The sequence below is a fragment of the Stomoxys calcitrans genome, chromosome 3 (genome assembly GCF_963082655.1).
Source record: "Stomoxys calcitrans chromosome 3, idStoCalc2.1, whole genome shotgun sequence".
In the NCBI taxonomy this organism is placed as follows: domain Eukaryota; kingdom Metazoa; phylum Arthropoda; class Insecta; order Diptera; family Muscidae; genus Stomoxys; species Stomoxys calcitrans.
The window spans coordinates 137,363,228-138,446,330 of record NC_081554.1 but is presented as its reverse complement, the minus strand read 5'-3'; the positions used below and the strand labels follow the sequence as shown (position 1 = coordinate 138,446,330).

Here is a 1,083,103-nt window from a genome sequence, read left to right as displayed (position 1 = left end):
GCACAGTGTTGCCACGGTTAACAAAAACGCAAATATTGAAAATGAAAATTGTTATGAAATTTTTACAAATCTTTTAAAAAACACTTCAAATAAGAAGAATTAAAAAAAATGTTTATATTTAAGGTTCCCCTTCAACTAATCGTTGTTTTCGTACGAAGGTTTTTCAACAAATGACTGCTACATATTTTTTCTCAAAAAAATATTTTTTTTTGTTTATATAAGCAATATGGTTTTTTTTTTAATTGGCGTACCAAAACAGAATAACATCTAAAAGAGGATACAATTGAAAGCCAGTTTGTCAACGAAAGGTGTCACAGACATAAATATTAGTTTTAAAAAAGAGAGAAAAATAAAGCAACAACTGTCAAAATCTTGGGCCGCCCCTAAATATTTACAATTGTTCTTCAGTGAAGTGCTCTGAATCAAAAAAGCTAAACATCAGCTATACAAACTTGCATCATTTGTATATTTTGGATTATTGAGAAAAATAGGTTTAAAAACTCCTTTAAATTGAGATTCTAGCATATCAGAATATACTGCAAAAATGTTCGCCCGAAAATTTTACAATAGCACCATGAAAACAACAAACCAAAAACCTTAGCATAAACGACGGAAATCGGTAAACACAATTAATAGACAATGTCATAAGTTAAAGTAAACGCCATATATAGGCTTAAGAACTCAAATCAAGAGATTGGTTTATATGGGAGCTGTACCAGGATATATACCGATTTGAACTATACTTAGCAGAGTTCTTGAGAGTCATAGCCAAATATGGTAGTAATTGTACCCGCTGCAGGCTCAAGAAGTTAAATCATGAGATGGGTTTATATGGAAGCTTAATCAGGCTATGGACCTATTCGGACCATACTCCCTTTTTTCTATATTAAACTTAAATATACCTCTGTGCACAACTTTGGAATCTATTTAAGCTCTAACTATTTTTTTGCAACACATATATGAAGAGACAACATTGAGAGCCGTTCGGACTCGGCCATAAAAAAACGGTCCCATATCATTGAGCTTAAAATTTTAATCGGACAGCACTCAGTGATATGTGAGAAGTTTGCCCCAGATTCCTAGTGGAATGTTCATGGGTACATATTATTTACATATTAGGTTAAAGACCGATTTCATCCGCTTCTTTGCAGAGCTCACCCGCGTAGTAATAGTCCATGGCAACAAATCACGCTAAACAGCATGCGGTCGTTTTTGATCTACCTTAAACCGAGCCACATATCTAAAAAAAAACATGCAAATTAAGCCAAAAGTCGGGAGGCGTCGACCATATAATGACCTACACCTACCCTATAAAAGGAAATTGAGAGTTACATCTAACTCTGAACTAAATTTGATCGACTTCGGTGAAGGTTTTCAGATGGGTAATAAAACACTCCGTATCAAATTGCGCGAAAATTTGTCGATAAAAGCGTTGCACGGCGGGATAGAAACAAAAAATTGGTACAACATATGCCATTAAAGAACGGATAGAGATGATGCTTTGAAATTAAAAATGGTTAAAGCTGAGGTATTATCGAGATCATGTGCAAAATTTTAAGACCCTAGGTGGTCCGCGCGTTTCTTTACATGCCTTTTAAGTTAGCTACATCAGCATTTCGAAAAATTTTCCGGGATACCAAATTTACGATCCGATTTTCGGATATTGCTCAAAAATCTCTACAAAAAAGTAAGCTTGATGCTCACTGGTATAATTTTATTTTTTGAAACTTTGATCTATATTGGTTTCATATTTTGCAATTTACAAAGGCATTTAAAGTTCGATTTTCATTTGTATACCCTCCACCATAAGATGGGGGGTATACTAATTTCGTCATTCTGTTTGTAACTACTCGAAATATTCGTTTGAGACCCCATAAAGTATATATATTCTTGATCGTCGCGACATTTTATGTCGATCTAGCCATGTCCGTCCGTCTGTCCGTCCGTCCGTCTGTCTGTCGAAAGCACGCTAACTTCCGAAGGAGTAAAGCTAGCCGCCTGAAATTTTGCACAAATACTTCTTATTAGTGTAGGTCGGTATTGTAAATGGGCCATATCGGTCCATGTTTTGATATAGCTGCCATATAAACCGATCTTGGGTCTTGACTTCTTGAGCCTCTAGAGTGCGCAATTCTTATCCGATTGGAATGAAATTTTGCACGACGTATTTTGTTATGATATCCAACAACTGTGCCAAGTATAGTTCAAATCGGTCCATAACCTGATATAGCTGCCATATAAACCGATCTTGGGTCTTGACTTCTTTAGCCTCTAGCGTGCGCAATTCTTATCCGATCAGAATGAAATTTTGCACGACGTGTTTTGTTATGATATCCAACAACTGTGACAAGTATTGTTCAAATCGGTCCATAACCTGATATAGCTGCCATATAAACCGGCCTTGGGTCTTGACTTCTTGAGCCTCTAGAGTGCGCAATTCTTATCCGATTAGAATGGAATTTCGCACGACGTGTTTTGTTATGATACCCAACAACTGTGCCAAGTATGGCTTAAATCGGTCCATAACCTGATATAGCTGCCATATAAACCGATCTTGGGTCTTGACTTCTTGACCCTCTAGAGGACACAATTCTTATCCGATTTGAATGAATTTTTGCACGAAGTGTTTCGTCGTGATATCCAACAACTGCGCCAAGTATGGTTTAAATCGGTCCATAACCTGATATAGCTGTCATATAAACAGATCTGGGGATTTGACTTCGTGAGCTTCTAGAGGGCGCAATTCCTATCCGATTTGGCTAAAATTTTGCATGACGTATTTTATTTTTACTTTTAACAACTGTGCCAAATAAGGTTCAAATCGGTTCATAACCTGATATAGCTGCCATATAAACCGATCTGGGATCTTGACTTCTTGACCCCTAGAGGTCGCAGTTATTATCCGATATGCCTGAAATTTTGTACGATGGATCCTCTCATGACCATCAACAAACGTGTTTATTATGGTCTGAATCGGTCTATAGCCCGATACAGATCCCATATAAATCGTTCTCTCTATTTTACTTCGTGAGCCCCAATATGCGATATTTTACTTAAAAGTTATATATTGGGTTGCCCAAAAATAATTGCGAATTTTTCATATAGTCGGCGTTGACAAATTTTTTCACAGCTTGTGACTCTGTAATTGCATTCTTTCTTCTGTCAGTTATCAGCTGTTACTTTTAGCTTGCTTTAGAAAAAAAGTGTAAAAAAGCATATTTGATTAAAGTTCATTCTAAGTATTATTAAAAATGCATTTACTTTCTTTTAAAAAATCCGCAATTACTTTTTGGGCAACCCAATATTTTTGAAGTCTAAAAATTAAAAAAAAAAGTATTTTCATTGATTAGTCTTCATTGAAAAAAGTTTCTTAAATACCTTGTAAAAGCGTAGTAAGTGAAGTTTGAACAAGATATGTCAACTTAAGCGGGTGCAATATGCACTTCAAAATAGGGCATTTTTTTTTTATTAACAAATTGGAATTCTCAAAATGCAAAGTCCAGATCCCCCATTTGGTCTAATATATTTTTATTCCATATGTCCCCTAAACACAGCAAAACATTTTTTACACAAAACAGTATTTGTAGGATCCACAGCAAATTTATAGAAAAATGCCAATTGTGAAATCATCTCTACCTGATATGGGTATTCGTTTTTTATACCCTACACAACCACTGTGCTACAGGGTATTATAACTTAGTGCAGTTATTTGTAACACTTAGATGAAATAGAGATAGATCCATTGATAAGTATACCGATCAAACCAGAATCACTTTCTGATTGCGTTTAGCTATGTCCGCCTGTCTGTCCGTCCGTTCATGATAATTTGTAAACAAACTACAGGTCGCAATTTTCTTCCGATCGCCTTCAAATGGCACATACATTTTTTTGGCGTTGAGGCGAAGCATATTGAAATTAGAAGTAATCGGTTCAGAATTTGATATTACTTTACTTTAATTGGCTATGACAGAACAATGGTCCACTAGCCAAACGTAGAAAAGCATTCAAAGCGCCTCGATCTTCTGCGCTCATTCTAAAATCTCTGACAACAAGTTTCGAGGTGTCTCACACCACTTGATCTTTCCATCGGGCTTTTGGTCTTCCCGGTTTGCGTGTACCACCGTGTTTGCCTTCAATACACTTTCTTTGCTGGAGCTTTTTCGTCCATTCTGACAACATGACCTAGCCAACGCAGTCGTTGTATTTTGATGCGTGTAACTATGCTATCGTCGTAATACAGCTCATACAGTTCGTGGTTCATCGTCGTCTATATTCTCCATTAACGCAAACTGGTCCATATATTTTACGAAGAATCTTTCTCTCACATACTTCAAGCACTGCCTCATCTGTTTTCACAAGTACCCATGCTTCAGAACCATATAACAGCACGGGCAGTATCAGTGTATTGCATAGTGTAATCTTCGTCTGTCGAGAGGTGGCCTTGTTTCTAAACTGCTTACTTAGTCCAAAGTAGCATCTGTTTGCCAGTATTTTTCTTCGCTTTATCTCAAAACCATCCATTGCACCTTATCTCCATTTACTGCCAGATCCATTGTCACTGACCCTCATTCGATTCTTTCAAAGGCTGCAGTTGATACTTCCGGCGACCGACCCATGATGTCGATGTCGTTTGCATAGGCGAGTAGCATGTGTTCTCTTGTGATTAGTGTGCCATAACTATTCACATCTGCATCTCGTATAATCTTCTCCAGGAGGATATTAAAGAGATCAAACGGTAGGCTGTCTCCTTGTCTGAAACCTCGTTTAGTACTGCATGGTTTGGAGAGATTCTTTCCTATTCATACTGAGGAACGCGTATCAGCAAGTGTCATCCTGCAGAGTCTTATTAATTTTTCAGGGATATCAAACTCAGACATGGCTTGGAATAACTTGAACTTATCGAAAGCTGCTTCGTAGTCAACAAAGAGATGGTAGGTGTCGATTTATCCTTTTCGGGTCTTTTCCAGGATTTGGCGCAGTGTGAATATCTGATCCAGGGTGGATTTACCAGGTCTAAAGCCGCATTGATAGGCCCCAATTACCTCATTGACTTTAGGTTTTAATCTTTCACACAGTACGCTAGAGAGTATCTTGTATACATTGGGGAGGAGACTTATTCCTCTGTAGTTGGCACATTCCATCTTGCCTCCTTTTTTGTGTACGGGACATAGTATGATGAGGTTCCAATCATTGGGTATGATTTCTTCTAGCCAAATGGCGCAGATAAGCTAATGCATATACCATATCAGCGTGTCGCCTCCGGTCTTAAATAGTTTAGTAACACGTCGGCTCCTGCTGCCTTGTTGTCTTTAGTCGGGTCGCTGCTACTGGAACCTCATTCTGACTAGGAGGTAAACATTCTATTATATATACCATCAATAATATACCATCATCAATATAATACACCATCATCAGGGATTGGTTCTGCGGTATCCTCTTCGCCGCCAACGTCTTACACTAGCAGTTGGGTAAAATGTTCTTTCCATATCCTCAGCTTATTATCTGTGTCAGTTACCAGATTTCCATCTTTGTCTCTGCAGGAGGATGTGCCTGCATCAAAGCCATCGGTTTGATGTTTAATTCTTTGGTGGAATTTCCGGACTTTGTTCTGACTCCTGTACATCTCAATTCGCTCACACTCACGTCTTTCTCTTTCTGCGAAATAGACGTTTCTCCTCTCTCCTTTTCTCCCGATACCTCTCCTTCATCTGGCGCGTTGCTACTGATTGCAGGGTTGCTCTATATGCCGCTTTCTTGGCTTCAGTAGCATCTCTCCACTCTTGTAGGAGGCTTCTGGTACCCAAGTACGGATTTCGCGGCATTTTCCATGGAGTACAATAGTTTGCCACTACGCCATTATATCATCGGAAAAAGGAATGCTTTCATCAAGCAGTTGGGACAGTCGAGTGGAGTATGCCGCTGCCATTTGTTGTGTTTGCAGCTTTTTAATGTCCAGCTTCCGTGCAGTGTCAGATCGTACTTTCCTCGCCATGTTCAAACGGGTGCGAACCTATGCTGCAACAAGGTAATGATCCGAATCTATATTCGCTCCACGGATCGATCGTACATCTAACACGCTGGATGAATGCCTTCCATCTATCACAACGTGATCAATTTGGTTTCTCGTGCCATAAGGCTTTGTGAATATTTTTATATTAAAATCTGGTGCTACAATGTTTTATGCCACTGCGAAATCTATCAGCCTCAACCCATTACTATACGTTATCTCGTGGAGGCTAAACTTTCCGACTGTTGGACCTAGAATATCTTCCTTCCCTATCTTCGCATTAAAATCTCCGATTTTTTAAAATCCGAACGATTTTAATATCATGGGCGGGGCAGCGGTCATATTCTCTCTCTAGGCGCTCGTACAAAATATCTTTGGTCTGCTCGTCCTTGTAGCTAGCCTCTTATCCACCGGAGTAAAGCTTGAGACAAGGTGTTTCAGGCTCCGGCTAACCTCAAATCTACAGCCAGATCCATGCCTCGTGTTGTGGAAGCTATAGTATAGTTCGTCTCCCTTTGGTGTTGTAGTGACGCCATTCCCAGTCCACCGCATTTCCTGTAAGGCGGTAATATCTGCCTTGCACTTCTTTAATACATCCGCCAGCGCGTGTACTGCACCTTCTCTATAAAGAGTGCGGACATTCCTGGTGCAGATACCTAAATCATGGTACTTTTTTCGTTTGTGTGGGTCATCAGCGTTGTTTCTCATAGTAGTTCTCATAGTTTTCCAGGGGCGGGTTAATGGCCCAGCCCCCTAAACCTTATTGGTTTTGTGGGATTGGACATGTATCCCTCGCCTCCAGCCGATTCTGTCGAAATTTGGAAAGAAGAATTTTTTATGACTCTCGCCATTACTGGTGAATTTTATAGAAATCAGTTCAAATTTAGATGTAGCTCTCATATAAATATATCTCCCGATTTCACTCCTAGAGCCACTGCAAGCGCATTTATTTACCAATCTTGCCAAAATTGTGTGCAACTCTTTCCTCAATGACTAGAACAATATCCATAGAGTTTAGTCCAAGCCGGTTCGGATTTAGATATAGCTCCAATATGTATGTTTTTCGATTGTGAGAAATATTGCAATGAAGTGCTCATTAGTTAATCGATTCTCTCGAAATTCGGCAGGAAGGATTTTCACTCGACTCTCAACATTACTGGTGAAATTCATAGAAATCGGTTCAAATTTAGATATAGATGCCATATATGTATATCGCCCGATTTTCACTTCCAGAGCCACTGCAAGCGCATTTAATGACCACAATACCTATAGAGATTGATCGAAGTCGCTAAAAAAATGCCTATGGCAAATTTGAAGATAATCGGATTAAAATTGCGACCTGTACTTTGTACACAAATTAACATGGACAGACAGACTGACGGAAATGACGTTAAATAGAATCAGAAAGTGATTCTGAGTTGATCGGTATGCTTATCATTGTGTCTAACTCTCTTCATTCTGGTTGTCACTAACAAATGCTCTAAGTTATACAATAATACCCTGTACCGCGGTAGTGGTGTTGGGTATAAACACAATTCATATTAGAAAACGTGTCGATTAGAGCGTGCGCACGTATATAAGGAAGGTCTTATGTATACAGAAAATGAGAGCAAGTACGTAACGTACATATCGTGTGATAGCAGCTTAAATTGGAACTCCTTCGTGTTTAGATAGGTGCAGTTTCCATTTGGAATAACTGCAATTCCAGTATCTAATTACGACCGGAACTCTTCAAAAGTAGTATCAGGTTTAAAGCTGTTGAAAAGTGTAGCTCAAGTAGCTCTAGCCCAATATCTTTCGTACCAATTGACATTTTCAATATTATACCATGTCCGTCCGTCTGTCGAAATTTTGATAGCGTACCAACGAATAAACCTATCCGCCATTAATTTTGCACAGATATGTTTTATTAATGTAGGTCATAAGTGATTAGGATACTTTGGATTAAGCAAGCAGTTTTAAAACTAAGCCACCTTCCTTCAGACGAAAATTACACTCTACAAGGCACTGTTACTATGGTTCCGAGGCATTGATACTTGCGAAAGCAGACGACTGCTTGGAGTGTTTCAGAGAAAGTTTTATGGACCAGTTTGCATTGATTGGGAATATCGGCGTCAAATGAACTACGAACTATATGAGTTGTATAATAAGGCACAGTGGGCAAAACGGAGATCTGAGCGGTAAAAAACTTGTGGTGAAGGACATATGGTTTCAGGGAAAGGCGTTGAAGGTCTATATCATATATAGATACAGGGCTAAAACTTTTGATCTGCGGAACCGATTTAAATGATTTAGAACTCTAAAGAAAGAGCTTGGCAAGGTAAAAGAAAACATGCATAAAACTCTGTCAATTTATAACAAATAACTCTGAAACCTTTCGCAAATTATAGCTGCACATTCATAAACAAAATAAAAAAGAATAATCTCAATAACTTAAGCAATTTAAAAATGGCACAATTTTCAATATGAAAAATATATATCTTTATCAAAAATTTGAAAAATTTCTAAAAAAAGATATTTCTATTTGCATTAGGTAAGGTTGGTAGATAAGAGGGTGTGGATATTAATCCGCCACATGCCAATAGCTATACTAACCTCCTTCTGACTTTCTTTCAGTACCAGCCTCGTTTTCTCACGATCTGGAACTTCCCATAGGATATTCGCGTCCTACCGACCGTTTCGCTGTTCCACAGGGTTACATGCGCATTCGTCGTTCAAGGCCTTAACTCGGACTATGTCGACCCGAAAGGCTTTGGGTTAACCAAGTTTATTGACGGCATTTCTCCGGCTTTCACTGTCAAATCGTCTGCTTTCTCATTCCCAATTACTCCGCTATGGGCCGACATCCAAACGATGCGGATAGTGTCATCTTTAGGGATTACTGTTCGTGATCTTACCGTCCTGGTTGCTATTGCCCTTATGACAATTTTACTGTCCGTTAAGATGTTCACACTCGACGTCCTCGCGTTAGCACCACACCACCTCATCCCTTCCGTTATCGTCCGGATCTCCGCCTGAAGGACCGTTTTATGGTCAGGTAGTCTCAGGTCTCAGTCTCTGGGTTCTCAACGTAGCCCCTAGGCCACTCTGTCCCCTAGCTTCCATCCATCCGTCGTGTAACATCATCTTCTATATGGCAATACTACGGTTCCGTCAATCTGTGTCGCTGGAAGCATTGCCACGCACTTGATGTCTCCGGTATCCGATCCGAAACCTCTTGCATTCCATCCAAACTCAAATGAAAGGTATTTAGGATAAGAAAACGTATCTGATATCCAATTATCGGACCAAGTGCTAGGGGGATCACCCCAAGCCCCAAAACACCCCTAAATCGGACATATTTACCTACCATGGCAATATGGGACTCAAATGAAAGGTATTTGCGAGTAGAATACGAATCTGATATCCAAATGTGGGACCACTGGTCTTATTAACTAACCATGGGAATATGGGGCTTAAATAAAAGGTATATGAATGTAGAATACGAATCTGATATCCAAATATGGGATCAAGTGTTTGGGGGGCCGCCTCTCACCCAAAACATCCCCCAAAGCGGACAAATGTACGACCATAGCAATATGGGGCTCAAATGAAAGGTCTTTGGGGGTAAAGCACGAATTTGATATCAATATTCGGGAAAAGTGTCTATGGGGCCACGCCACCCCCACAACACCACCCAAATTGTAAGTATTTTCTGACTATTGCAATATGAGGTTCAAATAAGAGGGGTTTTAAAGTGAAACGCGAATCCGATATATATTTTCAAGGCCAACTCACTGAGTGGCCGCCCATCCCCCAAAACTCCGCCGGTCATGTTTACCGACTATGGAAATATGGGGCTCAAATTAAAGGTATGTGGGAGTAGACCACGTATCTGATATCAACATTAGGAGCCACCATAACAAACCCCAAATAGGACGTATTTGCTCACCAAGACAATTTGGGTCTTAAAGAGAGTGGAACTAAATATTCATAGCTTTTAGGGCCAATACCCCAAACCGGACATATTTGCTGACTTTTGCAATAAGGTGTTTAAATGACGTTTGAAAACGAATTTGATATCCAGTTTTGAGGCCAATGGCAATATGGGGTTCAAATAAATAATATATAGATATTTGAGAATAGAGCACGTTGCTGATATATTTTCCGGGCTTAGTGTTTGGGCGACCCCCTAATTCCCAAAACACCCCAAATCGGCCATATTTACAGACCATGTCAATGTGGAGCTTAAATGAAAGGTATTGGGGGGTAGAGCAGGAATTGATACCCATTTTCGGGACCAATTTTTTGGGGGTCTACCCCTTTCCCAAAATACCCCACAAATAGCAATTTTTTAGTGACCATCGCAATATGGGGCTCAAATAAAGGTATTTGGGAGTAGAATACGAATTTGATATCCAAATGTAGGACCATGTATTTAGGGCATCACCCCTTTCCCAAAACACCCCTAAAGGAAAAAGTTGTTCGACCATGCCAATATGTGGCTCAAATGAAAGGTATTTGAGATTAGAAAACGATAACCTATTTTGGGCCATGTGTTTAGGCGACGCCTCATCCTGTAAACTCATCTTAAGCCAATTGCAATATGGGGTTTAAATAAATGGTATTTGAGAGAAGAGCACGATGCTGACATTTTCAGAGCCAAGTATCTGGGGGACCAACTCAGCCCCGAAAACACCCCTAAATCAGATATCATGAGAGTAGCGGGCTGAAATAAAGTATTTTAAGAATGTAGTACACCTTACATCCAAACTTAAATTCGTAGACCAATAAAGATCATATGGGATTCGGACAAAGGCACTTATATTGTTAAATTGTTAGTCAAGCGATATACTATTTTCGTAGCATGGTATTTCACTAAAAGCTCTTTATTTGTCGAGAATAAATATTCCAAGGAAACTTTTATTCCACATAAAGTAAAAGAAGGCGCAGCGGAGCGGGCCCGGGTCAGCTAGTTATATTATAAATTTTGCACTTTTTAATAAATTTATTTAAAATTTTTGAACTTCTAAATATCAAATGAGGCATTTGTTATAATTTAATAAAAAAAATTTTTTTCAATTTTGGTCGTTAATTTTTTGTTCAAAAGCATAAAAGTAGCGGTTATTTTATCTTCTGCTATTTAAATTGGACCAAAATTAACAAATTGTAGAAAAATTTAAACAATTTTAAATTAGATGCTTGTAAAATTGAAAAAGATAATATATAAATATATATGGAACGCCACATTGCCAAACACGAGATTTCCGAAATCTTGTCGCAAATCTCGATTTGCTCCAAGTGAAAACAAGGTTTAAGCCTCTGTTCCTTATGGAATAAAAGAGGTTTCCCATAGGACACCTGAGATAACACCCATTAAGACAAAAAAAAAAAAAACATGGAGTTGACGTTGTTAAAGTAACGGTCACCGACCCTGAAATTCGGTAGTAACTTTTTATGATTTGCAGAACTTGTTCGTTAGTGTATTTTACCGTGATGAATATGTTGAGTTTACTGAACAAACTTATAGTGACAATTCGGTGTCTAATATATGAGTGCGTTTGGGATGGACGGCTGCCAGTCACATAACGCCACATTTTTTATGACATTTCTACCCTACTTCCAAATACCTTTCATTTGGTATCCAATGGCCCATTGGATGACCCATTGCCCTGTAAAACTTCTCTCCAAAGAGGTGTCGCACTGCGGCACGCCGTTCGGACTCGGCTATAAAAGGAGGTCCCTTATCATTGAGCTTAAACTTGAATCGGACTACACTCATTGATATGTGAGAGTTTGCCCCTGTTCCAAGCAAGCAGGAAGGTTCAACAAATATTTTAAGGACATGATTATTCTTCGCCATCTCTGACTATTTCATGAAAACCCTTCTCCATATAGGTTTATATTTAATTGAAATAAACAAATCATGGCAATCCTGGTGACGGAAAACTACATAAATCTGCACTGATCGCTTATCAAATATATGATTGTACTGGATAATGTCGTGTATATACAAACTTAACAATATTTATATAGCCCCTGAGATTTGGTGAATGACAAAAAGACGTACGGTTACCATCAAACAAAACAGCAATGAACACAATCAAACTTGAACATTCAGTGGATGTCGACGACTTCATGCACCTATACTGCGTGAGCTAGTTTCAAATTAAACAACGTTGTCACTGCGACCACTGACCCTAGTCCCACTCGGCGGGTAAGTATTGTATTAATTCTCTCTATAATCTATAAATTTGACTTACCGCTGTTAAGAAAGTTCGATTGATATATGTTATCCCAAAAACAAGTAAAAGCGTGCTAAGTTCGGCCGGGCCGACTCTTGGGAACCCATCACCATGCATTCTGCTAAAAATGTATGCAAAATAATTTTAGTTGAAGAGCATAATTTTATTCTACATACCAAAGTTCTGTCAAACCAGCAAAAATTAAAGTTTCTAGGAACCGAACGAAGATGATCAAGAGACCGGTTTACATGGGAGCAAATCAGGTTATAGACTGATTTGGACTGTATTTATCACAGTTATTCGAAGTCGTAACAGAACACCGCATGCAAAATCGGACAAAAAATGCGGATTGTAAGGGCTCAAAAAGTCAAATCAGGAGCTCCGTTTATACGGGAGTTATCTCAGGTTATAGTCCGATTTGGACCGTACTACACGCAGTTGTTGAAAATCTTAACATATTACTACATTCAATTGCAGCCGAATCGGACAAAAATTGCGGCTTTTAAGGGCTCAAGAAGTCAAATCGAAAGATCGTTGTTTGTGGGAGCTATATCAGGTTATAGACCGTATTGGGCCGCACTCGGCACAGTTGTTTAAAATCGTAACAGAACACTACATGCAAAATTTCAAAATCGGACAAAAATTGCGGCTTGCGGAGGCTCAAGAAGTAAAAACGTTAGATCGGTTTATATGGGATCTATATCTAAATCTGAACCGATATGGCCGTTTTGCAATCCCCAGCGACCTGCATCAATATTCAGTATCTGTGCAAAATGTCAAGCGCCTAGCTTTACGCGTTCGACCGCAATCATAATATCGAAAGACGGACGGACATGGCTAGATCGACTCAGAACGTCGAGTCGAACAAGAATAAATTTACTTTATGGGGTCTTAGACGAATATTTCGAGTAGTTACAAACGAAATGACCTATGGTGGTGGGTATAAAAAAACGTTGCGAATATTGTTAGAGGAAGCAGTTATCGCTTTAACAATATTTCTTCCACCCTTAAGGTATCCATTTGTGTACATTTAAGTAACCTGGTAGCGCTCCTAAAACAAGCGTTAATGCCCACATTTTTCTTGGAGGTGTTTCGTGAAGGAGTCCAATTGCGTTAACAATAATTTAGAGCATATTTTTGGTCTTCAAAAAAATATATTAACACAATTCATCTTTGCCATAAAATGTATAGCATACTATTTGGCGCCGTTCAAAATAAGGAGTACATATGTGTACATCTGAGAGCTGCAACAAGTATGATCTTGTAGGCTTGACCATCTGTTTTGAAAAATGAGTAAAATCAATCATGTACAGAGATGAACTATGGGTAAATACCCATAGGGAATTTATCCGGTAAATTTTGTAAATACCAGGGTATTTACCCATTTATACCCAAAAGTTGGGTATTCATAATTTTGCAGATATCTTGGATATAAAAATGTTTTCCAAACAATTGTTGATGATTTCGTATTCTTTCTATATAAAACTGACCTTCTATTCTCATAAAATCCCATTTTAGTTATATATAGCCGCTATATAGACCTATTTAGATTTAGAGTCTTGAGGCAATAAATTGGTCACTTTTCATCCTATTTCGATGAAATTTTGCACAGTGAGTTCGGGTAGACTTCTAAACATTTCTGTCGAATATCGTCCAGATTGAACTATATTTGGATATAGCTGCCCTATAGACCAATTCTCCGATATAGGGTATTGAGGCTATAAAAGATCCATTTATTTCCCGAATTCGATGAAGATGTCAAATGTTGTCCAGATCGGACCACATTTGGATTTAGCTGCCATATAGACTTATCTCCCGATGTAGGGAATTGAGTCCATAAAAGAAGGATTTTTCATCCTATTTCAATGAAATTGGACACAGCGAGTTCTGGTACCCCTCTAAACCTTTCTGACGAATATCGTCAAGTTCGGACTATATTTGGATATATCTGCCATACAAACCGATCTCTCGATATAGAGTATTGAGCCCATAAAAGGAGGATTTATCATCCGATTTTGATGAAATTTGAAACAGTGAGTTGTGATAGACCTCTACACCTCTGTGATAAACATCGTTCAGATCGGACCACCTTTGGATATAGCTTGTACCTTCCTTTCTATTTAACATAAGGTGAGCCAGAAATTCACACTTATCGTCGATTTCCATAAAAAGGATCTTTACCAGCCTTTCATATAGAGATATTATACAGGCGTGTAAGTAGGAACTGTTACATAACTACTGGAAAATAAACCTTTCCAAAGCACTTATCAAGTTCATATTAAGGTGCAAACAAAACGATGTTATTGAAAATTAATACATTAAATTAAAATTTGTGACTATTTATTCCCCAGCGTTGACATATTATTGCATGGTTTAATTCTATCTCTTTGTTCGTCAAATCTACATAATATAATGTTAATATCACATTACTTGAAGAGTTTTTAAAAATTAAATGAAAAAACTTGCCTTACAAAAGGCCTGTACACTGAAAAAAAGGTTTCGTATAATGCAATAAAAAATTCACCCAAAATTGGTATTAAATTTTATTAGGCTATATGAAAATTTTCTCTTCTTATATGAAGAGAGAGAGAGAGCTTGGACATTTTTCGGTTTGTGTATGTTAAATTCGAATTTTCGACTGCACGTGATTCGATGTTTTCATTGCTAAAGGAAGGAGAGAGCTCGGCTTGCTGAAGGAGAATGGTTGCGGCTACAGTTCAGTTCTGGGTGGTATGGATACGGAGGGTGGACTGAGGAGGATCTCCGACTACCTGGCACCAGTGCCGACTGGAGTGAGGGCATTGGCGATTCGTTTACCTGGGGTGGCAAGGTGGGACACCGTAGATGGTTGTAGGACTGCGAAGGCGCTATGGTCGGTAATCGACCGGAGGAGGACGAGGGTATTGTTGGCGTTCGTAAAAGGTCGAAGACTACTTTGGTCATAACCGGACACTGTGCCATGGCCATACCGCACAATGACTTCTATAGGAATTGCCTCGATGAGGATGAGGAGGAGACTATTGAGCACTTGCCTTGTTCCTGTACGGGTCTGAAGAGATGTAGGCTCTCCTTTCTGGATAAGGTATATAGGAAAATAGAATTCAGAAATTTACCATAATCTCATTGTTTTGTATACAAGCAAACAGAAAACAAACTATTAAATAATAATATATTTCTCTTAAACTTAAAAATTCTTATAATGCCTGTTTAATTGTGTTTTAAAACACATATACGAGGGTTACCTTTTTGACGTCGTAGTTCACTCCAGGACAAATTTCGTGAAGGTCGTCCGAAATCAGTTGTTGTTCTAAAAATCATTGATACTGTGTGGCAACTGATATTGCAAAATCGTTATGTGGCCTATTGTGAGATTGGGCCAACCTTAGGCATTAGTGGGACCAGTATACATTAAATATTTGCAAGAACATTTCAACGTCAAAAAAATGTTCGCATTGAATCCCTCATAATTTGTTAATCGCTCAAAAAAATTTCCTGTCGATTGGTCGGAAAAAAATGCTCCAAAAATACGAAAGACAACTACATTTTTTAGCACTCAAAACATCGATTTGATGAGACATCCGCCGAATAGTCCTGACTTGGCACCAAATGATTTCTTTTTATTCCCGCACGTAAAAAAATGAGAGGTCAACGTTTTTCGACACCTGAATAAGCGGTTGATGCGTTCAGAATGCATGTTTTGGAAATACCTCAATTAGAGTGGCAAAAGTGCTTCGACAATTGCAAAGTTTGCAAACGCAAAAGTGAAAAGATCTTAACGGGAAATATGTTGAAAAACAATAAAGCGTTCTTCGATGATTAATATTTGTTTTTTTGTTCTCTAATCCCAAAATATAAAAGGCAACCCTCGTAAGGTGTTGTGCTTAGGATAGGCATGATTGTTTTGAGAACTAAATTGACGGACAAGTATATCATGTAAGGGTTTTTCCTAGATATTATTTGAGGCCAGTGGAAAAAATGGCTACAGGTTTTGATGGACTGCAGAAGGGGTGGGCGGCTCTGACGTCCGACAGATGGACTATATATGTGTTTGGGTGAGTGTGTGAATCTGCACCTCTTCATTGTTATCTTTTTTTATACCATCCACCATAGGGGGTATACTAATTTCGTCATTATTTTTGTAACACCTCGAAATATGCGTCAAAGACCCCATAAAGTATATATATTCTTGATCGTTGTGACGTTTTAAGTCAATCTAGCCTTGTCCGTTCGTCCGTCTGTCTGTCGAAAGCACGCTAACTTTCGAAGGAGTAATGCTAGCAGCTTGAAATATTGCACAAATAATTCCTATTAGTGTAGGTCGGTTGGGATTGTAAATGGGCCAAATCGGTTCATGTTTTGATATAGCTGCCATATAAACCGATCTTGGGTATTGACTTCTTGAGCCTTTAGAGAGCGCAATCCTTGTCTGATTTGACTGAAATTTTGCTCGTAGTGTTTAACTTCCAACAACTGTGCTAAGTGTGTTTCAAATCGGTTCATAACCTGATATAGCTGCCATATAAACCGATCTTGGGTCTTGACTTCTTGAGCTTTAAGAAGGCGCAATTCTTATGCTATTTGGCTGTAATTTGCACGTGGTGTTTTGGTATCACTTCCAACATTTGTGCGAAGTATGGTCCAAATCGGTCCATAACCTGATATAGCTGCCATATAAAACGATGTTGGATCGTGACTTCTTGAACCTGTAGAGAGTGTAATTCTCATCCGATTTGTACAAATTTTGTACAACGGCTTCTCCCACGGCCTTCAACATATGTGTGCAATATGGTCTGAATCTATCTATAGCTTGATAAACCGATCTCCCGATTTTGCTTCTTGAGCCCCTAATCGAACTATAACTTGATGTAGATCCTCCTCCTCCGTCCTTATTCATTATTCTTTGTTAGCCTAAAAAGAGCAAAGAACTCGACAGATGCGATCCATGATTCGGCCCGGACGCTCTTACTTGTTTAATATCTTCTGAACACGTTTTATTGAAACGTAAATAATAATAAAAACGTTTTGGTAATAGATAAGATATCATTTTTGTTAACAAACGAAATTCCTGTTACAAAATTATTACTGTGCAAAACATGGTTATAAAATATACCAAATCTACATGGAAGAATTTGTTTTTATTTAATTACTAGCTGACCTGGGCCCGATCCCACGAAGATGAACTCCATTCTTAAAATTCTTTATTTCGGCCCGCTACTCTCATGATATCTGATTTAGGGGTGTTTTCGGGGGTGAGGTGGTCCCCCAGGCACTTGGCCGTGAAAAATATCAGCATCGTGCTCTTCTCTCAAATACCATTTATTTAAACCCCATATTGCCATTGGCTTAAGAGGAGTTTACAGGATGAGGCGTCCCCCAAACACATGGCCCCAAAATAGGCTATCAAATTCGTTTTCTAATCTCAAATATCTTTCATTTGAGCCACATACTGGCATGGTCGAAAAATTTTTACCCTTTGGGGGGTGTGTTGTGGAAGGGGTGATGCCCCTAATACATGGTCCTACATTTGGATATCAAATTTGTATTCTACCCCCAAATACCTTTATTTGAGCCCCATATTGCGATGGTCACTAAAAAATTGCTGTTTGTGGGGTATTTTGGGAAAGGGGTAGACCCCCAGAATTGGGTTCCGAAAATGGATATCAATTCTTGCTCTACCCCCCAATACCTTTCATTTAAGCTATACATTGACATGGTCGGTAAATATGCCCGATTTAGGGGTGTTTTGGGTGGTCCCCCAAACACTAAGCCCGGAAAATATATCAGCAACGTGCTCTACTCTCATATATCTATATATCATTTATTTAAACCCCATATTGCCATTGGCCTCAAAATTGGATATCAAATTCATTTATTAATCTCATTTAAACCCCTTACTGCAAAAGTCAGCAAATATGTCCGGTTTGGGGTATTGGCCCTAAAAGCTATGAATATTTGGGGGTTGTTACGGTGGTGGGACGTCCGCTAGACAGTTGGCCCCTAATGTCGATATCAGATACGTGGTCTACTCCCATATACCTTTAATTTGAGCCTCATATTTCCATAGTAGACAAACATGACCGGCTTGGGGGGTGTTTTGTTTTGGGGCGACCACTGTGAGTTGGGCTTGAAAATATATATCGGATTCGTGTTCCACTTTAAAACCCCTCATATTATACCCTCCACCATAAGATGGGGGGTATACTAATTTCGTCATTCTGTTTGTAACTACTCGAAACATTCGTCTGAGATCCGATAAAGTATATATATTCTTGATCGTCGCGACATTTTATGTCGATCTAGCCATGTCCGTCCGTCCGTCTGTCTGTCTGTCGAAAGCACGCTAACTTCCAAAGGAGTAAAGCTAGCCGCTTGAAATTTTGCACAAATACTTCTTATTAGTGTAGGTCGGTTGGTATTGTAAATGGGCCATATCGGTCCATGTTTTGATATAGCTGCCATATAAACCGATCTTGGGTCTTGACTTCTTGAGCCTCTAGAGTGCGCAATTCTTATCCGATTGGAATGAATTTTGCACAACGTGTTTTGTTATGATATCCAACAACTGTGCCAAGTATGGCTCAAATCGGTTCATAACCTGATATAGATGTCATATAAACCGATCTTGGGTCTTGATTTCTTGAGCCTCTAGAGTGCGTAATCGAACTATAACTTGAAGTAGATCCTCCTCCTCCGTCCTTATTCATTATTCTTTGTTAGCCTAAAAAGAGCAAAGAACTCGACAGATGCGATCCATGATTCGGCCCGGACGCTCTTACTTGTTTAATATCTTCTGAACACGTTTTATTGAAACGTAAATAATAATAAAAACGTTTTGGTAATAGATAAGATATCATTTTTGTTAACAAACGAAATTCCTGTTACAAAATTATTACTGTGCAAAACATGGTTATAAAATATACCAAATCTACATGGAAGAATTTGTTTTTATTTAATTACTAGCTGACCTGGGCCCGATCCCATGAAGATGAACTCCATTCTTAAAATTCTTTATTTCGGCCCGCTACTCTCATGATATCTGATTTAGGGGTGTTTTCGGGGGTGAGGTGGTCCCCCAGGCACTTGGCCGTGAAAAATATCAGCATCGTGCTCTTCTCTCAAATACCATTTATTTAAACCCCATATTGCCATTGGCTTAAGAGGAGTTTACAGGATGAGGCGTCCCCCAAACACATGGCCCCAAAATAGGCTATCAAATTCGTTTTCTAATCTCAAATATCTTTCATTTGAGCCACATACTGGCATGGTCGAAAAATTTTTACCCTTTGGGGGGTGTGTTGTGGAAGGGGTGATGCCCCTAATACATGGTCCTACATTTGGATATCAAATTTGTATTCTACCCCCAAATACCTTTATTTGAGCCCCATATTGCGATGGTCACTAAAAAATTGCTGTTTGTGGGGTATTTTGGGAAAGGGGTAGACCCCCAGAATTGGGTTCCGAAAATGGATATCAATTCTTGCTCTACCCCCCAATACCTTTCATTTAAGCTATACATTGACATGGTCGGTAAATATGCCCGATTTAGGGGTGTTTTGGGTGGTCCCCCAAACACTAAGCCCGGAAAATATATCAGCAACGTGCTCTACTCTCATATATCTATATATCATTTATTTAAACCCCATATTGCCATTGGCCTCAAAATTGGATATCAAATTCATTTATTAATCTCATTTAAACCCCTTACTGCAAAAGTCAGCAAATATGTCCGGTTTGGGGTATTGGCCCTAAAAGCTATGAATATTTGGGGGTTGTTACGGTGGTGGGACGTCCGCTAGACAGTTGGCCCCTAATGTCGATATCAGATACGTGGTCTACTCCCATATACCTTTAATTTGAGCCTCATATTTCCATAGTAGACAAACATGACCGGCTTGGGGGGTGTTTTGTTTTGGGGCGACCACTGTGAGTTGGGCTTGAAAATATATATCGGATTCGTGTTCCACTTTAAAACCCCTCATATTATACCCTCCACCATAAGATGGGGGGTATACTAATTTCGTCATTCTGTTTGTAACTACTCGAAACATTCGTCTGAGATCCGATAAAGTATATATATTCTTGATCGTCGCGACATTTTATGTCGATCTAGCCATGTCCGTCCGTCCGTCTGTCTGTCTGTCGAAAGCACGCTAACTTCCAAAGGAGTAAAGCTAGCCGCTTGAAATTTTGCACAAATACTTCTTATTAGTGTAGGTCGGTTGGTATTGTAAATGGGCCATATCGGTCCATGTTTTGATATAGCTGCCATATAAACCGATCTTGGGTCTTGACTTCTTGAGCCTCTAGAGTGCGCAATTCTTATCCGATTGGAATGAATTTTGCACAACGTGTTTTGTTATGATATCCAACAACTGTGCCAAGTATGGCTCAAATCGGTTCATAACCTGATATAGATGTCATATAAACCGATCTTGGGTCTTGATTTCTTGAGCCTCTAGAGTGCGCAATTCTTATCCGACGTGTTTTGTTATGATATCCAACAACTGTGCCAAGTATGGTTCAAATCGGTTCATAATCTGATATAGCTGTCATATAAACCGATCTTGGGTCTTGACTTCTTGAGCCTCTAGAGTGCGCAATTCTTATCCGATTGGAATGAAATTTTGCATGACGTATTTTATTCTTATTTTCAACAGCTGTGTCAAATAAGGTTTAAATCGGTTCATAACCTGATATAGCTGTCATATAAACCGATCTGGGATCTTGACTTCTTGAGCTTCTAGAGGTCGCAATTATTATCCGATTTGCCTGAAATTTTGTACGACGGATTCTCTCATGACCATTAGCATACGTGTTTATTATGGTCTGAATGGGTCTATAGGCCGATACAGCTCTCATATAAATCGATCTCTCTAGTTTACTTCTTGAGCCCCCCAAAGGACGCAATTTTTATTCGAATTGGCTGACATTTTATACAGGTCTCCAACATATAATTAAATTGCGGTCCAAACCGGACCATATCTTAATATCCCTCTAATAGCAGAGCAAATCTTTTCTTATATCGTTTTTTTGCCTACGAAGAGATGACGGGAAAAGAACTCGACAAATGCGATCCATGGTGGAGGGTATATAAGATTCGTCCCGGCCGAACTTAGCACGCTTTCACTTGTTTTTCCAAGCATTTTTCTTCTCATAGATATTTTCGATTGCCTTCAATCGGATAATAATTGCGACCTCTAGAGGCTCAAGAAGTCAAGATTCCAGATCGGTTTATATGGCAGCTATATCAGGTTATGAACCGATTCAAACCATACTTGACACAGTTGTTGGATATCATAACAAAACACGTCGTGCAAAATTTCATTCCAATCGTATAAGAATTGCGCACTCTAGAGGCTCAAGAAATCAAGACCCAAGATCGGTTTATATGGCAGCTATATCAGGTTAAGGACCGATTTGAACCATACATGGCAAAGTTGTTCGGTATCATAACAAAACACGTCGTGCAAAATTTCATTCCAATCGGATAAGAATTGCGCTCTATAGAGGCTTAAGAAGTCAAGGCCCAAGATCGGTTTATATGGCAGCATTTACAATACCAACCGACCTGCACTAATAAGAAGTATTTGTGCAAAATTTCAAGCGGCTAGCTTTACTCCTTCGGAAGTTAGCGTGCTTTCGACAGACAGACGGACGGACGGACATGGCTAGATCGACATAAAATGTCGCGACGATCAAGAATATATATACTTTATGGGGTCTCAGACGAATATTTCGAGTAGTTACAAACAGTATGACGAAATTAGTATACCCCCATCTTATGGTGGAGGGTATAATTAGAGAGAGTACTCAAGGCAATGAAAAAAGTGAAAAAGAGACCAACAAACTACGCAAAAATTTGGATGAAATTAAAAACATCAACAATGTGCTATGCAAAGAAATATAGGAAGAAAATAAGATGTGTGAAAAGTTGAAAAACGGGGTTGCCAGATCCGAAAAAAAAGATGCGGAATTGAATAAGTTGATCCAACAAATATAAGAATTACTACCGTAGAAAACAGGAGTAATAGAATCATACTAATGAAAATGATGAAGAAATAAATAGAATTAAAGGTACTATAGAGGGTAACACGGCGGAAAACTACAAAATTGAGATTGTATCACCTATTGAGTTGATGTTAGAGGTGGGCATTTTAGTTTCTATTAGTGATCGCTCCTTTTAGTTCCGTTCCACAAAAGGGTCTATTTCCTTTTCTTAGTTCCTTATGTTCTTTTTCATTTGCGTTCTTCTATTTTGATTCCTTCTTACAAAACAAAAAAAATAGCTTCGAATTTTGTTTTGAGACTTTAAATTTGTGTTTTATACCCTCCACCATAAGATGGGGGGTTTACTAATTTCGTCATTCTGATTGTAACTACTCGAAATATTCGTCTGAGACCCCATAAAGTATATATATTCTTGATCGTCGTGAAATTTTATGTCGATCTAGCCATGTCCGTCCGTCTGTCCGTCCGTCTGTCCGTTCGTCCGTTCGTCCTTTCGTCCGTCCGTCTGTCTGTCGAAAGCACGCTAACTTCCGAAGGAGTAAAGCTAGCCGCTTGAAATTTTGCACAAATACTTCTTATTAGTGTAGGTCGGTTGGTATTGTAAATGGGCCATATCGGTCCATGTTTTGATATAGCTGCCATATAAACCGATCTTGGATCTTGACTTCTTGAGTCTCTAGAGTGCGCAATAATTATCCGATTGGGATGAAATTTTGCACGACGTGTTTTGTTATGGTATCCAACAACTGTGCCAAGTATGGTTCAAATCGGTCCATAACCTGATATAGCTGCCATATAAACCGATCTGGGGTCTAGATTTCTTGAGCCTCTAGAGTGCGCAATTCTTATCCGATTGAAATGAAATTTTGTACGACCTGTTTTGTTACGATATCCAAGAACTGTGCCAAGTATGGTTCAAATCGGTCCATAACCTTATATAGCTGTCATATAAACCGATCTTGGGTCTTGACTTCTTGAGCCTCTAGAGGGCGCAATTCTTATCCAATTTGAATGAATTTTGGCACGTAGTATTTTGTTATGATATCCAACAACTGTGCCAAGTATGGGTTAAATCGGTTCATAACCTGATATAGCTGTCATATAAACAGATCTGGGGACTTGACTTCTTGAGCTTCTAGATGGCTCAATTTCTATCCGATTTGGCTGAAATTTTGCATGACGTATTTTATTTTTACTTTCAACAACTGTGTCAAATAAGGATCAAATCGGTTCATAACCTGATATAGCTGCCATATAAACCGATCTGGGATCTTGACTTCTTAGCCCCTAGAGGTCGCAATTATTATCCGATATGCCTGAAATTTTGTACGATGGATCCTCTCATGACCATCAACAAACGTTGTTTATTATGGTTTGAATCGGTCTATAGCCCGATACAGATCCCATATAAATCGTTCTCTCTATTTTACTTCGTGAGCCCCAATGGGCGCAATTCTTATACGAATTGGCTGAAATTTTACACAGGTCTCCAACATATAATTTAATTGTGGTCCGAACCGGACCATATCTTGATATCGTTGTAATAGCAGAGCAACTCTTTTCTTAAACACGAATCGAAGTGTATCAAAACAATTTAGATTTGTTGACAACAAAAAAAAATTATGCGTGACAATTATGCCACAGACAATTTAGTTTCCTTTCACCTAAATCACAACGTACACAGTTGTTGTCCATTAAAAAAGTTTACGGTTTTATTTAGTTGTATGAATCTGAAAAATATGGCATGTCAGTCAGCTGGTCTACAAATTAACAAAAGGGAGCAAATCAAAAGTGTACATGAAAAAAAGGAACTATGGAACTATAAGTAGTAAAGAGATGGAACTAGTTCCAGCAGTTCCTTACTTGGATAAGCTCCAATGAACTCAATCCATCCCAACTCTAGTTGATGGTAGCGGTAACAGATATTTCGTTTAAATATACGGAAGATGAAATTGCAATAAAACTGAAAAAACAAAACGATACAATAAGCGAAAAGGAAATAAAAATCACTACAACATACGGAACAAGAACGAATAATATAACTATATATAACTTTTAATTAAAACAAGAATGAGAAACATACGATGAGGTTATGAAAGAAAGGAAATTTTATATTAAATAGATGGGAAACATGCCGGGTGTTTGATGGCACAGAAGTAAAACAGTGTTTCAAATGTAAGGTCTACATTCACAAATTAAACTTGTCTTGTTAAGCAAATAAATAAATGCACAAATTGTGTAAGAGCATATTAAACATTAAACCTGAGTCTAGTTAGGAAAAGAATGAAAACCAGAAAAAGGAAAATATGTTTGACTGAATGACAAACAAAGGCATTTCGTGCAATATATACAAATGTTCAAGGCTTAGCAAATAATTATAACCAAATTTAAATTCTGATGGCCAGTGAAAAACCGGATTTTCTAATTCTACCAGAAACGCATCTAACTCTGAACATAGAAATAGAAAATGAAATTACGTTGCGCAATTTTAATTATATGTGGTGTTTCCCAGACTCAGTCCACACAGGAGGCATTGATGTATATTTCAAAATTCAATGGGATGTAGTAATTCGAATTAAGAGTGCAATAACTGACATCGGCCTAAAGCTAATCGTACATAAGAATTACGGAAATATCAAAGACTATAATTGACTTGTGATTACAAATAATCGCAAAATCGAAACAGTCTAAGTGCAATATTAAATACTCAAGAATCTAATAACATAAATTAGCTAGGAATCTGGAACGGGCATATAAAGAAATTATAGAAAAATTCTCGAGTTTAAATATCGTAAAGAATGGCCAAATATGCGATAAATGGTTTAATAATGAATTGAGAATCATGAAAAATTAAAAAAAAATTGGCACACACCAGAGCTCAATTTAGAACATGTGGCTGGATTGCAAAGAGATAAGGAATATGTATAAAGTACCTTTAGAAATTGCTAAATCAAATTATACTAAAAATGAGATCAATAATATCAACACACAAAAAGAAACGTGGGCAAAAATAAAGTGCCTTATCACAAAAAAAATTTCTCTGTGTTAAACTCTGTGATATTTAAAAAATATAGAATATAAGGATAATGAGAAAACGGCCACCAAATTTAATTAATTTTTTATAAACAATATCAGTGTAGTAAGAAAATCGATCAACAACGTGCAACAAAAATCATATACAATATAGTGGTAATCTTTTTAAATTTACGCATGTAGACTCTTCCGGTTTATTTAAAATATTAAAAAAAAACTCAAAAATTAACAGGACTACGACAGAATATCGCCAAAACTGATTGTAGATAATTGGGCTATCATTGGAAATATATTGGGTTGCCTAAAAAGTAATTGCGGATTTTTTAAAAGAAAGTAAATGCATTTTTAATAAAACTTAGAATGAACTTTAATCAAATATATAATGGCCATTTTGTTCGATAACCTTTTGCCATCTTCCTGGCAAATTTAGTATTCCACGCTCATAGAACTTCTGGCCTTTATCTGTAAAAAACTGAACCAAGTGCGATTTTATAGCCTCATCATTGCCGAAAGTTTTACCACTTAAGGAGATCTGCAAAGATCGAAATAAATGGTAGTCTGATGGCGAGGGACCAAAGATGTGTGCGGTCTAGCGTTGTCCAGGTGGGATATGAAACCTTTACGATTGACCAATTCTGGCCGCTTCTCCTTGATGGCTGTATTCAATTTGTCCAATTGTTGACAGTAAACATCCGTTCCAATCCCACCAAACAGACAGCATAACCTTCTTTTGGTGGATATCAGCCTTTGAAGTGGTTTGAGCTGGTTCACCATGCTTGGACCATTATCGTTTTCGACTAACGATGTTGTAAACAATCCATTTTTCATCTCCAGTTATGATTCGTTTTAAAAACGGATCGAATTCATTGCGTTTAAGGTGCATATCACAAGCGTTGATTCGGTTTATTAAATGAATTTCTTTCAATACATGTGGTACCCATATTAAAATTGACGCCAAACAAACAAATGTAAACAAAATTTCGCGCACTTTTTTTCTAAAGCAAGCTAAAAGTAACAGCTGATAACTGACAGAAGAAAGAATGCAATTACAGAGTCACAAGCCGCTGAAAAAATTTGTCAACGCCGACTATATTACTACTATATTACCGACAATTACTTTTTGGGCAACCCAATACTAACATTTGTCATAAACAAGTCCTTGGAGAGTGGAAAATTTCCAGATAGTTGGAAAGTTACAACGATCACACCTATACGAAAAGTAGCTTTTGGAAGCTATTGCGAAAAAACATTTGGAATTTCACATTGAACAAAATAATATTTTATCTTTTTCGTGTGGCAGATGAACCAAATATTTTACGCTTGGAAAACAATATTGAACAACTTTAATTCGGCGTCAACAAAAATTAATTTCTTAAGATTATTAAAACTTTGCATAAATTACATAAAATTAGTACTTTACCAGAATATTTTATTAATACTAGAAATAACCTCTATCTCACCAACCAATGTCATAATCCCATTAAATCATACAACTACAACTACTATTTACATGCGTTGCTTTTTAATCATTTGTATCGATGACTAATATAGGACACTGTTCCAATGACGGTTTATACAGAATGGTTAGAGTGCTCTCGAAACAAAAACATGGAATTTCTATTGTCCACATCAATGCACAAAGCCTTAACAACAAAATGGACGAGCTTAGAAACATATTTACTTCCTCCAGCATCGATATTGTATGTGTATCCGAGACGTGGTTCCACCCAGAACTTAATGATTTTGTATATAATCTTTCGCACTACAATCAATTTCGAGCTGATCGAGTATCCAATGCAGGCGGCGTGTGTATATACATTCGTAAGGAATTAAAATGCAGCGTAAAAATCAAGTCTGAAACCGATAGTGAAATTGAATATATATTCTTGGAGCTAATAACAAAAGGATCTAAAATTCTTTTGGGAACTTTATACCGACCCAACCGAAATATTCCATTCAATAATCAATTACGCGTAATTGAAACACATTCGGTTTACTACAATGATGTTATCATCGCTGGAGACTTTAACAGCAATCTCTTAGTCGAGAAAAAACTTATGGAGTCTATGAATACACTGGGTCTCTACTCAGTAAATACATCAACACCAACACATTTTTCCTCTGCTGGAAACACACTTCTTGATGCTTTCTTTGTCAACTGCACGTCTAAAATATTACTATACGATCAACTTTCTGCATCAACTTTCTCAAAACATGATCTGATTTTCATTACTTATGACACCTTTGTTGAAAGAGCAAAATCTCAAACAGTGTACAGAGATTTTAGCAAAATTGACTTCCACAGTCTCTGGACATTAGAAAATGAAATTAATTGGAGCGTGGTCTATAATTTAGACTCTGTCGAAGATCAAATAGATTATATGGAGTATCATATCACAAATCTTTACAACGCTTGTGTTCCCTTAAAATCTCGAATTGTGTGCAACAATCAACAGCCATGGTTTAGCCAAGAGATCAGACGCCTAATTAACTACAGAGATGAGCTGTACAAGAGATGGAAACGTTTTAAAACCCACTTGCTCTACGATCAGTTCAAAAAGGCAAGAAAAAAAGTTTCGGATTCAATAAAGACTGCAAAAAACCAATATTATCAGCAAAAATTCTCTACTGCAGTCGATAGTGGATCTAAATGGAAGATCATACGCAACATCGGAATAGGACAAAAAAATAAAGCACCGGTTGAAATCAACTTGGATGAATTAAACTCACAATTTGCTAATTTAAACACCACTGATCCAGTCACTAACTTTTCAAACCAATTGACACTGAGAAATTGTTTTGTTCCACAAAACTCCTTCTCTTTTCGTTGTGCAGATCAGACAGAAGTTTTGCATGCATTTCGCTCAATAAAGTCCAACGCTGAAGGAATGGACGGGTTAAACCCAAAATTTCTTAAATTATTGTTACCCAGATGTCTACCTTTCTTTACACATATATTTAATACAATTTTAACAAAGTCTTATTTCCCTGCTTCCTGGAAGTATTCGAAAATAATACCACTTCCAAAAAAGAATAGCGATTTTAGACCAATTGCAATTTTACCTTTTTTGTCAAAAGTATTGGAGAAACTTTTATGCGAACAGATCAATCAGACACAATTTATTAACTGAACGTCAATCTGGATACAGGGCACAAAGAAGTTGTATTACAGTTCTCACTGACTTAGTTGAGGAATTAAGATGCAAAATGGATGAGAATATGACGTGCATTCTAGTTTTACTAGATCACAGTAAGGCATTTGATACAGTTAACCACAAAATTTTGCTCGAGAAACTAAGAAAATTATTCAATTTCGCTAAATCTGCTTGTCGATTGTTATCAACATATCTATATAATAGAAAACAATCTGTATGCCATAATAATCTAACATCGAATGTAATAACAGTCAATAGAGGAGTGCCACAAAGGTCTATCTTGGGCCCTTTGCTGTTTAGCATGTATGTGAATGATTTACCATCAATTTTACGTAACTGTGATGTTCACATTTACGCCGATGACGTTCAATTGTATGCCAGCTCACAAAAAAACAATATAGCCCAGTGTATTGATGATATAAACAATGATTTACTAAACATATATATGTACATGGGCCAGCAGCAACCATCTTACAATCAATCCAACAAAGTCAAAATGCATTTTAATATCAAACAACAAAGTAAACAAAGAAAGTCTACCCCCAATACACATTAATAACTCGGTTATTGAATTTGTGTTGAATGCAACAAATCTCGGTGTAATCTTTAACGAACGCTTAAACTGGACTAATCACATCCAAAGAAATATTGCAAAGACATATGGCATGTTAAGAAATCTATGGGCTGTACAAAACTCAACCCCACTGAATATTCGAATGCTGCTTGCAAAGACCTATTTGGTCCCAGTGCTCCTGTATGGATGCGAATTATTTGCCAACTGTAATAGTGCTGATAAACGATTGTTGACCGTAGCATACAATAGCATAGCTAGATATATCTTTCAAAAAAGTCGGCGGGAGAGAATATCGTCATACTCGTATAAAATTTTTAACATGAGTTTCGACAACTTACTCCAATTTAGGTGTATTACATTCCTACACAAAATAATCTACACTCGCGAACCGTCATACCTTTATACGAAATTGCAATTCGCTCGTTCCAATCGTGGAAGAAAAATTATCCAGTTACGCTACAGAAAAACTAAGTCTGAATACCAGTTTTTGATAAATACCATTCGTCTTTGGAACAACCTCCCCACAACATTACAAATAGTTAGCAACGCATCTCGCTTCAAAAAGGATTTGTCAACATATTTGCAGTAATGCGTAATCTACATAATTTTTTAATCTTAATTTTTATACTTTTAATTTTATATATTTATAGTTTGAAATTGTATCTACTGTATTTAAAAGTCTTCATCTTATACCTAGTACTGTAATTTATAAGATATTATGTCTTGTTGTACTAGGATTTCAGATATTTAATAAATAAATAAATAAAATAAAATATCAAGCAGGTTTTCGGAAGAACCATTTGTGTGAAACATTTGTAAACTATGTAGTTAACAAATGGAAGAGAATAGATAGAAGTAGTCTGTTGTAATCACGCTACAGTATTTAAAATGAAGATATCGAGTTGAATCATAAGCTGGTTTAAATATGTGCTATATACAATACATATATATATACACCGATCTCCCGATTTACCTTCTTGAGCTCATAAAAGGCACATTTTTAATCCGATTTGCTTACATTTTAAAAATTGGTTTGTTTTTGACTCTTTGACAACCGTTTATTAAATAATCCAGATCCTTCCATATTTACATATAGCTACTATATCTGCCGCTGTCTCTCGATAGGCCTTTAGACAATAAAATTTGGATTTATTGCCTAGTTTAGCTACAATGTTGACAATTGGGTGATATTTGACTTTTCGGCGTCAGTGTCGAGAATGGTCTAGATCCGACTATGTTTGGATAGAGTTGCAATTTAGAGCGATCTCTCGATTTGAGATCTTAAGGCAAGAAAATGTGTATTAATAAACCAATTTCGCTAAAGTTTAAGTCATTAAGTTTTACTAGATTCCTCAACATTCTCGTCGAGTATGGTTCAGATCGGACAATATCTGAGCCCCTGGCAGTCGCAACTGCTAACCGATTTGACTGAAATTTTGCACACAATGTTAAATTCCAACCACCTTGCCAAGTACGGTTCGAATCAGTCTATAACCTGATATAGTTCCCATATAAACCCATCTTCCGATCCGACAAGTTGAGACCCTGGAAGTCGCATTTGTTTTCTGATTTAGCTGAAATTGTGCACGGAGTGTTTTGTTATGGTCATCAACCTTTCCAAGTACGGTCTAAATCAAGTTATAACCTGATATAGCACCCATAAAAACCGATCTCCAGATATGATATGTTTAGACCGTGAAAGCCGCAATTCTTTTCCAGTTTGACTAAAATTTTGCTCAGAGTGTTTCGTTATGACTTTCAACCACTTTGCCAAGTACGGTCTTAATCAGTCTATAACCTGATATAACACCCATATAAACCGATCTCCCGGCCACTGGAAGCCGTAATTGTTTTCCGATTTGGCCAAAAACTTGAACAGAGTGTTTCATTATGACTTCCAATTACCGTGCCAAGTACGATGCAAATCAGTATAAGCTGATATAACTGATACACCCATCTCCCGATTTAAAGTTTTGAGACCCTAAAAGCCGCAATTGTTGTCCGATTTGGCTGAAATTGTTCATTTTTTTGCGTTGTGTTTTATTATGTCTTCCAACATCCAGGATAAGTACTATCAAAAACTGTCAATAACCTGATATAGCTCACATCTGAACCAATATCCGACTAGCTTTCTACGGCCCTTAGGAGCTTTAATTTTCCTTGATTTTGCAGAAATTAGGTGCGTAAAGTACACGTATGTCCTTGTTCTTAGTTCATTGTAAATTTTAAGGAGAAACTATCGTAGACCCGGATTAGGACCAGCCGAACTTAGCACATTTTTACTTGTTTCAGTTAATGATAATCCATTAATTAAGTAAAACAAAACCATTTCAATAAATAAACAAAACAATGAGAAACATAAACATGTCATAATTATCTTTCTTAAACTCTAAATGGTTAATTTATACCACCATAGGATGGGGTACACTAATTTGATCATTCTGTTTGTAGCATCTCGAAATATACGTCAAAGTATATATATTCTTGATCCCATATGAACCGATCTCCCGATTATACTTATTAAGCCTCTAAAGGGCGCAATTATAATCCGATTTGGCTGAAATATTGTGCAACAGCTTCCTTCATGACCTTTAACATGTGTATCAAATATGTTCTGAATCGGTCTATAGTCTGATATAGTTCCCATATAAACCGATTTTACTTCTGGAGCCCCTAAAGGGCGCAATTCTTATCCGAATTTTACAAAATGAGTTTTACTATGGTCTCAGTCATCCAATTCAATTATGGTTCGAATCGAACCTTAACTTGGTATAGCTCCAATAGCATAGCAAGTCTTATTCACTATCCTTTGTTTGCCTTAAAAGTGATACCGGGCAGAGAACTCGAAAATGGGATCCATAGTGGATGGTATATAAGATTTGGCCCAGCCGAACTAAGCACGCTTTTACTTGTTTTTAAATAATTGTTCTTTCTTCACCACAATTTAACTTGTTGCACTTCTAGTAATAAGAAAATGCTTATGGTACTGCATTTATTTAAGAACAAGACAACAAATAAATACGTTGCTCTCTCCAATACAACAAACACCTATTTCTTTCGGTTATTGTTCATTGAGTACGCACAAGCAAAGCCGTACTCGTACGTACTCCAACAGTTGATACTTGCAGTTACACTGCTGCACGCCTTTAGTGAATATGACGTTTTAATTAAGGAACTTTTAGAGTAGTTTTGACTTACCTGTCAATCGTATGTTATTATTATTTATTAATTAGTGTAAGACTTCCAAAAACCTAGGTAGTCACTCAGTTTATAAGACTATGAAGTTTTGTAATAATTGCTTAGAAATTTTTAGAAATCTGTTCCCTTCTGTAAAGAGAGTACAATATAGAACCAAGAATAATAATACATCGGAAAAATCCTTAAGTCGGCCGATATATATTGTCAATGTATAAATGAATCCCAATTTTGAGCGTTTTAGCACAAATCGTAAAGAAAGTACCATTTTGTATATTTTAGTACCTAAATGTACGATTTAAAAAAAATTCTGGTCGCCCAAAATTTATAGTCAAGATGAAGCTATATCCCAATTTTGAGAGCTTTAGATCAACCAAAAATGTTCTCTACTCCATCTAGCTCCATGTGTAAAGAAAGTACCAAATGGTACCGAAACGTACGGGCTGTAAATAAATTATTTAGTCTCCCCCCATATTTTTCCTAAATGTACCTGCAAGCCAAATTTCAGACCTCTAGCCCCATCTGTAAAGAATGTACCAAATGGTACCAAATGTATGAAATTTGTATAGATCACTTAGACCAATCACATATTTCTAAGTTGTACCTATTTGCCAAATTTCAGACCACTAGCTTTATCTAAGAAGAAAGTACCAAATTTGGTACCATAATGTGCAAATTGTGAATAGAACTATTAGTCACCCATAATATATACCTTAGTTGAACCTGCATGCCAAATTTCTGAACTCAAACTACATCTGGTCAGAAAATAACAAAATGGTACCAATTTTGGTACCAAAATGTTTGAATTTTGAATAGATCATTTAGTCATCCATCACTTATTTTTTAGTTGTATCTAAATGCCAAATTTCGGACCCTTAGTTCCATCTGAACAGAAAGTACAAAATTATGCCAATTTTTGTACCAAAATGTTCGAATTGTGAAAAAAAAAAAAATAATTTCGTCATCTATTATAAATTTTTTAATTTTATATACGTGCGAAATTTCAGACCAGTAGCTTAATCGTCACAGAAAGTGTCAAATGGTACCAATATTGGAATTTATACGTACGAATTGTAAAAAGATCATAGTCACTCACCATATTTTTCCTAGTTGTACCTGATTGCCAAACTTCAGACCTCTAGCCTGTTATGGTTCATGTTTATCCCTGCTGTGACTTATAAATGATATTCTGACACGGTGGCGTTATCCGGTAGCTCGACGGTATTGGGGTATGGATACTTCTCACCACAAGTCACAACGAACCAAAAACATAAAATTTCTCGTGTCATAAGAAAAATAAAAAAAGGATACATAAAGAAAACCAAAAAAAAAAAAAAAAAAAAAAAACATAGATACGTATGCATACGCACACAAGGTCCACTGTCCAATGTCACGTCCGTCATTTGAGCCCCCACCCCATCTACGACTCTGCAAGCCTGTAGCCTATGTATATTCTCATGGCTCCTGATTCCGAAAATATACCCATTTCTGTTCGAATATGTCTGTCCGATTACTGTCTATCGTCCATGTCGTCTGTCCGGTCTCTCACTCGTAATTCCTTCACACCCATTTCCAACATGCAACACCCTACCTCAGCAAAACTCAGTTCACACCATCATTCCAATTAAGTTCTCAGAAGACAAAAAGATAATATTATTCAAATTCATTATAATTTTATTTAAAAATTTAGTTCACATTTTAAAATTTTTAAAGTTTGGTTTTAATTTTTTTTTTTTTTTTTTTTTTTTTTTTTTTTTTTTTTACCTGTATTTCTTTATATATATCTTACAACTACTGAATTTCTTAAAGCTAATATATGTACATACCTATATATTTACAAAAAGAATTTAAGAATATAAAAAAAACTATATAATTCTAGTCTCGATTTTTGTTGTGGTTTCTATTTTGCTTAAGGTTTCTGCCTTCCACTTTGATCCATCCTTCTTACGTTATATTTGAAATTTTGTATCTCTACTTCTTATTTCTGTTTTTTTTTTCAAAAATGTCTTGTTTGTTTTGATTATTCTTATTTATTTACATTCTTTATACTAGTTAATTCTTTTATCTTTTTGCTTTCAACTAGTTTCTAAACTGTTATACTTTTTTTGTCTTGCTTTTTCTTCTTGTTCTTTGTTTTTATTTTTGTTTCAGATCGTTCACTTATTTAAATGCTTTTAGAATAGTTATCTCTTCTTCTTCTTTAGTTGTTACATTTTATTTTGAACTGCTTCGTTACAACATATTTTTTTTTTTTTTTTTTTATTTTCATATTTTTGTTTTTTTTTTTGTTTACAAGCTGTGCTTGATCTCTTTTATTTTTGTCACAGACAGTTGGCTCTCTTTAGACATTATCTTCTCTTAGTTCAATCATTACTATCTTTGTCTTGTTGCCTTTTTTTTTTTTTGTTATATTAAGTTTTCTGGGGTTATTGGCAAAAAAGTAATAGAATACATGGTAGCACGTTGGTTTCTTTTTTTTTTGGTTATGACATAACCCATCAAATTATGTGCCTTCCATGGCATTCCTTTTGCAAGTCTAGGTTAAGGTGTCTAAGTAAACTTTTTATGTTCTTTGATTTCTTAAAACTCTTTTCTCGGTAATATTGTAATCAATTTTTCTTTTTATATTTTCTTTTCTAAAACTATGTCACTTTACAGATATGTTTTTCATATAGTTTTCATATTTTTTTGTATGGATATACTTTCTATGACATTTTTTTTTTTTATTTTGCTTTATATCTTGTCAAATTTTGCTGTTAATTTCTTTTTTTTTTATCCAATTGCAATTTTTTTTTTTTTTTTATAACATCACAAAACTAAAACCAAACTCGCCAAACACAAGACTTAAACATGGGCGGAAATTACCCTTCTCTCCTCATTTTTTGTCTTTTTTTTCTGAGAACGGAATGTGGTGATGAAAACACAAATTGAAGAAACTTCAAATCAAAAATTTAGATTAATAACATAGTTGCATGTTTCAATAGATCGTTATAAAAAAAATTTAAAGTTATTGTGAATAGAAAAATAAATTAATATTTTCAATCATATCTACACACAACAGGCTCGCAGCCGTCGATGCCTTAAAGGCATGGAACGAGTGCGAAAATGCTTTGATTGAATCTGAAAGTTTAAACTTTTACAATTTTAGTGAAATAAAAGAAGACATATATCGTGAAAACAAATTTTTTTTTTTTTTTTTTTTTTTTGCCCCAAAGCCTTGGTTGTCTCATTCCGGCAGCCAAATATTTGGAATATTGCTATATTTAAATCCAAATAATTCCCGCAAATTCGTAAAGTTATAAGATTCAACCTAACACTCTGAGTCAAAATTACACTTGGAAGAAAGTCGGTAGATAATAATGGAATATTAATTAAAATAGTTGGAGAAAAAAAAATTGTCTTTTCCTCAGAAAACTAGAAAATTGCCCAACTGAGTTTAAAAATATTCGAATAGAAAAAGGGGTTTGAAGTAACCAAAGACATTTCCTAGCGGTTGTGCTACAAGGGTTTTATTAACCAAATATTGCTCTCCGAGGTATCCTACACAAATGTGTGGCCTCGACCCACGTAACAAAGCTAGTCGGGGAAAACTATACTACAAATAGGTCCTTTCCGTGATAAACTCCTTTACTTTTGCCATCTAAGCTTCCGACCTCGTAAAGAGAATTTCCCAGTACTTTTAAAATAATGCCCTTAATATTCATAGGTGCCAGCTTTGGGTTATAATGGTTTACTTTGCTACTCAGTTTGAAATTCCGTCTATATATGAGCTGGCCTTCTTTAAACTTGACTTCCCTAGCCCTGACATTATATGTCTTTGCTGCACGGTCATGAGCTAGCTTGAGATTATGAAAAATTTTATCCCTTATAAGGTGTTGTCTGTCTGAAAGGTTCTCTAATACTAAATCAAGGTCTTTTATAGAATCTATGTTTCTAATAACATCGTATGCGGATGCATGTTGAACCATACCCAGTCCAAAGACAGCATAGTATGGTGAAACACCAATAGAACTATGGGTAGCACATCTTAGCGCAAACTCAATGTTACCAATGTGTCTGTCCCAATCTCGTTGATCGGAGCCTACATGAGATCTGATCATTTGCAATACTGATCTATTGACCCGCTCGGCGGCGTTAGATTGGGGAGCATAGAGGGCAGTTCTTATGTGCTTTGTTCCGTACTTCGCAAGGAATTCTTGGAATATTACAGCAACAAACTGGCGTCCGTTGTCCGAGTGCACAAACTCTGGGACGCCAAAGGTCAGGAATATCCGTTTCTCAAGGAATTTGATGACGTTCGCAGCAGTAGCAGTACGCATGGGTTCCAACGACACAAACTTCGAAAAGTGGTCCAGACAAACGAAAAGAAATACATTTCCGTCTTTAGTCCTGGGGTATGGCCCCATAAAATCGATATACAATCGTTGGAAAGGCCTTTCGGTCACATTTTGTCTCCCCATAAATGGCTTTCCAAAGGAGTTTCCGGTCTTACTGGCACAGCAGACGTCACAATTTTTAACAGCATCCTTGACGTCACATACCATTCTGGGCCAATAATATTTTTCCCTCAATCTCGCCAAAGTCTTGTGGATGCCTCCGTGTCCGGCTGATGGTGATTCATGAGACGCTTTTACCAAATCATCCTGCAAAGGCTTGGGCACCCATAATTTCCAGGAATTCTCCTCGTCCAATGGATCACCTGTAGCAAATTTTGTTCGTCTATAGACAAATTTGTCTGAGACACATAAATCTGGTATCGCCCCTTTGCACTCCTTAACCTTAGTCCTCAAAGCATCATATTCCTCAGAGTTAAAATGTGTGCTAGTAAGGTCCAAATCCAGGAAACGACTCCCTCTGACAACCGCCTCCATAAATGCTCGCGAGAGTGTGTCAGGCACGACATTAAGCGACCCCTTGCGGTGTTCTATCCGAAACTCGAAGGCCTGCAATTTCAAGCTCCACCTTGCAAGTCTTCCCGTCAACTCTTTCTGGCTCATCAGCCATTTGAGGCTGGAGTGATCCGTGATGATGGTGAAGGGTAACCCCTCCACGTAGGGACGAAACTTCTTCACGCTGAGCACCGCTGCGTAACATTCCAGCTCAGTCACGCTATAGTTCCTTTGGGCCTTATTGAGCTTAGCGGACATGTACGCTATAGGGTGCTCATTTCCATCATCATCCAACTGAAAAAGAACCCCTCCGACCCCATGAGTTGACGCATCACACTGGATGAAAAATGGGCGCTTGAAATCCGGGTTAGATAGCAAGGGAGCCGAAGTCAAACTTCTCTTGAGGCTCTGAAAGGAAGATAGGGCCTCATCGCCAATTCGAAAGCACTTAACATTGTCCTTGGTCAGGCAATCGTGGAGAGGGGCTGCGATGGTTGCATAATCCTGGATGAATCGTCGGTACCAACCGCACATCCCTAGAAACCGACGTAGTTGTCTTGGACTCTTAGGTACAGGGAAATCCCTAATAGCCTCTACTTTGGATTCATCCGTTCTTATGCAGCCATCACCCACAATGAAGCCCAAGTAACGGACCTCCCTGAAGCAAAATTTGCTTTTCTCCACATTAATGGTGAGTCCGGCCTTGTCCAGGCAGTGTGCCACCTTCCCAAGCAGCTCAATATGTTCCACGAAGCTGGCAGAAACCACTAAAAGGTCGTCGAGGTAGACAAAGACATTGTTACGGAGTACGGCGGGAATGGCCTTGTCCATAAGTCTGCACATTCTCTGGGCGGCATTACAGAGTCCAAACGGCATAACCGTAAACTGGTATAATGGCCGCCCAGGAACCGTAAATGCCGTTTTCTCCCTCGACTTCTCTTCAAGCGGGATCTGCCAAAACGCGTCCTTGAGGTCGATGGCAGATATGAAGCTTGTGTCCTGTAATCGGCTCAGAATACCTTCAATATGGGGCAAAGGATACGCGTCCTTAATCGTCCTTGCGTTCACCTTACGCGCGTCGAGGCACAAGCGATTCTTCTCACCCTTCCTTACCAACGTAACCGGCGAACTCCAACTGCTGTTGCTGATCTCGATTACGCCCAAGCTCAACATACGATCCAGTTCTTTGTACAACAACTCCTGTATTACAGGTGACACTGGGTAATGACGTTGTTTTATGGGGATGTCCTCATCAAACACGTCTATCCGATGTTCTTCAAGACAAGTCTTACCCAGTCCAAGAACCGCAAATGACGGAAATTTCGCCTTAGCCCTCTCAAGCTGAACTTGCTGCTCCATTGAAAGACTATGTTGTCTACTCTCTGTTTCGCCTTGTTCGTCAGGTATAATCTCTGATATCATGGTGCTTCCTATTAAACTTTCGCCTACTATCGGCAGATGGAAAATACGCCAAAAATCGATTCCAAAGTAACACTCCTGCTCCAAATTTGGTACGACAAGAAAGTCTATATCCTTTGATGCTCCTTTCCATGACACTGGTAACGTCACTATGCCGAGGACTTGAACACTACTACCATTGGCCGTTCTTACTACTTGGTCCTTAATTTTCACAATTTCCTTATCAACATCTCGTAAAAATTCCATTGCATTTTTACCTAAACAGCAAGCTCCTGCACCCGAATCCAAAAGAGCGGTTATTTCCTTACCAGCTACTGTAGTCTTTGCAAAAATTCGGTTGTCACCTCCGGTAGTCAAGATGGTTTCGATCACCATCCGTTTAGCTTTCTTAATCATTAATGTCCTTAACCTAAGTTTTTCAATTTTCTTATAGTTCCGACTTCTTTTCCTTATATCTTCTAAAAAAATTCTTTTCCTTGCATTTTCATATTCAACAATTCTTTGGTGCAAAGATTTCAATTCAACTTTCTTAACTTCATGTTTACTACTAGAATTCTCGCCCACTTCCCTTTTCAAAATTTTAACTACAACTCCTCCGGGGTCTCCGTGGGTTGACAAAGGTACCCCGTCACCTCTGCCACATTTACGTTTACCGCACTGGGCCTATACTCTAAAAAAGAATCGCCTTTGCCACAAACAAAACATTCCATATCATGAAATGTGGACTTACATACGTCCTCCTGTCTACAAGATTCAAGGTTCTTACGAAAAAAATCTGCTGGCATGCCACAAGTGTAGCATAGGTTTAAATGAAAATGTGACATACAGAACACTTTCTGATTATTTCGCCCTAAAGTGGTGTTATCTGCCGGGGAATTTATGTTTGACGTGGGTAAACTAGAGTCTAGCCTCTCTTTTGGAACTTTACGCATATTATCCTGTTGGTAACGAGCCTTAGAAAAATTATCATTTCTATTTTGATAACCAGCACCCTTACTGTTCATGCCTATGGCATCCAGGTTTACCTCCTCGCCACTATTTTCAACAGCTATCTCATTTATGGGCTTATTTCTACTCCTCATATCCTTCAGAAGTTTTTCGGCTCTTTTACATTCCCTTTTGAGGTCTGCCAAACAATCTATCGATGAAGAGAATATCAAAGAAGCAACATTGTGTCTTAAGTTCCCCCTTACAATATGAACAAGCTCCTCTTCTGGCATCTTTTTTCGCAATCGAAATGTCAAATCATGTATTTCGGCATAAAACTCTTCGAATGTTTGACCAGGTTGTTGCTTACAATCCATTATCTCACGTATTATTTCATAATCAGAATCAGCCGATTTGAAATGAGCCTTCAGTTCCCGCTTAAGAGCAAAATAATTAAAATCAATATCATCGGCATGGTCTTCCAATACCTGCCAATACCATTTAGATGCATTACCAGACACGAGACAGTGAAAATTACTAAAGAGCTGATTATGTGTGATGTTATGCTGTTCTCTCAGCTTTTCTATTCGGAAAATAAAACTTTCCACTGTCATATCCTTCCCACTGCCGTCAAATTTTATGTGCCATCGGTCAAGGTCGACTGATTTACGAATGTCCATCTCACTTCTACTGTAGGAAATATCTGCTGTACCTCTTCCTGACCGATTTGGTCCTATATCGTTCTGGTTGCTGTTAACGCCATGTCCTTCTTTCCTGATGTCATCCTCTAGAGAACGAGTATTATTGCCAGATGCCTGAGTCAGACCCCTCTCCGGTGTGGAACTAGATCCTGGATCATTCATAGTGGTCGTATGTCCTGGTCCTTCAATATCCCCTACTCGCTGGCTAAGTGAAGAAAAGTCGACCCTCATTCTTGCCATTTCAGACAGGCAGTTTGACAACATTAAATTCTGTTGATTCATCATCCTCATAAGTTGACTGAGCTGACTGCCTTCCCCTTCAACTACTGCCGTCGCAGCATCGTTGCCACATGCACCACCAGGTGGGTTATCTACCTCACTTGCGTTATTATTCGGCATGCTAACTATGTTCTCTAGTTTCTGGGAGAAATTCATAGAATTGGAACTTTCATTCACAGAAAGTTCACTAGTAATTCTGACCAACGACGAAGCACCGTTTCCTGTAGTCCTACCCAGCACCAAATCTGCACATCTATTTAAGTACTCCGTGGGGACAAAATCAACTGAACGAGATATACCTGTATCGATCTGAGTTAATATCGAACCTACTACCTGAGGATCTAGAGCCCTAGCCACACTTCTTGTAACTCGTCGATCGGTAGGTACTATAGAAGATACGGGATTATTAGGCTTCTCGCCAGGTTTATCCATGCAAAATTCAAGTTCGAACAAAAATTAAAAATAAAATAAACCTTCTTTTATTTTACCTTTTGTTATATGTGCATAACTTGCTTTGTTTTTCTAGTTTATTTTACACTTTCTCTTCGTTGTTGTTCTTATAAGTAAAAAAAAAAATCCTTTTTTTTTTTTTTTGTTTCAAATATTTATCCGTTGGATGTCGCTGTTGGTATTAGGTGTTACACATGATTATTTGGGTATGAAATAATTACTTTCGTAAGAGACTTTGTACACATTAACACATGATAAACTGGATGTTAAGCACATCATGAAGCCTCCATAATCTCAAAAAGCTATCAAGGCTGCTCGGTAGCACAGCTTTATCGATCACATCATAGATAACAGACATTTCAGTTCTCCGCCATATATGCCGAGAATCTATAATGTGAATAAAACAAACGAAAGACAAACACTTGAAGACCTAGCTACCATGAAAATAACTAGCTACTAAAGCCTATATTTCCGTATAGCATTTTAACACACATCTGAAAGAATAGGCTCTATACATACGTTCTACAAAGAAATGTATGTAGCAACCTACTCAAACTAGACCTACCTAAGTAGACCCTGAACAAAAAATTTCCTGGTATCCTTTCGTTGGGCGCCATATGTTATGGTTCATGTTTATCCCTGCTGTGACTTATAAATGATATTCTGACACGGTGGCGTTATCCGGTAGCTCGACGGTATTGGGGTATGGATACTTCTCACCACAAGTCACAACGAACCAAAAACATAAAATTTCTCGTGTCATAAGAAAAATAAAAAAAGGATACATAAAGAAAACCAAAAAAAAAAAAAAAAAAAAAAAACATAGATACGTATGCATACGCACACAAGGTCCACTGTCCAATGTCACGTCCGTCATTTGAGCCCCCACCCCATCTACGACTCTGCAAGCCTGTAGCCTATGTATATTCTCATGGCTCCTGATTCCGAAAATATACCCATTTCTGTTCGAATATGTCTGTCCGATTACTGTCTATCGTCCATGTCGTCTGTCCGGTCTCTCACTCGTAATTCCTTCACACCCATTTCCAACATGCAACACCCTACCTCAGCAAAACTCAGTTCACACCATCATTCCAATTAAGTTCTCAGAAGACAAAAAGATAATATTATTCAAATTCATTATAATTTTATTTAAAAATTTAGTTCACATTTTAAAATTTTTAAAGTTTGGTTTTAATTTTTTTTTTTTTTTTTTTTTTTTTTTTTTTTTTTTTTTTACCTGTATTTCTTTATATATATCTTACAACTACTGAATTTCTTAAAGCTAATATATGTACATACCTATATATTTACAAAAAGAATTTAAGAATATAAAAAAAACTATATAATTCTAGTCTCGATTTTTGTTGTGGTTTCTATTTTGCTTAAGGTTTCTGCCTTCCACTTTGATCCATCCTTCTTACGTTATATTTGAAATTTTGTATCTCTACTTCTTATTTCTGTTTTTTTTTTTTCAAAAATGTCTTGTTTGTTTTGATTATTCTTATTTATTTACATTCTTTATACTAGTTAATTCTTTTATCTTTTTGCTTTCAACTAGTTTCTAAACTGTTATACTTTTTTTGTCTTGCTTTTTCTTCTTGTTCTTTGTTTTTATTTTTGTTTCAGATCGTTCACTTATTTAAATGCTTTTAGAATAGTTATCTCTTCTTCTTCTTTAGTTGTTACATTTTATTTTGAACTGCTTCGTTACAACATATTTTTTTTTTTTTTTTTTTTATTTTCGTATTTTTGTTTTTTTTTTTGTTTACAAGCTGTGCTTGATCTCTTTTATTTTTGTCACAGACAGTTGGCTCTCTTTAGACATTATCTTCTCTTAGTTCAATCATTACTATCTTTGTCTTGTTGCCTTTTTTTTTTTTTGTTATATTAAGTTTTCTGGGGTTATTGGCAAAAAAGTAATAGAATACATGGTAGCACGTTGGTTTCTTTTTTTTTTGGTTATGACATAACCCATCAAATTATGTGCCTTCCATGGCATTCCTTTTGCAAGTCTAGGTTAAGGTGTCTAAGTAAACTTTTTATGTTCTTTGATTTCTTAAAACTCTTTTCTCGGTAATATTGTAATCAATTTTTCTTTTTATATTTTCTTTTCTAAAACTATGTCACTTTACAGATATGTTTTTCATATAGTTTTCATATTTTTTTGTATGGATATACTTTCTATGACATTTTTTTTTTTTTTTTTTTTATTTTGCTTTATATCTTGTCAAATTTTGCTGTTAATTTCTTTTTTTTTTATCCAATTGCAATTTTTTTTTTTTTTTTTATAACATCACAAAACTAAAACCAAACTCGCCAAACACAAGACTTAAACATGGGCGGAAATTACCCTTCTCTCCTCATTTTTTGTCTTTTTTTTCTGAGAACGGAATGTGGTGATGAAAACACAAATTGAAGAAACTTCAAATCAATAATTTAGATTAATAACATAGTTGCATGTTTCAATAGATCGTTATAAAAAAAATTTAAAGTTATTGTGAATAGAAAAATAAATTAATATTTTCAATCATATCTACACACAACAAGCCCCACCTATAACGAAAGTACCAAAAGGTACCATCTTTGGTACCAAAATGTAGGAATTTTGAATAGATCATTTTGTCCTCTAGCTCCATCTCTAAAGAAAGTACCAAATTGTACCAATTGCTTTGCTAAACGTACCTTTTCTCCCGATACTAGTACTATTTTTCCATTTTTTCATTTCGCCCTCATCCTTTCGCACCAGAAGTCTTTCAAGCCAAATTTCAAAATTCTACTTCTATCCATTCGCCCCATACAAAGTTTATCTTTTCTTACCTTTTTGGTACTTTTTTAGTACCTAAATATATGAATTTCCAAAAAAAAGTCCTAGAATTGCCTTTCCGCTCGCGCTGGGCATTTATGTACCATTTCGTACTCTTTGGTACTTTTAGTGCCTAAATGTATGAATATCACCAAATCCAGCCTTATCCCGAGACTGGCATTCAGATCAAGTAATCCGCCTCTGGCTTTAATTATTAAGCTGACAGCACGATCAGAAAGATTTTTTTGGTAAGTTTTGGAATCATATTATAGTACAGATATGGGTAGTGATCGTGAAAATAATAACCTCTAACTGCCAATCCAAAACTGTATAGTTCCTTATAATTCAAAGCATAAATTATTCCCTTCAATAGACGCATAATTGCAATCTATTGTTGGAGGCAGACAGTTCAAATCTGACCAAACTTTTGCCCATGATATATTAAGTTCAATGATTTTCTCTGCTAGCATTTGAGGAAGTCTATGAACATTTAGTTGATGGAAACTGTTAATATAAAGGAAATGAGTTGTAAGGGTAGAGAAGTATGCTCCGAATGGACTTTGAGCAAGAGTCAAATATTTTCAATGTATAACAGTGAGGGATTTTTGAAGCTCAATGCACTGCAATATTCTTGTAAAGTGTCCATCACAATCTGTATATTTTTAGGTGTATCAGACAAAAACACAATACCTTCGACCGAGTTTGTAGAATAGACTGTTTCTTGCGATAAGATCAAAAGCTGCGAAAGAATCAACAAAAAATGCATATGTGGTCAAACCTTTCGCCTGGTTCAAATTCACAATGCTAACTAAATTGAAAATGTTGTCAATTGTAGAATAATCCCTTAGGAACTAGCCTGAAATTCGTTAAAAATACCAATCCGATATCTTATTCAAGAGAATAGGATTGAACATTTTGCAAACCGAGTCAATTAACGATAAGCCCCTGTAGTAGCATGGCACATTTACATCTCTTTTTTATGCAATGGAATCAGAGTAGATTCAGTGAATGTGAGTGGCTTGTCTTCTTTAAGGAAAATTCGATTGAAAACGTAAAACAGTTTTTGAAGGAAACTTCTGGGAGCATATCTGTAGAATTCTTAAGGGATACCATCCTGCCCTGGGGATTAATTTGGTTTCAATTTTCGTATAACATTATACAATTGATAATATTCAAAAAGGGAATTTAATAACGGATCCACGTAAAACGGCATACACCAACTAGTGTCCTGGGATTGTTCAAGCTTATTTAAAAGTGAACTGAAATATTGTTTGAACTCATTTGCATCGATATTTCCTCTAATGTTGTTTGAGATGGACTTTAATGATTTAGATAGTTCCCAATCGTTTTAGGGCGAATTTGATATTTTTTCAAAACCCATAAAAATGTGAATTTCTTGACCTTTTTATACACAAATTATTCTTTAACGGCCAATAGTTCAAATGAAAAATTTTTTTGACGACCAAGATTATTTGGAAAGATTTCACCCACCATACGGTATTAGTTTACAGTCATTATCATTGGTAAAAATTTTCGTTCTGTGTACACACAATTTTACTTGTTTAACCACTAGTAATAAGAAAATATTTATGGTACTGCAGTAAGCGAGTACCCACAAGCAAAGTCATACCACAACTGCTACACTCAAATGGTAAAGTTGTTTTGTTGATACTATCATTTACACTACTGCACGCCTTTATTATGTACTAAAATCTACCGTTTTTATACCCTTCACCATAGGATGGTGACAGATCGTCATTCTGCTTGTAACACCTCGAAATATGCGTCTGAGACCCTATAAAGTATATACATTCTTGATCGTCATGTAATTTGTATACCCTACACCATAGGATCGGGGATATACTAATTTCGTCATTCTGTTTGTAACTACTCGAAATATTCGTCTGAGACCCCATAAAGTATATATATTCTTGACATTTTATATCGATCTAGCCATGTTCGTCCGTCCGTCCGTCTGACTGTCGAATGCACGCTAACTTCCGAAGGAGTAAGGCTAGCCGCTTGAAATTTTGCACAAATTCTTCTTATTGGTGAAGGTCAGTTAATATTGTAAATGGGCCATATCGATCCATGTTTTGATATAGCTGCCATATAAACCGATCTTGGGGTCTTGACTTCTTAAGCCTCTAGAGTGCGCAATTCTTATCCGATTTGAATGAAATTTTGCACGACGTGTTTTGTTATGATATCCAACAATTGTGCCAAGTACGGTTCAAATCGGTCCATAACCTGATATAGCTACCATATAAACCGATCTTGGGTCTTGACTTCTTAAGCCTCTAGAGTGCGCAATTCTTATCCGATTTGAATGAAATTTTGCACGACGTGTTTTGTTATGATATCCAACAATTGTGCCAAGTACGGTTCAAATTTTTTTTTTTTTTTTTCAATTCAATTTGAATTTTATTGAGTAACATATTGTTTCCATACATAACAAATAATCCCCGCGAAGCCGTGGCTTGTATGCAGGTTTTATAAAAGACAATGTATAAAAAAATTAATTAACAAATTTGATTCTTAGTTCATATTTTACAATATTATTTAAATTTTTCGCTTCATTGCGAGTTTAAGAAAAATTGTTTAATATTTTTTCTTCTCTTAATTTTGTTTTGTAAGCTAAAAATTTCCATTGGCAAGGCGTTTAAAATGCTGGGTAATTGTACTTCAATCGAGTTCTTGCCATATTTGTTATTGAATCTTGGCGTTTTAAATCTTCCTTCAGCTCTTCTTCTCGTATTATGGGAGTGACTGATAGGCTCCAAAAAATTTGCGTCTTCGAATTCCTTGATTATTGTTGTTTTATAAATGTTCTTGATGGTCATTATATTTTGAATTTTCATGAACTCCTTTATTGTCTCTTCGGGTGTATTATAATTGATCTGATTTTGTCGGACGGAAGTGTATCTTTGGGTGAGAGTGGAGGCGTATTGTAAGTGATTGCGGGGTGAATTGGCTGATTTATTTTTCATTAATATTTTAATTAGCCTATCTTGAGACTTTTGTAGTGTATTGCAATGAGAAGAGTTTCCATATGCTGTAATGCCGTGACGTATGTAGGATTCCGCTAATGAGTAGTACGCCTGTTTGGTTACGTGTATTGGCGCACAATTATTTAGATGATAAAGCACATAGGAGACTTTTCTTAACTTTTTATTCAGGTTCAGAATATGTTCCTTCCAGTTAAAATTATGGTCAACCATAACTCCCAGGTATTTATATGTACCAACTACCTCGATTATTTTATCGCATGTATCATTTGCAAATGTTGTAGATAGTTGTTTCTTATGCAGGCAGTCATTGTTATGAAACTTTATGTTTATGTCACACGTTGGAATGTGAGGCTGTTTAATATGCATTAGCTTGGTTTTGTTCGCATTGATGATTAATCCATTGTCATGGCACCATTTTGTTATGTTGTAGAGCTCATTTTGCATATTCTCTACTGCTCTCTCCAAATCGTTGTGCGCAACAATTATAGCCGTATCATCAGCATAGGCAAATATTTTGCTGCAGTTGGCTTGTCTAATCATTTCGTTTGCATATATTAGGTATAGTATGGGCCCGAGTTTTGATCCTTGAGGAACTCCATAATGCAAATCCTTCTCCTGGCTCAGATGTTCATCAATTTTGACTCTGTATTTTCTGCAGTACAAGTAGTTTTTGATCCATTCAAGGCAGTTTCCTCGTATGCCAACTCTTTCCAGTACATCAAGAAGTTTTGCATGTGATAAGGTGTCGAACGCTTTGCTAAAGTCAACAAATAGTACGAGGCAATGCATTTTTGTATCTAGACATTTATTTATATATGATGAAAAGTGACCCAGTAGTTGGTTAATATTTCGTCCTTTTTGGAAACCATATTGCTGCTTGCTTATAATCTTATATCTGCACAAAAAATCGTTCATCCTTCGTACAACAATTTCTTCCAGTACCTTTTCGATCACTGGTAGAATAGATATTGGTCGATAATTGTTATAGTCAGTTTTATTTCCATTTTTATATATAGGCCTTACAAGTGCAGTTTTAAACATATTGGGAATTACGTTTTCATTTAAACTGGAGTTTACAATGTTGGTTATTATTGGTGCAAATATTTCTGCATTTTTTCTAATATCCACCGGTCGAATCCCGTCAAAGCCGGCTCCTTTATTGGAATTAATGTTTTTAATTATATTTAAAATTTCAGTTTCATTGGTTTGTTCCATAAAAATTGTATTTTGGGCTCTTATTACTTGAGAAAAGTTTGTTTTTATATCACAGTCATGAAGAATATTTTGGACATTTGCTTTAAATTGTATAGCGAATTCTTCGGTAACTATTTTTAGGTCTATATTTTTGAAGTTTCTCTTTATGACTTCATCCACATTGTGAGTTTTTTTCCCGATAATTTCATTTATTAATGACCAGGTACCACGCATGTTTTTTCTATTTTTTATGAATTCCTTCATCCTGTATTCATTTTTGGCATTGTTTATCATTTGGTTAAGTTTGTTGTTGAATGATTTATATTCTCTTTCTTTTTCTAAATTGTTTCTGTTTTTTCTATGCCGTTGATAAAGTTTGTCTTTCATATCGCAACATTTCAAAATTTGGTCACTCAGCCATGGATAATTGTTTCTTTTTTTGATTTTTTTTGACATTTGGGTCGAGTTTGAATATATTTCTTTGAATTTGAGATACATACTTTCAAATTTTGCGTTGCAGCTTTCATTTTGATTAATTATATTCCTCCAATCTGTTTTTTTTATAAGATCATTTACTTTTTTAGAATTAACTGAAAAAAATTTAGATGGCTCCTTGCTAATGCTTGCATTTCCCTTCGCTGTGCATTCGCTGCTTATAAATTGGTTGTTGTCGACTCCCATACATCCGAATAGGGAGTAGTGATCCGAAATAGTAGTGAGTATAACCGATGCGCTAGCTGATGGTATGGATTTGGTTTTACGTATAAATAGGTGGTCAATGCACGTACCTTTATTTTTGTTTACCTCTTCTCTTGTTATATTGGTAACCATGCATTCTAAACCATAAGCGGACATCATATCCAAGTAAGATCTAGTGGTTTTGTTTATTTCTGCGGCTATATTAATATTCATATCACCAATTATTATTAAGGCCTGATTTTTATGAATTTCTTTAATACTATGTTCCAACTCATCTATAAACAATCTTGTGTTTTTACTTGGGGGGCGATAGATAGATAGAATAGATAGTTCTTTATTGCCAATCGATATGTCTAGTCGAATTGATTCATAATATTGGGTAGTAAGATTCATTGTGATGTACTTTAAGTTTCGTTTCACATATATGGCTATACCACCGCCAATACCCTCTCTGTTGAGAAAGGTGCCATTGAAATCATTAATATTAAAAAGGTCATTTTCATCATCTGCAATATTTGTTTCGACGAGTATAATTAATTCAATTGAATCGATGATTTTATTTATGTTGGCCAAGAAGGTTGAGAAGTTTTTTCTTAACGATCTAATGTTCATATAAATAAATGAAAGTGGATACTTCAAATAAAACTCACTTATTTGATTGTAATTATAAATTAATTCAGTATTATTGTTCATTTTATTTTACTTTTTTATCAATCTTTTTCTTTATCTATGTAATTGTACTTTTCAAATTCAGTCCTTAGACGTAATTCACTTTTAATGTATTATGAAGTCTATTTCTTCGATTTTGATATATATATATATTTGTATTTTCTTTTCAACAAATAGTTCAACTTTTCCTATATTTTCCCAGTTCTCTCTTATTGTTTTTATTGCAATCAATAATTTATAATCGCTGTGTTTAGCATATCATTTGTAAATCACTTTCACAGTTGATGTTGACTACGGGAGATTTCTCAATTTTTCGTGCATAAATTTCCCCATGCTTCACCCATACAAACTTCCAATTGGCATCGCTGGCTTTGTTTTTTGCCATCCACAACAAATGTCTTTTGCTTGCAGTCAACTGATCATTTATATAAATGTACTTATGTTTGCCCGTTCCATCGTCATTGTTGACATCAGTTGCTTCGATTCTATGCCTTTCAATTTTGTCCATTATTTCTCTCTTCTTACGAAGAGAGCTGAACTCAACAATAAGCTTTGTTTTCCCTTTCGTGAGGTATGCGTTATCGATGTCGTTCTCAGTCATTTGTACATTCAGCTTTGCTGCTATTTTCTCTACTGTTTCAACTGCGTTTATGTTGTTGTTGTTTAAGTTGTTAATTTCAATGTTTTTCTCTAATACTTTCTGTTCAAGTTTACTTATTTTTGTTTCCATTTCATACATACGTTTGTCTTTCTCTCTGTTCTCCTTTTGCAGTTCACTGACCTGGCTGCTGAGACTAGACACATTATCATTGATTTGCATTAAAGTTGCTTGTTGATTTTGTAGTTGCATACTTATAGACGATAGTTGAGCTGTCATTTGCGACATATTTAGCATCATTGTTTTCATTGCTTCGCTTATGTCTGATGTAGAGATGTTTTGTTGTTGATGTTGTTGTAAAGTTTGTTCTTGTTGGATTTTGGTGTTTGGTGCGTTGTCTTTGAAGCGCTTGTTGTTTTCATCAAATAATTCATCGTCTTCATCGTTTCTTCGTTGTTTTTGTGTTGGGGAGTCAGAGACCAATATGTGGTAAGAAGAGTTTCTTCTTTCTCTGCATTTATGACACTTCCATAAGGCCTTTTTTTCGGCACTCATCCCATTGTAAGACGATTGTTGGACAGAACAGCAAGGTGAAAAATGAAAACAGGCGTCACATATGCAGCATTTCATAAATTTACTTTTAATTGACAATTCGCATTGTGCACATCTTAGAGTTTGATTTGTTGCCATTACGCAATCACTTACTCTCTCACACTCGCGATAACAATCAAAGAAAAATATAAAAATAGAAACAGATAAAAATTCTGGCTTTATGTGTATCTATGCGCTCAATTTCAGGACGCGTCCGTTCGCAATGAAGGCAGCTAGCTAACTTTTGTCGGTCCATAACCTGATATAGCTGCCATATAAACCGATCTTGGGTCCTGACTTCTTGAGCCTCTAGAGTGCGCAATTCTTATCCGATTTGAATGAATTTTTGCAAGAAGTATTTTGTTATGATATCTAATAACTGTGCCAAGTATGGTCCAAATCGGTTCATAACCTGATATAGCTGTCATATAATCAGATCTGGGAACTTGACTTCTTGAGCTTCTAGAGTGCGCAATTCTTATCCGATTTGGCTGAAATTTTGCGTGACGTATTTTATTCGTACTTTCAACAACTATGTCAAATAAGGTTCAAATCGGTTCATAACCTGATATAGCTGCCATATAAACCGATCTGGGATCTTGACTTCTTGAGCCTCTAGAGGTCCCAATTATTATCCGATTTGCCTGAAATTTTGTACGACGGATCCTCTCATGACCATCAATATACGTGTTTATTATGGTCTGAATCGGTCTATAGCCCGATACAGCTCCCATATAAATCGATCTCCCTATTTTTATTCTTGAGCCCCAAACCGGACCATAACTTGATATCGCTCTAATAGCAGAGCAAACATTTTCTTATACCCTTTTTTGCCTAAGAAGAGATGCCGAGAAAAGAACTCGACAAATGCGATCCATGGTGTAGGGTATATAAGATTCGGCCCGGCCGAACTTAGCACGCGTTTACTTGTTTTAAGTTGATCTAGCCATGTCCGTCCGTCTGTCTCTCGAAAGCACGCTACATTTCGAAGGAGTAAAGCTAGGAGCTCGAGTAAAGCTAGGAGCTCGAAATTTTGCACAAATAAATTTTATTAGTGTAGGTCGATTGGGATCGTAAATAGGCCAAATCGGTTAATGTTTTGATATAGCTGCTATATAAACCGATTTTGGGTTTTGACTTCTTGAGCGTCTAGAGAGCGCAATTCTCGTCCGACTTGACTGAAATTTTGCACATAGTGTTTTGGTATCACTTCCAATAACTGTGCTAAGTATTGGGTTGCCCAAAAAGTAATTGCGGATTTTTCATATGGTCGGCGTTGACAAATTTTTTCACAGCTTGTCACTCTGTAATTGCATTCTTTCTTCTGTCAGTTATCAGCTGTTACTTTTAGCTTGCTTTAGAAAAAAAGTGTAAAAAAAGTATATTTGATTAAAGTTCATTCTAAGTTATATTAAAAATGCATTTACTTTCTTTTAAAAAATCCGCAATTACTTTTTGGGCAACCCAATATGATTCAAATCGGTTCATAATCTGGTATAGCTTTGTTATATTTTTATTTGTAGTTGTAAGCAAAAATTCTCCAATGATCGCGTAGGCTGATGATGTGTCAATTGCGGTTATGGGAAAGTTCTCCAGCACACTTAGAGATATACTTCAGGATGCTCTACGTGCGACAACTAATTGGGCTTTTTGTGACAAAAAGCTATGCATTCGTCGATAGTCTGCTTCAATTTTGTGGTGACAAAAACCGCATTTGTCAAAATTGAGCGTTATTTTGTATAGATAAGAAAATAACATAATACACAATATGATCAAAGCAATAGTTTTCTTGCAGTGAAACCAAAAAAATCGCCAATGCTTTCAATGTCACCCTTAAACAAGAAGTTGATCGAAAATTTCGCTAGGGAATCGTCAATGTATATTTTAGGGCAACGAAAATTTCGTTTGAAGTGCATACCGTTCTTAAGTGGAGTCTCCAATGGACACTCATTGTGTAGATTATCAAATGGCGACAATCGTCGATTTATAATTTTGTCCAATTGTTAATTATTTTTGATAATAAAGTACATATGTACTAAAAATAATCGTTATTATTTGTATATCACCATATTTCATGTATCACCATATAGCATGAAATGACCATAATATGCATTTTCATTTGTATTTGTTATAAAAAAAAATTCTCCATTGCCCATTATGTCACCCTGTTACTCAAAGAAAATTTCATTTGAGATGTGTACCCGCCAGTGAAATTTTCGGTCACGGTATCGAAACCGAAAATTTCGCTTAGGATATGTCAATGCATTGATTATGGTAACGAAAATTTTGCCAGAGGTTCATACTGCCCTTTATTCAAAAGCTGTTAGAACGTCGAGGGAAAAGAAACTATAATACATCTGCTGTGTTTATGTCCTGCATTGGTAGTCAGAGAGAGCTTCACTTTAGGTTCTCATTTCTTTGAGAACTTGTCTGATCTAGCGAATGTGAACATTTACAAGTTGTTGCGCTTTTTAAGTAATCTAGATGGTTTAACGGTAGGATCTAAAAGGCATCTTCCTTCTTCTGTTCCTGTGGTATCACAATGGCCGAAATTGTCTAAGTGAGTGAGCCTGTTATGCTAAAAAGAGAAAGTTGGGGTAACGGTATCGAAACCGAAAATTGCGCTTAGGATATATCAATGCATTTATGGCAACGAAAAACGTTTGAGCTTCGTACCGCCCTTAACGACAGTTTATAAGTTATTGGACTTACAACAATTTTTTTTTAATTTTTGGGAAGGTATCGTCGATATTTTTAAAATTGTTGTCCCACAATGTACCGATTTTATGGATGGTTTTTTGTTGTTGTTATGTTTGTGCTGTCCCCATTTTCCTAGCAAAAGTTATGCCCCGCATAACTTTTGACTGAAGAATCGGATTTTAAAACATGATGCAACAAAATTATTGTAAATTTTGTAAGGAATATGAATCTGTTTAGCGGTTTTTAACTCTTATTGCAAATCACAAAAAACGAGGGCAGCCAACAAGATTTTCAGACACCTCCGGAGGACATTTTTACGCGAGGTTAGCAATTTGCCAATAAAACAGTACATATCAGCTTAAGTCGGGCAGAGACGACTATACAATACCCAACACCACCGACTCTCCATACTAAGTTTAAAGGATATTTATTTGCGTAATATGAATATCTGAACCGATTTTGACAAGCATACGTATTGGCTCCAAAATGTTGGCTACTTCAGCCTTAATAGGCCAAATCGAATGAAAGTTATATATATGAGCTATATTTTAATCTGAACTGATGTTGTTCAAAATTGGTACCGTTTGTCCTAGGACCAAACCAGTAAGGAAAGGCAAAAGTCGGGCGGAGCCAACTTTATAATACCCTACACCCACCCTACAGGTACAGGAGATCAGATCAGATGGATTGTTAAACAATCACATTTCGAGCAAACATTTTCAAACTGTAATAACTACGGTTCACAAATGATAACATTGTTGCAAATTACCCAAAATTTGACGAATATATATATGGGAGCTATATCTAATTCTAGCCCTATTTCAAGCAAACTTCGCGGATAATATGGTACTCGTCTAGAAAAGCGTTGTGCAACATTTTTGCAAGTTTGGTCAAAAAATGCGATGGCAATGGCACTAGAAGTAAAAATCGGGCAATATACATGTATAACAGCTATATCTAAATCTGAACCAATTTCTATGAAATTCATCTATAATGTAGATAGTCAAGAGAAAATCCTTCCTGCCATATTTCGAGAGAATCGAATAACAAACGACCATTTGATTGCAATACTACTGCGAATCGGACGAACATATATATGGACTATGTCTAAATCTGAACCGATTTCGAGAAAACTTTATGGACACTGCGGAAATCATCGAGGAAGCGTTGAAAAATTTTTGGAAGATTGGTCAATAAATGCGCTGCAGTAGCTCTAGGAGTGAAAATAGTGCGATATATATATGAGCGCTTTATCTAAATCTAAACCGAAATTCACCAGTAATGTCAAGAGTCTAGAGTAAACCCTTCCTAACAACTTTCAAGAGATTCGGTTAACAAATAACCATTTTATTGCATTATTACTGCAAATCGGACGAAGCTGGGAGCAATATACAAATCTGAACCGATTTTTTCTAATTTCAATAGGCTTCGTCTCTAGGTCGAAAAACATGCCCATACCAAATTTGAAGACGATCGGATGAAAATTGCGACCTATAGTTTGTACACAAATTAACATGGACAGACGGTCAGACAGACAGACGGACATAGCTAAATCGAGCCAGAAAATGATTCTGAGTCGATCGGTATACTTATCAATAGGTCTATCTCTCTTCCTTTTGGGTGTTACACAGTAGTGGTGTAGGGTATAAAAATTGAAAGGTGCAAAATTTTACGAAAATTAATAACAAATGCGACCTATACCTTGATCACAAGAATACATTGACAGACAGACATACAGCTAAGTCGAATCAGAAAGTGATTTTATGGCGTACGTGCGTCGATGAGCCCAATACCACTTCTGCGGATTTAGGATTCACTTGATTAGCTTTAGACTTGCTATTGCTCCATTAGTAAAATTTCGGACAATGCATATTTTTGTGAGTTCTATTGGGATGCCCAAAAAGTAATTGCGGATTTTTCATATAGTTGGCGTTGACAAATTTTTTCATCGTTTGTGACTCTGTAATTGCATTCTTTCTTCTTTCAGTTATCTGCTGTCACTTTTAGCTTGCTCTAGAAAAAAGTGTAAAAAAAGTATATTTGATTAAAGTTTATTCTAAGTTTTATTAAAAATGCATTTACTTTCTTTTAAAAAATCCGCAATTACTTTTTGGGCAACCCAATATCTTAATCTAGACCAGTTTGAAAATTCACTACATTTAAACAAAAGATTGCGAAAAATTTTGGAAAGTTGCTAAATGAATGCGTTTTTAATGCTCTATAAATGAAAATCGCGTCACGCATATATGCACAATGCACAATGTACACAGATATATACATGACATTGTACATATATGCATGAAAGCTATACAAGTATCGGTATAAATTTAAGTCAAAATCCTTGGTGGCGAGTTCCCAACAATCGACACGGCTGAACTTTTCCCGCTTTTACTTGTTTAAAACAATGTCATAAAAATTTTTTCGGATGCCATTTAATCGAAATTGCCAGTACTTCAAAAAATCATAAATTTTTACCTGAATTTTCTACTTAAGTTTATTGGATAGTTCTTGGCATTGTTTCCATTTCAAATTGATGTCTATTATATTGTTTTGTTACTTACTACTCAACATTTTGCTACGGCCATTGGTAGTTTGGGTCTTATGTCTGTTATTGATACATTTTTTAGATTTGCCAATGTTTTACTTCATCTGGATTCGGTTTTTCTTTCTTGCAATGCCTTTCAGTTTGCTTTGTAGTTGAAAACGTGCTATCAATTTGCATCGATCAATATCAAAATAAAAAGATTTCAATTTAATAGCATCAATGACAACTACAACATCAAAAGCAACAATAGCAGTAACAAGAGTAAATAACGCGGTGAGAGTAGAGTGCTGCTATAACAAACCAAAGACACGACTAAACAAACGAAAATGGATGAGACTCTCGGCAAATATTGCAACAAAGTAAACTTTTGTTGGCATGGCAAAAACAACAGCAATACATCAACCCACATATCGACAAAACAATGTTAAGTCAGCCACTGTTCTACGGAGCACAAGAAATTTTAAAGTTGCAGGTTTTGTTGTCCCTTCCCAATGAGTAAATGGACCCTTACTCCTGTGTTCTACTCCACCATCGTTGTTTTTTGTGTTCTGTTCGTTGATGGTTATTGTGATTGTTCTACGTATTAGGGATAGTTTTATCATAGCGACAAAGGGACGTCTTTCAAAGCCGTAGCACCAGGCCTTATTTTCAAGTAAGTATAAAAGAGAGCTCTGAATTGTAGATAAGGTTCCTGCCATTGAATGTGGGAATAGAAACTTTTTTCCCTTTTTTAACATCCTAAAAGTTATATACAGTCCTGATCGTCATGATATACGTTGATCTAGCCTTGTCCGTTTGTTTGTTAAAAGCAAGATAACATTCGAATGAGTAAGCTATCGGATTGAACTTTTGCACAGATATTTCTTAAAAATGTAGTTTGGTTGGGATTGTAAATGGCAGTGTAACTGCAAGTGTCAACAAAACAGATGTACCAAATATTATATTTGGGGATTGGACAATTCTTGTACAATCTGTCAATTGACAGCTTTATCGTAAAGCATGACATTTATGAGGTTATTCGTACTCAGAAAGTTTTGTCATACGAGAGCTATTTGTGTTGTTTACAGCAACTGAAAAGATTCATCTAACCTAAAAAAAAAATAGAATTAAATCGTGAACATATTCGTGCGATTTTTTTTTACATCTTTCGATGTGGATCAACTTTGGCGATGAAGCTCCATCAAGGACAATGGCCAGTGTTTATCAATGGTATGGTGAACTCAATCGAGGTCGTAGTTCACTAAAGACAAATTTCGTGACGTTGTCCAAAATCAGTTGTTGTTCCAAAAACCATTGATGCTGTGCGTCAACTGATATCGTAAGATTGTCATATGACCAATCGTGAGATTGAGACAGCCTTAGGCGTTAGTGGGACCAGCATACATTCAACATTTCATGAACATTTGACCGTCAAACAAATTTGTTCGCATTGGATCCCACACAATTTGTCAATCGCTCAAAAAAGGCTCGTGTCGATTGGTCGAATGAAATGCTCCAAAAATACGAAACAAAATTTTTGAGCACTTAAATAAAAACATTGATTTTATGAGTAATCCGCCGTGTAGTCATGACTTGGCAGCGAATGACTTCTTTTTATTCCCGTACAAAAAAATAAAAAGAGATGTCAACGTTTTTCGTCATCTGAAGAAGCGGTTGATGCGTTCAGAATGCATGTTTTGGAGATACCTCAATTAGAGTGGCAAAAGTCCTTCGACAAATGGTTCAAACGCACGAAAAAGTGTACAGATCTTAATGGGGAATATTTAAAAAAAAAAATAAAGCGATTTTCGATGATTAATATTTGTTTTTATGTTCTCTAATCCCAAAATATTAAAGGCAACCATCTTACAATTAGAAATAAATGGGTGAATGAGTGTAAAAGTTAGGGTATAACTTTTCTTGCGCGTACTCATTGAAAAATATCATAGAGAAACTGGTGTGTTTTGTATTCGAGTCAGAAATATATTTGTTTTCTTGTTCTTAAATACCAAGCAGTTCAAACGTCTATCATGACATTGTCTTCAAAGACCTCTTCAAGATAATTTGAACTTTGAAACCGATATGTCATTTTTCCTAAAATGTCTTACATGTCTAATCTGTTTTAACATTTTATAGTCAATGTATTTACTGATCGTGTCTCAAAAAAGTTAGCAAAGCTCTTTCTCTTTCTTTCATAAAAAATAAGTTAATTCTTTAACTTATAACAAACATCGTTTAGTTAAATATGTGGACAAAAATCGTTGGCACTAACGATTATCTAAATCTCTAATTCCTCATTAACAAATGCAAATTTTGCCCATAAACATTCCACTAAGGAACAGGGGTAAACTTCTCACATATCAATGAGTGCAGTCCGATTCAAGTTTAAGCTCAATGATAAGGGGCCTCCTTTTTATAGCCGAGTCCGAACGGCGTGCCGCAGTGCGACACCTCTTTGATGGGAAGTTTTACATGGCATAGTACCTCACAAATGTTGCCAGCATTAAGAGGAAAACCACCGCTGAAAATTTTTTCGGATGGTCTCGCCAGGATTCGAACCCAGGCGTTCAGCGTCATAGGCGGACATGCTAACCTCTGCGCTACGGTGGCCTCCTCATTAACAGAAATCAATAGCTATTTTTTTCTCTATTCAAAAAAACGAAAACAACAAAGAGGAATCTACAAAAATAATAAATAATTCCTCTCATAGTCTGAAATTATTCTTTTATTAATTTAGAAATATTACAAATCCCAATAAAATACACACAATTATTTAGGAAAGGTGCTATCAATACCAATTTATTCGTATAAAACTTTTGCGCACATTTTTTTATACCCTCCCTCCTCGAAATATTCATTAGGTACATATATTCTTGATCGTCATGACATTTTAAGTCGATCTAGCCATGTCCGTCCGTCTGTCTGTCGGAGGCACGCTGCTTTCGAAGGAGTAAAGCTAGCCGCTTGAAATTTTTGCACAAATACTTCTTATTAGTGTAAGTGGGTTGGGATTGTAAATGGGTTATATCGGTCCATGTTTTGATATAGCTGCCATATAAACCGATCTTCGATCTTGACTTCTTGAGCCGCTAGAGGGCACAATTCTTATCCGATTTAGCTGAAATTTTGCATGAGGTGTTTTATTATAACTTCCAACAACTGTGCTGAGTATGGTTGAAATCGGTCAATTACCGAATATAGCTGTCATATAAACCTATCTGTGGTATTGACTTCTTGAGCGTGTAGAGGGCGCAATTTCTATCCTATTTGGTTGAAATTCTGCACGACGTGTTTTGGTATGACTTTTAATATCTGTGCCAAATATGGTTCGGTACATAACCTGATATAGCTGTCATATAAACTGATTTTAAACCTTGATTTCTTAAGTCACTAGAGGGCGCAATTCTTATTCGATTTGGCTGAAATTTTGCACCACGTGTTTTGGTATGACTTACAAAAACTGTGCCTAGTTTGGTTTAAATCGGTACCTAACCTTATATAGGTGCCATTTAAACCGATTTTGAATCTTGACTTCTTAAGCCACTAGAGGCGCAATTCTTATCCGATTGGGCTGAAATTTCGTATGACGTATTTTGTGATGACTTTTAGTAACTGCGCAAAATATGTTTCAAATCATCCCTAAACTGATATAGCTGCCATATAAACCAATCTGCGATCTTGACTTTTTGACCATCCAGAGGGCGTGATTTTTGTCCGATTTGTCTTCTCCCATGACCTTCAACATACGTGTTTAATATTGTCTAAATCGGTCTATAACCCAATACAGCTCCCATATAAACAGATCTATCTATTTTACTCCTTGAGCCCCTAAAGGGCGCAATTCTTACTCGAATTGGTTGAAATTGTACACAATGACTTCCACTATGGTCTCCAACAATTAAATCAGTTATAATCCGAATCGAACCATAACTTGATATAGCTCCAATATTATAGCAATTCTGTGCACGCCTTCTCTGAGGATGCGGATTTTGCCATCCTCGGAGAAGGCGTTATTCTCCTTCTTACACTTCAAGACTGTTCGTAACCTTACCGTCCTGGTTGTTTTTGCCCTAATGGCAATTTTACTGTCGGTAAAGATGTTCACACACACCACTTCACGCATTCCGTAATCGCCCGGATCTCCGCCGGCAGGACCGTATGGTCAGGCAGTCTTGAACTTATCTCAGTCCCTGGGTTCTTAATGGATGACTGGATTGATTATGTTACACGGATGGATTAAAGCTAGAGGCCTGGGGGTTTACATTGAGAACCCATGGACTGAGATCTGTTTTAGACACCCTTACCATAATACGGTCCTGCAGGCGGAGATTCGGGCGATCAAGTGTTGTGTTGCTATCGCGAGGACGTCAAGTGTGAATATCTTTACCGGCAGTAAAATAAGGGCAATAAAAACCAGGACGCTAAGGTCGCGTACTGTCCCGTAGTTTAAGAAGGAGATTAACTCCTTCTTTGAGTTGGCGAAATCCGCAACGTTTGGGTGCCGGGTCTTAACGGAGTAAGAGGTAAAGAAAGGGCAGACGATTTGGCGGTGAAGGCCAAAGGACTGCCTTCAATAAACTTGATTTACCCGAAGCCTTTCGGGTCGACGCAGTCCGAGTTAAGGGATTGGGCGACGAATGCACATGCAAGATTGTGGAACAACGAAACGGTCGGTAGGACGGCGAAAATCCTATGGGGGGATCCAGATCGTGAGAAGACGAGGTTTAAACTGAAAGGAAGCAAGAAGTAGGTCAGTATATCTATTGGTATCATAACGGGACACATAGGACTACGAGCTCACTTATGTAAAATCGGTGCGGCAACTGATAGCATGTATAGGGCATGCGGGGAAGATGATGAGACGTTGGAGCATTTTCTTTGTCATTGCCCGGCTTTCGCGTCTTACAGATACCGGCACTTATGTGAATATACAATATCAGACATGAACCAACTTAATGGAGTGGTATTGAAAACAATTAAGGATTTTGTAAGTAGCACGGAATTCCTAACTTAAAATTTTCTTTTTTGAGGTAACTTTATAGGTTTTAGGTGTATGTCAATATTGGCATGGGGCGGATTAACATCTGCACGCTAATACACACACATATACGAAATATTTTTCAGAAAAAAACCTGTGTAAAATACTCTAAAGCTTTCGTAAATAAATATGAATCTTTATTTATTTCGTTAAAATAAATAATTGTCCGTCGTTTAGTTAACGAATTTCTATTCGTTAGCGAAAACAGTTAAAGATTATCGTTAAAAGTGGTTACTGAATACCAAATTCGTTAACTTTTTTGTTATCGCTTTTTAACTGAAAGATTTCGTTAAAACACTGAACACTACAGAACTTTTGTTTTTTTTTTTTTTCTTCTAAAAAAGGAAAAACGAATAATAAAACAAGTAAAAGCGTGCTAAGTTCGGCCGGGCCGAATCTTATATACCCTCCACCATGGATCGCATTTGTCGAGTTCTTTTCCCGGCATCTCTTCTTAGGCAAAAAAAAGGATATAAGAAAAGATTTGCTCTGCTATTAGAGCGATATCAAGATATGGTCCGGTTCGGACCACAATTATATTATATGTTGGATACCTGTGTAAAATGTCAGCCAATTCGAATAAGAATTGCGCCCTTTGGGGCTCAGGAAGTAAAATAGAGATCGATTTATATGGGAGCTGTATCGGGCTATAGACCGATTCAGACCATAATAAACACGTATGTTGATGGTCATGAGAGAATCCGTCGTACAAAATTTCAGGTTAATCGGATAATAATTGGGACCTCTACAGGCTCAAGAAGTCAAGATCCCAGATCGGTTTAAATGGCAGCTATATCAGGTTATGAACCGATTTGAACCATACCTGGCACAGTTGTTGGATATCATGAAAAAACACGTCGTGCCAAAATTCATTCAAATCGGATAAGAATTGCGCACTCTAGAGGCTCTAGAAGTCAAAACCCAAGATCGGTTTATATGGCAGCTATATCAGGTTATGAACCGATTTGAGCCTTACTTGACACAATTGTTGGATATCATAAGAAAACACGTCGTGCAAAATTTCATTCTAATCGGACAAGAATTGCACACTCTAGAGGCTCAAGAAGTCAAGACCCAAGATAGGTTTTTATGGCAGCTATATCAGGTTATTGACCGATTTGAACCATACTTGGCACAGTTGTTGGATATCATAAAAAAAACACGCCGTACAAAATTTCATTTCAATCGGATAAGAATTGCGCACTCTACAGGCTCAAGAAGTCAAGACCCAAGATCGGTTTATATGGCAGCTATATCAAAACATGGACCGATATGGCCCATTTACAATACCAACCGACCTACACTAATAAGAAGTATTTGTGCAAAATTTCAAGCGGCTAGCTTTACTCCTTCGGAAGTTAGCGTGCTTTCGACAGACAGACGGACGGACGGACGGACAGACGGACGGACATGGCTAGATCGACATAAAATGTCACGGCGATCAAGAATATATATACTTTATGGGGTCTCAGACGAATATTTCGAGTAGTTACAAACAGAATGACGAAATAAGTATACCCCCATCTTATGGTGGAGGGTATAAAAAAACATTAAAACTATATGGACATATTTAAAAAGAAATTGTTGGTAAGTATACCTTTTATATTACGTGTATGCAAATGTTAATAGACGTTTATAGTTTTTTTATTGCAAACATGAACATTCCACTAAGGAACAGGGGCAAACATAGTCTTTTTTTTAGAAACCGTAAAAGATGAGGCGTTGGAGTATGCACGAAAACAACATTTATTAATTCGGAAAATTCCCAAAAAAAACCAAAATTAAAGTAATTATTTTTTTGTGTATAAATATAATTTTAATAATAAATGAATTGGATAAAAACAATTTTGTGGACCTTTCCTTTTATTTGTCATCGAAGACAAACTTGCAGAAATTTTGGAATATTGTCATTAACGTATGTATGAGGGATACTGTCATCTATATATTCAAAGATGACATGCTCGTTCACAATGTCGCTTAAAATGTCATGCATGATCTTAGTGACAACTATATGAACATGCCATCAGCGATTTGTATGGGCTGTCGTCTATACGTATTCAACGATATAACAATGTAATGCACCTTTCTTTTAAAACGTGTTGACGACGCGGACTGCTGTGTATCTATGACCTGCAGGAAGTTTGGGGTAAATTAACCCTATTAGCATAACGGTCATATCACCAGTCATTTTAGTCCATTGCGTGGCTGATTCGAGTGGTTTTTCTTTACGCAGAATAAACCGGTGAAAACACCGATATAAATGTCTCTATGTTGGGGACAGTTCATTTTGTTCATAAGTACTCATTCGTTGTTTTTGGTGCTTTTCTTATTGTACACGCATAATATTACAAAAAAAAAAACCACGACGTTGCTCCAGATGAGTTTTTTCTGCTTCGAACAAAACATACCAAAATAAAACAACAACTTAAACCGTTACTAGACGCAAAGAAGTTGATGTTTTTTACTTTCGCTGCAGTTTGATTATTTCAGTCTGTGTTCTAATTTCAAACGAAAGTGACATGCAAACAGCTAAGTGCGCAAACATTTGCTAAATATAGATAATTTACTAAATGTAGATAGTGCACATAATAAGATCTAAATGGTGCAAAATTGTAATTATGTTTACTCTTCTTTTAGACGAATTCCACCGTCGACAAATGAGAGGATGAATAACGCAACATCTTAGAAAAATGATATATTTAATGAAAAAAACGATATTTAAAAATAAAGAATTATTGTTTATTTTTTATGTATGAAACAAAATTTCTAAAAGAATTTAAAAAAAGAATGTTGGGTTGCCCAAAAAGTAATTGCGGATTTTTCATATTGTCGGCGTTGACAAATTTTTTCACAGCTTGTGACTCTGTAATTGCATTCTTTCTTCTGTCAGTTATCAGCTGTTACTTTTAGCTTCCTTTAGAAGAAAAGTGTAAAAAAGTATATTTGATTGAAGTTCATTCTAAATTTTTAAAAAAATGCATTTACTTTCTTTTAAAAAATCCGCAATTACTTTTTGGGCAACCCAATAAATGAACTAAGTCAACAATTATTAAAAAATTGTCCAAACCGGTGAAATGATGTGTTTGTCTTAATGGGGGAAATGACTGGAGTTTTCAAACCGTTGAAGCGGTGGGTTTTTTAAACCGGAGAAATCACCGATGTTTCAAAGATTTGAGGATTTATTTTGACAGTTGTCTTACATTTAAAGATCATATGGATTATATCACTACTAAAGCCTACTCACTATTTGGATTTTTAAAAAGAAATTCAAGAAATTTTTCAAATGCTAAAACAATTACGGTTTTATTCGAATCGTTAGTAAGATTTCATCTTGAATATGCTAGCATTATTTGGAGCCCATACTATGATGCCTCAACAAAACGCTTGAAAAAGATTCAAAAGTGATTTACTATTAGGTTGCCCAAAAAGTAATTGCGGATTTTTCATAAAGTCGGCGTTGACAAATTTTTTCACAGCTTGTGACTCTGTAATTGCATTCTTTCTTCTGTCAGTTATCAGCTGTTACATTTAGCTTGCTTTAGAAAAAAAGTGTAAAAAAAGTATATTTGATTAAAGTTCATCGATAGTACGGTCCATTTAATTTAATGTTTGAAGATTATTTCACGCAAATGTTGATTGTGACTACGCCTCAAATGGTCCATCCGCTTAGTCCAATTTTCTTTTTGTTATCTTTTAATGCAGGCTTGTCTGTATAGACATGAGCTTTGGCATAGCCCCACAAAAATAGCCTAAAGACGTTAAATCGCACGATCTAGCTGCCCAATTGACCGGTACCGAACGTGAAACGAAATATTCAGCGAACTCGCCTCTCAATATGTCCATTTTTACGCGTGCTGTGTGGCATGTGGAATGGTCTTGTTGAAACCATATGTCATGTGGATATCATCTCATGTTAGCGCTCACCATTCACAGCTATATTACGATTCTCATCATCAAGTACGGCCCAATGACGCCACCAGCCTAGAAACCGCACCAAACTGTGACTTTTTCTGGATACATTGGTAGCTCTTGCTCTAGCAATGATTCTGGCTGGTATTCACTTCAAAATCGACCATTCTGCTTAGTTACGTACCCATTACAAAGAAGCGCGTGATAAAATTCCTTAACAGAGCACGCATGTGATAATAACATTCAAAATTTTACAAGTGTTGTTTGTTTGTAAGACGATTCATGGTTAAATTATAGGCCAAACTGAAGATATTTGACTGTGCAACAAAACACGTAACGTGTGTTAGCTGTTTAAACTAGTGTTTCCAAAAAGATAATAGCTAAAAAGTCATCATTTATATGAAAATGTCATCAACGATTTGTATGGGCTGTCGGCTATATGACTTCAACGATTTAAAATGGTCATGTACTCTTATTTTAAGACGTCTTGGCACGCGGCCTGCTGGGTGAATTCTACTTATCTGTACTCAATGAATGTTGAGATCGACCAAAATGATGCAATCAGTTGTTACTATGCAAGCCTTTAATTTAGACAGCTCCCACATAATCCCCTGTCTTAATTTTGTTATGGCTTTCAGCATTCTTCCCAAGAGTGGTCAAAATTGGCATATAATATAGCTCCGACATATAATGAACTCTCGATTTGACTTCTTGAACCTTTCAGGGCTCTACTATTTTCCGAATTTTTACATTAAGTTCTGTTATGACTTCCAACAAATCGGTCTATAAGCGAATATAGCTTCCATATAAACCGATTTGAGTCCCCTAGAGGGAGATTCATGGTGGAATTCAAACTTAACACTTGTCTTACTTGTTGAGCTTACACCAAACAAGGGACGTTTTAAACATATAATAATTTATTAACTTATTAATAAACAGATGTTACCAAAGCCCTATAATTTCTATATCGGATGAATACGAAATAAACAAATACACATTTTAAAGTTACTGAGAATAATCTCATTTACATTTGTGTGATTAATAAATAAAGGTATGATTGCCCAAATTTGAAGCCCTGATTCGAGGAGGCCTGACCAATTGTTAAGATGCTTTGTTGAAGGGGCTTCGTTAAGGAAGTCTTTATGGTTACGATACAATGTTGCGCAGGGAAAGGGTGGAAAAATAGTAGGTTGTCACTCATTCAGCAAGCAGATACAAAAAACCATACTTGCTGCAAATATGTTAGAATAACGGACAAGTAAAGTTACTTTATTTGTTTTTATCAAAGCTTATCTTTAAATAGTTGCAATTGAGGAAGTTTATAAGTTTATCAGAGAGTTTGATACACTTTTTTTTCGAAACTTTGCCGGTCTTTCTTTTGCGAAAACAATGCTTAGTAGAGAGCACGGGTATAAGATTTTTTTGCGTTGCCAATAAATGGGCCTTTGCATTTAGTCGTCTAATTGCAAAAAATGTCCCTATAGGATTTTCAAAAAATTTGTTTCTTTGTCAAAGTTTCGATTGCTTACCTTATATTACGAGACAAAAAATTAATTTTTATACCCTCCACCATAAGATGGGGGGTATACTAATTTCGTCATTCTGTTTGTAACTACTCGAAATATTCGTCTGAGACCCCATAAAGTATATATATTCTTGATCGTCGCGACATTTTATGTCGATCTAGCCATGTCCGTCCGTCTGTCCGTCCGTCCGTCCGTCTGTCTGTCGAAAGCACGCTAACTTCCGAAGGAGTAAAGCTAGCCGCTTGAAATTTTGCACAAATACTTCTTATTAGTGTAGGTCGGTTGGTATTGTAAATGGGCCATATCGGTCCATGTTTTGATATAGCTGCCATATAAACCGATCTTGGGTCTTGACTTCTTGAGCCTCTAGAGTGCGCAATTCTTATCCGATTGAAATGGAATTTCGCACGACGTGTTTTGTTATGATAGCCAACAATTTTGCCAAGTATGGTTCAAATCGGTCCATAACCTGATATAGCTGCCATATAAACCGATCTTGGGTCTTGACTTCTTGAGCCTCTAGCGTGCGCAATTCTAATCCGATCAGAATGAAATTTTGCACGACGTGTTTTGTTATGATATCCAACAACTGTGCTAAGTATGGTTCAAATCGGTTTATAACCTGATATAGCTGCCATATAAACCGATCTTGGGTCTTGACTTCTTGAGCCTCTAGAGTGCGCAATTCTTATCCGATTGGAATGGAATTTCGCACGACGTGTTTTGTTTCGATACCCAACAACTGTGCCAAGTATGGTTCAAATCGGTTCATAACCTGATATAGCTGTCATATAAACCGATCTTGGGTCTTGACTTCTTGAGCCTCTAGAGGGCACAATTCCTATCCGATTTGAATGAGTTTTTGCACGAAGTGTTTCGTCATGATATCCAACAACTGTGCCAAGTATGGTTGAAATCGGTCCATAACCTGATATAGCTGTCATATAAACAGATCTGGGGATTTGACTTCATGAGCTTCTAGAGGGCGCAATTCCTATCCGATTTGGCTGAAATTTTGCGTGACGTATTTTATTTTTACTTTTAACAACTGTGTCAAATAAGGTTCAAATCGGTTCATAACCTGATATAGCTGCCATATAAACCGATCTGGGATCTTGACTTCTTGACCCCTAGAGGTCGCAATTATTATCCGATATGCCTGAAATTTTGTACGACTGATCCTCTCATGACTATCAACAAACGTGTTTATTATGTTCTGAATCGGTCTATAGCCCGATACAGATCCCATATAAATCGTTCTCTCTATTTTACTTCGTGAGCCCCAATGGGCGCAATTCTTATTCGAATTGGCTGACATTTTACACAGGTCTCCAACATGTAATTTAATTGTGGTCCGAACCGAACCATATCTTGATATCGTTTTAATAGCAGAGCAACTCTTTTCTTATATCCTTTTTAGCCTAAGAAGAGATGCCGGGAAAACAACTCGACAAATGCGATCCATGGTGGAGGGTATATAAGATTCGGCCCGGCCGAACTTAGCACGCTTTTACTTGTTATTTATTTAAAGACTATATTTTATGAAAATTTCTTTAAGAACGAGGCTTAGTAAGCGAAAACAAAATTAAAATAATTTGACATTTTGCATTTAGAAGAAAATGTTATATTTAAAGTTCGCACTTAGATTAAATTTTACTGAAATAACATCTATAGAAAAAATGATGATTCAAACTTTCGAACAAATTTCATTACAATTTTCTCTTAAAGAGAATTTGGTAGAAATGTTTGTTTTAGGAAATACTAGCTGACCCGGGCCCGCTCCGCTGCGCCTTCTTTTACTTTATATGGAACAAAAGTTTCCTTGGAATATTTATTTTCGACAATTAAAGATCTTCTAGTGAAATAACATGCTACGAAAATATTGGGTTGCCCAAAAAGCAATTGCGAATTTTTTAAAAGAAAGTAAATGCATATTTAATAATAATTAGAATGAACTTTAATCAAATATAATTTTTTTCTAAAGCAAGCTAAAAGTAACAGCTGATAACTGACAGAAGAAAGGATGCAATTACAGAGTCACAAGCTGTGAAAAAATTTGTCAACGCCGACTATATGAAAACCCAGTAGTATATCGCTTGACTTACAGTTTAACAATATAGGTGGCTTTATCTGAATCCCATATGATCTTTATTGGTCTACGAATTTGAGTTTGGATGTAAGGTGTACTACATTCTTAAAATACTTTAATTCAGCCCGATATTCTCATGATGTCTGATTTAGTGGAGTTTTCGGGGGAGAGGTGGTCCCACAAATACTTGGTCCTGAAAAAATATCAGCATCGTGCTCTTCTCTCAAATACCAATTATTTACACCCCATATTGCCATTGGCTTAAGAGGAGTTTAAAGGATGAGTAGTCCCCCAAACACATGGCCCCAAAATAGGTTATCAAATTCGTTTTCTAATCTCAAATACCTTTCATTTGAGCCACATGGTCGAAAATTTTTTCCCCTTGGGGGTGTTTTGGGAAAGGTGTGTTGCCCTCAATACATGGTCCTACATGTGGATATCAAATTCGTATTCTACTACCAAATACCTTTATTTGAGCCCTATATTGTGATGGTCACTAAAAATTGCTGTTTGAGAGGTATTTTGGGAAAGGGGTAGACCCCCAGAAAATTGGTCCCGAAAATGGGTATCAATTCTTGGTCTGCAATTTGGATACCAAATTTTTATTTTTAGGGTACTATATGGGAGCACACAAAATTTCGCTTAAATCGCACGGGTTCATTATGCACCATCTGTGAAAATTTCAAGAAAATCGGTTCAGCCGTTTCTGAGTCTATAAGGAACACACAAAAACATACAAACAAACAAACACAAATTGAATTTTATATATATAAAGAAGACTAGCTGACCCGGGCCCGCTCCGCTGCGCCTTCTTTTACTTTATGTGGAATAAAAGTTTCCTTGGAATATTTATTCTCGACAAATAAAGAGCTTTTAGTGAAATACCATGCTACGAAAATAGTATATCGCTTGACTAACAATTTAACAATATAAGTGCCTTTGTCCGAATCCCATATGATCTTTATTGGTCTACGAATTTAAGTTTGGATGTAAGGTGTACTACATTCTTAAAATACTTTATTTCAGCCCGCTACTCTCATGATATCTGATTTAGGGGTGTTTTCGGGGCTGAGTTGGTCTCCCAGATACTTGGCCCTGAAAAAATATCAGCATCGTGCTCTTCTCTCAAATACCATTTATTTAAACCCCATATTGTCATTGACTTAAGAGGAGTTAACAGGATGAGGCATCCTCCAAACACATGGCTCAAAATTGGTTATCAAATTCGTTTTCTAATCTTAAATACCACATATTGGCATGGTCGAAAATTGTTTACCCTTTGCGGGGTGTTTTGGGGAAGGGGTGATTTCCTAAATACATGGTACTAAATTTGGATATCAAATTCGTATTCTACTCCCAAATACCTTTATTTGAGCCCCATTTTGCGATGGTCACTAAAAAATTGCAGTTTGTGGGGTATTTTGGGAAAAGGGTTGACCCCAGAGAATTGGTCCAGAAAGTGGGTATCAATTCTTGCTCTACCCCCCAATTCCTTTCATTTAATCTCCACATTGACATGGTCGGTCAATATGGCCCATTTAGGGTGTTTTGGTGATTGGGGTGGTCCCCGGAAAATATATCAGCAACGTGTCTATTCTCAGATATCTATATATCATTTATTTGAACACCATATTTTGGGAAAGGGGTTGACCCCCAGAAAATTGGTCCCGAAAGTGGGTATCAATTCTTGCTCTACCCCCCAATACCTTTCATTTAAGCTCCACATTGACATGGTCGGTATATATGGCCGATTTAGGGGTGTTTTGCGGATTGCCCAAACACTAATCCCGGAAAATATATCAGCAACGTGCTCTATTCTCATATATCTATATATCATTTATTTGAACCCCATATTGCCATTGGCTTCAATATTGGATATCAAATTCGTTTTCAAATCTCATTTAAACTCCTTATTGCAAATGTCAGCAAATATGTCCGGTTTGGGCTATTGGCCCTAAAAACTATAAATATTTAGTTCCACTCTCTTTACGACCCAAATTGTCTTGGTGAGCAAACACGTCCAATTTGGGGGTTGCTATGGTGGTGGGACGTCCGCTAGACAGTTGGTCCCTAATGTTGATATCAGATACGTCGTCTACTCCCAAATACCTTTAATTTGAGACCCATATTTCCACAGTCGGCAAACATGACCGGCTTGGGAGGTGTTTTGGGGAAGGGGTGGACCCCCAGAAACGTGGTCCCACATTTGGATATCAGATTCGTATTATACTCGCAAATACCTTTCATTTGAGTCCTATATTACCATGGTTGGTAAATATGTCTGATTTAGGGGTGTTTTGGGGGTTGGGGGTGGTCCCCCTAGCACTCGGTTCGACAATTGGATATCAGATACGTTTTCTTATCCTAAATACCTTTCATTTGAGTCCCATATTGTCGTTTTTGGTCTAAATATATGTTTGGTAGGTTTTAGGGTGGGGCGGCCCCCCTAGGTACCGCATCCGAAATTTGAATACCAAATTTTTATTTTTAGGGTACTATATGAGAGCACACAAAATTTCGCTTAAATCGCATTACCCATTTCCAAGATCTGGCGTTACTGAAAATTATGGTAAGGGGGAGGGTCCGTCCCCCCTTCAGATATCAAAAAATGTAGTACCCTGTTTTCACCATGGGATCATTATTCACCATCTGTGAAAATTTTAAGAAAATCGGTTCAGTCGTATCTGAGTCTATAAGGAACACACAAACATACGAACAAACAAACAAACCTACAAACAAACACAAATTGATTTTTGTATATAAGATTTTTTAAAAATTTTTATTCAACTTAAAGAAAATCGATTTTACGGATCGTTGAACTGAAAGCACCGAAACTTTTATCATGAGTTAATAGCAGCGTTATCTAGCAACGGTATATTTAACATTTTGAATCGAATTTTGGTTTAGTAAAATTACTTACCAAAGTCAAGTTTATGAACTATTTGCAACTTACTTAAGATTTACTTATTTATTTCCAACTTTTCCTTGTTTTAGGCAAAATTTAACCAAATTATATTAAAATTGACTAACTTTACTGGAAGAAATTCTTTAATTAAATTAATCTTTTTTCCAAGTGTGGGAAGGTACAGTTTCGTCATTCCGTTTGGAACACATCGAAATATTGATCTGAGACCCTACAAAGTATATATTCTTGATCGTCTTAAAATTTCAATTCGATTTAGCCATGTCTGTCCGTCTGCACTGTGGGCCACTGACGCGACAAAAATCAATAACAGTAAATTACATTATCAAATCAATACATCTTTTCCAAACATATTCAATATTTAAATCCCAAAGTTGTATTTTTGTGATTTGTAAAGGTACTTGGCAAAGCGAAATGAAAAAGTTGTCTCTTGTGCATGCTCAAGAAGGCTCTAAAAAAATTGATTTGGCTAGTTTTAATTTTGTTTATTTAATTGTCCTTGTCTTCAGTGTTCACGTTCCCCCAATTCCTCAGGGGTGACTCTTAAGATTGAAACAAAAGAAAACGTTAGATTTCTAATCGTTATTCGTAGTTGCCATTTTTCATTAACTCGCTAAGTTCGGTCGGTCCGAATCTTGGGAACCCACCACCAAATTTAGTTAAAGGGTATAGTTTTATTCTACGTGCCAAACTTCTGTTAAACCAGCAAAAATTAAAGCTCCTACGAATCAAACAAGGATAATCGAAAGACCTGCTTATATGGGAGCTATACCAGATTATAGACCGATTTGGACCGTAATGGCACAGTTGGTGGAAATCATTTTAGCCGAATCAGACTAAAAATGCGGCTTTCAGAGGCTCAAGAAATCAAATCGGGAGATCGGTTTATATGGGAGCTATATCCAAATCTGAAACGATAAGGCCCATTTGCAATCCTCAGCGCCCTACATCGATATTAAGTATTTTTGCAAAATTTCAAATGGCTAGCTTTACGTGTTTGATTTCGACAGACGGACGGACTTGGCTAGATCGACTCAGAATGTCGAGATCATCAAGAATATATATACTTTATGGGGTCGTAGATCAAAATTTCGAGGTGTTACAAACGGAATGGCTAGATTAGTTTACCCCCATCCTATGGTGGTGGGTATACAAATATATCAAATTCTTCGATGCGATGCATGAATGCTATAATATATATGTGAAGCATTCAATTTAATATTTAATGTAAATTGAATATGAATATTTAATTAAGAAATTTTTAATTGCATTAAGCAAATTTTGGTATTCCTAGGAAGTTAGTAGTTTCGCTTAGTTCAAGCATATGTTAACAAAATTTTAAGTTGAAGTTTATGCTTCTTTTAAATTGTACAAAACTACTCAAATGAAGGAAATTTTATGAACACATTTTTTACAAATTTATATTCAACTTGAAGAATATCGATTTAACGGATCGTTGAACTAAAAACAACGAAACTTTTATCATGAGCTAATAAAAGCGTTGTCTACTAAAGGAATATTTTATTTGTTCAATAGAATTTTTGGTTAAGTAAAATAACTTACCAAATTCAAGTTTATAATATATTTTATTTATATATATTTTATATTTATATATATATTTTATTTAACGCTTGCAATTTACCAAATTCAACAACTATTGAGAAAGGTGTACACCTGCTTTGATCTTTTATATTTTCTATATCTATTGGTATTGCCATTGCGAAAAAGTGTTCAGTATTTTAAGTAATTTAAATACCAAAGAAAGACAAGAATCTGCTATAGGCTTAAATGATAATTAAATTGAACATTAATATGAATTGTAATGAGTTCTACATATTTTTGGCAACTGTGGAAGGGTGTTTTTATTGATTCAAGAGACAAAAAAGTGTTAAAATAATCTAAATTCCATAATCCATTCACTTTAGCTTAATATGACCGCCTTTTGCCTTGAGTATTGCTTAAGTTCAGCCGGGCCGAAATTTGGATACCCACCACCTCGGGTATATATGTTAACCACCTTTCATCAAAGATGCCAAAATTTCGGCAAAATTGAACAATAAATGCCCCTTTTATGGCCTCAAAACCTAAACATAGCAGCTAAATCCAAATCTGGACCGATCTGTGACTTATTGCAGAAGTATGTCGAGGGGCCTAATTTAACTGAGTGTCCTAAATTTTGGCGACATCGGACAATAACTGCGCCGTTTATAGACCCGAAACCTTAAATCGAGAAATCGGTCTATATGGCAGCTATATCCAAATCTGAACCAATCAGGGCCAAACTGAAGGAAGATGTCGATGGGCCTAATACAACGGACTGTTCCAAAATTCAGCAAAATCAGATAATAAATGTGGCTTTTATGGGCCGAAGACCCTAAATCGGAGGATCGGTATTTATGGCAGCTATATCCAAATCTGGACCGATCTGAGCCAAATTGACAAAGAATGTCGAAGGGCCTAACACAACTTACTGTCCCAAATTTCAGCAAAATCGGGTAATAAATGTGGCTTTCGAACCCAGGCGTTCAGCGTCATAGGCGGACATGCTACACTCTACGTTACGGTGGCCTCCGAGGCGTCCTTCAGCGGCTCAAAATTCAAATCGGGAGATCGGTTTATATGGAAGCTATATCATGTTTTGAACCGATTTGGATCATATATATACAAAGTAGATATGCTCTTGAGCATTTTGACATTCTAAGTCGATTTAACCATTTCCGTCCGTCTTTCGAAAGCTACATTTTCTCTACCTTAGTTTCATGATGCACATCACCATCGTAAGGAGACAATTTATTTATTTTTGAGTGTCAAGCAAAAAACAAATTTAAAAATCCCTTAAGCTTCCAAGGCTTTACCTATAAAGCCACCAATATGGCAGATTTAAATAGTTTTAACAAGGATATGATAGCGCTGAACACATGGAGAGGCGAACTAACGCAGGATTTGTGGAGATGAGGTATTTTAGACGGTTGAGCCTCTATTGTGGTTGTTTGGTAAACAAACTACTTTGTCTTGTCTTAATTATCTTCTCACCATTCTTCTCGCTATAGGCGATTGAAATGGCATCTTAGGAACTTTTGGCATTGAACAGCCGTAAATTTTATCTGTGTTCTCCTGCGCTTTTTGAATCTTTTTTCGAGAGCGCCATAATGAACCGTAGGACCGTTTGCCACGGGAACATGTTTGTCCGCGACTGCAGTAATAGCGCAAGCTATTAATTGTATTCTATTAATTGAACATACAAACAAAACATTAAAAGAACAAATTTTCAATATTTTACAACAGCATTCACAAAACAAAACGTAGATTTGAAATAGGTTTATTTTACAGATTTCCTTTATAGAACTGTTAAATAAACCTTTTTAAGGCTTTATTATGTTTTGTGAATAAAAGCACGTTTACATTGAATTTTTTATAATCTGGATTTAAATAAATCCAAAAACAAATCCTGTCCGTTTACACTGCGTTTTTGGGGATTTAAATGACATACACAAGCGTACATGTGTATACATGAATGTGCATATCACCCACAACCATACACAATTCTTGAAAACAATTGCACATTTTGGTACTTTTATCGATAATTCAGCCATGATATCGGGTTTATTTGGGATTTAAATACAAATCCTTCAATCTGAATAAAGACCATAAATCAGAATATAGTGGCCAATGTTTGTTGTGTGTTTTGTGAAGCTCTGTATTTTTCAGGATCTATTTTTCCACCTTTCTTTACATTTTTAAAATAACGGAAATTCCGGACTTGTGGTTATTTCCGTCACCTTTGCCTTACACACTATTTTTAAAACCAATTAAAAAATTCTGTGACGACATGAGGAAAACAATAGTTTCTCTTCAGAAAGGAAGCAAGCGTCATTAAAAATACCTGCATGCAGTTGTATGGCAAGAGAAATTACACCTTGTCGTCAAGATTACAATCACACAATTGCTCAACAAATTACTTAGGCTTGATAACGACCAGAATTTCGACTAATTTCGGCACGGTAATAAGGTGTTCTGTAATTGAATAAGAAACTAGCTGGCCCGTTATGCTTCGCTACATCCTAAAATGGATTTTTAAAAGTTAATGTTTATTTAAATGTTTTGAAGCCCGTGTCCAGATTTATTTTACTATCTACATTACTTTGTTTGATATCGTATGTATTGTTCAAATACTATACGTACTATATCCGCTACAATATTTTTAAAGTCCTTTAATTTGAGCCCGATAATGTGCTAATCGGCACGCAAAGACATAGGGGTTTTTTGGTGGGCCCAGATACATGTCCCCAAATTCGGATATCAGATTCGTATATTACTCCCAAAGCCCTTTCGTTTAAAACCTACGCCTGGGATATATTTGGAGGACTTCAGAAACTTGGTTCCATTCAACTTTCAAAGATCTTAGATCTAGGTCTCATATTGCCCCGGTCGACTTGGTGTCAAAGTTCCTTTTTGTTTGATTGGCTTTTAGAGGAAGGGGTTGGAATGCTCACATCCCCATCTTTGTGACCATCTATCATTCGTTGTCCTTCGGGCCTGGTCCTGAAAACTAAGCTTACATGCTGCTAGAGGCATACCAACAAATTCCAGTTTCCTAGAATGTGTATGGTAGTTCCTAGTCTCACAAACTTGTCCGCTTTACAATTCCCTGGGATATCTCTGTGGCCCGGCACCCAGAACAGGTGAATTTTGATCTGTTTAGCCACCTCGAGATCTGCGACAGTCGAGGTCGGCTTTAGTATTCAGAAACACATTCTCCAGGGATTTAAGGGCTGCTTGGCTGTCTGAGAAGATATTTATGTCAATCGTCGTAATGATATTATTTCGTAGCCATTCCACTACTTCCTTAATTTCAATAATCTCCGCTTGATACACACTGCAGTGGTCGGGTAAGCTTTTCAATATTACCTGTTCTATATATTTAGAGTACACCCCAAAGCCCACCTGGTCGTTTAGTTTGGAACCATCCATATAGAAGTCTATGTAACTTCTGTTACCAGGGATGTCGTAGTTCCAAACGGTTCTATCAGGAAGAGTGGCACAATACTTTTTATCAAAAGCAGCTCAGGTAGGGTGTAATCTACACTGCCTGGAACATCGGATATTGTATCAAGAATAACATGGTGTCCGTAGCCGCCACATGACCAATGAGAAAGCTCCCTTAAACTCACGGCAGTGGTCGCTGCCATTTTGGGTAGCCACAATGTCTAGAGGCATGAGATGTAGCAATAAATTCAGTGCATCAGATGGTAGCGTCCTCAGTGCAAGTGTCCTTTCCTAAATGTTGGATTTGTAGTTCAATTTCCTGTCCAGCAGAACACCCAGGTATTTTGCGCTTTTTGTAAATGGAACATTCTCTTCACCCAAGGAGACAGGTTCCATCATAGGCAACTTATATCTCCTGCTGAAAAGAACTACTTTTGTCTTGCACGGATTTATATCTAGACCACTTTCGGTAGCTCACTTTGCTGTTGCACGTAGAGGTTCCTGAAGTACTCTCCCCTAACCGCAATTGCCACGTCATCAGCATACGCGATGACCTTTTTCTTCCAGAGAAAATAATATATTGCTAATGGCTATATTCGAAAGTAGAGGAGACAGTACCCCTCCTTGAGGTGCTCCTCTTCTGACACATCTTTTTAGATCCACAGATCCCAAGCATGTCGTAATTCATTTTTTAATAAGTAAGTTATTAATAAACTTTCTTACGGTAGAGTTGATGCCTAGAAACTCCAACTCCTTTATGATTGACGTCGGTTTAACGTTATTAAAAGCACCTTCAATCTCAAGAAATGCTATCATTCTATATTCCTTGACAGCGATAGAACTCTCTCGTCCTCAGTGCAAGTGTCCTTTCCTAAATGTTGGATTTGTAGTTCAATTTCCTGTCCAGCAGAACACCCAGGTATTTTGCGCTTTTTGTAAATGGAACATTCTCTTCACCCAAGGAGACAGGTTCCATCATAGGCAACTTATATCTCCTGCTGAAAAGAACTACTTTTGTCTTGCACGGATTTATATCTAGACCACTTTCGGTAGCTCACTTTGCTGTTGCACGTAGAGGTTCCTGAAGTACTCTCCCCTAACCGCAATTGCCACGTCATCAGCATACGCGATGACCTTTTTCTTCCAGAGAAAATAATATATTGCTAATGGCTATATTCGAAAGTAGAGGAGACAGTACCCCTCCTTGAGGTGCTCCTCTTCTGACACATCTTTTTAGATCCACAGATCCCAAGCATGTCGTAATTCATTTTTTAATAAGTAAGTTATTAATAAACTTTCTTACGGTAGAGTTGATGCCTAGAAACTCCAACTCCTTTATGATTGACGTCGGTTTAACGTTATTGAAAGCACCTTCAATCTCAAGAAATGCTATCATTCTATATTCCTTGACAGCGATAGAACTCTCTCGTCCTCAGTGCAAGTGTCCTTTCCTAAATGTTGGATTTGTAGTTCAATTTCCTGTCCAGCAGAACACCCAGGTATTTTGCGCTTTTTGTAAATGGAACATTCTCTTCACCCAAGGAGACAGGTTCCATCATAGGCAACTTATATCTCCTGCTGAAAAGAACTACTTTTGTCTTGCACGGATTTATATCTAGACCACTTTCGGTAGCTCACTTTGCTGTTGCACGTAGAGGTTCCTGAAGTACTCTCCCCTAACCGCAATTGCCACGTCATCAGCATACGCGATGACCTTTTTCTTCCAGAGAAAATAATATATTGCTAATGGCTATATTCGAAAGTAGAGGAGACAGTACCCCTCCTTGAGGTGCTCCTCTTCTGACACATCTTTTTAGATCCACAGATCCCAAGCATGTCGTAATTCATTTTTTAATAAGTAAGTTATTAATAAACTTTCTTACGGTAGAGTTGATGCCTAGAAACTCCAACTCCTTTATGATTGACGTCGGTTTAACGTTATTGAAAGCACCTTCAATCCCAAGAAATGCTATCATTCTATATTCCTTGACAGCGATAGAACTCTCTATTTAGCCGACTAGGTCGTGAAGTGAATTTGCCTTTACTATATATATGCTGCTGCCGCGATAGGCGATCTCCAGGGATCTTTCTCCAATACATGTTTCTATCAACCTTTCTAGAGTCTTCAGCATAAAAGATGACATGCTAATAGGACGAAAATCTTTCTGAAAATCGCATTGGTGTGGTAAGGTTTTCCTGCTTTCGGAATGGAAACGACCTTCGTGTTCCATCATCCCACAGGTATATATGATATTCTGATACAAGCAAAGTATATCTCCCTAAGCCAAGGAACCAATCTATCATATACAGCTTGTAATTGAACCGGTGATACATCATCAGGGCCTGGCGACTTAAACCAGTCAAAATTTCTTATCGCCCAAAGGATTTTCGGCTCAGACACAATTTCCCTAATAGCCTCCGACGAATGCATTCCAGTGACAACCTCTTCTGGCGCCACTTTGTCCGTTGGAGAATTTTCGGGGAAATGTGTATCAATGAGTAGTTCTATTGTTTCCTTATTAGACATTGTCTGAAAATACACCACCGTAATAGGTCTCGAGGAAAGCAACTTCCTCAGCCTAGAGGTAACCGATGTATCCTCTATGGAGCTGCCGAATTCTACCTAGGATTTGTTTTTAACCTCTCTCAGCTCGCTCTTATATTTTCTTAGCTCAGCCTTATAGATGTCCAAATCGTATGGTGGTCTTGCGGCTTTCGCTCTGTTGAAGAGTTTTCTGCAGTCCTTCCTGGGGTACACCATGGCGGTTGCTGTTTGCCCCTTGGCTTGGCACTAGGTCCTGCTGACACAAACGAGTCAATCAGGGCCTTCGTGATCCGCTTGACCATAATGTCTATATCCTCACTTGCTACTTTCTTTTCTGATCTAGAATTTATGCCAATCCCCTTTTCTTCTGTTTATCCGTGTGACCACTTCTGCAGTATTTTCCCCAAGACTGAAACTAATGTTACTATGATGAGAGAAGCTGTGGTCATCCAACATTCCCAGTCGCATATTCTTCCGATTATATCTTCCGATACAAAGGTAATATTTAGTACCTTCTGCCTGTTCCTGGCAATAAAGGTTGGTTTATCCCCTTTAATATAATTCGCCAGATTGCAACTTATAATATACTTGCCGACCCGGGTCCTCTCCGCTGCGTCTTCTTTTACTTTATATAGAACAAAAGTTTCCTTGGGATATTTATTTTCGACAATTAAAGATCTGTTAGTGAAATACCATGCTAACTTGACTAACAGTTTAACAATATAAGTGTCTTTATCTGAATCCCATATGATCTTTATTGGTCTACGAATTTAAGTTTGGATATAAGGTGTACTCCATTCTTAAAATACTTCATTTCAGCCCGATATTCTCATGATGTCTAATTTAGTGGTGTTTTCGGGGGAGAGGTGGTCCCCGAGATACTTGGCCCTGACAAAATATCAGCATCGTGCTCTTCTCTCAAATACCATTTATTTAAACCCCATATTGCCATTGGCTTAAGAGAAGTTTACGGGATAAGGCGGCTCCCAAACTCATGGCCAAAAATAGGTTATCAAATTCGTTTTCTAATCTCAAATACCTTTCAATAGAGCCACATAATGGCATGGTCGAAGAATTGCTTCCCTTTGGGTGTTTTTGGGAAAGGGATGATGCCCTAAATACATGGTCCTACATTTGGATATCAAATTCGTATTCTACTCCCAAATATCTTTATTTGAGCCCCATATTGCGATGGTCACTAAAAATTGCTGTTTGTGATATATTTTGTGAAAGGGGTACCCCCAGAAAATAGGTCCCGAAAATGGATATCAATTCTTGCTCTACCCCCCAATTCCTTTCATTTAAGCTCCACATTGACATGGTCGGTAAATATGCCCGATTAGAGGGTGTTTTGGGGATTGGGGTGGTGCCCCAAACGTTAAGCCCCGAAAATATATCAGCAACGTGCTCTATTCTCATATATCTCCATATCATTTATTTGAACCCCATATAGCCATTACCCTCAAAATTGAGTATCAAATTGGTTTTCTAATCTCATTTAAACTCCTTATTGCAAAAGTAAGCAAATATGTCCGGTTTGGGGTATTGGCCCTTGAAACTATGAATATTTACTTCCACTCTCTTTATGACCCAAATTGTCTTGGTGAGCAAAAACGTCCTATTTGGGAGTTGTTATGGTGGTGGGACGTCCGCTAGACAGTTGGCCCCTTATGTTAGTATCAGATACGTGGTCTACTCCCACATACCTTTAATTTGAGCCCCATGTTTCCATAGTCGGCAAAAATTACCGGCTTGGGGGGTGTTTTGTGGGATGGACGGCCACTCAGTGAGTTGGCCTTGAAAATATATATCGGATTTGTTCCACTTTAAAAATCCTCCTATTTGAGCCTCATATTGCCGTCAGAAAATACTTCCTATTAAGGTGGTGTTGCGGGGGTGGAGTGGTCCCATAGACACTTTTCCCGAATATTGATATCCAATTCGTGCTTTACTCCCAACGACCTTCCATTTGAGCCCCATATTGCTATGGTCGTAAATTTGTCCCCTTTGGGGGATGTTTTTGGGGAAAGGCGGAGCCCCAAACACTTGGTCCCATATTTGGATATCAGATTCGTAATCTACATTCAAATACCTTTTATTTAAGCCCCATATTCCAATGGTCAGTAAATATGTCTAGTTTGGGGGGTATTTTAGGAAAGGGGTGGACGCCCAGAAACGTGGTCCCACATTTGGATATCAGATTCGTATTCTACTCGCAAATACCTTTCATTTGAGTCCCATATTGCCATGGTCGGATAATATGTCCGATTTAGGGGTGTTTTGGGGCTTGGGGTGGTCCCCCCAGCACTTGGTTTCGCAATTGGATATCAAATGCGTTTTCTTATCTTAAATACCTTTCATTTGAGTCCCATATTGTCGTTATTGGTCTAAATATATGTTTGGTAGGTTTTAGGGTGGGGCAGTCCCCCTAGGTACCCCATCCGAAATTTGGATACCCAATTTTTATTTTTAGGGCACTATATGAGAGGACACAAAAATTGGCTTAAATCGCATTACCCATCTCCAAGATCTGGCGTTTCTGAAAAGTATGGTAAGGGGGAGGGTCCGCCCCCCCTTCAGATATCAAAAAATGTAGTACCCTATTTTCACCACGGCGTTTCTGAGACTATAAAGAACACACAAACATACAAACATACAAACAAACAAACAAATCTATAAACAAACACAAATTGATTTTTATATATAAGATATGTAGATAGATAGAAAGATAATAAGGCTACAAGCAATTGGATGATACGAGGCAATTGCGCTTTCCCTTAGCTTTCGTCGATGCCGTGGGCTTGGGGCTTTCATTTAAGAGCCATTTTCATACCCTCCACCATAGGATGGGGGTATACTAATTTCGTCATTCTCGATATATTCGTGTGAGACCCCATAAAGTATATATATTCTTGATCGTCGTGACATTTTAAGTCGATCTAGACATGTTCGTCCGTCTGTCTGTCGAAAACACGCAAACTTTCGAAGGAGTAAAGCTAGCCGCAAATACTTCTTATTAGTGTAGGTCGGCTGGGATTGTAAATGGGCCATATCGGTTCATGTTTTGATATAGCTGCCATATAAACCGACCTTGGGTCTTGACTTCTTGAGCCTCTAGAGGGCGCAATTCTTATCCGATTGGAATGAAATTTTGCACGACGGATCCTCTCATGACCATCAACATACGTGTTTATTATGGTCTGAATCAGTTTATAGCCCAATACAGCTCCCATATAAATCGATATCTCTATTTTACTTCTTGAGCCCCCAAAGGCCGCAATTCTTATTCGAATTGGCTGACATTCTACACAGGTCTCCAACATATAATTTAATTGTGGTCCGAACCGGACCATATCTTGATATCGGTCTAATAGCAGAGGAAATCTTTTCCGTTATCCTTTTTTTGCCCAAGAAGAGATGCCGAGAAAAGAACTCGACAAATGCGATCCATGGTGGAGGGTTTTTTCATGGAAAAAAAAAATAATGAAATTCTGTCCATTTTGTGGTAAATCAATTTTAACACTGATCACTATTAAAAAAATACTTTCTGAACACTTCCAATTATAAATGCAACCAACTTCATACCATTTTTTATTTGTGTTGGTAATGGAGCGCTTACAATTAAAATATTTTTTTGCTTTTTGAAGTTTCTGAGAACAAAAAATGTTTGGTTTGACAGACATATAAAAACTATATTTTGTCAATTCCCGTGCAAATGAAAACTAAGTAGGAGATTTAATGTTCTTCCTTAAGTATAGAATGAAGACTTAAATTCCCAATTTTGAGCCCAACACTTACACTTTGCATTTGAGATTTGCAATTAACAATGAAAAACCCGTTTTTACTAATAATTGTTATAAATAAATTGTAAATAATAACCATGAGCTCTGTGTGGGAACTCTTTGAAAAACCAGATCCAAATTCTTTCAAAGCAAAATGTAAGATATGCCAAACATATTTGAGTTGTCGCGATTCCTCCACATCATCCTTAATACAACATTTGAGAAATATACATAAGAAGGAAAGTGGAACCAAAAAAAAAAAAAATAAAAACAAACCTTCCGATAAAATTCGATGATGTGGAGCCATTCTCATCGAAAAAATTAAAACACGGTCCCATTGACAGATTTACGACTAAAACATCAAATACCCTAAAGGAAATTTTGTGTGTTGCAGAGGAAGGGTTTTCAGTAAGATCCCTAAACTATAAATTCTTACCTCGCTAGTAATTTATTTGTAATTGTAACGCCTTCTCTGAGGATGGCAAAGTCCGCATCGTTTGGGTGCCGGGCCATAACGGAGTAAGGGAAAATAAAAGGGCAGACGATTTGGCGGAGAAGGCCAGAGGACTGCCGTCAATAAACTTGGTTAACCCGAAGCCTTTCGGGTAGACGCAGTCCGAGTTAAGGGAGTGGGCGACGAATGCGCATGCAACATTGAGGAACAGAGAAACGGTCGGTAGGACGGTGGTATCATAACGGGAGACATAGGACTACGAGCTCACTTATGTAAAATCGTTGCGGCAACTGATATAATGTGTAGGGCAAGCGGGGAAGATGATGAGACGTTGGAGCATTTCCTATGTCATTGCCCGGCTTTCGCGTCCAACAGATACAGGTACTTAGGTGGAGACACAATATCAGACATGAACCAACTTAGGGGAGTGGCATTGAAAAGAATTAAGGATTTTGTATGTAGCACGGATTTCCTAACTTAAAATTTTCTTTTTAGAGGTTACTTTATATCTTTAATATCTGCACGCTCTTTTCACCTAACCTAACCTAACCCTAATTGAAATTTATAATTTATTTATTTACACCCGCACAACAAGAATATAAAATTCTTATAATTAAAGTGCGGGTAAACCATTTTTTTGTAATTTTTATACCCTCCACCATAAGATGGGGGGTATACTAATTTCGTCATTCTGTTTGTAACTACTCGAAATATTCATCTGAGACCCCATAAAGTATATATATTCCTGATCGTCTCAACATTTTATGTCGATCTAGCCATGTCCGTCCGTCTGTCCGTCCGTCCGTCTGTCCGTCCGTCTGTCCGTCCGTCCGTCTGTCTGTCTGTCGAAAGCTCGCTTACTTCCGAAGGAGTAAAGCTAGCCGCTTGAAATTTTGCACAAGTACTTCTTATTAGAGTAGATCAGTTGGTATTGTAAATGGGCCATATCGGTCCATGTTTTGATATAGCTGTCATATAAACAGATCAGGGGTCTTGACTTCTTGAGCTTCTAGAGGGCGCAATTCCTATCCTATTTGGCTGAAATTTTGCATGACGTATTTTATATTTACTTTCAACAACTATTTCAAATAAGGTTCAAATCGGTTCATAACCAGATATAGCTGCCATATAAACCGATCTGGGATCTTGACTTCTTGAGCCTCTAGAGGTCGCAATTATTATCCGATTTGGCTGAAATTTTGTGCGACGGATCCTCTCATGACCATCAACACACGTGTTTATTATGGTCTGAATCGGTCGATAGCCCGATACAGCTCCCATATAAATCGATCTCTCTATTTTTCTTCTTGAGCCCCCAAAGAGCGCAATTCTTATTCGAATTGGCTGACATTCTACACAGGTCTCCAACATATAATTTAATTGTGGTCCAAGCCGGACCATATCTTGATATCGCTCTAATAGCAGAGCAAATCTTTTCTTATATCCTTTTTTTGCCTAAGAAGAGATGCCGGGAAAAGAACTCGACAAATGCGATCCATGGTGGAGGGTATATAAGATTCGGCCCGGCCGAACTTTGCACGCTTTTACTTGTTTTTTTTTTTTTGCTTGTAAACCAATTTTAATTTGTTAACCAAACTTAGTAGAATACCACAGCATTCTATCAAATTTGGTTAAATGCTTCAATGGAGTACAGTCTTTCCAACGGAAATACTGAAAAATGTCTTCCATTTTTGAATTTTTGAAAGGGTGCGCCCCTTGAGGGCTAGAGGACAAAATGAGTATTTTTGTTTTTTTTTATTGTGTCCAAATACTTCCTAAAAATGCATATTACGTCTTTTCACAAGACCTAATTTCGACAATAAAAATTAAATTCGACAAGGTCTCTCACTTATATACATATCTTATATCCAAAACATCGACTTGGTGTGGCCCCTTACGGGCTAACAGAATAAATAAGTATTTTTCGTTTGTTCTTGTGTTGTTAAGGCCAGAGGATCTAGCAACCTTATAACAGGAAACTAGAACCCCCTATCCACTGTTTCCCCCGCCTATCCCATCGTCATTTCACAAAAAATACTCCCCAGTTGGTCATAAGGACCGCGTGGCGATTCTCAAACCCTACTAACTGACCATCACTGATTTGAATCGTAATTCAAATCATAAAACATCCCAAAAATAGCTACTAGTATCTCCTATACTCAACAAATACAAATAAACAATGCAAATTCAAAAACCTAAAAAACAAAACAAAAACGAAAAGGCAAAAATATACAAAACAAATCAAAAATATATCAGAAAACCAAAAATTAGAAAATCAAAATTATCAAAAATCCATCAAAAACACAATATAAAACAAAAAAGTAAGAGCGTGCTAAGCTCGGCCGTGCCGAATCTTATATACCCTCCACCATTGATCGCATTTGTCGAGTTCTAACGCGGTATCTCTTTTTAGACAAACATAGAATATTGAATAAGAACTGTTATGCTATTGGAGCTATATCAAGTTATAGTCCGATTCGGACCATAAATGAATGCTGATTGACATTGTAGAAGTCATTGTGTAATATTTCAGTTCATTCGGATAAGAATTGCGCCTGGTAGGGGCTCAAGAAGCAAAATCGGGAGAAAGGTTTATATGGGAGATGTATCAAGCTATTGATCGATTCAGACCATACTAGACACGTATGTTGAAGGTCATGAGAGAAGCCCTTGTTCAAAATTTCAGCCAAATCAGATGAGAATTGCGCCCTCTAGAGGTTCAAGAAGTCAAGATCCCAGATCGGTTTATATGACAGCTATATCAGGTTCTATATCGATTTACGCCATACTAGCACAGTTATTGGAAGTCATAACAAAGCACCTTGTGCAAAAATTTAGCCAAATCGGATGAGAATTGCGCGCTCTATTGGCTCATGAAGTCAAAATCCAAGATCGGTTTATATGACAGCTATACCAGATTATGAAACGATTTGCTTATACTTAGCACAGTTGTTGAAAGTAATACCAAAACACTACGTGCAAAATTTCAGTTAAATCGGACGAGAATTGCGCCCTCTAGAGGCTCAAGAAGTCAAGACTTCAGATCGGTTATATGGCAGCTATATCAAAATATGAACCGATTTAAACCATACATAGCACTGTTGTTGGATATCATAACAAAACACGTCGTGCAAAATTTCATTCAAATCGGATAAGAATTGCGCACTCTAGAGGCTCAAGAAGTCAAGATCCAGGATCGGTTTATATGTCAGCTATACCAGATTATGAACCGATTTGAACCATACATAGCACTGTTGTTGGATATCATAACAAAACACGTCGTGCAAAATTTCATTCAAATCGGATAAGAATTGGCCACTCTAGAGGCTCAAGAAGTCAAGACCCAAGATCGGTTAAATGGCAGCTATATCAAAACATGGACCGATATAGCCCATTTATAATACCAACTGACCTACACTAATAAGAAGTATTTGTGCAAAATTTCAAGCGGCTAGCTCTACTCCTTCGGAAGTAAGCGTGCTTTCGACAGACAGACGGACGGACGGACACGGCTAGATCGATATAAAATTTCGCGACGATCAAACAGAATGACGAAATTAGTATACTCCCCATCCTATGGTGGGGTATACTAATTTCGGAAAATCTCCGAATAGCCAATTGGCGTCTATGCAACGGAATTGCATTAAAATGCGAGTGCCAATCCGTCTCCTAAAGAGAGTATTGTAAAAGAATAATCCAATAAAAAATACGCCAATATTTGTAAAGGAATAAGGTAAAAGAATAGCCTAAAAGCCTACGCCACTATTCGTAAAAGAATAAGGAGAGCTCTCAACAGCCCTAACCCGGAGAGTTGCGAAAAAGGAAGCAATGCGAACGGAAACACAAATGGCGCCACACACACCGCCTAAATATAACACCCCGTAAATATACCCCTAAACTACCGTAGTCTCTAATTCCACCGTGCCATTACTATGTTGTCGTATTATTGGTGTTAGTAAATTATGCTATCTTAAATAGTCCATACATGAATAACGCCATGTATGTCCAGATATATGTCTACCCTGTATTCTACTTATATATTAGCTTATCCAGTACTTGCGCACATGCGTACGCATTAAACCGTACGCGCGTACAAATACCGAATGAAACTAACTGCAGGTAGCAACCTAATGCCTTAAACTAACTTATGTACCCCTTTGACGTCAAATTATATCTAACTTACTCCCCATTGCGTCATATATGACTAAATAAAGCGTCTTTAGTACTAAATAATGTCGTTAATATGACTAAATAATGTGATAAAAGGAGCTTTCATCAGGATAAATTGACACAAACAAAAAAATAATTAAAAATTACCATAAATTTAAGAGAAATAAAAGATAAAATAAAATGCAATAAAGTATAATAAAATAATACCTATATGAATAAAAAACCAAAAATAAAATGCAAATAAAATAGGATAAAGAATAGTTTCTGGACTTGGAAGTTGAATCAAGACCCCAGTGGATTTAGCGCTTTCAGTCAGGCGACTATCAGCCTTCTTGCCCATGTGACACCAGCTACCTTACCACTCGAAAAGTCAAAATCCACGAATACCCACCAATATGTGTACATTAACAAAAATACAAATAAAATAAATTGGAAGTTCCATAAGTAGTATATTTGGACTCGATGCCTTCAGTCAGGTGACTATCAGCCTTCTTACCCACATCACACCAGCATCTTACCACTCGAAAGGTCAAAGCCCGCGAATATCCTCCAATAACGTACACAGAAAAAATACTTGATACAATAGACAAATAATAATAAATAAATTTTATAAAAGTAAGATAATTATAAAATTAAAAATATAGATGATAATTGGGCACACTTGCACACCCAATCAGAGAGGAAGAGATCGTATCACCGCCTTTCGGTACTAATCGACATCGGACACTTTTCCGGACTTTCTCCCTTGGGCTAAGTGAACCGAACTCACGCGGCAAAAGATGAACAATATATCCAAAACATATAAATAATGAAGACCAGAGTAGTCCACCAGGTACTAATCGACATCGAGCACTTTCCCGGACTTGTTCCCCTTTAGGATCGTAAACTGGCTTCATATGATAAAATATGAGTTTATTTAGATACTTGGTATTAAAAGAAAAACAGCGCATAACCTTTAGGTACTAATCGACATCGACGCTTTTCCGGATTTTTTCCCTTCAGGCTGATACTCAGTTTTCCTCATATTAAATATACAAAATACACCAATTCAATTTATCGCAACTCCTATGGGGGACCAACATAAATGACCTATTATGGATGCTGTCTGAGGAAGCGTTTGAACCCGTTTGCTACGCAGACGATGATACAGTACTTCTAAGGGTAAGGATCCGAACCAGCTAGCAGAAGGGCCGAAAGGGTAAGGGAAGATGATTTGGAAGTAAAGGCCAGAGAACTGCCGCCAATAAACTTGTTTAACCAGAATCCTTTCTGGTCGACGCAGTCCGATTTAAGGGCGTTGGCGATGAACGCGAATGTTACACTGGGGAACAGCGAAACAGTGGGTAGGACGATTTAAATCGTATGGAGTAACCCGGATCGTGAGAGGACGAGGCTTTTGGTATTATAACGGGACACATAGCACTACGAGATCACTTATGCAAAATCTGTGCGGCAATCGATAGAATGTTGGGGAGATGATGAGACGTTGGAGCATATCTTGTCCAGCTTTCGCAGCTAAAAGAGCCCTTAGGTGGGGATACAATACCAGACATGAATCAACTTAGGAGAGTTGTATGGAAAACAATTTGGGATTTTGTAAGCTGCACGGAATTCCTAACTTCAAATTTTCTTTTCGTGGTTACTTCTTAGTTTTTGGAGCTCACAACAAACCGATTACTGGCTTAGGTGTATGCCCATAATGCATTAATATATGCACCCTCTTTTTCAACCTAATCTAACCTAATACTTTTGAACTTCTAAGCGATTTCTAAAGTTTGTGCCATATTCTAATATAATAGAGTAGCGATGATTTGCTATAAAAAGGGTCAGCCAGTACAGGACTTTTACGACTTATACCGAGTTTTAATACCCACCACCGAAGGATGGAGGTATATTCATTTAGACATTCCGTTTGCAACACATCAAAATATCCATTTCCGACCCCATAAAGTATATATATTCTTGATCAGCGTAAAAATCCAAGACGATCTAGACATGTCCGTGCGTCTGTCTGTTGAAATCACGCTAGTCTTTAAAAATAGAGATATTGAGCTGAAACTTTGCACAGACTCTTTTTTTTTTGTTAAGTTCGAAGATGGGCTATATCGGACTATATCTTGATACAGCCCCCATATAGACCGATCCGCCGATTTAGGGTCTTAGGCCAATAAAAGCCACATTTATTATCCGATGTCACTGAAATTTGAGACAGTGAGTTGTGTTAGGCCCTTCGATATTTTTCATCAATTTGGCCCAAATCGGTTCAGATTTGGATATAGCTGCCATATAGACCGATCCTCCGATTTAGGGTCTTAGGCCCATAAGAGCCACATTTATTATCCGATTTTGCCGAAATTTGCATTACGACATGCTTGGGATCTGTGGTTCTGAAAAGATGTGTCAGAAGAGGAACACCTCAAGGAGGTGTACTGTCTTCTCTACTTTGGAATGTAGCCATTAACAATATATTGTTGTCTCTGAAAGAAAAATATTTAAAAGTGCCTGATGACGTGGCTATTGTGGTTAGGGGAAAGTTTCACAGCACTCTAAGAGATATACTCCAGGAAGCTCTACGAGCAACAGCGAAGTGGGTATATACTGCAGTTGTCAGACCTAAAATGCTGTATGGTGTTGTGGTCTGGTGGCAGCGTTCCAAAAGTTCACCTACTGTTCACTCGTGTCCGTACCCAAAGGATGTTTGTGCATCACAGCCCCAATGAGAACAACACCATCTGATACACATAACTTAATGCGGCATCTAATGCCTTTGGACAGTGTGGCTAGACAAATTGCAGCGACCTCTGCCGTGAGGCTTAAGGAGCTTTCTCTTTGTTCATGTGGCGGTTCCGGACACTGTGTTATCCTTGATACAATATTCGATATTTCAGGTATTGTGGATTGCACTCTACCTGAGACGCTTTTTTATAAAAAGTGCTGTACCACTATTCCTGATAGAACCGAGTGGAATTACGATATCCATGGTAACAGCAGTTACATAGACTTCTATACGGATGGTTCCAAACTATACGACCAGGTGGACTTAGGAGTGTACTCTAAAGATTTAGAACTGGTCATATCGAAAAGATTACCCGACCACTGCAGTGTGTATCAAGAGGAGATCCTTGCAATTAAGGAAGTGGTGGAATGGCTAAGATATAATGTCATAACGACGATTGGCATAAATATCTTCTCAAACAGCAGATCTCTCAACGAGATTGCTGAACAGCTCAAAATTAACCTGTTCTGGGTGGCAGGCCACAGAGATATTCCAGAAAATTGCAGAGCAATATATTATTGTCTCTGGAATTGTAGCTTGCGAGACTGGGAACTACCTTATAAATTCCAGGGAAATTGGATTCTGGGGGTATGCCTCCAGCAACATGTTAACTAAGTTTTCAGGGTCAGGCTCGAAGGAATAATATATGGTCACAAAGAGGGAGCTGGGATCATTCCAAATCCATGTGACCTAATTAAGATTCAAAGACGTCTACCGCTTTGCTGTCACTGGCTACAACAGACGTCTCAGTCATTGTTTTCGTCATGACAGGTCATTGTCTAATCGGAAGACATGCTGACAGTCTGAAGGTTGTTAGGAACGACTTTTGCAGAAGCTGTGAGGACATCGAAGAAGAAGAGACTATAGAACACCTTCTGTGTGTGTGTGTGTCCCGCACTGGTAGTCAGAAGGAGTTCCACTTTAGGTTATCATTTCCTTTAGATCCTGTCTGATTAAGCGGATGCGAACATTTGCAAGTTTTTGGGTTTTTTAAAGCGATTTGGATGGTTCAACGGTAGGAACTAGAAGGCATCTTCCTTCTTCTGTTCCTGTGGTATCACAATGGACGAAAATGTGAGTCTGATGGAAGACTGCCACTTAAACCTAACCTTACCTATTCCGAGTTTTTCAAGGGACACAAAGTTTTTTGCGATTTAGTGACTCTTTCATATTACAAACTATTGACGGCAAAGAAGCATGCATCATCTTCTTCTTCTATATATAAAAGATCCGCGTGATGGACTAAGTGGCTGACTGATAACTGATTGATCACTGCCCAGCCAAAACAGCTAAAGCTAGAATTATAAAATTTGGACGAATGTTGGTCTTGGGTCGGAGGCGCGAGAGAAGGCCGGATTTGGTGATATTCGTACATTTAGGTATTAAAAAGTACAAAAGGGTGGTTTTTTGCCCAGTGCGAGCGGATAGGACTAGAAATATGGTTTTGGACTCGAAAATATATGAATTAGTTAAAAAAATTTCCCAAAATCGTTCCGGAAGTGGGAGAAATAGTACGTTTAGGTTAGGTTAGGATTGGTTGAAAAGAGGATGCAAATATTAATCCGCCCCAGTAATCGGCTTGTTGTGCGCTCTTAATAAAAAAAAATTGGCAAAGGAAATCTAAGTTAGGAATTCCATGTTACTTACAAAATCCTTAATTGTGTTCGATGCCACTCACACAATGTTGCATATGCATTCAACGACTACTCCCTTAACTCAGACTGCGTCGACCCGAAAAGCTTCGGGTTAACCAAGTTTATTGACGGCAGTGCCTTCACCGCCAAATCGTCTGCCCTTTCATTTTCCCTTACTCCGTTATGGTCCGTCACCCAAACGATGCGGATTGTGCCATCCTCAGAGAAGGCGTTAATCTCCTTCTTACACAATAGGACTATTCGTGACCTTACCGTCTTGCTTGTTATTACCCTTATGGAAATTTTACTGTCCGTAAAGATGTTCACACTCGACGTCCTCGCCTTAGCACCACACCACCTCACGCATTACGTGATCGCCCGGATCACCGCCTGCAAGACTGTTTTATGGTCAGGCAGTCTAAAACAGATCTCGGCCTCTGGGTTCTCTATGTAGACCCACAGGCCCACTATGTCCTCTAGCTTTGATCCATTCGTGTAACATGATCTTCCAGATGATAATACTAGGTTTCCGTCAAACCAAGACTGTACCGATGGCAGCAGTGCTTCGCACCCGACTTCAAGGTTCATCTCAGGTATCCGATCGGAAACATCTTCCTTTCCTTCCAGTTTTCCTATTGTCGACTCAATTATACCGCGATGGTATGAGCTGCTCCCATTCTCAATCCATTCTCCCATCGCCTTAAGTCTAATAGCTGCAGAGGCTAACTCACACTTAATCTATATGTCAATGGGTCGAATATTTAGTATAGTCTCCAGTGCCCTAGCGTGGTCCTCATCGCTCCGCCTATGCCAAGACAACATGTTCTCTGAACCTGTTGCATGGTCCTTATGTTGCACTTTTTCTCCATAGCAATCCACCAAACTACTGAGGCGTAAGTATTGGTCCTATCACGCTCCTGTAGAGCCAGTGGACTATCCTCAGACTCAGGCCCCATTTCGAGTCTACGGCCCATCTACATAGTGTCCAACATCTGTGACACTTCCAAGTCAGTTTCCTGTCCAAGGTCACACCAAAGTATTTGATGTGCCAGGCTTTCGGATATATGAAAGCTGTAGGCTTACTTTACTTTTATTGGCTATGACTGACTATTTGTTCCACTAGCCGAACGTAGAATAGCGTTCCAAGCGCCTCGATCTTCTGCGCTCATTCTAAAATCTCTGACACCAAGTTTCGAGGTGTCTCCCACAACTTGATCTTTCCATCGGGCTTTTGGTCTTCCTGGTTTGCGTGTACCACCGTGTTTGCCTTCAAAAGGCTTCTTTGCTGGACCTAATCAACGCAGCCGTTGTATTTTGATGCGTGTAGCTATGCTATCGTCGTTATGCAGCTCATACAGCTCGTAGTTCATACGTCGCCTATATTCTCCATTAACGCAAACTGGTCCATATATTTTACGAAGAATCTTTCTCTCAAATACTCCAAGCACTGCCTCATCTGCTTTCACAAGTACCCATGCTTCAGAACCATATAACAGCACGGGTAGTATCGGTGTCTTGTATAGAGTATTCTTCATCTGTCGAGAGGTGACTTTGTTTCTAAACTGCTTACTTAGTCTGTTTGCCAGTATTATTCTTCGCTTAATCTCAAAACTGGTGTCATTCGTTTCGGTTACGGCGGTGCCGTCGTAGATAAAGTTACTGATTGTCTTCAAGTTGTGGTTACCAACTTTTTTTTTATCTATCTTTTATCTTTTTTATTTATAATTTTTTTACTGCAGCCTTTGAAAGAATCTCTCTCGATTCTTTCAAAGGCTGCAGTTACTACTTCCGGTGACCGATTTATGATATCGATGTCGTCGACATAGGCGAGTAGCATGTGTTCTGTTGTGATTAGTGTGCCATATCTATTCACTTCTGCATCTCGAATAATTTTCTCCAGCAGGATATTAAAGTGATCACACGATAGGCTGTCTCCTTGTCTGAAACCTCGTTTGGTGTTAAATGGTTCGGAGAGATTCCTTCTTACTCAGGAACGCGTATCAGTAAGTGTCATCCTGCAGAGTCTTATTAATTTTGCAGGGATACCAAACTCAGACATGGCTTGAAATACCTTTGAACGTAAAGCAGTAACAAAGGCGGCTTTGTAGTCAACAAAGAGATGGTAGATGTTGATTTGTCCTTCTCGGATCTTTTCTAGGACTTGGCGCAGTGTGAATATCTGGTCTAGGGTGGATTTACCAGGTCTAAAGCCGCATTGATAGGGCCCAATTATCTCATTGACTTTAGGTTTAAATCTTTCATACAGTTAGCTCGAGAGTATCTTGTATGCGATAGGGAGGAGACTTATTCCTCTGTAGTTGGCACATTTCGTCTTGTCTCCTTTCTTGTGTACGGGACATAGTATGCTGAGGTTCCAATCATCGGGTATGCGTTCTTTTAGCCAGATTGCGGAGAAAAGCTGATTCATACGTCTTATCAGCGTGTAGCCTCCGGTCTTAAAAAGTTCAACGGGTAACCCGTCGGCTCCTGCTGCCTTGTTGTTCTTTAGTCGGGTCACTGCTACTGGAACCTCATTCTGACTAGGAGGTAAACATTCTATACCATCATCAGGGATTGGTTCTGCGGTATTTTCTACGCCGCCAACGTCGGACACTAGCAGTTGGGTAAAAAGTTCCTTCCATTTCTTCACCATGTTATCTGTGTCAGTTACCAGATGTCTTTCTTTGTCTCTGCAGGAGGATGTGCCTGCACCAAAGCCATCGGTTTGATGTTTAATTCTTTGGTAGAATTTCCGGACTTCATTCTGACTCCTGTACATCTCAATTCGATCACACCCACGTCTTTCTATTTCCTTTTTCTTTCTGCGGAATAGACGTTTCTTCTCTCTCCTTTTCTCCCGATACCTCTCCTTCATCTGGCGCGTTGCCACTGATTGCAGGGTTGCTCTATATGCGGCATTCTTGGCTTCAGTAGCATCTCGACACTCTTGGTCGTACCATGGGTTTCTTGGAGGAGGCATCCGGTACCCAAGTACGGATTTCGCGGCCTTTTCCATGGAGCGGGCAATAGTTTGCCACTGCGCTATTATATCTTCGGAACAAGGAGTGCTTTTATCAAGCAGTTGGGTCAGTCGAGTGGAGTATGCCGCTGCCATTTGTTGTGTTTGCAGCTTTTCAATGTCCCGCTTTCGTGCAGTGTCAGATCGTACTTTCCTCGCCATGTTCAAACGGGTGCGAACCTTTGCTGCAACAAGGTAATGATCCGAATCTATATTCGCTCCACGGATCGATCGTACATCTAACACGCTGGATGAATGCCTTCCATCTATCACAACGTGATCAATTTGGTTTCTCGTGTTTTGATCGGGTGACAGCCATGTGGCTTTGTGAATATTTTTATGTTGAAATCTGGTGCTACTAACTACCATGTTTTTTGCCGCGGCGAAATCTATCAGCCTCAACCCATTACTGCACGTTTTCTCGTGGAGGCTAAACTTTCCGACTGTTGGACCAAAAATCTCTTCCTTCCTATCTTCGCATTAAAATCTCCCAGAACGATTTTAATATCATGGGCGGGCAGCGGTCATATTCTCTCTCTAGGCGCTCGTAGAAAATATCCTTGGTCTGCTCGTAGAAAATATCCTTGGAGTGCGGACATTCCAGGTGCAGATCCGCAAATCATTGCCCTTTTTTCGTTTGCGTGGGTCGTCAACGTTGGGGAGTCCATTTTTTACTAATCCTATGTTTCTCATAGTAGTTCTCAGTTTTCCGGGGGCGGGTTACTGGCCCAGCGACCCAACCGCATGGGTTTTGTTGGATTGCACACGTATCCCTCGTTTTGGCGAACTTCTTGCTCCAAGATCCGACGCTCGCCGCCAGCCGCCCCTAACCTGGGAACAGACGCTGATGTTGGCCATTGGTTATTTGAAGGCACCAATAACTCGCCTTGTCATCTCGAGTATCATTGGCACTCAGTATTTAATTAAGAGCCAGTGCTACCTAACTCCTCACTGAGACTCTCCTCTCAAAAATTGCTGACTGCCCGCATTTGCAGCTACTCCGCATAAAAACGGAGCTTTCCAACCTGTGGATGCGCCCGGTAGCTTTCAGCTAAGCTTCCCGTGATAACGACGGAGTCACACAAGTCGGAGCTCAAAGTTCCAGCCTGTGTGGTGCTCATAGTTATCCCGTATCGGCCGGGAAAGTCCTAGGCACGCTGTGAAAATAGTGGCAGATGAGTTGACGGATAGTCGGCCTCCTACTGTGGTACTGCCGGAAATATTCCATCAGGTCCGGGTTACTTAAATGGTTTGAAGCTCCTCATAGCTCCTCGACCATAGATTCCGTTATGAGTCCTGTTGTATCCGTTGTCTCAGCCCTCAATCCCAGTCGTTTACTAACGTTTCAGTTTGGACATGGGTTTTTGAGAGAAACTTTTTCATCTTGGCGGCGTTATTAACGCTATCAACATCGAAATATCAATTTCCGACCCTACAAAGTATATATATTTCGGATCGTCGTAAAATTGTAAGACGATTAAACGATGTCCGTGTGTCTGCCTGAAAATTTGTGAAATTTGGCACAGTGAAATTAATGCACGCCGGTTAAGTTCTTGAACGGGCCAAATCGGACCATATTTGGATGTAGCTGCTATATAGACCGATTTTCCTATAGAGGGTCTAGAGCCCACAAAAGCTTTATTTTTTAACCTATTTCGCTAAAATTTTAAACATTGAGTAGTTTTACGCCTCCTAATATAGGACCCAAATATGGCTCAGATTGGACTATATTTAGATATAACTGTCATATAGACCGATCTGCCGATAAAGGGTCTGAAGCTCATAAAAGCTTTATTTATTATCCGAAATCGCTGAAGCTTGAAATATAGGGTTATCTTAAGCCTCCTACATTGAGTAGTTTTATGCCTCCTAAAATAAGACCCAAATGTGGTTCAGATCTGACTTTATTTAGATATAGCTGCAATATTGACCGATCAGCCGATAAAGGGTCTGAAGCCCATAAAGCTCTATTTATTACCCGATTTCGCTGAAATTTGAAACAGTGGGTAGTCTTACTTCACCCGACATCCGTCCCAAATATGGTTCGGATCGGATTATATTTACATATAGCTGTCATACAGACCGATATCCCGATAAAGGGTCTGAAGCGAATCAAATTTTTTACTCACTCACTATCCGTGTCGAATTTGGATGCACAAGTTATCCAATTTTCAAGAGGGTTTTCATATATACCCGAGGTGGTGGGTATCCAATGCCTTTTTACTTGTTATATATTCCTTGAGCCGTGTGTAATACACATCCCGATATATTTCCGCTTTTTTATGGTGTGTTCTGCTATAAAATCTATCTGTATCTAAACTATCTTCGAAAGACTCCACTTACTTTACTTGGCTATTGCATAGACTCCACTAGTGCAGTCGTAATCCTGTTGACATTGTCATTAATGTGTTCTATGCTTGAACAATCCAAATGATCTTGCTCAAGTCTTCTTCCGAGTAGTCTTCCAAAATTTGGCCAGTGGGTTATTACGGAAGCTTATCGGATTCAGCGTTGGTCGTGCGAGAAGGAATGCTCCATGGAGAGGCTCTAATCCTGAACCCCATCGGTTAGATTTTCCGAACATATTGCCACATCTAAAACCTCCTCTCTAATCTTATTAACAAAGGTATCGGTGTTACCAATATTAAGTGTTATTAGGTCGTCAGTATTCGAGAATTCTGCCAGGGCTTGGCCCCGCTTATTAATTATGGTACTAACCAACGATATGTAGTGAGAGTTCGCATCGCACCCTATTAGTACCTCATTTCCTCTGTCTGTTTTGCTTTCCTCACCAGCCGTTGCAGCACCAACTTAGGTGGAGGTGTCCGAGAGTCGAAAGGCAGATAAAGTGATGCCAGTTATGCTCCATCGTCTCCCTGTCTCATCACTGTTGCATCCGACGTTGACAACTCTGGGGAAAATACATAATTTAAATTTTTATGACAAAAAACGCAAGTCCTCGGCCGAGTACCAGTGTTAGCATAGAATAATTGGTAGTTGATACGGTTCAGTCTAGAAACTTTGTTCCGGGTCGCCCACGGCTCCTGAATTAAGGCAATACCTCACACTCGGATGAGATAGCTACTCACCAGAGCGTGAGTAGCTATCTCCCTCCGGTGGAGGTTTATCTGAATAACCACAATCATTGGTCCTCTATTAGGTGGGTTTCTTGGGAGTGGGTGATGGTTTCATCATCTGCTCCCTATTCTTTAGGCTGCATTGAGTTTACCGTCACTGCAATGCCTGATGTTTTAATATTAAGATCTTTGCAACAGATCTGTTCGTTAGGCTGTATTGAGTCTACCGTCCCTGCTCTGCCTGATGTTCCAATATTGGGATCTTTGTGTATACAAGACTTCCAAATCTTGAGTAAACGGGTTTCTTGGTAGTAGGTTATGGTCTCATCGTCGGCTTCCTGTGCGTTAGGCTGCATTGAGTTCTCTGTCACTACACTGCCTGATGTTTCAACATTAGGATCTTTATCCATCCTAGTCTTCCTAATCTTGAGAAAGTCGTTGATGGTTCCGCCGTCGGGTCCCTGTTCGTTAGGCTGTGTTGGGTCTCTCGAACCTGCACTGCCTGATATTTTAGTATAAGGATATTTGCTTATCCTAGTCTTCCCAATATTAAAAGAGTCGGTGATTGTCAAGTCGTCGACCCCCCACTGCTCCGCCTGATGGCTCAATATGAGGATAGGTGCCTATCCTTGTCTTCCCAATCTTGAAAAGTACTACCATGGCCACGTAGTATCCCATCCCTTTAGTTTAAGCCAAACTTGTCACGGAGACTTGATCAATGCCCACTACATGGGGCGTTACTTCCTCCTTCTCCTCCCAATCGAAAACCTCCCTCTTTTCCACGACCAAATCTTGATTTTGCCTGTTTAAACCTTCCATCATGTGTTCCGTCCGGTCTTCATCAAGGATGTGGACGTCGAAATCTGTCCACATCCTTAATGAAAGTGGTCTTTGTGAGAGCTTTTTGACGGTGTAAATACATTCCGCTGATTTAAAGGGCAGCGTTAAGATGTGCACTCTATACTCGCAGCTCATAATTAGTATGGGTGGACCCCCTTCAGAGTTTAACATATGTTCGATAACCCGTTTTTTTCCAAATGGCTCACCTGAGACCGACGATCTGGTTGAATCCTACCCGATGCACTGCCGATATCGATGACTGCATAAGACATCTCATCTCTGTTGTGCTTCCTTGCCACTCCGGCGTAAGATGGTGGCTCCTTAAATTTCTCAGCGATTACATTCCGTGATGGCTGTGGCATCCTTTTGAAAGTCGCAATCCTCCATGAAGCCGTGCGCGCTTCCAGCTTTGTCTCCATCCGCAGGACACTGTCTGGTGTCTCCATTGCGTGGGGGGCTGGCTTGGTTTCCCAGAGTACTTGAAAGCGGGGAGCTCTTTTTCTTCTTCAGTGTCTTGGCAGTCTTATGCTCTTCGGGAGATCTGATTCTCTTTCCAGCTTCCGTATTAGTGCCTGGAATGTCAGTTCTATCCCTTCCAGCATCCTGCGCTTTAGCCCGATTGCGCTGCAGGTACACATTCCTCTGTCTCCTTCGTCGTGCACCGGATCGCTTTCTCGGTCTACTTCAATTGATTTTACTTAAGCACCCCTGGAAGGGGATTTCAAAAGTCCATACTTCCCACATCTTGGTTAACTTGTAGCAATCCCATGGCAGCTGATTCTTCGCACCAGATTTCAAAAATGAGTTGAAAAAGTTTCCTTAATTTTTTTAATTGGATCAATTAAAAATTAATTGAAAATTTCGAAAAGTTCAATAATTTTGTTAGTTCAACCAATAAAATAATTAATTGAAGATTTCAAAAGTTTTTTTTTTTTTTTTTTTTATGTGGTGTTTTTAATAATTTTTTTTTTCAAAAACAATGATTGATATTGTCATTTGCGTAGTTTTAATTAAGAAATAAACATTTTTCTGTAAATATTTATATTTCTGATGGTGAGTATTTAAAGTTCGTTTCGACCTTAACTTAATGCGTTGTTATTTGTTCTTCTAAATTCCACTGCATTTTTCTCCAAGTTTGCAACTTTTCTTTTTTATTCTGATTGGATTGTATTTATTTTATTATATACTGTAAAGAATTTTTGTTGTCACATAAGCTTTTGAGGAAACAACAATCATCGGTTCCTGAGCTCTGCCAATGGTAGCACGAACATCAGCTGCAGGAGTTGCAGCTCATTGCTCTGCCAGTGGCAAAAGTATTGTAACATTCCTTCATGAAGTCGTCTATCATGTTGATGCTGCCGCAGATACTCCTTCTTCTGCTGCCGATGCTTTGCTTCATTCCCTCAGGACCAGCAGTAAGTCTTGTTGACATTGGCTTTGCTTGAACGATGCAAGCAGGCAACGCACTTGAACACCCAAAGAAATAAATTGGCTGATTTTAAATTAATGTTCATTAACTCTTGAAAACAATCTCCCTTATTCCGGTTGGCAATGGCGTAGTCGAATTTCGAAATTTTCACAAAATGGTATTATGGTTGTCGGAGACGAAAATTCGTTCACATTTTTGTATCACGTAAGTCGAATTCCACTGTATAATTTGACGAAATCGATCGATTTATAACTTAATTGCATTCTAAACTATTTACATTGGGTCTGTTTGTCGAAACAGTATAGAACCTACTTCTCTATTATTTTTATACCCTTCACCATAGGATGGGGGGTATACTTATTTCGTCATTCTGTTTGTAACTACTCGAAATATTCGACTGAGACCCCATAAAGTATATATATTCTTGATCGTCGCGACATTTTATGTCGATCTAGCCATGTCCGTCTGTCTGTCCGTCCGTCCGTCTGTCTGTCGAAAGCACGCTAACTTCCGAAGGAGTAAAGCTAGCCGCTTGAAATTTTGCATAAATACTTCTTATCAGTGTAGGTCGGTTGGTATTGTAAATGGGCCATATCGGTCTATGTTTTGATATAGCTGCCATATAAAACGATCTTGGGTCTTGACTTCTTGAGCCTCTAGAGTGCGCAATTCTTATCCGATTAGAATGAAATTTTGGTTCGTAGTATTTTGTTATGATATCCAACAACTGTGCCAAGTATGGTTCAAATCGGTGCATAACCTGATATAGCTGTCATATAAACAGATATGGGGTCTTGACTTCTTGAGCTTCTAGAGGGCACAATTCCTATCCGATTTGTCTGAAATTTTGCATGACGTATTTTATTCCTACTTTCAACTACTGTGTCAAATAAGGTTCAAATCGGTTCATAACCTGATATAGCTGTCATATAAACCGATCTGGGATCTTGACTTCTTGAGTCTGTAGAGGTCGCAATTTTTATCCGATTTGCCGGAAATTTTGTACGACGGATCCTCTCATGACCATCAACATACGTGTTTATTATGGTCTGAATCGGTCTATAGCCCGATACAGCTGCCATATAAATCGATCTCTCTATTTTACTTCTTTGGTCCCCAAAGGGCGCAATTCATATTCGAATTGGCTGACATTTTACACAGGTCTCCTATATATAATTTAATTGTGGTTCAAACCGGACCATATCTTGATATCGCCTAATAGCAGGGCAAATCTTTTCTTATATCCCTTTTTTGCGTAAGAAGAGATGTCGGGAAAAGAACTCGACACATGCGATCCACGGTGGAGGGTATATAAGATTCGCCCGGCCGAGCTTAGCACGCTTTTACTTGTTTTATTTAACACGATATTTTCTATTATCAAACTGTCGAAGGCGAATAAGTTACAGAATACCACAAAATGTGCCATTCGCCTTCGACTACGACTGCTGTCGATTTCGACGGGAATATGGCTGAATAGTTTCAAATATTTTTCTTTTTATACCCTCCACCATAGGATGGGGGGTATACTAATTTCGTCATTCTGTTTGTAACTACTCGAAATATATCATCAGGTTATGGACCGATTTAAACCATACTTGGCACAGTCGTTGGATATCATAACAAAACACGTCGTGCAAAATTTCAGTCCAATCGGATAAGAATTGCGCCCTCTAGAGGCTCAAGAAGTCAAGACCCAAGATCGGTTTATATGGCAGCTATATCAGGTTATGAACCGTTTTGAACCATACTCGACACAGTTGTTGAATATCATAACAAAACACGTCGTGCAAAATTTCATTCTAATCGGATAAGAATTGCGCCTTCTAGAGGCTCAAGAAGTCAAGACCCAAGATCGGTTTATATGGCAGCTATATCAAAAGATGGACCGATTTGAACCATACTCGGCACATTTATTGAGTATCATAACAAAACACGTCGTGCAAAATTTCATTCCAATCGGATAAGAATTGCGCACTCTAGAGGCTCAAGAAGTCAAGACCCAAGATCGGTTTATATGGCAGCTATATCAAAACATGGACCGATTTGAACCATACTCGGCACAGTTGTTAGATATCATAACAAAACACGTCGTGCAAAATTTCATTTCAGTCGGATAAGAATTGCGCACTCTAGAGGCTCAAGAAGTCAAGATCCCAGATCGGTTTATATGGCAGCTATATCAGGTTATGAACCGATTTGAACCTTATTTGACACAGTTGTTAAAAGTAAAAATAAAATACGTCACGCAAAATTTCAGCCAAATCGGATAGGAATTGCGCCCTCTAGAAGCTCATGAATTCAAATCCCCAGATCTGTTTATATGACAGCTATATCAGGTTATGGACCGATTTCAACCATACTTGGCACAGTTGTTGGATATCATGACGAAACACTTCGTGCAAAAACTCATTCAAATCGGATAGGAATTGTGCCCTCTAGAGGCTCAAGAAGTCAAGACCCAAGATCGGTTTATATGACAGCTATATCAGGTTATGAACCGATTTGAACCATACTTGGCACATTTGTTGGGTATCGAAACAAAACACGTCGTGCGAAATTCCATTCCAATCGGATAAGAATTGCGCACTCTAGAGGCTCAAGAAGTCAAGACCCAAGATCGGTTTATATGGGAGCTATATCAAAACATGGACCGATATGGCCCATTTACAATACCAACCGACCTACACTAATAAGAAGTATTTGTGCAAAATTTCAAGCGGCTAGCTTTACTCCTTCGGAAGTTAGCGTGCTTTCGACAGACAGACGGACGGACGGACGGACAGACGGACGGACATGGCTAGATCGACATAAAATGTCGCGACGATCAAGAATATATATACTTTATGGGGTCTCAGACGAATATTTCGAGTAGTTACAAACAGAATGACGAAATTAGTATACCCCCCATCTTATGGTGGAGGGTATAAAAACCCACTCATGTGGTAGAAATATTTGACAAAATTTCGCCAAAATTTTTTTCTAAAGACAAATTTTTAATGAAATTTTGTTGTAAAGGGAACATTTAAATGGAATTTTTGCTATATACAAAATTTCGAAGACATTTTCTCCAAATACAAGATTTCAAAACAATTTTCTAAATACAATATTTTAATCATATTTACTGTAAATAAAAATTCCAAAGTCATTTTCTTTCAACCATACTTGGCACAGTTGTTGGATATCATGACGAAACACTTCGTGCAAAAACTCATTCAAATCGGATAGGAATTGTGCCCTCTAGAGGCTCAAGAAGTCAAGACCCAAGATCGGTTTATATGACAACTATATCAGGTTATGAACCGATTTGAACCATACTTGGCACAGTTGTTGGGTATCGAAACAAAACACGTCGTGCGAAATTCCATTCCAATCGGATAAGAATTGCGCACTCTAGAGGCTCAAGAAGTCAAGACCCAAGATCGGTTTATATGGCAGCTATATCAGGTTATGGACCGATTTAAACCATACTTGGCACAGTTGTTGGATATCATAGCAAAACACGTCGTGCAAAATTTCATTTCAATCGGATAAGAATTGCGCACTCTAGAGGCTCAAGAAGTCAAGACCCAAGATCGGTTTATATGGGAGCTATATCAGGTTATAAACCGATTTGAACCATACTTGGCACAGTTGTTGGATATCATAACAAAACACGTCGTGCAAAATTTCATTCTGATCGGATTAGAATTGCGCACGCTAGAGGCTCAAGGAGTCAAGACCCAAGATCGGTTTATATGGCAGCTATATCAGGTTATGGACCGATTTGAACCATACTTGGCAAAATTGTTGGCTATCATAACAAAACACGTCGTGCGAAATTCCATTTCAATCGGATAAGAATTGCGCACTCTAGAGGCTCAAGAAGTCAAGACCCAAGATCGGTTTATATGGCAGCTATATCAAAACATGGACCGATATGGCCCATTTACAATACCAACCGACCTACACTAATAAGAAGTATTTGTGCAAAATTTCAAGCGGCTAGCTTTACTCCTTCGGAAGTTAGCGTGCTTTCGACAGACAGACGGACGGACGGACGGACAGACGGACGGACATGGCTAGATCGACATAAAATGTCGCGACGATCAAGAATATATATACTTTATGGGGTCTCAGACGAATATTTCGAGTAGTTACAAACAGAATGACGAAATTAGTATACCCCCCATCTTATGGTGGAGGGTATAAAAACCCACTCATGTGGTAGAAATATTTGACAAAATTTCGCCAAATTTTTTTTCTAAAGACAAATTTTTAATGAAATTTTGTTGTAAAGTGAAAATTTAAATGGAATTTTTGCTATATACAAAATTTCGAAGACATTTTCTCCAAATACAAGATTTCAAAACAATTTTCTAAATACAATATTTTAATCATATTTACTGTAAATAAAAATTCCAAAGTCATTTTCTTTCAACGCAAAATTTTAAAAATTTAAACTTGAGACCAAATTTTAAATAAAATTGTTTAAAAAAAATAAGTTTCAACAAAATTTTTGATTAAGACAAAATTTCAATGATTATTTTCTAAAGACAAAATTTCAAGGAATTGTTTTCTAAAGACAACATTTAAAGGAAATTATTTCTTAAGACTGAATTTCAACGACTGTTTCTCTAAAGACAACATCTTGACGAAATTTCTCTTTCACAAAAAGTTTTAATAATTTTTGGTACGGACAAAAATTAAAATGACAAATGAAATGAATTGAAATTCTTAAGTTCGGCCGGTCCGAATCTTATATACCCTTCATTATGGATCGGATTTGTCGAGTTATTTGCGCGGTATCTTTTTTAGGCAAACAAAGAACAATGGATAAGAATTGTTATGCTATTGGATATATATATCAAGACCATAGTAGAAGTCGTTGGGTAATATTTAAGTCTATTCCAATAAGAATTGCGTCTTGTAGGGACTCAAGAAGCATAATCGGGAGATCGGTATATGGGAGCTGCATTGGGCTATATACCAATTAAGACCATATTCGACATATATGTTGAAGATTATGGAAGAAGCCGTTGTACAAAATTTCCGCAAAATCGAATAAGAATTGCGCTAAAGGCTTAAGAAGTCAAGATCCGATATCGTTTTATATGGCAGCTAAATCAGGTTATGTACGGATTTGAGCTATACTTAGCACAGTTTTTGGAGGCTTTACTTCTTCGAAAGTTAGCATGCTTTCGACAGACGGACGGACATGGCAACATCGATTTAAAATGTTCTGACATCAAGAATATATATACTTTATGGGGCCTAAAACGCATATTTCGAGGTGCTACAAACGGAATGCCGACATCAGAAAACCTCCCATCCTTTAGTGGAGGGTATAAAAATTACTGAAATTTTTTTTTTTTAAACAACATTTCAATGACATTTTCTCTAAAAACAATATTTCGATCAAATTTTCTTAAATTTTTTTTCTGAAATTTGGACTGTTTGTGTGTTTTTCTTTCTAGTTCATTTAATATACGAAATATTCACAAATAATTTAAATAAGAAACAGAAAGATTTGGAGCTTGAATTAAAAATCAGCAATATATAATACAAAAGTCCCAACATACCAAAATTATTATTCTAAAAAATTTGTGGAATGTAATTTTTTTTTGTAAAACTTTTTTTTATTTTGTTCGGAGTCGAGGTTTTTTTCTCTACGCCGACTCTGACTCCGCAGCCCTGTTTGGGTCATAAAAAATTCCAAATGGGGATGAAAATATTAGGTTAGTAGAACAAAGCCCTAAAAGAGTTTTTAGTTAACAGGCCAGAGTTTCTTAAGGACTTTTTATATATCTTTCACCGGAGGTTATATTTCACAATAAATTCGGTATATATAAGAGATGGGTTGACCGATTTAAGTGAATTTTAGGTGTGTATCCTCATAACAACTCAAAAATACAAGTCTGATCTTAAAATTTGCCGTCAAATTCCTAGGGGAACGCCCCACCTAAAAAGCTATTTTATCTGTCGTTAAAATCGTTAACAACTGCCAAATATGTCTGATGTTAAAATCGTTAACAATTACCAAATAGTCGTAGGCAAGATGTACCTTTAAAAATAAAGGACAAGACATAGTAAGTAATAGTTGAAGCAATACATAAAGATGTTATAAGACATCTTCTAAGAAGATCAGAAAATGTTTGCTTTTGCTATAATTACTGCCTTTTCATTTTTAGGAGATTTTCTGTTACTACAGCAATCGTTTGGGAGGGGAAGCCACCGTAGCGCGAAGGTTAACATGTTCGCCTATGACGCTGAACGCCTGGGTTCAAACCATGGCGAGACCATCATAAAATATCAGCGGTGGTTATACCTTCCCAATGCTGGCGACATTTATGAGGTACTATGCTATGTAAAAACTTCTCCTCAAAAGAGGTGTCCCTCTGCGGTCCCTTATCATTGAGCTTAAACTTGAATCGGACTGCACTCATTGATGTGAGAGAAGTTTGCCCCTGTTTCTTAATGGAATGTTCATCAGCAAAATTAGCAAATTTTACAGCAAACGTTTGTGATGTTTTCACAAACAAATTTCTCTGAGTGAAAATTCCACTCTCTTCAGAATTGTATTGAAGGGTACTGTTGTGCGTTTCTTTTCTGATTTAACATTTATTAGGATAAAGTGCACTATTTAATAAAGAGGGTACACAAAAAATAAAATAGTTACGTCAAAACGACATGAACGTCTTCAATGAAACGAAGACGGAGCAGAAGACAACAGTGATGAATGTGCATTGCAGCATGTCGCAAATACTCGTAGTCATCAATTGCCAATAAAAGGATTATTTGTATAAGTATTTTTTTGTATAAGTATAGTTCTCCGTCGAATATAAACAATTTGTTGATACGATGTGATAACAACTAAACAAATGATTAATAATAATAAATGGTTTATTGTATTGCATTTTCCATAGGAAACAAAACGGGGGAGGATAAATGCAAATCATTCTGTCAGTGAGGGCTCTTTACATTGTCTAGCAATCTATAGAGGGATAAAAATGTGTATGAAAGAAGAAAGTACGGAAAGTCACTGGAGTGATTTGTAAACAGCAGAAAAAGAACACCATCATGAATGACATATGCTAATGTTTACATTTAAGAAAATCTTAAAAGTTTTTAAGATTTGGTAAAACATAAATGAGCCAAAAATGACCATTTCGCAGAGAAAATATGACCTAGATTTTTAAATAGATTTTTGACAGAAGCAAAGCAAATTTTGATGTTTATAAAGCAGAGTTCCATGTGAACGGCTATTACTAGCAGCTTACACACATATATTTATTTGTTCATGATTTGTTGACGATTTTGTTAAATATATTATATTTTCACATTGCCATTTGAAAATTTATGATAAACTGTTGAAAGAAATTGGTAAAACAAAATGTTTTTATTTGAAACATTTGCAACTTCTGAGTGAAATATTTGTTGGAAGGCGTCTGCATCAGTAATCCATTGGCTTTGCCGACTTTTACAATGTGAGAGCTATATCCAATTCTGAACCAATTTTGATAGACTTCGGCGAGCAAATATTTTCAAACTGTAAAAACTACGGTTGACAAATGACAAAATTATTGCAAATTACCCAAAATCTGACGAACATATATATGGGAGCTATATCTAATTCTGAACCTATTTCGAGCAAACTTCTTAGATAATGTGGTAGTCGTTGAGGAAAGCGTTGTGCAAAATTTTGGCAAGATTGGTCAAATAATGGGCTTGCAGTGGCTCTCGGGGTGAAAATATGGCGATATACATATATGGCAGCTATATCTTAATCTGAGCCGATTTCTATGAAATTCAACAGATATCAAGATTCATAAGAAAATTTCGAGAGAATCGGTTAAGAAATGAGCACTTTCTTGCAATATTTCTCAAAATCGGACGAACATATATATGGGAGCTATACCAAAATCTAAACCGATTCCAAGTAAACTTCTCAGATACTGTGGCAGTCGTCAAGGAAAGCGTTTTGCAAAATTTTAGGCAAGAAAAATCTGGCCATATACATATGTATTGTATATGGCCAGATTTTCACCCCAAGAGCCACTGCAAGCGCTTTGTTTGACCAATCTTGCCAAAATTTTGCACAAAGCTTTCCTACCCGACTACTACATAGTCTGAGAAGTCTTTCTCGAAATCGGTTCAGAAGTAGATATAGCTCCCATATATATGTTCGTCAGATTTGGGATAATTTGCCATAATGTTGTCATTTGTCAACCGTAGTTTTTACAGTTTGAACATATCAAAATTGGTTCAGAATTGAATATAGGTCCCACATTGTATTTATAGGGTAGGTGTAGAGTACTATACAGTCGGCACCGCCCGACTTTTGCCCTTCCTTACTGGTTACTTCTAACATCCCCTTCATAATTAAACAGCAGTCATTTTCAGCAAACAACAGTAAGCCAGCTACTCCGAAATTGCAGTACTACTGCTGTAATAGAAGAACTACTGGTACAATAGCCACAAAATTAACTGCTAATTTTCAGCAGACATCGTTTGCAATTTTCAGCAAATTTTTTCTATGAGAGCAAGTATTTAATTGTTATTATTGCAAGTTTACTAAACAACTGTTCAAGCAAGTCATGGGTAATTTTCAATAAATTTTGGTTATTTAAAATAGCTTGGCTTGTTTTTGCTCAGGCAGAAATATAAAAAATTTGTATAGTGAGAAAGTCACCGTTTTACATAGCAAAATGTGAATTTTTTCTCACCAGTGTAAAAAATCATCCTTATGTTCTTCATACGTCTAAAAATAGAAGATTGCTACCGTTTTGCACACCCTCTAATTTGACAATTTTTAATTTTCCACGATGCTCTTGTCTGACTGTAACGCCAACACCTGGTTTTGAATCCTGGCGTTTATTGATATAACATTTTGTAGTGGCGTGGGTCCAAGAACAATGGAGACCCGAAAGTTTCATAATAAGGAACATGTGGGGCGTGATAGTAGATTATCTATCATCGGTAAATTTGACAGATTGTGACGATGCAGATTGGTATCAAGCTTATGTCTTTTGGGCATCAACGTTTAGCAGACATGTATGCTTTGTTAGCCAAAATATGAAACATTTGCTTTGTTTATCTCTTGTGTCTTTTTTATTTGATGCGTAAACATATACTGCAAAAGTGACTGTTCTAAATTTGAAGATTTGAGCCAAAGTTCACGAACTTAATTTAGGTAAGGTTAGGTTTAAGTGGCAGTATACCATCAGACTCACCCAGTCGTTTTGGTCCGTTGTGATATAACAGGACAGAATAAAGAAGATGCCTGCTAGCGCCTACCATTGAACCATCCAGATCGGTTTAAAAAGCCCAACAGCTTGAGATTGTTCGCATCCGCTTAATCAGACAACTTCTTAAAGAGATGAGAACCTAAAGTGTGTGTCCCGCACTTGTTAGTGCGGGACACACACACAGCAGTTGTCTAAAGTCTCGTCCTCCTCAACGCCCTCACAGCTTCTGCAAAAGTAGTCACTTGAAACCTTCAGTCGGTCATGCTTTCCGATCAAACAGTGACTATGACGGACACAATGACTGAGACATCTATTCTAGCCAGCGCCAGCAAAGCGGTAGACCTCTTCAAGACTAGATTTGGCCACATAATTTTGGAATGTTTACAGCCCCCTTTGTAATCATCTATCATTCGTAGCCCTTCGGACCTGTTCCTGAAAACCAAGCTACATTTCGTTAGAGAATACCCACATATTCCAGCTCTCCTGGAATGTGTAAGCTAGTTTCTAGTCTCGCAAGTTCGTCTGCTCCACAATTTTCTGGGATAAATCCGCGGCTCGGCACCGAAAACATGTGCATTTTGAACTATTCAGCCATCTTTCTAGAGAATCGGGTAACAAAAAACTATTTTATTGCTGTATTACTGCAAATCAGACGAATATATATATGGTAGCCATATCCAAATCTGAACCAATTTTAATGAAATTCACTTGTAATGTCGGCAGTCATGAGAAAATCCTGCCTGCCAAATTTCGAGGTATAGCTCTGATATATATGTTCGCCCGATTTCGAAAAATATTTCAAAAAAGTGCTCATTTGTAAACCGATTCTGTCGAATTTTTGCATGAAGGATTTTCTTATGACTATCAATATAACTGGTGAATTTCATAAAAATCGGCCCAGATTTAGATATAGCTGTCACATATGTATTGTATATGGCCAGATTTTCACCCCAAGAGCCACTGCAAGCGCTTTGTTTGACCAATCTTGCCAAAATTTTGCACAAAGCTTTCCTACCCGACTACTACATAGTCTGAGAAGTCTTTCTCGAAATCGGTTCAGAAGTAGATATAGCTCCCATATATATGTTCGTCAGATTTGGGATAATTTGCCATAATGTTGTCATTTGTCAACCGTAGTTTTTACAGTTTGAACATATCAAAATTGGTTCAGAATTGAATATAGGTCCCACATTGTATTTATAGGGTAGGTGTAGAGTACTATACAGTCGGCACCGCCCGACTTTTGCCCTTCCTTACTGGTTACTTCTAACATCCCCTTCATAATTAAACAGCAGTCATTTTCAGCAAACAACAGTAAGCCAGCTACTCCGAAATTGCAGTACTACTGCTGTAATAGAAGAACTACTGGTACAATAGCCACAAAATTAACTGCTAATTTTCAGCAGACATCGTTTGCAATTTTCAGCAAAATTTTTTCTATGAGAGCAAGTATTTAATTGTTATTATTGCAAGTTTACTAAACAACTGTTCAAGCAAGTCATGGGTAATTTTCAATAAATTTTGGTTATTTAAAATAGCTTGGCTTGTTTTTGCTCAGGCAGAAATATAAAAAATTTGTATAGTGAGAAAGTCACCGTTTTACATAGCAAAATGTGAATTTTTTCTCACCAGTGTAAAAAATCATCCTTATGTTCTTCATACGTCTAAAAATAGAAGATTGCTACCGTTTTGCACACCCTCTAATTTGACAATTTTTAATATTCCACGATGCTCTTGTCTGACTGTAACGCCAACACCTGGTTTTGAATCCTGGCGTTTATTGATATAACATTTTGTAGTGGCGTGGGTCCAAGAACAATGGAGACCCGAAAGTTTCATAATAAGGAACATGTGGGGCGTGATAGTAGTTGGTTATCTATCATCGGTAAATTTGACAGATTGTGACGATGCAGATTGGTATCAAGCTTATGTCTTTTGGGCATCAACGTTTAGCAGACATGTATGCTTTGTTAGCCAAAATATGAAACATTTGCTTTGTTTATCTCTTGTGTCTTTTTTATTTGATGCGTAAACATATACTGCAAAAGTGACTGTTCTAAATTTGAAGATTTGAGCCAAAGTTCACGAACTTAATTTAGGTAAGGTTAGGTTTAAGTGGCAGTATACCATCAGACTCACCCAGTCGTTTTGGTCCGTTGTGATATAACAGGACAGAATAAAGAAGATGCCTGCTAGCGCCTACCATTGAACCATCCAGATCGGTTTAAAAAGCCCAACAGCTTGAGATTGTTCGCATCCGCTTAATCAGACAACTTCTTAAAGAGATGAGAACCTAAAGTGTGTGTCCCGCACTTGTTAGTGCGGGACACACACACAGCAGTTGTCTAAAGTCTCGTCCTCCTCAACGCCCTCACAGCTTCTGCAAAAGTAGTCACTTGAAACCTTCAGTCGGTCATGCTTTCCGATCAAACAGTGACTATGACGGACACAATGACTGAGACATCTATTCTAGCCAGCGCCAGCAAAGCGGTAGACCTCTTCAAGACTAGATTTGGCCACATAATTTTGGAATGTTTACAGCCCCCTTTGTAATCATCTATCATTCGTAGCCCTTCGGACCTGTTCCTGAAAACCAAGCTACATTTCGTTAGAGAATACCCACATATTCCAGCTCTCCTGGAATGTGTAAGCTAGTTTCTAGTCTCGCAAGTTCGTCTGCTCCACAATTTTCTGGGATAAATCCGCGGCTCGGCACCGAAAACATGTGCATTTTGAACTATTCAGCCATCTTGTTAAGAGATGAGCTTCAGAAATATGGTCCCCATAGATTTAATATCTGCGCATCAGATGGTGTCGTCCTCAATGAGGCTGTGATGCACAAGCATGACAAGGCAACTGCAGTATATATCCAGTGTATGACATTTTATATGAAAGAAAAAATACAATTTTTTAAATCAATTTGGTTTAGTTGATTAGATAACATTATATAGAACTAAAATAAAACAAAATGTCAATATTTTTATGTACTTTCAATAAATAGGGGTCACTTATTGCATAAGCCTTATTTTTAATAACAAAAAAATTACATTTTAAAGAAACAAAATAACAAAAAAACTGGAATATAATTCATATCAAACATTCAACTATTTTAAAGTCTTCTCTCTATACTTAAGTTTGGAAAATAAAAAAGTGAATAACATGTTTTTTCTTAAAAAATTCAAGTACACAGGATGTTGTCAAATGCGTGATTGTGCACTGCAGTCATACACATATACGTCGTTGAAGCGAGCAATTTTTAACCGATATGGCTGATATTTCGCACGTCTATTTTTACCCCACACCATTACTGTGTTACAAGGTATTAGAACTTAATGAATTAGTTTGTAACACCCAAATGGAAGGGAGATAGAACCATTGATAAGTATACCGATCGACTCAGAATCACTCTCTGATTCGATTTAGCTATGTCCGTCCGTCTGTCTGTCTGTCCGCCTGTCCATGTTTTTGTGTACAAACTACTGGTCGCAATTTTAGTCCGATTGTCTTCAAATTTGGTATGGGCGTGTTTTTCGTCCTAGACACGAAGCCTATTGAAATTAGAAAAAATCGGTTCAGATTTGGATATAGCTCCGATATATATGTTCGCCCGATTTGCAGTAATACTGCAATAAAATGGTCATTTGTTAACCGATTTTCTCGAAATTTGGCAGGAAGGGTTTTCTTATGATTCCCGACATTTCACAGAAATCGGTTCAGATGTGGATATAGCTCCCATTCGTCAGATTTTGGGTAATTTGCATTAATGTCGTCATTTGTCAACCGTAGTTATTACAGTTTGAACATATTTTTGTTCGCCGAGGTCCATCAAAAAATGGTTCAGAATTGGATATAGCTCCCACATTGTACTTATAGGGTAGGTGTGGGGTATTATACACTCGGCACCGCCCGACTTTTGCCCTTCTATACTGGTTTTATAACTATCATCACATTCTCCAATTATGTTCCAAATCGACCCATAATCTGATATAGCTCCCACCCAAACCGAGCCCCGAATTTACTCTTTGAAACGTCATATGGGGTATTTTAATTTCTTCTGAAGGTGGTGCTAAAACTGTTTCAAAAACAAAATTTAACAAACATCAACGTGTGGTAAATTTTAAACCAGCACATGCATTACACCGCATATGTTGCACTTACAGCGACCAAAACACATCGGTCTCAAGACAATCAAATGAGACGATACACAGAAAAAAGAAACGCAAAATTGTAAAAGAAGGGGGTTGTAAAATTTAAATGGGTTGAGGGGGTGAAATTTACTACCACATAGCTAGTTAAAGGTAAATAAACTCGCTGAAATCTCCAGCTCCTTCATGATTGACGTCGGTTTTACATTACTTAAAGCGAGAGAACCCTCCATGTAGGTAACTAGGTCGTGAAGGGCTCTTTCAGTGGACTCAGGACAGACAGGCGGTCTGCAGGGATCTTTGCCCTAAGATATGTTTCTATCAACCTCTCTAGAGCCTTTAGAACAAAGAATGACACACTAATAGGACGAAAATCTTTCGCTTGTATTTTTTTAGCTCAGCCTTGTAGACGTCCCAATCGTGTGTACCTTTGTGGCTTTCGCCCTGTTGAAGAGATTTCTGGAGCCCTTCCTCAGACGAACCAGGTGATCCCAGACCATGGAGGTCGCTGTTTGCCCCTTGAATTGACTTTAGGACATGCTGCCACAAGCGCGTCATTCAGGTCCTTCGTGATACACTTATGTCTATGTCGTCAGCAGTTTCCACTTCCTTTTCTGGTCTAAAATGGGTAATCGTGCATAATTTGTGCTGAAATTTATCCCAATCCACATTTCTTATGTTTAGCCGAGGAACCAATTCTGCAGCATCCTCTATAAGGCTGAAACCAAAAAAATTATGATCAGATGAGCTATGGTCTCTCAACACTTCTCAGTCGTTCCTCATATAAAGATCGGTTCATTTTCCTTTATTAAACATCGACAGATTGCTAATTATAATATTGTACATTCGATAAGCAGCTCACTCCTTTCGTTAATATCAGAACTTCACTATGTCTGGTGATATGCATTAGCATAAAATCATACAATGAGGCTCTTTTTCCTTATAACCAGCAATTCAAGGCTTGAAGGCGACATCTCTGAAAAATGTGTCATGTCTAGGGAAGCCAGCCAATAATAAGACTTATTAATTTCAAGGCTGGCTACTACTGGGAAGAAGAAAAACCTTAAGACTACTTTGTGAAAGAATTGAGGCCTTGTGTTCACCATTCCCCGCACCCTTGTGTAGTTTAAATCTAGGAGCTCTTAGTCCACCATTCCTCCTCTCAGCCATAGTTTCTGGTTAAGAACCACGTCAAATCCTCCTGCCATCAGAAGGACCTTCAGTGGCGCAAATCCAGGGATCGGTTTGTATGGGGACTATATCAGTTTAAAGACCGATTTGAGATATACTTGGCACGATTATTGGAACAGAAGTCCTTCCACCAAATCTCAAGAAGTCAAATCCGGGGGCTTATATGGGGGCTATATCCAAAAATTTGAATCGACATGGCTCATTTGCAAGCCCCAATGAACAACATCGATAAAAAGATTCTGTAAAAATTTTTAGCGGACATCTTTATTCGTTCGAACGCTATCGTAATTTCTTTCGACGGACGGACATGGATAGACGGACTCAAACGGACTAACAAATAAAAGTCATTTAAATATATTCATTTATATTTGGATGTATGTATGAATATATATATTTTTTGCTTGATTTTGTTAACAGCTCCCTAATCTCCAACAACAAAAACCATTAGAGCAACAGACAAATGGTACCAAACACACGAAGTGAAATCTGCTTATAATAGTCTAAAGTAGTTTTTCTTTATAAAATCAGTTGACGTGAGCCATAGATCCCGATCTAATCGCCAGTGTTAAGTATATCCAAATATGGTCCGATGTGGATAATATTCGACGCGAATATAAAGGGTATCATACCACTCAATCTCTCTTTACAACGCATTGATTAAAATTTTAGCGAAATCCGTTGAAGAGGCCTTTTATAAACTCAAAACCTCGATCGATCGATCTATGTGGCAGCTTTATCAAAATATGATACGATATAGACCATTTTCGAATGAATGGCGATCTAATTTGAATTTGAATTTTTTTTGAAAATTTCGACAAAATTTTGTTAAAAATATACCTTTTATGAGCTGAAGACGATAAACCGGGTGATCGGTTATATAGAGGCTGTATATAAATGTTGTTAGAAAATGGGCCTCTATAATCGAGCCACCAAGTTCAGCCTTTAATATCAAGTTTCGGCTTTTAATATTAAGATAATACAGCGTGATTATATCGGTTAAGGGACATTTTTTGGGATTTCCTTGCCAGAATTCGAACCCGGAGATTGGGACATGTAACTTCTGTGCCACGGAGGTCTTCAACGTAGTACAGATTATTTTTTGCCCATATTAAAGTAAATTTCGAAGTTAGGATATATCGGCCATTATTTTTTATATCTTTCTTATAAATCGATCTGCCAATTCGATTTCCGAATTGCGCAGAAGAACCATTTTCTGCCTGGCCGACTACTGGAAAATCCAATTTTTATGGTCTCTAAAGGCGGCACCAAATAAAACATTTCAACACATTGTATTTAACAATTTGTATGAGGAAAATGTTCTTTTGATTGTTCTTTACCACTTAAAATTATTTTGGTTAAAATTTTCGAAATTTTTTAAGGATTTTCGATACTTCCACTATTTTTGTTTTCTTTTTTAGAACGGGGTCCGTCGCCCTTGTTTGTGAACACCCTCCCACTTAAAGCGAAACTCTCGTAATCTGTACTATCAGCTCAAAAATTTTTGTTCACAAGAACAGAAAATTATTGACGTTTATTGACCAATATTTTAATATATTCTTTGTTATTTGTGTTAAAAAACTATTGGTTCATGCCGAACTTAGGAGCACTTACCCTATAAAGTAAAGTTTCTAATAATTTTTGTTAATAACAATCGTAAAGTAGAAAGACCCCATCTGTTTTATTTGGCTTGAGTTAACAACATCCGCTATACGAAAAAAGTGAATAAATTGTTTGACAAAGAATGCTTATATACATGGAATTCTGTTAACACAATTGGATATTATGTTTATAACGATACAAAACGACGTAACTTTATTTCATTTACTTAGCCTTATTGGTATAAAAATGCACCAGCTATTTGAGGGTTAGGACTTTTGATTTTGTTTAAAAACTAATCACAATTTTTTGTTGTCGTCCTATTAATTTATTTCATAAAAAGTTAGTTAAATTGCATTGAATATCAAGCTATGATATTGATTTAACAGACGGAAGGGCGAAAACATATGGGTAATTGCACTCAGAAAAAAGGTGCGCATAAAATTTGGTTAAATTTAAATCTAATTTGGTTAAATTTTGATTAAAAAAAGTTAAAGAATTCAAAAGTTTAGTAAGTTTTACTCATCTGTAATTAATGGCAAAGATTCCATCAACTTCGATTTTTGAAGTCATATTATATAACTAAGTTTCTTCTCAACAAGTTAAATAATCCTGTGGCAAAAACGTTTATATTTACCGAATATAAACAAGTTGTTATGTTGAGTTTAAAGCTTCCTACAAACCTATGTTCTTCAATTTGTATACATATTCGTTCAAAATAGTTTATGAATTTCTCAAATTTAAGTATATTTGAATAAATTCAATTCAATTACAAGATTTTGCTTAACATTTTATTTAAAATAAACTTTAGTTGAGTATTGTCAAACATGCCTCTTTAATGGAATTATGAAGGTGCTTCATACACGTTGTTTGTCAGTCATACAATAATCACATGATTAAAGAATAAAATGCCCTTTGAAATTTTTAAAAGTTTATTACTGACACAACTTCATAAATAAAAAGGAAAATCCGTATTTTACATTTTCCTCTATTTTCCTGGGCTCTGCAGTTAAGCATCATGCGCATGTGCCTCCGACAAAAAGGCGTCAGCAAAACACATACACACAGGTAACAGTTGAAAACCATGCAAACCATTCCCGTGACGCACTAACATATAACAAAGCTCAGTCTGATGAACGCATTTTCCAAGAAAGGTCGTGGACGGTAGCAAGACAAAACAAGAAAGAGCGTGCTAAGTTCGACCGTGCAGAATCTTATATACCCTCCACCTTGGTCGCATCTGTCGAGTTCTTTGCGCAGTATCTGTTTTCAGGCAAACAAAGTATAAAGACTAAGGACGGAGGAACAGCTACATCAAGTTATAGTCCGATTCGGGGCTCAAGAAGCGAAATCGGGAGATCGTTTTATATGGGAGCTGTATCAAGCTATAGATCGATTCTGACCATATTTCACAGGTATGTTGAAGGCCATGGGAGGATCCGTTAAACAAAATTTGTGCCAAATCGGATGAGAATTGCGCTCTCTAGAGGTTTAAGAAGTCAAGACCCAAGATCGGTTTATATGGCAGCTATATCAGGTTATGAACCGATTTCAACCATACTCGGCACAGTTGTTGAATATCATAACAAAACACGTCGTGCCAAATTTAATTCCAATCGGATAAGAATTGCGCACTGTAGAGGCTCAAAAAGTCAAGACCCAAGATCGGTTTATATGGCAGCTATATCAGGTTATTGACCGATTTGAACCATACTTGGCACAGTTGTTGGATATAATAACAAAACACGTCGTGCATAATTTAATTCCAATCGGATAAGAATTGCGCACTGTAGAGGCTCAAAAAGTCAAGACCCAAGATCGGTTTATATGGCAGATATATCAAAACATGGACTGATATAGCCCATTTACAATACCAACCGACCTACACTAATAAGTATTTGTGCAAAATTTCAAGCGGCTAGCTTTACTCCTTCGAAAGTTCGCGTGCTTTCGACAGACAGACGGACGGACATGTCTAGATCGACATAAAATGTCACGACGAACAAGAATATATATACTTTATGGGGTCTCAGACGAATATTTCGAGTAGTTACAAACAGAATGACGAAATTTGTATACCCCCCATCTTATGGTGGAGGGTATAAAAAAATGATTCTGTTGTTTTATTGATCTTACTTTTACTTTGTTTGCAGGAACTTTTAAAATTGAAATGCGTTCTAAAGTTTATGCAGCGATCGAATATTTTAACGCAAATGGTTTCGCAAAGGATTTATACTACTTATTACAGACTGATGTACACCTTTGATGGTAATTATTAGATTAAAAATAAAACTACGTACCTATACTCAACACTTTCATTTCTTTTTCAACAGTATTGGGTTGCCCAAAAAGTAATTGCGGATTTTTTAAAAGAAAGTAAATGCATTTTTAATAAAACTTAGAATGAACTTTAATCAAATATACTTTTTTTGCATTTTTTTTCTAAAGCAAGCTAAAAGTAACAGCTGATAACTGACAGAAGAAAGAATGAAATTACAGAGTCACAGGCTGTGAAAAAATTTGTCAACGCCGACTATATGAAAAATCCGCAATTATTTTTTGGGCAACCCAATAGTTTATTTTAACTCAACCATTGGGTTACTATTTTTTGAGTGTGTGTTCATTTTTATACCCACCACTATAGGATGAACATAACTTCCGCCTAAACCGATTTTTCTTCTATAGTCCCTAGAATCATCAGTTTTTTCCGATTCGGCAAAAATTTGGTATCTGATGTACAACTACCCTGCCACTCACTGATAAACAAATCATTATTATTTTCTCCAAAATATTACAAGAAAGGCGTAATCAAGTAAATGTACATATATGTTTCAAAATATGTCTAGTTTCAAATTAATTCAAAGTAAAATATTTAGCTCATTTAAATAGCGCCCCTGATATAAATAGGTATAGACATGGATTTAAAAGACAATTTTTTTATTTTCTCATTCTGTATTAAATTTGAAATTTTTTCGACAAATATAGTAAGCGGTACCTGTTATCCTGTTAAATGATCCATTGTGTTATCCTGTTTGACATAAAATCTTCTCTAAGAAAGGAGCATCTGATATTCTAGTACAAAATTTACCCAAATATGGTTTAAAAATTTTGTTTCAACTTTGTCGTTGTTGAAATCTGAGAACATATAAATTTTATCTATATTAATCAAATTCAAAAATACAACGAATGCTTTTGTAGGTAAGTGCTGGTTTATTTATTCAGTTATATATTTTTTATATATACATTTATTAAATATTTTATTTATTCATTTATTCATTCATTTATGTAGTTAATCATTTATTCATTTATTAATTTTTTATGTTTTTATGTTTTTTTAGTCTATATTTTTTTGTTTATATATTGAAACAATAAATAAGTTTTTTTGTTTTAATTTTAGACAATTAGTGAAAAACAAATCCGGAAAAGACATAGCTCCGCAGAAGCATTCGGAATGTTGGTGAAGCTACCTTGGACAAAAGCAAAGTTTATGGGTGATACCGAATAGATATACATTAATAAGTACAAAATTCGCGATACTTTTTGTACAGATATGATATTCATTTCAACGGTTTGTGTTTTTATCAAGCAAATATTATATTTAAGCAATAAGGTATTTCTTATAAAAAGTAATAAAATTCTCTATTTTAAAAACTGGATTTTAGTAGCTATTACATAAGTTTTTCTGAAAAAAGGTAAAATGTACTCCTTAATGCAATCAAAATACATTTTTATACATTTTATCCTTACTACAAACTTCCGAAACCATTTAAATCAAAGGATAAAAATATTCCACTATATAGGGTTAACATTAGATGTCAATTGAAGCAGTTTGTTATAAAGGGAATGAAATAACTTCTTCAATTTTGGTCAAAAACCATATTGAATTTCGGTGTCATTTAAAATTCCCTAAAGTATATATATTCCAACATTTAATAATTTGTAACTAGATTTAAATTCATTTTTATATATCTAAAATAATGATTTGAATAAACTAAATGGGAGAAAGAAAATGTTTGGCGCCAAATCATGTCCAATTTTATCACGATTTTCGTTAACCTTTGAAAATAGGGTCACCTTTTTTTGAGTGCAACTTTTTTAGAAAATTAAGTTGTATGCTGAACAAAGATTTGCTTTTCCTCTGATATGGATAATATACGTGCTAACTATCCCAATACGTTTTCTTTAACATTAAAATCCGGAGAATGTGGTGGTCACTTCAGAATCTTAACATTTAATTCCAAGATTTAACAAATAGAGCCAAAGGAAAATAAGCATTTTCCACTGTAAGTCTTCGAATATGATTTCTACTTCTGTAAAATCCTCCTCTAGAACCCCTTTAAGTGCTATAGCATTTAATTTAGATGGAACAAATAGAAGCTCAACAGCTCCATAAAAAATGATGGTTCCTAACACCACAACTATATTTTATTGATTAAGAAAATGATTATAAGCTACACCACTAGTGTGGTACGGGGTATTATAACTTAGTGCAATTGTTTTTAACAACCAGAAGGAAGAGCAATAGATCCATTCGTAAGTATGCGTATGGACTCAGAATCACTTCCAGATTTGATTTATCTATGTCCGTCTTTCGTAATCGAAGTACAGATCGCAATTTTCATCTTACCATCTCGAAATTTAGTACCCACTTCATTTTTAGTTTAGAGACGTAGCCCACTAAAAAGTCGAAAAAATCAGTTCAGATTTATATGTAGCTCTCATATATATATTTTGTCCATTCTAGACTAATATTGCAATGTTGTACTCATTTAACCGATCTTCCATCCTTATCGCTCTAAAAAGCCCAAAAATTTGCGAATCTTCACATCCGATAAATCCGACATGATCTTAAAGAAACGATAACTTAAAGTGGAGTATCTTTTGACTGCCAGTGCGGGACACACACACAAAAGATGTGCTACAGTATTTTCTTCCTCAAAGTCCTCATGTATTCTGCAAAAGCCGTTACTTATAACCTTCAATCATTTTCCTTCAGTATTTTGTTGATCAGACAGTGAACTGTCATGACAGATATAATAACAGAGAATGTTCTTATCCAGGAAAGTTCACAACCCACCCTTTATGAACATCTGTCATTCTGACCCTGAAATTTGTAAGGTAATTCTGGCAACATGAATAAGCCAATTTTGAACTATTCACCCATTTAGGTGAGAAATCTGCGGCAGTTGAGAGCAGTTTTTGAATTCAGAAACATGTTCCCCAGAGATTTAGTGGCTGCCTGAATGTCTGTGAAGATATTTATGCCAATCGTCGTAATGACATCATATCTAGATCTTTAAAGTACACCCCAAAGCCCACCTGGTCGTTAAGTTTGGAACCATCCGTAAAGAAGTCTATATAACTTCTATTGCCAGGGATATACAATAGTACTTCCAATCGGTTCTATCAGGAATAGTGGTACAGTAGTTTTTATCAAAAAGCGGCTCAGGTAGGGTGTAATCCGCACTGCTGAGTACATCGAATATTTTATCAAGGATAACATAGTGTCGGTAGCTGCCACATGATCATTGAGAAAGCTCCTTTAATCTCACGGCAGTGGTCGCTGCAATTTGGGTAGTCACAATGTCCAGAGAGTCATAAGATTAAATTCAGTGCATCAGATGGTGTCGTCCTCATTGCGGCTGTAATGCGCAAACTAGCCATCCTTTAGATCCGGTTAAGTATTGATAATGATTAATGCATATTATATTGATTATTGCATCTTTTAGTAAGTAAATTATAAATTAACTTTCTTACGGCAGAGCTGATGCCTAGAAACTCCAACTCCTTCATGATTGACGTCTGTTTTTGATTATTTAAAACGCCTTCAATATCAAGAAATGCTACCATTCTATATTCCTTGGAAGAGAAACAGCCCTCTATGTAGCCGACTAGGTCGTGGAGGGCTGTTTCAGTGGATTTGCCTTTACTATATGCATGCTACTGCAGCGACAGGCGATCTCCACTGATCCTTGTCCTAAGATATGTTTCTATCAACCTCTCAAGAATCTTCAGCAAAAAGGATGACTGACTAAAAGGACGAAAATCGTTCGCCTTCGTGTGGTAAGGTTTTCCTGCTTTCGGGATGAAAATGACCTTCGTGTCCCTCTATCCCACAGATATATATAACATGCTGATACAAGCAGAGTATATGTATCTTCTGAAGCCAGAGAACCAGTCTATCAGACACAGCTTGTAATTCAACCGGTGATACATCATCAGGGCCTGGCGACTTAAAGGAGTCGAAACATTTTATTGCCCAAAGGATTTTCGGCTCAGACACAATTTCCCTAATGGCCTCCGACTAATGCATACCAGTGACAACCTCTTCTAGCGCCACGTTGTCCGTTGGAGAATTTCCTGGGAAATGTGTATCAACGAGTAGTTCTAGTATTTCCTCACTAGACGTTGTCCATACATTTTCAGACTTCTGAATATACCCCAACGTAATAGGTCTTGAGGACAGAATCTTCCTTTCCCTAGAGGCCTCAAATGTATCCTCCACGGAACTGCAGAATTTTACCAAGGATTTGTTCTGAGCCTTTCTCAGCTCGCCCTCATATTTTCTTAGCTCAGCCTTATAGATGTCCCAATCGTGTGGGGCTCTTGTGGCTTTTGCTCTGTTGAAGAGTTTTCTGAAGTCCTTCCTCAGACCAACTAGCTCTGGGGTCCACCATGGCGGTCGCTGTTTGCCGCTTGGCTTGGTGCTAGGGTATGGTGATACAAGCGAGTCATTCAGGACCATCGTGATTCGCTTGACCACTATGCCTATATCCTCCGTAGTTTCCACTTCCTTTTCTGGTCTAGAAGGGATAGACGTGCAGAATTTGTGTCAAAATTTATCCCAATCCGCCTTTTGTATGTTATTGTATTCGTGCTTTTGCAGAACTCCACCAAGGATTTGTTCTAAGTCTTTTTCAGCTCGCGCTTATATTTTCTTATCACAGCCTTATAGTAGTCTCAACCCTGTGGTGCCTTTGAAGCTTTCGCCCTGTTGCCGAGTTTTCTGCAGCCCTTTCTTAGACCAACTAGTTCTATGGTCCACCATGGCGGTCGCTGTTTGCTTCTGATTTCGCTCTAGTATATGCTGACGCAAGCGAGTCGTTCAGAGCCTTTGTGATCCACTTGATTATTATGTCGTGCAGATTGCGTGCCGACATTTATCCCAATCCGCCCTTCTTCTGTTTAGCAGAGGGACCAATTCTGCTCTATTTTGTTCAAGGTTGAATTTAATATATCTCCGGATTCCCCAACCCCACTGCTTCTATACATATTAAGCTTCAACTAGTTGAATCAATTCCTTCAGACTTGCAGGGATCTTCGAGACAGCCGGAGTTTGGTACGAATACTGCATGTCTCCTATCACCATCAGCCTCATCCAATCTTCCAGTCAGTGGTTGAAATCTTCCAGTCAGTGGTTGAAAGATTGGAGGAACAAGTGTGGATTACGGATCTCAGGGAATCCTTGGTATCCAAGCGTTTGCCTATGGTCGAGAAGGAATATCGTCCTTGATTAAATTCGGTGCCGCGCCTGGCCAGATCTCGCCAATCTTCTTTAGGGCGCAATGATACATTTAAACTGAGCGTTGATCCCCGAAAGCAAGGCCTCAAAAAGTCGGAAGAAATCGTATTATACTGATTTAACAAGGTTGGGGAATCTGAGGACGACTCCGCAGTTGTTTCTGCACTTTTGTCTGAGGATCTATCGACCACATCTCTATAGCCTGGCGGATTTCAGCAGACTGAAAATCCCATTCTCACGATCAAAACGGGAGGCGAAGGCGTCGAAACGGGACCCGACCAGCCCTGTGTGGGTGTTGCCCAAAGGAATGGGTTCAAGATGTGCGCCAGCGAGGAAGCACGGAACTCAATTGGTACTTAGACAGCAGCTGCTAGTGAAGCTTCTAAGAAGAAATCGTCATCACCGCAAGTATCCAGTGTCCTGAGGAAGAGTGATTCCACTGCTTTCTCAACTCCCCTCGAATGTGTAAGGTAACTCATCGTGACAAGATCGAATGAATCATGTGAGGATGAACTCCTGCTGGACTCAGAAGACGAGGCTAACACACCAGTGCTTCAAAAATACAAAGCATCTGCATTTTTGATGAGTCATCCACCGTATAGTCCTGATGTGGCATCGAATTACTTCTTTTTATTCACATACGTAAAAAATAAAATGGGAGGTCTATAAGCCTGAGCTAAGAAAATACAAGGGCGAGCTGAGAAATGCTCAGAACATATCCTAGGCGGAATTCTGCACCTCTGGATACATCTGAGGCTTCTAGGCTAAGAAGCACCTTATTGTCGAGGCCTATTACGGTAGAATTCAGAAATCAGATAATCGATGGACAATGTCTAGCGGGGAAACACTAGATCTACTCGTTTATACACATTTCCCGGGAAGTTCTCCAACAAACAATGTGGCGACAGAAGAAGTTGTCACTGATATGTATTCTTCGAAGGTTATTGGGAAAATTATGTCAAATTCGAAAATCATTTGAGCGATAAAAAGTTTTGATTTCTTTAAGTCGCCAGGCCCTGATGATGTATCACCGGTTGAATTACAATCTGTGTCTGATACACTGGCTCCTTGGCTAAGGGAGATATACTCTGCTTGTATCACCATATCATATGTACTTGTGGGATGAATGGACACAAAGCTAATTTTCATTACAAAAGCAGGAATATCTTACCACATTTCTCATCCATTAAGCCTAGTACTAACTTCATTCACGGCGAAAATTTCTATTAAATTATTGCGAAATCCGACGAACGCTTTTTTTTCTCATTTTTTATCGTGTGAAAAGTCGAAGTCAGTACTGGCTTTATAGTGAAGGCTTTAGTGAGGTCGATTGAAACATATCTTAGGGCAAAGATCCATGGAGATAGCCTGTTTCGGCAACAACATGCATGTAGTAAGGGCAAGTCCACTGAAACAGTGCTTCACAACCTAGTCGTCTACATAAAGTGTTCTCTCGCTGTCAAGGAATATACAATCATAGCATTTCTTGACATTAATGTAGTTTTCATTAATGTAAAACCGACGTCAATCATGAAGGAGCAGCATCAACGCTACCGCAAGAAAGTTTATAATTAACTTACTTACCGAAATATACATTACGGCAGGCTTGGGATCTGTGGATCAACGGGGTGTAGTGTCTCCTCTACTTTGGAACATGGCCATTAGCAATATATTATTGTCTCTCGATGAAAGAGATATAAAAGTGGTCGCGTATGCTGATGACGTGACAAGTGCGGTTAGGGGAAAGTTTCCAAGCAATCTTAGAGGTATACTTTAGGAAGTTCTATATACGACGGCAAAGTGGGATATCATAACAAAAAACTAGTTGAATCAATTCCTTCAGACTTGCAGGGATCTTCGAGACAGCCGGAGTTTGGTACGAATACTGCATGTCTCCTATCACCATCAGCCTCATCCAATCTTCCAGTCAGTGGTTGAAATCTTCCAGTCAGTGGTTGAAAGATTGGAGGAACAAGTGTGGATTACGGATCTCAGGGAATCCTTGGTATCCAAGCGTTTGCCTATGGTCGAGAAGGAATATCGTCCTTGATTAAATTCGGTGCCGCGCCTGGCCAGATCTCGCCAATCTTCTTTAGGGCGCAATGATACATTTAAACTGAGCGTTGATCCCCGAAAGCAAGGCCTCAAAAAGTCGGAAGAAATCGTATTATACTGATTTAACAAGGTTGGGGAATCTGAGGACGACTCCGCAGTTGTTTCTGCACTTTTGTCTGAGGATCTATCGACCACATCTCTATAGCCTGGCGGATTTCAGCAGACTGAAAATCCCATTCTCACGATCAAAACGGGAGGCGAAGGCGTCGAAACGGGACCCGACCAGCCCTGTGTGGGTGTTGCCCAAAGGAATGGGTTCAAGATGTGCGCCAGCGAGGAAGCACGGAACTCAATTGGTACTTAGACAGCAGCTGCTAGTGAAGCTTCTAAGAAGAAATCGTCATCACCGCAAGTATCCAGTGTCCTGAGGAAGAGTGATTCCACTGCTTTCTCAACTCCCCTCGAATGTGTAAGGTAACTCATCGTGACAAGATCGAATGAATCATGTGAGGATGAACTCCTGCTGGACTCAGAAGACGAGGCTAACACACCAGTGCTTCAAAAATACAAAGCATCTGCATTTTTGATGAGTCATCCACCGTATAGTCCTGATGTGGCATCGAATTACTTCTTTTTATTCACATACGTAAAAAATAAAATGGGAGGTCTATAAGCCTGAGCTAAGAAAATACAAGGGCGAGCTGAGAAATGCTCAGAACATATCCTAGGCGGAATTCTGCACCTCTGGATACATCTGAGGCTTCTAGGCTAAGAAGCACCTTATTGTCGAGGCCTATTACGGTAGAATTCAGAAATCAGATAATCGATGGACAATGTCTAGCGGGGAAACACTAGATCTACTCGTTTATACACATTTCCCGGGAAGTTCTCCAACAAACAATGTGGCGACAGAAGAAGTTGTCACTGATATGTATTCTTCGAAGGTTATTGGGAAAATTATGTCAAATTCGAAAATCATTTGAGCGATAAAAAGTTTTGATTTCTTTAAGTCGCCAGGCCCTGATGATGTATCACCGGTTGAATTACAATCTGTGTCTGATACACTGGCTCCTTGGCTAAGGGAGATATACTCTGCTTGTATCACCATATCATATGTACTTGTGGGATGAATGGACACAAAGCTAATTTTCATTACAAAAGCAGGAATATCTTACCACATTTCTCATCCATTAAGCCTAGTACTAACTTCATTCACGGCGAAAATTTCTATTAAATTATTGCGAAATCCGACGAACGCTTTTTTTTCTCATTTTTTATCGTGTGAAAAGTCGAAGTCAGTACTGGCTTTATAGTGAAGGCTTTAGTGAGGTCGATTGAAACATATCTTAGGGCAAAGATCCATGGAGATAGCCTGTTTCGGCAACAACATGCATGTAGTAAGGGCAAGTCCACTGAAACAGTGCTTCACAACCTAGTCGTCTACATAAAGTGTTCTCTCGCTGTCAAGGAATATACAATCATAGCATTTCTTGACATTAATGTAGTTTTCATTAATGTAAAACCGACGTCAATCATGAAGGAGCAGCATCAACGCTACCGCAAGAAAGTTTATAATTAACTTACTTACCGAAATATACATTACGGCAGGCTTGGGATCTGTGGATCAACGGGGTGTAGTGTCTCCTCTACTTTGGAACATGGCCATTAGCAATATATTATTGTCTCTCGATGAAAGAGATATAAAAGTGGTCGCGTATGCTGATGACGTGACAAGTGCGGTTAGGGGAAAGTTTCCAAGCAATCTTAGAGGTATACTTTAGGAAGTTCTATATACGACGGCAAAGTGGGCTACCGCTAATGGTTTAGGCGTAAATCCGTGCGAGACAGAAGTAGTTGTTTACAGACGGAGATACAAGTTACCTACAGTGGAATCTGTTTCCTTGGGAGGAGAGAATGGACAGGAAATTGAACTTCAAATCCAACATTTTGGAAAGGGCAAGAAAGGCAACTCTTGCCCTAAACACCTGCAAGAGAGCCATTGGCAAAAGTTGGGGCTTAGACCGCGCGTCACGCACTGGGTATATACTGCAGTTGTCAGGCCTATAATGCTATATGGTTGTTGTTTTTGTTGTTGTTGTAGCAGTGTATTGTACACTAAGGCGGCAGCCCTTGCCGATGAAGTGCTCCATCGGGTCAACCCGGTACGTACAACCGGCTGCCATGGGATGCTATATGGTGTTGTGGTCTTGTGAAGTGCTTCAAAATTTTAACTACTGTTCAATACTCAGCCGGATCCAAAAGGTGGCTTGATTATGCATAACAGCTGTAACTGAGGACGAAACCATCTGTTGAAATGAATTTAATGCTACAACTAATGCCTCTGGATTTTGTGCACAAATCGCTGCGACCGCTGCTGTAGGGCTAAGGGAGCTTTCTTTTTGGTGTACTGTCACTGTGTTATCTTTGATACAATGCCTCATGTTCCATGCAATGTAGATTACCTTTGCTTCTTTTTGATAAAAAAACAAGTAAAAGCGTGCTAAGTTCGGCCGGGCCGAATCTTATATACCCTCCACCATGGATCGCATTTGTCGAGTTCTTTTCCCGGCATCTCTTCTTAGGCAAAAAAGGATATAAGAAAAGAGTTGCTCTGCTATTAAAACGATATCAAGATATGGTCCGGTTCGGACCACAATTAAATTATATGTTGGAGACCTGTGTAAAATTTCAGCCAATTCGTATAAGAATTGCGCCCATTGGGGCTCACGAAGTAAAATAGAGAGAACGATTTATATGGGATCTGTATCGGGCTATAGACCGATTCAGACCATAATAAAAACGTTTGTTGATGGTCATGAGAGGATCCGTCGTACAAAATTTCAGGCACATCGGATAATAATTGCGACCTCTAGGGGTCAAGAAGTCAAGATCCCAGATCGGTTTATATGGCAGCTATATCAGGTTATGAACCGATTTGAACCTTATTTGACACAGTTGTTGAAAGTAAAAATAAAATACGTCATGCAAAATTTTAGCCAAATCGGATAGGAATTGCGCCCTCTAGAAGCTCAAGAAGTCAAATCCCCAGATCTGTTTATATGACAGCTATATCAGGTTATGGACCGATTTCAACCATATTTGGCACAGTTGTTGGATATCATAACGAAATACTTCGTGCAAAAATTCATTCAAATCGGATAAGAATTGTGCCCTCTAGAGGCTCGAGAATTCAAGACCCAAGATCGGTTTATATGGCAGCTATATCAGGTTATGGACCGATTTGAACCATACTTGGCACAGTTGTTGGATATGATAACAAAACACGTCGTGCGAAATTCCATTCTAATCGAATAAGAATTGCGCACTCTAGAGGCTCAAGAAGTCAAGACCCAAGATCGGTTTATATGGCAGCTATATCAGGTTATAGACCGATTTGAACCATACTTAGCACAGTTGTTGGATATCATAACAAAACACGTCGTGCAAAATTTAATTCCAATCGGATAAGAATTGCGCACTCTAGAGGCTCAAGAAGTCAAGACCCAAGATCGGTTTATATGGCAGCTATATCAGGTAATGAACCGATTTGAACCATACTCGGTACAGTTGTTGGATATCATAGCAAAACACGTCATGCAAAATTTCATTCCAATCGGATAAGAATTGCTCATTCTAGAGGCTCAAGAAGTCAAGACCCAAGATCGGTTTATATGGCAGCTATATCAAAACATGGTCCGATATGGCTCATTTACAATACCAACCGACCTACACTAATAAGAAGTATTTGTGCAAAATTTCAAGCGGCTAGCTTTACTCCTTCGGAAGTTAGCGTGCTTTCGACAGACAGACGGACGGACGGACATGGCTAGATCGACATAAAATGTCGTAACGATCAAGAAGATATATACTTTATGGGGTCTCAGACTAATATTTCGAGTAGTTACAAACAGAATGACGAAATTAGTATACCCCCCATCTTATGGTGGAGGGTATAAAAAGCGCTGTAAAAATATTCCTGATAGAACCGATTGGAACTGCAAAATCCCTGGTAATAGAAGTGACATAGTCATCTTTATAGATGGTTCTAAACTAGACTACAAGGTGGGCCTTGGGGATTCTCTGTAGGAGAATTGTAAAGCGGACGAGGGAAACAAGAATCTGTGGGTATGTCTTATGCGACATGTAAACTAAATTTTCAGGACCGGGATTGTGAATATTCCAAAATTCTGTGGCCAAATCTAGACTTGAAGAGGTCCACCGCTTTGCTGCCGCTGGCTAGAATAGATGTCTCAGTCATTGTGTCTGTCATGACAGGTCGCTGTCCGATCGGAAAACATGCTGACAGATTCACGGTTGCAAGTAAATACTTTTGCAGAAGCTGTGAGGACGTTGAGGATTACGAGACTATAGGACATTTGTTGTGTGTGTGTCCAGCACTAGCAGTCAGAAAGAGTTCCACTTTAGGTTCTCAACTCTTTGAGAACTTGTCTGTTTTGGCGGATGTGAACCTTCGCAAATTGTTGAGCTTTTTAAAGCGATCTGGATGGTTCAGCAGTAGGAACTAGAAGGCATCTTTCTTCTCCTGTTTCTGTGGTATCACAATGGAGGATAGCGTCTCAGTGAGTCTGAAGGCAGACTGCCACTTAAGCCTAACATGTACCCTCCTAGTGCTGGAGACATTTCTCTCCAAAGAGGTACCGCACTGCGGCACGCCGTTCGGGCTCAGCTATAAAAAGGAAATCCCTTATCATTGAGCTTAATTTTTAATCGAAAAGCACTGATTGATATGTGCGAAGTTTTCCCTTGCCTAAAATCGGTGAAATGAACAGAGAAATTTGTTAGTAAAAACAAAAAATGGTTGCTGCAACAGCAGAGAATCTGTTAAACAGCAAATATGTGTATTTTCTGTCGTTCTCTTACAGTTAACAAGAAATGAATTTTAGCTTTTTTAGCCCAGAAAGAGATTGTGAGATAATGAATCTCCCTACAACAAAATATTTCCTTCTGAACGAGTTGTAGATAAACTTATTTTTTGTAAGCAAATCGACTTTTACAAGATTTCTTTACGAAAAAAACATTGACGACATTATGGTAAGTTCTTTTATCTCAATAGTCCTTTTTGCTTTTAAAAGTATAAAACATTTCTTTCATTTTGTTTTAGTTATTAATTCATTACCTTTTTGTTTATGCACAAATACATTTATTATTATAAACAAGTAAGAGCGTGCTAAGTTCGGCCGGGCCGAATCTTATATACCCTCCACCATGGATCGCATTTGTCGAGTTCTTTTCCCGGCATCTCTTCGGCAAAAAGCGATATAAGAAAAGATTTGCTCTTCTATTAGAGCGATATCAAGATATGGTCCGATTTGGACCACAATTAAATTATATGTCGGAGACCTGTGTAAAATGTCACCCAATTCAAATAAGAATTGCGCCCTTTAGGGGCTCAAGAAGTAATAGACCGATTCAGACCATAATAAACACGTATGTTGATGGTCATGAGAGGATCCGTCGTACAAAATTTCAGGCAAATCGGAAAATAATTGCGACCTCTAGAGGCTCAAAGAGTCAAGATCCCAGATCGGTTTACATGGGAGCTATATCAGATTATGAACCGATTTGAACCATATTTGGCACAGTTGTTGGATATCATAACAAAATACTACGTGCCAAAATTCATTCAAATTGGATAAGAATTGCACCCTCTGGAGGCTCAAGAAGTCAAGACCCAAGATCGGTTTATATGACAGCTATATAAGGTTATGGACCGATTTGAACCATACTTAGCACAGTTGTTGAATATCGTAACAAAACACGTGGTGCAAAATTCATTCAAATCGGATAAGAATTGCGCCCTCTAGACACTCAAGAAGTCAAGACCCAAGATCGGTTTATATGACAGCTATATCAGGTTATGAACCGACTTGAACCGTACTTGGCACAGTTGTTGAATATAATAACAAAACACGTCCTGCAAAATTTCATTCCAATCGGATATGAATCGCGCACTCTAGAGGCTCAAGAAGTCAAGACCCAAGATCTGTTTATATGACAGCTATATCAGGTTATGAACCGATTTCAACCATACTTGGCACAGTTGTTGGATATCATAACAAAACACGTCGTGCAAAATTCATTCAAATCGGATAAGAATTGCGCCCTCTAGACACTCAAGAAGTCAAGACCCAAGATCGGTTTATATGGCAGCTATATCAGGTTATAAACCGATTTGAACCTTGTTTGACACAGTTGTTGAAAGTAAGAATAACATACGTCAAACAAAATTTCAGCGAAATCGGATAGGAATTGCGCCCTCTAGAAACTCAAGAAGTCAAGTCCCCAGATCTGTTTATATGACAGCTATATCAGGTTATGAACCGATTTCAACCATACTTGGCACAGTTGTTGGATATCATAACAAAACACGTCGTGCAAAATTCATTCAAATCGGATAAGAATTGCGCCCTCTAGACACTCAAGAAGTCAAGACCCAAGATCGGTTTATATGACAGCTATATCAGGTTATGAACCGACTTGAACCGTACTTGGCACAGTTGTTGAATATAATAACAAAACACGTCCTGCAAAATTTCATTCCAATCGGATATGAATCGCGCACTCTAGAGGCTCAAGAAGTCAAGACCCAAGATCTGTTTATATGACAGCTATATCAGGTTATGGGCCGATATGGCCCGTTTACAATACCAACCGACCTACACTAATAAGAAGTATTTGTGCAAAATTTCAAGCGGCTAGCTTTACTCATTCGGAAGTTAGCGTGCTTTCGACAGACAGACGGACGGACGGACAGACGGGCGGACATGGCTAGATCGACATAAAATATCTCGACGATCAAGAATATATATACTTTATGGGGTCTCAGACGAATATTTCTTGTAGTTACAAACAGAATGACGAAATTAGTATACCCCCATCCTATGGTGGAGGGTATAACAGCATTACTTTTGGAGTACCTGGTATGTGAACATAAAAATATGATCTTTTTATTTGAATTATGCAAGATTTTGTGGGTAGATGCAAAAAATAATGAATTTCGCATATAATAAATTAAAGACAACAAATCTTCTTATGTCACAAGTGAAGATACATTGTTTATGGTTAACCTGCAGGTTAGATTTTGGTTACTACTCGTATTGAATCCTTGAAGACTTTGTGACAAATATACAACTGTGCTCAAAATAATAGGAGTGCTACTTCTTTATTTTTTCATAATTTAAATTTTGTGGTATAGCAACTTCCAAAGTAAGTGATATTCTAAGGTTATTTAGAAAGTTATGTAAGAAGCAAAATTATATAAGAAGCAAAAACAAAAACAAGTAAAAGCGTGCTAAGTTCGGCCGGGCCGAATCTTATATACCCTCCACCATGGATCGCATTTGTCGAGTTCTTTTCCCGGCATCTCTCCTTAGGCAAAAAAAGGATATAAGAAAAGATTTGCTCTGCTATTAGAGCGATATCAAGATATGGTCCGGTTTGGACCACAATTAAATTATATGTTGGAGACGTGTGTAAAATGTCAGCCAATTCGAATAAGAATTGCGCCCTTTGTGGGCTCAAGAAGTAAAATAGAGAGATCGATTTATATGGGAGCTGTATCGGGCTATATACCGATTCAGACCATAATAAACACGTATGTTAGTGGTCATGAGAGAATCCGTCGTACAAAATTTCAGGCAAATCGGATAATAATTGCGACCTCTAGAGCCTCAAGAAGTCAAGATCCCAGATCGGTTTACATGGGAGCTATATCAGATTATGAACGGATTTGAACCATATTTGGCACAGTTGTTGGATATCATAACAAAATACTACGTGCCAAAATTCATTCAAATTGGATAAGAATTGCACCCTCTGGAGGCTCAAGAAGTCAAGACCCAAGATCGGTTTATATGACAGCTATATAAGGTTATGGACCGATTTGAACCATACTTAGCACAGTTGTTGAATATCGTAACAAAACACGTGGTGCAAAATTTCATTTCAATCGGATAAGAATTGCGCGCTCTAGAGGCTCAAGAAGTCAAAACCCCAGATCGGTGTGTATGGCAACTATATCAGGATATGGACCGATTTGAACCATACTTAGCACAGTTGTTGGATATCTTAACAAAACACGTCGTGCGAAATTTCATCCCAATCGGTTAAGAATTGCGCACTCCAGAGGCTCAAGAAGTCAAGACCCAAGATCGGTTTATATGGCAGCTATATCAGGTTATAGACCGATTTGAACCATACTTGGCACAGTTGTTGGATGTCATAACAAAACACGTCGTGCAAAATTTCATCCCAATCGGATAAGAGTTACGCACTCTAGAGGCTCTAGAAGTCAAGACCCAAGATCGGTTTATATGGCAACTATATCAAAACATGGACCGATATGGCCCATTTACAATACCAACCGACCTACACTAATAAAAAGTATTTGTGCAAAATTTCAAGCGGCTAGCTTTACTCCTTCGGAAGTTAGCGTGCTTTCGACAGACAGACGGACGGACGGACGGACGGACGGACGGACAGACGGACGGACATGGCTAGATCGGCATAAAATTTCACGACGATCAAGAATATATATACTTTATGGGGTCTCAGACGAATATTTCGAGTAGTTACAATCAGAATGACGAAATTAGTATACCCCCCATCTTATGGTGGAGGGTATAATAAGCTCATAATAAATATTATATTTTTGATAGCATGAATTGTTTTCTCGTTTGATCCTTAAATCGTGATATTAAAAAAATAGGAGTATGCATGATGGGTTAAAAAATTAAATAAAAGAAGGGAGAACTGAGTTTAGAAAAGTGACAGTAAAATTATTGCAATTGTTTTTAATAAATTTTTTACAATACTATCTGTAAAAGTGGGACCCAGAAAAGGTAGAACTACTCCCCAACTAAACGAAATACTAGAAAAATGTATAGATAAGAAAAAAATAGTAGGACACTGTAATCAAATGATTGCTAATACTTAGTGGAAAAAAAACCTGAAACACTCGGACTCAAACAAAAAAGATCGCCTAATGATGACCGTCGATTTCGTGATGCAGCAAAGAGAATCCTTCTGAGCCTTCAAAAAGATTCAAGAGTAACTAGATCTAACAGTTATTGGCCCGCTTTAAATTCCCTTAACCGACGAATGTTAAATTGTATTATTTGGGGGGAACGGCGTCTGGACTGACGTCTGCCGGCCTGCCCAATACTCAGAATAAACGACAATTCCCAAGAAAGACATGCAAATATGGTGGAGCAAAGTATTGATACGTTGCAATACGACGGTATCGTTCCAAAAATTAAGTTAGAGACATCATGGACTTGCCACAAATGAGGAGCAAGTTATGGTAGATTATGCAAACTGGAATATGCTTCTGAAATTGATATTCTTACAAGATAACGACAGGAACCATACTAAGAAATTGACAAGGGGTAGTTTCAGGTCATTGGTTTCAGGTTAAGCCTGGCCTGTTCATTCTCGTGATCTCAATACCATAGAACATTTATGGGGAGACATTGAAATTATGTTACAGAGAACCGATTGCCAAGTGCGGGAGAGCTATTATCGTAAGAAGAGTCTTGCACAGAATCCGTTTAACGATATCGTAGTATCACACTGTAAAGAGATGGCAGTATCTCATTGAGACACCATGCATCATAGATGTGCCGAAGTCATCAAAAAGGAAGTTTTTACTCTAGACCAGCGATGCCCAGCCCTTTACGGTAGCTTTGATGTCTAGTCACACATATTCTTATTCTCTTTGTTTCAGTCGTTGTTAAGACAGCAATGAGTGATGATGCAAAGGGGTATATACATCATTTTTCTTTTGTTTTTTTTAACAATGATTTTTATGAAATTGCAGCTCAGGAGGTATAAAAAGTATTTAAGCTTTGTTATTTTATGTTTGTTTTGCTAAACATCAGTCGTTGAGACCAAAATACTTAATAATAAAATAGCTCATACATACATTCACATTTTCATTTTGGCCATAACTGCCCTAGCCACAGAGATAATATAAGTTTTTATACCCACCACCGAAGGATAGTGGTATATTCATTTTGTCATTCTGTTTGCAACACATCGAAATATCCATATCCGGCCCTATAAAGTATATATATTCTTGATCTGCGTGAAAGTCTAAGACAATCTAACGATGTCCGTCCGTCTGTCTGTTGAAATCACGCCTAAGTCTTTAAAAATAGAAATATTGAGCTAAAACTTTGCACAGATTCTTTTTTTTGTCCATAAGCAGGTTAAGTTCGAAGATGGGCTATATTGGACTATATCTTGATATAGCCCCCATATAGACCGATCCGACGATTTATGGTTTTAGACCCATAAAGCCACATTTATTATCCGAATTACGATAGTGAGTTGGGGCCAGATGACATCCTACTTCCATTTGGCCCAGATTTGGATATAGCTGCCATATAGACCGATCTCTCGATTTAAGGTTTTGGGCCCATAAAAGGCGCATTTAGTGTCAGATTTTACTGAAATTTGGGACAGTGAGTTGTGCTAGGCCAGTCGATATCTCACTTTAATTTGGCCCAGATTTGGATATAGCTGCCTTTCGTAAAAAAGTTTTTATACAAAAAAAAAATTCTTTGAATAGAAGGCATTGAACAATGGTATAAAGCCGGACAAAAAATGTTTGCTTTTTTACAGAAGCACACTCTAATTATTTTGGAAAACAACTGCATATTTGTTTTTTTCCAAGTAGTCCCATTTTTTTCATTTTAAAATATTTAAACAAGTAAAAGCGTTCTAAGTTCGGGCGGGCCGAATCTTATATACCCTCCACCATGTAGCGCATTTGTCTAGTTCTTTCAGGCAAATAGGATAATAATTGCGACCTCCAGAGGCTCAAGAGGTCAAGATCCCAGATCGGTTTATATAGCGGCTATATCAGGTTATAAACCGAATTGAATCATACATAGCACAGTTGTTGGATATCATAACAAAACATAACAAAAACATGGACCGATATGGCCCATTTGCAATACCAACCGACCTACACTAATAAAAAGTATTTGTGCAAAATTTCAAGCGGCTAGCTTTACTCCTTCGGAAGTTAGCGTGCTTTCGACAGACAGACGGGCGGACAGACAGACGGACATGGCTAGATCGACATAAAATGTCGCGACGATCAAGAATATATATACTTTATGGGGTCTCAGACGAATATTTCGAGTAGTTACAAACAGAATGACGAAATTAGTATACCCCCCATCCTATGGTGGAGGGTATAAAAACTATAATTTTGAGACAATAATTTGTATTGTAGTTTCTTTATTAAAATTTATTTATTTTAAATATTTTAAACAACAAACACATAATTTTTTTGAAGCACATTGAATAAGAACCTTAAAGAAAAGAATACTTTACTCATATTATTTAAGTTTATTTGGAAAATTTTTCGATTTTTTCGAAACACGCTTCTATTTAGATAGCCATACACATAAATTTAAAAGTTTGCAAATTTCATTAATTTTTGATTTATTTTCATAACAAATATTCATTAGCGGAATATATTTTATTTGAAGCACATTGAATAAGAACCTAAAAGAAAAGAACACTTTACCCACATTATTTAAATTTATTTGGAAAATTTTTCGATTTTTTCGAAACACGCTTCTATTTAGATATCCATACACATAAATTTAAAAGTTTGCAAATTTCATTAATTTTTGATTCATTTTCATAACAAATATTCATTAGGAGAATAATACAGCGAATTTTTAGAGGTCTGTCTCAGAAGAATCGGAATCGAAGAAGATCGGAGCTTACGGATGGACATCCAGAAAATGCTATTGGTAAATATCAAACACAATATCTCATATGACCAACTTCTCCCACTCCAATCAGCTCGCGTCCGTATAACGAAAGACAATAGTTTAGACAAAACTGCAAAATTAAAATAAAAATGCATCCTCCATATAAGTAAGGGCATAAGAAAAAGAAATTGACAAAAACCCAAAACATTCAAAGAATTGAAAAAGTTCCCTCAACAGATACCATAGAGCAATGGGACAAAAATTAATTCAATTGAAACAAATATAAAAATACTTGGTATTTTTGTTTTGGCTCCTTTATTGTATCCACTGGCAGTTGTTTTGGTTATTCGCCATATATGAAGATACTTGGGCTATTAAAGTTGTTTGCTATTGTTTTTGTTTCTATTTTTTCTAGGAAATGATATCCGAGTACATAAAAACTCGAGAAAAAACTTGATATTTTAAGGAAACAAAAACATACTGAAATACTTTTCAAAATTTGCTTTTAAGTTATTTATGTATGATTGTAATGTAATCTTATGTGAAATCTACAATTTTTATTTATTCAAGAAATATATTCTAAGTCGTCTTTACGTTCAATCTACCCATGTCCACTCGTATGTCTACGCATATAGAATGAGAAACAATGTTATGGTTACAAAATCGGTGAGCGATGTGTACTTATGGTTTCCAATAGTCAAATAGTTGATCCAGATGAATACATTAAAAGAAATATCCCAGTTTATTTTAAAGTGTGTCCGTTTTTAGCCCCTGATGGGCTATATAAATCGAGGATTCTTAATTGAACCGTTGAGTGGAGCGGACGTTTTGTTATTTTGCTCGGTAAGAATATTCTGTTACTCGTTACAGGTTATTTCCGGAAAAAATTTTAAGTCACTCAAAGAAAGCTGCGATATTGTTATCCATGGATGATCTGCGCCCGTTTCTAGTGGAGCGGCAGATCCATAGCCCGGCAGTACCCTGAAAAAAAATTGTTCTAAAATAAAAGAGTTTTTTTTCGTAATATTAAGGAAGGGATTTAGTCCTAACTATTTTATGCTTGGTTTTAATAAAAAGGTCTTAAACACAAAGGTTGGTTAACCTTAAAAATAATACGTTTAATCTTAAAAATCTCATCCTATGTCATGACAAAAGTCAAGTTTTTATAAAATTTTAAGATATTGGCCTTTCAATGAAGCATATTTCCACATGTATTAAATTTGATCTCATTAAGTGGTTTAATTTAATATATATGGAAATTCGGAGTGCATCCGCTTTTAATCAAAAGAATTATTTTGTGGTCAAGAATTGAAATGTGGAAATAGGTTTCCATTATTTCTATATCAAAAATGTTTTTATGTGGTCCATGTTCGAGGAGAATTATTAAATTCTCTTTGGGAAAAAAATGCATGAAAACTGTTAGTTGCGGAGAAAGTTGCTGCCGATTTGTTCTGATTTCATGAGAGTGTATATATTTACATCTGATCACAAAAAGTAAATCGATGGATCGATTTATACGGGGCCATCTTTATGTTTTTGGGCACAGTACACCTTAAACACAAATTTTCAATCAAATTGCATAAAAGTTTAGGCTTCTAGGAGCTCGAGAAGTTGAAAATGTAGAACGATTTGGGAGCGTTATCCAAATCTAACCGACTCGCACCGATAATAATGTGTGTTTTGTGTAACACAATACATCTGCCATGTCGCTTAGCTGCACATAATGCTCAAAAATACATTTCGGAATTAGTGAAAATTTTTAAATTTGACTTTACGAAAGTTTAATTCCATTCAAATTTATTTAAGCGTTGAAAATGACCTAATAATCCATAATTATAAAAATTAGGGTTTTAATAAGACGTTTATTCCTCTCGAATGATTTTTGATTTCATTGAAAAAATTAAAATATTTTTTCTCACAACCTAAAATTCAAAGAAAAGTGATGTAAGTTTTACGAGCACACAAATTTTAAAGTATAAACATAAATTTTTATGACGCCTTTGCCATTTTTCCAGACGTTTATTTGACGCCATAAAATATTAAGTAAACTACATTCCTTGGGTTTTCTTTTATTTCCCTCCAATGTCCATGTACAATAGCATGTTATTATACCCACCACCGAAGGATGGGGGTATATTCATTTTGTCATTCCGTTTGCAACACATCGAAATATCCATTTCCGACCCTATAAAGTATATATATTCTTGATCAGCGTAAAAATCTAAGACGATCTAGCCATGTCCGTCCGTCTGTCCGTCTGTCTGTTGAAATCACGCTACAGTCTTTAAAAATAGAGATATTGAGCTGAAATTTTGCACAGATTCTTTTTTTGTCCATAAGCAGGTTAAGTTCGAAGATGGGCTATATCGGACTATATCTTGATATAGCCCCCATATAGACCGATCCGCCGATTTAGGGTCTTAGGCCCATAAAAGCCACATTTATTATCCGATTTTGTTGAAATTTTGGACAGTGAGTTGTGTTAGGCCCTTCGACATCCTTTGTCAATTTGGCTCAGATCGGTCCAGATTTGGATATAGCTGCCATATAGACCGATCCTCCGATTTAGGGTCTAAGGCCCATAAAAGCCACATTTATGGTCCGATTTCGCTGAAATTTGGGACAGTGAGTTGTCTTACGCCCTTTGACATGCTTCTTTAATTTGGTCCAGATCGGTTCAGATTTGGATATAGCTGCCATATAGACCGATCCTCCGGTTTAGGGTCTTAGGCCCACAAAAGCCACATTTATTATCCGATTTTGATGAAATTCGGGGCAGTGAGTTGTGTTAGGCCCTTCGACATCGTTTGTCAATTTGGCTCAGATCGGTCCAGATTTGGATATAGCTGCCATATAGATCGATCCTCCGATTTATGGTGTAAGGCCCATAATAACCACATTCATTATCCGATTTTGCTGAAATTTGGGACAGTGAGTCGTCTTAGGCCCTTTGACATGTTTCTTTAATTTGGTCCAGATCGGTTCAGATTTGGATATAGCTGCCATATAGACCGATCCTCCGGTTTAGGGTCTTAGGCCCACAAAAACCACATTTATTATCCGATTTTGATGAAATTCGGGGCAGTGAATTGTGTAAGGCCCATCGACATCCTTCGTTAATTTGGCTCAGATCGGTCCAGATTTGGATATAGCTGCCATATAGATCGATGCTCCGATTTATGGTGTAAGGCCCATAATAGCCACATTCATTATCCGATTTTGCTGAAATTTGGGACAGTGAGATGTGTTAGGCCCTTTGACATATTTCTTCAATTTGGTCCAGATCGGTTCAAATTTGGATATTACTGCCATATAGACCGATTTCTTGATTTATGGTTTTGGGCCCATAAAATGCTCATTTATTGCCCGATGTCCCCGAAATTTGGAACAGTGAGTTAAGTTAAGCCCCTTGACATACATCTGCAATATCGCACAGATCGGTACATAGCCATATAGACCGATATCTAGGTTTTAGGTTTTGGGGCCATAAAAGACGCATTTATTGTCCGATGTCGCTGAAATTTGAGACAGTGAGTTTGGTTAGGCTCTTCGACGTCCTTCTTCAATTTTGCGCAGATCGGTCCAGATTTGAATATAGCTGCCATATAGACCGATCTCTGGATTTAAGGTTTAGGGCCCATAAAAGAGGCATTTATTGTCCGATTTCCCCGAAATTTGGGACAGTGCTTAGTGTTAGGCTCTTCGACATGTTTATGCAACTTGGCCCAAATCGGTCCAGATTTGGATATAGCTGCCATGTAGACCGATATCTCGATTTAAAATCTTGGCCCCATAAAAGGCGCATTTATAATCCGATTTCACTGAAATTTGACACAGTGACTTATGTTCGACTTTTCGACATCCGTGTCCTATATAGTTCAGATCGGTATGAGGTATATGAGTATAAGGTATGAAATTTTCACCGAATTTTGATGAAATGTGGTTTACATATATACCCGAGGTGGTGGGTATCCAAAGTTCGGACCGGCCGAACTTAACGCCTTTTTACTTGTTTTTTTTTTTTACATTCAAATGTTTTCAATCGCATAATAAACAAAATTGGTATTTGCAGGTCTTTAATAGGGAAGTATGTCCGCATGGGTTTCAACCAAAACGAAGTTTTCAGTGGTTATGTTCTCATTAATGCAGGCGACATTTGTGAAATCAGCCATGTTAACCTTTTGTACATTTTGGTTTCGCTCAGCGGCACACTATTCGGACTCAGTTACAAACACGAGGTCGCTTATCGTTGATAGCATTTACTGAAATAAGAGAAATCTCTTGTTCTCTAATGAGATGTTAAGAAAAAAATTTGCAATTTACAAAAACAAATCAAAGAGTTCCGTCCGTACAAGTTTAAACTCAACGATAACGGACCTCATTTTTATTGCCGAGTCCGTACGTGGAGGTCACAGTGGCGCATAAATAGCATGTCCGCCTTTGACGTCGAAAGACTGGGTTCAATCCCCGGCGTGAACATACGAAAAATGTATAGCTGTGGTTATCCCCTGGCTGGCAACATTTGTGAAATGTCCTGCCATGTTAAAACTTCTCTACTAAGTGGAGTCGCTATGCGGCATGCCGTTCGGATTCGGCATAAAAAGGAATCCCCTTATCATTGAGCTTAAAAACTTTAATCGGACTGGACTCATTGATATGTGAGAAGTATCCCCTGTTCCTTAATGGAATTTAGAGCGTTTTGCCGCACACCGACAGCATTCTGGTAGAGAAGTTTTCACGGTTGATTACTTAAGACAAATACCTCATAAGTGTCGCCATTAGTACGAGGGGATTAAAGCTGATGAACACTTTTTCGGAATTCTCGCCGGGATTTGAACCCTGACGCTCGACGTGAATGGCGGACATGCTAACCTCTGAGCTACGGTGACCCCAATATTTGAAAAGTAAAATTAAATAAAGGAAGGAAGTAAAAAATAACTAAACAAATATAAACATATTCATAAATAATATTAAAGAATAAAAAATATGTAAATAATTCAGTTTTCAAATTAGTTACAAAAATTTTTTCAACACTTTCGTATACAACATAATTTAATACACTAAAAAACTTTATTGTTTACCACTATGCGGATGGCATTTAGTCATCATTACGAATAGCTCCGAACGAAAAATTAATAATGTAACTATTACGGTCAAAAGCAAAATAATTGGTTTTGGCGAATGAAACTTAAATTATTCAAACTATTTTATAAATGAAAAGTTTATAAATGAATGAGTTGTTGTTACTCTCAGTTTAAGAGACATACGCGTTTTTGCACGGCTCCATTAAATTGAAGTTTATTACCTGTTCCCGGCCTGGCTTGAACCCAACAAAGAAACACCACAACCACGGCTGCTTCGGAAGCTCTGGAGCATGGAATGCTGAGGATGCATTGACTGTTTTGGCTGATTTCCTTGTTATAATTTCAACAAAAATCTTGAGAATCGGCGAAAAAAAAGTTTATTTTATTGGAAGAAAATTGGAAAAGTCTCTCTCACGCTGTTAACCGGAAGATTTTTTTTTGCACTTTCACCACTCTGTAACACAACAAAAACAGCTGGTACGCCTGACAGATTTTATGTGGTATGTTCAGTAGGTCTACAAGTAATGCATGCAAAATACAACTGTATAATCCGAGACTTGTCACATAACGTAGAAACGATTGTAGGACTAATCGCACAACTAATCATCCGAGTCCACATCTGTAGTACAATTGAGTCATTCGAACCAATTATTATTGCGCCTTAAAGTATACTTCATATTATAAAAATCTAAAGCTACAGGATAAATAATCACTAGATATGCCTAACACACCTGTTGCAAGCACATCCCAACAAACAAAGCGTAAGATAGGCGAAACATCACCAGAAAATAATAACATGGCAAAGAAACCTGTTGGTAGTATGGAGGTCAGTGAACTTATGGAAATTATGAAATTCACTATGAATAATATACTTGAAGAGAAAATTAAGAATCTGCCCACCAAACAAGATATGGAAGATGTTAAAGCCGGTATATCATTTGCAACTTCTGAAATTGCCAATCTGAAGACTGAAAATATTCAGTTAAAACAGGAAGTGGAATTGCTCAAGAACAAACTGGAAGAAAGCGACAGGAATGTGGCATGGTTGGAGCATCAAATACAAAACACAAAGCTTGTCTTTAAAAATATTTCAAAAGATAAGCCTGCTCTGAATATAGTCAAACAGATATGTAATGACATGCTAAACATCAACCCCCCTATAGCTTCGGCAAGAACCCTTTATGAACGAAACGGATTGCAAACTGTAATAGCCGAGTTCCCAAATGAAAATGCAGTAGTTGAGGTTCTGAAAAATACTAAAGCTTTAGCAGGGTCTGCAATCTCAATTGAAAGAGATCTGAACCCTAGAAGGCAGAGAAACAAGATAGCTATGCTGCTCATAAGAAAGTCAATTCTCGAAGAATCAAGAAAACATAAAATCGTAGTTAGAGATGATAAATTAAACATCAATAACAAGTGGTTCTATTGGAACAGCGAAAGAAAATTAATGTGTGGGCGAGAAGAGGGGGAGGCCGTATTAAAAGAATTATATGGGAATGAACTGACAACAGCATTCTACAATAATATTTTTGAAAAAATTGTGTCAAAAAACTAGATGATCTCCAAGGGAGACAAAGCTCAAAGAAAAAACAAAATAATATGGAAATTAAAATTATATCGTACAATGTAAACGGAGTATCAAATAAATATTTGTTCCCTAATTTTTTTAACTATCTAAAGGAGTTTGAAATCATTATCCTCATAGAAACACATATCACAGCACAAAAAAGATCTCAAACCGAAAAATACTTCCCCGAGTATGAAATATATTGGGTAGATGCCATAAAAATAAATAGATTTGGTCGTGCTATCGGCGGAGTATTCGTAGGAGTGAAAAAATCTTTAAATAAAGCAGGCATAAAGCATACATTTATTCTTAATCAGACACTCTGTGGATTACAGATTATAACAGAAAATTTTCAACTGTTGATAGTTCCACTCTATATAAGGGGCTCAGACTGGATACGAGAGTTTGCCCTAGCAAAATTGTTCATGGAAGAAATGAAATGCGAAAACCTTATAGTGCTAGGTGATATAAACGTTAGAATAGGCGAATCACAACAAGGCATTGTTGATCTATATAGAGATTCGTTCCACGCATGTACTGGGCCGAGAAAGTCTAAAGATAAAGAATTAAATACGAATGGACGAAGGTATATCGACTACTGCAATGAACATAACCTGGTAATTCTAAATGGCCAAACATTAGGAGATGAGGACGGTAATTTTACATATTTGAGCAACACCGGAACCTCAGTAAATGATATATGCTCAGTATCCATAAACATGCTTCAATATGTGGAAAGCTTCAAGGTGGTAGACAAAATCTGGTCAGATCATTTGCCAATAACTCTTAACCTAAAGCTAAACAACACAGTAGTCCCACAAAATAGGCTCAATTTACTACCGAAGCTGCATTGGAAAGATAGTCATAAATTGCAATACCAGGAAAACCTCACCGCTAATCTGAGCTTACAATTAATGTCCAACAATATAACATGTCTCAAGCACATGACAAATACAATTGTTGCATCGGCAGTTCAGCAAAACAAAGCGCAGCAGTACGTACCACAGAAAAAGTGGTTTAATGATAGATGCTACTGGGCAAGAAGGAAAACATTTGAAATCTTATCGAAATTTCGGAAATCATCGTCGGAAACAGATAGACAGGCATATTTGAGCGCAAAAAAAAGATATAAGGACATTTGCGAAGTATCTAAAAGAATGTACTACGCCAATATCTCTGAGAAACTAAATAATACATCGAATGCAAAAGAATGGTGGAGTTTAGTAAGAGAGTTAAATGGCCAGGACTTTCGTATCAGTCATACTTTATCCGCAGAGATACTTAGAACCCATTTTATGGAACTGCTCAGGCAGGAACAATCGTCTTTGAGAGTTCATTACGCACCTGCACTGATCGTAAACGACATTCTAGATAAAGACATAACATTAGAGGAAATTAAGTATACCCTTGCCAAAACAAAACCGAACAAGGCGCCAGGTGAAGACCGAATTCCCTATGAATTCTATTCAAATGCTACTGATGAATTCCTGACCCAGCTTGCAGCAATTTTCAACAAGATCTACACCGAGGGCAAAATTGAGGAAGAATTTCAGAAAACAGTTATATTCCCTATTCATAAAAAAGGCAGACTCGATGATGCATCGAATTATAGAGGTATATCCTTTATGAATTCCGTGGCTAAAATATTCATGGGTGTACTAAATGATAGACTGGGACAATGGGTTGAAGAAAACAATATATTGGTTGAATTCCAGGCAGGTTTTCGAAAAAACTATTCTACGGTGGACAATATATATAATTTAGCTTCGATGGTCAATATCAAGCTGGCGGAAAAGAAGAAGGTTTACGCGTTTTTTGTAGATTTTCGAGCGGCATTTGACAAAATTTCACGAAACTTACTTTTCTACAAATTAAATCAGATTGGCATCTCTTTCAAATTTATAAAGATGATAGAAGCTGTCTATCAAAACACTCAGTCAGCAGTGTGGACTGGAGAAGAGCTGTCTGGTTATTTTGATACAGAATCTGGTGTAAAACAAGGGTGCTTACTATCGCCATTATTATTTTCTCTTTATATAAACGACTTAAGCGATGCACTGGAAGGAGGTGTAGATATAGAAGGCATAAACATAAAAACCCTGCTGTATGCTGACGACATAGTAATTTTAGCGGAGGATTCAACTACCCTGCAACAAATGATAGCAAACTTGGAAGAATTTTGTAAAAAATGGAGCTTAATAGTCAACACTGAGAAGTCTAAAATCATGGTATTCCGAAACGGGGGAAGACTATCACAGCAGGATAAATGGTTCTTCCATGCAGAACCATTAGAAGTGGTATCAGAATATAAGTACTTAGGGGTGGTACTAACGCCCAAAATGAAGTTCTTGAAGCATATTCAGTCCCGGACAACACAAGCTAAAAGTGCTATAAAAGCAACATGGAAAAACTTCTTAAAGAAAGACGAAATATCCCTGCAAGATAAATGGAACTTGTACATGGCGGTTTGCAGATCGGTACAGTCGTATGCAGCGCAGGTCTGGGGCTATGAATATTTTGAAGAAGTTGACCAATTGCAGCGTTTTTTCTTAAAAACTGTTCTTAATTTGCCAGACTCTACACCAAATTATGCTCTCTATATGGAAACAGACTTACAAGAAAGTCATTTATACACACTGGGACTGCATTTGAAGTATATATCTAGTACGTTGTACAGATATAAAAGGGATAGACTGCCGCATAAACTTACACTTATAATGGTCCAGAAACAAATATTTTGGGTGAAAGCTTTAAACGACATTCTAAATGAGCTGGATATGCAACCATTGGTTGGAAATATAACGCAAGGTGAATGGAACAGTATGACTAATTCCATCATAGATTCACTATCGCAAGCTAACAAGCAAAGATTGCTGCAGAAAGCTTTACAAAGCAGGTCACGGTTTTATAAAAACCTGGATTTCACAAGAGGGTGTTTGTACCTAAATGGCGAATATAAAGTTAAGGACATTACGTGGATATTTAAAGCACGGGTCGATTTGATATACCTCAATGCTAATCAAAGAGGCTTAAATTTGGTTGACAACGATTTGTGCACGCTATGCAATTTGAGGGAGAGAGAGACAATATACCATTTTCTTGCCGTATGTCCCATACTAAGAAGCCAACGCATGCTTTTCTTTCACAGGCCGACGCTGACAGAACCTGAATTAATTAGCATCTTAGATGGAAGAGAGGTAGCAGACTGGGATAATCTTATAAAATATACCAAAAATGCCTTACAATACCGAAAGCTAATATTAACCGAGTACGCCTAATACTATTAAGCATAGACTAAAATGTCCCTTAAACACAGCTTTGAAAATGTTTCTTTAAATCCGGCTGACGACTTGAAGTCATAGCCGTAAATCTTTATTTTGATGGATTAACTCTGAAATACGCTAATATATTGCTTTTATTTTATTTTAAGTTTATTTAGACATTATTGTATTGAAAAAGAAAATAATGAAAATAAAGATTACTACTACTACTACTACTACTAAATGAAAAGTAAATTAAAGGACCATTAAAAGTGCTATTAGTTTTTCTCATTCAAACCTCTATATAAAAAGTGATAATAAAGGGTGATTTTTTTGAGGTTAGGATTTTCATGCATTAGTATTTGACAGATCACGTGGGATTTCAGTCATGGTGTCAAAGAGAAAGATGCTCAGTATGCTTTGACATTTCATCATGAATAGACTTACTAACGAGCAACGCTTGCAAATCATTGAATTTTATTACCAAAATCAGTGTTCGGTTCGAAATGTGTTCATTCACCGTAACGTTGCGTCCAACAGCATCTTTGAAAAAATACGGTCCAATGATTCCACCAGCGTACAAACCACACCAAACAGTGCATTTTTCGGGATGCATGGGCAGTTCTTGAACGGCTTCTGGTTGCTCTTCACTCCAAATGCGGCAATTTTGCTTATTTACGTAGCCATTCAACCAGAAATGAGCCTCATCGCTGAACGGTGAATGAACACATTTCGAACCGAACACTGATTTTGGTAATAAAATTCAATGATTTGCAAGCGTTGCTCGTTAGTAAGTCTATTCATGATGAAATGTCAAAGCATACTGAGCATCTTTCTCTTTGACACCATGTCTGAAATCCCACGTGATCTGTCAAATACTAATGCATGAAAATCCTAACCTCAAAAAAATCACCCTTTACAAATATTTAGTGAAATAATATAAAATATTTGTTAGAGATAAAATAATAGAACCTTATTGCTTAATATCTATTTGCAATATTGAAATATAATTCTCAACAATTCCATCTTTTAATGAAAAAAACTACCTATTACGAGAAAAAATTAGGCTGCAACTCCAAACAGTTTTGGCAGCGGATGTGAACGGACGCAGTACATTAAAGTGCAAATGCAAGCGATAAATAAAAAAAACGTTTTTGAAATCGTTAACTTTCAACAGTTACATATACTACATATAAAGTGTCTATGCTTAGTTTAAAACATTAAAAAGTATATACGAATTTCTTTGAACGGTTGATTCTGACAGAAATAAATAAAATATTTGTATTTCAATTAATTAACCGCGATTAAACCAAATATCTAGGATTGCAAAACATTACATTGATGAAGAATGTATATTTAACAGGTAGAGAAGAAGAAACAGAAACGACATTTTGCTACGTAATTCGTAAGTAAACTTTTTTATATATCCCCAACCATAGGAGGGAGGTATACTTATTTCGTCATTCTGTTTGTAACTCCTCGAAATATTCGTCTAAGACCCGAAAAGTATATATATTCTTGATCGACATGACATTTTAAGTCCATCTAGCCAAGTCCGTCCGTATGTCTGTCGAAAGAACGCTAACTTTCGAAGGAGTAAAGCTACCTACTTGACATTTTGCACAAATATTTCTTATTAGTGTAGGTCGGTCGAATAAGCATTGCGCACTCTGGAAGCTTTAGAAGTCAAGACCCAAAGTCACTTTATATGGTAGCTACATCAGGTTATCAACCGATTTAGAACATATCTAGCACAATTATCGGAAGTGATTCCAAAACACCACGTGCTAAATTTGAACCAAATCGGACGAGAATTGCGTCCTCTAGAAGCAAAGGCCCAAGACCGGTTTATATGGCAGCTATATCAAAACATGAGCCGATTTGAACCATACTTATCGCAGTTGTTGGAAGTGATACCAAAACACTACGTGCAAAATTTGAGTCAAATCAAACGAGAATTGCGCCCTCTAGAGGCTCAAGAAGTCAAGACCCAAGATAGGTTAATATGGCAGGTATATCAAAACATGGACCGATTTGGCCCATTTACAATCTCTACCGACCTTCACTAATAAAAAGTATTTGTGCAAAATTTCAAGCGCCTAGCTTTTCTCTTTCGAAAGTTAGCCTGCTTTCGACAGACAGATGGACGGACATGGCTAGATCGACTTAAAATGACGATCAAGAATATATATACTTTATGGGGTCTAAGAGGCATATTTCGAGGTGTTAGAAACAGAATGACGAAATTAGTATACCCCCATCCTATGGTGGAGGGTATAATTATGTACGAGTAAAACATCTTACCTTAACTATCCGATAAACGCTTCTAGCTTCGAACTATCCAGATTATCGATGCTAAACTGTGTTTAGATATAAATTAATTTTTATACCCTCCACCATAAGATGGGGGTATACTAATTTCGTCATTCTGATTGTAACTTCTCGAAATATTCGTCTGAGACCCCATAAAGTATATATATTCTTGATCGTCGTGAAATTTTATGTCGATCTAGCCATGTCCGTCCGTCCGTCCGTCTGTCTGTCGAAAGCACGCTAACTTCCAAAGGATTAAAGCTAGCCGCTCGAAATTTTGCACAACTACTTATTATTAGTGTAGGTCGGTTGGTATTGTAAATGGGCCATATCGGACCATGTTTTGATATAGCTGCCATATAAACCGATCTTGGGTCTTGACTTCTTGAGCCTCTAGAGTACGCAATTCTTATCCGATTGGAATGAAATTTTGCACGACGTGTTTTGTTGTTATATCCAACAACTGTGGCAAGTATGATTCAAATCAGTCCATAACCTGATACAGCTGCCATATACACTGATCTTGGGTTTTGACTTCTTGAGCCTCTAGAGTGCGCAATACTTATCCGATCGGAATGAAATTTTGCAGGACGTGTTTTGTTACGATATCTAACAACTGTGCCAAATATGGTTCAAATCGGTTCATAACCTGATATAGCTGCCATATAAACCGATCTTTGGTCTTGACTTCTTGAGCCTCTAGAGGGCGCAATTCTCATTCGATTTGACTGAATTTTTTCACATAGTGTTTTAGTATCACTTCTAACAACTGTGCAAAGTATGATTCAATTCGTGCCATTACCTGGTATAGCTGTCATATAAACCGATCTTGGGTCTTGACTTCTTGAGCCTCTGGAGTGCGCAATTCTTATCCGATTAGAATGAAATTTTGCACCACGTGTTTTGTTATGATATACAACAACTTCAAATCGGTCCATAACCTGATGTAGCTGCCATATAAACCGGTCTTGGGTATTGACTTCTTGGGCCTCTAGAGAGCGCAATTCGTATCCGATTTGCCTGAAATTTTGTGCGACGGATCCTCTCATGACCGTCAACATAAGTGTTTATTATGGTCTGAATCGGTCTATAGCCCGATAAAGCTCCCATATAAATCGATCTCTCTATTTTACTTTTTGAGCCCACAAAGGGCGCAATTCTTATTCGAATTGGCTGACATTTTACACAGGTCTCCAACATATAATTTAATTGTGGTCCAAACCGGACCATATCTTGATATCGCTCTAATAGCAGAGCAAATCTTTTCTTGTATCCTTTTTTTGCCTAAGAAGTGATGCCGAGAAAAGAACTCGACAAATGCGATCCATGGTGGAGGGTATATAAGATTCGGCCCGGCCGAACATAGCACGCTTTTACTTGTTTTTTCTTTTATTCATAACGCGTTTTATCAGGAAATATGAAACTTTTTTCCCGCTTCAAACCAAGAAAATTAAATTTTGTATAGATCCATTTTATTGCAATAATTAAACACTAGAAAACCCAAATCAGACAAAATAATTGGTAAGAGTTTTTATATTTAATATATTTTGTATTTAATATATTTTTTATTTCATATATATATATAATTTTTTTTTAATTTGGAGGTATGTGAATAAATACATAAATATGTTAATACTATTAGAAAGTGAATTGTAAGTATAATATTGTTCTCTTAGTTTGGAGTGTTATATAGAAGCCAAAGCCTAGCAACTTCCGATGTATGCTTTGGATCGTTATATTGTTGGAACCAAAATGTCGTTGCTAACCCTAGTTAGCAGCACTTGGTTTCAAATTTTTTTTTTGAAAATATTGAGATAACCCCATTTATCCATTGTGGACTCAATAAATTCTATTTGACTTACTCCACTAGCAGCCATACACCCCCACACCATAACTCCACCACTACCGTGCTTCACCGTTCCAACTAAATTTTGTTTTTCCAGCTCAGTCCAGGACTTGCGCCACACTATTTGCCGACCTTTAATGCCAAAAATACAGAATTTGCTCTCGTCGGAGAAAATAATTTGTTTCCAGAATTCAGGAGGCTTATTGATGAAAGTATTAGCGATGCAATCCGCTTTTGTCTGTTTATAAAGGGTGATTTTTTTGAGGTTAGGATTTTCATGCATTAGTATTTGACAGATCACGTGGGATTTCAGACATGGTGTCAAAGAGAAAGATGCTCAGTATGCTTTGACATTTCATCATGAATAGACTTACTAACGAGCAACGCTTGCAAATCATTGAATTTTTTTACCAAAATCAGTGTTCGGTTCGAAATGAGCCTCATCGCTGAACAAAATTTGTCAAAATTTGAACACATTTCGAACCGAACACTGATTTTGGTAATAAAATTCAATGATTTGCAAGCGTTGCTCGTTAGTAAGTCTATTCATGATGAAATGTCAAAGCATACTGAGCATCTTTCTCTTTGACACCATGTCTGAAATCCCACGTGATCTGTCAAATACTAATGCATGAAAATCCTAACCTCAAAAAAATCACCCTTTATTTGCCGACCTTTAATGCCAAAAATACAGAATTTGCTCTCGTCGGAGAAAATAATTTGTTTCCAGAATTCAGGAGGCTTATTGATGAAAGTATTAGCGATGCAATCCGCTTTTTTCTGTTTATAACTGAAATATACGGCTTTCTTCGAGCAACTCTTCCATGAAATCCAGTTCTAAGTAATATTTTTCTGGCAGTAGTCCTTCAAGCCAAGCTTTAGTCCTTCGAAAGTTAGCGTCGACGGACGGACGGACGTGGCTAGATGGACCAAAAATGTCATGACGATCAATTATATGTATACTTTATGGGGCCTAGACGCATGTTTCGAGGTTTTACAAACGGAATGACGAAGTTAGTATATCCCCATCCTATGGTGGAGGGTATACAAATTTAATGTTGGTGGGCACAGTGCACCTTAAGTACCAATTTTCAATCAAATCGTATAAAAATTTTGGCTTTCAGAAGCTTAAGAAGTTAAAACTGTGGATCGATTTGGTAGTAGAGCTGGCAAAATATTGATGGCACTATCGATATTTTACTTTATGTCTGAATATCGACTGATATTTTTCCGATTGATACTCTCGGTAAAGTTAAATTTTTTGAAAAATTAAACAAAAACAAGTAAAAGCGTGCTAAGTTCGGCCGGGCCGAATCTTATATACCCTCCACCATGGATCGCATTTGTCGAGTTCTTTTCCCGGCATCTCTTTTAAGGCAAAAAAAATGAAATTAGAAAAGATTTTCTCTGCTATTAGAGCGATATTAAGATATAGTCCGGTTTGGACCACAATTAAATTATATGTTGGAGACCTGTGTAAAATGTCAGCCAATTCGAATAACAATTGCGCCCTTTGTGGCCTCAAGAAGCAAAATAGAGAGATGGATGCTGTATCGGGCTATACACTGATTCAGACCATAATAAACACGTATGTTAATGGTCATGAGGGAATCCGTCGTACAAAATTTCAGGCAAATCGGAGAATAATTGCGACCTTTAGAGGCTCAAGAAGTCAAGATCCCAGATCGGTTTATACGGCAGCTATATCTGGTTATGAACCGACTTGTACCTTATTTGACATAGTTGTTGAAAGTAACAATAAAAAACGTCTTGCAAAATTTCAGCCAAATCGGATAGGAATTGCGCCCTCTAGACGCTCAAGAAATCAAGTCCCCAGATCTGTTTATATGACAGCTATATCAGGTTATGAACCGATTTGAACCATACTTGGCACAGTTGTTGGATATCATAACAAAATACTACGTGCCAAAATTCATTCAAATTGGATAAGAATTGGGCCCTCCAGAGGCTCAAGAAGTCAAGACCCAAGATCGGTTTATATGGCAGCTATATCAGGTTATGGACCGATTTGAACCATACTTGGCACAGTTGTTGGATATAATAACAAAACACGTCGTGCAAAATTTCATCCCAATCGGATAAGAATTGCGCACTCTAGAGGCTCAAGAAGTCAAGACCAAGATCGGTTTATATGGCAGCTATATCAAAACATGGACCGATATGGCCCATTTACAATACCAACCGACCTACACTAATAAGAAGTATTTGTGCAAAATTTCAAGCGGCTAGCTTCACTCTTTCGGATGTTAGCGTGCTTTCGACAGACAGACGGACGGACATTTCTAGATCGACATAAAATTTCACGACGACCAAGAATATATATACTTTACGGGGTCTCAGACGAATAATTCCTATGGTGGAGGGTATAATTAGCGATCCGACACTGAATCCACAATTTTCATCCGATCGGGCTAAAATGTTGTACAATGATTTCTCTCATGGCTTCCAACCGACTTGGTTTTATTTGGTCTGTGCATTGATATTGCTTCTACAAAAATCGGTCTCTTGATTTTTACTTCACATTTTCGTTTTTAATATAGGTGATGGGAAATTAACGATAGTATCAATATTTTTTTTTTTTATCAAAAATATGGAATGTTGTGATTATCGATAGTTTGGCAGCTCTATTTGTTAGCGTTTATCAAATCATACCGATTAGTACGTTTGTAATAACTGTTTCATACGTAATAACTAATGAATTAAAGAACTAAACTACAAAAAACAAATGTAAACATACTTATAAATAATTTAAAAAAATTAAATGTTCGTAAATAATTCAGGTTTAATATTATTAATTAATAATTTTGACAACACTTTCATATATAACATAGTTTAATACACTAACGAATACTTAATAGTTTGCCATTATGCGGATGTGTCATATTCATCGTTACGGTCAAAAGTAAAATTTATCATTTTGGGTCAAATATTGAGGAATGAAATTGAAATTTATCAAAATATTAAATTTATGTAAAGTAAATTTAACGACAATTAAAAGTGCTATTAGTTTTTTTTCGAGACGAGCTCAATGATCGGAGAAAGAACAAGAAAAAGCGTGCTAAGTTCGGCCGGGCCGAATCTTATATACCCTCCACCATGGATCGCATTTGTCGAGTTCTTTTCCCGGCATCTCTTCTTAGGCAAAAAAAAGGATGTAAGAAAAGATTTGCTCTGCTATTAGAGCGATATCAAGATATGGTCCGGTTTGGACCACAATTAAATTATATGTTGGAGACCTTTGGGGGCTCAAGAAGTAAAATAGAGAGATCGATTTATATGGGAGCTGTATCGTCCTATAGACCGATTCAGACCATAATAAACACGTAAGTTAATGGTCATGAGAGAATCCGTCGTACAAAATTTCAGGCAAATCGGATAATAATTGCGACCTCTAGAGGCTCAAGAAGTCAAGGGTATTATTTTTGTGAAACTATTAGTTATTGACATATATCGGATAGTACTGTAATTTATAAGTAATGCTTGTTGTACTATCATTACATTTTTATCAAATAAATAAAAATAAAAAAAAACCGACTTGTACTTTATTTGACATAGTTGTTGAAAGTAACAATAAAAAACGTCTTGCGAAATTTCAGCCAAATCGGATAGAAATTGCGCCCTCTAGAAGCTCAAAAAGTCAAGTCCCCAGATCTGTTTATATGACAGCTATATCAGGTTATGAACCGATTTGAACCATATTTGGCACAGTTGTTGGATATCATAACAAAATACTACGTGCCAAAATTCATTCAAATTGGATAAGAATTGCGCAATCTAGAGGCTCAAGAAGTCAAGACCCCAGATCGGTTTATATGGCAGCTATATCAGGTTTTGAATCGACTTGTACTTTATTTGACATAGTTGTTGAAAGTAACAATAAAAAACGTCTTGCGAAATTTCAGGCAAATCGGATAAATCGGACCTCTAGAGACTCAAGAAGTCAAAATCCAAGATCTGTTTATATGACAGCTATACCAGGTTATGGACCAATTTCAACAATACTTGGCACAGTTGTTGGATATCGTAACAAAACACGTCGTGCGAAATTTCATTCCAATCGGATAAGAATTGCGCAATCTGGAGGCTCAAGAAATCAAGACCCCAGATCGGTTTATATGGCAGCTATATCAGGTTATGGACCGATTTGAACCATACTTATCACAGTTGTTGAATGTCATAACAAAACATGTCGTGCAAAATTTCATCCCAATCGAATAAGAATTGCGCACTCTAGAGGCTCAAGAAGTCAAGACCCAAGATCGGTTTATATGGCAGCTATATCAGGTTATGAACCGATTTGAACCATACTTGGCGCAGTTGTTGGATATCATAACAAAACACGTCGTGCAAAATTTCATCCCAATCGGATAAGAATTGCGCACTCTACAGGCTCAAGAAGTCAAGACCCAAGATCGGTTTATATGGCAGCTATATCAAAACATGGACCGATATGGCCCATTTACAATACCAACCGACCTACACTAATAAGAAGTATTTGTGCAAAATTTCAAGCGGCTAGCTTTACTCCTTCGGAAGTGAGCGTGCTTTCGACAGACAGATGGACGGACGGACGGACGGACGGACAGACGGACGGACATGGCTAGATCGACATAAAATTTCACGACGATCAAGAATATATATACTTTATGGGGTCTCAGACGAATATTTCGAGTAGTTACAATCAGAATGACGAAATTAGTATACCCCCCATCTTATGGTGGAGGGTATAAAAAGAAAGCCAGAGATCGCAACTCACACCAATCACTATGGGACGCGTTTCGTAATTTGTTTACCATTACTCATCAGCCATATTAGGTATGAAGGCTTCAGAGCCGTGCGTTGGTATGTTATACTTGTACCGAATTTATTGCGAAGACTCCTCTATGATACAAACACCACATTCACCAAGCTCTACATCCCTGTCTATTAGCTGTTCTTTTCCCAATGCATGTGTTTTCGTGTAATGATAGATTTTTTGTATACAAAATTATGATGCTCCAATGGTATACACATGATTCTGTGCACCTGTTGGAAGTTGTACTGATGACTACGAACGCTAGACAACGGCTCTCGCTGCTGCTGTGTACCCAGGTTCGAATCCCGGCCGGGCTCCATTGAATTTTTTCATTTTTAAATTTTTTGCTTGTAAGGGCGAAGATCATTAATTTTTACAAGTTTTGTTTGTTTCTCTTTCATGACGGGCTCAATGATCGATTATTTTTCTTTCTATTAATTCAATTAATAGAATTGTATTAATAGAAAAAGATACAAAAGTCCTTATAATAATGTGTAATTAAATAACATAAAACATTTGTCGTGGATAAAACAAGTGAACTTTATTGCGAAATACCAATCAGCAATACTGAAATAATCGATAAACTACATATTACGAGAAAAAAATTATGCCGCAAATCCAAATAAGTTTTGTTTCAGTTTTGGCAGCGGAAGTAAAGGACGCAGTACATTCTAGTGCATGAAAGTGATATATAAAAAACGTTATTGAAATCTTTATTAACCATTTTAACTTTCAACTGTAACAAACACAGCCAATTTATGCAAAGTTTAAAATCTTAAAAAGTCGAAAAAAGCTTGAAGTGGAAAAATCATCAATTCTCTGAAACAGTCTACTGTGATTTCTAAGAGCTAAGTTAACTCAAATGATATTTCATCAGTGATTAATAAACACATCACATCAGTATCGATTGTCCGTGAATCAATTACTTGAAATTAATGAGCAAAATAAAATATGTTTGTTTCAATTTGTTAACCGCGATTACATCAAATATTTTTCAGGTTGAGAAGAAAAAATACAAACGATATTAAGTGTTGTGTTAAGTAATTTCCTGTGAAATGATAAAAAATGTATGATCATTATTTATTTTTATACCCTCCACCATAAGATGGGGGGTATACTAATTTCGTCATTCTGTTTGTAACTACTCGAAATATTCGTCTGAGACCCCATAAAGTATATATATTCTTGATCGTCGTGACATTTTATGTCGATCTAGCCATGTCCGTCCGTCTGTCCGTCTGTCCGTCCGTCCGTCCGTCCGTCCGTCCGTCCGTCTGTCTGTCGAAAGCACGCTAACTTCCGAAGGAGTAAAGCTAGCCGCTTGAAATTTTGCACAAATACTTCTTATTAGTGTAGGTCGGTTGGTATTGTAAATGGGCCATATCGGTCCATGTTTTGATATAGCTGCCATATAAACCGATCTTGGGTCTTGACTTCCTGAGCCTCTAGAGTGCGCAATTCTTATCCGATTGGAATGAAATTTTACACGACGTGTTTTGTTATGATATCCAATAACTGTGCCAAGTTTAGTTCAAATCGGTCCATAACCTGATATAGCTGCCATATAAACCGATCTTGGGTCTTGACTTCTTGAGCCTCTATAGTGCGCAATTCTTATCCGAATGGAATGGAATTTCGCACGACGTGTTTTGTTATGATACCCAACAACTATGCTAAGTATGGTTTAAATCGGTCCATAACCTGATATAGCTGCCATATAAACCGATCTTGGGTCTTGACTTCTTGAGCCTCTAGAGGGCACAATTCTTATCCGATTTGAATGAATTTTTGCACGAGGTATTTCGTTATGATATTCAACTACTGTGCCAAGTATGGTTGAAATCGGTCCATAACCTGATATAGCTGTCATATAAACAGATCTGGGGATTTGACTTCTTGAGCTTCTAGAGGGCGCAATTCCTATCCGATTTGGCTGAAATTTTGCACGACATATTTTATTTTTACTTTCAACAAGTGTGTCAAATAAGGTTCAAATCGGTTCATAACCTGATATAGCTGCCATATAAACCGATCTGGGATCTTGACTTCTTGACCCCTAGAGGTCGCAATTATTATCCGATATGTCTGAAATTTTGTACGACGGATCCTCTCATGACCATCAACAAACGTGTTTATTATGGTCTGAATCGGTCTATAGCCCGATACAGATCCCATATAAATCGTTCTCTCTATTTTACTTCGTAAGCCCCTATGGGCCCAATTCTTATACGAATTGCCTGAAATTTTACACAGGTCTCCAACATATAATTTAATTGTGGTCCCAACCGGACCATATCTTGATATCGTTTTAATAGCAGAGCAACTCTTTTCTTATATCCTTTTTTGCCTAAGAAGAGATGCCGGGAAAAGAACTCGACAAATGCGATCCATGGTGGAGGGTATATAAGATTCGGCCCGGCCGAACTTAGCACGCTTTTACTTGTTTCTTTTATTTATGCCTGTACAAAAAATTCTTTTTCGAAGATGGCGCATAATGATCCAGTGGTGAATATAGGGTACTACATTTTTTGATATCGGAAGGGGGACCCTCCCCCTTACCCTAATTTTCAGAAACGCCAGATCTCGGAGATGGGTGGTGCGATTTAAGCTAAAATTTGTTTTCCCTCTTATAGTAAACTATTAACCAAAATCCACCCAATATACATATAAACCAATCACAATATGGGACTCAAATGAAAGGTACTTAAAAGTAGAAAACGTATCCAATTGTGGGACCAAGTATTTAGTGGACCATCCCAGCCCCCAAAACTCCCCTAAGACGGACATATTTATTGACCACGGTAATATGGCGCTCAAATAAAAGATATTTGAGAGCAGAATACGAATCTGATATCCAAATGTAGGACCAATTGTTTGACTGCCCCTCCACCAAAACACCCCCCAAAGAGGACAAATTTACCGACCATAGCAATATGGGGCTCAAATGAAAGGTCTTTGGGAATAGAGCACGAATCTGACATCAACATTCGGGAAAAAGTGTCTAAGGGGCCACCTTACCCTCACAACACCCCAAATAGAATGTATTTGCTGGCCATTGCAATATGAAGCTCAAATAAAAGGTATTTTAGAGCAGAACACCAACCTGATTTATATATTTTCAGAGCCAAGTCACTCAGTGAACGCCTCATCCCCAAAACAACGCTACTCCCAAACCGGACATATTTGCTGACTATTGCAATAAAACACTCAAGTGAAAGGTATTTGTGATTAGAAAACGAATTTGATATCCAATTTTGGGGCGAAGTGTTTGGCCCCCTTTAGCCAATGATAATATGGGGTTCAAATAAAAGATATTTGAGAATAAAGCACTTTGCCGATATTTCTTTAGGGCTCAGTGTATGGGCGACCACCCCACTCCCCAAAACATCCCTAAATAGGACATATTTGCCGACCATGGTAATATGGGTCTCAAATGAAAGGTACTGGGTAGTAGGAAATTGATACTCACTTTCGGGACCAAAATTCTGGGAGTCCACCCCTTCGGCACAACACCCCCTCCCATTTAAATTATGTACATGTACATGTACATAAAACATTATGTCTAAGTATTTGCGGGCCGCCCACTCCCATAAAACCAACAAAAGGGGCATATTAGCCGATCACCCACACCCAAAAACCCACCAAAAGGGGCATATTCGCCGATCATGGCTATGTGGGATTCAAATGAAATGTATTTGGGAGTAGATTACAAGTATGAAATTAAAATTTGTGTCTAATTATAGGAAGTGATAGGTAGGGCGTGGTTTTGGCCGTATTTCGCACAGTTGTTTGAAGTCATAACAAAACATCAAATGCAAAATGTCAGCCTAATCGGAAAAAAATTGCGGCTTGTAAGGAGTCAAGAAGTCAAATCGGGAGCTATATTGGGTTAAAGACAAGAAAGAACAAAACACCACTTGTAAAATTTCAGCCTAATCGGACAATAATTGCGGCTTCCGGGGGCTCAAGAAGTCAAATTGGGAAATCGGTTTATATTGGAGCTATATGTATCTCAATCTGAACCGATATGACACATTTGCAATCCCCAACGAGTTAAAGCAATAATAAGTATCTGTACCAAAATGTCAAGCTAGCTTTACGTGTTCGACCGCTATAGTTTTTTCGGCAGACAGACGGACGGACATGGCTAGATCGACTCAGAATGTCGAGGCGATCAAGAATATATATATTTACTTTATGGTGTCTTAGACCAACATTTCGAAGTGTTACAAACGGAATGACTAGATTAGTATACCTCATTCTATGGTGGTGGTTATAAAGATCATTTTTTGTTTGTTTGTGTGTTACTTATAGACTCGAAAACGTCCGAACCGGTTTTCTTGAAATTTTTGGAGATGATGCATGATGATCCCGTGTTGAAAATAGGGTACTAAGTTTTTTGATATCTGAAGAGGGCCGGATCCTTCCCCTTGTCCTAATTTCAACAACGTCAGATCTCGAAGATGGGTGTTGCGATTTAAGCGAAATTGTGTGCTCTCTTATAGAAACCTAAAAACAAAAAATTGGTATCCAAATTTCGGTTGGGGTACCTAGGGGGCCACACCACCCCAAAAACCTGCCATACATTGATATATTGTATATAGACCAATAACGACAATATGGGACACAAATGAAATGTGTTTAAGATAATTAAAGGTATCTGATACCCAATTATCGGGCAAAGCATTTGGGGGACCAACCGAACCCCCAAAACACCACTAAATCGGACATACTAACCGATCATGGCAATATGGGGCAAAAACAAAAGGTATTTGAGTGTAGAATACGAATATCCAAATATGGAACCAAGTGTTTGGGGCCGTCCTCCCCAAAAACATCCCCAAAGAAGAATTTACGACCATAGCAATTTGGGCTTAAATGAATGGTCTTTAGGTTTGAAGCACGAATTTGATATCAATATTCGGGAAAAAGTTTTTATGGGGCCACCCCAACGATCCAAATAGAACGTATTTGCCGACCATTGCAATATGGGTCCAAATTAAAAGTTTTTTAGAGTAGAACACATATCTGATATATATTTTCAGGCCAAATAACGCTCATGTTTGCCGATTATGGAAATATGAACTCAAATGGAAGATATTTAGGAGTAGACCACGAATCTGATATCAACATTCGGGACCAACTGTCTAGAGGACGTGGCACCACCACAACAGCCTCCAAATGGGACGTATTTGCTCACCATGGCGATTTTGGTCTTACGAAAAGTGGAGCTCGACATTTATAGTTTTTAGCGCCCATACCATAATCTGGACATATTTGCTGTCTTTTGCAATAAGTGGTTTAATTAAAAGGTATTTGAGAATAGAAAATGAATTTGATATCCAATTGTGAGTCAAATTGCAATATGTGGTTCAATTAAATGATATATAGCTATTGGCATTATAACGAACAAGCAAGTGATAGCATGTGTAGGGTATCCGGGAAAGATGATGAGACGTTGGAGCATTTCTTTTGTCATTGCCCAACTTTCGCGTTCAACAGATACCGGTGCTTAGGTGGAGACACAATATCAGACATGAACCAACTTAGGGGAGTGGTATTGAAAGCAATTTAGGATTTTATAAGTAGCGCGGAATTTCTAACTTAAAATTTTAGAGCGCACAACAAGCTGATTACTGGCTTAGGTGTTAGGGTGCGGATTAATATCTGCACCATCTTTTCAACCTAACCTAATCCTAAAACAGCCCTACTGGATTAACCCTATGAAATCCTTTATCGTCAAGGGGTGCCGCTCAGTGTACGTGTGTGTCTTTTTTTCGTCATGGGAGAGGCACATTACGGATTGCCTTCTCTGCACGGTTCTGGTCGGTTTGCCAGAACAGCCTTCATCGTTGGTCGGTGTCGGTAAGGTGTAACCGGTGCATGGAGTGGGTATATCTCCGATCTTGCTCTGGCCTTTCGTCACTGCGGAAATATAGTCACACTTAATATGTTGCTAGGTGCTGTGCGAACATAGACAGCAGTGAGTCACAAGCGTCGCCTTCTACGTCCTCGTCGTCAGACTATATATAACCCCCCGGACCTCTCCCGTGCGACAATATACGCAACAGCAGCATCCCAGTCAGTCACGTGCCGGGAAGTGTATCTTTAATTTCAATGGTCTGAGAGGCAAGATCGACGAGGTATTGGATTTTAACGAGTCGGAAGAACATATTGGTCACAGCGATCCAGGAGACAATGCTGACCAACACCTTCAGCATGGTCCGTTGTCACGGATACAATGTGCTACGCAAGGATCATTTAAAGAATGGAGGTGGGGTATTTGCTTCGTTATACACCATTCCGTGCAGTATAGACCCAACTCGCCTGCACCTGGCGCTAGTGTGCATGGAGTGCATGGGGATAGCAGTCATGTTTGGTACTGCCGAGAGAGAATTATACATACCGCCGGTTGGTAGTTGTGATCCAGTAAATGGCCAAGCTTACAAGCCAGACAAAAGTAGGCTACTGCCTGGCCATAATCGTCTGGTTCTAGGAGACTTTAATGCGCATCTCGTTTCATCGCATTCTCCCCTAGGTAACGACCAGCGGGCATAGCTTTGACAGAGCAGATTGAAGGATTATGAGGAGATGCAGCAGCTCGCCAGACATTTCCATAATTCTCACCATCAACCAGAAGGTGGCCGCTGTATTAAACTGACAGCCCTCTCGGGTTGCCGAGATGAAATCGCGAGACATCATTAATGCAGCAGCCGCTAATACAGTAATACTCCCAGGCAGACGAACGTGATGGGATTCGTTGTACGGACCCCACTACCTCGAGAATCATCGAGCAGAATCTGGAAATAAACAGGGTGGTTAACGAGCATAAGCGAATTTGTGGCTGGAACACTTGAAGCAATGTAACTTAGGAACCGGTATAGGCAAGCTGTGGTATTCTGTTAAGTCACTCTCGAACCCCGGTAGACGGGACGACAGAACTTTGGCGACGTAACCGTGACTGACCGAAGAGGTGCGTCAAGTTGTTCAACCGTCAATTTATTGTGCACGCCGAGAGTGACAGGGCTATTCGTCGTATCCGTGGTCTTCGCGCCGAAGAACAGACATCACAATTTACCGTTGACGAATTACGAATGTCATCCGGGGCGCCATATCATCCAAGGCGTTGGGCCTTGACGGAATCTCTACACTGATGATGATTATAGTACCCGATGTTTGGAAGATGGGCAGAGTGATCCCTCTACTGAAGCCTGGAAAGGACCCAATTAAGGGGGAGTCGTACAGACCGATCTCTCTACTCTCACCAGTAGCCAAGACGCTTGTAGGACGACTCCTCTCGAGCCTCGTTGGATAATTTCCATTCGCCGAGCATCTGCATGGATTTCGAAGACTGCATAGCACAAAAACTGCTTTGCATGCCCTCACCACACACATTTGCCGTGGCTTCATTCAGCCAGGGGACGTGATAGGGCGGTTCTCGCAGCCCAGTGACCGTGTTAAATATAAGGCATTTAACACGGTCAGCCACTCCAAACTATTTGAGGACGTTGCCAATACGTCCCTCCAGTCAGGCCTGAAATGATGGGTCGCGAATTATCTGTGTGGTCGCCAGACATTTGTGGAACTTAGAGATAAGAAATAGAAACACAATTGAATAAAATAGAAACACATTGATGACATCTACGATAGGTCAAACGCCTACTTCTACGAGCTTGCCTCTTATTTCGATGCACGAAATCTGAAGATATCTGCCACCAAATCTCCAGCCACGTTGTTCACTACATACAGACATGAGGTGCGTAGGGAGCTGAAAGTGATGGTCGACGGAGTGACAAATCCGACCATCAAGTGTCCCAAAATACTTTGTGTCACATTTGACGATTCTTACAAATTCTCATTACATGCCACAGCAATTTGCGATAGACTCAAAAGTAGAAACTAAGACCTCAAGTCACTTGTCGGCAACATTAGGGGTGGTGACAAAGAAACTCTTGTTGACTCGCCAGTGTGGTCTCGTCAGCTTTGTGACAGACAGTGGAATAATATTCAGATCTGTCAGAATGCCGCCCTTCGAACTAAGACGGGTTGTCTCTTAGTTCCCTCAATCGGGATCCAAAGATCTTACCCGTGCGAAGACATAACTACATGCTGTCTAACCAATACTTTCTGGGCTGTTATCACAGAAACCAATAAATCATCATCTTGTGGATAGGTATTCACCGCCCAGCAGACTAAAGGTAGATCTACATGTTTAAGAGCGTGAGGTCCAGCGCTTCAAGAGAGAACATCCAGATCAAGCGGAGTATCAGGCGGGCCTAGACAACATTAATGCTAACGCGGTACCAGATGCGGTGAATAGCTACCGGGTGAATGTGGTCCTTGGAGAACGACCGCCTCCCATTGCACCTGAAGAAATTTACTTCCCCTGGCAAACCAGAATAGTTCTGGCTCAATGACGATTCGGCAGCTGCAGCCGCCTCAATTCCTACAGAGCGAGGATTGAAGAAAACGGGCAGAATGTATGTCCCAATTGTGACCAGGGACCACACGTCACTAGCTTAACTGACCAGTCAAGCCCACTTGTCTCAGACCTAGATCCCTCTGGACGCACCCCATTCTAGTCGCAGAGTTCCTGGATCTGGATTCTCAACAGAATCAAGCAGATGAAAGAACAAAACTCACTGCTACAACAACCACAACAGCGACAGTTCGATGACAAGTGGAAGAGTGCGTCCATAAACTTCATTCAAAGTTGTCAAGACGCTATTGTAAAACCCTTCATAATAAAAATGTGAGTTTTAACTGCAGAAAATATTGTGGTAATCACGGGCTCTTTGCACCACAGTACATAAAATTCAAGTCTGAGCATCGACATTGCCTCTAAAACAAGCAATAAAAAGCAAAGTTGTAAGTTGACATGGCTACATCGATTTAAAATGTAAAGACGACCAAGAATTTATATACTTATAGGGTTGCAGATCAATTTTTCGAGGAGTTACAAACGCAATGACTAGATAAGTATATCGCCGTTCTATGGTGGAGGCTATAAAAACAAAAATTATTACTATAATGAGCACGGTTGTTTAAAGTCAAATAACATACTAATGCAAATAGTTAACCAATAACACTTAACAATATAGTCTGAAAATATTTTCGGCCACATAGCGATAACTGTTATATCTACATATAATATTGTAAATTTCCCCATATTTAAGCAGAAGAGAAGTCTGTTAGTTACATTTTGTGATTAAAGCTCTGTTAACAACCAGTGGCAACACTATGAGCACTGCAACTTTACATTTCTTATTGGTGTAAAATAACATTTAGTCATAAACGAAAGCTTAAAAGCTAATTGGTCTACAGCTTTTCCTTAGTAAGAGTTTTCCTTTTCAATTCTGTAACCTATTTTATTTGCTTCAATGGCAGTTAATGTATTATATTATTAATATACAAGCAACGAAGTCTTGAATACAACTGGTTTTAATGCCAAATTCCCACCACTATAAATATATTTCTAGTTCTGTCTTCTAATTCGATTATCCTATATCCACATCAGATATATATACAGCTCCATTCTTTGAGCACTTTCGGAATGGTTGGCTAAAATGTGCCTCTTTACCAAGCTCATAAATTTGAATTTATTTAATACTAGCTGACCCGGGCCCGCTCCGCTGCGCCTTCTTTTACTTTATATGGAACAAAAGTTTCCTTGGAATATATATTTTCGATAATTAAAGATCTTTTAGTGAAATACCATGCTTGACTAACAGTTTAACAATATAAGTACCTTTATCTGAATCCCATATGATCTTTGTTGGTCTACGAATTTAAGTTTGGATGTAAGGTGTACTTTATTCTTAAAATGCTTTATTTCAGCCCGCTACTCTCATGATATCTGATTTAGGGGTGTTTTCGGGAGTGAGGTGGTCCCCCAGATACTTGGCCCTGAAAAAATATCAGCATCGTGCTTTTCTCTCAAATACCATTTATTGAAACCCCATATTGCCATTGACTTAAGAGGAGTTTACAGGATGGGGCGTCCCCCAAATACATGGCCCCAAAATAGGTTATCAAATTCGTTGTCTAATCTCAAATACCATTTGAGTCACATATTGGCATGGTCGAAAAATCGTTTCCCTTTGGGGTGTTTTGGGAAAGGGGTGATGCCTTAAATACATGGTCTTATGTTTGGATATGAAACTCGTATTCTACTCCCAAATACCTATATTTGAGCCCCATATTGCGATGGTCACTAAAAAATTGCTGTTTGTGGGGTATTTTGGAAAAGGGGTAGACCCCATAAAATTGGTCCCGAAAATGGGTATTATTCTTGCTCTACCCCCCAAAACCTTTCATTTAAGCTCCACATTGACATGGTCGATATAGGGGTGTTTTGGGGATTGGGGTGATCCCCTAAACACTAAGCCCGGAAAATATATCAGCAACGTGCTCTATTCTTATATATCTATATATCATTTATTTGAACCTCATATTGCCATTGGCCTAAAAATTGGATATCAAATTCGTTTTCAAATCTCATTTAAACTCCTTATTGCAAAAGTCAGCAAATATGTCCGGTTTGGGGTATTGGTCCTAAAAACTATGAATATTTAGTTTCACTCTCTTTAAGACCCAAATTGTCTTGAAGAGCAAACATTTCCTATTTTGGGGGTTATTATGGTGGTGGGACGTCCGTTAGACAGTTGGCCCCTAATGTTCATATCAGATACGTGGTCTTCTCCCACCTTTAATTTGAGCCCCATATTTCCATAGTCGGTAAACATGACCGGCTTGGAAGGTGTTTTGGGGAAGGGGTGGACCCCCAGAAACGTGGTCCCACATTTGGATATCAGATTCGTATTCTACTCGCAAATACCTTTCATTTGAGTCCCACATTGCCATGGTTGGTAAATATGTCTGATTTAGGGGTGTTTTGGGGGTTGGGGGTGGTCCCCCTAGCACTTGGTTCGACAATTGGATATAAGATACGTTTTCTTATCCTAAATACCTTTCATTTGAGTCCCATATTGTCGTGATTGGTCTAAATATATGTTTGGTAGGTTTTAGGGTGGGGCGGCCCCCCTAGGTACCCCATCCGAAATTTGGATACCAAATTTTTATTTTTAAGGTACTATATGAGAGCTTAAATCGCACCACCCATCTCCGAGATCTGGCGTTTCTGAAAATTGGGGTAAGGGGGAGGGTCCGCCCCCCCCCCCCCCCCCCCCCTTCAGATATCAAAAATGTAGTACCCTATTTTCACCACGGGGTCATTATGCACCATCTGTGAAAAACTTCAAGAAAATCGGTTCAGCCGTTTCTGAGTCTACAAGGAACACACAAACATACAAACAAACAAACACAAATTGATTGTTATACCCTCCACCATAGGGTCCGTCCGTCCGTCTGTCTGTCGAAAGCACGCCAACTTCCGAAGGAGCAAAGCTAGCCGCTTGAAATTTTGCACAAATACTTTTTATTAGTGTAGGTCGGTTGGTATTGTAAATGGGCCATATCGGTCCATGGTTTGATATAGCTGCCATATAAACCGATCTTGGGTCTTGACTTCTTGAGCCTCTAGAGTGCACAATTCTTATCAGATTGGAATGAAATTTTGCACGACGTGTTTTGTTATGATATCCAACCAATAACCTGATATAGCTGTCATATAAACAGATATCTGGACTTGACTTCTTGAGCTTCTAGAGGGCGGAATTCTCATCCGATTTGGCTGAAATTTTGCATGACGTATTTTTTTCTTACTTTCAACTACTGTGTCAAATAAGGTTCAAATCGGTTCATAACCTGATAAAGCTGTCATATAAACCGATCTGGGATCTTTACTTCTTGAGCCTGTAGAGGTTGCAATTATTATCCAATTTGCGTGAAATTTTGTACGACGGATCCTCTCATGACCATAAACATACGTGTTATACCTGTTTATTATGGTCTGGATCGGTCTATAGCCCGATATACCTCTTATATAAATTGATCTCTCTATTTTACTTCTGGAGCCCCTAAAGGGCGCAATTCTTATTTGAATTGGCTGACATTTTACACAGGTCTCCAACATATAATTATTTTGTGGTCCAAAACGGACCATATCTTGATATCGTTATAATAGCAGAGCAAATCTTTTCTTATATCCTGTTTTGCCTAAGAAGAGATGCCGGGAAAAGAACTCGACAAATGCGATCCATGGTGGAGGGTATATAAGATTCGGCCCGGCCGAACTTAGCACGCTTTTACTTGTTATATATAAGATTAAGCACCGCAATCAATAGGTATAGTGTAAAGCACTTTTTACGAACTCGTGAAGTTTAACAATAATATTTCTTGCCACTTTATCGAATTTTCATAACTTGTTGACAGCGTGGTCTAGAATAAAATTTTAAAATAAGATGATAAATTTTCATGGTTAAATAAAGGTCAGAAAACGGTTTCAATCAAGGATGGGCAACAACATACAACCGCACATTAATTCGTTTGTCCACATGCTTAGGTAAAACGAACAATAACACACGTACAGTGTAAGCAACTTCGTGTACCTTCGTTCCGTTGACTCATTGTTGATTTTTACATAGCTTCTTCGTTAAGTTGATTGTTCGGATTTTACTGCTCTTCACACAAACACAATTTAGTATATTCAACTGTGTTAGTGTGGCCATCGCTGGTTTGAAAGGGTGCTATCTATTGTTATGGGTCGACTTATGCATACTTGTTGCCTCAAATCTCTGTCAAATTGGATGAGAATTGCGTCAATAGGTTTGGTTTCAACCGAAAGGAAACAAATTTGTGCCTTTTATAATATATGCCATAATCTAGTGAACCCATGACAGCAACATAATGTCACAAACCAACCCAGCCCCTATCTTTTTATTAACAAATCTTTGTGTCATTTGGCATGAATATTGCAGAGCACAATTAGACTTGAATAGCAAAATTTTAGCCAACTCTGACGAAAATTGAGACTTATTGGGCTCAAGAAGGCAATTCGTCCTTAAAGCAGAGTACTTTGTATCTAGTTGTGAAAAACTTCAAAAGAATATCTTAATTTACTTAAATACATTTAAGGGCTAACATCACATTACACTAGGATTTATATTTTTGTATATGGAGTTGGACAGTTGTTCATGTGAAAAGCCGAAAAGAGTACCTCTAAGTTTAAACAACCCTTAAAACGATGTATATACATCAGGGCTGGCAACCTATCGATAGTTTAATTTTTTCATCAATGTCGATAGTTTTTAACATTGTGTATGGTACCGGTAAAATTTAAAATTTTGTCGAAATGTACCTTTTTTTACAAATGCGAGGGTTGCTTTTATATTTCGGGATAAGAGAACACAAAAACTAATGCTCATCATCGAAAATCCCTTTTTTGTTTTTCAAAATATTCCCCATTAAGATCTATACACTTTGCATGCGTTTAAACCAATCGTCGAAGCACTTTTGCCACTCTGATTAAGGTATCTCCAAAACATGCATTCTGAACGCATTAACCGCTTCCTCAGCTGCCGAAAAACGTTGATCTCCCATTTTATTTTTTACGTATGTGAATAAAAAGAAGTAATTCGATGCCACATCAGGACTATACCGCGGATGAATCATCAAATCCAAGTTTTGAGTGCTCAAGAATGGAGTTGTTTGAGCCGATGTGTGAGAGCTCGCATTGTCGTAGTGAAGAGTGTTCCGCCTTCGGCGGTTGGTTTTCCTGATTTCTTGGAAGACAACTCGCAAAAAATGGTTGTGTACCACTCAGAATTAACTGTTCTGCGTTGTTCCTGTGGTGGGATTGCAACATCTCCAGTTTTTCCGAAAAAACAGGCGTTCATTTGCTTAGAAGTGCTTCGTGTGCGAGCAAGTTCTGTGGGATTTGGTTCATCTCGAAACACCCATACAGTCAACTGCTCTTTACCTTCGAGCTCATATGCGTAAATCCACGATTCATCACCTGTCACGATGTCATAGATGTGTTTCGAAGCACTGCGATCGTATTTTTGGAGCATTTTCTTCGACCAATCGACACGAGCCTTTTTTGAGCGATTGACAAGTTATGGGGGATCCAACGCGAACAAATTTTTTACTGTCAAATGTTCATGCAATATTGAATGTATGCTGGTCCCAATAATGCCTAAGGTTGCCTCGATCTCATGATGGGTCACATGACGATTTGTAATACCAGTTGGTGCACAGCATCAATGGTTTTTGGAACAACCACTGATTTTGGACGACCTTCACGAAATTCGTTTAGAGTGAACTGCGACCTCGGTTGAATTCACCATACCATCGATAATCACTGGTACTAGGTGGAGCTTTATCGCCAAAAATTTAATTAAGTTCATCGATCCACTGTTGTTGAGTTAATCCTCGTCGAAAGTTGTAAACAAGTAAAAAGGGCGTTAAGTTCGGCCGGGCCGAACTTTGGATACCCACCACCTCGGGTATATATGTGAACAACCTTTCGTCAAAATCCAGTGATAAATGCATACCTTATACCCCATAGCAGCTATATAGACATATCAAACGATTTAGACCAAATGCTTATAAGTACAAGTCATTGTTCACCGAGAGATCGGTCTATATGGCAGCTATATCCAACTCACTGTCCCAAATTTTGGTGACATCGGACAATAAATGCACTTTTTATGGGCCCAAAACCTTAAATCGAGAGATCGGTCTATATGGCAGCTATATTCAAATCTGAACTGATCAGAATTGAAGAAAGCTGTTGAAGGGCCTAAGGCAACTCACTGACCCAAATTTCAGCAAAATCGGATAATAATTGCGGCTTTAATGGGCCGGCTTTAATGGGCCAAAATCTGGACCGATCTGGGCCAAATTGACGAAGGATGTCGAAGGGCCTAACGCAACTCACTGTCCCAAATTTCAGTAAAATCGGATAATAAATGAGGCTATTATGGGCCTAAGACCCTAAATCGGCGGATCGGTCTGTATGGGGGCTATATCAAGATATAGTCCGATATAGCCCATCTTCGAACTTAACCTGTTTATGGACAAAAAACGAGTCTGTGCAAATTTTCAGCTCAAGATCTCTATTTTTAAAGACTGTAGCGTGATTTCAACAGACAGATGGACAGACAGACGGACATGTCTAGATCGTCTTAGATTTTTACGCTGATCAAGAATATATATACTTTATAGGGTCGGAAATGGATATTTCGATGTGTTGCAAACGGAATGACAAAATGAATATACCCCCATCCTGCGACGGTGGGTATAAAAATAATCGCTCGAAAATATTCACGATTTAATTCCACTTTTTGGCTGAGATGAATCTTTAAGTTACTGAAAACAATACAAATAACGCTCGTATCTTAAAACGTTCTGAGTACGTATAACCAAAAAAATTTTCAAGCTTCACAATAGAGCTGTCAGTTGGCTGTTGTTGTTCAATCCAGAAATATAAAAGGCAATCCTTGTATTATAAGGTTAATTCTATAGTTAGTAAGGTGAAATTTGTTGAGTACTTTGTGACATAAATTCAGAAACTTTTTTGAAAAAATACTATTTTTAAAATTTAAAGCATTAGTTGATTAGGTTACATAAAATAGAATTAAATTAAAACCAAATACTTATGTTTTCCAGATAATACCAGGTAAATTATTTCACAGGCCTTTACTTTTATACCGAGAAATTAATAAAAAACAAGTAAGTGTTAAGTTCGGCCGGGCCGAATCCTATATAACCTCCACCATGGATCGCATTTGTCGAGTTCTATGCGCGGTATCTTTTTTTTAGCAAACAAAGAATATTGAATAAGAACTGTCATGCTATTGGAGCAATATCAAGTTATAATCCGATTTGGACCATAAATGAATGTCGAACATTGTAGAAGCCATTATGTTATATTTCAGTTCATTCAGATAAGAATTGCGCCTTGTAGGGACTCAAGAAGCAAAATCGGGAGATTGGTTTATATGGGAGTTGTATCAAGCTATTGATCGATTCAGACCATATTAGACATGTATGTTGAAAGTCATGAGAGAAGCCTTTGTTCAAAATTTCTGCCCAATCGGATGACAATTGCGCCCTCTAGAAGCTCAAGAAGTCAAGATCCCAGATCGGTTTATATGGCAGTTATATCAGGTTATGTACCGATTTGTGCCAAATCGGACGAGAATTACGCTCTTTAGAGGCTCAAGAAGTCAAGACCCAAGATCGGTTTATATGGCAGCTATATCAAAACATGGACCGATTTGAACCACACTTAGAGCAGTTGTTGGAAGTAATACCAAAACATCACGTGCAAAATTTAAGTCAAATCGGACGAGAATTGCGCTCTCTAGAGGATCAAAAAGTCAAGACCCAAGATCGGTTTATATGGCAGCTATATCAAAACATGGACCGATTTGGCCCATTTACAATCCCAACCGACCTACACTAATAAAAAGTATTTGCGCTAAATTTCAAGCGGCTAGCTTTACTCCTTTGAAAGTTAGCGTGCTTTCGACAGATAAACGGACGTCGAGTTAGATCGACTTAAAATGACATGACGATCAAGAATATTTTTGAAGACACTACAAACAGAATGACGAAATTAGTATATCTCATCCTATGATGGAGGGTATAATAAGGAATTATAAAACGATAAGAAAAAATAATGCATATTAAACATAGCATTTTTTAAAGTCCACTCTCTCTTCTTATGGTTAAAAAATAAATAGGTGGAATTTATGTTCTCTCTTAAAAAACACAGATCATCAAAATCTTATTAAATTGTGTATATCTAAAAAAATCAAAACATATGATCGGTAATAAGAGGCAAACATAAATAAAAGCCCAAAATTCCACAGTTCACGTGTGGTGTGAGAAACAAAACAAAATTCAAATGATGAAAAATAGCAACAACAAGTAAAAGAGTGCTAAGTTCGACCGGGTCGAAACTTTAAAACCCACCACCATGGATTCTGCTAAAATATGGGAGCTACAATATATCAGGTTATAAATTATTTTATATCATTAGGTAAGTTTAGACCCACTTAGACTTTTTCGTCCATTGTGATACCACAAGAACAGGAGAAGGAAGATGGCTCCTAGTTCCTACCGTTGAACCGTCCAGATCGCTTTAAAAGCCCAATAACTTGCGAATGCTCACATCCGCTAAATCAGAAAGGTTCTCAAAGAAATGAGAACCTAAAGTGAAACTCCTTCTAACTGGTAGCGTGGGTCACATACACAGAAGGTATTCCATAGTCTCTTCTTCTTCGATATCCAGTTTCTGCAAAGTCGTTGCTGGCAACATTCAGTCTCTAAGCATGTTTATACCCTACACCACAACTGTGGTACATGGTATTATAGCTTAGAGCGTTTGTTTGTAACACCCAGAAGGAAGAAAGACCCATTAATAAGTATACGGATCGACTCGGATTCGATTTAGTTATTTCCGTCTGTCTGGCCGTCTGTCCATGTTAATTTCTGCACAAACTACAGGACGCAATTTAAATCCGTTCGCCTTCAAATTCGGCAGCCTAGAGACGAAACCTATTGAATTGAAAAAATCGGTTCAGATTTAAAAAGAGTTCCCATATATATGTTCGTCCGATTATGAGAAATATTGCAACAAAGCGCCCATTTGTTAACCGATTTTCTCGAAATTGCTGGTAAATTTCATAGAAATTGGTTCAGATTTAGATATAGCTGCCACATATATTTATCGCCCGATTTTCACTTCTATGGTCACTGCAAGCGCATTTATTGACAAATCTAGCCAACATTTTGTGCAGCGCTCTCCTCGACGTTTAGCAAATCGGTTCAGATTTAGATATAGCTCCCATATATATGTTCGTCAGATTTGGACCAATATTGCAATAAAGAGCTCATTTGTTAACAGATTGTATCAAAATTTGACAGGAAGGATTTGCTTTTGACATTTAGATTACTGGTGAATTTTATAGAAATCGGTTCAGATTTATATATAGCTGCCATATATGTATCTTGCACGATTTTCACTTCAGGGGTCACTGCAATCGCATTTATTGACCAATATTGCCGAAATTGTGCAAAACTCTTTCCTCGATGCCTGCCACAATATCTAAGAAGTTTGGTTTAATAAATAATATAATATTGTCAATTGTCAACCATATTTATTACAATTTAAACGTATTTGCTCGAAATTTGGTACGGATAGTTCAATAACCCATCGGTAAAAATCCGCCGAGGTCCATCAAATTTGGTTCAGAATTAGATATAGCTCCCACTTTGTACCTATAGTGTAGGTGTGGGGTATTATAAAGTCGGCACCACCCAACTTTTGCCTTTCTTTACTCGTTTCCGATTAGACAGTGACCTGTCATGACGCACACAATGACTGAGACGTCGGTTCTAGCCAGTGAAAGCAAAGCGGTAGACCTCTTCAAGTCTAGTTTAGGCCACATATTTTTGGAATGCTCACAGCCCCCTCTTTGTGACCATCTATCGGTCGTCTAGTTTGGAACCATCCGTATAGAAGTCTATTACCAGGGATATCGTGGTTCCAATAGGTTCTATCAGGAATAGTGGTACAATAATTTTTATCAAAAAAGGGATCAAGTTCGGAGTAATCCATACTGCCTGGAACATCAGATATTGTATCAAGGATAACACAGTGTCAGTAGCCGCCACATGACCAATGAGAAAGCTCCCTTAACCTCATGACAGTGGTCGCTGCAATTTAGGTAGCAATAATGCCCAGAAGTATAAGATGTAGCATTTAATTCAGTGCGTCAGATGGTATCGTCCTCAGTGCGGCTGTGATGCACACACAAGCCATCCTTTGGATCCGGTTGAATATTGAGCAGCAGGTGGACTTTTGAAGCGCCGTCCACCAGACCACCAGTCCACAACAACATATAGCAATATAGGTATGACAACTGCAGTATATACCCAATGCTTGACACACGGTCTAAACCCCCAACTTTTGGCAATGACTCTCTTTCAGGTGTATAGGGCAAGAGTTGCCTTTCTTGCCATTTCCAAAATGTTGGATTTGATGTTCAATTTTCTGTCCAGCAAAACACCCGGGTATTTTGCGCTTTCTGTAAATGGAACATTCTATCCTCCCAAGGTGACAGGCGCCACTGTAGGCAACTTGTTTCTCTTGCTTAAAAGAACTAATTCAGTCTTACACTGATTTATACCTAAACCACATTTCGTAGCCCACTTCGCTGTTGCACATAGAGTTTCGTGAAGTATATCTCTTCGAGTTCTGGGAAACTTTCCCATAACGGAAATTGCCACGTCATCAGCATTCGCGACTACTTTTACGCCTTTTTCTTCCAGAGACAATAATATATTGTTAATGGCTTTATTTCAAAGTAGAGGAGACAGTACACCTCATTGATGTGTTCCTCTGTTGACCCATCTTTTTAGATCCACAGACTCCAAGCCTGCTGTATCGCATCTTTTAGTAAGTACGTTTTTAATAAACTTTCTATGTAGAAGTCTAGGCCGTAAAGGGCCTAGTTGATTTGCCTTTACTTTATGCATGCTGCTGCCGTGACAGGCGTTTTCCAGGAATCTTTGCCCTAAGATATGTTTCTATCAACCTCTTAAGTATCTTCAGCATAAAGGATGACAGACTAATAGGACGAAAATCTTTCGCCTTCGTGCGGTAAGGTTTCCTTGTTTTCGAAATGAAAATGGTATTCGTGTCCCTCTATCCCGCAGGTATAAATGACATGCTGATACAGAGTATATCTCCCAAAGCCAAGGAACCAATCTATCACACACAGCTTGTAATTCAACCGGTGATACATCATCAGGGGCTGGCGACTTAAAGCAATCAAAATTGTTTATTGCCCAAAGGATTTTCTGCTCAGATACAATTTCCCTAATAGCCTCCGACGAATGCATATACCCCATCGTTATAGGTCTCGAGAATAGAATCTTCCTTAGCCTAGAGGCCTTAGATGCATCCTCTAGGGAGCTGCAGAACTCTACCCAGGATTTGTTCTAAGCCTTTTTTTCTTAGCTCAGCCCTTATATTTTCTTAGCTCATCCTTATGTCCCAATCCTTTGGTGCTCTTGTTGCCTTCGCTTTGTTGAAGTGTTTTCTGCAGTCCTTCCTTAGCCCACCATGGTAGTAGCTGTTTGCCTCTTGGTTTGACACTGGGACATGCTGACACAAGCGGACATGCTGATTCAGGACTACTTCTGCAGTATAGTCTCCAAGGCTGAAACTACTATAACAATGATCAGCGAAACTGTGGTCATCCAACACTTCCCAGTCATATATTCTTGCGCTTATATCTTTCGATACAAAGGAAATAACTTGTACCTCCTGCCTGTTCCTGGTAATAAAGGTCAGTTTATTCCCTTTATTACAAATCGCAAGATTGCAACTTGTAATATATTCGATAAGCAGCTCACCCCTTTCGTTGAGGGTCGGAGGGTCGGAGCTTGCGTTCTCGCTTGCTGGTTCTTCGGAGCTGAAGAAATCGCGATGTTTCCAATATTAGCTGCATTTTCGGCTTGCTCTGCCAGCATATTAAAACATACTCGCTTATCTCTGCGAACTAGGCGTTTGACCAGTGAGGCGCAATATTCAGTCCTGGCTGTGGTTTTTATCCTTGCGAAGCATATCCTTGCGTAGACGTTTCCGGTGTTTTATTTCCTCTTTAGTTTCGTTGCTCATCCATGGTTTTTGGAATTGTTGAGCAATACCTATAATAGAGGTGCCCGTCTCCGTACATCCTGCTGTTATGTCTTCCCATGTTTGGGTGTTATTTCGCAGCTTCTCCGTTAATGTTGTAATGTATTCTCACGCTGTTTCGGGATCATTAAGAGTACTTTTTATACCCTCCACCATAGGATGGGTGTACTTATTTCGTCATTCGTTTGTAACACCAATATGCGCCTAAGACCTCATAAAGTACATATATTCTTGATCGCCATGACATTTTAAGTCGATCTAGCCATGTCCGCCCGTATGTCCGTCCGTCTGTCTGTCGAAAGCACGCAAACTTTATGAGGAATTAAGCTAGACGCTTGAAATTTTGGGATTGCAAATGGGCCAAATCGGTCAATGTTTTGATATAGCTGCCATATAAAACCGATCTTGGGTCTTGACTTCTTGAGCCTCCAGAGGGCGCACTTCTCGTAGAATTTGACTGAAATTTTGCATGTGGTGTTTTGATATCACTTCCCACAACTGTGCTTAGTAGGATTCAAATCGGTTGATAACCTGATATAGCCGCCATATAAACTGATTTGGATCTTGACTTCTTAAGCCTCTAGAGAGCGCAATTCTCATCCGATTTGGTAGAAATTTTGTACGACAGCTTCTCCCATGACCTTCAACATACGTGTCCAATATGGTCTAAATCGATCTATACCTTATTACAGCTCCCATATAAACCGATCTACCTTCTTATCCGAATGGATAAAAAATATGCATTACACAATGGTTTCTACAATGCTCTGCATTCAATTTATTTATGGTCCGTATTGGACTATAATTTGATGTAGCTCCAATAGCATAACTATTCTTATTCATTAATCTTTGTTTGCCTGAAAAGAGATACCGCTCAAAGAACTCTAAAAATGCGATCCATGGTGAAGGGTATATAAAATTCGGCCCGGCGAACTTAGCTCGCTCTTACTTGTTTTGTTTTAGTTATTTTCACGACGTCTGGGCTTAGGCCTAGAGTGCCCACTATGAGCATATGGTCACTGTCGATGTCGGCTCCTCTTCTAGGTTTTACATCCATCAGCGAACCCAGAAATAGTTTGCTGATAAGTACGTGGTCGATTTGATAACGGGTGTTCCCATCTGGTGATTTCCAAGTATTTATGTATATTTTTACGGGGGAATTTTGTGCCTCCAATAAAGAGCCGGTGTCTTGCGCAGAAATCAACCAATACATCGCCATTGTCATCCCTGGTATTGCCAAGTCCTTGCATTCCCATAATTGATTGTAGATTATTGTGGTTATTGCCCACCTTGGCATGAAAATCTCCCATAACTATTTGAAATACTCCTTTTGGTAGAGAGCGCGTCACTGAGTCGAGTTAGGAATAGAATTGATCCTTTATTTCGTCGTCATCGGCTTCGGTTTGCGCGTAACATTGTACAATAGATATTTTGCGGAATTTTGAATTAAATCTTGCTGTCACGATACGTTCAGATATAATATTGTATGATAGAAGAGCTTGCTTTGCTTTACTGTCGCCGTAAAAGACCGACTCCATTTATTCGGTGGATTTCATTGACTTAAAAAATTAAGTGAAGATCCATAGTTCCGGATTTCGGCCATCGTACTTCACTTATACCGAGGATGCCTTCCCCAATCCACCACCTGGCAGGCGATGGGAGAAGGAGCATGGAAACTCCGCACGGAGACAATATTTCAAAGAAATTTTTAAAGACCACATTTTATTGATATTTTTCTTAAAATTTTCTAATGGCAAAATTTCAATGGAATTTTTTCTAAAGAAAAAACTTCAATGAGATTTTTCTCTAAAGACAAATTTTTAATGACATATTTTAAAGACACAATTTTAAGACAAAATTCTAATGAAATTTTGAAGATTCGAAACGAAATTGAAAGATTCTTTAAAAACAATGTATTAATAAGAGTTTCTGTAGGAAGAATTTCCCTTGAAACTTTGACTGTTAATTTTTTATACCCTTCCCCATAGGATGGGGATATACAAATTTCATTCTATTTGTAACTCCTCGAAAGAACCCATAAAGTATATATATTCTTGATCGTCATGACATTTAAAGTCAATCTAGCCATGTCCGCCCGACGGTGTGTCGTAACCACACTAGTCTTTTGAAATTTTGAACAAATACTTTCTATTAGTGCAGGTCAGTTCTTGAGGCTCTAGAGGGCTCAATTCCTATCCTGTTTGGCTGAAATGTTGCATGACGTGTCACGTTATGACTTTCAACTACTGTGCTAAGTAAGGTTAAATTCGGTCCATAACCTGATATAGATGCCATATAAACCGATTTTGAATCTTGACTTCTTGAGCCTCTAGAGGGCGCAATTCTTATCCGATTTGGCTGAAATTTTACACGTGGTATTTTGTTACACAGATAAAAATAATTTTGATAAACAACAAAAAACGACCAAAAGGAAAACGACCCATTGGAAAAAGTACAGATAATAAGCAGGGTTGTCGAGCTTGGTTAATATAGTAATTGTATCATAGATGCGTTTTCGCAATTAATACGATTTAAATACAACATACCAACGCACGTCCCTTGAAGCCATCACACCTAATATGGTTGAAAAGTCTTCTAACCAAAGACGAAACGCATTCCATAGTGGTTGGTGTGTGGTACCTTTGGCTTTCCTTTTCCATTTGCATCTTCGATCATTCAGCTCGTCTCGAAAGAGAAACAAACAGGAAGCAGGGTTGTCGGGCTTGGCTAATATGGTAATTGTATCATAGAAACGTTTTCGCAATTAATAAGATTTAAATACAACATACCAACGCACGGCCCTTGAAGCCACCACACCTAATATGGTTGAAAAGTCTTCTAACCAAAGACGAAACGCGTCCCATAGTGGTTGGTGCGTGTTGTTACCTTTGGCTTTCCTTTTCCATTTGCATCTTCGATCATTTAGCTCGTCTCGAAAGAGAAACAAACAAAAATTGTAAAATTTAATGATCTCGACCTAACAGAAAAAAAGACTTAACAAATTAAGGTTCGGCAGGGCCCGGCCGAAATTCGAACCTGGGACCACGGAGCAACGGCGAGAGCCAATGCCGTTGTCTTAGCGTTCGAAGCCATCAATACAACTTCCAACAGATGCACAAAATCATGTGTAGTACGGAAGAAAGTGTAATTTACCACAGACAGAATGTCTGCCATTACACAAAAATAAATGAATTGGAAAAAGTACAGCTAATAAGCAGGGTTGTCGAGCTTGGTTTATATGGCAATTGTATCATAGATGCGTTTTCGCAATTAATACGATTTAAATACAACATACCAGTGAACGGCCCTTAAAGCCATCGCACCTAATATGGTTGAAAAGTCTTCTAACCAAAGACGAAACGCGTCCCATAGTGGTTGGTGTGTGTTGCTACCTTTGGCTTTCCTTTTCCATTTGCATCTTCGATCATTCAGCTCGTCTCGAAAGAGAATCAAACAAAATTTGTAAAATTTAATGATCTCGCCCTAACAGGCAAAAAAAAAACTTGAAAAATTAGTACGATTTTATTTGTTAAATTTTGCTGTTTTTCAAGACAAGATCTGAGTTTTTCGGTTTTTACACCCTCCACCATACGATGGGGGTATACTTATTTCGCCACTCCGTTTGTTCGGTTCGCAACCTAAAATAGCTTCCGATCTCCCGATTATACTTCTTGAGCCTCTTGAGGCTGTACAGTGGCTTATCTTATGACCTCTAATATACGTGCCAAGCACTAGGTCCAATACCGATTTTGTCTCATCCATTAGGCAAAATTTTGTACAATGGCTTCTACTATGGTCACCATCAACCCAACTAAGTACTCCTTATTTGACATCTTTAGCCCCTAGAAGACGCCATTTTTGTCAGATTTAGCTAAAATTTTGCACATTGATTTCTGTTGTGACTTCTAACAACCGTGTCAAGTACGGTCCAAATCTGTCTATAACCTGATATAGCTCCAATATAAACCGATCTCCCGATTAGACTTTTTGAGCTCCTGGAAGCCGCCATTTTTATCGGATTTGGCTGAAATTTCGCGCATAGTGTTCTGCTATGACTCTCAACAACTGTGCTAAGTACTGTCCGAATCGGTCTATAACCAGATATAGCTCCGATATTTTAGCAGAATCCATGTTAGTGGGTTCCCCAAATTCGGCCCGGCCGAACTAAGCACGCTTTTACTTATTTTATTTAATTTATTTATCAATATTTCAATGGAATACACTTTCAAGATATGATATATCCAAATAAAAAACAAAAAACGACTTGCATCGATAAATAATTTAAAGAAAAAACAAAAAGTCCTCGAGCTTGAATTTAAAAACACCCCTAATTGAAGGCAACAGTCTTGTATAAAAATTACAACATTTTAATGTTTTTATTCTAAAAAATTAAGAATTAATTTATTTTTTTTTATTACTTTGTCCGGAGTCGCAGACGAGATAACTTTCTCGACTCCGGGCAAAATTGCTCGACTCTGATTCCGCAGCCGTGATATGAACCCCTACGATTCTAGGAAGTCGAATAACTTTGGCAAGTTATCGATAGTCATTGCATTCGATATTTTCGCTATTTCTAATAATAAATATTGATAGTACCGATACTGTCATCAATTTCCCATCACCTTAACTAAAATGCGAAGTAAAAACCTGAAGATCGATTTATATAGAAGCAATATCAATAACTTAAATAATATCAACAAGTAAAAGCGTGCTAAGTTCGGCCGGGCCGAATCTTATATACCCTCCACCATGGATCGCATTTGTCGAGTTCTTTTCCCGGCATCTCTTCTTAGGCAAAAAAAAAAGGATATAAGAAAAGATTTGCTCTGCTATTAGAGCGATATCAAGATATGGTCCGGTTTGGACCACAATTAAATTATATGTTGGAGACCTGTGTAAAATGTCAGCCAATTCGAATAAGAATTGCGCTCTTTGTGAGCTCAAAAAGTAAAATAGAGAGATCGATTTATATGGGAGCTGTATCGGGCTATAGACCGATTCAGACCACAATAAACACGTATGTTGATGGTCATGAAAGAATCCGTCGTACAAAATTTCAGGCAAATCGGATAATAATTGCGACCTCTAGAGGCTCAAGAAGTCAAGATCCAGATCGGTTTATATGGCAGCTAAATCAGGTTATGAACCGACTTGTACTTTATTTGACATAGTTGTTGAAAGTAACAATAAAAAACGTCTTGCGAAGTTTCAGCCAAATCGGATAGGAATTGCGCCCTTTAGAAGCTCAAGAAGTCAAGTCCCCAGATCTGTTTATATGACAGCTGATCAGGTTATGAACCGATTTGAACCATATTTGGCAATGTTGTTGGATATCATAACAAAATACTACGAGCCAAAATTCATTCAAATTGGATAAGAATTGCGCCCTCTAGAGGCTCAAGAAGTCAAAACCCAAGATCGGTTTATATGACAGCTATATAAGGTTATGGACCGATTTGAACCATACTTGGCACAGTTGTTGGATATCATAACAGAACATGTCGTGCAAAATTTCATTCCAATCGAATAAGAATTGCGCACTCTAGAGGCTCAAGAAGTCAAGACCCCAGATCGGTTTATATGGCAGCTATATCAGGTTATGGACTGATTTGAACCACACTTGGCACAATTATTGGATATAATAACGAAACACGTCGTGCAAAATTTCATTCCAATCGGATAAGAATTGCGCACTCCAGAGGCTCAAGAAATCAAGACCCAAGATCGGTTTATATGGCAGCTATATCAGGTTATAAACCGATTTGAACCATACTCGGCACAGTTGTTGGATATCATAACAAAACACGTTGTGCAAAATTTCATCCCAATCGGATAAGAATCATTTTCCCCAATTTTAGCCCAATCGTCTTCTATAGAAGTAATATCTTATAGTACACATTCAGAGTGAGATTGCGACCAAGAGGAACTTAAGAAGATCAGGTTAACAACCCATTTAGACCATACTTGGAACAGTCGTTGGAAGCTATACCAAAGCGGAATGTGCACAATTTTAACCAAATTGGTTAAGAATGACGCCCTTCAGATGCCCAAGAAGTCTAATCGGGAGATCGGTTTATGTGGTGGCTATATCATGTTTTATGGATTGATTTAGACCATACTCAACACAGTTATTGGAAGTTATACTAAAAGGATACGTGCGAAATTTCAGCCAAATTGGATAAGAATTGCGTCCTCAAGAATTACAGTCCATATCAATCAATAAGTTGATATAGCTCATATATATTTGAAAAAGTAATTCTACGAACTTGACAAATACGATCCATGGTAGAGATTTCATAAGATTCGGCCCGGCCGAACTTATCACGTTTTTACTTGCTTTAAATATCCTTATACATAGAAACAAAAAAAAAACGATAATATTGTAGAAGGTGAAGCAATAAATCCTCCTGAATGGGAGCTGCATCTGGTTAAAGACTGTTTCAGACCACACTTGGCACAGAACAAATCGGATGAGAATTGCACCTTTTAAGGGCTTAAAAAGTCAAATCCAGAAATGGGTTTATAAGGGGGCTATATCAGGGTATGTACAGCTAGAGGGTTATCGATAGATTTTACCGAAAATAAGGGCGCTGAATTCTGTTATGACATCCAACATCAGTAAATAGTATGACAGTCAATAATCTGAATCAGACTATAACTCAATATAACTGATCTGTTAATAGATCTAATCAATCAATTTTACTTCTTGAGCGACCACAGGAATAAATATGTAACTAATGGACTTATTTTGATGTGTTTGCCCAGAATACAATCCTTGGTGGTGGGTATAAAATATTCGTCCTAGCTGAGCAGAGAATGCATTAAATGAATAACTTACTAACATTCTTCAGTGATTGGCATTTTCGAAACGTGCTAAAATTCTCGCTAAATATGTTCACGCAGCAAATTGTTAAATGTCACAACATAACTATGGAGTTGTTATCCTTTCTTCCTTGAAGAAACGCATTGCTATGAGCGTCCAATGATATCGATAAAAGTCCACGTAAAGAGAGTAAAAAAGCTATAACGCCAAGGAAAAACTCTAATTGGTATTGTTTGTTTTGAAATTTTTCTTCTTGTTTGCGGCGAACAGCAATTGGGAATATTTCAAATACTTGTGGGGATATTAAGTTAACGTTTAATAACTCTGTTGTAACTCTTGTTTTTCGCACAACAATACTTCGGCGAAAAACGAATGCCAAAGTTTTCCAACTATAAATGGTTTTTATTTTTTGAGAGACACGAATCTGAGAGAGTTGCACATCGACAAGCTTTCGCTGAATATGGACAAGCTTAAGGTCAACTCAGCTATGAGGCGAAGAGTCTTGTTTTTAGATTTTAACCTTTGCAAGAAATGCGTGAAGTTTGAGAGAACACTGCTATATTGAGAAAGAGCACGTGGAGACTTTTCCGTGTCATTAGTGTGTGCCTGTGTGTAGGTGCATACAATTTTTTTTTGTTATTCTATCGCATTTGTGTTTGCGTTGTCGCCGTACATACGAGCACATGGTCGTGTTGTGTTTTCCTTGCATGCGAGCGGCGAGAGTGCTTGTGTTGAATTTTCTCAATTGCGTGAGTGTGCACCCCTCGCCCGGCATGCGGCGAAGCAAAAACAAACCCGATGTCCTTTGCGACAACAAAACTTTTACCCACATATTCAGTTTTAGCTCATCCGTCGGAGTGTTATGTATATGAAATAATGACGGTTCGTTGTTTGGCGTGCGCATCAGTGTTGCCATCTAGTTAACGGTTTTGAAATGCAAAACGACAGTAAATAATAATACGCAGCGAGCGACAAGTAATAATTAAACAAGTTGCAATAAGTGTGTGTGTGTAAAGAATCTAATATTTATTGAAATTTTTGCATCTTATGGGCCAAGATAAAATCCCAATCCTTGAAGTGAATCTAAAACAACAACATCTCGGGATTGCAATAACTAATAATGTCAGAGGTGGAAGTTGTACGCATTTTCGCGTTAGCATATCATTGAATAATCGGGCTTAAGCGTGTTCTATAGACTTGCCTATTTTTGTTTTCCTTCTTGTTGTTGTGATTATTACAGAGTTGTTAGTTTTGTTGTCGTAAACGTTCGCATAGATCCGTCCGGGATTTTTGTGAGTTGTTCGTTTTGTGGTTCGTGTGTGTTTTTTCGCCTGCTGGCAAAAGTTTCGTGTTTGACGTGCCGGACAAGCATTTGTTACCGAAATGTTTTTTGGTGTGAAGTTTTCGGTTTTCATGTTTTAGTTTCAGCAGAATCGTTGGTTAATAGGCCACTAAAAAATGTTAAAGGATTTCGTTTTCCCCCTTTCGCCCAAGAACTTTCTTTAATAATAACGTCAGAAGTGTTGAAACCGTCACGGGAACCTAAAAAAGGACCTTTGACCACCCCCCAAAATTTAAAGTATAGTGCATCAACATTTTTGGATAACAATTCATGGAACTAATACTCCTTTTACGTGCAACATAATTGTTAAGGATACAGCTCAAAAGCTAATGAAATCAAAAACGTAATCACAAAGAATAAAAAACCAGGACCATTAGCGACGCAACGAAAAAAGGCAATCAAAAACTACGGATTGGGCAAAAACACATGATTTAATTACTGATTTAATCCAGTCAGAATGATGCGGCAATCGTAAAAAGAATGATTAACATCACATATCATCATTACAATACTATAAAACATATCGTGGAAAAAATTTACCTGAAGTAAATAACAAAATAAATGGAATGTATTACAATTCCACCAATTATTAATGGAAAGTTCTTATGAAAACAAAAGAAATATGCGAAGATTAATGGAGGATTTTAAAAGTCATAAAAGTTTAAATAAAATGTCTCCAAAAAATGTGTAAAAGTTATAAGCGTGTGCCACTGATTTCTAACAAAGAAAAAACCATATCAAATCGGCATATCCATATTATCGAGTCTCAAATTTTACAAGCACAATCCCCAACTGAAAAAGGAATATCGCTGCCAAGGCGAAGTGAGTATATTAAATGTTTACTAACTTACCCGTACCTCCATTGAAATCCGAAAAGAAAGTCAATTTCTAGGAAATTTTCTTTTGTTTATTATTAAAAAAAAAAAATAAAACTGCGACTTTGAAGAACTTGTCCCAAGTTTTGAGTATAGATTAGATGGCTCTTAAAAGAATTTTTATGTTGGGAAAACTGTTATCGGTAATTTTTATTCGATAAAATAAATGGGTATTTTGAAAATTTTGAGTAGCATTCTAGGGATTGTGTGAATTTGATGGAGAAGTCACATGGAATCAAATTATTATAAAAATTTTGAAATGTATGGTTAACTTAGATTTAACCATAAAATTAAATTACTAAATATGAAGTAAGACAGAAGCGTTCTAATAAATAACTTGTTTATTAATCAAATAAGTTAATAAAAATTTGCAAAAATAAAGAAATAAATAGATATTTTAATTGATTTACTAAATAATTAAACAAACAGAAAAATTATTGATATCTTAACCATAAATCTTAAGAAATAAATTAAAGGGAAGTGGATGTAAATACTTAAATAATTAAAGAAGTAAGGTAAAAAAAATCATCAAATGAAGTCTAAAATAGCTTAAATTCCGGCATCAACATCTGAGAGCACTTATCATTGAGCTTAAACTTTAATCGGACTGGGCTCATTGCTTATGACTCCGTAAGCCTGGAATCCAAGTGAGAACATAAAAAAAGTGCGTTGGTCATCCCCTCTTAATACTGGCGACATTTATAAGGTCGTGTGCCATTTGAAAAAAATAGTATGACAGGCATGTAAAAACTTCTACCCAACGAGGTGTCGCTCTGCGGCGCGATGGGCTCGGGCTCGGCTATATAAAAGGTTGTCATTTTGGGAGTATATAGTGTACAGCAGGGATGTCGCCAGGGGGTTGAGGACCGACTCCTCTTCTGTTTAGTTTTAAAAGACAAAATTAAAAATCAAAAAATGAAAAATTTTCTAAAGACTAAATTTTTGCGAAAACCTCTTAAGACAAACTAACCTCGCGATTATTTTTTAAAGCCAAAATTTCAATAAATTTTTTTTGCCTGATCAATGCACTTTGCGACACCACATTTTGCCTAAATATTTTTAAAGACTTTTTCTATAGACAAATTTCAATAAATATTCCGTTGTCCGAATTTGATGAAATTTATACATATATTCATAATTTAGAAAATTTATATTGACATAGCTATTTTTGTAAATATTTTGAGTTTTAAAGATCTTAAAAAAAAAAAAATATTTTCTAATCCCTCGCAATAAAAACTTAATTTTCTTAATATTTTATGAACATTTAGCGAAGAAATCTTGATAAAATGATTTTGGTATAAAATCGCACCAGCTGTCAAAAGGAGTAAATTATTTTTTTTTATAGAAACCATCAATTGCAACAAGAAATTTAAAATGAATTCAAAAATCTCACTCCCAAGAAGTTGAGAAATTATTGTAACTTGTTTCAGTCACCTTCTGCATGCTAATCGAAATTTCATTATTATATCTCTTTCCTAGCTCCAGCTATATTTTTCTAAGGCAGCTCTATTCTTGGGTATATTTTATCGTTAATGGGTTAATGCATTTTTTTAAACAATGTAATTTTTTCAAAAGATGGAATTTTTGTGATTGTTTTGAACGAAAATTTATTAAAAGTTTCTTTAAGCCAAAATTTTTATGGAATTTTATTGCCAAAATAATTTTTTATAAAAACTGTTCCAAAGACAAACATTTAACAAAAATTTTTCTGAGACATATTTCTATATGAGTTTTCTGTAAATACTTTTAACTGAAATTTTATCTGTAGAAAAAATATAATTTAAAAAATGTCATTGAATAAAATATTTTGCTTGTTAGTCTGAAGAACTTTTTCAAAAAATAATTAGTAATATTTAATTATAAACTATTTGGATTACATCAGCAATGAAATGAAAAAAATTAAGGACTCGTAAACAAAATTTAAAAACCCCGAAATTAGTCCCCAGATTAATTTACGATTTAAAATAATTATTTCAAACGAAACGATTCCGTTTTTTTTTTGGAATTCCATAATTTACAATACAGTATTTAAGGTAATTGATACGGAGTTCATAATGATTAAGGGACGAAAATTCTAGTAGAAACTAGTTAGTTCTGTTCGCTTTCACATTTTAAAATTTTAAATATTTTAAAATTTACATTTTGAATTTTTGATTTTCCTCAAAAAAAAAAAAAAAACAATTTTTTCACAATGAAAAGATTTTGCAAATAATCATTTTCTTATGTGTTATGTACGAAAATCTTTAATGAGATTTGACGAGTCAAATTGCATGTTTACAAAAAGGTGGGTTTTAAATTCGTGTTTCACGGTGAAATGCCCATGTTTTTCACGATTACTTTTTTGTAAAAACTTCATGTGTTTCTGGTGTTTAGTTCTACCATGTTTTCGTATTTTATCTCCAAAAAATAAAGAAAACTTTGGGACTTATAAATTATAAGCATGTACGACATTAACCGGATGCAAATTTTGACGGACATCTTTTCCATCAAAATGGATTTTCGATCGATTTTAAATTAGAAGAAGAAATTAGCGACATCACTTAAGCAGAGTGGGGATGGTTCATCGTAAAAATTGGTGAAAATTAAATTTTTGAAATATTAAGCAATTATAGTTGCTTAATGTCTTTGTCAGTTTGTTTGCGTAAAAGTTTACGGTAATAAAAGTCATTTTAAACCAATAGACAGACACAAACAATAACCTTTTGAAATCATAAAACTAGTTTGAGAGCAAAAATCAGCGCGAATGAAAAAATTTCATTAAAATACTAAAGCTGATTCGCCGAAACTTTCACTGTAAAACTAAGATATTCGCAAAGTCATTTTGAAGTCTTTGAAAGATTAGGATCGGCCTTTAAAAAGTGTGTTGGCAATCAGTATAAACAAATTTAGAAATCTTTACTAATTTGACAGTAACAGGAGAATTTTGGAAATTTTCGATTTTGAGAAAATATCCCAGCTACAACCCTGATGTACCGCTTTTCCTAAGTTTCTACAATTTGCCACATTTTTACAGATTTTAAATAACGGCAGACAAAATAATTACTCAAATCGTGATTATTCCTATATCGAAACGATTTCGGCTAAACTGGTTACAAACGTCTTTTTTTATTAAAAATGCTAAACTTGACATTAAGTAGCTTAAAAATTTGCTACGGTTTTTTCGAAAGTTAAATTTTTTAAAGTTATAGTTTTTTTACGGCTAATTACGATTCTTGACTTCCATGCGTCGATCGGATTCAGTTACCATGACACACAGCAGTTCTGAATTGAAGTCTAAGAGCAAAAAAAAAAAAAAATATTGGCTCAAAATTTAAAATTTTTTCTTCCTTGAAGGATTCTATTATTACGATCCCAAGAACCTAAACTTCAAAATAAATATGCCATTTTCAAATTTAAGTTGCTTTATACTCACAATTACCGTCCAAATTTCGATCGCTCATTCATTATCGTTTTACTTTCCCGATGACCAGAGTTGGTCTGTATGTCGATTTTTGGGTTTACGACTTTCAAAATGTTGTAAACGTCGAAAACGTCATATATTTGTATAAAATGTGGCAAACGTTATAAATCCCAAAAATGCTCCGCTATTTGTTTATTTTCGATATTGAACCATTGTTGGTACATAAGGTACAACAGTGCATTTCCTCAAAGTCAATTTACTGACATTCATTTGTCTTAAGAAAAAAATTTAATTAAATTTATTCTTATCAAAAACTTTTAATTCATTTTTCTAAAATGACAAAATTTCATATTTGATAAATCCTCTAAGACAAAATTTAGCTAAGGCCGGGTCCGCTTTAAAATTATTTTTCTTGCGAACACAACTGAAATTCTTACTAGGAGTAACATTTTAATGAATTTTTTTTTAAAAATGTTTCTAAAATGTCTCTAAAAAATTCAACATTCTCTAGAGACGAAGCTTCAGCCAGGCCAAACCCCCTCGAAACTTTTTTTAAGACAAAATGTCGTTTCAATTTCTCTAAAGACACAATTTTAATTAAACATTTTCTAAACTAAAATTTTCATGAATTTTTTCTAAAGATAAAGTTTCAATAACATTTCTTCTAAAGATTAAATTTCAATGATATTTTTCAAAAGAATATATTTTAGTGAAAGATTCTCTAAATACATACTTTTGAATAATACATATTTTTTTTGCCTGATTAATGCATTTTGCGATTCTACATTTTGCCTTAATTTTTCTTAAAGTCTTTTTATTTTGTTGTTCTATTTTCAATACGTCTTATCAGGACGTAATTTCAATAAGACAATAAAATTTTGTTTGTAAAGTTAAAACATAAAATATATTTTTTAACGATAACATTTTAATGAAATTCTTGCTCTTATCTCTTTAAAGTAAATCTTAATAATTTTTTTGTTCAATGTCAATAAAATAAACACGAAATATCAATGAAATCTTGCTTACAGAAAAAATGTTGCTCAGGCCTAGGCCTCCTCAAAATTATTTTTTCTAAAAGAAAGATTTTAATAAATTTGAATAACATCTTTGCAAAAGACATTTTCCAAAAATGTTTTCTAAATACAAATTTCAATAAATATTTTAAACACAACATTTTAATGTGGCAATGTAAAATTTTCAAAAGAATAAATGTTTGAGATTCTTAAAAATAATATAACATTTTCTTTAATCTTCATAGAATTTTTCAATAAAAATTTTCCGAAAGACAATCATTCAACAAAAATTTCTCTTGGAATTCCATAAATCACAATACAGTATTAAAGGCAATTGACATGTAGTTCATAGTAATTAAATTCGAAATCTATAAGACAATAGCAAACAGCGTTGATTCTCGAAGAAATTTATTAGTTCTGTAGGCTTTGATCGTAGATTTGGGCACAGTGATTTTTTTGAATTGTTAAAACTTACTTTTTAACTTCGATTTTCTTCCAAGAATATCTTTTTACAATGAAAAGATTTTGCAAATAATATTTTCCCCGAGTGCAGTACGCGAAACTTTTTAAAGAAATTTGACGAGTCAAATTCCTTGTTCACAAAACATTCCAAACTCTTAAGTAAGGAAATGCGTTAAAATAGGAAAGATTTTTGTTAAATCCTATTAGTCAGCATACTTTTAGGATGAGAACAAGTTTTGGTAAACACTACCATTTGCCGCTGGGACATTTAACATCAATTGTGCACATCTTAGGCTAGTTGAATGGAAGTTTTCTAGAAAATTTTCTTTTTGAGAACATTTGAAAATAATTTTCTCTTTAAAAATTATCATTTTCGAGGAGGACATAAAAAATACGTTACTTGACCAAATTGAATCAAATAGGATTGACAAGGAAAGAAAAAAGTTTACAACTAGAAATCTCTTGGTATTTCCGTTTTTTTTTTACATTTTGGAGGATTTTAAAGATTAGGAATAGCCTATAAATAAAGTGTTAACAGCACTACAAGCAAATAACTTCTAGGAAAAAAATGAATTTTTTTTGTCAATTCTCTTAAAAACATCATGCGTTTTAGGCATTTGCATTTGTTCGTTTATTTTTTTACTTTTCGGTTTTTTATATGTTTCAAAGGTTTACTTTGCTAGTCGTTCAATTTTGTGAAACAAGACCTAAAGTAATTAACTGATAAATTCCTCCCAAAACCATACATTATTTAAATATATACAAGCTTCGCTTAAAGATAATACATACTTTATTAGAATTAAAGGCCACCGTAGCGCAGAGTTAAGCATGTCCGCCTATGACGCTGAAAGCATGGGTTCAAATTCTGACAGGAACATCAGAAAATTTTTCAGCGGTGGTTATCCCCTCCTAATGCTGGTATTTTGCCATATAAAAACTTTTCCCCAAAAAGTTGTCGCTCTGCGGCACGCCGTTCAGACTCGTCTATAAAAAGGAGGTCCCTTATCATTGAGCTTAAAATTGAATCGGACAGCACTCATTGATTTGTGAGAAGTTTGCTCCAGTTCCTTAATGGAATGTTCATGGGCAAATTTGCACTTGCATATTGCCATATTTTTATGCATTTTCCAATCGAAGGGAAGTTTAATAGTGCTTTGGGTCCAGCGTTATTTCTATTTCGTTAACCATTTAGAAGCTTGATCTGCAATGTAATCATTTACTTATTTTAAAACAAAAAAACGATCTAGTTTCAGCCAGGCGGAATCTTGGGTATCCACCATTATGGATTCTACAAAATAGTCAAACATATTAACTTAGTTTATGTATTTTTGGACAAGTTTGAAGAAATATAATCGGGTAGTAATCTTTTTTCCATTAACTCGATTATCCGTGATTACCTCGATTTTATCCAAATTTTCCTACGCACAATAAATTAAGGAACTGTGGGCAAACTTCTCACGTTTCAATGAATGATGTCCGACTAAAGTTTTAGATCCATTACTAGGGACCGCTATTTTATAGCCAAGTTCGAAGTGCTTGCCCTAGTATGACACCTTTTTGGGGAGAAGTTTTTACATGACTGTTATCTCACAAATGTTGCCTGCATTAGGAGAGGATAACCACCGCCGACATTTTGCTGATGTTCTTCCGAGGATTCGAACAAGGGCGTTCAGCATCATAGGTGGACATATTTTCCTTTGAGCTACGGTGGATCCAGTTTATTGATATCGTTTGAAAAATGAAACAAAACTAAACTTGAACTTTGCCTGAAAACAGTTTGTTTGCCATGATCAAGCACTTGTAGATAGGCATAAGGTGCCAAAAAAAGAGACCAACTGCTTTATTATGCACTGAAAAAAATTTGTCCTAATATAAAAGATTTTTTTTCGTAATATTATTAAATATTAAATGACAGGTAAATGCTACTTATGTTTACGATTTTGTTTTAAAAAATTAGGTCTTAAAAAAATTAGGTGCGTTATATTGCAGTATATTAACTTATGATAAAGAAATTGCCTATAAATTGAAGGAGACCACAAGACTTTGATTAAAAGTCAAAAATTGGATTGATATTAGTAAGAAATTTTTGCAACTTTATTTTTAAGATTAAAAAACATTGGAAAAAACAAGTTTTTATTATATTTCAATATATTATCTTCCTTATGAGCCATATTTCCATATTTATTAAATAATCTAATTTAACAAATATGGAAATTTGGAGTGCAATCCCGAAATTAATCAAAAGAATATTTTCTGTGTTCGAGAATTTAAATGTGGGCATTCCATAACTTTTATATCAAAAATTTTACCTGTGTAGCCTATATTCGAGATAAATCCTCTTTGGCATTCAAAAATGACTTGACATGAAAACGGTTAGTTGCGGAGAACGTTGCTGCCGAATTTTTCTGATTTCTTAAATCTGATCTTAAAAAGTAAATCAATGAATCGGTTTTTGTAGGCCCGTTTATGGACGCATCTGGCCGGCATTCGATTGAGTGTAGGTACCTTAAGTACCAATTTGCATTCATATTGCATAAAAGTTAAGTCTTCTAGAAGCTTAGTTAGATAAAAGTGTAGAACGCACTGATAACAATAAAGTGTGATTTGTGTGACACGATTTTGATGCCCCAAAATACATTGATTGACGTTCAATCGTCAAATGTGGTGAATCAAAATAGGAAGTTCTAATAGCGAGAGGAAAATTATACCCCCAATGAGAAATTGTTTGAACTCAGAGTAGCAGTTCTTTGTATCCACAATACGTCGCTGAAATAATCTTCCATCTAACGTTCAATGAATAAGCGATGTTGCAACATTTAAAAAAGAGCTGTTTAAACATTTGGAATGCACTCTTTCTTAGTTTTCTTAGTTTTATTATAATTTTTTTAATTAATATGCTTGTATTTAATAATTTTGTTTTGTTATAAATTTAATTAAACTTTTTATTCTGTAATTTATTAATTTTTTATGTAATACTTTGATACTTATTTCAATATCTGTTCAATTATTGTAAAAACACCAACACTGTAACTTACAGGAGAATATCCTTTTTTTGTTGGTATTTCAAATAAATAAATGGAATTAAAGTTTTGAAAAGAAAACCTACCAAAAATCCCCACCTAGCCGATCAAAGTTGAAAAAACCTCAATGCTCTCAATATTCTTATTAAAAAAATGTAAATATTATAGAGTGAACAACAATTAAACTTACAAAACTATGGTTTTATCAATGCAAATAGACATATACATAATACGGAGCTTTATCTAAACCTAAATCGATTTTTTCTAATTTCACTTCTAGGCCTTAATAGTCATCTGTGCCAAATTTTTAAGATAATTCAATCCCACATTGCGTTTAACGTCTTTTGTAAAGAAACAATAAGAAAGTCTAATAAATAAAATAATACACCCTGTGTCTGTCGATTGTATGAACATTTTGCGAAAAGCTGTGTATTGTATAAAAAGAATATTAAAACATATTGAATTCATCAAAACACCTGAACTGATCGTTCTAATATAATACAAAAACTACTAACTGAACAAACAGAGTAAACAAAAAAAAAAAAAAAAACGAGAGGACTTACTGATAGTCAAAGTAAAAGATATAAAACGTCAGGTGTCAAAAAAAAAAAAAAAAACAAACACAATCAACTAAATAAAAACGTTAAGCCAATAAAGGAACCAAAGTTTATAATCGTTATCCTTGCGCCAAAAAGTGTGCTATTATTTCCGCTTACTGTGTAACTGAGTATAATTGTGTAGGCTTGATCATCTGTTTTGAAAATCAAGTAAAATCTATCATGTACACAAGTCAAACCAGTCTATTCAACTCGTTCAAAACCCTACGAAAATATTGTGATTCAAAAACGAATTGATTGAAGCACTAGGTTCCAACCGAACAACTCACATGATTGTTTTGGTTAGAGGCCTGTGAACGATTTTGCTGAAGGGGACGCTCAATTGATTTTTCTGTTTGTCGTAATTGATGTGATTCGTTCAATGTGCAATTGAGTTCCGATCAATAAATTAACACAGATTAAGAATATAAAACAAGTAAAAAGGCGTTCAGTTTGGCCGGGCCGAAATTTGGATACCCACCACCTCGGGTATATAAGTAAACCACCTTTCGTCATAATCCGGTGAAAAATGCATAATTTATGCCCCCAAATAGGTCTTTTTCGTAACTATATCCAAATATAGACCGATCTGAACCATAAACACCACGGATGTCGAAAATTTTAACACAACTCACTGTTCCATATTTCAGCGAAATCGTACAATAAATACGCCTTTTATGGGACCCAGACCTTAAATCATGAGATCGGTCTATATGCCAGCTATATTCAAATCTAGACCGATCTGGGCCAAATTGGAGAAGGATGTCGAAGACCATATCACAGCTCGTTGTTCAAAATTTTGGCGACATCGGACAATAAATGCGCCTTTTATTGGTCCAAAACCATAAATCGAGAGATCGGTCTCTCTGGCAGCTATATCCATGAATGAATGAATTTGAATGAATTTTGGCACGACGTGTTTTGTTATGATATCCAACAACTGTGCCAAGTATGGTTCAAATCGGTGAATAACCTGATATAGCTGTCATATAAACCGAACTTGGGTCTTGACTTCTTGAGCCTCTAGAGTGCGCAATTCTTATCCGATTGGAATGAAATTTTGGCACGGCGTGTTTTGTTGTGATATCCAAGAACTGTGCCAAGTATGGTTCAAATCGGTCCATAACCTGATATAGCTGCCACATAAACCGATCTTGGGTCTTGACTTCTTGAGCCTCTAGAGTGCGCAATTCTTATCCGATTGGAATGAAATTTCGCACGACGTATTTTGTTATGATATCCAACAACTGTGCCAAGAATGGTTCAAATCGGTCCATGACCTGATATAGCTGTCATATAAACCGATCTTGGTTCTTGACTTCTTGAGCCTCTAGAGGGCGCAATTCTTATCCGATTTGAATGAATTTCGCACGATGTGTTTTGTTATGATATCCAACAACTGTGCCAAGTATGGTTCAAATCGGTTCATAACCTCATATAAAAGTAATTGCGGATTTTTTAAAAGAAAGTAAATGCATTTTTAATAAAGCTTAGAATGAACTTTAATCAATATACTTTTTTTCTAAAGCAAGCTAAAAGTAACAGCTGATAACTGACAGAAGAAAGAATGCAAGTACAGAGTCACAAGCTGTGAAAAAAATTGTTAACGCCGACTATATGAAAAATCCGCAATTACTTTTTGGGCAACCCAATAGCTGTCATATAAACCGATCTGGGATCTTTACTTCTTGAGCCTCTAGAGGTCGCAATTATTATCCGATTTGGCAGAAATTTTGTACGACGGATCCTCTCATGACCATCAACATACGTGTTTATTATGGTCTGAATCGGTCCTTAGCTCGACACATCTCCCATATAAATCGATCTCTCTATTTTACTTCTTGAGTCCCCAAAGGGCCCTATTCTTATTCGAATTGGCTGACATTTTACACAGGTCTCCAACATATAATTTAATTGTGGTCCAAACCGGACCATATCTTGATATCGCTCTAATAGCAGAGCAAATCTTTTCTTATATCCATTTTTGCTTAAGAAGAGATGCCGGGAAAAGAGCTCGACAAATGCGATCCATGGTGGAGGGTATATAAGATTCGGCCCGGCCGAACTTAGCACGCTTTTACTTGTTATATATAAATTTATAAATATATATATATGCTGGTAGCAAATCGAATTTTTTTAAAACGCCAATGGTTGTTACGAAAAAAGATTTTCTACTTTATAAATTTTTCATATAAAGTTGAGTAGTGATTGCCCAAAACTTAATGGAAGATTGAAAAAATAATACAAGAAAACGCACTTTAGGCAAGGGCGAGTATCACAATCCCTTCACCATGTCATAACAAGTAATAGAGGTCGTAAAAATGGATTTAGTGAATTTTTAGTTACATATGTATTTAGGTTAAAAATTGAGCCTTTTAAAAGTCCAAGAAATCAAATAGAATTCGGTTTTCAGAAAAGATGTTCACTTTGTGTTCAAATAATCAAATTGAGGACCCTTCTAAGGGATGCAAGATTAAATTTAAAAACATCAGGTAAATCCAAATAACATTTTTAACACTTTTTATAAGTTTTATAAGCGCCTTTTTGCAGGGAAGCTTATGTATAATTTAGAGAAAAATTTTGCTACCAGTATATATATATATTTATAAATTTATCTGCGCATTGTTTTGAAAAACTGCTAATAGAAATTGAATTTTCTCTTTTTGAGAGAATAGAAATTGAATTTTCTCTTTTTGAGGAAAACCCAATTCCAAAAGACTTATGTTTGTATTTTAATACAAATCTTTTTTTGTATCCAAATAAAGTTCAACACACTCCCATGTAATATAATGAAATATGTGTTATAAAAAAGTGCTCCCATAGATAGTGACAGGCGATGTGTATTTAATTTGGTCAATAAATCATTTGATAACATCGATTACGTCATCATTGACGTTTGTGTGTTTTACGTTCCATTACAGCAACACATCATCTCACAACTAAATTGAGGGTCGTGAGTGTAAAAGCATTACCGTCTTGTCATCCGTGGCGTATGAGTTTTGGTTTGAAACTGTTGAACACACCGAATTGTAACGTATACGCTTATGTGATCTGTAGGGGGATTATTCTAAACGAAACATGACATAATCAACGACAAATCGTCAAATGTCAATATTTGATATACGGATGAATTATAGTAGTATTATTGCAGTTTCTGGGACAACAAAAAGTTCGTGTGCGTCTTTGTGTGGGGTTTAGAGAACCATCAAAGATTGATGGATGAATAAAATAGAAAGACAAATGCATATACAAATATAAATTTTGTATTTATACTAAATGCATTAAAGTTGTCTCCGGATTTTTGTGCATCTTCTGGCCCTCAAGCAATCCCAGTAGCGAAATGAGCCAAAGGGACACATGCGTACATGTCGCAAAGACAGTCAGTGGTACACCCACACATATGTAAACCAGAGAACAGCATAAGACCCAATATTTGGCACTCAATGGACAATTATGAAAAACATTCAATTGACACATGATTGTTTCGCATGCCACCACAAAAATTAGTTATATAAAAGTTATAACTTAATTTTTAAGTGGTATGCGAAACAAAACATAAGTGCCTATTGAGTGTTTTTCATTAGTGTCAATTGCATGCAAATATTGGGTCTTATGCAGTTCTTTGATGTAAACGCCATTTCAAAATAGCATTGCATTTCTTAGGCACTTTCTCGGAAGCCCATTGCTGAAAGTATGACTGGTAAGGCGCCAACAAAATATGTCCATTTACAAAACCTGTTAAAGCTCTTTAAGCTGTTTTTGCAGAACTGCAAGGAATTGGGATATTTGTATGGCCTACACTCAACCAAATTTGTTATACAAAACAGTAAAAATGTTTGCTAAAACAGCAGTTTTGTCTGCTGAAAATGGGAAAGCAGACATTACTGCTGTTTCAGCAAACATATGGTCGCTGTATTAGAAAACATGTCGGTTAGCTAAATCAGCAAACAAAATCTGATTGTTTGTAGAAAATTTGAAGGAAGAAAGGATTAAAATTTGTATAATATTATAATAAAGAAGCTCGCTGAAGAACAGATTCCTTGTACACTTGACATGACATCCATTTCGAAATGTGGCAGAGCTCGCTACTACTAATTTTCAGCAGACAGTACTTGCTATTTTCAGCAAACTTTCGCTTCAAGAAGTCCAGTCCCCAGATCTGTTTATATGACAGCTACATCAGGTTATGAACCGATTTGAACCATACGTGGCACAGTTGTTGGATATCATAACAAAATACTACGTGCAAAAATTCATTCAAATCGTTTAAGAATTGCGCCCTCTAGAGGCTCAAGAAGTCAAGACCCAAGATCGGTTTATATGGCAGCTGTATCAGGTTATGGACCGACTTGAACCATACTTGGCACAGTTGTTGGGTATCATAACAAAACACGTCGTGCAAAATTTCATTCCAATCGGATAAGAATTGCGCATTCTAGAGGCTCAAGAAGTCAAGACCCAAGATCGGTTTATATGGCAACTATATCACAAAATGGACCGATATGGCCCATTTACAATACCAACCGACCTACACTAATAAGAAGTATTTGTGCAAAATTTCAAGCGGCTAGCTTTACTCCTTCGGAAGTTAGCGTGCTTTCGACAGACAGACGGACGGACAGACGGACGGACATGGCTAGATCGACGTAAAATGTCGCGACGATCAATAATATATATTCTTTATAGACGAATATTTCGAGTAGTTACAAACAGAATGACGAAATTAGTATACCCCCCATCCTATGGTGGAGGGTATAAGAATAAAAGAAAAGACCCAACAACAAAAGCCGACATTTTTTTTCATTACCCATTTAATTTAACGAGCGCGTTTTTTATCCGTTTCGAAGGGCCCATTCGCAATTTCCCATTAGATTTTTGTTGAAAATAGGATCTAAATGTTGTAACTCTTTTGTTTAAACATTAAAATTAAGATTTTGTTTAACATATATACACATAACACATAAGTATGCATTAGGTAAAATGTGGTTCTACAGACCAGAGTCAGGTTTTTGCCGTAGTTCTCGGTTCCACTTTTAGAATAATTTTTGAAAATTGTTTGTTTTTGTTACTTTATTTATGAATCGTCATCTTTATAGATAAGTTAGCATGTGTTGACATATCTTGCATCTATTGCAGTGTTATTTTGTAAGAAATTAATTAATTCTTAAGCTGAAATTTTTTCAACCACCCATTTAATTTAATGTGCGCTGTTTTTATGCATTTCGAAGGGACCATTCGCAATTTTCTACGAGATTTTTGTTGGAAAAAGGATCTAAACTTTGTAATTCCTTTGTTTAAACATAAAAGTTGTGATTTTGATTAACATATTTACTTGGTAATTTAAGTGAGCATTAGGTAAAATGTGGTTTTACCGACCAGAGATATATTTTTGGCTGAATTTTTGGGGTTAAGGGTTTGCTAATTATTCAAATTAACTTGTTTTCGGTAATATCTTGAAACTATTCAAATTCCTACAATATAAGGGTACCAAATTGTCCGTGTCTAGAGTTTTCTCTTAATTGTTGCCTAGGCGTAAGCCTCTTGTCTTGCAAACTTTTAACTTCCCCCAAAATTGACGCAAAAAACTCTTGTTGGTAAAACTACAATTTGACTTATGAAAACTTAAGTTACAAAGTACACACATAGAAAAATGTTTGCTGAAAATAGCAAACACTGTCTGCTGAATGTTAGTAGTTCATTTTGCTGCTATTGTAGCAGTAGGCTTACTGCTGAAAAGTCTGTTGTTTACTGAAAACGGATGCTGCTTAATTTTTAAGGTGATGTTAGAAGAAAAAATAAATAAAATTACAAAAATTATGTAATTGTGTGTCTCAGTGGATGTTTTTAATCACCACTGAATGTATACTCCCCATAATTTTTTTTCTTTAAATTTAGAAACAAAAGGTCATGTCAGTCTTGTACACATTCGAAATGTATACCAATGGATGGCTCAAGTAGCTTCTTTACAGTAATATTCCACAAATTAAAATAATATCTTCTAACAAAAATTCTAAAAAAATGCCTAAAGTAATCACAATTAGTAACAGTCAAACATAAAAAAGTAGCATACATTTTTTTTTCAGCAGATTTTTGTACTTAAAACAGCAGGTATTGGTTGCTGAGTAAGCTAGCCGAAATGTTTGCCAATACAGCCAGCCTATGTTTGCTGAAACTGCAGTAATGTCTGCTTTCACATTTTCAGCGGACAAAAACTGCTCTTTTAGCAAACATTTTTGCTGTTTTTGATAACAAATTTGGTTGAGAGTAAATATTTGAACAAAACCACATTTTTGTTTATTTTTCCAACAAAAATCTCATGAAATGTGCTCTTTTTGATAAACAAAAAATTATTGCATTATCCAATAATTCTGTAATTTATATAACAAACGTCAGTTTTTTGATAGAAAGCCTTCAAAATTAAGAAAAATCTACTTTCTAGGTGTGGAAAATTCTAACTTTAGGTAATAGTATTTGATCAGAATGGCAAAGCCCAAAAACGATTTAGAGTTCGCTGACCAAACAGTTGTAAGAAGTTTTTAATATAACGTTGATGAAACACAAGTCAACCAATCTCTCAAATATACAAAAAAGGCGTGAAGCTGTGCGACACCTATTTGGAGACAAGTTTTTACATGGCATAGTAGCTCACAAATGTTGCCAGCGCCCATTAAGAGACCAACAAGTTTTTTTCGGAAATTTTGTACATATACAGGGCTATTGTTCCTTGATGGCTCTGCATTAATTTTTTTGTTTATCCTATTTGTCATTAACTTTCAAAAATATGACCTATCGATGCTAAATCAGATATGATATTTTCAAAGTCCCACATCACCTTCTTGGATTAACCTTACCTCTCAAAGTTCATTCATTCGAGTCTCTATAGTACCCATCGGCTTGCATTTCCATTTAACCGGTTTTTTCGGTATGATCCCAAATTTATTTGGATGCACTATTCGGAGAGAAGAGCGCCCATAACCCCCGCTTTTGATATTAAATTCGTATTCTAATCCATAATAACTTTTATTTAAGTCTCATATTGCCCCGATCGGGATAACATACATGTACATGTAATTTTGAGTTTTACTTCAAAACACCTGTTGTTTGAATCCCAAATTGTCCTGATGTGTCCACTTTTCAGTTTGGTGGTGTTTTTGCAGTAAGGAGGACTATCCCTCCTCCTTTTGACACAAGGAAGAATTTACAACTTATATAAAAATTACAATTTGTGAAAATGTCTAGATAATAATCCGATCTTGATAATTTTCTGCACCGTTATTTAGGGGTTATGTAACCACTATCAGCGAAATCTAACCAAAAACGCTTTTTATAAGCTTAACAAATCTAGTCGGGAAATCAGTCTATAATGGGGCCTATACCAAGTTATTGTCCCAAGATTGCCCACCTGCGAACTCAACGAGAAAATACTGACCTGTGCAAAGTTCTACTCGAGAGTTTTTTTTTAAAGACTGTTGTATGAGAATTTCATGACCATAAAGAATATATGTATAAATGCTTTGACAATATGAAATCAGAAATAAAATATTTCAGAATGTTTTTAAACTAAATAAACTCCGCCTTGGGGTGGGTATTAAGTGTAGTTTTCACAGTGAAACTCGATATAAACAAATGGCGACAAAAATTTATCAAAACTTGTTCATTTATGGTACTAAGTTCGTCACTGAGAGGAAATTTTAAGTGCAAAAATTGTGCACTAAAAAAAAATAATTTTTGGTCGCATATGCGTTCATTGTGCTTTAAATAAACAACGAGTTCTATGCGCGGTATCTCTTTTTAGACAAAAATAGAATATTGAATAAAACTGTTGTGCTATTGGAGCTGTATCAAGTAATAGTCCGACTCGGACCATAAATAAATGCTAAACATTGTAGAATTCATTGTGTAATATTTCAGTTCATTCGGATAAGAATTGCGCCTTGTAGAAGCTCAAGAAGCAAAATCGGGAGATAGGTTTATATGGGAGCTGTATCAAGCTATTGATCGATTCAGACCATATTAGACACGTATGTTGAAGGTCATGAGAGAAGCCGTTGTACAAAATTTCAGCCAAATCGGATGAGAATAGCGCCCTCTAGAGGTTCAAGAAGTCAAGATCCCAGATCGGTTTATATAGCAGCTATATCAGGTTCTATACCGATTAACGCCATACTTAGCACAGTTATTGAAAGTCAAAACAAAAGACCTGAGAATGCGCGCTCTATTGGTTAAAGAAATCAAGATCCAAGTTCGGTTTATATGACAGCTATACCAGATTATGAACCGATTTGATTAATACTTAGCGCAGTTGCTGAAAGTGATACCAAAGCACTACGTGCAAAATTCAGTTAAATCGGACGAGAATTGCGCCCTCTTGAGGCGCAAGAAGTCCAGACCCTAGATCGGTTTATATGGCAGCTATATCAAAACATAGACCGATTTAACCATACTTAGCGTAGTTGCACTACGTGCAAACTTTTAATAAAATCGGATAAGAATTGCGCCTTCTAGAGGCTCAAGAAGTCAAGACCCAAGATCGGTTTATATGGCAGCTATATCAAAACTTGGACCGATTTGGCCCATTTACAATACCAACCGACCTACACTAATAAAAAGTATTTGTGCAAAATCTCAGGCGGCTAGCTTTACTCCTTCGAATGTTAGCGTGCTTTCGACAGACAGACGGACGGACAGACAGACGGACGGACCTGGCTAAATCGACATAAAATGTCGCGACGATCAAGAATATATATACTTTTTGGGGTCTCAGACGAATATTTCGAGTAGTTACAAGCAGAATGACAAAATTAGTATACCCCCATCCTATGGTGGAGGGTATAATAATTAGATATTAGTAATAAAATTATTAAGTCTTTAATTTGTAAAGGGTGATTATTTAAGAGTTATAGGAAAGTTTCTCAAAAAAACACATAAAACTCAGAAAAATGCATGAAATCTTTATTTGAATCGATTGTACAGTATATATATTTTAAAGTGGACCATCCGCTTAGTCCAATTTTGGCTACTCCTTTCAACATTTCGGCCGGAATCTCACGAATAAATACTTTAATGTTGTCTTCCAATACATCAATTGAAGCGGTCTTCTCTGTATAGACATGAGCTTTAGCATAGACCTACATAAAATGGTCTGAAGGCGTTAAATCGCACGATCTAGGCGGCCAATTGACTGGTCCCGAACGTGAAATAAATGTTCACCAAACTCGCCTCTCAATAAGTCCATTGTTACGCGTGCTATGTGCCATGTGGAACCGTCTTGTTGAAACCACATGTCATGTAAGTCTTACTCCAGCATTTTGGGTAAAAAAAAGTTGGATGTCATCTCACGATAGCACTCACCATTAACAGCTACGTTACGATTCGAATCATCTTTGAAGAAGTACGGTCCAATGATGCCACCAGTCCACAAACCGCACCAAACTGTGACTTTTTCTGGATGCATTGGTAGCTCTTGCAATGCTTCTGGCTGATCTTTGCTCCAAAATTGACAATTCTGCTTATTTATGTTTTCATTTAGCCAAAAATGAACACGATGAACTTTCTTAACAGAGCACGCATCTTTTTTTTTTTTATTTATAGATAATAAATACCCTTACAGACTAATAACAATATATTTACAAATGTATTAACCTAAGAATTTAAAAATAATATAATTTTCCTAAACTTTCTCGTTACTCAGATAAATCTATAATATCTTTCAGTTGATTAAATTGATAACATAGTGCCGAAAAGGATCATTATTGACATAGTTGGTTTTATAATAAAAAATTTTCAAAAGATCAAAATATCTGGTAGGTCTGATAGGAACTTAAAAGAAAATTCGACTCAAAAGAAAGCAGGAATCTATTTGGCAATAAATTAATTTTGTCAAAAATGTAATGTTTAGCATGGTTCTACGACTTTTTAATGTAGAAAGCTTTATAAGATTTAATCGGTACTCTTACGAAGGTATGAACTGATTCTATCAAATCAGAATGAATATTGTAGTACGGATCCCATACCACTGAACCGTACTCGAGATTATTTCTAACTAGCGACGTATATAAGTTTTTCGTCACAGAGAAATCGTTAAGTTCTTTACTCCAGCGTTTCTTGAAGCCAAGAGCACTACGTGCTTTGTTTACGACCATTGAGATATGTTGACGGAGGTTTAAGCGTTGATCTAGAAGAAATCCAAGGTCTTTAAAGCTATAGACTACTTCAAGTTGATTGGAACTACTTCAAGTTGATTGGAACCCAAAAAGTAGCTAGTTTTAAGAGAGGTTATTCTTGAAAATGATACGTGTTTGCATTTGGAAATATTAAGTTCCATAAAGTTCTGGTTGCACCATTCGTAAAGAGTATCCTCTTGATACTAAAATTCAATAATTTGTTCGTTTGTGAGATGATTCATCGTTAAATTATAGACCAAACTGATGATGTTTAACAGCGAAACAAACCACGAGAAGTGCGTGAGCTCTTTAAACCAGTTTTGCCAAAAAGATAATTGTTAAAAATCACCCCTTATAAAATTGTGTCGTGTCTACCACAATTTTTTTCATATTTGAAAAAATACTTTACACGCTTCTGAGTCAGTTTTTTCCTTTGTCGAAGTCATTTAAAATATACCTAATAAAATTATTTAAATAAATACATTGCATTGGATTACCAATTAGGTCATGTATACAGGCATGATTTCAGCAATGGAGTGAATATCAGATCTTTTTGAGCCTATAAGTAGGCATATTAAAATAACAAGTTTTAAAAGTTGAGTGTGCATGTGTAAGAAATACATTATTATAGCTTGTATATTTTGAGAAGTGGGGATGGATGGTGCATTGATTCCTAGAAGTGGTGTATTAGCATTCGCAGGAAAAAAGATTTTTATATACATCGTGGTCGAAAACCCACCCGGGTGGGTCAACTTAATAAATTGGAGGAAACTGCCATATAAAACCCAATATTTCATATTTGTGGAAGGAAAAACTGAAGAAGACAGCAAAATGCAATATCCCCTTTAATCACTGCCCCCTTCCAACAAGTTTTTTTAAGAAGAAAAAAATTCTTCAAGTCAACCAACTTCTTTACTAAGGCAGTTGCTATATAAGTCGGCTAAGTCACGTGCCTAGTCATATGGGAACACATATTTCACCCACAAGTTCACATTATTTGTATACACTACTAGCCGAACCGGGCCCGCTCCGCTGCGCCTTCTTTGACTCTCTAATATCTTTTAAAAGTGGGGACACTTCGCCCTGAATGCGGATATCGAATTCGTGCCATTGTAGCCTATGACGCTGAACGCATTCGAATCCTGGCGAGAACATCGGACAAATCGGTGTTTATCTCCTCTTAATGTTGGTGACATTTGCGAGATACAATGCCATGCATGGTCATTTAAAAAATTTTCCCTTAAGAGGTACATTGCGGGGCGCCGTTCGGACTCGGCTATAAAAAAAGGTCCCTAATCATGAGTTTACACTTGAATTGGAAACACTCATTGATGTGTCAGAATTTGGCCCTTCTCATTAGGGCAGGGATAGCACGTCAGACATTTCGACTCAAATATGGATATCAAATTCGTGCTGCACTTCCAAATTCCTTTAGTTTGAGCCCCATTTTGGCATGGCCGGTCAATATGAAGCGTTTGGAGGGTGTTTTGGGGCTGGGGCGGCCTCCGGCACGTTGCTCTGAAAATAGTTATCAAATTCGTTCTTTATTCCAACGGAAATGGAGTTCAGTTGAGGAGGTTCTTTATGGCGTACCCCAAACGCTTTCGTTTTCTACTCTCAAATACATTTCATTTGAGTCCCATATTGTCATAATGGGTCAAATAACCCATTTGACGTATCTTTAGGATAAAAAGCGCCACCTAGACTTGAAGGCAAATTTTTAAGACTTATTCGTAATCTACTCCCTAAACCATATATTTGAGACCCATATAGCCGTGGTCGGGGGGCCCGCAGGGTACTTGGACCAAAATTAAAATACCATATTGGTGTTCTGGTCTCCAATACCTTTCATTTGATACCCTTATTGTGCCCATCGAACCACTTTCGGTCCACAACCGATATCTAAAAATTATATAGCCTATGTTTCCTTTCAGACAAACGTACATAATCTATGAAAATTTGAAAAAATCGGTTCAGCCAATTAACAGTCATAATGGGTATAATGGCGTTTTTGAGAGGTGGTGTGACCCCCTATACCTTGATCTGATTTTATATGCCAGATTCGAAATCTACTCCCAAATACCTTTCATTTGCGCCCCATATTGAAATGAATGTTCAATATGTCTGTTGGGGGAGTTTTGGGGTTGTGGGGGCCTGTTGGGTACTTAGACTCAATTTTTAATACCACATTCTTTTCTACTCTCCAATTGTCTCGATCGATCCACTTTTGATTTTGGGTTGTTTTTTATATAAGGGGGAGAGACCGGCCCCTTCCGATACCGGCAAATCATATAGCCTATGTTTCCTTCCAGACCAACCTACACAATACCCGAAAATTTCGAGAAAATCGGTTCTGCCGTTTTTCAGTCTATACGGAACAAACAAACCGAGTCCCATATATCCGTGATTGGCTAATGTGCCCATTTTTGGCATTTTTGTGGGGGTGGGTACCCCCTATACTTTGACATGAATTTGTATGCAAGATTCGTTATCGACTCACACACACTTTTCATTTGATACCCATAATGTCCTTATCGGTCCACATTTGATTTTGGGGTAACAGTGGAGGGTCCGACCCCTTCCGTTATTAATGAATTATAAAGCCTATTCTTACTTTCTGACCATATTCGTAATCTACTCCCGAATACCTTTCATTTGAGTCCCATATTGTCATGGTCGTCAAATAAAACTATTTTTAGGGGTTTTGGGGCTGGGGCGGCCCCCTAGGTACTTAGACCCAATTTTTATTATGCAATTCGTACTCTACTCTTGAATATCTTCCATTTGAACTCTATATTGCCCCGATCGGTCCACTTTTATTTTTGGGTAGTACTTTTGGGGTAAGGGGAGGGTCTGCCCCCCTCCCGATATCAAAAAATTATGTAGCCTATGTTTCCTTCCAGCCCAACCTACACAATCTGTGAAAATTTCAAGATAATCGGTTCAACCGTTTTTGAGTCTATACGGAACAAACAAACAAACCGACATACAAACAAACAAATTGAATTTTGTATATAAGATTGGATCGGATTATGGACCGTAACGCAAGTTATGTTTTTTTTTTCAATAAAGAACTATTTATTTTAATGGTGGCGCACAAAATATTTTGTAGAAAATTAGGACCCCACCCAAGTGGATTGTGGACTACGACATATAAAATAGGTAGGAGAAATCAAGGTTAGCGTTTACATATTCATTTCTTAAAGAGAAGGCAAATTTAGCGTCTGTCCTAAGTCCTAATTGTTATTTGATTTGGCTGAAATTTTGCACTTTTTGTTCGGTTGCGACTTCCAATATCCGTGGTATAAACTGTCTCTAACCTTATCAATATTCCATACAAACCGATTTTTCGTCTTGAGCCCTTGGAAACCGCAATTGTTAGCTGAAATTTTGCACGTACTTGTAATATTATGACTTCTAACATCCATGACAAGTGTTGTCCATCTCGGTCTATGACCCGATATAGTCTTATTTGGCCTTAAGAAGCTTAAATTTGTCATTGAAATTTGGTCAATTCAATTCAATGAAACATGTCATAATATATATTTAAATCGAACATATAGTTCATGAAAAGTTGTCATAACACTTATGAAAAACTTTCATAACATTTATGAGTATTTTTCATATCATTGAAGAAAAGATTTCAAACCCTGTTCTAGTGTTTATTATACCCACCACCATAAGATAGGATATCCATTTCCGACCCAACAAGTGTAAAGGTTTTGGACCATTGTAAAATTCTATGGCGATTTAACGATGTCGGTGTGTCTGTTCGTCTGTTGAAATCACTTTACAGCCTTCAAAAGTTGAGATATTGACCTGAAGTTGGGCACAGATACGTCTTTTTGCAGCATGCAGTTTAAGCTCTTGAACGGGCCAAATCGAACCATATTTGGATATAGCTGTCATATAGACCGATCTGCCGATATATTTAACTTTTAGACATTTAGATGTTTTAAACTTCCTGGAATTCGACTCAAATATAGTGCAGATCGGACTATTTTTAGATATATCTGCCATATAGACCAATCTGCCGATTTATGGTCTGAAAGCCATAAAAGCTTCATTTATTAACCGAATTCGCTCAAATTTCCATCAGAGACTTTTTTAAGCCTCGCGCAATCTGACCCAAATATGGTTGAGATCGGACTATATTTAGTTTTAGCTGCCATATAGATCGACCTGCCGATTAAGGATCTGAAGCCCATAAAAGCTATATATATTACCCGATTTCGCTGAAATTTGAAATATTGAGTTGTTTTAAGTCTCTCGATATTTGATCCAAATATGATTCGAACCAGACTATATACATAATGCTGCAATAGAGACCGATGTTGCAATATAGGGTCTTAATCCCACAAAAAGCGGATTTATTGACTGATTTCGCTGAAATTGTGACTTGTATAAGAGTTCTCGGGAACTGAATATAATATGATCCGGACAAGCCGCTATTTATATATAACTATAGATATGGTAGTGGAGTTATAATAAAACAAGGATGATTCATATATTCATTGTGGTGGGTATCGAAAGTTCGACACAGCCGAACTTACCACGTTTTTAATTGTATTTAAAGTGTTTTCAGTACATTTATAAAAAAGAAAAATAAAACCAAGAGCTTGGATATTTAGTTAAATTTATTGAAATAAAATTTACACATAAATCTAGCTACTGTGTTGTTGTAGTCACACTTACATGTGGAAGGGGGCAGCAATTCTTGACCAGCCTCTGGGAAGGCTGGATAGTTGCGAAACATAAAACCGACGCTGTACACGAATACAAGTGTTCCACAGTTGAAAAAGAATATTGCTTCTCGGTTACCTTTTTTGTGTAAATTTTGATGGTCTATCAATGGCTTCACTTTGCAAATTATGTACTAAGTTCTTATGCTTCAATTCCTCGTACTGGCGATAGTCAGATTGAGATGTTCCTAAAAATTTAAAGATGTGTTGTTAGATTATAGAATTCTAATGAAATATAGAGTATCCTCAGGTTAATTACAAGTTGGAAAACTTTTTTGGCACAAAAAACACTATATTATCGGTAGTACGTACTTTTTACACTTCACTGCGAAGTTAAAAACACCCAAAAGCCTCAAGATTTTACGTAGAATGAATGACGCAGAGATCTTACTATGCATGTTGTCATTTTGTGTATTAATGTTATCTAAAACATGCATGTAGGTATGCGTGTATGTGTTTTTTCATTCTTTCTTTTTCACGCAACGAAAGCATGTGAGCAAAAATGGACAACAAACAAACGAGAAATAGTGGCAAAATGCTGAACCTCTTTTAAGTATGCATTAAGTAGTTTACTTGAACTTGTCTTGGAAAATTTCCCCATCACATTTTCATAAATGAGACAATTTTCATTGTATACCTACATAGACATATTTCAATAATATTATTATACCCACCACCGACGGATGGGGGTATATTCATTTTGTCATTCCGTTTGCAATACATCGAAATATCCATTTCCGACCCTATAAAGTATATATATATTCTTGATCAGCGTAAAAATCTAAGACGATCTAGACATGTCCGTCCGTCTGTCTGTTAAAATCACGCTACAGTCTTCAAAAATAGAGATATTGAGCTGAAATTGCACAGATTCTTTTTTTGTCCATAAGCAGGTTAAGTTCGAAGATGGGCTAAATCGGACTATATCTTGATATAGCCACCATATAGACCGATCCGCCGATTTAGGGTCTTAGACCAATAAAAGCCACATTTATCATCCGATTTTGCTGAAACTTGGGACAGTGAGTTGTGTTAGGCCCTTCGACATCCTCCGTCAATATGGCCCAGATCGGTCCAGATTTGGATATAGCTGCCATATAGACCGAACCTCCGATTTAGGGACATAGGCCCATAAAAGCTACATTTATTATCCGCTTTTGCTGAAATTTAGCACAGTGAGTTGTGTTAGACCCTTCCACATCTTCCGTCAATATGGCTCAGATCTGTTCAGATTTGGATATAGCTGCCATATAGACTGATCCTCCAATTTAGGGTCTTCGGCTCATAAAAGCCACATTTCTTATCCGATTTTGCTGAAATTTGGGACAGTGAGTTGTCTTAGGCCCTTCGACATCCTCCGTCAATATGGTTTAGATCGGTTTAGATTTGGATATAGCTGTCATATAGACCGATCCTCCGATTTAGGGTCTTAGGGCCATAAAAGCCACATTTATTATCCGAATGCGCTGAAATTTGACACAGTGACTTATGTAAGGCTTCTCGACATCCTCGTCGTATTTGTTGACCAATATTTTGTTATACACAATTAAATAATGACTTGTACTTATTAGTATTTGGTCCAAATAGGATTATAAAGGGTGATTTTTTTGAGGTTAGGATTTTCATGCATTAGTATTTGACAGATCACGTGGGATTTCAGACATGGTGTCAAAGAGAAAGATGCTCAGTATGCTTTGACATTTCATCATGAATAGACTTACTAACGAGCAACGCTTGCAAATCATTGAATTTTATTACCAAAATCAGTGTTCGGTTCGAAATGTGTTCAAATTTTGACAAATTTTGTTCAGCGATGAGGCTCATTTCTGGTTGAATGGCTACGTAAATAAGCAAAATTGCCGCATTTGGAGTGAAGAGCAACCAGAAGCCGTTCAAGAACTGCCCATGCATCCCGAAAAATGCACTGTTTGGTGTGGTTTGTACGCTGGTGGAATCATTGGACCGTATTTTTTCAAAGATGCTGTTGGACGCAACGTTACGGTGAATGAACACATTTCGAACCGAACACTGATTTTGGTAATAAAATTCAATGATTTGCAAGCGTTGCTCGTTAGTAAGTCTATTCATGATGAAATGTCAAAGCATACTGAGCATCTTTCTCTTTGACACCATGTCTGAAATCCCACGTGATCTGTCAAATACTAAAGAATGAAAATCCTAACCTCTAAAAAATCACCCTTTATTTCGATATAACTGCTATGTGACATGAGATATGCAATTTTCACCGAATTTTGATGAAAGGTGGTTTACATATATATCCGAGGTGGTGGGTATCCAAAGTTCGGCCCGGCCGAACTTAACGCCTTTTTACTTGTTTTTATATTTATGATGATAAAAATTATAATTATGATGAAAAGTTTCTTTACATGTATGAAACAAAGTTTCATAAATATAAGAACATTTTTTCATAAACGATCAAATTCATACATTATCTTTCATTAAGAATATTATAAATATTTATGATTTTTTTCATTAATAAAGTAAAACTTTTCATAAAATTTATGAACAAAAAGTGTAATTGTATTTATGGAGGAAAGTTCTCTCTGTGTAGTCTTAGTCATTGTGCCAAATAGGATAATAATTAAGCGCCATAGAGTCTCAAGAAGTAAAATCATTAGATCGGTTTATTTGACATGTATGTTGAATGTCATAGGGGAAATTCAAAATTTCAGCCGAGAGCACAAGAAGGGCAATCCACGAAACCACCGCTGAAAAATTGTTTACCATATTCTCGCCAGTATTCGAACCTAGGCGCTGAGTGTCATAGGCGGATATGCTAAGCACATATAGATCGACCTGCACAATCTAAACAAATCAGCTGATTTTAGGAAAAAATATTTTCCAGCAAACAAACATTTCACAAAAGTGGCCAAAATGTGTACGCTGGATACCTTTTATTGGGTAAATAGTTATCTGATCTTACAAGTTTTACAAATTTATTGTAGCTAACAAATTTTTATGTTTTTGCTATTGAATGACTTAACATTCTTGAAATGGGTCATAAAAAATTTGCGATTTTGGCCAATAAAATTCTGTTCTGAACCATAGTGCGTCATTGCTAGTATAGAACGTATTGCTAAGCTAGAAGGGTTGAAAATGGAAACAAGGTCATAGAAAAGCCATTGAAAACCTTCTAAACTTTTCGAAGCTATTAAAAATGTGAACATATGACCACTACAATTAAATTATACAATTTCCTTGTCTTTAAATTGAAAGGCATGCCAGTTGTTAATACACTAAAATAATTAGAGGTACTTTGGTTCACAATTCTGTTCACACACCTCCATCTCTGCTGATATTTCTTTAGTTTTATTTGCTATGACAGTGTCCACATTTTTATATTTGTATGGTATGCTCTTGTGCACAGGTTCGAAGCGACCCTTTTTGCTTCAGCAATACTTGTGCTCGTTTGTTTCTGTTTTGATTCTTTGTAGAGAGGTCCTTAAACATTTATTACACATATTCCCTGAACACTAAATGTCAACACTAAGAATAACGAACACAGGCATTGCTGTTGTTCGAACTGGATAACATCACCCCCTGAACACAACGGGAATGTCATCAGCTAAAGGAAAGAGATAGAAAATAAGGAAAAAAAGCGAAGAAAGTAATTTAAAATTACGGCACTAAATGTTGATGGAGGGCAGTATGTATAAGAAAGAGAAGAAATCCCCAAGAAACGATATTTTGATTTTACTTTGCAATGCTATTTGCGCTTAAAACAAATATAAGTTACATTATTATATTGTTGTTATACCTCATGTTATTATTATGGGTTTTTTAAAATTCAAACTAGAATATACTAACATTAGTAAATTATTAAATACAGCATTGTTGTTGCTTATCACTTTCGATTCATTGGTAAAGGGTGATTTTTTTGAGGTTAGGATTTTCATGCATTAGTATTTGACAGATCACGTGGGATTTCAGACATGGTGTCAAAGAGAAAGATGCTCAGTATGCTTTGACATTTCATCATGAATAGACTTACTAACGAGCAACGCTTGCAAATCATTGAATTTTATTACCAAAATCAGTGTTCGGTTCGAAATGTGTTCATTCACCGTTCAGCGATGAGGCTCATTTCTGGTTGAATGGCTACGTAAATAAGCAAAATTGCCGCATTTGGAGTGAAGAGCAACCAGAAGCCGTTCAAGAACTGCCCATGCATCCCGAAAAATGCACTGTTTGGTGTGGTTTGTACGCTGGTGGAATCATTGGACCGTATTTTTTCAAAGATGCTGTTGGACGCAACGTTACGGTGAATGAACACATTTCGAACCGAACACTGATTTTGGTAATAAAATTCAATGATTTGCAAGCGTTGCTCGTTAGTAAGTCTATTCATGATGAAATGTCAAAGCATACTGAGCATCTTTCTCTTTGACACCATGTCTGAAATCCCACGTGATCTGTCAAATACTAATGCATGAAAATCCTAACCTCAAAAAAATCACCCTTTATATAAAAATATGAGAGAAACTGAGTATAGCAATAAAAATCATTCACAAAAAGAGCAGCGTAATATGAGAGCACTAGGTGAGAGTATGACAGATAAAAGTTGGATGTGTGTAAGATGGAGATCACAGTGCGGAAGGGTGGTGACTGATTTGTGATACACGGAGGTTAGCCTATTGCATATGCTTCTTATTTAGACAATTTATTTTGTAATTATTGTTTGATTTTTATTCATTGATTGTAGTGGTTGGATTGTATTTTATGACGTTGACAACGGCTAAGAACAACTATGCCAGCTTATTTATTGTGTGTAAAGATTGAAGTGGAAATTAGAGAAAATGGAGTAATGCACGATCCTGCTCATACACCCTGTGTAGTAATTTTTTTTTCCGTAAATACCTGTTTTTTTTTGTTTGTATAGATTCAAAAACTTTATACCTTCTTATTATATTATCTCATTATAATTTCGTGGATAGTTCGGTTTGAGGTCATGTACAATAATATTGTCAATAATAAGCTTCAGTCATTCTTGTGTAGTGTAAAAAATAAGTTCTCTTGTTTTAAAATTTTTTCATTTCCGGTTGAAGATTACCGGCGGTAATCGAAATATTGGAAAAATTTTAAATAAAACAATTATTAAAAAAACACCGACATCTGTTTTTTAATAATTGTACATGACCTCAAGCCGAACTATCCACGAAATTATAATCCAAAAAGGTCAACAATACACAATATAATTATCTCATTATGTCAAAGAGCTGTTTTGTTTGATCGTTTGTGTGTTAGTGAGATACATAAAAACTAAAAAATGGCTGAATCAATTGTCATGAAACTTTCACAGAATGCAAGCAGCAAATATGTAAACGGTGTACTTAATTTTTCGATACCAAATGGACGGACCTTTCCCCTTACTCTAATTTTCAAAATCTCTTTATCTCGGAAATGGTGCCCATATTTTTGGTATATTTTGTTTTCACCCCTATGATAACCCAAAACGCAAAATTGGTTTACAACTTTGGGATGGTACCCCAATCACAGAATTATCATGTAATACGATTAGGACGTATGATGTATTAAAAAGTAGTGTACGAGTCTGGTATTAAAAATTGACCCAATATTTTAGTGCCGCACTATCATCCAACATCCCCCAACAAGACCAACTTAAAGATTGGTCAATAAAGGAATCAAATAAAAAATTTGACCCGAAGTGTTTGGGTGCGGTCCCACTCTTAGAACATTTGATTGTATATATCGAACGATGTGAAAGGGTTCTCAAATGAATGCAAAGTGGAAAAGTGCAAAATTCACGTTTTTTTTTTTTAATTATTTAAGAAAATTCAATTCAAGTTAAACGAAAATGAAGCATATAAAATTAAAAAAACTATTGTACTCTCTATATGCAAACAAAAATGAAAAGTTTGTAATGTCTTTGCGTCAAACAAATCTGTTTTGTTGGAGAAGTACTACATTTATAGTAACTGTACAATGTATCTGTGTGGAGGTATACTAGCCAAGTCATTTGTTTGTAACACCTCGAAGTATTGATCTGCGACTCCATGAAGTATATAAATTTGGGCGGGTTGATTTTTTAATAGTATAGCAAATACGTAACCTACTTCAAATTCCAAGAAATTCTTCGAAGAAACCGTGTATCTAAAATAAAATCCTAGTCCGCGCCTTTCGACTTGAAAATGTATATGCCCGCCCTTGCTAAAAAATAAATGCTAGAAATAATAGTTTTTTTCAAGTCCAATTCTAGATCCATGATTTCTTCGGAGAATTTTATGCGTATTACGTTTTTGCTACACAATTTTTAATTTATTCATACATACAAATCAACCCTCCCTAATATAAAAATTTCTGTTCGTCTCCACATTCTAAGGTTGATTTATCCTTGTCCGTTCATCTGTCTGTCGAAATCGGTGGAAAGCGTAATTTTTGGAAAGATACTTCTTATTGATATAGGCAGTTGGTCCATACCTCCCATATAAAGTGTTCCAAGACGGCGATGTGTTGCATATAATGGAATGATAAACTTGATCCTAATAAATGGAACAATGGATTAGGAAAAAAATTGGACTACATTTTGAAAGAAAATGCATTTTTCTCTGTTGATAAATTTATTGGCGAGCCAATTATTTTACACAAAGGCAATACTCCTTGCTATAGGAGGCCTATTTTCTTAATTAAATGAAGTAAACTCATTGGATTTTCATGGGTTTATACCAAACAAAAACGTTGTACTTTAATGACAAGGGCTAACGAAAACACAATGGCAAATTTATTTGAAAAATCTTTGCTAAATTCGATCCCAAACGGTCGCTAAAGGTGACGCCCACTCTCCTAAGCTAAATTTTTTTATTAATTTGTTCATCAAATTGCTTATATTTGTGTTTTTTTATAATAAAATTAAATTGTACAAATTTGTATGCCACCCAACATTTTGATACACGTCCCAATATTTTAATTGTTTATAAAGTTTGAATAAAAATAAATATGAATTTTTAATTTGGTCCATCAATGAAAACATTTTTCATACCAAAAAAAAAAAAAAATTAAGCTAATCTGTTCGACAATAGTTTGTCAAAATACTTATGCCGGTGACTGTATATCAAGGAAATATCGATATCAATTTTGGCAAAAAAGACAAATTATTTATACACTCCACCATAGGATGGGGAGTAATCTAATCTAGTCATTTCGTTCGATATCACCTCCAAATATTGATCTGCTCATAAAGTATGTATATATTCTTCATTGTCTCGACATTCTGAGTCGATCTAGCCATGTCCGTCCGTCCCACCGTCTGTCGAAATCACCTTAGCGGACGAACGCGTAGAGCTAACCGCTTGAAATTTTGCCCAGATACTTCTTTTTTATGAAGGTCTTGGGAGATTGCAAAAGGGCGATATTGACTTGAGTTCCTACAAGCCCCAATTGTTATCCGATTGGGCTTAAATTTTGCACATAGTGTTCTTTCAACATAAATATATCGGTCCACAACTGGATATAACTTGTTCTTGAGGTTCTAGAGGGCGCAATTATCCGATTTGGCTGAAATTTTGCTCAAAGACAATGAATTGGCTAAAATATATGTATTATGCAGTTTCCTATGTCCTTAAACATACGTGTAAAATATGGTCTGAATTGGTCAATAGCCTGATATATCCATATAAACCAATCTCTTATATAAACTGATTACCTTATTTTTCTTCTTGAGCCCGCAAAGAGCGCAATATCAATCCGATTTGGATGAAATTTTGCACAGTGGGTTCTACAATGGTTTCCAACATCCAAACCAAGTATAACCTGATTCGACTCATAAACTGATATAGCACCAAAATATTAACAGTTCTTATCCACAACAAACTTTATGGTTCCCTTGGTTTTCTACATATAAAGGGTGATTTTTTTGAGGTTAGGATTTTCATGCATTAGTATTTGACAGATCACGTGGGATTTCAGACATGGTGTCAAAGAGAAAGATGCTCAGTATGCTTTGATATTTCATCATGAATAGACTTACTAACGAGCAACGCTTGCAAATCATTGAATTTTATTACCAAAATCAGTGTTCGGTTCGAAATGTGTTCATTCACCGTAACGTTGCGTCCAACAGCATTTTTGAAAAAATACGGTCCAATGATTCCACCAGCGTACAAACCACACCAAACAGTGCATTTTTCGGGATGCATGGGCAGTTCTTGAACGGCTTCTGGTTGCTCTTCACTCCAAATGCGGCAATTTTGCTTATTTACGTAGCCATTCAACCAGAAATGAGCCTCATCGCTGAACAAAATTTGTGAAAATTTGAACACATTTCGAACCGAACACTGATTTTGGTAATAAAATTCAATGATTTGCAAGCGTTGCTCGTTAGTAAGTCTATTCATGATGAAATGTCAAAGCATACTGAGCATCTTTCTCTTTGACACCATGTCTGAAATCCCACATGATCTGTCAAATACTAATGCATGAAAATCCTAACCTCAAAAAAATCACCCTTTACCTTTCAAACTGGGTATTCAACTTAACAAAAAATGGAAGTCACAAAACGGCCGTCAATTGTCAGACTACCACGTTTCCACCTGCGAACCATGTAGCTGAACTCTGTAATAATAAAGTATGAGTGTCTGCGAGCCTGAGTGTGTCACTTAAAATGAGAGCTAACATTATTATTTTGTATTCATATAAGGAGGAAAAGGATATAAATGAATTACAAATATACTTCCAGGGATGTGGGTATGTGTTGATGAATGCTTATATGTATGTAGCTAAAACATGTTTGGTTCATGTACAACGTATACCATCGAAAGGATGAGCAAACGAAGTAAACAGAAAAAATAAGCAGCAATGTTATGGACGAGCGTAAGCACAGAGTGAAAAGCATCGAAAACAAATAGAAAAAACTAGGACATGGAAACAAGTCTAATTGTAGGAAGGATTATTATTGTTTCAATTTTTTATCATTGTTGTTTTGGACAAATATTATTGCTTGTTGGTGGTTGTTCTATAATTCTTTGCTGGTTGCTTCCATACATTTCTAGGTGATGGAGGTGATGTTGCAATTCTGTTGCTTGCCCTGGTGATATTTGGTGATACCCACCACCATTGGATGAGGGTATATTAAACTAATCATTCCGTTTGTAACACCTCGAAATATTCATCTAAGATCCCATGAAGTATATATATTATTGATCGTCTCGACATTCTGAGTCGATCTAGCTGTGCCCGCCCGTCCGTCTGTCGAGATCACGATTGCGATCGTTTGCATACAACTAACCGCTTGAAATTTTGCACAGATACTTACTATTGATGTAGGTTGTTGGGGATTGCAAATGGGCCTTATCGGCACAGATTTGGATTTACCTCCCACACAAACCGATCTCCAATTTGACTCCTTGAGCCCTTACAAAACTGAAATTTTGCACATAGTCTTCAGTTATGACTTCCAACAAATCGGTCTATAAGCTGATATAGCTCCCATATAAACCGATCCCCCTGTTTATATGCAAGCCCCAATTTTTGAAGATTCGGCCCGGCCGAACTTAACGTGCTTTTACTTGTTTTTTATGAGTCCAGATTTTATCTCTTTTCGTAAATAAATTGCAATTTGATACTGATATCGATTACGAACATTATAGTGACATAGGTCAAGAAACTGGCAATCAGCGCTATAACAACAAGGAGATCATTTCTTATATCAATGCCCTGCTTTATTTATTTATTTATTGTTATCAACAAATATATAAAATCTTATATAATTATAACACGGTAAATATGTAATAGGTAGTTAAACAATTTGAAGTAAAGGTACAAATTATAAAAAACTAAGAGGTAAAATGTTGAATTTAAAAAATTAAAATTCATCAATATATGACACAGGGAAACTAAGTTGTATAAAAGTCATCACCCTAATAAGTATTCAACATGGATTATTTGCCTACACTACGTTTCTACCCGGAAAGTGTAGTTAGGATCTTGTTCTTGACTATTTGATATTTTTCTCAAAAAATATTTCCTGTTGCCTGAATGAAGGAGGCCACCATAGCGCAGAGGTTAGCTTGTCCGCCTATGACGCTGAACGCCTGGGTTCGAATTCTGGCGAGACCATTAGAAAAAACAAAAAATTTCAGCGGTGGTTTTCCCCTCCTAATGCTGGCAACATTTGTGAGGTACTATACCATGTAAAACTTCTCTCCAAAAAAGGTGTCGCACTGCGGCACGCCGTTCGGACTCGGCTATAAAAAGGAGGCCCCTTATCATTGAGCTAAAACTTGAATCGGACTGCACTCATTGATATGTGAGAAGTTTGCCCCTGTTCCTTAGTGGAATGTTCATGGGCAAAATTTGCATTTGCATGAATGAATGAACTTTTGCCTATTAAACACTAAAATCATACTTTTTCCAATAAAATATGAAGAGAGGTTAAGTACAAATAACTTAAAAATTTTATTTTTGTGAATTTTTTAAATTATTTTATGCGCGAGTTCTTTTTTGTACGAATAACTTTTTACGTAAGATTTTATTTAATACAAAATAAAAACTCATCAAAATATGATACAGGGATATTAGGTTGAAAAAAATCATCACCCTAATAATTATACCGTACACCACTACTGTGGTACCGTACACCAAAACTCATCAAAATATGATACAGGGATATTAGGTTGAAAAAAATCATCACCCTAATAATTATACCGTACACCACTACTGTGGTACAGGTTTATTGATAAATGTGAGCCTATACAAGCGCGTTTATCAACTGATCTTCTCAGAACTTTGCACCACAATTTTGTTCTACGACTTCTAAAAAACCCAAGGATGTCGTTTGGTTCAGATTTGGATATAGCTCCTATATATATATTCGTTGGAATTGCACTAATATTCCAATTATGTGCTCATTTGTTAACTGGTTCACACTAAAATCCATACAAAGGATTCCCTTATGAGTCCGTTATTTCTGTTGAATTAAGTAGAAATCGGCTATGATTTATATATGGCCCAATTCAATTTTAGAGCTTTTGTCAGCGTATTCTTTAACAGATTGCCTCTAACTTTTCCACAATGTCTTCTTTTATGAATTTTGTGTGTGATGATTTCGCTTGAAATCGGTTCAGATAGAAGTAAAGCTCCCTTAAATATTTTCGTCCGATTTTGACCAATACTCAATAATTTAGTCATTTGTTAAACTTTTCTCTTAAAACTTGGCACGAAGGTTTCTCTTATAACTCTTTCGATCACTGATGAACTTCATAGAAATCTGTTCAAATTTAGATATAGCTCCCATATACCCATATCTCCTGATTTTTACTTTTAGGGTCTTTGCTAGGGCAACTGAGCAACCGATCTTCCCAAAACTTTCAACAACGATTTCCTCTACAATATGTACGGATTTTGGTCGAAATTCTGCATATACAATTTAGGCAAATTATATTATATAGAGATATCAAAACCGATCTGGAGCATATTGGGGTCGGCAATCTCAATAAATCTCAATGTTTCAAATTTCAGTGAAACCGGTTAAAAATTGCGTCAATTACGGGCATTAAACCCCATATCAGAAGGCCGGTTTATATGACAGCTGTATACGAATATAGTCCAATGTAGACCATTTCCGGTTCAAATAATGGGAAGCCTTGTCTAACTCAATTTCTATAAATTTCCGCGAAATCTGGCTATATCTAAATATGATTCGATCTAAACCATATTTTGGTCGGGTGACGGGAAGCACAAGACAACTCACTGTTTCAAATTTCAGCGGAATCACACAGTAAATGCACCAGTTGTGGGTTTAGGCCCCTAAATCGATAGATCGGTAAATATGACAGCTATATCCAAATATGATCCTATTTGGCCTGTTCAAGAACTTTAAAAATACGAATCAATGTCAGATCTATATCTCAATTTGTAAAGGCTGTAGCGTGATTACAACAGATGGGCAGACAGACACGCGGACATCGATAAATCGTCCTAGAATTTTTTCGACGATAACAAATGTATATACTTCATAGGGTCGAAAATAGATATTTCCATAAGGTGCAAACGGATGACTAAATCAATATACCCTCTATCCCATAGTGGTGGGTATAAGAAATTAGTTTGAATGTGGATGTAATAGTGACTGAATCTGCTGAATGTTACTGTATTTATATACTGCTGAATTTTCACTTAATTGGCCATTACAGAAAATGTATTCTTCTTGCCGAATGTAGTATAGATGCCCAAGCGCCTCGGTCTTCTGCGCTTCTGATCACTCCATCGGAGTTTTGGTCTTGCCCTTTTGTGGTTTCTTTTATTGTCGCCTTCAAAAGACTTCTTTGCTAGAGCTTCTTTATCTATTCTGACAATATGACTATGCTATCGTCGTCATACAGCTCGTGTTTCGTCCGACGCCTATATTCTCCATTATCGCAAACGGGTCCATATATTTTATAAGGATTTTACTATCAAACACTCCAAGTACTGTCTCATCTGCTTTCGAAATTATCCATTCTTTGGTGCCATATAACAGCACGGGTAGTATCAGTGTCTGGTATACTGTAATTTTTGTCTGTGGAAAGGTGGCTTTGTTTCCCATCTGCTTGCTCAGGCCAAAATAGCATCTGTGAGTAAAGTCTCAAATATTTAATATTTGTAGCTTCCACAGCCAATTTATAAGAAATGGCGATTTGGGAAGAATTTTAGCCTGAAATGGGATTTTATGGTATTTTTGTCAAAAAAAATTCTAACAGTAAACATTTTTTTGCTTTTTGAGCTACAACGCAGAAGAATCATTAAGATATCTTTAATCGTTTTTTATACCCTCCACCATAGGATGGGGGTATAATAATTTCGTCATTCTGTTTGTAACTACTCGAAATATTCGTCTGAGACCCCATAAAGTATATATATTCTTGATCGTCGCGACATGTTAGTGTAGGTCGGTTGGTATTGTAAATGGGCTATATCGGTCCACGTTTTGATATAGCTGCCATATAAACCGATCTTGGGTCTTGACTTCTTGAGCCTCTAGAGTGCGCAATTCTTATCCGATTGGGATGAAATTTTGCACGATGTGTTTTGTTATGATATCCAATAACTGTGCCAAGTTTGGCTCAAATCGGTATATAACCTGATATAGTTGCCATATAAACCGATCTTGGGTCTTGATTTCATGAGCCTCTAGAGTGCGCAATTCTTATCCGATTTGGCTTACTTTCAACAACTGTGTCAAATAAGGTTCAAATCGGTTCATAACCTGATATAGCTGCCATATAAACTGATATGGGATCTTGACTTCTTGAGCCTCTGGAGGTCTCAATTATTATCCGATTTGCCTGAAATTTTGACCATCAACATACGAGTTTATTATGGTCTGAATCGGTCTATAGCCCGATACAGCTCCCATATAAATCGATCTCTCTATTTTACTTCTTGAGCCCCCAAAGGGCGCAATTCTTATTCGAATTGGCTGACATTTTACACAGGTCTCCAACATGTAATTTAATTGTAGTCCAAACCGGATCATATCTTGATATCGCTCTAATAGCTGAGCAAATCTTTTCTTATATCCTTTTTTTGCCTAAGAAGAGATGCCGGGAAAAGAACTCGACAAATGCGCTTCATGGTGGAGGGTATATAAGATTCGGCCCGGCCGAACTTAGCACGCTTTTACTTGTTTTTTTTTTTTTTGAAATTCTTTCAATATGAGTGTTTCTTTTCAAAAAAAATAAAAAATCGTACTTCTTGCGAACGAATTTTCAAAGTAATTTATTTAAAAATGTGATTTTTTAGTATTTTTGGTTTTTCTCGCCTTTGAACATTCAAATTCAGATTCTCAGATAATTTTCTAAATTTCTTTTTATTTAAATTTGGTTCACGATGGGAAAATCCGCATCGTTTGAGTCCCGGGCAATAACGGAGTAAGCGGAAATGAAAGGGCAGTGAAGGGCAGAGGACTGCCGTCAATAAACTTGAATAACCCGAAGCCTTTTAGGTCGACGCAGTCCGAGTTAAGGGAGTGGGCGACGAATGCGCATGAAACATTGTGGAACAGCGAAACGGTCGGCAGGACGGCGAAAATCGTGAAAAGACGAGTCTATTACAGAAAGGAAGCAATAAGGAGGTCAGTACAGCTATTGGTATCATAACTGACACATAGGACTACGAGTTTACATATATAAAATCTGTGCGGCAAGTGATAGCATGTGTAGGGCATACGGGGAAGATGATGAGACGTTGGAACATTTCCTTTGTCATTGCTCGGCTTTCGCGTCCAACAGATACGGGTACTTAGGTGGAGACACAATATCAGACATGAACCACGATAGGGGAGTGGCATTGAAAACAATTAAGGATTTTGTAAGTAGCACGGAATTCCTAACTTAAAATTTTCTTTTTAGAGGTCACTTTATAGTTTTTAGAGCGCCCAACAAGCCGATTACGGTGTATGTTCATAGTGTCATGGGGCGGATTAATATCTGCACCCTCTTTTCAATCTAACCTAACCTAACCTAAATTTGGTTCAGGCCGTGTAAACGCTTGAAATTTTGCGCAAGAACTTCCTATTGGTGTAGTTCGGTTGGGATTGAAAATGGGCACAAATGGGTCCATATTGAAATAAAGCTACCATATAAACCAATCTTCTTATCATACTTCTTGAGCCTCTAGAGAGCGCATTTCTTATTCAATTCGGCTGAAGTTTTGTACTATGATGTTTTCTAGATGTGCGAAATATTGTCTGAATCGGTCCATAACCTGATATAGCTCCCGATAAACCGATCTCCCGTTTATGCTTCTTGAGTCTCTAGAGGGTGTAATTCTTTTTCATGTTGGTTGAAATGTTTTTTACTATGGTCTTCAACATCCAATCCAAGTATGGCCCGCATCGGCTCATAACCTGATATAGCTACAATAGCGTACCATTTCTTATCCATTATCCCTTGTTTGCCTATAAAGAGATACCGGGCGAAGAACTTGACAAATGCGATCCATGGTGGAGGGATAATAAGATTCGGCCTGGACAAACTTAGCACTCGTTTACTTGTTCTTTATACTATTACGTCGCTCCTAACGGATACGGTAACCGACTTGAAGCAGCTTTGGTGCATGTAATGGAAATCGATTGTTTTTGTTAGCAGCAACGAGTCAGAATCAGCACCCTCTTTTTACCTTTCCTTTCCTAACCATTTGGGCTTTCTCGGGCTTTATCTTGTTAACCGTTTAATATATGAACCATTTTCTACAGAATTATGGAAATTGTTAACCCAATGACGTGTAGCTACAATGAAAAACAATGTTGAACCAATATTAAAGATTTGAGCCAAAGAAAGCTAATTTTATTTTAACAAAATGTTGCACATAGTATTCTGCTACGACTTACAACAGCTGTGTCAAGTACGGTCCACATCCGGTGCTACTGTCTTTTTTAAATATCACAATTCCTTACTTGGACTGTTTCAGTTTCATTCACCCCAAATCGGTATGCCTTGTTTCTCATTACTTCTCATCTGGAGTAGTTGATTTTCATCGGATATTCGGAAATTCAAGTTTTTAAAACTTCAAAATATTTATTTTGAAGTTTCAAAAGCGACTTATATAAGTAGATTAATCATGTTTACTGCAGTATAAATTGTAGTCACAAACCCATTCGTTCGACCAGGAAATGTTTTATCCATTCTAGTAAGAGACTTACTTAACCACAAAATATATAACAGTGAGCGTAATTAATTTAAAAAAAAAACTACTCCATAAAATAAAAGAAGCAAAAGATCCAACACATATTTCAAATATAATAGCAACAACTGAATGAACAAGAATCCGCAGCCGCAACCACAGTCACGCCACTGACATGAGCACACAGATAGCCGGAGGGCAGACAGTACGGATACTACCCACAATTAACATGGAAAGCAACTCAGAAAACCACTTTAATATTCAACAGTTTGTTAGCTCAGGAAGTACTTTCGGTTGGTGGTCAGATGCATGAATGTTTCCAATCGCTAATAGATGTTTGAATGAGTGCTAGCCAAACATGTTTGGAAAAGGGAAAGCGAGATGCCATTGAGGTTGGATAGATAGTTACAAATCGCAAAGAAAAGAAAAAAAAAATCAAGTAAGCACTTATTAACTTCGGGTGTGCCGAACTTTGGATACCAAACGCCATAGATATATTCATTACCCTATTTCATTATAAATCCTCTATTAAATCCAGATATGCCCTGGTCTGAATCCTTTTTTATTCAGGTGCTGAGAACTCGTATACCAGCCACAATTTCAGCGAAAAAGGGCAATAATTAAGACCCTTTATTGGATGATGGTCTATATGACAAAGCAAATTTGCCATGAACATTCCGTTAAGGAACAAGGGCAAACTTCTCACATATCAATGAGTGCAGTCCGATTCAGGTTTAAGATCAATGATAAGGGACCTCCTTTTTATAGCCGAGTCCGAACGGATGTCGCAGCCTATTTTAGGAAGAAATTTTTACATTGCATAGTACTTCACAAATGTCGCCAGCATTAACAGCAGCGTCATAGTCGGACATGCTCACATCTGCGCTGCGGTGGCCTCCACTAATATTAGCACAGCTATATCTAAAAATGGTCCGGTCTGAGCAATAGGTCGGATAACGGAAGACTTAAAACAACTCGGGAGGCAGATGCAACTCACTGTTCCCAATTTTAGCGAAATCGGTTAATAAATGCAGCAGCTACGGGCTCTAGACCGGTCTTTATGACAGCTATAACTAAATATGGTCCAATCAGCACCATATTTTGGTCAGATAAAGAGAGGCTTAAAATAACATACTATAGTGCAATTGTAAAAATATGTACATCCAAAAATATTAACATTCTGTTCTTCCATTGACGACTCTAAAATATGAACTCAGTGCATAAAAGCTTTAAAATTATATATAAAAGTATTTTTCTCATAAAAAATCCTAAATTTTTCGCATAATAACGTTTCTTTCAATAATTAAAGCTTATTTTTTGCCACTAAGCAATAAATAACAAAAGAATCTCTTATTTTTATGGGAAAATTTTTTTAAAGATATATTTGACGCCATTTGCAAATATGAACAATCTCGAAAATGTGAACTGGATTGGTTTTAATTAGTTCATATTATCGTATCGTTCAGATACGATAATATGAAAGTGGTACAGTACTTTTTATCCAAAAGCGGCTCAGTCAATGAGTAATCCACAGTGCCTAGAACATCAGGCATTGTATAAATGATAACACAGTGTCTGTAGCCGCCGCATCACTAAAGGAAAAACTGCCTTACCCTCTCAGTTGTGAATGCATCAATTTGCCCAGCCACAATTTCTAGAAGCGTCAGATGTAGCCTTAAATTCTGTGCATCAGATGGTATCGTCCTCAGTGCGGCTGTGATGTACAAACAAGATATCCTTTGGATCCGGCTGAGTATTGAACAATAGGTGGACTTTTGAAGCGCCGTCCACCAGACCACAACACCATATAGCACAATAGGTTTGACAACTGCTGTATATACCCAGTGCATGACACGCGGTTTAAGCCCCAACTTTTGCCAAGTGCTCACTTACAGCTGTATACGTGCAATAGTTGCCTTTCTTACCCTTTGCAAAATATTGGATTTGAAGTTCAATTTCCTGTCCAACAAAACACCCATGTATTTTGTGCTTTCAGTAAGTGGAACATTCTTCCCTCCCGAGGAACATATGCCATTGTGGTAACATGTATCTCCTTCTGAAAAGAACAACTTCCTCCTTAGACGGATTTATTCCAAAATCACTTTCGATAGCCCACTTTACTGTTGACTGTACAGCTTCCTGAGGTGTATCTCTAAGCATGCTGGGAAACTTTCCCTCTAACCGCAATTGTCTCGTCATCATACGATCGCTTTTACATCTTTTTTTTTCAGAAACAATAATATACTATTATTGGCTATATTCCGAAATAAAAGAGACATTACATTACTTGTTAGGTCAACAGATCCCAAGCCTATTGGAATTAATCTGTTAGTAAGTAAATTATTTATAAACTATCTTATGGTAGTATTGATGCCTAGAAACGGTAGCTCCCTCATGATTGACGTCGGTTTCACATTATTGAAAGAACTCTCAATGTCAAAAAATGGCACCATTTTATATTCCTTGACAGCGGAAGAATTCTCTATGTAGGCGACTAGCTCGTGAAGGGCTGTTTCAGTGGACTTGCCCTTACTGTATGCATGCTGTTGCCAAGATAGACAATCTCCAGGGATCTTTGACTTAAGATACATTTCCATCAACCTCTTCAGAGTCTTCAGACTAACAGGACGAATATCTTTCGCCTGCGTGTGGTACGGTTTTCCTACATTCGTAATGAAGATGATATATACGACGTACTTACACTAACAGAGTATATCTCCCTAAGCCAAAGAGGCAGTCTATCGGTCGCGTCTTGTAATTCAACCGGTGATACATCATCAAAACCTGGCGGGAAACTTTTTATCACCAAAAGGATTTTCGACTCGGACAATATCGTTCCTCCAATAACGTTCTATGATTGCATACCAATGACAACCTCTTCTGGCGCCACGTTGTCCTTTGGAGAGTTTCCCATGAAATGTGTATCAACGAGTAGTTCTAACGTTTTACAAGTGCAAGTATATTGTTGCACAAGTGCAAGTATATTGAAGCCTGTATAAACAACAACATTAACAGTTGTTGGTGATATTCATTGGCAGACTCCAAGTGTACATAAAGGAAAACATGTTAAAGCTCATGTCTATACAGAGAAGCCCGCTTCAATTGATGCATGGAAGACAACATTAAAGAATTTATTCGTGAGACACCGGCCGAAATGTTGAAAGGAGTATGCCAAAATTGGACTAAGCGGATGGACCATTTGAGGCGCAGTCACGGTCAACATTTGCATGAAATAATCTTCACATATTAAATTATATGGACGGTACAATCGATTCAACTAAAGATTTCATGCATTTTTCTGAACTTTATGAGTTTTTTTTTTTTTGAAAAACTTTCCTAAATCTCTTAAAAAATCACCCTTTATATGTGTGTTGGAGATATCCTACGGAAAATTGGGGTCAGCCTACCAACCTACCAAGAGAATAAAAATCTACCAATTTTGGTAGCAAGCTACCAAAAACGGTAATACTGGACATGACTGTTGAAGTCGATCTAGCCATGTCCGTCAGTCCGACTATCGAAAGCACGCAAACTTTCGAAAGAGCAAAGCTAGGCACCGCATATTTTCCATAGATGCTTCTTATTAATGTAGGTAGGTTGGAATTGTAAATGGGCTAAATCGGTCCACGTTTAGGTATAGCTCCCGATTTCCCGTATATACTTCTTGAGCCTCTAGAGGGCGCAAATTTTTTAATGATTTGGCTGAAATTTAGCACGAAACCATTTTCTGTGACCTCCAACAGGTGTACTACGTATGCTTTTAATCGGTTCAAAACCTAATATATGATATATATAAACTGATCTCCCGAATATGTAACTGGAGCCTCTAGTGGGCGTTTTGCGCGATAACTTTTCCTATGATCTCCAACAGATCTACGAAGATGGTTCCAATCGGCCCAAAACCTGGTTTAACACCCATGTAAACTGATCTCCCGAATATACTTCCTGAGCAATTCTTATCCAAACATATATAAAATCCATGGGGATTGGGACTTCCATTATTCTTTTTTTTAGTTTCTCCCTATAAAGAGAAATCGTCCAAAATCTTGTTTTCCTATAAAGGGTTACCGGGCAAAGAACTTGACAAATTGCGATCCATGGTGGAAGGTATATTAGATTCTGCCCGGCCGAACTTGGTACGCTTTTACTTGTTTTATTTTTGTTGACTTTTCTTACAAACAAATCCATCATTAAGAAAGCAGCAGTCATTTTCGATTTTCGGCAAAAAAAAGCCGACTTTTCAGCAATCTGGCTGCTGTTCTGAAATTGCAAACATTTAGCTATGACAGCAGAACTACTGCAATAATAGCAGTAAAATTAACTACCAACAGCCAGCAAATAGTGTTTGCCATCATCAGCAGTCTTTTTTCTATGGGTGTAGGTGGATTCTTGGTGAACCGTCTACCAAACCATAAAACCTTAGTGCATGTTAAGTTTTACAACTGTAGTATACATGCAATGCGGGACACGCGGTTTTGACTCCCAATTATGCCAATAGGAACATTCCTAAGTCGTCATTCGTAGAGGTTCTTAAAGAATGTCGCCAAGAGTGGCAGGAAACATTCCCCTAATCGCAATAACAATATCATAAGCATTGTCGCCTATGCTTTTACGTCACTTTTTTCACGTAGATAGTAAACTATTATTAATGGCTATATTCCTGAGATGTTGGGATACTACACCTCCTTAATGTGTCTCTCTACTGACCCATATTTGCAGATCTTCATATCACAAGCCTGCCGTTATATGCCTATTAGTAAGTAAGTTATTAACAAACTTTTTTACGGTAGTATGAATGTCTAGGTTTTTCCGAAATAGGTTTTGCTTTGAATTCACCATCAATGTCAAGAAATTTTATCAAGATATATTGCTTGCCAGCGAGAAGCCTTCTATGAAGCTAACTGTTTCAGGATGGGCTGTTGCTGTGTTATCGAGATACTCCATCTTTGGTAATATTCGCCCTAGAATATGTATATATTAACTTTTACTATAATGAATGAGAGACTAGAAAGACGTAAAGCTTTTCCTTTTGTGTGAAACGGTTTATTTGCTCTAGTCTAGATCGACATTTCGCCCGAACAACTGTCAAAACGCATAATTCCGTAGAATTCGTACTGAATTATATGAGCAAAATAGTAGCGACATGTCGCTGTATGAGAATATATTTCGCTTCAGCCAATTGCAAATGTAATTAAATGCTCGGAGGCAACCGTAGCGCAGAGGTTAGCTTGTCGAACGCATGGATTCGAATCCTGGCGAGACCATCAGAAAAAAATTTTAGCAGTGGTTTTCCACGTCGTTCGGACTCCGCTATAAAAAGGAGGCCCTTTTTCCTCGAGCCTAAATTTGAATTGGACTGCAGTCATTGATATGTAAGTAGTTTGCCCTTATTCCTTAATTGAATGTTCATGGGCTAATTTGCATTTCCAATTAAATGCTCACGAACAGGGTCACACAAGTAGTTCAATAGAATGCGGCGTATTTCGCAATCAATTAATTCTCTGCGAATGAACTTAGTACCAGAATTTTAGAATAGAAATGAAGTCCATGGCCCTCCATCTCACATGCATATATGACATGCTGAAACATGATAAGATCGTCCGTAGGCTATAGGTTTTGGAAGTATCTTCAACGGGGCTATAGTATTCCGTCCAAGGATTTCTCTCTGCATTTTGGGTCGAACTTGTCAACCTTCTTGACCTTCTTCAACAGCACTAGATCGAACATCATGGCTATCGAAAATATGATATTAAATCTATATATCTACTTGTTGCCAACGAAATATCGAAATAAGTATACCGCCATTGAACGTTCGCCCCCATTTTTAATCCAGGCGTTCCACGCACGCCTCCCACCGCTGTGGTTTCCAACCATTTGTACAGTGTTACAAAGAATTTCAGAGTTGTTATGCACTATATCACTGCAGAGATGTTAGGCAAAAGACTACATTGCCATTCAAGTGTTACCTACACAATCTCTTTGGAAGTCGTGATTTTATTTCTGCCGTCATTTTCATAGGATTTGCGCGGTTTCCACTCTGGGTTTCTTGTTCGAATGTTATCACTTTTACATACATACAAAAAGACGCCATGGAAAATCAACTTGGACATAAAGAACACTTTTGTGGCAGCTACTTTGCTGTCAGGGCCCTCCAACTGTGAAACGGCAAAAAGAGGACAACAACTGGCTAGATTTGTGCGAACAATCACGGAGAATGCTGGAAAACAAACGGCAAGCATGACGACAAAGAATGGATGAGAAAAAAATATTGAAACCAGAAAAGTCGGTTAAGGTTGATTATTGTTACCGAGGAAAGGATAATGAGACAAATGATAATGATGTTTGACAGATTTATTAGAAAAAGCCACATTCATAGCTGTAAAATAAGAGGATGGATGAATGTTAGTTTGTGTGGATACACTTGCTTCTAAAGAATTTTCCATACATTCATTCCAATTCTTTTGAATTCTCTTTTGTAGGGTGTTAAGTTTGAATTGTTTCCACTCTTTGTTGCAGAGAATATAAAATCCTACTTACCGTACATGCACACATACATGCAGACACTGTCGAACAAGGATTACGATTAATTGTGATTAACAGAGCGGTGTAGCATAATATAGCAATGTTTTTGAAACAAAGCCTTTTGAAATCGGAAAAAATCAGATCAGATTAGGTTATAGCCATATGTTCGGCCGATTGGGACTAGTATTGAAGAAAATGTGATCATTTGCAAACCGATTCCCCCAAAATTTGGCACGAAGGACTACTTTAATTATTTATTTTTACGGTTTCCTTGGACCTCCAACCCGAAATAGTTATTTTCAAGGCTAAATTTCAAAAATTTTTGTTTCCATTTGGTACCATAGTGAGGTGCTCCAACTTTCTCAAAATATGACAGTGTCCTCTACTATGATTTATATTGTGCATACATACTTTGCATACACATTGGACCGTCCCAAGCTATAAGAGAGTTTTTTTTTGCAAATAGAGAAACGCATACCCTCAACTCTTGTTCTTTTGATCCAAATAAGCAAAGAAAGAATACCTTGGTCATCGATTAACTATAACATGTGCCGACACGACGCACAGTGGTTCAAGATCGCTTTTTACTGGGCGAAAGTCTGTAACTTTTAAACCAAAAAAGATTTTTTAGCCGTTCTTTTTTTATTCCACAAGGTTCACATTGAGCTTTCTTTCAATTCAAAATTCATCCGAACCAGTTGACAAAATTGAGGTAAAAGTTTTTTTTATAAAACCCTTGTAAAATTTAGTTTTTTGTTTATTTTAATAGTTTACACTAATTAGAAGAAGGTTATACATTGATATATAAACTATTTAAAAGAAAAAACTTAAAAATTTGAAAATAAAAATTGTTTTCGTAAAATTTATTTGTTTTTTATATTTTTACTTTTTGAATAATAAGAGTGGACAATAAAAAAGCCTCAACAAAACCTTTACATGCGTTTTGTCTAAAAAAGTCGAAAGTTTAACTTTGAACTCAAATTTTGCAATTTCAAGCTTATTGCACACCTGCAAATTGCTATTTGTTTTAAATCGTGAAATATGACAAATGTACCAGCTTTTTCAGATGTTTTTTTGGATCAAAAAGATCGTACTTGCTGTATTTTCATTATTCGTAATGCTTGATGTTTGTTTTGGTTGCCCTATAATCAAATAATCCTGTATTTTTATCTTTTCTCATATATAAATGAATAGCTGGTCAAGTGTTCTTCGCGCCAACTCTCATATACATTTCGTTTGAGTCCCATATTGTCCCAATCGGCCTACATTTCAGTTTGGGGTGGTTTTTTGGGTTGGATGGCACATCAGTTTGGGTATAGTTTTTTGGTGGTGAGGCGACCTCCCGAAACTTGCGATTACAATTTTACTCTTAAATGCCTTCCATACCCATACTGTTCCAAACGGTAAACCTGTCCGTTTGGGTGGGTTTTGGAGTGTCGCGTCCCCCAGTTTATTTGATCCCAAAGTTGTACCCCAATTTGGTTACCATACGAGGTCATACAAAAATCAGTTCACCCATCTCCAAGATCTGGCGTTTTTATACCCTCCACCATAGGATGGAGGTATACTAATTTCATCATTCTGTTTGTAACTCCTCGTAATATTCGTCTAAGACCCCATAAAGTATATATATTCTTGATCGTCATGACATTTTAAGACGAACTAGCCATGTCCGTCCGTTCCTCCATCTGTCTGTCGAAAGCACGCTTACTTTCGAACGAGTAAAGCTAGCCGCTTGAAATTTTGCACAAATACTTGTTATTAGTGTAGGTCGGTTGGGATTGAAAATGGGCTATATCGGTCCACGTTTTGATAAAGCTGCCATATAAACCGATCTGGAATCTTGACTTCTTGAGCCGCTAGAGGGCACAATTCTTATCCGATTTGGCTGAATTTTTGTACAACGGCTTCTCCCATGACCTTTAACATACGTGTCGAATATGGCATGAATCGGTTTATAGCCTAATAAAGCTCCCCCATAAGCCGGTCTCCCTATTTAAGTGCGCAATTCTTACTAGATTTGGCTGAAATTTTACACAATGACTTCTACTATGGTCTCCAATATTCAGTTCAATTATGGTCTGAAATTAACAATAACTTAATATTGTTCCAATAACATAGCAATTCTTCTCTTTTATCTTTTGCTTGCCTAAAAAGAGATACCGTGGCAAAGGCTCGACAAATGCGATCCATGGTGGAGGGTATATAAGATTCGGCCCGGCCGAACTTAGCACGCTTTAACTTGTTTTTATTTTGGCTTGTTTAAACTTAGCATCTTAATTTAAAAAGATTTAGCATTTAAAGACGCTCTTATTTTCAACGCTATTTTGTTTCTTTGAATACGGTTCACTGTTGTCTTGGTCCAAGGTCAATTTCCAAACTTTCAACGATATTTTGACCTTCATCTTAGATTTGTGTCTTTAATTTTAATAGCAAGGTACAAAGTTAAGAATAAATCCTATCATTTAAAATAACAAAAAAAAAATAAATTAATATGAAGGGAAATATGTTCACCAAGGCAATGTTTAGTTAAAAAGTTGGACAATTGATGATATTTAAATTATGTTTGCTAATCTCTGGCTCGAACCTTTAAAATTAGGACAACAATTTTTTCCGTTTAGGTTAAGGGTAATATATAGTCGGCTCCCCCGACTTTTACAATGAGAAAAGGCGATTTTCCCCAAATATCTTTAGTGACACTACTATACCGACATCCACATGTGTTAAGTAGTAGATAGATAGACGCTTGACTTTGAAGCAACATATCACATCAAAAAGACATCAGCTTGAAACGAAGACAAAGCGAATGCACTGGCTATTGGGCTCAAGATCGCAACTAAGTTTAGAAAGTAATGTTTTACTGTACAAAACTATTTAAAAGCCTATTTGGACGCATGGAGTATAGCTAATGGCTTCAAGCCAATCAAACGTTAAAGTTTTGCTGCGGTGTAATTCAGAAACATTGAGAAGATTAAGATTTCTATAGTCTCTTCTTCCTCAAAGTCCTCACAGCTTCAACAAAAGACCTTACCAGCAACCTTCAGTCATATTTTCCGATCAGACAGTAGCCATCTTCGTGTCTCGATTAGGCCACATTATTTTGGAGTGTTCCCAACCCCCCTTCGTGACCATTTGTCATTCTTCGCCCTTGGGCCTGATCTTGAAGACTTATCTTACTTCTCGCTAGAGTATGCCTCACACAGATGCCAGTTTCCCTTGCAAGCTCGACTGCTCTACAATTCCCTGGATAACTTTGTGGCCAGGCACACAGAACAGGTGAATATTGAACTCTTCAGCCATCTCGTCGACAGATGTGCGAGAGTCGAGGCCGTTTGTTTAATTCAGAAATACATTCCTCAGGGATTTAATAATGCTGTCTGAGAAGATATTTACGCTAATCCCCGGAATTATAGACGATCGGATGAATATTACGACTTATATTTTGTACACAAACAAACATGGTTAGATGGACATTGCCAAATCAATGGGTCTATCTTTCTTCCTTCTGGGTGTTACAAACAAATGCATATAATACTCAGTACCACAGTAGTGGTGTAGGGTATAATTAAAGGTATTTAAGCAAGTTTTTTCAAAGAGACTAATTAATAAAATCACTTTTTTGACCAAAGTATTAAAAAAATCCGTATTTTACATTTTGTGATTTCCAAACTGTATAACTTTGAACTGATTTACCGGATGTTGACGCATTTAAAAGCAAAGTCATCCTAAATTTTGTCACCAATCCAAATAATGCACTAAAATGAAAATCGAACCGTAAATGTCCTCGTAAATAACAAAATAAAAAGCCAATCTCGGCACTTGTGCACTATCCAGCAAAAAAAGAAATCGGAACACAAATGAAGATTTAGCATTTCGGTATTCAGTAAAAGACTAATGCCCATAAACTTAAAGTATTGTTAAAGTAAAGTAAATAAAGGAAATCTGTCAAATAAGCCTTTATAGAACCTCCTGTTACACTGTTTTGTTTATACTGGTGTAACCAAGGCGTATTTAATAAGGTGTGTGCATCAGCACAGCTGATGGAACTGCAGATGTTAAAACAATTTTGAATTCAATTTAAATTTCAAAAATTCAAAATTTAATTTTTTGTGCTTTGTTGATTGTATGTTCAATTAATAGAATAAGACTACTAGTTCACGATGGCTATGATTGCAGTCTGATTCCGTTCATAAGGGATGAGTGGACGTCCTTGTTATGGCCGAGTCTGAATTCGAACTATATTTTGCGATGGCTCCCATATAGACCGAAAAATAACAAATTTTACCCCTTGAAGTCACTTGGAGTGACTTAAGATTAAATAAGGAAATATAAAAAAAAATCTTCCGACCATGGTCCCCAAGGATCCTGATTTCCAATACAACCGCCACATGCATGATCAATTTCTTAATTTGCCTTTTTATGCTCACGAGCAGTGATCCCACTCAAAAAAAAATTATGTCCTACCTAAATTTGAGAAAAATCCTACCAAATCCGATTAAAATCTACCAAATGTTTTACAAGCCAAGAATGCGGTATATGTTCTTATACACCCCACCGAAGAGTTGGCCGTTTTGCGATTCCATTCACAACATTTATTCATTTAATGAAATAAGAAAAGAAATTTGAAAGGAACAAACATTTTCGAATATCATTATAGAAAATAATTAAAATAAACTTTAGAAATTAATATTGCTTAAAAGAAAAAAGTTATGGTTTTAAACAGCTTATTTCGAAGAAAAATGGAAAGAATTTTTTTTTTAAATTGACGCGTTGCTGATGTTTTGGACATCAAATTATACATTTCCAACCAAAGAAAGTATATATACGAGCCTGTCGTTATTTTCCTAGACGATCTAGAAATGTTCGTTATACAGATATCCCGATAAGAAATCTTGGGTTTATAAAAGTCTTATTTTTGTCACGATTTCAATAAAAAACCGTGCTGAGTTGGGATAAAGCGGTCTTCAGGTTTAAGGGCTTGAGACCAGCAAAGCGCTTTTGCTACCCATTGTCGCCATTACAGTGAGATGCATGGGCTCCAGAACATCTGAGTATTGACCAGATCTGACCATATTTTTATGCAGCTCCATATAGCCCTGTTTTTTTCATTGAAAGCATTGAACGCACAAAAGCCGCATTTCTTAGTACAGACTTTATGAAATTTGGAAGAGATTCCTTGACACTGGTACCAGCCAAGTCAATATCAGATCTTTCGCCTTTTTTCCTCAAATTTGATGCAATGAAACCCATGCAACAGTATTTGGGCCCTCGACCATCCATGATTTGATTCTGCACTTTTACGAATACACAGAAACGATAAGAAGTAAAATAATTTAAAGTTATCCTCGGCGATTTTTTCAGTGATTTTATTTATATGTTGGAAAAAACCTACCAAAAATTGAGGTCTGCTTACCAACCTACCAATAGAATAAAAACCTACCAATTTTGCAAGGAACCTAACAAAAACGGCAACACTGCTTACTAGTTCTCATTCATTTGATTTCCATGAAAGGTCCACAGAGGTCCAACCAACCTTCTAATTTTGTATAAGGTTCAACGAAAATACATTGTCGTAGTTATACAAAAGTTTGATTCAGCTAAATTCGATGCCGTTTTTACTTGTTGTGACTTGCAAATGCCGTTACTGCATGTAATATTCTTATCATTGAAGTTATACATCTGCGCTCTGTTGGAATTTTTAGGCTTATATCATTAACAACCTTCAGGAAAAACTTTAGGAATAATAAATGCATTTTTGCTAATGCCAATTATAAAATTTAAACTCTTTCCTTTCTTGAGTTTTTGTGTTGCAAATTAATCACCTTAGAAAAATTTTTATTTATTGGGTCTAAGAACTTAAATTGGGGCACCAGTGTATGTATATGTCAGCTGTATCCAAATATAGACCGATCTGATCCATATAGGGTAAGAACGTCGAAGAGCTTAAAGGGCAAACTGTGCCAATTTCCAGCGAAATCTGACAATAAATGCGCTTTTAATAAGTCCAAGGCATTAAATCGGGAGATCGGTCTATATCGCAGCTATATCTAAATATAGAGCGATCTGAGCCATATTGAAAATGAATGTTGAAGAGCGTGGTTGTGCAAGACTGTGTCAAATTTGATTGAAATGGAATAATAAACTAGATTTTACGGTCTCAAAAACGGTACTAACACGAGGACGTCGAGTGTGCACATCATCTTTACTGATAGTAAAATGGCCATAAGGGCAATAATAACCAGAAGGGTAACGTCACGAACAGTCTTGCAGTGTAAGAAGGAGATTCACGCCTTCTCTGAGGATGGCAAAATCCACATGGTTTGGGAGTCGGGAGTGAGTGGGAATGAAAGGGCAGACGATTTGTCAGTGAAGGGCAGAGAACTGCCGTCAATAAACTTGGTTAACCCGAAGCCTTTTGGGTCGACGCAGCCCGATTTAAGGGCGTGTGCGACAAACGAGCATGTAACACTGTGGAACAGCGAAATAGTCGATAGTAGGTTGGCGAAAATCCTATGCGAAAAAACATGTGTAGGGCTTGTGGGGAAGATGATGAGACGTTGGAGCATTTCCTAGGTCATTGCCCGGATTTCGCGGCAAACAGACACCGGTACTTTGGTGAGGACACAATACCAGACATGAACCAACTTAGGGGAGTGGTAGGGAAAGCAATTAATAATTTTGTAAGTAGCACGAAATTTCTAACTTAAAATTTTCTTTTTTCGTGGTTATTTTGTAGTTTATAGATCTCAAAACGAGTCGATTACTGGCTTAGGTGTATGTCCATTGTGGCATGGGTCGGATTACTATCCGCACCCTCTTTTCATCCTCACCTAACCTTAGCTTAGGTCTGTGTCTATGGTCTCAAGAACTTAAATTTGGAGATCGGTATATATGACAGCTATATCTTAACATATCCCGGGCCGAATGAAAGGGCGCCTAAAGTAACTCATTGAGCTTCATTTCAGCAACATCGTTTAATAAATTCACCTTTTGTGAGCCTAAAACCTTTAATCGGGAGATCGGTATAAATGGCAGATACATCCAATATCGAACAGATCTTGGCTATAATGAACTGGGATTTCGAGGGACCTAACACAACTCGCCATCCTAAATTTCATCGAAATCTGACAACAAATGAGTCTTTAATGGGCCCAAGTCCTAAAATGGAGGGATTGTTCTATATGACAGCTATATCCAAATTCCCATACTATTGGAGGTATATCGAGTTATTGACCGATTCCGACCATACTTTATTTGAATGCTGGAGAACTTAGTAGCAGTTACCATTTACAATCCCAACCGACCTACACTAATATGAAGTATCTGTGCCAACTTTCAAGAGCATAGCTTTACTTCTTCGTAAGTACGCGTGCTTTCCACAGACGGACGGACATGACTTTAAGGGGTCCTAGGCCAATATTTCGAGGTGTTATAAAAAGAATGACGATAGTATATATAGTTACGATGGGGATCCTATTGTGGAGGGTTTTAAAATAGGACTAATAATATATCTTGTTTTTTTTTTTTAATAATATATGTATGTTGTTTTGATGTTAAGCCAGAAAAATAAAATTAGGGCATTCTATGCCGAATTATGTTTTCTGTAAAACTGACATTCAATAAAAAAGAAACTATATATCGAACTATGTAGTTTGTCTTGTCAAAACGACTTTTTTGAATCTTTTGGAAACCGCCAACTTATTTGATTTATGTTCTTTTGTCATAAACAATTTCAAAAAGCAGAAAGTATGATGATTTGACGTATTGGATTCAGAAATGGTGGAATGACCCTGACAAAAAGAACTGCCTTCAAAAGATACATTTATAACAAATATCCTGGAAAATTCTCTTATTTCGAGATAAGTTGTTTTATCAAATGTCCAAAAATATATATTCTCCTTCGTGGCCGCACTCCGTCTGTCAAAATAACGAAACAGTTTCAATAAATGAAGCTATCCACATGACATTTTGCTCAGATTCTTTTTTTGCGATGTAGGTCGTTGGAAACAACAAATATTGAAGATTGTGAGCCATATCTGTGCAAGTTTTGATTCCATTATGGCTTTTTGCGCACCTATTAGCCCCAATTATATTCTCATCTTGCTAAAACTGTAAGCGTAAAGTACACTTACGCAACCACACCAAATCACGACGAGTTAAGACCGCAATATATTATGGTCTCATATAAATCAATTACCCTATATGACATCTTGAACCCCCAACATGCTTTAATTTTACCCAATTTGGTACGTGATACTTCACTTATTCCCTTTAACAATCACATCATATCCTGCCCTGTGAGGTCTATAATAAGTAATTAAGAAGTGAACCGAATTGTGTTTTGTTTGGAAGCACATTTGTAAACATATTTTTGTCTGGTGGTGGATACCGAGAATGCAGCCTGACCGAATTGAGAAGAATTTAAAGTCTAACAAAAATGGAACAAATAATTTCCCTATTTGCAACGATTTCAACGAACGAAACTAGAAAATATAATTCTTTAAGCAACACTAAACGCTCTTGCTTTCAAATTCTGATATAGTCACTCAAGCGAAGTAAAGGAAAATTTCTAAAATCTACATTCCAAGCTATGCTCTTAGTGTTATTATTACATTATTCAGCATATTTTTTATTTTTATTTTTCACTTTGAAGTGCTGTCATGCGAGTGGAAAATTTTAGTCTGAGTATGCTACGCTGTTGTGCTTTTGTTGGGTTCACTTCAAGTGCTCGCTCGGTGTATATCAGACATGTTAGCTGGCAGAAAGACGGGTGGTAGGAAGGTTGGAAGAGAGACCATAGTAGAGAACGTTTGGTGGAGGCAGTGGCACAGCTACCAAAGGCTACAATAACAACCAGAAAATCCTCTAGACAATTATAACTATAAATATAAATGACCTCTCATAACAATATTCATATGCATGTTGCTGCCACTGCTCGCTGTTCTGTTGGTTGGTTTTCATTTTTGGCTGGTTTGAAAGCGTCCGTGGCGTTGACTATATTGAGGATCCTGGGAAAAACTCGAAAAAGTAAATAAATATATATGTTTAAGGCTCTGGGAAAGCAAATGTTGATGTGATACTCGTATAACAACTGTTCACAGCATGTCCCAAATGTTCCATAACAAATTTATTTTTATATATGTATTCATGTATAATATCATGGATTTCTGTTATATTTTTTGTATTTCTCATATAAATATACATATATATGTACTTGTAAACACAAACACACATAATCATGCATATTCACATATTTTATTCTTTGCCATTTTGCAAATATTTCTGTAGGTGGATCAACAATCTGATGCCTGTGTTAGAAATGTTTGTCCATATCACAGCGTTTTTTGCATTGTTGTTCCATTTTTATTTAATAAACGTCAATAAACAGGTTTGATTTCATAACAGCCCATCGTTTTATACGATGCACGTAGCGGATTTAAGGATTTATTAAATTTCACTTTAAACAGTTGCCATCCGGAATGAGTGGTGGATTGACTTGCTCGCAACCTTTGATTTTTATAAAATTTCCAGAATACCATGGGACGTATGATTGATTTTTATTCGAACTTGCAATCGCACCCTAAGCACATTGTCGTAACTGTTGTCGTATAAGTAATGACATATCAACAATATTACGTTTACGTGCATGCGGTGATTAGACGGGCATTTTGTAAATTGTGATAGATCAAAAAATAAAAAAAATGCATACGTGTCGTGCGTCTCTACACTCATAGAAAAATGTTTGCTGAAAATAGCTAACACTGTCTGATGAATATTAGTAGTTAATTTTGATGCTATTATAGCAGTAGTTCTACAATTTCGGAGCAGCAGGCTGACTGCTGAAAAGTCTGTGTTATTTGCTGAAAATTACTGCAGCTTAGTTATGAAGGGAATGTTAGAATAAAACAAGTAAAAGCGTGCTAAGTTCGGCCGGGCCGAATCTTATATACCCTCCACCATGGATCGCATATGTCGAGTTCTTTTCCCGGCATCTCTTCTTAGGCAAAAAAAGGATATAAGAAAAGATTTGCTCTGCTATTAGAGCGATATTAAGATATGGTCCGGTTTGGACCACAATTAAATTATATGTTGGAGACCTGTGTAAAATGTCAGCCAATTCGAATAAGAATTGCGGCCTTTGTGGGCTCAAGAAGTAAAATAGAGAGATCGATTTATATGGGAGCTATATCAGGCTATAAACCGATTCAGACCATAATAAACACGTATGTTATTGGTCATGGGAGAATCCGTCGTACAAAATTTCAAGCAAATCGGATAATAATTGCGACCTCTAGAGGCTCAAGAAGTCAAGATCCCAGATCGGTTTATGTGGCAGCTATATCAGGTTATGAACCGATTTGAACCATATATGGTACAGTTGTTGGATATCATAACAAAATACTACGTGCCAAAATTCATTCAAATTGGATAAGAATTGCGCCCTCTAGAGGCTCAAGAAGTCAAGACCCAAGATCGGTTTATATGACAGCTATATAAGGTTATGAACCGATTTGAACCATACTTGGCACAGTTGTTGGATATCGTAACAAAACACGTCGTGCAAAATTTCATTCCAATCGGATATGAATTGCGCACTCTAGAGGCTCAAGAAGTCAAGACCCCAGATCGGTGTATATGGCAGCTATATCAGGTTATGGACCGATTTGAACCATACTTGACACAGTTGTTGGATATCATAACAAAACACGTCGTGCAAAATTTCATTCCAATCGGATAAGAATTGCGCACTCTAGAGGCTCAAGAAGTCAAGACCCAACATCGGTTTATATGGCAGCTATATCAGGTTATGGACCGATTTGAACCATACTTATCACAGTTGTTGAATGTCATAACAAAACATGTCGTGCAAAATTTCATCCCAATCGAATAAGAATTGCGCACTCTAGAGGCTCAAGAAGTCAAGACCCAAGATCGGTTTATATGGCAGCTATATCAAAACATGGACCGATATGGCCCATTTACAATACCAACTGACCTACACTAATAAGAAGTATTTGTGCAAAAGCGGCTAGCTTTACTCCTTCGGAAGTTAGCGTGCTTTCGACAGACAGACGGACGGACGGACGGACGGACGGACGGACGGACAGACGGACGGACATGGCTAGATCGACATAAAATTTCACGACGATCAAGAATATATATACTTTATGGGGTCTCAGACGAATATTTCGAGTAGTTACAATCAGAATGACGAAATTAGTATACCCCCCATCTTATGGTGGAGGGTATAAAAAAATAAAATACAGACGTAAATGTGTGTCCCAGTGAATGTTTATAATTTCCATAAATTTTGAAACAAACACATGTACACATTAGTTGAGTAAAAACAAGTAATACGAGTGAGCTTAGCTAAATTTCGAAATGTATACCAATGGATTGATCAGGTAGCTTCTTTACAGTAGTATTCTACAAATTAAAAAAAAATACATCTCTTCCATCGAAATTTCTAAAAAAATGGTCAAAGAATTTTTATTTTGATTACAGATTTTTAATCAGAGGTTAGCATGTCCGCCTATGACGCTGAACGCCTGGGATCGAATCCTGGCGAGACCACCAGAAAAAAAATTTCAGCGGTAGTTTTCCGCATGTAATGTAAATGTAAAAACTTCTCTCCAAAAAGGTGTCGCACTGCGGCACGCCGTTAGGACTCGGCTATAAAAAGGAGGCCCCTTATAATTGAGCTTAAACTTGAATCGGACTGCACTCCTTGATATGTGAGAAGTTTGCCCCTGTTCCTTAGTGGAATGTTCATGGGCAAAATTTCCATTTACAGATTTTTATACTTAAAACAGCAGACTTCCTTTGCTGATTTAGCTGACCGAAATATTTGCTAATATAGCAGCTCTATGTTTGCTGAAACGGCAGTAATCAGGGATTCGGAGAGGACCATGGCTGGAGCATGATGGGGGCGCAGTGGCCGGAGCGGGATTGAGATTGTAAGCCATTCAGCCCAACATAGAAAAAATTTCACTCCCTCTAGGGCAAAAACTGAGCCGCTCCGTTTTAGCTCCGACCTCGCTCCGGTCGCGCTCCAAATCCCTGTGTTTAATATATAGGTCAAGTTAGCATTTAAAACTTTACAGAATACCTCCGCTTTATTAAAATAGGAAGTAATGATAACGATGATGGCCAAAATTACCAAAACTTGAAAGAAAAAGGAGTGAGTATGCCGGTCAAAGCCCGCTCCGCTGCGCCTTCTTTCACTCTGTTATTTTATCTGACCATTATACTGGCATGGTCAGGAAATAAGTCCTGTCTGGCGGTCCTGGTACGGCCTTCCACATATTTGGCCCCAATGTGGATATCGTATTGTTGCGAAACTCCCAAATACATTTCATTAGAGCCTTATGGATCTTTGGTAGTGAGGTGGGCACCCATATATCAGATTCGTGATCTAGTCTCAAATACCATATTATAATTATTGGTTTATATTTCCATTTGGCGGGCTTTGGAAGTTGAGCGACCCCCTGAATATCCAGCCTAAATAAAGATACCAAATTTCTGTTTTAGAGTTATTATAAACAAACTAAATGTCGAGTTATTATAAACAAACTAAATGTCGCCCCACCCATCTTCCAGGTCTGGCGTTTTTGAAAATAGAGTAAGGGGAGGGTCCACCCCATAAATACAATGTGGGGGCTATATCCAAATTTGAACCAATTTTGATGGACCTCGGTGGACGTTTCCAGATGGGTTATTAAACAACCCGTATTAAATTTAGAGCAAATATGTTCAAACTGTAATAACAACGGTTGACAAATGACAATATTATTGCAAATTACCCAAAATCGGACGAACAAATATGGGAGCTTTATCTAAATCTTAACCGATTCGGAATAAACTTCTCAGATATTGTGGTAGTTGATGAGGAAAGCGTTGTGCAAAGTTTTGGCAAGATTGGTCAATAAATGCTCTTGCAGTGGCTCTAGAAGTGAAAATCGTATGATAAACATATATGGCAGCTATATCCAAATCGGAACCGATTTCTATAAAATTCGCCAGTAATGTCGAAAACAAGAGAAAACCGTTCCTACCAAATTTCAAGGGAATCGGTTAACAAATGACCACTTTATTGCATTATTACTGCAAGTCGAACGAACTTGTATGTGGGAGCTATATCTAAATGGCAACCGATTTCGAGAGAACAAACGACTATTTTATTGCATTGTTACTGCAAATTGGACGATATCGTCCGATTTCGAGACAACTTTATAGATATTGTAATAGTCGTCGAGGAAAGCGTTGTACAAAGTTTGGGAAGATTGGTCTATAAATGCGCTTGCAGTGGCTATAGGAGTGAAAATCGGGCAGTATACATATATGAGAGCTGTATCTAAATCTGAACCGGTTTCTATGAAATTCAATAGTAACGTCGACAGTCATAAAAAAATTCTCCCTGCCAAATTTCGAGAGAATCGGTTAGCAAATCACCATTTTATTGCATTATTACTGCAAATCGGACGAACATATATATGGGAGCTATATCCAAATCTTAACAGATTTTTTCAATTTCAATAGGTTTCGTCTCTAGGCTGAAAAACATGTCTGTACCAAATTTGAAGACGATCGGATGAAGATTGCGACCTGTAGTTTGTACACAAATTAACATGGAGAGACGGACATAAATCGAATCAGAAAGTGATTCTGAGTCGATCGGTATACTTATCATGGGTCTATCTCTCTTCCATCTGTGTGTTACAAACAAATGCACCAAGTTATAATACCCTGTACCACAGTAGTGGTGAAGGTCCGCTTTTGATTTTAAGTGATGTTGTTTGGTGTAACGGGGGAGGTTCCGCCCCATATTGTCATTATCGTCCAAAAAGCCTATTTTAGGGGTTGTAAGGGTTGGTCCCCAGTTACTTGGACCCAATTTTTATACACTCCACCATAGGAGGGGTGTAAACTAATTTCGTCATTCTGTTTGTAAATCCACGAAATATTCGTCTAAGTATATATATTCTTGATCGTCACAATCGCACAAATACTTCTTATTAGTGTAGGTCGGTTGGGATTGTAAATGAGCTATATCGGTCCACATTTTAATATAGCTGCAATATAAACCTATCTGGGGTCTTGACTTCTTGAGCCGCTAGAGGGCACAAATCTTATCCGATTTGGCTAAAATTTTGTACGACGTGTTTTGTTATGACTTCCAACAACTGTGTTAAGAATGGTTCAAATCGGCCCATAACCTGATATAGCTGCCCTATAAACCGATCTGGGGTCTTGACTTCTTGAGCAACTAGAGGGCGCAATTATTATATGATTTAGCTGAAATTTTGCATGAGGTGTTTTGTTATAATTTTCAATAACTGTGCTAAGAATAGTTTAAAATGGTCCATTACCTGATATAACTGCCATATATACCGATATGGGATCTTGACTTCTTGAGCCTCTAAAGGGCGCAAGTATTACCCGATTTGGATGAAATTTTGTACAACGGCTTCTCTCATGACCTTTACGTGTAGAATATGTTTTGAATCTGTTTATAGCTTCCCTGTAACCCGATTTCCCTATTTTACTTCTTCAGCCTCATTCTTACTAGATTAGGCTGAAATTTTACACAATGACTTCTACTATGGTCTCTAACATTCAGTTCAATTATGGTCCGAAGTGAACCATTACTTGATATTGTTCCAATAACATAGCAATTATTTTCTTTTATCCTTTGTTTGCCTAAAAAGGGATACCGTGGCAAGAACTCGACAAATGCGATCCATGGAGGAGGGTATATAAGATTCGGCCCGGCCGAACTAAGCACGCTTTTACTTATTAATATTGAATTTGTACTCAACTCTTGAATACCTTTCATTTGAGTCCCACATTGTCCCTGTCGGCCAATTTTTATTTTTGGGTCGTACATTTGGGGTAAGGAGGAGGATCCGCCCCCTTCTGATATCAAAAAATTATAAAGCTTATTGCTTCGTCCAGGCCAACCTACACAATCTGTGAAAATTTCAAAGAAATACAAACTAACAAGCAAACACAACATACAAACTAACATGCAAACACAAATTCATATTTAAATATATGATGCCATTATAAAACCGGTCAAGATATTGACATGATCCTTCTTTTATTTTGCGCGTATATATGCTGTGTGAATTTTCCAGCATGTATCCTAAAAATTGACGGAGTTATTCAAAAACACTGAAACAAACTCAGGCAAGGTTTTGATACTTTAATATTAAAATATTCATATCTCGATAACGGTGTCGATAACATAGTAGTTTATGCATGTTTTCTTTTCTTTCTCCAGAGGCCTAAATCGTGCAAATCAGTTTAGTAGATTGAAAGCTATATGTTGGAGAAGTGGAAAATCGTGAACTTTGACACACTGTATTGAAGATTTAGACCAACAGCGCCATGTTTTGAAAGCTTATGTCCTTTTCTAACATTTTGTAAACATGTGTGAAACCAACGTTTATTACTACAGAAATCGTGATACTATTTGAATAAAACAAACCTGATACGACTCCTAATGAATTTAGCCACTATAAAGAAATGTCCGATAAATGCCATGTACAAACTTTTAGTTTGTTTCTCTTTCGAATATTTTTTTTAAATGGAAAAGGAAAGCCAGAGATCAAAACACACCAACCCCATATGGGAAGCGTCTCGTCTTTGATTAGAAGACTTTTCAACCATATTAGGTGTGGAGGCTTCAAATGTCATACATTGGTAGGTCGTAATTATATCGAATATACCTATAAAATGTGTGTACGATGTAAGCACGACACACGCTTCAAGTTCCGTGCGGGGTTATCTATCCCCTTTTGAAATGCAGCCAGTTCCATATTTGCTTAGAAGTAGCAACTTTATATTCTAATATCATTTACATACAGCGGTCAAAAAAAGTATTCATCATTCAATGTTTTTTTTTTAATAAGTCTACAAAAGACAATTGGAATAAAAACATATTAAACTAATGATGCAGTAGTGCTTGTGTGATATATATGTACACAATTTCATTGTTTTTAAAGAAAAAAATAGTATTTATTGGAACAAAAAGGGCCATTTTACAGCTGAACACAAAAAATTAAACAAAAAAAGTATTCATCATTGCAAAAAAACAAAAAAATAAATAACATAATTTAAAAAAATTAATACTTTGTTATTCGACCACCGCGTCTTATAACTTCTTTTAAACGGTTTGACATCGATTGGACTAATTTAGCGGTTATATTTTGGTCTATATTAGTCCATTCCTCCATTATCACCTGTTGCATTTGACTCTTGCTCGAAAAATTGCGCGTTCTCAATTTGCGTTCGAGATGTTCCCAAAGATGTTCAATTGGGTTCAAGTCGGGACTTTGAGGAGGAGTTTTAATGACTTTGGGGCAGTTATACAGCATCCACATCTTGGTATTTAAAGCAGAATGTTTGGGGTCATTATCTTGATAATATTGAAAGTTATTACCTAGCCCAAGTTTTACAGCACTATCTTTTAAATTCCTCTTTAAAATGTCAATGTAATACTTATGATCCATTACTCCATTAATAATTTCAAGATTTCCCGCTCCTGAAGCCGCCATACACCCCCAAACCATTAAACCACCTCCACCATGTTTTACAGTAGCAACTGTGTTTCGTTCTTCAAGCTCTGTATTTGGTTTTCTGTACACTATGACCTTTCCATCGCACCCAAAAAGATTAAACTTGCTCTCGTCTGCAAAAATGACTGTTTTCCAAAATGATTCGGGCTGTTTTACATACATTTTTGCGAAGTTTAGCCTTTTCACTCAGTTTATTTTATTTATAAAGGGCTTCTTACGTGCAGTTCTTCCTCTGTAACTATGCCTTTTGAGTGTATTTCGAATTGTTTGTGTAGTAACTTCCTTCCCTAAATATTCCATAGTGTTTTTACGAAGAATGGTCGCATTTGTCTTCGGAGTTTTCTGAACTTGCCGCACTAGCCAACGCACATCTCCAACTGAAAGTGCTTTTGGTCGACCAGATCTTGGTTTATTGTCAACAGTTTTCGTTTCTGTCCACTTTCTGATGATGGATTGTATAGTAGATCGTGGTCTATTTAATATTTCACTGATAGTTTTTTGAGTTAAACCATTCCTGTGGTGTTTTATTATCAAAACTTTTACCTCATCAGAAACCTCGTTTTGCTTACGACCCATTTTGACAAAAACTATATTTTCAATGAAATTAAATATTTGCTGTCAAGGGCAAAGCCTCCTTTACTAAATAAAACAGAAAAGGGGGATTCCCAAATAATATTTGAATTTGACTTTGATGATAGCACATCAATGATGAATACTTTTTTTGTTCTGTTTTTGGTGTTATTATATAAAATTGCATTTTTTGCGCTAATTAAATTAATTTTTTGAATTTATTTTAAAACATATTACGAAAAATAAACTATTGCATAAAACTGCATTATTTGTTTACTTTAAATTTTCTTCAATTACCCAAAATAAGTGAATTTATTATCAATTTTGCTAATGATGAATACTTTTTTTGACCGCTGTATATTAATACGAAATTTTCTGCATTCTCTTCCACTTTAGATCTATTCAGGGAAGTATTTCTTATGCCTCCCACGTCTTGGTACCATTTTTTTGTCTCGCATTTTCTGTGAGGTTGGCAAATAAGCACAACAACAGCATTCATTTCTTCAGCCTTTTAATCGTTAACTCTTACCGAAATTTATTTGGGATTTATTATATTTCCTTTTTCCTTCGCAATATCGAGCCCGGTGACTTTGTTCCATATGCCTGAGACATCTTTCACCCTGAATAGAATTCAACAGTTACGAGTAATTACGGTGGACATTATGGCTAGACAATGTCATTAATACAAGAAATCCTCGTTTTTGGCGAAACAGCAGCTTTTGGAAATGTGCCATCATTGATACAATGCCCGATATTCCACGCCGTGTGGAATGCACGTAATCTAAGTCTCCAACATTTTTGATAAAAAGTACTATGTCCCTATACCTAATAGCGCCGAGTAGTACGTAAAATTCTACGTACACACATCACACAACTTGAGTTATGTGTTATGAGCTCTAAATACTGAAAAGTATGCCTTAAAACTTGATTTTAGGAATTCCGCGCTGCTCATAAGATCCCTAAATGTTCTCCAAGCATGGGTTTGGAGCTCCTGCCCATATATGAGAGTTATATTCAACACCATAACTTTCCGCTGAACTTGGTCATGTAGCTCCAAGGATGACTTTGGAGCTCCTGCCTGTATATGAAAGTTATATTTCTTCCTCGGCCTGATGTTGGTAATATAGATAGCCCAAACACTTGAATGCTTCTTTCGACACTTCGAATACGTGTTTTGACCAAGGGACATAGCACTTGACTGCTCAATGTCTATACCGTTGATACATATTGATGATTGTAGTGGGTCAGTGAGACAAGAAACTGTACTGCGTCTTCTGTGCGTTAAAGTCTACTCTGTCCATTCTACCCCACTCGGAAATGACCATCAAATCCTGGGAGAGCGTCTCATCCATAATGTGCCTTCTTTCCCCAATTTCGTGAGGACTGGGTCTATGGTCGAATGAAAATGAATGACACAGACTTATGTCATTACCGACTAATATAGTACCGAACAATGTAGTATAAAACAATGCGCTGAAAAAACCATTGTACATATTTGTCGTATGATAACCATTAATTTACTAAATATACATTTGGAATTAGTTGGTCTTGTCTTTCATGTCTTTCCTTAAAATTATTCTCTTTTTCTTACTTACTTACTTTACTTTAATTGGCTATGACAGAGCAGCCGAACGTAGAATAGCATTCCAAGCGCCTCGATCTTCTGCGGTCATTCTAAAATCTTTGACACCAAGTTGTATGGAAATTAATTACAACATTTCAAAAAACAAATATGTATATCGATCAAAATGAATGGATTCATAAATTTTATTACTATCACACTTTTGAGTCAATAACAAATATATTTTCGTAAAAAATGTGTTCGTTTGAATGACTAACACTTCGAGTCAGCTACCCTGTAGTAAAAATAAATCATAGGAGAAACTGAAGGAACTTGGGGGTATATAAGATTTGATTCTGCTGAGCTTAACCTATTTAAATGTGTTCAACTATTTTAGCTTTTGAAATGAATTTGTGTTCAGCTAAATAGTAGTGGGTTATGTGTTTTTCATTTTGAGACCAAACTATGTGGCGCCGAATATCCCGTTGAGCTTCCTAAATATGTTAACTTTTAAAAAATGATAAAGAGATAAGTTTGTAGAGTATGAAGTGAAAAAAAGTGGACACATACAAACAAGAAAAAGGCCAATAAGCCAAAACTTGCACATGTAAACGAAAACCAACAAAAAATCAAAGAAGAAAACTTTTCGCCATACAAAATAGAAAACATAATGCTGCGATATCCCTAGTTTACACCTCCTCGTTTGTTTATTTGTAAACCCTAAGCCCATAGTTCAATAACCACATAACTGTTCCAAATTTTTTTTGGGAAACTATTTGAACAATGTCGGGAATAGTTTGTATTGACTAATCATCATTGACAATGTCAATGTACATGAGCACAAGCACTATGTTGTTTTTTTTTTTTGTTTGGAACTTTGTCGCTTTTCTAAGTTACTTTGCCGCAGTCATGGCATGTGGAGTCACTGGACATGAAAAATTGTCGTAAAGACAAAGTTTTCTTCCGCAAATAGGAATCGGAAGTTACGAAAAAAGAACACGTCCTTAAAGTTTTTTCTGGAATTTTCTTTTTAAATGTTTAAAAGCTAGAAAGGAAAAAACACAACACGGTGATGAGTTTAAATAAATGGACTATATATAGAAAATACGCTCGTAACATCGTTAATGAATTTATTTTACTTATTTGGAAGATAAATTGAAAAATTCATTTGCATTTATCTTTATTTAAATAGAATCCCATTCTGTAAATATCGTTTTACACACACAAATATTACACAATCGCATATAACATTAAGGAAAACAGAATTATTTCATAGGCATTTGAAAGTTAATTAAATCTATAAAATTGATTTTTCTACTTTTCTATTGCCAATTAAATTAAGTTTGGAAGTTCAAGCGAATATATGAAATGTTGTGTAAAAGTCAACATTATAAATGCCAAAGTTCGAAAAGGTATAAAGTACATCTTCCTCTTTGCCCTAAAAAATAACTTATATATAATAAATTGGAATGAAAAGTCTATCAAAGTAACCTGGACAAAAACTTTATAAAAATATATTCGCAAGTGAATAAATTAAGACACCTCTTCTTTTCTTTTCAATAATACAATATTTTGTGTGCCACCGCACAGTGGGCCAAATGGCAAAAAAATTGGAAATAAGTCTACAACTTTTTATCTGTTGATTTTAGCCATACAAAATGTTCTAGACATTTGTAGAGGAGGACATAGGCTTTCAGAAAAGTGCTGTTGTTGGTCCATATCTTTAATACAGGGTGAGCTACAGGGTGTCAAAGTTGACCACTTTTGACTTCTCCAAGCTTCTGGGGGCCATAACTTTTGATCTACTCAACCGATTTACATGATTTAGGACTCTAGAGAAAGAGCTTGACAAGATCTAAAAAACTTATGCATAAAGTACCATGCCATCGTGTACTGTTAAGGAGTTATGAATTGTTTAATTTTAAAATATGAAAATTTGGCCTTGGTTTTTTTCAGTGTTTTTTTAATAACTCCGTCAATTTTAAAGCTATAAACTTCATACTTCACACAAATTATGCCAGCATATGTGTGCATAAAATACAAAAGGAATCACGTGAATATCTTTGGCGGTTTAAAAATGGCATCGTTTTCAATATGAAAAATATTTTTTTTGTCAAAAAATTGCAAAATTTTTCAAAAAAGATACTCCCATTTCCTTTAAGTTTTCGCAAACTTTGGCCGTCAAAGCATTATCATTTCTTTCCATTTTCACAAAGTCGAGGTATTAAGAAAAGTTTTAAGTGCTAATTTGGCTAATTTCGATATCAAACAACACCGTTATCTTAAGACCAAAATGGCCAATTTTTTTACTAAACTTCAAAAGTTTCTCACTGGAAAAAAAGTTCCACGGGGATTTTTTCGCTTTTTTTGAACTTAAATGAAAGCTTAAAATGTTCCCAACATTTTAAGGTATGTCTCGCCATATCCTAGCCATAAATGAGATCGTAGCGATCAAAATACTGAAAAAAGTCAATTTTCAAGTAGTGCTATATTCATTGCTAAAAAACAAGTATTACGTCACATTTTATTGCAAAGATGTTAAAATAAACTTTTATTTGGTAACACTTCTTCTACAAAACACAAAAAGAATCATGGAAATATCTCTATTCTATTCCATTTTATGGAACCGGCAATAAAAAAGTCAATTTTTCAAAAAAGTCGAATTTCCCAAATTTTGTTTTTGTTGTCCTAATTGCACATGACACACTATAGCCATATTTACGCAACATACCTTATCGTAAAGGAAATTTTCATACCTTTCCAACGATGTATAAAACATTTCTCAACTCGGATTCTATCTACTCTAAAATTCATTTACACTTCATTAAACTCTATATAAAAATGTCTATTTGTGAAATGGAACCTTATATGGGGCCTACACTAAAACATTGATAGATTTGCCCAGGGTTTACAATACAAATGTGTTAGAATAAAAAAAGGTCTCCTGCCAAAGTTTAAAAAAATTGGAATAAAAATATGTGTTTTAGAGCGAAAACACTTCGCATCGGCGTGCGTTTATATGTATATTAGCTACTCCCAAAATAAAAAAGCATTTTAGTTTTGTATTATTTGATTTTATTCTCTACCAAATAATCTAAGGTATCAAAATTTAAAAGCTCTTTAATTTGAATGGCATCGGGATCGTCCTTATCTATATCGTCACATATTTTTGGTAGCCATTTAGTTCTGATGCTGTATAGTACCGGATCAGACGATAACAATAAATATTGAAGTAAATCATAATTTTGGTTAAATTTGGTGCTCTTTCGGGTATTGAAAAGCCGGAACTGTTTAACATCTCTATTACGGGATTCCTGAGCTTCTTCTGTAAGTTCTCCTAACGGAAGTATGTTGTATTCCACAATTTCCTTGCCATGATGTAAGACTTTATGTACTGTCGGTGTTAAAGCTTTCCACGAATATAAATCAGATAAAATGTTTTTTGTGTCATTACTATAAGCTTCAAATTTGGTTGAATTTATCATCTTTTTGCTATTGATTACAGCCAAAATCACTTTGAATCGTCTTAGCAAGTGTTCATCAAGACCGGTTATTTTAGATGTCGATACGGGGTCCTCAAAAAACCGCCTTGCCGAGTTGCCATCATTTGTGCTTCCGTATCCGTAAAGAGGTTTATCTATTATAAGTCCCTTTTGTTTAAACTCCAACTGGATTCGATTCTTCTCTTCCTGCCTCATTTTGTGAAGATCTTGGTTGTTTCTAGCAGAGACATCGCGGTTTCCAGGGCTAGTCCGATATTTAAGGTCATACGATAAATGCAAACAATACTCCATGAATCGAATTCTACAGTGCAGGGGCGAAATACCGAAATTGAGCGCATTTTCGTTTACTAAATTTTCATCAGACTTGTCCTCGAATTGCCCATTCTTCTTGCCACAAATATTGCATCTCCAATTGGACATAACGCCAGTTAATGCGTTTGCCACCTTTCCATCGATCATAGTGAGTTGTAGTTGAAACGAAACTTTTATATTTCTTCCCAATTGGTTTATAACAATCATGGGTAATGCAGCAATTTCTTCCTTTATTTCGTTCACCAAAGATCGTGTTGTGTTCCGGTCTTCCTTTGTATACTCAAACCGAATTGGGCGACATAAATATTTTGACCCAGGTGTTCTATTTATCCATATATCTTGAAATGCATTTTCTTTCGATGATGAAGATTGGTCCTTGTACAATCTCATTCTCAATGGTACTAATGATGCCATGAAAATTGATGCGAAGTTGGTATCTATTTCTGTTTGTTGCTTATATTCGGAAAATCCAGATGATCCATCACAACCCCATTTGCTGATCAAAACCACTTCGGAATTATTACATGTGTTCAACTGTTCTTCAGTAAAATTAGAAATAATTCTAACAGCTGTATTTTCAACAAGATCAGCAAGTTTCACTCTTGCTTTTAATTCGTCCACGTATATATTTGATGGCACCATTTTCGTCCTGGTGTTGTACAATTTATGTTTTGAGGGTAAACAACCCCATCCTTTTTCACGAAGAGCCTTCCTCATTGTTGAGTATTTGTTTCTTGAGAGGCCTAGGTTCAAAATCAGGGCCAGTGCATCTTCCTCCGTGAATTCTGTAGTCGATTTTGGAGTTGGAATACTTTCTACCATTCTCTTTACCCTTTTCGGAGATGCTAATGGTAAAACATCGACAATTCGTCCAACATTTTTTGGTTGTGTTTTTAACAATGCTGTTTTGAACGTATCTTTTATTAAATTTGGCGGATGTGCCGCCAATAGTTCCTCTTGTTTTTTCTTTTTGGTTTTCTCCGTAACTTCGTCGTATGCTTTGCTAGGCCGGCCGGGAATCAGCGGTTTAATTTCAATAAGTAGATCCGATTTCAGCCACTTCTCATACATTTTGAAAAACTTGATTTTTGCGAATGAACATTCTGGCAACCTTCTCTCAAATGATTTGTAGAATTTTTCAAGTTTGTCTAAAGCGTCTTTATTTAGCCTTATTCCATATATGTGGTCCAAAGTATAAACAAGTTCCTTAAATGACTCCGTGTATGATTTGGAATCATTTTTGATGTCCCATACAATTTTCGAAAGAGTGGAATACTTCAGTATGACTTCCATAACTTATAAATGTCCTTTACGCCTCTACAAAATATAATGAAGAAAATTTGGATTTTGTTCAAATATTTATGCAATATATTCACAATTAATGACCCATTTCAGGTATCAGACGCAATCGTAAAAAGGGGTCCAAAGTGCCTCTTTTTACTTACTCTTCTATAATTATTTACCTGGACTCGAATTTGGTTAAAAAAAATGACAATGAATTTTTTATGGGTAGGTTTTTTCACATTCATTGATACGGTGGATTTCCTGGGAATTCGACATAGCGAAACAGGTAACATTTGTCTGCATCAAATCTTAACACAAATATATATATATATGCAGGTATATTTCTAGGTTACTTTTTATTCAAAAATCATCAGCTTACATTAAAAATAGATGTAGGTACTATACAAACGCACGCCGATGCGAAGTGTTTTCGCTCTAAAACACATATTTTTATTCCAATTTTTTTAAACTTTGGCAGGAGACCTTTTTTTATTCTAACACATTTGTATTGTAAACCCTGGGCAAATCTATCAATGTTTTAGTGTAGGCCCCATATAAGGTTCCATTTCACAAATAGACATTTTTATATAGAGTTTAATGAAGTGTAAATGAATTTTAGAGTAGATAGAATCCGAGTTGAGAAATGTTTTATACATCGTTGGAAAGGTATGAAAATTTCCTTTACGATAAGGTATGTTGCGTAAATATGGCTATAGTGTGTCATGTGCAATTAGGACAACAAAAACAAAATTTGGGAAATTCGACTTTTTTGAAAAATTGACTTTTTTATTGCCGGTTCCATAAAATGGAATAGAATAGAGATATTTCCATGATTCTTTTTGTGTTTTGTAGAAGAAGTGTTACCAAATAAAAGTTTATTTTAACATCTTTGCAATAAAATGTGACGTAATACTTGTTTTTTAGCAATGAATATAGCACTACTTGAAAATTGACTTTTTTCAGTATTTTGATCGCTACGATCTCATTTATGGCTAGGATATGGCGAGACATACCTTAAAATGTTGGGAACATTTTAAGCTTTCATTTAAGTTCAAAAAAAGCGAAAAAATCCCCGTGGAACTTTTTTTCCAGTGAGAAACTTTTGAAGTTTAGTAAAAAAATTGGCCATTTTGGTCTTAAGATAACGGTGTTGTTTGATATCGAAATTAGCCAAATTAGCACTTAAAACTTTTCTTAATACCTCGACTTTGTGAAAATGGAAAGAAATGATAATGCTTTGACGGCCAAAGTTTGCGAAAACTTAAAGGAAATGGGAGTATCTTTTTTGAAAAATTTTGCAATTTTTTGACAAAAAAAATATTTTTCATATTGAAAACGATGCCATTTTTAAACCGCCAAAGATATTCACGTGATTCCTTTTGTATTTTATGCACACATATGCTGGCATAATTTGTGTGAAGTATGAAGTTTATAGCTTTAAAATTGACGGAGTTATTAAAAAAACACTGAAAAAAACCAAGGCCAAATTTTCATATTTTAAAATTAAACAATTCATAACTCCTTAACAGTACACGATGGCATGGTACTTTATGCATAAGTTTTTTAGATCTTGTCAAGCTCTTTCTCTAGAGTCCTAAATCATGTAAATCGGTTGAGTAGATCAAAAGTTATGGCCCCCAGAAGCTTGGAGAAGTCAAAAGTGGTCAACTTTGACACCCTGTAGCTCACCCTGTATTAAAGATATGGACCAACAACAGCACTTTTCTGAAAGCCTATGTCCTCCTCTACAAATGTCTAGAACATTTTGTATGGCTAAAATCAACAGATAAAAAGTTGTAGACTTATTTCCAATTTTTTTGCCATTTGGCCCACTGTGCACCGTGGCTTACATACTAGCATTTCCGCAATCAAGAGATGCTTCGTCTTGGTTGAGGCTTCTGTCTCCCAGGTATGTACTGCTCACCATTGAAAGGACAATAACTTGCATAGTCTTATACCAAAATTAATATGGGCAGGAATTGTACGATACCACGCTCTTTTGATCTTTAAAATCTTTTCGTGATTTTTCGAACATCTTCCAGCTCGAGATCATATTCAAAGCATTTCATTCCAAGAATAGTATAGCAAAGGACATTTAAAAGTTGAGCAAGTGTGTGTTGTTATTTATAACACTTTGACTGGCTTGTGTGTCATAATTTCTCTTACGCCATATAACTTCATCAGCGCTTTTATCAAATGGATTAAGGTGCCCTACATACCCAAAGACTACTGAGTACAGTGTTAGGTTAGGTTGAAAAGAGGGTGCAGATATTAATCTGTCCCTTGCCACTATAGACATACACCTAAGCCCTCGTGCGATTTAAAAATGAACAAGTAAAAGCGTGCTAAGTTCGGCCTGAACGAATCTTATATAACCTACACCATTGATCGAATTTCTTGAGTTCTTTTCCCGGTATCTCTTTTTAGGCAAAAAAAGGATGAAAGAAAAGAATTGCTATGCTAATTAAATTGAATGTTGGAGACCATAGTATAAGTCAATGTGTAAAATTTAAGCCAAATCGAATAAGAATTGCGACCTATAGGGTCTTAAAAATTAAAATAGGGATATCGGTTTATAGGGGAGCTGTATCAAGCTGTAAACCGATTCAGGCAATATTTGACGCGTATGTTGAAGGTCATGGGAGAAGCCGTTGTACAAAATTTCAGCCAAATCGGATAATAATTGCGCACTCTATATAAGGTTATGAACCGATTTAAACCATATTTGGCACAGTTGTACATAGCCAAAACAGACACGTCATGCAAAATTTCAACCAAATCGGATAAGAATTGCGCCCTCTAGTGGCTCTAGAAGGGAAGATCCAAGATCAGTTTATATGGCAGCTATTTCAGGTTATGGACTGATTTTAGCCATACCCGCGCCCTCTAGAGGATCCCGAAGTCAAGACCCGAGATAGGTTTATATGACAGCTATATCAGGTTTTAGGCCGATTTCAATTTTACTTAGCACAGTTGTAACAAAACGCATCTTGCAAAATTTCAGCCAAATCGGATAAGAATCGCGCCCTCTAGAGGCTCCCGAAGTCAAGACCCGAAATCGGTTTTTATGACAGCTATATCAGGTTTTATACCGATTTTAACCATAATTAGCATAGTTGTTGGAAATCATAACAAAACACTTTATGCAAAATTTCAGCCATATCGGATAAGAAATGTGCCCTATAGTGGCTTAAGAAGTCAAGATCCATGATCGGTTTATTTGGCAGCTATATCAAAACATGGACCGATATGGCCCATTTAAAATCCCAATTGACCTACACAATAAGAAGCGGCTAGCCGCTTGAAATTTTGCACAAAATTTCGAAAGTTAGCGTGCTTTCGACAGACAAACGGACGGACATCGAATTAAAATATTTCGAGAAGTTACAAACAGAATGACGAAATTAGTATGCCCCCATCCTATGGTGGAGGGTATAAAAAGTAACCTCCAAAAAGAAAATCTATGTTAGAAATTCCGTGCTACTTACAAAATCCTTAATTGTTTTCCATGCCACGACCCTAAGTTGATTCATGTCTGGTATTATGTCCCCACCTAAGTGACAGTATCGGTTAGATGCGCAAGCCGGGCAATGACCAAGACAGCCTTACTTTCCACTATTCCGATACAAACTAATCATTAATGCTTAAACGTTCTTTGCTATTCTATTCTTTTGCATTGAATATGATCTCGAGCTGGAAGGTGTTCGAAAAATCACGAAAATTAATTTGAAATTTTTTCTCAACGACATTAAATTTTTATTGTATTTCGGAAAAATTTCTAAGGCGAACTGAATTTATGTCAACCAAATGCAATTTCAAATCTACAGCGTAGAGGATTACTACTGTTGTTCTGCTCTTGCAAATTGAACATTTGTTGAAATTTAATTTTATGATCATCGGGAATCAAATTCGTCTTATATTGGTTGAAGAACTTAAATCGGCTGGTTCGACTATATGGCAGCTATATTCAAATATGAACCTGCCTGTTCGGAATGGTTGGGTAGTGTTCTGATAATGTTCAAAATTTTCTGTTCTAATTTCATCAAAATGAGGTGATAAATATGCTATATATGGGTGAAAGGCGATTAATCGAAAAATCAGTATATATGAAGGGTACATTCAAATCTTTTTCCAATGTGAACCATACTCGGGATGAACGTCCATAGGCTTATCAAAGCTCAACGTGCCTGATTTTGGTATATCGGTTAATATGGGTACTATATCGAGATATAGCCCAATATATCCCACCCTCGAACTTAACCTGCCCATGAGCAAAAAGAATCTGTGCAAATTTTTAGCCCAACATCTTGTTTATGTTGGTTTTTACAGATTGGATCATATCGGTTCAGATTAGGATATAGCTTTCATATAAAATGATCCTTCGACTTGACTTTGTGGATTTTCCGATTGAGATAAAATCTTCATGACTTTCAAGTTAGTACACGCGGAAAACAGATTCGTTACATCAACCAATTTTTTGCCAATAAAATGCTGATAGTTCCACATACTAAAAAGTTTCATAAACAGTTCAGCAGCGACAATCAATGTTGAAATTTAGTTTATTGCTTTATATTTGTTATTCGTACCTAAAATAGTACTGTATTGAAAAATAAAAAGAGCAGACTTTTGACATATTTTTTATTTATCTTTCTTTATTTGAAGAATCCCAATACGTAAATAAGCAAGAAGATGATAGCTTTTCTACAATTAACAGAGAACTATTCAGATAGGAACTGCAAATTGCTTTCACGTATCATGGAACTTTTATAACAAAATGGAGTAAGCCATCATGATGAAGTTTCTGCATCAAGGTCAATAACCAACAGCTGAACCATGCAGGCTTATCCAATAAACTCATTGAGCTCCTCGTAAATTATATGTGCGCGAATTGAAATACAGACTTCTTAAACTTTTACGTAGTATAATTATTAAAGTTCATACGGGACATTTACGTTTGTACTAATAAATACTACCATACCTAACACAGAGAAGAAATAACTTTAATGCTTTTCTAAATGTAAATGAAAATAACACATTCGGTTAAGGTAACTGATTGGTTGCAGTACTAACTAATACAGAAGATGTATGTATGCATATGACTGAAATCGTAGTTAAGCTAACTCTTTGCTTGTGCTGCATTAGGAATTTTTAAATAATAAGTAGTTGATACAACAACTAGAGGTAATTTCAACCATTGATTTCTCTGGGTGTATGGTCTATAACCTATTATAGTTCACATATAAACCGTTTTCCCGATTATACGCCTTGAGCCCCTAGAAGCCACAATTTCATTCCCATTTGGTTGAAACTTAGTGTTCTGTTATGACTTTCAACATCCTTGGTAAGTATGGTCGTAGTCGGTCTACAACCAGATTTAATCTCCGATTAGTCGTCACATTTGGCTTAAATTATGCATAAAATTTTTTCCAATGATATTCAACATACGTGCCGAATATGTTTCAATCGGTCCATAACCTGATAGAGCACCCCTATAAACCGATCTCCTGAATTTATTTCTTAAGCACCTATAAAGCGCCAGTCTTATCCGATTAGGCTTAAATGAAGTTTCACAACGACATCTACTATGGTCTCCAACATACAGTTCAAGTATAGCCCGAGTCGGTCCATAATCTAATATAGTTCCAATGGCATAGCAAATTTTATCCATTATCCTTGTTTGCCTATAGAGATATACCACAACTTGACAAATGCGATCCATGGTGGAGTGTACAAGTTTTGTCCCGCTTAAACTTTTCTTTTGTTAAAATTCGTGTGGCTTTTCTACAATACATCGTCTTTGGATGTTCAAAATCTATACAGTTGTGTTAAAAAAATAGGAGTGCGCCCAACTAAAAAACAAAAAATAATTTTTATAAAAATATATTTTGTTCTATTCAGATGTTTGTACTTCCGATTAATTATTAAATTATTCCATAAATTTTATAGTAATAAATAATGTAATTCAAGCAACAATAAGTTAAAATATTTCAATGGATGTTCAAAATAATAGGATTACAAATAAGGAAAGGCAAAAGCCGGGCGGAGCCGACTAAATAATACCCAGCACCTGCCCTAAAAGTGGAAATTGGGAGCTGTGTCTTAATCTGAACCGAATTTAGTGGATTTCGATGGAGGTTTCCAGATGGGTTATAAAACAATCCGTACCAAATTTCGAGCAAATGTGTTCAAAAATTTTAATAAATACTTCTCTACATGTGCAAATGGGGCAGTATATATGTAAATGGAAGCTAAATAGAAATATAAACCGATTTTTATATGATTTAACAAAAATTTGTATTGTCATAAGAGATTTATATATCCCGATGCCAATTTTCGTGGCAATCGGTTGGCAAATAACCCCATTATTGATATATTACTCAAAGTCGGACGAACATATTTATAATATATCTAAATCTGAACCGATCCCGGTTAAACCCTAAAGGTATTGTAATAGCCGTCGAGATAAGCATTGCTCTAAATTGTGGGAAGATTGGTGAATAAATGTGCTTGCAGTGGCTCTAGAAGTAAAACTCGGGCGAAAAATATATAAACGAGAGCTATGTCTAAATCTGAACTGATTCATATGAAATTCATCAGTTGTATGAAGAGCTAGGAGAAAATCCTTACTTCAACATTTCGAAAGAATCGGTTAATAAAAGAATCCATTATTGCAATATTACTTAAAATCGAACGAACATATATATGGGAACTATATCTAAATTTGAACCCATTTCGAGCAAACTTTGTAGATATTGTGGTAGTCGTCGAGCAAAATTTTGGGAAGATTGGCTAATAAATGTGCTTGCAGTTGCTCTTGAAGTAAAAATCGCGTCGCAGTAACATAATTGCCAATGTCTCTTCATGCATGTTCTATGGGATTGTGGTCAGGAGATTAAGCAGGTCACGACTTAATCTGAACCCCATTGATATTAAACCACTTCTTTGCCAATATACTAGTATGTTTACGATGGTTGAATAGCAATTCCAGAAGGATATCCCATTCCGCATTAGGTAACATTATATGTTCCGAAATTCCAACATAGATGTGCATATTTATGACTTAACACATTGTTCAAACGGCTCCAATATGCCAATACTTTTTCCCCCACCATGTTTGTATATTGTGCTTCATACTATGAGTTGGGCAGACATTCGACAAACATTGTAGACCCAGATCCCCAAAATAGTACAATTTTACATTTGTCGGTCAACAATATGTTCCTTAATTTTTTCATAAGCCAATCGATATGTCCTTCGGCAAACTAAACTGATTGTTTCTTGCCAATTCTTGTATGATTTGCTAATAAGTTACTTTCCAATAATGGTTTGCGAATATTGGGACTAACTACAACAAAATTTAGTGCTTTTTGAATCTTTTCTGAAGACACAGTAGGGTTTGCTTTGCTATATCACACAATGAACGATCATCATTAGTTGATGTTTTACGTTTGAGCACAAGTATATCATACTTTTTTATGTGATGAGGCATTTGTAATGAATAGATCAAAGCATCCAACCTGAATTTCTCTACATATTTTGAGAAATTTTTTGGTCAGTTTTTGTAGTTCTGGGGTAATTCTCATCTTTCCTTGGAACAGTGCTTTCTTCGTCCAATAAAATCGTACAGACAATATTGTAAAAAATAAATTAGTTACAATCGAAACACTTTTAATGCATCTCTTCATAGATTCATAGATTGCACTTTTTTGTTTAAAATTGAATGCTGTTTAATTTTTTTATTACAAATGATTTATACTCCAAATTTTTTGAACAATACGATGGAGTGACCAAACAATAAAACCACCAAAGACAACAAAAATATAAAATTTGTACTCAGCTCATATTTGTTATTTACCGTCTTATATACCCTTCCAAATTCCCTCAGAATATCACTTAATTTGGTTTCTGATATAACGAAAAATTATTTTGATAATATGAGGAGGTAGCTTATTATTATTATTTTAACACAGCTGTATGTATGTCAATTTGGAGTAGATGAAAATTTACATTGGTACCAAGTGAAGCTAACCAAAATTTTTTGTGCTTTACCTGCAATTGATACGCGGAAGTTGCAACAAAATGTTCTTATTTGTTTCTCAATCTAGCCAAAAATTAACAACCATTTACCACAATGAAATATATGCGGCGTCTGATATTGTCATCGACACAGACCCGTGATTTAAAGTCATCACTTCCTGTATTCTTTTAAAAGCTGATACTTTAAACTTCTTATCTTGATGTTTGTTTTCGGCGACCATTTATCAGCCTGAGTCAGTGTTGGCCTAGTTTAACAATATGGTAACTCAGATTAAAAACAACAAGAAACATTGCCATTTGAACAAGTGTATGTGTGTGTGTTTGAGCATTCGTTTGTTTAAATTATATTCCATCCGTACATCTATCAGTTCATCCAGGCATTATTTATTCCACAGCGCATCAAACTTTCGAGGATCTGGCCAGCAACCTGCAATGTAAATTTCGTATTTGTCGAGTACTGCGACTACTGTGTGACTATCTCTTCTCATTGTTTGTTGGATAGGTTTTTTTCAAGTGCTACTTGTGGAAATGTGTGTATACAAATGAATACATGACGGGGGTGTTGGACGGAAATACATACACAACAAACTTGTGACAATTTTCATGTGCATGGTAAACTAAACGGAAACAGGGTTCGTTTCCCTTTTTGCTTATTTTGCTTTTCGTTCCTATGTATCTCTCTTGATTCAATGCCCTTGGTATGTGTGTTTCTTTACGCTTTGTTGTTGTTGATTTTTGAGCCTGCATTTAAAGAGCCATAAATGCCGGATGTGTAGATTGAATGAACCTATAAAACCCGCAACCATAACTGTCCAACTTCGTATTTGTATGGTTTTCAACACCATTCACGGGTAGGCCAGACTAGACCGAAAGCGGCGTGCCAGGCCATCCAAACATTAAATCAATAAATGAAGAAGTCATTGTCATACAAAGAAAAACCAAACGCAACGGAACTGTTTCCCTTCACAAATTGAGTACAAACAAATGTATACTGCATATAAGTGAGGAAAGTTCTTCAGGCTCTTTTGTAGGACGATCCTTTAGAAACGGTTCAATTTTTTATTACAGAGTTTTTGTGTAAAATAAACAAAGAAAATCTGCTTTTTACCAACCTTACTATGTGTCCTGCTAACCCACGGAACAATGCGAGACAACAAATTCAAATTGCCCTTAAAAATGGGCGGGGGTTACTGCGAATGTCGATGTAGCTATGCTGAAATTTAAGGTTTAAGTATAAAAGAGCAAATTCGCAAAGTCACACTGATGTATGTATGTTTTCCCGTGCTTTTGATTCAATTTCGATCTGGATGTAATGCTCTTAAAAGTCTAGCATCATGGCAACTTCAAGTGTTGCTGTTCATTTGTAAAGCCAATTTAGGATTGTCACAAAAATCTTTCATTTTTGAACAACGTTTGGAATCCCCAAACGTAAGTATACTTAGCTGGTATCTTGTACAAATGGACTAGAATGAATTCATTTATGTACCCTCCAAGAAATAATTTTTATGAACCATGATTATTATTAAGAAAATAACCCGATTAGAAATATAAATGTTCACATATCTTTCAAAAACACAATACGATTTGTTATAACTACATGTTGGTTTCATTTGAGAGTTGCAATTAGCCAGATTGTCCGCTTGCTACTACCAATGATTTCTCAGAGGAAAAGTATGAATTAAAAAGTGTGAATTAAAATATACGCATGTTATTTAGATAAGGGTTAAATAATACAACTGGAAAGGTTAAAACTTTACCCTTGTGATATTGGACACCATGTAACAGTTCTGATTAGATTTAATTTGGCAAATTCACCCGAGTTTGATATTTTTAACATTCGTAAAAGGTAGTGAACTAATAGGTTACATATCTTCCGTATGAGAACTATGAAACAAATAAGAAAAGGCAAAAGTTGGACGATGCTGACTACTATGTAATACTCTACATCTACCATTTATTTGGAAATTTGGCAAAAACACAGGGTTTTACGGACTTCAGCAGAGGTTTTAAGATGGATTATAAAACAATATGTACCGAATTTTGAGCAAAACTGTTTAAAATTGTAATAACAACGGTTCAATAGTGTTAATAAGACGATGTATGTATATATACGGGAGCTATATATTAATCTGAACCGATAAAATTCACTAAAAATATCAACAGCCATAGGAGAATGATATTCGACAGTTTTCGTGAGAATCGTCTAACATGTGTCCACTTTAGAACATACCATGGAACATTGCAATTTAACTACAACATACAATTAAATTTGTCTATCTGTTTGTGTACGAAAGTAATAAAATGAAATTTGCACACAATTTTATTTACGTGTGGCAACCGATTTGGTTTATACTTCGCTCGGAAGTCATAATGAAACTGAAAGTGCAAAGTTTCAGCAAACTCGGCTAGTCTCGGTAATAAGCACAAAAACTTATTATTGATGTAGTTCACTTACGAATGTAATTCACTTCTCTTTCGAGACGAACTTAATGATAGAAGATCCCTTTGCAATGAAAAAGTAAAGCCAGAAGATACCACAACACCAACAATAGCATGACGAGTTTCGATTCTTAGTTAGGGAATCTCATCGGAAACTTTCAGGTGTGATGGCAAGGTCGGTACGTTGGTAGGTTTTACATATATCGAATTCAACGCGAAAACGCATTTATGATATATGTACCACACTAAACAAGTTTGACACCATGTGTGCTAGCTGTTCTTCTTCCAATGCCGTTGTCTGGCTATCGAAGCTACTCTTTTTAATTTTAGGAGCTATATATTTTTATTTAAGATTTGTACTCCATTTTCAAATACCTGTCCATTTGGGGTGACTGGTTATAACGCCCAAAACATTATTGGGCATTATGACCTACCATGATACGATCATAACGCCCAAAATTTTTTGGGCTATATGAGCGTCTAAAAATCGGTCAGAGCTCCCATGGACTTTATGACATTTCAATACCCACCACCATTTTAATACTTTACCACCCAATAAGGAAAGATTAAATCGGATCAAATTGCCCATTATATTAAATGTACTCATATTAAATGAACTAAATGGAAACCTGAATTCTGAGTTTCTATTGGACCACATTTACTAAAACTTACCCCTATAAATAAATAAAAAGGAGGTATACTAATTTAGCCATTCCGATTGAAACACATCGAATGAAATATTGATCTGTGACACCATTAGAAAAATCCGTCCGTCTGACCGTCCGCCTGCGGAAATCACGAAAACGGTCGAACGAATAAAGATATCCGCTAGATATCTGTGGGAGTCGGTTCAGTGACTGCTTATTGATGTTGGTTATTGTCACTGATATGCATTCGTCGGTGCTGATGACGTGGCAATTACGGTTAGGGGAAAGTTTCTTAGCACTCTAAGCGATATACTTCAGGAAGCTCTACGTGCAACAGCAAAATTGCTACCGAGAGTGGTCTGGGTATAAATCCGCGCAATACAGAAGTAGTTCTTATCAGATTTGGATATTGCCCCCATATAAAGCGATCCCCAGTTTTGACTTCCTAAGGCTCTAGAAGCCCCAACTTTTATCCGATTTGGCTGAAATTTGGCCCAAAGACTTCTATTCTGACTTCCTAATCGATCTACAAACTGATATAGCCCTTATAGCTTGAGCCTCTAAAAGCCTAAATTTTAATCAGATTTAGCAGAAATTTTGCACCAATTATGATCCAAATTTGTCTACATACTGATATTAGCTCCTTAAAAACCCATAACCCGATTTAAATTCTTAAAACCATAGAAGCTGCAATGAATTTCGATTTGACTGCTATAAAATAATTCAAACACAAACTGAGTTATTAAGGTAAATTTTTATCGGAACACATGGTGGTGGGTACCCAAGGTTCGGCCCCACCGAAGTAAGCACGTTTTTACTTGTTTGTCATTAAAAAATAAAATTTAATTCTATTGTAATATTATTTGAAAATTCACAACGCAAAATTTTAAATTAAGGTTTCGTATCAATTTTCTGTTTCTGGATTACCACAAGGGTCATTGGTTACCAAATCGGTCATTAATGGATGCCCTATGTTCACACTGAACAGTTTACTATTGGGAATATTTTATTGTAATATATTTAGTATACTCCAATTGCAAATAAAGGACATTTATATATTGCCGGATTTGATTTTTTCAAGCTTGTAGACATATAAACCCAGTTCAAATTTTTAGCACAATCAATAGTGGTGGGTAGAGTTGTGTACGTGAGCCGTGATTTGCCGTGTGACGCGTGAATCAAGCGTAAGTCATGTAAGATTGTGATTTTCGTTTTTGTCGTTGGGGATTGCAAATGGGCCATATCGGTTTAGATTTAGATAAAGCTCCCATATAAACCGATCTCCCGATTTGGCTTCTTGAGCCCCTGGAAGCAGCATTTTTTGTACGATTTGCCTGAAATTTTGCATGTGGTGTTCTGTTACGACTTCCAACAACTTTCAATAACAGTGCATATTACGGTCAGAGTCGGTCCTTAACCTGATATACCTCCCATACAAAACCGATCTCCCGATTTGTCTTCTTGACTCCTTACAAACCTCAAATTTTGTCCGATTTGGCTGAAATATACATGCGGTGTTCTGTTGCGACTTCCAACAACTGTGCCAAATACGTTCCAAATCAGTCTATAAGCTGATATAGCTCCGATGTAATCCAGTCTACTTATGGTCCGTCTTAGGTTTCTAGAAGCTTAGACGTTAGCTGGTTTGACAGAAGTTTGGTTTGAAGAATAAAATTATGCCCTTCAACTTAATTTATTTTGTATAATAGGGAATTGCGTAAGTTCCTAGACATTTATTCAGAGTACGGTCCGGATGGGTTTGGATACAGCTACCATTTAGATCACTCGACCTAAGGTATTGAGCTCATTAAAAGCGTAGGTATGCCAAAATCAACGAAATTTTAAAAGTTCAGTAGTTCTTGACCACACGATATAGTCTAGGTCTAACTTAAGTAGATTTTGACCAAATTTTGCAAAGTTGAAATAATCCATTTTAATTGTTTTTTTTTTATATTACTAATACTAAAAACGATATGCATACATATCTTAAAGATGAAAGGAAAAAATCATCATCAGCTTTGAATATCTAGGATACTATTATGGTGGAATTTTGTGATATAGGCTTGCTATTGATGTTGCCTTCCTATTGATGTTGCCTTGTCAGTGTATGGTGTTTCTGTTGTTGGGTGTGGAAAACATGTGTGATTCCGATTCTGCTGATGTTATTGTGGTTATTGCTTTTTTGATCTGCCTTCATTACTCTTTTTCTCCTACGGCCTGGCATCCATTATGATATTCAATGGCATTTCTATTCACAGTGAATTTTTATGTGATTTGGATGTTAAGACCAGGAAGGGTTTATCTGCCATAAACCAGAGAATGCTATTATTTGGAGCTTTTGTTGTTATGACAGTCCTTGCCTGCAGCATATTTATCTGCGCCATGGATTTGATGGATTTTTATCCCTTTGCAATATGAGACGGCTTTTCGCCTGTCCATTCTAAACAATTCCTTTTTCCCCCCTAACCTTCTCTAATTTATTTCAGAGGTTAAACATTGTATTATTTATTTTATTTTCGTATTTATTTACTTCTTTTTCTCCTTTTTGTTTTCTTTTGTTGTTCTTGGTTGTTTTCTAGCTCATGGTTAGGCAAGGTTGCTTGTTGTCTATCGTATTTGGGGTCTCAAGTTGTTAGTGTCCTTTCAAGGATACTAGCCAGCATTTGATATGTTTTTGTGGCATAACAAAACTTGGCCTAACATGGCTTGACAATATCCGCATTTTGTAGTATGGATTGTTTTACTTTGTCTTGTCCTTGTCATTGTGTACTGCGGCATTTTGTTTGTGGCCAAACACCCAAGAGCCTATTATGTATAAATATCAGAATGACCAGAATTTCTGTACCAAGAGTTTCTAAATTTAAGTATAAGAATGCGAAGTTAAATTTCGAATGTTAAAACTTTTAAATCTGAATTTAAATTTTAAAAATAATTTCGTAACATTAGGTAGATTCTAATCTAGATACATACTAAATGTTGATATTCAAATCTTCAATAGGAGATTCTCAGATTGTTCTGTCTCTTCATATCAATCGGTTCAGACTCAGATATAGCTTGCATAAATTTGTATATGTCTATTTTAACCTTTATGGCCTGTGTAAGTGCATTTATTAACCGGTCTTTCCAAAACGTGGCACAGCATTCTTTTCTATGACTCCCACAATATATAAAGATTTTGGTCAAAGTTCTTCATTTCAAATTTAAGATAATTTTAAACTCGCTGCTTATCTTGCATGGCCAATGTGTTGGAGAGAATAAAATAGTTAGATTTGCCCGACTTTATCACGTCTTGCTTGTTTTTTGCACCCACCTTTATAGGATCGGTCATATTCATTTGGTCATTTCGTCTGCACCACATCGACATACTCATTTCCGACCCAACGATGTATATATTGTAGATCGTCTTAAAATTCTTAGACGATTTAACGATCCGCCTGCCCGTCATTCAGTAGCATTCACGCTACAGCTGAAAAATTATACAAACCCGTATTTTTCCAACAAGGGTTAAGTTCTTGAACGGTCAAATTAGTCAATATTTGGTCTTCAGCCCATTAAAGATTCATTTATTATCCGATTTCGCTAAAACTTGAAACAGTGAGTTGTATTAAGGCTCTTGATTTTTGTCCCGAATATGGTCTAGGATATTCTAGGTCTAGGTATTGTAATATATTAAAATATACAGGGAATCTTTTAAATTAAATCTGCCAAACTTCAATTATTTGACCAACGGTATGTAAAAATTGGTTGAGGGAATATTCTTATATTTATATTTAGGTACAAAATTTATAATCCTGCTTTCTCTTAAAGATAAATTTTCAAGGAAATTTTTTCTAAAGACAAAAGTTTATTGAAATTTTGTCTTAAATAAAATGCCATCGGAAATTTATCTTTAGAAATATAATTTCGGGAAGAAATAAAATGTCTCTTTAATAAAAAGAAAATTGGCATAGACCCCTCGAATTAAGTTTTTTAAAGACAATAAAATATTTCTAATGATAAAATTTAAAAAAAAAAAATAACTAAGAAAGCGGTTTGGAAAATTTTGGCAGGATGGAATAATAAATGCGCTTATTGTGACTCTTGAAGTTAAAATCGAGTGATATATATTGTATATATACTAGCAAATCCGGACCCGCACCGCTGCGCCTTCTTTTACTTTTTATGGAACAAAAGTTTCCTTGGAAAATTTATTTTCGACAACTAAAGATCTTTTAGTGAAATACCATGCAAACTTGACTAAATGTTTAACAATATAAGTGCCTTTATCTGAATCCCATATGATCTTTAGTGGTCTACGAATTTATGTTTGGATGTAAGGTGTACTCCATTCTTAAAATACCTCATTTTAGCCCGATATTCTCATGATGTCTGATTTAGTGGTGTTTTCGGGGGAGAAGTGGTCCCCCAGATACTTGGCCCTGAAAAAATATCAGCATCGTGCTCTTCTTTCAAATACCATTTATTTACACCCCATATTGCCATTGGCTTAATAGGAATTTACAGGAAGAGGCGTCCCCCAAACACATGGCCCCAAAATAGGTTATCGAATTCGTTTTCTAATCTCAAATACCTTTCATTTAAGCCACATATTGGCAAGGTCGAAAAACGTGCTCTATTCTCATATATCTACATATAATTTATTTGAACCCCATATTGTCATTGCCCTCAAAATTGAATATCAAATTCGTTTCCTAATTTCATTTAAACTCCTTATTGCAAAAGTCAGCAAATATGTCCGGTTTAAGGTATGGGCCCTGAAAACTATGAATATTTAGTTCCACTCTCTTTAAGACCCAAATTGTCAAAGCACGAATTTGATATCAATATTCGGGAAAAATTTCTATGGGGCCACCCCACCCCCACAACACCACCCAAATAGTAATTATTTTCTGACTATTCCAATATGAGGCTCAAATAAGGGGGTTTTTGAAGTGGAACACGAATCCGATATATATTTTAAGGCCAACTCACAAAGTGGCCGCCCATCCTCCAAAACACCCCCCAAGCCGGTCATGTTTTCCGACTATGGAAATATGGGGCTCAAATTAAAGGTATGTGGGAGTAGACCACGTATCTGATATCAACATTAGGGGCCAACAGTCTAGCGGACGTTCCACCACCATAACAAACCCCAAATAGGACGCATTTACTCACCAAGACAATTTGGGTCCTAAAGAGAGTGGAACTAAATATTCATAGTTTTCAGGGCCCATACCTCAAACCGGATATATTTGCTGACTTTTGCAATAAGGAGTTTAAATGAAATTAGGAAACGAATTTGATATCCAAATTTGAGGGCAATGACAATATGGGATTCAAATAAATTATATATAGATATATGAGAATAGAGCACGTTTTTCGACCTTGCCAATATGTGGCTCAAATGAAAGGTATTTGAGATTAGAAAACGAATTCGATAACCTATTTTGGGGCCATGTGTTTGGGGGACGCCTCTTCCTGTAAATTCCTCTTAAGCCAATGGCAATATGTGGTTTAAATAAATGGTATTTGAAAGTAGACCACGATGTTGATATTTTTTCAGGGCCAAGTATCTGGGGGACCACTTCTCCCCCGAAAACACCACTAAATCAGACATCATGAGAATATCGGGCTGAAATATGGATGTACACCTTACATCCAAAATTAAATTCGTAGGCCAATAAACATCATATGGGATTGAGATAAAGGCACTTATATCGTCAAACTATTAGTCAAGCGATATACTATTTTCGTAGCATGGTATTTCACTAAAAGTTGTTTATTTGTCGAAAATAAATATTCCAAGGACATTTTTGTTCCATATATAGTAAAAGAAGGCGCAGCGGAGCGGGCCCGGGTCAGCTAGTAACAAATAAAATAAAACAAGTAAAAGCGTGCTAAGTTCGGCCGGGCCGAATCTTATATACCCTCCACCATGGAGCGCATTTGTCGAGTTCTTTTCCCGGCATCTCTTCTTAGGCAAAAAATGATATAAGAAAAGATTTGCTCTGCTATTAGAGCGATATCAAGATATGATCCGGTTTAGACAACAATTAAATTATATTTATGTTGGAGACCTGTGTAAAATGTCAGCCAAATCGAATAAGAATTGCGCTCTTTGTGGGCTCAAGAAGTAAAATAGAGAGATCGATTTATATGGGAGCTGTATCGGGCTATAGACCGATTCAGACCATAATAAACACGTATGTTAATGGTCATGAGAAAATCCGTCGTACAAAATTTCAGGCAAATCGGATAATACTTGCGACCTCAAGAGGTTCAAGAAGTCAAGATCCCAGATCGGTTTATATGGCAGCTATATCAAGAAGTAAAATAGAGAGATTTATATGGGAGCTGTATCGGGCTATAGACCGATTCAGACCATAATAAACACGTATGTTAATGGTCATGAGAGAATCCGTCGTACAAAATTTCAGGCAAATCGGATAATACTTGCAACCTCAAGAGGTTCAAGAAGTCAAGATCCCAGATCGGTTTATATGACAGCTATATAAGGTTATGGACCGATTTGAACTATACTTGGCACAATTGTTGGATATCATAACAAAACACGTAGTTCAAAATTTCATCCCAATCGGATAAGAATTGCGCACTCTAGAGGCACAAGAAGTCAAGACCCAAGATCGGTTTATATGGCAGCTATATCAAAACATGGACCGATATGGCCCATTTACAATACCAACAGACCTACACTAATAAAAAGTATTTGTGCAAAATTTCAAGCGGCTAGCTTTACTCCTTCGGAAGTTAGCGTGCTTTCGACAGACAGACGGACGGACGGACGGACGGACGGACGGACAGACGGACGGACAGACGGACGGACGGACGGACAGACGGACGGACATGGCTAAATCGACATAAAATGTCGCGACGTTCAAGAATATATATACTTTATTGGGTCTCAGACGAATATTTCGAGTAGTTACAAACAGAATGACGAAATTAGTATACCCCCCATCCTATGGTGGAGGGTATAAAAAGAATCAGTCATCGCCAATCTGGGTGTCACATTGATAGATTTAAAATTTTATAAGTTTTATCCCCAAAACGTGGAAGAAACAAATCGAAAACATCCTGAATGGGGAAATGTTTTCAAACAGGTGAGATTTCTGTTACCAGCAAAATTAAGGACTTACAAATACATGACGCTAAATATGGGCAAATTGAGCAAAAGCTTAGGTTACGTTTAAAAAACGGGGGGGGGTATTAATCCGCCCCATGCCATTATTGATATAAAACGAAGCCAATAATCGGCTTAGTGTGCGCTCTAAATACTAAAAAAATAAACGCAAGAAGAAAATCTAAGTTAGGAATTCCGCGCTTACTTACTTACAAAATCCTTAATTGTTTTCCATGCCACGCCCCTAAGTTGTCATGTCAGGTATAGTGTCTCCACCTAAGTGCCGGTATCTGTTAGATGCAAATGACGGACGATGACAAAGGAAATGCTCCAACGTCTCATCATCTTTTCCGCATGCCCTACATATGCTATCACTTGCTGCACCGATTTTGCATAAGTGAGCTCGTAGTCCTACGTGTCCCGTTATGATATCAATAGTTATACTGACCTCCTTCTTGCTTCCTTTCAGTAATAGCCTCGTCTCCTCACGATCTGGATATCCTCATAGGATTTTCTCCGTCCTACCGACCATTGCGCTGTTCCACAGGATTGCATGCGCATTTGTCGCCCACGCCCTTAACTCGGACAGCGTCGACCTGAAAGGCTTCGGGTTAACCAAGTTTATTGACGGCAGTTCTCTTGCCCTCACCGCAAAATCGTCTGCCTTTTCATTCTCCCTTATTCCATTATGGCCCGGCACCCAAACCATGCGGATTTTGCCATCCTCAGAAAAGGCGTTAATCTCCTTTTACACCGAACGACTGTTCGTGTCCTTATTGTTATTGCCTTTATGTCAATTTTACTGTCCGAAAAGATGTTCACGCATTCCATGATCGCCCGTATCTCCGCATGCAGGACCGTATTATAGTTAGACAGTCTAAAACAGATCTCAGTCCCTGGGTTCTCAATGTATGCCCACAGGCCCACACTGTCCTCTAGCTTTGATCCATCCGTGTAACATTATCGTCAATATGGCAATACTAGGTTTCGTTTTATAGACCGATCTATCGATTTTGGGTCGCGGGACCATAAATACATATTTACTCAAGCTCTTAAGAACTGATAATTGACTGGGTGACACAGAAAGTGCAGTCCAGCGAACCGTTCGACCACGTTTTGAAAACATTTTAATTTAAAACCAAATAGTGATTTTACTAATAATAAACTAAAATCACCCGGTTGCTAATTAATAAATGAGTTGGGCATCCAATGGTTTGGTAGTTATCCGTGTGATAACTGCTAACCAAAAACAAATGAATTTGAACTCGCCTATGTGAGTTCAAATTCATTTGTCACTCCTCTGACCTCTGTCACATTATCGTTTCCCTTTTAAACATTTCCCTTTTGGACGATACCAACCATGGACGTTGGAAGTTGAAATGACCCACTGCATGCAAAATTTCGGTCAAATCGTATAACAATTACGGCTTCCAGGTAGAGATGGTAAACTATCGATAATTGCAACATTCGATATTTTCGATATTAATAATAATAAATATCGATAGTATTTCAAACGAAAATGAGAATTATAGAAATATAAGCAATATTACAGGCCAAATAAAACCAACTTTCATAAATTCGGTTGAAAATCATGAGAGTAGTCATTGTACAAAATGTTAGCTCAATCGGTTGAAAATAGCGCGCTCTATAGGTGTAATGTATCTTATAGGATACATTGAGTGTCGGATCGATTATTTTTGTTGAATTTTCAAAAAAAAAAAAAATAACTTTGCCTATAAAATCGATGGGAAAATTATCAACCGATGTACAGATAAAAAATAAAATATCAAAAGTGCCATCGATATTTTGCCAGCTCTACTTCCAGGGTCTCAAGGTGTCAAATTGGGAGATAGGTTTATATGGGAGCTATATCAGGATATAAAGAACGGCTGTAAAATGTAAAGATTAAACACAAAACTAACGCAGAGGTAGGCATGTCGGCCTAAGACGTTGATCGCCTTGGTTCGCATCCTGGCGATCAACGGTTGTTGAAAGTCAAAACAAAACACTCCGGGCAAAATTTAATGCCAAATCGGTCGAAAACTGAGGCTTCTAGTGTCTTAAGAAGTCAAATAGTGGTACCACTTTATACAAGAGTTATCCAAACCCAAGTTATGGTGATGTGTTTAAAAAATTCAATAACTTGTGTTTAGGCAGGAAGATACAGCTGATATTTTTACAGGTTTAAAGACATACTTTTTAAGACTTAAAAAACAAACAACAAGGGCGAACGTTTTTGAACATTTTTCTCCTGATCTACTTAAGTTGGAATTCACTTCCACGAGTTGGTCATACTATTGTATATTCTTCAGTTTTGGGTACCTGTAAATTTTATATGAGCAATATTTATGTTCAAAAAAACATACTGCCACATAATTTGCATTTTAAACTAATCAACTGACTCCCATTTATACCGATCGATGGATTTGACCTTGTCAGATATTGAAATAGTTCTGTTGTGGAAATGTGGTGCGTCAAACTGGCCTGCCTTCGTCTTCCTCGTGGACAGGCAGTCTTCTCAGGATTAACATCGAGACCCCCAGGTCCAGTCGTATGAATGTACCCCCATGGGTATAAAAATGTACGGATATAATCAAAATTCCACACTGATAAATTTTTCTATCGGTACGGTACTTTGCCAATGCCGCCTGGTATTAGTTTGTGAAGGGGATAACCAGCGCTGATTTTTTCATTTTCTTGCCAGGATGAGAACCAAGGCGATCAACGTCTTAGGCGGACATGTCTACCTCTGAGCTAGTTTTGTGTTTAATCTTGACATTTTCCAGCCGCTCTTTTGATCTATTTGGTGTAACTAGGTACATGAGAATATGTTGCGCTGTGTTTCTTGTTTCATATATACCAATGTGCAACCACCTAATGATATTTATTCGATATTTTTATTTCAGTTTGTTACTCATTTTAGTGTGTCCTTTTGCGTATTTCATTTCCTGTTCTGTTTCCATTGGAATTTATAAATATAAATGACTTTGGGCTTTCCGCAAAATCCAACTGTGATGGCATTAGGGAGTGTTCTTGTTTACAGGAGGTGTTTTTTTTTTATTTTTGCCTTGTTTCAAATTTTTTATGGTAATGGGGTTTTTGTTCAGCGGTGTGGCAATGTGGGCAAATATTGCGTTGGAATTGAAATTTATTATACTGTTTTCACTCATCTCACCTATTTCTCCTCGTTTTATTTTAGTTTCTGAAGGTTTCGTTTTGATTGTTTTCAATTTAACGGTGTAATATTATCCTGAGAAGGGTATTATTTACTTTTCTACATTTCGTCAATTTTATGCCGCTGTATGGCATTAAACGGATATTTATCTACTTTTTTGTTCTTGGCTTTTTTATGACTGTGAGCGGGGGTTTCGGCGTGTTTTTGTATGGATGGGTCTGTGCACCTGCCAATGTTTTCGTTCGTTTTACTGCCCTTACTTTGAAGAACACTGACTGGAAAAAATACATTTAATGGGCAAGGTGTCATGTTGATAAACCATATCCGTTTTGGTTTAACGCAAAAATTCAATAGCTACTTGCTTTCGTTTAGCCACACAATTCTGTAATACCAAAAGTTATTTATTCTAACGCCTGCTGCTAAACCAATGAATATTAACGTGTCATAGAGTGAGTATTTATTTGTTTATTTTTATTTTCTCACCGAATTGCATTTGAAATTCATTTGAACGTGGACAAATAATAAATGGCAAAAGGGATTTTGGGGATTTTACTTTTGAAGGCTGAACATAATATTTTATATCAAATATAGGTAAAAAAGCAGTGCGGGTCGAGCTTTGGACACCGAACACCATAGAAGACTTTCTAAACCTATATGATTTTAAACTATCAATTATATGCACATCAAGTATATTCAAGCAGGGTGGATCTATACTGACTGTATTAGCCACATTGTATTGGGATCCGGTCTGGTCCATATTCGACACAGATGTGTATGCATTGGTGGCAACCTTTTGTTCTTGTTAACGCATGGGGCTGGTGAGTACACAGAAAAAAATAAAAATCGATTTCAATCACAAAATTAATTAATCCAATTAATGTTTTGATTGAAACTGCTTCAATCACGAAAATAATAATATATCAATCAAAGTTTTTGAAGTTTTAACTAAAAATTTTAGTTAAAAATATTGCATATTCAATTAAAAAAATGATTGAAAATTTGTGAAATTTTCATTTAATTTTTTTATTGATCCTTTAACTTAGAAGATGCAAAGCCAGTTTGAGCATCGTTTGACATCTGTCCTTTATTTCAATTCTATCGTCCTTATATATTCCATTACATCGTCACATAACGGTTCTTAGTCTATTCTTATAGTCTAACTAATCAATACAAATCTAACTTATCTTACAAACTAATCTTTATAGCTGATTGATCTTAACCTAATATATTGGAAATATATGATCTTATATAAGAGGTGATCACATTGACATTAGGGCAGTTCACAAAGTAAAGATGTATAAAGATCTAAACAAATTTTCAAATTTCGCCGAATGAAGAAATCCAGCAATAAATGAGCTCTGACAAAGCCCATTGTATTTCCAGCGATGTTGGATCAAAAATGGAATTAGTTATGCTTAGATATGGCTCCCATATAAACCGATCTTCAGATTATACTTCTCGAGCCTTAAAAGATCGCAATTCTTATCCGATTTGGCTCTATGGCAAATGCACGGTTCACTTCTGACCTTCAACAGATGTATTAGGTATGGTCCGAATTAGATCAAAACCTTATATAGCTCACATACAAACGGATCTCCCGAATATAGTTCTAGAGTCTCTAAAAGGAGCAATTCTCATCGAAGCATAAAAAACAAGTAAAAAGGCGTTAAGTTTGGCCGGGCAGAACTTTGGATACCTACCCACCTCGGGAATATATATTTAAACCAGCTTTCGTTATAAATCATTGAAAATGCATCATGTATGCCTCCTTAGCAGCCAAATCGAAATATGATCCGATTTGGACCAAATTCGATACGGATATTGAGTGATCTAATAAGTAAAAGTCATTGTTCAATTTTGTAGACCAAATATTGGTCTTTTTGGTAGCTATATCCAAATATAGAACGATCTAAACCATATACCACACGGATGTCGAAAAGCCTAACATAAGCCACTGTATCAAATTTCAGCGAAATTGGATTATAAATGTGCCTTTTATGGCGCCAAGACTTTAAATCGAGAGATCGGTCTATATGGCAGCTATATCCAAGTCTGAAACGATCTGGGTCAAAGTGCAGAAAGTAGTCGAATTTTGAATTGGTCATAAATTGAATAAATACATAGGTAAACATGTATACCTTGTATGAAACATTCTTCAAAAGAAGTATTAAGTGTTTTTATACCAAGGGGACAATGAGCAAGAATAACGTTAAACGTTTGACTGCGGGTTTTTGAAGAAAATATCACACCCTATAGCACCAATCGGTTTTAGTTGGTCCGCCCAAAGGCGAAATATGCGAAACAGATGCATACAGCAAAAAGTTTGCTCATTTACGCACTTATACAAGATCGGTGCGGCAAGTGATAGCAATTGTAGGGCATCTGGAGAAAATGAGACGATGCGCTGTGGGATCGAAAATAAGTCGACCATTTTTGGACGGATTGAGGTATCCTCATAAAATTTTACTTGGTTTTAGATGAGGTGTTATCCAGTTAAATGGAAAATTTCAGGGGCTCATTGGTGGGCCTTCAAAGTTGGTCACCTCTGTCCTACAAAATTTTGTTTGGGCTGTCAAGAGCGCATTTATGGTCCGATTTTCAAATTTGCTTAAAAAGCCCTAGAAAACCAGGCCTAAATTTCCTTTATAGTATCAAGGAAATTTGACTAACATTTTTTTTTTTAATTTTTGCAGAGGCTGGTCTCTTATTTTGCTGATTGTGAAAGCATTTCTGAACCGATTTAAAAATTTTTAACTGAATTGGAAAGCTAATAAAATGTATTACTTTTTGTTTGCTATATATGCTAAGGTCCGATTGCTTAGTCAAAAGTTATGCGAGTTATAAATCCAAAAATGTGGAAAAAGTAAATTTTTGGAATTATTTTAGTACAAAAAGGAAATCTCATTGTTTCGTCTCTTGGCCCAGCACTATCAATTTTGCTTACTTGCTGTAAAGAAAACTTAATGTAGGTGCGTTTTAAGTGGAATTTTTATAAATTGTATTAAATCTAATAAGAGATGTGTGAAGTACAATATTGGCATTTTTTAACAAGAAGACTGGGAAAAACCTTCGAGTTCTCAAAACGCAAATCTGAGACCCCCAACTTTATAACATATTTTTCCATTGCCCCAAGTAATAACTAATTGCATGAAAAAAAATTTGCGCCATTCAAGGATTGAGGTGTCTACGGATATTTTACTAAAAAATTCCAATTTAGCAAACATCTTTCCCCAATGTGGAGAGTTTGGGTGTTTTCATCAAGAAATGTGGCCAAAAATTTTACTCATTTTTTAAAAAGCTATTCATCTCCACATTTGTGAAAAATTAGAATGATTACTTTAGTAGTTTTGGTTTTATGATATTTTCAATAAAAATTTTATTTTTCACAAAAGTGTATTTTTTGGCCTCTTTTTGGGTTTTACCCAAATAATAGGACTAAAATTGAACCTTTTGCTTAAATTGTTTGCATTTTACTGTAGCACACGTCTTGAACTTTCCAGATGTTATTATATGGGCCAAAGTCGATGCACAGTTTGCACACCTCGGTCATTTTGGGCATTCATTCATGACAGAAAAGTTGTCCCGAAACTATAACTGTGTACCAAGGGATGCAGTTTGTTCATTACTCACATGTATGCAATATAAAATTATTGCCCTACGTCATATTTGGTTGAAGTATGTCATAAAATATGACCTGTTTGACCTAAATCCGCTATTTTAAATTGCATCAATGGAGTATGTAGTCAAAAAATGTCATAAAAAATGACCCAACTCTTCGTCACAGGTAAGAACACAACTAAAGATTTTGTGAAAAACACTGTACCATCGAGTTATATATAATTTGTACCTATGTTAAAAGCGGAATGTGGAACAGCGAAACGGTAGGTAGGACGTCGAAAATCCTATGTGGAGATCCGCATTTTGAAAAGGCGAAGTTATTACAGAAATTCATAACTTTTTGGTGTCATAACGGGACACATAGAACTACAAGCTCACTTATATAAGTTCGGTTCGTCAAGTGATAGCATGTGTAGGACATGTGGGGAAGATGATGAGACGTTGGAGCATTTCCTATGTCATTGTCCGAATTTCGCAGTTAAGAGGCACCGGCACTTAGGGGGGCACACAATACCAGACATGAACCAACTAAGGGTCGTGGTATGGAAAACAATTAGGGGTTTTTGTAAGTAGCGCGTATATCCTGACCTAGTTTTTCATTTTCGAGGTTAGTTTTTAGTATTTAGAGCGCACAACAAGCCGATAACTCTCTTAGGTTATCTCGATAATGGGATGCTTAACCTACTAACAAAGTTCCCTGAGCGTAGCAAATAAAGCCTAAATTATCAAAATCGCCAATGGATCTGAAAACACACTTTTTCTGTATGGTCCTTATTGGGATTTGGTCAAATCTTTAAGATATATAATGAACAAGTAAAAGCGTGCTAAGTTCGGCCGGGCCGAATCTTATATACCCTCCACCATGGATCGCATTTGTCGAGTTGTTTTCCCGGCATCTCTTCTTAGGCTAAAAAGGATATAAGAAAAGAGTTGCTCTGCTATTAAAACGATATCAAGATATGGTCCGGTTCGGGCCACAATTAAATTATATGTTGGAAACCTGTGTAAAATTTCAGCCAATTCGTATAAGAATTGCGCACATTGGGGCTCACGAAGTAAAATAGAGAGAACGATTTATATGGGATCTGTATCGGGCTATAGACCGATTCAGAACATAATAAACACGTTTGTTGATGGTCATGAGAGGATCCGTCGTACAAAATTTCAGGCATATCGGATAATAATTGCGACCTCTAGGGGTCAAGAAGTCAAGATCCCAGATCGGTTTATATGGCAGCTATATCAGGTTATGTACCGATTTCAACCATACTTGGCATAGTTGTTGGATATCATGACGAAATACTTCGTGCAAAAACTCATTCAAATCGGATAAGAATTGCGCACTCTAGAGGCTCAAGAAGTCAAGACCCTAGATCGGTTTATATGGCAGCTATATCAGGTTATGAACCGATTTAAACCATACTTGGCACAGTTTTTGGATATCATAACAAAACACGTCGTTCAAAATTTCATTTTGATCGGATAAGAATCGCGCCCTCTAAAAGCTCAAGAAGTCAAGTCCCTAGATCTGTTTATATGACAGCTATATCAGGTTATGAACCGATTTGAACCATATTTGGCACAGTTGTTGGATATCATAACAAAATACTACGTGTCAAAATTCATTCAAATTGGATAAGAATTGCGCACTCTAGAGGCTCAAGAATTCAAGACCCAAGATCGGTTTATATGGCAGCTATATCAGGTTATATACCGATTTGAACCATACTTAGCACAGTTGTTGGATACCATAACAAAACACGTCTTGCAAAATTTCATTCTGATCGGATAAGAATTGTGCACTCTAGAGGCTCAAGAAGTCAAGACCCTAGATCGGTTTATATGGCAGCTATATCAAAACATGGACCGATATGGCCCATTTACAATACCAACCGACCTACACTAATAAGAAGTATTTGTGCAAAATTTCAAGCGGCTAGCTTTACTCCTTCGGAAGTTAGCGTGCTTTCGACAGACAGACGGACGGGCGGACGGACGGACGGACGGACGGACAGACGGACGGACATGGCTAGATCGACATAAAATGTCGCGACGATCAGGAATATATATACTTTACGGGGTCTCAGACGAATATTTCGAGTAGTTACAAACAGAATGACGAAATTAGTATACCCCCCATCTTATGGTGGAGGGTATAAAAATGGGTACACGAAGACAAACCGTATATTAGATTTGAATGGGAGCAGTATCGAGAAGTGGAGGCCAATGTGGCGTAGAGGTTGGTACGTCCGCCTATGACGCCGATCGTCTGTGTTCAAATGCCGGCGTGAACACCATCGAAATATTCAGCGGTGGTAATATCCTTACTAATGATGGCTACATTTGTAAGGTATCCTGCCATGTTAAAACTTTTCTAATAAGTGGTGTCGCTATGCGGCACGACGTTCGGACTCGGCATAGAAAAGGAGGCGCCTTATCATTGAGCTTAAATATTAATCGGACTGCACTCATTAATAGGAGAAAAGTATCCCCTGTTCCTTAATAGAATTTTCATGGGAAATTTAGTTTTAGTTTTTGTATCGAAAACTGAACGTATGATTTTGCACCGTATATGATGGGAAAGTTGAAATTGGTGTATAAGGGTTATATCTGAAAGTTAGATTTTGAAGAGACAAATGTAGCCCATTTATAACAAAAAAGAAAAATAAAGATATTCCTATCATTTTGTGGCATGAATCAAAGGGCCAGATGTAAAAAATATAAGCAAAATAAAAGATGTGCTGATGTATAAATTTAAACCAAAATTTTTATTAATCTCCTTGCACTCATTTTTTTACATTGTAATAAATGCGAAATATTTACTTAACTCATTTCATTAAAAATATTAAGCTAAGCATTTAATCTGACTTCATGAAAGGACAGATTAATAATTTTATCATCGCCCATCCAGCACTGTACTTTCACATCGTTCATGCTTAACACACACATATATACTGCCCTTAACAAAAGTACTACTGGCTATTTATTTTCCCCATGGTGCACCACTCGATATATTATGGCAGGGAAAGGAAGTCAGCAAGGATGTTCGCCTCATACTTTATATCCGAGCATCTTTATTGAAGTTTATTACTCCCACTACTCGCATTTGCTAGCACTTATCTATTTAACTATTTTTATTTTCATGCTTCAATAATAAAAGCCTCAGTCAATCGAAACGAGGAAGACCTGTTATACTCAGACACTAAATTGCAGAAGCAATGGAGATCTTATTAATTCTAAATTCACACACACATATATATATATATAAAGGGTGATTTTTTTGAGGTTAGGATTTTCATGCATTAGTATTTGACAGATCACGTGGGATTTCAGACATGGTGTCAAAGAGAAAGATGCTCAGTATGCTTTGACATTTCATCATGAATAGACTTACTAACGAGAAACGCTTGCAAATCATTGAATTTTATTACCAAAATCAGTGTTCGGTTCGAAATGTGTTCATTCACCGTAACGTTGCGTCCAACAGCATCTTTGAAAAAATACGGTCCAATGATTCCACCAGCGTACAAACCACACCAAACAGTGCATTTTTCGGGATGCATGGGCAGTTCTTGAACGGCTTCTGGTTGCTCTTCACTCCAAATGCGGCAATTTTGCTTATTTACGTAGCCATTCAACCAGAAATGGGCCTCATCGCTGAACAAAATTTGTCAAAATTTGAACACATTTCGAACCAAACACTGATTTTGGTAATAAAATTCAATGATTTGCAAGCGTTGCTCGTTAGTAAGTCTATTCATGATGAAATGTCAAAGCATACTGAGCATATTTCTCTTTGACACCATGTCTGAAATCCCACGTGATCTGTCAAATACTAATGCATGAAAATCCTAACCTCAAAAAAATCACCCTTTATATATAGAAAACATTAACAAAGATACCCACCCGTCCTGCGAAGCCACATCACAGGACAGCATTTAAGGACCAATGGACCATTGGGCAGATACCGGTATAACAACATCATTTGTCTCAACAGTCTCACTCGTCATCTTTCCCATTTGGCCGAGTTCGTCCGGTCGTTGAAAAGGTACTTTAGAGCACAATCATACCACATTTATCTCTAATGCTTCCAGGGACAAACTTATGTTGTTTTTGATGGCTAAGTTATACTGTCTCGTATGTTTGTGTATGTACAAAGTTGCTGCTATTTTATTTTCCCTTATATTTTCTAAGTTTGTGTTTCAGCTCTATTGAGCATTGACTGACATTACTTTGTTTTCGTACTTGTCCCCAACATTGATGAGGATAATGACCATTGAAGTGATCATTGAACACACTAGGCATCAGGGCCATAGGGAAGCAAATATTTCAAATGTGGTGAAAGTGAAACTTTTTTGTTAACTTGGGAGACGGCAAGCATGCCGGTAAACTAATACAGACGACATTTGAAAGATATAAGACAAGGATGTGCTTGTCTTTTGTCCTTGACTAAAAAAAATAATTTTTACCGAAGTAGCTTTGCGAACTTCAACTAGAAGGTTAAACGTAAGATACCTGTTATGACGAAGTGAGTTATTGTCAACTTGTATTACATGGTCATTCATTTGTCGAATGGCAAAAGGTACTTTGTTTCATTTGAATTATAACGAAAATTCCTCACTTCACTTTCAAAATCTTCTAGTACGAAATACTACTGAATTTCCCATGAATATTCCACTAAGGCACATGGGATACTTCTCTCATATCAGTGAGTGCAGATTTAAGTTTAAGCACAATGATAGGGGGCCAGCTTTTTATGCCGAGTCCGAACGGTGACCTCCTAAGAACTACTAGTATCTACCCTTAACCCTACAGCTCGCTTTAAAAAGCCCAACAATTTGTAAATCCGCTAATACAGAAAAGTATTTAAAGAAATGAGAAACCATAATGGAACCCCTTCTATTTGACAGTGCTGTATACACACACACACATACATAAAAGTTGTTCTACAGTCTCCATTTCCTCAGTTTCTGAAGAAGCCTTTGCTTGCAACCTTCAGTTTATCATCGTATTTTCAGATCAGGCAGTGACCTGTCATGACGGATACAATTACTGAGACACAATGACTGAAACAATAGAATTTTAAACTCTTTGTTGAGAGCTATCAACGAGTTTCAGAAACATTACAGCCATTCTACCATTATACACACTACAGTGATCGGGTAGGTAGTCTAGAAATGTGCAGTACTAGTTCCATAAAGTACACCCAAAGCTCATCTGGTCGCCTGGTGTGGAACAATCCGTATAAAAATCTACCTAAGTATATTCTATGTCAGGGAAATTGTAGCTTCAATTGATTCTATCATAAATAGCGGCTCAGCAAAAGTTTAATCCACACTGCCAGAAACATTGGGCATTGAATCAATGATAACACAGTGTCCGTCATCCGGAGGTTGATCAAAGAGAAAGCTCCCTTAGCCTCACGGCAGTGGTCGCAGCAATTTGCCTAGCCACAATGTCCAGAGGCATTAGGTGTAGCATTAAATTTAGTGCATTGAATGATGTCGTCCTCAGTGCGGCTTTAATGCTCAAACAAGTCATACTTTGCATTCTGCTGAGTATTGAACAGTCGATGGACTTTTGAAGCGCCATCCATAAGATCCCTATACCATATAGAATTTAAGGTCTGAAAACTGCAATTGCATGACACGCGGTTTAAACCACCAAATTTTGCCAATGGCTCTCTTGCAGGTGTAGAGGGCAAGAGTTGCCTTTCTTGCCTTTTCCAAAATGTTGAATTTGAAGTTCAATTTCCTGTTCAGTAAACCAGAGTGTTCTGGCAATTTGGCTTCTATAAACAGACTCAGACTTCGCCACCGCCTCCGCACTGGCCACCTCCTCTGCTACGACCATTTTTTCGACAAGTGGCGAATATGCAAGTCTGGCGACTGATTCGCTCCCAGTTGAGGGGCCATTCCAAGCATTTTCGTCCGCCTTCTTGTTTCCCGGAATACCATCGTATCTGGAAACCCCGATAGCTACTCAAAACACTCCGCCACGAGGTTCGAACTCACCCGAGGGCAGCCATTGTGTCCACATAGATCCTGAGAGTCGAATACTGTAAATCCCTTTTACCGACATACCGATGTTGAGTGTCTCAGTCTATACACCCTATCCAGTCCCTGACTCCATATGTAAAGACCGGGTCTCATTCTGCTCAAATACGGCGCTCGCCTTTCACTTTAAATTGTAAATTTAAAGTGGATATCTTTTTACAATATTTTTTTTTGTCATTCGTACATTTGGGTAATAAATCATAAAAATTTACTTTTTTACGGAGTGAGGAACAGCTCTGAAATTTGTTTTATGGCTACATCTTGATTGTATATATTTGCTGCGTTACATAAGGAAAATACTCTTAAGAGTTTAGTTTCGACCTAGAAGACTTATCTTTTTGACAAGATCTTACTGATGAGTTTGGTGTGACACCAAACGAAATCGTGATGTAGGAAACCGATCAATTGCTATTACAAAGCAAAATATATTTTCTGCCTAATTAAAAAAAAAATTAATATGTTTTTCTATTTGTAATAGAAACCGATTACCCTACGGCATGCAGCCGGACAATATCCGATTAAAAAATTCGCATACATAAGTTGTGGCAATCAATATATAATGAGTAGGTCGGTTTTTATGACATTGACAGTTTTAGTAAAATTTGGCTAAAACAAAGATTCAGCCATTGCAATGGCAAGTTTCAACAAATGTCTTTAAATTTTCTCGATGACCATGAAGAAAAAGAACTTGATGATCAAAAAGTTCATCCAATCCTTCTCCTCGCTTCTCTGGTACCAAAATTTCGGATAAAATGTCAAAAAGTTCCCCATCTCTTCGCTATATCACAGCCATTTGTAAAGTATTTAATAATAATAAAAATTAGTCACCAACCATATATTTATTAGTTGCACCTACATGCCAAATTTCAGACCTCTAGCTGATATTTGTTTTATTAGAAATAAAGATAAAGATGGAATTAAATGAAATTAAAAAAGTACACTTTCTCTTGCCACTAAAAACCTTTTTCTTCTTTATGCTATTGCAAATTTTGCCCATGAACATTCCACTAAGGAACAAGGGCAAACTTCTCACATATTAATGAGTGCAGTCCGATTCAAGTTTAAGCTCAATGATAAGGGGCCTCCTTTTTATGCTTCTTTATGTTATTACTTCCTTAAAATATCCTCCAAATATTTCGTTCTATAAAATATCGTCACTGAACAGAACCTTTCATAACTGATTGCATTCAAATTTAAACTTGGATCTTCACTTACATTTACACCACCCACTATATTTCAAAGGACCATCTTGAAATAATACGTCATATGAAGTCTTTAGTAGAAGCTTAAGCAATCGAATGACCACCATATCCAACACCTTGGGCCCAGGCCACGAACTTCATTCTCTTAGAAAAAAATAAAGTTCGTGTTAGTTTACCGTAACATTAATTTATCGTGGGGATAAACCTCCTGTTAACAAATTTGGTTTTTTCGTATACTTTTAAGGTAATTTAGAAGATATGGTAACACTACGCAGCAATCGGCAATTAGAGTGTTCGCGTACTCAAAACTTTACACAAACTTTTACGGAGAGTCTTTGAATTTTTAGTAAAAAAAAAAGAGAGTGAGTGCGAAAAACATTTGGAGAGTTGGCAAATTGTTGCTGGATAAGTACACACCGTTAACAAAATTTCGGAGAAAATTCGAAAATATAATGAAACTAGTAAGGAAAGGCAAAAGTCTGGCGATGTCGACTTTATAAAACCCCACATCTACACTATAGATAAAAAGTGGGAGCTAATTCTGAACTAATTTTGAAGGAACTCGGCGGATATTTTCAGATAGTTTATTAAACAATCCGTACCAAATTTCGAGCAAATATGTTCAAACTGTAAAAAATCCAGTTGACAAATGACAACATTATTGTAAATTACATAAAATCTGCCGTAAATACATATGGGAGCTACATCTAAATCTGAACTAAGGAAAGCGTTGTCCACGATTTAGGCAAGATTGGTCAATAAATGCGCTGGCAGCGGCTCTAAAAGCAAAAATCGGGCGATATTATATTAAAACAAGTAAAAGCGTGCTAAGTTCGGCCGGGCCGAATCTTATATACCCTCCATCATGGATCGCATATGTCGAGTTCTTTTCCCGGCATCTCTTCTTAGGCAAAACAGGATATAAGAAAAGATTTGCTCTGCTATTAGAGCGATATCAAGATATGGTCCGGTTTGGACCACAATTAAATTATATGTTGGAGACCTGTGTAAAATGTCAGCCAATTCGAATAAGAATTGCGCCCTTTGTGGGCTTAAGAAGTAAAATAGAGAGATCGATTTATATGGGATCGGCCTATAGACCAATTCAGACCATAATAAACACATATGTTAATGGTCATGAGAGAATATGTCGTACAAAATTTCAGGCAAATCGGATTATAATTGCGACCTCTAGAGGCTCAAGAAGTCAAGATCCCAGATCGGTTTATATGGCAGCTATATCAGGTTATGAACCGACTTGTACTTTATTTGACATAGTTGTTGAAAGTAACAATAAAAAACGTCTTGCGAAATTTCAACCAAATCGGATAGAAATTGAGCCCTCTAAAAGCTCAAGAAGTCAAGTCCCTAGATCTGTTTATATGACAGCTATATCAGGTTATGAACCGATTTGAACCATATTTGGCACAGTTGTTGGATATCATAACAAAATACTACGTGTCAAAATTCATTCAAATTGGATAAGAATTGCGCACTCTAGAGGCTCAAGAAGTCAAGACCCAAGATCGGTTTATATGACAGCTATATAAGGTTATGGACCGATTTGAACCATACTTGGCACAATTGTTGGATATCGTAACAAAACACGTCGTGCAAAATTTCATTCCAATCCAATAGGAATTGCGTACTCTAGAGGCTCAAGAAGTCAAGACCCCAGATCGGTTTATATGACAGCTATATCAGGTTATGAACCGATTTGAACCATATTTGGCACAGTTGTTGGATATCATAACAAAATACTACGTGCCAAAATTCATTCAAATCGGATAAGAATTGCCCACTCTAGAGGCTCAAGAAGTCAAGACCCAAGATCGGTTTATATGGCAGTTATATCAGGTTATGAACCGATTGGAACCATACTTGGCACAGTTGTTGGATATAATAACAAAACACGTCGTGCAAAATTTCATTCCAATCGGATAAGTATTGCGCACTCTAGAGGCTCAAGAAATCAAGACCCCAGATCGGTTTATATGGCAGCTATATCAGGTTATGAACCGATTTGAACCATACTTGGCAAAGTTGTTGGATATCGTAACAAAACACGTCGTGCCAAATTTCATTCCAATCGGATAAGAATTGCGCACTCTAGAGGCTCAAGAAGTCAAGACCCAAGATCGGTTTATATGGCAGCTATATCAGGTTATAAACCGATTTGAACCATACTTGGCACAGTTGTTGGATATCGTAACAAAACACGTCGTGCAAAATTTCATCCCAATCGGATAAGAATTGCGCACGCTAGAGGCTCAAGAAGTCAAGACCCGAGATCGGTTTATATGGCAGCTATATCAAAACTTGGACCGATATGGCCCATTTACAATACCAACCGACCTACACTAATAAGAAGTATTTGTGCAAAATTTCAAGCGGCTAGCTTTACTCCTTCGGAAGTTAGCGTGCTTTCGACAGACAGACGGACGGACGTACGGACAGACGGACGGACAGACGGACGGATATGGCTAGATCGACATAAAATTTCACGACGATCAAGAATATATATACTTTATGGGGTCTCAGACGAATATTTCGAGTAGTTACAATCAGAATGACGAAATTAGTATACCCCCCATCTTATGGTGGAGGGTATAAAAATTGGGCGATATTAATGGTAATAAGAAAATCCTTCCTGCCAAGCTTCGGGAGATCCGGTCAACAAATGAGAACTTTATTGCAATATATCTGAAAATCGCACGAACTCACACGTGGGAGCTATATCTAAATCTGGTCCGATTTCGACTAAACTTCTTAGATATTGTTTAAGTCGTCGAATAAAGCTTTGTACAAAAGATTGCTCAATAAATGCGCCTGCAGTGCCCCAGAAGTGAAATTTGTGCGATATATGTACATGGCAGTTGTATCTAAATCTGAACGGATTCCTATGAAATTCACCAGAAATGTCGAGAGTGAAAAGAAAATCCTTTCTAGCAAATTTCAAAAAATCGGTTAAAAAACTACCATTGTATTGCATTATTACTGAAAATCGGACGAACATATATATGGGAGCTATATCCAAATCTGAACCGATTTTTATACCCACCACCGAAGGATGGGGGAATATTAATTTTGTCATTCCATTTGCAACACATCGAAATATCCATGTCCGACCCTATAAAGTATATATGTTCTTGATCAGCGTAAAAATCTAAGACGATCTAGACATGTCCGTCCGTCTGTCAGTCTGTCTGTTGAAAGCACGCTACAGTCTTTAAAAATAGAGATATTAAGCTGAAACTTTGCACTTGTCCATAAGCAGGTTAAGTTCGAAGATGGGCTATATCGGACTATATCCTGATATAGCCCCCATATAGACCGATCCGCCGATTTAGGGTCTTAGGCCCCTAAAAGCCACATTTGTTATCTCATTTTGCTGAAATTTGAGATAGTGAGTTGAGTTAGACCCTTCGACTTCCTTCGTTAATTTGGCCCGGATCGGTTCAGATTTGGTTATAGCTGCCATATAGACCGATCCTCCGATTTAGGGTCTGAGGCCCACATTTACTCTCCGATTTTGCTGAAATTTGGGACAGTGAGTTGTCTTCGGCCCTTCGAGATCGTTCTTCAATTTGGTCCTGATCGGATCAAATTTCGTTATAGCTGCCATATAAACCGATCCCTCGATTTAAGGTTTTGGGCCCATAAAAAGCGCATTTATATTTATTTATTATCCGATTTTGCTGAAATTTGGGACAGTAAGTTAAGTTAAGCCCTTTGACATACTTCTGCAATATGGCACAGATCGGTTCAGATTTGGATATAGCTGCCATATAGACCAATCCTCCGTGGAAAGTGAGTTGTATTAAGCCCTTCAACATCCTCCGTCAATTTGGCTCAGATCGGTCCAGATTTGGATATAGCTGCCATATAGATCGATCTCTCGGTTTTAGGTTTGTGGGCCATAAAAAGCGCATTTATTGTCTGATGTTACCGAAAATTGGGACAGAGAGTTAAGTTAAGCTCCTCCACATATTTCCGCAATTTGGTCTAGATCGATCAAGATTTGCATATAGCTGTCATATAGACAGATATCTCGATTTAAAGTCTTGGCACCAAAAAGGCGCATGTATAATCCGATTTCACTGAAACTTGACACATTGACTTATGTTAGGCTTTTCGACATCCATATTGTATATGGTTCAGATGGGTTTTTTTAAATATAGCTACTAAAACGACCAATATTTTGTTATACACAATTGAACAATGACTTGTATTTCTTAGTATTTCGTCCAAATCGGAACATATTTCGATATAACTGTTATGGGACATAACGTATGCAATTTTCACTGGATTTTAATGTAAGGTGGTTTACATATATACCCGAGGTGGTGGGTATCCAAAGTTTGGCCCGGCCGAACATAACGCCTTTTTACTTATTTCCAGTTTCAATAGGGTTTGTCTCTAGGCCTGTACCTAATTTGAAGACAATTTGATGAAAATTGCGACCCGTTTTTTGTACATAAATTAACATGGAAAAACGTACAGACAAACGGACAGGCAGACGGACATAGCTAACTCGAATCATCGAATTTGTTTTTCATTGGTAAACCCATATGTTATGATTAGAAGCATGTATTTATAAGAAAATGTAGGAAAAAAGTTTTTGAGTTAAATATAAAAAGGCAAGGAAATATTCCTTATAATATTTGCCTGGTAGTATAATAATGTATAAAGTAAACAAGTAAAAATGCGTTAAGTTCGGCCGGGCCGAACTTTGGATATCCACCACCTCGGGTATATATGCGAACCACCTTTCGTCAAAATCCATTGAAAAATGCATACCTTATGCCCCATAACAGCTATATAGACATATCATGCGATTTAGACCAAATGCTTATAAGTACAAGACATTGTTCAACCGAGAGATCGGTCTATATGGCAGCTATATCCAAATCTGGACCGATCTGAGGCAAACTGAAGACAAATATCGAAGGGCCCAACACAACTTACTGTCCCAAATTTCGGCGACATCGGACAATAAATGCGCTTTTTATGGGCCCAAAACCTTAAATCGAAAGTTCGGTCTTTATGGCAGCTATATCCAAAATTGGTGCGATCTGCACCAAATTGATGAGGGATATCAAAGGGCCTAACACAATTTACTGTCCCAAATTTCAGCAAAATCGGATAATAAACGTGGCTTTCATGGGCCTAAGACCCTAAATCTGAGGATCGGTCTATATGGGGGCTATATAAAGATATAGATAGATCCGATATAGCCATCTTCGAACTTAACCTGCTTATGGACAAAAAAAGAATCTGTGCAAAGTTTCAGCTCAATATCTCCATTTTTGAAGACTGTAGCGTGATTTCAACAGACAGACGGACAGACGGACGGACATGTCTAGATCGTCTTAGATTTTTACGCTGATAAAAAATATCAGTAAATTTTTATTCTGTGTATTATAGAAGACACAACGGAACTTGTATGGGTGGACTAGTAATAATAATAGCTTTGGATATTTAAAATGGTGTGGGCCTGAAAAAGTTAAAACAAATTGATACTGAGAGAAGCAGCGAAGCTGTGGATTTTTTTTATATAGCGGTGACGGTTATTTGCAAATTGCAACATTTATCTTAATCCAGTGAGCATTGAATAGGAAACTACATATTTTAAGCATTTAATATTAGTAACCAATGTACAAATAAAGTGATAGCTTAAAATAAGCGATTCTACGTTATTTAAGCAGAGGTTTTGCAATCTGTTTATTAAGATTTATTTACAGTAAAAAGTTAAAAAATTTCTTTATGACAATTTATTTCAAATGAGTTAAAACTTTCCTACGCGATTGTTTATCATATGCTTGAAATAGCGAATTATTTCCTGTGATTTAGTTGAAGTTTGTTCTAATAGATTTTGCAAATTTTCTGTACATTTTAATTTACTCATAGTAAAAATTTTAAATATTTTATTCAACAAATAATTGCAAATATGTTTAAATTTTCAATGTATATAATTCCATAACAAATGTCCCAATACGTCTTTATTAGCATTTAGAAATCTTTAATATTTCGTGTTTTCATTTGTGCTACGCTGGAGGTGTCTAAGAGAGCTTTTTTGTTAAAAGCGTTCAAATTGAATTATTTCACACATGCAGTTTTCATACTACAAAGTAACTGTAATCTGATACCTTGCCGAAGAGGCGTCTTTTAAATTGCGCCTGCTTAAAATTAAATCAAATTTTGTCCAATGGCTATCCCTCCCCTACTGGTTGTCGCAGACAATCCTGCAAAAGTCCTAAGCTTTTTGTCTATCGGTGCACACTCGTTCAAATCATAACGAGTAACACCATTGAAATAACAGGGAATAATACAATAATTCAATTGGAAATTGCTTGTTGAGACCATCTATAGGGAAAATGTGTTTTTCTTAGTTTTTCTTGTGTTCAGAGTGTGTTCGAGGGCTGTTTTAAAAGATTAAAATGAAAAACTGAAATGAGTTTACGCTCCATTGCCAATGCCACCGTTCGTCCCCTTTCAATTTTAACTTGCCATCACACAAAAGGTGTATAAATAGATTAGGGTTGTTTTCTCTTTTTATTTAAAAAAAAGGTAATTTCACTTTGCGGGGAAATTGAGATGTTCAATAATTTATTTTTCAACAAAGTGTCAAAGTTTTTAACAAGAGTGTGAACTCTCCCTCTCTTCTCATCGTTTTATATTTCCCTTTCCTGCTTTCAACCGAAAGGACAATTTATGTGATGTATTTATGTTTTCACTTTTTGTGTCCTTTATGCCTTTGTAGCTACCACTGCCTCAGCCTCAATGTGTGTGTAAGTATAATCGTATGTTTTGTTGGTAGCTTATTGATTGGTCGGAGAAGGAAATCCTCCCTATTGGGAGAAAGACAAAAGTGAAACTTTTGAATAAATACGAAGGACACCTTTGAGCCAGTTATAAAAGAAGTTTCAATAAGTATGTTAAGGATAGTTTGAGACAAACTAAAACCAAGTTTTTATGCTACATATGAGCGATGGTGACGATATATTTACATACATAACACTAAAAAATATTTCTTCCTTAGAAGTTGTCATCATAGTTTGAAGAAGAATAAAAAGGCTTGAAGTTTACGAGTATTGAATTTAGAAAAGTAAATATAAACATCTGTTTGCTAAATTTTACTTGTTAATTCCTAATGCTACTTTTAACCAATATGATATATTTAACCCAATGTACCAATGTTAAATGTATTTGAATACCGCTGGTTATCTTATAAATAATAATAATACTAGATTGCACCATTTGTTGTGTGTTGTCGATCCTTGTAAATACTTTTTCACAAAATGATATCATAAATTCAAACCATTTGATTTTACATTTAAATAAATATCATCTAAAGAACTTGGAAATTGGCGGCTATATAACACTCGGGCCAGTTTTTCAAGCTCTTTTACTTTGTTGTTACTCCGACCCTTTTAAGTCCATGCATTTTATGTTAATAAATGTAATTATTTTGCACTGTTTTATAACTTAAATTTTTTGCAGCATTCCATTTAAAGAAAACCACCGCTGTTAAGTCTAAGACAAAATTAATTCAAATTTAATTTTCTGTAATTATAAATATTACATTTTTAAATAATATTCATGTCTTTTTCTGTTTCTCTTTGCAGCTGGGACTCAACTTATTCAGATATACAAAGCCTTGTTGTTTTTTTTTTTTTTTGGGAAACCATCTGAAGGAAAAAACTTCGTAGAAGGCAAAAGAAGACTGGGGCACAACTGAAAATATCCTTTAAAGACAAGGGACATCATTAATTTTATTTTACCGCAAGCAAAACAACAAAATAGCAATTGCAACACAAATGGAGGACGCCAAGTAAAAGGTTTAGGAAAAAAGTTCTAAGTTTATGGAAAAATTAATCTATACTTAAGACAAAGCGGAGAATCGTCAACGTCTTGGGAGAGAAAAAGTTCGTTCCTTGGTGTAATTGCTATCCTTTAATAAACGGGGTCAAAATAAACAATAAAAATGAAGTACTATAAATGTCAGCATATCTTATTGACCAGCAGCTCAATTTGCTCTTGCAGTTGTAGTTCTTCAACAACAACAACGACAACACCTATGAGAACTGAAACAACTCTCTTGTCCTTATCTTGCTTACCAAACAGCCGTCGAATTTTCAGCATATCCTCACAGCCAACTTCCCTTAGCTGGATTTTTATAGCACTGGTATACCTGCTGTTACTGTTGCCACCTCCAAATGCTATAGCGCGTCTTCACTCATCCTCCGCATCGTCGTCGGCTTTACACAACATGGGCTTAGTTGGCAGCAATGGCGGTGGCAGCGGCATGGGTGGCTCCAGTTCCAGCATAGGCAGTTCATTATCCTCTAAAGATGCACACGGTAAGTTTCAGTTTATGTTAAGTTGAATATATTGCAAAAAAGGATTGGTTCGCATTTCATTTCACTTGTTTACTTATCAGCGTCTGCATGTGCCGGTAGTCGGCATACCACGTGGAACTACCTTCAACATTTTTAACACGTTTAACACTTAACTTTGTGCGTTTTTCCTATACCAATAAGAATGGGAATAGTTAAGTGTTTCACGGACTTATTCAAAAAACTTAATGAAGCGGTAGAAAAGGTTTATTTGACAGTTCTATGAAGGAAATCTGTTAAATAAACCTATTTCAAATCCACATAAAGTTTTGTGAATATCGGTGTCAGTGTTTGTTTCAAATTGTCGTAATTTACTTTCACTACTAATCATTAAACTGAATTATGGTGGGGCTCACAAAGCATTGGCATCAACACCGGTTATCTAAATTTGCACAATATTTAAATTTTCATTAAAAATAATTATATGTATATTAGTAAAAATTTGCGCTTTAAGAGCTAAAGAGCTACCAATTCCCAATTTGTACGTTAAGTGAAATATGTAGCAACTGACGAGAATAAATATACTTTTTAATAAAATAGGTAATTGTCTTATTATTTATTTCCGATTTCTAAAATATAATGCCATGCAGAGGCAAACATTACCACTCTGGCAACTATACACTGAAAGGAAAATGATTCATCGCATCAATGAACGCGTTTCATTAGTGTGTTTTCATTTATTCAATGAAAATTTCCATAACAACAACGAATTTGTTCATTAATGCAATGAAAAGTTTCATTACTGTAAATTTTGTCAGTTCATGGTCTCATTAAACGAATGGAACGGAATTCATTAATAGAATGAAAATATGTTTTTCTAAATTAATAGCTAAATCGAATAAAAATGTCATGAGAATCAAGGATATATATACTTTACGGGGTTTTAGACGAATATTTCTAGGAGTTATTGAATGAATTTTGCTTCAATAATGACATGAAGCTCTACCTTGGTTCCAAAACAATGACAAATTTCATTGTATTTATGTAATATTTCATTCCGGTTACGAGGGATTTCCGTTCAGTGTAGTAGAGGAGTGGATGTACGTAAAAAATGGACAAAAGGGCATATTCGGCAACTTGCTGCTAATGAAAACATGTGTTTCAAACAAATATATTACGAATTGATTTATCTATTTCTAGAAAAAAATTCAAAAATTATTGAAGAAATATGTTGACCCTTTATAGATAAGTTAAATTCAAAAACTTTCTGTTCCCGATAGTAATAATAAATATTGGAGGGTATACTCGGTACCCTTGGCAAGAGAAATGCAAGCAAATGCACGGATACCTTTTGGTATTTACTGCATTTGGAATAATTGGAAAGTTACAAATATGCTTTGTTCCAATCAAAAGGAATGCAAACTTAAATTTGTTGAATTTGAGAGTTGTGTGAACTTTTCATTAGTACATGCATTGCTAGCTCTTGCAATGCTTCTGGCTGATCTTCACTCCGGCAATCGACAATTCTGCTTATTTACGTACCCATTGAGCCAAAAATGAACTTCCCCCTGAACACAATTTGATCACGATGAACTTTCTTAACAGAGCACGCGTTTTGACAATAAAATTCAATAATTTGCAAACGTTGTTCGCTTGCAAGACGATTCGCGTTTAAGTTATAGAGCAAACTAAAGACGTTTGCCAGTGAAACAAAACACAAAGCGTGTGTGAGTTTTTTAAATCAGTGTTGCCAAAAAGACAATAGCTACAAAATCACCCTTTATAAGCCAATAGGAGTGGGTTGTTCTAAAGTTACGCTGGTTATAATTCATTGCAATTTAAGGTTTTCCGATGGCAACTACTGCAATTTGTGATTTTGTAATAATATAGCAGCGCTCACTTTAGGTGATGCATATTAAATAAAACAAAGTTAATATCCGAACCTGCACCGATTTATAGTTTTAGTTTTTATACCCTCCACCATAAGATGGGGGGTATACTAATTTCGTCATTCTGGTTGTAACTACTCGAAATATTCGTCTGAGACCCCATAAAGTATATATATTCTTAATCGTCGCGACATTTTATATCGATCTAGCCATGTCCGTCCGTCTGTCCGTCCGTCCGTTTGTCTGTCTGTCGAAAGCAAGCTAACTTCCGAAGGAATAAAGCTAGCCGCTTGAAATTTTGCACAACTACTTCTTATAAGTGTAGGTCGGTTGGTATTGTAAATGGGCCATATCGGTCCAAGTTTTGATATAGCTGCCATATAAACCGATCTCGGGTCTTGACTTCTTGAGCCTCTAGCGTGCGCAATTCTAATCCGACCAGAATGAAATTTTGCACGACGTATATTGTTATGATATCCAACAACTGTGGCAAGTATGGTTTAAATCGGTCCATAACCTGATATAGCTGCCATATAAACCGATCTTGGGTCTTGACTTCTTGAGCCTCTAGAGTGCGCAATTCTTATCCGATTGAAATGAAATTTTGCACGACGTGTTTTGTTATGACATCCAACAACTCTGCCAAGTATGGTTCAAATCGGTCCATAACCTGATATAGCTGCCATATAATCCGATCTTGGGTCTTGATTCTTGAGCCTCTAGAGGGCGCAATTCTTATCCGATTAGAATGGAATTTCGCACGACGTGTTTTGTTATGATACCCAACAATTGTGCCAAGTATGGTTGAAATCGGTTCATAACCTGATATAGCTGCCATATAAACCGATCTTGGGTCTTGACTTCTTGAGCCTCTAAAGGGCACAATTCTTATCAGATTTGAATGAGTTTTTGGACGAAGTATTTCGTTATGATTTCCAACAACTGTGCCAAGTATGGTTGAAATCGGCCCATAACCTGATATAGCTGCCATATAAACAGATCTGGGGATTTGACTTCTTGAGCTTCTAGAGGGCGCAATTCCTATCCGATTTGGCTAAAATTTTGCTAACGTATTTTATTCTTACTTTAAACTACTGTGTCAAATAAGGTTCAAATCGGTTCATAACCTGATATAGCTGTCATATAAACCGATCTAAGATCTTGACTTCTTGAGCCTCTAGAAGTCGCATTTATTATCCGAATTGCCCGAAATTTTGTACGACGGATTCTCTCATGACCATCAACAAAAGTGTTTATTATGGTCTGAATCGGTCTATAGCCCGACACAGACCCCATATAAATCATTCTCTCTATTTTACTTCGTGAGCCCCAATGGGCGCAATTCTTATACGAATTGGCTGAAATTTTACACAGGTCTCCAACATATAATTTAATTGTGGTCCGAACCGGACCATATCTTGATATCGTTTTAATAGCAGAACAACTCTTTTCTTATATCCTTTTTTGCCTAAGAAGAGATGCCGGGAAAAGAAGTCGACAAATGCGATCCATGGTGGAGGGTATATAAGATTCGGCCCGGCCGAACTTAGCACGCTTTTACTTGTTTTGTTTAAAATTGCATGCTTATTATATCCCATTTGTTTTGAAATTTTTCCTCTGAAAATGACTCGATTTTCCTTCACAAAATATAAATGACCACAAAAACGAGTCATTCAAAGCACGTGAGCCTAAATAAATGCCTAAATTGTGCAAAATAATCACTGCCGCGAAAAAATTAATGAAATAAAAATCGAATTTTTTTCATAAAAAAAAGAATTACAAAATTTTTCAGACAAAGCAAGAAAAACTCTTAACAAAAGCGCATTATAACATTTATATCGGAGTATAAAAAAAAATTAAGTTTTCAAAACATCTCAACTGGTGTGTACGGTTAATATGTTTTTCAAAACGACATAAAACAAGTAAAAGCGTGCTAAGTTCGGCCGGGCCGAATCTTATATACCCTCCACCATGGATCGCATTTGTCGAGTTGTTTTCCCGGCATCTCTTCTTAGGCTAAAAAGGATATAAGAAAAGAGTTGCTCTGCTATTAAAACGATATCAAGATATGGTCCGGTTCGGACCACAATTAAATTATATGTTGGAGACCTGTGTAAAATTTCAGCCAATTCGTATAAGAATTGCGCACATTGGGGCTCACGAAGTAAAATAGAGAGAACGATTTATATGGGATCTGTATCGGGCTATAGACCGATTCAGAACATAATAAACACGTTTGTTGATGGTCATGAGAGGATCCGTCGTACAAAATTTCAGGCATATCGGATAATAATTGCGACCTCTAGGGGTCAAGAAGTCAAGATCCCAGATCGGTTTATATGGCAGCTATATCAGGTTATGAACCGATTTGAACCTTATTTGACACAGTTGTTGAAAGTAAAAATAAAATACGTCATGCAAAATTTCAGCCAAATCGGATAGGAATTGCGCCCTCTAGAAGCTCAAGAAGTCAAATCCCCATATCTGTTTATATGACAGCTATATCAGGTTATGTACCGATTTCAACCATACTTGGCATAGTTGTTGGATATCATGACGAAATACTTCGTGCAAAAACTCATTCAAATCGGATAAGAATTGTGCCCTCTAGAGGCTCAAGAAGTCAAGACCCAAGATCGGTTTATATGGCAGCTATATCAGGTTATGAACCGATTTAAACCATACTTGGCACAGTTGTTGGATATCATAACAAAACACGTCGTTCAAAATTTCATTTTGATCGGATAAGAATCGCGCCCTCTAGAGGCTCAAGAAGTCAAGACTTAAGATCGGTTTATATGGCAGCTATATCAGGTTATGGACCGATTTAAACCATACTTGGCACAGTTGTTGGATATCATAACAAAACACGTCGTGCAAAATTTCATTTCAATCGGATAAGAATTGCGCACGCTAGAGCCTCAAGAATTCAAGACCCAAGATCGGTTTATATGGCAGCTATATCAGGTTATATACCGATTTGAACCATACTTGGCACAGTTGTTGGATACCATAACAAAACACGTCGTGCAAAATTTCATTCTGATCGGATAAGAATTGCGCACTCTAGAGGCTCAAGAAGTCAAGACCCTAGATCGGTTTATATGGCAGCTATATCAAAACATGGACCGATATGGCCCATTTACAATACCAACCGACCTACACTAATAAGAAGTATTTGTGCAAAATTTCAAGCGGCTAGCTTTACTCCTTCGGAAGTTAGCGTGCTTTCGACAGACAGACGGACGGACGGACGGACGGACGGACGGACGGGCGGACGGACGGACGGACGGACGGACGGACGGACAGACGGACGGACATGGCTAGATCGACATAAAATGTCGCGACGATCAAGAATATATATACTTTAAGGGGTCTCAGACGAATATTTCGAGTAGTTACAAACAGAATGACGAAATTAGTATACCCCCCATCTTATGGTGGAGGGTATAAAACGAGTCAATGTATTGGGTTGCCTAAAAAGTAATTGCGGATTTTTTAAAAGAAAGTAGATGCATTTTTAATAAAACTTATAATTAACTTTAATCAAATACAAAATTGCCATTTTGTTCGATAACCTTTTGCCATCTTCCTGGCAAATTTAGTATTCCACGCTCATAGAACTGCTGGCCTTTATCTGCAAAAAACTGAACCAAGTGCGATTTTATATCCTCATCATTGCCGAAAGTTTTACCATTTAAGGAGTTCTGCAAAGATCGAAATAAATGGTAGTCTGATAGTGCAAGGTCAGGGCTATATGGTGGATGCATCAAAAGTTCCCAGCCAAGCTCACTCAGTTTTTGGCGAGTGACCAAAGATGTGTGCGGTCTAGCTTTGTCCTGGTGGAATATGACACCTATACGATTGACCAATTCTGGTCGCTTCTCCTTGATGGCTGTATTCAATTTGTCCAATTGTTGACAGTAAACATCCGAATTAATCGTTTGGTTCCTTGGAAGCAGCTCAAAATATACCATACCATTCCAATCCCACCAAACAGACAACATAACCTTCTTTTGGTTGGACCATGATCATTTTCGACTAACGTTGTTGTAAACAATCCATTTTTCATCTCTAGTTATGATTCGTTTTAAAAACGGATCGAATTCTTTGCGTTTAAGGTGCATATCACAAGCGTTGAATCGGTTTGGTAAATTAATTTCTTTCAATACATGTGGTACCCATATTAAAATTGACGCCAAACAAACAAATGTAAACAAAATTTCGCGAACTTTTTTTCTAAAGCAAGCTAAAAGTAACAGCTGATAACTGACAGAAGAAAGAATGCAATTACAGAGTCACAAGCCGTTGAAAAAATTTGTCAACGCCGACTATATTAATACTATATTACCGACAATTACTTTTTGGGCAACCCAATAGATGTTGCATAAGACAAAAAATATTTTCTATTAAAACCTGGTACGCAGCTCCAGCAAAATTTTCGGTAGCAAACGGATGGTGAGTAGAACTGATAGATTCGTTTGGCCACAATTAAGTGTTGTACTGTACACATAAATCCAAGACGCGGTTCAAAATGTTATCAAACCATTAGCTTTCTGTCAGTTAAGCCGAAAAGAATCTCCAATGCTTGCAATGTCACCCTGTAATACAAACCAAGCCGATATTTCGCTTAGGATATGCCAAAGCATTTCTTATGGAAATAAAAATTTCGTTTCAGCTGCGTACTGGCCTTAAACAAATTTTGAAGTATTTTTTACTTATCAAAAAATGTCAAATGCTTTGAAATATTACGTTACTAAACAAATAAAAAACATTTTTAGCCGAAATTTTACACAAGGCACATATAAGTCTTTGTCTGAGGTACAGGAATAATAAGAGATTTATTTAAGAGGTGCAAAATTTCGATTTTGCATAAAAATCGGGCCTTCGGATTAATATTATATATCAGTTTTGTACTTGTTATACCCTCCACCATAAGATGGGGGGTATACTAATTTCGTCATTCTGTTTGTAACTACTCGAAATATTCGTCTGAGACCCCATAAAGTATATATATTCTTGATCGTCGTGACATTTTATGTCGATCTAGCCATGTCCGTCCGTCCGTCCGTGCGTCCGTCCGTCTGTCTGTCGAAAGCACGCTAACTTCCGAAGGAGTAAAGCTAGCCGCTTGAAATTTTGCACAACTACTTCTTATTAGTGTAGGTCGGTTGGTATTGTAAATGGGCCATATCGGTCCAAGTTTTGATATAGCTGCCATATAAACCGATCTTGGGTCTTGACTTCTTGAGCCTCTAGCGTGCGAAGTTCTTGTCCGATCAGAATGAAATTTTGCACGACGTGTTTTGTTATGATATCCAATAACTGTGGCAAGTATGGTTGAAATCGGTCCATAACCTGATATAGCTGCCATATAAACAGATCTGGGGATTTGACTTCTTGAGCTTCTAGAGGTCGCAATTCCTATCCGATTTGGCTGAAATTTTGCATGACGTATTTTATTTTTACTTTCAACAACTGTGTCAAATAAGGTTCAAATCGGTTCATAACCTGATATAGCTGCCATATAAACCGATCTGGGGTCTTGGCTTCTTGACCCCTAGAAGTCGCAATTATTATCCGATATGCCTGAAATTTTGTACAACGGATCCTCTCATGACCATCAACAAACGTGTTTATTATGGTCTGAATCGGTCTATAGCCCGATACAGATCCCATATAAATCGTTCTCTCTATTTTACTTCGTGAGCCCCAATGGGCGCAATTCTTATACGAATTGGCTGAAATTTTACACAGGTCTCCAACATATAATTTAATTGTGGTCCGAACCGGACCATATCTTGATATCGTTTTAATAGCAGAGCAACTCTTTTCTTATATCCTTTTTTGCCTAAGAAGAGATGCCGGGAAAAGAACTCGACAAATGCGATCCATGGTGGAGGGTATATAAGATTCGGCCCGGCCGAACTTAGCACGCTTTTACTTGTTTCCATATTGCGAGGATTGGTCTATAAATGCCATTAGTGTTTTTTGGAGGGGATGGGAACCACATCCCTAGATGCTCCAATGAAATTTAAAAACCAAATTTTGGTTTTACCACAAACACAATTAAGCTTGAATCCCTCCACCCCTCTCTTAGAACTGGTGTTTTATAAAATTAGTGTAAGGGAAGGGTCCAATCCCTTCAGGTACCAAAATGCACCATCTGTGAAAATTTCAAGAACGTCTTTTAAGCCGTTATTTAACAAACAAACTTGCAAACCCACATATATATTTTTATATACATACTAGCTGGCCCGGTGCGCTGAGCTACACCCCAAAATTCTTTTTTGAAAGTACATTTTTCTTTTAGCATTTTTAAGCTGGTGATCAAGACATTCAGGGCTACGGCTCCACCTAAATTCGCACTAATTGATTCGTTTGATTTGGTCCCACACTCTTTAATTTAGGTACAATACAATCCTAGTCGGCCTACATGACATATTAATGTTGTTTTTTTGCTATGAGGGGGTCCACAGACATATGGATATCTCCCCAGCACCAAAACTTTTTAATGAACCCTATATAGCTATAATTGACAAATATTCACATTCTACAATAGAAGGTGTTTTAAGGGGTAGGCAACCTCAGCTTTAATACCATCATCCTAATCTACTCCCGAATACTTTTCATTTAACTCCTATATTATCATGACCTATATTATCATAATATGCCCATTTAGGATGTGCTTGGGGAACCTTTGGATTTTTGCAAAATAATTTCTCTTATATTTCACAGCGTTTCAGGTTACATTAATGTGATTTTTAGTATTTTTTACACACCATTCTAGGATGTAGGGTATACTAACCTTATAGCGGAAGAATGCATAAAGTTAGCGCTCGAAATTGGAATTGCAGACAGATTAAAGCGGTTCAGATTTGTAAATAGCTTCCATATAAAGTGGTCCTCAGATTTGATTTTTTGAGCTCTTAGATGCCTCATTCTCATCTGAGAATGCCTCATTTATTCGACTTGGCTGAATTTTGTGCGGATTGTTTTATTATAATTTCAAAGTCCTTGGTTAGTATGGTACAAATCGGTATATACTGATGTAGCTTTCAAATAAACCAATCTCCTGCTTAATCTTCTCTAGCTCAAGAAGCAATCTTTGGCAGATTGAGCAGAAACTTTGCAATGTACACATGTGTATTAAAACTAAGTTAATTTGTGCAAATTTTTAGTTGAAGCCATGATGGTGGAATCCTAATGTTCGGCCAATCTGAACTTGGCTAATTTTTTGGGACTTTCTTCTATGCATTAATAATGCGTTTTTTGCTTGATCTTGACATTTGAATATATACGTTTTTAGGATGAATCGAAGGGTCGAGTAGAGAATAATATGGGTATACAAAATAAGTTGGGTCAATTTATTATATGTATTCGCAACACAAAAGACTTTCACGGCATTGGCAATGTCAGTTCTCTTTGATGAAAATAAACGTTATGGATATTTTTCACATATTTTTTCACTTGTCATGATGTTGCTTTTTGCACCACTTCCCTGTCCCATTTTCGATGCTTTACTCTTGTTGTATTTGTGGTTTACATTATCACTCCTACCGATGTAAGTGAAATATGTATGAATGTGTAAATGTAACCCAGGACGCCGGCACAGAGAAAATAAAACATACATAAAAAACTACCCGAATGCAAATTTGTCTTATTCCAAACACCCAACACCAAACACCTAACCCTCTCTACCCATTTCAATTTCCATCTCCATTAAGTGTTATAAATTTTTTTATACCCTCCACCATAAGATGGGGGGTATACTAATTTCGTCATTCTGTTTGTAACTACTCGAAATATTCGTCTGAGACCCCATAAAGTATATATATTCTTGATCGTCGCGACATTTTATGTCGATCTAGCCATGTCCGTCCGTCTGTCCGTCCGTCCGTCCGTCCGTCCGTCCGTCCGTCTGTCTGTCGAAAGCACGCTAACTTCCGAAGGAGTAAAGCTTGCCGCTTGAAATTTTGCACAAATACTTCTTATTAGTGTAAGTCGGTTGGTATTGTAAATGGGCCATATCGGTCCATGTTTTGATATAGCTGCCATATAAACCGATCTAGGGTCTTGACTTCTTGAGCCTCTAGAGTGCGCAATTCTTATCCGATCAGAATGAAATTTTGCACGACGTGTTTTGTTATGGTATACAACAACTGTGCCAAGTATGGTTCAAATCGGTATATAACCTGATATAGCTGCCATATAAACCGATCTCGGGTCTTGAATTCTTGAGGCTCTAGCGTGCGCAATTCTTATCCGATTGAAATGAAATTTTGCACGACGTGTTTTGTTATGATATCCAACAACTGTGCCAAGTATGGTTTAAATCGGTCCATAACCTGATATAGCTGCCATATAAACCGATCTTAAGTCTTGACTTCTTGAGCCTCTAGAGGGCGCGATTCTTATCCGATCAAAATGAAATTTTGAACGACGTGTTTTGTTATGATATCCAACAACTGTGCCAAGTATGGTTTAAATCGGTTCATAACCTGATATAGCTGCCATATAAACCGATCTTGGGTCTTGACTTCTTGAGCCTCTAGAGGGCACAATTCTTATCCGATTTGAATGAGTTTTTGCACGAAGTATTTCGTCATGATATCCAACAACTATGCCAAGTATGGTTGAAATCGGTACATAACCTGATATAGCTGTCATATAAACAGATCTGGGGATTTGACTTCTTGAGCTTCTAGAGGGCGCAATTCCTATCCGATTTGGCTGAAATTTTGCATGACGTATTTTATTTTTACTTTCAACAACTGTGTCAAATAAGGTTCAAATCGGTTCATAACCTGATATAGCTGCCATATAAACCGATCTGGGATCTTGACTTCTTGACCCCTAGAGGTCGCAATTATTATCCGATATGCCTGAAATTTTGTACGACGGATCCTCTCATGACCATCAACAAACGTGTTTATTATGTTCTGAATCGGTCTATAGCCCGATACAGATCCCATATAAATCGTTCTCTCTATTTTACTTCATGAGCCCCAATGTGCGCAATTCTTATACGAATTGGCTGAAATTTTACACAGGTCTCCAACATATAATTTAATTGTGGTCCGAACCGGACCATATCTTGATATCGTTTTAATAGCAGAGCAACTCTTTTCTTATATCCTTTTTTTGCTAAGAAGAGATGCCGGGAAAACAACTCGACAAATGCGATCCATGGTGGAGGGTATATAAGATTCGGCCCGGCCGAACTTAGCACGCTTTTACTTGTTATTTTTTCGCATCTCATTCGGAGGGTCCATATAGCAGGGAAAGCTGACACTTTCCGTCGTTTCGTAGTTCTAAGGGCTGTTTTGTTTGCTTTTGTGTGCCAGGGTTTATTTACATAAGTTTTGTCTTTGGTTTTACATCTTTTTTTTTCGTTACTCTTAGCTCCTAGAACATTCACATGCACTTTTTGTACAGAAGGTGGTTTTTTGTTTGTTTGAATTTTAGTGGTCGGTTTTGAGAATCTGCTGTGGCACTATTTAAAGTGTATGGAAAGAATTTACATCGCCATTGCTGAAATTTAATTTGATATATATACATGTCCTTTATTTACAATTGGAGTATATTAAAAATATTTCAATAAAATATGACCAATAGTAAATTGTTCAGTGCGAACAAAGGTGACCAAAAAGCTTTCTCTATCGAGCTCTGTCATTGGCCAAGGACTTGGCTTCATTCCACGATATATGGGCTGGTTCCAACTCTCTTTCGTACAGATCCATGTGTTTTTTGGGTGTCTCCTCCCTCGCTGTCCTTGCGGGTTCTGGTCTAGGATATTTCTGGCTACGTTACCGCGATAGCAAGAAATGTAAGGTTTGAAAAAATTTTTTAAAGATTAAAAAGTTAAACTTGATTGTTGCTGCTTAAAAAAAGCAGTGGCACAAGAAAATTAATTTTTGGAAAAAAAAAATTATTTTCAAGTTTTATATATCGTCAACTTTTGGAAACCAGAGTTTTTGTTGCGCTTAACAACATAGGCAAGAAATGGCAACTTATGAAAATTAAAAAAAAATAAAATAAAAAATTTTATTTAATTTTGTTGTCCGGATTATGTGAATCGGCAATATCTCGAAATATTTACAAAACTAAATAGCAAATGAACTAAAAAAGAAAACAACTCACTTGTAAAATAACTCTTTGACAAAGCAGTCAATTTTGTTTTTCAATTCACAGTTCTATGTCCGGAAGATGAGAATCGATGATGTCTCGAAGTATTGGCAAAAATAAATAGCAAATCAAGTAATAAGAAAACAACTTAACCTGCTTACGGACAGAACCTGTGCAAAGTTTCAGCTCAATATTTCTATTTTTAAAAACTTTATCATGATTTCAACAGACAGACGGACGGACATGGCTAGATCGCCTTAGATTTTTACGCTGATCAAGAATATATTTACTTTATAGGGTCGGCAATGGATATTTCGATGTGTTGCAAACGGAATTACAAAATGAATATACCCCCATCCTTCGGTGGTGGGTGTAACAAAACCCATTGTTCTAATCCAAAAGCAAAAAGAAAAACTTCTAAGTTAAGATAAAACTTCAAAGACATTTTATGCTAAAGATAACATTTTAATGAAATTTTCAGTAGACAAAATTGTAATACATTTTACATTTTTTCTAAAGCCTAGTAATGACTTCGAGTTTTCGTTCGAACAAATGACTACGAAATTTTTTCAAATTAGCAGTACTAAGTTCTTTTAAAGAAATGATTTCAACATTTTGATAGCAACATTGTCAAATTTCGTAGATTTTAAATGAAGGGCGCTTCCACCCCAAAGCTACCTCTCCGGGAAGACAAACTCCAATACGCCATTGAAGAAAGATCTTCCCGGTACACAATCCGTCGCGTCGCCAATGCCACTTCGTCGTGCCACGCAATCGTCCTTCCGCAGAGTGCAATGTCACCGACTACATCAGTCAGAAGGCAGACCTCAACGATACGCCCTCCACGTGGAAGTGCAAAGGTATTAGATTATCGCATTCAGTGCTGCTCCCGGAACACTCCTCCTGGCCTCCGATATCAACATTTCTGCCATACCTTATACCTTCTCCACCATACCGAGTAGACTCACCCACTCCACGACCCGGTGCCACACCAAGCGGTCAAGGTGAAGATCAGCAAACCACAGAAAAGTACATCTAGCGGGCCGTTCCTGGTCTATGTTCCCAACTCCTGTCTATTGAGTTGCGCAATCAGACTCCGTTTAACTCTCTCCTCAACGTTCATTTTCCCGTTCTATTTATGGTCAAAAATAACGCCCATGCAGATTCATTCCATTAAGGACCAGTCCCCTGAACTCGTCATACGTCCTCCTTCTGGTGAACAACACCCGCTCTTATGCAAAATTTCAGCAAAATCGGATAAAAATTAAGCCCTATAGAGGCTCAAGAAATAAAATCGGGAGATCGGTTTTTATGTGAGCTATAGACCGATTCAGACCATATTCGGCACCTACGCACAAAATTTCAGCCAATGGGTGGTGGTCTTTTTCTTATCGTTTTCCATTTACTCCTAGAGTCAATGGCACAACTGAAACGAGCCATGTAATACCGAGTCTTGGCCGATTTCATGCAATTGTTCTCCCTTCTCCCTGCGAAGGAAAATTCATTGATCTTGAAAAAATTAGTCTGAGATGTAAATAAACAAGTAAAAGCGTGCTAAGTTCGGCCGGGCCGAATCTTATATACCCTCCACCATGGATCGCATTTGTCGAGTTCTTTTCCCGCGCATCTCTTCTTAGGCAAAAAAGGATATAAGAAAAAATTTGCTCTGCGGTTCGGACCACAGTTAAATTATATGTTGGAGACCTGTGTAAATTGTCAGCCAATTCGAATAAGAATTGCGCCCTTTGGGGGCTCAAGAAGTAAAATAGAGAGATCAATTTATATGGGAGCTGTATCGGGCTATAGACCGATTCAAACCATAATAAACACGAATGTTGCTGGTCATGAGACAATCCGTCGTACAAAATTTCAGGCAAATCGGATACAAATTGCGCTCTCTAGAGGCTCAAGAAGTCAAGATCCCAGATCGGTTTATGTAGCAGCTATATCAGGTTATGAACCGATTTGAACCTTATTTGACACAGTTGTTGAACAAAATACTTCGTGCAAAATTTCATACAAATCGGATAAGAATTGCGCGCTCTAGAGGCTCAAGAAGTCAAGACCCAAGATTGGTTTATATGACAGCTATATTAGTTTGTAGACCGATTTGAACCATACTTGGCACAGTTGTTGGATATCATAGCAAAATATGTCGTGCAAAATTTCATCCCAATCGGATAAGAATTGCGCACTCTAGAGGCTCAAGAAATCAAGACCCAAGATCGGTTTATATGGCAGCTTTATCAAAATATGGACCGATATGGCCCATTTACAATACCAACCGACCTACACTAATAAGAAGTATTTGTGCAAAATTTCAAGCGGCTAGCTTTACTTCTCCGGAAGTTAGCGTGCTTTCGACAGACAGACGGACGGATATTGCTAGATCGACATAAAATGTCGCGACGATCAACAATATATGTATTTTATGGGGTCTCAGACGAATATTTCGAGTAGTTACAAACAGAATGCCGAAATTAGTATACCCCCATCGTATGGTGGAGGGTATAAAAATTCGAAGATCAACCGAAAATTGTAGCATCATACAAATATATTAAAGCTAGAAAGCTGCGCTTATTTCTAATGCCATTCAGAAGAAATACAATGAATTATAAAGTAATACTATGTGCCACATTTCGTAATTATTGGTTAAGATATGAAATTATGGCCGTAAAAAAAACGGACGAATATGTGGGAGTTATATATAAAACTAATCCGATTTCAACCCAATTTTAAGTCAAATTTCACCAGGAATGTCAAAATTTGTAAAAAAGTCTTTTATATCTCTTCTTTGTTTATTTATGTCTTCCCTAGACCTGAAGGGGGTGAGAGGTTTGAAGGAGTGGGAGTTTGGGTGGACACCAACCACCAAATAAATTTTGTATGTGTACATTACCTGCAAGAGTTCTGTCAAAGAAGGCAAAAATGGGTAGGTGTTGTAGTAGACTAATTTGTAGATCGAAACTATATCAGCTTATAGACCGATTTGGATACTATTCGGCATGGATGTTGGAAGTCATAATAAAACACTACATTGCATTTGAACCATATCGGATGAAAATCGGTTCATATGGGAGCGACATTAGGTTATTCACCTATTTGAAAGGTACCGTGCAAAAATCCAAATTGGATAACAATTGCGACTTCTAGGGGCCAGCGAAGTCCAGTGAAAGGACCACTGGACCGACTTAGAATGTAAATATGATGAAGAATATATATTCTTAGTGGGGTCGCAGATGATTATTTAGAGGTGTTACAAACGACTAGATTAGTATACCCCCTGGTTATGGTATTGGGTAAAAAAACCTTCCGAGCGAATTTTTAGACCAGGATTTAAATAAAAAAAAAATAGGAAACAATATACTGTTCCTCAAGAGCCTTACAAATATAACTTGTGCAATATGGCATTACACAAAAAGCTCTGAAAAAGTAAAATATGAATATGCAAAGGAAAGTTATGTGTTATATTTTATTAAAGAAGGTACAGCGGAACGGACATAATTAGGTTAGTGTATTTGTAAACCTATTTGAGCGACATTCTGGGAGGATTCTCCAAGTCATGAGTGTACTTTACTTTTAAAATTTTAGCCCACCAAATTTCATGCGGGGAGATCTGGGCCGAATATTTACAGAGAGATAATACTCTGTACCACTGTACTCGAGTTGAGTATTAAAATAGTCTATCTAGCTACACAATAGACCAAAACAAGTCAAGACGGGCTAAAGTTGGGAAAAGCCGACCTTTTGTGGGAATCATTGAGGAAATCGTCTTGCAAAATTTCAGAATATTTTGATCCACTGGCAAGGGCCCCTAATAGTGAAAATCGCGAAATACATGTATTTATATCTAAATCTTAACTGATTTCTTCACCAGTGATCTGAACAGGTATAAGAGAAATCCTGGTGCCAAATTTTGTGTGGATAAGTTAACAAATGACTAAATATTGCAGTGTTAGTCAAAATCGAACGAACATATAAAGGTCGGTTAATTAATGCGCTTGCAAAACCTCTAGAAACGTGCAAAACATATATGTGAGAACTATATGTAAATCTGAGCCGATATCTTTCCAGTCTTCTCATGAGTCATAATTTGTCAATACGTTGGAAACAATTTGTGAAGTCATTAAAAAAGACATTGTGCAAAATTTTAAAAAATCTGTTAAGGATTTTGCTGCCAAAGGATAAAAAGTGAGAATCGGGTGATACATATATATGAGAGCTGTGTCTAAGTCTGAACCGATTTCTATAAAACATCAACGTCGAAATTCATAATTCGTGCCAAATTTCGTATAAGTATTTTTCGTATTAGTCTAAATTGGACGAACATGTATATCAGAGCAATATCCAAATCTGAACCGATTTTTTCCCAATTTCAAACACTTAGTCCCTAGGGCGCCACGAAATAGCTCCTCATGATATAACTGAAAATGAAATTAATCCCCGAAATTGGGGAATTGTTTCATAATGAAATAAGCCCCCAAAAAATTAAATGAACTAATTTCCCTATAAACGAAATAAGTCCCGAAATAGAAAATGATATAACTCCGCAATATTGAAACATATTTCGGGAATTTGCTCAATCTTTTAATTTTAGTAATTAATTATTTAATTAAACATTTAACTAAAGACCTGCGTTGAGTTTTCAACTTGTGATCGGCAAAAGGGAGAATTACTATGCATTCTTGAGAAATGGTATCTGCTCTTTTCCTTCATCATCAGATGAATAATTTTCTGAATCTTCTATGGACATATTTGGAATCATATAATCCCATATGTGAGTTTTAGTGTTAATCATTCTGGAGTGAAGAGTTCCAACAATTATTTTGGCATTTTACTAAAAAAGAGTATTTTCTTTAATTTAGCATGGCAAAATTTTAATTTAATCTGATTGAAGCTTAATTTTAAGATAGTTTATTAAATTGTAATTGAGGGCAATCTTTTGAATACATAATGCGGGTACGTGCTCTGAAAATAAATTGTTGTTCATTCTGAACACAGAAAAAACTTAGTTTGTATCATTTTTGAGATTAGGGAGTTATTTCATAATGATAATATATAAAATAACTCCCAAAAAATAAAATGAAATAAATCGCCAAAAAACGGAACAACTCCCCAAAAATTGTTGTTTTTTCTTTCCATAGAGCAATTTGGGGACTTATTTCATTTTCGATTTTGGGGAGTTATTTTTTGTGGACTTATTTCATAGAGCCGGCCTTTAAATCAAATAATGTCTGTGCCAAATTTGAAGATGATCGGAAGAAAATTGCGATCTGTACTTTGATTACAATTTAACATGGACAGACGGACACCTCTTAATCGAATCTGGGAGGGATTTTGAGTCGACCTGTTTACTTACTAATGCGTCTATAGCTCTTCCCTCTGGATGTCACAACCAAATGCACTAAGTTATAAAACTCTGCACCGCAACAGTGGTTTAGGGTATAATGATCGGAAATATGTGTGAAATGGGGTAATTAACTCTATATGAAATGAAGTACATCTTTAGTTAGGCTTGCCAGTTCCTCAAACTGAAGTTGGGAAACTATGTACTGCAAATCGGGATTAGTTGGAATTCTCCGAAAACGTAAGACCTAAGTAAAAATCTAATTTTTATTTCCCCAAAAAAAAAAAAAATATATATATATATATATATATATATATATATATATATATATATATATATATAAATAATTAAAAATGTGTTAATTTCGGCCGAACCTAGTACCGGGCACCAACCACCATGGATTAAGTCAGATTACATTTGATTTATTTTGAATAAATAAGTAGGATATTGCTTAAGACCACTGACAGCTCAAGAAGTCTTATCGAGGGAACGGGTTAAAGGGCAATAAATTGTGTGTTTATTGGAAGGTATAAGTGCACTACTCTTACCAAATTTAAGATAGATCGCATGAAAATTATAGCTCCTAGTGTCAAGTCCAGAAGACATAGTCATAAGAGGCCTAAACTAATTTATGGACTTATATGGGTGGGATTCAGTGTGAGTGTTGGAGGGCATAAGTGTACTTTACGTACCAAATTTCAGCCAAATCCAATTAAAAATGGGACGTCTATGGGCTTAGTCAGTTCAATCAGGAGATCCGTTTATATGGGGGCTATATCAGTTTATGGATCTATCCAGGTGGTATTCGACCGTTGCGGTGTATAAAATAATTTTACATATCAAATTTCAACCAAATCGAATAAAAACTAAGGCTTCTAGAGACTTGTAAAGGCAGGTCTATTTTATAAGGGTGCTTAATCCATACCTGAACCCATATGTCGCTTTGCGATTCACCATCATTCACTCATCAGTGACTATGGCAGTTTTGGTGGGAGAACCTATAAAAGTTGGAAAAAGGTTTCCGTTTGGATATATCTCTTGTCGCAATTTAATTGGGACTCATAAATCGTGTTTGAGGTGTTGCATCATATGGCCGGCCTTAGTTTTTCATCATTCTTGGCAATGAGAAGAGACCATCAACTCTTCTCATTGCCAAGAATGATGATTCCGAAGCCTAGAGTAAACAAATGTGTCCAAATATTAAGAAACAAAGGAGCCGAAAAATATAGTTTTCTTCTTATTTAGCATAACATTTAGCATGCAACAGTTTATTACTCACTACCTTCCGTTCGTTGTGGCCATTACAGAAAATAACTCTTTTTTCAAGAAAAACGTGAAAAAGTTCTGACGTCATCCTGCAAAGAAAAGGAATCCAAAGCATTTTTTTTTTACTTTAAATGAGAAATGAATTTTATAATCTTCATAACAAGCCGAAGTACGATGGCTGCTAACAGTTGCAGCAGCATCAAACTTTTGACTTTAGCATAATCATACAACAAGAACTCTATTTGAGAGCATGCTGAGCCACACTGCCTTGTAGATAGACATCTTTCCAAAAAGTTTAAGCCATATTATTTTTTATAGCTACAAAAGCTGTTTGTGAACAGTGCAAAGGGAAAGTTTAGATTTTCGGTTTCATACCTCCAACCCTATGTCCCCGAAAGGAAAGTGAATACACTAAGAAAAATGCTAATCGTTCATATTATATAACTACATAAAAAGATCGTTTATGATATTTAAACCATCCCTAAACCCACCCGAACGGACATGTTTGCCGATTGGGACAATATGGGTATCAAATGAAAGGTATTTTAGAGTAGAGTATGAACTTGACATAAAATTACCACACTAAGTGTCAGGGGGAATTTAAAAGTAATAGCAAAAGGAATTTAAAAATAAACTGCAAATCTGACATACAAATTTATTCCTTGGTCTCAGAGGGGCCTCTCCACTCTCAAAACCCCCCGGAGGACATATTTACCGATTTGGGAGTTAAATACGAGTATGGTATTAAAAATGTGAGGTGCTATGACAAGTAAAAACCTATCCTCAAATAAGGTATCGCCGTTCGGACTCGGCTATAAAAAAGAGGGCCCTTTCATTGAGCTTAAACTTGAATCGGACTGCACTCATTGATTTATAGCTACAATGTTTCGTATATAATTTGTTTTTTTTTTCTGAATAGAAATTAGGAAGGGAGAAAATGAGGCGAGACAAAACGATGTGGGAATTTCAATTCCTTTTGGGGATCAATCCTTTAATTTCGTTTCCATATGAGGAACTAACATCTTTTCATAGTTCCTCTTCAATTTTTGACCACCTGGTTCTTAACAAAAAAAAAATTATTTGAATAAAAAGGCGTTAAATTCTCTTTTATACTTCCACATAAGACTTTTTTATCTGTACATATAAATAGATAAAAATACAATAAAAATAAAATATAAATAGATAAAAAAATATTGTAGTGGCATATCTGCAGAAAACAGTTTCTGTGATTATGTTCAAACAAAATTATGATATTGTTTTTGCAACCTCTATTTCGAAAGCCGAACAGAATGCAGAATACTCTGCTAAAAAAATTTAGGTGCGAGGTCAAAAAAGCCATTTGGATTTGTTGAGAAAATGATATAGGTCTGTACTTTTTTAGTAAGCACTTTGCAGGAAAGTAAGAACAGCTTTTAATCTCTTTTTATACCCTCCATCATAAGATGGGGGGTAACTAATTTTTATACCCTCCACCATAAGATGGGGGGTATACTAATTTCGTCATTCTGTTTGTAACTACTCGAAATATTCGTCTGAGACCCCATAAAGTATATATATTCTTGATCGTCGTGACATTTTATGTTGATCTAGCCATGTCCGTCCGTCTGTCTGTCGAAAGCACGCTAACTTCCGAAGGAGTAAAGCTAGCGGCTTGAAATTTTGCACAAATACTTCTTATTAGTGTAGGTCGGTTGGTATTGTAAATGGGCCATATCGGTCCATGTTTTGATATAGCTGCCATATAAACCGATCTTGGGTCTTGACTTCTTGAGCCTCTAGAGTGCGCAATTCTTATCCGATTGGGATGAAATTTTGCACGACGTGTTTTGTTATGATATCCAACAACTGTGCTAAGTATGGTTCAAATCGGTTTATAACCTGATATAGCTGCCATATAAACCGATCTTGGGTCTTGACTTCTTGAGCCTCTAGAGTGCGCAATTCTTATCCGATCGGAATGAAATTTTGCACGACGTGTTTTGTCATGATATCCAACAACTGTGCCAAGTATGGTTCAAATCGGTCCATAACCTGATATAGCTGCCATATAAACCGATCTTGGGTCTTGACTTCTTGAGCCTCTAGAGTGCGCAATTCTTATTCGATTGAAATGAAATTTTGCACGACGTGTTTTGTTATGACATCCAACAACTGTGCCAAGTATGGTTCAAATCGGCCCATAACCTGATATAGCAGCCATATAAACCGATCTTGGATCTTGACTTCTTGGGCCTCTAGCGTGCGCAATTCTTATCCGAATTGAATGAAATTTTGCACGACGTGTTTTGTCATGATATCCAATAACTGTGCCAAGTATGGTTCAAATCGGTATATAACCTGATATAGCTGCCATATAAACCGATCTTGGGTCTTGACTTCTTGAGCCTCTAGCGTGCGCAATTCTTACCCGATCAGAATGAAATTTTGCACGACGTGTTTCGTTATTATATCCAACAACTGTGCCAAGTATGGTTCAAATCGGTCCATAACCTGATATAGCTGCCATATAAACCGATCTTGGATCTTGACTTCTTGAGCCTCTAGAGGGCGCAATTCTTATCCGAATGGAATGGAATTTCGCACGACGTGTTTTGTTATGATACCCAACAACTGTGCCAAGTATGGTTTAAATCGGTCCATAACCTGATATAGCTGCCATATAAACCGATCTTGGGTTTTGACTTCTTGAGCCTCTAGAGGGCACGATTCTTATCCGATTTGAATGAATTTTTGCACTAAGTATTTCGTTTTGATATCCAACAACTGTGTCAAGTATGGTTGAAATCGGTCCATAACCTGATATAGCTGTCAGATCTGGCGATTTGACTTCTTGAGCTTTTAGAGGGCGCAATTCTTATCCGATTTGGCTGAAATTTTGCATGACGTATTTAATTTTTACTTTCAACAACTGTATTAAATAAGGTTTAAATCGGTTCATAACCTGATATAGCTGCCATATAAACCGATCTGGGATCTTGACTTCTTGAGCCTCTAGAGGTCGCAATTATTATCCGATATGCATGAAATTTTGTACGACGGATCCTCTCATGACCATAAACAAACGTGTTTATTATGGTCTTAATCGGTCTATAGCCCGATACAGATCCCATATAAATCGATCTCTCTATTTTACTTCTTGAGCCCACAAAGAGCGCAATTCTTATTCGAATTGGCTGACATTTTACACAGGTCTCCAACATAAATATAATTTAATTGTGGTCCAAACAGGACCATATCTTAATATCGCTCTAATCGCAGAGCAAATCTTTTCTTATATCCTTTTTTTTGCCTAAGAAGAGATGCCGGGAAAAGAACTCGACAAATGCGATTCATGTTGGAGGGTATATAAGATTCGGCCCGGCCGAACTTAGCACGCTTTTACTTGTTTTTGCTTTGCACGACGTGTTTTGTTATGACGATGTCGCGACGATCAAGAATATATATACTTTATGGGGTCTCAGACGAATATTTCGAGTAGTTACAAACAGAATGACGAAATTAGTATACCCCCCATCTTATGGTGGAGGGTATAAAAAGCAAAAACAAGTAAAAGCGTGCTAAGTTCGACCGGGCCGAATCTTATATACCCTCCAACATGGATCTTGGGTCTTGACTTCTTGAGCCTCTAGCGTGCGCAATTCTTACCCGATCAGAATGAAATTTTGCACGACGTGTTTTGTTATGATATCCAACAACTGTGCCAAGTATGGTTCAAATCGGTCCATAACCTGATATAGCTGCCATATAAACCGATCTTGGGTCTTGACTTCTTGAGCCTCTAGCGTGCGCAATTCTTACCCGATCAGAATGAAATTTTGCACGACGTGTTTTGTTATGATATCCAACAACTGTGCCAAGTATGGTTCAAATCGGTCCATAACCTGATATAGCTGCCATATAAACAGATCTGGGGATTTGACTTCTTGAGCTTCTAGAGGGCGCAATTCCTATCCGATTTGGTTGAAATTTTGCATGACGTGTTTTATTTTTACTTTCAACAACTGTGTCAAATAAGGTTCAAATCGGTTCATAACCTGATATAGCTGCCATATAAACCGATCTGGGATCTTGACTTCTTGATCCCTAGAGGTCGCAATTATTATCCGATATGCCTGAAATTTTGTACGACGGATCCTCTCATGACCATCAACAAACGTGTTTATTATGGTCTGAATCGGTCCATAGCCCGATACAGATCCCATATAAATCGTTCTCTCTATTTTACTTCGTGTGCCCTAATGGGCGCAATTCTTATACGAATTGGCTGAAATTTTACACAAGTCTCCAACATATAATTTAATTGTGGTCCGAACCGGACCATATCTTGATATCGTTTTAATAGCAGAGCAACTCTTTTCTTATATCCTTTTTTGCCTAAGAAGAGATGCCGGAAAAAGGACTCGACAAATGTGATCCATGGTGGAGGGTATATAAGATTCGGCCCGGCCGAACTTAGCATGCTTTTACTTGTTATTATTTATTATACCCTCCACCATAAGATGGGGGGTATACTAATTTCGTCATTCTGATTGTAACTACTCGAAATATTCGTCTGAGACCCCATAAAGTATATATGTTCTTGATCGTCGTGAAATTTTATGTCGATCTAGCCATGTCCGTCCGTCCGTCTGTCTGTCGAAAGCACGCTAACTTCCGAAGGATTAAAGCTAGCCACTTGAAATTTTGCACAAATACTTCTTATTAGTGTAGGTCGGTTGCTATTGTAAATGGGCCATATCGGACCATGTTTTGATATAGCTGCCATATAAACCGATCTTGGGTCTTGACTTCTTGAGCCTCTAGAGTGCGCAATTCTTATCCGATTGGGATGGAATTTTGCACGACGTGTTTTGTCATGACATCCAATAACTGTGCCAAGTATGGTTCAAATCGGTCCATAACCTGATATAGCTGCCATATAAACCGATCTTGGGTCTTGACTTCTTGAGCCTTTAGAGGGCGCAATTCTTATCCGATTGGGATGAAATTTTGCACGACGTGTTTTGTTATTATATCCAACAACTGTGGCAAGTATGATTCAAATCGGTCCATAACCTGATATAGCTGCCATATACACCGATCTGATGTTTTGACTTCTTGAGCCTCTAGAGTGCGCAATTCTTATCCAATTTGAATGAATTTTGGCACGTAGTATTTTGTTTTGATATCTAACAACTGTGCTAAATAGCTGCCATATAAACCGATCTGGGGTCTTGACTTCTTGAGCCTCTAGAGGGCGCAATTCTCATTCGATTTGACTGAATTTTTCACATAGTGTTTTAGTATCACTTCTAATAACTGTGCAAAGTATGATTCAATTCGTGCCATTAACTGTCATAGCTGTCATATAAACCGATCTTGGGTCTTGACTTCTTGAGCCTCTAGAGTGCGCAATTCTTATCCGATTAGAATGAAATTTTCCACCACGTGTTTTGTTATGATATACAACAACTGTGCCAAGTATGGTTCAAATCGGTCCATAACCTTATATAGCTGCCATATAAACCGATCTTTGGTCTTGACTTCTTGAGCCTCTAGAGGGCGCAATTCTCATTCGATTTGACTGAATTTTTTCACATAGTGTTTTAGTATCACTTCTAACAACTGTGCAAAGTATGATTCAATTCGTGCCATTACCTGGTATAGCTGTCATATAAACCGATCTTGGGTCTTGACTTCTTGAGCCTCTAGAGTGTGCAATTCTTATCCGATTAGGATGAAATTTTGCACCACGTGTTTTGTTATGATATACAACAACTGTGCCAAGTATGGTTCAAATCGGTCCATAACCTAATGTAGCTGCCATATAAACCGATCTTGGGTCTTGACTTCTTGGGCCTCTAGAGAGCGCAATTTGTATCCGATTTGAAATTTTGTACGACGGATATTCTCATGACCAACAACATACGTGTTTATTATGGTCTGAATCGGTCTATAGCCCGATAAAGCTCCCATATAAATCGATCTCTCTATTTTACTTTTTGAGCCCACAAAGGGCGTAATTCTTATTCGAATTGGCTGACATTTTACACAGGTCTCCAACATATAATTTAATTGTGGTCCAAACCGGACCATATCTTGATATCGATCTAATAGCAGAGCAAATCTTTTCTTGTATCCTTTTTTTGCCTAAGAAGAGATGCCGGGAAAAGAACTCGACAAATGCGATCAATGGTGGAGGGTATATAAGATTCGGCCCGGCCGAACTTAGCACGCTTTTACTTGTTTTGAAGTACTAACACATTTAATATGTGGTTACCACCACATTAATTTTTTATACCCCCCACCGAAGGATGGGGGTATATTCATTTTGTCATTCCGTTTGCAACACATCGAAATATCCATTTCCGACCCTATAAAGTATATATATTGTTGATCAGCGTAAAAATCTAAGACGATCTAGCCATGTCCGTCCGTCTGTCCGTCTGTCTGTTGAAATCACGCTACAGTGTTTAAAAATAGAGATATTGAGCTGAAATTTTGCACAGATTCTTTTTTTGTCTATAAGCAGGTTAAGTTCGAAGATGGGCTATATCAGACTATATCTTGATATAGCCCCCATATAGACCGATCCTCCGATTTAGGGTCTAAGGCCCATAAAAGCCACATTTATTATCCGATTTGGATTAAATTCGGGGCAGTGAATTGTGTAAGGCCCATCGACATCCTTCGTTAATTTGGCTCAGATCGGTCCAGATTTGGATATAGCTGCCATATAGATCGATCCTCCGATTTATGGTGTAAGACCCATAATAGCCACATTCATTATCCGTGTTAGGCCCTTTGACATATTCCTTCAATTTGGTCCAGATCGGTTCAAATTTGGATATAGCTGCCATATAGACCGATTTCTTGATTTATGGTTTTGGGTCCATAAAAGGCTCATTTATTGCCCGATGTCCCCGAAATTTGGAACCGTGAGTTAAGTTAGGCCCCTTGACATACTTCCAGACATACAATATCGCACAGATCGGTCCAGATTTGGATATAGCTGCCATATAGACCGATATCTAGGTTTTAGGTTTTGGGGCCATAAAAGACGCATTTATTGTCCAATGTCGCTGAAATTTGAGACGGTGAGTTGGTTAGGCTCTTCGACGTCCTTCTTGAATTTTGCCCAGATCGGTCCAGATTTGAATACAGCTGCCATATAGACCGATCTCAGGATTTGAGGTTTAGGGCCCATAAAAGAGGCATTTATTGTCCGATTTCGCCGAAATTTGGGACAGTGCTTAGTGTTAGGCTCTTCAACATGTTTATGCAACTTGGCCCAAATCGGTCCAGATTTGGATATAGCTGCCATGTAGACCGATATCTCGATTTAAAGTCTTGGCCCCATAAAAGGCGCATTTATAATCCGATTTCACTGAAATTTGATATAGCTGCCATATAGACCGATATCTAGGTTTTAGGTTTTGGGGCCATAAAAGACGCATTTATTGTCCGATGTCGCTGAAATTTGAGACGGTGAGTTGGTTAGGCTCTTCGACGTCCTTCTTCAATTTTGCCCAGATCGGTCCAGATTTGAATACAGCTGCCATATAGACCGATCTCAGGATTTAAGGTTTAGGGCCCATAAAAGAGGCATTTATTGTCCGATTTCGCCGAAATTTGGGACAGTGCTTAGTGTTAGGCTTTTCAACATGTTTATGCAACTTGACCCAAATCGGTCCAGATTTGGATATAGCTGCCATGTAGACCGATATCTCGATTTAAAGTCTTGGCCCTATAAAAGGCGCATTTATAATCCGATTTCACTGAAATTTGACACAGTGACTTATGTTCGGCTTTTCGACATCCGTGTCGTATATAGTTCAGATCGGTATGAGGTATATGAGTATAAGGTATGACATTTTCACCGAATTTTGATGAAAGGTGGTTTACATATATACCCGAGGTGGTGGGTATCCAAAGTTCGGCCCGGCCGAACTTAACGCCTTTTTACTTGTTTTCATTCACCTATATCATAATATAGGCAGTTGTTGCTTACTGAAATGATTTACGCTTTTATTTAGGTGCTGTTTGAAACTAAAAAATATGGCATGTCAATCAGATGATCTGCAAATTGACAAAAGAGAAAACAAGATGAATATGAAAGTCGTGCATGAAATAAAAACGAACTATGGAACTATAAGAAAGAGAGAGAGAGGGATCTAGTCCCCGCTGTTGTTTAGTAATTTAGCATTCCAGTTTGTATACTTTAGGTTTTTTTTTTAAATAGTGGGAAGTAAAATGTTAACTGAAAGTGAAAACTATTTCATAGTTATTGGAAAAATTTTGAGCTTATAAAAAACATGTCATCTTTTAGCGCTACATTTAGTAAAGTTTTCCTGAAATTAATTTATTTTCAACATTTTTGAGTGTGCTTGCATCTTTACAGAAAATGCCTCTGTGCTCAAAAAGTTGACCAATTTTGAAGCCAGCTTTTTATGAAGATGAAAGTTTTGCTATTTTTGGTAGCGATGCTGCCAAGTACATCTTTTTTGTTGCTTGTATTTTGTTTTCTTCTTGTTTATGGCTTTGTTAGTATCCTCCTTGAATTATGCCTGATTTTCTATTCATCCTTTGTTGTTGTCATTGTCAAAATTTTCTGAAGCTGAAGCATTGGCATAAAAAAATGCTAATATAAAATCTAAGTTTGCTTGCCGTTGACACTATTGCTGCTGTTACCACTACAGTCTTTTTGAATTTCGCTGTGCGACCATTAAACCCAACATTCTTGAAAGTGTCTAGCCCGGGAGTGGCAGAATAAGTTTTAGTTTCGTCCCATCCATTATCGTATTTTTCAAGTTGTTCGTTGAGAATTCTTAACGTAAGGATAATAAATCAGTTAAACAAATTTGACCGAGCTTTCAAATTCAAAAGGAACAACAGTAGAAATACACAAACCATAAAACAATCCCTTGCAGTTTTAAAATAAAATAATTGCACCAGGAATATATGTTAATTTGGTTCGATACTTCATATTTAAAGTATATTATCAATTACAAAATCAAATGTATGATCGACCTGTTCACGAGGAAAACGAAACGAATTCGATATCCGACAAATAGGTTAAAGTAAACTTTTACAGGAACTGAACTGTAAGAGACACATCCTGAGGCGAACTGAGGAGGCTCATAGATGTTGGGCACTATGTAGAAGGGCCAAGGGCTCGAAATGGGGCTTGAGCATAGCCTACTGGAGCTACAGAAGCGTAGTTAGACATTAACTTACTGCTCAGTAGTTTAGTGAACTGCGCTGTTGTCTTGGCATAGTCCGGGCCTACTAGGATCACGTCTACTAAAACACTGGAGACGATTCTAAATGTCCGATCCACACAGTGGGAATTTGAACCCCCCTAAAAATGTATACTAATTATATTGCTGGGAACCATGGTAAGTAGTTTTAGCAACAATGGACCAATAGACATTTCGTTTCAAAACTTCGATATTTAAAAGTTTTTTTCAGTGTGGTATGTTGACTACGGTGATGACTTTTTTCTCAAAAATTGTTTGTTTGTGGGTTTGTAAATTTGTTTGTTCCGTATAGGCTCAAAAACGGCTAAACGGCGGTCTTTCACCCTTGCCCCAAAGTACCACCCAAAAATAAAAGTTGACCGATCGGGACAATATGGGTTTCAAATGAAAGGTATTCGGAAGTAGAATACAAATATGATATTAAAAGTTAGATCCAAGTAACTGGGGGGCCGCCCGACTCCAAAATCCCCAAAAATGGTTTATTGGATAATAATGACAATATGGCATTCGGGTATTCGGGAGTAGACTGCGAAAATTGTACTACCAAAAATAAAAGTGTATCGATCGGGACAGTATGGGACTCAAATGAAAGGTATTCAGGAGCAGTCTACGAATCTCATATTAAAAATTGGTTCCAAGTTACTGGGGGCCGCCCCAACCCCAAAACACCCTAGAATAGGTTTATTGGACGAGCATGGCAATATGGTACTCAAATTAAAAGTATTCGGGAGTAGATTACGAATGTGGTCAGTAAGATGGAATAGGCCTTATAATTTGTTGATATCGGAAGGGGCGAACCCCCTTACCCCAAAAACGCCACCCAATACCAAAAGAGGACTGATAGGCACAATATGGGTATCAAATGAAAGGTATTAGAGACTAGAAAACGAATATCGTATTAAATTTTGGATCCAAGTACTCAGCGATCCGCCTGAACCCCAAAACTCTTCTAAAAAGATATATTCGAAATTCATATCAATATGGGACTCCAATCAAAAGTATTCGGCAGTAGACTACAAGTATGAGATACAAAATTAGGTCCATGTTATGGGAGGTCGACTCAACCCCAAATACCCCCAAATGGGCATATCAGCCGACTATGGCTATATGGGATTCAAATGAAAGATAGGTCTAGGTGGCGCTTTTCCTCCCAAAAATACGTCGAATAGGTTAATTGACCCATTATGGCAATATGGGACTCAAATGAAAGGTATTTGAGAGTAGAAAACGAATTTGATATTCAATGTTGGAGCCAAGTGTTAGTGGGTTCGTCCTTAATTATCCCCTCAATTCAACTTCATTTCCGACTATAGCAATATGGAGCTTAAAACAACGGTATTTGGGAGTAAAGAACGAATTTAATATCTATGGCCGCCCCAGCCTCAAAACACCTTCCAAATAGTCTATATTTACCGACCATGGCAATATGGGACTCAAATTAAAGGGATTTGGGAGGAGATACCTCCCACATCACATTGGTAATGTGATTCGTTCAAAATTTTTTTTGCATTCTCACAGTCACCAAAAACAAAACACATAGAGCCATGTGTTTGGGGAGCCGCCCCATCCCAAAATATCTCCCTTTTGTTTAAAAACTATTTGGGTTGAAAATTGATTGATTTTCGGGAAATTGATAATTTTTCGGGACAATGACCCTGGGGTCCACCCCACCCTCAAACACGACTTATTTACCGATCGCGCCATTAAGAGGCCCATATGAAATGTTTTTGAAAGTAGACCATCTTATATTTACTTTAATGGCCAAGTGACCATCCCCGAAATACCCCCTAAACCGGAAATATTTACCAATACGGTATTACATGACTCAAAAGAAAGGCATTTGGGAGTAGAGTAAAAATTTGCCCAGGAACACAAGTTGAGTTTATCGATAATAAGCGCAGTTTTTATAGTCGAGTCCGAACGGCGTGCCGCAGAGCGACACTTCTTTGGGGAGAATTTTGTACATAAACATGCATGGCATGGTACCACGCAAATGTCGCCAGTATTAAGAGGGGATAACCACCGCTTTATATTTTCTCTGATGTTCTCGCCAGGATTCGAACGCAGGCGTACAGCGCGTTATAGGCGAACATAGGCGACAGTGGCACGAGTTCGATATCCACATTCTTGCCGAAGAGTCTCCACCCTAAAAAGATATAAGAGAGTAAAAGACGGCGCAGCGGAGCGTGCTCGGCTCGGCTATTTTTAATAAAAATAAAGAAGCAAATTCTATTTATATTTGCTAGAAACACAAAAATTTTATCAATTTCTTTATAGACAAAATATTGATGGAATTTTCCCTAAAAAATGAATTTCGATACATTTTTTAGACTTTTCCTCTAAAGGAAATGTCAAGAAATGTTACAATTGTATATTCCTTGACAGCGAGAGAGCCCTCTATGTAGCCGACTAGGTCGTAAAGGACTTTTTCAGTGGATTTGCCTTTACTATAAGCATGCTGTTGACGCGACAGGCGATTTCCAGGGATCTTTGCCCTAAGACTAAGATATGTTTCTATCAACCTCTCAGAGTATTTAGCATAAAGGATGACAGTCTAATAGGACGAAAATCTTTCACCTTCGTGTGGTAAGGTTTTCCTTCTATCGGAATGAAAATGACCTTCGTGTCCCTCCATCCCACAGGTATATAAAGGGTGATTTTTTTGAGGTTAGGATTTTCATGCATTAGTATTTGACAGATCACGTGGGATTTCAGACATGGTGTCAAAGAGAAAGATGCTCAGTATGCTTTGACATTTCATCATGAATAGACTTACTAACGAGCAACGCTTGCAAATCATTGAATTTTATTACCAAAATCAGTGTTCGGTTCGAAATGTGTTCATTCACCGTAACGTTGCGTCCAACAGCATCTTTGAAAAAATACGGTCCAATGATTCCACCAGCGTACAAACCACACCAAACAGTGCATTTTTCGGGATGCATGGGCAGTTCTTGAACGGCTTCTGGTTGCTCTTCACTCCAAATGCGGCAATTTTGTTTATTTACGTAGCCATTCAACCAGAAATGAGCCTCATCGCTGAACGGTGAATGAACACATTTCGAACCGAACACTGATTTTGGTAATAAAATTCAATGATTTGCAAGCGTTGCTCGTTAGTAAGTCTATTCATGATGAAATGTCAAAGCATACTGAGCATCTTTCTCTTTGACACCATGTCTGAAATCCCACGTGATCTGTCAAATACTAATACATGAAAATCCTAACCTCAAAAAAATCACCCTTTATGACATTCTGATACAAGCAAAGTATATCTCCCTAAGCCAGGGAATCACAGCTTGTAATTCTGTAATCCTGGCGATTTAAAGAAGTCGAAACTTCTTATCGCCTAAAGGATTTTCGGCTCAAACACAATTTCCCTAATAACCTCCGACGAATGCATAGCAGTGACAACCTCTTCTGTCCATTGGCCATATATTCTCTGACTTCTGAATATACCCCACCGTAATAGGTCTCGAGCACAGAATCTTCCTTTGCCTGGAGGCCTCAGATGTATCCTTCACGGAGCTACAGTATTCTACCCTGGATTTTTTCTGAGCCTTTCTCAGCTCGCCTCTATATCTTCTTAACTCAGCTTTATAGACGTCCCAATCGTGTTGTGCTTTTGTGGCTTTCGCTCTGCTGAAGAGTTTTCTGCAGCTCTTCCTTAGACCAACCAGCTCTATATTCCACTATGGCGGTCTTTGCTTGCCCCTTTGCCTGGCACTAGGACATGCTGACACAAGCGAGTCATTCATTCCCTGCAGAAATGGCTTCAACTAGCAATTTAAGGCTTCCTGTATCGTGTGCCATATATGGGGAAGCCAGCCAGTAATGGGACTTATTTATTTCAAGGCTGGCTGAATTATCAGCGCTTAGCGACGGAAGAAGAAAAACATTTAGACAACTCTTTGCTAGAATACAGGTTCTTTGTCTTCCATTCTCCGCATCCTTGAGTAGTTTTAATCCCGGAATTCTTAGTCCACGAACCATTCCTCCACACATCCATGGTTCCAGGAAAAGAACCACGTCAAATCCCCCTGCCATCAGCAAGACCTTTAGTTTGACGAAGCGGCCCTACAATAGTGGAGATTTATCTGTAGAAACTGGGCCATAGTCAGGATTCAGAATTACAACCACAGTTGTGTTGGCCTCGTCTTCTGATTCCACCAGGAGTTCATCCTCATAAGATTCGTTAGATCTTGCCATGATGAGCTTTCGAAGGCATACAGGGGCAGGTGTGAATGAAGTAGAACCACTCTTCCTCAGGACACGAATGTCGAGTTTTACGCAGATCACGGCCCAAACCTGCGAGGCCCAAGGCCCAAGGGTGAATACCATGCGTCTACCAACGCCCCCACATGTGGTAACCCACACATGCGATTTGGGTAGAGCATAAGCTCGGCGTGGAGTTGCGTTTTCAACCGGGTGCCGTGACCCATAGATCGGAAGGAGTTTTAGGTAGTGCTCCGCTCCTAACCAAGGAGGTGAACACGTCCAAATACGTGGGATCAAATTGGTACTCATGTGTGGGTTACCACATGTGGGGGCGTTGGTAGACGCATGGTATTCACCCTTGGGCCTTGGGCCTCGCAGGTTTGGGCCGTGATGGCAGGTATCTGCGTAAAACTCGACATTCGTGTCTTGAGGAAGAGTGGTTCTACTTCATTCACACCTGCCCCTGTATGCCTTCGGAAGCTCATCATGACAAGATCTAACGAATCTTATGAGGATGAACTCCTGGTGGAATCAGAAGACGAGGCCAACACAACTGTGGTTGTAATTCTGAATCCTGACTATGGCCCATTTTCTACAGATAAATCTCCACTATTGTAGGGCCGCTTCGTCAAACTAAAGGTCTTGCTGATGGCAGGGGGATTTGACGTGGTTCTTTTCCTGGAACCATGGATGTGTGGAGGAATGGTTCGTGGACTAAGAATTCCGGGATTAAAACTACTCAAGGATGCGGAGAATGGAAGACAAAGAACCTGTATTCTAGCAAAGAGTTGTCTAAATGTTTTTCTTCTTCCGTCGCTAAGCGCTGATGATTCAGCCAGCCTTGAAATAAATAAGTCCCATTACTGGCTGGCTTCCCCATATATGGCACACGATACAGGAAGCCTTAAATTGCTAGTTGAAGCCATTTCTGCAGGGAATGAATGACTCGCTTGTGTCAGCATGTCCTAGTGCCAGGCAAAGGGGCAAGCAAAGACCGCCATAGTGGAATATAGAGCTGGTTGGTCTAAGGAAGAGCTGCAGAAAACTCTTCAGCAGAGCGAAAGCCACAAAAGCACAACACGATTGGGACGTCTATAAAGCTGAGTTAAGAAGATATAGAGGCGAGCTGAGAAAGGCTCAGAAAATATCCAGGGTAGAATACTGTAGCTCCGTGAAGGATACATCTGAGGCCTCCAGGCAAAGGAAGATTCTGTGCTCGAGACCTATTACGGTGGGGTATATTCAGAAGTCAGAGAATATATGGCCAATGGACAGAAGAGGTTGTCACTGCTATGCATTCGTCGGAGGTTATTAGGGAAATTGTGTTTGAGCCGAAAATCCTTTAGGCGATAAGAAGTTTCGACTTCTTTAAATCGCCAGGATTACAGAATTACAAGCTGTGATTCCCTGGCTTAGGGAGATATACTTTGCTTGTATCAGAATGTCATATATACCTGTGGGATGGAGGGACACGAAGGTCATTTTCATTCCGATAGAAGGAAAACCTTACCACACGAAGGTGAAAGATTTTCGTCCTATTAGACTGTCATCCTTTATGCTAAATACTCTGAGAGGTTGATAGAAACATATCTTAGTCTTAGGGCAAAGATCCCTGGAAATCGCCTGTCGCGTCAACAGCATGCTTATAGTAAAGGCAAATCCACTGAAAAAGTCCTTTACGACCTAGTCGGCTACATAGAGGGCTCTCTCGCTGTCAAGGAATATACAATTGTAACATTTCTTGACATTTCCTTTAGAGGAAAAGTCTAAAAAATGTATCGAAATTCATTTTTTAGGGAAAATTCCATCAATATTTTGTCTATAAAGAAATTGATAAAATTTTTGTGTTTCTAGCAAATATAAATAGAATTTGCTTCTTTATTTTAATTAAAAATAGCCGAGCCGAGCACGCTCCGCTGCGCCGTCTTTTACTCTCTTATATCTTTTTAGGGTGGAGACTCTTCGGCAAGAATGTGGATATCGAACTCGTGCCACTGTCGCCTATGTTCGCCTATGACGCGCTGTACGCCTGCGTTCGAATCCTGGCGAGAACATCAGAGAAAATATAAAGCGGTGGTTATCCCCTCTTAATACTGGCGACATTTGCGTGGTACCATGCCATGCATGTTTATGTACAAAATTCTCCCCAAAGAAGTGTCGCTCTGCGGCACGCCGTTCGGACTCGACTATAAAAACTGCGCTTATTATCGATAAACTCAACTTGAATTGGAAAGCGCTCACTGATGTGTGTTCCTCTACCCGCGATTTGGGTACAAACCACAGCCACCATGTTGCTCCCCACTGGGGCCTCACCATTGTCAGGCTGGAATCAAAGTTCCAGGGGCTCCTGACACCCGTAGTACCAGATTAAAGTCTCCGCTCAGACTTCGTAGCCTTAAGAGACTACTACCAGTTGAACCCCAAACAGTTCCGGACTGGTCACCTGAATGGACACTGGACACTTGCGGTGTGGACGATTGCTCCTTAGATGCTTCACCACCTGCTGCTGTCGAAGCACTTTTGAGTTCCATCCTTGCCCGCTGACGCACACCATGAGCCCAGTCCAACCGGATGATCCACCCACACAGGGCATGTCGGATTCCATTTCGATGCCTTCCCCTCCTTTCTCGATTGTGGCAGACAGACGGACAAGGCTAAATCGGCTTAGAATGTTATGACGATTAAGAGTAGATATAATTTGATGAGTCCCAGAAGAGTATTTCGATGCGTTACAACCGGAATGACGTCATTAGTATACCCCCCATCCTGTGGTGGAGGATATAAAAAGTAAGGATGGGCTAAAGTCGGGCAAAGCCGACCTCTGGATATCCTATAGCACATTGGGTATGTAAGCTAAGTTGTCGAAATTAAAATTGCTTCAATTTGATATGTAGAATTTCAACTAAAACATATATACATATTGTAGGACTCATGGAGGAAATCGTTGTGGAAAATTATGAGGAATTCTGTTGATAAATGCGTTTAAAAAGGCCCTTAAAGTGAAAATCGGGAGATACATTTATATGGAAGATATATGAAATTCAAGATATAAAATTCATGAGCGATCGCACCTTATTTCGTGAGGATCGGTTAACAAATCACCAAAACTTTGCAGTATAAGCGAAAGTCGAACGAAAATATATATGAGAACTTTAGCTAAATTAAAACCGATTCCGATGAAAATCTCTATATATAAAAAACATTCCAGCCAAATTTAGTGAGGATCGGATACCAAATGATATATTGTTGCCGTATTAGCCAAAATCGGATTAAAATATATATGGGAGCACAATCTAAAATTAAATCGATTTTAATCAAAATCGAGACACATAGTAGATGGCATAAAAGAAGTCGTTCTTCGTAGGCTGCGTCGCTATGTGCATTGCACAGCAGTGGTGTAGGGTAAACAAAAATATCACCGATAAATATTGGGTTGTCTAAAAAGTAATTGCGGATTTTTTAAAAGAAAGTAAATGCATTTTTAATAAAACTTAGAATGAACTTTAATCAAATATATAATTGCCATTTTGTTCGATAACCTTTTGCCATCTTCCTGGCAAATTTAGTATTCCACGCTCATAGAACTTCTGGCCTTTATCTGCAAAAAAACTGAACCAAGTGCGATTTTATAGCCTCATCATTGCCGAAAATTTTACCATTTAAGGAGTTCTGCAAAGATCGAAATAAATGGTAGTCTGATAGTGCAAGGTCAGGGTTATATGGTGGATGCATCAAAAGTTCCCAGCCAAGCTCACTCAGTTTTTGGCGAGTGGCCAAAGATGTGTGCGGTCTAGCGTTGTCCTGGTGGAATATGACACCTTTACGATTGACCAATTCTGGTCGCTTCTCCTTGATGGCTGTATTCAATTTGTCCAATTGTTGACAGTAAACATCCGAATTAATCGTTTGATTCCTTGGAAGCAGCTCAAAATATACCACACCCTTCCAATCCCAACAAACAGACAGCATAACCTTCTTTTGGTGGATATCAGCCTTTGAAGTGGTTTGAGCTGGTTCACCATGCTTGGACCATGATCGTTTTCGACTAACGTTGTTGTAAACAATCCATTTTTCATCTCCAGATATGATTCGTTTTAAAAACGGATCGAATTCATTGCGATTAAGGTGCATATCACAAGCGTTGATTCGGTTTGTTAAATGAATTTCTTTCAATACATGTGGTACCCATATTAAAATTGACCCCAAACAAACAAATGTAAACAAAATTTCGCGCACTTTTTTTCTAAAGCAAGCTAAAAGTAACAGCTGATAACTGACAGAAGAAAGAATTCAATTACAGAGTCACAAGCCGTTGAAAAAATTTGTCAACGCCGACTATATTACTACTATATTACCGACAATTACTTTTTGGGCAACCCAATATATAAAGAAGTTTACTTGACGAAAAAAATAGTTTTTCACTTATGAAATATTTTTTTGCGCGTAATTCTTACGGCAATGTGCTTAATTCTTATGACGGTTGGATCGTATCTTGTTCATTCTAATGAGCAAAGTTAATGTTGACCTATTTATATACCAATCTTTAAAAACTTGTTACTTCCCTGCAGAGAATATTTGGAACCCTTCTTTTATTAACTTTTTTTTATAAAATCAATGAAAACTTCAAACAAAAAGAAACACAATATCTTAGCCGTCCATCACACTTGTTTTGGCGCCACGTCCTGCATTCATACTGGCATTATTTTGTTTCTACTTAACATTTTCATACCCTCCACCATGGGATGGGGGTATACTAATTTCGTCATTCCGTTTGTAACACCTCGAAATATTCGTCTAAGGCTCCATAAAGTATATATATTCTTGATCGTCATGACATTTTAAGTCGATCCAGCCTTGTTTGTCCGTCTGTCGAAAGCACACTAACTTTCGAAGGAGTAAAGCTAGGCGTTTCAAATTTTGCACAAATACTTCTATCAGTGTAGGTCGGTTGGGATTGTAAATGGGTCATATCGGTCCATGTTTTGATATAGCTGCCATATAAACCGATCTGGGGTCTTGACTTCTTAAACCTCTAGAGGACGCAATTGTTATCCGATTTGGCTGAAATTTTGTTTAAAGGCTTCTCCCATGAACTTCAACATACGTGTCCAATATGGTCTGAATCCACTTATAGCCTGATATAGATCCCATATAAACCGATCTCCCGATTATGCTTCTTGAACCCCTGTAAGGCGCAATTCTTATGCGAATGGACTGAAATATTACCCAATGACTTCTACTATGGTCTTCAGCATTCAATTCATTTATGGTCCGAATCGGACTATAACTTGATATAGCTCCAAAAGCATAACAATTCTTATCCATTATTCTTTGTTTGCCTTAAAAGAGATACCGCGCCAAGAACTCGACAAATGCAATCCATGGTGGAGGGTATATAAGATTCGGAACTGCCGAACTTAGTTGCTTTTACTGATTCCTTTATCATGAACCATTGCATGGGTTACTGTAATCCCTTGTTCTATACTTTATGACGCTTTCTCAGGCACTTATGTCTATCTTTGAGAGCATCTGTTGTTTCGTTGTTCTTACCAGCAGCTGCATTGCGGGCGATGTTTTTCATCTTCTTGTTTCTTTTCCATATATGCTATTTTCTTAGGAGAGGCAGAAAGGGAAAAACAAAGAACATGACACTAGACGAGACAGTATCTTCCTCGCTTAGCTTTACCATTGTTTCCTTCCATTGTTCATTCACTTGTATCGTGTGACTGTTTCGTTTGACTTGCAATGCACATCCGCGTATCGCATATTTGTGCAACATGCCACATGATTCATGGTGCATCCTTGTGTTAGCGAAAGCTTATGTTTCACACTCATTCTCCTCTGCCACCATCTTCAGCCGTATCTTTAGTGGCATTGTCGGAGTATCTCACATCTAATGAATTTTTATCAATTTTAACACATTATCTGAGTCCTTGTTGTATATCCTTAGCTCTTGCCTTTTTCCCCTTGGCTCCAGAATCGTCTATAACGTCAAACGTAATTTTCCTTATTTCGTTGATGATGTTATTTCGGATAAAGACTATGGGTGCATCCTCCTTTTGTTTTAGCAAATACTCGTTAGGGTGTTCCGTTTCGCTCCGTTTTATTCTTTGTTTTCATTTTAAAGTTAAGAGTTTTTGTGGTATTTGAGTTACGTTTTACCAAAAACGAACGAAAACAAGAGGAGATGCCACAATTTAATTTGTTTAAAATTTTAAAGGAGTGCAATGGCAATTTGTGTCTTGGTTTTGTTTTGGAAGTTTTCCCTACGTTCGTTTTTCTTCCTTTTTGGGATAAATGTGAGTGTAGCCCTAATGAATTTTAAACTTTATGATGAGTGCTAAATATGAGGGCCATAATTGTTTTAATTAAAGCAGTGCTACTGAAAGCAAGGATGTGCAGAGACATTTAATTGTTACAGCACTTTTTTGTTTGTGTTTCGTAAAATTAACTCCGATTCCTAGGCGATGTGAGTATAAGCTTTGTGTGTGATTAGCAGGTCCCTTAGGTCTTCTTTCCCAGTACTTTTGTGCTTAATTAGAGGAGAATATTTGTTTTGTTTACCTGTTGTAGATAGAGTAAACGTTACCAAAGTGGCATGAATATGGAATAGGAACTTAAATTAACAAATAAAATTAAACGAATACGCTTTTGAGTTAAGAATTTAAATCCTAGTTGATGGAAATCACAATAAACCACTTTGCGTATTTTTTTATGCGAATTTTAAATGGTTTTAAGTTTAAGGCTTAATGTTGTTTAACTGTTTTATGTACATGGTACCAAGAATTTTGAGAAGATCAGCTGTACATGTTCTTTGTACTTTCTCTTTAAAGACAAAAGCTAAAAAAAAGGACGGACATAGCGACGGCCGGATATGGCTAGATCATATTAAAATGTCATAACAATCAAGTACAAAACATTTTATATAATCGCACTCCCATCCTATTGTGGTGGGTATAAAATGAAGAAACCTAATTTGAAGTCTTACCATAAGTTAGAGAAAGAATGCATTACCTGCCTCTTATTTAATTTCTATCGTTCATTCGTAGTTTACTCGAAACTAAATGCGTTTGAATTAAGAAACGAATGAACATTCACTGCCTAGACCACTAATTTTATTTCTATCGTCAATTCGTAGTTTACTCGAAAAAATCGATTTGGCGACCCCTTTATGGTTTGAATCAAGAAAAGAATGAGTGAAGCGAATGAACATTTAAGATTTTAGCTTTTTGCTTTATAATTGAGAACTTGAACTTTTGTTATGCATGCGAAGCAAACTCACAAAGAAGCTCATTGGTATTTTACTTGTCGAGTAAAAGGAAACATTTATTTGTTTGCCATTTTTGTGGGTTTTATGACTCATATTTGCGAGTTTTTGGTTAGTGGTTAAAGGATTAATAAGTACAGTTCTTTAGAAAGCAAAATGTGATGTGTACTTGGTACACAAATCAACGTGGATTGAACAGACAGGAAGACGGTCATGGCTAAATCGAGTCAGAAAATGATTTTGTGTCGATCGGTATACTATTTCACGAACTTATTTGCGAAAAATTACCTAAAGAATTACATAAAGCCCCAAAAATAGGAATTTAGAATAGTTCTTCCACGAATTGATCAACCTTTTGGGGTAAAAAACAAAAAATTGAATGAAAAAAATCTAAAAATTATCAAATTTCATTACAATAAAAATACACGTTTACCCCAAACATAAGAAGTGCATGATTTCCCAAAAATGCTCGGTTTAAATGGGGCTATAACTGTTTATAAACTGATTCGGATCACACCAACATTGGATGTCGGAAGTCACAACTCAAGTCTATGTTCCATATTTCAAGCAAAGCGGATGCAAATTGAGGCTTCTAAGGGATCAAGAAATCAAACCCGGGGATCTCATTTTGCTTAAATTTGAGACAGTGAGTTGTGTTAGGTCACTCTAATCTTTCTGCAGTTTGGGCCAGATCGGTCCAGATTTGTATATAGCTGCCATATAAACCGATCTCTGGATTTAAGCTTTTGGACCCATAAAAGTCGCATTTAATGTCCGATTTCGCTGAAATTTGGGACTGGGTGTTTTGTTAGGCCCTTCGACATCTTTTTTAATAAGACCCAGATCGGTTCAGATTTGGATATAGCTGCTATATTGTCCGATATCTCCATTTAGGGTTTATAAAAGGTTAATTTTTTTGTCCCATTACGCTGAAATTTAGGATTGTGTTAGGCCTCTCGATATTCTTCTTGATGATTTAACGCCATTTCACTTGTCAATATATAATATCATATATAACATTATTTGATCTATAAAATTCTGGGAAAAACAAACAAAGATTTTACGACTATGACAAAATGTCGTCAGTCAAAAGTTTGAATAAACAAGTTAATTATATTACGTTTCCATTGCCTAATACAAGTGAATGCGGTTTTTAACTATACTTAAGCAAATTTACATAATAATAATTATACCCTACACCACTACTGTGGTACAGGGTATTATCAGATAGTGCATATGTTTGTAACACCCAAAAGGAAGAAAGATAGAACCATTGATAAGTATACCGATCGACTCAGACTCACTTTCTGATTCGATTTTGCTATGTCTGTCTGTCCGTCTGTCCATATTAACTTGTGTACAAACTACAGGTCGCAATGTTCATCCGATCGTCTTCAAATTTGGTATGGGCATGTTTTTCGGCCTATTGAAATTGGAAAAAAACGGTTATGATTTGGATGTAGCTCCTATATATTTGTTCGTCCGATTTGCAGAAAAACAGCAATAATATGGTCAGTTATTAACCGATTCTCTCGAAATTTGGCAGGAAAGATTTTCCTATGACTCTCAATATTACAGGTGAATTTCATAGAAATCGGTTCAGATTTGGATATAGCACCCATATATATGTTCGTCCGATTTGCAGTAATACAGCAATAAAATGGTTATTTGTTAAAGGATTTTCTCAAAATTTGGCAGGAAGGATTTTATTATAACTCTCGATATTAGTGGTGAATATAGCTCCCATTTGCAAAAATACTGCAATATAATAGTCATTTGTTAGCCAATTCTTTCGAAATTTGGCAAGAAGGATTTTCTTATAACTCTCGCTATTACTGGTGAATTTCATAGAAATCGGTTCAGATTTAGATATAACTCTCATATATATATCGGCCGATTTTCACTCCTATGCCCACTGCAAGCGTATTTATTGACCAATCTTCCCAAAATTTTGTGCAACGCTTTCCTCGACGACTTCCACAATATCCATAAAGTTTGATCGAAATCGGTTCAGATTTATATATAGCTCCTATCTATATGCTCGTCACTTTTTGGGTAATTTTTTGTCATTTGTTAACCGTAGTAATTACACTTTGAACATATTTGCTTGCTCGAAATTTGTTACAGTAATTTAAATAACCTATCTGAATACATTCGCCGAGGTCCATCAAAACTGGATCAGAATTATTGGGTTCCCCAAAAAGTAATTGCGGATTTTTTAAAAGAAAGTAAAAGCATTTTTAATAAAACTGAGAATGAACTTTAATCAAATATACTTTTTTTACACTTTTTTTCTGAAGCAAGCTAAAAGTAACAGCTGATAACTGACAGAAGAAAGAATGCAATTACAGAGTCACAAGCTGTGAAAAAATTTGTCAACGCTGACTATATGAAAAATCCGCAATTACTTTTTGGGCAAATAGATATAGCCACACTTTTGTATTTATAGGGTAGGTGTAGGGTATTATAAAGTCGCCACCGGCCGACATTTGCCTTTCCTTACTGGTTTTTTATAATTTAGTGCTGAGATCAAGAAGCGTGCCAAGTTTTTCCAAACTTTTTCCGGTCTTCCATCCAAGATTTTGATAACTTCGTTTTCATCTAGAAAAGGTTTATTGAAGATGAATGGAACTGGGAATTTGCCTGGGAGATGTTTTAGTGTTTGTCGCTATTAAGCATTATTAAATCAGAGAGAAACTTGAAAACCCATGTTAATTCGTTTTGAGTATATGCATCTTGCACATGGAGTTTCCCTCTAGTAAATCAAGAAATCTGTATTTTCGATATTGACTCTCCAGCGCATTTCGAAATCGTTCATTGGCGTAACTTTCTTCAATATGTTTTAGCAATAACCCGTTATACTCTATCCATTCCTGTTGTCTTGCATTAGGATTACGTGAAGCTATGCTTGAACTATCTGCCACATCTTTTTAATCTTTGGCTCAGTATATATTCTTAGATAAAATAATTTTTGTTAAAGCGTAAGGTAAGCGGTTGGTTCCATATGTAAACAGGGTTTTCGTAACATAATTTAGTTGTACTTCAATCGTATACAGGTGATAATTTTTAATTCCAAATTCAATTTCTAAGGCATAGTTTGGTGTTGAATCAGGTAGATTCATTATTTTCTTAAGGAAATGTCGCTAAAGCATATCTCCATGATCATAATATGTATAACCCCAGATTTGAGAAGCATATGCTTGAATTGATCTGCAGACCGTGAAAACAGCTTCCATTTGTTTTGCGGAGTAACTTTATTTGAGCTAAGTAAATTTTGCCATGTCATATATATGGCGCATTTAGCGTCATTATTTCTTTTTTGAATATGCCTTGTAAAGGCCATTCGAGGAGTTAATATTGCAAATTGGAAATTTTGCCAATTAACAAGTCGGCACCGACCGACATTTGCCTTTCTTTACTGGTTTTTTATAATTTAGTGCTGAGATCAAGAAGCGTGCCAAGTTTTTCCAAACTTTTTCCGGTCTTCCATCCAAGATTTTGATAACTTCGTTTTCATCTAGAAAAGGTTTATTGAAGAAGAATGGAACTGGGAGTTTGCCTGGGAGATGTTTTAGTGTTTGTCGCTATTAAGCATTATTAAATCAGAGAGAAACTTGAAAACCCATGTTAATTCGTTTTGAGTATATGCATCTTGCACATGGAGTTTCCCTCTAGTAAGTCAAGAAATCTGTATTTTCGATATTGACTCTCCAGCGCATTTCGAAATCGTTCATTGGCGTAACTTTCTTCAATATGTTTTAGCAATAACCCGTTATACTCTATCCATTCCTGTTGTCTTGCATTAGGATTACGTGAAGCTATGCTTGAACCATCTGCCACATCTTTTTAATCTTTGGCTCAGTATATATTCTTGGATAAAATAATTTTTGTTAAAGCGTAAGGTAAGCGGTTGGTTCCATATGTAAACAGGGTTTTCGTAACATAATTTAGTTGTATTTCAATCGTATACAGGTGATAATTTTTAATTCCAAATTCAATTTCTAAGGCATAGTTTGGTGTTGAATCAGGTAGATTCATTATTTTCTTAAGGAAATGTCGCTAAAGCATATCTCCATGATCATAATATGTATAACCCCAGATTTGAGAAGCATATGCTTGAATTGATCTGCAGACCGTGAAAACAGCTTCCATTTGTTTTGCGGAGTAACTTTATTTGAGCTAAGTAAATTTTGCCATATCATATATATGGCGCATTTAGCGTCATTATTTCTTTTTTGAATATGCCTTGTAAAGGCCATTCGAGGAGTTAATATTGCAATTTGGAAATTTTGCCAATTAACATTCCCCTAGGTAATTATATTCTGAACTTATTCAATGTCGTGTCCGCTGAACTTCCAGTTTTCATGCCGTCCAAGCTGACCCACATTTCTAAACATAATTATTTTAGATTTACATATATGCATATTCCCCAAATGACAGTAGTTTTCTAACTTTCCAATCATCCTGCTCATTACTTCCGGTTTTTCTGCCAATATCACAATGTCGTCTACATATAACAGAACCCTGATATTGTGTCCATCAATGTTTACGCCACCATCTGTGATATCATGTATATCATTTACATAAAGTGCAAACAAAATAGGTAAACGTAGTCAACCCTGTTCCCCTCCAGATTTTGTGTCAAAATATTCTGACAATTCTTCACCAGTCCATGCAGCTGCTTTTGAGTTAATGCATAATTCTGCTATCATCTTAATAAATTTATATGAGAGGCCAACAGTATGCAGTTTATAAAATAGTGATTTTCTTGGGACGGTATCAAAAGCTGCTTTAAAATCAACGATGAAACCGTACACTTTTCTTGGCTCAGCTAATTTAATATTGACTATGGCCGAAAAATAATGAATGTTGTCTGCAGTGGAGTATCTCCTCCTGAATCCAGCTTGGTATTCAACAATTATATCCTTAGCTTCAACCCAAGCCTGTAACCTAATATTCACTATACCCATAATAATCTTAGCCGATGAGTTCATAAATGATATTCCACGGTAGTTGTTCATTTCACTTCACTTCACGGTAGTTTACACGCTGATTGCGCCGGAAAGCCTTTTTCCTGGCCCAACGTTCATTGTACCACTTATTTTTTTTTTTGTATAAAAGCACGAGTAGAAACAGATGAGGGTGAAGACAGTCCTATTATCTTCGTTGTTATACCCTACACCACTGCTGTGGTACAGGATATTATAACTTAGTGCATTTGTTTGTAACACCCAAAAAGAAGAGAGGTAGACCCATTGATAAGTATACCGATCGACTCAGAATCACTTTCTGATTCGATTTAGCTATGTCAATCTGTCTGTCCGTCTGTCTGTCAGTCTGTCCATGTTAATTTGTGTAAAACTACAGGTCGCAATTATCATCCGATTGTCTTCAAATTTCGTACATGCAGGTTTTGCGGCCTAGAGATGAAGTCCATTGAATTTGGAAAAAATCGGTTCAGATTTGGATATAGCTCCTATATACATGTTCTTCCGATTTGCAGTAGTAATGCAATAAAATGGTCATTTGTTAATCGATTCTCTCGAAATTTGACAGGAAAGATTTGCTTATGACTTTTAATATTACTGATGAATTTCACAGAGATCTGTTCGGATTTAAATATAGCTGCCATATATGTATAGTGCCCGGGTTTATTCCCAGAGCCACTGCAAGCGCATTTTTTGACCAATCTTGTCAAAATTTTGTACAACGCTTTCCTCGACGACTTCCACAATATTCATAAAGTTTAGTCGAAATCGGTTCAGAGTGAGATATAGCTCCCATCAGGGACGTAGCCATTTTTTAAAATCAAAAATTGCCAAAATTCTTCTGGTCTGTGAAATTGGTAAAGATACCTCAAAATTTTTTTGAAAATTTAGTGGTTACTAGGTGCAGGAACTGGCCTATAGGCGGTGAAATTTGGTTAAAGTCAGAGCTTAACATTGTACTGCTTGCCAACATACTATGCATAGGCCGATCCATATCTTTCAAAGCCTTCAAAATGTGGTTGTCTTTGCGAATATCTTAGTTTTATAGTAATAGTTTTGGCGAATCAGCTTCAGTATTTCTATGAAATTCTTTCTTTTGCCCTTATTTTAATTTGTTCGTTTGTGTTAGTCAACTGATTTTAATTGATTTTTATTTTCATAAATTTTAATGGAAACAAATTGAAAAAATTAGGCAACTATAAATGTTAAATATTTCAAATAAATAAGTTTTTACCAATTTTTACTACGAGCCGTCTAAAATTTGCAAATTTTGCCCATGAACATTCCACTAAGGAACAGGGGCAAACTTCTCACATATCAATGAGTGCAGTCCGATTCAAGTTAAAGCTCAATGATAAGGGGCCTCCTTTTTATAGCCAAGTTCGAACGGCGTGCCGCAGTGCGACAACTTTTTGGAGAGAAGTTTTTACATTTACATAACATGCGGAAAACTACCGCTGACATTTTTTTCCTGGTGGTCTCGCCAGGATTCGAACCCAGGCGTTCAGCGTCATAGGTGGACATGCTTACCTCTGCGCTATGGTAGCCATCTACGTTCAGTTAAATGATGCCGCTAATTTCTTCTACGTACTTTATTTAAATGGATCGAAAATTCTTTTTGATGGAAAAGATGTCCAGTAAAACTTGCATCCAAGTATTAGCATATTTTCCTATGATTTGCTCAATGTCTTTATAAGTCCTAAATGTTTCCTAATTTATTGAGGATAAAATAGGAAAAGGTGGTAAAACTAAATATCAGAAATACGAAGAAATTTTCACGTTATTGCAGTTGTAATTTTTTTTTCTTTCTTTGCCCACTAATGTTTGTTCTGTAGATAAAATAAATAAATAATTGTTGTTAAATGACTTATCGACAACTGTAAGTTTAATATAAAACATGCTTCCATAGATAAAAGTCTGCAGACTAATATTATTCAAAACATTTCGTTATTTAAGGTGCGTATTCATATCTTTTTATTATAAAAAGATTTTTTTTTTAAGAAAACCACAAATTTTTTTTAAAAAAGTCAATAATTCATAGAGTAAATTTTAACATTTTTTAAAAATATTTCACTGTGTCCAAAACTACGGTCAAAGCCTTCAGAATTAATACATTTCTGCTAGAATCAATGCTGGGTGATTCGGTCTTTAAAGAAAATGTCATTAACCCATTAAATACGAATAGGTTGAAAAATACCCATGAATGGAGCTGTCTAAGAAAAATTTCAGCTCGAGCTAGGAAAGAGATATCCTAATGAAATTTGGATTGGCGTAAACTGGACGACTAAGATTAGATAAAACCCAATTTTCCCGTGATATAAGGTCATGTTTTGGGTGAAATTGGCTTGTCAAACGTCGGCAATTTTTTACGTCCACACAAATATACAAAAATTTTTTTTCTCAAAATTCTTATTATAAGAGATATTTCTGGAATTTATTTCAGTATATTGCTGCATTTGATGCTTTCTATATTTAAAAAAAAAGTTATGGCGATAAGACCGCAGGTGTTATTTAATGTCGATGTCATTAAAACCACCTTTCTTCGCCAAAATTTTTTTTTTAAATTTTTTTAAAACAATTTTTTGTTTAAAAAGAGTGACTACGTATATATAAATGCTCTAAATCATCAATATATGAAATTTCATCCAAATTGGACACGGGAATCGAATGCCAAGCGTTATGTGTTAAAATTTGTTTAAAATTATTGATTGAAATTTTCTATAGAAAAAATTTTAGGAAAATGTTTTCGTTTGAAATGATGCTATTGAAATTTATCGAAATCTTTCTTTAAGAAAAAATAATTTTGAGGATCCATGGGCCTGAGCAACATTTTGCCTAAAGACAATATTAAAATTGATCAACTAAGAAAAATAAATTTAAGTTGGTCCTGGTCTAATCAAAATTCTGTCTGTAGATATAAAATATGTAAAAATAAAGTTTTTTAATTTAAAAAGTTTTACTAAAATGATTTGTTTGGTATATATTTAATTTAATTTTTTTTCTACAGACAAAATCATTTTGGTTGGGGCTCTGGCTACGTCCCTGGCAACCATATGTATGTTCGTCCGATTTTGAGAAATATTGCAATAAAGTGCTCATTTGTTACCCGATTCTCTCGAAATTTGGCAGGAAAGATTTTCTTACGACTCTTAATATTACCGGAGAATTTCATAGAAATTGGTTCAGATTTAGATATAGCTGTTATTTATATTATTCCCATATATATGTTCGTCAGATTTTGGGTAATTTGCAATAATGTTGTCATTTGTCAACCGTAGTTAGAATTAGATATAACTCCCAATTTGTAATAATAGGGTCGGTGTAGGGTATTATAAAGGCGGCACCTCCGACTTTTGCCTTTCAGTAAAATTTGAGACATTTTCGGGATTTTCTTGTAGATTAGTATTGAGGCTTCTTTGATATTGCTGCTTTTGAGAATCTTTCCGTTTTAACTTCCGCAGTAAAGCTAGTTTTTTAGTGGACATTTCCCCGGTGTTGAATCCCATTTCCAGCACAATAGGGAGATGATCCGACCATATTTTTCATATCATATTTTTTCTTCTATGGAAAATTTGTTTACATACAACAATAAATTTGCGGATACTGCACATATGCTATTAACCGATTGCCCAACAGTGCTGAAATAGGTCAAATTCAAAGAACTTACGCCCTTTCCATTTAACTTCTTTATCTTGCGATTTACGCCTATCTATGTCTGATACAAAATTTGATTGTTTTTATTTTTGCCGTAATATTTTGCTGATTTTCTACGATTGTTATATTCATGTCTCGGACAAAAACAGGGTTGTTTATTTCGTTTTCTGCTGCAAAAGATTTTAACAGTTGGAACTCAGAATTCCAATCTGCCACTCTTTTGTGTTTCGGGATAATGTTAAACATCTAATATTGCATTGAAATCTTTAACATTTTGATAAAATTCCTATCCAACTCCTTCAAAAGTGCATGAGGTTTTGATTTTAGAGCAAACATTATTCACCCTTTTGCTCTACCGTAATTGCTGTCCCTCTCGGAATATTCCCAGTAAATTCTGGAACCAGGAAAATACTTTTCAGCCCGTCCAATTTTACTTTGCGTGATTAGAGTTTCAAATAGAAATAATATATCAAAAAAATAAGTTGGAAATAGTAATTTATTCTGTAATCGATTAATGTTGTAAGCTGCTATTAATAGTTTTTGGTCTTTCAATCAAGCATTTATTTATTTTTGGTAGAAACAGAAAGCGATTTAGTTTTTTGAATTGGTACTTAACATTTCATATACATATATACAATAGTTAAAACTAGCTTTCTTCAATTCTGAACCGTATAGCATTTTAAATATTTCCGCCGCATGCTGGTTTCCACACATTAATTTATTTTTGCTATTCTATAGAAATCTTTTGTTGAGTATAAACATTTTTTCGTCCAGAAAAGTGATTTTGTGCTGCTGACTGTCTGACAATACTAATCTTCTTTAAGCTATCATGGCTCTTTGATTTTTTTGTCCTCTGGAATTTAAATCTCTGTCTATAGATTTAGATGTTCCCGGTAGTTTTTTTTTTGTAGTATGTTAAATTGGGTTGCCCAAAAAGTAATTGCGTAATTTTTAAAAGAAAGTAAATGCATTTTTAGTAAAACTTAGAATGAACTTTAATCAAATATACTTTTTTACACTAAAAGTAACAGCTGATTACTGACAGAAGAAAGAATGAAATTACAGAATCACAAGCTGTGAAAAAATTTGTCAACGCCGACTATATGAAAAATCCGCAATTACTTTTTGGTCAACCCAATACTTGGTTTACGGCCGATTCATTTTCAAGGTCCGCTATTATTGTGTACGTTTTATTTCTAACCGTAACAATCTATGCTGAAGATATTTTGACTTTTATATTTAAGTTTTTTTCACAGACTTTCAACACAGAGTCAACTGATGTCTTCTCAAAAGCCAGCTCTTTAGAGACCAATTTTGTATTTTTAATCTGATGCTCTAGCCATCGTATATTGCATTATTTTGTGTTTTTGCTCTTTTAATTTTATATTTTGAGCAGTTAGTGTCCCGATTTCCTCGCATACATTATTTATATCTAATTTGATGGCTTCCAAATCCTTCTTAGCTGGAAGATGAAATCAAGTCACCAACTTCCTTATTTCCAACTGGTTTTTAGCCATGTTCCTGTCCTCTGGCGAAGTCTCATTCAGCCTTTTTTTGTTTCCTTGGAGTTATTTTCGCTGCACGGTGTTAGTTGCATAACAGGTTTGATTAGGCATGCCCTACATAAGCTATCACCTGCCGCACTGATTTTACATACGTGAGCTCGTAGTCCTATGTGTCCCGTTATGACACCAAAAGCTATACTGACCTCCTTCTTACTTCCTGTCAGTAATAGCCTCGTCTTCTCTCTTGGTTAACCCGAAACGCTTCGGGTTAACCAAGTTTATTGACGGCAGTCCTCTGGCCTTCACCGCTAAATCGTATGCCCTTTCATTCCCGGCCCGGCACCCCAAACGTTGCGGATTTTACCAACATCAGAGAAGGCTTTAATCTCCTTCTTACATCGCAAGACTGTTCGTGACCTTAGATCTCCGCCCGCAGGACCGCATTATGGTCAGGCAGTCTAAAACAGATTTTAGTCCCCAGGCCCACTCTGTCCTCTAGGTTTGATCCATCCGTGTAACATGTTCTTCCATATGGCAATACTAAGGTTCCGTCAATCCAAGACTGTGCCGATGGCTACATACTTAACTGATATTACTTTAACGGATTTGTTGTAGTTAGAACACAAACCAGATTTAGAAATGCAATCCTCCTTTACTGAGCTTATGATTAGTCCAACTATGTGGCAACAATATAAAATATATATTTTTATACCCTCCACCATAGGATGGGGGTATACTAATTTCGTCATTCTGTTTGTAACTATTCGAAATCCATGTTTTGATATAGTTACCATATAATCCGATCTTGGGTCTTGACTTCTTGAGCCTCTAGAGTGCGCAATTCTTATCCGATTGGAATGGAATTTTGCACGACGTGCTTTGTTATTATATCCAACAATTGTGCCAAGTATGGTTCAAATCGGTCCATAACCTGATATAGCTGCCATATAAACCGACCTTGGGTCTTGACTTCTTGAGCCTCTAGAGTGCGCAATTCTTATCCGATTTGAATGGAATTGCACGACGTGTTTTGTTATGATATCCAACAACTGTGCCTAGTATGGTTCAAATCGGTTCATAACCTGATATAGCTGTCACATAAACAGATCTGGGGACTTGACTTCTTGACCTTGTAGAGGGCGCAATTCCTAACCGATTAGGCTCAAATTTTGCATAACGTATTTTATTCTTACTTTCAACAACTGTGCCAAGTATGATTTGAATCAATCCATAACCTGATATAGCTGCCATATAAACCGATCTGGGATCTTGACTTCTTAAGCCTCTAGAGAACGCAATTATTATCCGATTTGCCTTAAATTTTGTACGACGGATCCCCTCATGACCATCAAGATATATGTTTATTATGGTGTGAATCGGTCTATAGCCCGATACAGCTCCCATATAAATCGATCTCTCTATTTGACTTCTTGAGCCCCCAAGGGGCGCAATTCGAATTGGCTGACATTTTACACAGGTCTCCAACATATAATTTAATTGTGGTCCAAACCAGACCATATCTTGATATCGCTCTAATAGCAGAGGAAATCTTTTCTTATATCCTTTTTTGCCTCAGAAGAGATGCCGGGAAAAGAACTCGACAAATGCGATCCATGGTGGAGGGTATATAAGATTCGGCCCGGCCGAACTTAGCACGCTTTTACTTATTTTTTTTTGTTTTTATCCGATTTCGACCTCACCTCATATACTTCGGATCATCGTAAAATTCTGAGATTCTAAGCAGCGATTTAACGATGTCCGTGTATATATATATATATATATATATATATATATATATATACACGGACATCGTTAATATATTTATTTATATATATATAGAGATATATATATTCGTAGGATAGGGGGTATATTCATTTCGTCATTCCGTTTGCAATTCAACGAAATATCAATTGTCCGTCCGTCTGTTGTAATTACCCTACAGACTTGAATCGGACTATATTTAGATATAGCTGCCATACACATCGAAATCCCGATAAAGGGTCTGAAGTGTATAAAAGCTTTATTTTTTATCCGATTTCGGTGAAATTTTGAACAGTAAGTAGTTTTAGGCCATCTGCTACGCGACATAAATATGGTATAGATCGGACTGTATTTAAATATTGCTGTCATATAGACCGATGAGCCGATTAAGGATCTGAAGCTTATAAAAGATTTATCAATTACCCGATTTTGTTGAAATTTGAAATACAAAATTCAACAATGACATATATTTATTAGCCCACTCAATATCCGTGTCGAATTTGGGTGCATAAGTTATACAATTTTCACCGGATTGTGCTCAAAGGGGGTTATCATACATACTCGAGGTGGTGGGGATCCAAAGTTCGACTCGGCCGAACTTAATGCCTTTTTACTTGTTTTTGGTTTCCTATATATACTAGGTTGGGTCTCAGATCATTATTTCGATGAGTTACAAACGGAATGACGATATTAGGATACACCCATCGTATGGTGGAGGGATAAAAACAGTATAATTACATCCTTTGTTTTACAAAGGATTCAAACGCATTCTAGAACAATATGAGTAAAAACTAATGCGATAGCATTGTTATCTCCTATAAACCTTTTTGTCCCCCCTTTACAGATCAAAGATATTAAAATACAAAGAAACTATTTTAAAGCATGTACACAGCATATAGATGCCATAAACAAACAAGAATGCTTTTTTCTCCCCCAACATACATAATTTCTGGCAATAAGAAAAGAAACTATTTATGTCAAAATATGTAATAATAAACACAAAGAAAGCAGAATGTGCAGACTCACGTACTCATGTCCTCACTTAAGAGAAACACAATACACAAGAAATTGCAACAAGGGACAGTCATAATAGTAGCATTCACAAAAGACAACAATTCTGATAGGAGCAGCAATAATAATCAAATAGGGAGAAATATGCAGTCCCTGTGTAAGTAGAAATATATATATACGAACCTAGAAAAATAAATAGTTGGCAAACAAGTCTAAGTATGTCCTACTTCAATACGAAATTCTAATTCTTATTTCTTTCAAAACAGTGTGAGGTTTCTAGACTAGAAACTCTGAAAACATCGCATTCTGTTTTCTTTTTTGATTAGAAAATTTTCCAATTGAAAGTATAAAATATTGTAGTTGAATTAAATAAAATATTTGAGGATAGTGTTTTGTCGTGCTGTGTAAGTAGAAATATATATATACGAACCTAGAAAAATAAATAGTTGGCAAACAAGTCTAAGTATGTCCTACTTCAATACGAAATTCTAATTCTTATTTCTTTCAAAACAGTGTGAGGTTTCTAGACTAGAAACTCTGAAAACATCGCATTCTTTTTTTTTTCATTAGAAAATTTTCCAATTGAAATTATAAAATATTGTAGATGTATTAAATAAAATATTTGAGGATAGTGTTTTGTCGTGCTTTCCAACATCTAAATTGGGCCACATATTGTAGTATTAAAGCGTTCACAACTCGCACTTTTTGACCATCTATCATTCGTTGCCCTTTGGACCTCATCTTTAAAACTTAGCTTGCATGTCGATAGAGGCATATCCACAGATTCCAGTTCACCAAAAACGGTAGTCTGCAGTCTCAAAAACTCATCTGCTCTGCAATTCTCTTGGATATCTCTGTGGCCCGGCAGCCAGAACAGGTGAATTTCAAACTACCATCTCGTTGAAAGATCTGCAGCAGTCGGAGGCGGTTTTTGATTTCAGAAATAAGTTCCCCAGAGACATGGCGCCCTGACTGTCATCACTGTCTCTGTTGAGGACTGTGAATGGAATATCAACGAAATATAGGTTTATATAAGGATGATGCAGCTAAAGAAAGCAGATCTCTGATTGCAAAGCCCCTAATTTTTAGCCGATTCAGCTGAATTGTGCCTCTAGAAATCGCATTCATTTAGTGTATTATTAATCCAGTCATTCCGTTTTTAACACCACGATATATTGGTCTGTCAATTTTCCACCTATCATCATCAATTTGTGCAGCCTCGAGACACTATTGAATTGGAAGAAATCGGTTTAAATTTGGATATATATCCCAGATATCTAGTTCCCAATGTTTACTTTTAGGGGCTTTTAAAACTCATTTATCACCCGATTTTCTCAAAATTTTGCACAACATTTGCCCCTATGACATGACTTCCACAATATGTACAGATTTTGGTCAATATTCGACTTAGTCTTCATACTCAATTATTGCGTAGGGTCCGACTGTAGCCATTAGACTATAAGACAAGTCATATGAGCTGGCACTTTCTGCATTCAAAAGACTTGTCTTATGTACGTTGAATACGAATAGAGCGGGTTCTAACCGGCATGTATTCTAATATGTATTGTACTTTTTTTTTGTATATGCATGCGTCTACATGTACCGTACCATGATGCTGAACGCCTGGGATCGAATCCTGGCAAGACCATCAAAAAAAAAATTCAGCGGTGGGTTTCCCCTCCTAATGCTGGCAACATCTGTGAGGTACTATGCCATATCAAACTTCTCTCCAAAGAGATATCTAGTTCCCAGTTTTTACTTTTAGGGGCTTTTAAAACTCATTTATCACCCGATTTTCTCAAAATTTTTGCACAGCATTTGCCCCTATGACATGGCTCCCACAAATGTACAGATTTTCGTCAATATTCGACTTAGTCTTCATACTCATTGTTGCGTAGGGTCCGACTTTAGCCATTAGACTATAAGACAAGTCATAGAGCTGGCACTTTCTGCATTCAACAGACTTGTCTTATGTACGTTGAAAACGAATAGAGCGGGTTCTAACCGGCATGTATTCTAATATGTATTGTACTTTTTTTTCTTGTATGCATGCGTCTACATGTACCGTACCATGACGCTGAACGCCTGGGATCGAATCCTGGCAAGACCATAAAAAAATATTCAGCGGTGGTTTTCCCCTCCTAATGGTGGCAACATCTGTGAGGTACTATGCCACGTCAAACTTCTCTCCAAAGAGGTGTCGCACTGCGGCACCCCGTTCGGACTCGGCTATAAAAAGGAGACCCCTTATCATTGGGCTTAAACTTGAATCGGACTGCACTCATTGATATGTGAGAAGTTTGCCCCTGTTCCTTAGTGAAATGTTCATGGCCAAAATTTGCAATTTTATATGTATGTTCGAAGAATAAAAGCACGATTTAATCGAAAAAGTTGCATATATATACCAAAATCCATTTGTCATAATAAATTTTTCGTACGCATCACACGATGTGTACAACTTTGAGAGTTACTGTTTTTGAAATTATATATGACATGTATTTTCGTCCAATGGCAGCTTTACTTGTTCTTTGTTGCAGTAGTCTTCTTCATATCATTCCCGTTAAATTAATGCTATTGTCAAAGTTTATTGTTGTCTCGGTTTTGTTGCTGCCTGTGTCGAACATAACCGCTGTGGCACTGTTTTCTGTTGTCGTCTAAAGTTAATATCTTTTGTTTTCTGGATCTGTCGCATTCATTGTTTTCCCATAAAGAGACCATGCTTGGTTTATTCCTCAGTGAGGTTAAAAATATAAATTTTTCTTTTGTATAGTTCTGACATCTGCAGTAATTTAAAAAAAAATAAGCAACCAGTTTATGTATGGGCTTATTCAAATTTCAAATAGAGATTTTATTAAAGTAGGACTACAACAAAAGCAACAATAAAATCCGGATTGCGAGTGTTATAAAATAGATCAATTGAGTTATTAGTAAAGAGTTGACATATATGCAACTTTCTTGCTTATAGAGGTCCTTTTTTATCAAAATAATTTTGGGAATGATTTTGGGGTAAAAATACGAGTGCACAGTGAGGAGTGAGCATGCATACGAGAAGGCGGTAGTATTATGGAAATAGATATATTCGTGAAAAGTGGAAACTTTCTAAAATATATTTTTGAGTTTGAAGCAGCCACCGTGCTTGTTTTTTTTTTCTTTTTATTGGAGCACTCAAAATTAAACGATTTAAGTGAGTTTGTAACTTGGGAAAAATTGGTCGTCGGCATGCAATATAATATGTATTTTCATTTGAAAGGTCTCGATCCAAACCAATATAAAAATCGAACTAGATTTAACTTTGCGGGAGTCGGGGCTTTGTTTACAAACATAAAATACTGTTTGTAAACATCCATAAAATATTGGATGACCGTCAATTGAAAATTCGTGAGCCAGCTCAGGTTACAGACATTTCAAAAAGTTTGGTGATAAAAAAGATCGCTGTCGCTTTTGAACTCAATGTAAAACATACAACGCCGTCATAAATCAACCATTGCGATAGCAAAGATCCATGAATTTAAGTTGGAATTTTATAATAACGAGGTGGAAGTTGTGGTTGATGGCTATTTTGAGGAGTTAGACAGTTCTAAAGTTATGTCGAAATGATAGTGCGGATGTTAATCCACCCCATGCCAGTATGGACATACACCTAAGCCAGTAATCTGCTTTTTGTGCGCTCTAAATACTATAAAGTAAACTCGAAAAAAAGTGAGGATTTCGTGCTTCTTACAAAATCCCTAATTGTTTTCCATATCACGCCCCTAAGATGGTTCATGTCTGCTATTGTGACCTAAGTGTCGGTGTCTGTCAGTTCTTACTTCAAATAAAGACAAATAGTTAACTTTGGGGACGGCCCTCGTATGTATGGGAGCAACATTTTGAAGCGCTGTCTGAGTCTAATGTGGTAGCTATAGAAGAAACTATGCTGAATGTTTAGAAGACCGGATTATAAATGCTCTTCCATAGGCTCTCATAGTCAAAATCGGTCGGTACTGTATTTCATAGAAAGTAATTATTTTTCGCTCTCCAATTTAATAGAATGAATGCTCTCGTAGAAAATTTATCTCCTCACTGAGAAACGTTTCTGCCATGTGATTTTATGAACAAAGGACAAGCGTCTCCTTTATGATATGCAAAATTTCTTGGTGCAATCAATTGCTTAAAGCTAAAGATAATACATCCCTCTAGGAGTTTTTTTTTTTCAATTTAAAGACAATAAAATGAAATTCTTTGAAAAAGAAATAATCCCCCTTTGCTGGAAATGTAAGAAATATAAGTAATCATTTAAAATGGCAAAAAAGGAAGGAGTTTGGTATTAATTTAATGCAGTTTTGTGAAGCGAAAGGACTTTCGAGTTTCGAGAAAATTAACTGAGTTTTGCATACCTTAATATCTGAGCGAAATGTCATGGTTTGTTGTTGTTTTCCAAAATCATCCGAACTCATCAGACTTACTGAAAAAAAAAAACAAGTAAAACGTGTTTAGTTCGACTGGGCCGAATCTTACCTACATACTCTCCGAAGCTCTTTGCACGGGATCTCTAAAAAGGTATCAACTAAAATAGGAGGTCAAGCAAGTGTAAGAACTACTTTTTTAGGTGCTCATGAAGTCAAATCAGTACATAGGTTTATATTAGAGCTGCATCATGTTACAAATCGATTCGGGCCACATTTGGCATGTCGTAGGAGAATCCATTAAATAAAGTGCAGCCAAATGTGCTTCCAGGGGCTCAAGGAATCAAATCGGGAGATCGGTTTATATGGAAGCTATATCAGGTTATAGACGTATTTGGACCGTACTAGGTACAGTTGGTGGAAGTCATAAAAGAACACTACGTGAAAAATTTCAGCCAAAGAAATCAAATCGGCAGATCGGTTTATATGCGAGTTATATCTAAATCTGAGCCGATATAGCCCATTTGCAATCCCCAACGACCTACATCAATATTCAGTATCTGAGCAAAATTTCAAGAGGCTAGCTTAACGCGTTCGACCACTATCGTGATTTCGACATTCGGACATGGCTAGATCGAATCGGAACGTCGAGACGACCAAGAATAAATTCTCTTTATGGGGTCTTGGACGAATATTTCGAGGTGTTACAAACGGAATGACTAGATTAGTATACCCCCCTCCTATGGTGGTTGGTATAAAAAATCCAAATAAGAGAAGTGTGAGCGTGCGACCTTATACGCTCACGCTCTTACATTATCTCCATATGTAAGAAACACAAGAGATAAAAAAGTCGAACTAGTCATCTTTTCGTGTACCATTGCCCATCGAAGTGACGTTTACATCAAAAAGTTGAAATTTTTTGATTAATTTTCAACAGAAAGGATAAAATGTTATGCAGTTACAAAAAACCCATACTTCCCCAATAAAAATGGTATTTGTATCGCAAAGAAATTCCAAACGCTTTATTTTTCTTTTGCGTGCGCACATACACCAAATGACGTTGAAGTCCAATAGGGAAATTTTTCGGCTACCAGATTGGTAGGACGCGAACTGAACAGCAAGTAATACTAACCCGAAAGGACCTGCTTTCACAGTACCATTCTTGTGTTTCTTTCAAGTAAATGTTTTACAATATTGCAGCTTAAACTGCTAGCCCTACTTCTTATGTTGTCCGTTGGGGGAAAATAAGTGTTGCTTGCAACTTATTTATTACAACTTGAACGCCTATAATAAAAGGATTGGGCAGCCGCAAAAGCGGCTGCTATAGTGCAGTTGGACAAAAAACAATGACCTGAAGTCATTTGCCTATAAACCCTGTTTTTGGTCAGTCTATTGAATGCAGTGGTCTTACTACTTATTCTCCAATTGCTACCCCACCAAATCTAAAGAACTGTGTAGTTGCTGTTATTTTGGTATTTTTGTGTCATTATTTTGCTTCTAGACATTTATAACAAAAATGGCAAAACAAAATACAATGAGAGCACAAACAGTAGCATGGTTTCATGAAATGGCAAAGGACTCATTGCATTGCTGAGTGCAACAAGCCTTACCAAGCCAACGTCACTGTTCTTACCAGTCATTTGGTAGTGAATGCCTCTCTCTCTTTCTTGCACATGGGTGCTATTGCCTAGAGTTGGAGGAGTAAAAAGAAATGAAAAGCATTAGCTTTTATGTGGTCAAAAGTGGTCTGGTCTCATTTCAAATTGCTATAATTTGCATATTTAACCATGAAAGAACAAAACAAAAACTAAAAGTAGCTACGTAATGTCAAAAGACAAGCAACTAGTCAGAAAACAAAATTTGTGAATCAAGTCGAATAAAAAATACCCCTCTTTGCCATAAATTTCTAATCGAATTTGTGAACTACATTGTAAGAGCTAAAAACATTAGTGCCTCGGAGATTGTGGTACAAGAAGGCATCAAAAAGTGAAATTTATACTACAGCACTAGTATGAGTATTTGTTTCCAACTCCAATTATTTTCCGACAGCGGACTAGAGAATAAGTAGGATGAGCAGTTTAAGCTATAATATTGCACAGCATTAACTTGAAAGAATTAAAAAGAGCTTTAGAAAAGTACTGTGAAAGCAGATCCTTTCCGATTAGTATTACTTGCTCTTCAGTTCGTGTCCTACTAATCTGGTGGCTGAAAAATTTCCCTATTAGACTTCAACATCAATTAGCGTCAAAATGGATAAAAAATTTTAAAATTTTCATTTATATTTTTTCTTTATCCAATTAAAAATATTATTGAAATATTTGACATTTCCAATAAACTTTTCAATCGGATCAATTAAAAAATTCACACATTGAACAAACGTAAATGTTACATTCAAATTTTTGCGAAAAGTGCGCACCCTCGTTTTCGATGGAACTCGGTTCACATATGTTAACCCCCTGGAACACGAATTTGATGTCTATGCTCCTAAGACCAAAAAACACTCCTGTTTTTTTTTTTTTTTTTTTTATTTTTTCAAAAATTTGCGGATGTCGGAAGTGTGTTGATATAAATTTTCTAAAATCAAATGTTATTTGACTACATTACGGAAATGTAAATATATTTACAGTATATAATATGTTATTACAGTAAATGTATGATGTACATATATTGGTGAAGAAACCCCAACAGAAAAACATTTATCTAGAATATGTCTTAATTAGGTCGATGTTAAAGAAGAAAAGTCCAAAGACCTTTTATATGGGGTTTTTATCTTATATTTAGAAAGTATTAAGCGCAATTTCGAGCGGATAGACTTTTTCGAAAAATAGACGGCCATAACAGTGGTAATTTGGTGGGACGAGAATAATAAACATTTCATTATCATATTAAAAATAAAACAAAAAAATCATCTAATTGAAAAAGATAAAAAATTGCATGCAAATTTCATCGTAATTGAAAAAAAAGTTCTGATTCATTTAAAAAAAATCACTGAAAAAATGCTTAGAATTAATTTAACAAATATTTGATTTGTATTTGTAGTTAGTGTATTATAAGTTACTGAATTTGTTTGTAACACCCAAAAGGAAGAGAGATAGAAAAAACCCATTACTTTTATAAGGGTTTGTAGCTCGAGGTGACGAATTGCCACCATTCTAACACCGTAGGATAGATCCTGGAACAGTTCAAAGAGGATGAGTATACTTTGCAAGTATTTTAAAGGGAGATAACATAAGTTAGCAAATAAATTTAACGGATAAGCAATTTTTGTTAATAATAAAGCGACTTTAAAAAAAAAAATATGAATCATAAGTTATGACAATTGGTACCTTTCATTCCCTGTAGGAATGAAACTAATTTATTCCTTATTCATGAATGTACATAATTCTTCAATATAGGACCTGTATATTTGGGGCAATTGACTACACATTTCCCGTAGGGTAGTTTTATGATTTCAACATGTTATTGTTTGTGTCGGTCTATTATTGTTAAATGATTTTTATTTCCATAAAATTTTGCGCAAACAAACTGAAAACATTGCACAACTATAATTGTTAAATATTAAAAAAAAAAAATTTTTGAACAATTTTTACGAAGAACCATCTACATTCCGCTTAAATGATGTCGCTAATTTCTTCTTCAAACCTAATTAAAATATTGTAGATCGAAAATCCGTTGTTAATGTAAATGTGTCTGGTAACAATTGCATCCAACTATAGTCGTGTATGCTTATAATTTTCACCAAGTCTTCATAAGTTCTAAAGTTTTCCTAGTTCATTGGAGATAAATTAGGAAATTAGAAGTTGTAAACTTTCTACTTTCTTTGCCCGCTAATTGATGTCAAATGACCTAGCGGCAAATGTAAGTGTAATATAAAACCTGCTCTCATAGATAAAAGTCCTCGGACAAATATTTTTTTTTAACACATTTCCTCACTTACCATAATACCCACATAAGTTCGTGTTTCATAATATTGTTTTTACGATTACTTTTTGTAGATAATAGATTTTGAAGCAAAAAGACTTTCTAATTTCATTCATTAAGGCATTCCCATTATTTATGATAAAATTTTAATAAGGTGTTATGTTATCAGTGATATTTTTGTAATTTTTTAAAAAAGTAATCAAGAAAAACAAGGGTATTTGACTGTGGAACACCTACTTAATACCAACCTTTTTATAAACATGCAATTTAACTCGACGAGTTTCATTTAAGATTTTCGTACATAACACATAAGGAAATCACTATTGGCGAAATCTTTTCATTGTAAAAAGATTTTCTTGGAAGAAAGTCAAAAATTCAAAGGGTCAGTTTTAAAATGTTTTAAATAATATTTCGCTGTGCTCAAATTTACGATCAAAGCCAACAGAACTAACAATAAGAATAAGGGACAACCCTTATTCCAATTATCCCAATCCCTTATCCTAATTACCTAACATACGGTATCGTGAATTATGGAATTCCAAAAATACGAAATTATTTTATTTGAAATAATTATTGTGAAATGCAAATTAATCTTAGTGATCATTTCGAGGTTTAAAATTGTGTTTCCGATTCCTTAAAATTTTCCATTTCATTGCCGATGTAATTCAAATAATTTATAATTAAATAGTACTAATTATTCTTTGGACAAATTTTTCAAAATTGTTTAAAAGACACTTTTAAATAATATTTTTCTACTGATAAACATTTGAATAAATTAATAGAACGAGAATTATCAGAAAATTCATATAAAATCATGTCTTAGGAAAAAATCTTTATTTTTAAGTTTTTCTTTAAAAATATTTATTGAAATTTTCTATAGAATTTTTTTTTTTGAAAATTTTGTTTGCGACACATAAGCCTAATAAAAAGACTTTAAAAATATTTATGCAAAACGTAATATCGCAAAATTTTATTTTAAAATTGTGGCTTTAAAAAATAATCTCGAAGTTAGGTTGTCTTTAGAATGGTTTTCGCTGAAATTTAGTCCCTAAAAAAATTCATTTGTTTTAAAAAAGTTTGTCTTTAGAAAAAATTTAGTTTAAATGTGGCCTTTAGAAAAAACTTTAAAGAAATTTTGTTTTTAAAAGACAATTTTGAGGGGGTCCAGCCTGTGCTGAAGTTTTGTCAAAGGAGAACGTTACGCTGAAATGTTGTCGTGAGAAAAATTTTTGTTATAAAATTTTGTTATATTAAAAATTTCATTACAATTTCGTCCTTAACAAAAATAATTTTAAGGCCCAGGGCCGACTTAAAATTATTTTCCTCAGAAATATTTTGGTTTGGTAGACTATTGCTAGTATTAAATTTTGTTATTTTAAATATGTTACTGAAATTTTTTGTTTAAAGTAAATTTAATTTAAATTTGATCTTTAGACAAAATCATTTTTGGTGTGTGTCCATAGTGGCATGGGGCGGATTAACATCTTTTCAACCTTAACCAACCTAAAAATCAAAATAATCCAATAACTAACGTAGGGTATCAGAACCAACACCCAACTTTGAGTGACTTTTATTGCCACGACTGCAAAACAAGTGACAATTTTACTGAACAATGAACAATTTGCCGTTCCATTTCGTTAGTGTGTCCTCTTAAATCTTGAGTTTCTGATAAACTGTGACTGACTTAAGGAATGATGTGTAAAAAGAAAGAACATTTCCAACGTACTTTCAAACTAGCGAAAATAGACTGAGGGAAGAGACGAAATTATTTTATTGTTTATAATGGGTTGAACTGTATTTAATGACGTTTATTTGCAGCATTTTATAAAAGTAATAAATAAATTGAAAGCGAGGTCGGCAGCAGTGAGCCGAACAACAACAAAAAGAAAATTCAACAAAAGAAAACGGAAAGGGAACAAGACCAAGGCAATGGGGCCTAGATTAAATGTCTTAAGTTTTAACTGCGAAATATTTAATGTCACTTTATGCCTTGCAGTGGGGTGCTTACGAGCTTTTTACTGGCAGCCTTTAGTCAGCAAAAGACCTGCTCGAGAATGATGTTGCAACATTTCGTTTTAAATGAGGGAATGTCATGAATAGTTTCCCCAGAATGACTGACCACTGATAGTTTGCTTTAACAATAATATTGTGTCGGAATGGCATCAAAAATGGATTAAGTTCACTTGTCGACTTGAAAGCGAATCGCGAAAAAGAGCGGTTCAGTAAATAAGGAACTTGACGTTGACAGTGTCATTAAACTTTGGGAATTTTCTGATGCAACGAAATGGGATTGGAAAAGTCCAATTTTTTTATACCAGTCACCACGGAATGATACTACCCATATACATACTTATCTAGACAACTCGAAATACTGATCAGCGACAGGTGCTTCCTATTGATGTAGGTCGTTAGGGTTTGCAAATGGGCCACATCGGTTATAATTTGGATATAGCTTCTATATATTGGGTTGCCCCAAAAAGTAATTGCGGATTTTTTAAAAGAAAGTAAATGCATTTTTAATAAAACTTTGAATGAACTTTAATCAAAAATACTTTTTTACAAGCTAAAAGTAACAGCTGATAACTGACAGAAGAAAGAATGCAATTACAGAGTCACAAGCTGTGAAAAAATTTGTCAATGCCGACTATATGAAAAATCCGCAATTACTTTTTGGGCAACCCAATAAAATGTTCTATTGACTTCATTTGGTGTACCCCTAAAAGCTGCAGTTTTTATGTGTTTTGGCTAAAATGTTGACTTCCAACATCTGTTGTTAACCGATCTCCCGATTTGACTTCTTGAGCTTCTGGAAGCAGCAATTGTTCCCGATTTTAATGAAATTTTGCACGTAGTGTTAGTTATGACTTCAAAACAACCATTAAAAGTGCGATACAAATCGGTTTACAACCTTCCATAATTATCCCATTATCCCTTTTTAGTTTCTGCCTATAAAGAGAAACGGTGCAAAGAACTTGCGATTCATAGTGGAGGGTGTATAAGATTCGGCCCAACCGAACTTATCACGCTTTTAATAATGATATGTTTAACAAAATGGGAGTTCTATTTACTCATTGAGCGGATTTTGCCGCTTAGTTTGTATGGAGAAAAATGCTACCCTCGCTCAGCTAAACGAATCTAAACGACATATAAACCGATCTGCCGATTTAACTTTTTGAGACTTTGCAAGCCGAAATTTTGATCCGATTTGGCTAAGCCTTAGAGCATATAGTGTTTTATTATGACTTCCAACAACTGTGCCTAATACTATACAAATCAGTCTATAAACCGGTTTCTCGATCATCCTTGTTCGGTTCCTACAGCTTTGATTTCTGCTTGTTTGACAGAAGTTTTGTATGTAGAATAAAATTATGCCCTTCAACTATGTATAAATTTTATTTTGTATAAATTTTTAGCAGAATCTATGGTGGTGGGTTCCCAAAATTCGGCCCGGCCGAACTTAGCACGCTTTTACTTGTTTTCTCTACTCTATATATATATATATATATCTCAATTAAATTAAGAAAAACGAACCATTGAAACTAATAATGCCGGCAAAAGTTTCAAGTGTTGTCACTATAATAGTTTTTCTTTTTACATATTTCGTTACATACCTCATAAGAAACATTAAGACCTTACTCACAAAACTTAATGTAGATTTGAAATATGTTTATTTGTCATATTTCCTTTATAGAACTATCAAATAGACCTACTTTAAGGATTCATAATGTTTTGTAAATAAGGCCGTTAACGTTTTTGGATTTGGGGTACTCTTCATTGTCATCGAAGACTTGCCTTAACTTTTTGAGCCCACATTAAATAATTAACTGATTGACCCAGGGTGAAAATGCATTTCACGTCGTTAAATGTTGAAAACTGTTTAAGAGCATATCGAGTCCTAGTTTCAGTCTCTACTTGTTCAACCCTTCAGTGCTTCTGTTTATACGACCACATACGCCCATTCGTTGCTGTTTTTATGTCTACCCTTATCTGGTGACTTAAAAGTTGACTTAAGCTTGGTGCATGAAAATTGCCAACAATTAAGTTTCAATTAGTAGAACTTAATTGGAGAAACCATATATTTCAAGTCAAGCAAATTGTGACCCACTTAGGCTGTAGCATGTGTGTGTGTGTGTGTGTCATTCCATAGCACTTAACATGCGAGTACTGTCAAATGACCTTAAATTTTCTTATAGGCACATGGTGTTAATTGTTTTTAAGTACCCGCTTGCTTCATTACATTTCCGGTCTATTCACCCTGAGTTTCGTTTGTGTCCAGAGGTTGTGGACAGCGTTGGGTTGTTCAAACTAAAATTGGCAGCCCAAACCAGCATGCCTTGAGATAAGATAGCCCGTTAATTAAAGGGTCAAAAAGCTAATTTTGCATAAAATAAATTTCAAAGCTTATGATTATTACTTCCGCCTAAACGTGTTTCAAGTTATATGATTTTGTAAAATATTTTTGCTAAAACTTTAGTTGAAAGTTCCATTTATAACGGCGTTGCAGTCTAGTTCATTACTTGAAGGTCCTTTCCACTATTTTATATACCCACCACCTCAGGATGGAGATATACTAATCTAGTCATTCCGTTTGTAACACATCGAAATATTGAGCTAAGACCACATAAAGTATATACATGTTTTTGATTGTCTCGACATTCTGAGTCGATCTAGCCATGTCCGTTCATCCGTCACCGAAATCACGATAGCGGTCGAAAGCGTAAAGCTAGCCGCTTGAAATTTTGCACAGGTACTTAATATTGATGTAGGTCGTTAAGGATATTGGTTCATATTTAAATATAGCTCAAATATAAACCGATCTCCCATTTTGATTTCTTGAGCCCATTGAAGCCACAATTTTCGTCCAATTTAGTTAAAATTTTGCACATAGCTTTCTGTTATGATATCCAACAACTGTGCCATGTACGGTCCGAATCGATCTATAACCTGGTATAGCTCCCATATAAACCTGTCTCTCGATTACCCTTGTTCGGTTCCTAGAAGCTTACATTTTTTCTGGTTTGACAGAAGTTTGGTATGAAGAATCAAATTATGCCCTTCAACTAAATTTATTTTGTATAAATTTTTATTAGAATCCATGGTAGTGGGTTCCCAAGATTCGGCCCGGCCGAACTTAGCACGCTTTAACTTGATGCACGTAGGACATCTGTATGACTGACACATTGTTAAAATATTTTTTCAGATTTAATACTTATTTTATTTCAATTACCATTAGTAATTGGAGTCGTTAAATTCAAAGACGAATAAACCGTGAGTCGCTTCGCATGCTATGCATGAAGACATTTTACCCAAATGTTGCGCAGATCTGACTTTTATCCATAGGCTGGTGTCATGGAACTGCCCAAATCGGAATGTATGTGGACATTTCGTTGCCTGATATCATTGAAATTTGGAGTTATGTGTTGTATTTTGTGTGTACCTGTAAAATGGACAAAGATACTTCCAATTTTTTTTTGGAAAATTGTTGTCACTACTGGGTTCAAAAGGCAACTCATATGTTAGCATATCCGCCTATGATGCTGTGGTTAACCCCTCCTAATGTTGGCGACATTTGTGAGGTACAATGCCATGTAAAAACCTCTGTAAAAAGGTGTCGCACAGCGGCATGCAGTTCAAACTTGGAGGCACTCATTGAAATGTGAGAAATTCGACGAAAATCCTAACATATTGTGGAAGTGAGAAAATCGGTTGATAAATGCACTTGCAAAGCCGAGAAGTAAAATACGGGAGAGATGATGCCGAGTCCGAACGGCATGTCGCATAGCGACACCACTTGGTAGGGAAATTTGGCAGGATACCTCACAAATGTAGCCGATGAAAATTTTTTTGATGTTCACGTCGGAGTTTAAACCCAGACGTTTAGCGTCAAAGGCGGACATGCTAACCTCTGCACGGTGGCCTCCAGAAATGAAATTTATCAGTGATCCGAAAAGTCACAAGGGAAACCTTCTTTCAATATTTTGTGAGGATCGCTTCACAAATCACTATTTTATTGCAGTATTAGTCAAAATCGGACGATTATGTGTGTATAAGTTTATCTAAATCTGAACCATTTTACTTACATACTTTAATTGGCTATGACAAAACATTTGATCCACTAGCCGAACGTAGAATAGCGTTCCAAGCGCCTCGACCTTCTATGCTCATTACAAAATCTCTGACACCAAGTTTCGATTTGTCTCCCAACACTTGATATTTCCATAGGGCTTTTGGTCTTCCCGGTTTGCGTGTACCACCGTGTTTGCCTTCAAAAGACTTCTTTGCTGGAGCGTCTTTATAAATTCTGACAACATGACCTAGCCAACGCAGCCGTTGTATTTTGATACATGTAACTATGCTATCGTCGTCATACAGCTCATGCAGCTCGTGGTTCATACTAGGCGTATGAACCTACATTAACGCAAACTGGTTCATATATTTTACGAAGAATCTTTCTCTCAAATACTCCAAGCACTGCCTCATCTGCTTTCTAAACTTCTTACTTAATTCAAAGAAGCATCTGTTTGCCAGTATTATTCTTCGCTTAATCTCAAAACTGGTGTCATTCGTTTCGGTTACGGCGATGCCGAAGTAGGTAAAGTTGCTGAATATCTCAAAGTTGTGGTTCTTTCTCCATTTTCTTTATTTGCACGGTATACAAGGCGTTTTCATCTTATCTCAATTTACAGCCAGACCCATTTTCACTGACTCTCTTTCGATTCTTTCAAAGGCTGCAGTTACTACTTCCGGTGACCGCCCTATGATGTCGATGTCATCGGCATAGGCGAGTAGCATGTGTTCTCTTGTGATTTGTGTGCCATATCTATTCACATCTGCATCTCGTATAATCTTCTCCAACAGGTTATTAAAGAGATCACACGATAGGCTGGCTCCATGTCTGAAACCTCGTTTGGTATTGAATGGTTCGGAGAGGTTCTTTTCTATTTTTACTGAGGAACGAGTGCGGAGTCTTATTAATTTTTAATTTTTGAACCAATTTCGACCAAAATCAGTACACATAGTATAAGTCATAAAAGAAGACATTGTGCAAATGTCTGTTAGGAAATATGGTGACAAAGCCAAATTTCGAGAGAATCGATTAGCTAATGATCACATTATTGCAATATTAGTCCAAATCGGATAGACATACATATGGATGCTATATTCAAATCGGAACTGATTTTTATACCCACCAACGAAGGATGGGGGTATATTCATTTTGTCATTCCGTTTGCAACACATCGACCCTATAAAGTATATATATTCTTGATCAGCGTAAAAATCTAAGACGATCTAGACATGTCCATCCGTCTGTCCGTCTGTCTGTTGAAATCAATCAGTCTTTAAAAATAGAGATATTGAGCTGAAATTTTGCACAGGTTCTTTTTTTGTCCATAAGCAGGTTAAGTTCGAAGATGGGCAATATCGGACTATATCTTCATATAGCCCCCATATAGACCGATCCGCCGATTTAGGGTCTTAGGCCCATAATAGCCACATTAATTTTCCGATTTTACTGAAATTTGGGACAGCGAGTTGTGTTAGGCCCCTCAATATCCTTCGTCAATTTGGCTCAGATCGGTCCAGATTTGCATATAGCTGCCATATAGACCGATCCTCCGATTTAGGGTCTTAGGCCCATAAAAGCCACATTTACTCTCCGATTTTGCTGAATTTTGGGACAGTGAGTTGTGTTAGGCCCTTCGACACCCTTCGTCAATTTGGCTCTGATCGGTTCAGATTTGGATATAGCTGCCAAATAGACCGATCCTCCGATTTAGGGTCTTGGGCCCATAAAAGCCACATTTATTATCCGATTTTGATGAAATTCGGGACAGTGAGTTCTGTTAGGCCCCTCAATATCCTTCATCAATATGGTTCAGATCGGTCCAGATTTGGATATGGTTGCCATATAGACCGATCCGCCGATTTTGGGTCTTAGGCCCATAAAAGCCAAATTTATTATCTGATTTTGCTGAAATTCGGGACTGTGAGTTGTGTTAGGCCCTTCGACATCCTTCGTCAATTTGGCTCTGATCGGTTCAGATTTGGATATAGCTGCCATATAGACCGATCTCAGGATTTGAGGTTTAGGGCCCATAAAAGCCACATTTATTATCCGATTTTGCTGAAATTTGGGACAGTAAGTTGTGTTAGGCCCTTTAATATCCCTCATCATTTGGTGCAGATCGGACCAATTTTGGATATAGCTGCCATATAGACCGATCTCTCGATTTCAGGTTTTGGGCCCATAAAATGCTCATTTATTGTCCGATGTCGCCGAAATTTGGAACAGTGAGTTAAGTTAAGTCCCTTGACATAATCCTGCAATATAGCACAGATCGGTTAAGATTTGGATATAGCTGTCATATAGACCGATCTCTCTATTTAAGGTTTTGGGCCCATAAAAGGTGCCGAAATTCAGCACAGTGAGTTAGGTTAAGTCCTTCGACTTCCTTCTGCAATATGGCCCAGATCAGTCCAGATTTGAATATAACTGCCATATAGACCGATCTCTCAATATAAGATTTTGGGTCCATAAAAGGGGCAATTATTGTCCAATGTCGCCGAAATTTGGGACAGTGAGTTGAGTTAGGCCCTTCGACATTTTTCTGTAACTTGGGCTAAATCGGTTCAGATTTGGATATAGCTGCCATATAGACCGATATCTCGATTTAAAGTTTTGGCCCCATAAAAGGCTCATTTATAATCCGATTTCACTGAAATTTGACACAGTGAATCATGTTAGGCTTTTCGAAATCCGTGTCGTATGTAGCTCAGATCGGTTTAGTTTTAGATAAAGCTACTTAAAAGACCAATATTTTGTTATACACAATTGAACAATGACTTGTACTTATAAGTATTTCGTCCAAATCGGAACATATTTTTGATATAACTGCTATGGGACAAAAGGTATACAATTTTCACCGGATTTTGATGAAAGGTTGTTTACGTATATTTCCGAAGTGGTGGGTATCCAAAGTTCGGCCCGGCCGAACTTAACGCCTTTTTACTAGTTTCCAATTTAGATATGCTTCGCCTCTTAAACAATAAAGATGGCTGCCCCAAATTTGATTTCACAAATTAGCTTTATCGAATTATAAAGAGATTCTAAGTCGATGATTCTGGGTCGATCTCTCTTCCTTCTGGGTGTAAGAAACAACCTCACTAATTTATAAAACTCTGGACCAGAGTAGTGGTGCATGGCATAGAAATTAAAGTGTTGCGCTTTGTTTGTTTGTTCCATATAGACTCAAAAATGGATGAAGCGATTTTCATGAAATTTTCACAGATGATTGAGTTCATTCACCCGGTGAAAATAGAGTACTTAATTATTATATCCTCCACCATGGGCTAGGGGTATACTAATTTTGTAATTCCGTATGTAACACATCGAAATATTGATCAGAGTCCCAACAAAGTATATACAATATATTCTTGATCGTCTTGTCATTCTTAGGCCATTTAGCCATGTCCGTCGATCTGTAAAAAGCACGCTCACTTTCGAAGGAATAAGGCTAGTGGCTTGAAATTTCGCACAAATATATCCTATTAGAGTAGGTCAGTTGGGATTGTAAATGGGCCATATCGGTCCATGTTTTGGTATATCTGCCATACAAACCAATCTTGGCTCTTGACTGCTAGAGGGCGCAATTCTTATCCGATTTGGTTGAAACATATGAGGTATTTTGTTTTGACTTCCATATGCCTTGTGCCCCCACAAAAACTTCCCCGCAGATCATATTTACCGATGTGGACAATAAGGGTATCTAATAAAAGCCATTTGGAAGTATAGTACGCATGTGATATTAAAAACTTTGTGCAAGGTGTTTGGGGGAGGGCCGCCACACCCCCAAAAACACTGCAACGGATATCTAAGTCCAATGACACAAAATATATATCAAAAACGTCTAAGGGAGTAGAATTTGGTATATTAATTTGGGACAAAGTGTCTGGGGCCGCCCCCAAGAAAAGCCCAACAGGACATGTAGGTCGATCAGGGCAATATGAGATTTAAATGAAATGTCTTTCATAGTAGAGTACGATCCTGATAGTAACATTGGAGACAGAGTATCTTGGTCATGTCTTGAAATTTAACAAGATACATATGTACAGCCTTATTCACAAACATTTAAAAGAGCTCTATAAACCGAAAATAGGATAAAATGTTGTTTTTTGTATTCACAAACACATAATAGCCTATTTTACCCTTAATAAAGCAATTTTAAATTTGAAAAAGTTATTATTGGTTTTACCCTTGTTTAACACCATTTTAAAATGACATTTCTCAATTGCACGAGCATAAACTACTTTAAATAAATGTGAAACGTTTGATTAAATTTGTGAATAGCGAAAAATCTTATAAAAATGGATGCACTTAATGCAATCGGTGAAATAAGTAAGTATAGAACAAATTAAAGCGCGTTAAGTTCGGCCGGGCCGAATCTTATAGACCTTCCACCATTAATTGCAATTGACAAGTTTTGTCAATGACACCTAAAATGCTGAGACCGATTTGTATATACGCTATGTAACGTTATTGATCATGTTACATGTTATCAAAAGATCATCTCTAGAGGCTCAAATAATCTAACCGGGAAAACGGTTTATGGAAGCTTTTTCGGAGGATGTACCGTACTTCCCATAGTAGTTAAAAGTCATAACAAAACACTATGGGAAAAATTTCAGCCAAATCAGAAATAAATGCGCCTTCTAAGGCCCAAAAAGGCAAACTAGGAGATTGTTTTATATGGCAGCTTACTTAAACTTATAAGAATATTTAGCAAAATTTTGAGCGGCTAGCGAAGGGAATGAAAATCCGTGTATTTTTATACCCACCACCATAGGATTCATTCATTTAGTCATTCCGTTTGCAACACATCGAAATATCCATTTCCGACCTTACAAAGTATATATATTCTTGATCGTCATAAAAATCTAAGACGATCTAGCCATGTCCGTCCGTCTGTCTGTTGAGAACACGATACAGTCTTTAAAAATTGAGATATTGAGCTGAAATTTTGCACAGACTCGTATTTCTTCTATACGCAGGTTAAGTTCTTGAATGGGCAAAATCTGACGATATTTGGATATAGCTGCCATATAGATCGATTTATAAAGACCGCAGTTTTTGTACGATGTCGATGAAATTTGAAGCAATGAGTTGTACTTAGAGCCACGACATCCAAAGTTCGGCACGGCCGAACTTAATGCGTTTTTACTTGTTTCTCATTCTTTTGAAATTTATAGGGAGATTGGAGCAGACTTTTAAAAGGAGACGTCCACGAGTTTACAAAGAAAGAGTTGATCCATTTTCTATTCCGGACCATCACTTTAAAGCCAAATATCGGTTTAAGAAATCAACGGCAAAAAAAATTATTGGTCTAATAAAAAATGATATTGAATTGAGCAAAAGAGGGCACGGGACTCCGGCCGAACTACAAGTTATGGTTGCTTTGCGTTGTTGGGGTCGCAGAGAGGTTTATGTTAAATGATTATGTTAAATGATTAAATTTAATCCTTTTATTGGCAAAATCCTGTTTCTAGGTTCAAGATGATGCGGGAGATTTGCACGGATTAGCCCAACCAACGGTTTCAAGAATATGCAATAGAGTTGCTCGCGCTTTGGCTCGTCATGGTATGGAATACATAAACATGCCGACATCTCTCGAAGAGCAAGCCGTAATAATGAGAGATTTTAAGGCCATTAGAAACTTTCCGGGCGTTATTGGAGCAATTGATGGAACTCATGTTAAAATAAAAAAAACTGGTGGAGATCTTGCCCAATATTATATAAGCCGGAAAGGATTCTATTCACTGAATGTACAGGTGTGAGGTGATTTACTAATCGAAGGAGCATAATAAAAAATTAGAATTTCATTTTTAGGTTGTGTGTGATGCCCAATTGAAAATTCGCGACATAGTTGCTAGGTGGAGAGGAAGTACTCATGATTGTCGGATATTTAATGAATCTTCTATTAAGGAACGATTTGAAAAAAAAGAATTCAGGGGTCGTTTACTTGGAGATTCAGGATATCAGTTGACGCATTATCTATTTACTCCTCTCCTCCGCACTAACAACGAAAAGGAAGAACGCTACAATGTTGCTCATATTGCAACAAGGGTGTGGAAGCAGCGATTTCGTTGTTTGTTAGATGGAATGATTTTCATTAATTTATATTATAATTAAAATATAGAATTTCCATTAATGGCGAAAAACTGGTGGACATTGTAGTTAATATAGAACAATTAAAAAGGATCAATTTTATCTGCAATGGACAAATAATAAAGTTAAAATAATAATAATAAAATAAAATTAAATTAGTGTTTTTTTGTTAATATCACTTACCAACTGTTTGCTTGTAATATTTTAATCGCATTTTCAAAAGCTCATGTTCCAAATCCAAATTACGGATACGTTTTCTTTCAACCTCCATCCGAAGTGAATGGAGTTCTTTCCGACATGCCACATCCACTTCTGCAATTTTGACAAGATTTTCGTCCACACTATTGGTTTTCTCAGAAGCATCTTTCTAATATAGAAAACAAATCAATATATACATATGCAGCACAATAATGCGACAGCGGAATTAACCATTTTTTTCCTTTTATATTCGTTTTTATTTGATGCTTGTTTTGTGATCAGATCACGACCTATTTCACATTGTGCTTTACTTTTTTTTATCACCATTGATTTCATTAAGAGTCGCGTCTATCAAGGGAGTTTTTTCAATAAGATTCTCTTGTGAATCCTTATCATCATTAATTTTAAGTGGTTTCACATCTTGAGGTGAAGTTTTTACTATAGCATCCTCTTGCGTTTCTTGAATAATCTTAAACAAAAAATATGTCGCATCGCAGATCAATATTTTGAGGTGTTACAAACGGAATGGCTAGATTAGTATACTTCTATCTCATAGTGGTGGACATAAAAAATGTTAAATTACCTTTGAAAATATGACGTCGGAATCAAACTCGTTATCATCAATAACAAACTCTTCCGGCAGCCAAACTGCAATGTCATTGCCCGAAAGTGCAACTAGTGATGTTGGTGGCCCACCGCCAGTCAGCTTAGCCTGCTTACGATACGATAACATTTCCTTTTTTGCTGTCATTTTTATTGTAGACCACTGTGACCTTAGCTGGGTTAGATTCCGTATTCCACTTGTACACAAAGAGTTAAAACTGGGAATAAAATAAAAAGATATGAGAAACTTAAGTCGAACTTTACTTATTGAATTCATGATCTTACTCATCCACAAGCTCCATCCATGCTGCCTTTTTCAATTTGTTGGTGTTGGTGTCTGTATTCTTATTTTCAATTACTTTCACCCTCTTTTTTATAAGATCCTTTAGCAGTTCCTGAAAGAACCAACAATGGGTAAAATATACGTATGTATATATGAACTACAGTCAGCCAATGCTGCCCATTGATGCAATGTGTCAATTTCTACGGAAATAGAAATTGTGAACCGCCAAAAGCTGACGTAGAAGTTTTGTAAATGCAGCCACAATAAAACTTGAAATCAATATCTTACCCTGTCCTCGTCATTCCAATTTTCAGATCTGTGTCGCTTTTCTCCAAATTTCATTGGCGTCTTGTCCTAAAACCGGAAACAATATAAATCCTTTTCTACTGCTACTAGCATTTTATTACTTACTCCATCTCCTTCATTACTAATTTCGGATAACAACAGCTTTGAATACTGCGGTGGATCCATTTTTTTTTTTAATTTTCCTTTCGTTTATTCAAAAAAGCGGCACTAATAACTTGAAAACATGAATGCGTTGTATATTTTTATTAATAATTTGACATTGTCAAATAGCCGGAATTGCCGGCTAAAAATGTTTCATAGTTATTTGACTGTTATTATGTGTTTGTGAATACACAATTTTAAAATCAGTTTATTAAGCAAAAAGTGTATAATAGTTAAAATAGATTTTAAGCCCATAATAAGAACTGTTTGTGAATAAGGCTGGTAGACTATAAGGAACTCAAATAAAAGATCTACTACGGTAGAACACGATATTATTTGGGTGACCTCTAATAAAAACAACTTCAAATGGTCAAATAGGTCGAACGGGAACATAAAAAAAGTAGGAGTGGATTTGCAATCTAATAAATAGGTGTAGTACAAGTGCCCGAAAAAACTCTAAGAGACGTGTAGAGTCAACGGGACGAATGAAAGGTCCATGAGAGCTGTCCCTTTGATACAGGAAAAACCTGTGGAAGTTTATAAACGGCTCTCAACGTCTTAAAGATTTGGGAGAGTGCTTCAAAATATTTTCCAAAAGGATTTTGAGGGTGTGCCGAAGCGCATCGGGCAAGCTAGGTTTAAATTCACATGGGAGTTTATTCGAAGGAAACTTTTAGAATTGGGCTTTGTATGAAAGTTTTTTATGTAAAGTATACTTCGAATTTTCAACATTTTTACTAGGGCAAGTAAAAAAGCCCTAGTAAAAATTTTGAAAATTCGACACAAACTTAAGATCAAATTGAAACTAATTTTACCTGCTTAGATATAATTTGATCCAATTATATATGATGGCAGATAAATTTGTATCTGACCATATCCATTTTTTTCTCGGCTGTTTACTTTTTTATACATCTCAATTTATAGGATTTAATAGAGATTTCTGGTACCCTGTTATCAAGGTCACTTTTTTCACTAATGTATCTCTTAAGACATTAGATATTTTTCCATGAAATTGTTAAAGTGCCAAAGGACCTTGTCCCAAAAGAAATTCTTTCGTTTTCCTGCCCAAATGAATTCTTTCCTTTGGTAGGTTGTCTTATGGCTCTGTGCGTATTAGCTTTTGTTTGCCAATGCTAATCTCCGATGTAACCCATTTCATGACTATTAGCTTTTGTTGGAAATCCCTTTAAGGAATGTTAAATTTTCCAACAAATTTCTGTGATTGACTACATGTAGGTTTCCGTTTACGGTGATTGACAATATGTTTATTTCCGTTTTTGCATTGGCAACCACGTATGAGCACATGGAAATGGTTGCTTCAATAAAATTGAATAGGGATTTGTTTGTGGGGTCGTTAAACCAGAAGACCGACTGCCTTACCAAACTACCAAAGCAAACATTGTGAATTGTGTCCTTTTGTTGTAGGTTGTCTCTGCATAGGTTCTAATATATGTAGAACATATCCTTTAACTCGAGAATCTGTTAAAATAAATTTATTCAATTTGTGTTAACTCACAAGACCAGCTAGCAAGCCATGCGGGTCTGAGGACGAAGGAAAATAAAAATTCTAATTTCCTTCCGCCTAGGGACGAATTGTAGGGGTAAATGAAATGACAACACACTTTTACTATGCTAATCACTTCCGGTGTCTGACATGGACGGTTTGGCAGCTGGAGATATTCATATATTGCTCCGAAACGAAGAACATTCTGTTTAAAGTGATACGGACTGTAGAGTGCAATAACAAATGATTTGAAATTAAAAAGACTAAGATTAAGACACATACGCGGAAACACACACAACCACTCTGCTATTTGTTCAACCTGTAAAAGTTTGGGTGTTTGTGTGCCTAAGAGTGGATCATGTTTGGCTTAATTTAATTATGCCTAAATGTATGCAGTGTCTTTTACTCTCCTCGCATAAGGAGATTGCTGTTTAATTTAACTTTTCTCTTTTCGCAAAAGCCTAACATCAAGCTCACTTAACGGAAAACACCAGAATTTGGGGTGTAGTGAGATCTCTCAAAAGCTTCTTTAGGAAATTGTGTTGTAACATTTGTTGCCAAGCCTTGAGATTTGTAACGTGTTTTTGCTTTCGGTCTTCCTCTTCTTCTGCTATCCAAAATCCCCCACCAAAGCTGGGATAAAGAGACAAAAAGACAAGGACGATGAAACGCAAAGTCATTGCGTCAGGAAATTGTCACATATACCACGAGTTTATGTGATTTCTACATGACAATTCAAGAAATTAAAGACCGAAGAATATGCTTTTGGCATAATTGTTTCAGATGTGGGTGCGAGGTTTGTACGGATTTTGTTTTTGCCATTTGCCTTAAGTTAGACAACATTTTTTGTCGGCTGTTGTTTTTTTTCTCCCAACAAAGCCTGAAGTATATGTTACGACAGGGTATATGAGAGGCCCATACTTGTTCGCAATAATTGGAATTAATTTGTGTTAATGGCATATTCTCAAGGACGTCAATGGTTACAAAGGCATGTGTTTGCACACACATACACGCACACACCGTATACACAAAAAGCTAAAAGAAATTTTTCACGTAGCTTTTACTTCTGTTAAGTATATTAAACAGTTTTTTAGCCATTTAAAGGGTGGTTTCTAATGTGGCACACTCAAGTGAATCTTAATTAAATATCATAAATTTTATTCGCTTTTTCGTTTATTCTTGACTATACGGTAAGTCTTGACTATATCGAAAGGGAGAGGCTATGGCTCTTCTTATTAATATGTATAAAAATGTGAAACAAATTTCTACTTCCTTCATTGTTAAGTTAACATTTTATAATGGATTCTTAAGTACAATAAAAGGTGACAGAAATGCCTTTCCTTAATACATATTCGCCAAAAACTGTATTGAATGTAATAGTACCAGAATATCACTGAGAACAAAACGTTTCACTGCATGGGAATCATGGGGACGGAAATTACTCGCCCAATCCGGTAATCTTTGGTATACAAAACTCACCCCAAACGGAAAATATGGATATAAAATGAAAGGAATTTGAAAGAAGAGTTTGAATTTGCTATACATATTTGATCTCCAGGGAAGCAACACCACTATCAAATGGACATGTAAGCCGAACAGGTCAATTCGGTACTCAAATAAACTGTTTTTGACAATAAACTACGATATTAATATTAAGTACCAAGTATCTGGGAGACCTTCCCGCCCCTAAAATAGACATGACTGCCCACTAGGTTAATGAGAGGTCAAAACAGAAGAGCGCCTTGAGCTTTGTTCTTCATCATTGCGTTGAAAAAATGCAACTCTGCAGACAAATCATTCAAGAGCTAAAGAATTTTGAAATTTAACGACTGTACTCGAGCGTCTTTCTTTGTTGCAATACCTTAAGCAGTGTTTTTAGGCAACAAAAAGAGAGATTGTTCAACTTTTGCACGTTGTTTTTTTGACATTTGTAGAATACGAATCTGAAAGGATCTGCAGAATGACCCTCCCTCCAAAAGGAAACGGCCACCCAACCTCCAAAAACCCCTCAGCAGGGCATGAAGATCGGTTGGGACTATATATCAAGTTAAAGCTCAATGAAAAGGAACTTCTTTTAGGTTAGGTTTAAGTGGCAGTCTGCCATCAGACTCACTTAGACGTTTTCGTCCATTGTGATACCACAGGAACAGAAGAAGGACTGGCAACCTTCAGCATTTTTCCCGATTAGACAGTGACCTGCCATGACGGACACAATGACTGACATGTCTGTTGTAAACAGTGACAGCAATGCGGTAGTCCTCTTCAAGTCTAAATTAGGGCACATAGTTTTGGAATTCGGCTGTGAGCATTATTGCGACCATCTATCATTCGTTGTCCTTCGGGCCTGGTCCTAAAAACTTAGCTTACATGTCGCCAGAGACATATTCAAGAATTCCACTTTCCCTGGTATATGTAAGGTAGTTCCAAGTCTCGCAACCTCGTCGGTTTTACAATTCCCTGGGATATCTCTGTGGCCCGACACCCAGAACAGGTGAATTTTAAAATGTTAAGCCATCTCGTTGAGAGTTCTGCGACAATTGAGAGCGGTTTTTGAGGTGAGAAATACGTTCACCAGAGATTTAACGGGTGCCAGGCTGTCTGAGAAGCTTTGATGCCAATCGTCGTTATGACATTATATCTTAGACATTCCAAGGTTACCCGACCACTGCATAAATATTGCAGCGGTCGGATAACCTTTTCGATATGACCAGTTCTAGATCTGTGGAGAACACCCCAAAGCCCACCTGGTCGTTTAGTTTGGAATCATCCGTATAGAAGTCTATGTAACTTCTGTTACCAGGGATGTCGTAGTTCCAATTGCTCCTATCAGGAATAGTGGTACAGTACTTTTAATCAAAAAGCGGCTCAGATAGGGTGTAATCAACACTGCCTGGAACATCGGGCATTGTATCAAGGATAACACAGTGTCCGTAGCCGCCTCACGACCAAAGAGAAAGCTACCTTAGCCTCATGGTAGTAGTCGCAGCAATTTGCCTACCCACAATGTCCAGAGTCATTAGATGAAGCATTAAGTTCAGTGCACCAGATGGTGTCGTCCTCAGTGCGACTGTGGTCCACAAACATGCCATCCTTTGGATCCGGTTGAGTATTGAACAGCAGGTGGACTTTTGAAATGTCGTCCACCAGACCACAACACTACATAGCATTATAGGTCTGACAACTGCAGTATCTACTAAACGCATGACACGCGGTCTAAGCCCCCCAACTTTTGCCAATGGCTCCCTTGCAGGTGTATAGGTCAAGAGTTGCCTTTCTTGTCCTTTCCACACCGTTGGATTCGAAGTTTAATTTCCTGTTCAGCAAAACACTCAGGTATTTTGCGCTTTCAGTAAATGGAATATTCTCTCCTCCCAAGGAGGTAGGTGCCACAGTAGGTTACTTTTATCTCCTGCTGAAAGTAATTAATTCTGTTTTGCACGGATTTGCGCCTAGACCACTTTCGATAGCCCACTTCGCTGTAGCACGAAGAGCTTCCAGAAGTATATCTCTAATATTGGTGAGAAAATTTCCCCTAACCGCAATAGCCACGTCATCAGTATACGCGATAATTTGTATACCTTTTTCTTCCAGAGACAATATTATATTGTTAACTCATATTTTCCAAAGTAGAGGAGACAGTACACCTCCTTGAGGTATTCCTCTGCTGAACCATCTATATAAATCCACAGATTCCAAGGCTGTCGTAATGCATAAGTAAGTTATTAGTAAACTTTCTTACGCTAGAGTTGATTCCTAGAAACTCCAACTCCTTCATGATTGTTCTGGTTTTATATTCTTGAAAGCACCTTCAATGTCAAGAAATGCTAATATTTTTAATTCCTTGATAGCGGGAGAACTCTCTATGGAGCCGACTAGGTCGTGAAGGGCTTTTTCCGTGGATTTACCTTTACTAAAGGGTGATTTTTTTGAGTTTAGGATTTTCATGCATTAGTATTTGACAGATCACGTGGGATTTCAGACATGGTGTCAAAGAGAAAGATGCTCAGTATGCTTTGACATTTCATCATGAATAGACTTACTAACGAGCAAGGCTTGCAAATCATTGAATTTTATTACCAAAATCAGTGTTCGGTTCGAAATGTGTTCAAATTTTGACAAATTTTGTTCAGCGATGAGGCTCATTTCTGGTTGAATGGCTACGTAAATAAGCAAAATTGCCGCATTTGGAGTGAAGAGCAACCAGAAGCCGTTCAAGAACTGCCCATGCATCCCGAAAAATGCACTGTTTGGTGTGGTTTGTACGCTGGTGGAATCATTGGACCGTATTTTTTCAAAGATGCTGTTGGACGCAACGTTACGGTGAATGAACACATTTCGAACCGAACACTGATTTTGGTAATAAAATTCAATGATTTGCAAGCGTTGCTCGTTAGTAAGTCTATTCATGATGAAATGTCAAAGCATACTGAGCATCTTTCTCTTTGACACCATGTCTGAAATCCCACGTGATCTGTCAAATACTAATGCATGAAAATCCTAACCTCAAAAAAATGAAAATTAATTTTTGTATATGCATGCTGCTGCCGAGACAGCTGATCTTTGCTCTAAGATATGTTTCTATCAACCTCTTTGTTCTAAGATATGTTTCTATCAACCTCTCAAGAATCATCAGTATAACGCATGACAGAATAATAGGACGAAATTCTTTCGCCTTCGTGTTTTTTTTTTTGGTTTTCCTGCTTTCGGAATGAAAATGACCTTTGTGTCCCGTCATCCCACAAGTATATATGATATGCTGATACGAGCAGTGTAAATCTGCTTTAGTCAACGAATCAGTCTATCAGACACAGCTTGTAATTCAACCAGTTATACATAATCAGGGCCTGGCAATTTAAAGGAGTCGAAACTATTTTCCGCCCAAAGGATTTTCGGCTCAGACAGAATTTCCCTAACAACCTCCGATGAATACATACCAGTGACAACCTCTTCTGGCGCCACGTTGTCCGTTGGAGAATTTCCCGGGAAATATGTATCAACGAGCAGTTCTAGTGTTTTCTCATGGACATTGTACATACATTCTACGACTTCTGAGTATACCCCACAGTAATAGGTCTCGAGGACAGAATCGTCCTTAGCCTAGAGGCCTCAGTTGTATCCTTCACGGATCTGCAAAATTCTACCTAGGATTTGTTCTTAGCCTTTTTCAGCTCAGCCTTATAGATGTCCCAAACGAGTATCCTTCCTTAGACCAACCAGCTCTGGGGTCCATTATGGCGGTCGCTGTTTGCCCCCTGGCTTGGGACTAGGGCATGCTGATACAAGCGAGTCATTCAGGGCCTTCGTAATTCTCTTGACCATTGTGTCTATATCCTCTATATCTAGAAGGGATAGTCGTGCAAAATTTGTGCCAAAATTTATCGCAATCCGCCTTTCTTCTGTTTAGCCGAAGGACCACTTATGCAATATTTTCCCCAAGGCTGCAATAAATGTAACGATGATCAGAGTAACTGTGGTCATCAAAGTCGCATATCCTTGCGCTTATATACTGCGATCCAAAGTCAATATCTAGGACCTCCTGCTTGTTCCTGGTAATAAAGGTCGGTTTATTCCCTTTATTACAAATCGACAGATTGCAACTTATAATATATTCTATAAGCAGCTCACTCCTTTCGTTGGCATCTTTTTTTACATAGACGAGCCCGAACGGAGATCGGTGGTTCAGAACTGAATTTTTCTGGCCAAAAACCCTGTTTTGTTTCCTCCGACATAGGAAGGGTGGTTCTTCGGTTCAGGGATGGAGAATGTATATATTACCACTTTGTAGAGAAGTTTACGCAACTGATTACCCAAGGTAATTACCTTACATGTATAGTCAGCACTAGAAGGAAAACAACTGAAAATTTTCCTGATGTTCTCGCCGGGATTTGAATCCAGGCGTTTAGCATCAGGGGCAGACATGCTAACCTCTGAGCTATGATGACCCCGAGTATTCAAGTGCAGAAATCAAAAATAATTCTCAGTACAACTTCTGCCTTACCGATTATTTGCTTCAATTCAAATCTTCTTCAGTTCAAATGCGAAACAATGAAACAAAAAGTGTGTAGCCCCATTGGTGAGTTTCGTAAAATGAAATTAAAAGACATTAAAAATCTTTTAAAAATTATATGAGCTTGAAAAGGTACGAAATCGGTTGCGGGAGTATTGCAGTACTCTTCGGGTAGCAAAAAGTATTGAGAAAGTACTATGCATACGTATTGGGTTTTCCACCCTTGCTTCGATTAACATCTTGATAAAGTTGTCATCCGATTCGACGACGTGCTAGAATTCATTTTGGCTGGAATTTTTCACTTGGTCTTAGTTATGACCAGGGCTATGGAGTCTTGGAGCGGGAATAGAGAAAATAATTTCTTAAAGAAGCTTTTGTTGCAATATTGTTTTTGGAGAAAATGTTGTTCATGTATCGTCTTAAAAGAAACTTTTCAATAATTTTTACACAAAAATTTCATTGAATTTAAAAAAAAAAAAAACATTCATTAAAATTTTGTATTTAGAAAAAAAAAATCATGGAAATTTCGTCTTTAAAAAAATTTCATTAAAGTTTTACCTTCAAAAAAATTTAAGAAAATCAATTTTTCATTTTTTTCAGTGAAATATTGTCTTTAAAAATTGCTTTGAAATATTGTCTTTAAAAACGTATTTGAAATTTTTTGTTTAGAAAATTTTTTATTAAAAATTTTAATTGCTATCTTTGGCTTTCCTTTTCTTTTTGCAATCTCCGATCATTGAGCTCGTCTCGAAAGAGAAACAAACAAAAATTTTAAAAGATTTCATTGAAAAATTTTGTTTAATAAAAACTCAATCAAATTTTGTGCTTGGAATAAATTTCATTGCAAAACTTCAGTGCAATTTTTTCCAAAAACGAAATTTCCATGAAATTTTTTTTCTATATACAAAATTTTAATATTTTTTTTTAATTTTAATGACATTTTTTTGTAAAAATTATTGAAAGTAGGGATGGGGTAAAGGAGTCATAGAGGAAATAGTTGTGCAAAATGTTGATAATTGATAAGCTCGGCTGAGTTATATCATAATCTGAACCAATTTCTGTCAAACTCACCAGTAATGTCGAGCCTTGTTAATTTGTGTAGTACAGGCCTCTTTTTTTGGCCTAGAGGCGAAGCCCATTAAAATTGAAATAAATCGTTTCAGATCTCGATATATTGGGTTGCCCAAAAAGTAATTGCGGATTTTTCATATAGTCGACGTTGATAAATTTTTTCAAAGCTTGTGACTCTGTAATTGCATTCTTTCTTCTGTCAGTTATCAGCTGTTACATTTAGCTTGCTTTAGAAAAAAAGTGTAAAAAAAGTATATTTGATTAAAGTTCATTCTAAGTTTTATAAAAAATGCATTTACTTTCTAATACTGGAGTAATTGTCTTAGTTTTTAACCGATGCTCACAAAATTTGATACGAAGGATTGTCTTTCTTAAAAATTGCTTCAGATTTAGATACAGCTTCCATATAGATGTAAATCTCAATTTTCACTTTTCACCTAGCAAAAGTATTTACTATCCCAACTTCTCAAAAATTTGAATAGCGATTTCCTCTATGACTTCCACAATAAGAGGCGATGTTGGTTGAAATTCTACATTTAAAATTTAAGCTAATGTTAATTTCAACGACTAATTTACCCAATGCGGTGTAGAAGAAGAAGATTCCATTTATGATGAATTGATAAGAGTTTGGAAATGTAACTTCATTTAGACATTTCCGTAAATACTACCTTATTATTTATCTTAACAATATAACACCAAGGACAAATGATCAAATAAGAAATTTAATTTGAACAAAATCTATGGATTTTTACAAATGTTAATATATTATTTTTCTGCTTTTTTTGATCAATACAACACAATCGCAATCCAACTTAAAATTAATATTTTAATATGAAAAATTACCCAATTTAATTTTAATGATTGATGACAAGCAGTTCAGACGTTTTTGAAGCAAGAAAAATTTATTTGAATTAATTATGGCAATAAATCAGTTGTTGCTTTGAGTCCACACATATTTAAATCAGAATACTCGAAAATTAATATCGAGAGTCCTTGGGGACAATCCGCTGTCAATACAAAGCTACATCGAAAGGATGCTAAATTTATTTTTTCTACAAAATAATTTTTTTGAAAAATGTTTTGTAATGTCTTTTTCTGAACGTGAGTCCTTTGGTTGTTCGAGTAAAAGACTTGGCAATTACAAATTACGTCAAAGTAAAGTAATGGTCAGTAGGTCGTGGTCGGGATAACAAAATTTAAGGATGTCAAAGGGTCCAAACCTATTCACGACTCCAAATTTCCTCGAAGTTGGGGGTTAACCATTCCTTTTATCGGCCTAATGCTTCAAATCGGGGAATCGGTCTATATGGAAGTTATATCAAATTATGGTTCTAGGTCTTATGGATCTACATCACACTCGACACTGGAGCCCAGTTAAATTGCAAAATGACTTAACCACCTTTCGCAATGTATGCCATTGGATGCGATGTTATGTGAGCAAGGAATCTGTTAAATAGATAATTTCTTTTCAACAAATTAAAATCTTCTTTTTCAACATAATTTTTCATGATCCAATTGCTCAAATTGTTCAAAGCACATGACCGACCGGTAAAAATTTCTTTTTCAGTACAGCAGTAATACGTCTTTAATATTTTAGTAGATTTTTGTATTTAAAACAACTGATTTTATTAGTTGAAATAGCAGATGAAAATGTTTGCTAAAACAGCAGCCCAATGTTTGCTGAAACAGCAGTATTGTCTGCTTTCGCATTTTCAGCAGCATTTTGAATAACAAATTTTTGTTGAGCGCATTACATAACATCGTACTTTTTGCTCAAAATAGTGGACCCATGCTAATTTTTTTATACCCTCCACCATAGGATGGGGGTATACTAATTTCGCCATTCTGTTTGTAACTACTTGAAATATTCGTCTAAGACCCCATAATGTATATATATTCTTGATCGTCGCGAAATTTTATGTCGATCTAGCCATGTCCGTCCGTCTGTCTGTCGAAAGCACGCTAACTACCGAAGGAGTAGAGCTAGCCGCTTAAAATTTTGCACAAATACTTCTTATTAGTTTAGGTCAGTTGGAATTGTAAATGGGCCATATCGGTTCATGTTTTGATATAGCTGCCATATAAACCGATCTTGGGTCTTGACTTCTTGAACCTCTAGAAGGCGCAAATCTTATCCGATTGGAATGAAATTTTGCACGACGTATTTTGTTGTGATATCCAACAATTGTGCCAAGTATGGTTCAAATCGGTCGATTACCTGATATAGCTGCCATATAAACCGATCTTGGGTCTTGATTTCTTGAGCCTCTAGAGTGCGCAATTCTTATCTGATTTGAATGAAATTTTGCACGACGTACTTTGTTACGATATCCAACAATTGTGCCAAGTATGGTTCAAATCGGTTCATAATCTGATATAGCTGCCATATAAACCGATCTTGGGTCTTGACTTCTTGAGCCTCTAGAGTGCGCAATTCTTATCCGATTTGAATGAAATTTTGCACGACGTGTTTTGGTATGATATCCAACAATTGTGCTAAGTATGGTTTAAATCAGTCCATAACCTGATATAGCTGCCATATAAACCGATCTTGGGTCTTGACTTCTTGAGCCTCTAGAGTGCGCAATTCTTATCCGATTGGAATGAAATCTTGCACGACGTATTTTGTTATGATATCCAACAATTGTCCCAAGTATGGTTCAAATCGGTTCATAATCTGGTATAGCTGTCATATAAACCGATCTGGGGTCTTGACTTCTTGAGCCTCTAGAGGGCGCAATTATCGTCCGATTTGGCTGAAATCTTGCATGAGGTGTTTTGTTATGACTTTCAATAACTGTGCTAAGTATGGCGTAAATCAATATAGAACCTGATATAGCTGCCATATAAACCGATCTGGGATCTTGACTTCTTGAACCTCTAGAGGGCGCAATTCTCATCCAACAGCATATTTTTTCAAAGATGCTGTTGGACGCAACGTTACGGTGAATGAACACATTTCGAACCGAACACTGATTTTGGTAATAAAATTCAATGATTTGCAAGCGTTGCTCGTTAGTAAGTCTATTCATGATGAAATGTCAAAGCATACTGAGCATCTTTCTCTTTGACACCATGTCTGAAATCCCACGTGATCTGTCAAATACTAATGCATGAAAATCCTAACCTCAAAAAAATGAAAATTAATTTTTGTATATGCATGCTGCTGCCGAGACAGCTGATCTTTGCTCTAAGATATGTTTCTATCAACCTCTTTGTTCTAAGATATGTTTCTATCAACCTCTCAAGAATCATCAGTATAACGCATGACAGAATAATAGGACGAAATTCTTTCGCCTTCGTGTTTTTTTTTTGGTTTTCCTGCTTTCGGAATGAAAATGACCTTTGTGTCCCGTCATCCCACAAGTATATATGATATGCTGATACGAGCAGTGTAAATCTGCTTTAGTCAACGAATCAGTCTATCAGACACAGCTTGTAATTCAACCAGTTATACATAATCAGGGCCTGGCAATTTAAAGGAGTCGAAACTATTTTCCGCCCAAAGGATTTTCGGCTCAGACAGAATTTCCCTAACAACCTCCGATGAATACATACCAGTGACAACCTCTTCTGGCGCCACGTTGTCCGTTGGAGAATTTCCCGGGAAATATGTATCAACGAGCAGTTCTAGTGTTTTCTCATGGACATTGTACATACATTCTACGACTTCTGAGTATACCCCACAGTAATAGGTCTCGAGGACAGAATCGTCCTTAGCCTAGAGGCCTCAGTTGTATCCTTCACGGATCTGCAAAATTCTACCTAGGATTTGTTCTTAGCCTTTTTCAGCTCAGCCTTATAGATGTCCCAAACGAGTATCCTTCCTTAGACCAACCAGCTCTGGGGTCCATTATGGCGGTCGCTGTTTGCCCCCTGGCTTGGGACTAGGGCATGCTGATACAAGCGAGTCATTCAGGGCCTTCGTAATTCTCTTGACCATTGTGTCTATATCCTCTATATCTAGAAGGGATAGTCGTGCAAAATTTGTGCCAAAATTTATCGCAATCCGCCTTTCTTCTGTTTAGCCGAAGGACCACTTATGCAATATTTTCCCCAAGGCTGCAATAAATGTAACGATGATCAGAGTAACTGTGGTCATCAAAGTCGCATATCCTTGCGCTTATATACTGCGATCCAAAGTCAATATCTAGGACCTCCTGCTTGTTCCTGGTAATAAAGGTCGGTTTATTCCCTTTATTACAAATCGACAGATTGCAACTTATAATATATTCTATAAGCAGCTCACTCCTTTCGTTGGCATCTTTTTTTACATAGACGAGCCCGAACGGAGATCGGTGGTTCAGAACTGAATTTTTCTGGCCAAAAACCCTGTTTTGTTTCCTCCGACATAGGAAGGGTGGTTCTTCGGTTCAGGGATGGAGAATGTATATATTACCACTTTGTAGAGAAGTTTACGCAACTGATTACCCAAGGTAATTACCTTACATGTATAGTCAGCACTAGAAGGAAAACAACTGAAAATTTTCCTGATGTTCTCGCCGGGATTTGAATCCAGGCGTTTAGCATCAGGGGCAGACATGCTAACCTCTGAGCTATGATGACCCCGAGTATTCAAGTGCAGAAATCAAAAATAATTCTCAGTACAACTTCTGCCTTACCGATTATTTGCTTCAATTCAAATCTTCTTCAGTTCAAATGCGAAACAATGAAACAAAAAGTGTGTAGCCCCATTGGTGAGTTTCGTAAAATGAAATTAAAAGACATTAAAAATCTTTTAAAAATTATATGAGCTTGAAAAGGTACGAAATCGGTTGCGGGAGTATTGCAGTACTCTTCGGGTAGCAAAAAGTATTGAGAAAGTACTATGCATACGTATTGGGTTTTCCACCCTTGCTTCGATTAACATCTTGATAAAGTTGTCATCCGATTCGACGACGTGCTAGAATTCATTTTGGCTGGAATTTTTCACTTGGTCTTAGTTATGACCAGGGCTATGGAGTCTTGGAGCGGGAATAGAGAAAATAATCTCTTAAAGAAGCTTTTGTTGCAATATTGTTTTTGGAGAAAATGTTGTTCATGTATCGTCTTAAAAGAAACTTTTCAATAATTTTTACACAAAAATTTCATTGAATTTAAAAAAAAAAAACATTCATTAAAATTTTGTATTTAGAAAAAAAAAATCATGGAAATTTCGTCTTTAAAAAAATTTCATTAAAGTTTTACCTTCAAAAAAATTTAAGAAAATCAATTTTTCATTTTTTTCAATGAAATATTGTCTTTAAAAATTGCTTTGAAATATTGTCTTTAAAAACGTATTTGAAATTTTTTGTTTAGAAAATTTTTTATTAAAAATTTTAATTGCTATCTTTGGCTTTCCTTTTCTTTTTGCAATCTCCGATCATAGAGCTCGTCTCGAAAGAGAAACAAACAAAAATTTTAAAAGATTTCATTGAAAAATTTTGTTTAATAAAAACTCAATCAAATTTTGTGCTTGGAATAAATTTCATTGCAAAACTTCAGTGCAATTTTTTCCAAAAACGAAATTTCCATGAAATTTTTTTTCTATATACAAAATTTTAATATTTTTTTTTTAATTTTAATGACATTTTTTTGTAAAAATTATTGAAAGTAGGGATGGGGTAAAGGATTCATTCTTTCTTCTGTCAGTTATCAGCTGTTACTTTTAGCTTGCTTTAGAAAAAAAGTGTAAAAAAAGTATATTTGATTAAAGTTCATTCTAAGTTTTATAAAAAATGCATTTACTTTCTAATACTGGAGTAATTGTCTTAGTTTTTAACCGATGCTCACAAAATTTGATACGAAGGATTGTCTTTCTTAAAAATTGCTTCAGATTTAGATACAGCTTCCATATAGATGTAAATCTCAATTTTCACTTTTCACCTAGCAAAAGTATTTACTATCCCAACTTCTCAAAAATTTGAATAGCGATTTCGTCTATGACTTCCACAATAAGAGGCGATGTTGGTTGAAATTCTACATTTAAAATTTAAGCTAATGTTAATTTCAACGACTAATTTACCCAATGCGGTGTAGAAGAAGAAGATTCCATTTATGATGAATTGATAAGAGTTTGAAAATGTAACTTCATTTAGACATTTCCGTAAATACTACCTTATTATTTATCTTAACAATATAACACCAAGGACAAATGATCAAATAAGAAATTTAATTTGAACAAAATCTATGGATTTTTACAAATGTTAATATATTATTTTTCTGCTTTTTTTGATCAATACAACACAATCGCAATCCAACTTAAAATTAATATTTTAATATGAAAAATTACCCAATTTAATTTTAATGATTGATGACAAGCAGTTCAGACGTTTTTGAAGCAAGAAAAATTTATTTGAATTAATTATGGCAATAAATCAGTTGTTGCTTTGAGTCCACACATATTTAAATCAGAATACTCGAAAATTAATATCGAGAGTCCTTGGGGACAATCCGCTGTCAATACAAAGCTACATCGAAAGGATGCTAAATTTATTTTTTCTACAAAATAATTTTTTTGAAAAATGTTTTGTAATGTTTTTTTCTGAACGTGAGTCCTTTGGTTGTTCGAGTAAAAGACTTGGCAATTACAAATTACGTCAAAGTAAAGTAATGGTCAGTAGGTCGTGGTCGGGATAACAAAATTTAAGGATGTCAAAGGGTCCAAACCTATTCACGACTCCAAATTTCCTCGAAGTTGGGGGTTAACCATTCCTTTTATCGGCCTAATGCTTCAAATCGGGGAATCGGTCTATATGGAAGTTATATCAAATTATGGTTCTAGGTCTTATGGATCTACATCACACTCGACACTGGAGCCCAGTTAAATTGCAAAATGACTTAACCACCTTTCGCAATGTATGCCATTGGATGCGATGTTATGTGAGCAAGGAATCTGTTAAATAGATAATTTCTTTTCAACAAATTAAAATCTTCTTTTTCAACATAATTTTTCATGATCCAATTGCTCAAATTGTTCAAAGCACATGACCGACCGGTAAAAATTTCTTTTTCAGTACAGCAGTAATACGTCTTTAATATTTTAGTAGATTTTTGTATTTAAAACAACTGATTTTATTAGTTGAAATAGCAGATGAAAATGTTTGCTAAAACAGCAGCCCAATGTTTGCTGAAACAGCAGTATTGTCTGCTTTCGCATTTTCAGCAGCATTTTGAATAACAAATTTTTGTTGAGCGCATTACATAACATCGTACTTTTTGCTCAAAATAGTGGACCCATGCTAATTTTTTTATACCCTCCACCATAGGATGGGGGTATACTAATTTCGCCATTCTGTTTGTAACTACTTGAAATATTCGTCTAAGACCCCATAATGTATATATATTCTTGATCGTCGCGAAATTTTATGTCGATCTAGCCATGTCCGTCCGTCTGTCTGTCGAAAGCACGCTAACTACCGAAGGAGTAGAGCTAGCCGCTTAAAATTTTGCACAAATACTTCTTATTAGTTTAGGTCAGTTGGAATTGTAAATGGGCCATATCGGTTCATGTTTTGATATAGCTGCCATATAAACCGATCTTGGGTCTTGACTTCTTGAACCTCTAGAAGGCGCAAATCTTATCCGATTGGAATGAAATTTTGCACGACGTATTTTGTTGTGATATCCAACAATTGTGCCAAGTATGGTTCAAATCGGTCGATTACCTGATATAGCTGCCATATAAACCGATCTTGGGTCTTGATTTCTTGAGCCTCTAGAGTGCGCAATTCTTATCTGATTTGAATGATTCATAATCTGGTATAGCTGTCATATAAACCGATCTGGGGTCTTGACTTCTTGAGCCTCTAGAGGGCGCAATTATCGTCCGATTTAACTGAAATTTTGCACGTAGTGTTTTGGTATTCCTTTCAACAACTGTGCTAAGTATGATTCAAATCGGTTCATAATCTGGTATAGCTGTCATATAAACCGATCTTGGATCTTGACTTCTTGAGCCAATAGACCGCGCAATTCTCATCCGATTTGGCTGAAATCTTGCATGAGGTGTTTTGTTATGACTTCCAATAACTGTGCTAAGTATGGCGTAAATCAATATAGAACCTGATATAGCTGCCATATAAACCGATCTGGGATCTTGACTTCTTGAACCTCTAGAAGGCGCAATTCTCATCCGATTTGGCTGAAATTTTGTACAAGGGCTTCTCTCATGACCTTCAACATACGTGTCTAGTATGGTTTGAATCGATCAATAGCTTGATACAGCTCTTATATAAACCTATCTCCCGACTTTGCTTCTTGAGCCCCTACAAGGCGCAATTCTTATCCGAATGAACTGAAATATTACACAATGTCTTCTACAATGTCAATCAGCATTCATTTATGGCCCGAATCGGACTATAACTTGATATAGCTCCAATAGGATAACAGTTCTTATTCAATATTCTATGTTTGTCTAAAAAGAGATACCGCGCATAGAACTCGACAAATGCGATCAATGGTGGAGGGTATATAAGATTCGGTCCGGCCGAACTTAGCACGCTCTTACTTGTTTTTACTCTACACCACTATCGAGGTACAGGTTAGTATAACTTAGTTGAGTAGAACCATGGAAAACTAATGCCCTTCATACGTACATGCAAAGTTGTTACCAAAATATTGATAACAATTTTTATCAAATGATCTTCTAATATGACATAGACATTTTTTGGCCCGGAGACGAAATCAGTTTATTTGGATATTACTTTCATACATCTTCAAGAATTTTTATACATATTCTCAGAGAAATTTCAAAAGAAACAGCAAACGTGTTTGCTGAAAATTGGACAGCAGCTAGTTTTTGTTAAAATAGCAAACATCATCTGCTGTTTTTAGATGGTAAAAGTATGATTGTAGCCTAAAAATGTCACAAGTTCTTTAAAAGCGGGTATATAGCGCATAATTGTTTCTAATTCTCTCCATCTTGTAATTTTTAACGATTTGAAATAATAGCACACAAAATGTTTCCTGAAATCATATATCTGTGGACAGAACATATCTAAAAAAAAAATCCAGGATTTTTGTTATAAATGTAACTTTTGAAGGCGATTCTTTCTGTCTTACCATAGTCGTCCTACCATTTCTGGTTCCCAAGTTATCGAACACGTCAAATCAATTTATCTCCCCGTTTTGCAAACGACCATAAATCAAATAAGTTGTTCGTTTTTCAAAAGAATCAAAGAGTGCTTTGACAAAACAATTTATTTCAATGTATGCCTCTAATTTATGTTTAAGGATGCTTTTGACAAAAAACATGTTTCGATACGTTTTCGCTCTTTTATTGAGCGTGAGTTTCACAAAGTAGCACAACTCGACATACAATGAACCACTTTAATTTTTCTCGCTTAAAATGTATTAGACAAAACATCACCTATTATTAATTCTATTTTTTAACGGTTAAGTTTGAAAAGATGGTGCGGATATACCTAAGCCAAGAATCGGATACACTTCAGCCAGGAATCGGCTTGTTGTGAGCTCTAAATACTAAAAAGTAACCCCGAAAAGAAATCTAAGTCATGAATTCCGTGCTACTTACAAAATACTTAGTCTTTCCATAAAATGCTCAGGAAATGCTGCAACGTCGCATCGTCTTCCCCACATTCCCTAAAGAAGCTATCACTTGCCTCACCGATTTGGCATACGAGAGATCTTAGTCCTATGTGTCCCGTTATGCTACCAAAAGCTATACTGACCTCTTTACATCCTTTCAGTAATAGCCTCGTCTTATCACGATGCGAATCTACATATAGGATTTTTGGTATCCTGCTGACCCTTTAGTTCGTCGACCACGCCCTAAACTCGGACTGCGTCGACCCGTAAGGCTGCGGGTTAACCAAGTTTGTTGTCGGCAGTTCTCTGCCCTTTATCGCCAAATCGGCTGCTCTTTTATTCCCCCTTACTCCGCTGTGGAACGGCACCCAAACGATGTGGATTGTGTCATCCACAGAGAAGCCGTTAATCTCCTTCTTACACTCCAAGACTGTTGATGACCTTACCGTCCTGGTTGTTATTGTCCAGATAGACAGTTTACTGTGTTTAAACATGTTAACACTCGGCGTGCTTGCGTTAAAACCACAGAATATCACGTATTCCGTGATTACCCGGATCTCCACCTGCAGGACCAGGCGTTCTTAAATAGATCCCAGTCCCAGCACGCAAGCAAATAATTTGTTTCACATCAAGAACATTTTCGCCAAGTGAACTTTTTTTCTGAAAAAAGTTCGACTTTGTTTCCAAAAAAAAAAAACTTTTTTTAAAGCAAGAGTTTGTGACAAATATAAAGTTTTTTTTTTACCCTGACAATACTTTTCATTCTTGATATTTATAACATATTATTCGTATCATTATTTTCTGTTCAATTTTAAATTGAATTGTGCTTATTTAAGAGGATGCCAAGTGCATTTTAATTCAAACTCAACATTTAACCAATTATAAACAGGCCTCAGTTTGTAATTCAAACTCTTTCGGAGTTATATGAAATTACCTCGATGTTATAATACTCCAGTATTTATTTTGAAAGCCTTTAATTTCACACAATGCCAGTATGGTTTTATATTATGATTTGCTGTAATCGTTATGCTAAATACATATAATACAAAAAATTACTTGTTGTAGTTGTTGCTTTCGCACCTACCTACTTTAAGATAGTTATTGTTCTAAACAATGTATGTGCTTTAGAAATTCTTGTTGTGTTTTTTGTACCTAGCAGCCATTTGTGTGTTGCTCTAATGATTTCTGCCCATGCACAATCCTGCATTTTTGGACATAATGCGAAATTCAAAAAAATGTCACTTTCCGAGTTTACCATCAGCACTTAACCGAGCTGTTCAAAGGAAAAAATTTTGTGTATGAAAATGTGTCTATACCAGTGACGAGACCATAAATGCAATTATTTGCAAGCCCATGGACCTGCTTGGGATTTCTTGTATACGTACAAAGTTATGTGCAATAGTGTGAGTATTTTTGCCAACCACTGATCTATACTCATCCATTCTCTCTGAAGGAGTAAATACCTTTGAATTAAAAAATTTTTGGTTTTACAACTAAAGAAAATACCTTTTATCGTAGTCCTAGCTGCTAAATGAAAAAGAATAAACAAAGCTAGCTCCGTGGGCATTGCTAAGTCACATGCCATCTGCAAGACGCTTTCGGCCCTTCTGCATAGCTGATTCGGATCCTTACCTTTTAGAAGTATTATAACATGGTCTGCTTAGCAGACGGGCTTTAATCTCTCTACAGTCAGCATCCGTAATAAGTTATTTGATGTGGTCACCCATAGGAGTGACAATAATATGCCGCCCAATGGCGTGTCACTTCTTCCTTATAAGTAATGGGTCCCGAATTTAGCATATGGTTTATCTAGTCTCTAAAGACCCGGTCCACCCGGTACTGGTCTAAGTATTGGAGCAAAGTATCGGTCCGTGTAGGTTTTGGCATCGACGGATTCTTCTATTTTATACCTTGACATAAGCATGCTGTTTGAATTTGAGCAGTACCCTGGATGTCCTAGAAAAGTAGAAAAGAAGTAAGGCTTATAGATCTGTAGGCCTTTGGTGTCACATAATTCTCCTTGTAGGGCTTGGGTATAAATACCACCCTTGCCTCCTGCCAGGCTTTCGGAGTATAGCAAGTCCTACGCACTCTGTGAAAATAGCAGCCAGATGGGGCGCCAGATAGTCGGCCTTCTTCTGTAGAAACGCCGGAAATATTCCGTCCGGGTGACTTAAATGGTTTGAAGCTCCTCAAGGCTTCCTTTACCTTAACTTTTGTTAAGATAAGCCTTCGATCAACCTCATTTCTTCCAGTTTCCGGTGTCTCCGTGAGTCCCTTCGTATCCTGTGGAAAATGAATTTCCGTCAATAGCAGCTACATGACCTTCGTTATGTTAGCGGTAAGTGCTGAAATTATGAAACCTGTGGTAAAAAAGATTCAAAGACTACTTTTTCTTATAAGCTCTACCCATTTGGTTAAATTGATACACAATACCTTTGTATATTATTTTATGTGTTATTCCGCTTTCCTTTTAAACTTTTCTATAAAACTATTTTGGATATACATATGTTGTTTTGTCAAGTGTCCACAGATAATTTCTATTAAACAAAAAATACTCCTTTAAAATAACCCAAAATGGTAAATTATATATAGGAAAATTTGAGACAGTTTCCTATAATAAAAAATATGTAATCGTAAATCGGCAGACAATGTTTGTTGCCATCAGCAAATTAATTTCTCTGGGTGTATGATTCTCTTGTGACTTTGGACATTTTAAGTTAGTTTCAAATGAATCTGATCAAATTTAGATATAGCTCTCATACATGTATAATGCATTGTTTTCACTTTAAGGCCATTATTTCAAACGCATTTCTCAGCATGATCTTCAATAAATTTGTCACATTTTTTTAGATATAGTTCATATATGCACATAGGACCTTTTTATGACCCTCAATATTAATACTGAATTGGTTTAGATATATGTACATATGTATAGCTCCCATATACTTATGTGAAGACCATGATTCGATTCCGATATGTCCATTACTTTGTATTTTCATATTTTCTTGTCATTTTGTTGTAACGTTCAGTGATTTAGGATATTTCATTGTACGTTCCGCCCTGCTTTTGCTTTCCCGTTCTTGTTCGGAGTTGAACTAACTTGAAATACTAAATATCACAGTACCACATTTATACCACGTTTAGTTCGCTTTATAACTTTTTACAAACCAAGTGAATAATAACAACGGATTGACATATTTGAGTATATCAACATTAGAAAATTACATAAACGAAATTCAAAGTTTTAGTGCCAGGGTCGCCTTTCTTCCTTTTCTACTCTTATCATTTCAACACAAACAAATTTCCTTAATACCCGAAAACTTTTCCTCTTCAAGAATTCAATGAACATTTCTTTCTCATTCCAAACGGATAGTAAGCCTTTCAATCTCTCTTTCTCTATTATTTAACGGGGAAACTGTGAAAAATCAAAAGTGATTTATTGTTGAGAAGATTATATGGTATCAATTTTTATATATTTTTCTATGATGTCCCTTAACATTCGTTTAGAATCATTGTTATTGTTATACAGTTCCTCCTTAAGAACGCCTTAATTTATGCAACATTTTGATGTTGCCAAAAACGCCTCAAGGCAAACACACATTCATTCACAACACACTCCTTTTTCAAATACCATGATACCATGTTACTCAGTCAATGTATTAGTAAGTGTTCAAGGACAAACTTTTGGGCCGAATTTGCATATATAGATTGGGCTATATATAGAAGAAGAATTTTTATGTAACTCTTTGTTAGGCAAATCAGTCGAAATTTAACAAAAGTTCTTGCAAACAAATTAAGTCCTTTCATTATTGATTCGCTTCTTAGTTTGGCAAGCTTCCGTAAAGTGTTATTTTCTACCATTCTCTTGAGATACTTTGTGAGAACTCGTTGAAGGCAGAACGTTAACTGAGCAGCTGTTGTTATGCTAATTTTCCTCTTTTCTTTTCGGCAAAAGGCTGTTTTTATTATCGTCATTGGTGGTGTTTGCGGTATCGATGGTTCGGGAGAAGGTTTAAATATTTGACAAAACTTTGGGTATGTTCACTTTGTGATTTTGTGCAGGAAAGTCATATTCCATGACGATATTACTTCAAAACCGGCAAATGGTGGAAATTTATTTTCATTCTTTTGACATTTCGGTGAATAATTTGCCAAGATGATGCTTCTCCATGCTATTTTGACTTTTTGCCTCTATAGATATAGTTGTCCCTTTGAGAAAGTCCAGGCCATTGGCAATGTCCAGTTATTTTTATACCCATCACCATAGTTTTCTAATTATTCCGTTTGTAACACCTCGAAATATTGATCTGCGACCCCATAAAGAACATATAATTTGGATCATCTTGATATTTTTAATCGATTAAGCCATATCCGATCTTCCATCTGTCCGTTCCTACGTCTGTCGAAATCACGATAGCTGTCGAACGAATAAAGATATTCGCTTGAAATTTGTTGCACGAAGGGTTTTGTTGCGACTTCCAATAACTGTGCCAAGTACGGTCCAAATCGTTCAATAGCATGATACAGCTCCCATATACACCGAAGTCCAGATTTAACGTCTTGAACTCCAGGGAGTCGTGATTATTATCGGATTTGGAAATTTTGCACGGTATGTTTTGTTATGACTACCAACAACTGTGCAAAGTTTTTTCAAAACCTGTCTATAACATGATATAGCTCCCATATAAACTGATCTCCCAATTTATCTTCTACGGTCCCTAGAAACATCAGAAATTTGGGACGTAAAATGGTGATGGATTCCCAAGAATTGGCCCGGCCTAATTTAGCACATTTTTACTTGTTAGGAGATTCAATAAATTTAAAATGAACAAAAAAGACTTCTCTAAGAGAAGAGCAAGGGAAATATTTGTATGGAAGAGACAATGTGATGTGTAACATGTAAAAAGGCTTTAAGTTCGGCCGGGATACCACCACCTCGGTTATATACCCACCACCTCGGGTATATATGTAAACCACCTTTCATCAAAATTCGGTGAAAATTTCATACCTTATACTCATATACCTCATACCGATCTGAACTATATACGACACGGATGTCGAAAAGCCGAACATAAGTCACTGTGTCAAATTTCAGCGAAATCGGATTATAAATGCGCCTTTTATGGGGCCAAGAGTTTAAATCGAGATATCGGTCTACGTGGCAGCTATATCCAAATCTGACCCGATTTGGGCCAAGTTACATAAACATGTCGAAAAGCCTAACACAAAGCACTGTCCTAATTTCGGCGAAATCGGACAATAAATCCCTCTTTTATGGGCCCTAAACTTTAAATCGAGAGATCGGTCTATATGAAAGCTATATGCAAACCTGGTCTATATGGCATATATATAGATGGAAGATATAAGATATCGTTCATACGTTCGTTGATGTCAATCATATATACTACTTATTCGTAAGGATCTTGTTAATTTTGATTTGATATATATATATATATATATATATATATATATATATATATATATATATATATATATATATATATATATATATATATATATATATATATATATATATATATATATATATATATATATATATATATATATATATATATATATATATATATATATATATATATATATATATATATATAACCATATATATAACCATTAAGGAAAGGCAAAAGTCGGGCGGGGCCGACTATTTTATACCGTACTCCACCGAGAATACATACTACTCTCGAAACATGGAACCGATGTTGAAATCTAGTTAGACTTTTATTTTGCATACATATTGAAATATTGAATAAAACCACAGCCATAAAAGGCCATATCGGAGCTGTATATGGGAGCTATATCTAAATTTGGGCCGATTTTAATGAAATTTGCAATTTGAAAATTGTACACATATTGGGACGTTACATAAAACATCTCATGCTGACTTTTGTAAAGATCAGACAAAACTGTGACTTCTACAGACTTAAAGGCCATATCGGCTGAAAGATATATATGTGAGCTGTATTTAAATCTGATCCTATTTTAATGAAATTTTGCACACGTACTGGGACGTTAAATAAAGCGTATTGCAGGGATTGGACCAAAATTGTATTTGTAGAGATCGGACCTTAATAAGCCATTTCGGATGAAAGATATATATGGGAGCTATATCTTAGTCTTAGTTTTGACGAAATTTTGCACCCGTATGAGGACGTCAAATAAAACACTTCGTACAAAATTTTGTAAAGATCTGACCAAAATTGTGGCATTTGCAGCCTTAAAAGGGCCATATCGGATAAAAGATATATATGGGAGCTATATCTTAATTTGAACCGATTTTAATGAAATTTTGCACACATATAGTACGTCAAAAAAACATCTCATACAAAATTTTGTAAAGATCGGACCAAAATTGTGGCGTCTACAGCCGTAAAAGCCCATATCGGGTGCAAGGTATATATACGAGCTATATCTTAATATGAGGACGTCAAATAAAACACTTCATGCTAAAGTTTGTAAAGATCTGACCACAATTGTGGCTTCTACAGCCTTAAAAGGCCGTATCGGATGAAAGATATATATGGGAGCTATATCTAAATCTGAACCGATTTTGTTCAAAATCAATAGCGTTCGTCTTTTTGACATGTAAAAAAGTTTGTGACAATCGGACAATAAATGCGACCTGTACCTTGATCACAAGAATATATGGACAGACACACGGACAAAGCTTAATCGAATCGGGAAGTGATTCTAAGCCGATCGGTATACTTTTCGATGGGTCTAGCTCTTCTCCTTCTTAGCGTTGCAAACAAATGCAAAACGTAAAAATACCCAATGCCACAGTGGTGGTGTAGGGTATAAAAATGAATTTGTGTTTGTTTGTATGTTTTTTTTTGTTTGTGGGTTTTGAAAATTTGTTTGTTCCGTATAGACTCAAAAACGGCTAAACCGATTTCTTTGAAGTTTTCACTGATTGTGGGTAGTGGTCCGGAAGGAGCAATAGGCTATATAATTTTCTGATTTCGCAAGGGGGCGGACCCTCCCTCTTATCCCAAAAGTACTACCCAAAAATAAAAGTGGACCGATCGGGGCTCAAATGAAAGGTATTCGGTTGTAGGTGCTATAATTTGCTGATATCGGAAGAGGGCGGGCCCTCCCCCGTTACGCCAAAAACATCAACCAAAACCAAAAGTTGACTGATCGGAACAATATGGACAATCAAAGGTAATAGAGAGTGGATACAAATATGGGTCCAAATAATCAGGGAGGCACCCCAGCCCCAAAACTCCCCCCAACTGACATATTAGATGAACATATCAATATGAGACTCAAATAAAAGTTATTCGGAAGTAGATTTCGAATATGACATAAAAAATGGGGTCGAAGTACTTGCGGGTTATCCCACCTCCAAAAAGTCCCCCAAATGGGCATATTAGCCTATCGTGGCTATGTTGGATTTAATTAAATGAATTTTGGGAGTAGATTACGAATATGACATTAAAATTTGCGACCAAGTATACAGGTAGCGCTTTACCTTCCAAAAGCGCTTCAAATAGGTTAGTTGACCTATTAAGACAATAGGGGGGACAAGCGATAGATACTTTTGAGTGGAATGCGATACTCTTATTTGTGCTCAAGCAAAAAGGTGTGGCGCACAACCTTCCGAATGGCAGTATAGACCTATCACGACAATATGGGATTAAACATATCATATTAGGTTGTTGCCGGCGAATATGATATCTTTACTCTGTTAATATAGCTAGGGGACCACCTCAACCCAAAATAGTCGATTAATCATATTGACCAAACAGGATACTTTGTGATTTAATTAATTTAAGTACAATGGATAATGTAGGCCGCTTTGCTCCAAAAATTTTTTCGATTCGTTCGGTGTCATAGGCGAAGATGCTAAGCTTAGTGCCACGGTGGTGACCATTATTAAAAGTTTTCCCGATTCAAATTTTAGCTCAAACAAGGAATCTTTCTTTACTAGGCAAGTCCAGACTACGTGCCGCTGGGCAACACTTATTTGTTCAAAAGTATAACATGGTCATCCCCACACTATTGGCGTGTGGGGATGACCATCTCAAAGCTTATTCCAATGTTTTCGCAAGATTTCGAACTCTAGCGTTCAGAGGTACAGCTTGTCAAATACACATCTTCGCAAAGATGGTTATTAAATATATAGACTGTCTAATTAGTTCTTAAGACCAGAATAGTTCAATATTGCTAATTGATTTGATTAAAAAAAGACTAAATGATGAATTTTTAATCGGTAATGGATCTGAATGGAATAGCCAACATGAGCAAATAGAGGGCAGAGTGGCCAAGGTTGAGGACAACCTATGGTTTTTTGAATAAAGAAAAATAAAATATAGCCATTGAGTTGAGGTTGTTTGCGGTATTACATTTTAATGTTTCTATCCTCAGACGAGGCTTAATAATAATTTTTTAAAATAATTTTAGAGCCTGTCTTTGTCATAGATAAAAGAGAAATATATAAAAAAAAGGTAAAACGTGCTAAGTTCGGTCGGGCCGAATCTTATATACACTCCACAATTGATCGCATTTGTCGAGTTCTTTCCCGGTATCTCCTTTTATGCAAACGAAGAATAAAAGAAAATAATTTCTATGCAATTGGTATATCAAGTTAGCGTTAACAAGTTAGCGTGCTTTCGACAGATAGACGGACAACTTTAAATATCATGACGGCCAAAAAATATATACTTCATGGGGTCATCAATGAAATTTTCGAGGAGCTACCAACGGAATGACGAAATTTGTATTTTATATTTCTATATTTCGGAATTGGACAACCCTTGAGTTGGAATCTGTCAACTGAGAGCTCTATCGTAAAGTTTAATTTTTTGGGGTTATACGTACTCATAACGTTTTGACATAAGAGCGCTATTTGTGTCTTTTAAAGTAACTTAAAAGATTCTTCTATCCCAAAAACAACAGTGCATCGATGAACTTAGATAAATTTTTGGCGATGAAGCTTCATCAAGACGAGTGTTTATCGATGGTATGGTGAATTCAATCGAGGTCGTGGTTCACTCGAAGATTAGTTTCGTGAAGTTCGTCCAAAATCAGTTGCTGTTCCAAAAACCATTGATGCTGTGCGCCAACTGATATTGCAAGATCGTCATTTGACCAATCGTGAGATTGAGACAACCATAGGCATTAGTGGGACCTGCATATATTCAATATTGAATGAACATTTGAGCGTCAAAAAAAATGTATGTGTTGGATGCCACAAAATTTGTCAATAGTTCAAAAAAGGTTCGTATAGATTGGTCGAAAGAAATGCTCCAGAAATACGAAACAAGTGAATTCTTGAGCACTCAGAACCTGTGTTGCCACTAAAGAACATTATTTTCTACCAAATTTAAGAAAAGTCCTACCAAATCTGTTTAAAACCTACCAAATGTTCTACTAACCAAATATGCTTTATATGTTTTAATACCCATTACCGAAGAGTTCGCCATTTTTCCATTCCAAAGTACACATTTTCAACGCTACAAAGTACTAGATCGTCGTTATATAGATGTTTTACGTATGTCTGTCCGTCTGTTTGTTGAAATCATTCTGCAGCGTAAAGTTCAAAGATGGCCTATATCTTATTATAACACCTTTAATACCGGTCTCCCGATAAGAAATCTCGATTTTATAATGTCGTATTTTTTGCCCCGATTTCAATGAACAACCGTGCCGAGTTTGGTTAAAGCTATCTTCCGATTTAAGTGTTGAGTTAAGAAATGCGAAAATTTTCGCCGGGTCAGTGAGCTGTTTGGACCCCTCAACATCTGAGTATGGTCCAGATCTACCATATTTGTATGCAGTTGCAACATAGCTGTGTTCCGATTGAATGCATCCAACAAAAAAAACTGCATTTCTTAGCCAAAATTTATGAAACTTTGAAGAGATCTCTTAGCATTCGTACCAATTACAGACAATATCAGAATTCTTATAACAGTATATTGCCCGTCGACAAAAGTGCTTGGTTCAAACGCATGCAAAATTGTATAGATCTTAATGAAGAATATTTTGAAAAACAACAAAGCGATTTTCGATGATTGTCATTTGTTCTCTAATATATTTGTTTTTGTGTTCTCTAATCCCGAAATATAAAAAAAACTCAAAAACGGCTGAACCGATTTTCTTGAATATTTCACAGATGGCAGAGTTTGTTCCCCCGGTGAAAGTAGAGTGCTTCATTTTGTGATATACGCGACAATATCAGAACAATATCAGAATTCTTGTAACAGTAGGGTCCGCTACAAACCATAATTTTCAAAAACGCCAGATATCGGAGATGGATTAATTGATTTAAGTGAATATTTGTATGGTACCTTATGGTAACCCAAAAACACAAAATTAGTATACAACTTTGAGAACAAATAACCGTGTGGGGTCGCCCTAACCCAAAGCCACCCAAACGGAAATGTTTACCTATTGGGACAATATGGATATCAAATGAAAGGTATTTAAGAATAGAGTACGAACTTGACATTACAATTCGATCTCACGTGTCACTTTTGTAAATAAATGAACATAGTTGAAGAAACGACAGTCTCCGAGACAGTGTTTAATATAGTGTAAATTCCAAAAATATCTGAGTTTAACTTTCATTCTACCAAATGATCACCACTGATACGTTGGCATACCTCGATGTATTTTAGATTCAATGATTATGGGCCGAGTTTTAAGTAAAAACGTGCTAAGTTCGGCCCGGCCGAATCTTGGGAACATACCACCATGGGTTCTGTTAAGAATTTACACAGCAAAAACTAAGTTGGAGGCATAATTTTAATCTTCGCACTAAATTTTAGCCTGGTGTGGCTTTTAGGAGCTTCGTGTGGCTTCTAGAAGCTATATCAGGTAGCAAGCAAAATGTTTGGCAGCCACTGTTGTCTCAAATCTAAAGTTTTGGTTCGGATATACATCAGTATAATCAAACCGATATTCGCATTGTGAAGCACTTGTATGATGGGCTGCAATGGAAAAAAAAGACCACACAAAAGGAGCTGCATAACATAGAGAGGTTTGTATGAATCGGAGTGACAGGGGCAATACACACTCGTCCCTCAACATGACGCTGGATCTTGATATAAAGGCGAGATCGGCATACACTGGCGCAAGACTAAGCACTCGCGGAAGCTGAAGAGACAGATCATATGGTGATGCCCGAAATCTTCATTATCTTCCAAATGACATGATGACTACGCTGTACTCCCACCATGAATATGGATCTGCCATTCGAAGTAAATTTTCTGAACCGATCGGACTGGAACCATCACCTTCCACTGTTGGGATACGACACCAAAGTGTAAACGTTTGGTGTGTTTTCAGGTGTTTCTCGGAGAAAGTGATCATATCAATCTCTGTAAGGCTTCCTGAGAATTGCAGTGAATTCCAGGTGGAGACACTGACCATAAAGGAAGCTTATCGCAATTCAGCATCAGCATGCATCGAATGCATTGAGGTCGAATACAGTCACATGAAGACTTGTGAGAGAGTGCAAGTGTAATGTATAATATTTCTCACTTGGATTCCCGGCCTTAAGGAACTTACCGGAAATGAAAAGGGAGACAAACTAGCCAGAGAAAAGATTCTCTTCTAATAAAATCCAGAAGGCACCGGGCGCTACGCCATTGGGAGTCGTTAAACGAACACTTTAAAGCACTATCTTAGACAAGCTAAGACCAAGTGGGATAAGACTCAGGTGCACAGCGTCCCTGTTTACTACACGCTGCACTGATTGACTTGGCTCATTAGAAATCATGCAAGGCGTTTGAAAATTTCATACAACGACCACTGCCGTAGCTATGAAAAGTGCACAGCGTCCCTGTTCACTACACGCTGCACTGATTGACTTGGCTCTTTAGAAATCATGCAAGGCGTTTGAAACTTTCATACAACGACCACTGCCGTAGCTATGAAAACAAAGAGGAGAAGGAGACTATTGAGCAGAGCACCAACATTACTCCTACCCAGCACTAATGGAACTCAGAGCTCTTGCTCGTCGTTTCGACTCGTCAGGCTGGATAAATTCGCAACTGGCGTACAACGAAATAGCGGCCATTGCATGGGTGGTGTGGTTTTCAAGACGGTATATTTAACATACTAATTGAAGCTACGAACACATTAGGTTTATAGACCTCACGTGAAACACGTGCAAATCTGCTGAAAGTTGTACCAAAGATCCTTATTAATGACAATCGAGCGATATATAAACATGACAGCTATGTCAAAAACTAAACCGATAATCTGATTCATACACACAAAAAAGTAATTCATATACACATTAAATTCAGACAAATGCATGATAATTTAATGTTTTAACATTATTTCACGCAAATGTTGACCGTGACTGCGCCTCAAATGGTTCATCCGCTTAGTCCGATTTTGGCATACTCTTTCCAACATTTCGGCCAGTATCTCTCGAATAAATGCAGGTTTGTCTGTATAGAGTTAAGTTTGGATATAGCCCGACAAAAATAGTCTAAGGGCGTTAAATCGCACGATCGAGGCGGCCAATTGACAAGTCCTGAACATGGAATAAAATGTTCACCGAACTCGACTCTCAATATGACCATTGTTGGGCGTGCTGTGTGGCATGTGGCACCGTCTTGTTTAAACCACATGTCATGCAAGTCAAGCTCTTGCATTTTGGGGTTCAAAAAAAAAAAGGGATATTATCTCACGGTAGCGCTCACCGTACACAGTTACGTTACGATTCGCATCATCTTTGAGGAAGTACGGTCCAATGACATTGAAAACAAAACACCAAAATTGCGTGAGCTGTTTAAACCAGTGTTGCAAAAAAGATAATAGCTTACCCTTTACAATCATACTAAAAGCCTTCTATTTCCACACAACTTCATTTATGGTTTTGTTGTTGTTTTTGCACATTCAAATCATTACTTTGTGATGCATATTTCATTACCGTGTAAATGTTACCAAACAATGTATGTTCCTTAGAAGTTCTTGTTGTATTTTCTTGTACGTGGCAGCCATTTGTTTGTTGCTCTAATGATTTTTGTCAATGGACATACCGGCTTTTTGGTACCGAAACTTTAAAATTTTCACTTTCCGAATTTACCATCTACACTCGTCCGACCTGCTCAATATACTGACTGCTCTTTGCTCAGTCAAAACAAAAAGGAAAGTATGTGATGTGTGTGAGGCTGTGTCTATACCAGTGATGGGCACACAATTGCAGTTATTTGCAAACAAGAAAATAATTATTGGTCCAGTAAACGAATAATTGCACTTTTGCAATTAAAGAGTTTTTGGTTGAACAACAAAAGGAAGGTCATTTTACCGTAGACGAAGCTGCTACAATAAACAAAGTTAGTTACGTTCAATATTACTACTTTTATGGCTAACGTTTGAAGCGAAACGTTGCACAGTTACGATAAAAGCAAAAAATTTCGTAAAAATTTCTCCAACGTTTTATTTTTACACGATGCAGGAAGGATACATGAACAGGATATGGCTTTTTATTATATTTTTACCATCACAGCCAAAGTAGTGATACAATATGTGTTTTTATAATAAGTGGCACATGAAAATTTTCTTTATTTGCCAATTTTGAGCTAGGAAAATACTTTACTGGATTCCCTGGAAATCACTGCATCCAATTTAGACGTCATGTCAACGGATTCTCTTTAACCGATCGCCATATCATTGCGTATTTCGCTTATTGGGATTAGAATTAAAATAAGTGGGGCAGTCTAATGAATGTTCGTGGTAGTCTTAAATATCTATGATGATCTACCCATGTCCATCCGTCCGTCTGCTGAAATCACGTTATAGTCTTAAACAAGTAAAAGCGTGCTAAGTTCGGCCGGGCCGAATCTTATATAACCTCCACCATGGATCGCATTTGTCGAGTTCTTTTTTCCCGCATCTCTTCTTAGGCAAAAAAAAAGGATATAAGAAAAGATTTGCTCTTCTATTAGAGCGATATCAAGATATGGTCCGGTTTGGACCACAATTAAATTATATGTTGGAGACCTGTGTAAAATGTCAGCCAATTCGAATAAGAATTGCGCCCTTTGGGGGCTCATGAAGTAAAATAGAGAGATCGATTTATATGGGAGCTGTATCGGGCTATAGACCGATTCAGACCATAATAAACATGTATGTTGATGGTCATGAGAGAATCCGTCGTACAAAATTTCAGACAAATCGGATAATAATTGCGACCTCTAGAGGCTCAAGAAGTCAAGATCCCAGATCGGTTTATATGGGAGGTATATCAGGTTATGAACCGATTTGAACCATACTTGGCACAGTTGTTGGATATCATAACAAACCACGTCGTGCAAAATTTCATTCCAATCGGATAAGAATTGCGCACTCTAGAGGCTCAAGAAGTCAAGACCCAAGATCGGTTTATATGGCAGCTATATCAGGTTATTAACCGATTTGAACCATACTTGGCACAGTTGTTGGATATCATAACAAAACACGTCGTGGGAAATTTCATTCCAATCGGATAAGAATTGCGCACTCTAGAGGCTCAAGAAGTCAAGACCCAAGATCGGTTTAGATGGCAGATATATCAGGTTATGGACCGATTTGAACCATACTTGGCACAGTTGTTGGGTATCATAACAAAACACGTCGTGCAAAATTTCATTCCAATCGGATAAGAATTGCGCACTCTAGAGGCTCAAGAAGTCAAGACCCCAGATCGGTTTATATGGCAGCTATATCAGGTTATGAACCGATTTGAACCATACTTGGCACAGTTGTTGGATATCATAACAAAACACGTCGTGGGAAATTTCATTCCAATCGGATAAGAATTGCGCACTCTAGAGGCTTAAGAAGTCAAGACCCAAGATCGGTTTAGATGGCAGATATATCAGGTTATGAACCGATTTGAACCATACTTGGCACAGTTGTTGGGTATCATAACAAAACACGTCGTGCAAAATTTCATTCCAATCGGATAAGAATTGCGCACTCTAGAGGCTCAAGAAGTCAAGACCCCAGATCGGTTTATATGGCAGCTATATCAGGTTATGAACCGATTTGATCCATACTTAATACAGTTGTTGGATATCATAACAAAACACTTCGTGCAAAATTTCATCCCAATCGGATAAGAATTACGCACTATAGAGGCTCAAAAACTCAAGACCCAAGATCGGTTTATATGGCAGCTATATCAGATTATAAACCGATTTAAACCATACTCGGCACAGTTGTTGGATATCATAAGAAAATACGTCGTGCAAAATTTCATTCCAATCGGTTAAGAATTGCGCACTCTAGAGGCTCAAGAAGTCAAGACCCAAGATCGGTTTATATGGCAGCTATATCAAAACATGGACCGATATGGCCCATTTACAATACCAACCGACCTACACTAATAAGAAGTATTTGTGCAAAATTTCAAGAGGCTAGCTTTACTCCTTCGGAAGTTAGCGTGCTTTCGACAGACAGACGGACGGACGGACGGACATGGCTAGAACGACATAAAATTTCACGACGATCAAGAATATATATACTTTATGGGGTCTCAGTCGAATATTTCGACTAGTTACAAACAGAATGACGAAATTAGTATACCCCCCATCCTATGGTGGAGGGTATAAAAAAACTATTCAGCTGAAACTATACACAGATTAATTTTATGTCCATAGACGGTTAACTACGAAAATCCACACATCGGGCTATATCCTGATTAAGCCTACATACAGACATACAGATTATGACATATTCCTCTTTTTTTCCATCAAAATATAAAGTTTGTAAAAAATACAGTTTTTTTTAAATATTTTTTCGAAACAAAATTTTTCCTTGGTTTATTTTACGAAACATTAAAATAAAATACCACCAGAAACATTTTGAAAAAAATATTTTTTCCATACTATTCTGTAGGGTGAACGCAATCCTCCAGAAATGCTTTTTCAATAAAAGTTAGAAACATACAGCCAATACTTAAATGTAAATGCTCGCCAAGTCACTGACACAGCTGCTGTCTAAAATTCGTTAATGTAGCCCCCATATACATACATCGATCTCCCGATTTAAGGTCTCAGGCCCATATTTCACTGAAATTTAACACAGTGATTGTGTTAGGTGTCCATGTCGAGTATGGTTTAGATCGGACCATTTTTGATATAGCCGCCATAAAGATCGATCTTCCGATTGAAGCCCCTTCACTCATATATATTGAGTTAATTACCAGACTTTGTTGAAGTTAAGTACGGCTATGTTAAACCCCTAAATATCCTCCCCGAATATGATGCTGGTCGGATCACATTCGGATGTAGCTACCATATATCGATCTCCCGATTAAGGGTCTTGTATCCTTATAAGGCCCCTTATTACCCGATTTTGTTGAAATTTTGAAGAGTGATTTGTGGCGAGTTGCTGCAGCTGGAGCTGGAGCTGCTGTAGGTTCATAATGGTGCTATTTCCACAATTGACTGTGGAGATAGCGAGAAGCTGAGAATCCCGTTCCTGTCCATAGGTCCGATCGCCGCGAGAACATTATGGCCATTGGTCATTTAAAGGCGCCGATAACTCGCATTGTCATATCGAGGTACTGAGTCTTTTAGCCGGTGCCGCTCGGCCTTTCATGCTCATAGTGATTCCGTACCCGATTTTAACGAATTGTTTTTATATATACCCGAAGTGGCAGGGCAGGAAACTGATGTTCGGCCTGGCTGAACTTAATGCCTTTTACTCACAAGATAAATGTCTAGCTCCGCCAATGCAGATAGAAGAACATATACGGTAAGATGAGCTGTGAAAGTGAATATGAGTAGTCATATTAGGTGGTTTAGATATCCCTTTACTTTCTTGGCATTACAAAAGCACAAAGCTACGTGTTATAACCACAATAATAAGTGGTTTTATATCCCTTTTATCCACCAAAGTCTAGATAAATTGACCCGAATGGTATTGCTACAAGAATATGGCACAAAAGATTAAAATTGCCTAGATGATTGCGAAAATTCATTCAACTCTTCAAACAACCTGCTGCATGTAGAACGTTCTTTTAGATGGAAAGAGAAGGAAAGCTTGCATATTTGTCGTTGTCCTGTATTGGAATGTCATTAGGGCGGTGATGCCAGTGAATTGCAATTGGCGAAGCCCATTAAGGATTCACAATCATGAACGGATATATGGAACTTAGACTGCAACATGTGCACTGAATGCATTACAACGTATACATACCATCTATTTAATATTCCACATGCGTTTAGGTGAACCTTTGAAATGTCTGCTAATCGCACAAGTGAGTTTGTTGTTCAACTGGAGGCGATTGATTGAAAATTTTATTTAAAACTATTCAGATTGTTAAACACCGTAGGTGTTTGCCATAAAAAGTTACTAACTTTTTGTGAAATATTTGAGTAATTTTCATTTAATTTTTAAGCAAATCAAATAAATTGTCATGGAAATGAGTTGAAACGAAGTGTTTTTAAACTATTCTCATTAAAATTCTTTTAAAGAGAAATTTACCTTAAATACTGTGGGGAACGACGGGGCATAGAGAATTGGAAAGACAGGTGCCGTAGTAAATGTAAATAAAAACCTTTGCTTTGTATGTGATTTACAACTATGTAATTAAGAATATTAAGGTATAAATACACGCTCATACACACACACACACCCATACACACGTTTGCTCAGACATTTATGAAGTTAGATAGAAGCACATTTATACACGCAACCAACTGTAACGAACGAATGATGTATTTGTTGTTCTACCACAAAGTAATTAATTTCTCCAACCTTCTTGTGTGAGCGAGAAGAAGCTAACGGTGGTTTTTGTTATCACAGCTGGCAACAACTGCTTTGGAAACGAGTCAAGGTATAACAAGTAAAGAAGGCTAAAGTCTGGCGCAGGCGACTATGAAATACCCTACACCTTCACTACAATTATTCCAGGTCACTCTCGATCAATATTCATATGGCAGATGTTCTGTTGTCTCCTCACAGTTTCTGCAGAAAGTGTTACTTGCAACCTTCAGTCTGTCAGCATGCTTGTTCTGGCAAGCGACAGTAAAGCGGTGGACCTCTTCAAGTTTAAATTGGGCCACATAATTTTGGATTGTTCATAACCCGCATTTCGCGACTATCTGTCATTGGTTGCCCTTCGGGCCTGAGCTTGAGACTCAATTTCCATGTATAATGTAAACATTTACAGACGCTCCTATGACTAAAGTGTTTCTCTATCTTCAGCTAAGATACAATGTTGCCCTTATCCCAAAAACAATTTCCAAACCTACAACGACCATTTAACCTTCATTGAAAGATTTAATAATAAAAAGCAAAGTTAAGTATATATTAAACTACCATTTAATATGTGAAGTTTTTAATGTCACGTAAAAAAATTTTCATCAAACGAAGTGATTCCTTAAAAAATTGGGAATTTTTAAATTAAGTTTGTTATTGTAAAGATATGAATTTGACCTTTTTGACACCGAATTACTGAAACCATTTAATGTGTGATTTTTTATGAGTTTATTGTAGTTTGAATCGAACAAATGCTTGATATAGCTCCCATATAAGCCTGTTGACAATGTTGATAATTGAGTCTAAACGTCATCTATAAAATTGAAAGTGTTCAGTATACTCTGCCATTTGATAAGTGGAAACTGACAAACGAGCAACCACAGCCAATCGTTGACGTACAATTATTGCTTCTGGGGTTAAGAACCACCACCTACCCTAAAAAAATTATGGATCCATTCCGAAAAAATTACAGTTCGGTGGGGTTTTTGGGGGCTGGTAGCATTGTCAGTCTATTGCTCCAAAGAGCGTAACTTTCTGAATACGTGTTGCCATGTACTGGTAAAAAAGGAATATCTTATTTTCTATTCCGGTGGCATGGAAGTACGCTAAAGTTATACCCTTACCCAAGAATTGTAGGGAGTTTCGGCCCATCTCCATTTTGTGTTTTCTGTCCAAAGTCTTTGAGAAGATAATGTATAGACAGATATTTTCGTATATAAATGAGAACTCTCTTTTATATGAGAAGCAGTCAGGTTTCCGTCCCGGACGTAGTTGTATAAGTGCTCTAGCAGATGTGGTGGAGGATATCAGGAGTAACTTGGAGAATGACGAATTGAATTTGCTTGTTCTCCTCGACCATTCAAAGGCATTCGATACGGTCGATCACACTATGTTGGCAGCAAAATTAAAAAACCTGTTTCATTTCTCGTCTTCGTCTGTTCGTTTAATCATGTCATATCTCTCCAATCGTACCCAATCCGTGGTTTCGAAGTCATCAGTTTCTAGTCCCTTGCCTGTTATTCGAGGAGTGCCCCAGGGTTCAATCTTGGGTCCTATTCTATTTTCTTTATATAGCAACGACCTGCCAGACCAGCTCTCATTTTGTAAGACCCACATGTATGCTGATGATGTGCAGGTCTATATAAGTAGCACGAAGGAATGCTTAGACGACCATGTCAGGATGCTGAACCATGACCTGTCCAGAATTTATGAATGGGCAAATGCTAATGGCTTGTGCCTTAATCCTCTCAAGTCGAAGTGCATGGTTATTAAGAAAAGGGTTTCACGTTTCACTTGCGATCCTGTTGTTGTTGTTGCTAATGAGAGGTTAGAGATCGTGGCTCGTGCAAAGAACCTGGGGGTGACTTTCAACAGTACCTTGTCGTGGACAGACCATATTAATGCTGCTGTTGGTCAAGGGTATTCAAAGCTTCGCTCGCTTTGGTCCACTCAACAACTTACTCCTCTTTGGGTAAGAATACTTTTGGCAAAGTCATATATTATACCTAGCCTACTCTACGGTTGTGAGCTATTTGCAAACTGTGATTCTCGAAGCAGTCGTAAGATCGATACTTTCTTCAACAGTGTGGTACGCTATGTATATGGTCTTCGTCGACGAGACTCCACTTTCCGTTTCTCCAGATCCTTATATGGTGTATCATTTCGTGATGTTTTGCTCATGAGGTCATTGACCTTTTTACATAGGATAATATATACACAGGAACCATCTCATTTATTTGAGAGAATCAGATTTGCAAGGTTGAACCGAGGAAACAAATTGATTCCAATGATACACCGTAGCTTAGTCTCTCAATGGCATCTATTTATATTCGCCGTTCAGCTCTGGAACTCTCTCCCGCACGACCTTCAAACCATCAGTAACGTTGTAACATTTAAAGGTAAATTACTAGATCACTTTAGGGATTCTAGATAAGTCTTGTTAAAAATAAATATGTCAAGTGTTAATTTTGATTTGTGAGCGGTAAATAATTGTATACCAATATTTTTCTTATTTTTGATTTATTACTCAAATTAACATCCTATTTATATTTTGTTAGTTTCAAGCTTATTATATTTGATTTTTTTTTTTTTTTCTTTTTTTTACATTTATTTATTTATACTTTGTCTAACATTGTAACTTTAAAAGGATTAATTTCCCGTACTATAATCATAAGAACATGCGTTCTTGTTGTGCGGGTGTCAATAAATTACAAAAAATTACAAATTACAATTACAAGTTTACCCAAGTGGGGTATAAAAATTGTACTTCACTAAATGCAAAATTTCTCTTATGTGATGAAAATTTACTAAACTACGGAAATCATATCCTATTACCAAAGAAATCGCATTTAGTTCATGTAATAAGGATAGGTATATAAAGTATTAATTAAAAAATCTTTGAGTAAAGTTTAAAAATAATACCGGGAAGAAAATTAACATCCTAAACTGTAATATGTGCAGACCAAAACATTTTATGGAAAAAAGTGTGTAGGAAATTTTTACTGAAACTTATAACCACCGATTTTGAGGACTTGCTCATTTAAAGTGGATCACGATGTTTTTAGTTAGCATAGTATATAAAGAGGTATATATGTTCCTTAAAATACATAAGTGCACGTTTTGTATATTTTTCATAGCTGGCGGTAAACACTCGAAATTTTTTAGAATCTGTTTTGTTTACGTTCTTGCGCAAGCGTGCTCAAAAACGAATGGCTGTGTGTGAATTGGTGGGTAAAAATGCTTGCATACATGCATACTCCATATTGTGTATGTTATTATCAGTTTATAAATGTGTGACTTCGTCGGAAATATCGAGGATATATAAATATAAAAATCCAGTATTTCATTGTGGAAATCTGCTTCGATTTTAAAAAGGTGAATTAAGTTTAATGATGCAGAAATATTGTATTAATTTTCATTTTGTTTTGAGCTTTTTTTTGCTTTTTCATAGCGTTTTTTATTCAACAACATCCAAATTTTTTCGAGATTCAATGCCTACCTACCTACAATGTGAGTGCAACATTATTAATTTGCTTGTTTATGTATTTGTTTACCTATTAATTTACTTTTTTATTTATTAGTAAATTTATTAACCTTTTTATTTATTTATTTTTGTTTATATGTTTTTATTTATTTGCTTATTTATTTATTTCATTATTTAATTGTGTATTTATTTTTTTCCATCCAACGTTTATAAAATTCGTAATACTTTTTACACAGATCTAGCATTTCTCTCAAAGGTTTGTGTTTCTATTAAGCAAATATAGTGAAGCAAAAAAATGTGCTTCTAAAAAAATTATGAAGATAAAATTTCTTATTTTTTAAATGTTAAAACAGATTTTTTGTGGATTTTAATACATTTTATATAAATAATCCTTAAAAATAGATAATATATTTTAAGTTGTTCCAACCTTACTACAAAGGTTGAAAGCCATTTACACTTCAAAGGATAAACGAATTGCATTGGAAAAATATTCAAATATGTTATGTATTAATTGAAGGTTAACAGAATTGACAATTGGAGAAATTTTTTTTATAAAGGAAATGAAATTTCTTCTTCAATTTGGGTAAAAAATATATGGATTTTCGGTGTTCTTTAAACTTCCCTAAAGTACAGATATTCCATCATTTGGTAAATTTTAAACTAAATAATGATTTGAGTAAAATAAATGGGAGAAAAAAATTTTTGGCGCCAAATCATGTCCAATTTTACCATGATTTAGTTAGGGATCACTTCGTCTGAGTATAAAGAAAGCAATGAGGAAGCCTGATGATAAATAGATTCAGTCAATATCGTTTCCATTAACTTTTTAATAGCATTAGGCATCGTAAGGACTGCAGAATTTAAACAATTGCATAATATTAACGATGTTTATGTGTCGATCTGCATGTTGTAATAACACTGCAGTCTTCCAAATGAAGTTATTCGACAGATTAATGTTCACTTAGATATGTTAAAATGGACTGTATTAGAAAGTATTTTGATAAATCATCTTTAAAGATCGACTTACCGTCTTAAGCTTATGACAGGCAAAATTTTTATGGTTATTACTACTAGCTACTAGTAGTAATTTTACTACTAGCGCACAAAGAAAACACATAGTATTGTATGAGGAAATGTGAACTTTGTGAATGAATCGCATTCTTATGTCATCAAATGGATCATTTACATAGTGCCTATCTACTCTCAACCTATATAATTTGTGGTGGCTGGCCTTATAGTTAACCGATTGGTATAATATGTCGTATTTCGGTTATTGAGATCAAAAGCGAATGATAGAAGGTATGTGTTTCAAAACAAAACCTTTTGGTTCTTTGGGACGCTATAATTTGATGGTAAAACTTTATACGTTATTAGAAATGCAACCATTGTAGCGTGCATCTTTAGTAAGTCAATTTTGCTTATCTACACAGAAAATGTTTAGTCCTTATGTTAAATATAAGATAAGCCAACTTAATTTAAGGAAACATTCCCTTTGGGAAATAATATATTCCTTCATATAAAGATTTTTTATTTTAAATGGTAGGTTAATAAATCTTTAACTTACCGGCAAAAAAAAATCGTAAATGAATATCAAAATATCATTTAAAGTTGGGAAATTGACCTTAGGACAAAACAACAGTGAACCGTAGTTAAAGACGCATAATAGCCTTAAAAATAGAAGTGTCTTTAGATATTAAAAAAATAATAATTGGCAGTCATCGAGGAAGTAAAATAAGAATCAATCGATCAGAATTTTAAACGGATAGTCATGTCCGTTATTACATATGAACTTAAGTTTAAAGAAAGCATCTTTATTTTAAAGTTTTAATCCTTTGGCTCGTTTTCATTGCTAAAATCCTACGAGCAGGGATATACATATCTTAAATTTTGGGCCAACCTTTTTTTTAGTTTCTATACGAGTATATTCTAGCCGAATACACAATCCCTCCAATTATTACTGCAAATTTTCTTACTTTTAAAATAAAGATATTTTGAATTACATGACATTGCCTTGGAAAAAAGTAAAGCAAAACAAATCTGGCCATTAATTAATTGTCTATTTAATTAAGTTTTACTTATTTAATTATGCACAATTCTGAAAGTCAGCTCTTGATCCAAAAAAGCAAATGCTCGTAATTGAAATTTATGTTCTCAGGATAAAAACGCACCCTTCTTTAATTAATGAAAACACTTTTGCTTTAAGACAAATACGCACCAACAAGGAAATAAAGTCACTGAGTATTACAAAAGTTAGAAGGGAAGCAAACACGACAAGCCCTTTTTCTTTCATTCCGTTTAGAAGCCAGAAAAAATTGAAACTATTATGTGAGTGGCATATTTTTTCATCTTTTCTTTTTTGGGTTTGTCCGCTCAGGCTCCGGATGGATGGCGTTTCTACCCAGCACTTTGTTATTGTCTTCCCTGACAATTGCCTTGGTTTCTGCTGCTGCTGTTATGCCATTATTGTTGTTATATTAATAGCTAACTGAGATGCTTTCGTTATTAAGGTGTTACTCTTAAGTAACCAAAACAATAACAAGGAACAACAAAAACAAAGCGCCAGTGATCAAAACAATTTGACGTACAAGAGCAGGTGTGTGTGTGTTAAGAATAATTTTTCTTGCTGTTTAAGTGAAAAGCCCAATAGAGACACTTTTGTAGTAAAGAAGCACTGTCACACGCGTACCAGGAACTCTTTCATATGTAAATGAAGCAGTTGTGTTGGCAGTTTTTATGAGTGGGTTGTTGGGTATGTCTGACAGCGTATGTACTCTTTTTTGTATTCTCTCTATAAAATTCTGAGATGGTAACTTTGAAAAGAGTTTGTCTCTTGATGGTATTGCTTTTAAACTTATGTATCTAAAATGTCACCGTTGAGCGGCGATGTTTTTGGGTTGGTATGTTGTTAGTGCTGTGCGTTAATTATATCGGGTTTTCCAATAAGGATTTGAAATTTTTTAATAACCACCACCAAAGGATAGTGGTATACTAATCTAGTCATTCCGTTTGTAACACTTCCAGGGCCTCAAGAAGTCTAATCAGGAGATCGGTTTATATGCCGATTTGAACCGTACTTGACACAGTGGTTGGAAGTCAAAACAGAACACTATGTATCAAATTTCAGCCAAATTGGACAAAATTTGCGGGGCTCAAGTAGTCAAATCGGGAGATCGGTTTATATGGGAGCTATATCCATATATATCTAGCTTTACGCGTTCGACAGGTATCGTGATTTCGACAGACGGACGGGCGGACAGTTGGACGGACATGGCCAGATCGACTCAGGATGTAGAGACAATCAAGAATAAATATGTATACTTTTTAGGGTCCTAGTATTGATATAGGAATGCCTAGATTAGTATAAACCCATCCTATGGTAGTAGGTATAACAAGAGAAGAATACTCTATCGTAAATATTTATCTTCATTTATTTCCTTAAAGTAAACACCACAAATAATTGTCCGTCGTTTAGTTAACGAATTTCTATTCGTTAGCGAAAACAGCTGATTTTAATGAGGTAGATTATCGTTAAAAGTGGTTACTGAATACCAAATTCGTTATCTTTTCCGTTATCGCTTTTTAACAAAATGATTTTCATTAAACACTTTTCTGTTATCGCCTTTTAACGAAATGATTTTCTTTAAAATACTTTACTGAATTCCACTACAGGCATGCTCTACCGTCTCTCTGTTTCATCGCTGTTGCATCGGACGTCGACAACTCTGACGACTCAACTCTCTGGATCAAATTTTTATGACAAATCACGCAATTCCTCGGCCGAGTACCAGTGTTAACATTGAAGTTGATATGGTTCAGTCCAGAAACTTTGTTCCGGTTCCTCCATGGCACCCGAATGAAGGCAATATGAATCTTGTGGATCCTGATTTCCTCCATCAGAGTGTGTGTGGCCGGGTCGCTCCGGTGGAGGTTTATCGCGATTACTTCAATCATTGGTGCTCGAATAAAGGGCTTTTTGGGAGTCTGTGGCGGTCTCGTCGTCGTCTCTCTGTTCTTTAGGCTTTTTTGAGTCTCCTGTCACTGCAATGCCTGATGTTCCAATACTAGGGTCTTTTCTTATCCTAGTTTTCCAAATCTTGAGTAAATGGGCTTCTCGGAAGTAGATAATGGTTTCTAAAGGAATGTTCGTGCAATAAGTGGTAACCTCTTATTTCACATTGAAGAAGGACACCTAATTACTTTGTTTAGAACTATAACAATCATCTGCTAATTTTATTCCTTTTTTTCTATTTCAGGTAAGAATCGTACCATTTTTTGATTAACTTACAATAGAAAGGGTAAGCCATTTGAACAAATTTTGTTTTAGAGAATTGTAATTTGAGCAAACCTATTTTTGGTAAAATTGGAACGCATTGAAAATAAAATTGTACATTATTTGGATTCAAAACCATATTATGGGTGTTGAGTGTTGGATATCAACGTTCGATTTAACCACTTGGCTGCGGGTGATAAGGTGCGGTATGAATAACATGTTTTCCAAAAATCTTTAAAATTAACGAAACTATTCTGACTCGAACTGACTCGCTAAAAAATCCTTTCGCCACAGATTCGGCCATTATGTCTTACAATGATACAGCCTCCGGCCAAGGTGTAAATTGAACATCCGGCACTGGGATTTGACCAATAGCATTCTTTATATGACGTTTCACCACGGCTTGCTGATATTTCAGTCATGATTTCGCTCTAGTGGAAATATCTTTCCTCATATTGGCCATTGAGGCCTTTGAACGAGGTGTGATATACGCCGTTATTTTATGATTTAATACATCACATAGTCCTTTTTCGAATTTGAAATTTGGAAATACTTCAGCAGTCAACTTGACGATTGCAAATTAACTTCTTGTAATTTGAGTTCTTCATCATTGTCTTGATCTTTAAAAAGTTCCGAATAATCGAGGAAACAAGGCAAAAATATTGCATTAGGTCGTCATATACATTCTGCAGTGATATTTTCTTTCCCAGGTACGAGGCGAATATCCACTATGAATATCTGAAGCCCATAAAAGCTTTATTTATTACCCGATTTCGCTGAAATTTTAAACAGTTAGTTATTTTAAGCCTTCCAACATCCAACCTAAGTATGGTTTAGATCGGACTATATTTAGATATAGGTGTCATATAGACAGATCTGCCGATAGAGGGTCTGAAGCCCATAAAAGCTGCATTAATTACCCGATTTTATTGAAATTTGAAGTAGTGAGTTATTTCAAGCCTCCCGACATTTGACCCAAATATGAATCTTATAGACCAAACTTCAAATTTTGTGTCTTAAATTCATAAAAAACGGATTTCTTGCCTGATTTCTATGAAACTGTTACTTGTATATGAATTATCGGAACCCCTGAATAAAATATGATCGAGACCGGCACCTATTTAGATATAACTATGGATTTAGTAGTGAGTTATAATAAAATAGGATGATTATTATATCCTTGGTGGTGGGTATACACGTTTTTACGTGTTTTATTTTCCGTCAAAGTTGAAAAATTGGTTCTTTTTAAACACTGATTTATCTAAAGAAGCTCAAAGAAACCAGTTACATACGGAAAAATAAAATATACCTCAGTGCTCCAAATCGAAAAATTCTCAAAATCATTGTGTTACTGTGAAATGTTTAGATATTTAAAAATTTTTTATGGAAAATTATGGTCGCTACTGAGTTTAAAAACCGACCCATTGGTGGTGATATTTTTCATAAAGCAAAAATAAACTTTGTCTTGCGTCCCAAAACACTATTCATAGGCCTCTCTAAAACCTTCAAAATATGAGTGCCGGTCCCGATGTCTTAGTTTATAGAAAGATATGGGATTTTTAAGCATTGCAAAAATAATTTTATTTTGCTCTTATTTATATTTTGGTCATAAATTCGATGACCAGAATATTGTAATGCATACGACTATCAGGTTTAAATACTTTTTTGTTCGTTTCTCTTTCGAGACGAGCCCAATGATCGGAGATTTTCTTTGGCAAAGATAGCAATAGATATAACCAGAATATTGTAATGCATACGACTATCAGGTTTAAATACTTTTTTGTTCGTTTCTCTTTCGAGACGAGCCCAATGACCGGAGATTTTCTTTGCCAAAGAAATGGACCAACCACTTTGGGAAGCGTTTCGTCTTTGGTTAGAAGACTTTTCAACCATATAAGATGTGACGGCTTCAAGGGCCGTGCGTTGTTATGTTGTATTTGGATCGCATTGATTGCGAAAACGCCTCTATGATACAATTATCACATTAACCACGTTCAACAACCCTGTCTATTAGCTGTACTGTTTCCCAATGCATGTGTTTTTGTGTAATGACATACTTTTTTTCTGCGACAATATCACTACTTCCGTGGTAAACATGATTCTCGGCATCTGCTGGAAGTTGTATTGATGGCTTCAAACGCAAGACTCCGTATAATGGTTCGAATCCTGGCCAGGCTCTGTTGATTTATTTTTTTTCCCATTTTAAGTTTTTGCCTGTTAGGGCGAAGATTATGAAATTTTACAATTTTTGTTTGTTTCATTTTCGCGCCGACCATATAGATCGTAGATTTTCTTTGCAAATGGAAAAGGAAAGCCAGAAAATTGTAAAATTTAATAATCTTTGCCACAACAGGCAAAAAAAAACTTGAAATTAAAAAATATTGGCAGAGCCTGGCCAGGATTTGAAACTGGCCACACGGAGCAACAGCGAGAGACGTTGCCGTTGTCTTGCGTTCGAAGCCATCAATACAACTTCCAACAGATGTACAGAATCATTGGTACCACGCAAGTAGTGCAATTGTCGCAAAAAAATGTCTGTCATTATACAAAAACCCATACATTGGGAAAAAGTACAGCTAATTGACAAGGTTGTCGGGCGTTGTACAGTGGGATGGGAAAAAATAAGTGGAAATAAGTCTGCCATTTTGCAACGGATAGAGATATCTTCATGAATTTTTAGATGGTTATAGCTGAGGTGTTGTCCAGTTTATACTCCCTAGAAGTCCCAGGGGCCCATTGGTGGGCCTTCAAAGTCACCTCGGCCCTACAAAATTTTGTTCGGGCTGTCAAAAGCTCATTTATGGTCCGAATTTCAAAAATTTTCTGAAAAGTGCCTAAAAAGCCCTACAAAAAATTATTTGGGTAAAACCCAAAATGAGGCCAAAAAATACACTTTTGTGAAAAATAAAATTCAAATTGAAAATATCATAAAACCAAAACTACTGAAGATATCGTTATAATTTTTCACAAATTTGTAGATGAATATTGCAAACTTTGCCCATGAGCATTTCACTAAGGAATATCTTTTTAAAAAATGAGTAAACATTTTGGCCACATTTCTTTATGAAAACACCCAAATCTCCACACTGGGGAAAGATGTTTGCAAAATTGTCATTTTTTAGTAAAATGTCCATAGAGACCTCAATCCTTGGATTGAGAAAAATGTTTTTGCGTTTTGAGAACTCGAAGGGTTTCCCAGTTTTTTTGTTAAAAAATTCCAATATTGTGCTTCACAGAGCTCCTATTAGAGTTAACACAAATTATAATAATTACACCTTAAACACATCTACATTCTTTACAGTACAGTATGCGAAATTGATAGTGCTGGGCCAAGTTTTCAGTACAGAGACAAAACAATGAAATTAACTTTTTTTTTACGGAAAAATGACAAAAATTAGCTTTTTTCACATTTGCTGATTTGTAACTCGCATAACTTTTTACTGAAGAATCGGACCTTAGCGTATATCGCAACAAATAGTACATTTTACTAGCTTTCCAAATCAATTAAAGAATTTGAAATCGGTTCAGAAATGCTTTCACAAGCAACAAAATAATAGACCAGGCCTGTTTTTTGTAGGGCTTTTTAAGCACTTTCCAGCAAAAAATTGTCTGAAAATCGGACAATAAATGCGCTTTTGACAGCCCGAACTAATTTTGTAGGGCCGAGGTGACCAACTTTGTAGGCCCACCAATGGGTCCCCAGGACTTCTAGGGCCCTGAAATTTTGTATGTAAACTGGACAACACCTCAACCATATCCATTAAGATATCTCTATCCGTTCCAAAATGGCAGACTTATTTCCGCTTATTTTTTTTCCCATCTCACTATGCGTTGTTAATGTGGTAATTGTATCATAGAGGCGTTTTGGGAATAAATACGATTCAAATACAACATACCAACGCACGGCCCTTGAATTCATCATACTTAGTATGGTTGAGAAGTCTTGTAACCAAAGACGAAAAAGAATTGCGCCCTATAGAGGCTCAAGAAGTCAAGACCCGAGTCCTATTTATATGGCAGCTAAACAAGGTTACGAACCGACTTGGACCAATCTTGGCACGGTTGTTGTTAGTCATTACAAAACTTGACGTACAAAATGTCAGCCAAATCAGATAATAATTGCGCCTCTAGGAGCTCAAGAATTATAATTACAATATAAATTTATATGGGAGCTTTATCTAAATATGGAACGACCATTTACAATCCCAATAATAAGAAGTTTTCGTGCAAAATTTCAAGCGCCTAGATTTAAACTTGAGATAAATCCTTTACTGAAATTTTGTCTTTAGAAATCTTTTCATTTACATTTAGATAAATATTTTATTGAAGTTGACGGGGCTCGATAATTTACTGACCTATGGTCACAAAATTTGAAAGAATGATTTTCCTATGAAATTGGGCTGAAATGAAGGATTATCATAGAAATCGCTTCAGATTCAGATATAGCTCCCATAGATATGTGTCGCCCGATTTTCACTTCTAGAGCCTTTGTCAGTGTATTTATCAACATTGATAGAGCCATAGTTATTACAATTTTATCTGAACACTTCTGCCGAAATTCAATAATATCGGTTCATAATTAGATGTAGCGTCTAGCGTAGCATTATGCTGGAGGTCACTTTAAAGCAGAAATAATCATGTCGATCCAACCGACCTTTGCCCTACATTACTTGCGGCATCTGTGGATGCTGTTTTCAATAACTGGCGACCATAATTCTGCTTTGTATTTACAATATGGTTCTACGCAACCAATCTTTAGACCAATAATATATGTGGGTCATCATAGAAACACCAGGCGAGCCTACAAGGCGGAAATATGTCAGAGAATAAATAAAAACGTAATCGCGAATGTCCTTTAACGATACTTGAGCTGCACTCATACAGATATACATTAAAATTTGCAGTTTTTTATTAATCCAGCAGTTATTGCCTGTGTATGTATGTATGTGTTCATCTACAACAAGATAGACCTCTAAAAAGGTTTGTACATATTTTTGAAAACATTTTTCTGAAAACTCTTACTGCACTTGTTACATTTTGTTTTTGCCACATACTCATAGCTTCAGCGAACGGTAAAGGAAAAAGTTACATTTGTGTCACTCAACAATGTTTTTTTTTACTCGTATACCCACCATCATAGATTAGGGGGTATATTCATAAAGTCATTCCGTTTGAAACATATCGAAATATCCAATTCCGATTCTTCAAAGTACAGGGTTCTTTTCAGGGACGCTACAAAAGTAGACCGATAGGGACAGAAAACGACGCCATATTTTTGCTGCTCTTTTGACATTTCTCTTCAGTAAGGTTTGCTATATCATGATGGAAAGATATACGAGCCAACAACGAGTCGAAATGGTTAAAATTTACTAACGAAATTCGGAGTCAGTGATCTCAACGCTGAGCCGAGGAGGCTCATTTCTGGCTGAATGGCTAGGTCAATAAGCAAAATATGCGTTATTGGTCAGACAGCAATCCGCACGTACTCCATTAGTCATTGTTGCATACCGAAAAAATGTCGGTTTGGTACGGTTTACGGGCCGGCGGCATCATTGGGCCGTACTTCTTCCCTGATGATCAAGACTGGTTCGTTACTGTGAATGGGAATCGCTACCGTTCAATGATAACAGAAAATATTTGGCCCTAATATATGAAGATATGGATTTGGAGCATATGTGGTTCCAGCAGGAAGGCACCACAAGCCACGCAGCGAATGTCACAATCAATTCATTGGAAACTAGTTTGGAGATAATGTTATCTAACGAAATGGTCCAGTCGGTTGTCCGCTTCGGTCGTGCGATTTGACGCCGTTAGACTATTTCCTGTGGGAGTCAAGTCTATGGTCAATGCCAACAACCCAGTTATGATAAATTTCGTACGAATATCGAACGTAAAATTGCAGCAGTATCGGCCGATGAATGCTTAAAAACCTTCGAAAATTGGTTTCAAAAGAAATCGAGTTCCATACATAATAGCATCGAACGTACTTTCACAGAAATAAAGAATTTCATTGATATCCACAACCGTTTTAGTTTTATTTAAAAAAATAACTTTTGTTGCGCTCGGATCGTCGTCAAATTCTAAGACGATTAAACGATGTCCGTGTGTCTGTCCGTCCATCGGTGTGCCCGTCAGTTGAAATCACACTACAGTCTTTAAAAATTGAGCAATTTAGTTGACATTTTTTATAGACTTGTAGTTTTCCTAAACGAAGGTTAAGTTCGTGAATGGGCCAAATCGGATCAGATTCGGGTGTATCTGTCACATAGACCGATCCAGCGATTAAGGGTCTTAAGTCCATAAAGTCCCATTTCGCTGAAATTTGAAACAGTGTATTGTAGTAAGGGCTCCAACATCCGACCTGAATTGTTGTATATCGGAGAATATTTACATATAGCTGCCATACAGACCGATAGGCCGATTAAGGGTCTTAAGATATTAGAAGGCTCATTTTTACCCCATTTCGCAGTCTATTGGGCGCATTTATTTCCAGATTTTTCTGAAATTCGGAATATTGAGTTTTATTCGGCCCGTCGATATCCGAACCATATATGGTCCAGATCGGAATATATTTGGTTATAGTTTCTGCCGATTTTGGGTCTTGAGTCTATAGCAGGCGCATTTATTACACGATTTCGCTGAAATTTGTAACAGTGTGTTGTATCAAGACTACCAACATCTGTCCTGAATGTGGCCCATATTCGGCAATATTTAGATAAAACTTCCATATAGACTGATCTTCAGGCTTAGGGTCTAAAGGCCATAAAAATTATTTATTATCCGATTTCGCTGAAATTTAATTTCAAATATGGTCCAGAACGGACCATATTTAGATATAGTCGCCATATATTGTAGATCAATCAAGTGATTTAGGGGCTAAGCACACAAACAGCGCAATTATTATCCGATTTGGGTGAAATTTGAAACAATAAGTTGTATTAAGACACCTGACCCGTAAATAGTCCAGATGGGTTCACATTTAGGTATATAGCTGCCATATAGATCGATCTGCTGAGTTAGGGGTTTGAGCATATGCAAGCCGCATTTATTACCCGATTTCCCTGAAATTTGGATTGTTATTTGTGTAAAGCTTCTCGGCACCTATTTATATGGGTATAGTACACTTATAATAAAAGAGGGTAATAAACATGTCCGCAGTAGTGGGTATCAAAAGTTCGGCACGAACGAACTTAATGCGTTTTAACTTGTTTTCGTTTTGCCCCGTTCATTAGCTCAATGAAATACCAAATTTGCTGTACCAATGCCTAGCCATTTCTGAGCCAGATTGTTTTCTATGCCCAGAACCCCAACACAAAATTCCTGATGTTGATGTTTTCAATTCGAAAGTTATTTTTTAGCTTGTGTGATGTTTTTTATCTTGGTTTTATTGGACAAGGAAATTCCTTCTGCAAATAGCTGTGCTGTGTAGATCGAGTAGTATGTAGTGGCAGAACTAAAAATTGTTGCTTTGCAACTCATAAATATTCATGACTTGCAAAAAGTTCTCCAATTCCAGTTGCTGCCACTGCTGCTACTGACAGTGTCGTTTTTCCTTCTTTGTTGAGCTGTTGTCAATTTTTGCAGATTTGTTATTCAGTTGCATTATGAGCTTGTTTTGCTGGAGTTTGCATTAGTTGTTAGTTTCGCTATTTGTGATAAAGGATTTCGTTGAACAAATGTTAAAGGTTGAAATGTCTTTTAAGCCTTTATTACGAGTTGAGCATTTTTGGCAACCTTTATTTTAAAAAAGCTTGGTATTGTATTACACCTTCAAATTACCTCAAAATATTATTCTTTGACCGCATAATAATTGTTATATAATTTTGATCATCATGACATTCCAAGCTGTTCTAGAACCTAGATCGTCTGTTGAAACCAAAATAGCGTCAGAACGAAAAAAATTAGGCACTGATATGTTGTCCAGATATTCATTCTGTAGTTTAAAATGTAAAAAAAATCCTTATGATTTCCAATGCCAAACTAAATAAACCTTGATAGATGCAGCCCCCCATTTTTTCAAAATCGAAAAATTGCTAAGATTCTTCTATAACTGTGAAATTGGTAAATATATCTCATATTTTTCATTGAAAATTGTGGTCAACTCTGGGTGCAGGAACTGACCCATCGGTATTGATACTTGGTCATAAAGTAAGAGCTAAATCGTTTTCAAATCCTTCAAATTGTGATTGTGGTGCAATATCTTAGTTTAATATTGATAGTTTCGGCGAAGCTTCAGTATTTTGATGATTTTTTTTCTTTTGCACTCATTTTTATTTGCTCTCAAACTAGTTTTATGATTTCAACAGGTTTTTGTTTGTGTCGGTCGATTGGTTTAAATGGCTTTTATTTTCATAAAATTTTACCCAAAAAAACCGAAAACCTTAAGTAACAACAATTGTTAAATATTTAAAAAAAATATTTTGACCAATTTCTGCGAAAAGCCATTAACACTCTACCCTTATGATGTCACTAAATTCTGCAAATGCAATTTGCCTAACATTCCATTAACAAACCGGGACAAACTTCTCTCATATCAATGAGTGCACCTAGAGAAAACATTGGTTGAAATTCGATAATAAGAACAAAAAGGGTAATGATGTGAAATCAATTTTAATCGTTTGAACCACAGATCGGTTATTCTCATAGTTAAGTAGCTACCTTAAATAAATTTAAAAATTAAATTAAATTTATTATGCTTTAGTCAATTATATCAACAACGTTTTATTTTCCGCAGTTCCACCGAAAAGTAAGCGCAACACCCTTACTATAATGCATAAAAGAAACTCACATGCCACTGCAGAATTCGGAAACTCAGGTTCGAATCCCCTGCATTCCAATTTTATATACTTATCACCGAAAGATGAGGGTATATTCATTTTGTCTTTCCGCATGCAACACATCGTCGTAAAAATCCGAGACGTTCTAGCCATGCCCGTCCGTCTGTCCATCTGCTATAGTCTTTAAAAATTGAGCTGAAACTTTGCACAGATTCTTTTTTGTCCATAGGCAGGTTATGTTCGAAAATGGGCTATATCGGACAATATCTTGATATATCTTGACCGATCTGCCGATTTGAGGTCTTAGGACTATTAAAGCTACTATTATTATCTGATTTCTCTGAAATTTGCGACAGTGAGTTGTGCTAGGCTTCTCGATATCTTTGTTCAATACGGCCCAGATCGGTCCAGATTTTGATATAATCCGATCTCACGATTTTGGCCCATAAAAGGTGCATTCATTGTTCGATTTCGCCGAAATTTGAGACAATAAGTTATGTAAGGCGTCTCGACATCCTCATTTAATTTGGTCCAGATCGGTCTATATGACCTGTCATATAGACCGATCTCTCAATTTAAGGTCTTGGACCCATAATAGGCGCATTTATTGTCCAATTTCGCAGAATTTTGTTATAGCGAGTTATGTTAGGCTCCTTGACATTCTTTCTAATACGGCCCAGATCGGTTCAGATATGGATATAGCTGCCGTATATGTTAGGACCCTCGACATTCGTACCGTGGTCAAGATCGGATGTAGCCGCCATACTATAAAGGCACGTATTATAACATAGTGAATTTGTTTCTAACACCTAGAAGGAAAAGGGATAAATCCATTTATAAGCATACCGATCGACTCGGAATCACTTTCTGATTCGATTTAGCTATGTTCGCCTGTTTGTCTGTCTGTCCATGTTAATTTGTGTACAAAGTACAGGTCGCAATTTTCATCTGATTGTCTTCTAATTTGGCATAAGCATTTTTTTTGGGCCTACACTCAAAAAAGTAAATCGTTTGAGACACTTTTTGGAGAAACAGAATACTTTTATTACGAAGTTTTTCTTTTATTGTAACTATGCAACGGTTCACCTCAACATATGAAATGGTAGCTATAAACGTAGCAATATTGAGTGTAACCAACATTGTTTATTATAAACCCTTAAGCAACTTCGCTTACTGTAAAAGTACCTTTCTTTTGTAACAAACCCAAAAACCTTTTAATGGCAAAAGAGTTTTGAAAGCCGCAAACGATTATTTGTTTACCGGGCCAATAATTATTCTCTTGTGATGGTGAGTATTTAAACGTATAGACTAGTGATGGATAAAGATATTAAAGATATTAATGCAAAATGTGATGTTCAATATTATCCCGGTATACATAAGAGGGGCAGATTGGGATTCTGAGTTCCGACGGTTGAAATCGTTTGTAGCTGATAATGAAATAAATAACCCTGTGTTTATCGGGGACATGAATGTAAGAATCGGAGAAAATCAGCAAGATATTACGGCAATAAACAGATCCAATTTTATATCAGGCTTAATTAGGCGTAAGTCGCGGGATAAAGAAGTTAATTCGAAAGGGCGTAAATTGTTAGAATTTTGCGATGACTACAATTTGATTTTACTTAATGGTCAAACTCTCGGCGATGAAGAAGGCGAATTTACCTATATCAGCAATCTTGGGCAATCGGTTAACGATATATGTGCAGTATCCGCAAACTTGTTGTGGTATGTAAATAAATTCTCTATAGAAGAAAAAATATGGTCGGATCATCTCCCTATTGTACTTGAAATGGGTTTCAACACCGAAGCAATGTCTACTAAAAAACTAGCTTTACTGCCGAAGTTAAAATGGAAGGATTCTCAAAAGCAACAATACCAAAGAAGCCTAAACACTAATCTACAAGCAAATTCTGAAAATGTCCCAAATATTACTGAATTAACGAAGATAATTGAACGGTCAGCACCTTCGTCTGTCTCTACTCGTGCCTTTCTCCAAAAAAATAAGTGGTACAATGAACGATGCCATTGGGCTAGGAAAAAGGCTTTTGATCTTCTAAATAACTTTCGGAAATCACAGTTACATTCCGATAAGTCCAAATATTTAAAAGCCCAAGCAAAATATAAAGAAGTATGTCAAATTTGCAAAACCAACTATAATAACGATTTACTCTTTAAAATAAACACCATTAATAACGGCAAGGAATGGTGGAGCTTAGTGAAGGAAATAAGGGGCGAAGATCTTCGTATAGGTGCAAATATCTCGGCAAACATATTTAAAGATTATTTTATATCATTACTTAATCCGGCTCAAACATGTTCAGAAATATTATACGCACCTTTTTTGACTCAAGATCAGTTTCTGGACGCAGATATAACTGTGGAAGAAATCAAAAAAGTACTTCGAGCAGTCAAACCGAATAAAGCACCAGGAGAAGACAGAATATCGTATGAATTCTTCATAAATGGCACAGAGGAACTTTTTATAACGCTAGCAAGTTTATACAATAAGATGTTTTCTGAAGCTAAGGTGGAAGAGTTTCTGGAAAAAACTATAATTTTTCCTATTTACAAAAAGGGGCCAGTAAATGAAGTGAATAACTACCGTGGAATATCATTTATGAACTCATCGGCTAAGATTTTTATGGGAGTCCTGAATGATAGGTTGCAGGCGTGGGTTGAAGCTAAGGAAATAATTGTCGAGTATCAGGCTGGATTCAGAAGGAGGTACTCCACTGCAGACAACATTTATAATTTGTCAGCCATAGTCAACATTAAATTAGCTGAGCGAAGAAAAGTGTACGCTTTCTTCGTTGACTTTAAAGCAGCTTTTGATACGGTCCCAAGAAAGTCACTATTATATAAACTGCATACTATTGGCCTCTCATACAAATTTATTAAAATGATATCAGAAATATACAAAAACACGAAAGCAGCAGTATGGACTGGTGAAGAATTGTCAGAATATTTTGACACAAAATCTGGAGTGAAGCAGGGATGTCTCCTCTCACCTCTTTTGTTTTCACTTTATGTAAATGATCTGCATGATGTCATAGAGGGTGGCATAAACATTGATGGGCACAATATCAGGGTTCTGTTATATGCAGACGACATTGTGCTATTGGCGGAAGAACCGGAAGTAATGAGCAGTATGATTGAAAAGTTAGATAGCTACTGTCAATTGTGGAATATGCATATTAATCTAAGTAAATCCAAAATGATGGTGTTTAGAAATGGGGGCCGGCTTGGACGGCACGAAAACTGGAAGTTCAGAGGGTACGACATTGAAATAGTTCCCGAATATAATTACCTAGGGGTAATATTAACTCCTCGAATGACCTTTACAAGGCACATCCAAAAAAGAAATAATGAAGCAAAATGCGCCATAAATATGACATGGCAAAATTTTCTTAGCTCAAAAAATGTGACTCTGAAAAGCAAATGGAAGCTGTTTTTGGCGGTCTGCAGATCAATACAAGCATATGCATCTCAAATCTGGGGTTACACATATTTTGATCAAGTAGATATGCTTCAGCGACATTTCCTTAAGAAAATAATGAATCTGCCGGATTCAACACCAAACTATGCCTTAGAAATTGAATTTGGAATTAAAAATGGCCACCTATACACGCTTGAAATGCATTTAAATTATGTAACGAAAACCTTGTTTAAATATGGAACAAACCGCACGTTTTGTCAAAAATTATTTTATCTAGAAATATATTCTGGGCCAAAGGTTTAAAAGATTTGGCAGATAGTCTAAGCATAGTAACACATAATCCTGATGCAAGAGAACATGAATGGATAGAGTATAACGAGATATTGCTAAAACATGTTGAAGCAACTTACGCTAATGAACGGTTTCGAAAAGCGCTGGAGAGTCAATCGCGAATATACAGATTCCTAGACCATACTAGAGGGCAACTCTATGTGAAGGATGCATATACTCAAAACGAGATAACATGGATTTTTAAAGCTCGTTCTGATTTAATAGTGCTAAATGGCAACAGTTTTGATCGTTCAAGAGGGGAAACTTGTACGTTATGTAATTTACAAGATAAAGAAACACTACAACATTTCCTAGGCAAATGCCCAATTCTCAGAGCATACAGGGTATGTTTCTTCAATAAACCATTGCTAGCTGACAACGAAGTTATCAACATCTTGGATGGAAGACAGGAAACAGATTGGAAGAACTTGGCACGCTTCTTGATCTCAGCACTAAACTATAGAAAATTAATATTATCTGAATTTGCTTAAGTAAAATTATTATAATAATAATAATAATTAACTTATTAATTTTGAACTCCCGACTGACGACATTTTGTCATAGTCGTAAAATCTTTGATTGTTTTTTTTTTTTTTTTTTCGAGAATTTAATAACCCGAATAATGTAATATGTAAATTGAAAACGAAAGAAATTAACAATAAAGATTACACTACTACTACACTACTACTACTACTAGTGATGGATAAGGAGTGATAAGCGGATGGTAAACCCGGAAATTGAAAGTTTTTGAAGTCTCGCCGTAGGTATTTTTGATGAAAAAAAATTAATATTTGTCACAAATTTTTGCAAGAATTTATCGCAAAAAAAGGGCATATCGTCATTTTGCCCAAAAGATTTTCGCCAGAACGACAAATGTCCTATGGCCCAAACAATACCAAAAATAAAAGGGTGTTTATTTTCCCCCCTTTAGAATGCAAAAGTCATTTTTATTTAAAAACAAGTAAAAGCGTGCTAAGTTCGGCCGGACCGAATCTTATATACCCTCCACCATGGATCGCATTTGTCGAGTTCTTTTCCCGGCATCTCTTCTTAGGCAAAAAAGGATATAAGAAAAGAGTTGCTCTGCTATTAAAACGATATCAAGATATGGTCCGGTTCGGACCACAATTAAATTATATGTTGGAGACCTGTGTAAAATTTCAGCCAATTCGTTTAAGAATTGGGCCCATTGGGGCTCACGAAGTAAAATAGAGAGAACGATTTATATGGGATCTGTATCGGGCTATAGAACGATTCAGACCATAATAATAAACACGTTTGTTGATGGTCATGAGAGGATCCGTCGTACAAAATTTCAGGCATATCGGATAATAATTGCGACCTCTAGGGGTCAAGAAGTCAAGATCCCAGATCGGTTTATATGGCAGCTATATCAGGTTATGAACCGATTTGAACCTTATTTGACACAGTTGTTGAAATTAAAAATAAAATACGTCATGCAAAATTTCAGCCAAATCGGATAGGAATTGCGCCCTCTAAAAGCTCAAGAAGTCAAATCCCCAGATCTGTTTATATGACAGCTATATCAGGTTATGAACCGATTTCAACCATACTTGGCACAGTTGTTGGATATCATAACGAAAGATTTCGTGCAAAAATTCATTCAAATCGGTTAAGAATTGTGCCCTCTAGAGGCTCAAGAAGTCAAGACCCAAGATCGGTTTATATGGCAGCTATATCAGGTTAAGGACCGATTTGAACTATACTTGGCGCAGTTGTTGGATATCGTAACAAAACACGTCGTGCAAAATTTTATTCCAATCGGATAAGAATTGCGCACGCTAGAGGCTCAAGAAGTCAAGACCCAAGATCGGTTTATATGGCAGCTATATCAGGTTATAGACCGATTTGAACCATACTTGGCACAGTTGTTGGATATAATAACAAAACACGTCGTGTAAAAATTCATTCCAATCGGATAAGAATTGCGCACTCTAGAGGCTCAAGAAGTCAAGACCCAAGATCGTTTTATATGGCAGCTATATCAAAACATGGACCGATATGGCCCATTTACAATACCAACCGACCTACACTAATAAGAAGTATTTGTGCAAAATTTCAAGCGGCTAGCTTTACTCCTTCGGAAGTTAGCGTGCTTTCGACAGACAGACGGACGGACGGACGGACGGACGGACGGACGGACGGACGGACGGACGGACGGACGGACGGACGGACGGACGGACGGACGGACAGACGGACGGACATGGCTAGATCGACATAAAATGTCACGACGATCAAGAATATATATACTTTATGGGGTCTCAGACGAATATTTCGAGTAGTTACAAACAGAATGACGAAATTAGTATACCCCCCATCTTATGGTGGAGGGTATAAAAAGTTCTGATTTAATTTTACATTTGGACCTTTGAGGGAGGACAAAATCTTCAGTCCGACCGAGGGCCGGTTAATTTTCCCCTCTTTCATATAAAAATGCTTTTGCATTCTAAATAGTGAATTCAATGAATATTTTGTTGATGTTATCATATTTTTTGAGTTTACGTTTAAGTCGAAATGACGCTACACCCAAAAAACGTGTACTTTTATCTTAAACAAAATGCAACGTTTCTTAGAAAAGAAGTTTACTTGGCCAAAATTTCTTTTAAGAGAAACAAACTATTTTTTTGAGTGTAGAGACGAAGTCTATTGAAATGGGGAAAATCGGTTCAGACCGAAGTTAATGCCTTTTTACTTGTTTTTGCTATATTTTCTTTCAACTTGTTTTAGGAAAATTCTGCATAAAAAATTTAGTTTTCTTATTAATTTTTGCACATTTTAAATTTTAATTTAGTTGAGAAACTTATTACTTTGCAGTAGAGATGTTCGTCGTGAGTGTCTCGTGAGTCGTAATTTTCTCGTGAGTCTTGATTAGTGTCCTGAGCACGCACGATCACGTAATTGGATTTTAATCACACTCACGAATCAAGTGAATCAGGCGTGAATCACGGGTGACACGACAACTCACGATTCACGAGCACACCTCTACTTTGCAATAATGTTTATTGCCCTATTTCAACATTAAGAAAATTATGTCGGTAGGCTAGAGGATGCGTGAAAGACTACCAAACATCACATCTCCCTTCGACCACATACAAAACTAATAAAATTAATTTTAAATCGTAATAAGTCGAGAGAAAGGAGAGCAGCAAGCAAGAAAAGAATGAATGCGCACCCGAACGCGACACACGATTACACCAATTTTTATTTTTGTTTGCATAATCTGAATTAAGAAATAAAACAACATCAACGTTGGTTGTCACAACACCAAAGTTGCGGTTGGCATTTGAGCTCGAAAGAGCAACAAAAAAATTGTAAAATTTAATGATATTTGTCATAAAGGCAAAAAACTTGAAAAAAAAATCAAAAAATTCGGCAGAGCCCGGTTGGGATTCGAACCTACGTGTACTGCGGAAGTAGTGTAATTGCCACAGAAAAAAAGTCTATCATTACACAAAAACACATGCATTGGGAAAAAGTACAGCTAATAGACGGATGCGTTTTCGTAATTAATACGATTCAAATACAAGATAACAACGAATGGTCCCTGAAGCCAAACCATCTAATATAATTGAAAAGTCTTCTAACCAAAGATGAAACGCGTCCGATAGTGGTAGGTGTGTGTTGCTATCTTTGGCTTTCCTTTTCCATTTGCAATCTCCTATCGTTGAGCTCCTCTCGAAAAAGAATGATCTTCGCCCTAATATTGGTCGTTTTAGTAGCTATATCTAAAAATAAATCGATCTGAACTATATACGACACGGATGTCGAAAAGCCTAACAAAATTGGATTAGAAATAAGCCTTTAATGGGGCCAAGACCTTAAATCGAGATATTGTTCTTTATGGCAGCTATATCCAAATCTGGACCGTTTTGGGCCAAGTTGCAGCAAAATGTCGAAGAGTCGAACACAACTCACTCAAATTTCGGTGAAATTGGACAATAAATGCGCCTTTTATGGACCCAAAACCATAAATCGAGAGATCGGTCCATATGGATGCTATATGCAAACCTGGACCGAGCTGGGCGAATTTGAAGATGGATCTCGAAGGGCCTAACGCAACTCACTGTCCCAAATTTCGGCGAGATCGGATTATAAATGCGACAATTGTGGTCCCAAAACCTTAAATCGAGAGATCGGTCTATATGACAGCTATATCCAAATCTGGACCGATCTGGGCCAAATTGAAGAAGTATGTCGAAAGGCGTAACACAACTCACAGTTCCAAATTTCAGCAAAATCGGATAATAAATGTGGCTTTTATGGGCCTAAGACCCTAAGCCGGCGCATCGGTCTATATTGGGGCTATATCATATATTCCGATATAGCTCATCTTCGAACTTAACCTGGTTATGGACAAAAAATGAATCTGCGAAAAATTTCAGCTCAATATCTCTATTTTTAAAGACTGTAGCGTGTTTTCAACAGACGGACAGACGGACGGTTATAACTAGATCGGCTTAGATTTTTATGTACTTTATAGGGTCGGAAATTGATATTTCGATATGTTGCAAACGAAATAAAAATTATAAAGTCTATTGATTGCTCCTTCCAAACCAACCTACACAATCTGCGAAACTTTCAAGCGAATCGTTTCAGCCGGTTATGAGTCTATTCGGAAAAAACGAATTAACAAAGCCACAAAAAAACAACTAAACGTACAAGCAAACAAGCACAAATTGATTTTTATACCCTCCATCATAGGATGGGAGTATACTAATTTCGTAATTCCGTTTGTAGCACCTCGAAATATGCGTCTTAGACCCCACAAAATATATATATTCGTGACCGTCGTGACATTTTATGTCTATCTAGCAATGCCCGTCCGTGTATCCGTCCGTCTATCTGCCGTAAGCACGCGAAGGAGTAAAGCTAGGCGCTTGAAAATTTGCACAAATACTTCTTATTAGTGTAGTTCAGTTGGGATTGTAAATGGGCCAAAACGATCCATGTTTGAATAAAGCTGCCATATTAACCGATATTGGGACTTGACTTCTTGAGCTTCTAACAGGCGCAATTTTTATCCAATTTGGCTGAAATTGCACGTGGTGTATTGGTATTACTTCCAACAACTGTGCTAAACATGATTCAAATCGGTTCATAACCTGATATTGCTGACATATAAACCGATCTCCCGATTAGACTTCTTGATTGTGCCAAGTACGGTATAAATCGGTTGATAACTTGATATAGCTGCCGTATAAAACTATCTCCCAATTTGAACTCTCAGCCACTGGAGAGCGCAATTTTTATTCAATTTGCCTGAAATTTTTGAGTTGGTATTTTTTTATGACTTCTAACAGCCTTGACAAGTACGGTCCATATCGATTAATAACTTGATATATGTCATATATATTTTGAAAAAGTCATTCAAAGAACTTGAAATTTGCGATCCATGGTTCGGCCCGGCCGAACCTAGCACGCTTGTACTTGTTATATATTTATGTAGATATGAAATTTGCCACGTAAAGAACATTTTACTGAAATGTTGTGTTTAGAATTTTAAATATTTCTTTACACAAAATACCTGGGTGTTTTGCTGGACACGAAATTGAAAGGAAAGGGTAAGAAATGCAAATTTTGTCCTATACACCTACAAGAGATTGTTAGCAAAAGTTGGGGGTTTAAACGCGTTTCATGAACTGAGTGTATCTGCTGTTGCCCGGCTTATAATTCAACATGGACTGTTCAATACTCAGCCGGATCCAAGGGAAGGTTGGTTTGTGCATTGCAACCGCTCTGAGGACACCATCTGATGCACTGGGTTTGATGCTATACCTTATGCCTCCGCAACTACTGCTGTGACGCTGAGAGCTTTCTCTTTGGTCACGTGGCAGCTACGGACACTTTGTTATCCTTGATAAAATGCCTGATGTTCCAGGTAGTGTGGATTACATATTGCTTGAGCCACCTATTGACAAGAAGTACTGTACTACTATTCATAATAGAACCAATTGGAACAACGATATCCCTGGTAGAAGTGGTAACACAGACTTCTATATGGATGGTTCCAAACTAGTATATATACTTTATTGGGTCGGAGATCGATTTTCGACGTGATATAAACAGGATGACTAGATTACCACATTAGTACATTGACAACGTTGGTATTGCTCGCCCAATGGATACGGATATAAAGAGCTGAACCTATTCTGTTCGCTTCCCTGCTAGGATAGATGCTAAAATCGGGACTTGCATTTCCAGACTGTTTTTAAATTTTAAATAAATAATTTTTTCCAACTTAATTGTCCTATATGACGCACTGTCTGTAAGCCTAGGAATTTATGGCATCATTTACCAAGACAAATAGAGGCAAATAAATTACAGCAATCATTACGGCTTGTCTTCATCAGGGTGGGAGCGATAAAGTAAGGTAAAGGACATACAGCAAAGAAGCCACAAGCCTTGAATCATGTGACCCCCTTCTCACTCACTGGCGAAAACAAGAAACAACCTATTAAAAAGATACCCAAAATCCTTATTATCATCATTCGTATTATTTTGTTTTGTTGTAAACTTTTTTCAGTTTGTCCTCACACATACATTTAAAAATCACCTAAGGTTTTTCTCACACAGCTTTAGCAATGAATGAAGGAGAACAACGCTGCACAATACAAAACGAAGGAGACTAAATGTATTCACAGTGATTTCTCATTCAGCTTTGTTTCATGTCCTTCTTCGGCTTTCTCGTTTGCCTAAAAGCCCCTAAAGAAAATAGGCTGGTAAATATTTAAGAAAAAAATCTCATTCAACACATGAACACCTTCGCCGCCCACATTCTCGATATGCTGGCCCTCCTTTGATAACATTTTGCAAAACCTAAAGACATTTTCATACCTAGATGGTAGCAACAGCAACGGCAACTCAAGTGGAATTCCCTAGACCTTATTCCTTAGAGAATAATGTGAAGCAAATTCTAAATCTTAAACAGAGGCATTTGAAAAGGAGAACACACCCAACCGAATGAACGAACTAGCAAACAAACAAAATGTAAATGCAAATTAAAGTTGATTCACTCGCAGAGTCACATTTCGAAAATGCCTAGCGCGCCGAGACAGCCCTAAGTAGAAACTTTGAAAAAAAAAAATCCAGCAGAAAAAAAACAAAAGTTCAAATTCCGTTTTTTATGATTAACCCCAAGAAGAAAGCAAAAGAAAACGGAGCCAAAAGCTGAATGGCAAGGCATAGAAATGAAGACTATTTAGATTTCAGTGCGTTTAGAAAAAGTGTTGGCTGCAAATTATTTGTATATATTGACGCCACGTAAGTACGCAAGGAAAGAGGTCAATGCACTGTGGTACTGTCTAGGACTCATAATTATATATTGAAAGTTGAATATATTGGAGGCCACCGTGGCGCAGAGGTTAGCATGTCCGCCTATGACACCGAACGCCCGGTTTCAAAACCTGGCGTGAACATCAACAAAATTTTCAGCTGTGATTATACCCCTTCTAATGCCGGCTACATTTGTAAGGTATCCTGCCCTGTTAAAACTTCTCTACCAAGTGGTGTCGCTAGCACGCCGTTCGGACTCGACATAAAAAAAGAAGGTCCCTTTTTATTGAGTTTAAACTTTAATCAAACCGCGCTCCCATGAAGGAATTTAGTTAGTACAATGGATATCTGCAAAACACTTATTGTTGGCATTCAAAGACGTCACCATATATTTTCGAAATAAGTTTCGCGATATTCTTTCAAACATGAAAGTAGGTTATGGGTTTAAAAGTATCATTTGAAGCCAAGTATTTGAGGGTCGCCCATTTCCAAAACCTGATCACAAGACATTTATCCTAAAATTAGCAATATTTAACTCAATTAAAAAGCATTTGAGAACAGAATACAAATCAAATTTGTAATGAAGTTTCAAGGAGGAATTCTGCACCACAAACTCAAAAAGAGATAAATAAGAGTTTTTTTTTTTTGAAAAAATGTTTAAAAACAAATTATCATGGAATATGTTAAAGATTTGTGCAAATTTCATAAAAACCTTCTTATAAAGATACAATATAGCTCAGGCCAGGCCGCGTCAAAATATTTTTTTTAAGGACAAAATTTTAATGAGATTCTTACTTGAAACAAAATTTTAATGAAATTTTGTATAAAGACAAAAATTCAGCTAACATTCCATTACGACAAAACTTTAGCCAAGGTCGGACCCTATTCGAAATTATCTTTTCAAAGACAAAATTTAATTAAAATTTTTTCAAAGACAAAATTTTAATTATAAATATAATTTTTTCTAAATATAACATTTCAATAAAATTTCTTCTGAAGACAAAATTTTATAATTTTTTTAAAGACTGAATTTATGAGCAATTTGCTGCTCAATGTGTTTTGGGACACTACATTTTGCCTTAACTTTTTTAGGCTTTTTATTTTGCTTTTCTGTTCTAAATGTAAACAAATACAAAACCCATTGATTTAATCTGGACACAATTCCAATAAAAAAATTAAATTTTTCTATGTAAAAATAAAACTTCAAAGACATTTTTTTCCAAAGACAACATTTTAATAATTTTTTTCTAAAGACTAACACCGGTATTCACAAAACTTAATGCAACTTTCAAATAGGTTAATTTGAAAGATTTCTTTTATATTTAGAAGTGTTAAAAACCCTATTTAAGGCTTCAATAAGTTTTGGGAATACGGCGGTTAATTTCAATGAAATTTTCTTTAAGCAAAATTTTAAAAAAATATTTTTCAAATGCCAATTAAATTATTTTTTTTGACAAAATTTCTATGAAATATTGCCTAAAAATGCTCAGACTTGAGACCCCTTGCAATTATTTTTACCAGAAGAAACATCTTTTTAAACACTACTAAAATTTCCTAAAATTTTTTCTGAAGTCAAATTTTGATAAAAATTTTTTTTAAATGCCAATTAAATTTTTTTTAAATGCCAATTTCGACCACGAAATATCAACAGCGGGCGATGTCAAATGGATCATGGTGCTTTATAACCATCCCAACTAGATTAGATTGTAAATCACACATCTAAATTTGAATAGGATTTTTTAAGACGACTTGATTCACAAGCGCAATAGAAAACAAATCAAATCTTACTTCCCTTATTCAAATCCAACTTATCCAACGACTCCAATAGCAACAAACACAAACATCTTTTGCAAATTGTTCTTCACATGGCGATCGCCCAACGGTTGATGCTGCCAGTGCTGTTTTGTGTTTAGGCAGGACCTTCGCCAGATGCGACGTGCCTTTCGTTTGGTTTGTCTGTTTGCGCTTTCTTTTTTCGGTCTTAAAATCTTATTGAGATTCCATTCCAAAATATTGTTCTAAACAAAAAACTATTATAATTTTCTTTAAGCCACAGTCTTTATAAAATTTATTCCAAAAAATTTGTTATTAAAAATTGTTCCAAAAACAAACATCATTGGGGCTCTTTCTCCTAGGAGACATGTTCTCAGGCCATTTAAAATCGTTGAAAATATGCTCAAGCTTCTTCAACTTATTAAGCATCGACATCAAATCCTTATTCATGTTGGAAATCCCTTTTTTCGCCTCAGAGTACAATTTATAAAAATCAACATCCAGGGACGTGCATTTCAAACAAGACCAGCGCAAACCATTCAAACGAACTGTAATGTTATCAAAATGCATATCGTTTAGCTCCGCACGTTGGAGGTGGGCATACCCGTCACATAACCAACATTCGTATACAAGCAATCCATGATCAGATGGACGACAAATTCTTCAAATTAATAAACCTACGATAAGTTGAACGACAAAAGCGCTTAAAAGTACGCTCCAAAACATTACAAATTCAATAAATAGTAAATGAGACGAGTACTCTCTACCGCAAATATAACAACAACAACGATTGGAAACGATGAAACAAAGGGAAAATCAAAACGATCAAAAGAACTAAAGGCGGGGCAGGTTATTTCTAAACCAAAGCAAATTTAAGAAAACACACCAACGATCAAGCTACGAAACAATAGCAGCACTAATTGACTAACTCTTTCCAATGAAGCACAACACATTCAATGAAAACCGTCAAAAAACAATAATAAAAAAAATATTTTATAATGATATTTACGAGCGCACGGAATAAAACGTCAAACTTACAACAGGGTTGCCAACTAATATCCTCTGATATATTTTATTTACGTTAGAGTGGATTTAATTTGCGGACTCACTTAGACAAGTCCATTGTGACATTACAGTGGAGACAGAAAAATGACTATTGTGGGAATCGAACCCTCGGCCCCGCACTGCAGATCTGAGCACGCCACCAATTTGGCTACCAAGGCGCCTATATTTCATCTAAATCGGGTCAGATATATATATTGATCTCATTATATATGCACCTTTCTGAACATCTCCGCCATAAAAATTGGCCCATATTTTTATGGTCCATCATATAATGATATGGCCTAATTTAAACTTACAGTGTAGGTGTAATGCATTTACATTTTATATTTATAAGTTCAAGCAGTAAAGGTATAACTTATGTTGTAAGTAATAATTTGTTACGAAACTTCTTAGATAAAACCAATTTCTTGTGAAAATAGTCAAATTATTTCATACTATGTTAATGTGCAATTTGAAAAATTCATTGAGATCAGATTACATTATGCATTGGTTTGCCTCCTCTGCAATAGAAAATTTTGCAGGTGTATAGGGCAAGCGTTGCCTTTCTTGCCCTTTCCAAAATGTTGGATTTGAAGTTCAATTTCCGGTCCAGCAAAACACCATACCTGGGTGATTTGCGCTTTCAGTAAATGGAACATTCTCTCCTCCCAAGGATACAGGTGCCGCCGTATGTAACTTGTATCTTTTGCTGAAAAGAACTTCTTCTGTCTTCCCCGGATTTAGGCCTAGACCCAGAGTTGCGAGTACTTTTTCGTCCCTTGTCTCCAATTTTTGAAAGTTTTGTCCCCACAAAATCCCCAATTACAAGTGAACGCCCCAACCAATTTTGAATGGCTTTTCTTCAAAATACAATTAAATATTTTTATTTGTGCTAATATTTGTATATCAGAATTCATTTCTTCGACTATATGATTTAAACAAAAGCGATAGAATGTCAAGACGATCAAGAATATATATGCTTTATGGGAACGCAGATCAATATTTCGAGGTGTTACAAACGGAATCACTAGATTAGTATACCCCCATCCCTTGGTGATGGGTATAAAAATCAATATCTTTTCGTATGTTTCTATATTCGTACAGACTAAGATTTACTTGCTATATTCAGATAGTTGAAAATGATTATGTGGCAATATGGGGTGTCGAATGGACATAAAAATATGACGACAAGTGTTTGGGGGTCTATGTGAAAGAGGTGTGGTGGGGTGATGCGTGCACTTAGGCACTTGGTGTTCTTTGGCATGAAGGTCAGTCAGTAGCTAAAGCTGCGGCTATGGACAATGACATTTGATGTTTAATATGTTGGCAACGATTGAATACAAAACGCATTTAATTAAACATTGAATTAAACATTAAAAGGAGTGTGGCCCCTCTATAACTTAATGAACGAGGGTGCAGCATTATGTGATGTTTTAATGTAAACAAGTAAAAGCGTGCTAAGTTCGGCCGGGCCGAATCTTATATACCCTCCACCATGGATAGCATATGTCGAGTTCTTTTCCCGGCATCTCTTCTTAGGCAAAAAAAAGGATATAAGAAAAGATTTGCTCTGCTATTAGAGCAATATTAAGATATGGTCCGGTTTGGACCACAATTAAATTATATGTTGGAGACCTGTGTAAAATGTCAGCCAATTCGAATAAGAATTGCGCCCTTTGTGGGCTCAAGAAGTAAAATAGAGAGATCGATTTATATGCGAGCTATATCAGACTATAAACCGATTCAGACCATAATAAACACGTATGTTAATGGTAATGAGAGAATCCGTCGTGCAAAATTTCAGGCAAAGCGGATAATAATTGCGACCTCTAGAGGCTCAAGAAGTCAAGATCCCAGATCGGTTTATATGGCAGCTATATCAGGTTATGAACCGATTTGAACCATATTTGGCACAGTTGTTGGATATCATAACAAAATACTACGTGCCAAAATTCATTCAAATTGGATAAGAATTACGCCCTCTAGAGACTCAAGAAGTCAAGACCCAAGATAGGTTTATATGACAGCTATATAAGGTTATGGACCGATTTGAACCATACTTGGCACAGTTGTTGGATATCGTAACAAAACACGTCGTGCAAAATTTCATTCCAATCGAATGAGAATTGCGCACTCTAGAGGCTCAAGAAGTCAAGACCCAAGATCGGTTTATATGGCAGCTATATCAGGATATGAACCGATTTGAACCATACTTGGCACAGTTGTTGGATGTCATAACAAAACACGTCGTGCAAAATTTCATCCCATTCGGATAAGAATTGCGCACTCTAGAGGCTCAAGAAGTCAAGACCCCAGATCGGTTTATATGGCAGCTATATCAAAACATGGACCGATATAGCCCATTTACAATACCAACCGACCTACACTAATAAAAAGTATTTGTGCAAAATTTCAAGCGGCTAGCTTTACTCCTTCGGAAGTTAGCGTGCTTTCGACAGACAGACGGACGGACGGACGGACGGACGGACGGACGGACGGACGGACAGACGGACGGACAGACGGACGGACATGGCTAGATCGACATAAAATTTCACGACGATCAAGAATATATATACTTTATGGGGTCTCAGACGAATATTTCGAGTAGTTACAATCAGAATGACGAAATTAGTATACCCCCCATCTTATGGTGGAGGGTATAAAAATCAATATCTTTTGTATATTTCTATGTTCGCATAGTCTTAGAACCTAACATAAACATAAGACGTCAAGTGTTTGGGGTCATCCTTTTTCCTTTAACCATCATGACAATGAGGGTTTTACAAGAAGAGTTCGACCTTACTTTGAAGTGAAATGAACTTTCACAGAGTTTTACCCCGAAAGGTACCAAAGAAAATTTAGCCTTACTATGACAATATGGGACTCAAATTCAAGGTATTTGATAATAGAGTAGGAATTCTACATCGACATTTTGGGGAAACAATCTCAAGGGCCTCCAAACCTGTTTGAAGACACATGTTGCCGATTTAATAAACTCTGGGTTCAAATGAAAGGGTTTTAGGAGTAGAGCACGAACGTAACATTCGGATATGCGGCTGAGAGTCGGCCTTCTATCTAAGTTGACATGTAGCCCAATAATGGCAATATGATATTCAAATGAAGGGTGTAGGGTAAAAATTAATTTCGTCCACGTGGAAAAGCTCTAAACAGTAAGTATGGTACGCACCTGACAGTTAACCCGATAATAAGAATATGGGGTATAAATTAAAAAAGAAGGATATGAAACCTACAAATAATAAATGAAAATGAGAAAAAAAAACAAGTAAAAGCGTGCTAAGTTCGGCCGGACCGAATCTTATATACCCTCCACCATGGATCGCATTTGTCGAGTTCTTTTCCCGGCATCTCTTCTTAGGCAAAAAAGGATATAAGAAAAGAGTTGCTCTGCTATTAAAACGATATCAAGATATGGTCCGGTTCGGACCACAATTAAATTATATGTTGGAGACCTGTGTAAAATTTCAGCCAATTCGTTTAAGAATTGGGCCCATTGGGGCTCACGAAGTAAAATAGAGAGAACGATTTATATGGGATCTGTATCGGGCTATAGAACGATTCAGACCATAATAATAAACACGTTTGTTGATGGTCATGAGAGGATCCGTCGTACAAAATTTCAGGCATATCGGATAATAATTGCGACCTCTAGGGGTCAAGAAGTCAAGATCCCAGATCGGTTTATATGGCAGCTATATCAGGTTATGAACCGATTTGAACCTTATTTGACACAGTTGTTGAAATTAAAAATAAAATACGTCATGCAAAATTTCAGCCAAATCGGATAGGAATTGCGCCCTCTAAAAGCTCAAGAAGTCAAATCCCCAGATCTGTTTATATGACAGCTATATCAGGTTATGAACCGATTTCAACCATACTTGGCACAGTTGTTGGATATCATAACGAAAGATTTCGTGCAAAAATTCATTCAAATCGGTTAAGAATTGTGCCCTCTAGAGGCTCAAGAAGTCAAGACCCAAGATCGGTTTATATGGCAGCTATATCAGGTTAAGGACCGATTTGAACTATACTTGGCGCAGTTGTTGGATATCGTAACAAAACACGTCGTGCAAAATTTTATTCCAATCGGATAAGAATTGCGCACGCTAGAGGCTCAAGAAGTCAAGACCCAAGATCGGTTTATATGGCAGCTATATCAGGTTATAGACCGATTTGAACCATACTTGGCACAGTTGTTGGATATAATAACAAAACACGTCGTGTAAAAATTCATTCCAATCGGATAAGAATTGCGCACTCTAGAGGCTCAAGAAGTCAAGACCCAAGATCGTTTTATATGGCAGCTATATCAAAACATGGACCGATATGGCCCATTTACAATACCAACCGACCTACACTAATAAGAAGTATTTGTGCAAAATTTCAAGCGGCTAGCTTTACTCCTTCGGAAGTTAGCGTGCTTTCGACAGACAGACGGACGGACGGACGGACGGACGGACGGACGGACGGACGGACGGACGGACGGACGGACGGACGGACGGACGGACAGACGGACGGACATGGCTAGATCGACATAAAATGTCACGACGATCAAGAATATATATACTTTATGGGGTCTCAGACGAATATTTCGAGTAGTTACAAACAGAATGACGAAATTAGTATACCCCCCATCTTATGGTGGAGGGTATAAAAAAACATTTTCGGCTAAGTGCCTGTGCGCTGCACAACTTAACCTTTTGAAATATGCATTACATTCAACCGAAAGGTATTGGCAAGTTGAGTTTTCCAACAATGTGGAGTATGTTTAAAGTCAAGATACATCCATGAGACCTAGATTGTTGAAGGCACAGTGAAGCGTGCTTGGATGGGCTTGTGTACATTGATATGTAGGAAATGTGTCAACTACAGTTTAGAAGTTCAAAAAGTTGAAACTGTTTCCTGCGAGTTTAAACAATTTTAATATAGAGATAGCGGCAAAAGTGTGTCAGCACCAGTGAAATTTTTGACTTTTATAAGATTTTGCAAAATATACATAGGACATAGTAATTTTTAAAATATTATTAATTGCATTGTTGATTATTGAAAATACATACTCTCCTAAGTAAACCGTCAACACTCTTACCGCTATCTTACAATAAACTAAATTTCAATGGGTGTTGACTCATTTTTAATGCTCATAGTAAAATCAGCAAAGAGTGTTTGCTGATATCAAAAAACTTATTTCTTTCAAAGCTTCATAGATTCTTCTGGGTCTTTATTAGTCCAAATTTCCTTTTTATTTCTGGTCGTAAACTAATCATCGTATTCATACTCTACTCTCATATACTTTTCACTTGCGTCCCATATACACTCAAAAAATGTTTTTCCTTGTTTTAAATATTCGAGTCAAAGTATAGCAAATATTCCAAATTTTTAAGGAAACGTTCAATTTGGGGAAACATATTTTCGTCCATATTAAAGATATTTTAATGTAAATGGTAGATTAATAAATCCTTTATTTTTCGTCTTGTTACTGAAGACAAAAATCTAAAATGAAAATCGTTGAAAGTTTGGAAATTGACCTTGGGACAGGACAACAGAGAACCGTATTCAAATCAATCAAAAGATCAAAATTTGAAATATATAGTCATGTACGTTAGTAAACAGGAAATTTGGTGCAAAGATAGCATCTTTATTTAAAAGTTTTTGGTTTTTGACTTGTCTTCATTGCTTAAATCCTACGAACAGGAAAAAATCTTAAACTTTGAGTTAACTTTTTTTATTGAGCTGTTATCAGGCTACAAATTTACTAGAAAGTTTTTGGGGGACTCTCAGGGGCTTAACTTTATGTTTCAACGTTAGGTTCGTTCTCTACTTTTAACTACGTTTAATTTGATCAGGTTACATGTTCTCTTGGTATTTTGTTTTTAGAGTCGTACTGGCACTTGTTTATGTCTTCACTTCTAAATGACTTTATTCAAGCCTAATATTGTAAAGTTCGGTTAAGTAGTGGGATGGGAGCTCAAATATTCGTCTTTATATGTTAATTTCATGTGAAACATATGAAACTGCTTGGGGCTTTTGCAGGTGGACGAAATAAAATTGGACTTTAGTGCCATAAACATGATATTGATCTTGTTAAATATTTCAAAGTCAGTCCGTAAACTACTCCAAAAACTGTTTTATTTGAGACCCAGATTGAATCCATATTTGAATGTTGGATTTATACTATTCTTCTAAAATCTTCCCAATTGAGTGTCATCTTGTCATAATCGGCGGGAACGCCATATTTCTATGCCATATTCGCCTTAACTTTCATTCGGTATACTATATTGCCATGATTATGTCTTTCGTCAAATTATCGCAAAAAATTCGAAAGCCTTTTTCTCTTACTCTTGTTTGTACTATTGCTTCTATTATTCTCACTTATCTCATTCTCCGATAATATGGCATTGCTTTCACACAATTAAAGGAAGTTTAAGAAAAAAAAAAAACATTAATATTCTGTGTTTCTGCTTCTTTTTTTATTGAAAATAAATTCCCCATTTTCATGGCTTTTCTTTTTGGAAAATTAATTTTCATATCAATTCTGCACTTCTCTGAAGAAATGTTTTTCGATCGATTGTGATTATAATCGTAAGATCAACAGAACTGCATTTATAATTTAACTTCCGTTGATCTTCAATCGCAATTTATTAAGAAAAAACATTAATTTATTTTATAATGAGACGGTTCCTTCGAGAACTAAGCGTGTTAGTACAACTAATAAACGCTGATTTGACTCGACTATCAGAGATTAAATTGCCGATAGAGATAGAGCTTATAATAGGTGGAAACGTTATAAGACGCAGTTGTATTAAAATTGCGAAGACTAATTACTCTACCCTATTTATTTCTGCATTTTACTCTCTTCCCCTCCTTATGCTGGCAACATTTGAGAGGTACTATGCCATGTAAAACTTCTCTCCAAAGAGGAGTCGCACTGCGGCACGACGTTCGGACTCAGCTATAAAAAGGATGCCCCTTATAGTTGAACTTAAACTTGAAACGGACTGCACTCATTGATATGTGAGAAGTTTGCCCCTATTCCTTAGTGGAATGTACATGGGCAAAATTTGCATTACTCTAAAATAAGTGAGATTGGTGCTGGAAAGTCAAGTGTTGTTCTTCTGCTCAGGTACATGTAGATAAATCTTTCACAAATATTGCAACCAATCCGTTAGATCCCTCTTTTGATGGCGTTTCTTTTCAATTGCGGGCAACATATCCTATGAAGAATTTTTTGAGCTTCGTTGTATTACCAACGATGAAGTCTTCCATATTTTGGTAAATTCAAATATAATGGCATTGGTGATAAAGGCATTGATCCGAAGCTCATTCGCATTATCCCTCCTTGTCTTTTAACTTATCTGACATTTTTATACCCTCCTCCATGGGATAGGGGTATACTAGTTCCACCTTTCCGTTTGTAGCACATTGAAATATTAATCTGAGACCCAACAAAGTGTTTATATTCTTGATCGTCTTGACATTCTAAGTCGAGTTAGCTGTGTACGTTCGTCTATCTGTCTGTCGACAGCACGCTAACTTTCAAAGGAATAAAGCCAGGTGCTTGAAGTTTTGCACAAATACTTCCCATTAGTTTAGTATTGGGACTTATCGGCCTATGTTTTGATACAGCTGCTATATTAACCGATCTATGTTTTGATATAGCCTATGCAGCCTATGTTTTGATATAGCTGCTATATAAACCGATCTTTTGGCATCTTAAGCCTCTAGACGGTGCAATTCTTAACTGATTTGGTTAAAATTTTGTTATGTTTTTGTTTGTTTTGTTATGACTTCCAACAACTGTGCTAAATAGGGTCGAAATCGGTTCTTAACCTGATGTAGCTGCCGTAAAACCGATCCCGGATCTTGACTTCTTGAACTTTTAGAGAGCGCAATTCTTATCCGATTTGGCTTGAATTTTGCATATTGTGTTCTGTTATGACCCCCCATTACTGTAGCAAGTATAGCCTTAATCGTTTTATAACCTTATATAGCTTCCATACAACCGATCTCCCGATTATACATTATATATACCTTGAGCCTCTAAAGGGAATAATTCCTATCCGATTTGGCTGAAATTGTTCACAACGCCTTCTCCTATGAACTTAAACATGCTTGTAGAATATAATTTGAATTGATCCATAACCTGATATAGTTCCCATAAAAACCAATTTCCTTATTATACTTTTTGAGCCCCTTTAGTGCGCAATTCTTATCCGATTTTGCTGAAATATTCCACAATAACTTCTACTATGGTCTCCAACGTTCAAACCAAGTATGGTCCGAATCGGTCTATAACCTGATATAACTGCAAACCTTAGAAATCTAATGTACAGCCAGGATTGCGACAACAGTTGCATCAGCGCGTTATTAGAAGTGTCCGAGTCAATAAGGAGTAATGTCGATGATAACTAGGCATGTTTTCTCGTCCTTCTAGACCATTCCAAGACCTTAGATACTGTCGATTACTGCAACCTTGGCATTCAACTTCACCGTTTTTTTACCCACCCCTGAAGGATGGGAGGTATATTAATTTTGTCATTCCGTTTGGAATACGCTGAAATATCCATTTCCGACCCTATAAAGTATGTATATATTCTTGATCGTCGTTATAATCTAAGGCGACCTAACCATGTCCGTCCGTCCGCCTGCCCGTGAAATCACGCAATAGTTTTTAAAAATAGAGATACTGAGCTGATACTTTGCACAGATTCTTTTCAGATTTAGTTTGAAGATGGGACAAATCGGACTATATCTTGATATAGGCCCCATATAAACCGATCTGCCGATTTAAGGTCGTATGATAATTTATTATCCGATTTAGTTGGAATTTGAGGCAGTGAGCCCTATTAGGCTCTTCGATAATCTTGTCCTATATGGTTTAGATCGGTATAAATTTAAATATACACTTATAGAAAAAAGAAGTTGCAAAATCGTGCATCGATTCTGTCATTATCATACGCAGGTTGTTGGAAATATAGTTAAAAAGCGTTTATACGCGTTGTTGTTTCACGCACCGGCCGTTATGAACATTATACCTACAAAATGCGTATTCCCAGCGAACCAAACGTGCAGAATTCTTTCGGATGTCTGAAAGAAAATTCGACAAATTCATCCGAATTTGAATCAGAAGTCTGCCTGAATTCTTAACGAATAATATATGGAGTGGTTGGCACTACTTCGGAACAAAATGTCAGAGGGTAATCTGATGTTTTTGCCGGCACTTCGCACCGAATTCTGAACCAAAATGATGGGAAATTCGGAGGAAAATTTAAAGTAGTCTTTAAAATTTCTGACCGAATTCTTAAGTAGGGTCTTAATGAATACGGATGTGTTCTCCGACTTGTCTTATCGATTTCTGACCGAAAGTATATTAGAATTCCTCAAGAATTCGAATGTTTTTCCGACTCGTCGTATCTATTTCTGACCGAATTCTGAAATAAAAATGTTTGGAATTTGGATGTAGTTTTCGACTTGTCTTATCGAATTCTGAAAGAATTTTTACAATATTCGAATGTGTTTTCCAACGGTTCAAATTACAAATTTCCTCTTGAACATTCTCCTAAGAATCTCCCTTTTATGCGAATAATGTGCAAATCTTCCAAAGCACCCACTCAAAGTACATTAGACAATGATCTCGACAGAGTTTATAATTGAGATGGCGCAAATAGTCTTCTCCAGAACCCTAATCAATTTTAGCGCCTAATCATAAATACAAATTAAAGACTGGAAATACAGAACATAGAAATATTAATAAATCAGCAGAGAACTGAACTTGTTTCGTGTGCTAAGAACCTAGGTGTAGTAGTCAACTCATCACTTAGTTATTAACCAACCCTGAAAATATGGGACACTTTTACCGACCTTGGCTATATGGGACTAAACTGAAAGCTATTTGAGAGTCGAGCTCGAATCTGATATTTATTTCAAGGCCAAGTGACTGGGTGCCAGTCTAACTCCAAACCGGAAATTTGTACCAACCATGAACATTTGTACTATATATGTATATAGAGTAGAGCGATAAAAACTTTAGTATTTGGGGTCTTCGATGTACATTTACCAACCATAAAAAATGGGTTTTTAGGAGTAGAATACTAACCTGACACCGTGCAATGTGGCCATGCACTTGGGTCTGCCCCACTCTCCAAAACGAACATGTAGATCAAACATGATAATAAGAGGTTGTGAGCAGAAAATAAAAAAAAAAACATTTCGATGAAGGTCGATAAAAATGGGAATCAAGTGAATTTTTTTTGGAAGAAGAGCACTAAACTGACATTTAAATTCGAAAGTCAGTGTTTCAAAATAATCAAATAGCCAATCGAGACAGTCATGAAAATATTGCATTCAAATTAGAAGTATTTGGGTACGAATTTTGTATCCAATCATCAGGTCTTAAAACGTAGAATAAAAATATTTATGAAAGAGTTTTGTTTCTAAAAAAGGCGCAGATGAGCGGGCCCAGTTCATCTTATATATTATCATATGGACTAATTGGGAAAGATATTGAAAGTCATAATAATGGTGAAGGCTATAAAAACAGTGACCATGTGGTATTTTTGAAGCGGATCATAAAGGCATACGGACACAAGGAATACGGTAGTGCGTGAAAAGATATTATTGTTGAGATGCGGACAATATTCTAGGAAGGCATATACCTATTGCTGAAAATTGTCTCTACGCATTTTCTCACCCAAACCATTTAAAATTGACAATATATTAAAAATATTATTGACGATTCGACGAAGTACTGTTCAAACTATTCCTCAAAAGTGGAAGTTAATGCCATTCTTTAAGTAAAATACGCCTTTATATGGCTTATATAATTAACGCCTCCGAAATGCTGTTTGAACCAATTATTTAACTCTTAATTTTTGTAAGCCCACTGTACAAAACCTTTAACAAGGAAAGAAGCAAACGTTAACCTTATTTAAACATAAACCATTGAAACAAAATCTAAATGTTAAGCAAAGTATGCCATTAATAGCAAGTCATGACTATAAGGATGACGGTGGTGGTGGTGGTGATGACGATGATGGTCTTGGTGATGTCGATGATGGTGTTTGAAGTTAGGATTTGTTTATTATTACACATTCATTTCTTTAGCATTCTCAAAGGATGGCCTCCCTGCGCAATGAATTTTTTGTGGGCCAATAGAGCAATGAGTATAGTTCGTTGTGTTGAATGACTGGCACATCGTCCTTCCATTTTACACTCGTTGAGGACCTTTCGTTTTAGTTCAAGCTGCACTCATTCAAAAGCAAGATTTTTTACCTTACTCTGCAGGCGGAGTGCTACATTTTGTATCGTTCATTCGTTTTGAGCTCCTACGTGTTGACACTTACTAATTTACATTTTGGAAAAAATCGCTAGCTTTCATGGCATATACGAACCATATGAGTGCGCAACCCTTTATTTTAGCCTTTTAGCAATATTCCGGCTGATATATATTTTTAGTTAAATATTTGCCTAAACCAGAAAAATTCTATGTATGTGTATTGAACAATTCGGATTTCGGAGAAAGAGAAGAAATTAAACACATGCAAAATAAATCCGATTAAGATTCAAATTATCCTATTAAAATTTTTGGCTTTGCAATCTTTGACCTGGTTTGCAAGCAGGTGGCTTTTAAAGCAGACTAACCCAATGGTTGCTAACGCCTTTAAGATTCATTTTAAATAACCATTTAAAAGGACTTTGGGATTTTTATCATCGGTTTTGGTGTGCCACAAGTGGATAGACAGCAAGCCAACAAAAGTACTCAAGTGTCTACAGCTCGTCATTTGAATATTAACGAATAATTATATGGTCTACAAGAAACCAAAAGCTACAAGAGCCTTTTTTGCTGCTTATAAAATTTTATGAGTATTTTACTTCAAATTGAAAGCCAGACTATGTTGTCGTATCGGCTGTTGTAATATTCTGATTTGAAAATGTTCGAAATATGCAAAAACTGTGTTCCGCTTTTATTAGCCTGACATAAATGGGGGCATAAAACTACTAACAAGTGACTTATTTCATGGCTCTGGATAATGTCAGGTGCTTAAATCGAAGGGACAGAAAAACCTTTGTGGCCTTTTCACTGGTTGCATTAACAGCCAACAAAATTTTAGCTTTTGAGTGAGTTGACAGACAAAGAGTATGGTATACATTGACTTATTAAGTTGATAGTGTTTAATACTATTTTACAGGAAAAAGGCCTACTCCTATTTAATAATGAAACCAGCAAGGAAAGACAATGTGGGGCGGTGCCGACTGTATAATACCCTACACCTACCCCATTAGTATTCTGAACCAATTATGATCGACCTTGGTGGATGTGTTCAGATGGTTTTTAAACAATCCGTATCAAATTACGAGTAAATATATTGAAACTGTAACAACTACGTTTGTCAAATGACAACATTATTGCGGTTTACCCAAAATCTGACGAACGCATACATGTGAACTACATCGATATCTGAACCAATTTCAACCAAACTTCTTAGATATTGTGGTACTTGTCAAAGAAAGCGTTGTGCAAAATTTTGGCAAGATTGGTCGATAAAGCGCTAGCAGTGGCTCGGAGTGAAAATCGGTCGATATACATATCAGGCAGCTTTATATAAATCTGGACCGATTTCTGTGAAATTCACCACTAATATTAAGAATCATAAAAAATCCTTCCTGGCAAACTTCGAGAGAATCGATTAACAAATGAGAACTTAATTTCAAGATTTTTTAAATCAGACGAACATATATGTACGCTGTATCTAAACCTAAATCAGATTTTCACTCCAGGAGCCACTGTAAGCGCATTTATTGACCATCGGTTTAAGTTTAGATATAGTTCCTTGGCAACTACCACAATCAGTCCAATTCTGAAAACTCCCTGGGAATTTCTCCTTCGAATAAAATCCTCCTATTCTGATTGAATGGGGAGAGGAAATTTTTGGGAGAGGGAATTTCGAATTCTCGAAAACAGCTGTTTTGCTTCAGCTGTTTTATTTTGGCTAAACATTTTACTATTATTTTTTGGATAAAGAACATAAAATAGAAAAATAAGCAAAAAGAAGTTATAAAGGTTGATAACAATGTTTACAAACACGTTTACTGTTGCTTTTGTAATGTTTGTTCTAATTTTATACCCTCCACCATAAGATGGGGGGTATACTAATTTCGTCATTCTGTTTGTAACTACTCGAAATATTCGTCTGAGACCCCATAAAGTATATATATTCTTGATCGTCATGATATTTTATGTCGATCTAGCCATGTCCGTCCGTCTGTCTGTCGAAAGCACGCTAACTTCCGAAGGAGTAAAGCTAGCCGCTTGAAATTTTGCACAAATACTTCTTATTAGTGTATGTCAGTTGGTATTGTAAATGGGCCATATCGGTAAATGTTTTGATATAGCTGTCATATGAACCGATCTTGGGTTTTGACTTCTTGAGCCTCTACAGTGTGCAATTCTTGTCCGATTGGAATGAAATTTTGCACGACGTGTTTTGTTATAATATCCAACAACTGTGCTAAGTATGGTTCAAATCGGTCAATAATCTAATATAGCTGCCATATAAACCGATCTTGGGTCTTGACTTCTAGAGCCTCTAGAGTGCGCAATTCTTATCCAATTGGAATGAAATTTCGCACGACGTGTTTTGTCATGATATCCAACAACTATGCTAAGAATGGTTAAAATCGGTTCATAACCTGATATAGCTGTCATATAAACCGATCTTAGGTCTTGACTTCTTGAGCCTCTAGAGGGCGCAATTCTTATCCAATTGGAATGAAATTTTGTACGACGGATTCTCTCATGACCATCAACATACGATACAGCTCCCATATAAATCGATGGTTCAAATCGATCCATAACCTGATATAGCTGCCATATAAACCGATCATGGGTCTTGGCTTCTAGAGTGCGCAATTCTTATCCGATTGGAATGAAATTTCGCACGATGAGTTTTGTCATGATATCCAACAACTATGCAAAGAATGGTTCAAATCGGTCTATAACCTGATATAGCTGTCATATAAACCGATCTTGGGTCTTGACTTCTTGAGCCTCTAGAGGGCGCAGTTCTTATCCGATTTGAATGAAATTTTGTACGACGGATTCTCTCATGACCATCAACATACGATACAGCTCCCATATAAATCGATCTCTCTATTTTACTTCTTGAGGCCCCAAAGGGCGCAATTCTTATTCGAATTGGCTGACATTTTACACAGGTCTCCTACATATAATTTAATTGTGGTCCAAACCAGACCATATCTTGATATCGCTCTAATACCAGAGGAAATCTTTTCTTATATCCTTTTTTCCCAAAGAAGAGATGCCCGGAAAATAACTCGACAAATGCGATCCATGGTAGAGGGTATGTAAGATTCTGCCCGGCCGAACTTAGCACGCTTTTACTTGTTTGTATTTTAATAGTGCACAATTATAGCCTACAGCTTTCACCATATTTATGTGTTGTGATAACAACTTTCCGTCTTCATCCAACAATCGTTGGCTAAATTAGATGCTTCCAGAGTGGTCTGCTAGACAGATTAATTGTGGCGTGTTGTCCCTGGTTGCATGCGGGGCACACATCCTGCATGTTGGCGTTTTCCCTTACCGAAAGGAGTTAAGTTGGCTGAATCGTATGAATGCTGTGGTGGTCTGCCTGATACGCCTTTTTATCTAAAAGCCTACTTTTATGGATCTAGAACTTGTGGTTGGGACGGCTGCTGGACATAGTGCTGCCGGAAAACGACTTATGTATTTATTCTTACTCCTGTGAAGTAAATGCTGCCAAATGTGGCGCCAAGTATCTTTGAATTATTGCCCACTAACATTCCATTAAGGAATAGGCAGAAGACTTCTTGCACACCATTGAGTGCCGCCCGATTCTACTTTAAGCTCAATGATAAGGGACCTCCTTTAAGTACCAATGAAAATGAAAAACTTAAGAAAATCTTCAATGGTGTGTACATGACATTTAAACCGGGAGAACCTAACAAAATTTGTACTTGTTTTTGATAAAAAAGTGAAAAAACCATATATTTTAAATTGTTCGTAAGTAATAAGAAGTGGTACCTTTTTTTTATAAAAACATCAAATTCACAATTTTTTATCCGAACTCCTTTTCATTTATTTGGGGGAACTTTTCCCAAGCTTTATATCCTCATTCTCCCTTTTATATCGATTCAGAATAGCTACTTTTTTCTGAATAGAATAAGGGAAAGGGGATTAGGGAAAAAACTCCCAGTAAATTGCTATTCAGTATAGGGGAAAAGGGAGTAGGGAATAAACTCCAAGGGAATTGTCATTCAGAATAGGGCTGAATATCTAAGAAGTTTGGTTGAAATTGGTTCAGATATCGATGTAGCTCACATATATATGTTCGTCAGATTTTGGGTATATATATATCCTTCCTGGCAAACTTCGATTTACAATTGAGCACTTTATTGCAATATTTTTTAAATCGGACGATCATATATATTGGAGCCATTGATAAGTATACCCATCGTCTCAGAATCACTTTCTTATTCGATTTAGCTATATACATCTGTCTCTCTGATCGTCTTAAAATTTGTCATATACATTGTTCGGGCTAGAGACGATGCCTTTTGAAATTGCAAAAAATCGGTACAGATTTGGATACAGCTCTCACATATATGTTCTTCCGATCTGGAAGACGAAAAAGTGTATGTGCCACATTTTAAGACGATCAGATGAAAATTGCCGCCTGTACTTTGTACTAATATTTGGATTGATAGACGGAAAGACAGAAAGATGTACATAGCTAAATCGAATCAGAAACTGATTCTGAGTCGATCGGTATTCTAATCAATGGGACTATCTTTCTTCTATCTAGGTGTTACAAACAAATTCAGTAAGTTATGATACCATGCACCACAGTAGAGGTGTAGTATAAAACTAAAAAAAAACACATTTTTTTGTATATATGGGCAAAATTTTAAATTGCTGTCCAATTCAAGTTAAAGCTCAATGATAAGGGACCTCTTTTTGTAGCCGAATTCGAACGGTGTGCCGCTGTGCGACACCTCTTTGGGTAGAAGTTTATTCACGGCGTAGTCTCCCACAAATATCGCTAGCATTAGGAGGAGATAACCAACGCTAACACCGTGCAGCGTCATCGGCAATATTAGAGATCAAAAATTTGATTTCCAACAGCCATTTTTAATTTAATATATTTCAAACTCCCAAGAATGCTTTCTTCAGCATGTAGGTAATTCTAGCTCAACATGCGTCTTATAACATGTTGTTCTCGATAATGATCATTGTTTCTTATTAATGATATTGGGTTGCCCAAAAAGTAATTGCGGATTTTTTATATAGTCGGTGTTGACAAATTTTTTCACAGCTTGTGACTCTGTAATTGCATTCTTTCTTCTGTCAGTTATCAGCTGTTACTTTTAGCTTGCTTTAGAAAAAAGTGTAAAAAAGTATATTTGATTAAAGTTCATTCTAAGTTTTATTAAAAATGCATTTACTTTCTTTTAAAAAATCCGCAATTACTTTTTGGGCAACCCAATAGAATCCTTTTAATGGTAATATCGAAAATTAAAAAAAAAATGGTATTTACATTTTATAATATATCTTTGCATTACTTCGAGATTTTAGATACTGGTCAGTGTAAGCGCTTTTTAAGTTACAAAAAAAATCTAATTTTTTTTTTTTTTGTTAAGCGTTGTACTTTACAATTTTATGGACAAATTTTAAGAAACAATGCGATATCAATATCGTCCCTTATTGTCGTCAAGTCATGGAGATCATTTCGGTTTCTTGAAATTTCCCTTTTCTGGGTTTTTGGAAAAGTCAACAAATAGTTAATTGCTGACCATATTTTGCGATAACTTTCATTTTCATTTCATTTAAATTTTATTTATTTTTTTTTTTTGTAAAAAATTTTCTTGGTGTGATTGCCTTTAAAGGAAATGTCTTCCAAATATATATCGAAATTCTATCTTTAAGGGAAATTCCATCAGCAATTTGTATAGGCTAGGTTTAAGTGGCAGTCTGCCATCAGACTCACTTTCACTGAAAAAGGATATCGTATTATTTAGTTAACAAGTCAAAGCGTTCTAAGTTCAGCCGGCCAAATCTTATATACCCTACACCCCGTACCGCATTTCTCAAGTTTTTTGCTCGATATCTCTTTATTGGCAAACGAAGGGCAATGAATAAAAATTGCCATGCTCTTAGAATATTTTAGGTTGTCGACCGATTCGGACCATACTTGGTTTGAATGTTGAAGGGAATAGTAGAAGTCATTGTGCAAAATTTCTCAATAAATAAAATCGCGACATTGGTTTATGTGGTACCTATATCAGGTTACAGACGGATTCCATTTTATTTGTCGTGTATGTTGAAAGTCATGGGAGAAGCCGTTGTACAAAATTTCACCCACATCGGAAAGAATTGTGCCCTCTAGAGGCTCAAAAAGTCAAATCAGGAGATCGGTTAATATTGGAGCTATATCAAGTTTTGAACCGATTTAGACCATACTTGGCAGAGATGTTGCAAGTCAAAACAAAAAACTTTATGCAAAATTGCCCTTTTTAGATGGTCAAGAAGTCAAGATATAAGAAGGGTTTTTATTACGCTTTATGAAAACTATCATGCTGCGAAAATTAGTTAAAACTACGGAAACATATTCCATTGCAAATAGTTCATATACTTAAAGTGGGTATGGAAAATTTTTAGGTAATTTTCGTGTACTTGAAGTGGGTATGGAAATTTTCATGTACTTGAAGTGGGTATGGAAATTTTTAGGAAATTTTCATGTTTTTTTTTCACCAATTAAAAACATTTAAATTCAGGTTCAACAAGTAAAAACGCATCAAGTTCGGCCGTGACAAACTTTTCATACCCACCACCATGGAAATATTTATATATTACTCTCTTTTATTTTAACTGTTCTATATCCATATAAATATCCAAATACAGGCCGATCTTAATCATATTTGGTTTAGATGGCGAGAAGCTGTATACAAATAATAGTCCCAAATTTCAAAGAAATCGGATAATAAATGCGGCTTTTATGCAAATCCGCAGCGATTTTTTGCAATTTCAAAAGGCTTCGTCTCTAACCCGAAAAAGTGTAATTGCCAAATTTTAACACGATCGGATGAAAATTGCGTCCTGTACTTTGTACTAATATTTATATTGGCAGAAAGATGTACACAGATAAATCGAATCGAGTCGATCGGTATACTTATCAATGGGTCTATCTCTCTTCTTTCTGGGTGTTAAGTAAATAGAGGCTGATCTTAATCATATTTGGTTTAGATGCCAAGAAGCTGCATACAATTAACAGTCCCAATTTTAAAGAATTCGGGTAATAAATGCGGCTTTTATGCGCTTAAGTCCCCCTCTGCAGATCGGTCTATATGGCAGCAATATCTAAATATGAACGGATCTGCACTATATACTGGTCGGGTGTCAGGAGTTGTAATACTTACTGTGTAAACTTTCACCCAAATCGGAAAATAAATGCGCTGTATGTGTGCTTAAGCCTTAAATCAATTGATCGATCTATATGACAGCTATATCTAAATATGGTCCGTACTGTACCATATTTGGGTTGGATTTCGGGCGTCTTAAAGTAGCTCACTGTTTCCAATTTCAGCGAAATCGGAAACTAAATGCGCCTTTTATGGTGTTTAGACCTTAAGGCAAAGATACGTTTCTATGACAGATAAATATAGCCCGATCTGGAGCATATTCGAAACAGATGTCGGGAGTTCCGAATTTCTGTTAAAATTTCAGGCAAAAATGCGCCTGTTATAGGCTTAAGACTCAAAATCGGCAGATCGGTCTATAAAGCAAATATATCCAAATATATTCCGATCAAATTTGGTTCGGATATCGACGGGCCCAATAAAACTCACTATTCCGAATTTCAACGAAACCTGAAAATAATTGCGCTTGTTGTGGACTTAAAATTTCAGCGAAATCAGAGAAAATATGCAGCTTTTATGGCTCTAAGACCTTTAGCGCTAGATCGGTTTATATGACAGGTATAACCAAATCTGATCCGATTTGGCCCATTCAAGGACATAACGTGCGTTTAGGAGGAAACGATAACTCAATATCACATTTTTTAAAGACTGTAGAGTGATAACAACTGACGAACACACAGACGGAGGGACAGACACACGGACATCGTAAAATCGAATTTTACGACGATCCGAAATCTATATACTGTATAGGTTCGGAAATGGATATTTCAATGTGTTGTAAACGGAATGACAAAGTGAATATACTTCTATCCTTTGGTGATGGGTTAAAAAAAATTTTGGGGAAAATTGCGACCTGTACTTTGAACACAAATGAACATGGGCAGACCGACGGACACGGCTAAATCGAAACAAAGAGAGACTTTGAATCCAGACGTATACTTACCTGATATAAATACCATGAGCCACAGTAGTGGTGTAGGGCATAAATATGTATTTAAACAGATCATACAAGACTTGTAAATATATTTTTGTTATAATTCGATTATTTTCTATCAACGTAAGTCATATTTATTTTGTACATTATCAAAAAAGACCTAAACTGCTTTCTTATAAAACTACAAACGTATACAAAGACATCTGTGAATACCAAATAGCGTTTAACCTCCCACTGCCCTTCTTCACATCAAAATGCTCCCAACTTGCTATTCAATACATCCCTTTGCTTATTATTATCAAAATTATTCCCTTTTCACTAAAATTTACTAACAATTTAAAAAGAAGAAAATAAAAGAAAAAAATTATAACAACCCATGTACATTGGACATAATCAAATTTTCTGTAACATGTTAAAGGGTACATCATGTTGATATTGTATTGTGTTTAGTAAAACCGAAAGGGAGAAAGACGAAAAAGAAAGCAATGTTTCCATTTTAATACACAAATCCAAAAGAACCTTTTGAACTTAAACAACATGAACCCTGTCCTGGTGACCGTTGTTGCCTTCATCTATTCAGTCACCTCTGTGTGAAAAGAATATTGGATTTTTCATCTATTCGGGGATGTTTCAACCTTTTGGGGGATAAAGAGGTTGAAAGTTGGCTAGAAGGGAAGAGGTCAAATTTCTGTTACAAAAGGCATTGTTGCTTTTGTTCTTATTGGTGTTGTGCAGAAGGTAAATTGTGCATAAATTTAATATCTTTATATATGTTTTTTCATAATGGATTTGTTCCGAAACAAAACGGCATCTTCTGTAGCCAGTAACAAGCAACAAGGATGACCTGGGCAAATCCGTAATTTGCTCCGTATCTATACTAAGCAATATTGTTCTTTCTTCCTTTTCATATTCATTTTCGAAAAGGAGCTTAGATAAAAAGATAAATATTGATAATGTAAAAAATTTTATTATTGTTTTGGGCTATTTCCAATCCAATTATATGATCTTTTGTATTTTGTTCAATTATAACCCATTCCTTGTCTGTTTAAAATATAAAGCGTGAGCAATGCAAGTCGAATTGATGAAAGGTTTAAAATGCTTCATTTAAATGCAAATTAAACTTGAATAGATGTGGACAAGAATGAGTCTTTGGATGAGAGTGTGAAATTGGTTAATACCATATCTAAGATTTGCATTTCGGAAATGTGTATGAATGTATTGAAACATAATATTTGTCCTATCATTGGTAAAAAATACCAAACAAAAAAAAAAAAAAAAATAAAAAAGTACCACCCTCAACATTTCAAGCAAGTCAGATAATAATTGCTCTCTCTACAGACTCAAAAAGGCAAATCGAGAGAGCTTGGTGCTACATCAGATAAGGTACCGAATTGGACCATCTTGGCACGATTGTTGTAAGTCATAGCAAAAAGTTACGTGCAAAATCTTGGAGGCCACCGCAGCTCAGAGGTTAACATGTCCGCCCTTGATGCTGAAAGACTGGGTTCGATTCCTAGTGAGAACATCATAAACAAATTACCCTCTCCTATTACTAGTGACGTTTGTGAGGTACTATGCCTTGTAAAAATTTCTGCCTAAAGAGGTGACCCTCTGCGGCACATCTTTCGGACTTGGCTATCAATTTGGCCTACTTACAATCCCAACCAACCCACATTTATAAGAAACATTTGTGCAAAATTTAAATGAATAAAGCTAGGCTTTACTTGGCAGTTCGCGTTCTTTCGACAGACAGACAGACATAGCTATATTGACTTAGGATGTCAAAATGATCTAAAATATATACTAGGTTGGGCCTCAGATCGTTATTTCGATGAGTTACAAACATAATGACGAAATTAATATACCCCTATCCTAGGTAGAAGGAATGACAATTACCTATTATTACCTTAAAATTATAGGATTGCATTTATTACGCAAGTTTTTGATATATATATGATGATATATATACATTATTCACATTCAAACATTTACCATTTTTTCAAATAATCAATAGAATAAATCGGTTAAGATTTAGATAAATCTCCCATACATATCTTTCCTTTCATATGCCCTATTTTGTTGCATTTCCGGTTCGAACTTTACAAAATGTTGAATGAGGTATTTGATTTGAACTCTCAATTTGTGCGAAATAAATCTTTCATCCGATATGGTATGTAATGGTTGCACAAGCAACAATTTTGATCCGATTTTGGTCGAATTTTAGATATAGCTCTCAAACATATATTTCATCTGATATGCTCTGTTGGCCCGATCTTTTCAAAATGGGGCATAAGGTGTTCGATTTGAAGTCTCGAGTAAAAAAAAGTTGATATGTTCAGATCCAATTATATCTGGCACCAGATATAATTGGATCCGAAGAGTGGTTATATATAATTGGATCTTATTGGAAACAATCTTATAGATTTTGGTACAATTAGATACAAATGGATCTCAAATTTGTTCAACATACAAATAGATCCACTTATATATAATAATATGTAATTTGATCTTATATATTAAATTATAAAAAAAATTTCTTTGTGTTGTTATACCCTCCACCATAGGATGGGGGCATACTAATTTCGTCATTCTGTGTGTAACTCCTCGAAATATTCGTCCAAGACCCCATCAAGTATATATATTCTTGATCGACATGACATTTTAAATCGATCTAGCCATGTCCGTCTGCCTGTCGAAAGCACGCTAACTTGCGAAGGAGTAAAGCTTGCCGCTTGAAATTTTGCACAAATACTTCTAATTAAAGTAGGTCAGTTGGGATTGTAAATGGGCCATATCGGTTCATGTTTTGATATAGCTACCATATAAACCGATCTTGGATCTTGAATTCTTGAGCCACTAGAGGGCGCAATTCCTATCCGATTTGGCTAAAATTTAGCATGACGTATTTCGTTATGACTTCCAACAACTGTACTAAGTATGGTTCAAATCGTTTCATAACCTGATGTAGCTGTCATATAAACCGATCTGGGATCTCCTCTTGAGCCTCCAGAGGGCGCAATTATTATCCGATTTGGATGACTTCTTGAGCCTCTAGAGGGCGCAATTATTATCCGATTTATATGAAATTTTGGGAAACAGTTTCTTCCATGGCCTTCAATATAGGTGTCAAGTATGGTCTGAATCGGTCTATGGCCTGACACAGCACCCATATAAACCGATTTCCCTATTTTACATCTTGAGCCCCTAAAGGTCGCAATTCTAATTCGAATTAGCTGAAATTTTACACAATGACTTCTACTATGGTCTCCAACATTCAATTCAATTATGGTCCGAATCGGACCATAACTTGATATAGCTTCAATACCATTAATTTCTTATCTCTTATCCTTTGTTTGCCTTAGAAGAGATACCGGGAAAAGAATTCGACAAATGCAATCCATGGTGGAAGGTATATAAGATTCGGCCCGGCCGAACTAGCACACTTTTACTTGTTTTTGTTTATTTTACATCTTAATGTGTTACCTTTAGCCAGGAATGTTGCGATTATCGGTAATTTGCCAGCTCTAGTTTGAACATGGCTCCTTCTCGTTTGCTAATCAGATGCGCTACCAATTCAGCTAACCACTTTTTTATAATGTGCGCAAATAGAGGTAAACAAATGCAATTGGTCTATTTTTAGCATCGTCTTTTGCTCCCATTAATGCTCCTAATTTTTATACCCACCACCGAAGGATGGGGGTATATTCATTTTGTCATTCCGTTTGCAACACATCGAAATATCCATTTCCGACCCTATAAAGTATATATATTCTTGATCAGCGTAAAAATCTAAGACGATCTAGACATGTCCGTCCGTCTGTCCGTCTGTCTGTTGAAATCACGCTACAGTCTTTAAAAATTGAGATATTGAGCTGAAATTTTGCACAGATTCTTTTTTTGTTCATAAGCAGGTTAAGTTCGAAGATGGGCTATATCGGACTATATCTTGATATAGCCCCCATATAGACCGATCCGCCGATTTAGGGTCTTAGGCCCATAAAAGCCACATTTATAATCCGATTTTGCTGAAATTCGGGACAGTGAGTTGCGTTGAGCCCTTCGATATCCTTAGTCAATTTGGCTCAGATCGGTCCAGATTTGGATATAGCTGCCATATAGACCGATCCTCAGATTTAGGGTCTTAGGACCATAAAAGCCACATTTTATATCCGATTTGGATGAATGTTGAAGGGTGAGTTGTGTTAGGCCCTTCAACATTCTTCGTCAATTTGGCTCAGATCGGTCCAGATTTGGATATAGCTGCCATATAGACCGATCCTCCGATTTATGGTCTTAGGGCCATAAAAGCCACATTTATCATCCGATTTTGCTGAAATTTGGGACAGTGAGTTGCGTTAGGCCAGTCGACATCCTTCGTCAATTTGGCTTAGATCGGTCCAAATTTGGATATAGCTGCCATATAGACCTATCCTCCGATTTATGGTCTTAGGCATATAAAAGCCACATTTATTATCCGATGTTGCTGAAATTTGGGACAGTGAGTTGTGTTGAGCCCTTCGACATCCTTCGTCAGTTTGGTCCAGATCGGTCCAAATTTGGATATAGCTGCCATATAGACCGATCCTCCGATTTATGGTCTTAGGCCCATAAAAGCCACATTTATTATCCGATTTTGCTGAAATTTGGGACAGTGAGTTGCGTTAGGCCAGTCGACATCCTTCGTCAATTTGGCTTAGATCGGTCCAAATTTGGATATAGCTGCCATTTAGACCTATCCTCCGATTTATGGTCTTAGGCATATAAAAGCCACATTTATTATCCGATGTTGCTGAAATTTGGGACAGTGAGTTGTGTTGAGCCCTTCGACATCCTTCGTCAGTTTGGTCCAGATCGGTCCAAATTTGGATATAGCTGCCATATAGACCGATCCTCCGATTTATGGTCTTAGGCCCATAAAAGCCACATTTATTATCCGATTTTGCTGAAATTTGGGACAGTGAGTTGCGTTAGGCCAGTCGACATCCTTCGTTCATTTGGCTTAGATCGTTCCAAATTTGGATATAGCTGCCATATAGACCGATCCTCCGATTTATGGTCTTAGGCCCATAAAAGCCACATTTATTTTACGATTTTGCTGAAATTTGGGACAGTGATTTGCCTTAGGCCCTTCGACGTCTTTCTTCTATTTGGCCCTGATCGGTTCAGATTTAGATATAGCTGCCATATAGACCGATCTCTCGATTTAAGGTTTTGGGCCCATAAAAAGCGCATTTATTGTCCGATGTCGCCGAAATTTGGGACAATGACTTGTGTTGGGCCCTTCGATATTTGTCTTCAATTTGGCTCAGATCGGTCCAGATTTGGATATAGCTGCTATATAGACCGATCTCTCGGTTGAACAATGACTTGTACTTATAAGCATTTGGTCTAAATCGGATGATATCTATAGAGCTGCTATGGGGTATAAGTTATGCATTTTTCACTGTATTTTGACGAAATGTGTTTCCCATATATACCCGAGGTGGTGGGTATCCAAAGTTCGGCCCGGCCGAACTTAACGCCTTCTTACTTGTTTTTAGCTTACTCTTGGAAAGAAGTTATGAATTTGAGTTTCCTCTTACCTTTTGTGATTGGGTTGCACTTACACCTAATATATCCTTCTTGTGCAGAATATTGAGCCCATAAAAGGAGCGGTTTTTTTTAACGGATTTCAATGAAATTTGGAGATTTTGTACACCTCCACACATTTTTGTTAAATGCAGTCCAGATCGGTCCATACTTAGATTTAGCTGCCGTATAGACCGATACCCCGAAATAGAGTATTGAGTCCATTACAGGAGCATTTTTCATCCAATCCAGTGAGTGAAACGCCAGGCGTTGGGGTCCTTTGTGGGCAACATCTGCTGTGTTCTTTGAATCTCATAATGAATTTTTAGCAAAAAGCTTCAATGGGAAATTAACTTTGGACGAGAAACACTGAAGAGCATTAGATTGGCGGAATGTTCATGTGTAATAAAAAATATTAAAAATATTTTTAATATTTTACATTCTGTAACCATATAACATTTAGAAAATAAAACTGCCATATATCACATATTACAAATTTTTAACACCAACAATCACATATTGATCAAATAAAAAAAAAAAAATAAGAGCGTGCTAAGTTCGTCCGGACCGAATCTTATATACCCTCCACCATTGATCGCATTTGTCGAGTTCTATGCGCGGTATCTCTTTTTAGACAAACATAGAATATTGAATAAGAACTGTTATCCTATTGGAGCTATATCAAGTTATAGTCCGATTCGGACCATAAATGAATGCTGATTGACATTGTAGAAGTCATTGTGTAATATTTCAGTTCATTCGGATAAGAATTGGAAGTCATAACAAAACACCTCATGCAAAATTTCAGCCAAATCGGATGAGAATTGCCCCTCAATTGGCTCAAGAAGACAAGATCCAAGATCGGTTTATATGACAGTTATACCAGATTATGAACCGATTTGAATCATACTTAGCACAGTTTTTGAAAGTAATATCAAAACACTACGTGCAAAATTTCAGTTAAATCGGACGATAACTGCGCCCTCTAGAGGCTCAAGAATTCAAGACCCAAGATCGGTTTATATGACAGCTATACCAGATTATGAACCGATTTGAACCATACTTGGCACATTTGAACCATACTTGCGCCCTCTAGAGGTTCAAGAAGTCAAGACCCAAGATCGGTTTATATGGCAGCTATATCAAGGTATGGACCGATTTAAACAATACTTGACACAATTGTTGGATATCATACCAAAAGACGTCGTGCAAAAATTTCATTCAAATCGGATAAGAATTGCGCACTCTAGAGGCTCAAGAAGTCAAGACCCAAGATCGGTTTATATGGCAGCTATATCAGGTTATGAACCGATTTGAACCATACTTGGCACAATTGTTGGGTATCATAACAAAATACGTCGTGCAAAATTTCATTCCAATCGGATAAGATTTGCGCCTTCTAGAGGCTCAAGAAATCAAGACCCAAGATCGGTTTATATGGCAGCTATATCAAAATATGGACCGATATCGCCCATTTACAATACCAGCCGACCTACACTAATAAGAAGTATTTGTGCAAAATTTCAAGTGGCTAGCTTTACTTCTTCGGAAGTTAGCGTGCTTTCGACAGACAGACGGACGGACATGGCTAGATCGACATAAAATGTCGCGACGATCAACAATATATATATTTTATGGGGTCTCAGACGAAAGTTTCGAGTAGTTACAAACAGAATGACGAAATTAGTATACCCCCCATCCTGTGGTGGAGGGTATAAAAATGACAAAATATCTCACGTTTTGAGAATTGGAAACTTTGTTAGCAAAATGACTAATACTATAGGATTAGTTATGCAAATATAATATTTGCCATATAATTTAAAATAAAATATAATCATTTCTACTTTAGAACACAGAAAGCCCAAAATATAATTATATATAGCATATTTTTTTGGATATAATTATATACAGCAGATATAATTATATCTGGTCCCATTTCTAATTACATCTGCTACCAGATTTAGTTATATATAGCATCAGATATAATTATATATAATAGGATAAGGCAGATCCATTCGGATCTAATTAAATACAACTTTATCTTGTCCCTGATATGATCGGATCTGACCACATAAATTTTTTTCACTCGGGTGCACAGAATTTTTTCAAAATCTGTCTAGTCTTCTTCTTGTATATAAAATTCAATTTGTATTTATTTGTCGGTTTGTTTCTTTGACGGTTTGTTGCTTTAACGGAAATATAATTTTTTGATATCGGGAGAGGGGCGGACCCACCCCCTACTCCAAAAATAAAAGTGGACCGATCGGGACAACTGAGCATTCAAATGAAAGGCATTCAAGAGTTAAGTTCACATTTCACAATATAAGTTGGGTTCAAGTACCTGGGGGCCGCCCCAGCCCCAAAACCCCTTAAAATAGGTTTACTTGGCGACCATGACAACTCAAATGAAAGGTATTCGGGAGTAGATTACGAATATGGGCAGGAAGTAGGAATAGGCTTTATAATTTATTAATAACAGAAGAGGGCGGACCCTCTACCATTACGCCAAAAACACCACCCAAAATCAAAAGTGGACCGGTAAGGACAATATGGGTATCAAATTAAAAGTGTGCGGGAGTAGATAACGTATCTTGCATACAAATTCAAGTCGAAGTATAGGGGGTTACCCCACCCCCACAATAACGCCCAAAATGGGAACATTAGCCAATCACGGATATATGGGACTCGGTTTGTTTGAGCCGTATAGACTGAAAAACGGCATAACCGATTTTCTCGAAATTTTCGTATATTGGTCTGGAAGGAAACATAAGCTATATAATTTTTCGGTATCGGAAGGGGGACGGACCCTCCCCCTTACTCCAAAATCGCTACCCATATCCGAAAGTGTTCCGATGGACACAATAAGGGTATCAAATGAAAGGTATTGAAGATATTAAAATTTGACTCCAAGTACCCACCGGGCCGCCCCAACCCTAAAACTCTCTAAACAGATATATTCGAAGTTCATGTCAATATGGGACTCAAATGAAATGTATTAGGCAGAAGATTACAAATATGGCATAAAACATTAGGTACAAGTAATGGGAGGTCGCCCACCCCCAAATACCTCCAGATACGCATATTAGCCGACCATGGCTATATGAGACTCAAATGAAAGATATTAGGGAGTAGATTACGAATATTACATTAAAATTTGCGTTCAAGTCTAGGTGGCGCTTTTCCTCCTAAAGATACGTCAAATGGGTTATTTGACCCATCATGATAATATGGGACTAAAATGAAAGGTATTTGAGAGTAGAAAACGAATTTGATATCCAATTTGGAGCCAAGTGTTTTGGGGCGCCCTAAAGCACCCCCTTAACTGAACTTCATTTCCGTTGGGAATAGAGAACGAATTTGATATCTATTTCCAGTGCAAAGTGCCGAAGGCGGCCCCAGCCCCAAAGCACCCTCCAAGCGCTTCATATTTACCGGCCATGACAATATGGAGCTCAAATTATAGAAATTTGGAAATGCAGCATGAATTTGACATCCATATTTGAGTCGAAATATTTGAGGTGCCATCCGAACGGCGTCCCGCAGTGCGACGCCTCTTTGGGGAAAATTGTTTAAATGACTATGCATGGCATTGTACCTCGCAAATGTCGCCAACATTAAGAGGGGATAAACACCGCTTTGTCCGATGTTCTCGCCAGGATTCGAACGCGTTCAGCGTCATAGGCTACAATGGCACGAATTCGATATCAGCATTCAGGGCGAAGTGTCCCCAAACTAAAAAGATATTAGAGGGTTAAAGAAGGCGCAGCGGAGCGGGCCCGGTTCGGCTAGTTTTATATATAGCTCACATATATGTATGTCTTACATCCGATATAGCGAAATAGCAACATTTTACTTTTCTACTAACATAGTCTAAAAAGTATATATTCTCTCTCGCCTTAACATTCGGATTATAGCTCATGTCCTTCGTCTGTGTTGTTGGTGTATCCACATTTTGGTATATGGAGGTAGCAATGCTCGTCAAGCTGAGTAGGTGAGCAAGCTCGTTTCGGTCCATATGACCGATCGCCTCGAGAACGTCATGCTCATTGGTTATTTGAAGGTCCTAATAACTCACCTTATTTTAGGCAAGAGCCGGTGTCACCCGACATCTCACAGAGACTCTCCAGTCGATATCGTTGATTGTCCTCGACTGCTATTGCAGCCACTCCATGTACGAGTCATCCTACTATCCGCAATCTGTGAACGAGCCTTGTAGCTCCTAGCTGAGCTTCTTGTAATGACGATGAATAGCACATAAATCATAGTTTAGATGTCCGATTTGTGAGGTGCTCATAGCCATCCAGTGTTAATCCCATAGCGTTCGAACGAATGAAGATTGAAAATTTGCACAGATACTTTTCATTGATGTTGGTCATTGGGGATTGAAAATGTGCCGTTTAATATTTGTTTCATATTTGGATATAACTCCGATGTTTAGGTACTTCCCAATCAAACCGATCCCCCCATTTGACTTCTTGTAGGATTAGTTGATTATGATGTTGATCAATAATATACGCATACATATATAATTTTATTGGTTATTGTACCAATATTTCTACTTGTTACGTCGTTAAGATATTTAAAGGTTGTTAAATCTTTTGCCTTTGCACAAATCAATGAAACAAAATACAAGATTCATATTTTCTTTTGATTTTTAGGAAAAAAAGAAAACGAAATTGCACCAAATGAAATCTCTCTCACTGGTTATGATGTGTGACAAAAAAAACCCTTTAGAATTCTATCCATGATTATGGGAAAAATAAAATTCCATCAAATAAACATCTACTTTGGTTTTTGATACCACACCAAAAGTGCGCCTATCACATTCACCGAAGCAGAACATTCCCTTTGCGTGGTTCACAATTCTAATCCAATATTTAATATACATGTACGAGTATGCATGCATGACCTCTTACATAGCAAAGCAACAAATATACACCTACATACTTTTGTGTGTGTAAATGTATGCATAAATAAATAAATAAATTGCAAAACTCCAAAAAGCCATAAAATTCAAAATCATTCACAAATCTGAGAAGCCAATTTTATTACCATGTGTGAAGCCATACTAGTGTTGGCCAAAAATACAGGTGAAGGGGTAGGGAAAGGCAAGTGGTGGACGAAGACATACACATTTGATATGGCAGGAAAAGCGTGAATTTGTTACCAAATAATTTTCTCGTAGTCCTTTTGAAATTACGGTCGCATCCTCGCCCGAGGCATTTTTACATACACACATACGAGTATTCACAGCGAACCACGAAGTATATTTTGTTATTTAAACAAACCATCCAACAGATCCAATTAAAATTTCACAAAAGTGACACAAACAAACTGTAAAAAGAGGAAAAAGTGAACAACGGAGAACAACAACAAAACCAAGAGCAAATCAACAAAATTCAGTTGTGACTTTGGACTTTTCGAAGGGCTGGGCGTTGTTTGGGGTTAAGATTGGAATCGGGGAGCTCAAACTTTTGCAATGCTTGATGGAAAACAATGCGATGGAAACGCGCTCTGTGTGGGAGGCGCCGAGATACGAGTATGTGGGCCAGACGTATATCTTGCTTTATGATCATAACTCTTTATAAACAACAACAATGACAAAGGTCCTTTGACAACATTAGAAATAAGCTGTAAACTGTTTTTTTAGCCTTTTTCTCGTTTGTCATATTCCCTGTGTAAATGTAAAAAAAATATTTAGAAAAGCTCGTCGCTATGCATGCCAACATATATACCCTTGTGTTGTGGTCCCTCTACTCTGGTCACAGTGTTTGTTTGTTCTTTTCGTTTTTTTTGGCCTGAATAAATGCAGCCTTGGTATAAATATTTAATAATACCACAAAATATAACTTCAAAAACAAATTTTTGTTTTATGTTGGTTGGCGGTAGTGAGACACATTTACAAATGCTCATAAATTATTTTCACACATCCGTCCCATGAAGAGGATGTACACTTTTGAAGCTCACAACTAAAGGCCATTACACTCAAATTACAGTTTAGCAGTGAAGTTTCATGTTGTTTGCCAAAAAAAGGAAAAATACGGATTTCTGGAATTTATTTGATTATGTCAAAAATTAAGCTCATTTCCATGTTAACTAAACCTTGATGTGATGTTTTGGTGAGTTTTTCTACTTGGATGGAAAAGTTTATTTAAATAAAATTGCCTATACATATGTGAAAAGTTCTAAAAATATTTCAGAGGATGACATTTTAAAGCTAAGTTTCACCATGATATCTGGTAAAAAAGGTAACCTTACCACCAAAACTCACCAAAAAATATTTCATAGAAGAGTACGAATATGCTGGAAGGCGCTGCCGCATATAAGAAAAACTCGCAAACGTAAGTCTTTGAGAATAGAATACAAATCTCATATCAATATTAGAAAACAAATGTTTGGAGGAGACGCCCACCACCAAAACCTTCAAACGGACTCGTAGACTAGGAAACTATGAGCATAAATTAGTAGATATTTGGAAGTAAATCCCATTCTAGGCCGTTTTTTTGTGAATAGATTTCAGGTCTTGCATATAAATTTAGGGTTGTATGTAAACACACTTAACAAATTAAAGCATATGGATGCATGGACCTGAAAGACTTGATCATCTGAACACTAACATATTTTTTACAGGTCATTCGCTGATAATGTTAAGAGTAGATTTTATATGGTAACTTGTTGAACCGGCCCGCTCCGATTTGCCTTCTTTTACTTTATATGGAACAAAATTATTCTTTGAAAATTTATTTTCGACAATTAAAGAGCTTTAAGTGATTGCTGTGAAAATAGTAAATGTATATCGCTTGACTAGAAGTATAACAATATAAATGGCTTTATCTGAATCCCATCTGATCTTTTTTGGTCTATGAATTCGATGTTTGTGGGGTATTTTGGAAAAGGGTCAGATCTCCAGAAAATAGATCCCGAAAGTGGGTATCAATTCGTGCTTTATCCCCAATACTTTCTATTTGGGGGCTGTTATAGTGGTGGGACGTCCCATAGACAGTTGGTCCCGAATGTTGATATCAGATTCGTGGTCCTCTCTAATACCTCTAATTTGAGCCCCACATTGCCATGGTCATCAGATACTTCCTATTTGGGTGTAGTTATTGGGGTGGGGTGGCCCCATGGACACTTTTTCTCAAATATTGATATCAAATTCATGGTTTACCCCTAAAGACCTTTCATTTGAGCCCCATATTGCAACGGTTGTAAATTTGTCCTCTTTGGGGGCTGTTTTTGGGAATTGCAGCCCCCAAAATACTTGGCTCCACATTTGGATACCAGATTCTTATCCTACACTCAAATACCTTTTATTTAAGCTACATATTGCTATGGTCAGTAAATAAGTACGGTTTGGGGGGTGTTGTGGGGAAGGGGTGGATCCCTAGAAACTAAGTCTCACATTTGGGTATCTGATTTGTATTCCACTCGCAGATGCCTTTCATTTGAGTACCATATTGCCATGGTCGGTGAATATGTCCGATTTAGGCGTGTTTTGGGTGTTGGGGTGGTCCCGCCAAACAAAACAAACACAAATTGATTTTTATATATAAGACTAGCTGGGCCGGGCTCATCAGTTCTGATACGCCCGATAATGCTATGTTACATAAGAGTACTCTAAATTTGGAAAATTCTGCCTAATTTCAGCTATTTCTACATTCAAATCTCTCTTATTCAAACCCCCCATTGCAATGGTCAGTAAAAGTCCTTCTTGGAGTGTGGTCAATCAATTTCGTGCCTTTCATTTAAGATCTATATTTCTTCTTCCAAATACCTTTAATTTGATTTCCATGTTGTAGTGATTGATCCGTTTGTCGGCTTTAAGGGGCGGGTGGCCCTCCTAGGCGGCCCAACCCAGATTTTGATACCAAATTATTTGTGTGCAAACAAAATTTCGGTTACATCGCCCCATCCATCTCCGAGATCTGGTATTTCTTTTGAAATAAGGGTCTCCCCCCTTTGTAATTTTTTAATTTATTTATTTACACCCGCATAACAAAAATATAAAATTCTTATAATTAAAGTGCGGGTAATACCTCCAACAATTGTACATAGTAAACACTTAAAACTTAGAATCTATAGCTATACAATACATCAGATTTTGAATGAATAACTTACTAACGAAAAAAACTAACATCCGTGTAGATTTGAATTTAAAAGAAAAACAAAAGTGAATTTATCAATTAAAGAGGAATTAATAGACTTAGTTGATCAGAAAAAAAAGAAATTAAGGTAAGTATAAGAGAATAAAAATTAATATATAAATGAGTCTTAACATTCATCAACTTAATGCAGTAAAATATTTCCAAAGTCTGGTTTTAAATGTTTCCGAGTTACTGAGTAATTGCAGATCGTTAGGAAGTGAATTCCAGAGACGTACAGCGAATATGAACATATGCCATTCAGAAACAAGCCTCCGATACATTTTGGGAATGATTTTTATACCCTCCACCATAAGATGGGGGGTATACTAATTTCGTCATTCTGATAATAACTACTCGAAATATTCTTGATCGTCCTGAAATTTCGTGTCGATCTAGCCATGTCCGTCCGTCTGTCCGTCCGTCTGTCTGTCGAAAGCACGCTAACTTCCAAAGGAGTAAAGCTAGCCGCTTGAAATTTTGCACAAATACTTCCTATTAGTGTAGGTCGGTTGATATTGTAAATGGACCATATCGGTCCATGTTTTGATATAGCTGCCATATAAACCGATCTTGGGTCTTGACTTCTTGAGCCTCTAGAGTGCGCAATTCTTATCCGATTGGAATGAAATTTTGCACTACGTGTTTTGTTATGATATCCAACAATTGTGCCAAGTATGGTTCAAATCGGTCCATAACCTGATATAGCTGCCATATAAACCGATCTTGGGTCTTGACTTCTTGAGCCTCTAGAGTGCGCAATTCTTATCCGATTGGAATGAAATTTTGCACGACGTGTTTCGTTATTATATTCAACAACTGTGCCAAGTATGGTACAAATCGGTCCATTACCTGATATAGCTGCCATATAAACCGATCTTGGGTCTTGACTTCTTGAGCCTCTAGAGTGCTCAATTCTTATCCGATAGAAATGACATTTTGCACGACGTGTTTTGTTATATCCAACAACTGTGCCAGGTATGGTTCAAATCGGTCCATAACCTGATATAGCTGCCATATAAACCGATCTGGGATGTCGACTTCTTGACCTCCAGAGGCCGCAATAATTATCCGATTTGCCTGAAATTTTGTACGACGGATTCTCTCATGACCATTAACATACGTGTTTATTATGGTCTGAATCGGTCTATAGCCCGATACAGCTCCCATATAAATCGATCTCTCTATTTTACTTCTTGAGCCCACAAAGAGCGCAATTCTTATTCGAATTGGCTGACATTTTACATAGGTCTCCAACATAAATATAATTTAATTGTAGTCCTAACAGGACCATATCTTAATATCGCTCTAATCGCAGAGCAAATCTTTTCTTATATCCTTTTTTTTTGCCTAAGAAGAGATGCCGAGAAAAGAACTCGACAAATGCGATCCATGGTGGAGGGTATATAAGATTCGGCCCGGCCGAACTTAGCACGCTTTTACCTGTTTTATCTCCAGTAGATCTGGCGAAATCAATAATTCCATACAGATATTGTGGTGCCTGCGTGTAGATCAGTTTATGCAGGAAAGTAAGCAATCTTAGGAACAACAAGTGCTGTAAGGAGACGCCATACAGAGATAAAGAGTATTCAGAGATGGAGTCGCGCTGTCTCAAGCCAAATACATAACGAGTAACGCTATTAAAAAAGGTGTTTAGCTTACGTCTACTTACCGAGTCGCAATTAGCAAACAACTCACAATTCACAAGACAATTGACCCGCCAAGTTGTTACTGTTTAATGAAAGGAGAAGAGGACCCAGAATTGATCCCTGAGGAACACCTTTTAAAACAAGCAGAGGTGCCGATAGAGAAGACTTATAACTGACGGACTGAGTGCGATGTGAAAGGTACGAAAAAATAAGACGAACGGACGTAGAAGAAAAATTGTAAAGATGTCTCATCTTATCACATAACAAGGAATGATCCACAGTGTCTAATGCCTTAGAATGGTCAAGAAGAACATGGAAATTTATCTTGTCATTCTCCAAATTAACCCTGATCCTCTTAGTGACCTCTGCCAAGGTAGTTACGCAGCTGTGGTTAGGTCGAAACCCGGACTGTCTCACATATAACAAAGAGTTCTCGTTGACAAAAGACGACATTTGCAAATACAACAATTTCTCAAAGACCTTTGACAAGTAACAAAGAATCGCAATTGGTCTATATTCCTTGGAATTTTTAGGCAGTGGGATGACTTTGGCATGTTTCCACGCTAACGGAAAGTACCTCGTGGTCAAAATCCTATTGAAAACATAGGTTACATGAGGAATAATAAGGGGGAGCAAGAGTCTTACAAATCAAATCAATGCCATAAGATCCGACAGCGTTAGACTTTACAGTCGCGACGCACTCAAGGACATCGGTGGGACCAATACAGCTGAAGCCAAAACCAGAGTCGTCATCGAGGGAGGGGGAGATATTGAAGCCATAGAAATTGGGATCAACTGGGATCTGTGGGACATTAACAAAGGCATCGTTAAGCCCATTGATGTCCAAGTTTGTTGAACATCTATTAGTATCTTTGCCAATTCCTATGTCTCGAATAACCTTCCACGTTCTCTCGGAACCTATTGCAGAAGTAAAGCGTCTGTAATAGTAGTCTTTCTTCGCTATCTTAATCAACTTATTGACATGGTCTCTTGCTGAGCAAAAAGCATCATATAACTCAGGCGTCCTGAAACGTCTCCACCTGCGATGCGACATATTCCGAATAGCCGAATACTTATCCAAAAATTAAGTACCCTATTTTCACCACGGGTCAATAATGCACCATCTGTGAAAATTTCAAGAAAATCTGTTCCGCCGTTTTTATACCCTCCACCATAGGATGGGGGCTATACTAATTTCGTCATTCTGTTTGTAACTACTCGAAATATTCGTCTGAGACCCCATAAAGTATATATATTCTTGATCGTCGCGACATTTTATGTCGATCTAGCCATGTCCGTCCGTCCGTCCGTCCGTCCGTCTGTCGAAAGCACGTTAACTTCCGAAGGAGTAAAGCTAGCCGCTTGAATTTTACACAAATATTTCATATTAGTGTATGTCGCTTGGTATCGTAAATGGGCCATATCGGTCCACGTTTTGATATAGCTGCCATATAAACCGGTCTTGGGTCTTGACTTCTTGAGCCTCTAGAGGTCGCAATTATTATCCGATTTGCCTGAAATTTTGTACGACGGATTCTCTCATTACCATCAACATCATGTTTATTATGAATCGGTCTATAGCCCCATACAGCTGCCATATAAATCGATCTCTCTATTTTACTTCTTCAGCCCCCAAGGGGCGCAATTCTTATTCGAATTGGCTGACATTTTACACAGGTCTCCAAAATATAATTTAATCCAAACCGGACCTTATCTTGATTTCGCTCTACTACCAGAGCAAATCTTTTCTTATATCCTTTTTTGCCTAAGAAGAGATGCTGGGAAAAGAACTCGACAAATGAGATCCATGGTGGAGGGTATATAAGATTGGGCCCGGCCGAACATAGCACGCTTTTACTTGTTGAAACTATATTGAATACACGAACAATCAAATCGACAAACAAACAAAAATTAATTTTCATATATATAGATAGATGTCTGAGCCCGGCCCGCATCGCTGCCCTTCATTTTCTGGTAAGATTTTTGACAGCACAGCAAATTTGGACGTTTCATTGAGCAAAGTCCCATGTCAGAAATTGTAAATTCATTTGTGTTTTTGTAACCAACTTACGTGCGGCATATTATTTTTCTCCAATATTATTTTTGCTATAGAAATTTTTTGTATTTATATATATTTTTTCTATGGAAAAGATTGGTACTTAAACGCCGTCTTAGGTGGAAAAGTTAAAAAAAAAAATACTGCAAACAACAGCAACGAAATTCCTATATTTTATTTTTCTTTATTCAAAGACCCGATAAGTTGTCATAACAAATATAAATGCTGTATGATAAATTTTGACCACTCTGCCCTTTCTCTGTTCATGTTTGATTCTCCAAATTAGCGCCATCTGCTGGCTGTTGGATCAACTACATCCAATTGAAAACAGCTAGTAGATGGCGTTTATTTAAATGTTAGTACTACTCGCTTGGTGAGGATCATCATGTGTTGGTTGTCTATAAATGACTATATGACTACCTATTAAATAGTCATCGTTTGGATTTAACCTATTGGAGGCGATTTTAGGAGATAAAGCTCCAACTAGATTCTTGGACACAAAGTATAATGTCATATTCGTAATGCTCTCAAATGCCTTTCATTTGAGTTTTATCAAGCTATGATCGCGATATGGTCCCATTTCGGGGGCTTATCGCGAGGTCCAATTACTTGGACCTCATTTTTTATGTTATATTCGTAGTCTACTCCCGAGTAACTTTCATTTCCTATATTGATATGTATGTCCAATATGTCTGTATGGAGAAGTTTTTAGGGTTATACGAGCCCTTGGATACTTGAACCCAAGTTTTTATACCATATTCGTATTCTACTCTTCAATAACACTAAAACGCACATTTGATATCCATATTGTCCTTATAGATCCACTTTTGAAGTATAAATAAAATTTAGATAGAATCCGAGTTGGGGAATGTTTTATACATCGTTAGAGAGATAACGATATATTCTTTTAAATTAAGTGCATTTCATAAAAAATGCGAACGTGTTTCATGTTTGATGGTGACGACTACAAAAAAATTTGGAAAATTCGACTTATGTGTTGACGGTTACATAAAATCGGAAAGAAAGACATATTGTCATGATACATTCTATGTTTTGAAGGGGAAGTGATATCGAATAAAAAAATCCTGGCACTGTGTGCGATAAAATGTGACATAGTACTTGGTTTTTAACAGTGAAAATGCAATGCAAATTGCAAATTTACCCATGAACATTCCATTAATGAACATGGGCAAACCTCTCACATATCACATGCTGTCCGATTCAAGTTTAAGCTCAATGATAAGTGGCCTCCTTTTATAGCCGAGTCCAAACGGCGTACCTCATGGCTTCCATACCAAATGGCAATCCCACGACAGCCTGTTGTACGCACCGGATTGAATCGATGTAATCCTTCATCGCCATGGGTACATTTTCGACTCAGTGTACGTTTTCGACCTTTTTTCGTAATGGGAGAGTCACATCCCGGAGTGCCTTCTCCGCACGCTTCTGGTCCGTGCCGGGATTGAAAAGAATCCCGGACCCCGGTTCTGTTCGGTTTGCCACTACCGCCTCCATCATCGGTCGGTGTCGGTGAGGTGTAACATGTGCATGGAGTGAGTACATTTGCTATCTTGCTCTGGCCTTACGTCACTACGGGAGTATAGTTGCACTGAATATGTTGTAAGGTTCTGTACGAACATAGATAGCAGTGAGTCGCAAGCATCGTTGTCACCTTCTGCGACGTCATCGTCGTACTATGTAACCCCCGACCTCTCCCTAGCGGCAACATACGCAACAGCAGCGTCCCAGGTCCAATATTGTCAGGAAGTGTATCTTTTTGCAGTTGTATTGCAATGATCTAAGATGCAATATCGACGAGATAGTGGATTTAATGAGTTGATAGAACATATTGGTTGTAGCGATCCAGGAGACAAAGCTGAGCAGCGTGCACAGTTGTCAAGGATACAATGTGCTACGTAAGGATCGCTCAGGAATGGAAGTAGGTGATTGGCCTTCGTGATACACCATTCCGTGCAATATAGACCCATCTCGCCTGCGCCTGCCGCTAGTGACCCCTACATGGAGTGCATGGGGATAGCAGTCAGGTCCGGTACACCCGAGATAGAGCTATACAACGTGTACATACTGCCGGTTGGCAGCTGGGTCCCAATTAATGGCCAAGCTTACAACCCCGGCATAAGTGGGTTACTATCTGGACATAACCATCTGGTTCTAGGGGACATTCATGCGCATTACATTTCATGGCCTTCTCCCCTAGGTAACGACCAGCGTGGCATGGCTTTGGCAGAGCAGATTGAAGGCTCCACGTTTGGCACGGTGACTAAGATTACGAGGAGGTGCAGCAGCTCTCCAGACATTTCCATTGCATCCCCTGATTTCCTGAGTGACGTATCTTGGTAAGCCGTCATCTCTTTGGGATCAGACCACCTCCCCATAATTCTCACCATCGACCGACCACCCGACTTCATAACCTCTGAGCGCCGGACGTTTATCAATCAGGAGAAGGCCGGTTGGGCTGGCTTCAGAGAGTATAACAATCGCCGCTTCGGTGATCTGCGGTGAACTCGGATGTGCTAGATGCCGAGAAGAAATTCCGAGACATCATTAACGCAGCAGCCGCTCGCTTTATACCAGCCGGTGCAGCCCATTTTCCCGGCGCAGGTAGTGGTACTCGCAAACGAGCGTGATGGGATTCGTTGCACATACCCCACTAACCCCAGAATCAGCGAACTGTATCTGGAAATTAACAGGCTAGTCAACGAACATAGGCGGAATTTGTGGATGGAACACTTGGAGCTCAGGTACCGTTTTAGGCAAGCTGTGGACTAGTGTTAAGTCACTCTTGAACCCCGTTAAACGGGATGACAGGACCTCAGTCACTTTTGGCGACGTATCTGTGACTGATCCAAAGAGTTGCCCCAGATTGTTCAACAGTCAATTATTATGCATCCCGAGAATGACAGGGCTGGTGTCCTAGCCGAAGAATAGCATGGGAGAGTTTTACAGACCGATCTCTCTACTCTCACCAATAGCTAAGACGTTTGGGGAACTGCTCCTCCCGACCCTCGTTGGGAAATTTCTATTTGCCGAGCATCAGCATGGATTTCGAAGACTGCATAGAACAACAACTGCTTTGCATGCCATCGCAGCACACATTTGCCGGCTTCAATCAGCCCAGGCCATGTGATGGGATGGTCCTCGTGGCACTGGACCCATCGAAGGCATTCGACGCTAGCCATACCAAACTATTTGAGGACATCGCCAATACGTCCCTCCAGCCAGGCACGCTGGGACGCGAATTATCTGTGTGGTCGCCAGTAATTTGTGGAAATTAGGGATAAGAACTTGAAACACCGTTGGGTGAAACATGAAGTTACCCAAGGCGGGGTGATATCTCTACCTATACTCCATACGATGTCCAACGCCCAGAAGCCCTGAGGTAGATCAACGTGAGCGAGAGTGTGAGATCCAGATCTACAATGGAGAATCTCTAAATCAAACGGCGTATCCAGCGGGTCTAGACAACATTCATGCAGACACTGTAGCAGATGCGGTGAATAGCTACCTGTAGCATAGGGATCACTGTTCAGCCAGACCCACTCGTCTCAGATCCAGATCCCTCTGGATGCACCCCATTTTAGTCGCAGAGTACCTGGATCTCAACAGAATCAAGCTGACGAAAGATAGAACACAACGCACTGCTAAACAATAACAACCAAATGGTGAAAAAATTTTCTGATGTTCTCGCCAAGATTCGAACCCAGGCGTTCAGCGTCATATTCGGACTTGTCAATCTCTGCACTACCTTGGCCTCCAATAGCATTTAAAAATTTATTTTTTTTAGTATTTTGGCTGACATGGCTTCATTTATAGTTAGGATATGACGCGCTATACCTTAAATTTTCAATTTAAAGTAGAATAATAAAAATCAACGTGGATTTTTTTGCCAGCGACTAATTTTTAAGACAACCGGTTGGTTTGATATCAAAATAAGCGTTTAAAACATTAGCATTTAAAATTTTTTTTAATACCTCCACTTTATGAAAATGGAAAGAAATGGTAAGGCTTTGATGACCAAAGTTTACATTAACTTGAAAAAATTTGGAATTTTTTGACAAAAAAATATTTTGCATATGAAAAACGATGCCATTTTTAAACCAATAAAGATATTGATATGACTATTTATGTTGTGCACACATATATGGGCACAATTTGTGTTAAATTTAGCATATAGGTTAACAATTGATGGAGTTATTAAGAAAACACTGGTACACAATGGCCTAGTGTTATGCAGTCCAGAGTTTAAAAACATGCAAATGAATTCAGTACATCAAATTTATAGCCCCTGGAAAGATGGAGAAGTGGAAAGTGATAAACGTTGGCACCCTGTATCTCACATGATATTAAAACAAAGACCAACAACGCCATTTTCCTGAAAGCCTACGACCTCCTCTAAAAATATCTGGAACAGATAAAAGTTGTGGACTTATTTTAATTTTCTCCATTTGGCCCACTGTGAGTCGGCTTATAAACATTGGGGTTTTGCTGAGCATATTTGATAACTTACGTCACAATTCCTTGCTTACTCATGTTTCCGCCTTTTTTTATACCACAGTGGTGTATGGTACAGGACATAAAAACTTTGTGAATTTGTTTGCAACGCAAAGAAGGAGAAGAACTACACCCATTGATGAGCATACCGATTGGCTTAGAATCACGTCTTGATTTTATTTAGCTGCGTCCATTCATGGACGAAAGCTATTGATTTTTAAAAAAAATTGGATCAGATGTATATTTAGGTCGCATATGTAGGTTATATATAGCTCCCATTTATGTCTTTCATCCAATATTGCCTTTTTTGGCTGCAGAAGACACAATTTTGGACCGATCTTTTCAAAATGTTGAATGAGGTGTTTCATTTGACGTCTCAACATGTGTGCTTAATTTCATCAAAATCGGTCCAGATTTGCATATATAGACACAGTGGGGTAGGGAATTATCTAGTCGGCGACTCCCGACTTTTGCCTTTCCTTACTGATTTTTTAAATATTCTCAACCGTGTTATTATACTCACATATGAATTTTATTACGATACTTGATGACTACTTCAAAATATGCTCAGTATTAAAGTGTTAACATCAATTATTGTTTTGCATATATGACTGCAACACTAGTAGCCAACAACAACAACAATACTTATGAGAACACTTGGCACTCGAATATAATAACATTTTCGAAAACCCTCAATAACAATGCGACGCCTTTCAATTGCTCTGTTTAATGAAAACAACAAAGACCAACTAAGGGTCGAACAATTTTTTAAAACAAACCTAAAGCAAAATTTTAGCAATCATATCCCACAAAATCATTCAACCATTGCTGAATTTGCAGACCTAAGTTTATAAACCCAATCCAAACTACATATGTATGTATGGATGCAGATTCAGCAGCAACAGAGTACTCAACCACAATATAGAGAGTGCTACACTATCAGCCAAATCTCAATCTACCACACCTCATATACAAGAAGGCTTAAAAGCCACATTCAAAAACATATTGTTACACATGAGTTAGTTCTGGAACCTGTATGAAAACTTTCAAAATGTATTATATTTGTGAGTACGATATGTATGTATTTTCGGTATGTACTCTTATGAAAAGTTGATATGGGTTAGAATTTGGATTGACCAAAATTGTCAAAATACATTGAAAAAAAAGGTGGCCGAAATTTTAAGACTTTTATTTATTCGTAGGATTTTAACACTGAAAACGACCCAAAGAACCACAACTTAAAATAAAGATGCTTCAAATTTTGATCGCTGCTTGATTCTTATATTACTTAATAGATGACTGTCCAATTATTATTATTGAAAAATTCTTTTTTATACCCTCCACCATAGGATGGGGGGTATACTAATTTCGTCATTCTGTTTGTAACTAGTCGAAATATTCATCTGAGACCCCATAAAGTATATATATTCTTGATCGTCGCGACATTTTATGTCCGTCTGTCCGTCCGTCCGTCTGTCTGTCGAAAGCACGCTAACTTCCGGAGGAGTAAAGCTAGCCGCTTGAAATTTTGCACAAATACTTCATATTAGTGTAGGTCGGTTGGTATTGTAAATGGACCATATCGGTCCATGTTTTGTTATAGCTGCCTTATAAACCGATCTTGGGACTTGACTTCTTGAGCCTCTACAGTGCGCAATTCTTATCCGATTGGAATGAAATTTTGCACTACGTGTTTTGTTACGATATCCAACAACTGCACCAAGTATGGTTCAAATCGGTCCATAACCTGATATAGCTGTCATATAAACCGATCTTGGGTCTTGACTTCTTGAGCCTCTAGGGGGCGCAATTCTTATCCAATTTGAATGAGTTTTGGCACGAAGTATTTTGTTATGATATCCAAAAATTGTACCAAGTATGGTTTAAATCGGTCCATAACCTGATATAGTTGTCATATAAACCGATTTGGGGACTTGACTTCCTGTGCTTCTAGAGGGCGCAATTCCTATCCGATTTGGCTGAAATTTAGCATGACGTATTTTATTCTTACTTTTAACAGCTGTGCCAAATAAGGCTCAAATCGCTTCATATCCTATTATAGCTGCCATATAAACCGATCTGGGATCTTCACTTCTTGAGCCTCTAGAGGTCGCAATTATTATCCGATTTGGCTGAAATTTTGTACGACGGATTCTCTCATGCCCATCAACATACATGTTTATTATGGTCTGAATCGGTCTATAGCCCGATACAGCTCCCATATAAATCGATCTCTCTATTTTACATCTTGAGCCCTCAAAGGGCGGAATTCTTATTCGAATTGGCTGACATTTTACACAGGTCTCCAACATATAATATAATTGTGGTCCAAACCGGACCATATCTTGATATCGCTCTAATAGCAGAGCAAATCTTTTCTTATATCCTGTTTTGCCTAAGAAGAGATGCCGGGAAAAGAATTCGACAAATGCGATCAATGGTGGAGGGTATATAAGATTCGGCCCGGCCGAACTTAGCACGCTTTTACTTGTTTAAATTTAGCATGTTAACATCAAAAAACGTAACATTTAAAGTCGCTCCTCTTTGAAAGGCTATTTTGAGGTTTCTAACCAGGGATCCGGAGCGGGTACCCACCACTTTGGATATATTTAGGTTAGGTTTAAATGGCAGTCTGCCATCAGACTCACTTAGACGTTGTCGTCCATTGTGATATCATAGGAACAGAAGAAGGAAGATTCCTTCTAGTTCCTACCGTTGAAACATCCACATCGCTCTAAAAAGCCAGGTTCTCAAAGAAAGGAGAACCAAAAGGAAAGGAGAACTCTTTCTGACTGACAGCGGCGCACCCACACAGATGGATATATATATTATATATAAACGGTGATTTTTTAAGAGCTATAGGAAAGTTTTTTTTTTTTTAATCATAAAACTGCGAAAAAATGCTTGCATTTGAAAGTATATATAATTTAATGTTTGAAAATTATTTCATGCAAATGTTGACCATGATTGCGCCTCAAATGGTCCATCCGCTTAGTACAATTTTGGCAAACTTTTTCCAACATGTCGGCCGATATCTCACGAATAAATGCTTCAATATTGTCTTCCAATGCTTCAATTGAAGCGGGCTTGTTTATATAGACATAAGCTTTAACATAGCAACACAAAAAGTTAAATCGCACAATCGTTCGGTCCCGAAAGTAAAAATAATATGTTCACCGAACTCGCCTCTCCATAAGCCCATTGTTACGCGTGTTGGAACCACATGTCATGCAAATCAAGCACTTGCATTTTGGGCAAAAAAAAAGTTGGATATCATCTCACGATAGCGCTCACCATTCAAAGTTACGTTGTGATACGCATCATCTTTGAAGAAGTACGGTCCAATGATGTCACCAGCACATAAGCCGCACAGAACTGTGACTTTTTCTGGATGCATGGGTAGCTCTTGCAATGTTTCTGGCTGATCTTCACTCTTTGTTTACATGGTATCTATATGGTAGCTATATCTAAAATGATCCGATTTTGCTCGTTCAAGAACTTAAACTGCGTATGGACAAAATACGAATCTGTGCTTCAGCTCAATATCTCAATTTTTGAAGGCTGTAGCGTGACTACAACATACGGACAGACACACAGACATCGTTAAATCATCTTAGAATTTTTCGACAATCCAGAATATATATACTTTGTAGGGTCGGAAATGGGAATTTCGATGTGCTGCAAGCGGACGGACTAAATAAATTGGAGGTATATTTATTTAGTTCCTATGGGGGTGGATATAAAAATTCATGGTGTTTGTTAGTTGATCCTTTTTAGTTTCTGCCTATGAAAAGAACTGGCCAAATGCGATTAATTGTGGATGGTATACAAGATTCGGTCCTACGGCACTTAGCTCGTTTTCGCTTGTTTTGACGGAACTTTTTAAAATTCATACAAATCTGTTCTCTAACATGTTTTCGATAACTCTGAAGTTATCTCATGTTAATTTAATAAACTTAATTTAAATTTTTGTTTTAAATCGCTAAAATAACTAGTTCGTAAACCAAAAAAAAAAATATTTTAAAGATCACGCAAAAACAGGCCTTCCGCTCCGCTCCGAATCCTTGGTTTTAACTAAGGTACACTGTTGTATTGTTCCAAAGTAAATTTTCTAACTTTTAAAGATATTTTGCAAATTTGCAAATGCAAATTTGCCCAGCACATTCCATTAAGGAACAGTGGCCACCAAGAAGAATTTTGACGATGACGACCTATGACGATGAACATCTGGGTTCGAAATCTGAAGAGAACTTAAGAAAACTTTTCAGCGGTGGTTATCTCCTCCTAATGCTGGCGACATTTGCGAGGTACCATGCCATGTAAAAACTTCTCAAAGATGTGTCGTATTGCGATACGCCGTTTGGACTCGGCTTTTAAAAGGAGGCCGCTTTTCATTGAGTTTAAACTTGGATCGGAGAGCACTTAGTAATATGTGAGAAGTTTGCCCTCTTTTGGGTAGAGAAATACCCAAAAAACCCATCTTAGGGAAGTTTTAGTTCGAGTTAAAAAAGAGTTATTACGATGAGGGTTTGATTGGCTTAACTTGGAAGAATTCAGTTAGTTAAATAAAATTTTTCTCATCTTTTAAGGTCATATATTGGAGGAAAATTGGCATGATTTTTTTATTTAAAATAGAAAAAAAGTTTGGTAAGACAGCAGTTTGTGTCTGCTGAAAATGGTAAAGCAGATATAACTGATGTTTTGGTAAACATATAATAACTTACTTACTAAAAGATGCTTTACGGCAGGCCTGGGATCTATAGATCTAGAAAGATGGGCCGGCAGAGGAACAACTCAAGGAAGTGTACTGTCTCCCCTAGTATGGAATATGCTCATTAGCTCTATATTATTGTCTCTGGAAGAAAAAAGTGTAAAAGTGGTCGCGTATGCTGATGACATGGAAATTGTGGTTAAGGTAAAATTTCTAAGCACTCTTACAGGTATACTTCATGAAGCTCCAAATACGACGGCGAAGTGGTCTACCGAAACTGGTCCGTCTAAGGCGGACGTTGTTCTTTTTAGCCGGAGGAGGAGAATGTTCCATTTATTGAAAGCTCAAAATTGCTAGGGTTTTGCTGAGCAGGAAATTGAACTTTAAATCAAACACATAGTGCTCATCAGACCTATAATACTATATGGGGTTTAAATCTGGTGGACGGCGCTTCAAAAATCCACCTACTGTTCAATACTCAGCCAGATAAAAAGGATGGCTTGTTTGTGCAATACATCCGCACTGAAGACGACGCTATCGAATGCACTGAGTTTAATGCTTCATCTACTGCCTCTGGACATTGTGGCTAGACAAATTAATGCGACCACTACTGTGAAGCTAAGATAGTTTTCTTTTTGGTCATGCGGCGGCTACTGACACTGTGTTATACTTGATACAATGGCCGATATTCCAGGAAGTGTGTATTACACTTTTTGATAAAAAGGACTGTACCACTATTAATGATAAACCGACTGGAACTATACGGATGGTTCCAAACTAGATGACAAGGTGGACTTTGGGGTATACTATGAAGAACTAGGGCAATGACATAGGAAATGCTCCAACGTCTTACCATCTTCCCACATACCCTACACATGCAATCACATCCCACACTGATTTCCATAAGTGAGCTCGTAGTCCTATGTGTCCCATTATGACAATAAAAGCTATACTGACCTCCTTCTTATTTCCTTTCAGTAATAGTCTCGTCCTCTCACGATCTGGATCACCCCATAGGATTTTTGCCGTCCTACCTTTTGTTTCGCTGTTCTAGAGTGTTACAGTAACAATTTGCCAATAAAAATTTCCAAAAAGTAATCAAAATCTGCTGGGGAAAACAACCCGAAGAAATATGCAACCCTTCATTTACAAAACTATCCAAATGTTTTTCGCTCTCACACTCTATTTTAGTAAAAAATGAAGGACTTTCCGTAAAAAAATTTGCAAATTCTTGAGTAGGCGTACATTCGTTTTGCTAATGCGTAATGTTGTCATATCTTCCAAAAATCCTTAAAAGTGTACAAGGAAACCAAATTTGTTAATAGGGGATTTATTCCCAAGAAAAATAAATGTTCCCGTCAGCTAACACGACCATTGTTTTTTTTTTACGAGAAAACCGCACTAAGTTCGTTAAAAAAGGACCATTTTGTACCTCATGTACGAATTTCAATAAAATCTTCTTGTAGCCCGGAATGCTTATACTGTCAAAGTGCAACTATATCCCAATTTAAATCTGTAAAGAAAATTCCATTTTCAATATTTAAGTACCCCAAAGTATGATTTAAAAAATGTACCAGTTTAATAGATTTCAGAGCTGTAGCTCAGTCTTTAAAGAAGGTACAATTTCGTGCGGTTTATTACCTAAATGTACGAATAAAAATTAATCTTCCAGTCGCCCGGTACATAATGCCAAGGTGTACCTGTATTCCAAATTTCGGAGCTATAGCTCTGTCTGTAAAGAGAGTACCATTTTGTACGTTTTAGTATCTAAATGTACGAAAGTCAAAAAAATATTCTAAGTATCCGATATGCACCGCAAGGTTCAACAGTATCCTTATTTAAGAGCTTTAGCTCAATCAGTAAAGAAAGTACAATACCATTCTGTACATTTTAGTATCTAAGTGTACGAATATCAAAAAACTCTCGTAGTCGCCCAATATATACGACCAAGGTGTAACTGTCCTCCAAGTTTATGTCAATGGCATTAAATTGTTTTTATTCTTTAAACGATAATAAATTATTAAGAAATAATTTATTTTGCAATAATGACGTAGTTGCTTCGGAAGTAATACGATTTTCACTTCTTTCCAAAATTTTAAAGAATTATTTTTAAAATTTATTTCAATATATTTTTTGAAAAAAAAAAAATTGAAAAAAATAAATAAAATGCTTTAAATAAATAAAAAGTTTGGATAAGGGAGTCGATGGTTAGGCGTTATTAAGTTAATTGCATTGGATTTTTTAATAAATACCAAAAAATAGATAAGTGAGTATATCCTCCTCTCTCGGTGGTGGGTATCGAAATCCAGTGAACTATAACATGAAAGAATCATTTCGTACTTCAGTAATGATTTTTCAAATATTTTAGACTAATCATTAGCCATTGCCCAGGCTGTACGAAATGGGAGAATTAATTTTTGCATAATGTCTACATACAAATCTGAAGGGATTTTAGCAAAATTTTACTTATATAGAAGTTAAGGCTAGATTAAATCCGAAATCAGGCCAAAGTTGGGAATTGAATCTAAATCTTAACTTGTAGGCAAAGGTAATAAATTACTCCAAATTTTGTAAAGATCGCTTGATAAAAGTTATTGAAAATCTTGACCGATTTGGACCAAATTCTGTAAAAGCAGAACATTGTGCGCCATTTTCCAAATATTGATTGGTGCTCTGAACCGACTTTGACTTCAATGTATTCCTTTTATGGTCGCACATACATATTCAGAATGACAAAATTAGCATACTCCCATCAAATAAAAATACTTTCTACTATTTATTTACCTCCAAAACAGTCTCGCAACGTTTCTCAATATTCACTCATATTTAAAAAAAATGGAGGCGTTAAACTAAAGTCCTCTTTGTTTGTGTATATGTAAAGTTTTATAACAATTTTAGAGCTCAATTAACTTTCAATTTTATTAGTATAGTGGTAAAATTGGTATTTTTCCATTCGGCTGACTTTTCTGCTTGTTATAATTATAAAAATTTTGTTGGGGGACAATTGGGAGGCATACAATATACGAGCAAACACACGCAATCGTTATTTATAACGGCAACATGCTCAAAAGGATACACATTGACATTTACATGAGATATAATAATAAATAAGCCCATATTTACATATGCCGATTAAAATATTGTAAAACCAACGATTTTACAAGACATTAACATTGAAGAGCGAACATGAAAAAAGAACACATTATTGTACTTATTTCTTATCGGTAAACTGAGTCGAATCGACTAGCTTATGGATTACAGCCTGCGGTTTCGGGCGTTGTATTAAGGAATGCCAAGTGAAAGCAGCCGCAGCTGAAGCACATATTCCGAACGAGCTATTATCTCCAGATCTAGCTTAAGGATTCAGCAATTGAATTAGTTGAGATTAGTGATTCAGCAATAAGATTTGTTGATTTTTCCGGGCATGTAAAAAGGAAATTTGTGTCATGGGTTCCTGTGTTGCATGCTGGTCAGATATCAAAGATGGCATCGTCTGAACTCGAGATAAAGGCTAGGTTTAGATTAGATTTAAGTGGCAGTCTGCCATCAGACTCACTTAGGCGTTTTTTCCATTGTGATACCACAGAAACAGAATAAGGAAGATGGTTTCTAGCCCAACAACTTACGAATGTTCACATTCGCCTTATCAGACAAGATCTCAAAGATATGGGAACCTAATGTGGAAATCCTTCTGACTGCCAGTGCGGGATACACACAGACAGCAGATTTTGCAAAGTTTATTCTTCCGCGCCGTCCTCACAGCTTCGGCTAAAGTCGTTAATAATAACCTTCAGTCTGTCAGCATATTTTCCGATTAGACAGCGACCCGTCAAAACGGTCACAATAACTGAGACGTCCGTTGTAGCCAACGATAGCAAAGCGGTAGACATCTTCAAGTCTAAATTTGGCCACATAATTTTGAAATGCCCAAGTTTTGGGTCCAGATACTTTGCGCTTTCAGTAAATGGAACATTCGCTCCTACCAAGGAGGCAGGTGCCACTGTAGGTAACTTTTATCTCCTGCTGAGAAAAACTAATCCTGTTTTGCAGGGATTTGCGCCTAGACCACTTTCGGTAGCCCACTTCGCTGTCGAACGTAGAGTTTCCTGAACTTTTTCTCTAGGAAAGTTGGTAAATTTTCGCCTAACCGCAATAGCTACGCCATGAGCAAACGCCACCACTTTTACATTGTTTTCTTTCAGAGGCAATAATATATTTTTAATGGCTATTTTCCAAAGTAGAGGAGACAGCACACCTCCTCGTGGTGTTCCTCTGCTAACCCATCTTTTTAGATCTACAAATCTGCCAAGCCTGCCGTAATGAATATTTTAGTAATAACCAAGAAACTCCTGCCCCTTCAAGATTAACGTCGATTTTACATTACTAAATGCACCTTCAATGTCAAGAATTGCCATCATTGTGTATTGACAGCGAGAGAACCCTCTATGTAGGCGACTAGGTTGTGAAGGGCTGTTTCAGTGAACTTGCCCTTACTATATTCACGTTCTTGCAGACACAGGCGATCTTCAATGATCTTTGTTTCTACCAACCTCTCTATTATTTTCATCCTAACTGATGACAGACTAATAGGATTTCCTGCTTTTGGAAAGAAAATTACCTATGTGTCCCTCCATCCTACAGGTATATACGACATGCTGGTATAACCAGAGTATATCTCGTTAAGCCATCGAGGCAGTCTGTCCTGCATAGCTTGCAAATCAGTCGGTGACAAATCTTCAGAGCCTGGCGACTTAAAGGAGTCAAAACTTTTTATCGCCCAAAGGATTTTCGACTTAGACACAATTTCTCCAATAATCTCCGACGGATGCATATTAGTTACAATATCTTCTGGTGCCAAGTTGTTTGTTGCATTGTTTTCCGGGATATGTGTATCAATGAGTAATTCTAGTGTTTCCTCATTAGACAATGTTCATACATTCCCCGAATTCTGAATATACCCCACCGTAATAGGTCTCGAGTATAGGATCTTTCTTAGCCTAGAGGTCTCAATGAATCTTCCACGGAGCAGCAGAATTCCACCCAGGATGTGTTCTGAGCTTTTCTCAGCTTGCCCTTATATATTCTTACCTCAACCTCCTTCTTACACTGCAAGACTGTTCGTGGTCTTACCATCCTGGTTGTTATTACCCTTTTTGCAAAATTACTGTCGGTAAAGATGTTTACACTCGACGTCCTCGCGTTAGCACCACTTCACGCATTCCGTGATCGCCCGGATCTCCGCCTGCAGGACCATATTATGGTCCGGCAGTCTAATACAGATCTCAGTCCCTGGGTTCACAATGTAAACCCCCAGGTCCACTCTGTCCTCTAGCTTTGATCCATTCGTGTAACATGATCTTCCAGATGGCAATACTTGGCTTCCGTCAATCCAAGACTGTGCCGATGGCAGCAGTGCCTCGCACTCGACTTTCAGGTTCATCTCAGGTATCCGATCGGAAACCTCTTCCCTTCCTTCTGATTTCCTATTGTCGCCTCGATTAAACCACGATGGTATGAGCTGCTCCCATCCGCAATCCATTCTCTCATCGCCTTAAGTCTCATAGCTGCAGTGGCTGCCTCACACTTAATTTGTATGTCAATGGGTCGGATATCTAGAACAGTCTCCAGTGCCCTAGTGGGCGTGGTCCTCATCGCTCCGCTTATGCCAACACAACATGTTCTCTGAACCTGTTGTATGGTCCTTATGTTGCACTTTTTCTCCATAGCAGTCCACCAAACTACTGAGACGCAAGTTAGTATTGGTCTAATCATGCTCCTATAGAGCCAGTGGACTATCCTAGGATTAAGGCCCATTTCGAGCCAACGGTCCGTCTACATAGTGCCCAATATCTGTGAGCCTTCTCTGTACGCTCCTGAACGTGACACTTCCAATTCGATTTCCTGTCGAAGATCACATCTAAGTATTTGACCTTGTCAGATATCGAAATCGTCTTATTGAGGAAACGTGGTAAGTCAAATTGGCCCAACTTTGTCTTCTTCGTGAACAGGCAGATTTCAGTCTTCACTGTATTAACATTGAGACCCCTTGGTCTAGACCAGTCCTGTGCCATCTGCAATACACTTTCGTCATTCTGCATAGCTGGTTCGGATCCTTACCCCTTAGAAGTGTCATAAGATCGTCTGCGTAGCCGACCTCCTCAGTCAGCATCCGTAAAAGGTCATTTATGGTGGTCACTCATAGTAGTGGCGATAAAAAAAACTGTGGCGTGCCTTGCGCCACTTTATCCCTTATATTTATGTCATGGGACACACTATTTATCTACCTGTTCCTTAGCATATGGTTTATCCAGTCTCTAACAACCGGATCCACCCGATTCTGTTTTAGCTCCTCAAGGATTCGTCTGCCATAAATTCCGTAATGATAAACCTTCGATCAACATCATTATTCCAAGTTTCCGATGTCTCCGTGAGTGCCGTCGTATTTTGTGGAAAATGGATTTTCATCAATAACTCAACATGTCCTCCGTTGTCTCTGCTCTCACTTCTATGTTGTCTACTAACGTTTCAGTATGGAAACGGGATTTTGAGAGAAATTTTTTCATCTGGTTGGCATCATTAACTCTATCGACCTGTTCGCAGAACAGCTTATCGTATTCCTTGTTCCGTGTGTAATATATATCCCAATAAACTTCCACCTTTTTACTAAGTGCTCAGTTAAAAAGTCTGCGGACCTCTTTCCCAATATTGCGCAAATCTCCCCGGTCATCCATGGTTTTTCTTGGGTTGATTTCCTTTCCCGAAGAGGACAACTATCTTCGAAGGACCCCAACAGTGCAGTCGTAATCCTGTTGAAATTTTCGTCAATGTCTTCTATGCTTGGACAATCTAAATTATCTTGCCCAAGTCTTCTTCTGAGTAATCTTCCGAATTTTGTCCAGTTGGTTTTCAACTTATTCCGGAAGCTTATCGGACTCGGCGCTGGCCGTGCTGTTCTAAACCTAATGATGCGATGGTCAGACAAAGAGTGTTCCATGGAGACCATCAAATCCTGAAACTCATCGATTAGATTTTCTGAACATATCGTCACATCTAATACCTCCTCCCTAATCCTATTAACAAGGGAAGCGGTGTTACCAATATTAAGTGTTATTAGGTCGTTAGTATCCAAGAATTCTGCCAGGGCTTGGCCCCGATTATTAGTGTTGGTACTACCCCACGAAATGTGGTGAGAGTTCGTATCGCACCCTATTAGTACCTCGTTTCCTGTTTTGCTTTCCAAAATTATATTAGTCGGCAGACTTTTATCTAGGAAAGCAAGCTTACTGTTGTCGCTAGATCATTTGACATCAATTATTTATTTATTTCAGCTACCGAGTAATAATTAATGCGCAAAAAAAAACAAGTAAGAGCGTGCTAAGTTCGGCCGGGCCGAATCTTATATACCCTCCACCATGGATCGCGTTTATCGAGTTCTTTTCCCGGCATCTCTTCTTAGGCAAAACAGGGTATAAGAAAAGATTTGGTCTGCTATTAGAGCGATATCAAGATATGGTTCGGCTTGGACCACAATTAAATTATATGTTGGAGACCTGTGTAAAATGTCAGCCAATTCGAATAAGAATTGTCCCTTTGGGGGCTCAAGAAGTAAAATAGAGAGATCGATTTATATGGGATCTGTATCGGGCTATAGACCGATTCAGACCATAATAAACACGTATGTTGATGGTCATGATCTATCAAGAAGTCAAGATCCCAGATCGGTTTATATGACAGCTATATCAGGTTATGAACCGATTTGAAACTTATTTGACAAAGTTGTTGAAAGTCATAAAAAAACACGTCATGCTAAATTTCAGCCAAATCGGATAGGAATGGCGCCCTCTAGAAGTTCAAGAAGTCAAGTCCCCAGATCGGTTTGTATGACAGCTATATCAAGTTATGGACCGATTTGACCCATACTTGGCACAGTTGTTGAATATTATAACAAAACACGTCGTGCAAAATTTCATTTCAATCGGATAAGAATAGGGCACTCTAGAGGTTCTAGAAGTCAAGACCCAAGATCGGTTTATATGGCAGCTATATCAAAACATGGACCGATTTCAACCATACTTGGCACAGTTGTTGGATAACAAAACACGTCGTGCAAAATTTCATTCCAATCGGATAAGAATTGCGCATGAACCGATATGGCCGATTTACAATACCAACCGACCTACACTAATAAGAAGTATTTGTGCAAAATTTCAAGCGGCTAGCTTTACTCCTTCGGAAGTTAGCGTGCTTTTGACAGACAGACGAACGGACGGACATGGCTAGATCGACATAAAATGTCACGACGATCAAGAATATATATTATTTTAAGGGGTCTCAGATGAATATTTCGAGTAGTTACAAACAGAATGACGAAATTAGTATATCCCCCATCCTATGGTGGAGGGTATAAAAATTACAACTGCAATTTCTTCGTATTTTGATTTTTAGTTCTACCACCTTTTTATACCTACCACCGAAGGATAGGGATATATTCTTTTGTCATTCGGTTTGCAACACATCGAAATATCCATTTCCGACCCTATAAAGTAAATATATTCTTGATCAGCGTAAAAATCTAAGACGATCTAGAATGTCCATCTGTCTGACTGTCACGCTACAGTCTTTAAAAATAGAGATATTGAACTGAAACTTTTCACAGATTCTTTTTTTGTCAATAAGCTGGTTAAATTCGAAGATGGACTATATCGGACTATATCTTGATATAGCCCCCATATAGGCCGATCGGCCGATTTAGGGTTTTAGGCCCATAAAAGTCACATTTATTATCCGATTTTGCTGAAATTTGGGACAGTGAGTTGTGTTAGGCCCTTCGACAACCTCCGTAAATTTGGCCTAGATCGGTTCAGATTTGGATATAGCTGCCATATCGACCGATCCTCCGATTTGGGGTATTATGTCCATAAAAGACACATTTATTATCCGATTTTGCTGAAATTTGGGACAGTGAGTTGTCTTAGACCCTTCCACATCTTTCTTTAATTTGGTCCTGATCGGTTCAGATTTAGATTTACCTGCCATATAGACCGATCTCTCGATTTAAGGTTTTTGACCCATAAAAGGCGCATTTATTGTCTGATGTCACCCAAATTTGGGACAGTGAGTTGTGTTAGGCCCTTCGACATTTTTCTGAAACTTGGCCCAAATCGGTCCAGATTTGAATATAGCTGCCATGTAGACCGATATCTCGATTTAAAGTCTTAGCCCCATAAAAGGCGCATTTATAATCCGATTTCACTGAAATTAGACATAGTGTTAGGCTTTTCGACATCCGTGTCGTATATGGTTCAGATCGTTTTTTTTTTAGATATACCTACTAAAAAACCAATATTTTGTTATATACAATTGAACAATGAACAATGAAATCGGAACATATTTCGATATAACGGATATGGGACATAAGGAGTGCAAATTTCACCGGATTTTGATGAAAAGTGTTTTGCATATATATAACCGAGGTGGTGGGTATCCAAAGTTCGGCACGGCCGAACTTTACGCCTTTTTACTTGTTTTATTTTATCTCTAATAAATTAGGAAAACTTTAAGACATATAAAGACATGATTCAATTTATAGCTATATACGGCAATAGTTGGATGCAAATTTTACCGGACATCTTTTCCATAAAAAACGGATTTTCGAACCATATTAATAAAGCAAAGAGGAGAAATAAGAGGCATGATTTAACCAGAACGTCATAAAATCTGGTCAAAATTAATTTTTTAGAAATACCTATTTAACAAAAAAAAAAAAAAAAAAAAAATAAATAATAATTAAAAAGGCGTTAGGTTCGGCCGGGCCGAACATTGGATACCCAACACCTCGGGAATATATGTAAACCACCTTTCATCAAAATTCGGTGAAAATTTCAAACCTTATGTCCCATAGCTGTTAGATTAAAATATGTTCCGATTTGGACCAAATACTAATAAGTACATTAGCTATATCTAAAAATTAACAGACCTGAACCCTTTACCACACGGATGTCGAAAGCCTAATTTAAGTCACTGTTTCACATTTCAGTGAAATCGGATTATAAATGCGCCTTTTATGGGCCCGAAACCTTAAATCGACAGATCAGTCTATATGGCAGCTATATTCAAATCTGGACCGATCTGGGCAAAATAAAAGAAGGACTTCGAAGAGCGTAACTAAAGTCACTGTCTCAAATTTCAGCGACATCGGACAATAAATGTGCCTTTAATGGCCCCAAAGCCTAAAACCGAGATATCGGTATATATGACAGCTATATCCAAATCTGAATCGATCTGTGCAATATTCCAGAAGTATGTCAAGAGGCTTAAATTTCGGCGACATCGGACAATAAAAGCGCCTTTTATGGCCCAAAACCTTAAATCGAGAAATCGGTCTATATGGTAGGTATATCCAATTCTGAACCGATCAGGGCCAAATTGAAAGAAGATCTCGAAGGGCATAAGACAACTCACTGTCCTAAATTTCTGAAAATCGGATAATAAATGTGGTTTTTATGGGCCTAAGACCTTAAATCGAAGGATCGGTCTATATGACAGCTATATCCAAATCTGAACCGATCTTGGTCAAATTGACGATGAATGTCGAAGGGCCTAACACAACTCACTGTTCCAAATTTCATCAAAATCGGATGATAAATGTGGCTTCTATGGGCCTAAGTCCCTAAATCGAAGGATCGGTCAATGTGGCAGCTGTATCGAAATCTGAACCGATTAGGGTCAAATTGAAAGAACATCTCGAAGGGCCTAAGACAACTCACTGTCCCAAATTATGAGCAAAATCGGATAATAAGTGTGGCTTTTATGGGCCTAAAACTCTAAATCGAAGGATCGGTCTTTTTGACAGCTATATCCAAATCTGGACCAATCTTGGTCAAATTGACGATGGATGTTGAAGGGCCTAACACAACTCACTGTCCCAAATTTCAGCAAAATCGGACAATAAATGTGGTATTTATGGGCCTAAAACCCTAAATCGGAGGATGGGTCTATATATATCGGATCTATATATCAAGATATAGTCCGATATAGCCCATCTTCGAACTTAACCTGCTTATGGGAAAAAAACACAGACGGATAGACGGACGGACATGTCTAGATCGTCTTAGATTTTTACGCTGATCAATAATATATATACTTTATAGGGTCGGAAATGGAATTTCGATGTGTTGCAAACGGAATGACAAAATGAATATACCCCCTACCTTCGGTGGTGGGTATTAAAATAAGCAACTATAAAGCTTATTTTTTTAAATTTGTTCGCGTAAAATTTTATAAAATCAAAAGTCATACAAATCCAGTTTATCGACACAAACAGTAACCTGTTGAAATCATAAAACAAGTTTGAGAACAAATTAAAACGAGCGCAAAAGAAAAATTTTATCAAAATAATCAAAATCAAATTTTATCAAATTCGCCGAAACTATCACTTTGGCATAAAGACTGCCGTTCCGACTTTAGGCATCCGTGCTGAGTATAATCTGAATCGGTCTTTAAACCGACTTCTTGAGCCCATAAAGGCTTCAATTTTTACCAGAATTGTTTGAAATTTGGCACACGAATTTCTGTTCTGACTTCCAACATCCGTATCAAGCATGACTCAGATCGTTTTTGACATCTTGAGCCCCTAAAAGACTCAATTTTCATTCGATTTGGCTGACATTTGCCACAAGAACTTCTGTTCTGGCTTCCAACATCCATGTTGAGTACGATCCCAATAGTCTTATAAACTGATATAGCCCCATATAAACCGATACCCTTTTTGATTTCTTGAGCTCTAAAGGCATAATTTTCATCAGATTTGGCTGGAATTTGGCACAAGAACTTCCAACATCCGTGCTAAGTGTGGTCTGTCTGTATACATACATAGGCCGCTTAAATAGCGATACCCCGATATGAATTCCTTAGACAATAAAAGCGGCAATCAATTCCCTCTTTGATTGTTATAAAGTAATAATTGGTAATGGGTACCCAAGATTCGGTCCGGCCAAACTTAGCACGTTTTTACCTGTTACGTTTACAGAATCCCCACAAACACAAATCATATTGAAATTTGAGGTCAAATGTCCAGGTAAGAGACACCAACACCAAAATACATATTTTAATACACAGCTGTTGTTCCCTTCTCTACCAATTGGGTTAAGTTAGGCTGAAAAGTGGGTGCGGATGTTAATCCGCCCAATTAGAAGATTACTAGTTAAATTAAGTTTATATTTTGTTAATAATTATTTATGAAATTATACCAAAAAAAAAAAAACACAATAAGAAACCACGATATATTTGGGGTGACTGTGCAAACATTGCGGTATATTTGCATGTTGATATTTGAGTGAAATTATGAAAGCACACCCAAAAATCTTAAACGAATTTTAGACTCTATTTAATATTGGACACAAATTGCATTTATTTTCGGGGTGAATTTGCATACTTTGAGGTGAACATGTTTTGAAGTAATTTTTCGTTATACAAAAGCACTCCAAGTTGGGGTCTATTTTCTTTTTAAATTTGGGCCGAATTTGTTTTTGGCCCAGAAATTATAAATATTGATTAAGTGATAATGGCCCAAACTAACAATGTGCAATACATCATTATCCTGGTCATTATATTCCGTGTTTTTCGTTCCTATTCAGTTCATTCCATTTGGCCAAAAATTTATCGAGTACACAATAAATATGAAATAAAATAGCATTAGTTACATATTTTTCTATTTTAACTGAAGCCCCATTAAATGATCAGCGAAAAAAAATCAAAATCTGATACATATGCAGACCAGCATTCATATTCTGGCTTGTACGTGTGTATGCAACAAAGGAGAGGGGAAATTAAATTAAATGAATCCGTGCTAAACACTACCAAGTCACAGCGAGAATATAACATTACAATTACTGACTACGTGTCTAAAACCCCAAAAATCCAACATGAATATCATCATCATCACCCTCATCATCACTTATCTTAGGAAAGCAACAAATCGTGGAGAATTTATCTGAAGCCATAGTAAAGCCAACAAATTTACCAAAAACACCAGTCACAATGGCAAAAAACACAAACAACACAAATAAATAGTTCATTACCAAGCGAGGAAAATTTATTGTGGGTGCGAAAAATGTTTATTAAAAAATACCACATACCACGTTTATTCATACCTTCAAAATGCGTCTGTGTAACACATTCACATTAACTAGTCCGTTACTGTGTTTAGGTCTATGGAAACACCATAAACCCATCCATTTAAATGTAGATACTCGTACACCTAAATTTGTGGGTTTTTTTTCTATATGCGAACGTATGCGGGATGTAATAATCAATTGTAAATTTGAGTGTGAGTGTGTTTCGTAAAATTACTCCACCAAATTGGAAGCTGTTTCGTGGAGTGTATCATGTACATATTTGAATCTAAACGTTATTTTCATGAAATTTGGCCAAATCAAAAGCCGTTTTTATACCATACATCACTACTGTGGTACAGAGTATTATATCTTAGTGCCTTTGTTTGTAACATCCAAAGGGAGGAGAGATAAACCCATTTATAAGTATACGGACGGACCGTCTGTCTGTCTATGTTTGTGTACAAAGTACAGGTCGAAATTGTCATCCGATCATGTTCAAATTTGGCACAGGCATTTTTTCTAGCAAAAGAGACGAAGCCTATTGATATTGGAAAATCGGCTCAGAACTAGATATAGCTCCCAATTTTTTATAGGATAGGTGTATGGTATTATATAGTCGGCACCGTCCGACTTTTGCCCTTCCTTAATTGTTTATCTTTTTTCAGACTTGCGTTGTAGAGAAGACGCATTGTAGGCATATGAGCAAATCATTGTGAAAATCGAATAAAATGGTAATTGGAATTTCAATTAAGTAGATTTCTCTTAATCATCTTATTGCATAAATTTGAAAGTCTAATATGTTCAATATGTTCCATCATAGGATGGGGTAAACTACTTTCGTCATTTTGTTTGTAACTTCTCGAAATATTCGTCTACGATCCCATCTTATATATAACAAGTAAAAGCGTGCTAAGTTCGGCCGGGCCGAATCTTATATACCCTCCACCATGGATCGCATTTGTCGAGTTCTTTTGCCGGCATCTCTTCTTAGGCAAAAAAGGATATAAGAAATGATTTGCTCTGCTATTAGACCGATATTAAGATATGGTCCGGTGTAAAATGTTAGCCAACTCGAATAAGAATTGCGCCCTTTGGGGGCTCAAGAAGTAAAATAGAGAGATCGATTTATATAGGAGCTGTATCGGCCTATAGACCGATTCAAACCATAATAAACACGTTTGTTGATGGTCATGAGAGAATCCGTCGTACAAAATTTCAGGCAAATCGGATAATATTTGCGACCTCTAGAGGCTCAAGAAGTCAAGATCCCAGATCGGTTTATATGGCAGCTATATCAGGTTATGAACCGATTCGAACATTATTTGACACAATTGTTGAAAGTTAAAATAAAATACGTCATGCAAAATTTCAGCCAAATCGGATAAGAATTGCGCCCTCTAGAAGCTCAAGAAGTCAAGTCCCCAGATCTGTTTATATGGCAGCTATATCAGGTTATGAACCGATTGGAACCATACTTGGTACAGTTGTTGGATATCACAACAAAATACTTCCTGCCAAAATTCATTCAAATCGGATAAGAATTGCGCCCTCTAGAAGCTCAAGAAGTCAAGTCCCCAGATCTGTTTATATGACAGCTATATCAGGTTATGAACCGATTGGAACCATACTTGGTACAGTTGTTGGGTATCATAACAAAATACTTCCTGCCAAAATTAATTCAAATCGGATAAGAATTGCGCACTCTAGAGGCTCAAGAAGTCAAGGCCCAAGATCGTTTTATATAGCAGCTATATCAGGTTATGAACCGATTTGAACATTATTTGACACAATTGTTGAGAGTTAAAATAAAATACGTCGTGCAAACTTTCAGCCAAATCGGATAAGAATTGCGCCCTCTAGAAGGTCAAGAAATCAAGTCCCCAGATCTGTTTATATGGCAGCTATATCAGGTTATGGACCGATTTGAACCATACTTAGCGCAGTTGTTGGAAGTCATAACAAAGCACGTCGTGCAAAAATTTCATTCAAATCGGACAAGAATTGTGCCCTCTAGAGGCTCAATAAGTCAACACCCAAGATCGTTTTATATAGCAGCTATATCAGGTTTTGAACTGATTCGAACCATACCTGGTACAGTTGTTGGATATCATAACAAAACACGTCGTGCAAAATTCATTCAAATCGGATAAGAATTGCGCACTCTAGAGGCTCAAGAAGTCAAGACCCAAGATCGTTTTATATAGCAGCTATATCAAAACATAGACCGATGTGACCCATTTACAATACCAACCGACCTACACTTATAAGAAGTATTTGTGCAAAATTTCAAGCAGCTAGCTTTACTCCTTCGGAAGTTAGCGTGCTTTCGACAGACGGACGGACATGGCTAGATCGACATAAAATGTCGCGTCGATCAAGAATATATATACTTTATGGGGTCTCACACGAATATTTCGAGTAGTTACAAACAGAATGACGAAATTAGTATACCCCCCATCCTATTGTGGAGGGTTTAAAAACAATTTGTGTTTTTTTGTAGATTTGTTTGTTTGTTTGTTTATTTGTATGTTTGTGTGTTCCTTATAGACTCAGAAACGGCTGAACCGATTTTCTTGAAATCACACATGGTGAATAATGACCCCGTGGTGAAAATAGGGTACTAAATTTTTTGATATCTGAAGGGGGGGCGGACCCTCCCCTTTACCCTAATTTTCAGAAACGCCAGATCTGGGTGGTGCGATTTAAGCGAAATTTTGTGTGCTATCATATAGTACCCTAAAAATATAAATTTGGTATCCAAATTTCGGATGGGGTACCTAGGGGAGCTGCCCCACCCTAAAACTTACCAAACATATATTTGGACCAATCACGACAATATGGGACTCAAATGAAAAGTATTTAGGGTGAAAAAACGTATCTGATATCCAATTGTCGGACCAAGTGCTAGGGGGACCACCCCAAGCCCCAAAAAACTTCTAAATCGGACATATTTACCGACCATGGCAATATGGGAATCAAATGAAAGGTATTTGCGAGTACAATACGAATCTGATATCACAATGTGGGACCACGTTTCTGGGGGTCCACCCCTTCCCCAAAACACCCCCCAAACTGGACTTATTTACTGACCATGGGAATATGGGGCTTCAATAAAAGGTACTTGAATGTAGAATACGAATCTGATATCCAAATATGGGACCAAGTGTTTGGAGGGCCGCCTCTCACCAAAAACATCCCCCAAAGGGGGAAAATTTACGACCATAGCAATATGGGGCTTAAATGAAAGGTCTTTGGGAGTAAAGCACGAATTTGATATCAATATTCGGGAAAAGTGTCAATGGGGCCACGCCACCCCCATAATACCACAGAAATAGTAAATATTTTCTGACTATTGCAATATGAGGCTTAAATAAGAGGGTTTTTAAAGAGGAACACGTATCCGATATATATTTTCAAGGTCAACTCACTAAGTGGCCGCCCGTCCCCTCCCCCAAGCAAGTCATGTTGCCGACTATGGAAATATGGGGCCCAAATTAAAGGTATGTGGGAGTAGACCACATATCTGATATCAATATTAGGGGCCAACTGTCTAGCGGACGTCCCACTACCATATCAACCCCCAAGTAGGATGTATTTGCTCACCAAGACAATTTGGGTCTTAAAGAGAGTGGAACTAAATATTCATAGATTTTAGGGCCAAAACCCCAAACCGGACATATTTGCTAACTTTTGCAATAAGGAGTTCAAATAAGATTAGAAAACGAATTTTAGGGCAATGGCAACATGGGGTTCAAATAAATTGATATATATTGTAGATATATGAGAATAGAGCACGTTTCTGATATATTTTCCGGGCTTAGTGTTTGGGGGACCACCCCAATCGTCAAAACACCCCTAAATCAGGCATATTTACCCTTCGTGCCAATGTGGAGCTTAAATGAAAGGTATTGGGGGATAGATCAAGAATTGATACTCATTTTCGGAACCAATTTTCTGTGGATCTACCCCTTTCTCAAAATACCCCACAAACAGCAATTTTTTAGTGACCATCGCAATATGGGGCTCAAATAAAGGTATTTGGGAGTAGAATACGATTTTGATATCTAAATGTAGGACCCTGTATTTAGGGCATCACCCCTTTCCCAAAACACCCCCAAAGGGAAGCAACTTTTCGATCATGCCAATATGTGGCACTAATGAAAGGTATTTGAGATTAGAAAACTAATTTGATAACCTATTTTGCGGCCACGTATTTGGGGGACGCCTCATCCTGTAAACTCCTCTTAAGCCAATGTTAATATGGGGTTTAAATAAATGGTATTTGAGAGAAGAGCACGATGCTGAAATTTTTCCGGGCCATGTATCTGGGGGACCACTTCTCCCCCGAAAACATCTCTAAATCAGAGTACACCTTGTAGGAATGGAGTACACCTTACATCCAAACTTAAATTCGTAGACCAATAAAGATCATATGGTATCACTAAAAGATCTTTAATTGTTGAAAATAAATATTCCAAGGAAACTTTTGTTCCATATAAAGTTAAAGAGGTCGCAGTGGAGCGGGCCCGGGTCAGCTAGTGAAGCATAAATATTTTTGATCGTCATAGCATTTTAAGTCGACCTGTCCATGTGCGTCTGTGTGTCGTAAGCACGTTAACTTTCGAAGGAGTAAAGCTAGCCGCTTGAAGTTTTGCTCAAGTCGGTCTATATGTTGATATAGCTGTCATATAAAGCTATCTGGGATCTTCACTTCTTGAATCTCTAGTGGGCGCACTTATTATCCGATTTGGCTGAAATTTTGTACAATGGCTTCTCCCATGACCTCCAACATACGTATCATGAATCGGTCTTTAGCCTGATACAGCTCCCATATGAACCGATCTCCCTAAATAACTTCTTACCTAAAGGGCGAAATTCTTATTCGATTTGGCTGAAATTTTACACAATGCCTTTACTGTGATCTCCAACATTCAATTCAATTTGTATTGCTTTTATCTTTTGTTTGTCTAAAAAGAGTTACCGGGAAAAGAACTCGGAACTCGACAAATGCGATCCATGGTGGATATATTAGATTCGGCACGACCGAACTTAGCACGCTTTTGTATGTTTTACTTCACATGTTCCCTAAACCCATGCAAAAAATTTTTGCACGTAAAATTTACTAAAGAATGCCGATGTGGAAACTATCTTTGCACAAACATGATGTCGCTTGATATCTCTAGTAATTAACTAGTTTTCTAGTTTACTATTTTTTACGATTTTCTCTCATTCTGCGTTGTAGCATTTCCTACATTATTGCCGGCTATAGGACACTGGCACTTAGGCGGGGAAATAATACTAGACATGAACCAACTTTGGAGCGTGGTGGGAGCAAACAATTAGTGATTTTGAAACTAGCGAGGAATTCCTAACTTTGATTTTCTTTTTCAATGTTACTATCTAGCAATTAAAGCACACAACAAGCCGACTACTGTGGGTGGATTAATACCCGCACCATCTTTTCAACCTGACCTAACCTTAGCTAAAAATTGTTGAAAAAGTTTTTTAGATAAAAACGAATAAAAAAATCAATTAGGTCCATGATTATCTGATTGCTATCAAAAACCACAATTCTGAATTCCAAGGAAAGTCGAATATGATAAGCCTATTATAAGCCAATAATTCTGCTTATATATGTGTATATATTTGCTTTTACTACTGCATACTAATTTTTTCACATTTAACAAAATTTTGGTTAGGTTCTTGCTATGATTCTAAGTGTTTCTAATTACCACATAAAAATGAAAAACGAAAACAATTGTTTAAAGCAATTTACACCTTTGGAAATATTGTAATTACTTTGATTTTTCTGAATTTGTGCTTGCAAGTGATGTGCTATATCTGTAAAAACTTTAACGATTTTTGAGGGTATGTTAAAGAATCCAATGCAGCATTCATTTTTCTCTTTCACTTTGTTCCAGGTAACTAAGATGAGCGTGCATGTCGTACTCATGGGGGAGAGGGAGTATATCCGCATCCGTTTTCCGGCAACAACACTTATACAAGTGCACATATTGCCACATTTGTACGTTGAGCTATGAGAATACTGCTGCATTGCCACCCCGTCACTCCCGTAGACAACCAAACACACCCATTCACTTAAGTGGGAACCAACCTATTACCACTCTTTTTTACCTCCTTATTCATTTATATCATGATTACGACTATCCACATAGCAAATACCTTTACTAGGGTTGTGGTACGCAAATTGATCATTGTACAGATGATGGGATGGTATAATAATTTCAGTTTAAAAGTGGTAAATCGATCCCACCGAAAGATTTAGCTTTCGAGTAATTGAAGTAGGTGAAAGTGGTAACCTCCCACTTGGATGTCAACGTGGTGCAGAAGTTAGCATTTCCACCTTTGATGCCGAACGCCTAGGTTCGAATTCTTTTAAAAACATCAAACTAATTTTCAGCGCTCGTTATCCCCTCCACACAATGCTGGCGAAAGGTAGGTAGTCATATAAAAACTTCTGCTAAAAGAATAATTGCCCTAAGACACGCTAATTAGTCTTGGCTAAAAAAAAAGTATTTTACTTCACAGATGACTGTCCAATTGGTAAATTTTGTAAAATTCTTTTTTCTAACTTAACACCTTTTTTTTGCAAGTTTGCATACGAACATTCCGTTAAGCAACAGAGGCAAACTTCTCACATATCAATGAGTGCAGTCCGATTCAAGTTTTTAAGCTCAATTATAAGGGGCCTCCTTTTTATAGCCGAGTCCGAACGGCGTACCGCAGTGCGACACCTCTTTTGAGGAGAAGTTTTTACATGGCATAGTACCTCACAAATGTCGCCAACATTAGGAGGGGATAACCACCGCTGAAAATTTTATGATGGTCTCACCAGGATTCGAACCCAGGCGATCAACGTCATAGACGCAAATGGTAATCTCAGCGCTACGGTATCCCAACTTAGCATCTTACAATATCTCTTAATAAAGGTAAAAATATTATTGACTTTGAATAAAGGATTGTACACCTAAAAAAAACCGAAAAACTCTTCAAATAGCAGCATTGTTAAATATTTTTAACTTAGTAGTTAAGATTACAATTTTAGGCGGGCGGATTCTCATATACGCTTCACCATGGAACGCATTTAACACGCTCTTTGAATGCATTTTTCAATTATATAGGAGATATATGTATGTATCTATAGATACATATGGACAGGACTAGTCAATACTATTCGAAGTCAAAAAATACCACGTTCAAAACTTGAGCCAAGTAATAAAGCCCCCTAAAGGCTCACGAAGTCAAATCGAGCGATAGGTTTATATGGCAGCTATATCAAGTTATAAACTTATTTGAGACATAGTGCTGGCAAACTACCGATGGCACTATCGATATTTTATTTTTTGTATGAATATCGATTGATATTTTTCGTATCGATACTTAGTTTTGTTGCAAAATTGAACAAGACTAAGCGATCCCACACTGAATGTATCCTATAAGATACATTCCACCTGTAAAGGGCGTACTTTTCTTCCGATTGGACTAAAATTTTGTACAAAGATTTTTCTCATGACTTCTATAGGCTTCTATATAAATCGATCTCCAGATGTTTACTTCTCATTTTCGTTTGAAATACAGTTAATGGGAAATTAACGGTAATATCGATTTTATTATAAGAACTATCGAATGTTGCTATTATCGATAGTTTGCCAGCTCTATATTTGGCACGGCCGCTGGAAGTCATAGCAACACTTGACGTGCGAAATTTCAGCTATCGGGTGGTAGTTGCGCCTTCTAGAGGCTCAAGAAGTCAAATCTGAAAATTGGATTATTTGGCAGTGATATATCACGTTATGAACCGACTTTTACTATACATGGTACAGTCAAAACAAAACACAAACTTGATATGCAAAATTTCAGCCAAATCGGAAGAGAATTGCTCCCTCTAGAGACTCGGCTTATATGTCGGCTATATCAGGTTATGAACCGATTTTAAACAATCTTGGCTCAGCTATTGGAATTAATAAGAGCTAATTATAATAGAAAAGCACCCACTGGAGGCTCAAGAAGTCAAAAACCGAGAGCGGTTTATATGGCAGCTATATCAAAACTTGGACCGGTATTGCCCATTTATAATTCTAACCAACCTACACTAATAGGAATTATTTGTGCAAAATTCAAGAATCAAGCGCCCAGCTTTACTCCTTCGAATGTTAATGTTCTTTCAACAGACAGACTTGGAATGTCAAGGTGATCAAGAATATATATTTACTTTGTTGGGTCTCAGACCAATTTTTGGATGTGTTAGGGTATATAGTGGAGGGTATAAAAACGGTCTAAGTTCGGCCGGCCCTAAACTTGGGTATCCACCACCATGGGTTCTGCTAAAAATTTGAACTAATTAACTTAGTTTATATTTGAATTATTTTGAATAAATCAAATAATGACTGTTGCTTCCAGGGTCTCAAGATCGCAAACCGAAATGCGGGTTCATATTGGGCTCGTTTAAGGACCTATCTCTGTGGCAATTGGCGTGATTGTTGTAGGGCAAAAATCAAGAACATGGCTTACCAACCCTGGCGTTTCTACTGAAAAAGACTACCTGGTCCCCCATGTGGCGGTTTTTTTTACAACACGCAAGAGGCAAGAGTAGTGTTTATACCAAAGCTGGCTAGGATGTTATGCGACAACAAAGGCCTTTGCAGCTAAAAGCCTTACTTACTACTGAAGACAGAAGCAGATCATTAGGTATATGCCCTTAGTGGCATAGGTTGGATTTATATTCACACCCTCATTTCATCCTAACCTAACATAACCTAACCTGGGATCTCAAGAAGTAAAGCCAGGGATTGATTTATAGCAGGCTATTTCTATTTATGGACATATCTAGAAAGGATTTGGTGTTAGTTTTTGAGGCCACCGTAGCGCGGAGGTTAGAATATCCGCCGTCGCCACTGATCGCCTTTGTTCGAATCCTGGCGAGGACATATGAAAAAATTTTCAACGGTGGGTTTTCCCTCTAATTCTGGAAATATTTGTGAAATGGTATGAAAGCCTTTTAAAAACGTCTCCAAAGAGGTGTCGCACTGTGGCACGCCGTTCGGACTCTGCTATTAAAAGGAAGCCCCTTGTCATTGAGCTAAACCTTCAATCGGACAGCACTCATTGTAATGTGACAAGTTCGCAACTGTTCCTTAATGAAATGTTCATGGATAAATTGGCAAAAATTTGCGTTGGAAAGGGTAAGTCTTATTCAAGTACAAAATTTCATAGGACAAAAATTTAGTTTATTATATTAGAGTTGGCAAACTACCGATATTCGCTCCATTGGATAATTTTCTTTTTAACTATCGATAAATTTGTTGAATATATAATAAAATATGCGTTTTACACACTTCATACCTGGATACCTGTACACCATCCAATCAGCTATACTCGAGCTTTATTTGTGACATTGGTAAGCCCGTCGTCAATCAAGGATATATTAAAAGAGCCTTAAAGTATTTGGTCTGAGAACTCTAAAGCCTTTTTTGATTTGCCATTCTGAACTTAAACTATATCCCAACCTGAAGCTATTCCACAGTGTTATTTGCTTAATTTACTTGATGATTATTATTAAGAAAGTAGATCGGCCAAACATTACAGCTTTTAGGGGTTTAAAAACTGAAACTCCGTTTTTGGGGGCATTCGCGAACAAAATGTTTGCGCGAATGGCTAATAATTGAGGTTTCTTGAGGATTCAGAAACCATGTTACATTTCAGCTGTCAACAATTGTGGATTCTGGATTCGATGGTGTCATCGATAGTATGCCAACTCATAATCTATGTTTGGAAATCAAATCGGGGGATCGGTGCCTATGGGGCTGCATCCATTTAATGACCTATATGGATCATTTAAAACAATTATCAAACAATACGCCGTTTGAAATCCGCTACAGCTTCTCTTTTACATTGAGTTAAGATGAGATTTGTGAATGACATACGATGTGGTGTTAGTCAGAATACAACCGTATTTCTGGTACCTCCCTTTAAATTAAAAGGCTTATCAGACCCTCGTCTCAGAACATATCTCAGAGGTGCATCAATATGCATTCCCCTCAACACTTGAGTACTTTTTAACTTATCAACTCATTTCCTTTTTTGTTATATCCATACTTGACAAGGATACGATCTCTCACACAAATAACCGGATGTTACCAACGCAATAATGGCATGAAGGCTTTTGTCTCCCTTAACTAAAGAATAATGCCATGGCATAGTTACCGTTTGCTATTTTTTGTTAGTTTGCTATGCAATTTTTTTGTTTTTGAGCCATGCTCATCAGTAGGTGATTTTCCTTTCTGTATAAAAGATGAAAGAATATGAGAAGAATGGTTTTTTCTTCTGCAGCACATAAAACCGAAGTTGTGTGGATTTTTTCATGGCCCAGACTTGGTTGTGCAATTTATACCCACTCTGTTACTGAGTGGGATGTGGGACTTTTGACGTGCAGGTGACAGTATCTCTATGAATCTTGATGGCGATGCAGAATACCATACCGAGGTGTTTTTGGTCAATATCAGCGATTCAGTCTCTATGGGTTTAATTGTGAAATGTGTCGGTTTTTGCCTTTTTTCTTGTCAGGTCCTGTCTGCATTAATGCGAGTGCTGGTTATGAAATCCGGAAAACATAATTGTAATGCATTGTTCTTAAAGCAGATTTAAGAATTTCTCGACATGCATCTCATACAGAGATTGCAAAGTTAAATTTAAATTTGTTTCTCTCAGATCAGCTAAACAATTTAGAGTGTAGGAGAAGGAAACAGAGACTAAGTAAGTCTATACGCATACTGTATCCTTGTCAAACCAACCCCCTGACTAATGTGGGAAACATTCGTGGGGCCTTCAGCAATGCAGCCGTCTATTCAGTTTTGGCATTAAAAAGGTGGTCCTTTACCACTGAGTTTAGAACTTGAATCATACAGCACTATGAGAGAAGTCTCCCCGCTTTTTCTTAATTTGATGTTGGTGGACAACATTTGTGTACTTGTTTTAAGGACTATAGTCTTATACAAAGGGAATATATAAAGGCAATTTAATTTTTAGGCTAGGTAAAGTTACAACAGCTGTCACACTCACTTCGACAAATTTTATTCACTTTAATTCCAGAGAATCTGGCCCCGGTAGGGGATTTGATATCGAGTCGAGCACATAGGTTTGACTCTAACCATAGGCCTGGTTTGTATCTAAGGGGGTGGTGATGGTAACAAAGTGCAGAAAAAGAGAAAATAGGAACTCCAAATGCAAATTTGGCAATGAATATTCATTTAAGGAACAGGGGCAAACTTCTCACATATCACCGAATGCTGTCCGATTCAAGTTTTATGCTCAATGATGAAGGACCTCCTTTTTATTGCCGAGACCGAACATGGCTAAGTACCTCACAAATGTCGCCGGCATTAGGAGGGGATAACCACCGCTGAAATTTTCTTTCTGATGCTCCCGCCAGGATTCGAATCCAGGCGTTTAGCGTTATAGTCGGACTTGCTAACCTCGCGCTATAGTGGCCTCTGGGACCTGAGTATATAAATAACTAGAACTGTATTTTTACCCTACAAAAACTACTGAGCGTGATTTGATTTTTTCTTTCGTTTGGTATCCACAATTCCTTATTTAAGGTATATGCGAGTGACTTACTCTAGTCGAAATTTTCAAGAAGTTGGGATATCTGAACTCAATTTCAACATGTTGTTTTGAAAATGATGGTAGCAAAATTTACTATGATTTGGCGCTTAAGATTTTTTTGTCCTGTTTGGTATACACAATTCCTTATTTCAGGTATATATACAATAGTTGAATTTTCAAGAAGTTTCAACATGCTTTGAAAATAATTATAAGGAAAATTTGTATGCGTTCTATTGTAGTAACAATTTCATACAAATTTCCGGTTTATATTTGAGCTATATTAGGTTATAGAGCAATGTGGACCATGCTTAGCACGGTTGTTAGAAGTCACAACAGGACACTACGTGCAAAATTTCAACCAAATTGGACAAAAATTACTGCTTCCAGGGGCTCAAGAAGTCATATCGGGAGATCGGTTTATATGGGAGCTGTATCTAAATCTGAACCGATATGACCCACTTGCACTCCCCAACAACCTACATCAATATTACGTGTTCGGCCACTAACGTGAAGATAGATGGACGGACGGACATGGCTAGGTCGACTCAGAACGTTGAAACAATCAAGATTATATATATACTTATTGGGGTCTTAGACGAAAATCCTACACTCTTCTATCGGACATACTCTTAGCGAACCAAAACACACACAAAATTCTACACTTTTCTAACGGACACACACTCACACAGAAACATACTCATACAGACACATACTTCCAGCAAACCACATGTGTCTGATGTCAGACAAATCTGAACAAAATTAGAAGTCGTCCGACAAGGTCTTACCGAGCTCGTTCCGAATTCTGTTTGACATTCTGAGGGAATTCTTGTTCCGACAGTTTTGAAAGAATTCGGAACGAAGTCTGACCGTAGAAGGAGAAGGGCTAGACCCATCGATACCAATCGGCTTTGAATCACTTCCTGATTCGATATAGCTACGTCCGTCTGTCTGTCTGTCCTTGTATTCTTTTAATCAAGGTACAGATCGCATTTGTTGTCCAATTTTCATAAAACTTTCCGCAAGTCACTTTATTGGTCCAAGGACAAACGCTATAGATTTTGAAAAAATTGGTTCAGATTTTGATATAGCTTCCATATATATCTTTCACCCGATATGCCCTTTTAAAGCTGTAGAAGCCACAATATTGGTCAGATTTTTACAAAATTTGGCATGAGATGTTTCGTGCGAAGTCTTAATACGGGTGCAAAATATATAAATTTCATCCGATTTGACCTATTAAGGCTGTAGAAGCCACAATTTTGGACCGATCTTTACCATATTTGGCATGTTGTGCTTTTTCATTTAATCAAATTTAGATATAGTTGCCATATATATCTTTTTTCCGATTGCCTTTTAATGCTACAGAAGCCACAATTTCGTTCTGATCTGTACTTTATTTGATACGAAATGCTTTTTTTTGACGTCCCAATATTTCATCTGAATCGGATCAGATTTAGATATAGCTCCCATATATATCTTTCCTCCGATGTGGTCTTTTTTTTATTTTACGTCTTAATAAGCGCGCAAAAATTTATGAAAATTGGCTCAGATTTAAATATAGATTCCATATATGTCTTTCATCCGATATAACCTTTTAAGGCTGCAGGCGTCACAATTTTGGTTCGATCTTTTTAAAATTTAGCGTGGGGTGTTTTATTTAACGTCCTATCACGTGTGCGAAATTTCATTAAAGTCGTTCCAGATTTAGATGTATCTCCAATAAATGTCTCATCCGATTTGACCCTTAAAGTCTGTAGTAGAGACCACTTAAGACCTGTCGAAAAAAATCTTACGAGATTCTGTTCAGATTTTCACTAGGTATGCACAGTTCTGGTGGAGTTCGGAACGAATTCGCGACTTTGTGTCGAATTTCGTTTTTATACCCCACACCACTACTGTGGTACAGGGTATTATAACAGGTCACAATTTTAGAGACGAAGCCTATTGAAATCGGAAAAAATCGGTTCAGATCTAGATATAGCTCCCATATATATGTTCTTTCGATTTCCAGTAATAATGCATTAAAATAATCGTTTTTCCTCTTGACTTCCGAAATTACATGAACATTGGTTCAGATTTAGATATAGCTCTCATATATACATATCGTCCGATTTTCACTCCTAGAACTACTTCAAGCGTATTTATTCACCAATAATTCCCAAATTTTGTTTGGTCAAAATCGGTTCAGATTTAGTAAATCAGATGATCCCATATATATTTTCCCCATATATGTGTTCATCAAATTTTGGGAAATATGCAAACAATATCTAAAAAGTTTGTCAAAATATGTTCAGATTTAGATGTAGCTCCCATATAAATGTTCGTCAAATTTTTGGTAATTTGTTTTTGTTTGTCAACCCCATATATTACAGTTTAAACATATTTGTCGAAATTTTATACGGATTGTTTAATAACTCATCTGAAAACATACGCTGAGGTCCATTAAAATTGGTTCAGAATTAGATATAGCTCCCACTTTGTACCTATTGCGTAGATGTAGGTTTGTAGACTGGTTTGTGCTTACTTTTGGGGCACAGGAAAAAATTCTGAACGATGTCTGAACTCGAAGTTGAACGTTTTTATCTGTTTTTGCGCTAGCTTTTTTGCATATTTTTGTTGGAGACCACCGTAGCTCAGAGGTAAGCTTGTTCGTCTATGCCGCTGAGTAACTGGGTTCGAATCCTGAGTAAAATATCAGAAAAACTTTCAAAAGTGGTTATCCCCTCCAATTTCTTGTGACATGGGTGAGGTATTACTTTTACCCAAAGAGGTATCGGCGTGCCGCTCGGCTGTACAAAGGAGATCCTTAATGGAATTTTAAAGAGCACATTTAAATTCTATAAGATTTTTTTCAGAATTCGTATCGTATCATATCCATTAAGACTCAGCACCAGAATTCGTTCAGCAGTCTAAACTCTTTCCTGAATTTCCCCTAATATTGGTTGGGAACTCCGTAAGCATTCTGTCAAACACATCGGCAGGAACATCAAATTTCCCTCCAACATTTCGTTCCGAAGTCATGATAACCACTTCATAAATTTTTCGTTAAGAATTCGGACAGACTTCGGATCCGAATTTGGATGAATTTTCCTACTTTCATACAGACTTCGGAACGTTTCGTTCATTGGGCGCATACAGACACTCTTCTATACAGACATACACTTTTCAGGCGGACTTATACACATGCACAATTTGCCCGCACTTTTTAATTTTAAGTGAAAACCACATATAACAAATAAAAAGGCATTAAGTTCTGCCGGGCCGAACTTTGAATACCCACCACCTCGGGTATATATGTAAACCGCCTTTCATCAAAATTCGGTGAAAAATTCATAACTTATGTCCCATATCAGTTTTATTAAAATATGTTCCGATTTGGACCAAATACTAATAAGTGCAGTAGATATATCTAAAAATAAACCGATCTGAACCATATACGACACGGATGTCGAGAAGCCTAACATAAGACTTTGTCAAATTTCAGTGATATCGGATTATAAATGCGATTTTTATGGGGCCAAGACTTTAAATCGAGATATCGGTCTACATGGCAGCTATATTCAAATCTGGACCGATTTGGACCAAATTGAAGACAGATGTCGAAGGGCCTAAGACAACTCAATGTTCCAAACTTCAGCAAAATCGGATAATAAATGTGGCTTTTATGGGCTTAAAACCCTAAATCGGAGGATCGGTCTATATGGCAGCTATATCCAAATCTGGATCAAATTGAAAAAAAATGTCGATGGGCCTAACACAATTCACTGTCTCGAATTTCATCAAAATCGGATAATAAATATGGCTTTTGTGGGCCTAAGACCCGGAATCGGAGGATCGGTCTATATGGCAGCTATATCCAAATCTGAACCGATCTAGGCAAAATTAACGAAGGAGGTCGAAGGGCCTAACATAACTCCCTGTCCCAAATTTCAGCAAAATCGGATAATATATGTGGCTTTTATGAGCTTAAGACCCAAAATCGGAGGATCGGTCTATATGGCAGCTATATCCAAATCTGTACCGATCTGGTCCAAGTTAACGAAGGAAGTCGAAGGGCCTAACACAACTCACTGTCCCAAATTTGAGCAAAATCGGATAATAAATATGGCTTTTATGGGCCTAAGACCCTAAATCGGCCGATCAGTCTATATGGGGGCTATATCAAGATATAGTCCGATATAGCCCATCTTCGAACTTAACCTGCTTATGGACAAAAAAAGAATCTGTGCAAAATTTCAGCTAAATATCCCTATTTTTGAAGACTGTAGCGTGATTTCAACAGACAGACGGACAGACGGACGGACATGTCTAGATCGTCTTAGATTTTTACGCTGATCAAGAATATATATACTTTATAGGGTCGGAAATGGATATTTCGATGTGTTGCAAACGGAATGACAAAATGAATACACCCCCATCCTTCGGTGGTGGGTATAAAAAACCCACACATACCACACAATGATAGACAAATTCATCTTCAAAAAAAAAAAAAAAACAAGTAAAAGCGTGCTAAGTTCGGCCGGGCCGAATCTTATATACCCTCCACCATGGATCGCATTTGTCGACTTCTTTTCCCGGCATCTCTTCTTAGGCAAAAAAGGATATAAGAAAAGAGTTGCTCTGCTATTAAAACGATATCAAGATATGGTCCAGTTGGGACCACAATTAAATTATATGTTGGAGACCTGTGTAAAATTTCAGGCAATTCGTATAAGAATTGCGGCCATTGGGGCTTACGAAGTAAAATAGAGAGAACGATTTATATGGGATCTGTATCGGGCTATAGACCGATTCAGACCATAATAAACACGTTTGTTGATGGTCATGAGAGGATCCATCGTACAAAATTTCAGACATATCGGATAATAATTGCGACCTCTAGGGGTCAAGAAGTCAAGATCCCAGATCGGTTTATATGGCAGCTATATCAGGTTATGAACCGATTTGAACCTTATTTGACACACTTGTTGAAAGTAAAAATAAAATACGTCGTGCAAAATTTCAGCCAAATCGGATAGGAATTGCGCCCTCTAGAAGCTCAAGAAGTCAAATCCCCAGATCTGTTTATATGACAGCTATATCAGGTTATGGACCGATTTCAACCATACTTGGCACAGTAGTTGAATATCATAACGAAATACCTCGTGCAAAAATTCATTCAAATCGGATAAGAATTGTGCACTCTAGAGGCTCAAGAAGTCAAGACCCAAGATCGGTTTATATGGCAGCTATATCAGGTTATGGACCGATTTAAACCATACTTAGCATAGTTGTTGGGTATCATAACAAAACACGTCGTGCGAAATTCCATTCCATTCGGATAAGAATTGCGCCCTCTAGAGGCTCAAGAAGTCAAGACCCAAGATCGGTTTATATGGCAGCTATATCAGGTTATGGACCGATTTGAACTACACTAGGCACAGTTGTTGGATATCATAACAAAACACGTCGTGTAAAATTTCATTCCAATCGGATAAGAATTGCGCACTCTAGAGGCTCAAGAAGTCAAGACCCAAAATCGGTTTATATGGCAGCTATATCAGGTTATGGACCGATTTGAACCATACTTGGCACAGTTGTTGGATGTCATAACAAAACACGTCGTGCAAAATTTCATCCCAATCGGATGTGAATTGCGCACCCTAGAGGCTCAAGAAATCAAGACCCAAGATCGGTTTATATGGCAGCTATATCAAAACATGGACCGATATGGCCCATTTACAATACCAACCGACCTACACTTATAAGAAGTATTTGTGCAAAATTTCAAGCGGCTAGCTTTACTCCTTCGGAAGTTAGCGTGCTTTCGACAGACAGACGGACGGACGGACGGACGGACGGACGGACAGACGGACGGACATGGCTAGATCGACATAAAATGTCACGACGATCAAGAATATATATACTTTATGGGGTCTCAGACGAATATTTCGAGTAGTTACAAACAGAATGACGAAATTAGTATACCCCCCATCTTATGGTGGAGGGTATAAAAACAAGTAAAAAGGCGTTAAGTTCGGCCGGGCCGAACTTTGGATACCCACCACCTCGGGTATATATGTAAACCACCTTTCATCAAAATTCGGTGAAAATTTCATACCTTATGTTCCATATCAGTTTCATTAAAATATGTTCCGCTTTGGACCAAATACTAATAAGTACACTAGCTATATCTAAAAATAAACCGATCTGAACTATATACGACACGGATGTCGAAAAGCCTAATATAAGTCACTCTGTCAAATTTCAGTGAAATCGGATTATAAATGCGCCTTTTATGGGGCCAAGACTTTAAATCGAGATATAGGTCTACATGGCAGCTATATCCAAATCTGGACCGATTTGGGCCAAGTTGCATAAAAATGTCAAAGGGCCTAACACAAAGCACTGTCTCAAATTTAGGCGAAATCAGACAATAAATGCGCCTTTTATGGACCCATAACCTTAAATCGAGAGATCGGTCTATGAGGCAGCTATATTCAAATCTGGGCCGATCTAGGCCAAATTGAAGAAGGACGTCGAAGAGCCTAGCCAAACTCACTGTCTCAAATTTCAGCGACATCGGACAATAAATGCGTCTTTTATGGCCCCAAACCTAAAACCTAGATATCGGTTTATATGGCAGCTATATCCAAATCTGGACCGATCTGTGCGATATTGCAGAAGTATGTCAAGGGGCTTAACTTAACACACTGTCCCAAATTTCGGCGACATCGGATAATAAATGAGAATTTTATGGGCCCAAAACCATAATCAAGAAATCGGTCCATATGGCAGCTATATCCAAATCTGAACCGATATGGACCAAATTGAAGAAATATGTCGAAGGGCCTAACACAACTCAATGTCCCAAATTTCAGCAAAATCGGACAATAAATGTGGCTTTTATGGGCCTAACACCATAAATCGGAGGATCGGTTCATATGGCAGCTATATCCAAATCTGAACCGATCAGAGCCAAATTAACGAAGGATGTCGATGGGCCTAACACAACTCACTGTCCCAAATTTCAGCAAAATCGGATAATAAGTGTGGCTTTTATGGGCCTTAGACCCTAAATCGGAGGATCGGTATATATGGCAGCTATATCCAAATCTGAACCGATCTGAGCCAAATTGAAGAAAAATGTCGAAGGGCCCAGCACAACTCACTGTCCCAAATTTCAGCGAAATCGGATAATAAATGTGGCTTTTATGGGCCTAAGACCCTAAACCGGAGGATCGATCTATATGGCAGCTATATCCAAATCTGGACCGATCTGAGCCAAATTGAAGAAGGATATTGAAGGGCCTGTCACAATCAGAGATGGTCCGTAAGACGATTTTTTAGGTTTCCGACTGTCAAAAAGTTGTAAAAGTCGAAAACGTCGTATACTTGTATAAAACGTAGAAAAAGTCGCAAACGTCATAAACCTTAATAACTCAGTGTAAAAGTTTGATTTGTAACAAATATTATTGTCACTTATTTGTTGTATATAGAAGAGTTTATATGTAAAAAAATTTCGCAATAAAAGAAATATTAAATTTTTTTTTTTAATTTTTGCATTTACATTTTTCGCACAGTAAATTGGAAATATACGCAAATTTCAAGTCAATTTATAAAGTAACGTTTAAGGATTTTTTTGTGAAGCAAAAAATCAATAAATTATTAGTTTTCATCAATTATATTTAGAAATTGCAATTATTTTGTATCCTTTTGCAAAATTATTTGCTTCTCCCGTTTTAATTTGCTTTTTGAAAGTTGTTGTAAACGACATATGTTAAAAATGCATGACATCTGAGGAAGTGTCAAGTGAAATGGTACATGGAGTGTTAATACTTATGCCAAAATTTTTAGTTAATCAGATCAAAAATTCGACATATTTTCGTTCGAATTTTTTTTTTCTGTCAGAAACCTAGTTTTTTGGCTAGGTTTACGACGTTTTCGACGTATGTAATATACGTCGGAAACGTATGTCATATACGTCACTGTTTCTGACAGGCCATCTCTGGTCACAATTCACTGTCCCAAATTTCAGCAAAATCGGATAATAAATGTGGCTTTTATGGGCCTAAGACCCTAAATCGGAGGATCGGTCTATATGGGGGCTATATCAAGATATAGTCCGATATAGCCCATCTTTGAACTTAACCCACTTATGGACAAAAAAAGAATCTGTGCAAAATTTCAGCTCAATACCTCTATTTTTAAAGACTGTAGCGTGATTTCAACAGACAGACGGACAGACGGACGGACATGTCTAGATCGTCTTAGATTTTTACGCTGATCAAGAATATATATACTTTATAGGGTCGGAAATGGATATTTCGATGTGTTGCAAACGGAATGACAAGTGAATATACCCCCATCCTTCGGTGGTGGGTATAAAAATACCTACAAATTTATCAAAGATTTTTCGATAAGAACATGTTTATTGTGATCATCTTTCGCCACCATTTATGAACAAATTTAATTTAAACATAAACAATTGACTACGCACAACTGAATGTTGTTTTTGATATACGTAAGAAATTCGGAAAATCTAAATTGGTTTCGTTAATTAAAAATTTATGAAAAAAGTCATTATAAAACATGCTATTGATAATGTCTTAAAAGTGCGTTTACATATTTTAAGACTATGATCCATGGTTCGTACATGATCCGATCAAGAAATAACCGTTATTTGATTATTTTTGTTTTATTTATTCATCAATAACTATCTTGTCCCTTTCATAGAAATACTAACATTGTCTTTCCGTTTGTAACTCATGGAGGTAATGATTTGCGACTCAATATAGTATACGAGATCTGATTAAAAAATAGCCGTTTTTTAAATTTATTCAATAAGTATTTAATTAATTATTCACCAACAACAATTTTTTCCGTTTTTTTCAATCCAAACTAGAAAAATATATTATACTTGCTTTGACAACGTGGTGGGCTTCATATTTTATCGGGTTGAAACATACGTTATCGGACTGAAACTTTCATTTCATTTCTGTTTATGGACCTGTTTTATTTTATTTATGGTAGTTGTATTTTTCATCCGTTTTGATTTTGTACTCACCTATTCCAAATCAGCGCAAGTATGGATCACAAGACCAACCTTCGGTATGGCGTTGGTACGAATGAAGGTATAGGCCTTATGAGTTCTGGTATGCATATAGCTGCCATATAAAGTTCGCTGGACTATATGAATTTTGGTACGTGAAGTCTTTTTTTATGCCCTTGAACGCGATCACCGAATACCAACTTGATAGGTCCATACATGTTTACACCCAGGTAAAAGTTAATACCAAACGTGATATTGTGTTCCATCTAAGTACCGATGTCTGTTAGCCGCGAAAGCCGGGCAATGATATAGGAAATGATCTAACGTCTCATCATCTTGCCCGCATGCCCTACACATGCTATCACTTGCTGCATCGATTTTGCGTAAGTAAGCTGGTAGTCCTATGTGTCCTGTTATGATGCCGAAACTTATACTGATCTCCTGCCTACTTTTCAGTAATAGCCTCGTCTTCTCATGATCCGGATCTCCATATAGTATTTTCGTTGTCCTACCGACCATTTCGCTATTCCAGAGTGTTAAATGCGCGTTCGTAGCCATATAGGGAAATATGTTGCATTTCTTGCGGCAAACCTATGTTGAAACCAGTAGGGAAAGGCAAAAGTCGGGCGGTGCCGAATTTTGGTAAAATTGGTCAATAAATGCGCTTGCAGTGGGTCTAGGAGTGAAAATCGGGCGATATATATATATATATATCTGAACAGATTTCTATTCACCAGTAATATCGAGAGTCATAATAAAATCCTTCCTGTTGAATTTCGAGAGAATTGGTAAATAGATGACCATTTTATTGCAGTATTACTGCGAATCGGAAAAACCTATATATATGAGAGCTATATCCAAATCTGAACCTATTTCTATCAAATTCACTGTAATATTGAGAGTCAGAAGAAAATCCTTTCTACCAAATTTCGAGAGAATTGGTTAACAAATGACCAATTTATTGCTGTATTACTCCAAAACGGACGAAAATATATGTGGGAGCTATATCCAAATCAAAACCGACTTTTATCAACTTCACCAGTAGTATTGAGAGTCAGAAGAAAATCCAACAAATTTCAAGAGAATCGGTCAACAAATGACAATTTTAGTGCTGTATTACTGGAAATCGGACGAACATATATATGGGAGCTATATCCAAATCTGAACCGATTTCTATGAAATTTACCAGTAATATCAAAAGTCTTAAGGAAATCCTTCCTGCCAAATTTCGAGAGAATCGATTAACAAATGACTATTTTATTACATTATTACTGCAAATCGGACGAACATATATATGGAAGCTATATCCAATTCTGAACCGATTTTTTTCCAATTTCAATAGGATTCGTCTCTAGGCCGAAAAACATGCCCATACCAAATTTGAAGACGATCGGATGATAATTGCGACCTGTAGTTTGTACACAAATTAACATGTACAGCCGGACAGACAGACAGACGGACGGACAGACAGACTGACATAGCTAAATCGAATCAGAAAGTGTTTCTGAGTCGATCGGTATACTTATCAATGGGCCTATCTCTCTTCCTTTTGGGTGTTACAAACTAATTCACTAAGTGATAATACCCTGTACCACAGTAGTGGTGTAGGGTATAATCATACCATTTGATGTACTCTAAAGACTACATCCAGATTCCAACAAATAGATTTCTTCTATATCTTTGGAAGCAAGTTAGAAATTTTGCGAATTTGCTTTAGGGCAGGTTTCTAGTAGAAAAAATAGAGTTCGTGGTAACTAACCGGTAGATTATCGAGAGCATAAACCTCCTGTTAACAAATTTGTTTTTCTCGTACACTTATAAAGTAAATGAACAAGTAAAAGCGTGCTAAGTTCGGCCGGGCCGAGTCTTATATACCCTCCACCATGGATCACATTTGTCGAGTTCTTTTCCCGGCATCTCTTCTTAGGCAAAAAAAGGATATAAGAAAAGATTTGCTCTGCTATTAGAGCGATATCAAGATATGGTCCGGTTTGGACCACAATTATATTATATGTTGGAGACCTGTTTAAAATGTCAGCCAATTCGAATAAGAATTGCGCCCTTTGAGGGCTCAAGAAGTAAAATAGAGAGATCGATTTATATGGGAGCTGTATCGGCCTATAGACCCATTCAGACCATAATAAACACATATGTTAATGGTCATGAGAGAATCCGTCGTACAAAATTTCAGGATAATCGGATAATAATTGCGACCTCTAGAGGCTCAAGAAGTCAAGATCCCAGATCGGTTTATATGGCAGCTATATCAGGTTATGAACCGACTTGTACTTTATTTGACATAGTTGTTGAAAGTAACAATAAAAAAACGTCTTGCGAAATTTCAGCCAAATCGGATAGAAATTGAGCCCTCTAGAAGCTCAAGAAGTTAAGTCCCCAGATCTGTTTATATGACAGCTATATCAGGTTATGAACCGATTTGAACCATATTTTCCACAGTTGTTGGATATCATAACAAAATACTACGTGCCAAAATTCATTCAAATTGGATAAGAATTGCGCCCTCTAGAGGCTCAAGAAATCAAGACCCAAGATCGGTTTATATGACAGCTATATCAGGTTATGAACCGATTTGAACCATATTTGGCACAGTTGTTGGATATCATAACAAAATACTACGTGCCAAAATTCATTCAAATTGGATAAGAATTGCGCACTCTAGAGGCTCAAGAAGTCAAGACCCAAGATCGGTTTATATGGCAGCTATATCAAAACATGGACCGATATGGCCCATTTACAATACCAACCGACCTACACTAATAGGAAGTATTTGTGCAAAATTTCAAGCGGCTAGCTTTACTCCTTCGGAACGATCGGATGATAATTGCGACCTGTAGTTTGTACACAAATTAACATGTACAGCCGGACAGACAGACAGACGGACGGACAGACAGACTGACATAGCTAAATCGAATCAGAAAGTGTTTCTGAGTCGATCGGTATACTTATCAATGGGCCTATCTCTCTTCCTTTTGGGTGTTACAAACTAATTCACTAAGTGATAATACCCTGTACCACAGTAGTGGTGTAGGGTATAATCATACCATTTGATGTACTCTAAAGACTACATCCAGATTCCAACAAATAGATTTCTTCTATATCTTTGGAAGCAAGTTAGAAATTTTGCGAATTTGCTTTAGGGCAGGTTTCTAGTAGAAAAAATAGAGTTCGTGGTAACTAACCGGTAGATTATCGAGAGCATAAACCTCCTGTTAACAAATTTGTTTTTCTCGTACACTTATAAAGTAAATGAACAAGTAAAAGCGTGCTAAGTTCGGCCGGGCCGAGTCTTATATACCCTCCACCATGGATCACATTTGTCGAGTTCTTTTCCCGGCATCTCTTCTTAGGCAAAAAAAGGATATAAGAAAAGATTTGCTCTGCTATTAGAGCGATATCAAGATATGGTCCGGTTTGGACCACAATTATATTATATGTTGGAGACCTGTTTAAAATGTCAGCCAATTCGAATAAGAATTGCGCCCTTTGAGGGCTCAAGAAGTAAAATAGAGAGATCGATTTATATGGGAGCTGTATCGGCCTATAGACCCATTCAGACCATAATAAACACATATGTTAATGGTCATGAGAGAATCCGTCGTACAAAATTTCAGGATAATCGGATAATAATTGCGACCTCTAGAGGCTCAAGAAGTCAAGATCCCAGATCGGTTTATATGGCAGCTATATCAGGTTATGAACCGACTTGTACTTTATTTGACATAGTTGTTGAAAGTAACAATAAAAAAACGTCTTGCGAAATTTCAGCCAAATCGGATAGAAATTGAGCCCTCTAGAAGCTCAAGAAGTTAAGTCCCCAGATCTGTTTATATGACAGCTATATCAGGTTATGAACCGATTTGAACCATATTTTCCACAGTTGTTGGATATCATAACAAAATACTACGTGCCAAAATTCATTCAAATTGGATAAGAATTGCGCCCTCTAGAGGCTCAAGAAATCAAGACCCAAGATCGGTTTATATGACAGCTATATCAGGTTATGAACCGATTTGAACCATATTTGGCACAGTTGTTGGATATCATAACAAAATACTACGTGCCAAAATTCATTCAAATTGGATAAGAATTGCGCACTCTAGAGGCTCAAGAAGTCAAGACCCAAGATCGGTTTATATGGCAGCTATATCAAAACATGGACCGATATGGCCCATTTACAATACCAACCGACCTACACTAATAGGAAGTATTTGTGCAAAATTTCAAGCGGCTAGCTTTACTCCTTCGGAAGTTAGCGTGCTTTCGACAGATAGACGGACGGACGGACAGACGGACGGACATTGCTAGATCGACATAAAATTTCACGACGATCAAGAATATATATACTTTATGGGGTCTCAGACGAATATTTCGAGTAGTTAAAATCAGAATGACGAAATTAGTATACCCCCCATCTTATGGTGGAGGGTGTAAAAAGAGGGGCAATATCTAGCGAGCAATTTAAAAAATATGGCGAGGACACATCTATCCTGACTCAAATATGGTCCATATCGGTCTATTTTTATATATAGCTGCCGTATATACCGATCTGCCGATAAAGGGTCTGAAGCCCATAAAGGCTTTATATATTACCCCATTTCACTGAAATTTAAAACACAGGGTCATCTTAAGCCTCCTGATATCCGACCTAAATATGGATAAATCGGACTATATTTAGGTATAGCTGCCATATAGACCGATCTCCAGGTAAGGGTCTTAAGTCCATAAAAGCTTTATTTTTTTAACCGATTTCGAAATTTGAAATATTAAGTAGTTTTACGCCTCCTAACATAGGGCCCAAATATGGTTCAGATCAGACTGTATTTAGATATAGCTGTCACATAGACCGATGTGCCGATTAAGGGTCTGAAGCTCATAAAATCTTTATTTATTTTGTTGAAACGTGAAATACAAAATTCAACAATGACTTATATTGGGTTGCCCAAAAAGTAATTGCAGATTTTTCGGTCGGCTAAATGAAGTTGATGATGACCAAATCAAATCATTAATCGAATTGGATCGTCATGTAACTGAGCGTGAGATAGGAGAGCAGTTAAATATACCAAAATCAACCGTTCATTATCACATAAGAAGTCTTGGACTGGTGAAAAAGCTTGATATTTGGGTACCACATGTATTGAAAGAAATTTATTTAACAAACCGAATCAACGCTTGTGATATGCACCTTAAACGCAATGAATTCGATCCGTTTCTAAAACGAATCATAACTGGAGATGAAAAATGGATTGTTTACAACAACGTTAGTTGAAAACGATCATGGTCCAAGCATGGTGAACCAGCTCAAACCACTTCAAAGGCTGATATCCACCAAAAGAAGGTTATGCTGTCTGTTTGGTGGGATTGGAAGGGTGTGGTATATTTTGAGTTGCTTCCAAGGAACCAAACGATTAATTCGGATGTTTACTGTCAACAATTGGACAAATTGAATACAGCCATCAAGGAGAAGCGACCAGAATTGGTCAATCGTAAAGGTGTCATATTCCACCAGGACAACGCTAGACCGCACACATCTTTGGTCACTCGCCAAAAACTTAGTGAGCTTAGCTGGGAACTTTTGATGCATCCACCATATAGCCCTGACCTTGCACCATCAGACTATCATTTATTTCGATCTTTGCAGAACTCCTTAAATGGTAAAACTTTCGGCAATGATGAGGCTAAAAAATCGCACTTGGTTCAGTTTCTTGCAGATAAAGGCCAGAAGTTCTATGAGCGTGGAATACTAAATTTGCCAGGAAGATGGCAAAAGGTTATCGAACAAAATGGCAATTATATATTTGATTAAAGTTCATTCTAAGTTCTATTAAAAATGCATTTACTTTCTTTTAAAAAATCCGCAATTACTTTTTGGGCAACCCAATATTTATTAGCCCACTCAATATCCGTGTTGAATTTGGGTGCATAAGTTATCCAATTTTCAAGGGGGTTTTCATATATACCCAAGGTGGTGGGTATCAAAAGTTCGGCCCCGCCGAATTTAATGCCTTTCTACTTGTTATTGTTTATAGGCCCTTCGACATCCTTCGTCAATTTGGCCTAGATCGGTCCAGATTTGGATATAGCTGTCATATAGACCGATCCGGTCTTAGGCCCATAAAAGCCACATTTATTATCTGATTTCGCTGAAATTTTGGACAGTGAGTTGTGTTAAGCCCTTTCGCATTTATTGTCCGAATTCGCCGCAATTTGGAACAGTGAGTTGTGTTAGACCCTTCGACATCCTTCTTCAATTTCACTCAGATCGGTCCAGATTTGGACAATGCTGCCATATAGACCGATCTTTCGATTTAATTTTTTGGGCCCATAAAAGGCGCATTTATTTTTCGATGTTGCCAAAATTTGGGACAGAGAGTTAAGTCAAGTCCCTCCACATATTTCTGCAATTTGGTCTAAATCGATCAAGATTTGCATTTATAATCCGATTTAACTGAAATTTGACACATTGACTAATGTTAGGCTTTTCGACATCCATGTTTTTTTGAAATTTTGTCTGCAAACAAAAATTTATTGAAGCATTCCAGTGAGAAAAGGCGGCGACTTTGAGGCTTGATATAATTCCTTGTTTTGCATCCGCGAGTCGTGTCTCCAAATTCCATGTTCATATCTTTTTAACATTGAGTGTAGTTGCTAGGTTAGTATTTGACTTTATTGATAAATACATGGCCTTAAGAAGGCAGAATTACTGCTTGAAAACATCACAAGTTCACATTTGTCCCATAAATTTTAAAAATGGTAGAGGCATTCCTTGTCAAACTTTTGGAAGTTGCAGGGTAGTACTCTTGGGAGCATAATTTTATATGGCGGACCACATACCTATTCTAAGGTTTTTTAAGGTTTTAATGTCCTGTTATCAGGCCTGATTTTAGCAAGTCTTACTAGTTCTCCCACTGGGATATATGACTTTCGTCCTTTATGCCTTTCAGGTCATGTGTGATTTATATATAATCGATATTTTTGGGATTCCGTACATGATAGATATAAGTTGTTTTTATACCCTACACCACTACTGTGGTACAGAGTATTATGACTTAGAGCATTTGTTTGTAACACCCAGAAGGAAGAGAGTTAGACCCATTGATAAGTACACCGATTGACTCAGAATCACTTTCTGATTCGATTTAGCTGTCCGTCTTTATGTCTATCTGTTTGTCCTTCTGTCTGTCCGTATGTCCATGTTAATTCGTGTACAAAGTACAGGTCGCAATTTTCATCCGATCTTATCCAAATTTGGTACATATTCTTTTTTCGGAAAAGAGACAAAGCCTTTTGAAATAGGAAAAAATCGGTTCAGTTTTGAATATTGCTCCCATATATATGTTCGTCCCATTTGCAGTAATAATGCAATAAAATAGTCATTTGTTAACCGATTCTCTCGAAATTTAGCAGGAAGGATTTTCTCTTGACTCTCGATATTTTTAGTAAGTCGTTCAGATTAAGATATAGCTCATATATATATATATATATATATCGCCCGATTTTTATTTCTAGAGTCACAGCAAGCGCATTTATTAACGAATCTTGCCATCATTTTGCACAACGCTTTCCTCGATGACTACCACGATATCTGATAAGTTTGCTCGAAATCGGTTCAGATTTAGATATAGCTCCCATATATATGTTGGACCGATTTTGAGAAATATTGCAATTAAATGCTCATTTTTTAACCGATTCTCTCGTAATTTGGCAGCAGGTTTTTTTATGACTCTCGACATTGCTAGTGAATTTCATAGAAATCGATTCAGATTTAGATATAGCTGCCATATGTGCATATCACCCGATTTTCACTTCTAGAGACACTGCAAGCGCATTTATTGACCATTCTTGTCAAAACTTTTCGCATTGCTTTTCTTCACTACTACCACAAATCGTTTGCTCGATTTTCGGTTCAGATTTAGATATAGCTCCTACATATATGTTCGTCCGATTTTAAGAAATATTGCAATAAAGTGCCCATTTCATAACCGATTCTCTCGAATTTTGGCACAAAGGATTTTCTTATGTCTTTCGACCTTACTGGTGAATTACATCGTATTAATAAGGTAAGTGTAGGGTATTATACAGCGACTTCGCCCGACTTTTGCCCTTTCTTACTGGTTTATTTCTATATCAACCACTTGACTATGTATACTATCCGCAATAGCTTATTTAAGCAACTACCCCACGTATGTTGTATATCCATCAGCCACTTTGCGAGGTTTAGTGTAAACAGAAAAAAATAAAAATCGATTTCAATCACGAAATTATTTGATTCAATTAACTTTTTAATTGAAACTGCTTCAATCACGAAAATGATAATATCAATCAATGTTTTTGAAAATGGTGATAAAAAAATTTCTATTAAAAAATTGCATATTCAACTAAAAATATGATTGAACAATTTTAAAAATTTCAATTAATTTTTTTATTAACCCTATAAAGAAATTATTGCAATTTTTGAAATTTTCATTTAATTTTTTAATTGTTCCAATTAAGAAATTATTGAAATTGTAGAAATTACGAATTAATTGAATCAATAAAAAAAAGTTAATATCAATAAATGAAAATATGCAATATTATATTCAAATTTTTGCGAAAAGCGCGCTATACCCGATATATTGTAAATGCGACTTCGTACGTATATGTTAAGCTCCTGGAATACGAATTTAGGAATGTGTTTCACTGATTTTTCCAAAAATTTGCGGTTGTCGGGAGTGTTGATTTGCTGAAATGTGGGACAAATGGGTTTTAACATACCCTTCCTTTGCTATATGATGCTAAAATAATAACAAAGACGTTGCGGAAATGTAACGGAAAATATGTTTTCTCGTATTTTAAAAGAAAGTGCAGCGAGGCGGGATATATCTATCTACTGAAATTTATATATACTGTTATTACAATAAATTTTGGAACTATATGCATTTGAAACTCCATCAGAAAAAACATTTATAGAGAATATTTCATTATTAGATCGATGCTGAAGAAGCCGTTATGCCGTTAATATGCATATAATATCCATTTCCGACCCCAAAAAAATATATATAAATTCTTGATTGATAGACTCATGGAGACCGATATGCCGATTTGAGGTCTTAGGCCTACTAAAGCCACATATATTATCCGAATTCACTGAAATTCGGGACAGAGAGTTGTGTTAGGTTTCTCGACATCACGGCCCACATCGGTCCACATTTGAATATAGCTGCCATATATATCGATCTCTCGATTTAAGGTCTTTGGCCCATAAATTTCCGAGTCCTATATGGCTGACATTTGGGCCAGTGAGTTGTGTTAGGCCCATCGACATCGATCCAGATTTGGATTTAGCTAGCATATATATTTTTAACCGATTTCGCAGAAATTTGGTAAAATGACGCACCTATCCTTCCCAAATATGGTGGAGATCGGACTATATGCAGATATAGCTGTCATACAGATTAACATTCTATTTTACGTCTTAAACGAAGTCCGTGCCGAGTTTGGCCTAAATGGGACCACATTTCGATATAGCTGCCATGGATTCATAAATGATGATTTTTTTAATATATTGCTTTTTATATGAAAGTCTTAGCATTGGTCTCCTCCTCTTCCATTAATTTAATTATATTCGTTATTTGACATCCCTCAAATCTATTTGTAAAGCGGCAAATTATTCCACATTCATTGAAATGTCTCTAGAGTTATGGTGGTAGCTTCAAGTCCCTTGTTAAACGAACATTGCTGATAAGATAGAAATTGTTAGGAAAAATTTATTTTCACTTCTGGTCAGCAACAGCTATTGCTACTTGTTTCGGAATAAACTTAAGGTCCCCAGAGACGCAAGGGGCACAAATTTGCAATTGCTTCATCCAGAAAAGAAAATAGGAAAATTCCAGTGAATTAGTGCAAACAAATTCATTTGAAGCTTTGCCCGTAAGGCCGAAGGAGAGTTGGCGAAGTGTAATTTATAGAAATTGTTTTTGATGGCCTTTTTATGCAGGGGAGGGGGCTTTCGTGCCATCGCTCCTGTTTATCTGTATTATTTGATTTTGCTTTGTTTACACATAATTTTTGGCTCTGGGAATCTTCATTGCTGGAAAGAAAAATATGCTTTTGTTTATGCAGCAAATCTTGTCACTGCTGTTGTTGGCTTTGTTGCAATCATGTTTTACTTTAAATGACAACAACAACTTCACGTCAAAGTTCAGTGTATTGTGTACACATGCATTCTCCAATCCAACGACAGGACAATAAAAATTCCTTGTCCGCAAACAAGTTCTGAGTATGTTAAAAGTCTCTGAGGACTTCACAAATTCTCACAAAATTTGAACTACTTCTGTTCACCAAAATTTGCATATCTCTTGTTTGGGGCTCTTTAGGTAAGTGTGGTGTTGTTTTTCCATTTCTACTGGATGTTCAATTTGGCTTAAAATTCCTTTGCTCTAGTGTTTATTTATATTACTATCGCATCTATTGTACTATAAATATTAGAGTTTCATCTAAGACTGCATCTACAACTATTTTAGATAGAAAATGGAATTTGCATAAATATTTATATTTGTCAGGAATATTTTTATTCATTTCTTTTAAGCGCTGCTATGGAAAATGAGAAAAATATGTTTATCTTTTCCATTACTTTTGTGAAGTTGAGAGTATAGACACCAAATTGGGACGGTGCGAATGTGTTAATTTTAACACACTTTTTAACTTTCATGTCAGATTTTAATGAGGCAATTTTGATTGTACGGTTCAAATCACATTCCAAATGTTCTATCATTTGCAAATAAATGCAACGCAATGTGAAGGTGGAAAGATTTTTTATGATATTATTCAATCTTGTGATTTTAAATGCACTAAAAAAAAGTTTATTTATACATAAAGGGTGATTTTTTTGAGGTTAGGATTTTCATGCATTAGTATTTGACAGATCACGTGGGATTTCAGACATGGTGTCAAAGAGAAAGATGCTCAGTATGCTTTGACATTTCATCATGAATAGACTTACTAACGAGCAACGCTTGCAAATCATTGAATTTTATTACCAAAATCAGTGTTCGGTTCGAAATGTGTTCAAATTTTGACAAATTTTGTTCAGCGATGAGGCTCATTTCTGGTTGAATGGCTACGTAAATAAGCAAAATTGCCGCATTTGGAGTGAAGAGCAACCAGAAGCCGTTCAAGAACTGCCCATGCATCCCGAAAAATGCACTGTTTGGTGTGGTTTGTACGCTGGTGGAATCATTGGACCGTATTTTTTCAAAGATGCTGTTGGACGCAACGTTACGGTGAATGAACACATTTCGAACCGAACACTGATTTTGGTAATAAAATTCAATGATTTGCAAGCGTTGCTCGTTAGTAAGTCTATTCATGATGAAATGTCAAAGCATACTGAGCATCTTTCTCTTTGACACCATGTCTGAAATCCTACGTGATCTGTCAAATACTAATGCATGAAAATCCTAACCTCAAAAAAATCACCCTTTATAAACAAAATAGAGAATTTCAAAATAGCCATTCGAAGTATTTTGGAAACCACAACCATAGGATGGGTGTGTAGTAATTCTGTTTGTAATAAATTTAAAAAATTATTTGCGATACAAAATATTTAAATTCTTTATCGTTTTGACATTCTGAGTCGACCAACACTCAACCAAATTTGTTATTCAAAACAGCAAAAATGTTTGCTAAAGCAGCAGTTTTTGTCTGCTGAAAATGGGAAAGCAGGCATTACTGCTGTTTCAACAAACATATGGCTGCTGTTTTAGCAAACATTTCGGTCAGCAAACATAATCTGCTGTTTTAAGTACAACAATCTGCTGGAAAAAAATATGTTATGCTATGTTTTATGTGTGCCTGTAATTTTGCCACTTCCAAGCTTTGTGCTAAGTATGGTTTAAATCGGTTCATAACCAGGTATAGCTGTTATATAAACCTATCTTAGATCTTGACTTCTGGAGCCGCCAAAGGGCACAATTCTCATCCGATTTGGCTGGAATTTTGCATGAGGTGTTTTGTTGTGACTTCCAACAACTGTGCTTAGTATGGAGCAAATCGGTACATAACCTGATATAGCTGTCATATAAACCGATCTGGGATCTTGTTTTCTTGAGCCTTTAAAGGGCGCAGTTATTATTCAAGTTGGCTGAAATTTTGTACAACGGCTTCTCCCATGACCTTCAACATACATGTGAACATGGTCTGAATCGATCTATAGATTTATACAGTTCCAATATAAACCGATCTTCCGATTTGGCTTCTTGAGCTCTTACAAGGCGCAATTCTTATCAGAACGAACTGAAATATTACACAATGACTTCTACAATGTTTTGCATTCAATTAATTTATAGTCAAAATCGGAATATAACTTGATATAGCTCCAATAGCATAACAGTTCTTATTCATTATTCTTTGTTTGTCTAAGAAGAGATACCGCGCAACGAACTCGACAAATGCTTTCCATGGTGGAGGGTATGTAAGATTCGGCCCGTCCTTCATAATCAAGCAGCAGTCCTTTTCTGCAAACAACAGATCTTTCAGCAGTAAGCCTGCTGCTCTCAAATTGCAGAACTACTGTTACAATAGCAGCAAAATTAACTACTAATATACAGCAGACAGTATTTGGTATTTTCAGCATTTTTTTTATGAGTGTAGGAATTTCCGTGCCTCATTTAAAATAATAGTAAAATTTTTTTGGGTGTAAATGCTTAGTTGATAAATTGCAATAGTAATGTAGGCGTGAATAGTAAGATGTAATATAATCATTGTACTTTTATAACAATTTGAACTATGTAATGAATATGAGAAAACTAATTAGTTGATAATAAAATATTTTGTTGTCTTTTTAGGTAAGTTCTTCAAAAATATTGGCTATTTTGAGAATTATAAATATTTTCAAATGTTCGGCTAAGGTATGTACGTACTATATATATGTGATCACCTCCCACAATTTTCTCCGTTCTCAGAATGTTCCACTAAGTAAAGTGTCGTTAAAATGGTAAAAAGTGTGTTCCTATTATAAAAAAAAGTAAGAATGGGGTAAAGTTGAACCAAGCCGAAATCGGTACATATAGTAAAAGTCATTAAAGAAAATGTGCAAAATTTTCTGTAAAGGCAATGTATTTCTTTACAGATTTTCTTAAAGGCTCCAAAACTGAAAATCGGGTGATACATTCATATAGAAGCTCCATCTTAATCTGAGCCAACTTCTATCAAATTCATCAGCAAAGTCAGGAGCGAGATGAGAATTCTTCGTGCCAAATTTCGTGAGAATCAGTTTTTGAGAGCTATATCTAAATCTGAACCGATTTTAATAAAATTCACCAATAATGTCAAGACTTACAAGAGAATCGATCGTGCAAAATTTCGTGAGAAACGGTTCATAAATAACGATCAAATTGCAATTTTATCCCAAATCGGAAGAACATATATATGGGAGCTATATCCGATATTTAAACCGATTATTTCCAATTTCAAACGCTTCGTCTCCAGTCTCAAGAAAATGCTTGTGCCAAATTTGTAGACGATCGGATGAAAATTGTATTTTGTAAACAAATTAACATGGACAGACATTGCTAAATCGAATCAGGAAGTAGTTCTGAGTCGGTAGATCGGTATACTTATCAATGGATCTATTTCTCTTCCTTCTGTTACAAACAAATGCACTAAGTTATAATACCCTTTACAACAGTAGTGGTGTATGGTATAACAAGTAAAAGCGTGCTAAGTTCGGCCGGGCCGAATCTTATATACCCTCCACCATGGATCGCATTTGTCGAGTCCTTTTCTCGGCATCTCTTCTTAGGCACAAAAGGATATAAGAAAAGATTTCCTCTGCTATTAGAGCGATATCAAGATATGGTCCGGTTACATGTTAAATTACAATTAAATTACATGTTGGAGAACTGTGAAAAATGTCAGCCAATTCGAATAAGAATTGCTCCCTTTGGGGCTCAAGAAAATAGAGAGATCGATTTATATGGGAGCTGTATCGGGCTATAGACCGATACAGATCATAATAAACACGTATGTTGATGGTCATGAGAGGATCCGTAGTACAAAATTTCAGGCAAATCGGATAATAATTGCGACCTCTAGAGGCTCAAGAAATCAAGATCCTAGATCGGTTTATATGGCAGCTATATCAGGTTATGAACCGATTTGAACCTTATTTGACACAATTGTTGAAAGTAAGAATAAAATACTTCATGAAAAATTTCTGCCAAATCGGATAAGAATTGCGCCCTCTAGAAGCTCAAGAAGTCAAGACTCAAGATCGGTTTATATGGCAGCTATATCAGGTTATAAACCGATTTGAACCATACTCGGCACAGTTGTTGGATATCATAAGAAAACACGTCGTGCAAAATTTCATTCCAATCGGATAAGAATTGCGCACTCTAGAGGCTCAAGAGGTCAAGACCCAAGATCGTTTTATATAGCAGCTATATCAAAACATGGACCGATATGGCCCATTTACAATACCAACCGACCTACACTAATAAGAAGTATAAAATGTCGCGACGATCAAGAATATATATACTTTATGGTGTCTCAGACGAATATTTCGAGTAGTTACAAACAGAATGACGAAATAAGTATACCCCCCATCTTATGGTGGAGGGTATAAAAACGTTATTGAAATCATGTTTAAGCATTTTTAAATTTCTCTGTGATTTTATTGTTGACCTTTGGAATTTTATAACTTTGTCTTCTTGGTTTGGCTCGAGGTCATCGAACAATTTACAAAAGTTTGTCGAACTTGAGCGCTGTAAAGAAAAAGTCGATTGTGTTGTTTCAAAATTTAAAACCCTGATGAAGATCACCGGCGGTGGTCGAAATATTGGTAAAAATTACAAATAAAACACCAACACCTGTTTTTGTAAATTGTTCGATGACCTCGAGCCAAACCAAGAAGACAAAGTTATTTTTAATATTCAACAACAACTTATGCTACACATAAATTATATATGCATAGTTTAAAACATTAAAAAGTATATAAAATTCTTTGAAGTGAAACAAGTCCCTTTTGGGGTTGAACCAATCAACACTACTTTCTGACAGCCTACTGTGATTTCTAGGAGGAAAGTTAACTCAAACGAAATTTTGTTACAGTTTATTGTAGTATCGATTATCCGTGAATGAATTAGGTGAATTTAATAACGAAAATAAAATATTTGTGTTTCAATTAATTAGCCTCGACTAGTTCAACTCTCCGGGAATGCAAAATATTACATTGGCGAAAAATACATATTTTTCAATTAGAGAAGAAAAACACAAACGACTTTAACGACATCGTGTTATGTAAGTAATGGCTAAAAATGTATAAGCATTACAACATTTTTATTTAATTTATGCCTACACAAAAAGCCTTTTAAATTACAGTAGTGGTTTATAGGTATATTCATAAATCCGAATTAAAAAGAAAAATAAAAAAATTAGGTTCATTGGTTCACTGACGGCAGTCCTCTGGCTTTCACTACAAAATCGCCTTCTCTTTCATTTCTACGTACTCCGCTATGACCCGCATCCAAACGATGCTGATTGTGGTATCCTCAGAGAAGGCGTTAATCTCCTCCTTACACTCCAAAACTGTTCGTGACCTTACTGTCCTGGTTGTTATTGCGCTGACGGCCAGTTTACTCTCCGTAAATATCACCTCACAACCTCACGCATTCCGTGATCGCCGGGATCTCTGCCTGCAGGGTCGTATTATGATCAGGCAATCGAAAGCAGATCTCAGTCCCTGGTTCTCAAAGTCTAACCTCAGGACCACTCTGTCCTCAAACGCTTCGTCTCCAGTCTCAAGAAAATGCTTGTGCCAAATTTGTAGACGATCGGATGAAAATTGTATTTTGTAAACAAATTAACATGGACAGACATTGCTAAATCGAATCAGGAAGTAGTTCTGAGTCGGTAGATCGGTATACTTATCAATGGATCTATTTCTCTTCCTTCTGTTACAAACAAATGCACTAAGTTATAATACCCTTTACAACAGTAGTGGTGTATGGTATAACAAGTAAAAGCGTGCTAAGTTCGGCCGGGCCGAATCTTATATACCCTCCACCATGGATCGCATTTGTCGAGTCCTTTTCTCGGCATCTCTTCTTAGGCACAAAAGGATATAAGAAAAGATTTCCTCTGCTATTAGAGCGATATCAAGATATGGTCCGGTTACATGTTAAATTACAATTAAATTACATGTTGGAGAACTGTGAAAAATGTCAGCCAATTCGAATAAGAATTGCTCCCTTTGGGGCTCAAGAAAATAGAGAGATCGATTTATATGGGAGCTGTATCGGGCTATAGACCGATACAGATCATAATAAACACGTATGTTGATGGTCATGAGAGGATCCGTAGTACAAAATTTCAGGCAAATCGGATAATAATTGCGACCTCTAGAGGCTCAAGAAATCAAGATCCTAGATCGGTTTATATGGCAGCTATATCAGGTTATGAACCGATTTGAACCTTATTTGACACAATTGTTGAAAGTAAGAATAAAATACTTCATGAAAAATTTCTGCCAAATCGGATAAGAATTGCGCCCTCTAGAAGCTCAAGAAGTCAAGACTCAAGATCGGTTTATATGGCAGCTATATCAGGTTATAAACCGATTTGAACCATACTCGGCACAGTTGTTGGATATCATAAGAAAACACGTCGTGCAAAATTTCATTCCAATCGGATAAGAATTGCGCACTCTAGAGGCTCAAGAGGTCAAGACCCAAGATCGTTTTATATAGCAGCTATATCAAAACATGGACCGATATGGCCCATTTACAATACCAACCGACCTACACTAATAAGAAGTATAAAATGTCGCGACGATCAAGAATATATATACTTTATGGTGTCTCAGACGAATATTTCGAGTAGTTACAAACAGAATGACGAAATAAGTATACCCCCCATCTTATGGTGGAGGGTATAAAAACGTTATTGAAATCATGTTTAAGCATTTTTAAATTTCTCTGTGATTTTATTGTTGACCTTTGGAATTTTATAACTTTGTCTTCTTGGTTTGGCTCGAGGTCATCGAACAATTTACAAAAGTTTGTCGAACTTGAGCGCTGTAAAGAAAAAGTCGATTGTGTTGTTTCAAAATTTAAAACCCTGATGAAGATCACCGGCGGTGGTCGAAATATTGGTAAAAATTACAAATAAAACACCAACACCTGTTTTTGTAAATTGTTCGATGACCTCGAGCCAAACCAAGAAGACAAAGTTATTTTTAATATTCAACAACAACTTATGCTACACATAAATTATATATGCATAGTTTAAAACATTAAAAAGTATATAAAATTCTTTGAAGTGAAACAAGTCCCTTTTGGGGTTGAACCAATCAACACTACTTTCTGACAGCCTACTGTGATTTCTAGGAGGAAAGTTAACTCAAACGAAATTTTGTTACAGTTTATTGTAGTATCGATTATCCGTGAATGAATTAGGTGAATTTAATAACGAAAATAAAATATTTGTGTTTCAATTAATTAGCCTCGACTAGTTCAACTCTCCGGGAATGCAAAATATTACATTGGCGAAAAATACATATTTTTCAATTAGAGAAGAAAAACACAAACGACTTTAACGACATCGTGTTATGTAAGTAATGGCTAAAAATGTATAAGCATTACAACCTTTTTATTTAATTTATGCCTACACAAAAAGCCTTTTAAATTACAGTAGTGGTTTATAGGTATATTCATAAATCCGAATTAAAAAGAAAAATAAAAAAATTAGGTTCATTGGTTCACTGACGGCAGTCCTCTGGCTTTCACTACAAAATCGCCTTCTCTTTCATTTCTACGTACTCCGCTATGACCCGCATCCAAACGATGCTGATTGTGGTATCCTCAGAGAAGGCGTTAATCTCCTCCTTACACTCCAAAACTGTTCGTGACCTTACTGTCCTGGTTGTTATTGCGCTGACGGCCAGTTTACTCTCCGTAAATATCACCTCACAACCTCACGCATTCCGTGATCGCCGGGATCTCTGCCTGCAGGGTCGTATTATGATCAGGCAATCGAAAGCAGATCTCAGTCCCTGGTTCTCAAAGTCTAACCTCAGGACCACTCTGTCCTGAGGTTAGACTTTGATCTGTATGGCATGATCTCGCGTGATGACAATACCAAAGTTTCGTCAATCCAAGATTGTGCCTCTGGCAGCAGTGTCTCGCACTCTACCTCAAATGTCATCTCAGGTATCCGATCGTAACCTCTTCTAATCCATCCGGTACAAAAATTGCCAAGACAACAGTAAAGTTTTACCAACGCAGAGATTGTGTTTGTTTTCCCTTTTTTAGCAGACAAAGAAAATGATGTTTAAGCAAACTTTTCTTCTATTTTGAATAAAAGTGTCTTTAGAATATGGATTAGTATGATGACTATTTGATTTATTTTCAAAAATTATTTCTTGTTGCGCGATTGAGTAAACTTTTGCCTAAATCATTAAAAAACGTGTATTTCACACCATTTTAAATTAGAACAAGGAGTGAGCAATATCATTGATGAAATATCTAATTAATGAAAGAAATATCAAATAAAGGGTAATTTTTTTGAGGTTAGGATTTTCATGCATTAGTATTTGACAGATCACGTGGGATTTCAGACATGGTGTCAAAGAGAAAGATGCTCAGTATGCTTTGACATTTCATCATGAATAGACTTACTAACGAGCAACGCTTGCAAATCATTGAATTTTATTACCAAAATCAGTGTTCGGTTCGAAATGTGTTCAAATTTTGACAAATTTTGTTCAGCGATGAGGCTCATTTCTGGTTGAATGGCTACGTAAATAAGCAAAATTGCCGCATTTGGAGTGAAGAGCAACCAGAAGCCGTTCAAGAACTGCCCATGCATCCCGAAAAATGCACTGTTTGGTGTGGTTTGTACGCTGGTGGAATCATTGGACCGTATTTTTTCAAAGATGCTGTTGGACGCAACGTTACGGTGAATGAACACATTTCGAACCGAACACTGATTTTGATAATAAAATTCAATGATTTGCAAGCGTTGCTCGTTAGTAAGTCTATTCATGATGAAATGTCAAAGCATACTGAGCATCTTTCTCTTTGACACCATGTCTGAAATCCCACGTGATCTGTCAAATACTAATGCATGAAAATCCTAACCTCAAAAAAATTACCCTTTATAAGCGATGGAAACGTTATAGAACTACACACGAGCACGAGCCTTTCAAACATGCCAATGGAACTGGCGCATAAACGACGCCAAAACAGTAAATTTTAAAAAAGAATTTCAGAATCCCGTTAAAAGCAGATCCAACTGGAGTCAGATTCGGAAAATTGGTATTGGAGGAAAAAAGCTACAGCCAAACTCATAAACATCAATAAACTGAATGAGCATTTTGTATCCGTATGTTCTGTACATTCCATTGAAAATATATATGAACATATCGTCGGCCTTATACTATCTTGTTCCATACTACATGTTGTGCAATCGAGAAAAACGCACTTAAAGTTGGAGCTCAATTACTCAAAACTGCGATGTAAACGATTGTTTATTTACGTTACCGTTACGTTACGTTCATGCATTAAACTTTAAAGCTTTTCCATCCAGAAATTAACGCTTTACATTTCTGGATGGAAAAGCTAATTGCTGTTTTGTTTCATATCCAAATTTTTGGACCAATTTTGGAATTTTGTATTACGTTGAATAAAATGTGTATCAATATATCATTGAATATATATAATTTTTATAATAAGAGATATGTTATATCTCCGTTGTAGAACATTATTTAAATTAAAAAAAAAATTAATTATTTTTATTTTAATTTTTTAATTTAATTATTTTATTTGAAACTAATTGAATTTTTCTTACAAAATATATTAAAAGAAAGAACTAACTAAATTCGGTCGGGCAGAACTTTGGCGACTCGGTTATATGTCTATGCCCAACACATTATATTCTAATTTAATATGAGTTATACCCAAATATATCTCGATACAGATCATATGCGGCAAGATTGTACAGCACTCGACGAAATCGAGTAACATATAAGCCTATAATGGGTATAGAATCTTTAATCGGTAGACCGGTCTATATGGCAGCAATACCCAAATATGATCTTATCTGGACCAAATTAGGCACGTCTATCGAGAGGTCTAGTACAACTCACTGATCCAAATTGCTCTGAAATAGCGGAGTAAATACGTCTGCTACGGACCCAAGAATTTAAATTGGGATCTCACCGTAAAGCATTTCATTGCTGGCACAAATTAAAATCAAGTCATTTAGAAAAGTTTTAAAAAGCATTTGTTTTGATTTCAATAATAAAAAGCCTTCTTTTGGTAGATCTATCTTTGAAAACAACTCATTTAGATGATGTGATCAAATATGTTGAATGCTTGTCGATAACTGAATGTATGTTGACGGACTGACGGACATGTCTAGATCAACTTTGAATGTCAAGACGATTAATAATATACAAGGGTTGCCTTTTATATTTCGAAATTAGAGAACACAAAAACAAAATATTCCCCATTAAGATCTATACACTCCTGCATGCGCTTGTCGAAGCACTTTTGCCACTCTGATTAAGGTATCTCCAAAACAATGCATTCTGATCGCAAAAATTGCTTCTTCAGCTTTTGAAAAATGTTGACCTCTCATTTTATTTTTTACGTACGGGAATAAAAGAAGTCATTCGGTGCCAATCAGGACTATACGGCGGATGAGTCATCAGATAGATTTTTTGAGTACTCAAAAATGCAGTTGTTTCGTATTTTTGAAGCATTTCTTTCGACCAAACGACACGAGCATTTCTTTTCTCTCTGAATGTATTCTGGTCCCACTTAAGCCTAAGGTTGTCTCAATCTCACGATAGGTCACACATGACGATCTTTCAATATCAGTTGGCGCACAGCTTCAATGGTTTTTGGAACAACAGCTGATTTTGGACGACCTTCACGAAATTTGTATTGGATTGAACTACGATCTCGGTTGAATTCACCGTACCATCGATAAACACTGATCCTTGACAGAGCTTCATCGCTAAAAATTGAATTAAGTTCATCGATAATTTGTTGTTGAGTTAATCCACGTCGAAAGTTGTAAAAAATTATCACACGAAAACGTTCACGATTTAATTGCATTTTTAGGGCGGGATTAATCTTTTAAGTTACTGTAAACAACACAAAAAACGCTCGTATGTCAACACTTTCTGAGTACGTATAACCTCAAAAATGTCAAGCTTTACGATAGAGCTGTCAGTTGGCAGATTGCAACACAAGGGTTGTCCAATCTCGAATCGTTAACACTCTATGGGGTAGCACACCAATATTTCGAGGTGTTACAAAAGGAATGACGGATCCTATGGTGGTGGGTATATGAATGTTTTGCATCATTTATATTGTGGTTTGAAATGGAATTAAATAAACGAAATTATTAAGTTAACCACCTTATATATGCTACAATCCGTCATAATTCCAATTTTATTCTCACTATTAAGCCTAGCGTTGACTTTATTCGTAGCGAAAATACCGTATAGCAGTAACACTTCTACGGCATGTGTTCGCGTTTTCTTCTTTTATAATAGGTTTTGAAAGTTCTTCGGCCTAGAAGTCAAAGAACTTTACGCTTGGAATTAAGGAAATGCTCAATTGAATAATCGTATTGTCAATCTTGATTGACTTGCGGCTTTAAATTATTTTCCTTGGCTGTCTAGTTAGTCAGGTTACGGATTTTAAAACTGTCAAGAGCTGCTGCTCTTGCTGTTCTGCCCTTCTATACCTTAACACGATGCTGCATTTTTTTTCCTGAAAAATGCACACTAACGAAGTCTTTCAACTTTTGAATTAACTTTTATGTAGATGCAGTAGCTATTTTGCCGCCACTATTTCTATTATTGTTGTTGCCTGAGTTTGTCATGGAGTACGTACGCCGATTCAATTCTTTATCAATATTTAAAGATCACATTAGAAGCCATTGAATTTGATATATGTTAGAGGAGAAGGGTTGCGACCCACAAACCCCAAACTTGCACACAACGAGGGAAAATGGAACTGTTGCAGCCAACACAAATTACATTAAACTTTCCATAGTACTGTGTTGACGCAATTGTAGTAAATCGAGAATGAAGATGAAAAGAAAAAGTACGTAGAAGAAAGTAGAAATGAATCAAATAAGAACATTCCTGCGGATACAAGTTTAACAAGACAACTACCGAGGCTACCAGCACACTACTGTCACTTTTTGGCTGCCTGGCTAGCTGACATGCAAGTGACGTTAAAGGACTCAGGATGCACTAAGTGTGTGCTTGCATTGTAGCATCCTTGGCATAAAAAGACTGCAAAAATGCCGCAATGTGTGCTGGCAGCGCCCAAAATCCATCCTAACAAACATTTCACTAGGGAAGAGGTTACTGAATATCGATTGACGGGAAGAATCTGTAAAGAAATACACAGATATAACATGGTGGGTTTAACGTCGAAGATGTAACTAAATCTTCAAAAGGAATGCTTAAGGTTGAAGAGTTCTTTAATTTTTTTTTTTTTTCTATTTTTTGAGAATTTCAATCTCTTACATAATGGCAAGAAAGGTCGAAGGAGGAAAGACAGTGATGTGTAATGCATGGCTTTAAACAAAATATTTGGCTTTATGAGCTTATATATTTTTGATAACATTTCATATAAGATATTGATACAAATTACGCACAATGAATACTTTTTGATTTCCAACATTCACGTCAAGAATGGTCCAAATCGGTATATAACCTACTATAATACATTCAAAATACGACCTCACGAATCGACTTATTGAGAACCTGGACGCTATTATCATATCTTACATGGATTAGATTTGTGAACTAGACAATTGTGATCCATGGGATCCCAACGTTATTTTCTTTTGATTTCACAATGAAATTTCCTCAATATAAAATTACAATATTATGCGTATGGGTTTGTTGCAAATAATAGTATATGCACATAGTTGGTACTTCCCAACTCTCGAGCTTTCACTAAACCACTGTGATACAACATAATCAAACAACGTAGACTCTACTACTTCTTGCTACGGAAAAATAAAAAAAAACTACGAGTATCAATAATACATACTGATTTTGACTTATCTTTGGTCCACAATCAATTCCTCACCAAACCACAGGAATTATCGTCTCTGCCAATAAAAGTGGAAACCAGGATGCAAGTATTTGCAAAAGAAACCATTGCCAAAGTTATTTCAGGAAAACATCTTTGCCTTTGCTCCGAAGCTAGTAAAGAGTCTACTACAAATAAGGACGACTCACAAAAATCTGTTTTAGAAGAAATTTTGCAGAATACTGCAGTATTATGTGATTACACTCGTCTAAGGACAACAAGGATGCTAGCTCATCCTCAATAAGAATACATCAGCAACAGCTGCAAGGACCATTTAAACTCTAATACGATTGCAAGGATGGATTGTTGCGCCGGGAAGTGACAGTTGTGGTAGTAGTCGTAGTGTTATTGATGTTTCTCTTGTGCTACTACTTAAAAGGATGGGATGCTGGGTTAAGTCAGAGACAAGTAAATATTCGTTTGCTATATGACAGTTGCATTAACTTTTGTAAATGGCTCAAATTGGAGTTTGGCTTATGGCCGCGTAAAATGTGACAAACAGATGCTGAGACACATAACTGTTCGGCGAAGACATGAATTGAATATTCATTAATAGGTAGCTTAAAATTAATGTTTTGAAGCTTAAAAAAGACACTTACCTGCGCCGGGCATCGTTGGGTTGTCGAATATATCAAATGAGCCTCCTAGACCATCTGAAACTCTGCTTGAACCTATCGTATACTCAGAAATAAATAAAATCTCTGTGACTTCTGAAATTCCAGAGAAAATTTTAATTTTGTTAGAAAAAAACCGCCAAAATGTTTTCTATTAATACGCAAAATCTGCTGAAAATGGGACAGCAGTTGCCTCGTTAGTTCAGTTTTTTGCGATACCGTGCCGAAATTTTCGCAAAAAAAAAAACATTTTCTGCTGTTTTCGGATAAGAAAAATAATAATAATATTTCGAATCTTGGAAACCCATTACCTTGGCTTCTGCTCAAAATTTATACAAAGTAAATTTAGTTGAAAGGCAAAATTTTATTCTACATGCCAAACTTCTGTCAAACTAGCAGTAAAGCTTCTAGGAATCCATCAGGTTACGAACCGATTTGGACTGCACTTGGCACTTGGTTGAAATTTCAGCCACATTGCGGCTTCCAGGTGCTCAAGAAGTCAAATCGGGAGATCGGTTTATATGGGAGCTATATTAGGTTATAGACCGATATTCAACCATACTTAACACGGTTGTTGGAAGTTATAACAGAACACTATGTGCGAAATTTCAGCCAAATCAGACAAAAATTGCGGAGGTCAGGGGCTCAAGAAGTCAAATCGATAGTTCGGTTTATATGGGAACTATATCTAAATCTGAAGATATGACCCATTTGCAATCCCCAACGACCTACATCAGTATTGGGTAGCTATGCAAAATTTCAAGCTGCTAGATTTACGCGTTTGACCGCTGTCTTGATTTCGACGGACAGACGGATATGGCCAGATCGAGTCATAACGTCCAGACGTCAAATTAAAAAAAATATATATACATACTTTATATATATACTCTTTTATATACACATAGCCCATAAAGTCTGCGTTCACCTGACAAACTTTTATGATTGGTTAAAGAACACAAAATAAAATTATAAATCAAATCAACTCTTTTACTCTTTTAAATCAAATCAACTCTTTTACATAAATTTTTTCTTCATATTCCTAACATTAAAAAACAAAAACAAAATTCTAAGTTTGGTTAAGCACTTTCACTCTAGGGCGATTTAAATATGATAACAATTAAATATCAGCACCACAAAGTCTGCATTCAGTAATTAAAAATAAACAAAAGAGTTATTTAAACACAAATAAAAACATATTAACAAATTCCTAATGTTTGGTAGGATAGCAACGTTGTTTTAAGACTGCACTTAGTCTATTTGGCATAAAGTTCACCAACTTCTCTGTTTCCTCAGATGTTAGTTTCGCCCATTCTGCCTGCATGACACTTCGTAACATCTCCTTGCTGGTTATAACGTGCTGACGAATTTTTTTCTCCAATATATCCCAAAGATGCTCAATGGGGTTGAGATCTGGTGATTGGGGTGGTGTTTTAAGCTGCTTTGCTCCACCATAAGATGGGGGGTATACTAGTTTCGTCATTCTGTTTGTAACTACTCGAAATATTCGTCTGAAACCCCATAGAGTATATATATTCTTGATCGTCGCGACATTTTATGTCGATCTAGCCATGTCCGTCCGTCCGTCCGTCCGCCTGTCTGTCGAAAGCACGCTAACTTCCGAAGGAGTAAAGCTAGCCGCTTGAAATTTTGCAAAAATTCTTCTTACTAGTGTAGGTCGGTTGGCATTGTAAATGGGCCATATCGGTCCATGTTTTGATATAGCTGCCATTTAAACCGATCTTGGGTCTTAACTTGTTGAGCCTCTAGAGTGCGCAATTCTTATCCGATTGAAATGAAATTTTGCACGACGTGTTTTGTTGTTATATACAACAACTGTGCCAAGTATAGTTCAAATCGGTCCATAACCTGATATAGCTGCCATATAATCCGTTCTTGGGTCTTGACTTCTTGAGCCTCTAGAGGGCGCAATTCTTATCCGATTAGAATGGAATTTCGCACGACGTGTTTTGTTATGATATCCAACAACTGTGCCAAGTATGGTTGAAATCGGCCCATAACCTGATATAGCTGTCATATAAACCGATCTGGGGATTTGACTTCTTGAGCTTCTAGAAGGCGCAATTCCTATCCGATTTGGCTGAAATTTTGCATGACGTATTTTATATTTACTTTCAACAACTGTGTCAAATAAATTTTAAATCGGTTCATAACCTGATATAGCTGCCATATAAACCGATCTGGGATCTTGACTTCTTGACCCCTAGAGGTCGCAATTATTATCCGATATGCCTGAAATTTTGTACGATGGATCCTCTCATGTCCATCAACATACGTGTTTATTATGATCTGAATCGGTCTATAGCCCGATACAGCTCCCATATAAATCGATCTCTCTATTTTACTTCTTGAGCCTCCAAAGGGCGCAATTCTTATTCGAATTGGCTGACATTTTATACAGTTTTCCAACATTTAATTGTTTTGCAAACCGGACCATATCTTGATATCGCTCCAATAGCAGAGCAAATCTTTTCTTATATCCTTTTTTGCCTAAGAAGAGATGCCGGGAAATAAACTCGACAAATGCGATCCATGGTGGAGGGTATGTAAGATTCGGCCTGGCCGAACTAAGCACGCTTTTACTTGTTTTTTTTTTTAATTTTTTTTTTGTTCCGACCATGGGACTTTAACTTATCCGCCTGCTTGTGAAAAAATTTTCCACAGATGCTTCATTTGAGTGAAGATCGCTAGGGATTTTAAATTAATATAAAGCGGTCGTTTGACTTGATTTCTTGAGTTCCTAGAAGCCTTACTTTTCATCAGATTTGTTTGTGATTTGGTTAATAAACAATACGAGCTCGTATATGTTATACTCTTTAGTAAATAGATATATCGTTACCCCATTTAAACCGTTCTCCCAATTAGAAGTCTTGAGCATCCACACCAAGGACCGCTCAGATAAGACCATATATGTACATGAGCACCATATAAACCGATCGCCGATTTAATTTCTCGAGCCCCTAGATGCTACAATTTTTGGTTTTTTATTTGGTTGGAATTTTATATGAAAGTACACATATTCCTATTCCAGGCCCTATATAGTGGAGCCTCAGCTTATTACTTCAAAATAATCCAAAAACTGGTGCTTTCTCCAGCGGTGCAAAAAGTACTTCACTTCTTTTGATATTCTAAATGTCTACACTACATACAATCACCTTTGCAAGATGTAAATTTATGGTAACGTGAGTTTTGACTTTAACACATTTTATATTAAATATCTCACCTGCTAAGTTTATCCCAAGGATATAGGTATAAAGCACAGGTATGATTACGTTTATCGATTTTTATACCCTCCACCATAAGATGGGGGGTATACTAATTTCGTCATTCTGTTTGTAACTACTCGAAATATTCGTCTGAGACCCCATAAAGTATATATATTCTTGATCGTCATGACATTTTATGTCGATCTAGCCGTGTTCGTCCGTCTGTCCGTCCGTCCGTCTGTCTGTCGAAAGCACGCTAACTTCCGAAGGAGTAAAGCTAGCCGCTTGAAATTTTGCACAAATACTTCTTATTAGTATAGGTCGGTTGGTATTGTAAATGGGCCATATCGGTCCATGTTTTGATATAGCTGTCATATAAACCGATCTTGCGTCTTGACTTCTTGAGTCTCTATAGGCCGCAATTCTTATCCGATTTGAATGAATTTTGGCACTACGTGTTTTGTCATATAGCTGCCATATAAACCGATCTGGGGTCTTGACTTCTTGAGCCTCTAGAGTGTGCAATTCTTATCCGATTGGAATGAAATTTTGCACGACGTGTTTTGTTATAATATCCAACAACTGCGCTAAGTATGGTTCAAATCGTTCTATAACCTGATATAGCTGCCATATAAACCGATCTTGGGTCTTGACTTCTAGAGCCTCTAGAGTGCGCAATTCTTATCCGATTGGAATGAAATTTCGCACGACGTGTTTTGTTACGATATCCAACAACTGTGCCAAGTATGGTTCAAATCGGTGTATAACCTTATATAGCTGTCATATAAACCAATCTTGGGTCTTGACTTCTTGGGCCTCTAGAGGGCGCAATTCTTATCCAATTTGAATGCATTTTGGCACGTAGTATTTTGTTATGATATCCAATAACTGTGCCAAATATGGTTCAAATCGGTGTATAACCTTATATAGCTGCCATATAAACCGATCTTGGGTCTTGACTTCTTGAGCCTCTATAGTGCGCAATTCTTATCCGATTGGAATGAAATTTCACACGACGTGTTTTGTTACGATATCCAACAACTGTGCCAAGTATGGTTCAAATCGGTCTATAACCTGATATAGCTGCCATATAAACCGATCTTGCGTCTTGACTTCTTGAGCCTCTAGAGTGTGCAATTCTTGTCCGATTGAAATGAAATTTTGCACGACGTGTTTTGTTATAATATCCAACAACTGTGCTAGGTATGGTTCAAATCGTTCCATAACCTGATATAGCTGCCATATAAACCGATCTGGGGTCTTGACTTCTTGAGCCTCTAGAGTGTGCAATTCTTGTCCGATTGGAATGAAATTTTGCACGACGTGTTTTGTTATAATATCCAACAACTGTGCTAAGTATGGTTGAAATCGTTCCATAACCTGATATAGCATCCATATAAACCGATCATGGGTCTTGACTTCTAGAGCCTCTAGAGTGCGCAATTCTTATCGGATTGGAATGAAATTTCGCACGACGTGTTTTGTCATGATATCCAACAACTATGCCAAGAATGGTTTAAATCGGTCTATAACCTGATATAGCTGTCTTATAAACCGATCTTGGGTCTTGACTTCTTGAGCATCTAGAGGGCGCAATTCTTTTCCGATTTGAATGAATTTTGGCAGGATGTGTTTTGTTATGATATCCAACAACTGTGCCAAGTATTGTTGAAATTGGTCCATAACCTGGTATAGCTGTCATATAAACAGATCTTGGATCTTGACTTCTTGAGTCTCTAGAGGTCCGATTTATCCGATTTGCCTGAAATTTTGTACGACGGATTCTCTCATGACCATCAACATACGTGTTTATTCTGAATCGGTCTATAGCCCGATACAGCTCCCATATAAATCGATCTCTCTATTTTACTTCTTGAGCCCCAATGGGCGCAATTCTTATTCGAATTGGCTGACATTTTACACATGCCTCCAACATATAATTTAATTGTGGTCCAAACCGGACCATATCTTGATATCGCTCTAATAGCAGAGCAAATCTTTTCTTATATCCTGTTTTGCCTAAGAAGAGATGCCGGGAAAAGAACTCGACAAATGCGATCCATGGTGGAGGGTATATAAGATTCGGCCCGGCCGAACTTAGCACGCTTTTACTTGTTTTTTATACTCAAGTCAAAGAAAGCTTCACTAAAATCACTAAAAAATTGGAAAAATTCAAAACATGCCTCCTTTACTTCTTTTTCCCACACAATGATGTTACAATGCTTTAAGCAAATTCACCTACTTAATGTTACCATTCAGTATTCACTGCGTGGCATCAGTTTTACATTTACTCCATTCTCATTGATTTTAAATTTAATTTTTCTTTTTTGAAATTCAATGGAAAGTACCGCGTAGCCTCATGTTATCAATAAAATTAACTTAAAAATGTCCTGTTTGAATTTTAATCGCAAACACGTACCAACATTGCGGATATCCACTTTACCACAAGAATTTTCAATAGCAAGAATTTGAACATGAGGCAATATTTTCTAAAGCTTGCTTACACATACGCGTGCACAATGACATTGATAAATACCAACACAGAAACACCTCTCCTAACCAAAGCTACCTCTATCAATATCGTCACCTCCCACAGTTCAATAAATTACCGTCTCACCATCCGTTCTTGCGTGGGGATACCTAACAACCGTGCAGTGATCCGTGCCTAAACTAAAGTTCATGAAGTGATGTATGAGGATGGAATTTAATGCTAATTCTGGTAAGCATTTTTACCAGTAGATGCTAATGGCATTTTGTACTTGTGAATATACTGACGTATTTTTCTCACGTTACATTTGTAGCGAGTTTTCACAATCTCCCTTTTGGCAATGGCAGGGATGATGGTTTCTGTATGGATTGCTGCAAAGAAGAAACAATATTTTGGGATATTTTCAAGTTTTTTGATGCAAAGATCATTTTATTTCACAATTTTTCGTTTGTTTCTCTTTCGAGACGAGCTGAATGATCAAAGATTTTTGCAGTGGAAAGAAAAGACAACACACCAACCACTATGGGACCCATTTAGTCTTTGGTTAGAAGACTTTTCAACTATATTAGGTTTGAAGGCTTCAAGGGCCAAACATTGACTGGTTGTACTTATATCGAATATAGCATGAAAATGTGTCTACGATGTAAGCACGACACAAACACAAGTTTAACACCTTTAAAAAACTGTTCTCTTCCACAGCATGTTTTTTCTTTGTAGTAATACTTTGTTTACTATACGACTACATGGCTTCCACGGTACACACATGTCATTTGTACATCTTTTAGAAGTTGTATTAATGACTTCGAACGCTAGACAACAGCAACAGCTCCCGCCATATGTTAGTGCCGTGAAGATGGCAGCTTTTTTTTGAGTCACTGTAGAGATTTACCTGCGCTTAAATAAAGGACTGCACAAGCCCGATAAGTGAACGAAGCCGAGGCTTTAAGTCGGCGCACTGCCAACTGACATCAGCTCGGCTTCGTTCACTATGCTTGAGTGCTTTCACAGCATGTCATTGTCCTGTTAAGTTATGAAAAACACTCACAAATTCATGCACTGGCGCCCAAACGCGGCATGACATGAAATAACCGAGGCATTTAGGTGGCAATCATCTCAGATAGATCAAATGAAAAACAGAATGTCTTGAAGCACGGTTTAGGCCAATTAATGGAATGAAATCGGAAAGTGAGAAATGTGAAATGTGAGAATACATATTTCAAAAGATAAATAAATGGTGAGCAATATACATTTAAAAGCATTTCTGAGAGTGAATATAAAATGTTTTTATTCTCATCCAATATAGACAACTAACAACATTTTTCATTTCCATATAATGGCACGTTTCAGGGAAAAATGGCTTGTCGAAATTCAAACAAAAATGGTTTAGAAAAATTTCGTAAATTAAATATCTGCAAACCCTTTCAGTGTTCAGTAGTATTTGATGATTTCTTTAAAAAAAAAGAAGTAGTCATGGCGATAAGCCCACCATTTTGGCCTACAGGTGCGAATTTATATCATGAACACAAAAATCCAATTTTCTTCACTAAATGCTAAAACAATAATTTTTTCCAGTAGGAATTTAGATGCTGATAAAATTAAAAGATATTTTTGTTAACTTAAAAAAAAACTATTAAAAACGGGGTATTGATAATTGTGCATGTTAATGCTCATAGCCTCAAAATCGTCCATAAAATGGATGAACTTCAGTACATATTGTGTTTCAGAGCTTTGCTATTGACGTTATTGCGGTCTCTGAAACATGGTTCTTGCCAAATTATAGGAATAAGTTGCTATCGGTGAATGGGTACAAAATTTTACTATCGGAGTTTCGTGCAGATTTATTGCAGCTTCGCGTTCTGAAGAGAAAGTAGAGTATATTTTAACGAAATTGACATGTATGCGAAGGAAGCTACTAGTTGGTGTAGTATACCGTCCTAATAAAAGAGTAAAATACGATGCTTTCCTAACAAATTATACCTTGTTACAGTGATATTGTACTCACTGGCGAATTTAATTGCAATGTACTCGAGAAAACAGGTTTGTTAAAAAGCATTGAATTGATTGGGTTATATATTGTTATTAATTCCACCACTCTTACGCACTTTTTTACAACAACGGATATACTTATCCACTTAGTTTTTATAAATTCAAGTTCTGATGTGGAATTTTATGATCAGTTGTCAGCACCCTTATTTTCGAAGCATGACTTATGTATTTTAACATTCAACATTCCAGTGGAGGATGATAAGAAGACGTTTACTTACAAAAAATTTAAGAACTTTGACTACAACTAGCTATTGTGGGAGATTTGTTGGATGGCCTCAGCTCTAAGCCATGAACTCTTTTGACAATCAGGCAAACTTTCTTCAGCAAAATATTATTTATTTATTTGAATCTAGTAACTTCCACCATAAAAACCAAAAAATTCCTTATTTTAGAAGGAAATTTCAGGAGGCATTAAGCTCAAAAAATATCCGGAGGCATATTAAGTAAATTAGAATAGGGGGCGATTATATAGCAGTTGATGATAATGTGGATTTGGATGCAACTAATGAAAGCTTTTTGGAGGACGCCGTAATGCAGAGGTTAGCATGTCCACCTATGACGATGAACGCCTGGGTTCGAATTCTGGCTAGACCAACAGAAGCTTTCTTCAGTGGTGGTTTTCCCCTCCTAATGCTGGAAACATTTGTGAGATACTATGCCATGTAAAACTTCTCTCCAATGAGGTATCGCACTGCGGCACGCCGTTCGGACTTGGCTATAAAAAGGAGGCCTCTTATCATTAAGCTTAAACTTGAATCGGACTACACCCATTGATATGTTAGAAGTTTGCCCCTGTTCCTTAGTGGAATGTTCGTGGACAAAATTTGCAATTTGCAATAAAAGCTTTTAAAAAATATCCCTGCCAAGGCCCAATATTAACTTTGATGGGAATTCATTTAGTAATATTGACAATGATATTAGTTTTGGTAAATTTTCCGAATCCTCAACAAATCTGATTCTTTCCAATATTTCCAAAAGTACCCAATCTGTATCAGTTGGAAATCGTAACTCTAGATGCCTTCCAGTTTCAAGGCGTCCCACAAAGTTCAATATTAGGCCCTCTCATTTTCCCATACAGTTGCAGAGATGTAGTATTCATATGTATGCCGATGATGTCCAATTGTATAAAAGCACGTCAGCTGAGAAAATAAATGAACAACGTCTGAACAACGACCTTGATAGACTTAATGAGTGAACGAATGGCCCCTTATTGAGTTCCTCGAAATCAAAATGCATACCCATTTCCAGAAATCGCACAATATTGCCGCTAAATCCTTACATTGCAATTGATGGTTCTGCAATCGAAATGGTGACCTCAGCGAGAAATTTTAGTGTAGTGGACCGTATTTGGCGCAGTTGTTGGGGCTCAAGAAATCAAATCGACAGAACGGTTTATATGGGATCTATATCAGGTTATAGACCGATTTACTAAGCAAAATTGGTGGAAGTCATAACGGAACACCACATACAAAATTTCAGCCAAATCGGACAAAAATTGCGGCTTCCAGGGGCTCAAAAAGTCAAATCGGGAGATCGGTTTATATGGTAACTATATCAGGTTCTTGACCGATTTGAACCGTACTTGGCGCAGTTATTGGGGCTCAAAAAGTTAACTTGGTAGATCGGTTTATATGGGAGCTATATCTAAATCTGATCCGATGTGGTCCATTTGCTATCCCCAACGACCTATATCGATATTACGCATCCGTGCAAAATTTCAAGCGGCTAGCTTTACGCGTTCGACCTCTATCGTGATTTCGACAGACGGACCGACATGGCTAGATCGACTCAGAACGATCAAGAATACATATACTTTATGGGGTCTTTCGAATATTTCGAGGTGTTACAAACGGAATGACTATATTTGTATACCCCCATCCAATGGTGATGGGTATAGGTAAAAGTGACTTGTGCAAAATTTTACGATAGTCGAACAGCAAATGCGATCTGTATGTTGATAATAAGAATATCGAACGAACAGGTAAAAAAGTCGAAAGGAGTGGATTTTTTTGGATTATATTAGATACATGGTTTCTTCGAAGAATTGTAAGTAGTACACTTTTGTCTATACAATTAAAAAAAATCGACCCACGCTGATGTAAAATTATACCCACATTTTGTCGAAATCTGATGAATAAAGCGCCTTTTTTACACCCAAATAGGCACTGCGGCTATAGACTTAAGGCGATGGGAGAATGGATACATAATAGGAGCAGGTATAATCGAGGCGACGAAATCTGGATGGAATAGAAGAGGTTTCCGATCAGATATCTGAGCTGACATTTGAGGGCTAGTGCGAGCCGCTGCTGCCAGAGGTACAGTCTTGGATTGACGGACCTCTGGTATTGTCGTTTGGGAGATCATGCCATATAAATGGATCAAGTCTAGAGGATGGACGGGGCCTGGGGGTCTACATTTAGAACTCAGGGACCGAGAACTGTTTTCGACTGTCTGATCATAATACGATCTTGCAGGGAGAGATTCGGGCGATCACGAGATGCGTGAGGTAGTGTGTTGTTCTAGCGGGGACGTCGAGTGTAAATTTCTTTACGGACAGTAAACTGGCCATCAGGGCAATAACAACCAGGACGGTAAGGTCTCGAACAATCTTGTAATGTTAGAAGGAGACTAACTTACTCAGTAACTTACTCAGCAGTGAAGGCCAGAGGACTGTCGTCAATGAACTTGGTTAACCCGAAACCTTTCGGAACGACGCGGTCCAATACTGTGAAAAAGCGAAAAGGTCAATAGGACATCAAAAATCCTATTGGGAGATGCGCATAATGAAAAGACGAAGCTACAATATTATTGAAAGAAAGTAATAAGGAAGTTAGTATAGCGTTCGGTGTCATAACGGGACACATAGGACTACGAGCTCACTCATGCAAAATAGATGCGGTACGTGATACACCCAGAGAAAAGTTGATACCAAACGTGCTTATTTCAGTACCATACGGTATTGATAGTAAAGCAACACCATGTGGTACAAAAACAATAGCGGATGGTATGGATGAACCATAAAATGATTAGTACCGTTTGGTACTAGCTTTATTACCGAACATGTATCAGTTTTAATACCAATCTGTTATTGCTTTTAGCACCAGAACGTTATTGGTTTTAGCACCCAACCGTTATTGATTATGCTACCCCCTAATGAACCAAAAAAAAAAAAAATCCCTTTGAAAATAACTTTGATTTTGATTATTTATGTAATTAATTACAAAAAGTAATTTTACACAGTGACCAACTTCAATACTTTGTATCCAGCAGTTGATTCCATATCAATCGACCCCCAGAAGTAGTTTTTATACGAATTTTCACAGATGGTGGATAATGATCCCGTGGTGAAAATAGGGTACTACATTTTTTGATATCTGAAGGGGGCCGGATCCTCCCCCTTACCCTAATATTCAGAAACGCCAGATTTCGGAGATGAGTGGTGCGATTGAAGCGAAATTTTGTGTGATCTCATATAGTACCCTAAAAATAAAATTTGGTATCCAAATTTCGGATGGGGTACCTAGGGGGGCTGCCCCACCCTTAAACCTACAAAACATATATTTAGACCAATCACGACAATATGGGACTCAAATGAAAGTTATTTAGGATGAAAAAACGTATCTGATATCCAATTGTCGGACCAAGTGCTAGGGGGATATCCAAATGTGGGACCACGTTTCTGGGGATTCACCCCTTTCCTAAAACACCCCCCAAGCAGGACTTATTTACGGACCATGGGGATATGGGACTCAAATGAAAGGTATTTGCGAGTAGAATACGAATCTGATATCCAAATATGGGACCAAATGTTTGAGGGGCCGCCCCTCACCAAAAGCATCTCCCCAAAGGGGAAAAATTTACGACCATAGCAATATGGGGCTCAAATGAAAGGACTTCAGGAGTAAAGCTCGAATTTGATATAAATATTCGGGAAAAGTGTTTACGGGGCCACGCCACCCCCACAACACCACCCAAATAGTAAGTAATTTCTGACTATTGCAATATGAGGCCAAAATAAGAGGGTTTTAAAGTGGAACACTGAGTGGCCGCCAATCCCCCAAAACACCCCCCAAGCCGGTCATGTTTGCCGACTATGGAAATATGGGGCTCAAATTAAAGGTATGTGGGAGTAGACCACGTATTAGGGGCCAACTGTCTATCGGACATCCCACCACCATAACAACCCCCAAATAGGACGTATTTGCTCACCAAGACAATTTGGGTCCTAAAGAGAGTGGAACTAAATATTTATAGTTTTTAAGACCAATACCCCAAATCGGACATATTTGCTGAATTTTGCAATAAGGAGAAATGAGATTAGAAAACGAACTTGATTTCCAATGGTAATATGGAGTTGAAATAAATGATATATAGATATATGAGAAGAGAGCACGTTGCTGATATATTTTCCGGGCTTAGTGTTTGAGGGACCACCCCAACCCCCAAAACACCCCTAAATCGGGCATATATACTGACCATGTCAATGTGGAGCTTAAATGAAAGCTATTGGGTGGTAGAGCAACACTTGATACCCATTTTCGGGACCAATTTTCTGGGGGTCTACTCCTTTCCCAAAATACCCCACAAACAGCAATTTTTTACTGACCATCGCAATATGGGGCTCAAATAGAGGCATTTTGGAGTAGAATACGAATTTGATATCCAAATGTACGACCATGTATTTAGGGCATCACTCCTTACCCAAAACACCCCCCAAAGGGTAAAAAATTTTCGACCATGCCTATATGTGGCTCAAATGAAAGCTATTTGAGTTTAGAAAACGAATTTGATAACCTATTTTGGGTCCATGTGTTTGGGGGACGCCCCATCCTGTAAACTCCTCTTAAGCCAATAGCAATGTGGGGTTTAAATAAATGGTATTTGAGAGAAGAGCACGATGCTGATATTTTTTCAGAGCCAAGTATCTGGTGGACCACCTCTCCCCCGAAAACACCACTAAATCAGACATCATGAGAATATCGGGCTGAAATGAAGTATTTTAAGAATGGAGTACACCTTACATCCAAACTTAAATTCGTAGCGGAGCGGGCCCGGGTCAGCTAGTATTTTATAATGGCGACATTATTTTAAGTACAAAGCTCAACAACAACAAAGCTGGCGCGATGACAAAGATATAAATGTGATGCCGTCAATTCTTAATGTCCTCCTTTGTCTGGTATTCAATTGGTACCAAATGGTATTAAAAACCTTCCCCAATGACAAATTACGGTAATTTTTCTATTAGCATATGTCGTTGCCCATTGTATCAGTGTCAGTTCATAGTAAATTTGGCCAAAAATAGGAGTTAAGGTGGGTGAATGAAACTTGGTACATATATTTGTATACCTCACACCACTACTGTGATACTGGGTATTACAACTTAGTGCATTTGTTTGTAACACGCAGAAGGAAGAGAGCTAAGGCAGTTGATAAGTATAACGATCGACTCAGAATTTCTAATTCGATTTAGCTATGTCCGTCTGTCCATGTTAAATTGTGTACAAAATACAGGTCACAATTTTCATCCGATTAATTGGAATTTCTCTTATGACTGTTGAAATATTTGTTAAATTTTATCAAAATCGTTTCAGTATACCTACATAAACGGGCTGACAAAAGTTAGTATGCACCCATGTATCCTAAATGTCCTTATGAATAAACAACTTGTAGTATTGAAACAGCTAAATTAAATATTGCGAAAATAACTCACTGCGTGCAAAATTTTAGCCAAATCGTACAACAATTACGGTTACCAGGAGCTCAAGATGTCAAATCGGGAGATTTCACTTTCTTATTTTATCTGAGCCCTATACTGTCACGGTCAGGAAATAAGTCCTGTTGTTGGGGGGTGCTAGGTGGATATCATATTGGTGCTCTACTCCCAAATACCTTTCATTTGAGCCTTATATTGCTATGGGCGGTAAATATGTCTGGCATGTTGGTATTTTTGGAGGTGAGGTGGACCCCAAAAAATCAGATTCGTGCTCTAGTCTCAAATAGCTTTCATTTAAACCTTATACTGTCATTATTGGTTTATATTTCCATTTGGCGTGCATTAAAGGTGGGGCGACCGCCTAGATATCCCACCCTTAATAAATATACCAAATTTCTGTTTTTGAGTTATTGCAAACAAAATAAATATCGCTTAATTACCCCCAACTATCTCCGAGATTTGGTGTTTTTTAAAATAGGGTAAGGGGAAGGTCTGCTCATCAAAGTTTTGATGTTAGATCTACTTCATACTCTTGGTTTAGGCGTTGAATTGGAGTTGCCAAACCCTTTGGCCCGAATGTGGATATCAGACTCATACTCTACTCCCAAAAACCACATTTAAGCTACATATTGCTATAGTCGGTATATATGTATGGTTTAGGAGGAGTTTATAAGGTGAGACATCTCTGAAACACATGGGCGTAAAACAGAAATCAGATTTGAGCATCTTTTTGCCATAATCCACAAATATTGGGTTGCCCAAAAAGTAATTGCGGATTTTTCAGGCCGGCCAAATGAAGTTGATGATGACCAAATCAAAGCATTAATCGAATTGGATCGTCATGTAACTGAGCGTGAGATAGGAGAGAAGTTATATATACCAAAATCAACCGTTCATTATCACATAAAAAGTCTTGGACTGGTGAAAAAGCTTGATATTTGGGTACCACATGTATTGAAAGAAATTCATTTAACAAACCGAAAAATCAACGCTTGTGATATGCACCTTAAACGCAATGAATTCGATCCGTTTTTAAAACGAATCATAACTGGAGATGAAAAATGGATTGTTTACAACAACGTTAGTCGAAAACGATCATGGTCCAAGCATGGTGAACCAGCTCAAACCACATCAAAGGCTGATATCCATCAAAAGAAGGTTATGCTGTCTGTTTGGTGGGATTGGAAGGGTGTGGTATATTTTGAGCTGCTTCCAAGGAACCAAACGATTAATTCGGATGTTTACTGTCAACAATTGGACAAATTGAATACAGCCATCAAGGAGAAGCGACCAGAATTGGTCAATCGTAAAGGTGTCATATTCCACCAGAACAACGCTAGACCGCACACATCTTTGGTCACTCGTCAAAAACTGAGTGAGCTTGGCTGGGAACTTTTGATGCATCCACCAGATCCACACGAATTATTTTTTTCTATTGGTTATGTACATCCAAAATCATATTTCAAAGGTACCACTTGGGATAACACATTTTAAAGATGCGTGGATCCTTCTGTGTCTATCCCCATTTGAAAATAAAACGTGAATTCTGTTACCAAAGACCTTTTATTACTGTTCTATTCTATCCTGATCGGGCTGTATATATTATTTTTAATTCCTTTTTTTTTGGGTAGCATAAGGGGAGAGGGTGTGCCCTCTCACATATCCTTTTATTTGAGTACAATAGATTTTCAGTCGTCCGACGGAGAGGGTGGAGAGGGTCGGACACAATTACGCTAAGAGCCAAAAGACAATTTATTTGATTCATTTATTGTTGTGATGTACATGCCCTAGCCCTACTGAATGGCAGGACAACAGGAGGTGACCGATATACTTGAATCCTTACATCAGCATCAGATTCGAACTCTACTGACATAGACCTTTCATGGTGGTCTCCTTGGTAATTACACTCAATTTTTAATATTCGATAATCATATTCGTACTCTACTCGCGAATACCTTTCATTTGATTCCCATTTGGTTCCGGTCGGTCCAGATCCTCAGATACCATGGAATACATTTTCATGTCAAATTTGTACTCTACCTTTCATTTGATACCCATATTGCCCAAAGCGACGAAAGTGTCCTGTTGGTTGGTCTTTTTAGGAGTGGGAAACCCCCCGACACTTAACGTAACATTTTTATGGAGTTTTTGAAAATATGGGTAAGGAGAAACAAACAAACAAACAAAGCGCAACTACTTAATTTTTGTATCATAGTTTATATTATGGTATTGATAAAAATCCATAAAAATACATAATTATTGAAAATTTACGAAAATACCTCAATTAATCATATATTCGGTTTTCTGTGCTAAGCAAGGTCCTGAAGGCCGAGGTTCAATTGTAATAATTTTGTAACTATTATGCTGGCAAGTATCGTAGCTTGTCAAACGTATAACTCAAATAATTAAAGGCTTCTATGGAATTCAAAACAGAGTTGGGCTGCAAAATTTGCATTTATTGTGGCTCTGCAGTTGAACCTTGTGTTAGAAACCAAATTCGGTTATTCTGTTTTTCTTAATTTTTCTCATTGTGCGACATTTTATACATTTTACATGTTACTGTTGCCCTAATGTTTCTGTTCTACTTGCCTCAAATTAAAATTAATTTCTTTTTTAATACAACGTCACAAAAGAAAAAGTGCTTTTTGTTGTTTGCATGTGCCAGATAACCATTCATAGAACTGTTGCTATCGCCCATTTTAAATCTTTTCATTTATATTTTTAATCGTTTCCTTCTCCGCCGTTGTACATGAACGCTAGAATTTCAACCTACATTCCATTCAAATAAAAGAAATTGCTTTCCTCACAATATCCCATGATAAATGAAAGCAATTTGTTCCTATAGTAAACAGCGAAATAAAGACATTTTTTTCCAGAATTGAGATCATTAGCCAGGTACTTCTCAACTTCACAAAGAAAAATTTCACCTGATATGTTTTGTAATTTTCGCAATACATACATACATACTTACATATATACGTACTAGGCAACAATGAAGGCATTCACAATATGTCATAGAAAATATGATTTGTATTGATTTCAGTGTTAACAACAACAAAAGCGTCAAGGTTGTGTTCTGACAGGTTATTGATGACTTTAATAAATGAGCAATTTCTTGTTGAATTTTGCCTTTTGTGGGGCTGCTATTATTTTGTCAACCGTCCTACCGAATGACAAATCCTGACGAAATAAAGTCAAGCTCCTTAGGAAAAAACCATGCGAAAATATGATATTTCATCAGAGAAGTCTTAAGTGAAATATGAGTTCATTTCCTAAAAATAGTAATGCCATGATGGACAAGCACCTTGTTAAAGAACTCACAAGTAACCCAAGGCGAAACAAATTCATTTGAAGTAATTCGTTATTTGATATGTTTGTATTATATACCCAAGCCCAAATCTAGTGGCTATTCGATACATACATACAAACACCACCACTCACTTGAATAGAATATACTCAAATAAAATACTAATCTTAATTATATTCTCAAAATTGTTGTAGAAAATTATAGTAAACTATCTTCTTCCTCTTCTATTATATAAGACCCTTTCTTATCACAATTTTCAAAAACGCCAGATCTCCTACCAGCAAGACATATTTATCAATTGGGACAAAATGAATATCAAATGGAAGGTATTTAAATGTAGAGAAAGAATCTGGTATAAAAATGTATTCCTTGGTGTTTGCAACGCCTCCCCATCCCCAAAGCCCCCCAATATAGGTATCAAATTAAAGGTGTTTGCAAGTTGAGAACACATCTGTTATAAGAATTTGGCCCAAGGTGTCTACGAGACCTCCCCAACCTTAAAAACCCCCAAAACAGGCATAAATGTCCAACGTCACAAAATGGGTATCAAATGAAAGGTCTTTGGGAGTTGATTACAAATCTGGTATACACATTGGCAGAGTCTGGTATACACAACGGCCCACCCTCGAAATACCCTTAAATAGGATGAGTAGTTCGATCGAGATAATATAGGAATTTAAAGAAAGGTCTATGACAATACAGTTCGAATCTTATATTTACATAAGGATACAAGTATCTGGGTCACCTCCAACCGTCCAGCCATTCTCTATATCGCGACAATAAAGTACTGAAATAAATTGTCTTCTGGGTCTTAGCGTCGATAGGACCGGCACTCTCCCAATAAAAATTACACGAAACTGTCATGTAGGACGACCGAGAATATATTGTACTCAAATAAAAGGATGTGTCAAAGGGCAATCCCTCTCCCCCCATTACTAACCAAAAAAAGGGATTAAAAATAGTAGATGAAGGCCGATCAGGATACAATAGGACATCAGTAAAGGGCCTCTGGTGGTAGAGTACACTTTTAACCTTCAAATTGGGATGGGCACAGGAGGTCCTACCGATCTTTAAAAATATTGTATCCCAAGTGGTAGCTTTGAAATATACAAAAAAAAAATATTAGTGTGAATCTGAACGAGACTCGTTGCCGTGAATAAATTGATAGCCACCTTTAAAATGCCTCAAATTATAGGGCTCAAACAAAATTGTGCTTTAGCACGAAACTGATATTATTTTCGGGTGCGCCCCCTAATGTTCGCCTACTATTTCAATAAATAATAGATGTTTGATAGTAGAAAATTAATTTGGTATCCAATTTTGAGGCCAAGTTTTTGGAGGTCTTCTCACCCCATAAACTCCTCCTAAGCCAGTAGCAATTGGGGCTCAAATAAAAGAAATTTGAGAGTTGAGCACGATACAGATATTTTTCAGAGCTAAGTACGTGGGTGGCCACTGCACCCTACATACCCCTCAAACTGGACATATTTGGATAATGGCAAAAAGGGTTGCAATCTGAGATCTGTTTTACGTCCAAGTGTTTCAGTGACGTCTCACCTCATAAACTCCTCCTTAACCACACATATATACCGACTATAGCAATAGTGGAGTATGAATCTGATGTCCACTTTCGGGCAAAATGTTTGGCCAGTCCAATCCACCACCAAAACCAAAAGAATGAAGTAGATCTAACAGATCTAAGCCCCTCCCTTACCCTATTTATAAAAAAGCAAGATCTCTGAGGATGGTGGGGCTATTTAAGCGAAATTAAGTGTGCTTATAATAACTTAAAAACAGAAATTTGGTAGCCAATGGAAATATAAGTCACTAATGACAATATGGGGCTCAAATGAAAGATATTTGAGACTAGAGCACGAACCTCATACGTGGGCGTCCACCTCGCCCCAAAAATACCCCCATATCAAATATATTTACCGACCATAGCATTAAAAGGCTAACAAGTAAAAGCGTGCTAAGTTCGGCCGGGCCGAATCTTATATACCCTCCACCATTGATCGCATTTGTCGAGTTATTTTCCCGGCATCTCTTCTTAGGCAAAAAAGAAAATATTTGCTCTGCTATTAGAGCGATATCAATAAATGGTCCGGTTTGGACCACAATTAAATTATATGTTGGAGACCTGTGTAAAATGTCAGCCAATTCGAATAAGAATTGAGCCCTTTGGGGGCTCAAGAAGTAAAATAGAGAGATTGATTTATATGGGAGCTGTATCGGGCTAGAGACCGATTCAGACCATAATAAACACGTATGTTAACGGTCATGAGAAGATCCGTCGAACATAATTTCAGCCAAAACGGATAGGAATTGCGCCCTCTAGAAGCTCAAGAAGTCAAGTCCCCATATCTGTTTATATGGCAGCTATATCAGGTTATAAACCGATTTGAACCATACTTGGCACAGTCGATATCATAACAAAAGACGTCGTGTAAAATTTCATTCCAATCGGATAAGAATTGCGATCTCTAGAGGCTCAAGAAGTCAAGACCCAAGATCGGTTTATATGACAGCTATATCAGGTTATGAACCGATTTGAAACATACTTGACACAGTTGTTGGATATCATAACAAAACACGTCGTGCATAATTTCATTCCAATCGGATAAGAATTGCGCACTCTAGAGGCTCAAGAAGTCAAGACCCAAGATCGGTATATATGGCAGCTATATCAGGCTATGGACCGATTTGAACCATACTTGGCACAGTTGTTGGAAGTCGAAACAATACATTTCATGCTATATATCAGCCAAATCGGATAATAATTACGCCCTCTAGGGGTTCAAGAAGTCAATATCCAGAATCGGTTTATATGGCATCTATACCAATAAAGGGACCAATAGAGTCCATTTACAATCCCAACTGACCTACACTAATTATTGGTATTCGTACAAAATTTCAAACGCCTAGCTTCATTCCTTCCAGAGTTGTCAAGAATATATACACTTTGTTGGGTCTCGGACCAATATTTCAATGTGCTACAAACGGAATGACGAAATAAATAAAACCCCATCGTATGCTGGAAGGTATAAAAACAATTTTTAAACAAGATTTTATATCAAACAGAATAACGCAATGGATTCTTAAACAGAATAATGGTATAACTTATGGAATATGTTGAAAATACCCCGTTCTCATTTTAGAGTACTATAAGTACAATATTTTACTTTAACTTTCATGTTTATACTTATTTAAATTAGTATATTTTATTTATTTGACCCAAATATTTAACTCGACTTTATGATATTGTTTTGTTTTTGTATAATTATCCTTACTTATGTAAAAGGATAAAAATGTTTAACATTTTATTTTGAAATTAGATAAGTTTAAAAAAATATAGGATCTATACTACCATTTTCTACAACAATTTTGAGAAAATAATTAAGACTGGTGTATTAATCGAGTATGTTCTATTCAAGTGAGGGGCAGTGTATATTTCATGTTCATGTCAATATGTTGCTACCATAACTTATTTGATACGTTTGGGTATCGCTCAAACACACACGTGTCCACTAGTTTGGGGTGCGTAGGGCAATTGATAAGTTGACAAAAAGACTTCAAAAGACTGCCATCACACATTGGGTTATTTTAAGAAAAGAAAATTAATCATATCAGCCCACCTCAAAGGGATATTCAGAGATGATTTCTTTATTTTGGGAGGAAAACTTTTTGGTGATTTTGCTTTCAAATACCCAAAGACCACGTAGTATGAAAATTATTAAAAACAAGTAAGGACGAGCTAAATTTGGACACAGCCGAACTTTGGATACTCTAAACCACATTGAGTATGTATGGTAGGTCGTTGAAATTAAAACTTGAAACAAAGAATTTCGATCCATGAATATTGTGGAAGTCATGGAGGAAACCGATGTTCAAAATTTTGAGAAAGTAGACGTTTGCAAATGTCCTACAAATCATAATCAGGAAGTACATATATATGATAGCTTTATCTATATTTGAACTGATTTCTAAAAAATTTCCATGTGATCAGAAGTGCCATAAACTTTGTGCCTAATTTTGTAAAGATCGGTTATCACAATAAATTATTGCAGTGTTTGTTAAAATCGGACGAACAATATCTGTGTAAATACGACAAAACCCCATAACCCAAGTTGTCATATTGCCACAAAAACACTTAAAATAGCCTACAAAATATTTGTTTATAAATTAAGGCATATGTAAAAAAAAGGTAACATTACTATCAGCCTAAATTTATAAACAAACAGTTTTGTATGCTATTTTTAGTGATTTTGTGGGAATATGTCAACTCAAATTGTGGGGTTTTGTCATGTTTGATCTTAATCTGAACCCATTCCGACGAAAATCCATATATATAGTGGTAGTCGCAGAAGAAAGCGCTGTTTTATTAAGAAGATCGGTTTATTATTGCACTTGTAAAGGCTCTAGAAGTTCGACAAAGGTTCTTCAAGTGAAAATCGGGTTATACATATATATGGCAGTTATATCTAAATCTGAAAAAATTTCTATGAAATTTACCAGCGATTCCGGTGATTCATAAGGGAATCCTTAATGCCAAATTTCGTGAGAATCGCTTAATAAATGACCACATTATTGTAATACAAATCAAACACGTATAAACATATATGTATGTAAGGGAACTATATCCAAATCTGATCCGATATCAACAAAATCCGGATTAATTGTGGGAGTTGGAAAGGAAAGCCCTGTGCGAACTTTTGAGAAGAGCAGTTGATAAATGCGCTAGCAACGGCTATAGAAATGCAAATTGGGCGATATATACATATGTATGGCAGGTAAACTAAATCTGAACCGATTTAGATGAAATTAACGAATAATATCAAAAGTCATAGAAGAATCTCTTGTGCCAATTTTTGTGAGACTCGGTTTACATATTACCTCATTATTAAAATATTTGTCAAAATAGTACGAACATATATATAGGAGCTGTATCCAAATCTTAACCGATTTTTTCAATTTCAATAAGCTTTGACTCTAGGCCAATAAAGATGTTTGCACCAAATTTAGAGACCATCGAATGAAAAATGCGACCTGTTCTTTGTATACAAATTAGCATGGAAAGACGGACGGACAGAAAGTCGGGTATAGAATAATCGAATCAGAAAGTGATTTTGAGTCGACCCGTATATTTCTCAATGAATTTTTTTCTCTTCTTTCTGGGTGTTACAAACAAATGCACTAAGCTGTAAAACCCTGTACCACTGTAGTGGTGGTGTAGAGTACTAAGCTGTAAAACCCTGTACCACTGTAGTGGTGGTGTAGAGTAGAGAGAGTATAGAGTATAGAGCCCCTAAAAGCCTTAGTTTTATGTCCGAGGCAATAGAACCCACATTTTTTATACAATTGGGCAAAAATTTAGTATATGAAGTACGTTCGTGACTTCCAACCCCAACACAATGTCCCGGCCTGAAATAACCATTAATAGATGTAGCCCCATATAACTGATCCCAGAATTAGAGTTCTGGAGTTCCCAACCTATTAATCGGCTTGTTGTACACTCTGAGTACTAAAAGGAAATCTCGAAAAATCTATAATATAAGGGACATTGTCTGATGATTTTACATTGAAAAAATTCTACCTAAGAAGGACACACTTCAAAATTTTTGAACATCTCAACGATCCTTAAGGTATTTCCTGTATAGAAATGTACATTTCTGGCTTTTTAAGTGTACATTTTTTATTTAATAAAGGGTGATTTTTTTGAGGTTAGGATTTTCATGCATTAGTATTTGACAGATCACGTGGGATTTCAGACATGGTGTCAAAGAGAAAGATGCTCAGTATGCTTTGACATTTCATCATGAATAGACTTACTAACGAGCAACGCTTGCAAATCATTGAATTTTATTACCAAAATCAGTGTTCGGTTCGAAATGTGTTCATTCACCGTAACGTTACGTCCAACAGCATCTTTGAAAAAATACGGTCCAATGATTCCACCAGCGTACAAACCACACCAAACAGTGCATTTTTCGGGATGCATGGGCAGTTCTTGAACGGCTTCTGGTTGCTCTTCACTCCAAATGCGGCAATTTTGCTTATTTACGTAGCCATTCAACCAGAAATGAGCCTCATCGCTGAACAAAATTTGTCGATAAAAAAGCGGATTTTCTGCCAACTTTTCTAGGGCCCATTCACTGAAAATGATTTGCAAGCGTTCCTCGTTAGTAAGTCTATTCATGATGAAATGTCAAAGCATACTGAGCATCTTTCTCTTTGACACCATGTCTGAAATCCCACGTGATCTGTCAAATACTAATGCATGAAAATCCTAACCTCAAAAAAATCACCCTTTAGCAAAAGTATGGTTTTAGAATGTTATTATAGCTCTAAAATATAGGATGTAATATACAAGTTTTTGAAGTATTTGACATTTTTGGGTCTAAAATCAACTGTTAACAGTTTGGAAACAAGAAAAAACATTTGGTCTTTTAGCAAAAATTCGAAAATTCTTACTTCCTTTCAGTAATAGCCCCGCTTTCTCAGGATCCTCATCTCTCCATAGGATGTTCGTCCGTCTACCGACAATTTCACAAATTAAAGCCGAGAATTCCTTCCTGCTTACAAAATTCCCAATTGTTTTCCATACCACGCCCCTTAGTTGGGTTAATGTCTGGTATTGTGTGCCCACCTAAGTGCTGCTGTCTCTTAGCCGCGAAAGCCGTGCAATGACATAGGAAATGCTCCAACGTCTCATCATGTTCTCCACATGCTATCACTTGCCGCGCCGATTTTGCATACGTGAGCTCGTACTTCTATGTGTCCTGTTATGATACCGAAAGCTTTACTGACCTTCTGCTTGCTTCCTTTCAGTAATAGCCTCGTCTTCTCACAATCCGGATCTCCCCATAAGATTTTCGTCGTCCTGCCGATAGTATCGTGGCCCCACAGTGTTACATGCGTTCATTCCCTCTTACTCCGCAACTCTCTGAGATGGCATTAATCTCATTCTTGAACTACCCATCCATTCCGTAATCGCCGAATCTCCGCCTGAAGAAATGTATTATGATCAAGCAGTCGGAAGCAGATCTCAGTGCCTGTGTCCTTAATGTAGACACACAGACCCACTCTGTCCTCTTGCTTTAATCCGATTGGATTTTTTATGATCAGGGTATAGTTATCTGTCGAAATCATACAACGTCCGAAAGAATGAACTTATCGATTTGGCGTATTGAGTCTCTGAGAATTTAATGTTTTTTTTTTTTTGTAACGAATTTGGTTGAAAATTTGTTTGTGAGGTACGCTAATGCCCTGTAACAACTACACCAAATAGCCCCTATATTTATCATTCGGCGATTTGACTTTCGGAGCCCATAGACACCTTAATTTTCATTCGATTTGGGTTAATTTTCATACGATTCTGAGAATGCATAGGCCATCGACAAAATGTTACATTTTCCATCTGTCCACTTTTTTTATGGCTTTCCACTGTGCAAAGTTTAAGAGCAAGTCCTTAAAGCTGGTGACAATAGCATTCTTATGGCCATTTATCTTAGCTTTGCAATAATCATTTTACATTGTTGGTGCTGTTCTTTTAGTTGTTGTTGTTGTTTATACAATAAAAGTCACCGATATGTGATAAATAAAATAAAGCATTTTTACTGCATCCTGGTTCGTTTTATTTTTGAGGGCGTATAAATAAAAGTAATTCTCCACATGTTGGAATTACAAGCTGAGTGACAGTAAATAATCCTCTGGTTACGAAATACAAAAAGAACGTCCCCAGAAAACAAAGTCAATTTAGACAATTGTTAACAAGTTTATGTACACATTCGCTGCCTGTTTGGCTATTGGCTGCAAACAATGACATTTGGCCAAATCAAATAAATATTAAGACAGCAGTAAACTTATCGGCTATCCAGGCCAACTTGTGTAAAAAAGTCCTTGTCGAAAAATTAAACAAAAGCCCACAAAATGTTAAGAAGTTCCATTTGTGTTGACAATAAAATACAACACAATGGACAGCTCAGCAAAATTCAACTGACAATTGAGTAAATAAAGGTAACGATTGGATTGCTTGCCACAAAGCATAAGACAATGTGGGTTCGTTAAACATTGGCAATCACCGGGTCACAAGGCCTAAAGGCCTCTTTCACAAGTTATTTACAAATTGATATTGAATTATGTGGAATTGCTTAAATCTCTAGACAATTCATGTGGGACGATTTCCAATAAATAAATTTAGAAAAATTTAATTTGAACAAACTTGAAGTGAGCAACGTTTTATCGGTTGCGAGGCATACTTTGTCGTATTCATTGGAGGGGTCATGTTACAAAATTTATGCGGTTCAATAAAGATGATATTTTTATACCCTCCACCATAAGATGGGGGGTATACTAATTTCGTCATTCTGTTTGTAACTACTCGAAATATTCGTCTGAGACCCCATAAAGTATATATATTCTTGATCGTCGTGACATTTTATGTCGATCTAGCCATGTCCGTCCGTCTGTCCGTCCGTCCGTCCGTCCGTCCGTCCGTCCGTCCGTCTGTCTGTCGAAAGCACGCTAACTTCCGAAGGAGTAAAGCTAGCCGCTTGAAATTTTGCACAAATACTTCTTATTAGTGTAGGTCGGTTGGTATTGTAAATGGGCCATATCGGTCCATGTTTTGATATAGCTGCCATATAAACCGATCTTGGGTCTTGACTTCTTGAGCCTGTAGAGTGCGCAATTCTTATCCGATTGGAACGAAATTTTGCATGACGTGTTTTGCTATGATATCGACAACTGTGCCAAGTATGGTTCAAATCGGACCATAACCTGATATAGCTGCCATATAAACCGATCTTGGGTCTTGACTTCTTGAGCCTCTAGCGTGCGCAATTATTATCCGATCAGAATGAAATTTTGCACAACGTGTTTTGTTATGATATCCAACAACTGTGCCAAGTATGGTTGAAATCGGTTCATAACCTGATATAGCTGCCATATAAACCGATCTTGGGTCTTGACTTCTTGAGCCTCTAGAGTGCGCAATTCTTATCCGATTGGAATGAAATTTTGCACCACGTGTTTTCTTATTATACCCAACAACTGTGCCAAGTATGGTTCAAATCGGTCCATAACCTGATATAGCTGCCATATAAACCGATCTTGGGTCTTGACTTCTTGAGCCTCTAGAGGGCACAATTCTTATCCGATTTGAATGAATTTTTGCACGAAGTATTTCGTTATGATATCCAACAACTGTGCCAAGTATGGTTCAAATCGGTTCATAAACTGATATAGCTGTCATGTAAACAGATCTGGGGATTTGATTTCTTGAGCTTCTAGAGGGCGCAATTCCTATCCGATTTGGCTGAAATTTTGCATGACGTATTTTATTTTTACTTTCAACAACTGGGTCAAATAAGGTTCAAATCGGTTCATAACCTGATATAGCTGCCATATAAACCGATCTGGGATCTTGACTTCTTGACCCCTAGAGGTCGCAATTATTATCCGATATGCCTGAAATTTTGTACGATGGATCCTCTCATGACCATCAACAAACGTGTTTATTATGGTCTGAATCGGTCTATAGCCCGATACAGATCCCATATAAATCGTTCTCTCTATTTTACTTCGTGAGCCCCAATGGGCGCAATTCTTAAACGAATTGGCTGAAATTTTACACAGGCCTCCAATAATAATTTAATTGTGGTCCGAACCGGACCATATCTTGATATCGTTTTAATAGCAGAGTAACTCTTTTCTTATATACTTTTTTGCCTAAGAAGAGATGCCGGGAAAAGAACTTGACAAATGCGATCCATGGTGGAGGGTATATAAGATTCGGCCCGGCCGAACTTAGCACGCTTTTACTTGTTTTCTATAAATATGTTGAATAGTTATGGGAATTTTGCGCAACTACTTCCTTAAAATAGTTTGCTTGTTTGTAGCAAAATATACTCCTGGTTGTCAATGAGTCTTTACCACGAATGAATTATAAAATAATAGAAAACAATTTTCTAACAATTTTGCACAGACATTTATTTTTGGTGTAGGTCGTTGGGGATTGAAAATGGGCAATATCTGTTCATATTCCGATCAGCCGATATGACTTCTTAGGCTCCTAGAGGCTGCAATAATTATCTGATTTATCTTATCTGAAAATTTGCATAATGACTTCTGTTATAGCTTTGAACATATATGCAAAGTTTGGTCCATTTCATTCTATAACTCGATATAGCTCCCATATATATCGATCAGCCGATGAGCACCCAGAGGGCGCAACTATTATCCGATTTTGACATGAATTTTTCGAAATACACTATACTCACCTTAAGTTTTATCTATAATTTTTTTTATACATTTTTCTATACAACACTTCTTGTTTCAAGGTTAAAATCGCCGTTCATATATTAGCAATAGCAATCAATCCAATTTTATTTGAGAAAGATAAGAATGTGATTTTCGAACGACAGCGTCTCACAAAGCACATTTTAACAAATTAAGGAAATTTAATTTAAACACACAAAGCAAATTTTAACTGAAAAAAGGACGTGAGATGGTTTCCACCATTGATATCGATATAGATATTGGTATAGAAAGGAAATTCAAAAGTCGAACTATATCTAATGAGCTATACCTAAATCTGGACCGATCTGTCCACTTCCAATAGACTTCGTCTCCTGGCTTAAACAAGTGCATGTGAGAAATTTTAAAACGTGCAGGTGAAAATTGCGACCTGTACTTTGTACACAAATTAACATGGACAGACAGACATAGCTAAATCGAATCAAAGAGTGATTCCGAGTCGATCGGTATATTTATCAATGGGTTTTCCTTCTGGGTGTTACAAACAAATGCACTAACTTACACCGCAGTTGTAGTGTAGGCCATAATAAGTACAGTACCGTTGATACATTTAAACAAACAAACATAGCAACAAGTAGAAGCGTGCTAAGTTCGGCCGGGCCGAATCTTCGAAACCCACCACCATAGATTCTGCCAAAAAAAATTTTACAAAATAAATTAAGTTGTAGGGGATAATTTTATTCTACATACCAAACTTCTGGCAAACCTGCAAAAATTAAAGCTTCTAGGAACCGATCAACGATGATCACGAGACCGCTTTACATGGGAGCTATAACAGGTTGTAGACTAATTTTGGCTGTATTTGGCACTGTTGTTTGAAGTCGTAACAAAATATCGCATGCCAAATGTCAGCATAATCGGACAAAAATTGCGTCTTGTAAGTACTCAAGAAGTCAAATCGGGAGATTGGTTTATATGGTAGCTATATCAGGTTATAGACCGATTTGGACCGTACTTGGCACAGTTATTGCAAGTTATTTCAGCCAAATCGGTCAACAATTGTGACTTGTAAAGGCTCAAGAAATCACATCGGGCGATCGGTTTATATGGGAGCTGTTATGGATCGCTTTGGGCCGTACTTATCACAGTTTTTGGAAGTTATAAAAGAACACTACGTGTAAAATTTCATCCAAATCGGACGCAAATTGCGGCTTGTAACGAGTCATGAAGTCAATTCGGGAGTTTGGTTTATATGGGAGCTATATCAGGTTCTTGGCCGATTTAAACCATACTAAGCACAGTTTTTGAAAGTACTACCAAAACACTACATGCTGAATTTCAGCCAAATCGGACAAAAATTGTGGCTTCCAGGGGCTCAAGAAGTCAAATCGGGAAATTGTAGCTTGTAAAGGCTCAAGAAGTTAAATCGGGCGAACGGTTTATATGGGAGCTATATCAGGTTATAGACCGATTTGGACCGTACTTAGCACAGTTTTTGAAAGTCATAAAATAATACCACGTTCAAAATTTCAGCCAAATCGGACGCAAATTGCGACTTGTAACGACTCAAGAAACCAAATCGAAAAATCGGTTTATATGGGAGCTATATCAGGATATAGACCGTACTAAGCATAGTTTTTGAAAGTAATAACAAAACCCTACATGCTCAATTTCAGCCAAACCGGACAAAAATTGCGGCTTCCAGGGGCTCAATAAGTCAAATCGGGAAATCGGTTTATATGGCAGTTATATCAGGTTCTTGACCAATCTGAACCGTTATGGCCCATTTGCAATCCCCAACTAGCTACATTGATATTAAGTATATGTACAAGCGGCTAGCTTTACGAGTTTGACCTCTATCGTGATTTCGACAGACGGACGGACATGGCTAGATAGACCCCAGACGTCAAGACGATCAAGAATAATATTTCGAGGTGTTACAAACGGAATGACTACATTAGTATACCCCCATTCTATGGAGGTAGGTATAATAAGGGAATGGGCAGTGGACTCTATAAATCACGTCTTCTGTAGAGAACATCGGAAGTGAAAGGGTTAAACATTCATGTGAAAGTCGTTATAATTACAATGAAAAACGATCTCCTTGAACTCATAAGAGGCTTCCTTATGATTACTAAACTGATGTAGTTAATTGCTTATAACTCCGGAATTCGAAAATTATTCAAAGAGGTCGGTATCCAAATTTCGGATTACTTGTTTTATTTGCCTTCAGGTTAGGTTAGGTTGAAAAGAGGATATTAATATTAATCCGCCCCATGCCATTATGAACATACAACTTAGCCAGTTATCGGCTTGATGTGCGCTCTACTCAAACTCACCATCCTACCCACATGCCCTACACATGCTATCACTTGACGCACCGATTTTGCATAAGTGAACTCGTAGTCCTATGTATCCCGTGAGTGACACCAAAAGCTATACTGATCTGTATCTTACTTCCTTTCAGTAATAGTATCGTCCTCTAACGATCCGGATTACCCCATAGGATGTTTGTCGCCCTACCGGCCGTTTCGCTGTTTCACAGGGTTGCATGCGCATTCGTAGCAGACGCCCTTATATCGGTAAAGGCTCGCTACGCGTGCTTTGAGGCGAGTTGAAAATCTTCAGTTGAATTTGCAAACTCGGACAAAAAAGTTCTTACTTGCTTTCAGTAATTGTCTCGTCCTCTCGCGATCCGGATTACCCCATAGGATGTTCGCCGTCCTACCGACCGTTTCGCTGTTCCACAGGGTTGCATGCGCATTCGTAGCCGACGCCCTTAAATAGGTAAAGACTCGCCTTAAAGCTACGCGTGCTTTAAGGCGAGTTGAATACCTTCAGTTGAAATTGCGAATTTGGACAAAAAAGTTATTGCACGTGTTGGGTTTTTTTTTCTTTTGTTAGTTTATATCTTCTAACGCAGTATTACGCAGTTTTTTGAGACTTAATTCAAATTTGAATATTTTTATTTTATTAAATTTATTTTTTAAATTAATTGCTATAAATCGCAATCTGAGACTGATTCTTGTAAGTTTTTGACAATTTATTTTTAATTACATACTGCAAATAAAAACAAAAAAACAGCGGAACACGGTGTTTTCATTGAAACAATTTTGATGTTAAACAAGATGCCCATTTTGGATCTTTGAACAATCGAATTTAAGTGGGACATCGGCCATAAAAAAACATGCATGGCGGAAGCAACAGTGTATGCTAATGTCACGATGGTTTTAACCTACACTATTGCATCCGGGGGTGCAATATTTTCTGATAGGATGCTCTACATTTTTTGAGACTGTTACTCATACATATCTTTTGGATATAATCAAAACGTCCTGAAGTAAATTTTGCAATTACAATTTCCCCCACGCCAATAACATATTTTCTGAGATTGTTTGCATTTTTAACTTTGTCAATTGCATGCATAGTTTTTTGTAATATGTTACGACTAATAATAAATAAATAAACGTCAAAACATGCGTGCTAAGTTCGGCCGGGCCGAATCTTGGGAACCCACCACCATGAAATACGCTACAAGTTTACACAAATGAGCTTAATTGAAGGCCAAATTAGTCAAAGTTCTAAACTTCTAAGGGCAGTATAAGACTAATTGGAAGATCGATTATAGGGGAACTACACCAGTTTGCAGACCGATTTAAACCGTACATTGCATTGTCGTAACAGAAAACTACAAGCAAAAATTCGGTCAAATTGGCCAAATATTGCGGCTGAAAAGCAAATTGGAAGCAATATCAGGTTATGGACAGATTTGGACCGTAATTGGCACGACGGTTGGTCATAACATAACATACCGTGTAAAATTTCAGGCACATTGGATGACAATTAAGGCTTCTAGGAGCTTAACAAGTAAAATCCTAGGATCGGTTTATATGGAGGCTATATATATTTATGGTACTATCTGTTTGCGTTTCGGTGTGGGGGTGGTAGGGTACAAACTCTGCGCACAAAATTTCATCCAAATCGGACAAAATTAAGGGCTCCGTGGATAGGTTTATATGGGGGTATATCAGTTTATAGAGCGATTCGTATCATACTTGGCACGGACCTTGAAAGTAAGAACAGAAGTTATTGTGTCAGCTTAAAGTTAGTAGACACTCACATAGTTATGTCGGAGTGAGAACGACCGCAAAAACCACCATATGGGATCGACATCGAATTCATCGTTGGAGAGTATTACCTTTTTTTTATGTGAAAACCAAAACAAAATCCCCTATACGTTACTTCGTGGCAACAAAAACTGTTCAAATACCTATTATTCTAAGGAGACCCTTACCATTTCCACATAATGCATTGTATGATTACATTTTCACCTCGGTCGGAAAAATGATAATATTAATATGTAAACACAAAGAAAGGATGAGTGCTGAAAACAACAGAAAGTGGCAACTACGTTGAATGCGGGTAAATTTTTGGCGTAATGGAAAAAAAAATTTAAATTATATGCAAATAAAATAGAAACATCCAACCAGCATTAATACAAACGAGTACATGGGTATGAAGTTCAGCTAGGCCGAACATTATATACCGTTCAGCATTTCGGCGATTTGCTTCCGTAGGAAAGAACCAAATGCGTAAACTCAACGTTAATTAGGTATTTTAATTATATAAAAATGCCGGCATGAACATCAGAAAATTTTTCAGCCAGATATTTTAAAACTTCTCTAGCAAGTGGTGTCGCTATGCAGCATGCCATTCTGACTCGGGCCCTTATCATTGATCTTAAACATTATACGGACTGCACTCATTGGTATGAGAGAAGTATCCCCTGTTCCTCAACGGAATGTTCATGGAAAATTAAGCAGTAGTAAGCTTTCATAGCGTATACAAGCGTTTGCATTAGCTCCTACAAAACTTTGAAAACTTTTATATCATCGATTGGTGCCGATTGTACTGCCTGTTTAAGGATTTTGAGAAGTGAAAGCAGTTAAAGTGCCTAACTGGAGTCTGTTGTTTGAGTTACTGCCAAGTTTTCCAAGTAAAAAAATCGAAGAAATCGCATTGCAAACTATTACATTGTTAAAAACAATCCAAAATATATCTTCCTGTTGTTAGCTGATTGAAAGCTATTGCTAATTTAATCATTCGTAAACAAGCATCATCTCTTAATTACAATTCATTGATTCTTAAATCCTACGAAGCTCTAATGAGCTTGTCTGTAGGTAGTAGGTCTATGATGAGTTTATCCTAGTCGCCCTAGTTGCCTGATAAAGAAAATTGTTAATGTTACACCACCTACTACGCAAAATGTGCCGAACTGGCAGCTGTAAATGCAGACAATTTACGAGATATACCTTTTGACCATGATCCCCATGATACCAGTGATACTAATTTTGTAGATGCTACTTTTATTGAAGAAAATACTGTTTTGAATTTAAGAAGATGGTGTACCGGCATACATTTTGAGGCATTGTGCCGAGCACAATTAAGATGACTGGTCAATGATGCTTTCAGGGGTCACAGACAGACTGATGTGATCTTCAATGACTTCAGTAAAGCTTTTGATAAAGTTAATCACACACTTTTGTTAATGAAACTGGATTTGTGTGGTTTCAGTAATTCGTTGCTAAAGTGGTTGAGCTCGTATTTAACTATTCGTATACAAAATGTCAAGTTTGGTAATGCTATTTCTAAACCGATTGTTGTTTCCTCGGGGGTTCCCCAAGGCAGCCATCGCGTTATGTGTTAATGTTTGCAGGTGATGTGAAAATCCTCAGATCCCTCAGTAATCCGGATGAACAATGCTATCTCTAGTCTGACCTGAATTCCTTTTGCGATTGGTGCGATATAAACATGATGGAATTAAATATTTCCAAATGTAAAGTAATGCGTTTTTCAAGAGGAAGTTCTTTTTTGTTGATACACTTATAGATCAAGCTTTGAGCTTTCGTCAAAATATCTCAATGGCAGTCAGTAAAGCATATGTTGCTCTTGGTTGAAACGATGGGGCAAGGAATTTATCGATTCTTCAGTGACGAACGGTATATATACTCCGTTAGTACGATGGAATCTTGAATATGGTTCCATATTATACAATTTATTTCAATCAGATTGAAGCAGTTCAGATGTAGTTTCGTTTGGTTTTGTCTTCGTATGCGCGGGTGGGATCGACATTCTCTACCCTCGTATGAGTTTAGATTGAGCGTTATAAAACTACATTTCTGATGAATCTTATTCATGGGAAAGTAGATTCCCAATTTCTTCATAGTTGAATTTTTTTTAAATGTCCCTAGTAGACCCAGTAAAAATATCGAACTTTAAGAATGATATATTTTAGAACTAATTTCACCAAATGAAAGGGCAGACGATTTGGCGGTGAAGGCCAGAGGACTGCCGTCAATAAACTTGGTTAACCCGAAGCCTTTCGGGTCGACGCAGTTCTAGTTACGGGAGTGGGCGACGAATGCGCATGCAACATTGTGGAAAAGCGAAACGGTCGGTAGGACGGGGGGGATCCAGATGGTGAGAAGACAAGGCTATTACTGAAAAAAGCAAGAAGGAGGTCAGTATAGCTATTGGTATCATAACAGGAAACATAGGACTACGAGCTCACTTATGTAAAAACGGTGCGGCAAGTGATAGCATGTGAAGGGCATGCGGGGACGATGATGAGACGTTGGAGCATTTCCTTTGACATTGCCCGACTTTCTTGTCCAACAGATACCGGTACTTAGGTGGAGACACAATATCAGACATGAACCAACTTAGGGGAGTGGTATTGAAAACAATTAATGATTTTGTAAGTAGCACGGAATTCCTAACTTAAAATTTTCTTTTTAGATGTTACTTTATTGTTTTTAGAGCGCACAACAAGCCGATTACTGGGTGTATGTCTATAGTGGCGGATTAATATCTGCACCCTCTTTTCAACCTAACCTAATTTCACAAATAATGATTCTTTTCGTCGTTTATGCTATCAGTTTAATAAATTTTATGACATTTTAAACTTATCTGAGAACCGAGATGTCTTCAAAAAAAAAAAAATATAATATTGCTAAGTATTCAAAGTTATTTAAAACATATGTGTAAATAGTGGTCTGTAGGAATATATAGTATCTATAGACTTAATAATAATAAAAAAAATCCTACGGAGGCCACAGTAGCGCCGAGGTTAGCATATCCACTTTTGACGTTGGTCGCCTGGGTACGAAATCATTAGAAAAAATGTTCAGCGGCGGTTATCCTCTACTAATGCTGGCGACATTAATGGAGAACTATGTCATGTTAAAACATCTCTCTATAGCTTAAAATTATCATTGAGCTTAAAATTTTAATCGTACAACACTTAGTGATATGTGAGAAGTTTGCCCCAGTCCCCTAGTGGAATGTTCATGAGTAAATTTGCATTTGTAATTCCTAAAACAATTAAATTGGATCCATTGAGGTGGTACTTTGTATGGTTATAGTATAAAAGAAAAGTGTAGTCGCGAAAGAGCAAAATCGCAAATTTTCACTTCACCTCCCCCGTGAAAACCATTTTTGATCTTGAAAAGCAAAAAACCCTCTGATGAGGCCCCTGTTAAGGGGGAGTGTTTGGCACTAAAAGAGTAGATGTTTCCATCTGATCTATAATAAGTCAGTAGCGCAATGGTTTCCGTATGCTTTTCGAATGAAGCGTTGTATCTTATTGGTTAAATTTTTCTAACATCGCACTAAAAAAATGTTATATCGGTTGATTCCAACTCACTTTTCGTACAGCAAATCCATGTGTTTCTCGGGCGTCTTCGCTGTCCTTGCCGATTCCAGTTTAAGGTTTTTCTCGCTATATCATCGCGCAGTTGGCGTAGGATATTACCCAACCAAGTCTCTTTCTTTTCCGCATTTCTACATTGACAGGAGTAGTGTTTGTTTTTATTAGCAATTCCTCATTTGAAATACGGTTTGACCAGAAAATTCGAAGCACTTGCTCTTGCGCTTCTTATATTTGATCACAAAATTATAACTTTTTTAATGGATTTATGTCCAACTATATCAATGGGTTGTGATTTTGTTGCCATATCCGAAAGAAAAGCAAAAAATATTTTTGCTCACACATTTTTACTCAAACTTCTCTAAAATTTGTCAAGCGACCTTTTTTCGGAATGGAATGGTTTGACATCGGAATAAGTCACATTAGCATTTGAAACTTTTTTTAATTACCCCGCTTTATGAAAATGGAAAGAATTGACAATGCTTTGATGGTTTATGACAATTTTATATAATAAGGGGTATTTTTTTAGGAAATTTTCGACAAAAAAATATTTTTCGATTTTTAAACCGTATTCCTATTTCGATGAAATTTTGCACAGCGAGTTCTGGTATCCCTTTAAACCATTATGTTAAATATCGCCCAGATCGGACCATATTTGGATATAGCTGCCATATAGACCGATCTCTCGATATAGAGTATTGAGCCCATAAAAGGAGCATTTTTCATCCGATTTGGATGAAATTTGAAACAGTGCGATTTGATAGACCTCTACATTTTTTTATTGAATATCCCCATCTCTAATCTAATCTAATATGTTTGCATCTAATCTAATCTAATTCATTTATTCTGTGCATACATATACTGTCACAAATTATGTGAAATCTCCAATATAAAGTTTAACAAATAAAAACGTGCTAAGTTCGGCCGGGCCGAATCTTATATACCCTCCACCATGGATCGCATTTGTCGAGTTCTTTTCCCGGCATCTCTTCTTAGGCAAAAAAAGGATATAAGAAAAAATTTGCTCTGCGATTAGAGCGATATTAAGATATTGTCCGGTTTGGACCACAATTAAATTATATTTATGTTGGCAATTATATATTTTCAGGCAAATCGGTTAATAATTGCGACCTCTGGAGGCTCAAGAAGTCAAGATCCAAGATCGATTTATATGGCAGGTATATCAGGTTATGGACCGATTGGAACCATACATGGCACAGTTGTTGGATATAATAACGAAACACGTCGTGCAAAATTTCATTCCAATCGGATAAGAATTGCACACTCTAGAGGCTCAAGAAGTCAAGACCCAAGATCAGTTTATATGACCGCTATATCAGGTTATGAACCGATTTGAACCATATTTGGCACAGTTGTTGGATATCATAACAAAATACTACGTGCCAAAATTCATTCAAATTGGATAAGAATTGCGCCCTCTAGAGGCTCAAGAAGTCAAGACCCAAGATCGGTTTATATGACAGCTATATAAGGTGATGCACCGATTTGAACCATACTTGGCACAGTTGTTGAATATCATAACAAAACACGTCGTGCAAAATTTCATTCCAATCGTATAAGAATTGCGCACGCTAGAGGCTCAAGAAGTCAAGACCCAAGATCGGTTTATATGGCAGCTATGTCAGGTTATGGACTGATTTGAACCATACTTGGCACAGTTGTTGGATATCATAACAAAACACGTCGTGCAAAATTTCATTCCAATCGGATAAGAATTGCGCACTCTAGAGGCTCAAGAAGTCAAGACCCAAGATCGGTTTATATGGCAGCTATATCAAAACATGGACCGATATGGCCCATTTACAATACCAACCGACCTACACTAATAAGAAGTATTTGTGCAAAATTTCAAGCGGCTAGCTTTACTCCTTCGGAAGTTAGCGTGCTTTCGACAGACAGACGGACGGACGGACGGACGGACGGACAGACGGACGGACATGGCTAGATCGACATAAAATGTCACGACGATCAAGAATATATATACTTTATGGGGTCTCACACGAATATTTCGAGTAGTTACAAACAGAATGACGAAATTAGTATACCCCCCATCTTATGGTGGAGGGTATAAAAATGACGGAGTTATAAAACCAACATTGAAAATGGCCAAGGCAAAATTTTAATTTATTAAAATTTAACTATTAATATGGTGTTAACGGTGCCTGATAGTACAGTATATGCATGCTTTCAGGTCCCAAATGATGCAAATCGGTTCAGTAGATCAAAAGTTATAGCCCCTTTCAAGGTTGGAGAAGTGGAAAGGTATCACCGTTGATACCTTTTATCTCAGCCCGTACTAAAGAAAGACACCAACGCCATTTTCCTGAAAGCCTATGTCTTCCTCTGCAATTATCTAGAACATTTTTTACAGCCCATATAAACAGATAAAAAGCTGTGGACTTTTTTAAATTTTTTTACCGTTTGGCTTGCCGTAGAACGTTTATTCGAAATGTAAGCTTCAAAATCTTTTATTTAAAAAAAGTAGCTGCGAGAAAATTCGAGAAAAACGAACATAGTACATAGTATCAACCTACAAGCCGAAATCGCGATCAATGTAGCCTGCTTTTCTTCTGCTTTTCTTTTCTATTCGAAATGGAAACAAAAACCCATTGGTCTAAGCTCAACATAAATCCAATATTGAATTATTATGAATTTTATAAGAAAATCAATATAAACCCGGGAAAAGTGAATTTTCCCTATATATTTGATTATTAGCCTATCTAGACTACTGATAAAATATTCAGCCAATTGGAAAAAATTGTGTTCTCCAAGACCTCATAGTTTAAATCGCAAAAAAATATTTCAATAATAAATTTAAATAAAAATAAAATCGTTTTCAATTAAAAAAGTAATTGAATTAACCATTTTTATACCCTCCACCATAAGATGGGGGGTATACTAATTTCGTCATTCTGTTTGTAACTACTCGAAATATTCGTCTGAGACCCCATAAAGTATATATATTCTTGATTGTCGCGACATTTTATATCGATCTAGCCATGTCCGTCCGTTTGTCCGTCCGTCCGTCTGTCTGTCGAAAGCACGCTAACTTCCGAAGGAGTAAAGCTAGCCGCTTGAAATTTTGCACAAATACTTCTTATTAGTGTAGGTCGGTTGGTGTTGCAAATGGGCCATATCGGTCCATGTTTTGATATAGCTGCCATATAAACCGATCTTGGGTCTTGACTTCTTGAGCCTCTAGAGTGCGCAAATCTTATGCGATTGTAATGGAATTTTGCACGACGTGTTTTCTTATGATACCCAACAACTGTGATAAGTATGGTTCAAATCGGTCCATAACCTGATATAGCTGCCATATAAACCGATCTTGGGTCTTGACTTCTTGAGCCTCTAGAGGGCACAATTCTTATCTGATTTGAATGAATTTTTGCACGAAGTATTTCGTTACGACATCCAACAACTGTGCTAAGTATGGTTGAAATCGGTCCATAACCTGATATAGCTGTCATATAAACCGATCTGGGTATTTGACTTCTTGAGCTTCTACAGGGCCCAATTCCTACCCGATTTGGCTGAAATTTTCCATGACGTATTTTATTCTTACTTTCAACAACTGTGTCAAATAACGTTCAAATCGGTCCATAACCTGATATAGCTGCCATATAAACCGATCTGGGATCTTGACTTCTTGATCCCTAGAGATCGCAATTATTATCCGATATGCCTGAAATTTTGTACGACGGATCCTCTCATGACCATCAACAAACGTGTTTATTATGGTCTGAATCAGTCTATTGCCCGATACAGCTCCCTTATAAATCGTTCTCTCTATTTTACTTCTTGAGCCCCCAATGGGCGCAATTCTTATTCGAATTGGCTGACATTTTACATAGGTCTCCAACATATAATTTAATTGTGGTCCGAACCGGACCATATCTTGATATCGTTTTAATAGCAGAGCAACTCTTTTCTTATATCCTTTTTTGCCTAAAAAACGATGCCGGGAAAAGAACTTGACAAATGCGATCCATGGTGTAGGGTATATAAGATTCGGCCCGGCCGAACTTAGCACGCTTTAACTTGTTTTAATTCAATATTTATTTTTTCAATTGCAGTCGTGATTGAAATTTTTGCCGTTTTCAATTAAAAAATTAATTTATTCCATTAATTTTTTAATTTAATCTGAAACTATTTTAATTCACAGGCGTGATTGCATTTTTGTAAATTTTCAATTTAAAATATAGGATGGGGTATACTAATCTAGTCATTCCGTTTGTAATACCTCGAAATATTGATCTACGACCACGTAAAGTATACATATTCTCGATCGTGTTGACATTCTGAGTCGAACCAGCTATGTTCGTCCGTCTGTCCAAATCACGATAACGGTCGAACGCGTAAAGCTAGCCACTTGAAATTTTGCAGATACTTAGATGGAGCATATCGGTTCAGATATGAATATAGCTCCCATATAAACCGATCTCCCGATTTTTCTTGAGCACCTGGAAGCCGATTTGGTTGAAATTTTGCACATAATGTTCTGTGATGACTCTCAACAACTGTGCCAAGTACGGTTCAAATCGGTCTATAACCAGATATAGCTCCCATATTTTAGCAGAATCCATGGTGGTGGGTTCCCTAGATTAGGCCCGACCAAATTTAGCACGCTTTTACCTGTTTTAAATAAATCTGAAATGTGTTTCAATCACAGTCGTGATTGAAAATTTTTTAATTTTTTATCGAATCTAAAAAATTTTTAATAGATGTGATAAAAATTTTTTTTCTTCTTCATATAATAGTATTAATTGTTTCAATCCTTATTTTTATTAAACCGAAAAACGTTTGAATTAAGAATTAATCCTAGACCCCATACGCCTTCTTTTACAATTGCTTTGTTTTTTTATGTTCTATTTATGTTCATTCCGTTTGCAACACATTGAAATATCAATTTCCGACCCTATAAAATATATACATTCTTGATCGTAGTAAAAATCTAGCCATGTCCGACCGTCTGTCTATCTGTCACGTTACAGTCTTTATCAATAGATTCTTTTTTTTTACCCATAGGCAGGTTAAGTTCGAAGATGGGCAATATCGGACTGTATCTTGATATAACCCCCATATAGACCGATCTTCCGATTAAAGGTCTTAGGCCCATAAAAGCCACTTTAATTATCCGATTTTGCTGAAATTTGAGACAGTGAGTTGTGTTATGTCACTCGACACCCTTTCTAAAATTTGGCCTAGATCGGTCCAGATTTGGACATAGCTGCATTATAGACCGATCTTTGCATTTGCAACCAAATTTGAAAACATATACAATAGAATATATATAACAATGGAATATATTTTTACAATTGGTTCGGTCGTGTCTTAATATCCTCAACTAAACTAGACTTAAAATTATAGGCAAATTGCATTGGAATCCAGATGAGCAAAGTTTCATATCGGACAATACCTTACATGGAAGCAAGGAATATTAGATTGTGTACCCAATTGTCATAAATGCTGGAATCACATAAAATTAATGATGCAATTTAAAACATGTCGGATAAAAACTGTACTCTGTAGATGCTTAAAGTATCAAACCGGCATGGTGCGGATTAACATCCGCACGCCCTTTTCAACTTAACCTAACCTATCCCAAATGATCAATGGTGAAGGACATATAAGATTCCGCCGGTCGAACTCAATGCGCTTGTACTCTCACATCATCTGTCAGGACTATATTCGGCTGATATGATGAAGTCGCATTGGGTCCAGTATCCCGATGAATATACTAAATGTCTGTTTTGTTGTAAGTAGTCCGGTGATGTTTTGTCGGATCCAGGTATTTGTTCTAACATGTATCGGAGGCGGTTCTTGCCCAGTGACTCGCAAATTAGGATGATTCTCCCAGCGCCAGTGCAGGATTTACTGTTAATACAGAAGCTTATTGTAGAGATGGTCGACCTTTACCTTCTTAAGGCCGTGATGGTCCTTAGGGATGTGTTTTGACAGGTCTGTAGGTTCCACTGCGTATTGCTTCTGGTTCCCGCCATTGAACCATTCGCATAACCCTAAAAAGACCAACAAATTGCGAATGTTCACATCCGATAAATCAGAGAAGTTCTCAAAGAAATGAGAACCTAAAGTGGTACTCATTCTAACTACCAGAGCCGGACTCACAGACAGAAGATGTTCTAAATATAATTTCTTCCTCATCCACGTTCTTACAACTTCAGCAGAAGTTGTTACTTGCAACCTTCGGTCTGTCAGCATGATTTTCGATCAGTCAGTACTGACATGTCAAGTCTAGATTGGCCCCATTTGTCATTCGTTGCCCATCGGGCTTATTTCTGAAGATTTAGCTATCATGTCGTTAGAGGCATACCCACAAATTCCAGTTTCCCTCAAATGTGTAATGATAATTCCTAGTCTCGTGAGCTAGTCTGCAGTATAGATATCTCTGTGGCCCCTATTCAATTATCTCGTTAAAAGTCGAGGGCATTTTTTGAATTGTTTCTTAGAGATATTATGGCACAGCTTGATCCTCCCACACGGCTTGTCGGTCCCCGTTTCGACGCCTTCCCCTCCTGTTTTGATTGTGGCAGAGGGATTTTCAGTCTCCTGCAATCCACCAGACTTAAAAGATATCGCTAATATTTCCTCAGGCAAGTGTTCAACAACAACAACAACAAATATCGCATGTCTTCGATCGCCATCAGCCTGATCTAATCTACCAATCTTCCAGTCTGTGGTTGAAAGATATGGATAACAGTCAGGATTCCACGGAATCCTTGTTAGATATGCGTGTACCATTGGTCAAAAGAAATATCTTATTGAATAAAGCCAATGCTGCGTTAGGCCAGATCTCACCAATCTTTTTTAGGTGGAACGATACATTTCAATTGAACGATGAACCCCATAGCAATTAGTTTGTATGGGCCCCGATACCAGTCTGCGTCGTCACAAACTGGAGTAGGCCCAGACAATTCCGCAAGAACATGGGAGTAAACCGATGACAGTCCATATCCCACTCTAATTGTTCCTAGGTATGCAGCACCGTCGCTCTTGTCGACAACTCCATCATCAAGCTGTCCATAGCGACATTAGAAAAGGTTCTTGGGACCATATTAGTATTGTTCGCCTAGTTCTTTTGGAGATTGGTTGCCCTCTATGGGACCACATCTTTTTAGCTGACTGTTGTGCCGTTTCCGAATATAGACGTGCAGCTTTTGGAGTAGCTTGTGAAGCGAATCTCAGAGCCAAATTAAGGGAGCCTATCTCCTTGTCGCAGAGCATTTTAGAATCATTCGCACCAAGGATCTCAATAAACCTGATAGCAATGCGCATTTTTTTATTATTAAAATGCCTGATTCATACGCATGCGAAGATGAAATAGGAGTGGCCTTGTCCTCAAGACTCGAACCAGGTGTCTTCGCCAAAACAAAACTCTGCAGACCAGCCAGTTAGTGGAGCCTGGCGCAGCCGCAGAACTTGTGGTAGTCTCAGTAGCAGATAACAGGATATGGACAGCAGACGCAGATCATCAACCGCCTAGTGGATGACTCTACCTTAGCCATCCTTGAGTGACCCAAAATTATGTTCGAAAAAAAAACTATCTAGCAGAAAATTCTTGCCGAGCGAAATAACCAAATTTAATTAATTTAATGACAAAACGCTTTACTTATTTGAAAGTAAGTGTTTCTCCGACAGAATGAGCGTCAGAGTTAAAATCCACAAAATATACAAGATTATACCCTTATTCGCCTGACGTACAATTATGTACATGTGTTCTTTTAGGGTCCAAGAAGTTGCTAAACATTACAAACCAAATGACGAAATTAGTATGCCCTCAACTATGAGCGGAGTGTGTGTAAACACAAATACTCATACTCGTATAGGCAAGGACAAACACATGTAGTGATGCTCATTCAAATATTTTTTCAATGTAAATATCAAACGAACAAAATATTCTATGCAAACAACAAGCAATATTGAAACATATGTTATTTCGGACATTGAATGTAGTTGAATGGGAACCAAAACATTGATGATGGCACTATTTTCAATGGAATGAGGGTAGCAAACGTATCCTGTAAGTAGAACACAACCAAAACAACAATGGAAAATCAGTCGAAATAGTGATTTCTAACTTTATATACAACGCTCGATATAGAGTAACTATTTGATTCAATTTCGCCATGTGTCGGTTCATGAATTTCTTTCTATATCTAGGTTTTTTCTTGTTTGTGTAAAATATTTCATTTGCCATATTATCTAGTGATTTGTTCTCTCTACACCCGTTTCTCAGGAGCTACACAGTGATATTATACAGTGTTTTACTCACCAAAAATGGGCTATGTCATGAAACCGGGCGACATTTAAGGAATCTTAAGCCATTCTCTCTCTACTAAGTGGTGTCGATCTATGGCTTCATGTGGTGGATGTTACACAAATTTAATAAATTTAAATGGGAAAAAGTAATTAAAGTATCATGACAAGCATATAAACGATCTAAATCAAATATCTGAATATCCCTTTAATATTTTCCTGAAGCTTGTTTTAGCCCATATGTATGGAATTTGTTCACCTTAATGTGCCTACGCTCAATATGGTTGAAGGGATAACCAGATACCCAAACACTCCAGTTGTTGGCGACACATGCCAATGAAAACTGTAACTGTAAAACAGAAACGTATACATTTTTAACAAAACCAATCTAAGCAACCATCGGTGTTGTTATTGTTATAATACATACATTCAAATTCCAACATGTGCATATGAGTGCAAATATGTCTTTGTTGTCAAAGGTTTAATAACATACACTCTAGAGAAGGACAAATGGTATATATATATATGTATATGCACAGATAAAATAATTGTGAAAAACAATAACTTTTGTCTAAAAAACGACGACGAAATTTGTTAATTTTCATGTAATAATATATTGTGGATCTCAGCAACCGAAAGTACAATCTTGTAGAAAAAAGAGTGTCTTTCTACAAAATTGTACTTTCGGTTGCAGAGATCCACAATATATTATTACATGAAAATTAACAAATTTCGTCGTTGTTTTTTCAAGCCAACACATAACGACAACAACAATAATATATCCATAAGAAAGACAAAAAACATTTAACCAGTGCTTTGCTTCACAGCTTTGGTGTGTGGTGTTTTGTAATTTCTTTTGTTTTCCATGCTCTACTTGTCTCGTTCGTTTGCTACCTTGCTCTCGGGTTTTTTCTCTGTCACTCTCTCTACTGTTATCCTGAAATCCAATTTTATTAATTTTGCCGCAGCGTGATGCCTACCGGCATCATTTTATTCATGATGATATAACTCAATTAGTATTATTCCACAGTAATAAGAGTCTCAATCAAATTCAACTGTAAAAAAATGTAAAAACCACTTATAAAAAATTGTTTTGACTAAGAAATACATATTTTGTTAGCCGAATTTTCTGAAATAAGCTAAATTTCTTTAAACATTAAACGGTCAACAAATTTTTTGACCGGCAGGGGATTCGAACCTTTGTTTCATGCACATAATGGCGTGAGAGTCTTGTGTACTACATGGTAGTACGCGCATTTTATCGACTAACTTAAGAAAAAAATTTGTTGAAAATCCACAAAATTTCAATTATTTTATCTGTCAAGTCTCTATAAATCTACTTCAATAAATAAAGTCTTTAATTCAATGCTCAAATTTGTTGAGAGTTAAAAGTTTCACATATAAATTTGGTAGTCGGTTTTTTTCTTTGAGTTATTTTTTTCAGGGTAGGGTATATCCTTTTGACAAATTAACTAGCAGACGAATACATTCAGCTTGCGGAATTTTTGTTTACCTAAAGAACCTTTGTTTATGTACATATTGGCAGGATCAACTAAATGAAAATGTTTAACTAGAGGATAGCCGACAAGAAATGTTACCTAGTTCACACTGATATATCTGTCAAAGTAGAATTGACAGCTACATGATATTTGTTTCATTAAAAGCTCATTAGATTGTTGACAAGGCACCAAAGCACTCCGAGTTTATTTAAAAATAAAGTTATTCGCGATCGATTTCAAGCGTAATAGTGAGATTGAGTTATATGTGGCTGGAAAATCACAAGTGAACCAAATGTTTGTGTATCGCACCATAAATCGTTTTAGCAACAACATCTGATTACATCCGAAGGCTCGAATTCAACGAAATCAAAATTAAGTTCAACAAAATCCACGCTATAGTGGCATGACTAAAAATCTGAATATATCCCCTAATTGGATAAAACCTTACAAGTTCCTAAAAATTTCCGAAGATCTTGTTCTCTGACGAGAAAAGTTTCCGAACTGATTAATTCGTAAAAAACTAAAATAATGGTATTTACTTAAACGAAATTCTTAACCGAGAATTTATGCACACAAAAAGTAAAATGATTGGAAAGCATTTACGAGAAACAAACCACTTTTATTGGGAAGTTTAATTTTTATTGTAACTTTATAACGTATCACTCCAACATATGAAACATTAGCCATAAATGTAGGATTATTGAATGTACATACATAACTTTGTTTATTGCTAACCCCGTAGGAAGGCCAGACCAATGATTATTCTCTTATGCCTCTCCTTTTACAGATAGAGAGAGGGTGAGCATTTGAGCGTATAAACCAGAGCAGGGCTGCCAGATTAGTTTGGAGAAAAATTCGCAAATTTAAAGAAAACAAGTAAAAGCGTGCTAAGTTCGGCCGGACCGAATCTTATATACCCTCCACCATGGATCGCATTTGTCGAGTTCTTGCCCCGGCATCTCTTCTTAGGCAAAAAAAGGATATAAGAAAAGATTTGCTCTGCTATTAGAGCGATATCAAGAAATGGTCCGGTTTGGACCACAATTAAATTATATGTTGCACCCTTTGAGGGCTTAAGAAGTAAAATAGAGAGATGGATTTATATGAGAGCTGTATCGGGCTATAGACCGATTCAGACCATAATAAACACGTATGTTGATGGTCATGAGAGAATCCGTCGTACAAAATTTCAGCAAATAGGATAATAATTGCGACCTCTAGAGGCTCAAGAAGTCAAGATCCCAGAACTGTTTATATGACAGCTATATCAGGTTATGAACCGATTTGAACCTTATTTGACACAGTTGCTGAAAGTAAGAACAAAATACGTCTTGCAAAATTTCAGCAAAATCGGATAGGAATTGCGCCCTCTAGAAGCTCAAGAAGTCATGTCCCCAGATCTGTTTATATGACAGCTATATCAGGTTATGAACCGATTTGAACCATACTTGGCACAGTTGTTGGATATCATAACAAAATACCACGGGCAAAACTTCATTCCAATCGGATAAGAATTGCGCACTCTAAAGGCTCAAGAAGTCAAGACCCAAGATCGGTTTATATGACAGCTATATCAGGTTATGGACCGATTTGAACCATACTTGGCAAAGTTGTTGGATATCAGAACAAAACACGTCGCGCAAAATTTCATGCCAATTGGATAAGAATTGCGCACTCAAGAGGCTCAAGAAGTCAAGTCCCAAAATCGGTTTATATGGCAGCTATATCGAAACATGGACCGATATGGCCCATTTACAATAACAACCGACCTACCCAGATAAGAAGTATTTGTGCAAAATTTCAAGCGGCTACCCTTACTCCTTTGGAAGTTAGCGTTTTTTTTTTTGACAGACAGACGGACGGACGGACAGACGGACGGATATGGCTAGATCGACATAAAATGTCGCGACGATCAAGAATATATCAGACGAATATTTCGAGTAGTTACAAACAGAATGACGAAATTAGTATACCCCCCATCCTATGGTGGAGGGCTTTTTTGAGCAGAGACATCTTGAGGAATCTTGCATAATTTTTGTACCAATACTAGCCAATACCTGTGACAAGTTTAAGCTCAGTACCTTTGTTTTTAAAGAAGACTGTAGCCCAATTTCAAGAGACAGCTGGACGGTTATAGCTAAGTGGTAAAAGAAGTTTACGACCGCAGACACTAAATGAATAATAGAGGAATCAAACGAATCTTTAAAGAGGCGCCAAGTGCAAAAATTGGAAATACACAAATAAAATTAAGGGAAGAGCAATGAACAAGAAACAACCAATATAAAAGGAAGCGCAAAAAGAGATTTTGTTTTAAAAAATAATTTAATTTAATTTTGTTCTAAGAAAAAATGAGTCTTTAAGAAAAAAATTGTTGAGGCGGCCCTGGCCTGTACTAAATTTTGCCTTTATAAATATGAAACTTAGTCATAAAAGAAAATTTTATTGAAATTTTGTGTGTAGAATAAATTTAGTTAATTAATTTAGAGAAAATAATTTTGTGTGAGGGGGGGAGGGGTTTCGGGCCTTATAGCCCACCCCTTGGCTACGGCCCTGATGGGAGCCATATTCAAATCTGTACTGTTTTTTTTTTTTTAATTTCAAAAGGCTTCGTCTCTAACATAAAAACAAGTAAAAAGGCGTTAGGTTCGGCCGGGCCGAACCTTGGATACCCACCACCCCGAGTATATATATAAAACATCTTTCATCAAAATCCGGTGAAAATTGCATACCTTATGTCCCATATTATTGTTCAATTATGTATAACAAAATATTGGTCTTTTTAGTAGCTATATCTAAAAGTAAAGTGAGATATCGGTCTATAAGGCAGCTATATGCAAATCCTGATCGGACTAAACCAAATTGCAGAAATATGTGGAGGGGCTTAACTTAACTCTCTGTCCCAAATTTCGGCAACATCGGACAATAAGTGCTCCTTTTATGGGCCCAAAATATTAAATCGAGAGATCGGCTATATGACAGCTATATTCAAATCTGGACCGATTTGAGAGAAACTGAAGAAGGATGTCGAAGGGCCTACACAACTCACTGTACCAAATTGCGGCGACATCGGACAATAAATGTGTTTTTTATGGTCCCAAAACCTAAAACCGAGAGATCGGTCTATATGGCAGCTATATCCAAAATCTGGACCGATCTGAGCCAAATTGACGAAGGATGTCGAAGGGCCTAACACAACTCACTGTCCCAAATTTCAGCAAAATCGGATAATAATTGTGCCTTTTATGTCATGTCTATTTAGATCGCCTTAGATTTTTACGCTGATCAAGAATATATATACTTTATAGGGTCGGAAATGGATATTTCGATGTGTTGCAAACGGAATGACAAAATGAATATACCCCCATCCTTCGGTGGTGGGCATAAAAATATTTTGTGCCAAATTAAAGTAGATAACCAGTCTGAACGAGACCCGTAGCCGTGAATATCTTGATAGCAACTTTCAAAATGCTTGACATTATGGGGCTGAAATTACTTCAGGGTCCGCCTTTAAACTCCTTAAACCGGTTATGATTGCCTACTATGGTGATAAATAATAGGTCTTTGATAGTAGAAAACGAATTTGATATCCAATTTTGAAGCAAAATGTTTGGGGGTCGTGTCATCCCATAAACTCCCCCTAAACCATTGGTAATTGGGGCTCAAATAAAAGAAATTTGAGAGTAGAGCACTGGACATATTTGTGGATTATGGAAAAAAGGGTCTCAAATCTGTATCTGTTTCGTGGCCAAGTGTTTCAGGGAGGGGCCTCACCTCAGAAATATCTGAATAGCTGTAGCAGCACCCCCAAACAGGACTTATTTCCTGACGTAACCGTATAGGGCTCAGGAAAATAAGAGAGTGAAAGAAGGCGAAGCGGAGCGGGCCCTGTCCAGCTAGTAGGGTATAAAAATCATGTACTTCCTATTGGGTGTTAATAACAAATTCACTAAGTTATAATATCCTTTACCATAGTAGTGGTATAGGGTATAAAAATCATGTACTGTAACCGTAACAATATCCCAACATTTTTCTCAAACGAAATGGAAAACGAATTATATTTTTGCGTATACCCGAAGAAAATTTTCATCTCAAGTGATGGTACGGGCAACTTTGATCGCCGGCGACCGCTGCCAAATCGTTTTAATCAATCCTGACATCAAAGTTAATGTGATTTATTGTTGGGAAAACATTTTGGAAGCTGCTTTGTAACCGTGGGCACGTAAACATTTCGGTCGTAGAGCACGGACGTACCAACAAGACTCAGCGCCGTCACATAACGCACGTGGAATTCAAGAATGCCAATTCGTTGGCTTTTTTGTTTGGGTCATTTTTAAAAGCAAGGTGTTGCCAAAAAAAAAATATGCCGGTATGGATGCGCTGAAAAAAACCATTGTACATGAATGGGCTAAAATACCCGTAGATTGTATTCGTGTGTCTTGCAACTGGTTTTTAACCCACTCAGAGTATTAGTTAAGGCCAAAGGCGGTTTTATCAACCAAAGATTTGGCTGAAATTATGAATGTGGCGTTCAAACAACAGTGCCATGTATAGTTCAAATTCACTTAAAACCTGATATGGCTTCCATATAAAACTATCTCCCAATTTGAATTCTTGAGCATCTCAGTTATATTTTTGTTATATACTCAGAATCACATTCTGATTTGATTCAGGTATGTCCGTCTGCCCATGTAAATTTGTGTACAAAGTACAGGTCGCAGTTTTCATCGTCTTTGGTACATGTTTTTCGGCCAGGAATAAAGCCTATTGAAATTGGAAAAAATCGGTTCCGATTTGGATATAACTCCCCTATATATATGTTCGTCCGATTTGCAGTAATAATGCAATAAAATGGCCATTTGTAAACCGACTCTCTCGAAATGTAGCAGGAAGAATTTTCTCTTGACTCTCGATATTACTGGTGAATTTCATGGAAAATGGATCAGATTTAGATATAGCTCTCCCATATATATATATATATATATATATATATATATATATATATATATATATCGCCCGATTTTCACTCCTATAGCCACTGCAAGCGCATTTATTGACCAATCTTTCCAAAACTTTGTAAAACGCTTTCCTCTAAGACGACCACAATACTGAGAAGTTTGCTCGAAATCGGTTCAGATTTAGATATAGCTCCCGTATATATGTTCGTCTGATTTAGAGAAATATTGCAATAAAGTGCCCATTTGTTGACCGATTATCTCGTAATTTGGTAGGAGGGACTTTTTTATAACTTTCGATACTACTGGTGAATTTCATAGAAATCGGTCCAGATTTGGATATAGCTGCCGTATATATATATCATCCGATTTTTACTCCAAGAGCCACTGCAAGCGCATTTATGGACCAACTTTTGCCGAAATTTGTCACAACGCTTTCCTCGACAACTACCACAACATCTGAGTTTGCTCGAAATTGGTTCAGATATAGATATAGCTCCCATACATATATGTTCGTCAGATTTTGGGTAATTTGCAATAATATTGTCATTTGTCAACAGTAGATTTAATAGTTTAAGAGAAGATATGTACTATTCGGCCCGACAGAACTTAGCACGCTTTGACTTGTTTTCCATCTTTTTACTACACCAACATTCAGTTTGAGCGTGCTTTCCATTCCTATTTCAACATTATAATGAACCACTACGTGAAAACCAAGAATTTTTCCATTTCGTTTGTTATCGCTGAGGGAGGTTTAAAATTGAGCATTAACCAACGAGTAAACTTAGCGGGAATGGCAAACCAACCACATTTTCCACTGCAATGCATTTGGTTGTATGCAGTCCTTATCAACAGCAACTTCAACTAACTAACATGGGAGCGACCCTCAACTATGATGTGATTGAAACCATCTTCATCGTCATTTTATAATCAACGTGTTTTTGCTTTCGTCAATGTTAATATTTTCCAAGCCGTCAGGCAGGCAGGCATTCATTGAATTTATGTATTCCCACTAACCAAGTCATGTGGCAGTTGATAGGTACTAGCAACTAACCATAGATGACATGGAACATCGACCATCAGCTAAACAAACAGCTGATGTTGTTGCACAGCCAGTGCTCAGTTTAGAGGCTTCGTTGGGAATGCATTTGAGAAGCCACAACATTGGGCATCCTCATCTCTGGATGAGCTATCGTCCCAAACACTTTTAACAACATTATCATCAACATCATTGAAATCATTGCCATCTACATTAAAGTAAACCCTTAGTCTGTGCTTTAATTGCCATGTACAACAACTGCAAGTACAATGCTCTGCTTGAACTCATTCGTATTTTTCACAGTTCATTTGTTCCAACTTTCATCCTTAGCCAGATCAGCTATTTGTTTCATGTGTTTTGAGAAAACAATGACACCGGACGTGCCATATAAAGGAAAGCAATATTTTATTGCATATTGCTTTCCTTTATATGACACGTTCGGTGTCCTTCTTTCCTCAATGCAAATGAAACTAATAGCTGATCTGATTCTGTGTCTGATTCCTAGGAATGATTTTATTATAAACAAGCTTAGTTTGGCTGGATCGAATCATTGGTGCCAATCATATAGGATCCTGCTAAAAATGTGCACTATTCAGTTTATAATGGTTTTTCACAAATTAAATTAAAAGTTCTAAAGTCAATATTAAAAACCCTAAAAAATGTTTGTCCTCATTTTGAATATTCGAGCCAAATATAATCAAACTTGATTTAAAGATGATCACTTTTCAAACTCTTTAAGGAAACATTTCCTTTGGTGAAAGATATTTTTCTTGATATTGAGTATTTTTGATTTTAAATTGAAGGTTAATAGATTCTTAAATTTGTGTCTTGTTATTGAAGAGAAAAAATCTAAAATGAAGGTCAAAAAATCGTCGAAAGTTGGGAAATTGACTTTGGCACAAGACAATATTGTACGCTAAAAAATAAGAATTAATCAGCAACCGATGTAAACCATACTTAGCGTAGTTGTTGGAAGTGATACCAAAACACTACGTGCAAAATTTCAATAAAATCAGATAAGAATTGCGCCTTCTAGAGGCTCAAGAAGTCAAGACCCAAGATCGGTTTATATGGCAGCTATATCAAAACATGAACCGATTTGGCCCATTTACAACACCAACCGACCTACACTAATTAAAAGTATTTCAAGCGGCTAACTTTACTCCTTAGAAAGTTAGCATGCTTTCGACAGACAGACGGACGGACATGGCTAGATCGACTTAATATTACCTGACGATCAAGAATATGTATACTTTATGGGGTCTCAGACGCATATTTCGAGGTGTTACAAACAGAAACTTCAAAATAACATTTTGAGTCACAGAAAAATATTTATTTGTCATATTTATTCCGAATTAAGCGTAGTCAGCTCAATTCTTTTCTTTTTATCTTCTTCTCTTTGTGAAGCAGTGCCCTTTGAACTTTGGTTACAGGACTAAAACTTCTGTTGTTGTTCTCTTCCACAAATTCAACGGTCTCATCGTTTGGTTTCTCATTATCAATAATTATACTATGAAATACCAAACAGGCCATAATAATTTGCTTTGCTAGAGATCTAATTTTTTCTTCAAAATACCAAACGCATGTCATTTATTTCATAATGTTAATGTATGCAAAGTTTGAATACCATAGTACTACAAATATTGCATTAATATATTTTGCAAGGCAGCCTGTCTGGTTGGCCGCCCTTGCTTCAAACAGACACCCTCATTAAGCTCAAAATTCTCGAGCGATTATGAAGAAGGGGGGCTGATTCACCAAATCATATCTCTGTCATACAATACTTGAAACTCCTGGATTGACCAATAAGAATCAAAAACTCCACTTGCACTCAATACCTTAACCGATACCACATTTTTAAAATTAACATCCCCTTTCCATTATCAACTTTATGCCAAATTTGTATATAAAATTTGCACTCTACTCCCAAAACCTATATCTCGATTTGCCTACATATCAATTGGGTATGGGCGGTCCTCAGACCCCAGACTTTTATATACAAATTTGATGCATAATTTGTAATCTATTCCCAAAGGCCCTCTATTTGAGTATCATTCAGTAGCGGTAGGCCTGAATGACCGACGGGTTTTGGCGGACAAGTGCTTGGGTCTGGTGCCTGAATTTCCATATCAGATCCATGCTCTTCTTTCAAAGGCCTTTCATTTGAGTCCCATATTGTTCTGTTCGGCTTAGACGATCGTTTTATGATAAGGCGGCCACACAACACTTTGATTTTAATACATATATAGGAAGAAAGCTTTTTTACTTTAGTCAGTATAGCAGTAGACATTAGAAGAGATTCGAGTTCAACTAGTAACTCCAATCATCTTCATGATATTTCTTGTATGTATGATTCAAATGATAAAAGGCACACGTGGGCAATATTTCTATATAGTGACTTGAGTTAAATATTTCCCAGAAAAATTGTGTTAAATATGAATTGAATTTGCAACCCGATAATACTTTTCGTATTGTTGTTGTGAGAATAGGAAACCATTTTCTTAGCTTCATAGACCCACATTTCGTAAGAAAATCAAGAAATTACTTGTACTTCTTTACTAATCTTTTTGTTTTTGTCCTACCAAGCTCACAGACATAAACAAACTGTGGGATATTAATTGAAGTTGCCATCTTCTAATTCCATAAGCTCTCAACATAAACCAGAGGTTACATAACCGCAACTCCAAGAGGACATACTGACTTCTATAACTTTGAAAAGATTAACCAACTATAGAGGGCGATGTTAATGGTGATGAATCTTTTCTACCGCCTTAAGTGCTACCGTCATCTTTATCTCGTCTAAATCTGCTTAAAATAAAACCTGTTAAATTATGGGTCAATAAAATCTATTTTTAAAAGGAAAACATCATACCACCAACGCTGTTTAGTGGTGTTGAACATTTTTACGGGAACTGCTACTATTCTCCTTCCTCCAAACGAATAGAAATTCTTAAAGAAAAATTAGAACAAATTGATGTGAAGGATACATGGGCAAACAAATAACGAAAAGAAAAGGTTAACAAAATTCCTCTGAACTTTGTTGTTTCCGTTTGTTATGATGATGCCCCGAATGATGACGATGATGGTGGTGGTGCAAAAGAAAAGGCAGACTATCAATTGTGTAGTGTGTATAGTGCTTTCATCTGTAATAATGAAGATAACATTAATGAGGATTTACACAACTTTAACCTTTTTTAAGGTCTCTGTGACCGGGTGTTCAATGAGGTCAGGATATTCGGGTATTGGGTGTGCGGGGTGACAAAAAGGAAATCAACGACAACCCAAAAATCCTAAGTTATACATAACTAACCGACTAAAGCCAAAATATGAATATGTTAACATCAACAAATGTTGGTAAATACAATGTTACAACAGACTGGTAAAAAAGTCCCCATCTTGAGATAGGAAAGCAATCCCTTTGTGGAAAACTATGGCAAGAAATGCTCGACTGCTTAGAGATGAGAGGAGTATGCAATAAAGGAGCAATGTGGAAAGTACAAAAGTAAGCAAAAATTCCATACAAACAAACAGACTAATAAAGATACCAAAAAACCGTTTGACAATAAGAAGACAGTAGCCAAAATGAACCATTCTTAGGTATGATTCGCCCTGTGCCAAAGTTCTATTGCCAGCATTTTCTTCTCCTGGACACACATGCTACAATCGTATACATACTCTCGCATACATTCATACAATCATGAGTCCAACAATAACGTTTGATTTGATAATGTTAATGTTCGGAAGAATGCTGACTCGAAATGCTGACTTGTTAAACACTATCGCCAGTCCCTTGAGTGTGTGTGTAGCGTGTTGGGTAGGGGGAAGGGATAAACACTATTGTATTGAGACAATTAAACTGTGGAGCAAAAGAAAAAATGGTTGGCCAGAGGAAAGAGACAATGTCTTGGCTCTGAACAGATAAACTACTCGCAGATTTCTTTACAAGACCGTTAGCAAAAAGATCACTTCGTCATTCAGTTTGCACCTACCTCCTCTATATTTTGATCAATCTTAAGATTTCACATCTAAAGAAATATTTAGGCAAAATGTGGATCCTATTTCACTTTTGTTTATATGGCAGCTATATCAGCTTATGGACTGATTTGAACCATACTTGGCACAGTGAGTGGATATCATAACGAAATTTCATTCAAATCGGATAAGAATTGCGCACTCTAGAGGCCAAGATCGGTTTATATCACAGCTATACCAGGTTATGGACCAATTTAAATCATACTGTGCTACTAAAATACTATGTACAAAATTTCAGTCAAATCGGATGAGAGTTGCGCCCTCTAGAGGCTCAAGAAATCAAGACCCAAGATCGGTTTATATGGCAGCTATATCAAAACATGGACCGATATGGCCCATTTACAATACCACACTAATAACAAGTATTTGTGCAAAATTTCAAGCGGATAGCTTTACTCCTTCGAAAGATAGCGTGCTTTCGACAGACGGACGGACGGACTGACGGGCGGACGTGGCTAGATCGACTTAAAATGTCATGACGATCAAGAATATATATACTTTATAGGGTCTTAGACGAATATTTCGAGGAGTTACAAACAGAATGACGAAATTAGTATACCCCCATCCTATTGTGGAGGGTATAAAAAATGTCTCTTACATATTGCCTGGTCCCATAATGAAGTTATATAAAGCCAAAAGCGACTAGTGTGGTCACCGTAGCGTAGAAGTTAGCATGTCTGCCTATGAAGCTTAAATCCTAGGTTCGAATCCTAGTGAGAACATCAGAAAAAATTTTCAGCGGTGGGTATCACCTCCTAATGCTGATGACATTTGTGAGGAACTATGCCATTAGAAACAAGTAAGACCGTGCTAAGTTCGGCCGGGCTGAATCTTATATGCCCTCCACCATGGATAGCATTTGTCTAGTTCTATGCGCGGTGTCTCTTTTTAGCCAAACAAACAATATTGAATAAGAACCGTTATGCTACTGGAGCTATATCAAGTTATTGTCCGATTCGGACCATAAACGAATGCTGAACATTGTAGAAGTCATTGTGTAGTATTTCAGTTCATTCGGATAAGAATTGCGCCTTGTAGGGGCCCAAGAAGCAAAATCGGGAGATAGGTTTATATGGGAGATGTATCAAGCTATTGATCGATTCGGACCATATTAGACACGTATGTTGAAAGTCATGAGAGAAGCCGTTGTACAAAATTTCAGCCAAATCGGATGAGAATTGCGCCCTCTAGATGTTCAAAAAGTCAAGATCCCAGATCGGTTTATATGGCAGCTATATCATGTAATATACCTATTTGCGTCATACTTAGCACAGTTATTGGAAGTCATAACAAAACACCTCATGCGAAATTTCAGCCAAATAGGATGAGAATTGCGCGCTCTATTGGCTCAAGAAGTCAAGATCCAAGATCGGTTTATATGACAGCTATACCAGATTATGAACCGATTTGAATCAAACTTAGTACAGTGAGTGATATCAAAACACTACGTGCAAAGTTGCAGTCAAATCGGATGAGGATTACCCCCTCTAGAGGCTCAAGAAGTCAAGACCCAAGATCGGTTTATATGGCAGCTACATTAAAACATGGTCCGATTTGAACTATACTTAGCGTAGCTGTTAGAAGTGATACCAAAACACCATGTGTAAAATTACAGTCAAATCGGATAAGAATTGCGCCCTCTAAGGGTTAAAGAAGTCAAGATCCAAGAACGGTTTATATTGCAGCTATATCAAAACATGGACCGATTGGCCCATTTACAATCCCAACCTACACTTATAACAAGTAAAAGCGTGCAAAGTTCGGCCGGGCCGAATCTTATATACCCTCCACCATGGCTCGAATTTGTCGAGTTCTTTCCCCGGCATCTCTTCTTAGGCAAAAAAGGATATAAAAAAAGATTTCCTCTGCTATTTGAGCGATATCAAGATATGGTCTCGCTTGGACCACAATTAAATTATATATTGGAGACCTGTGTAAAATGTTGGCTAATTCGAATAAGAATTGCGCCCTTTGGGGGCTTAAGAAGAAAAGTAGAGAGATAGATTTATATGGGAGCTGTATCGGGTAATAGACCGATTCAGACCATAATAAATACGTATGTTGATGGTCATAAGGGGATCCGTCGCACAAAATTTCAGGCATATCGGATAATAATTGTGACCTCTAGAGGCTCAAAAAGTCAAGATCCCAGATCGGTTTATATGGCAGCTATATCAGGTTATGAACCGATTTCAACCATACATGGCAACAGTTGTTGGATATCATAATAAAATACTTCGTGCAAAATTTCATTCAAATCGGATAAGAATTGCGCTCCCTAGGGGCTCAAGAAGTCAAGACGCAAGATCGGTTTATATGGCAGCTATATCAGGTTATAGACCGATTTGAAATACGTCGTGCAAAATTTCATTCCAATCGGATAAGAATTGCGCGCTTTAGAGGCTCAAGAAGTCAAGACCCAAGATCGGTTTATACACATATATGGCACAGTTGTTGGATATCATAATAAAATACTAAGTGCAAAAATTCATTCAAATCGGATAAGAATTGCGCTCCCTAGAGGCTCAAGAAGTCAAGACGCAAGATCGGTTTATATGGCAGCTATATCAGGTTATAGACCGATTTGAAACATGTCGTGCAAAATTTTATTCCAATCGGATAAGAATTGAGCGCTCTAGAGTCCCAAGAAGTCAAGACCCAAGATCAGTTTATATGGCAGCTATATCAGGTTATGGACCGATTTAAACCATACTTAGCACAGTTGTTGGATATCATAACAAAACACGTCGTGCAAAATTGCATTATAATCGGATAAGAATTGCGCACTCTAGAGGCGCAAGATGCCAAGACCCAAGATCGGTTTATATGACAGCTATATCAGATTATGAACCGATTTTAACCATACTTGTCATAATTATTGGATATCATAATAAAACACGTCGGGCAAAATTTCATTCAAATTGGATAAGAACTGCGCCCTCCAGAGGCTCAAGAAGGCAAGACTCAAGATCGGTTTATATGGCAGCTACATATATCCGGTTATGGACCGATTTGAACCATACTTGGCACGGTTGTTGGATATCATAACAAAACACGTCGTGCACAATTTCATTCCAATCGGATAAGAATTGCGCACTCTAGAGGCTCAAGAACTCAAGACCCCAGATCGGTTTATATGGCAGCTATATCAGGTTATGAACCGATTTGAACCATACTTGGCTCAGTTTCAAATTTCACGACGATCAAGAATATATATACTTTATGGGGTCTCAGACGAATATTTCGAATAGTTACAATCAGAATGACGAATTTGTATACCCCCCATCCTATGGTGGAGGGTATAAAAAGTATTTGTGCAAAATTTCAAGCGGCTATCTTTATTCCTTCGAAAGATAGTGTGCTTTCGACAGACAGACGGAAAGACTAGATCGACTTAAAATGACATGACGATCAAGAATATATATACTTTATGGGGTCTGAGAAGCATATTTCGAGGTGTTACAAATAGAATGACGAAATTATTATACCCCATCGTATGGGTATAAAAATTTAATGACATTCGTGTAAAAACTTCCCCCAAAAAAATGTTCGCATTGCGGCATGGCGTTCGGACTCGACTATAAAGAGGAGGTCCCTAATCATAGAGCTTAAACTTGTATCGGACGGCACTCATTGATACGTGAGAATTTTGCCCTTGTTCCTTAATGGAATGCAAATGCAAATTTGCCCATAACCATCCCTTTAAGGAACAGGGGCAAACTTCTCCCACATCAATGAGATGGCGGAGGGAAGATGAAAGGATGATTTTTGGTGAAAACTAGTTCAGCGCCTGAAAAAGATAGCCTAAAAGTTGCAAGGTAATTTGACCTATAGTTTTTTTCGTAAAAATTCGTACAAAAATTGTACGAAATCGTGTTAGTTTAGAAACCCCAAAAAAGTGTTTGTTCATGAACCTACTGCAACCAGTTTATATGTCCTAAGACCATATTTTTCAGTAAAATAAGAGGGCATTTTATACCCTTTTAAATGGTGAATAATACTTTGTTAAAGCTTTAAACGACACGTTTGAAGTCAAATTCTACACAGTGCGGCGTGCCGCAGTGCGACAGTTTTTATCTCACAAATGTCGCCAGCATGAATAGTGGTTAACCACCGCACAGTGGAATAGAATCGATAAAAACTAGTAAAATATATGCGAGAGGGGATAGAGATAACTATTTGAAAATTGAAATGGTTAGAGCTGAGGTGTTATCGATATGATGTGCAAAATTTCAATGCCCGAGGTGGTCCGGGCGCCTCTTGGCAGATCCCAAAATTTGGTCACCTCGGCATTTCTAAAAATTGTTCGGTCTGTCAAATCTTCATTGTGGTCCGATTTTCAAAATTATTTTGCTGGATAGTTCTTAAAAATCCTGCTTGTTGTATATAATATCTTTACTGGTTTCGGAGATATACGACTTTTGATTCCTATTTTATTCAATACTCAATCGGAATACTGAGAGCATTTTAAAACTATGTGGCCCAATCTAGACTTGAAAGGTCTACAGCTATGCTGTCACTGACTAGAAAAGACGTCTCAGTCATTCTATCCATCATGATAGGTTACTGTCTAATCGAAAAACATGCTGACAATGGTTGTCCATAACGACTTTTTCCGAAGCTGTGAGGACGTCGAGGAAGAAGCGACTATAGGAGAACTTGTCTGATATAGTCTCTTCGAGGAAGAGACTATATCAGATAAAGGCTAGTCAGATAAAGGTTAGTCAAGCGATATACTATTTTCGTAGCATGGTATTTCACTAAAAGATCTTTAATTGTCGAAAATAAATATTCCAAGGAAACTTTTGTTCCATATAAAGTAAAAGAAGGCCCAGCGGAGCGGGCCCGGGTCAGCTAGTTTTCTATAAAATGAAGAATTTTGTAAAAAACCTATAAAAAGCTGGAACTGGTAGTCTAAGTTACAAAAAAGCAAGTAAAAATGTATTAAGTTCGTTCGGGCTGAACTTTGGATACCACCTGGGATATAAATATTAAATTAAATATTAATATTATACTTTCGTCAAAATAAATTTAAAAATAGTTCGATCTCCACTATATTCAGGAAGGCTACATAAGGGTCTAACACAACTCATTGTACCAAATTCATCGGCTAAAAAATTAACTCTTTATGGCCCTAAGAACTTAAATCGGGAGATCGGTATATGTATATGACAACTATATCCAAATATAGACCGATCTGAATCACATTGAACAAGAATGCTGAAAAGCCTAACACAGCCCACTATGTCAAATTGCAGCGAAATCGAATAGTAAACGTGCTTTTGTTGTCCCAAGAACTTAAATCAGAGGATCGGTATATATAGCAGCTATATTTTAATATAGCACGATCTTGACCATACTCGGTGCGAATGTCTAAGGGCCTAACGGAACTCATTGTGCTAAATTTCAGCGAAATCCGATAATGAATTTACCTATTATGGGCCTTAAACCATAAATAGGGAGAACGGTAAATATGGCAGCTACATTAAAATCGGCAAAAGGCAGCTACACGAACAGGGAAGATGGAGCCTTACACAACTTGCTATACCAAACTTTATCTTAATCGGACAACAAATGCGCCCATTATGTGCCCAAGGCCTTAAATCGAGAGATCAGTCTATATAGAAGCTGTAGCCAACTCTGGCGCGAACTGAACCAAATTTAACAAGGATGTCGAGGGCCCTGAACGCACTGTCCCAAATTTCTACAAAATCGGACAACATATTTTTTGGTCCAAGGTCATAAATCGAGTGATCGGTCTAGATGAGAGCCATATCTACATCTGGACCGATCTGGGCCGTATTGAACAAGGACTTTGAGAGACCTAACACAACTCACTCTCCCAAATTTCAGCGAAGTTGTATAATAGGTCTAAGAACATAAATCAGCAGTTCGGTCTATATGGGGCCTATATCAAGATAAAGTCCGATATAGTCCATCTTCGAACTTAACCTGCGTATGAATAAAAAATAGAATCTGTGCGAAGTTTTAGCTCAACATCTCTTCTTTTAAAGACTGTAGTGTGATTTCAACAGACAGACGGACGGACATGGGTAGATCCTCTTAGACTTCCACGACGATCAAGAGTGAATGTATACTTTATAGGGTCTGAAATTAATATTTCGATGTGTTTCAAATGAAATCACAAAATGTATATGCCCTCATCCTTAGGCGGTGGGTATAAAAACGGATAATACATAGGTACCATAGTGAATGTAAATAAATAAAAGCGTCCTAAGTTCGGCCGGGCCGTATCCTGGGGACCCACCACCATGGATTCTGCTAAAAGTTTACACAAAGGATTTGGACCGAACACAAGATTGTTGGAAGTCGTGACAAGATTGTTGGAATTCGTAATAGAACCCTTCTTATAAAATGTCAACCCCATCGGATAAGAATTGAGGCTTCCAGGGAATCGTTTTATATGGGAGCTACATCAGGTTATACACCAACTTGGACCATACTTGTCACGATTTTTGGAAGTCATAGCAGTACCCAACGAGCAAAATGTCAGCTCAATCGGAAAACAACTCCGCCTTTTAGGTGCCCAAGATGTCAAATCGAGAGATTAGTTTATATTGGAGCTATATGAGGTTGTAGACCGATTCGGACCGTACTTGGCACGATTTTTGGAAGTCGTAACGAAAATCTATGTGCAAAGTTTCTAGGAGTTCAAGAAGTCAAGTCAAGGGACCACTTTATTTAGGAGCTGTTTAAAATTCTGAACCTTTATGGACCATTTGCAATCCCCAACAATCTATATCAATAGGATGTATCTGGGTAAAATTTTGTGCAGCTAGCTCTACGCGTTTGCCCGCTATCGTGACTTCCACAGACGGACGGACGGACATGGCTGAATCGACTTATAATGTCTAGACAACCAAAAATATACACTCATATACACTCAGAGAAATCATTGAACAATTCGACATTGTTTCAACCACAGTTTGGTTATTTTCATATTTCAGTAGCTATCTAAATCACGATACAATAAATAGGGTTAAAAGAAGATGCTACTAACCGATATATCAGTTCCATCAATCATTTCCATAAAAATAAATTTATTTTGCTTCTGCCAATTGTATCAACCACGTTTTTTCTCTGCAGTACCACCAAAGAGTCAGCACAACACCTTTACTGTAGTTTTGTTTATTACCCTACCGGTAGTTGTGCTAACTGTCATTTTGGAGTTCTATTTACCCCTTACCGGTAGTTGTGTTAACTATCCTTCCGGCAGTTAGTAAAAATCCTCACCTACCTCTGAAGTTTTCGAAAACCAAGGTTTTTGTTTTTCTTTTGTTATTTTTTCTTTAATCTTATTTAAGAAAATTCGGCTTAAAAATAGGTATTTCCTATTAAACATTTAAAAAAATGGTTTCTACACTTTTCAATTTTAATTTAATTGAGAAACATATTACTGTACCATAACGCTTATTGCCCTGTATCATCATTTAGAAAATGATGTCGGTGAGCTAGAGGATGCGCGAAAGACTACCAAATATGACATCATGAGTTTAAATCACCCTCAAACACCGACAAAACTAATACAATTAATTTTTAAGCGTGAGGAGAGCAGTAGCAAGCAGAAAAGAACGAATGAGCGCAGCGCACCCGAACGACGACGCACGTTTGCTTACAGCAATTTTTATTTTTGGTAGCATAACATAAACTAAACAATAACCTCAGCACCAACGTTGGTTGTCACAACAGCAAAGATGCGGTTGGCAAAAAAATTGGTTGAGGCAACAAATCTGTTTTCTGGGTGTATATACTTTATGGGGTTGTAGATCAATATTTTGGGGTGTTATAGACGGAATGACTAGATTAGAATAACCCCCATCCTGTGGTGGTGGGAATATGAAAGTCTATTGAAAACAAAGTTATGTATTATTATTATTATTTATTAAAAGTACGTTTAAATTAGCCACTCAATCCGAATTTACGGCCTTTTCGAGATTTAAGTGATAAGTGACAAAAATAAATCCCATTTGTGCAGGATTTATTTTTAAATCCAAAATAAACCCGATTTCATGGTTGAATAATCGATAATAGTACCAAAATATGCAACTGTTTTCAAAAAATGTGTATGAATGTGTGTGACATACACATTGGTATATACGCATGTGTGTTATGTATGTCACTTAAATTCCCAAAAACACAGTGTAAACGGACAGGATTTGTTTTTGGATGTAATGTCAATGTAAACGTGCTAAAAAAGATTGGTAGGCAAACAAAAAGTAATATGTGTGTCTAGTGCATATTGTAAATTTTGCCAATGAACTTTCCACTAAGGAACATGGACAAACTCATATATCAATGAGTACATTTCTAATCAAGTTTTAAGCTCAATGATAAGGGGCCTCCTTTTCATAGCCTAGTCCGATCGGCGTGCCGCAGTGCAACACATCTTTGAAGAGAAGTTTTATATGGCATAGTGCCTCGCAAATGTTGCCAGCATTAGGAGAGGAATACCACCACTGAAAACTTTTTCTGATGGTCTCACCAGGATTCGCACCCGGGGGTTCAGCGTCATAGGTAGACATGATAACCTCTGCGCTTCGGTGTGTATTATATTGATTTCTAAACTTAAATTTATATATGGTTTAGCATGTATGCTGTTCGCCATGTTAAAAATTAATCCTATATAATTTGTTTAAACTTTAAAACAGATTAGTATTAACTTCCTGTATCTAATACAGCTTTCCTAATAATAGTACAGAGAGGTGTTTAATGTTTCATTCTCTTCGAGACTTATTTAATTAAAATACCGTTTTCTAAGTTCTTTGAAAATAGGACATTTTCCAATGAAGCATTTTCAGGTTCACCTGTGTTACAGATGGAAGATATGCCATCAGTGTTACTTCGAAATGTTTTGGCATTCAGATCAAGTAATCCACCTCTGGCTTTAATTATTAAGTTGGTAGCACGAGCAGAAAGTTTTTTTTTTGGAAGTTTTGGGATCATATTATAGTCCTGATATGGGTAGAGATCATGAAACTGAAAATCTCTAGCTGCCAATCCAAAACTATAACGTTATTTTTCATTCAAAGCATCAATTATTTCCTTCCAATAGGAGCATAATGACAATCTATTGTTAGAGGGCAGATATAGTCCGGAGTACATTAGTTAAGTGTGTTGTTAGGTAAGTAAAACATAATTTTATAGATTTAAGATTTTTCAACTGCGGGTCATTTGGCTCTAAACCAAATTGGGGCAAATACGAGCAGCTATAGTCTTTGGAATTATGTTATGGGACAATGAAAGGGCGTATTTTGAAAAAATTGTCAGGGTATAAAATGGCATTTCCTTTTTATTTTCCATCAAAAATAAGAAAAAGTGAAAAAATGGGTCCTTTTTAAATAGTCACTTACAAAGAGAAACTCAAAAAATCATTATTATTTTTTATTCCCTTCACCACTACTGTGGTACAGGTCATTATAACTTAGTGCATTCGTTTGTAACACCCAGAAGGAAGAGAGATAGACCAAATAATAAGTATACCGATTGACTGAGGACCATTTTTTGATTCGATTTAATTATGTCAGTCTGTCTTTCCGTTTGTCCATGTTAATTTGTGTAGTCGCTAGTTTCCTCCGATCTTCTTCAAATTAAGTACTGGCATTTTTTTCGACCTAGGGACGAAACCTATTGAAATTGAAAAAAATCGGCTAGGATTTGGATATGGTTACCATATATAGGTTCGTTCGATTTGATTTAATATTGCAGTGATATCGTCATTTATCAACCAATTCTCACGAAATTTTGTGCGAAGGTTTCTCTTATTACTGTCAAAATTACTTAGAAATCGGTGTAGATTTAAATATAGCTCCTGTATATATATATCGCCCAATTTTCACTTCTAGAGCCACTGCAAGCTTGTTTATAGACCAATCTCCACAAAATTTTGCAAAACGTTTTCTACTGCGACTACCACAATATCTATGAAATTTGGTCGAAATCGGTTTAGATGTAGATATAGCTCCCATATATATATATTTGTTAACCGATTCTCTCAGGAAAGACTAGCTTATGACTCTCGACTTTACTAATGAATTTCATAGAAATCGATTCAGATTTATACGTAGCTCCCATATATATCGCCCGATTTTCACTTCTGAGCCACTGCAAGCGTATTTATAGGCCAATCTTCCTAAGATTTTGCACAAGACTTTCCTCGATATAAAGGGCGATTTTTTAAGATAATAGAAACATTTTTCGAAAAAACAAAAAACACATACATTAAATCTTTATTTGAATCGATAGTATGGTCCATATAATTTAATGTTTGAAGATTATTTCATGCAAATGTTGACCGTTGTCCAAAAAAAGTTGGATGTCTTTGAAATAGTAGCGCTTATCATTCCCATTTAGGTTACCATTTGCAACATCTTTGAAGAAGTACGGTCCAATCATGCCACCAAACCATAAATCGCACCAAACTGTGACTTTTTCTGAATGGTTAGGGTAGCTTTAAGTGGCAGTCTGCCGTCAGATTCACTTAGAAGTTTTCTCCTCTGTGATACCATAGGAACAGAAGAAAGAGGATGCCTTCTAGTTCCTACCGTTGAACCATCCAGATCGCTTTAAAAAGCCCAACAACTTGCGAATGTTCACATCCGCTAAAACAGACAGGTTCTCAAAGAAATGGGAACCTAAAGTGAAACTCCTTCTGACTGCTAGTGTGGGACACACACATACAGAAGGTGTTCTATAGTCTCTTCTTCTTCGATGGCCTCACAGCTTCTGCAAGAGTCGTTGCTGGCAACCTTCAGTCTATCAGCATGTTTTCCAATTAGACAGTGACCTGTCTTGACGGACACAATGACTGAGACGTCTGTTCTAGCCAATGACAGCAAAGCTGTATACCTCTTCAAGTCTAGATTAGGCCACATTGTTTTGGAATGCTCACAGCCCCCTCTTTGTGACTATCTATCAATCGTTGTTCTACGGGCCTGGTCATGAAAGAGGCATACCCACAGATTCCATGGAATGTGTATGGTAGTTCCTAGTCTCGCAAGCTCGCCCGCTTTACAATTCCCTGGAATATCTCTGTGGCCCGGTTCAGCCATCTCGTTGAGAGATCTGCGACAGTCGAGGGCGGTTTTTGTGTTCAGAAAAATGTTCTCCAGGGATTTAAAGGCTGGCTAGCTATTTGAGAAGATATTTATGCCAATCGTCGTAATGACATTATATCTTAGCCATTCCATCACTTAGTTAAATCTGGGTGCATTGGTAATAGCAATGCTTCTGGCTGATCTTCACTCCAAAATCGACAATTCTGCTTATATATGTAACCATTGTGTTGTGTTGTTTGTGTTTTTTATTGGGTTGCCCAAAAAGTAATTGCGGATTTTTCATATAGTCGGCGTTAACAAATTTTTTCACAGCTTGTAACTCTGTAATTGCATTCTTTCTTCTGTCAGTTATCAGCTGTTACTTTTAGCTTGCTTTAGAAAAAAAGTGTAAAACAAGTAAAAGCGTGCTAAGTTCGGCCGGGCCGAATCTTATATACCCTCCACCATGGATCGCATTTGTCGAGTTCTTTTCCCGGCATCTCTTCTTAGGCAAAAAAGGATATAAGAAAAGAGTTGCTCTGCTATTAAAACGATATCAAGATATGGTCCGGTTCGGACCAAAATTAAATTATATGTTGGAGACCTGTGTAAATTTTCAGCCAATTCGTGTAAAAATTGGTCCGAAGTAAAATAGGGAGAACGATTTATATGGGATCTGTATCGGGCTATAGACCGATTCAGACCATAATAAACACGTTTGTTAATGGTCATGAGAGGATCCATCGTACAAAATTTCAGGCATATCGGATAATAATTGCGACCTCTAGGGGTCAAGAAGTCAAGATCCCAGATCGGTTTATATGGCAGCTATATCAGGTTATGGAACGATTTGAACCTTATTTGACACAGTTGTTGAAAGTAAAAAAAAAAAATACGTCATGCAAAATTTCAGCCAAATCGGATAGGAATTGCGCTCTCTAGAAGCTCAAGAAGTCAAATCCCCAGATCTGTTTATATGACAGCTATATCAGGTTATGGACCGATTTGAACCATACTTGGCACAGTTGTTAGATATCATAACGAAATACTTCGTGCAAAAATTCATTCAAATCGGGTAAGAATTGCGCACGCTAGAGGTTCAAGAAGTCAAGACCCAAGATCGGTTTATATGGAAGCTATATCAGGTTATGGACCGATTTGAACCATACTTGGCGCAGTTGTTGGATATCATAACAAAACACGTCGTGCGGAATTCCATTCCAATCGGATAAGAATTGCGTCCTCTAGAGGCTCAAGAAGTCAAGACCCAAGATCGGTTTATATGGCAGCTCTATCAGGATATGAACCAATTTGAACCATACTTGGCACAGATGTTGGATATCATAACAAAACACGTCGTGCAAAATTTCATTCTGGTCGGATAAGAATTGCGCACGCTAGAGGCTCAAGAAGTCGAGACCCAAGATTGGTTTATATGGCAGCTATATCAGGTTATGGACCGATTTGAACCATACTTGGCACAGTTGTTGGATATCATAACAAAACACGTCGTGTAAAATTTCATTCCAATCGGATAAGAATTGCGCACTCTAGAGGCTCAAGAAGTCAAGACCCAAGATCGGTTTATATGGCAGCTATATCAAAACATGGACCGATTTGTCCCATTTAAAATACCAACCTACACTAACAAAAAGGATTTGTGCAAAATTTCAAGCGGCTAGCTTTACTCCTTCGGAAGTTAGCGTGCTTTCGACAGACAGACGAACGGACAGACGGACGGATATGGCTAGATCGACATAAAATGTCACGACGATCAAGAATATATATACTTTATGGGGTCTCAGATGAATATTTCGAGTAGTTACAAACAGAATGACGAAATTAGTATACCCCCCATCTTATGGTGGAGGGTATAAAAAGTATATTTGATTAAAGTTCATTCTAAGTTTTATTAAAAATGCATTTACTTTCTTTTAAAAAATCCGCAATTACTTTTTGGGCAACCCAATACATTTACTTTAACGATTCATCTCGGTCAAAAAATGGAATGAGATCGTGATATATATATATATATATATATATATATATATTAGTATACCCCCCATCTTATGGTGGAGGGTATAAAAAGTATATTTGATTAAAGTTCATTCTAAGTTTTATTAAAAATGCATTTACTTTCTTTTAAAAAATCCGCAATTACTTTTTGGGCAACCCAATACATTTACTTTAACGATTCATCTCGGTCAAAAAATGGAATGAGATCGTGATATATATATATATATATATATATATATATATATATATATATATATATATATATATATATATATATATATATATATATATATATATCACGATCTCATTCCATTTTTTGACCGAGATGAATCGTTAAAGTAAATGTATTGGGTTGCCCAAAAAGTAATTGCGGATTTTTTAAAAGAAAGTAAATGCATTTTTAATAAAACTTAGAATGAACTTTAATCAAATATACTTTTTATACCCTCCACCATAAGATGGGGGGTATACTAATTTCGTCATTCTGTTTGTAACTACTCGAAATATTCATCTGAGACCCCATAAAGTATATATATTCTTGATCGTCGTGACATTTTATGTCGATCTAGCCATATCCGTCCGTCTGTCCGTTCGTCTGTCTGTCGAAAGCACGCTAACTTCCGAAGGAGTAAAGCTAGCCGCTTGAAATTTTGCACAAATCCTTTTTGTTAGTGTAGGTTGGTATTTTAAATGGGACAAATCGGTCCATGTTTTGATATAGCTGCCATATAAACCGATCTTGGGTCTTGACTTCTTGAGCCTCTAGAGTGCGCAATTCTTATCCGATTGGAATGAAATTTTACACGACGTGTTTTGTTATGATATCCAACAACTGTGCCAAGTATGGTTCAAATCGGTCCATAACCTGATATAGCTGCCATATAAACCAATCTTGGGTCTCGACTTCTTGAGACTCTAGCGTGCGCAATTCTTATCCGACCAGAATGAAATTTTGCACGACGTGTTTTGTTATGATATCCAACATCTGTGCCAAGTATGGTTCAAATTGGTTCATATCCTGATAGAGCTGCCATATAAACCGATCTTGGGTCTTGACTTCTTGAGCCTCTAGAGGACGCAATTCTTATCCGATTGGAATGGAATTCCGCACGACGTGTTTTGTTATGATATCCAACAACTGCGCCAAGGTTATGGAACGATTTGAACCTTATTTGACACAGTTGTTGAAAGTAAAAAAAAAAATACGTCATGCAAAATTTCAGCCAAATCGGATAGGAATTGCGCTCTCTAGAAGCTCAAGAAGTCAAATCCCCAGATCTGTTTATATGACAGCTATATCAGGTTATGGACCGATTTGAACCATACTTGGCACAGTTGTTAGATATCATAACGAAATACTTCGTGCAAAAATTCATTCAAATCGGGTAAGAATTGCGCACGCTAGAGGTTCAAGAAGTCAAGACCCAAGATCGGTTTATATGGAAGCTATATCAGGTTATGGACCGATTTGAACCATACTTGGCGCAGTTGTTGGATATCATAACAAAACACGTCGTGCGGAATTCCATTCCAATCGGATAAGAATTGCGTCCTCTAGAGGCTCAAGAAGTCAAGACCCAAGATCGGTTTATATGGCAGCTCTATCAGGATATGAACCAATTTGAACCATACTTGGCACAGATGTTGGATATCATAACAAAACACGTCGTGCAAAATTTCATTCTGGTCGGATAAGAATTGCGCACGCTAGAGGCTCAAGAAGTCGAGACCCAAGATTGGTTTATATGGCAGCTATATCAGGTTATGGACCGATTTGAACCATACTTGGCACAGTTGTTGGATATCATAACAAAACACGTCGTGTAAAATTTCATTCCAATCGGATAAGAATTGCGCACTCTAGAGGCTCAAGAAGTCAAGACCCAAGATCGGTTTATATGGCAGCTATATCAAAACATGGACCGATTTGGCCCATTTAAAATACCAACCTACACTAACAAAAAGGATTTGTGCAAAATTTCAAGCGGCTAGCTTTACTCCTTCGGAAGTTAGCGTGCTTTCGACAGACAGACGAACGGACAGACGGACGGATATGGCTAGATCGACATAAAATGTCACGACGATCAAGAATATATATACTTTATGGGGTCTCAGATGAATATTTCGAGTAGTTACAAACAGAATGACGAAATTAGTATACCCCCCATCTTATGGTGGAGGGTATAAAAAGTATATTTGATTAAAGTTCATTCTAAGTTTTATTAAAAATGCATTTACTTTCTTTTAAAAAATCCGCAATTACTTTTTGGGCAACCCAATACATTTACTTTAACGATTCATCTCGGTCAAAAAATGGAATGAGATCGTGATATATATATATATATATATATATATATATATATATATATATATATATATATATATATATATATATATATATATATATATATATATATATATATATATATATATGTTTTTGTGTTTGTTTGTTCCGCTTAGACTCAAAAGCGACTGAAAGAATTTTCACGGATGGTATCCTAGGCGCATTTGAACGGGCTCGATTCAAATAGTATTTATATAATATTTAAAATTCTTTGAGTTGTTAAAGAAAAACCTTATAATAAATCAAGAAATTAGATATTAATAATTAAAAATATTGCAAAAATATGTGCAACTTTTCTAATGCTATTGAAGGCACCACTGTAACTGCAAAGTTTATTAAACAACTGCACAAAAAGACCCATTTTGTTTTCAATTTACTATTTTTATTACTGGGGTTTTGTCTCTCTTTTTTTCATAGTGCCCGCATACAAATAGATATTTTCACACCCAACATAAATAGCATTTTTAGTTTCGCCTGTTGGTGCCGCGTACAACTACACATACGCATACCTACACACACATGTATGCATATTGTCGAGTACATCCTACACTTTTTTACTATTATTATATGACTTTGTGTTATTACCGTTATCAAAGGCCTCTTTACACTATGAAACGAAACGTAAGCAAGCAGAGGATATGGTTATCACTGGGGCCTCAGAGTGATGTGGCAACAAAAGTCGTAGCAATGTCTATCCGAAATGTTTTCGTGTCCATCAGATTGGCAATTGTCATGAGCACACACACATTCAAACAGACATAGGTATACCTTGCTGGAGTTCTGCGAATTCCGAGTCTTATTTATATTTGGATATAATTTACTAAGGACTTACTTGTACGAACGTTTAGTTGTCTCGTGGATTCTTATTTATTTGCTGGATGATACTCGTGGTATTTTTGTAAACAACCGTCACTCATCCGCCTTCAAACACACATTCACAACCACACTCAAACAAAGGTTGAACATTTTTTATTCACATACACATATCTTTTTAAATAGGCAGTGAGACTTACACACCCTCTCATACATACACGAAACAACTTTCTCCTTCCTCGGGTTGTTGTATAAATATTTCAAATGTGTAATGACACGTAGAAATATTACAGCAAGATATGTATCCTTTTTTGCTCTTCCCTCTTTGTTTTTTAAATTATTGTCTGATGTGAAGGTTTGTAGAAATTTTCTGTTTGGAGTTGATTTTTATACCTGCCTGCAAACATGGTGGTATCTTTATCGCATAAATGTTTGAGTAAGTGGCGGTATGCTTGCATATTTGTTTCCCAAGGATTGGGTGATTTCAACCCATAGAGTTTGTGGTTGAAGAGAGGTGAGGTGAGGTGGTAGTAAAGCGTAGATGCTTTGGCAATGAGGATGATGATATGCTAAATGAGTTTCCTTTCTTTTTGTTACTGGATACATTTTTTCCAATTTATGTCAAAGGGAAGCCTTTATAGGAAACTCTCATTTGTGTTTCCCCATGAATGTCTTTTGTTATTGTCCTTGATTGTTCTTGTTGTTGTTGTTGGCTCCGTTTTGTCTCCCGCTGTCTTTTTTTTATTTAATTCCATCGCCTGTTGATGTCGAAAATTTATATTGCACATTGTTGCTGTCATCATCATTATATATGCATGTTCGAGGTGTCATATATATAAATTGTTCGGTGACAGGGTCGCTTTCAAAGTTTTGGAGATATTTTAAAATGGAGCAACTGTTTTTAGTAAAACGAGTCTTACAGGCATCTCTCAAATGAAGGTGCTAACCGCACTCCGCACTTTGATTGTATTGGTTCGTTCAATAAGCCATTATTTTAGAGGAGTTTACACACGATTTTTTTAATGGCATAAAATTTTTGTTGAATTAAGTAAAATATTCCGAAAATGCTGTTTTCTTATCCCATCATCGATAGGGCACCAAACTAAGAAATATTGAAAATAATTTAACATTTTTTTTGACGATGAGCCTTATGCTCATTCTGTTTTGGCCCTGACATTATGAATGACTCACACTCATCACCTGTTCCAACTTCTTTTTTATCTAGAATCAAAAGTCTTTACCTCCCTTAATACTTCATTGCACTTGGTTTTCAGCCTTACAACACTATTGGCGTACTAAAGTTCTTGTGTATTTTCAAAGGTTAAGACGTTTATTAAGCAAAATATGCATACATAAAGATAGGGGGTAATTATTTTGGGTTTCACTTGTATCATCTTCCAAATTTTATAATAGAGACTTCATCAAGAATATAAACGGCGTTTGATGTCAAGTAAATAAGTGAAAAGCGTGTTTTATGAACGGTTATGTTTCAAAGAAATCAAGTAAAAAGGTTAGCTGGAGCCGCTATATCTAAATATAGTCCGATCCAGGGTTTCAAGGTCGGAGCAGTGGGTTGCGGGCTTAGATGTATTGAGAAATTTATTTCGACTTCGACGGACAAAGTAGAAACAAATGTTTCAACAAAAAATTAAAATTCTATTTTTTTTTTTTTTAAATGAAGCAAGTAAAATGAATACACTCCTTCATGGATCGCATGTGACAAGTTCTTTGAATGACTTTTTCAAATATATAAGAGCTATATTACTATCAGTCAAATCGTGTAACGAGTGCGCCTTCCAGAGGTTCGGATAGTCAAATTCGGACACCGGATTATATGGCAGCTAAATCATGTTATAAGCTGATTTAGACCGCACATTTATTGAAGTCGAAACAAATCGACACATGCAAAATTCGGCCAAATCAGATAAAAATTACGCCCTCTAGGAACTCAAAAAATGAAATCGCGAGATCGGCTTTGGACCACACTTAGTATAATGGTTAGAAGTCAAAACAATAGCCTCATGTAATATTTCATCCAAATCGGATAATAATTACGGGGCTCAAGAAGTAAAATCGGGAGATCGGTTTTATAGGAGGTTTTTAACCTCAGCCAAATCAGATAAGAATAACGCCCTCTAGAGGCTCAGGTAATAGACCGATTTGGACCAAATTTGGCACCTATATTGAAGGTTGTAGGAGTAGTGTTTTTGCAAAATTTCAGCCAAATCGGAAAATAATAGTACTCTCTAGAGGGTCAAGAAGTCAACATACGAGATCATTTTATATGGGGGCTATATTTAAATGTGGACCTTTTTGGCCTATTTACAATTTTAAGTGACCTACTCTACTAGGAAGTATTTGTGCAAAATTTCAAGCGCCTAGCTTCAATCCTCCGAAAGTAAGGTAACATTGAAAGCAATGGTAAAATAATTGTATGGATGGTTTCCGCAGATGGACAGCCGGACATACATGGCTAGATCCACTTAAAATGTCATGATAATCAAGTATACATATACTTTATGGGGTTTTATACCGGGTTCGTATCCCTGGCTACATATGTAAGGTATTCTGTCAAGTTAAAACTTCTCTCTAAAGAGGTGTCGCACTGCGGCACGCCGTTCGGACTCGGCTATAAGAAGGAGGCCCCTTATCATTGAGCTTTAATTTTAATCGGACTGCACTCATTGATATGAGAGAAGTATCCCCTGTTCTTTAATGGGAAATTTAGTAGTATAGCAATATTTAGATGTGTTGCAAATGAAATGACTAATGGTGATTTCGATTTTAGATAAATCGATTTTTTTGGAAATTTTGGCTTAAAAAATAATCTCGAGGTTTGGTTGTCTTTAGAGAGTTTTTCGCTAATACCCTTATAATACCGTGACCTACAGTAGTGGTGTAGGGTATAAAAACAGAAAGGCCCCGAGCGTGCATTGAATAACAAAAAAAAAAAAATTAAAAACTAATAAGAAGATAAAATTTTTAGAGAAATTTATTATTTAAACATTTATCAAAACATTGCTTTTGGAAAAATGTAATTGATGTGTTGTCTTTAAAGAAACTTTTAAGAATTTATCACAAAAAATGTCATTGAAATTGAATCAAAATAACAAGCAAGAGCGTGCTAAGTTTGGCCGGGCCGGATCTTTATACTTTCCACCATGGAATAATGGGTAAGAATTGTTATGCTATTGGAGCTATATCAAGTTAATGTCCGATTCGGACCATAAATGAATTGAATGTTGAAGACCATAGTAGAAGTCATCGTGTAATATTTCAGTCCATTCGGATAAGAATTGCGCCCGGTTTATATGGGAGCTGTATCAAGCTAATAATCGATTCAGACTATATTGGACACATATGTTGAAGGTCATGGGAGAAGCCTATGTAGAAAATTTCAGCCTAATCGGATTTAAATTGCCCTGTCTAGAGGCCAAGAAGTCAAGATCCAAGATCGGTTTATACAGCAGCTATATCAAAACATAACCCGATATGGCTCATTTACAGTACCAACCGACCTACACTGACAAGTAGTATTTGTGTAAATTTTCATGACGATCAAGAATAATTATTCTTTATGGGGTCTTAGACGAATATTTTGTGGTGTTACAAACGGAATGACGAAATTAGTATACCACCATCTTATCATAGTGGCTACAAAAAATTTTATTAAAATTTAAAATTTTTTTCTTAAAGAGAAATTTCACTTAAATTTCGTCTTTTGTTATTAAATTTTAATTTTGCCTTCAGAAAAAATATCATTAAAATTTTGTCTTTAAAAATGAAATTAATTATAAAATTCAGAAAATAATCTCATTAAAATTGTGTCTTTAGAAAAAATTACATTGAAGTTTTTTTTTTAAACTAAAGAAAAATATCAATAAAATTTTGTCTATAAAAATTCCTTTGAAATGTCGTAAAAGTTTCATAGAGATTTTTACTTTAGAAAATTTTTTATTAAAAATTTGTCTTTAAAAAAGACGTTGAAAAATTTTTAGAAACAATTGCACTTAAAGTTTGTTTTGTCTGCTTGCGCTCTATTATTTGTTTTAAAAACCTCATTAAAATTTGGTGTTAAAAAAAAATTTTTCAAAATTTTATGCAAAAAAAAAAATTATTAAAATATTGTCTCTTAAGACAAAAAATGTTTCTTTTCTAGTGAAATTCACTTTTATTTTTGATATAAAACAAGTAAGGATGGGCTAATATCGGGCAATGCCGAGATTTTCATACCCTACACCACATTGGATATGCAAGTCCAGCAGAGCTGACTATATAATACTCTACACTATGTACTTCTTTTAATATATAGAACTTATCTCCAAATCTAGTCAGACTTCAATTTTGCATGCCTATTAAAATATAGAATAGAACCTTGTACAATTTTCTTACGATAGGAGAAAAATTGTGGATTTCTACAGTCTTATAAGGTCACATCGGGTAAAAGACATACATTGGGGCAATATCTAAATCTGTGCCGATTCGATGAAATTTTGCACAAATATTAGAACATCAAATAAAACCCTTCATGCTAAATTTTTTAAGTTTGGACCATAATTGTGGCTGCTACAGCCTTTAAACTTAATATAGGATGAAATATACATACAGCGGTCAAAAAAAGTATTCATCATTCAATGTTTTTTTTTTTTAATAAGTCTACAAAAGACAATTGGAATAAAAACATATTAAACTAATGATGCAGTAGTGCTTGTGTGATATATATGTACACAATTTCATTGTTTTTAAAGAAAAAAATAGTATTTATTGGAACAAAAAGGGCCATTTTACAGCTGAACACAAAAAATTAAACAAAAAAAGTATTCATCATTGCAAAAAAACAAAAAAATAAATAACATAATTTAAAAAAATTAATACTTTGTTATTCGACCACCGCGTCTTATAACTTCTTTTAAACGGTTTGACATCGATTGGACTAATTTAGCGGTTATATTTTGGTCTATATTAGTCCATTCCTCCATTATCACCTGTTGCATTTGACTCTTGCTCGAAAAATTGCGCGTTCTCAATTTGCGTTCGAGATGTTCCCAAAGATGTTCAATTGGGTTCAAGTCGGGACTTTGAGGAGGAGTTTTAATGACTTTGGGGCAGTTATACAGCATCCACATCTTGGTATTTAAAGCAGAATGTTTGGGGTCATTATCTTGATAATATTGAAAGTTATTACCAAGCCCAAGTTTTACAGCACTATCTTTTAAATTCCTCTTTAAAATGTCAATGTAATACTTATGATCCATTACTCCATTAATAATTTCAAGATTTCCCGCTCCTGAAGCCGCCATACACCCCCAAACCATTAAACCACCTCCACCATGTTTTACAGTAGCAACTGTGTTTCGTTCTTCAAGCTCTGTATTTGGTTTTCTGTACACTATGACCTTTCCATCGCACCCAAAAAGATTAAACTTGCTCTCGTCTGCAAAAATTACTGTTTTCCAAAATGATTCGGGCTGTTTTACATACATTTTTGCGAAGTTTAGCCTTTTCACTCGGTTTATTTTATTTATAAAGGGCTTCTTACGTGCAGTTCTTCCTCTGTAACTATGCCTTTTGAGTGTATTTCGAATTGTTTGTGTAGTAACTTCCTTCCCTAAATATTCCATAGTGTTTTTACGAAGAATGGTCGCATTTGTCTTCGGAGTTTTCTGAACTTGCCGCACTAGCCAACGCACATCTCCAACTGAAAGTGCTTTTGGTCGACCAGATCTTGGTTTATTGTCAACAGTTTTCGTTTCTGTCCACTTTCTGATGATGGATTGTATAGTAGATCGTGGTCTATTTAATATTTCACTGATAGTTTTTTGAGTTAAACCATTCCTGTGGTGTTTTATTATCAAAACTTTTACCTCATCAGAAACCTCGTTTTGCTTACGACCCATTTTGACAAAAACTATATTTTCAATGAAATTAAATATTTGCTGTCAAGGGCAAAGCCTCCTTTACTAAATAAAACAGAAAAGGGGGATTCCCAAATAATATTTGAATTTGACTTTGATGATAGCACATCAATGATGAATACTTTTTTTGTTCTGTTTTTGGTGTTATTACATAAAATTGCATTTTTTGCGCTAATTAAATTTATTTTTTGAATTTATTTTAAAACATATTACGAAAAATAAACTATTGCATAAAACTGCATTATTTGTTTACTTTAAATTTTCTTCAATTACCCAAAATAAGTGAATTTATTATCAATTTTGCTAATGATGAATACTTTTTTTGACCGCTGTATATGAGAGCCATATCTAAATCTGATCCTATTTTGACGAAATTTTGCACACATATGAGGACGCCAAATAAAACACCTCGTGCTAAATTGTTTAAAGATCGGACCAAATTTGTGCTTTCAACAGCCTTAAAAGGATATATCGGATGAAAGATAAATAGGGGAGCTATTGGGTTGCCCAAAAAGTAATTGTCGGTAATATAGTAGTAATATAGTCGGCGTTGACAAATATTTTTCAACGGCTTGTGACTCTGTAATTGCATTCTTTCTTCTGTCAGTTATCAGCTGTTACTTTTAGCTAGCTTTAGAAAAAAAGTGCGCGAAATTTTGTTTACGTTTGTTTGTTTAACGTCAATATTTATATGGGTACCACATGTATTGAAAGAAATTCATTTAACAAACCGAATCAACGCTTGTGATATGCACCTTAAACGCAATGAATTCGATCCGTTTTTAAAACGAATCATAACTGGAGATGATTACAACAACGTTAGTCGAAAACGATCATGGTCCAAGCATGGTGAACCAGCTCAAACCACTTCAAAGGCTGATATCCACCAAAAGAAGGTTATGCTGTCTGTTTGGTGGGATTGGAAGGGTGTGGTATATTTTGAGCTGCTTCCAAGGAACCAAACGATTAATTCGGATGTTTACTGTCAACAATTGGACAAATTGAATACAGCCATCAAGGAGAAGCGACCAGAATTGGTCAATCGTAAAGGTGTCATATTCCACCAGGACAACGCTAGACCGCACACATCTTTGGTCACTCGCCAAAAACTGAGTGAGCTTGGCTGGGAACTTTTGATGCATCCACCATATAGCCCTGACCTTGCACCATCAGACTATCATTTATTTCGATCTTTGCAGAACTCCTTAAATGGTAAAACTTTCGGCAATGATGAGGCTAAAAAATCGCACTTGGTTCAGTTTTTTGCAGATAAAGGCCAGAAGTTCTATGAGCGTGGAATACTAATTTTGCCAAGAAGATGGCAAAAGGTTATGAAACAAAATGGCAATTATATATTAGATTAAAGTTCATTCTAAGTTTTATTAAAAATGCATTTACTTTCTTTTAAAAAATCCGCAATTACTTTTTAGGCAACCCAATATACCTATATCTGAAACGATTTTGTTTTAAAAAGCAATAACGTTCGTCCCTGCAAAATTTCATGACAATCGGACAAAAAATGCGACCTGCACCTTCACAAGAATACAAGGACGGACATAGCTTAATCGAATCAAGAGGTGATTCATCGCCGATGAGTATACTTATCAATGGGTCTAGCTCTTCTCCGTCTTAGCGTTACAAACAAATTGCATACAATTGTAAAACCCTGTACCACAGAGGTGGTGTAGGGTATAAAGAACACCAACGTTGGATGATGTTGTTGTGTTCTATCTTTCGTCTGCGACTAAGATGGGTTGCGTCCAGAGGGATCTGGGTCTGAGACGAGTGGGTCTGGCTGGCAGTTAAACACGTGACGTGTGTCGTGTGGTCCCTGGTCACAATCAGGACAACATCCTGCTCGTTGGCATCAATCCTTGCTCTGTGGGAATTGAGGCAGCTGCATCTGCCGGATCGTAATTGAGCCAGAACTACTCAGGTTTGCCGGGGGAGGTCAATTACTTCAGGTGCTATGGGAAGCGGTCGTTCTTCAAGGACTACATTCACCCGGTAGCTATTCACCGCATTTGCTACCGTGTTTGCATAAATTTTGTCTAAGGCCGCTTGATACGCCGCTTGATCTAGAGGTTCTCTCTTATAGAGCTGGACCTCACGCTCTAGTTCATGTAGATCTAGTTTAAGGCTTCTGGGCGGTGAATACCTACCCACAAGTTGATGACTTAGATGGTCTCTGCGATAACTGCCTATCTTCTCACGGGTAGGATCTTTGTCTCCGTTTGTTGTCACAACAGCAAAGTTGCGGCTGGGAAAAACATTGGTTGAAACACCAAATATATTTTCTGTGTGTAGTTAATGCAGCTACAAGCCCCAAGAGTACCGTAAAACCTGTCAAACGTGTCTGCGCAAATATTATGGTAGAGAATTGATTTCATACAATGGAGTGATATAGGGTGATCAATGAAACGATTTTCATTTTATTTCTATTTCTCTTTCGAGACAAGCTTTAATGATAGAAGGATGTTTTGCAAATGGAAGTGTAAAGCCAGATGATACCACAACGTAAACCATACTGTGACGTTTCGACCTTTTGGATAAGTAGGTCTCATGGGATACTTTTAGTAGTGGAGGCTTCAAGGGCCGGTAGGTTGTACATATATCGAATTCATTTCGTAAACGTCTTTTTGATAAAAGTACGGCATTAACCAAGCTTGACACCCTGTATGCTAGCTGCTCTTTTTCCTATGCATGTGCTTGTAAGTTATAGCGATAAATTTTTCTATGCATCTTTCGAAAGTTGTATCAATTGCTTCGAACACCAGACAACAGCAACGGCTCTCGTTGTTACTCTGACAATCTAGGTTCGAATCTCGGCCGGTCTCCGTTGAATTTTATTTATGTCGCTAAAATTTTTCTGATGAAAATTTTTGTATAAAATTTTGTGAAAAGACGAAATTCTAAATGAAATTTTTCCTAAAGACAGCACAACAATTTTTTCTTAAATTTTATTAAATTTCTTAAGAAAACATTTTAAATTTTCAAAGTGAAATTGTAGTGAAAATTATTTTTAAAGAAAATTTTTGTATAAAATTTTGTGAAAAAACGAAAATCTAAATGAAATTTTTCCTAAACCCAGCACAACAATTTTTTCTTAAATTTTACTAAATTTCTTAAGAAAACATTTTAAATTTCCAAAGTGAAATTGTGGTGAAGATTTATTCAGAGAAATTTTCCTAAACGCCATTTTCTTGTTAATATTCTCAATCGGAAATATATCGATTATGTTTTTGCAAGACATAATGTCGATAAAAATTTTCAAAAAAAGTAAAACTTCAATCAAATTTTGTCTAAAGGCAAAAATGTTCCTAAAATTTCTTTATAGATAGAATTTTTCTATTTCGCTATTTCTCAAAAAACCGAACTAATCACCCTACAGTGAGACTCTGGTACGATTTTCTTATGCACCATTTTATTTAAATATTTTCAATCGGAAAAATTTCGATTTTATTTTTGCAAGACATAAAGCTGATTACAATTTTCGAAAACAAAACTAAAATGAAATATTGTGAAAAGGTAAAAATACGCTTAAATTTTTTTATACACTCAACCACATTTTTTATTCAAAACAGAAAAAATGTTCGCTATAACAGCAGTTTTTATCTGCTGAAAATGGGAAAGAGGACAACACTGATGTTTCAGCAAACATAAGGCTGCTATATTGGCAAACATTTTTCCCTGCCATTTCAACTAACAAAATCTGCCGTTTTGAGTACACAAGTCTGCTGAAAAAATTTTATGCTACTTTTTATGCTTGGCTATTACTTGTATTGATTACTTTAGGCATTTTTTAATTTTTTTTTTTAATTTTTTTGGAAGAGATGGTTTTAATTTGTAGTATATTATTGTAAAGAAGCTAGCTGATCCATCGATTGGTATACATTTTATGGTTGCCTGTTACTTGTTATACCCTCCACCATAGGATGGGGGGTATACAAATTTCGTCATTATGTTTTTAACTACTCGAAATATTCGTCTGAGACCCCATAAAGTATATATATTCTGTCTGTCGAAAGCACGCTAACTTCCGAAGGAGTAAAGCTAGCCGCTTGAAATTTGCACAATTACTTTTTATAAGTGTAGGTCGGTTGGTATTGCAAATGGGCCATATCAATCCATGTTTTGATATAGCTGCCATATAAACCGATCTTGGATCTTGACTTCTTGAGCCTCTAGAGGGCGCAATTCTCATCCGATTTGACTGAAATTTTGTACATAGTGTTTAAGTATCACTTCTAACTACTGTGTTAAGTATGGTTCAAATCGGTTTATAACCTGGTATAGGTGCCATATAAACCGATCTTGGGTCTTGACTTCTTGAGCCTGTAGAGAGCGCAATTCTTACCCGATTGGAATGAAATTTTGCACGACGTGTTTTGTTATGATATCCAACAACTGTGCTAAGTATGATTAAATTCGGTTCATAACCTGATATAGCTGCCATATAAACCGATCTGGGATTTTGACCTCTTGAGCGTCTGGGGGTCGCAATTATTATCCGATTTGCCTGAAATTTTGTACAACAGATCCTCTCATGACCATCAACATACATGTTTATTATGGTCTGAATCGGTCTATAGCCCGATACAGCTCCCATAGAAATCAATCTCTCTATTTTACTTCTTGAGCCCCCAAAGGGCGCAATTCTTATTTGAATTGGCTGACATTTTACACAGGTCGCCAACATATAATTTAATTGTGGTCCAATCCGGACCATATATTGATATCGCTCTAATAGCAGAGCAAATCTTTTCTTGTATCCTTTTTTGTCTAAGAAGAGATGTCGGGAAAAGAACTCGACAAATGCGATCCATGGTGGAGGGTATATAAGATTCGGCCCGGCCGAAATTAGCACACTTTTACTTGTTACTTGTTGTTATTGCTCTACTAAAGTGCACAAGACTGGCAGTATTTAAATTTAAAGAAAAAGGGTTATGGAAAGTATACATTCAGTGGTGTGTAGAAACATCCAATGAGACACACTTGTACATATGTGTTCTAATTTTTCTTCTAACATCCCCTTCGTAATTAAGCAGCAGTCATTTTCAGCAAACAACTGACTTTTCATTACTTAGCCTGCTACTCTGAAATTGCAGTATTACTACTAATAGCAGAACTTCGGCTACAATATCAGCAAAATTAAATACTCATATTCAGCAAAAAGTGTTTGCTATTTTCAGCAAACTTTTTTGTATGAGTGTATGGATGGAATTTTCTTATTCCGATATTTCTCAAAAACCGAACTGATCACCCTAGAGTGAGCCTCTGGTACCGTATATAGGGCATCTTAAATGTATCCCTTATTATATTATATATAGGATATTACAATCTGTGGAATATCGTAATAATTGCAATAAGAGCATAATGACCGTTTAACTCAGATGAACTATGGTTACTCATTGAAGCTTCGTAGGTTAGCATAACAGTCTCATCGAACTCAGTTAAGCAATTTTTGAGTTTTGAGTAATATAAAGATAAACACACTAACAAGCAAAGCGCAATACCTTGTCTTTCTTATACCTGGATGATGTAAAATTTTATTAGGATCGGTAATTCCTCCAGTGTACTCGACTTTATTGAAAGGAAAAGACCCTTACCATTAAGGTTAACATAAATAAGGGATTATTCTTTAATTAATGGAAGGGTCGTAGTAAATACTTATGCTATGTTTTATTCGATTCCGATGTTTTAGACGATTGAAAAATAATTCACATAATGTAAACTTAAACCGTACTTGGCAATTTTTGAATTGGCTTATCACTTTAACTATTGTATATTGCAAATATTATACACAATAGCAGACAAGACGTCATGGTACTTTTTCAAATAAATGACATTGATGAAGCCCTCGCATGATTGATAGGATGAATTTGGTTCATCGACTATTGTTATTCTCGTGTTTTTTCACTTATATATTTTGTTTTTGTGTTAATCTTCAATCTAGAACAGAATAGAACAAAGGAGAGTAAACGAAAAATCGTTTAGGACTGTGAAATTGTGTGTATTTATTTAAATAAATTAATCCCTGGGGTTATATAACTTTCTTAGACCCATCTACACACTAACACTTTAGAATGTTGCCTGAACAGACTTACGCAATCGGCACACTCGAAGTGGATCGTAAATTTCATTCAGGATATATGAATAAAGTTTGCCGTACTAAGCCAGAGCAACACGCATTTCTAATTTACAGGCACACGTCGGAAGTGTAATAATGCGTGTGTGTATTTGAGTTAGAGTGTGTGCGAGCATGTCAGTTGAATACAGAAGGCTATGAGGGTGATACAAACAGTCGTTTAACCGTATCATTTTGTTTGCCCCTCACATCCTATATCTTTATTTTTTTGTATACTCTCCCAACCTCCCACCCACTTTATTATTATCATTGGCTCCCCAGCCACCTTAACTCTCCTAAAACATTGCCTGCACCACCCAACGAGATTTCTTCGCTTAGCAATAGACGTCGAACATTTATATGTTTTGCACAAATATTTGCATATTTCTAATCAAATTTAGAATTATTGCTGTTCTTGTTACAATATATACATATATATATATATATATATATATATATAAACAAGTACATACCATATATCGAAGTACGAGTGGTGGAGCAAGTGGAGGGATTATTTTTTTATATTTTTTTTTTGTTCCCATGGAAAACTGTTATGGTTATCCTAGCCATTTGGCTGGCAAACATTACTTTCCCATGGCAAGCATCCCAAAGTATTAGCCTTTTTATCAAAGCCAAACGGATGATGGAAAGATCTTCTCCAATGTTGACTTTCGTTGATGATGATTATGATGTGATGATATTTCATTTTTATTTAAATGCATTTCATTAAGATTAAGGAATCTTCTCTTATAAGCATACATATATCCCTGACAGTGTGTGTGTGTGTTGGTATATCTTTTTCAAGTCTATATATTTGTTTTTCTCTTTTTTATTGAAAGTCATAAAGCTTCTGCATGTGTTTGTTAAAAAATTATCAGGAAGCTGGATAAATTATTATGGGAATTTTAAGAGATTTGTTTAGTCTTTACAAGAATTATAAGGTTAATACGAAAATTAGTTGAATTATCACGAACTGAAATTATTTAAAAAATTTATAATCTTAACATACTGCCTGTATGGATGAATGTCGACTTATAGGGTAGGTTAGAGTTGGTTGTCATGAGGGTGCGGATACTAATCCGCCCCATGCTAATATGGATATTCACCTAAGCCAGTAATCGGCTTATTGTCCGTTCTATACACTAGAAAGTTACCATGTCACTTACAAAATCCTTAATTGTTTTCCATACCATGCCCCTAAGTTGGATTGTGTCCCCACCTGGCAAGGCAGTGACATAGGTAATGCACCAACGTCTCATCATCTTCCCATTATGCTCTACACATGCTATCACTTGCCGAACCGATTTTGAACAAGCGAGATCGTAGTCCCATGTGTCCCGTCAAGGTAAAAAAACCTATACTGACCACCTATTTACTCGCTTTCAGCAATAGCCTCGTATTTTTTATGTCGTCCTGCCTACCGTAGGTGGCCATTACTTTCATCACACATTCGATTGGATTAGCATTTTCGGAATTCTCGACCCCAGTAGGATAGGTTAGGTTGAAAAGAGGGTGCAGATATTAATCCGCCCCAAATGCCAAGCCAGTAATCGGCTTGTTGTGCGCTCTAAAAACTGTAAAGTAACCTCTAAAAAGAAAAATTTTAAGTTAGGAATTCCGTGCTACTTACAAAATCCTTAATTGTTTTCAATACCACTCCCCTAAGCTGGTTCATGCGTGGTAATGTGTCCCCACCTAAGTGCCGGTATCTAAAGGGTGATTTTTTTGAGGTTAGGATTTTCATGCATTAGTATTTGACAGATCACGTGGGATTTGAGACATGGTGTCAAAGAGAAAGATGCTCAGTATGCTTTGACATTTCATCATGAATAGACTTACTAACGAGCAACGCTTGCAAATCATTGAATTTTATTACCAAAATCAGTGTTCGGTTCGAAATGTGTTCAAATTTTGACAAATTTTGTTCAGCGATGAGGCTCATTTCTGGTTGAATGGCTATGTAAATAAGCAAAATTGCCGCATTTGGAGTGAAGAGCAACCAGAAGCCGTTCAAGAACTGCCCATGCATCCCGAAAAATGCACTGTTTGGTGTGGTTTGTACGCTGGTGGAATCATTGGACCGTATTTTTTCAAAGATGCTGTTGGACGCAACGTTACGGTGAATGAACACATTTCGAACCGAACACTGATTTTGGTAATAAAATTCAATGATTTGCAAGCGTTGCTCTTTAGTAAGTCTATTCCTGATGAAATGTCAAAGCATACTGAGCATCTTTCTCTTTGACACCATGTCTGAAATCCCACGTGATCTGTCAAATACTAATGCATGAAAATCCTAACCTCAAAAAAATCACCCTTTATAAGACGCGAAAGCCGGGCAATGACAAAGGAAATGCTCCAACATCCCATAATCTTCCCCGCATGCCCTACACATGCTATCACTTGCCGCACCGATTTTGCATAAGTGAGCTCTTAGACCTGTGTGTCCTGTTAAGATACCAATAGCTATACTGACCTCCTTCTTGCTTCCTTTCAGTAATAGCCTCGTCTTCTCACAATCTGGATTCCCCCATAGGATTTTCGCCGTCCTACCGACCGTTTCGCTGTTCCACAGTGTTACATGCGCGTTCGTCGCCCACACCCTTAACATGGTTTACCAAGTTTATTGAAGACAGTCCTCTAGCCTTCCCTGCCAAATCCACTGCTGTTTCATTGCCCTTTTCTCCGTTGTGGCCCGGCACCCAAACTATGCGGATCGCGCCATCCTCGAGATTGTGTCGAGTATTAAAGCTTAAAATTTTCTTATCAATTTTATTAACGACATTTTTTAGATCGTATAAACAGTGGAATATTTTAGAAGTCAAATTGGGTAATTGGTTTACAAAAGGGCTCTATGTAAAAGGATTTGATAATAGATCCGATGCAGGGCACGGTGGCGGCCACCCTAGCGCAGAGGTAAGCATGTACGCCTGGATTCGAATCCTGACGAGAACTTCAGCAAATATCAATCCATATTCAGTCAAAAAATTAAATATCGATAGAATCGATAGCGCCATCGATATTTTTGCTAGCTTTAGTAAGGGCTACACGGCGGATGACCCATCAATTCGATGTTTTGGTCGGTCAAAAAGGAGCTGGTTTGAGCCGATGTGTGAGAGCTCGCACAATAAGTCGTCTTCTTTTGTTAATTTTTCGAATTTCTCCAAAGTCTTCAGCTAATAAAATTGTAGGGTTCCACAGAGAATTGATTGTCCTAGTGCCTTTCGGCTAATCGTTTAATCGACTCTTTGGGTAATAAAGCCAAAGTCGAGTTTCACTGATTAAAAAGTTCAATAATCGATTTTATAGTCGAATAGTCGGAAACAAAGCTGCACAGAAAAAACTGCGAAGAGAAAAGAAAACGATGCACAGAGAAAAAAAAGCTGTACATATTTAGATACTCGTTTTGCTTTGTTATTGTTGTTGTTGTTGCACAGAGAAAAAAAGCTGTACATATTTAGATACTCGTTTTGCTTTGCTTATGTTGCTGTGTTACAAAAATCGATTTCATTTTTAAAGAATTGTTTCCAATTTTTCTCAGATGCATTTGGGCACTTTATTCTCAAGTGCTACTATCATTGCTCTTTGATTTATTCTTGTTACCATAAATATTAAAACGATATTTAAACAAAAGACAAAATTTGATATCATTGCATATTTGAATCGATTTGATGAACAATGAATCGATTTGATGAACTATGAACTAGCAGAGGTATTCAGATAGGCTATAACAATTCGTGACAAAGTTTGTGCATATCTAAGCCAAATTATAGGGATTAAATCTTTATAAGTGTAAGATTCAGCTATATACACTGGAAAAATGTTTGTCCTAATTTTAAAGATTTGAGCCAAATGCTAGCAAACTTAATCTAAAGACGATAATTTTTCCAACTTTTTATAGAAACGTCTTTAAATGTTTAGTTTTTATTCCCACCACCATAGGATGAGGGCATACGAATCTTGTCATTCCGTTTGTAACACCTCGAAATATTCGTCTAAGACCCCATAAAGTACAATATATATATTCTTGATGGACTCGACATTCTGAGTGGATCTAGCTTTGTCCGTTCGTCTGTCGAAATCACGAAAGCGGTCGAACACGTGAAAGATGTTATTCGGTGCCAAGTCAGGATTATACGGCGTATGACTCGTAAAATTCATTGTTTTGAGTGCTCAAAAACATCGAAACTGTCGAATGAAGCGAATATCGACAGTTTGCCAGCTATCGCTCATGATATCAAATCGGCAGAACGGTTTATATGGGAGCATTATCAGCTTACTGTCGATTTGAACCTAACTTGGAACGGTTGTTGGAAGTCATAACAAAACACTCTACCCAAAATTTCAGCCAAATTCGATAACAACTGCAGCTTCGAATCTGAACCGATATGACCCATTAGCAATTCCCAAAGTCCTACATCAATAAGCAAACTCTGGCCAATATTAGAAAAATTTGAAAATATTTCTTCAACTTGATCTACACGAGATTTTAATTTATCAATATCATTTTGGACTATATTTTTATACCCACAACCGAAGGATGGGGGTATATTCATATTGTCATTCCGTTTGCAACACATCGAATACAACATCCGACCCTATAAAGTATTTATATTCTTGAAATTTGGGACAGTGAGTTGAGTTAGTTCCATCGACATCCTTCATCAAATTGGCCCAGATCAGTCCAGATTTGGATATAGCTGCCATATAGACCGATCTCTCGATCTTGGCTCAGATCGGTCGAGATTTGTATATAGCTGCTATATAGACCGATCTCTCGATCTTGGCTCATATCGGTCCAGATTTGGATATGGCTGCCATATAGACCGATCTCTATATTTAAGGTTTTGGGGCCACAAAGTCCGATTTCGCCGAAACTTGGGACAGTGAGATGCGTTGGGCTCCTCGACATTTTTCTGCAACTTGGCCCAAATCGGCCCAGATTTGAATATAGCTGCCGTATAGACCGATATGTCGATTTAAAGTATTGGCCCCATAAAAGCCGCATTTATAATCCGATTTCACAGAAATTTGACACAGTAACTTATGTTGGGCTTCTCGACATCCGTGCCGTATATGGTTCAGATCGGTTTATTTTTAGATATAGTTACTTAAAAGATCAATATTTTGTTATATACAATTGAACAATGACTTGTACTTATTAGAATTTGGTCCAAATCGGAACATATTTCGATATAACTGCTATGGGTTTTTCAAATCGTTTATGATTCAATAGTGCCCATCTTTGGTGTTTTTGATGCATGTTTAAGCAATCTATTGTGAATCGAAAGATTTAATCGTTTTGGGGTTGACCTTTTTTTTCTTTTTAACTTTAATTCTTATTTATAATGTTTTTCTTTTTAATGTATTGTTCTGTGGTTTTATTTTACGATTTATTTTCAGATCGTTGTAAAATTCTGAGACTATTTAACGATATCCTTGTGTCTCTCCGTCCGTGCGTCCGTTAGTTGTAATCACGCTGCAGTCTTTAAAAAATGAGATATTGAGTTGAAATTTTGCACAGACTCCTATTTCTTCTGTATGGACCGATTTAGGGTCCATAACATGCGCTCTTATTACCCGATTTCGCTAAATTTTGGCTTAGTGACTTTTATTAGGCCCGTAGATATCCGACATCAACAATGGTCCAGAACATATTTAGATACAGCTGCCATATAGACCGATCTGCCGATTTTGGGTCTTAGGCCTAAAACAGGCGCATTTATTACCCGACTTCGATGGAATTTGGAACAGTGAGTTGTATTAGGACTCCCAACAGCTATCCGTAATATGATCCAGATCGGGATATATTTAGATATTACTGCCATATAGATTGATATTCAGCTTAGGGTCTAAAGACCATAAAAGACACTTTTATTATCCGATTTTGCCGAAATTTGAAGCATTGAGTTGCACTAGGGGCTTTGAAATCCGACCCGAAAATGGTGTTTATCCGACAATATTTACATATGGCAGCCTTACAGACCGATATGCCGATTTATGGTCTCAGGCCTATTACAGGCGCATTTATTACCCGATTTTGCTGAAACTCAGAACAGTAAGTTTTATTAGGTCTGTCGATAAGCAAATCAAAAATGGTCGGGACCGGAACATATTTTCGATATAGCTGTCATATAGACCGATCCGCCGACTTCGCTAAAATTTGGAACAGTGAATTGTATTAAGACTCTTAACATCAGTCCCGAAAATTGTTCACAACGGGTTATACTTAGATATAGCGCAAGATCTGCGATTTTGCTGAAATTTCAAACATTGAGAATACATTCAACCCAAATATAGTCCACATCGGACCATATTAAGATATATCTTTCATATAGATCGATCGACATTAATCACATGAACGGTGAAATTATTACCCGATTTCACTGAATTTTCGAACTGTTACTTGTATAAACCTTCTCTTGGATATTAATATGGATATAGTAGTGTTATAATAAATTTTGATAACAAATATAACTATGTTGGTGGGTATCAAAAGTTCGGAACGGCCGAACTTAATGCCTTTTTACTTGGTTTTTAATATCTTCTTTAATTTCATTACACGAATCACATTTGTTAGGTCATTATCAACGGGACTTGTTTATAGTTGTACGTTTAATGTTTTACTAATCTACAACTTGCGTTAGCTTTATGTATGCACCATTTTTGTTCGCATGTTTCTTGAACACCTACAAAACGTGGTATATACATACATATGTATAAGTTATATACATTAAACAATAATTATGTGAAAGAAGCAACATAAATTCTCCCAAAATGCCATCGACACCTTTTACATGCAGAATTCATGATTACATGTGATTTCATCTGTTATTCAACGGCCTGTGTCCGTCCTGGTGTGCTGTAGGTCCCTTGTAGGACACACTATTCTGACATGAGTGTAAACATTTGCCACTCTGTTGGAGTAATAATTTATTAATAGTAAATACGTTTAATTAACCATTAGTATTAGACATCTATAAGCAGGGCAGTATGTGATACATTATAATTTAATTAGGTGTTAGTTTGATGAAAATGCCAAGCCTTGGCGACACATGTAATTTATTGAATGAACTGCTATTATTGTTTGTATATTTTTTGTATACGCCTGCCTTTGGATTCGATAATCATTTTGTTTACAATTTAAAGAGGTTTTGAACACCAAATATGGACACGCAATGGAAAATTTAGATCAATGTTTAACAAGCCTAATATCCTTCAAATCCTGACAAAATAGAAAAAGAAATACGCCTTTTATGAGGTCAATACACTTACGCCAGAGACCAGTCTTAATGGCAGCAATGTCCAAATATTTTCCTATCTAGATCAAATCGGCATGATAAATTCTTCGTCTAAGTGACAAATGTGAGGTACTTTGCCAACTTCTCTCCAAAGAAGTGTCGCTCTGTGACACGCCGCTCAGACTCGGCTATAAAAACGAGGTCCTTTATCATCGGATCGGACAGTCCATGGGCAAATTTGCATTTGCAGTTACAACCAATTCCAATTTGCAAATTTTCAGATAAATTGAATTTTGATTGCGCCTTTTACATGCTCAAAAAATTATATGAATGTTGGAAGTTTTAAGAAACAGTAGGTGCAAAAAGTCGAGTCGGATGTTTGATGCATATTATAGCCATTTCAAACCAAGGAGCGATTTGACCCATTACTTCAAAATAAGAAATATTTGTGTGAAATTCAAGCGCCTGGTTTAGTTTACTCCTTCGGAAGTTTGCCTGCTTTCGAAATAAGGAAAGACAGACGAACGGATAAGGCAAGATCGTCTGATAATGTCAAAACTATTTAGAACATATATGTATGTACCTTGTTGGGTTTCAGTTCAATATTTCGAATGGAATGGCCACGAATGATTTAGTGGCCAGCGAATTTTCTAACAAATGTTTCCGAAACTTGGAACAATGTTTTATTTACGAAAACCAATATGGCCACATAATGTGGTCAAAATCGGGACAGATTTTGATATAGCCTCCTTATATATGCGTATTTATTATTTTGCATATATAAGTTTGCATTTATTAGTTTGCAAACCAATATATCTTTAGAATAATTGGGTGTTTAAAATTCTTTGAAATTACTATGGACCTTTATTGACTTTTGTGTCCACTCTTAATTATATATATATACTAATTTCGTCATTCTGCCATAAAGTATATATTCTCCCATAAAGTATACATATTCTTGAACGTCATGACATTTTAAGTCGATCTAGCCATGTCCGTCCGTCTGTCTGTCGCAAGCACACTTTCGTAGCAGTAAAGCTAGCCGCTTGAAATTCTGCACAAAATACTTCTTATTATTGTAGGTCGGTTAGGATTGTAAATGCGCCATATCGGTCAATGTTGCTGTCCATGTTTTAATATAGCTGCCATAAAAACCGATTTTGGATCTTGACTTCTTGAGCTACTAGAGGGTGCAATTTTCATCCGATAACTATGCTAAGTATAGTTAAAAACTGTCCATAAAATGATATAGCTGTCATATAAACCGATATGGGGGGCGCAATTCTTATCCAATTTGGCAGAAATTTTGCATGAAGTTTTGTTTTGTTATGACTTCCAACAATTGTGGCAAGTATGGTTTAAATCGGTACATAACCTGATATAGCTGCAATATAAACCGATCTAGAGTTCGCAATTATTATTTGGCAGAAATTTTGCATGAGATGTTTGGTTATGATCGACATTTTTTACAAAAATTTCCATTGATGTTACTGGGCTAATCAATATTTTTTACAAGAAAATAAAAATTTTTAGGGCTTCAGGTTTATTCACAATTTTAAATTATTAAGACTTGCCTATTTTCCAGTACGCACCGCAGAGTATCATCGTCATCTATCTCAGTCCCATCGTTTGCTATAACAAGTATTCTTTCATTGAATAAAAATGAAAATAACAATATTAATAATAGCGTGTTTTAAGAAAAATTAGAATAAGGGTTAGGTTAGGTTTAAGTGCCAGTCTGCCATCACATTCACTAAGATGTTTTCGTTAATTTTGGTACTACAGGAACAAAGGAAGGAGGATGCTTTCTAGTTCCTCACATTGAACCATCTAAATCGCTTTAAAAAGTTCAACAAACTGCGAGTGTTCACTTTCGTTAACCAGACAAGTTCTGTAAGAAATGAGATTCTTAAGTGGAACTTCTTCTGACTACCATTAAGGGACACATACAGCAGAAGTTCTATAGTCTATTCTTCATCATTGCCGTTACTGGCAATATTCAGTCTGTCAGCATATTTTCCAATTAGACAGTGACCTGTCATGACGTTCTAATTTGTAACCATTCATCATGCGTTGCCCTTTGGGACAGATCATGAACACGTAGCTTGCATGTCGCTAGAGGCATATCCACAAATTCCAGTTTCTGGAATGTGTGAGGCAGTTTCCAGTTTCACAAACTTGTCCACTCTACAATTGTCTGGGATATCTCTGTGGCCCAACACCCACAACAAGTGAATTTTTTACCTATTCAGGCAACTCGTTGAGAGATCTGCTACAGTCAAGGGCGGTTTTGAATTCAGAAATACATTCTCCAGGGATTTAATGGCTGCCTGGCTGTCTGAGAAGATGTTTATGACAATCGTCGTTAAGACATTATATCTTAGCCATTCCACAACTTCTTTAAAGATCTCTGCTTTCTACATTCTACAGTGATCGGGTAATTTTCTCGATATGATCAATATAAGTTCTTTATGGTACACCCCAAAGCCCACCTGGTCGTCTAGTTTGGAACCATCCGTGCAGAAGTATATGTATCTTCTATTACCGGGTATATTGCAGTTCCAATGGCTTCTGTCAGGAATAGTGGTACAGTACTTTTCATCAAAAAGCGGCTAAGGTTGTGTGTAATCCACACTAGCTGGAACATCGGACATTGTATCAAGGATAACTTAGAGTCCGTAGGCACCGCATGACCAAAAGGAAAGCTCCCTCAGCCTCACAGCAGTAGTCACAACATCTAGCCACAATGTCCAGAGGCATTAGGTGTAGCATTTATTTCAGTGCATCATATGGTATCGTCCTCAATGCGGCTATTATGCACACACACGCCATCTTTTGGATCCGCCTGAGAATTGAACAGTAGGTGGACTTTTGAAGGGCCGTCCACCAGACCACAACACCATATAGCATTATAGGTCTGACAACTGCAGTGTACAACCAGTGCATGACACAAGGTTTAAACTTTTGCCAATAGTAACTTTTTCAATATTTTTGCCAATAGATAATTTTCACAAATGTAATCCGGGTTTCATGTTCCTGCATGTGAGCTTTCAAGTTTGACGGAATAGAAAACGCACCGATTTTAATTAAATTTTGCAGATATGTTAAGATCAGTAACAAAACAATTCGCGACAAAATTTGTGCAGATCGGTTGGAAATTGTAGCTACCACGGCCATTTAAGTTAAAATCGGGCGACATATATATATACATATATATATATATATATACATATATATATATATATATATATATATATGGGAGCTAAATCTTAGTCTGATACCATTTTTCCAAAATATCTTATATATAAAAATCAATTTGTGTTTGTTTGTAGGTTTGTTTGTTTGAATGTTTGTGTGTTCCTTTTAGACTCAGAAATGGCTAAACCGATTTTCTTGAAATTTTCACAGATGGTGCACAATGATCCCGTGGTGAAAATAGGGTACTACATTTTTTGATATCTGAAGGGGGGCGGACCCTCCCCCTTACCCTAATTTTCAGAAACGCCAGATCTCGGAGATGGGTGGTGCGATTTAAGCGAAATTTTGTGTGCTCTCATATAGTACCCTAAAAATAAAAATTTGGTATCCAAATTGCGAGTGAGGCTCCTTGGGGGGCCGCCCCAACTTAAAAACCTACCAAACATATATTTAGACCAATCTCGACAATATGGGATATTTAGGATAGGTATTTAGGATAAGAAAACGTATCTGGTATCCATTTGTCGAACCAAGTGCTAGGGGGACCACCCCAACCCCCAAAACACCCCTAAATCGGACATATTTACCGACTATGGCAATATGTGACTCAAATGAAAGGTATTTGCGAGTAAAATACGAATATGATATCCAAATGTGGGACCACGTTTCTGGGGGTCCACCCCTTCCCCAAAACGACCTCCAAACAGGACTTATTTACTGACCATGGGAATATGGGGCTTAAATAAAAGGTATTTGAGTGTAGAATTAGAATCTGATATCCAAATATGAGACCTAGTGTTTAGGAGGCCCCCTCTCCCCAAAAACCTACCCCCAATGTATCCCCTACATTTACGACCATAGCCACATGGGGCTCAAATGAAAGGTCTTTGGGAGTAAAGCACAAATCTGATATCTATATTCGGGATAAGTATCTATGGGGCCACTCCACCCCCACAACACCACCCAACCTCCAAAACACCCCTAAATCGGACATATTTACCGATCATGGCACTATGGGACTCAAATAAAAGGTATTTGAGTGTAGAATTAGAATCTGATATACAGATATGGGACCAAGTGTTTGGGGGGCCGCCTCTTCCCAAATCATCCCCCAAAGGGAACAAATTTACGACCATTGCCATATAGGGTTCAAATGAAAGGTCCTTGGGAGTAAAGCACGAAACTGATATCAATATTTGGGAAAAGTGTCTATGGGGCCACCCCACCCCCACAACACCACCCAAATAGTAAGTATTTGCTGACTTTTGCAATATGAGACTCAAATAAGAGGGTTTTTAGAGTGGAACACGAATCCGATATATATTTTCAAGGCCAACTCACAGAGTGGCCGCCCATTCCCCAAAACACCCCCAAACCGTTCATGTTTGCCGACTATGGAAATATGGGGCTCAAAATAAAGGTATTTGGGAGTAGACCACATGTCTGATATCAACAGTCGGTACCAACTGTCTAGGGGACGTCCCACCACCATTGCAACCCCCAAATAGGGCGTATTTGCTCACCAAGACAATTTGGCTCTTAAAGAGAGTGGAACTAAATATTTATAGTTTTTAAGGCCAATATCCCAAACCGGACATATTTGCTGACTTTTGCAATAAGGAGTTTAAATGAGATTAGAAAACGAATTTAATATCCAATTTTGAGGCCAATGGCTATATGGGGTTCAAAAATATTATATGTAGATATATAAGAATAGAACACGTTGCTGATATATTTTCCGGGCTTAGTGTTTGGGCGACCACCCCAATCCCCAAAACACCATTAAATCGGCCATATATACCGACCATGTCAATGTGGATCTTAAATGAAAGGAATTGGCGGGTAGAGCAAGAGTTGATACGCATTTTCGGGACCAATTTTCTGGGGGTCAACCCCTTTCCCAAAATACCCCACAAGCAGCAATTTTTCAGTGACCATCGCAAAATGGGGCTCAAATAAAGGTATTTGGGCGTAGAATACGAATTTGATAAATTTTTCGACCATGCCAATATGTGGTATTTAAGATTATAAAACGAATTTGATAACCCATTTTGGGCCATGTGTTTGGGGGACGCCTCATCGTGTAAACTCCCCTCAGGCCAAGTGCCCAGGGGACCACCTCACCCCCGAAAACACCCCTAAATAAGATATCGTGAGAGTAGCGGGCTGAAATAAAGTATTTTAAGCATGGAGTACACCTTACATCCAAACTTAATAAATACCAATAAAGATCATATGGGATTCGGACAAAGGCAATTATATTGTTAAACAATTAGTCAAGCGATATTCGTAGCATGGTATTTCACTAAAAGCTCTTTAAAATAAATATTCCAAGGAAACTTTTGTTCCATATAAAGTAAAAGAAGGCGCAGCGGAGCGGGCCCAGGTCAGCTAGTTAAATATAAAATATCAATAGCGTCCGTCCTTGGGCGATCAGGTTACATAACTTATGTATATTTTTTGATTACGAGATCAGTAGAAGTTTTGAACGTTAACGCTGCATTCCTTGTTTTATCTGCATTCTTATGGTAATATTAACATATTTTGCAAATATACGTAATATTTAATAATTTATTTTAATGTGCAAAATATTTTTTGGCTATTATATGAGTTGCTGATGTAAGATGATCTTTTTGAGTTAGAGATATTGGTGGTTGGGGTTTACCATTCTTACTGCGCTCGAAGAATGGTACCCTAGTATGATCCAATGTTCGTCTCAAAAAGCCATGCTTCTAACATTGCACAGTTTACTCATTAGTGAGTTGTTGGAAGCATGTAATCTTTTTTGCGGCTGATTGGACTGATGAGATGCCTTGGTCGACATTGAAATCGCGATCTCCATAGCCTGCCCAATACATAAGAACACACCACATATGCCTAAGCTTATTTAACAGATTTTTATTTTGCTTCTTATTCTAAATAAAGGGTGATATTTTAGCTATTATCATTTCGGCAACGCTGGTTTAAACAGCTCACGCAGGTTTCGTGTTTTGTTTCACTTTCAAATATCTTCAGACGGGTATATAATTTAACCATGAATGGTCTTACAAATCAAATTATTGGATTTTATTATTAAAATGCGTGCTCTTTTAAGAAAGTTTATCGCGCGACGCTTCCATTTTACAACGAAGCTCATATTTGGCTCAATCGGTACGTAAATAAGCTGATTTGTCGATTTTAGATCGAAGATCAGACAGAAACATTTCCATCGGCATGCATGCAGCATCGGCTGGTGGCATTATTGGACCGTACTTCTTCTAAGATAATGCGAATCGTAAACCAAGCCCGCTTCAATTGACACATGGGAAAAGAACAACAAAACATTTATTCGTGAGATGCCGGGCGAAATGTTGGATAGAGTATGACAAAATTGGACTAAGCGGAAGGACCATTTGAGGCGCTGCCACGGTTAACATTTGCATGAAATAATCTTCAAAAATTAAATTATTTGGACCGTACTATCGATTCAATTAAAGATTTAATGCGTTTTTCTGAATTTTATGTGTTTTATTTTTGAAAAACTTACCTATAGCATTAAAAAAAATCAAACAAGAAGCAAAATCAAAGCCTATTGGTTTCAGCTCGACAAACAAAACCAACAACTATATTAAACAACCAAAATAAAGTGGCGCAAAAAACAGATAAACTTTTTATAGATAAATAGGAAGAGGAACACGGGCAAACTTGTCATTTTTAGTCCCCATATATACCGTTTTCGCGATTTAAGGTCTTTGGCCTGCAAAAGGAGCATTTATTACACGATTTCCTTGCAATAATTAACATTAAGCTGTTGTATACCCCTTCAAATCCATGCCGAATATGGTCTGGATTGGACCATAATTAAATATAACAGCCATATAGATCGATCTCTCGATTTATGGGATTGGTACCGTAAACGAGCATTTCGTACACTGACAAAAAAGTTGTCCCAAAATTTAAGATTTTTCCTCATTCGTTTGATTTTGGCAACGAAAACGAGCCAAAGAACCAAAACTTTGAAATAAAGATACTATCTTTAAATTTAATTTCCTATTTATTGACTGACATGACCATGCCTTTCAAATTTTGATCGATGATTGATTATTATTTTACTTCATAGGTGACTGTCAAATTATTAATTTTTGATAACGTTTTTTAACTAAGCATTTTAACTTAAAATAATTAAACATTTAAAGTTGCTCCTATTTGTACGGCTATTTAGCATCTTTAACTACAGTTCACTGTTGTCTTCTCCCAAGGTCAATTTGCTAACATTCAACGATATTTCGACCTTCAGTTTAGATTTTTATCTCCTATACCAATCCTTAATATGAGGGAATGTATCCTTAATGTGAGAATGTTAGAAAATTTATCATCCTTTGTAAGTTTGGTAATCGTTGACTTGAATCTTTAAAATTAGGACACAAATTTTTTCAGTTTACTAATTTTGTATGGTATTATATTATTTGAATTAGTTGTATTAGACCCTAAGAATATGATAAAGATTGAAACAAGCTGAACCACATAGCTGCAACACTAAAAGGAAACCCTTCGTAACCGGAATACAATCTTACATTAATGCAATGAAATTTGTCATTGTTTTGGAATCAACGAAGAGCTTCATTGCATTAATGAAACAAGTTTCATTCAATCAATAGAAAATAATTTATTTTCTACTAATAATGTTTTCTAACAACAATTTATTTTCTTTGTTCAGCTCGCGCTGCTTGTTTTCGTTCGTTAATTAATTGCTCTCGGTTTTTTTTTCTGTCACTCTCTCGACTAATACCCTAGAAACAATTTTCCACCGCCGTGATTTGAACTCATTATTTCAAGTTTGGTAGCATCCTCAATCCAATGATGAAATAACTCAATCTTCTAAAATCAGTTTTAATGAAAAAAATTTGTATTTATTTCTTGCTGGCAGAGGTTTCGTACTTTTTTAGCCCAGGTACGAATCCCCTGCCAGCAAAAAATATATACAATTTTTGTTTCCGTAATACTGATTTTGGAAAATTCGGCAAAAAAATATATATTTCGTATTCCAAAAATTTTCTTTTTATTTTTTTCTTTTTTTTATGTAATTAATTGAGATACTTATTACTGTGCAGTCATTTTTTATTGAATTATTTCATCTAGGTTAGAGGATGCATGGAAGACTAGTAAACTTGAGATAATGAGTTCAAATCACGGCAGTGGCAAAATTGTTTCTAGGGTAGCACACGAAATACCTAATAAAATTCGTCATTAAGGTAATGAAATCGCTTTCATTGTTTTTTGTCCAATTGAAAACATAAAATTTTTAACGTTTTCAACAACTTATTTGTTAATTTATTCTATACTGCTTTAGGATGCATAGTGGTATATAATAATTTTTGAAATATTCACATAATTGACTTTTATTTTAGGCAAAAATATTTTCATTCCACCAATGAATTCCGTTTCATTCATTAAATGAAACCACGAAATGACAAAATTTACAGTAATAAAACTTTTCTTTGCATTAATAAAAAAGTTCTTGGTATTAATGAAAATTTTCATTGAATTAATGAAACGCGTTCATTGATGCGATGAAGCATTCTCCTTTCAGTACACACACATAGATCGATCTATCGATTAGCTAAATTAGACAGAATCTGAAGCAGTGGATGTTTTTGGAACTTTCCACTTCCAAAGTGGTCTTGATTGGACCGATCTACCGATTAATCCTTTTGAGTTCATAAACGAAGTACTTTTATTGCATTACGACAAATTTAAATTTGTTATAACGATATGATACATCTCAAAAAAAATTTGATATGAATAACATACATACATACATCTTGTGAATTTCAACTAAAATATATTTTTTCAATTATCTTTCTCTTTTCATGTGCTTGGGACTTTTGTGTCCGTTTACTATAATCGACAAATATTTGAAATGACCAATGGAACGCATCGGTGAAACCATCATATCATTAACAATAATGACTTGAAAACTGTCGGTACTGTACATAATAATGTCAACAATTATCTAAATCAACTTCATATCTGGTTTTCGCTAAATGGGGGCGGTCAACGACAACAATGACAATAACTATAATCGAAATCAATATCTCATATGTGTACGTATGGTCTGGTTGAAATGAATGTCATCTCTGTGTGGATGTTTGTTCGTGCATGTGAATTTATACATATATGGGGACAATTAATACAATGTCAACATTGTCTGAAAACCGCAACCCTACAATGAAAACAATAACCTCTAACCGCTACCAAAAACACTGTCAATACCAATACGAACCACCCAATGCTAATGGAACCGCACACCCAATGACCACAAACCAACCAACCAACCAACAATGCTTTGCAACGCCTGCAACAAAAATATGAAATACGAAAAAAAAACCGGGGAACCAAACCTCCATTCCTTTGAACATCGAATTTTGTGGACCTTTTGCAAATATGCGTTGCATACCACATATCTCAACCTGGATATTATGTCATTGCTTGACTGCTATTGATGGAGGGGGTCAAAAAAATATATTAACCAAATTTTCTGGAACTCTGATCCACGTAACGTTTGTGTGGGAAATTGTTTGGTGTTGACGCTCAACAAAAAAAAAAATCACATTGCCACCACCTTAAATTGGGGACACCCATTTAAACATTTTGTTGTGGTCAACCATTATCCTGAACCATGAATAACATGAATGAATGGCTTTGGTGACATTGTTCCTATTTGCCTATTTTGTATTAAATTTTCTCCATCAAACAATTGATGATTGTTGGACCACGATGATGTTGTTAAATTAATTAAATTTGCATGGTCGCCGCTATTGCTGTTGGCCCGAAAATATAATGTGAATGTGTCTGCGTCCAACCACATCGCATCCCACTGCACGCTACTGATAAAAATATCCAACAATCGAATGACAATCTTCTCAATACCAATAATTCACCATGTTTCTGGGGGGTGGGGGAATGCCACCGGCTCGGTAACTAACTAAATGACAATAATAACTACGCGGGAATAATGCGCACCGACATTGCTGCTGATGATGGCGTTGTCATGGCCATGGGATTCATGTGGGATAACAACGAAACAAAACCATGGGGGTAATACCATGACCTGCGTCGCTATTTCCATTTCCATAACTAACGCCACGACATTGCAAATCGTTGTCATCGTCATTGCCACCATCATCATTTCCGCCAACGACGACTATGAACATGGATCCTGTGCCGCATCTTGTGCTGTTGCCTGTTCTTGGCTTTTGATGTCCTGTGGCGATTCTGTTAACACACCTGCTGGCATTTGTCGCTGTTCTGTTCCATAATCTATCTCCCGTACTGGCCGGGGTCACATCTTCTTTGGGCCAATATTGCCACTACTACCATAATCGTCATCTTGGGGCTTAACTATTATGTTTGGTCTTTGCGCCTCTCCCGTTAATAGTTAAAACAAAAGATATTGAGGCTGTCGAGGGTAAATCAGTGTCACTGCCATGTCCCATATCTGCGCCACTGGATGATGTCTACATGGTCTTATGGTTTCGTGATAACGCTGGCATACCATTGTATAGGTAAGTTTTAATTTTCCATTTCTGACTGCGTGATTTTCCTTTGTTCGCAATTTTCTCCACGGCCCCCATTTTCACCAATGGTAAGAGTATTTTCAGTTCTTTGTAGAATTTGGATAGGAATTAAAAGTGCTTTTCATCATTAATATTCCTTTTTTTATTAACATCGTTGAGTTGACGGCTAAGGATTACTTGAAGATGAAATGCGAATGATATTGCGATTAATCTTTGTACTAGCATAATTTTTTCGATATTGTTATATTACTTTTTTCCTCTTGCCAGGTACTATCTGATTCATCTAGTAAAATAATTGGCAAGCAATATCAAACTTGAATAAGAAGCATAAAGTTGTCTTAAATCTTAGGATGTCCGCACATTTACGTATTTTTCTGAGTATTTGAGTGGACATGGTCTAACCAGAACAGAACAGGGTGGCTGATGAATATTGCTACAATGATGAATATTGCTACATTTTTTTTTCGGTGTATGGAATACATTTTTCTTTTATTCATGTTAAATTAAATTATTAAATTAATTATTAAATTATTATTAATTAAATTAATTAATTAATTAATTAAATTAATTATTAAATTATTATTATTAAATAGAAAAAAAGTTATTACATTTTTTTTTGGTAGCGGCTTTCATCAGCCACCCTGTACATAGCTTTAAAGGAGCTATAAAACCTTATTGGATAAGAAATAATTAAGTTATTGGGACAAAAATGGTTAAATTTTATTTAAATAATAAAGGTTAAAAACTGTAATAAAGTAAAGCAAAATAACAAAAGTAATAAGAAACAAGTCAAAGCGTGCTAAGTTCGGCTGAGCCGAATCTTATATACCCTCCACCTGTAATAGCAAGTCTAAGTTCTTATGTCATGCCTCTAGACTCTCTTACATTTTGGCTGGAATTAATTTTTTGTATCTTAATTCTAGATCGGCAAATAAAAAAAGAACCTAATTGACTTTACCCGTAATTTACCAGGCGATACTGCTGATTTATACAGTACAAGTTACGTACACACGTAGTTAGTCAATCGACTAATCATAGCTAGCTCCTAGTACTCTTTATCGTACTAGTTACTTAGCACGCTAAAACTGCTCATTATTCCAACACTGCTGCTTACCTCGTTTGCACAAATATTTTACAGCTTCCTTTTTCAATCAATATTCAAAGAGATCACACATCGAGAAAGATCAGTGGAATTAGTTAAAAGTCTATAAATCTTGTGAAATCTCGCCATCCAATTAAAATTCTAAAATAATTTTCCCTTATAAGGGGCTTAAATTCTTTATTGTATTGGAAAAGGTAAATCTTGAGAAAATGGTGCATAAAAAAATTATTTTTGTAAAACGACGACTATTTTTATAGAAATTGGCGAACGAAAAAAGAGTACTTGCGATTGTCCGCACGTGGTTTACATAAATTTCCATGTCCAAATTGTCATCCCATTGAACCAATAAATCGGAGTAAACGCGGAGCATCGGCAGGAAACAAAAAAAAAGAGAAGACAAGAAATTATTAAAAACGGGTCTGGTGGCAGAAGCCTTTTCAATTTGTCTTCACATACCACCAGAGCCCTTAGTTTTTTCTTCCCTCGTTAAACCTTCCCAAGAACCAGATATCATACAAGATCAGGCTGTCCAGTGCTAAGTGTTAAATAACATCCAAGCTGTGCCACAGTTCTCTGGTTTAAGAGCACTTGGAAATACCCGACAGAGGCCTTTATAAGTGCTATAGGCAGCCCCACCACATGGCGGCAATGAGTTTATTATAAGCCACGTGAGCACCTATAATCCCACTGGGATCGGAAAGATGACCTTCTAAGTTTCCGAAGAATATGAAGACCCTTAATTAATGGAGCACTTTGTTCTAAAATAGTGTTCCAAAGTACACCAACGAATGAAAATCTGGCCCAACTCTTGTCTACAAGTTAAAAGATGACGAAACCAGAAGTTGTGCATCGAATGGCGCTACCACTAGCCTTGTAATGGCGTTATAATTTTTTTGTATCTCTTGCAAGAAGCTAGATTTAAATTAGTTTAATATCTTTAGATTAATTCGACCATTACCAGGTATTTTTTCCAATATTCATATTAATCATCATCATCATATCGATAATTAACCACCTTACAAGTCTCTTAATATCTAGCAAATGTCTATTACCATCAGAACATAGTTATCATCAACCCATCGATCGCTGAGGCCTCAACGTGTTGGTTTGGTATGGTGAGTAGAGTACCTTAATTATCATTAAAAAGAGAAAAATATCCATATGAATAATGATGATTAACATTCTATGAATGAGAACGCAAAGCGTAGTAAAATACCTCCCACACAAAAGAGAGGAATGGTTGGAATGAACCCATAATTTTGTTGCTATCAGTGCCCTTAATCGTAGATTCTTAAGCCACAGTGTACAGACATATATATGACAAACTGCAATGTGAAAAAAAACATACATACGTTTAGATTTGTTTTTGTTTTACGGCTACGCTTTGAACTTGAAACTCATTCATGGATTTTGTTTTACTTCATTGATAAGATTTAGAGAAAAAGATCAATGAAGGAAGATTGCATAGAGGCACAGTGTTACGAATCATTATTCTTTAGAAATTTAAATTATCAAAAATAATTAAAAATTAAAAAAAAAATATTAGTATTAATTAGTATCTAGCCTATCTAAATTAGATTTTTCTATATTCACAATGAAGTCACGTACTTTTCTCTATTCTATATATGTATTCTCCTAATCATCGTGTTAACTAATAAAATAATTGAATTGTTTCCAAAAAATAGTTTGGAAATGGATATCAAGTCGAGCATAATGTTGCGTTAAATTCATCCTAAGGTCTCCTGTGTGGTCGGTTGTGTAAGGGGGTTGCAACGTGGGTTCCTAGGAAAATGTACGCCTCTAGGAAATTAGGCTGGTGAGGGTTTTGAGGCGCGGATCTATGTCCATCTGGTAGATCCATTTGTTTATGGTGGGATCAATACTTTTTTCAGTTTTATTCTCAATATTGTTTATATGACCATAGAGGGGCTTTGTGTTGTTTGTTTTTTGTTTACTATGGTTGTCTGGCTACGTAGATTTTATAAAGTAGAATGAATTATAGTTAATCCTAGGGAGTCTATATAAAATTTTGTAATAAAAGTGCGGTTAGAGAAAATTGAGACACGAACTCCCCCATAATCCCGACTGCTAGCTAGCTTATTGATGGCTCCCGCCGTCTCTGTTTTCCTAGCCGTGGAAAAGGCTGTTTGTAGGATCAGCCAAATCAACCTTGAGACTTTAACTCAAGCAAAGTTAAATAATTTACATTACAAATGGCGCCCAACGTGGGGCTGGAAGTGTCCAATATTTGGTTACTTTCAAGTCCCAACTTCATTTAAAGTTTGTAGACTTCATATCTATCCTTGAGTTCCTAGATTTTCTCTGTTAGAATCTTCCTTGTAAATAAATTTGTATGCTTTTATGGATATTTAGTTACTTGATAAGCTTCGAGTAGACTAACCGATTAGCCTCTTCATATTGTTTTCCAAGATAAGGTAATGACTAGTAAATCCATGGTTCGCCTGGATCTTTTTGTGGTATTAGTTTCCCATGTAGTTTTGACTTAGATATCAGCCCTATCATTTATAATGGAACATAAATATGTTGCTACTTGCGAATATTTATCCGATAAATGATAGTAGTTTTAATCTTGAGACATCGTAACTTAGCTGGTGTGTCAGACTACAGGCGATATAATACTTATTTAGTTAAAATAGCCCAAATTTGTTTATCCCTTATTGATCCTGACTTAATACGTAAAAACCCCCCCACACAAAATCTTCACACAGGAAGACCAACGGAAAAATATAATATCGAATTTCATTTGAAAGTTTTTATTTAACGTATTTTCGGTAGAAAAATATAATTTGTTTAGGAAAAAAAGATTCCAATATGTCTTTGGCACATACGCCACCACCTGCTCAGAACAGACCACGGTCTGAAAACCAGACACATGATTCGAACTTAGACCAATCTTTGCCAGTGGGACAAGATGAAGCTTCTGGTTTTACTGCCTCTTTATTGTCGGGCCAAGAAAATCAATCAGTTAGTTCAGGTTGCCCCCTTTGTGGCGAAATTATGAATGAGAAGATAGAATGTCTTATCTTAGTTCGTTGCCACCATGCATTTCATAGAGCATGTATTGAAAATTATTTATTGAATCAGAGCGAGTGTCCGGTTTGTAGACAGTCATGTGACCTGTCCGATTTGCAAAAGATATCTTTACAAAAGAAAAGTGTCAAACCCCAGAGTAAGCCTCGTGGTGCAATGGCGAAACAATATCACACGAGAAGCATGAGCAGAAATTTAGCTTTTGAGAATTTAGAGCAAACACCTTTACTAGACGCAAGTCCAAAGGAAGCAACAGGACATCCACCTACCACTCGCCCGAATAATCGTGCAACTAGAGTACTTGAAAATTCTGCTTCAAACCCCACAACTAATTTTCCGGTAGATTACCATACTATTAATAGAATGATTGAAACCAGTGTTCAGAGAATGTTAACTAATTTTAATTTAACGGCAAATGCACCAACTCAAAACACGTCACAATCTCCGAATTATAATTCGGTGACTAGCCCTCCAAATATTCGGCAAAATGCTGCCGCTAACGGTGTCCGTGGTCACTTCCAACGAAACCTTTCGAATCTGAGTTCATTAACTTCTGGTTCTACAACCTACAACACAGATAAAGTCACATCGATTATCCAAAATTGGGGACTCAAATTCGATGGTTCACCCAACACGATACATGTCGAAGAATTCCTATACAGATTGACAACATTAACTAAAGACAATTTTAATGGTGACTTCTCAGTTATATGTAAGAATTTACATATTCTATTAACCGGTAAGGCAGGCGCTTGGCTATGGCGATACAGGAAGCAGGTCGAGGTGATTGAGTGGGCTGACTTTTGCGATGCCATTAGATTTCAATATAAAGACTATAAATCTTCTTTCGATATCCGGGAAGAAGTACGAAACCGAAAACAAAGGCCAGGAGAGTCCTTTGACAATTTTTATGAGGCTGTTTCTGCTATAGTGGATCAACTTCCATCTCCTATGTCCGATATGGAATTAATAGAAATTCTCACACGAAATTTAAGGCCAGATATTAGGCGTGAATTATTGAACGTACCAGTCAATTCTATTCCTCATTTAAGGAAATTAGTTCAGATGCGCGAAAGTTTTCTCAATGATGAGTATGTAAAGCGTAACTTTGCAAACAGGAACAATGTACTCCCAAGAAGACAAATCGCTGAACTAGATGATGGTACAGATGATTTTTGTAATGATCTTCCGGAATGTAGGGAATCCTCTATTGACGCCATTCAGAAGTCTGAGTTTACATCCCGTTGCTGGAATTGTGACCAGGAGGGTCATCATTGGGAAAATTGCCTTGAAGATCGATCAATTTTTTGCTACGGTTGTGGCGAAAAGAACACTTATAAACCTCAATGTCAAAGATGTCAGTCTCGTAGAGCAAAAAACTCGAAATTTCAGACCCCGGCAAAGGATCCGATTCAGACATAACAGTACCTTTTTCTTCTAAAGACAAAACCTCAAAACTTCAATACCCTGATTTGTCCCCTACTCAAGAATGTTTTCTACACCAACCAGACATAGATACCTCACACGAATCAAGTTCTGTTCGCATTTTAAGAAGAGATTTAGCTAAGAATGCTACAGATACTAAGGCTACGGCTATTGCAGATAGGGAGATCCTATATCCCAGACTTCCATACCACCAAAGATGGGAAAGGTATATTGCTAAACGTAATGAGATATTTCAAGATGACGACATTGCTCAAATCACATATGTTCGACAGAAAAGGTCTACACGACGTTTTCGAAACTTTTTCAGAAGGCGGAAGTTATGTTCGAAATTATTAGTTTCTGCGATTTTATCGGATTGCGAGGACCAACGCTATTACGCCAAGGTTACTTTTTTGAATTTTACTGAATATGGCTTACTCGACACAGGTGCAAGTATCAGTTGCATAGGCGCTGATCTAGCCTTAGAAGACTTTTCGAAATTTCCGAATTTTACGAAATGTAAATCCTCAGTACAGACTGCAGACGCTAGACCTCAAGCTGTTGTTGGTTGGCTGGATGTTACAGTGTTTTTTAAGGATAGATATCAGCAACTGAATCTTTTTATTATACCATCCCTCTCTAAGCGATTGATTTTAGGAATTGACTTTTGGAAAAAGTTTGACTTAATTCCTAATATTATTGAGGCCGTAGATGTTATAGATGAATCTATTTTTAACTTATCACAGTCAGATTTACCAACCTTAAAGATCGAACCTGATAGTGATAAACCCGAATCGTCCATTTTTAAATCCGAATCGTCCGTTTTTAAGTCCACATTGTCCGATTCACATGATGACAATAGGTCAGAAAGTTTTAAGGAACGCTACTACCCTCTCACTTCCAGTCAACGACGACAGTTAGAAACTGTTATCACTTTGTTTCCTGATTTCCAGAAACAAGGACTGGGAAAGACCCATCTGATTAGACATAATATCGAAGTCCAAAGCACCAGACCTATCAAACAGCGTTTTTACCCGGTATCGCCGGCCGTAGAAAAGCTTATGTATAGCGAAATAGACAGAATGTTGTCCTTAGGGGTCATAGAACTTTCCAACTCCCCATGGAGTTCCCCAATGAGGATGGTTGTTAAACCGCATAAAGTTCGCCTCTGTCTAGATGCTAGGAAGATCAATGCTGTAACCAAGAAGGATGCATATCCTCTGCCTTCAATAGAAGGAATTTTTTCTAGATTGCCAAAGGCTAATATAATAACTAAATTAGACCTTAAAGACGCATACTGGCAAATTGAATTAGATGAGGAATCTAGACCAATCACTGCATTCACAGTCCCAGGCAGACCTCTTTACCAGTTTGTGGTAATGCCATTTGGGCTGTGCAATGCCCCTCAAACAATGAGCCGTCTAATGGATGATATTATTCTGCCGGATTTGAAACATGCGGTCTTCGGGTATCTAGACGATTTGGTTATAGTGTCAGAAGACTTTCAGAAACATATTTCTATTCTAGTGAGAATAGCAGAAAGATTCCGTGATGCGAACCTGACCCTGAATATAGCGAAAAGTCATTTTTGCGTGACCCAGGTTAAGTATTTAGGCTATATAATAGGAGATGGGGGAATAAGGACTGATCCAGAGAAGGTTGCGGCAATAAGGAATTGGCCTACACCGAAGAATCTGAAACAAGTCCGGGGCTTTCTCGGCATAGCAGGATGGTATAGAAGATTCATAGAAAATTTTTCTACTATCGTGTTTCCGATTACTGAAACTCTTTCAAGTAAGAAAAAGTTTCAATGGACCTCTGAAGCCAATACTGCCTTCGAGAAAGTCAAGGACTTATTAAGTTCCTCACCTATACTTATGAACCCTGACTTTGAGAAAAAATTCTTTGTACACTGCGATGCTAGTGATTATGGGATCGGAGCGGTACTTGTGCAACTGGATGAAAATGGACAGGAGCGGCCAGTAGCATTTATGAGCCGGAAGTTGAATACAGCACAAAGAAGTTACAGTGTCACCGAGCGCGAATGTCTCGCTGCCGTGGAGGCTATTCAAAAATTCCGTTGTTATTTAGAACTACAAGAGTTTGAAGTGATCACCGATCACTCAAGTCTTGTATGGTTAATGCGACAACCGAATTTAAGTGGTAGATTAGCCCGGTGGGTACTAAAACTTCAGGCGTTTAAATTTACGGTTAGCCATCGTAAGGGAAAAGATAACGTAGTTCCCGACGCTCTTTCGAGAATAGATTATGAGGAGGTTAGCTCTCTTGAATTCAGTGGTCCCGAGATCGATCTTGATTCATCTGCGTTTGACGGTGAGGAGTATAATCATTTGAAGGAAAAAGTTCGGCAGGAACCCAGTACATGGCCTGATGTGAAAGTAGTGGGCAGATTTATTTATATTCGCACACAACACTACAATGGAATTGAAAAGGATGAACAAAATGCGTGGAAGTTGTGGATTCCATCGGAATTGAGGAATGATTTGATAAGTAGATTTCATAACTCCACGACTGCGGCACATGGAGGTATTGCCAAGACGCTAGATTTGCTTAGACGATGGTTCTTTTGGCCGAAGATGGTTCATGACGTACGGGAGTTCATTGGCAAATGTGATATTTGCAAATCGACTAAGGCACCAAACTTCATTATGAAGCCTGAACTGGGAAAGCCTGCATTTTCGGAAAGACCTTTCCAACGGCTTTATATAGATTTACTGGGTCCGTATCCGAGAAGTAAATCGGGGCATATAGGCTTACTTATAGTGCTAGACCATCACAGCAAATTTCATTGGTTACATCCAATGAGGAAATTCACGTCTACTGCTATAAAAGACTTCTTAGAGAGGCAGATTTTTCATTGCTACGGGGTACCGGAGACCGTTGTTAGCGACAATGGGTCCCAATTTAAGGCAAATGACCTTAACGCCTATTTTACCTCTTTAGGCATCAGACACATGTATACAGCATTATATTCACCGCAAGCTAATGCTTCAGAGCGTGTGAATAGATCGCTAATAGCTGGTATTCGCGCATATTTGAAGGGTGATCATACAAGATGGGATGAGAATCTAAGTGCCATTAGTTGCGCATTAAGAAATTCCATTCATCAGGCTATTCGGATGTCTCCGTACCATGCATTATACGGATTCGATATGATCACACACGGATCAACATATTCGCTACTGAGACGACTTAACTTGCTCGATGAGCCTACATGCAAGTTATCTAAGGATGACAATCTACAGATCATAAGAAAGGATATTCAGAAGCACATAAAGGATGCGTATGATGCCAATCAATGCCGTTATAATTTACGGACAAGGAATGAGACTTTTAAGATCGGGCAGGAGATTTTAAGGCGAAACTTCGCACAAAGTAGTGTAGACAAACGCTTTAATGCGAAATTAGCTCCATTATATTTAAAGGCTCGTGTGAAGGAAAAGGTTGGTAGTCATTATTACATTTTAGAAGATATGACCGGTAAGGATATAGGCACCTTTCATGCAAAAGATCTTAGAACTTGATAGCAAGACTCTGGACCTGTCTGTTATCAACCTAATAGTCATTAGTCCCTGGAATTTTTCCTTAAATACCTTTAAGAAGTAGTCCCCGATGAAGACAGGCATCGTCACTATGTTACGCATAGAGAAATTGATTTTACCCCATAGAGTCTCCCTATTTTGCCTGTTCCCCTTTCATCATTTACCTATGTGTCTGTTGATCAGAACCACTCTGTTTGAAAGAGGTTTCCAACCTCGTCAATTTGCATAGACCTTTTTTGATCGGCATGATTCGGTTGATGGGTAGAGGACTAAGCAGATTTGACCTCAAAATGTACGAATTCTGACTAATATGCTGTTACAAAGCAACCATATTATTCAGTTTTGTAATAGCAAGTCTAAGTTCTTATGTCATGCCTCTAGACTCTCTTACATTTTGGCTGGAATTAATTTTTTGTATCTTAATTCTAGATCGGCAAATAAAAAAAGAACCTAATTGACTTTACCCGTAATTTACCAGGCGATACTGCTGATTTATACAGTACAAGTTACGTACACACGTAGTTAGTCAATCGACTAATCATAGCTAGCTCCTAGTACTCTTTATCGTACTAGTTACTTAGCACGCTAAAACTGCTCATTATTCCAACACTGCTGCTTACCTCGTTTGCACAAATATTTTACAGCTTCCTTTTTCAATCAATATTCAAAGAGATCACACATCGAGAAAGATCAGTGGAATTAGTTAAAAGTCTATAAATCTTGTGAAATCTCGCCATCCAATTAAAATTCTAAAATAATTTTCCCTTATAAGGGGCTTAAATTCTTTATTGTATTGGAAAAGGTAAATCTTGAGAAAATGGTGCATAAAAAAATTATTTTTGTAAAACGACGACTATTTTTATAGAAATTGGCGAACGAAAAAAGAGTACTTGCGATTGTCCGCACGTGGTTTACATAAATTTCCATGTCCAAATTGTCATCCCATTGAACCAATAAATCGGAGTAAACGCGGAGCATCGGCAGGAAACAAAAAAAAAGAGAAGACAAGAAATTATTAAAAACGGGTCTGGTGGCAGAAGCCTTTTCAATTTGTCTTCACATACCACCAGAGCCCTTAGTTTTTTCTTCCCTCGTTAAACCTTCCCAAGAACCAGATATCATACAAGATCAGGCTGTCCAGTGCTAAGTGTTAAATAACATCCAAGCTGTGCCACAGTTCTCTGGTTTAAGAGCACTTGGAAATACCCGACAGAGGCCTTTATAAGTGCTATAGGCAGCCCCACCACATGGCGGCAATGAGTTTATTATAAGCCACGTGAGCACCTATAATCCCACTGGGATCGGAAAGATGACCTTCTAAGTTTCCGAAGAATATGAAGACCCTTAATTAATGGAGCACTTTGTTCTAAAATAGTGTTCCAAAGTACACCAACGAATGAAAATCTGGCCCAACTCTTGTCTACAAGTTAAAAGATGACGAAACCAGAAGTTGTGCATCGAATGGCGCTACCACTAGCCTTGTAATGGCGTTATAATTTTTTTGTATCTCTTGCAAGAAGCTAGATTTAAATTAGTTTAATATCTTTAGATTAATTCGACCATTACCAGGTATTTTTTCCAATATTCATATTAATCATCATCATCATATCGATAATTAACCACCTTACAAGTCTCTTAATATCTAGCAAATGTCTATTACCATCAGAACATAGTTATCATCAACCCATCGATCGCTGAGGCCTCAACGTGTTGGTTTGGTATGGTGAGTAGAGTACCTTAATTATCATTAAAAAGAGAAAAATATCCATATGAATAATGATGATTAACATTCTATGAATGAGAACGCAAAGCGTAGTAAAATACCTCCCACACAAAAGAGAGGAATGGTTGGAATGAACCCATAATTTTGTTGCTATCAGTGCCCTTAATCGTAGATTCTTAAGCCACAGTGTACAGACATATATATGACAAACTGCAATGTGAAAAAAAACATACATACGTTTAGATTTGTTTTTGTTTTACGGCTACGCTTTGAACTTGAAACTCATTCATGGATTTTGTTTTACTTCATTGATAAGATTTAGAGAAAAAGATCAATGAAGGAAGATTGCATAGAGGCACAGTGTTACGAATCATTATTCTTTAGAAATTTAAATTATCAAAAATAATTAAAAATTAAAAAAAAAATATTAGTATTAATTAGTATCTAGCCTATCTAAATTAGATTTTTCTATATTCACAATGAAGTCACGTACTTTTCTCTATTCTATATATGTATTCTCCTAATCATCGTGTTAACTAATAAAATAATTGAATTGTTTCCAAAAAATAGTTTGGAAATGGATATCAAGTCGAGCATTATGTTGCGTTAAATTCATCCTAAGGTCTCCTGTGTGGTCGGTTGTGTAAGGGGGTTGCAACGTGGGTTCCTAGGAAAATGTACGCCTCTAGGAAATTAGGCTGGTGAGGGTTTTGAGGCGCGGATCTATGTCCATCTGGTAGATCCATTTGTTTATGGTGGGATCAATACTTTTTTCAGTTTTATTCTCAATATTGTTTATATGACCATAGAGGGGCTTTGTGTTGTTTGTTTTTTGTTTACTATGGTTGTCTGGCTACGTAGATTTTATAAAGTAGAATGAATTATAGTTAATCCTAGGGAGTCTATATAAAATTTTGTAATAAAAGTGCGGTTAGAGAAAATTGAGACACGAACTCCCCCATAATCCCGACTGCTAGCTAGCTTATTGATGGCTCCCGCCGTCTCTGTTTTCCTAGCCGTGGAAAAGGCTGTTTGTAGGATCAGCCAAATCAACCTTGAGACTTTAACTCAAGCAAAGTTAAATAATTTACATTACACACCATGGAGCGCATTTGTCGAGTTCTTTTCCCGGCATCTCTTTTTAGGCAAAAAATGAAATAAGAAAAGATATGCTCTGCCATTAGAGCGATATCAAGATATGATCCGGTTTGGACCACAATTAAATTATATGTTGGAGACCTGTGTAAAATGTCAGCCAATTCGAATAAGAATTGCGCTCTTTGGGGGCTCAAGAAGTAAAATAGAGAGATCGATTTATATGGGAGCTGTATCGGACTATAGACCGATTCAGACCATAATATACACGTACAGGGTGGCTGATGAATATTGCTACAATGATGAATATTGCTACTTTTTTTTTTCGGTGTATGGAATACATTTTTCTTTTATTCATGTTAAATTAAATTATTAAATTAATTATTAAATTATTATTAATTAAATTAATTAATTAATTAATTAAATTAATTATTAAATTATTATTATTAAATAGAAAAAAAGTTATTACATTTTTTTTTGGTAGCGGCTTTCATCAGCCACCCTGTATGTTGATGGTCATGAGAGGATCCGTCGTACAAAATTTCAGGCAAATCGGATAATAATTGCGACCTCTAGAGGCTCAAGAAGTCAGACTCAAGATAGGTTTATATGGCAGCTATATCAAAACATGGACCGATATGGCCCATTTACAATACCAACCGACCTACACTAATGAAAAGTATTTGTGCAAAATTTCAAGCGGCTAGCTTTACTCCTTCGGAAGTTAGCGTGCGTTCGACAGACAGACAGACAAACAGACGGACATTTCTAAATCGACTTAAAATGCCATGACGATCAAGAATATATATATACTTATACTTATCTTATACGTATACTTCGAGGTGGTTCAAACAGAATAAAGAAATTAGTATACCCCCATCCTATGTTGGAGGGTATAACAAAACTCAAGTGAACCCTTGATGCCCTCATTGATGTCTGTCGAAAGCACGCTAACTTTCGAAGGAGTAAAGCTAGCCGCTTGAAATTTTGCACAAATATTTTTATTGGTGTAGGTCGGTTGGTATTGCAAATGGGCCAAATCGGTTCATGTTTTGATATAGCTGCCATATAAACCGATCTTGGGTCTTAACTTCTTGAGCATCTAGAGGGCGCAATTTTTGTCCGATTTTTTTAAATTTTGCACGTAATGTTTAGGAACCACTTCCAACAACTACGCTTAGTATGGTTTAAATCGGTCCATGTTTTGATATAGCTGCCATATAAACCGATCTTGGGTCTTGACTTCTTGAGCCTCTAGAGGGCGCAATTATCGTCCGATTTAACTGAAATTTTGCACGTAGTGTTTTGATAGCACTTTTAACAACTGTGCTAAGTATGATTCAAATCGGTTCATATTTTGATAAAGCTGCCATACAAACCGATCTTGGATCTTAACTTCTTGAGCCAATGGAGCGCGCAATTCTCATCCGGATTGGCTGAAATTTTGCATTAGGTTTTTTGTTATAAGTTCCAATAACTGTGCGAAGTATGGCGCAAATCGGTATAGAACCTTATGTAGCTGCCATATAAACCGATCTGGGATCTTGATTTTTTGAACATCTAGAGGGCGCAATTCTCATCCGATTTGAAATTTTGTACAACGGCTTCTCTCATGACCTTCAACATACGTGTCTAATATGGTCTGAATCGATCAATAGCTTGATCCAGCTCCCATTTAAACCTATCTTCCGATTTTGCTTCTTGAGCCCATACAATGCGCAATTCTTATCCGAATGAACAGAAATATTACACAATGACTTCTACAATTTTTATACCCTCCACCATAAGATGGGGGGTATACTAATTTCGTCATTCTGTTTGTAACTACTCGAAATATTCGTCTGAGACCCCATAAAGTATATACATTCTTGATCGTCGCGACATTTTATGTCGATCTAGCCATGTCCGTCCGTCTGTCCGTCCGTCCGTCTGTCTGTCGAAAGCACGCTAACTTCCGAAGGAGTAAAGCTAGCCGCTTGAAATTTTGCACAAATACTTCTTATTAGTGTAGGTCGGTTGGTATTGTAAATGGGCCATATCGGTCCATGTTTTGATATAGCTGCCATATAAACCGATCTTGGGTTTTGACTTCTTGAGCCTCTAGAGTGCGCAATTCTTATCCGATTGGAATGAAATTTTGCACGACGTGTTTTGCTATGATATCCAACAACTGTGCCACGTATGGTTCAAATCGGTCCATAACCTGATATAGCTGCCTTATAAACCGATCTTGGGTTTTGACTTCTTGAGCCTCTAGAGTGCGCAATTCTTATCCGATTGGAATGAAATTTTGCACGACGTGTTTTGCTATGATATCCAACAACTGTGCCAAGTATGGTTTAAATCGGTCTATAACCTGATATAGCTGCTATATAAACCGATCTGGGATCTTGACTTCTTGACCCCTAGAGGTCGCAATTATTATCCGATATGCCTGAAATTTTGTACGACGGATCCTCTCATGACCATCAACAAACGTCTTTATTATGGTCTGAATCGGTCTATAGCCCGATACAGATCCCATATAAATCGTTCTCTCTATTTTACTTCGTGAGCCCCAATGGGCGCAATTCTTATACGAATTGGCTAAAATTTCACACAGGTCTCCAACATATAATTTAATTGTGGGCCGAACCGGACCTTATCTTGATATCGTTTTAATAGCAGAGCAACTCTTTTCTTATATTCTTTTTTGCCTAAGAAGAGATGCCGGGAAAAGAACTCGACAAATGCGCTCCATGGTGGAGGGTATATAAGATTTGGCCCGGCCGAACTTAGCACGCTTTTACTTGTCAGAATTCGTTTATGGTCCGAATCGGACTATAACTTGATATAGTTCCAATAGCATAACAGTTCTTATTCAATATTCTATATTTGTCTAAAAAGAGATACCGCGTCGAACTTAGCACGCTCTTACTTGTTTTTTTGTAAGGGTTCCCAAAATAGAAAATGATATTCCGTGGGTTACTTTTAATGGAATATACTTAACTTTTTATATTTTTTTGTTTATTTCAATATTATTTACTCAAATATTGAATGTGAACGTCATTTCCATCAATAGAGTTGATTGAAGCATAGGAGTAACTGTTAGGGGAAACACTTAATCTAATTTATAAATGGGAGTACAAATCACTAACAAATGAACAAAAAAACTAACTTTTATTGATCCCAAAAACACTCAGTATGAGTTTTCCTAACAACTAGTAATGTTGTTTATATCGGGTTTTTCTATTAGAGCGCTGCAAAATTTTTTTTTTAGTAACATAAAAACGATTGCGGATATCAATGAAATTCTTTATTTCTGTGAAAGTACGTTCGATGTCATTATGTACGGAACTCGATTTCTTTTACATGGGCATTACAAGTACGATTGCAAGTCCAGACGATGAACCCAATTTTTGACGGTTTTCAAGCATAAATCGGCCGAAACTGTTGCAATTTTCTATTCGATATTCGTACGAAGATCATCAATCGTCGCTGGCTGGCATAGACAATAAACTTGACGTCATTCAACGTTAGCGGTTCTCATTCACAGTAACGTGCCGGTCTTGAACATCACGGAAGAAGTACGGCCCAATGACGCCGCCGGCCCATAAACCGCACCAAACCGTAATTTTTCGGTGTGTAAGGATGACTCATGAAGTATGTGTGGATTTCTGTCTGACCAATAACGTATATTAAGCTTATTGACGAAGTCATTCAGTGAGAAACGATGAAGTCACTGACTCCATCACGAAATGGTAAGCCATACTGAAAAGAAATGTCAAAAGAAGTGCAAAAATATGGTGTCGTTTTCTGTCCCTATCGCTCCACTTTTGTAGCGTCCCTGAATAAAAAACTCTCTAGAAAAACTAAAAAACAAATGGAAAATAAACAAGTAAAAGCGTGCAAAGTTCGGCCGGGCCGAATCTTATATACCCTCCACCATGGATCGCATTTATCGAGTTCTTTTCCCGGCATCTTTTCTTAGGCGAAAAAGGATATAAGAAAAGATTTCCTCTGCTATTAGAGCGATATCAAGATATGCTCAGGCTTGGACCACAATTCAATTATATGTTGGAGACCTGTGTAAAATGTAAGCTAATTCGAATAAGAATTGCGCCCTTTGGGGGCTCAAGAAGAAAAATAGAGAGATTGATTTATATGGGAGCTGTATCGGGCTATAGACCGATTCAGACCATAATAAATACGTATGTTGATGGTCATGAGAGGATCCGTCGCACAAAATTTCAGGCAAATCGGATAATAATTGCGACCTCTAGAGGCTCAAGAAGTCAAGATCCCAGATCGGTTTATATGGCAGCTATATCAGGTTATGAACCAATTTGAACCATACTTGGCACAGTTGTTGGATATCATAACAAAATACTTCGTGCAAAAATTCATTCAAATCGGATACGAATTGCGCCCTCTAGAAGTTCAAGAAGTCAAGACCCAAGATCGGTTTATATGGCAGCTATATCAGGTTATAGCCCGATTTGAACCATACTCGTCACAGTTGTTGAATGTCATAACAAAATACGTCGTGCAAAATTTTATTCCAATCGGATAAGAATTGCGCACTCTAGAGGCTCAAGAAGTCAAGACCCAAGATCGGTTTATATGGCAGCTATATCAATACATGGACCGATATGGCCCATTTACAATACCAACTGACCTACACTAATAAGAAGTATTTGTGCAAAATTTCAAGCGGCTAGCTTTACTCCTTCGTAAGTTAGCGTGCTTTCGACAGACAGACGGACGGACGGACAGACGGACGGACATGGCTAGATCGACATAAAATGTCGCGATGATCAAGAATATATATACTTTATGGGGTCTCGGACGAATATTTCGAGTAGTTACAAACAGAATGACGAAATTAGTATACCCCCCATCCTATGGTGGAGGGTATAAAAATTAAAAAAATTTGTATTTTTTATGGATAAATAATACATTTTCACAACTAGGCAGCATTGTTAAAAGAAAGAAAAATTTTATATAATATTTTAAAAGTACTATTTCTTGCTATATTTATATTACGGTCCAGTCAGACCATGTTCACTCACATCCGTAGGTTTTAACATCATAAGCATATCATGTCTAAAATTATGTAAAATACTACATATATATTTTTATACCCTCCACCATAAGATGGGGGGTATACTAATTTCTTCATTCTGTTTGTAACTACTCGAAATATTCGGCTGAGACCCCATAAAGTATATATATTCTTGATCGTCACGACATTTTATGTCGATCTAGCCATGTCCGTCCGTCGGTCCGTCCGTCCGTCCGTCGGTCCGTCCGTTCGTCCGTCTGTCTGTCGAAAGCACGCTAACTTCCGAAGGAGTAAAGCTAGCCGCTTGAAATTTTGCACAAATACTTCTTATTAGTGTAGGTCGGTTGGTATTGTAAATGGGCCATATCGGTCCATGTTTTGATATAGCTGCCATATAAACCGATCTTGGGTCATGACTTCTTGAGCCTCTAGAGGGCACAATTCTTATCCGATTGAAATGAAATTTTGCACGACGTGTTTTGTTATAATATCCAACAACTGTGCCAAGTATGGTTCAAATCGGTCCATAACCTGATATAGCTGCCATATAAACCGATCTTGGGTCTTGACTTCTTGAGCCTCTAGCGTGCGCAATTCTTATCCGATCAGAATGAAATTTTGCACGACGTGTTTTATTATGATATCCAACAACTGTGCCATGTATGGTTCAAATCGGTCCATAACCTGATATAGCTGCCATATATACCGATCTTGGGTCTTGACTTCTTGAGCCTCTAGAGTGCGCAATTCTTATCCGATAGAAATGACATTTGACACGACGTGTTTTGTTATTATATCCAACAACTGTGCCAAGTATGGTTGAAATCGGTCCATAACCTGATATAGCTGTCATATAAACCGATCTTGGGTCTTGACTTCTTGAGCCTCTAGAGGGCGCAATTCTTATCCGATTGGAATGGAATTTCGCACGACGTGTTTTGTTATGATATCCAATAACTGTGCTAAGTATGGTTCAAATCGGTCCATAACCTGATATAGCTGCCATATAAACCGATCTGGGATCTTGACTTTTTGATCACTAGAGGTAGCATTTATTATCCGATATGCCTGAAATTTTGTACGACGGATCCTCTCATGACCATCAACAAACGTGTTTATTATGGTCTGAATCGGTCTATAGCCCGATACAGATCCCATATAAATCGTTCTCTCTATTTTACTTCGTGAGCCCCAATGGGCGCAATTCTTATACGAATTGGCTGAAATTTTACACAGGTCTCCAACATATAATTTAATTGGGGTCCGAACCGGACCATATCTTGATATCGTTTTAATAGCAGAGCAACTCTTTTCTTATATCCTCTTTTGCCTAAGAAGAGATGCCGGGAAAAGAACTCGACAAATGCGATCCATGGTGGAGGGTATATAAGATTCGGCCCGGCCGAACTTAGCACGCTTAATTAATTAATTTCAATAAAGTTAGGTTAGGTTTATAAAGTGATAGTTCAAATGTAGGAACTAGAAGGTATCTTCCTTCTCCTGTTCCTGTGGTATCACAATGTACGAAAACGCCTAATTGAGTGTGATTGCAGATGAGCGATTTGAACCTAACCTACACAAAAAAAAAAAATGGAAATCTTGGTGTAATTAAGAAATTTGTATATTCAATTTAAAATGTTGCTGAATTGGGACCTATAAACAATGCATTTATCACAAGCTGAATAATTCAATTAAAGCAGTTATCAACTCAATAAACCAATTTATTTGAAAATTGTTTATTCTTTCAAAGAAGAGCTTAACACAACCCACTGACCCAAATTTCGGCAAAATTGAACAATATATGCGCCTTTTATGGTCCCAAGAACTTAAATCGAGTGATCGGTCTATATGACAGGTATAAAGAAGGCTGTTGAAGGGTCTAACACAACTCACTGGAACATCGCCTTTAGACCATTGTAGTTCTCTTAGTACTGTAATTGAAATTAATAATATTTTTATACCCACCACCATAGGATAGGGGTATACCAATCTAGTCACAACTAAAAATGTCACTATCTTTTATTATTTAAATTGTATTAATGACAACATGTAAGTGAGAGTTAACTCTCTTCGTGTTATGCTATTACTTAAAGTAATTCTTTTATTAGAAGTTTATGGACATTGCTTCATTTTGATACACCTACGCAGGTAATAAATCGTCCTGACATTTGTTGAAAAAGCCGAAATCCCTCCTGTCATTTGCCATGCCATGAACTTCATAAATTAATCAATCAATCAGCATTAGGAACGAATTTACACGATTATGGCCACCTACTACACCAAACGCATGTTCCAATCATTGTCTGTAATTACATTTAAAATAAATTCATTTCATCGCAAATGCCAGACCGGAAATCCACCCACAGGGGAATGTTTCAAAAGTGGGGCGATGTGGTGATTTGAATGGGCATTATAAGCTTGTAATCTTTAAATACTTTCGCAACGAAGGGCACAAAGGGTTCGGAAGGAGATCGGTGTGGAATTATGGCCGCTAAGGGTAAAAGTCACCACAGCAATTGGAATGAAACAACAAAACAATTGAACTGAAATAAGTAACTACTCCCTAAGCTCGTCTTCCTACAAAGTCGAAAAAGGAAACGGAAAGAGAAATTTGTTTTAATTGCAACCACACAATACTGAATGGGGCTGGTGGCGCGAAACAGTCTGCAAATGTCCAAAACCATAGCGAATATGGAAACAAAAGGGAATTGTTCACAAGTAAACCGTGACGGTGGGAATAAGTGGGACAGAGGAAGGGTAACTCGCCAGAAATTTTTACTATTCTCATGCTTGTCGGCAATTAATTAAAACGACTAACATCTTGAACGAAATTGTATTGTTTTTTATGTTGTTTTTAAAAACAATAAATCATTAGTTGTAAAGTGTAGTTTGTAAACAAATACGATAAGGAAACACAGTAAGGTTTGACCTAATCTTTTATAATAACCTAAAGAAGTATTTTCATTATACTAAACTTAACAAAAAGCTATTTAAGAAATTATATATTTGGAACACATTGGAAACCATTACCGCAAAACGAACAAATTTCCATAACGTTCGGTTTGAGCTATCAAATTGTCATGGCGATGTAGAGTGTATATACTTTAGGCGGTCTAAGACCAATGTTTCAAGGTGTCACAAACAGAATGACGATATAAGTCCAATGGTGAAAGGTAAACTATATAAACAATGTTGCACTTCTGAAGGCCACCGTAGCGCAGAGGCTTGTATGTCCGCCTATAACGCTGAACGCCTGGGTTCGAATTCTGTCGAGACCATCAGAAAAAATTTTCAACGGCGGTTTCCCTTCCTAATGCTGGCAACATTTGTGAGCTATTATGCCATGTAAAACTTCTCTCCAAAGAGGGCCCTTATCATTGAACTTAAACTTGAATCGGACTGCACTCATTGATACGTGAGGAGTTTGCCCCTGTTCCTTAGTGGAATGTTCATGGGCAAAATTTACAATTTTTGCACTTTTTAAGTTTAGAATATAATATGGATATCAATGGCGTATCCATATCTAGCTTAACTACAGAACAAATAAGTTATATTCCATTGTGAAGTTTCGAATCCAATACAGTATTGGAGAAAAATTCCGAGGACTTAATAAAAGAGAACATAAAATTCAGTATTTTACACCTCGAACTTGTGATGTTATGTATTTGTACTTTAGCACATATATGTTACTCTTGGTCTCCATAATATTTTGAGAGCATCCAGCTCTGTCCGTCGGTCTGTCGAAATCGCTGTAACTTTTCAATGAGAACAACTAGCAGCTTTGCTCGCAGATTTTGCTAAAAATGTTATGTTCTATTCAGTTTACATAAAGAAGTAATGCTGTGAAAGCATTTGCCGATCACTACATGACAGCTTCTTTCGTTTTTATGATGCAAAATGATCCAGAACATCCCCCTAGAGGCATATAACCCTGGTTTTTCTTCTAAAAATATAAATTTTTTGGACTGTTTGTCTCAGATCATAGCATTAATCACCATTAAAAAGTATCGGGAGATGTCGAGATAGCTTGGAGAAAGAAAAAAAGTTGAAATTGTGATGAGTAATTTTAAAATGTACAAGGTTTACCCCAAGCTGAAGAACATGGACAGGGTTACCCAACTAAATATTTGGGTTAACTGAACCTTAAGAACAATAAGATTGCAAATTATACCGTTTTTAATACCCTCTGCCAAAGGATGGTGGTATACTAATTTCGTCATTCTGTTTGTAACTTCTCGAAATATTCCTCTAAGACCCCATAAAGTATACACGTTCTTGATCGTCATGATATTTTAAGCCGATCTCCGTCCGTCCGTCTGTCTGTCAAAAGCACGCTTACTTTCGAAGGAGTAAGGCTATCCGCTATAAATTTTGCAAAAATAATTCTTATCAGTGTAGATCGGTTGGGATTGTAAATGGGCCATATCGGTCCATGTTTTGATATAGATGCCATATAAACCGATCTGGGATCTCCTTAAGCCACTAGAGGACGCAATTCTTATCCGATTTGGCTGAAATTTTGCATGAGATTTTTTGTTATAGTTTCTAACAACTGTGCCAATTATTCAAGTCGGTCCATAACCTGACATTAATGTCATATAAACCGATCAGGGATCTTATTATCCGATTTGGCTGAAATTTTGTACAACGGCTTCTCCCATGACCTTTAACATACGTGTCAAATATGGTCTGAATCGGTCTTCAGCTTGATATAGCTCCCCTATAAACCGATCTCCCTATTTTACTTTTTGAGCCCCTAAAAGGCCCGATTCTTAGCCGATTTCGCTGAAATTTTACACATAGACTTCTACTGTGGTCTCCAACACTCAATCCAATTAGCATAGCAACATTTTCTTTTATTCTTTGTTTGTCTAAAAAGAGATACTGGGAAAGAACTCGACAAACGCGATCAATACTGGAGGGTATATAAGATTCGGCCCGGCCGAACTTACCAAGCTGTTACTTGTTTTACTTTATTATATAAATAAAAAAAAAAATAACTGTCCCTAATTTAATGTACTAGCTGACCCGGGCTCGCTACGCTGCGCCTTCTTTTACTTACTATGGAACAAAAGTTTCCTTGGAATATTTATTTTCGACAATTAAAGAGCTTTTAGTGAAATACCATGCTAACAATTTAACAATATAAGTGCCTTTGTCCGAATCCCATATGATTTTATTGGTCTACTTTGGATGTAAAGTGTACTCCATTCTTTAAATACTTTATTTCGGCCCTCTCATGATATCTGATTCAGGGGTGTTTTCGGGGGTGAGGTGGTCTCCCAGGCACTTGGCCCTGAAAAAATATCAGCATCGTGCTCTTCTTTCAAAAACCATTTATTTAAACCCCATATTGCCATTGGTTTAGGGGAGTTTACACGATGATGCGTCTCCAAAAACATGACCCAAAATAGGTTATCAAATTCGTTTTCTAATCTTAAATACCACATACTGCCATGGTCGAAAATTTTCTATACCCACCACCGAAGGATGGGGGTTTATTCATTTTGTCATTCCGTTTGCAACACATCGAAATATCCATTTCCGACCCTATAAAGTATATATATTCTTGATCAGCGTAAAAATCTAAGACGATCTAGACACGTCCGTGCGTCTGTCTGTTGAAATCACGCTACAGTCTTTAAAAATAGAGATATTGAGCTGAAATTTTGCAGAGATTTTTTTTTTTTGTCGATAAGCAGGTTAAGTTCGAAGATGGGCTATATCGGACTATATCTTGATATAGCCCCCATATAGACCGATCGGCCGATTTAGGTTCATAGGCCTTCAAAAGCCACATTTATTTTCCGATCTTGCTGAAATTTGGGACTGTGAGTTGTCTTAGGCCCTTCGATATCCTTCGTCAATTTGGCTCAGATCGGTCCAGATTTGGATATAGCTGCCATATAGACCGATCCTCCGATTTAGGGCCTAAGGCCCATAAAAGCTACATTTATTATCCGATTTCGGTGAAATTTGGGACTGTGAGTTGCGTTAGGCCCTTCGACATCCTTCGTCAATTTGGCTCAGATCGGTCCAGATTTGGATATAGCTGCCATATAGACCTATCCTCCGATTTAGGGTCTAAGGCCCATAAAAGCCACATTTATTATTTACTGTTTACTGAAATTTGGGTTTACCGGTTTACTGAAATTTGGGACAGTGAGTTGTGTTTCATTTGTCCCAGATCGGTTCAGATTTGGATATAGCTGCCATATAGACCGATTTCTTGATTTATGGTTTTGGGCCCATAAAATGCATATTTTTTGTCCGATGACGCCGAAATTTGGGACAGAGAGTTAAGTTAAACCCCTTGACACACTTCTGCAATATCGAACACATCGGTTCAGATTTGGATATAGCTGCCATATAGACCGATATCTAGGTTTTAGGTTTTGGGGCCATAAAAGACGTATTTATAGTCCGATGTCGCTGAAATTTGAGACAGTGAGTTTGGTTAGGCTCTTCGAAGTCCTTCTTCAATTTTGCCCAGATCGGTCCAGATTTGAATATAGCTGCCATATAGACCGATATCGCGATTAAAGGTCTTGGCCCCATAAAAGGCGCATTTATAATCCGATTTTAAATTTGACACAGCGACTTATGTTAGGCTTTTCGTCATCCGTGTCGTATATGGTTCCGATCGTTTTATTTTTAGATATAGCTAGTGTACTTTTAGTATTTGGTCCAAATCGGAACATATTTTGATATAACTGATATGGGACATAAGGTATGAAATTTTCACCGAATTTTGATGAAAGGTGGTTTACATATATTCCCGAGGTGGTGGGTATCCAAAGTTCGGCCCTTTGCGGGGTGTTTTGGGGAAGGGGTGATTCCCTAAATACATGGTCTTACATTTGGATATCAAATTCGTATTCTACTCCCAAATACCTTTATTTTAGCCCCATTTTGCGATGGTCACTAAAAAATTGTTGCTTGTGGGGTATTTTGGGAAAGGGGTTGACCCCCAGAAAATTGGTCCCGAAAGTGGGTATCAATTCTTGCTCTACCCTCCAATACCGTTCATTTAATCTCCACATTGACATGGTCAGTAAATATGGCCGATTTAGGGGTGTTTTGGGGATTGGCGAGGTCCCTCAAACACTAAGCCCGGAAAATATATCTGCAACGTGCTCTATTCTCGTATATCTATATATGATTTATTTGTAGCCCATATTTTGGGAAAGCGGTTGACCCCCAGAAAATTGGTCCCTAAAGTGGATATCAGTTCTTGCTCTACCCTCCAATACCTTTTATTTAAGCTGCACATTGACATGGTCGGAATATATATCCGATTTAGACGTGTTTTGGGGATAAGGGTGGTCGCCCAAACACTAAGCCCGGAAAATATATCAGCAACGTGCTCTATTCTCATATATCTAAATATCATTCATTTGAACCCCATATTGCCAATGCCCTCAAAATTGGATATCAAATTCGTTTTCTAATCTCATTTAAACTCCTTATTGCAAAAGTCAGCAAATATGTCCGGTTTGGGTTATTGGCCCTAAAAACTATAAACATTTAGTTCCACTCTCTTTACGACCCAAATTGTCCTGGTGAGCAAATACGTCCTATTTGGGGGTTGTTATGGTGGTGGACGTCCTCTCGACAGTTGGTCCCTAATGTTGATATCAGATACGTGGTCTACTCGCAAATACCTTTAATTTGAGTCCCATATTTCCATAGTCGGCAAACGTGACCGGCTGGGGATGGGCGGCCACTCAGTGAGTTGGCCTTGAAAATATATATCGGATTCGTGTTCCACTTTAAAAACCCTCTTATTTGAGCCTCATATTGCAAAAGTCAGCAAATACATACTATTTGGGTGGTGTTGTGGGGGTGGTGTGGCCCATAGACACTTTTCCCAAAAACTGATATCAGATTCGTTTTTTAGTCCCAAAGACCTTTCATTTGAGCCCCATATGGCTTTGGTCGTAAATTTGTTCCCTTTGGGGGATGTTTTTGGGGAGAGGCGGCCCCCAAACACTTGGTCCCATATTTGGATATCAGATTCTACTTCTACACTCAAATACCTTTTATTTAAGCCCCATATTCCCATGGTCAGTAAATAAGTCCTGTTTGGGGGGAGTTTTGGGGGAAGGGGTGGACCCCCAGAAACGAGGTCCCACATTTGGATATCAGATTCGCATTCTGCTCGCAAATACCTTTCATGTGAGTCCCATATTGCCATGGTCGGTAAATATGTCCGATTTAGGGATGTTTTGGGGGTTGGTGGTGTTGTGGGGTGGGGTGGCCCCGTAGACACTTTTCCTGAATATTGAGATCAGATTTGTGCTTTACTCCAAAAGACCTTTCATTTGAGCCCCATGTGGCTATGGTCGTAAATGTGTCCCCCTTGGGGGAGGCTTTTGGGGAGAGGCGGCCCCCAAACACTTGGTCTCATATTTGGATATCAGTTTCTTATTCTTCACTAAAATACCTTTTATTTAAGCCCCATATTCCCATGGTCAGTAAATAAGTCCTGTTTGGGGGGTGTTTTGGGGAAGGGGTGGACCCCAGAAACGTGGTCCCACATTAGGATATCAGATTCCTATTCTACTCGCAAATACCTTTTTTTACCTCCCATATTGCCATCGGTAAATATATCTGATTTAGGGGTGTTTTGGGGGTTGGGGTGGTCCCCCTAGCACTTGGTCCGACAAATGGATACCAGATACGTTTTCTTATCCTAAATACCTTTCATTTGAGTCCCATATTGTCGAGATTGGTCTAAATATATGTTTGGTAGGTTTTTAAGTTGGGGCGGCCCCCAAGGAGCCCCACCCGCAATTTGGATACCAATTTTTTATTTTTGGGGTACTATATGAGAGTACACACAATTTTGCTTAAATCGCTCCACCCATCTCCGAGATCTGGCTTTTCTGAAAATTAGGGTAAGGGGGAGGGTCCGCCCCCCTTCAGATATTAAAATATGTAGTACCCTATTTTCACCACGGGGTCATTGTGCACCATCTGTGAAAATGTCAAGAAAATCGGTTCAGCCGTTTCTGAGTCTATAAGGAACACACAAACATACAAACAAACAATTGATTTTTATACCCTCCACCATAAGATGGGGGGTATACTAATTTCGTCATTCTGTTTGTAACTACTCGAAATATTCATCTGAGACCCCATAAAGTATATATATTCTTGATCGTCGTGAAATTTTATGTCGATCTAGCCATGTCCGTCCGTCTGTCCGTCCGTCCGTCCGTCTGTCCGTCCGTCCGTCCGTCCGTCCGTCCGTCCGTCCGTCCGTCCGTCCGTCCGTCCGTCCGTCCGTCCGTCCGTCTGTCTGTCGAAAGCACGCTAACTTCCGAAGGAGTAAAGCTAGCCGCTTGAAATTTTGCACAAATACTTCTTATTAGTGTAGGTCGGTTGGTATTGTAAATGGGCCATATCGGTCCATGTTTTGATATAGCTGCCATATAAACCGATCTTGGGTCTTGACTTCTTGAGCCTCTAGAGTGCGCACTTCTCATCCGATTGGGATGAAATTTTGCACGACGTGTTTCGTTATGATATCCAACAATTGTGCCAAGTATGGTTTAAATCGGTCCATAACCTGATATAGCTGCCATATAAACCGATCTTGGGTCTTGACTTCTTGAGCCTCTAGAGTGCGCAATTCTTATCCGATTGGAATGAAATTTTGCACGACGTGTTTTTTTATGACATCTAACAACTGTACCAAGTATGGTTTAAATCGGTCCATAACCTGATACAGCTGCCATATAAACCGATCTTGGGTCTTGACTTCTTGAGCCTCTAGAGTGCGCAATTCTTATCCGATTGGTATGAAATTTTGCACGACGTGTTTTGTTACGATATCCAACAACTGTGCCAAGTATGGTTCAAATCGGTCCATAACCTGATATAGCTGTCATATAAACCGATCTTGGGTCTTGACTTCTTGAGCCTCTAGAGGGCGCAATTCTTATCCAATTTGAATGAATTTTGGCATGTAGTATTTTGTTATGATATCCAACAACTGTGCCAAATATGGTTCAAATCGGTTCATAACCTGATATAGCTGCCATATAAACCGATCTGGGATCTTGACTTCTTGAGCCTCTAGAGGTCGCAATTATTATCCGATTTGCCTGAAATTTTGTACGACGGATTCTCTCATGACCATTAACATACGTGTTTATTATGGTCTGAATCGGTTTATAGCCTGATATAGCTCCCATATAAATCGATCTCTCTATTTAACTTCTTGAGCCCACAAAGGGCGCAATCCTTATTCGAATTGGCTGACATTTTACACAGGTCTCCAACATATAATTTAATTGTTGTCCAAACCGGACCATATCTTGATATCGCTCTAATAGCAGAGCAAATCTTTTCTTATATCCTTTTTTTGCCTAAGAAGAGATGCCGGGAAAAGAACTCGACATATGCGATCCATGGTGGAGGGTATATAAGATTCGGCCCGGCCGAACTTAGCACGCTTTTACTTGTTATATATAAAATATATATATTTTTATACCCTCCACCATAAGATGGGGGGTATACTAATTTCGTCATTCTGTTTGTAACTACTCGAAATATTCGTGTGAGACCCCATAAAGTACATATATTCTTGATCGTCGTGACATTTTATGTTGATCTAGCCATGTCCGTCCGTCTGTCCGTCCGTCCGTCCGTCCGTCCGTCTGTCTGTCGAAAGCACGCTAACTTCCGAAGGAGTAAAGCTAGCCGCTTGAAATTTTGCACAAATACTTCTTATTAGTGTAGGTCGGTTGGTATTGTAAATGGGCCATATCGGTCCATGTTTTGATATAGCTGCCATATAAACCGATCTTGGGTCTTGACTTCTTGAGCCTCTAGAGTGCGCAATTCTTATCCGATTGGAATGAAATTTTGCACGACGTGTTTTGTTATGATATCCAATAACTGTGCCAAGTATGGTTCAAATCAGTCCATAACCTGACATAGCTGCCATATAAACCGATCTTGGGTCTTGACTTCTTGAGCCTCTAGCGTGCGCAATTCTTATCCGATTGGAATGAAATTTTGCACGACGTGTTTTGTTATGATATTCAACAACTGTGCCTAGTATGGTTCAAATCGGTCCATCACCTGATATAGCTGCCATATAAACCGATCTTGGGTCTTGACTTCTTGAGCCTCTAGAGTGTGCAATTCTTATCCGATTGGAATGAAATTTTGCACGACGTGTTTCGTTATTATATCCAACAACTGTGCCATGTATGGTTCAAATCGGTCCATAACCTGATATACCTGCCATATAAATCGATCTTGGATCTTGACTTCTTGAGCCTCCAGAGGTCGCAATTATTAACCGATTTGCCTGAAATTTTGTACGACGGATTCTCTCATGACCATCTCGATCGATCTCTCTATTTTACTTCTTGAGCCCACAAAGAGCACAATTCTTATTTGAATTGGCTGACATTTTACACAGGTCTCCAACATAAATATAATTTAATTGTGGTCCAAACCGGACAATATCTTAATATCGCTCTAATCGCAGAGCAAATTTTTTCTTATATCCTTTTTTTGCCTAAGAAGAGATGCCGGGAAAAGAACTCGACAAATGCGATCCATGGTGGAGGGTATATAAGATTCGGCCCGGCCGAACTTAGCACGTTTTTACTTGTTTTTATTAACTATAGGTGAACCTGAGGTTTGCACAGAAAATGCAAACTATTCCATTTCACTTCATGACATGTTGTAATGCATTACATGCCACAATATTTAAGAAGACTTCAAACCGCTTCTATTAAACATATTCCCATCCCATATAAAACAAGAGTATCACTAAAATGTAATTAAATGCTATAGGACCTTCTGGTAGCATACGGCTCACGCCCTCCTCTCGACATAATGAATGTCATACAAACACGTTTTGGAAAACCATGACTAATTTCAGCTTTTGTGTCTCAGAGTTTAGCCAGGCAAGGAACAATACGACCAGCAATTCTTTTAAACATCTTTCATTCGAGACAACATGGTGTTCAGCAAATTTACAGCTAAGGGGGACCAATGGCCCAGAATGGGCGTTGTAAACATGCCCATAATTTTATGTAAACGAAAAGTAAGTGAGACTTTGTTGCCCAATCTTGTACTACTTGGTTAAGAAAAGCTGCTATAGCATATGAGTTATGCTCAAACATTTAAAAGGGTGCGGCAAATGAGAGTGAAAATAATTTGCACGTTGTAGGGATTTTACTTTAATCTTTAAAATGCTGATGCCCCTAAGAAAAAATGAAATTAAATTATGTAAAATTTTAAATATTCCATTTATTTTCTTGAAGTGGTCCTCCTTCCCCAATTTTCTTGATAAACCACATTTTCTAGCAACGTCACAAGTTCATAAGAATATAAAATTATTATGGGGAGCGTTACACACACTCATTATCCGCGCATGAATGTGTAAGTATGTTTGTTGATCCTACACAACATCCATGCATATTATGATGGCAAAGGCTTTCCTGAAAGCGGAAATTACACTCAAAACGTTACATTGTTAAGCGTTTTCATTTATTTGTGAGCACATGTACTTGTATAATGCACAAGTACGCCCCGCCAATGCTAAAACTCCCGCCCAAAACCTCACTTCAGGAATGTAAGAACATCTTGGTGGTATTTGTGTGCTTAAAGTATGCACATTTTCTTTCTTGCTTGAAAACCGCCTAAAATACTGTCCTTTATACTATGCATACGCCATTCTCATGTAAAGGTTTTTATTTGCTTGTTTTGTGACGGTGTTAAAAACGAGAATATGTGAAAAAAGTTTTACGTTAAAATTCTGCGAACAATAACAAACAAAGCTTAAGGCAACCCGACACATGAGCCCGTTTGCACATTAGGGAATAATAAAACAAAAAAAAAACCGTTAAGTTCGTCGGCCGATGTATCCTCCATCATTGTATCCTTTTTGTACGCAGAAAAAGGAGCATGATTCGAGGTCGCAACAAGATTTTGTCACGTGGATTTTGGATTTTCATTTGGATAAGATTTTTTTCCTTGGGGTGATCAAGAAGTCTCGGACCATTCTTCACACAAGTATTGGATATCATAACTTCAGTCATTATACACATTTTTAGTCAAATCGAATAGTTGTGTTCTCAGGACAAAAGGACAAAACTCTACATGAGAACGTATAGCTAATTTTTTTGGAAACTAGATCCTCCATTTATTACAGGCGTTCCAAAAGTGAAATCGGGGGATTGTTTACGACATCTTTATTAGGTCATGGACTGATTCAGAACAGACATATAGAATCAGAACTAATGCTTTATGCTAAATTTCAGCTTAATATTTTAAAAACTGTAACCTCCAGATGCTTAAAAAGTTACATCAGGAAATTGGCTTATATGGGAGCCCCATAAGGTTTTTGACCGAATAAAACCAATCTAGGCAAAGACTTTAAAAGCCATAACAATACTTCAGGCGAAATTTCATCATAATTCGATAAAAATTCCAGATGCCGGATCGGTTTATATGGGAGCTACATAAGATTATGGCTAAAAAATTATTGATGCAAAATTTGCTTGATCACAAGAATACATGGCCAGGAAGGCTTGGCTTAAATATGCTCAACGCGGATTTTATTGTGATCTATGAAGATAGTAATGAGATAGGCAAAGAAGTGTCTTTGATGAATCGTCCTGCTATTTTTAGTATACGGCTAGGGTAACAGAATGAGGAAATTACATAAAAAGGAATGTCAGAGTAATGGGGCACTTATTTGCCCCTTACTTCTGTTTTAGTTATGCTAGCTTTAGACGTTTACTTTATTGTTTCCTAAGTCTATAGATAACAAATTCCTTAAAAACTTACGGCCTTTTTCACAAAACTTAATCAAGCCTAAAAAAAGGTTTATTTGACAGTTCTGCAAAGGAAATCTATGAAATCTACATTAAGTTTTGTGAATAAGGCCGTAAATAAACAAAATAAATAGTATGTACAAACCTATATGTCTACATTGCATCAAACTTGTCTTGCATGTCGTTATACAAGTTGATTTGGAGATCGATTTAAGCATTATCGATATATTCTAGTCTCCTGTTGAGTTTTCATACTGTATCCCGTTGCTGCTCTGATTCTCTTGCAGTGACATTATCTGGAACTGAGTAAAAGAGCAAGAACAAGAACAGCTTGTTCGTGTGGTAATTGGATCTAGCCAGTACAATACGACGGTGTACGAGGGTTGCCCTTTATTTGAGGGATAAGAGAACACAAAAATAAATTTTAATCATCGAAAATCGTTTTATTTTTTTTTTCAACATATTTCCCATTAAGATCTATATACTTTTGCATGCTAATTGTCGAAGCACTTTTGGCACTCTGATTGAGGTATCTCCAAAACACGTATTCTGAACGCATCAACCGCTTCTTCAGGGTGCGTAAAATGTTCATCTCTCATTTTATTTTTTACGTATGGGAATAAAAAGAATTCATTCGGTGCCAAGTCAGGACTATACGGCGCATGACTCATCAAATCGATGTTTTGAGTGCTCAAAAATGCAGCTGTTTCGTATTTTTGAAGCATTTCTTTCGACCAATCGACACGAGCCTTTTTTTGAGCGATTTACAAATTTTGTTTGATCCAACGCTAAAAAATTTTTATGACGGTCATGCAATACTAAATGTGTAATGGTCCCACGAATGCCTAAGGTAGTCTGAGATTGTCACGATAGGTCACATGATGATCTTGAAATATCAGATGGCGCACTACATCAATGGTTTTTGGAACAACAACTGATTGTGGACGACTTTCACGAAATTCGTCTTGGAGCGAACTTCGACCTCGGTCGACTTCACCATACCATCAATAAACACTGGTCCTGGATGGAGTTTCATCGCTAAAAATTGAATTAAGTTCATCGATGCACTTATGTTGAGTTAATTCACGTCCAAAGTCATACAAAAAAATCGCGCGATAAAGTTCAAAATTAAATTCCGTTTTTTGGGCGATATGAATCTTTAAGTTACTGTTAACAACACAAATAGCCCTCATTTGTCAAAACGTTCTAAGTACGTATAACCTACTTTAACTTCTAGAGTCACAGCAAGCGCATTTATTTACCAATCTCGCCAAAATTTTGCTCAACGCTTTCCTCGACGTCTTGCACAATATCTGAGAAGTTTGCTCGAAATCGGTTCAGATGTAGAAATAGCTTCCATATATACAATATGATTGTCCGATTTTGAGAAATATTGCAATAAAGTGCTAATTTGTTTACCGATTCTCTCGAAATTTGGCAGAAAGGGTTTTCTTACGACTCTCGACATTACTAATGAATTTCATAGAAATCGGCCTAGATTTAGATATAGCTGTCATATATATATATATATATATATATATATATATATATATATATATATATATATATATATATATATATCTATATATATATATATATATATATCTATATATATATATATATATATATATATATATATATATATATATATATATATATATATATATATATATATATATATATATATATATATATATATATATATATATATATATATATCGCCCAGTTTTCACTGCAAGCGCATTTTCTTTTTACCAATCTTGCCGAAATTTTGCACAAAGCTTTCCTCGACAACTACCACAATATCCGAAAAATTTGCTCGAAATTGGTTCAGATTTAGATATAGCTCCCATATACATATATGTGAAATGTCAGGGAATACATGATTCAAAAGTGATAGCTACAGAAATACCGGGGATTTAAAATAACACCTCTTGTTGGAAAACCCTGTAACAACAACATTCGCTGTAAGTATACAGAAAGATTAATTTTTATATTATTATGACCCGGCTACTGCGTTCAGATCTAGAGTGTAACAATATGTGTGTTCGCGTACACAAAAATTCGTTCGCGTATTTTATTTTCCAGCAAAAGAGCGCAGGAGAGTTCGTGAGAGCTAGTAGAATTTTGAGAGTTTCGTAATTGAGAGCTTGCAAATTCCTACTGGAGTTTTTTTTCCAGCAAGAATTAGCTGTTTAATGAAAATTAAAATAAATATCAAAGGAGAGTAAAGGCTGTGCTTATTCTCCTACAAGTTTTTACTGGCAAATGTTTCGCGAACAGACCTAATGCATGTATGTATGTGTTGTTGCTTTACTACTTAGAAGGCTGTTGCTCCCTCCTCCATGGGAATGTCGTATTGTGGGTATATGGGATGCGTCACAAAAAGCTGGTTTTGCAGTCTTTGGTCTTTGTTATATATGGATTTGAGGGAGAGTGGGCTCCTTTTTGCCTTTCGAGCTCACTTCTTTTTGCAAGAAATGCAGCAGACATGTGTACACTTTTAATATGGTCTGCCTTGTGTGTAGGTGAGGTTGTGAGCAGAGCCATATGTCTGCACGGTAACAACTTAATTGCATGTAAATCCTCAGTTGTTAACCCAATTTACTGTTTTTGCAACATGAATGTTTCATTGTGTTTTATATTTGCCTTTGTCGATGTAGCTGTCGTTGCAGCTACTCTGACCCTTTTGCCCTTATTATTCAGTTAATCAGACAGTTTTTCGTTAAGACTGTAACACGGGCATAGGCAGGTGGTCCCAAAACAATACATTTCCTTACAAAAACTTTCAGCGGTGTGCTCATAGTGCTAAAAGTAAAATATTGGAGGTTGAAAAGAGGCTCCGCCAGTCTCCACTAGTTGGCAAAGGACTGGTCTGTAAGGGCTTTTGATGAAGACAACTGGTTCGAGTATTAAGGACAAGACCGAACCTATTCTATCTTCGCATGCCAATAATTTGCCTAGGCCTTCAGGCTTCTTTGGCAAACAATTATGCTCTTAAGGCTTTACAATAAAAGACGGATCGCTCTCAGGTTTATAGAAAGGCGTGGTCGAATGAGCCTAAAACTCTCACCAATAAGGAGAGAAGCTCGCATAATAGGGCTAGGAGATTTGCTGCACAGGCTACCACGGCACCGCAGTCATTGAAAAGGCTTCGGTCACCTGGAGGGCATCCCTTTCCCAAAGAAACTAAGGCGAACAATATTAGTATGGGTCCATATATCCATGCTAATGCCGGTAAGGGTGATAGTTGTCGACAATGTAGAGAAAGCGGGAACAATTGGAGTGGGATAGGCAATGGACTGTCATTTGTATGCGCCGACGTCCTTGTGGAATTGCCTGGGCCACCTCCAGTTTGTGGAGGTGCAGGCTGGTATCGGGGTCGATACAAACTAATTGCTTTCGGGGATCAACGCTCAATTGAAATGTATCGAAGCGCTCTAAGAAAGATAAGTGAGATCTGGCAAGACATAGTGCTGGCTATAGTGAAAAAGGAAGATTACTTCGTGATTAATGGCTCCCTCATGGATAACAAGGATTCCCTCAAATCCTGATTCATACTTGAAAGGCTAAGCGACTGTAGTCTCAATTTTTCAACCACCAACTGGAAGATTGGTAATCGTACTAAAACCTAGCTGCCTCGAGGAACTCAACAAATCTGCCGAATTCAACAAGTTGAAGCTGAACGTGTAACGAAGCGGTTTAGTTGAAGAATCAAGAGACGACTCAGTAGTTGTTGCACACTTGTCTGTGGAACTATCGACCACACCTCTAAAGTCTGGCTGATTGCAGGAGACTGAAATTCTGCCTGCCACGATCAAAACAGGAATGGAAGGCGTCGAAACGGGACAAGACAAGCCCTGTGCGGGTGGGTCATCCGGTAGGACTGGGCTATAGGTGCATGCCAACGGGAAAGGACGGGACCAAAAAGGTACTTTGAAAGCAGCAGCTAGTGAAGCATATAAGGGGAAATCGTCACACGGCAAGTGTAAATTGTCCTGAGCAGGAGTGGTTCCACTGCTTTCTCAACTTCCCCTATTTGTGTTAGGAAACTCAACATGACAAGATAGAACGAATCTTCTGAGAATGAACTCCTGGCGGACTCAGAGGACGTAGCTAAGGTAAAAGTGTGGAAAATTCTAAATCTTGACAATGGTTTGGTTTCAGCAGATAAATCTCCACCAATGTATGACGCTTCAGCCGTACTAAAGATCCTTTTGAAGAGGCAGAAGGATTTAATGTGGTTCTTGTCCAGGAACCATGGGTGTGCTGAAGGGGTGCAGACAACTCTTCAACAGGGCGAAAGACAAAACTGCACCACATGACTAGGACATCGTTGGAGGCTTTTGGAAAAATTGCATCTGAGTCGAAAATAATTTGGGCGATAACATGTTTTGACTCTTTTTAATTGCCAGTCCCTGATGGTGTAGCACCGGTTGAATTACAAGCTGTGTCCGAAAGACTGACTCCTTGGCTAAAGGAGATATGCTTAGTCTGTATCAGCATGTCGCACATACTTCTGGAATTGAGGGTTACAAAAGTCATACGAAGGCGAAAGATTTTCTTGCTATAAGTCTATTATTATTTATGCTAAAGACTCTGAAGGTTGATAGAAACAGCCCTCCACGACGTAGTCGCTAACATGGAGGGTCCTTTGGATGTCAATGAATTTACATTCTTGGCATTTCTTAACATTGAGGGTGCTTTTGAATATATTAAAACCGACGTGAATCATGAAGTAGCTAGGGTTTCTAGGCATCAACATTGCGATAAGAATGTTTATTAATAAGTTAATTATTGAAAGATGGATTACGACAGGCTTGGGATCTTTAGATATAAAAAGATGGGTCAGCGAAGGAACTCCTCATAGAGGTTTACTGTCTTCTTTGCTTTGGAATATAGCCATTTATAATATATTATTGTCTCTGAAGGCCACCGCAGCGCAGAGGTTAGCATGTCCGCATGTGACGCTGAACTCCCGGGCTCGAATCCTGGCGAGAACACGTGACAAAAATGTTCAGCGGTGCTTTTCCCCTCGAATTTGTCTAGATTAAGACATTGCATTGATGATTTTCTTATAAGAGATTTGGACTCCACTATGCTAATGATGAATTTGTCGACGATATGACAAATTTAATGAGGGACTGCATAGATGCGAGTATATCGAAAGTACTCTTGCGAACGGCTTCAGCAAGAGACTGTGCATTATAAGTCTTCGGGAACAGGTCCGAAGTATATTCATCTTTTATCCACTAGCATTAGCCTTAAGCCCGAGGTTTTAGGTTTAAGATCCAACAATATTGTAAGGTTTTTTCCCATTTTTCCTTCATATTAATTATTCTTGCAAAGACCATTATATTATTTATTATTTAATATATCTAAGTTGTAAAGTTATTCAGAATACATCTCTTAAAATAAGTCATTATCTTATTATTGTACAATATCATATATTTCACTATCAAAAAAATGTACTTGAACTAGTGCATATTTTAGGATCATAGAGGAAATGAATGTGCAAAATGTTAAAAAGGTCGATAGATAAACAGAAACGTTGAACAAGTAAAAGCGTGATTAGTTCGGACGGGCCGAATCTTATATACCCTCCACCCGAACGTCAAATTGGGAGAACGGTTTATATGGCATCTATATCAGCCTATGAACCGATTTAGACCATACTTGGCACAGTTTTTGGAAGTCGTACCAAAACGACATATGCAAAATTTGAGCCAAATTGGATAAGAATTGCGCCGTATAGGCACATTTGTTGGAAGTCGTATCAATACAGTATGTCCAAATTTCAAACAAATTGGATAACATTTGCGCCCTCTAGAGGCTCAAAAAGTCAAATTGGGAGATCGGTTTATATGACAGCTAATTCAGGATATTGACTAATTTAGGTCATATTTAACACAGTTGTTGGATGTCATATCAAAACGATTTGTGCAAAATTTCATCCATATCGGATAAGAATTGCGCCCTATAGAAGCTCATGGAGTCTAATCGGGAAATCGGTTTATATGGCAGCTATACGAGGGTATGGACTGATTTATACCATACATGGTACAGTTATTGGATGTCATACGAAAACTATATGTGAAAAGATTTCTTTCTGTAAAAAGACTTCTGTTATGATTTTCACTGCCCATTATGATCCGAATCGGTCTTTATACCGATACTAGCTGACCCGGGCCCGCTCCGCTGCGCCTTCTTTTACTTTATATGGAACAAAAGTTTTCATGGAATATTTATATTCGACAATTAAAGAGCTTTTAGTATATCGCTTGACTAACAGTTTAACAATATAAGTGCCTTTATCTGAATTTCATATGATCTTTATTGGTCTACGAATTTGAGTTTCGATGTAAGGTGTACTCCATTCTTAAAATACTTTTTTTCAGCCCGATATTCTCATGATGTCTGACCTAGTGGTGTTTTCGGTGGAGAGGTGGTCCCTCAGATACTTGGCCCTGAAAAAAATATCAGCATCGTGGTCTTCTCTCAAATACCATTTATTTAAACCCCATATTGCCATTGGCTTAAGATGAGTTTACAGGATGAGGCATCCACCAAACACATTGCTCCAAAATAAGTTATTAAATTCGTTTTCTAATCTCAAATACATTTCATTAGAGCCACATATTGGCATGGTCGAAAAATTGTTTGCCTTTGGGGGTGTTTAGGGAAAGGGTTGATGCCCTAAATACATGGTCCTACATTTGGATATCGGTAAATTTGCCCGATTAAGGGGTGTTTTGGGGATTGGCTGGTCCCCCAAACACTAAGCCCGGAAAATATATCAGCAACGTGCTCTATTCTCATATATCTACATATTATTTATTTGAACCCCATATTGCCATTGGCCTCAAAATTGGGTATCAAATTCGTTTTCTAATCTCATTTAAACTCCTTATTGCAAAAGTCAGCAAATGTGTCCGGTTTGGGGTATTGGCCCTAAAAACTATAAATATTTAATTCCACTCTCTTTAAGTCCCAAATTGTTTTGGTGAGCAAATACGTCCTATTTGGGGGTTGTTATGGTGGTGAGACGTCCCTTAGACAGTTGGTCCCTAATGTTGATATCAGATACGTGGTCTACTCCCAAATACCTTTAATTTGAGCCCCATATTTCCATAATCCGCAAACATGACCGGCTTGGGCGGTGTTTTGGGGGATGGGCGGCCACTCAGTGAGTTGCCCTTGAAAATATATATAGGATTCGTGTTCCACTTTAAAACCCTCTTATTTGAGCCTCATATTGCAATAGTCATAAAATACTTACTATTTGGGTGGTGTTGTGGGGGTGGGGTGGCCCCATAGACACTTATCCCGAATTTTATATCAGATATGTTTTCTTATCCTAAATACCTTTCATTTGAGTCCCATATGGTCGTGATTGGCTTAAATATATGTTTGGTAGGTTTTAGGGTGGGGCAGCCCCCCTAGGTACCCCATCCGAAATTTGAAAACAAAATTTTTATTTTCAGGGTCCTATATGAGAGCACACAAAATTTCGCTTAAATCGCACCACCCATCTCCGAGATCTGGCGTTTCTGAAAATTGTGGTAAGGGGGAGGGTCCGCCCCCTTCAGATATCAAAAAATGTAGTACCCTGTTTTCACCATGGGATCATTATGCGCCATCTGTGAAAATTTCAAGAAAATCGGTTCAGCCGTTTCTGAGTCTATAAGGAACACACAAACATACAAACAAACAAACAAACCTACAAACAAACACAAATTGATTTTTATATAAATATAAGATAGTCCCATTTACATACCAATACCCCGATATGACTTCTTGATGCCATAGAAACTGCAATAAGCGACGATGTAGGTTGTCATCGGGGCCGATACAAACTAATTACCTTTGGGGGTCAACGCTCAATTAAGATGTTTTGGTGCACCCTAAAGAAAATTGGTGAGATCTGGCCAGGCGCAGCACTGCATTTAGTCAAGAATGGCGATATTCCCTCTCTACCAATGGCACTCGCTTGGACACCAAGAATTCCTTTAGATCCAGAATCCATACTTAGGAGACTAAGGGACTGTAATCCCAATCTTTCTACCACCAACTGGAAGATTGGTAGATTGGAACAGGCTGATGGCAACCGGGGACATGCAGTACTCGTACTAAACTCCAGCTGTCTCGCATACGTTAAAAAGTCTAATGAAGTTGGATCCTATGGATTCAACAAATTAAAGCTGAAGGTCTATAGAAGCGGCTGGGTTATGGAATCAGAAGATGGCTCAGCAGTTGTTGCTGAATAATTGTCTCAGGAACTATCGACCATATCTCTAAAGTCTGAAGAATGGCAGTAGACTGAAATTTCCACTACCACTATCGAAACAAGAAAGGAAGGCGTCGAAATGGGACCCGACAAGCCCCGTATGGGTGGGCTATCCCGTTATATTGGGCTCGAGGTGTGCGCCAGCGGGGAAGGACAGAACCCAAAAGATATTTCCACAGCAGTAGTTGGTGAAACATCTTAGAAGGAATCGTCCACACCGCTAGTGTACAGTGTCCTGTAGAAGATTGATACCACTGCTATTTCAAATGCCCCTTGATGTGTAAAGAAACTTATCGTGACAAGATCGAACAAATCTTGTGAAGTTGACTCCTGGCGGAATCAGGAGACGAGGCTAACACAACAGTGGTGGAAATTCTGAACCTTGACTATGGTCCGGTTTCTGCAGATAAATCTACACCATTGTAGGGTCACTTTGGCGTCACTAAAGGTCCTTCTGATGTCAGGAGGATTTGTCGTACTCCAGGGTACGGGGAATGGGAGACACAGAGCCTGTATTCTTGCAAAGAGAAGTCTTAATGTATTTCTTCTTCCATCGGTAAGCCCTGAAGATTCAGTAGTAGCCAGCAGCAAAATAAATAAGTCTCATTACTAGCTGGCTTCCCTTTATATTGCACACGATTCAGACATGCCGCCTTCAAGCCTTAAGTTGCTAGTTGCAGCCGCTTCTACAGGCAAAAAGAGCTTCATTGTGGGAAGTGATATTAGACCAAAAAAGTAAATGGACACTGCGAAGGATATAAACATAATGGTTAAGTAGATTACTGTGGCCCTGAATGACTTGCTTGTGTCAGCATGTCCCAGTGCCCAGAATACTCTTCAACAAAGCGAAAGCCACAAGGGCACCACATGATTAGGACGTCTATAAGGCTGAACTAACAAAATATACGCACGAGCTTAGAACGGCTTAGCACAAATCCTGGGTGGAATTCTGCAGCTCTGTGGAGGATACATCTAAGGAAATATTCAGAAGTCAGAGAATGCAAGGACAATGTCTAGTGAGGAAACACTATAACTAATTGTTGACACACATTTCCCGGGAAATTATCCAGCGAACAACGCGGCTCTAGAAGAAGTTGTCAGTGGTATGCATACGTCGAGGTTATTGGTTAAATAGTGTCTGAGCCGAAAATCCTTTGGGCCATAAAAATTTTCGACTCCTTTAAGCCTCCAGTTCCTGATGATGTATCACCGGTTGAATTACAAGCTGTGTCCGACACACTAGCTCCTTTGCTTGGGGAGATATACTCCGTTTGTATCGACATGTCATATAAACCTGTGGGATGTAGGGACACAAAGGTCATTCTCATTCTGAAAGCAGGAAAATAGTGCCATACCAAATCGAAAGACTTTTGCCCAATTAGTCTGTCATTCTTCATGCAGAAGACTCTTGAAAGGTTGATTGAAACTGGAGAACGTATTTCTGAACACAAAAACCGCCCTCCACTGTGACAGACATCCCAGCGGAAGCATGTTGACATTCTGAAGGTTGCCAGCAAAGACTTTTGCAGAAGCTGTGAAGACGCCGGGGAAGAAGACACTATAGTACACCATCTGTGTGTGTATGTCCCGCACTGGTAGTCAGAAGGAGATCCATTTTAGGTTCTCATTTCTTTGAGAACCTGTTTGATTTAGCGGATGTGAGCATTCGCAAGTTGTTGAGCCTTTTAAAGCTATTTCGATTGTACAACAGTAGGAACCAGAAAGCATGATCCTCATCCTGTTCATGTGGAATCACAATGGACGAAAACGTCTAAGTGAGTGTGATGGCTGACTGCCTCTTTAACCTAGCCTACTTAACCTATTATTTCGGTTAAAATACAAAGCATTAAGAGGGGAGAGCGTTTTATTTGTCCATAAGCTAGCGAATTCGCCAAATTAGGAAATTAAACAACCCAAATATATGAACATTTTTAGCAAAGTCCATGTTGATGAGTATCCCAGATTCGGCCCTGCCGAATTAACCACGTCTTTACTTGTTATTGTTTCGTTTAAACTTTAACATTATTCTTTTTTAGGATGAAGTATTATTTCACTCAAGCCATAAGTAATGGTTTTCTGTTAGATACATACATATTACAATTATCTGTGGTTTACCCAACTACACTTTACACCCATCAACATGATTTTTTTTCCACTTTACTAAAGATACCTAAATATTTCACCGTTTCACCCGCTTGGTACTTTCCAATCGAATTAACAAATAAGAAATAATTAGTTTTGGCAACTTTAGCTTTAGATCTGCCTTATTCCACTTTTTTTTTGTAGATTACGGCAAGATAAGTCAGGGAGAAAATAGTTTCAACATTTTGCCCATTTAAAGTTTCAACCTTTGCCCATTAAATTACTTAATAATGGGAACTCTATGCTATTGTAGAGTTAAGAAATTTTCTCTCACTTCAATTCATTTGGGAAGTAAAAATAATAATAGAAACGATTATGAAATATTATGCTTCCAGAAGTGTAGACTATTTAAAATATTAAAAGAGTAAAAATACATTAAGTTTTGCAGGGCCGTGTCCAAATTTCGGCCAAATCAGATGAAAAATGCGCCTTTCATAAAGGTAGACCGTTCTATATAAAGCTGTAAGTAATTGTTGTCTGATCTATTTCAAAGAGAGCAAAATAACTCACGTTTCCAAATTTCATCGATATCATATATGGATGCAAAGATGATATGGACTCAATACCGTGAAGAAGATTGGAAGATTGACCTATATTATTAATAAAACAATTTTTTATGATCTCTATATGTTGAGTTCTTTTATGAGTCCCAAGATTTCCATCGTTTTTGGTCTGAATTACGACTTCAAACGTATCCGCCAAGTTTGATATGAGATGAATCATTAACATATATAGCTACTATAACAATTGTTTTTCCTTTCATTTAATATGGAGCATATGTTATTGCTTGCAATGTTTTTGCCATGTTTGCCATAACCTAATAGCCACACCCATATAAACCGACTCCTCAGTTTGGCTTATTGATCATTTGGAGAACGCAATTTTAAACAGAATAAGCTAAAATCGCAAAAAAAGAATGTTTTAACATATGTCTTTAACAGACTTCTTTTACTTATACACACCGTGATGTAGGATATCGAAATGTCAGCTTTGTCCGACTAGAATCCGTCATTACTTGTTAATATTACCTTTTATTCTTTCGGACAACTATTATTGCTCTAACACATTCTACCAGTATATTTTACACCCAAATGAATACCATCTTTTCTTTTTTTCTTTTCATTTTTGCAGCTTTGATGTACGAGACAAAATGAACACCGACCAGGCTAGGCATTGGTCTGCGCCAGAAGTGTTTGGTTCACGTGCCAAATTCAATTTTGATTTACAACCAGCAACTTTGGAAATCAAGGTATGACCTACAACCTCACAATTGCATTTTTAACTTTAAAAACTTTTAGGTCAGATTTTGGGTCGATGAAGGCAAGTTTTTGCTTTTAATTTTTGGTATCTGAATAAGTGGAAATGAGAAAATGAAGAAGATGAAATTCTAGAGATTTCTCCATTTCTGGGAAATATAAAACGTCTTTCGGTGTGTTTGATTGGTTTTCGTCGGCTAATAAAGTTAGTTAGCCAGAATATATGGATATGGAGTCCTTTCACTGTTAATGAAAGAAGCCACACACAAACAAAAATGGCAAGTAAACGACGGTTTTTGGTAGTTGTTCAGCTTAGATCTAATGTTTTGTTTTAATAGCAATTCGGAGGAATTTTTCCATTAGATTAATAAACAAAAAAAACAAAATCTATTAATTTAAGCTTTTTCCGTGCCGAACTTTCAATACCCACCACAATTGATACATTTATGATCGTATTTTATTATTAATACCATATCCTTAGCTATATCGAAATATGTGTCTATTCTGGTTTAGAGAAATGGATTCTTGTTTGAACCGTTGGTTGGAGCAGGTTGATCCACAAGAATTTATCTGAAACTCGTAATAGGTCAAAAAAAAAAAAAAAAAACAAATAAAGTCATCCTTGAACTACAATAGTTTAATTCATGCGGCGGTTTATGGTCTGCGTCTTTTTCCTGTGGAGCGCCAGATCTAGAGCCCGGGAGTGGGCTTAGAATGGACTCCAAAGACTCAACAGCTGCGCTGGTGGTATCAGGCTGTAGAACGTTGCTTGATACTGAAACCTCAACTGGTGAAGCGGCTGCTCCAGCCTTCTCTAGCCGACAGACGACTGGTCAGCAGGGGATTTGCATGCCCATAATTTGCCTAGGCCATCGGCCTTCCCCGAGAAACCAACACACTTTTTAAGAAGTTGGAATAATAGAAGGCGCATCGCTCTCAGGTTTATTGAGAGGTTTGGTGCTAATGACCCTAAGACTCTCACTAATAGGGAGAGATACTGCCTAAATTGGGCTCGGGGATTCGTTTCATAGGTTATCCCCAAAGACTACACGTCTAGATTCATCCGGAGGGCATTCCATGCCTAAAATAACTAGGGCGAACAATAGTAAGATGGGTCCAAGAATCTTTGCTAATGTCGCTAAGTACAGCTTGGTGATGGCAGTTGTGGAAACGGAAGAAGAGCAGAGCTGAATACCTAGGAATTATTGGATTTGAATGGTTGGTAAGGTTTAAGTGTCAGTTTGCCATCAGACTCACTTAGACGTTTTCGTCCACTGTGATAGCACGGGGGTTCAACGCTCAATTGAAATTTATTGTTGCGCCCTAAAAAAATAAGATCTGGACAGACGCAGCACTTAATTTAGTCTAGAATTTGGATATTCCTTGTAGACCAGTGGCGCATGCTTGAATACCAAGGATTCCCTCAGATCCTAAATCCATACTTAAAAGACTAATGGTATGTATTGCCAATCTTTCAAACCACCGACTGGAAGATTGGATAAGGCTGATGGTGAGCGGAGACATGCAGTATTTGTACTCAACTCCGGTTGTCTTACAGTCCTCAACAAGTTGAAACTGAAGGTCTATAGAAGCGGTGGGGTTGGAAAATCAGGAAACAACTCAGCAGTTGGTGTTGAATAGTTGTGTGAGAAACTATCGACACCATCTCACCGTATGCACGATTGGAAGAGACTGGAAGTCCCCTGCTACTCTCGTAACAGGAAAGGAAGCCGTCGAAGCGGGACCTAACAAGCCCTGTGTGGGTGGGTCACCCCGTTATATTGGGCTCAAGGTGTGCGCCAACGGGGAAGGACAGAACTCAAAAGATTATTTGACAGAAGCAGCTAGTGAAGCATCTAAGTAGGAATCGTCCACACCGCTAGTGTACAGTGTTCTGATGAAGAGTGAAATCACTGCCCCTTGATGCGTATAGAAACTTATCATGACAAGATCGAACGAATTTTGTGAAGCTGAACTCCTGGCGGATTCAAAAGACTAGGCTAACGCAACTGTGGTGGAAATTCTGAACATTGACTATGGTCCGGTTTCTGTAGATAAATCTACAATATTCTGCGGTATTAAGGTTCCTTCTGATGGCAGGAGGGTTTGACGTGGTTCTTATACAGGACCCATGGGTGTGTGGATGATTGGTTCGTGGACTAAGAATTTCTGGATTTAAATTACTCAAGGGTACGGGGAATGTCTAAATGTTTTTCTCCTTCCGCCGCTAAACACTGAATATTCAGTAATAGCCAGCCTTGAAATAAATAAGGCTCATTACTGGCTGGGTTCCCTATACATGGTACACAATTCAGAGTTGCCGATTTCAAACCTTAAATTAAAGCCAAATCACAAATGCCTTGAATGACTCGCTTGTGTCAGTATGTCCAAGTGCCAATCCAAGAGGCAAACAGCGAGCGCCATGGTGGACCCCAGAGCTGGTTGGTCTAAGGAAGGGCTGCAGAAAATTCTTCAATAGGGCGAATACGACAAGAGCGCCACACGATTGGGGCTGAGGTAAGAAAATATAAGGGCGAGCTTAGAAGGGCTCAGAACAAATCCTGGAAATTATGCAGCTTCGTAGAGGATGCATCTGAGTCCTCTAGGATTAAGAAGATTCTGTCCTCGAGACCAACAATCATAGAAAAAAATATGCTGAAAATAGCAATCACTTTCTGCTAAATGTTAGTAGCAAATTGTGCTGCTATTGTAGCAGTAGTTCTGCTATTACAGCAATAGTTCTGTAATTTGAGAACATCATACTTATCGCGGAAAAGTCTGTTGCTTGCTTAAAACGACTGCTGCTTAATTGTGAAGGGGATGTGAGAAGAAAAAATAAAATACAAAAGTAAATTCAAAAGTAAATTTATTGAAATTTAGCTACTGTAAAAAATTCATTGAAATCAAAATTCAATCAAGATCAGATTTTGCATGGATATCAAGGATATAATCGAACTTAATATTTCAAGTTTACTCAAATCGTGTAATAAATCTGATTTTTGTTAACTTAAGAGCCTAAATCGTCATATCGGTCTATATGGCAACCATAACCAAATATAGTCAGATCTATACCGTAATCGGTTAGGATTGCGGGAGGTCGAAAACAACTGACTGTCTGTTTGTTTGTAAAAACTACAAAAAAGATAATGATTGAATTTCAGGTCCGTAGTTTTTTAAGGACACTTTTATCTGCAAAATTCAAAAGAAATTAATAAGGTATGTGTTTTTTTCTTAACATTTTTCATTTTGAATTTACGTTTTCAGAAAACTGAAGTTTTTTTTAACAGAGACTAAACCATGAAAATACTTTTGGCAAAAAAAAATTCACAAAATATATATTTTCAAATTTTTTTGGCTTCCTAACTGTATAAATATTAAATGGATAATGGGATTTGAACACTCTTAGCGGTAAAATCGTTTTAAATTTTTTATGAGTGCTAGGAAACCTTTTCCTAACCTCAATAGCTACGTCATCAGCATACGCGATGACGTGGTTATTGAGGTGCACACCTTTTTCTTCCATAGTAATGGAGACAGTACACCTCCTACAGGTGTTCCTCTGTAGACTCGTCTTTTTATGCCCACCACCGTATGACAGGGGTATACTTATCTAGTCATTCCGTTTGTAACTCCTGGAAATATTCGTCTAAGACCCCACAGAGTATATATTCTTGATCTTCTCGACGTTTTGAGTCGATCCAGCCATTTCCGTCCGTCTGACAAAATCACGATATAGGTCGTGCGCGTATACCTAGCCGCTTGAAATTTTGCACAGGTGCTTAATATTAATGTAGGTTATTGGGGATTGCAAATGGGCCATATCATTGGAAATTGCAAATTGCCATATTTAGATATAGCTCCCATATAAACCGATTTCTCAATTGGACTTCTTAAGCCCCTTGAAGCCGCAATGTTTGTCCGATTTGGCTGAAATTGAGCTTGTAGTGTTTTATTATGACTTTCAACAACTGTGTCAAGTACGGTTCAAATCGATCTATAACCTGATATAGCTCCCATAAAAACGATCTGCCGATTTGACTTTTTGAGCCCCTGGAAGACGCAATTGTTGCCCGATTTTTCTAAAATTTGTAATTTGTAATTTATTTTGCATGTAGTGTTCCGTTAAAACTTCCAACAACTGTGTTAAGTACGGTCCAAATCGGTCTATAATCGGATATAGCTCCCAAGTAAACTGATCTCCCAATTTGACTTCTTGAGCACTTACAAGCCGCAAATTTTGACTGATTTGGTTGAAATTTTGAATATAGTGTTCTGTTACGACTTCCAATAGCTGTGCCAAATACGGTCCAAATCAGTTTATAACCTGATACTGTTCCCATATAAACCGATCTCTCGAGCATCCTTGTTCGGTTCCTAAAAGCTTTAATTTTTGCTGGTTTCACAAAAATTTGGTTTGTAGAATAAAATTATGCCCTTCAACAAAAATTATTTTCTATACATTTTTAGCAATATCCGTGGTGGTGGGTTCCCAAGATTCGGCTCGGCCGAACCTAGCACGCTTTCACTTGTTAGACCTACAGATCCCAAGCCTGCCGTAGTACATTATTTAGTAAGTTGAAAATAAATTTCTGGATGCCTAGAAATTCCACCTCCTTCATGATTGACGTCGATTTTACATTATTGAAAGCACATTCAATGTCAAGAAATTCTACCATTTTGTATTCCTTGACAGCGAGAGAACCCTTTGTGTAGGAGGATAGGTCGTGAAAGGCTGTTTCTTTGGACTTGCCTTTAATATAAGCGTGCTGTTGCTGAGACAGGCGATCTCTAGGGATCTAAAATATGTTTCTATCAACCTCTCTAGAGTCTTCGGCATAAAGCATGACAGACTAATGGAACGATAATCTTTCGCCTTAGTGTGTAAAGGTTTTTCTGCTTTTGGAATGAAAACTACATTTGTGTCCCTCATTCTCACAGGTATATACGACATGATGATGCAGAGTATATTTCTCTAAACCAAGGATCCAGTCTGTCGGACACAGCTTGTAATTAAACCAGTAATATTACAGGGCCTGGTAACTTAAGGGAGTCGAAAGTTTTAATCGACCGAAGGATTTTCGGCTCAGATTCAATTTCCCAAATATCCTCCGACGAATGCATAACAGTGGCAACCTCTTCTGGCGCCCTTGTCCGTTGGAGAGTTTCCCGGTCAATGGTTATCACTGACTTCTGAAGATATCCCACCGTAATAGATGTCAAGTATATGATCTTCTTTGGCTTAGGTTAGGTTTAAGTGGCAGTCTGCCATCAGACTCACTTAGAAGTTTTCATCCATTGTGATGGAAGATGCCTTCTAGTTCCTACCAGATCGCTTTAAAAAGCACAATAACTTGCGAATGTTCACATCCGCTAAATCAGACGGGTTCTCAAAGAAATGAGAATCCAAAGTGAAACTCCTTCTAACTGCTAGTGCGGGACACACACACAGAAGGTGTTTTATAGCCTCGTCTTCCTCGATGTCCCTACAGCTTCTGCAAAAGTCGTTTCTGGCAACCTTTAGTCTGTCAGCATCTTTTCCATTTAGACAGTGACCTGCCATGACGGACACAATGACTGAGACGTCTGATCTAGCCAATGACAGCAAAGCAGTACCCCTCCTCAAGTCTAGATTGGGCCACATAGTTTTGGAATGGTAACAGCTCCCTATTTATGACCATCTATCATACGTTGCCCTTCGGGCCTGGTCCGGAAAACTTATCTTACATGTCGCTAGAGGCATACCGACAGATTCCAGTGTCCCTGGAGTGTTTAAGGTAGTTCTTTGTTTCGCAAGCTCGTCTGCTTTAGAATTCCCTGGGATATCTCTGTAGACCGGGACCAAGAACAGGAGAATTTTGAACTGTTCAGCCATCTCGTTGAGAGATCTGCGACAGTCGAAGGCGGTTTTTGTGCTCAGAAATATGTTCTCCTGGAATTTAATGGCTGCCTGGCTGTTTGAAAAGATATGAATGTTAATCGTCGTAATGACATTATATCTTAGCCATTCCACCACTTCCTTAACTGCAAGGATCTCTGCTTGATACACACTGCAGTGGTTGGGTAACCTCTTCGATATGACCAGTTCTAGATCTTTAGAATACACCCCAAAGCCCACCTGGTGGTTTAGTTTGGAACTGTCAGTATAGAAGTCTATTTAACTTATGTTACTAGGGATATCGTAGTTCCAATCGATACTACCAGGAATAGTGGTCCAGTAATTTGTATCAAAAAGCGGCTCAGGTAGGGTGTAATCCACACTGTCTGGAACATGGGATATCGTATCGAGGATAACACATTGTCCGTAGACGCCACATGACCAATGAGAAAGCTCTCTTAACCTTACGGCAGTGGTCGCTGCAATTTGGATAGCCACAATGTCCAGAGGCATAAGATGTAGCATTAAATTCAGTGCATAAGATGGTGTCGTCCTCAGTGCGGATGTGATGTACAAACAAGCCATCCTTTGGATCCGGTTAAGTATTGAGCTGTAGGTGGATTTTTGAAGCGCCGTCCACCAGACCACAACACCATATAGCATTATAGGTCTGACAACTACAGTACAACTTTTGCCAATGACTCTCTTGCAGGTGTATAGGGCAAGAGTAGCCTTTCTTGCCCTTTCCAAAATGTTGGATTTGATGTTCAGTTTCCTGTCCAGCAAAACACCATAGTATTTTGCGCTTTCTGTAAATGGAACATTCTCTCCACCCAAGGAGGCAGGTTCCACTGTAGGCAACTTGTATCTCCTGCTGAAGAGAACTACTTCTGTTTTGCACGGATTTATACCCAGACCACTTTCGGTAGCCCACTTTGCTGTTGCCCGTAGAGCTTCCTGAAGTCTATATTTTCGAGTGCTGGGAAATTTTCCCCTAAACGCAATTGCGACGTCATCAGCATACGCCACCACTTTTGCGGCTTTTTCTTCCAGAGACAATAATAAAGGGTGATTTTTTTGAGGTTAGGATTTTCATGCATTAGTATTTGACAGATCACGTGGGATTTCAGACATGGTGTCAAAGAGAAAGATGCTCAGTATGCTTTGACATTTCATCATGAATAGACTTACTAACGAGCAACGCTTGCAAATCATTGAATTTTATTACCAAAATCAGTGTTCGGTTCGAAATGTGTTCAAATTTTGACAAATTTTGTTCAGCGATGAGGCTCATTTCTGGTTGAATGGCTACGTAAATAAGCAAAATTGCCGCATTTGGAGTGAAGAGCAACCAGAAGCCGTTCAAGAACTGCCCATGCATCCCATGCATTTATATTGTTAATGGCTATATTCCAAAGTAGAGGAGACAGGTCACCTCCTTGAAGAGTTCCTCTGCTGACCCATTTTTTAGATTCACAGATACCAAGCTTGCCGTAATGCATCTTGTAGTAAGTAAGTTATTAATAAACTTTCTAACGGTAGAGTTGATGCCTAGAAACTCCAACTCCTTCATGATTGATGTCGGTTTCACATTATTGAAAGCACCTTCAATGTCAAGAAATGTTACCATTGTATATTCCTCGACAACGAGAGAACCCTCTATGTAGCCGACTAGGTCGTGAAGGGCTGTTTCAGTGGATTTCCCTTTACTATATGCATGCTGCTGCCGCGATAGGCGATCTCCAGGGATCTTTGCCCTATGATATGTTTGTATCAACCTCTCTAGAGTCTTCAGCATTAAGGATGACAGACTAATGGGACGAAAATCTTTCGCCTTAGTGTGGTAGGGTTTTTCTGCTTTCGGAATGAAAATGACCCTCGTGTCCCTCCATCCCACTGTTATGAGGTACATATACAAGTATAGTATATCTCCCTAAGCCAGGGAACTAATCTATCAGACACCGCTTGTAATTCAACCGGTGATACATCATCAGGGCATGGCGACTTAAAGCAATCCAAACTTCTTATCGTCCAAAAGATTTTGGGCTCAGACACAAACTCCCTAATAGCCTCCGGCAAATATTGGTTTGCCCAAAAAGTAATTGCGGATTTTTTAAAAGAAAGTAAATGCATTTTTAATAAAACTTAGAATGAACTTTAATCAAATATACTTTTTTACACTTTTTTCTAAAGCAAGCTAAAAGTAACAGCTGATAACTGACAGAAGAAAGAATGAAATTACAGAGTCACAAGCTGTGAAAAAATTTGTCAACGCCGACTATATGAAAAATCCGCAATTACTTTTTGGGCAACCCAATACATATCAGTGACAACCTCTTCTTGCGCCACGTTGTTCGTTAGAGAATTTCCGGGAAATGTATATCAACGAGTAGTTCTAGTGTTTCCTCACCAGACATTGTCCATACAATCTCTGACTTCTGGATATACCACACCGTAATAGGCCTCGAGGACAGAATATTCCTTAGCCTAGAGGCCTCAGATATATCCTCCACGGAGCTACAGAATTCTATCCGGTATTTGTTCTGAGCCTTTCTAAGCTCGCCCTTATATTTTCTTAGCTCAGCCTTATAGATGTCCCAATCCTGAGTTGCTCTTGGGTCTTTTGGTCTGTTGAAGAGTTTTCTGGTTGGTCTTTAGACCAACCAGCCAACCATGGCGGTGATTTGCATTAGCATCACATTTGCCCAAGAAGGCTGATGTCTTAACAAATTATAGGCACGCGAAGATAGAATAGGTTCGGTCTTGTCCTTAATACTCGAACCAGATGTCTTCGTTAAAAGCCTGAACTGATACCACTATTGCAGCTGTTGGGTCTTTGAAATCCATTCTTAGCCTACTTCTTGGCTCTAGATACTCAGCTCCACTGGAGACAGGCGCAGATCATCAAACGCCTAATGGATTACACTATCGTAGCTATCCTTGAGTGACTTAAATTTTTTTCCGAAAAATAACTACCTTTTACGAGTTACAGAATATTCTTGCGGAGCAATGTAACAATACGTCCGCTCTACTCAAAGGTTCAAACAAGAATGGGAAATTTTTTACAGCGACACGAATTCCGAAGAGCTTCGAAACGCAATTATAATCCCTGACACAATATCTGTTTGGACTGCATCGTAGATGTTCAGAAATCATCAAAATAGGTTATTACTCTAGAAACAGACATTATTAAAATTTTTATTAATTAATCTTAAATTTTTTTGACATTTGCTTTTAAATTTTTGAGTTATATATCAATACTGATATTATTTCGAAGAGCAAATTTTTGGGAAAAAATTTATTAATTGAAATATTCTAAATTTTTGTAGTTTTAGTTACATAATTAATTGTTTTAAAATTTGAGGAATTGATAAATAATTAGTCTTTCGTAGAAACATCTGAACGAAACAAAATATTTTTATTCAAAAATCAATACAGTTACAAACAAGTAAAAGCGTGCTAAGTTCGGCCGGGCCGAATCTTATATACCCTCCACCATGAATCGCATTTGTCGTCATGCAAAATTTCAGCCAAATCGGAATTGTGCCCTCTAGAGGCTCAAGAAGTCAAGACCCAAGATCGGTTTATATGGCAGCTATATCAGGTTATGAACCGATTTGAACCATATTAGGCACAGTTGTTGGGTATCATAACAAAACACGTCGTGCGAAATTCCATTCCATTCGGAACAGAATTGCGCCCTCTAGAGGCTCAAGAAGTCAAGACCCCAGATCGGTTTAAATGCAGCTATATCAGGTTATGGGCCGATTTCAACCATACTTGGCACAGTTGTTGGATATAATAACAAAACACGTCGTGCAAAATTTCATTTCAATCGGATAAGAATTGCGCACTCTAGAGGCTCAAGAAGTCAAGACCCAAGATCGGTTTATATGGCAGCTATATCAGGTTATAAACCGATTTGAACCATACTTGGCACAGTTGTTGGATATCGTAACAAAACACGTCATGCAAAATTTCATTCTGATCGGATAAGAATTGCGCACGCTAGAGGCTCAAGAAGTCAAGACCCAAGATCGGTTTATATGGCAGCTTTATCAGGTTATGAACCGATTTTAACCATACTTGGCACAGTTATTGGATATCGTAACAAAACACGTCGTGCCCAATCGGATAAGAATTGCGCACTCTAGAGGCTCAAGAAGTCAAGACCCAAGATCGGTTTATATGGCAACTATATCAAAACATGGACGGATATGGCCCATTTACAATACCAACTGACCTACACTAATAAGAAGTATTTGTGCAAAATTTCAAGCGGCTAGCTTTACTCCTTCGGAAGTTAGAGTGCTTTCGACAGACAGACGGACGGACGGACGGACGGACGGACGGACGGACGGACGGACGGACGGACATGGCTAGATCGACATAAAATGTCACGACGATCAAGAATATATATACTTTATGGGGTCTCAGACGAATATTTCGAGTAGTTACAAACAGAATGACGAAATTAGTATACCCCCATCTTATGGTGGAGGGTATAAAAAATAGGAGTGCGCCCAATAGCACTCCTATTTTTTTAACACAACGTATATTTATTTATGAAACTATCGGGATAGGATTCGTCGTGTACATCAAGTACCAAATCGGGCTAGAACTAAGGCTGAAGATGTAAAATCCAAGGGCCGATTTATATGGGGGCTATATCATTTCATAGATCGATTAAAATCATACTTGATCCAGATAACTAGAGTCCCGATTATTATGCAAAATCGAAGTTTTTCCATCTTATATTTAGCAAATGCTTTATTATATTGCATATTTACTAACGGAATTCAAGTTTTCAAGCCAACATATTTTTTCAAAAAAAAAAAAAAAAAAAATATTGGATAAAACAACCGCATTGCCAAATAATAGAAAATCAAAATTTTTGATAATAATCCTGACTATAGTTATAACACATATCATTGTGCCAAATTTCAGCCAAACCGGAGTAAAATTGTGGCGTTTTTGACTCAATAATCCAAATCCGAGGATCGGTTTATATGGAAGCTGTACCAGGTTATACACCGATTTCGACCATATTTGGAACGATAGTTGGGAGACGTTCGGGTCAATCGTATAATATTTGCAGCTTATAGAGGCTCAAGGATTTAAGTCTACGGACCACTATATATGGGAGCTATATTGAAATCTGAACAGTTATTTTCCATTTTCAATCCCCAACAACCGCATCATTTGGGTCTTTGGAGTCCATTCTTAGCCTACTTCCGGGCTCTAGAACCTTCGCTCCACTGCAAACAGACGCAGATCGTCATCGGCAAGAATTATCGGTGCAATATTGCAAGCCGCTAGCTTTACGCGTTTGATCGCTATCGTAATTTCGAGGTTTTACAAACGAAATTAGTAGATTAGTATATCCTCATCCTATGGTGATGGGTATGAAAACGAAATCCAAGTGGGGGATGTACGTTTTGCGTATTGAGAACTCAAAAATGACTGATAAATGAAAATTCTTATGTTTTTTTGCCTAAATATAAAAAAATCCACATTTTTACTTTTTTTGACTTCCACACTGTATTACATATAACGGAATAAACTTTTTGTAGCAAAGTCGTTGCTAATTATGTCACCAATCCAATTATGCATCAAAATGAAAATCGAACCACAAAAGTCTTCGTATATTGAAATATACGAAGCCGGTCTTGGCTAAAATTCCAAAAAATAAAAGTCAAATATCCTCGGAAACAGCGATATTGTGGACCTCAAGCGATCTATTTTTTTTATACCCTCCACCATAAGATGGGGGTATACTAATTTCGTCATTCTGTTTGTAACTACTCGAAATATTCGTCTGAGACCCCATAAAGTATATATATTCTTGATCGTCGTGACATTTTATGTCGATCTAGCCATGTCCGTCCGTCTGTCCGTCCGTCTGTCCGTCCGTCTGTCCGTCCGTCTGTCCGTCCGTCTGTCCGTCCGTCTGTCCGTCCGTCCGTCCGTCCGTCTGTCTGTCGAAAGCACGCTAACTTCCGAAGGAGTAAAGCTAGCCGCTTGAAATTTTGCACAAATACTTCTTATTAGTGTAGGTCGGTTGGTATTGTAAATGGGCCATATCGGTCCATGTTTTGATATAGCTGCCATATAAACCGATCTTGGGTCTTGACTTCTTGAGCCTCTAGAGTGCGCAATTCTTATCCGATCAGAATGAAATTTTGCATGACGTGTTTTGTTACGATATCCAACAACTGTGCCAAGTATGGTTCAAATCGGTCCATAACCTGATATAGCTGCCATATAAACCGATCTTGGGTCTTGACTTCTTGAGCCTCTAGAGTGCGGAATTCTTATCCGATCAGGATGAATTGGGATGAAATTTTGCACGACGTGTTTTGTTACGATATCCAATAACTGTGCCCAGTATGGTTAAAATCGGTTCATAACCTGATATAGCTGCCATATAAACCGATCTTAGGTCTTGATTTCTTGAGCCTCTAGCGTGCGCAATTCTTATCCGATCAGAATGAAATTTTGCATGACGTGTTTTGTTACGATATCCAACAACTGTGCCAAGTATGGTTCAAATCGGTCCATAACCTGATATAGCTGCCATATAAACCGATCTTGGGTCTTGACTTCTTGAGCCTCTAGAGTGCGGAATTCTTATCCGATCAGAATGAAATTTTGCACGACGTGTTTTGTTATTATATCCAACAACTGTGCCAAGTATGGTTGAAATCGGCCCATAACCTGATATAGCTGCATATAAACCGATCTGGGGTCTTGACTTCTTGAGCCTCTAGAGGGCGCAATTCTGTTCCGAATGGAATGGAATTTCGCACGACGTGTTTTGTTATGATATCCAACAACTGTGCCTAATATGGTTCAAATCGGTTCATAACCTGATATAGCTGCCATATAAACCGATCTTGGGTCTTGACTTCTTGAGCCTCTAGAGGGCACAATTCCGATTTGGCTGAAATTTTGCATGACGTATTTTATTTTTACTTTCAGCAACTGTGTCAAATAAGGATCAAATCGGTTCATAACCTGATATAGCTGCCATATAAACCGATCTGGGATCTTGACTTCTTGACCCCTAGAGGTCGCAATTATTATCCGATATGCCTGAAATTTTGTACGACGGATCCTCTCATGACCATCAACATACGTGTTTATTATGGTCTGAATCGGTCTATAGCCCGATACAGATCCCATATAAATCGTTCTCTCTATTTTACTTCGTGTGCCCCAATGGGCGCAATTCTTATACGAATTGGCTGAAATTTTACACAGGTCTCCAACATATAATTTAATTGTGGTCCGAACCGGACAATATCTTGATATCGTTTTAAAAGCAGAGCAACTCTTTTCTTATATCCTTTTTTGCCTAAGAAGAGATGCCGGGAAAAGAACTCGACAAATGCGATTCATGGTGGAGGGTATATAAGATTTGGCCCGGCCGAACTTAGCACGCTTTTACTTGTTTTTTGTATGCGGACCACAAATGAAAATTTGGCATTTGGCCTTGAAATTTTGCACTTCATCTCGATAACGCTTCAGCTCTAATCATCATATTTTCAAGAGTTAACTCTACCCGCACTCAAGAGGCTAATTTTTTTCTACTTTTTTTTTATACCCTCCACCATAAGATGGGGGGTATACTAATTTCGTCATTCTGATTGTAACTACTCGAAATATTCGTCTGAGACCCCACAAAGTATATATATTCTTGATCGTCGTAAAATTTTATGTCGATCTAGCCATGTCCGTCTGTCCGTCCGTCCGTCCGTCTGTCTGTCGAAAGCACGCTAACTTCCGAAGGAGTATAGCTAGCCGCTTAAAATTTTGCACAAATACTTCTTATTAGTGTAGGTCGGTTGGTATTGTAAATGGGCCATATCGGTCCATGTTTTGATATAGCTGCCATATAAACCGATCTTGGATCTTGACTTCTTGAGCCTCTAGAGTGCGCAATTCTTATCCGATTTTAATGAAATTTTGCACGACGTGTTTTGCTATAATGTCCAACAACTATGCCAAGTATGGTTCAAATCGGTCCATAACCTGATATAGCTGCCATATAAACCGATCTTGGGTCTTGACTTCTTGAGCCTCTAGAGTGCGCAATTCTTATCCGATTGGAATGAAATTTTGCACGACGTGTTTTGTTATTATATCCAACAACTGTGCCAAGTATGGTTCAAATCGGTCCATAACCTGATATAGCTGTCATATAAACCGATCTGGGGTCTTGACTTCTTGAGCCTCTTGAGTGCGCAATTCTTATCCGATTGGAATAGAATTTTGCACGACGTGTTTTGTGACGATATCCAACAACTGTGCCAAGTATAGTTCAAATCGGTCCATAACCTTATATAGCTGTCATATAAACCGATCTTGGGTCTTGACTTCTTGAGCCTCTAGAGGGCTTAATTCTTATCCAATTTGAATGAACTTTGGCACGTAGTATTTTGTTATGATATCCAACAACTGTGCCAAGTATGGTTCAAATCGGTTCATAACCTGATATAGCTGTCATACAATCAGATCTGGGGACTTGACTTCTTGTGCTTCTAGAGGGCTCAATTTCTATCCGATTTGGCTGAAATTTCGCAAGACGTTTTTTATTGTTACTTTCAACAACTATGTCAAATAAAGTACAAGTCGGTTCATAACCTTATATAGCTGCCATATAAACCGATCTGGGATCTTGACTTCTTAAGCCTCTAGAGGTCGCAATTATTATCCGATTTGCCTGAAATTTTGTACGACGGATTCTCTCATGACCATTAACAGTCGTGTTTAATAAGGTCTGAATCGGTCTATATGCCGATACAGCTCCCATATAAATCGATCTCTCTATTTTACTTCTTGAGCCCACAAAGGGCGCAATTCTTATTCGAATTGGCTGACATTTTACACAGCTCTCCAACATATAATTTAATTGTGGTCCAAACCGGACCATATCTTGATATCGCTCTAATAGCAGAGCAAATCTTTTCTTATATCCTTTTTTTTGCCTAAGAAGAGATGCCGGGAAAAGAACTCGACAAATGCGATCCATGGTGGAGGGTATATAAGATTTGGCCCGGCCGAACTTAGCACGCTTTTACCTGTTTTTTTTTAATTATATACCACTGTGCATCGCTGTCATAAGACCAAGTCATTATGACCATTTTCTATTAATAAAAAAAAAATTTATAATTACCGTAGTAAATTCAAAGAATTCAAGATTGGTGATATTATTTATTGTGATTCCATTGCAGGATATTGTCCGGCTATATTTAATGCCTTCTATTCAAAGAATGGTAAAGAATCTCAAAAGACACGAAGAGAATAGAAAGCATTAAACAAAATGGCCTATAGGCTGACAATATCCTTCAATGGAATCTCAATAAGATTTCAAGAACAAAAGCGCAAACAGACAGATTTTATTTATTTATATTTATAATTTTTATTATTTATTTATTATATTTATATATATTTATTTTAAAATTAAAATTTTATATGAAGATTTAAGATGTTCTTTTTTTTTAAGATTACGATTAATAACCGATGTGTCAATAAAAAATTACCCATCCTAAATTGTAGTCTTCGTATAAACTGATCACCTAATTGGATTTCTTGAGACCAGAGAGGCCATTAAAATAACTTATCAGTACACCAATGTGAATAGTCTAACATTCGGAATGCTTAATATTATCATCATTTGCACTTTAAACCCCTCTTTCAGTCTTTTAGTATTCACTATATTCATATTCTTAAGTCTTCACACTTTTGCTCTTTGTTGCCCATAGTATCATTCTTTTCACAGTGTTATCTCTCTGTCATTTATTGCATCATCCAAAACTCGAAAAAAAACTTTTCGTAGCAAAGGACCTTTTTACCGTTGAAGCGAGGAAGAGAACGAAAAAAGAATATCTAATTGTAACTTTACGCTTTTCAAACACCAAACAACTTTTATATTAAAACGCCAAACTGGACATAGAGTAAAAGAGGCAGGTAGTGGGGAACAGAGACAAAATCGACAGAAGTTTTTGAAAGTAATTAAGCACAATTAGAGCAAATGAAATTTTCCCCCTTCTATAGTAGAAAGTTTTTGGCCCAATGAACAAGATACTCCCCAGTAACTTTGACTCTGGTGCAGTAGCATCACTCGGAGCCACATCCGTACAGCCTTTAGCTGCAGCAGGCCTCAACCTCCCATTTATACAATCAACATCGTTAGCACCAACATCAGCATGGCCATCAGGCTAAACCGACATGAAGTCAACCAACCGAATTAACCACTAAACCGAATACAAGACTATAGTTAGTACATATTTTAAACTCATATTAGTATGACAGGGGGATGGTATGATAATGTCAATCACCGGATAGAACTGAATCTTATTGAATTGGAAGAGTTGCCTTAAAAACAATTGCATAGTTGGAATGCGAATATTACTATAATGGGAGGTCGAAACAAGAAATTACATTGGTTTTTTTATACCCACCACCATCTATCCTTCGTCTGTGGAAATAACAATAGCGGTCGAACACGTAAAGCTGACCTCTTAAAAGTTTCACAAATACTTCTTGTAGATGTAGGTTGTTGGGGATTGGGGATTCGTAGGAAATGGGTCATATCGGTTCAGATTTGGGTATAGCTGCCATATATAGTGGCCCATAGACTTGAATTATAACAAAACATAAAAACTGCAATTATTATCCGATTGAGCTGAAATTTTGCCCATGGTGTTCTGTTGCGACTTTCAACTATAGTGCCAAGTATGGTCCAAATCGCTGTATAGCTTCTATATAATCCGATTTTCGAATTTGACTTATTGAGTCCCAAAGCATATCGGTTATGATTTCCAAAATCTGGACCAAATATGATATGAATCGGTCTATGAACTGATATAGCCCCCATATTAACCGATCCCCAGATTTGCCTCCAGAAGCCTACATTTTCTTATGCCCTCTATCACTCATGCAAAATCTCACCCAGATAGATTCATAAATATATATAGCAACCATACATACCTATTTCTGTATTTGACTTTATGAGTTCCCAAAAGTCTTAGTTTTTGTACGATTCGGTTGAATTTTAGTACGTGAAGTACACTTGCTTCATATTGGGTTGCCTAAAAAGTAATTGCGGATTTTTCATATAGTCGGCGTTGACAAATTTTTTCAACGGCTTGTGACTCTGTAATTGCATTCTTTCTTCTGCCAGCTATCAGCTGTTACTTTTAGCTTGCTTTAGAAAAAAAGTGCGCGAAATTTTGTTTACATTTGTTTGTTTGGCGTCAATTTTAATATGGAGCCCACAAAGGACCATTTTCGTCATATTTTACTTTATTATTTCCGTAAAGGAAAAAACGCGGAGCAGGTTGCTAAAAAGTTACGAGATGTGTATGATGATAAAGCCTGAAAAGGAGGACAGTGTCAAAATTGGCTTCGCAAATTCCGTTCTGGAGATTTTTCACTTAAAGATGAGCCACATTCAGGTCGGCCAAATGAAGTTGACGATGACCAAAATCAAAGCATTAATCGAATTGGATCGTCATGTAACTGAGCGTGAGATAGGAGAGAAGTTAAATATACCAAAATCAACCGTTCATTATCACATAAAAAGTCTTGGACTGGTAAAAAAGCTTGATATTTGGGTACCACATGTATTGAAAGAAATTCATTTAACAAACCGAAGAATCAACGCTTGTGATATGCACCTTAAACGCAATGAATTCGATCCGTTTTTAAAACGAATCATAACTGGAGATGAAAAATGGATTGTTTACAACAACGTTAGTCGAAAACGATCATGGTCCACTTCAAAGGCTGATATCCACCAAAAGAAGGTTATGCTGTCTGTTTGGTGGGATTGGAAGGGTGTGGTATATTTTGAGCTGCTTCCAAGGAACCAAACGATTAACTCGGATGTTTACTGTCAACAATTGGACAAATTGAATACAGCCATCAAGGAGAAGCGACCAGAATTGGTCAATCGTAAAGGTGTCATATTCCACCAGGACAACGCTAGACCGCACACATCTTTGGTCACTCGCCAAAAACTGAGTGAGCTTGGCTGGGAACTTTTGATGCATCCACCATATAGCCCTGAACTGGCACCATCTGACTACCATTTATTTCGATCTTTGCAGAACTCCTTAAATGGTAAAACTTTCGGCAATGATGAGGCTATAAAATCGCACTTGGTTCAGTTTTTTGCAGATAAAGGCCAGAAGTTCTATGAGCGTGGAATACTAAATTTGCCAGGAAGATGGCAAAAGATTATCGAACAAAATGGCAATTATAGATTTGATTAAAGTTCATTCTAAGTTTTATTAAAAATGCATTCACTTTCTATAATAAATATATATACAATAGGTCCCTTAAAGGTCGATATCCGATATGGCTTGACACCATAGAATCTTCAATCAAAACCCCGATTTTATATACCAAATACAAACTAAGTTAATAAGGGCACTTTTTAAGCAGGACCCGGGGTAGTTGGTACCCGAGATTCGGCCCGGTCGAACTTAGCACGCTTGTACTTATACCCTCCACCATAGGATGGGGGGCATACTAATTTCGTCATTCTGTTTGTAACTAGTCGAAATATTCGTCTGAGACCCCATAAAGTATATATATTCTTGATCGTCGCGACATTTTATGTCGATCTAGCCATGTCCGTCTGTCTGTCGAAAGCACGCTAACTTACGAAGGAGTAAAGCTAGCCGCTTCAAATTTTGCACAAATACTTCTCATTAGTGTAGGTCGGTTGGTATTGTAAATGGACCATATCGGTCCATGTTTTGATATAGCTGCCATATAAACCGATCTTGGGTGCGCAATTCTTATCCGATTGGAATGAAATTTTGCACGACGTGTTTTGTTATGATATCCAACAGCTTTGCCAAGTATGGATCAAATCGGTCCATAACCTGATATAGCTGCCATATATCGGTCCATAACCTGATATAGCTGCCATATAAACCGATCTTGGGTCTTGACTTCTTGAGCCTCTAGAGGGCTCAATTCTTATCCGATTTGAATAAATTTTTGCACGAAGTATTTTGTTATGATATCCAACAACTGTGCCAAATATGGTTCAAATCGGTTCATAACCTGATATAGCTGTCAAATAAACAGATCTGGGGACTTGACTTCTTGAGCTTCTAGAGGGCGCAATTCCTATCCAATTTGGCCGAAATTTTGCATGACGTATTTTATTCTTATTGTCAACAACTGTGTCAAATAAGGTTCAATTTGCCGATTTGCCTGAAATTTTGTACGACAGATCCTCTCATGACCATCAACATACTTGTTTATTATGGTCTGAATCGGTCCATAGCCCGATACATCTCCCATATAAATCGATCTCTCTATTTTACTTTTTTAGCCCACAAAGAGCGCAATTCTTATTCGAATTGGCTGACATTTTACACAGGTCTCCAACATATAATTTAATTGTGGTCCAAACCGGACCATGTCCTAAGAAGAGATGCCGGGAAAAGAACTCGACAAATGCGATCCATGGTAGAGGGTATCTAAGATTCGGCCCGGCCGAACTTAGCACGCTTTTACTTGTTATTATTGAAAATAAGTTGCTTCCTGTACGTGCTCAAAGAATCGAATCCAGAGAACGGTTTTTATGGGATCCAGTAAGGTTATATTCCAATTTATATGTGGTGTAGATGTTGGAGACACAAAATGTCAAATCTGTGGGAGCTGTAGAAGTTAATGATCGCTACAATAGGCGAGTTTGTTGCTCTTATGGTATCGAAATGGACTAATATAATGTAAGTAAATTTGATTAGAAAATAGACTGCCACTCTAACCTAACCCATATAAGTGGATCGGGATGATCCAAACAGTTTTGACAAGCATGTTTGATGTGAAAATCGAAGTTATCGTGCAACATTTCAGTAGATATAGACCCCTTACGGTCTCCGAAAGAGATATTACTAAATAAACCACTACTATCAGATTTAATGATTAGTGTGATCAATAAAAGAAGTTAAAACTGGTTATCTATCATATAAAGGTCAAAGTTTTGTTCTATGGGAAAAATAGCCCGATTTTTTTGTAAACATTTCATTCTTTTAATTTATACAATACCCTCCCGTGTACAATATCCTCCCCTTGTCCAATTTTTAGACATGTTTTTGCTTATTCGTAATCTGCTCGACAATGCCTATCATATAATTCCAATATTGCCTAGGTTGGAGCATTTTGGGGAGGGCCCACAGGCCTTTGCCTCGTATTCCTGGGGTCAACCAACATATAAATACCAAATTTCAACGAAATAATTGTTTGATAGCGGAAGAGGGGCGGACCCCTTCACTTATCCTAAAAGTACCACCCAAAGTTAAAAGTAGACCTTTGGGGACAATATATTACTGAAACGGATAGTATTTTGGAGTAGAATACGAAACATATATTTTAAAATCAGGTGTATGGTCTTATTTTCGATATTTCTAACGATTGAGATTCCATTGGAGGATATTCTAACAATAAATGTCGATAGTATCGATACTATCATTTTTGTCCCTTCATCGATATTTCAAACGAAACTGAGAAGTAGAAATGATTATATCGGTTTATATAGAACCAATATCAATCCACAGACCGAATAACACCAAATTTAATAAGTCAGTTGGAAGTCGTAAGAGAAATTATTGTACAACATTTTAGCCCAATCAGATGAAAATGTGCCGTAATGTGTTTTCAGTGTCGCATCGCTTATTTTTGTTCGATTTTTCAAAAAATTTAACTTTGTCCATACTATCGATAAGAAAAATATAATTGTTCAGAAAATTTAAAATATCGATAGTGCCATCGATATTCTGCCAGCTTTACTTAAAGGGCAGTGTTAAAATAATCGGTGAGTGGGGCGAACGTGTATTCATTTCGCTCCTCAAAGAAAAATATCCGTATTTCGGAATAGGTATCTATTACGAAAAATTTTAAATCCTTTCAGGAGTGAGCTCAAAATGAGCTCTAAAGACCCAACAGCTGCGGTGGTGGCATGTTGGGTAGTCGAGAGTAATACTTCAAGCACACAACCAGTCGTCAGACTAACAAATGAGGAAGAGTCGGATAAACCGGAGTAATGCGTAGTTCGTCCTCAGCCTTTAAGTAAAGGTGGTGTTTCCAATTCAAATTCAGACAGTGACAGTTTCAATGAAGCAGTAATCGCAGCCGAATCGAGAAATAAGGATAGTGGGATGACGGCGGAATGTAGCGAGGGCTATGCTTATCTCACAAGAAGACAGAGAAAGCAATCCGGGGCACGACAAAGACGACAGAGGAGTATGCACCGGCAGCGGAATCGGGCGAAAGTTCAGAATGCTGGAATGGATAGAACTGACATTCCAAGCACTTCTACGACAGCCGAAAAGAGAATAAGGTCTTCCGAAGAGCATAACACTGCTAAAACGCTGAAGATGAAAAAGTGCTTCCCGCTTTTAAGTACTTTGGGAAGATCAGTCTAGCCCTTCCGCAATGGAGACTCCAGACAGTCTCCTGCGTTGGGAGACAAAGTCGGAACAGGAACGAAGGAAGCGCACACGGCGCCTAAGGCTTCATGGAGGACTGTGACTTCTAAAAGGATGCCACAGCCAGCATGGAATGGGCAGATGGTCGCTAAGAAAGGTAAAGAGACACCATCTTACGCCAGAGTGGCAATGAAGCATAACAGAGATGAGATAACTTATGCAGTTACCGATATCAGCAGTGTATTCGGTAAGATTCCACCAGATCATCAGTATCAAGTGGAACGTCTGGTACACCATCGGGTTTTAGAACATATGTTGAACTCTGAAGGGCTCCCATCCATACAAATTATGAGTTACGAGTTTAGAGGGACAACTTTACGCTGCGCTTGGCGTCAGTAAAATGTATTAATAGCGTCAAAAAGCTCGTTGGAAGTATCCACACTCCCTGGATCGCAAAGTTCACCCTTATGAGAAAGTAGGACATGGCAAGATGAAAGATTTGGTCGTGGATAAGGTCTTCTACAGGGAGCATAAGGAGGAAGAAACTCTCCTGAGGGCATTGATCAAGGCTTCGTGAAAGTTTGGCTAAGGCTGAAGGCACAGCATACTGCAGGACCAAGAACGTATTTTTTAACATTGGGAAGCCTAGGATAGACAAAGCTCCTTATATTGAGCCTTTAGGCAGTGTAGTGGCAGGACACTCAATACCGCCTAATAAGCACGGGGCCGACGACAATAACCGACTCTCTCAATTTTGGAAAGACTAGGATAAGCAAAGATTCTAATGTTAAAACATCGGGCTGTTTCTGGACTGAACCATGTCAGCTACCAATTATTCTATGCTAACACTGGTACTCGGCCGATGACATACTTTATTTGTCATAAAAATTTAAATTATAAATTTTCTCCAGAGTTGTCAACGTCAGATGCAATAGGGGTGAGATAGGAAGACGGTGGAGCATACCTGGAATCACTTTATCTGCCTTTCGACTCTCCGACACCACCACCCACGTCGGGCTGCAACTGGCGAGGAAAGTAAAACAGACAAGAAATGAGTTACTTAAGGGGGCGATGCGAACTTTCACCACATTTCGAGGGGTAGTTAAAACTTTAACAAGCGGGCCAAGCTCTGACAGAATTCTTGAATACCAAGGACCTAATAACGCTTAATATTGGTACTATTTCTTTATTGTTAATAGGATTAGGCAGGTTCAGAATTGGAAGGTCTCCATGGAGCATTCCTTATCTGACCATCGCCACACTAGCTTTAGAATAGCACGGAAAGCGTCGAATCCGGTAATCTTCCTTAAGTTGAAACCCAACTGAACAAAATTCGGAAGACTATGCTCCTAATACTGACACGTTGGACAACCGGAGTAATATCGGACTTAAATAAAAGATCTTTGAAAGTAAAGTACACACAATCACTCGTGCAGAGTGACTGGGAAAATGTAGGACTTATATGAAAGATTTTGGGACTAATGTACGAATCTGATATCCGAATTTAGGAACCGCCACCAAACCTCCCTAACAGATATGCAGGCCCACTGGGACAGTATGGGATGCAAATTATGGGTTTTTGATAGTGGAGTACATCCAAATTTTGAGGTTGATACAGGAAGGACTTTAAAACTATTGTTACTTTATTTGTTTATTGTATGTCTTTTTCAAATGCATACTATCATTTGAAAAAGACATACAATAAACAAATAAAGTAATATAGTACCGTGGCTCCAAAAATTAAAAAAAAAAATTCAATTTAAAAGTCCACTATTTCTATCCCTATTTCAGTTATTGAGACAACATTAATTTAACGATCGAGAGGATAAATAAAAGAAATATTTTTGAAAAGACGAAATTTGTGTAAACAAATATTTTCAAGACTAAATTTTTCTTCTGACAAAATATTCCATAAAAAAAATCAACACAAATATTTTTAAAGACTTAATATTAATAAAATATTTTCCAAAGAACAAAAATCAATTAAATTTTCTTTTAAGACAGAAATTCTATAAAATGTTCTATAAAGACAAAATGATGAGAAAATTTCGATTTATTTTTTCGAAGATATTTATAATTATATATTTAAATGTGGAACTTTATCCACATATACAGTCTTACCTTTCCAGAATTTTCAAATTACCCTGTTTATTTTCTGGTAACTTTTGTTCCCTTTTTTCAACCACAAACAAAGCTACTTTTAGATATTCTGTGTCCCAACTTACTTCGTCTCCTATTTTCGTCATTTTGGTTAAATAAATTTTTGTGTATAAGAGAAAGTTCCTTAAATTGAGTTCTTATTTCAGTTTCTTTTTTATTCAGCCTCATTTGAGTACTTTTGAATGTTGGCATATTAATTTGAATTGTTATAATCATTGTTGCAGCTTCCGGACAATCCACAAAAATTAAAGCTGAGAAAACGCTATGCATTGTTTTAAATTGAACCAAATTCTATTTAATTCGTACGGTTTTGTTTAAGTTTCAGAGATTTGGACTTGAGTGCGATAACATGTTTTCTTTTTTCTTTCTTCATCATCTACGATGTCACGTTTCAAATGGCAATCATGATAATGATACCTCAGGGTGTTATTGTCAAAATAATGAGAAAAAGTCAACCAAAAACCAAGGAAAAAACTCAAAGCAAAGAGAAGTGGAGAAAATGTTTTGTATAATACTCGCATGTCCTTGTTGACGCATGAAAGATAAGTGTTCAAAGGACTCGTTGTAAAAGCTTTTGGCAATGATGATGCTTTAAAACAAATTGACGATATAATTTAATAACATTATATTAAATACGAGTATATGCCTAGACATGAATGCATGAATACAAATTTTGTAAAGTGCCTAGAAAGGATTTTTGTTTATATACATAGGTAGAATTAAACAAGTAAAAGCGTGCTAAGTTCAGCCGGACCAAATCATGGGAACCCACCACTATAGCTTCTGCTAAAAATTTATACAAAATAAACTTGGTTGTAGGGCATTATACTATTCTACATACAAACTTCTGTCAAACCAGCAAAATCAAATTTTCTAGAAACCGAACAAGGATGATCGAGAGACCGGTTTACATGGGAGCTAAATCAGGTTATAGACTGATTTGAACCGTGTTTTGCGCAGTGATTGGCAGTCGTAACAGAACATCGCATGTAAAATTTCAACCAAATCGGACAAAAATGCGACTTGTAAGCACTCAAGAAGTTAAATAGGGAGATCGGATAATATGAGAGCTAGATTAAAGACCAATTTAGACTGTACTTGGTTGTACAGTTGTTGAAAGACTTAACAACACATATACTAAATTTCAGCCAAATCGGACAAAAGTTGCAGCTTCCGGGTGCTCAAGAAGTCAAATCGGGCATAGTTGTTGAAAGTTATAAGAGATTACTACATGCAAAATTTCAGTCCAAATCGCACAAAAATTTCGGCTTCCCGGGACAAAATCGTTAGATCGATTTATATTTGAGCTATATCAGATTATAGACCGATTTGGACCATACTTAGTACAGTTGTTGAAAGTCATAACAAAAAACCATGTGCAAAAATTCAGCCAAATCGGACAAAAGTTGCGGCTATTAAGGGCTCAAGAATTATATCGGGAGATCAGTTTATATGGGAGCGATTTACCTTATCGATTTCTGACCGAATTAGAATTCCTTAATAATTTGAATGTTTTTTCTGACTCGTCGATTCAATTTCTGACCGAATTTGAAATCCTTAACAATTCGAATGTGTTTCTGAATAGGCGTTACAATCCGAGCCGAATCTTTGGAACCCACCACCATGGAAACTGCTAAATTATGGGAGCTATATCTGATTATAGACCGTAATTGCCACAGTTGTTGGAAGTCACAATAGAACACTATGTGCAAGATTTCAAACGAATCGGATGAAAATTTATTCTACCAGGGGCTCAAGAAGTCAAATCGAAAGATCGGTTTATATGAGAGAAATATCAGGTTATAGACCCATTTGAACCATACTTGGCACAGTTTTTGGAAGTAATAACAGAACTCTACATGCAAAATTTCAGCCAAATTGGACAAAAATTGCGGCTTCCAATGGCAATCCCGAACGACCTACATCAATATTAAGTATCTGTGCGAAATTTCAAGCGGCTAGATCTACGCGTTTGACCGCTATCGTGATTGACCGAACTGCCGATTTGAGGTACTAGGCTCGTTGAAGTCACATTTATTATCCGTCTGTTGCTAAAGATTTTGACAGTGAGTTGCGATATAGCTTCGATGTCCATGTTCATGGCGATCGGTCCATATTTGTATATAGCTGCAACATATACCGATCTCCCGATATGAGTTCTTGCGTTCCTACAAGGCCCATTTTTTACCCGATATCGTAGAAATTCGGTGCAATTAGTTGTATTAGACCCTTAGATTTCCTTCTCGAATATGGTGGAGATCAAGGCGAAGTCATTTTAATTTTAGTCTTCTTCTAATAATCCCATATGTTGAGCAACAAACATTTTCAGCAAACGACTGAATTTTCAACAGTTAGTCTGCGGTTATGAAATTGCTCACATTTAACTGTAAGAGCAGAACTATTGACCTAACTACTACCAGTAGTAGCCAGACTCTCTTTGGACATGAGGCGCCTACGGACACTGTGTTATCCTCGATACAAAGCCCGATATTCCAGGCAGTGTGGATTACATATTGTCTGAGCCACTTTTTATCACATCAAGAAGGTTACCCGAAGGATTAAGCGGAGATCCTTGCGGCTATTAAATTCTTGGGGAAAGTTTCACTGAATTGAAAACCCACCTTCGACTGTCACAGATCTCTAAACGAGATAGCTGAATAGTTCAAAATTCACCTGTTCTGGATGCCGGGACACGGAGATACCCCAGGGAATCGTAGAGCGGACGAGCTTGCGAGACTGGGAACTACCTTACACATTCCAGGGGAACTGGAATCTGTGGGTATATCTCTAGCGACATGTGAGCTAAAATCTCAGGATCAGGCACGAAGGGCAACGAATGATGGATGGTTGCAAAGGGTGGGTTGTGAACACTACAAAATAATGGGGTCTAATCTAGACTTGAAGAGGTATACCGCTTAGTTGTTGCTACCGGGAACAGACGTCTCAGCCATTGTGTCCTCTATGACAGGTCACTGTCTGATCTAAAAACATGCAGACAGACTGAAATCAGTTACGACTTTTGAAATAGCTGTGAGGGAATCGAGGAAGAAGAGATTATAAAACGTCTGCTGTGTGTGTCCCGCACTGACAGTCAGAAGAAATTCCACTTTAAGTTCTCTTTTCCTTAGGAACTTGCCTGATTTAGCGAAGGTTAACACTCGCAAGTTCCTGGGTTACAGCGAATTGGTTGGTTCTACGGTAGGAACTAGAATGCATCTTCTTTCTCCCGTTTCTGTAGTATCATAATGGATGAAAACGTCTAAGTAAGTCTGATGGTAGACTGCCACTTAAACCTAAACTAGCTACTACCAGTCAGCAGACAGTGTTTACCATTACCAACGGACGGACATTGCAATTAAAAACTGAAAGCTTGTATTTGTTGTTCGACTCATGGTTTCTTGCACAAATTATCTCAGAATCAATCGTAGATTCGGATAATCGCTTGGCATTTTTTTTATCCATACAAATTGAAGCAACCTAGTGAATATTCTCCTTTAGTTCCACAACCGAAACGTTGGTGGTATATAAACATATGTATACATCTAGATTTATAGGAAATATCTTCAAACCCGACAAACAATTATATGCACTGCGATTGCGCTCCCGTATAGCTCTAGGACCTCGAAAAGTTATTACACTCGTATACATAATGTCCAATTTCATTGTATACGAATGCTCGGGCCGTCCAACCAATGTGGATAATATAGGTTTGTAGTCGTTATTTAATGTATCTAGTAGGGCCTGGCCGCAATAAGTGTCGCAATGACACTTATGACAGTGCTATCATGTTAGCTCATATATTGATTTCACTAATAGATTATTTATGATTGCTAGAAGACATATTGCAATAGATTGTTTCTACTTTAGAAAATATTCCTTAGAAAAGTCTATTCCTTGATAGTGGTTGTTAACCAATAATTTCAACTGAAACTTCTATATCCGATTGAGATTCTTTGCAAACAAATGTTTTTACTTCAGTAACAGAAAAGTGTTAGCATACACAAAATAAGAGTCTTAAATTCGTTGGAAAAGCAGTAAGTGATTTAAACAAGAACGCAAAAATAAACGATCATAGAATCCAGTATCAATTCTTATTTGTGTGGCACTCTGAATTATTGTTAAGATGAAGTTGCTGTTTCTCCGCCTGCGATATAATTCTTTTTAATGTGTGGGTATAATCACTCGACTCCAATGAATTCATGGCGAAGGGGAGAATACAAACTCAGTAATGTTTAATTTATTACTAAGACTAACTTCAAGGTCATCTCTACGGCAATCAATTTTCCAGCTCTCAAGTAATTAACAAAGCCAAATCTGTGTGTATTTACATTCTTTGAAAATACACTTAATTGGCTAAGGCCAAGTAAATTTCTAACTATGGCTACATGCCCCAAAAGCGAGCATTCGAATTCCATAGAACATTTGGACATTACTTGTCAAATCCCCGTAAAGCTTTGAATAAGAAAAAAATGTAAGACATTTTTTCTCTTAATTCTCCTAATTACCATTTACAAAGGCTTCTTTTAACATCAAAGGTTTCCCAAGGCATATTTAATTTGTTAAGTTCATCTATTTTTGTATACATCCTCAGCAATTTTTGTTCTTTGGGCTATGGACATTAGCTAGTAGGCTATGGTTCTTGAATACTCAAGGAAGAGAGAATGACAAAATACGAGTGGGCACTAAGGTGGTGAGATTTGCAAAACTTATAGGAATTATAACTTCTAAAATGTAGATCTAAATGCATTCTACCAACTTCATACTCATAATACTTGATGGTAATTTTTTGTAGATTTTGAAAATATTTTTTTAGTAGAAGATGTTTGTATCTTTCCAATTCTTAAAACAATGTCTTTTCCCATATCTTCCTTTCAATAATGTTTGTGTTTGGCTCTAACTCATGTATATAATATATGAAATTCAATTAGTGTTTGTTTGTTGCGTATAGACTCAAACACGGTTGAACCGATTACCTTGAAATTTTCACAGATTGTGTAGGTTGGTCTGGAAGGAAACGTAGGCTATATAATTTTTTGATATCGGGAAGGGGGCGGACCCTCCACCTTACCCGAAAAATCCTACCCAAAATTAATAGTGGTGCGATCGGGACAATAGGGCATTCAAATGAAAGGTATTCAAGAGTAGAGCACGAATTTCATTGATATCGGGAAGGGGACGGACCGAAAAGTCCTACCCAAAATTAAAAGTGGACCGATCGGGACAATAGGGCATTCAAATGAAAGGTATTCAAGAGTAGAGCACGAATTTCATTATAAAAGTTGGGTCCAAGTACGTGGGGGGGCGCCCCAGTCCCAAAACCCCTTCAAATAGGGTTATCCATATTTAAGTCAAAATGTCTGAGGTGCCATCCCTCCCCTAATGAGAATATTACCCTAAAGAAGAACTTTTCCACCACGAAACGAGAAGTGGCAAATTCTCACACATCAGTGAGTGCTTTCCGATTCGAGTTAAAACTGAATGACTTTTTTTTATAGCCGAGTCCGAACGGCGTCCCGCAGTGCGACACCTCTTTGGGGAAAATTTTTTAAAACACAGCTTTGTCCTATGTTCTCGCCAGGATTCGAACGCGTTCAGCGTCATAGGCTACAATGACATGAATTCGAAATCCGCACTCAGCGGGAAGTGTCCCCACCTTAAAAAGATATCAAAGAGTTAAAGAAGGCGCAGAGGAGCGGGCCCGTTTCGGCAAGTATAACATAAACTTCCCACTGCCAACGTAGGTATCCCGTCTACCAGCACTTATTTCTGCTCGTATGCCTGTGTATCGTAAACCTTCTTTAGTTTCATTAGTAATCAATAAATATTTCGGTGTGTGTGTGTGTATAAGTTAAGGTCCTTGTATCTAACATCAGAACTAATTATTTAAGCCAAGGACATCGGTATATTAAATCCACGATTTTTCATGCAGAATAGAGTACTATACCTTTGCATTACGAATTGTCAAGTTTATAACATGTGTTGCTAATTTGTAGAATTTTTGTAAAATTAGAATGAACAACCTGATTTTTGGTTGGAAGAGGTAAGGTTTGCCGCTGCACACACCATATTTATTTACACTAAAAGTTCCATATCACTTCTGTCTTACAAGAAATGTTTCCGGGGAATATCCTTTTTTGTAAATAAGATAATTTCATGCCAGAAAAATTTGTTAGAAAAAACAGCAAAAATGTTTGCTGAAACAACAAATAGACTGCTAAAAATGGGACAGCAGTATATTTTACATGAAACAGCAAACATTTTCTGCCATTCTCAGATATTTTAAATATTGAAACTATTCTAAAATTTCAAAATATCAAAAAAATGTATATGTCGCATCTTGTTTTTTTATTTTTAGACGAAAAAAGCTTCAATTTTGTTTTATTTTCTTATAATTTGATCAATTTCCAACGATTCCAAATAACAGAAAATAAAATATAAACTAAAATAATATTTATGCTATTTAATTTGAAAATATTCCCCTAAACTGACTAACAATTTGTATTAACATATAGGAAATAATTTTATTATTGTTTGGAAGTTCATAGATTTGAGAAAGTTTCCTTCAAAATTAAAAAAATTAAATTTTAAATCAGCAGACAATGCTTGCTGATATCAGCAAACTTTTTCTATGTGTGTATGAAGGATAAGTAAAGGAGAAAATCCTTGACGTGAGACACTACCATTTATACCAATATGCGTAGGCGAAATTTAATATGTGTAGGAAAATATATGTTTACATTACACCCTATTTATACCAGTTAGAAAATAATTTTTTTTTTGCCGTTCACAACTGCTTAACCTTTTAATAGGAATTCAAACGAGCACTCTATGGCAACACTTTGGATAGCCAAACGAAAAAATAAAGAAAAAAAGCGGATGTATACAAAAAGAAAGAAAGGTAAGACGACCTCCTAACACCCTTACTCATTAAATTGGAATGGTTTGATTCAGGGCTGCGGAGTTGAGTAATTTTGACTCGACTTAGACTCCAGACAAATTGCTTGACTCCAACTCAGACACCGGGGTCGACTCCGGGCTCTTAAAAATGCTATATTTAATACCCACCACTAAGGAATGGGGGTGATACCCAACCTTGGCAATAAGGGTATCAAATGAATAGTATTAGCGACTGGATTACGAATATGTGAAAAAAATGGAACTGGGAAGGACCTACGGTATGGAAGGTAATAAGCAAGCAGACTACGGAGCTTTTTCTAATTTTCATTTTTATCCAACATTTGGGATTAAGAAGAGGATGATGTTGAGTATGATGACATCAATTCGTGGGTGTAAGCGAAGCCTTCACTAAATATACTCCTGAGGGCATTAAAATGTGTTTGCCACTTCCATGCGGCAATGGGTAGCGCCAAAGAAAGTTATTAAAGACAAAATTTTCTTGATATTTTTTTTAACATTTTTCCAAAGGAAAACTTTTATTAAGATTATGTCTAAAGACAAAATTCTATAAAATTTCAATGAGATTTTTTCTAAAGACTAAATTCCAATATTACTTTTTCTAAAGACAAAATGTAGATGAAATTTTCTCTAAAGACAAAATTTCAATGAAATTTTTCTAAAGACAAAATTGCAATCAAATGTTTCTGAAGACAAAATTTTAACTAAACTTTTCCTAAAGACAAAATATCAATCAAATTAAATCTGAAAACAAAATTTAAGAAAGTATTTTTTAAAAACAATAAAATTGTTTCTAATGGCATAATTTCAATGTATTTTTTGTTTGTTTTAAAGACAAAATTTCAACGATTATTCTAAGACAATATATTAATTGAATTTTCCTACAGCTGAAATTTCAATGACAAAATTTTAATGAATTTTTTTCTAAGGACAAGATTTCAAACAATGTTTTGTAAGACTAAATTTTGACGAATTTCTTTTTTTTTATACAATAATTTTATTGTGAAAAAATTTTTTTTTTCTATTTTGTTCGGAGTCGAGGTAATTTTTTCAACTCCAATTCCAAGGAAAATATCGGCTCTGATTCCACAGCACTGGGTTTTATTGCAACTTCCATTGTTCAAATACATTGCCACATTGATTAGTTTAACTCTCTCTATACAAAAGGTAACAAACCGTACCAAAAGTCTTTGCACTCCCAACCTCTCAATGTAGTGCCTCTACCAAAGCAAAGCTACAAACGTAAAACTGAAGTAAATCAAGTTATCTAGAAACATGCAACCTATTAATAACGAATTCGCGTGCGTTTACCAATTTAACAAGTTGATATGGCCGAAATTTGTTATTGATGTTGTATGAATTAAAAGTTGTTTCAGCTTAATGTATTAACAAACAATAAAACCATGCCAAACCACCACCGCCACACCGCACAACGCCAAATCTACCACGCAAATGGCAACAACATCCAATCGGACCGAACGCATTCATTCCTAACGATACTTAGGCCACCGAACAGTTTAGTGCGAACAAATATGTTCGCATTATGTTGCCTGGGTGGTGGGAGTACGCACAAGAATAGCATTAAGGTAAAATAAAACAATTTTTTTATTGTATTGTAATTCACTAGAATAGAAAGAGAAATGTTAAAGCACATGTATTTTGGGGGCGGCAACAATTTCATTAACGACTCAAACGAAATCAATACCTTCAAAATAAAATCATTATCGTTTTTGTAATCATTAGTCTAAAATAATGAAGTATGTGCTACATAGATAACAAATGTAAAAGCACTGAACTCGAGCATTGAGAACTGGATCAATGAGAACACGAGCGTAGAGGAAGATCGCTTATATTTGGAAATTTGCACTTCATCAATAAGAAAGTAGGTAGGTTAATGAGGCAGTCTGCCATCAGACTCACTTACACGTTTTCGTCCATTGTGATCTTACAGAAACAGGAGAAGGAAGATGCATTCTAGTTCCTACCGTAGAACCATCCAATTCGCTTTAAAACGCCCAGCAACTTTCGAGTGTTTACTTCCACTAAATCAGGCTAGTTCCTAAGGAAAAGAGAACCTAAAGTGGAACTCCTTCTGACTGTCAGTGCGGGACACACACAGCAGATGTTTTATAATCTCTTCTTCCTCGACTCCTTCACAGCTTTTGCAAAAGTCATAACTGGCTTCAGTCTGTCAGCATGTTTTCAGATCAGACAGTCATGACAGATACAATGACTGAGAAGGGGTAGACCTCTTCAAGTCTAGATTAGGCCATTTAATTTTGGAGTGTTCACAACCCTAAGCTTATATGTAGGTAGAGGCATACCCACAGATTACAGTACCCCTTGAATGTGAAAGGTAGTTCTTAGTCTTGCAAGCTCATCTACTCTACAATTCGCTTGGATATCTCTGTGGCCCGGCACCCACAACAGTTGAATTGTGAACTGTTCAGCCATCTCTTTGAGAGATCTGTAACAGTCGAGGGAGGTTTTCGAATTCAGAAGTACTTTCTCTAGGGATTCAATAACTGCTTGGCTATCTGGCTGCCTGAGAAGATACTTATACATATCGTCGTTATGACGTCTTACCCATTCCATTACTTCTTAAATTGCAAGGATCTCCGCTTTATATACACTACAGTGGTAGGGTGTCCTTCTCGATATGGCCAGTCGTACTTCTTCAGAGTGCACCCTCAATCCAATTTGGCCGTTTAGATTGGAAACATCCGTATACCAGGGACATCGTAGTTCCAATCGGTTAAACCAGAAATAGTGGTAGAGTACTTTTAATCAAAAATAGGTTTACGCAGTTGGTAATGCAAACTGACTGGATTGTCGGGCATTGTATGTATTTAGTCTAATAGCAATTTGTCTAGCCAAAATGTCCAGAGTTAGTAGCTTTGGATCCGGCTAGGTATTGAACAGTGGTTGGACTTTTGAAGCTCCATCCACCAGACTACAACACCATAGAGCATTCACCGGGTATAAGCTAAAGATGATCCAACCAAATTTAAAGATGATTAATGTTCCAACTTTTTAAGGAAACATTTCTTTTGGTGAAAATTTGTTTCTTCATATAAATTTATTTATGGATTTTTATTTTAGATGGTAGGTTAATTAATCCTTAGCTTCGCGTATTGCTATTAAAGACAAAAATCTGAAATGAAGTTCAAAATATCGTTGAAAGTTTGGGAATTGACCTCGGGATAAAAAAAAAAAAAACATTGAACGGTAGTTAAAGACGCAAACGAGCCCTACAAATGATAGCTTCTGTAAATGTTTAATTTTTTAAGGTTAAACAGCTAAGTTTCAAAAAATTTTAACTGGACAGTCTTCTTTGAAGTATTTAAAATAAGAATCAATCAGCGATCAAAATTTTAAAAAGATGGTCATGTCCGTTAGTTAGTAGAAAATTAAATTGAAAGAAAGCATCTTTATTTTAAAGTTTTAGTTCCTTGTCTCGTTTTTGTTGCTAAAATCCTGCGAATAAGGAAAAATTTTAAATTTTGGGCCAACCTTTTTTTCAGTGTGCAGTATATACCCAGTGAATGACACTTGGTTCAAAGCCCCAACTTTACCAATGGATCTCTGGCAGGCTTTTTCTTGCCTTTTTAAAATGTTGGATTTGAAGTTAAATTTTTTGTTCAGAAAAACAGTCATGTATTTTACGTTTACAGTAAATGGAACATTTTCTCTTCCCATGGTTAAATTGTATCTGCTGCTGAAAAGAATTACTTCTGTCTTAGACGGATTTAGGCCAAGACAGCCTTTGATAGCCCACTTCGCTGTCGCTTGCACGAAAAAAACGAATGGGCATATCTCAATAATTTTTTCTGAGTTTTGTAGATACTAGTATCTTTAAAAAACCGAACATAGATTCTGCACGAAATTTTTTAATGTTATTTAAAATATGCTGTGGAGCTATAAATATTGTTTGGTGCAAAAAACTGTATACCGCAAGCGGACCTTTTTGTAAGGATTTTTGAGCACTATCCAGCAAAAAAATTTTCAAAATCAGACCACAAATGAAGATTTGGCAGCCCAAACAATTAATCGAAATGCCGCGGTGAACAACTTTAGTGACCCGCCAAAAGGCGCCCGGACCTGATAACACCTCATCTCTAACCATTTCAAAGAGATATCCCAATATATTCTCAAATTGCATACTTTTTAAAATTTTTTTTCGATTCTATCCCACTGTACATTGTTTACCCCTTGGTTTGTCTCCAGGACATGCAGGCATGAGCGAGTCATTTAGGGCCCTCGTCATCCGCTCCATCCATTATGTGTATATCCTCCGCAGTTCCCACTAGAGGGGATAGCCGTGCAGAATGATAGCCAAAGTTTAGTCGAGACGAGGGCCGACTTCTGCTGTATTTTTCCAAGACTAAAACTAATATAACGGTGATCAGTGAAGGTCATGGTCATTCAACACTTCTCAGTCACATATCCTCCCGCCGATATTCTCTGTTACAAAGCTAACATCTAGTACCTCCTTCCCTTTTCTGGGTAATAAAATAATTTATTAACTCCTTAAACAAATAATTTTTTTTTTCGATTACTGCCCCGCTAATGGGCTACAATATTCACCAAACAGGTTTATAAAAAACATCTTTAAACTAAGTTTATTTATGTGTGAAAATCAAATCAAATCGGCTTAGCTACAGTTCAGCAACGACCGTATTTTTTATTTTTTTCACATTTGCAAAGTTCTTAAATTAATATTTCGAAAACTTGTCATTGTCGTGTTTTAATGGACCTCAAAATTCTGCCAGCCAATAAACTTGCCTGTATTGCGCCATGTACACATTCAAGACGTATGTGGCTGCTCTTAATAGAAAATGTCAATGAAAAACTTATTGATAAAATAAAAATTTGAAAAATTTCGCCAGATTTTGTGTTCGTGCAACATTGTTTCGTGTGGGTTTTTGCTCTTAACAGTGGCATCCGTTTGATTGCTGGATACCATAGGTAAGAAGGAAACCCAGAGGAAAGGGCAGACATCCGAATGCGTTGAACACGAATTCCAACAGCTTGTAATACGGCTGCACGAACAAATGTATTAACCGTAGATTACAACCATGTAATCAATGTTCACAAGTTTAAATGTACGAGAATGAGCAATGATTTCATATGGTATTGCAATAAATTTTAGAGTCCCTCTTTTGCTTTTATTCTCTTTAGGCTGTTGTTTTTCGAATTTATTTCTGTGGATATTTTGACATTAATTTTTTTTCTTTCGGAAGAGTTTACGTGCTATAAGGTCATAAGAGTCGAATATGTAATCACGCACTCATACATCCCTAAAGGTCGTTTGGGGCCGATGTATGAAAGTATGGATGTTTAGATGAATGGATGCGGGGATAGATGTATGTGTGAAAAAGTTTGGCGTGTTACCTCCGGCTGCAATGGTTCTGACGATGGTGTTTCCGGTATTTATTTTCGTTTTTGCAAGCAATTCACATATTGTTGGCAAGCATAAGCGGCGGTAGGATAACGCAACCAGTGTTGCCGTTATGAGTTTGTCTACTAAATTCTGTAGATTCTCATGCTAACTTAAATTTTTTTGGTATGATTTGTCGCATAAAAAAAGACAGTTAAACTTTTGTAACAGTATTTTTTCAAACATTATAAGATATATACCAAAACTCGAAATATCAATCTGCTATCCTATAAGGTCTAATAATACATAATTGATCGTCTTAATATACTACATATGTCATTTTAGAAATGCCTATCATATATATAAAATTGAATTTGTATGTTTGTTTGTTTATTTGTTTGTCGGTTTGTTCCGTATAGAATCAAAAACGGCTAAACCGATTACCTTGAAATTTTCACAGATTGTGTAGGTTGGTCTGGAAGGAAACAGAGGCTTTATAATTTTTATACCCTACACCACTACTGTGGTACAGGGTATAATAACTTTGTGAATTAGTGTGTAACACCCAAAAGGAAGAGAGATAGACCCGTTGATAAGCATTCCGATCGACTCAGAATCACTTTCTGATTCGACTTAGCTATGTCCGTCTGTCTGTCCGTCCGTCTGTCTGTCCATGTTAATTTGTGTACAAGCTATAGGTCGCAATTTTCATCCGATCGTCTGCAAATTTGGTATGGGCACGTTTTTTGGCACTAGAGGCGAAGCCTATTGAAATTGGAAAAAATCGGTTCAGATTTGGATATAGCTCCCATATATATGTTCGTCCGATGTGCAGTAATAATGCAATAAAATAGTCATTTGTTAATGGATTCTCCCGAAATTTAGCAGGAAGGATTTTCTTATGACTCTCGATGTTACTGGTAAATTTCATAGAAATCGGTTCAGATTTGCATATAGCTGCCATATATATGTTCGTCCGATTTGCAGTAAAACAGCATTCAATTGGTCATTTGTTAACCAATTCTGTCGAAATTTGGCAGGAAGGATTTTCTTGTGACTCTCAATATTACTGGTGAATTTTGTAAAAATCTGTTCAGATTTAGGTATAACACATATATATATATATATATATATATATGTGTTATACCTAAATATATATACGATTTCGAGCTAACTTCTCAGATATTGTGGTAGTCTTCTAGGAAAGCGTTGTGCATATATATATATATATATATATATATATATATATATATATATATATATATATATATATATATCTATATCTATATATATATATATATATATATATATATATATATATATATATATATATATATATATATATATATATATATATATATATATATATATATATATATATATATATACAGGGTGGCTGATGAAAGCCGCTACCAAAAAAAAATGTAATAACTTTTTTTCTATTTAATAATAATAATTTAATAATTAATTTAATTAATTAATTAATTAATTTAATTAATAATAATTTAATAATTAATTTAATAATTTAATTTAACATGAATAAAAGAAAAATGTATTCCATACACCGAAAAAAAAATGTAGCAATATTCATCATTGTAGCAATATTCATCAGCCACCCTGTATATATATATATATATATATGTATATATATCGCTAGATATATATATATATATATATATATATCGCTAGATTTTCTTTCCAAGATCCGCTGCAAGCGCATTTATTGACCAATCTTGCCAAAATATTGCACAACGCTTTCCTAGAAGACTACCACAATATCTGAGAAGTTTGCTCGAAATCGGTTCACACTTCGATATATCACCCATATATATGTTCGCCACATTTTGGGTAATTTGCATTAATGTTGTTATTTGTCAAACTTTGTTATTACAGTCTGAACATATTTGCTCGAAATTTGAATCTGATTGTTTAATTTGTTACCAATCTAAAAACATCCGCCGAGTTCATCAAATTGGTTCAGAATTGGATATAGCTCCCACATTGTACTTATAGGGTAGGTGTAGGGTATTATACAGTCGGTACCGCCCGACTTTTGCCCTTCCTTACTGGTTTGATATCGGAAGGGGGCGGACCCTCCCCCTTACCCCAAAAGTACTTCCAAAAAATTAAAGTGAACCAATCGGGACAGTATGGGACTCAAATGAAAGGTATTAAGGAGTAGAGTACGAATTTCATATTAAAAATTGGGTCCAAGTAACTAAAACCCCTTAAAATAGGTTTTTTGGACGATCATGACAATATGGGACTCAAATGAAAGGTATTCGGGAGTAGATAGCGAATATGGTCAGGAAGGAGAAATAGGCTTTATATTGGTTGCCCAAAAAGTAATTGCGGATTTTTTTAAAGAAAGAAAGAGCATTTTTAATAAAACTTAGAATGAACTTTAATCAAATATACGTTTTTTACACTTTTTTTTAAAGCAAGCTAAAAGTTGCAGCTGATAACTGACAGAAAAAAAAAAATGCAATTACAGAGTCACAAGCTGTGAAAAAATTTGTCAACGCCGACAATTTTTTACTTTTTGGGCAACCCAATATATTTTAATTGCTACACAATACTTACCTCTCGCGCGCTTCCTCCCCCGTTACGCAAAAACACCACCCAAAATCAAAACTGGACCTATTGGGACAATATGTGTGTCAAATGAAAGTTATTGGAATATAGAATACGAATATGGTATTAAAATTTGGATCTTAGTACCCATCGGGCCGCCCCAACCCAAAATTCTCCCAAGCAGACATATTGGACGCTCATATCAATATGGGCCTTTAATGAAAGGTATTCGGGAGTAGATTACGAATCTGGCATGCAAAATCAGTTCGAAGTATAGGGGGTCACCCTACCTCCAAAAAGTGCCTTAGATGGGCATATGACTACGGACTCGGTTTTTTTGTTTGTTCCGTAGAATCGAAAACGGCTGAACCGATTTTCTTAAAATGTTCACAGATTGTGTAAGTTTATCTGGAAGGAAACATAGGCTTTATAACTATTAGATATTGGATGGGGGCGGTCCCTTCCGCTTACCCCAAAAACGCTACCCAAAACCAAAGTGCTCCGATGGGCACAATATGGTTATCAAATCAATGGTATTGAAGACTAGAAAACGAATATCGTATTAAAATGTTGGTCCAAGTACCCAGCGGGCCGCTCCAACCCCAAAACTCCACTAAACAGATATATTCGACGTTCCTATCAATATGGGACACAAATAAAAAGTATTCGGCATTACATTACAAATATGGTATGAAAAATTAGGTCCAAATACTCCCATATTAGCCGACCATGGCTATATGAGACTCAAATAAAAGGTATTTGGGAGTAAATTACGAATATGACATTAAAATTTGAGTTCAAGTCCAGGTGGCGCTTTTCTTCTAAAAATATGTCAAATAGGTTAATTGACCCACTATGACAAATTAAAGGTATTTAAGAGTAGAAAACGAATTCGATATCCAATTTTGGAGCCAAGTGTTTGGGAGGATATGAAGTTCAGTTTGGAGGGTGGTTTAGGCGTCACCCCCTAAACTGAACATCATATCCGGCTATGGCAAATTGGAGCTTAAATTAACGTTATTTGGGGGAAAAAAACGAATTTGATATCTATTTTCAGGGCAAAGTACCGGTGGCCGGAAAACACCCTCCCAACGGTTCATATTTACCGACCATGGCAATATAGGGCTCATATTAAAGGGATTTGGGAGTGTTGCACGAATTTGATATCCATATATGAGTCGAATTGTCTGAGCCGCAATCGCTCCCCTTAAAAGCACTTCTTATTACCCTAATTTTTAAAAACACCAGATATCGAATATTGGTCATGCGATTCATTCAAAACTTTTTTGCACTATTACAGTCGCCAAGGAGTGTAAGAAGGAGATTATAGCCTTCTCTGAGGATGGGAAAATCCGCATCGTTTGGGTGCCGGGTCATAACGGAGTAAGGGGGAATGAGAGGGCAGACGATTTGGCAGTAAAGGTCAGAGGACTGCCGTCGATAAACTTGATCAACCCGAAGCCTTTCAGGTCGACGCAGTCCGGTTTAAGCGCGTAGGCGATATACGCATGTAACACTGTGGAACAGCGAAACAGTCGGTAGGACGGTGAAAATCTTAAGGGGTGATCCGGATCGTGAAAAGACGAGGCTATTACTGAAAGGAAGAAAGAAGGAGGTCAGTATAGGTTTTGGTGTCATAACGGGACACATAGGACTACAAGCTCACATAAGTAAAATCGGTGCGGCAAGTGATAGCATGTGTAGGGCATGATGAAACGTTGGAGCATTTCCTGAAAATTAAAATTTTCTTCTCCGAGGTGAATTTTTAGTTTTTAGAGCGCACAACAAGCTGATTATTGGCTTATGTGTTTGTCTTCAGTGGTATGGGGCAGAAATTGTTCGCAATCGTGGATAGTAATATATCATTACGTACAGTATATAAAGCCTAGTATTGATAGAGCAAGACTAGAAAACAAACACAATTGTCATCAATTTTCGACCTAATGTCCTCCGTCCAGAAGTATCGTGTTATAACTCGTTGGATACGAAAACTACTTTGTCAGTAAATTATTTGAAAAATCTGTAAGTATTGCCATAGACCTGTAGTCGATTTCCTTCTTGGGAATTGGTACAATCCTGGCGCATTTCCAATTTCTTGTGAAATATGTAGATATTATATGGAACAAAATTCGGTACAGTTATTTTCAAAAATTTGCAATCAATATTGTCCAGTCTAGGAGACGACGGTTTTATACCATTTATGGCCTGTAGAATATCACAAACGGTACAAAATGAAATACAAAGTTTATTCGAGGGTTGTCTTTTATATTTCGCGATTATAGAACACAAAAACAATTATTAATAATAATCATCGAAAAACGCTTTATTGTTATCCAAAATACTCCCCATTAAGCTCTATACACTTTTGCATGCGTTTGAACCAATTGTCGAAACACTTTTGCCACTCTGATTGAGGTATCTCCAAAACATGCATTCTGAACGCATCAACCGCTTCTTCGCGTGTCAAAAAACGTTGACTTCTCATTTTATTTTTTACATACGGGAATAAAAAGAAGTCATTCGGTGCCAAGTGAGGACTCATCGTGCCAAGAGATGACACATCAACTCATTATCGTTTTTTTGGAGCATTTCTTTCTACCAATCGACACGAGCCTTTTTTTGAGTGATTGATAAATTGTGTGGGATCCAACGCGATAAAATTTTTTGTCAAATGTTCATGCAATATTGAATGTATGCTGGTCCCATTATTTACTAAGGTTGTCTGAATCTCACGATAGGTCACATGACGATCTTGCAATATCCGTTGGAGCACAGCAATGGTTTTTAGAACAACAACTGATTTTGAACGACCTTCACGAAATTCGTCTTGGAGTGAACTACGACCTCGATTGAATTCACCATACGATCAATAAACACTGGTCATTGATGGAGCTTCATCGCATGCACTGTTGTTAGTTAATCCACGTCGAAAGTTGCAGAAAATAATCGTACGAAAATGTTTACGATTTATTTCCATTTTTTGGATGAGATGAATCTTGTAAGTTATTGTAAACAACACAAATAGCGTTTGTATGTCAAAACGTTCTGAGTACCTATAACCTCACAAATGTCAAGCTTTACGATAGACCTGCCAATGGGCAGATTGCAACACAAGGATTGTCCAATCCCGAAACATAAAAGGCAACCCTCGTATTACGATCGGAATACAAGTTATCACCACAATATTCAAGGTAGCAAGGGTTCGACTTGCTCAAACCAATCTCCTTTATTTCGCTCCATTTATGTCAAGAGGATAAACCGGAGTTGAATTTTTTCGTTAGAGAGTTCAAATTTCAAATTTTTAGTGCTTTTTATTACTTCCCTCCTAAGTCTGCGATATATGTTCTGTAGACATAAAAAAATGATTCGTTTCACATAAAGTACATTTTGGATAAGTAAACTTGTTTTGAGAAAAACGTTGGACTTTGTTTACGATTTAATTACATTTTTTTGCGTTAAATTCTTTCAAGAACTTGTAACAAATAAACAGTTTTTCTACCCTTACAAAATTATTCATTCTTGTTATATAGAACATATTATTTAGGTTTCAACAAGTTTTTCATTACATAAAAATAAGTAAAAAGGTCGGGCCAAACTTAAGATAACCATCACCTCGGGTATATATGTAAACCCCCTTTCGTCGCAATCCGATGAAATTTTAATAACTTAAGCACCTAAATTCGGCACGGACATTGAATGGGCTAATAAATATATGTCACTGTTCAATTTTGTAGAAAAAAATATTGGTGTTTTTGGCAGCTATATCCATATATAAACCGATCTGAACAATATACAACACGGATGTCGAAAAGCCTAACATAAGTCACTAGATTAAATTTCAACAAAATCGAGAGATGGTTCTATATGGCATCTGGACCAAATTAAACAAGGATTTAAAAATTATCCTATTTTATTTTAAATCCACTACTATTTATATCCGTAGTTATATCTTAATAGTGGCTGGTCTCTATCATATTTTATTCGGGTCCCGAGAACTCATATACAAGTAACATTTTCAGGCAATAAATCTACTTTTTTGGGATTAAGACCCTAAATTGGAATATCGGTCTATATGACAGCTATATCTATATAGTCTGATCTGAATCATATGTGAGTCGGATGTCGGGAGGCTTAAACCAACTCACTATTTCAAATTTCGACGAAATCGGGTAATAAATGAAGCCCTTATGAGCTCCAGACCCTTAATCGGCATATCGGTCTATATGGCAGCTATTTCTAAATACATTCCGATATTTACTATATTTACGCCAGATGGCATGTGGCTAATGACAACTCACTGATTTGCATTTCACCGGAATTGGGTAATTAATTCAGCTTTTATGGGTTCCAGACTCTTAAAAGGCAGATCGGTCTATATGGCAGCTAAAGTTCGATCTAAAACATATTTGGGGCGGATGTCGGGAGGCTTAAAACAATCAGAACCATATTAAGGTCGGATGTTGGGAGGCCTAAAACTACTCACTGTTTCAAATTTCAGCGAAATCGGTTAAAAAATAAAGCTTTTATGGGCTTCAAATCCTTTATCAGGAGATCGTTCTATATGACAGCTATATCTAATCATAGTCCGATGTAATCCATATTTGGATCAGATGTCTATCTGAACCATATTTGGGTTAGACGTAGGAGGCCTAAAACTATTCACTGTTTCAAATTTCAGCGAAATCGGATAAAAAAAAGCATTTATAGGCAGATCGGTCTATATAGCAGCTATATCTAAATATGGTCCGATTTGGCCCGTTCAAAAACTTAACCAGCGTGCATCAAAAAGAGGTATATGTGCCAAATTTTAGCTCCATATCTCAATATTTGAAGGCTGTAGAGTGATTACAATAAACGGACGGGCAGACACACGGAAATTGATATTTCGATGTGTTGCAAACGGAATGACTAAATGAATATACCCCCTATCCTACGGGTATAAAAATTAAACGTCATGCTTATGTATATGCATATTCTTTTGATTTCAGAATAGATTGTTCATAAAATGATGCCAAGTTCAATTTAATGTTGTAACATAATTCAAACTCAAATTTTTTACCAATTATAAGCGGGAGGCCACCGTAGCGCCGATGTTAGTATGTCCGCCTATGACGCTAAACGCCTTGGTTCGAATCCTGGAGAGGCCATCAGAAAAACACTTTCAGCGGTGGTTTTCCCCTCCTAATGCTGGCAACATTTGTGAGGTACTATGTCATGTAAAACTTTTTCCAAAAAGGTATCGCACTGCAGCACATCGTTCGGACTCGGCTATAAAAAGGAGGCCCCTAATCATTGAGCTTAAAAGTTGAATCGGACTGCACTCATTGATATGTGAGAAGTTAGCCTCTGTTCTTTAGTGGAATGTTCATGGGCAAAATTTGCAATAAGCAGATCTCATTTGGTAATTCAAACTCTTGCAGAGTTTACTTAGATTTATTTGGATGTTATAATACACATCTTTATTACGGTTTTGTATTATGATCTGCTATATTCGATGTACTATAAATAAAACAAAGAATTTCTTAAGTTTGTTGATTTCGCACATTTAAATACCTACTTTGGGGTGGATATTACTAATATTACCTAACAACGTATGTTCCTTAGAAATTATTTTTGTGTTTTCTTGTACCTGGCAGCAATTTGTCTGTTCCTCTAATGATTTTTTTCATTGGACATACGAGAATTTTTATACCCACCACCGACGGATGGGGGTATATTCATTTTGTCATTCCGTTTGCAACATATCGAAATATCCATTTCCGACCCTATAAAGTATATATATTCTTGATCAGCGTAAAAATCTAAGACGATCTAGCCATGTCCGTCCGTCTGTCCGTCTGTCTGTTGAAATCACGCTACAGTCTTTAAAAATAGAGATATTGAGCTGAAATTTTGCACAGATTCTTTTTTTGTCCATAAGCAGGTTAAGTTCGAAGATGGGCTATATCGGACTATATCTTGATATAGCCCCCATATAGACCGATCCGCCGATTTAGGGTCTTAAGCCCATAAAAGCCACATTTATTATCCGATTTTGATGAAATTCGGGGCAGTGAATTGTGTAAGGCCCATAGACATCCTTCGTTAATTTGGCTCAGATCGGTCCAGATTTGGATATAGCTGCCATATAGATCGATCCTCCGATTTATGGTGTAAGGCCCATAAAAGCCACATTCATTATCCGATTTTGCTGAAATTTGGGACAGTGAGATGTGTTAGGCCCTTTGACATATTTCTTCAATTTGGTTCAGATCGGTTCAAATTTGGATATAGCTACCATATAGACCGATTTCTTTATTTATGGTTTTGGGCCCATAAAATGCTCATTTATTGCCCGATGTCCCCGAAATTTGGAACAGTGAGTTAAGTTAAGCCCCTTGATATACTTCCGCAATATCGCACATATCGGTCCAGATTTGGATATAGCTGCCATATAGACCGATATCTAGGTTTTAGGTTTTGGGGCCATAAAAGACGCATTTATTGTCCGATGTCGCTGAAATTTGAGACAGTGAGTTTGGTTAGGCTCTTCGACGTCCTTCTTCAATTTTGCCCAGATCGGTTAAGATTTGAATATAGCTGCTATATAGACATTTATTGTCCGATTTCGTCGAAATTTGGGACAGTGCTTAGTGTTAGGCTCCTCGACTTGTTTATGCAACTTGGCCCAAATCGGACCAGATTTGGATATAGCTGCCATGTAGTTTGTCTTTTTACTTGTTGTACTTAAAAAAAAAAAAAAGATGTGTGGGAGAATTCGTCCAAAACAGTGACGGGTAAGCAATGGCGATTATGTGCAAGCCCATGGACTTGCCTGCGATAATTTTTTTGTGCATGTATACCGCAATGTGCAATAGTGTAAGCATTTTTGTCCATCACTGGTCTATAAGTTCCAATACTCCCACTTTGTCTGTAACAGGAGAGAAGCAAGAGAATAATTATTGAAACGAAAAATCTTTTTCGGCTACCGAACCACTTCTGCCATTAAAAAGTTTTTGGTTTAACAACAAAAGAAAGGTCTTTTTGCTGAAGTCGAAGCCAATAAAGGGTTTACAATAAACAAAGTTAGTTACGTTCAATAATGTTACGTTTAGGGAACAAACTATAAAGCCTATTTCTCCTTCCTTACCATATTCGCAATCTCCTCCTGAATACCTTTCATTTGAGTCCCATATTGTCATGATCGTCTAAAAACCCTATTTTAGGAGGTTTTGGTTTTGGGACGACCCCCAGTTAGTTGGACCCAATATTTATACCCTCCACCATAGGATGGGGGTATACTAATTTCGTCATTCTGTTTGTAACTACTCGAAATATTCGTCTGAGACCCCATGAAGTATATATTGCATATTCTTGATCGTCGTGACATTTTATGTCGATCTAGCCATGTCCATCCGTCTGTCCGTCCGTCTGTCCGTCCGTCTGTCTGTCGAAAGCACGCTAACTTTCGAAGGAGTAAAGCTAGCCGCTTGAAATTTTGCACAAACAATTCTTATTAGTCGATTGGGATTGTAAATGGGCCATATCGGTCCATGTTTTGATATAGCTGCCATATAAACCGATCTTGGATATTGACTTCTTGAGCCTCTAGAGTGCGCAATTCTTATCCGATTGGAATGAAATTCTGCGTAACGTGTTTGGTTATGATTTCCAAAAGCTGTGCCAAGTATGGTTCAAATCGGTTTATAATCTGATATAGCTGCCATATAAACCGATCTTGGGTCTTGACTTCTTGAGCCTCTATAGTGCGCAATTCTTATCCGATTGGAACGAAATTTTGCACGACGTGTTTTGTTATGATATCCAAAAACTGTGCAAAGTATGGTTCAAATCGGTTTATAACCTGATATAGCTGCAATATAAACCGATCTTGGTCTTGACTTCTTGAGCCTCTAGAGGGTGCAACTCTTATCCGATTGGAATGGAATTCAGCACGACGTGTTTTGTTATGATTTCAAACAACTGTGCCAAGTATGGTTCAAATCGGTTCATAACCTGATATAGCTGTCATATAAACCGATCTTGGGTCTTGACTTCTTGAGCCTCTAGAGGGCGCAATTCTTATCCGATTTGAATGAAATTTTGTACGACGGTTTCTCTCATGACTGTCAACAAACGTGTTTATTATGGTCTGAATCGGTCCATAGCCTGATACAGCTCCCATGTAAATCGATCTCTCATTTACTTCTTGAGCCCCCAAAGGGCGCAATTCTTATTGGAATTGGCTGACACTTTACACAGGTCTCCAACATATAATTTAATTGTGGTCCAAACCGGACCATATCTTGATATCGCTCTAATAGCAGAGTAAATCTTTTCTTATATCCTTTTTTGCCTAAGAAGAGATGCCGGGAAAAGAACTCGACAAATGCGATCCATGATGGAGGGTATATAAGATTCGGCCCGGCCGAACTTAGCACGCTTTTACTTGTTAATATGAAATTCGTTCTCTACTCCTGAATGCCTTCCATTTGAGTCCCGGATCGGTCCACTTTTAGTTTTGTGTAGTACTTTTTAGGTAAGGGAGAGGGTGCGCCGCCCGCCCGATATCAAAAACTTATATGGCCTATGTTTCCTTCCAGACCAACCTATACAATCTGTGAAAATTTCAAAGTAATTTTTTTAGTCTATACGGAACAACAAATTCAATTTTATATATAAGACTAGCTGACTCCGGTCCGTTCCGCTGCGCCTTCTTGGTAAGAGATACGTGGTCTACTCCCAAATACCTTTAATTTGAGCCCCATATTTCCATAGTCGGCAAACATGACCGGCTTAGGGGGTGTTTTGGGGGATAGGCGGCCACTCAGTGAGTTGGCCTCTTATTTGAGCCTCATATTGCAAAAGTCAGCAAATACTTCCTATTTGGGTGGTGTTTTGGGGGTGGTGTGGCCCCATAGACACTTTTCCCGAATATAGATATCAGATTCGTGCTTTACTTCCAAAGACCTTTCATTTAAGCCCCATAAGGCTATGGTCGTAAATTTGTCCCATTTGGGTTAGGTTTTTGGGGAAAGGCGGCCCCGACACCCTTGGTTCTACACTCAAACACCTTTTATTTAAGACCCATATTCCCATGGGCACTAAATAAGTCCTGTTTGGGGGGTGTTTTAGGGAAGGGGTCCCCACCCCCCAGAAACGTGATCCCACATTTGGATACCAGACTCGTATTTTACTCGCAAATACCTTTCATTTGACTTCCATATTGCCATGGTAGGTAAATATGTCCGATTTAGGGGTGTTTTGGGGGTTAGGTGGTGTTGTGGGGGCGGTGTATCCCCATATATACTTTTCCCGAATATTGATATCAGATTTGTGGTTTACTCCCAAATACCTTTCATTTGAGGCCCATGTGGCTATGATCGTAAATTTGTCCCCTTTGGGGGAGGTTTTTGGGGAGAAGCGGCCCCCCCCACACCCTTGGTCCCATATTTGGATATCACATTCTAATTCTGCTCTCAAATACCTTTTATTTAAGCCCCATATTCCCATGGCCAGTAAATAAGTCCTGTTTGGGGGGTGTTATGGGGAAGGAACGGACCCCCAGAAACGTGGTCCTACATTTGGATATCAGATTCGTATTCTACTCGCAAATACCTTTCATTTGAGTCCCATATTGCCATGGTCGGTAAATATGTACGATTTAGGGGTATTTTGGGGCTTGGGGTGGTCCCCCTAGCACTTGGTTCGACAAATGGATATCAGATACGTTTTCTTATCCTAAATACCTTTCATTTGAGTCCCATACTGTCGTGATTGGTGTAAATATATGTTTGGTAGGTTTTAGGGTGGGGCGGCCCCCCTAGGTACCCCATCCGAAATTTGGACACCAAATTTTTATTTACAAAATTTCGCTTCAATCGCACCACCCATCTCCGAGATCTGGCGTTTCTGAAAGTTTGGGTAAGGGGGAGGGTGCGTATATGTAAAAAATGTATTTGAAAAAAAATTTTAAAAAAAATTTTTTAGAAAAATTCTTAGTAACATTTTTTCAGGTATACGAATATAAAATTGACGAAACTAAAAAAAAACAAGTAAACGCGTGCTAAGTTCGGCCGGGCCGAATCTTATATACCCTCCACCATGGATCGCATTTGTCGAGTTCCTTTCCCGGCATCTCTTCTTAGGCAAAAAAGGATATAAGAAAAGACTTGCTCTGCTATTAGAGCGATATCAAGATATGGTCCGGTTTGGACCACAATTAAATTATATGTTGGAGACCTGTGTAAAATGTCAGCCAATTCGAATAAGAATTGCGCCCTTTGGGGGCTCAAGAAGTAAAATAGAGAGATCGATTTATATGGGAGCTGTATCGGGCTATAGACCGATTCAGACCATAATAAACACATATTTTGATGGTCATGAGAGGATCCGTCCTACAAAATTTCAGGCAAATCGGATAATAATTACAACCTCTTCAGGCTCAAGAAGTCAAGATCCCGGATCGGTTTATATGGCAGCTATATCAGGTTATGAACCGACTTGTACTTTTGTGACATAGTTGTTGGAAGTAACAATAAAAACGTCTTGCGAAATTTCAGCCAAATCGGATAGAAATTGAGCCCTCTAGAAGCTCAAGAAGTCAAGTCCCCAGATCTGTTTATATGACAGCTATATAACGTTATGGAGCGATTTGAACCCTACTTGGCACAATTGTTGGATATCGTAACAAAACACGTCGTGCAAAATTTCATTCCAATCGGATAAGAATTGCGCACTCTAGAGGCTCAAGAAGTCAAGACCCAAGATCGGTTTATATGGCAGCTATATCAGGTTATAGACCGATTTAAACCATACTTGGCACAGTTGTTGGATATCATAACAAAACACGTCATGCAAAATTTCATCCCAATCGGATAAGAATTGCGCATTCTAGAGGCTCAAGAAGTCAAGACCCAAGATCGGTTTATATGGCAGCCATATCAAAACATGGTCCGATATGGCCCATTTACAATAGCAACCGACCTACACTAATAAGAAGTATTTGTGCAAAATTTCAAGCGGCTAGCTTTACTCCTTCGGAAGTTAGCGTGCTTTCGACAGACAGACGGACGGACAGACGGACGGACATGGCTAGATCGACATAAAATGTAACGACGATCAAGAATATATATACTTTATGGGGTCTCAGACGAATATTTCGAGTAGTTAGAATCAGAATGACGAAATTAGTATACCCATCTTATGGTGGAGGGTATAAAAAAATGTGGGAAGACGGAGAAGGCTAGGCAGACGTAGAATTTTTTTCTTTATCATGAGTGGCAACACTGAACGCAACTCACATATTTTCATATTAAGCCAGTTTTATTTGTAATAGTGGGTGTAGGTGTATGCATATACGTGTTTAGATCCTACATATAGCATTGTATTTATTTGTGGTGTTATTTAACGATTGTTTGATAAATCTAATACAAATTTTGTGGCAGCACATTATCTATACGCGTATATGCCTTCTCCAGCCATATTTTTCCCTATCGTCTGTTTGCCCTGGTTTGGAGTTACGTACTTAGCAAACGCCATATTTGTTTTCATACGTATGTATCTGAACGTTTGTTTTGGGTTTCGGTGTTCGCCCCAGTGTCTGTATTTACGATTTTCTAAGTAAACAACAAATAAATATTTGCATTATGTGGCAATTTAATGAGTATATTAAGCAAAGTATACCAAACATGCGATTGGTGCTTAAATTTAATTAGAAACATTTATGGTGGCCATAAAAATCCAAAAAGTGGTTTTAGATTTAGAGCAACTGGGAAATAGTGAACGAAAAAAACAACAATAATTTCCATAAAAGAATGTAGCACATATAAGGAAGGTAAAAGTTGGGCGGTGCAGACTATATAATACCCTACACCTATCCTATAAGTGGAAATTGGGAGCCTTTTCTAATTCTGAAACGAATTTGATAGAATTCGGTGGAGGTTCTCAAATGGCTTATAAATCAATCGATAACAAATTTCGACTAAATGTGTTCAAAATTTTAAAATACCGCTCTTTATGTGCAAATAGCTAAATATAAAACTGATCCCATTTTATAATGGGTGCTATGTCTGAATCGTAACCGATCGTGGTAGACGTTGAGAAGAAGGTTGTGCATAAATCTGGGAAGATTCGTGAATAAATGTGCCTGAAGTGGCTCCAGAAGCGAAAAACGGGCGAAGTATAAAAGGGCGGTATAATCTGAACCGATTTCTATGAAATTCACCAGTAATGTCGAGAGTCAGAAGAAAATAATTCCCGTCAAATTTAGAGAAAATCGGTTGACAATGGTCGATTTCGTTGAAACTTGCCAGTAGTACAGAAAGAGAATAGAAACCTTTGTGCATAATTTCGTTATAATCGGTTAACAAATGATCATATTACTGAAATATTAGTTCAAATCGGACGAACATATATGTGGAAGTTCTATTTAAATCTGAACCGATTTCTTCGAAATTTCAAAAGGCTTTCTCTCTTGGTCTGTACGAAATTTGAAGATGATCGGACAAAAATTGCGTCCTCTACTTTGTACCAGAGACGACTTAAATCTACCTGTTCACGAGAAAGACGAAGGTGGAACAATTTGACGCACCACGTTTTCTCAATAGAACGATTTCTACATCTGAAAAGGGCAAATTAGGAGTGATATTGGACACGAAACTGAATTGGAGATGTCAGATTCAGGAGTGTACCGACAAGGCTTACAGATGTTGGGCACTATGTAGACGGACCGTCTGCTTGAAATGGGTCTTGAATACGAGGATAGTCCACTGCCTCTACAGGAACGTGATTAGGCCAAAACTTACTTACGCCTCAATAGTTTGGTGGAGTGCGATGGAGAAAAAGTTAAACATAAGGATAAGACAACATGTTGTCTTGGCGTAGGCGGAGCGATGAACACCCACCCATCTGAAGACTATTCTAGATATTTGACCCATAGACATACAGATTAAGATAAGGCAGCCACTGCGACGATGAGACTTAAAGGGATGGGAGAATGGGAGTATTATCGAGGCATCGATAGAAAACCTTAAAGGAATAGAAGGGGCTTCCGATCAGATACCTGAGACGACACTTGTGGTCGAATGCTGTTTGTGGAACAGTATTGGAATGACGAAACAAGGTATAAGCATCTGGAAAATCGTGCTACACGAATGGATCAAAGCTAGAGGACTGAGTGGGCATCTAAAGGGTGATTTTTTTGAGGTTAGGATTTTCATGCATTAGTATTTGACAGATCACGTGGGATTTCAGACATGGTGTCAAAGAGAAAGATGCTCAGTATGCTTTGACATTTCATCATGAATAGACTTACTAACGAGCAACGCTTGCAAATCATTGAATTTTATTACCAAAATCAGTGTTCGGTTCGAAATGTGTTCATTCACCGTAACGTTGCGTCCAACAGCATCTTTGAAAAAATACGGTCCAATGATTCCACCAGCGTACAAACCACACCAAACAGTGCATTTTTCGGGATGCATGGGCAGTTCTTGAACGGCTTCTGGTTGCTCTTCACTCCAAATGCGGCAATTTTGCTTATTTACGTAGCCATTCAACTAGAAATGAGCCTCATCGCTGAACAAAATTTGTCAAAATTTGAACACATTTCGAACCGAACACTGATTTTGGTAATAAAATTCAATGATTTGCAAGCGTTGCTCGTTAGTAAGTCTATTCATGATGAAATGTCAAAGCATACTGAGCATCTTTCTCTTTGACACCATGTCTGAAATCCCACGTGATCTGTCAAATACTAATGCATGAAAATCCTAACCTCAAAAAAATCACCCTTTATATTGAGAACCCTGGGACTGAGATCTGTTTTAGATTGACTAACCCTAAAACGGTACTGCAGACGGACATCTGGGCCATCATGGAATGCTTGAGGTGGTGTGGTGATAACGCGAGGACGTCGAGTGTTAACATCTTTACGCACAGTAAACTGGGGAAAGCACGATCCGCATCGTTTGGGTGCCGGGCAGAGGGAATGAAAAAGCAGACGATTTGGCGGTGAAGGCCAGAGGACTGACGTCAATAAACTTGATAAATCCCAAGCCTTTCGTCGGGTCGACCCAATCCGAGTTAAGGCCTAAAGCTAGAGAAAAATCGGTGCGTCAAGTGATAGCATGTGTAGGGGATGTGGGGAAGATGATGAGACGTTTGAGCTGCTAGCAGACATCGGCATATAGGTGGGGACACAATATCAAACATCAACCAGTTTAGGGACGTGGTATGGAAAACAATTAGGGATTTTGTAAGTAGCACGGAATTCCTGACTCAGATTTCCGATGTTACTTTTTAGTATTTAGAGCGCACAACAAGCTGGCTTACCTGCTTGGTTGTATGTCCATAGTGGCGGATTAATATCCGCACGCTCATTTCAACCTCACCAAACATATACAAACAGACGGAAATTGCTAGATCGAATCAGAAGGTGACTCTGATTCGATCGGTGTACTTCTTAATGGTGGTGTAGGGTTATTTGTTTTTATCTTATTTTCATTTCTGCGAACTTTTTTTTCCATATGTCATAATGTCTTACTTCTTATCCAACGTATTGAAATTGGTTTCTGTTAGATTTTTTTTTTTTTTTTTTGTGGAAGAATTATTCTTTAGTAGCATGTAATATTTAAAGTATCTTGTGCTGAAATTAATGGAATGCTGCGAACCATTTCAACAGAGAGAAGACGAACCGTCCAATGGTGGTGTAGGGTAAAAAAAATTCTTAAATATATGGTTTCTGTAGATAAATTTATTATTAATTAATATAACACACGATTTTGTAAGGGTAAAGTAAATGACTTCAATGAATTGACAAACTAATTGAGTCACAAACATTTTGTGGTTTTTGCAGTCTTTATACCCAACACCATCCTATGGTGCAGAATATTAAAAACAATACAATTTTTTAAGCCATAAATACAATATATAATGCTTTTGTTTTAAAGTCCCAGAATTGCATATACTTCTTACTGTTTAGTCTGACAATTTATTTTATTTTTATATTTCAGGATATCAAACGTCATGATCAAGGCATCTATCGCTGTCGCATTGATTTTCGTACCAGCCAAACACAGAGCTTCCGTTTCAATTTATCCGTTATAAGTAAGTAATTCAACACATATTTAATGCCATTGAACAACACGTCGTTTTCCGCAAACTTATGAGTAGCTTTATCTGTACTTTTCCAGTCATTGAGACACAATAAGCAAATATTTGCCCAGACGACATTGCACCAAGTTGCACTCTTTTGTGCTATAATCTTATATTTTATTTTACAAATATATTGTAAAAACAGCATCTCGAGGATGTGAGCACATTGCAGTGCATTGCATCCACTAGTTTGTATAATACAGTAATACCTCGATTTACGTCGTCTCGGTTAAGATCGTTTCGATTTACGTAGTCAAAAAAACCGTTTCCATAAACTTCGATTTACTTCATCTCAGTAGTTTCAGACCAAAAACTCTCTCGTTCTCTTTTGCTCTCGTTCACTACTTCAAACAATTCCAATTTTTTGTTGATATGCGAGTCTGATTGTGGTCGTTCATTATTTGTTTAGTGAATTTCGGGATTCCCAATTTTCCTCGATGTGCCTCTTTGTTTGTTTGTTTTGTGAATGAGTATTAGAAAAATAAGTTCGGCTCCGCTCCCGCTACTCTACATTTAAATTGACTATTTATTTTTCAATTTTCTATGAAGTGATATATTCGTTTTGTTACTACATATAACACATCAAGCAATATTCAACTCCGGGTATATGTATTCTTGATCTTGATATAGGGCTGTATCCTTATAAAGACCCCATGTAAACCGATCTCCTGAATTGATTTCTTGAGCATCTAGGGGCTCTGATTTGTCTGAAATTTTGCAAACCAGCTTCTTTTAGAAACTCCAACATTTTTGTAAAGTTAAAACTCAGTCGGTCCATTACCGTCTTTAGCCCCATATAATTTGATCTCCCAATTCTACTTCTTAAGCCCCTAGAGTGCGCAATTCTTATCCCATTTTCCCCAAAATTTGGCACAGTGATTACTCGTACAACATCCAAACATCCGTGGTCTGCATTCGTGTCATTTTGTCTTATTTAAACAGACCATCCGACTTAACTTCTTAAGCATATACCGGAAGCAATTCCTAACCAAATTTAAAAACTCAAGTAAAAACGCGTTAAGTTCGGCCTTGTCGATCTTTGGATACCCACCACCCTGTATATATATTTATACCCACCACTATAGGACGGGGGTATAGTAATCTAGTCATTCCGTTTGTAACACCTCGAAATATTCGTCTAAGACCCCATAAAGAACATATATTCTAGATCGTCTCGACGTTTTGAGTCGATCTAGCCATGTCCGTCCGTCCGTCTGTCGGAATCACGATAGAGGTCGATTTAGATTTAGATATAGGTCCCATATAAATCGATCTCCCGATTTGACTTCTTGAGTCCTAACAAGACGCAAATTTTGACCGATTTGGCTAAAAGTTTGCACGTAGTGTTCTGTTATGTCTTCCAAAAACTGTGACTAGTACGGTCTGAATCGGTCTATAACCTGATATAGCTCCCATATAAACCGATCTCCCGATTTGACTTCTTGAGCTCCAACAAGCTGCAAATTTTGACCGATTTGGCTGAAATTGAGCATGTAGTGCTTTGTTATGACTTTCAACAACTGTACCAAGTACGATCCAAATCAAAAACCGATCTTCCGATTTGACTTCTTGAGCCCTAACAAGCCGCAAATTTTGACCGATTTGGCTAAAAGTTTGGATGTAGTGTTCTGTTCTAACTTACAACAACTGTGCCAAGTGCGGTCTGAATCAATTTTTAACCTGATATAGCTCCCATATAAACCGATCTCCCCATTTGACTTCTTGAGCAACTGGAAGCCGCAATTTTTGTCGGATTTGGCTGAAATTTTGCATTAAGTGTTTGGTTATGACTTTCAACAGCCGTGACTAGAACGGCCTTAATAGGTCTATAATATGATATAGCTTTCATATAAACCGATCTCCCGATTTGCCTTCTTGATCCCTTACAAGCCGCAATTTTTGTCCGATTTGGCTGAAATTTTGCATGTAGGGTTCTGTAACGACTTCCAACTACTGTGACTACTTTCAACAACCGTGACTAGAACGGTACGAATCGGTCTATAACCTGATATAGCTCCCTTATAAACCGATCTCCCGATATAACTTCTTGAGCCTTTACAAGCCGCACTTTTTTATCATTTATTTTTTTTAAATTTTTAGCAGAATCCATGGTGAAGGGTTCCCAAAAACCTACTATATCTATTTCAATGTTCAAGCATGGACCGATTTGGATCATATTCGGTACAGGTACCAAGAAGTTACAGTTTAAAACTTCGAGGAAATCTGTTTATACATGAAGATTTTATGGCTTAAAATCCCAGATCTGCAAATCGGCCCATATGGCAGCTATATCCAAGCATTTTCTGATATAGACCCTACGCTGTTGCGCTAAGCCACCCAGATATCCGGTTGGTTAAGCGCAACTCCATGTTCCAAATCTATAACAAAGTATGTCGGAATCGGTCGGAAATTGGTATTTCGATGTGATACAAACGGAATGGCTAAATAATATACCTCCTTTATTATGGTGGTGGAAATAAAAATCCAAGGAGTTTGTTGCTTGATTCTTTTTAGTTTTGTCTATAAAAAGAACTTGACAAATGCGATCAATTGTGGATGGCATACAATATTCCGGCCTACTTTTCGTTTTCACTTGTTTTGACTTTAAGACGAAACTTTTTAAAATTGGTACAAATCTGCTTTCGATAACGATTTAACGGAAGTTAACTCTCAAGGTATCTCATGTTAATGTAATAATTTTTATACCCACCACCGAAGGATGGGGGTATATTCATTTTGTCATTCCGTTTGCAACACATCGAAATATCCATTTCCGACCCTATAAAGTATATATATTCTTGATCAGCGTAAAAATCTAAGACGATCTAGACATGTCCGTCCGTCTGTCTGTTGAAATCACGCTACAGTCTTCAAAAATAGAGATATTGAGCTGAAATTTTGCAAAGAGTATTTTAGTCCATAAGCAGGTTAAGTTCGAAGATGAGCTTTATCGGACTATATCTTGATAAAGCCCCCATATAGACCGATCCGCCGATTTAGGGTCTTAGGCCCCTTAAAGCCACATTTATTATCCGATTTTGCTGAAATTTGGGACTCTCGATTTAAAGTCTTGGTCCCAAAAAAGACGCATTTATAATCCGATTTAACTGAAATTTGACACATTGACTTATTTTAGGCTTTTCGACATCCATGTTGTATATGGTTCAGATCAGTTTACTTTTAGATATAGCTACTAAAAAGACCAATATTTTGTTATACATAATTGAGCATTGACTTGTACTTATTAGTATTTGGTCCAAATCGGATCATATTTCGATATAACTGCTATGGGACATAAGGTATGCAAATTTCACTGGATTTTGATGAAAAGTGCTTTACATAGATACCCGAGGTGGTGGGTATCCAAAGTTCAGCCCGGCCGAACTTAACGCCTTTTTACTTGTTTTTTTTTAATTCGCTAAAATAACAAAAAACCAAAAACGGTCTCGTTTGTCTTTATATAAGTTTCATGCCTCTAGAGCAATGAAAAATTTTTGAAAAATCTTCCTGTTATTTGAACTTACATAGATAGAATTGGCGATTGAAGTTTTTTTTTTTTTGTTGAACTAAACACGACGTTAACCGAGATATTACTGTATAAGATTTTCTCTTTCTGGTTTACTCAACAAACAAGAAGTTTGCGTATTCTTACATACGTACATCGAGTATTTGAATATCAACATCATTAAAAACTACAACAGAAAAGTTTTACAACATGTTCAGTAAGAGATGGCAGAATGAAAACAGAACTTGAGGAAAACAGAACTTGAAGAAAACAGAAGTTTTGTGAAACATAATGTAAAATCACAATATGCTCTATTAAGGATTAAATAATGATGTAACCATACGTACAAAATCCGTTAGAGGTCTTTAAAAATAAGCTAATAACTATTCGAGTGTTTTATACAAATAATAAACCAAGTAAAGAAAGGCAAATGTCGGGAATACTCCTCCTGTTACTGTTAATACCCCCCACACCTAAACTATTTACGTAAATTGAGCGATTTCATTCCTTGGATGCAATATCTATATCTGAACCAAGTTTGATGTTATATCTGAGCTATAATCAAATCTGTACTAAGATAGATAATATAAGGAAGAATATAAACGTGATTTAGAAATAAATAAATCTGTACCAAATTTCGTGATGGCCCAAAATTTTCGCTGCTACAACTTTTCAATTCAAAATCGTTGGATGCACCTGTAGGCAAGCCAATTTGCCGGTGAACATTCTATTGAAGAACAACGGGTCAGTTATCAGCTGTTACTTTTAGCTTGCTTTAGAAAAAAGTGTAAAAAAGTATATTTGATTAAAGTTCATTCTAAGTTTTATTAAAAATGCATTTACTTTCTTTTAAAAAATCCGCAATTACTTTTTGGGCAACCTAATTTATCAGAGAACTGCAAGAGGTGGTATATTCTCATAAGTGTATCGCCACCGCCATTGAAGCGGTATTATGCTCAGCACACTCATATTAGTGGCGACCGTATGAATTCCCGTTCATTCATTTTCATGTTTCGGGTACCACCACTTTTAACATCGTCTTTGTCCATGGCGGTGTTATGAGTGGAAATTAGACGAAAATGGAAACACCACATCAGCATAAAACATTGGCTCCAATTGTATTTGCGGTGTTACTTTTGCAACGAGGGGAAAGCCCATTCATGTTAGATTAGGTTAGGTTGAAAAGAGGCTGCATGTATTAATCCGCCTCATTCCACTATGGACATACACCTAAGCCAATAATCGGATTGTTGTGCGCTCTAAAAACTAAAAAGTAAGCTCGAAAAAGAACATTTTAAATTAGAAATTCCGTGCTACTTATGAAATCCTTAATTGTTTTTCATACGACTCCCCTAAGTTGGTTTATATCTGGTATCGTGTCCCCATCTAAGTACCGCTGTCTGTAAGCCGCGAAAGCTGGGCAAAGACATAGGAAACGCTCCAACGTGACATAATTTTCCCCACATGCCCTAAACGTGCTATCATTTGCCGCACCAATTTTGCATAAGTGAGCTCATAATCCTATGTGCCTCTTATGACACCAAAAGCTATACTGACCTCCTTCTTACTTCTTTTCAGTAATAACCTCGTCCTCTCACGATCGGGATCACCCCATAATATTTTTGCCATCCTACCGACTATTTCCGTTGTCGCCCACGCCCTTAGTCCGATTTAATCTCCGCCTGCACGACCGTAATATAGTCAGCCAGCCTAAAACAGATCTCAGTCCCTGGGTTCTCAATGTAGACCCACAGGCCCACTCTGTCCCCTAGCTTTGATCCATCCGTATAACATGATCTTCCAGACGGCAGCAGTGCCTCGCACTCGACCTCAAGTGTCGTCTCTGGTATGCGACCGGAAACCTCTTCCTTTCCGTCTAAATGTCCTATCGTCGCCTCGATTATACCGCGATGGCTTGATATAGGCATGCTGTTTGTATTTAGGCAGTTCGCTGGATGTCCTACTCTTTATCATGGTATCCATAATGCGTTCCATGCTTTTGAGAAGAAAGGACGTAAGGCCCGTATGCCTTTGGTTTTGCATAACTTGTCTTGCTGGGCTTGGATATAAACACCACCCTTTCCTCCTGCCTGGTTTTCGGAATATATGCAAGTCCTAGGCACGCTGCGAAAATAGTGGTCAGATGAGGCGCCATATAGTCGGCCTCCTTTTGTAGTAACGTAAAAAGTCTGCGGACCTCATTCCTAATGTCGTGAATCTCCACGGTCATCCAGGGTTTTTCTTGGGCTGATTTCCTTTCCCGAAAAGGACAACTTTCTTTGAGAGACTCTACTAGTGCAGTCGTGATCTTGTTGACATTGTCGTCAATGTCTTCTATGCTTGGACAATCTAAATTACCTAGGCCAAGTCTTCTTCTGAGTAGTCTTCCGAATTTTGACCAGTTGGCTCACAGCTTATTACTGAAGCTTATCGGATTCGACGCTGGTCGTACTATTCTAAACCTAATGCAGCGATGGTTTTAGAAGGAATGCTCCCTGGAGACCCTCCAATCCTGAACCTCATTGATTAGATTTATATTAACATAAATAAATTAAATATTGATAATATTTAATTTCATTCCTAAATACCAATTTTCGTTTTTGTGAGATTTTTTCAATCTTTTTCCTATTAAAACTAACATTTTTTGCGGTGGTAGATTAAATCCACTCATGGTGGTAGTTCTAGAGGATATAATTACGCAAATTTTGCAAAAGATTGTGTAATAAATGCGTCTAAAAAAGGATCTTGAAGTGAAAATAGAGGGAAAAATAATTGGGAGCAACATCTTAATCTGAACCGATTTTTATAAAATTCACTAGAAATATCAATAGTTAGAACAGAATGGTACCTGCCGCATTGCTCAAAATCGGACGAATGCAAATTTGCCCATGTACATTTCATTTAGAAACAGAGGCAAACTTCTCAAATATCAATGAGTGCTATCCGCGTCGAGTTTAAGCTTTTTATAGCCGAGTCCGAACGGTGTGCCGCTGTATAACATCTGTTTGTGGAGAAGTTTTTGCATAGCTGCTATACCAATGGTAAAGAACTTCATAAATGTCGCCAGCGTTAGGAGGAGATAACCACCGCTGAAATTGTTTTCAGATATTCTCGTCAGGATTCGAAGCTTGACCTTCAGCGTCATATGCCGACACGCTAACCTCTGCGCTACGGTGGCTTCCAATATGCTTGTGATAGCCTTATCTTAATCGGAACTGATTCCTTTATAATTCGTCAGTAATGTTAAGAGTCGAAGTAAGAAGGAGATTAGTATAGCATTCGGTGTAATCAGTGAACAAAAAAGACTACGAGTGCTCTTATGCGTATCATATGAAGTTCATGTGGGGAAGATGATAAGATGTTGGAACATTTCCTATGCAATTGCCCGTCAATTGCGTCTAACACAATTCGGCACTTAGGTGGGTACACAATGCTAGTTTTGAACCGACTCTGGAGCATCGAATAGAGAACAATTAGGGATATTATGAGTAGCACGGACTTGGAAGTTACTTTTTGGTATTTATAGCGCACAACAAGCCTATTATTAGCTTAGGTGTGTGTGCGTAGTGTCAAAGGGTAGATTTATATCCGCAACATCTTTTCAACCTTACCTAAGTGTCATAGGGGAATCCTTCGTGCCAAATTTCGTGAAGGTCCGTAAAAAATGTTATATTATTGTGTGTTATGAGAGTGAAAAGAGGGTCATATAACCCAATTCAATTATTTACGAGTTAAATCTCATTAAGTTTTAATTTTCCTTAAATTCCTTAATTAAATTAGTTCATCACACTTTTAATGTTATGGGCTGAAAAATTGTTATTTCTTGACATCAAGTATTTTTTTTAAGCTTTCCTATTAAGTTATGTATCTTATCGGGCAACTACCAAAATTATTTCACCAAATTTATATAGAAAGGAAACTTCTGTAAATGTGACTGTCCTTGACCAATCCTCAATCAACAGCAAAGATTTTCGTCCTTACATTGCTACCGAATCTGTCAGCTCCGCCATAGCACTTAGAACGAAGGAAGAAAAAAAAAGAGTTTATTATTTGCTCATGTTTTTCTATTTATTTATCCATTCAGACGACATCAGTCTGACGAGTTTTATTGTTATTTTTATACCCTCCACCATAAGATGGGGGGTATACTAATTTCGTCATTCTGATTGTAACTACTCGAAATATTCGTCTGAGACCCCATAAAGTATATATATTCTTGATCGTCGTGAAATTTTATGCCGATCTAGCCATGTCCGTCCGTCTGTCCGTCCGTCCGTCCGTCCGTCCGTCCGTCCGTCTGTCTGTCGAAAGCACGCTAACTTCCGAAGGAGTAAAGCTAGCCGCTTGAAATTTTGCACAAATACTTTTTATTAGTGTAGGTCGGTTGGTATTGTAAATGGGCCATATCGTTCCATGTTTTGATATAGCTGCCATATAAACCGATCTTGGGTCTTGACTTCTAGAGCCTCTAGAGTGCGCAACTCTTATCCGATTGGGATGAAATTTTGCACGACGTGTTTTGTTATGACATCCAACAACTGTGCCAAGTATGGTTCAAATCGGTCTATATCCTGATATAGTTGCCATACACACCGATCTGGGGTTTTGACTTCTTGAGCCTCTAGAGCGCGCAATTCTTATCCGATTGAAATGAAATTTTGCACCACGTGTTTTGTTACGATATTCAACAACTGTGCTAAGTATGGTTCAAATCGGTCCATAACCTTATATAGCTGTCATATAAACCGATCTTGGGTCTTGACTTCTTGAGCCTCTAGAGGGTGCAATTCTTATCCAATTTGAATGAATTTTGGCACGTAGTATTTTGTTATGATATCCAACAACTGTGCCAAATATGGTTCAAATCGGTTCATAATCTGATATAGCTCCCATGTAAACCGATCTGGGATCTTGACTTCTTGAGGCTCTAGAGGTCGCAATTATTATCCGATTTGCCTGAAATTTTGTACGACGGATTCTCTCATGACCACTAACATACGTGTTTATTATGGTCTGAATCGGTATATAGCCCGATACAGCTCCCATATAAATCGATCTCTCTATTTTACTTCTTGAGCCCACAAAGGGCGCAATTCTTATTCGAATTGGCTGACATTTTACACACGTCTCCAACATATAATTTAATTGTGGTCCAAACCGGACCATATCTTGATATCGCTCTAATAGCAGAGCAAATCTTTTCTTATATCCTTTTTTTGCCTAAGGAGAGATGCCGGGAAAAGAACTCGACAAATGCGATCCATGGTGGAGGGTATATAAGATTCGGCCCGGCCGAACTTAGCACGCTTTTACTTGTTTATTATGCGTTTTTATTTATTTATTTTTTCTTGTTGCTTTCGTGGAATCGTGTACTCTTTGCATGGATGGACGAAAGGAAACTTGAATGTCTCCGTCAAATGGGGAATTCGTAGAAAACAACTTAAGACCATGGTAATAGCAATTGATTTTATGATGATTTTCGTACGCCACGTACCAAAGTCAAAACAATAAAAAAAAAACAAAAATAATGTTCCATCAATTGTGTGGAGGAAATGGAAAGCAAATATGTATAAGGGGATCGGTACAAAGATATGGGGAAAACAAGCTTAAATGCATAGACCACGGTTTTCCATTATAATCTGTGGTATGTGGCTATGATCATAAATTTCTATTGAAAAAAAAAAAGAAATGCATTAGTTTGCATTATTGCATTGCATCTGATGGCAGGGGATTTAACGTTGTTTTTCAGTGTGCCAGGGTGTGTGCATGCATGAGTGGTTTGCGGGCTTGGAATTCCTGGATTTAAACTATTCAAGTAAACGGAGAATGGAAGACACGGATCCGGTATTCTTGCAAAAAGTAGTCTAAATGTTTTCCTTCCATCGCTACGCACCGAAGTTTCTGGCGTACGACCATCATTTGTGTTGTTGACAGTGATTTGAAAAATTTAATTTGACAAAAATCGAATTAATTTCGTGAACCTTTCGTGCGACCATTTTTCGAAATTTTCGATGTGGACTGTTACGACGAGAATACATTGACGAATTTCAATCTTTAAATGGCGATGAAGCAGTCGTGACCGACGATCGCTCGAAGTCCAATTCGTCGTTCGAAAACGCTCGTTGTACCAGATAACATTGAAGCCGTGCGTTAACTTTAATACAAAATCGACGTGTGATATACCGCAATATAGAAGGATCCTTTGGTATTTCTTTCACAACCAAACATTCGATATTGCATAAACACCTTGCCGTGAAAAAGGTTTGCTATCGTTGATTCCGCATTCGAATTCGACAAACGCTCAAAAAAAGGCTCGTGTCAATTATGATGTCTTCAAGAGTCTTGCTTTGGTATGTTGTATTTGAGTTGTATTTAATTGCGAAAACGCATCTATGATACAATTACCACATTAACCAAGCTCGACAACCCTGCATATTAGCTGTACTTTTTCCAATATATTTATTTTTGTGTAATGGTAGACATTCTGTCTGTGGTAAATTACACTTCTTCCGTACCACACATGATTTTTATCATCTGTTGGAAGTTGTATTGATGGCTTCGAACGCGAAGACAACGACAATAGCTCACGCTGTTGCTCCGTGTGCCCAGGTTCGAATCCTGGCCGGGCTCTGCCGAATTTTTAATTTTTCAAGTTTTTTGCCTGTTTAGGTGAGATCACTAAATTTTACAATTTTTGTTATACCCTCCACCATAAGATGGGGGGTATACTAATTTTGTCATTCTGTTTGTAACTACTCGAAATATTCGTCTGAGACCCCATAAAGTATATATATTCTTGATCGTCATGACATTTTATGTCGATCTAGCCATGTCCGTCCGTCCGTCCGTCTGTCGAAAGCACGCTAACTTCCGAAGGAGTAAAGCTAGCCGCTTGAAATTTTGCACAAATACTTCTTATTAGTGTAGGTCGGTTGGTATTGTAAATGGGCCATATCGGTCTATGTTTTGATATGGCTGTCATATAAACCGATCTTGCGTCTTGACTTCTTGAGCCTCTATAGGGCGCAATTCTTATCCGATTTGAATGAATTTTGGCACTACGTGTTTTGTTATAATATTCAACAACTGTGCCAAGTATGGTTTAAATCGGTCCATAACCTGATATAGCTGTCATATAAACCGATCTTGGGTCTTGACTTCTTGAGCCTCTAGAGGGCGCAATTCTTGTCCGGTTTGAATGAATTTTGGCACTACGTGTTTTGTCATGATATCCAACAACTATGCCAAGAATGGTTTAAATCGGTCTATAACCTGATATAGCTGTCATATAAACCGATCTTGGGTCTTGACTTCTTGAGCCTCTAGAGGGCGCAATTCTTTTCCGATTTGAATGAATTTTGGCAGGACGTGTTTTGTTATAATATCCAACAACTGTGCCAAGTATTGTTGAAATTGGTCCATAACCTGGTATAGCTGTCATATAAACCGATCTTGGATCTTGACTTCTTGAGTCTCTTGAAATTTTGTACGACGGATTCTCTCATGACCATCAACATACGTGTTTATTATGGTCTGAATCGGTCTATAGCCCGATACAGCTCCCATATAAATCGATCTCTCTATTTTACTTCTTGAGCCCCCAAAGGGCGCAATTCTTATTCGAATTGGCTGACATTTTACACAGGCCTCCAACATATAATTTAATTGTGGTCCAAACCGGACCATATCATATCGCTCTAATAGCAGAGGAAATCTTTTCTTATATCCTTTTTTCCACCATGGATCGACAAATGCGATCCATGGTGGAGGGTATATAAGATTCGGCCCGGCCGAACTTAGCACGCTTTTACTTGTTTGTTTCTCTTTCGAGACGAGCTCAAGGATCGGAGATTGCAAATGGAAAAGGAAAGCCAAAGATAGCAACCCACACCAACCAGCCACTACAATCGAACATGTGGGTCTTCTAAGTCGAACCAAATTCAACGAATTATTCGTGGAAGAACCACTTCCAAGCAAATGGCCGCCTGTTTCTTCGCTAAAACAGGGACCGAAGTACTGCATACGTGATCGAGTAAAATTGTTCGAAAACAATCGATACAAAAGTGTACTCGATCACGTATGCGGTAATTCAGCCCCCGATTATGTGGTGACTGCTCCGCTTGTGTGGTACATCACAATTTGATTGTCTGAAGTCTTGGGAGAAATTTAAAAAAATAAATAAGGGAAGACGAATCATTGTTGACCATGATATTGCGAGCTCTCTCACATCGGCTCAAACCAGCGGCTTTTTGAGCGATCAAAACGTTGAATTGATGGGTCAACCTCAACGACTTCTTTTTATTCCAGAACATTATGACAAAAATGGGTAGTCAATAATTTTCTGAACCCTTTACAAGCACTTTCATCAACTGATCTGCTCAAAATTGTGCACAATGTCTTCTTCAATGACTTCCACGATGTGTATGTTATATGGTCGAAATTGGTTCAAATTTACTTATAGCTCCCATATAAACGATCGTACCTTGAAAAAAAAGTTTGCCCAATATTTAATATTTTTCCTTATTCGTGCGATTTTAGCAATGAAAACGAGTCAAAGAACCAAAACTTTAAAAAAAAGATGCTATCTTTAAATTTAATTCCTTTTTTACTAATGGACATGATCAACCGTTTTAATTTTTGATTGCTGATTGATTCGTATTTTACTTCATAGCTGACTGTCCAATTATTAATTTTTGAAAAAATCTTTTTTTTTAACTTAGTACCATAATATAAAAAAATAAACATTTAAAGACGCTCTTATTTGTTGGGCAAGTTTGAGTCTTTAACAGTTGTCTTGTCCCAAGTTCAATTTCCTAGATTTCACCGATATTTTGATCTCCATTTTAAATTTTTGTTTTTAATCAAAAGACGCAAAGTTGAGGATTTATTAAACCACCATTTAAAATAACAAAAAAATTGATATGAAGACTCTCAAGTGAATTTTGTTAAAATCAGTTCAAATTAAGATATAGCGCCCATATATTCGCATTGTTCGGTTTACACTTATGAAGCCGAAGTTATTACAATTTTTCAGGGATTTTCTCTGAATTTGGTACGGACTGTTTTGTTACCCATTAGAACATCTACGCCGAAGTCAATCAAAATCAGTTTGGAATTAGATATAGCGTCCATATATTGATTTCATCCAATTTGCACTTATAGCGTAGGTCCAGGTTATTACACAGTCTGCACCCCCCGATTTTTGCTTCATCATACTTGTTTTGAACAGAAGTTTTGCAAGACTAAGATACTGACAAATGTCTTCATTGAGTCAATATTTACTATTCAAAATTCCTTTTCGATCCTATACTTTGGCTAATAGAAAGTCAAAAACAAAACTTGATATCTTCAAAAACTCAGAATCAAACAAATTTGTTGATCAATACATCCGTTACTGATTATATTACCCTCTGTGAATCTATGAAAAACGCATATTAATCCCAGACGTACTACAAACACGACCACCTTGTCCATCGCCCGTCTACGTGCATCAAAGAACAATAAGGACAAAGTGTCCTTGTCGTTTATTACAATACTCGCATTTGAATTTTGTTTGCTAGCGTGGTTGTGGCAAAGTTCTTGGTGCTGGTGCTGGTGCTGTATGATGATGGCATTACTGTTGTGTTGTATTTCCTCTTCGAGTTGGCCTTATGGATTCCCTGAGACACCCCGAGAATTGCTATCACATTTTTTTTTTGTTTTGTCAACATCGTTAACATAATTGTGCACGTTTTTTATTTAAGACTTTAAGATCCTTTGTGAGACATTTTCTGTATTTGTTTGAGTAAAATATAATGTAGGAGATTGAATTGTTTGCAAAAATAAGGGGTTTCCAATGTTAATAACAAAAGCTAGGTTGCATCGAGCAGCAAAATAATGTTGAGAAAAAGTATTTAAAGAGTGTGGTGTTAAGCAAACTTCAGACCAACACTGGCCATAAATATTTCACGCACGCCTTAAACGAAGATTGCGTAAAAAGTTTTTCTGTTTACACTGTAAAAAATCAAATAAAATATGTTCGGCATTGCTTATATATAAATATCCATCAGAGAGCCCAGCTCATCTACATGTTGGTATTTAACTCTTACTAGCTTAAATCTAATTTGGCATTCGACTTTTTTAAGTTGGATACTGACCCTTCATGAGGTCGTCAAATTCACAGCACTTGTAAGGAATCCGGTTTATCTTTGACATTTTTCCCATGCGGCCTAAGTCGTTTGAAACTGCGAATAATTGTAATTTAAATCCATTTGAAAGTTATTTCAAATTCATTTCAACTCTCGACCAGATTTCTTGCATTTTACTTCGTTTAGTTGTTATCTCCCCCGTTTTTGTTCATTTCAATGTCACAATGGCAACAAGAGGGATAACAAGTTACTTAAGCATAGAAACTGTCCAAGATTTTTGTTGTGATTTGTTTTCAAGGGATTTGTTAAGCGTTTGATAAGCATACACAAGGACACCATTGGCGAAGCAATTTTAAAATTGAGGGGGCGTGCGCTTGTCTAAAATGCGATCTGGGGGGTATAGCGCAGAAAAGCAGAGGGTAGCTTGTTGCAACTTCTCTTTTAAATCTCTTTTAAATTAAATCTTAAGCCTTAACATAGAACTTTTCGAACTTATTTGTTTTTCATTAAAATGTTCACTTTAGAAATGCACAAAGTTTTCAAATATTGCCAAGAGATTTGAATGCTTACCGCAATGCCATTTCAAAGTTTAGTGTGAACTTATTATTAAAAGAGAGAAGCAGATAAAAATTTGCCAATACAAATTTCAAACGACATGATTGTTTAAGTTATGTTTAATATCCTTCACCAAAGGATGGCGGTATACTCATTTCGTCATTCACTTTGTAACGCATCGAAATATTGATCTAAGCCCAACAAAGTATAAATATTCTACATAGTCTGGACATTCAGAGTCGATTGAGCGATGTCCTTAAGACTGTCTGTCTGTCGAAAGCATGCTAGCATTCCAATTAGTAAAGCAAGGCGGTTGAAATTTTGCACAAATATTTCCTATTTATTTTTTACGTAGCTGCCATATAAACGGATCTTGACGTATTGATCCTCTATACTACGGAATTCATATGACATTTGGTTGAAATTTTGCATTAGGTTAGGACTTCTGACAACTGTGCCAAGTATGGTCCAAATCAGTTCCTTACCTGAATAAACCGATCTTCATATATGAAATTTTGTTAATACTTCCAATAGTTGTGCCAAATATGGTCTAAGACGGCCCATAACCTGATATAGCTTCCATATGATCCGAACTTGAGCCTCTGGAGGTATTTTTTCGACCTCTAACAGTCATGAAAGGTACAATCCATATCGGTCTTAATAAAGCTGCTATATATTTGAAAGTCATTTTAAGAATGTGTCAAATATGATCCATGTTGGATAGTGTATAAGGTTCGTTCCGGTCGAACTTATTGCGCTTTTACTTTTTTGATGATTGCTGATCGGTGAAGGCCAGAGGACTTCCGTCATAAACTTTGGTAACCTGAAGCCTTTCTGGTCAACGCAGTCCGAATTAAGGGCGTGGGCGAGAAATGCGCATGTAACATTGTGGAACAGCTAAATGGTCGGTAGGACGGCGAAAATCCTATGGGGGATCCAGATCGCGAGAAGACAAGGCTATTACTGAAGGGAAGTCATAAGGTCAGTATAGCTTTTGGTGTCATAACGGGACACATAGGACTACAAGCTCACTTGTGTAAAATCGGAGCAGCAAGTGATAGCATGCGTAGGGAATGCGGGGAAGGTAATGAGACGTTGAATCATTTCCTTTGTCATTGCCCGGCTTTCGCGTCTAACAGATACCGGCACTAAGGTGGGGATACTATACCAGACATGAACCATCTTAGGGGAGTGACATAGAAAACAATTTAGGACTTTGTAACTAGCACGGAATTTCTAACTTAGATTTTCTTTTTCGAGGTTACCTTTTTTTGTATTTAGAGCTCACAACAATCTGGCTTAGGTGAATGTTCATAGTGGCATGGGGCGGATCAATATATGCACCCACTTTTCAACCTAACCTCCTTTTTTTGAACTAAAGAAGGACAATTTTTAAACGGGTCGTATTAAAAGACGCCCAACATTATATGTTATACCCAGTACTGCTTTAAACAAACACTGTTACAAAGCAAACAAATATGTTAGTGTGCCCACCACTGTTTTACAACTAAGCGAATTTGTTTGTAACACCCTATAGGAGAGGAGGAAAATCTGTTTTGACTTGACCATGTCCATCTGAATTCGTGTACAAAATACAATTCGAATTTTGATTGAGTTTTTGTGAAATTCGGCTTTAACGATTGAGAGTCGAACCCTATTGGAAGAAATCGATTCAGATTTAAATAAACCACACATATATGACAGAATTATGATAAGTTGTCAATCGAACCGTACTTATGCGTGTCTTTTTGTACAATAATGTTGAATTTCAGATCGGTTCCGATCTATATTATATAAAGCATCAACCGACCGTTTAAAAGTCTGCACGACATTCTCATCTAGCACTATCACTGTGCTACTAAGGCCGTAGTAGCTACAACGTTCGACAGATCTCCTCACAACTAAATAGGAATTAAATTTTTAATTGAATATCTCTGCCTAATTTCATCATAATTGGTTCGAATTTATATGTATCTATCGATTCAATGTTTGTTGTTGTTGTTGTTGTAGTAGCAGTGTGTGGTACACTGAAGTTTGTGAAAGTGAAAAGTGCTCAGTGTATTCTGACTTTCATGGAGAAATTCACAAACAAGCAACGACTTCGTTGACACTTTTTATCATAATTCATGCTCTACACGCAAAGAATAGATCGTTGGAGACATTTTTAGGGGAAACAAAATACTTTTATTACGAAGTTGTTTTTTTTTATTTTAACTATGTAACGTTTCGCTTCAACAAAGTTTTATCGAATGTAACTAACTCTGCTTATTGTGCCCTTCATAAGATACCTTTCTTTTGTTGTAAAACCAAAAAACTCTTTAATTGCAAACGTGTTTCGATAACCGCAAACGATTATTCGTTTAACGGACCAATAATTATTCACTTGTGTCTCTCCCACTAGACAGAGGGAAGGTGAGTATTTAAGCGTATAGACCGGTTATGGGTTAATTGTGGTAGGCGGATGGTTAACTAGGAAATTGATAATTTTAAAAAAGTTTCGCCATAGGGACACAAAAAAAAAATTGTTTCACAAAAAAGAATTTTCTCCAAGTAAACATATCTTCTGAACAACGTTGAATTTTGTTTACGATAAAAGTACATGTTTTTTGCGATAATTTCTTGCAAAAATTTGTGACAAATATAGTTTTTTTACTCTCAACGTAGTATGGGGGTATACTAATCAACTCATCACGTTTTTAACGCCTCGAAATATTGATCTGCGACCCCATAAAGTATGGGTCATAATGGCCCATATCGGTTCAGATTTGAGTGCAGCTCCCATATAAACCGATCTCCCGATTTGACTCGTTGAGCCCCTAACAACTGTGCTAAGTAAGGTCCAAATCTATAACCTGATATACAATAGCTCCCATATAAACCAATCTCCCGATTTGACTTCTTGAGCCCCAGGATGCCACAATTTTTGTCCGATTTGGACAATTTGCAAGTATTGTTCTGTTATGACTTCTAACAACTGTGCCAAGTACGGTCCAAATCGGTCTATAACCAGATATAGCTCCGATGTAAACCGGCCTCTCGATTATCCTTCTTCGGTTGCTAGAAGCTTTAATTTTGCTGGTCTGACAGAAGTTTAATATGTAGGATAAAATTATGCCCTTTAACTAAATTAAGTTTGCATAAATTTTTAGCAGAATACATGGTGGTGAGTTCCCAAGGTTCGGCCCGGCCGAACTTAGCACGCATTTACTTGTTTTGCACTAACAATACCTTTCATTTTTATACCCTCCACCATAGGATGGTGGAGGTAAAGCTAGCTTACCGATCTTGGTAAAGCTAGCCGCTTGAAATTTTGCACAAATACTTTTTATTAGTGTAGGTATTTTAAATGGGCCATATCGGTCCATGTTTTGATATAGCTGCCATATAAACCGATCTGGGGTCTTGACTTCTTGAGCCTCTAGAGTGCGCACTTCTTATCCGATTGGAATGAAATTTTGCACGACGTGTTTTGTTATGATATCCAACAAATCGGTCCATAATCTGATATAGCTGCCATATAAACCGATCTTGGGTCTAGACTTATTGAGCCTCTAGAGTGCGCAATTCTTATCCGATTGGAATGAAATTTCGTACGACGTGTTTTGTTATCATATCCAACAACTGTGTCAAATAAGGTTCAAATCGGTTCATAACCTGATATAGCTGTCATATAAACCGATCTTGGGTCTTGACTTCTTGAGCCTCTAGAGGGCGCAATTCTTATCCGATTTGAATGAATTTCGGCACGACGTGTTTTGTTATGATATCCAAACACTGTGCCAAGTATGGTTCAAATACATTCATAAGCTGATATAGCTCTCTTATAAACCGATCTGGGATCTTGACTTCTTGAGCCTGTAGAGGAGAGAAATTTTGTACGACGGATTCTCTCACGACCACCATCATACGAGTTTATTATGGTCTGAATCGGTCTATAGCCCGATACAGCTCCCATATAAATCGATCTCTCTATTTTACTTCTTGAGCTCCCAAAGGGCAATTCTTATTCGAATTGGTTGACATTTTACACAGGTCTCCAACATATAATTTAATTGTTGTCCAAACCGGATCATATCTTGATATCGCTCCAATAGCAGAACAAATCTTTTGTTATATCCTTTTCTGCCTTAGAAGAGATGCCGGGAAAAGAACTCGACAAATGCGCTCTATGGTGGAGGGTATATAAGATTCGGCCCGGCCGAACTTGGCACGCTTTTACTTGTTGATATATAAAATGTTATTCGGGGTTTCTAGAAGTTTTTCTTTACTTATAAATTAATTTAACGTCATGGTTATATATGTGTACATTCTTTTCATACACACCACCGAAGGAAGGGGTATATTCATTTTGTCATTCCGTTTGCAACGCATCGAAATATCCATTTCCGACCCTATATAAAGTATATATATTCTTGATCAGCGTTAAAATCTAAGACGATCTAGACATTTCCGTCCGTCTGTCCGTCTGTCAGTTGAAATCACGCTACAGTAGTTAAAGATAGAGATATTTAACTGAAACTTTGCACAGATTCTTTTTCCTGATATAGCCCCCATAAAGACCGATCCGCCGATTAAAGGTCTTAGGCCCATAAAAGTCTCATTTATTATCCGATTTCGCTGAAATTTGGGACAGTAAATTGTGTTATGGCACTCGACATCCTTATTCAATTGCCCAGATCGGTTCAGATTTGGATATAGCTGCCATATAGACCGATCTTTCGATTTAAACTCTTGACCCCAAAAAAGGCGCATGTATGATCCGATTTCGCTGAAATTTGAGATAGTGACTTATGTTAGGCTTTTCGACATTCGTGTCGATTATGGTTCAGATCGGTTTATATTTGGATATAGCTACCAAAAAGACCAATATTTTGTACTACAAAATTGAGCAATAACTTGTACTTATTAGACCACTCAATATCCGAGCCGCATTTGGTCAAAATCCGACCATATTTCGATATAGGTGCTATGGGGGCATAAAGAATGCATTCTTCACCGGATTATGACAAAAGGTGGTTCACATTTATACCCTAGGTGGTGGGTATCCAAAGTTCGGCCTGGCCGAACGAAACGTTTTTTACTTGTTAATTATACCCACCACCGAAGGATGGGGGTATATTCATTTTGTCATTCCGTTTGCAACACATTGAAATATACATTCCCGACCCTATAAAGTATATATATTCTTGATTAGCGTAAAAATCTAAGACGATCTAGACATGTCCGTCCGTCTGTCCGTGAAACTTTGCACAGATTCTTTTTTTTTTGTCTATAAGAAGGATAAGTTTGAAGCTATATCGGACTATATCTTGATATAGCCCCCATATAGACCGATCCGCCGATTTAGGGTCTTAGGCCCATAAAAGCCACATTTATTTTCCGGTTTTGGACAGTGAGTTGTGGTAGGCCCTTCGACGTCCTCCGTCAATTTGGTTCAGATCGGTTCAGATTTGGATATAGCTGCCATATAGACCGATGCTCCGATTTCGGGTCTTAGGCCCATAAAAGGCGCATTTATTGTCCGATGTTGCCGAAATTTGGGACTGTGAGTAAAGTTAAGCCCCTTGACATATTTCTGCATTATGGCACAGATCGGTCCAGATTTGGATATAGCTGTCATATAGACGGATCCTCAGATTTAGGGTCTTGGGCCCATAAATGGCGCAATTTATTGTCCGATTTTGCTGAAATTTGGGACAGTGAGTTGTTTTGGGCCCTTCGACATCCTTCGTCAATTTGGCTCAGATCGGTCCAGATTTGGATATAGCTGCCATATACACCGATCCTCAGATTTAGGGTCTTAGGCCCATAAAAGCCACATTTATTATCCTATTTCGCTGAAATTTGGGACTGTCTTAGGCTTTCGACATCTGTCTTCAATTCATTGTTCAATTGTTATACACAATTGAACAATGACTTGTATTTATTAGTATTTGGTCCAAATCCGTACATATTTCGTTATAACTGCTATGGGACATAAGGTATGCAATTTTCACCGGATTTTGTTGAAAGGTGGTTTACATATATACCCTAGGTGGTGGGTATCCAAAGTTCCGTCCGGTGGAACTTAACGGCTTTTTACTAGTTTTTAAATAGATTGAGCATATTGAAAATTATGCCGAGTTTAATTTAATGTTGTAACATAATTCCGACCCAAATTTGTAACTGATTTCTGTTTGTAATTCAAACTCTTTTAGAGTTTATTATGATCTAATTCCATGTTATGATACACAATTATATTAAAAGCCTTCCATATTGATCTAATGATTTTTGTCATTGAACCTATGGGAAACTTTAAAAAATTTCAATTTCCAAGTTTACCATCCATCCATCACTTTAAACCATCGCTGGTCTGTACATTTCAAAACTCTCCCTCTCTCTAGTTGCACAAGAGAAAAATTATTGCTCCGGTAAACGAATAATCGTTTGCGGCTATCGAAACACTTTTGCTATTATAGAGTTTTTGGTTTTACAACAAACAAAAGAAAGGTACTTTAACCGTAGGCGAAGTTGCTAAGGGATTAACAATAAAGAAAGTGGTTACATTCAATAACGCAAATTTAATAGCTGTCGTTTGAATGTTGTAGCGCAACATAACATAGTTACAATAAAAGAAAAACTTCGTAATAAAAGTATTGTGTTCCTTGTGAAGAGTCCTCAAACGTTTTATTTTTTGCATGTACGTCCAATGACAAAATTATTAGGACAACATGGAAGGCCTTTAATACGAGTATAATTGTGTTATAGTATCGACATAAACTCTATAAATACAAACAGAAATCAGTTACAAATTTGGGTCGGAATTATGTTACAACATTAAATTAAACTCGGCATAATTTTCAATATGCACAATCTATTTAAAAACTAGTAAAAAGCCGTTAAGTTCCACCGGACGGAACTTTGGATACCCACCACCTAGGGTATATATGTAAACCACCTTTCAACAAAATCCGGTGAAAATTGCATACCTTATGTCCCATAGCAGTTATAACGAAATATGTACGGATTTGGACCAAATACTAATAAATACAAGTCATTGTTCAATTGTGTATAACAAAATATTGGTCTTTTCAGTAGCTATATCTAAAAATAAACCGATCTTAACCATATACAACATGGATGTTGGAAAGCCTAGCATAGGTCACTGTGACAAATTTAAGTGAAATCGGATTATGAATGTGCCTTTTTTGGGGTCAAGGCTTTAAATCGAGATATCGGTCTATATGACAGCTTTATGCAAATCTTGACCAAATTGCAGAAATATGTGGAGGAGCTTAACTTAACTCTCTGTCCCAAATTTCGTCAACATCGGGCAATAAATAAGCCCTTTATAATTAAATCAAGAGATCGGTCCATATAGCAGCTATATCCAAATCTGGATCGATCAGAGCCAAATTGAAGAAGGATGTCGAAGGGCATTACACAACTTACTGTTCAAAATATCGGCGATATCGAACAATAAATGCGCTTTTTATGGCCCCCAAAACCTAAAACTGAGAGATCGGTCTATATGGCAGCTATATTCAAATCTGGACCGATCTGTGCATAATGCAGAAGTATGTCAAGGGGCTTAACTTTACTCACAGTCCCAAATTTCGGCAACATCGGACAATAAATACGCCTTTTATGGGCCTAAGACCCTAAATCAGAGGATCGGTCTATATGGCAGCTATATTCAAATCTGATCCGATAAGAGCCAAATTGAAGACAGATGTCGAAAGCCTAAGACAGTCCCAAATTTCAGCGAAATAGGATAATAAATGTGGCTTTTATGGGCCTAAGACCCTAAATCTGAGGATCGGTGTATATGGCAGCTATATCCAAATCTGGACCGATCTGAGCCAAATTGACGAAGGATGTCGAAGGGCCCAAAACAACTCACTGTCCCAAATTTCAGCAAAATCGGACAATAAATTGCGCCATTTATGGGCCCAAGACCCTAAATCTGAGGATCCGTCTATATGACAGCTATATCCAAATCTGGACCGATCTGTGCCATAATGCAGAAATATGTCAAGGGGCTTAACTTTACTCACAGTCCCAAATTTCGGCAACATCGGACAATAAATGCGCCTTTTATGGGCCTAAGACCCGAAATCGGAGCATCGGTCTATATGGCAGCTATATCCAAATCTGAACCGATCTGAACCAAATTGACGGAGGACGTCGAAGGGCCTACCACAACTCACTGTCCAAAACCGGAAAATAAATGTGGCTTTTATGGGCCTAAGACCCTAAATCGGCGGATCGGTCTATATGGGGGCTATATCAAGATATAGTCCGATATAGCTTCAAACTTATCCTTCTTATAGACAAAAAAAAAAAGAATCTGTGCAAAGTTTCACGGACAGACGGACGGACATGTCTAGATCGTCTTAGATTTTTACGCTAATCAAGAATATATATACTTTATAGGGTCGGGAATGTATATTTCAATGTGTTGCAAACGGAATGACAAAATGAATATACCCCCATCCTTCGGTGGTGGGTATAATTAACAAGTAAAAAACGTTTCGTTCGGCCAGGCCGAACTTTGGATACCCACCACCTAGGGTATAAATGTGAACCACCTTTTGTCATAATCCGGTGAAGAATGCATTCTTTATGCCCCCATAGCACCTATATCGAAATATGGTCGGATTTTGACCAAATGCGGCTCGGATATTGAGTGGTCTAATAAGTACAAGTTATTGCTCAATTTTGTAGTACAAAATATTGGTCTTTTTGGTAGCTATATCCAAATATAAACCGATCTGAACCATAATCGACACGAATGTCGAAAAGCCTAACATAAGTCACTATCTCAAATTTCAGCGAAATCGGATCATACATGCGCCTTTTTTGGGGTCAAGAGTTTAAATCGAAAGATCGGTCTATATGGCAGCTATATCCAAATCTGAACCGATCTGGGCAATTGAATAAGGATGTCGAGTGCCATAACACAATTTACTGTCCCAAATTTCAGCGAAATCGGATAATAAATGAGACTTTTATGGGCCTAAGACCTTTAATCGGCGGATCGGTCTTTATGGGGGGCTATATCAGGAAAAAGAATCTGTGCAAAGTTTCAGTTAAATATCTCTATCTTTAACTACTGTAGCGTGATTTCAACTGACAGACGGACAGACGGACGGAAATGTCTAGATCGTCTTAGATTTTAACGCTGATCAAGAATATATATACTTTATATAAGGGTCGGAAATGGATATTTCGATGCGTTGCAAACGGAATGACAAAATGAATATACCCCTTCCTTCGGTGGTGTGTATGAAAAGAATGTACACATATATAACCATGACGTTAAATTAATTTATAAGTAAAGAAAAACTTCTAGAAACCCCGAATAACATTTTATATATCAACAAGTAAAAGCGTGCCAAGTTCGGCCGGGCCGAATCTTATATACCCCTCCACCATAGAGCGCATTTGTCGAGTTCTTTTCCCGGCATCTCTTCTAAGGCAGAAAAGGATATAACAAAAGATTTGTTCTGCTATTGGAGCGATATCAAGATATGATCCGGTTTGGACAACAATTAAATTATATGTTGGAGACCTGTGTAAAATGTCAACCAATTCGAATAAGAATTGCCCTTTGGGAGCTCAAGAAGTAAAATAGAGAGATCGATTTATATGGGAGCTGTATCGGGCTATAGACCGATTCAGACCATAATAAACTCGTATGATGGTGGTCGTGAGAGAATCCGTCGTACAAAATTTCTCTCCTCTACAGGCTCAAGAAGTCAAGATCCCAGATCGGTTTATAAGAGAGCTATATCAGCTTATGAATGTATTTGAACCATACTTGGCACAGTGTTTGGATATCATAACAAAACACGTCGTGCCGAATTCATTCAAATCGGATAAGAATTGCGCCCTCTAGAGGCTCAAGAAGTCAAGACCCAAGATCGGTTATATGACAGCTATATCAGGTTATGAACCGATTTGAACCTTATTTGACACAGTTGTTGGATATGATAACAAAACACGTCGTACGAAATTTCATTCCAATCGGATAAGAATTGCGCACTCTAGAGGCTCAATAAGTCTAGACCCAAGATCGGTTTATATGGCAGCTATATCAGATTATGGAGATTATGGTAGACTTTTCAGTATGCAAAATCTATAAAAAAAAAAATAATATATATATATATATGTATTTATGTATTCATATATATATATATATATATATATATATATATATATATATATATATATATATATATATATATATATATATATATATATATATATATAAATATATATATATATATATATATATATATATATATATATATATATTTATATATATATATATATATATATATATATATATATATATATATATATATATATATATATATATATATATATATATATATATATAAATATATTGTTTACTTATAAATTAATTTATCTTCATGCGTATGCTTATATATATATATATATATATATATATATATATATATATATATATATATATATAAGCATACGCATGAAGATAAATTAATTTATAAGTAAACAAAAACTAGTTGAACCCCCGAATTACATTTTATAACTCAGTAATGAAAGATATGGTCTATGCTTAAAAAAAACCTAATGTTTGTCACTAATGCTTACAAGAATTTATCCCATAAAAATATGTACTTTTATCGTTAACAAAATCCAAAGTTTTTCAGAAAAGAAGTTTACATGGCGAAAATTTCTTTTATGTGAAATTAATTACAAATCTTACATACCATGGATTGCACCTGTCGAATTGTTGGCGCAGTATTTATTTGTAGGCAAACAAAGAATAATGAATAAAACGGAAGAGTAGGAGGAGGAGCTATATCAAGTTATAGTCCGATTCGCGGCCCAAGAAGCAAAATTGGGAGATATGTTTATATAGGAGCTGTATCGAGCTATAGATCGATTCAGACTATATTGCATATGTATGTTGAAGGCCATGGAAGAAACCGTTGTACAAAATTTCTGCCAAATCAGACGAGAATTTCGCCCTCCAGCGGCTCAAGAAATCAAGATACAAGATCGGTTTATATGGCACCTATACCAGGTATGGACCGATTTGGATCATACTTCGCACAAACGATTTGGATCATACTTGCAAGTGATAGCAAAATACGACGTGCAAAATTACAGCCAAATCGGATAAAAATTGCGCCTTTTAAAAGCTCTAGAAGTCAAAACCCATGAACGGTTTATATGACAGTAATATCAAAACATGAACCGATTTGGCCCATTTAAAATCCCAACTGACCTACACTAATAAGAAGTATTTGTGCAAAATTTCAAGCGGCTAGCTTTACTCCTTCAAAAGTTGGACAGACAGACGGACGGACATGACTAGTTCGACTTAAAATGTCACGACGATGAAGAATATATTGTATATACTTTATGGGGTCTTAGGCGCATATAACAGATAACAGAATGACGAAATTAGTATACCCCCATCCTATGGTGAAAGCAGGTGGCCTAAAACTACTCACTGTTTCAAATTTCAGTGAAATTGGATAAAAAATAATGCTTTAAAGGTCTTCAGAGCCTTTATCGGGAGATCGGTCTATATGGCAGCTATATGTAAATATAGTCCGATCCAAACCATATTTGAAGTGAATGTCGGAAGACCTAAACTACCCACTGTTTCAAATATCAGAACTTTTATCGGAAGATCAGTCTATATGGCAGCTATATCTAAATATAGTTCGATCTTAACCATATTTGGATCAGATGTTGGGTGGTCAAAAACTACTCACTGTTTTAAATTTTAGCGATATCGGATAAAAAATAAATCGTTTATGGGCTTCAGACCTTTTATCGGCAGATCGGTCTATATGACAGCTTAATCTAAATATATAGTCCGATCTAATCCATACTTTAGTAAGATATCTGAAGGATTAAAATATCTCACCGTTTCAAATTTCAGCGAAATCAGGTAATAAATAGAGCTTTTATCGGCTTCAGACCCTTTATCGGCAGATCGGTCTCTATGACAGCTATATCTAACTATAGTCCGATCTGAACCATGTTTAGGTTCGAAGTTGAGAGGGCTGTAACTACTCACTGTTTCAAATTTCAGAGAAATCAGTAAGTATGGGCTTCAGACTCTTTATCGGGAGATCGGTCTATATGACAGCTATATCTTAATATAGTTCGATATGAACCATACATAGGTCAGTTGTCGGGAGGCTTAAAATAACCCACTTTTTCAAATTGGGTAATAAATAAAGCTTTTATGGGCTTCAGACCCTTTATTGGCAGATCGGTCTATATGGCCGCTTTATTTAATTATAGTGCGATCAGAACCATATTTCAATCAGATGTCGGGAGGCCTAAAACTACTCACTGTTTAAAATTTCAGCAAAATCAGATGAAAAATAAAGTTTCTATGGGTATTCTATTATCCAGCGTGCATCAAAAAGCCTTATCTGTGCCAAATTTCAGCTCAATACCTCAAGTTTTGAAGCCTGTAGAGTGACTACAACAGACGGACGGACAGACACACGGACATCGGTTAATCGTCTTAGAATTTTAAGACGATCCGAAATATATATACTTTGTAGGGTCGGAAATTGACATTTCGATGTGTTGCAAACGGAATGACTAAATGAATATAGCCCCTATCCTACGGTGGTGGGTATAAAAAAACTATGATAACTTTTATGGATGTAGCTCGTTGGGTGTTGCCAATAGGACACATTTCGTCAGACTTATATGTAGCTACCATATAAAATTGTTCTTTGATTGGATTTCTTGAAACCCATGAATTTGATTCTTGCAATACGCACTACGCCTTCTAACTTTGCTTATTGTCATTATAGACAAAAAGCTAAAATGAAGTTCAAAAAGTTAGGAAAGACAAGACAATAGTGAACCGCAGTTAAGGACAAAAAATAGCCTTACAAATTGGATCGTCTTTAAATGTTTAATTTTTATACATACCACCGTAGGATGGGGGTATATTAATTTTGTCATTCCGTTTGCAACACATCGAAATATCCATTTTCGACCCTATAAAGTATTGTATATATATTCTTGATCAGCGTAAAAATCTAAGACGATTTAGACATGTCCGTCCGTCTGTCCATCTGTCTATTGAAATCACGCTACAGTCTTCAAAAATAGAGATATTGAGCTGAAACGTAGGCCCATAAAAGCCACATTTAACATCCGAGTTTGCTGAAATTTGGGGAAGTGAGTTGTGTTAGGCCCTTCGACATACTTCGTTAATTTGGCCAGGATCGGTCCAGATTTGGTTATAGCTTTCGACAGACAGACGGACACAGCTAAATCGAATCAGGAAGTGATTCTAAGCGGGTCGGTATACTTATCAATTGGTCTAGCTCTTCTCCTTCTTAACGTTGCAAACAAATGCACAAATTTATACTACTCTGTACCACTGATGTGGTGTAGGGTATAAATATCAGAAGATCGATAGACAATCACAGCGCATATATTTTATGGGATACTTTAGAAGGAATGCATAAAGACGGTAAAGGCATAACTTGTCAAACTTTTGGAAGTTGCCAGTTAGTCCTCTTGGGAGCTTCCTTTTAGAGGTTTTGAAGCGCTATTATCACGCCTGATTTAGAAGGTATTTCTTCCCACTGGGAGTATATTTACTGTACCCATTGACTATCAGTTATTAAAAAGAGCCATTTCTTGCCATGGTGTTATTAATCCTATCCCTTAAAATGATCAATTCAATTTATGTTTTTTTTATGTTGAATTATTGTCGTCTTTCATTGTTTGTTTTCATTTTTCATTGCAGTTCTTCCAGAACAACCCATTATATTGGATCGATGGGGTCGTCAATTGAATGGCACCAAGTTGGGACCGAAACAGGAAGGTGATGATATTGTTATAACCTGTCGCGTAGTGGGAGGTAAGTATCCGATAAAAAAATTAAAAAAAAAGTTTTTATTGTTTTCCTTCAAATGTCCACTTTTACGTTGTTGTGTGAAATCAAAACAATTTAATGTATTGTTCGCATTTTTGACGTTGAAGTTTTTGTTGCTAATGGGTTTGCCAAAAAAACGTAAACAAAAAGCAAAAATCTGCGAATGGCCATTCGATACGAAATCCAATCCCAACAACGTTTTTGAGGCCACATATGTCCAAGAGAATTGAGGAAAAATAACAATTCGGTCTAAGGGTTTAACTGCGAGGGGGTTTCTGTTGTTTTCATTGTATTTCAGCTTGATTGTGTATGTGTTTCTAAATTAAGAATTCAATTTCCCCTTTTAATCTTCCAAACCCATCAACGCACAAGGCCAGTGAAATTCAATGAACAGTTTGTATATATAGGTCTTTCCATAAAAACGTTCAGCCAATATCTATATCTATTGCTGCAATGTTTAGCAACTTAAGCGTTAAAAAGATTTCATCGTGGCACCACAAATGAAATCAATGCTGTGCAACTTAACAAAGAAAATATTACTTAAATTCAAAGATTTTTTTCCTTCATCGGAGTATTTGCTTAATGATTTCAAGATGAAGATGTATAATATAAATATAACCCTTAGGTTGATGACTTTTTTATACCCTCCACCATAGGATGGGGGTATACTAATTTCGTCATTCTGTTTGTAACACCTCGAAATATGAGTCTGAGACCCCATGAAGTATTCATATTCTTGATCGTCATGTCATTTTAAGTCGATCTAGCCATGTCCGTCCGTACGTCCGTCTGTCTGTCGAAAGCACACTTACTTTCGAAGCAGTAAATCTAGCCGCTTGAAATTTTGCACAAATACTTTTTATTAGTGTAGGTCGGTTGGGATTGTAAATGGGCCAAAATCGGTCTATGTTTTGATATAGCTGCACGTTTTTTTTTTTGTTTTGAAATTTTGCACGTAGTGTTTTGGTATCACTTCCAACAACTGTGCTAAGTATGATTTAAATCGGTTCATTCTCTGGTATAGCTGTCATATAAACCGATGTTGGATCTTGACTTCTTGAGCCAATAGAGCGCACAATTCTCATCCGATTTGGCTGAAATTTTGCATAATGTGTTTTGTTATAAAATGTGCTGAGTATGGCGAAAGTCAGTACCTAACATGATATAGCTGCCATATAAACCGATCCGGGATCTTGACTTCTTGAGCATCTGGGGTGCGCAATTCTCATCCGATTTGGCTGAAATTTTGTACAACGGCTTCTCTCATGACTTTCAACATACGTGTCTAATATGGTCTGAATCGATCAATAGCTTGATACAGCTCCATATAAATTTATCTCCCGATTTTGCTTCTTGCCCCCTACAAGGCGCAATTCTTATCAGAATGAATTGAAATATTACACAATGACTTCTACAATGTTCAGCATTCATTTATATTCCGAATCGGACCAAGCTTGATATAGCTCCAATAGCATAACAGTTCTTACTCAATATTCTTTGTTTGCCTAGAAAGAGATACCGCGCATAGAACTCGACGAATGCGATCCATGGTGGAGGGTGTACAAGATTCGGCCCGGCCGAACTTAGCACGCTCTTACTTGTTACAACCTTATAACATTGTATCGTATTTGCACGAGCTTTTATTTAAGATTAGACAAGATTAAAATAAAGTAAAATAAAGAAATGAAAATAATGCATGAAAATCACTTTTAAAAATAGCACTGTTATTTTTTCGATAAGAGTGTTTTCAATTCCTTCTGACAAAAACATAAAGAAATCAGCTAATTTTGTTGTCATTTGAATGAAAATGAAAGAAATTAAGTTGTTTTCACAACTTTATGATTTAAACAGATTTCTCACAAATTTAAAGCCATAAAAAATAATCATTTGCTCACATATTTAGGTTATGTTATACAAAAATGAAAAACAAGTGTGATAGCAAAAATGAAGAATCGGTTGTTATCTATCTATATATATAACAAGTAAAAGCGTGCTAAATTCGGCCGGGCCGAATATTTGGAACCCACCACCATGGATGCTGCTAAAAATTTATATAAACTAAATTTAGTTGATGGGCATAACTTTATTCTACATACCAATCCTCTATCTGCGGCTAGTAAGGGGTCAAGAAGTAACACCGGGAGATCGGTTTATATGGGAGCTATATCAGGTTCCAGTTGCTTAAGAAATTAAATCGGGAGATCGGTTTGTATGGGAGCTATATTAGGTTATTGACCAATTTGGACCGTGTTGACACAGTTGTTGAAAGTTTTAACGGAACACTACATGCAAAATTTTAGCCATATCGGATAAAAATTTTGACTTCCAGGGGCTCAAGAAGTCAAATCGAGAGATCGGTTTAAATGGGAGCTATATCTAAATCTGAACCGATATGGCCCATTTGCAATCCCCAATGACCTACATCAATTTTAAGTAACTGTAAAAAAATTCGAGCAGCTAGCTTTACGCGTTCGACCACTATCGTGATTTCGACAAACGGACGGCCATGGGTCGCAGATCAATATTTCGAGGTGTTACAAACGGAATGACTACGTTAGTATACCCCATCCTATGGTAGTGGGTATAAAAACGAATTTTTGTGTTATTTGTGTGTTTGTTTGGTTGTTCGTTTATTTCTGGGTATGTAAGTTTGTTCCTTACGAGGGTTGCCTTTATGTTTTTGTGTTAGGCAAACCTTGTGTCGCAATCTGCCAACTGACAGCTCTAGCGTAAAGCTTGACGTTTTGAGGTTATACGTACTCAGAACTTTTTAACATACGAGCGCTATTTGTGTTGTTTACAGTATCTTAAAAGACACCTCTCAAAAAATGGAATAAAACATTTTCGTGCGATTATTTTTTAGTTAGATAAAATCAGTGCAGTGATGAACTTAATTAAATTTTTGGCAATGAGGCTCCATCAAGGACCGGTGTGTATCAATGGTATTGTAAATTCAACCGAGGTAGTAATTCACTCCAAGACGAATTTCGTGAAGGTCGTCCCAATTCAGTTGTTGTTCCACAAACCATTGATGCTGAGCGCCAACTGATGTTGCAAGATCGTCATGTGACCTATCGTGAGATTGAGACAACCTTAAGAAATAGTGGGACCGACATACATTCAATATTGCATAAACATTTGACCGTCAAAAAAACATTGCTCGCGTTGGATCCAACACATGTCCAAAAAATTTTCGTGTCGATTGGTCGAAAGAAATGTTCCAAAAATACGAAACAACTGCATTTTTGAGCACTCAAAATGTGGATTAGATGAGTTATCTCTTGACGCGATGAGTCCTGTTTTGTTTTTGTGTTCTCTAATCCCGAAATATAAAAGGCAACCCTCGTCTTAACAGATTTTTTGAAAATTTTCACAGTTTGAGGAAAGTGGTCTGGGAGCAACAATAGACTTTATAGTTTTTTGGTATCAGAGGGGGGAGGGGGGGGGGGGGTACCCTTCTCGTTACCCTAAAAGTATGACCCAAAAATAAAAGTGGATCGATCGGGACAATATGGCACTGAAACGAAGGGTATTCAGGAGTAATAAGAAGTTTTTTTTTTTTTTTTTTTTTTTTTATTTATTTTCATTACAACTGAGTTACACTCATCTAGTAATTTTAAGATAGCGTATAGATAAATAATACAAACTAGAGAATTTAGCCTAGTTCGAATTCATTTTGTGGAAATAGTTCAGTAACTACATCCTAGTTCTTGGGATTTAGGGCCTCTTAAGGGACTAGATCCATTGGTATAGTTCTTTGAAGTCTTCTGGTGGTTGGATAGTTTCGAACAATATTATTTAAGTCAGAGTTAACGTGACTATGTAACTTGTTCGCATGTTTCAGGGCGTGAATGGATATTTCCTCTGATATTGTCCTCACTCTCAAGTCTCTGTGCAGATCGGTGTTTCGTATGTACCAAGGTGCATTAGCAATGGTACGAAGGATTAAATTTTGGGTTTTTTGAATCTTTTCTACTTCATTCTTGGCAGCGCAACCCCAAAGTTGTATTCCGTAGGTCCATATTGGTTTAATCATTTGATTATACAAAAGAAGTTTGTTTTGAATCGATATTCTATTGTCCACTAGCATCCAGTACAGCTCTGAGAATTTTATTTTTATTTCCTTATTTTTTTTCTTCACGTGCTCTTTCCATTTAATTTTAGTGTCTAGGGTCATTCCCAAATATTTTGCTGTGTTTGCGAATGGTATTACTTTACCATTTAGATATAATGGTAAATAACGAAGCTCTTTGTTTGTGAAAAGTATGTGGATTGACTTGTTTTCATTTAGATTCATCCTCCATTTGTTTATCCAAAGTAAAATGTCCGACAGAGCTGCTTGAAGTTTATTTGTAGCTTCAATTTCACTATTGGCAGTCGTAAGAATTGCAGTGTCATCGGCAAATGTTGCAATTGTTGCATCAGGCGGGTTTGGTATATCTCTGGTGTAAAGAAGGTATAAAACAGGGCCTAGGACACTCCCCTGAGGTACTCCAGCCTTTATTGGTTTCAGTTTTGAATAATTATTTTCTATTTTTACTCGAAAGTGTCTGTTGGTTAAGTATGATTCCAAGATTTCATAAAATTCCTTTGGGAGATCGTTATGAAGTTTGGTTAAGAGCCCTTGGTGCCAAACTTTGTCAAATGCTTGTCCCACGTCTAAAAACACGGCAGAGCAGACGAGTTTGTTTTCAATGGCTCTTTCGGCTATATCAACTATTCGGTGAACTTGTTGTATAGTTGAATGATTATTTCGGAATCCAAACTGATGGTCAGGTATGAGAAGCCTACTTGTTAATAAGGGACGCAATCTTTTTAATAGCAACTTTTCAAATATCTTTGACATAACCGGTAGTAGCGATATCGGACGGTATGATGTTATTTCATGATCAGGTTTTCCAGGTTTCTTGATTACGATAACTTCTGCAACTTTCCATTCTAATGGAACATGTCGCAGACGAAAACATGCATTTATTATAAATAAAAGCTTTTTAACAGCTATATGTGGAAGCTTTTTAAGTATTTTGGTTGTTATTAAGTCATAACCTGGAGATTTCTTAGCGCTCAGATCTTTGGCGATGAGATTTTCTAGCTCTTTAATTGTAGCTGGTTTAATGACTTGGTTGTCACATTTTTCTAATTTATAAGTTTCTTCATTGTCAGACCTACATTCAAGTGGTTTAAATATGTTGCTAAAATAATTTGCAAATAAATCTACTTTTTCTTCGGCTTTTTTTACCCATGATCCATCTACATTTTTAAGTGGTGGAATGGTTGGGGAAGCTTGATTTAATTGCCGCGTGGCCTTCCATAGATTGTAGTTGGTTTCTTTGGTTGCTGTTAGGTTTCCTAAGTATCTAGACATAGCCTTATTTTTTGACTCCTGTGTGATGCGTTTGAGTTCATTAACAAGCCTGTTCAATGTTCTTTTATTTTCGATTGTTCTTTCTCTTTGCCATTTCTTCCTAGCTTTTCTTTTCTTCGATAAAAGGTCTCTAATTTCCTTCGGATATGTGCCAGTAGTGTTGGTATGACTTGTAGTAGGAGTACTTTCCCATGCAGACGTTTGTATTGCGTTGATGAAGCTTGTCAACTCTTCATCAATTTGATCTTTGGTTCTAAGGGGAATCTTTAGTTCAATTTTCTCAGACAATATATATTTGAAAAATTGCCAGTTAGTACGATTATTCGAGAGAAAACTTGGAGTTTCTTTTTCGATAAAATTATCACTGACGGTCATTATCACTGCAGAATGATCCGATGATGATAATGCAGCTGTGTTCTCAATGTAAATAAAGTTTTTAGGTATATTTTTAGTAACAAAAAAATCAATTAAATCTGGAATACGTTGCTCATTCGATGGCCAATACGTAGGCTCGTTTCCTGAATATATCTCACATTTTAGAGCTCTGCATGCTTTGTGAAGTTGGTGTCCTTTGGGTGTAGTTAATCTAGAACCCCAGAGTTTGTTTTTAGCATTGAAATCTCCTCCTAATATAAAGTGATTTTGAAAACCTTTTAAAACTTCAATGTAGTGTTCGCTTTTAATGTTATGCCTTGGAGGTGAATAGATAGCACATATTTTAAAGGTCTTATTATTTTTTAAGCTCACTGATACACATGCAATTTGAAACATTTCATTCTCTATTTTCTCTTCTTCTTGGTGTTCAATATTATTTTTGATTATTATTGAGGCTCCTCCTCTCGGTCTTTGGGAAGGATGAACTGCATTATAAATCATGTACCCTTTGACACTGACATGTGTATGTCTAGTCAGATGGCTTTCTGAGATTAATAATATATCAATTTTGTGGTCGTTGAGAAAATATTCTATTTCATTGATGCGGCTCCTCTTCGGAGTTTTGATCATAGTTTACGATGTTTTCATCAACCATGGAAGCGCTATCACTATATCTTTCATGTTGAAAATCGTTATTGGAATGCAATTGTTCTTTAAGGGCAATGTTTTCGTGCTTCAAATGTTGTAGTTCAGCAAGAATGTTATCAATAGAATGCTGCATTTCATGAATTTGCTGCTTTAACATAGTGTTTTCATTCTGAATAATCTGTATTCTATTACCTCGTAAAGGCGTTCCTCCGCCAGGAGGCGGGTTATTAAAACTCATTTTAAATTTTAAACCGTTAATAACAGGGTGACTATATGTATATTTTCTTTAAAGTCATGAACACCACCACAGTTGTTTGAACTAAGTCTGGCAACACCATTTGACTGTCAGACTGAGAAACAAGATCAGCTGCTGTTGTTTTATTTCTTATCACAAGGGACAGATATAGTTTGTTTTTTAATCGTAATTTTGAGTTTTTTCACTAGTGGTGAGTTTCTTTTGCATCCAAGTGTGTTTTTCTTTTGCAAAATGTTTTGCCGTTTGTGTGCACACCCGACAATTCCCGAGAAGAGATAATAATCGATGCACTACCCAGGAGTGTAAGGAATTTTTTGCACTACTTTTAATGGTGATGGTATGTTATGTTTATATTGTATTTTGTATACGAACGGAGCGCTTTGATAACACGACCACAACAGGTGATAACTTCTGATAACTCCCGAACTACTGAAACGAAGGGTATTCAGGAGTAATAAGAAGTAAAATAGAGAGAACGATTTATATGGGAGCTCTATCGGGCTATAGACCGATTCAGACCATAACAAACACGTTCGTTGATGGTCATGAGAGGATCCGTCGTATAAAATTTTCGGATAATAATTGCGACCTCTAGAGGCTCAAGAAGTCTAGATCCCTGATCGGTTTATATGGCAGCTATATCAGGTTATGAATCGATTTGAACCTTATTTGACACAGTTGTTGAAAGTAAGTATAAAATACGTCATGCAAAATTTCAGCCAAATCGGATAATAATTGCGACCTCTACAGGCTCAAGAAGTCAAGATCCCAGATCTGTTTATATGACAGCTATATCAGGTTATGAACCGATTTGAACCATACTTGGCACAGTTGTTGGATATCATAACAAAACACGTCGTGCAAAATTCATTCCAATCGGACAAGAATTGCACACTCTAGAGGCTCAAGAAGTCAAGACCCAAGATCAGTTTATATGGCAGCTATATCAAAACATGGACCGATATGGCTCATTTACAATTCCAACCGACCTACACTAATGAGAAGTATTTGTGCAAAATTTCAAGCGGCTAGCTTTACTCCTTCGGAAGTTAGCGTGCATTCGACAGACAGACGGATGGACAGACGGACGGACGGACAGACGGACAAAAAGACGGACGGACATGGCTAAATCGAAATAAAATGTCGAGACGATCAAGGATATATATATTTAATGGGGTCTCAGACGAATATTTCGAGTAGTTACAAACAGAATGACGAAATTAGTATACCCCCAATCCTATGGTGGAGGGTATAAAAATGTGGTCCAAGTAACTGGGGGGCCGCACCAACCCCAAAACCCCCTATAATAAGCTTATTGGACGATCATGACAATTCGAGTCCCAAACGATAGGTATTAGGGAGTAGATTACTAACAGGGTCTTGAAGGAGGAATAGGCTTTATAATTTGTCAATATTAGAAGGGGGCAAACCCTCCCCGTTACCCCAAAAACACCACTTAAAATGAAAAGGGGACCGACAGGGTCACTATGGGTATCAAATGGAAGGTATTTGAGAGTAGAATTCGAATATTGCATTAAAAATTGGGATCAAATATCCGAGGGGTCGCCCAACCGCATAAACTCCCCCGAACATACACATTAGAAGTACATATCAATATGGGACTTAAATGTGTCCGTCATAACAGGTCAGACAGGACAGACTAAAGGTTGCCAGCAACGACTTTTGCAGAAGCTGTGAGGACGTCGAAGAAGAAGAGACTATAGAACACTTTCTGTGTGTGAGTCCTGCACTGTCAGTTAGAAGGAGTTCCGCTTTAGGTTCGACCTAGATGGTTCAACGGTAGGAACTAGAAGACATCTTCCTTCTTCTGTACCTGTGGTATCACAATGGACGAAAACGTCTAAGTGAGTCTGGGGGCAGACTGCCACTTAAACCTAACCAGCCATGCAGGTCCTAGGCACGCAGTGAGAATATAGGCCAAATGAGGCGCCAGATAGTCGGCCTTCTTTTGTAGTAACGCCGAAAATAATATCCCATCAGGTCCGGGAGACTTAAATGGTTTGAAGCTCCTCAAGGCTTCCTTGACCTTAAATTCCCTTATGATAAGCCTTCGATCAACCTCATTATTCCAAGACTCTGGTGTCTCCGTGAGTCCTGTCATATACTGTTGAAAATGCGTTTTCATCAAAAGCCTCGACATGTCCTCCGTTGTTTCTGCTCTCACTTCCATGTCGTCTAGTAACGTTTCAGTTTGGGCATGGAGTTATATAAGTCTTGCATAACTTTGTTCGCATCTTTTTCAAGTGGGTCTTCAAGCTTTTTGGCAGTCGATCAGAGCTTCTGACAGTTCTTTGAAATCCTTAGTGCGAAGCAATTAACTACTCAACCAATGATCAGCCTGTGCATGAGAAATTAAATAACAGATTTTACGCAACCTGTACCAGGATTCAGGCATCAGAATAGTCGCAGGAAGAGCTAGAATGGTACGAAATTTCAAGCGTGTATTGCGGATATGCTTGAACTTTACAAGGGGATCCCACTCCTCTCAGTGAAGTGACGGAAGACACGAGTGAGGTGGAAGAGAAACTTCATGTCATCTCTCCAGCCTCCAATCCCCAGCTTCCTTAATTTCAGTTTTACCATTGCTGAAGGCTGCTTGCAATTGTCACAGTTGGTCTTTAAATCTTTCTCAAAGAAGTGCTTGTTGTTTAGTGATTTAGTCGACCCATGGAGCTAATCGTCTATGAAAACGCCAAGAACGCGATCCAGCATATGATGCTGGCAATTGTTGAACTTTGCAGCAGTCGAACTATCTTTTTGTCAGTATTCACTCTTGTTGAATCGGCAACTATCATACCAATTGATGTCTACAGGTTGAACTCATCTAACACAGTCTAGAGTCCTTCTGCGATTCTGTTCTCAAAGTGCTTGCTCCACTTCTTCATGCTAACGAAGTAATGCTTCCCCGAGGTGCTTTCTTTTAGATAGCTTTGTGGATTCCTGGCTGAAATATGGGGTCGCCGATCAGTATTTCGAGGTGTTACAAACTACGAATGACTACATTAGTATACCCCCATCCTACGGTAGTGAGTAGAAAAAACAAAAGTAATGGAGCACATCATTGAAATCTGCTGGTATAAGTTGCTTTTGGTTTTCAGTTCATATATATTGTTAAAATAGTTCCATAGCAGAATTCATGAACTCACGATTTCTTTGTAAACCCTCATACATTCCCAAATTTAAAACCCAATGCATTGGCAGATACCTACCTAAATCTACTTTTTAAATAGACTCCCAACACTTTTTTGCTGTTGTTAGTGAGGCATTAATACTTTTGGTCATTTCTCTGCATTGATTTCCTCCTTTCTTTGATACGGTTTGCTGACGAATAAAAGTGATTTCGTGTTTCCTCTCATTTTTCAATTTTTCTTTTTTCTTTTCATGTCTCTTTCCTAATGCGATAATGTCTGCTGCTGGCTGGATGCTTCTGTATTTGGATGCTGTGGTCAACCATGAAAACCCTTTTTTTGGTCGATACTTGTCCAAACATACTACTCCTGAAATTTCCACTGCAAACGGCTAAATGTGAAACCCTCGTACGAAATCCCACACCACCACCACACACTAAACTTCACCACACATGCTAAACAAAAAGGACGTCCACAACCACAAGTACGGTGGCTAGTAAATGGTCTACTGGTGGACAATCAATATGAGCATTATTCCGGGGATGTAATCGAAAATCGTTTGCTGTGGCCATCGGTTCAACGAACGGATCTAAATTCGGTCTTCACATGCCAAGCAATGAATACTGAATTAGACAAGCCCAAAGAGAAGAGTTTCATCTTGGATATGCATTGTAAGTATGAAAGGGCATGAAATAAAACAAATAAAAGTGTCTTACTATCGACGCGGGTGTAAATACTATACATCCGCCGTACATCGAATTTGTCAATTAAAAAGGATAATGGAAGGTCATATTAAAAAGTTCCCATGATTTCTTTATATTTTGAAAAATCAAGAGATTGGACTATATGGCAGCTAAGCTGGTTGTAGAGATCGGTTTAAATGAGAGCTTTAGGGCGGGACAATTACCTAATAATGCGAAATTTTGCGATATAGGATTTTTTGATATTGTACGAGTATTTGGGTATTTTAATAAGGCGTTTGTTAAATAACTTATTACCTGTTTGACTGACTGACGACCGAGTGATCACGGTCCAGCCCAAGCGGCTAAAGTAGAATCATGAAATTTGGTATTAATTAAGGTACTAAATAGTGCAAAATAAGACATAAGGAGTTATCTTAGTCCAAATGGGATCTTAAACACGAACGGAAAATAGGAAATTGTGCACTAAGTCCTACATTATATACCACTATGTATTTTAAAGCTGAGCTGCTCGACCGGACTCCGAGCACTTAAAGTTTTAAAAATAGTGTTAACATTTTTCTTTTTTTAATTTTTTTTTTAAATTAAAAAAAAAAATATATTTTTATTAATTGAGCCACTATGCTTTTATAACAAAAAAAAATATTTTGTTTATATTTTACGACCATTTAGCGAAGAAAGTTGGATATAAATGACTTTAACATAAAACCGCACCTACTGTCAAAAGTAGTAGGCTTATCGCCTAAAATATATTTTTTTAATATAGAAACTATCAAATGCAACAAGACTCTAAAACAAGTTCCAGAAATCTCAATCCATAGAATTTTTGAAAAAAATGTTTATTTGATTTTTGAATTATAAAAATTACGGATTTTCGACAAGACCTTATAAGACGGGAAGCAAATGGGTCATTTGGTTGTGTCCGTCTGTCCATGTATTCTTGAGATCAAGGAACAGATCTCATTTGTTTTCAAACATTCATGAAATTTTGCACAAGTAATTTTTTTTGCTATTGATTTTGGATTTGATTGGATCCGATCAGGTTTAAATATAACTTCCATTTATATCTTTAATCCAATATGACCTTTGTAGGCGGCAATTGCCACAGTTTTGTTCCGATTGTAACAAAAATTTGCATGAGATGTTTTGATTTGACGTTCCAATAGGTGTGCAAAATTTCATTAATTTCGCTTCAGATATAGATATAGCTCAACCAATACCTCCTGGTATTATTTTGTTTGGGTCATTGGGGAAGTCTTTTTATACCATTTGGTATCAATTCAATACCAGACAAAGGAGGCTATTAAGAATTGACGGCGTCACATTTGTATTATTTTCATCGCACCAAAAGTGGTGTTTAGCCTTGTACTTAAAACATTGACGCCATTATAAAATATTTGTTAAACAAATAAATAAAATGTTTTAATACAAGTTGAGTGCGTACAAACATGTTCAAATACACAAAAAATGTGAAAATTGAAAAGTACAAATTCTAAGAACATTATACATCAAAAACATGATAGTCTCCTGTGTGAACGAAGCTGTGATGGTGTATTCATAGAAAAGCCACTTCTGGGAATAAATGGATTTGGAATCAATTGCTAAATACAAAAAATTGAGGTTGGTCACGGTTAAACATTATTATACCCACCACCGAAGAACGGAGGTATATTCATTTTGTCATTCCGTTTGCAACACATCGAAATATCCATTTCCGACCCTATAAAGTGCATATATTCTTGATCAGCGTAAAAATCTAAGACGATCTAGACATGTCCGTCCGTCTGTCCGTATAGAGCGATGCTCCGATTTAAGGTCTTAGGCCCATAAAAGCCACATTTATTAACCGATTTTGCTGAAATTTGGGACAGTGAGTTGTGTCGGGCCCTTCGACATCCTTCGTCATTTTGGCTCAGATCCGTCTCGATTTGGATATAGCTGCCATATAGACCGATCCTCCGATTTAGGGTCTTAGGCCCATAAAAGCCACATTTATTATCCGATTTTGCTGAAATTTGGGACAGTGAGTACAGTTAAGCCACTTGACATACTTCTGCATTATGGCACGTATCGGTCCAGATTTGGATATAGCTGCCATATAGACCGACCTCTCGGTTTTAGGTTTTGGGGCCATAAAAGCGCATTTATTGTCCGCTATCGCCCCAATTTGGGACAGTGAGTTGTGTTAGGCCCTGCGACATCCTTTTTCTATTTCACTCAGATCGGTCCAGATTTGGATATAGCTGCCATATAGACCGATCTCTCGATTTAATGTTTTGGGCCCATAAAAGGCGCATTTATTTTCCGATGTTGCAGAAATTTGGGACAGAGAGTTAAGTTAAGCCCTTACACATATTTCTGCAATTTGGTCTAGATCGATCAAGATTTGGATATAGCTGCCATATAGACCTACATCTCGATTTAAAGTGTTGACCCCAAAAAAGGCGCATTTATAATCCGATTTAAATGAAATTTGACATATTGACTTATGCTAGGCTTTTCGATATCCATGTTGTATATGGTTCAGATCGGTTTATTTTTGGATATAGCTACTAAAAAGACCAATATTTTTTTATACACAATTGAACAGTGACTTGTACTTATTTTTATTTGGTCCAAATCGGATCATATTTCGTTATAACTGCTATGGGACATAAAGTATGCAATTTTCACCGGATTTTGATGAAAGGTGGTTTACATATATACCCGAGGTGGTGGGTATCCAAAGTTCGGCCCGGCCGAACATAACGCCTTTTTACATGTTTTTTTCTTATTATTTATATAAATAATATAAATAAAAGTAGAATAAAATTATTTTCAATGTTTTTTTTATCTTTAGGTCATGGAATAATCAATAACAGTTTGGTACTAAAACCAATAACGGTCTGGTGCTAAAACCAATAACAGAATGGTATTAAAACTAATACCAGTTCGGTAATAAGCTAGTACCAAACGATACTAATCATTTTATGTTTTATCAATACCATCCGATATTGTTTTTGTACCATACGGTGTTGCTTACTATCAAAACCGTATGGTGCTGAAATGAACACATTTGGTATCAATTTTTTTCTGGGCTTAGATACTTACAATAAACACTCAATAGATACTTACAGTTTGTTTCGCATGCCATCACAAAAGTATGTACATATAACTTACAAATCAAGTTATAACTTAATTCTTAGGTGGCATACTATAATAAGTTGTATTGGGTTGCCCAAAAAGTTATTGCGGATTTTTCATATAGTCGGCGTTGACAAATTTTTTCACAGCTTGTGACTCTGTAATTGCTTTCTTTCTTCTGTGATTTATCAGCTGTTACTTTTAGCTTGCTTTAGAAAAAAAAAGTGTAAAAAAAGTATATTTGATTAAAGTTCATTCTAAGTTTTATTACAAATGCATTTATTTTCTTTTAAAAAATCCGCAATTACTTTTTGGGCAACTAACTAAAAAATTAAGTTATAGCATACTTTTTAAGTGGCATGTTTTTCATAAGTGACTTTTGAGTTCCAAATATTGAGTCTAATACAGTTCTCTGGTCCCAATAGATATAGCTCCCATATATATCTTTCAGCCGATATGGCTTTAGAAGCAACAGTTTTGGTCCAATCTTTAAAAAGTTTTGCATGTGATATTTTTTTTGACGTCCCAATGCCGTATGCAAAATTTCAAAATTGATTCAGATGTATATATAGCTCCCATTTATATCTTTCATTCAATATGGTCATTTAAGGTTGTAGTAACCAAAATTTTGGTCCGATCTTTACAATACTTAGCTCGAGACGCTTTATTTGACGTTTCAATACGTGTGCAAAATTTCATTAAAATCAGACCTGGTTCAGATATAGCTCTCATATATATCTTTCATCCGGTATAGCCTTCTAAGGCTATAGTATCACAATTTTAGTCCGATTTTTACAAAATTTGCATGAGCTCCCATATATATCTTTCATCCGATATGGGCTTTTAAGTATGTAGTAGCCACAATTTTCGTTCGTTCTTTATAAAATTAAGCATGAGACGTTGTATTTAACGCCCCAATACGTGATTTCATAAAAATCGGTTAAAATTAGTCATACCTCCCATATATATATATCATCCGATATGGCCTTTAAAGGCTGTAGCAGCCACAGTTTTGGTCCGACCTTTTTTAGGTGTTTTATTTGACGACCTTGTGCGTGTGGTAAATTTTATCAAAGTTGCTATAGATTTAGATATAGCTCCCATATATATCTTTCATCCGATATGGGCCTTTAAGGCTGTAGTAGCCACAATTTAGGTCCTATCGTAAGAAAATCAAGGTTCTATTCAAAAATCAAGGTTCTATTCAAAATTTCAATAGCTATACAAAATTAAAGTCTGGCTAAATTTCAACATAGGTTTCATGCATTAAAAGTAGTATGTACGTAGACTCGTTGGTGTAGGGTATTATATAGTCGGCGCCGCCCTACTTTTGTCTTTCCTTAGTGGTTCCATATTTGTGAAAAAAAAAATTAGTCAAAGATTCTTTAAGGGCAACACATCCATAACATTTTTTCTAAAAACAAAACTTCGATAAAATTTCCCTAAAATTTTGACTGAAAAAATTTCATAAAAATTGGCTTAGATTTAAATATAGCACTCATACAAATCTTTCATCGGCTATAGCCGTTTAAGCCACAGGTTTGGCCCGATCTTTATAAAATTTAGCGGGAACTGTTTTATTTGAAGTTCTAGTACATGTGATAAATTCCATCAAAGTCGGTCCAAATTTAGACATAGCTCCTATTGATATCTTTCATTAAAGATGGGCCACAATTAACAAGTCTGACGAGATTTCAACACAGGTTCCACATATTAATAGTAGCACGTAGACTCTGCGGTTTAGGGTATTACACAGTCGGCTCCGCCCGTTTTGCCCGCTTTATTGCCAAATTGAAAGGGTCACATTAATTATGAGTGAGCTAATTAACGACTTGTGTTTCATTCGGCCCTATTTAAGAAAAAAACTCCCCATAATACCTACTTAAACCTCCAGATATTAAGCATTGTGAAAACAAGACTTTTGATTATTGCACTAGACGCACAGCGTATTAACCGTTGCTTTCTACTCCATCATCACACTCCTTATACTTTGATTTGTTTCCATACTAGGTGTTTATCCAGCTAACAAGAGTCCCCATAAAAGCCAACTGTAATTTGCACTTTAACTGTCCCTTAATTTGTGACAGGAATGTTGTATAGCTACAGAATACAGTGGTTAACTTGTAAGTCTCCCTGCGAGTGTATGCGTGTATGAGGTGGCATGCTCTCTCCGAATTGCAATAGTCCTTTGTAAATGCAAGCAGACATCTAGACCTATAATAAATTTGCCAACAACTAAGAGGCAATTTGTCTATTGACTTGCAGAGGTATTTAGCATACATAAAATTAAATTTCAATGGGAATAAGGGAGGGAAAGTTACCTGGCAATTCTAGGTTTATTTTCAATAGCAAGTTGACTCCTACTTTTAGCACATGCAAATTTTTTGTGGCGCTTAGAATTGGAATGTGAAAAGGGAAACGAAACCAAAAAAAAAAAACTGTGAACATATATAATGCCTTCAAATGTATATTCGAGCTAGGTGTGTATGTACGTGTTGGCAATTAAGTTCAGCTCTTTCGATTTGCTCGATGTCCTAAGGGAATAAATCAAGTTTTGCAGCTAGCAGTGCGATACTATTTTCAAAGCGTTCCACAGCTTTCTTGTGAATATTGTCTTACTTTATTTTATTACACATTCTATTTCTCCCTCTCATTCACAGTGAAACCCCTGGAAGTGAAAATAATTGACCCGCCCAACTCGATGGTGGCCGATAGACGCTATGAGGTAACATGTGAATCAACCGGTTCCCGTCCTAATGCTATCATTACCTGGTATAAAGGAAAGAGGCAATTACGTCGAACGAAGGTAAGTTGATATTTTCCTTGCATCGCCATAACTTCTGGCTGATATGGTAACAAACACATTTCTTTTTCACAACAAAGTATGTTAGCGTGTGTTGCATGTAATGGTTCTGAAGTAGGTTCCTAAACTTATGTTGATTCCTCTTGAAGTGAGTGCATAGCAGGAAAGTGGGTGGAAATTTATATTATATATGCATGAATGTAACTAATGTAACTAATGTAATTTGATGGTAATATACACTCAAGAAATGTAATGTTTTTCTGCTACTAGCAATGCACATCAATGTAAAGATAGAAAAATCTTTTATCCTGATTTACACGTACAAAAACCTGTAAACATGACATCAGGGATCTTCCTATGGTGGAATGTTACATACCCTCCACCATGGATCGCATTTGTCAAGTTCTTTGCTCGACATTTCTTTATAGTCAAACAATGGTTAAGAATTTCTATACCATTGGAGTAACATATAAAAAGCTATGAACTTATTCGGGAAGTGCAAATGGGAGATTGGTTTATATGGGAGCTATAACAGGTTGAAGACGAAATCCAATTGAACCAAACATAGCACAAGAACTTGCGCACTTAAGAGGCTCAAAAGCCAAGATCGAGGATCGGTTTATATGGGAGCTGTATTTCGTTGAATATCGCTTTGGACCGTACTTGACACAGTTGTTGAAAGTCATAACAAAACAAATGACTGATAACATTTTACGTCTCTTTGATGCAATAGTTCTAATATGGATTAAAAGGGCCTCATGCCAACATAAAGGCATGGTTTTATTCAAGAATCAGGGCGCTTATCGGGGAAAGGTACTTGGATTACAGTAGATGGAAAAGTTTCAAGTCTCCAGAGCTAAAAGAAGAATTCCGTGAAGCCATGAGGAAAGTTAACAGTTTTATTATTGCGGCTAAAATGGAGCATTATTCTTCAAGTTTTGATTGCGCAGTAGATTCGAAGAGTAAGGACCTTCGTAAGCATGATGATGAAGGTCCGGCTTTCGTTTTTGATGGCCGCAGTCCTTTTGAGTTGAGATGTGTCAACCATGAGGAAGTTTATGAGAGTTTTGTCCGTACTAAGTCAAATGCAATTGGTATGGACGGAGTTGATCCAAGATTTGTACGAATGTTACATCCATATCTCCTACCGTACTTTACGTACCTGTTTAATACAATTTTGAGCTCCAATGTGTATTCCATTATTTGGAAGCATGCAAAGATTATCGCCATTCCCAAATCCAACATTGATTATAGGCCGATATCATTTCTATGCTATCTCTCTAAGGTTCTCGAGAAAATCTTTAATGGAAAGATGTTGGTATATCTTCACCAAGAGTCCCTGTTGTCAGAAAGACAGTCCGGCTTCCGTTCTGATCATAGTTGCATTACTGCATTGGTTGAAGTGGCTGAATCGTTCAGAACTAATATTGATGAGAACAAATTTGGCTTTCTGGTTCTTTTGGGTTACTCCAAAGCTTTCGACACGCTTGATCACCTGAATTTGTGCATGAAACTACGAAATTTTGTTAACTTTACATCAACGGCAACGAGTCTGATTATGTTGTATCTGAGCTATAGACGGCAGGCTATCGTAAAAAATAGGAAGTCGTTACAGAACACTACATGCTAAATTTCAACCAAATTCGACAAAAATTGCTGCTTGTAAGGGCCCAAGAATTCAAATCGGGAGAAGTCACAACGAAACAACACGTTCAAAATTGCAGTCAAATCGGAAACAATTTGCGGCTTCCAGGGGCTCAAGGTGTCAAATCGGGAGATTTATTTATATGGGAGCTATATCAGGTTATTGACCGATTTGAACCGTACTTAGTACAGTTGTGGCAAATCGGAACAAAACACGACATGCAAAATTTCAGTCAGATCTGTTAATAATTGAGACTTTCAATGGCTCAAGAAGTTAAATCGGGAGATCGGTTTATATGGCATTATAGACCGATTTGGAACGTACTTAGTACAACTGTTGGAAGTCATAACGAAAAGCTTCGTGCAAAATTTCAACCAAATCGGACAAAATTTTCGGCTTCCAGGTGCTCAAGAAATCCAATCGGGAGATCGGCTTATATGGGAGCTATATCAGGTTATATACCCATTTGGACCGTACTTGGTACAGTTGTTAAAAGTCATAACAGAAAATTACATGCACGTTTTAAGCCATATCGGGTTAAAATTGCGGTATGTAAGGCCTGAAGAAGTTAAATCGTGATATCGGTTTATATGGAAGCTATATCAGGTTATAGACAGATTTAGAACCCGATGACCTATATTAATAGTAAGTATCTTTGGAAAATTTCAATCAGCTAGCTCTACGCGTTCGACCACTATCGTGATTTCAATAGACGGACGGACGGATGGAATTGGCTAGACCGACACAGAACGTCGAGACGATCAAGAATATGTATACTTTATGGGGTCTTAGACGAATATTTCGAGATGTTACAAATGGAATGACTAGAGTAGTATACCCCATTCTATGGTGGTGGGTATGAAAAGCAAGCGGAGCACCGGAGCGACTACACAGAAATTTTTATTTTTGGTAGCATAACATAAACTAGACAATAACCTCAAAACCAAAGTTCGTTGTCACAACAGCAAAGTTGCGGTTAGCAAAAAAATTAGTTGAAGCAAAAAATCTGTTTTCTGGGTGCATATAAAGGGTGATTTTTTTGAGGTTAGGATTTTCATGCATTAGTATTTGACAGATCACGTGGGATTTCAGACATGGTGTCAAAGAGAAAGATGCTCAGTATGCTTTGACATTTCATCATGAATAGACTTACTAACGAGCAACGCTTGCAAATCATTGAATTTTATTACCAAAATCAGTGTTCGGTTCAAAAAAAAAAAAAATCTTTTAAATACACATTTTTACCCTTCGCCATAGGGTGAGAGTTTACTTGTTTCGTCATTCCGTTTGTAAAAATATTGATCTGAGACACAACAAATAATATAAATTCTTAATCGTCTAAACATTTAATGGCTATTTAGCAATGTCCAACTGTCCATCCGTCTGTCGAAAGCTAACCAACTTTCGATGAGTAAAGCTAGGTATTTGAAATTTTGCACATATATTTCTTATGACTTTAGGTCGGTTGAGATTGTGAATGAGCCATATCGGTTCACATTTTGATATAGCTGCCATATAAATCTATCTCGGATCTTGAAATTTTGAGCCTCTAGAGATGTGTTGCTTTGAAGTCTAAAAACTGTGCCAAGTATGGTCCAAATCGGTCCATAACCTGATAAAGCTGCCATATAAATCAATTGCCCGACTTGACTTCTCGAGCTCCTTAAGGGAGCAATTGTCTCCGACTTGATTATGTTTCAAGCATCGTATTTTTTATGACTTCTAATAGACATGACAAGTCCGGTCCATACTGGTCCTTTTATACCATCCTCTGTGGAAAGCGTTTGTTAATGTTTTTGCACGTTTCCTCTATACTCTTCAGCAAAGGATGGGGGTATACTAACATATACATTCTTCATTCTAGCCATGTCCGTCCGGCTGTCTGTCGGTGAAAGGCACGATAATGTTCGAAGGAGTAAAGCTATGCTCTTGAAATTTTGCACAAATAATTCCTATTAGTATAGGTTGGTTGGGACTGTAAGTGGGCCATATCGGTCCATAAATAAATATAGCTCTGATAAAAACCCATCTCCCAATTTTAATTTTGGAGCCTCCACAGGATGCAATTCTTAACCTATTTGGCTGAAATTTTGCAAAGTGACTTTACAATGACAGCTAACAAATGTGTCAAGTATGGTCTCAATCGGTTTAAAACATGATGTAGTTGAAATTTTGCACAATACGAGTATCATCTACAATTGTCTGTAACATCCACGTCAAGTATTGCTTGAATCGGTTCATAACCTGAAATAGCTCCAATAGCATTGCAATTCTTATCCATTATCCTTTGTATGCCTATAAACAGATACTAGGCAAAAAAGGTTATGGACCGATTGAGACTATACTTGACAAGAATAGAGGCTATACAATAAACAGGTTTGCAATATTTCAGCCAAATCGTATAAGCACTCTAGAGACTCAAGAAGTCAAATCGGGATCATGAACTATCTGTCTCATTAACAATCCCTAACGGTCTAAATCGATAAGAGGCTTGAGTGTAAAAATTTCAAGCGAATTGCTTCATTCGATTAGATGCTATAGTGATTTTCCCAAACGGACAGAGGGATGGACAGGTGTAGAGAATGGTAGGTGTAGGGTTTTTTTGTAGTCGGAATCGCCCGATTTAGCCTTTTCTTACTGTTGTAGAATCGTAGGTATGATAGCGACTGAACTATGGAAATAACCAATCTGTTGTTCCAACAAATAAAAATTAATTTTGCATTATTCGTTCTTCGTTCTTATAATCGAATTCCAACCAATGATTTCTTTGGGTGTGTTTATTTATGCGTGTAACTCTCTTGCAGTGTAGTCCTAGTCCCAGTCCCAGAACAGAAGAATTGATATATATGTATATAAATATATACTTTTTTTACCTCCGCCTATTTCCCGCCTTCGTCCTTTTCGTGTTTTAAAAGTTGTGAGTCTGCTAACTGGTGAGGTATTCATGGATGACCGCATGCAATTTGCACAAAATAAGTGCACGTAAATTGAACGTTTGTCTCTATTTACTGGCCAACCTTGTTTGGCTTTCCATTTTATTTGCACAGGTTTTTGCAGCCGTACTCCCTGACTCCATAGCTTGGCCAGTTAAACTGTTTGTTTTGTGGACACTACTGTCTGGCATGCTTTAAGTGGGAGAATCTGCGGATGGGCAAAATTCAGAATACAGAGGAACAAATAAAATTTCTAAAAAATGTAGGCTTTGATGACGAAAAGGAATCCATTTAAATACAGTCGCAATTGAATTGCTTATTTGTTGTGTTACCATTTCATTTACTACAAGATAGCGATGGAAGAATAACGTAACCAAATGTTTTTTATGCCCAGCACCATGGAATGTGTAGAATAAAATTATGTCCTTCAACTAAATTTATTTTGTATATAAATATTTTAGAAGAATCCATGGTGATGGGTTCCAAGGATTCGGCCCGGCCGAACTTAGCACGCTTTTACTTGTTCCTAGTTAGTGTGGTTAAGGTGAAATAATGGTTATTTTTTAATGAAATCATAAAGTCCCAAGTGGTTGGTGTGCCGCTTTCCCTTTCCATTTGCAAAGAAAATCTCCGATCGTTCAGCTCGTCTCGAAAAAGAAACAAATAAGCCTTTCAGCAAGAAAAATTTGATTCGGATTTCAGTGAATGCGCACTGTACAATGCATGTATTAGGGTACATTTTACTTCAGATAGAGTTCTATTTTTCTTGTCGTCTGCCTTCGTAGTACGAAATTCCTACGAAAGCAACGTGGTTAATTTAGCAAAAACATTGGTAAACACACACACACACACCTAGTTATACCCTACACCACTACTATGGTACAGGGTATTATAACTTAGTGTAGTTGCTTGTAACACCCAAAAGGAAGAGAAATAGACCCATTGATAAGTATACCGATCGACTCAGAATCACTTTCTAATTGGATTTAGCTATGTCCGTCTGTCTGTCTGTCTGTGTCTGTCTGTCCATGTTAAATTGTGTACAAACTACAGGTCGCAGTTTTCATCCGATCGTCTTAAAATTTGTTACAAGTTTTGTTTTCGACCTAGGGACGAAGCCTATTGAAATTGGAAAAAATTGGTTCAGATTTGGATATAGCTCCCATATATATGCTCGTCCGAACTTCAAAAAAAGCGTTGTTCGAAGTTTTGGGAAGATTGGTCAACAAATGCGCTTGCAATGGCTCTAGGAGTGAAAATCGGGCGACATATATAAACGAGAGCTGTCTCTAAATCTGTACCGATTTCCATGAAATTCACCAGTAATGTCGAGAGGCATAAAAAAATCCTTCCTGCCAAATTTCGAGAGAATCGGTTAACAAATTACCGTAATAATGGTAATTATAATGGTATGGTATTAATAATGGTATGTAGAATAAAATTATGCCCTTCAGCTAAATTAAGTTTGTATACATTTTTAGCAGAATCCATGTTGGTGGATTCCAAAGATTCGGCCCGGCTAAACTAAGCACGCTTTTACTTGTTCTGGATGCATTGGTAGCTCTTGCAATGCTGTTGGCTGATCTTCACTCCAAAATCGACAATTCTGCTTATTTACATACCCATTGAGCCAAAAATGAGCTTGGTCGGTCAATGGAAGAAGCATGGTTTGAACTTTCTTAACAGAGCGCGCATTTTGATAATAAAATTCAATAATTTGCAATCCTTGTTCGTTTGTAAGACGATTCATGGTTAAATTATAGACCAAACAGAATGTTTGACAGAGAAACAAAACACGAAACGTGCGTGAGCTGTTTAAACCAGGGTTGGCAAAAAGTTTCAATGAAATTTTTTCTACAACCATAAATTTTTTCTAAAGACGAAATTTAAATGATTTTTTTTTTTTTAACACGAAGTTTCAATTTAAATTTTTAAACGGAAAATTTTCTTGAGTCCAATTTTAAAGAAAGTTTTCAAAGACGGAGTCTCAATGAATTTTGTTTTAAGGCAATTTCAATAAATTTTTTAAGGGACACAATTACAACAAAATATTTTCTAAAGGCAGCCTGCAATCGAAATTTTTTTTAGGGAAATCTCCAAAAAACCATTTCTTAAGCAAGACCTAAGTGAAATTTTCTCAAAAGATCAAAGTGCAATGAAATTTCTTCTAAAGATAAAATTTTTGTTTTTTATTTATAATTTTCATTATTAAACATTTATGAAGTCTGGTCTCTAAAAATATTGTGTTTTTTTACAACTCACGGTTTTATATTTTATCGAAGTCAGATAATAAATACAGCTTTTATGGGTTTCAGACTCTTAATCGTCAGATCGGTGTATATGGCAGCTAAATCGAAATATTGTCCGATTTGGCCCGTAATGACCTAAACCAGCTTGCAGCAAAAAGACGTATGCCACATTTTAGATCAATATCTCAATGTTTGAAGCATGTAGTATCCCCATAGAATTTAACGACGTAAATGGTATTTCGATATGTTGCAAGCGGAATGACTAAATAAATATACCCCCTATCCTATGGCGTGCTAAGTTCGGCCGAGCCGAATCTTATATACCCTCCACCATGAATAGCATTTGTCGAGTTCTTTGAGCGGTATCTCTTTTTAGGCAAACAAAAAATTATGAATAGGAACTGTTATGCTATTGGAGCTATATCAAGTTATGGTCCAAGAAGCAAAATCGGAAGATCGGTTTACATGGGAGCTGTATCTGTATCGATTCAGACCATATTTCATATGTATGTTGAGGGTCATGAGAGAAGCCGTTGTACAAAACTTCAGCCAACTTAGATAATAACTGCACCTCCTAGCGGCTATATAAAAACATGGACCGATTTGGCCCATTTCCAATCCCAACTGACCTACACATATAAAAAGAATTTTAAGCGCCTAGCTTAACTCCTTCGGAAGTTAGCGTGCTTTCGAAAGAAAGACGGACGGACGGACGGACAGACAGACAAACGGACATAGCTAAATCGGGAAGTGATTTAAAGCCGATCAGTATACTTATCATTGGGTCTAACTCTTCTCCTTCTTAGCGTTGTAAACAAATGCACAAAGTTATAATACCCTGTACCACAGTGGTGGTATAGGGTATAAATAGACATCTTAATTTCAACTTTATTTAAATTCTTAACAATTTTGCCTTCCTGAATGTTTAGTCATTGAATATATATGATACGTTCGTCCTCTTTTAGTCGTTTTAAGTACGATTGTATTCTTGCTGCCATATATATCTTTCATCGGATTTGATTAAGTCTAGAGAAACCACACTTTTGGTCTGATCTTTACCAAATTCGACATGAGATGCCATTTTTGATGTCCTAATATCTGTGCTATATTTCATCAGAATCGGATCAGTTTTTGATATAGCTCCCATATTTATATTTCATCCGATTCGGTCTTTTAAGGCTCTAGTAGCCGCAATTTTGGTCCGATCCTTACAAAATTTAATACGAGTTTTTTTATTTGACGTCTCAATACTTGTGCAAAATTTCATTAAAATCGGATCTGATTGAAATATAGCCTTCATATACATTTTTCAGCTGATATGGCGATCTTTACAAAATTTTGCAAGAGATGTTTTATTTAACGTTCCAATAAGATTGCAAAATTTCATAAACATCGTTTCCGTTTTAGATATAGCATTCATATATATTTTTCATCCGATATGGCCTTAAGGCTGTAAACGCCGCAATTTTGGTTCGATCTTTATAAAATTTAGCGTGCGGTGCTTTATTTAATGTCCTAGATCATGTGCTAAGCTTATACATTGCCCCTAAAGTCGGTGGTAGCGACCATTTAAGTCCTATCGAATATAAGTAAAAGCGTGCTAAGTTCGGCCGGGCCGAAACTTTTATACACTCCACCATATATCGCATTTGTCGAGTTCTTTTCCCGCTATATCTTTTTAGACAAAACAAGTTACCGCCCGATTCGGACCATAATTGAACTGAATGTTGGAAACCATAGTATTAGATGTCGTTGTGCAAAGTTTCAGCCAATTTGAATAAAAATTACACCCTTTAGAGGCTTAAGAAGTAAAATTGGGAGATCGGTTTCTATGGGAGCTGTATCAGCCTATAGACCGATCAGACCACAATAGCAACGTTGAAGGTCAAGAGAGACGTCATTGTACAAAATTTCAGCCAAATCGAATAATAATTGCGACCTCTTGTCAAGATTCAAGATCGTTTTATAAGGTAGCTGTATCAAAACATGGACCGATGTAGCCCATTTACAATCCCAATCGGCCTACACTAATAAGAAGAATTCGTGCAAAATTTCAAGCGGCTAGCTTTAATCTATATAAAGATCCACTTTAAATGATACGACGATCAACAAAGGAATATTTCGAGAAATTACAAACAGAATGACGAAATTAGTATACCCCATCCTATGGTGGAGGGTATAAAAATCTTACATGGTTCTATTCAGTTTTTCAAAAGGTATGCAAAATTAATGTCTGCCTTATTTTAGTCAGAAAAGTAGTATGTATATTGACTCGATTTTTTTGGTTTTGTTTTTATACCCTCCACCATAAGATGGGGGGTATACTAATTTCGTCATTCTGTTTGTAACTACTCGAAATATTCGTCTGAGACCCCATAAAGTATATATATTCTTGATCGTCGTGAAATTTTATGTCGATCTAGCCATGTCCGTCCGTCTGTCCGTCCGTCCGTCCGTCCGTCCGTCCGTCCGTCTGTCTGTCGAAAGCACGCTAACTTCCGAAGGAGTAAAGCTAGCCGCTTGAAATTTTGCACAAATACTTCTTATTAGTGTAGGTCGGTTGGTATTGTAAATGGGCCATATCGGTCCATGTTTTGTTATAGCTGCCATATAAACCGATCTTGGGTCTTGACTTCTTGAGCCTCTAGAGTGCGCAATTCTTATCCGATTGCGATGAAATTTTGCACGACGTGTTTTGTTATGACATCCAACAACTGTGATAAGTATGGTTTAAATCGGTCCATAACCTGATATAGCTGCCATATAAACCGATCTTGGGTCTTGACTTCTTGAGCCTCTAGAGTGCGCAATTCTTATCTGATTGGAATGAAATTTTGCACGACGTGTTTTGTTATGACATCCAACAACTGTGCCAAGTATGGTTCAAATCGGACCATAACCTGATACAGCTGCCATATAAACCGATCTTGGGTCTTGACTTCTTGAGCCTCTAGAATGCGCAATTCTTATCCGATTGGAATGAAATTTTGCACGACGTGTTTTGTTACGATATCCAACAACTGTGCCAAGTATGGTTCAAATCGGTCCATAACCTGATATAGCTGTCATATAAACCGATCTTGGGTCTTGACTTCTTGAGCCTCTAGAGGGCGCAATTCTTATCCAATTTGAATGAATTTTGGCACGTAGTATTTTGTTATGATATCCAACAACTGTGCTAAATATGGTTCAAATCGGTTCATAACCTGATATAGCTGCCATATAAACCGATCTGGGATCTTGACTTCTTGAGCCTCTAGAGGTCGCAATTATTATCCGATTTGCCTGAAATTTTGTACGACGGATTCTCTCATGACCATTAACATACGTGTTTATTATGGTCTGAATCGGTTTATAGCCTGATATAGCTCCCATATAAATCGATCTCTCTATTTAACTTCTTGAGCCCACAAAGGGCGCAATTCTTATTCGAATTGGCTGACATTTTACACAGGTCTCCAACATATAATTTAATTGTGGTCCAAACCGGACCATATCTTGATATCGCTCTAATAGCAGAACAAATATTTTTTTTATACCCTCCACCATAAGATGGGGGGTATACTAATTTCGTCATTCTGTTTGTAACTACTCGAAATATTCGTCTGAGACCCCATAAAGTATATATATTCTTGATCGTCGTGAAATTTTATGTCGATCTAGCCATGTCCGTCCGTCTGTCCGTCCGTCCGTCCGTCCGTCCGTCCGTCTGTCTGTCGAAAGCACGCTAACTTCCGAAGGAGTAAAGCTAGCCGCTTGAAATTTTGCACAAATACTTCTTATTAGTGTAGGTCGGTTGGTATTGTAAATGGGCCATATCGGTCCATGTTTTGTTATAGCTGCCATATAAACCGATCTTGGGTCTTGACTTCTTGAGCCTCTAGAGTGCGCAATTCTTATCCGATTGCGATGAAATTTTGCACGACGTGTTTTGTTATGACATCCAACAACTGTGATAAGTATGGTTTAAATCGGTCCATAACCTGATATAGCTGCCATATAAACCGATCTTGGGTCTTGACTTCTTGAGCCTCTAGAGTGCGCAATTCTTATCTGATTGGAATGAAATTTTGCACGACGTGTTTTGTTATGACATCCAACAACTGTGCCAAGTATGGTTCAAATCGGACCATAACCTGATACAGCTGCCATATAAACCGATCTTGGGTCTTGACTTCTTGAGCCTCTAGAGTGCGCAATTCTTATCCGATTGGAATGAAATTTTGCACGACGTGTTTTGTTACGATATCCAACAACTGTGCCAAGTATGGTTCAAATCGGTCCATAACCTGATATAGCTGTCATATAAACCGATCTTGGGTCTTGACTTCTTGAGCCTCTAGAGGGCGCAATTCTTATCCAATTTGAATGAATTTTGGCACGTAGTATTTTGTTATGATATCCAACAACTGTGCTAAATATGGTTCAAATCGGTTCATAACCTGATATAGCTGCCATATAAACCGATCTGGGATCTTGACTTCTTGAGCCTCTAGAGGTCGCAATTATTATCCGATTTGCCTGAAATTTTGTACGACGGATTCTCTCATGACCATTAACATACGTGTTTATTATGGTCTGAATCGGTTTATAGCCTGATATAGCTCCCATATAAATCGATCTCTCTATTTAACTTCTTGAGCCCACAAAGGGCGCAATTCTTATTCGAATTGGCTGACATTTTACACAGGTCTCCAACATATAATTTAATTGTGGTCCAAACCGGACCATATCTTGATATCGCTCTAATAGCAGAACAAATCTTTTTTTATATCATTTTTTTGCCTAAGAAGAGATGCCGGGAAAAGAACTCGACATATGCGATCCATGGTGGAGGGTATATAAGATTCGGCCCGGCCGAACTTAGCACGCTTTTACTTGTTTTATTTGATTTTTTGGTATAGGTGTTAGTGTTGTTCAAGGTGAAAATATGAAGCATTTAGCGGGAAGAACATTTAATTTGTCAATAAGCAAGCGAATTCGCCAGATTGTCAAATAAAACACACCATGTATTTGATCATATCCATCTTATCTTCAAATGTTTAACCAATAATCTGTGGATGTACAGAGATGGGCCAGCAGAGGAACACCTCAAGGAGTTGTACTGTCTCCTCCACTTTAGAATATAGCCATTAACAATATTGAAAATACCGAGGGGGTTTAGTTCTGGAAGGAAAGTGGATGGTGTAATTGCTGGGGTTATGGAATATATTTTACAATGTAAGTTTGGCAGGAAAGAGGAAAAAAATTAAAATAAAGCGGATTAGAATTCAGGTATTTACAAGTAACTCTTTACTGAATGGAAAAGAACGCTCTGTAATGGAGATTGAACAAAACTCCTACCAGGAACAACAGTAGTGGTTGAAGCTTAAAGAAAAAAAAAGGCCGGCAGAGTACACAAGGCTACGTTAAACACGACATCTTTAGAACAAAGAGAGAAACATACACACGCAAAGTACTGAGGTGGAAAGCTGACTAATGCTGACTATGCTAATAGTTACGAAACTTAGAAAGTAGATTAGGGAGAATGTTCCATTTACAGAAAGCGCAAAATACCTGGGAGTTTTGCTGGACACGAAATTGAACTTCAAATCCAATATTTTGGAAAAGGAAAGAAAGGAAACCCTTGCCCTATACTGAAAGAGAGCCATTGGCAAAAGTTGGGGGCTTAGACGGCGTGTCATGCATTGGGTATATACTGCTGTTGTCAGACCTGTAATGCTATATGGTGTTGTGGTCTAATGGACGGCGCTTCAACAGTCCACCTACTGCTCAATACTTAACCGGATCCAAAGAATGGCCTGTTTGTGCATCACAGCCGCACTGACGACAACATCTGATGCACTGATTTTTATGCTTCATTTAAAGCCTCTGGACATTGCGGCTACCCAAATTGCAGCGACCACTGCCGTGAGGTTAAGGGAGCTTTCTCATTGGTCATGTGGCGGCTACGGCATGTGGATTACACCCTACCTGAGCCGCTTTTAGATAAAAATTACTTTACCACTATTCCGGATAGAACCGATTGGATTGGATCCCTGGTAACAGATGGTACATAGATTTCTATACGGATGGTTCCAAACTAAACGACCAGGTGGGCTTTGGGGTGTACTCAAAGATCTAAAACTGGTCATGCCGAAAAGGTTACCCGACCACTGCAGTGTGTATCAAGCGGAGATTGTAGTAGCAGGGAAGTGGTGTAATGGCTAAGATATAATGTCATTACGACGATTGTCATAAATATCTTCTCAGACAGCCAGGCAGCCATTAAATCCCTGGAGAACTTATTTCCGAAAACAAAACCGCCCTTGACTGTCGCAGAGGTCTCAACGAGATGGCTGAACAGTTTAAAATTCACCTGTTCTGGGTGCCAGGCCACAGATATATCCCAAGGAATTGTAAAGCGGACGAGCTTGAGAGACTAGGAACTGCGTTTAAGCTAAGTTTTCAGGACCAGGCCCGAAGGACAACGAATGATAGATGGTCGCAAAGAGGGGGCTGTTAGCATTTCAAAACTATGTGGCCTAATCTAGACTTGAGGAGGTCTACCGCTTTGCTGTCATTGGCTAATTGTGTTTGTCATGACAGGTCACTGTCTATTCGGAAAACATGCTGACAGACTGAAGGTTACCAGCAACGACTTTTGCAGAAGCTGTGAGGATATTGCAGAAGAATAGACTATAGAACATCTTCTGTGTGTGTGTCCCGCACTAACAGTCAGAAGGAGTTCCACTTTGGGTTCTAATTTCTTTGAGAACCTGTCTGATTTAGCGGATGTAAATATTCGCAAGTTATTGTGCTTTATAAAGCGATCTGGATGATTCAACGATAGGAACTAGAAGGCATCTTCCTTCTTCTCTTCCTGGGGTATCACAATGGACGAAAACGTTTAAGTGAGTCTGATGGCAGACTGCCTCTTAAATCTAACCTAACCTAACATATGCATTTTTATACCCTCCACCGTAGGATAACTTCGTCATTCTGTTTATAATATCTCGAAACGTTGGTCTAAGATCCGAGAACGTATACATGTCCTTGAACGTCCTGACATTTTTAGTCGATCTGTCCGTCCGTCTGTCGAAAGCTCTCTAAATTTCGAACTAGTAAAGGTAGCCCCTCGAAATTTTCAAAAAAACTCTCATTAGTATAGGTCGGTTGGGAGCTATGTTAAGATATAGTTGCTATATAAACCTATCTCGCAATTGAACTTCTTGAGCCTCTAGAAGGCACAATTATCCGATTTGGCAAACAATTTGCACGACGAGCTCTCTTTATTGTGGTTGTCTTATAAGATGCAGGAACTGGCCCATCGGTAGTGAATTTGATCATAAAGTCATTACTGAATTATTGTACTGCTTGCCAACATAAGCCGTTCCTAATCTTTCCAAGCCTTCAAAGTGTGGTTGTCTTTGCAACTATCTTAGTTTTTTAGTGAAAGTTTCATCATATTTTGATGACATTTTTTCATTTGCACTCATATTTGTTCTCAAACTACAATAGTTATATGATTTCAACAGGTTATTGTTTGTATCGTTCTATTGGTTTTATATGACTTTTATTTCCACATAACTTTGCCCAAACAAACTGAAAACATTAAGCAACTATAAAAATATTTCAAAAACTTCGATCAACTTTTTCTATATGCTGCTTAAATATTGTCGTTAATTTATTCCACTTTTTTATTTAAATCGATCAAAAATTCGTTTTGGATGGAAAAGATGTCCGGTAAAAATTACATCCAACTATTGCCGTATATGCTTATGATTTGCATTATGTCTTTATAAGTCCTAAAATATTCAACAACAAAAAGGATATATCTTTTCATTCTAAAAAAATATTTTTGGAAGAAAATTGAAAAAATCGGAGTGTACATTTTAAAATGTTTAAAATAAGATTTCATCGTGCTCAAATATACATTCAACAACAAATTGCTTCTAGAACTTTCGTCCACTATGAGCAACGGAAAGGTTTTATTTGAAATAACAATTTTAAAATGTAAATTAATCTGGGGGATCATTTCAGGTTCTTAAAATTGTGTTTCCGAGTATTTAAAATTTTTCATTTCATTGCTGATGTCATCCAAATAATTTATAATTAAATATTACTAATTATTCTTTGGAAAAATTTTCAGTCTAACAAGTAAAACATTTCCTTTAAAGACGTATTTCGTCTTTAGGAACAATTTTTGCTTAAAGAAACTTTTAATAACTTTTCATTTAAAACAATCACAAAAATGTTATGCTTTGAAAAAAATACATTGCGATTCGATATTTACAAAAATGCAATAACCCATTAACGACGAAAAATAACCGAGAGTAGAGCTGCCTTAGAAAAATTCTAGCTCGAGTTAGGAAAGAGGCATCGTAATTAAATTTGGATTAGCGTAAAGTGGACGGCTAAAAACAGTTACAACAATTTTTCCCGTGATGTTTTTGAGGAAAATAGGCTTGTCGAAAGTAATATTTTATATCCCAAAAATCAAACGACAACTTCCAACTGATGGACAGAATCATGGGTAACATGGAAGTAGTGTAAATTTCGCAGAAAATAACGTCTACAATTACACAAAAACACAAGCATTGGGAAAAAGTACAGCTAATAGACAAGATTGTCGAGCGTGTTTAAAGTGGTAATTGTATCACAGAGGCGTTTCGCATTAAATACGATTCAAATACAACATACCAACGCACGGCCCTTGAAGCCATCGCACCTTAAATGGTTCAAAAGTCTTCTAACCAAAGACGAAACGCTTCCCATAATGGTTGGTGTGTGTTGCTATCTCTGATTTTCCTTTTCCACTTGCAAAGAAAATTGCCGATCATTGAGCTCGTCTCGAAAGGGAAACAAACAAAAATGATTTTTTGCTGTAGTGCCACAGGAAACTTTTTTTTTTCTCAAAAATTTGTGAAATTCAAAATATTTAAAACAAGTTAAAGCGTGCTACGTTCGGCCGGGCCGAATCTTATATATTCTCCACCATCGCATTTATCGAGCTCTTGCCATGGTATCTCTTTTTAGGCAAACAAAGGATAAAAGAAAAGAATTGCTATGTTATTGGAACAATATCAAGTTATATTTCATTTCGGACCATAATTGAACTGAATATTGGAGATTATAGTAGAAGTCATTGTGTAAAATTTCAGCCAAATCTAGTAAGAATTGCGCACTTTAGGGGCTGAAGAAGTATAATAGGGAGATCGGTTTATGGAAGAGCTGCATTAGGCTATAAGCCGATTCATGCCATTTTTGGCATTTATGTTAAAGGTCATAAGAGAAGCCGTTGTACAAAATTTTACCTAAATCGGATAATAATTTCGCCCTCTAGTGGCTGAAATTTGGTCGTTAAAAACATCCATTAAAGTTTAGTCTTAAAAAAAATTTTACTGAATTTTGTTTATAAAAGTTTTTTCCTAACAAAACTTTAATTAAGTAGTTGTTCTGTCTTTAAAAAATAATTTCGAGGGAACGAAGTTTTGTCATTAGTGATTATTACGCTAAAATTTTGTCTTTAGAAAAATTTTATTTAAATTTTGTTTTTAATAACAATTTCATTACAATTTTGTTCTTAAGAAAAATAAAGAATATTATAAATACGAAATGTTATCATTTCAAAAAATTTTACTGAGGTCTACGTTTCTGGCTCCCATATACACTGATCTCTCCATTTAAGAACTTGAGCACCTAAAGAATATTATTCGTACCCTAGTATACAAAAACCCCCGGGAAATTCTTTCTATGACCACCTATTATCTTTCTTTAGCTTCTGCCTTTTCATTCCATTCCAAACCATTCCATTGCCTTTAAGTTGAGGTTTAAATATTAAAGCGCATTGCCTGTACAGTTTGGCATTTAAATGTTATTTCATTTTGACAGTAAGGAACAATATAGTTTGAAACATAATATCCTGTTTTGTACTACGTTTACTGATAAACATAGTTGGATTTCATTTTTCCATTTGTTCCCTATAGCCCCAAGTATGTTACGCTGGCCAATGCATTTTCCATTATTGCATTTCCCTAGACATCCTGCGGTGATTGTGTTCCTCAAATACATTCATTGGCGCGATGATAATGAATAGGAAATGCAATTCTAGTTACAATTTGCATTTTCATTTACTTGCATCTAAGACTAACAAACATAACTATTGTGCAACCCTTCGCCAATAGCTTAGGGAGGTAACTGGAAGGTGTGCTAGGATTTGCTGGCAATGGTTTCCCCATGAAGTAAAATCGACCGAGCATTGAGAGCAACGATAATGTAATTTCCATGTTTTTATTATACTCAATATAGAGCTTCCAAAGTAATTCATGACAATGGTTGAAACTATGAATATATATTTAGCCGAAAATAGTAGGTATATCCCGCGAAGCAAAAACAAATTTATGAAATTTTAAGTGAATAAATGGTTATATTATCACCAACTCAAATATCGCTATTTCAAATATCAAGGCTACGAAAGGATCTCTACTGGGAGATTTCAGTAACTCAGGACATGTTTTAATATTTACCACTATGAGGTAGGGGGGATATTCATTTTGTTATTTCGTTTGTTGCACATCGATGTACTCTTTCCGACCTATATATGTTTCCTAGTTTTCTAGACCGTCGCATAGTGGGATGAAGAAAAAACAAGGTCAAAATAAGTCTGCCAGTTTTGAACGGATAAAGATATCTTCAAGAAATTTCAAATGGTTACAGCTCAGGTTTTAATCAGTTGGTGTGCCATAGAGGGCTCGGGAGTCCATTGGTGGGCCTTCAAAGTTGGTCAACTCAACCCCACAAAATTTTGTTCGTAAAATTTTAGTCGTATTATTTGGGTAAAACCCAAAATAGGGCCAAAATGTACACTTTTGTGAAAACTAAAGTTCAAATTAAAATTATCATCAATCCAAAACTACTAAAAATACCGTTTTAATTTTTGACAGATTTGTAGATGAATATCTTTTTTTAAAAAAATGAGTATTAATTTTGACCACATTTCTTGATGAAAATACACATAATCTAAACAAGATGTTTGTAAACATGGAATTTTTAGTAATAATGCCATAAAGACCTCAATACTTGGGTTGGCATGTAATTAGAGACTACTTGAGTTAATGAAAATATTTTATAAAGCTGGGGTCTCAGCTTTGCGTTTTGATAATTTGAACGGTTTTTCCTATTATTTGTAAAAAAAATCCAATATTCTACTCCATATATGTCCTACTAGAGTCATCACAATTCATAAAAATTACATTTGAAACGCATCTTCACTAAGCCTTCTTTACATTTCAATGCGAAATAATGAAAGTTCAATTATTCTTTAAAGTGCCGAAAAAATGAAAAAATCCTTTTTTTACAAAAAAAAAATGCCTGAAATTGACTTTTTTACATTTTTATACCTTCCACCATAGGATGGGGGGTATACTAATTTCGTCATTCTGTTTGTAACTACTCGAAATATTCGTCTGAGACCCTATAAAGTATATATATATTCTTGATCGTCGCGACATTTTATGTCGATCTAGCCATGTCCGTCCGTCTGTCTGTCGAAAGCACGCTAAGCTAGCCGCTTGAAACTTTGCACAAATACTTCTTATTAGTATAGGTCGGTTGGTATTGTGAATGGGCCATATCGGTCCATGTTTTGGTATAGCTATAGCATATAAACCGATCTTGGGTCTTGACTTCTTGAGCCTCTAGAGTGCGCAATTCTTATCCGATTTGCATGAAATTTTGCACGACGTGTTTTGTTATGATATTCAACAACATTGCCAAGTATGGTTCAAATCGGTCCATGTTTTGATAAAACTGCTATATAAACCGATCTTGGGTCTTGACTTCTTGAGCCTCTAGAGTACGCAATTCTTATCTGATTGGAATGAAATTTTGCACGATGTGTTTTGTTATGATATCCAATAAATGTGCCAAGTATGGTTTAAATCGGTCCATAACCTGATATAGCTGCCATATAAACCGATCTTGGGTCTTGACTCCTTGAGCCTCTAGAGTGCGCAATTTTTATCCGATTGGAATGAAATTTTACAAGACATATTTTATTCTTATTTTCAACAACTGTGTCAAATAAGGTTCAAATCGGTCCATAACCTGATATAGCTGCCACATTAACCGATCTGGGATCTTGACTTCTTAAGCCTCTAGAGGTTGAAATTATTATCCGATTTGCCTGAAATTTTGTACGACGGATTCTCTCATGACCAACAACATACGTGTTTATTATGGTCTGAATCGGTCTATAGCCCGATACAGCTCCCATATAAATCGATCTCTCTATTTTACTTCTTGATCCCCCAAAGGGTGCAATTCTTATTCGAATTATAAAGTATAAATAAAGGGTGATTTTTTTGAGGTTAGGATTTTCATGCATTAGTGTTTGACAGATCACGTGGGATTTCAGACATGGTGTCAAAGAGAAAGATGCTCAGTATGCTTTGACATTTCATCATGAATAGACTTACTAACGAGCAACGCTTGCAAATCATTGAATTTTATTACCAAAATCAGTGTTCGGTTCGAAATGTGTTCAAATTTTGACAAATTTTGTTCAGCGATGAGGCTCATTTCTGGTTGAATGGCTACGTAAATAAGCAAAATTGCCGCATTTGGAGTGAAGAGCAACCAGAAGCCGTTCAAGAACTGCCCATGCATCCCGAAAAATGCACTGTTTGGTGTGGTTTGTACGCTGGTGGAATCATTGGACCGTATTTTTTCAAAGATGCTGTTGGACGCAACGTTACGGTGAATGAACACATTTCGAACCGAACACTGATTTTGGTAATAAAATTCAATGATTTGCAAGCGTTGCTCGTTAGTAAGTCTATTCATGATGAAATGTCAAAGCATACTGAGCATCTTTCTTTTTGACACCATGTCTGAAATCCCACGTGATCTGTCAAATACTAATGCATGAAAATCCTAACCTCAAAAAAATCACCCTTTATTTTGGATCGTCTCAACATTTTGAGTCGACCTAGCCATGTCCGTCCGTCTGTCGAAATCAGGATAGCGGTGGAACGCATAAAGCTAGCCGCTTGATATTTTGCACAGATACATCTTATTGATGTATGTCGCAGTCGCAGAATGAGTCATATCGGTTCAGATTTGGATAAGCTCCCATATAAACCGATCTCCCGATTTGAAGAACACCCCTAGACACCCCTAGAAGCAGCAATCCGATTGGGCTGACATTTTGCATATAGTGTTCTGTTACGACGTCCAATAACCGTAGCAAGTACGGTTGAAATCGGTATTTAACCTGATATAGCTCCCATATAACCCGATCTCCTGATTTGCCAACTTGAGCCCCTGGAAGCCGCAATTTTTGTTCGATTTGGCTAAAATTCTGCATGTAGTGTTCTGGTAGGACTTCCAATAACTGTGCCAAGTACGGTTGAAATCAGTCTACATCCTGATATAACTCCCATATAACCCAATCTCCCGATTTGACATCTTGAGCCCCTGCAGTCCGCAATTTTTGCCCGATTTAGCTAAAATTTTCAATGGAGTGTTCAGTAACGATTGAAAAGCTGGAAATACAACAGATGGCAGCGCCCACTCCACTCGACTGACGCAACTGATTGATGAAAGTACTCCTTGTTCCGATGATATAATGGCGCATTGGCAAACTGTTGCCCACTCCATGGAAAAGGCGCGAAATCCGTTCTTGGGTACCGGAAGCCTCCTCCAAGAAACCCATGGTACGACCAAATATGTCGAGATGCTACTGAAGCCAAGAATGCCGCATATAGAGCAACCGTGCAATCAGTAGCAATGCACCAGATGAAGGAGAGGCATCGGTAGAAAGGAGAGAGGAGAAAGAAAAACGCCTTTTCCGCAGAAAGAAAAGGGAAATGGAAAGACATGAGTCTGAGCTAATTGAGATGTACAGGAGTCAGAAAGGAGTCCTGAAATTCTACCAAAGAATTAAATATCAATCCGATGGCCTTGGTGCAGGCACATCCTCCTGCAGAGACAAAGAAGGACATCTGGTAACTGACTCAGTTAGCGTGCTGAGGATATGAAATAAGCATTTTACCCAACTGCTAGTGTCCGACGTTGGCGCCGAAGAGGATACCGCTTAACCAGTCAATGATGATGGTATAGAATGTTTACCTCCTAGTCAGAATGAGGTCCAAGTAGCAGTGACCCGACTGAGGAAAAACAAGGCAGCAGGAGCTGACGGGTTACCCGCTGAACTGTTTATGACCGGAGGCGACGCGCCGATAAGGCGTATGCATTATCAGCGCAATCTGGCTAGAACAACGTATACCCGATAATTGGAACCTCAGCATACTATGTCCCGTACACAAGAAAGGAGATAAGACGGAATCCGCCAGCTACAGAGGAATAAGTCTACCCCATCGCATACAAGATACTCTCGAGTGTACTGTGTGAAGGATTAAAACCTAAAGTCAATGAGATAATTGTGCCCTATCACTGCTGCTTTAGACCTGGTAAATCCACCCTGGACCAGATATTCACACTGCGACAAATCCTGGAAAAGACCCAAATCAACACCTACCATTTTTTTGTTGACTACAAAGCCGTCTTCGATACTCCTTTACTTTCAAAGGTATTTTAAGCCATGTCTTAGTTTGGTATCCCTGCAAAATTAATAAGACTCTACAGGATGACACTTGCTGATACGCGTTCCTCTGTAAGAATAGGAAAGAATCTCTCCGAACCATTTAATACCTAACGAGCTTTCAGACACAGAGACAGCCTATCGTGTGATCTCGTTAAAATCCTGCTGGAGAGAATATACGAGATGCAGAAGTGAATAGATTTTACACACTAATCACAAGAACACATGCTACTGACCTATGCCGACGACATCGACATCATAGGTCAGTCACCGAAAGTAGTACCTGCAGCCTTTGAAAAGAACCGAAAGAGAGTCAGTGAAAATGGGTCTGGCAGTAAATGGAGATAAGACGAAATGGACGATCTCCACTCCCAAAAAGCCTTGTACAACCGAGCAGATAAAGAACATGGAGAAAGTTGGGAATCACAACTTTGAGATAGTCAGTAACTTTATCTACCTCGGCACCGCCGTAACCGAAACGAATGACACCAGTTTTGAGATTAAGCGAAGAATAATACAGATGCTACTTTGGACTAAGTAAGCAGTTTAGATACAAGGCCATCTTGACAGTCGAAGATTACACTATACAAGACACTGATACCGTGTTGTTATATGGTTCTGAAGCATGAGTACTTGTTGATGGAGAATATAGGGGACGTATGAACCACGAGCTGTATGAACTATATGACGATACACGCATCAAAATACAACGGCTGCGTTGGCTAGGTCATGTTGTCAGAATGGATGAAGAATCTGCAGCAAAGAGTCTTTTGAAGGCAATCACGGTGGTACACGCAAACCGGGAAGACCAAAAGCCCGATGGAAAGATCAAGTGGTGAGAGACACCTCGAAACTTGGTGTCAGAGAAGTAAGAATGAACGCAGAAGATCGAAGCGCTTGGAACGCTATTCTACTTTCGGCTAGTGAAACAAATATTCTGTCATAGCCAATTAAAGTAAAAAAAAAAATTTGGAATAGTTTCTTTGCCGATATCAGCAAACGTATTTCTCTGGGTACAGCTAGCCGCTTGAAATTTCACACAAATACCTCTTATTAGTTCGATATGCTGGGATTGTAAATGTGCCTCAGACGCAATTCTTACTCGATTTTTCTATAATTTTGCACAAAGGACTTTTCTATGGCATCCAATAGCTATACCAATTTCAATGGGTTTATAACCTGATATAACTACGGAAAGTGGACAACTATGACACCTTGTTTCTCACCCGGTATTAAAGATATATATCATTAACTTTTCTGAAGGCTATGTCTTCCTCTAAAAATATTTATAATATTTTTATCGCGCAGATCAATAGGTAAAAAGTTGTGGACTAATTTTTATTTTTTCGCTATTTGGCCCCCTATGCGAAATCGTGAAATCTGATAATACTCACATCCAAATTCCCAAAATAGATGTACATCCTATATACTATGAGCGTTAAAAGTATAAAAATTAAAAACGAAAAGGAACAAACATTGGATATCTACCTCCATGGATTCTATTAAAACCACAACTAAATCAGCTGAGTTTATTTGTTAAATATATTTTTATTTATTGAAAATTATACTTAAAACTAAATTACGAATATAATGCAAGCTCTGACTACATTGGCCCGTTTAATATATTAAACAAATACAATTGGTGGATAAATGGGATTACCACGACTCGAAGAAAACAAATCAGAGAATCGGTTTGGATTTGGATTGATGTGAGGACGGTCTAAATAAAACGGACGATCTAATAAGCATATGGCCGCGTATAAAAGAGCTACATAAGCCGAATTGAATGAACCCTTGATTGCTGTGGCAACATGCCATTGTCTTGTTAGGTTATGCCATAACAAGTAAAAGCGTGCTAAGTTCGGCCGGGCCGAATCTTATATACCCTCCACCATGGATCGCATTTGTCGAGTTCTTTTCCCGGCATCTCTTCTTAGGCAAAAAAAGGATGTAAGAAAAGATTTGCTCTGCTATTAGAGCGATATCAAGATATGGTCCGGTTTGGACCACAATTAAATTATATGTTGGAGACCTTTGGGGGCTCAAGAAGTAAAATAGAGAGATCGATTTATATGGGAGCTGTATCGGCCTATAGACCGATTCAGACCATAATAAACACGTAAGTTAATGGTCATGAGAGAATCCGTCGTACAAAATTTCAGGCAAATCGGATAATAATTGCGACCTCTAGAGGCTCAAGAAGTCAAGATCCCAGATCGTTTTATATGGCAGCTATATCAGGTTATGAACCGACTTGTACTTTATTTGACAAAGTTGTTGAAAGTAACAATAAAAAACGTCTTGCGAAATTTCAGCCAAATCGGATAGAAATTGCGCCCTCTAGAAGCTCAAAAAGTCAAGTCCCCAGATCTGTTTATATGACAGCTATATCAGGTTATGAACCGATTTAAACCATATTTGGCACAGTTGTTGGATATCATAACAAAATACTACGTGCCAAAATTCATTCAAATTGGATAAGAATTGCGCAATCTAGAGGCTCAAGAAGTCAAGACCCCAGATCGGTTTATATGGCAGCTATATCAGGTTTTGAATCGACTTGTACTTTATTTGACATAGTTGTTGAAAGTAACAATAAAAAACGTCTTGCGAAATTTCAGCCAAATCGGATAGAAATTGCGCCCTCTAGAGGCTCAAAAATCAAAACCCAAGATCGGTTTATATGACAGCTATATAAGGTTATGGACCGATTTGAACCATACTTGGCGCAGTTGTTGGATATCATAACAAAACACGTCGTGCAAAATTTCATCCCAATCGGATAAGAATTGCGCACTCTAGAGGCTCAAGAAGTCAAGACCCAAGATCGGTTTATATGGCAGCTATATCAAAACATGGACCGATATGGCCCATTTACAATACCAACCGACCTACACTAATAAGAAGTATTTGTGCAAAATTTCAAGCGGCTAGCTTTACTCCTTCGGAAGTTAGCGTGCTTTCGACAGACAGACGGACGGACGGACGGACGGACGGACAGACGGACGGACATGGCTAGATCGACATAAAATTTCACGACGATCAAGAATATATATACTTTATGGGGTCTCAGACGAATATTTCGAGTAGTTACAATCAGAATGACGAAATTAGTATACCCCCCATCTTATGGTGGAGGGTATAATAATTGGGTAGCAATCGCAGGCCACCACAACTGCTTGCGCCACTCACAAATGCATGCGCAGCCACCCAAAGCAACATGGCGTGTATTATAGCGACATGTAGGTGAGGATCATCTCCGGTAGATCAAATGAAAAACAGAATCTCTTGAAGCTAGGGGCTATTTTTTCAAACGCGAATAAGCAATGCAAAGAAACGGTAGTGTGGAAGTGAGAAATATGGAGTCCATATTTCAAAAACTAAATAGATGGTGGAGAATATACATTTAAGAAAATTTCTGACAGTGACATGTATCTCATCCAATATTGACAACAAAATTTTCTCATCCAATAAAAACAACAAAAATTTTATTTCCATATAATGTCACGTTTAAGGGAAAAAGTACTTGTCAAAAATCTGTTATTTTACATAACTGAGAAATTCAACATATATGATTCTGCAAACTTCCGTGAGCGAAATATTTGGAAAACCTTTCAGTGTCCAGTAGCATTTGATGGCAATAAGTCAACTTATTGGCATACATTTGATAAATGGTAATATAATGCTAAAACAACAATTTTTTGCAGTTAAAACGTAGTGGCTGATAAAAATAAAAGAATTTTTTAGAGATTTTCAAAAATAAAACAAAAAATTTAAAAAAAAAATGTTGTTAAGATAATTAAAAAATACAAAATGCGCATGAATTAACTTCAACTAAAAAGGTCTTACACCAGAAAAATTATTTGAAACTTCAATCTTAATAGGCGAGAAAATACAAAAAAATCAGGTATTATTAAATAAATCCACTGTCAAAATTCGTGGGCACGACGTACGATTAATTTCTTTTTGAAAACGAAAACTCAAAATGAAAGAAAACAAGTAAGAACGAGCTAAGTTCGGCCGGGCCGAATCTTGTATACCCTCCACCATGGATCGCTTTTGTCGAGCTCTATGCTCGGTATGTCTTTTGAGACAAACAAGGAATATTGAATAAGAACTGTTATGCTATTGGAGGTATATCAAGTTATAGTCTGATTCGGACCATAAATGAATGCTGAACATTGTAGAAGTCATTGTGCAATATTTCAATTTATTCTGATAAGAATTGCGCATTGTAGGGGGTCAAGAAGCAAAATCGGGAGATTGATTCACATGGGAGCTGTATCAAGCTATTGATCGATTCAGACCATATTAGACACGTATGTTGAAAGTCATGAGAGAAGCCGTTGTACAAAAATTCTGCCAAATCGGATGCAAACTGCGCACTCTAGATGCTCAAGAAGTCAAGATCCCAGATCGGTTTACATGGCAGCTATACCAGGTTATGTAATGACTTTCGCCATACTCAGCACATTTATTGGAAGTCGTAACGAAACACTTCATGCATAATTTTAGTCAAATCGGATGAGAATTGGCTCAAGAAGTCAAGATCCGTTTATATGACAGCTTCACCAGATTGAACCGATTTAAATCATGCTTAGCACAGTTGTTGGAAGTGATACCAAAACACTACGTTCAAAATTTCAGTCATATCGGACGAGAATTGCGCCCTCTAGAGGCTCAAGAAGTCAAGATCTAAGATCGGTTTATATGACAGCTATACCTGATTATAAACCGATTTAAATCATACTTAGCAGAGTTGTTGGAAGTGATATCAAAACACCACGAGCAAAATTTAAGTCAAATCGGACGAGAATTGCGCCTTCTAGAGGCTCAAAAAGTCAAGATTCAAGATCGGTGTATATGGCAGCTATATCAAAACATGGACCGATTTGGCCCATACAAACAGAATGACGAAATTAGTATACCCCCATTCTATAGTGGAGGGTATAAAAACGAATAAAGATATCTTAACGGGATTTTCCGCGTTTTACAGATAAGTGTCTTTAAAAAAAACAAAGAAATAATTACTGCCCGAATTTTATCACAATAATATCCAAAATACCCATTAGGCAAAGAAGGTTTCCAAATCGCAATTTTTTGTAAATTGGCTATGGAGCCACAAATACTGTTTGAAGCAAAAAATTTTTTGCATGTGTTTAAGGGACACATGATATAAAAAACCTAGGCCCGTCTGGGGGATCTCGGCTTTGTATTTTATAAACTCGAGGGGTTTTTCCATTTTTTTTTTAATTACCTAATTTGAAGTACATATTGCACCCATTAATTTTGACATATTTTGCTTAAACTTTATATAAACGCATCTACAATATACATTTTTATACCCACCACCGACGGATGGGGGTATATTCATTTTGTCATTCCGTTTGCACACATCGAAATATCCATTTCCGACCCTATAAAGTATATATATTCTTGATCAGCGTAAAAATCTAAGACGATCTAGACATGTCCGTCCGTTTGTCTGTTGAAATCACGCTACAGTCTTCAAAAATAGAGAAATTGAGCTGAAACTTTGCACAGACTCTTTTTTGTCCATAAGCAGGTTAAGTTCGAAGATGGGCTCAATCGAACTATATCTTGATATAGCCCCCATATAGACCGATCCGCCGATTTAGGGTCTTAGGCCAACAAAAACCACATTTGTCATCCGATTTTGCTGAAAATTAAATTTAATATGGCTCAGATCGGTTCAGATTTGGATATAGCTGCCATATAGACCGATCCTCCGATTTAGGGTTATAGGCCCATAAAAGCTACATTTATTATCCGATTTTGCTGAAATTTGGGGCAGTGAGTTGTGTTCGACCCTTTAACGTCTTTCGTCAATTTGGCCCAGATCGGTTCAGATTTGGATCTGGCTGCCATATAGACCGATCTCTTGGTTTTAGGTTTTGGGGCCGTAAAAAGCGCATTTATTGTCCGATGTTGCCGAAATTTGGGACAAAGAGTTAAGTTAAGCCCCTCCACATATTTCTCTTGGCTCCATAAAAGGCGCATTTTTAATGCGATGGCACTGAAATTTGACACACTGACTTATGTTAAGCTTTTCGACATTCGTGTCGTATATTGTTCAGATCGGTTTATTTTTATACCCTCCACCATAAGATGGGGGGTATACTAATTTCGTCATTCTGATTGTAACTACTCGAAATATTCGTCTGAGACCCCATAAAGTATATATATTCTTGATCGTCGTGAAATTTTATGTCGATCTAGCCATGTCCGTCCGTCTGTCCGTCCGTCCGTCCGTCTGTCTGTCGAAAGCACGCTAACTTCCGAAGGAGTAAAGCTAGCCGCTTGAAATTTTGCACAAATACTTCTTATTAGTGTAGGTCGGTTGGTATTGTAAATGGGCCATATCGGTCCATGTTTTGATATAGCTGCCATATAAACCGATCTTGGGTCTTGACTTCTTGAGCCTCTAGAGTGCGCAATTCTTATCCGATTGGGATGAAATTTTGCACGACGTGTTTTGTTATAATATCCAACAACTGCGCCAAGTATGGTTCAAATCGGTTCATAACCTGATATAGCTGCCATATAAACCGATCTTGGGTCTTGACTTTCTGAGCCTGTAGAGTGTGCAATTCTTATCCGATTGGAATGAAATTTTGCACGACGTGTTTTGTTGTGATATCGAACAACTGTGCCAAGTATGGTTCAAATCGGTTCATAACCTGATATAGCTGCCATATAAACCGATCTGGGGTCTTGATTTCTTGAGCCTCTAGATTGCGCAATTCTTAGCCGATTGGAATGAAATTTCGCACGACGTGTTTTGTTACGATATCCAACAACTGTGCCAAGTATGGTTCAAATCGGTCCATAACCTTATATAGCTGTCATATAAACCAATCTTGGGTTTTGATTTTTGAGCCTCTAGAGGGCGCAATTTCTATCCGATTTGGCTGAAATTTCGCAAGACTTTTTTTATTGTTACTTTCAACAACTATGTCAAATAAAGTACAAGTCGATTCAAAACCTGATATAGCTGCCATATAAACCGATCTGGGGTCTTGACTTCTTGAGCCTCTAGATTGCGCAATTCTTATCCAATTTGAATGAATTTTGGCACGTAGTATTTTGTTTTGATATCCAACAACTGTGCCAAATATGGTTCAAATCGGTTCATAACCTGATATAGCTGTCATATAAACAGATCTGGGGTTTTGATTTTTGAGCCTCTAGAGGGCGCAATTTCTATCCGATTTGGCTGAAATTTCGCAAGACGTTTTTTATTGTTACTTTCAACAACTATGTCAAATAAAGTACAAGTCGGTTCATAACCTGATATAGCTGCCATATAAAACGATCTGGGATCTTGACTTCTTGAGCCTCTAGAGGTCGCAATTATTATCCGATTTGCCTGAAATTTTGTACGACGGATTCTCTCATGACCATTAACTTACGTGTTTATTATGGTCTGAATCGGTCTATAGGCCGATACAGCTCCCATATAAATCCTCTCTATTTTACTTCTTGAGCCCCCAAAGGTCTCCAACATATAATTTAATTGTGGTCCAAACCGGACCATATCTTGATATCGCTCTAATAGCAGAGCAAATCTTTTCTTACATCCTTTTTTTTGCCTAAGAAGAGATGCCGGGAAAAGAACTCGACAAATGCGATCCATGGTGGAGGGTATATAAGATTCGGCCCGGCCGAACTTAGCACGCTTTTACTTGTTAGATATAACTACTAACAAGACCAAGATTTTGTTATATACAATTGAACTTTTACTTATTAGTATTTGGTCCATATCGGAACATATATTGATATAGATGCTATGGGGCATAAGGTATGCAATTTTCACCGAATTTTGATGAAAGGTGGTTTACATATATACCCGAGGTGGTGGGTATCCAAAGTTCGGCCCGGTCGAATTTAACGCCTTTTTACTTGTTTTACAAAAGAGAAACAACAAATAAAAAGGCGTTAAGTTCGGCCGGGCCAAACTTTGAGTGCCCACCACCTAGGGTATATATGTAAACCACCTATCATCAAAATCTGGTGAAATTCCCTACCGTACCTTCCGTCCCATAGCAGCTATATCGAAATATGTTCCGATTTGGACCAAATACTAATATGTACAGTAGCTATAAATAAAAAAAAAACGATGTGAACCATATACGACACGGATGTCGAAAAGCCTTACATAAGCCACTGTGTCAAATTTCTGCGAAATCGGGTTATAAATGCGCCTTTTTTGGGACCAAGACTTTAAATCGAGATATCACTCTACATGACAGCTATATCCAAATCTGGAACGATCTAGACCAAATTGCAGAAAAATTTCGGAAAGCTTAACACAAAGCACTGTCCCAAATTTCGGCGAAACCGGACAATAAATGCGTCTTTTATGGGCCCAAAACCAAAAACCTTTAATCGAGAGATCGGTGAATATGGCAGCTATATTCAAATCTGGACCTATTTGGGCCAAATTGACGAAAGACGTCGAAGAGCCTAACTAAACTCACGGTCTTAAATTTCTGCGGCATCGCGCAATAAATGCGCCTTTTATGGCCCCAAAACCTAAAACCGAGATATCGGTCTACATGGCAGCTATATCCAAATCAGGACCGATCTGTGCCATATTGCAGAAGTATGTCAAGGAGCTTAAATTAACTCACTGTCCCAAATTTCGGCGACATCGGACAATAAATGCGCCTTTTAAGGGTCCATAACCTTAAATCGAGAAATCGGTCTATATGGCAGCTATATCCAACTCTGATCCGATCAGAACCAAATTGAAGAAAGATATCGAATAGCCAGAGACAACTCACTGTCCCCAATTTTAGCAAAATCGGATAATAAATGTGGCTTTTATGCTCCTAAAACCCTAAATCGGAAGATCAGTCTAAATGGCAGCTATATCCAAATCTGAACCGATCTCAAATTAACAAAGAATGTCGAAGGACTTAACACAACTCACTGTTTCAAATTTTAGTGAAAGCGGATAATAAATGTGGCTTTTATGGGCCTAAGACCCCACATCGGCCGATCGGTCGATATGGGGGCCATCTTCGAACTGCTTATGGGCAAAAAAAGAATCTGTGCAATGTTTCAGCTCAATATCTCTATTTTTAAAGACTATAGTGCGATTTCAACAGACAGATGGACAGACGGACGGACATGTCTAAATCGTCTTAGATTTTTACGCTGATCAAGAATATATATACTTTATAGGGTCGGAAATGGATATTTACCCCCATGCTTCGGTGGTGGGTATAAAAAGTTAAGACATTTAAGAAAGTTTAAACAATAAAGACTAATCAATAAATATAATTTTTTTGAAAAATGCAAAATATCTACTTTTTCCACACATTTTGACTTCCAAACTGTATAACTTAACTGTATAACTTTTAACTGAATTATCGGATTTTGACCCGTACTACAGCAAAGTCGTTGCTAATTTTGTCACCAATCCAAATCATGCATCAATATCAAACCGCAAATGCCTTAGTAAATCGTAAAATAAGTCTCGGCCAAAGAATAAAGGTCAAATATTCTCGAAACGAGTGGAGATATTGTATGCTTCAAGCTCTGATCGTCGTAAAGGCGATTTAAGGATGTCCGTGTGTCTGTTGTAATCACGTTACAGTCTTTAAGAGAGACATTGTGACATTGGGGTAGATAAGACAATGGAATCGATGGGTGGATTTGAATGGGTTAATTTTAACGCAATTTATTTGAACAGACGCTACCTTGGACATCTTTAAAAATAAAATTTCAAATTTCCAATTTGCCCATGAATATTTCATTAAGGAACAGAGGCAAAGTTCTTACATTTCAATGAGTGATGACTGATTCAAGTTCAAGCTCATTGATAAGCGGCCTCCTTTTTATCGTTGAGTCTGAACGGCGGTCCGCAGTGCGACACCTCTTTGTAGAGAAGCTTTTACGTGGCTGCCATACCAAATTATACAGTACCTCACAAAAGTCCTCAGCCTCAGGAGGGGATAACCACCGCTGAACACTTCTTCTGATGTTCTTCCCAGGATTCGAACCCTGGCGTTCACCGTCATAGGCGGACATGTTACCCTCTCCGATACGGTGGCCACCAAAAACAACTTAAACTACTACCTTTTTTTAAAATATGACTTTTTTAAAACATGACTATGCGCACACATTCTACATCAATATGGATCATAAAATAAAGGGTGATTTTTTTAAGAACTATAGGAAAGTTTATAAAAAAAACATAAAATTCGGAAAAATGCACCGTTCGTGACCGTTCAGTTGGCCGCCTAGATCGTGCGATTTAACGCCTTTAGAAAAATTTTTGTGGGGTTTTCTTAAAGCTCATCCAAGCCCGCTTCAATTGACGCATTGGAAGACAACAGTGAAACATTTATTGGTGAGATACCGGCCGAAATGTTGGAAAGAGTATGCCAAATTTGGACTAAGCGGTCGGACCATTTGAGGCGCAGTTATGGTCAAGATTTACATGGAATAATCTTTAAACTTTAAATTTTATAGACCATACTCTCTATTCAAATAAGGATTTCAAGCTTTTTCTCAATTTTATGTGTTTATTTTTTTGGAAAACTTTCCTATAGCTCTAAAAAAATCTACCTTTGCTACCATAATGTGTAGAAATACTGTGTAAAACTCGCTGATCATACTGCTCTCAGTCAAAAGATTTGAGTTAAAATCACTACACAAGATAATTTCCTTAAAAGATAAAGGGAGAGCTTTTAGTTCTTTTGTAAATGGGTCAATTGTATAAAGGCTAACAGGTTTCTTTGATGATCGCATATCGTTGCTATGGATTTGGATGGATTTTTCAACAGATGGCATTAAAAGAAAACAAGTAAACGCGTGCTTATTTTGGCCCATGGGCACAATTTTATTCCACATACCAAACTTCTGTCAAACCAGCAAAAATTAAAGCTTCTAGGAAACGAACTGTTATGATCGAGAGACCGGTTTACATGGGAGCTATATCAGGTTATGGAGCGATTCGGATCGTACTTGGCACCGTTGCTGGAAGTCGCAACATAGCAATACCAGCAAAATTTGAGCTAAATTGGACAAAAATTGCGGCTCAGAGGGGTTAAAAAGTCAAATCGGGAGATCGGCTTATATGGGAGCTATATCAGGTTATAGTCCGATTTGAACCGTACTTAACACAGTAGTTGGAAGTCATAACGGAACTTTATGTGCAAAATTACAGCCAAATCGGATGAAAATTGCGGTTTCTAGAAGTCAAATCGGGAGATCGGTTTATATTGGAGCTATATCAGGTTATAGACCGATTTAAACCGTACTTAAAACAATTGCTGGAAGTTATAACAGAACACTACGTGCAAAATTTCAGCAAAATCGGATGAAAATTAAGGCATTCAGGGGCTCAAGAAATCAAATCTGGAGATCGGTTTATATGGGAGCTATATCAGATAATAGACCTTACTTGGCGCAGTTGTTGGAAGTCACAAGAGAACACTATATGCTAAAATTAGGCTAAATCGTGGCTTCCAGGGGCTCAAGAAGTCAAGTCGGGAAATTGGATTATGTGGGAGACATATCAGGTTATAGACTGAATGGGACCCTACTAGGCGTAGTTGTTGGAAGTCATAACGGAACACCAAATTCAAAATTTCAGCCAAGTCGGACAAAAATGGCTGCTTCCAGGGGTTCAAAAAGTCAAATTGGGAGATCGGTTTATATGGGAGCTACCGATTGACCGATTTGAACCGTACTAAGCACAGTATTTGGAAGTCATAACAGAAAACTATGCGCAAAATTTCAGCAAAATCGGATGAAAATTGCGGCTTCCAGAGGATCAAGAGGTCAAGTCGTGAGATCGGTTTATATGAGAGCTATATAAGGTTAAAGACCGATTTAGACCATACTAGGCACAGTTGTTGGAAGTAATAACGGATTACTATTTGCAAAATTTGAGCCAAATCGGACAAAATTGCGGCTTGTAATGACTCAAAAAGTCAAATCGGAAGATCGGTTTATGTGGGAGCTATATCAAGTTATAGACAGATTTGGACCTCTTGGGAACCCTCCACCATAGATTCTGCTGAAATTTATAAAAAAATTAATTAAGTTGTAGGACATCATTTTGTTTTACATACCAAACTTCTGTCAAACCAGGAAAAAGTAAAGCTTCTAGGAATCCAACAAAGACAATCGAGAAACCGTTTATATGGGAGTTGTATTAGGTTATAGATCGTTTTTGATCGTACTTGACACAGTTGTTTTAAGGCATACGAGATCATCACCCGCAAAATTTCAGCCAAAGTGGACAAAAATCGTGGCTTCCAGAGGCTCAGAAGCTATATCTAAATCTGGCCCATTTGCAATCCCCACCGACCAACATCAATATTTAGTATCTGTGAAAATTTCAAGCGGCTAGCTTTATACGTATCGTGATTTCGACAGGCGGACGGATATAGTTAGATCAAATCAGAACGTCGAGACGAATAAGAATATATATTCTTTATGGGGTCTTAGACGAATATTCCGAAGTGTTACAAACGGAATGGCTAGATTAGTATACTCCCATTCCATGGTGGTGGGTATGTGGGTAATGTGACACTTGCAGGCCTATATCGCGTTTTGATATTTTGAGACATAACAAGCGTGAATAACGATGTTTATATATCATCATCCTATAGTGGTATCGGAAATGCACTTGTACAATAAATTATTGCTTATTGTTAATATTTGCCATTTTGCCTCTTATTTATGCATAGAAAGTAAACATTCAATTTGGCATTCGTTATATTAAACTAATGCTATAATGCCTTAAATTAATTACATTAGTATGTAAAACAATTAAACTTTTTGTTTTAATTCATGTTTGGGCTGCCATATGTATATTTGTAGGTTTGCTTGTTTGACCAGTTCAATTGTCCATGTGTAAACAAAAAGAAAATTATTTATTACAGATATGTGAACGTTTTTATATTCACTATTTTGGCGCGAATATGTCCACTGGAGTGTCCCAAAAAACAAAATGTGTTTGGTTGAAACGCGTACCCTCCATTTTTTCCTTTTGATCTCAATAAGCGAAATGCGAAATATTATGACGATCGGTTAACGACAAACGGCATGTCTAAGTCCTAACAAAGAAGACAAAGAAGGAAAAAATTTTTTGAAGTCATTGGAGGACTTTATGTCTAGGAATTTAATTGCAGCACAAAGTAAACGTTAATATTGCACTTTTTGTTAATTAAACACAAGTCACACCTAAAACCACTACTTTGGCAGTTAATAGTATGCCGGTCGAATCGGAATTACTTTCAAGAACGATATAGACATGTCCGTCTGACCGTATTTTCTAATCAATGTACATGTCGCATTTCTTATCCAATAAGCAAGAAATTTTGCACTTATCACCTTTTATATCCACCACTATAGGATGGGGGTATATTTATCTAGTCATTCCGTTTGTAACATCTCGAAATATTCTTATGTCGAAATCACTATAGAGGTCGAACGCGTAAAGCTAGCCTCTTGAAAATTTGCACAGATACTTATTATTTATGTGGGTCATTAGGGATTGCAAATGGACCATATCGGTTCAGATTTAGATATAACTCCCGTATAAACCGATCTCCCGATTTGATTTCTTAAGTCTTTACAAGCAGCAACTTTTGTTCCGATTTTGCTGAATTTTTCGCTTAGGGTTTTGTTACGACTTCCAACAACTGTGTCAAGTACGGTCTATAAACCGATATAGCTCCCATGTAAACCGGTCTCTCGATTATCCTTGTTCCTAAAAGCTTTTAATTTCGCTGGTTCGACAAAAGTTTGGTATGTAGAATTAAATTATGCCCTTCAACTAAATTTATTTTTTAAAAATTGTTATCAATGATGGTGGGTTTCTATGATTCGACCCGGCCAAACTTAGCACGCTTTTACTGGTTTAGTCTAGGGACAAACGCTATGGGTTTGGGGAAAATCGATTCAGATTTAGATAAAGCTCCCACAAATACATATATATGTACATCATGCGATTTTCACTTACATTGCCGCAGTTGCCCCAAATCTTAACCGATTTGCACGAAGTTTGGTTTGGAGTGGTATTTTACCCATTGAAAAAACTCTGTTAAATTTCATCAAAATCGGTTCTGATGAAGATATAGCTCCTATAAATATGTATCGCCCGATTTACAGGTATAAGGCCGTTGTAGCTACAACTTTCGATCTATACGAAATTTGGTAAATTTTGTTTTTTTAAATATATTCACAACTCTGCTCAATTTTATCAAAATCGGTTATATGCCCATATATCTTAATAAGACAAATAGACTTGGCCCAACCAAAACATAATGTCAAACGCATGAAGGAGGAACAGCGCCTTGCTTAATATGTTGCACTACATACCAAATTTCATGAAACTACGGTCATTTAATTGCAAATCAAGTGATATATATTAGAGGTGTTACGCATGGGTCACGTGATTCGTTAGTGAGATCCAAATTCTATCACGTAATCGTGCGTGGTCGTGATTGAATTAAAATTCGTCGTTCGTGAGTGTGAGTGAGTGAAATCATACTCACATCACTAATCACGACTCACGAGAAAATCACGACACAGGAGACATTCTCGACTCACGAGTCACGAAACGCTCACGAAGCACGTAAAAAAAGAAACAATTAAAAATGTGTTAAGTTCGGCACGGCCGAACTCACCCACCACCATGGGTATATTAATAATCTTATTGTATTATAACTCCACTACCATATCCATAGATATATCTAAATAGGTGATGGTCTGGATCATATTGAAGACTGTAACACGGACATCGTTAAATCGCCTTAGAATTTTACAACGATCCGAAATATATATATACTTTGTAGAGTCGGCTATTGATATTTTGATGTGTTGCAAACGGAATGACTAAATCAATATACCTCCTATCCTACGGTGGTGGGTATAATAAATTTTTTTATTTGTAATCACATATATCTTGGTCAAGAAATGTGTATATTAAACAAGTAAAAAGGCGTTAAGTTCGGCCGGGCCGAACTTTGGATACCCACCACCTCGGATATATATGTAAACCAACTTTCATCAAAATCCGGTAAAAATTGCATACCTTATGTCCCATAGCAGTTATATCGAAATATAATCCGATTTGGACGAAATACTAATAAGTAGAAGACATTGTTCAATTGTGTATAACAAAATATTGGTCTTTTTAGTAGCTATAACTAAAAATAAACCGATCTGAAACGAAAAGCCAAATGTGTAAATGCGCCTTTTTTGGGGCCAAGACTTTAAATCGAGATATCGATTTATATGGCAGCTATATGCAAATCTGGATAGATCTAGACCAAATTGCAGAAATACGTGGAGGGGCTTAACTTAACTCTCTGTCCCAAATTTCTTTTATTGGCCCAAAACATTAAATCGACAGATCGGTCTATATGGCAGATATATCCAAATCTGGACCAATCTGTACCATAATGCAGAAGTATATCAAGAGGCTTGACTTAACTCACTGTCCCAAATTTGGGCGACATCGGAAAATAAATTCGCCTTTTATGGGCCCAAAACCTTAAATCGATGGATCGGTCTATATGGCAGCTATATCCAAATCTGAACCAACCAGGGCCAAATCTGAACCAAGAATAATGGCGCAGGGCCTAAGACAACTCACTGTCCCAAATTTCAGCGAAATCGGATAATAAATGTGGCTTTTATGGGCCTAAGACCCGAAATCGGAGGATCGGTCTATATGGCAGCTATATCCAAATCTGGACCGATTTGGACCAAATTGGCGAAGGATGTCGAAGGGCCTAACACAACTCCCTGTCCCAAATTTCAGCAAAATAGGATAATAAATGTGGCTTTTATTGTCCTGAGGCCCTAAATCGGCGGATCGGTCTATATGGGGGCTATACCGAGATATAGTCCGATATTGCCCATCTTCGAACTTAACCTGCTTATGGACAAAAAAAAAAAAGAATCTGTGCAATGTGTCAGCGCAATATCTGTATTTTTGAAGACTGTAGCGTGAATTCAATAGACAGACGGACGGACATGTCTAGATCGTCTTAGATTTTTACGCTGATCAAGAATATATATAAGGTCGGAAATGGATATTTCGATATGTTGCAAACGGAATGACTAAATGAATATACCCCTATCCTTCGGTGGTGGGTATACAAATATAGGTCAAAATGTTTCTGAGTTTGTATGAAAAGGCAATTCGGGACACTTATGTTTTTCACGTAAAATTGGTGTAATCTAATTTGGTTGTTCGTGTTGTTCTAAAGGTTCTTAGGGCTTAGATAGCTTTAGTAATTATTTGGATGACCCTTTCATGTAAGTACTGCTCTTCATCTTGGCGGATGGCTTCCAACTAAATTTTTAAGCGAACCTGGAAGGTGTTTAGCCAAAGTTCTTGAACATTTTGGAATAACTCATCCGAATTTCAACTTGTTCTCCTCTCCAGTATATTTTATTGTAAATGTCAAAAAATCCTGATGGAAGCGACATAATGGGTGTGGGGTGCTTTTCATGGTATGCTTTGGTTCCTAAAAGTAAGAATACTCAAAAAATTAATGACCATTTCCATGGATATGTAACGGAAAATGCAATGAGACAAGCTCAAAGCTGTTGTACAACTAGGCAGCAACGGTGTGTCATCAGCTTTCCACAACCCCAAGTCAGTAAGAAATCCACAAAATTATCTAAAATAAAGCTATTCGGGTGTATGATTACTTGGGGGTGTTTTTCGATTTCTCCTAATCTACTACCAATTTGTATATACGATTGTGCTACTATGTTGTGATTTTCTTTATTTCAATCACATACATAAGTTACTTTTTGGCGGTTGAGGAGGAGCGCAACATTCTTCAACTACCTCGAGGCACCCCGGCGCGGTATAACTAGAAGCGCCACTCAGGTTGGAACTTTGAGCTCCAAGCTGTGTAGTGTTCATCGTTGTCACAAGAAGCTGCGACCGGGCGCGTCCACTGGTTGCGGATAGGGGAGTGCTCCATACGGAGTAGCTGCAATTACAGTCGTGGACAATCAGCGGTATCGAGTGAGGAGTCTCAATGAGAAGCCGGACGGTACTGACTCTTGCGTAAGTTCAGAGCTCCAATGATGCTCGATATGACAAGCCGAGATCCCGGAACAAGCTTGTTCATCTATATAATTTCACTTGTTTTTTGCTTTATAATTTGCTAACAAATTCTAGCTCGAAAGCAAATTATCAAGTGACTTGTTTTGACATTTGCTTCGCATTATTGACAACTGTTACGATAGACATGAACCGATTTTTTTGTTCGACTTGTCGTTCTATAAATTCTTCGTTTAATATGACATACACAAACCGAAATCAGGGTTTTTTCCGTTTGCAGGCTGAACGAACGCCAGCGTTCGACATCCACAAACATGGTATAAGTAAATAGGGGGCTGGAGGGACCACATGAAGTCACTTCCGTCACTTCACTGAGTGGAGTGAGATCCCATTTGTAAAGATTAAGCACATCACACAAATCTGCAATACGCGCTGGAACTATCTTGCCTTGCCAATTAACATTGCCCGAAACAACCAGTACTGTGAGCGTGCGATCAAAGTTATGCAAGACTTATATAGGGTGATTTTTTTGAGGTTAGGATTTTCATGCATTAGTATTTGACAGATCACGTGGGATTTCAGACATGGTGTCAAAGAGAAAGATGCTCAGTATGCTTTGACATTTCATCATGAATACACTTACTAACGAGCAACGCTTGCAAATCATTTTCAGTGAATGGGCCCTAGAAAAGTTGGCAGAAAATCCGCTTTTTTATCGACAAATTTTGTTCAGCGATGAGGCTCATTTCTGGTTGAATGGCTACGTAAATAAGCAAAATTGCCGCATTTGGAGTGAAGAGCAACCAGAAGCCGTTCAAGAACTGCCCATGCATCCCGAAAAATGCACTGTTTGGTGTGGTTTGTACGCTGGTGGAATCATTGGACCGTATTTTTTCAAAGATGCTGTTGGACGCAACGTTACGGTGAATGAACACATTTCGAACCGAACACTGATTTTGGTAATAAAATTCAATGATTTGCAAGCGTTGCTCGTTAGTAAGTCTATTCATGATGAAATGTCAAAGCATACTGAGCATCTTTCTCTTTGACACCATGTCTGAAATCCCACGTGATCTGTCAAATACTAATGCATGAAAATCCTAACCTCAAAAAAATCACCCTTTACAACCCCGCCGCAACTGGGACAACCTCCCACTAAGAGTCATTCTCTCCAATGATAACATGAATATCTCAAATCGTTGTGTGTTTAATGATCCTATGAAATGTTGCATATATATGGCTCTTAACTTGTGTTCAATTATATAGCTGCTTATAGTGACTTCTAAAATTGCCTGAAATGCAGAAATAATGTATATGGCTACTTGATCTAAATCTGAACCGGTTTTAACCAAAATTCATAGCGTTTGTCCTTATCGTTAAAGAGTAATATCTGTAAAATTTCGTCATGATTGGATACACTCAACCAACATTTTTATTGAAAACAGCAAAAGTGTTTGCTAAAACAGCAGTTTTTGTCTGCTGAAAATGGGAAAGCAGACATTACGGCTTTTTCAGCAAACATAGGGCTGCTGTGTTAGCAAACATTTCGGTCAGCTAAATCAGCAAACAAAATTTGCTGTTTTAGGTAAAAAAATCTGCTGAAAAAAAATTGTATGGTACTTTTTTTTTATTTGCCTGTTATTTGGCTTGATCACTTTAGCCATTTTTTGTTGGAAGAGATGGTTTTAATTTGTGGATTATTACTATAATGAAGCTACCTGATCCATCCATTGGTATAAATTTTCAAATGCGACCAAGCTCGCTCACATTTTTTGTTATTGCTCTAGCAATGTGTATATGGCTGGCATGGCCTTTTGCTCTAAATTTAAAGAAAAAAAGATTATGGAAAGTATACATTCAGTGGTGTTTATAAACATCCACTGAGACACACATTTACGTTTTATTATTTTCTTCTAATATTCCCATCATAATAAAGCAGCAGTCATTTTAAACAAGCAACAGACTTTTCAGCAGTCGGCCTGCTGCTCTGAAATTGCAGAAGTACTGCTTTAATAGTAGTAAAATTAACAACTAAAATATTTAGCACAGTGTTTGCTATTTTCAGTAAACTTTTTGTATGAGCGTAACAAATGCGACCTGTACTCTCATTACAAAACACAGACAAACAGACAGGCAAATTCAAAGCCAGACGGACATGGTACGATGGAACTAGAATGTAATTTTTAATCGATCTAGCGACCGAACTACACTCATAGAAGAATGTTTGCTGATAATAGGAAACACTGTCTGCTGCATATTAGTAGTTAATTTTGCTGCTATTATAGCAGCAGTTCTGCTGTTTCAGCAGTAGTTATGTAATTTTAAAGTAGCAGGCTGACTGCTGAAAAGCCTATTGTTTGCTGAAAATGACGACAGCTTAACATTGAAGGAGATGTTAGAAGAAGAAATAAAATCCATGTAATTGTGTGCCTCAGTGGATGTTTATAATTACCACTGAATGTTACTTTGCATAATCTTTTTGCTTAAAATTTAGAAACAAAAGGTCATGCCAGTCATATACACATTAGGGGAGCAAAAATGAAAAATTAAAAAAATTAATTAAAACCATCTCTTCCAACAAAATTTCTAAAAAAATGGCTAAAGTGATCAAAGCAAAAAACAGGCAAATAAAAAAAATAGCACACAATTATTTTTCAGCAGATTGTTTTACTTAAAACAGTAGACTTTGTTTGCTAAGTAAGCTGACCGAATTGTTTGCTAATATTGGAACCCCATTTTTGCTATTTTGAATAACAATGGTTGAGTGTATACACGGCAAGTGTTTTCGTTAACCGATCAGCGTAATGTTACGTTTTTCGATTATTGGAATCAAAAAGAAAAAAATGAGGGGTATACATTCCTCTATTTGCAAAAAAATGTTTTTCCCTTATGGGATGGGACGGTCTAATGTACATCTCTAAAAATAAAACAATAGTGTTAATACTTCGTCGAGCTAATCCAAACAATAACTGAATTTAAATGTTAACAGTAATTGAATATAAATAAAATTTGGTTGTAAAAAAAATATATTATATTGTAGAATACTGAAAGATGGTATGGGAAGGTTAAGGCATAATTGAGCCCATGATATAATATTATATGGAAGACTTTACAAAATTAATTTTGCAAATATTTTTAATAAACTTATTTGCACAAAAAAAAAAAAAAACATTTTAAATCGTATTATTGGAAGTCATATTATTAAAGCCTTTAATCAGTTTTACATTTTTTAAGAAATTAGTTGATATTCCCTAGTTAAAGAAAGATCACTATTTTCACTATATAGGACTCGATTTTGTGTTCAAATCTCAGGAATGAATCTCAGACGTTTCTTGGAAATTAATCCCATACCAAATAATTAAACAAAATTTTTTACAAACAAGCCTTACTATATGAATTTTTCTCAAAATATGTATAATGAATATATTGCAATAGGCACCCCTTATTACTAAAATGCATAGTTATAACCTACACCACTACTGTGGTACAGGTTATTATAACTTAGTGCATTTTTGTAACACCCAGAAGGAAGATATATAGACCCATTGATTGATTCAGAATCACTTTCTGATTCGATTTAGCTATGTCCGTCTGTTTGTCCATGCTTATTTGTATACAAAGTACAGGTCGCAGTTTTAATCCGATCGTCTCAAAATTTGGTACAGACGCTTTTCAGCCTAGGGACGAGGCCTATAGAAATTGGAAAAGTCGGTTCAGATTTAGATATAGCTCCCATATATATTCATCCATATATATTCAACCCATTTGCAGTAATAATGCAATAAAATAGTCATTTGTTAACTGATTCTCTCGAAATTTGGCTGAAATGATTTTCTCTTGACTCTCGACATTACTGGTGATTTTCATATAAATCGGTGCAGATTTAGATATAGCTCTCATAAATATACATATATTGTATATCGCCCGATTTGCACTACTGTAGCAACTGCAAGCGCATTTATTGGCAATTCTTGCCAAAATTTTGCACTAAGTTTTTCTCAACGACTACTACAGTTTTTGAGAAGTTTATTCGAAATCGGTTCAGATTTAGATATAGCTCCCATATATATGTTCGTCCTATTTTGAGAAATATTGCGATAAAGTGCTCATTTGTTAACCTAGTCTCTCGTAATTTGGCAGGAGGGATTTTCTTATGACTTTTAAAATTACTGGTGAAATTCAAAGAAATCGGTTCAGATTTAGACACAACTGTCATATATATATATAGAGGTAGTTTTTCACTCCTAGATATAGCTCCCATATATATGTTCGTCTGGTTTTGGGTATTTTGAAATTTGATAGGGATTGTTAAGTAACACATCTGAAAACATCCGCCGAGGTCCATCAAAATTGGATGAGAATTAGATATAGCTCACAAATTGTACTTATAGGGTAGGTGTAGGGTATTATACAGTCGGGACCGCCCGACTTTTGCCCTTCCTTACTGGTTTTAATTATGTACAACATTTAAAAAGGCTGTGTTAAAAGTGTTTGTTCTGATTTAACGTTTTTGCAAATATGAACAACTAGTAGAGTACAACTACAAAGTCTAGTAAAGTATATTGTCTTGATCGTCATGTCATACTTAGCCAACAAAGGGTATGCAGCCTTACTTTTGACGAGGCTGCTATTAGACATTAAATGTTGAATTTTAACTACACACCTTAATTTTGACCGGATTTTGATTAGAGATTTTACTTAAAATATATTTTTACAAACCCATCCTTATATCAACCTATCTTTCGATTTAAAATTCTTAATTCCCTAGAAATGTCAATCGTTACCCAATTTGATTTTTCAGATATAGGTTACCCAAAAAGTAATTGCGGATTTTTCATATAGTCGGCGTTGACAAATTTTTTCACAGTTTGTGACTCTGTAATTGCATTCTTTCTCTGTCAGTTATCAGCTGTTACTTTTAGCTTGCTTTAGAAAAAAAGTGTAAAAAAGTATATTTGATTAAAGTTCATTCTAAGCTTTATTAAAAATGCATTTACTTTCTTTTAAAAAATCCGCAATTACTTTTTGGGCAACCAATACATCAATATGTCTAAATTTTTGGCAGAACTTGTTTTTTCTTCAACCATTCCAAAACTTGTTTTTCTGTTTCGTCAAAGGCAAAAATATCTTAAATATCTTTGTAAGAAATTTTGAGTAATTTGTTAGAGGCTTTGCTTCGTTACTGCTTGAATATTTCGAATTGTGTAAGACAATTAGTTGCTTTTTCTGCTGGAAAGCAAAAAAGAAATATCATCTCTCGGTATATGATTAAGCAACTTATATTTTTTTTTGTTTTTGATTTCGTCAATAATTTTGAAAGTCAATAATTTTATTATTCCACACACACACACACACCCATACGCAAGTTTCTCTTACATAATAAAAACATGTGCGAACTTCGCTTTTGTTTTAAGCTTGATTTTATTTTTTAACTTTTTTCTGCATTGTTCTTTTATTCCCTCTCTGTTTCATTGTAGGATGACATATCGAACAATACCACACGTTCCGAATTGAGTTTTGTGCCAACAACAGATGATGACGGCAAATCGATAACATGTCGAGCAGAAAACCCAAATGTCAATGGTTTATATTTAGAAACAATGTGGAAATTGAATGTAGTATGTAAGTATAAACAAAGAAAAAACGAAAACACTAAAAACTGCAAAAATTTATTTTTAAACAATAAATATTTGTAAAAAAGTAGAATATGTACTATGCCAGCCCTTCAGTACCATCACCATCCAGTGTCGAATTGGATAAAGGAAACAATGGCCTACATAAGGACAACACCACGGAGAAAGCTTTTATTTCATCGTTGCAAAAGTACCATTTAATGGCCTATAAACCTTTTGAAACATATTGGGTCACAGCTCGCTGAAAGTTCCTTTACCTTTGTTAATGTTTTGTATGTAGTGCCTGTCGCATATATATAGCGTAACAAATGAGATATAAACAATAGACCCGGACGAAAACAAAAACAAGAATAAGTGACAATTTACTATAAATTTAAAAAAAACGATTGTATATGCTGCATTGGGAATAAGGATGTATAAAACATATTCTGTCAAAACTACAGAAGCATGCAGTATTTACCCTTAGATCTATTTGCTAACTGTGCTCTCTTTAATTTGCTTAATAGGATTTACGGTAGACTTTAGGACTGCGGGAGCCTATGCTACTGTCAGATAAAGTCGGGTGGGGTTCAGGTCCACTCCAAATTTATAACGCATTATTATAAAGGGTGATTTTTTTGAGGATAGGATTTTCATGCATTAGTATTTGACAGATCACGTGGGATTTCAGACATGGTGTCAAAGAGAAAGATGCTCAGTATGCTTTGACATTTCATCATGAATAGACTTTCTAACGAGCAACGCTTGCAAATCATTGAATTTTATTACCAAAATCAGTGTTCGGTTCGAAATGTGTTCATTCACCGTAACGTTGCGTCCAACAGCATCTTTGAAAAAATACGGTCCAATGATTCCACCAGCGTACAAACCACACCAAACAGTGCATTTTTCGGGATGCATGGGCAGTTCTTGAACGGCTTCTGGTTGCTCTTCACTCCAAATGCGGCAATTTTGCTTATTTACATAGCCATTCAACCAGAAATGAGCCTCATCGCTGAACAAAATTTGTCAAAATTTGAACACATTTCGAACCGAACACTGATTTTGGTAATAAAATTCAATGATTTGCAAGCGTTGCTCGTTAGTAAGTCTATTCATGATGAAATGTCAAAGCATACTGAGCATCTTTCTCTTTGACACCATGTCTGAAATCCCACGTGATCTGTCAAATACTAATGCATGAAAATCCTAACCACAAAAAAATCACCCTTTACTAGCAAAGCTGCATTACTGCATTATAAGCAAAGCAACACCTTCTGGTGATTTTTACCGTTTGGTATTAACCTTATTAACGAACTGCTATTGTTTAAATACCAAACTGCCATTGGTTTTAGTACCTAACCATTATTGTTTTAATACCAATCTCGTTATGACTTGAATACTTCATCCTCTAATGGATCAACAAACCCATGAAAATTATATTAATTTTATTTCGATTATGCATGTTTATTATTACAAAAAATAATGTTACACCGTGACCAACCTCGATTCTTTGTTTCAGGAATTAATTCAATGTCCATTGATGTGAAGTGGTTCTCATTTCAATACATCAACACTGCATCGTTTACCACATAATTGACATTATCAATTCTTGATATAGATAACATCCTTATAGTTTGTATTATTTTAATTTTCACCACTTTCGTGTATTTGAACACGTGTTTACGCACACAAACGTGACACCCTGAATTCTTAAGAGCCTCGTTCTCCTGGTATTAAATTGATACAAAATAGTAATAACAAGTAAAAGCGTGCTAAGTTCAGCCGGGCCGAATCTTATATACCCTCCACCATGGATCGCATTTGTCGAGTTCTTTTCCTGGCATCTCTTCTTAGACAAAACAAGTAAAAGCGTGCTAAGTTCGGCCGGGCCGAATCTTATATACCCTCCACCATGGATCGCATTTGTCGAGTTCTTTTCCCGGCATCTCTTCTTAGGCAAAAAAAAGGATATAAGAAAAGATTTGCTCTGCTATTAGAGCGATATCAAGATATGGTCCGGTTTGGACCACAATTAAATTATATGTTAGAGACCTGTGTAAAATGTCAGCCATTTCGAATAAGAATTGCGCTCTTTGTGGGCTTAAAAAGTAAAATAGAGAGATCGATTTATATGGGAGCTGTATCGGGCTATGGACCGATTCAAACCATAATAAACACGTATGTTGGTCATGAAAGAATCCGTCGTACAAAATTTCAGGCAAATCGGATAATAATTGTGCCCTCTAGAGGCTCAAGAAGTCAAGATCCCAGATCGGTTTATATGGCAGCTATATCAGGTTATAAACCGATTTGAACCATACTTGGCACAGTTGTTGGATATCATAACAAAACACGTCGTGCAAAATTTCCTTCCAATCGGATAAGAATTGCGCACTCTAGAGGCTCAAGAAGTCAAGACCCAAGATCGGTTTATATGGCAGCTATATCAAAACATGGACCGATATGGCCCATTTACAATACCAACCGACCTTAACTAATAAGAAGTATTTGCTAGCTTGAAATTCGGAAGTTAGCGTGCTTTCGACAGACAGACGGACGGACGGACGGCGACGATCAAGAATATATATACTTTGTGGGGTCTCAGACGAATATTTCGAGTAGTTACAAACAGAATGACGAAATTAGTATACCCCCCATCCTATGGTGGAGGGTATAAAAGTGCAGCAGTTTTGACTGAGCTGCCAAAAGAAGTTTTGCACGCAACTCATGTCCGCACAGCGACTTTTGCTCTTATTTTTAATGTGTTTGAACCAGGGCTTCGAAGTCGAACAATTATGACTCGACTCCGACCCGATTCTGGACACAATAGTTCGACTACGTTAACGGAGTAGACTACGGGCACATAAAAATGCTATGTTATATATCTACCACAATAAAATGGCGGTGAGGTGATCCAACTTAGGCAATATGGGTATCAAATGAAAAGTATTTGCGAGTATATCGCGAACATGTAAAAACAAGACTAAAAATGGAATCCAAGAAGGTCCTACGGGGTCTTGAGGGCTTTGAACCCCCCTTAACACTAGGCAATATGGGTTGCAATGAAAGGTTTTAAAGAGTAGTTTATGAAATGCGGTGCCAATTTTTCATTTTTACCAAAAATTTAGAATAAAGAGGAAGGGAACGATAATTAGTATGAAGAAATCACATCATGGGTGTAAAGGGAGCCTCGGGTATATATGTCAACCCCCTTTCGTCCCAATCCGGTGAAAATTGGATAACTAATGCATCCAAATTCGACACGGACATTGAGTGGTCTAGTAAATATAAGTCACTGTTGAATTTGGTATTTCAAATATCTACAAAATCGTGTAATAAATAAAGCTTTTATGAGCTACAGACCCTTAACCAGCATATCGGTCTATATGACAGCTATATCTAAATAAATTCCGATCTGAACTATATATGAGTCGAATGCTGGGAAGCGTAAAAGTACTCACTGTTTCAAATTTCAGCGAAATCGGTTAAAAAAAAAATTTTTATGGGTTTCATGGAAGCTATATCTAAATATAGTACGATCCGAACCATGTTTGTGACGGTTTCAAGTTTCAGCGAAACCGGGTAATAAATGGAGCTCTTATGGGCTTCAGAACTTTTATCGGCAGATCGGTCTATATGGCAGCTATATCTAAATATAATCCGATATTTACCATATTTGGGTCCTATGTTGGGAGGCGTAAAACTGCTCACTGTTTCAAATTTCAGCGAAATCGGTTAAAAAATAAAGCTTTTATGGGCTTCAGAGCCTTTATCGGCAAATTGGTCTATATGGCAGCTATATCTATAGTCCGATTTGATCCATATTTAAGTCAGATCTTGTAAGTTTTAAAATAACTCACTGTTTCAAATTTCAACGAAATCGGGCAATAAATAGAGCTTTTATGGGCTTCAGACAGTTTATCGACAGCTATATCTAAATATAGTCCGATCTGAACCATATTAGGGTCCTATGTTGGGAGGTCTAAAACTACTCACTATTTCAGCGAAATCAGTTAAAAAATAAAGCTTTTATGGGCTTTAGACCCTTAATCGGGAGATCGATCTATATGGCAGCTATTTCTAAATATAGTTCGCTCTGGACCATATTTATGTCAGATGTCGGAAAGCTTAAAATAACCCTCTGTTTCAAATTTCAGAGAAATCGGGTAACAAATAAAGTTTTTATGGTCTTCTGATCCTTTATCGGCAGATCGGTATATATGAAAGCTACATATAAATAGTCCGGTCTGAACCATATTAAGGTCCTATGTTGGGAGGCGTAAAACTACTCACTATTTCAAATTTCAGCGGAATCGGATGAAAAATAAAGCATTTATGGGCATTAGACCCTTTATCGGAAAATCGGTCTATATAGCAGCTATATCCAAATATATATATTGAGAATCCAAGGAATGAGATCTGTTTTAGACTGCCTGACCATAATACGGTCCTGCAGGCAGAGGTCCGGGCGATCACGGAATGCATGAAGTGGTATGTAGCTAACGCGATGACGTCGAGTGTGAACATCTTTACCGACAGTAAAATTGCCATAAGGGGAATAACAACCAGGACGGTAAGGTCACGAACAGTCTTGGATTGTAAAAGGAGATTAACTCCTTCTCTGAAGATGGCAAAACCCACATAGTTTGAGTGGCGGGCCATAACGGAGTAAGAAGAAATGAAAGCGCAGCCAATTTGGCGGTGAAGGCCAGAGGACTGCCGACAACAAACTTAGTTAACCCGAATCCTTTCGGGTCGACGCACTCCGAGTTAAGGACGTGGCCTACGAAAGCGTATTTAACACTTTGGAACAAGGAAACGGTCGGTAGGACGGCGAAAATCCTATGGGGATTTAGATCATGAGAAGATGAGGCTATTACTGAAAGGAAGCAAGAAGGAGGTCTGTATAGCTATTGGCATCATAACTGGACACATAGGACTACGAGCTCACTTATGTAAAATCGGTGCGGCAAGTGATAGCATGTGTAGGGCATGCGGGGAAGATGATGAGACATTGGAGCATTTCCTTTGTCATTGCCCGGCTTTCTCGTCTAATAGATACCGGCACTTAGGTGAGGATACAATACCACGCATAAACCAACTTAAAGAAGTGGTATTGAAAACAATTAAGGATTTGGTAAGTAGCACGTAATTCCTAACATAAAAGTTTCTTTTTAGAGGTTACTTTATAGTTTTTAGAGCGCACAATAGCCGATTACTGGCTTAGGTGTATGCCCATAGTTTCATGGGGCGAATTAATATCTGCACCCTCTTTTCAACCTAACCTACTGAAAGTGATAATTTTCAAAAGGAAAAAATTGCTTTCAGATATACTAAAACAGCAAAAACCGATAGAGAACTTCTTCATTTAATTTTCCAAGACGCCGAAGACAAGAACAAGTACAGTGATAGAGCCTTTAGTAAACATAGTTGGCAACCTTACCGAGCAAGTTAAGATAAATAAAATCTAATCCGTCAGGATAGCTCTGTTTATTAAAGGTATTGTATCAGACATGCAAAACAAGTGGTATACATTATTAAACTCTTTCATTTTGCGGAAAAACGGAGTATATGCTTAATAGTTGCGTCTTATAAATGGTACTCTAATTTGAACTTAATATCTCATAGGCCGGAATTTGAACCATAATCGTCATGTATGTTGGACGTCAGAGAAAATATCACGATGCAAAATTTCAGCCAAATCGGATAAGAGACCTAAAAAGTATTATCGGGAGACGGGTTTATAATGAAGCTATATCTAAATATGGACCGATATGACCCATTTACAATCTCAATCCCAACCTACGCTAATAGGAAGTATTTGTGCAAAATTTCAAGCGCCTAGCTTGACTCCTTAAAAAGTTAGCCGGCTTTTTACAGTTGGACATGGCATGATCGACTTAAAATGTCATGTCGATTAATAATAATTATACTTTATGAGGTCTTAGAAAATTATTTCGATGTGTTACAAACTGAATAAAGATGTTATTATACCCCCATCATATGGTGGAGGGTATAAAAAGAGCAATTTCTTGTAGATTGTGTGTTTCACATAAAATAGTGGAAGAAATATCTAATGTGAAAGTCTCGGATTGTACAAGTAAAATATTGGAAGAAATTTCTCATCTTTAAATCTCAGATTGTCACCGAGATTTCATTCAAAGAAAAAAAAAAAAAAAAAAAATAAAGGAAAGCTGTTAAAAAAGTGTTAAACAATGAATTGCCTGCAAGTGATTGAAACCAAAAACTATCCCTTGGATGTCGTGACCAGTGTTGTCACTCAAGAAAATTATTTCCTATCAAAATTAAAGAAAAATCCTACCGAAGCCGTCCAAAACCTACCAAATGTTCTACAAGCCAAAAATTCTGTATATGTTTTTATACCCACTACCGAAGAGTTGGCCATTTTGCCATTCCCTTTGCCACACCGCAAATATAGATTTAAACACTACAAAGTACTAGATCGTCGTTATACATAGAGAATCTAGACATCTCCAACCGTCTGTTGCTGAAATCACTCTACACCATAAATCAAACATGACGTATATCTTGATATAGAACACTTTATACCGATCTCCCGAAAAGAAATCTTGTAATCTCGTATTTTGGCCCGATTTCAATGTACAACCCTGCCGGGTTTGGAAAAAAAACCTACCAAAAATTAAGGTCTTCCTACCAACCTACCAAAAGAATAAAAACCTACCAGTTTTGGTAGGAACCTACCAAAATCGGCAACACTGGTCGTGACTATTATGTGGAGGTGTTTCGGAATAAAAATATACCTTTTCCTATAGCCTATCAAAAATCAAGACAAATTTTTAATCACCAAAAATCGGAACTGTTTCGGTACAAATAGCCATTACAGTATTTTGGCTCATTTCCTTACAATGATTTTCTTCAGCGCATCCATACTGGCATATTTATTAATACTGTGCTGTGTTAAATGACCAAAATACAAAATCCATCGGATTAGCGTTTGGACGAAATAAAGTGCGGAATTTGATTTTTTAGCCATTCTTGGCTTACACGATGTAACGGTGCCGAATGTTTTTGGTAGATTCAGGGTCTAGGGTCGAAATATTTGTGTTCTCACGGCTCCAAAGCAGCTTTCAAAATGTTTTCTCGATAATAAGTCGCATTTACATTGCTGTCCATCACTTGAGATTTGAAACTTAATCGAGTGGCCGTTCTTATACTCAAATTTTCTTGCGGTGATTACGAATTGCTCAATTGGGAAATTTTTCTGCAAAGGTTTCAGTAACATTAAAAGGGTTTATGGTTTGATACACATACATTAAGTTCACTTTGAGTTGTTTGAATTAACCAACAATGTGTTCATCTCTCTTCTATTAAGATGTTACAACAAACAATCCATTAACGACCTCATTGTCAATATCGTAAAAAGCCCAGGCGAATGGAAACCAATCTTTGTGATATAAATTCATCCATATCAAACTTTCGATGAGTTGTAAGCTCTTTTGACTTTGATGAATCTATTTATATATAGAATATTTCTTATTTTGCTCGCTATTTAAGCAATCGCTTCAATTACACAAAAGTTTGACTTTAGATCGGCAAACAGGCCATTAGTTTTAATACCAGGCACGAAAGTAGTTGTGCAACTAAGACCATGAGACACTTTGTACTTTTTTGGGGTCTATAAAAGCATGTTTTCAGATTAGACAGTGACCTGTCATGACGGACACAATGACTGAGACATCTGTTCTAGCCAATGACAGCAAAGCGGTAGACCTCCTCAAGTCTAGATTGGGCCACATAGTTTTGGAATGGTAACAGCTCCTATTTGTGACCATCTATCATTCGTTATCCTTCGGGCCTGGTCCTGAAAACTTAGCTTACATGTCGCTAGAGGCATACCCACAGATTCAAGTTTCCCTGGAATGTATATGGTAGTTCCTAGTCTCGGAAGCTCACCCGCTTTACAATTTCCTAGGATATCTCTGTGGCCCGTCACCCAAAAGATGTGAATTTTGAACTGTTCAGGCGTCTGCTACAGTCGAGGATGGTTTTTGTCCAATCGGATGACCCACCCACCCAGGGCTTGTCGGCTCCCGTTTTGATGCCTTCCCCTCCTGTCTCGATTGCGGCAGGGGGATTTTAATTCTCCTGCAATGCGCAAGACTTCAACGATGTGGTCTATAGTTCCTTAAGCAAGTGTTCAGCAACTACTGGTGAGTCGTCTCCTGATTCCCCAACCCCACCGCTTCTATAGACCTTTAGTTTCAACTTGTTGAATTCGTAGGATGCAACTCCTTTAGACTGGTTGAGGTCTGCGAGACAGCTGGAGTTTAGTACGATTACATTTCTCCGGTCACCATCAGCCTCATCCAATCTACCAAACTTCCAGTCGGGTGTTGAAAGATTGGGATTACATTCCCTCAGTCTTCCAAGTATGGATTCAGGATCTGAAGAAATCCCTAGTTTTCAAGCATGTGCCAGTGGTCGAGAAGGAATATCTACCTTCTTGACTAAATCTACTTGGCCAGATCTCATCAATCTTTTTTGGCGCACAACGATACATTTCAATTGAGCGTTGATCCTCGAAGGCAATTAGTCTGTATCGGCCCAGATACCAGCAGGCATAGTCACAAACTGAAGGCGACCCAGGAAATTTCGAAAGGGCATCGGAGTGTACTGATGACAGTCTATTGATTATCCCACTACAATTATTCCTAGGTATGCAGCCCTGTTCTTCTCCCTTGTCGAAAACTGTCATCACCTAACTGTCCCTAGCGACATCAGCAAAGGTTATTGGTCTATTGTCCGCCCTAGTTCTTTTAGGCGTGGGATGCCCTCCGGGTGACCGCAACTTTTTTCCAAATTTAGACGTAGTCTTTGGAGTGGCCTGTGCTGCAAATCTCCGAGCCCAATTTAAGGAGTCTCTATCCATATTAGTGAGAGTCTTAGGATCATTCGCACCAAGCCTGAGAGCGATGCGTTTTCTATTATTCCAACCTCTTAAAGAGCGTTTTGGTTTGCCGAACCAAGTGTCTTCGTCAAAAGCCCCTGTTGACCAGTCGTCTGTCAGCTAGTGGAGCCTGGAGCAGCCGTTCCACCAGTCGAGGTTTCAGTAGCAGTCAACATGTTACGGCCAGATAATATTATCATTCCTTAAAAAACAATATGCCTTTTTTACACATCAGAGTTACAACATTCCCGTAAAAAGGTGAAAATGGCGTACGTATGCAATGCATAAGCACCGACTGACCGACCATGAAAATTATGACAGCGAAAATATACTCCAGCACCAATTTTCTACAGTTTTGCCCTTTGTTTTAAATATCTCTTTCAAACTATCACTACAACAGCCATGACAACATTCACACCTTAATATATTAAAGTTGATACACGAAACATTAGACCGATTTGACCTAAATATAGAAATAAATATAAAAGATTTATCCTGACAAGAGCGAGATTAGACCAACACTTACTTAAGTCTCAGTAGTTTGCTGGACTGCTATGGAGAAAAAGTGCAACATAAGAACCATACAACAAGTTCAGAGAAAATGGTGTCTCATCATAGGCGGAGCGAAAAGAACGACTAGGGCACTGGAGACTATTCTAGATATCCGACCCATTGACATATAAATTCTACAGGCGGTGATCCAGACGATCATGGAATGTGTGAAGTGGTATGGTGCTAACGCGAGGACGTCGAGTGTGAACTTTTTTATCGACAGTAAAATTGCCATCAGGCCAATAACAACCAGGACGGTAAGGTCACAAACAGTCTTGGAGTGTTAAAAGGTGATTAACGCCTTCTCTGAGGATGGCAAAATCCGCATCATTTGGGAGCCGGGCCATAACGGAGTAAGTTGGAATGAGAAAGCAGACGATTTGGCAGTAAAGGCCAGAGGTCTTCCGTCAACAAACTTCGTTAATTCGAAGCCTTTCCGGGTCGACGAACTCCGAGTTAAGGACGTGGCCTACAAAACGCATTTAACACTTCGGAACAGCGAAGCGGTCGGTAGGACGACGTAAAGCCTATGGGGGATCCAGATAGTGAGAAGACGACGGTATTACTGAAATGAAGTAAGAATGAGGTTAGTACAGAAATCATAACTGGACACACAGGACTACAAGCCCTCTTATGTAAAGTCGATGCGGCAAGTGATAGCATGTGCATACGGGGAAGATGATGAGATATTGAAGTATTTCCTATGTCATTGTCCGGCTTTCGGGGCTAACAGAAACCGGTACTTAGGTGGGGACGCAATACCAGACATAATGACCAAGGGCGTGGAATGGAAAACAATTAAGGATTTTGTACGTAGCATAGAATTCTTAACTTAGATTTTCTGAATTCTGTCTATGGTCCTGTTTCTGCCGATAAATCTCCACCATTGTAAGGCCCCTTGGGCGGCACTAAAGGTCCTCCTGATGGGGGGATTTGACGTGGGGGAATGGTCCGTGGACTAAGAATTCGGGGATTTAAACTACTCAAGGGTACGGGGAATGGGAGACACAGAGTAAGGGTAAGTCTATCAAAATTTCGAAATAGACTCTTTTAAATGAATGAAAACAAGTAAAAGCGTGCTATGGATCGCATTTGTCAAGTTCTTCGCCCGGTGTCTCTTATAGACAAACAATAGATAAGAATTGCTATGCCATTGGAGCTCTATCATGATATGGACGGATTCGGGAAGTGCAAACGAGACATCGTTTTATATGGGAATTACATCAGGTTATAGGCGAATTTAGCCCATAGCTAACACGTATATTAGAGGTCATTGTGCAATATTTCAGACAAATCGGATGGTAATTGCGCCATCTGGGGGTTCAAGAAGTCAAAACTGAAGATCGGTTTAAATGACAGATATATAAGATAATGAGCCGATTTGAACCATACTTAACACAATTGTTGAGGTCAAAACAAACATTTTTGTGCAAAATTTGAGCCAAATCAGTTAGAACTTCCGCACTCAAGAGGCTCAAAAATTCAAGATCCAAGATCGCTTTACATGGCAGATGTCAGATCATGAACCGATTTACATCAAACTTGCCTCAGGTGGTAAAAGTTTAAAACAAAACACCTTGTGCAAAATTTCAGCCAATTCGGATAATAATTGCGCCCTCAAGAAGTTTAATCAGAAGATAGGTTTATATAGCAGCTATATCAAAACATGAACCGATTTAGCCCATTTGCAAACAAATTTCAAGCGCTTACCTTTACTCCTTCGAAAGTTAGCGTGCTTTCCACAGACAGACGGACGGACTAGCTAGATCGACTTAAAATGTTACGACGATCAAGAATGTATATACTTTAAAGGGTCTTAAAGTAATATTTCGAGCTGTTACAAACTGAATGACAAATTTTTTATACCCCCATCCTATGGTGGAGGGTATAAAAATAATATAAACTTTTGAGTTTAACATCTTACTAAATATAAACGGTAAAGATATATTTGGAACGGAATTTCGTACCTTCGCTTGTTCTCTATCGATCAAACGATTATTTTCCACTAATTTATTTTAGATGTTAGAACAAAAACACAAAATGGGACAAATATGTCCAATTCGTCCTCAAATATCTCCAATTCATCCTCATTTGCTGGTAATATTCATTCGCATGGTCATTCGCTCGGCTCACTCTCTTTTTGAAGAAATTACATAAATTGCCTGTTTCTTTGGCAAAACTGGTCATGTGGTGACTGTTTCACTTAAACAACGTAAGAGGTCAATACTGAGTAGTACACCACAAATTGTTTGCGTGAAATTTGGGAGAAATGACAAATTTTTTATACCCCCATCCTATGGTGGAGGGTATAAAAACAATATAAACTTTTGAGTTTAACATCTTACTAAATATAAACGGTAAAGATATATTTGGAATGGAATTTCGTACCTTCGCTTGTTCTCTGTCGATCAAACGATTATTTTCCACTAATTTATTTTGGATGTTAGAACAAAAACACAAAATAGGACAAATATGTCCAATTCGTCCTCAAATATCTCCAATTCATCCTCATTTGCTGGTAATATTCATTCGCATGGTCATTCGCTCGGCTCACTCTCTTTTTGAAGAAATTACATAAATTGCCTGTTTCTTTGGCAAAACTGGTCATGTGGTGACTGTTTCACTTAAACAACGTAAGAGGTCAATACTGAGTAGTACACCACAAATTGTTTGCGTGAATTTTGGGAGAAATTTCGAACAAAAGAAGACGAATCATTGTTCACTGCAACAATGCGAGCTTTCACATATCGGCTCAAACTAGAACCCTTGACCGGCCAAACGTCCAATTGAAGGATCTTTCGTACACTTCTGACTTGTCACCCAATGACGAATTTCATCGCCAGAAGATGCTGTTGAAGCGGTCAATAATCATGTTTTGGAGGTGACTCAGTCGGAAAAGCGCTTCGACAATTGGTTTGCTGGACAATACTTTGAAAAGCAATGAAATAATTTTTGATGATAATTATTTGAATTTTCATTGTTAGGCCAGAAATATATATGTATATATCAGCTCTCGTAATGATTGTCCAAATCTATACATTATACAGACGTATTACACAATCAGCAATTCAGTACTCAGATCATGACGGCCATCATTTGATATCCAATAAAATTCAAACATTGAGCTTAACCTTTTACCAATTTTCTCCATTTCTGCATTTCAATCAGTATGTCCCAATGTACAGACGTGTGAACAGGATTAGCGTCAAGTGCACATAGTTTAATATTAACACATTTCGTTACCAAAACTTATGATCTCACCAATATGAATCTCGCACATACTAATGCCATTTTGGCCTTACTTTACTGGGACAGCACAACTTTTACAGTTCACAGGTTTTTTTTTTTTTAATATATATTCAAAAGCATATACATACAAATAACGTCTTGTAGTGGAAGGGGCAAGACTTATGTGAGTTTGAGAAAACTGCTTTCAGGTTTTCTCTTCTTTTTTCCCAAGTCTGGTGTTATATATGTGATGTTACATAAAATTTTAATATGCGTTGAGCATTTTCGGTACATTATGACATGGTAAACGGCGTTTTCTTTTTATATTTCGTGAAGGGAAGCACAATATCAGGGAGACACTGCGCCATGAGTTGAATGAGGCTTTATATAGTATATCTACAACACCCACACACATGCGGAAGACAGTTTATGCGCCCTGCCATCTCCGGGCAAAAGCTTGCAATTCAGGACTTCATGTGAGTGAGTGTATGGGTGTGCTTGGATGTGTTTGTTTATTTCTACTCAGATTTATTTTTTTATAAATTATTACCGAGCAGTGTTTCACGGCAAATCGGTAAAGCACGCCTTCATTCCATTATTGTTTTTCCCGCTTGTAATGGATTTAAGGTTTTAAAGTTTATTCTCTTCCATGTAAGGTTTAAATGTTTATGCAGGTATTTGCGTCTCCCTTCCTTGTGCTCAATACGCACATACACACAAAAGTAAGAGCTCTTATTGTCCTTGTTGGGGTATCAGCAACCCACAGCAAGCTATGGAGAAATGACGTTATAAGCTGTAAGTACCCTAACTCAAGTCAAGGTTATGCATTAAAGAGCTTAAGAAGAGGTTAAGTACTTTTTGTTTCATTTTGTGTTTGTTGTTGGATTTTTTAATATTCCACATCCTCTGCATGAGTAACGCACAAAAGGTGTATATAAATTTCCTTATTTTGCTATTAAAAAAAAATCACATGCATGTGTTTGTGTATACATATTTCCTTGCGTAAACGCCTAAATTATGAAAATTTGGTGCTTTTTATAGTCACTTTTAGCACAGGCAAAGCGGCTTCTTCAAATATAAAACCCACACAAACGGTTAAGCTCTCATGACATGTGATTGAAATTTATTTGAACATCTTTACCATAAAGCACAAAAACGCAACCAAAAATGGAATTTTTCCCACACTCTTCCTTGTATAAAATTCTTCGCCATTCCATTAGCAACGTTTGCATTTATTTATGCCACAAACTATATTTACTGTAGTGCCAATTTAAATGCATTTTTCTTAACCTTTCGCGTGCTATGCGAATACATATTTACCTTTAAAATAAATAAAGCTCTAATTTTGAATCTTTACATAAATACCTTATATTGGAGCTAAAACAAAATAAATGTATATGGTCTGCGATGCATATGTGTGGGAAGGTATATCTTTAAACCGATATTGAAGAAACTTGGCGCTTTACTCTCATGAATGCTTTATATAAAAGTTCCGGATATTGTTATGTTTAATATAAAGTTGCAGCAACAAAAGGATAAGGATGCCAGTATATGTAGGTTCAAAAAAGTTAAAGAAATCATGTCACTCAGTCAGTCGTTCAAAATTGCCAGCGTTTTAATATAAAAATATTTTTTTCTTTAAAAATTTGCAAAATTGTACAAAATAGTTTTTCCAATTTACTTCAAGTTCTCATTGATTTTTGGCATCAAAACATAATAATTTTTTTTAATTCCTAATTTGCCCAAGAACATACCATAAGGAACAGGGGCAACATATCACACCACAATGAGTGCTGTCCAAATCAAGTTTCAGCTCATTGATAAGTGGACTCCTGTTTATAGCCAAGCCGAACTACTTGCCGCAGTACGAACCCTCTTTGGAGAGAAGTTTTTTCATGGATTCGGATACAGGATTCGAACCTAGGCGTTCAGCGTCATAGACGGACATCCCACATGCTAAAGCACTTTGAACTTCAACATCTTTTTTTTTTAATTTGACCCGACCAATTTTAATGACATTTATTCTTCTTTGACCTACATCTAAAATAAACGTTGATTTTATTTGTGTTACTTTGATGGGTTTGATTACTACTCCCAGAATCAAAATAAAAGTTGGTGCCAATCAATTTTTTAAGATATCACCATGCAGTTAGTAAGTTAGCACATATTAAACTATTTATCTTATATATAAATTTGAATTTGTGTTTGTTTGTTCCGTATAGACACAAAAACGGCTAAACCGATTACCTTGAAATTTTCAAAGATTGTGTAGGTTGGTCTGGAAGGAAACACAGGCTATATAATTTTTCGATAACGGAAGAGGGCGGACCCTGCCCCTAACCACAAAAGTACTACCAAAAAATAAAAGTGGACCGTTCGGAACAATATGGGACTGAAATGAAAGGCCGCCCCAAACCCAAAATTCCCCCAAACAGACATATGGAACGTTCCAATCAATATGGGGCTCAAATGAAAATTATTCGGCATTAGATTACAAATATGGTATGAAAAATTAGGTCCAAGTAATAGGAGGTTGCCCCACCCCCAAATGGGCATATTAGCCGACCATGGCTATATGACACTCAAATGAAAGATATTTGGGAGTAAATTACGAATACGACATTAAAATTTGAGTTCAAATCCAGGTGGCGCTTTTCTCCTAAAAATACGTCAAATAGCTTGATTGACCCACTATGACAATATGGAACTCAAATGAAAGGTATTTGAGAGTAGAAAACGAATTCGATATCCAATTTTGGAGCCAAGTGTTTGGGGGGATAAAAGTTCAGTTTAGGGAATACTTTAGGGCGTCACCCCCTAAACTGAACATCATATCCTACTATGGCAAATTGGAGCTTAAATCAATGTTATTTGGGGGTAAAGAACGAATACCGGTGGCCGCAAAACACCCTCCCAACGGTTCATATTTACCGACCATGGCAATATAGGGCTCAAATTAAAGTGATTTGGGAGTATTACACGAATTTGATATCCATATTTGAGTCGAAATGTCTGAGCTGCCATCGCTCCCCTAAAAAGCACTTCTCATTATCCTATTTTTTAAAAACACCAAATCTCGGATATTAGTCGTGCGATTCATTCAAAATTTTTTTGCGCTTTTAAAGTCACCAAGGAATGTAAGAAGGAGATTAAAGCCTTCTCTAAGGATGGCACAATCCGCATCGTTTGGTTGCCGGGCCATAATGGAGTAAGGGGAAATGAAAGGGCAGACGATTTGGCAGTGAAGGCCAGAGGACTGCCGTCGATAAACTTGATTGACCCGAAGCCTTTCAGGGCGACAAACGCATTTAACACTGTGGAACAGCGAAATAGTCGGTAGTAAGGCGAAAATCTTATGGGGTGATCCGGATCGTGAGAGGATGAGGCTATTACTGAAAGGAAGTAAGAAGGAGGTCAGTATATGTTTTGATGTCATAACGGGACACAGTGATAGCATGTGTAGTGCATGAGGGGAAGATGATGAGACGTTGGAGCATTTCCTAAAAATTAAAATGTTCTTCTCCAAAGTGACTTTTTAGTTCTTAGATTGCACAACAAGCTGATTATTGGCTTATGTGTATGTTTATAGTGGTATGGGGCAGATTAATATCTGCTCCCTCTTTTCAACCTAACCTAACGTAACCTACTGTCACCGAAAACAAAGCATGGTTTCTATTGTTGTAGTCTGGTGCCTCGGGAGCCGTTCAAAATCCATCAAATGGATATATAGACCAATCGCGACAATTTAGCTTCATAGGCGTACCTATGCTACAATGGCACGAATTCGATATTCATATTCAGGGTGTAGTGTCCGCACACTAAAAAGATATTATAGATTAAAGAAGGCGCAGCGGAGCGGGCCCGATTCGGCTAGTTTTCTATAATTATGGCGTTGATACTGTTTTAATTCCCTACACCACTACTGTGGTACAGGGCATTTGTTTGTAATATTCAGAAGGAAGAGAGGTAGACCCATTAACAAGTGTACCGGTCGACTCAGAATCGCTTTCTGATTCCATGTTAATTTCTGTACAAAGTACAGGTCGCACTTTTATTTCGATCGTCTTAAAATTTGGTACAGGCATGTTTTTCGGCCTAGAGATGAAGCTTATAGAAATTGGAAAAAATTGGGTTCAATTAGGATATAGCTCCCATACATATGTTTGTCCGATTTGCAGTAATAAAGCAGCTAGCGCAATTATTGACCACTCTTGCCGAAATTTATCTGAGAAATTTGCTTGAAATCGGTTCAGACTTACATATAGCTCTCATATATATATTCGTCAGATTTTGAGAAATATTGCAATAAAGTGCTCAATTTCATATAAATCGGTTCAGTTTTAGATATAGCTGTCATGTATGTATATCGTCCGATTTTCAATCCAAGAGCCACTGCCAGCGCATTTATTGACCAACCTTGCCAAAATTGTACACAACGCTTCCCTCGACGACTACCACAACATCTGAGTTCAGATTCTGATATATTGTTAGATATTATTACATTTTGTACATATTTGCTCAAAATTTGATACGGATCGTTTAATAGCCCATTTGAAAACATCTGCCGAGGTCCATCAAAGTTGCTTCAGAAATGAATATAGCTTCCACATTGTAGGTGAAGGGTATTATACAGTCGGCACGGCCCGAATTTTGCCCATCCTTACTGATTTTTAATTTGACAAATAAAACACAAAATTACCTCATTCTTATATTGATTTCTATTCTCATAAAAAATTGTATACTAATGCTTCACATTTACGGGGCGACATTTGCAAAATGTTGCCCTCTCATAGTGTTACACTTTTTGCATTTTGAATCGAACATGTTCATATGTTAATGTGCAGTTATTTCGACAAAATAATACGGTAAAAATCGCATCCTCGACTTTGCAAGAAGAACTTTCTAGCATTACATCTAATATGCCGTTATCTAAATCAAACGCCTTCACTATTACAATTCATATATATTTATTTTTAATACTTTGCCGCAATTTTCCAAACCTTCAATAAATTTTGACTTCTTCTTCTACTGTTCAAACAAAATTTTGCTTGAATATAAGCCGCTGATTTTAAGTGCGACATTCTTGGCATGGTGTAAGAAATGCAAAATTTTTCCACTCTCTGTAGGCAACACCATAACAAACGAACATTACACCCGGGGGTAGGGTTACATTTTTTAGACAAACGAAAACAAAATTTCGATTTCAGTGCAATATGTCGAAAAAATGCAAAACTTTTTGCACAACCGAAATCAACATTAGTAAAAACCCTTTCCTTATAATTTTGCTTTGGGTTTCGTCAAGCCCTAAACGAAGCGTAAATAAGCGAAAACAAGACAAATCCCCAAGGGACAAAACTTTAAATTGGCAAAAGTAACACATGCGGGAAATTAGTCAAGGCAAAGTATAACAAGTAAATGCGTGCAAAGTTCGGCCTGTCCGAATCTTATGAACCCTTCACCATGGATCGCATTTGTCAAGTTCTTTGCAGGATATCTCTTTATAGGTAAACAAAAGATAATGGATAAGATTTGCCATGCTGTTGGAGTTATACCTAGTTATGAACGTATTGGGGCCATACTTGGTTTGGCGGTTGAAGAACAAAGTAGAAGTCATTGTACAAAATTGCAGCCAAATTTAATAAGAATTGCGCCTTATAGTGGCTCCATAGTTATATAGTCTTATAGTTACAGACCGATTCAGACTATATTTTGCAAGTACCTTGAAGGTCATAGAAAAAATCGTCGTGCAAAATTTCAGCCAAATCATGTATGAATTGCTCCCTCTTGATGCTCGAAAAGTATAATCGATTTATACGGGAGTTATAAATGGTTATGGTTATGGTTATGAACATATTTGGACCATACTTGGCATACTAGTTGGAAGTAAAACAAGTAAAAGCGTGCTAAGTTCGGCCGGGCCGAATCTTATATACCCTCCACCATAGCTCGCATTTGTCGAGTCCTTTTCCCGGCAAAATACGTCAAGCAAAATTTCAGCCAAATCGAATAGAAGCTCAATAAGTTAAGTCCCAAGATCGGTTTATATGAGAGCTATGTCAGGTTATGAACCGATTTGAACCATACTTGGCACAGTTGTTGGATATCATAACAAAACACGTCGTGCAAAATTTCATTCCAATCGGATAAGAATTGCGCTCTCTAGAGGCTCAAGAAGTCAAGACCCAAGATCGGTTTATATGGCAGCTATACCAGGTTGTGGACCGATTTGAACCATACTTGGCACAATTGTTGGATATAATAACGAAACACGTCGTGCAAGATTTCATTCCAATCGGATAAGAATTGCGCACTCTAGAGGCTCAAGAAGTCAAGACCACAGATCGGTTTATATGGCAGCTATATCAGGTTATGAACCGATTTGAACCATACTTGGCACAGTTGTTGAATATCATAACAAAACACGTTGTGCAAAATTTCATCTCAATCGGATAAGAATTGCGCACTCTAGAGGTTCAAGAATTCAAGACCCAAGATCGGTTTATATGGCAGCTATAACAAAACATAGACCGATATGGCCCATTTACAATACCAACCGACCTACACTAATAAGAAGTATTTGTGCAAAATTTCAAGCGGCTAGCTTTACTCCTTCGGAAGTTAGCGTGCTTTCGACAGACAGACGGGCGGACGGACGGACGGACAGACGGACGGACATGGCTAGATCGACATAAAATTTCACGACGATCAAGAATATATATACTTTATGGGGTCTCAGACGAATATTTCGAGTAGTTACAATCAGAATGACGAAATTAGTATACGCCCCATCTTATGGTGGAGGGTATAAAAAAACACTTCGTTAACATTTCATTCCAATCGGTCAATAATTGCGGAAAAAATACACTTCGTTAACATTTCAGCCAAATCGGTCAATAATTGCGCCCTCTATCGGCACAAAAATCAAGATCATTACGCTTAAAAAATTTATGTGCCAAATTTTAAGATGATCGGATGAAAATTGCGACCTGTACTTTGTACAAATTAACATCGCCAGACAAACGGACATAGCAAAATCGAATCAGAAAGTAATTCTGAGTCGATCGATATACTTATCAATGGGTCTCTCTTCCTTCTGGGTGTTACAAACAAATGCACTACGTTATAATGGTGTAGAGTACAATTACTCATGGGAGTTGTTGTTTTTGCTCGTTTTATTACCTACTTTGTTATAGATCTTTCATTATCTTGTAAATATAAGCAAGCAATGTATTTGCCTTAGAAGTTCTTGTTGTATTTTTTTGCACCTGGCAGCCATTTGTCTGTTGTTCTAATGATTTTTGTAATTAGTCATACCAGCGGTTTTATGCCAAATGCCATTCGCACTCAAACGAGCTGCTCAACATAACTAATGCTCTTTGCTCAGTCAAAAAAAAAAGAGTGTGTCTATGCTAGTGACAATCACACAATTAAAATTATTTGCAAGCCAATGGTCTTGCCTGGGTTTATTTTGCTGTGTACGTACACAGTAATACACAACACGATGTACGCTCAAATGCTCACCTCTTCTCTCTAGTATGAGAGACGCAAGAGAATAATTATTGATCCGATAAACGAATAATGATTTGGGGCTATCGAAACACATTTGCCATTAAAGTGTTTTCGAATTTACCACAAAAGAAAGGTCTTTCACCGTTGGTCAAGCTGCTAAATGGTTTATAATACGTTTGATATGTTCAAGCGAAACGTTACACAAACCAAAAACTTCATAATAAAAGTATTTTTTGTCGTAAAAATGTATCAAACGTTTCATTTTTTTGAGTGTATGCGCCCTTAGTACCTCAGTACCAATGACTTAGGTCTGATCATAACGTTATATTTAGCCTGCTAACTAGGTAGGTTAAAAAATTGGTATAAGTCCCATATAAACAAATCTTCTGATATCACTTCGTAAGACCCCAAAAGACTTAATCATTATCCAATTTAAATGTTGTATAAATTACATTAATATAAACTATGTTAAGTAGTATAAATATTTACCAAAAATCAAGGTGCTGGTCACCTAAAATTCTCATCGACCGATTTTACCAGTTGTTGTCGAATTTGGTTGAAATTAAGTGAGTGAAGTATTTTTATACGTACTCCAAATAGATGTAGATGCATTATAAACTGATTTTACCATTGGGTCGAAAAGTTCGACTATGGACATGTTAAAACTATTTTCTATTTGAATTATATTGAAATGGTGCCGGTAAGACATAGTGGCAAATCAGTTGCAACTGAACTTTAACTTCGTGATTATAGTTAAACAGTCCACATTTCAAAACCCTGACAATCTTCCTTATTCTCTTTAATATACATTTCTCCTTACGTTGGTTGTAGTGTTTTGTTCTTCGTCACTTTTGTGTGGTTTCCGAACAATTCATTACAATCTGCCTTTGCTAGAAAATAAAAACACTTATACCCTGACAAAGACATCTGAGTGTGGGTTGCAAAGTACAAACAACAGCAGCCACAACAAAAGGAAATTATAAAGGATAGCAAAGCCAAAACCAATTTATTTCCTGGGCCCGTTTTATGCCAGGCTCCAGAACCACCCTAGGTATGGTCGATGTCAGTTGTGTGGCAAAGTCTTGAATTATTGGTATTAGTTCATGGCAACCATGGCTCTATTGTGTCTTTTTTATACCCTCCACCATAAGATGGGGGGTATACTAATTTCGTCATTCTGTTTGTAACTACTCGAAATATTCGTCTGAGACCCCATAAAGTATATATATTCTTGATCGTCGCGACATTTTATGTCGATCTAGCCATGTCCGTCCGTCTGTCCGCCCGTCTGTCTGTCGAAAGCACGCTAACTTCCGAAGGAGTAAAGCTAGCCACTTGAAATTTTGCACAAATACTTCTTATTAGTGTAGGTCGGTTGGTATTGTAAATGGGCCATATCGGTCCATGTTTTGATATAGCTGCCATATAAACCGATCTTGTGTCTTGACTTCTTGAGCTTCTAGAGTGCGTAATTCTTATCCGATTGGAATGAAATTTTGCACGACGTGTTTTGTTATTATATCTAACAACTGTGCCAAGTATGGTTCAAATCGGTCCATAACCTGATATAGCTGCCATATAAACCGATCTTGGATCTTGACTTCTTGAGCCTTTAGAGGGCGCAATTCTTATCCGATTGAAATGGAATTTCGCACGACGTGTTTTGTTATGATACCCAACAACTGTGCCAAGTATGGTTTAAATCGGTCCATAACCTTATATAGCTGCCATATAAACCAATCTTGGGTCTTGACTTCTTGAGCCTCTAGAGGGCACAATTCTTATCCGATTTGAATGAGTTTTTGCACGAAGTATTTCGTCATGAAATCAACAACTGTGCCAAGTATGGTTGAAATCGGTCCATAACCTGATATAGCTGTCATATAAACAGATCTGGGGATTTGACTTCTTGAGCTTCTAGAGAGCGCAATTCCTATCCGATTTGGCTGAAATTTTGCATGACGTATTTTATTTTTACTTTCAACAACTGTGTCAAATAAGGTTCAAATCGGTTCATAACCTGATATAGCTGTGATATAAACCGATCTGGGATCTTGACTTCTTGACCCCTAGAGGTCGCAATTATTATCCGATATGCCAGAAATTTTGTACGACGGATCCTCTCATGACCATTAACAAACGTGTTTATTATGTTCTGAATCGGTCTATAGCCCGATACAGATCCCATATAAATCGTTCTCTCTATTTTCCTTCATGAGCCCCAATGGGCGCAATTCTTACACGAATTGCCTGAAATTTTACACAGGTCTCCAACATATAATTTAATTGTGGTCCGAACCGGACCATATCTTGATATCATTTTAATAGCAGAGCAATTTTTTCCTTATATCCTTTTTAGCCTAAGAAGAGATGCCGGGAAAAGAACTCGACAAATGCGATCCATGGTGGAGGGTATATAAGATTCGGCCCGGCCGAATTTAGCACGCTTTTACTTGTTTTCGTTTCTCATCAGCTACCCTGCAGCTTCCTTAATGTCTTCTTGTTGCTTGGTTGTTTTCTATTCTCCATAATTTTGTTGAGCACCATGACTGCCCACTGCTTGTGGAGTTGTAGAGTGCTCTGCAATGAGTTACGTTTACGCACCGGGGCTAAATATCGAAAAGGACTTTCATGTGGTAAAGCCTGCTGCCTGCACCAATAAAAGCAGTGAATCTTTCAATTGAAATGTATTGAACAAATGCGTAATTTGGCCGAAATGAAGTAGGTAGGAGCCAACGCTTTGGGAATAAGTTTATCTTTGGCATTGTTTTTACTTGGGGCTGTTGGTGTTTTTCTTTTTGTGTGTTGCTGAGGACTCAAGGCATTTTGTGTTCTGTCTGGTGTTGTGGGTAATGGCGCACGATGTTTTTGTGGAAATTGCTGCCTTGCCTTTTCTCTCTATTCTTTTTTTGTTTTGATCCTTGATCCTTGAGGCTTATTGGTTCGGTAGTGGCGGTGGCAATTCGCACCCTTGGCTAATTGGTCTCGCAGAAATATGATAATTTTCCTGTTTTGTTTTATTTACTATGGGCTGGCTGGTTCTCTGCAAATCCCATTTTGCTTTGTTTGCATCCATTAAGAAGGGTTAATATTTGAGTTAAAGGAGTTTGTTTAAAGTTTTCAAAGCAATTAGCAGCGTTACGAAAAGTTTTTGTTTAATTCTTTTTTTCCATCCTCCCTTGCACTAATAATTATCGATTGGAAAAATCTATGCTAATTAAGTGGAAATCAGCCTTGTGTTTTTAGGCATCAATTACCCCCACTCATTTTACCTAGCGAGTGATTGGTTGCTTGGCCTTTAGCGTTGGCCAAATAATAGCATACCACTGGAATGCGAATACACTTTAAAATGGTTTTGGGTACGAATTTCATTTCAGTTCTAATAGAAAGCATTCTAAATTTCCTACGGTTTTAATAACATTGTGGTGTAGAATATATTATTCAGAAATTCTAAATCGATTTAATGAAGGTCATTCATGCGTCCATGCATGTAAACGATTTAGGGAGCGGGGGAGGAAACGGAGATTGTAACCATCATGATAGGATATAACAAGTCAGCAATATTCCCTTAGAAGTGAACTCAAACTGTCCTTCAGGGCCCTAAACGAACAAAAAGGGCAAATTGGAGGAAAACTCATTGACAAAGTTAAATGAATGCGTCAGCAGATTAAGCATTTGAAAATGAAATGATTGGCTATAAGACCGAAATATCAAACACAAAATATTCCTTATATTAAAAGCTTTAATGCTTCTTGGAAAAGTAATAGTCTCATATGTTGACTAAAATTATTATTCTTAGTGTCAAATTTGATTAGTCCCGATCTTAAGGGAACACCTAATCCTTTTCTTGTTTACTTCCCGCCAACCACAATTGCATTAGCAGCGTTAGTTGAAAAATTTTCTTTAATGCCATTACATAAATACATCCATATATATGATAGGCACGGATTTTCTTTAGCATAGTTTTATACAACTAGACAAAAAAGGAAATATAAAAATCTGTTACCAAAGAAAACTTTTAGTCCTGCGTACAAAATGTGTAATGGGACACTTCATCTTCACAAGCTTAGAGCAGTATGCTTCTAGAACGCCAATCATCATTATCGTATTAGAGTGGCCCGATAATGTCAGCTGACAAGAAACGCGGCAACGAGAACGACGAAAACTGTGTAGAATATTTGATGGTGTGACTCGTGTTACGTTTCCTCATTAAAATTCACTTAAATAAACGCTCAAATGTTAGACTCTCATTATTTTTTCATTTATTCATTTTTTGTTGGTTTTCACATTTTGGTTTTTTGTTCACATTTCTTTGTTGTTGGGAAACAGCGCCAATTTGCTCACTCTTCACTTCATCTCATCGTCAAATGGTGGTGGTGTTTGTTACACATATGGGGTATTACACAAAGAATTAACATCACAGAGTGATAAATTTTTTTTGTCAGATCAGGTTTTATACACTCCACGGTAGGAAGGAGGTATACTAACTTCATCATTCTGTTTTCAACATCCCGAACTTATCGCACTCTTACTCAAATATATAATTTTGAACTAATTTCTGTAGGTGCCAAAGATTTCAAATCCGGAGATAAAGGATCTTCACTCATAGAAAAAAGTCTGCTGAAAATAGCAAACTCTGTCTGCTGACTGTTTGTAGTTAATTTTGCTACTTTTACAGCAACAGTTCTGCAATTTCAGAATAGCACGCTTACTGCTGAAAAGTCTGTTGCTTGCTGAAACTGACTGCTATTTAATTATAAAGGGGATATTAGAAGAAGAAATAAAATACAAATGTAAATGTGTGTCTCAGTGGATGTTTATAACCACAACTGAATGTATACTTATCATAATCTCTTTTCTCTAAATATAGAAGCAAAAGGCCATGCCAGTCAGGTACACATTAGTAGAGGAATAACAAAAAATGCGAGCAAGTTCAGCCATATTTCGAAATATATACCAATGGATGCGATGTGATGCGTACAAGGAATCTGTTGATCAGTTAGCTTCTATACAAAATTTTTAAAAGAAGTCATCGTGCGAAATGCCACTCAAATCAGATAGTTTTTGATCCCTCCGAAAGCTCAAGATGTCAAATCAAGAGATCGATTTGATCTCTTTCTAGTGATAATTAACGCTATGAAATAAGTGAAATATAAGAATATTTAAGTAATGTTGGGGGGAAACATGGAAAAATTCAAGCGAAATTTTATGATTCTTGAAAATAAGTAAACTAACTGGTAAAATGAAAACTTAGGTTTAATTGCACCAAACATTTCCAAAAATGTTGGAGGCAAGAAAAAGAGTTTTCGTTGTGTTCAGCCTTCTACCAGTTTTAAAAATTATCAGCAACCGAGCTTATAAAGAGGAAAAGAAAAATGCATCTAATGTTTTAACGTTGTTGAACTCAAGCTAAACTATTGCCACAAAAATTAAAGTATATTGAAGTTTGTGTCAGACGGATCACAAAAATTCCAACCACGAAGCCAGTGGTATTTTGATTCAATGATAAAAATTTTTTATTACAATCCGGTACGAAAACGCGAAATGCTAATATATACCCAAGTTGGAAGGCGTTGCCAATTGCTAAGAAAATATTTAATCCGAGTGAGCTGAAGTCTACGACAATGTAGATGCAAGTATGGATGATCACACTGCATCTAGAATCGTAGAATTATAATCAAATTTGTTAAAAAATATAACACAATCGGACATTGTCCGAGAGCAGACAATCTGTTTCTATTACAAAAAAAAAAAAAGCTAAATAAAATAGCTTTTTCCACGTCGAGAGGTGCGGAGAATTTTTTAGAATTTTATGTAGATTGCGTATACGATTTTTATTATACCCTCCACCATACGATGGGGGTATACTAATTTCGTCACTCTGTTTGTAACACCTCGAAATATGCGTCTAAGACCCCATAAAGTATATACAATATATTCTTGATCGTCGTGACATTTTAAGTCGAACTAACCATGTCCGTCCGTCCGTCCGTGTGTCGAAAGCACGCTAACTTTTGAAGGAGTAGAGCTAGCCACTTGAAATTACGCACAAATACTTCTTATTCGTGTAGGTCGGTTGGGGTTGTAAATGGGCCAAATCGGTCCATGTTTTGATATAGCTGCTATATAAACCGATCTTGGGTGTTGACTTTTTGAGCCTCTAGAGGGCGCAATTCTCGTTCAATTTTGCGCATAGCATTTTGATATCACTTCCAACATTTATGCGAAGTATGGTCCAAATCGGTCCATACACTGATATAGCTGCCATATAAACCTATCTGGGATTTTGAGTTCTAGAGGCTCTAGAGTGCGCAATTCTCATCCGATTTGACTCAGATTTTGTACAACGGCTTCTCCCACGGCCTTCAACATACGTCTGCAATGTGGTATGAATCGATTCATAGCTTGACACAGCTCCCATATAAACCGATCTCCCGATTTTGCTTCTTGAGCCCCGAATCGGACTATAACTTGATATAGCTCCTCCTCCTCCTCCGTTTATATTCATTTTTCTTTGTTTGCCTAAAAAGTGATACTGCGTAAAGAACTCGACAGATGCGATCCATCTTACATGTGTTTTTTTTTCCATCTATACAATCACCATCAACCCGCCCTAATGTATATTCTTGATTGTCTTGATATTTTAAGTCCGTTGTCCGTCAGTCTGTCTGTCGAAATGACACCAACTTTTAAAAAGGTTAGGTGTTTGAAATTTTACACATATGCTTCTTGTTAGTGCCGGTTATTTGAGATTGTATATGAGAAAATCGATCGATGTTTTGATATGAACCGGTCTATCAGTTTGAGCTCTTGAGCCTCTAGATGCGCAATTCTTATCCGATTTGGCTGATATTTTGTACTATGACATTTCTTGCCCTTCAGCCTACGTGCCAAATATGGCCTGATTTATCTTCCGTATAAACTAATCTCTCATTTTAACTTCTTGAAATTTTGCACAATGACCTTTATTATGATCTTCATCATCCAAACCAAATATTGCCCGAATCGGCCCATAATCCAATAGCATAGCAATTTCTTTGTATGGAGTGCAAATAGATACCAAGCAAAGAACTTGACAAATGCAAGGTCCTCAAGTCACTTGCTGGCAGCACTTACAAAGCAATTGGCCGGTCTGTGGTAAGTTATGCAGCGCCAGTGTGGTCTGGTCAACTTTGTGACACGCAGTGGAATAATATTCAGATCTGTCAGAATGCCGCCCTTCGAACTACGACGGGCTGTCTCCACAGTTCTCATGTGGACCATTTCCATCAGGAGACAAAGATCCTACCAGTGCGAAGACATAACTACATGCTGTCTAAGCAATACCTTTTGGGCTGTTATCGCAGAAACCATACAAATCATCATCTTGTGGATAGATATCCACCGCCCAGAAGCCTTAAGGTAGATCTACATGATCTAAAGCGTGACAACGCTACAAGAGAGAACCTCTAGATCAAGCGGCATATCAAGCAGGTCTAAACAACATTCATGCAGACACGGTAGCAGATGCGGCAATTGGCTACCGGGTGAATGTAGTCTTTGGAGAACGACCGCCACCCATTGCACCTGAAGAAATCGACCTCCCCCGGCAAACCAGAGTAGTTCTGGCTCAATTACGTTCCAGCAGATGTAGCCGCCTCCATTCCTACAGAGCTAGGATTGATGCCGATGTGCAAGATGTATGTCCCGATTGTAACCAGGGACCGCACCATACACGTCACCTGTTTAACTGACCCACTCGACTTAGACCCAGATCCCTGTGGATGCACCCCATCTTAGTCGCAGAGTTCCTGGGTCTTGACACTCAACAGAATCAATTAGACGAAAGATAGAACACAATAAACTGCTACAACAACAACAAATGCTATCTATAGTGGAGAGTATATAAGATTCGGCCCGTCCAAACTTATCACGCTTTCACTTGATTTTGTGTCTTAGATTTTATCATTAGTTACATTTTCCGATTTTACTTCGTATTATAGCATTAAAATATCAAGTAATATTTTTTATCAAATTTGGAAAAGATGTGAGCATTTCCTTGGGGCATACCTCATATAGTAATCAGAATTACTTCACAGACAAATAAACTCTGACATCTTGCGTTTTTTGTGTCAAAGAACAATTATTGTAATTTTCTTACGGCGACATTGGAGGAGGCGAAGATTGCGAGTGGAATGATGTTTGGGTGTATTTTGATGGCTGTGCCAAAGGGAGGCGGGCAGGAAGAAGAGGACAGAAAAGGAGGATTAGTTGGAAACTTAAGTGGGTTAAGTTAAAGTTGTTCCTTTGTGCTTCGCCTTGTTGCCTTGGTAGGGAATCTTAAAGAAATTGTTTGACAAACTTTCGAACAAAGCTGACACTGATGGTTGTGATGACAATGTTTTGATGTTAGGCGTCAGGGCAATGTTGATTCGAGTAGTGATAATAGTGGTGATGACAATGGTGCTGAAGGTGATGATAAAATCGAGGGTGAGGTATTGACTCCAAGTTGTGTGGGAAGCATGTCATGGAATTGACTTTTATTGTAAGGAAGCTGTCATTGTTGTTGCTTATGTCAACGGAGTTCCTATACTAAGTATTTTTTTTTTCTTTTTTACAGATCCACCTTTAGTTACCTTGCGTTTGGGCTCAACACTTTCACCGGATGACATTAAAGAAGGTGACGACGTCTATTTCGAGTGTCACGTACAATCGAATCCTCAATGGCGCAAACTTTTATGGCTCCATAATGTAAGTATTTTTATATCTTTTGAAAACTAAAGCAAAACGTTGATGGCGGTAGCAACAATCAACTTGAAATCGTGCCTCAATTTTTGACGAACTTGGCTTTACTTGAAATTCCTTCTCTTCTTCTTGCCAAAAGTTGCATTAAAAATTCAATTAGAAAATTTTCTAAAACCAAGACTGTGTTGAATTTTTGAACTAAAATGAAAATAGCCTTTTATTCATAGTCGACACTAAACAGGAGGCATTTCGTTGTTAGTAGAATACATTAGTGCTGCAAAAATATACAAAATTAATAAAACCATTAAAAAAATATAAAAGTCGGATGCAGCCGAAGATGTTATACTCGAAACGATCATTTACTCATTCGCGTATACTCAAACTTTTATTTTGAGTTATAACTAATTATAAAATAGCAATCGGACGGATCAGATTTTTTTCTAACATCTGCAGTAAAATATTGATTACTGGAAACAAAAATCAAAAACCCTGGGAAATCGTTAACTGGATGTTAACTTGATCGTCGTAAAATTCTAAAACGATGTGCGTCCGTCTGTCTGTTAGAACCATGGTTGAGTAGAAGATTGGCTATACCGTGCTCGAAGATAGGCTATGTCGTGCTCACAAAAGGCGTTTTGTGAATGCGATTTCGATTTTATTTCTAAGAGAAAGTTACATTGATCCATATTGACCGATCTACCCATCTCTCGATTTAAGGAAACAGCCCTTCACGACCGATTCGGCTACATAGAGGATTCTCTTGCTGTCAAGGACTATACAATGGTACTATTGCTTGACATTTAAGGTTCTTTCAATTATGTAAAACCGACGTCAATCATGAAGGAGCTGCAGTTTCTAGGCATCAACTCTACCATAAGAAAGGTTAATAATATTCATTACGGCAGGCTTGGAATCTGTAGATCTCAAAAGATGGATCAGCAGAGGAACTCATTACAGACGTGTACAGTCTCCCCTACCTTGGAATATAGCCATTAACAATATATTATTGTGTTTGGAATAAAAAGGTGTAAAAGTGGTCGCATATAATGATGACATTGGCAATTGCGTTTAGGGAAAGCTTTCCAGCACTCTTAGAGATGTAATTCAGGAAGATCTACGTGTGACAGCGAAGTGGGCTACAGAAAGTGGTCTAGGCGTAAATCCGTGTAAGACAGAAGTAGTTCTTTTCTAGTTATCGAGAGTGGTACCTGTCTCCTTGGAAAAAGAGAATGTTCCATTTACTGAAAGCGCAAAATAAATTCAAAATTAAAATCCAAAATTTTGGAAAGCATAAGAAAGGTTACTCTCACCCTTTACTTACTTTACTTTAATTGGCTATGACAGAATATTTGTTCCATTAGCCGAACGTAGAATAGCGTTCCAAGCGCCTCGATCTTCTGCGCTCATTCTATAATCTCTGACACCAAGTTTCGAGGTGTCTCCCACAACTTGATCTTTCCATCGGGCTTTTGGTCTTCCCGGTTTGCGTGTATCGCTGTGTTTGCCTTCAAAAGACCTCTTTGCTGGAGCTTCTTCATCCATTCTGACAACATGACCTAGCCAACGCAGCCGTTGTATTTTGATGCGTGTAACTATGCTATCGTCGTCATAGAGCTCGTGGTTCATACGTTGCCTATATTCTCCGTTAACACAAACTGGTCCATATATTTTACGAAGAATCTTTCTCTCAAATACTCCAAGCACTGTCTCATCTGCTTTCACAAGTGCCCATGCTTCAGAACCATATAACAGCACGGGTAGTATCAGTGTCTTGAAAAGTGTAGTCTTCGTCTGTCGAGAGGTGGCCTTGTTTCTAAACTGCTTACTTAGTCCAAAGTAGCATCTGTTTGCCAGTATTATTCTTCGCTTTATCTCAAAACTGGTGTCATTCGTTTCGGTTACGGCGGTGCCGAGGTAGATAAAGTTACTGACTTTCTCAAAGTTGTACTTCCCAACTTTCTCCATTTTCTTTATCTGCTCGGTTGTGCAAGGCTTGTGTGCCATATCTATTCACTTCTGCATCTCGTATAATCTTCTCCAGCAGGATATTAACGAGATCACACGATAGGCTGTCTCCTTGTCTGAAACCTCGTTTGGTATTAAATGGTTCGGAGAGATTTCCTATTCTTACTGAGGAACGCGTATCAGCAAGTGTCATCCTGCAGAGTCTTATTATTTTGCAGCGATACCAAACTCAGACATGGCTTGAAATACCTTTGAACGTAAAGGAGTATCGAAGGCGGCTTTGTAGTCAACAAAGAGATGGTAGGTGTTAATTTGTCCTTCTCGGGTCTTTTCCAGGATTTGGTGCAGTGTGAATATCTGGTCTAGGGTGGATTTACCAGGTCCAAAGCCGCATTGATACGGCCCAATTATCTCATTGACTTTAGGTTTAAATTTTTCATACAGTACGCTCGAGAGTATCTTGTATGCGATGGGGAAGAGACTTATTCCTCTGTAGTTGGCACATTCCGTCTTGTCTCCTTTCTTGTGTACGGGACATAGTATGCTGAGGTTCCAATTATCGGGTATGCGTTCTTCTAGCCAGATTGCGCAGATAAGCTGATGCATACGCCTTATCAGCGTGTCGCCTCCGGTCTTAAATAGTTCAGCAGGTAACCCGTCGGCTCCTGCTGCCTTGTTGTTCTTTAGTCGGGTTACTGCTACTTGGATCTCAGTCTGACTAGGAGGTAAACATTCTATACCATCATCAGGGATTGGTTCTACGGTGTCCTCTTCGCAGCCAACATCGGACACTAGCAGTTGGGTAAAATGTTCTTTCCATATCCTCAGCATGTTGTCTGTGTCAATTACCAGATTTCCTTCTTTGTCTCTGCAGGAGGATCTGCCTGCACCAAAGCCATCGGTTTGGTGTTTAATTCTTTGGTAGAATTTCCGGACTTCATTCTGACTCCTGTACTTCTCAATTCGCTCGCACTCGCGTCTTTCCATTTCCTTTTTCTTTCTGCGGAATAGACGTTTCTCCTCTCTCCTTTTCTCCCGATACCTCTCCTTCATATGGCGCCTTGCTACTGATTGCAGGGTTGCTCTTTATGCTGCATTCTTGGCTTCAGTAGCATCTCGACACTCTTGGTCGTACCATGTTTTTTTTGGAGGAGGCTTCCGCTGCCCAAGTACGGATTTCGCGGCATTTTCCATGGAGTGGGCAATAGCTTGCCACTTCGCCATTATATCATCGGAACAAGGAGTGCTTTCATGAAGCAGTTGGGACAGTCGAGTGGAGTATACAGCTGCCATTTGTTGTGTTTGCAGCTTTTCAATGTCCAGCTTCCGTGCAGTGTCAGATCGTACTTTCCTCGCCTTATTCAAATGGGTGCGAACCTTTGCTGCAACAAGGTAATGATCCGAATCTACATTCGCTTCACGGATCGTACATCTAACACGCTGGATGAATGCCTTCCATCTATCACAACGTGATCAATTTTGTTTCTCGTGTTTTGATCGGGTGACAGCCATATGGCTTTGTGAATATTTTTATGTTGAAATCTGGTGCTACTAACTACCATGTTTTTTGCCGCGGCGAAATCTATCAGCCTCAACCCATTACTGGACGTTATCTCGTGGAGGCTAAACTTTCCGAGTGTTGGACCAAAAATGTCTTCCTTCCCTATTTTCGCATTAAAATCTCCCAGAACGATTTTAATATCATGGGCGGGGCAGCGGTCATATTCTCTCTCTAGGTGCTCGTAGAAAATATTCTTGGTCTGCTCGTCTTTGTCTTCCGTCGGGACATTGGCATAAATAAGGCTGATGTTGAAGAATTTGGCTCTTATGCGGATTGTGGCTAGCCTCTCATCCACCGTAGTAAAGCTGGAGACAAGATGCTTCAGTCTCCGACTAACCACAAATCCGCAGCCAAATTCATGCTTCGTGTTATGGCAGCTATAGTAAAGTTCGTCACCGTTTGGTGTTGTAGTGACACCATTCCCAGTCCATCGCACTTTCTGTAAGGCGGTTATATCTGCCTTGTACTTCTCTAATACATCCGCCAGCGCGTATACTGCACCTTCTCTATAAGGAGTGCGGACATTTCAGGTGCAGATCCACAAATCATGGTCCTTTTTTCGTTTGCGTGGGTCGTCAACGTTGGGGGGGTTCGTTTTTATATTCTCCACCATAGGATGGGGGGTATACTAATCTCGTCATTCTGTTTGTAACTATTCGAAATATTCGTCTGAGATCCCATAAAGTATATATATTCCTGATCGTCGTGACATTTTATGTCGATCTAGCCATGTCCGTCTGTCCGTCTGTCTGTCGAAAGCACGCTAGCTTCCGAAGGAGAAAAGCTAGCCGCTTGAAATTTTGCACAAATACTTTTTATTAGTGTAGATCGGTTGGTATTGTAAATGGGCCATATCGGTCCATGTTTTGATATAGCTGCCATATAAACCGATCTCGGGTCTGGACTTCTTGACCCTCTAAAGTGCGCAATTCTTATCAGATCGGAATGAAATTTTGCACGACATGTTTTGTTATGATATCCAAAAACTGTGCCAAGTATGGTTCCAATCGGTCCATAACCTGTTATATATGAATCGGTCTATAGCCCGATACAGCTCCCATATAAATCGATCTCTCTATTTTACTTCTTGAGCCCCCAAAGGGCGCAATTCTTATTCGATTTGGCTGACATTTTACACAGGTCTCCAACATATAATTTAATTGTGGTCCAAGCCGGACCATATCTTGATATCGCTCTAATAGCAGAGCAAATCTTTTCTTATATCCTGTTTTACCTAAGAAGAGATGCCGGGAAAAGAACTCGACAAATGCGATCCATGGTGGAGGGTATATAAGATTCGGCCCGGCCGAACTTAGCACGCTTTTACTTTTTTTGCCTAAGAAGAGATGACGGGAAAAGAACTCGACAAATGCGATCCATGGTGGAAGGTATATAAGATTCGGCCCGGCCGAACTTAACACGCTTTTACTTGTTACTATTCCTTTGTTTTTCATAGTAGTTCTATGTTTTCCGGGGGCGGGTTACTAGCCCAGCGCCCCAACCGCATGGGTTTTGTGGGATTGGATGTATCCCTCGTTGTGGCGAGCCGCTTGCTCCAAGATCCGACGCTTGCCGCCAGCAGCCCCTAACCTGGGAAACAGACGCAGATGTTGGCCATTGGTTATTTGAAGGCGCCAATAACTCGCCTTGTCATCTCGAGTATCATTGGCACTCAGTATTTAACTAAGAGCCAGTGACACCTGACTCCTCACTGAGACTCTCCTCTCAACTTTTACACATGCAAAACAGCTATTGGCAAGATTTGCACTGCGCATATACCAAGGCCGCGGATAATTTTGCCTGGAGTCTGAGTCGACCCCAAAAGTTACTCCGCAAAGGAGAAAAAATGGTTTAACTAAAAGAGGTGGCGTTTTCGAGGTGTTACCAACGGAATGACTAGGTTATTTGCCCCCCCCCCCCCCCCATCCTATGGTGGTGGGTATAAAATTTAAAATATTGATTTTTTATAAAAGTTGTATTAAATTTTACTGTTTTTATATCCACCAACGAAGGTTCGGGTTATATCAATTTTGTCCTTTCATTTTTTTCGTTTGCAATATCTATTTCTGACCCAAGAAAGTGTAATTATTCTCGATCGTCGTAGAAATCTAAGACGATCTTCCCATGTCCGTTCATCTGTTCGTCTGCCCCTCTTTCGCTACAGTGGAAATAATTAGCCGATATTTTGCACAGATATTTTTTTTTGTCCATATGCTGGTTAAGTTAAAAGATGGGCTATATTGGACTATATCTCGAATAGCTCCCATAGTGCTATATTTGGATATAGCTGCCATATAGACTGATCTTTCGATTTAAGTTCTTGGGCCCATAATAGGCGCATTTATTATCCGATTTCGCTGAAATTTCTCACAGTGACCTATGTAAGGTTTTTCGAAATCCGTGTCCTATATGGTTAAGATCGGTCTGTATTTGGATATAGCCGTCATATATAGTGATCCAAAGTTTTTAGTCCTTGGGCCCATAAAAGCAGCGTTTATTACCCGATTTTGCTGCAATTTGGCACAGTGAGTTGTGTTAGGCCCTTCGACATCCGCGATTAATATGGCCACTATTGGTCTATATTTGGATATAGTTGCCATAAAGACCAATATTCTGTTTTACCAACTTGAATAGTGAATTGAATTTATTAGACGTCTCGACGTCCGTGCCAAGTTTAGTCCAGATCGGAGCATATTTCGATATAGCTGCTGTGGGTTCATAAACGATGCATTTTTTAATGAATTATGACTTCAGGTCGTTAATCTTCTTATATATAAATATCAATTTGCGTTTGTTTGTTTGTTTGTGTCTTTTTTATAAATTTTCACAGATAGTGCATAATGATCCCGTGGTGAAAATAGAGTACTACATTTTTTGATATCTGAAGGGAGTGCGGACCCTCCCCCTTACCCTAATTTTCAGAAACGCCAGATCTCGGAGATGGGTGGTGCGATTTAAGCGAAATTTCGGACAGGGTACCTAGGAGGGCCGCCCCACACTAAAACCTACCAAACATATATTTACATAAATAACGACAATATGGCAATATGGGACTCAAATTAAAGGTATTTGCTTGTAGAATACGTCTCTAATATCCAAATGTGGGACCACGTTTCTGGGGGTCTACCCCTTCCCCAATCAGGACTTATTTACTGATCATATGAATATGGGGCTTAAATAAAAGGCATCTAAGTATAGAATTCGAATCTGATATCCAAATATGGGACCAAGTGTTTGGAGATCGCCTTTCCCCAAAAACAAACCAAAAAGGGGACGAATTTACGACCATAGCAATATGGGGCTCAAATGAAAAGTCTTTGGAAGCAAAGCACGAATCTGATATTAATATTAGAGAAAAGTGTCTATGGGACCACCCCACCCCCACAACACCACCCAAATAGGAAGTATTTGCAGAATATTGCAATATGAGGCTCAATCCGCTCAAATCCGAATCCGTTATATATTTTCAAGGCCAATTCACTGAGGAGCCGCCCATTCCCCAAAACGCCCCCCAAACCGGTCATGTTAGTCGAGTATGGAAATATGGGGCTCAAATTAAAGGTATTTGGGAGTAGACCACGTATCTGATATCAACATTAGTGACCAACCGTCTAGGGAACGTCCCACCACTAAAACAACCCCCAAATAAGACGTATTTGCTCACCAAGACAATTTGGGTCTTAAAGAGAGTGGAACTAAATATTTATAGGTTTTAGAGCCAATACCCCAAACCGGACATATTTGCTGACTTTTGCAATAAGGAGTTTAAATGAGATTAGAAAACGAATTTGATATCCAATTTTGAGGCCAATGGCAATATGGGGTTCAAATAAATGATATATAGATATATGAGAATAGAAAACGTTGCTGATGTATTTTCCGGGATTAGTGTTTGGGGGACCACCCCAATCCCCAAAGCACCCCTAAATCGGGCATATTTACCGACCATGTCAATGTGGAGTTTAAATGAAAGGTATTGGGGGTAGAGCAAGAATTGATACCCACTTTCGTGACCAATTTTCTGGTCTGGTTTTCCTTTCCCAAAACAGCAATTTTTTACTGACCATCACAATATGAGGCTCAAATAAAGGTATTTGGGGGTAGAATACGTATTTGATATCCAAATATAGGATCATGTATTTAGGGCATCACCCCTTCCCCAAAACACCCCCCAAAGGGTCAACATTTTTCGACCATGCCAATATGTGGATCAAATGAGAGTTATTTGACATTAGAAAACAAATTTGATAACCTATTTTGGGGCCATGTATTTGGGGGACGCCTCATCATGTAAACTCCCCTCAAAACCAATGGCAATATGGGGTTTAAATAAATGGTATTTGAGAGAAGAGCATGATGCTGATATTTTTTCAGGGCCAAGTGTCTGGGGGACCACCTCACCCCGAAAAACCCCTTAAATCAGACATCATGAGAATATCGGGCTGAAATAAAGTATTTTAAGAATGGAGTACACCTTACATCCAAACTTAAATTCGTAGACCAATAAAGATCATATGGAATTCAGATAAAGGCACTTATATTGTTAAACTGTTAGTCAAGCGATATACTATTTTCGTAGTATGGTATTTCACTAAAAGCTCTTTAATTGTCGAAAATAAATATTCCAAGGATATTAATTCAAGCTCGAGGTCTGTTTAGACCTTAGTATACCCTCCGTCATAGGATGGGGGTATACTAATTTCGTCATTCTGTTTGTAACTTCTCGAAATATTCGTCTAAAACCCCATCATAAAGTACATATATTCTTGATGTCATGACGTTTTAAGTCGAACTAGCCACGTCCGTCCGTCTGTCTGTCGAAAGCACGCTAACTTTCGAAGTAGAAAAGCTAGCCACTTGAAATTTTGCACCAGTTCTTCTCATTAGTGTTGGTCGGTAGGGATTGTAAATGGGCTATATCGGTCCACGTTTTGATATAGCTGCCATATAAATCGATCTGGGATCTTGACTTCTTGAGCAGCATTTCTTGTTCTTGAGGTCACAGTTCTTATCCGATTTGGCTGAAATATCGCATGAGGTGTTTTGTTATGACTTCCAACAACTGTGCTAAGTATGGTGGAAATGGGTCCATAACCTGACATGGCTGTCTGTCTGTCGAAAGCACGCTATCTTTCGTAGAAGTAAAGCTAGTCACTTGAAATTTTGCACAAATACTTCTTATTAGTGTAGGTCGGTTGGGATTGTAAATGGGCCAAATCGGTCCATGTTTTGATATAGCTGCCACATAAACCGTTCTAGGGTCTTGACTTCTTGAGTATCTAGAGGCCGCAATTCTCGTCCGATTTGACTTAAATTTTGCACGACGTGTTTTGGTATCACTTCCAACAACTGTGCTTAGTATGGTTAAAATCGGTTCATGTTTTGATATAGCTGCCATATAAACCGATCTTGGGTCTTGACTTCTCGAGCCTCTAGAGGGCGCAATTCATTTCCGGTGTGACTGAAATTTTGCATGTAGTGTTTTGGTATCACTTTTAGCAACTGTGCTAAGTGTGGCCCAAATCGCTACCTCACCTGATATAGCTGTCATATAAACCGATCTTGGATCTTGGCTTCTTGAGTCAATAGAGCGCGCAATTCTCATCCGATTTGGTTGAAATTTAGCACGAGGTGTTTCGGTATGACTTCCAATAACTGTGCTAAGTATGGCGCAAATCGGTACATAACCTGATATAGCTGCCATATAAATTCTCATCCGATTTGGCAGAAATTTGTACAACGGCTTCTCTCATGACTTTCAACACACGTGTCTAATATAGTTTGAATCGATCATCGATCGAGCTTGATACAGCTCCCATATAAACCTATCTCCCGATTTTGCTTCTTGAGCCCCTACAAAGCGCAATTCTGGATGGTATATAAGATTCGGCCCGGCCGAACTTAGCACGCTCTTACTTGTTTTTATTAAATTGTGGTCGTTAATGGGTGCAGGAACTGACCCGTCGGCGCTGACATTTGGTCAGTGTCAGAGTTGAATTTTGTTCTGATTGCCAACACACTGTATAAAGGCCGATTCTAATCTTTTATAACCTCCAAAGTGTGGTTGTCTTTGCGAATATTTTAGTTTTATGGTGAAAGTTTTAGCGAATCAGCTTCGGTATTTTGATGATGTTTTTTTCATTTTTGTACTCAAACTAGTTTTATGATTTCAACAGGTTTTTGTTTGTGTCGGTCTATTGATTTTAAATGACTTTATTTCCATAAAAATTTTTAGCAAACAAACTGAAAACTTAAAGCAACTTGAATTTTTAAATATTAAAAAAAAAAAAAATAATTTTGACCAATTCTTAAAATAAATCATCTACATTCTGTTTAAATGATGTCACTAATTTCTTTTTCAAACTTTAATAAAATCGATCGAAAAATGGAGAATAAATAATAATAAATTATATTTTACTGTGCTCAAATCTACGGTCAAGGTAAACAAAACTAACAAATTTATACTAGAATTTTCGCCCCTTAATCACTATGAGCGCCGTATCATTTGCCTTAAATCCTGCATTGTGAATTAAGGAATTCCAAAAAAGACGAAATGGTTCTATTTGAAATTATTATTTTAAATGTAAATTAATCTGGTGATCATTTCGGGGTGTTTCCGAATCCTTAAAATTTTTCATTCCAGTTACGACAATTTTTCCAGTCACGTTTTGGGGGAAAATTGGCTTGTCGAAAGTCGGCAATTTTTTATATCCCAAAAATCAAACGAAAATATTTATCAACATTTTTAGAAGTGAGATTTCTGGAATCCTTTTTTTGTCTTGTTGCATAAAAAAATAAATTTATGGCAATAATCCTACTTTTTTCGACAGCAGGTGCGATTTTATGCAAAATCATTAAATCCAGTTTTCTTCCCTAAATGGTCATAAAATATTAAAAAAATGATTTTTAAAATTATGAATATATAAAATTTCATTAAAGTTAGTCAACGGAATCAAGGATCAGCGTGATGGGTTGACATTTTGTTATTAAAAATATTAATTGAAACTTGTCTATGGGAAACATTTTAGATAAATGTTGTTTGGGACAGATAAGCATGATGAAAAGTCCAAAAATTTTTAATGAATAATGTAGTGTCGCAATATGCAACATTTTAAAGATATTTTGGCTTTAAAAAATAATCTCGGGGTTAGGTTGCCTTAAGAGAGTTTTTCGTTGCAATTAAGTCTTAAAAAAATCATTAAAACTAAGTCTTAAAAAAAAATGTTTTTGAAATTTTTTATAAAAAATTTGTCATTAAGAAAAGTTTACTTAAAATGCATTCACAAATAGTTTTAAAGATATTTTGTTTTTTTTTTGTTTAATTTCTTAATATTCTCAGCACGGGTCGGGCGTGGTGATAATATTACGCGGATATTTTGTCTTTTAGAAAAGTTCATTAACATTGGTATAGAAAAATGTTCATTAAAATTTTGTTTTTACAAAGAATTTCATCAAAATATTGTCCTTAAGAAAAATAATTTTAAGGCGGCCGTTGCTTCAGCAAAATGTTGTCTTTGTCGAATATCATATACATACAATTTTATCATTTTAAAAACTGTTGCTGAAATTTGTTGTTTGGAAAAAATATAGTGTAATTTTTTCTTTAGACAAAATCATTTTTAGGGTGAGCTACAGCCCTGGCTACCATATAAACCGATCTTGAATCTTGACTTCTTGAGCCACTGGAGGGCGCAATTCTTATCCGATTTGGCTGAAGTTTTGAATGAAATTTTCTGTAATGATTTGCAACAAATGTGATAGGTATGGCTGTAATCGGTTCATAACCTGACAAAGGTGTCATATAAACCGATAGGAGGGTATTGACTTCTTAAGCCTCAAGAGGACGCAATTCCTATCTGATTTGGCTGAAATTTAGCATGACGTGCTCCGCTACGACTTCCAAAAACTTCGAATGGTTTAAATCGGTCCATAGCCTGATATAGCTGCTGTATAAACGGATTTTGAGTCTTGCCCTCTTGAGCCACTATAGGGCACAATTATTACCCGATTTGGCTGAAATTTTGTACCGCGGCTTCTCCCTTGACCTTCAACATACGTATTAAATATGGTCTGAATCGGTCCATAGGCTGATACAGCTCCTATCGAAATCGATATGCCTGAACATTTTTCACAATGACTTCTCTAATGACCTCCAACATACAATTCGAATCGGAACACAACTTGATATAGCTCCGATAGCATAGCAAATATTTTCTTTTATCATTTGTTGACCTAAAAAGAGATACCGGGAAAATAGCTCAACAAATGCGATCCATGGAGGAGGTATACAACATTCGGCCGGCCGAACCTAGCACGCTTTTACTTGTTGTTATTGGTCTGTAAGCTATCTTCCAATAGTGCACATCTCCATAAATACTCTGTTTGGATATTCAATGTACAACCAAAAATTTAGAAAGAAAAACTTGAATTATTTTGATCTGTTTTGCATTTGTTCATTGTTCATATCATAAAGGATTTAATCCGTTCTACGTGTACCAATGTTTTTAATGAGTTCTTTGAAAAGTGCCTTTCTCAATTTAACTTCAAAATCCTGAGAACTTTAAGTTTTAGTTCAAACAAATGAACTCAAATAAGAAACTAACTGTCTTGCAATAGTGGTCGACTTTGTCTAATGTATACATTTGTTTTCCTTTTTACATCCCTTAGTAACCACATGGGTCCGTTTAACTTTAAAAATTATGAATTGTGAAAGCATTCGTTGTCAGAAGAAAAATTAACGCCCAAGAAGTACAACAAACCATTAATCAGCTAAGTTGTTCAGGGACAACTGTTCAAATAAGAACCTATTAAAAATAATTTTTCATGGCGGATAAAAATTTTTCATTTTTATAGCCACCACCGAAGGATGGGGGTATATTCATTTTGTCATTCCGTTTGCAACACATCGAAATATCCATTCAGTGTAAAAATCTAAGACGATCTAGACATATCCGTCCGTCTCTCTGTTGAAATCACGCTACAGTCTTTAAAAATAGAGATATTGAGCTGGCATTTTGCACAGACTCTTTTTTTGTCCATAAGCAGGTTAAGTTTGAAGATGGGCTACATCGGACTATATCTTGATATAGCCCCCATATAGATCGATCCTCCGATTTAGGGTCTTAGGCCCATAAAAGCCACATTTATTATCCGATTTTGCTGAAACTTTGGACAGTGAGTTGCGTTAGACCCTTCGAAATCCATCGTCAATTTGGCCCAGATCGGTCCAAATTTGGATATATCTGCCATATAGACCGATCCTCCGATTTCGGGTCTTAGGCCGATTAAAGCCACATTTATTATACGATTTTGCTGAAATTTGGGACAGTTTGTTACGTTGGGCCCTTCGACATCCATCGTCAATGTGGCCCAGATCGGTCCAAATTTGGATATAGCTGCCATATAGACCGATCCTCCGATTTAGGGTCTTAGGCCCATAAAAGCCACATTTATTATCCGATTTTGCTGAAATTTTGGACAGTGAGTTGCGTTAGACCCTTCAACATCCATCGTCAATTTGGCCTAGATCGGTCCAAATTTGGATGTAGCTGCCGTATAGACCGATCCTCCGATTTAGGGTCTTAGGCCCATAAAAGCCACATTTATTATCCGATTTTGCTGAAATTTGGAACAGTGAGTTGTGTTAGGCCCTTCGACATCCTCCGTCAATTTGGCTCAGATCGGTCCACATTTGGATATAGCTGCCATATAGACCGATCCTCCGATTTAGGGTCTTAGGCCCATTAAAGCCGCATTTTTTATCCGATTTTGCTGAAATTTGGGTCAGTGAGTTTCCTTAGGCCCTTCGATATCTTTCTTCAATTTGGCACTGATAGGTTCAGGTTTGGATATAGCTGCCATATAGACCGATCTCTCGCTTTAAGCGGTTTTGTTGCCCGTCAAAATTAATGTCAAATGCTGATTGACAACTTGCATGAAGACGCGGTAGCCTTTTCCAGTGGCGAGGCTCAATTTAAAATTTCCGTCTGCGTCCTCAAGAACTCCTTAAGAACACCTCAAGAACAACATTCGCGACGCTAACGCCAACATAATGGTTGATATGCTGCAAAGAGAGGTCTCGAATTTCAAACATCGCCTCAGTCAGTGCACTAAAAAACAGTTGGCCCTAAATTTAAGACCTTTCCTTGTTCGTAGGATTTTAGCAATGAAAACGAGCAAACCAAAATCAAAACTTTAAAATAAACTTATTCTTATTTATATCTAGCACAGTTGTTGAAAGCTGTATCAAAACTATTCATACAAAATTTCACCCAAATCGGGTAAAAATTGCGCCCTCAAGTGGCTCACAAAATCAATTTTTGCAGCTATATCAACACATAGTCCGATATGGCCTATTTACAATTCTAAATGACCTACACTAATAGGAAGTATTTGTGGAAAATTTCAAGCGCTATGTATAGGCTTTAGGACTTCTTTGGACTAAATCTTGCGTTATTGAATACCTTTTTCGAGTAAGTCTGCGATTTGATCTATGGGATTCATGTCGGGCACAAACAGCTCTTAACAATCACAAAATTATAGCCGTATTTTTTATGTCATCGGTTGGTTGGTGTGTTTCGCTACACCCTAGTGGATTTTTAAAATGGAATGTTTGTTTAAATGATATTAAGAGTGTCCAGAGCTATGAGTGTTTCTACATTACTGTATTTATCGTATGTGTTGTTCAAATACATATTAAAGGGTGAATTTTAAGAGCTATAGAAAAGTTAAAAAAAAAAAAACATAAAATTCAGAAAATGCATGTGTACGAGAGTTTCTGAGTGAAACGATTTCATTTAAGGTATTTTCATAAAAGTTTATTCACAGAATACTACACATATCTTTAAACAACTGTTCTTATTATTTTTATAACAACAAGAGGTTATTTAGTAATTTTAACATTAAAGAAAAAAGACGAATGACAAGACACAAATTAATGTTTCGCTGTAGCGATCTGCTTTGCTTGAGGCTTAGTTGACAACAACTCTCTCTTGTATAAATGTAAGTTACAGGGTTTTGTTAAGTGAGAGCAAAGTTAATGTTACTTAAAAATACTGTAAGAAAGAGACAATTATATTAAGGCAAGTATCAGTGATGAGATTAAAGTTATAAAATAAAAAACGCTAAAATAGGTTTAAAGTAAAAAAAGCCAATACATTCTCCCCCACTAAGAACATTAGTTCTTAAACCGTACTTCAAGTATTTCTTTCTTCCAAAGCATTTAAAGTGACTGATGATGCATCGTTGGATGGGAGAAAACAAATTTTTGCAATTGGACGCTTTATGAATTTTCCATTGCAATACAAGGTCACAACTCGACAGTGCCCGTCAGAGCCAGGATGTATTTCTTCTACTCGAGCCAATGGCCAATGTCCTGGGGTACTGCGTTCATGAAGTAGCAGTACAATATCACCGATTTGGGCCTCTCGTTTTAGGCAATTCCATTTTGGTCTTGACTGCAATCGGCAAAGATACTCTTGGGACCAGCGTTGCCAAAAATGTTGCTTAAGTTTCTCAATCTGTTTCCAATGTGTTAGCCGATTGATGTTTGAGTCTAGCAAGTCGTCTTCTGGTATACAAGTTGTAGGCTCGCCAACTAAGAAATGGGCCGGTGTCAAAACGCTGAAGTCTGAGGGATCAGTTGAGAGCGGGCAAAGAGGCCTGGAATTTAAACAGCTTTCGACTTGGCACAATAGGGTTGAAAGTTCCTCGTATGTGAGAGTCCGGTCTTTCATAATACGACGAAGATGATGCTTCGTAGACTTCACACCCGCTTCCCATAGACCACCAAAATGAGGGGAAGCAGGAGGTATAAAATGCCATTGGGTACCACTGTTGTTGAGGCCTTCTACCAAATGTTCAGGTAATGAAGCTTTGGATCTATGGTACAAAATCTGTAGTTCTTTGGACGCTCCGATGAATGTTGTGCCACAATCCGAGTACAAATCAGTACAAGGTCCTCGGCGAGAAGTGAACCTCTTAAATGCAGCCAGAAAATCATCAGTGGTTAAGCTAGAAACAACCTCAAGATGAACAGCTTTGGTACACATGCAAACGAATAAGCATATGTACCCTTTGGTTGTGGTGCTTCGTCTGAGTGTATTTTGCTTCATATTTATAGGGCCAGCATAGTCTAGACCACTATGTTTGAAGGGCCTTGCAGGATTGAGTCGCACTTGTGGTAGATTTCCCATGATTTGAGTAGCGGCTTTAGCAGAATATTTGAAACAAGTCACGCAGTTTCGCTTCACAGATTTTGCTAAGTTCCGTGCTGAAAGGATCCAGTAGTGAGTCATGACGTATGATTGCATCAGCTGCACTCCACCATGTAATGTTTTAGAATGAGCTTCTGCAAATATAAGGTAGGAAATAGGATCAGTTTTTGTTAATAAAATAGGGTGTTTTTTTCCAAACGATAAATCTGCGTGCTTAATTCTTCCTCCAACTCGAAGAACGCCTTCATCATCCAAGAATGGTTGCAGTTTTAGTACTCGGCTGTTGCATGCTAAAGGAAGTTTGTTTTGAAGGCAAGTTATGTCATATTTGAAGGAAATGCGTTGGCAAATCTTGACTAACCGCAATCTTGAACTTTTCAATTCTGTTGTCTGGAGACAACCAATCAGTTTATGATGTTTTTGAATGGAATCTTTTGAGATAGACGCTTTCAAATTGTTGTAAAATCGAAGAATATTCGCAGTTACCCGTTGCAGTCTGTTGAATGATGAGTATTTTGAAAAGTAGTCCGGATAATCCGACGTCTTCAGCTTGGTGGCTGTACTCGTGGTGAATGAATAGATGATTGGTTTACTCGCAGCCGGATGCACGGTATTTCTGAGCTTACAAACAGGCCAGGCAGTTGAGTCTTCATGTAGCCAGTGTGGCCCATGCCACCAAATGGTATGAGTTTTTAAATCCTCTGGTAATAAGCCTCTGGTTGCGCAGTCTGCTGGATTGTCAGATGAAGATACATATCGCCACTCAGAAATATTTGTCAAGCGTTGTATTTGAGAAACCCGTTTTGCCTCATATACTGGGAGCTGAGAAGATTGTGTTTTGATCCAGTTCAGCACCGTGGTACTATCCGACCACAACATCACATTATCTACTTTGAGCCCAATGCATGATTTTACCCTGGTGACCAACCTTGCACACAAAACAGCGGCACACAACTCAAGTTTTGGTATGGTTTGTACTTTCAGAGGGGCTACTTTTGTTTTTGATTGTATTAGACTTACGTGTACTTTTCCATCTTCCTTCACAACTCTTATGTAGACAACTGCGGCAAAAGCTAGCTTGGACGCGTCACAGAATGCATGAAGATCAGTAGAGGATGTCGATTTGCTTTTAAACCATCTAGGCAGCGATAACTTCTCAATGTCCTTTAATGCAGTTCGATATTTAGACCACTCATTGTGCAAATTCGCTGGCAAAGGATCTGTCCAATCCAAACCTTCTCGCCATAGAGTTTGAAACATGATTTTCGCCATTATGGTTGTAGGGGCCAACCAGCCAAGTGGATCAAATAATCTTGCAGAATCTGAAAGTACAACACTTTTCGTAATTTTATCAGAAAAAGTATAATTGACTTTAAAATAAAAATTGTCACTTTTGGGGTCCCAAGATAAGCCCAAGGCTTTAACCATTTCATGATTTTGAAGCGGGAAGCTATTGGCTGTAGTCTGAAACTCGGAAGGAATCGTACTTAATAGTTCGGTAGAATTTGAGCTCCACTTCCTAAGGGTAAAACCAGATTTCGCCAACAAGAGGACAAGCTCATGCGCCAATTTAATTGCTTCCGTAACGCTGTCACATCCAGATATAACATCGTCCACGTATGTATCCGATTCTATCACTTTACACGCTAAAGGAAATTCTGATCTGCCATCTTCTGCTATTTGTTTCAAAACTCTTATTGCCAAAAACGGAGCGGAGGTCGTACCATAAGTTACTGTTTTCAATTTGTAAATATTCAGGTCATTGGTGTTGGGGTCACGCCATAGAATACACTGGTACAGCTGATGGTCGTTGCATACATTTATCTGCCTAAACATTTTTTCCAAGTCGGCTGTAAACGAAATTTTAAAACGTCGCCATCGAATGATAATAGTGGGCAGGTCGTTTTGCAGTGGGGGTCCACTAGCGAGTTCATCATTCAGAGATGGCTGTGGTGGAACTCTGCTGCTACCATCGAAAACGACTCTTAATTTAGTAGTGGTACTGCTTTCGCGCAAAACACCATGGTGAGGCAAGAAGTATATATTCGGTGGTAAATCTTGAGGATATCGTCCCACCTTTTCCATATGGCCCAAATGTTCGTACTCAGACATAAAGGCTTTGTAAGCTGTCGCAAATTGAGGTCGATATTTAAAAGAAGATTCAAGCTGTTTCAGTCTTTTTAGGGCAACATAGTCTGTATTTTGGAATATCGGAGCAGTCTCACCTTTTAACAAACTTCTAAATGGCAAGTGAACTTCATATCGGCCCTCACTCGTTCGAATATATGTTGTTGCAAAATATGATTCACAAGCTTCTTCCTCTAGCGATAAATTTTTTGTTTCTGCCAACTCTTCTTGTTCCCAGAATAAACGCAGCTGATTCTCGAGATTGCAGCTATTTACATTCAGGGTCGTTTTTGGGTATGGTTTGCCTATAGGGCCTGAAACTAGCCACCCGAACACACTTTCCTGCAATAAGACACTGTTTGGAAACTTTATACAATTTTGTTTTAAGATCTCACCATAAACATCACTTCCCAACAAAACATCTATCTTAGATGGCATGTAAAAAGTTGGATCGGATAACTGATATGAATTCAAATCCGGCAGATCACATTTTCTCACATCTATTGGTTTATAATTTGTTATTCTAGGCAAAATAAAAGCACTCACGGTTAAATTGTAATTCTTATTATAATTGGACACCAGCTTCAGCTCGACCATATGTTTGATTGATGTTTTAGATGTTGCTCCAATTCCATCTATCGTTGTTTTTTCAATTCTCTTTTGATTCAAATTTAATAGTTGACATAACTCTCTGTTTACAAATGAGGCTTGAGAGCCGGGATCAACCAATGCTTTAGCATAGCAAACACCGTGGGGGTGTTTAATGAGAATCTTAGCTGTAGCTAGCAGAACTTGGGACTGTTGATTCGCTGCAAGCGATGATAGGTGCGAGTTGATATGTGATGTTGGTTGTGTATGGCTTAATGCTGTAGCATTCATATTTTCTACTGCAGTAGACAGCGCGGTTGTTGTTTGATCTTGAACGATGTCTGTTGCGTAAGCAGCGTGAAGAATGGTGTGGTGAGTTTGATGGCAGAGTTGGCAGCGAGCTGCAATTTTACATTGCCTAAAGTAATGACCTGGGTTCAGGCAGTTCGTACAAACGTTGTTTTGAGATACGATTGATTTCTTTTCTGTTGGCGACAGCGATAAGAACTTGAAGCATTTGTATAGTGGGTGACGACGTTGGCAGCATACACAGGTGCTCGTACTTACGGCTGCGTTATGCATGTGCAGAGATCGTTTAAATGGTTTTTGTTGTGGACAGCGACTAACAGAGATCTGCCTTTCTGGTCGGTTATTTGATTCCTCTACAGACTCCAATGTTCTAAATGTAGTTTCCAAAAACTTGAACAAATCGTTCATTACAGGAAGTTCAGTGCTACTAATGGATTGTTCCCATTCTTTACGGGTCTGTTTGTCCATTTTCTGTGTCATAAGATATATAAGGATCGGATCCCATGTATCAATGTCTATATCGAGCGACCTTAACAGTGATAGAGACGATCGTGTTGAATCAAGCAGTTCTTTTATACTAGAAAACGAACCATTAGACTGTGGAATTGAAAATAACTTGTTTAAGATTTGTTCAATAAGTTTTCTTTTGTTTTGGTATCTTGATTTAAGTGCTTCCCATGCAGCAATGTAGTTTCTATCAGAAGCTGGGTATTGGTTTATAATATCTAAAGGGGAATCTTTACAAGACCCTTTTAAATAAAAATACTTTTGTATATCAGTCAATGAGTGGTTGTTGTGTACCAACGAAGTGAACATGTCGCAGTAGGGTATCCACTCGAGGTACTCTCCTGTGAAGGTTGGTAATTCAATTTTTGGAAGTTTGGCACATGATGATGTTGATGAGTTACTATAGTTGTTGTTGGAAGATATGAAGGTACTTGCCATATGATGATGCGACATTGTAGGCTCTTCGGCTAGATCTAATAGTTTTGATTTAAACGTAATGTAGGTATCAAAGAAAACTTCATAGAAGTCATTTGCTAGATATGGCACATCTTTTTCATTAATGGTGTTTTCCAATGCCAAAGCACAAATTTGCTCATGATCTTCCTTAAAACTTTTATAAATTGTTTCGACTTCTTCTAGAACGCATTTCATATAGCCCTTTGTTATTTCTTTTTCGGGTTTATTGTTGAAACGTTTTGCTAACCTTTGCAAATGGCTGTGTGATTTGTGTTGAACTGCTATTATCGACGATAAATTCTCCATTTTCTAGATGCGATGAATAGGGCAAAAGGTAATTGGAATAAATTGTTAATTATTTTAGCGGATTAAAGATGAACCTGTAAGCTCAGAAAATACCATGCAAAGGTGTATGAAGTTGGGAAAATTTTTAAATTCCAGATATAAAAACACTGATTTAGTTGTAACCACGTAGATGGAGTATATTACACAACTTTGTGTTGGCTTTAATTATTTTTTTTGATTGTTGTAGCGGGAAAGTCGTCCCGGGTTTCGGCACCAATTTAATGTACGAGAGTTTCTGAGTGAAACGATTTCATTTAAGGTATTTTCATAAAAGTTTATTCACAGAATACTACACATATCTTTAAACAACTGTTCTTATTATTTTTATAACAACAAGAGGTTATTTAGTAATTTTAACATTAAAGAAAAAAGACGAATGACAAGACACAAATTAATGTTTCGCTGTAGCGATCTGCTTTGCTTGAGGCTTAGTTGACAACAACTCTCTCTTGTATAAATGTAAGTTACAGGGTTTTGTTAAGTGAGAGCAAAGTTAATGTTACTTAAAAATACTGTAAGAAAGAGACAATTATATTAAGGCAAGTATCAGTGATGAGATTAAAGTTATAAAATAAAAAACGCTAAAATAGGTTTAAAGTAAAAAAAGCCAATACAGCATGAAATGTTTATTTGAATCGATAGTGCGGTAGAGCTGGCAAACTATCGATATTCGCAGCATTCGATATTTTTCAAAAAATATCGATAACTATCGATTTTATCGTTAATTTCAGAAAAATATGCATTTCATTCTAAAGTTCCTAGTTTTTGCAAAATAAAACAAGAAAAGGAAAGAGTTCGAAGGAGTATAGACAAGTTGCCCGACAAACCGTCAAGCAAGCTTTCTAGGAAAAGGTATAAGTGGGCCGAATGCATGAAGGAAATCAGAGGCAAATCAGACTTTACAAGACACAAGTTCATACATACAGTTGGGACGCCATGATTTCTTCGGCACCTGCCATCGCCAGGACGTTAACCTAAAGAACCACATAACATCGGCCCAAAAAAGGATCAATGAATTTGCATGCAAAGAGTGTCCAAAACCCTTGCCCTCAAGGAAAGACTTCGGTTACATGCAAGTCCACGCGAGTACACAAGTCCGCAATACACGAGTCCGCAATAATATCTTATAATAATTGCGACCTCTAGGGGTCAAGAAGTCAAGATCCCAGATCGGTTTATATGGCAGCTATATCAGGTTATGAACCGATTTGATCCTTATTTGACACAGTTGTTGAAAGTAAAAATAAAATACGCCATGCAAAATTTCAGCCAAATCGGATAGGAATTGCGCGCTCTAGAAGCTCAAGAAGTCAAATCCCCAGATCTGTTTATATGACAGCTTTATCAGGTTATGGACCGATTTCAACCATACTTGGCACAGTTGTTGGGTATCGAAACAAAACACGTCGTGCGAAATTCCATTCCAGTCGGGTAACAATTGCGCCCTCTAGAGGCTCAAGAAGTCAAGACCCAAGATTGGTTTATATGGCAGCTATATCAGGTTATGGAGCGATTTGAACCATACTTGGCACAGTTGTTGGATATAATAACAAAACACGTCGTGCAAAATTTCATTCTGATCGGATAAGAATTGCGCACGCTAGAGGGTCAAGAAGTCAAGACCCAAGATCGGTTTATATGGCAGCTATATCAGGTTATGGACCGATTTGAACCATACTTGGCACAGTTGTTGCATATCATAACAAAACACGTCGTGTAAAATTTCATCCCAATCGGATAAGAATTGCGCACTCTAGAGGCTCAAGAAGTCAAGACCCAAGATCGGTTTATATGGCAGCTATATCAAAACATGGACCGATATGACCCATTTACAATACCAACCGACCTACACTAATAAGAAGTATTTGTGCAAAATTTCAAGCGGCTAGCTATACTCCTTCGGAAGTTAGCGTGCTTTCGACAGACAGACGAACGGACGGACGGACGGACATGGCTAGATCGACATAAAATGTCGCGACGATCAAGAATATATACACTTTATAGGGTCTTAGACGAATATTTCGAGTAGTTACAAACAGAATGACGAAATTAGTATACCCCCCATCTTATGGTGGAGGGTATAAAAAGACCTTCAATTGTTTGCTGTTCAAAGATTATGAAGTGCTCACCTTCCCAAGTTTACACTGGGAGTCATAATAAAACACTTTATGGAAAATTTCAGCCATCTCGGATAAGAATTTCGCCTTCTAGTAGCTTAAGAAGTCAAGACCCAAGATCGGATTATATGGCAGCTTTATCAGGTTATGGACCGATTTGAACCATACTAAGCGCAGTAATTGGAAGTCGCGACAAAAGACTTAATGCATAATTTCAGCCAAATCTGATGAGAATTGCGCTCTCTAGTGGCTCAAGGAGTCAAGATCCAGGGTCGGTTTATATGGCAGCTATATCAAAACATGGACCGATATGGCCCATTTACAATCCCAACCGATTTCGGGTCTTAGGCCGATTAAAGCCACATTTATTATACGATTTTGCTGAAATTTGGGACAGTTTGTTACGTTGGGCCCTTCGACATCCATCGTCAATGTGGCCCAGATCGGTCCAAATTTGGATATAGCTGCCATATAGACCGATCCTCCGATTTAGGGTCTTAGGCCCATAAAAGCCACATTTATTATCCGATTTTGCTGAAATTTTGGACAGTGAGTTGCGTTAGACCCTTCAACATCCATCGTCAATTTGGCCTAGATCGGTCCAAATTTGGATGTAGCTGCCGTATAGACCGATCCTCCGATTTAGGGTCTTAGGCCCATAAAAGCCACATTTATTATCCGATTTTGCTGAAATTTGGAACAGTGAGTTTCCTTAGGCCCTTCGATATCTTTCTTCAATTTGGCACTGATAGGTTCAGGTTTGGATATAGCTGCCATATAGACCGATCTCTCGCTTTAAGCGGTTTTGTTGCCCGTCAAAATCAATGTCAAATGCTGATTGACAACTTGCATGAAGACGCGGTAGCCTTTTCCAGTGGCGAGGCTCAATTTAAAATTTCCGTCTGCGTCCTCAAGAACTCCTTAAGAACACCTCAAGAACAACATTCGCGACGCTAACGCCAACATAATGGTTGATATGCTGCAAAGAGAGGTCTCGAATTTCAAACATCGCCTCAGTCAGTGCACTAAAAAACAGTTGGCCCTAAATTTAAGACCTTTCCTTGTTCGTAGGATTTTAGCAATGAAAACGAGCAAACCAAAATCAAAACTTTAAAATAAACTTATTCTTATTTATATCTAGCACAGTTGTTGAAAGCTGTATCAAAACTATTCATACAAAATTTCACCCAAATCGGGTAAAAATTGCGCCCTCAAGTGGCTCACAAAATCAATTTTTGCAGCTATATCAACACATAGTCCGATATGGCCTATTTACAATTCTAAATGACCTACACTAATAGGAAGTATTTGTGGAAAATTTCAAGCGCTATGTATAGGCTTTAGGACTTCTTTGGACTAAATCTTGCGTTATTGAATACCTTTTTCGAGTAAGTCTGCGATTTGATCTATGGGATTCATGTCGGGCACAAACAGCTCTTAACAATCACAAAATTATAGCCGTATTTTTTATGTCATCGGTTGGTTGGTGTGTTTCGCTACACCCTAGTGGATTTTTAAAATGGAATGTTTGTTTAAATGATATTAAGAGTGTCCAGAGCTATGAGTGTTTCTACATTACTGTATTTATCGTATGTGTTGTTCAAATACATATTAAAGGGTGAATTTTAAGAGCTATAGAAAAGTTAAAAAAAAAAAACATAAAATTCAGATAATGCATGAAATGTTTATTTGAATCGATAGTGCGGTAGAGCTGGCAAACTATCGATATTCGCAGCATTCGATATTTTTCAAAAAATATCGATAACTATCGATTTTATCGTTAATTTCAGAAAAATATGCATTTCATTCTAAAGTTCCTAGTTTTTGCAAAATAAAACAAGAAAAGGAAAGAGTTCGAAGGAGTATAGACAAGTTGCCCGACAAACCGTCAAGCAAGCTTTCTAGGAAAAGGTATAAGTGGGCCGAATGCATGAAGGAAATCAGAGGCAAATCAGACTTTACAAGACACAAGTTCATACATACAGTTGGGACGCCATGATTTCTTCGGCACCTGCCATCGCCAGGACGTTAACCTAAAGAACCACATAACATCGGCCCAAAAAAGGATCAATGAATTTGCATGCAAAGAGTGTCCAAAACCCTTGCCCTCAAGGAAAGACTTCGGTTACATGCAAGTCCACGCGAGTACACGAGTCCGCAATAATATTTTAATGCCTATTGCAATTGGAGATGAACCAGCACTTGATGAGCCACCGTCAGGACGCCTCCGAACACTTCAAATGTGAGAAATGTTCGTCACGTTTTTCTTCTCTGTCAAACTTGAAAGCTCACATGCGGAACATGAAACCCGGATTGCTTTTGTGAAATAGGCTCAGAGTTGTAAATATGAGTTTGCATACCAGCGAAAGGCAATTCGAGTGCTAGGTTAGAAAAGCGAAAGCGAAATTATAAAACATTCTTTCGGAGACTAAGTACGAGTATATCCCCTTTTTTTTAACCCTCGACCATAGGATGGGGGTATATTAATTTCGTCATTCTGCTGGTAACACCTCGAAATATGCGTCTGAGACCCCATAAAGTATATATTGGGTTGCCCAAAAAGTAATTGCGGATTTTTCATATAGGCGGCGTTGACAAATTTGTTCACAGCTTGTGACTCTGTAATTGCATTCTTTCTTCTGTCAGTTATCAGCTGTTACTTTAAGCTTGCTTTAGAAAAAAAGTGAAAAAAAGTATATTTGATTAAAGTTCATTCTAAGTTTTATTAAAAATGCATTTACTTTCTTTTAAAAAATCCGCAATTACTTTTTGGGCAACCCAATATATTCTTGATCGTCACGTCATTTTAAGTTTTATTCAATACTCTTTGTTTGCCTAAAAAGAGATACTGTGCATGGAACTCGACATATGCGATCCATGGTGGAGGGTCCGGCCGGATTTAGCACTCTCTTACTTCTTATACCCTCCACCATAAGATGGGGGGTATACTAATTTAATCATTCTGATTGTAACTACTCGAAATATATATGCCATATAAACCGATCATGGGTCTTGACTTCTTGAGCCTCTAGAGGGCGCAATTCTTATCCAATTTGAATGAATTTTGGCACGTAATATTTTGTTATGATATCCAACAACTGTGCCAAATATGGCTATATGGATATTTCAACAACTATGTCAAATAAAGTACAAGTCGGTTCATAACCTGATATAGCTGCCATATAAACCGATCTGAGATCTTGACTTCTTGAGCCTCTCGAGGTCGCAATTATTATCCGATTTGCCTGAAATTTTGTACGACGGATTCTCTCATGACCATTAACATACGTGTTTATTATGGTCGATCTCTCTATTTTACTTCTTGAGCCCACAAAGGGCGCAATTTTTATTCGAATTGGCTGACATTTTACACAGTTCTCCAACATAATATAATTAGTTGTGGTCCAAACCGGACCATATCTTGATATCGCTCTAATAGCAGAGCAAATCTTTTCTTATATCCTTTTCTTTGCCTAAAAAGAGATGCCGGGAAAAGAACTCGATAAATACGATCCATGGTGGAGGGTATATAAGATTCGGCCCGGCCGAACTAAGCACGCTTTTACTTGTTTCTTTTCACATTTGTTGCCAGACATTTGATTACATGTACGGAAGCATATTGTAAACAAGTAAAAGCGTGCTAAGTTCGGCTGGGCCGAATCTTATATACCCTCCACCATGGATCGCATTTGTCGAGTTGTTTTCCCGGCATCTCTTCTTAGGCTAAAAAGGATATAAGAAAAGAGTTGCTCTGCTATTAAAACGATATCAAGATATGGTCCGGTTCGGACCACAATTAAATTATATATTGGAGACCTGTGTAAAATTTCAGCCAATTCGAATAAGAATTGCGCCCATTGGGGCTCACGAAGTAAAATAGAGAGAACGATTTATATGGGATCTGTATCGGGCTATAGACCGATTCAGAACATAAAAAACACGTTTGTTGATGGTCATGAGAGGATCCGTCGTACAAAATTTCAGGCATATCTTATAATAATTGCGACCTCTAGGGGTCAAGAAGTCAAGATCCCAGATCGGTTTATATGGCAGCTATATCAGGTTATGAACCGATTTGATCCTTATTTGACACAGTTGTTGAAAGTAAAAATAAAATACGCCATGCAAAATTTCAGCCAAATCGGATAGGAATTGCGCGCTCTAGAAGCTCAAGAAGTCAAATCCCCAGATCTGTTTATATGACAGCTTTATCAGGTTATGGACCGATTTCAACCATACTTGGCACAGTTGTTGGGTATCGAAACAAAACACGTCGTGCGAAATTCCATTCCAGTCGGGTAACAATTGCGCCCTCTAGAGGCTCAAGAAGTCAAGACCCAAGATTGGTTTATATGGCAGCTATATCAGGTTATGGAGCGATTTGAACCATACTTGGCACAGTTGTTGGATATAATAACAAAACACGTCGTGCAAAATTTCATTCTGATCGGATAAGAATTGCGCACGCTAGAGGGTCAAGAAGTCAAGACCCAAGATCGGTTTATATGGCAGCTATATCAGGTTATGGACCGATTTGAACCATACTTGGCACAGTTGTTGCATATCATAACAAAACACGTCGTGTAAAATTTCATCCCAATCGGATAAGAATTGCGCACTCTAGAGGCTCAAGAAGTCAAGACCCAAGATCGGTTTATATGGCAGCTATATCAAAACATGGACCGATATGACCCATTTACAATACCAACCGACCTACACTAATAAGAAGTATTTGTGCAAAATTTCAAGCGGCTAGCTATACTCCTTCGGAAGTTAGCGTGCTTTCGACAGACAGACGAACGGACGGACGGACGGACATGGCTAGATCGACATAAAATGTCGCGACGATCAAGAATATATATACTTTATAGGGTCTTAGACGAATATTTCGAGTAGTTACAAACAGAATGACGAAATTAGTATACCCCCCATCTTATGGTGGAGGGTATAAAAAGACCTTCAATTGTTTGCTGTTCAAAGATTATGAAGTGCTCACCTTCCCAAGTTTACACTGGGAGTCATAATAAAACACTTTATGGAAAATTTCAGCCATCTCGGATAAGAATTTCGCCTTCTAGTAGCTTAAGAAGTCAAGACCCAAGATCGGATTATATGGCAGCTTTATCAGGTTATGGACCGATTTGAACCATACTAAGCGCAGTAATTGGAAGTCGCGACAAAAGACTTAATGCATAATTTCAGCCAAATCTGATGAGAATTGCGCTCTCTAGTGGCTCAAGGAGTCAAGATCCAGGGTCGGTTTATATGGCAGCTATATCAAAACATGGACCGATATGGCCCATTTACAATCCCAACCGACCTACATTTATAAGATATATTTGTGCAAAATTTCAATCGCCTAGCTTTAGCGTGCTTCCGACAGACGGACGTACGGACGGACAGGCGGACGGACATGGCTAGTTTTAAAATGTCATGACGATCAAGAATATATATACGCTATGGGTTCTCAGACGAATATTTCGAGGTGTAATAAACGGAATGACGAAATTAGTATACCCCATCCTATGGTGGAGGGTATACAAGAAAGTTTTACAAGCTATCGTAAGCCGAATAAAGTTCGATTTAAACTTTCAAAAAGCCGATAGTTTTGTTTTTTGTATGTATTTTTAAATGTTTTCAATTAAGTTGTATAAACCGCCTCAACTACTTCACGAGCTAGGATTGAGCCAAAGTGGTGGATGTCTGTCCCGATTGTCACCTGGGACCACACGTCACCAGTTAAACTGCCAGCCAAACCTAGTCCACAAGGAACGAGATCCCCCGGACGCACCTCACCTTAGTCGCAGAGTACCTGAATCTGTATATTTAGTAGAACCGAAGTCGAAAAGATAAACACAACTCACTGCTACAACAACAACACTAGAAGCGCCTGTTGGGCTTTGTATCCCGCGTGGCTTCGTTATGATATGGGCTTATGGGTAGAAAAGTCACTAAATTCATAATAATTAATGTAAATTTGGAAGAACACAAAGCTAACAATGTCTCGAATATCTGAATATATTTTTAAAAAAGGACATTTTAAGGTGTAGGGAAGCGCACCTCGCCAGATACTATGAAATATGAACAATTACATATTTCTAGAAAAAATACTCTGCTAGAAACTAATTCATTTCTTTCGATTTTCAATTAAATATTTTCTAACAAATTTTTTTGATGCTGTTCTACTGTTGGCATGCTTTTGTCGTCTTTGATTCTTTTTATACCCTCCACCATAAGATGGGGGTATACTAATTTCGTCATTCTGTTTGTAACTACTCGAAATATTCGTCTGAGACCGCATAAAGTATATATATTCTTGATCGTCGCGACATTTTATGTCGATCTAGCCATGCCCGTTCGTCCGTCCGTCCGTCTGTCTGTCGAAAGCACGCTAACTTCCGAAGGAGTAAAGCTAGCCGCTTGAAATTTTGCACAAATACTTCTTATTAGTGTAGGTCGGTTGGTATTGTAAATGGGCCATATCGGTCCATGTTTTGATATAGCTGCCATATAAACCGATCTTGGGTCTTGACTTCTTGAGCCTCTAGAGTGCCCAATTCTTATCCGATTGGAATGAACTTTTGCACAACGTGTTTTGTTATTACATCCAACAACTGTGCCAAGATGGTTTAAATCGGTCCATAACCTGATATAGCTACCATATAAACCGATCTTGCGTCTTGACTTTTTGAGCCTCTAGAGTGCGCAATTCATATCCGATTGGAATGAAATTTTGCACAACGTGTTTTGTTATTACATCCAACAACTGTGTCAAGTATGCTTCAAATCGGTCCATAACCTGATATAGCTGCCATATAAACCGATCTTGGGTCTTGACTTCTTGAGCCTCTAGAGTGCGCAATTCTTATCCGATTGGAATGAAATTTTGCACGACGTGGTTTGTTATGATATCCAATAACTGTGCCAAGTATGGTTCAAATCGGTTTATAACCTGATATAGCTGCCATATAAACCGATCTTGGGTCTTGACTTCTTGAGCCTCTAGAGTGCGCAATTCTTATCCGATTGAAACGGAATTTTGCACGACGTGTTTTTTATGATATACAACAACTGTGCCAAGTATGGTTCAAATCGGTCCATAACCTGATATAGCTGCCATATAAACCGATCTTGGGTCTTGACTTCTTGAGCCTCTAGAGTGCGCAATTCTTATCTGATTGGAATGGAATTTTACACGACGTGTTTTGCAATGATATCCAATAATTGTACCAAGTATGGTTTAAATCGGTCCATAACCTGATATAGCTATCATATAAACAGATCTGGGGTCTTGACTTCTTGAGCCTCTAGAAGCGCAATTCCTATCCGATTTGGCTGAAATTTTTCATGAAGTATTTTATTCTTACTTTCAACAATTGTGTCAAATAAGGTTCAAATCAGTTCATACCCTGATATAGCTGCCATATAAACCGATCTGGGATCTTGACTTCTTGAGCCTCTAGAGGTCGCAATTATTATCCGATTTGCTGAAATTTTGTACTACGTATCCTCCTATGCCCATCAACATACGAGTTTATTATGATCTGAATCGGTCTATAGCCCGACACAGCTCCCATATAAATCGATCTCTCTTTTTTACTTCTTGAGCCTCCAAAGGGCGCAATTCTTATTCGAATTGGCTGACATTTTATACAGTTCTCCAACATGTAATTTAATTGTGGTCCAAACCGGACCATATCTTGATATCGTTTTAATAGCAGAGCAAATCTTTTCTTATATCCGTTTTTGGCTAAGAAGAGATACCGGGAAAGGAACTCGATCCATGTTGACCGGTCCCGAACGTGAAATTTTCGCTCCTCAATAAGTCCATTGTTATGCATGATGTGTGTGATGTGGTATCACCATATTGTTGAAACCACATATCATGCAAGTCAAAAAAAAAAAAAAAAACAATTAAAAAGGCGTTAAGTTCGTCCGGGCCGAACTTTGGATACCCGCCACCTCGAGTATGTATGTAAACCACCTTTCATCAAATTTCTGTGAAAATTTCATACCTTATGTCCCATAAAAGTTATATCAGAATATGTTCCGATTTGGACCAAATACTAATAAATATAGTGGCTACATCTAAAAGTAAACCGATCTGAACCATATACGATACGGATGTCGAAAAGCCTAACATGAGTCATTGTGGCATGAGTCATTATGGGGCCAAGACTTTGAAGCGAGGTATCGGTCTACATGGCAGCTATATCCAAATCTGGAACGATTTGAGCCAAGGTACAGAGAAATGTCGAAGAGCACTGACCCAAATTCCGGCGAAATCGGAAAATAAATACACCTTTTATGGGCCCAAACCTTAAATCGAGAGATCGGTCTATATGGCAGCTATATTCAAATCTGGGTCGATCTGGGTCAAATTGAAGAAGGACGTCGTAGAGCCTAACTAAACTCACTGTCCCAAATTTCAGCAAAATCGGATAATAAATGTGGCTTTTATGGGCCTAAGACCCTAAATCGGAGGATCGGTCTACATGGCAGCTATATCCAAATCTGCACCGATCTGGGCCAAATTGACGAAGGATGTCGAAGGGTCTTACACAATGCACTGTCCTAAATTTCATCAAAAACGGATAATAAATGTGGCTTTTGTGGGCCTGAGACCCTAAATCGGAGGATCGGTCTATATGGCAACTATATCTAAATCTGAACCGATCTTGGCTAAATTAACGAAGGAAGTCGAAGGGAATTACACAACTCACTGTCCCGAATTTCAGCTATATCGGATAATAAATGTGTCTTTTATGGGCCTTAGACCCTTAATCGGAGGATCGGTCTATATGTCAGCTATATCCAAATCAGGACCGATCTGGGCCAAATTAACGAAGGATCTCGAAGGGCCTAACACAACTCACCGTCCCAAATTTCAGCAAAATCGGATAATAAATGTGGCTTTTATGGGCCAAAGACCCTAAATCGGCGGATCGGTCTATATGGCAACTATATCCAAATCGGAACCGATCTGGGCTGAATTAACGATGGAAGTCGAAGGGCCTTACACAACTCACTGTCCCAAATTTCAGCAAAATGGGATAATAAATGTGGCTTTTATGGGCCTAAGACCCTAAATCGGAGGATCGGTTTATATGGCAGCTATATCCAAATCTGAACCGATATAAGCAAAATTAACGATGGATGTTCGGGGGCCTAACACAACTCTTTGTCCCGAATTGCAGCAAAATCGGATAATAAATGAGGCTTTTATGGGCCTTAGACCCTAAATCGGCGGATCGGTCTATATGGGGGCTATATCAAGATATAGTCCGATATAGCCCATCTTCGAACTTAACCTGCTCATGGACAAAAAAAAAAGAATCTGTGCAAAGTTTCAGCTCAATATCTCTATTTTTAAAGACTGTAGCGTGATTTCAACAGACAGACGGACGGACATGTCTAGATCGTCTTAGATTTTTACGCTGATCAACAATATATATACTTTATAGGGTCGGAAATGGATATTTCAATGTGTTGCAAACGGAATGACAAAATGAATATACCCCCATCCTTCGGTGGTGGGTATAAAAATGGAAAAAAAAAGTTTAATATCATCTCACGATAGCGCTCACCATTCACAGTTACATTACAATTCGCATCATAACCATACCAAACTGAGACTTTTTCTGGATATATTGGTAGCTCTTGCAATGCTTCTGGCTGATCCTCACTCCAAAATCGAAAAATTTGCTTATTAACGTAACAAAAAAAAAAAAACCATTTGATCATAAAATGGAAGAAGCGCACGATAAACTTTCTTAACAGAGCACGCATTTTGATAATAAAATTCAATAATTTGCACGTGTTGTTCATTTGTAAGACGATTCATGGTTAATTATAGACCAAACTGGAAATGTTTGACAGTGAAACAAAACACGATACGTGCGTGCGCTGTTTAAACCGCTGCAATATTTTTAAAGTTCTTTAATTTGAGCCCGATCGGCTAGGATGTCCATTGTAGGTGTTTTGTGGCGGGCTCAAGTTACCAAATTCGGATATCAGATTCATTCATTGCTTCCAACGTCCAGGGAGTTATTTGGAGGACCTCAAACACTCAGTTCCTAGTATTCGTATTCCACTTTCGAAGAACTTTAATTTAAATTCCATATTACATACATATTCCATATTGTCCCGGTCGAACTACATAACAGTTTTGGTGGTCTTTTTCTGAGTCGGCGATATCTATACACTTGGTTTTAAAAATTTATATCAAATTCTTGCTCCACTTCCAACGACGTTTCCTTTGAGCCCCATATTGCCTCGATCGGACAACTTATTCTTTTGGGGAGAATTTGGCTGGCTCCCACGCTTGCTTCCAAATTTGAACACTAAATTTTTACGCTACACCCAAACACCTATCAATCGAGTCTGATCAGACCACCTTTCCTTTTAGGAGGCTTTGAGACGGCCCCACTGAGACCCGGCTCCATACGTAAAGTGTACGTAAAAATGATTTTTGAGAGCTCGCATTGCCGTGGTGAACAATGATTCGTTTTTCGATTTTATCCCAAGACTTCAGGCAATCAAACTGTGTGTTCCACTTAGAATTGACGTGCTACGTTGCTCAAGCGGAGCAGTTGCCACTTGACCAATTTTGCCAAAAAGACAGGCGTCCATTGCTTCGAAATGCTTCTTTCGCGAACAATTTTCGTTGGATTTGGTTCGACTTCGAAGACCCACACGGTCCGTTTTCGGATTCGCCACCTGTGACGATCTTATAAACGTATTTTTAAGCATCGCGATCGTATTTTTTGAACATTTCTTTGCACTTATCGATTTTTTGAGCGATTGTGAAATTGTTCGAAATCCAACGATAACAAACCTTTTTACGGCACAGTTTTCATGCAGTATCGAATGTATGCTGGTGGAAGAAATGCCCAAGGATGCCTCTATCTCACGGTATATCACATGACGATCTTGCAATATAAGTTCACACAGGGCATCAATGTTCTCTGGTAGAACGACCGTTTTTGAACCGCTTTCACGGAATTCTACTTTGAGCAAGCATCATCCACGACTAAATTCATAAAACCAGTTTTTCACAGTGCATTCTTGTCGTGATAATCCATGTAGAAAGTTGTGGAATATGGTCGAACGATAGTTTCACGAGTTAATTAAATTTTTTGTCAAATTATTTTTTTTTAAGTAGCTGTAAACAACACAAATGTTGCTAGAATGTCAAAACGTTGTAAGTACGATTATGCTAAAATGCCAATGGAAATGTCAGATTGAACCTGGCAACACTTAGTGTTGCCTAGGCCAGAAATAGCGGCCCTTGTATCATTTCATCGCTGAATTAGGTGATAATAATAAAAGTTGATATTCATGCTTTCTGGATGATTTGCTTTTAAATGTTTAATTTTTGAATATAAATATGTACATATGTATTTCATTTAAATAGTACATTAATGATATGTAGTGAACCCGTGTTTTAAATAAGATAGTGCTATTTGCAATCTGCTAAAAAAACATGAGTTAAGCGTAAAAATACAAACTTAAATTTTGTTTTTAATATTGCCATAAATATTCTACAATGTCTTCCCATCATTTTATCTCCAATATATTCTCAAACTAATTTTTCCTCTTTATGTTTTTTTGCAGGGTATCCACCTGGAGCATAACACATCAGCCCGCGTAATTCGTTCTAATCAGAGTTTGGTGTTGCAAAAAATCACGAAACACTACGCAGGAAATTATGCATGCAGCGCAATAAATGATGAAGGAGAAACTGTCAGCAACCAACTGCCGTTACGTGTTAAATGTGAGTATAACTCCCACATATCGTGCCTTCCCCCCACCCCTCTTGCATTCCATCAGATTCTTCTCACACTCATCATGGTTCCGACCGAGCAACGTGCACAAAGTCAGAACAAATACACAAACAGGAACATACATTATCAAAAGCTAATTGTCTGCGTTGTGTACGTGTGCCATAGTGAACATGTGTATATGAGAATGAGTTTGCGAGTGATCCAGGATGTCTTTTCTTTATGAATGTTTATAATATCTGAAATTGCATTAGTACAAAAACTGAAAGTAGCTACAAGCTCTGTTTTTGCAAATTATGCACAGATGCAACAACACTGCACATACAAGTTCGTCTTTATTTAAATACAAGAATATGTATAAGAAACAAGTAAAAGCGTGCTAAGTTCGGCCGGGCCGAATCTTATATACCCTCCACCATGGATCGCATTTGTCGAGTTCTTTTCCCGGCATCTCTTTTTAGGCAAAAAAGGATATAAGAAAAGATTTGCTCTGCTATTAGAGCGATATCAAGATATGGTCCGGTTCGGACCACAATTAAATTATATGTTGGAGACCTGTGTAAAATTTCAGCCAGTTCGAATAAGAATTGCGCCCATTGGGGGCTCAAGAAGTAAAATAGAGAGAACGATTTATATGGGAGCTGTATCGGGCAATAGATCGATTCAGACCATAATAAACACGTTTGTTGATGGTCATGAGAGGATCCGTCGTACAAAATTTCAGGCATATCGGATAATAATTGCGACCTCTAGGGATCAAGAAGTCAAGATCCCAGTTCGGTTTATATGGCAGCTCTATCAGGTTATGGACCGATTTGAACGTTATTTGACACAGTTGTTGAAAGTAAGAATAAAAAAAGTCATGCAAAATTTCAGCCGAATCGGATAAGAATTGTGCCCTCTAGAGGCTCAAGAAGTCAAGACCCAAGATCGGTTTATATGGCAGCTATATCAGGTTATAAACCGATTTGAACCATACTTGGCACGGTTGTTGGATATTATAGCAAAATACGTCATGCAAAATTTCATTCCAATCGGATAAGAATTGCGCACTCTAGAGGCTCAAGAAGTTAAGACCCAAGATCGGTTTATATGGCAGCTATATCAAAACATGGACCGATATGGCCCATTTGCAATACCAACCGACCTACACTAATAAGAAGTATTTGTGCAAAAGCAGCTAGCTATACTCCTTCGGAAGTAAGCGTGCTTTCAACAGACAGACGGACGGACGGACTGACGGACATGGCTAGATCGACATAAAATGTCGCGACGATCAAAAATATATATACTTTATGGGGTCTCAGACGAATATTGCGAGTAGTTACAAACAGAATGACGAAATTAGTATACCCCCCATCTTATGGTGGAGGGTATAAAAATTTTACTAATTATTAATTACTAAGAATTCAAAAATTTAAAGTAAGCGTGATTGTTAGAAAATATGCCTTATCCTTATACCTAACCCCATCGGATGGTGGGTATACTATTTAATCACTCCGTTTGTAACAAAGCGAAATATTGATCTGCGGCGCCACAAAGTGAACATATTCTTGATCTCCTTCACATTCTAAGTCTATCTAGCCATTTCTGCCCGTCTGTCAAAATCGATTTTTGTATCGAAGTTTTACAGATTTAATATTCTTCTATTTGAGATAGGTCTTTGGGGCTTATATATTGGTCATATCGGCTCTTATTTAAACATACCTCCCATATAAATGAGAATTTTAAGAAAAAATTATTTAAAAAAAAAAATACCGTATTAGTTGATAATATCTCATATATAAAAATCAATTTGTGTTTGTTTGTAGATTTGTTTGTTTGTTTGTATGTTTGTGTGTTCCTTATAGACTCAGAAACGGCTGAACCAATTTTCTTGAAATTTTCACAGATGGTACATATTAACCCCGTGGTGAAAATAGGGTACTACATTTTTTGATATCTGAAGGGGGGGCGGACCCTCCCCCTTACCCTAATTTTCAGAAACGCCAGATCTCGGAGATGGGTGGTGCGATTTAAGCGAAATTTTGTGTGCTCTCATACAGTACCCTAAAAATAAAAATTTGGTATCCAAATTTCGGATGGGATACATAGGGGGGCCGCCCCACCCTAAAACCAACCAAACATATATTTAGACCAATCACGACAATATGGGACTCAAATGAAAGGTATTTAGGATAAGAAAACGTATCTGATATCCATTTGTCGAACCAAGTGCTAGAGGGACCACCCCAACCCCCAAAACACCCCTAGATCGGAAATATTTACCGACCATGGTAATATGGGACTCAAATGAAAGGTATTTTGAGTAGAATACGAATCTGATATTCAAATGTGGGACCACGTTTCCGGGGGTCCACCCCTTTCCCAAAACACCCCCCAAACAGGACTTATTTACTGACCATGGGAATATGTAGTTTAAGTAAAAGGTATTTGAGTGTAGAATTAGAATCTGATAATCAAACATGAGACCAAGTGGTTTTGGGGCCGCCTCTCCACAAAAACATCCCCCTAAGGGGACACATTTGTGACCATAGGCACATGGGGCTCAAATGAAAGATCTTTGGGAGTAAAGCACAAATCTCATATCAATATTCGGGAAAAGTGTCTACGGGGCAACCCCACCCCCTCAACACCACCCAACCCCCAAAACACCCTTTTATCGGACACATTTACCGATCATCACAATATGGAACTCAAATGAAAGGTATTTGCGAGTAGAATATGAATCTGATATCCAAATGTGGGACCACGTTTCTGGGGGTGGTCCCCTTATACAAAACACCCCCGAAACAGGACTTATTTAGTGACCATGGGAATATGGGGCTTAAATAAAAGGTATATGAGTGTTAAATTAGAATCTGATATCCAAATATGGGACCAAGTGTTTGGGGGCCGCCTCTCCCCAAAAACATCCCCCAAAGGGAACAAATTTACGACCATAGCCATATGGGGCTCAAATGAAAGGTCTTTGGGAGTAAAGCACGATTCTGATATCAATATTTGGGAAATGTGTCTATGGGGCCACCTCACACCCACAACACCACCCTAATAGTAAGTATTTGCTGACTTTTGCAATATGAGGCTCAAATAAGAGGGTTTTTAGAGTGGAACACGAATCTGATATATATTTTCAAGGCCAACTCATTGAGTGGCCGCCCATCCACCAAAACACCCCCCAAGCCGGACATGTTAGCCGACTATGGAAATATGGGGCTCAAATTAAAGGTATTTGGGAGTAGACCACGTATCTGATATCAACATTAGGGACCAACTGTCTAGCGGACGTCCCACCACCATAACAACCCCCAAATAGGACATATTTGCTCACCAAGACAATTTGGGTCGTAAAGAGAGTGGAACTAAATATTCATAGTTTTTAGGGCCAATACCCGAAACCGGACATATTTGGTGACTTTTGCAATAAGGAGTTTAAATGAGATTTTAAATCGAATCGAGCTCAAATAAAGGTATTTGGGAGTAGAATACGAATTTAATATCCAAATTTAGGACCATGTATTTAGGGCATCACCCCTTCCCCAAAACACCCCGCAAAGTGTAAAAATTTTTCGACCATGCCAATATGTGGTACTTGGGATAAGAAAACGAATTTGATAACCTATTTTGGGCCATGTATTTGGGGGACGCCTCATCGCGTAAACTCCCCTAAACGAATGGCAATATGGGGTTTAAATAAATGGTTTTTGAAAGAAGACCACGATGCTGATATTTTTTCAGGGCCAAGTGTCTGGGGGACCACCTCACCCCCGAAAACACCCCTAAATCAAATATCATGAGAGTAGCGAGCTGAAATAAAGTATTTTAAGAATGGAGTACACATTACATCCAAACTTAAATTCGAAGAGCAATAAAGATCATATGGGATTCGGACAAAGGCACTTATATTGTTAAACAATTAGTCAAGCGATATACTAATTTCGTATCATGGTATTTCACTAAAAGCTCTGTAATTGTCGAAAATAAATATTCCAAGGAAACTTTTGTTCCATATAAAGTAAAAGAAGGCGCAGCGGAGCGGGCTCGGGTCAGCTAGTTATATATAGAACTAAAATAAAATAACATTTGAAAAAATTTTATGTGCACTTAATAAATACGTTCAATTAATAACAAAAACATGTAAAAAGGCGTTAAGTTCAGCCGGGCCGAACTTTGGATACCCACCACCTTGGGTATATATATAAACCACCTTTCGTCAAAATCCGGTGAAAAATGCATAGCTTATGCCCCATAGCAGCTATATCGAAATATGATCCGACTTGGACCAAATACTATTAAGTACAAGTCATTGTTCAATTGCGTATAACAAAATATTGGTCTTTTTAGTAGCTATATCTAAGAATAAACCGATCTGAACCATATACGACACGGATGTCGAAAAGCCTGACCTAAGTCACTGTGTAAAATTTCGGACAATAAATGCGCTTTTTATAGGCCCAAAATAGACGAAGGGTGTCAAACGGCCTGACACAACTCACTGTCTCAAATTTCAGCAAAATCGGATACTAAATGTGGCTTGTATGGGCCTAAGACCCTAAATCGGCAAAACGGTTTATATGGCAGCTATATCCAAATCTAGACCGATCTGCGCCAAACTGTTGTAGGATGTGGAAGGGCCTAACACAACTCACTGTCCCAAATTTCACAAAATCGGATAATAAATGTGGCTTTTATGAGCCTAAGACCCTAAATCGGAAGATCGGTCTATATGGCAGCTATATCTAAATCTTGACCGATCTAGGCCAAATTGATGAAGAATATCGAAGGGCATAACACAACTCACTGACCCAAATTTCATGAAAATCGGATAATAAATGTAGCTTTTATGCTCCTAAGACTCTAAATCGGCGGATCTGTCTATATGGGGGCTATATCAAGATATAGTCCGATTTAGCCCATCTTCGAACTTAACCTGCTTATGGACAAAAAAAAAAAAAGAATCTGCGCAAAGCTTCAGCTCAATATCTCTATTTGTGAAGACTGTAGCGTGATTTCCATAGGCAGACGGACATGGCTAGATCGTCTTAGATTTTTTCAAAAATATATATACTTTATAGGGTCGGAAATGGATATTTCGATGCGTTGCAAACGGAATGACAAAATTAATATACCCCTATCCTTCGGTGGTGGGTATAAAAATTATTGAAGAAATAAAGCAAGAACAAAATAAACCAGTTAGAAAAGGCAAAAGTCGGGCGGTGCCGCTGTATAATACCCTACACCAACCTTATAAATACAGAGTGGAAGCTATGCCATATTCTGAACCAATTTTGATGGACCTCGGCGGATGTTTCCAGATGGGTTTTTTAACAATCCGTATCAAATTTCCAAATATCTTCATACTGTCATAACTACATTTGTCAAATGACAACATTCCTTGTGACAAATTTTGAGAAAATCGGTTACCAAATGAACACTTTATTGCAAAATTTCTCAAAGTCGGACGTACATTTTCAACGGAAGTTATATCTAAATCTAATTCGATTTCGACCAAACTATAAATATTGTAGTAGTCGCCGAGGAAAGAGTCGTACAAAATTTTGGGAAAATTGGTCAATAAATGCGCTTGCAGTGGCTCTAGGAGTGAAAATCATGCTATACCTAATTTTGAACTGATTTCTATGAAGTTCACCAAAGGATTGAGAGCCATAGGAACATCCTATTCAAATTTTGAGAGAATCGATTAACAAATGAACATATTATTGCAATAGTAGTCCAAAACGGACGAACATATATATGGAAGCTATATCCAAATCTGAACTGATATCTTTAAATTTCAATAGGATTCGTCTATTGGCTAAAAAATACCTGTGCCAAATTTGAAGATGATTGGATGAAAATTGCGACCTGCAATTTGTTCACAAATTAACAGACAGACAGACAAAACTCAATCGAATCAGAATGTGATTCTGGTTGTGCACCATACACATACACAACTACGTTACTGGAGGGGGCAATTTTTATCCGATGTGACTGAAATTTTGCACATTTTTGTTACGACTGGTGCTTAAAATCCTGTCATATCGAGCATGTCAAATTTTGAATTGCTTGCCAAACAGTCGTTTGTAGACCGATCGGCTTGACTTTTTTTAAAGATAAAGCTTGTAAAACCCTATAAGAACCATGCACAAAAGTCTGGAATATCTTTGTCGGTTAATGAGTTCGTCGGCTTACAACAAATCTTTCTTGAAAATTTTTGTCGAGGTATCGTTTGTATTTTTAAAATTGGGGGACCATTTGCAAACCGATTGATATTTTACGCTGTTGGAAAGGTCACAAAAGGCTTCGAGTGATAAAAAAAAATTGGTGCTAATTGTCCTTCCTACCAAAAGTTGTTCGCTTCATAAACTGAAATTTCCGTAAAAAAACAAAATTTTGCATGCGAATAATACTTTGGAAGTTCAGATTTGACTAACAAATATATAGGTCAAGGCCTTCCAAAATTTGAATATGTTTAGACAATAAAACGATTTTTCCTCAAATTTTTCAAAGCAACTATTCTCACTTTCAAGTATCTCAACACGTCTACTAACCAGCTGTCAAACGGTTCTACATCTTGGCCATAAATGCGCGAAAAACAGGTAACTTAACTATTAAACGTCCCTTAGGGAACATGGGATGCTTCTCTCATATCCATGGTAAGGCGCCCTCTTTTTTATGCTGAGTGCGGAAAGGAGGGCTACTTCTCTCATATCAATGATAAGGCGACTCTTTTTCCGAGTCCGAACAGAGTTCCGCATAACGACACCACTTGTTAGAGAAGTTTTAACTTTTTTGGTGAGAAAAAGCTATTTACTAACAAGTAAAAGCGTGCTAAGTTCGGCCGGGCCGAATCTTACATACCCTCCACCATGAATCGCATTTGTCGAGTTCCTTTCCCGTCATCTCTTCTTAGGCAAAAAAGGATATAAGAAAAGATTTGCTCTGCTATTAGAGCGATATCAAGATATGGTCCGGTTTGGACCACAATTAAATTACATGTTGGAGAACTGTATAAAATGTCTGCCAATTCGCCCTTTGGAGGCTCAAGAAGTAAAATAGAGAGATCGATTTATATTGGAGCTGCATCGGGCTATAGACCGATTCAGATCATAATAAACACGTATGTTGATGGGCATGGGAGGATACGTAGTACAAAATTTCAGCAAATCGGATAATAATTGCGACCTCTAGAGGCTCAAGAAGTCCAGATCCATGATCGGTTTATATGGCAGCTATATCAGGTTATGAACCGATTTGAACCTTATTTGACACAATTGTTGAAAGTAAAAATAAAATACTTCATGAGAAATTTAAGCCAAATCGGATAGGAATTGCGCCTTCTAGAGGCTCAAGAAGTCAAGTCCCCAGATCTGTTTATATAGCTATATCAGGTTATGAACCGAATTGAACCACACTAGGCACAGTTGTTGGATATCATAACAAAACACTTCGTGCAAAAATGCATTCAAATCGGATAAGAATTGCGCCCTTTAGAGGCTCAAGAAGTCAAGACCCAAGATCGGTTTATATGACAGCTATATCAGGTTGTAGACCGATTTGAACCATACTTGGCACAGTTGTTGTATATCATAACAAAACACGTCGTGCAAAATTCCATTCCAATCGGATAAGAATTGCGCACTCTAGAGCCTCAATAAGTCAAGACCCAAGATCGGTTTATATGGCAGCTATATCAGGTTATGGACCGATTTCAACCATACTTGGCAGAATTATTGGATATCATAACAAAACACGTCGTGCAAAATTTCATCCCAATCGGATAAGAATTGCGCACGATAGAGGCTCAAGAAGTCAAGACCCAAGATCGGTTTATATGGCAGCTATATCAAAACATGAACCGATATGGCCCATTTACAATACCAACCGACCTACACTAATAAGAAGTATTTGTGCAAAATTTCAAGCGGCTAGCTTTACTCCTTCGGAAGTTAGCGTGCTTTCGACAGACAGACGGACGGACGGACGGACGGACGGACATGGCTAGATCGACATAAAATGTCGCGACGATCAAGAATATATATACTTTATGCGGTCTCAGACGAATATTTCGAGTAGTTACAAACAGAATGACGAAATTAGTATACCCCCCATCTTATGGTGGAGGGTATAAAAATGTTAATTTTAGCGAAGTTTGTACCTTCTTTTGGCCATTTGGACGCTTCTTATAAAATTTTGGTACAATTTTATACCCTCCACCATAGGATGGGGGTATACTAATTTCGTCATTCTGTTTGTAGCTACTCGAAATATTCGTCTGAAACCCCATAAAGTATATATATTTTTGATCGTCGTGAAATTTTATGTCGATCTAGCCATTTCCGTCCGTCTGTCCGTCCGTCCGTCCGTCTGTCTGTTGAAAGCACGCTAACTTCCGAAGGAGTAAAGCTAGCCGCTTGAAATTTTGCACAAATACTTCTTATTAGTGTAGGTCGGTTGGTATTGTAAATGGGCCATATCGGTCCATGTTTTGATATAGCTGCCATATAAACCTATCTTGGGTCTTGACTTCTTGAGCCTCTATCGTGCGCAATTCTTATCCGATTGGGATGAGCTTTTGCACGACGTGTTTTGTTATGATATCCAACAACTGTGTCAAGTATGGTTCAAATCGGTTCATAACCTGATATAGCTGCCACATAAATCTTGACTTCTTGAGCCTCTAGAGGTCGCAGTTATTATCCGATTTGCCTGAAATTTTTTATGACGGATTCTCTCATGACCATCAACATACTTGTTTATTATGGTCTGAATAGGTCTATAGCCCGATACAGCTCCCATATAAATCGATCTCTCTATTTTACTTCTTGAGCCCCCAAAGGGCGCAATTCTTATTCGAATTGGCTGACATTTTACACAGGTCTCCAACATATAATATATTTGCGGTCCAAACCGGATCATATCTTGATATCGTTCTAATAGCAGAGCAAATCTTTTCTTACCTTTTTTACCTAAGAAGAGATGCCGGGAAAAGAACTCGACAAATCCGAAGGTGGAGGGTATATTAGGGAGGGTATATAAGATTCGGCCCGGCCGAACTTAGCACGCTTTTACTTGTTATTTTTATGGCCACCACCATAGGATGGGGGTATACGAATATAGTCATTCCGTTTGTAACACTTCGAAATATTGATATGCGACCATAAAGTATATACATATATTCTGGATCGCTTCGACATTCTGAGTCGATCTAGCCATGTCCGTCTGTCGAAATAACAATTGCGGTCGAACGCGTAAAGCTAGCCGCTTGAAATTTTGCATAGATACTTACTATTGATGCAGGTCGTTGGGGATTGCAAATGGGCTATATCGGTTCAGATTTGGATATAGCTCCCCTATAAGCCGTTCTCCCGATTTGATTTCTTGAGCCGCAATATTTGTTCGATTTAGCTACAATTTTACACATAGTGTTTTGTTATGACTTCAACAGTGTCAAGTACGGTTCAAATCGGTCTATAACCTACTATAACTCCCATATAAACCGGTCTCTCGATTATTCTTTTTCGATTCCTTTAAGTTGCTTTAGAAGCTTTAGTTGTTGTTGTTTTGGCAAAAGTTTGATATATAGAATATTATTATAATATTATTCCCTTCAACTAAATATAGTTTGCATAAATTTTTAACAGAATCCATGGTGGTAGGTTCCCAAGATTCATTTGTTATGACTTCCAACAACTATGCTAAGTATGGTTCAAATAAGTTCATAACCTGATATAGCTGCCATATAAACCGATCTTAGATCTTGTCTTCTTGAGCCACTAGAAATTTTGAATAAATAGTTTTGCTATAACTTAACTTAACTTTCTGAGCCTCTTGAGAGCGCAATTCGTATCCGATTTGGCTGAAAATTTGCATATGTCGTTTTGGTATGACTTCCAACACTTTTGACAAGTACGATCTAAATCGGTTCATAACCTGATATAGCTTCAATAGAAACTATCTCCCAATTTGACTTTCTGAGCCTCTTGAAGGCGCAATTATTTTCCAATTTGCCTGAAATTTTGGAAGATATATTTTTCTATGACTCGTTCGGCATGACAAGTACGATCCATATAGGTCACTAACTTCATATAGCTCTTATATATTTGAAAAAGTAATTCAAAGAAGTTTATATAAGTATATAAGATTCGGCATTTTATTTGCAAACTGCTGACATCAGGTGAAAAATTCGTTCAGAGGTGTCTACAAATCTTGTAGTCTGACGTCGTATTTTTGATTTTCGAAGACATTTGTAAAGCGATTTTCATACAGATTGCTTACAACAATTTGTTGTGTCATGTTTTGAAACCCGATTCCACTGTCAAAAGTTATGCGGGTTAAAAATAAAAAAAAAAAACACCTAATGGAAGAAATAACTTTTCGTAGGAATGGACAACCTGCGTCAATTTTTATAACACTCGTAGAATTTTGTAACCTTTCCAAACGTTTTCAATGGGTTCACAAAACTTAATTTACGTTCAATAACTCGTAAGTGAGAGATATTTCAGACGTTTCAGCACGATCTTTAAAGGGTTTTGCGAGCTCTATGTTCTACAAATTTCGTTTTTGCAACACTGCGCATTAGTATAACTACGGCAATAAAGTGAGAAGATACACAGGGAACAGGATCGCAAAATTAAAAAGGAGGGGGCTTTTTAACAAAATTGCGTAGAGGGTGGAAAGCAATCTCCCGATTTGACGTTTAGAGCCTCTGGAAGCCCCATTTGTTGACCGATTTGAAATTTTGCTCCTTGTGTTTTTTGTGATTTCCAACATTCATGGTAAGTATTGTCCACATCGATTGATATCCTGAGACAGCTCCCAAATAAGCCGATCACCCGTCTAGCTGTCTACTACCTCTAGAAATTTGCTACGTAAAGTACAACAATGACCTTTAAAGAAGTTCATTATTAATAATATTGATAATCGACACCACAAAGTATAAACGTACAGTGTATACTTATGTGGCCACCATACCCTTGATCGGCATTTCTCATCAGCTTATTAGACGATCATTAGTGTCTAATAAGCATAAAAAGTTTCTTAAAAATCTTTAAAAATTAAGCTAGCTAAATCTTGGCACCGAACAATATTCGTTGATTAAGTTTGAAGATTGGGCTAATAGTCTTTTATTTCAATATAGACCCCATCATAAAAAATTCTCTCCAAAGAGGTGTTGCACCCCGGCTCGCTGCTTGGACTCGGCTATAAAAAGGAGGTTTTTATCATTGGAATGATCATGGGAAAATTTAAATTTTGCATAGCTACCATATAGACTAATCTTTCACCAAACATGCCGGCGTTTTTGCTAAAATTTGGTATACGAGATCAACATCTACTCTGATGATCCCAAAATATCCGGCTTAACAAAAAAGCACAACAAAATTGGCAAAAATGTTCTTTATTTATCAACATAACTTCCGAATTGCATAGAAATCGGATTTACGCAAATGGACCAGAAGAAACTGCATTTTTCCAGCGATTGTCCCCAAACTATTGAAAAATGTTTATGCTAAACACCAATATTGTGCTAAAGGGTATTATACCGTTAAAAAATTTAATAAAAGTCGTTGAGTTTTTGATACACACGTTTTACTTTAATTCCGCCTTAGAAAACCGTCTCCATCCAACTCAACGAACAGGGAGCCGATAATGGTACCATCACCTACTCCCAAGAAGCTCATTTATTTAAGGTTTGGAAGGCTAAGATAGGCAAAGATCCTAGTATTGAAACATCAGACAGTACAGGGATCGGAAACCCAACACAGCTTAACGCACATGGACCCGACGATGGAGCCATTACCGACTTTATAAAGAGTCGGAAGACTAGACAGTAGTTTGGTGGACTCCGAGGATGGCAAAATCCGTATCGTTTGGGTGCCGGGCCATAACGGAGTAAGGGGAAATGAAAGGCAGACGATTTGGCGGTGATGGCCAGAGCACTGCCGTCAATAAACTTGGTTAGCCCGAAGCCTTTCGGGTCGACGCAGTCCGAGTTAAGGGAGTGGGCGACGAATGCGCATGCAACATTGTGGAACAGCGAAACGGTCGGTACGACGGCGAAAATCCAGATCGTGAGAAGACGAGGCTATTACTGGAAGGAAGCAAGAAGGAGGTCAGTATACAATAGCTATTGGTATCATAATGGGACACAAAGGACTACGAGCTTACTTAAGTAAAATCGGTGCGGCAAGTGATAGCATGTGTAGGGCATGCGGGGAAGATAATGGGACGTTTTAGCATTTCCTTTGTCATTGCCCGGCTTTCGCGTCCAACAGATACCGGTACTTAGGTGGAGACACAATATCAGACATGAACCACCATAGGGGAGTGGCATTGAAAACAATTAAGGATTTTGTAAGTAGCACGGAATTCCTAACATAAAAGTTTCTTTTTATACGCACCACCGAAGAATGGGGGTTTATTCATTCTGTCATTCCGTTTACAACACATCGAAATATCCATTTCCGACCCTATAATGTATATATATTCTTGATCAGCGTAAAAATCTAAGACGATCTAGATATGTCCGTCCGTCTGTCTGTTGAAATCACGCTACAGTCTTTAAAAATAGAGATATTGAGCTGAAATTTTGCACAGATTCTTTTTTTGTCCATAAGCAGGTTAAGTTCGAAGATGGGCTATATCGGACCATATCTTGATATACCCCCCATATAGACCGATCCGTCGATTTAGGGTCTTAGGCCCATAAAAGCCACATTTATTATCCGATTTTGTTGAAATTTGGGGTAGTGAGTTATGTTAGACCCTTCGACATCCTCCGTCAATTTGTCTCCAGATTTGGATATAGCTGCCATATAGACCGATCCTCAGATTTAGGGTCTTAGGCCCATAAAAGCCACATTTATTATCCGATTTCGCTGAAATTTGGGACAGTGAGTTGTCTTAGGCCTTTCAACTTCCTTCGTTAAATTGGCCCAGATCGGTTCAGATTTGGATATAGCTGCCATATAGATCGATCCTCCGGTTAAGGGTCTTAGGCCCACAAAAGCCACATTTACTGTCCGATTTTGATGAAATTTGGGACAGTGAATTGTGTAAGGCCCATATCCCATATCCTTCGATAATTTGGCTCAAATCGGTCCAGATTTGCATATAGCTGCCATATAGATCGATCCTCCGATTTATGGTGTAAGGCCCATAAAAGCCACATTCATTATCCGATTTTGCTGAAATTTGGGACAGTGAGTTGTGTTGGGCCCTTTGACATATTTCTTCAATTTGGTCCAGATCGGTTCAGATTTAGATATAGCTGCCATATAGACCGATCCTCCGATTTAAGGTCTTAGGCCCATAAAAGCCACATTTATTATCTAATTTTGCTGAAATTTGGGACAGTGAGTTGTCTTAGGCCCTTCGACATCCTCCGTTAATATGGCTTAGATCGGTTCAGATTTGGATATAGTTGCCATATAGACCGATCCTCCGATTTAGGGTCTTAGGCCCATAAATGCCACGTTTATTATCCGATTTTGGTATAATTTGGGACAGTGAGTTGTGTTGGGCCCTTCAACGTCCTTCTTTAATTTGGCTCAGATCGGTCCAGATTTGGCTGCCATATAGACCGATCCTCCGATTTAGGGTCATAGACCCATAAAACACCGATTTTGCTGAAATTTAGGACCTCCGACATCCTCCGTCAATTTGGCTCAGATTGGTCCAGATTTGGATACAGCTGCCATATAGACCGATCTTCCGATTTGGGGTCTTAGGCCCATAAAACACTCATTTATTGTCCGATGTCGCCGAAATTTCGGACAGTGAGTTCAGTTAAGCCCCTTGACATACTTCTGCATTATCGCACAGATCGGTCCAGATTTGGATATACCAGCCATATAGACCGATCTCTCGGTTTTAGGTTTTGGGGCCATAAAAAAACAAATTAATTGTCCGATGTTGCCGAAATTTTGGACAAAGAGCTAAGTTAAGCCCCTCCACATATTTCTGCTATGGGACATAAGGTATGAGTTTTGCACCGGATTTTGACGAAAGGTGGTTTACATATATACCCGAGGTGGTGGGTATCCAAAGTTCGGCCCGGTCGAAATTAACGCCTTTTTACTTGTTAGAGGTTACTTTATAGTTTTTAAAGCGCACAACAAGCCGATTGCTGGCTTAGGTGTATGACCATAGTGACATGGGCGGATTAATATCTGTACCTTGTTTTTAGCCTAACCTAACCTAACCTTAGCCGTTATATGCGGGTAAGGTTGCGGACCCATTAAACAAAATCCTAATATACTTGACTTAAAAATTATTTAAAAATCACACCACATAAATTATTTATGCTGCTTGCAATTAATTCTAAAAAAATATATACATATTTCCAAAATTACCCTTCGAAACTCTCGATTGACATAATGAAATACAAATTTGTTATGCATTTGTTTTTACTTTTTAGCTTACAACTAAATTAAATTACGGTTTGCTACGAAATTTAATATTGCCACTAAAAACTTGTACTTGCTTTCATAAATCTTGACATTAATCAGGAGTTACTTCAAACACAATTTCCTGCGCTACCAAAGTTTTTCATGATGTTGTGGCAGTCATCTTCAGACTCAAAACATTTTACATTGCCACGAAGCAGAAAATCTCACAAAATAAGGAACATACAATGCTCCTGCTACGTTTTTCTCTTCTTTTGGCACTTAATGTCAAGATGAACATCAAAATGCATGGCATGAGGAATTGCTGATACTGTGCGTGAGATTGGTATTATGCGAGTTTTGTAAGATTTGTCGGGAACGCTGGTAGAAATTTAAAAATTAATGATTGAGCTTGATATAAGTTAACTGCAAGTGGTTTTGCGATAAAATATTCTATATATCACGGAGTAAATTTTGCAGAGTAAAAGGAATAAATAACTTTTATCATAAAATTCAAGAAAATTTTATTTACAAATGCCAAAGAAAAATAGTTTACCACCCTAGGATAGGAGGTGTATTCATTAAGTCATTCCGTTTGCAACTCATCGAAATGTCCATGTCCGACCCTATAAAGTATGTATATTTCGGAAAATCTATCTATAAAGTATATATATTTCGGAAAATCGCACCAAATTTCGATATAGCTGCCATAGAGACCGATCTCCCGATTAAGGGTCAGAAACCCATAAAAGCTGCATTTATTACCCGATTTCGCTGTAATTTTAATCAGTTAGTTGTTTTAAGCCTCTCGATATCCTATTCAAATATGGTTTAGATCTGACTATTTTAGATATACCTGCCACATAGACCGTTCTTCCAATTTAGATTTTTAATATCATAAAAAGTGGATTTATTGCCTAATTTCGCTGAAATTATGACTTGTATAAGAGTTTTCGGGACCTGAATCAAATATGTTCCAGACCAGTCTCTATTAAGATAAAACTATGAATATGGTAGTGGAGTTATAATATAATACGAATTATAGCCGTTGAGTGGAGCGGAAGTGTTTTTATATAGCTCCTCGAAGAAAAAAAAATCCGTATCTTGGAATATGTACGAGAGTTGCCTTTTATATTTCGGGATTAGAGAAAACAAAAAAATATTAGTCACTGAAATCGCTTTATTGTTTTTTCAAACTATTCCCCATTAAGATCTCTACACTTTGGCATGCGTTTGAACCAATCGTCGAAGCACTTTTGCCCCTCTATTTGAGGTATCTCCATGCATTCTGAACGCATCAACCACTTCTTCAGGTGACAAAAAACGTTGACTTCTCATTTAATTTTTACATAAGGGAATAAAAAGAAGTCATTTGATGCCAAGTCAGAACTATACATCGGATGATTAATCAAATCGATGTTTTGAGTGCTCAAAAAATGATGTTGTATCGAATTTTTGGAGCATTTCTTTCGACCAATCACGAGCCTTTTTTTGAGCGATTGATTGTGTTGGATCCAACGCGAACAAATTTTTTTGACGGTCAAATGTTTATGCAATATTAATTGTATGCTGGTCCCACTAATGCCTAAGATTGCTATCAGTTGTCACACAGCATCAATGGTTTTTGGAACAACAACTAAATTTGGACGACCTTCACGAAATTCGTCTTGGGGTGAACTACGACATCAGTTGAATTCACAATACCATCGATAAACACTGGTCTTTGATGGAGCTTCATCGCCAAAAATTCTTCGATGTACTGTTGTTGGTTTAATCCACGGCGAAAGCTGTAAAAAATAATCGCAATAAAATGTTCACGACTTATTCCATTTTTTGGGCGGGATGAATCTTTTACGTTACTGTAAACAACACAAATAGCGCTAATATGTGAAAATGTTCTGAGTACGTATAACTTCAAAAATTTCAAGCTTTACGATAGAGCTGTCAGTTGACAGATTGCAACACAATGGTTGTTAAATCCCGAAATATAAAAGGCAACCCTCGAACTACCTATTACGAAAAAATGTTAAAGCCTTTTTGGAGTAGGCTAGAAATGGACTCCAAAGACCCAACAGCTGCTGTGGTGGCGTCAGACCGTAGCGCGTTTTCCTCCCCTCCCATAGGTGTGGGTGCCTTGGCACCTGTAGTCGAGAGTAATGTGTAAACGAACAACAAGTCATCAGACTAATTAAAGAGGAAGAGACGGATAAACCAGAGGGAAGTACAGTTCGTCCCCAGCCTTTAATTAAAGGTGGTCAGGTCATCGGTCCCAATTGGAGGATCTGGTTAACATTCGAACATCTGTTGAACTCTGTAGATTTGCGAGTGCATCTTTACGCTGCGTTTTGCGTCGGCGGAATGTACAGCTACCGTCAAACAGCTCATCAGAGGTATCCACACTGCTTGGGAGGGCGCAAAGCTCGACCTGGTGAGAATGATGGACATCCCCCAGCTCATGATGGCGACGGTCTTCATCAAGGGACGGGGCAGTAAATTTGCGAAGAAACGCATGTTGGGATTCTTGGGCTAGCAAAACGAAGGTTTGATCGCAGAGAAGTGGGAGGTCTTCCACAGAGAGAAGAAGGAGGAAGGAACTCTCCTTGCGATTGGCATTGAGCAAGTCTCCATGACGAGTCTGGCTAAGAATAATGGCATGGCGCACACTGGAGGAAGGCTGTCTTTTTCAAGATTGGGAAGAATAGGATAGGCAAATATCCTCATATTGAGCCATCAGGCCGTGCAGTGGCAGGTGACTCAATACCGTCCACGAACATGGGGATGACGACGAGATAATCACGGCCTCTCTCAATATTGGAAAGACTAGGATAAGCACAGATTCTACCATTAAAATATCAGGCAGCGCCGTGGCGAGAGACCCAACACAGCCTAACAAACAGTAATCGGATTGTTGTGCGCTCTAAAAACAATAAAGTAACCTCTAAAAAGAAAAATCGACCCGAAAGGCTTCGGGTAAACCAAGTTTATTGGCGGCAGTACCCTGGCCTTCACCGCAAAATCGTTTGCCCTTTTATTACCCTTTACTCCGTTATGGCGACATCACTAAAGCAGAAAGTAGATAATACTATGTAGAAATATGTCAACATTTATTTAACCAAATGTTTAACAAAAAAATATTTAATGTGTCTTTACCAATTTCACAGTAACAGAAGAATTTTGGAAAATATGGGCGCCCCTCCACCCAAAGAAAATAAAATCCTGTCTACGTCCCTGGTGTAAACTGCTTTTTATACCCACCACCATAGGATGGATGTATACTAATCTAGTCATTACGTTTGTAACACCTCGAAATATTGATCTGGGACCCCATTAAGTATATATATATTTTGGATTGTCTCAACATTCTGATTCGTATGTCAAAATCACGATAGAGGTCGAACGAATTAAACTAGCAGCTTGAAATTTTTACAGATACTTAACATTGATGTCATGGGGATTGCAAATGGGTCATATCCGTTCTGAATAAGGTATAGCTACAATATAAACCGATCTCCCGATTTGACTTCTTGAGCCCCTTGAAGCCGTAATTTTTGTCCAATTGAGCTGAAATTTCGCATGTGGTGTTCTGTTATGACTTCCAATAACTCTGTCTAGTACGGTCCGAATCGGCCTATAACAAATATAGCTCCAATATAAACCAATCTCCGGATTTGACTTCTTGAGCCATTCAAAGCCGTAATTTTTGTGCGATTTTGCCGAAATTTCGCATGTAGTATTCTGTGACGACTTCCAACAACTGTGTCATGTACGGTCTGAATCGATCTATAACTTGGTATAGCTCCCATATAAACCGATCTCCCAATTTGTCTTCTTGTCCCTTATAAGTCGAAATTGTATACGATTTGGCTGAAATTTTGTATGTGATAACACCATCAAGTTATGGACCGATTTAGACCGTACTTGGAACAGTTGTTGAAAGTCATAACGAAATACGTCGTGCAAAATTTCAGCGAAATAGGATTGGATTTGCGCCCTCTAAAGGCTCAAGAAATCAAGACCCCAGATCGGATTATATGACAGCTATATCAGGTTATGCATTGATTTCACCCGCACTTGGCATAGTTGTTGGAAATTATAACAAACCACATCATGTTAAATTTCAGCAAAATCGAATAAAAATTGCGTCCTGTAGTGGCTCAAGAAGTTAAGATCCAAGATCGGTTTATATGGCAGCTATATCAAAACATGGGATATAGACCGATCTGCCGAATAAATTCTCGCCTCTCTAAGAAGCAAAATTTAAAATTCTTAATACAATATGTAATAATAAAACAGATTTTTGCTATTTGCAGAAAAATTATTTCATATGTTTCGGGGGATAATTAATTAAATTTTTTATAAAATTATAAACATTATTATGCATTAGACATAAAATTCATTTCAAATACATTGTTAAATAATGTATTCCATTAAACGAATTAAAAAATGCTTCTTTCGAACATATAATAAGAATTTATTCTTTTCCTAGAACATCTCCCGTGTTAAGAATAACGTACTTTGGAATCAATAAGGTATAGAGGCTTTCGATTACTTTCTCATATCCCATTGGTTACTTTTTCCCACTGGGAATGATTCGTCTTCTGGTGTTTCTCCAGACAATCAAATTATGGTGTATCATTCAAAATTTATAACCTGTTGAAATCATAAAGAGAAATCATTAAGAGAAAAATTAATGCAAATGAAAAGATTCACTAAAAAACTAAGATATTCGCAAAAACAATCATATTTAGAAGGCTTTGAAAGATTAGGATCAGCCTATAAATAGTGTGTTGGCAATAAGCACAAAATTAAACTCCGACTTTATGCCCAACTGTCACCGCCGATAGGCCAGTTCCACCACCCAATAGCGACCACAATTAAAAACCAGTAAGGAAAGGCAAAAGTAGGGCGGTGCCAACTGTATAATGCCCTGCACCTACCCTTAAATACAAAAGGGGGGCTATATCTAATTCTGAACCAATTTTGATGGACTTCGGCGGTTGTATTCGGATAAGTTATTAGAATAACTGTATAAAATTTCGAGCAATGTTAATGTAGTAATTGTATCAGAGATGCGTTTTCGATATTAATACGATTCAAATACAACATACCAACGCACGGCCCATGAAGAATTTGGGCCAAAGACGAAACGTGTCCCATAGTGGTTGGTGTGTGTTGCTATCTTTGGCTTTCCCATTTGCATCCCCGATCATTGAGATCGTCTCGAAAGAGAAACAAACAAGAATTGTAAAATTTAATGATCTTCACCTTAATAGGAAAAAAACTTGAAAAATTAAAGCAAATATGTTGAAAATGTAATAACTACGGTTGACAAATGGCAAAAAATTACCTAAAATGTGGGGAACATATAAATGTGAGCAATATCTAACTCTGAACCGATTTCGATCAAACTTTATGGCTATTGTGGGAGTCGTCGAGGAAAGCATTGTAAAACATTTTGGGAAGATTGGCCAATAAATGAGCTTGCAGTGGGTATAGCAGTGAAAATCGGGCGATATATATATATATATATATATATATATATATATATATGTAGTAACTACGGTCATTTAAGTCCAAATCGGGCGATACACATATATGAAAGCTATATCTAAATCTGAACCGATTTTTACCAAAATCAATAGCGTTCGTCCGTGGACGTCAAGTGGTGGAGTTGGGTATAAATACTGCACTGGTGGGGTCCTTCGAAGGTAGTTGTCCTCTTCGGGAAAGGAAATTAGTCCAAGAAAATCCCTGAATGGCCGGGGATTTTCGCAATATTGGGAAAGATGTCTGCAGACTTTACAAGAGAGCGCGTCGAAAAAACGCTGAAGTTTATTGGGATGTGTATTACACACTGCTCAGGGAATACAATAAGATTACCAGAGCGTTAAAACGTGCCTCGTGGAAGCTTTTCTGCAAAAAGGTCGAAAGCGTTAATGACGCCGCCAAGATAAAAAAAATTCTCTCAAAAACCCATGTCCAAACTGAAAACTTTAGTAGACGACATGGGAGTGAGAGCAGAGACAACGGAGGACATGTTGAGGCTTTTGATAACACCCCATTTTCAACAGAATACGACAGGACTCACGGAGACTCCGGAATCTTGGAATAATGTTGTTGATCGAAGGTTTGTAATTACGGAACTTATGGTGAAAGAATCCTTGAGGAGCGTCAAGCCATTTATGAATAAGGAATATTTCCAGCGTTTCTACAAAAAGAGGTAAACAATCTGGTGCCTCATCTGGCAACTATTTTCACACCGTGCTTAGGATTTGCAAGGGTTGTATTTCTTCCCAAGCGCGGCAAGGCAAGTTCGATACCAAAGGCCTACTGACCCATAAGCCTTACGTCCTTTCTACTAAAGAGTATAAAGAGTAGGACATCCAGCGAATTGCTCAAATAAAAACAGCATGCCTATATCAACGAAAGGTCCGTGGAATCTGACCTAGCGTATGGCATATGACTGGGCTAGACCCAGAGGTCTCAATGTAAACCCAGAGAAGACTGCAATATGCCTGTTCTCGAGGAAGACGGTGGTGGGCCAATTTAACGCACCACGTTTCTTCAATAAGACGATTTAGGTATCTGACAAGGTCGTACTGAGAAGGTTCACAGATGTTGGGCACTATGTAGACGGGTCGTAGGCTCGAAATGGGTCTGAATCCGAGGATAGACCACTGGCTCTACTGGAGCGTGATTAGACCAACACTTTCTTACTCCTCATTAGTTTGGTGGACTGCTGTGGAGAGATAGTGCAACATAAGGACTATACAACAGGTTGAGAGAACTTGTTGTCTTGGCATAGGCGGATATATATATATATGTATATATATATATATATATATATATATATATATATATATATATGAGAGCTATATCTAAATCTAAACTGTTTTCTATGAAATTCACCGGTAATATCGAGAGTCGTAAGAGAATACTTCCTGTCAAATTTCGTTCGTTTCCGTTAACAAATGACCATTTTATTGCTATATTACTGCAAATCGGAAGAAAATATATATCGGAGCTATATCCAAATCTGAACCGATTTCTATAAAATTCACAATTAATATCGAGAGTCATAAGGAAACCCTTCCTGCCAAATTTTGAGAGAATCGGTTAACGAATGACCATTTTATTGCTGTATTTCTGCAAATCGGACGAAAATGGGGGCTACATCCAAATCTGAACAGATTTTTTCCAATTTCAATAAGCTTCGTCTCTAGGTCGAAAAACATTCCCATACCAAATTTAAAGACGATCGGATGAAAATTGCGACCTGTAGTTTGTACATAAATTAACATGGACAGACAGACGGGCAGACAGACAGATATAGCTAAATCGAATCAGAAAGTGATTCTGAGTCGATCGGTATACTTATCAATGGGTGCACTAAGTTATAATACCCTGTACCACAGTTGTGGTGTAGGTTATAAAAAAACTTTTTTGGTATCCTAACCAATTTCATATTTAACAAAAAAAAAAAATGTGACAATTTACAATTTAGAAAAAATTAAAAATAAAATCATGGCTACGTCCCTGATGGGAGCTATATACAAATCTGAACCAATTTTTATGAAACCTTGCATATATGTTAACATCAATAACGAAATAATCCATGCCAAATTTTATGCAGATCGGTTGAAAATTTTAGTAACTACGGTCATTTAAGTCCAAATCGGGCGATACACATATATGAACGCTATATCTAAATCTGAACCGATTTTTACCAAAATCAATAACGTTCATCCGTGGACGTCAAGTGGTGGAATTGGGTATAAATACTGCACTGGTGGGGTCCTTCGAAGGTAGTTGTCCTCTTCGGGAAAGGAAATTAGTTCAAAAAAATCCCTGAATGGCCGGGGATTTTCGCAATATTGGGAAAGATGTCTGCAGACTTTACAAGAGAGCGCGTCGAAAAAACGCTGAAGTTTATTGGGATGTGTATTACACACTGCTCAGGGAATACAATAAGATTACCAGAGCGTTAAAACGTGCCTCGTGGAAGCTTTTCTGCTAAAAGGTCGATAACGTTAAAGACGCCGCCAAGATAAGAATCCTTGAGGAGCGTCACGTCATTTATGAATAAGGAATATTTCCAGCGTTACTACAAAAAGAGTTAAACAATCTGGTGCCTCATCTGGCAACTATTTTCACACCGTGCTTAGGATTTGCATATACTCCGAAAGCGTGGCAGGAGGCAAGGGTTGTATTTCTTCCCAAGCGCGGCAAGGCAAGTTCGATACCAAAGGCCTACTGACCCATAAGCCTTACGTCCTTTCTGCTAAAGAGTATAAAGAGTAGGACATCCAGCGAATTGCTCAAATAAAAACAGCATGCCTATATCAACGAAAGGTCCGTGGAATCTGACCTGCTCGAGGCAGTGCATAAAATAGAAGTATCCTTCAATAACAAAACGTTCACACTGGCGATATGCATTGACATCGAGGCGTACGCATCCAATCCATAGACCAGTACCTGATGGACCCGGTCCTTAGCATTTGGGTTGCTACGGAACAGGAACAGGAGAAATTGTATTTCCCATGGCATAAATAATATAAGAGAGAAAGTGGCACAAGGCATGCCACAGGGGGGCATTTTATCGTCACTCCTATAGGTGACCGCCATAAATGAACTATTACGGATGCTGATTTAGGAGGGACTTCAATACCTATAATACTTCTAAGGGGTAAGGATCCGAACGAACTATGCAAAAGGGCCGAAAGGGTTTTGCGTATGGCATATGACTGGGCTAGACCCAGAGGTCTCAATGTAAACCCAGAGAAGACTGCAATATGCCTGTTCATGAGGAAGACGGGGGTGGGCCAATTTAACGCACCACGTTTCTTCAATAAGACGATTTAGGTATCTGACAAGGTCGTACTGAGAAGGTTCACAGATGTTGGGCACTATGTAGACGGGTCGTAGGCTCGAAATGGGTCTGAATCCGAGGATAGACCACTTTTTATGAAACCTTGCATATATGTTAACATCAATAACGAAATAATCCATGCCAAATTTTATGCAGATCGGTTGAAAATTTTAGTAACTACGGTCATTTAAGTCCAAATCGGGCGATACACATATATGAACGCTATATCTAAATCTGAACCGATTTTTACCAAAATCAATAACGTTCATCCGTGGACGTCAAGTGGTGGAATTGGGTATAAATACTGCACTGGTGGGGTCCTTCGAAGGTAGTTGTCCTCTTCGGGAAAGGAAATTAGTTCAAGAAAATCCCTGAATGGCCGGGGATTTTCGCAATATTGGGAAAGATGTCTGCAGACTTTACAAGAGAGCGCGTCGAAAAAACGCTGAAGTTTATTGGGATGTGTATTACACACTGCTCAGGGAATACAATAAGATTACCAGAGCGTTAAAACGTGCCTCGTGGAAGCTTTTCTGCTAAAAGGTCGATAACGTTAAAGACGCCGCCAAGATAAGAATCCTTGAGGACCGTCACGCCATTTATGAATAAGGAATATTTCCAGCGTTACTACAAAAAGAGTTAAACAATCTGGTGCCTCATCTGGCAACTATTTTCACACCGTGCTTAGGATTTGCATATACTCCGAAAGCGTGGCAGGAGGCAAGGGTGGTATTTCTTCCCAAGCGCGGCAAGGCAAGTTCGATACCAAAGGCCTACTGACCCATAAGCCTTACGTCCTTTCTGCTAAAGAGTATAAAGAGTAGGACATCCAGCGAATTGCTCAAATAAAAACAGCATGCCTATATCAACGAAAGGTCCGTGGAATCTGACCTGCTCGAGGCAGTGCATAAAATAGAAGTATCCTTCAATAACAAAACGTTCACACTGGCGATATGCATTGACATCGAGGCGTACGCATCCAATCCTTAGACCAGTACCTGATGGACCCGGTCCTTAGCATTTGGGTTGCTACGGAACAGGAACAGGAAAAATTGTATTTCCCATGGCATAAATAATATAAGAGAGAAAGTTGCACAAGGCACGCCCCAGGGGGGTATTTTATCGTCACTCCTATAGGTGACCGCCATAAATGAACTATTACGGATGCTGACTTAGGAGGGACTTCAATACCTATAATACTTCTAAGGGGTAAGGATCCGAACGAACTATGCAAAAGGGCCGAAAGGGTTTTGCGTATGGCATATGACTGGGCTAGACCCAGAGGTCTCAATGTAAACCCAGAGAAGACTGCAATATGCCTGTTCACGAGGAAGACGGGGGTGGGCCAATTTAACGCACCACGTTTCTTCAATAAGACGATTTAGGTATCTGACAAGGTCGTACTGAGAAGGTGCACAGATGTTGGGCACTATGTAGGCGGGCCGTAGGCTCGAAATGGGGCCTGAATCCGAGGATAGACCACTGGCTCTACTGGAGCGTGATTAGACCAACACTTTCTTACTCCTCATTAGTTTGGTGGACTGCTATGGAGAGATAGTGCAACATAAGGACCATACAACAGGTTGAGAGAACTTGTTGTCTTGGCATAGGCGGAGCGATGAGGGCACGCCCACTAGGGCACTGGAGACTATTCTCGATATGCGACCCATTGACATACAGATTAAGTGTGAGGTAGCCACTGCGGCTAGGAGACTTAAGGCGATGGGAGAATGGATTGAGGATGGGAGAAGCTCATACTATCGTGGTATAATTGAGGCGACGATACGAAACCTAAAGGTAAGGGGTTTCCGATCGGTTATTTGAGATGAACCTTGAGGACGAGTGCTAGGCACTGCTAGGGGTCTACATTGAGAACCCAAGGAATGAGATATGTTTTTGACTGCCTGACCATAACACGGTCCTGCAGGCGGAGATCCGGACGATCACGGAATGAGTGAGGTGGTGTGGTGTTAACGCGAGGACGTCGAGTGTGAACAACGGACAGTAGTATTGATATAAGGCCAATTAAAACCTGGACGGTAAGGTCACGAACAGTCTTACAATGTAAGAAGGAGATTAACGCCTTCTCTGATAATGGCAAAATCCGTATCCTTTGGGTCCCGTGCCATAATGGAGTAAGGGGAATGAAAGGGCAAACGATTTTCCGGTGAAGGCCATAGGACTGCCGTCAATAAACTTGGTTAACCCGAAGCCTTTCTGGTCGACGCAGTCCGAGTTAAGGGAGTGGGCGACGAATGTGCATGCAACATTGTGGAACAGCGAAACGGTCGGTAGAACGGCGAATATCCTATGGCGGAATCCAGATCGTGAGAAGACGAGGATATTACTGAAAGGAAGAAAGTAGTGCGTCAGTGCAGCTATTGGTATCATGTCCCGTCATGATACCAATAGCTAGGATGACCAACATAGGATGATAATAGCATGTGTAGGGCATGCGGAGAAGATGATGAGATGTTGGAGCATTTCCTTTATTATTGCACGGCTTTCGCGTCTAACAGATACCAGCACTTAGGTGGGGACACTAAACCAGACATGAACCAACTTAGGGTAGAGGCATGGAAAACTATTAAGGATTTTGTAGGTATCACGAAATTTTATACTCACCACCGTAGGATGGGGGTATACTAATCTAGTCATTCCGTTTGTAACACCTCGAAATATTGATCTGGGACCCTATAAAATATATATATCAAAATACTAAATATTGATGTTGGTTGTTGGGTATTGCAAATGGGCGAGAGTCATGAAATTTGGCATGAATGTGGATCTTGGGTCGTAGTTGTGCGATAAGACGCTTTGAATTTTGGGTTCACTATGGCAACCCAAAATGAGGATGCGATTAGAGTTTTTGGACATTTAGAAACAAAAAAGACCAAAAATGGTACGAAATAGGTGAAATTTGCATAGGGCGAACGAGTAGAGTTAGAGCTTCGAAATTTGGCTTAAATTGTGATTGTTGTTGCGAAATAAAGGGGGTATATAGAAAAAATGTGAAGAATAGTAATGGATGCGGAAGAAACTTACGTTTAGTACAGTATTTGGTACCATTTCATACTTTCTTTACGGATTGAACAAGAGCTCCGAAATTTAACATATGGATTCAACTAAGAAATATATGTTGCATGACTAAGAATTTTTCACAAATCATAAATTTTGGTTCCTGAAAGTACGAAATAGCTTATTTACTTTAACAGTCAACGGAGAAGGGTAAAATTAAAAAGTTTGCTAAAAATTATCGAGGTCTTGACAAATGTACGATAAGTTGTACCAAGAATGAAATGTTGAAATCGTACAAGGTGTGGAACAAAAATTTCTTAAGTGCTGTAATTGGTACCATTTAGTACTTTCTTTATAGATTGAGCTACAGATCTGAAATTTAGGATACAAGCACATCTTGGCAGTATGTACCGGACGACTAGAAGATTTTTTGTTGATTTTGGTACTAAAACGTACAATATGGCAATTTTTTACGGATTGAGCTACAGCTGTGAAATTTGGAATAGTTTTATCTAGGCACTATATTCCGAGCGACTAGAAGATTTTTTAGATATTCGTTAATTTTGGTACTAAAACGTACAAAGCGATATTTTATTTACAGACTCAGCTTCAACTGTGACATTAGAGATACAGGTACATCTTGGCATTATGTAACGGATGACTAGAAGTTTGTTTTGAAATTTGTACATTTAGGTACTCAAACGTACAAAATGGTACTTTATTTACGGATTGAGGTGTATAACGATACAGATACACCTTGGTAGTATTTATTGGCCGACTAGACTTTTCTTTTTAATTCGTACATTTAGGCACTAAAGCATTCAAAATGTTCTTTCTTTACGGATAAGGATAAAGCTATTAAAATTACATTTACATTTTGATTACAGTTACATTTTGATTTTGGGTGTACCATCGGGGCAGCGAAGCGACCGGGCATATGCTAGTATATTCATAATTTAGAGAATTTATATTGACGTAGTAAATTTTCAAATATTTTGATTTTTAAAAATGTAAACTAAAATCATTTTATTTCCTTAGTCCCTACAACAAAGAAAATCATTTTCTTAATTTAAAATATTAAGAATTTAACGAAGCAAGCTCGATTTCATGATTTTGGCATAAAATAGAACAACCTGCTGTCAAAGGAAGTAGGATTATTGCCATAAATTTTTTTTATGGAAACCGTCAAATTGACATTAAAAGGGATTTCGAAAATTTCACTCCCTAGAATTTTGGGAATTTATTTCCTTTGATTCATGGGATAAAAAATTGCAGACTTTTGAGAAGCCAATTTTCCCCCAAAACATGACCGGAAAATTGTTGTAACTGGTTTCAGTCGTCTACTTTACGCCAATCCAAATTTCATTACGATACCTCTTTCCTAACTCTAACATGAATTTTTCTAAGGCAGCTCTATTTTTGGGTATTTTTCGTCGTTAATGCGAACCTGGGCACACGGAGCAGCAGCAAGAGCCGTTGCCGTTGTATACCATTCGATACAACTTCCAAAAGATATTTGCTCTGTGTTGGTAATCAGTGTAAAATTCAGCTCTGACTTTATGACCAAATTTTATCGCCGATGTGTCAGTTGCTGCTACCAATACCTACCACAATTTAAAAAAAAAAAAAAAAAATGAGGTATTTTAACCAATTTCAAAGTAATAAGAATTTTGACAATTTTCGATTTTGAGAAAATATGGGTGCCCCCCACAATCCTGGCTACGTCCCAGATGGGAGCTATATCATGTTAAAGACAGATTTGTTCTGCACTTGGCGTAGTTGTTGGTAGTCTTAACAGAACACTTCGTACAAAGTTTCAGCCAAGCGACTTCTAAGGCTCCAGATATCAAATCAGAAAATCAGTTTATATGGAAGCTACATATATCAGGTAATAGAGCGATTTGAGCCATACTTTTCACAACTTTTTGAAGTCGTAATAGAACGCTACTCACTGACACAGCCCAATCGGAGGACAATTGCGGCTTGTAGGGGCTCAAGAAGTGAAGTTGAAGAACCAATTTACATGGGAGCTATATCCAAATCTCACCCAATGTGGCCCATTTCCAAATGACCTACAACAATAGGAAGTATCTGTGCAAAATTTCGAGCGGCTAGCTTTATGCGTTCGAACGCTGGGTGGGTATAAAAAGAGGGATAAACATTTTCCATTGATGATGCGTTTATTGAAGTGATTTATCATTGCGGTAAATGATGAAACACATCTTCATTCATTAAAACCTCTCATTTCAACATATTTTTTAAGCCGAAAGCTTTGTGCTGAATAAAGGTATGCGTCGAAATTGTCATTTATGTTGGTAAAGCTTAAATGAGCCGTGTTTCAAAAAGCGACCGGTAAATGGGTATCCTTTATATCCATTTAGCGTTGATCCATTCGGCAAACAAATATAAATTTAAACATAAGTTATAAACGATCATCCTTGGACGTATTCTTGAAATAGTACACGTATCCCTTAACTCATGTATGAGTCTATTAGACAGATTCCGGATAGAATCTGGCACCCCATTGCTTAAGTTTCCCTCTGAAACATACCACACGCCAAAGTCGAAATAATGTTGTAGTAAACAAAAAAAAAAAAATTTCACTCACACACCCTGATAATGTACAACTTTTTGGCATTTATATGTGCAACATACCATCTCTATACACAAATACAATTCCAAACCATGAAATAAACAGAAAGATATTTCATGATGTTCCTTAAAATCTCAAAGTTACGGCCAGCAGTTTTACTGCTGACATTTTGTTTCTTTTTGGAGAGAAAGGAGTCGTTTTGTTATTGCTGCTGCTGCTGACTCTGGTGTTGCTTGTGCTGTTGTAATAAAGTTGGATGAATTTACGACTTTACTATGACTACATCACAGATGAATGTACCATCCACATGGCCAAAGAAAAACGAATGGGCAACTATTACAGTCGCAATACCCGAAGTCGAATATCGCTGAAGTCATTAGAGAGTTAGTTGGCACAATCTAAACTTGAAGTATGAAATTCGGAAAGATAGAATTTTAAAGACTTAATATATTTTGATACAAACTTTTCAAATCCAAAAACAAAAAACGCAAGTTTCAAACGTTGCTTTGATGTTCTGAGTAAATCAATCCCCGCCCGTCTACCGTCTGTCGAAATAATAATATAATTCAAAGGAACGAAGATATCCGCTTGAAATTTTTTAAAGATACTTCTTGTTGATATAGGTATATGGCGATTGCAAATATGCCATATCGGCTAAAATTTGAATATAGCAACAGCCATAAACCGATCGCCGAGATTGACTTCTTGAGCCCCTAAAAGCTTTTATTTTCATCTGATTTGTCAAAAACTTGCTACGTGAAATACGCCTATGGCTTCCAAAACTTACACTACGGCTTACACCATATGAAACTTCTTAAGCCCCGAGAAGCCTCAATTTTAATCCGATTTGTTTGAAATTAAGTACCTTAAGAACACCTTAGCTCAAAGGTTAAAATGTCCGCCATTGACCCTGAATGACTGGGTTCAAATCCCTTCTCTACTAAAATGGTGTTACGTTCGAACTCGGCAATAAAAAATAGGTTCCTTACCGCTGTTCCTAAATGGATAGTTTATGGGCAAAATTGCAAAATTTGTAATTTTAAGACAGATTTGGCTTCTGGAGACTCTAGTAGTAGCAATCATTATCATATTGGAGTATTACAGAACATTTTAAATTTAAACTCAGCTACTTAATGTAAAGCAGAATCCACGGTGGTGGTTACTCAAGATTCGGCACGGCCTAACTTAGGCCCTTTAAAATAAAAAATTTGCTTAAATCAGACTAAATTGAATCCCCCTACCATGACCGAAGTAACTGTCGTATAGTCTCCCAAAGCCAAATTGGAAGATTAAGTATGTAGGTGTGCTTCGTTGTTGTCTGCACCTTGAGATGGAGGCATAAAAAATGCGTCATTCCGTTTGTTAGGTCAGGTTGAAAAGAGGGTGCCGATATTAATCCGCTGAAATTTTGCACAATGACTTCTCCCTTAACTTCCATCACACGTGCGCAATTTGGCTTGATTCGTTTCATAACCAGATATTGGTCCATTGCAAACCGATCTCGGATCTTAACTGCTTGAGCCACTGGAGAGCTCAATTTTTATCCGATTTGGCTGAAATTTTACACAAAGACTTCTACTTCTCCAACATCCGAACCAAGTATGGAACGAATTGGTCCATGACCTGACACACATCCAATATTATAGTGTTCCTTATCCATTATCCTTTGTTTGCCTTAGAAGAGATACTGTGCAAAGAACTTAGCAAATACGACCCATGTGGGAAGGTATATAAGATTAAGCTGGTACCCCGACGTGTAAAATATTACTCTTAGACTCACATTTATTGATTTGTTTGGTGTATTTGATTTCTGTTTGAGATAAGCGGCCCCTGGCACTTGCTCCAAATTTCGATATAAAATCCCTTCCCTGTAGGGCCGCCCTACCTATAATTGTTCCAATTTTGGATATGAGACTCCTGCTCTACTCTCAAACAACTTTAATTTAATGTCATATAAGGTCTAATGGTCTACACGTCCGTTTGAACGGTGTTGATCTTTCAGACGCTGGGTCTCAAATAATAAAAATATCAAATTTGTACACCTCTGTCAAATACCACATATGTATATCATAATCGTACAATACAATACACACTGTCAAATTTCAGTCGCATACTACGTCGAATAAGTTTTTTGAGGTTGAGGCGCATGGCGGGCACTTGTTCATTAATATTTGTACTCACTTGTCTATTTTGGGTTTTTTCTTGGGTGGGTGGCCTCCTTTATACCCGTGGCCAAATTTTGATGTCATATATGTAGCGTTTTTGTAAGTTGGGCTAGTATCGATATCTTATAGAGTACTGGCTGACCCGGGCCAGCTCCGCTGCGCCTTCTTTTACTTTATATGGAACAAAAGTTTCCTTGGAATATTTATTTTCGACAATTAAAGAGATTTTAGTGAAATGCTATGCTACGAAAATAGTAAATCGCTTGACTAACAGTTTAACAATATAAGCACCTTTATCCGAATCCCATATGATCTTTATTGGTCTACGAATTTAAGTTTGGATGTAAGGTGTACTCCATTCTTAAAATACTTTATTTCAGCTCGATATTCTCATGTTTTCCCTGATTTAGGGGGTGTGGTGGTCCCCCAGACACTTGGGCCTGAAAAATATCAGCAACGTGCTCTTCTTCCAAATACCATTTATTTAAACCCCATATTGCCATTGGTTTAGGGGAGTTTACACGATGAGGCGTCCCCCAAAAACATGGCACAATATAGGTTATCAAATTCGTTTTTTAATCTCAAATACCTTTCATTTGACCCACATATTATTATGGTCGAAAAATTTTTAACCTTTGGAGGTTGTTTTGGGGAAGGGGTGATGCCCTTAATACATGGTCCTAAATTTGGATATCAAATTCGTATTCTATTCCCAAATACCTTTATTTGAGCCCCATATTGCGATGGTTACTAAAAATTGCTGTTTGTGGGGTATTTTGGGAAAGGGGTAGACCCCCAGTAAATTGGTCCCGAAAGTGGGTAACAATTCTTGCTCAACCCCCTACTACCTTTCATTTAAGCTCCACATTGACATGGTCGGTAAATATGCCCGATTTAGGGGTGTTTTGGGGATTGGGGTGGTCCCCCAAATACTAATGTCGGAAAATGCCCCATATTGCCATTAGCCTCTAAATTGGATATCAAATTCGTTTTCTAACCTCATTTAAACTCCTTATTGCAAAAGTCAGCAAACATGTCCGGTTTGGGGTGTTGGCTCTTAAAACTAAAAATATTTAGTTCCACTCTCTTTAAGACCCAAATTGTCTTGGTGAACCTATTTGGGGGTTGTTATGATGGTTTCACGTCCCCTAGACAGTTGGTCCCTAACGTTGATATCAGATACGTGCTCTACTCCCACATACTTTTAATTCGAGCCCCATATTTCTATAATAAGCTAATATGACCGGCTTGCGGTGTGTCACTCAGTGAGTTGGCCTTGAAATTATATATCGGATTCGTCTTCCACTTTAGAAACCCTCTTATTTGAGCCTCATATTGCAATAGTCAGCAAAAACTTACTATTTGGGTGGTGTTGTGGGGCTGGGGTGGCCCCATAGACACTTTTCCCGAATATTGATATCAGATTCGTGCTTTACTCCAAAAGACCTCTCATTTGAGCCTCATAAGGCTATGGTCGTAAATTTGTCCCCTTTGGGGATGTTTTTCGGGAGAGGCGGCCCCCAAACACTTGGTCCCATATTTGGATATCAGATTCCAATTCTACACTTAAATACCTTTTATTTAAGCACCATATTCCCATGGTCAGTAAATAAGTCCTGTTTGGGGGTGTTTTGGGGTAGTGGTGGACCCCTAGAAACGTGGTCCCACATTTGGATATCAGATTCGTATTCTACTCGCAAATAGCTTTCATTTGAGTGCCATATTACTATGGTCGGTAAATATGTCCGATTTAGGGGTGTTTTGGGGGTTGGGGTGGTCCCCCTAGCACTTGGTCCGAAAATTGGATATCAGAAACGTTTTCTTCTCCTAAATACCTTTCATTTGAGTCCCATATTGTCGTGATTGGTCTAAATATATTTTTGGTAGGTTTATGGGTGGGCGGCCCCCCTAGGTACTCCATCCGAATTTGGATACCAAATTTTTATTTTTAGGGTACTATATGAGAGCACACAAAATTTCGCTTAAATCGCACCACCCATCTCTGAGATCTGGCGTTTCTGAAAATTAGGGTAAGGGAGGAAGTCCGCCCATCCTTCAGATATCCAAAAATGTAGTACCCTATTTTCACCACGGGATCATTATGCACCTTCTGTGAAAATTTCAAGAAAATCGGTTTAGCCGTTTCTGAGTCTATAAGGAAAACACAAACAAATATACAAACAAACCTACAAACAAACCTACAAACAAACACAAATTGATTTTTATACCCTACACCCCCACTGTGGTACAGGGTATTATAGATTTGTGCATTTGTTTGCAACGCTAAGAAGGAAAAGAGCTAGACCCATCGATAAGTATACCGATCGACTCAGAATCACTTTCTGATTCGATTTAGCCATGTTCGTCTGTGAGTCCATATATTCTTGTAATCAAAGTGCAGGTCGTATTTGTTGTCCGATTGTCACGAAATTTTGTACATGTCACTTTTTTGGCCCAAGGACAAACGCTATTTTTGAAAAAAATCGGTTCAGATTTAGATATAGCTCCCATATATATCTTTCATCTGACATGGACTTTTATGGCTGTAGAAGCCACAGTTTTAGTCCGATCTTTTCAAAATTTGGCGTGGAGTGTTTTATTTGACGTCTTCACATGTGCGCAAAATTTCATAAAAATCGGTCCAGATTTAGATATAGCTCTCATATATATTTTTCATCCCATTTAGCTTTTTAAGGCTGTAGAAGCCACAATTTTGGTCCGATCTTTACAAAATTTTACATGAGGTGCTGTATTTGGCGTCTTCATATGTGTGTAAAATTTCATAAAAATCGGTTTAGATTTAGATATAGCTACCATATATATATACAATTGTTAAGAAAGAAACAGCAATACACTATGAACAAAAGCATTTGTTCCTGTCGCAAGCAAACGGAAAAAATATGCATGAAATGTTAAACATAAAAATTTTCTTTATATTTATATAACCGATGCAGGTTCGGATGTTGGGATAGATTTATTTATTTTGCATCACTAGACGTGAACCCGGCTACTTTATTACAAAATCACAAAATTTGCACAAATAGCCATTGGAACATTTCAAAGTGCAATGAATTATAACCAGCGTAACTTTGTTAAATGAAATTTTTCAATTATTTCAATGTATTGCAATAGACTTGCAATCAGCTGACCCACACCGTGCAAAAAAATGGGAGACACAAATCAAAAAATATTTATTTTTGCTTTTGACTATTTGGGACTTTCATGTCCATGTTTGAAAATGTATATCCGCTCAGATTCTTTGGATTATCTGTCTTAGACATGTAAAGAAATTATTTGTGTCAAATTTAAAAAAAAAAATATATAACAAATGTGTGTTAATTAATGATGCAGCAAAAAATATTTATTTATCTGCATATCGTTAGGAGATCCACTTTCTAAAGTTTCGTAAAAATTCTCTAGTTCAGCAGTAGTGGTAACTGCAACCTTTGAAAGTAAATGGAGAAATTACAAAATGGATGATATCAACTACCAAAACGCTTTGTACATCCGAGCAGGTGAAGAAAACGGAGCAAGTTGGGAACCACAACTTTGAGAAAGTCACAAGCTTTATTCACCTCGGCACCGTAATCGAAACGAATGGCACCAGTTTTGAAATAACGTGAAGAATAATACTGGCAAAGAGATAAACTGCTTAACAACCAATTTAGAAATTATGTCATCTCTCAACGGACGAAGACTACACCTGATTTTATCCGTGTTGTTATGTGGTTCCAAAGCATGAATACTTGTGAAAGCAGACATGACAGAACTTAGAGTGTTTGAGAGAAAGATTCTTCGTAAAATTTGTGGACCAGTTTGAATTGATGGAGAGTATCGGCGTGGTATGAACCACGTGCTGAATGAGCTGTACGACGACGTAAGCACAGTTAAAAGTATCCCAATACAACAGTTGCGTTGGCTAGGTGTTTTGAAGATGATCACGTTGGTACACGCAAACCGGGACGACCAAAAGCCCGGTAGAATGACAAAGGTGTGAAAGACATCTCGAATCTTGGTGTCGAAGATTTTACAAGAAGCGCAAAAGATTGAGGCGCTTGGAACGCTACTCTAAGTCAGGCTAATTTGACAAATGTTCTGTCATCTTATATACAAAAATCAATTTGTGTTTGTTTGTAGGTTTGTTTGTTTGTTTGCATGTTTGTGTGTTCCTTATAGTGGTGCGATTTAAGCGAAATTTTGTGTGCTCTCATATAGTACTCGAAAAATAAAAATGTGGTATCCAAACTTCGGATGGGGTACCTAGAGGGGCTGCCCCACCCTAAAGCCTACCAAACATATATTTAGACCAATCACGACAATATGGGACTCAAATGAAAGGTATTTAGGATAAGAAAACGTACCTGATATCCAAATGTAGGACAAAGTGTTAGGGGGACCACCCCAAGCCCAAAAACACCCCTAAATCGGACATATTTACCAACCATGGCAATATGAGACTCAAATGAAAGATATTTGCGAGTACATTACGAATCTAAAATCCAAATGTGGGACCACGTTTCTGGGGGTCCACCACTACCCCAAAACACTAGAATTCGAATCTGATATCCAAATATGGGACCAAGTGTTTGGGAGGCCGCCTCTCACCAAAAACAAACCAAAAAGGGGACAAATTTACGACCATAGCCATATGGGGCTCAAATGAAAGGTCTTTGGGAGTAGAGCACGAATTTAATATCAATATTCGAGAAAAGTGTCTACGGAGCTACGCCACCCCCACAACACCACCCAAATAGTAAGTATTTTCTGACTATTACAATATGAGGCTCAAATAAGAGGGTTTTTAAAGTGGAACACGATTCCAATTTATATTTTCAAGGCCAACTCACTGAGTGGCCGCCCATCCCCCAAAAAACACCCCCCAAACCGCTCATGTTTGACGACTATGGAAATATGGGGCTCAAATTAAAGGTATGTGGGAGTAGACCACGTATCTGATATCAACATTAGGGGCCAACTGTCTAGCGGACGTCCAACCACTATAACAACATACGTATTTGCTCACCAAGACAATTTGGGTCTTAAAGAGAGTGGAAACTAATATTTATAATTTTTAGGGCCAATACCCCAATCCGGACATATTAGCTGACTTTTGCAATAAGGAGTTTAAGTGAGATTAGAAAACGAATTTGATATCCAATTTTGAGGGCAATGGCAATATGGGGTTCAAATAAATGATATATAGATATATAAGAATAGAGCACGTTGTTGATATATTTTTTCCGGGCTTAGTGTTTGGGGGACTAGCCCAATCCCCAAAACACCCCTATATCGACCATGTCAATGTGGAGCTTAAATGAAAGGTTTTTGGGGGGTAGAGCAAGAATGATACCCATTTTCGGGACCAATTTTCCGGGGGTCTACCCCTTTCCCAAAATACCCCACAAACAGCAATTTTTTACTGACCATCGCAAAATTGGGCTCTAATAAAGGTATTTGGGAGTAGAATATGAATTTCATATCCAAACATAGGACCATGTATTTAGGGCATCACCCCTTTCCCAAAACACCCCCAAAGGGAAAAAAATTTTCGACCATGGCAATATGTGGCTCAAATGAAAGGTATTTGATATTAGAAAACTAATTTGATAACCTATTTTGGGGCCTTGTGTTTGGGGGACGCCTCATCCTGTAAACTCCTCTTAAGCTAATGGCAATATGGGGTTTCAATAAATGGTATTTGAGAGAAGAGCACGATGCTGATATTTTTCAGGGCCAAGTATCTGGGGGACCACCTCACTCCCGAAAACACCACTAAATCACACATCGTGAGAATATCGGGCTGAAATGAAATATTTTAAGTATGGGGTACATCTTACATCCAAACTTAAATTCGTATACCAATAAAGATCATATGGGATTCAGATAAAGGCACTTATATTGTTAAACTGTTAGTCAAGTTAGCATGGCATTGCACTAAAAGATCTTTAATTGTCGAAAATAAATATTCCAAGGAAACTTTTGTTCCGTATAAAGTAAAAGAAGGCGCAGCGGAGCTAGTAACTAAATAAAATTAAATCGTAGAGGGGAAGTGTGTCTGTTTTCGGGTATTAAAATTTAAAAGAAGGACTAGAAGTGGACTTAGAACTTTAAAAAAGTTAATCTGTTCCACTATAAGTTAAAGATTAGTTGGAAATGTGAACATTCTAACAGCTGGTTGCAAAAGTTTAAAAATCGAAATGAAATTCACAAGCATAAGGCTGAAGGAGTAAAAGCCTCAGCTAACAAAGTCAGCCTGTTGCCAAAAAGTTTGTTGAAAATGGAATAAATTTATTTCAAGGGAAAACTAGGTTGCATATACAATATTATTCACCGGGGGATCCCATGACACTGAGAACATACACCTATGGAAAAACTAAGCAATAAGTCTCATTTATAATGGAGATGGAAATATTTCTGAAGTGTATGTGTGCTAATGCTGCTGGTACTGTCAAGTGCAAGGTGTTTGTTATTGGAAAAAGTGCTTGACCAAGATCTTTAATGAGTTTTACGGACTGCACTTTATTTATAAACCCATTTGAAAAAGCTTATGTAATAAGATATATTTTTAAGAAAATTGGTCTGAAAGATGGTAGATGCAAAAAGACAACTGTCCGACACATCCAGACGCAAAATTAATTGAATTTAGCCTATGATCCAGGGTTGTAATATGAAGCTTTAAATGTCATTATCGAAATATGTATAGGCTCGTGTTTCTGCTATAAAAATTACATATAACATTTATTTTTTCTTCCTAGAACCATTGAGTGGAGCGGACGTATTGTTCTTTCACTCCGCAAGAATTTCCCTGTAACTCGTAATAGGCCATTATTTTTGGAAGAAAAATTTAGCTGTGATAGAGGTATCCATTGGGCGGTTGATGATCTGCGTCTGTTTCTAGTGGAGCGGCAGATCTAGAGCCCGGGAGTAGGCTTAGAATGGAATCCAAAGACCCAACAGCTGCAGTGGTGATATCAGGCCGTGCCATGTTGTCTGCTACTGAAACCTTAACTGGTGGGGCGGCTGCTCCAGGCTCCACTAGCCGACAGACGACTGGTCAGCAGGGGCTTTTGACGAACACACCTGGTTTGAGTTTTAAGGACAAAGTCGAACCTTTTCATTCTTCGCATGCCTATAATTTTCCTAGGTCATCGACCTTCCCCGGCAAATCAACACGCACTTTAAGAGGTTGAAATTATAGAAGACTCATCGCTCTCAGGTTTATTGAGGGGCTTGGTACGAATGATCATAAGACTCTCACTGATAAAGACTACACGTCTTTATTCGCAAACTGTACCGCAGTCAGCCAAAAGGTCACCTGGAAGGCATCCCATGCCTAAAATAACTAGGGCGAACCCTAGGGACAGTTTGGTGATGGCAGTTGTCGACAAGGGAGAAGAACAGGGCTGCATACCTAGAAATTTTTGGAGTGGGATAGCCAATTGACTGTCATCAGTATAATCCGATGTCCTTGCTAAATTTCCTGGGTCTCCTCCAGTTTGTGACGATGCAGGCTAATATGGAGGCCTATATACCCGAAGGCAATTAGTATTGCCTTCGGGTATCAACGCTCAATTGAAATGTATCGTTGTGCGCCAAAAAAGATTGGTGAGATTTGGCCAGGTGCAGCATTAGATTTAGTCAGGAAGGAAGATATTCCTTCTCGACCAATGGCGCATGCTTGGATAACAAGGATTCCCTTAGATCCTGAATCCATACTTGGAAGACTAGGGGAATGTAATCCCAATCTTTTTGGTAGATTGGACGAGTCTGATGGTGACCGGAGACATGCAGTATTCGTACTTAACTCCAGCTGTCTCGCAAGATCTCAAGTATCTTACGGATTCAATAAGTTGAAACTGATGGTCTATAGAAGGGGTGGGGTTGTGGAATCAGGAGACAACTCAGCAGTTGTTGCCGAACACCTGCCTGAGGAACTATCGATCACATCGCTAAAGTCTGGCGGATTGCAGGAAACTGAAAATCCCCCTGCCACAATCGAGACAAGAGGGGATGCCATCGAAACGGGACCTGACAAGCCCTGTGTGGGTGGGGCACAAAGTTGGACTGGGCTCAAAGTGCGCGCCAGCGGGAAAGGACGGAACTCAGTAAGTACTTCCACAGCAGCAGTTAGTGAAAAATCTAAGGAGAAATCGTACACACCGCAAGTGCCCAGTGTCCTGAGGATGGGTGGTTCCACAGCTAACAATAGGTGACAATAGAGTAGGGACATATTATGCAAAGGTTTTTGGCTAGGTGGTACATTTCTATATTATCATCATGGATTGCTTCTATGGTATGGTATCCATGGGCCGCCACTATCGAATAGTAGCAGCTGGAAAAAACATTATTACTTAAATATCCTTAACACACTACCTATATCTTATACTAGATTTTCTTCTTTGTGTCTGCAGGAGGATTTCATTCTGGCTACTGAACATTTTGATTCGCTTACTGACACGCCTTTATCCTTTTGCATTCGTTTTTCCTTTTTCTTTTTTTCGATACCATTCCTTCTCCTAGCGGGATACCTTGGGGTAGGCTTACGGTACCCAAGTACGGATTTCGCTGCGTTTTCCATAGAGTGCTGAGCTATATAATCAGGATAAGGAGTGCTTCCTTCGGAAAAATTATCACGTGTTTGTCGAAAAGCCTAAACTAATTTTCATACGTTCCCTTACGAAGGCTTACTTTTTGGTTATTTTGAATAACACATTTCGTTGAGTGTACCTGTCATGGCCTTTAAAAGCTATAACAAAAGAAGCACGTTCAAACCATTAGCCAAGCCGAAAAATAACTAGCGGCTCAAAAAGTTCATTATGTGAACTTTACGACGTTATGAACTGACTTGGAAAAATATTATTGGAAGATATTACTAAATAACATGTGTAAAATTGCATCAAAATCGGACCAGATTATGATATAGCCTCTTTACATATCATTCTGGTGACCTAATCATTATACAACACGAAGCGTATTACAATTATTCGTATTTATGATACGATCCCACCATGTCAAATCGGATAAGATTTAGTTATAAATCTTATAAATAAAATTGCGGAATAAGTTAAAAACCAACTGGACAAAATTCGGAAGGCTACTCAGAAGAAGACTTGGGCATGATAATTTAGATTGTCCCAGCATAGAAGACATTGACGAAAATGTCAACAGGACTACGACTGCACTAGTGGGGTCCTTTGAAGATAGTTGCCCTGTTCGGGAAAGGAAATCAGCCCAAAAAAAAAAAACTGGATGGCGGGGGAGATTCGCAAAATTGGGAAAGAGCTAGAGGACAGGGTGGGCCTGCGGGTTTACTTTGAGAACTCAAGGGCTAAGATCTGTTTCAGACTGCCTGATCATAATACGGTCCTGCAGGCGGAGATCCGGGCGATCACGGAATGCGTGAAGTGGTGTGATGCTAACGCGAGGACTTCGAGTGTAAACATCTTCACCGACAGTAAAATTGCCATAAGGGCAATAACAACCAGGGCGGTAAGTTCACGAACAGTCTTGCAGTGTAAGAAGGAGATTAACGCCTTCTCTGAGGATGGGAAAATCCGCATCGTTTGGGTGCCGCGCCATAACGAAGTAAGGGGAAATGAAAGGGCAGACGATTTGGCGGTGAAGGCCAGAGGTCTTCCGTCAATAAACTTGGTTAACCCGAACAGCGAAACGGTCGGTAGGACGGCGAAAATCTTATGAGGCGAATCCACATCGTGAGAAGACGAGGCTATTACCGAAAGGAAGCTAGAGGAGGTCAGTATAGCTATTGGTATCATACGGGACACATCGGACTACGAACTCACTTATGTAAAATCGGTGCGGCAAGTGATAGAATGTGTAGGGCATGCGGGGAAGATGATGAGACGTTGAAGCATTTCCTTTGTCATTGCCCGCCTTTCGCGTCCAACATATACCGGTACTTAGGTGGAGACACAATATCAGACATGAACCAACTTAGGGGAGGAGTGGTATTGAAAACAATTAAGGATTTTGTAAGCAGCACAGAATTCCTAACTTAGTTTTTAAAGCTCACAACAAGCCGATTACTGGCTCAGGTGTATGTCCATAGTGGCATGGGGCGGATTAATATCTACACCCTCTTTTCAACCCTACCTAACCTAACCTAGTTATAAATGAAAATTTGCACACGAACATTTTATTTCAAGGAACAGGGTCAAACTTTTCACTTATCCATGAGTGATGCCCCATTCAAGTCTAAGCTCAATGATAAGGGACCTTCTTTTTATACACGAGTCCGAACGCGGCGCGGCAGAGCGATACCTCTTTGGTTAGACTTTTTTACATGCCATCATACCTAGCACGTGTCCCAGCATTAGGAGGGGATAGCCACAGTAGGATTTTTTTTTATATTCTCGGCAGGATTCGAACCCAAGCTCCGTTTTGAAATTTACATGATTGATATAGTTGCAAATTGGATTCAAGCTTTACAAAATATTTCATGAAATGTGCCATTTTTATACCCTCCACCATAAGATGGGGGGTATACTAATTTCGTCATTCTGATTGTAACTACTCGAAATATTCGTCTGAGACCCCATAAAGTATATATATTTTTGATCGTCGTGAAATTTTATGTCGATCTAGCCATGTCCGTCCGTCTGTCCGTCCGTCCGTCTGTCTGTTGAAAGCACGCTAACTTCCGAAGGAGTAAAGCTAGCCGCTTGAAATTTTGCACAAATACTTCTTATTAGTGTAGGTCGGTTGGTATTGTAAATGGGCCATATCGGTTCATGTTTTGATATAGCTGCCATATAAACCGATCTGGGGTCTTGACTTCTTGATTCATTCCAATTCTTATCCGATTGGAATGAAATTTTGCACGACGCGTTTTGTTACGATATTCAACAACTGTGCAAAGTATGGTTTAAATCGGTCAATAACCTTATATAGCTGTCGTGTAAACCGATCTTGGGTCTTGACTTCTTGAGCCTCTAGAGGGCGCAATTCTTATCCAATTTGAATTTTGGCACGTAGTATTTTGTTATGATATCCAACAACTGTGCCAAATATGGTTCAAATCGGTTCATAACCTGATATAGCTGTCATATCAACAGATCTGGGATCTTGACTTCTTGAGCTTCTAGAGGGCGCAATTTCTATCCGATTTGGCTGAAATTTCGCAAGACGTTTTTTATTGTTACTTTCAACAACTATGTCAAATAAAGTACAAGTCGGTTCATAACCTGATATAGCTGCCATATAAACCGATCTGGGATCTTGACTTCTTGAGCCTCTAGAGGTCGCAATTATTATCCGATTTGCCTGAAATTTTGTACGACGGATTCTCTCATGACCATTAACGTACGTGTTTATTATGGTCTGAATCAGTCTATAGGCCGATACAGCTCCCATATAAATCGATCTCTCTATTTGACTTCTTGAGCCCCCAAAGGGCGCAAATCTTATTCGAATTGGATGACATTTTACACAGGTCTCCAACATATAATTTAATTGTGCTCCAAACCGGACCATATCTTGATATCGCTCTAATAGCAGAGCAAATCTTTTCTTATATCCTTTTTTTTGCCTAAGAAGAGATGCCGAGAAAAGAACTCGACAAATGCGATCCATGGTGGAGGGTATATAAGATTTGGCCCGGCCGAACTTAGCACGCTTTTACTTGTTAACATTTAGATTTATATACCATGTTCTGAAATTCCCATAATAACTGGTATTGGGTATTTTTTCCCGTTTTTACTTGTTTGATAATTTTATACAGAGATATTAAGAATTCATGGTTTTTTATTTTCGTTTATAAAAAAGTCGAGTTTGTTGGTTAAATACACCAATTTTTAGCAGAGACTCTTCTGATTTGTCGCATCCACTTAACTCATAGTCGCTTTATAACAAAAATAACCCTTTATGATTTGCAAACAATTTTTTTATATAAATAACCCATTGAGCAGATGGGGTAAGACTTAGTTTATATCAATTAGTGCAATTCGTATAATTTTTATAGTCGATTGATGACGGATCTCTGAACATAGAGAGGTTTTACGTTGCTGAAGGCCTCACTAACATGAAATTAATTTAATGAAACAAATTTATATTTTTCCAAAATTCGGGCCCGCTTTTCGTATTCAATCACTCATGACTAAGTGTCAGAAGAAAGAGGCATTTTACATTTTCTAGATTATTTCCATTTTGCACACTGTCTCATAGCGGGCATCCATTACTGCTTACAAAAATGCAAATTCATCATCTTTTCTTTGACGAATTGAAATGGTAAAAAAGAAAAAAAAAAAAATATCTCAAAAGCGAAAAACGCACGAGTGTCTGTGAAACTTTTTCACATAATATTCTTGTATTATCTTTACACCAACACCAACAACAGCGGTAGCTTGTGCAGAAGAAAACTCATTTGCGATAGTCGTTCTTTATAATGGAGAAATACATACATACATATGTATATATTCGTATGTAAATATTCCTCCATGTTTATACAGTCCAAGGAGATGATGATTTATTACAACTAGACCTAAATCTTTGAATACAGGCGGAATGGCAAATAACAATACGAATGGATGTTTGTTTTCATGTGTTTGCAAACACCAACAGTTTTAGTTGCAAATATCCGTTTCCTGTGTGGAACCATCTGCCCCTGCTGTTTCCTGCCAGCTTGCCGAACTGCAAAACTGCCTGACTGCATCCATGCATGTAAGCGTGCATGTGCTAAATTATTATCGACTTTTGTCAGTGCTTGCAACTGGCTTCATTCAGTGTAGTTTTGTTTGCCATAATATGTCTTTTATGACACAATGCATTTGCAGTTATACTTTTTTCTGGGCTTGCCTTAAACCATTTCCATCTTCATTTACTTGAGCCGCAGGCAAAAAGTAGGAAACCAGCATCTTTTGTCAGTACAGGGAAAACAGGAGAATGGAAAACACTCTCAACTATTTGCTTTTTTAAGTTGTTAAACAATATGTCAAAGTCAAATGATGATAAGTATTTGTAAGTGTGTATGAGTTTGTTAGTATATAGCTGTATGCGTATTTGCAAATATATATGTGTCCCCAACTTGAGAACCCCTGTGGAGTCTGATGAAGGGAGTTATGTTGAAAGTTTCTTTTTTATGTTTTCTCTTTTTACTTGTGCTGAGTACAAGTGTGCTCGGATTGTTTGTGTGACATTTAAATAAAAGTAATAAATTATAGTCGTTCGTAAGTAATTTTACACAAAATGAAATATTGCTGAGAAAACTGTTTTAAAGAAGCCCTAAAAACACTCCAGCGGGGGAAATTTGTTTGTACATTCTTCCGATATTTTTATACCCTCCACCATAAGATGGGGGGTATACTAATTTCGTCATTCTGTTTGTAACTACCCGAAATATTCGTCTGAGACCCCATAAAGTATATATATTCTTGATCGTCGTGACATTTTATGTCGATCTAGCCATGTCCGTCCGTCTGTCCGTCCGTCCGTCCGTCCGTCTGTCTGTCGAAAGCACGCTAACTTCCGAAGGAGTGAAGCTAGCCGCTTGAAATTTTGCACAAATACTTCTTATTAGTGTAGGTCGGTTGGTATTGTAAATGGGCCATATCGGTCCATGTTTTGATATAGCTGCCATATAAACCGATCTTGGGTCTTGACTTCTTGAGCCTCTAGAGTGCGCAATTCTTATCCGATTGGAATGAAATTTTGCACGACGTGTTTTGTTGGTATATCCAACAACTGTGCCAAGTATGGTTCAAATCGGTTCATAACCTGATATAGCTGCCATATAAACCGATCTTGGGTCTTGACTTCTTGAGCCTCTAGAGGGCGCAATTCTTATCCGATTGGAATGAAATTTTGCACGACGTGTTTTGTTATGATATCCAACAACTGTGCCAAGTATGGTTCAAATCGGTCCATAACCTGATATAGCTGCCATATAAACCGATCTTGGGTCTTGATTTCTTGAGCCTCTAGAGGGCACAATTCTTATCCGATTTGAATGAATTTTTGCACGAAGTATTTCGTTATGATATCCAACAACTGTGCCGAGTATGGTTGAAATCGGTCCATAACCTGATATAGCTGTCATATAAACAGATCTGGGGATTTGACTTCTTGAGCTTCTAGAGGGCGCAATTCTTATCCGATTTGGCTGAAATTTTGCATGACGTATTTTATTTTTACATTTTTACAACTGTGTCAAATAAGGTTCAAATCGGTTCATAACCTGATATAGCTGCCATATAAACCGATCTGGGATCTTGACTTCTTGACCCCTAGAGGTCGCAATTATTATCCGATATGCCTGAAATTTTGTACGATGAATCCTCTTATGACCATCAACAAACGTGTTTATTATGGTCTGAATCGGTCTATAGCCCGATACAGATCCCATATAAATCGTTCTCTCTATTTTACTTCGTGAGCCCCAATGGGCGCAATTCTTATACGAATTGGCTGAAATTTTACACAGGTCTCCAACATATAATTTAATTGTGGTCCGAACCGGACCATATCTTGATATCGTTTTAATAGCAGAGCAACTCTTTTCTTATATCCTTTTTTGCCTAAGAAGAGATGCCGGGAAAAGAACTCGACAAATGCGATCCATGGTGGAGGGTATATAAGATTCGGCCCGGCCGAACTTAGCACGCTTTTACTTGTTCTCTGTTGTTTTACACCACTCACTTTAAGAGAAATCGAAATAAATTGTTTGGTGGATTGTCGCATTATTGTTTAATTGTTTGGCCGAGAAATGTAGGACATGTGCTGTTGCATTGTTCATTTCTTAAGAAATGCTTATTGCTAAACTCTATGGGTGGTTTGCAGGTTTTTACATATAACAAGTGTCCACCGTTCGACTTCCACGGGTGGCTTTGGCATTTCGTTTCAAAATATGATTATAACCACAGTAACACAAATAACAAGTAAGGACTGGCTTAAGTCGTGCGAAACCGACCTTTTGATACCCTACACCACGTTGGATAGCCTGGCTAAATCCTCAAATTTAAAATTTGCTTATATTTGATATTTATATTTTCGCTCAAAATCCGTACATATTGTAGGAACCATAGAGTAGGTTAGTTTAGATTAGGTTTAAGTGGCAGCCTGCCATCAGACTCACTTAGACGTTTCCATCCATTATGAAACCACAGAAACAGAAGAAGGAAGATGCCTTCTAGTTCCTACCGTTGAACCATTCAAATCGCTTTTAAAAGCCCATCAACTTGCGAATGTTCACATCCGCTAAATCAGACAGGTTCTCAAAGAAATGAGAACCTAAAGTTGAACTCCTTCTAAATGCTAGTGTGGGACAAAAACACTGAATGTGTTATATAGTCTCTTCTTCCTCGATGTCCTCACAGCTTCTGCAAAAGTCGTTGCTGGCAACCTTCAGTCTTTCAGCATGTTTTCCGCTTAGACAGTGATTGGTCATGACGGACACAACGACTGAGCCTTCTGTTCTAGCCAATGACACCAAAGCGGTAGACCGCGAGTCTAGATTAGGCCACATAGTTTTGAAATGCTCCCGGCCCCTTACATGTCGCTAGAGGTATACCCACAGATTCCAGTATTCCTGGAATGTGTGAAGTAGTTCCTTGTCTCTCAAGCTCCTCTGCTTTACAATTCCCTGGGATATCTCTTTGGTTCGGCATCCAGAAGAGGTGAATTTTGAACTGTTCAGCCATCTCGTTGAAAGATCTGCGACAGTCGAGGATGATTTTTGTGTTCAGAAATACGTTCTTCATGGATTTAATGGCCGCCTGGCTGTCTGAAAAGATATTAAAGTCAATCGTCGTAATGATATTATATCTTAGCCATTCCACCACTTCCTTAATTGCAAGGATCTCCGCTTGATACGCATTGCAGTGGTCGGATAACCTTTTCGATATGACCAGTTCTAAATCTTTAGAGTACTCCCCAAAGCCCACCTGGTCGTCTAGTTTGGAACCATCCATATGGAAGTCTATGTAACTTCTGTTACCAGGGATATCGTAGTTCCAATCGGTTCTTTCAGAAATAGTGGCACAGTATTTTTTTAACAAAAAGCGGAACAGGTAGGGTGTAATCCGCACTACCTGGAACATCGGATATTGTATCAAGAATAACACAGTGTCCGTAGCCGCCACATGACCAATGAGAAAGTTCCCTTAACCTCACGGCAGTGGTCGCTACAATTTGTCTAGCCACAATGTTCAGAGGCATTAGATGTTGCATTAAATTCAGTGCATCAAATGGTGTCGTCCTCAGTGTGGCTGTGATGCACAAACAAGCCATCCTTTGGATCCGGTTAAGTATTGAGCAGTAGGTGGACTTTTGAAGTGCCGTCCACCAGACCACAACACCATGCAGCATTACAGGTCTGATAACCCCAATGTATGCCCAATGCATGACGCGTGGTCTAAACCCCAACTTTTGCCAATGGTTCTTTTGCAGGTGTAGAGGGCAAGAGTGGCCTTTCTTTCCCATTCCAAAATGTTGGATTTGATGTTCAATTTCCTGTCCAGCAAAACACCCATGTGATCTGCGCTTTCTGTAAATGGAACATTCTCTCCACCCAAGGAGACAGGTTCCACAGTAGGCAACTTGTATCTCCTGCTGACAAGAACTAATTCTTTCTTGCACGGATTTATACCTAGACCATTTTCGGTTGCCCACTTTGCTGTTGAATGTAGAGCTTCCCGAACTAGATCTCTTAGAGTGCTGGGAAACTTTCACCTAACCTCAATAGCCACGTTATGAGCATATGAGACCACTTTTACACATTTTTCTCACAGAGACAATAATATATTAATAATGGCTATATTCCAAAGTAGAGGAGACAGTACACCACCTTGAGGTGCTGACCCATCTTTTTAGATCCCCAGATCCCAAGCCTGCTGTAATGCATCTTTTTGTAAGTAAGTTATTAATAAACTTTCTTACGGTAGAGTTGATGCCTAGAAACTCCAACTCCTTCATGATTGACGTCGGTTATACACTATTGAAAGCACCTTAAATGCCAAGAAAATGCTACCATTGTATATTCCATGACAGCAAGAGAACACTATATGTAGCCGACTATATTGTTGTTGTAGCAGTGTGTTATACACTGAGGCGGCAGCCCTTGCCGATGAAGAACTCCATCGGGTCAATCCAGTACGTACAACCGGCTGCCATGGGACTGAAATAGCCGACTAGGTCATGAAGGGCTGTTTCAGTGGGTTTAATATATGCATGCTGTTGCCGCGACAGACGATCTCTAGGAATCTTTGCCACAAAATATGTTTCTATCAACCTCACATTTATATAGGTGCTATATTTAAATCTGAACCGATTTCCATGAAATCGATCGATTTCCATGAATCTGAACCGATTTCCAATAATGTCGAAACTTATAAGAGAATTCTTCGTGCCAAATTTCGTGAGAAACGGTTTACAAATGTCGGTATAATTGCAATTTGAAGTCAAATCGGACAAACATATATTGTATATCAGAGCCAGTGAGGGGGAAGGGGGGCTGAGGGTTCTCGAACCCAAGCCCCCACCCCAATGATTTTATCTATAAAAAAATTAAATTTGTGCTAAACACTTGTTGAAATAACACAGTTTCATATTTATAATATTCTTCAGACACACAGTTTTGATCAGACCAGGACCACCTTAAAATTATTTTTCTTAAGTACACAATTTTAATAAAATTTTTTTTAAAGACAAAATTTCATTACATCATTTTTCCTAAGACAAAATTTCAATAACAAATTTTCTAAAGTTTACATTTGATTTTTTTCTAAAGACTATATTTTAGTGAAAATTTTCTAATGAAAAACTTTTGCACAGTCTACCTCAAAATTATTTTACAAAGAAAAAATTTCAATAAAATTTTGTGTGCCTTCTCAATGCATTTTACGACACAACATTGTGCTTAAATATTTTAGAAGCTTTTTATTATGCTTTTCTGTACCAAATAGAAACAAAAACAATATGAAAAATCACAAAATAAAATTCAGAATGAAATTTTATGTAAAGATACAACTTGAAAGACATTTTTGGCTCAGGGCAAAATTTTAATAAAATATTGCCTCGAAATTATTTTTCCTAAAAGAAAGACTTCGATAAATTTAAATAACACTTTGTAAACGAAAACATTTTCCTAAAATTTTTTTCTATAGACAATTTTCAATAAATATTTTTAAAGACAACATTTTAACCCATTACGATTGACCCTCGATTCCCGTGTCCAATTTTGAAGAAGTTTCATATATTCATAATTTAGAGCAGTTATATTGACGAATAAATTTTTTAACAACAAATTTAGAAAAGAACTTTGTACAAATTTTTGGCAAAATAAAAAAATTTTCTTATTATTTCTTAAGCCATAATGTAAAATCAAAAAATATAATTTTTTTAATATTTTATAAACATTTGTCGAAGAAAGGTGGATTTATTTAGATTGACATAAAGTAGCACCTGCTGGCTTATCGCCATAAATTTATTTTTATACCCACCACCATAGGATGGGGGTATACTAATCTAGTCATTCCCTTTATAACACTTCGAAATATTATTCTGCGACCCCATTAAGTCGATCTGACTATGTCCGTCAATCCGTCCGTCCTTCTATCGAAATCGCGATAGCGGTCGAACGCGTTAAGCTAGCCGCTTGAAATTTGGCATAGGTACTTTTTATACCCTCCACCATAGGATGGGGGGTATACTAATTTCGTCATTCTGTTTGTAACTACTCGAAATATTCGTCTGAGACCCCACAAAGTATATAAAGTATACAAGTATATAATATATAAAGTATATTCTTGATCGTAGCGAAATTTTATGTCGATCTAGCCATGTCCGTCCGTCTGTCCGTCCGTCCGTCTGTCTGTCGAAAGCACGCTAACTTCCGAAGGAGTAGAGCTAGCCGCTTAAAATTTTGCACAAATACTTCTTATTAGTGTAGGTCGGTTGGTATTGTAAATGGGCCATCCGGTCCATGTTTTGATATAGCTGCCATATAAACCGATCTTGGGTCTTGACTTCTTGAACCTCTAGAAGGCGCAAATCTTGTCCGATTGGAATGAAATTTTGCACAATGTATTTTGTTATGATATCCAATAACTGTGCTAAGTATGGTTTGAATCGGTTCATAACCTGATATAGCTGCCATATAAACCGATCTTGGGTCTTGACTTCTTGAGCCTCTAGAGTGCGCAATTCTTACCCGATTTGAATGAAATTTTGCACGACGTGTTTTGGTATGTTATCCAATAATTGTGTTAAGTATGGTTAACATCGGTCCATGTTTTGATATAGCTGCCATATAAACCTGTCTTGGATCTTGACTTCTTGAACCTTTAGAGGGCGCAATTCTCAACCGATTTGGCTGAAATTTTGTACCAGGGCTTCTCTCATGACCTTCAACATACGTGTCTAGTATGGTCTGAATCGATCAATAGCTTGATGCAGCTCTTATATAAACCTATCTCCCGATTTTGCCCCTACAAGGCGCAATTCTTTTCCGAATGAACTGAAATATTACACAATGACTTCTACAATGTCAATCAGCATTCATTTATGGTCCGAATCGGACTATAACTTGATAAAGCTCCAATAGGATAACAGTTCTTATTCAATATTCTATGTTTGTCTAAAAAGAGATACCGCGCATAGAACTCGACAAATGCGATCAATGGTGGAGGGTATATAAGATTCGGCCCGGCCGAACTTAGCACGCTCTTACTTGTGATTGATATATTGGGTTGCCCAAAAAGTAATTGCGGATTTTCATACCCTCCACCATAAGATGGGGGGTATACTAATTTCGTCATTCTGTTTGTAACTACTCGAAATATTCGTCTGAGACCCCATAAAGTATATATATTCTTGATCGTCGCGACATTTTATGTCGATCTAGCCATGTCCGTCCGTCTGTCCGTCTGTCCGCCCGTCCGTCCGTCCGTCTGTCTGTCGAAAGCACGCTAACTTCCGAAGGAGTAGAGCTAGCCGTTTGTAAAGAGAGTAAAGCTACCTCTTATTCGTGTAGGTGGGTTGGTATTGTAAATGGGCCATATCGGTCCATGTTTTGATATAGCTGCCATATAAACCGATCTTGGGTTTTGACTTATTGAGGCTCTAGAGTGCGCAATTCTTATCCGATTTGAATGAAATTTTGCACGACGTGTTTTGTTATGATATCCAACAACTGTGTCAAGTATAGTTCAAATCGGTCCATAACCTGATATAGCTGCCATATAAACCGATCTTGGGTCTTGACTTCTTGAGCCTCTATCGTGCGCAATTCTTATCCGGTCAGAATGAAATTTTGGACGCCGTGTTTTGTTATGATATCCAACAACTGTGCTAAGTATGGTTCAAATCGGTCCATAACCTGATATAGCTGCCATATAAACCGATCTTGGGTCTTGACTTCTTGAGCCTCTAGAGTGCGCAGTTCTTATCCGATTGAAATGAAATTTTGCACGACGTGTTTTGTTGCTATATCCGACAACTGTGCCAAGTATGGTTGAAATCGGTCCATAACCTGATATACCTGCCATATAAACCGATCTTGGGTCTTGACTTCTTGAGCCTCTAGAGGGCGCAATTCTTATCCGATTAGAATGGAATTTCGCACGACATGTTTTGTTATGATATCCAACAACTGTGCCAAGTATGGTTCAAATCGGTATATAACCTGATATAGCTGCCATATAAACCGATCTTGGGTCTTGACTTCTTGAGCTTCTAGAGGGCGCAATTCTTATCCGTCTATAGCCCGATACAGATCCCATATAAAATCGTTCTCTCTATTTTACTTCGTGAGCCCCAATGGGCGCAATTCTTATACGAATTGGCTGAAATTTTACACAGGTCTCCAACATATAATTTAATTGTGGTCAGAACCGGACCATATCTTGATATCGTTTTAATAGCAGAGCAACTCTTTTCTTATATCCTTTTTTGCCTAAGAAGAGATGCCGGGAAAAGAACTCCACAAATGCGATCCATGGTGGAGGGTATATAAGATTCGGCCCGGCCGAACTTAGCACGCTTTTACTTGTTCATATAGTCGGCGTTGACAAATTTTTTCACAGCTTGTGACTCTGTAATTGCATTCTTTCTTCTGTCGGTTATCAGCTGTTACATTTAGCTTGCTTTAGAAAAAAAGTGTAAAAAAATTATTTTTGATTAAAGTTTATTGTAAGTTTTATTAAAAATGCATTTACTTTCTTTTAAAAAATCCGCAATTACTTTTTGGGCAACCCAATAGGTCGTTGGGGGTTGCAAATGGACCGTATGGGTTCAGATTTTGGATAAAGCCCCCATATGAACCAATCCCCAAATCCGACTTATTACAATTTTGAAAAAAGCACTTAACTTAAGACTTCCAATATCCATGCCTTCCATAGTCCGAATCGTATATATGTAAAAATCAATTGTTTGTTTGTTTCTTTGTATGTTTGTGTGTTCCTTATAGACTCAGAAACGGCTGAACCGTTTTTCTTGAAATTTTCACAGATGGTGCATAATGTTCCTGTGGTGAAAATTGGGTACTAAATTTTTTGATATCTGAAGGAGGGGGGGGGGGGGGGGGGGGCGGACCCTCCCCCTTACCCTAATTTTCAGAAACGCCAGATCTCGGAGATAGGTGGTGCGATTTAAGCGAAATTTTGTGTGCCCTCATATAGTACCCATTTGTCGAACCAAGTCCATTTGTCGAACCAAGTGCTAGGGGGACCACCTCAACCCCCAAAACACCCCTAGATCGGACATATTTACCGACCATTGCAATATGGGACTCAAATGAAAGATATTTGCGAGTAGAATACGAATCTGATATCTAAATGTGGGACCACGTTTCTGGGGGTCCACTCCTTTCCCAAAACACCCCCCAAACAGGACTTATTTACTGACCATGGGAATGTGGGGCTTAAATAAAAGGTATTTGAGTGTAAAATTAGAATCTGATATCCAAATATGAGACCAAGTGTTTGGGGGGCCGCCTCTCCCCAAAAACCTACCCCTAAGGGGACACATTTACGACCATAGCCACATGGGGCTCAAATGAAAGGTATTTGGGAGTAAAGCACGAATCTGATATCAATATTCGGGAAAAGTGTCTATGGGGAAACCCCACCCCCACAACACGACCCAAATAGTAAGTATTTGCTTACTTTTGCAATATGAGGCTCAAATAAGTGGGGTTTTTAGAGTGGAACACGAATCCGATATATATTTTCAAGGCCAACTCACTGAGTGGCCGCCCATCCCCCCAAAAACACCCCCCAAACCGCTCATGTTGGACGACTATGGAAATATGGGGCTCAAATTAAAAGTATTTGGGAGTAGACCACGTATCTGATATCAACATTAGGGACCAACTCTCTAGGGGACGTCCCACCACTATATAACCCCCAAATAGGACGTATTGGCTCACCAAGACAATTTGGGTCGTAAAGAGAGTGGAACTAAATATTTATAGTTTATAGGGCCAATACTCCAAACCGGACATATTTGCTGACTTTTGCAATAAGGAGTTTAAATGAGATTAGAAAACGAATTTAATATCCAATTTTGAGGACAATGGCAATATGGGGTTCAAATTAATGATATTTAGATATATGAGAATAGAGCACATTGCTGATATATTTTCCGGGCTAAGTGTTAGGGCGACCACCCCAATCCCCAAGACACCCCTAAATCGGCTATATCTACCGACCATGTCAATGTGGAGATTAAATGAAAGGTATTGGGGGGTAGAGCATGAATTGATACCCACTTTTGGGACCAATTTTCTGGGGGTCAACTCCTTTCCCAAAATACCCCACAAGCAGCAATTTTTTAGTGACCATCGCAAAATGGGGCTCAAATAAAGGTATTTGGGAGTAGAATACGAATTTGATATCCAAATGTAGGACCATGTATTTAGAGAATCACCTCTTCCCCAAAACACCCCGCAAAGGTTAAAAATTTTTGGACCATGCCAATATGTGGTATTTAAGATTAGAAAGCCTATTTTGATAACCTATATTGTGCCATGTGTTTGGGGGACGCCTCATCTTAGAAACTCCCCTAAACCAATGGCAATGTGGGGTTTAAATAAATGGTTTTTGAAAGAAGAGCACAATGGCGATATTTTTTCAGGGCCAAGTGCCTGGGAGACGACCTCACCCCCGAAAACACGCCTAAATCAGATATCATGAGAGTAGGGGGCTGAAATATTTTAAGAATGGGGTACACCTTACATCCAAACTTAAATTCGTAGACTAATAAAGATCATATGGGATTCGGACAAAGGCACTTATATTGTTAAATTGTTAGTCGAGTGATATACTATTTTCGTTGCATGGTATTTCACTAAAAGCTCTTTAATTGTCAAAAATAAATATTCCAAGGAAACTTTTGTTCCATATAAAGTAAAAGAAGGCGCAGCGGAGCCCGGGTCAGCTAGTCGGTCTAAAAAAAGATATAGTCCCATATAAACCGATTCCCGGATTTGATTTCTTGAGCCCTAAGTAACCTCAATTTTCACCTGATTTGGCTGAAATTGGGTTCAAAGATTTAAGTTATGATTTCCAACATCCATTCAAGTATGATTTGAGTTCGTCTATAAACAGATGTAGCCCCCATATGAACCGATCCTCGGATTTGACTTCTTGAGCCCTTAGGAGCCTCAATTTTTATCAACGTAAATTTTAAATGTGGCTGAAATTTGGAAAAAGACTTACGTTGTGACTTTCAATATCCATGTCAAGTATGATCCGAATCGGTCTTTAAACAGATATAACCCCCGTATAAACCGAACCCCCAATTTGACTTTTTGAGCCCTTAGAAGCCTCAAATTTGACCCCACTTAGCTAAAATTTGGAAAAAAGACTTGTGTCCAACATCCGTGCCAAGTATGGTCTGAATCAGTTTATAAACAGATATAGCCCCCATATAAACCAATCCCCGGATTTCAATTCTTGATCTCTTAGAAGCCTGAATTTGTCATCCGATTTGGCTTAAATTTCTAAAAAAGCACTTGAGTTGTGATTTCCAACATCCATGCCAAGTATGATTCCTATCGGTTTACAATACTGATTCCCGTATTGGACTTCTTCAGCCCTTAGCAACCTAAATTTTCACCTGATTTGGCTGAAATTTGGCCCAAAACCCTTTCTTATTACTTACACCATCTATGCTTAGTTCTATACGAATCGGTCGATATGGTCATATATTCTCACTTAAATACCTATATAACTATATGACTTCTTGAGACCAAACAAGTAAAAGCGTGCTAAGTTCGGCCGGGCCGAATCTTATATACCCTCCACCATGGATCGCATTTGTCGAGTTCTTTTCCCGGCATCCACTACTATGGATTCCGCTAAAAATGCACCCTAGTAAATTTGTATTTGAATTTTTATACCCTCCACCATAGGATGGGGGGTATACTAATTTCGTCATTCTGTTTGTAACTACTCGAAATATTCGTCTGAGACCCCATAAAGTATATATATTCTTGATCGTCGCGACATTTTGTGTCGATATAGCCATGTCCGTCCGTCCGTCCGTCTGTCTGTCGAAAGCACGCTAACTTCCGAAGCAGTAAATGTAGCCGCTTAAAATTTTGCACATATACTTTTTATTAGCGTAGATTGGTATTATAAATGGGCCATATCGGTCCATGTTTTGATATAGCTTCCATATAAACCGATCTTGGGTCTTGACTTCTTGAGCCTCTAAAGGCCGCAATTCTTATCCGATTGGAATGAATTTTTGCACGAAGTGTTTTGTTAAGATATCCAACAACTGTGCCAAGTGTGGTTCAAATCGGTTCATAACCTGATATAGCTGTCATATAAACAGATCTGGGGAGCTGACTTCTGGAGCTTCTAGAGGGCGCAATTCCTATCCGATTTGGCTGAAATTTTGCATGCCGTATTTTATTCTTACTTTCAACAATTGTGTCAAATAAGGTTCAAATCGGTTCATAACCTGATATAGCTGCCATATAAACCAATCTGGGATCTTGACTTTTTGAGCCTCTAGAGGTTGCAATTATTATCCGATTTGCCTGCAATTTTGTACGACGGATCCTCTCATAACCATCAACATAAGTGTTTATTATGGCCTGAATCGGTCTATACATACATACAGCCGATACAGCTCCCATATAAATCGATCTCTCTATTTTATTTCTTGAGCCCCCAATGGGCGCAATTCTCATTCAAATTGGCTGAAATTTTACACAGGTCTCCAACATATAATTTAATTGTGGTCCAAACCGGACTATATCTTGATATCGCTCTATTGCCAAAGCAAATCTTTTCTTATATCCTTTTTTGCCTAAGAAGAGATGCCTAGAAAAGAACTCGACAAATGCGATCCATGGTGGAGGGTATATAAGATTCGGCCCGGCCGAACTTAGCACGCTTTTACTTGTTTTTTTTATACCCACCACCGAAGGATGGGGGCATATCCATTTTGTCATTCCGTTTGCAACACATCGAAATATCCATTTCCGACCCTATAAAGTATATGTATTCTTGATCTGCGTAAAAATCTAAGACGATCTTCACATGTCCGTCCGTCTGTCAGTTGAAATCACGCTACAGTCTTTAAAAATAGAGATATTGAGCTGAAACTTTGCACAGATTCATTTTTTGTCCATAAGCAGGTTAATTTCGAAGATGGACTATATCGGACTATATCTTGATATAGCCCCCATATAGACCGATCCGCCGATTAAGGGTCTTAGGCCCACAAAAGCCACAGTTATTATCTGATTTTGATGAAATTTGGGACAGTAAGTTGTGTTAGGCCCTTCAATATCCTTCGTCAATTTGGCCCAGATCGGTGCAGATTTGGATATAGCTGCCATATATACCGATCCTCCGATTTAGGGTCTTAGGCCCATAAAAGCCACATTTATTATCCGATTTTGCTGATTTGGGACAGTGAACCGGAACATATTTTGATATAACTGCTATGGAACATAAGGTATGAAATTTTCACCGAATTTTGCTGAAAGGTGGTTTACATATATACCCGAGGTGGTGGGTTTCCAAAGTTCGGCCCGGCCGAACTTAACGCCATTTTACTTGTTTTTTTAATATCTAGCATTTATAGTTGCTTAATTTTTCAATTTGTTTGCGTTAAATTTTATGGAAATAAAAGTCATTTAACCCATTGACTGACACAAACAATAACCTGTTGAAACCACAAAACTAAAAGCGTTAAAGAAAAAATTTGATCAAAATGCTGAAGCTGATTCGTCAAACCTATCTCTTTAAAACTAAGACATTTACTAAGGCAACAACACTTTGGAGGCTTGAATGATTAGGATCGGCTCTGACTTTATAACCAAATGTCACCGCCGATGGGCCAATTCTTGCACCCCGTAGCTACCACAATTAAAAAAAGTTTGAGGTATCTTTACCAATTTCACAGTAACAGAAGAATTTTTCGATTTTTGAAAGTTTGAAAATTTTCGATTTTGAAAAGATGCGGTGAGGCCCCCCCCAAAATAAAATCCTGGCGAAGTCTCTGATGAGAGCTACATCTGAACCAATTTCTACGAAATTCACCAATTTCTACGAAATTCACCAATTTCTACGAAATGTCGAAACTTATTAGAGAACAGTTTGTGCAAAATTTCGTAAGAATCGGTTTGCAAATGAGGATATAATTGCAATTTTAGTCCAAATCGGACGAACATATATATGGGCTTTGTATCTAAATCTGAACTGATTTTTTCCAATTTTAATAGGCTTCGTCTCTAGGCACAGGAAAGTGCTTGTATAAAAATTGTTAAAAACCATCCATCTAGCTTTCATTGTGACCACTTTAGAATCTTTTATTTGGATTATACTTGGCACATAAGTTGGAGGTAATGAGAGCAGTCGTCGCCCATAGTTGCAGAGGCTCAAGTAGTCAAATTGGGTAATCGGTTTGGAGAGGTATATCACGTTATGGAACGATTGGGATCATACTTAGCACAGATGTTAGACTTTATAATGAAAGTCATTGTGCAAACTTCACCCAAGTCGGATAAGAAATGGACTCTCTAGAGACTCAAAAAGCAAAAACAGCTATATCTTTGATTTGGAGGCCACCGTAGCGTAGAGGTTAGCATGTCCGCCTATGAACCTGAACGCATGGGTTCGAATCCTGGCGAGACCATAAAAAGAAATGTCAGCGGTGGTTTTCCCCTCCTAATGCTGGCAACATTTGTGAGGTACTGTGCCATATAAAACTTCTTTCCTAAGAGGTGTCGCACTGCGGACTCGGACTCGGCTATAAAGAGGAAGCCCCTTATCATTGAGCTTAAACTTGAATCAGATTGCACTCATTGATATGTGAGAATTTTGCCCCTTTCCTTAGTAGAATGTTAATGGGCAAAATTTGAAATATATTTGATTAAGCTTATTTACAATCCCAAACCACCTATATCAATGGGAAGTATTTGATCATGGCTTGATTGACCCAAAATGTTATGCGAACAAAAAATAAACATACTTAAAGGGCCTTATACCCATATTTGAAGGCGTTAAAAATAGCGCCCAAGTTAGAATACCCCCAACCTATGGGGGAAGGTATAAAAGGGTGATACTGAATCTGGTTGTAGACTGGCACTGCAACCTTTCAATCCGGAAACACTACTGCAAAAACATTTTTGTGTACCCACCGTAGTTAATTTAATTCCCGCTAAAATATCGGTTAGCAATTAAAGAGATCTCAAACTTTGTCCTTCTTCGAAGAAGTTTAAAACAAAATCAGTAAGGAAAGGCAAAAGTCGGTCGGTGCCGACTCTATAATACCCTACACCTACCCTTTAAACACAAAAGAGGGGCTACATCCAATTCTGAACCAATTTGGATGAACCTCGGCAAATGTATCCCAATAGATTATTAAAATTCCTGTATCAAATTTCGAGCAAAGCAAATATTTTCAGAATGTAATAACTACGGTTGACAAATGATAACAAATTACCAAAAATCTGACTAACATATACATGGGAGCTATATATAAATCTGAAATTCACCAGTAACATTGAGAGTCATAGGAAAATCCTTCCTGCCAAATTTTGAGAGAATCGGGTAACAAATAATCATTTTATTGCTGTATTACTGCAAATCGGACGATCATATATATGGGAGCTATATCCAAATCTAAACCGATTTTTATGAAATTCACCAGTAATATTGAAAGTCATAAAAAAATCCTTCTTACCAAATTTCAAGAGAATCGGTCAACAAATGACCATTTTATTGCTGTATTTCTGCAAATCGGACGAACATATATATGGGAGCTATATCCAAATCTGAACCGATTTTTCCAATTTCAATAGGCTTTGCCTCTAGGCCGAAAAACATGCCATACCAAATTTGAAGACGATCGGATGTAAATTGCGACCTGTAGCTCGTACACAAATTAACATGGACAGACAGACAGGCGGACATAGCTAAATCGAATCAAAAAGTGATTCTGAGTCGATCGGTATACTTATCAATGGGTCTATCTCTCTTACTTTTGGGTGTTACAAACAAGAGCACTAAGTTGTAATACTCTGTACCACAGTAGTGGTGTAGGGTATAACAAGTAGAATCGCATCTTTTTTGGTCTTTAGCAAATTTTATGTTGAAGCCAAATCTGGGGTTTTGTTGTTAATGAAATTAGTATTGCAAATTTGCCCATAAACATATCATTAAGGAAAAAAGGTGAACTTCTGGCATGTCAATGAATGCTGTCCGCCCTATGTTTACTCTCAATGGTAAGGGATCTCCTTTTTATACCCGAATCGGAACGGCATGTCGCAGTTTGACATCTCTTTGGCGAGGATTTTACATGGCATAATACCCCACAAATGTCGTCAACATTAGGAGGGAATACCATGTTTGAACATTTTTTCACATGTCCTCGTCTATGTCGATATGCTGTCCTCCGAAATTTTGTATATAGAAGAAATTAGTATACTCAAGATTTATTTTTTTGGATATCGTTTAATATAAGAACTTAGTGAATCTATGTGAGCCATGCATTAATATTATAAGAAAAATCACTCAAAAATTCATCAAATTCAGCATTTTGAATTTTTAAAGAAGCAAGGTTTGTATAAATAGTATTTTGAATTTTGTTTCCGAATGGGTTGCCTGGCATTCTTGACGGATTGACGGATGACAAGGTATGACCCTCTGTAGCAGATCTGAGTCGTCGCGAACTGAGTCAAATATGCTCTGAGCAATGTCTGCGCCAAAATAGTGGTGAAGGGCATAAAAAACAAGAAATTATAAATAATTTTATTTAAAATATGTTTTATATACTGCGCTCGCTACTAAAGACAATTTCTATATCCTCCTCAAATAATTTAATTGTTTATTGACCGTCGCATTGATAATGTACCTTTATTCATTTTATTTATTTGATAATTATACTTACAGCGGTCAAAAAAAGTATTCATCATTCAATGTTTTTTTTTTAATAAGTCTACAAAAGACAATTGGAATAAAAACATATTAAACTAATGATGCAGTAGTGCTTGTGTGATATATATGTACACAATTTCATTGTTTTTAAAGAAAAAAATAGTATTTATTGGAACAAAAAGGGCCATTTTACAGCTGAACACAAAAAATTAAACAAAAAAAGTATTCATCATTGCAAAAAAACAAAAAAATAAATAACATAATTTAAAAAAATTAATACTTTTTTATTCGACCACCGCGTCTTATAACTTCTTTTAAACGGTTTGACATCGATTGGACTAATTTAGCGGTTATATTTTGGTCTATATTAGTCCATTCCTCCATTATCACCTGTTGCATTTGACTCTTGCTCGAAAAATTGCGCGTTTATATAAGTATAATGGTTAAAGCTATGACTACAGAGGTCTTAGGCTTAATAAGGTGAATTTAATTTATAAGTATTCCTCCATTGTTACTATTGCAAATAAAGTTTGTTGAAGTGAATGCTTAAATGCGCATTTCTTAATTAATAATAACAAATCTGACATGCGAACTAAAGGCGCTATTACACGGCATGTAGATGTCTTATGTCACTTTTCGTATTCACATGTAATTGAAAATGTTGGTCAAAATTGTCAATTTACGTACGAATTATCTTTTTTACTTTCACACCTGTATGTCATTTTCGTATAACATAACCCAAAATTAGAGCAAAAGCAGTTTTTTTATGCGTAAAAGTTTTGAGAAAGTTGGTTAAACCATAAATTTGTAAAAAAAATTTAATTTGGGGTTGCTTTCATTTGACAAACAAAAAAAAAAAGATGATTTTTTTATGTTTTTTTTTTTTTTTCAGAAAGAATAGAGCACGCTGTAATCGAAAAAAATTACATGTGCTATTTTAAAAAGTGATTTTCATATGTTAGTTTCGTTTGTATGTACAGCTCTACATGAGTTAAATTTGGCATGTCATAAGACAACTACATGCCGTGTAATAAAGCCTTAAGGCGCACACCAACATAAAAATTGACACAAGTTATAAATTAATAACAGAGCTTTAAATCAACCATCCACAAATTTAAATCCCTCGGAGACCTGCACACATGTATTCGTACCTATAAGACATAGGTATATATATATAAATGAAGCATCAGTTTCATTAAATTCATTCGTCACCATTGTATGCCCCGACTCACAAAGCGAACCTTCTATCTATGCAGAAAAGGCAATTGGGCAGAAATATGGCTTTGAGCGTGATGCAACATTGAAAAACTACAAGAAGTGCTTTAAGAACGTAATTATACAGTGGCTCCACTAAAGCAAAACCATTCTGCTGGCATACATATGCATGTATATCACCTTATTTTACTAAAACACAAAAACAAAACGCGTTCTAAGCTTGTCCTGGCCGAATCTTAGGAGCCCACCACCATGAATTCTGCTAGACATTTACACAAAATTAACTTGGTAGAAGAGCATTGTCTACCTTAAATTCCAAATTGCTGCCAAACTAGGGAAACGTTTAAATTTTAAGAGGCTATAGAAGGCTAATCGGGAGATCGGTATATACGGTTATAGAACGATTTGGACAATACCTACGATAAATGCTTCGAGCCATAACAAAATAATACGTCTAAAATTTCAGACAAATCGAACAATTGTTGCGATTTCCACAAGTTCAAATCATGCGATAGGTTTATATGGGAGCTATATCAGGTTATAGACCGATATGGACTGTACTAAGACCTACATCAATAAGTAGTATCGGTTTATGGATTCTGCTAAAAATTGCTGCCAAATCAGGCAAAAAATTTGAATTATGCACGAATTTAGATTAGCCAAATCGGACAAAAATTGGAATCCAGATGTGAAATCGAGAGATCGGTTCATTATGTAAGCTATATCAGATTATAGGTAAATTTCAACCGTACTTGGCACAGTTTTAAGAAGTCGTAAAAGAACACTACAGCAAAATTTTTAGCCAAATCGGACAAAAATTACGGACTGCAGATACTCAAGATGTCAAATCCAGAGATTAGGTTATATGGTAGCTATGACAGGGTATAGACCGATTTCAATCGTACTTGGCACGTAACAGAACACTACATGCAACATCAGACAAAAATTGCGGTTTCCAGGGGCTCAAGAAGACAAATCAGGACATTGGGTTATATGGGGACTATATCAGGTTATAGACTGTTTTAAACCGTACCAAATTCGGTTATTGGACGTCGTAACAGAACACTGCATGCAAAATTTCAGCCCGATCGGATAACAGTTGCTGCTTTCAGCCGTACTTAGCACAGTTATTTGACGTCATAGCAGAACATTATATGCAAATTTCAGCCCTATCGGATAACAATTGCGAATTTTAGGGGCTAAGTATGTCAAATCGGGAGATCAGGTAATATGAGAGCTATATCAAGTTATAGACTGATTTCAACCGTACTAAATACGGTTATTGGACGTCGTAACAGAGCACTACACGCAAAATTTCAGCCCGGATAACAGTTGCGGCTTCTAGGAGCCTAATATATCAAACCGAGAGATCGGTTAATATGGAAGCTATATCAAGAATATATATGTACATTAAGGGGTCGCAGATCAATATTTCGAGGTGTTATAAACGGAATGATGTGGTTAGTATACCCCCCATCATATGGCGGTGGGTATAACAAGAGGGCTAAGCGCCTGAAGGTTATTAAGGTTCGGAAAGAGGTGAGCACCCATTATTCTATATCTTCTTCTCGCAATTGCGGCGTAGTGACATAACATGTGCTCGACCGTCTCCAATTCCTCCTCGTCATCGCACATCCTACAGACCTCTGCTTCTCCTTGCACCCAGCGCGGCGTCAAAGACCTGACGATGCAAAAACCAGTCGGCACTCCTATTAGCAGTTCAAGTCATGCTTTCTCAGAGCCAGAGTAAGCGACATCCTTTTTCGCGCAATACTCGGTCACATAGCCTTTGATACACTATTACATACAGCACCAGCCCATGCCTTATTTGCGCAGTCATCATAGAAGGCATCCACTTTACCAAGAATCTCGCACAGGAGGTTTCACTGATTCCATAGCAAGATCTACGGCAAGCAGCGATCCATTCCCGGGCAGAGAAAAGAGCCTGACAGACTTTCCCATGGTTAGAAGAAGCTCTGCATCTTCTAACCAGTTTCGACCTCACGCCGCCCGACGCCAGATTAACCCAATAACGCCTGACCCTCGATTCCCTCGTCCGATTTTGATAAAATTTCATATATTCATTACTGAGAAGATTTTTATTGACCTAGTATTTTTTAAAGTTTTTTTTTAACAAAACTTTTTTTTTTAATAAATAAATGAAAACCTTTTGAAAAAAAATTCTTCTTGTTTCCTAAGCCACTGTGTTTTTACAACTAAAAAAAAACTGAACCAATTTTGATGGACATTATTGCAAATCTGTCGAACATATATATGGGAACTATATGTAAATCTGAACCGATTTATAGCAAACTACTTAGATATTGTGCAAATCGTCGAGGAAAGTGTACAAAATTTTGGGAAGATTGGTCAATAAATGCGCTTGCAGTGGTTCTGGGAGTAAAAATCGGGAGATATATATATATATTGACCATATATATATATAAGTACAGGTCGCAGTTTTCATCCGATCGTCTTAATATTTGGTACAGGCATATTTTTCGGTCTACAGATAAAGCCTATTGAAATTCGAAAAAATCGGTTTAGATTTGAATATAGCTCCCAAATATGTTCGTCCGATTTCCAGTAATAATGCAATAAAATGGTCATTTGTTAACCGATTCCCTCATAATTCGGCAGAACGGGTTTTCTCTGGACTGGTGAATTTCATTGAAATCGCTCCAGATTTAGATATTGCTCTCATATATATATATATATTTATACCCTCCACCATAAGTTGGGGGGGTATTCTAATTTCGTCATTCTGTTTGTAACTACTCGAAATATTCGTCTGAGACCCCATTAAGTATATATATTCTTGATCGTCGCGACATTTTATGTCGATCTAGCCATGTCCGTCCGCCTGTCCGTCCGTCTGTCTGTTACAATACCCAACAACTGTGCCAAGTATGGTTCAAATTGGTCTATAACCTGATATAGCTGCCATATAAACCGATCTTGGGTCTTGACTTCTTGAGCCTCTAGAGTGCGCAATTCTTATCCCATTGGAATGAAATTTTGCACGACATGTTTTATTATGATATCTAACAACTGTGCCAAGTATGGTTCAAATCGGTCCATAACCTGATATAGCTGCCCTAAAAACCGATCTTGGGTCTTGACTTCTTGAGCCTCTAAAGACTCATGCGCAATTCTTATTCGATTTGGCTGAAATTTACACAGGTCTCCAACATATAATTTAATTGTGGTCCGAACCGGACCATGTCTTGATATCGCTCTAATAGCAGAGCAAATTTTTTCTTATATACTTTTTTGCCTAAGAAGAGATGCCGGGAAAAAACTAGACAAATGCGATCCATAGTGGAGGGTATATAAGATTCGTCCCGGCCGAACTTAGCACGCTTTTACTTGTTTTTTCTTTTTTAACTTCAATAGTCAAAGCAAGCTCAGCAAGTAAGCATCAAAGCAACCCATATGAAAACATGCACCGACCTACATCAAAATTGGTTCGAAGAATTTTGTAAAAATAATTCTTATTAGAGTAGGTCGGTTGGTGTTGTAAATGGCCCCTATCGGTCCAGTTTTTTGATATAGCTGTCATATAAACCGATCTGGGGTCTTGACTTCTTGATCCTCTGGAGGGCGAAATTCTTATCCGATTTGTCTGAAATTTAGCATGACGTGTTTCGTTATGACTTCCAACAATGTGCCAAGTATGGTTTAAATCGGCCGATAAACTGATATAGCTGCCATATAAACCGATCTTGAATCTGGACTTCTTTACCCACTAGAGGGCGCAATTCCTATCCGATTTGGATGAACTTCCAAAAACTGTGACGAATATGGTTCAAATCGATCTATAACCTGATATAGATGTCATATAAACCGATTTGGGATCTTGACTTCTTGAGCCTCAAGAGTGTCTAATTATTATCTGATTTGGCTGAAGTTTTGTACAACGGCTCCTTCCATGACCTCCAACATACGTGTCAAATATGGTACGAATCGGTCTTTAGCCTGATACAGCTCCTCTATAAACCTATCTTCCTATTTGACTTCTTGAGCCCCTATAAGGCCAAATTCTTATTCGATTTGCCTGAAATTTTACACATATACTTCTACTGTGATCTCCAATATTCAATTAGCAAAGCAATTCTTTTCTATTATCCTTTGTTTATCTAAAAATAGATACCGGGAAAGAACTCATCAAATGCGATTCATGCTGGAGGGTATATAAGATTCGGCCCGCCCGAACTTAGCACGCTTTTGCTTGTCTTCATTCTATTTTGTCGAGGCGTAAAGAACATTTATAAGTTATGGAAGTCATCCTGTAGTATTCCACACTTTCAAAAATTGCATGGGACATCAAAAATGATTCGAATTCATACACGGAGTCATTTAATGAACTTGTATACACTTGGACCACATATATTGAATAAGGCTAAATAAAGTCGCTATATGGCTAAAAGGACTTAAAATGTCAAGACGATAAAGAATATATACTTTGTTGGGTCTCAGATCAATATATCGATCAGTTAGAAAAGGAATGACGAAATTAGTATACCTCCATTCTATGGTGGAGGATATTAAAATATGTATTTAAAAGTGTTTTTCTTTAAATTTGTTTTAAGGAGAGCGATTTTTGAAAATAAAAACTGTCAAACTCCCGCTCTGCTCCAGGTTCCAAAAATTTCGCTACTGCTCCGCTCCAAATCGCTAGTCTCAAATTTCAGCGATATTGGGTAAATTATGAGATTAAGACCCTATATCAGCAGATTGGTCTATTTGACAGCTATATCTTAATATAGTCCGATTTGGGCTGCTCAAGAACTTAACTTGTGTATTAAAGAAATGTGGATTCGTGTAAAATTTCAGCTCAATATTTTAGATTTTGAAGGCGTTGACGTGATTACAGCAGACTAACGGCCAGACAGACAGACATGCAGACATCATAAGATTGGCGTAGAATTTTACGACAATTAAGAATATATACACTTTGTAGTCCCGGAAATGGATATTTCGATGTATTGCAAAAGAAATGACTAACTGAATATACCCAATGGTAGTGGGTATAAAAAGCATAATTTGGATATCTGTCTATATTTTTTTGAAGGTATATCCAAATTTGTCATCGTGTACAAAAATACCCAAATTTGTCCTCGTGTAAAAAAAAAATGTTAAAATAAAAACAAGTAAAAGCGTGCTAAGTTCGGCCGGGCCGAATCTTATATACCCTCCACCATGGATCGCATTTGTCGAGTTCTTTTCCCGGCATCTCTTCTTAGGCAAAAAAGGATATAAGAAAAGAGTTGCTCTGCTATTAAAACGATATCAAGATATGGTCCGGTTCGGACCACAATTAAATTATATGTTGGAGACCTGTGTAAAATGTCAGCCAATTCGAATAAGAATTGCGCCCATTGGGGCTCACGAAGTAAAATAGAGAGAACGATTTATATGGGATCTGTATCGGGCTATAGACCGATTCAGACCATAATAAACACGTTTGTTGATGGTCATGAAGCATGATGGCATATCGCATAATAATTGCGACCTCTAGGGGTCAAGAAGTCAAGATCCCAGATCGGTTTATATGGCAGCTATACCAGGTTATGAACCGATTTGAACCTTATTTGACACAGTTGTTGAAAGTAAAAATAAAATACGTCATGCAAAATTTCAGCCAAATCGGATAGGAATTGCGCCCTCTAGAAGCTCAAGAAGTCAAATCTCCAGATCTGTTTATATGACAGCTATATCAGGTTATGGACCGATTTCAACCATACTTGGCACAGTTGTTGGATATCATAACGAAATATTTCGTGCAAAAATTCATTCAAATCGGATAAGAATTGTGCCCTCTAGAGCCTCAAGAAATCAAGACCCAAGATCGGTTTATATGGCAGCTATATCAGGTTATGGACCGATTTAAACCATACTGAGCACAGTTGTTGGGCATAATAACAAAACACGTCGTGCGAAATTCCATTCCAATCGGATAAGAATTGCGCCCTCTAGAGGCTCAAGAAGTCAAGACCCAAGATCGGTTTATATGGCAGCTATATCAGGTTATGGACCGATTTGAACCATACCTGGCACAGTTGTTGGATATCATAACAAAACACGTCGTGCAAAATTTCATTCCAATCGGATAAGAATTGCGCACGCTAGAGGCTCAAGAAGTCAAGACCCAAGATCGGTTTATATGGCAGCTATATCAGGTTATGGACCGATTTGAACCATACTTGGCACAGTTGTTAGATATCATAGCAAAATACGTCGTGCAAAATTTCATTCCAATCGGATAAGAATTGCGCACTCTAGAGCTAGCTATATCAAAACATGGACCGATATAGCCCATTTACAATACCAACCGACCTACACTAATAAGAAGTATTTGTGCAAAATTTCAAGCGGCTAGCTTTACTCCTTCGGAAGTTAGCGTGCTTTCGACAGACAGACGGACGGCCGCACGGACGGACAGACGGACGGACATGGCTAGATCGACATAAAATTTCACGACGATCAAGAATATATATACTTTATGGGGTCTCAGACGAATATTTCGAGTAGTTACAAACAGAATGACGAAATTAGTATACCCCCATCTTATGGTGGAGGGTATAATGACTGTATTATAGAACGAGACACGGCAGAGTTGTTCTGAATGAAAACTTTATTCAAAGCAGACTTTTGATGCAACCCATGATGGAATTTGCTAGCCTAGGACCAAGTTCCTGGTCAATAGCGTTCTCTTCAAATACTATTGAACAACAACAGACAAAAGGACAAAAACTGCTTAATTGTACGTAGAGATTGACAAAGGTTAAATTCGAAGAGAATGATAACAGACATAAGCCACCTACACAGAGAAAACAAGTAAAAACGTGCTAAGTTCGGCCGGGCCGAATCTTATATACCCTCCACCATGGATCGCATTTGTCGAGTTCTTTTCCCGGCATCTCTTCTTAGGCAAAAAAAGGATACAAGTAAAGATTTGCTCTGCTGTTAGAGCGATATCAAGATATGGTCCGGTTTGGACCACAATTAAATTATATGTTGGAGACCTGTGTAAAATTTCAGCCAATTCGTATAAGAATTGCGCCCATTGGGGCTCACGAAGTAAAATAGAGAGAACGATTTATATGGGATCTGTATCGGGCTATAGACCGATTCAGACCATAATAAACACGTTTGTTGATGGTTATGAGAGGATCCATCGTACAAAATTTCAGGCATATCGGATAATAATTGCGACCTCTAAGGGTCAAGAAGTCAAGATCCTAGATCGGTTTATATGGCAGCTATATCAGGTTATGAACCGATTTGAACCTTATTTGACACAGTTGTTGAAAGTAAAAATAAAATACGTCATGCAAAATTTCAGCCAAATCGGATAGGAATTGCGCCCTCTAGAAGCTCAAGAAGTCAAATCCCCAGATCTGTTTGTATGACAGCTATATCAGGTTATGGACCGATTTCAACCATATTTGGCACAGTTGTTGGATATCATAACGAAATACTTCGTGCAAAAATTCATTCAAATCGGATAAGAATTGTGCCCTCTAGAGGCTTAAGAAGTCAAGACCCAAGATCGGTTTATATGGCAGCTATATCAGGTTATGGACCGATTTAAACCATACTAAGCACAGTTGTTGGGTATAATAACAAAACACGTCGTGCAAAATTTCATTCTGATCGGATAAGAATTGCGCACGCTAGAGGCTCAAGAAGTCAAGACCCAAGATCGGTTTATATGGCAGCTATATCAGGTTATGGACCGATTTGAGCCATACTTGGCACAGTTGTTGGATATCATAGCAAAACACGTCGTGCAAATTTTCATTCCAATCGGATAAGAATTGCGCCCTCTAGAGGCTCAAGAAGTCAAGACCCAAGATCGGTTTATATATCAAAACATCTACCGATATGGCCCATTTACAATACCAACCGACCTACACTAATAAGAAGTATTTGTGCAAAATTTCAAGCGGCTAGCTTTACTCTTTCGGAAGTCAGCGTGCTTTCGACAGACAGACGGACGGGCGGACAGACGGACGGACATGGCTAGATCGACATAAAATGTCACGACGATCGAGAATATATATACTTTATGGGGTCTCAGACGAATATTTCGAGTAGTTACAAACAGAATGACGAAATTAGTATACCCCCCGTCTTATGGTGGAGGGTATTATGACTGTATTATAGAACGAGACACGGCAGAGTTGTTCTGAATGAAAACTTTATTCAAAGCAGACTTTTGATGCAACCCATGATGGAATTTGCTGGCCTAGGACCAAGTTCCTGGTCAATAGCGTTCTCTTCAAATACTATTGAACAACAACAGACAAAAGGACAAAAACTGCTTAATTGTACGTAGAGATTGACAAAGGTTAAATTCGAAGAGAATGATAACAGACATAAGCCACCTACACAGATAGATATAAAATAAAGATTTAAATTTACATTTACTATCAGACACAAACATACGATTCAAATTTCGACCGCTGATTGATTCTTATTTAACTTTACAGATGATTGTCCAACTATTATTTGTTAGATATTTATTTTTTTTATACCCACCACCATAGGATAAGGGTAGTCATTCCGTTTGTAACACCTCTAAATATTCGAAATATTCGACCCCATAAAGTATATATATTCCTAATCGTCTCGTCGTTCTAAGTCGAGCTCCAATATAAACCGATCTCCCGATTTCACCTCTTGGGACCCTGGATCGCCCGATTTGACTTCTTGAGCCCTGCAAGCCCCAATTTTTGTCCGATTTGGCTGACATTTTGCATGCGATGTTTTGTTACGACTTCTAACAACTATGCCAAATTCGGCCAAAATCAGTGTATAACCTGATATAGCTCTCATGTAAACCGGCTTCTCGATCATCCGTGTTCGTTTCCTAGAAGGTTTGATTTTTGCTGGTTCGACAGAAGTTTGGTATGTAGAATAAAATTATACCCTACAACGTAATTTGTTTTGAATCCATGGTGGTGGGTTCCCAAGATTCGAACCGGCCGGTCTTAGCGAGTTTCTATCTGTTTTGTCTCAAGAAGTCATATCGGAATATGAGTACTTAGGGGGGCTTCTAAGGGGGTCAAAAATTCAAATCCGGGATAGGTTTATATGGGGGCTATATGTGTTTATAGGCCGAATCGTATCATACTTGGTGCGGATTTTGGAAGCCATAACGCAAAACTTTTTTCAAGTTTCAGCTAAATTTGATAAAATTTGAGGCTTCTAAGGGATCAAGGAGTCAACTCCGGGGGTTGGTTTATATGGGGGCTATATCTGTTTCTAAACCGATTCAGATCATACTTGGCGCCGATGTTGAAAGTCTTAAGAAAGTCATTCAGTCAAATCGTATGAAAATTGAGGCTTCTAAGGGCTCCAGAAGTCAAATCAGGCGATCGGTTTATATGGGGGCTATATCTGTTTATTAAGCGATTCATATAATACTTGGCATGAATGTTGGAAATCATAACCAAGTCCTCGATCCATATTTTAGCCAAATCTGATGAAAATTGAGATTTCTTAGAGCTCAAGAAACCAAATCCCGGAATCGGTTAATAAAGGGGCTATATTTAAATCAGAACCGATAAGGCCCAATTGCATACCACAATGACCTACATTAATAAAAATTATCTATGCAAAATTTCAAGCAGCTAGCTTTACGCATTTGACCACTATCGTAATTTCGACAGACGAATGGACGGACGTGGCTAAATGGACTCACAATGTCGAGACGATCCAGAATATATATACTTAATGGGGTCGCAGATTATTTTGAGGTGTTATAAATGGAATGACTAGATTAGTATATGGGTATGAAAATAGCATAACATTTTTCTGATGATTTTTGTACAAAAAACAGCAGATTTTGTTTGCTGATTTAGCTCACCGAAATGTTTGCTAATGCTGCAGCCCTATGTTTGCTAAGACAGCAGTAAAGTCTGCTTCCCATTTTCATCGGACAAAATCTTCTGTTTTAGCAATCATTTTTGCTGTTGTGAATAACAAATTTGGTTGAGTGTAGAACGATGCCACTAATTAAAAAAGTTTTATACAGCTTATTACCTCACAAATGCCACCAGCACTATGAAGAACTTGCTTCTTGATGTTCTTTCCGGGATTTGAACCCAGGCACTCAGCATCAAAAGCGAAAATGCTAAATTCTGTGCCACGCTGGCCTTATAGTTGGTAAATTTATTTTTTAGTTATTAACCATACAAAGGACCACCGTTCTACATATTTTGTTCTACTAAAATTTGTTCGCACATATCCATAATCGTATATCACATACAAACTTCTCTATACTCATACACATATATTTTCTTTTAATTTTCAACAGACACACCAATTTGCAAACATTTAGATCGAGTCATCTTAATTGGAGCCTCAAAGGATGAAACTGTCGAAGTTGCGTGCGAAATTCAAGCGGATCCGCCACCCAGGTAAGAATTTTGTCACTTTGTTCCTTTTAGACGCCAATTTGTGTAAGTTTGCAATTGTAAGTGTGCATGTACATGTATGTATGGATGGATATGCAAGTATGCGTCAACGATAACATCATAATGGTTTCAGCTACAGTCAACACGCAGCATAACAAATTATTCTAGGGCCAATTCAAATATCTACACTTATGGTTCTGCTAATAATACAAAATTATGTGTACAGACTGTTAGTTTTTAATTTTGCTGCAATTACACATGTATTTCTGCTGTTACAGCCAAATGGATATCATTTGTCAAGTTCTTTTTACGGTTTCTCCTTACAGACAGAAGCTAAAATAAGATATTGGGAGGTAATAACAAGACCCATGGATTCTTTTAAAATTGCTTTCAGATTATATGGGAGCTATATTATATTATACATCGAATGGCCTCATACATGGTACAGATTTTGGAGTTTATAAGGGCTCTAGAAGCTTAAGAAGTCGAATAGGAAGATCAGTTTATATGGGATCTATATCGTAGACTTATTATTTGCGGCGTCAAACTTAAATACATATGGAAGTGTTATATTGAATTTTTAAGTTTGGCTACCTCAAGCTAATTCCTGCAGCCGTTGTAACAATATCTCTTCATGTGTCAATTTCGCTTCTATTTTTTTATATGTTCTGGGTGTTTTTGTATCAAGTATGCTCCAAAGCTATTAATCCTTATATGGTCTAAAACCATAAATATTTGGATGAAATTGCCAACATAAGTTTTAGGAACGTTTCTTTGTAGGATACGGTTAGGTCAGCCGATCAATTAGCTGCAAACGAATTCGACTTCCGGGGAAGTCTGGTATTTCTAACAAACAGCCTTATAAATGTCAAGTATGAGGTATAAGAAGACTTATAACTGATGAACAACCAACGTGAAAATAAATTAAGGCAAAATTTGATGCAGTTGAACTCAAAATAGGGGCAAATTACCTCATATTGCAGAAATTTGAAACAATTCGCTGTTTAGATACATTAAACCGAACCACATATCATAACAAGTCAAGCTGCCAATATTTGTCTGTCTGTGGGCCGGTTTGAAATACGTTATTTTAAATAAATGAAGATAATCGCTCCAAATTTTGATCAAATACTTTTTGTTGATATATTGGGTTGCCCAAAAAGTAATTGCGGATTTTTTAAAAGAAAGTAAATGCATTTTTAATAAAACTTAGAATGAACTTTAATCAAATATACTTTTTATTCACATTTTTCCAAAGCAAGCTAAATGTATCAGCTGATAACTGACAGAAGAAAGAATGCAATTACAGAGTCATAAGTTATGAAAAAATTTGTCAACGCCGACTATATGCCCATTTACTTTTTGGGCAACCCAATAGTTCGGGAAAGATTGAGACGTTAAAGGATGTACTTTTATTATACCAATGAGTTCCACCTGATTCTATTTCTAACTTTATGATGCAAAACCGAGGTATAAGATTAAAATATTCATAAATTTCGTTAGGGTTTCGAGTGGTACCAAAAATATATTAAAAATTCAAAGTGCTCTTAATGAAATGTGCAATACTGTATAACGATATATGTGTGTTTGTGATTTCACACACCCAAATAAGACCCACAAATTTTGGAAACCCAACAACTGTCAGAAGAGATTCAAAACTAAAACGATGCGGTTTAACAACTGCATGACGCCTTTCCGCACCTCTCCTTGAGTCACAAGAAGGTGGCAATGATTGGATCGGGTTACTGATTGTGCACTCAAAGTGTGTCTATGTCTCAGCTTGTGTGTATCAAAGTGTATTGGAATTTGTGTATGACAAGGTGAGTTTATAAGTTTACGTTCATACTGTGTGAAATGTGTTCATGTGAAAAATTTAGGGAAAATTTTCAAAATGTTTCAGAAAACCTCTCATTTTACCTCTCCCCACCCCAATATCGGCAAGACTACAGCAAACCACAACGAACGCGAATGAAATGTTTAAGCCCGAACTCCTCGTAGAACCATTTCATCGGGGTCTTCCCTTGTTAAATTTCCGGGAAAAGGAAACATTTGATTAATGTGTCTTTAAGATTTCTTTCTACTCAAAGGCGAGACCATATGTGTTGGCTGCAGGGTATGTTTATGTATAGCGACATTAAAAATGTAGACAATGAACAAAGGACGATAGAGATAAGTAAAACAAAACATGAAAATTTAGGAATGGAGACAATGGCATCACTGGGGTAACCAAAGCCTGATACCTGTACTGCCATAAACAACACCAACACAAAACGAGATTTTCCCCCGGCGTTTTGCGGCACCCATTTCTAAACATTTCCTCGAAAATTGTATGGTAAGTTGTGTTTTCATTTAAATGACGTTCTTCTTGTCCTTTGTTTTCAATGGGGGGTCTTGGTGGCGTGTGTGGGAGATTTCTGGTTAAGGTTTGATATTTTGAAAATAAGTTGCCTTTTCCTAACCAGTGGTTCTCATCCTCTAATTTTCTTAATGGCCTCAGAAAAACAAGACACCAAAGTTTATTCCCACAATTGCATCTTTCCTTTGGAGGGAGAAAGGAAACAAAACAATTTGACTAAGTTGTTTAAAGTATACCGTGTAAAGCCTAGAACAAAAATTATGTTTTTTTTTATAACATTGTTAAAGTTTTGAGAAATTTTTTTTTTTATTGAACTTAAACAAGTAAGGGCCCATTAAGTTCGGCCGGGCTAAACTTTCATTATAGCTATCTAAGTCCACATCCACTAAAAGTATCAGCGAAATTTACTAAAAAATATACCTATTATGGGATCAAGACGTAACATTGGTCCATACGACACTTTAAACATACTTAATTTCAATTTAATTATAATATATCATAGTAAGGCAAAACATTATCGTCCATATTCATAAATCTTTATAAAGCCTTAAAATAGGTTTATTTTGCAGTTCTATAATGAAAATGTGTAAAATAAACCTATTTTAAATCTGTATTAAGCTTCGGAATAAGGCCGTATATTCGTATGTTGTTTATCTGATTGTCAGAAATCAATTATATAAATATTTATAAACTTCAAAAATAAATACAAAAGCTTTTTACTCATTCATATTCTAGATTTAAGAGTGATCTGAACTTTTGATATTTTAATATAAATTGGTAGAGACGCCATTGATCATTGCTGTTTAAAATTTCACAAACTTCTGTAAGTGTTAAGAGTGTATTTCCTAAATAATACATTCGAAAGGATAAATATGTTGGGCATATGCCAAGAAAATTGTATGTATTTTCCATTTCATGTAGGCTGCAAAGTGTGTAGTTGTTAGAATTGTCAGTACGAAAAGAACGAGCATTTAAATTCAGCATACCACTTCTAAATTTCATAATTGTACCAACAAAATGGCTTGAGTTATAATTTACAAAGTAGAGTGGTAAAATAGGTAACAAAGTCCTAATATTTGAATGATTCCAGCTTAAGAGTATGTAAAGATAATAGGTTCAATCTCTATTGATCAAATTCTAAAAAGACGCCAATGTAGTCGCATAAAGTCGACAAATGCGAAATCCAAAAAACTTCGAGTCGGAATTATCTGCGGTAATCTATTAACGTCCAGGGTAAACATCTTTCTAAAATAGTTCAAATCCAGCTGAAGAGTACCTATGTATGGTGTAGGAAGTGCTGTTTCTATATGGAGCATGTAATTTGGAGTATTTTTTTTTTTGTTTTTGGCAAAATGACACTTTCTTTCAAAAGAACCTAAGCAGCTTCTCAACCTGATTGAATCGTTGAAACCCCCAGATCTTAGCGCCGTCAAAAATTAATAGACCTCGCAGCGGAGTTAAATATCTTAATTTTATTCGAATGCTTAATCCTCGGATTGCAGATGTAGCTCAACCAGTTAGTGTTTATAGCCGTTTTATCTAACGCGATCTTCGAGTCGAGAGGCTTAGTTGTGGATAGGTTAAATGTTATATTAACACCTAATTACTTGTATTCATTTGGAGCATTTCCTTCATCATTGCCCGGCTTACGCGTCTAATAGACCCCGGCACTTAGGTGGGGACGCAATACTAACATAGGGGCATGGCATGTAAACAGTTAAGGATTTTGTAAGCAGCACGGAATTTCTAACTTAGTTTTTCATTTCGAGGTTAATTTTTTTTAGTATTTAGAGCGCACAACAAGCCGACTACTGGCTTAGGTAACTTAACTACCAGTTCGATTGTCTGATCGCCGTACTTCCAATTCGTATCTCTCCCAATTCTGAAACTTCTTTTAAATATCATATCTTGGATTTACTGAGTTCAGTTTCTATGTCCAATAAGCTTCAGTAAGAAAAAAGAACATACAGGGTGGCTGATGAATATTGCTACAATGATGAATATTGCTACATTTTTTTTTCGGTGTATGGAATACATTTTTCTTTTATTCATGTTAAATTAAATTATTAAATTAATTATTAAATTATTATTAATTAAATTAATTAATTAATTAATTAAATTAATTATTAAATTATTATTATTAAATAGAAAAAAAGTTATTACATTTTTTTTTGGTAGCGGCTTTCATCAGCCACCCTGTATGCCATATTCTGCAACTCATACATTTAAACTTTCACGATCGTCCCACCATCAGTTATTCTACCTGGTAAACATTCAGTTCAGTCGTTCAAGTACAAAGAAACAACACTTGGCTTGGAAAACAACCCTGTTTGACATCTTGATTGACATATAAAAGTTCGGAGAGTGAAGAACAATCCCGTACTTGGGTGGTCGTACCCTCATACTGTATCCGCAATATGCTGAACATATTGTTCGATAAGCCGGTCCCAATCAGTTTATAAAATAAAATTCCACAAAAGCAGCCGAGAAATCTACAAAGAGAGCATATGTTTTCTTTCGTGAGTGCAAGTTTAACTGTACAGTTAAATTGAAAAGATTGTCTACGGTGGAGTATCTCTTACGGAAGCCAACCTGAAACTCATTTATGACTTTATTCACCTGAAACCAACTCTTGGTTCAATTAAATAATATTCCTGTGAAAAACTTTAAGATTGTGTCTACTAGCAATAGACCTCCGTAATGTGACACCAAGTTCGCATCATCTTTTTTAAATAATGACACCAATATATTCTTCAAAAAAAGATGTGGAAATTATATAATGCACGAAAACTCTACAAAATTCATAGCTGATTCAGTAGCCTTTCTGGGAGCATTTTTGGATTCAGTATTGTCCAGAAAAAATACAAGCTTTATGGGTTCGAAAGGCGAGTCGAGCCAAGGGTCAACATTATGCATCTCACACCATGAGAATTCGCGCTTCATGGGCGCAGTGGCCAGGAGCAATTTAAAGTAGTCTTAGAAGTCTGTTATTGAAGGACATCCTCGTCCACGTCCAAGCCCGAAATTCTATACCTATCAATCTTATTAGTGAAAATCATATTTTCTTACTACATTCTCCAGTTTTGCATGTAGTGCATTGTTGAGTTTCTGATCAAAAACAGACAAAAAAAAACATTTTCTGTTTTGTTTTTGCATTTGTATTGAGGTGGAGTGGGAATATGATTTGATTACATTTCCCATTGTATGGCTTACATTCAGTAGCTCTCGGGCGTCAATTAATGAACTAAAGGTTATCTTTTAAGAGCTGTAGGAAAGTTAACAAAAAACACATAAAATTACGAAAAATGTCTGAAATCTCTAATTAAATAAAGTACGGTCCAAATAATTAAATGTTTGAAGATTATTTCATGTTGACCGTCACTGCGCCTTAAATGGTCCATCTGCTTGTCCAATTTGGGCATATTCTTTCCAACATTTCGGCCGGTATCTCACGAAAAATTGCTTCAATGTTGTTTTCCAATGCGTCAATTGAAGCGAGCTTGTCTGTATAAACTTGGGCTTCAACATAGCCCCACAAAAAATAGTCTAAAGGCGTTAAATCGCATGATCTAGGCGGTCAATTGAACGGTCCCGAACGTGAAATAAAATGTTCACCGAACTTGCCTCTCAATAAGCCCGTTGTTACGCGTGTTGTGTGTCATATGGCACCGTCTTGTTGAAACCACATGTCATGTCTAGCTCTTGCATTTTGGGCAAAAAAGTTGGATATCATCTTACAAAAGCGCTCACCATTCACAATAACGTTACAATTCCCATAGTCTTTGAAGAAGATGATGCCACCAACCCATAAACTGCATTGCTAGTACGTGCAATGCTTCTGGCTGATATTCACTCCAAAATCGACAATTCTGCTTATTTACTTACGTAATTTGAAAGCGTTGTTCGTTTGTAAGACGATTGGTTAAATTAAATTAAAGACCAAACTGAAGATGTTCGACAGTGAAACAAAACACGAAACGTGCGTGACCTCTTTAAACCAGTGTTAAAAATATATAAAAGCTACAAAATTAACCTTTTTTTAAACAATCTGAAGTTGCCTTGCAAATTGTTAAATTTGAAACAAAGCAAGAAATAATTTATTCCAATCGGATTTATTTCTAATTAAAAATCGAGCTCGTGGTCTTTTCTATGGCGTATATATTTAATTTTTTATTCAATATTTCGTCTTTTCTACGAAAGAATTAATGACTACAACTTAGTAAAGCAAAATTTAACAAATCGCGGTTCAATTGTGTCACTGTCAGTGCGTAGTATGCAACGAACATGCATTTTACATGTTTAGAAATGTATTTACTGAGGATTATTGCAATAAAAAATATGCACGAATAATTTGATTTGAAGTTAAATCAAAAAAATAAAAATAAAAATTTTCCAAAAAAATTTGTAAATTTTAGGAGCTATAAATTGGAACGAAGAGAGATATCGATTGAGATATATTTTTTTCAACCTTATAGATTAAGTTTAGCCTTAAATTTAATGCTAAGTGTTCCAAAATGCCAAAATAGGATACAAACTTCGACGACACATTGAGTATATTTAACAAAAAAGAATTGTTGTAACACCGCAAGGGATATTCCGGACATTTTAGAATGTTTTTTTTTTAGGATTTTACGAATTCTATCTTGAAATCAATCGGTCCATAAATTACTGTTTGGCAAGCAATTCAAAATTTGACATGCCCCTGGTGACCTATTTTAAGCCAAATAAATTAGCCCCTGTGCCTACTAGAATTGTTATGTTTCGGACTAAGACTTTGTCTTATTGGGCTATTAGAACAGTTGTTATATAAATAAAAAATCTAAATTATTTATTTAATTTTTGTATCCAGTTCTGGAATTGTTTCCAACATTTTTCAATTTGGAAACACTGCACAGCATGATGAATAACCAGTCGATTCCTAAAAAGGATCAGAAGGACAACTCAATGAATTAACGGTCAATTGTGATATTCTCCGTGCTATTCAAGGTTAAGGAAAGCATGGTTAACCACCATACTGCGATGCATTAAGAGTCTAATAGCTTGACGTCATTCGAAATATGTATATCAAATTTTCCTAAAGATAGCCGGTATTCTCTCTCTCATTCATACTTTACTTACTTAGTTGATTATCACTAGCCGCTCTTAGAATAGTTTTCAAACGCTTAAATCTTTGGTGTTCAATTTCTAATCCCTGACACATAGGTATTAAACATTCCACCTGGCCAACTTACGTTTTTACTTGTTTTTATACCCTCCACCATAGGATGGGGGCATACTAATCTCGTCATTCTGTTTATAACTCCTCGAAATATTCGTCTAAAACCCCACAAAGTATATATATTCTTGATCGTCATGGCATTTTAAGTCGATTTAGCCATGTCCGCCCGTCTGTCTGTCGAAATCAGGCTAACTTTCGAAGGAGTAAAGCTAGCCGCTTGAAATTTTTGCACAAATACTTTTAATTAGTGTGGGTCGGTTGGGATTGTAAATGGGCTATATCGGTTCATGTTTTGATATAGGTGCCATACAAACCGGTCTCTGGGTCTTTACTTTTTGAGTCGCAAGAGGGCACAATTCTTATCTGATTTGGCTGAAATTGCATGAGGTGTTTTAAACGAATGTGCTGAGTATGGTGGATATCGAATAAACCTATCTGGGGTCTTGACTTCTTGAGCCACTAGATGGCGGAATTCTTATTTGATTTGGCTGAAATTTTGCGGGATGTGTTTGGTTAAAACTTCTGACAACTGCGTCAAATATGGTTAAAATCGGTCCATAACCTGATATATCTGGCATAAAAACCGATCTGGTATCTTCACTTTTCGAGCCTCCAGAGGGCGTAGTTATTATCCGATTTGGCTGAAATTTTATACAACGGCTTCCCCATGACTTTCAACATACGTGTCAAATATGATCCGAATCGATCTATAGCCTGATACAGCTCCTATATAAACCGATCTCTCTATTTTACTTCTTGAGCCCCTATAGCGAGCAATTCTTAATCGAATTGGCTGCAATTTCACACAATGACTTCTACTATAGTCTCCAACATTTAATTAAATTATGGTCCGAATGGACCATATGGACCACAACTTGATATAGCTGCAATATTAAATCAATTCGTTTCTTTTATACCTTGTTTGCCTAAAAAGAGTATCGAGAAAACAACTGGACAAATTTATATATAAGATTATATATATATATAAGATTCGTCCCGGCCGAACTAAGCACGCTTTTACTTGTTTTCTTTAGATTTGGCTATTAAAATTTCCCATGTGGCATACTACTTAATTTCCCATGAACATTTCATTGAGGAACAGGAGATACTTATCTCATATCAATGAGTCGAGTCTGATTAAAGTTTAGGCTCGATGACAAGGGGCTCCTTTTTTATGCCGAGTCCGAACGGCGTGCTGCATACCGACACCACTTGGTAGAGAAGTTATAACATGGCAGGATTCCTCATAAATGTAGCCAGCATTAGTAAAGGGATAACCACCGCTGAAAAACTTTCTGATGTTCATGATGGGATTAGAACCTAGGCGTTCGGAGTCATAGGCGGGCCTGACGGGCGCCCCGATGGCCTCCTCCCGTATAGCATGCCTTAATCAAATATAGAATATAACGATTATTCAAAGCAATTATTATCGCACGAATATCTAACTATCAATCACAACAGGTTCTAAACATTTTAAATGGAACAATGTTTGAGGATATTATTTCCAACACCAAGGGGATTACATTCCACTTAGAGTACTTCAGCGGGAGCTCCCTTGACATCAAAATAGTGAAAGATGAATATTCAACAATGTGTAATGGGCCAGGCAACCACATCCTTCATTGTTGCGTTCATATTTTTTTTAGCTCGACTTCAGAAATCTCATCTTTATGAGACTCTAAGTGATTACAATACATTTTGCCTTAGAAATGTAATTTTGTTTTGAATTTCTTTATGTTCTCGATTTCCCTCCTCTAATGTCTTTTGATTCGTATTCATCTTTGGCTAACTATAATGCGTTCTATTCACAATTTTGTGTGCTCTTTGTTGGGATTATTGAAGTTCCTAATAAAGCCTCTCCGCAATCGGCACTTTTTTGCATCGTTTTATTCCGTTTCATCTCTTAGAAGGAAATTAATATTTTTTGTGCTACTTGTTTACATACAGAATATGAAAATCTATTTCGTTCCTGCTCATCAAATACCGGGTAGGCTGTAAATAAAAACGACTTAAGTCGTGAGCCAGAGGCTGAAAGCGAAACCTAAATGAACAAAAACATCTTTAAAAGAAACATTTTTCATATTTCCTTGTGAAAGAAGCTATGATTCGGATCGGGAAAGTGTGCGTTGGTATTGGCATTGATGTTGATAAATTAATTTTTTTTTTGTAACAGAAACTGAAAGAATAAGTGTGAGGAAAAGTTTAAAGTTGCGTTAAATGAAAAAGGTGACTGGGGGGAGTAGGCATTGAGGGATTGTGACGACGCGTCTGGCTTTTGCAAATTGGCAACACTTTGGCATGAGTTGTGTTTTTAAATCCCCCTTCTTATGAGCAGGTTTTTTTGAAAACCATTAGCAAAATTTTTTCGCTTTCGACAAAATTAATGTTAATTTAACCAGAATCTCATGTTCAAATCAAATCACGCGTTCGAATTTGCAAACTACAATATTTAAAAAAAAAGTTTTCTCTCAAATATTGCAATTAAAAATACATTAGCACATAGATTAGGCAAACTGTAAGAATTTTTTTTTTGAACAAGTGTATTCGAGATGTCAACATGAAGTGACGTTATGCTTTTACCAAACAATGCATATCCTCTCTTTGTTGAAAACCAGAAATAAATTCTTAAATGACATTAAAGGGTTTTGGTGCAATAAAGTTTGTGACTAGTTTTCTCAATTGTGAACATATTTCAGCGGTTATTCTAAAAAAAAAAATAACAAAGTGTTTACATTTAAGCTTCAACTTTGTCAAAAAGCCTTCAAAAGTCTTTAAGGATAGGGTACCTTCCCCAAACCTTTAAAATAAAGATGCCTTATTTTAATTTAAGTTCCTATTCACTAGCGTACATGACCATTCTTTTAAAATTTTGATCGCTGATTGATTCCTATTTTACTTCACAGATGACTGTCCAATTATATTTTCTTGAATAATTCTCTTTTAAAACTTTTCATCTTAACTCAAAACAAGTAAAAAGGCGTTAAGTTCGGCCGGGCCGAACTTTGGATACCCACCACCTCGGGTATATATGTAAACCACCTTTCATAAAAATTCAGTGAAAATTTCACACCTTATACTCATATACCTCATACCGATCTGAACTATATACGACACGGATGTCGAAAAGCCGAACATAAGTCACTGTGTCAAATTTCAGTGAAATCGGATTATAAATGCGCCAAGACTTTAAATCGAGATATCGGTCTACATGGCAGTTATATCCAAATCTGGACCGATTTGGGCCAAGTTGCATAAACATGTCGAAGAGCCTAACATTAAGCACTGTCCCAAATTTCGGCGAAATCGGACAATAAATGCCTTTTTTTATGGGCCCTAAACCTTAAATCCAGAGATCGGTCTATATGGCAGCTATATTCAAATCTGGACTGATCTGGGCAAAATTGAAGAAGGACGTCGAAGAGCCTAACCAAACTCACTGTCTCAAATTTCAGCGAAATCGGACAATAAATGCGTCTTTTATGGCCCCAAAACCTAAAATCTAGATATCGGTCTATATGGCAGCTATATCGAAATCTGGACCGATCTGTGCGATATTGTAGAAGTATGTCAAGGGGCTTAACTTAACTCACTGTTCCAAATTTCGGGGACAACGGGCAATAAATGAGCATTTTATGGGCCCAAAACCATAAATCAAGAAATCGGTCTATATGGCAGCTATATCCAAATTTGAACCGATCTGAACCAAATTGAAGAACTATGTCAAAGGGCCTAACACATCTCACTGTCCCAAATTTCAGCAAAATCGGATAATGAATGTGGCTATTATGGGCCTTACACCATAAATCGGAGGATCGATCTATATGGCAGCTATGTCCAAATCTGGACCGATCTGAGCCAAATTAACGAAGGATATCGACGGGCTTTACACAATTCACTGCCCCGAATTTCATCAAAATCGGATAATAAATGTGGCTTTTGTGGGCCTAAGACCCTAAACCGGAGGATCGGTCTACATGGCAGCTATATCCAAATCTGAACCGATCTGAACCAAATTAAATAAACATGTCAAAGGGTCTAAGACAACTCACTGTCCCAAATTTCAGCGAAATCGGACCATAAATGTGGCTTTTATGGGCCTTAGACCCTAAATCGGAGGATCGGTCTATATGGCAGCTATATCCAAATCTGGACCGATCTGAGCCAAATTGACAAAGGATGTCGGCCTTACACAAGTCACTGTCCCAAATTTCAGCGAAATCGGATATTAAATGTGGCTTTTATGGGCCTTAGACCCTAAATCGGAGGATCGGTCTATATGGCAGCTATATCCAAATCTGCACCGATCTGAGCCAAATTGACAAAGGATGTCGAAGGGCCTAACACAACTCACTGTCCCAAATTTCAACAAAATCGGATAATAAATGTGGCTTTTATGGGCCTAAGACCCTAAATCGGCGGATCGGTCTATATGGGGGCTATATCAAGATATAGTCCGATATAGCCCATCTTCGAACTTAACCTGCTTATGGACAAAAAAAGAATCTGTGCAAAATTTCAGCTCAATATCTCTATTTTTAAAGACTGTAGCGTGATTTCAACAGACAGACGGACAGACGGACGGACATGGCTAGATCGTCTTAGATTTTTACGCCGATCAAGAATATATATACTTTATAGGGTCGGAAATGGATATTTCGATGTGTTGCAAACGGAATGACAAAATGAATATACCCCCATCCTTCGGTGGTGGGTATAATAATTAAACATTTAAACACGCTCCTATTTGTAAGGGTATTCTGGCACTGGTAAAAGATTTTTGTTTTAAATAACGAAACATTAAGTTAAGGATCTATGAAACTATAATTTAAAATGAAAAATCGCATCTGGACGTTGAAGTCCCCAAGTTTGTTTCTCTTCACAGTCAATTGTCATTATGCTCTTGGCTAGGGAGCAGCGGGCCTTTGCCGTCGAGAACTTCTTTTCTAACGGTCGCTTTTCTTTTTCGCGCTCGGTTAGAAATTTCTCCTCACAGACTCGTTCCTGGCCAGAAAAGGACTTTAACGGATCATCAGAACTCCGTAAAATACCGATAGAGTGAATCAGTTGTTCATTCGCCCCGGCATTCGACTCGCAAACACGTAGCTGACACCACAAATTCTCCAACAAGACCTTAAATTTCACTCCCATAAATTAGCTGTTGTGCAAGAATTAACTGAACGCGATTTTGTTGCCCGTCATAATGCGGCTGAAGTGCTGATTGACAACCTGTCTGAAGCCGCGGCAGTTTTTTTGGATATTGTATTATAATTTGTATATTGTATTCTTAGATATAGAAAGAATTAAAACAATAACTGAAGTACTTTTGCTTTTATTGCCATTTCGGACAAGTAAGTTTCTCTAGCGAACTCTGTAGTAGAACAATGTGTTTGCTATCGCAACAAATTCGGTTGAAATTGATGGTATCAATTCCAAAAACGTCTTGTACACCCAAGCAGATAAAGAGAAATGGAGAAAGTTGGGATCCACAACTTTGTGATAATCGGCCAGTTTATCTACCTCTGGTTACGGCGAACCGAAACGAATGACACCAGTCTTGAAATGAATCGATGAATATTTTTGGCAACCAAATGCTTCTTTGAATAAAACAAGAAACAAGTCCACCTCTCGACAGACAAAAATTATATTATATAAGACACTGACAAACTGATGAAGAATATCGGCGTCAGATGAACCACGAACTATATGCGCTGTATGATGACGTTAGCATAGTTAGGTTATGTTAGGTAAGAGTCGCAGTCCAATACAGACACAATTAACAATGTGTCGAGGAAATCGAACCTACGATCCCCGCACTAGCAATCCGAGCATGCTACCATCTCGGTTATCAGGGTGCCTTACGTTAGCACAGTTAAACGTTTCAAAATGCAAAGGTTGTGTTGGCTGGGTCCATTTTTCAGAATAAGTGAAGAATCTAACCAGGACCACCAAATCTTCGTTTGCGTGCTTTCGAGAGACAGGCAGGACAGGACGGACGGAAGGACATGGCTAGATCGACATAAAATGTCATGACGATCAAGAATATATATACTTTATGGGGTCTCAGACGAATATTTCGAGGAGTTACCAACAGAATGACGAAATTAGTATATCCCCATTCTATGGTGAGGGTATAAAAACAAATTTCTAAGTGCCGTTGGGTTAGGTTGCAAAGAGGGTGCGTATATTAATCCGCCCCATTCCACTATGGACATGCACCTAAGCTAGTAATCGGCTTGTTGTGCGCTCTAAAAACTATGAAGTAACCTCTCAAAAGAAAATTTTAAGTAAGAAATTCCCCTATGTTTTTTTCATGTGTCTCCACCTAAGTATTCCAATCTGTTAGACCCGAAAGCCGGATAATCACAAAGGGAATGCTTGAATGTCTCATCACCTTCCCCACATGCCCTCCACATGCTATCACTTGCCTTACAACTTACTGTCCTGGTTGTTATTGTCCTTATGGCAATTTTACTGTCGGTAAGGATGTTCACACTCGACGTCCTCGCATTAGCACCACACCACTTCACGCATTCCATTATCGCCCGGATCTCCGGTTGCAGGACCGTATTATGGTCAGGCAGTCTAAAATAGATCTCAGTTTAGATCTCATTTTGCCATCCTCAGAGAAGGAGTTAATCTCCTTACAACTTACTATCCTGGTTGTTATTGTCCTTATGGCAATTTTACTGTCGGTAAATATGTTCACACTCGACGTCCTCGCGTTAGCACCATACTGCTTCACGCATTCCGTTATGGCCCGGATCTCCGCCTGCAGGACCGTATTATGGTCAGGCAGTCTAAAACAGTTCTCAGTCCCTGGGTTTTCAATGTAGACCCCTAGGCCCACTCTATCCTCCATCCGTGTAACATGATCATCCAGATGGCAATACTAGGGTTTTGTCATACCAAGACTATGCTGATAGCAGCGTGTCTCGCACTCGACTTCAAGGTTCATCCCAGGCATCCGATGGGAAACCTCTTCCCTTCCTTCCAGGTTTCCTATCGTCGCCTCGATTATACCACGAGTGGCGTTAATAGCAGATCCAAATGAAGTTAGGTTGGGAAAATTTTTGTTTGAGGAAAAAAACAACTCCGAAACATCAATAAACTGAATGAGCATTTTGTATCTGTATGCTCTGTACATTCAACTGAAAATATTATGCACATATATGTACAGTATCTGTAGAAAATCCATTTTCCTTTCGTTGTATAGATGAATCTGATCTGCAGAGTATACTCTCCATTAAATCTGGTGCAACAGGAACTGATGAAATAAAACCAAGATTTATCAAAATTATCATACCAATTTAAAAATATATTTGAACACTGTTCTTATCAAATCCACCTTTCCTCGTAAATGGAAACTTGGAAAAATCATACCTACTCGAAAGTCTAATAATGAATACCCTTCTTTTGTCATCTTACCTTCTTAACAAAAGCGCTGGAACGCATTATGACGTGTAAAATTTAAGAATTTCTGCACCCTCAAAATCTCTTGTTCATCTGTTCTCACAGAGATTGTTGAATATATTCGACAAGACCGGATAACAAGATGATATCATTTCTTCTTCGGTAGTATCATAGTAAAGGATTTGACACTGCTTGTATTTAAGCTGTCAAAGTTGTTCTATTTTTCACAAGATGCATGTAAATTGACAAGTTCATACCTTGCTCAAACATCTCAGTCTGTTTTTAGTAACGATAGTTTATCGAAAATGCTAATTGTTTCAAATAGAGTACCTCAAGGCTCCATTCTGGGCCCTGTATTATTTACCCCATATATTAATGACCTGTCAAACGTACCTGTTACATGCAAGATTCAAATTTATACCGATAATGTTCAACTGTGTACTAGCTCTAAACTGAATGATATCAATTGGTTGTCAACGAAGTCAATAAAATAAAATATTACCAAAGAATAAATTGTAAAGCATTTGGCTTCAAATTTTGCACAGATACTTTTTTGTGATGTAGATCGTTGGAGATTGAAAATGGGCCACATCTGTTCATATTTGGATATAGCTCCCATATATACCGATCAACCGATATGACTTCATAAGCCACTAGATAAAGCAATTATTATCTGATTTGGATGAAATTTTGCACGATGTCTTCTGATATCGATTTCGAGATACATGTTAAGTTTGGTATTAGGCTTTATCTATAATTATACCCTCCACCATAGGATGGGGCTATACTGATTGTTACTCTTCGAAATATTCGTTTAAGACCCCATAAAGTTTATCGTCATGACATTTTTAGTCGATCTAGTTATGTCATTTCGTTGTCCGTTCGTCCTTCCGTCTGTCTGCGAAAGCACGCTAACTTTCGAATGAGTAAAGCTAGCCGCTTAAAATTTTGCACAAATACTTCTCATTAGTGTGGATCGGTTTGGATTGTAAATGGGTTATATCGATCCATGTTTTCATATAGCTGCCATATAAAACGATCTTGGATCTGAACTTCTTGAGCCACTAGAGAGCGCATTTTATATCCGATTTGGCTGGAATTTTCCATGAAATGTTTTGTTATGATTTCCAATAACTGTGTAAGTATGGCTTTAATATAAACCAATCGATGGTTTTGACTTCTTGAGCATCCAGAAGACACAATTCTCATCTGATTAGGCTGACATTTAGCATGACGTGTTTCGTTATGACTTTCAACAAGTGTGCCAAGTATGGTTTAAATCGGTAAATGCACTGATACAACTGCCATATAAACCGATCTTAAATCTTGATTTCTTGAGGCACTATAGAGCGCAATTCTTATTCAATTTGTCTGAAATTTTGCGTGAAATGTTTTGTTATGATTTCCAACAAATGCGCGAAGTATGATTGTAATCAGTTCATAACATGACATAACTGTCATATAAACCAAAATTCTTGTTTTGTACATTTTGGAATAAACATCCGAATTTAATTTGTTCTCCTCCCCAAAGCTACCGAGAGTTTTTGAAAGGATCAGACCAATAAATGAATCTTTTTTTTTAGGAAAAAACAGGGTTTAACTCCCCTAGAAGCATGTTTTGGAGCAGTATCGTCCATAATAACGAATGATGTTGGCATGTTGGGAACCACGAATGCTTTCATTGCATTTTCCGTTATATCTCTATGGAAATGGTGATCCATTTAGCTTAGGAACCACAAAAACCATGGAAAAGAACCCCAATTCCATAATTTAAACACCATCAGAACCATACGTAATAAGGTTACATTTGGTTCAAGTGGCAGTCTGCCATCAGATTCACATAGACGTTTTCGTACACTGTCATACCACAGGAACAGAATAGGGAATATGCCTTGCAGTTCCTACCGTTGAACTATCCAGATCGCTTTAAACAGCCCAACAACTTGCTATTGTTAACATCCGCTAAATCAAACCTTCTAACACACACACAGGAGGTGTTCTATTGTCTCTTCTTCTCCAATGTCCTCACAGCTTCTGCAAAATTCCTTGCTGGCAACCTTTAGTCTGTCAGCATGTTTTCCGATTAGACAGTGACCTGTCATGACGGACACAATGACTGAGACGTCTGTTCTAGCCAGTGACAGCAAAGCGGTAGACCTCTTCAAGTCTAAATTAGGCCACATAGTTTTGGAATGCTCACAGCCCTCTCTTTGTGATCATCTATCATTCGTTGGCCTGGTCCTGAAAACTTAGCTTACATGTTGTTAGAGGCATACCCAAAGATTCCAGTTTCCCTGGAATGTGTAAGGTAATTCCAAGTCTCGCAAGCTCGTCCGCTTCACAATTCCCTCGGATATCTCTGTGGTCCCGACAAACAGAACAGGTTAGAAATACGTTCTCCAGGGATTTAATGGCTGTCTGAGAAGATATTTATGCCAATCGCCGTTATGGCACCATATCTTAGCCATTCCACCACTTCTTTAAATGAAGGACCTCCGCTTGCAAGGACCACTGCAGTGGTCGGGTAACCTTTTCAGTATGACCAGTTCTATATCTTTAGAGTACACCCGAAAGCCCACCTGTTCGTCTAGTTTAGAACCATCTGTATAGACGTCTATATAACTTCTGTTGCCAAGGATATCGTGGATCCAATCGGTTTTATCCGGATTAGTGGTACAGTACTTTCTATCAATAACCGGCTCAGGTAGGATGTACTCCACACTGCCTGGAACAACGGACATTGTATCGAGGATAACACAGTGTCCATAGCCGCCATATGACCAAAGAGAAAGCTTCCTTAGCCTCACATCAGTGGTCGCAGCAATTGGTCAACCCACAATGTCCAGAGGCATTAGATGTAGCATTAAATTCAGTCGATCCTACAGGCAGATTATATTTCCCTAAGCCAAATAATAAGTCTATCAGACACAGCTTGTAATTCAACCGGTGATACATCTTCAAGGCCTGGCGACTTAAAGAAGGCGAAACTTCTTATCGCCCAAAGAATTTTCGGCTTAGACACAATTTCCCCAATAACGTCCGACGAATGCATACCAGTGGCAACCTCTTCTGGCGCCACGTTGTCCGTTGGAGTGTTTCCCGGGAAATGTGCATCAACGAGTAGTTCTAGTGCTTCTTTTCTAGGCATTGTCCATACATTCTATGACCTCGGAATACGTCCCACCATAATAGGATTCGAGAATAGGATCTTCCTTAGCCTAGAGGCCTCAAATGCATCCTTCACGGAGTTGCAGAATTCCACCCAGGATTTTTTCTGAGCCTTTCTCAGCTCGCGCTTACATTTTCTTAACTCAGCCTTATAGATGTCCCAGCCGTGTGGTGCTCATGTGGCTTTCGGCCTGTTGAAGAGTTTTCTCCAGTACTTCCTTAGATCAACCAGCTCTGGGGTCCACCATGGCGGTCGCTGTGTGCTCCCTTGGCTTGGCACCAGGACATGCTGACACAAGCGAGTCATTCAGGGCCTTCGTAATCCGCTTGGCTATTATGTCTATATCCTCCGCAGTTGCCACTCCCTTTTCTGGTCTAAAAGGGATAGGCGTGCAGTATTTATGCGAAATTTATCCCAATCGGCCTTTCTTCTGTTTAGCCGAGGGACTACTTCTGCAGTATTTTCTCAAATGGTGAAACTAATATAACGATGGTTGGAGAAGCTGTGGTCATCCAATAATTTCCAGTCGCATTTTCTAGCGCTTATATCTTCCGAAACAAAAGTAAAATCTTGTATCTCCTGCCTATTCAATCTAATAAAGGTCAGTTTATCCCCTTTATTACAAATCGCCAGTTTGAGGTTTCAACCAGCAACTTAAGGTTGAAAGCGGCATCTCTGAATCGTGTGCCGTATATAGGGAAGCCAGCCAGTAATGATTTATTTATTTCAAGGTTGGCTACTACTGAAGCTTCAGTGCTTAGCGACGGAAGAAGAAAAACATTTCGACTACACCTTGCAAGAATGCAGTCTCTGTGTCTCCTATCCATTGTACCATTCAGTAGTTAAAGTCCCGGAGTTCTTAGTCCACGAACCATACCTCAACATGCCCATGGTTATTGGAAAAGTACCACGTCAAATGCCGCTGAAGCGGCCTTGCAATGTTGGAGACTTATCTGCAGAAACCGGACCATATTTGAGGATGCATTTAACAAGTGTTGTTATTAAAGCAAATATATAAACTCCGAGTCGAAACTTCCATCCTAAAAATTTGCCTACATAAAATCTCCAATGTCAAATCATAAATTTTGTCCCAATTTTCCAAAAAAATGCTCCTAATTTGAACTTTGCAGCTTCTCAATTGATATTTTATTCGATAAGCTCGGATTACAAGTGCGTTTGCAAAGACCCTTAAAGCGAAAATCGGGAGATACATATATATGGGAGCTATGTCTAAATCTGAACCGATTTCTATTAATTTAATCAGTGAGCAAAATTCATAAGAGAAACTTTCGTGTCTAATTTCGGGAGGATCGATTATCATATCAACAAAATATTACAGTATTGGATAAAATCGGACGACGATGCATCGATTCCGGATAGTATTATATATTTGAAGGCTTTCCGAACTTTCCAGAGGCAAAAGTAAACTTTCGAGGCACATTTTGTGAGGATCGGTTAACAAATAACTGAATTATTTCCGTATTAGTCAAAATCGGACGAAAATATACCCACATAGTAAAAGTCATAAAAGCAACTATTTGGGATAATCTATTATGAAATACGCTGAAAAAGGCACATATATATGGCAGTAATATCTAAATTTGAAGCGATTTCTATGGAATTCAACAACAGCGTCAGGAGTCGAAAGAGAATCCTTTGTGCCAAACTTCGTGAGAATCGGTTAGCAAATGACCACATCATAGAAATATTAGTCCAAATCGGATGAACATATTGTATATGTGGGTGCTATCTCAAAATCTGATCCTATGTCGGCGAAAATGCGGGTGATGAGAAGATCGGTTGATAAACGAAAGGTTCAAGAAGTGAAAATCGGGCGATAAATATGCAATACATATTGCTACAATAGGGTTTTATTGGTTTTAAGGTCCTTAGTTTAATGTCCGTTATTTTAAATTTCAAATTTTAGAGTTTTCTTATTACGTCATCACACATTGTTTCTAATACTTCCTAGAATTTCTTTATTATGCTTTGTTGTTATTGTTCCTTGTGTTGCTTTAGTTTAACTCCACCCCATGTTTCTTCAATAGATATAAGTGTATGTGTTTGCCTATCAAGCTTCTTGCTGTATTTGGTCAACGCTGGTCAGCTTAAAGGCTCTATCACACTATATGTTCTTGTCTTATGACATATCAATTTTTATGTATCATTTGTATTTCATTGTGTGTGTCAAAATTCACCATTTTTGCTATCACACAAATATGTTAGTTTTGTATGACATAACATAAAACTGTGAGCAAAAGCTGATTTTTAACGGCTACAAATTGTTGAAGTTGTTAAATGCCGCCTAAATTATAAAGTAGCGAAAACAATTTAATTTGGGGTCGCTTTCATTCAACTGACAACAAAAACAAATGTTTTCTTAATGTTTTTGTCAGAAGGAATAGAGAACCGCTCTAATCGAAACAAGTAAAATCGAATAAGAATTGCGCCCTTTAGGGGGTCAAAAAGTAAAATAGGGAGATCGGTTTAAATGGGAACTGTATCAGGCTATAGACCGATTGAACCTATATTTGACACGTATGTTGAAGGTCATGGGAGAAGCCGTTGTACACAAATTGGATAAAAATTGCGCCCTCTAGTGGCTCAAGAAGTATAGATCCAAGATCGGTTTATCGGTTTATATGGCAGCTATATAGGGTTATAGACCGATTTGAACCATACTTAGCACAAGTGTTGAAAGTCATAACAAAACACGTCATTAAAAATTTCAGCCAAATCGGATAAGAATTGCGCCCCTAGCGGCTCAAGAAGTTACGATTTAAAATTGTTTTATACGGCAGCTACATCAAAACAGGGACCGACATGGACCATTTACAATCCCAACCGACCTACACTAATAAGAAGTATCTGTGAAAGATTTCAAGCGGCTAGCTTTACTCCTTCGAAAGTTAGCGTGCTTTAAACAGAAAGACGGACATGGCTAGATCGACTTAAAATGTCATGACGATCAATAATATATAAACAATAATATATAAATAAAAAAAAAAAAAAAAAAAAATATATATATATATATATATATATATATGAAATGAATGAAAAATGAAAACATTGTTTAGGCGAAAAATCTAGTTGTTTTCGAGTGACTTCGATGAAAGTACCACAAGTCCTTTATGGATTAACCTTATTGTAAATTTGGATGTATAATTCTTATTCTACTTTCAAATACCTTTAATTGAAGTCCCATGACCGTTATAGTGGATCTGAGGCGGGCCATAGATGCAAATACTAATTTGGCCATGAACATTCCATTAAGGAACAGGCGCAAATTTCTCTCTTATCCATGATTGCTGTCCGATTCTGAAGCTGAATGATAATGGGCCTCCTTTTTATAACCGAGTCCGAACGGCGCACAGTGGACAATTTGACATCAAAAGTGTAGTTTAAATCAACGTAAAGGCCGATCTTCATGAAATTCGAAATATTAGTTATAGGTTTAGAAAAAACCCGGCCGATACGGGATGACTATGAGCACCACACAGGCTGGAACTTTGAGCTCCGACTTGTGTGGTGCCCATCGTTATCACGGGAAGCTTAGCTGAAAGCTACCGTGCGCGTCCAAAGGTTGCGGATGGTGGAAAGCTCTGTTTTTATGCGGAGTAGCTGCAAATGCGGCCGCGGGCAGTCAGCGATTTTCGAGAGGAGAATCTCAGTGAGGAGTCAGGTGGCACTGGCTCTTAACTAAATACTGAGTGCCAATGATACTCGAGATGACAAGGCGAGTTATTGGCGCCTTCAAATAACCAATGGCCAACATCAGCGTCTGTTCCCAGGTTAGGGGCGGCTGGCGGCGAGCGTTGGATCTTGGAGCAAGCGGCTCGCCACAACGAGGGATACATGCAATCCCACAAACCCATGCGGTTGGGGCGCTGGGCCAGTAACCCGCCCCCGGAAAACATAGAACTACTATGAAAAACAAAGGAATAGTAAAAACGGACTCCCCAACGTTGACGACCCACGCAAACGAAAAAAGGACCATGATTTGCGGATCTGCACCTGGAATGTCCGCACTCTTTATAGAGAAGGTGCAGTATACGCGCTGGCGGATGTATTAGAGAAGTACAAGGCAGACATAACCGCCTTACAGGAAGTGCGATGGACTGGGAATGGCGTTACTACAACACCAAACGGTGACGAACTATACTATAGCTGCCATAACACAAAGCATGAATTTGGCTGCGGATTTGTGGTTAGTCGAAGACTGAAACACCTAGTCTCCAGCTTTACTCCGGTGGATGAGAGGCTAGCCACAATCCGCATAAAAGCCAAATTGTTCAACATCAGTCTTATTTGTGCCTATGCCCCGACGGAAGACAATGACGAGCAGACCAAGGATATTTTCTAGGAGCGCCTAGAGAGAGAATATGACCGCTGCCCCGCCCATGATATTAAAATCGTTCTGGGAGATTTTAATGCGAAAATAGGGAAGGAAGAAATTTTTGATCACGTTGTGATAGATGGAAGGCATTCATCCAGCGAGTTAGATGTACGATCGATCCGTGGAGCGAATATAGATTCGGATCATTACCTTGTTGCAGCAAAGGTTAGCACCGCTCCTTGTTCCGATGATGTAATAGCGAAGTGGCAAGCTATTGCCCACTCCATGGAAAATGCCACGAAATCCGTACTTGGGTAGCGGAAGCTTCCTCCAAAAAACCCATGGTACGACCAAGAGTGTCGAGAAGCTACTGAAGCCAAGAATGCAGCATAAAGAGCAACCCTGCAATCAGTAGCAACGCGCCATATGAAGGAGAGGTATCGGGAGAAAAGGAGAGAGGAGAAACGTCTATTCCGCAGAAAGAAAAAGGAAATGGAAAGACGCGAGTGCGAGCGAATTGAGAAGTACAGGAGTCAGAATGAAGTCCGGAAATTCTACCAAAGAATTAAACACCAAACCGATGGCTTTGGTGCAGGCACATCCTCCTGCAGAGACAAAGAAGGAAATCTGGTAACTGACACAGACAACATGCTGAGGATATGGAAAGAACATTTTACCCAACTGCTAGTGTCCGATGTTGGCTGCGAAGAGGATACCGCAGAACCAATCCCTGATGATGGTATAGAATGTTTACCTCCTAGTCAGAATGAGGTCCAAGTAGCAGTAACCCGACTAAAGAACAACCAGGCAGCAGGAGCCGACGGTTACCCGCTGTACTATTTACCCCGGAGGCGACACGCCGATAAGGCGTATGCATCAGCTTATCTGCGCAATCTGGCAAGAAGAACGTATATGATTGGAACCTCAGCATACTATGTCCCGTACACAAGAAAGGAGACAAGACGGAATGTGCGACCTACAGAGGAATAAGTCTCCCCCCCATCGCATACAAGATACTCCCGAGCGTACTGTGTGAAAGGTTAAAACCTAAAGTCAATGAGATAATTGGGCCCTATCAATGCGGCTTTAGACCTGGTAAATCCACCCTAGACCAGATATTCACACTGCACCAAATCCTGGAAAAGACCCGAGAAGGACAAATTAACACCTACCATCTCTTTGTTGACTACAAAGCCGCCTTCGATACTCCTTTACGTTCAAAGGTATTTCAAGCCATGTCTGAGTTTGGCATCGCTGCAAAATTAATAAGACTCTGCAGGATGACACTTGCTGATACGCGTTTCTCAGTAAGAATAGGAAATCTCTCCGAACCATTTAATACCAAACGAGGTTTCAGACAAGGAGACAGCCTATCGTGTGATCTCGTTAATATCCTGCTGGAGAAGATTATACGAGATGCAGAAGTGAATAGATATGGCACACTAATCACAAGAGAGCACATGCTACTCGCCTATGCCGACGATATCGATATCATAGGTCGGTCACCGGAAGTAGTAACTGCAGCCTTTGAAAGAATTGAAAGAGGGTCAGTGAAAATGGGTCTGGCAGTAAATGGAGATAAGACGAAATGGATGGTTTCAGCTCCCAAAAAGCCTTGCACAACCGAGCAGATAAAGAAAATGGAGAAAGTTGGGAAGCACAACTTTGAGATAGTCAGAAACTTTATCTAACTCGGCACCGCCGTAACCGAAACGAATGACGCCAGCAAAGAATAATACTGGCAAACAGATGCTACTTTGGACTAAGTAAGCAGTTTAGAAACAAGGCCACCTCTCGACAGACGAAGACTACACTTTTCAAAACACTGATACTACCCGTGCTGTTATATGGTTCTGAAGCATGGGCACTTGTGAAAGCAGATGAGGCAGTGCTTGGAGTATTTGAGAGAAAGATTCTTCGTATATGGACCAGTTTGTGTTAACGGAGAATATAGGCGACGTATGAACCACGAGCTCTATGACGACGATAGCATGTTACATGCATCAAAATACAGCGGCTGCGTTGGCTAGGTCATGTTGTCAGAATGGATGAAGAAGCTCCAGCAAAGAGGTCTTTTGAATTCTGTCATAGCCAATTAAAGTAAGTAAAGTAAAGTTTTGAAAAAAAGTATTTAAGTTTGAAGCAATCCGTTCTGATTTATACATATATTTCATTTATATTTTTTATACCCTCCACTATAGGAGGGGGGTATATTAATTTCGTCATTCTGTTTGCAACTTATCGAAATATTCGTCTGAGACCCCATAAAGTATATATATTTATTTGATCGTCGTGACATTTTATGTCGATCTGTCCGTTCGTCCGTACGTCTGTTGTTTGTCGAAAGCACGCTACCTTTCTAAGGAGTAAAGCTAGCCGCTTGATTGTTTGGTTGGGATTCTAAATGGGCCATATCGGTCCATGTTTTGATATAGCTGCCATATAAACCGATCATAGGTCTTGATTTCTTGAGCCATTAGACGGCGCAATTCATATCCGATTGAAATGAAATTTTGCACGACGTGTTTTGTTATGATACTCAACAGCTGTGCTAAGTATGGTTCAAATCGGTCCATAATCTGATATAGATGCCATATAAACCGATCTTGGGTCTTGACTTCTTGAGCATCTAGGGGGCGCAATTCTTATCCGATTGGAATGAAATTTTGCAGACGTGTTTTGCTATGTCTTTCAACAACTGTGCCAAATAAGGTTCAAATCGGTTCATTACCTGATATAGCTGCCATATAAACCGATCTGGTATCTTGACTTTTTGAGCCTCTAGAGGTCGCAATTATTATCCGATTTGCTTGACGATCCTCTCATGACCATCAGCCTACGAGTTTATTATAGTCTGAATCGGTCTTTAGCCTGATACAGCTCCCATATAAATCGATCTCTCTATTTTACTTCTTGAGCCCCCAAAAGGGCTCAAATCTTTTTCGAATTGGCTGACATTTTACACAGGTCTCCAATATATAATTTAATTGTGGTCCGAACCGCACCATATCTTGATACCTTTTTGATTTAACTGTAGCAAAACTTGTTAAATTGGTTCAACGCGTAAAACAAAAAGTTTAAATTTTCGTAGTCATATGACTTTTTCGAAAAAAAAGTGAAAAAATTTTAAATCATGTTAAATTGAAAAATCAAAATAAGTGTATGTTCATGAATCTACTACAAACCGGTTAGATGGCTTAAGACCATATTTTTTTGTTTGAATATGAGAATTTTATACCCTTTCGAATGGTCCTTAATATTTTATATAGCTTGAAATTTCAATCTTGAATTAAACATCACTTTTGAGGTCGAATTCCGCACAGTATGTCGTACCTCTTTGGGAGGAAGTTTTTTACATGGTAGAGTACCTCACAATTGTTGCCTGCATTAGGAGTGGAAAACAACGCTGAAAATTTTTTTTCTGATGTTTTCGCCAGGATTCGAACCCAGGCGTTTAGCGTCATAGACGGACATACTAACCTCTGCGCTATGGTGGCGGACCCAAGATACTTGTCCCCAAATTCCGATATCACATTAGTACATTAATCCCAAACAACTTTAAATTAAGTCCTACATTAACCCGGCCATTTTGCATGAGCTTTTGGGTGATATTTGGAGGATCTCAGACACATTGGTACTTTGTCCCTTATATTCGCACGCTACTTTCAAAGAACTTTCTTTTAAGTCCCATATTGTCTCGGTCGACCTACCTAAGTCAGACGGCTACTTGTTGTTCAAAATTAATATCCAATCACCTTTATTTGAGTTACATATTATCTCGATCGGTCACATGTTCTTTTGTGGCAAGACTTTAAGGAGAGGGGGATTATTACGGGAGGTATGATTTGGGTGGTGGATCCCTAATATTTGGTGTCGAATTTCGGTGTCAAATTCGTAATATTGGGGAACGGTGGCCTTGCTGTGACGTGGTGGTAAATTTTGGTATCAGATTGGTATTCTATTCCGTAATTCCTTTCATTTAAGTTCCTTATTGTCGGACTTCATGTCCGTTTGAGGGGTTTTTTAGGGTGGTTTTTGTTGTGGGGCGGCAACCACTGGACTTGACGCCGAATTTTTAAAGTCCAATTCGTATTCTACTTCAAAATTTTTAATAGCCTATTATCCCTTCCTGACCATACAGCGCAATCTATAAAAGTTTCAAGAAAGTCGGTTCAGCAGTTTTCGAGTCTATATGGAACAAAAAACCAAACAAATACACTTTGACTGTTTGATTGCCCCACAAAAAATTTAATTGGATTTAAAAAAAATATTTTTTTAATTGGATCAATTAAAAATTTAATTGGAAATTTCGAAAAGTTTTATTCAATATTTTTAATTCAAACATTTTCAACCTCCTTTTTCAAAAACTTTTTTTGGAAATTATCATTTTCGTGATTGAAGCAGTTTCAACTAACAAACTAATTGGATCAATTAATTTCATAATTGAAATCGATTTTAATTTTTTCTGTGTATCAACCGATCGTTTCAAAATTTTGCCCGATCTTTTAACAACTGAATTTTGGAATCGGTTCAGATTTAGATACAGCTTTCATATAATTTTATAAATGTGTCGGCCGATTAACACTAACAAGGCTATAATAGTTAAAATTTTCGACCGATCTCTTCGAAAATAGGTAATGATACTAATCGATTTCCCGATTTAAATAGCTTCTTGAGAAGGGTGCAATTTGTATCCAGTTCGGCTAATTTTGTGCATTAGGAGTTCTTTGATGACTTCTAACACCGACTTGGAGTATGATCCAAATCGATGTAAATGAGTCTTAAATTGTATAGAATGGGGGTCAAATTTATGCTTATGATCTTTTCCTCCTAATAGTGTGTAGAAACAATTCTTTGAGTAAAATAAAAATAGTTGACTAATTGCAATTTGTTTTCCAGAATTTTTAAGTTATTACTTCTCTTCCTAGTCTCTTAGTATCTTTTAAAATCTTTTACAAGTCATTAAGAGAGTATACTCCACATCATGTGGAATAGTTGCTGCGAGATGTTTCGGTGTTGGTGTCCTGATGTCATGTGTCATCTGAACGACTTTGTAACATCACATTAGATGATGTGCCATCATAAAGTGGCTCATGTGTATCATTAGTATATGTGAACTTGTATTTACTCAATTTCACTCACTCACTCATTCATCTTGTAAAGTGTCTTCAAAACTGACACATACACCACGTCACGCTCATATCAAATATCACATGACTTCATCGGTGTTGCAAGTGACTATATGTCACTTGGAATTTGTAACGTATAGAGAAGGGCGTGTGTATGTATCATTAAATATAAATATACATTTGTAAGTGTGAACCATTGGGCCTCATATGTCTCATTGAAACATAAAATTTAGTGCATGGAGATTTTCTGTGTATCGCATTGGAAGAGAATGTAATCCTTTTTTGTTAATTTAAAGTTGATTCAGTTGATGACACTCCAGTATATTTGCTTAACCCATTATCGCCTGAACCTCGATTCCCTTGTCCGATTTTGGTAAATTTGATATGTTCAATATTTACAGCATTTATATAGACGCAGTAATTTTTTTTAACTATTTAACACAAATTAAAAAAAAAGTAAGAGCGAGCTAAGTTCGGCCGGGCCGTATCTTATATACTCTCCACCATAGATCACATTTATCGAGTTCTTTGCGCGTTATCTCTTTTTAGACAAACAAAGAATAATGAATAAGAACTGTTATGCTATTGGAGCTAAATCAAGTTGTAGTCCGATTCGGACCATAAATGAATTGAATGCTAAACATTGGATCAGAATTGCACCTCGTCGGGGCTCAAGAAGCAAATCCGAAGATAGGTTTGTATGGGAAGATCGGTTTATCGAGCTATATATCGATTCAGACCATATTTCACATGTATGTTGAAGGTCATGGGAGAAGCCGTTGTACAAAATTTAAACCAAATTGGATAATAACTGCGCCCTCTAGAGGCTGAAGAAGTCAAGACCCAAGATAGGGTTATATGGCAGCTATATCAGGGTATGAACCGATTTGAACCATACTTAGCACAGCTGTTGGAAGTGATACCACAACAGCCAAATCGGATGAGAATCTACAAGCTGAAGAAGTCAAGACCCAGAATCGGTTTATATGACAGTTATATCAGGTTATGAACCGATTTGAACCATACTTACCACAATTGTTGAAAGCCATAACAAACATCATGCCAAATTTCACCCAAATCGGATAAAAATTGCGCCCTCTAATGGCTCAGGATCCAAGATTGGTTTATATGGAAGCTATATCAAAACTTAGATCGATTTGGCCCATTTACAATCTCAAACCGACTACACTAATAAAAAGTATTTGTGCAAAATTTCAAATCCCTAGCTTTACTCGTTCGAAAGTTAGCGTGCTTTCGACAGACAGACGGACGGACATGGCTAGTTCGACTTAAAATGTCGCGACGATCAAAAATATATATACTTCATGGAGTCTTAGGCGCATATTTCGAGGTGTTATAAACAGAACGGCGAAATTAGTGTACCCCCATTCTATGGTGGAGGGTATAAATATATTGTTCTTTTTTTAATAAGCAGCTATGTTTTTATATCAAAACAAGTAAAAGCGTGCTAAGTTCGGCCGGGCCGAATCTTATATACCCTCCACCATGGATCGCATTTGTCGAGTTCTTTTCCCGGCATCTCTTCTTAGGCAAAAAAGGATATAAGAAAAGACTTGCTCTGCTATTAAAACGATATCAAGATATGGTCCGGTTCGGACCACAATTAAATTATATGTTGGAGACCTGTGTAAAATTTCAGCCAATTTGTATAAGAATTGCCCCATTGGGGCTCACGAAGTAAAATAGAGAGAACGATTTATATGCGATCTGTATCGGGCTATAGACCGATTCAGACCATAATAAACACGTTTGTTGATGGTCGTGAGAGGATCCATCGTACAAAATTTTAGGCATATCGGATAATAATTGCGACCTCTAGGGGTCAAGAAGTCAAGATCCCAGATCGGTTTATATGGCAGCTATATCAGGTTATGGACCGATTTGAACCTTTTTTGACACAGTTGTTGAAAGTAAAAATAAAATACGTCATGCAAAATTTTAGCCAAATCGGATAGGAATTGCGCCCTCTAGAAGCTCAAGAAGTCAAATCCCCATATCTGTTTATATGACAGCTATATCAGGTTATGGACCGATTTCAACCATACTTGGCACCGTTGTTGGGTATCATAACAAAACACGTCGTGCAAAATTTCATTCTGATCGGATAAGAATTGCGCACGCTAGAGGCTCAAGAATTCAAGACCCAAGATCGGTTTATATGGCAGCTATATCAGGTTATGAACCGATTTGAACTATACTTGGCACAGTTGTTGGATATCATAGCAAAACACGTCGTGCAAAATGTCATTCCAATCGGATAAGAATTGCGCACTCTAGAGGCTCAAGAAGTCAAGACCCAAGATTGGTTTATATGGCAGCTATATCAAAACATAGACCGATATGGTCCATTTACAATACCAACCGATCTACACTAACAAGAAGTATTTGTGCAAAATTTCAAGGGGCTAGCTTTACTCCTTCGGAAGTTAGCGTGCTTTCGACAGACAGACGGACGGACGGACAGACGGACGGACATGGCTAGATCGACATAAAATGTCGCGACGATCAAGAATATATATACTTTATGGGGTCTCAGACGAATATTTCGAGTAGTTACAAACAGAATGACGAAATTAGTATACCCCCCATCTTATGGTGGAGGGTATAAAAAAAATTATTTTCTGTATATTTTATGCCCATTTAGAAAAGTGGACGTTAATGGCTTTGATATAAAATCGCACCTGCTGTCAACGGTAGTAGGCTTATCGCCATAAATTTATTTTCATAATATAGAAACCATCAAATGCAACAAGGCATTACAACGATTTTCACAAATATTAATTCTAACAAGTAAAAGCGTGCTAAGTTCGGCCGGGCCGAATTTTATATACCCTCCACCATGGATCGCATTTGTCGAGTTCTTTTCCCGGCATCTCCTCTTAGGCAAAACAGGATATACGAAAAGATTTGCTCTGCTATTAGAGCGATATCAGGGATATGGACCACAATTAAATTATATGTTGAAGACCTGTATAAAATGTCAGCAAATTCGAATAAGAATTGCGCCCTTTGGGGGCTCAAGAATTAAAATAGAGAGATCGATTTATATGGGAGCTGTATCGGGCAATAGACCGATTCAGACTATAATAAAATTTCAACGTTTCAGGAAAATCGGATAATAATTGCGACCTCTGGAGGCTGAAGAAGTCAAGATCCCAGATCGGTTTATATTGCAGCAATATCAGGTTATGAACCGATTTGAACCTTATTTGACATAGTTGTTGAAAGTAAGAATAAAATACGTCTTGCAATTTCAGCCAAATCGGATAGGAATTGCGCCCTCTAGAAGCCCAAGAAGTCAAGATCCGTTTGTATGACAGCTATATCAGGTTATGAACCGATTTGAACCACACTTGGCATAGTTGTTGGATATCATAACAAAAAGCGTCGTGTAAAATTTTATTCCAATCGGATTAGCATTGCGCCCTCTAGAGGCTCAAGAAGTCAAGACCCAAGATCGGTTTATATGACAGCTATATCAAAACATGGACCGATATGGCCAATCTACAATACCAACCGACCTACACTAATAAGAAGTATTTGTGCAAAATTTCAAGGGGCTAGCTTTACTCCTTCGGAAGTTAGCGTGCTTTCTACAGACAGACGGACGGACAGATGGACGGACATGGCTAGATCGACATAAAATGTCGCAACGATCAAGATTATATAAACTTTATGGGGTCTCAGACGAATATTTCGGGTAGTTACAAACAGAATGACGAAATTAGTATACCCCCATCCTATGGTGGAGGGTATAAAAATGTTAAGAACATTTTTTGTTTGATTTTTTGGATATTAAAAATACGACTTTCGACAAGCCAATTTCTGCTAATACATGACCTTATGTGACTTTTTTTTAACAAGTTTCATTCGTCTTCTTTACCTCTAAATCTAGCTAAAATTTCTCTAAGACATCTCTATACTTGGGTACTTTTCTACCCATTCGTTGTTAATGGGTTAAAGAACACAAAAAAAAATCGTAATGAGTTCTCCTGATGGGAAATAGCTGCTGTTCATAATGGCAGTTGCTATAAGCAAATAAATTAAATATACTTATTTTACATGAGCTTAACACCTAAAGATATATACATATTTTAATTTGTATACACCACACCAGAAGGTGTAATAAAAATGAACATTTGTTTGCATCGCTAAAATTGCTATCACACTATATATGTGTTACATATGTATCGTCACTTTCTGTATTCGTAATACTTAAAGAAGCTTTTAACAGCCAGTTAAGCGGCATATTTACCAAGGTACCAAGGTAGAATTGTGATTCAATATAGATCTTAAAATACAATAGGTGGCTCCCTATTCCTACATAAACGTTACCACAAAACTACGTGGAAGTCCCCGGGAGGCAATTACGAGAATCAAATTGACCATATCTGTGTCTCAAAAAAATGGTCTAACATATTATGCGATGTTCGAAACAAGCGGGGTGCAGAAATTGGTAGTGACCATAATTTCATTATAGCAGAGATAGAACTAAAATTATTTGCTAAGATAAATAACCGCACTTCACAATCAAAGGCATTCGACGTCGAGAAACTAAGGAACAGCGAAATTAAACATATCTAGTCTAGTTAAGTGAGTAGTATAAACATCGAAGCAATTGAATCTTTAGAATATATGTGGAGATTATTTAAAAACAGCATCACTAATATTTTCAAAACTGTCCTGGGATATTATAGAAAAGCGGAAAGTTATCAAACAGAAAATGCTCAACGAACAAAATACATCGCGAGCAGAAGAACTCAGAAACAAATACAAACACATAAGCAAGAAAATAAGAAAGCAAATAAGGAGCGACAAGAAATGATACTTCGTAAAACTCGGAAATTAATCGCAAGCAGCTGCAAACAGAGGAAATAGCAGATACCTCTACAAAATCATACGACAAGCCAACAATAAAAATTTATGCAGCACCAGCACACCAGTAAAAGATGAAACAGGATGCCCTATAACAGCGAAGAACGACCAAATAAAGGTTTGGAGAAATCATTTCGAGAAAACTATGAACATTATTCATAATCCTCAGGAGCAGCTTCAAATATTAACGATGCATCCAACGAATGGCTTCATTCCAACTGAAAATCCATCCCACGAAGAAATCAAATCCGCAATTGATACCTTGAAGAACCGTAAAACGGGCGGCCCATGGTATACCGGGAGAATGTATAAAGGTTTGCCGTGACAATATGGCAGACAAGTACCTCCCCCTGTTTAAGCAAATTTGGGTGAGGAAACTATTGCACAAGTCTGGAAGGAGTCAATTATTGTAAAATTTCCCAAAAAGGGTACGAACTGGAGAGGGATATCGCCACTTCCAGCAGTTTTGCAAATATTCAACAAGGATCTATTAAATGAAATATCTGGCCCACTACAAAAACGCTACGTACGAACCAGTTCGGTTTCAGAGCGGGTAAATCCTGTATAGATCATATATGCACAACCAGAATCATTATAAAGTAATCAATAGAATATAATACTTGTCTTTATTTGGCATTCGTAGATTATGAAAAGGCTTTCGACGACTTAAATGGAACATACAAAGAAATAGAAAAGAATTCCACAAAAAATTGTTTCGATAATCAAGAATAGCTACGACGAAACTATATCGAGAGTGCTGCATGAAGGAATGAAGTGCGCCATGGACGCAACCTCACGCCAGTACTTTTTATTGCGGTTGTTGAAAAGCAGGGCTACGAGCAAAACAATTACAACGAGAATTGACGCAAAAAAACAACCGTTTAAAATCTATAATGATGAGGTTGACAACGTGGATTGCTTCGAATACCACGGCAGCATCCTAGCAACAAATGGTGGTACGGCAGAAGATGTAGAAACCCGAATAAGAAAAGCACAGGGAGCGTTTGCATCTTTTGGAAATATGTGGGCATCAGAATCTATGGAGCTAAGCACAAAAATTAAAATATTTAATGTGTGTATTAAATCGATATTATATGCGGATCTGTAACTTGGCTTAACACCAGCTCCATAACCAATAAACTACAAGTGTTCGTAAACCAATGCCTTCTCTGGACATTGAAAATATGGTGGCCTCGAACCATATTAAACGAATGATAATGACATATAACTGGCCAACAAGCAATACGCGCTGACATAACCAAACGAAAGTATGGACACATACTAAGAAAAAACGAGGACGAAACTGCACACTCAGTCCTTCAGTGGAATCCCCGAGGGCAGCGTAACCGGTGCAGGCAAAAAAAAAACATGGAGAAGAACACTAGCAACAGAAAGCAAATATTCGATCGACGAATTAAGATAAATAACAAATGATAGAGAGAAATATAAAGACTTTGTAAATAAACAAAGTTTGTAATATGTTAACATGTCATAATAGAACCATAGTTAATGCAATTTGAGCATATTTGCTCGAATACTCTTACCGTCTGATAACCTCCCTCTGTTGCCCATCAAAATGGGCCCGGAATTAGATAAAGCTCCAATTGATACTTATAGTGTATTACTTTTTTTGCCTTTCCTTACTGGTTAAATACTTCAAAAGATTCGAGAGATCAGTTAATATGAGAGCAATATTATGTTATGCAGCGATTTTGGATTTCGGAGGTCATAGAGAAGTCATCGTGCAAAATTTCAGACAAATCGGAACAGAAATGCGCCCTATTGAGGCTAAAGAATTAAATTCAGAAGATCGGTTTATCTGGGAGCTAAATATATCAGATTAAAAACCTTGGAATCGATCCTTATAATAAACTCAAATGTTGGAGGTCATAAGAAAAATTTTCTTACACAAGTCATATCGGGAAATCAGTTTTATGGGAGCTATATAAAATTTTGGACCATACTTAATACATCTGTTGAAGCTCATAGCAAAAGAGATCATCCAGTCCAATCGAATAAGAATTTATATGATAAACGACCTATATTATTAAGAAGTATTTTTGCAACATTTCAAACAGCTAGCTTTACTTCTTCGAAAGTCATCGTGTTTTTAACAGACAGACGGACATGGCTAGATCGTTTGTGATTTTTAAGACGATCAAGAAAATTTATGTGTTTTATGGGGTCGCAAATCGATATTTCGAGATGGTTCAGACGCAATGACGGAGTCTATATATCCCCAACCTACGGTGGACAAAAGAAAAACATGTTTACATTTGATAATCATCGAATACCTCAGCAAGCTCTTTAACATAACCTTAGAGCTCCATTAGCACATTGTCAAAATTGACCAAACCATCCCGAGAAGTTTCATTCACTAATAAACTCCCAATTATTTCTCAATCAAACTTAGTTTACTTAAGAAATTGTTGTGGATTTTAGGAAACATTTTTGCAGTATATGGAGGACAGCACCAATACAAACACATACCAACACTCAAGTACATTGTGAAAACTGTCGATTATTGAATTTCCTTGAAGACAAAACTTTGGAATTTTTCCTCTTCACTCGCTCAACTCATGACACTTTAACACACAAATTAATTTTCCAAAACCCACACAAAAGGAAAACCCTTTTTGTTTAAATAGAATAAAAGCAAACTGAATTGAAACGAAGCCAAGCCAAGTCAAGAAAAGAAAAGTGAATGCAAACAAATACCCAAGCACTGCTATAAAGACAACAAACACATAAACACATACACACACATTTGCTGAAACAAAATTGAAAACTTAAGAAAAATATCCTGTCTCTCGGAGAATACAGTTGTCGGTGATGGTGTTTGTGTGTGATTGGTGGGTGCTGGAGTAGCGGAAGGATAACTCTTTTAATTGAACTTTCACAATTGAATGTTCGTACAAGAGCAACAACATCCTGGCATTTCTTGAGAGTTTCTTTGCCTTGGCCTTACTTGCAACATCATCAACATGAGATGATTGCAATGCCAAGAACCAACATCAAGTGGCAAACCTACACAAAAAAAATCTAAAGAAAAAAGTTGAGAGAAAAATTAAACGAAAATGAAACTTTAAGGCTCTATTCAATTGAAGAGTATTGTAAACTGAACCGTATACATTTCTTTCATTTTTATGTTGCGAATTTCATTCCCAAAATGTTGACTATTTTCTTCTTTCTTTTGTTGCAGAACTTTTCGATGGAAATTCAATAATTCTGGTGAAACGTTAGATGTGGGAAGTGAACGCTTCAGTGTGAATGGTAGTCGTAGTATTCTGAAGTACACTCCTGTTACAGATCAGGTAAGTTTTTAGGCAAACTTTTTCTCTCCACTTTCAAAATCAACAGTTTTGTGAACAGGTTTAGCTTGACTTACATGCGTGCAAGCACGCGTGAATTTTGAAACTTTATACTTTTTTATTGTATAGCGACAACTTCTTCACTTTTATTTGCCTTTTCAGGACTATGGCACGTTATCATGTTGGGCATCAAACGAGGTGGGAACCCAGAGTCAACCATGTCTTTTCCAGGTTGTATTGGCAGGTAAATATGTACAGGTACTTTAAACAGCAAATGCTCAAAGATGTGGTGACGGGATGGGGCAACATGAGATCCAAGTGCTTGTTTTCACACACTTGGAGTAAGTTTTAAAACGAACGTCTATTGACCCATTAGGGACTAATTGAATTTAAGTTAACAGAACTAAATTGGACAGGAGTGGAAAATTTGGGAATAATATTACAAATAAAAAATTTGGGAATAATATTACAAATAAAAAAATTGATCCACTGGGTTACATCGAACAATTAAACAAGTAGATACTTGTTTGATGGGCATATGTATACTTTGCATACAAAAATTTCTGCCAAATCAAGCGCAAATGTAAACTTCTAGGGGTCGAATAATCGGCAGATCGGCTTATATGGGTGTTAAAGCAGGTTATAGACCGATTTCGTAATACATATTTACCATTGATGTCATTGGAAGTCATAACATAAAACAGCACGCAAACATTCAGCCAAATCTGATAACAATTGCGGCTTTCAGAAAGGCTTATATGGGAGCTATATCGGTTTATACACCGATTTGTTCCGTGCTACGAAAGATTGTTGGAAGTAGTAACAAAACACTATGTACAAAATTTTAGCCAAATCGGAGACATTATTCGAGAGATTGGAGCTATTTCAGGTTATAGACCGGTTTGGACCAAGAAGTCAATCGGGAGATCAGTTTTTATGAGGGTTAATATCCAAATCTGTACGGATGTGGCCCATTTGCAATCGTCAACGACCTACATCAATAAGCTTTACGCTTATTGATGTAGGTCGTTGATCGTGATTAGATCGTCTCAGAAAGTCGATCATCTTGATCTTGAAGAATATATATACTTTATAGGGTTTCAGATTATATGTTCCTTAATAGAATATTCATGGGACATTTAGAATTTAGCAGGGTTTTAGATCAATATTTCTAAATGTTACAAACGGAATATCTAGGCTAGTTGGGGGTATACTAGCCTAGACATGACTGTGGGTATAATAAAAACGTTGTGTATACAGTAATAACGTGTGGGTAAATAAAAGCTATGTATGCACCCAGAAAAAAAATACAGTTTAGTGCGGTTTATTGGCTGGTGGCATTATTGGAGCCCACCGTAGCGCAAAGGTTAGCATGTCCGCCTATGACGCTGAACGCCAGAGTTGGAATCCTGGCGAGACCATTAGAAAAAATTTTCCGCGGTGGTCTTCCCCTCCTAATGCTGGCAACATTTGTGAGGTACTATGCCATGTAAAGCTTCTGCCCAAAGATGTTTCGCACTGCGGCACGCCGTTCGGACTCGGCTGTATAAAGGAGACCCCTTATCATTGAGCTTAGAACTTGAATCGGACTGCACTCATTGATATGTGAGAAGTTTGCTCCTGTTCCTTAGTGGAATGTTCATGGACAAAATTTGCAATTTGCATCATTGGACCGTACTTCTTCAAAGATGATGGGAATCGCAACTGCAAGCAAATGCAAGAGCTTGACTTGCATAATATGTGGTTTCAACAAGACGGTGCAACATGCCACACATCACAAGTAACAATGAATTGATTGAGATGCGATTTTGTTGAACATTTTATTTCACATTTGGGACCGGTCTATTGGCCGCCTAGATCGTGTGATTTAATGCCTGTAGACTTTTTTTGTGGGGCTATGTTAAAGCTCATGTCTTTACAAACAAGTCCGCTTCAATTGGCGCCGAAATGTTTTAAAGAGTATGCCAAAATTGGTCTAATCGGATGGATCATTTGAAGCGCAATCACGGTCAACATTTGCATGAAATTTCGTACTATCGTTTCAAATAAAAACTTCATGCATTTTTCTATTTTTTTTTTTTTTTTTTGAAAAACTTTCTATAGCTCTTAAAAAATTCCCCTTTTTGTAATTATACTTTAAAGTTTTAAGTATAATAGGTAAAGCCACGACCACAGATGTTCTAGGCTTGGTCAGTCGCTTTATGTTTTCCTGATTGGAACTCCACAAACAGAGTCCGCAAAAGGTTAATAACTCAAGTGGAGTGCGTTTCTACATACATCCGTTTCCATACTCGAATATTTCCTTAGGAAATGGTATGTTCATGTACATGTGTGTACTTGAGTATACAACACGATAAGTGTATGATGGTGTGGGTGACTGATTGCATCATATATTTCAACCCAACGGTGATATCCACAGGTATAAAAGGCCTTACTATGAGGGCCCAAGACCATCCAGAGTCATGTAAGCATGTTCTAACTTAGACGAAGTTCTTACTTTCCCATAATTCAAAGCTACGTCCATAAAAGATTTGTTGTGAAAAGACCCACGACAGAAAATTTGAGAGAGGCAACACCATTATACCCTACACCACTACTGTGGTACAGGGTATTATCACTTAGTGAATTAGTTTGTAACACCCAAAAGGAAGAGAGATAGACCCATTGATAAGTATACCGATCGACTCAGAATCACTTTCTGATTCGATTTAACTATGTCCGTCTGTCTGTCCATGTTAATTTGTGTACAAACTTCAGGTCGCAATTTTCATCCGATCGTCTTCAAATTTTGTATGGGCATGTTTTTCGGCCTACGAGACAAAGCTTTGGATATAGCTTCCATATATATTTTCGTCCGATTTCCAGTAATACAGCAGTAAAATGGTCATATGTTGACCGATTTTCTTGAAATTTGTTGGAAAGGATTTTCTTGTGACTCTCAATATTACTGGTGAATTTGATAAAAATCTGTTCAGATTTGGATATAGCCCCCATATATATTTTCGTCAAACTTGGAGTAAAACAGCAATAAAATGGTCATTTGTCAACCGATTCTCTCGAAATTCAGCAGGAAGGATTTATTATGACTCTCGATATTATTCGTGAATTTCATAGAAATTAGAAATCTGCTCAGATGTATATATATATATATATCGCCCGATTTTCACTCCTAGGAAATCGGTTCAGATTTAGATATAGCTCCCATGTATTTGTTCGTCAGATTTTGGATAATTTGTTGTCATTTGTCAACCGTACTTATTACATTATGAACATATTTGCTTTGCTCGAAATTTTATGCAGGAATTTTAATAATCTATCTCGATACATCAAATTTGTTTCAGAATTAGATGTAGCCCCCCCCCCCCCTTTTGTGTTTATAGGGTAGGTGTAGGGTATTATAAAGTCGGCACAGCCCGACTTTTGCCTTTCCTTACTGTTTTTTTTTTTCAGCATACTAACATTTATTTTTACAAGTAACAGCGTGTTCAGTTCCTCCGGACTGAATCTTACCCTCCATGGATCGCATCTAACAAGCTCCTTGAATATATTTTGAGCAATATTAAGTTATTTACCGTTCTGATCAAGACTGTAAATATAACATAACCGCGTAAAAATCGGAAAATAATTGCGCCTTCTAGAAGCTGAAAAATGCAAATTGAGTTAATATGGAAGTTGCATCAGTTGATAGACCAATTTGGATTATTCTTAGCATGGATTTTTGAAAACATTACAAAAAACAACCATATTTAACATTTCAACCAAATCGAATAATAATTGAGCCATATAGAGGCTCAAGAATTGAAATCGGGGAATCGTTCTTTGAGGTGGCTGTACTCAATTAGGTAGATGGAAGATCATGGCAATTCTACTTAGAATGTCAAGGCGATCAATAAAATACTTATATACTTTGAGGGGTCTCACATTAGTATTTTGATGAGTTATAACTGAAATGATATAATTAGTACCCGTTGATGGAGAGATGGAGAGTGCGCCAGAGAAATTGAATTTTTTCAAAAAACTTCCGAGCGGTGAGTTGGGCGGGAAAGGGTCAAGATGGGACGCTTAAGAGGGGGAAACTCCCCAAGCTTGTTTCTCTCTCCAATTATTTGCCATCATGCTCAAGGGAGCGGCGGGTCTTTGCCGTCGAGAGCTTATTTTCTAAGGTCTTGAGCAAGACAAGACATAGAATTCTGTTCCGACTTTCAACATCCGCGCCAAGTATGATCCGAATCGCTCCATAAACTAATTGTGCCCTATATAAACTTATCCCCGGATTTGACTTAGAATCCCTTAGTTTTGTGCGATTAGGCTGAAATTTCCTACGAAAAGTACTTTTATACTCTGCAATACCCACACCAAATCCCGACCAGATAGGACCATAAATACATAGAGCCTCGATATATATCGATCCCCAAATTCTACTTGTTGATCCCCTAGAAGACCTAAGTTTTGTCCAATTTGGCTGAAATTTTGTTCGTAAAGTTTGATTATATTTATAGTCGTAACTAGTGGACTCCAAATCAGTTCATAGTCAGATATAGCTCCCTCTCTATTTGAAATCTTAAATCCCAAGAAGCCGCAATATATGCCCGATTTGGCAAAATTTTTACACATACTGTTCTGTTACGACCGTGTCATGTGCGGTTTAAGTCGGTCTGTAAACCGATATAGCTCCCCTATAAACCGATTTAACGATATGTCTTTTACAGCCTTTAGAAGCTAAAATTTCTGGCGGAATTTGCATGAGTTTGGTATATAAATGCTGTGTTTTAGTTCAGTACTATATAGTGCAAATAGCGGTTAATCGGTTCACAATATTTTTTTTGTTAAGTAGCACGGCATTCCTAACTTAAATTTCAGTTTCGAGGTTACTTTCTAAAAATAAGAGCACACAACAAACCAATTACTATGTCAATAGTCGCATGAGGCGGATTAATATCCGCACCCTCTTTTCAACCTAGCCTAACCTAATATTATCTGTTATCACATTACATCGATAGCTACCCAGGGCAAGACTGCACTGCAATGCTATGTAGAACATCTGACTTGCACTGGATAAGACTAAGATAAAATACAACAACAGTATACATATTTCGATCAACGAAGTCCATTTGTGCATCGGAATACTTGGTGGTGGGTTACCAAGATTCCGCTCGGCCGAACTTAGCACTTCTTACTTCTTTTCTATATTTTTTGGCTTCTTATGCAAAAGCGTATCAAAATTTAGAATTGCCCATTCATAGGAGGGGCTTTTGGAAAAAGTAAACATATGAAAGAAAACAAGTTGAAACTTATACGTTGATACTTATATACCCTCCACCATTGGTTGCAATTGAAGAAGGAGATTGGTTTATTTAGGAGATGTTATATGATGTAATGGACTGATTGATCGTACTTGTAATGGCTGCGAGAAGTCCTTATAAAATAACGCTTTCAAAATTTCTGCCATATCGGATAAAAATTGCCTCCTCTAGAGGCACAAAAATTAAAATCGATATATGTGGGAGTTATATAAGGTTATAAACCAATTTGGATCATACTTAAGATTTATTATAACTCCACTACCATATCCAAAGTTAATTATATGTAGTGGCTGGTCTGATTCAGGTTCCGAGAACTATTATACAAGTCACAGTTTCTGCGAAATCAGACAATAAATCCGGCTGTTATGGGATTAAGACCCAAAATTGGAAGATCGGTCTATGTGGCAGCTATAGATAATTATAGTCCGATCAGAACTTTATTTGAGTTAGATGTCGGGAGGCTTAAAACAACTCACTATTTCAAATTTCAGCGACTTCGGGTAACACATGCAGCTTTTATGGGTTTCAGACCTTTAGTAGGCAGATCGGTCTATATGGCAACTATATCGAAATAATGTCGGATCTGAAACATATTTGGTTCGGATATCGGGAGTCTCAATACAACTCACGGTTTTAAATTTCAGTGAAATCGGGTAATAAATTGAGCTTCTATGGATTTCATACCCTAAATCGGTAGATCAGTCTATATGGCACCTATATCGAAATAAAGTCCGATCTGAACCATATTTGAGTCTGATGTCGGGAGGGTTAAAACAACTCACTGATTCAAAACTCAGCGAAGTCGAGTAATAAATGTAGTTATGTGTTTCAGACCCTTTACCGTCAGATCGGTCGATATGGCAGCTATATCGAAATATGTTCTGATTTGGTCCGTTCAATCAGTTAATCCGCGTGCGGCAAAAAGACATATATGTGCTAAATTTCAGCTCGATATCTCAATTTTTGGAGGCTGCATCGTGATTACAACATATGGACGGACAGACGGAGACATGGCATAAAAATGTCACACTAAGTGTCGGGCGGGTCCCCCACCCCCTTAAACACCACCCAACAGAGTACTTGTATCGCTTTGGGCAATAGGGATATCAAGTGAAAGATATTTAAAATTAGAGTATAAATATTACATAAACATTTATTCCTTGGTGTCTGAGGGGCCTCTCCACCCCCAAAATCCCCCACCAGGACATATATACCGATTGGGACAATATGAAACTCTAATGAAAGGTATTTGGGAATTAAATTCGAATATGGTATTAAAAATTGGGTCCAAATACCTAGAGGGCCCCGGCCCAAACCCATCCACAAGTAGTGCCGAAAATCAAAAGTGGACGGGAAAATATGGGACTCAAAAAGTGTTGATAGTCTGACCATTGCAATATGGGGCTCAAATAAAAGGTATTTTAAATAGAACACGAATCTTATATATATTTTCAAGTCACTGGGTGCAATTGATACACACTTTTCGAGACCAGGTTTCTGGGGGTATACACTAATATTTTAACCCACCAATCAACACCCTGTGTGCCAATCCTCTTCCAAAGTCCCCATGAGAATATCGGGTTCAAATAAAGTCTTTTAAGAATTGATTACATATATATATATATATATATATATATATATATATATATATATATATATATATATATAGATTAAGTTTTGTTTTCACCACCAAAGGATTGGTGCATTTTACTCGTAATATTGTCATTGTAAGATATAAAAAACACTACGCGCGAAATTTCATCCGATAACAGTAGCGGCTTGCAGGGGCCCAAGATGTCAATATTTTCATTCGATTTATATGCTTTAATAATATATGTTAAACCCCGATTTTGACCATACTTGGTACAACTGTTAGAAACCGGATACAATTTTCAGTTTCTAGTAGTCTAAAACTCAAGTAAAAAACACTATATGGGATCTACATCGAAATCTAAACCGATATTGCGCATTTATAAGCTTCATTCGTTCGAGGACTATGGTGTTTTCGACAGACGGACAGAGGGACGGGCATGGATAGATCGACTTATGATGCCTGCTGATGGACTAAAACCTATGTTTATGTTCATGCTCAATTTCTCATCTCGGGAAATACGTTTCTAAGTAAACACCAGTGTTAACTCACACCTAACCCAAGGGTATTGTCTTGCACTAAACATAAGGAAAATTCCTATAATAGAGAAAATTAATTTTGAAGCTATGATGATGGAATTTATCCAAGAAAATCCCCAGTTTTTCCCCATCAAAATCTCCGTACCTCATATGAATAAAATATTCCCCTAAACACGATAAAAAATCCTGTTTGGGAAAATTTCTCCTAATCTGACAACACTGCCAGTAAAATGTATATATGCAAAATTCAAGCACCTAGCTTTACTCCTTCGAAAGTAAGAAAGCTTTCGGCAGACTGACGACCAGAATGTCAAGACCATAAAGAATTTAAATGCTTTGTTGGTTCTTAGGTCAATATTTCAATGGGTTACAAACGCAATATCGTATTTAGTATTAGTATGGAGGGTATATAATAAATGGCAAACCGTGATAGCAGGACTTAAAAAAAGGTTAAATGTATATGCCTATCAAAGTTTGTTAAAGTTCTTTTCAGGTCCTATTGATGGTCTATTAACATGGGGCCTGTTCAATTCCACCGCTGAATAAAATCGCTTGTCCACGTGTGATATTGTGTGTGTGTGGGTGTATGTATATGTGTTGGGCCAATGTTTGCGTATTTACCAAAAAATGTCAACACATCAATGGCATTTGTCATCAACAGTTTGTTTATTCAATCAACTAAATATTTGCTATTCTATTTCATTCCATATTTATTTTCTTACTGCAAACACCACCGTATAAAATTGTTCAAATAACAAAACTAACCATTCGCCAAATTTATATAACACAACAACAACAACAACACCATCATTGACGCTGACTACAATGGGGGTGATGATGGCGATTGCTGACTGGAATGCTGATGCTGATGATGATGCTGACTCTGAAATATGCGTGTCTCTGGACAATAATAATGGTATTGACTCTTATGGCGTTGTTTTGGCACTGCTTGACTTCAAATGCTCCCATCATGTTGGATGTGTACATTGGAATCATTTCCATAACTTCCGAATTCCATATGGACTCGACTTGTGTGTTTCACCAACAATAACAACACACTATTTATGGTCGCATGTTTGCTCCTCAATTACTACCAAACCATTTACGTCCCACAACTTGTAACTGCCGTCGATATTGCCTTATATCCATCTCCTTCATATACTGCGTACAATTGTGTGGAAACAACTATCTACTCTTCTCGGAAATGACTACACGGCAAACAAACATTTTCTCTGCTTTCTTTTGTATGGACCCCATAAAGCTCTCCCAAACGCTGTTGGTAATTGTACCATCTTCAATCGCACCGAGCTAAGCGTTGACATCCAATGTGTACCCGGCTACGATGGTGGTCTTCCGCAAATATTTGTTTTGGAAATGTTCTCAACACGCACTGGAATCACAAGGTAAGCATCTCAAATTATGCTCCCACCGCCCGTCTTAGCGAGCGGAACTCTCTTAAACCCAGCTCCAAATCCTACAACCTATCACTGTTAATATTATTGGAAGCATTTGCAAATATATGTAGTTAAGAATTTTTTACAGCCAAATCGAACATATGATAGATTTGTCCAAAGTGTAGAAACCTATTTGTTCTTCATAAAGGGTAAACTTGATATCATGGGCAACAGATAAGAAAAAAAGATTATTGATAAAGCAATTAAATTAAATAAATAAAAGCAAACTGTAACTATATATCAGGCATGAGCATTCAATTAAAGTTAGCTGAAAGTGACATAATTTACTTTAATTGGCAATGACAGAATATTTGTTCCACTAGCCGAACGTAGAAAAGCGTTCAAAGCGCCTCGATCTTCTGCGCTCATTCTAAAACCTCTGACACCAAGTTTCGAGGTGTCTCCCACAACTTGATCTTCCCATTTTGGTCTTCCCGGTTTGCGTGTACTACCGTGTTTACCTTCAAAAAACTTCTTTGCTGGAGCTTCTTCATCCATTCTGACAACATGACCTAGCCAACGCAGCCGTTGTATTTTGATGCGTGTAACTATGCTATCGTCGCCATACAGCTCATACAGCTCGTGGTTCATACGTCGCCTATATTATCCATTTACGCAAACTGGTCCATTTATTTTACGAAGAATCTTTCTCTCAAATACTCCAATTACCCATGCTTCAAAACCATATAACGGCACGGGTAGTATCAGTGTCTTGAAAAGTGTAGTCTTCGTCTGTCGAGAGGTGACCTTTTTTCTAAATTGCTTACTTAGTCCAAAGTAGCATCTGTTTGCCATTGATATTCTTTGCTTAATCTTAAAGCTGGTGTCATTCGTTTCGGTTACGGCGGTGCCGTGGTAGATAAAGTTACTGACTGTCTGAAAGTTGTGGTTCCCAACTTTCTCCATTTCTTTATCTGCTCGGATGAGCAAGGCTGGAGATAGGATATCTAAACTACTGACAGGAAATAGGATATCTAATCCAATGACTGTGCGTATTGGGGTCCCCCAAGGGTCTGTATTAGATCCTCTTCTTTTTTCTATGTATGGCAATGACCTTCCCATGCAATTGATCAATAGTCGAGTACATATGTATGCGGATGATGTACAAATCATCTCGAGCAGCAATATAAGTGGTGTAGATAGGTGCATACCCCGGCCAAAACGGGATAACTATGAGCCCCACACAGGCTGGAACTTTGAGCTCCGACTTGTGCGGTGTCCATCGTTATCACGGCGAGCTTAGCTGAAAGCAACCGGGCCCGTCCACAGGTTGCAAATGGTGGAAAGCTCCGTTTTTATGCGGAGTAGTTGCAAATGCGGCCTCGGGCAGTCAGCGATTTTCGAGAGGAGAGTCTCAGTGAGGAGTCAGGTGGCACTGGCTCTTTATTAAAAACTGAGTGCCAATGATACTCGAGATGACAAGGCAAGTTATTGGCGCCTTCAAATAACCAATGGTCTGTTCCCTGGTAAGGGGCGGCTGGAGGCGAGCGTCGGATCTTGGAACAAGCGGCTCCCCACAACGAGGGATACATGTGCAATCCCACAAGCAAATGCGCATGCAACATTGTGGACCAGCGAAACGGTCGGTAGGACGACGAAAATCCTATGGGGGATCCAGATCGTGAGAAGACGAGGCTATTACTGAAAGGAAGCAACCAGTATAGCTATTGGTATCATAACGGGACACATAGGACTACGAGCTCACTTATGGAAAATCGGTGCGGCAAGTGATAGCATGTGTAGCGCAGATATCGGTACTCAGCTGGAGACACAATATCAGACATGAACCAACTTAGGGGAGTCATATTGAAAACAATTAAGGATTTTGTAAGTAGCACGGAATTCCTAACTTTAAATGTTTTTTTAAAGGTTAATTTATAGTTTTTAGTGCGCACAACAAGCCGATTACTGGCTTAGGTGCATGTCCATAGTGGCATGGGGCGGATTAATATCTGCACCCTCTTTTCAACCTAACCAAACCTAACCTAATTGTTTTTTTTAATATTTTTTTTTTAATTATAAAAGTTTTTTAAATACCTATTTTTATTGGTTATGTAAATTTTTTCGTGATATTAAATTTCCTAGATTAAGACAGATGTACTACTACGATTCTAAACCTGCACTGTAATTTATAAGACTTTGCCTTGTTGTGCAGGTATAAATAAATACAAAAACAAATCAAATGCGTTAAATAAAACAAGTAAAAAGGCGTTAAGTTCGGCCGGGCCAAACTTTGGATACCCACCACCACAGGTATATATGTAAACCACCTTTCAACCTTTCATCAAAATCCGGTGTAAATTGCATACCTTATGTCCCATGCAGTTTTATCGAAAAATGTTCCGATTTGGACTAAATACAATAGTAATCGGTACAAGACATTGTTCAATTGTGTAGAACAAAATATTGGTCTTTTTAGAAGCTATAACTAAAAATAAACCAATCTGAACCATATGCGACACGGATGTCGAAAAGCCTAACACAACGAACTGTCCCAAATCTCGGCGAAATCGGACAATAATGCGCCTTTTATGGGCCCAAAACCTTAAATCGAGAGATCGGTCTATATGGCAGCTATATATATATCTGCACCGATCTGGGCCAAATTAAAGAAGGACGTCAAAGGGCCTAACACAATGAACTGTCCCAAATTTCCGCAAAATCGGACAATAAATGCGCCTATTATGGCCACAAAATCCTAAATCGGAGGATCGGTCTATATGGCAGCTATATCCAAATCTGGAGCGATCTGGGCCAAATTGTCGAAAGATGTCGAAGGTCCTAATATAACTCACTGTCTCAAGTTTCAGCTAAATCGAATAACAAATGAGGTTTTTATGGGCCTAAGGCGGATCGGTCTATATGGGGGGTATATCAAGATATAGTCCGATATAGCCCATCTTCGAACTAAACGTGCTTATGGACAAAAAAAGAATCTGTGCAAAGTTTCAGCTCATTATTTGATTTCAACAGACATATGGACGGACATGTCTAGATCGTCTTAGTTTTTTACGCTGATCAAGAATATATATACTTTATAGGGTCGGAAATGGATATTTCGATGAGTTGCAAACGGAATGACAAAATGAATATACCCCCATCCTTCGGTGGTGGGAATAAAAATGAAAGTTTATCTTTCAAAGGTAAAAAAGTTTCGTATGAAATTAGCAGACAAAGACAGACATATCAGCAAACTTACTTTTCTGGGTGCAAATCATGAGTAGTTTCTGGATGGTTGGATATCACAGAAATCAGGTGTGTGTGTTTATATGAAAACTTAATCCATTTTTGAACTGGTTTAACAGACGTTGTAGATAGATTTTTTTGATAATGTAAAGTAGGTTAATTAAGTAACGCAAGTCAAAAGTCGGGCGGTGCCAAGTATACATCACCTACCCTAAAATTGGGAGCTATATTTAATTCTGAACCGTAGGAGGTATTCAGATGGGTTAGAAAACAATATGCATGAAATTTAAGCACAGGTGTTCAAAATTATACTAAGTACGGTTCTGTATATGAAACCAAGTAAAAGCGTGCTAAATTCGGCCTGGGCGAATCTTATATATCCTCCACCATGGATCGCATTTGTCGAGTTCTTTTCTCGGCATCTCTTCTTAGGCAAAAAAGGATAAAAGAAAAAATTTGCTCTTCTAATAGAGCGATTATAAGATATGATCCGGTTTGGACCACAATTTTATTATATGTTGAAGACCTGTGTAAAATGTCAGCCAATTCGAATAAGAATTACGCCTGTTGGCTCAAGAAGTAAAATAGGGCGATCGATTTATATGGGAGCTGTATCAGGGTCGTGCGAACATCCGTCGTACAAAATTTCAGGCAAATCGGATAATAATTGCGACTCTAGAGTCTCAAGAAGCCAAGATCCCAGATATATTTGACATAGTTGTTGAAAGTAAGAATAACATACGTCTTGCAAAATTTCAGCCAAATCGGACAGGAATTGCGCCCTCTAGAGGCTCAAGAAGTTAAGACCCAAGATCGGTTTATATGGCAGCCATATCAAAACATTGACCGACATGGCCATTTACAACTCCAACCGACCTACACTAATAAGAAGTATTTGTGCAAAATTTTAAGCGGCTAGTGTTACTCCTTCGAAAGTTAGCGTGCTTTCGACAGACAGACGGACGGACGGACAGACGGACGGCCGTATAGACGAACGGCCGGATAGACGGACGGACGGACGGACAGACGGACGGACGGACAGACGGACGGACGGACATGGGTAGATCAGCATAAAATGTCACGACGATCAAGAATATATATACTTTATGGGATCTCAGACGAATATTTCGAGTAGTTGCAAACAGAATGACGAAATTAGTATACCGCCATCTGCCAAACAACTTGAGTTTGGTCAATAAAGTAATTATTGAATTTTATTATTAAAATGCGTGCTTTGTTAAGAAAGTTCATTGCGCACTTCTTCTTAAATGGACTAAGCTTATTTTTTGGCTCAATGGGTACGTAAGTAAGCAGAATTGTATATTTTGGAAGTCAAATCGAGAGATCGGTTTATATGGGAGCTATATCAGGTTAAAAACCGATTTCTACCGTACTTGGCACAGTTTTTGGAAGTCGTAACATAACACTATCTGAAAAATTGTATCTAAATCACACCATAATTCCGACTCCTAAGGGCTCAACATTTCAAATCGGGGGATCGGTTTGTATGGGAGCTATATCAAGTTATATACCGATTTGAACCGTACTTGGCGCAGTTATTGGAAGTCATAACAGAACACCACATGCAAAATGTTAGCCAAATCGGAGAAAAATTGAGGCTTCCAGGGGCTCAAGAAGTCAAATCGGGAGATCGGATTATATGGGAGCTATATCCAAATATGAACCTATATGGCCCATTTGCAATCCCCAATGACCTACGTCCATATTAAGTGTCTGTGCAAAATTTAAAGTGGCTAGCTTTACGCGAGTCAAAACGTCGATCAAGAATATATATACTTTATGAGGTCTTTAAGTCAAGATACGAGATCAGTTTATATGGGTCTTTAACGAATATTTCCAGGAATAACTGGATTAGTTTACCCACATCCTATGGTGATGGGTATAAAAACATGTAATTACACATTTTGTTCGGCCGTGCCGAACTTTGGATATCAACTACCATGGATATGTTGTTCCGTTCAGGTACCGAGAAATTTATGTAAGTCACTTTTTAAAGTTCAAGGAAATCATTTAATAAATGAGGAAGTTATGGCTTAAGATCCCAAATCTACAGATCAGTTCATATGGCATCTACATTCAAATATGGCCTGATATGGAACATACGCGGTTCGTATATTGAGTCACCTAGTGCAACTTCCTATTCCATTCCATTTGGTGCGGACAAAGGAAATCTTCCCCAATTAAAATTTCAGCGGAATAGGACAATAAAGCATTTTATGGGCTTTGACCCTTATACGATAGTTCAGTCTATATGGCAGATATTTCTAATTATGATCCGATATGGACCTTTTAAGGGGTTAAGACCCTAAACCGGGAGATAGGTCTATATGGCACATATATCTTAATATGATGCGATTTTGCTCGTTCAAGAGCTTAACCTTTTGTTTAGAGAAAATACGAATCTGTGCCAAACTTTGGCTGAATATCAATTTTGAAGGCTGTAGCGTTATTAAGCGTTAACAGACGGATACACAGACATCGTTAAATCATTTTAGAATTTAACGACGATCCAGAATATATATACTTTTTAGGGTCGGAAATAGGTAAATGAATATACCTCCTTGATCCTTTTTAGTTTCTGCCTATATAAAAAACTTGACAAATGCCATCAATGGTGTATGATATACAAGATTCGACCCTACCGCACTCGGCTCGTTCTTACATATTTTGACGAAACGAAAAAAGACCTAACTTTTTAAAATTGGTACAAATCTGTTCTCTAAAATGTGTTCGATATTAATTTTACGAAAGTTCTAAAGTTATTTCAGGCTAATTTAGTAATTTAAAATTTTTGTTTTAATTCGCTAAAATAACAAAAAAAATTATTTTAAAGATTTTTATATTGACGGGGCGGAACGGATTTTGAGATTGGAAACCGCCCCGCTTCGGGTTCAAAAAATTTCGCTCTCGCTCCGACAAAAACAAAATGCAAATTTTGCCCATGAACATTCCACTAAGGAACAGGGGCAAACTTCTCACATATCAATGAGTGCAGTCCGATTCAAGTTTTAAGCTCAATGATAAGTTGCCTCATTTTTATAGCCGAGTTCGAACAGCGCGCGCCGCAGTGCGATACCTTTTTGGAGAGAAGTTTTACATGGCATAATACCTCACAAATGTTGCCAGCACTATGAGGGGAAAACCACCGTTGAAAATTTTTTCTGATGGTCTCACCAGGATTCGAACCCAGGCGTTCAGCGTCATAGGCGGGTATGCTAACCTCTGCGCTACGGTGGTCTCCGACAAAAACAGGCCTGCGAAATAGGCGGGCAAGTGATAGCATGTGTTGGGCATGTGGGAAGAATTTTCTATTTTATTTCCCGGCTTTCACGGCTAACAGACACCTGCGCATATATGTGGGGACACAATACCAAATATGAACCAACATTGGTATTTTGTAAGTAGAATGGAATTTCTGGCTTACATTTTCTTTTTCGAGGTTACTTTTAGCATTTAGTCACACAACAAGCCTGTTACTGGTTTAGGTGTTTGTCCATTGTTGCATGAGGCTGTATAGGTCAAATTATTCCGAGTTTTTAACCTACATAAAGAATGACAGGCTAATGGAACGAAATTCTTGCTTGCTACCATGTAGTGCCGTTTTACTTTCTTTGGATTGATAATAATATTATGTCTCTCAATCCCACATGTATCTACGACAGGCCGATACAAGCGGAGAAACCAGTGTAATGAGCACAGCTTCCAATTTAACTGCTATTATGGAATTTGAACCTGACGACGAGTCGAAACTTTTAGTTATAACTTTAGTTATAACAAGTAATAACCCTCCACTATAAATCGCATTTGTTGATTTCTTTTCCCGATATCTCTTTTTAGGCAAACAAAGAATAAAAGAAAGGAATTGTTTTAATATTGGTGCTATATCAAGTTATGGTCCGATTCGGAGCATAATTGAATTGAATATTGGAGATCATAGTAGAAGTAATTGTGTAAAATTTCAGCCAATTCGAGTAATAATTGCGCCCTTTAGTGTCTCAAAAAGTAAAATAAAGAGATCGATTTTTATATGAGAGCTGTATCAGGCTATAGAACGATTTAGATCATATTTGACACACGTGTTGAAGGTCATGGGAGAAGCCGTTGTACAAAATTTCAGCAAATTCGGATAATAATTATGCTCTCTGGAGGCTCAAGAAGTCAAGATCCCATATCATTTTATATGGTAGCTATATCAAGTTATGGAACGATTTCAACCATATTTGACACGGTTGTTAGAAGTGATAACAAAACACGTCATGCGAAATTTCAGTTAAATCGACTAAGAATTGCGCCCTCTAGTGGCTCAAGAAGGCAGATTCAAGATCGGTTAATATGGCAGCACTATCAACTTATGAACAGATTTAAATCGTACTTAGCACAGTTGTTGAAAGTCATAAGTGAAGTGGTGGCCTTGCCACTTTCACTGCTTTTTAAGAAGTATTCTGCAAATCTATCACTTGTGAGGATCGCCATGACAGATCTTCCCACATCTTTGCACAATGTTTTCTAAATTTGAATATAGCTCAAATTTCAATACAGCTCACATTTACTAACCTTACCTCCCAAATGTATTGCATAATGATTTCTTCCACGAGAGTTTAGGTATTGTGTATTGGTGTCTCTTCAAGAGACAACAAACATATAATAAAGTAATAACTGAATCCCTCCAAAGTATGGTCCTACCTATTAATAGATATGATATATCTAATATCAAGCTAATTTTATAAGACTTTGCAGGATAGTCTAATCAACATTTGATCATGAGTTAAAATAAACAAGTAACAGGTAAAATCATGCTAATTTCGGCTTGGCCGAATCTTATATACCTCCACCATGGATTGTATTTGTCAAGTTCTTTACCCAGTATTTCTTAATAGGCCAACAAAAGGTATTGGATAAGAAGTGCTATACTATTAGAGCTATGCCAGATTATGGACTGATTCAGACCATGCTTGGCACGTATGTTGGATGTCATAGGAGAAGCCATTGTGCAAATTTCAGCCGAATCGGTTAAATACTGCACTCGGTTTAAATGGAAGCTTTATCAGGTTATTAACCGATTCAGACCACACTTAGCATGTGTGTTGGATATAATAAGAGAAGTCATAGAGGCTTAAGAAGTAAAATCGTTAGATCGATTTGTATGGTAGCGCTATCAGGTTTTTGACTGGTTCAGACCATACTTATCACATATGTTGGAAGTCATAACAATAGACATTGTGCAAAATCTCAGCCAAACCCGAGAGAATTGCGCTCTCTAGAGGCTCAAGAAGTCAAGATCCAAGATCAGTTTATAAGGGAGCTATATCAACTTAAATTAACGTTACTACTTCAAAAGTTAGCGTTCTTTTCACAGACAGACTGACGGACAAGAATAGATCAACTTAAAATGTCATGGCGATCAAGAATACATATACTTTATGGGGACTATATATACTTATTGGGGACCAATATTTCGTCATGTCGAAGAACCACTTTATATGGTAGCTATATCAAAATCTGAACCGTTATTGTTCATTTGCAATCCCAGCGTCCTACGTACATAAATTAGAAAAATAAGGAAAGGCAGAAGTCGGGCGGTGCCGACTATATTATACTCTACACCTATGAGTGAATATTGGAAGATATGTATAAGTCTAAACCGATTTTGATGAACTTCGGTAAAGGTTTTCAGATGGATTATAAAACAATCCGTATCAGATTTCAAGCATGTATTCAAAATTGTCATAACTAAGTATACGGAAGTTAAATATTAATCGGAATTGGTTAGTCAATGTGCTTGCAGTGGCTATAAAAGTGAAAATCGGACGAAATATATTTATATGGGAACTATGTTTTAATATGAGCCGATTTCTATTTAATTCGTCAGCAATATCAAAAGACATATAAAAATCCTTGCTGCCAAATTGCAAGAGAGTTGATTAACATATGACCACGTAATTGCAATATTACTCTCTTAATCGGACAAACATATATGTGAATGAGCTAAATCTCAATCTAACCAAACAAATTCATTAAGTTGTAATACCCTGTACCCTGTAGGGCATAAAAAATCTTCGAGAAGATAACTTTGCGCGTTCGAACGCTATTGTGATTTCCGCACGGACGGACATGGCTACATCGACTTAGAATGTCAAGACGGTCAAGAACATATGTTGTCAATATTTCGAGGTGTTACAATCGGAATGACTAGATTAGTATGCCCACATCCTTTGGTGGTGGATATAAAAACGAACTTCTCTAATATATTCAATGCTAATATGGAGGTTTCATAAAGGCAGACCGCTGCCAATCGGCAATATGATCTTAAAACAAGTAAAAGCGTGCGAAGTTCAGCCGGGCCGAATCTTATATACCCTCCATCAAGGATCGCATTTATCGAGTTATTTTCCCGACATCTCTTCTTAGGCAAAAAAGGATAAAAGAAAAGATTTGCTCTGCTATTAGAGCGATATAAGAAATGGTGAGGTTTAATTAAATTAAATGTTGGAGACCTGTGTAAAGTGTCAGCCAATTCGAATAAGAACAGCGCCCTTTGGGCGATCAAGAAGTAAAATAGAGAGATCGATTTATATGGGAGCTGTATCGGGCTATAGACCGATTAAGACCATAATAAGCACGTATGTTGATGGTCATGAGAGGATCCGTCGTACAAATTTCAAGCAAATCGGATAAAAATTGCGACCTCTAGATGCTCAAGAAGTCAAGATCCCAGATCGGTTTATATGGCAGCTATATCAGGTTATGAACCTGTGATATAAGTTAATGTTGCCTCCTACTTGGCACAGTTGTTGAAAGACATAATAAAATACGTCGTGCAAAATTTCAGCCAAATCGGATAGGAATTGCGCCCTCTAGAAGCTCAAGAAGTCAAGTCCACAGATCGGTTAATATGAGAGCTATATGGACCGATTTGAACCCAATTTAGCAGAATTGTTGGAAGTAATAGCGAAAGACGTTGTGCAAAAATTCATTCCAATTGGATAAGAATTGCGCCCTATAGAGGCTCAAGAAGTCAGAACCCAAGATCTGTTTATATGACAGCTATATCAGGTTATGGACCGATTTCAACCATACTTGGCACAATTGTTGGATATCATAACGAAATACTTCGTGCAAAAATTCATTCACATCGGATAAGAATTGTGCCCTCTAGAGGCTCAAGAATTCAAGACCCAAGATCGGTTTATATGGCATCTATATCAGGTTATGAACCAATTTGAACCATACTTAGCACAGTTGTTTGATATCATATCAAAACACGTCTTGCAAAATTTAATTCCAATCGGATAATAATTGCGCCCTCTAGAGACTCAAGAAATCAAGACCCAAGATCGGTTCATAGGGCAGCTATATCAAGACATGGACCGATATGGCCCATGTACAATCCCAACCGACCTAAACTAATAAGAAGTATTTGTGCAAAATTTCAAGCGGCTAGCTTTACTCCTTCGGAAGCTAGCGTGCTTTCGTCAGACAGACGGACGGACGGACAGACGGACGGACATGGCTAAATCGACATAAAATGTCGCGACGATCAAGAATATATATACTTTATGGGGTCTCAGACGAATATTTCGAGTAGTTACAAACAGAATGACGAAATTAGGTAAGGTAAAACAAGTAAAAGCGTGCGAAGTTCGGCCGGGACGAATCTTATATACCCGCCTTGAAGAGGCTCAGAAAGTCAAATGGGGAGATCGGTTTATATGACAGCTATATCAGGTTATGAACCGATTTAGACCATACTTGACACATTTGGAAGTCATAGCAAAACGATATGTGCAAAGTTTCAGCCCAATCGAATAAGAATTGCGCCCTCTAGAAGCTCAAGAAGTCAAGACCCATGACTGGTTTATATGGCAGTTATATCAGCTTAAGAACTGATTAAGATCATACTTGGCACAGTTGTTGGACGTCAAATCAAAACGATAGGTGCAAAGTTTCAGCCAATTCGGATTGCGCCCTCTAAGTGCTCAAGAAGTCAAGATCAGATCTTGACTTCTTAAAAACATGAACGCATATGGCCCATTTAAAATCACAACCGACCTACTTAATGAGAAGTATTTGGGCAAAATTTTACCGTTGTCTAAAACCCTTGTGGTCGTCGAAAAACTGCAACAAATTCCTGAACTGAGTTCGGCGAGTGAAATATATGCTATTGGGGCAATCAACTGGCTGACAATTTTAAAAAATCGTCTGAAAGGATTCAAAAACGGCTCAATTAAACCCCTTACATGTTCGAAAAGGTGCACATCTTACATAAAAACAAAAATATTGCACCTGAAAATGAAAAGGCACGAAAAAAAATTTTTTCGTATTCGTAAGCTCTCAATATTGTTTTGCACGTAAAAAAATTGAGCCTACGAACGGTCATCCCAAATAATCTTCCAACTCAAGTGATGGAATGGGCATCATTGATCGAGCAAAAGATTAGATTACTTCTACTTTGGGAAAAGTCTTTTGGCAGATGGATAGTCTTAATTGGTGTATGAATATAATGTACAAACGGAAAGACGTAACAAGCATGCCACTTATGTTTTTACTTGAAAATAAGTAAAGACATGCTATGTTAGACTGGTCCCAATCATAGGTTCACACCACAATGGATTCTGTTCAAAATTTAACCTTCAATTGGTATTTGCATTATTTTGTAACAATCAAATCTATATGGGGGCTATAAGGAGGTTTATAAGGAGGCTAGTTTAAAGACCGATTCAGATCACGGATGTAGGATTACAATACAGAAGTTCTTGGGTCAAATTTCAGCCAAATTGAATGAAAATTGAGGACTTTGGGGGATCAAAAAATTAAAACTTATAAAATTATATAAGGGCTCTATTTAAATCTGAACCGATTTGATTCATTTGCAATAATGAGCATAAACTTTTAAAAGTTATGGATATAAGTATTCACAATATTTACAATACTTCTTCCAATTTAACATAAAATTCAGATAAAACCTCCCATAATTTTTCTACAATCAATAATTTTTTTTATATCATGTGTTAAAAATAATGTTAACTGGAAAAAACGGCTAAAGTTCTTCTTATACAAATGGACTCCGAAAAGATCAACTGATCCGATGCAAAGCCAACTTTGAGTTTGTTGTTGTCACATCATGTTGATGTGAACAGACATATTCTGTTCACATCAACATGATTTTTGCATAACTTTAAACAATTCCCATCATGCCCATAACAATTGAGCCTTTATGAGTTTACATTTCATAGGCACGCATGGTGTTTTGTGGGCAACCGTAAGTATGAGATAACTGACAAATGTGTGTATGGCGTACTAGCGAAGGCGATGTGTAGGTGTGGTTTGGTTGCGGTTGAATAGCTAAGTATGTCTATGGTTTGTGCGTCGTGTGGGCAAAAACTGAAATTTCCTACAAACTACCAGTCCACAGTCATCAAATATGCCAAACATATGTCCTACGTCTTCCAGTTTGGTATAAAGATATTTTTTGCACGAAATTCTTCTGCTCACACGGCAATGGATGTGACTAAAACGTTTGTGCGATTTTCTCACTCGTGGTTACTTCAAACATTCTGTACAAGTGTTGAATGATTTATGAGCAGGAACTACTACCCTGAGAAAATGCGACAAACAGGCTGTAAAGCGACAACAACCTCTAACCTGGTTAGGGAATTCTAACACAGTAGTAATTATGTGAACTGCTTATATGATACACAAAAGCAAGAGGCCAAACTTAGGGCTTTCAACTTCAGCAGGAATATTCATTTTAGATCCCAGATGTAGATCCACAACTAGTACTAAACTTCCCACGAACAAGCCATTAATGAACAGGAGATACTTCTCTCATATCAATGAATGCGGTCCGATTAATGTTTTAGCTCAGTGATAAGAGGCCTCCTTTTTATTGCCGAGTTCAAACGGCGTGGCGCATAGCCAAACCATTTGGTATAGAAATTTAAGCATGACACAATACCTCACAAATGTAGCCAGAATTAGTAAGAAAAAAGCCACCTCTGAAAAATTTTCTGATGTTCACCGCGAGATTTGAACCCAGGCGTTTGGCGTAATGGGTAGACATGCTAACCCCTGCGTTACGGTGGTCTCCATATATTCACATCTAATTCTATATTATTTTAAAGAATCACCAACATTTGCCAAGAGTGTGAAAGGTTACAATATCATCCTATCCAAAATTTAACCAAAATTGAGCTAAAAACCTTTTTTGTACACACTAACATATGATGGGTATAAACCAATCAAGTCATTCCCTTCGTAACACAGACTAACGAAACACAATAGTCGTCGAACGAATTAAGATTTCCGCTTGAAAATTTGCACCAACAGTTCATAGTGATGTAGGTGGCTGGGGATTGCCAATGGGCCATATGGATTCAGATTTGGATATAACCCCCATATAAACCGAACCCCATTTTTGACTTCTCGAGCTGCAAGTGACGGTCAATAAATTGGCATAGGTTAGGTTTAAGTTGCAGTCTACCATCAGACTCACTAAGACGTTTTAGTCCATTGTGATACCACAGAAACAGAAGAAGGAACATGCCTTCTAATTCCTACCGTTGAACCATCCAGATCGCTTTAAAAAGCTCAATAAATTGCGAATGTTCACGACCACAAAAGCAGACAGGATGTCAAAGAAATGGGAACTTAAAGTGAAACTCCTTCTGACAGCCAGTTCGGTACATACACAGCAAATCTTCTATAGTCTCTTCTTCCTGGCCGTCCTCACAGATTCTGCAGGAGTCGTTACTTGAATGCTTCAGTCTGTAAGCATGTTTTCCGATCATAGCGTGAGCTGTCATGACCATGTCAATGACTGAGACGTCTGTACTAGCCAATGACAACAAAGCGGTAGACCTCTACAAGTCTAGATTAGGCCACATAGTTTTGGAATGCTCACAGCCCCCTTTTGTGACCATCTATCATTCGTTGTCCTTCGGGCCCGGTCCTGAAAACTTAGTTTACATGTCGCTAGAGGCATATCTACAGATTCCAGTGTTCCTGGAATGCGTATGTTAGTTCCTAGTCTCGCAAGCTCGTCCGATTTACAATTCTCTGGGATATCTCTGTGGCCCGACACCCAGAACAGGTGAATTTTTAACTTTTCAGCCATCTCGTTGAGAGATCTGCTCTTGTGGCTTTCGCTCTGTTGAAGAGTTTTCTGCAGTCCTTCCTTAGACCAACCAGCTCTTCCTTAGGCCAACCATGTTGACACAAGCGAGTCTTTCAGGGCCTTCGTGATCCGCTTAAGCATTATGTCTATATTCTCCGCAGTTTTCATTTCCTTTTCTGGTCTAGAAGGGATAGTGGCGCAGAACTTGTGCCGAAACTTATCCCAATCGCCTTTCTTCTGTTTAGCCGAGGCACCACTTCTGCAGTATTTTCTGAAACTAATATAAATATGATCAGAGAAGTTGTGATCATCCAACACTTCCCAGTTGCATATTTTTGAGCTTATATCTTCCGATACAAAGGTAATATCTAGTACCTCATGCCTCCTCCTGGTAATAAAGGTCGGTTTAGCCCCTTTATTACAAATCGCCAGATTGCAACTTATAATATATTCGATAAGCAGCTCACCCCTTTCGTTGACTTTCGAACTTCCCCATATCTGGTGATGTACATTAGCATCTTGTTCCACAATGAGGTTCTTCTTCCTTACAGAAGCGTCTTCAACCAGCAACTTAAGGTTTGAAGGCGGCATCTCTGAATCGTGTGCCAAATATAGGGAAGCCAGCCAGCAATGAGACTTGTTTATTTCAAGGTCGGCTACTACTGAATCTTCAGTGCTTAGCGACGGAAGATGAAAAACATTTAGACTACTCTTTGCAAGAATACAGGCTCTGTGTTTCCCATTCCCCGTACCGCTGAGTAGTTTAAATCCCGGAATTCTTAGTTCACGAACCGTTCCTCCACCCATCCATGGTTCCCGGATAAGAACCACATCAAATCCCCCTGCCATCAGGGGGACCGTAAGTGCCGCCTAACAAAATTGTAGATACCGGACTATAGTCAAGATTCAGAACTTTCACCAGCCGTCCTCTGATTCCGGCAGGAGTCCATCCTCACAACTTTCGTTAGATTTTTCATGATGAGTTTCCGTACGCATCCAGGGGTAGGAGAGAAAGCTGTGGAAGCATTCTTCCTCGGAACACTGGACAAATGCGATGTGGACGATTCTTCCTTAGATGCTTCACTAGCTGCTGCTGCCGAAGTACTTTTTGAGTTCCGTGCTTCCCCGCTGGTGCACACTTTGAGCCCAGTCCAACCAGAAGAACTGTCCACACAGGGCTTTTCGGGTACCGTTTCGATGCCTTCCTCTCTTGTCACGATCGTGGCAAGGCGATGTGGTCGATATTTTCTCAGGCAAGTGTTCAGCAACAACTGCTGAGCCGTATCCTGACAAGCACATCGGAGTATACTGATGACATTCGTTGACTATCCTAGGTTTGCAGCCCTGTTCTTCCCCTTGTCGACAACTGCCATCACCAAACAGTCCCTAGCGACATTAACAAAGGTTCTTGGATCCATTTTACTATTGTTCGCCTTAGTTCTTTTTGGCATGGGATGCCCTCCAGGTGACCGCAGTCTTTTGGCAGACTGCGGTTCAGTTTCCGAATCTAAACGTGTTATTTTTTTGGATAGCCTGTGCAGAGAATCCTCGAGCCCAATTTAATCTCTCTCCTTATTAGTGAGAGTCTTAGAATCGTTCGCACCAAGCCTCTTAATAAAGCTGAGAAAGATGCGTCTTCTATTATTCCAACCTCTTAAAGAGCGTGTTGGTTTGCCGGGGAAGGCCGATGGCCTAGGCAAATTATAGGCATGCGAAGAAGAATAGTTTCGGCCTTGTCCTGAAGAATCGAACCAGGTGTCTTCGTGAATAGCCCCTGCTGACGGCTGCTCCAGTCGCTCCACACCTGCAGGGTTTTTGGAGTCCATTCTAAGCCTACACCTGGGCTCTTGATCTGCCGCTCCACTGAAAACAGACGCAGATCATCAACCGCCTAATAGATACCACTATCGTAGCTATCCTTCAGTGACTTAAATTTTTCTTCCAAAAATAATAGCCTATTCAGAGTTATGGGAAATATCTTGCGGTGATGCGGTCCGCTCTACTCGACGGTTCATATAAGAATAAATTGGCATAGCCCTCATACAAACCGATCTCTGGATTTGACTTCTTGAGCCCCTAAAAGCCTCGGATGTTATGTGATTTGGCTTTACCTTGACAGAATGACTTCTGTTCCGACTTCCAACATCTTTCCTCAGTATGATCCGAATTAGTAAGTAAACTGGTATACCAACCATATAAACCCATTCCCGGATTTGATCCCATAGAAGCCTACATTTTCACCTAATTTGGCTGTGTATGCGGCACAAAGACTTCTGCTATGACTTCCATTCCATGCCAAGTGTGATCCATATAAAACCCGGATTTGACTTCTTGAACTTCTAGAGGCCTACATTTTTACCTGATTTGGCTGAAATTTTACACAAATAATCATAATCGGCAACATACGGATATGACTACTTGAGACCAAAGCAGCCGAAACCAATTCCCAATTTCATGTTGCAGAATAATTCAAATTCAAGGAGGCCACCGTAGCGCAGAAGTTAGTATATCCACCTATGACACTGAACGCCGGGGTTTAAATCCTGGCGAGACCACCACCGCAAATTTTTAGCGGTGGTTTTCCCCTCCTATAGCTGGCAACAGGAGACCCCCTATCATTGAGCTTAGAACATGAATCGCACTGCATTCATTGATATGTGAGAAGTTTTCCCTCTGTTCCTTAGTGATATATTCATGGACAAAATTCGAACTTGTTTGTATAATTCAAATACGAACTGAGTTAATAAAGGCAAATTTTTATCATAATACATGGTGGTGGATACCCATGACTCGGCCCGGCCAAACTTAGCACGTTTTCATTTGTTTTGCGGAATCTATGGCGAACTTTTTATACCCTCCACCATAAGATGGGGGGTATACTAATTTCGTCATTCTGTTTGTAACTACTCGAAATATTCGTCTGAGACCCCATAAAGTATCTATCTTCTTGATCGTCGCGACATTTTATGTCGATCTAGCCATGTCCGTCCGTCTGTCCGTCCGTCCGTCCGTCTGTCTGTCTGTCGAAAGCACGCTAACTTCCGAAGGAGTAAAGCTAGCCACTTGAAATTTTGCACAAATACTTCTTATTAGTGTAGGTCGGTTGGTATTGTAAATGGGCCATATCGGTCCATGTTTTGATATAGCTGCCATATAAACCGATCTTGGGTCTTGACTTCTTGAGCCTCTAGAGGGCACAATTCTTATCCGATTTGAATGAATTTTTGCACGAAGTATTTCGTTATGATATCCAACAACTGTGCCAAGTATGGTTGAAATCGGTCCATAACCTGATATAGCTGTCATATAAACAGATCTGCGGATTTGACTTCTTGAGCTTCTAGAGGGCGCAATTCCTATCCGATTTGGCTAAAATTTTGCATGACGTATTTTATTTTTACTTTCAACAACTGTGTCAAATAAGGTTCAAATCGGTTCATAACCTGATATAGCTGCCATATAAACCGATCTGGGATCTTGACTTCTTGACCCCTAGAGGTCGCAATTATTATCCGATGTGCCTGAAATTTTGTACGACGGATCCTCTCATGACCATCAACAAACGTTTTTATTATGGTCTGAATCGGTCTATAGCCCAATACAGATCCCATATAAATCGTTCTCTCTATTTTACTTCGTGAGCCCCAATGGGCGCAATTCTTATACAAATTGGCTGAAATTTTACACAGGTCTCCAACATATAATTTAATTGTGGTCCGAACCGGACCATATCTTGATATCGTTTTAATAGCAGAGCAACTCTTTTCTTATATCCTTTTTTGCCTAAGAAGAGATGCCGGGAAAAGAACTCGACAAATGCGATCCATGGTGGAGGGTATATAAGATTCGGCCCGGCCGAACTTAGCACGCTTTTACTTGTTTATATATTTGTTAGCGTTGTTTTCTATGCATAAGAAATTGATACCACTGTACATCTATAGCAATGAACAACACTGTGATCCAAAGTAAACATCACATTGACTATGTATGAGCATTTGCCTTTCACTGCGTGTACTTATGAATGATGGTGGGAATATGTACAATTGTTAGGTTAAGTTAATATTTGTACATGTGGTGGTATTGCTGCATCCTTCAAGTAATGTGTGTATGGTGTGGCTGATACAAAGGTGTCTACCTATACACACCCTGAATTATTCGTAAAGGCAGATAGAATCTGAAGAAGTGCTACATGTGTTGCTCCACTTGATGATCCAATGGACTACGGGGTAGGTAACAATTATGGCAGAAGAGGAAAGTAAGAAACTCTCTGGAAAATCTTAAGAGACTCTAAACTCTGTACTTGAACTCAAGTTTATATTTCCTTCGGGGACCGAAGAAATTATGGGAAGATACCTCGCTGACATAGTCATATATGAATCTTTCAACAGTATTTCTTTAAAACTTCATGTTTCGATTTTTTAACATTTACCTTATATTAGATATTTATTTTTAAAAGAATTTGCAAATTCTCTTGCACATGTTGTTGCTGAAAACAATCCTTTAAAATTTAATGGTGTTGCAAAACTTAAGAACCACAATGTTTTTGACTTGGATGTATTTCATATTTCTTAAAAAGTCATTAGCATCATAAGTTTACTCTACCCCTTAACAACTACACACAAACTGATATGTGTGAGAAATTTTGTGCAAACATTTCTAAGTCTTCATTATGTCAAGGATAATCACGACTACCATCGAAGGTTACATGATGACAACATATTGTCATGTGGCTTATGGGGCCAACGTCAGGGTATAAGTCCTCGCCGTGCGCTCCTTCATGTTTATAAGAGCATATCAATTCATCGAGACGTATTAACGTCAATTAGTTTTGTGGTTTTCTTCAATGGTCGGTTAAATGAAGTGCACATAAAGTGCGATTGCTCTGTGATATAATTGAAGTGGTTTTTAAAAGTGTCATTGATGTCAAACTGGTTGGAGTAAGACATAATTAAGAGTTTGCCACAATAACTGGTTGCAATTCCAATGAGCTACGCCTTCGTTGCAAGTAATTAATTTGTCAAATAGTGAATATTCATAAGGTCTGTAATAAATGGTTATGAATTAATTTGCACCGTAATTGAATAAAGAGGTACAATTAACAATTATCAAAATAAATATTTGGGCATTGCACAATTACTAAAAAAATATCCGTCATATAATATCATCTTTATTTTTTTGTTATTTATTTATCTATTATATTAACAAGTACATTAAAAATATAATAAAAGCTCTGACTTTAATGACCTAGCTAAGAATATCAGCTTTATATTCATTGTGGAAATTCTGGCAAACATAATTTTCATTATTAAATGATTTTGAATAAATAAAATTGAGTCTTGATCAGAAAACTACAAATAGAAAGTAAGAAAGAGCAAAATTCGTGCTAATGCATTCTACTACAAACTTACAATTGCACACAATTAATACACTAATAAATATTGTATTATTAAACGGCTAAGGGTTTTATAAAGGCTTTTTTCGTTCGTTCCCGCGCCACTCACACCCTCCCCTGCCGACGGAAGAGGCCACTTCCAATTACGTAGGTATGCGTACACACCATAGTCCGAACTATGAAGGGTGAGTAGAGGGTTCGGGTAATACTGGTTATTGAAATTACACAGCCAGTTAAACGCTACAGTTAGATAAACATCTAAAGCAGCATAGATTTTACACAACAATGAAAGGACAATAAGATGGCAACTTCTACAACAAACTACAAACGAATGATAGAATTCTTTATTACACGCGTAGGATCGGCAAAGGATATACTACTGTACGATTTGTTGTATACATCACACAAAGAGCGAAACGGATTGTTTAATTCGTAATTAGATCTCACTAAACGTAGTCTTAGAGGTATGTAATGCCGAGTATTTCGGAGAGGAATATTAAAATCTAATTCGCCAGTCAAGAAATGGGAATTGATCGGATCACGCAATAATTTCACAATAAATACGACTAAGCATCAAGCGCCTCCTTTCGAGTGCTGGTAAGTCAATACGTTTCAAGCGGTCCCGTAGGGCGAAAGAATTTCATCCAATTCCATAGTAAGCCCTTAAGGGCAAAAATAAGAACTTGTGCCTGGACTGTTTCAATCCTATCTGAGTAGCACTTGTAGAATGGCTTCCAAACCAAGCTTGTAAACAAACGCTTGGTTTTATAAAACCCAACGACGACTTTGCTTTATTGATGCACGAATCAGTGTGCAAATTAAAACGTAATCTACCATCCAAATTAACACTAAGATCAGTACAGAAATCTACATTATCCAATTTATAAGAACCTATAAAATAGTCACCTAGAATAGGTATAACCCTGAAAAGTGATCATTTCTTGTACTTATTAAGATTAAGCGCCATGCCGTTAATTCTGCACCATTCCGCCGGAGAGTACAAATCGCTCTGCAAGCACAGTGACCGGAAATTCAAATTATAAACCAGCTACAGATCATATGCGATCTTTAAAATTCTTGAAGACTGAATAACTAATGGAAGATTATTCAAATCCAATGCTATGGGATCTGACATGTTGCACCCAAAATTCTTAAAGCTGCTCCTACCATTCATTTTTTCACATGTTACATACATCTTCAATACAATAATAACAACGAGCACGTTCCCTAATATGTGAAAACACGCTAAGATTATTCCTATTGTGAAACCTAATAAAGAATATAGGCCAATAGCAATATTACCTTTCTTATCTGAAGTATTTGAGAAAATTATCCACAAGCAGATAACCTATCATATTCATGCCCAACACTTATTATTTGACCATCAGTCAGGATTCAGAGCTAATCACGGCTTTATCACAACAGTTGTGGATGTAGCAGAAAATATCAGGAATAAAATCGACTCCGGAGACATTGTATTTTCAGTTCTGTTCGATCACTCGAAGACCATTGATTGCGTAAATCATGCTATACTCTGTTCAAAACTGAGGACTGTTTCACTTTTCTGAGATTTCCGTTCGACTGATCCATTCATACCTGAATCTCAGAAACCAATATGTTTACTGCAATCAAATTGTCTCCACTGCATTGTTGCTCAAAAGAGGTGTTCCTCAGTGCTCGATTTTTGGACCCATTTTTTCTCTATGTACATACATGATCTCCAGATTGATATAACACACTCTAATTTCCATGTTTATGCTGATGACGTCCATCTATACATATATACAATCTAGTATTATTTGCTCAACGAGGACTTGCTTAATGTTCATGTTTGGGCGAACAACAATGGTTTTATCCTAAACCCTTCAAAGACAAAATGTCTCATAATAAGCAAATCAAAACTCAACCAGTCCCAAATTGATCATGTCATCGTATTGAATAACCAAGTAATCACTGTTGTCAAAGATGTAAAAAATCTTGGAGCAATTTTCAATGATCGCCTTACATGTCAAGACCACATAAAAATCGCTAAGGAAAATATTTGGAATGCTCAGAATACTGTATGGAAGCCAATCTTTTACACCTCTACATATCAGAGCGCTATAAGCGAAAACATACATAGTTCCGCAATTACTGTATGGATGCGAAATATTTGCATAATGCGACAAAAAATACATAATCGCTTAAATGTGGTTTACAAAGCCATCCCAAGAAACGTTTAATGTTCAGGATGGTATCCCAGTATTAAAAATCAAAGTTCTAACATTTCTTCACAAACTCATATATACTAAGCAGCCGAGGTATCTGTTTGATTACTCCACCAGAGGAATAAAGTTGATCATACCACGGCACCGCGCCAAGATTCCTGAATGGCATTTTTTCATACACTCAATAAAACTTTGAAACCAATTACCAACCAGCACCCAAATCCAAGGCAATGCCATAACGTTCAAAAGCACACATTATAGAATGTTTGGACAGATAGAGTGTAAACCCAATTTTTCATGCTTGTTAACTTATATGATCTAAACTTTTCCTTTTAATTGTTCTTCGTCACATACTTTTACTCTTAAAGTATTAATTGTATATTTACTTCCAACTACATAAATAGATTAATGCTCTTGAAACTAATTTGTAAACAACTTTAATATTTCTTATTTTACATAATACCCAGAATACTTAGTTTCTCATATCAAAGATGTAAAATAACGAATTCGCACAGTCAATTATAGCCCCCGATATTGTTGTGTGGGTTACCAATAAAATAAATAAAGAAATCATTCATGTAAATAATGAAGAGCAATGGACCTAAATGGCTGCCCTGTGAAACACCAGAATTAGCAGCTATATCCTTGGAAATAATATTATTAAAGTAAAATTTCTGTGTACAGTCTTGGAAATAAGAAGCTTTCCCATTCAAAAGAACAGATGAGGAACCCTTGATACCAAGATTAAACAGTAATAAATTATGCACCACAGTATTAAAGCTTTACTAAAATCAGTGTAAATTACATTTGTTTCAAATCTGTTTACAAAACCATCATATGCATGACACGTCAGTTCTAATATGTTGGTCTAAGTCGACCTCCCCTTAACAAAGCCCTGTTGGTAGAGTGACTAAATGGCGAGACAAAATGCAAAATGCAAACAGCTTTGAAATTGCACTTAATCTCGCAATACCCTTATAATTTTCAATAGTACATCTGCTAACATTATTATGTAAAGGAATTATATAACTTTACATCCAGGAATGAGGAATGGCCGTAAGTGGCCTATTTAACTCATAGGCACAAGATTTAAGAATACTCGCCGGTACACCATCCGGCCCTGGTATCTTGGAACTCTTTAATGACTTTGAACCATTCAGCGCTTCATCAAACAAATTCGGATGGTATTCATTCTCAGGTTCCGCAAATGGCAAACATCTACATTAAGAAATGTCCACGATCAAGGTAAACAACTGGTCCAAAATCCTATCCCTTGCAATAGAGTGTTATTCGTCTGAAACAAAAAGAGAAAGAAAGAAAAACGCTGTTGGCTATATGCCTGTTTCATCAAAGGTTTCCTCATGTATGAATACATTCTGGGAGAACATTTTTGACTAGTGCGGTCAAAACTGTTCTCCCAGAATGTATCCATACAAAATTAATTCGAAAGCCATAAGACAATCCGATGTGCCAAATTTTGTTATAAGCGTTTAATAAATCGGACAAACATATATATGGGAGCTATAATAATTACCAAATTTCCCATTAACATTCCATTAAGGAACACGGGATACTTCTCTCATATCAATGAGGACAACCCAATTAATGTTTGAGCTCAACGATAAGGCGTATCCCTTTTTTATGCCGAGTCCGGATGGCGTGCCGCATATCGACAACACTTGGTACAGAAGTTTTAATATGTCAGGATACCTTAGAAATATAGCCAGAATTAGTAAGGGGATAACCACCGCTGTAAATTTCTCTGATGTTCGCGCAGGGATTTTAACCCAGATGCTTGGCGTCATAGGCGGACATGCTAACCTCTGCGCCACGGTGGCCTCCAGCCATCCAAGTCTAAACCGATTTTTTTCCTATTCCATTAGGATTCTCTCTACGCCTAAAAAAGTATGTTGCAAGTTTTAAGACAATTGGATGAACATTGCGACCTATACTTTGTATACAAATTGGCATGAACTCAATCGAATCAGAAAGTGATTCTGGGTCGATCGGTATACTTATCAATAGGTTTATTTCTCTTTCTTCTGGGTGTTACAAACAAATGCACTAAGTAATAACACCCAGTGCCACAGTGGTGGTGGAGGGTATATATCTATTCCCTTTTAAATAATTATGGGCAAAACAACAAAAACAAAACAAAGTCATAAGTTCGATTAAAATATTTGGATCATTTCAATAGAACATTCTACAATTTTATCAATTTGTGATAAAAACATATTGATGAACGACCCCCCAAAAAATTAAAAAAGGCGTTAAATTCGGCCGGGCCGAACTTTGAATACCCACCACCTCGGGTATATATGTAAAGTCATAACCCGGTGAGAAATGCATAATTTATTCCCCCATAGCAGCTATATCGAAATATGATCTGATTTGGACCAAATTCGGTCCAATTTTGTAGACCAAAATATTGGTTATTTTTGGTAGCTATAACCAAATAAAGACCGATCTAAAGCATGTACGACCCGAAAGCCTAACATAAGTCACTGTGGCAAATTTCAGCGAAATCGAATTATAAATGCGCCTTTTAGGGGCGAATAGTTTAAATCGAAAGATCGGTCTATATGGCAGCTATATTCAAATCTAATCTGATCTCTGCCAAATTGAAGATAGATGTTAAAGGACCTAACACGACTCACTTCCCAAATATCGGCGTAATCGGACAATAAATGCGTCATTTATAGGCCCAAGACCTTTAATCGAGAGATTGGTCTATATGGCAGCTATATTCAAATGTGGACCGATCTAGGCCAAATTGGAGAAGGATGTCGTAGGCCCTAACACCACTCACTGTCCCAAGTTTCGGCGACATCGGACAATAATTGCGCCTTTTATGGGACCAAAACCTTAAATCGAGAGATCGGTCTATATGGGGGCTATATCAAGTTATAGTCCGATATAGCCCATCTTCGAACTTAACCTGCTTATGGAAAAAAAAAATTCTGTGCAAAGTAGCGTGATTTCGACATACAGACGGACGGACATGGCTGGATCGTTTTTGATGTTTACGACCATCAAGAACATATATACTTTATAGGGTCGTAAATGAATATTTCGATGTGTTCTAAACGGAATAACAAAATTAATATACACCCATCCTTCGGTGGTGTGTATAATAAACGAAACCCAAAAATAACAAAATGGGCCAAACTATGTCCTTGAGTGTTACAGAAGGACCAAATTATGGCCTACAACGAATCTGGACTATAAATTCACTATATATCTAAAAAGGCAAGCTGGGTCGAAAAGCTCCATAGAAAAGCAAGCTCGTTCCGTTCAAAAGGACCGATCGCTGCGGGAACAAGATGGCCATTCGTTATTTAAAGGCGCCAATAACTCGCCTTGTCATATCGAGCATCATAGGCACTCAGTATATATGCAAGAGCCGGTCCCGCTGGCTTCTCACTGAGACACTCCACTCGATACCGCTGATTGTTCGCGACTGTAGTTGCAGCTACTATGCATGGAGACTCCACTATCCGCAACCAGTGGACACGCCCGGTAGCTCACAGCTAACCTTATCGTGACAACAATGAACACTACACAGTTTCAAAGTTCCAGAGTGTGTGGTGCTCATAGTTATCCCGTACCGAGGTACCTCGAAGTACTTATAGAATGTTGGGCCCCTCCTCACCTGCAAAAAAGCAAATGACAATGGATGATTCCATTTGTTATACCCTCCACCATAGGATGGGGGGTATACTAATTTCGTCATTCTGTTTGTAACTACTCGAAATATTCGTCTGAGACCCCATAAAGTATATATATTCTTGATCGTCGTGAAATTTTATGTCGATCTAGCCATGTCCGTCCGTCCGTCCGTCAGTCTGTCGAAAGCGCGCTAACTTCCGAAGGAGTAAAGCTAGCCGCTTGAAATTTTGCACAAATACTTCTTATTAGTGTAGGTCGGTTGGTATTGTAAATGAGCCATAACGGTACATGATATAGCTGTCATACAAACCAATCTTGGGTCTTGACTTCTTGAGCCTCTAGCGTGCGCAATTCTTATCCGATCAGAATGAAATTTTGCACGACGTGTTTTGTTATGATATCCAACAACTGTGCCAAGTATTATTCGAATCGGTCCATAACCTGATATAGCTGCCATATAAACCGATCTGGGGTCTTGACTTCTTGAGCCTCTAGAGTGCGCAGTTATTATCCGATTTGCCTGAAATTTTGTACAACGGATTCTCTCATGACCATCAACATACTTGTTTATTATGGTCTGAATAGGTCTATAGCCCGATACAGCTCCCATATAAATCGATCTCTCTATTTTACTTCTTGAGCCCCCAAAGGGCGCAATTCTTATTCGAATTGGCTGACATTTTACACAGGTCTCCAACATATAATTTATTTGCGGTCCAAACCGGATCATATCTTGATATCGTTCTAATAGCAGAGCAAATCTTTTCTTATATCCTTTTTTAGCTAAGAAGAGATGCCGGGAAAAGAACTCGACAAATGCGATCCATGGTGGAGGGTATATAAGATTCGGCCCGGCCGAACTTAGCACGCTTTTACTTGTTTGATATTGTTCTACTAATGTGTACAAAACTAGCATGGCAGTTGCAAGAAAAATTCGCCAATGCCTATTATGTTACCCTAATACGCAAAAAACAATTTCGTTTGAGCTGCGTACCTGCAAGCGAAATTTTCGGTAACGATATCGGTAGCGAAGATTTCGTTTAGGATATGTCAAGTTTTGCCAGCGGTGATACTGTGCCATAACAGAAAACGTCTGACTTCCAATCCTAGCGAGAACATCAGTAACTTTTTTTTACTGTTATTCCCCCTCACTCATGCATACTGGCAGCATTTGTGAATATCTTAACGTGATCAAACTGCTCCGGTAGGCAGAGCCCTGATTATAAATGGATTTAATTAAAATTTTTTATCAAATGTAAAATTTTGAAAAAATTATATAGGCGTTGTACCAACAACAACAAATTTAAAACACTGATATGTTGTCGAAACTAAACTAGAAGCGGATCTATATCAAGGTTTTCGACGTTTACTACCTTTTATACAAGTGTATGACGTTTTTAACGTTTGCAATTTTTGACAGTTGAAAACCTAAAAAACCGACATACATGCTTGGCACGATCATTGAATTTCGAAAAATAATACTCCGCGTAAAATTTCAGCGCAATTAGATAATAAGCTTCTAGGGAGATTTCCTCAGACGGGCGGATGGACAGAAGAACGGACGGACATGGCTGTATCGATTTAAATGTGAAGACGATCAAGAATATATAAACTTTATGGATGTTTATATATTCTGATGATGAATATTTCGAGGTTTTACTAACGGAATGACTAGATTAGTATACCTCGCAGCATATGGTGGCGGGCATACGAATAAAAACTAGCTCAATTCTAATTCACACGATATTATACCAAAGTAAAAAAATTGGACTCGAAAGAGCAAAGGAGTTGTTGCACGAAAGTAGTGAATTTCCCAACATGGTGTTTTTCACCGAGATAAATTTCCCGATTTAGTAATTCGTGAACTGCTAAAATAGTGGAGTTTACTTAGACGAGCGAATAAAAAAACTTGAACCTCGAACAGCTACCTTGAAGTAATTTTCAATCTTAAGTGGTCGCTCTCCAATCGTTTAGTCGAGCCTAACGTCAAAGTAAATTCATTTATTATTGGGAAACTACTTTGGAAGCTGTTAAAGCAAATATTTTGGTCGTAAACCATGGACGTGGTATAAAGCATATGCAAACGAAGAATGACAGAAAATAAATCATGTTTTGTATTTTATTTTTTTTACACAGTGGCTGTTCACAATTCACCAAATGCCAATCCGATGGACTTTTCTATTTTTATACCCACCACCATAGGATTGGGGTATACTAACCTAGTCATTCCGTTTGTAACAACTCGAAATATTGACCTGCGAGCCCATAAAGTATATATATTCTGGATCGTCTCGATATTTTGATTCGATCTGGTCATGTTCGTCCGTCTGTCGAAATCACGATAGAGATCGTACGCGTAAAGCTAGCCGCTTAAAATCGTGCACAGATACTTAATATTGACGTAGGTCGTTGGGGATTGCGAATGGGTTGCAATTTTAGATTTAGATATAGCTTCCATACAAACCGATCTCCCGATATGACTTCTTCAACCCCTAAAAGCCGCAATTTTTGTCCGATTTGTCTGAAATTTTGCATGTAGCGTTCTGTTATGACTTCCAAGAACTGTGCCAGGTACGGTTTAAATCTGTCTATGATCTGACGTATCTATCATATAAACCAATCCGCCGATTTGAATTCTTGAGCCCTTACAAGCCACAATTTTTGTCCGATATGGCTGAAATTGAACATATAGTGTTCAAGGTTCACTTTCAACAACTGTGCCAAGTACGGTTCGAATCGGTCCTTATATAGAACCCATCGCCCAATTTAAAGTCTCCAGTCCTTACAAGCCGCACATTTTGTCCGATTTGGATGAAATTTGTATGCGGTATTCTGTGACGACTTACAATAACTGTGCCAAATACGGTCCAAATCAGTCTATAACCTGATATAGCTCCCATGTAAACCCGTCTCTCGATCATCCTTGTTCGGTTCCTAGAAGCTTTAATTTTTGATGGTTTGACAGAAGTTTGGTATGTAGAATAAAATTAGGCCCCATCAACTAAATTTATTTTGTATATATTTTTAGCAGAACCCATGGTGGGGAGTTCCCAAGATTCGGCCCGGCCGAACTTAGCACGCTTTTACATGTTTCTATTAGGGTAATTTAAGAGGGCAAAGAAATGGGCCAGATTACAATCGTGCAGCTTGCAACTCATATTTGGGCCGACTCAGACTAAAAGTAAATTTTCACACATTTTTGTCATTTGAAGCAATGCAAAATTGAATTGGTAACACTGATGTGATATACGAATTGTTGATGCAAATAAATAGAGTAAATCATCCTTAACCAGGCAGCCGGATATTGCTCATTGCTCATTATTCATTTGATATACATTATAGACTGAAAATATTTATACAACATTTTTTGCCACAACTTCTTTTTACATAGTCATAAATGGAAAGTCTGAATTATGGCCGTGAATGCCTAATCGTCTAAATAAACGTATCGAAAATAAATAAAAGCGAATATCTTTAAATGAAAAATCTCAACAAAATTGGTATATGAAATAAAACGAATTGAAAATAAATGCTGTGGTCAAACCAGAACAGAGAAATCAAATCATAAAAATAATGATATTATTAAATCAATGAAATAGATAAGGAAGGAAACAACAGTTTTATAACCTACTGCCGCACCCAAGAAGATAAGAAATGTTGATGTGAATAGGGACCACAAAATATTATGAATGTTAGAAGCGATGCTTATCTGTTAGGAAAAAGTCCCTGTTTTCGTTTTCAAAAAAAAGGGGTTGAGTTGATAAAGTCGAATGTAAGAGGAATGGGTGCCTGAATTCATTATCATTGATTTCCAAATATTAAAATACATTTTCCCTTTCACCCACGCATTGACATACACCCACAAATAACCTGATTGTTATCATAAAATTTATTCTGAGTTTTTGTGATTTTTCTTATTGTCCTTTCATTACAGATTCAATATCACCAACCCCGAGGAACCACAGTTTTCTTTGGAAAATTTGGATACTTTAACATCTATAATGACCCAGGAGAACAATTCATTGAAATTACGAATCTACGCCTTCAATCAAAAGGGACGAAGTGCTTCATATCTAATACAGGATCTGGTCATTGGAGCGACAGGCTTCAAAAACGGTATGTATCAGATAATCAGAGCTTTCAATCATTTGTAAAGCTTTTGAGTTTGTTTGCCTAGCCATTTCATTCAGCACGACGGTTTGTCGTCCTCGTTAAGATGTTTTCTTCCTCTTTGCGCTCATCAATAATGTCACTTGCCGTTTGTGATTTTTACGAAGGAATCAGTTAAATATATTTTCTTTGCCAAAGCCTCTGAAGACAATGATTGATTACCTGACGACATGTTCGAATCGACAGGTGTTTTTGACTAATGTTCTGTGGGGTGATAGGCGGTACGAGTATCGCTGCCACACCCGTCCTTATTGATTCCATGATGTGTATCCCAACGTCAAGTGTTTCCGTTTTTGTTTTCCTTCAGCATTTCAGAGTACATTAAGGTGTGGAGCATGTTCATATACAAACACTGGATATTTAAGCATTTCGTGTTTGTTTGTTGGTTTAAGTTGGCAAAAAGCAAAAATAAATTTCCGCGTGCGGTCTCTCTTTGGTTTCTTTATGGTTGTGAAACCAAATTCTTGTCATTCTTGTCATTCATGGCCCCAAAATCATTTTACCATTAGAAAGGAAATTTCAAGTGTGATTCCCTGATGGTAGAAAGTAAACCATTCTGAAAAGTAAGCCATTAGGTATATGTAAGATTGATTTGAATAAAGGTTTTTTGTTTGCGGTTGGTTATATTCACATTTGCTGAAAATACCTTTTTGCTAGGATAATATCTTATGCCGTATTTAAATTCGCCTTTCTGAGGGAGAGAAGGAAAGAAAGAGAGAAAGAAATATTATTTGCTTAAAATATTTTTAGATGTTTAAAGTCCTAATTTGAATACAGTCAAAACGGAATAACTGAACACACAATTCGTATGGGGTTTTTCGCTTAAAAGGAATTTTCAATTTAGTGTAAGTAAAATTTAAATCACAATACTAACTGTGTATGTCACAGCTTTGGTTCAAAAAAATTAATGCCCAATAGCTTCAACGGCAGCAGCTAATGAAGCATCTATGGAGGAATCGTCCACACACATCGGCACAAATTCTGCCGAACTGACATCTATAAGGCAGAGCTAAGATAATAAAGGGTGATTTTTTTGAGGTTAGGATTTTCATGCATTAGTATTTGACAGATCACGTGGGATTTCAGACATGGTGTCAAAGAGAAAGATGCTCAGTATGCTTTGACATTTCATCATGAATAGACTTACTAACGAGCAACGCTTGCAAATCATTGAATTTTATTACCAAAATCAGTGTTCGGTTCGAAATGTGTTCATTCACCGTAACGTTGCGTCCAACAGCATCTTTGAAAAAATACGGTCCAATGATTCCACCAGCGTACAAACCACACCAAACAGTGCATTTTTCGGGATGCATGGGCAGTTCTTAAACGGCTTCTGGTTGCTCTTCACTCTAAATGCGGCAATTTTGCTTATTTACGTAGCCATTCAACCAGAAATGAGCCTCATCGCTGAACAAAATTTGTCAAAATTTGAACACATTTCGAACCGAACACTGATTTTGGTAATAAAATTCAATGATTTGCAAGCGTTGCTCGTTAATAAGTCTATTCATGATGAAATGTCAAAGCATACTGAGCATCTTTCTCTTTGACACCATGTCTGAAATCCCACGTGATCTGTCAAATACTAATGCATGAAAATCCTAACCTCAAAAAAATCACCCTTTATAAGAGCTTGCTGAGAAAGGCTCAGAAAAAATCCGTGGAGGATACCTCTGAGGCCTCTAGGCTCAGAAGTCTCTTGAGAGTTTGATAGAAATATATCTCAGGGCAAAGATTCCTGGAAATCGCCTGTCGCGGCAGCAACATGCATATAGTGAGGGCAAGTCCACTGAGGGTTCTCTCGCTGTCAAGGAATATACAATGGTAGCATTTCTTGATACTGAAGGTGCTTTCAATAAAGTAAAATCGACATCAATCACAAAGGCGCTGGAGTTTCTATGCGTCAACACCACCATGAGAAAAAACTAAAAGGTGCATTATGGCAGTCTTGGGATCTGTGGATCTAAAAAGATGGGTCAGCAGAGCAACGCCTCGAGGAAGTATACTGTCTCCTCTACGTCGGAACATAACCATCAACAATATCTTATTGTCTCGGGAAGAATAAGGTGTAAAAGTGGTCGCGTGTGCTGATGACGTACCAATTGCGGATAGGGGACTCACTCTTAAAGATATACTTTAGGAAGCTATACGTGCATCAGCAAAGTGGTCTAGGCATAAATCCGCAAGTAATTCGCAAAAATCCTGGGTGTTTTGTTGGGTAGGAAATTTATTTTAAATTAAAAATTTTGGAAAAGGTAAGAAAGGCAACTCTTACCCTATACAAAGTTGGGGTTTTAAATCGCTTGTCACGCACTGGGTATATACGGCAGTTGTCAGACCTGTAATGCTATATAGTGTTGTGGTCTGGTGAACGGCGCTTCAAAAGTCTTACTACAGTTCACTACTCAAAAGGATGGCTTGTTAGTGCACCATATCCACACGGAGAACGACACAATCCGAAGCACTGAGTTTAATGCTACACCTATACCTAGGCAAAGAACGTAAAACGATGACATCAAGCAGTGCAGTGACAGGAAAGTCAATGCAGTCTAAAGAACAGTGACCAGATGATGTTATCATCAGATGATGATGATATCATCACCTACTCCCAAGATGCCCATTTACTGGAGGACCAATGATTGAGGTTATCCAGATAAACCTTCACCGGAGCGAGACTGCTACACAAGCTCTGATGGAGAAAATCAGCAAGGGCAAGATTCATATTGCCTTAATTCAGGAGCCATGGACGACCTGGAACAAAGTTTCTGTATTGAACCATATCAACTACCAATTATTCTATGCTAACACTGGTACTCGGCCGAGGACCTGCTTTATTTTTCACAAAAATTTTAATTATATATTTTCCCCAAAGTTGTCGACGTCGGCTGCAATAGGGGTGAGACAGGGAGATGGTGGAACATACCTGGCATCACTTTATCTTTTTCCTTTCGATCTTTCGACTCTCCGACACTGCCACCCACGTCGGAGCTGCAACGGCTGGTGAGGAAAGCCAAACAGACAGGAAACGAGATACTAATAGAGTGAGATGCGAACTCTAACCACATTTCGTTGAATACTAACGACCTTATAACAACTTAATATTAGTAACACCGCTACATTTGTTAATAGGATTAGGGAGAAGGTATTAGATGTGACGATATGTTCAGAAATTCTAGTCAATGAGGTTCAGAATTGGAGGGTCTGCATGGAACACTCTTTCTCTGACCATTGCTACATTAGGTTTAGAATAGCACGGCTAGCGCCGAATCCGATAAGCTTCCGGAATAAGTTGAAAACCAACTGACCAAAATTCGGAATTCTACTCAGAAAAAGACTTTGACAAGATAATTTAGATTGTCTAGGCATAGAAGACAATGACGAAAATGTCAACAGGATTACGACTGCAGTGGTGGGGTCCTTCGAAGAAAGTAAAAAAGTTTCTCTCTAAAACCCATATCCACATTGAAACTTTAGTAGACGACATGGTAGAGGACATGTTGGGGCTTTTGATGAAAACCCATTTTCCAGGATATGAAGGGACACACGGAGACACCGGAATCTTGGAATAATGTCGTTGATCGAAGGTTTATGATTACGGAATTTATGGAGATGGAATCCTTGAGGAGCTTCAAACCATTTAAGTCACCCGGACCTGATGGAATATTTCTGGCGTTAGTATAGAAAGAGGCAGACTATCTGACACATCGTCTGGCCAAAATTTTCACAGCGTGCCCAAGACTTGCATATACTCCGAAAACATGGAGAGTGATAAGGGTATTGTTTATACCCATGGCCGGCAAGGCAAGTTATGCGACACCAAAGGCCTACAGACCCATAAGCCTTACGTCGTTTCTACTCAAAACTATGGAACGTGTTGTGGACACCATGATAAAGAGTAGGATATCTAGCGAACTGCTCAAATACAAACAGCATGCCTATGTCAAGGGAAGGTCGATGGAGACTGCCCTGCACGATGTTGTGCATAAAATAGAAGAATCCAAAATGTACACACTGGCGGTATGCATCGACATCGAGGGGGCTTTTTAACAATGTGCGAACACACTGATCCAATCTTTAGACCAGTACCGGGTGGACCCGGTCCTTAGAGACTGGATAAACCATATGGTAAGGAACAGGTGGATAAATGCCCTCCCCCCCCAAGTTTGCATTTTATCACCACTCCTATGGATAACCACCATAAATGACCTATTACGGATGCTGACTGAGGAGGGATTTGAACCCGTCTGCTACGCAGACGATGTTATAACACTTCTAAGGGGTAAGGATCCAAACGAGCTATACAGAAGGGCCTAAAGGGTCTTGCGTATGGCATATGACTGGGCTAGACCCAGAGATCTCAATGTTAACCCAGAGAATACTGAAATATGCCTGTTCACTAGGAAGACGAAGGAGGGCCAATTTAATTCACCACGTTTCCTCAATAAGGCGATTTCGATACCTGTCAAGGTCCAATACTTATGTGTGATCTTGGACAGTATACTGAATTGGAAGTGTCATATTCAGGAGCGTACTGAAGAGGCTCACAGATGTTGGGCACTATGTAGACGGGCACTATGTACAATAAATTGAGGATGGGTGCAGCTTATACCATCGCGGTATAATCGAAGGTACGATAGGAAACCTGGAAGGAAAGGAAGAGGTTTCCGATGGGATACCTGAGATGAACCTTGAAGTCGAGTGCGATGCACTGCTGCCATTGGCACAGTTTTGGATTGACGGAACCCTAGTATTGCCATTTGGAAGATAATGGAAGAATATGCTGAAATACTGAAGGTAACGACTTTTGCGATGTTGTGGGGATGTCGAGTAAGAAAAGACTATAGAGCATCTGCTGTGTGTCCCGCACTGGCAGTCAGAAGGAGTTCCACTTTAGGGATTCATTTCTTTGAGAACAGGTAAGTTGTTGAACTCTTTAAAGCGATCTGAATGGAGTTTTCGGTCCGAATCGGCCTATAACGTGATATAGCTCCCATTCTTAATCGATCTCCCGATTTAACTCCATGAGCCCTTACAACCTGCAATTTTGCATGTGGTGTTCAGCTACGACTTCGAACAAATGTGCCAAGTACGTCTAAGTGTAAATCGGTCTACAACCTTATATAGCTCCCATATAAAGCGATCTCCCGATTTGACTTCTTAAGCCCACAGAAACCGCAATTTTTTCCGATTAGGCTTAAATTTAGCATGTAGTGTTCTGTTATGACTTCCAACAACTGTGCCAAATACGGTCCAAATCAGTCTATAACCTGTTATAGCTTCTATGTTAAGCGGCCTCTCGATCCTTCTTGTTCGGTTCCTAGAAGCTTTAATTTTTGCTGGTTTGACAGAAGTTTGGTATTTAGAATAAAATTATCCCCTTCAACTAAAATGGTTTTTAATAAATTTTCGCAGAATCCATGGTGGTGGGTTCCCAAGATTCAGACCGGCCGAACTTATCATGCTATTACTTAAAATATTGGTGATATAAAACAAGTACGCTCTTACTTGTTTTATAAGTAAGTTAAGTTTGGCCGGGCCGAATCTTATATACCCTCCACCATGGATAGCATTTGTCGAGTTCTTCGCGCGGTATCTCTTTTAGGCAAACAAAGAATAATGGATAAGAGTTGTTATGCTTTTGGGGCTATATTGAGTTATCGAGATTGAGATCGATTCAGATCATATTGAACACGTATTGTGGAGATCATGGGAGAAGCCTTTCTACAAAATTTCAGCCAAATCGGATAAGAATATTACCCTCTAGAGGCTTAAGAAGTCAAGATTCCAGATCGGTTTATATGGCGGTTATATCAGGTTATGTACCGATTTATACCATACTTAGTACAGCTTTTGATAGTCATAACAAAACACTTCACGCAAATTTTCCAAATGGGGTAAAAATTGCGCCTTCTATAGGGTTAAGAAGCCAAGTTCCTAAATCGGAATATATGGCAGCTATATCAGGTTATGTACCGATTAGAACCATACTCAGCAAGTCATAACAGAACACTATATGCAAAATTTCAGCCAATTCGGATAAGAGTTGCCCCCTCTAGAGGTTCAAGAAGTCAAGATCCTAGATCGGTTTATATGGCAGCCAGGGAAGTACCCAGGATTTTATTTTGGGGGGCCCACCTCACATTTTTTCAAAATCGTAAATTACCAAAACTCTTGTTACTGTGAAATTGGTACAAATACCAAATTTTTTTTTTTTCGAGAATTGTGTTAGCTTTTGGGTGCAGGAACCAACACATCAGCGGTGACATTTGGGCATAAAGTCAGAGCTCAATTTTATACTGATTGTCACCACAGTGCAAATATCTTTAGGAAGTTGTATTAATGGCTTTGAACGCTAGACAACTACAACGGCTCTTGCTGCTGCTCCGGGTGCCCAGATTCGCATTAACCACGAAAACTGCCAAAAAATATTGCCTTAAAAAAATTCTAGCTCGAATTAGGAAAGACGTATCGTAATGCAATTTGGATTGGCATAAAGTAGACGACTGAAACCAGTTACAATTTTTCCTGACATGTTTTGGGGAAAATTGTAAAGAGTCAGCAATTTTTTATATCCCAAATGTCAAACGAAAAAATGTCTCAAAATTCTTAGCTTTAGCCTTATCCGTAAAGAAAGAACAATTTTAAAGTTTTATTGCCTAAATGTACGAATTAAAAAAAACTAAAAAACTCTATTCGGCCGAAAGATACTGCCAAGGTGTAACTGTATCGCAATTTTGAAATCTTTAGCTCAATCCGTAAATAAAATACCATTTTGTACGTTTAAGTACCTAAATGTACAAATTTCAAATCAATCTTCTAGTCATCCGTTACAAAATGCCAAGATGTACTTGTATCCCTAATTGAATAGATGAGCTCAGTCTGTAAATAAAGTACCATTTTGTGCATTTTAAAACACAAATGAACAAACACCAATTAAAAATCTTCTAGTCGCTCGGTACATAGTGCTTAGATGTAACTGTATTTCAAATTTCAGAGCTGTAGCTCAATCCTTAAAGAAGGTTTCATCCATTTCCTTTACTATTTTTCATATTTTTTCTATCTACACCCTTTATTTCGCAACAATAATCATTTAAGCCAAATTTCGAAGTTCTAGCTCTACCCGTTCGCCCAATGCAAAGTTCACATATTTCGTACCTTTTTGGTACTTTTTTGTTTCTAAATGTCAAAAAAAAAAAAAACACTTTTGTCATCCCAATTTAGGTTGCCATAGTGTACCTAGATTCCAAAATTCAAAGCTCTAGCTCAACTAACAAACAATGTACCAAAAAGTCCCATTGCGGTACTAAACGTACCATTTTTCCACTTCCTGTACTATATTGGCAAATTTTTGTCACCAAATATTATTCTTTGAGACGCTCTTTAATTTGAGCCCAAATTCGTAATTCTAGCGCTGGGTAAAAAGTCACCATTTCGTACTTTTTATTACCTAAACCTACGAATATCACAAAACCCCGTCTTACCGCATGCCTACGACCCAAGACCCACATTCGTGCCAAATTTCCTTGGTCAGCTTTAGCCGCTCGTGCCCGAGGGCCCCCACCTGGCTACGTCCCTGATGACAGCTATATCAGGTTATTAACCGATTTGAACCATACTTAGCACAGTTGTTGGCAACCATAACAAAATAATTCATGAAAAATTACAGCCAACTCAGATATGAATTGCTCCCTCTTGTGGCTCAAGAAGTCAAAATCCAAGATCGGTTTATATGGCAGCTATATCAAAACAAGGACCCATATGGCCCATTTACAATCCCAACCGACCTGCACTAATAAGAAGTATTTGTGCAAAATTCAAGCGCCTAGCTTTACTCCTTCGAAAGTTAGTGTGCTTTCGACAAACGACTAGCCCCATCCGTTCGCGCTGGGTAAAAAGTCACCATTTCCGCATTTTCGTTTTACCGCATGCCTACGACCCAAGACCCTCATTCGTGCCAAATTTCCTGGATCAGCTTTAGCCGCTCGTGCCCGAGGGCCCCCACCTGGCTATTGAGAATTGCTCCCTCTTGTTAGCTCCCGTGTGTTAGCGTGCTTTCGACAGACGTACGGACGGACAAACTTTCGGGCATGGCTAGATCGACTTACAGTGTCATGACGATCAAGAATATGTATACTTTATGGGATCTTAGGCGAATATTTCGGGCTGTGACAAACGGAATGACGAAATTAGTGTACCCCCATCCTATGATGGAGTATATAATTAACGATAGTATCGATATTTATTTTAAAATATCGAATATTGCGAATATCGATATTTTGCCAGCTCTAGCATGTGGGTTGGGTTTTTGGGGCGGGACGGGCCCCTGAGGCCATAAGTCTTATTTTACTGTATGTATCGTATTCTGCTCCAAAATACACTTCGTTTGTGTAACATTTTGTCTCCATCTTCCCACTTTTAAATTTGGGCAGTAATTTAAGGACCAAGGAAGGGTCCGCTCCTCTTCCGATCTCAATAAATGATATGGCCTATTGCTCTTTCCAGACCATCCTACACAATCTGTGAACATTTCGAGAATATCGATTCAACAATTTTCGAGTCTCTACGGAACAAACAAACACACTTTGACTTTATTATAATTGATACGAGAGCTTCATTTATACACATCTTAACCGACTTCGATCAAATTTCATAGTGAAAGTCATAGAAGAAAACATTATGCAAGATTTTGAGAAATTGGTTAATAAATGCGCTTGCATAGCCTTTGCGAGTGAAAATCGGGAGAAACGCATACAGTAAAGACCAATACTGAGCAAATGTTTCAAAATGAGTATTAGTTTCCCGAAAAAAATAAAAAAATTAGCAAACCCGTTTTTTGTGGTATATTTTGTCATTTAAGACGTTTCGAAAAAAAATTAAAAGAGTACATCATAAAAAGTGAATAAAGCCAGACAGACGGATATAGCTAAATCGAATCAGAAAGTGATTCTGAGTCGATGTGTGAGTCTTCGGTCAGATGAAGCTCATGGTGCGCCGGGGGCAAAGAAGGAGAGGCAGAAGGTTTTTAAATCTTCTTTTAATTTTGAATTTGTTTTCTTTTATTTTCTAAGTCAAGATGTTTTTACAACAGTGAAAATATAATTTTCTAAATATTTTATGACCATTTAGCGAAGAAAAGTGTTTTTTATAACTTTGACATAGAATCCCATTTGCTGTTTGCAGTAGAAGGCTTGAAGCCATAAATTTATTCGTTTAATATATATCACATGTAACAAGACATTAAAATAATTTCCAGAAATCTCACTTCTCAGAATTTTGAGAAAAATTTTTGTTTGATTTTTTTGAGCTGTAAAAAATTTCGGTCTTTCGACATACCAAACAATTTTTTTTTTAACTAGTTTCGTTCGTCCACTTTACGCTAACCAGAACTACATAAAATTAGCTTTTTCCTAACTTGGGCTGGAATTTTTGTAAAACAGCTCTATTATCGGGTAGTTTTCTATCTATTCGGGGTTAAAGGGTTAATTTACAAAAAATAGGAAATGTGTCTTGTGCCTCCAAAATCAGAAATTTCAGAAGAAACTTTTAATCTTAAATGCTCTCATTGGGAATGGTTGGTGTTTAAAATGCGTATCATGGACCGGCAGTAAACTGCACTTATCAGACCTATAATGCTGTATAGCATTCTGATCTGATGGAATCAAAATCTTCCTGCTGATCCAGAGGATGGCCTCTTTGGATCGCAATGAGGGCGACAAGTTCTTATGCTTCCAGAAACACTACCTACCATCGAGCTATTAGACGTAGTGTAATTAATAGAGTAAAACAATCATACACGTCTGACGATGTACTACACTACGACGTAGAGAGTACATCGAAAAGAGTGCAGAATAAAATGATGATAATACACCAGGGTTATTTTAACCCAAATTGTTGAGACAAAAGAAACCTGCACGAATGAAATGGCAGCGATGGATCAGTTGATGAATTAAAAAAAATATGCCAACAAAAGTTAAATGTTTGTAATACTAACGACAATGTTCTTCTGTTTGCCTTTTTCTTTCTTTTTCTTTTTTTTTATCTCTCATTCTCATTTTGCTGTCTGTTGGCTTTATGGCTGCCGCTTTGGAAATGAATGGATTTCGATATATTTGTGCTCTGCTCTGTGTGGTGTATCTGTGAATGTGGATCTGAACTTTGTGGTTATAATTTACATGTTTGCCACGTTTGCTTGGATTTCAACAACGACTTGACACACTACCTGACTGCTTACCATACGCCGACAATCGTATAAACGTTACGTGTGCTCTACTGCACCTGTTTTTGCGTGCTCTTTCTTTGGGGTTTTTCTGTGCTTCCTTTGTCGTGGTCCAACTGACTCCTTGGATTGCTGACTGCCTCTTTGCGGTTTCATGTGTCAACACAATGCTGCTGAACCTGAATCGAACACCTATGGTAATGGTGGTGATGGCGGTGCTTGACTGTTGTTGATATTGCCAATGCCTTTCACACTGTTGCTTCTATGGCTGCTGGTACTGCTGCTGCTGTCCCTGCTGCCCTGTTTCGGTTCGATATGTTGGCCTGGCACCCTTGTTGTACAATTTGAAATGGATTAAATTTCGCACGTACAAACAAAACGGTGACACGCAAAACGCTGACAACAACCCATGATTTATGATTGTTTTTATTGATTGTGATGCAAAACAACAACAACAACACAAACAACATCACCAATATAAACAACAACACTGCCGTCAACAACAACAAAACCGACGACAAATGTAAACAACTTACAAATGAACAAATATCAACAAATACATATGCATGCCCGTAAATCTGTCTACGTGTGTTTGTGCAAATATGTGGGTGAATGTTAACAATACAAACATCGACGACATCAACAAAATATTAATAAAAAATGAAACAACAACGATGATGACGACGATGACGACGACATAAAAACCCTTTATATGAAACCGCATCATGTCAAACATGAAAAAAAACTCGCACCCACAAAAACTTACCTTTCCCACCATATGTGTTTGTGGGGGAATGAAATGACGGAAATAAAAAACAACTGACATAATAATGGTTTTTGCAATGACAATTCTCCGGCTTACACACACGCACACATACAACGCTACATTAATAATACCGCTCACACTGAATGTATACACACCCACTACTTAAAAATATCACTCTTGCTGTCAAACTGTCTTTCTCTCGTTCGTCCTAACATTCACTCACCCCAATTGGGAATCTATTCGGTCTGAACCAACACACACGCTCCTTGATACTGCATGTTTTATCCTTGCCTATGGGGTCTTGGTGGATCTATTGCTGACTATTGCCATATTTTGTTGTTGACTTTCCATACCACCGTCGCTGTTGCTGCTGTAATAATAACAATAATAATAAAAACAGATGATGATGTATCCTTAACGCTGTCACCCGTTATCGTAGGGAGTGTCCTTACAATTGTTATTATTAGTTTGGCAATCGCTTTGAAAATATTCATGATGACATTTTTACACAATTTACGTCGCAATCGCCAGCATGGCACAAAGGCAACGGCCACAGCTGTTGTTGCCCAAACCGGAGATGTTTACAAGGTAAGTGTTCCAATTTTTTGCATGTATAGTGCCAAACCTAAGTGTTCCCTTTAAATGTATTGAATATTTAACAAGTAAAGACGGGCTAAATTCAGGCCAAGCCGACCTTTTGATAACGTTCACCACATTGGGTATGCAAAACACAATTTTAGGTATTTTGGTCCGATTTCAGGTATAAGGGAACTAGTTAAGGGATTGCCATCTTTTATTTCGTGACTGAAATGATATACTTAATAAGTCAAGAATTATAGAAAATAGTAATTACGATTTCTTTGAGCTTCTCCAGGTAAATCATTATTTAAAAAGTACCCATTTTCACGAGTTTTCAACCTTTTTGAACGATGTTTGCACCTTAACGTTGTTCAAAAAAGTTTGGGTGCTCTAGCTGCCGCAATTGTTTTTAGAGGAAATAAAATTAAAAAAAAACGGGGTTCAAGAAGTGTTTGGAGGACATGTCTTACAGTCGAAAAATCCTTGGAATAATTCTATAACATTTGAATGAGCAAGAATATCTACACGAAACATTGTGAATGCTGAGATGATTTCCAATAATTATGCAAAACTTCAGTTAATGTATCGTTGACATTTTTAGAAATGTGACACTATTTCTTTACCAATTGCAAATCTGATTATGCCATTGTAAAGGTTTCATAATTCTCCGAACAATAAAACAAATTTAATAAAGATTGTCCTTTCCTATTAAAAGTTTTACGATTTACAAGTTAAAATTTTAGAAAAAAACTAAATTACGATGAAAATTTTAAAGAAAATTTAAAACAAAACAATTTTGTTAAGTTTTGGTTAATCATTTAAAATCTTAAAAAATCTAAAATTAAAAAATAATTACTCCACTTATTTACTATTTTTCAACAAATTTTGAATTTGAAACGCCATAACTAAGTACTTGAAAGGCGTAGCACCCTTTTCAAATAATTTTTGTAGGATAAACACTTATCTGTCATATGCTGTTTAAATCATTTAATTATCTTATACCGTTCAAAAAATATAATTTTTCAAACAAAAAAACTCCAACCGCGCCACTGTGCGTCGTCGGAATTTATTTTGCTCAAATTTTAACATTTGCTCAAATTCTAACCATCCTCAATCCATTCTCCCATCGTTCTCTAAACATGTTGTCTTGGCAAAGGAGGAGCGATGAAGACCACGCCCACTAGGGCACTAGAGACTATTCTAGATATCCGACACATTAGGATTAAGTGAGAGGATTAAGATTAAGTGTGAGGCAGCCACTGCGGCTTAAGGCGATGGGAGAATGGATTGAGGATGGGAGCAGCTCATAACATCGCGGTATAATCGAGGCGACGATAGGAAACCTGGAAGGAAGGGAAGCGGTTTCCGATCGGATACATTAGATGAACCTTGATGTCGAGTGCGAGGCACTACTGCCATAGGCACAGTCATCGATTGCCGGAACCCTAGTATTGCCATCTGGAAGATCATGTTACACGGATGGATCAAAGCTAGAGGACAGAGTGGGCCTGGGGGTGTACATTGGGAACCCAGGGACTGAGATTTGATTTTGACTGTCTGACCATAATACGGTCCTGCAGGCGGAGATCCGGGCGATCACGGAATGCATGAAGTGCTGTGGTGCTAACGCGAGGACGTCGAGTATGAACATCTTTACCGACAGTAAAATTGCCATACGGGAAATAACAACCAGGACGGTAAGGCCACGGACAGTCTTACAGTGTAAGATCTCCTTCTTAACGCCTTCTCTGAGGATGGAAAAATCTGCATCGTTTGGGTGCCGGGGCATAACGAAGTAAGGGGAAATGAAAGGGCAGACGATTTGGCAGTGAAGGCCAGAGGACTGCCGTCAATAAACTTGGTTATCCCGAAGCCTTTCGGGTCGACGCAGTCCAACTTAAGGGAGTGGGGGACGAATGCGCATGCAACATTGTGGAACAGTGAAACGGTCGGTAGGACGGCGAAAATCCTATGGGCGATCCAGATCGTGAGAATACGAGGCTATTACTGAAAGGAAGCAAGAAGGAGGTCAGTGCAGCTATTGGTATCATAACGGGACACATAGGACTACGAGCTCACTTATGTAAAATCGGTGCGGCAAGGGATAGCATGTGTAGGGCATGCGGGGAAGATGGTGAGACGTTGGAGCATTTCCTTTGTTATTGCCCGGCTTTCGCGTCCAACAGATACCGGTACTTAGGTGGAGACATAATACCAGACATAAAGCAACTTAGGGGAGTGGTATTGGAAACAATTAAGGATTTTGTAAGTAGCACGGAATTCCTAACGTTCAATTTCCTTTTTGGAGGTTACTTTATAGTTTTTAGAGCTCACAACAAGCCGATTGCTGGCTTAGGTGTATGTTCATAGTGGAATAGGGCGGATTAATGTCTGCACCCTCTTTTCAACCTTACCTAACCTTTAACTGGTGGAGAGGAATTTTTTGGCGTACTTTGTGACGTGGTAGACTTTATGATGAAATAAATCAATTAGTACTGCGGCACAGTAATAAGTGTCTCAATTAATTAAATTAAAAAAAGGTAAAAACCACTCTAACAATTTTTTCTGAATACGAAGCTAAAATTTTTTATGCCGAATTTTCTAAAATAAGTTAAATGAAAAAAAAATAAAATTTTTTTTGACCGACCGGAGGACTTGAACCTGTGTTTGCAAGTCATGAACGGCATGGGGGTTTTATGCTCTACACGGTAGTACGCCTATTTTTATGGCTACCTCAATTAAAGAATTTCTTGAAAGTCAACAAAATTTCAATTATTTTGTCTGTCAAGTCTCTTGTAGAGACTAACTTACGTACCTCAACAAATAATATCTTCGATTCAATTCAATATTAGTTGAGAATTTAAAGTTTCACATATAAATTTGGTAGTTGGTTTATTCTAAGGGTTATTTTCTTGTGTAGCAAAAAACACTTAAAAGTCAGCAAAAGAGTGTTGTTGCTAGAAGCATTTGACTGGCGGGTTATCCGTAACGCGATTTGATTTTCGACCAAGAAAAACGGATCATGGTGCTTTACATAACATCCCAACTAAAGGGTGATTTTTTTGAGGTTAGGATTTTCATGCATTAGTATTTGACAGATCACGTGGGATTTCAGACATGGTGTCAAAGAGAAAGATGCTCAGTATGCTTTGACATTTCATCATGAATAGACTTACTAACGAGCAACGCTTGCAAATCATTGAATTTTATTACCAAAATCAGTGTTCGGTTCGAAATGTGTTCAAATTTTGACAAATTTTGTTCAGCGATGAGGCTCATTTCTGGTTGAATGGCTACGTAAATAAGCAAAATTGCCGCATTTGGAGTGAAGAGCAACCAGAAGCCGTTCAAGAACTGCCCATGCATCCCGAAAAATGCACTGTTTGGTGTGGTTTGTACGCTGGTGGAATCATTGGACCGTATTTTTTCAAAGATGCTGTTGGACGCAACGTTACGGTGAATGAACACGTTTCGAACCGAACACTGATTTTGGTAATAAAATTCAATGATTTGCAAGCGTTGCTCGTTAGTAAGTCTATTCATGATGAAATGTCAAAGCATACTGAGCATCTTTCTCTTTGACACCATGTCTGAAATCCCACGTGATCTGTCAAATACTAATGCATGAAAATCCTAACCTCAAAAAAATCACCCTTTATATTACACCTACGTTTGGCGCTAGGTTATTTGACATCAAATAGTTGGCAAAGAAAGAAAAAGTTTACAACTCCAATAACGTAGAAATCTCTTGGTGTTTCTGATTTTTATACCCTCCACCATAAGATGGGGGGTATACTAATTTCGTCATTCTGTTTGTAACTACTCGAAATATTCGTCTGAGACCCCATAAAGTATATATATTCTTGATCGTCGCAACATTCTATGTCGATCTAGCCATGTCCGTCCGTCTGTCCGTCCGTCCGTCCGTCCGTCTGTCTGTCGAAAGCACGCTAACTTCCGAAGGAATAAAGCTAGCCGCTTGAAATTTTGCACAAATACTTCTTATTAGTGTAGGTCGGTTGGTATTGTAAATGGGCCATATCGGTCCATGTTTTGATATAGCTGCCATATAAACCGATCTTGGGTCTTGACTTCTTGAGCCTCTAGAGTGCGCAATTCTTATCCGATTGGAATGAAATTTTGAACGACATGTTTTGTTATTATATCCAACAACTTTGCCAAGTATGGTTCAAATCGGTCCATAACCTGATATAGCTGCCATATAAACCGATCTTGGGTCTTGACTTCTTGAGCCTCTAGCGTGCGCAATTCGTATCCGATTGAAATGAAATTTTGAACGACATGTTTTGTTATTATATCCAACAACTTTGCCAAGTATGGTTCAAATCGGCCCATAACCTGATATAGCTGCCATATAAACCGATCTTGGGTCTTGACTTCTTGAGCCTCTAGAGGGCGCAATTCTTATCCGAATGGAATGGAATTTCGCACGACGTGTTTTGTTATGATACCCAACAACTGTGCCAAGTATGGTTTGAGTCGGTTCATAACGTTATATAGCTGCCATATAAACCGATCTTGGGTCATGACTTCTTGAGCCTCTAGAGGGCACAATTCTTATCCGATTTGAATGGATTTTTGCACGATGTATTTCGTTATGATATCCAACACCTGTGCCAGGTATGGTTGAAATCGGTCCATAACCTGATATAGCTGTAATATAAACAGATCTGGGGATTTGACTTCGTGAGCTTTTAGAGGGCGCAATTCCTATCCGATTTGGCTGAAATTTTGCATGACGTATTTTATTTTTACTTTCAACAACTGTGTCAAATAAGGTTCAAATCGGTTCATAACCTGATATAGCTGCCATAAAAACCGATCTGGTATCTTGACTTCTTGACCCCTAGAGGTCGCAATTATTATCCGATGTGCCTGAAATTTTGTACGACGGATCCTCTTATGACCATCAACAAACGTGTTTATTATGGTCTGAATCGGTCTATAGCCCGATACAGATCCCATATAAATCGTTCTCTCTATTTTACTTCGTGAGCCCCAATGGGCCCAATTCTTATACGAATTGGCTGAAATTTTACATAGGTCTTCTACATATAATTTAATTGTGGTCCGAACCGGACCATATCTTGATATCGTTTTAATAGCAGAGCAACTCTTTTCTTATATCCTTTTTTGCCTAAGAAGAGATGCCGGGAAAAGAACTCGACAAATGCGATCCATGGTGGAGGGTATATAAGATTCGGCCCGGCCGAACTTAGCACGCTTTTACTTGTTAGTTCTACCACCTTTTCTTATTTTATCTCCAATAAATTAGGAAAACTTTAGGACTTTTAAAGGCATGATGGAAATTATAAACACATACGATGCAAAGACGGTGTTTCGATTTTAATTAAGTTCAAAGAAGAAATTAGCGATATCATTTAAGCAGAATATATATGGTTATTCGTAAAAATTGGTCAACATTTATTTTTGGAAATATTTAACAATTATAGTTGCTTATTTTTTTTCAGTGTCTTTGCATAAATTTTCATTGAAATAAAAGTCAATTAAACCAATAGACCAACTCAAACAATAACCTGTTGAAATCATAAAAGTACTTTGACAGCAAAAATGAGCGCAAATGAAAAAATTTCATCAAAATAATGAAGCTGAATCGCCGAAACTTTCTCTATAAAACTAAGACATTCGCAAAGAAAAAAAAAATTTTTGAAAGATTGAGATCAGCCAATAAATAGTGTTTGGGAATCAGTACAAATTCAGCTCTGACTTTATGGCCAAATTTTACCGCCGATGGGTCAGTTCCTGCACCCAATAGGCACAAAAAAAAAATTAAGATATCTTTAATAATTTCACAGAAACAGAAGTATTTTATCAAAATAAAATCCTGCCCACGTCCCTGGCACTTATAAATATATGTTCGTCCGATTTAGACTAGTATTGCAATAATTTGGTTATTTCCCGATTCACACGAAAATTGGTACATAGGATTCCCTTATGACTTCCGGTATTGCTTTTGTATATTTTCGTCCGATTTTGAATAATACTCAATAATTTAGTGATTTGTTAACCAATCTTCATAAAATTTGGCACGAAGCTTTCTCCTATAACTCTTCTGATGACTGATGAGTTTCTTAGAAATTTTGTTTAGTTATAGTTTTAAGGCCTTGCTAACCAGTCTTTTCAAAAATTAGCACAACGATTTACTCTTTGGCTCCTACAATATTTACGGATTTTGATCGAAGTTCTACATCAAATTTAAGCAAATTTTAAATGCGACGACTAAGCCTGCATTTCAAATGTGGTGTTTTTACTTCATATGTCGCCTAAATCCATGCAAGAACATCCGTATTTGTAGCTCCAAACCGTATTTGTAGCTCCCACAGCAAATTTACTAAAAAATTCCGATTTGGAAATCTCCTTTGGCCGAAATTTTTTGACTTTTAAACTGTATAACTTTTAATTGAATTATCGGATGTTGACGGATACTGCAGCAAAGTAAGTTTGTAGGCATTCATGAAATCTACCCAGCAAAAATGGAATTCTGTGAAATCGGGCCACTAATGTAGCTATCGCAGCCCGAACCACTTATATCCTTTAAAATTTTGCACATGATTCCGGCAGCACTTCAATCGCTTCAAATTTCAAAGAGTTATCTCTATCTATTCTGAAATGTCATATTTTATTATACCCTCCACCATAGGAACATTCGTCTGAGACCCCATAAAGTATATATATCCTTGATCGTCGCGACATTTTATGTCAATCTAGCCATGTCCGTCCGCCTGCCCGTCCGTCCGTCTGTCTGTCGAAAGCACACTAACTTCCGAAGGAGTAAAGCTAGCCGCTTGAAATTTTGCACAATACTTCTTATTAGTGTAGGTCGGTTGGTATTGAAATGGGCCATATCGGTCCATGTTTTGATATAGCTGCCATATAAACCGATCTTGGGTCTTGGCTTCTTGAGCCTCTAGAGTGCGCAATTCTTATCCGATTTGACTGAAATTTTGCACGACGTGTTTTGTTATGATGTCCAACAACTGTACCAATCGGTCCATAACCTGATATATCTGCCATGTAAACCGATCTTGGATCTTGACTTCTTGAGCCTCTAGTGTCCGCAATTCTTACCCGATTGGAATGAAATTTTGCATGACGTGTTTTGTTATGAAGTCCAACAACTGTGCCAAGTATGGTTCAAATCGGTTCATAACCTGATATAGCTGTCATATAAACCGATCTTGGGTCTTGACTTCTTGAGCCTCTAGATTGCGCAATCCTTATCCGATTGGAATGAAATTTTGCACGCAGTATTTTGTTATGATTTCCAACTCCAATTCAAATCGGTTCATAACCTGATATAGCTGTCATATAAACGGATCTGGGGACTTGACTTCTTGAGCTTCTAGAGGGCGCAATTCCTATCCGGTTTGGCTGAAATTTTGCAAGACGTATTTTATTCTTACTTTCAACAACTATGTCAAATAAGATTCAAATCGGGTCATAACTTGATATAGCTGTCATATAAACAGATCTGGGATCTTGACTTCTTGAGCCTCTAGAGGTCACAATTATTATCTGATTTGCCTGAAATTTTGAAATTTTATTATGGTCTGAATCTGTCTATAGCCCGATACAGCCATATAAATCGATCTGCGCCCCAAAGGGCGCAATTCTTATTCGAATTGTCTGACATTTTACACAGGTCTCCAACATATAATTTAATTGTGGTCCATATCCTTGTTCTTTTCTTTTCTACTTTCTTCCATGGCGAACACAGTTGACCTAAGGGTCTCCGAGTGAAGCGACAGTAACCTAAGTTGATAGCCGCATGACCTTCAAACCAATCTAACATTAGGCCGTTTTAATTTATTTTATAGTAGGATATATTCATTTTTCATTCCGGTTGCCGAAATATCCATCCGTATATACCCGTATTTCGAAATATCCATCTCCGACCCTACAAAGTATACATATTCATGATCCTGGTAAAAATAAGGTATTTTTCCTTTTTTTTTGTCCATAGGCAGGATAAGTTCAGAGATAAGTTATATTGGACTGAAACCCCATACATACTTATCTACCGAATATATTGTATTTAGGTCTTAGGCCAATTAAAGCCGCATTTATAAAGCCGATATTTGGCGCAGTGCGAATATCGGTCTTTATTATACATAGCAGCCATATATACCGAAATATCGACTCACGTCTTGGGGCCATAAACAGCGTTTTATTTTTAATTTGGCAAAATGACAAGTGCTAGACGTCTCGACATCAGTACTAACCATGGTCTAAATTGGGGTAAATATCGATAGTCTGTTATATGTACCGATCACTCGACTTGGGCTTATAAAAGAAGTAATTATTTCCCCGATTTCAATTAAATTTGGCACAGTAATGATTGGTTATTCGACTTCGCCCAGATCAGACTATATGGGGAGATTTTCACCGGATTTGGCAGAAGTGTGATTTACATACGTATATCCCAAGTGGTGCGTATCCAATGTTCTGCCCGGCCGAACTTAATGACTTTTTGCTGGGTTTTTAATCGTTTGTTTCGTATATACCACAGTAGCGACAGCTTCTGATGGGGATCGAGCCCACGACCCAATTAAGATATCCGCTTTAATTTTGGCACGGATACTAATTAATGATATATGTCGTTGCGGATTGGAAATGGGCGACGGTTCAAATCGTTTCAAATTTGGATGTAGATCCCATATGAAGAAGTCCTTCGATTTGACATCTTTAGTCCCTAGAAGACGCAGTTCTTATCCGATTAGGTTGCAATTTTGCACGTAGTGTTTTCTTCCGACTTCAAAGAACCACGGTCTGTTAGGTTATGTTGAAAAGAGGGTGCACATATTAATCCGCCCATTACCACTAGGGGCATGCACTTTAGCAAGTAATCGACTTGTTGTGCGCTCTGAAAACTAAAATGCAACCACGAAAAAGAAAATTGTAGGTTTGGAATTCCGTATTGCTTACAAAATCATTATTTGTTTTCCATACCACTCCCCTAAGTTTGTTCATGTCTCCAACTAAGTACACGAGTCTGTTAAACGCGAAAACCGGGCAATGACATAGGAAATGCTCCAACGTCTCATCATCTTCCCCACATGCTGTCACTTGCCGCACCGATTTTGTATAAGTGAGCTCGTAGTCCTATGTGTCTAGTTATGACAACAAAAGCTATACTGACCTCCTTCTTACTTCCTTTCAATAATAGCCTCTTCCTCTCACGATCCGGATCACCCATTTGGTTTTCGCCGTCCTACCGACTATTTCGCTATTCCACAGTGTTACACGCCCTTAAATCGGACTGAGTCGACCCAAAAAGTTTCGGGTTATCCAAGCTTATCGACGGCAGTCCTCCGGCCATCACTGCCAAATCGTTTGCTCTTTCATTCCCACCTACTTCGTTATGGCTCGGCACCCAAACGATGCGGATTGTGCCATCCCCAGGGAAGGCGTTAAACTACTGCTTACACTGCAAGACTGCTCGTGGCCTTACCCTCCTGGTTGTTATTGCCCTTATGGCCATTTTACTGACGGTAAAGATATTCACACTCGACGTCCTCGCGTAAGTACCACACCATCTTACACATTCCGTGATGGCCCGGATCCCCGCCCGCAGGACCGTATTATGATCAGACAGTCTTAAACAGATCTCAGCCACTGGGTCCTCAATGCCCACTCTGTCCTTTAGCTTTGATCGATCTCTGTAACTTGATCTTGCAGACTGCAATTCTAGGGTTCCGTCATTCCAAGACTGTGCCACTGGCGGTAGTGCCTCGCACTCGACCTCAAGTGTTGACTCCGTTATCCGATCGGAAACCTCTTCCCTTCTTTCCAGGTTTCCTATCGTCGCCTCAACTAAACCGCGATGGTGTGAGATGCTCTCATCCTCAATCCATTCTCCCGTCGCCTCAAGTCCCATAGCCGCAGTTGCTGCCTCACATTTAATCTGTATCGGATCGGATATCGGTCGGATATTTAGAACAGTCTCCAGTGCTCTAGTGGGCGGAGCGATGGGGACGCTCCGCCTGTGCCAAGACAATATTTTCTCTGAACTTGTTGTATGGTCCTTATGTTGCACTTTTTCTCCATAGCCGTCCACTAAACTACTGAGGCGTAAGTAAGTTTTGGTCTAATTGAGATGCATAAAACAGTATCAACAAGTAAAAGCGTGCTAAGTTCGGCCGGGCCGAATCTTATATACACTCCACCATGGATCGCATTTGTCGAGTTCTTTTCCCGGCATCTCTTCTTAGGCAAAAAAGGATATAAGAAAAGAGTTGCTCTGCTATTAAAACGATATCAAGATATGGTCCGGTTCGGACCACAATTAAATTATATGTTGGAGACCTGTGTAAAATTTCAGCCAATTCGTATAAGAATTGCGCCCATTGGGGCTCACGAAGTAAAATAGAGAGAACGATTTATATGGAATCTGTATCGGGCTATAGACCGATTCAGACCATAATAAACACGTTTGTTGATGGTCATGAGAGGATCCGTCGTACAAAATTTCAGGCATATCGGATAATAATTGCGACCTCTAGGGGTCAAGAAGTCAAGATCCCAGATCGGTTTATATGGCAGCAATATCAGGTTATGAACCGATTTGAACCTTATTTGACATAGTTGTTGAAAGTAAAAATAAAATACGTCATGCAAAATTTCAGCCAAATCGGATAGGAATTGCGCCCTCTAAAAGCTCAAGAAGTCAAATCCCCAGATCTGTTTATATGACAGCTATATCAGGTTATGGACCGATTTCAACCATACTTGGCACAGTTGTTGGATATCATAACGAAATACTTCTTGCAAAAATTCATTCAAATCGGATAAGAATTGTGCCCTCTAGAGGCTCAAGAAGTCAAGACCCAAGAACTGTTTATATGGCAGCTATATCAGGTTATGGAGCGATTTAAACCATACTTGGCACAGTTGTTGGGTATCATAACAAAACGCGTCGTGCGAAATTCCATTCCATTCGGATAAGCATTGCGCCCTCTAGAGCCTCAAGTAGTCAAGACCCAAGATCGGTTTATATGGCAGCTATATCAGGTTATGGGCCGATTTGAACCATACTTGGCACAGATGTTGGATATCGTAACAAAACACGTCGTGCAAAATTTCATTCCAATCGGATAAGAATTGCGCACTCTAGAGGCTCAAGAAGTCAAGACCCAAGATCGGTTTATATGGCAGCTATATCAGGTTATGAACTGATTTGAACCATACTTGGCACAGATGTTGGATATAATAACAAAACACGTCGTGCAAAATTTCATTCTGATCGGATAAGAATTGCGCACGCTAGAGGCTCAAGAAGTCAAGACCCAAGATCGGTTTATATGGCAGCTATATCAAAACATGGACCGATATGGCCCATTTACAATACCAACCGACCTACACTAATAAGAAGTATTTGTGCAAAATTTCATGCAGCTAGATTTACTCTTTCGGAAGTTAGCGTGCTTTCGACAGACAGACGGACGGACGGACGGACGGACGGACAGACGGACGGACATGGCTAGATCGACATAAAATGTCACGATGATCAAGAATATATATACTTTATGGGGTCTCAAACGAATATTTCGAGTAGTTACAAACAGAATGACGAAATTAGTATACCCCCCATCTTATGGTGGAGGGTATAAAAATTCGGTTCGCGTTCGTTGCCCTCAAAAGCATCGAATACAAACACTCTTTGCTGACTTAACGTTCTATAACCTGATATAGTCCCATATAAGCCGACATCTCGATTTGTCATCTTGATCCCTTGGAAGACGCAATTGTTGTTGGTTTTGGCCGAAAATTAACATGTAGTGTTTTTGCATGAGTTTTTACATTCGTGGAATATCTGCTGGTAGTTGGTCTGTAACCTGATATAGCTTCCATATAAACCGATCTCCCAATTTGATATCTTGAGCCCCTGCAGGTTGCAATCGTTATACGATTTGGCTGAAATTTTGCACATGGTGTTCTGTTATGACTATCAACATCCGTGATGAGTATGGCCGTATTGGTCAGTTACGATCCTTGAAGCTTTAATTTTTGAAATATTTTGCAGAAATTTTGTATGTAATGTACCATATATCCTTAAACTAAACTCATTTGTAAACATTTTCAGCAGAGCCCATGGTGGTGGGTTATCAAGTTTCAGCCACCGAAAATTAGCACGTTTAAAAATGTAATTTGTTTTTTACGTATTGTTAATTTCTTACTATGACAAAATCCAAAGAGATATATCGCTGATCCAACTCGTAATTGTATATGTATTCCTTTCTATTCGCATCGATATAGGGCACCGGCATGGATAAACCCCGTTGGCAGCATACCGATATTAAATCCAAATCATCTGAAGATCTAGTCGAAGACGAACGTGATCCTGATGTTATACCCTCACAATACGGTAAGATTTTCTAAAGCTGTGATTTTATTTATTTTGTATACTAATTTCTTAATTCAACAAAAACTTTCTTTTTTATTTTCACACATGCTATTCTACCGATAATGGCACTTGAATCGTTCTAATGAAACCAATTGGATTAAATATAAACAACAACAAAAATACATAAAACCTTCGGGAAAATTGTGCTACACAATTCGCAATGGCCTTACTGAAATCATGAAAATCTGCACTTGTTTGTTGGTGGGAATTGAAATTAAAAAACAAAAAAAAAATCAATTGTCGATATAAATGAATTTAAACGATTTTCAACAAATTCGTTAAAATATTCCTACCCAAATGGAAACGAACAAAAATGGAAATCCAAATTCAACTATTGGTGCAATCAAATATTTGGGGCTGTGCACCTCATCTCGTGTGGTTGTTGAATGTGAATTCATGTTTGGTGGTGCCTGAAAACAATCCAATAACAACAACAAACCTAACAACAAAAACAAATCCTACTAAACAACAATATCAAATCCATATGAAACTAACAACAACAATAATAACGAAACACCTACAACATGTACTTCGCTATCTGTCCGTCTCCTGGCATCATCATACATGACCCTTGCATTGGTCATACCAAACCAAATGAATGGACCAAAAAAACCAAATCTCTACCATCAAATCTTCTTGCGAATCGTATAAAACCTTCGGACATCATGGATGCCTACATGTTTCCATATATTGGTTACTGCTGGTGTTGCTAAATGGTGTTTCGCTCTTGACGTTGGATGGATGCTGCCTATGCCACATTGCGAAAAATGGTATCTGAATAAAAAAAACTGTTCAAATACTTTCGCATGACCGACACAAAAATTTAATAAATTTCCATCACAAACCAATCATTATTTGTCATGCCATTTCCATTCTTATCACTCACGAACTAAACCCAATGCTTAAAAATACTCACACACCCGCATCCAGTTGGCAGTGTGGGTTCCGGAAGCTCCACCAGCTCAGCAAATGCCAGTATTGGTGGTGTTAGTGGCAATGGCATCGGTGGTGGCGGTGGCAATGGCATCGGTGGTGGCGGTGGCAACGCTATATCGAATGCTGTTACTAATGGCAGTGTTAGCCACCATTTTACATCCGCATCCAAATGGTCGCCGAGTTCCAATGTAAGTGTTTAATTGAAAAATATCTATGTCATCAAACCAATTGTCATTGTCGCCCACGTACACACTCGCCACTCAAACCCCAAGTCACACATATACCCATATATGCACATATCTGTCGAAATATACCAAGCATTTTTGCCAGATATTTTTTATAGAGATCACAGGATTTTCTATTCCATACTTTCATGACATGACAGACATTTGGCCATGCAAGTGTAAGCATTCCGATAATTGTCTGATGGCTTTCTAAATGATTGGCTATTCCATAATATTGAAATAGCTAAAATCAATATATTTGAGTGACACAAAGGCTTTTTCGCAGGAAAAAATTCCATAAATCTAGGAAATGAGAAATAAATTGAATAAGCAAGAAAAAAACAAACGATACTTATCAAAAATAAATAAGTAATCAACATATAATATATACCACAATGATTGAGTGAGCCGACATTTCTCATTGTTTGTAGGCTTCTCTACTTAACGCTTACAGATCAGTTTTAAATCCTAAATATTCCGTCTATCGTTGCATTACTTTTGTTCTGTAAATTGCTGAGTTTTCGTTTTCTTTATGAAAACACACACAAACAAATCATTCTCGGAATCAAGAGACTACTGATCGTAGTCAACAATTGCAGGAATTGTCTTTAAGGGCATCTTGTTGCGTCCCTGACCTAAAAAAACTGAAACCCACATTCAATCATAAACTCTAATTAAATAAATTATGTTTTGTATATTCAATCAAGAAATATAATTTTTTTCCAAAGTTCAATTTATTTAATTTAGAAAAACCTAAAGTCGGCTATTCACCCTTAGAAAAAATAAAACACGGCGTTTTCAATATTGTTCCCAATGTTTCGTGAAAGTAAAGCAGCACACATATGTGAGCAGATCAACCACAAATTTTCAAAATCAACAACACAAAACTGTGCTCGATCGCTTGCTTTAAGACAGCTTCTAGTGTACAAGTTTTACTTATCAAAGTCTTTAAGTTTTTTGCGTATGCCCTATGTTTAACACCCAAGCAGGCAACAATTTTTTTACTCTCCAACATAGGATCGTGGTAAACTGACTTCGTTTTGCTGTTTGTAACACGTCGAAATATTGAACTAAATCCCCATTTAGTATATATATATTATTGATCGTCTAGAAATTTTATGTCATGTCCGTCCGTACGTCTGTTAAAAGCACACTTACTTTAGAAGAAGCTAAGCTCGCCGCTTGAAATTTTGTGCAAATACTTTTTACTTATGTAAAATAGATCAGTTGGGATTGTAAATGAGCCAAATCGGTCTAAGGTTAGATATAGCTTCCATATAAACTGATCTGATCATCACCTCATATGGTTCCTACATAAACCGATTTTCAGATTTGACTTCTTGAGCCACAATGAGGCGTTATTACTTAAAATTATTCACCGAACTTGTCACTATTGCAGCCATGCTAATATACCCATACACCCATAACAGTGATCGGCTTGTTGTACGCTCTAAATACTAAACAAGTTAAAAGGCATTAAGTTCGGCAGGGCCGAACTATGGAAACCCAGCACCTCGGGTATATTTGTAAACCCCCTTTCGTCACAATCCTATGATAATTGGATAACTTATGCACCCAAATGCGGCACGGACATTGATTGATTTTATGAGCTTCAGACCATTAACCGGCCAGCTATTGGGTTGCCCAAAAAGTAATTGCGGATATTTCATATAGTCGGCGTTGACAAATTTTTTCACAGCTTGTGACTCCGTAATTGCATTCTTTCTTCTGTCAGTTATCAGCTGTTACTTTTAGCTTGCTTTAGAAAAAAAGTGATAAAAGTATATTTGATTAAAGTTCATTCTAAGTTTTATTAAAAATGCATTTACTTTCTTTTAAAAAATCCGCAATTACTTTTTGGGCATCCCAATATATCTAAATACAGTCCTATTTTTATTATATTTTAGTCGGATGGCAGGTGGCCTAAAACTACTCACTGGTTCAAATTTCAGTGAAATTGGATAAAAAGTAATGCTTTTATGGGCTTCAGACCCTTTATCGGTAGATCGGTCTATATGGCAGCTATATTTAAATATATTCTTATCCAAACCATATTTGGGGCGGATGTCGGGAGACCTAAAACTACCAACTTTTTAAAATTTCAGCGAAATCGGATAATAAATAGGGCTTTTATGGACTTCAGAACCTTTATCGGGAGATCGGTCTATAGGGCAGCTATATCTAAATATAGTCCGATCTGAACCAGATGTTGGGAGGCCTGAAACTACTCACAGTTAAAAATTTCAGCAAAATCGGGTGAAAAATGACCCTTTATCAGAAAATCGTTCTATATAGCAGCTATATCCAAATATGTTCCGATTTGTCCCGTTCAAGAACTTAACCAGCGTACAAAAAAAGACGTATCTGTGCCAAATTTAAGCTCAATATATCAATTTCTAAAGCCTGTAGAGTGATTACAACAGACGGACGGACACACGAACAGACGGGCAGACATACGGGCATCGTCAAATAGTCTTAGAATTTTAGGACAATCCGAAATATATATACCTTGTAGGGTCGAAAATTGATATTTCGATATGGGGTCGGAAATTGATATTTAGGAATGACTAAATGAAAATGGAAAGTAACATCGAAAAAATTGATGCCTGAAAAGCCGTTCTGTTCACAAAATCCCTAAATGTTCTTCATGTTACGCCCCTTTTGTTGGTTTAACTCTGATATTGTTGCCCCACCAACGCACAGTGGGATGCGAAAAAAATAAGTGGAAATAAGTCTGCCATTTTGGAGCGAATAGAGATATCTTCATAGAATTTTACATGGTTATAGCTGAGGTGTTATCCAGTTTATATGCAATTTAAGGGCCCTAGAAGTCCCAGGGGCCCATTTGTGGGCATTCAAAGCTGGTCACCTTTGTGAAAAATAAATTTCAAATTGAAAATATCATAAAACCAAAACCACTAAAGATATCGTCCTAATTTTTCACAAATTTGTCTTTTTAAAAAATTAGTACAAATCTTGGCCACATTTCTTGATGAAAACACCCAAAATCCCCAAACTTGGGAAAGATATTTGCAAAACTGGCATTTTTAAGTAAAATGTCCGTAGAGACCTCAATCCTTGGATGGCGCAACAAATTTTTTGCATGCAATTAGTTATTACTTGGGACAATGAAAATATGTTATAAAGTTTGGGGTCTCAGCTTTGCGTTTTGAGAACACGAAGGGTTTTTCTGTTTTTTTTAAAAAATATTGTACTTCGCAGATCTCGATACTCTTAAAACGCATCCACATTAAGTCTTCTTTTCAGTACAGTAAGCAAAATTGATAATGCTGGGTCAAGTTTTCTGTATAGAGACGAAACAATAAAATTAAATTGTTTACAATAAAATGCCAAAAATTTACTTTTTTCACATTTTTTGATTTGTATCTCGCATGACTGAAGTATCGGACCTTAGCATATATCGCAACAAAAAAATAGTACATTTTATTATCTTTTTAAATTAGTTAAAAAATCGGTTCAGAAATGCTTCCACCAGCAGCAAAATAAGAGACCTGCCTCTGCGAAAATTAAAAAAAAAAACATTGTTAGTCAAGTTTCTTGGACACTATAAAAGATATCCACACATTTGGTCCAGTAGTTTTTGTAGTGCAGTTTTTTAAGGACTTTTCAGAAAAAAAAAAAATGTTTAAAAATCGGAACATAAATGCACTTTTGACAGCCTGAACAAAATTTTTTTGGGCCATGGGACTTCTAGGACCCTGAAATTGTATAACACCTCAGCTATAACCATGTAAAATTTCATGAAGATATCTCTATCCATTCCAAAATAGCAGACTAATTTCCACTTAATTTTTTTTTATCCCACTGTGCAACGTATCGTCAACTTCGCTAAATACCTTACACACGCTACACTTGCCGCATCTATTCTGTATAAAATATACTGATCTCCGTCTTACTTACATTCTGTATTAGCTTCGTCTTCTCAAGATCCGGAACACCCGCAGGGTTTCCGTCGTCCTATCGACTGTTCCACAGTACTACACATGCTTTCTTTGCCCACAGCCAAAAATCGGACTGCGTCGACCCGAAAGGCCGTTCACCAATTTTATTGATGCCAGGTCTTTAGATTTTACTATAAAACGGTTTGGTCTTTCATTGCCGTTTATTAGGCTATGGATCGCACCCAAACAATGTGAAGCGTGCCATCGTCAGAGAAGGCGTTAATCTCCTTCTTACACTCCAAGACTGCTCGTGTTCTCACAATGATGTTTATTTTAATATCATACCACCTAACGCATTCTGCAGAACTATGTTATGGTATGACAGTCGGAAACAGATCGCAGTCCCTGGATCCTCAGTGTACACTGCCAGATCCACTCTGTCCTCTAGTTTTGATCCATCCGTGTAGTATGAACTAACAAATAGGATGTGCTTATATGATTTGATATTTTTATACCCACCACCGAAGGATGGGGGTATATTCATTTTGTCATTCCGTTTGCAACACATCGAAATATCCATTTCCGACCCTATAAAGTATATATATTCTTGATCAGCGTAAAAATCTAAGACGATCTAGGCATGTCCGTCCGTCTGTCCGTCTGTCTGTTGAAATCACGCTACAGTCTTTACAAATTGAGATATTGAGCTGAAATTTTGCACAGATTATTTTTTTGTCCATAATCAGGTTAAGTTCGAAGATGGGCTATATCGGACTATATCTTCATATAGCCCCCATATAGACCGATCCGCCGATTTAGGGTCTTAGGCCCATAAAAGCCACATTTAATATCCGATTTTGCTAAAATTTGAAAAAGTGAGTTTTGGTAGGCCCTTCGACATTCTTCATTAATTTGGCTCAGATCGGTCCAGATTTGGATATAGCTGCCATATAGACCGACCCTCCGATTTAGGGTCTAAGGGCCATAAAAGCCACATTTTGTATCCGATTCCGCTGAAATTAGGGACAGTGAGTTGTGTTAGGCCCTTCGACATCCTTCGTCAATTTGGCTCAGATCGGTTCAGATTTGGATATAGCTGCCATATAGACCGACCCTCCGATTTAGCGTCTAAGGGCCATAAAAGCCACATTTTTTATCCGATTGCGCTGAAATTCGGGACAGTGAGTTGTGTTGAGCCCTCCGACTTCCTTTGTCAATTTGGCCCAGATCGGTTCAGATTTGGATATAGCTGCCATATAGACCGATCCTTCGATTTATGGTGTTAGGCCCATAAAAGCCACATTTATTACCCGATTTTGCTGAAATTTGGGACAATGAGATGCGTTAGGCCCCTTGATATCTTTTTTCAACTTGCCCAAGATCGGTTCAGATTTGGATATAGCTGCTATATAGACCGATTTCTTGATTTAAGGTTTTGGGCCCATAAAAGACCCATTTATTGTCCGATGTCGCTGAAATTTGGAACAGTGAGTTTAGTTAGGCTCTTCGACGTCCTTCTTCAATTTTGCCCAGATCGATCCAGATTTGAATATAGCTGCCATGTAGACCGATCTCTCGATTTAAAGTCTTTGCCCCATAAAAAGCGCATTTATAATCCGATTTCACTGAAATTTTACATAGTAACTTATGTTAGGCTTTTCAACATCCGTGTCGTATATGGTTCAGATCGGTTAATTTTTAGTTATAGCTACTGTACTTATTAGTATTTGGTCCAAATCGGAACAAGTTTTGAAATAACTGATATGGGTCATAAGGTATAAAATTTTCACCGAATTTTGATGAAAGGTGGTTTACATATATACCCGAGGTGGTGGGTATCCAAAGTACGGCCCGGCCGAACTTAACGCCTTTTTACTTGTTTTTGCCTAAGAAGAGATGCCGGGAAAAGAACTCGACAAATGCGATGGAGGGTGGAGGGTATCTAAGATTCGGCCCGGCCGAACTTAGCACGCTTTTACTTGTTTTGATTTAGTTTAGTTCCATACATTGGATATCGGATGTTCTGTATAAAGTGCAAAGTCGTAGTCACGGATTCGGAGCGAAGCGTTAAGCGGAGCGGGTGGACATATTTTTGCCACAGCGCAGCGTAATTTTGATAAACCGGAGCTGAGCGATATTCAATCTAATTTTCAATTTTTCGGTTTAAGAACTTGATGTTTTGGCGAATTAATAAATAAACAGGCTATGCGCTATAGAAATTCTTGCTGCTTCCAGCCCACAGTGATCGCTGCCATTGGCCAAAATTTAAACAAATTAAAGTCGAATGTTTGGTGCCAAATATGAATACATTAACTCTTTAGAGGTTAAGCATCTAGAAGAATATTTGTGAAGAGAAGAATCAATAATTTGGTTTCAAAGGTGAGTTTAGTGTAAAGGGAAGTGAAAGCTAAATATTAATAATAACAAGTAAAAGCGTGCTAAGTTCGCCCGGGCCGAATCTTATATACCCTCCACCATGGATAGCATTTGTCAATTTCTTTGAATGACTTTATCAAATATATAAAAGCTATATCAAGTTAGTGGCCGGTATAAATTGCACTTGTCATGGCTGTTCAAAGTCATGGAAAAACTCCACCTCCAAAATTTCAGCTGAATCGGGTAGTAATGGCGCCCTCCAGAGGCTCAGAAGATCGATTTATATGGCAGCTACACCGGGTTAACAACAGATTTAGACCTTATTTAGAACAGTTGTTGGAAGTCATACCAACATTTCAAACTGGATAATAATTGCGCCCTCTAGAAGCCCAAGAAGTCTTATTGGGAGATCGGTGTATATGGGGGCTATATCAGGCTATGACTGATTTAGATCAACTTAGCGCAATTGTTGGAAGTCATACAAAAACACCACATGTAAAATTCCAGCCAAATCGGATAAGGATTCCGCCCTCTAGAAGCTCAAGAAGTCAAAACTCAAGATCGGTTTATATGGCAGCTATATCAAAGCATGGACCGATTTGGCACATTTAAAATCCCAACCGACCTACACTAATAGGAAGTAATTTTGCAAAATTTCAAGCGCCTAGCTATACTCCTACGAAAGTTAGCGCGGTCTCGATAGACAGACGGACGGACAAATGGAATGCTGAACGGACATAGCCAGATCGACTTAAAATGTCAAGGCGACCAAGAATATATATAATTTTTGGGGTCTAAGATCAATATTTCGAGATATTACAAACAGAATAGCAAAGTTAATATAGCCCCATCCTATGGTGTAGAGAACGCAATTCTTATCCGATTTGGTTGAAACTCTGTATGAGGGGTTATGTTTTGACTTTCGACAACTATGCCAAGTATGGTCCAAATCCGTTCATAACCTGATATAGCTTCCATACAAACCGTTCTCCCGATTATACTTCTGGAGCTACTTTTTATCCGATTTGGCTGAAATTTCGTACGATGATCTTTAACATACGTGCCAGATATGGTCTGAATCGGTCGAAATTCTGATAAATTATTCATATATACCGATCTCTCGATATTACTTCTTAAGATCCTATTGGGCATAATTTTTATCCGATTGTGCTGAAATTGTGCACAATGATTTGTACTACGATCTCCAACTTCCTTGTCAAGTCTGGTCCGAATCGGTCCATAACCTGGTCCCTAGTTTGCCTAGAGATACTAGGCAAGAAACTGACAAATGCTATCCATGGTTGAAGGTACATAAGATTGGGCCCGTCCGAAATTAACACGCTTTTTCTTGTTGATCATACTTTCTATGTATGTTAGAGGTCATAACAAAACACTATGAACAAAAATGGTTTATATGTGAGCTATATCCAAATTGTGATATTGATCTAAAGTTTGGCATAGATTCTTATTTTCAAAATAATATATAGGTTAAGTTCTTGAGCAAGCAAAATCGGACTATATTTGGACACAGTTGCCATATAGACCGATCTCCCGGTTTGGGGTATTAAACCCATACAATCCGCTTTTATTGTCCGATTTTGCTAAAATTGGAAACCGCGAGTTATACTAGGGTCTCTTATATCTGAACCAAATATGGTCCGTATTGGCCCATAATAAAAAATAGGTGCCATATAGACCGAACCCGATTTTCTTGATTTTTAAAACAATGAATTCTATGCGCCCATAACAGGCGCATTTATTACCCGATTTACCTAAATTTGGAACAGTGAATTTTATTATGCTCGTCGACATCCATAGCGAACATGGTGCAGATCGGTTCATGTTAGGATATATCCAATTTCGCTGTAATTTGAAACAATGAGTTACACTAGGCCTCTCATTGCCCGAACTGAACATGGACCATATATAGATATAGTTGTCATATAGACCGTTTTGCCGGATTAGGGTTTTAAGTCTATAAAAGTACCATATATTACGCGATTTCGTTATGTCTTCCACCAATCATGCCAAATCGGTCTATAATCTGATATAGCTCCCATATAATCCGATATCACGATTTGACATCTTGAGCTCCTAGTAGTCGCAAATTTTATCCGAATGGGCGAATTTACGTACATAGTGTCCTATTATGATTGTGAACAATCGTGAAAAGTTTGGTCCAAATCGGTGTATAGTCTGATATGACTTTCTTTTAAACCGTTCACCCGATTTGTCATATTGGAGGCCTTCATTTTTATCCGACTGGGCAGAAATTTTGTACCTAGTTTTCTGTTAAGGCTTCCAACTTTCTTTAACAGAATCCATGCACGTTTTTACTTTCTGAGTTAATATCCGCACACAATTGGTGTGCTAAGCTACACCCTAAAATGTCTTTTTGAAAATATGTTGAAGCTGATCCCCAGTGGAACAAGATATGAAGGAGCATTTCTTCTTCTGAGATACCTGATTCCTAATTGGGAGTAAGGCGTACTTCCAAAACTTATTCGATGACCCCTTACCAGTATCTTAGTCCACGTCCAAAGATCTTTCATTTTAGTCCAACATTTTGCCGATCAGTTAACCTGTGCATTCAGCTTTTTTTTGGGTGGGCGGCCCCTGCAAAACTTTAGGGACAATGTTTATACGATATGGGAGTCTCTACACCATTTCCTAAGGCCTTTAATTTGGTGCCCTTTGTATCCTAATCGAATTATATGTCAATTTTGGGGGTTTTGCGGGTGTGGCGCTCCTCTCGGCCATTTGACCTCAACGTTGAATAGCAATTTCGTGATTTGTGTACAAGGATTTCGCTTAAATTGGTACATCCATTTCGTTAAAAAAGACTTTTTGAAAATTGTGGTATAGATAAGGGCCCGTAGTATTTTCTACGAGATGCAGTTGAGGATTTTATGTCTCACAATGCAATTCGAAAACAAGGTACACATCTATACAGAATTTACTGTGAAAACTGAACAGTGATGCAGTGCTCGTCCGACCGTGATTGGTATTCATTCCGTTTGTTCGTCCGTCTTTTATTCTGCAATCGATAATCATTGGATAAAAAATTCGAACTGTAAGAATTTTCATACAATGATCACGGTATTTTTTATATTTTAATCTTTTGGACTAAGGATCAAAACTATAAAATTTGAAAAACCAACTTCGGATTTAGATATCGGTTTTATATACACATATCGCCTGACTCACATATACAACGTCTGCTCGAAATTAATTACTGGCAATTTTGATTACTGCGGCAATTTTGCTTATTTACGTAGCCATTCAACCAGAAATGAGCCTCATCGCTGAACAAAATTTGTCGATAAAAAAGCGTATTTTCTGCCAACTTTTCTAGGGCCCATTCACTGAAAATGATTTGCAAGCGTTGCTCGTTAGTAAGTCTATTCATGATGAAATGTCAAAGCATACTGAGCATCTTTCTCTTTGACACCATGTCTGAAATCCCACGTGATCTGTCAAATACTAATGCATGAAAATCCTAACCTCAAAAAAATCACCCTTTACAATAGGACTCCCTTAAGAATAATACAAAGTTCATTCGCAAGCATTTTGCGGCACACTACTGTTGAATGTAGTGGATGTTTTTCTAATTTCGCTCTGCAACGATATTCTGTAACTCGTAATAGAATGTTATTTTTGAATATAATTTTATGTCATTCAACGATAGCTGCGATAATGATATCCAAAAACCCAACAGCTGCGGTGGTTGTATCAGGCCGTAGCATGTTGCCTATTTTATCTTTGCGTGCCAATAATTTGCCAAGGTCATCGGCTTTTGCTGGTAAACCAATACGCGCTTTAAGAGAGCAAACGGCACGCCAGTCGGTTAAAAGGCTGCGGTCACCTGGAGAGCATCTTATCCCAATAGAACTAAGTATAATAATAGTAACATGGGTCCATGAACCTTTACTTATGTCGCCAAGTTTAGCTGGATGAAGGTAGTTGTCGACAAGGGAGAGGAACAGGGCTGCATGCCTAGGAAAAATTGCAGTGGGACAGACAATGGACTGTCATCAGTATACTCCGATGTTTTGCGGAATTTCCAACAAGTCTGAACAGGTCTGTATCCTACAGATTAAACAAGTTGAAGCTGATGGTGTTAAGAAGCGGTGAGGTAGGGGAATCAGGTGACGACTTAGCAGTTGTTGCTGAACACTTGTCTGAGGAGCTAACGACCACATCTTTAAAGTCTGGCGGATTGCATGGGACTGAAAATCCCCCAACCACGTTCAAAACAGAGGGTGAAGGTGTCGAAATGGACCCTATAAGCATTGTGTGGGTCGGTTATCCGTTGCGATTGGGCTTAAGTTGCTCACCACAGGGGAATGACGGAACTCAAAAGGTGCACACATATCAGCAGCTTGTAAAACATCTAAGGAGGCATCGTCCACACCGCAAGTGTCTAGTGTCCTGAGGAAGAGTGGAAAAAATATCACTGGATGCTTGGAAAAACTCATCATGACAATATCGAACGAAACTTATGACGATAAGCTCCTAGCGGACTCAGAAGAAGGGTTTGAAGGTTTGAAGGGAAGGAAGGTTTGGTCTGGTTTATGCTGATAAATCTCCTCCATAGTAAGGCCGATTCGGCGGCATTAAAGGTTCTTCTGATGGCACGATAATTTGGCGTTGTTCTTCAAATGACGTGGCTGTTGCGGTTAGTGAAAGTTTCCCGGCACTCGTAAAGATACACTTCAGGAAGCCTTACGTGCCAAGGCGAAGTGGGCTACAGAATTTGGTCTTTGCGTAAATACCTCTAAGACGGAAATTGTTCTTTTCAGCAGGAGATACAAGTTGTCCACAGTGGCACCTGTCTCCTTGGGAGGAGGGAAAGTTCCATTTACTATAAGCGCAAAACACATGAGTGTTCTGCAAGACAGGAAATTTTACTTCAAAACCAAATTTTTGGATGAGGTCACGAAAGGCAACCCTTGCCAAATACAGCTGCAAGAGAGAAATTAGCAAAAGTTGCGGGCTTAAACAGCGCGTCGTGCACTGGGTGTATACTGAAGTTGTCAGACTTATAATACTATATGGTATTGTGGTTGTTTGGACTGCTTTTCAAAGGTCAACCTATTGTTCAATATGGCTTGTTTGGGCATGACAGCCTCACTGAGGACGACACCATCCGATGCACAGAATTTAATGCTAAACTTAATGCCTCTGGACATTGTGGGTAGACAAATTGATGCGATCACTTTTGTGAGGCTTAATGAGCTTTCTCTTAGGTCATGCGGTAGCTACGGGTGCTGTGTTGTCCTTGATACAAGGCCCAATGTTCTGGGCATTGCGGACTAACCATAGCTTGAGCCGCTTTTTGACAAAATGTACTATACTATCATTCCTGATAGAACCGATTTCAACTACGATATCCCTGGCATTAGAAGTTGCATAGTCTTCTTTACGGATGGCTCCAAACTAGACGACGGGATTTGGGGTGTATTCTAAAGAACTATAACTCAAGATGGTTACCCGACCACTGTAGTGTATATCAAGCGGAGATCCTTACAATTAAAAAATTTGTGGAATGGCTAAAATATAAAAGTTCATTACGACGAGTGGCATTAATATCTTCTCCGACTGCAAGACAGTCATTAAATCTTTGGAAAATGTTTTTCTAAATTCAAAGACCGCCCTCGTCTTTCACAGATCTCTAAAACAGATAGCTCAACTGTTGAAAATTCACCTGTTTTGGGTGCCGGGCCACAAAGATATCCCAGGGAAATGTAGAGCAGAAGAACGAAATGAAAGTCAAGTTTTCAGGATCAGGCCCGAAAATAAACAAATGACAAATGGTCACAAATGGCTTAATCTAAACTAAAATAGGTCTACCGCTCTGCTGTCTCTGGCTAGTGATCGGAAAACATGCTGATAAACTGAAACTTGCAAATAACGACTCCTGCAGACTCTGTGAGGACGTCCAGGGAGAAGAGACTATAGAAGATTTGCTGTGTATGCACCGAACTGGCAGTCAGAAGGAGTTCCACTTTAGGTTCTCATTTCTTTGAGATCTTGTATGCTTTGGCGGACGTGAACATTCGCTAGTTGTTGGGCTTTTTAAAGCGATCTGGATAAGTTTGATGGCAGACTGCCACTTAAACCTAACCCAACAATATTGAAGCAGAGTTGTTTGTTACATTTGCAATTATTTATATTGAAACAACGTGATGTCGCATTACCACTTCTGCGACATGTGTTCGCATTTTCTTCGTCAAAATTTGTATACCCTACATCACCACTGTGGCACAGGGTATTATAACCGTGTGCATTTGTTTGCAACGCTAAGAAGGGGAAGAGCTAGACCCATTAATGTGTATGCCAATCGGTTTAGAATCAATTCCTGATTCGATTTAATTATGTCCGTCTATCCGTCTGTGTGTCTGTGAACACATTCTTGTGATCAAGGCATAGGTTTGTCCGATTTGTTGTCCGATTGTCATAAAATTTTGAACAAGTCACTTTTTTGGTTCAATGACGAACGTTATCGATTTTGAACGAAATTGGTCCATATTTTGGTATAGCTCCCATTTATATATTTTATCCGATGAAGACTTTTAAGTCTGTAGTAGCCAGAATTTTGGTGCTATCTTTACAAAATTTAGCGTAAGGTATTCCATTTGACATCCCAGTACAATTCCAAATTTTGAGTGATGGGTTTTATTTAACGTCCAAGCATGTGTGCAAAACTCCGTCAAAATCGATCCAGATTTTGATATAGCTCCCATATACATATATCATCCGATACGTCCTTTTTTGGCTGTAGAAATCACAACTTTGGTTCGATTTTTATAAAATTTTGCGTGATGTGTTTTATTTCATTCTTATTGCACTTTTGGACAAAGCAGGTCCAAATGTTGGACAAGATTTTTTGTGAATTTCCCAAATTATGTCGATCGAACCTATTAATAAATCTTCGAATGAAGAATTTATTTGTACGGTGAGTCCCGTGTAAGTTTTACTGGTAGCCATAAGTCATCGCAATTCGAAAAACTTTTCATAAAACTAAAAATCGCCCTGCTTGAAGTATTTAATATTCTCAAAATAAAATATTTTTGTTTTTTAATAACCTTGCGTTTTTGTTGTTATAAAGGGTGATTTTTTTGAGGTTAGGATTTTCATGCATTAGTATTTGACAGATCACGTGGGATTTCAGACATGGTGTCAAAGAGAAAGATGCTCAGTATGCTTTGACATTTCATCATGAATAGACTTACTAACGAGCAACGCTTGCAAATCATTGAATTTTATTACCAAAATCAGTGTTCGGTTCGAAATGTGTTCATTCACCGTAACGTTGCGTCCAACAGCATCTTTGAAAAAATACGGTCCAATGATTCCACCAGCGTACAAACCACACCAAACAGTGCATTTTTCGGGATGCATGGGCAGTTCTTGAACGGCTTCTGGTTGCTCTTCACTCCAAATGCGGCAATTTTGCTTATTTACGTAGCCATTCAACCAGAAATGAGCCTTATCGCTGAACAAAATTTGTCGATAAAAAAGCGGATTTTCTGCCATCTTTTCTAGGGCCCATTCACTGAAAATGATTTGCAAGCGTTGCTCGTTAGTAAGTCTATTCATGATGAAATGTCAAAGCATACTGAGCATCTTTCTCTTTGACACCATGTCTGAAATCCCACGTGATCTGTCAAATACTAATGCATGAAAATCCTAACCTCAAAAAAATCACCCTTTATTACCCACTAAGGGACAAAAGGTCATAAAACGATAATACTTTTTGTGTAAAATTGCAATACAAAATGTCTAAATATTAATCACTTTCTGCATGAAAAAGTTATTATATTTTGTGGCGCATCTAGTTGCCTATTATTACATAGTGAAAATAGTTTAGGGTGTAGGTCGTATTCAAAATGACGAAGGATGAAGTAAGTGTAGAAAAAAACAAGTAAAAGCGTGCTAAGTTCGGCCGGGCCGAATCTTATATACCCTCCACCATGGATCGCATTTGTCGAGTTCTTTTCCCGGCATCTCTTCTTAGGTAAAAAAGGATATAAGAAAAGATTTGCTCTGCTATTAGAACGATATCAAGATATGATCCGGTTTGGACCGCAAATAAATTATATGTTGGAGACCTGTGTAAAATGTCAGCCAATTCGAATAAGAATTGCGCCCTTTGGGGGCTCAAGAAGTAAAATAGAGAGATCTTTTTATATGGGAGCTGAATCCGTCGTACAAAATTTCAGGCAAATCGGATAATAACTGCGACCTCTAGAGGCTCAAGAAGTCAAGATTTATGTGGCAGCTATATCAGGTTATGAACCGATTTGAACATTATTTGACATAGTTGTTGAAAGTAACAATAAAAAACGTCTTGCAAAATTTCATTCCAATCGGATAAGAATTGCGCACTCTAGAGGCTCAAAAAGTCGAGACCCCAGATCGGTTTATATGGCAGCTATATCAGGTTATGGACCGATTCGAATAATACTTGGCACAGTTGTTGGATATCATAACAAAACACGTCGTGCAAAATTTCATTCCAATCGGATGAGAATTGCGCACTATAGAGGCTCAAAAAGTCAAGACCCAAGATCGGTTTATATGGCAGCTATATCAAAACATGGACCGATATGGCCCATTTACAATACCAACCGACCTACACTAATAAGAAGTATTTGTGCAAAATTTCAAGCGGCTAGCTTTACTCCTTCGGAAGTTAGCGTGCGGACGGACGGACGGACAGACGGACGGACATGGCTAGATCGACATAAAATTTCACGACGATCAAGAATATATGAACTTTATGGGGTCTCAGACGAATATTTCGAGTAGTAGTTAAACAGAATGACGAAATTAGTACACCCCCCATCCTATGGTGGAGGGTATAATAAAGATGGCTTTTCAGGGTTAATATAGTGAAAATTTTCAAGGAATACAGGATAATTATGAAGCTCAATCATTGCTTAAATGAAAACATTACTAAAATTTCAATTCACTGTCAAAAAAAAAAATAATAATTTGTATATCATTGAAGGCTTTACTTCGCCAAGGAAGACCAAGACTGTGCAATTATGCTTGATTCTGACAGAATTTAAAACGCATTCATTTCAATGCACGCAGAACTCGTACCAAGTAATACACAACACCATCACAGCAACATTCAATGCACACTGTAATTTAGGGGTCTGAGCACAAAAAAGGGAAGAAGGTATAAACTGCTGCAGGAATAAGCAATTTCCTGCAATGATGCAATGCTTCCTTTCTCGTCTGCTGCACAACTTTCGCAATGACTATTAAACAATTGTCATTAAATGAAAGATGTTATTTGTTATTATGTTATGTTATTTGGTCTGTTTTCTCATTTTCACTTTCTTTTCTCTTTTTCTCCTTATCGCTGCCTTTTCTCTGGAAATCACGTTTGCTGTTGGATTTGTATATGAACTATGTCCATCGTGTTGGCGCCATTGATTTTCCTCCTCATCATCATATTGGGACAACACCAATGCAACAATGCACTTCGCTTTTGACAAACGAAAAAACATGCCTAACAATTACCGACTTTCTGCTGAATTTTTCGATTTCGCTGATGTGGCCATGCTCATGCCACACACACGCGTATGTTTAAACTCACATTACAGCAACATAACACCAAGGGTTACGAATCAAACATGATGCAACAGAATCCTAGCACTGGCAATGTTGGCACATCAACGGCAACCATCGCAAGTTCTGTTTGCAGTGGCAATGACGCTTCATCTGTTGCTGTACCCTTAACATTCAATCAAATCAACGCAAGAACCCATTTGATGGCTTCCGCCTCCATGCTTTCGCCCACGGCCTCAACAACTGCCATGGTCAGTTCGGTGGCAGCAACCAGCACTTTGAATCGCAGTGCTCTTGGCGGTGCTGTAACAACTTCAGCAGCAGGCGGCGGAGGCTATATGGGTGCTGATGTGACCAATATAATTGGATCACCCACCTCGTTGGCGTCTTCGACGGGGCTGGCGGCTACTACGCCGCACATGCATCAACAATTGCATACAAGTGGAGTAGGCACACTGCCCCCGGGTTTGGGGAGCGGTGGGGGCTATATACTAAGCAGTCTCATTAACAGCAGCAGTGGCACAGCCATGTCCAGCTTGCACCATAACCCCTCTTCGTCCTCCACCGGTACGTCGTCGGTTTCCCCCAATACCGGCGGCAGCACAGGACGTGTTAACCATCACCATGGGACGGCGGCGACGACGATGCATCACCACAACACATTAGGGGGTCGTGCCAACCACGGCCATTTTATAGGTGCAACACCCTCAATGATGTTGACGTCACAAACAACATCGGCTCTTAGTGGAAGCGGCAGCACACCAGGCTCAACTTCTGGTGTTGCCCTACTTTTAGGCTCAGGTGGTGCAGTCGGAACGTCATCCCTGGCTTCCGCCGCCCCCTCAACGACGACTACATCTTGCAACTCATCCACTGACCTGGACGATAATATCAACATCATGGCCATTAAAGATTGCCTAATGACCCAGCGTGTGCCCGAAAGCTGCGTCTGAGTTGCTTCACAATCATCCACAACTTCATGCCATAAACAAAAGATCTTTGCGAAACTCCTGGCCTTGTGCGACAACATAACCTACAGAAGTAAAAGTGGCCCAAGCGATATACTGATTATCGTCAACATCTGGAACAGCATTTCATTTTAGGCACATCTGAAAATAATTAAACAGCGTGGGTAGAGTTGCAGAAAGTGTAAAACAACGAAATTGCGAGTGAACAACATAATAGAGCCATATGTATAGCATGCAGCTGTTCATTCACGATTAATGCCAATGCAAAGTAACATAACACTTCATTATAATAATTTATTCAATCCCTTAAAATTTCATATTTCATAATATCTTTAAGCTAAACTGAATAGGTCTTTTGCCAGAGGTGTCTAGAGGTGTACACGCGAGTTGTGGTGTCAACCGTAAATGTAAATGCAAATATGCCCAAGCACATTCTATTAATGTTGTCCACCATAGGATGGGGATATACTAAATTAGTCATTCTGTCCGTCCGTCCGACTGTCGGTCGAAATCAAGATAGCTGTTGATGTCAGATACTCACTGTTGATGTAGGTCGTTGGGGATTGCAAATGGGCCACATCGGTTCAGATTTAAATGAAGCACCCTTATAAACCGATCTCCCGATTTGACTTCTTGAGTACCTGGAAGCCGCAATTTTTGTCCGATTTGGCTGAAATTTTGCATGTGGTGTTCCGTTATAACATCCGACAACTGTGCCAAATACCAAATCGGTCAATAACCTGATATAGCTCTCACATAAACCGATCTTCCGATTTGACTTCTTGAGCTCCTGGAAGCCACAATTTTGGAATGGGCCATATCGGTTCAGATTTAGATATAGCTCCCATTTTAGATATAGCTCCCATATGAACCGATCTCCCGATTGGCAAGCCGCAATTTTTGTCCGATTTGGAAGAAATTTTGCGTGTGGTATTCTGCGACCACTTTCGATAACTGTCCCAATTGCGATCGAAATCAGTCTATAACCTGATATAGCTCCCATATAAACCGGTCTCTCGATTATCCTTGTTTGGTTCCTAGAAGCTTTAATTTTTGCTGGTTTCACAGAAATTGTGTATATAGAATAAAATTATGCCCTTCAACTAAATTTATTTTGTATAAATTTTTAGCAGAATTAATGGTGGTGGGTTCCCAAGATTCGGCCCGGACGAAATTAGTACGCTTTTACTTGTTTTCTATGACTTTGAACAGCTATAACAAGTACGGTGCATACAGGTCAATAACTTGATTTAGCTCATATATATTTGAAAAAAGTCATTCAAAAAACATGACAAATGCGATCGGGTTTACAAGATTCGGCCCGGCTGAACTTTGCACGTTTTATATTGATTTGTTTTTAACTGTTAATTACTGGTTTCTCGTAAGTCGTGATTTTTATACCACAGTGGGGTTTTTTTCGTTAGTTGTGAGTCGTACGTGAGAATACGTGAATACATTTTTGTTTTCGTGAGCGTGCTTGAAGGTGAGATGGAATTTCACGTGCACATCTCTAATTTGTTTGTTTCATCTTTCCACAGTAGCAAAATATATCCATGAATTACATTCCTTCATGCCCTCAAGAAGAAAGAATTTGCCTGAATTAGATGCATATATTTTTTTTACAATTGTTGAATTAATTACAAGCAACTTTACATCGACGATTGTAAAAAGACAACGGGGCGCAGAGCATATTAGAAAATTTAACTGGAAAGTAATAAAACCGACCGTGGTTCGAACCTCGGAGTAACAGCCAGAGCCGTTACCTTTGTCTAGCGTTCGAAGCTATTGACACAACTTCCGAAAAATGCACAGAAACATGATTATACCATTGTAGTTTCGATGACAACAATTGTTGATATAATTTTAAGCCTATCGGTAACACACACAAACACATGCATTGGAAAAACAAGTAAGAGAGAGTTTGGCTGGGCCGAATCTTATATAACCCCTCAATGGATCGCATTTGTCGAGTTCTATGCGCGGTATCTCTTTTTAGGCGAACAAAGAGTATTGAATAAGAACTGTAATGCTATTGGAGCTATATCAAGTTATAATACGATTCGGACCGTAGATTTATGCTTAACATTGTAGAAGTCATTGTGTAATATATCAGTTCATTCGGATAAGAATTGCGCCTTGTAGGGACTCAAGAATCAAAATCGGCAGATAGGTTTATATGGGAGCTGTATCAAGCTATTGATCGATTCAGACCATATAAGAAACGTATGTTGAAGGTCATGAGCCGTTGTACAAAATTTCTGCCAAATCGGATGAGAATTGCGCCCTCTGAAGGCTCAAAAAGACAAGATCCCAGATCAGTTTATAAAACATCTATGTCAGGTTATGTTCGGATTTGCGCCATACTTAGCACAGTTATTGGAAGTCATACCAAATCACCTCATGCAAAATTTCAGCCAAATCGGATGAGAATTGCGTGCTCTATTGGGTCAAGATCCAAGATCGGTTTATTTGACAGCTATACCTGGTTATAAACCGATTTGAATCATACTTAGCACAAATGTTGGAAGTGATACCAAAACACTACGTTCAAAGTTTCAGTCACATTGAACGAGAATTACGCCCTCTAGAGGCTAAAGAAGTCAAGACCCAAGGTCGGTTTATATGCCAGCTATATCAAAGCATGAACCGATTTGAACCACATTTCCCGCGGTTGTTGGAAGTGATACCAAACACCACGTGCAAAATTTCAGTCAAATCGGACGAGAATTGCGCCTTCTAGAGGCTCAAGGAGTCAAGACCCAAGATCGGTTTATATGACAGCTACACCAAAACACTGACCGATTTGGCCCATTTACAATCCCCACTTTTTTAAGTGGCTAGCTTCACTCCTACGAAAGTTAGCTTGCTTTCGACAGACAGACGGACGGACATGGCAAGTTCGACTTAAAATGTCACGACGATTAAGAATATATATATACTTTATGGGGTCTCAGACGCATATTTCGAGGTGTTACAAACAGAATGACGAAATTTGTATACCCCCATCCTATGGTGGAGAGTATAATAACATCTACTAGACAGGGTGCCTGGTGAACTTGGTTAGTGTCGTACTTATATCGCAATGAATTCGATATAAGTACAACGGACAATTGGATAGAATCGAAAAAAACTAGCAAAAATATGACATTTGAGAACGGATAGAGATAACTCATTGAAATTTCAAATGGTTGGCTGATCGACTGATTGGTAACAAGGCTGATAGGATTTCATCTAAAACATATCAAATTTCCCCATACAATTTTGTTTCTTCAAAATGTCTACAGAATCTTTGTTTTCCCAGATTTCCGTTTTCTCTCCAATAAGAGGTGTTAGTCTGTATTAAAAAAAATTAAATTTTTTGAGATAAATGTTCGGATATTTATTTCATAATAAAGTGGAAGGTAGACCGTTAATAATAAAGAAGAACATTAGCCAATGGCCACCACGTTTTCAGGACCATTTCCTTTTCATGAAGGAAAGGTGGGCTGTTGACGTCCACCTTATCTTTCACGTGGTCCCAAAGGAAGAAGTCGCAAGGTGTTAAATCGCAAAATCTCGGTGGCTAATTAATATAACCTCTTTCAGATATAACACAACCAGGAAACTTTTCCCGTAAAAAAAGCAATGGTTTCTTTGCTTGTATGGCACGTAGCATCATGTGTCGAAAGTTAACGTTGTCCAGATAAATACCATCCAACTGCGACCATAAAAATCATTAATAATCTCTCCATAGCGGAATCCATTTCCCGTAAATGTAGATCCAATGACCCTGCCGGACCATAAACCGTACTAAAACAGTCACACGTTGAGTGGGGGGAGGGGGGCTTCTCAAAAATAACTCTTGGACTTTCCAAGCCCCAGATGCGATAATTTTGCTGTATTGAGGTCCAACAAGGTAATTCACGACGACCCAAAACTTCTTTAGTTTTGCGAACTGTAACTGCAAGTTTTTCACAATTTTTGTAGTGAATTTTAGCAATTTCAATGCGTTGTAAAAGCGTATATCGGTTCATTTTTATAACCACCACCATAGGATAGTGGTGTACTTCATTCCGTTTGTAACACTTCGAAATTTTTGTTTGTTTTTTTTTTTTCGAGACGAGCTCAATGATCGGAGATGCAAATGGAAAAGGGAAGCCAATGTTAGCAACACACATCAACCACTATATATTATTCTGGGATTAAATATTGATCTGGGATCCATAAAGTTTATATATTCTTGATTGTATTCAGATTTTTAGTCGATTTAGCCATGTCGATCCATCTGTCCGTCCGTCTGTGGAGTTTTTACATCATTTGGCAAAAATTTGGTATGTAACGTACACGAATGGCTATCAACTAAGTTAGTTCGAGTATATTTTTAGCAGAATACGTGGTGGTGGGTTCCAAAGATTCGGCCCGGCCGATCTTAGCACATTCTTACTTGTTAATAATGGTGTAGTTTCTACTTGTCAAAGGTCAAAGAAAAACAGCTTCAAAAGTGATGGCTACCGAAATTTCTGTTGATTCAAAATAACAACTCTTGTTGGAGGACCCTTTATCTTATTGGGCGGTATGTTCGCCTAGAGTCTTTTTACCTCTTTTAAAGCGGGCGTAAAGCCCATAATGCGTTATTTTTCGTCACCATCTTGGGAACCCAAAAATTCTTCTAAACATTTTATAATTGAACTCAGTTCATGTATAAAATACTTTGAAATTTTCATATTTCGCTTATTTGAATTGTATATTTTAATACAAAATGTGTTAGCATCAATAAACTAACTTACATTTTACAATTAACCTGCCAATTTTACATTAGAAATTTGTGTATATTCAAAAATTTTTTGTTTTACTAAAATGTAAATTAGATACATATTCATGTAAAAACACATTCATATCCTGAAAAACATATGAAAAAAAAAATCTTATCTTATAAATAATGTAAATTTCTAAAATGAAAATTGAAGTTAAAAACTCTATCATTAAGTTGATTCTACAAGAAAGACTCTAATTAGGTGTTTAAGTATTTTATTACTAAAAAAAACTAGAACTGTTTAAGGGAAAAATAAGAAAGGAACCCCTATGGAAAAATACTCTCCTATAAAAGAAAAGTTTAAATTAAAAAAGTACATGCCACTAGTTTAATAAATCAATTTCCAAAATTAAAAAAATACACAAAACAGCCACTAGCATTAATCCGTTAAGATTAAAGAATTTACATGTGAAATAAAAAGTCAATAAACAAAGAATATATTAAATTTGTAAATAATGGAAACCCGACGAAATTAAAAAAAAATAGTTACATCATATATAGTGAATACATAGAATTAGCAAAAGGTACATACATATATAAGAAAAATTAAATCCAAAAACAAAAATAATTAAAATAAACTAGAATATGTAAGTTAAAGCAAATTGTAGTTTAATTTTTACTCTTATTGTATGATTATTTGAAACTCAAAACAGAAAACCGGAATATAAATTCGATAAACATAAGTATTTATATTTTAAGCAACAAATATCATAAATCAATAACACTAGAAAATGAATTTCTTATCTAAGTAGTTTTCTGACATAGGAGTAAATAAACGGTTTACCCACAGACAGCTACAGTAGGACATTTTTAGCAAATCAAACAAAGTATGTAAGTTGGGAAGCCAATTATTATAGCAAACATGCATTGAAAACACATACCACAGTAATTATAAAGAAAAAAAACTAGTTATACATTATAAATATAAAAAATAATAATGCGAATTAAGACATGAATTAAAAAACAATAATAAAGCTGTGTTAAGAAATCATTAAAATTATTTAGTAATTTTTACGGTTTACAAGAGGTTATTAACGAGAGGTAAGTATTGTAAAGGAATTAAAATATACTTTTAATTTCGAAGTTTTTTGAAGCCAGCATTCAAAACTCGAGTGCCATTCATTACAAAAATTTTAAACTGTAGTCAATATTGTCGTAATCTCCATCTTTATTTTTACCAACCACCGAAGGATGGGGGTATATTCATTTTGTCATTCCGTTTGCAACACATCGAAATATCCGTTTGCAACACATCGAAATATCCCTACAAAGAATATATATTATTGATCAGCGTAAAAATCTAAGACGATCTAGCCAAGTCTGTCCGTGTGTCTGTCGGTTGAAATCACGCTACTGTCTTTAACAAGTAAGAGCGTGCTAAGTTCGGCCGGGCCGAATCTTATATACCCTCCACCATAGATCGCATTTGTCGAGTTCTATGCGCGGTATCTCTTTTTAGACAAATATAGAATATTGAATAAGAACTGTTATGCTATTGGAGCTATACCAAGTTATAGTCCGATTCGGACGGTAA

General features: G+C 37.4%; 4 protein-coding genes and 1 long non-coding RNA gene across 8 annotated transcripts; 2 read left to right on the top strand and 3 right to left on the bottom strand.

Moving 5' to 3' along the window:
• Positions 1 to 49,490: 49,490 nt before the first annotated feature.
• On the bottom strand, positions 49,491 to 50,393 carry LOC131996151 (putative leucine-rich repeat-containing protein DDB_G0290503). Its single transcript, XM_059365603.1, has one exon. It carries the CDS (start codon positions 50,391 to 50,393, stop codon positions 49,491 to 49,493), a length of 903 nt encoding a protein of 300 aa, XP_059221586.1.
• Positions 50,394 to 99,676: 49,283 nt separating this feature from the next.
• On the top strand, positions 99,677 to 175,592 carry LOC131996150 (uncharacterized). The gene is made up of 4 exons (XM_059365602.1): positions 99,677 to 99,836; positions 143,137 to 143,663; positions 144,101 to 146,879; positions 175,555 to 175,592. Exons 1-4 carry the CDS (start codon positions 99,677 to 99,679, stop codon positions 175,590 to 175,592), a joined length of 3,504 nt encoding a protein of 1,167 aa, XP_059221585.1.
• Positions 175,593 to 295,213: 119,621 nt separating this feature from the next.
• On the top strand, positions 295,214 to 1,077,295 carry LOC106090264 (neural cell adhesion molecule 1). Of its 2 annotated transcripts, XR_009397497.1 has the most exons (20): positions 295,214 to 295,897; positions 640,632 to 640,758; positions 683,142 to 683,259; positions 736,619 to 736,712; positions 764,716 to 764,829; positions 775,105 to 775,308; positions 781,122 to 781,267; positions 825,230 to 825,374; positions 854,185 to 854,315; positions 888,116 to 888,275; positions 960,208 to 960,310; positions 996,024 to 996,135; positions 996,295 to 996,376; positions 1,004,827 to 1,004,968; positions 1,034,542 to 1,034,723; positions 1,046,163 to 1,046,350; positions 1,058,639 to 1,058,747; positions 1,059,717 to 1,059,910; positions 1,075,845 to 1,077,045; positions 1,077,115 to 1,077,295. XR_009397497.1 is itself a non-coding variant. In XM_059364284.1 (19 exons), exons 1-19 carry the CDS (start codon positions 295,522 to 295,524, stop codon positions 1,076,760 to 1,076,762), a joined length of 3,645 nt encoding a protein of 1,214 aa, XP_059220267.1. In that variant the 5' UTR covers positions 295,214 to 295,521; the 3' UTR covers positions 1,076,763 to 1,077,295. The 2 variants fall into 2 exon arrangements, 1 of the variants encoding a protein (XP_059220267.1); XM_059364284.1 differs by having other exon boundaries at positions 1,075,845 to 1,077,295.
• LOC106093181 (uncharacterized) lies at positions 368,634 to 370,395 on the bottom strand. Of its 3 annotated transcripts, none has more exons than XM_013260198.2 (6): positions 370,111 to 370,299; positions 369,988 to 370,053; positions 369,702 to 369,811; positions 369,397 to 369,634; positions 368,799 to 368,982; positions 368,634 to 368,718 (listed from the first exon to the last, which is right to left on the bottom strand). In XM_013260198.2, exons 1-6 carry the CDS (start codon positions 370,168 to 370,170, stop codon positions 368,699 to 368,701), a joined length of 678 nt encoding a protein of 225 aa, XP_013115652.2. In that variant the 5' UTR covers positions 370,171 to 370,299; the 3' UTR covers positions 368,634 to 368,698. The 3 variants fall into 3 exon arrangements, 2 of the variants coding, with proteins under 2 accessions (XP_013115652.2, XP_059220268.1); XR_009397498.1 differs by lacking the exon at positions 368,634 to 368,718 and adding an exon at positions 369,045 to 369,282 and having other exon boundaries at positions 368,908 to 368,982; positions 370,111 to 370,395; XM_059364285.1 differs by lacking the exons at positions 368,634 to 368,718; positions 368,799 to 368,982 and adding an exon at positions 369,002 to 369,282 and having other exon boundaries at positions 370,111 to 370,395.
• LOC106094483 (uncharacterized) lies at positions 466,379 to 467,407 on the bottom strand. The gene is made up of 2 exons (XR_001222560.2): positions 467,102 to 467,407; positions 466,379 to 467,040 (listed from the first exon to the last, which is right to left on the bottom strand). It is a non-coding gene; the product is annotated as an uncharacterized LOC106094483 (long non-coding RNA).
• Positions 1,077,296 to 1,083,103: the final 5,808 nt, after the last annotated feature.

Bases quoted from the DNA above. Each gene is read 5' to 3' on its own strand.
- LOC131996151 (XM_059365603.1), bottom strand. From the start codon at position 50,393: ATGAGTGCCGAAAAAAAGGCCTTATGGAAGTGTCATAAATGCAGAGAA.
- LOC131996150 (XM_059365602.1), top strand. From the start codon at position 99,677: ATGGTAGCACGAACATCAGCTGCAGGAGTTGCAGCTCATTGCTCTGCC. The intron at 99,837-143,136 runs GTAAGTCTTGTT...AATAATCACTAG, and splicing joins TCATTCCCTCAGGACCAGCA to ATATGCCTAACACACCTGTT. The intron at 143,664-144,100 runs GTTCTGAAAAAT...AACTATCTAAAG, and splicing joins ATGAAAATGCAGTAGTTGAG to GAGTTTGAAATCATTATCCT.
- LOC106090264 (XM_059364284.1), top strand. From the start codon at position 295,522: ATGAAGTACTATAAATGTCAGCATATCTTATTGACCAGCAGCTCAATT. The intron at 781,268-825,229 runs GTAAGTTGATAT...GTTTCATTGTAG, and splicing joins GGCAATTACGTCGAACGAAG to GATGACATATCGAACAATAC. The intron at 996,136-996,294 runs GTAAGTTTTTAG...TTGCCTTTTCAG, and splicing joins ACACTCCTGTTACAGATCAG to GACTATGGCACGTTATCATG.
- LOC106093181 (XM_013260198.2), bottom strand. From the start codon at position 370,170: ATGGATCCACCGCAGTATTCAAAGCTGTTGTTATCCGAAATTAGTAAT. The intron at 370,054-370,110 runs GTAAGTAATAAA...TTCCGGTTTTAG, and splicing joins TTAGTAATGAAGGAGATGGA to GACAAGACGCCAATGAAATT. The intron at 368,719-368,798 runs GTAAGTGATATT...TGTCCATTGCAG, and splicing joins ATATTACAAGCAAACAGTTG to ATAAAATTGATCCTTTTTAA.